The sequence below is a fragment of the Acanthochromis polyacanthus genome, chromosome 7 (genome assembly GCF_021347895.1).
Source record: "Acanthochromis polyacanthus isolate Apoly-LR-REF ecotype Palm Island chromosome 7, KAUST_Apoly_ChrSc, whole genome shotgun sequence".
Lineage (NCBI taxonomy): Eukaryota > Metazoa > Chordata > Actinopteri > Pomacentridae > Acanthochromis > Acanthochromis polyacanthus.
This window is the reverse complement of record NC_067119.1, coordinates 3,621,590-4,745,234: the sequence shown is the minus strand read 5'-3', so window position 1 is coordinate 4,745,234 and position 1,123,645 is coordinate 3,621,590. Positions and strand designations below refer to the sequence as shown.

At 38.5% G+C, this 1,123,645-nt stretch overlaps 22 protein-coding genes, 6 long non-coding RNA genes and 2 other non-coding genes across 40 annotated transcripts; 13 read left to right on the top strand and 17 right to left on the bottom strand.

The window, feature by feature from the left end:
- Nucleotides 1-234,932: 234,932 nt before the first annotated feature.
- Nucleotides 234,933-270,272, top strand: LOC127534648 (uncharacterized). Its single transcript, XR_007942876.1, has 2 exons — nt 234,933-235,245; nt 270,146-270,272. It is a non-coding gene; the product is annotated as an uncharacterized LOC127534648 (long non-coding RNA).
- On the top strand, nt 242,681-260,288 carry paqr3a (progestin and adipoQ receptor family member IIIa). The gene is made up of 8 exons (XM_022212381.2): nt 242,681-242,848; nt 244,250-244,481; nt 245,297-245,459; nt 246,510-246,665; nt 251,386-251,583; nt 253,563-253,653; nt 254,223-254,380; nt 256,696-260,288. The coding sequence occupies exons 1-7, from the start codon at nt 242,788-242,790 to the stop codon at nt 254,363-254,365; spliced, it is 1,044 nt and encodes a 347-aa protein (XP_022068073.1). The 5' UTR covers nt 242,681-242,787; the 3' UTR covers nt 254,366-254,380; nt 256,696-260,288.
- Nucleotides 270,273-272,554: 2,282 nt separating the features above from the next.
- Nucleotides 272,555-345,280, bottom strand: bmp2k (BMP2 inducible kinase). Its single transcript, XM_022212378.2, has 16 exons — nt 344,320-345,280; nt 317,035-317,153; nt 313,052-313,157; nt 311,067-311,209; nt 305,582-305,703; nt 301,364-301,445; nt 295,819-295,951; nt 295,168-295,271; nt 295,004-295,083; nt 293,792-293,940; nt 292,615-292,811; nt 291,083-291,238; nt 287,203-287,453; nt 286,256-286,425; nt 285,308-285,421; nt 272,555-276,226 (listed from the first exon to the last, which is right to left on the bottom strand). Exons 1-16 carry the CDS (start codon nt 344,468-344,470, stop codon nt 274,824-274,826), a joined length of 3,480 nt encoding a protein of 1,159 aa, XP_022068070.2. The 5' UTR covers nt 344,471-345,280; the 3' UTR covers nt 272,555-274,823.
- On the top strand, nt 333,471-716,235 carry LOC127534895 (uncharacterized). The gene is made up of 2 exons (XR_007943444.1): nt 333,471-333,995; nt 716,170-716,235. It is a non-coding gene; the product is annotated as an uncharacterized LOC127534895 (long non-coding RNA).
- On the bottom strand, nt 356,985-695,063 carry fras1 (Fraser extracellular matrix complex subunit 1). The gene is given in 79 exon segments (XM_051951259.1): nt 356,985-359,176; nt 359,717-359,863; nt 360,670-360,875; nt 361,546-361,712; nt 361,799-361,915; nt 363,355-363,514; nt 363,694-363,801; nt 365,704-365,854; nt 367,733-367,947; nt 368,920-369,080; nt 369,168-369,400; nt 370,623-370,898; nt 371,323-371,510; nt 371,634-371,834; nt 373,189-373,345; nt 373,431-373,636; nt 374,103-374,250; nt 374,502-374,662; nt 376,432-376,776; nt 376,981-377,227; nt 377,878-378,046; nt 378,197-378,356; nt 381,130-381,280; nt 383,194-383,307; nt 386,320-386,547; nt 388,331-388,471; nt 391,665-391,789; nt 404,812-404,953; nt 404,955-404,992; nt 406,547-406,666; nt 408,190-408,334; nt 408,336-408,379; nt 409,683-409,817; nt 409,820-409,864; nt 409,867-409,944; nt 412,973-413,129; nt 414,247-414,437; nt 422,095-422,227; nt 426,922-427,084; nt 431,389-431,540; nt 432,852-433,099; nt 434,760-434,888; nt 434,972-435,103; nt 440,042-440,074; nt 441,911-441,943; nt 441,946-442,047; nt 446,395-446,509; nt 447,479-447,595; nt 454,644-454,822; nt 454,932-455,091; nt 468,851-469,174; nt 473,791-473,875; nt 481,447-481,723; nt 486,771-486,911; nt 488,511-488,651; nt 492,146-492,286; nt 495,574-495,720; nt 497,385-497,531; nt 500,510-500,665; nt 515,111-515,257; nt 521,957-521,983; nt 521,986-522,099; nt 538,199-538,366; nt 538,460-538,600; nt 539,856-539,996; nt 543,227-543,370; nt 553,649-553,795; nt 560,418-560,561; nt 575,944-576,091; nt 581,834-581,923; nt 586,432-586,623; nt 587,693-587,794; nt 591,239-591,322; nt 592,970-593,103; nt 596,271-596,430; nt 602,289-602,381; nt 606,174-606,281; nt 690,087-690,118; nt 694,939-695,063. Coding segments are annotated over 79 exon segments (12,003 nt in total). The 5' UTR covers nt 695,009-695,063; the 3' UTR covers nt 356,985-358,591.
- Nucleotides 705,291-720,921, bottom strand: mrpl1 (mitochondrial ribosomal protein L1). Its single transcript, XM_022210245.2, has 9 exons — nt 720,819-720,921; nt 719,002-719,089; nt 718,575-718,836; nt 715,733-715,816; nt 715,291-715,362; nt 714,498-714,609; nt 714,140-714,240; nt 712,278-712,359; nt 705,291-705,447 (listed from the first exon to the last, which is right to left on the bottom strand). The coding sequence occupies exons 1-9, from the start codon at nt 720,847-720,849 to the stop codon at nt 705,344-705,346; spliced, it is 936 nt and encodes a 311-aa protein (XP_022065937.1). The 5' UTR covers nt 720,850-720,921; the 3' UTR covers nt 705,291-705,343.
- A 1,164-nt stretch (nt 720,922-722,085) lies between these two features.
- cnot6l (CCR4-NOT transcription complex, subunit 6-like) lies at nt 722,086-746,998 on the top strand. The gene is made up of 12 exons (XM_022210242.2): nt 722,086-722,253; nt 727,967-728,088; nt 730,376-730,562; nt 731,788-731,873; nt 732,227-732,316; nt 732,478-732,546; nt 733,834-733,991; nt 734,505-734,659; nt 734,804-734,955; nt 736,429-736,656; nt 737,298-737,500; nt 738,145-746,998. Exons 2-12 carry the CDS (start codon nt 727,977-727,979, stop codon nt 738,364-738,366), a joined length of 1,662 nt encoding a protein of 553 aa, XP_022065934.1. The 5' UTR covers nt 722,086-722,253; nt 727,967-727,976; the 3' UTR covers nt 738,367-746,998.
- Nucleotides 746,999-750,924: 3,926 nt separating this feature from the next.
- LOC110962310 (C-X-C motif chemokine 13) lies at nt 750,925-762,071 on the bottom strand. Of its 2 annotated transcripts, none has more exons than XM_051950927.1 (4): nt 761,935-762,071; nt 760,209-760,326; nt 759,884-759,964; nt 750,925-751,287 (listed from the first exon to the last, which is right to left on the bottom strand). In XM_051950927.1, the coding sequence occupies exons 1-4, from the start codon at nt 761,993-761,995 to the stop codon at nt 751,227-751,229; spliced, it is 321 nt and encodes a 106-aa protein (XP_051806887.1). In that variant the 5' UTR covers nt 761,996-762,071; the 3' UTR covers nt 750,925-751,226. The 2 variants fall into 2 exon arrangements, with proteins under 2 accessions (XP_051806887.1, XP_022065927.1); XM_022210235.2 differs by lacking the exon at nt 750,925-751,287 and adding an exon at nt 758,902-759,255.
- Nucleotides 762,072-775,910: 13,839 nt separating this feature from the next.
- On the bottom strand, nt 775,911-776,920 carry LOC110961654 (E3 SUMO-protein ligase ZBED1-like). The gene is made up of 2 exons (XM_022209351.2): nt 776,422-776,920; nt 775,911-776,341 (listed from the first exon to the last, which is right to left on the bottom strand). Exons 1-2 carry the CDS (start codon nt 776,872-776,874, stop codon nt 775,949-775,951), a joined length of 846 nt encoding a protein of 281 aa, XP_022065043.2. The 5' UTR covers nt 776,875-776,920; the 3' UTR covers nt 775,911-775,948.
- Nucleotides 776,921-785,180: 8,260 nt separating this feature from the next.
- On the bottom strand, nt 785,181-832,221 carry LOC110962313 (protein FAM102A-like). The gene is made up of 12 exons (XM_022210239.2): nt 832,040-832,221; nt 831,682-831,947; nt 807,317-807,437; nt 806,290-806,319; nt 804,560-804,676; nt 796,542-796,588; nt 795,173-795,324; nt 794,157-794,267; nt 792,272-792,467; nt 791,853-791,974; nt 790,497-790,566; nt 785,181-788,802 (listed from the first exon to the last, which is right to left on the bottom strand). The coding sequence occupies exons 2-12, from the start codon at nt 831,822-831,824 to the stop codon at nt 788,757-788,759; spliced, it is 1,155 nt and encodes a 384-aa protein (XP_022065931.2). The 5' UTR covers nt 831,825-831,947; nt 832,040-832,221; the 3' UTR covers nt 785,181-788,756.
- On the top strand, nt 797,277-802,070 carry LOC110962314 (ependymin-like). 2 transcript variants are annotated; one of them, XM_022210241.2, is made up of 6 exons: nt 797,277-797,439; nt 799,503-799,534; nt 799,646-799,780; nt 799,873-800,059; nt 800,143-800,227; nt 800,351-802,070. In XM_022210241.2, the coding sequence occupies exons 1-6, from the start codon at nt 797,358-797,360 to the stop codon at nt 800,463-800,465; spliced, it is 636 nt and encodes a 211-aa protein (XP_022065933.2). In that variant the 5' UTR covers nt 797,277-797,357; the 3' UTR covers nt 800,466-802,070. The 2 variants fall into 2 exon arrangements, with proteins under 2 accessions (XP_022065933.2, XP_022065932.2); XM_022210240.2 differs by having other exon boundaries at nt 799,643-799,780.
- LOC127534679 (uncharacterized) lies at nt 800,348-804,553 on the bottom strand. Its single transcript, XR_007942937.1, has 2 exons — nt 804,396-804,553; nt 800,348-804,273 (listed from the first exon to the last, which is right to left on the bottom strand). It is a non-coding gene; the product is annotated as an uncharacterized LOC127534679 (long non-coding RNA).
- A 153-nt stretch (nt 832,222-832,374) lies between the features above and the next one.
- On the bottom strand, nt 832,375-837,350 carry LOC127534680 (uncharacterized). The gene is made up of 2 exons (XR_007942938.1): nt 833,920-837,350; nt 832,375-833,630 (listed from the first exon to the last, which is right to left on the bottom strand). It is a non-coding gene; the product is annotated as an uncharacterized LOC127534680 (long non-coding RNA).
- Nucleotides 837,351-839,310: 1,960 nt separating this feature from the next.
- On the top strand, nt 839,311-849,368 carry slc25a25a (solute carrier family 25 member 25a). Its single transcript, XM_022210238.2, has 10 exons — nt 839,311-839,558; nt 842,204-842,330; nt 842,443-842,530; nt 842,626-842,737; nt 844,989-845,147; nt 846,017-846,169; nt 846,255-846,362; nt 846,446-846,613; nt 847,287-847,437; nt 848,404-849,368. The coding sequence occupies exons 1-10, from the start codon at nt 839,397-839,399 to the stop codon at nt 848,589-848,591; spliced, it is 1,416 nt and encodes a 471-aa protein (XP_022065930.2). The 5' UTR covers nt 839,311-839,396; the 3' UTR covers nt 848,592-849,368.
- A 3,102-nt stretch (nt 849,369-852,470) lies between these two features.
- zdhhc12a (zinc finger DHHC-type palmitoyltransferase 12a) lies at nt 852,471-866,837 on the top strand. 2 transcript variants are annotated; one of them, XM_051950564.1, is made up of 5 exons: nt 852,471-852,843; nt 854,095-854,228; nt 855,924-856,013; nt 858,903-859,069; nt 863,540-866,837. In XM_051950564.1, the coding sequence occupies exons 1-5, from the start codon at nt 852,726-852,728 to the stop codon at nt 863,853-863,855; spliced, it is 825 nt and encodes a 274-aa protein (XP_051806524.1). In that variant the 5' UTR covers nt 852,471-852,725; the 3' UTR covers nt 863,856-866,837. The 2 variants fall into 2 exon arrangements, with proteins under 2 accessions (XP_051806524.1, XP_051806525.1); XM_051950565.1 differs by lacking the exon at nt 858,903-859,069.
- On the bottom strand, nt 861,446-862,795 carry LOC127534703 (uncharacterized). Its single transcript, XR_007942964.1, has 7 exons — nt 862,685-862,795; nt 862,505-862,604; nt 862,305-862,344; nt 862,065-862,104; nt 861,825-861,904; nt 861,705-861,764; nt 861,446-861,564 (listed from the first exon to the last, which is right to left on the bottom strand). It is a non-coding gene; the product is annotated as an uncharacterized LOC127534703 (long non-coding RNA).
- LOC110962317 (serine/threonine-protein kinase N2-like) lies at nt 866,766-895,289 on the bottom strand. Its single transcript, XM_051950563.1, has 20 exons — nt 894,975-895,289; nt 893,436-893,571; nt 891,020-891,171; nt 890,406-890,619; nt 889,246-889,338; nt 888,577-888,686; nt 880,955-881,098; nt 879,829-879,904; nt 879,540-879,723; nt 878,753-878,867; nt 877,820-877,869; nt 877,674-877,731; nt 877,507-877,598; nt 876,074-876,250; nt 875,822-875,884; nt 874,254-874,330; nt 873,977-874,119; nt 872,227-872,334; nt 872,061-872,141; nt 866,766-871,577 (listed from the first exon to the last, which is right to left on the bottom strand). Exons 2-20 carry the CDS (start codon nt 893,563-893,565, stop codon nt 871,374-871,376), a joined length of 2,271 nt encoding a protein of 756 aa, XP_051806523.1. The 5' UTR covers nt 893,566-893,571; nt 894,975-895,289; the 3' UTR covers nt 866,766-871,373.
- On the top strand, nt 874,040-879,580 carry LOC127534704 (uncharacterized). Of its 2 annotated transcripts, none has more exons than XR_007942965.1 (5): nt 874,040-874,157; nt 874,265-874,361; nt 876,054-876,336; nt 878,768-878,918; nt 879,471-879,580. It is a non-coding gene; the product is annotated as an uncharacterized LOC127534704 (long non-coding RNA). The 2 variants fall into 2 exon arrangements; XR_007942966.1 differs by having other exon boundaries at nt 874,069-874,183.
- Nucleotides 895,290-899,437: 4,148 nt separating the features above from the next.
- seta (SET nuclear proto-oncogene a) lies at nt 899,438-904,134 on the top strand. The gene is given in 9 exon segments (XM_022210237.2): nt 899,438-899,948; nt 901,023-901,080; nt 901,982-902,124; nt 902,218-902,226; nt 902,229-902,320; nt 902,407-902,520; nt 902,678-902,848; nt 902,927-903,058; nt 903,142-904,134. Coding segments are annotated over 9 exon segments (816 nt in total). The 5' UTR covers nt 899,438-899,875; the 3' UTR covers nt 903,166-904,134.
- A 27-nt stretch (nt 904,135-904,161) lies between these two features.
- Nucleotides 904,162-907,227, bottom strand: si:ch211-51h9.7 (uncharacterized protein LOC558400 homolog). Its single transcript, XM_051951267.1, has 2 exons — nt 906,588-907,227; nt 904,162-904,409 (listed from the first exon to the last, which is right to left on the bottom strand). Exons 1-2 carry the CDS (start codon nt 907,006-907,008, stop codon nt 904,255-904,257), a joined length of 576 nt encoding a protein of 191 aa, XP_051807227.1. The 5' UTR covers nt 907,009-907,227; the 3' UTR covers nt 904,162-904,254.
- Nucleotides 907,228-907,259: 32 nt separating this feature from the next.
- LOC110969762 (outer dense fiber protein 2-like) lies at nt 907,260-923,053 on the top strand. Its single transcript, XM_022219921.2, has 17 exons — nt 907,260-909,920; nt 910,219-910,320; nt 912,531-912,670; nt 913,600-913,729; nt 914,727-914,858; nt 914,931-915,005; nt 915,094-915,165; nt 915,250-915,366; nt 917,110-917,301; nt 917,522-917,631; nt 918,101-918,236; nt 918,449-918,559; nt 918,854-919,117; nt 920,535-920,635; nt 921,115-921,277; nt 922,207-922,332; nt 922,412-923,053. The coding sequence occupies exons 1-17, from the start codon at nt 909,822-909,824 to the stop codon at nt 922,556-922,558; spliced, it is 2,217 nt and encodes a 738-aa protein (XP_022075613.1). The 5' UTR covers nt 907,260-909,821; the 3' UTR covers nt 922,559-923,053.
- A 1,092-nt stretch (nt 923,054-924,145) lies between these two features.
- gle1 (GLE1 RNA export mediator) lies at nt 924,146-937,564 on the top strand. The gene is made up of 15 exons (XM_022219919.2): nt 924,146-924,350; nt 925,654-925,896; nt 927,060-927,218; nt 927,674-927,822; nt 928,966-929,026; nt 929,316-929,573; nt 929,662-929,884; nt 930,917-931,029; nt 932,968-933,180; nt 933,278-933,468; nt 933,536-933,665; nt 933,745-933,849; nt 934,708-934,790; nt 934,882-934,945; nt 936,833-937,564. Exons 1-15 carry the CDS (start codon nt 924,252-924,254, stop codon nt 936,899-936,901), a joined length of 2,160 nt encoding a protein of 719 aa, XP_022075611.1. The 5' UTR covers nt 924,146-924,251; the 3' UTR covers nt 936,902-937,564.
- A 299-nt stretch (nt 937,565-937,863) lies between these two features.
- On the bottom strand, nt 937,864-942,753 carry ptgesl (prostaglandin E synthase 2-like). Its single transcript, XM_022219920.2, has 7 exons — nt 942,409-942,753; nt 941,773-941,961; nt 941,508-941,563; nt 940,239-940,391; nt 939,941-940,141; nt 939,740-939,857; nt 937,864-938,813 (listed from the first exon to the last, which is right to left on the bottom strand). The coding sequence occupies exons 1-7, from the start codon at nt 942,706-942,708 to the stop codon at nt 938,679-938,681; spliced, it is 1,152 nt and encodes a 383-aa protein (XP_022075612.1). The 5' UTR covers nt 942,709-942,753; the 3' UTR covers nt 937,864-938,678.
- Nucleotides 942,754-943,987: 1,234 nt separating this feature from the next.
- On the top strand, nt 943,988-1,018,589 carry LOC110968628 (ral guanine nucleotide dissociation stimulator). Of its 7 annotated transcripts, none has more exons than XM_051951266.1 (19): nt 943,988-944,672; nt 995,532-995,836; nt 996,773-996,847; nt 998,296-998,489; nt 999,873-999,997; nt 1,001,070-1,001,285; nt 1,001,365-1,001,468; nt 1,001,552-1,001,636; nt 1,004,986-1,005,063; nt 1,006,530-1,006,616; nt 1,006,698-1,006,730; nt 1,006,838-1,006,959; nt 1,008,162-1,008,257; nt 1,008,372-1,008,579; nt 1,009,055-1,009,129; nt 1,009,611-1,009,670; nt 1,011,178-1,011,444; nt 1,011,592-1,011,706; nt 1,012,695-1,018,589. In XM_051951266.1, the coding sequence occupies exons 1-19, from the start codon at nt 944,652-944,654 to the stop codon at nt 1,012,868-1,012,870; spliced, it is 2,442 nt and encodes an 813-aa protein (XP_051807226.1). In that variant the 5' UTR covers nt 943,988-944,651; the 3' UTR covers nt 1,012,871-1,018,589. The 7 variants fall into 7 exon arrangements, with proteins under 7 accessions (XP_051807226.1, XP_051807225.1, XP_051807223.1 ...); XM_051951265.1 differs by lacking the exon at nt 943,988-944,672 and adding an exon at nt 948,669-948,850; XM_051951263.1 differs by lacking the exon at nt 943,988-944,672 and adding an exon at nt 956,749-957,083.
- A 2,641-nt stretch (nt 1,018,590-1,021,230) lies between these two features.
- smarcb1a (SWI/SNF related, matrix associated, actin dependent regulator of chromatin, subfamily b, member 1a) lies at nt 1,021,231-1,031,189 on the top strand. The gene is made up of 9 exons (XM_051951110.1): nt 1,021,231-1,021,368; nt 1,023,386-1,023,497; nt 1,024,335-1,024,464; nt 1,026,427-1,026,564; nt 1,027,552-1,027,679; nt 1,027,766-1,027,932; nt 1,028,016-1,028,206; nt 1,029,916-1,030,047; nt 1,030,798-1,031,189. The coding sequence occupies exons 1-9, from the start codon at nt 1,021,285-1,021,287 to the stop codon at nt 1,030,835-1,030,837; spliced, it is 1,122 nt and encodes a 373-aa protein (XP_051807070.1). The 5' UTR covers nt 1,021,231-1,021,284; the 3' UTR covers nt 1,030,838-1,031,189.
- A 2,574-nt stretch (nt 1,031,190-1,033,763) lies between these two features.
- On the bottom strand, nt 1,033,764-1,048,814 carry derl3 (derlin 3). Its single transcript, XM_051951109.1, has 7 exons — nt 1,048,680-1,048,814; nt 1,046,880-1,046,945; nt 1,046,718-1,046,791; nt 1,046,537-1,046,630; nt 1,041,606-1,041,801; nt 1,040,363-1,040,453; nt 1,033,764-1,039,166 (listed from the first exon to the last, which is right to left on the bottom strand). Exons 1-7 carry the CDS (start codon nt 1,048,767-1,048,769, stop codon nt 1,039,076-1,039,078), a joined length of 702 nt encoding a protein of 233 aa, XP_051807069.1. The 5' UTR covers nt 1,048,770-1,048,814; the 3' UTR covers nt 1,033,764-1,039,075.
- A 1,208-nt stretch (nt 1,048,815-1,050,022) lies between these two features.
- On the bottom strand, nt 1,050,023-1,096,961 carry mmp11a (matrix metallopeptidase 11a). The gene is made up of 8 exons (XM_022218557.2): nt 1,096,717-1,096,961; nt 1,074,446-1,074,672; nt 1,067,446-1,067,589; nt 1,064,497-1,064,630; nt 1,061,757-1,061,995; nt 1,058,726-1,058,930; nt 1,056,996-1,057,256; nt 1,050,023-1,055,514 (listed from the first exon to the last, which is right to left on the bottom strand). The coding sequence occupies exons 1-8, from the start codon at nt 1,096,819-1,096,821 to the stop codon at nt 1,055,396-1,055,398; spliced, it is 1,434 nt and encodes a 477-aa protein (XP_022074249.1). The 5' UTR covers nt 1,096,822-1,096,961; the 3' UTR covers nt 1,050,023-1,055,395.
- An 18,395-nt stretch (nt 1,096,962-1,115,356) lies between these two features.
- LOC110968632 (taste receptor type 2 member 40) lies at nt 1,115,357-1,116,325 on the bottom strand. Its single transcript, XM_022218560.2, has one exon. The coding sequence runs from the start codon at nt 1,116,323-1,116,325 to the stop codon at nt 1,115,357-1,115,359; it is 969 nt and encodes a 322-aa protein (XP_022074252.2).
- A 3,549-nt stretch (nt 1,116,326-1,119,874) lies between these two features.
- Nucleotides 1,119,875-1,119,946, bottom strand: trnac-gca (transfer RNA cysteine (anticodon GCA)). Its single transcript has one exon. It is a non-coding gene; the product is annotated as a tRNA-Cys (tRNA).
- Nucleotides 1,119,947-1,121,211: 1,265 nt separating this feature from the next.
- Nucleotides 1,121,212-1,121,283, bottom strand: trnac-gca (transfer RNA cysteine (anticodon GCA)). Its single transcript has one exon. It is a non-coding gene; the product is annotated as a tRNA-Cys (tRNA).
- Nucleotides 1,121,284-1,123,645: the final 2,362 nt, after the last annotated feature.

Here is a 1,123,645-nt window from a genome sequence, read left to right as displayed (position 1 = left end):
AATCGAATCCTCGGGGTGCGCCGGCGTTTACGTCCGACTTAAACGCTTCCGTAGCCTCTTGCGTAATTTTTGTTTTTCTTCGCAGGGCTGACATTTAATCGGCTCATCAGGAAATCGCATCATTAACTCCAACTAACTGTGTCCTTGTGCCTTTTTGTTTTGTACACAAAAAAATGTGCGTTTTTGTATTTTCGTCCACCAAATTTCTAGCCGCAGTGAGATTTGCATGCACTGCTTCCTGCTTCCGGCTAATTTGTCGTTTTTATTATCTTTTATACTCGCGTAGCACCTTGAAGTCCGGGTTCGACTCGCACGAGCTGCACATGTGTGCGAGTCGCAACCCCCCCCCAAAAAAAAACCAACGAATCCTTCCATTACGAAGCTCTTTTCTGGGTTTTACACTGTTTTTTTTATTATTTCTAGTCATTTCTGTTATTGTGTTGCACTGCAATCTGTTGTGTCAAATATACATCGGACAAAAAAAGGTGTTTGTGTGTTTTTTTTTAACGTGTGTGCGTGCGTGGTGCTGGTAGGGGTGGACGCGCTGAAGGCCATCTTTAATTGGGCCCTTGCAGATTTATAGGGCCCGACAGGGAACGTGATTATACGGAGTGTGTGTGGACAGAGCAGTGGACAGTGTGCAGCCTTCTCCCCCTGTGAAGTCGGTCACCGGAGGCGTCGCGCCAAAACACACAAACGCAGACACACACGGACACACACACACACACAAAAAAAAACCCTCCGAGGTCTTCACTGCCCCAAAAAAGAGGTCTTGCATTTAGTAAAAAATATGCGCTCGTACACCTTCTGCTTCGGCCACATTTGCATGCTGTGACAAGATGCCAGCTGAGGTGTGTGTGTGTGTGTGTGTGTGTGTGTGTGTGTGTGTGTGTTCACTGTGTATGCAATAACCCCTCCGCCGTGTTATTCAAATATCACATCCTGCTTTTATGTCGTCCGGAAATGAGGATTTGACGTCACTTCTGGCTCTAAAAGCGTCTCTAAAACACACTCCTGTAAAGGTGGTGGTTTGAGGAATAAAAACTTCTGCAGATCTGAAAGCAGGAAATTCACCAAACATTACCTTAAATAGATGTTTCTTTACGTCATACAAGCAGGTTTTTCCACCAGACCTGCTATTTATTAAGCAAAATAAAGAAGCAAAGCGATCAATCGGCTCCATTTCGGTGTGAAGATGAAGATCACAGGAGATAAAATGAGTTCTTCAGGTGTTTAAATTCAGAAGAAATTGGGAGTCGATCAACTTTTAGCACTTTTCTAATGATCAGTATTGCTGTTTTTCTGCTACCGGCTACAGATAAAATTAGTTAATTAAAAAAAGAAGCTTTTATTTTGACTCTCCTGCAGCTGCTTCTCTGCAAACTGAAGGATAAATGTTGTAAAGTTCTTTTTTTCCCCCAAAGATAACATAAAAAACTAACTTTTCAACAAAGTTTTGTGTTTGACTTCTTCATTTTAACACCATTTAAAATGTATATCGGCTTCAATTATCAGTATTTGGTCTCCTCGATTAGTGATAATGATCAATGTCTTCATTGGCCCTGAAATAACAACATATTAGTCAAACCTTAACCATTTAATCAAGCAAGTTATGTTTACTTTAAATGGGTAAAACCAGCTTTTACACATTAAACTGTGTTGAAAACTTCACTTATAACAGATTAAAAGTCCTCACAGCGCAGTTAAAGTATCAGAACCAGAAGGATTTAGTGGAATTAGTGTCTTTCTAATATGAGAATTTGTTAATTTATAACAATTTCATTTACTTTAAGAGCTATTGGATGAAAAATCTTGCCTGTAAAATGACTACTAATTCAAATAAAGGCAGAGAAGCAGAATTATGAAGTCAAATAAAATGGAAATATTCAGGTGAAGTACTTTACGTAACTCAGTGCAGTGCAGAGGTGCAGTAAACTGTACATTTATTTAAATTAAGAGGACAAAAACTGAATATTACATGTCATACACTTGTTTTTAACGTGTGTTTTCATTCAGATAAAGTACAGTGAGTCATACAACGACTTCATAAAGATAAATAATTTAGGATAAGAAATATTTCCTGTGCTATAACAATTCTGTAGAATGCAACAGCTTCAACACTTTCCTCTGTTTCACATCAGTCTGCAGGGTCAATTTCAGGAACATAATCAATATTAGCAGGTATTTCTCAATAAAAGATTATGAACTGAATAATGTTGAGTTGAAGATTAGCTTCATCAGTTGCACAGAAACTAATTAAATGAGTCAAAACTGACAAGAATCTGGATTTTTCAGAATAAAACAGGCCATTATGTCTGATTTTCTGACACAAAAAATCATGAAAAATCCACAAAAACACATTAAAAGCGAATAAAACAGTGCCATCGGTAGCAGGACTCCACACACAGACGTTCTGACTTTCTACCAGCTGAACTGACGAACCGTAAAGACACAACAAGAGTCAGCAGCTCTTCGTTTCCCCGAGCCGTGATTACAAATTTTTTCCTCAAAAGCAGCTGCAATGAAACCAGGAAAAGGAAGAAAAAAAAACTTCTGAAAGCAGTGACTCACCGAGTCTCCTTTCATCCTCGGTAAGTAAATCTGTGTCATTCTGACCCGGGAAAACGTGAGTCCACACTAAATAAATCACCACTTTAAGCATATTACTGCTCGACACACTCGCTCGTTTTTCTCCGAGTGTTTGAAATCACAGCTTTATTGGAATATCAGCTTATCTGCCGTGTTTGCTGGGATCAGCAGCAGCTTGTTGTTTTAAACACAGCAGGCTGCAGGAGACGCTAATCTGAGTTTAGTATTCATCCTGCAGGAGTTTGCTCACTCAGGTCCCACAGTGCACTGGTTTGTTGCACACTACTAATAGAACAAGATATTTGCTGCAAGGCTGCACACATGATGGCATTTTCCTAATAAAAGATGCGTGTAAATATTTGCATTTAAGCAGATTAATAAATGAAGGAATTAATAAATGAAACTGGAGGAAAATGAAACCTGCATGCAAGACTAAAAAGAAACGGTGCGTGTTCTTAATGTGGATGCACAGGTGCTGAACCTGGTCATAGATTTCATAGACTGTAGATAAAGCTGCAAAAAAAAAATCACCGTATCCGAATTAAACGGTCATGCAAATTCATGCATTTTGCAGAAAAAAGCCATCTCACTTTTTAAACCTCGCTAAATTTTGTCATTTTGCTCCTGAAATTCAGTTTTTTAAACTCTGTAAGCTTGTGTTTAATGCAAGGATGTTGACATTTGAACTATTTGCACATTTTTTTTGTAACTTTCCACCTTTTTTTCTCCCTCTGTCGGCCTTGAACACTGAGCGATGACTACAAAAACATGGGAGTGAAGCGTCACACAGGAACCGAATGAGAGTCTGCTGCAGCCGAACGCATCCAGTGACCGTTCTGTGGAATCTAAGTTTCATAGATTTTAGATAAAGCTGCCAAAAAAATCATGGGATCTGAATTAAACTGTCATGCAAATTCATGCATTCTGCAGAAAAAAGCAAACTCACTTTGTCATTTTGCAACAGAAATTCAACTTTTCAAACTCTGAAAGCTTCTAAATAATGCAAGGATGTTGACATTCGAACTAGGGCTGGACCTGAATGTCCGAATATTCGTTCGTTACGGCGGTATCCGGATATTAATTTTGGTATCCGAACGTTACCAGGCAGAACGAATATCCGGATATTCGTCTTTAATAGGACCCGAATATCTGGAGACCAGAAACCACATTTCGGGCCAGCCCTAATTCGAACTAGTAGCACAGCTTTTTTCTAACTTTCTACCTTTTTTCCTGACTTTTCTCTCTCTTGTTGCACTGAACAATGGGCAACAATTACAAAAACATGGGAGAGAAGCTTCACACAGGAACCAAATGAGAATCTGTTGCGGCTAAATGCATCCAATGGCCATTTTATGGAATCTAACTTCCACAGACTTTAGATAAAGTTGCCAACAAATCATGGTAGCAGAATTAAACTGTCATGCAAATTCATGCATTTTGCAGACAAACGCAAAGTCACTTGTGCATGTTTTCCACTTTAAACATCGCTAGTTTTGTCATCTTTTCACTTCAGTTCAACTTTTTAAACTCTCTAAGCTTTTGTATAATGCAAGGATGTTGACATTTGAACTATTGGCACAGATTTTTGCAAAGTTCAGACCTTTTTTTCCTGCTTTCTCTCTCTCTCTGTCGGCACTGAACGCCGATCAACGACTGCAAAAACGTGGGAGTGAGTCCGAGCGGAGACGAGCGCAGGAGTCGACTGAGAATCTGTTGCAGCTAAATGCGTCCAGTGACCATTTTGTGGGAAGCTACTGAAGCAATTTTTAGATCAGAACTGCAGGAAACAGCTCCTAGTTGAGCATCTTGACAGTAAAAAGAAGTTAAAATGTAACTCTGAAAAATCCCAAAACAATTAAACGGCTAAAACACACAGATGCTCGCTTCATCTCCTCAAAACACCCGCCACATATTTTGACAGTTTTCTCGGTTTCTCTGCACGCCGAGGCCTCTTCATATAGCATACTGCCATCCAAGCTTATACATCACGCGATATGTAAATGCGTGGTAACACACAGCCATAGAAGAACAAACAAACTAGTTTGGAGATGAAAAGACATCTGAGAGGAGAATAAACCGGCTGAATTACCCAAAAGATGTCATGTGTTTAAAGAAGCTCAGGCGCCGCAAATATTCTCGATTTTAGCGGCGGAGAAATTCACAAATGCGATACAAAACAGATACAAGACAGTTTGCAGAGGGAAAAATGCGCTTTTGTGGGTGAATTTTGCAGCTGAAGTTGCGATGAAACTTCGCCTTAAAAGCGTCTCCGGATTTTTTTCCGAGGAGGGAAATAAAAACCTGGAATAAAAGCGGCACATGAGGACAGCAGCATCCGAAGGTCTTTGCATTCTTCTATTTTTATATTAACGCTCGCAGCCAAGAAAACACCGAGCAAACTCCCAAATCCGCCCTGAGCCGTGCCACAAGGTTCTGTTTTCGCAATTTGATGGAGGGGGCTTAGCCGGCGTAAAATCTCAACCTCCACTTCCCCTGATAAAGTTTCTCTGGCAGGCAGCGAAACGGACTTAAGCAGCTGTTGCCCCCCGAAAAGCCCGTCTGGCTTGGGCAGGTTATCCCCGATTTGCACAGTTGTCTCGGAAATTTGGGGAACTGTGGGATCAAAACGCGGCGACGAGCGCGCCCCCCCCCCCCCGACCCGCTCGGATCCGGAGGGCAGCCCATCCGCCCCGAGAACAGCTTGTTAGAGTTGACACTTGATTTTATGCATTGTATTTCTGAGAGCATTACAACTAAATCCCCTTCTCAGGCGATATGCAGGGCTGCTGTTCACTGACGGCTGCGGAAAATGCAGGTGGGGGGATTAGGAGAGCTCGGCGGTTTGGGATTTCAGAGCTTTATCTTGATGCTCTTTTCCGTGAGCTCGCCGTGCATTTTTTTTAAGTCCCAATACACTATATGCGCCGATAAAGCTTTAGGACTCCTGTAAGATGATTAGACTGTGTGTCAGTGATGGTGTACAGTTATTTTAAGAGAGGTGGCGGGGACTCTCCTACGTATATGTAATATAAATCCAACCGTAAAGCTCCGTCGTAATGAATCAGGAGGCAATAAAACGTGCGATTTTCTGAAGGATTTACGTCGACTTAGAAACCTGAGGTAGAATACAACTGTGTTGACTCAAGTTCCCTGCATAAATACACCGTCGATGTGCTTTTGCTTGCATTATTTTATTATTGGCAACTCTGCCAATTAGGAGTTTCACATTAAAAAATCAGCTGATAAAATATGAAGCAGGACAGTGTTTTAAAGCTGAAACCAGTTTGATGATAAACAAAAACAGGCAAGTATAAAAGTATAGTCCAGTTTGTAAAAGTGCTGATTTGAGTTTTAAATCTAAAATTTAGCCTTTATAAATGAAAACTGGTTGGTTTTTCGACAATACTTAAGATTATTGGGTCATTTTAGTTTATTTATTTGATGCATCAGGTTTAAATAGTTCACAGAGTTTACAGCTAATTTTCAACACTTGTTGGGCTTTTACACACACAGAACAGTTAAAATATGCAACTTTCATTCTTGTAAATGCAAAAATTATTATTAAGATTTAAGGAAAAATGGCTTTAGAGCATAAATGTTCATTTTTAACAGTGTAGCTATGGCAAAAATGCCTTCACTATAATTAAACTCAGGTGTGTCAGATGTGTACTGGTGCATCTCAATTTAAGCATTTCAAATGGAAAAAAAATTGCAATTCTTAGATAAAAATTAGTTATTGGCTTGTTTTTAGCCAATATTTAAGAATGTATATACACACACATATTTTACAGTTAACTATCAACTGTTGTCCCTAATTATTAGGCTTTTACATCCTCGGTACAATTAAAGCACGCAACGTTCATCCTCATAAAATTGTTTATTTTTAATATTCTAAGTATTTAAAGAACACCTTAACAGACTTTCTAGAAACTCAAGTGTCATATCTTCATTGCTTGAAGACAATTCAGTCCCTTAAGTTTGTAAATTTGTTTGGTCAACTGCACAAATGTAAAGGCTGATTGCAAAAAAATATGATAAATAGCCAACTGCCTGATATTCTGACATTCTGAAATGGTTTATTGTGCTACATGAGTGCATTTAATTGATAATGTAGGCACTTTATTGTACTGTAGATGACTTTTGCCTTCTACTATTTGTGATTCAAGCAAACACAACTCTATTTATACAGCATGCTTCACTCTAACATTAGCTAATGCATAAATAGTAGACTATAGGGCAAAACAACACAATCTATTTGAAATAGACATCTGCAGAAGGCTGCAATTTAGGATTTAAACTGTAGTTTCAATGCTTTTACAAATAAATATTGCTCTCCTGTGTGTCAGTCACTCTTCTGAAACATTATATTGCATATTAAGTTGAAATATTCGTCAGAAAAATTGCCATTTCCAGCCCCAGTGTACTAAATATATGTGTTTATGGAATAAACAGACATGATACAAGAGCAAAGAAGTGCATTTATAAAGAAAAACAGCAAAACTGCTGAGATATGCAGGTAAAGCTGATGACCTAAAATGACTTTTCTGTTTTAAAAGATCGGAGTTGCTTATCTAAATGATAGAAGCCTCTTCTTCTGCGTGATCTTTCTTGTCTGAATCATGGCTGACCAGGTTCTGAAAGTACCAGATGGTCAACGAATGCAAAAAAGGTTGCAGATGCCGGTTTTTTTTTTGCACTTACTTTCCCTCCCTCTCCCACCTCCTGCTACATATGTGCAACAAAAACAAACTCTTTTCACAGCAGCTCTGCGTTTGCACCTAAATCTGGCCGAAGCTCCTGCTAGGTATGAAATAATGATGGCACAATATGTGTGTTGGAGCTCCGCGGGGGCATATGTTGAGTCAGACCGGCCGGGCGAGATCACCTGTCCGGCCGGAGGCTTCGGCTAATGATAAACCTCCAACGTACCGGCTGTCGGCTCACGGCAGGCGGATCCACGCAGTCACTCCTGCTCGCCGTCTGAGCCCACGTCGACCCAGAGCGCGGGGCTGATGGACGGGCCCGTGAGCCAATGGCGTCGGGCGCCGGGGCCGACCCGGTGGGGGCGGAGCCGCGGAGGGACCCGGGTCGAGTCACCTTGCCAGCAGCGCTCTGCTTTAATGAAGGCAGAGAGAGGGGAACATTGGCTCGGGGTGTTTGTATGTAATCATGTCACATTTCCAAAGAGGCCTGAGCAGAGGAGGCAGCAGATCGCCTCTGACTCCTCCAGCAGATGTTTGGAAATGGTGCTAATGTAGTGGATCATGTCTGTGGGTGAACAAGCTGTGAGGAGCTCTGATGCTAATGAGAACTGAGATAACTTTGGTCAAATGTGCTTTTGATTTGCTGCGCAACACAGAAATACAAGAGCAGAAATATGTTGTACAAGAGCTGCTGAGGTAATGCTGCTGTGATTACATTAACGCTCCCTGTGGTACATTATGTTTGGCTTTTAGTCCTGAAACATGTCACTGGCTGGCTTTGTGAAAACACGCTTACATAAAACATTCTTTCTGAATTATGTTGAATGCTCTCCGCCTTGGTGCAGCTCTACAGTGTTTCTCATCCACTCTGTAAGGACAGTTTAGCATATGGACAAGATCAGCCTGCACTATAGAGACATTTACAGGTTTTTAAAACAATTTGCAGCTATTTTACAGAATTTCTATGATTTGTTAAATTACTAATAACTATGAAAATCACAGAGCGATGAAAGTAATAATTTATATGAAAAAAGAAAGAAAACAGTCAAAAGTGGATGTAGAAATCCACTAAGGCTGCTCAGTCATTGTATCATTTCTCATGGACAAGTCCTGATAAGTCCTCAGCAGTAGATTTGTAGCAGGATTGTGATCATGTGATCGTCAGCAGACAGCTGATGTAGTGCTCACTTGTTGTCATGGTTACCGTGACGGCGTGCCACTTTCTGGCAATGATACAGAAATCTTTAACAAATCCATGGATCCAGACTATAAGCTGCATCACTGCCAAAATCTAATCACTTGGTCCTTGTGTCATTTCTGACCTTCCCTGAAAATTTCTTCCAAACCCATTGGTCCGTTTTTGAGTAATGTTGAGGACAGACGGACAAATGTACGCTGATCGTCATACAACTCCACAACGTTCCTTGGCGGAGTAAAATGACATCTATTAAGGAACTGTTATATGAAAAATGATCTCCGTTTTGTTAAACTAAAGCTAATATCTAGTAAAAATCACAGAAAGAAGGTATTAATTTACACGTGGACTGTTTTTTTTCCCACCTCGCTCTAAGTGGTTGAGGCAGACAACTGCCCTCCCCAAGCCTGGTTCTGCCGGAGGTTTCTTCCAGTTCAAAGGGAGTTTATTCCCTTTTTAATGTTGTCAGGTCTTCACTTTAACGTTTAAAGTACCCACAGATGAACGTATACCGCCATTCAAAAGTTTGAGGTCACTCAGAAATGTCCTTATTTGTTGAAAGAAAAGCAGTTTTTTTTTCGAGGAAGATAACATTAAATGAATCAAAAATTCAGTCTAGACATTGTTAATGTGGTAAATGACTGTTCTAGCTTGAAATTTTAATGGAATATCTCCATAGGGGTACAGAGGAACATTTCCAGCAACCATCACTCCTGTGTTCTAATGCTACATCGTGTTAGCTAATGGTGTTGAAAGGCTCATTGATGATTAGAAAACCCTTGTACAGTTATGCTAGCACATGATAAGTGTGTTTTAATGAAAACATGAAATTGTCTGGGTGATCCAAACTTTTGAAGGCTAGTGTATCTATTTGTTGCTGTTTTTTGTCATACATATTTGACATCACAAATGGAAACAGGTCAGCTTATGTTGTTTTAAATGTGCATTACAAACTATAGAGGCCTCCAAGAAGCTGAAGTTACGTGTTGTAATTTGATTTCCTTCAAGCTTATTCAGAATAATGCACCACTGAAGCCCATTTATAATAAACTGATGACAGGTCCCACATTTTTACTGTAACAGGTTTCCAGCCACATCTCAGCGGTCTCAGGTCTTGTTGTCTCCATTTGGTACATCTGTATCCTCCACCCTGATGTGTAGTTAAATGTTTGCTGCACATCAGCTGCAGCTGCTACATGATTCGCTCATTAACTCCTGAAGGTTGTGTTCTGACCAGTTTTAGCCTCAAAACGCAGGATTTTTATGGATGGAGCAGCAGGGCTACCAGCACACAGCAAAATACCAACTTCATGATTGGTGGCACAAACACGAGTCTTTGAGTTGATCACTCATGAAATTTAAGTTGCTCCAACTAAATTTTCTGGGTTCAAACAACAACAACAACAAAAAAAAAACATAATTCAGTTGATTTAATTAAAATTTTCCTGGTTGTTTTATTTTTGTCTTGTTTGTATCTTTCTTCATGTAGTAACTTTTAAGAAATTAGGTAATTGTTGCAAACTACAATTTTGTATTTCAGCTCCAGATATTTTAACTGAAAACAAAAACAAAACAAAAAATATATTTGTACCACAGATTATAAATTAATATGAATAACCAAAGGAGGTAGAAACCTCAAACATGATCTTTAGGCCTGTGATTATGTGGTTTTTGTGTAGTTTCATGTAATTGACGAGCATTAGACTTATTTTAGCATCTGTATTTTTATTTTTTCATTTTATTTTATTCTCCGTTTTTCACCTTAAGCACTTTAAGTTGCACTGTACCTGTACCAACTGTGCTTTGTCAATAAAATAATAATAATTATTATAAAAAATATTCCTACACTACCTATTTCCACCACTTAAATAAATGTGTAGTTGCAAGTAGAAATATAAATTTTATTGATCTATATAAGCGTTTTGACTTGCAAACATTATTTTTGATGGGTTGCGTTGACATAACCTCAACCTTAAAATGACCTCAACTTAACATTATTGGGTCATTTTAACTAATAATTCTGCATTAGTTTAATTAAAACTAAGTTCAAGCTGATGTAACTCACTGAAACTGGCTTGATAATTAAATTTTTTTGGCATCTTGAATTCAGAATTTCAAGTCTTCACCTCTATCCTAACATGCTTGACCAATTTCAGAGGGTTAATTAAAAAAATAATTTGATTGTGGATGAAAAATGAATTCCTCTGACTTAATATAGTTTGTTGGTTGAATGTAATTTCATTAGAAGTCACGATAATTTGAAAAAACTGATGCAAACTGTTGAATAAACATTATATTTTAGAATAGATTAGCATGCACCTAGCATGTTAGCTAGTGTGGCATTCCTACATATATAGGAGGTTTCTGAAAATATCATCTGACGTGTTTATTATTCATACATTCAATTCATTTTGTGCACATGCCCTTTAAAATTCTAAATAGCTGGAACATAAAACCACGTATGTTGCTGTTAATCAGCATCTTAAATAACCTTACATCTTCACTTAATGTGTGTTTAATCATGTTCAGATGCTAAAACTCCCAATTCTATGTCATCTTTGGTATTATTTTATATTTAGTACTGGCATAAATGAGATACTAGTAACAAAAAAAATCCACATTTCTATTGAAACTGCAGTTTTGAGGCTAACTGAGGCTTGCTGTTGCTCGTCTCCCTCCCCGTGGAGCCCGGTTGGTTCATCTGGAAGCGTCCACTCCCAGCGCCGGCCTCTAATCTGGGCCGGAACCGCAGGAGGGAGGGCAGATCTGTGACGCTGTTTACAACCTCAGCTGCTGAGCTCGCCGGGCCGAACAAACACAGCCCTCCCACTCGCCCGGTGCCACTTCTCTCTCCTCGGCTGGCATCGTTTAACATTACGATATTTTCCCGGTGTTTGCCCACGGATGAGGAGGCTCTCATTGCTATGCATGTGCCAGATGAATCATAAACCTATACCATATGCCATCGCAATTTGCTGATGGGCCCAAGCTGTTTTGGTGGATATAAAATCCAGGGATTATGGAGGCTTGATCCTCAGCTGAATGAGGGGGGAAAAGGGACAGGGAGGATGGAGAGAGCGAAGGTGGAGGGCGACGCTCTCCAGCTCTGCTCTCCCATTGGTCCACAGGTCAGCCACTGTGGGAAAAAGTGGAAGGCCTCGCCGCTGACTGACGCCTCCCAAATTGTCTGATCTCACCGAAGGCTGCGAGGTATTAGCTCAACCTGGTGGCTTCGCGAGCGCAAACAAACAATCTCGTGTGCACACAGACAACAACATGTTTGTCACCTTGTCCCCAGTGTCATATGGTGGTAATTGAAGTAGCTGTCAAAAACAAAGGGACAAAAGCCTGCGGGGAATTACGGCTGTTGTCGTTCTCCTCCCAGATATGGAGAGCATTACACGAGGGCCAATCATCCTCTCTGTCACTGTAAAGCTCTTATTTTACATGAAGCTTGTTTATTGACAAAAGGTGAGGAATTCCACGGTGCAGCGAGATCATTTTGATTGTTAACCAAAAAACGGGAATTAAAAGCTTAGTTTGCTTAAGTAGTGAGAGTGAGTGTTTTTGTTTTTCGTTATCGCAAAACACCTGAATTCTTTCGCAAAAGTATTTGCATTCAGCTGGAGGTGGTTCCAACGCACCGCTCTAGAAATATCATTTGCGTCTGAAGATGTAAAGAATCATTTTTCATTGATTTTCTTTGTTCTTGGAGCCTGAATAAATACACTGCAGGTTTTCATAATATGGAGAATTCCTAATCCAAAGTTTAATAGGATTTTGTTGCATAGTTTTGTGTTTTATAATCAAATCTAATACATATTCAAGCTATGTTTTTGTGTCTTTCTACTACAGTCAATGGAAGCCATCACCTGTGGAAATCAGGTTACATACTGTTGAAAATAAGTAAAAAATTTAAAAACAAATGAGTACCCTATAGTCCTCTGTGTTGTTGTTTATTTGTCATACATGTTTTTCTTTACTTTCACTGTAAACTGTATACTGAAGAAAAGTCTTAATAATATACTGAAAAGCCGGGTTACAGTAAGATCTAAAGCAGTAGCACTCAATAAATCAGTGAAAAGTTTAAATATAAACCTCATTATGGTGTTTGCCTACGTGTTTTTCCTCTATCATTGCTTTTTTTTTATAGCCGTACAGAATAAACAGGCTTAAAAATGGAAATCCTCTATTATTCATGTTAAAGATATGTTGTTGATTAGTGTTAAATCCCAGGAAAAACAGAATAAAGTTTTGATCTTTTTCCTGTTTCCTGGGAAATGTAATAACAGGACACATGTTGCTAACTTTATACATATCTATAGTCCATGGGATTTTAGCTAAATGTTAGGTGATATGCTCACTTTTAAAAAGTAAAACATGAAACTTGGTAGCATTTGCAGATTGGGACCTTGAATATTTTCAAAATGGATTCATCACAAAAGCATTTTTTGGCAGCTTTAATGTTTTTTGTTTGTTTTCTTTAAACTTCCCATCATTGAAGGGTGAACTCTATACTTCATAATATCATGGTTTTTTGTTTTTTTAGTATTAATGTTATAAAGAGTTTTAAAAAGGTTAATCCCTCTGCTGACCCCATCGGATAAGCAGCAGAACGTATCAGAACTATATTCAATATGATCTTCTTAGCTTAAGTGAATCTCTCAAACACTTATTATGTACTTCAAAAATATATTTATGAGCCACATTTCACTGTTTTGTTGTTGTTGAACCCACTGTCTCCTTCCCAGCTCCTTATTTTTTCATGCATCCACAACTTAAGACAGATACTTGCCACAGGTTCTCTAAATTCACCATAAACTATTCACCTGAACACTTTATATCTCTGTTTATGGCACCATTATAATCCTTGACCATGAAAACATATGTGCAGACATCAACTTTAATGTGCTATCACGTCTGGTTAGGGAGACAGGAGGCAAAATGCTTAATTCGGTGCTATATGCTTAAATCTGTTATATATGCACAGCAAACTTAATCGTGAGTATTCCACTATTTCAAAAAAATATCTGACTTGTTTCTAAAATCGTTGAGGTCGCTAAAAGGGTGAAATCTGCCACGAATATGGCAACCCTGACCTTTGCTCCTTTGCAATGGCTACCAGTCATGCTAGCTGCTAGCTAACTGAAAGTACGCAGACTTTAAAAACGGATCGATTTTTTATTTTTATTTTTTAAAGGACGTAAACACCATGGACGGATACAAGGTGGAGTGAAAAACGAATGCAAGAGTGCGACCGAAAACCGACACTAAGAAGCCGGAGAGGAGAGCGAAGGACAGAAGGCAGGTGTACCGAGTTTTAGCAAGAGAGCTAACCGTTAGCAAGATGAGAAAAACGGATTTTTATCAGACCACTAAGCCGTTAAATATTAAATATTCAAACGAAGCCTGGCCCTTTTCAAGTGAAACTACGTGTTAAATATTCACCTGGGAAAGAACTACAAATTCAACCCCGAATATGAAGGTAAGTCCGTTTTTTATTGGGATCGTATTGGCAGCAGTACATGTTAAAGGATAACTTAGGCAGATATCCTTCATTATTGCTAGATGATGTTTCGTGGTAAAATGAGCTCTTCTGATTACTTTCTCAAGTCAGTGTGGAGAAATATTAAACCTCAAACCATCCAAATTTGATTTATAGTGAATTTTTATTTGACCTACAATGTTCTTCTCTCTTGAAATGACATAAATAAGTGACAAAGGTGAGTAGGCCAATATGTTAGGTAAGTTAATGATTTTTTTTTGTGGCTATTTCTGTGTTTTATGAACCATTATACTAAAAGTTACATGTCCTAAATTGTCCATATTCCTTGATTTTTATTTTAAACTTGTGAAAAAGTGGTGCAGCTTCTATAATTCTAACTTGTCTTTGATCACAGGTACACCCAGGGACATTATATTCCATATATGTACACAAATACTATATGGAAGTAATATTTTGAGCTCCAGTACTTCACTTGAGTATTTGTTTTCTCTAGTTTTATATATGATTCTACTGCAATCCAGTTCAGAGTCAAATATTGTGCTTTTTAACTTCCTGTACCTTTAACTTTTTTTTAATTTACATTTATTCAGTAATGCAAAAATATATTAATCAATCAATAATTCAATTCTGACATAATGTTATGGATTAAGATGAAACTATCTAGCAAAAAAAAAAAAAAAAGTTTATTCTCCTTTCCCAGCAGCAGCATTAAAGTGATGAACACATAGTTGTCATTGGTGTTTAAAATGTGATGATATCATGTACTTTCCTATAATATTTAGCATTTTGCTAACAAGTGCTATCATTATTGTTAGTCTGTGTGCATTCTGATGTTAACAATTTTGTACTTTTACTTAAGTATACTTTAAAATACATGGCTTATACTTGTGACAAAGTATTTCTGCACTGGTAGTTTCACTTAAGAACAAGATGTTAGTACTTCATGCACCTCAGCAGGTACAGTATCTAGACGCTGAAGCTGAAACAACCTTTTGTTTGACAATTTTGTTTTCTATTATTTAGTATTTTTGTAAAAATAGTACGTTCAATATACTTTCAGTGGCGTGTTTACGAGTATTAGAAATGAAAACAAAGCTTTCCCAGAATCATAAAATATTAGTAAGTCAGACTTAGTTGTTGGTTTTGGCTTGTCTTTTAAAGAGCTATGTTGTGTTACTGATATCAAAGCATACCCTGTGATTTATAGTATGATTGTCTCCCTCTGAATCTTCATTTAAACTGTTAAAATTGTCCATTATCTGTGTGTACACATTGTGGATTATATATGGAGTTTCGAGGAGGTCAGTTGGCAAACAACAGGCTTGCTGTTTACTCTGGACACTCATCCTGGTGTGAAAGGTCAACGACAAACCGATAAACAAGTAAAGAGGCTTAATTCATTTTCAGGTTTTGATTAATATCAATATTTGGCTTAATATTCATGTCACGCTCCTGCTACAGCGCGGCGAGGCTTAAGGATTACGCTTCCCAGCAGCTTATGAGCAGTTTTAATCGAAAAAAAAAAACCCTCCAGTCCAACTTTCTATTTAACTTCGCTGCACTTTTAAAGGTCACCTGAACTTAAACCTTTGGTGCTTTCAAAGGTTTAATGTATCATTTCTTAAGTAATTGCACAATAGACTTAGGAGCACCAGTGGAGAGGGACTGCGCTAACCACCATAACTCAAACTAACAGCATGTATAAGCGATTACCTCGTACTTTTTAATTGAGTGGGTTCAGAGAAGCTCTAACTTCCAAGTTTTACGAGTCGGGGGTCTTTTAACGGCTCGGCCACAGTAATTTGATAATCATTTTCATTTGGTAGAATGCTGGCGATCAATCTGATGGATGACTTCATCAATCCTCATAACGGAGTCGTATCGGCCGCCGAGTCTGAGAGCAAGTCGAGAGGCCATGAATCGTCCCTTTATGAATCACGTTCCAACTAAAACTTGATTAGTGAGCTATTGCAGCAGGGAAATACAGCCGCACTTGATATTCATTAAGATAAGGTGTTACTGCCAGCGTTACATGGTTTGTGACAATAAATTTCCCATTTGCATGAAAATGGGCTCAGAAAATTTAAATGGCAAAAATACAGTCTAGCTCATTGTAGCACAGTTTGGCAGCGAGGAGTGGAATAATTTATTCATGAGGCTGGCAGGATGCTGGGTGCTACCATCTGAAGTGTGTGGTGAAGAGTGCTGCTACTTCTTTGGTCTTTCCTGAAGTGAATTTCACTTTGTTTTGCAGTATGTGATTTATGTGTGTGTGTGTGTTTTTAGCGCCTATAGAGGAGTTGGTGTAATTGCACATTCAAATCAACATGTCAGGCTTTTTTATTGTTCGCAAAATCCATGAAAAGCACCTTAAATCAACATGTAGAGGTCAAATTTTCAAATAAGCAAGATAACAATTGCCTAAATAGTAGGGCTGGCCCGAATAGTGGTTTCTGGTCTCCGGATATTCGGGTCCTATTAAAGACGAATATTCGTTCCACCCGGTAACGTCCGACGGGGCGAGGGCCCGAATATTCGGATCCGTTCGTCTGGTCTCCCGGACGCAAATTTTGCGCACTGCCTTCGTTTTGTCCTCAGTTAAACTGAAGGATTCCCAAACAGCGGAGGTCTTCAGCATCTTGTCTTGTGTTTATGCAACAAAGTGAAGCGTGACGTCAGAGTCGGCAGCAACCCGGCCATTCGGGTGGAGGTAAACAGAAATGGATGAGCCGAGATGAGCTGAAGTGGGCCGATGGCGAAGGGAAGAGACGAGCTCTGAATATTATCGTCTGGGGGGAGGAAGGGGTGATCACATAGACATATGTGTATATGTCTATGTGATCACACAACGGGATGAGCTCATATGAGCCGATGTGGGCCAAAGGCGGAGGAAAGACAGTAACACCGCATATTCATTCCGCCCGATAACGTATTCGGATACCAAAATTAATATCCGGATAATGCCGTAGCGAACAAATATTCGGATATTCGGGATAATCGGGTACAGCCCTACTAAATAGATGGAAAATTAAGACGACAACACCCTACTGATACCAGTTTGATCATGCGCAGCACATACATGATAATAATATTAATGTTTGCTTCAGCTCTGTCGTGTCGTCAAACAATTGGTGATTGAATCATATTTGTACCATCTTATTAACAGCTGAGATTATCCTCGTGGTTGTCCTGTTTTGCAGAATAGCCCCCACTTCAACCCAAAGCAGGTCATCAGATTAGGAGGAAGTAGTTACAGGGGACTTTGGTGTGCTCATAAACATTGGTAAATAATAGAAAAAGAGGATTTTTTTTAAGGATGCAGCTTCTCACACCATTGCCACAAAGAAGTACAAGATTATGCCTCAGTAAAGAAAGTACTCTTATTAAATCTTTATCTGAGAGTTAATTAAAAGATTGGTGGCGCTGTTATGATAATGTATATTGAGTGTAAAGTTACTTAATTACTAAGAATGTCTCGTACTGTAGAGGGTGTACGGTTAGTGAAATGAGATCAGGGATTATTGTCCAGGCCTCGCTGAAGCTATAGTATTTCATAGCAAACAGCCCTCATTATAGTTCTTGTTTTCAAAGTACTATTTCTAAGATAAGTGTCATTTTGCCTGTACACAGATCTAAATTAGGTGGCTGCACACGGCAACCTGTGTCCTAGAGGTTTTGGACATTGCTTGTAGTAGTGCGGGGATTTATTTCTGTTTGTGTATTTAAATAGACAACAGACTGAAAGTGTGGTTTCTAAGAGGTGTTTTTAACTTTGAGCACATGGTTTGGCCTTGATCTGATCTTTATGCTAAGCTAGGCGGCTGCATCTTTGACAGAAAGAGGGTGCTGAGTTTCTTCTTAACACATGAATTATGAGGCGCTTTGCGTTTAAATTTACATTAGATACAGTCGTTAGAATCCTTGTTTAGAATCCTTTAATGATTTTTTTTATTATTATTTGTCTTTGTTTTTTTACTGTCCATGTTACCCAAAATCTCTAAAGACTTAATCTCTGTTTGCTGTTGAAGCATATCAGTACATTTAGGTTGATTTATACATGTGCACCGACTAAATACGTGTCACAGTGACACAAACTGATATGGTTATAAGTTGGTAGTTAGACTCTGTATTTGCATGGTAGAGTGATTTGCATGAACATAATGCTTCTGTGAAACAAGCTGTAACATGCAACAGGCTGTATTTGCATCTAGTTTGCTCATAATGCAAACGCAAAAGCCGTTATTCTGTAGCCGTTTCCTTATTTTTGCAGCTCTACCAGTCCATGTACAGACCCAACCATTTCATTTCTCCTTCCTTGGCTGCAGTGATTTCAGTAAACACTTGCTGTTCTTTAGCATTTATCAGCTTCAACTCCAGCATGATCTGCTCAGTTTCACATGAATAAACTCCACATAGTGGCACAGAAATACCACTGTTAACTCATCGTAGGGCTGGACGATAAATCGAATTAATTAATTTGCCTTTTTAAAACCTGACGATTTGAAAATTTGCCAAATCGTAAAATCGAGGCGAGCTTAAATATATAACAATACAGATTCTTCTTCTGCCTTTCACGACTTGTGCACTGGCGTTTGCTTCCGCCTCTCATCTCCTTCCGCCAAAACACTCACACCGCCGTCATGGCGGACAGAACAGCAGATGAAGAGTTGGTCGCGAGAAAAGGGCCTCATGTTACATCGATTATATGGAAGTGGTTCGGCTTTGACAAGACTGACACGGAGCAAACTACAGTCATGTGCAAGGTTTGCAAAAGTACTGTGAAAACGAAGAGTAGCAGCACAACTAACCTCTTTCAGCACCTCCGGCAGAGGCATCCTAAAGAATGGGAAGAGTGCCGGCAGCTACGGGAGTGTGGCATGGCTAGCACTAGCCATAGCAAACAGACCGCAAAGAAACAACAAAAGTCGATTACAATTGTAATCGTCCAAGATGACTAAAAAAAAAAAAAAAATCGAGTTTTTATTTTTTGGCCATATCGCCCAGCCCGAACTAATCGCAGACTGTACAGGTATAAAAACGTCCAAAGCTTCAATAAACAGCAAGTACAGCCTTAAACTGCAGCTGTGCAGCCACAGAACTTCTCTGCAGCCTGCATACAGTATGTCCCATTGTCAGTGAAGATGAATATTTTCCTCTGCCTGTACATTACAGTACGTTCCTCCTCCTCCTCCTACTCATTGACTCTCACTTCTTTCAAATCCTTTTCGGCCAATTGGCTGGGACAGCCTCGATCATCTCACCCGCCTGGACGGATGAAAGAGAATGACATTAAGATAAAGCGAGACCGGCCCCTGGGGGCCCGTATGGCTCTGCGGCGAAGAAATCCATCTCCGGCACCAGATTCCCTTGACGTTTTCTCACCTGAGGAAGCCCCTGGGCGCAGGTTGACCTCATCCACAGCCCTCCACCGCCACTCCTTCTACTACCAAGCCTTCACCCCCCCCCACAATCTCTGCTGGATGGAAACACAGTCGCTGATATCAAGCCTTCACTCCAGTCCCAGATAAAGTCCTGTCAAGATCTGACACCAGCAGTATCACTGTGTCTCATCTGTTTATTGTGGAGAAGTTAATCCTTGCTGTCAGCTCCCCAAAAGCTGTACACGTCAAGTAAAAATGGCAGTACTTATTGTTATCAGGTGCCATGTGTGGCGTCTCACAAACATCACGTTACATTTGAAGCTTTGCTCAGAATTTATAAACGGAACGTCACATATTGAACAGCCTCTAAAACACGTGTATACGCTTTGTGTTTGTAGCTTGAAGCAGAAAACTCACCGCTTTAGAAGAAACAAACGTCGCTATTTCGCTTGAATTATTATTAACACAATGTATTATGAGATACACCGCCTGTCAAAAGTTTTGAGACACTTTCCCATTCAAATAAATTAGAACCCGTCTCAAAACTTTTGACAGGGGGTGTACATTCAAGAGAGGGTCCCTGGATTTGCGAGTAATTTGGAGCAGAATTGGTCTTAAATGTTAAAAACTGAATGAATGAAGTAGTTTGGTGGTATTGCGGACACATCCAGAGGAAGCTGAAGCAGTTTATATTTGTTTTTACTGAGTAGGTCGGTCTGTATTCAGTATTTGCATCTTCATCCAGCCTCCAAACAGAAGACTGAAAATGGTAAATTTGAGGAGGTTTTGAATCGTGCAAATGTTTCATCAAAACCGTTCCCCCTGAGACTGTTTTTTAAGGGCACCATCACTACATCTGGGGCTTAGCACTGCCTAAAACAGCTGTGACTGGTTTAAAGAAGTCATGATTTTTGCCATTTTTAAAAAAAATCTATTTAGAAGTATTTTCCAGGTTTTCCCTGCTTTGTTAAATTGCAGATAAGAACTAGTAAAATCACAGAACAAAGTATTAATTTATGCTTTAACGCCGACAAAAATAAGCTGAAAAGTTAACATCAAAATGCAGTATTTTTACAATTTGTTCTTTTGCAGGTTGACTGTGGCGCTGCATGTTTTTTAGTGTTTTTAAATCAGCGAGAAAAATACAATTTAAAGATGTTTGCTGTTATGAGAGAAAAATGATTGAAAGATCATAAATCATTGTCTAACTTGTATTTCACGCTTCCCTTTTTGAAATTAATTTATAGATATCTCATAATATCCACAGTTTTTGCCTGTTTTGTTTTACAGTCAGCACCTAAATAATATTTTTTTAAAAGTTGGTTTTACAAATTATCTGTAATTTAAAGAAAATAATGGCAAATATGTGATAAAATCAAGAATCTTTGTCATCGTGTTTCCACACAGCGACATTTCGATTGGTGGCTCCCATCTATAGATAAAAAATAGAAAATGGCACACTATATACAAATAAAATCAAACCTTTTTTTTCTTAAATCCTCAAAAATCTAAATATGTAAACAGAGTTAGTGCACATGAGCAGTAAGGTGAGCGTAAAGTGCAGTCCAGTGGAATTCTTAGTAATAATTTAATTTAATTTGTAAAAATATGTATTGTCAATGTGACCATTGCAACGCTTGATTTAAGGCCGAGAGGTCCGGTCGCCCAAATCACATTTTTTGGGCCACCAACATACGTTAATTTAGACATTTTTAGGAGCCAAAATCAACTTTTAGTGGCCAAAAAAATTAATCCTACTTTTTTTTTTTTTTTTTTTTTTTTTTGGGGGGGGGGGGATCCAGTTCCTCCTCCACGTCAACTTGTTAGCTGGAGCCGCCGAGCTATCACTGGTCGCTGGGCAAAGTGTGCCTTAAAACCCCCACGGCCGTGAAAAGTCACCCACGAATGAGCAGCGCATTGTCCGGAGCTCCTAGCGGGCGACTGGGACGTTGACAGCCGGAACAGGTGCAGTTTGTCCCGGGCAGACGAGCGGCAGGTGTTAGCCGAGCAGCTAGCGGGGGATAGCTAGCCAGCCGGGGAGTCTGAGCAGTCTGTGACCGGGGAGAGCAGCCGGCGGACCCGCCGAGTTAAAAATGACAGCTCCGGTGGCTTGGTGCTTTCCGTTCGCGGTGCTCAGGCTCAGTTGGTGCTGTCCTCCGGATGCCGCCACCACATTCTGGGCTGGTTCTGGATCCGACGGAGTCTCGCGATGTTAACGACGTTAACATCAGCGACAATAAAGTGTTCAAATTTGAAATTAAATCGGCGGAAATCCGTGGATCCGCGGAAAATTGCCATCCCTGAAACTTGGATTTGGAGGTCAGTAGCCCAAATCAAAATATTTGGGCCCCTAACCAGCGTGTTTTTTTGTCATTTTTGGTCGCCAAAATCGTTTTTTAGTCGCAAATGGCGACCTGGTGACCGTCTAAATCGAGCGCTGCCATTGTGTGCAGTTTGGACCTGCTAGATATCATCTGGAACTTAACAAAAAATCTGAAAGTAGAAATTCTATAAAATAACAGTCACAAAATTATTTACCATTTTTTAATCCTTAATTTTTCAGTGTCTGTATAATAACATTATTTTTGCTGGTTCAAATATAACGACAGTGGTGCATTTTTGTTTGTAACTTTAGTGGATCTCTGTATTTTAACTAAACAGAAAAATACCAGTAAACTACAGTTAAAACGGTTTTAAAAAGTTAATTTTTGCAGTGAGTTTCAGTTAATCTGTGATTTTAAAGGCTGATCCAATGCCTGTATAGTAACCAATCATTCAAAGCAGTTACAGGGGGAGCATCGTTACATCTTTTTTTGTTGCAATTTATTCAACTAGTAAAGTACTTTTTTCAGATTTATTAATTTTCCAAAGCTGTGAACTTGTTTTTTTTTTTTTGCAAAATCTGACGTTTGTGATAGAAGTTATTCGCCAGATCTTCTGCCCAGCAGCCTTCACCGTGCTGTGGTCCAAAGGTTTTTGCAGGTTTACGCAGAGGAGGGTTTTATGAGTAACTGAACGTCACAGAGACTTGCAGAGGAGCCTGTACTTTCCAAACAGCAACCCGCAGTAACGCTTGATCCAACTTCCTGTCAGAAGGCGCGTTGAAAAGTGCGCACATGATTGTAGGTGTAGAAGAAAAGCAGCTCCTCGCTCATCTCCTGCTCGTGTTTGCTTACATGCAGCCTGTACATGTTTAACCTGCAGGCGCCGTGAGCTGGATCGAGATAAGTGTTGTAGAGCCGATAGATATCCGAGGCGTCCTAACATTTTTGGCAGACCAGAGCAGTACCTGAGCCTGCCATGGAAGAATATGCTCGGTTCCACGTACGGTGTAAAACAGTGTTGTGCGTTTACCGGATTTGCTGCTAACACACACATATTCTGCCTGAGGGGGTTTTAGCCAGTCGGGTCGGAGGGGTCCTGATTGCATTACGAAGCTGTCTGTCCCCTCAGAGGCTTCACTCGGTGTGTCTTGGGGAATTATCCAACAACAACATACAGTGTGCTGCACCAAGAGCGCGTATGTGTTTTCATTTGTGGTATATGTGCTGCAGAATCCTATCCTGTGTGTCGTGTTTGTCTGGAGATATTGTTGTAATCTCCGTTCACGTGACCGAACTTCTGTGACCTCCAAACTTGGGATCAGTGGCTATGAGGTTGCTGATGTTGTCATGAGGGCCAAATGAGAATCTGTTGGGGAACGTGCTGACGCATCACACTGGTGCACTTCTTATGGCAGGAGGCTCCAATCAAAGTCACGCTACGGCACCTTAGCCTGTTTCGAGTGTTTGTCTTAAGGCTGTAATGACTGGAAAACATACATTCATTGTTTTCCTGCTCTGAAAATTAGATGAGATTAGCATATGCACAACATGTCTCAGAATGAGCTTTTGTGGATGTGACGCTGCATAGCCGTCAGCATGATCGGTTTATGTACAAAGAGTCTGTGTCACTTTATTTACAAGACATTTGTGCGTTTTTCTACTATTTTGACCATCTGTTAAGACAATGTATGTCATGCTGGTGTAAATGAGGCCTGAATTAACAAAACAAGTCAAAAATACTTTCTTAAGCCATTTAAAATGTGTATATATATATAATAGGTTTAATTGTGTTTGGTTGGTGCCAATATTTCCTTTAATCAGGGAAAACCTTTTATATAAAACTAAAGAGGAAGAACGTATTTCCTGTTTGTAAGTACACATGTGTTTTATATATTTGTTAGCTACTTTACAGTTTTTGTTCATTCTAAGAACACCTTTCACTTTAAGTGCAATGAACTACAAACTCCATATACGTCCGTAAAGTTAAATCGACACTAAAACAGAACATTCTTACCTCAATAAAAGTTGAGTTGTTGTATTGGAATGTTAGCTTTAACCCTGTGGATTAAACAAATTGCTAATTGAGTGTTAATTGTTGTTTATTTACAGTAATATATGCAATCTTTTATGATATTTTGAGTTTTTTATTGTTTGAGCTGTTGATTTAGTCGGAGTTTGTTCCGTTTTCTAGAACTCTAGCATCCAGTTTGTTTGATTGGTTGGCCGATGTGCTCTTATCTAACCAAATCCTAATTGGTTTAACAGTGGCTTTCCAGGGATAATTCACATTTTTGACAGTGGGAGGAAGAGACCACCTGTAAACAACCCTGTGTTTTCACTACTTTGAGCTAACACTGTGTCTAACTTAAAGCTCCAAACGAACCAACACCACGTCAAAGGAGTCGCCGATCATTCAAACAAATGGATAGAAAGTCAAGTGTAAACTTTGCAAACAGCACTTTATATATCACAGATCTACAGCTAGCATAGCAGCTAACCTGTCTGTTGTTAAATCTTTAATAGTTCTTGTGCTGGAATCACCAGTTGATATTGTTGTGTTTTCAGAAATTATGCAAATCTTTTGTTATAATTTCCGTATAAAACATTTTTAAGTGACTTACTATGCTGCAGACACTAGCATTTTATATTTATGGGTGATAGGGCTGCAGGTAGAGAGCGCTGGTTTTAATTCAACTACAAATTACGTGCAGATTTATTGTTGTTGTTTTGTCCCTGGGACCTAAAAAGTGGTTGCTTTATGATTACTGTCCAACAAACGTAGCATTTTGTGTCATTTGTGGCTGCAGAAGACAAAAGCCAGATAACTAAACATCAAGATTCATGTTCATCCTCCTCAGCTTAAAGGATAAGGATGTTTTTGGGGTTTTATTTGTCCAGCAAGTCCAGCAATGCAAAAGTTCATCTCTGGCCTGTTTTTGACTTTATCACTCTATTTGTGGCACCAATGAAGCAGTAATCTGGTACAGATATGACTGAAATGGGATAAAACAGTAGCAGATTAGCACACATTTGATGCTAAAGGTAATGTTATTTACCGTGTGTTATTCAGTCATAGTAAATGTATTTGTCATGAGGGAGCGTGTTTGCAGTGCGACAGTTTGGTGTAAAGTTGTGTTTCTGTTGAGAGTGGAGCTCTGTTGCACCATGTACTAAGACATCTGATGCACACAAAATAATGCATTTAATTCTGATTTACCATGTGAATTTTAACAGTAACGAAAATACAGAAAGCTACTGTCTTTTTCTTTAAATTCTGCCACACAAATGAGCTGTAGTGATGCTTTTGGCTACATCATGTGGTAAAGTAATGGGCATTAAAGCACATCTTACTGTCAGAGGATGAGACATCTCTCTTGTACCTACAATTACAGGAAGCCTCAGGGAGAGATAAAATTGAACTCTTTCTCTATCAATCAAAAGTCACAACTGGAGGTTAATTTCATTTAGACTAAAATTAATACGTAAATACTGCGTGTGACCAAGAAAAAAGTCTCGGTTTGTGAACGTCCTGCGCGCGCGTTCAAACCGCGTAGATAATTAAGTACACAACTGTAAAATGAAAAGCCGAAATCAAACACCTCGAGCTCTTATTAGAGGATCCGTCGGCCGTCTTTAAGGCCGTGCACGTTAATTACACTCGGAGGCTCTCCAGTATTAACACAGCATGTCATTAATAAGGGAGGGAGAGTGACATGTGAAGGTCTCACATTGCCACTAATTGAAAAGGCATCAATCATCCGGGGCCGTTTTACTTGCCTCAGCACCTGCTACTGTATGGAGGAGGTCACACTTTGAACAGGATCAAGACAACTTAATCTAGATAAATTAACAGCAGTAGGACGTCTGCCGTGTCCCTGAGCTCGTCCTGCTCTTTCAGACTCGCTTTTATCTCATGGGATCGGCTCCATCTTGTTTCCTGCTCCTCCTGGAATGTTTTAGTGGAGTGGCTTCCTTTGTATTTCCTCTTTTTTTAATGAATGTTTTTAACTTTTCAGAGTCCCGATACTCTGATAAAATGACAAAGGGAGAGTTGGAAGCCACATATCTGAGCACTAAATCACACAAGAATCTCAGTCTTTGTGTGAAGATTTGAAGTGGGCAGGTTTAATCCAGCATTACAAGTTAGCGGGCGGAAAGAATATTCGGTGTTACTGTCTTTCCTCCGCCTTCGGCCCACATCGGCTCATGTCGGCTCATCTCGTCCTGTGATCACATAAACATATAGACATATGTCTGTGACATATTCACATGTCTATGTGATCACCCCTTCCTCCCCCCAGACGAAAATATTCGGAGCTCGTCTCTTCCCTTCGCCTTCGGCTCATCTCGGCTCATCCATTCGTGTCTGCAGACTCTGACGTCACGCTTCAGTTCGTTGCATAAACGCAAGACAAGATGCCGAAGACCTCCGCTGTTTGGGAATTCTTCAGTTTAACTGAAGACAAAACGAAGGCAAAATTTGGACCTGGGAGACCAGACGAACGGATCCGAATATTCGGGTTGCTCCGCCACAAGCCCCGCCCACCCCTGTCGGACGTTACGGGGCGGAACGAATATTTGGATATTCGTCTTTAATAGGACCCGAATATTCAGAGGCCAGAAACTACTATTTGGGCCAGCCCTAGTTTTAAGCTTAGATTTGGTTGAAGGTTTTTATAGAACTGTACTTAAGGCACACTGTGAGGAAGGTCTGATGATTTTTTGTTTTTAACAATTTTTTGGCTATAATAATAGTGTAATTCAGGCTTTTGTTTTGAGGTTCCAGGGGTTAGAGTAAACTTTCGAATGCTGTGCAGAAATACGGTTCAGTTAGGGAGAAATCTCTGGAATCAACAGCTTATTTTACTTTTACAATTACTTTTTTTTAACTTATTTCCTGTATCCTATCTGCTGTGTCTTTATTTTATAGCGGCCCAAATGACAAACCACTGCATTATCCTCATGCATTAGATGGAATTCACATCCACGGTTTATCCCAACCGTGCAGCACCATGGACCAACACTAAAACGTAATCTAAGTGCATGTGAGACCCTCTGACCTTGAAGCGATCAGGTGATACAGGGAAGTTCTGGGAAACAAAGCAAGAGAGAGACAGCAGCTCATGAGACGTGATGAAGGATCATCAATAACCCACGGCCCTGCACTCACTTCTGGGTTTTCCTTTCTGAGCTTGTCATATATTTTTCATCCTCGTGTCCCACCGGCTCTGGATAGGTCACTACCGAGCGCCGCTCCTCAGCGGCTGCAGCTGAACAGATGTTTGGAATGGCAGATGAACGCAGCTTAGGCCCCACATATGCTGCGCAGTCAAGAGCCGGGAGTGATTTATTCATAGCGGTGAATAATGTAAACACACTTTTTGAGCGATCCGGGCCCGGTTTGGGTGTGCGGGACTCGGTTCAGCTTACGACAAACTGATGTTAATGTCACAGGAAATATCAGTCAGGTTTCACAGGGGTGTTAACTATGGATGATTGGACAGATGCTGACGACAGACGTGCCTTTTTAGCCGTCACAGTTCTGTGTTCTTAGAGCATGCTTTTGAACCTTTGGAACAGGGCTGGAGTCAGAAACATTTAGGTCAAGTCTGACACCAGTTCAAGCAGAGTTAACCTTAAAATTAAGTGAATATTCAGGGTGCCTGTATAGCTCAATGAGTTAAGCAGGCAAACCATGTATAGGAGCTGGTCTCCAATGCAGCGGCCCGGGTTCGATTCCCGCTTGCGGCCCTTTGCTGCATGTCTTCTCCCCATTTCCTGTCTCTATCTCTCCTGTCAAATAAAGCCTAGAAAAGCGCCCCCCCCAAAAAAAAAAAAAAAATAAGTGAATATTCCTTCCATAAAATCTGTCATGTTACTATAAGTTTTCCTTTTATTTTTGCTAAAGAAAATCCCACCTTTTTTTTTTTCTGTCACAGCTAATCATCATATAATTTAGACTAAATCTAAAAATATACCTAAAAAAACTCGCAAACTGTTGAAATCAACACAAAAATAACTCCAACAGGACTTTTATTTGTCTGCATATATTAAAGTTTCTGCAGTATTTTTCAGTTTTGACAGCATTTTCCCGGTTAATTTTCTGTTTATTTTGTGAGTAGCATCATGCATTTGAACCTCTGAAACAAGGCTGCCATCATGGCCCTTTAGATCAATTCTGAAACAAGTTCAAGCAGACTAAATGCTGAGATGACTTTAATATTCCTTTCCTAATATTTAGTGGCGTTTCTAAATATTTTTCTTCAGTTTGCTCCCTTCCTTCTTTTGCAGATGATAGTTGTCTATTTACAGTGAATGTCAAAAAATGCGCGAATTATAAAAATATCATTTGCAATCAACATAAAATGTCTCTACCAGCAGCACACGTATTTAAAATTAAAGTCTACGTAAGCGTAGCTGCTGATGCCGTTCAAGGATTCCCAGCATTCTTGTACATTTGCTCAGCTGAACCTCCTTCCTTCTAACAGGATCCCTGATGGAGGTAATCGGCGCTGAATGAGTTAATTATCTTCCCTCCCGTCTAGTGAAGAAGATTGTGATGGTGAATTAGATATCTAAAATGACCAGTGTGATTGTAATGACAGCTCTCTGTAAGAATCATTTCATCTGCCTACATTACTTTGGAAGACGTGATTAATGAAGCGCAGCGTCCTTCACATTCCCTCCTCGCTCTCCCTCTCATCCCCACATATACCGATCTGCTGACATTTACTTAAGTTTGGCCTAATGTATTAATTCCAAAGATAATTATTCAATATACTTTTGTCACTGTTGATATAGCTCAGTGTCACCCGGCGTGCTCGGCTCTGAGAGTTTCTGTGTGACTCTGCCAGATGGGGAGCGGGCCCCGGCTGGAATCTCTTCCTTTGAAGAAGTCCATATGTGAGGAGATAAGCAGACATGAAACAGACATGCAGCATAGACAGATCTGAGACACACTGGACAGTAGACGGAGATCAGAGGTCGCATTCAGAGAAGGTTTGCAATCTAAATGTTCCGTTTAACAACAGCCAAATCACAGTTTCCAGCCGGTGTCTGCTTTCACGTAGCGTCAGACTCGTGTAGAGCCAAAAAATTATCTGTGTTTATCTAAATAATGAGCCACAGTCGTTAAAATATACAAATGGGTCAATATCGATGCTGATTATTAGTAATCAAGAAGGCAAAAAGCCGACATTTGGAACCCATACGCATTTCATAATGTTGAAATCACAATCAGCTTTAATGGCCAAGTACGTGCACAACATGTGAGGAATTTGGTTTCAGCTGTTGGTATCACCCGAGGAATATGGAAAGAGAATAATAAAAATAAAGAAACTATAGAAAAAAGAACAGAGAAGAAAAGCAGTAGTAAGTGAAATAAATAAAACACAATATATACAGATATTTACAAGCTAGAAAGGAAAATATAAACACAGTAGTGCAAAATGATAATTACATACAGTCGTTACAAGAACACAAACCTCATCACAAAACTTTGCTGAAATGCCTTTGCTTATTTATCTTTGGGTATTTTAATGAAAAGATTGCTTTTTAGTCTTTACTATTAAACGTTGATTGGCTGTTACCCATGACCTGAACAACATGATGTGTGTTGAACTCCGTTTCTGTGCGCTTAAATAGCTCATCATACTTGGCACCATCGACTTTGATGTCGCTCATTTCGATTATTGAAAGTCTAGTTTTCATTCCAAGTGTATAAAACGCTGCAGAAAAGACACTGAAATAATACAAAGAAGAAATACGCTGAAATATCTGTCAAATAGGGTGAAAAATAATAACAAATATCTGTAGAATAAGGATATTTTAGCTGATTTAAATCCAGTAAAATAGTGGAGTTTTATTGTCATGTGTTGTAAAAGAAAGGGGAAAAAAATCTAATATAATTTAAAACACGATCACAAGTAAGACGTGCGACTACAACATTAAATAAATGTAATATTTCCATGTAATCAGGCTGGCGGTATATATTTTCTTCGCAGATTTACTGTAGACCGACAGAGGAGGCTGCATGAAAGTAAACATAGTTCTACAGTCTATTTTTTTAAGTAAACAGCACTGATAATCGGAAAAAATGCTGGACATCATCACCCATCTATCAAATTTATAAAATCTCAGTTCGAATTGACGTGAAGTGCATTACTTCTTTGTGATGGACTGCAATCATATAATTGCACACCTGTTGTGTTTATTTTGTGAATATGCGTGCTAATAGTAGGGATGAGGCAAGGTCAAGAAGTCCTAGGACTGGTTGTGATCCAGAGCTTGCTGGTTGCTTTGTTTCGGTCCACAAAATCATGTCCCAGGGTTGCGCTGTGTCAAGAGTTCGACTGTAATGTTCTGATGTGTCTTTGGGATGCTCCAGTGATATCTGTGCCTGATTGGGGATTGGTATTTTGGCCACAACAACATTATTACGCTCTCCACCCGCCCTACTCGCTGGATTTGGCTCCTTGTGGCTTCTTTCTCCTCCCCAGGATGAAATTCAAGTTGAAGGAATCAATGTTTTGACAGCTGAGGAAATTCAGCACTCATCACAGATGCTGCTAAAATGTTTACATAGCAGGACTTCCAGGGAGTGTTGTCAGGATTGCAGGAGCACTGGGAGCAGAGTATCGCTGCACAATGAGACTACTTCAACAGGGATGGCGGCCACATTTACATGACGTGGTTTTTGATGCTGGTAGTGCAGCAGAAGAGCTGAATATGTGTCGCTCACATTTAGTCTGTGTTATCTAGGGCTGGGTATCAATCTAAAAGTTTCGATACCGGTACCAATTCCGATACCTTCACTTCGATACCGGTTCCTAAACGATACTTTTTTCGATACCAGTTTTACAATATATACTCTAACAGAATGAAAATTGCATTACACATTACTTTTCACATCTTGAATTTAATTTTCCAGTGATTTCCAGTGCAAAAGAACATTTGCAAGCAATGTACAGTTCAGTACATACTGTGCCACCTTCACCCCCGGACCCTTCCTGGCCGACCCTGAGCCGGTCGCGGCGCACTGCCACGGAGGAAATGCGCCCGGCGGGGGATGGCCCATACCCGGCGAGAGGTCCAGCGAGGGGATCCTCCCGCACCGAGCGGCCGCCCCTGGCCCGCCGAGTTGAATCCCCTGGGCAGACTGCTCGGACCCTACCCGTTTACCTCTTAATGGTTTCACGCCCTCTTGAACTCTCTCTTCAAAGTTCTTTTCAACTTTCCCTTAAGGTACTTGTCGACTATCGGTCTCGTGCCAGTATTTAGCCTTAGATGGAGTTCACCACCCGCTTTGGCATATACTGCACTGCACACTATTGGTGTCCATTTTACAAAAGTAGAGCCACGTTTTAGACCTCAGAGGCATCTTTTCCCACTTCGACGGAGAGGGACCTCCTGCTGCAGCCAGGTACTCTTGCTTCGACGACACGCTACACAACTGCAGTAAATTCAATGTACCTAACGTGAAACCTGTCTGTGAATGGGCAGCATGTTTTTTTCCGGCTTGCCACAATCACGTGTAATGTTACAGCCAATCACAGGTTTGCTTTATCATAATCACGTGATAAGTACCGGAACATGGAACTGAAAGACGAGGCTTATTTCTATACTCATTACTACCGAAACATTTCGGTCGGTGCCATTAAAGAACCGAAGTTCGGTACTCAGCCCTAGTGTTATTATACAAGCACAGGAATTCTGAGAAGTGGTTACAGGAAAATAAAGTTTGTAAAAGTCGTGTCACCAAAAGGCAGCATCGCACGTCTGCAAGATCACAGCAATAAAAATGCTGCTCAAATGATCTAATATGGCTCCCAGAAAGCTGCACACCGTGGATGAGTTCCAGTATCCATACTGCAGTACTATATAGTCCCCTAGAAAAAGATTTGGTACGTCCCAAACACGGTATGCCAAAAATACCCCGATGTCCTTCTGAATCCAGTTGGATTTTGCAAGCCAGAATGCTTTCTATCCATTCAGATCCACGGTCCTCTGCATCACTTAGCCTTCATTGTCTCACATGAGCATCAACGAAGCTGAGTCTTGTTTCAAACAACAGACTCTGACGGTCAAAACTGAAGGCTATATTCTGACAAAGTAGTATGTCCCAATCCTATGCATACTGCATGAGAGTACCTGCTCTGTAAGGGCAGCTGTAGTATGTACTTAAAGTAAAACGACAAAGTACACATTTGGAATGCAGCCCAAGTTTACACAGTGCTGAAAACACCTGGTTTTATTTTCACATTTGCAGCTTTTTTTTTTTGCATCAGCTCCTGGAAGAGTAGCTACAGGACTAACTTGCTGTTGTTTTGTTGAGACGTTAGAATTTAAAATGAGCTGTTTTTAAGGTATTTTAATCTGCAGCAGATCTTCTGTCGGCAAAAGTGCAGGCAGGGTAGATTCGGTGTGAACGCTCGCCGTAAACCTACTTCTTTCCAGACATAAAAAATGAGGGTCCTGCTAGAAATTCAGCGCATGGAAACAACTCCGATTGAAGTCCTTGGCTTTCACTGACCACGGGGTCAACTGTCAAACAACAGGCTCAACCTTTCAGCATGTTGGATCGTCAAACGTCTGGTTGGATCCACATGCCGTTAACATTTTTCCTTTTAGTCCTGTAATTGTCGGCAGTACGGCGTAGCCCCCAGGGAGCCGGAACGCAACAGGTGTGGCGCTGAACGGGACGCCTACGAGAAAGAAGTTGGCGGAGGTTTCCGTTTCCCTTCAAAGTGCGATCGGATGATACGGTGAAATGCGAAAGACTCCAGGAACCTAAAACTCCCGCTGAGAATTGAGGAGCTGATGAGGTGAAAAGAAAACCTCAAGTGATTCCTGAAGAAATGGAATCTTTATTATGTGGGCTCACTGGAACATGAATCATTAACTGACGGTAACCAGATGCTCGGTGAGATATTCTCTTTTGTTATCTTTTCTTCCTCCGTGGTCATAGTTCCATCATCCAGATGAGCTTCATTAAACGCACCCTGGAGGTTTCATTGTAATCCGGTCTGGTTTGGATTATATTCAGGGTTGTTTTCATTGTATAGCCTAACAAACATGGTGCATGCATTTACTACCTACGTGTAGTTTCTCTAAATGTTTTGACGCCGGCATTGTTTAAGAATTGATGGACACGGATGCGTTGAAAGAGCCGGATTATGGTGGCACCCGTTAATTTGCATGATAATTGCTCACCACATATAGAGTATTTTAATAGAGCAGAATTCCCAATGAAGCTTTCTCATTGTTAGATTACTCTATTCTGCTCAACACTAATATGGTTAATGGTCTTAACGCTTTTTCTACCCTTTACACTGGGTTTCTCATTTATTAACAGCAAGCTCTCCATGGTGTCCATCGGGTTACTGCCATTTGCAGTGCATTAAGTTCCTATGACAACATAGAACATCAGTTGTTAATAAGCAATTTTAGATGGTTGCATGTGAATAAGCCAACAAACGGAAACTCAATGCAACACTAGGAGAGTTGCATTTCTTTTGCACATATTGATAGTTTGATCTCTTTTTAATTTACAGTACCAAATGAGAGTTATGCAAGTTTCTGTATTTGGTAAATGATGATAGAGACGGTGCGTAATACCTGGATTTACTTTGTGTATCATTAAAAAGCCAAGTAAAAAATTTGAAACAGTAGAATGTGCAGAGCCACAATGGTCTCTAAAAGTTGTGTTCAGTTGTGAAATGTTGACCTCTTCATTTTAAACTGTACTGAAAAGGTCTGCTAACATCATGCTAGGCGCTAGGGCCATTTGTATTTACACTGGAGGAGTTTATTGTAGAAGACACATGAATACGGCTGATGCTCACTTGGAGTAATGTTCAGTGAGTCTGGTCGCACAACAAGCTTATATTGTGAGATCCCAGAGAAGCATAGAGTGTAGGAAAATGTGTGGTGAAAGCAGAACTTTTCATTGTGGTGCCTAATACGGGGATGTTTCATGTAGATTTTGTGGATTTGGTCTTTGTTAGTTTGACGGTTAACTTAATTAAACCTGCAGAGGATGAACATGACAGCTGCACATCAGAGCTTTTAAACTTTCAGCTTCATAGATTCAAAGATGATTATGGAAGAAATGCATTTAGTCTGACACTGTCCTCTAAAGGATATCACTTTGAATTTTGGTTTTTCTCAATTGTCCTGGAAGCTAATTAACCCTCGTGTTGTCCTGCAGGTCAAAATTGACACGGTTAAAGTTTGAAAATGTGGAAAAAAAAAAATGTTTTCACAGTGAAACTTCTGATGTGCACATTTTCAGCATCTTTGGAAAATGTTTGAACATTTTTTTAGTGGGGAAAAAAGAAATGTTAAAAATGTTTCTTAAGAACATTCACAAAAAATCAACCAAAATCCAGCAAAATTCGCTGGACTTTTTGATTTTTATGTGAATGTTCTAAAAGAAAATATCAGAAGTTTTACTGATATATTTGTAATCACTTTAGATATTTTTAGGATTTTTTAAAAGATTTTTTTGAAAATATTTACAAGAATTTGGAGGATTTTTAAAAAATAAAACGTTTAAGAGAAACTTTTAAGAAGTTACTGGAATTTTCTTCCTGAAGGTTTTGCAAATTTTCTGAAATTTTGGGAATTTTTTTGCTGAAGTTTTTGATTTTTTTTTTTTTTTTCAGACAAGGAACAAATATTTTTTGGTGCCTGTAAATGAGGACAACAGGCGGATTAAGACCATGCATTTTCTGCCACACCAACCAAATACATGTAGATTCCTGTAGCCATGTGATACTGCAGCTGCATAGCTTTGTGTAGTAGGATTAACAATGTACAGCTCAGCAGGTTTGCAGATAAAAACTTGGCCGAGAATCTGTATAATTCATAGAGAATCGCCAGAAAAACAATTGATGGAAAGGAAACTCTGAATACAACGTCCTCTAGACCAGCATCAGTTACCATGGTGACCTAGCAGAACTCTGGTTTTAGGTTTAATATACGTCACTAACCCACTAATCTTGCTTCGTAGTGCTTCGTAGCATACTTAGACTGATGGTTTAGACGCAAATAAGCCACAGCGACATCTTCAGGAGGCCTAGAATACCACCAGATGTACCAAGCATCAGATAAAGTGAACCAGACGAGACGAGGAAAGCAGTGAGTGACCTTCAAAAGCCTGGATGATGCTCGAACCGTGCTAAAACTCAGCATCAGAGATCTTTGTGTCTTTGTGTGTGAAACAAAGACTCCTCTTTGCGTGTCAGTTTGCTCAATAAGGAAACAGCGGGAGCGGGATGAGGGCTAAAGACGAGCACACACAGCTCGTCATCCGCCCAGCGAAGCCGACATCACAGCAGTGCACACATCAGTGGGGTTGTGTGTCCGAGGCCATCTTGCAGATGTCTTTGTTGTGTCCTCTCTCTCAGGGCCGAGCTGGCCACTGTGTTTGTGTGATGGATACCAGGAGACGTGGGGGGGCCGTCTGTGATATTTCAGCAGCTGTTTCCTTTATGCAGCTGCACCGCCGCAGACAGGACACTTCAAATCATGCTCATCGCTGCCACCACTGTGTGTGTGTGCGGCAGTCCGACGGGATCTGGGGCCCGGCGTCGCAGCGAGACACAAACAGAGGATCGAGGGGCACCCTACATCCATCACTATGGATACGATCAGAGCTGACGAGGCTCAGGTTTACTGCCGAGTGTGCAGGTCACGAGTCTGTGGAAGGAGTGCGGCACTAGCTGTGTTTACCCAATGATTGCGTTTCATTTAAATGCGTCTTTACTATTCTTTGTGTAGAAACTTGCACGTTTGAGCCAAGTGGTGATTTATTGAGGCACACATTTTGTTGTTGTCTGATGAGAATTACGTTTTTTTTTTTACCTCCTTATGGTGCTTTGTATATGCTAGAAGATGCATCATGAGTGTATAAGCAGTCAAACCCCATTCTAAAGTCAATTTCAGATCAATCTATAAGGGTTTTTAGTCCCAGTGCTGATTATTTGTCATCAAGAAAGACAAACAGCCGATATTTGGAACCGATATACGTTAAATATAATGTTTTAACAGAACTTGCCATTCATAACTAGGCTTCTTTATGACTGAATATGTAAATTAGAAATAGGAGTGATAAAATTAGGATGCTCTGTATTGTTTTTGTTTGACTGAGATTGATCAGTTTGTCTCCTGCAGTTCCGTCTGCTGTCCCTCTCTATTTTCTTCATCTTTTTGTGTTCTATAGCTTTTCATGTCCACTAAGGTCCAGATTTTAAAACTTTATGAATTATTGTTTACAAGTTTCTGTTTCAAATGAATCTGTGGCTGTCTTCTAACTTAGCCGCTAGCTGTTAGCATAGCCTTAGCGACTGTGAGAGAAGCTAATTTCCTGGTTTGTGGCATTGTTGTTGTTTTTTTTAATTCAATTTTTGCTGCTTGAGAGACATTTCTGAGACCCCAGAGTGACAACAGACAGACAGAGAGGAGGCTGCATCAGACCTGAAATAGCACATTTAATTTATGAATAATCAGTCAGTAGAAATACCGATACCAATAATTGGAAAAATGATAAATAATCGGCCAAGCCAATAATCTTTCTGTCCCTACAACTAACCTAAGGAACCAGTCCTGTTAACTTAGAGGGTGGAGCTTTGTGAATAATTTTTCTTCTGGTTTCAACATGCATGACTGAATCACTCCAACATAACAGCTTGTCATTGTGTTGTGACGTAGTCTAGATTAGATTTACCGAGTCGTAGGTGAGCTGGTGTGCTTGAGCTGCAGCTGGTAGGAAGGGGTGGGTGGATAGAAGGGGGAACTTTGGAGATCTGCACTTTCTAGAGGGAGCAGCAGTGTGGAGTTGCATCTTGGTGTGGTTTAACCAAGTTATTTTAGAGTTAAGAGCCAAACCCTACAAAGGATTGGTCATCTTCTGCCTGTGCTAATGTAGCACTTTTAAACTGGTAACCATTGGTGATACCACAGGAATGTAGAACAACATCAAATTCTCGATATTCTAGTAGTCCACTCCAGCTTTTCCTGATCAGCCTTCTTCAACACAGTTCAGTACAACTCAGAACTCCATTTCAGGTTTTATTGAAGATCCACCAACAAAGGTCAAAACCAGGAAGTTTCAGAAGGTACTGTTCACTCACCCAGACTGAGCAGCAAATCCAAGAACCTTGAAGTTTGCAAGTGGCCAAAAAGAAGAAGAAACCAGAGAAACAAATACACTCTGTTTTGTTCTGGAGTTTTCTGGACGACGTTGGAAGTAGTCGGATCCTCCTCATATTACTGGCAGTCAACAGATGAGGTAAACTGACACCGATAACTTTCTGAAATACCAAAGCAGACCAAAGTAGACAAAAGCACAGAGGTCCTGGTGTCCAGCTCTCTTGGAGTACGCTGGATATCTGAAAATAGGTAGCCAGGCCTAGTGAGAGCAGAAAAACTGAGCCGTGTTACTGGATTAAGACATTTAAAGGCAGGATAAAGGGCAGGCTTTTTAGAAAAATAAGACTGTTGGGATGAACAGTTTTAACCATTACCACAGTCTTTTCTTAACTCTCACCTAGTTCATCTTTAATCTGTATTATCCTACACCTAAGCCAAAACTCACCATGTCAATGACTGTCAACCAGTTCTCATTTCCATGTGTACTCTGACGTCTATTTCATCCATTAATTGTTATTTCATTTAATTTCCTTGTAGTTTTTGATTAAAATGTAGTTTCCCCTCACTGTTTGGTGGTTTTGGCACCAAACCATTTTCATTATACTGAAGAAAATTTAATGTTTTTGGTTATTTTGATGACCTGTTAATTGGTTTAAGGTTATTTTGTGTCTGTGTGTCTAAAATCTCTGAATCAAGCTTCTTAAATGTGAATATTTTCAGATTTCCTTCCTCCTTTATGACAGTTCATTGGATATTTTTTGAGTTGTGGACAAAACAAGACATTTGAGGATGTCGTTTTTCGGTTTCAGAAACATTTTGTACCATTTTCTGACATTTTATAGAGCAAACAACTCGTTGAATAATTGAGGAAATATTCACTAGTTGCAGCCTTACTGTAATAGTTTTTTTATAAATCCACTTGCAGCCTGTTTTTTATTCATATATAAAGACTCCATATATGAACTATCCAGCATTTCATGCTCATATGCTGTGAATACCATCATCATCAGCTGGCCTTTAGAATTGTCCATATTAAAAGCACTTCCACAAACTGTACAGTACAATGTTCTGTTTTGCTGTTGGACTGATATGAATAACTACTGGATACTGGACAGTCATTGTCACCCATCTGTGGACTTTCTAGTTAATCGCAGCTTTTTAATTTGGCTGTATTTTCCTTCACACACAATATTAGCATGTTTGGTTCATCATAATCTGTTTTCTGCCTTTAAACAGCTGCAAGCACTAGAAAGTATTTTATTTCAGGGGTTCCAGTCAAGTGTTTTAATTTCATGTGATGGTCTAAATGCTTTTCCAGAAGCTCGTCTTCACTTGTGATTTAAGGCAAACGAAATCTTCGCTCAAGAACAAAGAAACTCGATGGGTAGAGTCTGAAATATGGGCGAGTCCGTCCCCACTTTAATCCTTCGTGTCGTCCTAGGGGTCAAAATTGACATATTTAAAGTTTGGAAATGTGGAAATAGTAGGGCTGCAACTAATGAAGCCTCGAGTAATCGTCTGAGCACGATACGTCCTCAAAAGCGGAAGTGAGCGCGCAATGCAACAGAAATCACCGTCCGACTGGAGCGCGGAACACCGACGGACGTTGGTGCATATATTATGTATGCACGATACAGCGTGGATGTCCACGTTTAGATACAGCTGAATAGTAAACGCTGACATCTGTGTTTACGATAGATCGCGGATGTCCACGCTGCATCGTGCATACATAATATATGCACAATGCAGTGCCAATGTCCGTCCGTGTTCCGCGCTCTGGTCGGACGCTGATTTCTGTTGCATTGCGCGCTCACTTCCGCTTTTGAGGACGTATCGTACTCAGACGATTACTCGAGTCTTCGTTAGCTGCAGCCCTAAAAAAATAGATTTTCACAGTGAAACTTCTGATGTCCACATTTTCAAAATTTTTGGGAAATCTTTCAACATTTTTTGGCGGGAAAAAAAAGAAATGTTAAAAATGTTTAAGAACATTCACAAAAAATCAACCAAAATCCAGATTTTCTGTGATTGTTCTTAAAGAAAATATTAGAAGTATTACTGATATATATATATATATATATATATATATATGGAATCACTGGAGATATTTTAGGACTTTTTTTTGGAATATTTTTATTCATTTTTTTTGAAAATATTTACAATTTTTATTTATTTTTTGAATTTTTATATCTTGCCAAATTTGAGGATTAAAAAAAACACTTTTAAGGGAAACTCTTAGGGAATTTTGGGGATTTTCTTCCTGTAGATTTTGCTTTTTTTAATATAAATTCGGGGATTTTCTTTTTTGTTGAATTTTTGGATTTTTTTTCAGACAAGGAACACTATTTTTTTTGGTGCCTGTAAATGAGGACAACAGGAGGGTTAACACAGTGACAGCCTTCAGAAACACTCACCAGTCAAATCCCCGCGTCAACAGAGAGTTCTCCCGGCTACCACCAGACAACCATCTTTTATTTCCTCATTTATTTTTCATTTAGAGCCCCAGCCACACTGGCGCGCCCATGTAAAGTACGGATTTCACCCTTGTCCAGTTGGGGGAAAAAGATCCGATGAGGCAGAAAGACACATCAACAGGGAGGAGAGGGCAGCGGAGGAGAGAGGGGAAACCGCACACAGTGTGTCCTTTGAGCCGGTGTCACCCTGCTGGGCGGAGTTTGACATTCAGACCATGCGACAAGCCTCGACCCAGGGTGGACGGCCCCCCTGCAATATTAACTCTCATTTGGAGAGCAGCTGTGGCTATGAGCATGAAACATTGAAGGAAACAGCTGCCATGGATCCAGTGCCATCGCACCACCTCTCGCACTGTCTATTAAAGCGCCCTCCCCACTGTTCCCTTAAGCCTGCATGGAAAAAGCACACAAACCGGCTCTTATTCCTCATGTAATTTCCCTTCTGACAGCGGTCTCTGGGCGTCTTAGCCCGTCTGTGTGAGGCTCCAGCGGCCCGGGAGATGTCACCAACATCTGGACGGGGGAAAGTGCTTTCAAGGCCTCTCTGTCTTCAAAGCTCAGTGGTCGGTGTGTTAGGATGCAATCAAGGAAATGACATAGAAAGTGTGGGAGGACAAAGACCTACGGAGTGCAGACAGGGACGCGTTTGTAGAAAAACAGTAGAATTAGTCTGGTAGCAGAAGAAGAAGCCTCTCATATTTGAGCTGCTGAGGTTTTACAGACAGTATAAGACTGCTGTTGTTTTATTGTCTCATGAAAAGACCAAAACAACAATGAATCTAGCCCGCTAACAGATTTTATTATGTGCACATAATCATTATTTCGTTCATTCATCAGTGTTTAGAAAATACAAGACAAAGCCTCACTTACAAACACAATCTGGCAGCAAGGAAAGCCAGAATGCTTAAATAATAATGGAATAGTGTACTTTTTTTAAATGTGGAAAACCAGTGACAATAAAGACAAATATCTGTAAAATAAGTATATTTTAATTTTGTTTAAATACAATAAAATAATGTAGTATTACAGCAACAAAATCACCATTTTAAAATGACAGATTTTTAGTCTTTTTTTGGACAATTTTGGCCCATATTTTTCTTTTTTTTAATATTTAGAAATTTTTGAAATTATTTTGAAAATAATTTTACTACCGATTATGTGTAATTTAACTAAAGAGTGTAATACTTTAAAATACTTGTTAAAGGCATTATTTGCCACTTTTTAATCTGGACATTTTTTTAATAGTTTTGGCCTTTGTTTTTACAGTCAACATGTAAATTAATACAGTTTTTTCACTGATTTTTCTAGATATCTTGAATTTAACAAAACACAAAACAGCTGCATTTTTTTTATTATTATTCAGAAATTTACAGGAAAAAATGTGTGAAAACTATATATTTTTTTCAGTACATGCATATTATTTTAGTGGTGTGCTCTTGCTTACATAAACCAGGCGTGGAGCTGTTAATTAATAAACTGGGTCAACCTTTTTCAACACACCTTATTTGCATTATAAAACTTAAAGTTTCCACTAAACCACATATGCTGTGATAAACCTGCAACCTCCTCACTAACGCTGCCTTATTTACATGAAAATGACAGAGCTTGTTCATTTGAAGGCAAAATATAACCACGGATTTTACGAATGATGTGTTTCTGCTGGCTTCCTCATCCACGCGGTGTGAAACGGTGTGAAGCGGTCAGGATGAGAGCCAGCACCTCCGAGGCTCAGGTCACGGTTCTCCGCTCAGACGTGCTGGACGGACGCTGCCTCCGGTGAAGAAGTTTCTCAGAGTTTTGTCGAAGAGTGAGAGAAAAACGGAGCAGGAGATCAACAGGCAGATTGACTGTGATGAAGAGAGAGCCGAGCCGGAGGGCGAAGCTTTGGGTTTAGGAGTAGAGTAGGAGGAAGCAGCTGCTGCTTTGCACCGACACAAGACGGTAGAGGTGGATCGGACATCTGATCTGGAGGTTTTTAAGGCTCTTCCAACCTGAGGTCGAGGGTTGTTTGTCTTTTTCTGGCCTGGTAGAGCCTCGGGAACTACTGCTGGATGATGGACTAACTTAGTTAGCCGGCTGCTACTGTGACCCAGTCCTGGTCAGTGGATATGGCAGAAGAATTATTAGAGATGGATTTATACTGGAGCTACACTACTGTTCAAGAGTTGGAGGTCACTCAGAAATGTTCTCATTTTTGAAAGAAAGCATTTTGTTCAGTGAAGATAACATTAAATGAATGATAAATCCAGTCTAGACATTGTTAATGTGGTAAATGACTATTCTAGCTGGAAATGACTGATTTTTTTAATGGAACATTAGAGGAACATTTCCAGCAACCATCACTCCTGTGTTCTAATGCTACATTGTGTTAGCTAATGGTGTTGAAAGGCTAACTGATGATTAGAAAACCCTTGTGCAGTTATGTTAGCACATGGATAAAAGTGGGAGTTTTCATGGAAAACATGAAATTGTCTGAGTGAGCCCAAACTTTTAAACAGTAGGGCAAAACATTTGCTGAAGTGAGAACAGTGCAACAAGCAAATATTGTTCATCGTGCAAAACTACTGTACAGATGCAGATGCAGAAAGTTAAGTCAGTCGTATTGGTTATTGTAACCTGGCAATAGCCAGATTAATAATTGTGTAGTACTTGATAGTACTCCACAATATCAATCTGGGACCGCTCCATGTAAATCCGTTCAGAGGAAAGAGGCACGGATTGGACAATGCAACAGTATGTCCCGCCTCTGACAGGTTTGTTTTTAGCCAATCGCGGGATCTTCACAACGAGCGGAGCCAATTGGTAGATTAAACTCTTACCAAAACCCGTAGGTAAAAAAGCACAAACATCTTTACCATCCAGAAATGCGCAAAGCGCCTCTCGTTGTTCTTCCTTCAAAGAAGCGATAGGAGATTCAGCTAAAACTGACTTAATAGCAGCATCTACACGATCGTTGTCCTCCGTTGCCATGTTTGTTTTGATCTACTGGCGCTTGGTGTCGTCTTCACACCCGGATATCCCGCCCCACACACGAATACTGCTGCTTGATTGGCCCGAACCAACTTGGCTCTGTACGAACAGTGAATGTGGGAGTGGTACAAGATGGTTTCTTGAGAGATTTGTGAACTCACAAATATCGCGAGAAATCAACTTGCTGGCAAGGTTATAATTATTGATCTTTGTGGAGATTCTTCACCAGATGACAGTGACTGGAGTGATTTCGTAGGGGAGTGCATCTGTATCTGAAAATAAAAAATAAATATACTATGAAACAAAGCCATTTAGAGCCTTTGCTATGTGACATAACTCTGGCAAAGGCCTCCAGAATACTTTGTGCTTTGGATGATGTTCAGATCTTTAACGTAGTGGATCACTGCACGAGCTAAGTCTCTTGCATCCACACAGACGGGTGACACTCCTCACTTGTTGGTTTCTTTTCTTAGCAGCGTGTTGTATCACTTCCATTCAAATCAAATGCTTAATGGGAAAGGCATGGCTCTCACCTTGCAAAATGGTAGGATATTGGATTTACAAACGGCCAGAGATTCCACTTCCTGCATCAAAACGAAGGAACTGACTCTTGGACTCCTTGACTTGTCAGACGGATCTCTGTGTTGCTGAATTAAATTGTCAGTCAGATAAGTTGTCGCCTCGTGTGGTGGCAACAGAGCGGCTGCTTTTGATCAACATCCTCCTTTTTCTGTAGCTGAAACATTGCATTTCTTTCCAGTGTTTGTCCCCTGTTCCTCACTGCTCCATGACAAACTCTTAACTGAAATCGACAGACTTCTGTTCTAGCATCACACTTGTTGCAATCCACTAATTACGAATGCACATATCGCAATCTGAATGCTGAAACAATAAAGCATGCAGTCCTAGAAAATGCACCAACAACACCTAAACTCGGAATATTCTGCTGACTGAGGTGAATTCCTGCACATAACTGTCATTAATCACCTTCTCAGCAGTGACACGCAGTCGAGAGACTCCTCTGATTCAGTTCAGCGTTTGATTTTTCCATTTTTGCAAGTGGAAATGAGGTGCTAATTGGTCATTTCTGACAAGTTTGCACAAGGTGACTGGTCAATATGGAATATAATTGATGGGTCAAAGCACAAGAGCAGACAGTGGAGTGAGATGACTGCATCTTACCAGCACAGATATGCAATAACATACTATTGGAATGCTCTTATCAAGAGTTCAAGGAGTAGAAGAGCTATAAATCAAGATATAATAAAGTATGTCTGTGACTAGAGACACAACTAACCATTATCTAGATCTGTTTTTTGGTCTTTAAAATGGTGAAAAATGCCTATTATTGTTCTCAAAAACTCAAGATTACAATGTTTTAACCCAAGAATATTCAATTCAGAGGGAAATAAACCAGAGAAATTTACATTTAGGATGCTAAAATCAAAGAATTTTCACTTTTATTTCCTTAAAATAAATATTGGACAGCTAATCTATTAATTGGATGATTATTGCAGCTCCATCTGTGAGTCAAAATTGGCATTTAAGACAGACTTCTACTGAATAAATCACCTCTCAGGCTTCAGAGACCTAAAATTCCATGAGCTCAGATTAAAACACAAGGAACAAGTTTGCTTTGTCCAATCGGGGCATTTAGCGTGAAAAAAATATTGCTTAAATGCAAATCAAACCAGCTATCTTTTTGAAAAGCTGTCCCTGGTTCACATGTTGTGTCACCAACTAATCCACTTCTGTGTTTAGCTCACAGTGTTTACAAATGGAGGCCTCTTGGTGAATCGGACTACCTCTAACGGTTGAATAACTGGGGTGTAAAATGCAGAGCGATCGCCACAGCTCTCTTTAATACAGTCTGCTGGGTTGAAGCATGATCCTGCACACGTGCAACATTAAGAGACGCTGGTATTACAAATTGGCTGAGAGTGTAATTACCCCTGTTGCTAATTGTCCCCTGTGAAAGTGCCACTGCCCATGCCATTACAATCCGCAGCCACTTCAACCTTGCTGATCAATTATTTCCACTCTTGAATAATTAATAACGGCCTAATTGTCCACGTTTCTGGCGACGAGTCAGGGCCTCATTTACACTCGGCGGCAGCAACCATTCCTGTTGCACGCGACGTTTTCTTTGTCGCTTTCCAAGCTGCTTGCTTTCCATTACGGCGGAGAGCGTTCACACGGCGATAACCCACAGCCGCGGTGACCCGGCCGATCAATTATTCAGAGCCGTTTGCCTTTGAATCCGTCACTGACACGCTGCCTGGACGACGGGAGCTTGTACGGCTACTAGCAGAGCACCAGGGGGTCCGGGTCCCAGCGGAGCGCCAGGTTCAGACGCCCGTACACTTACTTTCAACCTGTCACTAGAAATCACAGACGACCTTTAATGCCTCGCCCCTCCACCCCCTCACCGAGCTGAAGTAAATTAGCATGTGTCTCTGAGGAGCTCCTTTACAAGGCGACGGGTCTTTTAGAACACGGCGTGTCTTATGAACGGTGATAGTAAAATGGAAGTGGAGTCGCTGTAGCGTTCACAGCGATTCAGGAAGAGCAGGAGGCCGGGCGGTGATACGGTGTACCGCTGCAGGGTGAAGGATCGACACAGGGCAGCTAAAAAGCACCTACACAAGTAAACGCCACATCTCACCACAAATAAAAAGAACAAACATGCAGAAATAAGATGTTTCCAAACAATAAATGTTCAGGGAGTATGGACATAATGATGTGCCCTTTACAGCTGACCTCTCATGGGAAATTTAAGGACAAACTTTAAACAAAACTGTCATGAAAACACTTCATGAGTGAATATGTTTTCTACAAATAAATCACACTTGGTCAAAGACTTTTACACTTTTATAAGGCCACAGCGTAGTTAATTACAACGAAAATGTGCACTTGAATCTCCCTTAGGATTAGTATCCATCCATCCAACCAACCAAACATCCATCCATCCATCCAACCAAACATCCATCCATCCAACCAACCAAGCATCCATCCAAACATCCATCCAACCAACCATCATCCATCCATCCAATCATCCATCCAACCAACCATACATCCAACAATCCACCCAACCAACCAACCAACCATCCATCCATCCATACATCCAACCATCCAACCAACCAACCAACCAACCAACCAACCAACCAACCAACCAACGCTGCATCGTGATGTCAGTTGTTCTTGGCTCCAGTCAGCGCTACAGCTTCTGATAGTGGCGACATTTCATTTACCACGTTCACAATGTCTAGATTGGATTAATGATTCATTTAATGCTGTCTTCATGGAACAAAACTGCTTTTCTGTGACCCCAAACTTTTGAAGGGTCATGTTTATATTCTTTTCCAGATGTGTACATATATTTTTTATTAGTTTTTTTTCTATAGTTATTACTCTCTCCCCTTATTCCTAGAGTGACACCAAAAGCCGAAACCAAAGTCCTTGTGTGTTGTGTATACTTGACTATTAGAAGCTGATTCTGATATCGCAGAAAAACGAAACCCAGGGGGTCCTCGACTTGCATCAGAATTCCGTTCCTACAGTGCAGCGTAGCTCGATTTTCACCGTAAGTTGGAACTCAGACGAATGCAAACGGCGCCGTCTTCCTCGTACAGCGCCATGTGACGACGTATTCGCCCGCTCTGCTCGCCAAATAGTTCCCGCACGAAATCAGTTTTAATCCCTTGATGCCTGAATTTGATTATGACTTAGTACAGGCAGTATGTATGTGTGATTAGTACATAAAAATGTCATTGTTGTTGTCACCTGCAGAAGTAGGAATGGGAAATACGTCTGTGGCAGCATCACAGCAGTTGGCACTAAAAATGCAGAGATAAAAGCCCCAGATCTTCACTTTTACTAAAGTAAATTAATCCTTGTTTGATAAAATGCCTTCAAGTAATACATTTGAGTCCTTTGAGCTGTCAGATTCCCATACAAGGAGGTTACTAACCAAAATGCAAGACACAGAAACAGCAACCAAACCACCCCGATTCTCATTATTCTGTATGTTTGTTCCTGTTCTCTTTATTGTGGCCGTCTAATACGCACTCCTCTCCCTCTCTGCCATCGCTCTCTCTCTCTCATTTCTCTCATGATTCATTTCCAATGTGCCCTTTGCAATTAAACCCGGGGGTTCCTCACTTAAGACAGACAGGCCAGGGGAGGCGGGTGTCAGCCGAGACCATCAGTCATGCATGGACGCCGCTGTGTGGCTCTGTGGATGTGATAAAAACCAAAGCGCTGCTGCTGCTGCTGCTGCAAACAACTGCTGCCCTCCACACAACACACACACACACACAGAGTCAATTATCAGTGAAATGGCACAACACTCTATTTCTTCTGTACACTGTTTCCCTTTCAGTCGCTTCCATTTCACGTGGCGTCGCCGTCTCTCCTCTCTTGTCACCGCCGTCTCCCCTCCCCTCGCCCGTCCTCCCTGCAATCTCTCATCGCCGTTTTAGCACATTAATTGACTCATTATTCCAATTCGTACTCGGGGAAGGGGGAAGGGCCCGTTGATTAACGAAGGCAGATGCCCAGTCTCTGCAGAGGAGCTCTGGATGACTGCTGTTTGTCCCGTACGTTTACATGAGTTATTAGAACAGCGAGAGACGGCCGACTCAGAGGCAGAGGGACGTAGAAATATACTAGTAGTCGTTGTCAGATTGCACGGCACTCAAGTCATCAGCAGATAGACGAAGAATGTAGCAACGATTTTTAAAACTATTCATTATCGAGGCTAAATTCGGAGATATACTATTAGATTTTTACTGTTTTGATGGTCGATATTGTTATAAATGACATTTCTTTGCAGTAACTGCTGTTACTGTTGGTCATGAAAACAAAGCTTCGAACTGATTATCATCTCTAATTTTTGATGTTTCACTGACTGAATGTACGGAAAAGTCTTTAAAAGGATAATCAGTGGATAACTCAGTAATAAAACTAAAGATTTACTATAGTCCAGGGGTGTCAAATATGCGGCCCCCGGGCCAAAACCAGACCACCAATCCGAACCGCAAGACGATTTTGTATAAACTACAGAAAAGACATTAACTGCAAACAGTAAGTTAGTAAAACTATACATTTAAAATCATTTCTAGACCATGACAAGTTGTTTTGATCATACAGTAAAACACTGGATTTGTTTGTTGTACTTTTATCATTTTGTGTCTCATTTTTGTAATATTTTGTCTGTTTTTTGTCTTTTTTTTGTTGTTTGTCTCACGTTTTTATCATTTTGTTTCTCATTTTAGTCGTTTTGTGTTTCTTTTTGGAATATTTTGTCTCGTTTTTGTCTTTTTTGTTGTTTGTCTCACGTTTTTATCATTTTGTTTCTCATTTTTGTTTTGTTTCTTTTTTGTCTCGCTTGTGTCATTTATGTAATTTTTTTGGTCGTTCATTTTTTGTTGCTTTATAACTTTTGTCCAATTTTTGTCTCTTTTTTGTTTTGTTTCATGTCGTTTTTCTCATTTTTTTGTCATTTTGTCTCTTGCTTTTGTCATTTTCTGTCTGTTAGCAGCAGCTAACGTATCCATTATTCGCACACATAGTTACAGGTGAAATAATGCCACTATGAGCGGCAGCATTGTAGTGTGTCTATTAAACATATGGAAGAGGTGCTTGTAAAGGAGTTCTACAGCTTTTTAAAGTTGCATTGTGCATCACGGATTAAATAAAACAGTCACAACATGATATCTGTGAGTCTGAATACACCTGTTGTATGTCACTTTTACCTCCAGTGGAATAAATACTTGCAAAGGATAGACTTCAAAATCTTACTCTTGGTTTACAAAGCATTGAACAGTCCTGGACCAAAATAAATCCAAGACTTACTGGTTCCATATGAAGCGTCTGGACCCCAAAGATCATCAGGGACAGGTGTGTGTTTATAGAAAACCAAGCTGAGTGAAGCGGCTTTCAGTTATTATGCACGAACAGGTCTGCTAGAACAGATGTAAGTCAGGCCTAAAAACACTATTATTCACTACAGCTTTCTGTGATTTATCGTCTTCGCTACTAATTATTCATTCTTGCATTTTAAAATGCACTTTTATTGGCTTCAGATGGTGTTGTAATTCTATGATTTCAATTAGTGGTGGGACACAATTTTTAAAAAATCTAATTAGTTGAGGCTTTGTAATTAATTGCATTTTTGTCAAATATCAATATTTGACACAACAAGCAAAGTTTTTCAGTTCAAACAAATTTCAGTTGTTGATTGAATCACTGAATAGACATATACATGAACTTACACAACAAAAATGTTTGTTTCATTTCCATTTATGTGCATTTTTCATTGGTCTACTACATTCACAGATTACTGCAAACTTAACGTGCAATTATAGCAACTGTATTCAACATTTTAAGAGTTTTTGTAAACTCAAGCACTTTCAATGTCTTCTAAAGTTGGCTATTATGGGATGGCTACGACGTTAGCCGGTACCAGGACCGTTGTAGCTAACGTTAGCGCTGGTGCTAACAGCAACATGTTAAGCGTTGACGTGATCAGAAAACTCTTTGTTGCACAATTTGCACACAACCAGGCTTTTATCCAAGCTGACATCGGGAAAAGTTTACATCCAACAGACTAAATGGGTCTCGTCTTCCTTCAGTGTTCACCAAACTCTGTTGGTTGACAGTTGGTCCTGTGCATTTTCTTCGCTGCTAGCAAACAAACTTTAAGTTCATTACCGCCACCTACTGGGCTGGAGGGTTCATCAGTGCTACCAGTGTGCTAGAAAAAAGGGACTGAGTAAGGTACATTTAAATGTGTGTAATTAATGGGAATTAACGCGTTAAAGTCCCATCTCTTATTTTTATATAACGCTTTAATTTAATGTCTTAATATCTTTCATTTATTCTGTGGTTTTAATGCAACTCTGTGCCTCTGTAGAGCACCTTAATGTTCCTCAGTCCTATACACATAAACTTGCCCTTCCTCTGTGTGATGCTGGCAGATTTTTAGGCCATATCTTTAACCCCATTGTTCTGAGATGACAGCTCAACATTTAGCCGCCCTGACACGTCCAGTTAGCTACAAGCCCAAAGTTTACCTGACACAGGGTGGCCTACTTATTGCCCCTCGCCCCTTTTCTGCTGCTTCTTCTTCTTCTTCTGCACCCCCCACCCACCAAATCCGCCAGCATCACTGCCGCTCGGCCTCCTCCTCGGCCCCCTTTTTTCTCTCCTCCTTCTCCACCCTTGTACATCCCATTTGAGGGAATTAGGAGGGAATCAATCATTTGTCGGGGGGCCTGCATGTTGTTGCAGCCGGCTTCGCTCCTCAGCCGGGGCATCTCTCGGGGTGGAGGGGGCTGTTTGGGAGGGAGGAGGGTGGATATCATGCGACGAGACCAGGAATTCAAAGTGACGCAGGTTGGAGCTCTGGTGGCCGTTGAGTTTCTCTGACAAACTGACTGCAACACCCTCGGGCACTTTTTATTTTCCTCCTTCCTCTGGATCCCCATCGCTGCCACACTGTCCTGTAATCCAGTGAGACATTACGCCGCCGCCGCCATCTTTGTCGCTGGTTTGTCCGTCTTCCTGTGTCTGAGGTTGTGGTCTTGTGGTTGCTCGGGGAAACACAACACGCTTCCCGACCACATGTTAAACACTTAGCCGGTCTGGATCGGAGCGGTTCGCTTTTAAAGGAGATGAGGGTGCAATTACAATAAAAGTTGAGGCGGGACGACTAGAAGGAGGCGCATACGCCGGGGTTACGAGCATCCCGGGAGTGATGAGCTTTAACAGAAGGCGTCTCACCGGATCCACTTAGAATTAAATCACAGTTTCAGCCTAAAAACCCCTCAGGAAGACTAACTGCAGCGGATCCACCGTCGTCTTGAGGCCCGCTGTTTGACTGTCTGGCACAAATCTTTACTGTTGTGGTTCGTCGTTGGTAGCAGAGACGAATGGAAGGTGAAGTCATCGGAGACTCTTGTCGTGTCAGTTGTGCTGAATTAAAGTGGGAATTTTAATGGAAAATGTGAAATTGTCTGCTTGACCCCAAACTTTTGAACGGTAGAGCACTTCTGTAGTATTATACTGAAGGGTGACACTCACAGATGTTTTTTACTGACTTACCATCAAGGCTTTGGGTGTTTGCAAACGACAAGTTGAGGTTTGGTGTCCCCACTGTCAGAAACCGTAGCGACTGACATTATGGAGCAATTATGAATTGATACCAAAGAACTATTTTTTGTCACAATGAACTGAAGCCTTTTCGAATAAAAAGCATAAAAGTAGAAGTTGATCTTCATTAATCCACAGCAAGGAACTTTGCAGTGTTACAGCAGCAGCAGCAGCGGGTATGGTGCAAATACTTTGAGATATCAGCTAAAAATAGAAATTAACAATAAACATAACCATAAGTAGACACAATTTAACGACGGCAACAAGTAAAACAGGTAGTGGTTGCACATATTTCACCTAGGAATAAAAAACATGCATTCACATTGTTGTAATCTCTTTTCTGCATGTAATGTTCTTGATTTTACACCAAACGTAACTCTTTTTAGCGCCTATTGTCTTATAAATGATCAAATTCTATCCCAAAAGACCACCAGCACACTGATCAGAAGGAGTGGATTTTGATCATGCTGTCACAATGGCTTGGAAAAAAAAGACTAAATAGCTGTTATTGATTCAGGATTTAATGAGAGGAACGTCTTCTGTAGGTTCCACAACACTTCCCCGTTGGCTTCAGTTTCAAGCTGTGGTTGTTGCCGCCTGGATGCAGCGACACATGTTGTAGAAAAACAATGAATGTATGCAGATGACCTCATTAACTGGCGCTGACACCTTACATCAAAGGGATGCACACTTCACACGCTGCACACTTTATCGGCGTAAAGACGCACAAGTGCATGCGATGCGCTGTATGCAAACACACAAGCACAATGTGGACGTGTGTGAGGGATAAAACGTCACGCAGCCCAAATAATGAGATAAGTTAAAATGAAAATATGTCCAGCCGCACCAGAGGGAGTTGAAAGTCCCTGTTAATCTGTGTTTGCAATGACGTCATTAGCTCTCAGCTGTTTAAATAGTTGATTAAGGCCTGTGCAGCTTGCACACCGACCCCTGACACCCACAACATCTGTTTTGTTTGTGTGGGCTGAAAACCAGTTGCTCTCACACTGCGCAATATGTGCCTTCATAGCAAGGTGACATTAGCTCGGAGAACAACATACTCACTCCGATTAGCTGCACACTGGAGCGACTGCAGAGGTCTGCCTTTTACGTGCAGCTTCTGCTCTGCTGCTGCTGCTGCTGCTGCACTCAGACTGGAGGCTCAGCGGAGAGCGTCTGGGTCGATGCATTTTGGTTTTACTGCAAAATGTTCAAGAATTAATTCATTTTTCTACTCGGAAAAGTGAACATAAAGGTCTTGGCCTCGTATTTGAATTATTTGGGTTAACTTCTATAATTCATATCATGTATTATGGTCAGGTTAAGTCATATTTTCTATCATTTTAGTAGGTTTTAATCCTTAGTACGTACATTACTTAGATAAATTCACATCAAAATAACACAGCAGGGACTTAAACCCCCTTTTTTAAAAAAGTGATTAATTAATTTATTTTTTTAAATTAATTTTTTACTGGAAATCACTTTTAATGTTTTAATTGTGCTATATAAATGATGCTGACACTTAGCACATTAGTGTGAGAGCATGCGTTCTTTTTTAATTGCTGCTTGACTGACTTGACAGACCTTCTCTGTTAAAGCTTTTTGTGACATTTTTAACACATACTTTTTGCCATTTTTCATCAAAACTTACAGGATTTAAAGGGTTGCTCTGCCAAAAAACTCTTTACCCAAAATGAAAAGTGTCTGGAGCCTTTGCTAATGTTTGATTAAAAGCTTCAGGGAGCTTTTAAAGTCTGGAAAAAATGATGCTGATGATATCATGCTGATGTAATCTGGGTTATCTTTTGTTTTTTACAAACAAGGAGCACTCATTTACACTTTGCAGTGCACTAAATGCAGAAATCTGAGGAATATTTAGTGCTTACATGACACCTTCCTCATGTCAGAGAAACTAAATTCTCCAATATTGATATAGCAGACTAAATGCATCAGTGCTCGGCTTGTCGGCTAACAAGCTAGCTCTAATTGTACAGTTTCATTTAGCAGATCCTTTTATCCAAAGCGACATTAAATGTGCGAATGTTTGTTGTTGTTTTTGAGATGTGTGTGAACAAATCTTTTCGTTTAAAGTCTCTTGTGACATTTTTACTCGTTGTTTTACTATTTTTCGTCAGAACTAGTAGAGTTAAAGAAAAAAAAACTGTTCTTCACAATTAGAAGTGCTACAGAGCCTTTGCTAATGTTTAGTAACAGGCTATCTTCCACTTTGCAGTGCACCAAATGCAGAAATCTGAGGAACATTTAATCCTTACATGACCCCTTCTTCATGTCAGAAAAGCTAAATTCTCCAATATTTAATATATAACAGACTAAATGGTTGAGGAAGCCCTGCAACAGTTGCTGCTGTCTCTGAAAAGTCTTTGCTTGACTGTGTCTGTTGTCATTTTTGTGATTTATACGAACAAACCTTTTCATTTAAAGCCTCTTGTGACATTTTTAACATATAGTTTTGGCATTTTTTGTCAAAACTTGCAGCTGTAAAGAAAAAAAACTTCACAATTAGAAGTACTACAGAGCCTTTGCTAATGTTTAAAAACAGGCTAGCCTACGCTTTGCAGTGCACCAAATGCAAAAATCTGAGGAATATCTCATTGTTTCTTGACATCTTCCTCTTGTCAGACAAACTAAATTCTCCAGTATTGAATATATAATGGACTAAATGCATCGGGAGACGCTGCAACAGTTGCTGCTGACTCTGAAAAGTCTTTGCTCGACGTATGCCAGCGCTCGGCTTGTGGGCTAACAAGCTAGCATTGAAATGTGCTAATATGTTTGTTTTTGAGCATAGTCTTCCCCTGTCGCCACCCTCCTCCTATCTAGACTTGCAGATGGTGACCCGCTCTAATAATAGTCACTTAAATAGGACATGACTTTCTGACGCACACATATGTTTGGTTCCTGCTCTCCCTCTCTCTCCCCCCGTTCTCTCCCCCCTCTGTCTTTGTGTTTGGCCCATTTGTTTTGCATCTCACTTTGTGCGTCGCAGCGCCGGCCGCTCGAGGATCTTCCTCGCTTGTCGGACGCTCTGACGGACGGCCCGCTCATGCAGAGCAGCCGTGATGCTGATGCCGGGCACGGAATGAAACGTTCTCTTTATCAGCTTGGCATGTCAACAGAGGGGGTGACGGGTGAGGGAGGGGTGATGGGTGAGGGAGGGTGAGGGAGAAGCATTCTTTGAAGACAGGGGAGGGAGAGCGTACAGAGACAGAAGGAGAGATCAGCACACATGGATAACTAGCCACGAGTCTGGTCACAGGAGTCACTCGATAATGCATGTGCACACATATGTGCACACACGCATTCATGTGTATGCAAACACAACCACTCACACACTCACACTGTTGCTTCAACCTCATGTTGTGCTGACTGACATTAAAGCTTCCCTCTCTGCCCATATGGAGGCAGAGCCCCCGCCATGTAAACACAACATTATTAGTGATGTCATAAAGAAGGATGGATTCAGCTCCTCCACATTCAGTCATCGTCTTTAAGTTAGCCCTCCTGTTGTCCTCATTTACGGCACCAAAAAATATTGTTTCCTTGTCTGAAAAAAATCCAAAAATTCAGCAAACAAAGTCCACAAATTTCTGAAAACTTGCAAAACTTTCAGGAAGAAAATTCCAATAATTACTTAAGTTTCCCCTGAAAGTTTTATTTAAAATAATAATAAAAAAAATGGCAAGAAAATTCTTGTAAATATTTTCAAAAAATGAGTAAAAATCTTCCAAAAATATCTAAAGTGATTCCATATATATCAGTAAAACAAAAAATGTTCACAGATTTCCCAGAAATGTTGAAAATGTGGACATCATTAGTTTCACTGTGAAAATTTTTTTTTTTTTCCCACATTTTCAAACTTTAGAGCGGGTGAATTTTGACCTGCAGGACGACACGAGGGTTAATAAAAATACAAACACTAAAAAAAATAGTCACATCTGAAGCTAATCCGAGGAGGCAACCTGCATTAGCTTCAATTACAGGTTGTATTTTTTTTTCATTTTTTTATTGACTTTGAAGGACGTCCAGTGAAAACATTAATATTTCAGTTTAACCTTTTCACCCTCTTGTCGTCCTGCGGGTCGGTTTGACTCATTTTAAAGTTTGAGAATGTGGGGAAAAAAATCTGTTTTTTACAGTGAAACTTCTGATGTCCACATTTTCAGTATTTTTGGGAAATTTCTGAACATTTTTTTGCTCGGGACGGAAAAAAAAGAAATGTTAAAAAAAACTGTTTCTTAAGAACATTCAACAAAAAATCTATTTTTTGGTGAATGTTCTTAAAGAAAATATTAGTTTTTGTAATCACTTCGGCTACGTATTTCTAGGATTTCTTTTGAAAATTTTTTACTCATTTTTGAAAATATTTACAAGAATTTTCTTCTCAAATTTTTGAGATTTTTTTTTAAATAAAACTTTTAAGGGGACCTTTTAAGGCATTATTAGAATTTTCTTCCTTAAGGTTTGGCATATTTTCATAAATTTGAGGATTTTTTTTTTCTGAATTTTTGGATTTTTTTCAGACAAGAAAACTATTCTTTGGTAGCCGTAAATGAAGACAACAGGAGGGTTAAATGACCAGTTATGACAAAAGAAGTGTTGGGTTTCTGCCACACAAAGCAACCAATCATTATTTAAGGATGGTATTCTGCTTTAAAACCACCTGCATGCTAGTTGTTGGGTAAAATTATCACTTTATTCCTGTTTTATATTTAGTTTTTTTTACCCTAATGAGGTTTTGGAGGTGTTTTTCTTCTTGTTGTCCAGCAGTTTCATTATTTAAAAGGACCAAAAAGTAGCTCAGATGAGACAGTTCTACATTGTTATACACTTTGATGCAATCACCAGAGACATGACATCATCTAATCTAATTTACCGCCATTATTTTGTCATATTTGCTGTTTTAAGTCGTCTACATGCGCAGCACATTTCAGTATTACTGCATTTTTATTCTGTATTTGCGATAGGTAACTTTGACTGCCAGACATTTGGAACAATTATGAACTGTTTTATTCAACTACTAAAATTCACCTACAGAAAATAGAATAATTTAAACTGTTCTAGCACAAATGCAGTTGAAACAGCCTGTCAAATAAAATGCCTGACGTCTGAAGAATATCGTCTGTGGATTCTCATCTTTGCTCAGCCTCGTGTTACATTAAACTGGATGAATTTGAGTGTTTTTCATTCTGATTCTGTCCTTATACGTAGACTCTATGTGGATTAGAAGTCTCTAATCAAGAAAAAATGAAGCGCTAGCAATGAAAGATGTTTAAATAATTACATTATGTGACCCTGAATTTAGTCAGTCAGACTTTTGAAGGCGTCCGTTCATATCTGATCATCCAGACTTTTATTAAATTCCACAAAACAGATCCGGAAATATAGATTTGTGAGTATAAATCAACTTTAATCAGGTTGTTTCCTTTATGACTGCAGAACTTTAACAATCACCCTTTTACTTTCTGCTGTGTAATATGATGTAATCCAGACGTATACAGCCCTACGTGGACAATAGTGTACGATCACTGCTACTTGGCCACAATCTAATAATTCTCCCATTTTCATTTGTCAGAGCTAGCTCCTGCTGCTGCTGCAGACTGCTCAAAGCAGCTTGTAGGAGGAGAAGCTTCACATTCATCCTCTTTTGATTTTTTTAGCTCATGGGAAAGAGCACGACGAGGATCTTACATATGTCAGAGATTATAACGTGTGCCGGACTAACGGCACTCGTGGTCGTGCCAGAACCGGCTGGAGTGATCCGCCGGTTGTGACAGAGCCTCTTTTCATTTCACCGATGAAGCCCGACTGAGCCGACGGCGTAATGCCCACTCCCACCAGAAGAGGGCTCCCTCAGCCTCCAGAGGCCCGAGGGGGCTGCAGCTGCACAGAGGAAGTGAGAGGGGGGATTTCTGCCTGGAGGAATCATGTATGGTAACGGTGGACAAGCTGGAAGAATGTTAAAGCAGAGAAACCAATGCAGAGAAGGAGAGTATTAGTTACCTGTGAGGCCAGTTTAACCCTCCTGTTGTCTTCATTTACGGGCACCAAAAATATTGTTTCCTTGTCTGAAAAAAATACAAAAATTCAGTAAAAAAAAAAAAAACTCCCCAAATTTAAGAAGAATTGCAAAACCTTTAGGAAGTAAATGTCAATAATTCCTCAAAAGTTTCCCATGTTTTATTTAAAAAAAATCTCCCAAATGTGGCAAGAAAATTATTATACATATTTTCAAAAATGAGTAAAAATCTTCAAAAAAAATCCTAAAAATATCTAAAGAGATTCCATATATATCAGTAAAACTTCTAATATTTTCTTTAAGAACATTGTCAAAGAAATCAACAAAAATATCGTGAAATTTACTTAATTTTGGTTGATTTTTTTCTTTTTTTTTTTGGTGAATGTTCTTAAGAAACATTTTGAACATTTTTTTCCACCAAAAAAATGTTCAAAGATTTCCCAAAAATGTTGAAAATGTGGACATCAGAAGTTTCACTGTGACAATATTTTTTTTTCCACATTTTCAAACTTTTATAAAGTCACTGTAAATCTTATTTGAAGAGCACAATTCATACACGAGGCAATTTAAGGTGCTTTACAATGGCAAAGAAATGCATCACAGAGCTTTCAAAGTAGGCATTAAGACATTTAAATAACAGAAATAAAACATAAAGGTGCATTAAAAGTCAAGAAAACAGTCTGAGCATCTAAAACAGGGTGTCAAACTTTTTTTTGTCAACTTTTTTCTCAAACACAACAGTCGCCGTCACAGTGTCAACGAGTAGCTGGAGTTTTCAGCGTTTGAACCGGACGACAACAGGAACAATGGTGGACCACCATGTTGGGCTTGTGCTGCTGAGTTTATTGAATCTCCTTCAGCAAAATGTGCATTTGTTGCACCATTACTGCAATCAGCGAAGACACATTCAAGGCATACGCCAGATAATCAGCCCACCTCTACATCAGCAGCTGTACTTCTTCTGGTCTGTGGAGGAACGGGTGGTGTGTTTCTACAAAGTCAACAAAGGCCTGGCATGCATACTACAGGACTTCCTTGACTAATGTCGGCGTTCTGTTCCTACGATGCGTCGTTAGTCGCCGGAGCTGAGGCGAAAATGTAAACAAAGCCATTACATGCATCACGATATTGATCAGTTCTTTGGTAACGTCATGAACACCGACGACTTTCATGCATGTATGAATCATTTTACAAGAAGAATAAACAGAATATGTTGCTCTGTTTTTACAGCTTGATCCATGGAGATGGCTTTCCTTTTCTTCAAAGCACTGCCATCAGAAGAGTCTGACTTACGCTTGGGAGCCATAATGAAGGACAAAAAGTTAGCGAATGAAGCACAATCCAAGGTGGTGTACGACCAGAGAACTTAAACAAAGCTGTCTTATAGTACCAGTTCCAACGTAACGATGAAACACCGTAAACCGAGGACCCACTGTACGATGTTTTCAGTCCTTCCAGTGTTCGAATGTAAACAAAGATTATTTAAAACTCCATTGTTGTGTAAATCCAACAAGACAAAGCAAACAGTTTTGTGCTTTTGGGTGAAACGTTGTCGTGTAAATGCGGCCTTATTGTTTACCAACATGTGGACAATTTGCACGCAGAGATTCATGCAGGATGGGAAGGACTTTCACCCAGGCTGTTTTATGAAGCTACAAAATACAAATGCCTCCGAATTAGCTTGTTTACAGTCTAAATCTGTAGGTGCTACCAGTCGGCCGTGCACCAAGAAGCCTCTAGTCTCCACTCAGTTACTGCAGCTCAGACCGTTGAGTGACCAAAAACCAGTCTGTGAAGAACAAAATAAGTCAGATTTACCCCAGTGTAAACACCCAGACACACCTGCAACTATTGAAATGTTTAGTCGCGTTCGTTGTGGCTCCGTTGCGGGCGATAACCTGACACACCTTACATCCCTGTCTGTTGGAATAACGTGGGGGTGGTGTGACAGAACATGTTCCCCCTCCCACTGATGTCTTGTTCCCCGCCGGCGCCATCCGACAGTCGGAGTCGCCGCTCCGAGGAGAGCACGGCTTTATAATTGTAACCACATCCAATTAAGTTTCCAATTCAGCCCCCTATTAATCAGGCCAGTGATCAGAAAGGCAGAAGCCGCGGAGCATTTCCTGCAGAGACCTGTGAAGGGAGGCGAGGCCGACTCACCGCGAGAGCGACGCTTCTGAGGGGGATATTTTTCTGCCTCTCAGCATTTCAGGGTTTAACTGCAGGGGGGGGATGTTAGTTCTGAGCCACAAAAGGCAACCAACCGTCATGTGAGGGCTATATTCTGTTTAAAAACCACCTGCACACTGATGGGTGGGGAACCATTCTCTGTCTGGTCTGCCTTTTATGATTGCTTTCTACATCAGCTGGCTTTCTTTTGTTGCTGGTCAGTTTAGTTGGTAATTTGTTGAGTTGAAGTGGGCTAAAATGTTTAGAAAATAAGTTTTGTTAGCCGTTAAGTTGTTAAAATGTCTTCTTAGCAGCAGAATTAAGCAGCCAATTAGTTTCTTGACTATAAAATAAATGTGAAATCACTCAAATTATCCATCTTATTACCTCATGACCACCCGTGACCTTTGTTTAATTCCTTTATTTTCACTGTTTTGACCTCCTGGATGTGGTTAGATGGGTTTTAATGGTTTTAAATTGCACAACAGGCTCACTTTCAGTCGTGTATCTGTGAATTAAATGGCTCCTTCATTTCATTTAAAGCAAATTTGAAGGATTTTTCACAAATACTTGGTCTCATACAAGCTATATCCCAAGTTTTAGACCACTTTTTGTTATTTATTTACAAAATAACCCAAAGATCATAGTAAAAATTGGTGTTTTTTTGTTAGAATTCAATTTCTTATTTTTTTTTTTTACAATTTTTAAGTAATTTTGGATGATTTACATGCTGTTTTGAACAATATTGAGTAATTTTGTACAAGTTTTTAAGTGATTTTGGATGAGTTTTGTGTGATTTGGAACAGGTCTTTGAGTAACCGTCAACAATTTTTGATTTGGTGGTTGGCCAGAACAACTTACAGCAAAATAAAAACTAATTTTAGGCAAATTTTCCTTTGTTTTGGATGGATTTTCCTATGATTTTTGAACAAGTATTGAGTCCACTTGAACCAAGCTTGACTAGTTTTGTGCACTTTTGAGTAATTTTGGATCATTTCTTAAGTTTTTAAGGAATTTAGGACAGTTCTTTAGTTTTTTTTTTACCATTTTAAAGTAATTTTGGATCATTTCTTAAGTTTTTAAGGAATTTAGGACTGTTTTTTAAAGTTATTTTCACCATGTTAAAGTAATTTTGGATCATTTCTTAAGTTTTTAAGGAATTTAGGACTGTTTTTTAGGTTTTTGACCATTTTAAAGTAATTTTGGATCGTGTACATGTTATTTTGAACAATATCGAGTTAGGTTTTTACGTGATTTTGGAACAAATTTTTAAGTAACTCAAAATTTTTTTGATAATTCTGTCTAAAGACAAAGAAAACCAATAAAGAAAAGTGTATTCTGGGTAGAATTCCTAAGCTCATATGTGATGGATGGTTGGTCAGAACAAGTTCTAGACAATGAAAGGAGCGTTTTTACACACATTCGATACCAGGATTATCTTCTAGACAGCGTTCTTTATGTGGTAAAATCATTTTCAAACTTCAGCTTTTTTTTAAATTGCACAACAAATGTCAAACCTTGAAGCAGCACAGGCCGAAAAAACTCACTTTTAATCGTGTATCTTTGGAAAAAAATGCCAAATTTGAAGGATTTTCATGAAAACCTCATCTCATAGAAGCCATATCCCAAGTTTTAAAACACCTTTTTTTTAGTAGTTTACAAGATAACCCTAAAATCATCGTAAAAGTTGGTGTTTTGTGTGCTAGAATTCAGGAATCTGCATCAGTAAATAGCGCTGTGTGGTTAAAAATGGTGAAATTTGCTTTATTTTTTGTGTTTTTTTCTCTTGGGAATGTGCATCGGTACTCATATTACAGCATAGCTATGGCCATTCCATAAATCGGGTTCCCATATGTAACCCAGAGCATTGGGGTGTGACAAGTGAAATGTATTGGACGTGGTAATAATCATAATCCATCTAATGGATCAGGAGGATCTAATCCACACACAGTTACAGCTGAGAGCTGCTAAATCCACATGCAGCTGCCTGAGCAACAATAACAGAAATTAAAGTCGTCTACCTGCTTTTGTAATCACCGTGATGAGTTCAAGTGCAGCAGAAAGAGCTTGTTGTTGTTGTTGTTGTTGGTCAGTCAGCTCTGAATCTGAACCAGCTTTTAGCTAAACTACCTTATAGCGCCGCGCTGGAAGAGGATTTCAGAGAATTTAGATGATCAGATTCACTGAAGTTCTGCTTTTACAGGAAAATTAATGTGTTTAATTCTTAGTTTGATCAGATTTGGACTCTAAAGCTTAACGCTGTCGGATGTTAGGTGGATTCTGGATTAGAACTCAAACTTACTTCTGCATGGTTATCACGTGCAAATCTGTTTGTTGTAGATTTTTGTGCATGTAAAGAGTCGATATTCTGCATTAAGTTAGCATCACCAGTGCAGCATCTAATCAAATGGCTTCAAATAATGGTTTTAAAAAGTGCTTATGATGCCACAATGAAGCTGATCTTTGAGGGGTTTTTAATATAAAATGTCTTAATTTCATCCTATTAATGTATTTTTGTCATATAAATGCAATATACAAATGAGTCATTTCACATGAAATCAGCCAAATCTGAAAAAATGCTTCTTTATCCGCTCAGAATCTGATTATTTTTTCATCTACAATAACTTTAGTATATTTAATAAAGCCATGCATTATTTTACCTTCATACGGTGAATATTTTATGAGTTATAAGCCCTTAAATTATACACAGACTGGTCCTAATTCTGCAATTTTTAGACTTTCTTATGCATTTCTGAGCCTCATAACGGGCTGAAAAACACTTTAGAGTTCTGTTAAAAACTGCAACCTGATCAGTTTTACGTCCACTCCAGGTGTCACGATCTAAAGCCAAAGTCTAGTTTTTATTTTAGTTTTCTCTATAACCAACTTTGAGCATCAGTATTATGGGATGTATCACAGTTTGAACAGTAAAACTGCAGCAGTTTAGTGACATAGAGTCATAGACACACTCATTGGTACCCTGGATGTGTGTCTGTTTTCTGATAATTCATCAGAGAAAACTACAAAAAAAAAGTGCATTCTGGGTAAACTTTCAAGGCTCCTATCATCATGTGTGATAGGTGGTCGGTCAGAACAAGTTACAGCAAAATAAAAACTAATTTTAGGCAAGTTCTCCTTCATTTTGGATGGATTTTCCTGTGATTTTGAACAAAAATGTGACTACTTTCGTACACGTTTGAGTAATTTTGGATCATTTTGTGTCAATCGAAGAAGTTTTTCAGGACTTTTGGATGTTTTTTTAGGTATTTTTAACCATTTTAAAGTAATTTTAGATTATGTACATGTTATTTTGAACAATACTTAATACATTCCGTGTCATTATGGAGCAAGTTTTTAAATTACTGTCAGCATTTATTAAATAATTCATCAAAAGACGGAGAAAATTATTTTAAAAAGTGCCTTCTGTGTGAACTTTCAAGCCTTGTGTGTGTGATAGGTGGTTGGTCAGAAGAAGCTCTAGCAAAATACAAACTAATTTTAGACAAACTTTCCTTCATTTGGACGAATTTTCCTCTGCTTTTGAACAAATGTTGAGTCCAGTTAGACAAAGTTTGACTACTTCTGCTCACATGTGAGCAATTTTGGATCATTTTGTAACAGTTGGAGACATTTTTATGGACTTTTGGACAGTTTTTTTAGTCATTTTTAACCTTTTTAAAATAATTTTGGCTGATGTGCATTCTATTTTGAACAATACTGGTTATTTTTCTACAGGTTTTTATGTTATTTTGGATGAATTTTGTGTTTTGTACAAAACAGAACACGATGTTGTGTAGTAGTAGATGTTTCTCTCCAAAAACGAGCGCTCTCTGAAACTTTTCTTAAGGATTAATCATACATTTATTAATCTGGCATCGGCTATTTAGACATCTAAATAGATCTGCAGTCTAGAAATTGTTACACTTACTATGAGGGGATTCTTCTTTATACCAGCTTTTATTGTAAAGGCATAAAATATGAAAGTATGTAAGGACTAACGTAAGCTGACAAAACATAATCTAAAAAGAAATCTGGCCTAAATAAGATAAAACTTGGTATAAACTCACACGCAGCACATGCTATACATAGACCCAGGCTCTTCCATGTTCTGCTTTTATTCTGTTTTTCCTCCTTTGTCGGTGAGGTTCAGCTCAGCATGATGGTGGAACGTGTCCACGGCTGAAGGTGTGTCTGCAGCGGCGCGTATCGCAGCTTTTAACTGCAACTGAGATGAACGTGGAGCGGTCAGAAGCTGCAGGAGCCAACCGGGCTGCCTCATAAGTCCATTGTCACTCAGCATGTGAGCAGTGGATCGTGGCCCCTGTACAGGCATCTGACACGCTTTAGCCCAGATTAGTGTGTAAAATATAGGTTATCCTCTGATTTAGGTGACAAATGCGCTTTGTGGAAATGTCAGCGCTCTAAGTGCCATTGTCTTAAAGCTCCCTCCATAATAACGCCGTCTAATGCCGTTTATTTGTTTGTTTGCGTGGTGGACAATATGCAAATGGGTTGAGTTAATGCAGGATAAGGTGTGTGTGTGAGTGTAATAAACTGAGTTCTTTACATATGTATGCACATAAATGTGGTGCAAAAGAGACATTTATTGCTTTTATTACAAGCAGGTCAGAGGGCAGAGCACTGGAAAATGCTTTAATAATCAAATTAGTGTGAAAAAACTAACATTTTAGAATAATTAGACGAGAAAAATGGCTACAACTGGTGGGAACAGGATGGATTAAAGATTAATCAGCGGCTACAATAATGTAAAATCAAGCAAAATTAATTTAAAGCATTAATTGCTCAATAACTCAGTGACTGTACATATATTATTAACCCGGACTAAAAGTAGCTCCATTGTTTTACTGCCCGTTGCTTTTAATTCACACATTTGCATTTGTGATGGGGGGTAATTAGGATCTATTTATTATTCACGCCGTCTCTCATAAAAGGCTAATGAGCATTTGTTTTGACGACAGTAAAAATGCAAGAGAAAGCGATTTATATTTGTTAGCGCTCACAGGTCATTATGCTGCAGCCATTTGTCAGGGCGTAGCTTCCCCCGCTTGGTCCCACAGGCTTTTTTTCTCCTCCTCTCTGCATCTATCGGTGACGTGTCCTCCACCAGGGTCCATCTGTAAATCCACACCTGGGTTTATTTATTTTTACCTTTCTGAGCACTGCTGGTCAGGACTTTCTTACATTTCTTCCATAGACTGTATATAAAGATGGACGTAGCATCTGGTTCCAAAAATGAAGCCAACCCGGAAGTGTCAAAAACCTGCAATATCACGCCGTCCACTAGGGTTGGCTCCAAAAAGCTTTTGCTCCATAGACCCCAATTCATTTTTGGAAGAAATAAAATTTGATAGACTGATGTTCTACAGCTCAGGATTTTTTTCCCGTTAGTTTTCATGGTCAAAATGAGAGATCAGGTGGCCGATCTTAAGATAAATCAATACTGAATTTTAAATAAATCGTTAAAGTTGGCGGAGCCAGGGGCGTGGCTATACTTGATAGACAGTCTTGTCTGGAATGATTGACAGATCCTTTAGGGCGAGGCTTTCAGCAGTCTGGCTTTAGTCTGGCCCGGCTCGCCCATAGACTGGTCCTGTCCCTAGTTGCTCTCCGGTCCAGCCTGTTTGATGACGCTTTTTACGTCACTGGCTCCAAAAAATCCAAAATGGTGACCAGGAAGTAGCAAAATCCGGGCTTCATTTTCTCAGCGTTCAAACCAATGGGTGACGTCACGGTTAGTTCACGCCTGATTTCTTCCCAACAATTCTGGTTTATTTTGACAATTCTGCTTGTGGCCTTTATGTTTGAACTCCCTGCCTTATGCATGTCATTATTTTACACATGCAAAGTAGTTAAATTTCTATCTAGTCTGTTTGTTTTAACTTCTGTTTTTCCATTGGTACCTGTGAATTTACACTGCCATGAGACGTTAGAGCATTAGTTTCAGTCTTGCTGGTGTGCAGAATATGCAGAAACTGAAATCGTTTCACCAACAAACCATGAGTTCTACACATAATCGATTTGACCGCCACAAAGGGAACATACGTGTTCAAACAAGTTCAAAAAGCAGCACAGTCTAACTTTCTTAATGACCCACAGAGTTCACTGAATTATCTAAAAAGCTGGTTGATGCATATCAGCTGTAAATAAATGTATTCGGTGAGCTGGGGCTTTAATGAGCGTTTTATTTTAATGGCCCTGATGAGGAGTCTGTCTGTAATATGTTCAACATCCAGCTTGGTAGAAGCGGTGAATGATTGAGGGGAAATCTCTAAAAAGCTCCCCCCTAATGCAGAGCCAGGCTGGGAGGTGATAAGGCCGCTGAACCGTCGTGTCTTCAGGCTCCCGGAGGTCTTCTGGCCTTCACCTGTTCCCTGTCCTCGCCTCCTCCGCCGAGTTTTCCCCCTCCTGCCCCGCAACAGACGTCTTATCAAACGTGACTGATTGCTGTAATCTGGACTCTAGGCAGCCATTAAGCAAATTACCTGAATCATTGCGAGGATTAGTCTCATTAACACATGATTAGCATCAAATTAAAATAATGAGTGTTTAACTTGTGATGTCTTCCAGTTGTTGGAACAGCTTGATCAGCCACGCCGGGCTGACAGAGGGGGCAGCCCGCCGTGTCAGGGACCTACGAGAGGCAAAGGCCAAGCAGAGGGTGGGGATGGACGTCGACTGGACGGCAAAGAGTCGAGGTAAGTCCTACCAACGCCGCTGGAGAATGTAGCAGTTCTGTCACTTTTATTGCCCATTTAAGTCCACATTTTTTAGTATTTTTAATTATTATTTTAAATTTTTTTCATGTAGAACGGACATAGTTCCAACACAAAACACAGGGAGGTCAAATGTGAATACTGTCTGAGATAAATGTAAGTTATGATGCAACTCTTAACTTTTTATTCAACATCAACATCCAACAGGTGACAGTCCCATTTCTTCCTAAATTCCTCTGCAAATTCTTCTTCTGTCTTTAAATGGCTGAAATGGGTTTGCTTCTTTTGAACTTTTTTACATTTTAAAGTTTTATATTGGTAATGTGAATGTGTTTTAACTTCATTTACTTTGTACAGTGTCCTTGAGTGTTTTGAAAAGCGTAATGCTCCACTGAAATGCAGTGGAGTTATGTTTGTATGACGAGATGCGACTGAGGTTTACCGCTTTGTCTCCTGCAGTTACGTCTGCTGCTCTTCTCTGTTTTCTTATTCTCTCACTGTTCTGTCGCTTTTGTTGAGTCCACATCTGAAAGCTCTATTGGATTTTGTTTTTCAGACTCTGCTTCAGGTTCATTTGTAGCTGCCGTCTAACTTATCCGTTAGCTCATTGCCGTTAGCGTAGCTTTAGCAACTGTGAGAGGAGCTAACTTCCTGGTTTGTGTTTCTTGTTCAGTTTTTGCTGATTGAGAGACGAAAAATGCAATGATTTGTGATGATGAAATGGATGAAAATTCCGAATAAACTACCACACCCATCAAGAAATATCAAGAGGAAGGAAGAAAAAATACACTGCTTAATTCACAGACGCTATACTCTGGAAAATTGCGGTTTTTAGCTTAGAGATTACAAATTTTCTTATATTACCATCGTAGAACCACGTATTTTGCTGGAAAATGCAAGAAGATATCTGTTTCTGGAAGGAAATACAAAATCAGAGGAATATCAATATGAAAATATGTCATTCTTGCATGGAGAACATTGCATATTTTTCCTAGACGTACCCTGGTCCTGTCTCTCGTTTCAGCCACTTCTTGACTTAACGACATCATAGATTAGTGTCACAAACGCACACAAAGACAGTGTACCTCCAAATAAAAAGTATAATAGTGTGTAAACATTGTCTGCTGATGAAAAGCAAAATGTAAAAGAAATTCACGGGAGTTAAAGGGTCGTGAATGTAGAATTAAGGCATTGCAGCTGCTTGAACTTTCTCACAGATGTCAATCAAGACGTAGAAGTTGTCCTTTATGGAGCATCTTCAGGAAGAAGGGAAGGACGTGGCTTTTTGGCTGTTTTTATAGTGCAAATCTCTCGTAGTTGTTGTTTTAGTAACTTTTTTTTGAAAGTGTCCTTTGGGAGCCTTTTAGATATGAAGAGTAAAGAGCTGAGTTTGTGCTTCATGATCTTCACAGCAGAATAAAAGCCCAGGATGCTGAGGTGGCAAGAAAGTCGTTTGTCATTTAGTTCTCAAACAACCTGCAGCCTCACATCTCTAATTATGATGTTAATAGGGCTAAGCAATCAGGGTAAAACATTTTAAACCACGCTTCATCCATGCTGAATAACATCTTTTGTAAACTGCAGCCCTTGGGATCAGTTGGTTGTCAGTTAATGTCATTTTTGTTGATTTATCACCTGTTTTTCACTTTGGATGCTCTGACATGTCGGCGTTATTACTTCCTGGAGTGAAGTGTGTCACTATCAAATGTGATTTTTTTAGTACTTCAGGTGGTTAAGCAAGATTTCCAAGGATCAAAAGGTTGTGGTTCGAAATGCAAACCTTAGTCGAGACACTGAACCCAAAGTTGCTTCTGATTGTTTGCAGCATTCCAGAGCTCCCTCAGTACCAAGCGCAGACAGTTTACCATTTAAAAGCACTAGTGGGTTAAAGTAACTGTGAGTCTTAACACAGGAAGGAAACAAAACTAGTAAGTAGGAGTTACGCTGGTGTTTTGCAAACCTGAAGGCCTGTTGGAAAGATTTTTTTAAAAGTTAAAATGGCTCTGTTCAGTTGGAAACAGAAATGTTTGGAAAGCTCATCAGCAACATCTAACATTTGTCACTCCATCGAAGAAACTGCATGAGCCTTGGTTAGCTAAGCTGTCCAGAAACAACTGGACTTATGTATGTCTTTTGTTTACTTTTATGTTCTGTTGATGTTCTTGACATTTTTGCACCATGTCTTTTGCTTTTGAAACACTGAAAATTTACCTGCTGTGTAATTAATACAGACTTGTCTTTCCTGATCTTTTTTTATGTTTGCTTAGCTTAGCTTTGTGTTTGATTCCAGTGTCTGGGTTTAACAACTTTTCAACATCTTATAATAAATCTCTATGTTCGAAATTGTGGTGTTGTAGCAGCAATTCACTTAGATCCCCCCCAAAAGCACTAGGGCTGGACCCGAATATCCAAATATCTGAATATTTGTTCGCTACGGCAGTATCCGGATATTAATTTTGGTATTCAAATATCCGGATTTGGATATATTCAGCTCATACCGGCTCATCCCATCGTGTGATCACATAAACATATACACATATCTATGACATATACACATATGTCGATGTTATCACCCCCTCCTCCCCCCAGACGAAAATAGGAATATTCAGAGCTCTTCCCTTCGCCTTCAGCCCACTTCGGCTCATCCCGCTGTGTTCGGCTCGTCTCGGCTCATCCATTTGTGTTTGTTCCCACCACCCGAATGGCCGGGTGGCTGCCGACTCTGACGTCACGCTTCACTTTGTTGCATAAACACAAGACAAGATGCTGAAGACCTCCGCTGTTTGTGAATTCTTCAGTTTCACTGAAGACCTGGACTGGACCCGGGAGACCAGATGAACGGATCCGAATATTCGGGCCGTCTATCCCCCCCCACACCCCGATCGGACGTTATGGCGCGGAACGAATATTCGGATATTTGTCTTTAATAGGGCCCGAATACTCTGAGAACAGAAACCAATACTCGAACCAGCCCCAAAAAGCACACATTCTTCGTTCTCCGGTTGTACCTCGGATTGTGCTACATTTGCTAAATTTTTCACGCTTTATTATGACAATGAAATTAGACAATTAGATTATGACAATGAAATTAGATATAATAAAACCCTCAAGTTGTAAAAACAGTGCAACATATTCTGTTAGCTTCTAGTAAAATGACTCATACACGCATAAATGTTGTTGGTATTCATGACTTTTCCGAAGAACTGATCGATATCGTGATGCACGTAACGACTCGGTTTACATTTTCGCCGTTGTTCCAACTTGTGGCGAAAATCAAGTTATGTCGATCTGTAGGAAAGGAACTCCAACGTATGACGAGGACTCCATGTACTGCATATTAAAAATGTGCACAACGAGCATAATTACTTTCTTTTCAGTTCGGACACGCGTTAAACAACCTCAAGCTAAATACTGAGTTGTGAGATTCATAATCTGAATAGCTGAGTATACATTAAAGTAACTGATAAATATCCAACTATCAGAATAGTTGTTGGCTGTAGCCCTACTTACAATTTATGATATATATATATTTTTTTAGTTACTTTACAATCACCACTTAGGCTCTGTTGCAGCAAAGCGTTATTTATATTGTAATTAGAGCATTCCCACTTGTTCTCTTCTTTCTTGAACATGGGATTCATCAGTTATTCGTGATCAATACTTTATAATGACGAGTAATTTAATCATTTAATGCAGTCCTCAATCATCTGCAGCAATCATGCGGTATATTGTGTTTAAATTGTGCGTGGATGAAAGACCCTTTGGAACCTGCCTCGTTCAGCGTGGATAACAGGATTGGACGGAGCTTCCTATTGTTTTCTCAAATCCCAGCCTCTGCAGACATTGAGTAACATCTGTCAAACCATAATTAATCAACGTTCGCAGATGTTGCTTTTCCTGAAACCTGTTGACATCTCCCCCCCCCCCCCCCCCCCCCTTCCCAAAAAGCCTTTTACAAGAGAGAACATCTGATTACCGGAATAAACAGTCAAAACGCTGCATTATCGTCGTCCTCACGCTCCAACCTCAACCTGTCCTCAGTTCTCCCAAGCCGAGTCGAGCAAATGACCCGAAACAACCAGAGAGAGTGTAGTGCACCTTCTGCTTTTAGCTCAACAGAAGATTTACCCTAATGCCGCAAATGCATGTTTAGCAACGGCTAAGTGTAGTTAAAAACTGTAATGCTAACCTGCTGCTTGGAGATTATGAATGACATTATGTTTAAGGGAGAGGAGGGGCAGCCTGGATGTCGAGAGCTCGCCCAGAAGCACGACTTAATATCGTACACGGCGAGCACAATTCCTTTTTGTACTAATGAAAACAATAGCAGCACTAAACACTCCAGCCCACATTTAATTTAATCTTTGAGGGATTATCTTCCTCGGCTAATGTCGGAGTGTAAGGAGGCCCGTGAATATTAAATACATTTCCTCTGCAGATGCTGCGATGACATCGGCGGGATAATGTCAGCAGATTTTTTTCTGAGTTTCTTCATATGGGTGGAATTACTTCATGAAACATTTATGGGGGGGGGGGGGAGTGTTTGCCTTTGCCGAGTTCTCCATTAAGCCTGAATGTCATGACACTGAGGGGCGGAGTTTGAGGATAAAATTTGTGTTAATGGCCTTGTGTTCCTTTGGCTTTGGCTAAATTAAAGGGCTCAGCAAATCCATCTCAACTGTGACTACATTGCAAACGGGGTGGAGGGGAGGAGAAAGTCACTGCGGCATTGTGCAGATATTATACTGTAGAATAATCAGCGTAAAGTCAGGAATTCATGCATTAGTTTAGTTTGAGCGACTAAGCCTTTAAGTGGGCCCAGAGTTGTTTTGACTTAATGTTGTTTTAAATGTTCTGTTTTTCAGCTTTGCTTTTGCTTAATAGTTTAAATTTGGGCAGAAGGCTCGTCCACATATTGTTGGATTTTGAAAAGGAAAGCTTTTTATATCTCCAGAGAGACGCGGTTTATTTAATATTTAAATAAAAACATGGAGGGGAAGAGACACAAACCAATTCACAGCGAATTTAGGTAGACTACTAGGCCACTGATCATTATTGACATCATAATCAGTGGAAGGTTTTACTGACAAAGTAGTTTCACTGTACTTTGACTTTTCAGTATATAAAGCTACATGTTGTGAAAAATTCCTGCTACATCTTTGTATTATTATAAGACCTAAAATAACTTTGAATACAGTGCGTCTCCTTATCAGTGAACACTAATTTCCCGATGTTTCTTAAAGGGCTCTCATTCAAGCTGTGGTAGATGTTGGTTTTCGGCTGTACACATAGAACCTTCTAGTCTCCATTTAGTGCATCAGCTTAGACAAAAATAAACTTTACTTTGAAAAGATTGAAAAATAGGAAGCAAATGTATATATACTTTAGTCAAGAAAATTCCAATAATTCCTTAAAAGTTCCCCGTAAAAGTTTTATTTTAAACAAATCCCCAAATTTGGCAAGAAAATTCTTGTAAATGTTTTCAAAACAATTAATAAAAATCTTCCAAAAAAATCCTAAAAATATATCTGAAGTGATTACATATACACCCCCTGTCAAAAGTTTTGAGACGGGTTCTAACTTATTTGAATGAGAAAGTGTCTCAAAACTTTTGACAGGGGGTGTATATCAGTAAAACTTAGAATTCCTTAAGAACATTCACAAAAAATCCAGCAAAATTCGCTTTTCTTTTTTCCACCAAAAAATGTTTCCCTAAAATGTTGAAAATGTGGACATCAGAAGCTTCACTGTGAAAATATTTTTTTCAAATTTTAAAACGGGTCAGTTTTGACCCACAGGACGACACGAGGGTTAAGTTATTATTTTTTTGCCTTTTGTCGGCTGTATTAAATGGGTTAGTGGAGCGGCAGAATGAAAAGTAGGGAGCTGGAATTGAACCCAGGCTGCTGGAAAGCCCCTGTTTATGGGTCGCCCACTCAACCAGTTGAACTACCTGGGTGCCACTTTTGATAGATCCTGACCACTGCAGACCAAGACCACTGCAGACCAAGACCACTGCAGACCAAGAACACTGCAGACCAAGAACACCCCACAAGCGCTGCGGTTTTGGAGATGTTCTGACCCAGTTGTCTTGTCAAGCTTGCTGAAATCCTTACGGCTGAACATTTTTCCTTTTTGTAACATCAGCTTTGAGGACAAATTGTTCAAGTGCTGCCTAATTTATCCAACCCACTAACAGATAATCGGACTCATTCACTTCACCTGTCGGTCGTCATGATGTTATGCCTGATCAGTATGTATTTCACTGCAAACTGAAAGGACAGACCGCTCTAGCTTTAACTTGGATCTAATTAAGTTTAGGTTAAGTATCGACAGCATGCTATAATGGGCCCTCCAGTGAGGAGAAACCTTCCCAACGGTGTTCTCTAAGACATCCACCCTGAGGCTTTCTTTGTTCCATTATGAGCTGCTGTGTAGCACTAAACCGCAGTGTTGAATCTGAAGCCGTCTCATCCGTAGACGACAGTAGTGCCTCTGCTTTGTAGAAACTCAGCAGCCAGCTGGAGTTATGGAGTGCGAGTCTGCCTCAGAATGGCATTCGTTATTAGCTGAAGTCACTTCTAAAGTAGACAAACTTCACAGCCGCGGCCAAAACGCAGCAGCATTTGGTTAGTGGCTGACAATAATTTCCCCACATTGTTGCTACTTTATGTCTGTCTGAGCCCATCTGTGATCTCTGTGGCGGCGAACTGCATTTCTCGACGAGTGCACTGTTGTTGTGTTGGCGCCGCCGCATTCCCCCTGCAAGTGAATGAAAAGTCATCCTAAGGACGTAGCGCCGCTGCCTAATTGCAGTTGATTAATAAAATAGCAGCGCAGGCAGCAGTTGGCAACTTCATTATTATGTTTCTCAAACAGATTAATTGCGCCGAACAATATGAGCCTGCCACCAGTGATAGCGAGACTTTGGATACAAAGGCAGTCATCAAGACCGAGCCTGGCCCGCATTAGTCATTTTAAATAGCTCACTCAGTGATTACTCTCATGTACGATTCCTGTCTGAGGTTCAGGGATGCGCCGTTACGAGCCAGCAGATGCCCAAACCGCTAAGAAGCACAACTCATTTTGCTTTTTTTTTTTTCCCCAATGCAAAAAAAGCGTTAATGAATTCAAATCGCTGTCAGTTTTGTCAAAAGAGTCTTAATGGCTTTTTCTTTAATTTCCACTGTATAGCCGCTCACAATGCAGCCTCTGTAGTTTGGACCGCGGGCTCAGACCCAGTTAATGAACTTAAGCTGAGGGGAAACGGGGTCTTTTTCCTCGCGACAGCAAATAGCCAAGGGCAATAACCGATAACTAATGTGTGGAATATTGCAATTAGCATGGCAAAGTACTTACAGGGATCAAATTAAAAAATTCATTAACGCGCACACTTAATTAAGAAACACTTTTCGGTTTACATGATAAATTATGACACCTATTAAATCTTCCACTACAAGCTGTAATGGCCTTCTTTGCTCCTGGGTATAGACAGTGTTTCCTTTCAGGTTCAAGGAACTCTCCAAGGACCTGAAGTATTTATTAAAGAGTTTTATTAGGAATAATGTTTCCCTGCGAGGGATACAGCAGCAGCCATTTTAGGGAAGATGTGCCGGTGTGTTTTTTATTATTTTTTTTGAGTCCTTTCGCTGCTGTTGCACCTCAGCATCTTGTCTGAACGTGTCAGACTTAATTGAAACAAGATTGGAAAGAGCCTTGGAATGAATTAAAGTAATGAATTAAGGAGAGTTGCGTGAAAATGACAACTTTCATGTCAAGGATGAAGCTATTATGAAAGTCCTACAGCACTTTGTACTCCACGGTTAGGAGCTACTTTTGTCTCTTTTTTGCATAGCTTTACATTAAAAGCATGTGTGGGAGTGTTTTGATGAGCGTCTTGTTCTGCTGCTGTATGTCGGCCTTCACTGGGGCAAATTCTGCTCGACTTTCTGTCATTTGCCTGAAATGTTTATAGTATGAATTATGGATGTTTATGAAGATATTTGGGAAATTGTAGCTTGATATATTGAGCACTTTCTGAGATAATTACTTTGAAATTTGAAGGACAGTATCTCAGGAACTTATTTAGATAGATACTTTATTAATCCTGAGGAAAACTCAAGAATTAAAGATAAGAGCTGGAAGTTTCAGCTGTTATTTCTCATTGTGTCATCGATTGAAAATCTGCAATATTGGACAAATAGATCAAATGATTGTAGATGACTTAAGATATGACAAAATACTGAAACTGTCATAGAAAGTTGTAGAACCACTGTTGGCACCTGACTGGACCGTGGGACCACCGAAACTTCCTCGTACCCCTGAAACCTCATAAATGACCTCTGAAACCTCCAGGATGTTCTTTGAAACAACCCGAACCTTTAACATTAACTCTAGAACCTCCTAAATGAACATTAAAACCTAGCTGAAGCCCTAGAACTACCTAAACCTCCTGAGTGAACTCTAGAACCCCTGAAACCTCATAAATGACCTCTGAGACCTTCAGGAAGTTCTCTAAGACAACCTGAAACTCTAATATGAACTCTAGAACCTTCTACATGAACACTAGACCCTCCAATATCAACTCTAGAACCTCGTAAACAAACCGTAGAACCACTGTTAGCATCTAACTTCCTCCTGAGTGAACTCTAGAACCCCTGAAACTTCATAAATGACCTCCAAGACCTTCAGGAAGTTCTCTGAGACAACTTCAACCTCTAATATGAACTCTAGAACCTCCTACACGAACATTAGAACCTCTTATATCAACTGTAGAACCTCCTAGAAACCGTAGAACCACTGTTGGCATCTAACTGAACCCTAGAACCACCTAAACTTTTTTTGGGATCTCTACCTTTACATTCTTTCTGCAGCATAATGGTGCTTACTGCCATTTCAGTCTGTAATTTATGTGTAAATATTCGTAAACATGACACATTCTTTTAAATTCCAAGTGAAACATTTACCTGCATCAACGTTCGTTAGCTTTAGCTTAAAGATGTGACCTGAACCTTGTTACGTTTAGTCTTCAAGTAGAGCAGATAGCATTAATTTTGCCTGTTAAAGATTCATTTTGTCCATTTCCTTGTTCCTCTCTGCCTTGTTTACATTTACACGTCGACAATATGGATAAATTAGCTCTGCTGCAGAGACGTACATGAATCCAGAGGAGTGGAGAACATCTGTTTGGTCCACGTAGTACCTGTGATGTTTGCTAATCAGACGTTTGGCTTCACCATCAGAAATGACTGCAGCTTCATGCAGGCTCACAGAGACAAACCTGCGAGAGGACGGCGGCAAACAATCAAACAGCGTGCGTTGAAGTTTATTCTGATGGTGGAGGCACCGCTGTGTTCAGAGACTCCCCGAGCAGGGAAACCCCGCAGCCTTAATCATCTCATTTATATACCAAAGATGATTCCACACACCAGTGAGCATTAAACTGATCATCTCAATCATCCAAGTAAATAAATGTGATTTGTGCAGCGGCCCTCCACAGACGAAGCTGTTGGTACACGGCAGAATAAGAGGGTATTATATCAGCGCGTCGCCCGCCGTGGCCTTAGTGTGCCGGGTCTTCCTCCCAACGGTGGAGCAGCTCTTCACACCAGGCCTCTTGAACTCTGATTGGCTCAAGTGGCCATCCTGGACGGCCTCTTCATTTTGGTAATTTTGTTCTTCTCGTGCATCCGAAGTGGCCTCAGAGCCTGGATGCATACAGATGTGCAATTTAACACGGCATGAATCACTCACAGCGCAAGTTATACAATGAAAAATGACACATTTACGCAACCTAATCACACTCACCGGCCTCTTTATTAGGAACACCTGCAGAATCCAACGGCTCGGCCACAAATTCTACTTTTAAGAAACTTTTGCTTTTTTATCTGTTGTAACTTTTATTTATTATTGAAGTATTATTAGTACTTATGACGGGACTTTTTCCTATTTTTCGATTGCTTTTAAATAATGTTTTTCTATAATATCGTGTTGATATTTATCGTTGCATTTTACTGCACATAGTGTATGAGCACGTGACAAATACAAACTCTAGAATCTTATTTTGAAAGTAGTCCATGGATTGTTTTTACAGTTTCAGTACTTGTCTCTGTTTCTGCGTAAACACTGCCTGCAGTTCAGCTGACAAGTCCTTGAATTTTTGTTATGTGACTGTTGATCGCGACTGAATAACAAAGAGTGCAGAATTTTTAGTTTTACAGAGTCTGATTAATTTAAACAGTTTATTTTTGGCAAATTTTTAAGTGAGACATGTAAAATAAAGGTATTTTATTAAAATATCATAATTTGAAGCCTAGATTTGGCACATCACAGAATAATATTAATAATTAAAACATTTTTGTAAATTTTTCTCTTGTTTTTAAAAAATGTTCAGTCATGTACAAAAGTCCCTGAATTTTTGTTATTTCACTGTTTATCACAGTTAAATCACTAATGGCTTCTTAGTGCATTGAGAAGTGCAGAATTTTTAGTTTTTCCACAGATTCTAATTAATGTGAATGGTTCGTTTTTGGCATTTTTTAAAATGAGACATGTAGAATGAAGTTATTTTGACAAAATGTCATGATTTGAAGCCTGGATTTGATGATGGTTTCCAACAGAACAAGTATTATTAGTATTTATGACGTGACTTTTTCCTATTTTTTTTTCTTTCTTTTTAAAGAATGTTCTTCTATAATATCCAACAGTCATGTAGAAAAGTCCCTGAATTTTTGATCACAACTGAATCACTGATGGCTTCTTAGTTGCGTTAAAGAGAGCAGAATTTGTAGTTTTTCACAGAATGTTTTTAGTGCAAACGGTTTATTTTTGGCAATTTTTCAAATGAGACATGTAGATTAAAGCGATTTTTACAAACTGTCGTGATTTGAAGCCTGGATTTGGTGATGGTTTCCAACAGAACAGCACATCACAAGTATTTTTAATATTTGAAGAGTTTAGTTTACTTGAGATAATAACAACAATATTTTTTTTCTATATTTTGTCATGTATTTTCCTGCTTAGTCAAATCTACTCAACTTCAGTTTGATTGATATTATCTCAAGTAAACAATAAAAGAAAAAGTCTTCTGAAAATTTATCAAAACGGAGTTGTCTGTTTTTGCAAACATTCATTTATAGCATGGCTTTTTCCTGTTTTTTGTCTTTAGATAATGATCTTCTATAATGTCTTATTGTTGTTTAACGAACAATCACATTGAATTTGACTGCATATGACAAATAAAAGCTCTTGAGTATTAATTTGAAAATAGTCCTTGGACTCTTAAAAAGTTGAAAGTTTTGACAGTTTCTGCCTTTGATAAATGACTTAATTTTGGCTTATTTTTTTTTTAAAGATTTATAAAGTTTTTGAGCTTCTGAGGACTAAACAAGTTGACCTGAGAATTCAGAGTAATTTCATTTACTGTATTTTATCCATAACTTTGTATCTAAATCTCAGACAGACGAGGAGTTGGGGATTCACTCACTCTCTCGTTGCTTGTTGACTGGTAGCGTGTCGGGGGGGTATTATTTCAGCGTGACACGGCCCCGCTACCTCCGTCTCCATCAGCCCTCTGAGTAAATAATTGGCAGAGCGTGTGACAAAATGGCCGGTGGACAAGTCGTGAGCGTGCAAATGTGCGGCTAATTTGCAGCCTTGAAGCGGGCCCAGGCTCTCTCGTGTTGGATTATTTAAAACAAGTGTCCGGAGCCGTGTGCCATGACTAAATCACCGACTGTGTATTTCATAATGCTACTGACAATATGTTAACGCGTTTTTTCGCCTCCCCCCGCCGTGAACAGATGGGTCCTTTTACTTTATTTTCCACATCAAGTATGATTATTTCTTTGTGCCAAAAGCCACCTGCCGTTCCTTGGTCTCTGTTCTAATTATTTATGTTGGTAACACGCAGCAGGACCTGTTATCAGTTGCATGGCGTCTTAATAAAGGAAGGCGCATCAACATATTGACATCATGTTCAAGGGGAAAATTTATCATCTCGCAGAAAAGCCCGGGCCGAGGGGGAAGTGGGGGGTACCGGAGCGGATCAGGCCGTGTGCCAACACCTCCCAATCTGACCTCCTTTTGTTCTCCCCACTCCTGACTTCCCTCTCCGGCTCACATCTGAGGAACCATGTGATGATAATTAGGTGAAAGCCCATTAAAAAGTCAAATAAGAGGGAATACATTATCATTGAGACGCCCAGACCTGAGGATTTTCTGTTGAGTGCGTGACAGAGAAGGACGCAGGTATCCGGCCGCTGCCCGCAAAACGCCCAAAATGTCTTTATTTGTTTGCTCCACGTTGATTGTTTCTGTAATAGTCAAGGGACCGTGTTGCATTTTGGTATTTGATCTGTTACAACTCTCAAATACTTGTTAAAAGTGGTTCATTTAGGAGAAGGTGGACAAGATTTGACAGACAGGGAGTAGACAAAACACATCCGCGTCAGAGAAAATCTGAAGATAATTGAATATTTATTAATTAATTAAAGCTTTTAACCCAGTCAGCCTTCCATAACACTTCATACATTTGTCCTATTAGAGCGATTATGTGATTTATCAACTATTACATCATTCACCAACTTCTGTTTTATTGAGTAATTGCTTTCAGTGTTGTTGTTTTTGAGAATAACAGCCAACTTTCTATGGTCCTAGCCTCTTAAACATCAATTTTTCCAGTTTTCTTCACTTCCCAAACTGCATTTTTTTGGGTTGTGGACCAAACTTTAGCTCTGGAAAACCCTGATTTTTCCCATTTTCTCGACCAAACAACTAATCAATTAACTGTGAAAATAATCGACAAATAAATTCCACTGAATATACGTGTGAAATATGAGAAAATGAAACAAAACAAGTTACTTGTAGGTCTACATCCACTCCTAAAGCTGAATTTCTTGGGTTATGGACAAACTTTGGCCCTGGGAAACACTGATCTGACCATTTTCTAGAGCAGACAGAACAAACAGTCCTTTTAAACTCTTTATTTAAATCGGTTAACACAAGGCAAGTGAAATATATCAAACTAAATGAAAGAGGCAGACACAGCAGTGTGTAGAAGCAAGAATACAAAGAGTACAAAGATATGTTAAAGTTAGAAAATCAGGAAAAAGCAGATAAAAACTTAGACTGAGATCATGTTATTACCCAAAGTAAAGGAAGTTGTTATAGCAACATGGATAAGTGGACAAGACAACACAGAATATAATGGGTATGAAGTAAAAGTTAAAAAAAATTATTAAAATAAATCTTATGATTTAAAATAAAAACAAAGTAATTAATTTAAGTAAAATAAAATTCTAAAATATATAGTGTAGATAAAGGTAAAATAAAATTTAAATTGAAATAAAATAAATTAAAGTAAAATAAATAAAAATTAAAATAAAATAGTGACATAAGATTAAAAAATATATAATACAGTATGTAAAAAATAATAGAATATACAATAGTGGCAGTATTTTATTTATTCTTTTTTTTTTTTTTTTTTTTTTACATTTTTGTATAAATATTTTTTAATCCCTGGAGGGAAGTAAAGTTGTTCCATCAGCGTGAAGGTTAAATTAAACTAAAATAAAATAAAAAATAGAATAAAATAAATGTAAATAAAATGAATAAATATAAAAGATATAAATATATAAAACATAGTATGGAATAAATCAACAGAATGTACAAGAGTGGCAGTGTTCTTAAAGTTTTTCATTGAAGAGTACACAGAAATGTGCAAATGAGAATGCGCTTGGATGTGCAAATGACATAAGAAGCTGCAGAAACGTTTACAGAAGGGAAAGAGCAGGTTTTGCAATACCTGCAAGATGAACACCAAACAAACGAATAAAAAAACAGAGGTAAATTCTAGTCAGGACAGGAGAAACGTGACATCAGCGACTCCCTACAGAGCCAGAAAAAGGAGACGGAGTCAAAATATAGCAAATAAAAGTAGCAATTAAGTTAAGTATTCATGGCGTTTCAAAGCATCCTGTCGTGGGGATTGGTCACTCTTAATCAGGGCTCCGCTGCTCTAAAATGGAGAACACTTACAATTAAGCATGGTCGATACTTTAATCCCCGCCAGCTAAAAATGAAAACGCCGTAATTACAATTTCACATGCAGCCTCCGCCGGCTCCTAATGTGACTGCAAAAGGGTTCAGAAATATGTCATTGATGACGGCCGATGCATTATAATTACAGATTCCTCTATCCTTTCTAAGCTTTTCTATCCGTCCCGGGCCAAAGACAAAAGCCGACGTATTACCCCACGAGGGCGGTAAGCCATCGCTGCACTCCCATTACCGAGCCAGATTTAAAAGGGTTACAAAACCTTTATCTGCCCATTTAAGAACATATATGGGCTCACGGTATCCACAAGAGTGCAGGGAGGAGAGCGCTCAGACAATGCACTGACCATAAATCTGTAATAGCCTTTAGGATTAAAGAATATGCTCTCTGAGTTTAATTACATATCGCTTGTGAGAGGTTTACCCCGCTGAGGCTGCTGGCGACCGTAGACGAGGGACAGACGGCCCCGAAATTAACAGAAGGATTTATTTAATCTCAACTAGTGAAAGTTTTCTCTGCGTTAATGCGTCCACGTTCGCCGACATGTGGACGAGCAGAGACGGTGAGAGCGTCTCATAGAGGACATAAGGCGAACACACATCTGGGCACAAACACAAAGGAAACTCTCCAGGAACCTTTAACACAAACAACTGTCCGCTGGCAGCAGCATAGCAGGGATTAAAGCTTCATTTAGGTCGTAGAGGAGTGATATTTGCAGCATTTATTAGTTTGAAAGTCTTAAAATAGTTAAAAATAGTTAAAAATAACTCAAAAGATCTGTTTGCACTACTTCTGCAAGGTTGCAAGTAGGGCTGGACCAGGCGTAAACTAACCGTGACGTCACCCGTAGGTTTCAACGCCGAGAAAATGAAGCCCGGATTTTGCTACTTCCTGGTCGCCGTTTTGGATTTTTTGGAGCCAGTGACGTAAAAAGCGTCATCAAACAGACTGGACCGGAGAGCAACTAGGGGCAGGATTGGCTTCTGTTGCTGTCAATCAAGTATAGCCACGCCCCCTGGCTCCGCCAACTTAATTTATTTAAGATTCAGTATTGATTTATTTTAAGATCGGCCACCTGATCTCTCATTTTGACCATGAAAACTAACGGGAAAAAAATCCTGAGCTGTAGAAAATCAGTCTATCACATTTTATTTTTCCAAAAATTAATTGGGGTCTATGGAGAAAAAGCTTTACGGAGCCAACTCCAGCGGACGGCGTGATATTGCAAGTTTTTGACACTTCTGGGTTGGCTTCAATTCTGGAGCCAGATGCTACATCCACTATATATACAGTCTATGGGCTGGACCCGAATATTCGTTTGCTACGGCGGTATCCCCCCCCCCCCCCCCCCCCCCCCACCCACCGGTCGGACGTTACCGGGCGGAACGGATGTGCGGCGTTACGGTCTTCCCTCCGCCTTCGGTCCACATCGGCTCATCCCATCGTGTGATCAGATAAACATACACACATACACACGTGGACAAAATTGTTGGTACCCCTCAGTTAAAGAAGGAAAAACCCACAATTCTCACTGAAATCACTTGAAACTCACAAAAGTAACAATAAATAAAAATTTTGAAAATTAAATAATCAAAATCAGCCATCACTTTTGAATTGTTGATTAACATAATTATTTAAAAAAACAAACTAATGAAATAGGGCTGGACAAAAATGATGGTACCCATAACTTAATATTTTGTTGCACAACCTTTTGAGGCAATCACTGCAATTAAACCATTTCTGTATTTGTCAATGAGCGTTCTGCAGCTGTCAACAGGTATTTTGGCCCACTCCTCATGAGCAAACAGCTCCAGTTGTCTCAGGTTTGATGGGTGTCTTCTCCAAATGGCATGTTTCAGCTCCTTCCACATATGTTCAATGGGATTCAGATCTGGGCTCATAGAAGGCCACTTTAGAATAGTCCAACGCTTTTCTCTCAGCCATTCTTGGGTGTTTTTGGCTGTGTGTTTTGGATGGTTGTCCTGTTGGAAGACCCATGACCTGCGACTGAGACCAAGCTTTCTGACACTAGGCAGCACATTTCTCTCCAGAATGCCTTGATAGTCTTCAGATTTCATCGTACCTTGCACACTTTCAAGACACCCTGTGCCAGATGCAGCAAAGCAGCCCCAAAACATTACTGAGCCTCCTCCATGTTTCACCGTAGGGACAGTGTTCTTTTCTTCGTATGCTTGGTTTTTGAGTCTATGAACATAGAGTTGATGTGCCTTACCAAAAAGCTCCAGTTTGGTCTCATCTGTCCAAAGGACATTCTCCCAGAAGCTTTGTGGCTTGTCAACATGCATTTTTGCAAATTCCAGTCTGGCTTTTTTATGAGTTTTTTTCAGCAGTGGTGTCCTCCTTGGTCGTCTCCCATGAAGTCCACTTTGGCTCAAACAACGACGAATGGTGCGATCTGACACTGATGTACCTTGGCCTTGGAGTTCACCTTTAATTTCTTTGGAGGTTGCTCTGGGCTCTTTGGATACAATTCCAACGATCCGTCTCTTCAATTTGTCATCAATTTTCCTCTTGCGGCCACGTCCAGGGAGGTTGGCTACTGTCCCGTGGGTCTTGAACTTCTGAATAATATGAGCCACTGTTGTCACAGGAACTTCAAGCTGTTTAGAGATGGTCTTATAGCCTTTACCTTTAAGATGTTTGTCTATCATTTTTTTTCGGATGTCCTGGGACAATTCTCTCCTTCGCTTTCTGTTGTCCATGTTCAGTGTGGTACACACCTTTTCACCAAACAGCAGGGTGACTACTTGTCTCCCTTTAAATAGGCAGACCGACTGATTATGAGTTTGGAAACACCTGTGATGTCAATTAAATGACACACCTGAGTTAATCATGTCACTCTGGTCAAATAGTTTTCAATCTTTTATAGAGGTACCATCATTTTTGTCCAGGCCTGTTTCATTAGTTTGTTTTTTAAATAATTATGTTAATCAACAATTCAAAAGTGATGGCTGATTTTGATTATTTAATTTTCAATAAATTTTTATTTATTGTTACTTTTGTGAGTTTAAGTGATTTCAGTGAGAATTGTGGGTTTTTCCTTCTTTAACTGAGGGGTACCAACAATTTTGTCCACGTGTGTATGTCTACGACGTATACACATGTCTATGTGATCACCCCCTCCTCCCCCCAGACGAAAATAGTTGGAGCTCGTCTCTTCCCTTCGCCTTCGGCCCACATCAGCTCATCCCGTCGTGTTCTTCGGCTCATCTCGGCTCATCCATTCGTGTTTCTTACCACCACCTGAATGGCCGGGTTGCTGCCGACTCTGAAGTCACGCTTCACTTCGTTGCATAAACACAAGACAAGATGCTGAAGACCTCCGCTGTTTGGGAATTCTTCAGTTTAAGTGAAGACAAACGAAGGCAACATTTGGACCTGGGAGACCAGACGAACGGATCGGAATATTCGGGCCGTCTCCTCTCCGCCACAAGCCAAGATCTTTATTGCATGAATGCTTCTGCTCAGTGTCTTAGAATGGTTGGCATGGTCTACGGTGCTTCTCTGAGCTTTATTATGAACTGCAAAGTGTCAGCGCTTCACAGTGAGTTCTACTCTCGGCTGGGATCGCCTGCTTTAGGATCCCTCACTGGTTTACTCTCACATATAAGGTAACACTTGAACTGCTGCACAGAAAAGTTCTGATCTTTACTCGCTCCGTTCACAAGACCATGAGTTGCTTTCTCTGTTCTACATGCCCGTACTGAATCGAGTGAAAAGGTTTTTTTCTCTCCACGTTTTACATGGAGTATGTTGCCATTATCTCACAGTTTAAACAGTTTTTAAAGAAATATTTGCGTCCACTTTACTTATTCTTTAGCACCCTTCCTGCCAGATTATTTTTTTGTTGTTTTAGTTTTTTGTATAGTTCTCCCAATAGCTGTAAATTCAACCATTGATTTTTTTTTTATTTTGAAACAGATTTGAAATAGTTTATTTTGTATAATTCACGCAGCGGTAAATTATAGCATTAGAATATTGACACAGAAAGTCCCACGCTGTAAAATGACAGGGTTTTTACGGAATGCATGTTTTTTTCTTGACTGTCGCTGATATTCTACAATTTAAAGGCAGAACTGCAGAATCTTGCAGCTTTTACCAAACACCAGACGGACATAAATTTACCTGGAAGAGGTGTTCAGATACGATTTGTAATGTTTCTTGTGTGGCTGGAGTTTCTGTTAGCGGGACTTTATGCTAACATGCATGTAAAGACCGTCACTTTCCGTCGTCGTCGAGTCTCTGTGACCGTAACTTTTGTTGCGTCTTCGTTTCCGTCCGTCCGTCGATCAGGTGAGACTTGCAGGTGAATATTCTCTGAGCGTTGCCGAGGCGACAGGTTGTGTTTAACAAGCGATGGACCGTATGTTAGCTCTGCTGCTCGGGGACAGGATGTAGGCTAACACCTGCTTCATATTACCTGAATTTCTTTCCAAACAAACGTCGAGTCTGTCTCCCGTCTGTCTGCGGCTTTTTAACCAAGCAGATGTGACGCTGTTCGAGATCCTACCTGCAATGATTCATTAAAACCTGCCAGATGTTTTGATTTAAAGCCGGTCTTTGAATTGTAAAGTCTCGCATTTAACAGACTGAACGGACATTTAACCCTGTGTTAAATGGAGTTTAGTGCAGAGAAAGTTTAGAACGACGAGAACAAAGCTCCCCACAGTGCTGTAGGACAGCAGCACGATAATTCAGCAAGTTATGGAAATGACTTCTATTGAGTACACTTCTTTGAGGAATACAGGGAAGATTATTGCACCGGTTTAATTAGTATGCAAATGTATTTCTTTATGATCACTTTCCTCCTTTCTTCATTATATTTCATCTCTCTATTTATCCTTCAAGAAAGAGAAGGATTCGGCTCACTTTGTCTTGGAGTGCTAATTTATCGCTCTGTGATTAATTTCAAATGCGTTCCCCATTAATCAGACACATCTGTACAATTATGTGCAAAGAATTCCTCCTTTCAGTCGCCGATCTCACCTGCAGTCTCCCCATTTACCGTCAGCGCTATTTAATCTGGAGGTCAAACAAGTGTTTGAAGTGATGTTTTACTCCTCTGAAGCACTTTATTTTAGTGCACATGCAGTACTTAACAGAGTTTTTCCAATCAATCACCGTCGTTCTCTCACTCATCTGTGGAGATGTGGGCTTTAAAATGCAGACGCAGCAGACTAAACTGATTTATCCAGGATAATTCACCTCACACAAATGTAATACATCACAGCAGATACAGTACTTTAAAGATATACTCTGGTTTTATTCTTCTTTACTGTAATAAGCTTCGTTTTACTTGTGAAATAATCGTCCTTTTAAAGCCTGCAGGATTCCTCTTCTGATGAATGATTCAGATCATCTACTTCTTACCTTTCTACTCTAGTCTACTCTAGTCGTACTTATATTGATTTTCAGTCATGTTTGTCACTCATGTGTTGCATTTTCTTGTCATTTTGTTTTCTGATTAGTGTCTGGCAAAAGAATTTCCTTTGGGATTTATAAAGTTTTCTCTTATCTTATGATTTAAAAAGTGCTTGAAAAAGAGTGGTGAAGTGACTGTTGTTGTGTTTAAACAGGTTTTACTTTAATGGAAACCACGACACAAACATTCTTGTTGTTTAATTTCACATACGTACGTATATGTCTATTTAGTAGGGCTGGCCCGAATAGTGGTTTCTGGCCTCTGAATATCCGGGCCCTATTAAAGACAAATATCCGAATATTCGTTCTGCCCCGTAACGTCCGGCAGCGGCGTTGCGGCGGCTTGTGGCAGAGACGGCCCAAATATTGGGCTCCGTTCGTCCAAATGTTGCCTTCGTTTTGTCTTCAGTTAAACTATAGAATTCCAAAACAGCGGAGGTCTTCCGCATCTTGTCTTGTGTTTATGCAACAAAGTGAAGCGTGACGTCAGAGTCGGCAGCAACCCGGCCATTCGGGTGATGGAAACAAACAGGAATGGAGGAGCCGAGATGAACCGAACACGACGGGACACGAAGGTGAAGGGAAATTTCGTCTGGGGGAGGAAGGGGTGATCACATAGACACATCCCAGATAGCAAACTATGGGTGAATCAATGTTGAATCTATGTTGAGACCTAACGTAGAAATTATACAGAAAGCGCAAGGTTGATAAAATGTTGAGTCAACGTTTGCTTTTCAACCATAAATCACACTTTACCCAGATAGCAAAAGATGTTAAATCAATGTTGAATTAGGGTTAAGAAGGTTGAATTGTGGTTACGGTTGAAGATTGATGGTTGGATCAACGTTGATTCAACAACATTTTGTCAACATTGAAGTTTGTGTTTAAAAGATACCATTGAATCTACATTGTATTTTGGTTTAATTAAAATGTTTTACAGGTCAGTGTTTAATTAATGTTGAATCTATGTTTGCAAACATGTAATCTATGTAAGCAAACGTTGACTCAACATTTTATCAACCTTGCGCTTTCTGTATAATTTCGACGTTAGGGCTCAACATAGATTTAACATTGATTCACCCATAGTTTGCTATCTGGGAGGTGTATATGTTTATGTGATCACAGGATGGGATGAGCCGATGTGGACCGACTGGGGTGGGAGGTGGGGGGAAGGGGGAGGGGCGAATATTCGGATACCAAACTTAATATCAGGATACCGCCGTAGCGAACGAATATTCGGATATTCGGGATATTCGGGTCCAGCCCTACTATTTGTTGATTCAGTCGTCAACCAAAATTTATCTGAATTGAAAAACTTTGCTAATGGTGTCATTGTAATTTGACAAAATGTGATTAATCATGATTAGATTATTTATTTTGAACGTGCCCCACCGCTAATGTTTAGGCATTGACGATAAAGAATCTAACCTAATCACATCAAAGCATCTGATGGACTTGAAGGGACTGTTCTGGCACCAGCTGACTGCAGCTTTCATCCAACTAATATTCAGACTTTAAACATCACAAATTGTTTAGTCTTTCAATAAAGTTGGAGTAATTTTGTGTGAATTGTATGAAAATGAAGCCTAACAAGAAGCTCATTAGGAGGATATTTTACAGAGAAAACTCGGCAAACTTGGTGATTTAATCAAATTTTCACTTAATCTGGCAAAAAGTGGACTCCTAACTCCCCAACAAGGTTATTTTAAAGGGGTGTTTGACATCGAAAAGCAGGAAATTCTCTCATTTGAGAGACTGGAATCGGAGAATGTTTTTCACCGTTGACTGAAAAGTGACTGACTGAATGAAAACAACCAAAGATAACCGGATGGTTTAGTAGATGTAGACGCTGCAGCCCAAACAGGAAGTGGTTAAACAAACAACAAATCCGTTCATTAAGCTGCATCATTACAAGGTTTTAGTACAAAAGTGGCTCTTTTTAATAATAAGTATACTTTATATAGAATCCTTAAGAACAGTGTTCATAGAGAGTTAAAACATGCAACACAGAAAATCAAGCAAGACTCAAGGAGACGAATCAGAGCAGTCAATTAAAATAAATAGTAAAACTGATCATAAATTAAATGAATAACTAGCTACATTATCACTCATATCAAACAAAGTAACTAGACAGTTTAGAAATTAAAGAATAGGACTGAGAGTTAGTTAGAAATGAAAAACCCAAAAAATTACAGAATTAAAGAATTAGAGAGATGACATCACAGCAAAGAACCAGGCAGCTAGAAGTAAAACAAAACAAGAAATAACATCTAAAATAAACAGGATCCAATACAAAATGGAACACTAAAACTAAATAAAGATAAAAGTAAACTTCACATTAATGCAAGTATATAAAAGTGGATTTTCAGAAGTGATTTAAAAGAAACTACCGACTCTAATCTCCTCAGACAAGTCGTTCTAAACTACCTACTATACAATATTATCAGAAAATCGGTAACTATAAACATGCTTCCCTCAGTTTTTGTTACTTTTTTTATAAATTTGTTTATCTAATTTGCATTAAACCGTTCTAAAAGTAAATTTCAGACTGAGCCAGTCCAACTTGACTTTGTATGGAGTCTTTAAGCAACATCATCATGAGAAACTCTGCTAAAAATGAAGTAAATCATTGTATTTTAAGGATTGTTTTCTGATAATTAGGTCTAATCTTGTATCTTTGGTGAAACAAATATTTTGCCGTGTCTTGTTATCTCCATTACCTTCAATAGCTTGCCTAAGAACAGCAAAATCACACTTTTCCATGTTTTTTATTCAACATATTTGCATCTAGAAGAGGTTAAACTGTGCAGCTGACGCCTCCAGAAGCTCCAGAAAGATGTTGAGCAGCCGGTTTCGTCTCCTGTCAGCTGTAAGTCCTGACAGGGAGACGAGTCGGACCTTAATCTCTCCATAGGTGTCCATGATGGCTCCTCTCCACCTCTGTTCTCACTCAGATCGTGTTTAATTCCCATAATCCCGTAGACTCCACAGCTAAATGAAACGGGACCCTGAAAACTCCGCTCATGTGTACGGCGGGGGTTGATTAAATCGGCCCCTTCCCGTGCGCTGCTCCCGGCGCTTTGTTTTTTCTAATCACTGCTGACTAATAAGACCCCTCCGAACGAGATCACGTTGTGGCGGATCACCTGCGCTAACCTTCTGTCGAGCTACGAGGCCTGTGATGTAGTGTGACTGCTTCAATCAAAGCAGCAGATTTGAATATCCGCAAGACTCTCCAGCAAACAGCCTCGGCGTGAGATTTATGCCCTCATTGAGAAAATTACATTCACTCCCTGTCCTCACTGTTTGGCATCCATTACAGTTCATTATTATCTTCTGAAGCCGTGCAGCTCCGTAATAAAAGGCGGGAGGGAGGGAAAAAAAAAAAGAAAAGCGGAAGTTTGTGCCTAGATTGAGGCATAAATTGTCCCGTGCCTGCTGTTGCAAAACACTGGGCCGTATCTAATTATTTTCTTTCTGCTCTCCGGCCTCGCTTCCTGTACGTCCACGTGTGAGTTTGTGACCAAAGCCGTGCAGCGGAGTTCAAATCGGACTTATTTCTAGCCGCATAGAAGGGCAGATGTAGTGAAGCAATTATGGGATGGCTTCCTGTGAAGTTGTGGTGATGCTTTCATGACCTAGGTGTTGGTATGTGTGGATTTGACGTTGCAGTTTAACATCATGATTTGAAGAAATGCGTACAAATAAAAGAGAAGGTGGAAGCAGGGAGACAAAGTGCTCATTAGTTTGCATAACCTAGCAAAATTTGTGGAATATTGTACTTTTTTTTTGTTAATAAAATGGTGGTTTGCACTGCCACCTTGCAGCTAGAAGATCCCCGGTTTGCGTCCCTTCCTTCCCGGCATCTTTCTGCATGGAGTTTCCATGTTCTCCCTGTACATGCGTGGATTTTCTCCGGATTCTCCGGCTTCCTCCCACAGTCCAAAAACATCCATCCGTTATCGAGGTTATCATTTGGGTCATGGAGGTCTGGAGTCTATCCCAGCTGATTTAGGATGAAGACAGGAGACACCATGGACAGGTAGCAGTCTATCATAGGACCGCATATACAGAGATAAACAGTCACACTCACACCTATGGGTAATTTAGAGTTATCAGCTAACCTCAGCTTGTTTTTGTTGCTTTGTGTTAGCTAAAGTTCCTCTATATTAGTTAAAGTTGCTCTGTATTACTTAAAATTGCTCTTTGTTGGCTAAGGTTGTTATATATCAGTTAAAGTTGCTCTAAAATGAGTTACAGTTGCTCCATATTAGTTCTAATTGCTCTATATTAGCTAAACTTTCTCAATATTAGTTAAAGTTGCTCTATATTAGTTAAATTGCTCTGTGTTAGCTAAAGTTGCTCTGTGTTAGCTAAAGTTGTTCTATATTAGTTGAAGTTGCTCTAAAATGAGTTACAGTTGTTCTATATTAGTTAAAATTGCTCTATATTAGCTAAACTTGCTCTATATTAGCTAAAGTTAATCTCTATTAGCTAAAGTTGCTATGCATTAGTTAAAGTTGCTCTATATTAACTAAAGTTGCTCTGCATTAGCTAAACTTGCTCTATATTAGCTAAAGTTAATCTATATTAGCTAAAGTTGCTCTATATTAGCTAAAGTTAACCTATATTAGCTAAAGTTGCTATGCATTAGTTAAAATTGCTCTATATTAGCTAAACTTGCTCTATATTAGCTAAAGTTAATCTATATTAGCTAAAGTTGCTATGCATTAGTTAAAGTTGCTCTATATTAGCTAAAGTTGCTCTGCATTAGTTAAAGTTGATCTATATTGGTTAAAGTTGCTCTGCATTAGTTAAAATTGATCTATATTAGCTAAAGTTGCTATGCATTAGTTAAAATTGCTCTATATTAGCTAAACTTGCTCTATATTAGCTAAAGTTAATCTATATTAGCTAAAGTTGCTATGCATTAGTTAAAGTTGATCTATATTAGCTAAAGTTGCTCTGCATTAGTTAAAGTTGATCTATATTAGCTAAAGTTGCTATGCATTAGTTAAAATTGCTCTATATTAGCTAAACTTGCTCTATATTAGCTAAAGTTAATCTATATTAGCTAAAGTTGCTATGCATTAGTTAAAGTTGATCTATATTAGCTAAAGTTGCTCTGCATTAGTTAAAGTTGATCTATATTGGTTAAAGTGGTTCTATGTTATTTAAAATGGATCTATATTGATTTAAGTTGCTCTATATTAGACATTCTCTAAAATGAGTTAAAGTTGCTCTACATTAGTTAAAGCTGCTCTAAAATGGATAAAAATCGCTCTATGTTAGTTAAAGTTGCTCTTTATTCTATCTTCTGGCTGTTATTGGTCATTTCAGCTGCTACCTTGGACGTTAAAACAAACGTTTGGTGCTGACAGAGGTAGCAGCTCTGCTAACAGCTATGCTAACAGCTATGCTAACAGCTGGGCCGGCCATGGGAGCAGGTGATGATAGGCCCCCTGTACAACACACACACACACACACACTCACACACACACACACACACACACTCCCTCCGTCCTCCCCCCTACCTCCAGCGTGCTCAGCGAGGAGTCTTCATAAATAATCTTCCAGCAATCTGCCTCTCCCTCCACTCTCTTATTAATTACTTTTACGGCCAAAATCAAACATCTGTCATGCTAGAATATACAAATTAATTATGCAGCTTCTCCCCATCAAGATCCATATAACACTGTTCCTCAGAGGCTGCGGAGGCGCCGGCAGTCAGACTGTTTATATCCTCCGTGTTATCTCTTCATTTCTTCACAAAGATCTGAGACCTGCCTCAGGAGAATTAAAAGACAATTTACGACGGGTTGGCCGAGGTGCTGCTTACTCGCTGTTCAGGCAGATTTAAGGAGATTACCTGAACTCGCAGAGCTCGCTGTGATTATTTTGTTTTTAACCTTTGGTAATCCAGGGAAAGTCATCTGAGCAGTCTTTTACCGTGTTTGACAACGCAGTGGCTCGTTTTTAATTTCAGGGACTCAGATTCACTGATTTCTAAAAGACAAAAATGGGAAAGAAGTGCAGTTTCTTTAGAAGTTTAGGTTTAGGAGTGTGGTTTTTCCACAATAATCAATCAGTTGTCTGGTATTAACTTAATCACCAACTTTTGCATGAAACAAGGGAAATGTCTCTTATTGAAATTTATTATACACAAATATTTTCTGCTTTCTTTCCCCGTCTTTGACAGTAAATTAAAAATCTGTTGGTTGTCAGCAAAACGAGACATTTTTGGCTGAACTGCAGGTTGTTTTTAACCCTCCCGTTGTCCTCATTTACAAGCACCAAAAAAATATTGTTTCTCTGTCTGAAAAAAATCCAAAAAATTCAGCAAAAAAATTTCCCAAATTTCTGAAAATTTGCAAAACCTTCAGGAAGAAAATTCCAATAATTCCCTAAAAGTTTACTTTGAAAGTGTTATTTTAAAAAAAGAAAATTCTTGTAAATATTTTCAGAAATGAATAAAAATATTCAAAAAAAATCCTAAAAATATCCAAAGTGATTACATATATATCAGTAAATTTTCTAATATTTTCTTTCAGAACTTTCACCAAAAAAACAACCAAAATCCAGTGAAATTCACTGGATTTTGGTTGTTTTTTCTAAATGTTTTCTAAAACTTTTTTGTTCCAAAAATGTTGAGAATGCGGAAGTTCTCACTGTGAAAATATCATTTTTTCCACGTTTTCAAACTTTAAAATGGGTCAATTTGACCCGCATGGTGACACGAGGGTTAAAAATAAAATTTAGCTATTTTTCTGAATCTCAAACAGCAGTTATGTGCGTTAATTCTGCATAAACATAGCTGCTGTGAGTGTAACCGTAGATATCCGTCCAGTCCAGTACCTGGCTGGTTCAGACCTCCGTTAAACGACAGAAAGATGATCTCCGAGGTCCGCCGGCCCACTGACAGAAGACAGCTGTCTGCCCATCCTCCAGCTCGGCTCTGAGGCGTCCTGGGACTCTGCCTGCTCGCAGGTCAGGACCCCGGAGGGGAGGCACCATTTGGTACCAGTTACCGAGCGGCAGGGGGCCGCCAGTGCCTCCGTCCCTCCTTTCAGTCAAGGTAGCGGCGGCCAGGCGGACCCGGGCAGTTCCTGGCCGGCTGACTGGCTGGCACCGGCAGCAGCTACCCATCATGCCACAGTGGTGAAGGGCCCGGTGACCTTGAGACGGGCCGGGCTCCTCCCCCTCGCTGTGCTGCAGACTGCTTATAAGAGGATGGATGGATGGAGGCGCTTTCTGTCCGTCCTGGTGCTCGACCGAACATGTGCTGCATGAGAGGAACTCACTGTATCGTGTTTTTACACCGTGGTTACTGGAGGAAGGTTGACTGAGCAAAAAATTAAACTGTAAATACTCAAAAAAACACACCTGCTTTTGACAGTTTACTCAGTTATGGCGCTTTTGAACATTGTGTGTGTCAGTTAGCATTTAAACTATTTTTTATTTACCTTTTAAGCAAAGAAAAACACTTTTATGCCTGAAAGTGATGACTATCTGAAGTCCTGTTAGCCCTGCAAGTACTGTATGTAACCACAAAAACTAATTTAATACTGTAGAATGCTGCTGCATATATTTTAATTGCTTTATGTAGTTGATGACATAAAGAATAGGAAACTCAACAAAAAACATGAACACAACAGTTTGGATCAGTTTTGTTTTGTTTTTGTTTTTTTACTTATGACAACTTCCAATGAAATTATGTTCAACCAACAAACTATTCTGAGTCAGAAGAATTAGCTTTCCCTCTGCAGTTAAAAATAAATGTATGAAATTGTCCAAGCAATCTTAAGTGGATGCAGTTACCGACATTATTCTGTCAACCCAACTCATCAAAACTTAAAAGATTAGTTTAAATTAGTAAATCAGATGGAGGGAGTGAGATTCCTCTACAGTCAAAGGTACTTTTATCTGCCACCTACTGTTGGGTAGTATGGTTTTTAAGTTGATTACGCATAAAAATTAAGTTGGAGCTCGTATTTCCAAGTTATTTGAAAGGATTTTTAAAAATACTATGTGCCATAATTACCAACACAAGTTTTAAAATTGGCAAATAACAACATGTGGAAGGAATTAAAGTGAAGAACAATAATTAGGTCAGTTTAATGAAGTTACCCCAACTAATGCAGAAATGTGAACTTTAATTACACACAATATTACCAACATTATTATGATAATAGAGTTTGTAACTAAAAACCTTCATCAAAATCAGTACATTTGAATTTTTGTCTTGCAACCACACATTTTTTTCCTAATAAATAATAATAAAATAGAATAAGCGGTGGAAATCTGTGCATTGAATTACTTTGCAGCGCAAACAACCAATGGCATCTTGTCTTATGGACGTAATTACTGTAATTACTGACACAGCTGGTAGTTTACTCTGGAGGTACTGTCTGTAATTTAACAAAACATGGAAAATCTGTAAACAAAAGCTATAGATTATCTAAATATTACAGTTAAAACTGTTAAAAAGAGTCCCATCTTTTTGCTGCTATCTTATAAAGGACTAAACGTTTAAAGAACTGGAATAGTTCATTGTATGTAAACATCCAAAATGTTGAATTCTCCATTTGAAGCTCCTTCAAACCCCCAGACGTTTCTTTAATTGTATTGATGTTTATCTCCTTCTGCTCGCTGTTGTTTTCAAACACACATTAAATTTAAAAGCGGTGATTCTACTGACAGCTGTAAAAAATAATAAAGCGGTGCGTCTTCAAAAAAAACGCAACAACTTGTAAACACCTCCACAAATCTGCGGTAATGGAAATCCTCAGATGCTTTTTGGTTTCCTTTGGATCTGCGAACATCAGCACGATAAATCCCACCAGCTTCACACTCACCTGTATGTACACACTCACCTGCTGTTGCCATGGCGATCCCAGCACGGGAGGCCCTTTCCGTCTTTGTCGTCAAACAGCGGAGACGAAAGTCGCCAATCCAAACAATTTATGACTGTTAAGCGTGGCAGCGTATATTATGACAAACAACACATGCTCCGTGGTGCCAGCTGGTGTAATGATGTGGTAATGCCGGACTCATTAACTCCTGCACACAGTTTATGGCGGCCTTTTACGGCGGAATTAATTGATTCACACATGCATTAAAGCAAAAATAATTGGAATGAAAATGCAGTCGCATGCTGGCCTCTAATCTGTCGTAAACAGTGGTGGCGGCATTATTCATGTAAACGACTGGTCATATACGCAATAAACAACCTAGCGTCGCATTTTTCGCCAAAAATCTGCATCTTTAACGGCTATTAATGACCCCGGACGTATTTCTGAAACCACCCGTTTATTCCCAGGTTGTCGGCGGCGGTGACATCTCCCCAGCAGTTGAGCTCTGTTTGTTGTTTAACCATGTATGCTGATTAAATCTCATTCATTATTTGTTCAAACCAGCCGGTAAATGGAGAGATTAATGTGGGAATTTTAATCACACGCCGCCTGAGTTCGACTTTACAGCTTGATCTCAGTGTTCGTAACTTTCACACAATTTCTCTACACTTTCAGTCGATTCTTTCATGCTTGAAAGTCGGATTTGGAGATTGAAATCGGGAATTTGCCCGATTTTTCCTTAAATTTAAGCACTGTCAGTAAGAAAAAGTCGCTGAAAACCTTGAAAAGTCTTTAAAAAGAGTCAGGATTAGTTGAAAACTTAGGTGATGAGTCAACTTTTTTCTCTTTTCTCATGTTTTTTGCATTGGTTAGAATCAGGTGAAAGATGTGACAGTGGATTGTGTTGCAAAAGCAAAGGTTTAGTCCATTTTTCTCAAGATTTTTCTTATTAAAGTACTTAAAAGTATATCTGAAATAAAATAAGATGCTTTACTTAGACTAAACCGATTGAAAATGGTGTCGCTTAGAATGCAAATATGTCTAAATTGTCTTGTGACTTTTCTTTTTTTAGAATTAGTGTGTATTTTGTTTCATTAATGATGTTTCAACATTATTTATCTCCAGTCTTAGTGGAATATATGCACTATTAAACAACAAAAACAAAATAATTTAACAATATTTTGTCCTGCAGACCGTGAAAAAGCATAAATGGCAACATCAAGTGGTAATTTTCGCCATTGAGACGTGAAGTGCCTAAAACTGCAGTTCCTCTATTGTCCACTTGAGGCTGACTCCAACACTGAGCCACTTCCCATAGACCTCCATGTTAAAACGTCCAATTTTACAGCAGAAACAAACGTGTTTACAGTCTGATACAATAAACAGTTTTGGTCTCTATTGCTAGTTTTCTTGTCCGTGATCATTTTAAGCAGAGTGAATACTTGTATAACTCTCCCATTTACATTGTATTAAGGCTTGAAGTTGGGCAGGATTAATGGTGTGGTCGCTTTGAGTGGAAGGCAGGTGCTTTCTGTGGCTTCAGCGGCAGTAATGCTCCACCTCTTTGCTCATCTTTGGATTATTTAGGACTAGTCTGGCCCTGCCAAGGTGATGACAACTGTTCCATCTTGATATGTAGTCTGTGGGATGTAGCCACAGTGATTTCACCCGTTATTTTACTACCTTTTTGAAGCCTTGAGTTTGGCATTTTCTTAGCTGGCTATCTCAGTTGTCTTGGGTTGGCCATAAAATACCCTTCCTTTTTATACTAACTATTCTCCTCTAAATGTGACCACAATTTGCTAAATAAACATCATGCTGTGTTTATGGAGTCTTAAAACTAGGAATTGAAGCCAAAAATTTAACATGGAAATGTTTATTGAGCGAGCAAATCAAGTGAGAAGTTGGGTAATTTTTATACCATCAGACTTTGTTTTACAACCAGAGGAGGTGCCCCCTGCTGGGGATTTGAGGTAATACATGTTTATAACACTGAAGCATTGACCTCATGTTTCACAGTCCACGTTCATTACCAACAAACACTGATTTCTTTTTAGCAAAATGTTCGTGAAAGTACAAGAATCACCATTTTTATTTGGTTTTGACACTGTCTAATTTTTGTTAGATGCAACATTGAGATCGAAAAAAGTGGAAAAAATGTGATGTAATATTAAATAATTGGAGGCCATAACTTACCGACAGGGCTTTTTCAGGCTCAGATTGGGCCTTTAAGTCACGAATACCACGCATTTCCTGTTATTTCTGATCATTTTATAAACAAAAGTATTGGTTATGCTTGAGTAAATGAAACCCCAACTCGCAAAACTGATCAAATATATGTTTTATTAGCTATTATTATTATCATTCTGGTGCCGGCTATGACGTCTTTGTAAAGAAATTCCTCTATATAAGAAAAACTGGACACTGGACTTCAGTAGTCCCAACAAAATGAAGCGTGGTGATGTTTGGTTCACAGTCAGGTGAAAAGACGATCTGTTTTTCTTTGAACGCGCTACAAAACCTTTTCCAGCTGCATCAGAAATAAAAGCTCTGCTGAATTCATCTTCCAGGATGATTCATTAGGAGAACGGCAGCATTGTGTGTGACGCCTCCACGGTGGTCAGGGCTCATTTTTAGATCTCTTTTTGTTGGAACGGCACAATAAGGAACCTCTGAGGGAACAAAAGGGGATTTTCTTTTAGCATATGTGACAGTGAAAGTCTGACATTTAATCAAAGATAGAGCTGGAATCAAATAAAACGGAGAGAAAGGGCTCAGGCTCCTGCCCCGGATGACTCGCTACCAACATATGTTTCAGAATTCTCCCCCAATCTCTGAGATGAAATGAAGAAAGGATTTAGCCGGGAGATAATTTTCTGCGGCTGCATTGCGACGGGGCTCACATCAAAGCGGTCCCAGCGCTCCATATTGAGGGAATGATTTTTATCTCTTGGGCTGGACTTAAAGGTAATTGTATATGGTACAAGCTGTGCTCCGCTCCAAGCCCCGTAATGAATTCCTTAATCCGAATCTCATTGTTATGAACCGCACAATTACTTCCCCGGGATAAATAATCCATCTTTTGAAGCTGGGCAGATATTGGTTTTTAGTGAAGGACACTCAATCAGCGGATTATGTGTAAATTGCTTTCGCTGTCGTGCGTCACTCTCACCGGCTACATGTGTGTTTAGCAGAGATACGTACACGTGAAAATCACCTTTAAACATCCTCTAATTGTGTAGCTTTTGTCGGAGCTTTCAGCTGCATCTTTGGGTCATCTGTGATTGAAGATTGGGCTGGTGTAGAGGCTGCATATGGCCAAATATTATCCAGTACTCTTGTATGATATGCTTTTTTGTTACAGGATTATAACTATCCAGAAAAGTGAAACATCCATTAAAATAATTCTGAATCCCAACAAGTTTCTGGGTGTTTTTTTAATTTGCTCCTGTCACGTTTTTACTCACCGTAGGCTCATTTTTTTACTGGCGTCTGTGGGTCAGGTAGAAGAGAAAGTTGTTTATTTACAATTCCACAGTTTCATTTAGCTTTTATCCAAAGCGACGCACATCTGAGAGTGGATACCACACGAGCAAGGATCTCGTCAGGAGGAAGCAACCTGGATTGGAGCCATAAAAGAAGTTCCGCTGTGCTAATAGGACTGTAGTGTCTACAGGCAGTGCAGGTCAAACGGGATTATTATGGGGGGTTTTTGCGATCTGTCAAGTGCAAAGGTGTTCAGTGAAGATGTGGCTTTTAGTGTTTTCTTAAAGACTGAGAGAGGCTCTGCAGATGGAACACTAGCTGTGTTTCCGTTACCCTTAGATATGCGCAAAATGTAAATAGCGGAATAAAAAACTGGTAATGGAAACACCTGAATTTCGAAAAAGGACTAAAATATCGCTAAAAAGTTTTTACGGTCTCATGAGGAGGTTTTTCAGATGTTTCCATATTGGAAAAATATCGCAAAAGCGCAATGGAAACACTTTTTCCACAATTGTACGTCATCGGACGTGACGTACCTGGTCACATGACCAGTTCTCTAAACATGGCGTGGTACATGTGGACAGAAGAGGAGACAGAGACTTTTCTTGCCATTATTCTTGAGAAAATCATCACTGCCATACTAGACAGCAAACAGCAGAGGAATGCAGAGTGTTAGAAGGAGATAGAAATGAGGGAGAAAGGGTTCGACATCGAAAGCTCGCGGGATGATATTTTACGAGAGTTACGATGCTTCTGCCCAGAACAACCTCCAATGGAAACACGTTCAAAGCGCAAATATACTTTGTCGATATTTTAGAAATATCGCTTTTATTTGGTGAAAAACTGTAATGGAAACCCAGCTAGTGTTTGGTAACTCATTTCTTTGCCCTTTCTCTAGATGCTGAATCTGAAGATGCCGTTGCTGCATCAAAGCGTGTGTGAACGGGAAAACGTGAGCTTTGACTGTCAGTTTGGAACGTTTACATCAATGTGTTATTCAACATTTTGTGTTGCCCTGCAGAAAATGAAACCGCATAAAGCTAATTATTATCCACATGAAAACAGCTACTGTATATGACGGTTATTTCCACTGATATGCACAAATGTTTGGGACTTTTCTCATCACATTCTTCTGCTAAATCTGCCCAAGGAGACACTCGGTTCGAGCTGAGATTACATGACTCTCGGCCAGCGTGACTCTAAAAGAAAAAAAAAAGATGCTCAAGATTTCATGTCTGGGACAATCCTTGTCACAGCTTGTATCACCTCACCGACAGATGTCAGCGAAATCAGCGACAGCCGATCATGCTGATCCCCCCCGTAATCATGTGCGATGATCCCACCGTGACACGGAGCTGTGGGAAATATGTCCGTCAATACCGTTGCCGCGGGCAGATGCACCACCCCCCTCCACAGCCGGCCTCCTCACCGAGCTGATCTGTCCATTAAACTGCTTCTGCGTCTCCCTTTGACCTGTCGTTTCTGCAGAACGCCGACGACACGCGCTCTGAGCTGCTGTGTTTGTGCTTACCTGGTATTTTGTTCCAGGTCATGCGTGTCGTGATGCTCACAGAGGGCTGCACAGCTGCTGTCCCCGACCCGCCGCCGCCTCCCCACGGACGGAGCTGCAGCTCAGTTGGAGAAAAGGCCGCCACACAAAACGCCGCCTCCCCAAAAAGCAGGGCTCGGCATATGCTCGGCTAAGGAAGCAGCATCAGACATTGTTGCAGAGCTCAGCTCTACGTGGCGTCTCTCTATGAAGGCCCTGCAAGGCGAAATGTTTCCAAACCGTTTCATGTTTTCATGATGAAGCCTTGCACACAACACAAAAAAAGAATAGAGAGGAAAAACTAGAGGAGCGTTGCATATTTACACATTTTTTGTCTATTTTTATGTTTTTGGCCACTTTATGGTCGCTTTGTGTCTCGATTTTTTTGTTTTCTGTCTTGTTTTTGACAAGTTGTTTGATTTTTTTGGGGGTCTTTTTTGTTTTTGTCATTTTCTGTCTTTTTAGGATGGTTTTGTCTCCACATACTACTGATATTTAACTGTTTCCATGTTTCCAGCCTCTCCAGAGTTTTTCTCTCCACTCTGTTCATCATCAGTAGAAAGATGTTTCTCCATGCTGAATGGATCTCCAACACCTTGCTTCTCTGTTCTCTGTTTCTGAGCCATGCTGCATTTATTTTATTCATCCAGTAGCTTTGATTTCCCTCTTAGTTTCCCGTTTTCTGCCTCATTTGTGTTACTTTGTGCTTTATTTGTCTCATTTTTTGTCATTTAGTGACTTATTTTTGTCACTTTTGTCTCATTGTGCTGACTTGATGTCTCCTTTTTGCCGTTTTGTGTCTCATCTTTCTGTTTTTGTCTCGTTTTTGTCGCCGTAGGTCTTTTTGGTGCCATTTTGTGGTCGTTTTGTCTCCACATACTTCAGATATTTAACTATTTCTATGTTTCATCATCATAGAAAGATGTTTCTCCATGCTGAATGTATCTCCAACAACTTGCTCCTCTGTTCACCGTTTCCTGAGCCGTGCTTCATTTATTTGTCTAAAATTGTTCAAAGCTTTATTGATCCAGTAGCTTTGATTTTCCTCTCTTGTTGTCTCCGTTTTGTCTAATGTTTGTCATTTTGTCTCGTCTTTGTTGTTCTGTGGCTTTCTTTTTTTTGTAACGTGTCTTGTTTGTATCATTTTGTGTTAAATTTCTGGTCATTTTGTGCCTCGTTTTTGTTGCTGGGTGGAGAAAAGGCCGCCACACAAAACGCCTCCTCCCCAAAAAACCAGAGCTCGGTATATGCTCGGCATCAGACATTCTTGCAGAGCTCAGCTCTACGTGGCGTCTCTCTATGAAGGCCCTGCAAGGCGAAATGTTTCCAAACAATTTCACGTTTTCATGTTGAAACCTTGCACACGACACGAATAAAAAGAGAAGCAAGGGGAGCTTTGCATATTCACACGTGCCGCGGGCTAATGCGGTCGCTGCTGCTAGCCGCTGTGTTTTCAGCAAAACCTTGACAAAGGTCACAAACAATTTGTCGGGTCCTGTTATTAGGAGGATAAAAAAAAAAAAAAGGAGGAAAAAACAGCCCTGATGATCACTTTGCCCAGCAGCTAGCTTCATCATCTGTAGCCATTCCAACATATGCTCGCGAGATAATAAAAAATGTGGCATTAAACATAGCGGCAGATTGAATTTAGTCCCGGCCTACATGTAGCGAGTCCATCCTTCCCTCTGGAAACCTATTTAATATAAGGTAGTTAATGCCAGCAGTCATGATGATGTTTCTTGCGTAATATAATTTATGACGGGCTGAGGTCCATAAATGGGAGGCCTTGTAAAATATTTCCATTATGTGGGGAATGTCAGCGGGTAATAAAGGCTTTATTCTACTTTTTATGGCTCTCAATCTGTTGTTGTTCCCAGCAATTTTTAAATCTGTTAAAATTCAGTGAATATCTTAATGTGAGTGTTAAAAATATCAGAGAGTCTTTTACAAAGTGACTCCCGGGGTGAGACTTTTTGACTGGGCATGAAAAAAAAGGAAGTCCAGTAAAGTGAAAGTGCATCAGCCAGACTCCTCTTTCTCTTTTTTTTTTTCTTTTATGACCCCCGGCTTCTCTTTTTTATGCAGAAATTATACATCTTTCTTTAACAGTGCTGTAAAGGTTACACAGTCATTTAAGCAGCAGTTCAGACAGATTGATGTTTATGTCATTACAGCGGCGGATGAAATGTGCCTCTCTCCCTCCTCTTACCCCAACATTAAAGCAGAAATGAGCTTCATCCATTGATGACATTGGAGATAGATTAGAGTCAAAGCTGGGGACAGGAAGACGCCGGTTATTACCTGCTGGTAGGAGCACAAACTACCTCCTTCAGCCGCTTTGACTGGTGGCGCAGGGACTCATTTTTCAGTTTACGGTTTATTATTTCATATTAGCAGACCACAGTCACTGGAAAAATCACCACAGAGGTTCAGTTTTCTAATAACAGACCGATAATTTGCTAAATCCAGCTTTAAAAAGCCCCCAGCCAGCAATTTTAAATACTTTTCTGCCACTAATCCATACAAATAATCAACACTTTTTAACCCACTTAGTTTATATCCTTAATTATTCAGATTTTTAGTCTTTTTAGTCGCTGTATTTATGCTTTATGTATTCCTGTTTGTAATTGCACAACACTTTGGTTCACTTCTTGTAATTTTAAATATGCTTTTTGAATTAATTTGTCTCTACTTGAATGGAAAAAGAGAGAACTCAGTGCAATAAATCACAAAGATGAAAGAAAAGTCACATTTTTTTGGTCATTTGCACAACAAAAATTGGTAATCGACATGAAAAATCTTTAACTCTACATGCTGGAGATATTTTACAGCCTCTGCAACGTGCTGTTTTTTCATGCAACTCTGCTCATGATCAGTAGAAAGATGTTTCTCCATGCTAGATGTATCTCCAACAACCTGCTCCTCTGTTCACTGTTTCTGAGCCATGCTGCATTTTATTGCTCATTTTTGTCATTTGGTGACTTAGTTCTGTCACTTTTGTGTCTTGTTTTAGTTGTTTTTTGCATCTTTGGGACAGTTTTGTCTTTTTGTGTTCACTTTGTTTCTCAGTTTTGTTGTTTTGTGTCTTGTTTCCGTCATTGTGTGCCCTGTAGGTGCCATTTTGTGGTGATTTTGTCTCCATATTCTACAGATATTTAACTATTTCCATGTTTCCAGCCTCTCCACACTTGTCCTCTCTGCTCTGCTCATCATCAGTAGAAAGATGTTTCTCCATGCTGGATGTATCTCCAACATCTTGCTCCTCTGTTCACTGTTTCTGAGCCATGCTGCATTTTATTAACAGTCATGTGGCAAAACTCATGGGCTGTTCGGCTGAATTGCAGTCAGTGTTTACACAGAAGACGAATGTTGCAAACAATTAGATAAATTAAGAGCAAAATAAAACGCATTAGAGCAATAAAATAAATGTGGCATGGCTCAAAAATGTTATACAGAGGAGCAGGTTGCTGGAAGATACATTTTGCACGGTGAGATGCCTTTAGATCAATGAACAAAAAAAGGAGCAAAAACTGCTTGGAATTAAGAGGGTTAAAAGAAATAAACCTAAAGATGAGAGTAAATTTGTTATGAAGACAAGCTACACTTGCTAATTTCCCCTGCATTTCTCTTCTTTTGTTTCTGTCAGTTTAGTTTTAGTGCTCGTATCCTTCAGAGGGAAAACGTTTATCATACACATAGCATATAGCCGCCGCTGTTTAAGTCTTCTGCATGATTTACAGAACTGTTCCTGCTCTTTGTCTCCCTAAAGAAATTATTTACATACTCATTTTAATTACCAGCGGGTACAAGAAAAGCTCTTGTAAAATGTCGGGCTTTTTGTCGTACTAATTTAGCCTCTATTGTATCAGAGAGAGGATTTTCTATAGCATTAATGCCGCTGGCTGGAGCTGCTATTGTGTCGACTCAACCGGAGCCAGGTTTTTTTTTTTTTTTCACCCAATCTGATGACGAGTTCTCCGAGAACAGAGGCTCCGTCTCATGGTTTCTACATCATCCCCGCTTGATTCGTAGAGACGTAAACTTGTCCGGTTGACTTTAGCATAATCAGCTTTCTGCAGATAGCTGGAGGCACATTCTCCTCCGGTGGCATTCCCTAACTCCCCCCCCACACCACGCCGTGTTTGTTTATTTATATTCCGCATCATCATCCGCCCACAAACGTCTGTCCGTCCCTCCCCAAGAACGAATAATCCTCCAGATGAAAGTGTGTCTCAATATGTCGCCATAAGAGCTTATCCTGTGAGACGCTGCGACTCGACCCCGATAAACTCCCCCCTAAAAACACCACTCTCTAATAAACGTGTGAGATGACTTCCATTATTTTAAGGGTTTGAGGCCGGGGCATCTGTAAAGCATCTCCTTTAAAGTGTGTCAATATGCTCGGTGTGCTTGGCGGCGTTGTAATCCTGTGGAGCGACATGAAACCAGATCAGAGGGGGAGTTGGAAGGTGATGAGCTGCGTTTTTTTTTTTTTTTTTTAAGATGGCTCCAGAGCAGATTGTTGATTGGCTTGGTTTTGGGCGGTCGCTGCATTCTGGCAATTGGGTTTTTGGATCATACGGGGATGTCAGATGTTGGATTTGTGCTGCGTCCATTTTCCATTAACACCACGGATCTTTTTTTTTTTAATTGCAAACTGGGTATCAGGTCATGTTTTTTCTTTATCTGAAGGCAAAAAAAAGGGTAAAAACATGCAAATAAATGCATTTATAAAGCTGACAAACCTGATTGAAAGAGGAAAACCTCAACTCCAGAACCAATATTTTGATTTTTTTATGTCTGCAAACCTTTCTGAACAAGAAGAAAACTTTTCAGGCATTCGTCCACCCGAATAAAAACACACAAAAACATATTTACTCATGAACGCAACAAATGCCTCCAACAGAGGTGTGTCTTCTCTGTTAAGTACGTCATGCATGTGCAATATGTTTGAAATATGCAGAAAGTGTAAGTGTTAAATGCATTTTTGCTCACTGTAGGCTCATTTTTCTCCATAAGAAAGAGTCAGAACAACCATGACTAGAAGTGGAGGGAACTCAAAAATGTTAGAAGGTAATAAAATGTTTTTAAAAAGACGTTGGGATTTCTTTTTTATGTTACAAAGACCGGAACGAATGGTCGAATGATGACATAAACGCAGCACGGCTCAGAAACAGTGAACAGAGGAGCAAGTTGTTGGAGACGCATTCAGCATGGAGAAACATCTTTCTATGATGATGTGGAGAGTTGTGCAAAAAAAACCCAGCAAGTTGTAGAGAAAGGGTGTCAAACATGAGGCCCGCGGGCCAAAACTGGCCCTCCAGAGGGTCCAATCCGGCCCGCAGGACGACTTTGTAAAGAGAAGACATTAACTGTAAATTTAAGGTTGTAAAACTATAGATATTCTTTTGGGGGCAATATTTGGATCATTCAGATACCGCCGTAACAACCGAATATTCGGATATTCGAGTCCAGCCCTGGTCGTTTTTGTGTTTTATTTTACTCCGTTAAGCGCCTTGTGCTCCTTTTGGCAGTTTATGGCGCTTTATAAACAAAATTTGATTGATTGATTTGATTGTTGTTTTTGTGTCGTTTGTCTCATGTTTTTGTTGTTTTGTCATTTTGTTTCCTCATTTTGTTTTGTGTTTCCTTTTTGTCTTGCTTGTGTTTTTTGGATCGTTTTTGTCATTTTTTGATTTTTTTTGTCTCGCTTGTGTCGTTTGTCCTTTTTTTGTCGCTCTGTAACTTTTTGTCTAATTTCTTGTTTTGTTTAGTGTCGTTTCTCTCATGTTTTTGTTTTATCATTTTGTTTCTCATTTTTGTTGTGTTTCTTTTTGTCTCGCTTGTGTTTTTGTCTTATTTTGTCATTTGTGTTTGGCTTTATTTGTTGTTTTTTGTATTATTTTTGTCATTTTTTGATTTTTTTGTCTCGCTTGTGTCATTTGTTCATTTTTTTTGTCGCTTTGTAACTTTTTTGTCTAAATTTTTTTTGTTTAGCGTCGTTTGTCTCATTTTTTGTCATTTTGTTTCTCACTTTTGTTTTGTTTCCTTTTTGTCTCGCTTGTTTTTTGTCTTATATTCGTCATTTTGTCTTTTGCTTTATTTGTTGTTTTGTGTATCATTTTTGTCATTTTTAATTTTTTTGTGTCGTTTGTCCATTTTTTGTCGCTTTGTAATTTTTTTGCCTAATGTTTGGTTTTGTTTAGCGTCGTTTGTCTCATGTTTTTGTTGTTTTGTCATTTTGTTTCTCATTTTTGTTTTGCTTCCTTTTTCTCTCGCTTGTGTTTTTTGTCTTTTTTGTCATTTTGTTTGCTTTATTTGTTGTTTTGTGTATCATTTTTGTCATTTTTTATATTTTGTCATTTTATATTATATATATATATATATATATATATATATATATATATATATACTGTGTCGTTTGTCCATTTTTTGGCGCTTTGTAACTTTTTTGTCTAATTTTTTGTTTTGTTTAGCATCGTTTGTCTCATTTTTTTGTCATTTTGTTTCTCATTTTTTGTGTTTCCTTTTTGTCTCGCTTGGGTTGTTTGTCTTTTATTCGTCATTTTGTGTTTTGCTTCATTTGTTGTTTTGTGTATCATTTTTGTCATTTTTTGATTTTTTTGTGTCCGTTTTTTTGTCGCTTTGTAACTTTTTTGTCTAATTTTTTGTTTTGTTTAGCGTCGTTTATCTCATTTTTTTGTCATTTTGTTTCTTGCTTTTGTCGTTTTGTGTCTCATTTTTGTAAGATTTTGTCATTTTTGTTCTTTTTTGTCTTTTCTTTTGTCTGGCTTCTGTAGTTCTGATCATAAAGTAAAACATCATTCAGTTCCAGATAGCTGTGACTCAACGTTTTGTGTCTTTGTAGACGCTCTGTGATCTGTAAGGTGTAATGTATAAATGATAAACTAAGCAAAATGTTTCTTAAATTGAATTAATTTTCCTTCAGAAATTTCAGGTTGTTCATGTTTTGTAAAAATATAGTTTTTGCACTAAAGGAAAGATGAGGAGTTGTGGTTATTTATAGGTTAATTATGATCTGATTTAATTGGCCACTTTAGATCAAATTGGGCTGAATGTGGAACCTGAACTAAGATGAGTTTGAGACCCCTGATTTAAAGGTTGTAAATATCTATAATGATGACTTTTCATGTTGATTCCCAGTTCTTACTAGACATTAATGCATTAAATGAACAAATCGGTGCTTAAAAAGTCCCCAGAATGCAGGAAAGGTGAGTGTTTGAGGCTGAATGTATCTGCATGTCCTCTCATATGCATCAGAGAGAAGTCTGGGCAGATTGTTCACAATATGCACCACAGAGTAAGTTGTAATTACCGACATTATGCTGTCAGAACGCCGCTGTAGAGCTCACTGGAGGCCGAGCCGTGCCAGTGGAAACTTCTCTGCACAAAAGCAGAACGGCTCTGAGAAAAATCTTTCTCTTTTTGTTTAAATGACAAAAGTATTCTGCACCGAGGGCCCCCATGGCTGAGCGGTCACACAACCTGGAGAGCTTTGGGCGCGAGGCGTCGAGGGAAGGCAGGCAGGAAGGCGTCGGCGCGATCCGCAACACTAGCCGCGGCAGATGGACGCGTCACAAGGCCCGGCGCTGAGTCGCTATAACACATAATGTTGTTTGTGCCACGTTTCCAGTCTTCGGCGCCGGGCAAGCGGCACAAAGGCCTGGATCCTGAACTGAAACAGCTTGACTCGGTGTAATGAAATTGCCTGGATCCCGAGCGCATCCTCCTTTTCTGCATCGCTGTAGCGGAACAACGCCGCCGCTGCCAGACACAACGGGGGGGAAAAGCTCGAGAGGACAGGGAAGATGCTTCTCAATCTTGCTCAGTTTGTTGTGGTGAAAGTAGCGGCGATATTTCAGAATTCAGTGGATGTTAGGGCTCCTACGTCTCTGCTTGTACCCCCTCCCACCTGCTCAGCATGGAGCCCTGTTAAAACGATCCTCTCCATTGTCTGCCCACGGTCAAAATCCAACAAAGCGGGTTTCACTTACCACCAGATGAAAAGATTATCAGCTCAAGCATCACTTTGGTTATGGGTCAGTAGCTTAAGGTTTTTAATCTGCTGGCCCCAAAACTGCGCCATCATCACCAGAACTTCAGCACAGATGTCTTTGGATAATCTTTAGGGTGCAGAGAAACGAGATGCAAAAAAAAAAAGTGATAAACTTTGACTGGGTGTCATCCTAACTGCCGCTGAGTCACTGTAAGTCAACACAGAATGTGAGTGTGAAGCCGACGTGGACTCGAAGCTTTTATCCGCTAGCGTGTCGTGCTGTTCTTTGTCTTCACTTCATGTCCCGGAGCCCATCTGTAGCCTGTAGACCTCAAACATGCGGCCCGCGGGCCAAAACCGGCCCTCCAGAGGGTCCAATCCGGCCCTCAAAGTCTAAAAATTACAGAGAAGACATTAACTGCAAAATGTAAAGTTGTAGAACTATAAATTTAAAATAATTTCTAGACCATGACAAAACTGAAGGCATGGAGACGTAGCTGACCAATTTCAGGGATTGTTTGAGCGATTTTCAGAATTACAGCGTGCACTAAAAGGAGGTAAAATAACAAAGACAAGCCTTAAAAAATACTAAAGCTCAAACTGGTGTTTTTTAAGGGCTGGACCCGAATATCCGAATATTCGTTCGCTGAGGCGGTATCCAGATATTAATTTTGGTATCCGAATATTCGCCCCCGGACGGACGTTACCGGGTGGAACAAATATTTGGCGTTACTGTCTTCCCTTCGGCCCACATCAGCTCATCTCGTCGTGTGATCACATAAACATATACACACATGTCTATGTGATCACCCCCTCCTCCCCCCAGACGAAAATATTCGGAGCTCTTCACTTCCCTTCGCCTTCGACCCACTTCGGCTCATCTCGGCTCATCCATTCGTGTTTCTTACCACCACCCGAATGGCCGGGTGGCTGCCGACTCTGACGTCACGCTTCACTTCGTGACCAACCGAGGTCTCCCGGACCGGACCGGGGTGGAACGAATATTCGGATATTCGTCTTTAATTGGGCCCGAATACCCGGAGACCAGAAACCACTATTCGGGCCAACCCGAGTGTTTTTTAAAAGAGAGGACAAAATATATTAAATCCAGTATAAAGAGGTTTAAACATAGTGGGAGCAAATGTAGCAAGACTAACACATACTGCAAGTCAGTTCAATAGGCTGAAACATACTACTAGATAGAGGATAAAACAAGCATGCTTCACCTCCAGAGATGGTGGGAGTTACGGATCTCTGTTATTTTGAGAGTTGGGGCTAAAAAATGTGGACGCCAGGGGTACAGAAAACGGCATATTATTGTCCAGCGTTGCCTCAGTGACCAATGAAGAACCTTGTGGAATGTTTGTCTTTGGACTCATTTTTCATTTATGTATTGTCTCCTCATGTATCCCGACAGGGAACACCACGTTTGTGACCTGAAGAGGCCTTTTGGTTGCACAACTATCACAGTTACCTTCACTTGGACCACTTTCTGCCATGCAACGTTTTCCATAACTATGGTTTAACGGCTATTTAAATACACGCTGTGAAGAAAGACGACACAATGTGGAACACTTTCATTACCACCAGTAGTTGCTGTGGTCGGCCTCCCCTACGATCACCTGGTACATTTGTGACAATCCATCTCACTGATACTAAAAAAGCTCCAAGGTCTCAGTGTCACTAAAAGACGGACTATAAGGTGTGTTCTCAGCCGTTTCCTCTACTTCCTGTACACTCATGTGACAAGTTGTTTTGATCATAAAGTAAAATACTAGATTGTTCAATGTTCTTTTGCAATTATGTATCTCATTTCTATAATATTTTGTCTTGTTTTTTTGAGTTTTTTGTGTTGTTTTTGTCTGATTTTTGTCATTTTGAGTCTTGTTATTGTCGTGTGTCATTTTTCTCATTTTGTCTAGTTTTTGTTGTTTTTTGTTTTTTTGTCAGATTTTGTCATTTTGTTTCTTGTTTTGTCATTTTGTGTTTGTTTCTTAATTTTTGTCAACTTTTTTGTCTCTTTTGTTTTGTTTCACATCATTTGTCTCATTTTTTGTCATTTTGTGTCTCATTTTTCTAATATTTTCTCCTTTTTTTGTTTTTTGTCTTTTTTTTGTCTGACTTTTGTCGTTCGCCTCACATTTTTGTGTCTCACTTGTGTTGTTCGTCCTTTTTTTTGTCATTTTGTAACTTTTTTGTCAAATTTTTTCTCTCTTTTTGTTTTGTTTCGTGTCGTTTGTCTCATTTTTGTCATTTTGTTTCTGGCTTTTGTTTTTTTTTTGTCTTGTTTTTGTCATTTTGTGTCTCATTTTGTAATAATTTGTCTAGTCTTTGCTCTAAAACAAAGAAAAAAATTAGAGTTGTTGTTATTTACAGGTTACGATGCTGTAATTTTACTGGTCACTTGAGATCAAATTGTGCTGAAATGAGTTTGACGCCCCAGCTGTGAAAAGTTTGTAGTAATAAGAAGAAGATCCGTAGATCTGCAGTTATTATTACCCCAAAGCCTTAAAATCAGCGATAGGAGGGCAGAATCATGAAAAGGGAGGCCAAAACAAAACAAATCTTTCAACCAAAGGTCATAACATTAACAGGCGAGTCTATAAATACGGGTTTTAAGAGGCGGTAGAGCAGATGTAGCAGCCAGAGCCTCAGGTGTGTGTGATTATAAATGTGGTTCAGGTCATCCGCGGTTATGGATCTTTAATGCGAGTGGGCACCAGAAACATCAGTGGAAGACGTCGTAAAGTCCTAAAACACAGTCCAAGAGCAGCTAGAAGCAGAATCTGTTTGGAGTTTCCAGGAAATAAAAGTAGACCAGAGTTTCCATCCACAAAAGTACGCCTGGCTTTTTAGTTACAGATCCTACCAAAAACTCCTTTTTGCAATGGAAACCCTAAGAAAAAACAAAGAATTGAGAGCCTAAAGTTTACAAAAGTGACTTGTATGTTTGTCACATACTATATAGACTCTATTAAACTGATGCAAGATAACAAACACTTGGTTCTCTTTAAAATATTAACATAACATTTTGTAGTTATTTTTCAGTAAACGTGGGAAAAATACTAACTGCACTGCCCCAAAAATGCTCCATAATTAATAACATTGTCTTATAGTCAGGTAAGGTTGTACTTTATATCATTTTGTGTTGGATTTTAGTCAGTAATATGTTGATTACTTGGATTAAATCACACCATCAGTAACACTATGGAGTCCCAACTCCAGTGTTTCAACTTGTTAGATTCATTCATAACACCAGTCAGTCTTTTTTTTTCTTTACTGGAAAGCAATTTGGTGTAATTTCTGTAGTTTTAAATGTACTTCATCAAAAACTGACTTCATTTGACTTGACATTTATTGCAACAGCTAAAGGGGCCTAGAGTGTAGCTTCTTTTTTACACATAACGTCACATTCATTGGTATTTTTGTGGAGTAAATGTTTAAAAAAGGTCTTTGTTCTTGTGGTTTTATTGAATTCTACAACCTTTATTTGTGGGAATTGTTTCAAAGAGGACTAAAAGTTTGCTTAGTATGTCAAAACCCAACAATTTCCTTTAGATATATTAAGTTTCAACATAAAATGCATGGATTTGGCATTTTTCCATTCTGTTTCATCAAAAACTGACTTCATTTGACTTGACCTTTATTGTACCAGCTAAAGAGGACAATCGTAGTTACCCTTACCAAGGGTGTAGCTACTTTTTCCACACAATAACGTCACCTTCATTGGTATTTTTGTGGAGTATAGGTTTGTAAAAGGTCAGTTTTCTCACGGCGTTGTTCAGTTCTACCACTGTTATCGGTAAGAAGTGTTTCAAATCAGACCAGAAGTTTTCCTAATATGTCGAAGATCTCAAAAAAGTCCAACAATTTCCTTGAGATGTATTAACTTTTATCAGAACATGCATGGATTGCCTTTTTTTTTCATTCATAGTTGATTCGGTTTTGGTTCAAAACACCATTTTTTTTTTTATGGTTGTATCATTTTATTTGTCGAGAATTTTCTTTTGCGGTTTGTTTTTATTTTGCATTAATTGGAAAATGCTTTGACTCGTACAAGGATTACCTGAAATAACTCTTAAATGACCTGACTTTTTCGGATGTTTTTGGCCTTCTTGTCTGTTGTGAACATAAAACCCTGACCCCCTACAGTCAGGTGTGAGGTTAGATAATGTGTTTTTTTTTTAAATCCAGAAATCCACATGTTCTCTTCAGATGTAAATCAAATTCCATCAATGCAGCGACTTTACCTCCCGAACAAAACAAAAAAACAAATCATGATTAGATGCCTGGTGAACCAGATAATCCAATCTAACGACCACATTGGATGGATATTACATAGAACAGATTTAAAGCTTTTCCAAGTTCCAAAGTCAACAAAGATCATGTTTTAGTACTACATTTACAGGAAAACCAAAAAGAAGAGGACAAGCTGTAATCTAATGCTGCTACTGAGGTAAAAAAGAAAAGACCCAGAGGAGAGCTGTTACGAATGCACAATAAAAACAATACAAAGCATTATCTTATCTCTTATCTGACATCTTTTTACCCTCAAAAGAAAGAAGGTTACTGTCGGATTATGGGCTCTCTTGTGCAATGTTACAGACGCATAATTCTTAAGCCATATGCTATAATCAGAGCTGTAATTTAAGCAGCATGAGGAGGGATTTTTATGCTAAAATCCAGCCATCTTATCTCCCACCCGAAATGGAAGCTGTAGCCGAACGGAGCAGAGAACAATATCCCGTTCGCAGACATTGTGGATTAATGAGTGGAGAATGTGGCACGAACACTTAAAAGTAAAATCTAAAGAGTCTGCAGAAACAGCAGTGACACAAGTCTGTTGTTGTCTCTTCGCTTTCCCACATTAGTTTACTTTCTCTGTGCAGTTTGCTAATTTTACATCGCACAGTTTCTAGGTTAAAATGCCAGTTGTCTCGGATTGTGCAACTGTCTGCGACTCTCTCTTTAAAGCACGTGAAGAATAATGAAGGATAATTACTGACATGATAGAAATCAACATGAAGATTTGACTTGTATTTAAAATGGTCGCTTTTAAGGTCACTAATCTGCATATATATATATATATATATATATATATATATATACATCCACAACAGTAAAACCTGTGGGTGAACCTGAGATGCAAATGTTGAATAATTTCCTTAACTAGCAGTCGTCAGTCTTATGACTACATTAATAATGATTTTTCTTAATGGATTAATTGCCTTGAGTGAATGTAACTGATTGAAAATATAATAACTAATTAAAGCTGCAAGTAGCGTTGAACGGGTCAACAAATAATTTCTAGACCATGACAAAACTGAAGGCGTGGAGACGTAGCTGACCAATTTCAAGGATTGTATGAGCAATTTTCAGAATTACAGTGTGCACTAAAAGGAGGTAAAATAACAAAGACAAGCCTTAAAAAATACTAAAGCTCAAACTGGTGTTTTTTAGGGCTGGACCCGAATATCCAAATATTCATTCGCTGAGGCGGTATCCGGATATTCGCCCCCCCAGTCGGACGTTGCAGGGCAGAACGAATATTCGGTGTTACTGTCTTCCCTCCGTCTTCTTCCCACATCGGCTCATCTCGTCATGTGATCACATAAACATATACACTATGTCTATAACATACACACATATGTCTATGTGATCACCCCTTCCTCCCCCCAGATGAAAATATTCAGAGCTCGTCTCTTCCCTTCACCTTCGGCCCACTTCGGCTCATCCCGTCGTGTTCGGCTCATCAGACCGGACCGGGGCGGAACGAATATTCGGATATTCGTCTTTAATAGGGCCCGAATACCCGGAGACCAGAAACCACTATTCGGGCCAACCCGAGTGTTTTTTAAAAGAGAGGACAAAATATATTAAATCCAGTATAAAGAGGTTTAAACATAGTGGGAGCAAATGTAGCAAGACATACTGCAAGTCAGTTCAAAAGGCTGAAACATGCTACTAGATAGAGGATAAAACAAGCATGCTTCACCTCCAGAGATGGTGGGAGTTACGGATCTCTGTTATTTTGAGAGTTGGGGCTAAAAAATGTGGACGCCAGGGGTACAGAAAACGGCATATTATTGTCCAGCGTTGCCTCAGTGACCGATGAAGAACCTTGTGGAATGTTTGTCTTTGGACTCATTTTTCATTTATGTATTGTCTCCTCATGCATCCCAACAGGGAACACCACGTTTCAGGTCCTGATGCTGCTAGTTTGCATCAGGTGAGGACCTGATGCAAACTAGCAGCATCAGGTGAGGACATGTGGATTTACATCTGGTTTGCATGCCTCAACAAAGCACGGAACCACAGTTTGTGACCTGAAGAGGCCTTTTGGTTGCACAACTATCACAGTTACCTTCACTTGGACCACTTTCTGCCATGCAACGTTTTCCATAAGTATGGTTTAACGACTATTTAAATACACGCTGTGAAGAAAGACGACATAATGTGGAACACTTTCATCACCACCAGTAGTTCCGGTGATCTGCCTCCAAGTCCTCCCCTACGATCACCTGGTACATTTGTGAGAATCCATCTCACTGACTTCAGTATTCAATACTAAAAAAGCTCCAACGTCTCAGTGTCACTAAAAGACGGACTATAAGGTGTGTTCTCAGCCCTTTCCTCTACTTCCTGTACACTCATGTACATGGACAGATTATTGAGCAGACCTACTAGGCATAAGCCCATTACAATACACATCCCAGAATGAGGCAGAAAACAACCAAAGTGAGATGGAATGGACAAAAAATGACAGCAAAGAAACACAATGTCAACAAATAGATGCAAAATGACAAGAATTAAATGCTAATGACCACATATAACTGCAAAATTTGCTAAATGCGTCCCAAAAAATGAACAAAACTGCATGCAGATCACCATAAAAGGATGTAAAACAATCATTAAGACACAATGCGATGCCAAACTTCAGGAAGATGCAATTGGAAACACAAAACATAAATCATGTCTTGCTTCTTTTACACATCAACCGGGACAAATTGTTTTGTCCATACGTGCATCATCTGTAAATAAGAAGTAATTTCTTTAACAAATAAGTGAATGTCATGACATGGGGCAGGGGGATCTCATTACTGCTGTCAGCAGATGAGATGCTCATTGCTTTGCAAATCAAGGGAGTAAAATTTGTTTTAAGAAGGAAAAGCAAGCTCAAGACGAATGAGAAGACAGAGGAGAGGGGAAGCATGAAGGCAGTGCTGCAGCTGTGTAATCTGTTCACTCGTTAAAATTCTGAAATTTACGTAAAGAGACAAGAACTGGAGAGTTTGGAGATGTCACCAGCCTGCGGACCAGGTGAGATATATGCTTAAAAATATAAGAAAAGCAGAATTCAATAGATTTTAGTCTCATCGGTGCATACAACAGGCCGACAGACCCGGATATTATTTTTCTAGCAAGTTAAGAAACGAACATCATCTTGGCTAACTTCAGAATGCCGGCATGTGTTGACAGGTTCTAATGAATGTGTTTTATCCTCAGGTGTTAACGGCGCCTCGCTGTTCATCGTCCTTTTATCAGGTTGGTCTGCATGTGTATGATTCATGGTAAAAGCTGTTCTGCTACACAAAAATATGTTTAAAAATGCTGGAATATTTTCAATTTCAGCAGCCGCAAAAAAACTATGAAAGCATATTTAAAATAATCATATTTTTTGGAGCATTTAAATACAGTGAAACTGTAATTCTATCGTCACATATTGTGAAAAAGCTAATTCCCATTTGTAAAACATCTGATTTTTGTAGTCTACTCTTGACGTCACTCTTTCCATTGACTTTTGAAGCAACTGTTGGATTTTTAACTATGTTACATGAAGAATCTGTCTCCTACCAACCCGATCATTTTACTAATGATACGTCTAAGTATAGAGACAATTTTAATAATAATAATTTTAATGATAATAATATGAACTATATTTGTGTAGCACCTTTCAGAAGAGCATTCAGTGTTTCCTCTGGGATTTTTTTCAGCAGCGACGGCAGGCTCTCCGGGACCCGTGTCGGCGTAAACAAATGACACTGCAGATTTTACTTTTGCAAACCATTTATTGAATGGCCAGTTGAAAATAGGCTTTTAAAGGCTGAATGTAAAAATAAAAAGCCAGGAGTTACATCGTGGCGAGTAGATACTAGCTTAATGCTATCAATAGTTTACTAATTAACATAAGCTACTGATATGTTACGTAATGTTAGCTAGTCATCAATATTTTACGAATGTCTATTTAACGTATAAAATCTACTATGAGTTATCCTAAGTTAATGACCTTTCTCCGGTTAGCCGCTGCCTTATTTTCCAGGACAACACTCCTCTGACTCAGACCTGGTTCCTCGTTGCTTGACGTGATGTCACTTTCAGGGCCGCGCTCTCGTGAGTAATTAACGTCGTGTTAACCCGACGTATCAAAGAGTAGACACTGAGCAAGATAGTTATCTGTAGTTTCCTGTGGTAGTCGCGAGTAGGCAACACAGTGCAGCACTCAGCTGTGAAGGTGGAGAAATCCGGCGGTGGTGTATTTGCAACAATAATTAATAATAAAGTAATTAATGAATTTAAAAAATACAGAAATTTGAAGGAGCGGCGGCTAGGATTCAGGAATGGCAGCCCGCAAACCTCAAACATGTGGAAGATGGAAATACGGCACGTCTGTGTCATTTACGACCGTTTTCAGTCCACAGCAGTCATTGGTGTCCAACCTGTTGGTGTGTTTGATCCACATCTGTCTCATTTTTGTTTTTATATAATTTTTATGTGATCATTTGAATTGTTGACATCAGGACATTTTAACCCAATCTCAAAGGTTAGAGTCCTTATTTTACCCAAACATTAAACCATGATGTGATTTATTTGTGAGCTGCAGCACAGAGAAACGGCCACTGCGACAAATCGTGTTACTTTGTTCAGGATGAAAAATGTGTCTTTTCCAGGGCTCTGTTCCGGCCTTCATCAATACCAATTCGTTGATGAACCGAAGACTTGGAGTGAAGCCCAACAGTACTGCAGAGAAAAGTTCGGCGACCTGGCTACTGTGGACAGCAAGGAAGACGTGGCTCAACTGATTACAGCTGCTGGCAGTGGCTACAGTGGAAAAGTATGGATTGGCCTGTACGACAATTCTAGCAGCTGGGCGTGGTCGATGACAGATGATGGCTACTACAGAACCAGCGATGAGCCCTTTCTCTGGTGGGCTAGTGGTGAACCACATCGTCTCAGAGATCGCCGGAAGTTATGCTCTTATTTCAGGGCAGGCAAATTGTATGATATGCTTTGCACCAAAAAACAACCCTTTCTCTGCTACGACAATTCAGACGGTGAGTAAAACGTTTCTTGTTATGGTTTCTGTGGTCCAATAACATGCAGTGCTTTTTCCAGACTGTGTAGGCCCCAAAACAGAAAATGAACGACAGTGTTGACTAGTTCCTTTGTCTTGCAAAGATGTAACTCAGATGTGAAGATCTGACGCTTAATTGGATTTCATGCGTATTGGACTTTTTTAAAACTGTTGATCAGAACACATTAGTCTGACTGAACTTTCAAAATTCTTGCCAGCTTCTTCTCCCCCAAAATATGTCTTTAAGTCCTGGATGAACCTGACGTGGGAGAAAGCTCAGAGCTTCTGCAGGAAGTTCCACACAGACCTGGCCTCCATCAGGAATGAAGAAGAGAGGACACAGATCCAGCAGGCCATACCAGGAACTCCATCTGTTATGGTTGGCCTGTTCAGAAAACCCTGGCCCTCTTGGTCTGACGGCACAAAACACAAATTGAGAAACTGGCTGACTGGACGCCCATTAGTTAAAACTGGAGACTGTGCTACTAGTTTGATCGGCGCTGCTGACGCTGGACGGTGGGTGGAAGATCACTGTAACCAAACACATCCTTTCATGTGCCACTACGGTGAGCTGTCTTCAAACAAACTCCCACTTTGTTGCACCAACACTCAGGTCTATTTTTCATTCATTCTGTGCTTCCATTTTGTCCACAGTGACAAAGCAGCTTCGGATCAAGCTGAGGGCTCTGAAGTCCGCAATCGACCTGAATGACCCCGCTGTGACGGAGGCCATCCTGAAACTGGTCAGTGTGAGATGAGATATTTTCATATTAACACTGAAATTTAAGGGGATATAAATCTGAAAATCTTTTCGTTTTGCTCATAAACTTGTTTTTCAGCTGGAGGAGAAGATGAAAGAGAAAGGAATCAAAGCAGGGTTCAAACTTCGATGGGTCAAGAAGCCCAACAACACCATCTTCCAGGAAGAGAAGGATGAACTGTAAACTGTATTTACAGGATGTCTTTCCATTTGTTTTTTTCTTTGACAGTTTATGTTTTCGGTTGACATGTCATTTACAATATTTATTGTTTTGGAGTAGAGTCGAGTAAATAGTTCATAAGAATGAACAAATACATTATTTTATCCTGTTGCTGTGTTGCTAAGTTCATCATAGGGCAGATTTACAGGAGATTTTATGCAACATACGTGTGGAAATCTACACATTTGAACACTGAAAACTTCTGCAGAGACATCAGCATATCCCTGTAATACTGGATTCATTTCTATAGCATGTTATTGGATACTTAAGAGTGATGTGTGATGTAGTAGGATTTAATATTGTGGCTTTGTCAGAATACCTCTGAGGTCAAGAGAGTTGAGAAGGAAAAATGACTCTTTCCCCTTTCTAAGGTCATGATTGGTTTAAAACACACATTAAATCTTCACAATAAAAATTCACTTTAACTTTGCAGCAGCCAAAAGGGTGTGTGGTCAGTGACAAAAAGGCGTGCAACTCCTTAATGGCTTCATGAAATACCACAGAATTTTGGAACAAGGTTGGTCATAGGCTACTGAAGAACTGATGAAATGTCCACACTTACTGGTCAAAGAGGGGCAATAGGCTTGGCCATTCACAGTAACACACCCGACTCCCAAACGACTTCACTGGATGCCTCGTCAGATACCAACAATGAGGTGAAAGTTAACATAAGTCCTGTGTACATTCATAAATCAATTGTTTTTCCAATGAAAAAAAACCTAGTCTAAGCTCTGAAAATGTACTCAAATTACTCTTTAGATGTTTACTTACTATAAGCAATCATCATATAGCATCAATAAAATAGTTTGAATATGAATATCTTGCTTGCCTTTCTTTCTTCCATATAAAGTGCTCACTAGGATGACTGCCATTTTGAAAAGACCGGCACAGCGAGTTAGCAAGACGCACCCCCACACATGTGATGTTATTTTAAAGCTAAGGTTGTCCCTTTTAAGGAACATCAGGACTTAAAAGTGTGGCACATATAGTAGAGGAGATATCAACGTAAAAGTGCTGTAGCACCCAGATCTGCCACCAGGCGGAGTGTTACATTAGTCCCATTTTGGCAAGCAAGAGAGGGAATTAGACGAGCTAGCGCCACCATGTTGCTAGCAAATTGTTGTGTACGACTGATAAGTTTCTAGCTATTCAAACATCAGCGCATGCCACATGAGCGTGGATCCAAACATTTTGTGTTATGCACGAATTGGCTTCTTCGGGTAATTTTTCTAAATTTACATCCCTAATCAGTACTCGACTAGTCCATAGCATAAATGGGTTTAGGGTTAGGGTTATTCCGTCATTCTGATTCCAGACTCCCCCTTATGCAGACTAAAATCGCCTTAACATACATCATTTGTTATATTTTGGCAATTAAAGCCTCCTTTATGTTTTCATTGCCATATTGATAAAGCATTAGTCAGGTTTTGGAATTACTGCAAGTTTGTTTTGCGAAGTAAAAACCCTTCATCCCTCCATAAACATAGTGGAGAAGTAAACTTGAACGTAAAGATTCTTCCTTTACTGACTCTCCTTTCAACTCCATTTGCAATATTTACTGTATATAGGACATTTATAGTGTTTATATGAAGGAACTGCACGTCCTCGACCTTTTCCGAATCGCCTTCCGGACACGAAACTCTATAAAGTAAGTTACAGACGTTGAAAACAGCTGCTTCGCTAAGTGCGAAGCTAATGTCAAAAAAAAACCCAAACTTGACCCTTTATACGTCGAGCAACAGAGATGTACGGTTAGAAAATTAAAAACGCCCAGCGGTGATGGATGCGGGACAGGAGTGAAGGTCTGGACCTCCGAGTATCTTTGCCTCCGTCGCCGGGCGAGGAGAGAGTGATTCTTTGCGTGACGATTAAACTTTGAAGTATAAGGCCACATCACCTTTTCTCCAGGTGATTTATCACCCGGTTCCCTTGACTGTGTCCGCGGGCTGCAGACACGCGGCCGTGATTTATGGCGTCTGATTCATTTAAGGTCTTGAATAAACATTGTGGGAAATTTCATTAATGTCGCGAAAGGGTTGAACAAAAATGATACCTGTGCTGGAGGGAAGTTCGACGGCACTTTGTGTGTAAATATTTCAGACAGGCCAAGGGTAAACGCACTTATCAGATTACAGGGAAATGGCTGCAATGTTTCACAAGGGTAACAATTTAGAGAGAACTTTCAGACTTCTTGGGTTAGTTTTAGAATGCTGCAGTAATATTTTCCTTTAGAATGTGCCTGAATTTAGGCTCCAGGTATGTCCATTTAATGAAATTATTCAAAAATACAATCGGTCTCAACTTTTAGAGACACACTGACACACTTTTACCTCATCACACCTGGATTATGGAACCAAACATCTGTTTTTGAAGAGACACAAGATCACTTCACTCCTGTTTTAGCCTCCTAACAATGACTCCTAGTGTGTTCTAGGGTAGATTTTAAAGTTTCACTGATTACTCTTAAGGCCCTTCATGACATCTAAACCATCTACATCTCTTTCTTTTTGTACCATAGCCAAAAATGTTCACTCTAAGATGATCTGACAGGGGTTTTTTTTGTCTTAAAACATCTTTTTATTGAAGAGACTTTCCAGATTCTGCTTGATTTTTCATTTCCTTCTTACAGCGGTTTGAACTGGTAACATTCAGGCCTCTTTGGTTGCTCTCATAATACTACACTAATATTTACTATTAAATATAGATGAATTTGAACACTATTTGAAGAAATGTGTGAAAAATGCAATCTATCTCAACTTTTAAAGACTCACTGACACACTTTTTTCTCATCACACCTGGATTACAGAACCAAAAGTTTGTTTTTAAGACTCCCGTTTTAGCCTCTTAACAGTGGCATAAAGTGTGTTTTACGGCCGAGTTTAAACTTTGTCTGATTAGTCTTAAGGCCCTTCTTGACCTCTAAACAAGCTAAAATGTGCACTTTGAGTTCATCTGACTTTTTTTTTGGTCCTTAAACATGTTTTTATTGAAGGAACTTTGCAGATTTTGCTTGATTTTTAATTTCTTTCTTACAGGAGTTTGAATTGTGAACTTTTAGATTTCGTTGGTTACTTTTAGAATATTGCAGCAATATTTTCCTTTTAAATAAAGATGAATTTAGGCTCCTGACTTGTTCATTTAAAGAAATATTTGAAATTTACCTTTTAGTACCATTTGCACTAGTACACACTTTAAAATCCTCACAGCTAAAGAAAAACAGCTTGGCTTAGTCAGTGGCCTCTTTTAATTCCATTCCTCATCCTTATATTGGAGCCCTGTTGATCTCTTAACAGCTGAATCTCTGATCTTTACTACCGTATGAGCCAGTGTACACTTTAAGATCCTCAAAACTCTTTTAATTTCCTTCCTTAAACACCCTTTAATTGGAGAGCCTTTCCCGATTTTATTGGATTTCTAATTTCCTTTTCATAAAAATTTGACTTTTCAATCGTCTTTGGCTACTCTCAGTATGTTGCAATAATATTTTATATTAAATATAGATACATTTTGGCTCCTGGCATCTTTATTTGCACTTTTGGTTCAATTTACAAATACTTTTTCTGAGAAATATCGTGTCCTGTGACGACTCCAACACCCAAAGGAAGCTAAGATTCCTGCTCTAAAGTTTTCCTCCTTTTCCATTGCACTCACTGTCTTCTTTGCATGACGTGTGATCGTCTTGGTTTGACGTCTCAACATCCTTGCAGTGGGTTGCTCTGTCGCTGTAAGAAACATCGGCTGAATACCGCCTTAAATGTGCACCGTAATGATGGCCTCAAACCCGGATGAAGCGTCCCCTCCACTTGACAGAAGCTGTTTGTATTCCGCCTGTTAAATACGTCTCAGCAGTGACTTTGGTGGAAACAATGCATCACATTAGCGTGGCGGGGACTTTAATTAAGGCAACAAACAAAAGGCATTTGCTGCTGCTCACTTTGACAGCGCAGATATAAGAAGTGAAGTCCGTGTCCATATGAAGTAGCTCATCCCGGCCCGCGATAGCGCTCAGGGATACTAGTCGGACGGCGGGCGGCTGGTGCGGCGCTCAGCGTGGAAAACAGCAGCCATTAATTCCATCATTACCATTCCTTTGTGCTGCACTGCTAGCACAGACGGCTTCTTTAATTAAATCACCGAGGAGCGCCGCAACAGTCGCCATAAGGCGTTTATTTGTCTATACAGGCGCCTGCGGTCGCGTCCGTCCAGGCACGCAGTCATGGGGTTGCGGGGGCATATTTTCGCATTAAGCTCAAGGAAGGAACAGCTCCTGCTCATCACAACGAATCCGAGCGTAGCCGCTTGTTTTCCGTTTGATTCTTTGTGAGGGGACAGAAACAGCCAAACAGCCTGCATCTGTGGAGCCGAGCTGCTAGCTGCAGAGTGGACTTCAGCTCATGTGGTGTCAGAATATGAAGCCAGAGCTGGTTTTACAGCGTAAATATAGCAGTTAATTAATGGAATGATTACAGTTTAACTACATAGCTGCCGTCTTTGAAGGCGACACACAGTTATGTCTGGAGGGCACAGATTTCCCCCGCTTTCTAAGTCATACGTTTTCCCGCCTTCGTGGGTATGACAAGATATCTCCACTGCCAGCATTTTATAGTGAGACGCAAGTTAAAAGACAACAATTTTCAGAATCCAAACCATTTGTTTACCATGATATGAAGGCTAATGTTAAAAAAAAAAATGCAAATATTACCATATTAAATGATGGGAAATCTGGATAGCCAAGACAGTTCTGGAAAAAAAGAAGATACAACATGTATGGCTAGACTTAAAATGACCAAGATATGAGTTAAAGGGATCTTAGGGTTGCAGTACAACAAGCAACACAATGTGAAGACATATAAGCATCCAGGAGCAGTAAAATAATAAAGAATAAAAGGAGTACAAGCCAAGCCAGAAAAATAAAATACTAGATTGTTCTTTTGTCATTTCGTGTCTCATTTTTGGAATATTTTGTCTTGTTTATGTTGTTTTTTGTCTTTTTCTTGTCTGATTTTTATTGTTTGTCTCATGTTTTTGTTGTTTTCTGTTTCCTTTTTGTCTCGCTTGTGTTTTTTGTTTTATTTTTGCCCCTTTGTGTTTTGCTTCATGCGTTGTTTTGTGTCATTTTTGTCATTTTGTGGTTTTTTGTATCACTTGTGTTGTCTAGTTTTGGGTCATTTTGTTTCTCGCTTTTGTCATTTTTTGTCTGTTTTTTTGTCATTTGTCCATTTTTATTTTTTTTCGCTTAGAACTTTTTTGTCTAACTTTTTGGTTCTTTTTTGTGGCGTTTGTCTCATTTTATGTCATTTTGTGTCTCGTTTTTGTCATTTTGTGCCTCATTATTGTAATATTTTGTCGTATTTTGTTGTTTTTGTCATTTTTTTGTCTGACTTTTTGTCTCATGCTTTTGTCATTTTGTTTTTTCATTTTGGTCGTTTTGTGTTTCCTTTTAGTCTCGCTTCTGTTTTTTTTTTCAATCTTAGTTTTATCCCTTTGTGTTTTGCTGTATTCATTGTTTTGTGTCGCATTTTTGTTATTTTCTGGGGGGATTTTATCGATTGTGTTGTCTATTTTTTGGTCATTTTGTTTCTCGCTTTTGTCATTTTTTGTCTCGTTTTTGTCATTTGTCCATTTTTTTGTCGCTTTAAAACTTTTTTTGTCTCTTTTTTTGTTTTGTTTTGTGAAGTTCGTCTCATTTTAAACAATTTTGTTTCTCGCTTTTGTCATTTTGTGTCTCATTTTTCTAATATTTTGTTTTGTTGTTGTCTGACGTTTGCCATTTTGGTCAAAAAAGTCATTAAAAAACTATATCATTAAGTTCCAGACGGCCTGATTGTACTGTTCCTTTCTAGATAAACTCTGGTCTAGTTGGAAAATTAACTAGTTTTAAATGTGTTTTCATGTGAGTTTTGGGATTTGATCGAAGCTAATTTTATAGCAAGCTAATAGTAGTTTGTGCGTCCAGTTGTTAAAGAAGCTACGTGCGCATCAATTACAGTGTAAATGACCTTTTCTGTTTAACCTTATGGCCGAGGCACCGTAAACCTTCCCCCATACGTTTATTTTCACAGCTCTTTATTTGTTAGCATTTTTTCCCTCCACATCAATGGATTTGCGTTGCGTTGGGCGGTTGGCGCCCGCTCGTCGTTGCATTTCCTGCATGCTTGTGCTGACACGCATGCCTGCACACATGCCGCTGCATCTGTGTGCGTAATGTGTGCATGTGCGCCCTGACAGAGCGGCGGCAGCACGGAAGGATTTCCCCAGCGTCCCAGGTGCCAGAGTGTGTGCTCAGTGAAGGGTGAGGACCATCTGCCGGGGCTGGGTGAAATCAGTGCAACATGCAGGTGCTGAGGTATTTACCCCAGCACGCAAGGTAGAAAAACAAAGCAGGGGGTAGGGGGGCAGGTCACGACCCACAGAGAGTGGGGTGTTTGGCCTAGAAAATTCAGACCTGGTGGTCAAGTGTAGCATGAATAATTTAAAGGTCTGTCACACTTTTTTTTCTTCTTCTCTTGGACTATGAAGATGCTAATCCCTTATTAACTCTGGTCTATCACTCAGTTGATCAATAACCTCAAATGAAATGGCCATGTGGATTGACTATCACAGATTCAAGCTGCCAAAGATGGTCTTTCTTCGTGGTTTGTGGCTTGATTGGAAAAACATTACAATGATTAGTTATGTACAAAATCGTCAAAAGTATGATTCCCTACCGGCATGATGATACCTGACGTGAACCAGAGCTGCCCTTTTGCCCGCTAGTCTAAGGAATGACGTTTCTATGGGACGATTCCGTATCACATTATCCCCCAATGCCGTGCCTTCTACGTAGGAGGTGGAAAGTACAGTTAAGTAGGGCAAAAACTGGAGTGCTAGGTGTTCATATATGACTTAGACCGGGGGTGTCAAAGTCATTCTAGTTCAGGTTCCACATTCAGCCCAGTTTGATCTCCAGTGACCAGTAAAATAACACCATAATGACCTAGAAATAATCACAACTCCACATGTTTCCTTTGTTTTAGCTCAGCCTGAAATAACAAATAACAGCAAATTTAGCATTAGCACACATGTCAACTGGGCTCAATTTGTGTTATGAATTAATGAATTACTAATCCATAACGATGCATTAATTGGGAAAACAACATTAGAAGTTACATCCCTAGCACTGTGACACAAAGTGCGCTCTCCCTTGAGAACCTGTAGGAAGTGGATGTAAACAAGAAAGCTAAAACCATTGTTAGCCATGGACATGCCAAATTAGGGACTTTCAATGTTTAACTAACACTTTTAACTAAAAATGGGCACCATGACAAAGACTTATGTCACACTTAATGACCTCCAGCCAGAGCGTAGGTGTTGCTGAATGCTAACTTAGACAGCTATTTCAAATTTTGCATCCCTAGCATGTAGCTGCATTCAAACTTTGGGCAATTCCAAGCTGGTAAGCAGAGAGCATTGACGAAGACTTATGCGATGCTTAATAACCTCCAACCAGAGCTCAAGTGTTTAAGACATACTCAGATCGACTAGACTGCCTGAAACAGCAACATCAACACACAATGAATATCCATTGTGCGAATATAATTTGTGTTCGTTTGTTATTGATTAATAACGTCTACTGTCTAGCCGCACTTGAACTACAGGCAGTTTCAAGCTGGCGAGCAAAGAGCATTGTGGGGGTTTAGCTAAAAATGGGCACCATGACAGAGACTTATGCGACGCTTTATGACATCCAACCAGAGTTTGACCCTCCTGTTTTCCTCATTTACAGGCACCAAAAATCATTGTTTCATTGTCTGAAAAAAATCCAAAAATTCAGCAAAAAAAATCCCCAAATTTCTGAAAATTTGCAAAACCTTCAGGAAGACAATCCCTAAACATTTCCCTTAAAAGTTTTATTTGAAAAAAAAAAATCCCCCAAATTTGGCAAGAAAAGTCCTGTAAATATTTTTTAAAAAACTGAGTAAAAATTTTCCAAAAAAATCCTAAAAATCTTTAAAATGATCCCATACATGTCAGTAAAACTTGTGATATTTTCTTTAAGAACAGTCACATAAAATCAACCATTTTTTGTGAATGTTCTTAAGAAACATTTTTTACATTTCTTTTTTTTTCCACCAGAAAATGTTTAAAAATTTCCAAAAAATGTTGAAAACGTGGACATCAGAAGTGTCACTGTAAAAATATATACTTTCCCCACATTTTCAAACTTTAAAACGGGTTAATTTTGACCTGCAGGACGATACGAGGGTTAAGTGTTTAAGACGAACTCAACAATGCCTAATAACTTTTTCAAAATTTGCATCCCTAGCGTCTAGCCACAAATTGTGCTCTCCCTTTACGACTCTTCTGTGACAGCGGACATTAACAAAGCCACATGCTTTGGTTCACTTGGTTCAAAAATAAATAAAAAAGCAACTCGACCAGCCTTAATTTATGGCCTTTGAAACTGGACCATAATGTGTTGGTAATATTTTTGTCAAGTTCACCCAGTTGTCTTTAATATCTGACCTTTTTGTTGTTGTTTTATTCTAGTTATTTTCCCAAAGCCACTTATTTTTTAATCTAAATTGATTACATTTCCTCTTTTTTTTTTTTGCTTATGTTGTTTTGTCTCTGGGGTTCTGATAGATTAATACGAGCTAAAGCTAAGACCTGTAAATCCACCGTCCACATCGTTCATCAAACTCAAAGCCGCAGTATACATGTCTTGTCCAGCACAGAGCCAACGGTATGCCATCAGTACATATAACACATGCTCATAGCATAAACCAATTAATTCTGCTTCCATTATTTATGATCTGCCGCAGTCGCTCAGGAAATACACACAGCTTAGAGCCCTCCAGTCTGCCATACATAATTCTTTCTGATGAATTGTCGTACAGATGTTTGCATGTTCTGTCTGCACGCGCTCAACCAAACCCAGCCCTTCCACGGTAATCCTGCAAGCAGGGAGGGCGGGTGGATAAAATTAAACAGATATGCTTATCTAAAGTATTTATTAAAGAACCATATCCGAGATATAATCCTAATATGTTATCAGGAGCCCGGGGGATTTTGGACGTACGTGCATCGCAGAAATCCAGGTGTACGGGGTCGTAAGTCGGGGGATTAGCAGAAAGGTTATTGTAATTTTTTAAATAACACAAAAGCAGATTTCATTATTAAAAGGCTGAACGGACCATCTGGGAGGAGGAAAGTGCTCTGGTTTCATGCTGTACTGTACCGCCATACTCCAATTACTGTTATTGTTTTTCATCAGCCCCGACCAGCGGCTCAGTTTAAATGAAAAGCATTTCCAGAAGTATATCTGATCATGACTGGCGCTCTGAGGACACGGCCGTCTCTGTGAATAGATTACCAGACTGTACTAGTCTGGGTTACATCATTCGCCGTGTACGGAGGTTTTACAGTAGCAGCGGGCGGATTAACCTGGACAAAGGCTGCGGCGGTGCAAACACCAGGATAGGGATTGAGCTGCTATTGGTTTGATCAAATCCCCTGAATGTTAACCAGAGAACCTGCTGAGCCTTTTATCCTTAAACAACACAGTCCTACCTCCAGACTAGAATAGATGTTGGATTACAGCAGCACCCAGAAATCTATACGTTGAGTTAGGGCTGGCCTTTTTAAAACTGACGGTTTGAAAATTTGCCAAATCGTACAATCGAGGCGAGCTTCAATATATAGCAAGGCAGATTCTTCTTCTGCCTTTTACGACTTGTGTACTGGCGTTTGCTTCCGTCTCTCATCTCCTTCCCCCAAAACACTCACACCCCCGTCATGGCGGACAGAACAGCAGACGAAGAGTTGGTCGCGAGAAAAGGGCCTCATGTTACATCGATTATATGGAAGTGGTTCGGCTTTGACAAGACTGACACGGAGCAAACTACAGTCATGTGCAAGGTTTGCAAAAGTACTGTGAAAACGAAGAGTAGCAGCACAACTAACCTCTTTCAGCACCTCCAGCAGAGGCATCCTAAAGAATGGGAAGAGTGCTGCTGCTACGGGAGTGTGGCATGGCTAGCACTAGCCATAGCAAACAGACCGCAAAGAAACAACAAAAATTGATTAAAATCGTAATCGTCCAGTGACTAAAAAAATCGAGATTTTATTTTTTGGTCATATCGCCCAGCCCTAGGTTGAGTGTTTAACATCGTGTGGTTAAGGTTGATGTATAGATAAATAAAGGTAAAGGTTTAAGTTTGAAAACTCAGCATTATTTTCCAGATTATGACTAAATGTAACTTAAAGAACCCATATTATGCACATTTACAGTTCTGTGATCTTATTTTAAGGATCTAGTGAGGTCCAAGTGTCTTTGTTGTGGACATTATAAAGAGGTTTAACCCCTTTTTTTTTTTTTTACAGTTAACATGTAAATTATTTCTTTTATTCTCTGTAACTTGACTTTGAAAGTCTGCTAAATTAGAGCTTTTTTGTTTTATGAAAAGTTGTGTATACTACGGCGTGGAAAGTGTTTCCTGATGTGAACATTAAGCACTTTTTTGCCCATTTATTTATTTATTTCACAGTCAACATATAAATATTGCTTTTTTCCTTCACTTCTACTGCAGGTGATCTGTAAAATAACAGTTGAAACTAAATTGCCGTTTTTCAAGCCCTAATATTAACAATTCTATGGCTCAGTTACTTCATGTTCTCTCTTTCTGGTCCTTGTTGTCTCCACATACTGCAGATATTTAATCATTTCCATTTCGGTCTCTCTTGGCGTTAGATCTGGTGACTGTGGAGATCTTTGGAGTACAGAGAACTCATCGTCATGTTCAAGAAACCAGTTTGAGATGATCTGAGCTTTGTGACATGGAGCATTATCCTGCTGGAAGTAGCATCAGAAGATGGTCCACTGTGGTCATAAAGGGATGGAGATGGTTAGCAGCAACACTCAGGAGGCTGTGGAGTTTAAACCAGGATCAGTTGGTACTAAGAAAATATCCCAAACATCATTAACCACCAGCAGTCTGAACCGTTGATACAAGAAAGGACGGATCCATGCTTTATGTTGTTTATGGCAAATTCTGAGGCTCATCAGACCAGGCAACATTTTTCCAGTCTTCTATTGTCCAGTTTTGGTGACTTGTAGCCTCAGTTTTCTGTCCTTAGCTGACAGGAATGATACCGGTGTGGTCTTCTGCTGCTGTAGAACATCTTCTTCATGGTTGTTGTGGTTCAGAGATGGTGTTCTACATTCCTTGGTTGTTACCAGTGGTTACTTGAGTTACTGTTGAGCTTCTGTCATCTCCAACCAGTCTGTCCATTCTCTGACCTCTCACATCAACAATGCATTCTGGTCCACACAACTCACTGGATGCTTCCTCTTTTTCTGACCATTCTCTGCAAACCCTACAGATGGTCAGACCAACCAACAACCACACCACATTCAAAGTCACTTAAACCCTCTTTCTTCATCATTCTGATGCTCGGTTTGATCTTCAGCGGGTTGTCTTGACCACATTTACAAGAATAAATGCATTAAATGATTGGCTAATTAGTTGTTTCTGTTGCCCAGCAGTTGAACCGATGCACCTAACAAAGAGGCCGGTGAGCGTATAAGGACCTAAACAAGAGGATGCGTGTATTCTGCTGTGAAAACACCCAGCTAATGTACCACAAAGCAGGGAAAACAAAAGTCAGGAGAAGAAAGTGCTGACGGACTCGTGCTGCCGTGCTCATATTCGTCACGGACTCCCTCGGCAGACCCGTGTGACACCAGCCACCTCGTTTTTGAACTGCGCTTGCAGCTTTCTGTGACAGGTACGCCAGCCGGCATCAACATATCCGACCGCAACAGCCGCGACTCACGGCCCGCAGGTTCATCCGTTCTGACGGATATTTTCTGTTTGTTGCCCGAGGGATTACAGGCCCAATGAAACAAAGGCACAAACATAATGTTTTGTGTTGGAGCTGCTTCTATCTCTTGTCTGCTGCGGCACAAACAATGCACCAGAAAAGACTTTTTTTCCCTCCCTCCGTCTGTTTTTTGCTGTGTTGTTTCTGTGTAGATCTTGATCAAAGTAGTGTTTGCTCCAACAGACTGGACATCTTTTACTTCTGGGTTTGTGTGTAAAGCCACTTTGGAGAACATTGCCAAGCTTGTGAGAGACTCTTGTAGCAATTAGTGCTTTTCCATCTGTTTTCATTTTGCAGTTTCACATTAGACTTGCAGCGTACGTTGGATTTGAGAAGAAAATAAAACTGATTTACTGATGATCGGCTGTAAACGTTCAGAGAAGAAACAAGTAAGATGATCTCTATCCTTTAACACTTAACGACTGTCTACTAATACATGTTGTGGGTAATAATTAAACTAGGTGTCAGATTAGTATTTTCATGATTATCTGTATTGTGTATTTACTTATTGTTTTACATTGTGCAATATTGTACATAGATTTTATTTATTATTTACCTTAGTTTCATGTTTACTCTTGCTTTATGTTGTCCACACAATCTCATGTTTTCCATGAAAACTCCCACTTTTATCCATGTATATCTATCATAACTACCCAAGGGTTTTCTAATCATCAATGAGCCTTTCAACACCATTAGCTAACACAATGTAGCATTAGAACACAGGAGTGATGGTGGCTGGAAATGTTCCTCTGTACCCCTATGGAGATATTCCATTAAAAGTTTCCAGCTAGAATAGTCATTTACCACATTCACAATGTCTAGACTGTATTTCCGATTCATTTAATGTTATCTTCATTGAAAAAATACAGATTTTCTTTCAAAAATAAGGACATGCATGACCCCAAACCTTTCAACAGTAGTGCAGATTTATACAGGGGGTCCCCGACTTACACCGGAGTTCGGTTCCTGCAGATCAACGTAAGTCGATTTTCACCATAAGTCGGAAATCCGGCAAAAATGTAAACAAAGCCGTTACATGCATCACGATATCGATCAGTTCTTTGGAAAAGTCATGTTTCGAATGTTTTATCTGTTTTCACTTTCATTTTCCTTTGAAGCACTCCCATCACTTGGGAGCCATAATATCGGACAAAAAATTCCCAAATGTAGCACAATCTAAGGTGGTGTACAACCAGAGAATGCAAACAAAGCCGTCTTGTAGCGCCGCGTGACGACGTGTGCGTCCGCTCAGCTCGCCAACTAGTTCCAACGTAACACCGAAACGCCGTAGGTCGAGGACGTCGTAAACTGAGGACCCCTTGTATATAAGAAAAAAGAAAAAAAAACACACAATGTGTATCATAAAATAGCTTCACTCTAAATTAAAAAGGTAAACAGGAAGTAAACTAACTTTAGAAAATGTCTGTCAGATGAGATATTTTCTCCAAGAATTTGATGGGTTTGGACAGAACACAAGCGCAGTAATAGACTGTATAATTAAAGTGCTGACTGTCCAGTGTTTTGAGTCATGGTATGATGGAAAACTGTCGTCTTGGTAGTATGTATGTATTCCGATTATTTATTTATTTATTTATTTTAAATCTCACGCTACAAACCCAGACCTGTGACGCCGTGTTTTGTTGTTATCATGTCATATGGTTAGAAAGACAATTAAACTCGAGTCAAATGTAAAATTCCTAAACGTAATCCTATAACAAGTCCAGTTATTTGCACGTTGGGCGTCACCTCGTTGCTCAAGGACACCGAGTCGGGACTGATCCCCCTGCCGAGCCGATCAGAGCCGGTGACCTTCTGCTTCCAGGACACTCCGTTTAACCATCAACCTGCCACCTCACACCAGCACCGGGTCCCCAGACCGCTCATTCCAGCAGACTGCTGGTATTTACAGCTGATGAGCCGCTCGGTGGGGGACCGGAGGCTGATGTATACGGAGAGTCACAGTCATGCTTTAGCCGGGGTAAATTCAGAGGCACGGCGCAGTCGGGGCTCTGCAGCCTCGGCGTTGTTTGGATGGAGGAGGAGGTCGGTGCAGAAGGTCAGCGGCTCCACACAATTAGAGGAAGACACACTGTGGCGTGACCGACTGCATATCAATGGAGAGGGCTCAGTAGGAAGGAGGCCACGCTGAAGCAGTAGACGGACGTTTTGTAGGGTAAAGTGTGGATGTGGTGTCAAATATCTCTGATTTAGATCCACACATACATGGGAGTTTTCTAAAATTAAGGTTCTATATGTTTTGGTCCTTTTTTCCACACTCAAATGTAGGTTCAGTTCACTGGAAGCAGCTTTAGTGAAGATATTCAGAAATTCATTTTTGCAGGGTTAACAGAGAAAACTTTGTATTTGGGTTTTGACGTCAGAGCGTGCGGCATGTGTTTACAAAAAGTTGATTTTGTTCAATCGTGGACATCAAAATAGCAAAAAAGACATTTAAAAATCCAGAAGCAAGGATGCCACGAAAAAGTACATATATATGGAAAACTATACCGTTAGAAAACTAATAAAATGGTGAAAATAACGGTAAATAATAATGTAAAATAATTCTATTTTCGCTGAATTACATACAGGAAAATATCCACACACTCTAAGGGACCAAATTACTATTTTTTAAATGAATTTTATTTATTTGCAATAAATCTGTAAAACTAACATTTTTTAACCTTAGTTTGCACAACTTTTCTTTCAAACAGCAAATATGTACATTTTTTTCCTGAACTAAATACAAGAAAATATCCACACACTGTAAAAGAAAAAAATGCTATTTTTAAAACTACAGATTGTTTTGGATGTTTGTTTGTTTGTTTTTTACAGTGAAAGTGTAATTTCTATTTAATTTCTATTTTTCTTTTTTTTCTTTTCTTTCAAATGACAGCAAATATATACTTTTTTCTGAATTAAATATAAACATTTACACATGGTAAAGGAACAAACTGTCTGTTTTTGATTTTTTTAAATTACATTGAATGTGTAAATTATTACTTTTTCCAATAATTTTACTTAGAAATAACAAACAAATTATATTTTACCAATTTATCTTTTAACAAATGTGAATATCTGTAAAATATTTATTAGCTCAGATTTTAGTCACACATTGTAAAAGAATGAATCAGCATTAATAAAAATATTTACGCTTTAACTGATGTTTTCACGATTATTTTTTGCCCATTTTGTTTTACAGTTAACACATTTCTTACAACTTTCTTTAAGTAATTTTATGAGTTATTTTCTGTAATTTAGCAATTTAGCAGTGAATTGTCCAAAAAAACAAACAAACTGCAATTAAACCTAAAAGTTCATCACTTCAATCCTATTCTTCTCATGTACGTAAAACAAACAAACAACAAAAAATGGCTCAAGAAGTTCAAGTTTTGTGTTGTTTTTTCTTTTTAACATTCTGTTTAAGATGTGGATAAATGTTTGGACTAGTAGGAATAGTTGACGAAGGATAACGTCTTTAGCTGCCAAAAATACAGTCATAACAAAGCAGGAAGTAAACTCCAAATAAACTACAAAGATGCTGTTCCAAGGTGACTGTGAGTATCTTTTATTTACAGTTTCTGACTCAGGTTTTCTTGTGAATTTAGGAAAGTTTCACTGAACAGCCTAAAAGTGAACTGAGACTAAAGAGAATATCAGAGTGAGGGAGACGGATCTTTTATGTCCGTTGGAAAACAGAATTAATTAGCACCATAACAAATGTCTGCTGTCTTGGGCTGTGGGTGTACGTGTTTCTAAGCGTGTTCGTGTTTCTAAGCGTGTTTGTGTGCGTCTGTCCAGAGCAGCCTGAGCTTCAGACCGTTCGGTGAGAGGACAGTTTAACAAAGTGAGTTTATTTTGAATCCCCGACACGTCTGCACGGCTCAAATTTACAACTTTTTAAATTAACACGTCATTTTATCCGTCTTTATGGCCCAATGTGTGGATTTACTGGGGCTGCAGATGCTCCATGATATTGGGGAATGCTGATCAGGTTTGTCAGGTTGCACCTGTCGGGTTGACGCTGCCAGTGATGCCCAACTTCATCTCGTCGCTGAATAAATATGTTAGAATGTCAGACGGTTGTTGCTGATATTTTTATTTGGCAACACTTCAGATGCTCCGTCGTGTTTATCTTGCAGCGTGCTACAACATTATATGGTGTTAGTCCAGCAAAACTCATCTTTAAGACCTCTAAAGGTTCAATTTAATAACAGTAATTTTGTCTTTTTAAAGTCTATGAGAGGCAAAATGGGGAATTTTGATAAAAATCTGTGCCTTTCTTGCCTTTGTAATGTTTGTTGGAGTTTGTTTTGAGGCCTTGGTTGCCTTCTACACAGCGCTAGCTTAGGGTATTATTTATCATATTTCCAACACTATGTTATAACTTCTGCAGATTCAGACTGTAATGCTGTTGTGTTCCAACTGGGGATGCTAGTTTTAAACAGTTTTCTTTAATTACACACGTGGACAAAATTGTTGGTACCCCTCAGTTAAAGAAGGAAAAACCCACAATTCTCACTGAAATCACTTGAAACTCACAAAAGTAACAATAAATAAAAATTTATTGAAAATTAAATAATCAAAAACAGCCATTACTTTTGAATTGTTGATTAACATAATTATTTAAAAAAACAAACTAATGAAACAGGCCTGGACAAAAATGATGGTACCGCTATAAAAGATTGAAAACTATTTGACCAGAGTGACATGATTAACTCAGGTGTGTCATTTAATTGACATCACAGGTGTTTCCAAACTCATAATCAGTCAGTCTGCCTATTTAAAGGGAGACAAGTAGTCACCCTGCTGTTTGGTGAAAAGGTGTGTACCACACTGAACATGGACAACAGAAAGCGAAGGAGAGAATTGTCCAAGGACATCCGAAAAAAAATGATAGACAAACATCTTAAAGGTAAAGGCTATAAGACCATCTCTAAACAGCTTGAAGTTCCTGTGACAACAGTGGCTCATATTATTCAGAAGTTCAAGACCCACGGGACAGTAGCCAACCTCCCTGGACGTGGCCGCAAGAGGAAAATTGATGACAAATTGAAGAGACGGATCGTTGGAATTGTATCCAAAGAGCCCAGAGCAACCTCCAAAGAAATTAAAGGTGAACTCCAAGGCCAAGGTACATCAGTGTCAGATCGCACCATTCGTCGTTGTTTGAGCCAAAGTGGACTTCATGGGAGACGACCAAGGAGGACACCACTGCTGAAAAAAAATCATAAAAAAGCCAGACTGGAATTTGCAAAAATGCATGTTGACAAGCCACAAAGCTTCTGGGAGAATGTCCTTTGGACAGATGAGACCAAACTGGAGCTTTTTGGTAAGGCACATCAACTCTATGTTCATAGACTCAAAAACCAAGCATACGAAGAAAAGAACACTGTCCCTTCGGTGAAACATGGAGGAGGCTCAGTAATGTTTTGGGGCTGCTTTGCTGCATCTGGCACAGGGTGTCTTGAAAGTGTGCAAGGTACGATGAAATCTGAAGACTATCAAGGCATTCTGGAGAGAAATGTGCTGCCTAGTGTCAGAAAGCTTGGTCTCAGTCGCAGGTCATGGGTCTTCCAACAGGACAGTGATCCAAAACACACAGCCAAAAACACCCAAGAATGGCTGAGAGAAAAGCGTTGGACTATTCTAAAGTGGCCTTCTATGAGCCCAGATCTGAATCCCATTGAACATATGTGGAAGGAGCTGAAACATGCCATTTGGAGAAGACACCCATCAAACCTGAGACAACTGGAGCTGTTTGCTCATGAGGAGTGGGCCAAAATACCTGTTGACAGCTGCAGAACGCTCATTGACAAATACAGAAATCGTTTAATTGCAGTGATTGCCTCAAAAGGTTGTGCAACAACATATTAAGTTATGGGTACCATCATTTTTGTCCAGCCCTATTTCATTAGTTTGTTTTTTTAAATAATTATGTTAATCAACAATTCAAAAGTGATGGCTGATTTTGATTATTTAATTTTCAATAAATTTTTATTTATTGTTACTTTTGTGAGTTTCAAGTGATTTCAGTGAGAATTGTGGGTTTTTCCTTCTTTAACTGAGGGGTACCAACAATTTTGTCCACGTGTGTAACACATCAATAGTCCACTATCTGTGAACGTGAATGATGTACAGTGAAGATTATTCCATATCCTGATCGGTTTTCTAATTTTTTTTTCACTCAGATTTACATGATTTTCTTTGCAAAATTAGTCTGACTGATCTTGAGAACTGGAGCCCTGGATGGAACCCATTAACTGCAACAGAAGTCTTTGTCGTGGTGCCCCATTAAGAAGTTGAGTTTTTTCAGTGTAGTATTATTTTAAATGATTGAATCCTGTTTTTTATGACTTAAAAGCTCTATCACAGGTTTTTCCAATAGTTGACGTTGAAATATATCTGTTTCATAGATTTATTTTTTATTGTGGTATTGAAATTGATATTGGTACTGACTGCCAAATTTCTCGTATTGCGTTCACGATCAATAATCCATTCGTCGTTAATCTAAGTAAAGTACAGCCAACATTATTCCGTAAAACAGTTGTCACACTCATGTGACTCTCTTTGCAAAATTGGCTTGTTTTCATCAGGAACATCATTAAACACAGCAAAGATCTTTGTCGTGGTGCCCATTTGTAGTCACCATTAAGAAGGTGTTGGGTTTTTTTGTCGATGTAATATTGTTTTAATTTACAGTCATGTCTTTTTAATCACTTTGAAGCTCCATCACAGGATTTTTCCAAAAGTTCATGTTGAAAGATGTCTATTTCATGGATTTTTTTTTTTTTGTCTTCCACAGCGCTACCTTAGGGTATTGTTTATTATATTTCCAACACTGTGGTTTAACTTATGGAGATTCAGACCAACTAGAGATGTAAAGTTTATACAGTTTTCTTAATTGGTAGTTGATAGCGTTAACAATCAATAATCCATTAGTCATTAATCTGAGTAAAGTATAACCAACATTACATTCATGTAACTTTCTTTGCAAAATACACTTCTTTTCATCAGGAACATCATCCAAGAAGGTCCACCTTATCTTGAGAACAAAAGTCCTGACCGGAACCCATTAACCACAACAGAAGTCTTTGTCATGGTGCCCCTTTTTAGTCACCTTTAAGAAGTTGGAGTTTTTTGATTCAATATTGTTTTAATTTAACGTAATGTCTTTTTTATCATTTAAAGCTTCATTCCAGGATTTTTCCAAGAGTTGATGTTGAAATATGTCTATTTCATGGATTTATTTTTAGTTCTGGCGTCGAAAGGGATATTGGTGCGGACTACCAAATTTCTCGTATCGTGATATTCAAGAGTCCTTAGCTCCACATGCAATATCTTCTTCTGTGTCTCCGAATGTCAGAAAGGGTTTAACAAGAGACATTTAAAAAAAATACAGTTGACTCTAATCAATCATAACTTGCTGTCATTCATGGTTCGTAAAGACTTTTATGCTTCACCTGATAAAATAAAATACAAAAACAACTTAAAGAGTGAAAATGAAAGTAAATTTTGGACTGTCTTTTAATTCCTAGTTGATATAATGAGGGGGTTTAGATGACATTAATTAAGATCTCCTAGATTATGAATTGGTTTTCTATTTGATACACAAGAATAAAAGAACTCGTGCCCATTTTCCTCACATAAACTGATACTGTGAGGTCTGAATGGTTCAAGGCTTTGGATCAAAGATACAGAATTTCCAGCCAGTGCCACCAAACATTAGACAAAAATCGAACAAAATGAAGAAGGTTAAGTGTCCATTTTGTCTCAGGTAAAGAAACAGTGGTTTAAATGTGTCCCTCTTCTTCTTCTTGCTCTTCACAGATCACTAGCAGTCCTCCAGCACCGGCCCCCGTCCTGATGATGTAATTATTTCCCAGCGGCACCTGGGAGCCACGGCCGCCACTCGGAGGCATCGCTCACAGCCAAGTATGCAGATGTTTCTAATTGCTTTCCATTACCAAGAATAACAGCTGTTTATATCTATCAGCAAATAATTCACAAGAGTTCCAGACTGTTAGGATAACATATCCCACCTGGTCACCATCACCAGTTGTCAACAGCCGAGCGCCGAGCTTGCCAGGCCTCTTGTTTACCGAGTCCCCCGATAGGCTCGGGCTTAGAGTCACCTTCAGCCATCTTGCTGTGCACCTCCCAGGATTTCTTCTTTTTTCTTGCGAGTCCGTCTTTCTTTGTCATCCCCAAGAAGAAGGCGATACGGTCTTGATATTGTGCACTTTTATTGTTATTTATTAATGAGCATTTGTTATATTACCAGTAAATTAGTTATCATTATGGGACTGAAACAGCATCACTGACAGGATTTATTGTTTCCTTACAACCTTAACTTTGTTAAAAAGTAAAAGCATGCTAAAAACCTGTTGCCCTTTACCCAACCGTGTTCTTACACAACAATCATACAAATACCAAAAATAACAAACATACATAGATAAAAATGTTTTACAATTTGCCAACACTCTGGTTCTGGTTAAGCAACAAAATATATTCATGATGCCCCAATCAAGTTTTTTTGATGTATCATTTAAATTTTTGGTATCTAGAAGTCCAATTGGATACTATTTTCACAAATAATACACACTTCCATATATTGTAGAAGAGCTATACTACCTGGTTGCCTCTTACGCTTTAATATTATAGCGACCAAAAAAGGCGCTCTGTTCCATGTTAGCAAGCAGAGAGCACTGTGGGGGTTTAGCTAGCAAAGGGGCACCATGACAAAGACTTCTATGGTGCTCAATGACCTCCAGCCAATGCACATTTGTTAAATCAAGTCAGGATCAGCTAGGATAGCGTTACTACAGTGGCATATGTAATATTTGCTTTTGTGGTTCATACAATATGTCTGTGGCCTAAAATAGCAAAATCAGTGCAGAACAAATGTCAAGTGTAATTAATTTGTAATGCAAATTAATTCTTTTTTGATTGATAAAAACGCATTTATTTCAGTTTCATTGTTGCTTTCAAAACAACCAATGAAACCACTGTAGTCTGTGTTCCTAGCACCAAATGAAGTTAGATTAAATTAGAGGTGGGACATCTACCAGCTAAACGGACAGAAAAGAGATTTTTAATCTCAAGGGACTTCCTGGTAAAATAAAGGTTAAATAAATAAACAAATAAGTAAATATGTTTTTCCTCGGGGGCTGGTGGAGACCAAAGCAGAGCAAAAAGCAGAATGCAAAAATGTACACTAATGTACACCTTTACATTTAATATGTATACCGTTATTGCATTACATTCACTCTGTTTGCCCCTGTGTTATTTCTCCGAGTGTCCCTGGTCCCAGAGCTGGATGCTTCAGATCTGCGGTCGATTGTGATTCTAAAACTGTTCAGGCAGACATTTCAGGACCACTCATGTATTCTAAACTTTAAAAAAGACAATTGTAGGGGTGTCTGAGTTGATTAGAGAATATTTGTTAAGTTTTGTGCTGTCTTGAAATGGAAATACCTTATAATTTCAGGGTTAAACTCCCTTTTATACTCACAAGACGGTGTCATGCAGTTCAGAGCAACAGCGTTTGCAAAAACTAGCAAACATAGTTGCGTTTGTTGCTTTAAACGCTTAAGTTTTCTCTGGAGATGATTTTAAAGGCGACATTTAGGCAGCTGGTTCCACATCTCTGCCTTGTTTGTAATTCCTGAGCTGTTTTACCGCCGAAGCGAGCGAACCCGCCGTGACCACGGTTTTATTTCTGAAGTGATGACTTTAGTCGCATGCTGCTTTAAATATTATTGGCTCCGCAGCTCCACCTTACATTTGTCTTCATGGGACATCGCCCTTAATTTAGTCGAGCAGTGAAACCAAGGAAGCTCATCGCTGTGTCTGCCTTTTACTTGTAGGGAACTTCAGGCACTCAACGCCTCTTTTTATACTTCAGATTGTCAAACACTCATCTGGGAAGCATCCAACTAAGAGATTAATACACATCTGTCAAAGTCGTCCTCGAACTGCAGGTATGTAATCTGATGCTATGTCTAAACAGAACTAAAGCTAATTCAAAAGTGTGAAATATGGATCCACCAACAAGCACAAAAACACTCCTAGCATGAAGGCAAAACCCTCACTGAATACACCAAAGCCACTGCAGATGATTCTGAGGAGGTCAGGGTGGAACGTTTGCTGGTTTTGGTTGATTTTACACAGAAAAGCCATTTATTTGTATCTATATAACTGGATTAATAGCACATTTTGCATCTATCCATCTACTCTGATACTTCTCCTACACTACCATTCAAAAGTTTGGGGTCACTTAGAAATGTCTTTATTTTTGGAAGAAAAGCATATTTTTTTAAATGAAGATAACATTACATTAATCAGAAATCCAGTCTGGACATTGTTAACCCTTTACGCTTCAGTGCGTCGTAGGTGTACCGCCGGCGGTACACCTACTAATTTGCATAGGAATTTCAAGAATGTCCGACGGCTGCAAACCCGATTATACAAACACTATACGCCGATGGAAAGCTTAGATTCTCATGAATCCGCCGGTATAAACCACTTTCAGATGTGATTACCACAGCGGGTGAGAAAAACACATTTGTCCGACAAAAACAAATATTCATCCATCCGTTCTCTATACACGGCTTCAACACACACAGCGCGACTCACATTTCCGGGTTTATTATTACACACAGAAAAAAAGATTCCACAAAAAACGGCCATAATCCAACCTTTTACATCCAGACAACACAAGCCAGTAAACTATTTTGTCCAAAACATGTCCTGAAGTCGGTATAAAATCCCCGAATCGGTCGTTTTCAAGGAAATCCACCTCGCGATGTGCGTCCAATATTCCCTGTATTTTTCGTCATTTTTTTTACTTAAAAATAGAATATTAGCGATTTTTTGTACTAAAAACGGCTGGAACTGACTGAAGCTTAAAGGGTTAATGTGGTAAATGACTATTGTAGCTGGAAATGGTTGATTTTTAATGGAACAGCAGTGTATAGAATAAAAAGGGGCCCAAAATGGAGCCTTGAGGGACACCAACATTACAATTAATGGGGCTGCAGTCGAAAAATACTCGGCTAAATGAACCTACATTTGATGTCAAACTGGAAATGGCTGATTTCTAATGGAATATCTCCATAGGGATACAGAAGAACATTTCCAGCAACCATCACTCCTGTGTTCTAATGCTACATTGTGTTAGCTAATGGTGTTGAAAGGCTCATTCATGATTAGAAAACTCTTGTGCAGTTATGTTAGCACATGGATAAAAGTGTGTTTTCATGGAAAACATGAAATTGTCTGGGTGACCCTGAACTTTTGAACTGTAGTGTACATTTAAAGACACCAAAAGTGAAATACATTTTGTCAACTAAAATGTCTACTGTTGCGGCTAAAGTTTGTTTTGTTGCTGCTTCATTTATATCTGTGCCAGTAGACTTAGGGCAAGACAGACTCCACGAACTAGTCATCTACCATCATACCACGGGATCATATTTACGCTGATTTGACCAACCAAAAACCTTGAGTTAGTTGTTTAACACATTCCTGTTTCTATGCCAGTGAGTGTAAGCGCTTTAAAAAGACATGAAAGGCGCCGCAGCTGAACATATTTCTATCAGAATGTCACAGATGATTACATTAAAAGCAACATGCTGACGAGACGGAACACTGTGGCCTTTTCCACAAACCAAGTCCCGCCTTTCAAGCTCCGTTCCCGTTGTCCCCCCCGTTTGCCGGCGTTGGGGCCCCGGCCCAGTGTTGTGTGTGTGCTCTGTCTGACACGCTGGCTGCTGGGAACGAGCCATCTGATGGGGAGTGACTGCCAACAAGAGCAGAATGTCATTATGAGTGGAGGCTGCTGCGGGCCTGCCACCATCATAGGGAATTCATCACCACAAGTGATGATGATAATGGACTTTGCTGCAAATGACTTTGGATGAGCAGTGTTTTTGGCAAGCGGCGCAGGGTCTGACTGGAATTTTTTCTCCCCCTCCTCTTCGTACCTCGGAAACAGAAAAGAAGGCTTTTGGAGTTCCAGCTGGGCAGCGGGAAGCCCTGTGGTCGAGGAGCTGCGCTGATTGACTGTACTCGTAATTTACATCAGTGCTGCGTTTACTGATCACAAACTAGTTCCACAAACACCTCCGACAACATCACAAACGCAGCTTTTTAGCGTTTTAATAAATCACATTCCATAATTGGCCGTCTCCGTCGCGTTCGCCACCCTGCGAGCCCACGGATTCGAAAAATAATTGTCCAACTTTGCCAGAGTGCTCAGAGCGAAAACTCATCAAGTGGCGGATTTAAGCGCCGAGCGTCGCCTCCGCGGGAGAACATAGCTGTGGGGAGGTGGGAAACTGTGACGACTCCATTATGATCTACGAGGGAAGCAAATCTAACGAGGCCGCGGCTCATTATAAAAAGCGACAAACAACAGTTCGCCGGGATCGGTGAGGTTTTATCACATTTCTTTGACAGAATCCCTTTCAGTGAATATGAAATGCCTCATTAAAGCGGCGCACTTGAAAGCGGCGCACAAACCGACGCCAGATCAAAAATGCAGGTCGCCGTCATGAGAGGGGACATTTTCATGTGCAAATTAAATAGAAGGTAGAACTGCTCGGCGATAGACTGTTGACCACGTAATTAGCGGTTTCGGCCCCGTTTTTTTTTTCCCACAAAAATGCAACATTCTGTCATGCATATTCAAACGCAGCGCCCCGCTCTGCCATTTTAATTGGTTAAAGAGTTTCAACCGACAACAGAGAGGAGAGGGTGGCGGCTCTTTTTTCGGCGTCGCCCTGGACTCGCCTGAAAGAGCCGTCAGTCTGTCTGTCATGCAAAACATCTTTCGGGGGGTTTTGTTTACCAGGCATGCAGCGCACTGAGTGCTCCCTGGCTGCTAATGTGACAGTTGCACTCTGGCTTTCAGTTCAGTGGACATGTTGTTCTGGAGAGAAAGCAGGAGGATGGTACCCAACTTATCTGATTACCGATGATGTACATCACACGTCCCCGGGTCGACTTTCGCGGGCGACGCAGCCAAGCGAGGAGGGGAGAGGATGCCGGGTATCTGTAAACAAGGCTTGACTGACGCGGCGGCAGACGATTTGTGAGGCTCTGCTGAAGATCGGCGCCACATGTACGCCGCCGAACCGACGGAGATCAGGGAAGAGGCAGCCGCACAACAAGACGCCGTGGATTACACTGGCAGTCGTGTGACACCTGATGAGCAGCTTTGTGTGCAGATTTATGGCACATTTCTGACTCATGTCTTGCATCAATTAGGGTGCTGTAATGTCAAAGTGCTGATTACTGAGTGGCGTCCACTTTCGTGCAAATTCGTACATGGAAAAAGAAACTTAAGACATACAGCAACAATGAAAATTATTCAGAAAAACTACATTACTGTGGATTTTAACGCTTTTCTGTATAAAACGTGCAAAAAATGATAATGCTAGGTTAATTAAAACTCTTTTATTTTCACTCACTATGACTCCTAAACCTTTACAGAAACAGCACAACTATGACTAGAAGTAGAAAATGTATTCTGTGCCTTATAGTAAAGTTATAAGGCCATAAATCATAGAAAAAGGCAAGATGAAACTTGAACTTGTATCAACTTATACATATTTTTTCCCACAGGTGTTATGCAAAATTCCTGATTAAAGACAAAGTATTTAACATCTATTACATGAAGTAGGCATATCCAAAAGTTTCCCACTCCTGCATGCTAGCATGCAAAACCACATTTATGTGCAGATTCTGACTCACATCCTGCATCTGTAACAGTGCTGTCATGTCAAAGTACTGATTCCTGAGTGGCGTCCATTTTTATGCACGTTCGCACATGAAAAATAAACCTAAAACATACAACAATGAAATATTCCATAATGAAAATTATACATAAATACTATATTACTGTGGGTTTAAACACTTTTTTCAGTTGGAAAAGTTGACGTGTTGATTAAATATGCGAAAATGATGATGCTAGGTTTGTTAAAGCTCATAAGTCACTGAAGGCTCATTTTTTTACAGCAATATAAAGTTCTGCATCTTTATGGAAACAACACAAGTATGACTAGAAGTAGAACATTTATTCTGTGCATTATAATGACGTTATAAGGCCATAAATCATAGAAAACATCTAAACGAAACTTGAATTTTTATCATGATATACATGATATACATGGAAAATTCCTGATTAAAAACAATTAAAGTTTTTGGTCATCTATTTTATGAAGCATATCCAAACATTTCTAACTCCTGCATACTAATATGCAAAAACACATTTATGTGCAGAGTTATGGTGACAGACATTTCCTCAGGGAATGCATATTGCTTATTATGTTTAACATATAAAATGTTGACCAGGTAGATTATTACTTTCTAAGTATGTAAGGTGAGCCTCAAAACTTCTGGGAACTTGTATTCGTCATAAAGGATGCCATTTATCCATAACTTCTGTTACTTACTGTACATGCAACATAACTATAACTCTACAGGTTTGTCTGTACTAGTTTCTGTTTCTGCAAGACTTTGGACACCTTTCAAGAGTTTTGGGTCACTTAGAAATATTCATATTTTTGAAAGCTAAGCATTTTTTTTCAATGAAGTTAACATTAAATGAATGATAAATCCAGTCTGGACATTGTTAATGTGGTAAATGACTATCCTAGCTGGAAACGGTTGATTTTTAATGGAAGAGCAGGGTATAGAATAAAAAGGGGCCCAAAATGGAGCCTTGAGGGACACCATCATTACAATAAATGGGGCTGTCAAACTGGAAATGACTGATTTTTAATGTAATATCTCCATAGGGGTACAGAGGAACATTTCCAGCAACCATCACTTCTGTGTTCTAATGCTACATTGTGTTAGCTAATGGTGTTGAAAGGCTCATTGATGATTAGAAAACCAAGCTTCTAACTTTCTGAAAATTGGGTTCATGCCTGTCTCAGAAATGTGACTGGTAAATTTAGATGGCTTCTCTTTATCAGAAACCATTTCCCCAATGAGGTTCTTGCAGCAAAATGTTGAAGATAAATTTATTTTTGCACATTAGACATCATCAGGAGTCAGTTTGAAGCTTCCTGACTCACTCACATCCATCTGTGTTACTGCATGATTTCTCAAACCAAAAGACTGAAGTGTGAAAGTGAAACCGTGTGGCCTATGTTTTCAGCATGCACTCCACTAGTTACATGATGTTCAGGTAAAAAACATGCAACCGGTGCACAAACCCAAAATTCATCTGGTTGTCAATCAAGTGGCAGATGTGTTTTCATATCACTGAGCATATGGGCATGTCTCTGCACCTCTCCTACTGTAATTATGTCATCCATGGCTGGCTTCTAATACTTCCGGCATCATGTGCTCTTATTTTTCTTATGGCTAAAAACGCCACGGGGACTATGCTAACTGTAACCAGCCGTAATCTCAATTTGCATTGCATATGTTTCAGAAAACAGCCCCACATTCAGTACACAAAACCCCCCACGAGCGGCGAGGCTGCGACTGCTGCGGCAGAGTCCATTAATATGCATAGCTTTGCTAAAAGCTCCGAAGTGACCTACATGACAAGGTTCAGTATACACTCCAACTGTGTGCTACACTGGTGGGACTTAGCTGCCCGTGTTACCTTAATTAGTGTCTTCTTGCCATGAACGGCTTTTTCCTGGAGAGGCTGTTGAACTTACCCGCACACTTGTACGCCGGGGTCACCACAGGTCGCCGAGGTCGCTCCAAATACCTGGTCCTCGACAGCCCGGGCGCCTCTCCACAGCCCGCTAAATGGGCGCCATTAGCCTGTGGAGGATGAACGCTAACACCCCCATTAGATGCACTTTAAACTCGTGCAGTGTGTCCCGGCCACGCAGAGACGCCACTGCAGCTCTCCCAGGTAATCCCAGAGGCCCTTCACCTCCGGGATGTATCAATTAACAGATTTGTTTGCTTTCCTCTCCTCCGACCTCATTTGCATGGCAGCCGGCTAACACGCCGCTCAAGTTCAAGAGCACTGTTGACACAGTGTTTTGTTTTTTTTTCCTTTGCTGACTGAAACAGGCATCAGAGGGGCCAAAAAACAGAAAATTACCATACATATTACAACTCAGCTGCTCTGCTGATCCAAAAGTATCCAACAGAAGTGGTTCGCAGCGCAGAAAGTTACAAGATGTTAGCAAGCACTCCAGGGCGAAGCGTTGTTGACACTCATTCCTGTTTAGTCTTTGTCAAAGGGGAACTTAGCATTTCCAATGCTAAAGGACAGCTGTTGCTGGCAGGCCTCTTTCTCACTGTTTAGGGCGGTAATCTGTCAGGGTGGTATCGTAGCCAATGTGCTCTACCCCTCGGTGCGGCACACAAACGTGGCTCGGGGCTCTATGCATAGCAATGAGGCCAGACAGATGTAAAAACCCGCTGTGGTTTCTGTGTGTGTTCGCCTGGATCCTCAACCTTTTGAGCACATCCATTCCCATGATGCAACTCTCTTGCAAGGGCACATTTATGCGGTTTGAGCGGAGGCCTTCAGCACGATGCAGAGACTCTGTTAGCATTTGTGGAGACGGCACATCAGCGCTGCTTCAACAAGGCAGGACTAAAGCCTCATTTCAGCCTGGAAAATGTACTTTAATGACCTTAAGGTTCGTAATTTCACAGGCTGATAAACAAAAGGTCACGCAAGGCAAATGTTGTTTATTAGAGGAAATGTAATGCGTGAATTCAATAGAAATGTATTTCAGATATTTCATTCACAGTAATAAGATGACCCCCTCACATCCACTAAAGCACAAGTTTGGAAAAAGCGACACATAATTACTAATTTATTTTCAGTACTTACTGTTTAAAGGTAGTCAGTGATGATAATCGAGTAAAGATTTTGTCTAAGTCAGTCCTCTAGATGTCTATTTTGCAAATAAAGTGACTCATACGGATGTTATTCAAGCTACGCAATACATCAGAAACATTGTATCATGATAAAATATGTATTTTCTATCCGTATTGATCATTATTGTCCATTTTATTGACCTAGTTTCAGTAAAGAAAAGCCACAAATGAGATTATTACTTGAGCCTACTTTTCAAGGTACAAATTTAAAGTTAATACAGCAATGAAAAACACAAATAAATGCATTTACGCAAAAAACTAACTTCTAGGAGGAGGTTCTAACCGGAGTTTCTGATTGATGCTGGTTGTACGAAGCGTTTTCCCTGTGATCAGTTCGTTTTGTTGCTGTAGCACAAACTGGATGCATTGTTTTACCCCAGGAACCTGCATGTCTTCAGTCGATAATGAAGAAAATGTAGAAATACCCTTCTATGTTTGGTTCTGATTTTCTGCCAAGACCGTTTACTCTCCAGGTACTGCAGCTAGTAGAACACAGATTAGAGAGTTGATTATTCTCTGTTGTATTTTTGTTAATAACATTAATTTCACTTGGATTTGGTCAAAAATTAAAGCAATTTCCACGTCCCCTTTAGTATGGAGCAGTATCAGACCTAAATCCACTTTCTGAGTATCGTGTTTAAATGAAAAAACAACCATTAACTTCCACAACTTTCATTTTTTTCCCCCAGTTTTACCTCTCTTGTAGTAGCGCTTTTTACTTTTTGTATTCTTTCACCCTCTTTTAATAACCAGTTCCTCTTAACTGAAGTTGGTTCATTTTGTGGAGAAGAAAAGTCAAATGCCTGCTTTTGCTCAAAGCCTGATGAAGAAAACCTGGAAGGAAACTAAAAACCGCCATCATCTATGATTGGAAGTTCAGGTTTTGTTGAACTAGCTGTCGCAAAGAAAGCCTGACTTTGTTGCTTCATAGTTCACCAATGAAAGCTGCAGAAGTGATGAGTTTCTTACTTCATGGAACCACTTTTTTATACTTGTTTGTCTGAGTTCCACTTTGTGAGATGCTAGCGGCCTTAGTTTGGTTTAATGACAATTACCAAATGCTCATAGTAACCTTTACAAATGCAGGATTACGTGACCTTCTACCCGAACTGACACGTGATTATTTAGCCTTCTTAAAACTCCAGCAGCCCTCTACAGTCAGAGATGATTAGCAGGAGCTCTGCTGTAGCGTCATTTGTGTACGACATCCCCAGGAACGCACACACACACTCTGAGGTAATTATCTGTACCACTTGCATACTGTTTTCATGATTAGGAGTCAGAGTTCAGTAGCCGATAATGATCGTCGGCGCGCGTCGTTAGCTTGGAATCGACACACTCAGGCCCTATAGATTTAGAAATGTCAATCACAGCGAGGGAGACAGGAACTGAATGTAAACGCCGAGTATTTTTGACACCACGCATGAGGGCGCGAGGCAAATTAGTCAGGAAATGGCGCCGTAAATATGGAGTCGATCCCGCCGCTTAATTTAGCTAAATATGCTAAGGTCTTCTTAATTATAACCGCAGCAATTTCCATCACGGCTGCTGCTGCCGAAACCGTCACATCCTGCAAATCACTAAATTGCACAACTTTTCTTTCACCCCCCACAAGCCTGCAACTATACTGATGTCTATAATTAACATGTATGTTTTTCTAATCAGACGGAATTTCTTGGACAACAAACAGAAGGACTCGTAGCTGCATTACACAAAACACACACCGTCTTTTTCCTCCTCGTCTTCCATCTGGCTCCGTATCCGCCATGTAAATATGTGTTTTTATTTGTTTAATTTATCATTTGTACTCATTAGCAGCTGGATCACTGCAGTGTGCTTCACTGCTTAGACACAAAACTGTAGTTCTCATCACTTTGGCTCTACTTTTATGCACATTTATGTCAAATTTGTGTCCAACACGAAACATAACTAAAGAGCATCCATGTAGTTATTTGTACCAAATCAACTAAAACTAAAAAAAAATCCACTTATTATCCGCTTTCGACCACATTTCATTGTCTTTATTTTGAAAAAAAAGGTGAAATTTATCAGTCATTTTATGTTATCTTCGCTGAATAAAACGGCTTTTCTTTCAACAATGCAGACTTTTCTACTTGACTCCAAACTTTTGAACGGTAGTGTAGCATCAGAGTAGATAGATGCAAAATGTGTGATTAATCCAGTTACATGGACACAAATAAATGGTCATTCCGTATAAAATCAACCAAAACTAATAAAAGTTCCGCCCTCACCTCCTCAGAATCAGCTCATTCTTCGTCTGCAGTGACTTTGGTGTATTTAATGACGGTTTTGCCTTCATGCCACAAATGTTTTTGCACCCTTGAGGTGCTTGTTGGTGGATCCATATTTCACACTTCTGAATTAATTTTAGGTCTATTCAGACATAGCATCACATTAAGTACCCCAAACCTTTGAACAGCAGTGTATATATTTAAAAGTTGCATCCCAAGCATCATACCACAAATCCTGCTTTCCCCTTATGACCCCTTAATGACAGTAAGCAAGGAACTGGGTTTAGCTTAAAGCTAATATTTCATTAGCCATCGACATTCCAAATCAGGGGCTTTGAATGTTTATTGATTAAAAGTAAAGCCAAGATTAGAGTATCCCTGTCCATATTTAAACATTCAAAACCATCGTCTTTATCGTATTTATGCTGACTTTACCACTGAGCCTCCACATCAGTTTAAAAACAGACCTTAATTACGCCTGGGGGGGAACATCCATTGGGCTTCACAGTCTAGAGGAGTTCCTGTGGGTGAGGAAGGGTCTCTTTAAGCTCTGTGCTGTCGGTATCCATCCGCAAAGCCTAAAGATGCTCCCACCATCTGTTGGCAGTGTGACCATGTCCAAAGGACCATGTTTCTGAGGATCCTAACAGGCCAAGAGCTAAAATGTGTGAACTGCAGGCCTGCTAATCTGAAGTGTTGATAAGAGGCTTGAAAGCACACAATGTGTGACTTGCGCCATAAAAACGAGGAGCTCACTGGAGATTCAGAGACTCGACACGCACCTTTAAATAACCAAAGACGCTTTCTTTAATTCATCTTTATTTCAACAGCTGACAACCGCTGCTGCTTAACATGTAATCCAGGGGTGTCAAACATGAGGCCCGCGGGCCAAAACCGGCCCTGCAGAGGGTCCAATCCGGCCAGCAGGACGGCTTTGTAAGGAGTAAAAATTACAGAGAAGACATTAACTGCAGATTGTAAATTAGTAGAACTATAAATTTAAAATAATTTCTAGACCATGGCAAGTTGTTTACATCAAAAAGTACAATACCAGATTGTTCATTGTTCATTTGTCATTTTGTGTCATTTTTGTAATATTTTGTCTTGTTTTTGTCGTTCTTTGTCTGATTTTTGTCTGACTTTTGTCTCATGTTTTTGTCGTTTCATTTCTGTTTTTTGTCAGTTTGTGTTTCCTTTTTGTCTCACTGGTGTTTTTTGTATTTTTTTTTGGTCATTTTGTGTTTTGTTTTTTTTGTCGTTTTGTGTTTCCTTTTTGTCTCGCTTGTGTTGTCTATTTTTTGTAGTTATAATTCTTGCTTTTGCAATTTTTTGTCTCTGTTTTTGTTTTGTTTTGTGTCATTTGTCTCATTTTTTGTCATTTTGTTTCTTGCTTTTCTCGTTTTGTGTCTCATTTTGTAACATTTTGTCTTGTTTTTGTTGTTTTTTTGTCTGACTTTTGAACATAAAGTAAAATATTATGTCATTCTGTTCCAGGTAGCTGTGACTAAATGTTTTGTGTCTTTGTAGACGCTCTGTGATCAATAAGTTGTAATTTGTAAATCATACTGAGGCTAAATGTTGTTGAAATTGAATTTATTTTTCTTTAGAAATTTCAGGTTGTTCATGATGTTTTGTAAAAAGATAATTCTGTTCATGTGAAATTTTTCAGAACGTGCTTTTTTGCACTAAAACAGAGGATAATATTTGGCATTTATAGGTTATTATGCTGTGATTTTACTGGTCACTTGAGATCAAATTGGGCTGAATGTGGAACCTGAACTAAGATGAGTTTGACACTCCTGATCCAAAGCTTTGATCGGAGGGAATCACGAAAATGTTTCTTTAAAGTTTCCAAACTGAAGGAGGAAACTTCAGTGCAGATGACGAGTGCACGTGGGAGAAGCAGGAGTGAGCGGTTTCCCCGTGTGCCTCGTTAATCATTAGCGTTTGGCTGAGAGGCTGCTTTATATGCCCCCATGATTCACTCTGTCACTTCCTGTAGTCCATCTTCATTTCATACGGAGGGCCTCTAATGGCTTCTCTTCACACTGAGCAGGGTTTGGTTCAGTCTCACCTACACTCGTATTTTTTCTCTCTGTGAAGTTGCAGTGTTTTCCTACTTGCTTCATTTAAGGTCGCTCTGCCATAAAATCAGAACCGCATCAATCAGCAGACTGTGTAATCTGTTATTCCACCAGGATGGCAGCAGTGGATCAAACAAATCAGACGACGTTTCTTTAATTTTTTACAGAGGACTGCACACAATTACTGTAGAGGATGTTTTTAAAAACACCTTTAGGTGTAAAGTCGAGGTCAGAGACTTTATTGGATAGCAGAAATGTTGGTTTTTAACACTCCAGGTAGCAATTATTTTTCCATTCAGACATATTTGTCAATGCAAAATGGTGTATAATACAATGTGTTGTTGGATAGGGGATGACTCTTTTATGGGTCTTATGTTTTTCTTTGCAGTGACTTCCATTGAAAAGCAAAACTATTTTCAAGATTTCTTCATCCAGCTGCTTCAGGAAGCAACATTTTACAAATGGCTCCTCAGTAATTTTTCAAAATAAAAGGTTTGTTGGGCATTTTAAGTCAAATTTTAAAGTGTAGGTTGAAAAACAAACACAAGAACAGGGTTGTTGGGCATTTATTAGCATTCATTTTACTTTATTCAGCACAAGCAAGTAAAGTTTTAAAAGTTAAGTCCAGTGTGTTTATTGTGTGACAAAATCAGTCACCCATAAAGCTTTAAGTAAACTTGTAAACCCAGACTGAAAATCAAGAAACACCGAGTGCTTTCAACAGCTAGAGACACTCTAATGTGACAAACTCCAGTGTGTAAACTGTAAACGTCAGAATTTCTGTGTCTTCCATGATTAAAAACTTTAATATTTTGGATTCCTGGCCAAACAGAATAATGTGTTCCAAGATGCCAAGTTTGGGAATTTTCGGTGTTTTGATGTTTTGTTAACAAAAAGCTTTAGCTCCATTCCATTACCTACCAAATCACCTTGAAGAGCCACATAAAGCACCGGAAGAATCAGCATTTTGAAGAACCATTTTACAAGCATTACATTTCTGAGAGTAGATGAAGAAGATTTTCGATTTTTCTGCTTGAATCTTCCGCGCCAGGTTGCAAAGAGGATACAGTGTGCAAATTATCTCCAATCAAGAGCCACAAAAGTAAAGATATATGAGAATTTGAAGAGCCGGCGTGCTACCAGCCTGTCGTGTTTTGGTCAAAGAGCGTTTGTGCTGCGTCTAATGTGATCATAAAGACTTTGCCCCCCGTGAAAGGAAGGCGAGCGTCTCCTTTAGCGACTCACAATATGTCTAATGAGGCATCAGGATGAAGTAGTTTGTTGTCTCGCGAAACCAGATGGATGTAGACCGTGATTAAAACCAATTAACTCTACCCCAGATCTAAATAACTTTTCTGTCATTAATGCACATATTTTACACCTCATTAGAGGCCCGGTGATTGGAGGTAGGAAAAAAATAAAAAACAAAAGAGAGAGAGAGAGAGAGATGGAGGGGGAGAGGGGGAGAGGACGAATTTGCATTTTAGATTCACAATATGCTTAGGATGGGAAAACAAGGATACGCATGCAGGGAGGAGAGAGAGATGATAGAAAGTGGCTTAAAGCACTCCAGGCCACATCTGTGTGAGCTGAACGAGCTTCAGGAGGTGACACATGACTTCTTCTAATTAACTGGAAGCTTTTTTTGTTGTTGTTGTTGTAATGGCCGTCGCGGTTACCCCTCACCCTCCCTCAACTCCTTCCTTCCTTCCCGCGCCGAAATGTGCATCGTGGGGTGAAACGGGCAAGATGTTAACTAATTTTATTTTTAATCTTCCCTCTTTTTGCCGCCGAGCGTGTCGTCCGGGCATCGCGTCTTCTGAAATTTCCTCGCCTCTTTCATGGAAACATATTGGGGCAGAATTCGCCAGCTGTCGGCCTCCTCTTCCCTTCTGCTGCCATTATCCTCAGGCCCCACCCCGCCTTATGGCCGGCCAGCCTGCCAGGAACAGGGGCCCGTCCAAAATCAAAAGGTGGCTCCTTTCAATTCAGGCCATCGTCGTGCTCGCCCCCTCCTCTTTACCCCATCCACCACCCGTGTATGCAACCTAGATGCCTCAGAAACACGCCATCCGTGTTTGTTGCCGCGACGCGTATCGTACACAAGACAGGGCTTTTGGCTCGCCAGCTCGTGATAGTGCCTCTCATGTGACCATATGCCAACCTCTCCTCCACCTCCCCTCCTCCTTACATACACACCATCCCGACCAACCTCGTCATCCCTCAACATGTCTGTCTCCGCATAGGGATGCACACAAGATGTACAAGATGATGGAAACCAACCCCCCCACACATCCAGCTCCCATTTACCGCCCCTTCACTTAAATGTAGACTGTTGTTGGTTTGGATAAATGGTGTGGTCAGGTTTTTGTTGGAAAGGGATACTCTAATCTTGGCTTTATTTGGTGACCAGTTTTGCAAAATGCCAGTTAAACAAACAAACATTAAAAGCCCCTGATTTGTCGATGGCTAATAAAGGTACAGGTGGGTGTTGACTTGCATCGAAATTCCGTTCCTACGGCGCGATGTAACGTGATTTTCGCCATAAGTCGGAACTCTCATGTACATAAGTAGCTATGTCACTCAGCTATAACTGCCGAATGTAAACAAAGTCATCTTCCTCATATAGCGCCGTGTGACGACATTTTTGTCCGCTCTGCTAGTCAAGTAGTTGTCGCACAAAATTTGTTTGTCACAAATGCCATACGTTGGAATGATGGAACAAGACTTTCTTAATAAATTTATGGAAGATGGCAACATAACCACGAAACGCTGTAGGTCGAGGACGTCATAAATCGAGGACCTACTGTATTAGCATTAAGCTAAACCCAGTTCCTTGTTTACATCTGTTTCCATACACGTGTCGTAAAAGGCAAGCACAATTTGTGTCAAGATGCTAAGGATGCAACTGTTTATTTTTTCTCAATGAATGCATCTTTATTAATTAGTAATTGATTAATTTATTGCACAAACTGAGCCCAGTTGACATGTGCTATTTTCATTTTGCTGTTTTAGTTGTCGTATACGCTTACATGTGCTGCTGAGACATAGAAACACTTTCTTAGTTTATCCCTGCGTGTCTTTAACATGTTAGCTCATGTCAGGGGTCATTAAGCATCACATAAGTCTTTGTCATGGTGCCCATTACTAGCGAAACCCCCACGATGCTCTCTTCTTGCCAACATGAACTACTCCTAGTGGAAATGATTGCTTCCTCTGGTCGCTAAAGCACTAAATTGTAATATTTTCCACCTGGTGGTGCAACCAGGTGCTACAGCTACAACTACAGAGCTTGAAGTGTATATTATGTTGGGAAAAAGTTTTGGGTGAATACTGAATTCTTTGCTCGGATTTTTTGGGACAATTCCATTTAAAATTATTTATTTTTAAAGTTACTAGCAGACATTATCTGACGTTTACCATACAAACAAACCATTTTGAAAATAGGCAGTGGAAGTTTTGCAGGCTAGATTTCATCTGTGGGCCGTATCTGACTAATTCTTATCTAGAGCAACATGAACATTTGTTTGTGCATTAAAGATATTTATGTGGACATAACATCTACCAACAGATGTGTTAACACGACTAAACAAAAAGAAGAAAGTAAAAAAGAAACTGTATATTACATGAGATATACTTATGCACTGAAACACTGCAGCTCCAGTTGGAATTTGTCTCTAATTATTGAAAGTATAGTTGCTGTAATAAATTTCCATTAAAGGATCTATAAAGTATCTATAAATCCACAGAGGACAAATGAACTTGAAAATATTCAAATTCAGGAAGAATTTGGAAACAAAATGATGCATTGTTGCAGCTCTATTTTCAATCACTGCATAAAACTCTTCAGGGCTGCAATTATTTCTTAAATAATGCGTCAATTGAATTCATTAATCATCCTCTGCCGTCATTACTGTCAGTTATTATGTCTTTATTATTAATATTAGTGGTATCGGTGAGCTGTTGCTAATACCTCCCCCCACGTTCAGTAAGTGTGTCTCTGGTGAAGCTTGTCCAGTGGATTATGTAAGGCTGAGTTACTTCTTCTGCCCTCAGGCTCTGTGTCATATGCTGCTTCATAGACCCGAGGGACCGAGGGTATCGTCCCCGTTGTTTTCTAATGGAATTCAGCCTCCATCGAGACCTTTCGCATGTCTTTGTGTATTGTTGCCACTTGTCACGATCAGACGATGTGTCTTGGATCCAGAAAGTCTTGTCAGATGATGTGGAGGGAGTGTGATTTGTCTGGGGTTTGTCAAAAACTAGTTTGGGCACTTTGAGAGGTTCCTGAGGTGAATCCTGGAGGTCCTAAAGTATCTGAGGAGGAGTGTACGTCACTAGGAATGATTTATAAGAAAGATGTGGTTGTACTTAAGGGGTTTCTGGTTACTTTAAAGCATCCAAAGCTTTGTAAAGTTCAGTTATTTGTTTTAGGTTTATGAGTCAACCAGTTATCAGCCTGACTGATTATTAGGTATGACATTCAGAATTTTTCTGATTATCCGTATCTTCATCTTTTAAAGCAAATGTCCAGTAAAGCTAAATAATTTAGAAATGCATAAATTTGACTCTGAACTACAGCCCCATGAAATGTAATGTTGGTGTCCCTCAAGGCTCCATTTAGGGCCCCTATTCATTCTATATGCTGCCGTTGCATTGTTTTACATCCTTAATGCATTCATTCTAGATTTGTAGGGATATTTTTTATTGTTCACAGAATCTGAATTACTGTTTTTGCTGGCAGTGCACTGACAGGAAGTTGCAATGTTATATCATCTGATTATAACTTATCTAAGAGTATATTTTGCCCTCTACTCCACCTCTATAGTTGTGCTAAATTTTAGTCTATTTGACATCAAATGCAGGTAGGGGCTTCTTGGTTCATTTGGGCGAGCATTTTTCCACTGCAGCTGCATGAATTGTAATGTTGGTGTCTCTCAAAGCTCCATTTTGGGCCCCTTTTCATTCTATACACTGCCGTTTGGGTTTATTTTTGAGAAATATAAGATTCTTTTTCATCAGTTTGCATCCTTAATACATTTATATTAGACTCATACAGATATTTTTTATTGTTTGCTTTGTTTAAAACTGAAATACTCCTTCAAAGTTTGCTTTGTATATGTTTGATATGTGGCTTTCAAGTGATTTGCCCATCTATTATCATGACATGGTCATGAATGGGTTTAAACGTTCTAATGAAAATAACACAGACGCTGATTGAAAACTTGGCCCTTCAGCTTCGTACAGTTGATCTTTGGTGAAAAACCTCAAAGATCACCTTTAAGCTCAATAGACAGATCACGTCAGAGGTCAACACTGTCTTTTAGCCAAGCTCAAAGTCAATCTTTCTCCCAAAGACTTTGGGATGTGTTTATGCTTTTATTGCCACTTGGCTAGACTAATTTATTTCTTTGTATGTGGCTGTTAATCAGTCATATCTTCACCTATCCATCTAGTATTGGCCTCCCTTCGTTGGCCTCTTGTCTGTTCTGCTGTTTGTTTTTAAGGTTTTAAATTAAATACCCCTTATTTAGAGGAACTTTTGCGGCATCATGCCTCAGTTCAAGGTCTAGTCAACCAGATGCTCTTCGAAGTTCAGAAATTTGGCCACAAAAATAGACACGATCAGACCTTTACAGTAGCAGCTCCTAATCTCTATTTTTTATTTATATATGTTCCTTATGAATACATTTCTACCTTGGTTTCTGCTGTGGTTGTTTCTGAGGGACTGATACCAACCTAATGAAACACTGGAATGTAAACTGTAAAACAAATTTGAGGCCATTTTATGTGCAAACAAATCACCGTTTAGTACAAAAAGTGCACTAAATGTGGTAAAAAATACGTCCTGAATGTGCTGCTGTCTCCGTTAGAGGTCAGTCATTTGGAGATTTTCACTGCAGCTCTGGTTTTTCAGTCTCTCGAGGCCGGCCGTCTACCCGGTGTGGTTGGAACGAGGGAACATGGCTGGCTTTTCCTCATTAGGATATTCGTTAGCCTCATTTTGGGGCTGTCACAGCCAATCTCCATTACATCTTTCCACCCGGACCGCCGTCGTTTCAGAACGGCAGAAGGACGGGGGGTAAGAGAATCCATCTGAATATCTCAATAAATACTCTCCTCTTTATTCAAGGGCCCTGAGGCATTAGAGGAGATTGTAGAAAGGAGGCTCAGGTGGTTTGGGTAGATGGAGACAGTGGGAAGACGTTTCAGACGACGGGAAATATGACCAAAAACAATGTTTTAAATGTATTACTGATGTATCTGAACCCTTCATGGTGTCCGAAAACATTAACAGAAGGGATTTTTGTTTTCCCCAGTGATAGTGAGGCTTGTTGGCTACAGGTTTATGGTTTTCTTTGGATCAGTTGTTGCATATTTGATGGCCTGACTGATGGACTTTTCACTTTCTGTTAGGTTGAGTTACTCTCAAGATGTTGCACATATCAAATAAAACTACACAAATGAACATTTCCCATCATTTGAGCTGCTTGTCTGTGCAACAAAGTGCTGGTAAGAATAAATTAATTTGAAAATTTGTCAGATTTAGTCATAGTTTTGACCTGCATACGACTTAATCTCCACATCAGTTAATCTTTTCTTGAATTACTCATGGACCTGTTGTTGTAAAAATATGTAAAAATCTGTGATTCAATCATTTCATGAACGTTAACGTTTAAATGTTTTCTGCTTCTGCAAGTACGCTGCTGTATATGAACACAAAGGTAAATAAAGCAATGATATTTCTTCTCTTTAGGCTGGGGGTGTCCGACATGCGGCCTGCGGGTCAAAACCGGCCCTACAGTGGGTCCAATGCAGAACACAGGACGACTTTGTAAAGAGTAAAAATGACAAAGAAGACATTAACTGTAAGTTGTACATTTGTTAAACTATAAATTTAAAATAATTTCTAGATCATGACAAGTTGATTTGATCATAAAGTAAAATACCAGATTGTTTTTTTGTCCTTTTGTTTCTGGTTTCTGTCGTTCCTTTTTGTCTCGCTCGTGTTTTTTGTCTTGTTTTTGTTATTTTGTGGCTTTATTCGTTGTTTTGTGTGTTGTTTTTGTCGTTTTGTGGGTTTTTTTGGTCTCGCTTGTGTTGTTTTTTTATCTCATTTGTGTCGTTTGTCTAATTTTTTGTCGCTTTGTAACTTTTTTGTCAAATTTTTTGTCTCTTTTTTGTTTGGTTTTGTGTTGTCTAATTTTTTGTTTTGTGTCTAATTTTTGTAATGTTTTGTCTTGTTTTTGTTGTTTTTTGTATTTTTTTGTCTGACTTTAGTCATTTTGATCATAAAGTAAAACACTAGATTGTTCTTTTGTCCTTTTGTGCCTCATTGTTGTAATATTTTGACTTGTTTGTGTCCTTTTGTTTCTGCTTTCTGTCGTTCCTTTTTTGTCTCGCTTGTGTTTTTTGTCTTGTTTTTGTTATTTTGTGGCTTTATTTGTTGTTTTGTGTGTGTTTCTTTGTCTTGCTTGTGTTGTTTTTTGTCTCATTTGTGTCATTTGTCCAATTGTTTGTCGCTTTGTAACTTTTTTCAAATTTTTTCTCTTTTTTTGTTTAGTTTTATGTCATTTGTCTAATTTTTGTTGTTTTGTGTCTAATATTTTGTCTTGTTTTTGTTGTTTTTTGTATTTTTTTTGTCTGACTTTAGTCATTTTGATCATAAAGTAAAATGCTACATCTAATCAGGTCCAGACACCTGTTACTAAATGTTTTGCGCCTTTGTAGACACTCTGCGATCTGGAAATTGTAATGTGTAAATGATAAACTGAGGGATAATATTGTTAAAATTGAATTTAGTAAAATGATTCTGAAACCCCTGCTTGAGGAAACAATCACATTATTTTCCCAGTTCCTAAGTCATACAATTTCCAACCATCATGGTTCTGATGTTTCCAGCTTCCACACAGGCTCCCCTACGCAGTTATGGAAATAAATCTCCTTTAGCGCCATTTTATGCTGAAATACATACATAAATGTAAAAAATTGTAATACAGAATGTCAATTTTCCTTTATTTAAAGCCTTATGTGATAAAATCTGCACATTTTTTCAGATCAAATCTGCTTTTACTCATCTGTACAAAGCATGATCCAGCGTGCATGACTAGCTCCTTTAATGGCCAAAACAATTCAGTTCAGTGTATTTATTGTCATTGTAACCTGTGCACTGACATTAAGTGTAATCTTTAAAGAACAGTGCAAGTAAAAAATAAATTTAAAAAAAATTTGAAAGTAGTAGTGAAATTATACTGAAAATACAGCCATGGCCATAAGTTTGGACACAACATGACTTATGCCTGTTTCGATGTCTATGACAGAACATAACTAATATTTTTAACAGCACCAGTTTAATTAGTCAACAAATCAACAAGGGATATAATATTATCAATAAATTCCAACAATTGGAACAACTTTGTTCCCAAAACATAATATTAGAAGAAAATAACAAAAAATGCAGTACTTTCACAACCGAATTTGGTAAGAATAACAAAATGACACCAAACTCTTTTGATGTTTTTTTAAATATGAAACTTAATATAGTTCTCAGGTGTTGTGTATTATCACCCAAACACTTCAGTATTTTGTGGTATTTTCTAAGATTCACAAGCGTCACGGTACTTGTGTCCAAACTTATGGCCATGGCTGTAGCGTGCAGTTCATGAGTTTCAAATAAAATCACTTAAAACTTAAAATAAAGAATAGTGTAATAAACTGTAAATTATATGGATTATTCTTTTGTGTCCTGTCGCGTCTACACATCTAAAATTCTGATGTGAGCGTTCAGCTCGGCTGCTGGAGCATATTTAAGCTGACATTATTAATTTCGGGCTGCGTCTGGGTCACTCAGTCAGCCAGTCAAGTGTGTGTGTTTATGTGTGTTTATGTGTGCATGTGTCACAAAACAAATGCTCCTCTCAGACTGTTTATTTGTTACTTTTTCTCCTTGTGTACCGCCGTTAATTCGGTCTAACGAAAGCGCTCATTAGTTCTCATAAATCCTGTGACTTTGCCCGTTCCACTGGAGCCTGACCTTTCTCCGTGCGCTGCCCGTAAAATCTCCTGCTAGGATTTTCACTGTTTGATGCCTCCGTTAATTGGGAATGATTTGAGCTTTTTCTTCTGCTTTTGTCGCCGGTCGAATTCAGCATGGAGCTAATGGCAAATGTCACTGTGAATTGGCCGCTACATTAGCTGGGAGTTTGTTTTTTTCCCCCTTCCCTCCTCCTCCTCCTCCCAGACGATGTATGTACATCACTAAAAAAACGGAAGAACCGCCGTCCTCATTAGCTTCCTTAAAAGCGAGCTAAAGCAACAGTTGCGGGCGTCACGAGGCAGCGTCGGAAAACAACAGGATTATTTCAACCTCGCTAGCTCCCGTCATTAGCCTGTGCCCTCCACTTCTGAAACGGCGCTAATGAACAACAGCGATTTGCCGTGCAGAAATTGGCCCTGCCGAAGATTAGAAAGCGACAGGACGATCACATCTAATTATGCTCGTACACCTCAAACAGCATGGCATTTGGCTGAAAGGTCAAGAGAAATCCCCAGCCTTAATCTACCGAACCTGTGCCTTCTCGCCCTTTTGGATATCGGCTAATGGCAGCCGGCCAGAAACGAAGCTGAAACTCAACCCTGAAACACAAACTAAACTTCGCTCGTCGTGTTTTTGCGGCTTTCTTTGGGGGGGAAGTTTCAGGTGTAGTTTGGCTTCTTGACAAATTCAGTCTCGTGTTTGAATTGATCTATTTAACCCTGTTTAACCCTAACTGGGCATTTATTGCTCACTGTGGGCTCACTGCATTATAAAGTCCTGCACCTCTATGGAAACAGCACATCAGTAAGTAGAAGCAGAGAGGACGCAGCAGTGTGTTTTGTGCAGTGTGACCCACTTATAATGCCATATAATTAAAGTTCTTTTATTATTTTTTTCAGCAGAACTTGCAAAATCCTGGAATCAACATGTACAACATTTTTCAGTGTCCACAGGTGGTAGAAATACTGGAAACAAATGGTTTATCTATATATTGTAGAAATTTTAATATTTTCCATACGTTTTCTCTCTTATGTGTAAACACAACCTGCAGTTCAACCGAAAAATCCCAGAATTTTTGTCATTTGTCTGTTTGTCGCAGCTGAGTCAGTCACAGCTTCAAATTTATGCACAAAAGCACAGAATTTTTTGTTTGCTACAGAATCTGGTTAGAGCTTATGGCCTATTTTTAGCAAATTTTTTAAACTGAGACATGTAGAATATTGTGATTTTGATGAAATGTTGCAATTTTGCATTTAGATTTGGATCACTCTATCAATGATGAGTGTTTGAAACACAGTCACAAAGTTGAAAATCCAACAATTCTTTCTGTTTTACAGTTTCTTGCTGAGATGAATGGTGTATTTTGGGGGATTTTTTGAAGATAATGAATCTTTCTGACCATTTTCACAACTTACTGGCAATGTTAAAGCATTTTCTGTCAGTAATTGACCTTTTTCCTGAAAAAAATGTCACCATTTTCTGACCATTTTCACCATTTACTAGCATTGTTAAAACATTTTCGATCATTTTTCACCATTTTCTGACAATCTTGGACACATTTTCCACCATTTTTTTGATCACTTTCCAAAAAAAATTTCACCATTTTCTGACAATTTTCATCATTTTCTGACATTTTTCACCATTGCCTGACCATTTTCACCATTCTTTTTACAATTTCCCCCCCAAATTTTCTCCATTTTCTGACCATTTATTAGCAATGTTGAAATGCTTCCTGACATTTTCTACCATTTTCTGACCATTTTTCACCATTTTCTGACCATTTTCTTTCTGAACCTAGTTTTGAGGTTTAAAGGTTAAGCATCAGAGTTGTTTGAAAAGCCGCTCTTTTTATTAACTTGTCAGTGCCATAAAGCAAGATTAGTCATGCTGAAGCATTTCCAACATTAATGTAAAATCCATTTATTTGTGTAAAAAGGCCCCATAGATCATCTCCTGGTGTAGATTCAACACTAATTCTCACTTATTCTTTGAAACTCTGGTCCTTCGGCTGGCCACTTCCAACTTTTTGTCAGCTCCGTCGAATAATGCGCTCATGTCCTTATCTCTGCGCTGCCTCAAATTGTATTTTGTTAGCAAACATGAAGAATAGCAGGCATCAGATCGCAGCCGTTCGTCGACACGCACACCCTTGAGACGGCGTCCTCTCAGCTGATATTGCCTTCCATCCCGGCGGATCTGTTTGGAGATTGAGCAAAGGGACGGGCCATTTTCAAAATGCTATATTCACCCATCATGTGGTAAAAAAAAATGAAGAAAAAAACACTGTCTGTCATAAAACTGATTCTGTTTTTTTTGCTGTTAATGTGCATTGTGGAGGAAAAAAGGGATGGCAGCTCGTGAGATGGAGGGGAAGAGGAGGGAGGAGGGGGGGTGATAAGGAGAAGCTTGATTAAAGTAAGATGCATGCGCCTCTATGAATCAGAGAATATAAATCAGGAGTCAGTGGATCTCAGCAGGCAGCGAGTAAACAGCCCATTAGATTTTACCCAGCCTCGTCTAAAGTCTCTCCTCTCACTTTTTGTTGGAGCTTTCTTCCCCTGATTCCTTAATGCCTCAGTAAGCTGACTTTCTGCTTGACTTCTATAAATATGTAGCGCTAAATATGTTCTCGGCTTTTCCTCGGGGGAGAGGAAGAATGTGTTTGTCGGCACGGTAAATATCGGCGCTCTGACATACTGTGCCGTGACTGAGTACCCCCCCCCCCCCCCCCCCCCCCCCACCGCGTTCGTTGGGTGTCTCTTCGGCGCCTCGTCTCCTTTAACGTGATTCACCAGAGCAATAACGGGGCACTTAGGCGTGCTCTAGTTTCGGCCTTTTTTTGTCTCGTGGACTTTTATCGGGCGGCAGGGCAGCAAAGGTCAGTTTCAGCCGCAGCAGCAGCAGCTGGACGATAGCAGATGCGCTTCTTGGAAAAGAGCGTGGCAGAAATATGGGGGGAAACGGGGTAAGAAGGCGGCGGCAACATCGTCGTCTCTGCTGCTTGTCTCGTCTCGTCGAGCGTTATGTGTCGGCTTCTTACAGGCAGCAGCTGAGCCAGTCGCAGTGGGGTCTGAGCACTCCCCACTCCACTCGCCCTGGCGTCCGCCGGCTCGGGGGCTGACATTTCCAGAGGTGCTAAGTCACTCAGCATCTTGTTACTCCCTCTGACAAGTCGGGCCGCATCATAGCGAGCGCCGGCAGACTCGAGCCGAGGCCAGGAGGAGAGGCCTCTTCGGCACACGAGTCACCGATCTCCCCCCCCCCGCCGCCACGCTGGAGGTGCCGAGATCTCGAGGTGTTTACAGGAGATCGGCCGAGGCGTCAATCACGCTTTTTGGCCCTGGCATGCTGCTCCTGGTGCCGGTCAGGTGTGAGGAGTGGTGCGAGGTCGAGGTGGGGGGATCGGCTGACGGAGGGGAAGGGCATCGCGGTGACAGCTCCGCGGTGTCAGCGGTCAGATTGCCCAAAACCAAACTTCACGGCTGATTTTCTTGGGTGCAGAGTGACACAAGTTCCCCTCAGCCCCCCCGAGGTAAAAATAGAAGCTTGATTCACTTGTCATTTTGCACCGAGTGCAGTCGCAGCGCACCATGAAGGAGTCCGGGATCATCTGCTCATTCGGCCTGTCAGCCGGAGAGTTATTGGAGGGTTTAGACAAAAGGTCACTCTGCTGCTGAACTGACTGTTCACTCTTTCAGAGGTGCATGAAGCTGCAAAAAAATCACTCCTTCTACAGCCGTCAGACAGTATGTGGGGATGCAGAAATTCAGCTCAGCATCAATGACTGAGCTGTCATTACTTTCTAACTGTTGTATTTCTGTTAGACCTGCAACGGTTAGGTAATTAACTGATTGGTTGTCAATGAACTGTCAAGTCAGTTTGCCAATTTTCCACCATTTTCTCACAATTTTCAACATCTTCTGTCAATCTCGGAGACATTTTTCACCATTTTCTGAAAATTTTCACCATTTACTAGCAATGTTAAAACATTTTTCTGACATTTTCAACCGTTTCCTCACCATTTTCACCATTTTCTATCAATCTTGGACACATTTTTCACCATTTTCTGATTTTATTTTCCATTTTCTGTAAAATTTTCACGATTTTCTGACATTTTTCACAATTTTCTGACCGTCTTGGAGACATTTTTCATCATTTCTTGCCATTTCCCTCCCCAAAAATCAATATTTTCTGATGATTTTCAACATTTTCTGACATTTTACATTCAGCCCCACCAAGACCCTAATGAGGATTACGCTGAGTATGGACAATAGATAATCTTCGAAAGAAGAGAGTTGAACTGGTACTTCTCAGTGGACATGAAGGATGGACATATGGAAAGACAGCAGATGAATTTTAAACACGTCATCCAAGGAGGATTCCACCTGGCTTTTCCACGGTGGCAAAGGTGGTTCAAAAGTTGAAAGAAACGGACAGTGTCATGGACGAACCTCTTTCTGGACAACCAAATATATCAAACGAAACCAAAGAAAAGGTCATGGCTAAAATTCATCCTAGCCTCAAAAATTCACTTGCTACCCTAACCCTACGAACAACTCTAAGCCTATTAACCCTACTACCATATTTTCCACACTATAAGGCGCACTTAAAAGCCTTTAATTTTCTCAAAAATCGATGGTGCGCCTTTTAACCAGGTGCGTCTTATGTGTGTACTGAGTTCCAAAATCTGACTGTCGGAACATTTCCCACCGACATAGGGACGTAATACGTACACTACACACGCTGGCAGCGATAAACCTATTAGAGAACAGTACATAAAGCTACGTACAGTACTGACTGTTGTCTGAGCTTTCGCTAAAGCCGGCATCATTGCTGATGATGACCGTGTCGTCCGGAGAGTCGACCGCCGCCTGAGCGGGACGCAGCCGCCGTCAACGAGACTGACTCCGACAATGACGAGAGTGAACCCGGCATGTTTGATGTCGAAATTGCCCAGCTGTTCAATTCAGATACAGAAGATGAGGACTTTGATGGATATGACAAAAGATTGATCAAAAAATAATGTGAGTGTGTTTTTAAATACGTAGTAGAATAAAGTTCAACCAAACTCACTGTTTTGCTTCTGTTTCCTTGTTTTAGCATGCGCCCAATAATACGGTGCGCCTTATACACCCCCTGTCAAAAGTTTTGAGACATGTTCTAATTTATTTGAATGAGAAAGTGTCTCAAAACTTTTGACAGTGTGGTGTATATGTGTATGGTGGGGTGTATATGGCTTAAGTACAGAAATAAACCCCGTAATCGAGACTGCGCCTTACAATCCGATGCGCCTTATGGTGCGGTAACCCCAACCCTACCAACCCTAACTCTAGTAACCCTACAAACCTCACACCTCACACGTCCACTAAGAAGTACCAGTTCAACTCTTTCTTCTTTCAACAAAGCCATATTTAATCTGTGGAGGCAAAAAAAAAAGATAGTTCATGAGATTTCCTATGTGTCCAAACTTTAGGGACTCCCCATGTTATAAATTGACAGACGTCACCTCAGGGAGACTTGGCATGCATTCAAACTCATTCCCAGAATTCCCCTTTTATGTGTTGGTTTTTTGACAATCTGCTCTCCTGCTCCGAGACAACGCAAACCAACGCAACAGATGTAAACTGATGGCTCCATTTTTAATTCCTTTGATGCCACTTATGTGACGAGGGGAGGCAGAGAACCACCTTTCTATTATGCATGTGTTGCCATTACCCAGTGAAGAGCTCGGCCTGACAAGGTGGCGTATCCCATCATGAATTAATCACCCCGCGCTATTCATCAGAGGTGACTTTGAAATTTTGAACATCACCAGTTTTAAATCAACCAGACTGATTCCTTTTTTTTTTTTGGGAGACATAATTTATTCAGCTTGAGGTTTTCGCGGTGCCTTATCAGTCCTGCCTTGGTGTCTAATTGCCAATATGTACCTCTGAAGGATTCAATACTCTGCACAAAGATTAGCAGGGGAAAGAAAAAAGACTGTTCAAAGGAAGTGGGAAGACAAATGGAAATGTTCATTTACAGCTCTCCTCTGAGTGGATTCCGAGTGTTTAACTTTCATTCCGATAAGGGCGGCGCTCCTCGGCAGATTGCTTTGTGCCGGCGTTCGTTTTTACTGAAAGCAATCGCTGCGCGGGACAAGCGAGGCCTGTCTGATAAGCCTCGCTCTCAAATTAATCTATTGGAAAAGAGTAATATTTGACTATCAGCTCTAATTGTAACATGTTCCACAAGGCTGATAGCGGTGCATGTGGTGCGGACTGCTAATTAAGACGGCGGAGACAAAAGGAGTGTGCACAATGAAAAAGAGAGAAGGGAAGGAAAGCCGGAGTGGAGGGGAAGGAAATGTTTAAACTAAATTACAAATGATGACCAAGATGCTTGAAACAGGAGCAGATTTTAGGTGGAGAATGAATTAAAGACAGAACAAACACCGACTCTTTGGACGACCAGCTACAGGTCTTTTCTGAGGTACTTGTAAATCATTTTACAGATTTTTATTAGTTTGGTGACTTCATAAATTGTGAACATTTGAACATCTGAGCTTCGAATATGTATTATATGTTGACTTTTGCATTGTTATTCATGTTCTGCAAAATGTTTTACCCTTATGTGTTGGTATATAACCTTTTACTGCAATCAACAGTTGTATAAGATGGATGCTAATGGGTTAGCATGAAAGCTAAAGTCCTGAACATGGATCTCAGAGCTTTGCAGAAGTACGTCCATTGCTTGTAGCTGTCTGCTGCCACTTCTAGGGCATTGTTATAGATAGATAGATAGAGAGATAGATAGATACTTTAATAATCCCGAGGAAAATTCAAGAAATATGTGCAGCAACCAGAAATGTGGGCTACTTCCGTCATGTTTGTGATGCAGTTGGTCCTTTTTTGCTTTTGCTCCTGCCTCAGAAAAGACAGAAGTTATAAAGGAGCATATAAAAACCCACCAAAAGGAGTTTTTAACCTTTTGCGGTTTCAATGCACTACTGACCTGAGAGTATAAAAGATGGACGTCGTTTCTGAATCTCAAATATGAAACTACCTGAAGCACTGTAATCCTGCATTCTTTCTAACAGCCAGCAGGGGGCGACTCCTCTGGCTGCAAAATGTATAGAAGTCTATGAGAAAATGATCCAACTTCTGACTTGATTTATGACCTCAGTTAACATTCCCCTAGACAGTTTATGGTCTCAGTTGCTAATGTAGAGTCTTCTCCAATACGACATTGTGTTTATTTAATAAACTCTGGTTTAATTAAAAGGAAAATAGATGATAAAGTAGGGTATGTTTCAAAGCGGAACTACCTTGTGATTGATAGGTCACTAATAGGTGGTGCCCCTGAGATTTTGGTTGGATCCAGTCCAAAATAAACAAAGATGATGACAGCTAAATTCTAAACTGGAGGCTTCAGACCAGTAGTCTACAGACCACAGTTGATACAACCATTTTTATAAGCAGTCAGTAGCTGTAGGCACATCTCTGTAGCCTCTTCATTGGTTGGAATCCCATAATCCCTCACAAGAATCCATAATAATAATAATAATAATAATAATAATATTAAAAATCCAAATAATAATCCACAATCCTTGATTTCTGATAACACTGGGGAATACTCATTTTGTTGCATTTAAAAAAAGGCTTTTCTATAGTCAATTTGAGTGTGCTGACTTCAAATCTGAAGTCGGTTTTTGTCTGGAAGCTACAGATTTTATGCAATTTGACATTTTTATTTATTTTTAAATTTTTCATTATAGGAAATTGCGATATCAGCCACAATTTTTTTTGTTCACTTGAATCTTAAAAAGGTATGAAAGTAATTTCTGCACATTTATTAAGGCAAAAGAAACAGAACATTAAAACATTAAAATTAAAATCAATGTGACGATTGAGTGTGTAGCATCCACATATGTAGCAGAAGGCATCAGGCTTGTTTCTGGAATGATGTCTCTTTATCGAAGCCATGTTTGAACTGGAACAAAAGAAGAATGATCAAAATATTAGAAGCTATCTATATATATGGACGTGAAAATGCTTATACATGGTTTACGCAAGTTCACATTTGTACAATTTCATTAACAGATTGCATACAAACTAGAGCTTGTAAAGAAAAACTAATTTCAGATTTGACATCAGCGCCTCAAACTCCTTCAGAATCAGTTAAAATATCCAATGCAACTCAAAGTTACTGAAAAATTGTTCCCCTGTGTAATCAGTAACTAATAAAAAAAATTGCTGCATTTCTCTACCAAATATGCTGCATTTCTGACAGTGCCATATGTTGGAATGAGCAGCCTTGGAGGAGGACTGCATTCTCTGAGTGCTTTTCTTGTTTTTTTAGCTCATTTCTTGTGTTAGCTCACAGACTGCTGTCACCAAATTCGAGAATATTTTGCTCAAAGCCTCATCGTGCTCTCTACTGTCAGGAGAGCACGATGTTAGCATGTAGACCTCTACCACCGAACAAGGCATTTGCTTAAGTGTTTGCATGCGCCACCTGGGACAGTTTAGCCGGCTCACATGGATGATTTCCTCGTCTGTGTTCTCAATTAAGAGCCAACTTGACTAATGGGTCATTTCTTTAAAACCGTCCTGTGACATTTTGTGTCCTCTCCTGGCTGGCTCGTGTTCAGGTTTCCTCTTCCTTCCAGCCCGTCCTCTCCTTCCCTTCCCTCTGCCTCCCTCGTTTAGTGTGGGAGAGCTCGGGTTTGGTCGGGGAGAGGATGTGGGGAACAGCTGGGCCCCATCACTTCTCATTGTGGGCCTGGGAGAGACGTCGCTGACAGAGTGATGCACAGAGCCTGTCCTTGCTAATGACTGCGCCATTCTCCATCATTATCACCATCATTAGGAAATTAGGGGGACAGAAGGTATTTACTGTAAACCTGCCACCTCCCAAGGAGAGATAAATAGAAACTGATAAATGTGATCGCGTGATGCTGCCTGTCTATTAACCTTCCCATTTTCCAGCTCCAGCATATGCACATTTAACAATCATTAATATTCTCTAATTGGGCCAGATTTTAGCGAGGGAAAAACTCCAGACGAAGAACACAGAACTCTCACGGAGCGCGCTGCAGATGGAGCTTTATGCTAACAGGCTAATGCTGTAAGCTGCTAATTCTGTTTTTGTCTAGGTCACCTGCCACACCTGAACTAATAATCTGTGCATTTGCATTATTTTTAAATAAAGAAGTTACTTTAAAACAGAAAGAAACATACAGAATGAATAGAATAATTCACTTTAATCCAAAAAAAAAATGCACAGATAGACCTCAATCTTGTGTATTTACACCCTTCCTAGGTGTAAATATTCTCTAATTTGGTCAGATATATGCAGATAATACTTTTGAAGGAAGCTCACAGACTGCAGATGAAGCTTTTTGCTAACAGGCTAATGCTCTACATTATAATTCTGGGGGCTATTTTAGGTTCAGCTTAAAACCATTTGCATTGTTTTGCATTACAGTTGCAAAGAAGTTACTTTAAAGCAAAACACATGCAGAATTAATAGAATAAACAACAAAGAAATGTACTGACAAGCTTCGATCTCAGTGCATTTCTACCTGATGTCTGGTTTCTACAGAGGCAACTTGAAGCTTTTTGCTAACAGGCTAATGCTGTAAGATGCTAATTCAGGTTTAACTGAAGCTTAAATTAGCATTGCAGTGTTTTTTTTTTTGTCTAGGTCAACTGCCACATCTAAACTTCTAGATTGCACAGATTCTATTTTTGCATTTAAAGCAGATAAAAACATTGAATTAATTACATAAACTGCAGTGATTAGCTTCGATCTCAGTGCATTTACACCTGATGTCTGGTTTCTAGACAGGAAGTTTGAAGCTTTTAAACATTTGGGCTGCACATATGCATTGTTTTTGCGACGCTATTTTTGACACCGTGTGACAGACTATAGGCTAATTTACATGGTGCTAACTGCTTGGCAGCGCTGCAGAGGCTGATTGTTCAGTGTTTGACTGCATTACAGCTGGATAACAGCAGGTCAGGACTGCTGTCAAGGGCACGCACACAAACACACCCACAGAAAGGGAAAAAACATCACACATGCATCCAGTTTTCAGTCTGACGCAGGAACGTCCTGCTCAGCAGATCTGTGGCGTCCGTACGTTTGAACGTGGGCTGCAGGAAACACAAAGACTCACACTGAGCTGGGGGCAAGGAGACTGTAGATGGTGGGATGAAGTCGGCTTTCACAACTGTTTAGCTTTTTGTGTTTTCCACGATGACGGGTGATCTTTTTTTTTCTTTTCTGGACAGCAGAATGTTTAGTCGCCTCACTTTTGTGTGGATTTGATGTCGAGATTTGTTGTTTTTGTAGAGTTTTGTTCGGTTTGAGCCATTTTTTCATTCTGTTTCTCCCTAATCCACGATTTTGTCTATTTTGTACAGCGTCTTTGAGTGACCAAAAAAGCACTATATAAATTCAATGTATTATCATTATTATTAATTTTTTGGTCTTCTTAATTTCACGTGATGATCATCTAAATGAGGGGTGTCAAACATGCGGTCCGCGGGCCAAAACCGGTCCTCCGGAGGGTCCAATCCGGTCCACGGGACGACTTTGTAAAGTGTAAAAATCACAGAGAAGACATTAACTGCAGATTGTAAATTAGCAAAACTATAAATTTAAAGTAATTTCTAGACCATGACAAGTTGTTTTGATCATAAAGTAAAATACTGGATTGTTCATTGTTCTTTTGTGTCTCATTTCTGTAATATTTTGTCTTGTTTTTATTGTTTCTTTATCTGAGGTTTGTCTCATGTTTTTGTCATGTTGTTTCTTGTTTTTGTTCTTGTTTGTCCATTTTTTTGCGTCGTTTTGTAACTTTTTGTCTAGTTTTTTGTCTCGTTTTGTGTCGCTTCTCTCATTCTTTGTTGTTTTATGTCTCATTGTGCATCTCATTTTGTAATATTGCATCTTGCTTTTGTTGTGTTTTGTCTTTTTAGTCTGACTTTTGTCGTTTATCTCCTGCTTCTGTTGTTTTGGGTGTGTGGGTGTCATAGCTCAGTGTGTAGAGTGGCTGTCTTGTAACCAGAGGGTCGCAGGTTCAACCCTTGGCCTGAAGAGCTCATGTCGAGGTGTCCCAGACTAAGACACCAAACCCCTAACTGCTCCTGTTAGCGCCTAGCATGGCAGCTTCCCCCATCGGTATGTAATAGCAACTTTTTTGTACTCTCTATAATGACAATAAAGACATTCTTCTTCTTCTTGTTTCTCATTTTTGCCGTTTAGCGTTTCCTTTTTTTCTTGCTAATGTTTTTTGTCATTTTGTGTTTTGCTTTATTCATTTTTTGTGTATCGTTTTTCTCGTTTTGTGTTTTTTGTCTCACTTACGTTGTTTATTTTTTTGCAATTTTGTTTCTCGCTTTTGTATTTCTTTGTTTCTCCCTTTTTGTTACTTTTTTAAAAAATTTTTGTTTCTTTTATGTTTTGTTTTGTGTCGTTTGTCTCATTTTTTCTCATTCTGTTTCTTACATTTGTCATTTTGTGTCTCATTTTTGTAATATTTTGTCTTGTTTTTGTTTTTTTTTGTCTTTTTGTGTCTGACTTTTATCGTTTGTTGACAATACTCAAACTACCAATCGGTTAATCTCCTATTTCTTTCCTGGTTTTCTTGATTTCACATGATAATCATCTAAACATACGTGAGATTAGCTGTTCATACAAAGCTAATTTTTCTTGTGACACCTCGTCACGTGGTCAGATCTGTTGGTTTTGAAGAGAGAACACAATTTATGTTGCTTTTTTTTAGAGTAGAGTAGTATTTAAGTGATTTTGGGGTCCCTTGTGTTACGATAAAGAAAAAAACGCACATGAAATCCTCCTCAAATCACAGACGAGGCGTTCGTGGACGCCGTCGGTGCAGCTGATGAAATTAGATAACACAAGTGTAATTTTATAATGAAAAACAAAAACGCTGATGTGCATTTGATGCAGCAATTAGGAGGGACGGTGGCGGGGCTGGTGTTGGTGTGGTGGTCCTGGGGGGGGGGGTTCCTAATGATGATAATTTGAGTTTTAATTCTGAACCCACTAGTGACTGGCAGAGTCTATCAATTACTGCATTAAAACAGGCCCCAGCTGCAGCAGCCACGGCCGACGCCTCCCAAATTGTCGTCTAAACTGCTGTCGTCTCTCCTCCCATCGCTCGCCTGCGTAATTGCAGTTTAACCGGTTCATCATAATCACACAACAGTTTTTCCTTCCCGCTAGAACGCCGGCGTGATTCTTCTCACCGTGTGTGTGTGCAGATGTCTGTTTCCAGACGAATAACCGTCCATGTTTTCTCATACAGCAGCAGGTTTAGGTTGTGATTCTGTGAGGATTTAAGAAATAACACAGATTATTGAAATTATTTCTTATTTCATATCATTCCTGACCGTTTCTTAGCTCCCGTCACGTTTTTTTTCCCTTGCAAACTAGTTTAAAATGGCTAAAATGTTGTTTAAAGAGGCCCTTTTTTGTCATTTTGAGCCATGTTTGGTCCGGTTTTGAGTCTCTACACATCATCATAGAAAGATGTTTCTCCATGCTGAATGTATCTCCAACAACTTGCTCCTCTGTTCTCTGTTTCTGAGTCATGCTGTGTTTATTTTAGTCATCCAGTCTCTCGTGTCGTCTCCTGTCTGCTCTGTCTGAACACTGCCTGCAGGTCACCTGAACACTCCCTGAATTTTGGTCACATGACCGTTGGTCACAGCTGAGTGGGTCGTGACTCATCAGTTGCAAAAACGTTTCAGAAATTTTTTCTTTTTGGCAGAAGTAACTGCAAATGGTTCACTTTGGCACATTTCTTTCACGATACATGTAGAAAAACACATTTTTTGTAGCTTAGATTTAGATATGTTTTCCCAATGGAACTGCACCTTACAGATGATTAGTTCAAAGACTGTCAGGAAGTTGCAGATCTGATCACTCTTTCTGTTTTCTGGCTCAAAATTTGTGGGAGGATTTACAAGTATTTTCACTGCTTAATATTTCCACTCCTGTCTTTGTTTTGTCATCAAGTTAGTATCCTTTATCATACTGTGTTCCTACACTCCTCCATTTTTCTAAGCACTAGTGCCTATGAGGCTACACTCTATAGCTTCAAAATAAAGTAAAAAATGTCAAAGATATTACAAAAATGGTAGAATTTACACAACAAGTAGCTAAATATGTAAATGAAAGTCAAGCCTGAGCTATTTTTATTTCCTATTGCCTAGTAAAGACACATTTTATTGTGCAAAACAGTGTTAAAGTTTAAGGAGATTTTAGCCAAAAAGGAAGCAGACTGAATTATTTGTTTTTTACAGTACTCTAGGTTTATGTGGTTGTGGTCACTTTAAGTTGTTTCAGCTTTTCTTTTATGAAGAAATCATGTTTTTTGGATGACAAATGGCTCAAAATGCTGCGATTCTCACCTTTAGACGTCTAAAAAAAGGCCTCAAAGCATCCTATGAACGATCACTCATGTTCATATGTGTTTAAAACCGTAAAATACGTCTTCTGTGCCTTCTCTCTTCTTCTTCTTGTCTAACATTTCCCTTTGAGTGAACATATCTGAAGGTAGAGCAGCTCCAGTGTGTTTTTGTGCGTCTCAGCCACATGCCACCAGGGCCGGCCGCTGGCTTAAACACTCTATGCCGTTGTTTATAGCCACATCCACTCGAGGGGGCCACACCACAATAAGTGTGTGATTCGCATTTTGTCCCTGTCTAGGATACATTTTTAAAAAAATAAATATTTGCTGTTAATCATGTGCATGTGTGTTTTAACCCAATTACAAGCTGTGCACGTGATTTGGTAGATGCCCTGTGCATGTTTTGGGGTCACAAAAAAAAATCTTGCTTAGGGCCACCAAAGTCCTAGGGCCGGCCCTGCATGCCACTTAGCGTGATCAGCGTTTGGTCCAGCTGCAGCCGGCGACACAAACGGGGCGAGCGTGTCACGGCGGATACGAGCCGAGGCCGGCGCTCTGCAGTCGTTGGCCGCTCGTGGTGTCGGTGATCTGTAAGATACAGCTCAATCTGCTGTTCCGGGCGCCGTAAATGTCTGTGGATGGGAGCATCAGCTGAATGCCGACAGTGCCAAAATGCTTCTGTTCAGCCGTGAAGTGTGGTCAGTGTGGCGCTGCTGTAGAGACGAGAAACTAGAGGACGGCAGTGATATAATGCAGGGGTGGAGGCCGGTTTACATAGAAAGGAACCGGCTGGAATGCTAAAAATAAGGTTTTTGCATGAATTATGGCAATATCTAAAGACTGCCTGCTTTTATTTAGAACATTATCCTGCAAAATGTGCAGATGTTCTGGCTTTAATCCTCCACCTAAAACATAAAATACACCCTTAAACCTCGTGTCGTTCTGTGGGTCAAATTGACCCATTTTAAAGTTTGAAAATGTGGAAAAAAAAAATATATTTTTACAGTGAAAACTTCCATATTTTCAACACTTTTGGGAAATTTCTGAACGTTTTTTTGGTGGGAAAAGGAAATGTTAAAAAAAAATGTTTCTTTAAGAACGTTTGGGAAAAAATCAAACAAAATCCAGTGAAATTCGCTGGATTTTGGCTGATTTTTTTTCTGAATGTTCTTAAAGAAAATAGAATGTTTACTGATATATATGGAATCACTTTAGATATATTTAGGATTTTTTTGGAAGATTTTTATTCATTTTTTTTTAAATATTTACAATTTTTATTTTTTATTATTTTCAAAATTTATATTTCTTGCCAAATTTGAGGATTAAAAAAAAAAGCTTTTAAGGAATTTTCTTCTTGAAAATTTTGCAATTTTCTATAAATTTGGGGAATTTTTGCTGAATTTTTGGATTTTTTTCAGACAAGAGAACAAATATTTTTTGGTGCCGTAAATGAGGACAACAGGAGGGTTAACCCTCTGAACTCAAAGCAACATCTGTATATTTTTTTGTTTCTGTCACATGTGAGCACAATTTTGACTCCAATATAAAATATTGCACCTCAGTGGAAACAGAACAACCGAAAAAATGAGTCAACATAGACATTTTTCCATGTGCACTCAAGTTTTACCAATACGTGTTAAAAATGGTGACTCTATATGCTACAAAAACTTCACTACTTATGTTTTTAATTTTTCTCCGTGCTCATTTTCTCTCCGCTTTTTGAAAACGCAGCCTGCAGTTCAGCCGTAAAATCAGAATTTTTTCCATGTGATCTTTGGTCACAGCTGAGTCAATCATGGCTTCACATTTATGCAAAAGAATGCAGAATTTTTTGTTTTTTACAGAATCTGGCTACAGTGTCTGCTTTATTTTTGGCGTTTTTTTTTAAACTGAGAGGTATTTTTTTATGTTTTTTTACATTGTACATCATCTGTACAAACCGTGCTGTTTCAGGTTAATCTGCCTTCTAACTTAGCCGCTTGCTGTTAGCGTAGCATTAGCCACAGTAAAAGAAGCTGATTTAATTTAGCATTAAAGCATACCGATAATCTGAAAAACGGCAAAAATCAGCCTCACTAATCAGTCAGTCCCTGATCCAAATGTCGATACAGAGGCGTGTTTTTTCTTCATCTTGTGTTTCCGCCTTTTCCAGGTTTTGCGCTACGCTAACTAAACATGAACCCAAGCTGCCTGTTTGTTGAAATGACAGAGATGAAATTTATTCATTATTTAACTTAAACTGGAAGTGATAATGAAAATAAGCCACTTTCTTGGAGCATAAACACCATCCTGACTCTACATTCAGGGTGTCTCTTTTCCTCCGTAGATCTCTCACGGTGATGTCCAGAAAGTTTCCAGAAGAGCAGACGAAGAAAGAAGTCGGGGAGGCTGGATCAGCTGGCCTGTGATCTCCTGTGCGAGCCAAGCTGTCTGATTGGCTGGAGGGGTGGAGGGCCATCTTGACTCGCTGGCAGGCAAGTGGCTCAAGCAGTTTGTGTTGAGGAGGTGTGTGTGTGTGTGTGTGTGTGTGTAGGGGTTGAGGGGTGAGGGTTGGGGGAGAACTTGGAAAAGCAGAGGGTGAAAATGTGTGGGTGTTGGTGTGTTGGAGGGTTTTATGACAGAGAACTGTGAAGACGGAGAAGAGATGGAGTGTGTGTGTGTGTGTGTGTGTGTGTGTGTGTGTGTGTGTGTGTGTGTGTGTGTGTGTATTTGTGTGCAGTACATATGTATATATATGTGTATATCAGTGTGTGGTTAGCGTTGTGTGTATATTCGCTGGCAGAATGTGTATATATATATATATATATATAGATATATGTGGACATGTAGTGTGTGTTAGTGTGAGTGTGTGTGTGTATGTGTGTGTGCATTGTAACGTGTGTGTGTGTGTGTGTATGTGTGTGTGCATTGTAACATATGTGTGTGTGTGTGTGTCGAGTATATGTATGTATATTCGTGCGTGTGTGTGCTGTTACTGTAGTGTGTATATTTGTATATATTTGTGTGCAGAATGTGTATAAAAGTATATACATATATATATATATACATATGTATATATATATATATATATATATATATATACATATGTATATATATATATATATATTGTATATATATATATATATACATATGTATATATATATATATATATATATATATGTATATATATACAATATATATATATATATATATACATATGTATATATATATATATATATTGTATATATATATATATATATATATATATATATATATATATATACAATATATATATATATATATATATATATACATATGTATATATATATGTATATATATACATATATATATATATATATACATATGTATATATATATGTATATATACATGTATATGTATCTATGAAGAATTTAGTTGCAAAAACAGATAACTCCGTTTTATAAATTTTCAAAAAAATGTGTTTTTTATTGTTTACTTGAGATAATAATAACAATAATAATTTATTTGTTCTCTATTTTGTCATATATTTTTCTGCTGAGTCAAATCCACTCAACTTCAGTTTGATTGATTTTCTCAAGTAAACAATAAAAAAAAAAGTTTTCTGAAAATTTATCAAAACGGAGTTATCTGTTTTTGCAAATAAACTCTTCATATATATATATATATATATATATATATATATATATATACATACATATGTATGTACAGGGCTCCAGACTGTGACTAAATGATCGCATATTGAGACTAAAGTTCGAGACAGTGCAAGTACATTTTTCATATAGTCACACATGTGTGACCAGTAAATTTACCGATTTATTTTCTTATTATTGAATATTTTTTGTTGCTGACAAACTTCTGCTCCACACTTCAGTCCAGTAGCTGACAGTCATGCGCAAATGAGCTGGTTTACCGACCGACATTAACTCCAAAAGAATAAAGAAAGAAGATGAAATCCAAAGAAGAAGAAGACGGCAGACCAATGTGTGAGAGAGCAGGGGGTGAATGACCGCTGTGATTGGCTTATGTGTGAAAAGAGGCGGGGCTTGGGGTTATCACGCAAATCCACATTGACAAAGAGGACTATAGCCACGTGTCCACTAGATCCGGTTTTCCCACACGGCAATGCACCGCATCTGAAAATCACACGGACGGCTAGCACATAGATATATACAAACGCTAGATGGCTCATGAGCGCTGTCAGCCTATGGGGAGCAACGTCGCCACATGGCGGCCATCTTGGGACAGGGCTGCTCTATCACTCATAACATTAAAGTCAATGGAGCATGGATTTTAAAATCACTGTAGATTGCTCAATTTTCAACCGATTTTACAACAGCTTGGTTTGTTATAAACGTCAGAGATGTACTTGTTTTACTGCTTACATAAGAATAATTAAAACCATTGAATTCATATAATAATGAACACAGATATCAGCTTTTTTCAGCATAAATGGATGTAAATGTAATTTTAATATTTAACATTGCACTTTTTTATTACTATCAGCTTTCTAATGCACAGATAAAAACAAAGCTCAACCAAAATCAATGCACAACAAAAAGAGATGATGTCTTTTCTTTTCATGAACCCGGTGCCTACATTACCCACAATGCATTTCGGCTGCAGGCTAACTAATCCAGGCATAGATGTATACAAACAATAAGTCTAAGGTCTCAATCAAAGTCTCTTAACAAGCAAATAAATACAACCACAACCACAAAGAATGTAATTTCGCCTAAAGATTAGGTTCTCAAAAAACGTTGGTCTCAGGAAAACCTAATAATTGAAAATCAGATTGTGAGTAACACCATCTTCAATGTGAGTAGTCAGGCAGAAAAGACACACAACTATGCCGCATTTTTCAAAACGAAAAGCTGCGATTTCGGAATTGAGCATGAATCATAGCCACGTTAATAAGGTTTGTAATAAACTAAACCGTTTGTAAATCAATCAAGAATTGAGCGAGTTATGAGTGTTAAAGTGAGGAAATCATCCACCTTACCATTGACCACAGTACAGTGCGCCAGAGCAGTCCCCTGTCCTAAGATGGCCGCCAAGTGACGACGCCGCCGACTCCGTCTCGAGACATCTAGCGTTTGTACAGTGCATCCGGAAAGTATTCACAGCGCCTTACCTTTTCCACATTTTGTTATGTTACAGTCTTATACCAAATCGGATTCAATTCATTTTTTCCCTTAAAATTCTACACACAACACCCCATAATGACAACATGAAAAAAGTTTTTTTGAGATTCTTGAAAATTTATTAAAAATAAAAAACTAAGAGACCACATGTACATAAGTATTCACAGCCTTTGCTTAATACTTTGTTGATGCACCTTTGGGAGCAATTACAGCCTCAAGTCTTTTTGAATATGATGCCACAAGCTTGGCACACCTATCTTTGGGCAGTTTTGCCCATTCCTCTTTGCAACACCTCTCAAGCTCCATCAAGTTGGATGGGGAGCGCCGGTGCACAGCCATTTTCAGATCTCTCCAGAGATGCTCAATTGGATTCAAGTCCGGGCTCTGGCTGGGCCACTCAAGGACATTCACAGAGTTGTCCTGAAGCCACTTCTTTGCTATCTTGGCTGTGTGCTTAGGGTCGTTGTCCTGCTGAAAGATGAACCGCCGCCCCAGTTTGAGGTCAAGAGCGCTCTGGAGCAGGTTTTCATCCAGGATGTCTCTGTACATTCCTGCATTCATCTTCCCCTCTATCTTGACTAGTTTCCCAGTTCCTGCTGCTGAAAAACATCCCCACAGCATGATGCTACCGCCACCATGCTTCACTGTAGGGATGGTATTGGCCTGGTGATGAGCAGTGCCTGGTTTCCTCCAAACAAAACGCCTAGCATTCACACCAAAGAGTTCAATCTTTGTCTCATCAGACCAGAGAATTTTTTTTGCTGATGGTCTGAGAGTCCTTCAGGTGCCTTTTGGCAAACTCCAGGCGGGCTGCCATGTGCCTTTTACTAAGAAGTGGCTTCCGTCTGGCCACTCTACCAAACAGGCCTGATTTGTGGATTGCTGCAGAGATGGTTGTCCTTCTGGAAGGTTCTCCTCTCTCCACAGAGGAACGCTGGAGCTCTGACAAAGTGACCATGGGGTTCTTAGTCACCTCTCTGACTAAGGCCCTTCTCCCCCGATTGCTCAGTTTAGATGGCCAGCCGGCTCTAGGAAGAGTCCTGGTGGTTCCAAATGTCTTCCATTTACAGATGATGGAGGCCACCGTGCTCATTGGGACCTTCAAAGCAGCAGAAATTTTTCTGTACCCTTCCCCAGACTTGTGCCTCGTCACAATCCTGTTTCGGAGGTCTACAGACAATTCCTTTGACTTCATGCTTGGTTTATGCTCTGACATGCACTGCCAACTGTGGAACCTTATATAGACAGGTGTGTGCCTTTCCAAATCATGTCCAATCAACTGAATTTGCCACAGGTGGACTCCAATTAAGCAGTAGAAGCGCCTCAAGGATGATCAGTGGAACAGGATGCACATGAGCTCAATTTAGAGCTTCACGGCAAAGGCTGTGAATACTTATGTACATGTAATTTCTTTGTTTTTTATTTTTAATAAATTTGCAAGACTCTCAAAAAAACTTTTTTCATTTTGTCATTATGGGGTGTTGTGTGTAGAATTTTAAGGGAAAAAAATAATTGAATCCGATTTGGAATAAGGCTGTAACATAACAAAATATGGAAAAAGTGAAACGCTGTGAATACTTTCTGGATGCACTGTATATATCTATGGGCTAGCAGACCACAACATAGTCACATGACAGCGCTGGAGCAACAGCGGGCCGCTACGTGGTCATGTGACCGAGCTTTTAGCTTGACGGTCTAGCAGGCATGTCGGATAAACACAGCAGCTCGGCCACAAACTTTCTCTTTTATTTCGAAAACACTTCAGCGAAAAGTATTTGTGAAAGCATTCAAGTCGAGAAATAAGCTGCAGTAGCTGAATCTGTCCTCGTTTTAGTTCACCGACGGCTAGTTTAGATGTCTGAGGGCAGTTTCACGATGCGTAGAATCTCCGCACATCGCATCAATTTGCATAAAGTAGAAGTCCAGTCTACTTTATGCAACATGTGGTGTGTTTCCAGCTGTGATCCGGTGTGGCAGCTGTTTATTATGTGAACTGAAAACATTCTAGTTTCTGCAGTTATTCTTCAAGTGTTTATCAGTAATACAGTGAAAATGAGAGGAAATGTGAATATTTCCTTTGCAAGTCGTTTTGGTGTGTGCCCCGAAATGTTCTGCTTGCTCTACCTTGTGTGTGTGTGTGTGTGTGTGTGTGTGTGTGTGTGTGTGTGTGTGTGTGTGTGTGTGTGTGTGTTAGTGTAGTAAGTGTCTCCATGTGTGTCTGTGTTTAGCTTTTTAAGTGTGAACTAATCTGTGGCTGCCTTCTCACTTAGCCGTTAGCCGTTAGCTTAGCTTTAGCCACTGTGAGAGGAGCTACGTTCCTGGTTTGTGTTTCTTCTTCAGTTTTTCTGCTTGAAAAACATTTCTGAGACCACAGACAGAGAGAGGAGGCTGCATCAGACCTGAGGAATTTAATTTATCAATAATCAATCATTAAAAATACTGCAAAAATCGGCCTCGCTAACCGCTCTACCCCTAATCTAAATGTAGATACATAGGAGTGTTTTTTTCTTTATTTCTGCCCCTGCATTAGACGTTAAAGCTGCTCTCTCAGCCACGCCTGCCCCACTGTTTGTTTGTGGGTGTTTGCTGTATTTTGTGGACTGCAGACACGCTTCCAAACCTCAGATGGTGAAGCGGAGCGTCTGTGGATGGACGGGTCAGAGCGTAGCAGCAGGCCAGCGTTGGCTCTGCTCTGGGCTGTAGCGAGGACGCAGCACAGGCTCAAATGTGAAACCAAGGTCCTTTGTGTTATTGCTGACATTATGTTTGGTTCCCTAATCTCCCCCCCGGCGAGCACTTGTGATGATCGTACGGCAGACACTGAGTGGGCGAACTGGACTAGGACAGATAACGACCAGTTCTCGTGCCGCTAACGCCCAAACAGCGGGGCTTCTGACCGTCCCACTTCAGCTGCCCGTCTTTAAACACACCACAGCTGCTCTGCAGACTGACTTTAGCAGGAAAATACACATTTTATAGCAACAATGCAAGTTTTACTGTGTGTTTCAAGCTAGCAAAGACACCATGAATTAGACAGCGACTGAAAGAGGCAAAATGTTCTAACCTAACCCTAACTGTTTTTCATTCTATACAAAGAAGGAACATCGTCTTACTATTTAAAAATATACATATTGTCTAAATGAAAAATCTCTATAATTCATAATAAGTTGTTCATTTACAACATTTGACCATGAAATTGCACCATTTATAATTTAAATCAGCAAAAAATCTTCTTTTATTGGCCCTTATTTTGGTAATTTCTTCATTTACTAAATGTTTGACACTAAAATCACACTTTTTTTGTCTTTAAATCAGCAAAAAACATTATTTTTTAAAAGATATTTGGTGTTATTTGAACAAAACTTGCTTATTTTACTGTATTTTAATCAACAAATGATGTTGTTTGACATATACTGGTCCTTATTTTGTTCATTTGTTCATTTATTTAACGTTTGACTGTAAAATTCCACCTCTTTTTTGTGTTTAAATCAACAAAAACTGTTATTTTACAGATATCTGGTATTCTTTAAAAGAATTTACTTCCTTTACTATATTTAAATCAGCAACATATATTATTTTACAAATAAATATTGACCCTTATTTTGGTAATTTGTACATTTGTTTAACGTTTGACTGTAAAATTACGCTTTTTTTGAAAATTTTAATGAGGAAAAACCTGATATTTTACAGATATTTGGCATTATTTGAAACTGACTTTACTGTGTTTAAGTCAGCCGAAGTTATTTGAGAAATATTGGCCCTTATTTTGGTAATTTGTTCATTTATTTAACATTTGACTTTTTTTTCATATTTTAAATTAGCAAAAAACATTATTATCTTACAGATATTTAGTATTATCTGGTAAAAAGTGCGTTAAAGATGGAAAAATAGGTAGAATTTTGTGACTGTTATGGAAATAATTCATAAGTTTGTCACTGTTGTTTCACAAATTTTCTCTGTTTTGTTAAATTACAGCAAATATAAAATAAAATTCCAGAAAAAAAGTTTTAATTTACACACAGACTGTTAAAAGCAGGTCAAAACTGGGGGAAAAAAACTACATAATTCGTAATAATTTGTTCATTTACAACATGTGACCATCAAATCACACCACTTTTTACTACATTTAAGTTTTTCTGACATCACAGATTTTAAAAGAAGATCCAAAGGAGCTCTTAATTCTGCCCGTCTAAATGCAAAGACCTGATAAATTAACCCGCTTTTTGCTAAATTCCCATCCCCAACATAAAATAATGACTTTTTGAGCTGTTTTTTCCTCCTTATCAGATGCTGACACACAGTTTCGGTGTCTGAAAACCGACAGGAAGAAGAGAACCCAGTCGTTTTCATGTCACTGAGATACTTCACTGGATTGTTTTCACACCGAAACAGCATTTAGAAACTTAGACGGCTGGATGTTGACGTAACCTTTCAGTGGTGTGTGTTCAGTATGACATCATCGGCGTGAGGCGACGTTGCCGTGACACCCGTGGCCTTCAGGAGTCCAGACACCCCCTGTGGAGACCAGAGAGACGTGTCACCTTCATCAGCGTTTCCCCGGAGACACAACACACTCTGGCTTGAACAGCTACACGGCCGTGGTTTTGGGCTCTTCTGCTGACCAGATTATAAACAAATACACACTAAAAAATAACTGTGATTTACTGTTATTAAACTGACTTTTCCAGCTTTGTTAAGTCACAGATAGTAGCTGGTAAAATCAGAGTTTAATTTAATGTTTAACCCTTAAAAAAAAAGGTCAAACTTGTAATAATTTCCACATTTCTATTGATGGTAATTATTATTAGTAGTATTAGTATTATTAACAATGTTTGACAGTTAACATATATTGTTTTTACTACATTTAAATCAGCAAAAAACATTGTTATTTGACAAATATTTGCTTTTATTTTGGTAATTCATCCATTTACACTGTAAAATTACACGTTTTCTTCCATATTTAAATGAGTGTGATTATTTTACAGATATTTTGTGTGATTTTATTTTTTTTAAAGTTTTTTTTAAAGTACATTAAGGGTTGGGAAATAGTTTATTTTTTAAACTGCTATTTCCCAGATTTCCTGTGTTTTGTTTAATTACTGGTAAAATCACAGAAAAAAAATTAGCTGTTAACTATTAATATCAACATTTTTATTGTTATTTGAACAATTTTCAAAATTTCAAGTCTTAAATTCAACAATTATTTAAAATATTTTTGTGTTCATGCTGTACGAGAATTAAGAAGGAAGGATGTGATGTTTCTATAAATAAAAATGTAAATATCTGCATAATTCCTAATAATTTCTTCATTTACAACTATTTTTACCATATTAAAATCTGAAAAAATGTAGTTATTTTACAGATATTTATCTTTATGTTTAATACAAATTAGTACAATAAAGATAAAAAATATCCATTTTTTAACTGTTATTTTATGTATATTTCTGCTTTGTTAAAATGCACCTAGACTGTATTTAAATCAGATAATTATCAAAATTTTATAAATATCTGCTGTTATTTTCGTAGTTGTTAAAATTTTGAACTTTTAATATTTTATCAGATTTTTTTTATTATATTTTATTAGATTTGCTGCCACTTTTTTTTTTTTTTTTTTTTACAGATTTTCATTTATTTTATTCTTTGTGTGTGTACTTGTTAGTCACTTTTTGTTCATCTCTGTTTCTGTTTTGTCACCACTATACCATCCATTTGGGCAAAGATTATCCTCCAGTTATACTTTTATTAACCTAATAACTGACAAAATAGTGTTCTCTGAGGAAAACTTCAAGAGCATCAGTATAAAAATTGACAGAAACTAGTTTCTAATCCTTACAGCAGAGCAACTATAAGATGAATAGTGTTAGAAATCTGGCTGTGGTGGTCATTTATGTTGCCTCTAGTTAATATTTACACCTGATGGATGGATGGATGGATGGATGGATGGATGGATGGATGAAAAAGCAGCTTCTATCTTTATTAAGACGTCTAAATTCGAATCAGTTAGAAGCCAGTAAACGGTATGAACGTCGACTGGATGGCGACGGCAGCCTCCCACCGGGAAAATCTTCTCTTTCCAGGCAAAACTTGCAAGGACGGGTGGATGGAGGGAGGATGGAGGATGGAGGGTGGATGGAGGGTGGATGGAGGGAGGATAGAGGGAGGATGGAGGGAGGATGGAGGATGGAGGGGGGATGGAGGGGGGATGGAGGGAGGATGGAGGGAGGATGGAGGATGGAGGGGGGAATGGAGGGAGGATGGAGGGAGGGAGGATGGAGGGAAGATGGAGGGGGGATGGAGGAACGATGGAGGGGGGATGGAGGGTGGATGGATGGAGGATGGAGGGAGGATAGAGGGAGGATGGAGGGAGGAGGGAGGATGGATGGAGGATGGAGGGAGGATGGAGGGAGGATGGAGGGAGGATGGAGGGAGGGAGGATGGAGGGGGATGGAGGAACGATGGAGGGGGGATGGAGGATGGATGGAGGATGGAGGGGGGATGGAGGGAGGATGGAGGGAGGGAGGATGGAGGGAGGATGGAGGGGGGATGGAGGGAGGATGGAGGGTGGATGCAGGATGGATGGAGGGAGGGTGGATGGAGGGTGGATGGAGGGAGCATGGATGGAGGATGGAGGGAGGATGGAGGGTGGATGGAGGGAGCATGGATGGAGGATGGAGGGAGGATGGAGGGTGGATGGAGGGAGGATGCAGGGTGGATGGAGGGAGGATGGAGGGAGGATGGAGGGTGGATGGAGGGAGGATGCAGGGTGGATGGAGGGAGGATGCAGGGTGGATGGAGGGAGGATGGAGGGAGGATGGAGGGTGGATGGAGGGAGGATGCAGGGTGGATGGAGGGAGGATGGATGGAGGGAGCATGGAGGGAGGATGGAGTGTGGATGGAGGGAGGATGCAGGGTGGATGGAGGGAGCATGGATGGAGGATGGAGGGAGGATGGATGGAGGATGGAGGGAGGATGGAGGGTGGATGGAGGGAGCATGGAGGGAGGATGGAGTGTGGATGGAGGGAGGATGGAGGGAGGATGGAGTGTGGATGGAGGGAGGATGCAGGGAGGATGGAGTGTGGATGGAGGGAGGATGCAGGGAGGATGGAGTGTGGATGGAGGGAGGATGGAGTGTGGATGGAGGGAGGATGCAGGGAGGATGGAGTGTGGATGGAGGGAGGATGCAGGGTGGATGGAGGGAGCATGGAGGGAGGATGCAGGGTGGATGGAGGGTGGATTGAGGGTGGATGGAGTAAGATGGAGGGAGGATGGAGGGAGGATGCAGGGGGGATGGAGGGTGGTGATGAAGGCGTCGGGGTGCAGAACTCTCCGGAGCAGCCGGTTTCTCTCAGGTGACAGGTGATAAAGTCTGAAATGTCAGCGCGGTGCTCTCTGGGCGCAGGTGTGGAGAATATGTCCAGGAATAGCCGAAGCCTCTGTTCACAAGTCTCCTGACACCCCTGCGACAAATATCGCCCCTGCCGAACAAACGCCGGCTGGAGACACTGATACGTGTCACCTTGGCTTCTGGGTTTTTTTGTTTTTTCTTCCTGCTGTAGTGTTGATCTGGATGTTTGCAACAGGACGGTGGTGGTTCGTTCACCTTTGGTTTTCAAAGGACAGAGGCATACTGGTGCTCAGATTGTTGTCCAGTCCTGAATATTTTTGGTGATTTATTCACTTCTTCTCCAGAAATGTCATGAATACCAGTGCTAGGAATAAAAAGATGTCTCTATCGGTAGTCAGAAGGGCTATCAATTTACTGATTGAAGTACAGTAGGGGGTTTTATATACAGCTGTGGAGCCACTTTGAGCTAAAGTCATGTGACATTTGCCAGTTTAATTGGTCTGCCATCCAAAATGAGGTTTTAAAAGCATGATTTCTAGCCAGAAGTCATTAACCGTCTCAGAAGTCTTTGTCATGGTGCCCGTTGCTAGCTAAACCTCCATTAAGTTTCTCATCTTATCAAAAAAAAGCGAGTGTTTACGTGGTGGCACAGCCATCTACTACAGCTAATCTACAATATATTTTCTGACATGCATCAGTAAATATATATTTTTATACCTTTTTAGCTAGTTAAATGTAGGCTAGCTGTTTAAATTACAGAAATTTATGTATATGAAGAACCAAAAATATGTAAAAGTAAATTAAGTTTTTTAAAAAGGCTGGGTTAAATGACAAATGTGACATTTGACATACAAACAACTTGCTTTAATTTGTCTGTTATTGGTCTGCCGTCCAAAATGAGGTTTTAAACACAATAGCTCTAGCCAGAAGTCATTAATCGTCTCAGAAGTCTTTGTCATGGTGCCCGTTTGAGCTAAATCCCCACAAAGTCTTCCATCTTTTTTTAAAACTTCTTCTTTATAATCAATCAATTAATATATCTTTTTATGTATCTTTATTACACCCATTTAGCTAATTTAAGGCACGCTAGTTGTTTAAAACACAGAAACGTATGTATGTTAATAACATGTTAAAAATATAAATGTTTTCTTATAGATATTTTTTTAATTACTGGTGATATCTAGTAAAATCACAGAAAAGGTGTTAATTTACCAAAGAAAAGGGTAAAAAAAAAAACCACATAATTACCATCATATATCAAAGAAGTACTTTTAAAAAAGCAAATAGTAGCTTGTTCTTTAGCAACCTTTGACAATGAAATTACACAGTTTTCTCTGGATTTAAATGGGCAAAAAAAATCATTTTTTACAGATATTTGTCTCCATTTTTAAACATTACAGTGTTCCAATTTTCAACTTATTTTTTCCAGCACACTTGCAGCCAGATTTTCAGTTTTCAACAGTTTATTTCTTTTACACTGTAGAATTTCTACCTTTAGAAGAATCAGTAACTTTATTTTGACGTCTTTACTGATGTTCCCTACATTTTCCCACCATCCCCTGCAAATTACCCCGTTGTGGGATTAATAAATCGTTATCTTTCTAAAAGTGCCCTCTTTCGGCCTTATTTGTGTCTCTACAGCTGCTGAACATTTACACATTTGCTTAGAATAATGCTCCAGAATGTATTTTTAGCCTTAATGTGGCTCTGTATGCTTTAGTTTTAGACCAGATCTCTGTTTTGATTCCCTCTCCTTGGTTCTGTCTGAAGCCTCAGCTGTTTCCTGGTCGTGCAGGCAGACAATGGCCTTTTGAATGTTACACTGTAGACCAGATAAACACTCTGTGGCTGTAATTTTGGACAGCTGTTGTTCTTATCCCGGCTCGTTTCACCGTTTACGGCGATGTTTTACCATCCTCACATTAGCCTCCTGACCACCGTCTCTGTGTGGCGACGGGGGCTTCAAGATGTTTTCAAATCTCCGCCGCTAATGTCTTGCTGGGGGTGGCCATCTGTTTTTGCATCTCCCACCGAAGCTGTGCCGGGGACGGGCTCCTGGCTCCCGCCTCCGCTCAGGCTTCTGTCGGGGGTAATAATGTGCGCCGGTTCCGGGAGCCCAACTGGTGTCCGTGAGTTTGTCCTTTAGCGCCACTCATCCTTGTCCCAGTCACGCCACAGCGAGGGCAGGGAGCCACGCCGTGATGGAGTGGACTTCAGGGGGCTGCTTTTCATCGCTGGGAGAGGATTCTGGGCAGCCGGAGTGGAGGCTCAGGCTCTGCTCGGTGTCGTGCGTTTACCGCTACAGCCTCATCTAAAAGGGCAGATTCACATCATGACTGAGGAGAGGCTGTTGAACTTTAGAGGCATCAACACGGTGGACGGTGTTATTAGAGAGCTGCAGCTGGAAACAGATTCAAGACATCTGGGAAGATCTTTTTTAAAAAAGGACTACAGTTGGAAATTAGCATGATGCTAAATCTGGTGCACCCATCTTTTTAATGTAACTGCACGCTGTCCTTTTTTAAATAAACTAAACTAAACTAAAAAAAAACAAAAAACATGCATTTAACTAGTATTTAGATGCAGAAGACTCCTTGCTATAGTCGCTTAATTCTGCACTACTGTTTAAAAGTTTTGAGTCACTCAGACAATTTCATGTTTTCCATGGAAACTCACACTAATGGCAGATGACTAGTTCGTGGAGTCTGTCTTGCCCTAAGTCTACTAGCACAGATATAAATGAAGCAGCAATAAAACAAACTTTAGCAGCAACAGTAGACATTTTTGTTGACAAAATGTATTTCACTTTTGGTGTCTTTAAATGTACACTACCGTTCAAAAGTTCAGGGTCACCCAGACAATTTCATGTTTTCCGTGAAAACTCACACTTTTATCCATGTGCTAACATAACTGCACAAGGGTTTTCTAATCATCAATGAGCCTTTCAACACCATTAGCTAACACAATGTAGCATTAGAACACAGGAGTGATGGTTGCTGGAAATGTTCCTCTGTACCCCTATGGAGATAATCCATTAAAAATCAGACATTTCCAGTTTGACATCAAATGTAGGTTCATTTAGCCGAATATTTTTCGACTGCAGCCCCATTAATTGTAATGTTGGTGTCCCTCAAGGCTCCATTTTGGGTCCCTTTTTATTCTATACCCTGTTGTTCCATTAAAAACTATCCGTTTCCAGCTAGAATAGTCATTTACCACATTAACAATGTCCAGACTGGATTTCTGATTCATGTGATGTTATCGTCATTTTAAAAAATATGCTTTTCTTTCAAAAATAAAGACATTTCTAAGTGACCCCACACTTTTGAATAGTCATGTAGGAGTAGCATCGGAGTAGATAGATAGATGAAAGGAGGATGGTTGCTGGAAATGTTCCTATAATGCCATGTTCATTATAACATAGTTATTTTACTATTTACAGTTTTATAAGCTCAACAAACTGGATTTTTGACATGAATCTGTTCATCATCAGTAGAAAGATGTTTCTCCATGCTGAATGTATCTCCAACAACTTGCTCCTCTGTTCTCTGTTTCTGAGCCGTGCTGACTTTATTTTATTCATCCAGTAGCTTTGATTTTCCTCTCGGTCTCTCTTGCAGTCACCATTTTGTGTTTTTTGTGTCTCATTTTTGTTGTTATGTCTGTTTTTTGTCCAGTTTTATGGCGTTTTGTTTCATTTTATGTATCTAGGGCACTTTTTCCATCTTTATGGTTATTTTGTGTCTCAGTTTTGTTGTTTTCTGTCTCGTTTTGACAACTTGTGTGTGGACTGTCAGTGTAATTGTCCAAAGTAACTCAAACAATTGTCCAAAATGACCCAAAGCGTGTAAAATAACCTAAAGTAGTTTAAAACTTATCAATAAGAATATAAAATCATCCAAAATAACCTAAACCTACTTAAGTAAATACTGGGTAAACTACTTTAAAATGATTATCTTTTATTAATAATGACCATTTTAATAAAACCCATTATTTGGGTCTTTTTGGAGAATTTTTAGTCCAACCTCTCCAGACTTTTCCTCTCTACTCTGCTCATCATCAGTTGAAAGATGTTTCTCCATGATGGATGGATCTTGTCTCCTCACTGCTCTGTGTAAACACATCCTGCAGTTCAACAGAAAACTCAGATTTTTTGTCACCTGATTGTTGGTCACAGCTGAGTCAGTCATAGCTTATCTGTTCCTGTAAGGACTTCATAATTATTTGTTTTTTATAGTATCTGGTCAGTGCAAACGGTTCATTTTTGGCTCATTTTTTAATTCAAACTATCATGATTTTCTGTTTGTGTTTGTATATTTTTCCCTTTGTAAACCGAGGTAACACATGACTCACTGAAGGACCATTAGAAGGTTAAAAATCCAGTGATTTTTTCAGTTTTTACACTTTATAGTTTTGATAAATGGTGTAATTTTGCTGATTTTTACATCAGCGGAGTGATTTGTTTTGCTCCCGATATCTGAGTCGAAGAGCGTCGTAAAAAGTAATCCCCAGATCAATCAGGCCATCAGCGGAGCAAAGTCAGGACTTCCTCTCGGGCCCTCGCTTCCGCAAATGTGCTGATTTTGACACTGAGCCATTACAGGGGTGACTCGAGCCATAGATCAGGGTAATTGTGGCATTAGGCAGCAAATTGGAGCTAAAATAACCAGATGCAGGGGCAGATAGCCACGTCCCACTCCGCCGACGCTTCTCCCAAGTTCAAGGAGAGTTCAAGCGTAGAGAGCGAAGACGGGTCCGAGCCGACTCCTCCAGAAATTATCTCCACAAATATACGATTTCCGAAGGGTGTAATTGTCTTCACGCTTATGGTCATTCGTGGCTCATTTCATTTTCCATAAGTCTATATTTTCCTTGGCCTATTACAAGGGTATGTTGCACCTAAGGCCAGGAGACGAACCCACCAGATTCCTTTTTGTTCTTTCTGTCGCCGAGCTTTTTTCTGCAAAGTCCCGTCAGTACGGATTGTGAGAGATGGCGGTCGTGTAAACTTTTACGACGGCGGTAAAAAGCGTCACCAGAAACCCTCCACCCTTCCTCCATTTCCCACCCAGTCCTCGGTAACGCGGGGAAACGTGGGATGCGACGTCAGACCGTTTCCACCTGAGCATCGATCCGCAGTTTGCTGACGTGTGCTCGTGTTTTTTAAACGTGACCTCTGACGTTAAAGCGCCGTCACATGCTTTAAAGCGTGTTTACGTCATGACGAGGCCTCCATTACTTTGTAGATGGAAGCAGAAAAACAAACTAATATTTATTGCAATTGTAGGTAAAAACACAAAAATGTGGCATCAAGCGTGGCAAAAAATATGATAAAAATTGTAAAGAGAAAAAAAACTGTGAAAATGATGACAAATATCTCTAAAACTTGCATTATTTTTTCTCAGATTTATATTTTGTTTAAAATATTAATTTTAAACATTTATTGTGAAAGAATTGATCACTCTTTCTATACACAGATTTTTTTATATCGACTTTATTTACAGTTTTGACCTTTTTTAAGTATATTAGGCAATATTTTTCTTCTGTGATTTATTAGAAATGCTCTGGAATTTAATAAAACAGGTAAATATCTGTAAGAGTATTATATTTATACTGATTTAAATGCAGCAAAAATATAAATAGAAACAATTAAAAGATGTAATTTTAGTAGCTAGAGGTTACAAAAGAATGGCATTTGTTAAAAAAAACAATTAGATTTTTAATGTGGACAGTATTTACAGTTTTTACCTGTTTTTTTGTTTTGCAATCAACATAAGTTACTGCTTTCTTCATATTCATCATATTTTTAATTTAAATAATGGTAAATATAGTCAAATTTATTTTTTAAAAAAAAGAGTAATTGTATGGTAAAATCTTGAAAAAGAAGAAACTACTATTTATAAAAAATTTAAATGTTTAATGTGGACATTATTGAAAGTTTTGGCCTGCTTTTTATTGGTAATGTACATTTTTTTAATTTATCTAGTCATTATTTGTCATTTATCAAAAAGGAAAAATCTGTAAAATAACATTAAAAAAATAAAATTTTCATTCCTTATTTTCCATATTTCTTCTTTCAAAATTAGCAACTAGATGTGAAATATTTTTTTGATTTTTTGCAGATTTCAATAGAATAGAAAATAGACTTTACACAAGAAATAATTAACAATTTTTAAACATTCAGATTTTTGATGTGGGCATTATTTACATTTTTTGTTTGTTTTTCTACAGTCAACATTTAAATTAATACATGTTCCTTTGAGTTTATTGCATATTATTTATTATTATATAAAACAGGGAAAACTGCAAAATGACAGTTTAAAAAAATGAAGACTTTCAGTCCTTAGCATGCAGACATGTCCTTTCAGTTTTAGTAAATATATGTGTGGATTTTTTTCCAGATTTAAAAACAGTAAGAATAAATAAATGTAAAAAGTCTGAGATTTTACTAGTTATCATTTGTAATTTACTGGATTAACAGTTTAAAAAATGATATTTTTTAATCTCTAATATACATATTTTTTTCGATGTAATAACAAATATATGTTTTTTAAAAAAGAAAATTGCTAATTTAAATACAGCAGAAAAATTCTGTATTTTTAGAGTAAAAATTTAGGAAAGAATTCTTTTTTTTTTAATACAGATTTTTAATGTGGACAGTATTGACGGTTTGGGTCTATTTTTTTTAATGCTAAACATGTAAATTAATACCTTTAGCTGCGATTTTGCTGGTTGCTTCCTGTAATTTAACAAAAGAGGGGAAATCAGTAAATAGCAGTAAATTGCTGAATAAATTAGACGTAAACGTTCATTTTTCTCAGCGTATCCATCAGAGTTATGAGCATTAGTTTCCTTTCTGCCTGGTTTCACTGCATCGCTCTGCAACAAATCCTCCAAACCGCCTGTTTTCCTGAACGTCGTGCAGTCCTTGTCATTCCTGTGAATGTCTGACGCTACAAGCTGCTGAATTACTTTTAAGACAATGGCGAGGAATCGTCCTTTCAATTGCATCACTTCATTAGCTCCTGCAATGGGAGTCCAATTACCCAGAATCCCCGTTCCCACTCTCTTTGGCTCCGTCTGCGACCGTCTGCGGGGGCTGGCCGGCTGCCAGGGTGCATTCAGCGTGCTCTGATTCGCCGTAATTATCTAAAAATGTTCATTATTTTGCATTTTTTTCAGAAGGTGTGACAGCGGTTAAGTTTTCTCTCGGTTTTCTCTGAATCCAGACGAGGCCAGAGGCAGAACGGCTAAACGAGCGCTCCGTGGAAACAATTAAAGAAGACGTAGCGGGATTAAAAGGTTAAAAGGAACAAAAAAAGGGGCACTTCTATGGAGGTTTGATTTAAAATGTTAGAACAGAGCGTGTGACAATAAGAGAAGGAGCGGTCGTTGTCAGGAGCCACTTTGACTAAAAGCTCCAGAGGAGGAAGCCGAGCCTGACGAAGCTTTTTCCATGGAGGAGGGGAGGAGGCTTTAGGCAATGACTAAAACACCATCAACCTTCTCCCCATCTCCTCACAGCCCCCCGCTAATTAAAGTGATACAACATCTCACAGGCCAGTGCCCACATCTAATGGGCTGGCTGAGGCCCTCCTGCCTCATAGACTCGCTGTAGCTACGAGCACACATGATCAGAGCTTCCTACCGCTGAACCCAGTGACGATCAAAGCCTCTCAGCATGAGGTGTGATGTAGGAGAGGTCATGGAGGGAACAGGGAACATGTCAGATTCTGTTCTTTAACAGCCTTTGTGCGTGAGATTACACAGTTATCACTTTATCTGAATGAGCAAAAACATTGTTTTCACTGATATTTGTCACCATTTTTAGTTGTTGGTCTATAATAAACACATGATTTCTAGCCAGAAGTCATTAACCGCCTCAGAAGTCTTTGTCATGGTGCCCGTTGCTAGCTAAACCCCCATAAAGTCCAACATCTTTTGCCGTATCAACTAATACATTTTTATTATACCTATTTAGCTGGTTTTACTAGCTGTTTAATACACAGAAATGTTACTGGTGATATCTAACAAAATCACAGAAAAAGTATGAATTTATATAAAAACGGGCAGGAAAACAGACTAAACACACACATAAGGTCCATCACTGATCAAAAACATAATATTAGTAATAGTAATCGGTTCTTTAACAGCCACTGACCATGAAATTACACAGTTTTCACTTTATTTGAATGAACAAAAACATTGTTTTCACTGATATTTGTCACCATTTTTAGTTATTGGTCTATAATAAACACATGATTAGTCATTAACCGCCTCAGAAGTCTTTGTCATGGTGCCCATTGCTAGCTAAACGCCCACAAAATCCAACATCTTTTGCCGTATCAACTAATATGTTTATATTATGCCTATTTAGCTGGTTTTATGCAAACTAGCTGTTTAAAACACAGAAATGTTACTGGTGATATCTAACAAAATCACAGAAAAAGTATGAATTTATATAAAAACAGGCCAAAAACACGCATAATGTCCATCACTCATCAAAAACATCATGTTAGTAATAGTAATCGGTTCTTTAACAGCCTTTTGGCATGAGATTACACAGTTTTCACTGTATTTAAATGAGCAAAATACATATTTTTACAAATGTTTGTCACCATTTTTACGGTTTTTGAACATTGACCATTCTGTTATTGGTCTATAATAAACACACAATCTCCAGCCAGAAGTCATTAACCATCACTGAAGTCTTTGTCATGGTGCCCGTTGCTAGCTAAACCCCCGCAAAGCCCTCCTCTTATCAAAAAAATATAAAGAAAATCTATTTTTCATACCTATTTGGCTAGCTTAACACGCATTAGCTGTTTAAAAAACAGACGTGTGTATGTTGAGAATGTGGTAAAAAAAAAATGTAAATGTTATTTTACAGATATTACCTTTCTTACTTGTAAAATAACAGAAAAAAAGTATTAATTTACATAAAAAGGGGGAAAAAAACAGGCAAAAGATGCAAATAATGTCCATCGCACACCAAAAACGTCATACTTAAAAACCAAATAGCAATCTGTTCTTTAACAACTTTTGACCATGGAGTTAAACAATTTTCACTGCATTTAATGAGAAAAATACATATTCTTTACAGATATTTGTCACCATGTGTCTCGTTTATTTTGTTTGTGACATTTTGTCTTTCTTTTTAGCGTTTTGTCTTCACATATTGTAGATATTTAACCATTTCCATATTTCCAGCCTCTCCAGTCTTTTCCTCTCTACTCTCTTCATCGTCAGTAGAAACATGTTTCTCCATGCTGAATGTTTCTCCAACAACTTGCTCTTCTGTTCCCTGTTTCTGAGCCATGCTGCATTTATTTTGCTGATCTTTGATTTTCCTTTCCCTCTCTTGAATCTCTTAAAATCTACACTACCTGCAGGTCAGCCAAAGAGTTCTTGCATTGAATTACGACTTCTCAGTTGTGTTGAGGAGAGCAGAATTTTTGGGTTTTTTTTAATGGATCTGGGGAAAATGGTTTATTTTTGGCACTTTTTTTGAAAACAACATGCAGAAAAAGTCAAGTTTAATGAAATATCTTAGTTAGATTTAGTTTGTTTTACCCACAGAACCACACATGACCCGTGACTACTTCAAGGACAGTTGGAAAGTTGAAAAGAAAGACTTTTTTTCAGTTTTTACAGGTTTTTCCTCTGACAAATTATGTATTTTTTTCTGATTTCTTAAAGACAACGTGTCTCTTGTGCCCATAGTCCAGTTTTGGGTTTAGAGGGTTCATTTGTTTTTCATCTTTTCCAGCAGAAATTCTTCAAGTTTGAGCGATAACACACAACAACAACACCGATGACTGCAGAGTTATTTCACTCAGTGTCCTTCTGGATGGAAGACAGACTTTAAAGCAAGACTCCTTTAAAAGAAATAGACATATAAAGTATAAAAAGAGCCAAATACAATCAGAAGAAACTAATACAGGAGACAGATGATGACTGGGACTGTGTAATAATAGCAAAAGAAGCAAAGCAGTCTAAAGGCTGATGGTAAAAAGTAGGAAAAAGAAGGACAGACAGCAGAAAGATAAAGAAAGAAAATAGTGCAAATAGACGGAAAGAAAGAAGGACTCAAGTAAGAAGACAGACTGTACGGAACAAAGCAGGAACGCGAACGCTTTAAGAGATTAGAAACAAAGAAAAAGACAGACACTCTGGACAGACAAGGCAAAGAGAGAATGAAATCCCAAACGGGAAAAAAAGTGCAGGAAAGTGAAACAGGAGGGCAGACAAAAAGCCAGAAAACAGCACCGGGAGAAAAGAGAGACATAAAAATACTCCTTAAAGCGAGGGAAGAGGACGACGGCCAAGAAAGACAGAAATACAAACATGAATACAAAGAAGGGGAGGAAAGGACGGAAATGAAAGACAAACAGAGATACAATGATGGACTTCTGAGGGAAAACAAAGAAGAGGCGAAGCAAACACTCATCAAGCAGCCTGTGTTTGGTCATTTGGAAACTCTTCTTCTTCTTGGATGATGTTCCCTTGAACCCAGTGTGTGCTCCAGAGTGTGTGTTTGCGCGCACACACACACACAGACACACACACGCATGCATGCGATCCGTTGGCCGCCACGCCTCGACTTCCTCCTGCCAACATCAAAAATGAAGTGGTCAGTGGACAGCTTGGCTTGTCACAGGAAGCAGTAGGCGACCGAGCCACATGTAGCTCAGAGGACAGGCCAAGGAGGGGCGGGGGGCGACGGGGGAGGCTGGGGGAGGCGGCGGGGGGGCAGTAGAGGGGGGGACGGGGCAGATAGGAAGCCTCCTAACCTGATCTCATCACGCCACATCTGCTCAACAGTGAACCCGCGAGCTGCAGGTGCTCCGGTCGTCCATATTTGATGAGTTTTCTTGCTTTAATTTTACGTTGTTTTTCCTCATATATAGGGCCTCGCTTCCCCCCCCCAGCCCTGCTTTAACAATGAGATCTGAGGCCGTTTGACTTTGAGAACTTTACTTTGGAGATCTGGGGATGCTTTACAGAAGCTGCAGCCACGGTTGAAACCAGGTTATAAAAGCTTGAAACTGCTGCTCCTGAGTTCTTTTCTTTAAATGAACAAGAAAAGCCCAGTACTCAGCCATTTCAACGGATGAAATCTTTCTTAAAAAATGACCTTGTGGTGAGCACAGCCATGTGTCCTGTGTGTTGTAATATTGTTATTTTGTCTTGTTTTAGTAATTTTGTGTCTGATTTTTGCCGTTTTATGAGCCTTTGGGACAGTTTTATCCTTTTTTGTTCACTTTGTGTCTCATTTTGTGTCTTGTTTGTGCTGTTTTTTTGTCTTTTCTGTCTTTTTGTTCTTCTTTTGGGTCTTACTCGTGTTGTTTTGTGACAGTATTGTGTCTACATACTATAAACTGTTTTATTTTATTCATTACTATTTCCATGTTTCCAGACTTTTCCTCTCTGCTCTCTTCATCATCATAGAAAGATGTTTCTCCATGCTGAATGTATCTCCAACAACCTGCTCCTCTGTTCTCTGTTTCTGAGCCGTGCCGACTTTATTTTATCCATCCAGTAGCTTTGATTTTCCTCTCGGTCTCTCTTGCTGTCTCATTTTGTGTCATTTGTGTTGTTTTGTCATATTTTTTTTGGTCCAATTTTGTCGTTTTTTTGGCGGCTTTGGGACAAGACAATCTGCACTGATTATAGTGGCAGATCAAGAGATATTTCAGGGGATGTTTTACCTCCTTTCCGCTCAATGTTGTTGTTTTTTTGCCCACAAACTATTGCTTTAGTCTCATTTCCAGCTGTTTCCATCAGGTAAAGTTAGATTCCCTCAATGTACGCTGCTCCGAAGCACCAAACAGCTGACAAAAATGGCAAGTAGCTGGTGAGAAAAACGTAAAATCGATCCACTTAAAGACCGGATGTTTTTCTAAGGAGTTGTTAGAACAGAAACCAGCACTAAGAGGTGAGGAAATATCATTCTTGCATTCATCAAATGGATGCATAATTGGTACTTTTAGCGAATATGTAATGAAAAGTGTCACTAATTATGCTAGTATTGCGTTTTCATCTACTTGTGCTGCTCCTAAATGACCCTAAATGATCAGTCAGTGCAGTTTTAAAGTGTTATTTATACAAAAATCCTCCACAGTTTTTGAACACATAGCTATAGCTCCCGCAAAACTTGTTGTCCGATGCACTAAATGAGGGTTTATTCAACAAAACACGAATGCAAACCAGATACAAGAGCATTCCTTGTACATTTTCCAGATGTTCAGCGGGTTTAAAAACAGTCTCCGTTTAGGTTCAGGTATGATCTGATTACGTGGTGTGAGCCCAGCAGCCCGTCGGTGTGTCGAGGCGACGTCCGGACTCCTGCAAATGGGGAGACAAAGGAAGAAGAGCCGGCGAGGTTTTAACAATCCCACGTCAGCAAAGGCTCCATCAGCCGTGAAACAAAAGGGAGCCGGTGATTTATCCGGCAGGAGGAGGGGGGGGGGAGCGAAGGCGGCGAGGAATTATCCGGAAAGGTCATCCTCAATTTCTGTCCAGAAATGATCTTTTCCCACTATGCAATAAACATTTATCTGATCCCTTTATTGGCTTTATTAGATCTGACAGTTTAGTTAAGCCATTTCCAGCCGCCGCCGCGGGTCGTGACAGTTAACGTTGCGCGAAAAGTTCCAGCAGCCGAGGTTTGCATCCGCCGGGCCGAGAGGGGGCAAGGGCAGTAGGACCGGGCCCGGCGTTATTACCGCCGTGAAACGAAGGCGCTGCAGAGCTGCTCGTGCACATTTAGACGCCCGTAAATATCCCTTCAGCACATGGCAGAGCAGAACATCCAGACACCGGAGCAGACTGGACGCCGGCTTTTAGCTCTGAATGTCAGCCGGACGTGAAGCTGCACTTTTATAGGGGCTGAGATCACGTAAACACCTCGTGACAAAGGAGTTTCGTCTGATTTAAGGTAGATTCTGCTGTAAATTCTGCAACAAATGTGGAATGTATTTGTTGACTGCAGCTACGCCAGGTTCATGTGCAAATTTTAAAAGCAATCTGCACGAACAGAGCAAGTAAAAAGCAAAAATACTGCACAATTCATGAGGTAAAACACGTTTGCAAGTGTTTCCCGCTCTGCTCTGCATGCAGCGCTCCTGTCGCATTGTTCCTCACTGGGGCTCATTTTCTCTGCAACAGGAACCATGACTGGAAGTGGAGGGAAGTAAAAAGCCTGTTTTGTGCGTCATATTGTAGTTAAAATGCCACAAATCGTTACAAATATATCAATTCTAGAAAGATGTTTCTCCATGCTGAATGTATCTCCACCAACCTGCTCCTCTGTTCACTGTTTCTGAGCCATGCTGACTTTATTTTATTTATCCAGTAGCTTTGATTTTCCTCTCAGTCTCTTTTTCCATCAGCATTTTGTTTCTTTTGTGTGTCATTTTTGCCTTTTTGTCAGATTTTTTACATAGTTTTTTGTCCAATTTTATTATTTTGTCTTGTTTTTTTGTCAGATTTTGTCTTGTTTTGGACATTTTATACATCAGGGCCACTTTTTTCCCCTCTTGATGGTTTGTTTTGCTTTGTCCTGTTTCTATCCTTTTGTGTCTCTTTCTGGTCGTTTTGTCTCCACATACTGTAGATGTTTAACCATTTCCATGTTTCCAGCCTCTCCATGCTTTTCCTCTCTGCTCTGTTCACCATCAGTAGAAAGATGTTTCTCCATGCCGAATGTATCTCCAACAACCTGCTCCTCTGTTCACTGTTTTTGATCCATGCTGACGCTTTGATTTTCCTCTCAGTCTCCTGCTTTCTGTCTTCTCCGTGTTATTTTGTGTCTTATATGTCTCACTCTGTGTCATTTTTGTCATTTAGTGGCTTATTTTTGTCACTTTTGTGTCTTATTTTAGTTGTTTTTTGCATCTTTGGGACAGTTTTGTCTCTTTCATGTTCACTTTGTGTCTCCTTTTTGTTGTTTTGTGCCTCATTTTGGTCATTTTGTGTCTTGTTTTTGTTGTTGTATGTCTTGTTGGTGCCATTTTGTGGTGGTTTTGTCTCCCTATACTACAGATATTTAACTATCTTCATGTTTCCAGACTTTTCCTCTCTGCTCTGCTCATCATCACTAGAAAGATGTTTCACCATGCTGAATGGATCTCCAACAACTTTTTCATTTTGTCTTGTTTTTGTAATTTTGTGCCATTTTATGAGTCTACAATGGAATTTAATTTTAACTCTTTAATGACTGGCAGCATGAACACAAGTTTTAAAGTTGATTAATCATTGAAATGGAGGTGTGAAAACTGGTGTTTTCGTGTTATTTAAAGCTTACACACTTAAATATTCTAATAATAAACACAAGTTTTTAAGTTGACAAAACGTTTTACAATTAAGTTACTGTAATTAGATGTTCTTTAGTAGTTCTTAAAGGTAATTAGGCAAAATTATGTCTGGTTAACTACATTTTGAACAGCAGAACACGATATTTAAATCTTGAACACAAAAAATCAAACAAAATATTAATATTATGCATTTATCAGCATTATTATGTCAACTCAACTCATTAAAATAATGTTTGCCACTTAAAACTCGGTGTGTTTAAGCTTAGCCCTCCTCTTATGGTGTGGATCAAACTGAGCCATTTTAAAGTAGAAAAAATAAATAAATACAAATTGTTAAAAATCTTCTTTTTTGTGTAAAACTTCTTCTGCTTGGCTTAATGAAAATGTTTCATTTCACATATTTGCACCCGGAACAGAAGAGGTGTTAATTTATCAACTCCACAAATATTAAAAAAATCAAGATGTTACATAATTTTTTAAAAAACACATTGTATTTTTTTAAGTAGCACTTTACAATATACATTAAAAATGTTTTGCTGTATTTTTTTTTAATGATAAACAGGTGAATTATCCCAATTGAACCATCATCTGTGAGAGGTAAAGAGCATCATTGCACTAAATATTGATAGAAATGGAGTTAATAATGAGATATAATCAATGTTTATTGGGGTTGTTTTGGTTTCTGCCATGTTTGAATGATTAAACGAACCTAACAGGAGGGATAAACAGTGGGAATGGATCAGTTTGTGGTTGGAACTCTTCGTAAATGCTGCCGCTGGGTGATTAGCTGGTCACAGGTCTCCGGTAAACTCCGGTAAACTCCGGTAAACGTGGCTTTAAGACGCTCCGCCGTCCCCGTGCAAACGACTGCCGGCCCTGCTGTCGGCGCCTGCATCAGTATGCAGCGATAATGGTGGCGGTTGCAGAAGCAGTTGGGGTTGTAAACAACGTCTGTCATTCAGTTTAAAAGACTTGGGGGCATTGTGATGGCTTTGTAGCTCGCTTTCACGTTCGCTGCACCAAATGTGTCGCAGCGAGAGAGAGAGAGAGAGAGAGAGAGAAAGCGCCGGAAGATCGTTTTACCTTGAAAATAGATTAAATAAACCTTTCATCTCTTTCATGGCTCTATCTTCAAGGACGAACGCCCACAAACGCGCAATGTATTCCATCATTTGTGCCGGCAAATGACAAAAGCGCTTTGAAATGAATTCTTATTTGTCTGTTTGAATGTTTCTGTATTTACTCAGCTGTCACCGGGTGAATTACCGTCCATCTCTGACACGTTATGAGACGATAAGACGTGCAGCGTTTCCGCTGTTTCCTCCTATTTGAGGAAGTGCTTCTTATTAGTGAGATTTATGAGGGCCTCCACCTCGCCGCTCTTCTGGTGGACCGGCCGCTTCAGATTTAGTCATCGGCATCCCAAGGTTAATTAGGTTGATGGTGTCTTTAAATAGCAGGATCATCGCTGCTCTTCTCTTTGCCTCCCTGCTCCTCCTTCCCCCCCACCGCTTCCCTCTGCCGGATTGCAGTGAGACTGCTCATCGGCTGGGCTCCCGTTCAGGAGCTGTCACTTTTTTCTTCTTTTTTTTCCTTTTAAACCAAATCCTGGCTCCCAATGTGGGGCATGCGGGCTAAGTTAGCGCGAAAGTGAAGTTGTCACTCAGAGACAGAGGAGGTGCGGTGCAGTGTGGGCCGGAGGAGCTAACGGTTTGCCTGCGCCTCGCCTCCAATCCAGACCATCTGTGGCCCCAGCTGGAGTGCCAGCGATGGTCTGGCACTTGTACCGCGCCATATTTACAGATCTAAACACAAATGGCTACTGCCTGATTGTTTCACGATTCATTAGTCAGACAAGCTCGGCTCTCGCGCCAGCCCAGCTGTTACAGAGTAAACCTTTGTCACTTAATAGGGCTGCTTATTGCCTCCCCATCAAACGTATTGATCTGTGGCCCTCCTCCTTTAAGGCCGGGCGACGCTGGGAGGAGACCGGTGACACGGCGGGGTCGAGAGGACGTACGGAGGGTTTATTAAAACACGATCCGCCGGGAGGGATGTATATGAGGATGGGATCACGCCGCAATTGATTTTAAGCAGCTTTTTCGTATCGCGAGGGGACGGGCGGTGTGTGATTGAGGAAAAAAGCCTTTAACCCTGTGACCTCCACCAAGCAGTTTCTGTCACATTGTCACTCACTGTTGGCGCCTTTTTCACTGCAGGATAAAGTCCTGCACCTCTATGGAAGCAGAACAGCCAGGACTATAAGTAGAGAAGATGAAAAAAATATCTTTTGTGCAGTTATAATGCCAAATATTACACAAAAGACAAGCAAAACCTGAATTCTTTAACTATTCTTTGCAGATCTGGTGATACTGCTGCCTGTTTAAAACACAAAACCTGACTGTTGAAACAAGTTTGGAAGTGCTTGAGTTCTATTTTTTTAAAATAAATGACAATGAACGTTACAGTATAGAAGCAAAAACACAGCTGACAGCCACAAAAATGCTGTTAAAAAAAAGAGAATATGGTGTGAAGTTTGCATAGGAAACAAAAAGAGACACTAAATGTGAATCTAAAATATATAAAAACTGATCTGACCGAGGAAACAATGTGCTCCAAAGATTCATGAGGTTTCATTTCACATTTTTTTAAAGAAAGCACGGTGGTGGCAGCATCATGGTGTGAAATTCTGTCATTGTGAGGCCATGAGGAACTTATTCAGGGTTCACTTTGTACCAGATTGTGCTGCAACCTAAAATAAAGAAAACAAAAACACAACTTTTTTTCATCTCATTTTAAGTTCATCAGAGGCAACTCTTGGACTTGATTAGACTGAAAGACTTCTGGGTTGCAGTAACTGAACGTCTTGTTGAATAAAACAGGTTGTAGGTTTTGTTTTTTGTCGATTAGCAGCACTAAAACCCTCAGATTAGAGCCCTGACCTCGGCCTCATCCAACGCCTTACAGATGAACTGGAGCTAGAAACGTCGTTGCCGCTAATTGGAGCATCCAGTTCCTAACATCTGGAAAATCTAAAACCAGAAGATTTTTATTGTCCATTTCTGTATATATCCAGGAGATACTGAGGAACTGCATTTAAAAGGATCAAAATTGAGGATAAAAAAGTAAAATATCTTAAAAATCACCTTCCGGTTGTGCAATATAATGAGATGATTGTAGTGAACGGGGCTGTTGTTGATGCATATAGCTCTGGGTGGACTTTTATCACAATAAAATGTTTAATTTCAGGCAATAAAGGTCGTTATTGATCTTTTAATTGATATATTCTGAAAAGAAACCAGGCATAATACTATCTGCCCTCAAACTTATGGAGCCGTTCCTCAGAAGACGAAGAGAGGGGAGAAAAAAACCACCCAGCCGGGCCTGGGGTCAAGCATTAGAAGCTGCATCGATTTCACATCTCCAGACCATCAGAGTAATTCACTGATCCACACCTCAAAGACAAGCTCAGCTATCGGCTTCCTGCCGTTCTCCATCCAGCTCAGCAGGATCTACGAGTGCCAGCTGAGCGGGCGGCCACCTGAACGGACACATTGATCTGGAAGCTTTGCCCTTTTTTTTGTCTTGTGATCCCAGGGGAGGAGAAAGGAGTCTTGTTAGGAGGTCGAGGAGGTCGGAGGTCAGAGAGGGAACTCCCTGAGGAGCCGGGTTTAACTCGACACCGTGACGTTTCTACAGTAGATTGTACGCTGGAATAAGCTTTACACGTCTCAGGACTTTAAATACCTGATTTAATTAACACGTTATTAGCTAATTAGCGCGTGTTGATTAATGCTCTATTAATTCTCCTCAGACCCGGTTGAATTCTCAACGGCGACGTCGGACATTAAAGTGGCAAACTGTGTAATTAGCGGCCCAGGCTCTGCTGGGTTTGCAGCTGTGCACAGTTAAGACCGTTCACAAATCAAACCCAAGCTTTTGTGATTTTTTTTTCACTTTGGTGTTATTTTAGTCCAAAGCTCTGACAGTTTTCCTGTTGTTTTCTTGTCTAATTAACTTTTTGTGTGGTCTCCGAGCATTCCTGTGTTTTTGTTGTTGTTTTTGTGCAGGAACGACTCACATAATTGATTTTACGTTAAAAACTCAGCGTTTTTAAAACAAAACAATGCAGTTAGCAAATCAGAAAGGCTTTGATTTAGGATATACAAGTGTCAGCTACTACGTTTAGTTAAATTAGGATTGAAACTTTTATTAGTTTTTATGATCAGTGTCTAGATCAATGGGGAGCTAGAACAGTCATTTACCACATTAACAATGCCTATAATGGATTTATGATTCATTTAATGTTATCTTCATTGAAGAAAAGACTGCTTTTCTTTCAAAAATAAGGACATTTCTAAGTGACCCAAAACTTTTGAATGGTAGAAAGTTGCTCAACATTAGTTAAGGTTACTTAAATATGAGTTAAAGTTGTTTTATATGAGCTAAAGTTGATATTATTGGTTAAAGTTGCTGTAAAGGAGTTAAAGTTCACCTACGGTTCAAAAGATTGGATCCCTCAGACAATTTCACATTTTCATTAAAACTCACACTTTTATCCATGTTCTAACATAACTGCACAAGGGTTTTCTAATCATCAGTGAGCCTTTCAACACCATTAGCTAACACAATGTAGCATTAGAACACAGGAGTGATGGTTGCTGGAAATGTTCCTCTGTACTCCTATGGAGATATTCTATTAAACATTTCCAGCTAGAATAATCGTTTACCACATTACCAATGTCTAGACTGGATTTATCATTCATTTAATGTTATCTTCCTTGAAAAAAACTGCTTTTCTTTAAAAAACAAGGACATTTCTAAGTAACCCCAAACAGACAAGTAACTAAGTGAATCTACTTATTTACTTTTTTTGTTTCTTAACGGTTTGTTTGTGTTTTTGTGGTTATAAGTTAAGGTGTCTATGCAAGTTAGTATACATGCAGGAGCTGTTGTGAATGTGTCACTGGGATTGGAGAGTGTATTTTTCATGCACACACAAACACAGATGCACAGTACTTGAGTAAATCTGCTTAGTTACTTCTGTGTTTTGTTTCTTTTTTATAGGTGTGTGTATATAAGTGAAGGTGTTGTGTGCAGAAGCTCGTGTGCACACTTCATTGGGATTTGAGGGTGGGCACGGACATTTTTTCTCTTTCTCACGCACACACACACTCAATACTTGAGTAAATCTACTTAGTTACTCGTCTGTTTTGTTTCTTAAAGGTTTGTTTGTGGTTTTAAGTGAAGCTGTTTGTGCCAGTTTGCATACTTGCAGGAGCTGTTGTGCACGTGTCGCTGGGATTTGAGAGTGTATTTTTCATGCACACACAAACACAGACACAGAGTACTTGAGTAAATCTACTAAGTTACTTTTTGTTTGATTTCCTTTTGACAGGTTCTGTGTATATAAATGAAGGTGTTTCTGCAAGTTTGCACACATGCAGGAGCTTCTTTGCACACTTAGCTGGGATTTGAGGGTGTCACGGCCATGTTCTTTCACGCACGCACGCACACACACACACACACACACACACACACACACACAATAGGTAAGTAAATCTACTTAGTTACTTGTCTGTTTTGTTTCTTAAAGATTTGTTTGTGTTTTTGTGGTTTTAAGTGAAGCTGTTTCTGCAAGTTTGCATACATGCAGGAGCTGTTGTGCACGTGTCGCTGGGATTTAAGAGTCTATTTTTCATGAACACACACACAAACACAGACGCAGAGTACTTGAGTAAATCTACTTAGTTACTTTTTGTTTTCTTTCCTTTTTAAACGTTCTGTGTATATAAATGAAGGTGTTTCTGCAAGTTTGCACACATGCAGGAGCTTCTTTGCACACTTCACTGGGATTTGGGGGTGTGCAACGCCATGTTTTTTCATGCAGACACACACCTACACACACACACACACACACACACACACACACACACACACCTCCACACACACACACAGGCTCTGTACAGCTGCCGACCCTCGGAGAGGCGTGCTGGGGGCAGCGTGAGCCTCCAGTGCATCGATCATGGCGCTGACAGGCCTGCCATCCCCACACACTGTTCAAAGTGAGATCTTCAGTATGGCTGCTTAGCAAATAATTGATGGGGTGCTTCCAGGTTTTTAAGGAGAGCGGCGCTCCGACGGCAGGCCGGCCGGCAACAAGCACTTTTAATGTGACGTGTGAATCACTCTTTCATGACCCATAAAGCCATCTGGAATAACAAAGCACCCGGCTGCCGTTTGGGGCTTTATTCAGAGGTTTCACAGAGTCACTGGTGGAGTTTTATTTAAAGCACTGATGTCTGTCTCTTACCCAGTGCTTTAATTTTTACTCCCTTTCTAACATCTCTTTGTATGTCTTAGAAGGAAACTCAAATAAATTATTTCAACTGGTGACACACATTTGAATGAAGTTTATCCAAATGAAGTTAACAAAAGTAATGCCACTGGTTTGAGTTAAATGTAGGTAAATTAACAGTTTGCAACTTCGTTTTAAGGAACTTGTAGTTTCCTTTTTTTTTTATCTTAAGTATTTGCTATACTCAGATCTGTAATTTTGTCATCAAATTTACCGTTCTTTCCTTTTCTTGACTCTGTAATTGTACTCAAAGAAAATGTTAGTCAATTTTGCCCTTTTGCTGAAATTCGAATATTAGTTTAATGATAGATAGATGGATGGATAGATACATAGATAGATAGATAGATAGATAGACTGGGAAATTCATGATATCCACATCCACATGTTAATTTTTTTAAAATAAGGACATTTGTGTGTAAAAGAATATGAAAAGTGTATTTTTGAATGAATAGAATCACCAAAGCAGAAAAATAACTCATTCTAAACAGTACTTTGCAGATGTCGTTAATGTGTGCATTTGGAAGTACATCTCCTTAGCTTGTTACTGTTTTAGCATGGAGGCAGCATCATGATGTGAAGCACGGTGGTGGCAGCATCATGATGTGAAGCACGGTGGTGGCAGCATCATAATGTGAAGCACGGTGGTGGCAGCATCATGATGTGAAGCACGGTGGTGGCAGCATCATGATGTGAAGCACGGTGGTGGCAGCATCATAATGTGAAGCACGGTGGTGGTAGAATCATGATGTGAAGCACGGTGGAGGTAGAATCATGATGTGAAGCACGGTGGTGGCAGCATCATGATATGAAGCACGGTGGTGGCAGCATCATGATGTGAAGCACGGTGGTGGCAGAATCATGATGTGAAGCACGGTGGTGGTAGAATCATGATGTGAAGCACGGTGGTGGCAGCATCATGATGTGAAGCACGGTGGTGGCAGCATCATGATGTGAAGCACAGTGGTGGTAGAATCATGATGTGAAGCACGGTGGTGGTAGCATCATGATGTGAAGCACGGTGGTGGCAGCATCATGATATGAAGCACGGTGGTGGCAGCATCATGATGTGAAGCGCGGTGGTGGCAGCATCATGATGTGAAGCACGGTGGTGGCAGCATCATGATATGAAGCACGGTGGTAGCAGTATCATGATATGAAGCACGGTGGTGGCAGCATCATGATGTGAAGCACGGTGGTGGTAGAATCATGATGTGAAGCACGGTGGTGGCAGCATCATGATGTGAAGCACAGTGGTGGTAGAATCATGATGTGAAGCACGGTGGTGGCAGCATCATGATGTGAAGCACGGTGGTGGCAGCATCATGATATGAAGCACGGTGGTGGCAGCATCATGATGTGAAGCACGGTGGTGGCAGCATCATGATATGAAGCACGGTGGTGGCAGCATCATGATGTGAAGCACGGTGGTGGCAGCATCATGATGTGAAGCACGGTGGTGGCAGCATCATGATATGAAGCACGGTGGTAGCAGTATCATGATATGAAGCACGGTGGTGGCAGCATCATGATGTGAAGCACGGTGGTGGTAGAATCATGATGTGAAGCACGGTGGTGGTAGAATCATGATGTGAAGCACGGTGGTGGAAGCATCATGATGTGAAGCACGGTGGTGGCAGCGTCATGATGTGAAGCATGGAGGTGGCAGCATCATGATATGAAGCACGGTGGTGGCAGCATCATGATGTGAAGCACGGTGGTGGCAGCATCATGATGTGAAGCATGGAGGTGGCAGCATCATGATATGAAGCACGGTGGTGGCAGCATCATGATGTGAAGCACGGTGGTGGCAGCATCATGATGTGAAGCACGGTGGTGGCAGCATCATGATGTGAAGCACAGTGGTGGTAGAATCATGATGTGAAGCACGGTGGTGGTAGCATCATGATGTGAAGCACGGTGGTGGCAGCATCATGATGTGAAGCACAGTGGTGGTAGAATCATGATGTGAAGCACGGTGGTGGCAGCATCATGATGTGAAGCACAGTGGTGGTAGAATCATGATGTGAAGCACGGTGGTGGTAGCATCATGATGTGAAGCACGGTGGTGGCAGCATCATGATATGAAGCACGGTGGTGGCAGCATCATGATGTGAAGCGCGGTGGTGGCAGCATCATGATGTGAAGCACGGTGGTGGCAGCATCATGATATGAAGCACGGTGGTAGCAGTATCATGATATGAAGCACGGTGGTGGCAGCATCATGATGTGAAGCACGGTGGTGGTAGAATCATGATGTGAAGCACGGTGGTGGCAGCATCATGATGTGAAGCACAGTGGTGGTAGAATCATGATGTGAAGCACGGTGGTGGCAGCATCATGATGTGAAGCACGGTGGTGGCAGCATCATGATATGAAGCACGGTGGTGGCAGCATCATGATGTGAAGCACGGTGGTGGCAGCATCATGATATGAAGCACGGTGGTGGCAGCATCATGATGTGAAGCACGGTGGTGGCAGCATCATGATGTGAAGCACGGTGGTGGCAGCATCATGATATGAAGCACGGTGGTAGCAGTATCATGATATGAAGCACGGTGGTGGCAGCATCATGATGTGAAGCACGGTGGTGGTAGAATCATGATGTGAAGCACGGTGGTGGTAGAATCATGATGTGAAGCACGGTGGTGGCAGCATCATGATGTGAAGCACGGTGGTGGCAGCGTCATGATGTGAAGCATGGAGGTGGCAGCATCATGATATGAAGCACGGTGGTGGCAGCATCATGATGTGAAGCACGGTGGTGGCAGCATCATGATGTGAAGCATGGAGGTGGCAGCATCATGATATGAAGCACGGTGGTGGCAGCATCATGATGTGAAGCACGGTGGTGGCAGCATCATGATATGAAGCACGGTGGTGGCAGCATCATGATGTGAAGCACGGTGGTGGCAGCATCATGATATGAAGCACGGTGGTAGCAGTATCATGATGTGAAGCACGGTGGTGGCAGCATCATGATGTGAAGCACGGTGGTGGCAGCATCATGATGTGAAGCACGGTGGTGGCAGCATCATGATATGAAGCACGGTGGTGGCAGCATCATGATGTGAAGCACGGTGGTGGCAGCATCATGATGTGAAGCACGGTGGTGGCAGCATCATGATATGAAGCACGGTGGTAGCAGTATCATGATATGAAGCACGGTGGTGGCAGAATCATGATGTGAAGCACGGTGGTGGTAGAATCATGATGTGAAGCACGGTGGTGGTAGAATCATGATGTGAAGCACGGTGGTGGCAGCATCATGATGTGAAGCACGGTGGTGGCAGCGTCATGATGTGAAGCATGGAGGTGGCAGCATCATGATATGAAGCACGGTGGTGGCAGCATCATGATGTGAAGCACGGTGGTGGCAGCATCATGATGTGAAGCATGGAGGTGGCAGCATCATGATATGAAGCACGGTGGTGGCAGCATCATGATGTGAAGCATGGAGGTGGCAGCATCATGATATGAAGCACGGTGGTGGCAGCATCATGATGTGAAGCACGGTGGTAGCAGTATCATGATATGAAGCACGGTGGTGGCAGCGTCATGATGTGAAGCACGGTGGTGGCAGCATCATGATGTGAAGCACGGTGGTGGTAGAATCATGATGTGAAGCACGGTGGTGGCAGCATCATGATGTGAAGCACGGTGGTGGCAGCGTCATGATGTGAAGCATGGAGGTGGCAGCATCATGACGTGAGGATTCTTCTTGGCAGCAGGCCCAGAAAGCCTTGTAAAGTAACATTTTAGTCCTTTTCCCATGCCCTATTTTTGCTTTTTTACAGTTGCACAGACTTACCTAACATTTTATTGTTGCTTCTAATACTTTTCTCTACTTTAACACTTTGTAAATCACCTTTTAGCTCCATTTTATTAGTACCATGACTGCACCTCCAGCAAATCAACTGTTCAGAACATCATCTAAACTAGTTGCAAAACGTCGAGAGAAAAAAAAAGTTGTTGCTTGTGCTGTTCCATGAGAAAAGAGCTCCTCTTGGCCTGACATCTGTATTGACAGAACATAGCGAGCAGTGAAGTGCGATGGCTGCGACGTCTGCGTGCCGTCTCTCCACTTCCTGTTATTGTCCAGCATGTCTGAATGGCGTCTGGAGCCCCGCTGCACCTTCCCAGCAGATGGACTGCAAATATGGCCTCTGATTTATCTGGCCACTGATTAACTGTGAGAAAACAACACTCCACCAAATGTGTATGTGTGGCTGTGGCGGCGGGGAGAGGAACGCTAATATATTCATGAAAATGTATTCATAAAAAATGATAATTGTGATCGAAACCCCCTCCGCGGCTCGGAGGATGAGTCAATAAAAAAGCAGGCGAAATTGACAGGCGCCTGTTATATGGACAGCACTCGCAATAACAGATGGGGGGGCAGAGGGATGGACTGTGCACGGGCGCCTGATTGATCACACTTAAGTGGGTGAGTGTTAAAATGTTACGCAACAAGCTTTTATTTCCTTCCTTTGCGCTGCTTCATCATGAGCGGTTGTTGAGAGATATTTTCTATTTTCAGGATCGGGTCTTAACACGTTCCTTGTTTTCGAGATAATTCCACTAAACCGGCACAGGTTCGGGCCTCGACTTCCTCCACAAAGTTGTTGTTTTTTTGCTTTTTTTTTCTTCTCGCTCGTCAGACTTCAGCTCCCTCGCCGTGTGAGTGTTTAGCAGCGAGTTGGACAAGACTCAGACATAGATGAATGTCAGCCATTATCGCGGGCGGCCATTTGTGCTGGTATTTGACTCGCTAATGATCGTCTTCCAGGCGGGGTTCATCACACACACACATTCAAACTTGGGGCTAATTTGTCCCTCTAGTTTATCAGTTCAGCATAACAATCAGCTCATCCCTCCCGTCGCTTCTCCTTTTAAAGCTCTAAGTGGGTTTATATGTTGTTTTGTGGGGGTTTGATATGATCCACGGTGGACTCCTGGCCCGGTCAGACCCCCTGCCGGCCTCCAACGTTGGCAAGCCCACCTGGACCAAACACCTGCTTCTGTCACCAGACGTGGCAGGGCGACCGGCGATGGGAGGAGGGTATTTGTTTATCTGTGTGAGGCCGAGGGATAAATCGCCAACGTCTGAGGTGAAAACCAGCTTATGAAGCAAAACGGCAAACTTTTACTGGAGCAGACGGCTAATTTTGAGAGGCAGAGATGCTGTGGAGTCCAAAATAATCTCATTTATTGGGTTAAACTTGGATGGGAGGAGTCAGTAGCCAAACATTTTCAAACTATTTGACCATTGTTGTAGTAAAGTTTCATTTGAACCGTGATGAACTGTGTTTGTAATGTTAATCAGCCTCATAATAGTCCAGACTCTAAAGGTCTAATAACACAGAGACTGTCTGAGTCTTTGGGCTGGCCCGAATAGTCGTTTCTGGTCTCCAGATATTCGGGCCCTATTAAAGACGAATATCCGAATATTCATTCCGCCCCGTAACGTCTGACGGAGAAGGCCTGAATATTCATCTGGTCTGCCGAACCGGAGGAGAACCGCCTGAGTATTTGGATCCATTCTTCTGGTCTCCCAGACGCAAATTTTGCACACTGCCTTCATTTTGCCTTCAGTTAAACTGAAGAAATCCCAAACAGCGGAGGTCTTCGGCATCTTGTCTTGTGTTTATGCAATAAAGTGAAGCGTGACGTCAGGCCGGGGTGACTATTCAGATACCAAAATTAATATCCGGATACCGCCGCAGCGAACAAATATTCGGATATTCGGGATATTCGGGTCCAGCTCTACCGAGTCTATGTTGTTGGTAGAACATATTTACATGTGGAGGCGAAAACCGTCATAAAAATGGTTAATTTACCACAAAAACAGTCAACAAAGTAAACTGTGCGATACAACTTTTACTGATAATAAAAGACGAACAGGATAAGAATCTCCTCATTTTCTCCCGACAGCAGAAGACTTTAATGCTTCAGTGTGGTCATGCTGTATATCGCTTTTTTGGGGGGGGCATTTTCTGAAATTACTGCAGCTTTATGTTTTTACACCCTCATATACTCACTTGAGACAAATACTGTCTCATCTTCAATGTTTTTGCTACGGCCCATCCAGATTTCCACAACAACCACTGTAGGAAGTCATGGTGGGGTGAACATTTACAGACACATCTCTCTCATCAGCCCTTTCAACCTTTCCAGTTCTACCGCGAGGTCGGATCCAATACTTTCGTCCACGACGTCGACTCCAAGTGTGTCAAAACAACAACAAATAGTAATTATTGGACATGAATCCAGTTCTTTGTGCCCGTAGAATTACATGTTAGCAAAGCCACAAGGTGCTGCGTCGCAACATCTAAGAAATTGGAAGCGCTGGAAGCTAATAGAAGGAAGTTTAACCCGTTGCGCTTCAGTGTCCCGCCTGCAGTACACTTTAAGATCTGCATAAGCAATTTGCTAAATGTCTGAAACTGCAAACGCGATTATACAAACACTATACGCCGATGGAAAGCTTAGATTCTCATGAATCCGCCGGTATAAACCACTTTCAGATGTGATTACCACAGCGGGTAATATAAACACATTTTTCCGACAAACAACGAATATCCATCCATCCGTTCTCTATACACGGCTTCAACGTACACAGCGCGACTCACATTTCCGGGTTCATTATTACACACAGATGAAAATATTCCACAAAAAACGGCCATAATCCAACCTTGGACATCCAGACGAAACAAGCCAGTAAACTATTTTGTCCAAAACATGTCTTGAAGTCGGTATATAATCCACGAATCGGTCGTTTTCAAGGAAATGCACCTCGCGATGCGCGTCCAATATTCCCTGTACTTCTCGTCATATTTTTATTTACAAATAGAATATTAGCGATTTTTTTGTACTGAAAATAGCTGGAATTGACTGCAGCTTAAAGGGCTACGCTTAAATTATGATGCATTTTGAGAAAAAAATGAACTTTTAGATATCAGAGTACGAACTACAGTTTCTGAGGCAGTTGGGAAATAATAAGAGATGATGAAGGAAAACATGCAACAAGGGTCCAAGCCCTTTTCATTGACTCTCTAGTGTGTTTGCATTCACAGAAACTCCACTTTTCATCCAGCTTGGAGTCTCCACAGCGAGGTCCACCGACTCTCTCCCCTCCTGGTTCCCGGCCATATATCTCCCCTGTTCTCTCGCCCGATGCCCAACACTCAGCAACTCTTGGCAAGGCATCATTAGGTATAATGTACTTCCCCTCTCTCTCTCATAGGGATATTTTGGAGTGGGGAGAGCGAGCTGACCTTACTGAAGGGCTCAGACGTCGCTGCCAACTCTCCCTCTCTTTTGCTCTCCATTTATGCCCCCTCACACATGGCAGCACGGTGATTTACTGGTGAATGCTGAATTACAGCTACCAATCAATAATATGGTGTGATTCTTATTAGTGTCTTCATTAAGAACAGGCTTCAATCTGACCTTTTCCAGAGACTTTGCTGCTTACTTTGTTTTTAGTGGATTGTTGTGTAGATTAGTCTGACTGACCGGATGTAGACTGTGGGGATACATCTGCTGTCTTGGCCATCCTTTTAGATCTTTTAACCACGATACACCAGCTTCTGTGATATTAGTTTAAGACATTACTACAAAAGGGACATGCAGCTAGCTAATCCGTGGAGCTAAAGAGCTAAAGGAAGACTACACCTCTATGGTGCTGATTGTTAACCCTCGTGTCGTCCTGCGGGTCAAATTGACCGGTTTTAAAGATTGAAAGTGTGGAAAAAGACAGTATTTTCACAGTGAAACTTCTGATGTCCACATTTTCAACATTTTGGGGAAATCTTTGAGCATTTTTTGGTGGAAAAAAAGAAATGTTAAAAAATTTCATGAGAACATTCACAAAAAAATCGACCAAACTCCAGCAAATTTCACTGGATTTTGGTTGATTTTTATGTGAATGTTCTTAAAGAAAATTTTGGACGTTTGATTGATATAAATGGAATCACTTCAGATATTTTAAGGATTCTTGTATTTACAGGACTTTTCTTGCCAAATTTGGGGGATTTTTTTAAAATAAAACTTTTATGGGAAAATTTTAAGGAATTATTGGAATTTTCTTCCTGAATATTTTGCAAATTTTCAGAAATTTGAGTAATTTTTTTGGCTGAATTGTTTTTTGTTTTTTTTTCAGACAAAAAAACAATATTTTTTGGTGTCCGTAAATGAAAACAACAGGAGGGTTAAATTACATTTGTCTTTTTTTTATCAGTAAAAGTTGCATCACATAGTTGGCTTGTGCTTTTACTGTTTTTTTTTTTTGTTTGTTTGTTTTTTTTTGGGGGGGGGGGTGAACTAACCATTTAAAAGACAGTGCAAATGTTCCACCAAAACAAGTTCCACTGCCACCAACACTACATCCTGGGCCTCACTTGAATTTGATCGTTCCAACAAATTTGGAAAAGAAACAGCCAAATGCATTGCTTGTTGTTTCCTCGCATTCTTTAATCTGGCATCATTTGTCACAGTGATAAATAATGGGTGCAATCATTTTCTCATTTGGTACCTTTTTGGTGAAAGTATTTTTTTTTTCAGGTTTAGACACAGATTAGCGAATGATCGTACTCATAGTTAAAAGAAAGAAGTGTACTAATCTGCACCAATGTGACAGAAAACTGCCAGTAAACAAATTAGGCAGCAAATAGCAGGAAAGTCTTTATGCAGGTCAAATTGAAGTTTAGCCCAGGATGTAGCGTTGGTGCTCCTGCAAATTATCGTCAAGGAGGAGCTTGATTTGGTGGAACATTTTGACACGTGGAGGCTTAAAATGTCATAAAAGTGGTTAATTTACCACAAAACACTAGCCAAGCCGCGCTAGACCCGTGTTTCTGACGGCACAAGGGTCTAGGGCCGTTCGACAGGGAGGGAGGCGGCCTAAAAGGTTGTCTTTCAAATCACTCTGCAGCAATTGGGTAGGTATACAACCAATCAGTGCAACGAATAGGCTGGCGTAGTTCCTAGAGCACCGGCAGATTGTTGCTAAGTCCCATTAGCTTTCCAACCAGCGGCGCCAACTGGGATATTAAGGATTTGCCATATCCCGTCGGCATAAGTCCAAATACGTCTTTCTTCTCAATGAAACACTTCAGTGCCGTCCTTTGTTTATCTTTCAAGTTGAATTTTAGCTTCAAATCTTTAAGGGCTGTGGCCAAAGACGAGTCGAAAGATAACCGTTTATTGTGCGCCGGTTGTTTCTGTCAGAATCGTCGCGCCTCTGTCGTCACTTCGTTACGCCCGCCTTCTGACTCTACACTTCTTGGTGATTGGTCCGGCCAGTTTTAGGACCATCCAGCCTCGAGGCTTATGGAGGGTAACTAGACCCACCCTGGCAGAGAATTAAATTTGTCACCGTGGGTTGTCTAGCGCGGCTAGGCTAACAAAACAGCACAAAAAACACTAAAAGTCGACTGTGTGATAAAACTTTTACTGATGAAAAATTCCTGGAAGACTTTATTACTTCAGTTGCTCAATGGGTAGAGCGGCCGTCTTGCAAGCGGAGGGTCGTCTGTTCAATCCTTGGCCTGGAGAGCTCATGCCAAGGTGTGCCTGAGCAGAGACACCGAACCCCTAACTGCTCCTGATGAGCCGGGGTTAGCGCCTAGCATGGCAGCTTCCCCCATCAGTATGTGAGCACTTTCGTTGTACACTGTGTAATGACAATAAAGCACATTCTTCTTCTTTTTGGCCTCTTCTGAGATCACTGCAGTTTTTAATGTTGTCCGTATTCATCTCCCCACATTTCTGAAGCTGAGTGGGAGCAGCTCTCCAACACAACGGAGATACATGAACAAATATGAATATTTAATATTTAAGTGTTTGTATTAATTATGCATAAAAGCGGCACTTTGCAAATGGATTAAATTAATTATGTTGATAGTATTAGACTGGATTTGGAGGTTAATATAATAATGTTTTTATTATATTTGCTGTAATGGATTCACAGCCATCCCCTATTAATTGGATTGATGACAGTTCAGAGCCGCCAGGGTCATTTGAGCGTCATCAAGGCTCTGCATTAGTCAAGTTGGAGGAAGGAAGTGAGCGCTCGACTTTCACCAGAGGAGGCGGCGGATGAAACCAGAGCCTGACACTGGGAACAAAAGGAGCTCCAAAACACTCATTTTACTTCATTTATCATTCTTATTTGGCTGCCGTGCTTTAAAATTACACTGAAAACTAATTAGCTTTATTAGATGTCTCTGGACGTACGAGAGCAGGGCTGTCAAACATGAGGCCCGTGGACCAAAAACTGGCCCTCAGGACGACTTTGTAAAGTGTAAAAATTATAAAGACACTAACGGCAGATTGTAAATGCATAAAATTATAACTTTAAAATAATTTCTAGATCATGACAAGATGTTTTGATCATAAAGTAAAATCCTAGATTGTTCATTGTTCTTTTGTTGTTTTGTGTGCTGTTTTTGTTGTTTTTTTGTCTTGTTTTTTTGTCTGACTTGTCATATATCTCATGTTTTTGTCGTTTTGTGTTAACTTTTTGTTTTGCTTGTGTTTATTGACTTATTTTTGTTATTTTGTATTTCACTTTATTTGTTGTTTTTTGTCTCTTTTTTGTCATTTTTGTCTCGTTTGTGTCATTTGTCTGTTTTTTGTTGCTTTGTGTCTTGTTTTTTTCATATTTTATCTTGTTTTGTTTTGTTTTTGGCTGACTTTTGCCGTTTGCCTCACATTTTTGTTGTTTTGTTTCTCGTTTGTGTTTCTTTTTTGCCGCTCGTGTTTTTTGTCTTATTTTTGTCATTTTGTGTTTCACTTTATTTGTTGTTTTGTGTGTCATTTTTATCATTTTGTGGAGTTTTGTGTCTCGCTCGTGGTATTTGTCTGTTTTTTGTCCCTTTGTGTTTCATTTTTGTAATATTTTTGTCTTATTTTGTGTCATTTTTTGTCTCGTTTGTGTCATTTGTCTGTTTTTTGTTGCTTTGTGTCTTGTTTTTTTCATATTTTATCTTGTTTTGAGGGGTTTTTTGGCTGACTTTTGCCGTTTGCCTCACATTTTTGTTGTTTTGTTTCTCGTTTGTGTTTCTTTTTTGCCGCTCGTGTTTTTTGTCTTATTTTTGTCATTTTGTGTTTCACTTTATTTGTTGTTTTGTGTGTCATTTTTATCATTTTGTGGAGTTTTGTGTCTCGCTCGTGGTATTTGTCTGTTTTTTGTCCCTTTGTGTTTCATTTTTGTAATATTTTTGTCTTATTTTGTGTCATTTTTTGTCTCGTTTGTGTCATTTGTCTGTTTTTTGTTGCTTTGTGTCTTGTTTTTTTCATATTTTATCTTGTTTTGAGGGTTTTTTTGGCTGACTTTTGCCGTTTGCCTCACATTTTTGTTGTTTTGTTTCTCGTTTGTGTTTCTTTTTTGCCGCTCGTGTTTTTTGTCTTATTTTTGTCATTTTGTGTTTCACTTTATTTGTTGTTTTGTGTGTCATTTTTATCATTTTGTGGAGTTTTGTGTCTCGCTCGTGGTATTTGTCTGTTTTTTGTCCCTTTGTGTTTCATTTTTGTAATATTTTTGTCTTATTTTGTGTCATTTTTTGTCTCGTTTGTGTCATTTGTCTGTTTTTTGTTGCTTTGTGTCTTGTTTTTTTCATATTTTATCTTGTTTTGTTTTGTTTTTGGCTGACTTTTGCCGTTTGCCTCACATTTTTGTTGTTTTGTTTCTCGTTTGTGTTTCTTTTTTGCCGCTCGTGTTTTTTGTCTTATTTTTGTCATTTTGTGTTTCACTTTATTTGTTGTTTTGTGTGTCATTTTTATCATTGTGTGGAGTTTTGTGTCTCGCTCGTGGTATTTGTCTGTTTTTTGTCCCTTTGTGTTTCATTTTTGTAATATTTTGTCTTATTTTGTGTCATTTTTTTGTCTCGTTTGTGTCGTTTGTCTGTTTTTTGTTGCTTTGTGTCTTGTTTTTTTCATATTTTATCTTGTTTTGAGGGGTTTTTTGGCTGACTTTTGCCGTTTGCCTCACATTTTTGTTGTTTTGTTTCTCGTTTGTGTTTCTTTTTGCCGCTCGTGTTTTTTGTCTTATTTTTGTCATTTTGTGTTTCACTTTATTTGTTGTTTTGTGTGTCATTTTTATCATTTTGTGGAGTTTTGTGTCTCGCTCGTGGTATTTGTCTATTTTTTGTCCCTTTGTGTTTCATTTTTGTAATATTTTGTCTTATTTTGTGTCATTTTTTTGTCTCGTTTGTGTCATTTGTCTATATTTTTGTTGCTTTGTGTCTTGTTTTTTTCATATTTTATCTTGTTTTTAGGGGTTTTTTTGGCTGACTTTTGCTGTTTGTCTCACATTTTTGTCGTTTTGTTTCTCGTTTGTGTTTCTTTTTTGCCGCTCGTGTTTTTTGTTTTATTTTTGTAATTTTGTGTTTCACTTTGTTGTTTTGTGTTTCATTTTTATCATTTTATGGAGTTTTGTGTCTCGCTTGTGGTATTTGTCTATTTTTTGTCCCTTTGTGTTTCATTTTTGTAATATTTTTGTCTTATTTTTGTGTTATTTTGTCATTTCTAGTCTCATTTTTTGTCACTTTGTAACTGTTTGTCTAATTTTTTGTCTCTTTTTTGTTTTGTTTTTTGTCTGACTTTTGTTGTTTTGACCATAAAGTAAAATACAGATACCTGTCACTAAATGTTTTATTCCTTTGTAGAAACTCTGTGATTTGTAAGTTGTAATGTAAACTTTTTATGTAATATTATTACATTCATATCTAGCTTTAAAATATTCCCTTGTGAACGTTCTTCATTTAGCTGATGACAGCAGAGATGCCTTTTCTCTGCTCTCCTCTGTGTGAACACAGCCTGCAGTTCAACCTGGTTTAGCTGAAAGGTTTCAGAATTTTTGCTACATGACCGTTGGTTGCATCTGAGTAACTAATGGCTTCACAATAGCGCTGAGGAGTGCAGATTTTTTTATTTTTTACAGAATCTTTATGGCGCAAACTGTATTTGTTAAATTAAAATTTTTAATTAGACGAGTAGATTTAAATTAAGCCAATGTTTAGCTTAGATTTTCTCAACAGAACGGCATGTGAAAGATGATGAGTTCAATGGCTGTTAGGAAAATTGAAAATCTGATAAATCTGTTTCTGATAAATGGTGTGATTACGGTGATTTTTAAAAGAACATGCTTTCAAACCCGCCTGTCAGCTTTGGGGTTTGTAGATTTGAATTAGCGTCTGAACAAACCCAGATATGGAAACCAACTCTGTCGATATTCCAACACTTTGCACTAAATTGGACAAATTTGAAAATGCAGGCTATCGGCGTAAAGCGGCGGCGATCAGCAGCTTCAATCCGAAGACATCGGCGCTTGAGAACCTCCATCAATCAAACTCTAGTTTGGAGTGGCCTGGTCCCTCCTTCCAGCCCCGTGACAACACACTTCCTCGCCTTTAAAATCATATTACATTCGCCGAGGCCTGCGTATAAATTTTCCCGGCGTCTCATCAGGGCCCCCCACTCAGTATGGCCTCTCCTCTGACTGATATTGGCTCATCATACTTAATCTAGGGTGAAATTTCCTAGTCTGTGCTAAATGACTTGCAGCCTTCACGAGAGAGGAGATATTTATTTTTCTCAGGGCTAATGACCTGTCCCTCGGACCCACCCACTGATGGTTATTTACTAGGGCCCAGATGCTTGGGCTCAAAATGAGTGGTAATGTCAGCGGGCGCCATCCTTCATCGGGCCGCCCCTGATTGAATCCGAGTGATCCCATTGACATTGACTCTGTGACTTTTAAGGCCATTACCTTCCACCGCCCACGATGATCACCTCATCATCGCCGGCGAGCTGACAGCTGATTAGCAACAAATTACTGACAGGAGAAGGCTCTGACACCGGGTGCAGGAGGTGGAGGGTTGGGGGGAGGTTGTCAAGGAGTCAGGGGCTTCCTCCTCCTCCTCCTCCTCCTCCTCCTCCTCCACACAGAGTCAGGCTCCCCGCATACACTCTAAGTAATAGCCATGTCTATGATGCAGCGGTGCCCTCGCTAAGCTCATGGTAATGTAATAAGCGTGGAGGGGAAACGCCGGGGCTCATATGGTTCGCCTTCCTGCGACGAGGACACGAGCAGCTGCTGCTCATTGGTGGATGAGGGAGCGTTCCTCGTTTCTGAGGCTCTGAGGCCGATGTGGTCGATCCATTAAGGAGAAGTTCCTGGAAGTTGCAGAAGCTGTTTTTTGAGCATCCCACAACAGGAAAACTATAATTAGTCCCTCTCTGATCGCTAAGTTAACCCCTAAGATCTCATTTCTTTTTATCAGAGTTACATATTTACATGTTTTTTCTTTCAAAATAGTCCTATCCTGCCTTTAAATGTGTAAGATGCTCCACTGAAGCCCTATAAAAGTAGAGATGAGCTCTTCGTTTCTGAGGCTCAAGAGGCTGGATGTGGTCGATCCTTTAAGGTGCATCGGTGAAGTTCCGAGAAGTTGCAGAAGCTGGCTCGTTAGCATCCTGCAACAAGAAAAACTATAATTAATTCCTGTCTGATCGCCCCTAAAATCTCATTTCTACAGCTGCAGCAATCATTGCATCTTTGCTGCAACTCGAGCACACCAGCTCACGTTCACCTCTACTGAAACACTGTAAAACTGCAGATGAGGGAGCGCCTTTCGTTTCTGAAGCTCCAAGGCCAATGTGGTCGATCCGTTAAGGTGCATCAAAGAAGATTTTGTTTCATCTTTGTTGTAATATGTGCAAAGTTACAAGCTGCTTCCATGTTGTCTTCAAGTTGAAATTTAACAACATATGAGGCCATAAAGAATGTCATAGTACATCTGAAAAGAGAAACAGTATGTGGCATATTGAATCCATAAAATAGCTTCCTCGGTGAGACGTTTCAAAAGAAATAAATTCTCAAGTCTGAAAACACAGGAAATCAAGCCAAAATATTTTAAAGAACTTAGTTTCAGGTCGCAAATAACAAAAAAAGTAAAGACAGTGGAGCAACAGCGCTATTTAAAATGGTAAACTGACCCAACTAGTAATGGATCTTCATGCATAGATTTGGTGGAATTCCCCTGTTAAGTAATGACTAGTGGTTGTAAATGTTGACCACAGTAAAGTCTTAATACAAGATCACAGATATGCTGTCACAGGGCTGCCAACTGTCACACTTTGGCCGTGAGACGCACGTAACTCCCTTCACACGCTCTCACACCACACTCCAAATATCAAGCTCCACTTTGCTGTTATGGGAATATGTAACCTGTGGTGAAATCCAGTTCGTGTTTTTTCCTCCAGAGAACGCCAGGTTTGTGAAAATCCGGTCCGCATTTTCCGTCCTACACACTCCCAGTCATTGTTCAGGTGTCAGGCTGGCTGTCTCTGAGTGGCCACCTGTGTTTGAAAGCCTGTGTAGCTGCCCGGGTAGTGCCCCCCCCCCCCTCCACCGTGATCTGATTGGCCACCCCCTGTGCCCCCCCAAAAATTTTTGTTGTAAATTTACATTACTGATACTCTGATTTCCGACGATCCTGAATGCAACTTCATTGTCCGACTGCACATGAATGCACCACTGACGTTATTTAATGTTTTGCTTGTGTTTCGTTTGGATTTGAAGAAGCTTTGAAGATGTTTCCTGATGCAGGAGGAGAAGATGAGCAGCTTTGGACCTTTACGGTAAAAAGACTGGCCGTTTCTCATTACGTATGCAAAGGAAGTGCAGCTATTTTAATATAGTAAAATGATCTATCAGTTAGAACATGGTGAAAGTGCAGCTAAAGTTAAGTTAGAAACTATGGAGCCAGAAAAATAAAAGCCTCCCATTTGCTATTTATTTAAAAATCACTAAAAGCAACAGTTCCAGTTTGTTTTAGTTTGTTGGTATTTATCAGTTTTACTGTCCGTTGTCTTGTTTTAATCAGTTTTCAGTTCAGTAATTCAGTCCTTTGGCTGATTGGACCAACAGACACTGAAGGACTAATAAAATAATAAATGATAATTTACTGATCGGTGCCGGTTTTAATGAACTTTATGTTCAGCTTCAGAGTCAGACATAATGTGAGCAGTGAACCCCAGGAGTTGGTGGAGTTTTTTTGTGTGTGTTGACCAGAGAAGAGAGTTAGCATCCAGTGGATATTAGCTTTAATGTGAATTAGCGATGCTAACCGAGCTAGCTGACCAGCCCTGATTAGCAGCTAAATGTAGCATCAAGCTAACGATGTCTGTGTTGTTTCCTGTCAGCAGCTGAAGTGTGTTGTGTTCCTGTAATCTGGTTCATTAAGTTCATAAAACTGTGGCTGGTTGACGTTAATATAACGTTCAGGAAACTTAAATGTGATTAAAACAGTAGCTTTGATTCAGATTAAGATTCAGAAAACTTTTTTTGTTCCCAGGGGGCAATTGAAAAGGCACGTAGAGCAGTCAGTGCAACAATGACATAATAAGAAATAGGGATAATATATGTAAGTATATGTACAAATCTAGAGCAAGTAATGATAACAATAAAAATTAAAAGAGAAAAATAAGACAAAAAGCGCAGCTTAATAGTGTACTAGAGGAAATATGGCGTACAGTGGTGGCCAAAACTCTAGACCAAAGTACAAAACTGAATGTTATTGCATCAAACTATTCCATACAATCTTGACATATTTACTGTGAATTATCCATTCAAATTCACATTTATTAACATCACAATTGAAATTTTTTTTACATTAACTAAAGAGAAAGAAAATGTTTTCTAAATTCCAGGTGGTCTAAACTTCTGACCGTTTTTGTTTGTGCTTCAATATGTAGAGAAAATTAGTCCTAAATTGAGGTCAAACCACATTTTTATTTTACAACTACCAATAATATAGTCTGTCAATATTTTGTGGGGTATCCCTTCTGCTTGATGACTTCTTGCAGCCTGCGAGGCATGGATTCTACCAGTTTTCTGTAGATGTCTCCAGTAATGTTTGACCAGGTTGACTGACAGTCTTCCCACAGCTCCTCTTCATTTTTTTATGTGAATGGACTTGTCCCGATAGTAATTAAGGATTTCCCACAGGTTTTCAATGGGTTTCAAGTCTGGAGACTGTGGTTGCCACTCCAAAATTTTAAACTTCTTCTTTTTCAGCCACTACTTGGTCTTTTTGCCGAATGCTTCGGGTCGTTGTCATGCTGGAAAATGTCTCGCTGATGCCCCAATAGCTTCTTCATACTCGGTAACATCGACTTCTGCAAGATGTGAATGTTCTGCTCTGTCTTCATGATGCCTTCAACTCGATGTATACGACTAACCCCGCCTGCTGACATGCACCCCACACCATGATGTACAAGATCACAGATGTGCTGTCACTATTTAGTTTTTTCTTAAAATGGCAGCAGTTGCAAGATAAATGCACATTGAATGTTATTTTTATGTCCCACGATTCATGCACTTGCATTAATATTAGGCAGTTAACATTTACTATCACCACTCGCTAACTGCTAACAGTATACATGTAAAACTGTTGATGTTTGATGAGAATGGATTTAACTATAGTCTGATTTTATGGTTGAATAAAATGGAAAATCTAAAATAAGAATACATAAATAAATAAATGCACATTGAATTTTACGAATATCAGCAAGTAAAATCACACCACAATCTCCTTAAAAGGTAGCTAACATCCACTCACTAACCGCTAACTGTAAACACATAAAGACTGTTGATGTTTGATGAGAATGGATTTAATCTGATTTTATGGTTAAACAAACTGGAAAATCTAAAATAAGATTAGATAAATAAGATAAACATTAAATTTTCCTAAAAGTAAAGCAGCAAGCAAAATCACACCACAATCTCCCTGAAGGTAGCTAGCATCCACTATTTCCACTAACCGCTAACTGTAAACACATAAAGACTGTTGTTGGCGTTTTTATCGTTAAAGTCAGTACAATATCTCGCCCTTTGACTGCTGTTTCTTCCAGCACCAACAATATTCCGCCTTAATTCCTTTAAGAATCCTCCAGAAAAAGGCTCCAGCCGGTCGCAGACATCCACCTCCTCCTGAGGCCCAACAAACCTCCCTCGCCTCCTGGAGGAGCATCTGTCTGGGCCTCCAGCCCTCGAGGACCCGGCAACGTGGCGGCAGATGAGGATGGAGATGCTCCATTTGCTGCCAACAGGATCCATTTTTAATGCTCGGGGGCGATTTAAAGCCCCCTTTTAATTACACACCGGTCCCAGAGCAGCGGGAGTCGTGGATGCAGGGTGACGGGAGGCGTTCGAGGGGCTTCGGTTCTGGTCCGGGGGACGTGGGTGAGATGCTGAAGTTGACGGCTGACCCCGGAGCTGTGAGTTCTTCTAGGAAGTTTAGAGTCCCAGGAGTGGTGGAGGCGAGGATGAAATGGGCTCCACGAGGCTGAACCGGCTGGAAAAGCACTTTACCGCCGTTACAGAACGTCTCACATCCGTCCCAGCGGCGGATCAGCGTGACGGGTCAGAACACCAGACGCTGAGAGACACTGACACTGAGGATCTCTACCTCACAGGTTACATACACTGATATATACCCTGCAGCTGGGATTTATCCTCACTACTCATAGCTATTTTATTAATTAATCCTTCAATTTGCTCTTTAAAATGCCAGAATTTAAAATAAAAATCAGTTTTCAGATGGGGGCATCTTCAAAACTCGTAACAGAAATATGAAATGGAGAAAAAAGACAGTCCTCACACCAGAGGAGAGCAAACAAGCTTATTTTTGGCAGTGATTTTTCTGTTATTTGGATTCCTTCCATTTAATTTTCTGCTGATTAACCAATCAATTAACACTCTGAACCCTAAAGCGTCGCTGGGCGTCTTCTGCTCCCGTCACATTTTTACTCGCTGTGGGTTCCTTTAAATACCTGAATCCTATTTTTCTCTTTATGTGAAGAGGAAACCACCTACATAGAAGTTACGGAGAGGAAGGATATTTTTTAGATAGATGTACTATAGGCCAAACGTTTGGAAGCAGCTTCAGCTTTCTGCTTACGGTGTCTTTCTAAAAAACAAGTGTGAATTCTATGGATTCTGGGACGCATTTACTGCATGATCAGACTTTGTTCTCATTTTCCTCAGTTTACCTTTAGATAGGTTCCATTGGTGGTAAACAACACCCATCAAGAATCACATCAGGGCAGATACTACAAGACATTAAAGTTACCAGACAACTGCTGAATAAATGTTAACCAAAACAAAAGAAGGGCTTAGTTTTAGTAGAATTGCATTACTTTTCATTTTTTTGATTCTTACTGAAGAGTTTTTTGTTTTGTTTTTTTGCTGAATTTTTGGATTTTTTTCAGACATTTTTTGCTGCCCCTACATGAAGACAACAGGAGGGTTAAAGCCCTGTTGGCTGGTGTACTGATGTACTAAGTGAGCTTTTGTTTTCTTAGAGCTGCTGAAGCTGAACTGCAGCGATGAGCTGAGGTTAGGTCGGACTCGGACTCTCCGCGGCGTTAAAGGCGGTGATGAAGCCTCTCCTCTCTGGTGCTGCGGCTCGCATTGTCGTGTCTGTCACTTAGCCGACTCTCCATCTCCCGCTCTGTCTGCCTGTCAAGATGGCAGATGACAGCGGCGCCCACAGGAGACCGCCGGCCCCCTCCGAAGCTCCATTTGCCGTCGTCCGTGGAGAATCCCCCTACGCCAGCTGTATTTCAACACCGTCACACTGCTGTCACGGCAGCCGCTCCGGCATCGGGGCGACGAGGCCTCTCCCATAAAACATCAAAAGTGTCCGCTACAATGAAAACACAAGTGACGGGGGCCTTGTCAATCTGCTCTTCTAAGTGACTGTAGGCCCGCCGCCGCCGCACGCAGCCTCCACGCCGTTCATTCATTTTTCATGCGGCGCAGTCGGCGATCCAAATAGTGCCATCTATTCTGCAGCTGACACGTCCAAACGTCTGAGTTAGCGCGTAACGCTGCACATAACGGGGCCGAAAAGTTTTATGATACGGAAATATGCTAAGAGCCTCCGCGATGAATAGACGCAGCCGTTGTTGTGGAAATTCAGAGGCTTTATGTGCATGAGGCTAATGTCTGACTTTTTTTTTTCACATTTCCCTACATGCAAAACATCTTTACAGACCTGAATGCTATTTTTAGTCTTTAGCTTTGAACGATTTCAATGCAGCAAGATTATTTTCTAGTCCACAACCTTGCTGTGCAACTTCTTCATGAATGTTGCTAATGTTTTGCAGATTTTATGCAGAAAACTATAAGCCTTTCTTGTTTTGGTGATGATTTTGTGCGGCTTTGAAACGTCTAAAAACTGCAGCAAATACCTGAATCCTACTTTTACTATTTGGCTTTGAAGGTATGCGTCTGCAGCAACATTTATTTTCTAGTCCAGAACTTTACCATTCAACTTCTTCTTGGATCTTGCTAATGTTTAACAGCTCAACGTGTAAAGTTCTTTCAAATGTGTTTTTATGTAAACATGTTCTTTAGAAACAATGGAAAGTTAAAGAAAAGTCGCTTTAAAAGATGTCACGGTATAACACTTGACTATGTTTAACAGCTATGCATGTTTAAGTGCCTAAAAGTACCAGAAAACTACAAGGGTTTCTGGTATTTCTGATGATGCTGTGTAGCTTTGAAACATCTTTTTAAAGAAGGCAGTTTATCATATGTTTAAATTGAAGTATATGTAGGATTTCTGACTATTTCCAGTACCTACTGTATGGCAGCTAAATTCACATTTCACTACTTTTCATTTTCATGCTTAGTTCTTGTCACCATTAACAATGTCCAACAACCTAGCGAGTTTGCTCAGATTCAGTCTTTAAAATGTCACAACTTGCGTTGTTTACATCCACGTGTACAAGCCAGCAGACTTCCTCACTGCTTTTACTGAGACTTAGGGTTTTTTGGCACTTTACCACCAACAAATCTTAAAGCAAAGCAAACAGGAACCTGCTAGTCTTGTAAACAATGGTCTAGGGCTACCAGTGTTTGGAAAGTGAAACAAGCTAAGCTACATGAAATTAAGCTGCTAGCTCCTGAAAAAAGTTGCACTAAGCTACATAAACATGGCAAAAGTAGTTTATTACAGCAGAAGCTACTTTATTTTTGTTGGATTTTACTCATTTGGTGCCTTCAGACAGTGAAACATGTATAGTTTGCTAGTAGTTAGCCGTTGACAAGCTGCTAGCTGGTGAGTAATGAGTGTTTAACCAGCATGTTAGCTTGATACATAACACTGTGAGGGACTTTTGTAAAAAGGAAACCACTTGGGTTTAAGTTACAGAGAGAAAAGATATTTGTCAGATAGGTTCTTGTCACACTTTTTACAGTGTGAGGAAACACTGCCTGCAGTTCAGCCGAAAAAGTTGTTGAGTTTTTGTGAGGTGACTGTTGGTCATAGTTGAGTAAAACTTGACTTCTTGGTTGTGCCGAGGATCTCAGAATTTTTGTTTTCAATAGAATCTGCTGCAAGTTAATTATTTTTTGCCCTATTGTTTTTTTTTTAATGAGACAAAGTGATTTTATTGAAATATCCTGATTTTAAGCTGAGATTTGGTTGTTTTTCTTAATAAAATGACATGAGTAGTCCGAGGACCATCAGAAAGTTGATAATTGATGGACTTTTCATGTTTTTGCAGCTTCTTGCTCCGATAAATGGCGTCATTTTGGTCATTTTTGAAACCGTAACATGCCTTTCATTTGGGTTTCAGGGGTTTAAAAACCCTGTTGGCTCCATTGGTTGGGGTTTTGATTCCAGAGCGCTTAAATGAGGTCTTGTTTACTGGGTGGTAACACCGTTCCAGGGTGTTAAACTCTGCATTTGAAGGGTCCATCAACACTACATCAGCTCTACATTCAATAATCAATAGGACTAAACCGAGGCCCTGACCTTTAAACGATGCAGGAATGTTTTCACAATCAAAGTCTCTAAGCTGAACTGGTTCTCACAGAGATAGAAGAGCAGGACCGTGAACACACCACCCCCACGGAGATGAATCCTGTATGCATTATGTCCAGACTGACACGTCAAGAGGCCCTAGATTAACTGCTCCCCCCTCCAGACTTCCTTTTATCCCCTCCGTTCCAGGGGCCACGCTCATTTACATAAACAGATAATCCTTGATAAAAATTTCCATTAGACAAAGGTGAAATGGATCAATTTCTGCTGCCAAGATAAATCTCACGTTTTACACCGACAGGGTCATTACACAAGCCACATTTCAGGAATAATGTATTTAAAAAGTCCGCCGATAGCGGCCATTTCCCGCTTTCCAATTACCTTTAAGAAAAGCTTATTCTGTGGACAATAAAGCACATTACGGCACAATATGATACAGTCCATAAAGATCAGCGTGTTTGATGAGAGGTTAGCGAAAGCTCAGCATATTTCGGGGGGGATGTCACAACCCCGTGGTTATCGCTGACACCTCGCTGTGCTCGCCATGCAAATGTCCTATTACGCCCAGTCCAAATAGATTAAGAGGCCTGTTCGGAAATAAACAGTTTTTTTCCTGTTTTTTTCCCCTCGCTGCGGTGGAGGTGGGAGGACGGGAGGACGTTAGGGGGATGCGATTGGTCGGCCGGTCGGTCGGGAGGGGGCGGGCGAGGTGATTGACAGGACGGCGGGGTGATGCCACCGGTCCAGGGCGGCGAGATGAACGCAAAAACTCATTAGTTTGCTTCCGACCCAATTCGCTGCTCTGAGTTCGACCTTGAGACATCCACTCCCCCGTCCTCACCCACCCAAGGATCCTATTTTAGGTGAATCACTGCAGGGTTTCTGGGGTAACAAGACCCAGTAAACACCCTGCAGAGTATCTCAAGCCACATAAAACAACTAAAATCTAGATTTTTCTTGGAATTCTAGTTCAGTTTAATTCAGTTTTATCCATGTGGTGCCAATTCGAAACTTCTTAGTCACCACATTTTTTTTTTTTTTGTTGAAGGGAACGCAGTTTTTCTTTGGGAATAATTCAGTTTTAAAGAGTGATCAAACCTTCACCTGGAAGTTGGTGTCATGTGATGGATGAGAGACTATCAGTCACCAAAACTGGGATAATATCACACTTTTTTCGACATTTTTACACGTTCATAATCTTGGTTAAGTTAAAACACATGTTGGGTTAAGGTGCTGCCCTTTCACCACATATTTCAAGCTTCTCCTCCATTTTCTGGGTTACCAGGGTGACAAGTCCCGCCCCATCTGACGTATGATTGGTTGACTGAAAAGGAGTGACTTTAAAGCAGTAAAATAATTGGTGATCAGAAAATGATTTGGGGTATTTTACAAACACACAGCAGAAAATACATATATCATTTACATATATATATATATATATATATATATATATATATATATATAGTCTGCACTATAGTATAGTAGAGACTATAGTGTGTATATACATATATATATGTGTGTGTGTGTGTACATGTTTATCTATACCGGTGGGGACTTTGACCTGACTCCACGCTATCTCGGTGGGGACTCGCGTCACGGTGGGAGCCAAAAATGAGGTCCTCATGGGGGGAAACTGTGTTTTCTTGGCCATGTTGTTGTTACTGATAAAAGTAAAAGTGCAAAAAAGTTTCTTTAGGTTTAGGCATTGTTTTGGTCTGGGTTAAGGTTAGGGTAAGGGTAAGGGTTAGATATGAATGGGAGTCAATGGTAAGTCCCCACGGGGATATAAGAACCAGACATGTATGTGTGTGTAAAATACACCTGTACTCTACTATATATGTACAACACACCACAGATATCCACCCATGTTCCACCAGGACATTTTTTTCTGTTGCTCACTTCCTCTTTTGATGCTGTAACGACAAACATGGAATCCAATTACTCCATTATTTTAGAGTGATCGATAGAATACTCTGAAATAATGGATATCTGCTGCCCTACTTGTGGGACACCTTCATCCTTTGGGTTTGATCTGAAACCATCCAGATGTGATTTTGGATTTATTTCCTGTGATCATAACCTGTCTTGAGAACCAACACCTTCTGTTTCTGTCTCTATTACAGAAAAACAACAACCTTTCTGCTGTGAACAAAGTGTTTCTCTTCTAAAAAAGCTCTCCTTCTCCTCCTCCTCCTCCTCCTCCTCCTCCGACCACATCCTCAACTTCTGAGGTATTAATTTTGCGTTTGGGCGAGCTGTAATTTTCCCTGCGTGGCAGCATGTGCTGTGGACTCGCAGGGTCGAGATGCCTGCAGAGATGAGAGCAGAAACAAAAGAAATCAGCTGCACAGATCTTCTCCCCCCTCTCTCCTCTGTAACGCCAGGAGACATGAAACCCATTATCTTGATGGGATCAGGCAGCATCCATCTTAATACTGGATTGCATACGGTGACAACGATGACCCTCGGAGCACCAGCGGCTTCCAGGCGGCAGGTTTGGAGCAAATCCCTTGGAAAAAAAAGAAAGAAAATCTCTTTAAACAAGCCACACTTTTGTCTCAATCTGCTTTAATCCAACTGTGAATTATTTATCAGATTTGTCCATCCATTTTTCATCGCTCCCGATCTTCCCTTTCCTCAATCATAACTTCAATTATTGCCCTGATCTAATGCGCTAACTTTTAATAAATCATTTCCACTTGAAACAGCCCCCAAATTGCTGCGTTATTTATTATTGGCGCCGCTTTTTGGGGTCTCGTGTACTTAAGCTCATGCAGGGATTTGATGTCTCAATGGAGGAGCCGCACTGAGATACCATAGCGCCACCTGCAGGCTGTAAGAGGAAGTTGTTTGGTTTTTTTTTCTCCCCTCTCAGCGTCTGATTCATGGCTCTGCAGCTGTGAGTCTTTTGTTGTCGCCTCACAGTGAAACAGCAACAACTGGGTTTGTTCTGTGATTTACTGTACGTGAGTCACCGAGCCGCTCATTCAGACATCCGTTTGTGTTGTTTTGCTGTCATTTTATCGCATTTTAACACACAATAAGTCAAATTAGGAGCACAAATTGGTTTTAAATTCATTAGGAAATTGCGAGAGAACGTGAAAATGGAGCTACAGATGAAAAGAAAGTGTAAACATTAGCATTTTTGCTTGTTTTTGTTCTCATTTTTTGTTAGTTTCGATAGAAAAATAGCACAATTTCAAATTTAATCAACATGATATGACACATTTCTTATTTATTTTTAGGGTTTCTTGGATCTTCTGCACGTGAGGAGTCAAAACGAGCAGATTCCAGTTGATAAATGAGGCTCAGACTCGGTTTCCTCGCTGCTGACAGACAGATCAGATTCATCAGTTTGTTTCGTGTTCGGTGGGTGGGCTCCAGTCCACAGCAGGTACAGAGTGACCTCCGCAGGACGGAAGCTGAACTGCAGCTGCAGGTCTGTCACTCAAACTTGGTCTAAATTTATATTCTGCCACATGAGTTAATATTCATAGAGAATTTTGTGTGATTAGTGGCAAAAAAATGCACAGAATGAGACGATTCTAGCAGCAATTTTAGAAAAGTTAGACTCTTCTCGTCGCTTCTTCTGCAAACACCTGATTAATAAAAGACTTTTCAAATGACTGCAGTATTTTATCATGAATATTTATTCATAGTTTAACTAAAAAGCCACACAACTGAAACCTTTCTTAGTTTCTTTTACAGTTAAAATGATGGTTTGATAATGGCGAAACTGAAATGCACAGATGTGGAGAACATAAATCCATATATTTTTGACGCTGGTGCTGCATCCAAACACATTTAACATCGAGTTTTTCAAGCGACAGTCTTCCCTAAAATCACAAAACCAAAATCAGATGTTGTCTTTCAAGGCGACGGGTCATTTTAAGCACAAATTATGGCTTCAAATCGTTTATTTAGCTCTTCAGTTAAATTTAAAACTGCATCGTCAGCCATCGAAATGGTCAAAAACGAGTTGATAATAGACTTTGTAGTGTGTATTTTTAATTGCAGCTGTAGAGATATTTACACTTCTGTGTTCAATCTAACTGCGTTTTGATTTATTTAGCAGTTTATTCCATGTTTAGTCAGTCAGGTCACACTGAAGTTTCAGGCAAAACAGAATAAAATACAACAATTTAAGTGCAGTGGTGGCAAATAGTCCTGTTCCATTTACTGATAATTACAACAAAGATGCAGTTGAAAGTAGAGGATGAATGATTTAAGGGGAAGTATCCACAGTAACTGTGATTCTGCAATTTAATTTGCAAATAAAGTCAAATTTCAATTGAATATTCACCGTTTAATAGATTTAAATCGTATTAAACACAGCGGGACTGCATGAATTTGTAAAAATTTGAAGTAAAACCAGCAAAATTCTGGCTCAGATGCTTCAAAATACTTGAACTGTGGATGTTAAATAACCAGAATGGACTTGTATGAGCACATAGATGTTTTAGAATAATCAATGTGCAGAATAATCAACCACAGAAAGTTGAGTCACACCTCATGTGTCCAAAATTGAAATTGCAATTTTGATTTTAAAGTCTATTAATTGTTCAGCTGAAAGATTTAAAAAAAAAAAGTTAATAAGTGGGATTATTTTTTTAGTTAAGCCTGTTTCAGTCATAAAACTTCATTGAGATCCACATTTTTGTTCCTGGAAAGTTCCCAGAACAGTTTATAGCCTTGATAAAGACAAGAAATAAAGCAATTATACTTAAAAAGGACTAAAAATAAGCAGATAAAATGAACAAAAAGTGAAAAATATCTCTTTAAATCAATGCACTCCTTAGATATATGAACATGTCATAGCTAGAATGCTAAAAAAATGCTCAATCATAGCAACTTTTGCCTCTTTTAGGGCATAAAAAATGCAAAAATCAACACATTTAGCATTAAAATGTACAAATATAAAGCATCTCGACAGTTGTTTTATCTAATATAGTGTAAAAAAGGAAAACATTTAAAGCGTCCTAGACCGAGTCACTCACTTTTACCAACCTGCTAAACAACACACTATAATAGATTTTACATGTTTTGTTCTCTGTGGATTATTCCCCAACTTTCTTTCCCACCTTTTTCCTCCAACATTTCCAAATATCCATCATGTACCAATCACAAAAACTACACAATTGCATGATTTTTTTTTGTAAATCTTCTTTAAAAAAACTCAGGAAAAACCAATCTGTGTGGCATGTAGCGCCGCAGAAAGAGGATAAGTGACAGCGCATATGAGTTTTATAACAAAAGGGCTTATTTCTGCATTGTTCTGAAAGTAAAATAAAAAAATAAAAGTACGTCGCATGAGGAGTCTTTGTGTCAAAAAGCTTAAACAGTTTGTCTGAGTGATGAGGATGGGCTTACCGTTTCTGATCCATTAAGGATTACCAGCAAGTTTTTTTTTTTTTCCCTCCAGCTGCAAAAAGTGCATCACGTGGCCGCGGTTGTTGCTGTTGGCCGGCGTTAATCTCATTCGCAGCAGCAGCTAAGTGTCCTAACAGCCACCCCGCTCGGCTCCTTAATCCCGCCGCCGCCGCAAAAACATTGTTTTCGCTTTTCTTTGGAATTACAAGTCAGAGAACCAGATGTATCTTCTAAGACTACAATAAAAAAAGTAAAAGGAAGCGGGGAGATTAAGACTAATGCCTTTCAATATTGTTATACAGATGAAACTTTCAGGGGAAAAAAAAAAAGAATAAAAGTACAAGCAGCATTTCATTCCCAGAGAAAAAGCTCCCAGATGCTCTGAGGACAGATTCAGACATTAGAGCCGGAACATTTGTTGATGCAACATTTCATTTTCTCTTTTTTTCCGCTGTGTGTTCCACATATGGCCGCTCCGGCACGAAACTGTGATATTTCTTCCCCTAATGGTGCATTTTATCTGTTTGTCCTGTGATTGTTTTTATGCAGACGACACACAAATTAATCAACGTGAAACATAAATGTGAATATTTCAGGGTTATTCCAGCAGATTTGCACTAATGCAGAAAGAAAACTGATGTTTGTTATCCTGATTATCTTCTGTAAACTATGCAATAAATTTCTCCCTAACATTCAGATGCAAACTGAACCTAAACGTCACACTAAGCATGTTTAAACTCTGTCTTTGCACCTTGATTTAACTTTATTCTTCACACTATGCTGCTTTGCAAAGACTGTGTAAACAAACTGATACACACGTGGACAAAATTGTTGGTACCCCTCAGTTAAAGAAGGAAAAACCCACAATTCTCACTGAAATCACTTGAAACTCACAAAAGTAACAATAAATAAAAATTTATTGAAAATTAAATAATCAAAAACAGCCATTACTTTTGAATTGTTGATTAACATAATTATTTTAAAAAACAAACTAATGAAACAGGCCTGGACAAAAATGATGGTACCTCTATAAAAGATTGAAAACTATTTGACCAGAGTGACATGATTAACTCAGGTGTGTCATTTAATTGACATCACAGGTGTTTCCAAACTCATAATCAGTCAGTCTGCCTATTTAAAGGGAGACAAGTAGTCACCCTGCTGTTTGGTGAAAAGGTGTGTACCACACTGAACATGGACAACAGAAAGCGAAGGAGAGAATTGTCCCAGGACATCCGAAAAAAAATGATAGACAAACATCTTAAAGGTAAAGGCTATAAGACCATCTCTAAACAGCTTGAAGTTCCTGTGACAACAGTGGCTCATATTATTCAGAAGTTCAAGACCCACGGGACAGTAGCCAACCTCCCTGGACGTGGCCGCAAGAGGAAAATTGATGACAAATTGAAGAGACGGATCGTTGGAATTGTATCCAAAGAGCCCAGAGCAACCTCCAAAGAAATTAAAGGTGAACTCCAAGGCCAAGGTACATCAGTGTCAGATCGCACCATTCGTCGTTGTTTGAGCCAAAGTGGACTTCATGGGAGACGACCAAGGAGGACACCACTGCTGAAAAAAACTCATAAAAAAGCCAGACTGGAATTTGCAAAAATGCATGTTGACAAGCCACAAAGCTTCTGGGAGAATGTCCTTTGGACAGATGAGACCAAACTGGAGCTTTTTGGTAAGGCACATCAACTCTATGTTCATAGACTCAAAAACCAAGCATACGAAGAAAAGAACACTGTCCCTACGGTGAAACATGGAGGAGGCTCAGTAATGTTTTGGGGCTGCTTTGCTGCATCTGGCACAGGGTGTCTTGAAAGTGTGCAAGGTACGATGAAATCTGAAGACTATCAAGGCATTCTGGAGAGAAATGTGCTGCCTAGTGTCAGAAAGCTTGGTCTCAGTCGCAGGTCATGGGTCTTCCAACAGGACAACGATCCAAAACACACAGCCAAAAACACCCAAGAATGGCTGAGAGAAAAGCGTTGGACTATTCTAAAGTGGCCTTCTATGAGACCAGATCTGAATCCCATTGAACATATGTGGAAGGAGCTGAAACATGCCATTTGGAGAAGACACCCATCAAACCTGAGACAACTGGAGCTGTTTGCTCATGAGGAGTGGGCCAAAATACCTGTTGACAGCTGCAGAACGCTCATTGACAAATACAGAAATCGTTTAATTGCAGTGATTGCCTCAAAAGGTTGTGCAACAAAATATTAAGTTATGGGTACCATCATTTTTGTCCAGCCCTATTTCATTAGTTTGTTTTTTTTTAATAATTATGTTAATCAACAATTCAAAAGTGATGGCTGATTTTGATTATTTAATTTTCAATAAATTTTTATTTATTGTTACTTTTGTGAGTTTCAAGTGATTTCAGTGAGAATTGTGGGTTTTTCCTTCTTTAACTGAGGGGTACCAACAATTTTGTCCACGTGTGTATCTGCATGTGCAGTTTGTTAGGAAATATTGCAGAATTTCTTCCACGTTTGTCAACAAAATGTGTTTCTGTGCAGGGAAATCTAAATCTGTACGGCTACAAAATCAGGGTTGGGTCCCAAAATCATCCAACAAATAAACCAGAAGTATTCAGATCCTTTACTTCAGCAAAAGTACCAATAGAGCGGAGTAAAAGTAAAGCTCAGCGTGAAAAATCCCTCTTAAATAGAAGTATATTGCAGCAAAATGTTATTAAAATGAAAGTAAAAGTCCCGCTTTGGTCCATGTGTCATCATTATTATTAATGGTAAAGCATCAGCGTGTTGCTGTTATACTCACTGCAGGTTTGAGCTACTTTATATCCAGTTTTCCATCAAGATAAATGTTCTAAAAAGCCTAAAAGGTTGGAAACTACTGGTTGAATCTTATCCACGGTGTAAACCCTGCATCTTAAAATTAATAAATGTGTTGTAGTGGAACATAGTAGCAGAAAATGGAAATACATATGCAAAGTGGTTCATATTCCCTTAGTACAGTACTTGAGTAGCTGTCCACCAATGAAACCTGAAGATATAAACTTCTATCTTTATTGTCTGGTAACAGTTTTTTTTAAAGCCTCTAAAGCTAAACTTCACAGATCGGCCTCTCGTTTATGGTCTGATCAGTTCTTTGTGGACTTTTTTCTCATTTAAACCACAACTAATGGGCATATTTGAACATGACCACATGTTGAACTGTAGATATTTATATGTTGTTATATCTAATCAACCATATTTCGTCCTAATCTAGACTTTAAAACCTTGCTTGCAGTGTGGATGCGCTCATGGACACCTGTGAACCTTTAAGGATTGACTAGTTGTTGTTGTTCTACTTTTCTAGTCTCCAGAGGCCCAATCGGACGACTCCGTTGCTTAAATGTGCACTAAGTTGTATGTATAAACACTAGTTCTGAGCTTACATGCTATTGTCCTTGTAGCGTTGTCACCTTGTAGACTCTTGTGGGCGCCACGTATTCGCTGAAGCAGGAAGTTTAACTCCAGCTGTAAGGTTTGAGTCCACAGAGGTGTTTTTGGACGTACCACTGTCCAGCACTGGACGCTTCACAGGCGTATGACTAGACCAAAAGTCCCTCTTATGTCTTTATTTTTATCTTCCTCTGTGTTTCTTGTCTTGCGTCTGCATCCAGCTGCTGAAACGTGTGGATTTCCTCGATGATCTTCTATCTTTGCTGCAGACTGGGTTTGGTTTTTGGTTCCTCTGTTTGCAGCTTCTACTTCTTCAGGTTTTCATCTTTCCAGGAACATGTAGCCGGAGTATTTCCTCCCTGCAGCGGTCTGATTTCAGCCTCTGCTCGGTGGGAAGAGCAGAGATCTGTCCTCCACGCTTTGTGTCAAGGCCTGCAGCTTCGGTCGGCCGACAGATCCAGACGTCGCGGACGTGAAGGGAAAACTCTGTGACACCGACGTGGGGGGGAGGAGGGCCGAGGCGACGGCTGCATCCGAGTGTCAGTGTCCCGAAATAGCGGCGAGAGACGGCCGGACTGAAGACACCAAACAAACAACGGCTCTCAGATCGAGTGAACGTCGAACAACGGACGAGACGCGACAAACTGTGAAGCCTCCCTCTGTCTTCCGGTGGCGTTAATCAGAGCTGTGGAGAAAGCGATCGGAGGGGACACCCGTCCTATTAGAGGAGGCCGAAGCTCCTCGCAAACACTTCAAATGAAAAAAAAAAGCCTTGACAAGCTCCCTCTGTGCAGCGCTGTGTGGACACAGAGGACAGAGCCTCGTCTCCAGCAGATGTCTTGTGGCGCCGACTATAAATAAAGCCAATGAGACCAGCCGGCCGCTGACGAGCACAAGCCGCCGTGAGGCCGTGTTAGCTTCTGCAAAGGGCCTGTCTAGTCTTGGCAGGGCGGCAGGGCTAACATTTGGAGGGCCGAGAGCTTTGTGCTGGGGGAAAATAAAGATCGTATCCTCCGAAGGTTTGAACTCCTGTCTAAGGTTCCTTCAATCCAGGATCCAGGAGGGCAGGTGGGAGAGAAATGACATCTTTCCATAGACTTAGACAGACTTTATTAATCCCCAGAGGGAAATTCTGTACAAATTCTGTACGATCCATGTTTCTCTAGCATCTTTCTCCAGACTAATAAAGGCATATTGTATTGTAATTCCAATTTATTACCATTTTTAATGTAATTTTGTGGATATTTTTGTTTGTTATTTGGTAATAAAGGCCAAACTAGAGGTACAGAGAAGCAGATTTTGTCACATTTCCAGAAAAGAAAACATGATCCATGATTGTTTTTGTAACAGTTGTAGGAGTCACTGGAATCTGAAGACTGCTGTGATATACAATCATTAACAAAAGTTTACGTACGCTTATGAAAACCATGTGCAATGTCTTTATTTTCCACATCCAGAGGAAAATTTGGATGACATCTGGGTTTTCAATGTGTAAGAGACTCTGTACGGCACAAACGTCCGTGTTTTTGCTTCACCGTTGTTAAAAAAATGCAAATTTTTTTACAACCCAGACTCGGTTTATTCTTATTACATGAAGCCAAAAAAATCTTTGTTTTTAATGGACTAAAGAAGCAGCAGATAAAAAGACAACCAAAAAGACATTTTTTCGTGGAAAAACAGAAATGTTAAAAATATTTTTAGGATTTTTTGGAAGATTTTTACTCATTTTTTGAAAATATTTACAAGCATTTTCTTGCCAATTTTGGGGGATTTAAAAAAAAATAAATCTTAAGGAAAAGTTTTCAGGAATTATTGGAACGTTCCTTCTGAAGGTTTTGCAAATTTTCAGAAATTTGGGGAATTTTGTTGCTGAATTTCTAGATTTTTTTCAGACAAGGAAACAATATCTTTTGGTGTCCATAAATGAGGACAACAGGAGGGTTAATAACAAGCTCAACATCCTCTAAATAAGAAGTAAAATTCCAGTTTTTTATGTATTCTCTGCACCTTTTCTACCAATTTTGTGCTTACTTTTTGATGTTATTTGGTAATAATGGCAAAACTTCCATCCTTGTTTTTGCTTCCTCACCATAATACGGCCAAATAAAGCAATTTTTTTACAACCCAAACTTGGTTTGAACTTTCTGCCATCTTCTGCAGTTAACAAGAAGCTATGAAATCCTTTTGTGCTTTTATCTGATTGTGTATCAGAACAATGGCTGAGAGGAGAGTTTTGTGAATTTTTTCTGTTTTTTTTAAAGAAAACAGTGGATTACAAACATCTGTCCAGTTGTTATATTTAAAAATGATTAAAGATCAGGTTGTTTCTGTACAGAGGACACACCTCTGTGGACTCTCATGAAGGCTTTCCAGTAGGAGGACTCGTCTTCTTCCTGCTCCAACGCCTTCTTTCTGATTCACGGTGACGATACGTCATCTCCGTCTCCGATTTCCGTCCTCCGTTTTTCTGTCAGACTTAACGCAGTCAAACGTGTCTCGACCTAATTGTTCACCTGGGCGTCGTGTAATGGAACATGAAATGAAAGCGCTCATACTTAGACTCCTAGAATGTTTCTTGTAAAAGCAGCAGGTGATTTGTGAGTCCATTGGTCTCAAAACCTCACATCTGTAACGGTTATCGAGCCTGCTTGGGGTATTTTCTGTGCCACGGTGAAACGTGTGATAAAGCAGCGCCACATTCTATGTTAATTGCTGCACTGCCTTGGAGAGTGGAAGACTCTGCTTTCCAAGCGGGGTGCCGTTAGACCGGTTTAAACAAAGACAGACAGACAGGCCTCGGGGCTACAGGAGTCCTTTAGGACTGTCAGGGTCATCAATGAAACACCATGAGAGTCCTCTCTGACGGCTCTACTGGTGAAAACATGATGGTGAACACATTATGGTGAGCGCGTGACGGTGAACGTATGATGGTGAAAACATGATGCTGAACGCATGATGGTGAACACATAATGGTGAACGCATGGTGGTGAACACATAATGGTGAACACATGATGAACGTATGATGGTGAAAACATGATGGTGAACGCATGATGGTGAGCGCATGATGGTGAAAGCATGATGGTGAACACATGGTGGTGAACGCATGGTGGTGAACGCATGATGGTGAACGCACGATGGTGAACGCATGATGGTGAGAACAGGATGGTGAACACATGATAGTCAACGCATGATGGTGAGCACATGATGGTGAACACATGATGGTGAACACAGGAAGGTGAACACATGATGGTGAGCGCATGATGGTGAACACATGATGGTGAGCGCATGATGGTGAACACAGGAAGGTGAACACATGATGGTGAACACATGATGGTGAACGCATGATGGTGAGCACATGATGGTGAACACATGATGGTGAACACAGGAAGGTGAGCACATGATGGTGAGCGCATGATGGTGAACACAGGAAGGTGAACACATGATGGTGAACACATGATGGTGAACACATGATGGTGAGCACATCATGGTGAGCGCATCATGGTGAACACATGATGGTGAGCGCATGATGGTGAACACATGATGGTGAACACAGGAAGGTGAGCACATGATGGTGAGCGCATGATGGTGAACACATGATGTGAGCGCATGATGGTGAACACATGATGGTGAGCGCATGATGGTGAACACAGGAAGGTGAACACATGATGGTGAACACATGATGGTGAACGCATGATGGTGAGCACATGATGGTGAACACATGATGGTGAACACAGGAAGGTGAGCACATGATGGTGAGCGCATGATGGTGAACACAGGAAGGTGAACACATGATGGTGAGCGCATGATGGTGAACACAGGAAGGTGAACACATGATGGTGAACACAGGAAGGTGAGCACATGATGGTGAGCGCATGATGGTGAACACATGATGGTGAGCGCATGATGGTGAACACAGGAAGGTGAACACATGATGGTGAACACATGATGGTGAACACATGATGGTGAGCACATCATGGTGAACACATGATGGTGAGCGTATGATGGTGAACACATGATGGTGAACACAGGAAGGTGAACACATAATGGTGAGCACATGATGGTGAACACATAATGGTGAACGCATGATGGTGAACGCATGATGGTCAACACATGATGGTGAGCACATAATGGTGAGCACATGATGGTGAGCACATGATGGTGAACGCATGATGGTGAGCACATGATGGTGAACACATGATGGTGATCACATGATGGTGATCACATGATGGTGAGCACATAATGGTGAACGCATGATGGTGAACACATGGCAGTGCAGATTTGCCTTTTTTTCCAAATAACAGAAAAAAATTACCCCAAAAATGATTGATACTGATATAAATGATGCCTAAACTACATAAACACCCCGTAATAATCTGTATTAAGGCTGATTTGCTTTATAAACAGGGATCACAGTGAATCTAAGACAGCGTTGGTGGCTGCTGTGTCTTTATTCCATTGAAATAATTTGGTTTTTATGGACTCTGTTTAACAGAACATTAGAGCAAGAACAAATCCTTTAAAAAAACTGCTTTATCTTTGCTTAGTTTTCTGTTGCAGTGAGGTAAAAAACATTAGAAACCAGTGTGTAACAAGTGGGAAATGGTTAGTTTTTCCACAACTGATGAGTAATTCATGAAAAAGGAGGAATATTGTCTATTTTTATCTGCATGTCATCGTATTCCTGCCTCTCTACAATCAACGCTATCTGTAGTAAGTCCATGCCAGCTCACAGAGTTAATTAATAAGCCGGGCAGCGACAGCAGCAGCAGGAGATTCTTATTGTTTGCCCTTCCCTCCACCAGTTACTGTCTTAACTTGGCATGGCAGCTGACACTTTGCCAGAGTGGATGTGCTGAGAGGTGCATTAGAAGTGATAATGAAGAACACACTTCCACTCGAGAACGAGGCAATTAAAGCTGGGTGTAAACAGCAGAGGGAGTACCGAGTGTGACTTCCCTCCTTAGGGAATCCTCCGACATCCCTCGCACCTGAGAGGCTGTCTCGCTCTGACAACGATTCCCGGTGACAGTTAGCGACGGGAGGATGTAGAACAGTCACGCAGTGCAGCAGGACGACAGCCGGGAGGCTCCGAACAGCCTCGTTCAGCATGAACCACACCTGTAGACTTAAATATGCACTGAAGTTTACGTTTATCAGTCATGTGACCTCAGTAGAAGACTATAGGGACAGAGCGAAGACAACACAAACCTGTAGAATGTCACTGAAATGTCAAATGATTCCACGTTTTATTACTGTTTTGTGAATTTCTAAGTTGAATAGTTAAGGTTTTCCTCTTATGAACAAACAAAAACAAATACTTTAAAATAACTGCATTGAAAATTTAATTAATAATAACAATAATAATCATAATTATTATTATTATAGTAATTATTGTTCTTATTTATCTTGTTATTCTTATTAATGTCAGTATTATTATTATTGTGACTATAAGGTTCTAAGAATGTAAAAAAAACAAAAACATATTGTCCAATAATAATAACTTAAAAGTCTTGAACTATGGAGAACATTGCTTAATATTTTTAATATTGTTTTAACAGATTAAATTATTAAAACAAAAGTCACAGAAGGCAAAATAACAATTCTTTGGATAAAATTAAAACAATACAGACAATAGACTGAAAAACATTAATAAATAAAAAAGTTAAATAACCAAAACAATAAATCTCTGTTTTATTGATTATACAGCACTTTCAAATAATTTTCAAAGTACTTTCCTGTGAACAAAATAAGATTTGGTTTACAAAATTTACCCAACAAGTTTAAATAAAAGGTTAAGAACCTGCAATGTTGTGCATTATATGATTTTACCTGAGCAATTTAAATGTCACAGCTAAGACTTTACATGACAATATTAGAAAAAAAATATAAATGTAGCTGGCTGAGTTTAATACCCTACAATATTATAGGGTCTAGCAAATTGCCTGAGTAATTTAGAATATTAATAACTGTTAAGACCTACCAAAATTGTACCTTTTTTGCCATCATATTGAAAAATGCTGTGTGGCAATGTAGCGTTTTTGCCCCAATATTTGATTTAGTTGCTGTATTTCTAAGATATTTTTGGGGGTTTTTTTGTGTTTAACATATTAATTAAAATGAAATAAGAGAAATAGCGATAAAAATCTGTTAATCGTGTAGTTGTACAAAAAACTGTAAATCAAGGTTCAATAACTTGTTTTTTTTTTCAACAGGAATTTGCCTATTGGGTCTTTCGTTTTTACTCAGGCAATATTTGGGCAGACGACAGGGGTCCTTTTACTGATGACGGAGACACCGAAGATGATGTAGTCGAAACTTGTTAAGGTTTCGTCATTTTTAAAGATAATATTAGCGTATTTGTACAGATGCGGAGCTCGTATTACAAACCGCAAAATGGCTCAAACTGCACGTACACCAAACTGAAAGGTGAGTTTGTTTTTTTCAGCTATCGGCTCTAAACAATGCTACATGTTAGCTAGCTCCGACTAGCCTGTTGTGCTAGCCGTAATTAGCCACCAGTTGCCAGACCGCTTTAAAAACCCCGCTTTTTAAAGATAATCTTGCTTAATGGCAGTAAAATCACCTTATAGGGCTAAATTTTGAATAGTTTCTGGTTTATTGGAATCTTTGGGGTTATTCGGCTTATAAAAATAGTTAAAGAAAGCTTATTTTTTTAGTGAAATAACAGCTTTATGCCCGGTAGCACATTGCTCGCCACAGTGTAACGTTCGCTGTGAATTTAACCTTAACCGGTTATATCCTGGTGGTGGACGACTGAAAGTAGGAAACTTTCTAGAAATTCTAAATTTATTGACTTCTTAGAGTGTAAATTTCTGCCTTCTGGCTTTTAAAGTCAACTTTAGAGTCATATTTGAGGGAAATGCAACGTCTGCTAGCACTTAAGTTCGAAAATTACCAGATTACTGAACGGAGTTTGGTACTAGATTGTCTCTAAACAAGTAGGGCAAAACGAATCAGCTAGAGCTAATTAACACAGGTAACCTGAGATTATACGGTGGCTGCATCTTTAAAGCGCTGGAATAATGTTGGCTAGGTCCTCTAGATTCCCCCACATTTATTATAAGAGAGTCAATTGATGTTTTTTAATAAAAGTTTACCTACAGGATCAGTTCTCAACATAGGTCATCTCAAATTAGTTCACATTGTCAAGTCATAACTTTACAATACTTTATTTATCTAGAGAAACCCAACAAATCCAATGATTTCCTTTGAGCAGCGGTAAGAAAAAAAACTCCCTTTTAGCAGGAAGAAGCCTCCAGTAGCAGATAGAAAATAGATAATGAAGAATTTTTGTAAGTTATATTTTTATTACCTGATTAATTGGACAATTTATTTTGCAATTCATTTAGATGGAGCTTGGTCATTTAGAGGTTTGTATGTGAGAGGAAGGATTTTAAATTCTATTCTGGATTTCATTGGAAGCACTTGAAGAGAAGCTAACATAGGAGACATATGTTCTGTGTCGGTCGTAATTGTCTGAGCTTTGGCTGCAGCATTTTTGGACCAACTGGAGTTTTTTCAGATAGTATTTAGGAGATCCTGATAAAAAAACATTTGCAATAGACCAGCCTAGAAGTAATAAATGTATGGACTAGTTATTGAGCATCACTCTGAGATAAAATGTTCCTAATTTTGTGTGAACTCACATCAGTAAATATACAGTTTGAGTAGGTTGGTTGGTTGTTTTCTCATCCCACTGAACGGTAAAAACTCATCTATTAGATCAGGCAGACGTCATACAACACTAGTCATCATTTAATTACATCCTTCATTAGTTTTAATCTGTTTCTGACTTCTTGTTTCCAGCTTCAGCTCAGACTAAACCAGCCTTCGCCGGCTCAGCGATGCCGCAGAAGCTCCAGAAGAACGCTCAGACGGCTCACTACATCGAACTGGGAGGCTATCAGTACTGGCCGGTGCTGGTTCCCCGAGGAATCAGACTGTACACCTACGAACAGATCCCGGTGTTCCTGAGGGAGAACCCCTACATCACCGATGGATACCGAGCCTACCTGCCCTCCAGGCTCTGCATCAAGAGGTGAGCAGCAGGGATTTATCCTGTTGAGGGACTTCAATAATATCCAAAAAATAAAACTCAGGGGCGTCACGAGTGCAGAGCCGACTGTAGAGCTTCATGAGAGGATTTTAGCATCTTTTGTGCTAAATGTTTCAGGTTTTTTGCCGCTTTAAATCAACATTTTTGTCTTTTGAACACACATTGAAGCTGTGTTTGTAGAATAATGCATCTCAACAAAGTACAGGAGAAGGATTTCCTCACTTCTTTTAAATCACTTCTGAAAACCCACTTTTATAGACGTGCTTTTATGTGAAGTTTACGTTTAGCTTCGTTTACTTTTAGTGTCACTATTCTATATTATGTTCTGTTTATTTTAGATGTTCTCACTTTTTTATTTTAATTTTAGCTGCTTGGTTCTTTGGTGTGAAGTCATCTCTCTCATTCTTTAATTTTCTGATTTTTTTTTTTTTAACTTTTAATTTTAACCCTCAGTCTTGTTCTTTAGTTTTCAAACCGCTTCGTTCTCTTGTTTGATTTGCATGCTGACCTAGCTAATTATTATTGTCATTTATTAGATCTGACTGCTCTGCCTTGTCTCCTATATCTTGCTTGATTATTATTTTCTCTGTGGCTGCAGTGGACTGATATGTTTTTTCTGTTCTTGTTGGCTGCCTTTCTTTATAAATACTTCCCTAAAAATGGCCACAGACACGATTCTCTGTATTTAACCTCCAATAAAAATATCTAATTGGATTCTTTTTGAGTCTGTAGAGCAACAGAAGTTAAATCCGCGCTACTTTTTTCTGGCTAGTCGTTTTAATTTTTGTCCATCGCAGCCTCTTCATCCTGTCCAATGAGACGGTGAACATCTGGAGCCATCTGCTCGGCTTCCTGCTCTTCTTCTGCCTCGGCGTCTACAACATGGCGTCTGTGCTGCCGGCCGTTGGCGCCTCCAAAGAGGACTACGTCATCTACTCCATCGGGCTCTTCTGCTTCCAGGTGCGGTGTTTTCCCTCTTTACGTTTACCTCTATGTACGACGTCAGCCTGCAGTTGAGTTGTTAAACCTGTTTGCAGATAAACCAGCTGTACTCAACATTTCTGAAATTCCTTCTAAGCCTCATCAATCGCTTATTTGCTTCTGGGTTTGACTTCAAATTTCTAGTGAATATCAACAGAACCTCACAGATAATTTACATCCAAACTCTTGTTCCAAAATGTTTTACAGCCAAAATGTTTTACTCCACTGTTTTTCTCTTACTTGCAATCATAGTTTGATTATCATTTCTAGACGTTATTTGGTGGTGCACACATTTTTCTAAAAGTAACCCTTTTTTGTTGTGGTTTGGTGAGTGATGGTATCGCACATAGATGGAAAATCTTGACGTGAACTTGTACAGTTAACTCCTAAATTAAACCTAACCAGTGGATTTAATAGCAAAGTCAGAGGAAAAGTAAAAAAAAAAAGCAGGTTTCTCGATGTAAAATACCATCTTTTAATTTTTAAAAACATATATTTCACATTTCAGATTATTTCATTTATTTGAGAGTTTTACTTTTAGCTATAAATACATATGAACAAAGCAGGAAATCATACATGGTCATGATCTGGGACAGTTCTCTAACATGTTAAACTAATAAAAACACATTGCTAAAGATGTTTTTGTAACGTCTGTTTCTGTCATCTTTACTTTTAGCCTCGTTCTTCTCGACTAAACTTACGTGATGATTTCAGTAGGGCTATATCCGAATATTCGTTCGCTACGGCGGTATCCGGACATTCGTCTTTAATAGGGCCCAAATATTCGGAGGCCAGAAACAACTATTCGGGCCAGCCCTAGATTTCAGATCAGCCAAACATGACTGTTACCTCAATCTGACACTTTATCCTAAACATTGGATTTTCTTAGCACATTAAAAGAAAACTAGACAAGCCGAGACGACTGTAGCCTTCAGATCCAGCATGAAAGAGCTCGATCCGGTGTAAATGCTGGGTTTTATCTTTTGTTTCTGTGTTTCCTGACTGCCTTTGGTTTTTGCTCCTCCTCAGCTGTGCATGCTCTGCTCGGTGGGCTATCATTTATTCTGCTGCCATCGCTCGGAGAAAACCAGCCGCCGCTGGATGGCGCTGGACTACGCCGGCGTCTCCATCGGCATCCTGGGCTGCTACGTCCCCGGAGTCTTCTACACCTTCTACTGCAACAACGTAAGCTTTCCGATTCATTCAAACGTCCATGCTGACTGTTGACGTTTTAGAAATGTTTTCTGGTACCATAATAATACCAATATCACAACTGCAGCATCTCTGGTACAGAGCTGCAACATCTAATCCAGCTGTTTTCATCATCGATTAATCAGTCTGAGTGATTTTTAAAAAATATATATAGAGAAAGAAAGTCTAAATTTTTAGATTTCAGTCTCCTAAAAGTGAATATTTCCTGTTTTTTTTTTTCCTCTTCTATGACACTAAGCTGTATATATTTCAGATCCGAATATTCGAATCTCAAAATTCGTATCCGGTCACGACCGAATATTCGGATATTCGGGCCCAGCCCTAACCCCGACCTCCCATTTCTTTACTGTAGATACTGTTTGCAATAGAAACACCAAACTGATTCTTTTTAAATAGCTGTTTTATATTTACCACAAGAAAAGTCCTCACATGCTGCATTTTTTTGTGAAAGGAATCAAACGGTCCATAAAATTGGACTGAATCCAGCCGGACACGGTGTTAGTTTGGTCAAGTTTTGTTGAAAGAGGAGCTGTTTAGTCATAAATAGCACGACTTAATCTACAGTGGCTGATTTATCAGTGCAGCTAGTGTAGTTTGGATCCTGTTTCCGGTTGCAAAACATCCAGATTTGTTAAATTTAGATGCTAATAAATCTCTGTTTCTGAACATTTTATCTGTCCGGTTCATATTTCTTTGCAAAATAGCGACTTCTCCTTTATAGCTGATGCCGTGTCGAATAAAAATGTGCTCATGAGTGAGTGTCGGTGCATTAGTGCAACGTCAAAAATAAGACTTTAAATGACAAAGATAGGGGTTCACAGTGAATTTACTGCACTTAGATGCACATTATGATACAAATAGGCTCACGAGTGAGTGTTTGTGCATCGATCATCATGTTAAAATGTGTTTGTGAGGCTTTCTGATTAATTTTATGGCATTTGTTGGCGGAATAATTAGCAGAAATGACAGAAACTGGACTTTTATGAAGAGAATTTGTTTGTAGGGAAACAAAAATGTACTTTAACTGACAAAAATAAGCATTTAAAGTAAATTTACTGCACTTAGATGCACATTATAATAAAAATATGTTCGTGTACGAGTGTCGATGTTTCAAATATAACTTTAACATTGATGTAAAATCCTCCAAAATATGTGTTTGTGAAGCTTTTGGACTGGTTTTGTGGCCTTTCTAGGTGGAATAAATTGCAGAAACTGGACTTTTATGATGAGAATTTCTTTGCAGGGCTGCTATTTCTAAAGCCAGTAATAGACTTTAAACGACAAAATTCAGGATTTGAAGTGAAATTACTGCACTTAGATTCACATTGCAATAAAAATATGCTCAGGAGTTGTGTTGGTGCGTCGAATATCACAGTAAAATCCTGCAAAATGTGAATTTTTGAAGTTTTAGACAGATTTTGTGGCCTTTCTAGGTGGAATAAATTGCAGAAACGGCAGAAACTGGACTTTTATGAGGAGAATTTGTTTGTGGTAAAGTCAAAAATTTACTTCAGATAACAAAATTGAGGATTTTAAGTGAATTTATTGCACTTGGATGCAGAATTCAGTAAAAATATGCTCATGTGTGAGTGTCAGAGCATTGAGTATCACTGTAACGTTGAAGTAAATTCCTCCAAAATGTGAGTTTTTGAAGCTTTCAGGCAGTTTTTGTGGCCTTTACGGGTGGAATAAATTGCAGAAATGACAGAAACTGGACTTTTATGAGGAGAATTATTTATAGTTTAGTCAAAAATAGACTTTAAATGACAAAATGAATGGTTTAACATAAATTTACTGCACTCAGATGCACATTATAATAAAAGTATCCTCATGAGTGAGTGTCGGTGCCTCGAATACCTCTTTAAAATGTGTGCTTGTGAAACTTTCAGACAGCTTTTGTGGCCTTCACAGGTGGAACGAATGCAGAAACGGCGGAAACTGCACTTTTATGAAGAGAACTCGAGTGTAGTGAAGTCAGAAAATAGACTTTAACTGACAAAATTGAGGATTCAGAGTGAATTTACTGCACGTTCCAATAAAAATATGCTCATGTGAGAGTGTTAATGCGTCGAGCATCACTGCAGCGTCGAAGTAAAATCCTCCCCGGAGACTTTCTCGCCCCACATCTCGGCCTGAGAGGCATTAATTGAATAAAGCTGAAGTGGAGCCCACAGTTCTGCCTTCCCCTGATTGACTCATTGTTCCCGGTGAATAAGCAACACGACACCTTCGCCGCTTGGAACGCCGCCTCCGATGACACAAGCCAGCTTCAGTTCCTTATTCCAGCCGCCCACCACCCAGCTCCTCTCTCTCTCTCTCTCTCTCTCTTTCTGTATATATTTATTTATTTCTCTAACTCCTGAAGTGTTTGGCCGCCGCTCCTTCTCCACCGCTCGCTTTTTCCCCCACGCATATTGGAAGCGCCGGGTTATTTTGCCCCCAGAACGCAGCTGAAATCTGCTCCAGCCCAAACCAGATGGCTGCGTTCACGGAGCGGTCCGTCACTCCTGTTCCCCACCATATGACGTTCGCGAGTCCGGGATTCGTATCTCAGGCGAACAAGGGGGCCCCTTCCGTCCCTCTGCCAAGACTGGGGCTCTGCTTCTGGGTGGCTGCACTCCCGCGGCAAGCCAAGTCCCTAAAGAAAAACAGATTTTTATATTTAGCCAGTCAAACTCTCCTCGTCTAGAGCGCGTCTCGGAGATGCAGCAGATTTGGAGAGGAGAAGTGAAGCTTTTAAAACATTTTTTTTTTCCCTTTTTGGCTGCAGCAGAGCGAGGCCTTGTTCCTGGTGCAAATTTATTCACTGTGAAATTCGGCAGGACTCGCCGCATGAGGACGTGTGACTGGACGGAGGCCTGCATCCACACGAAAAAAAAAAAAAACGGACAGAAGGGACCGAGACGAGGCTGTCCAGACTTTACACACTTGCTTATAGAAGTGGAAATATCAAGTACAGGTTAGCTGTAGATCCCGGCAAGTGGGAGACTCGTTTCTAACGGTTACGATCGGGAGGGAGTACAGCCAGGAATTAAATACAGACTGCTGCAGCACAAGATCAGACAACCTGAAGTGTTTAAATAGTCAAACTTTACTTGTCTCGTCCAAAACCTAAAAATAATGTGTCCTGTGATTAAAATCTAACAGAGGTAATACATTTTCTGTCACATTTGAGCTGAAATCAAGATTATCTCTGATGTAAATGCATTTAAAAACTCAACCCGGACATAAATCCTCCCAGAATCGACCTGCTCACAGGGTTTTAAACACACTTTGGTGATTTTAGGGAAGTTTCTCACATTTTTCCTCACTGTTGATTCATTTTTCACCTCAATATAAAGTCCCGTACCTCCTATGGAAACAGGACAACCTCGACTAGAAGTAGAAAGAAACTAAATCATGAATTATACATAAACAAAGGGATATTTGGTTATTTGCTGGACAAAAACTCAAATGAGTATGTACATTTTGTTTCCAAGTATCCACAATTGTCACCAAAACTGGGAAAACATGGTGGCTCCACATAGTATTCTTACTTTAATATTTACATTTTCCAGCCTCTACAGAAGCCGTTGAATGATGTTTCAGTGTTTCTGAGCCGTGCTCAGTTTCTTCTCAGAAAAACGCTGAATGCAGTTAAGCAGAAACGTGCTTTTGACTGGACAACTCGTAGAGCAGCTTGTACTGTTTATATATATTTGTATATTTAGTGTTTTAATAGGTGCTTTTACTCAGTAAAGTCTGTTGAAGTACATACAGTAGTACAGTTTTTCCCTAATTTCGTCATTTCAACTTTAGCAAGTATGTGCCCCATTGTACTTTTTTTTTTTTTAAATTAAATTATTTGTTGATCCGACCGCTCTACATACCTTAAATTGCTACCCACAGGACAAATAAAGTTTTTTTTGTTTGTTTTGGATTGTAAATACACAAATAAATTCTAAAAAATGAAAATAAACATTCCCCACAGCCCAAGGTGACATCTTCCTATATTGACGGCTACTTTCTTTCTTTAACCGCTTTTATCTATTTAAAGTTTTGATGTGATCGACATGTAGCTGCAAAATGGGCGTCAAGTCCTCAAGTTCTCATCATTTTTAGTTAACAACCAACAAATTCTCTATTTAACGCTGCACAGTGATGGGCTGATATTCTTCTAACGGCCAGCAGGGGGCGAGTCCTCCAGATGCACAAAGAAGTGAGAAAACAATCTAGTTCTCACTTGATTTCCGACCTCAATAAACATTTTCCAGAAGAGGTTATGGTCTCAATCCCTAGTTTTAAGTCTATTTCAACAACAAATAATGTTAATTTTGTAAAATATTGATAACTTTAGAGGAAAATAGGCAATAAACAAGGTGCGGTGTGATCGACATGTAGCTGCTGAATGGGCATCGAGTTCTCATTGTTTTTAATGTCCAAAAATTAACAAATTATCTGGTTAAAGCTGCACAATTAACCCAATAACAATCACAATTTTGGCTTCCCGCAATTGAAATATCATGATCGAATACAGATGTTGGTGTGACTCGGGCAGATGTAGAATATGCTAAATTAGTGCTTCAAACTGAAACGGGGCGAGTATAATTTTGCAGAAACATTTTCTCGTCTTCTGTTTGTTCCACACAGCCAGATGCGTGTCAGACGTTTATGTCCGACCTCTAACTTGACTTCCACCTTCCTCCTCCTGCAGTACTGGCGGCAGGTCTACCTGGTGACGGTCCTCGCCATGATCCTGGCCGTCTTCTTCGCCCAGATCCACCCTCATTACCTCAGCAAACAGTGGAAGCAGATGCGCTCGCTCATCTTCTGCTCGGTGGCCGGATATGGCCTCGTCCCCACCGTCCACTGGATCTGCATCACCGGAGGCTTCTCCTCTGAGCTCGTACAGGTCGGTACCGACACGTTCTCTCATTTATTTAGAGGCTTTCTCTGAGGGTTTGGATTCCAGATGAGCTGCTTTGACTTTCAGTGTCTTACCCAGTGTTTGTTAAATTGGAATATTTTGAAGGAATGGTCTGAAACAGGAGTGTTGAACTCATTGTAGTTCACGTTCCACATTCAGCCCAGTTTGATCTCCAATGACCAGTAAAACCACAACCGATAAATAACCACAACTTCAACTATGTCCTTTGTTTTGGTGCAAAAAAATACATTCTGATAATGCTCATATTTAAGGAATTATCTTTTTGCAAAACATCATGGACAACCTGAAATTTCTTAAGAAAATTAAGTTCAATTTCAACATTATTCCTCAGTTTATCATTTACGCATTACAGCTTACAGATCACAGAGTTTCTACAAAGGAACACAACATTTAGTCACAGCTATCAGGACCTGAATGGTGCAGTATTTTGCTTTAAAAAAGACGAAAAACTACGAAAACAGGACAAAGTATTACAGTCACACGAAACAAAACAAAAAAGGGACAAAAGATTAGACAGAAAGCTACATAGCGACAAAAAAATGGACAAATGACAAAGCGAGAAATGACAAAAGTAAGAAAGCGAAACACAAAATGACAAAAAATACGACAAAAACAAGAAACAAAACAAAGACATGAGACAAACGATAGAAGTCTGATTTTTAAAAAAAACGACAAAAACAAGACAAAATATTACAACCGCACGAAACAAAACAAAAAATGTAGACAGAAAGCTACGAAGTGACAAAAAAAATGGACAAATGACAAAGCGAGAAACGACAAAAGTAATAAAGCGAAACACAAAATGACAAAAAATATGACAAAGAACACGTGAGACAAAAACAAGAAACAAAACAACAAAAACATGAGACAAACGATAGAAGTCTGATTTTTAAAAAAACGACAAAAACAAGACAAAATATTACAACCACACGAAGCAAAACAAAAAAGGGACAAAAAATTAGACAGAAAGCTACATAGTGACAAAAAATGGACAAAATGACAAAAAATGACAAAGCGAGAAACGACAAAAACGATGCACAAAACAAGCGAAATGACAAAAAATGTGACGAAGAACATGAGACAAAAATGAGAAAAAAAACAACAAAAACATGAGACAAACGATAGAAGTCTGATTTATTTATTTTTTTTAAAAAGACAAAAACAAGACAAAATATTCCAAAAATGAGACACAAACCGACAGCAGAACAATGAGCAAGCTGCTATTTTAATTTATGGTCAACACAAACTTGTCATGGTCTAGAAATTATTTTAAATGTGTAGTTTTACAAACTTACTAGCTTAATGTCTCCTCTGTAATACGATCCTGATTACTAGTTTTCAGTCTCTTTCAATAGACAATGATGTAATTTTTTACATTTCTGGTTAATTTTAGAGGAAAATGGACGATAAGGAGTGCTTTGATGTCGTTGACATGTAGCTGCTAAATGGGCGTCAAATCCTCGAGTTCTCATCATTTTCTGTTTCCAAAAACCAACAAATCCTTAATTTAAGACTTCAGAGTTGTGATCCACAAAGAACTCTCGATGTTAGTTCTTTTATATTTAAGATTCAACATTTTTTAGTTGTGAAATCCTCATACAGGATGACAAATGTTTTTTTAAAACGGTAGAAAATTAGAGTCACACTGTCATAAATAATGAGGTAGAGATGTTATTGCTGATGCTAAAGTTACATACAATCTAAAGAACATTCACATCAATGTTTGCTGTAAAACCTGTGGATTAACTGAGAATGTTTCTGCTTTAATATGCGTTTGCAGACGTGCTGTTCTTTCTTTCTTATACCAGTATTTCTCTGCAACATGTTTCTCTCCCAAGCATCTCTAATAACTCGTATAACTGAGATGCGAGTGGTCGTTTCAGGCCGACGTTTTGTTCGTTTGTGCAGCTGCTGATCTCTTTGCTGATCTTTCTCCCCTCCAGGCGTTTGTTCCTCGAGTTCTGGGGATGTACTTCATCGCAGCTTTAGCTCTCATTTTCTACGTCTCTAAAGTCCCTGAACGCTACTTCCCAGGTGAGACCCGCTTTAAGTTCTTCATTATTTATTGTTATTAATTTACTGTTTTATTTGTTCAGAATCATTTTCAGCTCCCAGTGGAGGAAGAAGTTCTGAGATCTGAGTGAAAGTAGTAATACAGCAGTGTAAAAATACAAATTTATGTTACTAAAATAAAAAATAGAGGCATTAGCATGAAGGTATAGTTGAAGTACCAACAGTAAAAGCACTAAATATGCTTCAACATGTATTTATATTACCAGATTATAATTCTTTATAATTATTGTTTGTTTCCTGCTAGTTTGTTCATTTATTCCTGTAGATCAAAGTATAGTTTTTAATTCCATGTAGGCAGTAAAAAACACAATATATTCCCCTGAATTGTACTGAAGTGTAATACTGGAGTAAATGTACCGTTTCTGTACAAAACCACAGCTTTATTGTTCACTGGAAAACATAAATATTATAATAATATCCAAAGAAATGCTGACGTTGAAATCTCTGTAACCGTATTTCTTGTGTTGATGCGAGTCGTTTCCCGCCAGGTGAATGCTCTCAGGTCATCAGTGTTCTCGTTCCTGTTGCAGGTCAGCTGAACTACCTGGGCTCCAGCCACCAGGTGTGGCATCTTCTGCTGGTCCTCATGTTCTACTGGTGGCACCAGACGTCAGGATTCCTCATGGCCTACAGACACAGTCAGCCCTGTCCTGAAGCTCCGCAGCACTCCTAGAATCTCTGAGCGCCTGTGAGTGTTTGTGTGCTGCAAAGACGCAGAACTCTCTGTAAATGCTACGGTTAGTAGTGGAGCTGAAGGGAATCTGCAGGGTTCATTTATTTGTTCCTGAGGCTACGTCCGGACGAACACTTTAACACGTTACAGAATCATTTTTTTTCCAGTTTTATGATGAAGTAGCCTGGATGCTCTAAAACAAAAGTAGTACAAGTTGTGTTTTCTGCTCCGTTTCATGCACAAAACTTCATTTCTACTGTTTGTGTACAGAGTCTGAATGTAAATACGAGGGCTGGACCCGAATATTCGTTCGCTACAGCAGTATCCGGATGTTAATTTTCACATTTCCGGGTTCATTATTACACACAGATGAAAATATTCCACAAAAAACGGCCATAATCCAACCTTGGACATCCAGATGAAACAAGCCACTAAACTATTTTATCCAAAACATGTCTTGAAGTCGTATAAAATCCACGAATCGGTCGTTTTCATGGAAATGCACCTCGCGATGCCCGTCCAATATTCCCTGTATTCTCGTCATATTTTTATTTACAAATAGAATATTAGCGATTTTTTTTTTTTTGGTACTGAAAATGGCTGGAATTGACTGAAGCTTAAAGGGATAACTGAAGACAAAACGAAAGCAAAATTTGGACCCGGGAGACCAGACGAACGGATCCCAATATTCGCCCCCCCATCGGACGTCACGAGGCGGAACGAATATTCGGATATTCGTCTTTATAGGACCCGAATGTTCAGAGGCCAGAAACCACTATTCGGGCCAGCCCTAGTAATTACAGCAGGAATTCTAATAAAACAGAACTTTTTACTTCATTTCTCTACATAAACGCAGCAGAAGTCCTGTTTTCTGCATCGTTAAATTATTCTAAAGGACTCTACTGTGCTATAAGACATAATCAGTACTACCTTTAGGTATGAAATCCACAGTTCTCCAACATGAAATGGAGCAAAAGTCGTGTTTCTTCTCCTTCTCAAGCACAAAGCATCATTTCTACTGTTTATATTGAGAGTCTGACTATAAATGAAGCAGGAGTTCTAATAAAACAGAACTTTTCACCGTGTTTTCTGCAGCATTTATGTGGACGCTCTACATAAAGTCCTGTTTTCTGCATCGCTGAATTATTGTAAATGATGCTACTGTGCTGTGAAGCTTCATTTCTACTACATTTATGTCTAAAATCCACCGTTCTACAGCATAAAATGAACCAGAAAGTTATGTTTTAAAGCCCAGCAGCATAAGTTTATGTAGAGATAATTTACTTTAACACAGTAGGAGTTACGTTTTAATAACTGTAGTGTTCCGTTTTATGCCACAGTGATGAGGATATTCTACGTAAATGTAGCAGAAGTTGTTTTCTGCTCTGCTTATACACAAAACCTCATTTCTACTCTGTTTATGTAGAGTCTTAATATAAATGTAGCAGACTTTCTAATAAAACTGAACCTTTTACTCCATTTCTCTGTATAAATGAAGCATAATTTCTATGACATTTATTAATAAAATCCACAGTTCTCCATCATAAAATGAAGCAGACATTACGTTTTAAAGCCCAGTAGTTTGTGTCGAGATTCTTTCCATAAACACAGTAAAAGTTCCGTTTTAATATAACTTGTGGTTCGTTTTCTTCATAAACAAAGCAGAAACTATAATTTATACTGGTTTGCATAGACGGTCTGCACATAAACTATGCTGCTGTTCTGTAAAACGTAACTTCTGCTGTATTTATGTTGCACTTCTACATTATTCTGCCATAAAACGGGGCTTCTAGAAAAGCCTGTTTCAGTTCAGAAACTCAGACATGTTTGCTTTCTGTAGCTGCAATTATCCTCCCGGTTGGTAGAAACTGAGATTATTTGTGAAACAGAGTTCAAACAAAAGACGAGGACGTTAGTGTGAAGGCAGCCTCAGTAAATGAAAAGAAAAATGTGAAAGTCAGTCGAAGTTTGGAGACGTTTCTGAAACAAACGGCAAAAATGTGTCGTTTTTCTATTCTGTTGAGTTTCTTCAGGTACTTCAACCAACGATACAATCATTCTAGAGTTATTCACTGCTAAACGGCTAATTTTACTCAATGTTTGCTCGTTATTTGCATTATCAGCAAACTAGACACCATTACTTTGTCAAATGAAGCTAAATGTTAACAGAAATAACCCTGAAGTTCTTTAGAGAAGCTTCAAGTGAACACGAAAAGTTGCAAAGTTTAGAAATCATCTGATCACAGAAGCAAGAAAAGTGTTAAAGTTTGTTACCCAGACTGAGTTATCGTCACTAAATCTTTCTTTTTAACCCGTTTCTCCTCCTTTAGGTCGACTGCAGCTCGGCGGAGAAATCGAGGACGACCTTTAAGTTCATCTGACGTCCCAGACGGACGTTTTCTTCCCTGACGAGGAGGAAACCAACACTAGAGGTGGCAAATTAATATTTAGGATCAAACAGGACTTTTTAAAGCATTAGTAGGAAAACTGTCACCAACAACGAAGCTTCGACTTTACAGGAAAACTGTAGAAACTGCAAGAATCAGACTATTAGGGCGGGTTGGGTTCTTAAGTCTTGTAGCGTTTCTGGTCTTTTTTTTTTTTTTTTTTAATCTTTCTGTAAGTGCCTGTAAAAAACCGTCATGTAGCTGTAGTTAACCTGTACAGTTTGGCTTCTAGGATTAAACTTTTTAGCTGTTTAACTTATTTTTACAGCCAGTGTTTCGTATTTTTCTTCCCATCAAATCTATTTTGAATGTAGTTCGACTTTAAAAAGGTTTAATTAGGCCTTAAAGCTTCCATCGGCAATGAGATAAAATGTCGTGAAAAGGGAAAATTCAGTGTTTAAAGTGGATATGAGTGAACGGATGTCGAGTTTAACTCCACTTCAATCATTTCTGATAGGTTCATGATGTTCAGAATGGGGTTGTTGAATCCTCGTGGTGAAACTTGGAGCTTCATCGTGATGAAAACAAGCAAAAACCAACCAAAGACCGTTGTGGAAGCCAGTTTTCTACATTTAGGTTTTCTGTTTTGTCATTTAAAAGTGTTTGTTTCTGCTAAGCGACGCGAACAAAACACGCTTTTAGTGCAGGAACTATAAAGACTTCATGCGTTTAAACGAGGGTTGGGCAACAAAAACAGCTTCTGAAGTAAAGATTAAGAATTCTGCTGATCAGTTCCAGAACTAATTTCACTCGTTCTAGTTTCACATAAACGATATCTTGCTTTTCTTTCTGTTTCCTGATGCATTTGCTTTAATAAATCATGATTTAATTAGCAGACAAACGGTAAAAAAGAAGTGTTTGTCTTGTAATAATCACTGTAATTTAGCATAAGCTGCTATAAAACGCTTTGGAGTGTCGTTAAAAGTAGATGACGTCAAACTGCTGTTGCTACATTTGCTTATTGTCGCTGCTAACGTTTATAAATGTTGCGTTTAAAAATGTGAAAAACGTCGTAGTAGTGTGACATAGTTTCTTTACTGTGGCGACACGTTTTCAGTATTTATTCTGCTTATTTAGGCTCGTTATGGACGATTAAAGCCTTTATAGCAACACTTTAAGCTGTAGGATTATCAAGTGTGACATTTTCCACATATTTTAATCAGAAACTACATAATTTCCCCCGCAGATTGTGTTAAATCAGTGCTGTAAACTGTCCACAGGTTAAACTGACTTTTCCATACGCTCTAATCTACTGGTGTTCCCTGAACGTCTTCGTGTGTCAAATTGCTTTGTAAACAGTGAAATAAGACTTTTTATGTCGTGGTTTAGTGGAACTGATGAGCAGAACGATTAGAACCAATCATATCCAGCTCTAGTGAATGTTTTCTCTGTTTTTGCTGCTTTGTCTGTGTTCAAACTGACACTTCCTTTGAATCAGAGCTGCACATCTCAGTATTTACTGTTTCTGTCTATTGTCTGTTACCGGCCGACGGCACTCATTGTTTCTGAACTTTAGGTTGTTTTAAAGCGTCGATTTCTAAGCACAGATTTCTGACTGCATCCAGTTTTCTGCTTTTTTTTTTTGTTCAACATCTTTTACTTTATTACAGAGAATCCATTGAAAATCAATCAACTTTATCTAAAAGTGGGTTTTTAAAGCTACGCTGTACTGGTTGAAACATTTTGTGCAGCTCTGTTCACTTTAACTACAAATGTTTTATGCTTCTGTTGCTGAATTAGTTCAAACTACACCAGACTTTGGGGAATCTTCTGTCTGTGAACTCAGTGTTTTTAGCTCGTTTAGGGTGATGTGCAATGTTTAATAGTTTATCTGTAGATTCTCAGTCTGACAGACTTTATTGATCCTGAGGGCTTCAGCTGAAGGCAGATGGACTTATTGTTGGTTCTTGAAGACGTTTCATCCTCATTTCAGAGGCTGCCCAGGTGTTTATTCTCATGAATCAAAGTGTCTAAATGGAGGTGAAACTTCCTGGTAAAGCTGTCAGCTGGTGTTACTTACAGATGGTTTCCTTCACTTTTCTCTCTAACCGTCTGTCCGGAATGTGAATGCAGACCTTACTACGAAATTTCACCACCATTTACACCCAACTACGGAGCCCCCTAAACGCCATAGCACATGTTATCCATTTGCATTTCCTCACAAGATGCTTTACTTTCCTTGTAAACCGTTTGAGCGTTCGGTGTGTTGGTTCAGTCCAGTTATAACTCTGCAGAAAGTCAAGATAATGTGATGCATTTATGGAACGTTTTTGACAGAATCCAGCTGCTGGTTGTGATGGTCGAACTTGATCCAGTTACTGAGGTTCTTTTATGACAGATATGTTTGTTTAAAACGGAAGCAAACTTTTAAAATGTCGTGAAAAACTAACAGAAAAAGAAAATCGCAATTAGACCTGAATAAAGTAGGTGGTGCGTTTTGCCAACCACAAAAAAAGCAAAGAAGAAAAGGAAACGTAAACCTACAAGACAAAAATGTAGAGAAGTCTTCAGGAATTGTTTGAGGAAGTAGAAATTATTCTATTATTCTTTTATTGAAACTGGTAAATGGAAAATATGCTGTCAATAGGCGAAGACAATGAAAGGAATCAAACATCTCACATTAGCTGTGTTTAGAACAAGTCAAAAACCGCCTCAAGCAAATGTAAAAATGATGTTTGCCGTGTCTCTAATGCTGCATGGAGTCATAGTTATGATCCTGGATCACAGTAAAGTGACAGTTTTGCTGGTTAGGTGTCGGATTGAAGCTGCTGAATTCGAATAGACATCTGTCATAGAAGCACTGCCGGTTTAAACAGTAACAGCTGGAAGCAACCACAGATTGACCCACAGCAGCGAGACTCAACTGAATAATGAGGCAGAAATGCATCACATCGTCTCTCCTCCTTGTAGGAGCAGATTTTCTCCGAACATCTTGTGAAGAAATGGAAAGTATGTCTGAAAAAATTCTTTCAAATCACCAAAACAACCTGAAAATAGAACATGGGAATCCCAACTTTTCAGGGAGAACCCAAACAGCCTCTTGAATGAAGGTTAAATGTAGAACCAAAGTCCAGCTGTTTTCAACCAAAACACTGAGGATTTTAACGTCTTCATTCCAAAATGCAGCAAATCCATGTTACATTATCAGAAATAACCATTGTTGAACATGTTTTCTAACCTTAAGAGTCTTAAACATGAATTAAAACTAGTGTCCAGCTAAATGGTGTCATTTTGGAATGAAGCCAGATGTTTTCTGTTTATTTAATGTTCTAGACTGAGTACAATGTTTTTTTGATGTCTTGTATTTAAATTATTCTCAAAGAACCTGCTCTGTGCTGCCTGTAACGGTTTCTCAAAAACATTTTGTCTTTGATAAGAGACTCTGTGTGGAACTCATTTTGTAGTGACAAAATTTTGTACCGTAATTTTTCATACCTGAGCAATCAGAAATAAAATGAAACATGTACACTTTGAAACGTATGGAAGTTCTTTGATTTCAGTGGGAATACCGAAAAAAATACCTCTTTCTAACTTCACAACACAGAAAGATGAGGACACAACATCTCTTACCCAAGACCAAAGTATCCGCAGACATGACAGGAAGCACAACGGTGCTGAATAAACCACAATAATTCAGTAACAACATCATTGACACACTATAATGTTTTGAAAGTCATAGTTTAGTATGTCATCCAAAATGTTGAAAACATCATAGTTGAGCATGTCGTCCAAAATGGGACAGAAACATCATATGTCATCCGAAAATGGACAAAAAGGAGGAACCATAACTGATTTAATGAGCCATTCGTAGTTTCACTGTACCGGCCGTGTCTACTTAGACTTGCATGACTTAATCTTTGAGACAAGCATATGCAACTCGCAGGATCAACCAGGTAGCCCAGACGGGACGAGTGTGCGGCGCACGCCCGAGCGTAGAGCTGCGTGGCGGCACCCGGTCGGGACCGGGGCCGCGAAGCATGGCTGTGCTTGGGGGCCGGGGGTGAACGGACAGACGGTGTGGCTTGGAGAAATGACCGTGTCGTCCGGACAGTCGACTGCCGCCTGAGTGGCGACAGAACAGTTTCCTTTGAAAAAAAATCATGAATTGTGTGAATGACATTTTTTCAACATGTTGTAAAAACATGTCATATGATGAAATAATGTAAAGTAGGCTGAGAAAAACACTACAGAGCAGTTTTCTTTGAAAAAAATAATCATAAATTTTGTCCAAAAAAACATCATAGTATACTATGTCGAAATAAAAATGACATTTTTTCAACATGTTGTAAAAACATGCCATATGATGAAATAATGTAAAATAGGCCGTGACAAACACTATGGAGCAGTTTTCTTTGAAAAAAAAACTTCATCATAAATTTTGTCCAAAAAAACGTCATAGTATACTATGTCGAAAAAAACTGACATTTTTTCAACATGTTGTAAAAACATGCCATATGATGAAATAATGTAAAGTAGGCTGAGAAAAACACTACAGAGCAGTTTTCTTTGAAAAAAAAAATCATCATAAATTTTGTCGAAAAAACATCGTAGTATACTTTGTCGAAATAAAAATGACATTTTTTCAACATGTCGTAGAAACATGCCATATGATGAAATAATGTAAAGTTGGCCGTGAAAAACACTATGGAGCAGTTTTCTTTGAAAAACAATCATCATGAATTTTGTCGAAAAAAACATCATAGTATACTATGTCAAAAAAAAAGACATTTTTTCAACATGTCGTAAAAACATGCCATATGATGAAATAATGTAAAGTAAGCTATGTAGGTGCCTGTATAGCTCAATGGGTTAAATAGGTAAACCACGTGTAGGTGCTGATCTCCAATGCAGTGGCCTGGGTTCGATTCCCGCTGGCAGCCCTTTGCTGCAAGTCTTCTCCTGTCACTCTCTCATTTAGCCTGTTAAATAAAGCTGGAAAAGGCCCAAAAATAAAAAATTAAACAAAAAATATGCCATATGATGAAATCATGTAAAATAGGCCGTGACAAACACTTATGGAGCAGTTTTCTTTGAAAAACAACTAAATCATGAATTTTGTCCAAAAGAAAAAGGTCATTTTTCAACATGTTGTAAAAACATGCCATATGATGAAATAATGTAAAGTAGGCTGAGAAAAACACTACAGAGCAGTTTTCTTTGAAAAAAAAATCATCATAAATTTTGTCCAAAAAAAATGCAATAGTATACTATGTCGAAATAAAAATGACATTTTTTCAACATGTCGTAAAAACATGCCATATGATGAAATAATGTAAAGTTGGCCGTGAAAAACACTATGGAGCAGTTTTCTTTGAAAAAAAATCATAAATTTTGTCAAAAAAAATGTCATACTATGTCGAAAAAACTGACATTTTTTCAACATGTTGTAAAAACATGCCATATGATGAAATAATGTAAAGTAGGCTGAGAAAAACACTACAGAGCAGATTTCTTTGAAAAAAAAAATCATCATAAATTTTGTCAAAAAAAAAAAACGCCATAGTATACTATGTCGAAATAAAACTGACATTTTTCAACATGTTGTAAAAACATGCCATATGTTGAAATAATGTAAAGTAGACCAAGAAAAATATGATGGAGCAGTTTTCTTTGAAAAACAATCATCATGAATTTTGTCGAAAAAAACATCATAGTATACTATGTCGAAAAAAACTGACATTTTTTCAACATGTTGTAAAAACATGCCATATGATGAAATAATGTAAAGTAGGCTGAGAAAAACACTACAGAGCAGTTTTCTTTGAAAAAAAAAATCATCATAAAGTTTGTCGAAAAAACATCGTAGTATACTATGTCGAAATAAAAATGACATTTTTTCAACATGTCGTAGAAACATGCCATATGATGAAATAATGTAAAGTTGGCCGTGAAAAACACTATGGAGCAGTTTTCTTTGAAAAACAATCATCATGAATTTTGTCGAAAAAAACATCATAGTATACTATGTCAAAAAAAAAGACATTTTTTCAACATGTCGTAAAAACATGCCATATGATGAAATAATGTAAAGTAAGCTACGTTGGTGCCTGTATAGCTCAATGGGTTAAATAAGTAAACCACGTATAGGTATAGGTGCTGATCTCCAATGCAGTGGCCTGGGTTCGATTCCCGCTGGCAGCCCTTTGCTGCAAGTCTTTTCCTGTCACTCTCTCATTTAGCCTGTTAAATAAAGCTGGAAAAGGCCCAAAAATAAAAAAATTAAACAAAAAATATGCCATATGATGAAATCATGTAAAATAGGCCGTGACAAACACTTATGGAGCAGTTTTCTTTGAAAAACAACTAAATCATGAATTTTGTCCAAAAGAAAAAGGTCATTTTTTCAACATGTGGTAAAAACATGCCATATGATGAAATAATGTAAAGTAGGCTGAGAAAAACACTACAGAGCAGTTTTCTTTGAAAAAAAATCATCATAAATTTTGTCAAAAAAAAAAACGCCATAGTATACTATGTCGAAATAAAAATGACATTTTTTCAACATGTCGTAAAAACATGCCATATGATGAAATAATGTAAAATAGGCCGTGACAAACACTATGGAGCAGTTTTCTTTGAAAAAAAAACTTCATCATAAATTTTGTCCAAAAAAACGTCATAGTATACTATGTCGAAAAAAACTGACATTTTTTCAACATGTTGTAAAAACATGCCATATGATGAAATAATGTAAAGTAGGCTGAGAAAAACACTACAGAGCAGTTTTCTTTGAAAAAAAAAATCATCATAAAGTTTGTCGAAAAAACATCGTAGTATACTATGTCGAAATAAAAATGACATTTTTTCAACATGTCGTAGAAACATGCCATATGATGAAATAATGTAAAGTTGGCCGTGAAAAACACTATGGAGCAGTTTTCTTTGAAAAACAATCATCATGAATTTTGTCGAAAAAAACATCATAGTATACTATGTCAAAAAAAAGACATTTTTTCAACATGTCGTAAAAACATGCCATATGATGAAATAATGTAAAGTAAGCTACGTTGGTGCCTGTATAGCTCAATGGGTTAAATAAGTAAACCACGTATAGGTATAGGTGCTGATCTCCAATGCAGTGGCCTGGGTTCGATTCCCGCTGGCAGCCCTTTGCTGCAAGTCTTTTCCTGTCACTCTCTCATTTAGCCTGTTAAATAAAGCTGGAAAAGGCCCAAAAATAAAAAAATTAAACAAAAAATATGCCATATGATGAAATCATGTAAAATAGGCCGTGACAAACACTTATGGAGCAGTTTTCTTTGAAAAACAACTAAATCATGAATTTTGTCCAAAAGAAAAAGGTCATTTTTTCAACATGTGGTAAAAACATGCCATATGATGAAATAATGTAAAGTAGGCTGAGAAAAACACTACAGAGCAGTTTTCTTTGAAAAAAAATCATCATAAATTTTGTCCAAAAAAAAAACGCCATAGTATACTATGTCGAAATAAAAATGACATTTTTTCAACATGTCGTAAAAACATGCCATATGATGAAATAATGTAAAGTAGGCTAAGAAAAACACTACAGAGCAGTTTTCTTTGAAAAAAAAACATCATAAATTTTGTCCAAAAAAACCCGCCATAGTATAGTATGTCGAAAAAACTGACATTTTTTCAACATGTTGTAAAAACATGTCATATGATGAAATAATGTAAAGTCGGCCGTGAAAAATACTATGGAGCAGTTTTCTTTGAAAAAAAAATCATCATAAATTTTGTCCAAAAAAAAACGCAATAGTATACTATGTCGAAATAAAAATGACATTTTTTCAACATGTCGTAAAAACATGCCATATGATGAAATAATGTAAAGTTGGCCGTGAAAAACACTATGGAGCAGTTTTCTTTGAAAAAAAATCATAAATTTTGTCAAAAAAAATGCCATAGTATACTATGTCGAAAAAACTGACATTTTTTCAACATGTTGTAAAAACATGCCATATGATGAAATAATGTAAAGTAGGCTGAGAAAAACACTACAGAGCAGATTTCTTTGAAAAAAAAATCATCATAAATTTTGTCCAAAAAAAAACGCCATAGTATACTATGTCGAAATAAAAATGACATTTTTTCAACATGTTGTAAAAACATGCCATATGATGAAATAATGTAAAGTAGGCTGAGAAAAACACTACAGAGCAGATTTCTTTGAAAAAAAAAATCATCATAAATTTTGTCAAAAAAAAAAACGCCATAGTATACTATGTCGAAATAAAACTGACATTTTTCAACATGTTGTAAAAACATGCCATATGATGAAATAATGTAAAGTAGGCTGAGAAAAACACTACAGAGCAGTTTTCTTTGAAAAAAAATCATCATAAATTTTGTCCAAAAAAAACGTCATAGTATACTATGTCGAAATAAAAATGACATTTTTTCAACATGTCGTAAAAACATGCCATATAATTAAATAATGTAAAGTCGGCCGTGAAAAACCCTATGGAGCAGTTTTCTTTGAAAAAAAAAAATCATAAATTTTGTCAAAAAAAAACACGCCATAGTATACTATGTCGAAAAAACTGACATTTTTTCAATATGTTGTAAAAACATGTCATATGATGAAATAAAGTAAAGTCGGCTGTGAAAAATACGATGGAGCAGTTTTCTTTGAAAAACAATCATCATAAATTTTGTCAAAAAAAATGCCATAGTATACTATGTCGAAAAAAAATGCCATTTTTTCAACATGTTGTAAAAACATGCCATATGATGAAATAATGTAAAGTAGGCTGAGAAAAACACTACAGAGCAGATTTCTTTGAAAAAAAAATCATCATAAATTTTGTCCAAAAAAAATGCCATAGTATACGATGTCGAAATAAAAAAGACATTTTTTCAACATGTCGTAAAAACATACCATATGATGAAATAATGTAAAGTAAGCCATGTAGGTGCCTGTATAGCTCAATGGGTTAAATAGGTAAACCACGTATAGGTGCTGATCTCCAATGCAGTGGCCTGGGTTCGATTCCCGCTGGCAGCCCTTTGCTGCAAGTCTTTTCCTGTCACTCTCTCATTTAGCCTGTTAAATAAAGCTGGAAAAGGCCCAAAAATAAAAAAATTAAACAAAAAATATGCCATATGATGAAATCATGTAAAATAGGCCGTGACAAACACTTATGGAGCAGTTTTCTTTGAAAAACAACTAAATCATGAATTTTGTCAAAAAAACAAACATCATAGTATACTATTTCGAAAAAACTGACATTTTTTCAACATGTCGTAAAAACATGTCATATGATGAAATAACGTAAAGTCGGCTGTGAAAAATACTATGGAGCAGTTTTCTTTGTGTTACGATCCAACCTCTTGGGGCTGGCTGGATGCAACAAAATAACCAGATGGTGTTGGTTTAGGTTAAGGGATTTATTGCTTAGTAGTAAAAGGAACTTAAAAGTGACAATAAACACAAGACTGGTGAGTGTTGCCAACACAAAGAACGGATTAAAACATAACGAAGGCTAACAGAGTTTGAAACTGAGCTAAACACAAAGAAAACAACTAAACTCCCTAGCCAAACCAAACTACAGAAGCAACACCCACCACCAGAAACAAAAACTAATACAAAAGGTGTACAAAACGAACTAAACAAAACTGGTGCCTCTGAATAGGTGTACATACTGAGCACAGTTCACAAAAGCTCAAAATACAAAAGTGGCTTCTACACATAGTTGGCAAACTACGAATTGGAACCTCAGTCTCCACTGACACATAGGGCTCCACACTAAACTAAAGCCAACAGAAGGTTGAAGTTGTCTGTAGCACCCACCACAAGTGCTTCCAGACCGAAAGACCACACAGAACAACAATACAGAACTACAGTGCAAAGAGGCACCAGGGTGGACTGGTCAAAATACCAGCCACCAAGACTGATGGTATGGTGGGTCTTTATAGTCAGCAGGTGTGGTGCCTGGCTGCCTCTGGTTGGTTGGAGGAGGAGGAGCTGGAGGGTGGCCCAATCAGGACGGCCGGAGGGTGGGGAGAACCAGACTGGAGTGCAGGTCGTCATCAGCTGAAACGGCTGACAGCTGGGGTTCCAAAGGCTCTGCAAAAAGCCCCAGCTGAACCCACACACAAATTACTCCCAAACAAAGGCCCTAATAAAACACCACCTCAAAATGAACGGCACACCAATACTGGTGGCCATAACACTTTGAAAAAAAAATCATCATGAATTTTGTCCAAAAAAACGCCATAGTATACTATGTCGAAATAAAAATGACATTTTTTTCAACATGTCATAAAAACATACCATATGATGAAATAATGTAAAGTAGGCTGAGAAAAACACTACAGAGCAGTTTTCTTTGAAAAAAAATCATCATAAATTTTGTCCAAAAAAACGCCATAGTATACTATGTCGAAATAAAAATGACATTTTTTTCAACATGTCATAAAAACATGCCATATGATGAAATAATGTAAAGTCGGCTGTGAAAAACCCTATGGAGCAGTTTTCTTTGAAAAAAAAATCATCATAAATTTTGTCCAAAAAACATCATCGTATACTATGTCGAAAAAAAGACATGTTTTCAACATGTGGTAAAAAAATGCCATATGATAAAATAATGTAAAGTAGGCTAAGAAAAACACTACAGAGCAGTTTTCTTTGAAAAAAAAACATAAATTTTGTCCAAAAAAACCCGCCATAGTATAGTATGTCGAAAAAACTGACATTTTTTCAACATGTTGTAAAAACATGTCATATGATGAAATAATGTAAAGTCGGCCGTGAAAAATACTACGGAGCAGTTTTCTTTGAAAAAAAAATCATCATAAATTTTGTCCAAAAAAACGCCATAGTATACTATGTCGAAAAAAAATGCCATTTTTTCAACATGTCCTAAAAACATGCCATATGATGAAATAATGTACAGTCGGCCGTGAAAAACACTATGGAGCAGTTTTCTTTGAAAAAAAATCATCATGAATTTTGTAAATAAAAAAACGTCATAGTATACTATGTCGAAAAAAACTGACATTTTTTCAACATGTCGTAAAAACATGCCATATGATGAAATAATGTAAAGTCGGCCATGAAAAACACCATGGAGCAGTTTTCTTTGAACAAAAAACCATGAATTTTAAAATGTCGTCCGACAATGGACAAAATACGTCAGTTTAGTATGTCGTCCAAATGGGACAGAAACATAATTGTTTTGTCCAAAAATCGACAAAAACGTCTTCCGATTACTACTAAATTAGTAATCAATCAGTGCCACTCACCACTCTATATCATTTGAAGATGGAAGTTTGATATATGAACATAGTTCTGCAAATACAGTCGTAGGCCGAATGGCGCACTATAGGAACATCTACAACAATGAGGGTTTATGATTATCCGGCTCTACAGGTCTAATATGTGATGACAATAAAGGTTTGAGCTCAATCTGGTTTCAATTCACTACTTCACCCTCCGGCACTGCCGTTCCCTCTGTCTCCAAAATGTGCGTAAGCAAGCATCAAAGTTGGTGCACCGGTGCGCACATTTTAACGCCAAGTTTGTTTTTATAAATCACAATCTTTGCATAGAAAGTGGCGTACGCAACTTTATAGCCCTGTTTTGTGTGTACGCAAGCTTTATAAATGAGGCCCCAGGTCTTTAACCAGCATCCCTAAAATCCATGGAGTGGCTCCAGAGAAATGAAGGGAGGACAACTTTTATCAGCCTCCATCCAGATGTTCATCTTGATATCTTTACTTTGAGATTTTTAGTTCCACAAACTTTTAGTATCACACTTTATTATCATTTATTAGGACTTTAATGGAATCCAGCAGCATATTTAGTTTATGTTTTGTTAATCATGCCTGACGTACATCAGCGGGGTTACTGCATTCGCTTCAGTATCTGGCTGGGTAAGTATGTAAGTTTGTGTGTGTGTGGGTGTGTATGTCCGTTCAGATACACACGTGGACAAAATTGTTGGTACCCCTCAGTTAAAGAAGGAAAAACCCACAATTCTCACTGAAATCACTTGAAACTCATTAAAGTAACAATAAATAAAACTTTATTGAAAATTAAATAATCAAAATCAGCCATCACTTTTGAATTGTTGATTAACATAATTATTTAAAAAAACAAACTAATGAAATAGGGCTGGACAAAAATGATGGTACCCATAACTTAATATTTTGTTGCACAACCTTTTGAGGCAATCACTGCAATTAAACGATTTCTGTATTTGTCAATGAGCGTTCTGCAGCTGTCAACAGGTATTTTGGCCCACTCCTCATGAGCAAACAGCTCCAGTTGTCTCAGGTTTGATGGGTGTCTTCTCCAAATGGCATGTTTCAGCTCCTTCCACATATGTTCAATGGGATTCAGCTCTGGGCTCATAGAAGGCCACTTTAGAATAGTCCAACGCTTTTCTCTCAGCCATTCTTGGGTGTTTTTGGCTGTGTGTTCTGGATCGTTGTCCTGTTGGAAGACCCATGACCTGCGACTGAGACCAAGCTTTCTGACACTAGGCAGCACATTTCTCTCCAGAATGCCTTGATAGTCTTCAGATTTCATCGTACCTTGCACACTTTCAAGACACCCTGTGCCAGATGCAGCAAAGCAGCCCCAAAACATTACTGAGCCTCCTCCATGTTTCACCGTAGGGACAGTGTTCTTTTCTTCGTATGCTTGGTTTTTGAGTCTATGAACATAGAGTTGATGTGCCTTACCAAAAAGCTCCAGTTTGGTCTCATCTGTCCAAAGGACATTCTCCCAGAAGCTTTGTGGCTTGTCAACATGCATTTTTGCAAATTCCAGTCTGGCTTTTTTATGAGTTTTTTCAGCAGTGGTGTCCTCCTTGGTCGTCTCCCATGAAGTCCACTTTGGCTCAAACAACGACGAATGGTGCGATCTGACACTGATGTACCTTGGCCTTGGAGTTCACCTTTAATTTCTTTGGAGGTTGCTCTGGGCTCTTTGGATACAATTCCAACGATCCGTCTCTTCAATTTGTCATCAATTTTCCTCTTGCGGCCACGTCCAGGGAGGTTGGCTACTGTCCCGTGGGTCTTGAACTTCTGAATAATATGAGCCACTGTTGTCACAGGAACTTCAAGCTGTTTAGAGATGGTCTTATAGCCTTTACCTTTAAGATGTTTGTCTATCATTTTTTTTCGGATGTCCTGGGACAATTCTCTCCTTCGCTTTCTGTTGTCCATGTTCAGTGTGGTACACACCTTTTCACCAAACAGCAGGGTGACTACTTGTCTCCCTTTAAATAGGCAGACTGACTGATTATGAGTTTGGAAACACCTGTGATGTCAATTAAATGACACACCTGAGTTAATCATGTCACTCTGGTCAAATAGTTTTCAATCTTTTATAGAGGTACCATCATTTTTGTCCAGGCCTGCTTCATTAGTTTGTTTTTTTTAAATAATTATGTTAACCAACAATTCAAAAGTAATGGCTGTTTTTGATTATTTAATTTTCAATAAATTTTTATTTATTGTTACTTTTGTGAGTTTCAAGTGATTTCAGTGAGAATTGTGGGTTTTTCCTTCTTTAACTGAGGGGTACCAACAATTTTGTCCACGTGTGTATCTCTGCAAATGCTGAAGTCAGGATAATCAAACTTGGCACTGAAGATCAGTCTAAGGTCCCCTGCTCAGTTGTGGAGTTACAGGTCAGCAGATCAAGTAGGAAGGGATATACGTAGGATGATCAAAATTGATACAGAGTATCATGCATGGGCGTGGTTCTGCCCTCTACTGGGGGCTCGTCTAGTTGTTTTTGTTTTCGTAGGACTGCAGGATTTAAAACTGTTCCTTTTATTTGAACTCATGTTTATTAGTTTTGGTGGAGAAAGTCATTTTATTGTTGATTAGTCTCTCAAAAAACAAATAATAAATTGCATTAGTCAAGAGGTTTAAATTTCTTACTTTGTCATATTTTAAATATGATTTAAAAATATAAAAATAAAGCATCTTAAGACAATTTGACTTGTAATTGGTGTTATATAAATAAAATTGAATTTAAATTGTATGTATCTTGTAATGTTGGAGGAATTCAGCCATATATGTTGGAAAACACATTTCCTTTGTCCATTAATCTGTTGATTGTTTTCTCCACTAATTCTTTTCTTGTTTTGATTCATAAAATGTCAAACCCAAATATATTCAGTTTACTGTCATAAAACAAAAAGATTTACATTCATGATGCAGGAATCAGGCAGTTTTTCACTTTTTATCTTAGTTTAGTCAGATAGTTGATAATGTGTGAATTGTTGCAGCCTGTGAGCCGTAGAAGGTTTTAATCTTTGGGGCCGAGCGTCACAAAACATTTAGAAACCAACATCAACAAAACACTCAACAAGGTTTTTAACATCATTAAAGGGAAATCCAAATTTGCATGACAATGTCTAATTAAAGGACATTTATTTCCAACGTAAATGTGTGATATTCAGACTTTTCTCTGTGAATTCTGATAAATAATTCCCTATTTAATGACAGAGCTACACATCTGAACTCAGTCGCATTAAAACAGGCTCTAATTCAGTGTCATCCATCCAGATTAAAGTGCAGTTACCCAAAATGTTTGATGAGCTCCAACTAAACCTGTCCAGGTAGAAGGCCACTTTGACAAACAGGAAGTGGAAGATTCCAAGCAGATTTATAGAAGGGGGAACCGGACTGTACTAAGTGTGGTCCAATACAGAGGGGTGTTTTGTGGGTTTTTAAGGCCGATAATGATTATTAGTGAGACATTTGGAGGAGATATTCATTTGCAGTAAATGAAAGTATTTAAAATCTTGCAGTTAAACTTAGAAAACAAACTAACAGAAAACTTTGTTGATACGTTTTTGTTTTGTTTACCGATGTTAAGTTAAAGGAGTTTTATTTGTGACGTATAACCAATCAAATCACTCCAGAAGACAGAGCGACCACAGCTAGATAAAGGTTCAGAGCCAAAGTAGTGCCATTTATAAATGTATTTATTACCGTAAATCAGTAAAAAATAAAATACCGATAATCAGTAAATCAGTCAGCCCACAATTTCTACAATTCTACAATGTAAGTCTCTTTCCTTTGACTTATTTGTACAATATACAATGTATATTATGGTGTTTTTCATACCAAAGGGTATACTACGATGTTTTCTCAGAGACAAACCATGATACTCTGTTCTTAAAACTGTACTCACCGTAGGCTCGTAGCTCAAAGGGGCGTGTCCTATCTACTGATTCATATCTATGGGCTCTCCGGGGAGCTGTGGCGATGTAAACAACCTGGTGTCTAGTGACGTGATATCACTTTCAAGGCCGCGCTCTCACGACATGAACGTCATATTAACCCTACGTATCACTGAGCGAGACAGTTCTCTGTAGTTTACCTTAGTACTCATGAGTACCCGACAGTGCAAGACGGCTGTGAAGGTGAAGACATGCAGCGGTGGAGTATTTGGGCCTATTACAAAAAATAAATAAATAAATTTGAAGGAGCAGCGGCTTGGATTTAGCAGCGGTGGGCCGTTGATTGAATGTAGAGGAAACACTGAGCGGAAAATGTGGAAAAAGAGGTCATAGTTTAGTATGTCGTCAAAAATGTGGAAAAAAACCGTCATAGTTTAGTATGTCGTCCAAAATGATTGAAAAAAAAAAAGTCATAGTTTAGTGTGTCACATGTCGAGACCACAAATTTGAGGGTTCAAGGAAGTACCTACTAGTTAACTAGAACAGAAGAAATTTTTTCAATAAGTAACCAAAAATAAAGAAGTCCAACTGCCTTGTACAAGATGTAGGATCACTGAGATGAAACTTTATTTATTGCATCCAACAGCAGTATAGCAGATAAATACAATGTCCGATTTACCCTGGTGGGAAAAAAAACAAAAAGAGGATGGAAAATATCAAATGGATCCGCTGGTGGAAACAGCAGATGTGCCAACGGTCGTGTAGCTGAAAGCAGTGCTTAAGGCTGGTGATGAAGAGGAAGGGTTCAGCGCTGAAGAGTGGAACGATGAAGACCTGAGCAACAACATCACAGATTGGATTTGAATGTTGTTTTTTTCCCTTTATGAATGTGCCAATATATTTATGTCATTCTGCAGCGGAAGGGCCCACGTTAAAGAAGAATTCTGGTGATTCATTTTCTTTTGTCATCATCAACAAATTCCCATGAAAAGACCAAACAACACAGTAATGAACTGATCTCGTTTACAGAAGAAAAAAAAAAAATCACAGCTTGATATAAATTAATCAGCTGCACTGTTATCCAAAAACTATCCCACATACAGCGTCCTCCTGCCAGTAGCACTGGACTCACCACAGAACCAAATGTTAATGAATTCGCTGCTGAAAATAGTCCCCATCAAATGCACAATTTCTTTCTGTTTGAGTCTTTTTCTGCTGAAATCAATGGTGTTTTGTTGAAAATTAAACTATGTATTATTGGCTTGATTTTAAGACGTTTAAAAGAAAACTACTACTACGTATAATTGCAGAAAAAAAGCAAAAACTCATGAGAGCCCTCAGCGGAACTTCGTTTTTTGCCAAAAACGTGACGAAAACTTTGGTGATCTACGAGAGAAAAAGAAGTTTTCAGGAATTGTTTATAATTGGCTAAACTGTAGTTATTGTTTTATCTCAACTGGTATCAGCGAAGGTTTACGCTGTCCAGAAGCGAAGACACTGAAAGAAGCCGTTAAAAGCTAATCGGTCTTCAGAGTTAAATGTTTGCTACGTCAAAACCTACTTTTGAAATGTGTCTTAATCGCCCATGAAACGCATTAAACTATTTCAAAATTTAACCAACCATAAAGATCCTTATTTTTCCCAGTGTTGCTATTTCCACTGACTTGTAACTTTGCTACAGATGTCCACATTTTCAGCCTTTATGCTAAGCTAACTGTTTCCTGGATGTACCTTTGTGTCTTTACAGAGATAATGAGTGGTATCAACCTTCAAAATTATCTTCAAGAAATAAGTTTAACATCTGCAATTCCAAACTACTCCTTTAAAGATCATAAAAACAGTTGAGTCAGTAAGGACTGAAAGCTGTAAAGTACCGAAACATGTTTCTTTTGGTGTTTTCATGGGATTTTGTGCACAATTACAAAAAAGATAATCATCTTTTTAGTGATTCCCACTTCCCATGAAAATAATCCAAACTCTGATGCTGAGTTCACTGACATTAATGAGAAAATAACAGTACAGCTTGTGACTTCCTGTTGGGGTGTAAAGTTCACAAATGAGCAGTGATCTAACGTGGCGTTGTTTTATTTCTTCCTTATTTCTAACAGAACATGTTGAGTTGCGACTTAATAGAAAAAATAAAAGAAAGAAACTGAACAGTATTTACCTAGAAGTTTACTGCTAGGAAATAAAGAAAACAGTTAAGAGCCTAAATTTCAACCTGAACCAATTAAGAGCTCCATCTTTTAAAGGAAGTACAACATAAATTCGATCCCTTCTAGTATTCCAAGTGTAATGCAACACAAATCACGGCCGCCTTTGGCTGCGTAAAAGACTACTGTGAAATTATGCATAGAGAAAAGTCTAATAAAAACAAAGTGGTTAAGGACAACTCCCAAATGATTTCAAACGACGCTCGAGGCCAGTGAAGGCTGACGGCATCGTGGTTTCCGAGGTACTGTGAAGCAAGGCAGAGCCGAGCTCAGGTAAGGCTTTGTGGTGCTAAAAACATATTGGTAGATCAGAAGGCAGACGGCCGTGAAGAGCTTTTTGAGGCAAGTCAAATGTTAAGCTTATAATCACAGTACGATTTTTGAGTGGGTCTCCCGTTTTAAATGTCTCTATGAGCGTTAAAATGCAGCATAAAAGGCTTTTCAGCAAACAGGTACAGGTGAAAGATATGTGGAAACACTGCTCACTCCACAGGATTCAGGTTTCTGTTACTCAAACTTAGAGATGTATTAAAATGTTCTTACAAAAGAAGCACATTGTTAGCTTGTAGTTCCATGACTGGTTGAAAATGATCCCAAACCAAAAAGAAAAGCTTCAGGGGTCTTTAACAGCAACTGGCAGAGCAGGAAGACGCAGGAAGAGTTACTGCTTGGAGGGGAAAGGTGCAGCTCCAAACGGGTCGAGGTCCACCGGCTGCGACGGTGCCTGCTGCTGCTGAGGTCCACTGTGGATGACCAGTTCTGTGAAGGGCACTGCCCCGAAGTCATCCATGGTTTTGTTCTCCCCGAGAGCGCCGTGAAGGGAACCTGTCCAGGACTTACCATTGGCTGTGGCCATGTCGCTTTTGCTGTCGTTGAGGCCTTGATACTGGCTATGTCGGCTGCCGTCCTGAGGATGGAAGGGTTTGGCCCCAAACGGGTCTAGAAGGGCATCGTCCACCGGCAGAGATGCTCCTTTGTCCTTCCCCTCCGCCATGGTAATGTCCACACTGATGTTCTCCTTAGAGTCTGAGGTGCTGAGGAACTCGTTGCTGCTCTGCGAGTCTCTGCGACCGACCTTCTTGTGTCTGCGGACTTTCTCGGGTGTGCGATACGTCGGCTTGTTGCTCTTGCGTCCTCCAGTTGGCGTACCGTGATGTCGCTTCCCGTTGCTTCCACCTGCTGTGGAGTCCTGCTTGGTTTTTCTCTGGCGGGATGACAGCTTCTGGAGGCTTCGCTGCTTCAGCCTCTGCTGCTGAGGACTCGCTGACTCCTCATAGGATGATCTGAAGATGTCCTCGGCGCTTCTCGAGGTGGTTGGAGGAGGCACGGTGGGGCTCGGCTCGAAGGGCGAGAAGCCAAAAATGTCAATGCCCTCTGGGGAGATGGGTGGCGTCTGGCCCATGGGGACGTCGCTTTTGCCCGACTTTGAAAGATTCCGGCTGAAGGGTGCTTTGGTAAAAACATCAAACTCGTCCGCCGTTGGCTGCTCGTGGCTGACTTGCCTAAAAGGCGCTTTGGCAAAGATATCTGAGCTCTCCAAAGGCCCGACAGGCGACGCTCCGCCGAGGAAGGGAACAGCACCGAAGACATCCACGGCCTCCACAGCTCTGGCTCCGCTGGGCGACTCTGGAGGGGTGATGAGGGTCGTGCCAGATTCCCCCCGAGGATTCCTGGTGACGCCTGAAGCTGCTTTACCACCGGCTGGTTTCTTGGAGCGACTCTTTGCCCTGCTGGGGTCATAGTCTGAATCCGAGCTGTGCTTGTCTTCATCCTCCTCGTCTTCAGAGTCCATCAGCAGAGGTCTTTGTCCTAAATTCTCGGGTTCCGTATCTTCGCCATGCTCGCTGTTCAAGGCTTCGTCCTCCTCCGCCTCTTCGTCCTCGCTGCTTTTCGGCGAAGGAGGGTCGGACTCGAAGTCGCTGTCGGACTCGTCGCCTGGTCTGCAGCCGCTCTTTTTACCCAGTTTGTGGTCTTTGGCCGCTGCCGGCTGCAAATTTTCTACAGGAGTTGAGACGACGGCAGGAACTTCCTCGGTGGTCGGCTCAGCTTTTACCACACTGGTACCTGCAGAAAAAACAAACACAACTGTTAGATGTCCTTTCTGAACCCCAGATCCTTGTAGATGTTTATTGCAAAAAGTTCTAAAATAAAACAACAAGTGAAAGCCAAGAAATAAAGGCTTCATTTCCTTACAATTCCCACTTGACCTCCGTAATATGTGGCTTTACTGGAACCAGGATTACTAGGCTTACACTTTCACTGAAAATGCCAACAGTTTGTCAGATATTGAAGCAGAAGGAGCAGCAAAGGAGAATCACAAAACTCAATATGGTCCAAAAGCTGCTCTGACTTCTTAACTCTGACCCCGCAATAAGAAGGACTAAGACGGCCAGCTTTTCAAGAATCACCAAATTGCTTTTTAGACTCAAATCTTTCTGTGAAAAGATTTAAGCTTTAAGTCAGTTATTCCCTTTAGACTTTTAAAATAAATAAAGCTTTGTTCCTTAATTTCCACTTCTTCCCGACTTCTGCATTTCTATAAATTCTTGCATGTGTTTGGCATTCGATTTTAAAAAAAATCGTGAATTTATTTCCAAGAGATTTGCATAATGGCAGCTTAGAAATTAGCCTAATTAGCGAGTGGCTAGTCTCCAATTGTATTGAAAAATAAATTGTGCCACAGACACACAAAGAGCCAATTTATTGTTCCCTATTAGAGGACGCTCTGAAAAAGCAGAGAAAGGAGCCCCCTGCTGTGAACATGAAAATGGAAACCTCTCCCCGTCTTCAGCCGTCCAAACTGGCAGGACGCGGTGACAGATTAGCCAAAAGCTTTGTTGTCGAGAAATGAAACAAGGCCGCGCTACAACATGAGAATAAAACAATATTACTGCAGGAATTAGGAGCCGCTCTGCATCTGTTCGGCCCACCCCAACCGCTCGCAGATTACAACTTGTAATCACGCTCACCTCTCGGAATGAGGCAAAACAACAGAAACATCTTTAATCGCCAGAGAAGATGTCGGGGGCCGGCGCAGATTTTTTTTGTGTAGTTCCTTTTGGCGATAAGCTGAAGGATTACAAGCTGCGTCTGATCTTTTAAAGATACAAATAAGTGGCGAAAACACGCATGTGAGGAGCTTAGAGAAGTCTGTTCCGACACGCGACGACCGTCAGCAGAGCGCAGACTGATTGGATGAAGCCGCCGAGAGGTGAACCGAACCCAAAGGTTACTGGAAATTAAATTATTCATAAAAAAAAATGACAGTAATGCAGCTGAATTCTCTCCCACTGAGGCTCGAAATAGCAAATTACATTTTATAATAGCTGCAGAAAATGACTTTCAGATTGAGGTTAATGGATTTCCATGTTGACGGGTTCTTGTGTTTGAGGAGGAATAATGAGTTAAAGGCAAAAAACTGAGTCCGGACAGTTGTGTCTCGACCACTGGAGCTGGTTAAGAGGTCTGTTTGGATCATTTTGTACTGAAGAAGATTAATCCTTTTACACTCCATAAACATCAACCGAATCAGAGATATTTGTTTTTAGAGAAGACGCTGTTTTCTGCAGGTATTCAATGATATAATCAGCTGCACATCAACTCAACTACAATGCGGTCTTAAATACAATTCAGTCTCAAAAAATGATATAAATATTTGTGCAACTTGCATCAATACTTGTTTTAGAAGCGATATGTCCAAGGCCAAGTAGTTTATTCTTTGCAGGATATATTAGAGGTGTATTCACATTTCTCTGCTGATTTAGGCCGTCTCATATATAGCTGCTGACCTATTGTAAAAGGACACCATGATGCTTCTTCTCGAATGAGTCGTCTTCAACTGCCTGAATAGGTTTTGAAAGGTATGCCATCTTTAAAAAAAACATAAATAAATCAGCCCCAAACTAATCATGTGAGACATGCCTTCCTTCTACAAAATCACACAAATCTGAGCTTGTCATATCATATTTCATAAAAAAATCACTTTTATTCCACATGCTTCTTAATCCAGTAAGACCCAAACGTAGAAAAAAAATAAAATAAAACAAAAAATATATAGATAAAACCAAGTGTAGAAAAAAATTTGCCAAAAAATAAAACAAAAATTTTAAATTAATAAAAATACAATATATAAACCCAAATATAGAAGAAAATGAGCAAAAAACAAAAAGGAAAAAATATAGAAAAAATGGCAAAACTAAATTTCAAAAATTATGTATAAAAAATGTAGACAAAAATAAAGCTTTTTTAAAAAAATGGTAAGGATAATACATAAACCCAAATATAGACAAAAATGAGCAAAAAACAAAAAAGGAATATATATATATGTGTGTGTGTGTGTGTGTGTGTGTGTGTGTGTGTGTGTGTGTGTGTGTGTGTGTGTGTGTGTGTGTGTGTGTGTGTGTGTGTGTGTAAAAATTTGCAAATGTGTGTGTGCATATATGCATATATATACACACTCACACACCTATCTATCTGCCCATGTATAATAAAGCACTTGTACTAGATCTTGTAACGAAAAAAAAAAAAAAAAAACCTACTAAAACTGTAGTTCTCTGTGCAACTGGAGAGCCACAACTTATTCAGCTGTGACCAAAAGTAACCTGACAAAAAATTCAGGGAGTTTTCAGATGAACTGCAGGTTGCATTTTCACAGAGCAGAGGAAAATGAAACGTATTTGATCAATAAAATCAGTTGGACATGGTTCAAAAATGGCATTTAAAGGAGCATGAGGTCATAAAGTTGTTGGAAGATGCATTTAGCATGATGAAACATCTTTATTGGTGAAAAATGGTGAGTTTGTAGAAGTAAAATATCTATAATATATAGAGCTCCCCCCTCTTTTCTCCAGTAGTGTGTGTAGACTTGGAAAAAAAACACAATGGATTCCTTTTTTTTTTTTTTTGCAAAATAAACAGATAAATTGAACGCATATTGCTTGCTTTTTCATGATTCATGGTATTTGAGTGCCCTCTCCTTCTAATCATGGTTCTTTGTCCATAAGGTGCAGAACTTCATGTTGCAGTGAAAAATGAACCCACAGTGAGCAAAAAATAGAACAGCAGGAAAGTTTACTAAAAAGGTTTAGAAAAGGGAATCAAGGATACTTCTTTTACAAATTATGCGACTAACACTACAGACCATGAAAACATTAAACCACAGAGGCATATTAGGAAATTCTGTGCAAAAATATACACAAAACCTGCCAAACCTGGACGCCGTAACCTAAATTTACCTCCGTGAACTCGTTTACCGAGCAAAGCTGCTTTATTTTAACGCTACACACACACCTGCTTAACCGAGACAGACGCATTATCGTCCTGCTGAGTGTATTAAATTTGCTCAGTTTTAATAAATAATAATAATAAAAAAAAAGAGAGGTCAACCAAAGACAGCCATGTTAACATCAGGAACATCTTGCTCGTGGTGCAGTGGTGGAGAGACTCTAGGATTCTCGGTACTTTACATAAAAAAGGAACCAACGTGAATATTGCTTTTTGAATGTTTGTTTTTTATTTATCAGTAACATTCTGTAAAAGAAATACATTCACACTCACAGTATGATACAGGACCTTTTACATAGTCTGTTGCAAAAACAAAACAAAAACAAGATATGTATAAGACAACTTAGTGATCTATAGGTTGTATTCAGGAGAGGTACCAGGAGCTGCTATCAAAAACTGAAGAGTTGTGACACTTTTCAACACTTCTACTAAAAAAAAAAAAAAAAACTGCCAAAGTTTTAGCAGCTTCTAACGCCTCTGCAGGATGTAAAGCTGATGAGAACATAGGTTACCAAACCCCCGAGACAGAGAGGAGAAAGCACACAAAACTCGTAAACAATATAGAAACAACATATTCTGTGTTTGCTCGTTCATCCCACTAAAAAAAATAAAATAAAATAAAAAATCCCGGGACAGGAATTCTCTTTGCACTTTAAAAGTAAAATAAAGTGCAGTTAATGGCTCTGGTCGTCCCTTTCACTCGTCTTCTTTTTTTTTTTGGCTTTGATGGTTCACCTGTTCAAACTAGAGATCCATCCACCAATACACATGAACAAGATGTTTCTGAATATGGCTGTCTTACTTGAATGAAGCATGAAAAGAAAATTAAGCAAATCATAAAATAAAAATTAAAAAAGCAGGTTTTTTTCCCCCCCAGTAAAAGCAGGCGGTGATATGAGGGCAAGCATGACGTGGAACAGAAGCATCGAGCAACATTCTCCGTAAAAAAAACAGCAAAAACTTACCTTGGGCTAAACACGCGGGTTACATTTTTAGTTAATATATTTGTACAGATATAATGATTCATGTCTGCATGGACATGGGAAACTCTCACTTGCTGCTCTAAGGCGGATCAACAGCAGCACAGTGAGGATCGACAAACATACAGCCCTTTAGGATTGTATGGATTGGAAATGTTCACCATTTTGACGGAAGTCGTCAGCACGCTCGCACCAAGCATTCCTCTCAGCACGAACATTTACACTGCAGGATGTGCCATCAGCCGGTTGGGTTTCTACAGAAAATACTGGTAAAATCACAGTTAACAACAGAGTTTGACCTGTGACCGATTTTCTAAGAAGTAGGGATGTCCCGATCCTGATTTTCAACATCAATCAAGGAGTTTTTTGACTATTTGTATCAGAAGAAGCTAAGTCCGATAATTTATTTACATTCAATGTCAGGAGCATCATTATCCGTAATAGATTAATCAGTTTATTTTGTGTTAATATAGCAGTTTTAGTCAACCTGGCCTCAGAATCAGGTCCATTTTGATATTAAAGATTGCCCTAGTTGTTTTCAGCTTGTATTAAACACGCTAGCTTAAGGTGGAGCTCATTAAGAACCACCCGAGTCTTTGTCATGGTCCCCCTTTACTAGCTAACCTCCCACAATGCTCTCTGCTTGCTAACGTAGTTTGAGTGATGCCCCTCTGGTTTCTACAGTATTAAATACCAAAATTGGGTCCATTTGGATTAAAAAAAAATTGTCCGAGTTGTTTCCAGCTGGCATTAAACACATTAGCTTTAGCCGAAGGTCATGAAGCACCACTGAAGTCTTTGTCATGGTGCCCCTTCACTAGCTAATCCCCCACAATGCTCTCTGCTTGCCAACATACAGTCCGAGTGACGCCTCCTCTGGTTTCTACAGTGTTAAACAGCATTAAACCTGCTACGACATCCTTAAACAAGGGGGATAACCTCCTTAAACGGTATTCATTTTTGACAGTTTGGTCAATATTATTGCAATGCTTTTGTCACTAAAATGGGAAATGCTCCTTTAAGATGCATTTTCATAGTTTTTTTTCCATCTTTCTGAGCTTTATAACAAGGTTTCTGGCAATCAATGTAACATTAAGGCCCAGTTTGGGTACTGAAATGCTATTATTTTCCTATTAAACTTTCAGCTCTTTATATTTGACTTATTTGAAGTGGGTAAATCGAGGATAAAGGTATCAGATTTGGATTCAGTATTGGTAGATGCTAAACATTTAATGACTAATGCAGGATCAGGGGTAAAGAAAATACTTGGCCGGAACATCCCTACTTTAATCGTCATTCGTCTACCAGTTGGATTAAGTGGTTTTCCTTCAACAGAAGCTTTTGAAGTTCACATAAACAGAACTGACGGTCATTTTTTGTAGCTAAAAATTCACTTTTTTTGTAATTCTGTCAGCTACGTTGGTCATATAAAGGAACATGCCACATGAAGGCACTTCTAGAAATGGAAACCAACTGACCTCCACAAGAAAAGAGCAAAGGATTTAATTAAAATGTGTAGCTACACTGCCAGCAACTTAACTGTGGTCATCAATGTTTTTTAAAACCCATTGTGGAGAAATTTAGCGATTTTTACTCTTTTTCAAATTCCTCTGTTTCTGTGAGAGTAATTTCGCGGCTTTTATTACTGCTTGACACAACCACTAAGAGTCTGAAAGCTTTAGAATTATACCCAATGAATCATTATTGAGATATTGGTCAAAGGCAGAGCTGCTACAACAGGAAGTGGATGGAAGTCCTTGGGAATTGTTTCCAATCATGCATCTTTCAATTATTCTTTCACGTCAGATTATATTGACCAAGTTTGGAAATGGAAATGTTAAAAAAGACGTTTCCATCTCCAATGAAGCTCTTTAATTCTTATTCATAAAGTCATAAAACACCTCAAATGAAAAAATGAACCAAAAATTTTTTTGGTGATATTGAGGACATTCTTTTCAAATTTTGCCATCTCCAATAACTTTTTTCGAATGCAATACGTCAAACTGTCCATAAAAATGCACGACCCATGTGAGATTTGTCAAAAACATTTACAGAGCATCAATTTTGAGGCGATCAGATAAACTCGTCATCAATTGTAGTAATCGGTTTCTTAAAAAAAGCAGCAAACCAACACACAAATTTTGACCTTCTTTGGTCCTAAACACCTAAACACTGTCAGAAAATCGAAGCAGGCGTTTTTTGTCCCCCCCCCCCCCCCCCTTTCTTTCCCCCAAAGGTCTTTGTGGACCGTGAGAGGGTTTGTCTCAAAGTGTCGTCTAGACCGACAACCGAAGGTGTTATGTTGGAGCTTTTGGTATTTTATAGACGGCAGATGAAGCAGCTTTGCCTCAGAGATTAGAATCTACTGAAAGTCAACCAAAAATCACTGCAAATAAGGACATGGAAGATAAAACCTGTTTTAAAAGGTTGCTGGCAGTGTGCAGAAAGACTTTACCTGTAGCCAAAACTAACCAGCTGATGGCACAAACAACAGGAAACTAAAAAGGCCGATCAAAAAATTTGCAGCAAATTTTTTCATGCCAGCCTGAAGGATTGACACCCAACAGAGTGGGTTTATTTAAACCTTTCTGCATCTTAACTTCAGTACAAAAGTCCCTTCAGTTTGTTTGGTTTCTTCTTCTTTTCAGTTTTTTTTTGGTTTATCATTCGATCCCATCAGATTTTCTACTCCTTAAGTAATAAGTGAAGACAATAAAACATTTCCACACTTACATTCAAGTGCTTATAGGGTTATATTGCATCGTTATCTTGCCTCGTTTCTACTCTAAACTGCAGCCACTGGACTTTTGCATTAAGCCTGCGTGTTTTAAGGACACAAGAGATGAATGTACTGTAGAAAAAAAAAACAAGAACAAAACTCCCCTCTAGAAATCAAGTGTTAGCGTCGATACCGTTTATCATTAAATATATCCTATGACTTACAAACAGCGGTTCTAAATTGCCTATCAAAACCAATTCACATTTAAGGAGCGGGAAGAGTACAGAGGCACGAAAGCTTATTGCTGCCACCGACGTAATACATGTAGAAATACTGCACTTTGATATTCACATTGTTGTACCGAGGCTATGGTCTGTGTCGGGGGGGATAAACTACAAGCAGTCTAAGTGGTTAGTGAAGCCGGATCATCAGGCTATACGTCGACATCGGCCTATAAAGTGCACAGTCCAGAACGTTTGAGGCTTCGTCCCATCGAGAAAACAAGAAAAAAGAAAGTTCGTGAGGAATCCTTGCGGTTTTGAATGGATTTCAATGTAAACAAATGACAACTTTGGAAGTTCACGCGTCGTCATACCGGGGCTGAGCGATGTTCAGCTTGGATTGGAGAGTTGAAAGACTTAAAATCTATAATCTGAGCTAAATGTATGAGCAGTTTTTGTGTTAGTTGTTTCCAGCTGGTATTAAACACGTTGATTTTAGGCGGAGGTCATTAAGCACCACTTAAGTCTTTGTCATGGTGCCCCTTTAGTCAACTTGGCCTCAAAATTGGGTCCATAATGACATTAAAAACTGCCCTAGTTGTTTCCAGCTGGTATGAAAAACATTAGCTTTAGCCAGAGGTCATTAAGCACCACCCGAGTCTTTGTCATGGTGCCCCCTAACTAACTCGACTTAAAATATCATTTGATCAAGGGAATGTTTAAAATGAAACCAAGTTTTTAACCACATGGACTCCTGAGTATAAAATATCAGACAACAATCTTAAATTTTTTAAATGAATTGCAGGTTTTTTGTTTAAATACTGAATTTCACAGAACAAGATTAATTTTTGTTTTAATTTTCTCTCTGATGCGCTACTATTGCTCTTTTTAAGGTTCCATTGTCTTAAATAACGTTTTATTTTCTCTTTTTAAGATTTTATCCAATGTGTTGTGCAATTTAATGCATTTTTTTTAGCATCTTGTAAGTCCAATTTTGAAAGGCATAGTTACCTAAAAGTTTTATTTCCATAAAGTCTATATCTATGTAAGTAGATAATTAGTTAATCTGCAGCTTTAACACCAATAAAAGTTTGTTTTTAACTACATGGACACCTGAATACTCGCAAAAGTCACTAGCAAGTATAAAATATTAGACAATAGCCTTACATTTTTTAACCAAATTGTAGGTTTTTGTGGATGTTTCTGGTAAATTCTCTTCAAATATCGAATTTTACAGAGCCAGAGTCATTTTTGTTTCAATATAATTTTCTCGATAATGCTCCATTATTGCAGTTTTTAAGGTTTTATCTAACATTTTGTACATTTTAATGTCTTCTACAGCAACCTGTAACTCCAGTTTTGAAATAAAGTTTGTATAATTAAATAAAAGCTCCATTTCTATATAATATCTATATAATTAGATCATCTGCGGCTTCAACTCCAATGAAAGGCTTGTTTTTAACCATGTGGACCGAGTTGTTCTCTTTGTTTGGTGCAAAACTGATAAAATGTGGACATCGCTCAGCCCTACGTAGTACCAGCCGTGATCTTTATGTTCTATTGCTTTTACAGCTGATGCAACCACAGCAACGTGTTGGAAACGGTGACTTGGAAGGTTTTTGAAGGCATTAATCTGGGAAAACTGAATGAGACTTCATATGTGACTAGCGGCTGACTTGCATAAAGGTTTGTTACCGTACTAAACCGACTGCAGTGAATTTACAAAGTGCTTTCAACACTTCGTCGATGCGTTTTCTGCTCCCGCTTACAGTTTTCCCCCTAAACGCCTTACGACTGACGCAGGGAAACAAAACAACAGTCGGGCTGATCATTGGTTTTTAACGGCCCGCTGAGGGGTCGGGTAGGAGCAGGAGGGGTAACAGAGGGGGCGGGTGGCTCCACAGTGTTGGGTCCTCACGGTAGAGACGCCTCTAAGACTTGCCTGCGTTGGCCACGAACGGGACGGAGCCGAACAGATCCTCCGGTGGGAGGGGCTTGGCGGTGGAGGCGGTCGGTCGGTCCGTTTCCACGCTGGCTGTTCTCTCCACCGGTTTTTCTGTTTGTAGGAGGTCACAGGAGGAAGATTATTAGATCATCTACAGCTTTAGCACCAATAATAAGTTTGTTTTTAACCATGTGGAACCCTGAATACATGCACAAGTCATGACCAAGTATAAATATTTAGGAAACAACTTTAAACTACTGAAGTGAATTGCAGTTTTTTGTGAGTTTCTCGGCTGAATTTTCCTTAATCTAATTTTACAGAACCAGATTCTTTTTTTGTCTGTATTTTATTCTTTCTCTTTACGATACTAATGTTTTGTTGCTTTCTTTTAATGTTTTATCCAATGTTTTAGCACCTTGGAACTCCCTGAAAAGTTTTTTTTTTATAGACTCGCACAGTATATATGCATCATAAAAATGCATTAAGTAAGACCTGCAAAATGTATTTTACCAACACAAAAATGCCTAATTTTTATTTTGTTTTATAGTAGAAAAAACACAGACAACAAAAAAAGGTGATAATAACGGGCTACATCTGTCTTATTTTTTCTCTTTCCAGAAATTGTAGTTGTTTTTAAAAAGGTAAAATGTTTGTTGTTGTTTTTTGTTTGTGTATTTGTGTGTCTTTGCAGGAACAGCACAAAATTAAAAGTGACTGAGCTAGCTAGCAGCTAATTAGCATCTGTCAGAGCAAAATAATACAAAATCTGAAAGTCCATCAGTGTGAGATGATAAATAAAATCTGTAAAAACATTAATGAAAAGGTAATCGGAGCAAAAGCTGAAATCCTGAGGAAAAAATTGTGAATGTCACTCAACCTGTGGTCAAACGTTCCACTGAAATAACTTAGAAACCTACAAACTAAAGCACTGAAAGGGGCACTTGCTTGCTCTGAGCATGTCGAACTCCCGGTCGATCAGCTCCTCCTCGGTCAGTTTGGAGAAGTTGTCCTCTCCGAAAGGGTTCCAGCCCGACATGTCGGGGGGGTTGCTGACGGCGCTGCTGCAGCTCTGAGAGGGAGGAGTGATCCCGTCTGTGGTGAGGAGAGGGTTTCTACTGCAGAGAGGGGACGACAAATGCGTCTTTTTAGGGACAAACTCGCCTCCAGTTAACATTTGCCGACAGCTTTCAAGACAAAGTGTGCATGTGGTGCTGTTGTATAAATCCATCTTAGCGGTGGCGGTAAAAACGGACAGACTTCCTGATGCAGATGTTTCCAGCAGCTGGACTAACATTAACTCCAGTGTCTATAAAAAGCATCACTTCCCTTGGATGCTTTTCCCTTTAATGCTTCTTTTACCACTGATTCATGGTAAATATTATTTGGCTTTTTTGACAAGAAATTACACAATAAAGACTCTTTCATATCAAAGTAGAAACAGATTTTGAAAAGTAAAGCCAGTTATTGAAAAATTAAACGGTGATCAAGCCACCTTATAGTGTAAATCATTCTGATATAAAACTTAATATAATTATAGGCTAAAATACAGTTTGCTGTGATTCATGCCAATTTTTAAACAGCAATAATAAATCAAATCATTATTTTTTGCCGTTTAACTTATAATTCAAGTAACCTGGTGTTTACAAATGTAACTGAGCAGAATTTGTGTCAAAAACAGATTAATCACCCTCTGTATTTCATTAAATTCACCAATTATTCAATTATATCTCGCTAACACAGCAGTTTATCAGTTAACAAAAATGGCAAAGAGTCTAGATTTAAGAAATAAACTGATTTGATTACAACTAGGTGCACGAAAAGAAGGAAATATACTGTTTAAATTGGAATAATGTGCAAAATAAGACACAAAAGGTACATTTAAAGGGCGTTACCTGGGGTTAGTGTATGAAGGATCCACAGGTGAAGGTCCCCCAATCTGACCAGGTCCAGGTCCGGGTCCAGCGGTGGGCGTGGTGGCGTTATAGGAACCGAGAGGGATCTGGAACTCAAGAGGGGAAGACATATAGGGGAGAGGCTGCTGAGCGGGATGATGCTGCTGCTGCTGCTGTGGATGTTGTTGTTGTTGTTGTTGATGATGATGTTGTTGTTGCTGCTGGACAAAAGCCTGTTGGTACTGGTGCAGCTGTTAGGGACGGAAGAGAGGGACAAGAAGGGGGACGGGAATGAGGGACGGACCATTGATTTCATGGCGCACAATGATGATGAAATGTCGTTAGAAACCAGTTCTGGATTTGGAAAGCTGGGGGACACGGTGGAGGGGGGAGGGATGAAGGAATGACAGTCAAACAAGCACATAGAGCACCCGACTGAACACATCAACTGAGCTCCAAAGGCAGCTAAAGGCCACCTCAGGCACTGGAGGGTGAGTTTAAAGCAGGGGCAGACCCGTTATCCTGGACCATATTCAACTTTGTTACAATTATCAGTATTTTTTTTGGCCGATAATTGCTAAATTAATTACCTAAATTAAGAAACACAAACCAGGAAATTAGCTTCTCTCACAGTGGCTATGGCTACGCTAACGGCTAGCAGCTAAGTTTGAAAGCAGCAACATAATAAAACATAAGATCTGGACCTTAATGGGCAATAAAACGAACAGCAGACATAACGGCAAGAAACACTGTTCAATCTCAGTCGATCCCACATAGACAGTAGAAAGCGTTGTGCTTTTTAAATTACGTTTCTATTTGACATATTCAGCTATATCACCGTTATTAATGGTGATTTAATATACACCAGATCCAAGTATCGATTATCTGCATTTATTGATTACAGATAATTGATATTAGCATCAAAAATATAAAAAAAAATCAATTTAATTAAATCTAAAAAACTGAAAATAAACAAAAATTAAATCAATTCAAAAAATCAAAAATAATACATCAATAATAAAATTAAATAAAAATGAAAAATGTACAATTTCAAAAATATATAAATTTTAAAATAATGAAAATGAAAAATTAAAATGAAAAAAATCTATTTTAAAAATGTATTTAAAAAAGATTAAAACTAATTGGTAGATCCATAGTTTAAAAGGTGCTTTCACTTATTACAGCCAATAACATCTTATTGTGTATTTTCATCCGTTTCTAATATTTCATGCATCTAACGGGTTTGTTTTTCCTTCACAGCCTAATTTCAAAACCATCTAACCTCGTTTTCTGCGTTTTTCTAATTATCCACATCACTGTTTTGGTTTTAAAACGCCAAACAAATGAAGCCGATCCGATGTCAATAGAGCATCCAGATATCACTTATCGGCATTGATTGATTGTGGATCATCGGCAGATAATCAAAAATAAAAAAAGTAAAATAATATAAAAATAAATTTATGCATGTTCAAAGAAGAAAATACAGTAAAAATAAATAAAACAAAACAATAAATATAAATAAATAAAATTAAAAGAAAAAATAGTAAAAAGCTGCATTTATTGATTCCAAACTCAAACTGCTGTTTTGCAAAAATATTTTATTGTGTATTTCACCCGTTTCTAGTATAGCATGTCTCTAACATGTTCTTTTTGATTTTATATCCTAATTTTACAACCATCTAACCCTGTTTTCAGTGTTTTTCTAACTACACACTTCTTGCCAAACAAACGACGTCGATCCGATGTCACTAAAACATATTAGAAATCCGCGTTTTCTCCGCAAAGCGCCTTCGTAACAATAAGGAGCGTGTCTAAGATCGCCGCTTTCTCCCACGTTCAGCAGGTATCTTGGGAATAAGAGGAGTAAATCTGAGAGGTCCTCTCCTCCCCTGCATGTGAACCGCTTCATATGTCAGAAGAAAACTGCTCGATTTCACCCTCTGTTCGATCCCCTCGTGGCTCCGCTCGGACCAGATTGCCTCTGAAATAAAACAGATGGTGCGCGTTCGGTGGGAAAAGCGGGCTAAAAATCGCGCCGCCCTTGCAGTGCACATTTGGAGGACCTGTGTTTGTGTGTTTGATTCGGTATCCGCGTAAATACGAGTTTTCAGAGTGTGTTGGACGGATTCAGTAGGAAGTTTGAGCGTCTGCTTCCAATGCTGCTTGGCACCGAGCGCCAGGAGGATTGGAGCGACGAGGACTGGCTGCCAGTGTTTGGAACGCAGGGAGCAAATTCAGGGCCGTTCTGACATTAAATGAAATACTCAGCTCCGTGCTGCTTCACGCTGCGCCTCCATGTGTTTCACTGTCATTTGCTCAAACTATTTACTGCAGCGTTGGATGAAGTCTTCTGCTCTCAAATTCTGTCATGATACTGAAAATCAAACGCGAGCGACGTGTTCCGGTGTAACGGGCCAGAAGAACTGCCCCCTGGGGTAAACTCTAACCTGGGCCGGTTTATAGCTGCTGACATAAAGATGAAGCAACACTCTGAAGTGTTAACTTTTTGTTTTACAAAGATGTACAGCAGGTCAACTTTAACACATTGTAGAGCAACTTTACCTATTATAGAGCAACTTTAACTATTATAGAGCAACTTTAGTTCCATTAGAGCAATTTTCACAAATGTAGAGCAACTTTAATATAGAGCAACTTTAACTAATGTAGAGCAACATTAATTCATTTAGAGCAACTTTAACTAATATGGAGCAACTTTGGTTCATTTGGAGAAACTTTAACTATATAGAGCAACTTCAAATAACTGAGCAACTTTAACTAATACAGAGCAACTTTAGCTAATATAGAGCAATTTTAGTTCCATTAGAGCAATTTTCATGAATGTAGAGCAAATTTAATTAATATACAGCAACTTTAACTAATATAGAGCAACATTAATTCATTTAGAGCAACTTTAATTAACACAGAGCAACTTCAGCTACTTTAGAGCAACTTTAACTAACATAGAGCAACTTCAAATAACAGAGCAACTTTATCTAATATCAACTTCAGCTTAACAGGGAGCAACTTTAACTATTATAGAGCAACTTTAACTCAGTTTAGAGCAATTGTAATTAATATAGAGCAACTTTTAACTCACGTAGAGCACCTTAAACTATTTTAGAGCAACTTTAATTAACAGAGCAACTTTAACTCAGTTTAGAGCAATTGTAATTAATATAGAGCAACTTTTAACTCACGTAGAGCACCTTAAACTATTTTAGAGCAACTTTAACTATTACAGAGCAAACCCCAAACTTTTGTGTAAAAGCGTACGCTCAGCAAGCAAATCATTATGAAAGAACATAACTGGAAAGTTCAAATCAAAGGAAAAACTGAATAAAAACAGAAAAAATTATGCTGTGAGCAAAACATTATCAAACAACATCCACATTGGCTGGCTTCAATCGTTTCTGTTCAACAGATTTCAGTGGAGTATCTCTCTGTATTATCTTTAATCTGTGCTCCACGAGTCAATCCGTATATCAGCGCGACACGTCTTTGTATTTCTGGCTAAATATGTGACGTAGACTGGTTTTACATGTGGTATATTCTGGACTATTCCAGCCCCTGGGGTATAAACTTGCTGTGTGTATTTTATTCTTCTGTTATTGATCTGTGTTTACCTTTGACTGTTAAGCACCCTGAATGTCTTCTATGTATGACAAGGGGTTGCTGAATGTCTATCAAGGTTAAATTATTCTTTTATCCAAACATATATGATCAAAAATTACTAGCACTGACTGGAATTAAACATCTTATTGTTAAATATCTGAGCTACATCCCCCAGCCTTCGCTTCAGACGGACAAAAGCAGATCAGAGAGACGTCCAGACAGCAGATCGTACATTTATCACGTGGCTCCAGACTTGTCCAGAACTCACCATGGCTGCGTACTGAGCCTGAGCCTGAGCCTGAGCGACCTGCTGCTGATACATGGGCTGCATCATCATCTGCTGCTGCTGCTGGAGCAACGCCTGCTGCTGCTGCTGCTGCTGCTGCTGCTGGAGCTGGATGGACTGCTGCACGGCCTGTTGGTACTGAGGAGACACAAGAAGAGGTCAGGAATCTGCACGATTAGACGCAGCGATGGATCAGACGGCTGATAACTAGGGATGTTAAAGCTGGTCGGTGAACACACTTTAAAATGCCCGATCCTTCGTGCACGTCAATCTGTAGCAGGACGCGGCTGAAATGTCTGCAGATTGGAAGCGCTTCAAATTGGGAAGCAGTCCAACTTGTAATATCTGTCATGTGAATATTTTTAGAGGTGGGAGTGACAGAGCTGCACTGAACACTGTTAATTTGATACAGATCCTAAAAAAGCAAACAAATTATTCAGGTGTGTGGAAGCAACAGACACTGAATTTTAACGTGAGAGCTACATTTCCTCAATCTGTTCCAGTCTGAAAAGTCCGCATTTTTAAGAACCAACAAGGCTCCGTTCAGTATTTGTTCCTAAAACAGAACTTATCGTTTCTCTGATATGATTCCAGCATCTGATGCTTTGTTCTTTCTGCATTTCATAGAGAGAAACTAACACTCATCTGTTCAGGATTTAAATTAGTAAAAAAAGGTGTGTCTTTCTGATTCCTCCAAACAGTCAGGCAGAAACTTGTAGATTTGTTTGGTGCATCTCATCTTTCTTTTTTCTTTTAAACATCCAAAACTATTACAGAAAGGACAAATAAGTTCACTGTGATGGATTAGAAGCCCATTGTTGTGACAGAAAATACAGGTTTTCACCAACTTTTGGGCTATAAATCCTGTTTGGATGCATTTCAAATCAAAATGCAGCTTTTTATGCAACACCTCAAGTTTACTACAAGTTTACTTGAACACCTACAGGAGCTTTTATGGGATGTGACTTTCATCTCTACATGTGCAGAAAATACAGAGACTGAAACGTCGTTTCTCAGATCCCTAAAGTGTACAAAAAAGAAAAATATAAATGAATATATACAGTGCAAGCGCAGCTGAGATTCCTATTCTTCCTTTTTATTATCCCAGCTTTACTACAATGCAGCACTTTGTGAAATCATTACTTCTGTTTGTTGTGACTGTAAATGTGAAAGTTGATGAATTTGAAAAGGATTTTTCAATTATTTTTACTGTTATAATGCAACAGTAAATCAAATTGCAAAAAGAGCATTTAAGAAGACATATTTCAGCTTGTTTACTCTGTGATTTTGTTAAATGATTCTGTTATTTTGCGAAATGAAAACAAAGGAACAGCTTGGATACAGAACTGCATTTTTTCCTAAAGCGCTGCAGAGCTATTCTACTGTCAAAGACACAGTTTATCAGATTTGTTTTAATAACTTTAAAGTGTGCATTGTTTGGCTGTATGTTTGAGGAAAATGGCACAGATTTTGAGCTCTTTATTTGCACGTATTCAACATTAACAGACTTGTACCTGGAGGTATTGGAGTTGCTGTGCGTTTGCATGCTGCTGCTGCTGCACTGCTTGTTGCTGTTGGTGGTGGTGGTGATGCTGTTGCTGCTGCAGCTGCTGCAGTCGCAGGTCACCGGGCTGCAGCTGCTGCAGGACTCGGTGCTGCTGGCTGCCGGGCTGCGGCTGCATGGATGGTTGTCCAGAGCCGGGAGTGGGAGCTGAGTGGACAGAGAAGGACGGACGGATGGTTTTAATACCTTAAACAACACAGGAGACAACACAAGTGAACTGTTTCAGTGAAATATGGAGAAAACAATCAAGTTAAAACTCATGTAGCAGCAAAAATAACACAAATGGTGGAATATTAGCACTCCAGTCAAACTATCACAGGTGATAAAAATGGAATTTTACTGCAAAAATACAGAATTTGAGTGCACAAATAAAATGTATCAGCGAAAGATGGATAAAAGCTTCAAGTTAAAACTCACGTGGCAGCAAAAACAACATAATTGGTGGAATGTTAGCACTGCAGTCAGAATATTACAGGAAATAAAAGTTTAATTTTACTGCAAAAACACAGGATTTTCACGAATCCAAACAGATTTCATCCCAACTAATTAATTTATGATTAAACCGAGTATGTGTAATTTTTAAATTAATAAACTTTTGTCCCAGTGCAGCTTGAAACTTCCCACTTTTTACCGTTTACTGCACTAATAAAAAGCCCCTTACATGCAGTAACGTTGTGTGTCTGTGTCTTTAATGTTATCTAAAATCCTTGAATACAATATAAACCCCAATTAAAGCCACACCGGGGAAATTTGGATTGTTACAGCAGCAAAGGGGAGAGTGAAAGCATTTAAGAAATATCAGCAGAAATCTAAATAAAGTACTACTTCAGACAAATAAATTTATGGGCTAAACTCAACAGCTGAATAAAACTACAAACAGCAGGCAGCACCACAACGTTTATAGGAACGTTAATCGAATGTGTTTAATCACATAAAATCCAGGAAATGTGTTGCTACATGTGTTCAGGTGTGGGAATCTTCATCTTTTTAATCTGAAAAAAAGAGCCGTCTTACCTGGAGGCTATTTTTCTTTAACCTTCTCTATCTTCTCTATTCTTTGTGCAGCACTAAGAACACACCTGTCAGATAAAGGAGATCCTGCAGATAAAAACATCAACCTTACGAACCTTTCTGGCCGTTGCTGACGGGTGCTGAAGGCACGGTCATCTTGACGGGGGTGACAGTGTTGGCGAGAGGCAGGACGTTACTGTTGGCAGCTTTCGGCCGCTGTCTGGGAGCTATCGATGTTTCCGTTGGACCCACAGACTCCGTTATCCTGGAAAGGAAAAAAAAAACAAGTTCATTTTCTTCTTCAGCTGCTGAGTTTAACGGCATTTTTATTCCTAAAGCTACCATCGTTAATGTGGTAAGCATGTACAAACTCATCTTAGTTCAGGTTCCACATTCAGCCCAATTTGAGCTCCAGTGACCAATAAAATCACAGAATAACAACCTGTAAATAACCACAACTGTAAATTATTCCCTTTGTTTTTGTGCAAAAAAAGTACGTTCTGATAATGCTCATTTAAGGAATTATCTTTTCGCAAAACATTACGAACAACCTGAAATTTATTAAGTAAAATAAATTCAATTTCAACAATATTATGCCTCAGTTTATCATTTACACATTACAACTTACAGACCACAGAGTGTCTACAAAGGAACACAACATCAGCTATCTGGAACTGAACACACAGTATTTTACTTTATGAGCAAAACAGCAAAAGTCAGATAAAAAAAAAAGACAAAAACAGTATTTACAAGACAAATATTACAGGAATGAGACACATACTGACAAAAAAAAAAAGAGACGACACTGAACAAAAAGAGACAAAATCTGACAAAACAGTGACAAAGCGACAAAACAATAGATGGACAAAAACGAGACAAAATGACAAAAGAGAAACAAAACGACAAAAACGCTACGCAAAACGACTAATAAAGCAAAACATAAAATGATTTAAAAAAAAGACAAAATTTACAAGCGAGACAAAGGAAAAAACAAAAGTGAGAAACAAAACAACAAAAACATGACAAATGATAAAAGTCTGACAAAAACAACACAAAGCATTATAAGAATGAGACAAAAGCACAATGAGTCATATAGTTTTGTACTTTATGATCAAAACAACTGGTCATAGTCTAGAAATTATGTTAAATTTAGAGTTTTACTAATTTACAATCTGCAGTTAATGTCTTCTCTGGAATTTTTTTCACTTTACCGAACCGGTTTTGGGCCACCTCTGATCTAGACTGCATTTCTGATTCAATAAATGTTAAATTCATTGATTAAAAAAAACTTTTCTTTCATAAGTAAGCACATTTCTAAGTGACCCCACCTGGCTTTCGTCATGCTCTTCTTAGCAGCGACTTCACTCGCTGTTAGTGGTTCTGGCAGCGATGTGGGGATGGGAGAGCTCTGGAAAAACAACATCAGAATTATGAGTAAATGTCCACAAACATTAAAAAAAAAAATCCTGGTTGCTTTATTCTGCAGACTCACAAAGAGATTTGGCACTGGGCAGTCCTTTCCAGCTAATTTGAAGGCAAAGTAGGACACTTGGTAAATGTCTGGTCTCTTCTCCTGATCTGGTTCGAGCATATATCCTGGAAAAGACGGAAAAATCTCATCAACTGCAGTTAACATGCATTGCTTCCGTTTGGCCACTAGGTGGAGCCGCATGACTAACATTGTAAAAAGGAAGCGCCACTGCAGGAGACATTTAGGGAAGTGAAATAACTTGTCATGACTGACAGAGCCTGACTGGTTCAAACAGGCTCAAGTTGTGTAAATGCACAACAAAGAAACACTTTAGCGCAGTTACCGTTCGCTCTGTGGGCGAACAAAGCACAAAGAAAAACACAACGGCAGATCACAATCTAGCTGATGAGAAAATGGTAAATTAAAATCAAACGCGCTCCATGTAGAAAACCCCGAAAACTCTGAAGGTTTTGTGCTGTATTCGGTGTAATTATGTTTGTGCAAAGCTGCATTTTGGCACAATCACGAGGAGAACGCTTTCCAGCTCAAACATGCCTTCATAGAACAGCAAGAAAATGAAAATATGAGAGGGAAAAACAACACTCCGAGAGCAAAGACTGACTGTTAAATCATCAGAACAGACACACAAGAAGAAGAAATCGGAGTACTTACTGATTAAGCAGTGCAACTTGAAGGAGAATTTGGAGTTATCTGGAACGATAAAGGTTCCGTCACATATGGCAACTTGACTCTCCCCAAATGGAAGCGCGAAGAAACACAGCTTGTACAACAAGCATCCAAGAGCCTGTGGAGAGGAAACGGCAACAGTCTGTTAAAACACCTGTATCCAGTTACTGTAAAGGCTGCTAGCGTTCAGGAAGGTTTCAGTCAGCGCCGTGCCAACGAGACACCTGAGTGTTGGATCATAAAGCGCCCTTTGAAGATGAGAGCAGTCTTCTTTTCTCTATATAAGAAAAAAAAAAAGGACAAAAGCGAGATAAACTACCACAAAGATGGACTGACGACACAAGCAAGACAACAAAAGACAAAAAAAGACAAGTGAGAAACAAAACGACTAAAAAAAAACAAAACAGGCAAACGACGCAAGAGAGACAACAAAAACATGACAAGCAACAAAAGTCAGCCAAAAAAAGACTGAAAACCAGTAAAAAGACAAAATTTTACAGAAACGAGACAAAAAAAGACAAAAACAACACAAGAAACGACAAAAAATAAGACAAATGACACAAAACAGAGAAAAAATTCGACAAAAAAAGTTAGTGAGGAAAAAATGGACGATAAAAACGAGACAAAAATGACAAAAGTGAGAAACAAAACGACAAAAAAGTAGACAAGCAATACAAGTGACACCAAGAAACACAAAAACAAGACAAAACGTTACAAAAGTGAAGCACAAAACGACAAAAAAAATGAGAAACAATATAACCGAGGCAAAGACAAAAAGACAAAAACGAGACAAAAAAATGACAAAAGTGAGAAGCAAAACGACAAAACAGAAGACAAGCAACACAAGTGACACAAGGAAACACAAAAAACAAGACAAAATGTTACAAAAGTGAGGCACGAAATGACAAAAGTGAGAAACAAAATGACAAAAACGATACAACTGAGACAAAGACAAAACGACAGAAAAGAGACAAAAAAAGTGAGAAACAAAATGACAAAAAAGTAGAAAAGAAACAAGTGACACAAAGAAACACACAAAAAGACAAAATGTTACAAAAATGCAGCTCAAAACGACAAAAGTGAGAAACAAATAACAAAAAAAAGAGAAACGATACAACAGAGACAAAACAACAAAAAAATGACAAAAGCGAGAAACAAAATGACAAAACAGACACCGCAAGAGAGACAAGGAAACGCAAAACGACAAAAATTAGAAACATGAAGAAAACAGACAAGTGACAAGTCAGACAGAAAAACAAAAACAAGACAAAATGCTACAAAAAAAGAGACACAAAATGACAAAACATGAACCAACAACAAGTGAGACAAAACTCCCACAAAACCACAAAAACGAGGCAAAAAGCAAGACAAAATGTTACAAAAAAGACACAAAACAGCAAAAATGAGAAACAAAACAAGAAAAAATGAGAAACAAAACAAGAAAAAATGGACAAACGTTAAAAAGACAAAAAAACAAGACAGAATGAGACAAAAACAACACAAAACGACAAAAACAAAACACTGATTTTTGAACATATCACACTTGTAAATATAAATGGATGCTAAAGTTTTGTTATTTTCATAGAGTCAAGAAGGAAATTAATACGCTGTAAGTCGATTTAACTGGTCCTGCTAAAATGTTCAGTCTGGATCCCTGAGACCGATTTAATCATCAACGATATTTCACTGAAGCCGAGAAACCAACTTAAACTGATCAGGAATTCTTCCCTCACCACCTTGAGACATGAACACGGAGTGATTCTAAAAGCACATTTACTGAATTATTACAGGCTTCTTAATCAGGCTGCATGAGAAAAACAGCATCATCATCATCATCAGTGTCGGGAAATAAAGGCCTTAAAATTAAACATCTGACGGGAAGACAGCATCCGTCTGGGTAAAAGTTTACGGTTTTGTTTAAAATGCAATATGAACAGAAATATATTGCACATTTAAGTTGAAGTAATTTTCTTATGTTGTCCAGTAAATTCATATATTTGAAAAGCCCTGCAGTCGTTGGTTCCACCAATTAAACGGAAAAAACAGTTTATAATCAGCATTTGGCTGCCAGTAAGGTAAACCATCATCACATCTCATATCCCTCCCTATTACAGAAATATCAGGTTATCATCAGAAAATACAAACATTTAAGATAGAATCTGTGCTTTTTACAAGGTTAGAAGGAGATTTATGTGCCAAATTTATTACAGATACTAGAAATAATCAGGAAAACTGGACATCGATTTAACATGCCGGTGATCGCAACCTGGACAATGTAGCAGCAATAGTTCATTTTCATCTCATTTGTCACCCGAAATATTTCATGTTTAGGTGCAATAGTTCATTTTAATCTGATTTTCAAATGAAATATTTCATTTTTAGGTGCAACATTTGAATTTACTCTATTTTATGTTGGGGAAATATTTCACTTTAATCTAATTTTTTAAGAGAATAATTTCATTTTAGGCGCAATATTTCACTTTAATGTAATTTTCCAAGTAAAACATTTATTTTTTTAGGTGCAACATTTCAATTTAATCAAATTTCCCAGGGGAAATATTTCATTTAAATCATTCTTTTTTCAGATGAAATACTTCATTTTTATCTTTTTGTATAGGTGCAATATTTCATTTTCATCTTTCAGGTGCAACATTTACATTAATTCTCATTTTTCAAGTGAAATATTTAATCTTAATCAGATTTTTCAGGAGCAATATTGCATTTTAATCTATTTTTCAGGTGAAATATTGCATTTTTACCTCATTTTTTTCAGGTGCAGTATTTCATTTTTTCTCATTTTCAGGTGCGACATTTCATTTGCACCTATTTTTTTAGGTGAGATATTTAATTATAATGTGTGACATGCCATTTCATTTAGCTTTTCCTGACTAATATTTGGCCAAAGAATTTCCTTCACATATATGTTTTATCTTAAAAACCTAAAATGAAGCATCTGTACGTCTTAATTAATGTTCAAGTTGTTTTAAAAAGGTAAATAAATATGAAAGATTACAGCACAACATGCATGATGTCTACGATACAATCTGTTTTTTTTTTTTTTTTTATTTTATTTTTACAAGGTTAGAAGGAGATTTACAGGCCAGACGAATCACAAACGCACAGTAAATCCAGACTTTTCCATGTGAAGCGTGGTAGATCCAGGTAGCTGCTGTTCTCTCCCCACCGAGCCGCCCAGGACTGCTCAGAAGAATTAATGTTCTTCATGTCACCGGTTAAAAAAAGCTGCTTTTAAAGTCAGGCCTGGAGTCTGCTCCCCCGGCGGTGACGCTGTACAAACAAATCCACATGCAGAAGTGCTCCGCTCCCCGATCATATATTCATTTAGGGCTATATTTGGCTCCGTCTACATCTCTTTTTTTTGCTGATGATGCAAGTTGGGAGATGAAAGAGACTTTGGAATTATCCACGGCGTTCAGGGAGTGTTTTTCTTTAAACGCTCCATCTGAAGACTACACTGCTAATCTACGTCAGACAGCGTACCGCCAATAACCCCCAACGCTGAGATAAAGCCTTTGACATTTATGTGAAGCACAGTGAATAAAATGTGGCTGAAGAACAGGATGTGGAAGTTCAAGAGAGGTTTTGTGTTCCCGACTTAAAGTTCTGTCTGCTAATTTACAGGATTAGATCAGCTCTTTATGTAAAGCTGTGAAACATCAGAATGTGAAAAAGTCCACGTGCAGTGTTCACTTTTACAAGCTGCCAAATGATGTTATCGAGTGTTCATTTTCATGTGCAATATTTAACTTACATGTTATTTAATATCTAAGTTTTTTATGCACAATATTTTATTTGAATCTCATTTTTCAGGTGCAACATTTCAGTTTCAACTCATTTTTTTTAAGTACACCATTTAATTTTCATCTCATTTTATCTTATTTTCAGGTGGAATATTCATTTTTATCTTGGTTTTTGGGTGGAATATTTCAGTTTTATCTAACTTTCAGGTGAGTATTTCATTTTTAATTCATTTTTCTGGTTAAATATTTAATTTCAGTCTCATTTTCAGGTGAATATTTCATTTTATTTTAATATCTGGATGAAATATTTCAGTTGTATCTTATTTCCAGGTGGAATATTTCATTTTCATTTCATTTTTCAGGTGAAACATTTCAGCTTTATCTCATTACCCTGTGCAATATTTCATTTTGATATCAAGTATTTTATTTTTATTAAATTTTTCAGGTGAAATATGTCAGTTGTATGTTATTTTCAGGTGGAATATTTCATTTTTATCAAAATGTTATTGTCCAATATTACATTTGAATGTCATTTTTCAGACAATATTTCAACTTTATCTCATTTGTTCAAGTGCTATATTTCTTTTCATATACTTTTTCTAGTGAAATATTTCAGTTTCATCTCATTTGTTCAAGTGCAATATTTCAGTTCTCTCTTTTGTCAGGTGAAATATTTTGTTTTTGTTGAATTTTTCAGTTGCAGTATTTTAATTCCAGGTGTACAATTGTCAGGAGAACAGTTTCTTTAATTTTAGAGGTAAAATGTTGCTTTTCATCTCATTTTCACGAGCAATATTTAATTTTCATCTCACTTTTCATATGCATTTCCACACTAAGCTCCTCAGTATCATAACCAGCATTACTTTTTACTCTTCTATCCCAGCCTTATTTTAGCATATTTAGAGTAACGAAATCAGGCTAATATTTCATTATTATTATTAACATTTCACTTTCATGTACAACATTGTCAATGTAATGTGTAATATTTCATTTTCACATCATTTTTCAGGTGAAATATTTCAGCTTATCTTATTTTCAAGTGCAATATTTCATTTTTATGTCATTTTCCAGGTGAAATATTTCAATTTTATTTCCCTTTTTAGAGTGCAATATTTCAGTTACATCTTTTTAGTTGAAATATTTCATTTTCATGTGTGATATAACTTATTTCATCAGTATTATTGCCTGCATTACTTCACACTTTTCAAGTCCAGCTTTATTTTATATTTTAGCAATGTATTGCACTTACATCTAATTGCTCTTCTACTTTTTAGGCCGTGCATTTCTCACATTATGTCAATTTGTGGTTTTTTAGCAATATCTGGCACAAGAATTTCCTTTGGGATTAAGAAAGTTTCACCTTATCGTACTAAGAACCACATCTTTGGCTGTTTTACCTCCCTGGGTTTTTCAATTTACACCACTCCTACAAATGGCTGCCGTCCAAGCTCTTGTTCCTGCTTCTCCGCCTCACACTTTTAAAACGCTCGACTTCACACCGGCTTATCGGAGTCCTCTAATGATCTCCAGCGGAGGTAAAGCAGAAGAGAAAGGAGGAAGCGGGATAAGACGGAGCGCCGGCTTCGCTGCTCAATGTTTTATGAAGGAAAAACCGCTGCTGGAGAGGCGGTGGAGGCAAACGGTGTCAGGAGGAGGAACCTGTCGGAGCAGAGCGACGCCCAAAATACCGCCGGGGCAAACCAGCCTGGCCGGGTGCAGAGACGCCCAGACACTGAGATACAGAGCGCACATACAAAGCAGGACCTTACCCATATATCAGCCTTAGTGGTGATGGCTTTTCCTGCGTACAAGTTAATCATCTCTGGCGCCCGATACGAAAGGGTCGTGTACCTGCAAGACACAGCGACAGGAAGCAGCGATCAGTCAGGGTTCAGATGACTCGGCAACAGAGCTGGACAGGAATTAGAGCATTTAGTCATTTACTGTACGGAAGCACAATTCCTCATCCTCATTCCTAATCCTCCTCTCCACATTTAAGGGGGGAAATGTACTTTCTTTAACAGCTAGAGCTACTTGTAATGCTATTATTTTACATACAAACACATGAGAAAGGACTGAATCAAGCTAAAATTAGCACCATCTTCACCTGCTACAACATTAAAATGCTGATTACACATTTATGAGGCGTTGATCCCGTTTCCCAAAACTGTCTGGCAGGTTTAAAGGGCACGTTACCATTAAAAAAAATATATTAAAAAGTCAAAAAAAGTCCAAATTTTATTAGTTATCAGAGCCAGGAACTGTAAAAATAGATAAAGTAACATTAGTTATTCATATTTCCAACTATTTTTACATTATTTATGTGCAATATGAGTTTTCTTGTAGAAAATAAGCTTAAATTCGAGATATTTAAACAAAATCACTTTATTCTAAACCAAAAATTAAACCATTCCTATCAGATTCTGTATATGAATGCATATATATGAATCCGCAAAAACAGAAAAAAAACATTGGATTTTCAACTTTTCATTGACTTTTATACTATTTGTGTGTGGAAAAAAAAAAACTACTAAAATCTTCATCCTTCATGGAAATCCCTTCATTTCAGTGTCTCATTTAAAATTTTGCCAAAAAGAAATAGTTTGTACCAGATTCTGCAAATACCAAAAAATTTTGGGTTCCTTAGCGCAACCGAGAAACCGTTAGCGACTCAACTCCGACTAACGGCCGTGTGGGAAAAATTAAGGGAGTTTTTGGCTGAACTGCAGGCAGTGTTCATACAATACAGAAAAGATACAAGTACAGAAGGTAAAAATAAAAATGTAAGAGGTGAAGCATTAAGTAGGGTCACCATTTTTCCCCCCCAGTATTTGTTAACAAAGGGCGAAAAACGTATTTGTTGTTATTTTTATGATTTATGGCGTAATAACTTATATATGTACAGAAGACATTCCTTCATGGGTGTTTCCGCTAAGATGCAGGACTTTATATTGCAAATAAACACACAAAAACTGCAGATTTCACCTGCAGTAAGGGATGTTTTTGACCAAATGGACACAAGACGATAACACACATTGACTTATCAACTTAATATGGACTTTGCAAAGCTGTGAGCAGATCTCTTTACACAAACTGACCCAACAGAGGAACACTAGCTTTCCTTTAGAGTCGTATTTCTTGCCGTCTGGCGATTTAAAGTCCATTAATCACTCTTTTAGCCAGTTTTGATCCCTACTCCAGAGGGAAGCTCCACTGCGTTCAGCAGCCACCGGCGTCTGCAGCCAAAGATGACGGACGGCGACACGAATGGGCTAAAAGTCAATAAAAAGCCTGGTGAAGGCGAGGAGAGCAGCAGATTCAATTGATAATTCTCTGCTAGAAGCGCTTCCTGTCACACTGCTGGATTGTTCACGGTGTTATAGGTTTATTGACATGACAGCTTTAATATTAATCCAGCTAAACCACATATAGAGGAAACATTCTGAAAGGAGCTGTGGATTTTTAGAGCTTCTACTGCTGAAGATTCAAGGATAAACTGCTACTACGTTGATATTTTTTTTTGGGCTTAGCAAGACTTTTACATTGAAAGGAGTGTTTTTAATTCTAGTACCGGTATATTTTCTCACTGCTACACATATTTTTCTGTTCCGTTTACTGATACACAGAAAAAAACGCCCAGAATCTGCCAGCACAGGTGACCCGGTTCACCTCTTACTGTACCAGAGAGCCAAACATTTTGTTTTCTACTCAGGGTCACTCTGCTGATAATAATCAAAGCAGCTGCCTGCGTTTGGAATAAATAATGATGAAAATGCAAAGAGCCTCTGAGTTCAGGCGGTTCAAAGGCCTGGCAGATCCCCGTTTGTATGACCTGTAGAAGTTTACACGCGGTCGTATACGGCTGATAAGCTGCCCACGCTGCTGCGCTTTATTGCAGCTGTAAATGTGGGAGAGCTAATCGGCCAGAGTTGGACTACTGTGATTTGACGCTGTGCAAATATAAGACATGCACGAGATCTGCAAGTCAAAGGGAAGAAAAAGGGCAGAGGTTGTGACCACAAAGGAGCGCCAGAGTCATGACCTCAACAACACTCAATCATTCACAGGAATAGCCTCTTTGCAGCAGGTTTTAGTTTACTTCGTCCACGTTTATGAAACATTTGCTATTTTTCTACTAGTAAGGCGCTTTAGGACGACTAAACTGTCTTGGATTACGTCCCACATTTGCTTCCTTATTGGGTCTGAATTAGCCTCTAAGTGTCCTTTGATTTGCACCCATGTGACTACTAGTGATTAATTCAACACAAACTACTGCAGAGTTACAGGTGCTGCTGACCTGGTTATCTCTGCTCAAAGCTGTAGTGTAGATAAGACAATCTTTGGTTTTACTTTGCAACTAAGCAACCAATAATTTGTTTATTATTTACGCCTACAAATGCACGTCCAGTACACATGAAAGGTGTGTTACCGTGGACCAAGATTATATCTGAACGGTGGTAAAATGCTCATCTGGATGCAGACAGTTTTGTTTTAAAGTGAGAAAGTATTAGTGTGGGGACGTGGCCTTGGACAGATTTGATGATTTAGTTCAGGAGCGTCAAACTCATTTTAGTTCAGAGTCCACATTCAGCCTAGTTTGATTTCAAAATTTCAAAAATGTACAGAAAAAAATTCACATTTAATGAACCATCTTTTTCAAAACATTACGAACAACCTGAAATTTATAAAGAAAAGTAAGTGAAATTTCAACAATAATATGTCTCAGTTTATCATTTACAGAGTGTCTACAAAGTAACCAAACATTTCATTTCATCACAAGTATCTGGAATTGAATGATATAGTATTTACTTTACAAAAGACAAAACATTACAAAAATGAGACAGGAATTGCCAAAAGCAAAAAAAAAACAAAAACAACAAAACGACGAAAAAAGAGACACTACGCAAAACAAAAGAGAGAAAAAGTTAAACAAAAAGTTACAAAGCCACAAAAAAATTGGAGAAAGACACAAACGAGACAAAAAAAATTTGACAAAAGCCAGAAACAACCAAAAAAAATAGACAAACACCGCAAGCCAGGCAAAAAAAAAAACAACGCAAAAAAAACAACACACAAACGATGAATAAAGCAAAACACAAAGGGACAAAAAAAAACAAGCGAGACGAAAAGAAAACCCAAAATTACAAAAACATGAGACAAACAAAAGTCAGACAAAAAAATGACAAAATATTACCAAGACGAGACACAAAGCAACAAACAATGAGCGAGATAGTGTTGTACTTCATGATCACGGTCTATAAATTATTTTATTGTTTTTAATTTGCTGTCAATGTCTTCTCTTTCATTTTTACACTTTGCAAAGTCGTCCTGAGGGCCAGATTGGACCCTCTGAAGGGCCGGTTTTGGCCCGTGGGCCTTATGTTTGACACCCCTGATTCAGAACAACCTTTTGGGGAAACTGAGCCTCTCAAGTCTGCCCTCTGTGTGACTTACAGGATCTCTAGTTTACAACCGACATACAGAAACAGATTTTATCTTTTTGTGTGCAACAACTGCTCAGGCAGCAGCCGGTCTGACTCGTCACAGTAGAGGAATCACAGGAGGAGTAATAATGGCTGCATTCCACTTGGAGGAGGTCCTGCTCCCGTTTATTCTGGTTCACTGTAATGGAAATGAGCCATCATTTATTCCACCTGTGCTTCTACTGCGACAAATGAAAACGTCTAAAATAAAGAGGTCTGATTTTCTGATTTGAGCGGCATTAGCTCAACTGACCGAGAACGTAAGATTATTAAATTTTTTCCCCAACTAAACCAACCTGCTCAGTGCCATTTTTTGGACCATTTTCCTAAAAAAAGTATTTCCATCGTCCTACCCATATTAGGATCAATGTATTAGCTTTAGTAATGCAGACTCTTCAGGTATCTCCAAGTAATTTTGTTCCCTAAAAGCGACAGGTAGATATTAACCACTAATATATGCTGTAACACGCAGAGCATCACTGATGAAGAAAAAAAAAAACGTACTTCTTAATCTCGTCTTCCACGGCGGTCACTCCATCTTTATGTGGCAGCAGAACCTTGTGAGTGGAGCTGCCAAAGTCACACAGCACGTAGTTTCCCTGGTCGTTCAGCAGGATATTTTCAACCTGGAGAAGGAACACGTTAGATTTCAGACTTTTTAAAGACTAAAACAACAAAAAGGCACTCATGAAACTTCAGTGGCACTTGGCAAAGATGCATTTACAGATGTGGTTTAATGCAACTTTGTCCTGGATGGATGGTCTGTACAGCAGCTCCTATTATGAAATGAAATCTGAACTTTTGGTTCCACATGTTCCGCCAAAAAAAGAAAAATGACGGCAGCAGAAACTTGTTCATGTGCAGAACAACTGGAAAAGAAAGTATCAATAAATAACAACCGATATGTTTTATTCGGGCTGACAGATTAGTAATCAATGAAACACATGAACAACATCTGGAATGCATATACAGTGCCGTGAATTAGTATTTGCCCCCTTCTCAAATTCTTATTTTTTGCATGTTTTCCCTGCTTTAAAGTTTAAGCTCATCAAAAAATGTAAATATCAGCAAAGTAAACACAAAATTCAGTTTTCAAATGATGACTTTATTTATTAATAAGGAATGAAAAAGCTATTCAAAGCTACCTGCCCCTGTGTGAAAAAGTAATTGCCCCCTAAACCTAATAACTGCTTAGTCCACCCTCAGCAGCAACAACTGAAATGAAGCGTTTTCTGTAACTGGCAATGGGTCATTTACACCTCTGTGGAGATATTTTGGTCCAATTTTCTTTGCAGAATTGTTTAAATTCAGCAACACCGGAGGGTTTTTGAGCATGAACGGCTTTTTTAAGGTCACGCCACAGCATTTCAATCAGATTAAAGTCTGGACTCTGACTAGGCCACTCCAAAAAAAAACGGGTAAACGACGAAAACGAGACAAAAAAATGACAAAAGCGAGAAACAAAATGACTAAAAAATAGACTTACACCACAAGACCAAAAAAAACAAACAAAAAAACAAAATGCAAAAAGTCAGACAAAAAATTACAAAAATGAGACATTTTGTTGCTGTGGTCAGTGAAATTGAACTCGCTTTCCGACAAATGTGACTAGTCAGTTAATTCACGATTCAACAAGGGGGGCAATTACTTTTCCACATCGGGCAAGGTAGGTCTGGATAGTTTTTTTCCAATAAAACGTCAAATCATCATTTAAAATGTCTTTGTCTGATGGTCTTAAACATGTAAGTGTGGGAAATATTTTTTTAAAAAGAATTCGAGAAGGGGGCAAATACGTTTTCATGGCATTGAAGGCTTGCAACAAAACTGAAAATATCGGTGTCAAAATATAGAACAACACAAACTCCAGCAGCCTTTTTTTTTTAATATTTTGCATCTGTGCAATTAAAAGAGAAGTCTTTAACATTTCTTCTTCAATGTCAATAAGCTATTATTCGTAGCTAAAAAACCTGTTGAATAACGGATCAGATAATCAGTCATCTTTCAGTTTAGAAAGTTTAACAACTCCTGTTTGTTTTTCTATAGATATGTCGGAGTGAGGTTTAATATTTGACATTTCTGACCTGCTCTGACAAGTGTACTCTGCCCTTCACGGAACAAACCAGTAATCACAGAAAATGTCAGGGCAAAAACCAAAAAAAAAACCTCCGTCTTAATCTACATTGGCACGGAAAGTGTTTAATCTAAAGACCCAAATGTGAGCTTCATCCTTATGGACGACCTGCAGTCACGACTGAGACGCATCGTTCCCCCAAATCACCTCAGCTGTGACTCTGAGAACAGTTTGTGAAGGACAGATGAACAAACAGGAGAACTGGAGCTCGTCCCCAAACTGCACCATGACGGGAATGAATGACAGTCATTGGATGAAGTCACACAGCGACGGGACAGCTGGGCTTTTCTGCAGGTTTATACATAAACTTCTGGTTTGCACTGCAAAAACTCAAAATCTTACCAAGTCTGTTTGTCTTATTTTTAGTCTAAATGTCTCATCACACTTGATTGAAGATAAATGTGACAATTCAGCAAGGCGGAGGGACTTTTTTTTGAAGACAACTCATCTTAAATATCTTAAGTCAAACAATCTTGAAATTATCTTGTTTTAACCCTCATGTCGTCCTGTGAGTCAAATTGACCCGTTTTAAAGTTTGAGAATATGGAGAAAACAAATATTTTCGCAGTGAAAACTTCAACATTTTCAAAAATATTTGGGAAATTTTTTAACATTTTTGATGGAAAAAATAAATGTTAAAAAAATGTTTCCAAAGAACATTCAGGGAAAAAAAGCAAAATTCGCTGGATTTTGGTTGATTTTTTTGTGAATGTTCTTAAAGAAAATATTAGAAGTTTTACTGACACATGTAATCACTTTAGAAATTTATTATATATTTTTGGAAGATTTTTATTCATTTTTTGAAAATATTTCCAATTTTCTTTTTTAAATATTTTATTTCTTGCCAAATTTGGGGATTTTTTTTTTAAATAAAACTTTTCAAGAATTTTCTTCCTGAAGATTTTGCAAATTTTCTATAACTCAGGATTTTTTTCAGACAAGGCAACAATATTTTTTGGCGCCATAAATGAGGACAACAGGAGGGTTAAGACAACTAAGCTGGACAATCCTGGTAAAATACAGCTTAAAATAAGTTTCAAGCTAATTTTTAAATCGCAATATTCTAAGTATCACATCTTATTTCAAGACACTTTACCAAACCATTTTTCACTTCTTCTATTGGCAGATTTTTTTCACTTATTTCAAGGTAAAAGTTCTTTGAAATAAGTTTTTTCTCTTGTTTTGAGAGGGGCATTTTTTTCCAGTGTGGGGGCATAAAAGAGAAGAGATGGAAAGCCTTTGTAATGACATAAAACCATCAGGAGGAGGAGAATGTTGAGTAAAGAGAAGTGAAAGCAGGTGGGGATTGAAAACAAGTAGCAGAGAAAGAGAAAACACGAGCGGCTGAGAGGGAAAACAAGGGCATGAGATGGAAAAAATAGAAGGTTTTTGTGGGAGACGTGACACCGAAGATGAGGAGAGACGAAAGGAAGAAGATTTTAAACCGTCCGAGGGAGAAACGAGCTAATGAAAGCGACGCCGAGTGTCTCGATCTGTTGACAGCTCAGGGTTAAGGGGATCTTTTTTTTTTTTTTGCACTCTCACTTCCCCTGGCGATGCGTGACTGGGCCTCCATGGGCTTTTGTGTCCCCGCGATGTTATGTAAGCCGTGTGGGCCGAACAGATAGACGGCGAACAGAGGACGGGCCTGTGGAGCTGAAGGGACTGCACTGTTTAGAGGCTTGTCCAACTGGACGGAGTACAGCGGCCCACTGATGGGGCGCTGAGGAGAATTCAACCAGGGTGGGAAATTACCGCCGGCCTCTAAGCATCAGCAGAATGAAGGGGAACCTGGCTCCCTGCCACCCGGTGAATCGAAAATCCATTGTAAAGATCAAGTTAGAGGAACTTTATAAGACGGAGTATCCTTCTGGGGCCTCGGAGTTGAATTTAGGTGCAGGAGAAAGAGGAAAAGTTGCTGGATGAGCAACAAACAGAGGAGGAAGGAGCGGACATGAGAGAACAAGCTGGCAAAGGAAGTGGCGGAGCGCAAGAGGAAGCAGAGGAGTTACAATGAAACCGAGGCATTCCGTCTTCTGCTGACCACGCAGATTTACACCGCTTCAGTTTGTAAACATTATCCGACAAAGTGAAGCAAAAGCGGTCAAAGTGGGAATCCACGAGTTCCTCCTTTTGATTTAGAGAACATTTTTGGGAATCCACTGCTGCAGCTTCTCCACAGGGCGCAATACTTCAGAAAATGTCAAACAAAGGGATTACTGAGACGTCTCTTTAAGGGGGAGGTTTCTAATGACAAGGCTGTGGATTGTAGGGGATGCACGTTATAAACTATTTTCTTAATCAAGAATCAGCAGCATAACAAATCAATTGATTAAACGTCAGCGTTTATCCTTTCTGTTTAAAGTGGCTTTTATTACCTAGCGGCATGGTGACATTTTATCATGTTTATTTCTTTTCGATGTAAATTTCAGTGCTGTTTTATTGCTGTTTGTTTTATTGCTTTCTCTGTTAAGTTTTTGTGTTGTTTCCAAGTTACTGTTTTTTTTCCCCACTGTGAAGCACTTTGGTCACCATTTGGGTTGTTGTAAAGGGCGATACAAATGAATTTTGATTGATTATCGTGAAAGCGGGCATTATTTCATGTTTTAGATGATTTCTGCAGCAAAAAAAAAACTTATCTGATGTAGGCTGCAGGTAAAAGCTTGACACTGGTCATTAATTTCTCACCTTCGTTATCTCTACGTGTTACCGTTTCAAAATCCACTTCACTACAGAAAACAACCTCCAGGCTAACAAACTAAAACATTGAAAATGTCAAGCTTTGCAGATCCCTTGTATCATGCAGTAAAGCAGCAATGTTCGTTTTTTGTGAATTATCCATGCTAGCAATAGCAGCTCGTCTCCCTGCGTGCAAATAGTCCAAGAAAGTCGTTCCCTGAAGCTTCATCTTTTCCTTTAGCTCCACCCACGACAGTTTGAAGAAATAAAAACAAGAATGATACACCCTGAGGTGCATTTAGACCACTGCATACAACATATCTGGCTGTCTCACAAACTTGGGCTGCTATATAGCACATTAGCTCTGGCCTGGAGTCATTAAGCATCACAGAAGTCTTTTCCATGGTGCCCCTTTGCTAGCTGAACTCCCACAATGCACTTTGCATGCCAACACACACCAGCCTGTGGCCTGAGTAACTGGACACCAAGGACAGTACAGTAACAAACACAAACGAACTGAGTTCCTCATCTTAGCAAACAGTAAAAGGCTCAGCTAATGTGTGTGTTTTCTGACGTACATGCCCCTTGTCTTCTGCTTTATCAGTTAATATATTTTAAATTGGTTATGGCACGAACAGCAATTCATTGATAGGATGATTATTACTAAAGCCTCTAGTATCTGAAAAACTTTTCTCTAATATTTTAAAGCACTATTTGAACTGATTCTGTTCGAGGTCACAGGAATTTTTATTTCCCTTTCAGACAGGCTCAGTTTTGAAAACGGTGAATGCAGCAAACGGATGGACCCACTGCAATGACGAGCAATCGCCTCACATTTTTGAGTATATCCAGGATTTGACCAGAACAACTCAAAGTCAGCCAGCAAGCTGGGGTTTTCTCACATTTTAAAGAGCCATGACTGATTGAGTTATTGCCTGAATGATGGATTATTTTATTAACTGGTTATGAAGAAGAACATTATTCAACAGCAGTCAACAGTTAAAGTAATTTATCAGGGAGAAAAGCTACTAATTCTGTTTCCAGCCTCTAAAATAGCAAAGATTTGGTACTTTTCCTTCCCCAAATTGAAATATAACAATCTTTGGGGTGTTAGTAATGGTAAATGTAATTTTTACATATTAACTAGTTGCAAGAAAAAGGACTAAATGTCCTCCTCACCTTAAGGTCTCTGTGGATGACGGGCGTCTTGCATTGGTGGAGGCGAGCCACCGCCTCGCAGGTGTCGCAGAAGATGTGGAGGACCTCGGCCTCACTGAAGCCCACGTTTAACCGCTGGTTCATCTGCTTCACCACCTGACCGGCTGCAAGGCGGAGGAGGAAAGACAGCTTTACAACTTCAGTCACATCTACTAAACACAGCTAGAAGGAATGGCGATCAAATTCAAGACGATTATTCTGCACATTCCATGACCGCGAAAGAGGCACAAAAAAGAAGAACTCCAAGTGCCTGAACTTCATTCAGAACATAAATACTGGAATGAGACAGTCTGCTGCAGTTACTCAGATATTAATACTTAGAATGGCATAAGAAAACAAGACTCAGGAGCTAAATGCAATAAGTCACCCTTAATCAGAAAAGCACCTGTCCAGGCTAGCTGACATATAGTCTACGCATCTTTTATGAAACATTTCCTTGAAATGAAAAATATTTATACAAGAGTTAAAATTGCCTCTTAGAGAATTCCACAAGCTGATGCCAACTACACGAGTACAGGTCTGCTTTAGGGTAGTCTATGCATACTGAGGTTTCAAATGAACTAAAAAAACAAATCGTTTTCTTTACAATTTTCTGGATGGGTGGATGGATGGATGGATCAGTCGATGATAGATGGATGGGAAATTCAAGTACACATTTTACATAACTAATGCTGTCTAGCATTTTTATAGTACTGAATTAACATATTGTACAGTTTTAGAGTCAACTCTATAAGTTTCACTGCTCTTTTCTATAATATAAAGTTTGGCTTTTTGTTGCTCATCTGTCACCACATCCCTACCCAGTCATTAAAATCTAAATTTAGGACCAAATTAATGGACCGCTGCATTTCTGTCAAAGGGGTCAAGTTATGGAACAATCTAGACGAGGAATCAAAAGAATCTAAATCACACACAAGATTTAAAATGTTATTAATACAAGCGCATTATTAAAATACAAAGAAATGAACTAAGAATGTCCTATAGTGTTTGTTAGAAGAGAAAACACTAAAGTCATTTTGTTTGTTTTTAATGCTCATTGTGAACTGATTGTTGGATATAAAGAGGCAGATTACATCAGTTTAATCTTCTTTCTGCTTCCTTTCATTCAGAAGTTTGGTTTTTTTTATTGTATTTAAGTGTTTTTGGCTGTTTTTCTTTTGTTAATGAAATAAAAACTAACTAATTATGTGAAAAGACCAGTTTTTATTGCACTGTGATGTAAAACGTACCTCGCTGTGTTCAAAAGAGAGATAATCCATTAGTTTTATATGTGCTAGATGAGATTTCCATGCGAGTTTGTGACCTACTATCCCCTTGAAACGTCTAAATTCAGACACACTGAATACAAGCGCCGTCTGTCTGGTAAACAAATCCCGACATGTTTGGCCACGTAAAGGCCTGATGTGACCTGATTATTCCCAGTAACAACTGAGGAAATGTTTTGCATGTAAACTTGTCCGATGAGGGCAAAACTGTCCCAAAAAAAAAAAAAAAAAACATGCTGAGCCACCGAGCTGATCAATACACAGGTCGAATGAAGGACGGAGGCAGCGGAAAGCATTAAGCTATTAGGCACGTTAAAAAAAAATAACTCGAATGTACGTCTAGCAGCCACTGACACATAACCGATTCACTCTGAGTTACATAAGAGACAAACCGAACCAAGTAAATGCTGGAATTGTTTTCAGCCAATGATCGATGATTAAAGGTTTTTTTAAGAGTACACGGCTGCAATTCTCAAAGCGGTGATCATTCATGATTATTACTACAAAATCTGACAAGAAATAAAACATCATTCCTGTACTTTAGCTCGGTTTAATTCAATTTATCTGTCCCGAAAATAGAAGCCAGAAGTGACGGGTATAAACTCCAGCTGTAATAAAGTGTGAGCGAGTATAAAACCCGGTGGTCCTGTCGGAACATGTTTATCATTAACGAAGCGTTACCTTTACAGTACTCCATGAGGATCAGGACCTCCCATACGCTGTCTGACACGGCATTGATTGTAGAGTCCAGGTAGTTGACGATGTTCTTGTGACCCGACAGCTCTTTCTGCAGATGTGATAGAAACACAGGAATATTCAGACACCGTTAGAATTAAAAAAAAAAAGGAATATGAAACTCTGTTAAGAACACCTACTACACAAACAAAAGGCTAAAAGAACACAAAGCAGCGTTTGATGTGATCACAAAGGATTGGTGTATCGGGCAAACACTTCTCAGCTCCTTTCAGTAAAGCGCTGATTCATGTTTGGACTTGTCGAGTGTTTCTGCTCTCTGCTGCTCAAATTAAAGCGAAGCCTGAAAACTGCAGTCCAAAATAATGTTCTTCTCGATTGCATATGCGGCAATAAATAAAATAAACTGCGCTAACACTCCGGATCCAAAAACCCACAGGGGATCTGAAAGAAATTAGAGAACATTCAGCTAAATTGCACCATTTATCAGAGAAAGAAAAGTATAAAAATAGGAGGAATTGTTCATTTTCAGCTTATAGTCCTTTGACTAATCATGTGTGATTTTCCGTTTGGTTGGAAAACCGAACCAGTTTGTCAAAAATAAACTTCAAGTGGGATAAACGAGGCTTTTACCTTTAATCCTCTTCCCCAGCGGGGTTAGAGGCTCTATAAAACCAAAATTAGACCATTTATCATAGAAAGAAACTAAACATTGAAAAAAAATGGTCAGATTTTCAACTTTCGGTAGGCCATTGAAGTACTCATCTGCTGTATTGTTATGAAAACAACAAGCAACTTTAACTAATGTAGAGCAAATTTAGCCAGTACACAGCAACTTTAGTTAGAGCAATTTTACTAATATGGAGCGACTTAAATTCATTTAGAGCATCTTTAACTAGTGTAAAGCAACTTTAATTCATTTAGACCAGCTTTAATATAGAGCAACTTTAATATCGAGTGATTTTAACTAATGCAGAGCAACTATAGCTAATATAGAGCAACTTTAGGTAATATAGACTAACTGTAGCTAATATGGAGCAACGACAGCTAATAAAGAGCAACTATCACTAATATAGAGCAACTACAGCTAATATGAGCATCTTTAGGTAATATGGAGCAACGACAGCTAATATAGAGCAACTTTAACTCATTGTAGGGTAATCTTAACTAACATAGAGCAACATTAACTAATGCAGAGCAACTATAGCTAATATAGAGCAACTTTAGGTAATATAGAGCAATGACAGCTAATATAGAGCAACTTTAGTGGATATAGACTAACTATAGCTAATATGGAGCAACGACAGCTAATATAGAGCAACTATAGCTAATATAGAGCAACTATAGATAATACAGAGCAACAACAGCTAATATAGAGCAACTATAGATAATACAGAGCAACAACAGCTAATATAGAGCAACTATAGATAATACAGAGCAACAACAGCTAATATAGAGCAACTATAGATAATATAGAGCAACTTTAACTCATTGTAGGGCAATCTTAACTAACATAGAGCAACATTAAGTAATGTAGAGCAACTTTAGCTTGTATAGAGCAACTTTATACATTAACTTTTGAATAGTATAGCCTCAAAGAATAAACATGATTTAAAAACCTACCACTTACTTCCTGTTAAAGCTTTCACACCTACCGGTTTTAAATCTGGAAGAAACACATTTAAGACTATAACGGACCAAAGAAAATAAAAAACTGCACCCAGAGCTTATCCAAAAAAGGTTCAATCCCCGGCTGAATTCAGCCCAGTCTTGCCTCTGCAGCCAAGCTACTCTGTGTGTGTGTGTGTGTGTGTGTGTGTGTGTGTGTGTGTGTGTGTGTGTGTGTGTGTGTGTGTGTGTGTGTGTGTGTGTGTGTGTGTGTGGCAAGAGTCTGTGTGTGTTTTCTTTGTTGTATTCTTTGATGTTCTTACACCATGCTGATCTCTTAACTCTGCTAATCTTTCTTAACTTGATTTGTTGGCCGGATTAAAGCATCGCGGTGTTTGTTTGGAGGCTGTTAAACGCCAGCGTGAGACGGGAGGCCGCTGTGTGTTGTGGAAACCGACACACCTAAGGCGACGTCCCAACAGGCGGAACTGTGTCAGTGTTTAAGGTCAGCGGGGTGTGTGTGTGTGTGTGGGGGTGAGAATTACACATTGTTCCAGTTGATGAAGTGGCGAATGGACGCACAAAGCTGGCTAAACAGCTCAGAGTGAGCCGTTCACTGACATACTCTGGGTCAAACGTTCAAGAATGGACATCTGCCGCTGCCCGAGTCGCGCTTGTCTGCAGAATAACTGAGGAAATTCAACTTTGAATGACATAAAACACCTTGAATTACAATCATGCCAGTGCCAGCTCCGTGCGATAGATCAAAAGTATTTGTCAATGGACCAGGTGCATTATTACAATGTCACCCAGCACGCAGCCAAAAACCTCTTGCCAGACTGGAAATGTTGGATAGCAGGACGGGCAGGAAGATGAAAATGAAGCCGTTTATATGCACCTCGCTTTATGGGAGAACATCTCTTTTACGAGGGCTCGTGTCCCATTTCAAAAAGGAATTATGTGCTTAGATTAAATACCTGAAAAGCGAGAACGCCCTCATGAAAGTTTCAGATGGCGAGCACGGTGTCATCGAGTGCAAATTAAGCGAGAGAAATCTGTTTTACAGCCAGTGGAGGATTAGGGGGAATTGTGGCTAACATCAAGAATTAGTTTGGCCTTGCAACAGAACGGTGGAGTGTAATCACGTGGAGATTAATAAACGACAAGCTTTGTTCACCTCTGATAAGCTACACGGGTAAATTTCATGCTCAGTAAAGGTCAATTAGGCTCTCGTCTGACACTCTGCATGTAGATTGCAGGTATAAGCTCGTAGCTGGCTGCAGATCTGACACAGTTATAACTTCTCATTTCATTATCTACTGAACGTCGCTACGGGAAACATCATCAACCTTGTTTTGGATTGTGCAGTAATCTCAGCTAGTTTCTTGGGTAAATTTTCCTTTAAAATGGCAGTCTCTCTGCATGCAAATGTCCCGACGAAACAATTAGCTTTGGTACTGAGCGACATTGGTGCGTGATGTTCTTAGCCCTGCCCAAGACAACTGCGACTGGTATGAAGAAATATAAACAAGCCAGAAATGTTTTCCCCAATTGGAAAATAACTATGAGGTGAAGTCAGACCATTCTACGTAGAAATGTGCCAGGGCTAATTAAGCTCAGGTAGTAATATATCTGAATTTCCAATAGCTTAAATTATGTTTTAGTAATTTAAATAACATCTGTGTGCCATGACTATATGTAAAACGTGAAGCTCTACCAATAAAGACGAGCAGTTTGTTTAGTAAAAAATTATCAAAGCTAATAGCAGTGCTCTCCTCCTTGCATGCGACGCAACACCAGACAATTCTCTTTATTACTATTTTGGGTAAACAACAACTGGTGCTTGCGGTTCTTGACCTCTCCCAAGATGATTGTGATTGATTTAAGGAAACAAAAACACACCTGAGCTTTGTTGTTCCTCCTATACTAAAAAAAATGATGGTAAGGTGCAGGCAGACCGTTCTACCCAGCGCAGAATAAGCAGAGGTAGTAAAATATCTGAACTTCCAAAAGCTCAATTGCTGTCCTTATAATCGAAAAAGCAACCGTGTGTCATGACCGTATGTAAAATATGAAGCTCTAGCAATAAACACGAGCAGTTTGCGTAGTAAATTAGCAAAGTTAATAGCAGTGTTTGCCTGCTGAGGTAATGTCAGACCATTCTACACAGTGCTGTACCAGCGTTGACTAAGCCCAGGTAGTAATAAAGCCTTATCTCATGTAACCCACTTGATGTTTTTGTAAACTGATCGTACACATATAAAATATGGAGCTCTACCATCACAAACGAGCAGGAAGACTTTAGCTGGGTTTAAAGATAACATCCCCAGTTACAGAAACCAACACTGTGATAGTGCGCTCACCATGATAGTGATCTCTCTCTTGTAGACATTCAGGTCCGGGACGTTGTTGACGTACATCCTTTTGAGAGCGCAGCGGACACCGCTGTGCGTACGAGCCAGGAACACCACTGAGAAACCTCCTGGAAACACACAACAAGACAATTTATCAGTATGTATAGGGGACAAAACTTGCATGAACAAAAATAACGCTCATGTTCCAACAAGATAACAACTGGAAAGACATTTTAAGCTTGACATCCGTGGCACCTGGACACGGAAAGTCTAATCATCCATTACAAACTAATTACTCGCTCCAACATTATTACACCAGACTGTTCGTGCAGCTCAGTAGGAAAAAAAAAAACTGGATGACAGATTGGACTGTCAACTGTGAACGTGTTACATATTCTTCAAACACAAAAAAGCGCATCGACACCAATATCTTCAACCTACGAGTTGCTTCTAAGTGCTTCGATCATCTTTTTCTGCTGTGTCACTACGTTTTTGCTGCATTGTGACATCATCGTCATCACTCTTGGCTCCAGTCACTGGTCAGCTGCTCTCAGGATTCAAAGGTTTAACTGCCATGAGCAGCAATAAAAAGTTATCAGTGCAATGAATTTCTTATATTGTGGTGTCTATGTAGTGTCACTTGGAATGCACTCATTCAAACACATTCATCACTTGTATCGACTCACACATACTGAGATAACAGATATGAATATGCAAAAATGGTGTAAAATGGAGTATGTATAGACAGAAGTGTATTAAAAATGAATGTGCAATACTTCTAGTGCTGATCTACTCATACATATTGAGGCAGACAATATAGAAAGACTAGTGTGAGAAAGGCATATGGAGAACAGTGCAGAAAAAGTGTCAACAAAAGGAAAACGTATGCATATACTGACAGTAATGCAAGATTGTCAGCAACGTTAAGTGTTCACAATCATGTTTTTGGATCTTCTGAAGACTGTTGATGGAACAAACTTTGCAAGATGGCGGCTAGAAATGAGTGTGACTCAGTGGTAAAGTTTCCAAAGACCCTAACATTTCACAAGTGTGGGAGTATTTCAAAATTATTGCAAAAATATCTGTTAAAAACAAAGATAGTCCAACACACTAGAACCTTTATTTGAAGAACTACTTAAAGGTGGCATTTCCAGCGTGGACACTCCATGAGGCAGTCATTTATTAAAGTGTCTGGGGCACATCTGTACTTGTGCGGGGATTATGTTTTTCTAGATGAGCACTTCAAATTATTAAAAAACAAAAAGGCAGTTTGTGCACTGTGCAAACTTTCATATCACGATGCACAAGCACCTGAACACTCTATTCTGCAAGATGCACCACCAGAAGGTTAGCAGGTACAGCTTTTTAATATCTTTTGTCCTTGTCCTTGCATTACTTTGACCAGGTTAGTCCCATTGACATCAGAGGTCTCCTTTATGAGGGAGACCTGGCCAAGAGGGCAGCAGCATAATTAAATTAAAACAATAAACAGCAGATAAAATCAACAGCATTAAAACTCATTCAGCGTAACAAAAGCTTGAAGTTGAGATTGTAATGTATTCCAAGCACTAGGCGCAGAAAACCCAAAGGCTTTCTTGCCCAGTTCATACCATACTTTGGGGACGACAAATTGCAGAGTATCCGTAGATCAGAGATGGTGACTTCCATGTTTCCTTGTTAAAGGATGAGTCAAAGAACAATATCCAGAATGGTTCTGTAAATAAACACCAGTGATTGACATCGGGCATTTAAAGATGGCCAGTTAACTCTAGAATAGAGCATAAGCTAGATCAAACATACATTTATAAACCTCAAAACTCACAAATCAAGTGACTGATTTGAAGGTTCGGAGGAAAATAATCAGTCAATCGGTCAAACAGTCAGTAGATTAATTGCAGAAAAACAGTCATTAGTTGCAGCCCGGCTCAGTGCCCATCAGATAAAGTGAGGATTTTTTTTTTTTTTTTTTTTTTTTAAAAAGGTGACATTTCAACAGCGGCTAACTAGTCTCATTTCACGAGCAAGTAGGCTAAGCTCATTTGGCCTGCGCTGGCCTGACTCCAAGTGGGTCTAATCCTGGGCTAAATAAAGTCATTTGACTGATAAAATACAACAGGAGTGAGATATGAAGCTGAAACTGCACTTGGTGAGTGGATTTCTGGTGGTGAGAGGATTTGTATTTTAGTTATAGGTGTCAGCAGGGACAAAGCTGTTTAGTGCCAGTAGCTTTTGTCACCGACCGACTTGTGTGGCTCTCTGGTTGAATGAACACTGCGATGGGACTGTCCCTGGGCTCATTAGAGGGGGTTCACTGAGTCACTGAGTGGTGGGCATCAAAGTCCGCCGACCGCAGAGGAGAATGAAAGCTCCACAATGGGGCGCTTGTTGCTGTGAGAGTTACCTTAGGACAGCTGAAAAACAGCGCGGACTTGGATGTGGACGGAGCCAACAGGGAGGGCGGCCGAAGTGACCGCTCAGCACAACGGTTTTCATTAAGGAGTCCATCAATGCTGTGTTTAAACAGGTCCCAGAAGAGAACAGCGCAGCATAAAGAACCCCGAGTGCAACTAATACCTGCCGAGTCCCCACGAGGACAGTAAACGGAGTAAAGCCGACATAGAAGCCAGGCAAAGCAAACGCGAGCGAACCGAAGCGGTGTTTGCATGTGTGTAGTCACAACAGCGAGAGTTACTGTAGCAGACATTATCTGATTAGAAAGGGGGAGCTGATGCCGTTCTGCAGCACAGAACAGGCAGCTAATGAGACAAAGAACAACCTGCTCTGGCAGCGCTGCAGCCGATAATGAAGCAGGGCACGGTACTCAACGGTGTCAGTGGAAAACTGCCACGAACCACAAGCAAAGTGACCGTACATTTTGACTTTTTACTTCATTTCAAAAACATCTACAGGTCAAAGAAAGAAAAAATATACAGAACATAGCACTATTTCTAGCATCACGTCACTCCTTGATTCCATTTCCCCACAGTTATCCATAATTCTGTGATCTTTTGTCATTTATTACTGCCTGTCAGATTCCCTCTTAGCTTTTGTTGTCATGCTTTTGCCATTTACATCTGTCTGCCACACCCCTTCATTCAACCACTCTGTTCTTTGTTGTATTACCTTTCGTTACCGATTGGCAACTATACACAAATCAACCACTACTAACCCTCATATTTACATACGGCCCTGCTCCCTACTGTCTAACCGTCGCTATAAAACGTGTACTTTCTGAATGTTCTTACCTTCACAGGCTCATGTTCTGTGTTGGAAAGCCAACCGTACGCCGGAATACCAATAAACACCCCATGGCAGCAAACTTTGAAGGACTAAACACCTCTACGCACTGTCCGATTTTAACAATCTTATAAGTTCACAGCTTGCTACACTGTATGACGTGAATCTAATGATCTTTGGATACGACGTGAAGTTTGCTGTGTGTAGATTGCACGATGAAAATAGAGCTGAATCGCAGCCTACGATGTACACGAGTCGAAGTGAATGTCCAAGAGTACAACGTCATAAGCGTGCGCCGTCCAACCATGACAAACAACGAAGCAACAACGCAATGAAACTAAGTGTTGAGGCCACTATTTACGGCGGTGTTTGTGTGCGTTTGCTAGCCGCTAATGTTAGGCTACTAGCCGGGGAGCTGCAATTCCGCCGCTATATCCTTCAATGCCTCGTCCTTTTTGTCCGGTTGTGGTACAAAGTGGAGGACACGTCAAAAAGGCTTCTGCTGCCAAAACTCTACGAGACTGTCGTCTTTGTATAAATCCAACATATTGGTTTTGATGCGTTTTGCCAGTGTCACCACAAATCAGTACGTCACTTCACACTGCATTTCCATTGGTCAGTTCATTGTCGCAGGTCACAGCAGCAGTCACACTCTAAGACGATCACCCCAAGTTTCTGGCACTGTCAGAATCTCATCGCAGCTCGTCTTTGGTCATAAGACCATGACAACGGCCATCCTGGAACTTGTCTCACATTGCGACGTAGGACCACCGATTTGGAGCCAAGACCAAGATATCACCACGATTCTCTTACGAATGTTATCTTTTGTCTGGGACTGTCAAAAATCATGCAGTGTGTAGAGTCCTTAGGAGTGACATTTCTTCAACATCCACAAGTCATGTTCACACCCGTCCTACATTTCTACCCTCTGATTGGTTTCCTTCTCTCGATCAGCTGTATCCTCCTCTACCTCCTCTTCTTCCTCACTATTGTTCGTAGCAATTCTGTCATCTCCCTCCTTTCTTGTTCCTGGTATTTTACTTCATCAAAAGTCACCCGGATCGTAGATTAGCATCTCCACGGCAATCGCGAGGTGAGGCTTGGCCGCATATAAATAAATGATAAAAACAAGCACAATAAGACAGTTCTGTTGATGAGACAGAATGAGCAGCCTATAAAACAATATGCTGAGGCTGCTGATATCAAAAATGATTTGGACAACAGATAAATACAGGAACAGACACGCACCGGGAGATTATGTTTGAAACATCTCTATGCAGGAGGGAAGAAAAAAAGCTGAATTAAGAATCAGAGGCTTATGATATTTGCTGCATGCATCAGTGGAGCTATGCAGCAGCTGCCATTTCAGAAAAGAGAATTAAAAGCAGTGGAGCAGAACCTGTTTACACCTGCTGGACGCTGTTCATCAATTAGCCTTGGCCTGGCCTGTGTGCTAAGGTTAGCTGGATGGTCATTCCCAACCGCAAGGCCCAGCTTAAATTGATTTCCTGTAACAAGACAGTTGAGCACAAAGCCACTCAGAGACTCGAGGATGGGGGCGGGATTGAACTTGAGGCAGAAAACTGAGTCATATGACAGTCTTGTGAGCGAGACGCTTTAAAAGCAGCAGGATGCAGTTGTTGGTGAAGGGTTCCTGAACTCATACGTGATGCGGAGCGCGTTTTACGACCCTACGGGTTTGAGAAAAAGCGGTTTGCCGTCTTGCTCAAATCCCAAGCTTTGACACAAAGACGTAGGATGCAGATGTAGTAAAAGAAACAGTAAACTTCGAGCTGGGATGGAGGTAAGAAGATGTGGGGGTTGCAAGCACCGGATGACAGATTTTATAAGGCAAAATCCATTTGCTCGGGCAAAGGGCCAAGAGGCTGAAAAGAGCAGGCTGTTTAAGCATGCATGGACAAGACAGAAAAGAACAGCTAACCTTCGCTGAAAACTGGAACACTGAGCAAACAGGAGAGGCTTCAAATGACTAAATTAACCCCTATTGAGTTACTGTGCAGGCATTTTTTTAAACTTAGATTGTTGTCATGTAGACTGGGAGGTGCACAACTCACACTAGTGATATCAGATGAGCTGATTACAAAATTATTTCTGCAGCTGGAACAAACAACCTGCTCATCTTGTCTCCAGCCAGAAACATCTTGTTTTTGGTTACACGAGATAACAAAACTGTGGCGTGAGCATAGGAGACAAACAGCAGCCAGAGCTACGTGTTACGGTACATGTCCACAGGACCCGTCAATTCCTCACATCCCATTTATTGTCTATGTTGTACAAATGTTATCTCAGTAAGCCAACGACAAATCTTCTCTATACAACGATTCAACATTTACATGCTTCTAGATGTTTTGTAGTTAGACTATGAGGGTTAGAACATTTCCAGCATCGTGATTAATTAAGAAATCATAACATTCCCAAACAGTAAACTTAAATAATACTGGACGATCTAAGGGAAACTCATAACTCATTTGCGTAAAGTAGACTTGACTTCTACTTTATGCAAATGCGACGAGGGAAGCCAAAATTTCTGTAAAACCTCTAAACTAGTTGTTGTTGAACTAAAATGAGCAAATCACACAACTTATTTCTCGCTTCAAATCTTTTCAGATCTGTTTGCTGAACCGTTTCCATAATAAAAGAAAGTTTGCGTTGGTTCGACACTTCAACCGGACTGAAGCTAAAGCAGCTGCCATGTGACCAAGTATCTCAGAAGAGACACATCCACCAAGCAGGAGATATTCAAATGTGGCGCGTTTCCATGTGAGAAAAAAAAACATCCTTATAGACACATACCATTAGGCAACCCATAACAACAGAGCCGATGCTGTCCCATATTAGATACCTGTATGGGAAAGAAACTGTAGTAAAATTTATCAGGGTGCAACGATTGATGCATTTGTTCTGAAAATATTTGGTATGGCCCTTTTGTTTTGGCATATATGTCCATTAAATGAAACCAGCCACTGCTTGTGCAAAACAAACTAAAACTCTACATCTTCCCTTCGTGCTTTATGGAAAACAGAACAACCACAGCTCATAGACCATCAGCTACCATTTAAGTTCACACTATTTAATGAATACATCTGCTGTCATTCATGACTTATGCATGGCTGTCTGGGTCTACAGAGTTACCTGACGTTGATTTCATATCAATGAGTATACAAAATTTCAGGACTCCGGGTACATTATTTCTCGAATTACAGCACTGCAAAGATTGTTCCACAGATTGGTGCGAAGATAGCGATGCAAAAATCAACATGACCCAACCTTCTTTAAGAATTTTCCACTCAAAAAAATATGACAAAATTCTTACATGTTTTACTTAATAGCATATGCATGCGGGGGGGGGGATCAGACACAGATGAGCTGAGTCAGGCGTGGATTTCTTTTAAAATTTGGTGAACTGAGGTGGAATTACCCATGCGTTTTTTATTTGAGAGAAAATTAGTGTTGCACAATCCAAGTGTGAAGCTGAGAGCTGCTAATGTGACTATAAGCACAGTTGAAGCATAGTTGATTCTCTAAATGCTGCGCCGTAAAGGGATTCTTTATTTTTTTTGACTGAATGTTTGGATTTATTTATTATTAGTTAAATTTGACATTTTGCTAGGAGGTCACAGTCAGTTCTAGCTGTACTGACAGATGTTTTTATTAAGATCTAGCCTTAGCCAGCCCAGTGAACTAGTGCACAATAACAAAAAAGAAGCAGGTTAATGTTACATATTTCTTGTTTTTGCTGAACATGAAAATGTACTGAACCATGACCTCAAAACCAAGATAAATACCAGATCATTAACTTTGTGAACTATTACACCTCAAAAAATCTTCCCACTGACTATTTTTCTGACCCTGACATCCGGCGCTGTGTTGCTAACATGGAGGGGACATTTTGTAAAGTTAAGAAAAGTTAAAGACGGCTTCGGTTCAGACCATCCTTCCAAACAGCTTCATGTCTTCTCTGGGACTGACTGAGGCCATATGCTCCAGTATCAGGTTCTCACTAAACCACCACCCCGAGGCCTTTGTTGCCTCCCATGACTATGCCAGCCATGGAAGTGCTGCGCTATTGAGTGTATTATTCTCCTGAGTGGCTCTGGATGGAATGATTTGTTTTGGAGGGGCTTTGTGCTCAGCATACAAACTTCCTGGACAAACGAGGGGCTCCTGAACATCACAAAAGGTCCCTTACTGTAAACAAGACCGGCTTCTCCGATAAGAAACTGTTGTTTTTCATTTCCTTTGGGTGCTTTAAATCAATTAATGACAAGATGAGACTGAAGAAGATTCCGTGCCTGTCTGTCTTTTCCATCTCCAATATATGGATTTGTTAAGCTGTGGGTCTGATGAATCTCTTCAGTTTGTTTTCATTTTCTCCATTTAATACTGAAATCAGATTTGATATGCTACTGAACTCCAGCCACTACAGCAATATATTTTTATTTCCACAAAGAAAAGTCGAATACTTCATAACTTAACTGATTTATTAGATTTTTTATTTGATGTATTTCAGACATGCCACAGTATCATAAAGGCAAAATAGAAAATAAAATACGAAAAACAAACAAAACAAAAACAACCAAACCAAAATAAATCCTGAAAGTGAGTAGGATGAAGTTGTTAGATCCTAGCTGCTACAAATCATTGCTGTCTCCAATCTTTTCTGCACCACGGACCGGTTTCAAACAAGACGAGTTTCTACAGACTGGTCAGAGCACATAATTTCTGAATTTATTTTCTCTCAAAAATGTGTCCTAAATGAATAAAATTAGTTTTTATTGGCCAGCAAGTATTTACTTTTTCCTTCCGTTACCATCAAGTCTCTCCTACTTTTCAAAGAAGCTCTCCAGAGATGTTATTTATTTACTAATTTTGGCAGGGGTTAGAGCAGAGGTGTGAAACGTGGGCCGTGGGCCAAAAACACGGGCCTGCTGCACTAAAACACAATAATTTCTGTCCGAAGTATTAAAACATGATTTCATTAACGTTTAAGTTCCACACAGCTGGTACAGTGCAGCGAAATCCATTCAGCATGCTAAAGCATCACTGATGGGCCTGTCTAACTCCTGGACTCCATTAGTCACACCTCGCTATGACTGTATGCCTGAACCTCCTCTCCTGCTCCTCTGTTAGCAGAATGATCCGAGCTCTCCACCGTGAGGACATGGTCAGCCGTCGGTGACAGTTTGGAGGAAAACCCCTCAAACCCATCAGGCCAAGAAGCAGAGAAGGGGGTTACTGACACTAAAGCCCGGTGCTGAGCGAGCGCTGAAATTACTGGAGAATTTTCCTCGGTCCTGCATCCAGCCGGGGACCCTGACATCACCGAAAAGCTTGAAAAACTGGGACAGTCACAGGCGGAGCCACATGACAGCCGGAAACAGGGTCTCAGCAGCCTTTACGAAGCAGATACCCAGCATGCCATGATATAGGGAAGGAGGACAACTTCAGAAGTGACAGAGGAGTGTCTGAATGCCAGAGGATTAGGAGGTTTAGTGGAGAATGGAGATGATGCGTTTGTCGTTTCTGCTCAGGCGCAGATGTTCTTCCACTGAAGCATGATGTCATCTGTGATAACAAACCCACCATCTTTATGTTCATCTCCTTCCGTCGATTTCATGCCGACTCTCCCTTCTCAACCCTCAGCGCTCTACTTAAGCTAGTGTGACGTCTTAGTGTGTTATGAAGCCACAAACAAAGTGGTGCGCTTCAAAGTGCTTCCTTCAGCTGTGGAGCTACTTTTAAGAGGGGAGAATGCCATTTCTTTGGGAGAGCATTGCGAGCAGGCTGAGGCATTTCCTCCTTGAGGCCCCCATCCCCTAACCTGAACCCACAACACTTCCCCTTTAAGTTTCCACAGTTGTAAAACATCAAGATAAGAGCGACGACCTTAAAACAACTTGTGGCGGCGCTGCGTTACAGAAAAGCATAAAGGGTATCACACCTTTGTTGCGGCTTTAACTGCTGCTTTTTTTCTGCAGGGAATGATGAAAGTGGAAGACTTGAAATAACCGAAATGAGGAATCGAGTGAAAAAGCAGGAGTTGTGATCCTTTCACCTACAAATCTCCAATTGGCCTACTTCCCCGGCTTTCCTCACAAGTGTAATTTCATAAGAATCCAACTTGGAAACAGATCTGCTTTCGGATAAACTCTCAAAGGAAAACAAACACCAAAGTTATCCACTGGACTTACAGGAAAACCATAAAATACTGGAAGAAGACTGGCTCTTAGAAGGTTTCCCTGACAGTGAAGAAGTCATATATTCAAGAACTTTACAAATATCTAGAATAAAGGTCATGATACAGTTTGACTACAGCTAATTAGTGCAACATGTGTATAATCATATACATGGAGTCCTCGATGTAGGTAAGTTGATTTTCGCCGTAAGTCACAACTCTTAACCAAGTCGTTACGTGCATCACGTTATTAATCAGTTCTTGGGAGAAGAAACTGTTGTCCGCCAACTTTGATCCGTTCAAACTACACAAACTTACTGTATTTTTGAACTACAAGTGCAGATAAAACTGCTGAATCCTTCGTGTACAGACCAACAGGTGCTATTTTTCAACAGTAAATGTTGGAAACGGGTTTCCATTAGAAAACTTCAAGGTCTTTGTCAGATTTCCATGCTGTGCCAGCTGCTTCTATTAATTACCAATAATGACTTTTTGATCCCCCAGCGCTTTAGCAAAACCCTGGGAGATTTGGTACTATACGGACTTAATGCGGGGAAATACTTTTGTTCTTTGGCTTGTTAGTGTAGTGGCCAGCGAGCCTTTTGGTAATGGCGAAACTTGAGCTGGACAGAAACGTGTTAGAAAAGCAGAAATATGTCTGTCACAGTTACTCTGAAACCCAAACAGATCGTTGAGGTTCTTTAGGAACTGACATCCAGCTCTTGTAACCCACTTTATCAGAATCAGCTTAAATGGCCACACAACATACAAGGAATTTGGTTTCAGCTGTTGGTGTCACCCTAAGAACAGGGAAAGAAAATAATAAAATAACTATAGAAAGAAGGGGGGAAATAAATTTTAAAAATGAAATAAATGACAAATAAAAATAGATGAATAAAAAAATAGATAAACAAATAGCAAAATGATAAATAAAATAAATACCAAAATTATAGGTAAAATAAAATTAATAAAAAATTGATAAGTAAATAAAAAATGATAAATAAAATTAAAAATTGATAAAATACATAAAAATGCAAAATAAATGAAAAATTGGATGGATGGATGGATGGATGGATAGATAGATATTCACACTTCTAGAAAAGAATATATAAACAGTAGTGCAAAATGACAGTGGAGTAGTGGTTAGCACTTTTGCCTTGCAGCAAGAAGGTCCCTGGTTCAAGTCCCGGCCTGGGATCTTTCTGCATGGAGTTTGCATGTTCTCTCTGTGCATGCGTGGGTTTTCTCCGGGTACTCCGGCTTCCTCCCACAGTCCAAAAATATGCTGAGGTTAATTGATAACTCTAAATTGCCCGTAGGTGTGAATGTGAGAGTGATTGTGTGTCTGTATGTGTAGCCCTGTGACAGACTGGTGACCTGTCCAGGGTGTCCCGTCTTGGCCCGAGTCAGCTGGGATAGGCTCCAGCACCCCCCACAACCCTAATGAGGATAAAGTGGTGTAGAGAATGGATGGATGGGTAATGCAAAATGATAATTGCTAGAGTGAGATTATAGTCCAAAAAAGCAGAGAATACTGTTCTTAGTGCAAAAATAATGTACACATACACTGGTATATTGTATATTGCACAGGTGTGGAGGAATGTCTCAGCCGTTTATTAGGGTTCATAGTACTGACACAGCTTAATCTGTTCCTCTTAAGTCTGCAAAACTTACACCAATGCAACACACAGACGCCTAAAAATAGCCGTGCACTTGCTTTTAGCGAGCAGTTGAGAGATTCTGCACTCGGAGCTTTTTCCTAACAGAACACGACACCACCTTGTCATTTTTTCTATGCAGAAAACCAGCCTAATAACGAAAATCCAATTTAAAAAAATGAAAAAGCAAGTTAATATGCTGCATGTTTTGGTATTAAACAGATAAACATGACACGGTGCTGTAAGGCAACACCTTCTCCTCATAAGCAAACTGCTATGAAGACCATCACTCAGGTTTCCAGGTGTGTGACGCCACAGCAAGGAGGTGACCAAGGTCGCTGCAGGTCAGGTATTTTTAAACTTGGAGAGGTGATGGTGGCGCCCTGCCAAAGCACAGAGGTGACGGTGGGATGCAGCGAGCAGACCGGACTGGAGACGAGTGAAAGGTGTGTTCACAGAGGGAAGCAGCTGGCAAACATCTGGAAGCGTGACTGGGTAACAACCGGATGGCTTTTCAATGTCACACACGTTTTCATATCCGAAAAATGGATCACGATTGATAAAAAAAAAAAAAAAAAACAATACCCCACCCCTTGAGATTTTAAGTAATGGTTCATGATTTTGCCATCACCGAGCTCTGCTGTGCAAAAAACCTTGAATTAACCTTCCAGGAACATTTTTTTTCTCTCTCATAAGGACACTAGATTTTTCAAACATCCTCTAATCAAACTCTCAAAAGGTTTTAAGTAGAATCTCTGGATTTCTTCACAGCTCTTCCCAGGTCTGTCTGTTCTGTATTCGCTGCCACGCCGCTCTCCGTCACAATGGAGAGGTCACTTTCAGCCGGCGAGTGTCTCGTACATGTGCAGAGTTTGAAAATGTCGGTACAGCTCCTGCCACGGTGTTTATCTGAAGTGATTAAGCGCCGTCCGTCGTCATGCTGTTTGTCCAGAGGTCGTAGGGCAGGACAAAGTGTTTATTTATTGGGGCGCTTTCCAGATTTAATCAGCTTTTATGGCAATCTGCCCGCTGGATAACGTGATGTGTCATGTCCAATATTTTACGTTTGAAATTGAAGGGGGTGGATCCTCCTGGAAGCAAATAAACGCTCATTGTGTTCTGAGTTTTGGCACCAACACCACTGTTAATATTTGTGACAAAAGCAGTCATCAAAAGCTTCAAACTTTATCCCACGGAGCTCAAATGAATTTTGTGAAAATTCGGTCATTATTTCTTGAAATATGTCGTCTGGTGTGGAGAATTTGGAGTCAAGGTCAGCTACCAGAATTACTCAGAAGTCTTCATCTGCAATCTGGCTGGTAATTGTCACAGCTTGCCCGGTTGGAAGGAATCAAAAAGGACAGCAAAGTGACGGAATCATTCTTTGGTCTCGGTGTTGTCAGGGCAATAATAAAAAGCCAGTGCCCGTCCAATACATCCATCAAAGCTCCACTGATGACCTCTGAGATGCAAAACTCAAAGAATAAACCAGCAAAGCAGCATAGAAGGAAAGATTAGAAGACCAAAAGTCCCAAAGAGGAACTTAAGCCTTTTTTTAGGATATGAGATAGGTGACATTGCTGCGTCATCAAGCTGTTAAATGGTGGTTTTTATATTAAATCTTCCTTACCGCTTCATTTATTTAAAAAAAAAAAGTGAATGAGATATCTGCCAAGATTGGACAATTCATCAAGTTATGCATGAGGTCAGAGACTCTTACTAAGACATGTCGAACAAACATTGAATGTTGTCCAGGAGGATTTTCTTTATTTATTATTGCTATTAAAAGCAATTTTCAAAACAACTGCCTTTTTCTGAAAGCTGGCGATGTATTCATCTGCTCCACTCGTCAGCTAGTTCCACGTAACGATGAAATGCCGTAGGGCGAAGACGTCGTAAACCGAGGATGCTCTGTACTTATATTTTTATTTTCCTTGTAGAATTTACATTATATGCTCATACTTTTCTACTGATGTTCATACATTTAGGACCTTTGCCTATTCATGTTTATCTTATATTTTTATTTTACAAGCATAACACACATTTTACATTACATGCTCAAACTTTTCTACTAGTGTTTATACGTTCAGGACATCTTTCATCTTTAATTTCTAAGACTTCAATTGGAGCAACTGTAACATAAGCAACTTCCCCATGTGGATTAGTAAAGCATTTCTGGTTCTCAACACTCCAAATTAGTATCATTATTGTATTTTGATGGATATTTCAGTCCATAATAGACGTGTAATTGGAGGGCAAAGCGGATGAGGAAAGTGTTTCGTGGTTATGGAACTCAAGCAAAGTTTTTGGACCAATATTGGAGCTGAAATCTGGACAAAGCTTTCCCCAAATCACTTCATTTGAAGCACACTGCTTGCGCGTGCAATCTGTTAATGCAGTTTAGATTTGTGCCGTATTAAAAGTAGCATGTAAACGCTGCTGTAGAGATTGCAAAGTCCATAAGATTAACAGAAAAGTGACTCAAGTAGCTCAGTCAGACATGAAGCAGACGCGTTAAGATGCAGAGATTAATGGGAAAGGAGTGCACGTCTGAAAGGGGCTTTAGATTTACTGCCCGTCAGCTTTGTTTTACCTACCACAAATCTGACTGACCCGTCTTCTCCATAGCACACACCTCCATCCTCGGTAACCCTTGCCTGGCTAGTGAGAACTGCAAACAGTCGGTGGTATGCCTCACAAAACTGTCAACCTGAGCTAAAACCTTCAGTTTTCACTCTTGCATTTCACTGCAGTCAGTCTAACTCCTACCCCGGCTCAGGTGAATGGTGAGGAGCACTTTAAAAACAGACAGATGGAAGTGTTTCTAAGGAGCAGCTCCATAAAAGGCGATATGAGGAGGTGCGGCGATGACTCGTTTTTCATACAAGGCTTACAGAGCTGGAAACTTCTGGCAGGCGGCTCTCATACGTCTTACCTCGACTACAGTGTTTACAACGAGACCGGCAGACAGAAGTGACTGTGCTTTAGAGGGTTTATGAGGATGTTGGGAAAGACGGAGAGGTGATGCTGGATGGAAGAGGACGGATGAGGGCGAAACGTCACAAGAAGCTCAACGGCATTACACAATACAAAGAAAAACATGGGGAAACGGCTAGGAAGGACCTCTTAAATCTGATTTTTGTTGTCTTTAAAGTGTCTTCCTACGATGCAACGCATTTTTTGGACATTACACTATATATTTCTTATCTTCCGTGAGAAAACTTCCCTCGCTGTTGGGGCATGACTTGGGATGAAGCCAGTTGTAATTTTGTCAATAGGAGGCTGCAATTAAGCAAAGCGAATGCCAGGATGGGCGGGTGTCAGTCTAGGTTGGAGTTTCAGGGTTTTTTTGTACCAAATGTGGTTGGTTCAGACTCAACAACAGGTCTAATTGTGTAGGTAAAGTAAGAGGAGAACGTCATGTTTACAGCAGCCTCCACACAACTGTATTTATGCAAAAAGGAGTAAACGTAGCAGAGAAATGATTTGTCTGTTCAGGGCACTAAAGTCGACAGAGCAGCTTGCCCAACATCTTTCAAAACTTTAACTGTAATTAAAAGCTTGCACCACCAAAACTGCCAAGCTTTACCTTTGAGAAACATTTGTAAGCCACTCTCCAGTCCTTTAAACCCTAAAAACTCCTATCTTTATTTATCCTGCTTTAAAATGGGTTAGATATAACTCTACAACATTGCTTCCTTGTGAATGCATAAATTTAAAAAAAAAAAAAATGTTCTTTAGATTTGACAGGCATGAAACTCCAAAAGTCCGAATCCATTTTTTGAGACTGTCATTGTTGGGGATTATTATTAGTAGTAGTATTTATCATTATTATGTATTCTGGTGTGAGCCACCCAGCAAGACTACAGTCAGTTTTAGCACAAAACCAATTCCTAGTCATCAAAACCGAAAACTCAGAGCCACACAACCCTCGAAAAATGATTTCTCCTCCCTTTTTATGTGTCTACAAGCCCATACCTATGAAATATATTGAGGATTTAAAAAGCCGTTCATCAGGATAATCTGATGGGGAAATAACAGTCCTGCATTAGATATAGGTTTGTCAGACTTTCTGTAGCCTCTGACAGAGCAGAGTGATATGTTGACACTGATCTGGGTTCATGCTCAGTGTCAGTAATTAAGAACGATGCAGTCATTCATCACTTTCTGACTCGTCATGGCCGCGTCATGCAGCTCACATACGCCTGCACTCAGCTTCCAACCCGTACTTAGCTCCTAGCAGCAGGCCAGGAAACGGGATGTTTATTTTTGTCCACGAGTCACCTGAGCAATATATTTACTTTGAAACCTAATATTTAAATAATATCCTCTGGGAGTCACAATCATTTCCACACCGGCATCGACATGACACGTTCACAAACTGACCGACTGACACTGAAGCACCGAGGAGTCCGTATTAAAGTGGTAGCATCTGTCCGCTCTGTTACACCGGCTTACACTAACACTACCTAACAACAGCCTATTGTTCATCACAGTGAGGGACTGGTAATGCAGGGATTAGTGTATTTACTAACAGCACATGCAATCCTCGTTCTCACACAAACCTCTGAATCGGTAATAAGGAGTCTGGAGAGCTTTGAACTTGTATTTGTGAGCGCATTCATAAAAGATGTCCTCATTCAAGGTCAGCGCTACAAATTTCTTTCATAAAAAACACAGGAGGCGACACGGTATCCTGGTGCACCATCTGTGTCACTTTCTTTGACAAATCTAAGCATTTTCCTGCTATTTCAGTAACAAGAAGAAAAGCACTAAGAGCACAGTCCTCCAAGGCGGTCATTTCTGGCGGTTGAAATCTTGAAAAACAGCAAATCATATGACCTAAATATGTAGCAGGCGGCGGGAAGTGATGGGACTCGGAAACACCCCTAAAATTTAATCAATCGTTCCTTGTATAATTTCTGACAGAAAGGTCCTGATAAGTCCGCAGCAGTCTATCTGTAGTAGGATCACAATCATGTGATCATCAGCAGGAGGCTGATGTAGTGATCACTTGTTGTCATGGTAACAATGACGCCATGCCGCTATCTGGCAATGATACAGAAATCTTTAACAAATCCGTGGATCCACACTATAAGCTGCATCACTGCCAAAATCTAATCACTTGGTCCTCGTGTCATTTCTGATCTTTCCGGAAAATTTCATCCAAATCCAATGGTCTGTTTTTGAGTAATGTTGCAAACAGACGGAGTAACAGACACACAAACAATCCATGTATGGTTTGTTCTCTGGTTTTTCCATTTCAAACGAAAAAAAATCGTTCTGTTTTCTTGCTTTTTCGTTTAAAAATTAAATTTGAAAAACGAAAAATAGAGAAAGAAAAAAAACACTGGGCTTTTACCAATTTTAATGTTTAAACAAAAAAAGCCTACTGACAGAAATCAAAATTGTTCTCCATGCAGAGCCTCCTGACGTTCTAGAGCAATGTGGAGCTGATTTCTGTGTGGGTTTTGCCACTGTCAAAGAGCTCATGAATAAAACTGGAAAAGGGCTCAAAGACAGCCATTCTTGATGTGTGTTCGCCGTCCAAACCAACTCAAAACTGCTCTTCCGGTGTTACAACAAATTAAAACAGCCGTATTTTGTATTTCGGGTTTAAAAAGGTAGAGCAAAAATCCAACACAGTGGTTTTTCATGAGTTAACCCTTTAAGCTTCAGTCAATTCCAGCCGTTTTCAGTACAAAAAAATCGCTAATATTCTATTTTTAAATAAAAAAAATTACGAAAAATACGGGGAATATTGGACGGGCATCACGAGGTGCATTTCCTTGAAAATGACCGATTCGGGGATTTTATACGACTTCAGGACATGTTTTGGACAAAATAGTTTACTGGCTTGTGTCATCTGGATGTAAAAGGTTGGATTATGGCCGTTTTTTGTGGAATCGTTTTTTTTGTGTGTAGTAATGAACCCGGAAATGTGAGTCGCGCTGTGTGCGTTGAAGCCGTGTATAGAGAACGGATGGATGGATATTTGTTTTTGTCGGACAAATGTGTTTTTCTCACCCGCTGTAGTAATCGCATCTGAAAGTGGTTTATACCGGCGGATTCATGAGAATCTAAGCTTTCCATCGGTGTATAGTGTTTGTAAAATCGTGTTTGCAGCCGTCGGACATTCCTGAAATTCCTATGCAAATTAGTAGGTGTACCGCCGGCGGTACACCTACGACGCACTGAAGCGTAAAGGGTTAAACAATACATTTCTACATTTAGCTTTTAAAAGGGAAAAACAAACAATGGAAAAACCAAAGTACAAACCATACACAGATAAACGTACGCCGATTGTCACATAACGTAAAAATGTCTATTATTCCAGAGCTACGCTAGAAAGCTGAGCAGCTATACTTGGTAACAATTCGCATCATTTTAAGGCCGCCGATTTTCCTTTGGTGCGGCTAAAATCCCTTTTCTCTATGTAGGAGAAAATCCTATTTACTGTTCAAATCCACTAAACTGGATCCTAATGATTTGTGTGCATCAAAGACGGGAGAAAGTCCACGATCTGTCAATACGCCGATCAAAGACGTGGCGGTTGTTGAAAGTTGGCCGAAGTCGAACGACGCAGCGACAATCCAAATCAACGTCCTTGTGTTTGGTGTCACCGTTTGACCCGAGTTCACTCCCACATTTGGCCTGGTGCCCTCCTCTGATCGGGCGATGGTGAATTGGTGGAAAATAATTCGTTTGCGGCCTCACAAAGAAGAGAGGAGGGGCAGATACAGAAGGCCTCAATGAGCAAGCACAAAGGCAGCGATGCTCATCACGGGACCGAGAGCTGCGTCGTACCAGCATTCTTTCTCGGCTGCTGGAATAAGACAACAAAAGGGCCACAATGTGCCTATTCATCGCCGGTACAGTATGCTAATAATGTAGTCGAGATGCATTCTCACCAGCCTCCCTTTGGCAGAAAGCGAGGATCAAATAGGTCATTGAAAAAAATAATATCAAAAAGGGACGCTCTGACCTGTGCTGATCAAGTCCTGCTTTAATCATAACAAAACACTCAGTCCTGCGTTTGTCTCAGTCAAATTACCATGTTGTTTCTGTTACTTATCAACAAATCAATACGATCTGGGTGTCTGCAGAATGCTTTTATCCAACTCAGGGCAGCATGATAATCACATTTTCGCTCGCTGATTCGATTGTTTGCTGCAACATGACGGTGTAATCACATCGTGCTGTTAAAGGAAATTTACTCGTCCAAACAACAGCAAAAAGAATTAAAAGGTTTACACAATATTTATGTATTGGTAGATGCAGTGAACAGCTGGGGAAAACCTGTGACCTTTGTTTTTCAATACATCGGTTTTGATGTAAGCTGACAAATGGCAGGAACATTTAGAATAAAGCAGCAAACAAAGGAACACCTACTGCACTCTATCTGCATTCTAGTTAGCTTTAATTAATCCTAAACCAACATAAAAACATAGAATTTGCAGCATACTAAATCGCTTAAACCTGGTTATTTTATACTGAAATGATGCGAGGGATTTCGACATGCACCTGTCATTATTCAGATAATTTCTGAAAATAGGGAGGCTTTGTTTATCTCTATAGTTTTTGGGATATTACACCTTGTTTAAAGCTCAAATTCTTTAGGACACACATAAAAACTCAAACACATTAGAGCTTAAGATCACTACCATTATGACTATGGCTACACTAATGAGTAAAACACATCAAAAAACTTGGAAATGATAAATTAAATCATGAATGATGGAACACACGATTGAAATATGACATAATTAACACAAGTGAATAATTTTCTGTGCTACACTACCATGTTAAATGTTGGTTGTTGAGCTGTGTTATGCTGTCTGCTATTCACACTCAAATTTTTTTTTGCTAAATGCAGCCACATACGACTTCTTTGACATGGAGTCAGTTAGCTGCAAGCTGCCACCAAGTAAATGTTCAATAAACATTAAATAAGTTTGATTTAGCAGCCTCCATTAAGGCGGGCCAGTTCAAAGTTGTGAGAACATTTGGGAGCTCACAGATAGTCTGATCGTTTTAAAAGGGTGATGATGTAGTAGCACCACAGACTCTTCGACCAATTAAAATTATGGAAGATAAAAGCGCTTCAATCAACCAATCGACTAGACCAGGAGTGTCAAACATGAGGCCCGCGGTCCACAATCGGCCCTCCAGAGGGTCTAATCTGGCCCGACTTTGTAAAGTGTAAAAACTCCAGAGAACACATTAACTGCAGATTGTAAAGTTGCAAAACTATAAATTTAAAAATTATTTCTAGACCATGAGAAGTTGTTTTGATCATAAAGTAAAATACTAGATTGCTCATTGTTCTTTTGAGTCTCATTTTTGTAAAGTTTTGTCTGGTTTTTTTGTCTTACTTTTGTCCGATTCTTGTCGTTTGTCATTTTGTTTCTCATTTTTGTCATTTTGTTTCCTTTTTGTCTAGCTTGTTTTTTTGTCTTTTTTGGTAATTTTGAGTTTCGCTTTTTTGCCGTCTTGAGCAACGTACTTGTCATTTTGTGGGGTTTTTTTGTCTTTGGGGTTTGTCATTTTTTTCCTTGTTTGTCCATTTTCTTTGTCACTGTCAAATTTTTTGTCTCTTTTTTTGTTTTTTTCGTGTTCTTCGTCTCAATTGTTTGTCTTGTTTGTTTCATTCTTTGTCTCGTTTTTGTAATGTCTTGTTTTTGTCTGATTGTTGTCGATTCTGTTGTTCCAGATATCTGTGACTGAATGTTTTGTTTCTTTGTAGACACTCTGATCTGGAAGTTAATGTGTGAATGATAAACTGAGGAACAATGTTGCTGAAATTGAATTTTTTTTTCAGGTTGTTCATAGTGCTTCGTAAAAAGACATTTCCTTAAATGTGAACTTTTGTAGTTGCCGTTATTTATATGTTATTATGCTGTGATTTTACTGGTCCGGCTCGCTGGAGATCTAATTGGGCAGAATGTGGCCCCTGAACAAAAATGACTGACACCCCTGGACTAGAAGATTTGGCATTTACAGCCCTAAAACTTCAGACAACACAGCATTAGAAAAAATGGCTTTTACTGCTACAAGTGCACACTGGATTGAAACTGGGTCATTGGGGGGAAAAAAAGAGCTGAAACTAACCCAACTTTACCACAACACGCTGAGATATCACCCGAGAAGGAACTGTGATAGCCAATCAAACAAGCAGATAAAATCAGCACCGCAGTAATAACTTTGCTAAATTACAGCGTCATGCTTCTTGCAGCGCTGCTCTGTCTGAACCAGTTAGATAGCGTCCTCCAGTATCATTACAAAAACACCCAGTGACTGAACGTGCTGCTCCATCGCTGCATCTCACATAAATATTGTTATTAATTCCCGAGCCCTGAGCTGACTGTTTTTCCGCTCGATCTACCCAAAAAGGCAGCAGATATCTACACAGTTTATTTACTTAACATTTGGCTCCAGTTTTCATTTGTTATAGCTTCTCTAAGAAAGCAAACGCTGCTTAAGAACTTCCCAAACAAGGAGCTTATCGAGTGCACGTCCCAGCATTTGCATACAGGACTGCGAATTTCTAGCAGTGCAGAAACAAAAAGGCACCTTGGAGGCAAAAGCATGGCGGCTGCCCGGGTCACGAGTGTTAAAGGACACGGTGAAAAAGCCACGTGTTGGTTGTGAACACAGCAGCTGTTTGCATGGAAACAGTGTTTGCGTTGCTACTGTTTACATGATCTGTGGCTCGTCGCGGTGAGGGGAGCCCCCGCTACCGAGACTGGAGATCTTACAGAGCCCCGTTACGAGCCCAAAGCCGTAAACGCTTCTAGATTCTGCTGACGGCGAGCAGTATTTGTCTGAAGTCAGCATGCTAGGAAGAAAAAAAAATGGTTTTGCGTCACGACAGGCACGTGTCACTTAAAATGCACAAATATTAGGAGCTTGTTTTGAAGTTTTTGGGATGAAAAAGGTTTAAAAAAAAAAAAGTCTGCAAGTCTCTGAAGCCTAGAAGATGGAGGTTACCCTAATTAGACGAGATGGTGATGAATTCTAACCTTGTTGTTAATGCGTTTGTAAAACTGCAAACGTAGGAAGTGAAACCAGCGAGTCAAGGTCTTCCTGTTAATTATAAAGACGCGGTGACACTTTTACCTAGAGTTTACCGTCGCGTGCAAACACGGGGCCGTTTGACTTCTACCTGCAGCGCGAGGGCAGCTACGGCGGTCTGGTGGATAAATAACGGTGACATAAGGGGCTATTATGCAAGTTAAGATGACAACAAGACATGTTCCAGAGGCCGTTATCTGGGAAACGCTTAGTGGCTGCTCAGCAAACGGCTTAATGAAATATTCTGTCTGCAGGTACACAGCGATCAGTGCAGGGAGAGTTCGTCTGGCTCCAAAAAAAAAGCCCATTAAATAAATCAAACAGAGCAGCTTGAAAACAGCGGATTAAAATGAACTTTTAAATAACATGTACACGAGGCTGTTTCTGCAACAAAATAAACTACATGCATTTCCGTACGGCACCCAGCGCGATAACAGCTGGTGGACGAAGGACGACACGCTAACAGATGCATCCTGTTCTGATATTCTCTAGAAGAAACCATCAGAAAATGATCGACAGAAACCACAGAGGCTGAAGGGGAGAGGAGGGAAATGACGGGGTTCCTACTCCGGCTCTGCAGACAAGAAGAAGATAAACATCATGGTGTCAAGAGCCGGACCAAAAAGTTTAATGTGACGTTTGATGACAGACACCAGAGTTGGATTTTTCCAGCAAACTACAGCCGAGTGCTTGGCGTTAAGGCTGGGGTGTCAAACTCGTTACAGTTCAGGTTCCACATTCAGTCCAATTTGATTTCCAGTGATCAGTAGAATAACACCATGAAAACCTATAAACCACAGCTCCAATTCTTCCCTTTGTTTTAGTGCAACAAAGTACGTTCTGAAAAGGTTCACATTTAAGGAATTATCTTTTTACAAAACATCATGAACAATCTGAAGTTTCTTGACAAAAATAAATTAAATTTCAACATTTTGCCTCAGTTTATCATTCACACATTACAGCTTATAGATAAGAGTGTCTGCAAAGGAACACAACATTTAGTCACAGCTGTCTGGAACTGAATGATGTAGCAAACTCGAACAAAAAAAGACAAAAAGAAGACAAAACATTGCAAAAATGAGACAAAATGACAAAAAAAAATGAGACGAATGACACGAAACAAAAAGACAAAAAATGGGACAAAGGTTACAGAACGACAGAAAATGAACAAAAACATACAAAAAAATGTGACAAAATAAGACAAAAATCACAAAAAAAGACTAAACAAAACAGTTACAAAGCGACAAAAGAGACAAAAACATAGAAAAAATTATGCAAACAAGAAAAAAATGACAAAAAAAAAGACAAACAAGCGAGGCAAAAAAGCCCAAAAATGACACAGAACGACAAATAGTGAAACACAAAGTAATAAAAATAAGACAAAAAACACAAGTGAGCAAAAAAGGTAACAAAAGGAGAAAAACAAAAAACATGATGAACAACAAGTTAGACAAAAACTAACAAATTACAAAAATTAGACAAAATGACATAAAGGAGACAAATGAAACAAAACAGCCAAAAAAAAGTTACAAAATGACAACAGTACAAAAAATAACAAATGACACAAACGAGACAAAAAAGGCACAGAACAAAAAAGCAACACGCAAAACAACAAACAAAGCAAGACAACTTGTCATGGTCTAGAAATTATTTTAAATTTATAGTTTTACAAATTTACAATCTGCAGGTAATGTCTTCTCTGGAATATTTACACTTTAAAAAGTCGGACCAGATTGGACTTTCTGAAGGGCCGGTTTTGGCCCATGGGCCGCATGTTTGCCACCTCTGCTTTAAAAGAATCTAATGCTTCTCATTAAAGGGGCACAGCTGCTGGATGAGCGTTGAATAAGGGAGCGGGACATGAGCCACTCAAACATCACATGACGCGTTAAAACACTAAAATGTCGGTCGCACAAGTGACCCAGAGTCGACCTGATCAAACCTATGCACGCCGATGAACGAACGGCTTCAAGCTGTGGTTTTCGCTTCATCTGGTTTTACAAAACTTACCAAGGAGGAGGGTGGTGGTGACTGGCTGCTGCTATGACAGTTTCACTTTGCATACAGAGCCTCATGTTGTGGCAGAGTCAGCAGTTGATTTCGTTTTCACTCTGATGTGCACTCTAATGTTTATCTATGCCGCTGCTGACTCTGCAGTTCAAATGTCACTGAGACAAGAGGACAGAGCTGCAATACTTAACTATTACACCTGATAACTATTACAACTTGCCATGGTCTAAAAATTACTCTTCACAAAGTCATCCCACACGCCGGATTGGATCCTCTGGAGGGCCGGTTTTGGCCCGCGGGCCTCATGTTTGACACCCCTGGTCTACACAGTCACAAAGTTTAAGCTACAGGTGAGCGTCCACAGCGGACCAGGTGATGAAACTGACATCACATGAACCCTGTGCAGAAAAACAAAGCAGGAACTGACCTGAAGCAGCCATAAAGTGGTGGTTGAAGTTCAGGTGTTGCTGAATATAAAGAACATAAAACCAGCAGTGATAGAGTTAAGGACATACGCATAACAACGTAAAACGCTATATTTATATAAAACCATTTCAGGCTGCTGATGTTACCTTTATTTATGTCCTAAATGCCGATGGCGAAGCTGCCGGGTGGAAACAACCAGTTGATTTATTGTAATGGAGCAGCTGGCTGTTTGTTTTTCATTGTGTTTGTGCTTAGATAAGTTCTAACTTCAGTGTTGGACTTCTCTAAAATGACTTCTATTAGAGGACAAACCATTAACTTGTTGCACTTTCCCTTTTAGAGCAGCTTGAAATCTGCTCTCTTGACACTCCAAAAAATTTTTTCAAAAAAAAAAAAAATCACACACTTCTCTTGCTAATAAGCAGGAAAATAAATTCTGAGCAAACCTTAAAATAACAGTTTTCTCCAGCAGACTGTAGAGCTTCAGATATTTCACTTTACTGCAGATTAACGTGTACACAGCTGTCAGTTCAGCAGCAGTACTTCTGCTCTGTTTTTTTTTGCTGTAGCATTCTTTCCACCTTACTGAGGAGCAATATTCTGCTTCCACATTTCCTCCAGCGACTCTGCAGCCGTGCTAATCTATGATTAACTGGCAGCCCTGACACTCTGCTCTTACCTTGGGACGGATTGATGAGCAAAGTTCACGCTGTAACCTTGTGCTGCTGCTGCTGGAAACCAGCCTCAGACGCTTCACATGATTGGATGATGACACACGCTCATGACTGCTCACAGGAAGGGCTTTGGTTTTTCTTGTTTTTGTTTTTTGAGATCGGGTTTACAGTCTGACATTACCTGGGGAGACATGCGTGTCACGTCTGAAGGGTTCGGTTAGCGCTCAGTATTTAAAGAGACTTACAAAGAATGGTTCTGTAATTACATCAGTGAACATGCAGAGTAAGCATGTCTGATAATGTCTGACAGCTTCATTTCTTCCAATTAAAACTAGCTGGGAGCAGAAGTCCATCAGGTTTGTGTTATTTGACACCGATTAGATAAATCCTCAAACTGGAGTAGTCAAGTAGTTGATTTATACCAGGGGTGTCAAACATGTGGCCCGCGGACCAAAACCGGCCCTCCAGAGGGTCAAATCCGGCCCCAAGGACGACTTTGTAAAGTGTAAAAATTACAGAGAAGACAGTAAGTGTAAATAGCAAATTACTAAAACTATAAATTTAAAATAATTTCTAGATCATGACAAGTTGTTTTGATCAAAGTAAAATACTAGATTGCTCTTGTCGTTTTGTGCCTCATTTTTGTAATTTTTTGTCTAGTTTTTTCCCCAGACTTGTTGGTTTGTTTCTCGCTTCCATCGTTTTGTGTTTCCTTTTTTCCTCACTTGTGTTTTTCGTCTTATTTTTATCATTTTGTGTTCCGCTTTATTTGCGGTTTGGTGCTTGGTCATTGTTGTTCTGTGTTCGTCTCACTTGTGTTGTTTTGTTTCCCACTGTCATTTTTTGTCTCGTTTGTCCATTTTTTTGTCGCTTTGTAACTTTTGTCAAATTTGTCTCTCTTTTTTTGTTTTGTTTCATGTAGTTTGTTTCTTTTTTTTGTCTTTTTGTTGTTTTGTTTCCTTTTTGTCTTATATTTATCATTTTGTGTTTTGCTTTCTTGGTTATTTTTTATCTTGTTTTGGCGGCTTTTTGTCTTTTTTTGGTCTCGCTGGCGTCATTTGTCCATTTTATCATCACTTTGTATCTCGTTTTTGGAATATTCTTGGGTTTGGTTTTTGCCTTTTTGTCTGACTTTTGCTCTTTAGATCAGAAAGTTAAATATTAGATTGTTTATTGTTCTTTTTTTGGTTTATGCCTCATTTTTGCAATATTTTGTCTTGGTTTTTTGTTGTTTGTGTCATGTTTGTGTTTTTTTGGTCTCGCTTGTGTCATTTGTCCATTTTATTGTCGCTTTGTGTCCAACTTCTGTCCGTTCTGTACGATCACTGCTTCACATAAGAATCCACTGCTGAGGAGAAAACTTCAAAAATTCCTGCTTATTACAGACTAAAGCATAAAGTATTTGTAAATGCTGCTTTCTGGGGTGAACTCTCCTATCAGCATGACATTTTCTGGTAACAAAAAAACTTTAGAAACCAACTTCCTCCCACTATGTTAAAAACTCCAACAGCTAATTAGTGGTCAGATTGGCTGCAGAGGTCAATAAATCAAAGTATGCGTCCAATTAACACGCTGATAAGCCGTTTGCAAACACACAGCTGTTTCACAAAACACACTTCCTCATTCAGACATTTCTGAACACAAAGCTCTGCTAAGCCACGGAGGAAATTTTCAACATAACGAGTCCGTCCACATCCCATAGAGCTGCAGCGAGCAGACAGCTATTGCACAAGTCGTCCTTTATGTGTTGATCCAGGCAGGCCTGTTGTTTCTTAGTCTAATGTTGCAATCAAATTACACTGGTGCAAGTTAACAGAAAACTTACTCCAAGCCAGTCAATGGAAGAAGAACTCTATAAACGTTTTAGAGTAAAGCTTAGAAATTTGGAGGAAATATCTAGTGTGGATTTGTTTTGGAATAAATAAATACATTTACAGTTTAATAAATCTAAGAGCGCTACCACATGAGATACAATCAAAGGTGTGACTTTTGCACGAGGTGGTTGGTGTGAACTTGTAAAACCACCGACATAACGGTTAAAACACTGGCACGGATGCATAACCTACATCCTAAACTGCAGCCTTTGCAATTCACTGATTGAATTGTTAGAAAATGCAATTCTAAGTTGAAGTCAAAGAATTGTCAGCAACTAATGATTTTTTTCCTCGGTGACTAATCTGCTGATTATTTTCTCGTTTAAACGATGAGTTGTTTGGTCTATAAAATGCCAGAAAATGGGGGAAAATGTCTAACAGGGTTGACCAAAGCTTAAGATCATGTACACAACCAGGAAATATTTGGTTTTTAGTCAAAGAGGAGTAAAGAAACCAGCAAATATTCAGACTTCAAGTCATAATTTCGACTTGAAATCAACAAATTGTCTGCAACTAATGATTATCTTGTTTAAATTGAGTAGATACTTGGTCTATAAAATGCCGAAAATGTAGACCAGAGGTTAAGATTGTATCCATACATGTCTTCTTTTGTCCACAACCAACAACCATTCAGTTTATAGCAACAGAGAAGTGGAAAAAAAACAGCAAAAATTCACAGTTGAGATCGGACAATTTTAACCGTTTTTCACTCGAACCAACTCATCCATTAAGATAATCACTGATGACTCATCTCTAGCTCTACTGTAAAGACAGAAAAACTCCTCTGATGCTCTATTAAATCCTCATGGAACAAAAGCATACTGTCACAGAACTTGTGGAGTTATTCTCAATGGCTGGATCTTTACAATGCAGGAGGACTGGATCGTTGATACCCCCGAGGCCAAACCACCCCCAGAGGAGCAGCTGAAGCAGGATGTAAACCACAGCTGGATGGGGAAAAGTTTTCAATCCAAGCCAGGAGTGAAATCCCTCAGAACCGTTCTGTACATGGTTTGTTGTGGATGTTTCAGTGAGAATCTGAACTTTAACTGACAAGTCTAAACCCATACAGAGCCGGAGCTTCGTGCTGTGTGGCGGGTGTGTCCCAGAAAACACCCCAATGTGATTAAACCCTCCGTACATACCCTCTGCGATCAGCTCCTCCACGGTGACTTGGTACCGGCCAACCGCGAACACTTTCCCGAAGTAGCTGCTGACTCCGGAGCTGGAACCGGACCCAGACGCCCCTCCAAGTCCGCCGCTCTCGGACTTTGGCATTCTGGAAAACTTCTTCATCCTCGACTCTCTCTCTCTCTCTCTCTGTCAAACTCAATTCCCAAAATCAGTGGCGAACAAGCCGCACAGTCCAGTCTTTAAAAAAAAAAAAACTCGGTAACGTCCGACGTCCCCTATCTACTTATCCCCGAGTCTTTTCTCCTCCGGCATGCTCCGCGTCTGGTTCTTCTGGAGGGACGACACGACATTAAAAAAAGTACAGTTAATAAACGGGCGTTTAAAAACAAGCAAAGAAAAAAAACTGGTTAGTTAGCTAATGTGACACATCACGCTAACGGGCTGCAGCTGTTGCTAGCATGCACGGACTCCACTCAGGACGCTCCGCCGACAATGAAGAGGGGACGACGGGCACAACAACGCAACTGGCACCGCCGCCGAGAACAACCTTCACCACCCCTTCCTCTCCGGGATAAAAATCAAAAATAATAATAAAAACAGCCCCAGCGGTGCTCTGAAAGTAGCTTCGGTGTCGTTAGCTTCCGCACGCCGCGACTTGTTCACTCCGCTCGGGCGCCGCGGCTAGTTAGCCCCCGCTAGCTGCTGGTTAGCCTAGCCACCAACGGTTCCTCCGCGAGACGAGCCACCCCGAGTGCAGGTGGGCAGGCGGAGTTAGGAACCCTCGAGACCGCGATCCGAGCCGCTTAGCAGAACCACCCCGGCGGAGTGGCTTCGTCTCGGTTCGTCGGTGCTACCTCCGATGTCCTCGGTGTCATCTCCACTAACGTTAAACTTCTCGTGACTCTCCGAACGGCAGGCTTCTCAATAAGTGGGTGGTTTGTTATTTACCCAATGAGAGTGACAACCTAACCTGACCAGGCCCCGCCCACTCCCATTGTTGTGATTGGTGTAAGCGGAGAAATATATGGGAGCCCGGAGGTGCCATAGAGACTGAAACAAATGAATGAATGAAAACAGGCATGATGTAAATAAAAACACCTCTGGTCCATTTAAAATTACACGATAAATAGTCGAATTTGATTGGACTCAGAAACACACCCACAACTTAATCAGTTGTTCCTTGTAACATTTTTGGCAGATAAGTCCTGATAAGTCCTCAGCGGTGGATTTGTGGTAGGATCGCAAACATGTGATCATCAGCAGGCAGCTGATGTAGTGTTCACTTGTTGTCATGATTACAGTGACACCGTGCTGCTATCTTGCAATGATACAGAAATCTTTAACAAATCCGTGGATCCAGACTATAAGCCGCATCACTGCCAAAACGTAATCACTTGGTCCTTGTGTCATTTCTGATATTTCTTGAAGGTTCTGTCCAAATCCATTAATCCATTATTGAGTAATGTTGCGAACAGACAGACAGACGTATGCCAATCGTCACAAAACTTTGCCGCTCCTTGGTGGAGTAATGAATGGGTTTCAGAATTCAACATTCTGTGTGAAAGCGTCTTACAGCAGTTTCCGACAGGTAATAAAACTCACCTTGAGTTCTCGCTGAAGAATAAACAAAGTATGTTGTCTGCATCTCCCCAGCTCTTTTTTAATCTAGGCTTGTTCAGTCTTCTGATTTTACTTATGCTGTCTCCATTTTGTTCAAAATATGTCAGAATTTTAAAACTCCTGTAGTGTGGAGCCTTGCATCAACACGTCAAAGGCACTAACAAGTAACTTACAATAATACATTTTTTCATGTCGAACTTTCGTCTACATTTCCGTTTCTTGGCAGGAATAGGCTTCCGTAGGGCAGCCAGACAATACTCATCTCTGGCTGGGCAGCATGAGTGACAGACCAAGCAGTTTGGTTGAGGAAGGAGAACACAAAATAGGCTGGAAAGAATGCAGTGCATGGAGAAATAAACAAACCTCAGGCTGCACTGAAGTAACGTGTTATCCTCATGCATTTATATTGCCCTGCTTATTATTAAAAATCCCAGTTTAACCAGTTCATATCTGGGTCTTTGTGTGTTTTTCAAACCATTGCTACTTCCTCAGTCTGTGTAAACTGATCTCCCTGCACTGGTAGATTATGATAATCACTCATGGTGGAAAAAACTGTAATTTTTCACGAGACGCTGATGATGAGGAAGTGGTGTGACAGCTGCCTCTGTCTTCGTGAACAAAGCCTGGTGTCTAGACTTGGACTTTTCACCACATAACTCCACAAGACTTTCGTGCCTTCATGGTGCAACTCGTGCAGCATCACCCCGGGTCACCTTTACTGTCTGCACATCAGTTGCTGGAGGACAGAAAACGCCTCCTTCTGCGGATAAGTGGTCACAATTACCATATTCAGGTCAGCGGTTTGGAGGGGGAGCACATGGCTGAGACGAGGATTACATAAGAGATAAGGAGGAGCAGAGGGGGATCACATGACTGCACAAACCCCCATGTCTGGACACATCCTGTTTCTGCAGGGGGGAATCTTTCCTCTCTGACACACTTATTGTTGTCTGGTCGTCTGCGAGGTGTTTGCTGCCACCTGTTGGTGTTTGGAGACGCAAGAAACACGCAGATTCGTCATTACTCAGTCCAACTATGTGGATGTGTCCTTATACAAAACCTCTGGCCTCCTGGACGTTTAGGACACAAACAACAAAGTCTAACTTAAAATGCAACTTGTAGGTTGGTGACCCCAATGAATTAATATCTAAAACAATAACACAGACAGAGTTGTAGAGTTTTTACGCCCTCTTCAAGAAAGAAAACTCCAAAAACAACACCAACAAACGAAGAGCAGCCAAGTTATGTCCAGTTCAACAATCGGAAAAATGGATCTTAACTGTAGTTTTGACTTGATAATGGTCAAAAATGTACGTTCATGTGCATAATGATGAGCATGTTGGGTGTCATCAAGACCAGGAAGTAATTCAGCTGACCGTAACAGTCTCTGTAATTGCAACAAATTAATGTATTGTGTAATTTAAACTCAACTTTTTGAGTTAGTTGAATTAAAATAAAATTTAAGTAGAGCTAACCTAATAGAATCGGCTTGAAAACTTCTATTTTTCTCCACTTTGGCTCCAGGATTTTAAATTCATCTATCTTAACATGCCTGGACAATTTAAGACAGTTATGACTATAATTAAACCCATTTCTGATTGTCGACAAAAGGCTAATTCGTCAAAATCAAAGTTTGTTGATTGAACATACACTGCCTGTCCAAAAAAAAAAAAAAAAAGTCGCCACTTGGATTTAACTAAGCAAATAGGTAAGAGCCTTCCATTGGATAATTACTGCAGTGATGAACACGTTTTAGCTGCAACAACTTATTGAACCCTAGCTGATGCAGTGAGGAGCTTCTACACTATTAAGACTAAATTAAGTAAAATATCCAACCTGGAAGTTACTTTTTAACCAATTCATACCAACAAATTAGAGCTAATGAGAAAACAACTGTTCAAGTGATAATGGTAAGTGAAACTGTTGTATATCCAAAACATTTAAAGCAAAATTTATTGTGAGTGTTTTCTAGTCGAAAATCAAGACAAATAAACTGGACAAATATAAATAATAAGGTTAAGACGCTGTGAATTTATGAGAAAAATTTAATGATCAAGGTTTAAAACCCTACAAAAAAATGTAAAATACAACTTTACCTGCACTTCCTATGAGAAATAAGAAACATTTTGTCTAAATTAAGCAAAATATCCAACCTGCAAATCACTTTGTAACCAAGTCATACCTCAAATCAGAGCTAATGAACAATAAAACAACTCTTCAAAGCAGGGACAAGTTTTTCCTCAACCAGCAAAAGTATTTCTGCCAGTTAGAAGAGCTTTGGGTGTTTCACATCAGAGATTGCTGCATTTTCTTTTTTTCTAATAAGAGTTCTCTCTGATAAGAGGTAAGCATGACTCAGTCAGAAAACGTCACACCCTGCCAGTTAAATCTTATCAAACCAAAACCACACAGTCCAGAAGCAGCAGATCAGCAAAGCTCTTTGACTGTTCAACCTTCAAAACTTAAAAATTACAGTGTGAAATACTTTGTTGAGTTAAAGCTTCCAAATTTTTAGGGGATTCATCGATTCATTGACGCTGGTAATCACTGAAAAGTCAAAAGCTGAGCTGAAAAACAAGAAGAAACATGACAAGATCAAGTTTACTAGACCCCGAATGCAGATTTGTATTGAATTTAGATTTACAAACTATTTACGACAATCACTCAAACCAATCTGGTTTGGTAATTCCCATTTCCTGCCCATACAAAAACCATAATCAGTGTTCGATGAAGGGTCACAAGTCTACTATAAGTGGGTCTATTTAAAGGGTTTCAAACCAAAACAACCAGAAATCACTGCTCATAACACGTCAAAGCGCAGGCAAGTATTTAAAACCCTCAATAAACCTCATTATAAATCTGAAGATGCCAAATTTTCCCAACATACAGTGTGTTTTAAAGGGAATTTTGCAGAAAATGCTGCAGAAAACATCTGATTTAGTGGTGCAGCTATAAAGTCTTTTGTAAACAGTGTATAGTTTCCATGAAAGTGCTGGAGCAAGCAGATACTGGATATATTTTATACTGCCAGAAAGTGGAATAACATAATCTTTCCATATCAAAGTTAATTAAGAGGTAAATGTATGTTAAAGCTTCACAATTTCTGCAAAATCAATGGAAAAATCCTACTGGAGACCCTTCATTTTCCTCCCAAACATGGCAGATGTGGACATTTTGAAGCACAAAACACTGATATAAGTTAAAATATTAACCTAATGCAAGTTCCAGGACAGTTAGATAAAGAATAGATGACATTGTTCAATAAAAAAATAAGCATTTTCTGTTTGTGGGTCAGCAGAAATTAGCCTAGCACGCTAGCTACATCAATCCTGACATACAGTAAAGCTACATCTGAATGGCAGTCTGGTTTATGAATGGAGACTCTTCACATGGGGAAATTCACAGACAAGCTTCCATTTCTTGGATTTGTGTCAGGGGAGGATAAAAGCTGTGCTCTTGAGTTGTGGTCTGCTTCATTTTACACTTGGCATCACGCACCAGTTTGGAGTCTGGAGCTCAGTGAGTGCGGCTGAACTCGGCCTACATTTCTCAGTTTTCCCCCGCGAGTTTGATATCTTTCCCTGCACCGCCGTGTCTCAGCGTCACACAAGATTCAGTCACACATTAGAGGCTTCATGCAGCCTGAATCCATGAACTATAGTCATGTTTCACACAAGACTTCACCGACATGATGACAAAACCATCAGTGGCTGTAGGAGAATTTAAGGAATGTAAGTTAGGAGATGAGAAAAATGCACCAGATCACTACAAAAAAAAAAAAAACAGACACTCAAACAAAGATCATCACAAATACAAAATGTCACAAATGAAGCCATTATTTAAAGAAACTAATCCAAACAAACCAATAAAACCAAAAAGAAAAGCAAAAAAACCAAACTCGACGAAAACATGGAAGAAGTCACATTGGAAAACAGGAAGTACGTGAACAGCAAGTAGACAAACAGGTGGCAAACAGATAGGTAATCCTGAAGATTTAACAAGATGAATTAGCAAAATATGCAACACTATACATACCGAGATAACTGACTAAGAAGGCACGACAAGTGAGACATAAGAAACAGGTGAAACTAATGAAGGCAATCGAAAAAAAGAGGGAAAACAGAGAAAGGGAGGAAGTAAAAACACAAGCAACCTACAAGGTAAAGTGATGTCAAAGTAAAACAAGAAGTGAAATTAACTAGAACGATGACAGAGGCTAAATCTCAGACAAAGAAAACCAACAAAACCAAAAAAGAAAAGCACAAAAAACAAACCAGATGAAAACACGAACCAAGTTGACTGGAAAGCAAGAAGTATGTAAACAGGAAGTAGCCAAACAGGTAGGTAAAACCTAAGCTAAAACAGGATGAATTAGCAAAAGATAGAGGACTATACATACCGAGAAAACTGATTAAGGAGACAAGATACAGGTGACACATGAGAAACAGGCGAACCCAATGAAGCCAATCGAAAAAGGAGGGAAAACAGACAAAGGGAGGAAGTAAAAACACAAGCAACCTACAAGGAGGCTAAATCTCAGACATATCCATCAGGTGAAATGTCAAACTCAAGGCTCATTGGTTTGAGGATGGTAGTTCAAGACCAAACGGTGACGTCAAGGTAGCTACACCCATCTTTTTGCACAATCGACAGCTGTACTTACTTACACCCTATATGTGGGGTATGTACATTCGTAAATCTTTATTTTACTCAAATTTATTGGTATTATCCACAGATATGGTATTAACGGGCTGTTGAGACTGTTAAAATACCCAATATTCTTTCCAAACTTTCATTTTAAAATGCCCAAACAGCCTCAAACAAGCAAAGACTTGCAAAAGCAACAACAAAAAAACAACAAAAAAATCCCCCAAATTACTTTGATATCAAATTGCATGCAACTAATATCATCACAGGACCTGGGAAATTTAATAAAAATAGAATAATAAAATTAACTGGGGTGCATATTTACTAGTTTTTCCAACTTCAAGCTTCTTCTCTAATATATTTTTTGTCTAACTCAATGTTAACTTTTTTGAGCTGTTCTGGTCTTTTAGATTAAGACCACAAACAAATTCCATATTTATTAAAATGACTAGAGATCTCCAGTTAATATGAATCCACTGCAAATAGGACTTACATCTGCAGAAAAACAATTAGTTTAACAAAAACGTAGGTTGAAATACAATGACTTTTTCCTTCAATCCCTTCTACTGGTGCATCATATCCTACTCCAGCATTGTTTGTTCTGTCTGTCAGTGAGCTCTTTAATTAACCAGGATGGAACCATGCCACTGTCCTCTACTTAATGGGACAAGGTTACTGCTATTCAGGCCAAAAAATCACGTATTAATGACTTACAAACATTTTTATTTGCATGAATAATGGCTTTTTCACCAAGGGAAAGCTTTTAATTAATGAGGTCGCTGCTTCTTGTCGGCGATATAAAATCTGTTAACGGTGAAAATGGGTTTGCCTTGTTGCTGAGCGGAACTACAACACTTGTGTAAAGTGGATATTATGAGGCAAGTGTGTTGTATCACAGCCTGAAATAAAGTAGGTCAGAGAGGACGGCTCACAGTTACAAAGGGTTTTGATGGTGATAACATCGAAACTCCTGCTTCTCGATCATACTGAACATGCAAACAGAATCATGTGTGGAAGCTATCAGACGGTGAGGATGCGTTCTTGTTTTTATCCAGCTGAGATGTAAAGGAAGGACCGGGGGCGAACACTGAAGGAGTCTGGGTGATTACTTTGCTCTAATGAGGAAACCGTCTTTGCCTCCAGGCTCTCGTCCACCTCAATAGTCTGTCTGGCCCGACTTTAACTGTTTTGGATCCCTGCAGGACCGACAGACATGAAGACACGAATCAGTCTGGAGATTTCACTGGCTGTAGTCGATGCTTAGGAAACATTATATTTCCTTTAGGCAGGAAGTTAGAAACACAAATCCAAGTTTTACTTCCCAGCAGGTTACATTAACTGTAATTTCTCAGGTCTCTTCAGCGGCTTCTAGTGTGGCAGAGAATATACACCGTGTCCCAAAGGCTTGTTCTCCCAGCTGAACAACTTGTTTGATCGTTTGTCACCAAAATGGTCAATCCGGCACTGTCCGGTTGAACTGTCAGGGCCCAGTATATAAATGTCTTGCTTGACCAAAATGCATTACAGTCACAAGCGCATTTTGGAAGCCTTGTTGCCATAGCCATGAGTAAGTCTGAGATTTGTGCACAGGTCATTGCTCTTCAAAATGCAGGAAAAACTGACCAGCATTCAGCTCAAGGCCTTGGCAGAAGTATCAAAAATGGTGGCAAAGGCACAACAAAGGAGGATCCTTCAAAGACGTGCCTCGCTCAGGACGTCCATCTGGTCTAACTGCATGAGCCAAGGGCCTGATGAGAAAGGCTGAAGGTAAAAGACACCAGTCATGCCAGCGACTCAGTCAGAGGCTGAAACATCTCGTAGAAGAATACTGGTTATTGAATAAATTGATTATATTGCATATTTAGTCTTTGAGCTTTGTTTATCAGGCGAGAACAATCTTTTGGGACACGGTGTACGATAACTATCAATTACCTGAGGAGTAAAATACATCTCTGAGGGTCTTTTCCGGCACAAACCTTCTCAGCTTCTCAGGTCACCCAGCTGCTGACTGTTCTCACAATGCAAACTAAACATGGAGATCCAGCATTCAGTTTCTTTTGAACCACAGAAATGGAAACTCCCACGTTTCACATTCATGTTCCGTCTTGCATACCATCAGGTTGCCTTCTTGATAAGATGTTTTCTGGGCAAGAGGTGGCAAAAAAACTAGGGATAGACTAATTACTGGCCTGGTCAATAATGGTGGAGGATATTTGTCATTTTTGCAATGATCAGTATCTTTATTTATATTGGGTGAGCATCGACAAATTAAATACTTCAGGTCAGATGCAGCCTCCTCTTTCTGTCCGTCATCACTCTGTGGTCTCAGAAAAGTCTCTGAAACAGCAAAAACTCAACAAGAAACACAAATCAGGAAATTAGAATCCCTCACAGTGGCAAATGCTATGCTAACGGCTAGCAGCTAAGTTAGAAGACAAAGAAGATAAATACTTCTAACCAGTAGTGTTGTTCTGTTGTACGTTGAGTCAGCGACTGGTGAAGAGTTGTGTTTTGTCGTGTTTGATCAGTTGGTCCGGACGCGTTAGCTAGCTAAGCAGCTAAGTTAGCTAGCGGACTAATTAACACAGGTGGCTAACTTAGCTAGCTAGCTAAGATAACAGATTATTAAATAATGAAAATAATAGTTTAAATGTTCCTTTAGGGGCTGCACAGTGGAGTAGTCGTAAGAAGATCCCGGGTTCAAATCCCGGCCTGGGCCTGGGATCTTTCTGCATGGAGTTTGCATGTTCTCCCTGTGCATGCGTGGGTTTTCTCCGGGCACTCCGGCTTCCTCCCACAGTCCAAAAATATGCTGAGGTTAATTGATCACTCTAAATTGTCCGTAGGTGTGAATGTGAGTGTGATTGTGTGTCTGTATATGTAGCCCTGTGACAGACTGGTGACCTGTCCAGGGTGTCCCCTGCCTTCACCCGAGTCAGCTGGGATAGACTCCAGCACCCCCCATGACCCTAATGAGGATAAAGCGGTGTATAGAGGATGGATGGATGGATGTTCAAATCATCTGCTGCACTTTGGCTCCATCTTCAGGAACAACTGGAACATAGTTTGGCTGTTTTTATACAGATTTAATAAGTTACCACGGACAGAACCACTTTAATAAGCTGCAAAAATCTGATCTAAAATTACAACGACACTAACTTTGTTCTGTTATGCAACCTTGTATTTTATAGAAAGCACCCACTATCTGCACATCAGTGGAGAAACCATCAGATCAGCTGTAGATCCAGAGATGCATCGAAAAAGTGTTCCTCAAAACAGACAGACAAAAGAAACGTATGTAAAATTTTCCGATGATGAGGATATTACTAATCAAGAAATCATAATCTTTGTTTTCTTTAATAAAACCATAAATAACGTCTTTTTGAAGAAACAATTCAGGTAGAAAATTGGTGTAAAGCCAGTCATATATATCGGCCCAAAGCGTTTCTGTGAAAATACACTGAAACAGTAGCCTAGCCATGCTACACCCATGTTTCTGACGGCACAAGGGTCTAGGACCGCTCGACAGGGAGGGAGGCGGGCTAAAAGGTTGTCTTTCAAATCCCTCTGCAGCAATTGGGTAGGTATACAACCAATCAGTGCAACGAATAGGCTGACGGAGTTCCGAGAGTTCCGAGCACCGGCGGATTGTGGCTAAGTCCCATTAGCTTCCCAACCAGCGGAGCCAACTGGTATATTAAGGATTTGCCATATCCCGTCGGCATAAGTCCAAATACGTCTTTCTTCTCAATGAAACACTTCAGAGCCGTCCTTTGTTTATCTTTCAAGTTGAATTTTAGCTTCAAATCTTTAAGGGCTGTGGCCAAAGCCGAGTCGAAAGATAACTGTTTACTGTGCGCCGGTTGTTTTTGTCAGAATCGTCGCGCCTCTGTCGTCACTTAGTTACGCCCGCCTTCTGACTCTACACTTCATGGTGATTGGTCCGGCCAGTTTTAGGAGCATCCAGCCTCGAGCCTTATGGAGGGTAACTAGACCCACCCTGGCAGAGAATTAAATTCGTTGCCGTGGGTTGTCTAGCGTGGCTAGGCTACTGAAACAGTAGATGATCTGTAGTTTCCCCTTTCAGACTTCCTCAGTCACTGTCGCAACCATCGCAACGACTGAAGCTGAGAGCAGAGAGTTGCCTGATAAATATTAGAAATAAACCTTGAATCCTGGCCTAATGTTGTTCCTAACTTGTAAACAGAAGATACGAGAAGCTGCTGTTGACGTTAAAGTAACATTAGAGTCTAAATACAGCAGCTAGGTCGCTGTTTTCTCTGTCTAATGTCGGTTGAAAACGATAAACTAAACAAGTCCTTAAAAATAGGGGGAAAAAAACGTTCATCTTTTTAATTCTCCATAATTAGCTGCTCATGTTAAGTTGGCAAAAACAAATCCCGAGTTGCAAAAGAAAAAAAATGCTTTTTTAAATTTAATATTTTATTTATTTTCCAGTTTTTGATCATAATTCTGGTTTAATTAATCAATTCTATTTTTTCTTTTTTCTTTTTTTTACAAATACTGTATCATAAGTTGTTGATAATTTGAGTAGCCTAACTTTTTAAAGAAAAATAAGTCAAAATCCTCCATTTCCTCCTTGTTAAATATGAATATTTTCCTTTTTTTTTCTCCTTACTTTTCTGACAGTAAACTGATTTTTTGGGGGTTTGTGAACTAAACAGGACATTTTAGGAAGCCATTTTAGGCTTTAATTTACATTTTCCCTATTTTCTGAGATTTTACAGCCTAAAAAAATGTTAATCAATTAATACAATCGTCCAAACAAGTATGAATTTATGTTCACTGTTTAATTATTATTATTTTAATCCAGTTTTATCCTTTCAACTTTACCGTGTTGGATGGATAAAATACAGGCATACATTTTTTTAATAATAATTTGTTCCTTTGACACATTTGAAAGTAAAATTAGATTATTTTTACTGTGCTTAAAGGCATTATGGAGGATGTTTTTTTTTTTGTTTGTTTAATTTGTCTGATTCACATAAAATGAATATACTGACCTTTAGTGGACTTGTATGTATGGTCTCTAAAAGAATAAAAAATAAAAAAAATAACTGTGGACATGGCAGGACCTGAAAAACATCAGTCAATCAACGCGCTCGGACCGAGGCGTTTGGTTTGCTCCCTTTCCTGTCAATCAAAAACCTTCCGGCTCAGGCCGAGTTACGTAGATTACGTACGCCTTGGACTTACGTGTTTTGTGTATGTGTTGCTTTGGTATAGCTTCGTAGTTAGCTGGAGACTTGTTTTGCTCATCTTTTTTTACATAATGGCAGATAAAGATCCAGGGGGACCCAGCCGTAAAAGACAACTTCACGAGTGCTACGCAAGTTTCTGGAGGGGGGCGTTTCTTCGTAAATGTTAAGAAGGGGGAGGGTAGAGGGGGGTGAGGGAGAGGTTGTATGTGCGCATGCTACGTTCAAAGTCGTAGGAAATTAAATCTCCTCTAATTGCCTTTAATAATTAAAAAGTCAAAAACAATTTTTTTTTCTGCAAACTTTACCAGACTGTTGTTCTGCACGTCCTCAGCTACCTCTGGTGTAATTTTCAACTTATTTCCCGGCAGCATTTTGGAGTAAACTGTGCTTTAAGTTATCCACAGTATAAAGTGTAAGACCTGCTTTCATGGGCAATGTCAATTTTTTGGTCAATATTTAAAGGGTTCCAGAATAAAAAAGTAAGTCCACTATGAAGCCGATACTAATAATTACCAGCATTATTATGTCAACATGACTCATCAAAAATAATGTTTGCAACTTCAGTGGTTTATCTAAATCAATAATTTTTTTTAAATTTTAAATCTTGAAAGGATGCCTTTAATATAAGTGGTAGGATTAAGAGCACAGAAAAAGGCTTTTGATGCTACAGTAAAGCAAATTTTTCATTAATTAGATTGTTATAATTTGCATTTAAATTCTTCTCCAAAAACAGATTTTATGAGGGCTGAATACAAATTTTTGAGCACCAAAACCAAATTATTTTTAATGGCGGAGTCGAAGTGAACACAAGTTTGAAGAAATTCCCTCGAGGTATTGAAGAAATATTGCATTTACCAAAACAAAAAAGACAAACAAACCAACAAAAAGACAAAACACAAGAGACGTTGTTGTTGTGTTTCAAATTTATTTTATTACTAAAAAAGGCACCAAATACAGGCATCACATTGATAGCATCGTTGCTCTTTTCCAACACAATGATATAGCACCAAAAATATAATGTCATTTCCCACAATTCCCCGTTTTGTAGTTCGATAGGCACACAGTTTAAAGACGACAGGAGGTGGAATCAGAGAAAAAGACATTTCAGCATCTCACGTGAAGATATTTTCTTGTTTGTGCAGTGCTCTCTAACCAGTGTCTTACACTATATTTAAAAAAAAAAGAAAAAATACAGTAGCATCGCGGGTACATCAGTAGCTGAGTCGTAACATAATACATCATTAGAGGGTAACATGATGATAACACATAAATGAATAATAAAAAAAACATACTGAGTGAGATGTGAGAGTAGGAAATTAAAAACAAAGTGAGGGATTTTGTGTCTTTTGGCAGAACGAAGGCAGGTAGACACACGTTTTTTATAAAATACATCATTTTATAAAGCGATTATTCCCACTAGAACAGCAGTAAGGCGGAAGCAGTCGGTCATGTGGACGCGATCGAAACGTTTGCTCGCATAAAATCACACTGATAAAAAGAAGAAAAAGCAAAAAAACACTTTGGATGATTTTTTTTTGTTTTGATGATAAAAAAATACTGCATGGCTCTTATATATATATATATATTATTGGCAGCTGTCGGAGTTCAAACTAAACTAAGAATCTGTGTTGAAATCATCTGTTCAGTACAAATGTCTCTAAGTAAGGCTTGAAATACATGTTTTTTTAAAATGTGAATGATGTTCCGGCTCATGGAAGGAATAACAAAAAGTCGTGGCGTAATTGCACTTGAAAAGGTTTCATTCGTTTGTTATTTACACTCTGCACACAGTTGGTGCTTTAATACTCACGTAGAAGGACGGTTTTAATGCGTTTTAACGTAAAAACAGGAGGGCTTCTACGCCTCGTAGCAGTGAGACGACTAAAACGCAGCAGAGAAGTGTTTCGAAACAATCGCCAGCATCTGAGCTACCGTTCACCATGTTTTTTGGTGCCGAAAGTCAAGTAAAACAGCGATGATCAGAGTGAGACGGATGGTTTTTGTGTGGATTCCTGAGGTAGCCCTGCACGTCGCGCTCTTCCCTTTTTAGAAGTGGTATAAAAATACATTAACAAACATCTCGTTTCCATTTCGTACAAACTTTTCTTCTTTTTTTTTAATAGAAAATACCTTATTGTTAATCGTAGGAGCTTCAGTAGAAGTCAACTCTTGTAGGTTGTTGAAGACGTTTCACCTCTCATCAAAGAGGATGTGGATTGAAACATCATCAAGGAAAGTACGTTCAAGAGTTCACGTCTTCAAGAACCTACAAAAGTTCTTGTTCTAATGGGAAACATCTTCAAGAACGTCTCTTGTAGGTTCTTGAAGACGTTTCACCTCTCATCTTCTTGGATGAGGGGTGAAACATCTTTAATAAGAGTTTGTTCAAGAGTTCACATCTTCAAGAACCTAAAAGAGTTCTTGTTCTAATGGGAAATGTCTTCAAGAACCTCTCTTGGAGCTTCTCTTGAAGGTTCTTGAAGACTTGTAGGTTCACCCAAGAGGATGAGGGGTGAAACATCTTCAAGAACCTACAAGAGTTCTAACAAGAAACACCTTCAAGAACCGCTCTTGCAGGGTCTCTTGTACAAATCTACAAGTCTTCAAGAACCTACAAAAGGGGTTCTGAAGACGTTTCCCAATAGAACAATAGACACGTCTTCAAGAACCTCCAAGAGAAGTTTGGTTGACTTCTACTGGAGCTCCTATGATTACCATGACCTGGATGACTGAGAATCTACACAGACACCGTTTTTGATAAATTCTACCCCTCCGTCTGATCGTCTTCCTGGTTTCAGACCTCAGTGCCGTCGCTGAGGTTGTTGTGGAGTTTCACCTCCAGGTTGACCTGCTTCACCTTGGCCTTGCCGTTGGACTCCTGGTTGCGGTTCAGCAGGTTGATGTTCCTCACCGTGCAGTGTTTGGTGCTGAAGTTCTTCTCCACACACTTGTCCATGCACACCTCCACCTTGGTGTTGAGCGGGTACTCCTCGTAGGTCTTCGCGGCCTTCTTGCCCTTCTTCTTGGCCGAGCTTCGTCGGCAGCGGCGGAACACGAGACAGGCGGCGAGCAGCACCAGGACCAGCAGGGTGACGGCAGCGACGCCTCCGCCCACCGAGCTGCCCACATGGGCGTTGAAGGTGGCGGACGGCCCGGCCTCCAGGCGGAGGGACTTCATGTTGGTGCCGTTCTTCACCTGGTCGCCCTCGTTGTCATAGATGAGCGACTCGTCCAGCGTCAGACGTCCGCTACGATCCACCAGGTCGCGTTTGGGGCGACTCAGCTGGTAGGTGGCCGAACGCTGGATCCTCGGACTGGACCGAGACTCCGGACTGATCACATAGATCACCTGAAGGTACCACTGGTGGCCCGCCTCCACCTGTACATCAAACAAATACAGAAGGAGGTGTTATGGAGCGTTTCCAAGGTTGACATGCTGCTGAAAGTGTCTGATTTTACTCTTTCAGCAACATATTTACTCTGCGTAGTTAACTGGTGGGACTTTCCTGTTAATTGTCAACTAAACTTTAAGCAATGTCTCAGCTTTAAATGGACAAACATTTGAAAAATTATGTTGATCCTATTTCTTCTGTTATTGAAGTACATTTTTGTTCATGTTCTATTAGGAAATTAATTCTTTATACAAGAAAATCGTTCATTATATACACTTGTGTATATATAATTGTGTATTTGAACATGTATTTAAATCTTGCAAATAGCTAAAGTTAAACACAAAATTAAGTTACTGCAATTTCCAACATTATTACATCAACCCAGCCATCATAGTAACACTTGAGCCTTAAAGGGTTGAACTAAATCAATACATTAGATTTTTTTGTATTTAATAAGGAGGTTCAAACAGACTCTGGCTTGTGTGGAGACGTCTGAACTTCCTGCACCAAATTCTGATCCTTCGTACCTTGTAGAGCGCGTCGACCTTCATGGTGAAGCCGTCCACTCCCGGCATGGACGTCATCGTCTGCAGCTCTGGGAGGTCGGAGGCCAAATGAGCCTCGAAAGGAACATCGTGGAAGAATTTGTCACAAACGTCCGGCTGTTTACGATCCTGTGGAGGAAGAAAAAAGATCAGAACAGATGGAGGTGGGCTCAACTCCAGATGTCTGGATCTCGACTGCTGCAAACATCAGAGGCTCATTTAACAAACAGTGATGTTGACAGCATTTTACAGTGCACAAGTTTGGTTTTATAGTTGCAGGACAAAAACAAACTTTGTTACATGTCAGAAATGAGCATTTTTAAGGTGAAGAAAGTCCATAATTTAAATAATCTTTAATCTGATGCCTCATGCTGAGAGGTTTGAAGATGCATCAGGTCAAATTTGGTTTGATTTATACGTGAAGCTGAGGTTCTACTCCCATGCAGATGTGCAAATATTAATTATATTATTTTATAAGTCCTATTTGAGGTGTGCAAGCAGACGGTTTTTGTTATTTTAGATAATCCAAAGCAGCACATTTCAAGAAAAATCTGAAATTTTTGAGGGTCAGACACTTGGAAAAAGTTCAGTTCAGTTTTCTGCATGACTTATTTTCAAGTAAATTTTCATGGATTTATTAAACACCACATGTCCACATGCGGTTTTTGAAATGATTAAGACACAGCATGAGCCAAACAAAATCAAAAACACTGATGTACATTTCAAAGTTCTCAAATCTAATCCTGTCACCTTGTAAAGTGCTTTTTGGGATGTAATCCGGTTGACTATCTGCATTCTGGAGCTGTTTTTCTGGTGATTTTTTACCCTCACTTAGTTGTTATTTAATCCATTTTTGACAAATCGACTCAAACGTGCACCATAACTCAGAGAAAACTGAATAAAAAAGAGCTTAAACAGGTAAATCCTCTCCGTACCAGCAGCAGGAAGCGATGTTTGAGGTGCTTGTTGGGCTGGATGCAGCCGTACTGAGGCCCCTCGTTGTACAGCGTCCCGGTCGGGTCGAAGAACGGAACGTACCCGTCTCTGCCGGTGCAGAGGTAAACCTTCTCCAGCTGCAGCTTGTAGGCGGCGTTCAGGTTCTGCTCCGGGTTCCACAGCACCCGGCCGTACAGCGTCTGACCTGCAGGGGGCAGCAGAGCCACATCATTATCAGGACAGGTGCACGGCAAGGTTGGAGACTCAAACCTTCTTCAGACTTGATGAATAAATCCACACACCCCTGACTGTCTGTCTATCTAAATATATATTATTTTTATTATTATTTTAGGTGATTTCATAATTAATACCCTTCAATAAATCACCAAAAGCAAAACAACTACACATGATCTTGCATTATTGTTGTCTATCTAATCAGAATAAAAAGTCAACAGAAAGCTCGTGAAGCAAATCCAATGAATTATAAAAATAAGATTCAGATCATGCAACAATGTGCTAAATCTTCATCTAAGGAAGTGCAAGGCTGCATGGTATGCAATAGAAACTATTTCAAATGTGCAAAGGACAATAATAATCCAATTTAAAAAGCTGTGTGGCAACGTAAAAGAGACAGAGGCAGTGTTATAATGCTTAATTTACATTTCATTTGACACATTACTTGGTAAAATCTGAACTTAAGTGGAGAAATCTGTTTTAATACCTACTTTTTTACCAAGTAACATTGCTGCTACATGTATATAAATATAATATGGTTAAAAGTTTGTCTATTTTAGTGACCTAATTTGCTTCTGCCACACTGTGATTTCCTTTTGGGGATGCATAAAGATCTCTATCTGCAGTATGGATCCACCCACCCATGGAGAACGCTCCCTTGTAGTCCATCTCGGCCATGGAGACGTCAGCGGAGGCCGGATCCATCATGAAGACCTTCTCGTTGTTGCACAGCTGGAACTCGGTGTTGAGGGAGTAAACCACCGGAACGGGCCGGTTGGTCTGCTGGAAGGCGATGGGAACCAGAAACCTGTCGGAAGGAAACGAGAAGCTTCAGCCTCCTCAGAAATATCACAGAGTAACCCAGAAGGTGGACTCCAGTGATGAAGCTCCTACTTCTCTGGAGCATGAGCCGTGCAGGACAAAGGTTTGTCTCCAGGATCGATCCACGGCTGAGTCGGCTGGACGGTGCAGGGGATCAGAAAGACGGTATACTCTCCAGAATAGTCCTTCCTGTTGGAGAGGACGTCAACAGAAGACACACGGCGATTATTACCAAGGTACAGTGAGAAACAAGGGTTTAACGTCAGAACCTTTCAGACTTCTCAGTTCCCCTATAAATGTGACTAAGAACTCCTTTGAGGAGATTCATTTCAGGACCAGAAACACTAGATCTAGATGAGAAATCATAGAAATGGTGGCAAAGGCAAGTTCCCTGAAGTCTCTAAAGCTTCTAGAATCGATGAAATTCCATTGTTTCCCTTTTAAAACTGTAAATCTCATGACTGTGCAAAGAACCAACACTTTCCCGAGAACATGTCAAGTGATGCAAAATGTATCATTAATCTTTAATTGGATTGTAGAATTTAAAAAATCCCGTTTTAAGAATGAAGGTTATGGTTGGTAAAGGGGTTTTCCCAACATTCTTGAACCGGCTGACACTTCTGAGTCACCTGAACCGTTGCATACGTCTGCAGGTGTTACAGGAGAGCAGAGCTCCTCTTCATCTGCTTCATTTTTTCTTTTTCATCTTTGTCTTCTTCATCCTCATTTTCTTCTTCGTCTTTTTCTATTCTTCTACTTTGCTGTCTTCTTTGTTGGTTTGTACTCCATCTCCTTTCTCTTTGTCTTCTTTGTACACTACGTCATCTTTTCTGTCTCCTTCACTGTCTTCATCTTCATCATTCTCTTGTTTTCTTCTTTACCTTCATTGTTGTCTTCGTCTTTGTTTTCTTCGTTGTCATCTTTGTTCACGTCGTCATATTTTTCATCTTCTTGTTCTCCATGGTTGTCTTCTTCTATCTTCATCTTCTGTTTTGTTTCCTTTACTTCACTACCTTCTTTGTTGTCTTCGTCATTGTCGTCTTCTTTTCCTCTTTGTCTTCTTTGTTCTCTTCATCGTCTCTTTCTTGTCTCTCTTCTTTCTCTCTTTCGTTGTTGTCATCTTTTCTGTCTTGATCTCCTTCATTGTCTTCTTTGTCTTCATCTTCGCCATTGTTTTCTTCATTATCTTTCATTGCTGTCTTCTTGATTTTTGTCTTTTTCTTCTTTCTTGTATTTTTCTTCATCTATCTCTTGTTCTTCCTGATCTTTTTTGTCTTCTTCTAAACAAGCCTTAAAAAGTCTTACACAGTGTAGAAGGAGAGTCTAATTCTTGATTCGTGGATCCAGCTAAAATCTCTGCAGTGTTGAAACATTTTGAATTGAGAAACAAAAGCAGTCCAACAACGTCCTGTAACATCTGCAATGTGAGTGTTCTGAGCTTCACTACAGACTTTTGGAGCTCAGTCTTTCCGATGACAATGGGTTGACTTTACATTTAAAGCATTTTCCAAGTCCATCAGTTTCTTGTAGGTATGAACCTGGTATCAGCAGACACTCAGGAATAAGTGATTTGGATCAAATCAGGGGTAGAAAAACTCTGTTGGGATCATCCTAATGAAAGCTGTGACCTGCTGTAGGAGCTGGTGGCCCTCCACAGCTGGTACGGGGAGTCGAAGGACTGGGCGCTCCACAGCAGCTGCATGTCGAACTCGATGCCTCCGAGATGATCCGGAGCCATCAGACGGGATTTATGACCCGGTAGGGTGTGGTGTTCAAGAACAAACTGACCTGTAGGAAGAACCACAGGCAGAAACGTGCTTTTATTAGACAGTACAGATGTCTTAGACCAGCGCTGAAGACATGAGCTGCCTCTAATCAGTTTGCCAGAGGTCTAATTTGGAAAATTTAGACAGTGTTTCATCTACATTTTGACTCCTCCTGAAATCTAGAGATGGCTGTGAACTGACCTCTGAACTTGGCGTGAGTTTTGAACTCGATGACCAGCCGTCCGTCTTCTCTGATGTAAATCCTGATGATCTGCAGTCTGGCTGAGAGGACGCTGTCGGTCTGGATACCTGCAGACACCAAACGCAGGAAATCAGATTAACGTCCAGGTTAAAATAAAAATGCAGAGTTTCCCCTCCTATATGACCGACGAGGCGGGTATAGGCCACCGCCTCATTAAAATTTTGCCGACACTGCCGCCTCACTGGTCTGCACCAAAAAAAAAAAAAAAAGTAATGCTAAATATTAGAAAGCATTGACACATAAGTCCGGTATATTCGCCGCTGAAATCAACAGAATGGCAGCCTTTTCTCGCCGTGGGTGAAGACAGCAGGCACATCCCTGTTGGTCGGTAACACTCAGTTCTCTATGACATCCCGCGAGTTCGTGTGTCAAATGTCGCTCGTTCCGATTGGCGAACAACGAGCATGGCGGACAAGAAGCGGCAGCGCTCCATGGTTTCGTTTTTCGGGGCTAAAAGCAGGTGTGTATCACAGAAATACGTCAAATTAAGTATCAAAACTATCGCATGTCATCAAAATAAAGTGAGCAACGCAGTGTAGGCATCGATCTCGCTTCCTTTACTGAGTTTGCTTACTGTTCTGTTGTCCGCGGCGATACGAATGGACAGTGACTGCAAAAATGGCTCCAGTTAAAACATTTAGGCGACAAAACCTGTTCTACCCAATGAGACAAATGATTTCAACGGAATATAAAGTTCCTAGTTTCTTTTGATAAAATGATTTATAGAGTCCCCGAAATTATATCATTCAATGGCAAAACAAATTCTGTGTTTAAATTCTAGTTCTGTGTTCAAAAAGGCAACAGTTTTGAAAACAGAACTAACTCCTTCAGAAAACCAGTTGTTAACCCAGAGTTGAAGTTTTCTTTCACATTTTTAAGTAAAATGAAGGTAATGACATAACCTTTTTATTATAAATAAAAATGAAGTGGGAATTTGGTACCTAACATGTAGTTGTTTTCAGAAAAAAAAGTAAAAGTCACCACTTGATTCCAGATTCAGTCCTTTGTCGTCTTTTTCAAATTTGTAATAAGAACTGATGTGGCATTTTGGAATGGAGTGGAAATCTGACCAGAATATAACAGACTGGACTAGTTGACATGTTTTGATCGCAAGGACAAGTGGGTTTATATTTGTCAGATTTTCTCCCTGTCACTAATTTTTTAGAAAAGAAACATGAACATTTTATTTAATTTAGTTTTTGGAAATGGCTACAAATACAACAAAATGTGCTCCAAATTGTGCCAGAATGCCCCATTTTGCATCTTGATTTTCAAAAGTGTTATTTTCATTGGCAAGGCACCGCCTCACAGCCATTCCAACCCAGGGGAAACAAACCTTTGAACCTTAAAACCCACCAGGAGCTTTCACAACTATATGATCCACTTAAAAAAACACAAAAATTAGACCGTTTAACAGAACCGGAATGGGTAAAAACAGAAAAAATTCATGTCTGACGAGCAGTTTAGTGGAGAAAATGAATCCAATTTAAGCTTAGAATTATTTAATTCTGCGTGTCTTGCGTAAAAATCAGCCAAAAATCAACCATTTGTAGTAACCTGATCTTACAAAAACTAAAAATTCAGTATCATTCAATGCAAACAAGGAGTCATGATTCACTCAGCTGTGACCAAAAGTCATGTGATAAAAATTCAGGAATTGTTTGGCTGAATGGCAGGCTGTGTAATGTAAAATATCTAAAGTTTTTAGAGTATAGTAAGAGTCATTATATTACCAATTTGAATATGAAAACAGGTTTTAAATGCTGATTTGAATGTTTTAAATCTCTGTAAGATTGAAAATAATATTTTTTAAACTCCATTAGAGTCAGATATTTGCAAACATTGAACTAATGCCTTAACACAAAGCGAAAGGAAAAATAATGAATCGACAGCTTTTTAGCGACTCAGTTGTATTGTGTGAGTTTATCCGGGTTATTTTCGGTCCTGACCCGTCCTCCAGAGCACCGTGTCGTAGAAGAAGGAGAACTCCATCTCGGTGTGATGTTCTAAAGAAGCCCAGCCTCTCGGTGCCGTCACATAGATGTAGGAAACGTAAAGAGGAACCTGAACCGTCAGGAAGGACTGAGCCGAGTCCCGGACCTGGAACAACAAGAAGAGCAGGACTTTAATTCTGTGTCTCCACCTGCAGACTGATCAGGGTTTAAATAACCCTGTGGATGAGTATTTTCAGCTTTGTTAGAGTAGTGCAACATAGAAAAGGTGCTAAAATCAACTCTTTCAATCGACTTTTTCTGCTTTTTCTACGCCAAGGATCCTACACCTTTAATTTGTTTTTGTTTAAGAACAGACTGTCAGTATCAGTCTCTAAGGCAACGGTGATAAAATGATTACACTACAGTTCAACGGCAAGTGTCAGAGACTGGAAAAACTGAAATAATCTGCAGATTTTTAACATTCCAATGGTCCTTGAGCTACTCACGTATGATGTTCAGTTCTGTTGGGAAAATGAACCAAATCTGAGCTTAAAACTGTGACATTTCATCAAAATAATTTTAAAAATTTGCCAAAAATTAACCCTTTGGAGTAATCAGATCTTGCAAAAAAAAAAAGGAAAATTTTGTGTTCCTCAGTGCAAAAAGGAAAATATGGCTAGCTTAGACAGGGTATCTGCAGGTTTCAGCAAGTCAAATTTAAGACTTTTTAAGACCTTTTTAATGCCGTCTTGAATGAAATTTAAGACTGAAATTAAAAAAAAAATCCTATAAATACAAGCGATGGTTAGGGATCCCGCTGTACTAGAACCTCAATGACAATCATTCAAGTTTACTTATTGTCAGTTTATCAAACAAACTGATAATCAATACAAAACACTGCTTTGCCAACGAGACTTGGCGTGAGTAAAAGCACATTGCATTTGGTCAAACACATAAAATTACAAGTGCAATAACAGTACTATATGTCAACGACAAAACACTGAACACACACTCAGTGTTCAAGATCCGTAAGACCTCGGATTTGAGTGTTGCTGCCCCACCAAAGATAACCGTCAGGTCAGTGCTGCTAGCACCGGCGGTAGCAGCACCGGTAGCAGTAGCGGGTGTTGCTAGCTGGGGCGCTGGACCCACACAAAAATGAGAGATGCCCGGCGTTTGTTTTTGGCTCTCTGTCGCCATTTTATGCTTAGCGCCCTGCATGTACGATTCGACCGCTTTAATTCCCATGGTGCCGAGTTTGAAATCCTTCTTGCAAAGAATGCACCTGGCCTTCTCGAGATTGGCAACGGGTTTGAACCAGCTTTGAAACCGACTGCCCTCCAGCCAACACTGCTTAAACTTGCACTTCCCCATCCTGACTGACCGGTGACATGAGGAAGAAAGGAAAGAAGGAGTCTGCGCGCGACTGAAATTAAACTTCCGGCGCAACTTTTACGTTACTCAAAGTCCCCCTGAGTAAATAAAACAGACCCAACAATTTAAGACCACTGACTACAGTATTTAAGGAATTTCTAATGAATTTAAGACATTTTAATGCCTTAATTTTAGATACACGAATTTAAGACTTTCTAAGGATCCGCGGGTACCCTGTTAGATGTGGCCACCAATCACAGGATAAAAATTCAGGAATTATTCTCTTGAACTGCAGGCTGTGTAGTACAATATCTATAGTATGTAAAGTTATCAATTTGTTTTTCCAGTTGTATTCAACTTTTTTTTCTTTTCTTTTTAATGATTTTTGATATCCTAACTGTGTCAAACTACTCACAACATATTTCTAAGTTCTTTCTATTTCTAGTCATGGTTGGTATATTTCCATAGAGAAGCAGGACTTCATATTGAAGTAAAGAAAGCCAGCAGTGACTGAAAATGTGACACACTGAAACTGCTTTGAGCTCAGAGGGTTAATTACACTTCTACTAGTGAGGAACAGTTGGAAATAACTGACTGTCGTGGTTGCTAAAGCTACATATCAGGTCTGACTTCAGGCTCCTTTAAACTGTATTTCTTCCATTCTTGTCACCTGGAAGTCGGCGGTGACGGAGCCGCTGCAGACGTCGATGAGCTCTGTCATGTCGTAAAAGGCGTCGAAGGTCCAGATGCAGCTTTTGAGGTTGAGGTGTTTGTACAGTTGGATGCTTTTGGCCTCGCGGACGTTGGGGTTGAACTGGTAGGGACGGTCGTAACCCGGTCCAAAAGAGATGCTGTCGTAGGAAACGTCGTCCAGGAAACCAGTTTCTGTAGGAATAGATGGAATCAAAGTTTGATTTGCATGTCTAAACATAAATTTCCTTTTAAATACTCATTAAATTATCTTTCAGGGAGTCACAGTTTGATCAGATTCAGTGTTTCTTGTAATAAATCCACAACAAAAACCTAAAAAAAATCTTGGAGCTGCGGTTACAGAAAATATGCAGAGACGTGGTGAAAGTTTAACTTGAGTATCAGCAACAGAACAGCAGAGATAAACAATAATGAACACCTGTAGCCATGGTAACCACACACACCAAAAAAAAAAAAAATGGTGATGCTGCAGTCAAGATATACTTATAAGTTCTGAAAATAAAAAATGCACAAATTAGAGAAAATTTCAACGACAGAAACTAAAATCTGTTTAGCTTTTGTGACAAAAACTAATAAAAACCACAACTAGAAATCTGGCTAAAGTTAGCCAGAAGACTGAAAGTAGCTGTTTTCATTTAGTTTGTTCGTTACTTTCATAGGTTCTGTATCTCCACCTGTAACTACTAAAACCATACAAAATAAGGCTGAAAATTAAAGAATTAAAGCATAATTATATATTTTATTACCAAGTTTTTCACCCCATGTGAATATTGGAGACTATAAACAGCCTAAATACAAAATATTTTGATTAGTAACCTGAAAAAGACTACAGAAGTTCTTCATTTCGGTGGAAAACACAGCAGGTCAATCATGCTACTGCTTGATTTACACCAGTGCAGGACTACAAATAATAATAATAGCATGTTTGTCCTTATAATACAAGTCTCTGGAACATCACATGAAAATAATTAGCATTTTTTCATCCATTCATGTTAGCTACAGTACATCATCTCTGCAGTCAGATTCATTTATTTAGCATTTTACTATGCATGTGTATATTGTTTTCCTACATTTATTTTATTTTTTTTAAGGCAGTTTCATGTAAAGCTGCATATAAGAGCGTGTTGTTTTATGGCGTTTACTGACCGGAGATGCCCTGCAGGTCTTTGATGGTGACCAGGTTGGAGCAGACGTGTTGCTGCCTGTAGATGGACTCTGACAGCAGGAAGTGGAGGTTGTGCAGCGGCATGGTGGAGATCAGCGGCAGCATCCCGTCCTGGTGGGGGATCTGCACCGAGATGTGGATCCTAAACCACAAGCACAACAGGCGTCAACGATAAAGGTTTCATCCAGACGTTTGCTCAAAAAGCCAGCGTTCTCGTGCGACTGCTGACCGGTTGGGATGCTCCTTGTGCTTGACGTCCAGGTATTTCAGCGTGGCGATGAAGGACTGGGCCTGGAAGCCTCTGGCGGTTCCCGTGGTAACAGGCGTGTGGCAGATGGAGCCCTCGGTGCCGATGGTGGCGATGTTACTCCTCAGCGGCGTCCCCAGGTGGCCGGCTTTGTCTCTGGCCTGAGCGACGCAGCGAACGTGGAAGCGACGGCTGAAGTAGATGCTGTCCAGGACCTGAGAGAGATGAGAAAATGACAGAAAAACAGGAGGACGGAAGATTAAAGACGGTACTGCAGAGAGATGAAATACGAATAATTCCAACAGAAAGACAAAAGCACCAATTCGTCAATCAGTCTCTTGGTACCGTCTGACTTTCAAACCTTGACTGATGCTTTCAGCTACACACCTGTGTGTTAAAAAGTTTAGCAATTTTCCTAAAAGGACTGGCCATTTCTTGTGCTTGTTTTGTTGTTTTTTTTTTAATACGAGCAGTAGTTCCTCAAGTATCGTCTTTTAACTCGTCCTGCTTAAGCGTATTAATTGCTAGTTATGTTGATCCTCACATTTTTTCATTTTTGATCAGCTAAAGTTGTTTTTATCTGATTTAAAATGTGTTTCTGAACAGCTCTATGTATTGTCCATCATGGATGTATGATTTTAATACTTATTTTATTTGAGCTGATTTATTCTAGGCTCTGTTTTGGGGACTTGTAGTCGCAGATCCACAAATGGGATGTTTGCCATCTTCCGTTGTACTAAGGAAAAGCTTTGATGTTTGTTTTTTTTTTTAAAAGAAAAGTATGTATACAAATGGCACCATGACAGTCTGATAGCTGCAGATACAGTATTCCAATTTTAAAAAAGTCTGTTTAATGTATCTTCTCCTCCTTTACCAAAAACTTCAGCTAATAATATACCACAATACTGTCAAAATGAAAAGAGTGGGGGAAGCTAATAGTACACTAGTTACTAGTAAATGATAATTACAGTTAGAGGATACAGAGTCTTTACTATATAAAGTGTATATTTTGTCTTTCTTCAGCACTAATCTTCATTGTATATTATTGCAATGGAAGTTTCCTGTTATGAGTTTATATTCACCATATAATTGACGGTAATGTTCATCACTACGCAGATGATACCATTCTGTATTCTTGTTTTAACTCTATACAAATCCATGCTTTCTGTCAGTGTTCTTCAGCATTAGAACACTTGCATTAGGTTGGCAATTTTAAGATTGTGAACCCCAAAATCTTCCAGTGGTTGCCAAAATTACACAATTTATGAGTCAGAAACTGTTAAAACAGAAAAAAATTTCAGGATATTTAACTTTTTCTCTCTGGATTTTATGTTACTTCTGGCTGTCACCAGTTGAGTTAGTTTGCCTTTTAGTCAAGAAGACCATTTTCAAAAGTTTGCTGGTTAATCCTTCATTTTCCTTCTAACACAAACTCACCATATGGTTGACGCTGGTGTACGGCGTTGTATCCGTGACCGTCTCGAAGGGCGACCGAGCCCCGCTGGTGTCCGTTGGCGCCGCCACCTCCCAGGAGAAGTGAACCTGGGTCTGGTTGATTCCCGCCTCCTCACAGCGCTCCTTCATCACCGAATATTTGGGGTAGTGGGGATCACAAGGGGTGACGCAAACCAGAGGATAACCTGGAGAGGGAGTCTTCTTACTGCCTTCTTTGGTGACCTCCTGGACGTGATCGTAGTCGGCGAGCGAAACCACCTGAGGAGGACGGAGGATGGGGGATGATGCAAAGGATTTTACAGGATTTCAGGTTTTTTTAAGACAGTCTGCAACACCAAGATTAAATTCCTTCAATCACTTTGGGTAAAGTCAACCAGCATATAATATTCTAATGGTGTAAGAACATAGCTGAACTGATGTATTCATTGTAAGCAGTTCTGTAGGAATGCATATTAAATGTAAAAGCCTGAAGTAATAAAACACTGCCCACATTTACTGCAGAGTTCCTGAATATACATAGGAGGATAGGAATGTTTGTGCCAGGAGTGGAGATGTTTTACTGACGGGCTTTCTAAACAACAACAACAACAACAACATATTGTTGCAGAAAAGAAGCAACTAATATCCTCCAAAATGCATCTGGTGCCAGTTTTTTCTGGTGTTTTAGTTTAAGTTTTCTTACGATTGGTGGCGCAGGAAGGATGAGACTGCCGGAAGCCTCCTGGTCCAGGATGGTAACTGTCGCCATGGTGATCTCCCCAAGCACCGCCTCCACCGGATCATCGGGGCCGAGAACCAACGAGAAGGACTCGTGCCACTCCCGGTCCTCATTGGACAGAATCTCCACTTTGAACAGAATATGGTCCATTCCTGTGAAAATAATGAAACTATGAAGATATTCACTCCCACTCAAAGCATTCACGCACTAAGTTAGAAGAAATTTTGCTGTTTTTTTGGTTTTTTTAGGTCTTTTGAGGGGTTTTTGGCACTGACCAGGGGTGAATTTCAGCACTCGACTCTTGGGATTGTAGTCGACTCCGGACTGGGCTGATCCGTCCCGGGTGCTGCAGCGGATTTTGGATGTTCGGTCCAGATCGCCGTGACGGATCACCTTGATGTTGAGAACCTCGATGCCGTCTGGACCCGGAGGCTCCCGGACCTGGTAGGACGCCTGCTCAAACTCGATGGTGGGAGCTGGAAGTACACGAAAAGATAGAAAACACGTTTTAAGTCACAGAGATAGATCTTGACACAACTAAAACAACAGTCCTGTGATAAATCCTACCTTCATGAAGTTTGTAATGTTGTTGTGAAACTGAGTTGAGTTGTTTCTGATGTCTAATCTATCCAATATATAACACACTGTAGACTTTTTGTGAGGCTAGCTGTTGTAGGTTGTTGTACCAACTACAACAAACTGGCAGTACCAAGCTAACAAATAAACCTTTGATTTTGATTCATATTAAACATCTTTGTATACACTACCCATAGACAATAAAGAATTGTAGGGAAAAAATACTACACTGTACGAGAATAGTTGTAACATTCATGATTCTGTCTGATGTGTTTTTAGTTGTGACAACTTGATGGTGCATATTTCACCATGGATCTCAACCTTTCACAGAGACAAAAAACATCACGTTTTGTGTCAGCTAGCAGCAGCAGAGATGATCTAGTCTTCATGTGGAGGTTCATTGTGGTGATAACAGATGGGTTGGCGGCTACCATCAACAGAAGAACCAACAGTTTTCACCTTGGAAAAGCTCCAATCCCCAAGAGGCGAAGTGGTGCGTCAGCTCAAGAGCACCAGGAGCATGCTTGTTGTTTTATTCAACATCTACATAGTTGTGTGTCGTGAATACATCCACCATGGTTGGACTGTTAAAGCCCACTTCTACCATCTGAGGCAGAACATTTGGTACAAGTCCATCATGAAAACCTGCTCACAACACAGTCATTATACAAGAGTCTTTTTGGCTTCAACAACACAATCGTCAGTCTCCACTCGCCCCCATTTGCTTGATTTGGCTCTCAGCAATGTCTTCATCTTTCTCAAGATAAAATTCAGGCTGAAGAGGTTGCTGTTTTCACACAGATTAGGAGATTTAGCGCTTATCGCAGACAGTACTTGACATCTGGGGAGTGCTACAAGTGTTGCAGGAGCACTGGGAGCAGAGTATCGCTGCACAAGGAGATTACTTCAATGGGGATGACAGCAAAGGCTTTTTGATTGCGCCTTGTATGTGTACAACCATTTTACCAAAAAATAATGACTGGCATGACTAAATAAATACGATTTGACCACTGCAAGTGTTCTGCACATTTGAAAGATATGGGCTCATACATGATGTTCTGTCTGCAAGAACATAATGGGAGAGACTAAATTAAACTTGTACAGGTCAATCCTTGATAAAGACACTTCAAAATATTGCACCAAAACCATAATGTAAGCCTTTCTCCAGGTAAATGAAGAAGATAATGAAAGTTATCCACAGTTTTCTTGCTAACCAGTCTATTAGCAGATCAGTATATCTGAGCATCGACCTACCGTCTTCATCATTGGTGATGGTGATGGTGACGATGTCGTTGACGCCCACCATGGCGCCGCTCCAGTGGTCACCCTGCGGCGTCCCAAGATGCACCTGGAACTCCTCTTCAGGCTCAAATACGGAGTCATCGTGGACGTGAACTGTGCAGTTCTTCACCTGAGAAGCAAACAAACATGTTGATGTGTAGCTTCTGAGAACAAACACTCTACGACCCTTCGGCACACTGTGATGATCACGCTACCTTCTCTCCTTTGAGGAAAGTGATGCGAAACTCGTCTGCGTTCCTTCTCTCCTCGAAGTCGTCCATCACCATCGCCGACATGGTTCTGGTGAAACAGCGAACCGACGACTTGAAGGACAGATCACCAGTCCGGATGATGGGGATGTGGAGGACGTTGTCTTTCTCCTTCACAATGTAGGAATTCTTCTCAAACTGCATGCTGGGAACTGAGAGACACGAAGACGGCTGTGAGACATCTTAACTTTAGTTCAATGTAATTTGGATTTCAATTATTAAAGTAAAATTAGTGACATGACATGTTAGGAGAACATATCTTTTGGTGCTTTTCTATGGCGAACAGCTGTTTTTTTCATGAAACAATCCTTGCTGCTTATGATGCTTATGATCTTTCCATGGTTTTTGATTGATCGTAAAAAACATTTCTGTACAGTTTTTTAGTTCCTTACTTTCCACTGAAGCAGTGACTGTCATGGCTACAATTAGCTAGCTAGTGTTAGCTAAAGTAGGGCGTCACATTCTACACGTGGACACGACAGAGCTTCACTTGAATGAAAAATGCTGATTAAATTACTTATCATTTTAATCCTGTTTTAGTGGTAGAAAATGGATTTTCAAAGTGGGAATCCATCTTGTAATTTATGCTAACTACGTCTAGCGTTTGCCGGTACTTACTGTCCTGGAAGGTGTCGGTGATGACCACGTTGGCTTCGTAAGGTTCCTGCAGGACGGCGCCTTGGGGAGAACTGAGGAACACCACGAAGGACTCGGATCCTTCGATGGACGGGTTCTGGATGTCGTCCATGATGGTCAAACTGCATGTCTGTTAAAGAAGGAGGTTTGTAAAATGAGCTAACATGGGGGATAAAAACTCCTTCCTGGTAGTCGGAGAGGAAGCAGCTTTGCTTTAGTGAGCTCCACTAATGATTGAAAAAGCTAAAACCACAGTTGTATCCTTCTCATCCAACTACCTGATTGACATTTATCCATGTAAAGCTGTTAATCCTGAAGAGTTAACTCCAATTTGGCTCCAATTTAAGCACCCAAAAGTGTAATACTGAATGTCTTCCGTACCTCTTCGGTTTTTCCAGGTTTGAACTCCACCTTCTTGGAGCTGGGGATGTAGTCGACCCCTGGACTGGCTGACGGAGGGTCTGAAGGTCTTGTTGCGCACCAAACAGAGGTGATGGAGGAAAGGTCGCTACCGTGACGTAGCACTGGTATCTCAATGGTACCTGGATGGTGGAGAAACAAATGAAAAGCAGCTTTAAAAGCACGAAAAATTGGATTGATGGTGGTTTTTTTTTTGCCTTTTTTGACAGCTGTGGCACAAACAAATGTGGGAAATGCTGAGAAACCAGCAGGAATATGATATTCAGTACAGCAAAGATCCAAACTAAACCCACTGCTGAGGGCTCTTCTAAACTACACATGCATCCTTGAGGTATTTTTCTTGAATGGGACGGATCGTATGATATCAGATGACCTTCAACAGCTTCGGTCGCAAACTCTGCCTCGGTCTGCAATTTCCAAAGTCCTTCAGGTTGCGAACTAATTAACGGCGGCAGAATAAATTGAGCGAGAAGCCGAGTTTTTCAGCTAATTTTGCTGCAGCTAATGATGCTGACGGTTCAACACTGCACGGCCGACGCCTTTATCCGAGATTAAAGCGGTGTCAGAGGGCAACGAAGAGAAACAAGAGAGGAAAAGAGGCAGAAAGGATTTCAGCGGGCGGAGAGAGTGCTAATTATACAGAGTCTGGAACAAAATATCCGACTCACTGTTTGGTGTTCCAAAACAAATTAAACAAGGAAAATATGACAGACTGCAATGCAAACAGTATCTGAAAAATTATAAGAGATTAATGATTAATGTTCCGAGAAAAAGATATGTAAACATGGAGGGAGATACGAGTACATTTTTGATGCTGTACCCTTGCACTGTAAGTTTCTGTATTACTTTTTCCTGCTCTGTGTCCTACATTATAACCAATGCAGAGGTTTTAACCTCTTGAAATGGCTTTAAAGGACCAGTTTAACTCATATAATGCAGTTTTACACTCATCAAAAACTTTGTTAATGCATCAAAATGACCTATTTTCAGGGATTATAACCATTTTTGCTATTTTTCCACATATAAAACCCACACAAGTCTTGTTACTGACATTCTAGCTTCCAAAGATAAACAAGAATGTTAGAAATACCAATTACAAACAGCAGAAACAGGACTACAGTAGTATCTTTACATTTCTGCATTATTTCACTTGCTCTGTTCCCTTAATTACAACCAATACACCATTTTTTACTTCTTGAAATAGCTTTTAAAGGACGACTTTAACTCATATAATGCAGTTTTCCACTTGTCAAAAAGTAACTAAAGCCCCTACATTAGCACTAAAATGTTATTCAAGCATCAAAATGACCTAATTTGAGGGATTATAACCACTTTCACTTCTTTTTCTACATATAAACCCATGTTAATTTCAGTCTACTTTCCAAATATAAATAGGGATATTAGACACACCAAATAAGAACAGCTTAAACATCAGAAATAGTACAGTTTTCCCTAAATCTGGCCTCCATTAGGTACAATCTAGCTTCCAAATATAAACAAGGATGTTAGAAATATCAAATATAAACAGTCTAAACATTAAAAACAACACTATAGCATCGTCTATTATCATAAGTCTCATGTCTGGTTATGGTATAAGCTGCATTGTTTTGGTCCCAATTACAAAAAAAAGTTTCACAAACATGTACTTTTATTATTACTGTCATGGATATAAAGTTATGAGTTTTGGCAAATTGTGATGGTTTGATTTGGATAAATCAGCTGTAGATGGACAAAGAATGCAATATCCAAAGACAAACTCTTTATTTAGTCATGGATATCGCAAAATTTCCACATTTCCTTTAATCCGAGAAGATATTGTGTAGTTTCTTCAAGAACTTCTCTTGGTTTTGGTGAAAAGCTGTAGAAAATCTAGAGAAAAAGCAGTTCCTACCTGCGTCCTCGCTGAAGGTGAAGGTGGCGTTGCCGAGGGAGACCGTGGAGGCGTCGTTGGGCCCGTCGATGACCACCTTGGCCACCGAGACGTCCCCCATCCGGGCGTTGTCGGACGCGTCGGACAGCACCAGCTCAAACTCCTCGGACAGCTCGTACTCGCTGTCGTCGATGAGCTTCACGTCGCAGGTGGACATGCTGACTCCGGGCCCGAAGACGACCCGATTGTCGGTGGTCATTCCTCGGCTCTTGTAGTCGGAGCCGGACTCGAGACCGTGGAGGCTGCTGCCCTGAGCCGACTTGGCCACGGTGTAGCAAAGTGCCGACACGGTGCTGGAGGAGTCACCTGGATGGAAGGAAAAAAGACGGGAAGCAGAAGGTCAACGTTGGGAAATAGAGGGTCGACGTTGGGAAATAGAGGGTCAGCTTTGGGAAATAGAGGGTCGACGTTGGGAAATAGAGGGTCGACGTTGGGAAATAGAGGGTCAACGCAGCCTTAAAACAGGAAGTGAAGATGTATGAAGACAGTAACGTGGTGAACCTTCCATACCTTTCCTCTCGATGGGAGCGTGGATGAAGCCGGTGCTTTCGTTAACGTGGTACGTCTTCTTGTCAAACTGCAGCGTCGGCTCGTCCTCGGTGTCATTGATGTTGACGGAGGCTCGGGTCTTTCCTCCCAGCAGAGCGTACACCGGCATGCTGAGCTCCACCTGGAAGCTCTCGACGCCCTCGAACACCCGGTCGTCGTTGATGACGATGGTGCAGACCTTGGTGTCCTCGCGCTCGTCGAACTGAACCTGCAATGGCAAAAAAGAGTTCGTGGTAAAGTCTCTGTGGTCCAATAGTTGGAGTAAAATGCTCCTCCTTAATTGATATTTTTAGGAAAAACCTCAAGAAATAAATGTTTTTAATGGCTTTTGGCCGCTATAAGTGGTTCCTATTCATCTGAATTTTAGAAACTGATCCTACAATTTGCTATCCTCTTTTGACTCTTTAACGCTTCTGTTTTTTGAATTACTTTTACAGGTTTTATTGTGTCTTGAATTTTGCACAAAAGTCTCAAAACAACTCAGGTTGTTTCTAAATGTGCTATGTGAATATATTCAAAGTGATTTTAGTGTGGTAGAAAGAGAAAACAAAAAAAATTGTCAGGTGCAGAAATTTGACCAAGCACAGGATTGAAATTGAAGCTATTTTTTATCATTTTAAATAGAATATTTTGTCAGTATTATCAGTGAATTTATAAGCAATGCCAGAGTAAAATCTGCTCTGAACAAAGAAGATGAAACTCTACATGGTGCACATTAACAAAAAGCTGTCACTAGAATTACATGTTTAGTAAATTTTGATCACTCATCCCAGTATTTTCTGTTTTTTTTTAAGTAAAATAAACGGAAACAACACAGATAAAATGACAATAAACAGCAGCGTTCTGAAGCTGGGGTACCTGTCCGGCGTACTCCACGTAGTCCTGCTGACCCGGTTTGGATCCGGTGCTGCTGGTGGAGGTTGCGCTGCCTTGTTCCGTTCTACAGAGGACGATGGCGTACTGGTTCAGGTTACCGGTTCTCTTCACCGTCACCGCCACCGTCCCGGCCTTCTCACTGACGTTGTAGCTGAGGAACAAGCTACACGTCAGTTTACAGAGTCTGGAAGTCAGTTTCGGGTCAAAGTAATTTCAGTATTGTTTATCAGGAATCCACCAAAAAAGACTCTTCCCTGTCAAAGTGAGAGCAGATTAAAAAGTAGGGACCGGAGATTCGAACCTTTTGTGCTCGAAGCTGATCAGAGACCACTGGACGTGGAAGACGTTGTCGCTGACCACGTTGGGTTTGCTGTCTTTGACCAGGAACTTGAAGTTGTCCATCGTTTCCTGGACGTTCTCCTGATGCAGAACGTAGCGGATCAGACCCAGGTTGATGTCGGCTGGAGAGGAACAAGATCAGATTCATGACGAGCAAACACTGGATTAGTTTATCGCAGTTATTTCCATCTTTTAGGGAAACACGAGGTCTTTTTTGATCGTCTTTCTGTGTTAGTCGGCTTAAAACCAAACACAAGTTGTAGTCAGTTAATTAAATGTGTTTTAGAACTTTTCTTCATTTTACTCCACATAATTAAAAGTTGTTTACATGAACAGTTATTAAATAATTACTAAACAAACACAGCATTGACTGAGGAGCAAACGCTGATTCTTTAAACTCAATATGGTTGAATACAGTTCTATTAGAAGATTATTTTGTTGCTAAACTTAAATATTCAATGTCACACGCCGTGGATAAAGTTTTTTGTGCCATTTTTAACTCTAAGCTTTAAAAAAAAATACTGTTAAATGACAGATTTTCCCTGATTTGTTAAATTACAAATAATCACAACTAAAATCACAATAAAAATTTTAATTCACATCAAATATCAGTATATATTTTTTTAATTTGTTGATTTGTTCTTACAATATTTGACGGTATAATTGCACAACTTTTGTTGCATTTAAATCAGAAAAATATTATTTATTATTATCAATAATAATAGAATACATGTATATACACATACACATCTCTGTATATTAATAGATATTTCTATGTATTAATATGGATTAATTCACAAGTAGGCTATAAAAACAGAATAAGCAAAAAAATAAACAACAATGTAATTTTCTCTTTTACATGTACACTATTTAATACATAAATCAGCTTAAAATATTATTATTTTACAAATATTTGCTGTTATTTTCACAATTTCTTCAAAGTTTTTGAACACAGCATGGCAGCAGAGGTGCCAAAACAAACTTAAACTTTTTTACAGTGTACACACAGGTGAAACCGAATGAACTTTAGTAGTAGAAGTAGAAGTTCTGTAGGGGGCGCTATTGAGTTATTTCCATTCCAAACAATCACAATTTTTTTTTTTTTACCATTTCTGCAGGACATGCTAACTTTAATGATTTTTCGGGACACTTTAACCCCTGAAAAATCTGATTAATTCGGAGAAAAAATGTTTAAAAAATCCCTCCAGATACATAAACATGGACCGTGTCTGCAAAGATTGAATCCTACAAATAAAAAACCTTCGTGAGGATCGTGTCTCCTGTCCGGTAATGATTCTATAATTTGCAGCCTCTGGACATTTTCCAGCACTCGGAGAAATAAAAAAAAAAAAAAAAGGCTTTGAAAATGAAGATGAAAGTCGTTGGCTCACAATTTCTGCTCGTTTACGGCGTCCAGGAGAAAAACACTCTGATTCAGGGCCAAACAAAAAAGAGACGAGCTGCTGGAAAAGCGTTGAGACGACCTTCAGGAGGCTCAGCGTGAACATGATGAAGAGAAAACGCAGCTCAGGAGGCCACCGAGGCTAAAATATCACACTTTAATACCCACAGCGGGGATATTTTTAGACCAGAATGTGACAGTTTGCACTAGAAATCTGTTCATTTCCTGCTTTACTGGATGTTTGCTGAGAAAACGATGTTTACAGGCTCCAAAGTGAGCGTTGGGAACATCAAAGCGGCCGTTAGCAGGCTCTCAGCCTCCAGGATCAACATTTTAGTGAACAGGATGACATTGATCCTCGCTGTAGCCTCCAGCAGCTTCGTAACGACAACATTTAAACTGCAAATTAGCTGCGAGAACGTTGGAAAACAGAAAGATAAACAAACGTGGGGTCCAGGTTTGTCAGGCTTCGTTGCATCTTTGCACCTGTAGGATCGAGCAGAATCCCAATTTAAAATGCAAATGTGATGATTTGTTCCTTTTCTTCAGCTTTAAGCCTCACCTGAACCTCCATGATTCAGCTGAGTGTAGAAGACGAGCAGAAGAGGGCAGCGATGGAACATTAACCGGGTTAAAGACGCTCCTCTGGACACTTTCTGTGTTAAACTGCTTTATATTTCTGGTTTTATGTCGTTCACGGCTCTATCTGTGAGGAAACTCAAAACAGTGTGATCTATCTACTGTATTTCTCACTTTTTTAATTATAAATTATTCATATTATTTGTAAAAAAAAAAAAAGACAGAAAATTAAAAATAAAATAAAATAAAAATACACATCTTGGCAGCAAGAGTAACTGGAAAAAATATCTACATGAAAAAAGACAAAGAAATGCTAAAAAAAAATAAAAAATAAAAATCTGCGCTATTTTGAAGTTCAAAAACTGTCTCTTTTTTTTTAAAATTGTATTTTTAACATTAAAAATAATATAAAAAACAAAATAAAAATATATAAATACTAATTTGGCAGCAAGAGTGCAAAAAAAAAATCTGAAAAAAGAAATGGCAAAAACAATCTGACAGAAAAAATATGTAAAAAAAAGTGCACTATTATGAAGTTTAAAATGGTCTTTCTTGTTTTGCTTTATCACAAATGATTCTTAAAATTTTTATTTGTAAAATTAAATTTTTTTATGCAATATTATCTATAGTGTACCACAACGGAAAATCTGTGGAATAACGTTTTAAAAAATAATTTTCAACTTTCAACCCTAAATATTTATCTTTTTCTTCTAAATAACAGCAAATATCTGCACAAACATTTTTGTTTGTTTTTGTGCTGATGTAAATACAATACAGGTTGTGTAATTTTATGGTCCAACTTGAGTTCTGCTGTTATTTCTTACACTAAGGTATCAACACCTGAACATAAACAAACCTCTGCAGTGACCGATGCGTTCATTCCAGTGGACAGTTTTGTGTGTGATGCTGTTTACCCTGAGTAAAGGTGCTGACGGGGTTTCCAGGTTTCACTTTGCTCTCCAGGAATCCGTGTTTGGGTTCAGTTGTGATTTCATAAACCAGCTGGGCGTCGTCGGTGTCCGGGTCCATCGTCAGCAGCTCCTTCTTCGTGATCAGGTTGGTGGCCTGGAACAGAAAAATTACCTGGATTTATGAAGCACCGGAGAGGCAGAAATACTTTACAGAACAACAACACGGAAAAGTTTCAGTTCATTACTGTTTGTAAAAATACAGACTTTAAATGTGCAAATATTATTTACAGCTTTGGACAGTTTTTTTTGTGTGTGATTTCACTAAAAACAAGGAGAAATTGTACCATTTTCAGTCTTAAATATGCATAGATTTTCTTTTAAATACTGGCAAATATTTGTCAAATAAAGATATTTGTTTCTGAATTAAATACAGTCATTTTTCCAACAAATTACTACTAAAAATGCAGATTTTTTACAATTTGGTGTCACATAACAGCCAACTTGCAATTTTTTTTCCTGTGATTTTATTCCCTTTTCCTCATCTTTAATATAGATTAGCTGATTTAAACACAGTTATAAAAAACGCGTAAATTCAGCGTCAAATATTGTAAAAGTTAACACGTAAATACTTGTTTTGTGTGTGTGATTTCACAAAAAACAAGGACAGTCTGCAAAATATGAACAGATTTCAAGTAATGGCAAATATTTTCAAAATAATTATATTTTCTGGTGACTTCAATACAGTAAGTTTTCCAATAATTTTTTCTAAAAATGCAGATTTTTGACATTTACAGTTTTGACCTTTTTTCAACCTTATGAACTTTTTTTCTGATTTTTATTAGATATTATCTATAATTTAATAAAATTGTGTAAATTCCCACTCGATTTACATTAAAAAAATGTTTTAGCTGATTTAAACACAGTTTTTAAAAAGTGTAAATTTACCATGAAATGTTGTAAAAGAACCATTTAGTAATTGTAAAAAAATACAGATTTTTGACGTTTACATGTAGTTTTACAGTTTTGGTTTGTTTTTTTGTTAAATTTTAAAAGAACCATCTTGCAAATTAACATTTTTTTACTATGATTTTAAAAGATATTACCTGTAATTTAATAAAAATCTGTACATCAACTGCTAAAAATAATGATTTACACCTCCTGTCAAAAGTTTTAGGGCAGGTTCTAATTTATTTGAATGAGAAAGTGGCCTAAAACTTTTGACAGGGGGTGTACTCCATATTCCTAAAAAAAAAAAAAAGTTTGATTTTCTGCACTCGGTGAACAAAATCTGGCTTCTGTTGACTCCATCAAACTGCAGCAGCGATCTAGAAAAGCAGATTAAATGTCACATTAATCACCTAGTTTTGCCTCCTTTATGTTAAATTTAATGCAGATTATGATCCTGTAAATTAATTCTCAAGATCCAAGTGAGGAGTCAGGTAGAAGAGGCTGATTTCTGCAGGTGCTGACATTTCTCTATTTGAATAAATGTGTTCTCAGTGCTTAAAAAAAAGATGTATTTAAAGGGATTTAAATGTGTATTTGACATAAACACACCAAACATCACAGATAAGTATTTTATAATTCAGTTTCCAGCATTTTTAAGACCAATATCGGCATTAAAAGTGCAAATTAGCTTCATTTCTGTCATTCACCTGCCCTCATCCGCCTCCAAATAAAAGGCTCCACGATTCTAAAAGGTGATGAATTATTTGTTAACAGTCAGCTTTTGTTTCCTCCCCGGCTCTTGATGAAGTTATTACATACAGTATGATAATTTGGCTCAGTGATAAAGCAGCCAGGACTTCATTACCTGCACCCAAGACGAATGAACAAAGTGACGTTTTCAACAAAAGAAATTAAAGTTTCATGAGGAGCAAAGCATTTATGTCACGCCTTATCAGCTGGAGAACATTCGCACTTCAGAAAACTTTAAAAAGAGAGTTTGACGAGCTTCTAGGCGACTAATTCTTCATAGCAAGTTCCAAAAACATCTCCATCAGTGGTCCAGTTCCTTCACTTTCAATGCAAACCGTCAGAAAACAAACGACATCTGCAGACTCGTACCTTGTTGTCCATGTATTCCAGCCACTGCAGCCCAAGGTTGGTGACGATCCGCGGAGTTCCGTCGTCTACCGGGAGAATATCGATCTTAAACTTCTGGGGAGCCGCCGTCACGATCTGGAAAACCAACAAAATAAGACATTAAAAGACGTTTTTGAAGATGGTGGAGATTGAAATTTAAAAAAAGAACACATAAGCAATCTCTTGTTTACTACTCGTTACTTCTAGATTAGATTTTGGTTTAACCCTCGTGTCGTCCTGCGGGTCAAAATTGACCCGTTTTAAAGTTCATATTCTCACAATAAAATTTCTGATGTCCACATTTTAGGGAAATATTTGAACATTTTTTGGTGGAAAATTTAAAAAAAAAGTTTCTTTAAAAATATTCACCAAAAAAAAATCAATATATATCAGTAAAACTTGTGATATTTTCTTTAAGAACATTCAGAAAAAAATCTACCAAAATCCAGGGGAATTTGCTGGATTTTGGTTGATTTTTTCCTGAATGTTCTTAAAGAAAATACTAAAAGTTTTACCGATATAGATGTAATCACTTTCGATATTTTTAGGACTTCTTTGGAAGATTTTTTTTTTAAAAAAATATTTACAAGAATTTTCTTGCCAAATTTGGGGAATTTTATTTCAATAATATTTTTAAGGGAAACTTTTAAGGAATTATCAGAATTTTCTTCCTGAAGGTTTTGCAAATTTTCAGAAATTTGGGGAATTTTTCGGCTGAATTTTTGCATTTTTTTCAGACAAGGAAACAATATTTTCTGGTGCCCGTAAATGAGGACAACAGGAGGGTTGGGACATATATGTTTCACAAATTTCTTCCTGGATCCCAATACCATCCTGACTAACTGTCCAAACAGTTTTGTAACTTTTGTTGGTTGAAATGAGTTCAAGCAGCGACTAAACACTAAAATCCCACATCTCTAGCGTAGTTTGACTCCAATATTGAGTGAAAACTAATCTGTTCCCCTAAAACTGAGATAGAAAATATGCTAAATGTGTCATCCTTTCTGTTTATTTTGATTTATTTTCCCCCATTTGCTAAGTTAATTATAACAATACTGCATGAATGCTGAGCTCCATCAGAGCTGTCAGGATGTTTTTCTGAAGACAAGTTGTTGACTACACAAGAACACACAACATTTTAGTGCTGTAATTGTGTTATGAGACTGAAGACGAACTATTTAGCAGCAAAAATCAACCACATTTGGTTTTTTTTAAATCCAACTTGTATCGTATTAGATTTCTGCTCTTTTTTTCCCTCATATTTAGAACATAGTTTGCCCCCAATATTGAGTGAAAACCAAGAAATGGTTCAATAGATTTTGTCGTATTTCCAGAAATCTTTTAATAAGTCTATAAAACAACAAAAATGGAGGATTGTTTTTGCATTCCATATAGATACATACACAGTCTTTACAAGTGTATGTGGGCTTTTGTTCATGTACAATCTCATGACAGCAAGAACAAGCGCTGTAGGTTATTACTTTATTGATTCCCCTCCTGAATCAGATTAGCTGCTGTAATATCACCGGCTTCTGAAAGAGCATCTTGTCCTCACTTTGCTGCCGTTAAGGCCAATTCTGACATTTGAAGGAGGCGTCGGTCCGCATGCTTTACAGGCGCTCATACATTTTTTAATATCAGGGTGACTCCTCTGGGAACCAAAACCTGCAACCTTAATGTCAAGAAATGTCTTCCAGGCTGCAGGGCGAGTTCAGCCGATTGTCCTCAGGTGACGGAGGGATAATAAACACGGTAAGAAGAGTGTGCGATTGTGGGAATCATCACCCGAACGCTGACATCGGCTTTAATCATGCCGACTATTAGCAATGACAGACGGTGGAGGGCAGCGAAGAGGCTAAACTGACACGCGGAGGAGTCAATTCGCCCCGAGGCTCGTCCATAACGACCGCCATAAAGCTGACATTAACAACACACACACACACCTTTATGGCTCTATACCTGTGAGGGCCTTCATATAATGCGTTCCAGGTGAATGATCACTGGCGCAGCCTTGCAAACAAACCACTGAAGGGTGAAGCTAAAGCTGGGTGCACACCACAGGAGCTTTAAAATCCATGAAGGCTTTAAAATATCAGAGCGCACACTGGAAAAAATTTACAGTAATGTAGATAAACATCCAATAACAGCTATTTTTTGATGCTTTGATACAGTCTGAGTTAATGTTGTTCGAATCTTATGGATATAACAACAAAAAAGATGAAAAGGATAAATTTAGGAAGTTGTTCTTGGGGGTGTTTACAGATAAAGCTGCTTATATTTTCATAGCAAGCATTGAAGGAATTTTTGAATTTGTTATAATGCAACGAATAGAGGACCCAGTGAGGTTCCCTGGGGAACACCTTTACAAAAAATCCTTCACGCCATTAGAACTTCCAAGAATTTTCTTTTTATTTATTAGCCAATCTGAATAAATGTAAGAAACAGAAATGTCCTACTTTTCTAAGAATGCCCTAACTTTCTGACAATGTCCTTTCTAAGAATGTCCTACTTCTCTCAGAATGTCCTACTTTTCTAAGACTGTCCTACCTTTCAAAGAATGTCCTACCATTCCACGAATATCCTGATTTTGTGAGAATGTCCTAGCTTTGTAAGAATGTCCTGATTTTCTCAGAATGTCCAAACCTTTCTTAGAATGTCCTAAATATTAAGAATGTCCTACTTTTCTAAAAATGTCCTACCTTCCCAAGAATGTCCTACCTTTCTAAGAATGTCCTAATTTTCTAATAAAGTCTTACCTTTCCAAAAACCTCTTTTCAAAATTTGCTTATTTTCCATACATGTTCACACTTACCCAGACTGTCCTGATTTCTTAAAAATGTCCTACCTTTCAAAGAAAGTCTTATCTTTCCAGGAATGCCCTGACTTTCTAAAATGTTCTTACTTTCTTTCATGTTTATAGACTTTCTGAGACTGTCCACACTTCAGAAGAAGGTCACCGTGCAGGTCTGTAACTAAACAGAAGTCCGAGAGTTCATCCACAAACTGCTGATTCACATCAACTGTCCCAGAAAGGTCAGAACACACACAGTCGAACACGCACTCTGCTTTTTCAATCATCCGGCTGCAATAAAAATGCCAGGCACTCGCCTCTTTGCCGCCGTCCTCCACCATGAAGAGCAGGTTGGTGCCGTCGGCCACGGTGAAGGTGAAGCGGTCCTTCAGAGAGTTGGAGCCGTCGTGGTTGTAGCTGATGCGGTTCTGGTAGATGTCATCCATGGTGAAGATGCTGGTCTGCCGGTAGTGCTGCCCGTTGATGGTTCGCTCGATGGCGCCGTGGCGAGGAGGCTGGACCACCGAGAAGACGATGGACTCGGCCTGGAGGAGGACAACGGACCAGAAGTTAGGACGGGAAAACTTTACAAAGCCTGGTTTTGTTGCTTGAAAATAAAAAAAGAAATCCTGATTATTTTACATTAGCATTGGAATCCTGCACTTCCCGCCCAGCTGCTGCTAACATTAATAGCATTTAAATACTTTCAGTACTCAACAATCTTCCTAAAAATTGAGTAATATCTCTAGTCATTGATCATTTTATTCTCTTTTCCCCTCTATTTATGTCCCTGTTTTTTCTTATTTACCATTACTACTACTCTCATCATCAGTTTTAAAAAGTGCTTCTGGCATTACCATCTATCTATCTATCTATCTATCTATCTATCATTAACAAGATGACATGGTCATCAATATCCCCCGCCACATGTGATGTCTATGAGTCTATATCCAAAATAGTGATCAAGGGCCATAACTCTGTTAAATATTATCGCACAGGTCTCATTTTCGAACTTGATCAAGGTGTCCATAGTGTGAAGCTCCACACTATTTTCGTAATCCCAGCTGTAATAGTTTCCGAGAAAAGCTGTCCCCTTTATCTCGGACGGACGGACGGACGGACGAAGGCCAAACCTATATCCCTCTTGTCCACTTCGTGGAGGCGGGGGATAATAATCACCTATAATCAATCTGTGGATGTCAAATGTCAATTAAATGTCTTGTTTTGTCCACAACCCAAATATATTCAGTTTTCTGTCAAGGAGCAAGGAAACAAGAAAATGTTCATTTTTTTCAAGAAGCTGGAATCTGAGAAATTTGTCTTTATTTTTCTTAAAAACAATCACTCAAACTGATCATCAGTTACCAGAATAGTTGATTATTTTAACAGCTGACATCTAATTGATGAATAATAACTACAGCTCTGACTGAACCAGCTTTCCTGCAGTCTAATAAGCTGAATTTTTCACTTTGCACCTGCAGCTTGGACTAATTTAATTTATTTAAGCTCCAGCTGTTGTTATTTTTTTAGTTAATTCACCTCGTTTTAAAACCTAATCACCCTGTTTACTCTTAATGGTTTTGTTATTTTACTCCATAATTTGACTTAATGCTAATTTTAACCACATTTTCTTTCATTTGCACACAAAAATCAGCTATTTATTTGTGTTTTTGCTCGTCTGGATTGGAAATCAGGCATCTACGTCGATGGAAGTGAGAGTTTAAAGTCCAATGACAATTATGCTTTTTTACCTTGTTGACGCGTCCATATGGTGTTTTTTTTAGACATCATGAGCTAAATGAGGACTCAAAAGCAGTAGATTCAGAATTCCAGAGTTTCATACATGACAAATCTAAAGAACCAACTTTCTGCTTTATTCTTCTTCTTCAAAGTTGGTTTTCTAGATCGAACATTATCCCTGAATTACTCGCTTGAGTATTGGGTGAGCTGGTGTGCTCGACAAGCAGCAGTTCAGAGTTAAAGTCAAGAAATTCTAAGGCAGAAAATGTTAATTTCAATGGCAAAAAAAGAGTCTAAATATGTAACTCTGACGCACAGAGGTGAGTTTTTAGGGGTTAAATCAATCACTCAGAGGGGCATCTTAAATAAAGATCAATGAAAGTCGGGTACGAGAACAAAAATCCACCAGAAACTTACAAAGAGAATGACAGATTGGTGGGATTAAACCGTCTTTGTCACAGTTTTTATCAGAGAAAATGAGTCTTCAGGGAGGAGATTCTTCCTAAACATTTATTAGCAGGTCCTGATCTTCTTTAAACTGATAATAAAATACATTTAAATAAAGATTTTCCTCGTTTTGCGTCCTACCTCTGTGTCGGCATCGGTGGCTTTGAGTTCGAACTCGGTGATGGTTTTCCTGACGCCCTCCTGGACCCTCATCCCGGGAACCTGGAGGAGAGGCAGCGAGTCGTCCACCGGCTTGATGGTGATGTAGAACGTCTGGGCCACCTGGAGATCAACGCAAACACCACCACATTCAGCCTAGTAGTTTTCCTGAAATGCTTCTAATGCGAGTGAGTCCGTGCTTAAGATGTGTTGAAAAGTTCGTTTAAAGCTAAAACAAAGCTTCAGCAGTTCGACTTTCACACGTGGAGTCGTTATTTTACAAAAGGTACGGACATTTTTGTAATAAAAAAAGAAATATCTCTCATATGTCTTTAAATAAATTACAACATTTTTACTGACATTTAACATGAATAACAATGAGTCCTTAATATTTGCTAAAACAAAGAATAAAGTGAGTTGTAATTTTAGTTAGTAAATAAGTAAATCAGTAAACAAGTAAATAAATGAGTAAATAAGTAAATAAATAATCAAATATATAATTAAATAAGTATGCAAACAAGTAAGTAAAGAAATAAGTACATAAGTCAGAAAATAAGTAAATACGTACGTAAATAAGTGAATAAATAACTAAATAAATAAACAGGTAAGTAAATAAGAAAATAAATGTGTAAATAAATCAATAATTAAATAAGTAAATACGTAAACAAGTCGGTAAATAAGTTAGTTAATAAATAAATAAGTAAACAAGTAAATAAGCCAGTAAATATGTAAACAAGTAAATAAGTAAGCTAAAAATAAGTAAACAAGTAAATAAGTCAGCAAATATGTAAACAAGTAAATAAGTAAGCTAAAAAATAAGTAAACAAGTAAATAAGTCAGCAAATATGTAAACAAGTAAATAAGTAAGCTAAAAATAAGTAAACAAGTAAATAAGTCAGCAAATATGTAAACAAGTAAATAAGTAAGCTAAAAATATGTAAACAAGTAAATAAGTAAGCTAAAAAATAAGTAAACAAGTAAATAAGTCAGTAAATTCGTAAACAAGGAAGTAAATAAGTAAGTAAATATGTAAATTAATAAGTTAGTAAAAATAAGTAAATATGTCAACAAGTTAAGAAGCAAGCAAATATCCAAATACACAAATAAGTAAATGAATAAGTAAATAAATATGTAAGTTGCTAAATAAACAAACAAACACATAAATAAATAAAGCCCATTCCTGTCAGAGATTGTCCATATTTCTGATTAATGAATTCATCAGACGTGCTCTACGACCTCAATAAAAACATAAAATGCAGAATCTTTTTGGTAAAACTAAAATTCGTGTCTGCGTTGGATTTCGTGAGATTTGATGTTCTGTCTGATAAAGAGGCTGCAGGGCGAACGTACTGGAACAGTAAAATAATAGACAGATTAAAATACAGTCTGACTGTCTGCTCCTGGTGGAAATAATGGAGACGTTTAAACCCAAACTGCTGCAACAGGACTTAAATATTCAGCTTCCATTTAACACACAGAAACTCTTAATGTAAAACACTCCACTATAAATATGCAGCGTTTTAAAAGCAGGACAGCGAACGCACCTCAGAGAATTAATAAAAGCTGCTGGACCGTCTACCGGAGTCCTGTTAGTCCGGATTAGAGACGCAGATTTATTCAGAGAAACTCACTTAGACATTTAGATTTATACATTTATTAAACAGGAGTAACTGGGAAACTTTTAATGACTTATTTAAAGAAGGGAGCAGTCTGAGGAGGAACAATAGCTTCAGTCTAACGTCATTATTGGAGCTGGAAGCTGCAGGTGTTGCCTCATTGTGGAAACGCGCTCGAGCTTGAAACTCATTCGTGCTGCTGCTGTTGGATCGTCTCGTCCCTAACTTATGATTATGTAACGGGAAGTTTGTGTCATCCTACGCTGAAAAAATATGTGGAAATCAGACAACAATGATGTCAGAAAAGAGAGAAAAGCTGCCAAAATACCAGCAAATATCTGTAAACTATGAATATTTCCTTGAAGACAGTAAGAAAAAAAAAACAGTGGGATTTTATGGTCAAACAGAGCAAAAGAATGAATTACCACAAATGATTTTTATTTGTATATAATTAAAGCTATGATTAGAAAGATTTATGGATATTGTCTTAAGTTTTTTTAAAATAATGTTTAAATGTTAAATGCAATTTTATTAGTTATTATATACACTAACAGGTCATGGAAGTCAGTAACATAATAATTTAATCTAAACAAGGATTTAATGTAATTTTTTGCTAATAGAAAAACATTAAAACTACATCATTTTATGGTCATATTTATGGTCTGAAAGCATGATTTTTTTGTTTCTTTTCCACAGTTAATCTGTGAATCAATGTTTTTTTTTGCGAATTTACTATAAAGTATGTGTAATTTAACAAAACAATGGAAAATCTGTAAAATATCAGTCAAATATTGATATTTTTGCTGAATTAAATTCAGTAAAAAATAGTGCAATCTTATGGTCAAATACAGTAAACGAATTAATTACAAATAATGAGCAAAATATGATATATATATATATAATATTTTTTGCATAACCTATAAAATAAGATTTTTTTCTTGTAATTTTACTGGATATTATCTACAGTATAACAAATCAACAGAGCAAATGAATTACCAAATATGATTTTTATTTATATATAACTACAAGTATAATATACATCTATATCTATATACATTTTATTTTTTTTGCATAATGTATAAAACAATATGTATTTCCTGTAATTTTACTGGTTATTATCTCTAATTTACCAAATCAAAATATCATCTTTTTTTTTTCAAATAATATCCAGACAATGATTTCATTTAATTCCATTTTTTGTTAATTGCAATACAGTAAAACTGCGTTATTTTATGGTCACATTCATGGTGTGAAAGGATGATTTTTTATTCCTCTTTTTACAGTTTTTACCCTTCGAGGCCTTATGAGCCCGTTTTCGAGCATTTTCTGTTCCTCTAAAATAACAAACTATCTGTTTCTGTATATATGAGAGCTGGATGCAGATAAACTTTTTAAAAAGCAAACTATGTTCTACTGTAGAGTGCTGTCAACAGATAAACAGGAATGTTGAATTTTCAGCAAATATGTGAAAAACCCCACCAAGAACACCCCATTAAACGAACCTTTAACATCTTGGTGTTTTACGGTTTTTGTCACTTTTTTCTATGTTTTAAACCAACAAACGGGTCAAATGCATGATTCCTGTGAGTGTGGCGCCAGAAGAAGACTCTGTAATCAGTCCTGAATTAAATTCAAGAATCATATCTTCCCCCGGCGTCCCTGAACTCATCACCAGGTTGATAAAACAGCTCCAGACTCACCTCGTTGTTGCCGTCGGATACGGTGAAGGAGAACTGGTCGGCGTGCTTTTCTTCTTCGCTGGTGTGGACGTACTGGACGCTGCGAGACGCCAGGTCGGCCTGAGTGAACGAACCGATCCTGGTTCCTGCAGAGACCAAATAAAACCATCGACTTCTGTTTGTTTTCCGTCACATTTCCCCTCCGACGTTTAGTTCTGGTGTCACGAGTCTCACGCTGCACTCCTCCGTCCTTGAATCATCTAAACGAGCGAACAACCTGGAGGCTCCTAACGAGGCTCCGGCTCCTCATTTCTCCCAGATTAAAACTCAGCAGGAATGAGGTTCAACAATCAAACATCGTAAAAACCTAAAAACAGACATCGGAGTTCTATTTCTGCTGCTTTATTCCTAACAGAGAGATGACTGCAGCTGAATGTAGTTGTGTTTTCTTTATAGTCAAATTGCCGTTTTCTCTAGAAAGCCCTTTAGAAAGCTGAGAATGTGTTTTTTTTCCCCTCTGTTTTTACATTTGCTCTGATAAATGCTGCCAGTTTTGCAATTTTTTTAAAAAAACACAAGTGTTAGAGGTACTTTTTGTTGTATTTGTGGAAACTTTTCCAAAATAACTCAATAAACTGTTCAAAGTTTCTTGAAACTAGGTCCAAATGATAATTTCTGAAGTAATTTTTGGCAATCTGGGTAAATGTGGAGAAGTTTTTCATCACTTTGGACCATATTTAGTCCAGTTGTGAGTCTCTGCTCCTCTGTTCTCTGTTTCTGAGCCGTGCCACATTTCATTTATGTTTTATGTCTCTGGTTGTTTTGTTTCCACATACTACACATATTTAAGCATTTCCATGTTTCCAGCCTCTCCATTCTTTTCCTCTGCTCTGTTCATCATCAGTAGAAAGATGTTTCTCCATGCTGGATGTATCTCCAACAACTCTCCTCTGTTCTCTGTTTCTGAGCCGTGCCACATTTCGTTTATGTTTATGTCTCTGGTTGTTTTGTTTCCACATACTACACATATTTAACCATTTCCATGTTTCCAGCCTCTCCATTCTTTCCTCTCTCCTCTGTTCATCATCAGTAGAAAGATGTTTCTCCATGCTGAATGTATCTCCAACAACTCTCCTCTGTTCTCTGTTTCTGAGCCGTGCCACATTTCGTTTATGTTTTATGTCTCTGGTTGTTTTGTTTCCACATACTACACATATTTAACCATTTCCATGTTTCCAGCCTCTCCATTCTTTTCCTCTCCTCTGTTTATCATCATAGAAACCTGTTTCTCCATGCTGAATGTATCTCCAACAACTCTCCTCTGTTCTCTGTTTCTGAGCCATGCCGCTTTTATTTTATTCATCCAGTAGCTTTGATTTTCCTCTCAGTCTAAAATCGTCCAAAATAACTCAAAAACAAAACAAATTACTTTAACTTGTTCAAGAAGACTCAAATGTGTCTAAAATAAATAAATATGGGCAAAGTAACAAAAAAAATGTCCGAATTATTCATAAGAAAAGTTCCAAAATCAGCCCAGAATGATTTAATATTTGTTCAAAATGACCATTTTTGAGTCACAGCAGACTCTTTGCTGCTGTTTTATTGTTCTTCGGCTGAATAATTGTGCAAAATGATTTAAAACGTGTCCAAAGTAAAATGAAATTGTCAAAAAATGACTCAAAAATGGTCCAAATAACTTGAAAATTGTCCAAATTACCTCAAACAAGTTCAAAATGATTAAAAATGTGTGATAAGTTAGTATTTTTGAGTCATTAAGGACAATTGATTCATCTTGAACAAGTTTTAGTCCAGTTGTGAGCCTCTGCTCATCATCAGTAGAAAATGTTTCTCCAACAACCTGCTCCTCTGTTCACTGTTTCTGAGCCATGCTGACTTTATTTTATTCATCTAGTAGCTTTGATTTTCCTCTCAGTCTCTCTTAGCATCCATTTTGCATCTTGTTATTGTCTTTGTTGCCAGTTTTCCGTCCAGTTTTTGTCATTTTCTTCATCTTTGTGACAGTTTTTTTCTTTCTGTCTCCACTCCAAAACGTCTAAAAACATCAGAGTTCTATTTCTGCTGCTGTACTACTAACAGGAGATGATTGCGGCTAAAAGTAGTTTTCATTTCTGATATTTAATTCTCCATCATTTCATTTCATGCGTACTGCTGTGTGGCTCAAATAGGCAGCAGATTATTATTACAGCGCCCTGCAGGGAGGGCCTATTTTTAATAAAATGAGAAAGGAGTCGGCCCTGACGCTGATTTGAAGGTAAGAAGTCGCTGGGAATATTCTGACGCCTCCGAACTATTTCCCAAAGCAGGCGAGACGGTGAGAAGTTATTTCCCTGAGCAGGAGAGGTACTTTCCCTTAGAATGTTTTATATTTATTTTATGCAGATAAAAAAACAAACTCCCGGAGCAGCAGCGGGTCAAATGATATTCCAGGAGGACCATCAGTCATCCGACACGTCACCCAAGAGAAATGGAGGCTGAGCGCCATCGATCTTCTTCATGTCAACGTCTGACAGACCAAAACCACGATTCTGTCACTTATTCCTCTGTTAGATCAAATTGAGAACAGCGGTGATAATATTCTGATCAAAATCCTGCCTTTCTGAACCCCTAAAACACTTATTTTTTTGCTGTCATTTGCTCATTTTTATTCACTGTTGGCTCATTTTTTCACTGCAGCATGAAGTCCTGCAGCTCTACAGAACAGAACAGCCACGAAGAACTCAGAAATAACTTTCTGTGCAGAATAACGCAGTGGAGAACAGCATAAATTATAAAATCAGAAAATGAAGAAGCTGAAGTTTTTCATCATTTCCTAAAAATTGGAAAATCCTGGAATCAAAATTTAAACAACGTTTACCAAGAGAAAAAGTTTGTAGAGGCTGGAAATAGTGATAAATAAAATGGTACATCTACAGTATGTGGACACAAAGCGTCCACAAACCAACACAGAGGGGAGACAAAATGAAGACAGAAAGACGAAACTGTTCCAAAGATTCGTAAAATGACAAAAACAGGACAGAAAAACGACAAAAATGAGACACAAATACAAAAACAAGACGTGAAACAACACAAACGAGACTAAAAATGAGCAGAAATGAGACAAAATGACAAGACACAAAACGAAACGACAAGAGAGACTGAGGAAAATCAAAGCTACTGGAATGAATCAAATAAAGTCGGAATTGGCTCAGAAACAGTGAAGTTGTTGGAGAAACATCTTTCTACTGATGATGAAGAGAGGCTCACAACTGGACTAAATATGGTCCAAAGTGATGAAAAACTTGTTTATAATTACCAAAATGCCCAGAAATCACTGAAGAAATCGTCATTTGGAACTAGTTTCAAGTCATTTTGGAACAATTTGAGCAGAGTAGAGAGAAAAAGTCAAGAGAGGCCGGACTAAAATTCTCCAAAATGACCCAAATGACGACTCAGAATTGTCAGTTCCCAAAAATCTGTGTTTTAGGTTATTTTGGACAATTCGTAACTAGGTTTTGAGTCGTTTTGGACATTTTTTGATTTATTTTTGGACAATTAGACTGAGAGTAAAGTGCCAGCATGGCTCAGAAACAGAGAACAGAGGAGCAGTTTGGTTGGAGATACATTCAGCATGGAGAAACATGTTCTACAGGATGATGAACAGAGCAGAGAGGAGAATCTAGAGAGGCTGGAATAGTTAAATATCTGCAGCATTTGGAGACAAACGAGACAGAAAACAACAAAAAAATAGACACAAAACAACCCAAATGAGACCAAACGGCAAAAAAATGAGAGAGACATTGCCAGAATAAGACAGGAAAACGACAAAAAACAAGACACAGACACACGATAAACAAACCAGTTGTGACATAAATCTACAAGAAGAGACGACAAGACGAGGCTGAGAGGGAATCAAAGCTACTGGAGCAATAAAAAAAGTCAGCATGGCTCAGAACAGTGACAGAGGAGCAGGTTGTTGGAGATCCATTCAGCATGAGAAACATCTTTCTACTGATGATGAACAGAGCAGAGAGAAAAGTCTGGAGAGGCTGGAAACATGAAGGTATTTAAATATTCATGGAATGTGGAGACAGAACTGTTACAAATCAGCAACTTATTTTCTTTACAGACGATTTAAATTGGGAAGCCGCGGAGCCCAAATCTGACAAAACAGGAACATTTGGAGCCGTGAAGGATCGACTCGGCTGTCACACGAGAGCCTGACAACTTTTTAATGCGTTTTCCTCTTTATTTCCTCCCGACTGCTTTTCTGAGAGACTGACGGATCGGTTGAGCTCACTGGCAGGAATGACTGCATTTACAGGATGTAATTAAGGGCAGCAGTCTGAAAAGTTCAGCTTGATTTCTGCTTCGTTTTGGATTTGTGGCTCATTCCATTTTAACTGCATGTGTTGTTCGTTCCTGACAGAAGCGTTTCCACATGACGAACGAGCAAAATTTACATTAGACGATGATTTTTCACACTTCTAAATGCACTTTTGGTTGGTTTAAACCTCTGAACTCTCAACAGTATATGGGTGGTTTTTGCTCCTGACCCATTTTTAGCCACAATATAAAGTCCTGCACCTCTATGGAAACAGAACAACCATGTTTAGAAGAAGACAGAACTCAGAAATGTCTTATGTGAAGGAGGACACAGTTAGAATGGCATAAGTCATAAAAAACAAGAAGAAAAAGTTTAATTTCTTTGATTATTGATTTAAAAAGAACAGACAAAAACTCGAATCAACATCTACAACATATTTTCCAAAGTGTCTACAGGTTTTTCTAACAGCAGAAATATAAAATAGCAACTCCACACATTATAGATATTTTACTATTTCCATTTTTAAGATGTTTTCATATATGTCTTCTCTCCGTTTGATGTGAGCACTGCCTGCAGTTAAACCGAATAATCCCAGATTTTTGTGATGTGATTGTTGTTTCCAGCTGAGTATTTATGGCTTTTCTTTCACACAGAAATGTAAAGAATTTTTTGATTTTTACAGAATCCAGTTAGAATAAAAGACTTATTTTGGCGAATTTTTTTAAACAAAACATTTAGAAGACATTGATTTTGATTAAATATCATGATTTTAAGCTCAGATTTGGTTATTTTTTCTGGAAACTCCACAATCACACATGACTAGTTTAAAGATCTTTAGAAAGATGAGGATCTGTTGATTTTTTCAGTTTTTACAGTTTCTAACTGTGATAAATGTGTGCAATTTTTGGCGATTTTTAAAAAAATCTGCATAACTGTCAAAACCGACCAGCAGGTTTTGGGGTTTAGAGGGTTCATTTAGATTCTGTGTCCAAGTCACAGGGCAGATTAGAAGCACAGTTATCTGCACACACGGTGGAAAAATAAATGGATAAATCAAGATTCTTTGGTAGAAATCTTCCCTGTAATCCTCAGCTCCTCTGATTAGGGAAATCAGGTTTGTTGTTTGCCTGACATTTAAGAAGCAGCTTACTGGAGAAACTGTAAACCTGGTTAAATGTAAAAACGCTGCAGCTAAGAAGATTGTTCCAGCTGCCTCTGAGCTGATCTGTTTTTCTAGCATCAAACTGTAGAAATCCTCCTCTTTCTGCAGGCATGACAGATAAAACATCACATCTAAACAATAGTATCATTTGCAACACGTATCGTGCAGAATTTCATTTCACGTGTGATGTGCCGTGTAATATCTCATTTCCAGCTTGTTTTTTATATGTAATACTAATACGTTTTACCTCAGTGTAATTTTCACCATTATCTTTCACTGTTCTGTTCAAGTCTTATTTTATCTCATTATTTCAGTATTTTATCAGTCTTATCTTATCATTTCTACTACTTTTTTGGCCCTGTTGTTCGTACGTCTTTGTTTTTTGTGAGTAATATCAGACACAAGAATTTCCTTTCGCTACTAGTACAGTTTAATTTGACCGTTTCAAATCTCATCCTATATCATCTATCTTGTGTCATCTTGTCTCAGTTGGTCTCATGTAATATTGTCTCATCTCATATCTGAATATGCGCTTATCTCGTTTAATCTCATCTTTTCAATCTCATCCATATAATCAGATCTCCTCGTTTATTCATCTCATCTAATCTCATTTTTATCTTGTATATCATCTCAGTTCACTTTATCTCATCTTATGCAATCTTGTGTCACCTTTTGTCATCTTATCTCTTTATCTCAATCTAATTTTTGTCACCTAATCTCATCTTGTCTCACCCTGTTCTATTTCAATCTTGTCTCATTTTATATGATCTTATCTTTTGTTCTCATCTTTCACGTCATCTCATCTAATCTTGTCTCATTTCATCTTATCTAATTTCATGCATATCATCTCATGTTATCTGAACTCATTTTTTGTCATCTCATGTATTCTTGGCTCATCTATTTTATCTCATCTAAACCTTTCACATCTCATTATAAGTTAATCTCATGCAATCTTTTGTCAGTTCAATCTCTTTTCTTATCTAATTAATCTCATTTCATTGTGTATCATCTCAGCTCATCTATGTCATCTTTTGTCATCTTGTTCATTTGTATCCTATCAAATTTATCTGATGTCATTATTCTAATATCTCATCACATCTTATCACATCTCATCTAATTTTTATCTCCTCTCGTGTAATCTTGTCTCATTTCATGCCATCTAATCTCATCTTATTCAATCTTATATGATCTTATCTCGTTTTATCTCATCTCAGTCCATCTCATTATTGTCATTTCATCTTGTCTCATTCATGTTATCTTATCTATACTTATTTGATCTTATTTCTTCAGATCTTACTTTTCTCATCTCAAACACGAAAGCAATGTCACATTACTGCATTGCTTCAGTTTGATGGATGTGGCTGCGGTTCTGAATCTAATTCTCTGCACATTAAATCACCTCTCTGGACTTTTTTTTAGTACTTTTCTGAAAGTTTCAGATCTACGACTAGTCTCTGGAAGAAAGTTTAAGGTGAAGGAGTCGTCATTGATTTGTAAGACAGGCGGCTTTTGACAAACACTCTGCCAGAGAGTGATGTCGCGGCCTCAGTCAGGTAATAAGGGCTTTTTGAAGGCTCTGAAAGTGGCCACTCATCTCTCTGTCGCTGCCGCTTGACATTTCTGCAGCTCTGACAAGGCTTCTTCCCACCGGGGCTCCGGGCTGCTAGGCTGGAGGCACGTTAGCATGCGCTGACAGCTCGGCTGAATGGCCGGCAGTAATTACCCGGAGCCTCCGAGGTGAAGCGACGCTCGAGGAATTGCTGTTAACATACAGCTAATTAACATGCAGCCGACGGTGTGGGGCCTCAGTTCGCCGAAGCTCTGGTCCTCAGGCTAATAATCACCTCTTTGTGGTTGGAAAGAAGCCACCAAACTTCTGTGTCTCTCAAACTGATCTCACATCTTAGGTTTATGCAGATTTTTTTATTTTATTTTATAGCATAAAAACATGTTTCATTAAGACTGCAGTTATTCAGAAACCTGCAGGAAAACAGAGTGCTTGAGCGGCAGCTGCAGCTAAACGATGGAGAAAGTGGAGCAGGATGATTATACGCTCTGAGTTGATTATCTCACACAGAACACACCTCATGTGCACTATATGGATATACGGTGAATGGAATCTGTGCTAATTGCTGTTAAGCTCATCACATGACATCTGCCTCACATAAACAGCTGCCAGAGTGAAGTCACTGCTTTTTATACACAACATTTAATCGAGCAGATAAAGAGATTTCCAGTAGAGGAACAAGGTCAACGCTACAAATTTATCTTATAAGTTTTAACATTACAGTTAATGTTAAGCCCCTACAATGCAGCATACTATGCACAGTATTATATATAAGTATTACAGTTAGGAAACTGCAGTATTATAGGGTTATGACAGAAATTTACCAGACTAAATCACAAGTAATCTAATCATTAAGTTCCACAAGTATTATCTTACACAAAATGACTAATTTAGATATTTAGGTTAAGTCCCCTGCAATATTATACAGACAACAAATAAATTTACTTGACAAGTTTAAATATTTTGAGTAATACCTTGCAGTATTATATATTAGACAAATTTACTGAAATAACTTAAATATTAAAGTTAACAACCTACAATTGCATAGTTTAAATTACGTGACAAGTTTTTAAAAATAAGAACCTGCAATATTTTATACACATAAATTTACCTGCCTAAATCAGAAATTACAGTTAAAAACAATGCTATGTAAATGTACCTACTAATTCACAGATTACATTTAAAATCCTGTAAAACGCACTGAATATACAATATCAGTTTTATTTTTTATGTATATTTTTTTACATATTTCTAATTAGCTATATGTACATATGTATATTTTGCTTTTTTCTATATTTGGGTTTTACAGAGTTAAGTAATTGTAATATTCTATGTTCAACAAATTTACCTGACAACTTTACATATTGCAGCATTATATAATATAGAAATTGACCTAAATAAGTTTAAAAATAAGATTAAAAACCTACAGTATTATAATTATACAAATTTTCCCCAGTAATTTAAATGTCGTGGTTTAAAAAGTACAATAATATAGATTTTGCTAATTTACTAATTTCTACATTCAGGTTAAAACTCTACAATTTTACACAAATAAAAACATTTTCTGACTAATTCAAATACTGAAGTTTAAGTCTAACACTGTTACATACTATAGAATAATTAAGCAAAGAATCTACTATATGATGCACATTTTCTTAACATTTGCTTTGAGAATATAAAGAGTGAATGAAATATTAATTTTCTCCTCACAACTCAACCTGTTTCTTACATTTTGCCACATTCTGCAGAATTGCTTTCTAAGAGCTCTGAAGCCTTTCTCATAATGGACTAATTTTACTGAAGGTACAAAACACAAAAGTATACGTACTACTTCTCTGGTGTGACGTCCTTCAGTAAGTTGGATTGGACAGTTTGAACAAGTGTTTGAGGTCGTGGACGAAGAGAATGTTATCACTACAATCGCTGTGTAGAACTTTAATAAATCCAACAAAAAAACCCCTTAAAACAGTTTCTAAAGTGAATATTAGGATGAGATCAGTTGGTCGGCTGGAGAAGAATAAACTCCCAAGGTCAGTCAGTCCCTGTTCTCTGCAAAAAAGAAATTTATTTTCTTTTAACACAAATTTCTTTGTGTTAAAAAGCTTTGTTAGTCAGAAAATGACTTGGAGAGTCAGTGTGCTGTATTACTAATATTTCATCCTAATACTAGATATGTTGGAGGTTCTTTAACTCCTTGAACTACATTTACCCTCCAAGACTACATTTGCCCTTAAAAGCTACATTTACTCTCTAACCCTACATTAACCCCTTTAAGACTACATCTACCCTCTAACACTACATCTACCCTCGAACACTACATTTACCCTTTAAGACTACATTTAGCCTCTAACACCACATTTACCCTCTAATACTACATTTACCCTCAAAGACTACATTTACCCTCTAATCTACATTTTCCCTCTAACACTACATCTACCCTCTAACGCTACATCTACCCTCAAAGACTACATTTACCCTCTAAACACTACATTCCCTCTAATGCTACATTACCTCTAACAACTACATTTACCCTTCTAAACACCACATCTACCTTCTAACACTACATTTACCTTCTAACCACTACATCTACCCTCTAATACTACATTTTACCCTTCTAACACTACATCTACCCTCTAACATTACATTTACCCTCAAGACTACATTTACCTCTACATTTACCCTCTAATATACATTTACCCTCGAATACTACATTTACCTTCTAACACTACATCTACCTCTAACACTACATTTACCTTCTAACACTACATCTACCCTCTAATACTACATTTACCTTCTAACACTACATCTACCCTCTAACATTACATTTACCCTCAAAGACTACATTTACCCCTACATTTACCCTCTAATACTACATTACCCTCAATACTACATTTACCTTCTAACACTACATCTACCCTCTAATACTACATTTACCTTCTAACACTACATCTACCCTCTAATACTACATTTACCTTCTAACACTACATCTACCCTCTAACATTACATTTACCCTCAAAGACTACATTTACCCTCTACATTTACCCTCTAATACTACATTTACCCTCTAACACTACATTACCCTCTAACATTACATTTACCCTCAAAGACTACATTTACCCTCTACATTTACCCTCTAATACTAAATTTACCCTCTAACACTACATTTACCCTCTAACACTACATTTACCCTCTAATACTACATCTACCCTCTAACACTACATTTACCTTCTAACACTACATCTACCCTCTAACACTACATCTACCCTCTAATGCTACATTTACCCTCTAACTACATTTACCCTCTAACACTGCATCTACCCTCTAACACTACATTTACCTTCTAACACTACATCTACCCTCTAAACACTCTACTCTAATGCTACATTTACCCTCTAACACTACATTTACCCTCTAATACTACATTTACCTTCTAACACTACATCTACCCTATAACACTGCATTTACCTCTAACACTACATTTACCTCTAACACTACATTTACCTTCTAAACACTACAATCTACCCTCTAACACTACATCTACCTCTAATGCTACATTTACCCTCTAATACTACATTTACCTTCTAACACTACATCTACCCTATAACACTGCATTTACCCTCTAACACTACATTTACCCTCTAACACTACATTTACCCTCTAACACTACATTTTACCTTCTAACACTACATCTACCCTCTAACACTACATCTACCTCTAATGCTACATTTACCCTCTAACACTGCATCTACCCTCAACACTACAATTACCTTCTAACACTACATCTACCCTCTAACACTACATCTACCCTCTAATGCTACATTTACCCTCTAACACTACATTTTACCCTCTAATACTACATTACCTTCTAACCACTACATCTACCCTATAACACTGCATTTACCCTCTAACACTACATTTACCTTCTAACACTACATTTACCTTCTAACACTACATCTACCCTCTAACACTACATCTACCCTCTATGCTACATTTACCCTCTAACACTACATTTACCCTCTAATACTACATTTACCTTCTAACACTACATCTACCCTCTAATACTGCATTACCCTCTAACACTACATCTACCCTCTAACACTACATTTACCCTCTAACACTACATCTACCCTCTAACACTACATTTACCCTCTAACACTTCCTTTTCCCCTTTAACATTACATTTCAGTGTCCAACTGGAGCTTTACAACAACATTCATACTACCTATGTAACATCAATAAACAGCTTCTTCCCACTGGATCAACGTTAATACTCACATCAATATCATGAAACCCTTAAAACTGTGTTCTGAGTCAGTATTCTGTATTTCGGGTCATACAACAGATAGTAGTCAATGAGGAGAGTCTTTGTTGACCTCTGGTTCTCTACTTGTCTGGTTCCTGCAGTTATTGGGTAGTAATGGCATGTTGCGTAGTAAATCCTTAGTGTTTCATAGGGGAAACAGGAAAGTAAAACTCCTTGTACAACCTGAACAGACTGAGCTGTAAAAACTTTATGGATTTCTTGACGCTCCATCGGACCACGGATGCTGCAGCCAGGTGTCTTTGTTGACTAATGGCAGCTTTAAGCTCCAGTAGTTTCTGTAATAACAAACTGAGGACGAGGTGTTCGCTGGCTGTGTTTTGCTGACCTGAAACCACTTTATGATGAGGCTTATTAATGTCTCAAAGATCGGCATTGGAGCTGATTGAGGCGTTTTTTTTTTTAACTGAGCAGTATCAGCACCACCCAAAAAATCTTACATCTGCCGTCACACAGGAGTTATAAAAAGGACAAGACAATCTGTGCCAGGATACATTTTCTGACTCTGTGACACAAATTGAACCAAGTGAATATTTGTTCTGTGCTGATTTTGCTGTTTTAAGCAATAAACGTATAATCTGACAAGTTACGTAAGCCACTGTAATGTAATAATAATGTCTAAGTTGATTCCAGTTTGTTTTAAACTCATGAGTTCTAGTTGGAGGTCAACAAGCATCATAGAAGTCTTTGTCATGGCACACCTTTACTAGTTAAACCCCGACAATGCCACATGGTGGAACAACCAGGTACTACTGCTGATCACACACACTTGAAGTGTGTATTACCTCGAATAATAGTACCAGGAATTGACAATACCAAATATAAAATGACTCGGATCACACGTGGAGCCAAAAAAAAAACCCTTGATCACGACATCCCAACCTTAAAAATAGGTGGAGGAACTGCAAGTAGAACCATGGCTTATTTGTGTCAAAGGATCATTAACCACGCCTGACGTACGTCAGCGGGGTTACTGTATTCGCTTCTGGCTGGGTAAGTATGTATGTGGGTGGCGGTGTGGGTGGGTATGTCCGGTCAGATATCTCTGCGAGTGCTGAAGTCAGGATAATCAAACTTGGCACTGAAGATCAGTCTAAGGTCCCCTGCTCAGTTGTAGAGTTACAGGTTAGCAGATCAAGTAGGAAGGGATATACGTAGGATGATCAAAATTGAAAGCTACATGTGTGACCGTAGGGGCTGCACAGTGGCAACCAGTAGATGACGTGGTTCTGCCATCTACTGAGGGCTTGTCTAGTTGCGATACTGGAATTCTTTCCTTGTTGATTCCAGTTTATTTGAAACTTATGAACTCTAGTCGGAGGTCAATAGGCACCACAGAAGTCTTTGTCATGATGCCCTTTACTAGCTAAAACCTCATAACTCTCTACATTATGAACAGTACGACATATCTACAATACATCTTTTGCATCTGCAACACATTTACTAACATCATGGAGAGAAAACAGGTCTTTGTTGTCTTTTGGAGTTTGTGGAGTCACAGTACATTCTACCGTTTAACACTACATTTACCCCTCAAGCGCTAAAATTACCCTCAAATACTACATTACCTCCTGACATTACATTTACCCTCTACCCAATCTTAGTTCTCATGACGGATCATTGCAGTTAAGGTTAGATCTTTAAAATATTTGCGTTTTCAAATCTACAACTGACACCAGTCCACTCTCAAATAAGTCACATTTTAACCATCACAGACCTAATATTATAAATTTTGATTGCAAACACCAAAACACAGGTTTGTTGTTGTAAAAACCTGCAAAACTCCAATCCTACCTGGATTGGCGGCATGCTCCAGGTGTCCTAAACTGGTCTGCTTGGTGATCCGGTAGATGAGTTCGCCCGGCTCGCTGTCCTGGTCGCTGGCCGACAGCTGCAGCGTTGTCAGCTTCTTCACGGTGTTCTCATCCAGAACCAAGGCCTTTGTTCACCACCACGGACGGAGGAAGACGGTCCTCTGTGAAGGAAAAGAGCCAAAGATTTAGTAATTAAAAACTTTATCCTTTGTGGTAGAGTTTGTGAAAACAATTCGCCCGACAGGAGTCTATTTCTCATCCTGGTAAAAAAAGGAAATAGTAGCTGTAGAGCAGAAAGACTGATTCGGAGAGAGGAGATAAGGAATGACACGACTACAAGTGGAAAAACTAGAAAAGATTAAGTTGGCCGACAGCAAAGGAGCGAATATCAGGAGGGGTGAAAGAGCGATATAAGTTCGGATTTAGACGAGACTGAGCGAAGGGCAGAGAAGTCATCAGAGGAAAGAAGATATAGCTTCACTGGAGTCACATCCGAGAGAGAAAAACAGTGCGAATAATACAGAACAAGATAAAAAAGAAAGATAGGAGAGAATCAGGATGCAGATGAAGCGTGAGGGACGAATGATCCTTTAGATTCTGCATTCGAACTGCTGAACCCCTGTTTGGCTGCTTCCCCAGAAAAGAAGAAAAATAAAGTTTGGGGTGTTTTCAGAGAGCAGAGCTGACATGGAAATATCTGTCTTAGACAAAAGAAGCCAGATATTCTCTCAAATATGAACTCATTTAGAAAAAGTGGTCGTTTATTGAGAGATTTTTGATTACCTATGATTAAAGCTATGATGAATATTCGAATATTCGGTCGTGACCGTAGTCCGAATATTAGGGCTGCACCTAACAACGCGTCGACGAGTCGTCTGAGCACGATACGTCATCAAAAGCGGAAGTGAGCGCGCAATGCACAGAAATCCCTTCCGACCAGAGCGCGGAACACGGACGAACGTCGGCGCAGCATCGTGCATGTATTATGTATGCACGATGCTGCACGGACGTCCGCGTTCTATCGTAAACATGGATTTCAGCGTTTACTATACAGCTTTATCTAAACGTGGACATCCGTGCTGCATCATGCATACTAATACATGCACGATGCAGCGCCGACGTTCGTCCGTGTTCCGCGCTCCGGTCGGAAGGTGATTTCTGTTGCACTGCGCGCTTCACTTCCGCTTTAGATGACGCGTCATGCTCAGACGACTCGTCGACGCGTCATTAGTTGCAGCCCTAACCGAATATTAATTTTGAGATCCGAATATTCGCCTAGACGGCTTCAAAAGCAGCTAACTCGGGTGAGACATTTAACCAAATACTAGCAGTGCTGTATTTATATTTGTGACTCAACAGATTTTGTCATATATCCAGAAGAGCTTTAATAAATCTATTAAAAAAAACAAAATGCAGGATTGTTTGATGTGGAAAAGATTCATGTGCAGTTTAATGTACACATGCCTGGAATATATATTTAAAAAAGCTGCCGAAGCTACTATTATTACTGCACATTTGCATTATTTATAAAGTCTAATAGTGGCTTCTACAGAAAAAAAAAAACCTCTCCATAATTGGTATTCCGGCTGCGTCCGGTGTGCACATCAGCAAGCATGCAGGACACAGGATAAATCTGCAGTAATTGCCTTCTTCTTCTACTCCGCCAAATGAAGGAACACTGGAGCCGTTTTTAGCGGCGGATGCAGGAAACCCACCGAGCACGCTGATGAAGAAGGACTGATCGATCAGCTTGTTGCCCTCCGGATCGACCAGGTTGAACTTGAACGACAGGCTGCCTCCCTTCTCGCCTTTGTCGTGGCTGAACTGCAGCAGACTGGTGGACAAACACTCGGTTGTCAGTTCAGAGACTCACTACAAGCACGATGTTATAACTGTAGGGTTTCAGAGTTAACATTTTCAAAGCTTGTGGTTAAAAAAAATGTTCAAAAAACACTATTTTTCTCATACTGCCCATCTGAAACGCTGTGCTTAAATTCTTGAAGCTTTAAATGAAAGCAAAGTCATGTTGTTTATATACTTTTGGCTGTTTTCTGTCCTTTTGTGGTTATTTTCTGAATTTTTGGTTGCTGATTTGTGATTTTTTTCTGGTCATTTTCTGTCTTATTGTGGCCATTTTGTCTGTCAATATGCTTGATTTGTGACTTTTTAATGTTAGTTTTGTGTCTCCGAGTCTTTTTCTCATTTTTGTTTTGTATATTTGAGGTTGTTTTGTGTCTTTTTGTGTTTTTTTAGTGGCACTTGTGGTTGTTTTGTCTCTTTGTAGTCGTTTTCCATCTCTCTGGGTTGTTTTTTTTCCTTCTTGTGGTCATTTTGAAAAACTTTTTGTACCTCTTTGTGGCTAATTTGCAACTTTTTACAGCTCATTTGTGACTTTTTGTGTTGTTTGTATCTATTTGAAGTTATTTCTGGTGCTTTGTGGCTATTTTGTCTTTATAGTTATCTATCGTTTTATTGTTGTTTTGTGAATTTTTCTGGTTGATTTTTAACTTTTGTGGCTGTTTTCTGTCTTCATGAGGTTGTTTTTTTTCGTTTCTTTTTGGACATTTTGTATTTTTTTTGTATCTCTGTGATTAATGTGTCTTTTTGCAGTTCATTTTTGAGTTTTTCTGGTTGTTTTGTGTCCATTTGTGGTCATTTTCTACTGTTTTGTAGTTGTTTTTTTGGTCTTTTTATCGTTTTGTGAATTTGTCTGACTGATTTTTGACTTGAGTCCCTTTGAGATTGTTTCTGTCATTTGTAGTTGACTTGTGACTTGTGTCTCTGGTCATTTTCTGTCTCTTTGTTGTCATTTTCCATCTTCTTGCGGTTAATTTGTGAGTAATTTATGTTTTTTCTGTCTCCTTTTGTCATTTTGTGACACTTTGTGGCTGATTTCTGTCTCCTTGTGGTCGTTTCATGACTTTTGGGGTTAGTTTTTTACTGTTTGTGTCTCCGGTTATTTTGAGTCTTTTGTGGTAGTTTGCCATTTCTTTGGGGATGATTTGTCTTGGCATCAAACTTTGTGCTTTGGAGGTTTGTAAAACTTTTTAAAAGTAGCTATCTGACACATTGAAGAAAGGGGGAAACCTCAAAAGCTGAATGTGGGCTCTTTCAGCCGCTTACACTCTGACAGCATCGTTTTTACCCCAAAAAACAAAGTGAAAGCTTCATGAAGTGTGTTGGTGAGGAGATGTGGGTGGAAGAAAACACTTTGGAGCATCTTTTCTCTTCATTAAAAGATAAAAACCTTTGAATGGAGGAGCAATGTTTTTAAACAGCAAAGTGAATTATTCAGTCAACAGAACAGAGAGGAGTTCACTTACCCGGCGATAACACCTTTAAAAACCAGAACTGTTACCTTTGTTGACGTCGTCCTGAGTGAAACTCTGAACCGGACCTTTGACGGACACTTTCTCCACTCGGCTGCTCTTGCTGAGCTGCAGTTTTCCAAACGGAGGGTCTTTGGTGACGACGTATCGGAGCTTCAGGACGTCCGAGTCGACTGTCGGTTCCCTTCAGGTTCTGCTCCGTGATCTTAGACGATGAACCTGCAGAAATGTACGTTTTATTTGTTGATTTTAGCTCTTTGAATAGTTACAACACACAGTCATCAGTTATTACACACCCCACTGAAGGATTCTTGTTTCTATTCAAAATCTCTCCACTGTCTTTGTTTTGGTAGATTTTTCACAGTTTGAAAGACTCTTCTGATGAATTTAACTTTATAATTAATATTATATATAGTCCTGCACCTCTATGGAAACAGAAAAAACACAAAAAAGTAGAGAGAACTTAGAAATGTCTTCTGTATGACAGAGGTATGATGCCATAAATTATTAAGAAAAGAGAGATTTTGATGAAGAATCACCAATTTAATCGTCACACAATTGAGAATTCTGTCTGTTTTTACAGTTACTGGATCTAATAAATTAAATTGCCGAGTGCATGTTGAAGAGCGTTAACAAAAAGTTGTAAATTATCAACAGAAACCTGTATGAACCCAGCATAATAAAGCACAGCTCGTCTGCATACAGATGCACATTACGGTCGGCTGCTGTTATAAATCAATAACAGGAAAGGACCCACTATGAAGAATTTTGGTCACATGACTGTTGTTGAAGCCAATCACTTACGGTCTTGTAGTTGAGCAGAAAAGTGCAGATTTTTTTTTTACAGCAAATTTTTCACAAATTTAAACAAAGATTTGTGTATTTTTCTTGATCGCACATGTTTTGTTCATGGACTCGTGTTTTTGTTTGTTGTTTTACATTTTCTTACGCTGATATATGATGTAATTTGGATGTTTTATTTAAAAAAAATGGAACCTGTTGCTTGGTTTTGGGATTCAGAGGATTAACACAAAACAGTAGCCGCATTTATTTTAGCAATCAAATATGCTTAACGTTCTTCTTTATCTCTCTAATTAGTTTCCACACTCGTTGCCTCTCTCTCTAAACTCTGCCTGCAGTTCAGCTGAACAGTCTCTGATGTATTTATCATGACAAAGTTATTGATTTTTTGATTATTCATTTTACAAAAAATAAGAAAAAATTGACTCGCTGATGCTTTTTACATTTTTTTTTAAAGAATCTGATTCTAGCCAAATGTTTATTTTTCACGATTTTAAGCAAAGATTTGGTTAATTTTCCTTACAGAAACACACATCCCCTATGATTAGTTCATGGACTGTTTAAAAGTTAAAAAGTCGACCTTTTTACACTTTCTTGCTCTCATAAAAGGTGCATTTTTGGCATTTTTTTAAAAAGCAAAACTAATTTTTTAACACACAACATTAGCGGTCGTCCCTTTTTGCTGGCTGATGCGACCAAACCCTCCTTTCTTAAAGCTCACCTGCGGGGAGCTGCAGGCCTCTGTTGACCGTCATCCTCGGCCCTTCGCTCCTCCGGACGTCCATGGTGAACTCCAGCCGGCCGGTGTGGGTGTAGATGCCGTCGGTGAGGGTGAAGCCCATCTCGTCGGCGCCGCGCTGACGGTTTCAGGCGTGTAGACGAGCAGCTGGTCCAGAACGTCTGGTAGGTGAAGGTGGATCCCTGAGTCAGAACCCGACCGTTCTCCAGCGGCTGAGAGTAGAACTGACGTCTGCGAAGTTTACCTGAAGGAGAAAAAAAGAGGTTATGTTACTGATGGCGTTTCATGTAACATATGAGAAGTTAAAGGACAGCCAGAAAATGGGAAATGTAACACTTTTTTTTCTTTTTTTTACAATCCCTTCTTTACGGATAATGCGACTTTTCAAACTCTAAATAAGCACCGAATAAAAAATAAGTTGTGAAGGCAGTATCATTTCTAGTTAATCCGCTGGACTCACTGAAGGAGAAACAGGCATTTTCATAGTGGATCTAATTATAAAAGTCTTTCATTGATGTTTAACTTATTTTCTTGACAGATTTATTTTCTTGTTTGAAGACTGAATCTGACAAAAACTTAAAAAAAAAAGAGGTTCTTTTGGCAAAAATTTAAAACGACTCATAGAAAATAAAGCCATTTTGTTGACATATCACGATTTTAAGCTTAGATTTAGTTAATTTTCCCTTTTGAACTGCTCATCACAGATGAATAGAACGAGGACAATCGGAAAGTTGAAAATTCAGTGATTTTTTTTTTTTCTGTTTTAAAAAGTGTCTGGGTTTGATTAATGTTGGAGTTTTGGTGATTTTATTTTATAGATAACATGATAACCCAAGGCTGGTGAAGAAGGAAATATGAGTTTCTGTATGTTGCATCATTTCTAACATTGTAAAGTTTTTAGCAAAACTTTAAAATGACACACGGAAAATAAAGCAATTTTGTTGAAATATGATTTTAAGGCTTCGTTTGGTTTCATTTTCCCAATTTAATTGCTCGTCACATTTAAGTAGTTTAAGGACAGTGGAAAAAAAACTAAAAAATCTGACTTTTTTCCTGTTTATACAGTTTCTTTTTTTTCTTATTTTCTTTGCAGATAACGTGACTTTTCAAACCAAACCAGAACAATAAATTATGATTTAAAACACGGTTAATGTTAAGAAACAGGCTTCATCTAACAATTACTTTCATGATCAATTCATCTATTTTTTAATTTATTTCCATTTAGGTAAAATAAAAACCAATTAGCAGATTTGTTTTTTTAAAGATCACTTCATTGCATTTTTTAACTGCGATATAAAATCTGGCACCTTTATTATTTATTTAAAATAACCAGATGAAGATACTTCCCATTTTTAATTTGTTTTCATGCCGTTTAAACCCAACAGTCCATGCATTTGGGCAAAATACTTTGCTTTAACATGAAAAAGATCCTGTTTTGTCAGTAAAACTTTCACATGACATGCTTTAGGATCAAATAAATCAGATTTTTATTGCATTGTTACCAATATGTGCGATAAAAAGAATGTTTCTCTTGCATTAGAGCCAAAAAAAAAAGTCCCTCTCTTTGACAAACCTGCTGATAAATCACCTCCTAATCATAATTAGCACGTCTGCATTCAGTGGTTTCTTGTTGACTCCATTTTTAGCAGCCTGATGGATTATTTTGGCCGTCTAGAGAGGCGGTTCCAGCAGCAGCGACGGTGTTTCCTGGAGCGTTTCAGCCTCCTGACGTCTTTATTCTGTGTCTGATAAATCAGAGGACGGCCCGTTAAAAAGACTCATCGCCCCGGCGGTCCAACACGCCGCTGCTTTTATGGCGGCGCTGCACTCGGCTGCTTTATGGAGCTTTTACCGGGTTTGTTATGCAGAAGTAAAAGTCTAGCGGGTCGATGGGACCAAAAACAGAGACAAAGATGATGAAGAATGAAGAGAATGGAGCTTTTAAGTGGGAAGATTGTTTCTGAAAACAATCAAGAGTGGAAATGCAGGAAAATTCATCTTATTGAAAAAAAAATAGGCTTTTCTAATTTTGCGTCTCTCAGTTCTTCTTCTGTCTTCACTGGATTTTTCTGCCTGCAAAACTTTGCTGAACTTGCGTGAAACTCTGCTGCATCAGTGATAAATTCCTGTTTTTGTTGTTGTTTTTTTTTTCTGGAAGTAATTTCTTTGAGCCGATTCTGGCAGACCGGAGAGAGAAAACTCAATTTAGAAACGGAGCAAAGACGTCAGGAAAACAGAGAGTTTGGAGTTCGGCTGATCTCAGAGTGAAGAATCGCTGTTTGTGTGTCCGAAGCAGAAAAATGCTGGTGTTCGTCTCCGTCGGGACAATTTATTATCAACAGGAAGGAAAGCGCTCAAATAAAACTCTGCTGGAGGCGATTTCAGTTTGTGGCATCAGATTTAAAATAATAAATGTGCATATTACATTATATGTTTGCATTAATCTTTATGAGAAAATATAAAAAAGTCATTTGTACTTTGTATTATGTGTTGCATTAATACTTTTTGTTTAATAATAATAAAAAGTCCTTGAAAGAAGTTTGTAGCATCAGAGTTTGTGGCTATTTATGGGTTTATACTGTTAAAAAAATAAATAAAAATGTTAGAAATGGTGGGATGCTGCACTGTTTAAAAACTATAAAATAAAGTAAAATGAAATACAACCGAAAATAACATCAAATACAATAATTCTATGTGTTTCAGCAGATTTAAATGCTGCAAAACTTTAATTTTATGGTCAAACACATTTTAAAAAACGTACCATCTTAGCTACTTTAGATATTAAAGAACACAGAAAAATGTAAAACTAATGACAAAAAATTGTATTTTTCTATTTCTGTAAAAAAAACAACTAATTTTAATCTGAAAATTATTTATAGTTTTAACCTGCTTTTTTTTAGGTTTATCTTGCAAATTATAATTTTTTTGGTCAGATTTTACCAGAAATTGTCTGTAATTTAACTTAACATGAAAAATCTGCACAACAAAACCTTTTTCTTGTTTGAGAGCCTTTCCTAGTTTAAATTTGCTTTGAACTGCCTTCTATTTGTTGGAAAAAATCAAAAAGTTTCCGCTTTTCTTACACTGTGTGTCACAATCTAGAGAGAAAAGAGGACGCACTTCTCTACTGGAAGCAAAAAAGCATAACTTCACTGAAATTAGCACCTTTAATCTTCTGTTTTACGAGGCTTTATCGGCTTTATCTGGTTTAATAAGCTAACACGCATCAAGAAAACTCTAAAAAGTCCGTGTTTTTGGGCCTCTCTGCTCACCGTAGGAGGGAATCCTGATGATGGTGAAGAGGATCTCGTTCTCCGGAGTGTCCTGGTCCAGGACGCTGAGCGACGAGTTGGTGATGACGACGCCGGAGTTTTCCTCCACATGGATGCTGCTGACCGACACCAGCGGCTGTGTGTCCTCTTTGCTCTCCTGAAAACACACAAACTTTACCCGTTAACGTCACAAACACACTCCTGGATGATACAAAACCCAACTAAACACCAGAGAGGCTTCAGGGTCCTTCAGAACTTCGAGAAGGGATGCCGGCCTGACTTCAGATTTTATGTTTTTTCTTATTAACACACACTTTATTCCCGACACGCACACACTCCACGGCTCAATGACGGCCTCATCAATCCAAGCTGACGCTAAAAACTGCCCTGAATGACGGATCTGGAGTTTGTTTACGCTGCAGATCAAAGGGACTGAGATGGTTTTTCTTCTTTGTACAGATGGAGGACGGAGGTTTAACAGCAGCTAATGAGTATTTCCATTGTCGATTACGCTTTAGATCATTTTAAAGATTAACTGGTTGCTTTTTTGGTTCAGAAAATGATGAAAAATGTCAGAAAATGTCTCCAACGTTGTCAGAAAATGGTGAAAAATGGTCAGAAAATGTTGGAAATGGTCAAAAAATGGTGGGAAATGTCAGAAAATGGTGAAAAAGTCTCCAAGATTGTCAGAAATTGGTGAAAATGGTCAGAAAAAGGTGAAAATAGTCAGAAAACGGTGGGAAATGTCTCCAAGATTGTCAAAAAATGGTGAAAATGGTCAGAAAAAGGTGAAATAGTCTCCAAAATTGTCAGAAAATGGTGAAAATGGTCAGAAGATGGTGAAAAAAGTCTCTAAGGTTGTCAGAAAATGGTCAAAATAGTCAGAAAATGGAGAAAATGATCAGAAAATTGAGAAAAATGGTCAGAAAACTGTGACAAAAAGTATCCAAGACTATCAGCAAATGGTGAAAATGGTCAAAAATGGTGGAAAATGGAAAATTTTAGGAATTAAATGGATACTTTTTCTTTACTTCTAGTTCTTATATCATTTAAATGTCAACATAATTTAGTTTTATGGTTTTCTACAGTTCCAAATTTATCATTTCTTTTTTATTTTATTGTCTTTTCTTTTCCTAAAAACAGTTCACAATGAGAAAAATGCAGCTAAACTAAGAAACCGCTCGAGGTTCAGAGGGTTTAAAGGACTTTTTATTAAAAAAAAAACACCATTTAAGTCACTAATCTGTAATCTAAAGGTTAAAAGAAGCCGTTACCTGGATGTCTATTTCTACACTGAAGGCTTCCGTCTGACTGTGTCCGTCGCTGATGTAGAGGCTGAACACGTCCTGCTTGGTCTTTGGTTTCTGGTTTCTGTCCTGGACGTAGAAGATGTGGTCGGAGGTCAGGTCGTCCACGGAGAACGGGACGTCTGGGGTGATGATTCCGGAGCCTCCGACCGAACCTCCTGAAGGACCAGAGGGGAGACAACAGCAGATATTAGATCCACCGTTCAGATTAAACTCCTGTTTCTTATCGCCTTCTCTTAAAAACTCATGAGCGCTGCTGTGAAAATGTCCGTTCGTCTTCGTCTCCAGCTGTGAGCTTCACGTTAAAACAGCTGTTTAACGGAGCTCCTGGTTCTCTCAGGTGATCAACCGGCTACCAAACCATCTCTAACAGAACAATTAGTCTTTATTTTACCACCAACCAAACTCTTTTTTACTTCAGTTCAGCCTGAATTATGGTGCGGTTTGGCTGCAAAGTACAATTTAATAATTATAATAGTGCGTAAATACTACTATAAAAAATGGAGGCCCTACACACTACAGATATTTTACTATTTACAAGTTTAATTTGTTTCTATTAGGTTAAAAAAATCCCTGAATTTCTGTCATGTTGGTCGCATCTGAGTAAATACGGGCTTCACAATGGAGATGGATGGATGGATGGACGGACGGACGGACAGATGGACGGATAGATGGATGGATGGATACATGGATACATGGATAGATGGATAGATAGATGGATGGATAGATGGACGATAGATGGATGGATGGATGGATGGATGATAGATAGATGGATAGATTGATGGATGGATAGATGGATAGATGGATGGATGGATGGATGGATGGACGATAGATAGATGGATGGATGGATAGATGGATAGATAGATGGATGGACGGATAGATGGATGGATGGATGATAGATGGATAGATAGATGGATGGATGGATGCATAGATGGATAGATGATAGATGGATAGATAGATAGATAGATAGATGATGGATGGATGGATAGATGGATAGATGATAGATGGATAGATAGATAGATAGATAGATAGATAGATAGATGATGGATGGATGGATGGATGATAGATAAATGGATGGATATATGGATGGATGGATGATAAATGGATGGATGGATGGATGGATGGATGGATGGATGGGGCGGCATGGATCAGTGGGTAGAGTGGCCGTCTTGTATCTGGAAGGTTGCCGGTTCGATCCTCAGCCCGTCGTGCTCATGTCGAGGTGTCCCTGAGCAAGATACCTAACCCCTAATTGCTCCTGATGGGTTGTGGTTAGTGCCTTGCATGGCAGCTTCCGCCATCAGTGTGTGAATGGGTAAATGTGATATATCATGTAAAGCGCTGTGGATAAAAGCGCTATATAAATACAATCATTTGCCATTTAGATGGATGGATAGATATATACTTCAGCCAGGATTTTCATGCTGTTTCAATGCACCAGCTGTCATGACTCAGAATTTAGACAAGAAAGGATCATTTTCATGTAAAAAAAAAAAAAAAGGAAAAATTGGGTTAAATTTATGACAGAGTACAGATATTTTCATTCAGGCAGCTGGACCCTGCCGTAGAAATGGTCTGCTGCCATGAAAAGATGAATGTTTAGTTATTTTTTGGCACAATATGGTTTTAAACAACAGTACAAATACAAAAAGGCTGTCAATTAGATACAGAGTTTCAATGGTTTTGGTACCTGCTACCAATTTTCTGGACCTGTGACATCCTTAAGCTTCTTTTTTGTCATTTTGGATTGAGGATGTTCATCAAATTTCATGCTAAGAGATTACATAATTTAGTTTTTGAGAGCATTTGTATCCTTTTTGATGTTTTTGTAAACATCCAACAGTAAAAGGAGCCTTTTTCTGCCAACCAGTCCTTTGTTATAATTAAATTTTAGCCAAAACTGTGAAATTTGGAAGCAGAAACGATGCTCTAAGAGACGTCTCCAACTGGAAGCCTCGTTTGGCTGCAGTGATTCAAAAACTGGCCATTTTCATGGCAAAAAAATTAAATATGATGAGGTTAAAGTGGTAAATTATTGGTGTACTTTTGATTTGCCTTCTTTTTTCCACATATCAGGCAGCCGGACACAACAGTAGAAATGGTCTGCTGCCATATAAAAGATGAATGCTTTGGTATTTTTGGCATAACATGGTTTTAAACAACAGTGAAAACACAAAAAGACCCTAAATTAGATGTAGAATTCCAGTGGTATTGGTATCAGCTAACAAATATCTGGTACTGTGACGTCCTTAATCTTGATATTTTGCTCATCAAACGTCATGCCAATCCACTTAATAATTCAGTTTTTTGAGTTTATTTTGTCCTTTGTGGTGTTTTTGGTGAACATCCGACAGCGAACGAGTCTTTTCCCACCGACTGGCCCATCATTAAATCACTTCAGCCATAATTTTGGACGCAGAAACGACTTTTCCGACTGGAAGCTGTGACGACGGGAGCTGGCAGCCTCGGCGCTGAAGGAGCGTCGCGTTGAATGCACAAAATCAACCTTGAAATCTCCCAAGTTTGAGCCGACGGAAGACGGATGGGTCCTCGGCGAGCTGAGTCAGGGCTCCGCCGGGAGGATTTTCTACGTGACGGAGACGAAACAGTAAATCACATCACATCTGCATCGTCTGCCAGGAGAGAAGGGAGGCTCTTATCTGGGCAGGAACCCTCAGCGAATCCTAATCAGGGCTGGAGATCTCCTGCAGAACTCTGTCATTTTTTTTCCCCGTCTGTTTGTTCTGAGCGGATTTCTGACGACATCTCGCTGATTGAGGAAGATTAATGAACGCTGGGAGACGACAAACGAGCAGCAGAGTAAATGAGTTGTTCAGGGACACGAGGCAGATAAAGAGCAGAGAGGTGGCAGCATTAATCTCAGAGCAGGGAGAAAAATACATCTAATAACTGCTTTTACCTTTCTACAGGCACCTTTAATTGCATCCTGCTGTTCTAAGCTGAAAACTTTTTACCTCTGGAGGAATCTCACTTTGATTGGACAGCAAAACTAAATTAAATAGAATAAAAGGTCTGGAGAAACGTGCAGCAGGGATGTGACTATTAAAATGAAGGAATAAATGAGCAATACTGGGTGATTAATTTGCACAATCTGTCTCACTTAAAAAACACTAAATATGATTATTTGTTATTATAATACCTCAGATTTGCTGCACTTGTTTTCGTCTCCTCTCTGCTCTGTTTAAACACTGCCTGCAGTTCAGCCGAAAACTTCCAGAATTTTTGCCAAATGACTGTAGGTCGTATTTACGTGAATAACGGCTTCACAGTTGGGCAAAAGACTGCAAAATTTTATGTTTTTTACAGATTCTGGTTAACGCAAATTGTTTATGTTTTGCGAAAATTCTAATCAGACATTTAAAAAAAGTAATTTAACTTGTCTCAGTTTAAACACTGCCTGCAGTTCAGCCGAGTGCAGAATTTTTATTTATTTATTCAGTGAATCGACTAAAAACGGTTTATTTTTGGCTAATTTTTACACGAGACTTGCAGAATAAAGTGACTTTAATGAATTATCACCGTTTTTTTTTGCCCAGACAGACTTAGACATCATAATTAGTTCAAGAAGCTTCAAAAAGTTGAAAATCCAACAATTATTTTCTACTCTTAGTTTTTCTTAAACCAGTGGAGTTTGGAAGTTCGTAGGATTAAGGCAAGAAAGATTATCTTCATGGAACAAAATTAAAAAAAACACTTAACTGTGATATAGATGTAGACATGAGTTTTAGGGTTAAATCAATGACTAGAGAGGGTTTTTTGGGGTATTTTTTTCATATATTTTGATATTTATACATATTTCTCCCATTTACGCCACCAGAAATATACTTTTTGGACACAATATTGTTTTGAACAGCTGTGATGTCTCTTTATTACTATTTTTTTATTACATAAATGTTAAAGTTGACATTCCTACAATCATTTCATTGGTTTATCTTTTGCTTTTAGTACAAAAATATTTACAGAGAATCATAGAATTTCAGCATTATTGGTACCAAATTTCTATTGTAATATTTCTACGCCCTTTTTTTTTACATTTTGGATCATTAAACTTAATGTCGAGCCAATAATTAAATCAGTTTTTTGTCCTTTGTGGTGTTTTTTCCTCCGGTGACAGAAGGCGTCGTAAAGACTTCTGAGACGGACATTTTTTCCACATTTCCTCCTCTGGGGACGGTTAATATTCACTGCCATGTTTATGTAAATGCGGCTCTTTTGATATAAAGATGTGTCGCTCCGGATTAGAGCAATTAGAAGATTAAAGTCCTATTAAAGCGTCTTTAATGCCTCGCTGTTTCTGTGCCGAGCATTGAAATGTAAATGTTACAGTAGAATGCATTTAAATCCTGAAGATGCAGCTGCATCTGTTCCGAGTTTGAACGACTGCTCTGCAATCAAACGGATACACAACTCCAGCGTGCGTCTTTTTGTGCGTCCACACAAAAACCTGGATGTCTGTTTTGTTGAGGGCGACACGGCCGGCCTCCACGGTGACAGCAGAAATCCTAAAATAAGACCTCGGCTGAACACCAGCAGCCGTCCCTGAGCTCCAGCTGCCTTCAAGGACAGTCAGAAAACAGAAAGCTGCTGCTTATCGACAGCAGCAGAAACTGTAAATACCGACTCCCTGTGTTTATTCCTCATTACATCTGCAGATAACGCTTTCCACGCAGGAAAAATGGCTCAGACCAATTAGCAGCACGGCAGCTTTACAGCTAATGAACGAGAGAAGTGTTTCTTTACACGTCAGCGACAGTACAGGTGTCAAACATGAGGCCCGTCCAGAAGGTCCAATCCGCTCTCCAGGACGACTTTGTAAAAATTACAGAGAAGACATTAAGTGCAGATTGTAAATTAGTAAAACTATAAATTTAAAATAATTTCTAGACAATGACAAGTTGTTTAGATCATAAAGTAAAATACCAGACTGTTCTTTTGTCATTTTGTGCCTTGTTTTTGTAATATTTTGTCCAGTTTTTGGTCTTTCTTTTGTCGTTTTGTTTATCGTTTTTGTTAATTTTTTTGTCAATTTCTTGGCCTGTTCTATGTTTAATTTCATGTAGTTTGTCAATGTTTTTGTCATTTTGTCTCATTTTTGTCATTTTGTGTCTCATTTTTGTAATATTTTGTCTAGTTTTTGGTCTTCCTTTTGTCGTTTTGCATTTCCTTTCTTTCTCTTGTGTTTTTTGTCTATTTCTATGTCATTTTGTGTATCGTTTTTGTTACTTTTTTTTGTCAATTTCTTGGCCTGTTTTATGTTTAATTTCATGTAGTTCGTCAATGTTTTTGTCATTTTGTCTCATTTTTGTCATTTTGTGTCTCATTTTTGTAATATTTTGTCTAGCTTTTGCCGTTTTTTGTCTTACTTTTGTGTTTCCTTTTTTCTCTTGTGTTTTTTGTCTATTTTTTATGTCATTTTGTTAGTCGTTTTTGTTACTTTTTTTGGTCAATTTCTTGGCCTGTTTTATGTTTAATTTCATGAAGTTTGTCCAATTTTTGGTCATTTTGTCTCATTTTTGTCATTTTCTTTCTAATTCTTGGAATATTTGATCTTTTTTTGGTCTTTGTTTAAAAAAAAATTCTCATGTTTCTCTCATCTATATTAAATGGCCACATTCTATGGGGCCATGATCCTGATCATTAATAACTAATAATAAACAAATGCTGCATTTTTGACAGTGTCATATGTTGGAATGAACAGCCTTGGAGGAGGACTGCACTTTCTGAGTGTTTTTCTAGTTATTCTGTGCAGTTTAATAAAGTCTTTTAATAAAAAATATAAATATTTATATTGATTGAATATGATATAAACCAATAAGTTCTTCAATAACAGCAGCAGCAGTTACTGTAAATAACCAACTCTTTTCATTTATCCTTTGTTAAATCCAGACGTAGCACTTTCTTGTGTGTAAAATTACTTTTTCTGCACTTATCTACTACATTATTACCCTTTCAGATATGAGATACCCGAGATTGCTGCTTCATCAATCTGTTATCATCCTCACAGCTTCATTCACACATGTCGACATGATTCTATTTATGAATAATTAATGAAGTTGCTCCATAAATAAGCACAGCTCCTGGTCTTTGGAGATGCTCGTGTCTCATCTGATGCTGCTGCTGTTTAATCATTTAACTCAGAGGAAATAGTCCTAAATAGCTGGAAGCGACAAGCTAAATTTCAACTTCTATTAATGTTTTGTCAAAATCTGAATTATATATACTATCCTCTGCAGTTTGCTAGAAAAACTGCCATTAATAATTAAGGTAAAAAAAAGAAAAAACTAAGTAGAATTTCTTGACTTTTTTCTTTTTCTGAGTAATGGCACTAATGACTTCTTAGGAATTGTTTGTTTTCCTTCAAAATCTGGTGCAAACTGGTCATTCTGGCAAAACAAAATTAAATGATTTGGAAACATAATCACAATTTTAAGCTTGGATTTGGTTAAATTTCCTGAAAACTGCACATCGCATGATTAGTTCAAGGACCGACAGAAAATTACAAATCCAACAGCTCTTCTTTTTACAGTTTCTGGCTCTAATAATTGGTGTTTCTTTGGCAATTTTACCTCTAGAGTTGTAAATACAGACTCTCGATACAAATAAATGAGTTTTTAGGTGTATAATCAACGACTGGGGACCACTTTTATACATTTCTAATAATTAGATGATGATCAGCTGTGAAAAAGGAATGAGGAAGACCTGAGTCATGGCTTCTTTCAGAAATCTGTAAAAAAAAATGTCAAAAATGTCGCATTATTGCAGCCTTCAACCCCATGTTAGACTTGTTCTGTTGTTCAAAGTTAAATAAATTGTCTTTATTGCAGTGATATTTTCATTTAACGGACATTTCAATGTGGAAAAGATGTGAAATTGTCAAGCAAAGTCAACAATTTTATGTTGTGTTTTGATAAAATGCTGCTAAGTCAGCTGCTAACAGCAGCTAAATCTGGCATATTTACATCGTTGTATGTTCATTAATATGCACTGTCCCATTCAAATAAAATAATAAATGAAATGAACAGCAAGCTAACAGCAGGATAATATTTACTGAACTTTGGTTTTCCTCACTCTCTCACTGGCTTTTTCTGCATCTTTAAACCATTTTAATTACGCCTCCCTACTTCCTCATAGGAGCACCACCATGAAGACGTGGTTAGACTCATAAGTAAACTTAATTTCCGTAATTATATGCCTCTGAAATCCTGCACAGTGTGAATCCTGGAAGCCCAAACGCTTTCCTGCCGACTATTATGGTCTGCTAATAAGCTACATATGCCATTTACCCTCTTTAATTCTCAATTAAATCACTTTTTCCCTAAGTATCTCACGCTCTTTCTGCCATCTGTGTTTATATCCGAGGCTTTTCATTTCTTTTTGATTTTGACTTCCACTCTGTTCTCGCAATGATACCTCCTCCCAGCGGGAAACCAGTTCCTTTTCGATTCATGTCACCTTTTTCATTATTTCCTCTCGGGAACACAAGAAAGTACAGGAGCGCTCGAGCAGGCGTGCAGTCAACACTGGAACTTCTACAATTGCCCCATCTGTATCTGGCAGCGCTAATCCACAGCATAATCAAGCTGTGACAGATGGCATCGGCGCCGTCGGGAATTCACTCAGCATTGTGTGCATATGAATGGGACGTAAACAGAAATGCGGAAATTAATCCGAGTAACAGTCGCTGTGTGGCGCAGACACTCAGGTAGCAGCGTCTTCAGCTTGTCATTTAGTCAGAATGTGAAGTTATTAGCAGATAACATTTAAACTTCAAGCATGTCAAACTCCAGATCTCACCTCTCTTGGTGTTTTCAAGGAAGCCGTATTTTGGAGGACTGACGAGCCAAACCAGGAGGTCCTTCCTGGGCGTGTCCACGTCCGATATGATGATGTGGTTGGTGGAAAGCTGCACGCGGCCACCTTCCTGGACCTAGATGTGGATTAAAAAAAAAAAAAAAAACTGAATGGTCTCATAGAGCACATAAACTATCATTCAAAAGTTCGGGGCCACTGAGGTGTAGCACTGCCCTCCCCGGCTCATGATGGGGAATTCTAATAAAGAATGTCAGCTTAGCTTTCAGGGAGGGCTGGTGATGGTCACACACATGCATAAATATTAAAATATATGTCTGCAAGACTAAAATATGCATCAATCTCATAAAATGTTAGGGGTCATCCAGATAATTTCATGTTTTCCATGAAAACTGCCACTTTTATTCATGTGCTAACATAACTGCCCAAGGGTTTTCCAATCATCAATGAGCCTTTCAACACCATTAGCTAACACAATGTAGCATTAGAACACAGGAGTGATGGTTGCTGGAAATGTTCCTCTTTACAGGCGTCCTTGACTCATGCCAGAGTCCATCAATGGGAGTTCCCTTCCTACGGCCCGATGCAAGTCGATGTTCGCCGTAAGTCGGAACTCCGGGGAAAATGTAAACAAAGATGTTAGATGCATCACGATATCGATCAGTTCTTCGGAAAAGTCATGAATACCAATGACTTTTATGCATGTATGAGTCACTTGACAAGAAGATAACAGAATATGTTGCACTAATTTTTTTACAACTTGATCACGCTTGGGAGTCATAATGAAGGGCAAAAAGTGAACGAATGTCGCACAATCCAAGGTGGCATACACTTGCTGAATGTAAACAAAGCTGTTTTATAGCGCCATGTGACGATGTATTCATCCACTCCGCTCACCAACTAGTTCCATGAAACCAGTTTCGACATAACTACAAAACGCCGTAGGTCGAGGACGTCGTAAACCGAGGACCCACAGCGCTCAACACTCAGAGGAAAGCAATGAGCCCGGTATATTCTGTAAAAATGGCAAAATTGCATCCAAAGAAGCTGGAATTGTAGTTGTTGCCATGGAGATGCTTCGATTTGTAGGCGTTTTCTGTCAGCAGAGAACAAAATGTAGCGAGAAGTTCTAACTTCTCCAGAAATCCTGTGCTATATTCATCCAGCGTTCAACACTTATCAGAAAGAAAGTAATGAGTCCGATATATTCTGTAAAAAGGACAAAATCATAGCACAAGAGCTGGAAATGTAGTTGTTGCCACTGGATATGCTTCAATTTGTAGGCGTTTTCTGTCAGTGGAGTCCAAACGTACCAGGAAGTTCTGACTTTTCCAGAAATCCTGTGCTATGTGCAGTTTGGATTAATGCCAGTCTGTAATTAGCTGCTGCATCCGGTAAAAAGTGCAAAGTCCCAGCCTTTCGGAAACATCAATGAGAGCTAGTCAATAGTGCACCTACTGTCTGCAAACTCTGCATCTGTTGAGGAAAACTTGAATATATTATGCATGTACTGTTCGATGAGTAGAGCAGGTTAATTAAGAGACCAAAAACTGGGAATGTAAATCCTGAGAAGTTTGAATTCATATTCTCTCCTTCACTCTGAGGTCTGTAGACATTAAGTTTCTTCTCTTAATTTCCCAAAACAAATCAAAGAGTTAGCAAGAGAAATCTCACTCTGTGCTGCATTTTGAGACATCTTATAAATGTTTTATTCCATTTTTCTTTGTCTGCAACTGAAAATGGAACACCTTGGAGATTTCCCTTCATATCTTTCAGGAGGTTCTGCAGTGCTAATATAGCATCAGCTCCCCGAGGTGGACTCTTCAGCGAAATACCAGTTTAACCTTCATTAGTTCTGACATTACTACTACTCCTCCTCCACCAGGTGCTCTCCACGGCTAGAGCTCTTCGTGACATGTTCCACATTTATAACTGTCAAAGGAGAAGAAGGCAGCGATGGAGACAAAACAAGGATAGCAGCTGACACTTACTAACCATCCGAGGAAGGATCCGATGGATATTTGATAAGAAAAAAAAAGTCCTAGGATTCATCTGTGTTGGATTAAGTTTGTCGATAATATGTTCGTGCATAACTGAAGTAATGCCTGTAGGTTTTCAATTTTACTAAAGTTTGCTTTCTTTGATAGGAAAAGAACGTTCATCTTAAGTGCTGAGATATTCACGAACAAGGTTGGAGTGACGCTAAGGGACAGACAGCATATGACAAAGTGCTACGATGCCTTCTGCTTCATTTGTCTCGTTAATGACAGTTTCCGAGCACAGCAGCTGCTTTAAGGAACTCAAAAGAGTATTTCAGGATTTTGGTCTCTTGCGAGCGAGCAGGGTAATGGATAGGAAACCGTGTGCAGTCTGTGCTTTGCCGTTTTTGTCAGAAACAGTTACGGCTCAAAGTCATCGCGTGCGAGGGCATTTCATGGCTCGTGAGGAGCTTTCGGCTGCTTCTCACAACTTTAAATGGGAATTTTAAGGTGTGGGATGAAGAACTGGGTCAAGGCCGAGTCATGATTTCTGCATCCCGGTGTTCCAACTGATGTGGACCGAACAAGCAGTTCCACTCATACTGCAATAGGTAGTCCTCTCATATCAAACAAAATAAAACACATGGGATTCCTCATGATGTATCTGAAAGGCTGTGACTGCACTTTTTGGTTGGTTTTTAGATTTGACTGCTGGTGTGATCATACTTGAGGAGTGTCGAGCACCGTGGACGGATGTAGCACTGGAAAAATGGCTTCAAGATTGTCAGAAAATGGTGGAAAATGGTCAGGATATGGTGAAAAAGTCTCCAAGATTGTCAGAATGTGGTGAAAATGTTTAGAAAATAGTGGAAATGGTCAGAAAATGGTGAAAATGGAAAGAAAATGGTGAGAAAATGGTGGAAAATGGTCAGGAAATGGTGATAAATTGTAAGAAAATGGTGAAAATTGAGAAACTGACTTGACAGTTCATTGTAATAGTTGACCACCAATCAATTAATTAACCAAACGTTGCACGTCTGAAAGAAAAACAACAGTTAACTGTATTCCTATATGTCAGAAAATGGTGAAAAATGTCAGAAAATGGTGAAAAATGTCAGTATGTAGTGGGTTGCATTTCCTCTCATATCAAACACAATAAAACACATGGGACTAATGTGAATGTATCTAAAAGGCCGTGACTTGGCACGTTTTGATTATAATACAGCAGCTAGTTTCAGATGTGACTGCAGCACCCATTCGGTGTGATTATACCTGAGGAGTGTCGAGTACCGTGGGCGAACGTAACACGAGATTTGTGGAGAATTTAAATCTCTCCTGCTGTGTTTGGGCTTCTGTTGATGGAAGGCAGCTCCAAATCAAAGCACCTCCTGCAGCAACGACTTCAATTACAACTTGTTTTAATGATAAACTTTAAAGCTGTGGATGACAGGGAATCTCTTCACACAGTCTCTCGACATAACGAGCGTTTGTTTTGAGTACCAATGAGCACCGGCCTGCCCTGCTCCCTAGTTAAAGTCTTAGTCATAGTTTGTTGAAAATCTTCCCCTAAACTACAAAGACTCTTCGTTACACTTTCATGTTCTGTTTGTAAATAAAACGCACTCTGGAACTCTCTGTCTGACCTCATTTTGTACCTCTGCACCAACAACCGGTTTACATTCGCAGACAAGTGGAAATAAATCAACTTTTACGGTTAGAAACATAGCTGTGATGGTGAAAGTCACGGTAAGTCTAACTTCTCTTCAGACTTCATCAAGTTGTCCCTGAGAAATTTCCTGATATTTTGCTGCCTTCATTTCACCTTCAACCTTTACAAGCCTTCCAGAGCCTGCTGCTGAGAAACATGATGCTGCCGCCACCATGCTTCACATCATGATGCCGCCCAACAAATAAAGTATCTCACTTAATGACCACAACATTCCATTTTGGAGTCCTTAGACCAAAGAACCTTCCTCCAGATGTCTTCAGAGTCTCCACGTCTTCTGGTGAACTCTAGTCCAGAATTGAGTTTTCTCCAACAGAGTCTTTCTCGTTGTCTCCATAAAGCTTTGACTGGTGAAGAACAGACAACAGTTGTTGTATGAACAGTGTCTCCCATCTCAGCTGCTGAAGCTGGAACTCCTTCAGAGGAGACATAGAAGTCTTGGTGGCCTCCATCACTACTCTCTTCCTTCTCAGTCTCTCAGTTTTTGAGGACTTCCTGCTCTAGTCAGATCTAGTCATGTTCCATTTTCCTTCTCTTTCTTAATGATGGATTTAACTGGACACTAAACAGCATTTAGACATGGATTTTTTTCTTGTATCGTCCTGAATGATGCTTTTCAACAACCTTTTCTCAGTTACTTGAGGTTTTCTTGAGTCTTCATGGTGTAGTTCTATCCAGGAGAACTGATCCACCAGGGTCTGGACCGTCCAGATTCAGGAGTCTTTATACTACAATCACTGAGACTCATTAACTGCAGTCAGATGATCTTTATTTTACTAAATATATGACTTCTAGCTCAACTGGCTGTAGTTGTCTTGAATTAGACGAGTCACTGTGAAGGAGGTGAACACTTATGCAATCACTTGTTTTCCCATTTCTGTTGGCCTTTGCTTCTGCTTTGACACATAAGATTAATTTTTTGTAAGTTCTTCCAAAATGCCTATTTAAACTATCCACAATTCAGAGTCAAAAACTGTATTTTTTAGATTTTAGGTTAGCGTAAATAAACCTGGCTTTGGTTTTAGTGCTTGTATGAACTCCTATTCTGTTCTCAGAAGGTGAATTTACAGATATAATGCTTCTGTATGTATTTAGGTGTATTATTACCTTGATGCCGCTGCGTACGGTAACCGTTGGCGGCTGTCTTGGCGTGGAGGTGATGGTGATGGTGCACATCTGGTTGTCAAGGCGATTGTTGTCTCCGTCGTGAACAACAAAATGGAAGATGTCGGTCACCGGCTGACTTCCTGTCTCTAATGAGGTGATGTACCTGTAGACGGAAGCACTGGAGGTCATATTTGGTCTGTTATTAACAACTGTTTCGCTCGAGTCACTAATCCTCACTTAATGGTGTGTCTGCTTGGTGGATTGACGGAAGATTTAGGACGGTTGTAGCCCTCCCACCATGATACAGCTGTTACACAGAGATGAGTTTATAGGGGTTAAGTCAACAAATAGAAACTAAAGTGTTGTTGCTTGGTCTATACAATGTCATCAAATGGTGGAAAACTGTAATAAAATGGTGGGAAATGTTCAGAAAACGCTGAAAAAATGGTAAGTAAATTGTAAAAAATGTCAGTAAATGGGATGACATTGTAAGGAAATTTTGAAAAACGTCATGAAGCATTATTCAGTAAAATAAAAGGCCGGAAAGTCCCTATTTTTGTCTTCTAAAGATGTAAGATTAACGCATAGAGATACATTTGTAGGGGTTAAATCGACAAATAGAGAGGAACGTGTTGTTTGTTGTATAAAATGTCAGAAAATGGCAAAAAATGTCACCAAGATAGTTAGAAAATTGTGTTAGAAAATGATGGAGAATAGCTGAAAATGGTGGGAAACAATTGAAAATGGAGGGAAATGTCTCCAGGATGATTAGAAAATCGCGAAACATTGTCAGACAATGCTGAAAAAATGTCAGGAAATGATGGAAAATAATTGCAAATGGTGGGAAAGGTCAGAAAATAATGAAACATTGTCAAAAAATGGTGAAAAATGCTACCAAGATTGTTAAAAAATGGTGAAAAAGTGTCAGAAAAATTTAGAAAATAGCTGAAAATGGTGGGAAATGTCACTAAGATGGTTAGGAAATGGTGAAAAAGTGTTGGAAAATGGTGAAAATGTCAGAAAATGATGGAAAATGACTGAAAATGGTGGGAAATATTAAAAAATGAAACATCAGAAAATGGTGAAAAACGTCACCAAGATTGTTAGAAAATGGTGATAAAGTGTCAGAAAATGGTAGAAAATAGCTGAAAATGTTGGAAAACAGCTGAAAATGGTGGGAAATGTCACCAAGATGGTTCGAAAATGGTGAGAATGTGTGCGAAAATGGTGAAAAATGTCAGAAAATGGTGGAAAATGACTGAAAATGGTGGGAAATGTCACAAAGATGGTTAGAAAATGACAAAAAAAAGTGTGGGAAAATGGTGAAAAATGTCAGAAAATGGTGGAAAACAGCTGAAAAGGGTGGGAAATGTCACCAAGATGGTTCAAAAATGGTGAAAAAATTTGGGAAAACACTGAAAGTGGTGGGGAAAGTCGAAAAATAATGAAACATTGTCAAAAAAAAGTTTAAAAATGTCAGGAATTTGGTGAAAAATGTCATGGAACTTTATTCTGCAAAATAAAAGGCTGTAAATTATCACTGTGCTGTTTCTAAATACATAAACTTTTTGCGGGGTTAGGTCAGCACAGAGATAAATTTGTTTGCTCGACTCACTAATTCTCCTTTAATGGACACCTAATGATGCGTTTACTTGCTGGATTGACGGAGGACTTAGGACGGTTTCGCTGTGGCCCTCCCACCACGATACAGCTGCTAATCTCCAGCAAAGCACTAACAAAATTGAAACCCACACCAGCATAATCTCCTCTAATCCCATTCAGCCCTCATAAAAACAAGCTCTTGTTTGCATGAGCCTCTGCCACGGAGACAAAACCAACACCAGACGATCTGAAGTTCGCCCCCCGGAGATGGCTAATCGCAGCCTGCGTGATGGAAATAAAGCAGTTAGCATGTGAATATTTATGCTCCCTTCTACTCATAAGGGGCCTCGCTAGCACTCTCAGGTAGTATCAGCGTCATGCTAATTGGCTAGGCTGAGTCATTGGATGTAATGGAAAGTGCAGGGAAAAACGGCTATTGAATTATTTCCACTTAATTCATTTGTTTTCTTACAGGCATTCGGTTTAATGTCTCTCGTCTTGTGAAAAACATCAGGCTGAAGGAAAACAGAACGACTAAGCGAGTTGTTAGCGTCCTCTTTTGCTCGATGCTAAAGGGGGTGAAACAATCTCGAGCCGCAATCAGGGAAACTGTTGAAGACAACGGGTGCAGTGCGGCGTGAAGAACCCTTGACGGCCTTTTATCTTTCACAATGTGAAGTCAACAGCACATTATTTCCTTCCTCCCTTTAAAAGCAGCCCCTTTATTAGAGCACTTCGGCTAACCAACAACACATCGCTCTGGTCCTGCAAACATCTCTTGACTTTGGCGTAAGTGGTTTAAATGGTTCTACAAGCCTCTGCAGAGTCTCCAGATTAGAATTTCTTTTAAATAAACCCAGAAATCACCTGCAGGTTGGCTTTTTTTTTAACCTTTATTTGACATTCTACTTCCTGTAGTTTCTAAAAAAGTTGTCTCCACGAGGGAGCTGTTAACAGAACTTTATTGTTATTGCAGACTCCCATAGACCCTCGTGATCTTTATCGTCTGTGCAGCGACGAGTCTTAAGGGTTTTTGAAAGTCAGCTGCAGGTTTCATGTTGAAATTGGGTTTTTGTAAGCCTCCAAAGTGGCATTTAAATTGAAACTCTAGAAGAAAGGACGTGATTTTGAAGATTGCTTTTTATAATTTAGAGAAGAATTTGTTGTTGTTTGGACTAATAAATGGTTAGAAAATGGTGAAAATGGTCAGAAAATGATGGGAAATGTCAGAAAATTGTCACAAACGCCAGAAAATGGTGGAACAATGTTAGAATTTGGTCTAGAAAATGGTCAGAAAATGGTGAAGATGGTCATAAAATTATGTGAAATTTCAGAAAATGTCATAAAATGGTGTAACTTTGGATTTTTTTTAACAAATGGTCAGATAACTGCAACTTTCACGCTGATATTGGGTTTTAATAAGCCTCCATAGCGGCATTTAAACTGAAACTCTGGAAGCAGCGATGTGCTTTTGAAGATACTTTCTTATTTAGAGAGGAATTTGTTGCTGTTTGGTCTATTAAATGGTCACAAAATTTGTGAAAAATAGACTTGAAATGGAGAAAAATGCCAGACAACTGTGTAACATTGTCAGACTGGTTTATAAAATGGTCAGAAAATGGTGAAACTAACAGAAAATGGTGGGAAGTATCAGAAAATAGTCACTAATGTCAGAAAATTATGACTAATTACAGACGCCCACATACCTTCGTGAGCTTTATCACCATGCAGCAGTGAGTCTTAAGGATTTTCAAAAGTCATTTTTGGTTAATAGACAGGAACTTCTTGTTGTTTGGTCTATAAAATAGTAAAAATATTTGTAAAAAAAATAGTCAATGGAGAAAAATGTCACAAAATTGGGCAACATTGCCCGAATTTGGTTTATAAAATGGTCAGAAAATGGTTATAAAATGATGGAAAATGTCAGAAAATAGTCACAAATGTCAAAAAATAATGTAACATTGTCCAAATTTGGTTTATAATATGGTCAGAAAATGGTTGAAAAAGTGTCAGAAAATAGTCAGAAATGTCAGAAAATGATGGAAAATGGTCAGAAAATAGTTACAAATGTCAGAAAATGGTCACAAATATCAGAAAATTATGAAAAATAGCAGAAAATGGCCATAAAATGATGGAAAATGTCAGAAAATAGTCACAAATGTCAGAAAATGGTCACAAATATCACAAAATGATGAAAAATAGCAGAAAAGTATTAGAAAATGGTGGAAAAAGTGTCAGAAAATAGTCAGAAATATCAGAAAATGATGAAACAGTCAAAATTTGGTTAATAAAATGGTCAGAAAATGGTGAAAAGCAGCAGAAAATGGTGGGAAATGTCAGAAAATAGGCACTAATGACATTCTACTTCTCGTAGTTGCTAAAAAAGTTGTCACCACAAGGGAGATGTTAACAGAACTTTATTTTTATTGCAGACTCCCATAGACCCTCGTGATCTTTATCGTCTGTGCAGTGACGAGTCTTGAGGGTTTTTGAAAGTCATTTTTGGTGAATAGCTGCGGGTTTCACGCTGATATTGGGTTTTTATAAGCCTCCAAAGTGGCATTTAAACTGAAACTCTGGAAGCAGCGATGTGCTTTTGAGCATTTTTAAATTTTATTTTAGAGTGTCTTGCCTTTGAAGCTGAGTAGTTCACAAATCACAGTGGGGTTTCATTTTGGAGGTTTGATATGTAAAATAGGAAGAAGAAAAATACACTTGTGATCACAGAGAACCAAGAGGAGTCAAAAAAAGTCGAGTCCAAGTTTACGGAAATGCTTTTAAAGCTGGTGAACGAGCTCATTAAGCTGTCTTGAACTGAGGATTGCTGTTTTGAGGAACTGTAAACCCGTATGTTGTTGTTCGTACCTGATCCTGCTCTTGTCGATGTCCTCCATGGTGAAAGATGAATACTCCCTCAACTCCTGGTGGTCCTGCTGTGACCGGCTCCGGGTCAGGATGCCGTACATCGGAACCGACACCAGCTGGATGCGGATCTGGTCGTCTGGAGACGCGTCGTCCTGATCGACAAAGAAGGAATATTCGGACACACAATGAAAACCCACATTTATAATTATGCGACTTTGCTCCACATGACTTTTTAGGGATTAAATTAACAAACAGAAACTAATTTATTGTTGTTTGTTCTATGAAATGCCAGAAAATGGCATGGAATAAAATGGTGTTAAAATGCCAGAAAAAGACAAAAATAGTCAGAAAATGGTAAAAACTGAAAGAAAATGGTGGATAATGGTCAGAAAATGGGATAACATTGTCAGAAAATGGTAAAAGATGTGATGAAACATTGATCTGTTTGCACAATAAAAGGATACAAGTTTAGCAGCAAACTCCAGTCCCTCTTTTTGTCTTCTGAATATGTAATTTTGATGTACAGAGGTGAGTGTTTAGGGGTTAAGTCAACAAATAGAGAGGAAGTGGTTGTTGTTTGGTCTACAAAATGGTCAGAAAATGGTGTAAAACTGTAATAAAATGGTGAGAAATGGTCAGAAAATTACAATAGTCAGAAATGGTAAAAACTAAAGGAAAATGGTCAGAAAATGGTGAAAAATACTCTGAACATTCTGAAAAATTAAAAAGAAAATGGTGCAACATTGTCAAAATTTGGTTTACAAAATAGTCAGAAAACGGTGAAAAAGTGTCAGAAAAATTTTAAAAATAAAAGAAAATGGTGAAAAATATCACAAGATGACAAAAAAAGTGTCAGAAAATTGTGAAAAATAAAAGAAAATTGTGGAAAATATCACAAGATGACAAAAAAAGTGTCAGAAAATTGCGAAAAATGGACAGAAAATTGTGAAAAATAACAGAAAAAGGTGGGAAATATCAGAAAATGACAAAAAAAAGTCAGAAAATTGCACAACACTTTCAGAAACTGCTGAAAAATAGCAGAAAATATTGTGGGAAATGTCAGAAAATGGTGAAAAAACATTGTAAAATAGTATTCTGTTTTTACAATAATGGCTGTGAATTCAGCATTATGCTCCAGTCTTTCTTTTTGTTATCTAAAAATGTAGATTTGATTCACAGAGGTGAGTTTTAAAACAACAAATAGAGAGAAACTTGTTGGGTCTATAAAATGTCTGAAAATGGAGAAAATGTGTCGGTTGAAGCCCAAGATGACATCCTGTAAAGTCTTTTTTGAGGATGTCAAGCCACAAATATTCAGGTTACTGTCACAGAGAAACCAGGAAATATTTACATTTAAGAAGCTTGGATCAAAGACTTTTGGACAATAAACGATCAATCGCTGCAGGTATCTGACCCGTCCTCCATGCTTTCATTAAAACCTCCAGTGAAGCGTTTCCACTCACCGTGTAGGCCAGGCTGGAGCGTCTGATCACGGAGCTGCTCTTCTCTCCGACCTCCAGCGACAGCGTTGCCGCCGGGTCCCTCTGGGGCCCGTCGCCGCCGGCGCCCAGCACCGCCACCTGCACCACCGTGGTCGCCATGGAGATGCCGTCGCTGACCGAGAAGGTGATGGCGTCGTCCTGGTCGGAGAGGCCGGTGTGTCGGTAGAGCAGAACGTTACGAGTGACGTCGCTGAAGGTGAAGATGTCGCCTGAAGAGACGGAGAAGATCAGAAAAGGAGTCGTTAGATTCAGACGAAGGTGAAGTTTTACGACTAGAAAAAAGTTTTGAGAGTCGGTGAGGACATAAATTGAAGCTGATTTGTCACTTTTCTCCACAACAGAATCTATAAACGGTTTTATTTTAAGCCTACAAAAGAGGGGTGCAATACCACTAAGTGCCACTAGGGGCTGGCTACAAAAAATCCTGACTCCCATAAACTCCGACTGAAAAATCACCAGACAAAACCAGATTTTTTTCCCACAAATCAGTATGTTTTGTTGTCAGATTTTCTCTGTTTTTCACTCATGTTTAGTTCAAGGACTGTTGGAAATTTGTCAATCCGCTGATTGTGTCTGTTTTTTCAGTTGGTAGCACCAATAATTAGTCTAATTTAGCAGATTTTTTTTAAAGATAACATGATTTTGCTTGGAGTCTCGATGGACATTATTTGTGTAATTTTACTAGTCCCTCTTTTTGTCCTCTAGATATGTAAATTTGACACAGAGATGAGTTTTTAGGGGTTAAATCACCAAACAGAAACTAATTTTTTGTTGTTTGGTCGTTAAAATTTCAGAAATGGTGGAAAATGGTCAGAAAATGGCGATAAATTGTCATAAAATGGTGAAAATTGACAAATTGACCTGACAGTTCATTGTAATATTTGACAATCAGTTAAATAACTAACTGATGCAAGTCTGAAGGAAATACAACAGTTAACTGGATCTCTTCATGCCAGAAAATGGTAAGAAAAATGTCAAAAGGAGGTGAAAAATGTCTCCAAGATTGTCAGAAAATTGTGAAAAGTGTCAGGAAATGGTTGAAAATGGTCAGAAAACGGTGAAAATTGACAAACTGACGTGACAGTTCTTGACAGCTAATTGTGTGAGTTGACCACCAATCAATTCATCAGCTGTTGCAGGTCTGAAAGAAAAAGTCAAATGGATCTCTTTTTGGAAGAAAATGGTGAAAAATGTCTCCAAAATTGTCAGAAAATGCTAAAAATGGTCTTAAAATGGTGAAAAATGGCAGAAAATCGTGAAAAGTGTAAGGAAATGGTTGCAAATGGTCAGAAAATGGTGAAAACTGACAAACTGATGTGACAGTTCTTGACAGCTAATTGTGTGAGTTGACCACCAATCAATTAATCAGCTGTCTGAAAGAAAAAGTCAAATGGATCTCTTTTTGGAAGAAAATGGTGAAAAATTACCTGAAAATGGTGAAAAATGTCTCCAAAATGGCCAGAAAATGCTAAAAATGGTCTTAAAATGGTGAAAAATGGCAGAAAATGGTGAAAATATCAGACAATTATGATAAATTGTCAGTAATAGGTGAAAAATGTCAAAAAAAATTGTAAAAAATATAAATCAAAGCTCAAGATGACATCCTCAAAGGTCTCGTTTAAGAACGTCAACCTGAAGGTAATCAGATTACAGTTAAAGAGGAAAGAAGACAGAAAATATTCACATTTAAATCCCAAATCAGTATGTTTTTTGTTATATTTTCTTTTTTTTCCACTCATGATTAGTTCAAAAACTGTCAGAAAGTTGAAAATCCGCCGACTGTTTCTGTATTTAAATGGTCTAATTCAGCAGATTGTTTGCGGATAACATGATTTTCTTTGGGTTAGTTGGATATTATCATCATTTTACCATTAGCCATGCGGGCGTTCGTCTTGCCGTCGGTCCTGATCAGCTCTCCGTGGATCGGAGCTTCCACCAACTCAAACTCCAACTCGTCTGGAGCCGTGTCGGCGTCGCTCACCGCCAGCTGCTGACCCCCTACAAACAACACATTCAGTCCAAGCTGCACCAGAACGTCATGAAACCGGTCGCGTTTTTGCGTTTCCGCGTTCGCTTCCTACCGATGGACGCTTGAGCTCCCCGGCTGACCTCCAGCAGCGGGTCCAGGACCTGAAACACCGGCGGCTGGTGGTGGTTGGACAGCAGCAGCACGGCAAAGTCCAGCTCAGGAGTCGTGTGTTCACCGTCTGACACTGCAAATGTAACGCAAACAAAGATAAATAGAAAGTGATGCAAAAATGCACACAGGAGATTAATCAGTCGACCTAAAACAAACACAAAAACCTGAGATAATGAAGGTTTTAACACAAAAACAGATAAAAATCAAGAGTTCACAGCTCAACTTGTCATTTTGCATAAACACACGACTTAGAAATAAACCAGCCTGTGAGAAAAAAGTGATGAAATCCAAAATATAAGTTCCCGATTGAAAGATCGATTAGCAAAGACGGAGCAAACGATAGTCTTTATCGCACGTTATTACAGCTAGTTTAGTGCATTTTTCCTGCTTCATTCTGGTGGAAAATGTGATGAACTTACAAGAAAAATAACAGAAATTATGCAAAAAGATGCTTAAAACGACAAGAGTTATACAAAAGTGACATAAAAGATGCTTAAAGGACAAAAAAAAGACACAATTCTGACACAAAAGATGCTAAAATGGCAAACAAAACTGACGCAAAAACGCTAAAATGACAAGAAAAATAACCCCAAAGAGAGAAATGACACACAAATTATGTGAGAGATGTTAAAATGACAAAAAAAAGACACAAAACTGACACAAAAAGATGCTAAAACGACAACCAGAATTATGCAAAATCAGTCAAAATTGACACAAAAGATATGAAATGAACAGAGAAATAACACAAAAAGACAAAAATGACCTTAAATGATGCTAAAAGACACACAAATTATAGTGTGCACAAAAGCAGCTACGATGACAAGAATTATGCGAAATTAACACAAAACTGACAGAAGATGCTAAAATGAGAAAAAAAGCCACAAAACTGACACAAAAGATGCTAAAACGACACCAGAATTATGCAAAATCAGTCCAAAATTGACACAAAAGATATGAAAAATGAACAGAGAAATAACACAAAAAGACATAAATGACCTTAAATGATGCTAAAGACACACAAATTATAGTGTGCACAAAAGCAGCTACGATGACAAGAATTATGCGAAATTAACACAAAACTGACACAGAAGATGCTAAATGAGAAAAAAAGCCACAAAACTGACAAAAGATGCTAAAATCACAAGAAAGATCACCCAAAGAGACAGAAATTACACAAAAATTAAGTAAAAGATGCGAAAAAAGACACAAAATTGACACAGATGACGGCTAAATTAATGCTAAATTAATGCTAAAATGACAAAAAAGACAAAATTATCACACTAAGGACGCTAAAACGACAAAAAAAAGACACAAAACTGACAAAAATGACCCAAAATGACAAATAACCCAAAAAAAACACAAATGACAAAAAATGCATAAAGACAAACTACCCTAAATGATGCTAAAACACAAGAATTACAGAAAAGAGGAAAGGAAAGATGGAATCCACAAGAAATGTGTTTTTAGCGGTTTGATGAATCTTTACAGACTCGTGCACGTTCTAAAAAAATGCTTTATTATTTCTGTGCACTGTGTTGGTTTTTAATTTCACAGCTGCAGGACAAAGTCGGTGGACGTTTGCTTTTTCAACAGCGACTTTAATTCAAATAAAAGCCTTTGATTCTTCAGAACTGATAGAAATGTAAGCAGATTCGTGACTTTTCTCTTTAAGCAGCTTCTTTGTTGGGTGAAAATTAGTTTTTTGCTCATTTTCTGTCCTAAACTTCAGCAAAAACTGTCCAACTCTGCATTATTTCACCATTTATACGTTAGTCTAGAGAATTCTGCTCCGATTAACTCGTTTTATTTTGATCAGCACAAGCAAAGTGGATTTTTCTGAAAAGAAATCTTACTTACAGAGAGAATAAAGAAGGAAGTCTAACAGATACTCCGCTTTAAAGCAAATATTAGCCTGTAAATTCTCCCTAACTGACATAAATCCAGGCTGATTAGTCACTCTGCTCCACAACGGGATCTTTAAACTTCCTTAAAGCCTACAGAGGATGAGTCAGTCCGGCTACAGAAGCACCAGTTTCTGCAGAAAAAAAAAGCTCTCCACATACATGATTACTAATTACAGCGAGATGCTCTCTTCTGTTGGATTTCTGGGGTCCAAACTTTTAATTATGCATGAAAACACGAGCGGCAAACGGAACAGAAACTCTGAGTTCAGTTTATTTTTCAGCCCACACACTGCTTCTCTGCCGACCCATTCACTGACGGAGAAAGTTGTTTTTAGCTTCTTTTATTGGATGTTTTGAACTCAAACGTAGCATCTGCTGCACAGAACACGTCTGGCAGGCACACAATCTGCAGTTTGCATATTTAAATTGGAGTTTTTTCTGCAGGTTTGCGGCTCTTTGTCTGTTTTAGTTCATCTACACACCGATCGAAGCTTAAGACCAGCTGGAAAAAATAGCAAGAAATTGCATTTTTCTCTTTTTTCTACATTTTTTTGCATTTTCTGTTAACAGTAAGATTCTGATTCTCAGCTGTTAAATATCTGATTTATTATTTGACTAAATGTCAGAAAACTGTGAAAAAAATAGCCACAAATATCCCTGGATACTTCTAAAACATGCTTATTTTGACTCCAAAAATGAATAACTATAAAAAAGAGAAAAAGCTGCACATCTTGCACTGATGATTAGGCTTTAAAAAAGATCAATTAATCAAAAATTAGGATAATTAAAGTGCAGCATTTCTATGTGTAATGGAGAAAAAAATCAATCACTTTGTAAAGACTCATTGTTTTGTGTTTCTACCTGCAAAATCTGCTTTTTTATGCGATTCTCTTTGTATAAAGTCGTCATTAAATGAGCTTTAATGTCTCTGCTGCAGGACTGATTCCTGATTGTTTAGTTGAACTTTCCTCCAACAGAAGTCGTCATTCAGCTTAAAGTCGGAGCTGCAGCAGGACGGAACGGACGGAGGTTAAGCCTAAAAACCACACGTTTCCTCTAAAACCTCTCCAGTTTTCTCCATCACACGTCCAGCCGACAGAACAGACTCGGTTTTATCTGCAGGTTAAAGTTCGACGGGGAGATTTTAGACGAGACGGATCACCAAAAAAAAAAGGAAGAAGAAGTGAAGTGACAGAGGAGGAGCGCAAGAGAAAGAGATTTAGAGTGGAGAGAAACAAGAGGAGGAGATTAAGTCAGAACCGAGGAAGAGATAAGAGAAAGAGAAAAGAAAGAGCGAAGGGCCGGGAGGAAAATCCAACGGGGCATTTATGGTGGAGATAAAAGAGGAGGAGAAACGAAAACAGAGAAGCAGGAGGAGAACGAATGAAACGTGGGGAGAGAGCTTGGATTGGACGAGAAAACAGGAAGTAAATTTAAGAAGACACTAACTGCAGATTGTAAATTATAAAACTAGAAATTTAAAATGATTTCTAGATCAAGTTCCTTTGATCATAAAGTAAAATACTGGGTTGTCTTTAGTTGTCTTGTCTGATTTTTGTAATATTTTGTTCTTTTTTTTGTCATTTTTGTCTTACTTTAGTCGTTTTGTTTCCTTTTTTCTCTTGGTTTTTTGTGTAATTTTGTTTATCGTTTTTGTTACTTTTTGTCAATTTTGGCTTGTTTTATGTTTAATTTGTGTAGTTGTCATTTTGTCTCATTTTGTCATTTTGTGTCTAATTTTGTCACTTTGTGTTTAATTTAATCATTTTGTGTTCTAATTTTGTCATTTGTGTCTAAGTTTGTCATTTTGTGTCAATTTTTGTCACTTTGTGTTAAATTTAATCATTTTGTGTCTAATTTTTTGTCATTGTGTCTAAGTTTTGTCATTTGTGTCAATTTTTGTCACTTTGTGTTAAATTTTAATCATTTTGTGTCTAATTTTTGTCATTTGTGTCTAAGTTTTGTCATTTTGTGTCAATTTTTGTCACTTTGTGTTAAATTTTAATCATTTTGTGTCTAATTTTTGTCATTTGTGTCTAAGTTTGTCATTTTGTGTCTAATTGTTTTCATTTTGTGTCTGATTTTTGTCATTGTGTCTAAGTCTTGTCATTTGTGCCTAATTTGTCTAATTTTTTGTCATTTTGTGTCTAATTTTTGTCATTTGTGTCTATCTTTGTCATTTGTGTCTATTTTGTCATTTGCATCTAATTCTTGCAATATTTTATCTGTTTTTTGGTCTTTTTTTCTAAAAAAAATTCTCATGTTTTTCGTTGTTTTTTTTCTTCTTTTTTGTTGTTTTGTGACAAAAAAAAACAGACAAACCAAAGTGCAAAATTTATTTATTTGGTTTGTTTTGTACAGAATTTGCTCAATTTTTTAAATAGAAACTTTTTAATGAAGTGCTCACACTTTTAAGCTTTTATTCATTATTTCCCCACATGACACAATTAATTCAAGGACCATCGAAAGGTTGAAAATCCAACAATTCTTTGTGCTTTCTTCATATTTTCTTTTTTTAAAAACCCTGGAAACACAACAGTTTTGGGTTTCAGAAGCTGAAAGTGTTGCAATAAAGACTGAAAGTTGAAATCCTGTTTTTATTTTTTAGTCTGCAGATTCTCCTCTCTTTCACAGCATTTAGACATTTATTTTTGGCTTATTTCTAATTGAGACATGCAGAATAAAGCGATTTTATGTGAACCACATGTCAGAAAGCTGAAAATCTGTGGATTCTTACTGATAAATGGTGCAATTTCGACATGTTTTAATAAGGAAAAACCTGGGAGATGGTGGGGGGGGGGGGGGGGGGGGGGGGGGGGAAGCAGAAAAGAAACCGTAGGAGGGAGGAAGGCGAAAGCAGCACGTCAGATTCATCCTCTGCTGACAAAGCTGGAGGATGTGATGGATGGAGGATAATGTGAAGACGAGGCAGAGCCGAGGTGAAAGTGTGAGGAAGAGGTGACGATGATTAGAGGAGAAGAGAGCGGAGAGAGAACCGAGCCCGGAGGGAAAACCGAGGACGGAGAGAGAACCAGGAGAGGAGGTGGAGAAGAGAGGAAGACAGGGCTGGTTTCCTCCTCCTCTAGAAGGGAAGACGAAGTGTTTACCTGTGAAATAAACGCTCAGCGACTCCGGCAGCCCTGCAGGAGTTTAAAAAAAAAAAAGAGAAACTGTTAGAGCTGTGAGGTGATAAAAGTAAAAAAAACTGTGGGTTGGGGCAGCGCTGACAGGGCATAAAGACCGAACCGAGGACGATTTAACGATGCAAAGCTTCCACCGGAGCTCCACAAAAACCCAGATTAAGAGAAATTTAAGTCAGCTTTGATCTCGGATTATGTTTTTTAGAACGTCGGTCTCTTAAAAGAGGCTCAGATTTCCTTTGGAAACGTCTCAGCCGCCCTCAGATTGTCTCTAAAACACTTAGACTCCTCGCCAGGTTTATTGTGCAGAGCTTTGCAGTTAAATAGCGACAAAAATACGACCCAGGATTCGCGGTCTATGACAGAAAACATCTGCAGTTTTTGCAGAAGTTGACCAAACTTCACCAGCGCCCAGACAGAATTCCTTTTGCAAAACAAATCCTGGTCTACTGTGGTAAAGGAACTGTGCAGAAAAAGCCTAAATGTCACTTTTATCAGACATTACAGGGAAATATGTTCAAGAGAAACTCAACCGCTGCGCTGAAATCAGCTCAGTTGTCATAAACAACGTGCAGTTTGCTGTTGAGAATCTCGCCGTCACATTCTGAGCCGAAAAAGTCATGAATGCACTTAATTTTTCCAGGTTTGACCACCGCGACTACCTCAAGTCATTTTTCCTTACATTAGTTTGTTTAAAAATAGATTTTAGGATTTCATTAATAATTTTCAGAACATCTCTGGGTTTAGCTCCAAACTACGTAGCAGAAATGTTGGCCTAATGTTAGCCTTGTTCCTTAATTAACTGTAAAATTAAACAGATGTGCTCAATTTATATAAAAAAAGCTACAAAAAAACAAACAGTTCAGCTCCTTCAATGTAGAAGAAAAACAGCTAGCTGGCTAAACATTTGAAATACTTAAAGTTAGAGATATACTCAATCCAACATTCGATCAGAACTGAGACCCATTGAGGCATTTTTAAACGGCAAAACCTAATTTTGATGTTTTTATGCTTCCTGTGATTGCGATAATTTACTCAATATGCAGAGCAACGTATTTCAGTAACTGGTTTATTTTTAAGGCAAATTCTGCATTTTTTTCTGGACTGTGCGCTAATACTGCTGGTCAGAGGTCATTAACGGCTACAGAAGTCTTTGTCATGGTGCCCCTTTACTAGCTAAACCTCCACAATGCCATTGACATCAGCACCCATGGACAGTCAAAATTTGAACTTAACACAACTGAAATACTTAAACTAACAAATTCTACTGTCACTAAAGTGGAACTTTTGGCGTAAACAACTGTATTTAGGGGCTTCCAGTCGCAGTGCGGGGATTCGTACGAAGTTTTTTTGGCCACGCAACTACAATCGCCGCTCTCCACTCACTCTACTTGCTAAAATAGCGCTTCCTCTTCGTCTTTCTCAAAGTAAACTCAAGTTTTGACAGTTTTAGGAGATTCAGCGCCCACTGAAATTGACACGTTTACATAAAGTGACTTCCAGGTGGCTTTAAGTGTTGCAGGAGCATTGGGAGCAGAGTAGCACTGCACAGTAGGACTACTTCCACCTTGTATCTATGTTTTTACCTTAATATTGATATTCTCCCATTTATTAAAGGTTTTGTTCATTTTTACGAAGCAGTGTGTCTTCATTCTTTGCAGTTATGACTTATTAGACACAAAGGAAGTCCAATTTCTGCCGTTTTTGTTGACTTTTGATGCCGTTTCTGTCATGATCTGCTGCTTACATGAAGTCTAGTGAGGTGTCAGTGTGTCTATATGGAAGAATTTATGTTCAGGGTCAGGATTTATGTGAGTACTTCGGGGCAGATCTCACCTATGAAGGAGTACTGGTAGAGCTCCTGCAGGGTGACGGAGCCGGCGGCGGTCTGTAAACGATCTTCCCGTTGTTGATGTCGGCCTGAGTGAAATGCTTCACCGGTACGTACGGTCGGTCCCGATGCTCGATGGCTCCTAAAGACAAACAGATTCAGTCTGAGTCCGCCTCTGGAGGCAGAACTAATGAGAAACACTCCAACAGATGCGACTGAAGCACAATATTTAACCAGCAGCAGATTAGCTAATTAACCGACCCGCCTTCAGATGGGATAAACTGCTCTCAGCTCAGTAGATGAGATTATGATGTCATTATCATGTCTATACAAAGGTCAGGGCTTAAACTTATGGTTGTTTTGCTTTTATGTTTTGATGTTGTGCATCTGTTTGTGGTTGACTATGTCATTTTATGTCTGTTTTTAGTCGTTTTACGTCTTTTTTGTTGCTTTCTTTCTATCTTTTTGGTCGGTTTGTGTCTGTTGTTGGTCGTTTTATGTCTGTCTCAGGTCATTTTGTGTCTGTTTTTGGTCGTTTTTGCGTCTATTTTTGATCCTTTAATGTTTGTTTTTGCTTGTTTTGTGTCTGTTTTAGGTCATTTTATGTCTGTCTCAGGTCATTTTGTGTCTGTTTTTGGTCTGTTTTTGTCTTTTTTGGTCGTTTTGCATCTATTTTTGACCCTTAATGTTTGTTTTTGCTTGTTCTGTGTCTGTTTTTGGTTATTTTGTGTCTGTTTTGGTCTTTTATATCCGATTTTGGTCGTTTTGTGTCTCTTTTTGGTCATTTGAGGTTGTTTGTCTATTTGGTCCTTTTGTGTCTTTGGTCGTTTAGTGTCTGTTTTGGCTGTTTTGTGTCAGTTTTAGGTTGTTTTGTTTCTGTTTTTGTTGTTTTGTGTATATTAAATCACCTTGTGTCTGCCTTGCATCAAATTATGGCCATGTTGCGTCTGTTTTTGGTCATTTTATGTCTGCTTTAGGTCATTTTATGTCTGTTTAATGTCGTTTTATGTTTGTTTTGCATCCGTTTTTGTTGTTTTGTGTACATTCGAGGTCACTTTGTGTCTGCTTTGTATCAAATTTTGGTCATTTTTTGTCTGTTTTAGGTTGTTTTACGTATGCCTAAAGTCACTTTGTGTCTGCTTTGCATCAAATTAGGACTATGTGACTCTTTCTACTTAGTTTTTTCACTTTTTCGTAGTTAGAAATGATCAAACTTCACTTAATAGAGCTCATTTTTTATTTATTTGTGAGCAGAGGGAGGCTTTGTTAAGTCAAACCCAGAGATCAGACTGCAGTCAGTACAGAAAGGGGCTATTTTCTCATGAAAAATCCGGTGTTCTGTGAATCCAGAAACTAATTTCCATTCACCTCCAGTGTTTTGATACCACTTCACAATTAAATCAAACTATCTAAATCATCGGATTCCACTTGGGAAAAGTCAGAGCATCTCATTTATTTAACAGTTTTTTTCTTTTAAATCTTTTTTTTAACTTTCCTAACTTGCATTTTATCCCAACTCTTTATTGTGTGTATCTCATTCTGAAGTTATTATCTGCTTTGCAATAAGCTGTGGTTTAATTCAAGAACTGAGGTTATTATTTCTGCTTCTGACGGATGTTTGTGTGAAACTTTTCATTTATTTTCCAGAATATTTTGTTGGAGTGATTGAACTGATGCTCTTCCTCCTCCACACAAATTTATCAGCCCATTAGTTGATGAATACGACCAATTGTAAGTCATTTTTTTCTCCTTTCATTAGACGGAGAGCTTGAAAACGATGCAGTATTTCTGACAGATGTCCGGCGTTGAAATTACTGTCTGTGAACGCCACATTAAATTCAGCAGAAAGAGGAAACGCTTCCTGTAAAGTCCAGAAACGAAATGATTTCTGGAGGCCGATGGAGGAAGTTTCTGCTCCAACCTGGCAAAAGTTCAATTTGAGATTGTGGTTCGACTCACTGAGCAGCAAAGCTCTGGATCATGATGACCACTTCAGCGATAATTAACTTTCATTTCTCCCATTGCAGCTCCAAGTTCAGGTTTGAAGAGTTTCTGATTAAAACTTGATTTTTTCCAGATTCTGACCTTGTTCAGTCAGCAGCGGTTTGGTGGTGTTGTAGATGAGATTCTCATTTGTTGTCTTGACTTTATGGTTGTTCCGCGGTATTTTTTGCTGTTGTGCATCTGTTTTTAGTCATTTTATGTTTGTTTTTATTTGCTTTGTGTGTTTAGGTTGTTTTCTCATCATTTATGTCTGTTTTGGTTGTTTTATGTCTGTTTCAGGTAATTTTTTAAAATCGTTTTATGTCTGTTGTTGGTCGTTTTGGGTCTGTTTTAGGTGGTTTTTTTAAATCATTTTATGTTTGTTTTTATTTGCTTTGTGTGTTTTAGGCTGTTTTCTCATCATTTTATGTCTGTTTTTGGTTGTTTTATGTCTGTTTCAGGTAATTTTTTTAAAATCGTTTTTATGTCTGTTGTTGGTCGTTTTGGGTCTGTTTTAGGTGTTTTTTTAAATCATTTTATGTTTGTTTTTATTTGCTTTGTGTGTTTTAGGTTGTTTTCTCATCATTTTATGTCTGTTTTTGGTTGTTTTATGTCTGTTTCAGGTCATTTTTTAAATCGTTTTATGTCTGTTGTTGGTCGTTTTGGGTCTGTTTTAGGTGTTTTTTTAAATCATTTTATGTTTGTTTTATTTGCTTTGTGTGTTTTAGGTTGTTTTCTCATCATTTTATGTCTGTTTTTGGTTGTTTTATGTCTGTTTCAGGTCATTTTTTAAATCGTTTTATGTCTGTTGTTGGTCGTTTTGGGTCTGTTTTAGGTGGTTTTTTTAAATCATTTTATGTTTGTTTTTATTTGCTTTGTGTGTTTTAGGCTGTTTTCTCATCATTTTATGTCTGTTTTTGGTTGTTTTATGTCTGTTTCAGGTCATTTTTTAATCGTTTTATGTCTGTTGTTGGTCGTTTTGGGTCTGTTTTAGGTGTTTTTTTAAATCATTTATGTTTGTTTTTATTTGCTTTGTGTGTTTTAGGTTGTTTTCTCATCATTTTATGTCTGTTTTTGGTTGTTTTATGTCTGTTTCAGGTCATTTTTTAAATCGTTTTATGTCTGTTGTTGGTCGTTTTGGGTCTGTTTTAGGTGGTTTTTTTTCATCATTTTATGTTTGTTTTATTTGCTTTGTGTGTTTTAGGTTGTTTTCTCATCATTTTATGTCTGTTTTTGGTTGTTTATGTCTGTTTCAGGTCATTTTTTTATCGTTTTATGTCTGTTGTTGGTCGTTTTGGGTCTGTTTTAGGTGTTTTTTCATCATTTTATGTCTGTTTTTATTTGCCTTGTGTGTTTAGGTTGTTTTCTCATCATTTTATGTCTGTTTTTGGTCGTTTTGTGTCTGTTTTGGTTATTTTATGTGTGTTTTAGGTAGTTTTTAATCATTTTATGTCTGTTTTGGTCGTTTTGGGTCTGTTTTAGGTTGTTTTATGTCTGTTTCAGGTCATTTTGTTTTAGCGTTTTATGTCTGTTAGTCGTTTTATGTCTGGTTTGGTTGTCTCATGTCTGTTTTAGGTCCGTTTATATCCGTTTTAGGTCGTTTTTTTCATCGTTTTATGTTTGTCTTAGTTCGTTTTGTGCTTGTTGTTAGTCGTTTTATGTCTGTTGTTGGTCGTTTTATGTCTGTTGTTGGTCATTTTATGTCTGTTTTAGGTTGTCTCATGTCTGTTTTAGGTTGTTTGGGTCTCTTTTAGGTGGTTTTTTCATCATTTATGTCTGTTTTATTTGCTTTGTGTGTTTTCGGTCGTTTTCTCATCGTTTATGTCTGTTTTTGGTCGTTTTGTGGCTCTTTTGGTTATTTTATGTCTGTTTCAGGCAATTTTTTTTTATCATTTTATGTCTGTTTTAGGTCCGTTTACATCCGTTTTAGGTCGTTTTTTTTCATTGTTTTATGTCTGTCTTAGTTCGTTTTACGCTTGTTGTTGATCATTTTGTCTGTTTTTGGTCATTTTGGGTCTGCTTTAGATTGTTTTATGTCTGTTTCAGGCCATTTTTTTATCGTTTTATGTCTGTTAGTCATTTTATGTCCGTTTTAGGTTGTCTCATGTCTGTTTTAGGTCCGTTTATATCTGTTTTAGGTCGTTTTTTCATCGTTTTATGTCTGCCTTAGGTCGTGTCACGCTTATTGTTGGTCGTTTTATGTCTGTTTTAAGTTGTCTCATGTCTGTTTTAGGTCATTTTTTTCATCGTTTTATGTCTGTCTTAGTTCGTTTTACGCTTGTTGTTGGTTGTTTTATGTCTGTCTTTGGTTGTCTTGCATATATTCAGAGACATTTTGCTTCTGTTTTTGTTGTTTTGCATAACATTTTTGGTCACTTTGCATCTATTTTAGGTAGTTTTGTGCCTGTTTTGGTTGTTTTGTGTGTTTTTTGCTGCTTTTATAAATAACAACACTTTCACTTCTCCCACTCCAGGTTTTAGGAGTTTCTAATTGAAACTTTCTGACCTTGTCCGGGCGGCAGCGGTTTGGTGATGTTGTAGACGAGCTTCTCGTTCGGCGTCTCAGCATCGATGAAGGACAAAGCTGAAGGAGTTAATTCAGTCACTCGATCCTCCAGAGCCTGAAGAGAAAAACAAAAAATAAACTGACACCAAGAACGAGGCTAAAACTGAAGAATCCATATAGAAAACAGGAGCTGCTGAGACTGAAACTGAAGAAAAACTACACAGAAAACACAGAAAACGGTTATTATTTAGTAAATAAAATGTGTTCCAGGACATTAAAGTACTTTAAATCATTGTAAATGAGCAAACTCAATTTGATGTAAGATTTTTCAAAAAAAAAAAAGAACTGAAAAGTTAATGGCAACCTCGAAACTAGCTAAGAGTGATTTACTTTAACCGTCCTGTTGTCTTCATTTACAGGCACCAAAAAAGAAAAAAAAAACTTTTGCAAAAAAAATTCCCCAAATTTCAGAAAATTTGCAAAACCCTCAGGAAGAAAAAAAAGTTTCCCTTAAAAGTTTTATTTTAAAAAAATTCCCCCAAATTTGGCAAGAAAATTTTTGTAATTATTTTCAAAAAATGAGCAAAAATCTTCCAAAAAAATCCTAAAAATATCTAAAGTGATTACATACATATATCAGTAAAACTTCCAATATGTTCTTAGAAGTTCAGTGAAATTCGCTGGATTTTGTTGATTTTTTTTATGAATGTTCTTAAGAAACATTTTTAACATTTCTTTTTTCCACCAAAAAATGTTCAAAGATCTCCCAAAAATGTTGAAAATGTGGACATCAGAAGTTTCACTATGAAAATATGTTTTTTTTCCCACATTTTCAAACTTTAAAGCGGGTCAGTTTGACCTGCAGGACGACACGAGGGTTAATAACTTGATTTAAATGTGAAATTACTGGATCCTGTGAAAGATTCAGCGATTTATAATATGTGATTATGTGTAAAGAACCCCACGTTATTGGACAAACTGGACATTTTTCATTCATTTTTCTCATTCATATTGATGTATTTGGTCTCTGTGACTGGATTTTGGCGAATAAACACAATGCTATCTCATGATTTAAAGCCCTCACTGTGATCTGCAGGTCGCACTCCGGGGCCAGCTGAGGGAATCCTGGGATCTGAGGTAAAACTCCGATGGTGAAAGTCTGAGTGTCGCTTTGTAGGAGTGGAGCCGCCTCCGTGGAAACCTGCAAAAAAACCCACTCATGTTAGAGATTAAAAACTTGCCTCTTGGAGAAAACACACCACCTCCCTGCTTTATCTGCATCCTCCACTCAGCTCAGACTCTTATCTGGAAGTCTGAAGTCTTAATCTGCACAACCGGCTGCCGTTTATTTCTGAGCGACGAGGCCGATGAAGTCAGATGTGATAAAAACCAGCGATGGCAGGAAGCGAACCATAAATCAACGCCTGCACAGCCAGAATGCTGAAAAAAAAGGAGCAAAATTCAGCGTAATGATCTTAATTTGTGTTCCTTAATACTCCAGCTTCACCCCCCGATTGCTGTGAAATCAATTAAAAAGCAGTTTGAGGATATAAATGACGTGGAGAAGGAGCCTCGGAGGGCTTGGCTGCAGCAAACAGCTGCTTAAAAACACACCTCAGGCTCAAGCAAATTGGAAATAATGACAATTTTCTGCACTTTTTCAAACAGCCGGCATCCCTGGAACGCCTTAAATTACTGGTTATTTAAAACTTCACATTCACTTCTGCTTGTAACAGCTTTTGGCACATTTTCCACACTTATCTGGGAACGCTATTTAAAGAAAGTAGTCAGATAATAGGTCAGAAAATTAAAGAATACTTCTTTCTAGGAACCGTACACTACTAGATAAAATAATTCCACCTTGGTTTTCTTACTCTCATCTCCACCTGAAGCTTCTTTCCTCCCTGTAATAGCAATTTCTGGTTAGCATCAGTTAGCATTACAGCCATAATTAAAGGAAAACAAAGCCGACAGCTGATAAGAATGTACGCTATCGTCAAAAGTGCATGCTTCTACCTTCATTACAGACATAAATCCTGCACTTTAGAGTCTTGTGAGGTAAATTTAGTCATAATGCTTTTCTTCTGCATGGGCGCTAACGGCTAAACAATCAAAGAAGAACCCTCCTAAACATTAAAATTTCCTCATCGCTCCTCTGTTTTCTCAGTTTACACCTCTGACTTCTGCACTTCTTCCTGCTGGTGATTTTAAATTAGACTTTCAGATTTTGTCAGCTGAATTGCTGATGAGTGATTTTTCTGCCCACACCGCTTGAACAAACAGACTTGTTTTGTTTCAACTTTCGTATCAAGCATCGCTACAGTACTGGGCCTTAAATCGCTGGCTCTCCCTGATATGCATGCGGCAGCAGGAGCCTCGGCCGTTCGCTCTTAAAAGCCAATTTCGGCTCCCCCCGCTTGCTCATTCTGCTGCTGCTTGTTCCTGTCACATCGCTGCCGCTCGAGGGGAAGGAAAGTTCGAGAGCTCGTCGTCGGTTCTGTCAGTCAGATGTAAAGCCACCAGTCAGAGTCCATGTCGAGTCAGCTGGATTCCCCAGGTCGCAGTAAGAAGTATCGATCCTGCAGCCGGTTTCGTTCAACGCAGGCGACGTGCTGTAGTTTGTAAGCTTTAAAACCCAATAAATTCTGCTCCAAAAGTCAAAAGACAAGGCTTTGATGTAAAATCATGCCCACGTCGCATCTTCAAAGAGAAACTCCACCTTTGTCTGAAGAAGCAGTTATGTTCTCAAACTACACCCTCGTGTTTCCATCACGGTTTATTTGGCAACTTAAGAAACTGATTTGTGTTTGTCTAATATCGCACAGGAAATATTGAAGCTTCATGTGTGATATTACTTGCTAGCTCAGTGTAATTGTCAGCATTACTTTTTACTGGTTTATTCCAGCTCCTTCTTATTTTTGCTTATTTGTTTTATTTTAGTTTTATATCACACTATCCAATTTTATTATTTTGTAATATCTCGTTTTTTTTTGAGCAATATCTGGCTCGAGAATTTCCGTCAGGATTAAAAGAAGCTTTATCATATCTCATATCTTTTAGTATCTCATCATATTGTATCTCACCTTATCATATTTCATCTTATCATAACTTATCTTATTGTATCTCATCTTATGATATCTCATCTTATAACTTATCATATCGCATCATATCTCATTGTATCGCATTGTATCTCATCAAAACTTATCGTATCGCATTATTTATCAACGTATTGTAAAATCTCATTTTATTATAAATTATATCTCATAGCATCGGAATTTATCTTATTGGATTATATCTTGTCTTATCGTAACTTGTATTGTATCTTATCTCATCATATCGTACTGTATCATATCTCACCTCATCTCATCGTATCTTATTTTCTATCTGGTCATGTCTCATCTACTCTTATCCCATCGTATCATATCTCATCATATCATATCTAATAGAATCTCATCGAGTCTTATCCCATCGCGTCATATCTTATGTCTCATTCTATCTTATCTCATAGAATCTCATCGTGTCATATCCTATCTTATCTCATCGTATCTTACCGTATCATATCATATCTCATGTCATATCGTATCTCATCTTGTCATATCTCATAGTATCTTATCTTAAGTGTATGTGACATTAACAATTTTTTTCACAAGAGCGTTGTGGATATTAGTTTTATACCGGAGTAGTAAAGGATTAGGCTTTGGGTCACACCAACACTGATCTGTTACATATGGCTTTAATCGGACATCCCTGGTGACGGGTGAGGGTTAGAAGGTAGATCAACTAGTAAATTGATAGCTTTGCCTTCTGGCGTAGCGTCCTTTTGACCATAATATTCCAGTAGAATGGCCATATGACTGTTGATGCTGCCTCAATCCATCAATCGCAAACCACATCTTCAAATCTTTTGTGACCAAGACTCTGAAGATATCTAAACTTCGTCACCATCAAGAGAGAAAAATCTACCGTTTTGAGACTGGAAAGCTGCTTCACACTTGGCTGCAAACCACAGTTCAATGAATGCTAACAGAATCACATCATCTGCAAAGAGACAGAGATGCAACTCAGACATACCCAAACTGGACACTCTTCTCACTCCGACTAAACCTTGAGATAACGTCTTTGAATTTCGCAACAGTATCAGCGTTAAGGGACAAATCTTGATGGAGTCCAACATCTACTGAAAATATGTTTGACTTTGTTTCAACAATGCAAACAACTCAAACTTTGGTTGCACAAGGACCGGATGGCTCGTAACAACGTCCCTAGTAGCACATACTCCTACAGTAACCCCCACATGGCACATAGTTATCGGCACTAAAAGTATATTTATAAGTTCCACAATCGAAGATGACTGTACTGTGACTACTTTAATGCAAATAATGTAGAGCTACGATTCAGAATTGTATTCAAAGGAGACTCCAAAAGCAAAGGCGGCCCACCAGACATAAACAAACACAATCCTCAGGCTTATTCAGCAACTCCACACACAATAATAATTTACCTCTCACTGGCTTTATGTTGCAGCTCCAAGTGCGACTTTTATTTATGAGCAGCAAACAGCACCGTTTTCCTCTCTCTTCGGACTCCATTTTTAGTATTTTTGAAGGTCTTCTGGGACTATTTCAAGCCTTTATTGCACAGCCGATAATAAAAACGTTGGCAGGACATGAAAAGAGAGAGATATTGAGAACAGCCGGCGATAAACCAGAGATGACGATGACCTTAAATCTAAATTATCCACATATTTAAAGCAATTACAGGTTAATTTCTCTTTACGAGCAGGGGAAATTTACAGCACAAGCGTTCTTCAGACATTCTGAGAAACCACAAACTTTGAGCTAGTTTCAAAAGTTGCTGAGGCACTAAAATCGCCATGTATTCTGACTTGAGTTTTTGATTTATGCATTGAGCGCCGTGGAGCAAAACCCCCTGTTCTGTTGCTGCTCCAGAGTGAATTTTATATCAATCAGTTCTTAGAAGGAGCCAAGCGCTTTGATAAAGAAAAAATAAGGCAAAACAGTGCGGGACAATAATAGCAGCCTGACAAACTGTCAACTTTAATCGCGGCCTCTGACAAAACGCACAAAGACTCGTGGCGTTTCGGCTTCGCCACGGCTTTTCCTCCCGCAGAAATGATGCCACACTTGAGAATTTAATTTGAATTCGGCGCCGTGTAATTGAAATGCATTTGCGCTGACGGATGGAGCTCGAAAACGTGGTAGGCCGGACGGAGGGGCTGACGGATGATTAGACGCAGCGACAAGTTTCTGGCCCCCTCTTTTGTTTTCTCTAATGGAGCTGAGGTGAAGCCGAAAACGGCGGGGAAACACTCTAACCGGCGCCGTGATGAATGTTCTGTCGGTTTTAGCGGGATCTTCTCGGATTTGGAGGCAATTTGGGAGTAATTTGGTGTCATTAGCGCTAATCAAGATAAGTTACAGCGGGTTTGATTTTTCCAGAGCCTCTGTGTGTCACACCGAGGAGAAATCTGCAGCGAGGCAACGAGAATCAGGAAGTAAACACATCAGGAGGCAGAAATCCTGAGAAAGTATTGACTGAATTAATACACAATATACCATAAAGTGGTTGGAGCTTAACTCAATGAGACTTGGGCTATTTTCACTGTAATTTCACCACATTTCCTGTCTTATCTTGGTCATTATAGAGGCTAGCCATACATGCTGTTCATTTTGCATCGCTTTAATGTCATTTTTTGTCTTGCTTTAGTCATTTTGCATCTTTTAGTTCTTGTTTTGAGTCTTGTTTAGTCATTTTGCATAATTGTGTGGTTGTTTTAAGTCTTATTTTGGTCATTTTCCAACTTTGAATGATTGTTTTGTCACATTTTGGTAATTTTGCATCTCTATAATGTCATTTTTAGTCTTGTATTGGTCGTTTTGTATCATTTTGTCGTTGTTTCGAGTCTTGTTTTGATCAATTTGCATCTTTTTGTGCTTGTTTTGTCACATTTTGCATCTCTTTAATGTCATTTTAGTCTTGTTTTGGGTCATTTTGTGTAATTTTGTGGTTGTTTGATTCTTATTTTGGTCATTGTGCATATTTTTGTGGTCATCATGTGTCCTATTTTGCTCATTGTGTGTCTTTTAGTGTTTGTTTTGTCACATTTTGTTAATTTTGCATCTCTTTAATGTCATTTTGCATCTTGTTTTGTTCATTTTGTGTCTTTTTGTGTTTGTTTTGAGTCTCATTTTGGTCATTTCACACTTTTTGTGCTTCTTTTGTCACATTTTGCATCTTTTCGTGCTTGTTTTGAGTCTTAACATGGTAGCTTTTTACAGCTTCCTGATCAGTTTCACGTTTGCAAGAAAATTGGAGACATTTAGAGGTGAAAGACAGACTGAAAAAAAAAAGAAGAAGTGAATCCGATGGGAGGATGTTGTAGGTTGGAGACTGAAGAGGCAAACATGAGGGAAGTACGAACTTCAAAGAACAAAAAAAAAAATCTGACAAGGACGACAACATGCGTCTGTCAGCATCTCCTCCTCCTCTTCTTTTTCTTATCGCCTCCCCAAGGTTTCCCTGCTTCTGTTTGTGTTTACTTTCTTTTATCAGGTTCTTTAAATATTTCGTACGGTACAGTGGTGATAGAAAACACAGGAAACCTCGTCATGTGTTCATCCTGTCCGACTTTGTACTTTCACACGTTGCTTTCAGGAACTTTGCTTATTTTTTCTACATATTTTATTGGTTTAATTCAGAAACGACACTATAAAAGGTGAGAAATAAATAAATAAATGACAAAAAAATGAGTAGGATGAAGTTTGACCTGCTACATGTCAGCATCACTTCAAGCCTCATGTTTATACGCATCTTTAGAAACCTCAGTGACACCTTTACTGTTCCACATAATAACAATAATAATTACAACTGTTGGTATATTTTTTGAAATAGCTTTATAAGAACAACAGATAAACATCTGCTTTTCATGGTTCGAGCAAAAAGCCTTTAAATTTCGTAGATTTTGGCGTTTCTTGTGAACTGCTGTATGTTATCAGCAATTTAACTTATTTTAACTTATTTTTTCAGTCCTGAAATCCCGAAATCAGCAAATTTCATTGTATTTATTTTGCAAAACAGTATTGTTGTGAGCTAATTACACATCTAATATGCTTTTAGTGAGAGGTTAGTAGTCTTTTTGAGTATCTTTGTGAAGAAAAATGCATAATAAATAAAGATTATCATCATTATTACATGCTATTTATTCATTTAATGCTCTATTGATGCAATTTTCATAAATTTTGCCTTATATAGCAAAAACACAATTTAAAAAAAAATTGGATAAAACTGAATTTCTTGTTTGGTTTGGGTGTCTTTTTGGTATTTGATTGAATAATGGTACTATGGATCAATATACAGTTGTTGGAAGATACTTTCAGCACAGTGAAACATCTAAAAAACAGTTTGTAAGGGTTGCAAAAATGTAAGCAAACCTCTATAGCAGTGGTTGGTAACTGGCGGCCCGCGGGCCAAAACTGGCCCCGATTTGGCACGGAGCCAAGCCAGTCCGTCGCCGCAACACGAAACTCGCGTGGTCGGCTGCTGCCGGGCTTTTCCGCGTTTGCGCTACTGGTCGGACACGGTTGTACCAGCCAGATATCACTGAGCAACAGTGTGTGCAAAACGTGTGTGTCCCGGGAGTCATTTTTAATACATCTGTGATCAGAAATGAGACGTGTGTCCCAAGCAGCGGCGATCAGCTGTAGAAACTCCGCTGCTCGCGGTATCGGCCCCGCGCCCCCGCAGCACCCCCCTACCGCCCCCCGCCGCCGCGCGGCCCCCCCCCCACCCGCTCGCGGAATCGGAGCACACCCCCCCAGGTTGGCCCGCTGTTTGATTGTTTACAAACATTTTGGCCCGAAGCCACATCTACTTGCCGACCCCTGATCTATAGCATGTAGAGCGTCCATCTTTTGTGGCCACTTGGAACAATGTTTAATGCGTTGATTCCAGGGCTTTTCAATATTTTTGATAGAAATAATCAAATAAATTCAAGTTTTTTCTGTTTTACATGTGATATTTCGGACACAATCTGCATAAAACTCTGGGCGTTTATTGTTAGAACAGTGGTATTATTGATGTTTCTCTTTGGTTTTGTGCTCTTTGTTTGCTACACCGAGCAGCCAACACGACAGATTTACGTAAAAATGTGATTCAAGAAATGCGACTGATTGGTCTTGTGGCTGAAACGTGTTTTTTTCTGCGTACAGGAAGTAAAAATCAGCTCTGACCTGGAACTGGAAGGAGTCGCTGCTGCTTCCGGAGCCAAAGTGTCGGTACCAGACTGTTCCGTCGTTCACGTCCTGCTGGGTGAAGGAAGTCGTCGGCGTGAAGCCTCGATCGTCGGTTAGTGAAGGACGCCAACCTTCAGACGGTCCGTCAGCCGGCATGGACACCAGAACCACCTCACCTGGACAGACGCCATAAAGTCTACCATGATACAGACGGTCTTTACAAGTGTATGGAAGCACCTTGTTCTGAAATAAATCCCATGTGACTGAGTGTCGAAAGGTTCATACCGTATTTGGGTTGGCCGTCTGAGCCGAGGATGGTGTAGACGATGTCATCAGTGCCGACTCCCTTATAGTCCGTCTTCAGGTACTTCCTGTCGAGGCGCACCATCCCTCCCTCCTTCACCCAGGTCTTTGGCAAAGACAGAACATGAGGAGAGTCTGCAGCCTGAGAAGAAAACCACACACGAATCAGAATTTAAACAGTTGTCATTTTTAACAATATTTCAAACCCGCCAACAGATTTGAAAAGGGTGGTACTTTAAAAAAAAAATACAAAATCGTTTCGTGCTTGTTTTGAGTCTTACTTTGGTCATTTTGTATCTTAATAGTTATTTTGAGTGTAACAATGGCAATCTTGCATCTTTTTGTGGTTTTGTCAAATTTCGTTCATTTTGCATGTCTTTAATGCGGTTTTGAGTCTTACTTTGGGCATTGTACATCTTTTTGTTCTTGTTTGGAGTCTTATTTTGGTCATTTTGCATCTTTTTATGGTAGTTTTGTCACATTTTGCTCATTTTGCATCTTTCTATTGTTATTTTGTGGTTATTTTGAGTCTTATTTTGGTCTTTTTGTAGCTTTTTTGGTAGTTTTGAGTCTTATTTTATTCGTTTGCGTCATTTTGTGGATGTTTTGAGTCTTATTCTGGTCATTTTCTATCTTTTTGTAGTTGTTCTGAGTCTTATTTTGGTCATTTTGCATCTCTTTGTGCTTGTTTCCTGTCAGATATTGTTGATTTTGAATCTCTGTTGTAATTCTGTGTGTTATTTTGGGAATTTTTCGAATGTTCATTTTTCTTTTGAGTCTTATTTGGTGATTTTGTAGCACTTTATGGTAGTTTTGTCACATTTTGCATCATTTTAATGTTATTTTGTGGTTGTTTTGAGTCTTATTTTGGTCATTTTGCATCTCTTTATGGTAGTTTTGTCACATTTTGCATCTTTTTAATGTTATTTTGTGGTTGATTTGAGTCTTATTTTTGTCATTTTCTATCATTTTGTGGTTGTTTTGAGTCTTATTTTGGTAATTTTGCATCTCTTTATGCTCGTTTCCTGTCAGATATTGTTGATTTTGAATCTCTTGTAATTCTGTGTGTTATTTTGGGAATTCTTCGTATCTTCATTTTTCTTTTGAGTCTTGTTTTGGTCATTCTGCATCTTTTCGTGCTTGTTTTGTCTCTCGTTGCATCTTTTTATGGTGGTTAGGTCACATTTTGCATCTTCGTTTTATTCCAGCTCTGTTGTAACCTCGTCGTGAAGCCAGAGAAACTCTCAGCCTTAGAATCTGATTTATTTTCAGTGATGCTGTATCGATCGAGAACAGGAGTTTCCTCCTGCCAGAGAACAAACAGCAGGATTAGCTGCAAAGGCGGACGATGACTCAGGAAGGAAGATTCCTGCTGTCAGGGAGGTTTTCAAACTGGACCTCTTAGTCGCCCTGAAGTCTAAATAAAACCAGATATGACATACTTGCCTGGAAACTAGACAACAAACCTGCTGTGGATGAACAGAAGCTCTAAAATATTTTATATTTAGAACAGCTTAGAGCAACAGTGTTAATCTTGCCTCAATTCAGGGACCACATACAGAATAATTTGATCTCCAGTGACCGGTGAAGTCATAAAATAGTGGTCATTTTGTACATTTTTTTGGTCATTGGGGGTCGTCTGGTGTCTTTTTCTATCTCTCTGTTTAGGCGTTTTGTCTTTCCGACCGTTGTCTGCTTGCTGCAGGAGCTAATCTGCGCGGCTTGGTAAACGCTGCGTTTGCGGATGTTGATGCATTACAGCGGCGTCCGACGGTGTGAAGCTGCCGAGAGTTTGCTGCATGTGTGGGAAGTCTGTGTTTGCAGATAACAACCTGCTGACCATCTGTGGCTCCACCGCTGATCCCAATCACAGCAGAAGGCAAAGACTCACGAGGAGAAAACACATAACTCAGCGTGGCAGGTTTTTTAAACTCAGGGGCAACGAAAAAGTCTCTCAAGGACGAAAAAAAACCACACCACTGTTGAGAATCAGAGCGCTCAGAGGTGCAGGTTTGGATTCACAACTTCTCCGATACTTCTAATTCCCTCCGATCTCCAGCTTTCTCTGACCTGCAGGTGGTTTTCTCCGGTTTATTTTCCTGGATAACGCACAAATCTAATGAGCTTCTCCTTCCTGGTGAGGCTTGTGTCGCCCCATTAGATAGAATAATCTCATCCAGGCAGGTGCAGCAGAAAATGAAACGCTCATGCAAATTTCTCTGCTGAGATTTCTCGTTCTGTGTCACATTTTGCATCTTTTTGTGGCTGTTTTGAGTCACTTTGCATTTATGTGTTATTTCTGTGTCACATTTTGATCACTTTGTGGTTGTTTTCTGTCTTTGTTTTGGTAATTTTGCATCTCTTTGTGGTCATTTTGTGTCTTCTTTGGTCATTTTCCATCATTTTGTGGTTGTTTGGTATCAATTTTGTTTTGTATTTTGTGGTCATTTTGCATCTTTTTGGTCATTTTTTGTCATATTTTGGTAATTCGCATCTCTTTGTATTCATTTTTTGGAAATTTTCTGCCGTTTTGTGGTTGTTTTGTGTTTGTTTGTGGTCATTTTGCATGTTTTTATGGTCATATGTGTCTGTTTAGGGATTTTTTTGTAATTTCGTGGTTGTTTTGTGTCTTTTTTTGAACATCTCCCATCACTTTGCCGTCTATTGAGTCTTTCTTCGGTCATTTTGGATCTTTTTGTGGTAATTTTCCATCTCTGTAGTAATTTTGTGTCTTTTTTGGGACATTTTGTATTTTTTTGGTCATTTTGTGTCATATTTTGGTAATTTCCCATCATTTTGAGGTTGCCTTTTGTCATTTTTTGGTCCTTTTGAATCTCTTTGTGGTCATTTTGTGTCTTTTTTGGTTATATTTCATCTTTTTGTGGTCATTTTTTTGGTGTTTGTGCATCTCTGTGGTCATTTTGTGTCATATTTTGATCTTCTGCAATTCTGTGGTCATTCTGTGTCATATTTTGGTCATTTTCTATCATTTTGTTGATGTGTTTTTTGTCTTTTTTGGTCCTTTTGAATCTCTTTGCTGCCATTTAGTGCCTAATATTGTCAATTTTGTGTCCATTTGCGGCAATTCATGATGTTTTTTCCACAGATTTTGTTGTTTTGTTGTCAAAGTTTGGACCTTTTTGCATTTCTTTGGTCTTTTTATGGTCATTCTGTGTCACATTTGAGCCATTTTGCATGCCGCTGTGGTTGTGTTGAGCTACCATGCATCTACTTTCAGCCGTTCTGTCTCTCTGCAGTCATATTTACGTCTTATTTTGGTAGCTTGGTGTCTTTTTGTGGCTGGACTCACAAAGTTTTGTCATCGTACTGAACTCCTGTCCACCTTTGGTCCTGCTCCACATATTAAAACTCAGAGCGGTAATGACTTGGGAAACAAAACACTCCTATTCCTGCTGCTTATCAAAGGGCACGGCTGTGATTGGTCATTACTGAAACTCTGCTGCCTCCGTCCCACAAACAGTAAATTAATTCAGCTCTCCCAAATTGAACCGCAACAAAACAACAAAACTGTTCTGTCTTTAACAATGCACATTATTCTTATCTTGGGCCGCAGTGTTTACGGGAACAAAGGTGCTCAATCAGAGGGTTCAGCTCCAGGAGGCCTGAGGTGGACGGGAAACAAAGCACAACTTCTTTAAGCTGCAGTCCACAAAAAAAAAAAGCAGAAATAAATGACTGAGACGGATTCGTATACGAAACATCGGCGACCTGCTAGAATGACTCGACTTGTTCTGTCAAATGTTGTTCATTTTGCGTTGCTATATTGTAGTGTTTTCTGTCTTATTTTGACCATTTGCAACTTTTTGTGATCATTTTGAGTCTTATTTTGGTCATTTTGCATCTTTTTTGTCACATTTTGACCAGTTAGTATGTCTTTAATTTCATTTTGTGTCTTATATTGGTTATTTTGCATCTTCTTGTAGTTGTTTTTGTCTGATTTTGGTCATTTTTCATCCTTTTGTTGTCATTTTGTGTCTTTTTTTAGTCATTTTGCATCTTTTTGTCATCATTTTATGACACATTTTGACCATTTTGAATCTCTTTAATGTCATTTTAAGTCATATTTTGGTCATTTTGCATCTCCTTATAGTTGTTTATTGTCTGATTTTGGTCATTTTTTATCCATTTGTTGTCATTTTGTGTCTTATTTCCGTCATTTCGCATCTTTTCTTGGTTGTTTTGTCACATTTTGTTCATGTTGCATCTCTATTATCATTTTGTGTCTGATTTTGGTTATTTTGCATCTGTTTGAGGTCATTCGTGTCTTTTTGTAGTTTTTTGTCTAAGTGTGTTCATTTTGCATCTCTATTGTGTCTTGTTTTGACCATTTGTATCTTTTGGTGGTTGTTTTTTTGTCACATTTTCTTCTTTTCTGCATCTCTTCTCTGGACATTTTGTGCTCCTCTTTGTGACCATTTTGTGTCTTATTCTGGTCATTTTGCATCTTTTCTTGGTTGTTTTTTTACACATTCTGGGTTTTTTTGAATTTTTGTCATTTTGGGTCCTATTTTGCAAATTTGTGTGGTCATTTTGTATCTTTTTTGGTCAGTTTGCATCTTTTTGTCATCATTTTATGACACATTTTGACCATTTTGCATCTCTTTAATGTCATTTTGAGTCATATTTTGGTCATTTTGCGTCTTCTTGTAATTGTTTTTTTGTCCGATGTTGGTCATTTTTCATCTTGTTATTGTCATTTTCTCTCTTATTTCTGTCATTTTGCATCTTTTCTTGGTCGTTTTTACACATTTTGTTCATTTTGGATCTTTTATTGTCATTTTGGGTCCTATTTTGTATATTTGTGTGGTCATTTTGTGTCTTTTTTGGTCATTTTGCATCTTTCTGTCATCATTTTATGACACATTTTGACCATTTTGCATCTCTTTAATGTCATTTTGAGTCATATTTTGGTCATTTTGCATCTTCTCGTAGTTGTTTTTTGTCCAATGTTGGTCATTTTTCATCTTGTTATTGTCATTTTCTCTCTTATTTCTGTCATTTTGCATCTTTTCTTGGTCGTTTTTACACATTTTGTTTATTTTGGATCTTTTGTCATTTTGGGTCCTATTTTGTATATTTGTGTGGTCATTTTGTGTCTTTTTTGGTCATTTTGCATCTTTCTGTCATCATTTTATGACACATTTTGACCAATTTGCATCTCTTTAATGTCATTTTGAGTCATATTTTGGTCATTTTGCATCTTCTCGTAGTTGTTTTTTGTCCGATTTTGGTCATTTTTCATCTTTTTATTGTCATTTTCTCTCTTAAGTCTGTCATTTTGCATCTTTTCTTGGTTGTTTTGTCACATTGTGTTCACATTGCATCTTGTTATCGTCATTTTGGGTCTGATTTTCGCCATTTTGCATGTTTTTGTTGTTGTTTCTTGTCACATATGGATGATTTTGCATCTCTGTTGTAATTTTGTGCCTTATTTTGGTAATTTTGTGGTTTTCTGGTCATTCGGTGTTTCATATTGTTAATTTTGTGTCCCTTTGTGGTAATCCATGGTAGGCTGTAACGACACCATCGTCATCTTTAACATCTCTATAAATCCAGGAGCTGATGAGCAGCCAGCGACGATCGGATCGGTTTCTTCCTTCTGATATGCTCTCATGTGCAACCAGATGTAAAAGCAGCAAACTAAACTGTAATCACAGATGAGTAAATTATCATCCAGCAGGAGCAGAAGGCACTCTCCTCCTCTCAGATGTCAGCTCTAAGAGCCGGACGCCGGTCTGATCAGGAGAAATTACCGATTCCCTTCCAGCTCGGAGCAGCCTCGGGGTCCGTCGCAGCTCAAAGACTTCTCCCAGAGACGGTAATTGAAAGCCGAGAGGTCCTGCTTCCCATTCAGAGGAGCTCCGGCTGGGCTCGGGGCTTCGGCTCCATCAGGAGAGAGTCCATCCATCAGAGGGTCATTATGGGCCTGATTAGTCTGCTGCTTCAGAGCTCTCACTCTGCAGTGGACGGAGGGTCAGGAGGCACAAAGAGAACACTCGTCAGCTTGTTGAGACTCAGGACGGAGCTCAGGGTTTTGTTTGGGAGCAGTCAGGGTTCATGAAGTCTTTTTTTCAGAGGTTTTCGCAGAGAGATTCTGACTTTTATGGCTTCAGGTTGCTTCAACTTTCTTCTTTTGACCATAAAACTGGTCGTTTTGCGTCTTGTTTTGGTAATTTTGCATATTTTTGTGGTTGTTTTGAGTTATTTTGCATGTCTTCACGAACATTTTGTGTAATCTTTTGGTCCTTTTGCATCTTTTTGCGGTTGCTTTGAGTCTTATTTTGATAATTTTGCACCTTTTTGTGGTTATTTGTGTCTTATTTTGGTAATTTTGTATCTTTTGTGGTGAGTTTGTGGCTTATTTTGGTAATTTGCACCTTTTTGTAGGTATTTTATGTCTTATTTTGGTAATTTTGCATCTTTTTGTAGATATTTTGTGTCTTATTTTGGTAATTTTGTATCTTTTGTAGATATTTTATGTCTTATTTTGGTAATTTTGCATCTTTTTGTAGATATTTTGTGTCTTATTTTGGTAATTTTGCATCTTTTTGTAGATATTTTGTGTGGTATTTTGGTAATTTTGTATCTATTGTGGTTGTTTTGTGTCTTAGGCCCCATCCACACGAAGACAAACCGAGGTCTAAACGCATAAGTTTCTTGCCGAATCTGCGTATCATCCACATGAAGACGGCGTTTTGGGGGTCTGTAAATGATCATTTTTGAAAACGGGTTCCAGAGTGGACAGATTTTGAAACGCCGTATAGGCAGCTCCGTGTTTACTGGCTCTCCACTACTTTTCAGATACGCTTGCGTCATGGTTTCATATCTTCATTGACACGCATGCGGCAACGACAACAACAATGGCGGCGTACAGTGTAGCAAATGTGCTGATGAAGCTAGTGACCCTACTATCACCATTGCAGCAAAATCTCCTTCTTCTCAATCACCTCCGAGTTGAACAAACAATTATCGAGGACACATTACGGTCCACTCATGCTTCCCGGCTTGGTCTCTGTTTACAACTTTTGCCGCAAGTGCGCATGCCCACCGTTTTTTTCTTCTGTTTGCGCGTGTTTCCGTCATATCGTTACAGCGCCCCTAGAGGTCTGGCATGTGTTTTACAGCGTTTCCATGCGTGTCGAGGTCATTCATGTAGACGCACACATTTTCTGAGACGCCTTCGTCTTTATGGCGATCGTTTTTGAAACTGTTCAGCGTTTTGTCTTCGTGTGGACGGGGCCTTAGTTTGGTAATTTTGTATCTTTTGTGGTTGTTTTGTGACTTATTTTGGTAATTTTGCGCCTTTTCGTAGTTTTATGTCTTATTTTGGTAATTTTGTATCTTTTGTGGTTGTTTTGTGACTTATTTTGGTAATTTTTGCGCCTTTTCGTAGTTTTATGTCTTATTTTGGTAATTTTGTATCTTTTGTGGTAATTTTCTGACATTTTGGTAATTTTGCACTTTTTTATGGTTGTTTTGTGTCTGTTTTGGTAATTTTGCATCATTCTGTGGTCATTTTGCATCTTTTTGTGGTTATTTTCACATATTGTTTCATTTCATGTCTTATTTGGTCATTTTTCATCTTCTGATTGTTTTGTCACATATTGTTCATTTTGCATCTCTCTGTGGTCATTTTGTGTCTTATTTCAGTCATTTTGCATCTTTTTGTCATTCTTTTCAGTCTTATTTTGACCCGTTTGCACCTTTTTGTGGTTGTTTTGTGCCTTATTTTTTGTCATTTTGCATTTTTTTTGTGCTCGTTTCCGGTCCGATTTTGGTCGTTTTGCATCTTATGGTCACTTTGTGTTTTTTTCCCCATTTTGGTCAGTTTTTCATTTCTTTGGGATCTTTTTGCATCCCTTAGCCTATCTAATAAGCCCTCAGGATTTTATTTTGCAGCGTTGTGGGAGCAGTGAAGGTTCATGAAGTCTTTATGGAGAGATTTACTCTGCAGATTCGGGCTTTTATTTCCTTTGATTTTTTCCACTTTCTTTTTGTTTTCTCCTCATGTCACTCTCTGCAGTTTTCTTCTAAAGCATCTTTCCCAGCTGGATGCTTTCAGTGTTAAACTCGTGTTAGACACTTGACATTTTTCACCCCAGAAATCCTCAGAGCTTTCAGAGAACCACAGATAACATGTTTACCCAGCCTGCTGGTCTTTGATGCAACATATCAGAAGGTGAACAACAGGAAACAGAAGGTATTTTTGGGTTATTACAGCTTCGTCTAAGAGGTCAGTTCGACTAAGGCTGGAGTCAGACCACAAGAGTTTTAAAATAACACACAAAAAAAGAAATATTCTCCTCTCAAATCTAAGAGAGCACGCCTGTGTTTTAATCTGAATTCTGAAATCTGCCAGAAGGTTTGTTTAAAAAAACCAAATCGCCCAAATTACACCATTTTTTCAGAGCCAGATACAGTAGAAAGAGACAGAAATCACAGAGTTTTAAGCTATCCGAGGGTCTGTGAAGGCATCGTGTGTTGGACAAATAGCAAAAAATGAACTTAAAAATGCAATTTTTTCATCAAACTCACATTATTCTGCCTAAAATTTTGCCAAAAATAAACCATTTGCTCCAGATCTTGGAACAAACAGAAGCAAAGACTGACTCAGCTGTGACAGTCGAAGTCAGAGAGTTTTCAGTTGGACTGCAGGCAGTGTTTTCACAGAGCAAAGAGGAGTTGTTTTGGGGGGATTTTTCTGCTTATTTTGTGTCTTTTTTGGCCATTTTGTATCTTTTTTAGTCATGTGTCTTTGGTCATTTTCCATCATTTGGTGGTTGTTTTGAGTATTTTTGGGTCATTTTGCGTCTTTTTGTGGTTCGTTTGTGTCTTGTGGCAATTTCCTATCTTTTTGTCATCATTTTGTGTCGTTTTTTTGGTCACTTTATGTCTCTTTTTAGAATGTAACTTTTTTGGTCATTTTGCATGTTTTTGTGGTTTTGTGTTATGTTTTGGTCATTTTGCATTTTTCTTGTCATTTTATGTCATATTTTAGAGATTTTACATAATTTTCTAGTCAAATTGTGTCATATTTGGTCATTTTGCATCTTTTTGTGGTTGTTTTGTGTTATGTTTTGCTCAATTTGCACCTTTTTGTGGTCATTTTGTGGGGGTTTTTGGAAGTTTTGCATCTTTGTGGTCGATCAGTCATATTTTGGCCTTCTTACATATTTTCTAGTCATTTTGTGCCATATTTTGGTCATTTTGTATGTTTTTGTGGTCGTTTTGTGGCTTTTTTGGTCATTTTGTATCTTGTGGTCGTTTTGTCATATTTTGGCCATTTTACATATTTTCTAGACATTTTGTGTCGTTTTTTGGTCATTTTGCGGCTGTTTTGTGTCTTTTCTAGTCATTTTTTTTATCTTTTTGTCATAATTTTGTGGTCATTTTGTATCTGTTGAATCATTTTATGACTTTTTGGTCCTTTTGCATCTTTTTGTGGTTGTTTTGTGTCTTTTATAGTCATTTTTTCATCTTTTTGTCCTAATTTTGTGGTCGCTTTGTGTCTGTTTGGTTATTTTGTGTCTTATTTTGGTCATTTTACATCTATTTCTTGTCATTTTATGTCATATTTGACTGATTTTACATATTTTTCTAGTCAAATTGTGTCATATTTTGGTCATTTTGCATGTTTTTGTGGTCGTTTTGTGCCATATTTTGGTCATTTTGTATCTGTTGAATCATTTTATGACTTTTTTGGTCCTTTTGCAGTCATTTTGTATCTGTTTAATCATTTTATGACTTTTTTGGTCCTTTTGCAGTCATTTTGTATCTTTTTGTGGCAATTTTGTGGGTTTTCAGGTCATTTTGCATCATTTTTGTGGTCATTGTGTGTCTTATTTTGGTCATTTTACATTTTTTGTGGTTATTTTGTGTCTGTTTTGGTTAATTTCGTATCACTGTTTCATGCATCATTTTGTGCATGATCAGAAAAGATCTTCTCTTCTATCAGGAGAAGCACAGAATCACAGCAGACTGTCGTCATCTCCCTGCATTTCTTAACTTTCCCATTAACTTTCCGCGCTGTGGTAATTTACATCAAGCGAACACGCTGCTGCTGGGACTCGTCCAAAACTCCCTGACATTAATCAGGCCCTTCCTCTCGGCTCTCCATCACGCTGTCCGTCCTGCTCCGTCTAATGCGCGACAGAATGCAGCATCAGGACATTTTACAGTAGATGGATGCCGGTTCGTATTGATTTACAGAAGCTCGCCATCCGTACACAACCGGACAAACACAGCTGCCATCCAGAGATCCAACTGTGTGAAGACAACTGAAGGAAGGAAAAGCTGCTCTGCTGCCAGGACAAATGTTTAACTGGCCCTCAGTGCTGTTTAGTAACATTTACAGGTTTGTTTTTCACATATAAATGATTCTAACTCTGGCTGCTGAGGGAAAGAGTGGGATGAGTATTCATTTCTCATCTCTTTGTGCTTGTTTTGTGTCTTATTTTGGTCATTTTGCATCATTTTGTGGTTGCTTTGTCACATTTTGTAGCTCTTTGTAGTAATTTTATCTCTTATTTTGGTTGTTTTGCATCTCCATTTAATAATTTGGAGTCTTATTTTGGTCTTTTTGCATCTCTTTTACATCATTTTGAGTTTCATTTGGTGTTTTTGCATGTCTTTGTGGTCATTTTGTGTCACATTTTGTTCAAGTTGCATCTTTTTGTGGTCACTTTGTCGTATTTTGCATTTCTTTGTGGTCATTCTGGGTCTTATTTTGATTCCTTTGCATCCATTTGTGGTTGTTTTGTCACACTTTGTTCATTTTGCATCACTGTGGACATTCTGTGTCTTATTTTGGTCATTTCGTGTCTTATTTTGGTGCTTTTGCATCTCTGTGCTCAATTTATTTCTTATTTTGGTAATTTTGTATCTTATTTTGGTGCTTTTGCATCTCTGTGGTCAATTTATGTCTTATTTTGGTCATTTTGTGTCTTATTTTGGTGCTTTTGCACGTTTTGTGGTCGTTTTGTCACATTTTGCATCTCTTTGTGGTCATTTTATGTCGTATTTTGGTGTTTTTGCATCTCTGCATAATCATTTTGTGTCTTCTTTTGGTCATTTTGCATCTTTTTATGGTGATTTTATGTCACATTGTTTTAATTTTGCATCTTTTTTTGTTGTTCTGTAACATCTAGGTCTTTTTACATGCCTTTATGGCCATTTTGAGTTTTATTTTTGTGTTTTTGCATCTCTTTGTTGCCAATTTATGTTGTATTTTGGTCGTTTTGCATCAAGCAAAAATAAATTAGGTTAATCTCCACAATTAAGGATTATGTATTATAATGAGGGCGGCAGTTTTTTAATCTAATTTTTGTGGTATTTCACAGCATAGATACCTCTACAAGATGCTCACACCAAGGCTTAAACTCACTCTAATAATGCTCTTTCATTTGTTAGAAAACATTTTCTTGCTAGGATTTAGTTTTAAATGCATCTTTGTCTGTATATGACTATAATTATCACATCCACATCTCTTCCTCCAGACCTTAAAGCCACTTTAACCCCAGTTTTAACCCTCCATGCAGCTCTGACAGCCTGACATGTTCCACAACCTTCACACTCTGTTCAGACTGATCTGTCCGTGATTCTCATCCGTCTGTGTTCCACCTCGTCTCCGCCTGTGTGTTTTTCGTGTCACGCTTTGTAATCGAGCTGCCAGAGGCGTCTGACGCCAAAACCAGCCTCCCCTGTCCCATCGGTCACAGCGGCCGCCGCTCGTTGCGAGATAATTGCGTCCTTGTCATAAAAAAAACCTAGGAGGGATGACGGCTGCCATTTTCAGAAAGGCCTGACCTGCTCTTCTCTGTGACGGCCGTTCAGACGGCGCCTCCGGCAAACTGTTTTCAGGGATAATGCCAACACAGCGTGTTGTGTGAACACGTCGAGGGGAATCAGAGCGAAAGTCGAGGCAATTAGAGGAACAGGGTGGATGTCAGGAATGTTTAGACAGACTTATCTCAGCTTAGCAGGGGATAAACCGCTGAAATGTGCAGGAAAACTAAAAAAAAAAGGAAGGTGTTAGAGAGCCGATGTGCCTCTAACATATTAGCTTAGCAGTTAGCTTGAACACTTGCAAAAGTTTCTCTCGATTTAGTCAAAACTGAGCACAAGTTGAGGCAATTAAAGGGAGCTTAGAGGAAAAAGGTGGATGTCAGGAATGTTTAGACAGGATTAATGCAGTTTAACAGAGGATAAACTGGTAAAATGTACAGATAAACTAAAAACAAAAAGAAGATTTTTGAGATCCACTGTGCTTCAGTTGCTTTTAACAATTAGCTTAGCCATTAGCTTGACCACATGCAAAAATGTCTCGTTTTATCCAAAAGTTGAGGCTATTAAAGAGAATTTAGACAGATTTAACTCAGCTTGCCAGAGGATAAACTCAAAATGTGTAGAAAACTAAAAGGAAGACTTTTGAGACGTATTCTGTGCTTCAGTTGCTTTCCACAATTAGCTTAGCGGTTAGCCTGAGCATGTGCTACAGTGTCTGTCGGCATAATCCTAAGCTGACCATCTGCTGCCACTCTGGCTGTAACTTAATGTTTGTTTTCATGCTGCAGAATCAGAATCTTGTTTCTGTTGCGTGACGGATTTGCCTCTAAACACGCTGTAAGTGAATTCACTGAACATCTTCCCGCTCTTTAACTACTGAACTCTGAACCACGGCAGCAAAACTCACTCCTGGAGCTCATTTCAATAAATCAAACATGCATGAGGCTTGGAATTTATTCAACTTTAAACCGATTATGAGTTTAAAAAAAAAAAAAGAAAAAGAGAAAGCACTTTGACTTGGCTTTAATGCCTCCACACATAAAAGCGTTCGCTGCTGCCAGAGGACGGCTCAGTTTTCCACCGAGAGACGGAGAAGCTCTGAAACGATGCAAATGAAATTCTGTTGGCGTTGGAGATCTTTCAGCTCACACAGAATCATGTTACCTCTCTGTTTCCCACACTGGAAATAGATTTATTCAACTGATTCGGCTTTACCGCGAGAAATAAAGCAAAGAAGAGGAGTTTAGATAGCGGAGATCAGACAGCATTTTGTAGCATTTGATGCTAATGTTGTCAGAAAGTAAATAAAATGATATTTGTCTTCTTCTGACTGTTCGATGCTCCAGTTGGTGCAGAAATCATAAATTATCCGAGCTGTGAAACATCCAGGAATGACTTTATATGTTTTGACTTTATAGATGTTTTGCTAAAGGATGATTGGTGTTGCTTTTATTTCGTTCCTGCTCAGAATTTGAAGGAAATTTGGACCTTTGCAGCATCTAGATGTGTCCTGAGCGTCAATCCTAGATGTAGCAGATGTTTTTCTTTCCCAAAATGCTTCACTAACCCTGGATAGGTTTATATTATATCAAGCGACATGTCTGAACATGTTGAAGCTAACTGCTAAGCTAACTGTAAGAAGCAATCTTCATTCGTTTCCAGTTTTTTTGCACATTTTAGCAGTTTATCCTCTGACAGCCTGAGCTAAGTCTATCTAAACTGTCTTGACATCCATTCTGCTCCTTTAAACTCTCTTTACTTTGCCCCAACTTTCGCTCAGTTTTGGATGATAGAGATATTTTTGCACTTCTTCAAGCTAACTCAAGCTAAATGTCTCCATATATTACAAAACTGAGTACAGGTGAGGCAATTAAAGGGAGCTTGGAGGTAAAAGGTGGATGTCAAGAAGGTTTAGACAGACTTAACTTAGTTCAATAGAGGATAAACTGTTAAAACGTGCAGAAAACAGATGGTCTTTACGAGTGTTTGTAGACTTTTGTTCGAGTGTAAATAAAGCAGGTTGGATGAATTCAGACCTGTACATTCTATAATTAGTGACTTCTGAGACCACGTTGCTGCTCTACAAACCGTCCTACCTTCTGGCTGATGCTGACTCTCAGCAGGACGTTCCTGTAGCTGTGTCCGTCGTTGACCTGCAGCACCGCGACGTCCTGCTCGGCCGTCGACCCGTCGTGGACGTACCGGATCTGTTCCCGTGACAACTCCTCCAGCTTGAAGCGGCTCAGTGCCCGGTCGCCGTGGAGACGGGTCAGCCGGCCGTGGCGGGGCGGCTCCAGCACCATGACCAGGACGTCGGCCGGGTTGTCGGGGTCGTCCACCTGCAGCGTCGCCTTGGTGACGGTCGCCGAGCTGCCGCGACCCTCAACGGGCAGAACGGAGAGGCTGAGGACGCTGGGAGGCTGGAGGGGATGGAACGAAACGGGAAACAGGGTGAGAGTGGAGACGGAGCTCTACAGCTTATTGGAAGAAAAGCTTCAGTTGGAACACACTGCATATCTTTTTGTGGTTGTTTTGTGTCTGATTTTGGTCATTTTGCATATTTTTGTGGTTGTTTTGTGTCTTTCTTTGGTCATTTTGCATCTTTTTGTGGTCATTTTGTTTCTGATTTTGGTCATTTTGCATCTTTTTGTGGTCATTTTGTTTCTGATTTTGGTCATTATGCATCTTTTTGTGGTTGATTGTGGCTAATTTTGGTCATTTTTGCATCTTTTTGTGATCATTTTGTGTCTGATTTTGGTCATTTTGCATCTTTTGTGGTCATTTTGTGTCTTTTTGGGTCATTTTGAATATTTTGTGGTTGTTCTGAGTTATTTTTCATCTCTTTGTGGTCATTTTGTGTCTGATTTTATTATTTATTTTGGTCATTTTGCATCTTTCTCTGGTTGTTTTGTGTCTTATTTTGATCATTTTGCATCTTTCTGTGGTTGCTTTGTGTCTTATTTCGGTCATTTTGCATCTTTTTGTATTCATTTTGTTTCTGATTTTGGTAATTTTGCATCTTTTTGTGGTCATTTTGTTTCTGATTTTGGTCATTTTGCATCTTTTTGAGGTTGATTGTGGCTAATTTTGGTCATTTTACATCTTTTGTGGTCATTTTGTGTTTGATTTTGGTCATTTTGCACCTTTTTGTGAACACACTGCTTGAAAGAGGTTTCAAACTCTTTAAGAACAGACGAGGCAGTAACTTCCCCTCAAACTGTCAGATGATGTTCCATTTCTCACAGGTTCGGGGTTTGGGTAAAATCAGGCCAGTGGAGGTGAAGCAGGTCGCCTCATTAAGCTGCTCTGAGAGGCGACAAACTTCATATGAGCGACTCCAGGAGAGCAGAGAGAACATCAGGAGTCCTGATGTGAACAAAGGTTCCACTTTATCAACCACATGTCCTCCACTGGCTGCATCTGTAGCTCCGTTTGTGGAATAAACACACTGAAAAATGTGGATATTAGTGAAAAAATAATGGATTTTAGTGAGTCTTCACTTCTTAGAGACATTAATTAGATGTTGAATTTGACATATTTTTGCATTTTAACCTCCTAAACCCTAAAACTTTGAGGTGATTTTAAACAACAGCAACAAAAAAACATTTCTCAGAGCAAGGAAGTGTAAAATAGAATGATTGTACATGTAGCCTTTTGATGGTCTTTGATCAAACAACAAGTTCAAGTGGCAAACCCTCAGATAAATTCATGAAACGAGCCAAAAACTCTTTCAACCCAAAGCGACCTCCAACAAACACAGAATTGGCCGTTTGTGACAAACATTTAAGGAGGCATTATCTGCAGGAAGACGGGCGACTTGTTGGTGGATTTTTTTTTTTAAAGTGTGTGAAAAATCAGCTCAGACCTGCTGGAGCTCAGGGAACAAATAAAGCAAACAGGTGGGAGCTCCTGGGTGGGAGATTTGGCCTCAGGGGCTCCAGGAGAAGCTTTCTGGGGTATTTCTGTGCTTTTCCTCTTTGCTTTTCCCGCCGCGACAGAGCTGGACGGGGATCAGAGCAGAAGAGCTTCATGAGACTGTCGGTTTCCCAACAGCAGCATTTGTTTGTGTCAAACAGAAGTACCTGTGAACCGACCGTTTGGCTGAAATTCATCCAGAAAAACACAAACACAGACTCAGTGGGCGACGACTGACTGCTCAGTGAAGTCAAATGTACGATCAGAGGAAAACGAGAGTCAGAGAAGCTTCAGTTTAGATGAAAACGTGGCTGAAAAATGTGTTTTTGTTCTGCATGAAGCTGCAGGAAAGCTTCAGCAGACTGAACCGGTAGAAAGTCAGAGCTGAGTTTCATTTAACTGTAGATTTTTTTCAGATTTAGCATGATACTGCCACCACCATGCATTAGCATTTAAATGTCAGATTTTCAGCATTAATGACCTTTTCTTTAACGCTTTACAGCCACAAAGTTCAACAGCAGCTTTTAGATTTACAACAAAATAAAGTTAATTAAAGTTATTATTACTAACATGTGAGGTGTGGATTTTATTTACTTAAACTGTTCAACAAAATGAAGCATTTTTAAAGAGGTTTTGATGGTGATTTTTGCGACAAATTGACAATTTGCTGTTCATTTATAGATTTTTATTGTTTTGTTAAATTTTATTCAGTAAAACCACAGAAAATAAAAGCATTAATTCATACATTAATTGTGAAGAAAACATGCCAAAAGTGTAAATTAATTTTAAAAATCAGTAATTTTTTGACTGTTTTTGACTGCGATTGTTGTGACAATATGACATTTTGTTGTCCTTTTATAGACTTTCCTTGTTTGTTAAATATTTAGTAAAGTCACAGAAAAAAAAAATTCTAAATTCAAACATTGTGGAAAAACCGGCCAAGAATTTAAATTATGAAAAAAATATATATATAATTAAATTAATTTAAATGTATTTTTAATTAAAACAAAACACCATTTTACTCTTAATTTACATATTTTCTTTATTTTAAATAAAAATAACTTTGATTAATTATTTTTTATAAAATCAGAGAAAAACTAATGACTTTGTAAATTCATTTAAAATTAAAAGAAAATGTCATTTTGAATTGCATTTTAAATGTTTTTGTATCACAGAAAAAAATAATGTATCCATACATTAATTGTAAGTGTTTCTATTGTAAGATATAAGTATAACATTACATATTTTTTGACTCTATATCAGCAAAAATATGAAACTTCAATTGTGAAAAAAATTAAAATTACAGTTAAACTGTATTAAAACTGTTAATTTCTAACTGTGTATATTATATTAAAGGGCATAAAATTAGAAAAAAAGAGAAATTTTTGCCTGAAAAGTGTCTTGAAAAAAACAACAATATTTACCGTTTGCAGGACGGGTGGAAAATATTTGCAGAGATTAAATAAAGTGGACAGTTTTTACAAGAATCAAGCCAATGCTGAGTGAGAAAATTCACAAGTTATCAGGAAAACATGAACAAACAATGATTCTGCAAGTTTATCAAGTGAGTAAAGTCTTAAAAAAAATAAACTGCAGAGAAAAGAGACGAGATAAATGTTAATAAATGTGCAAAGATGAAGTAGATTTTCAGACTGTGATCAAAAGTGTCGTCTCGTGTTTGAATGACTCATTTTATGAGCATCTTTTCAGCAGAAACTGTTCATTCCAGATTTCATAAATTGGATTTATGCACAAAACTTCACCAGAGTTGCCCCTAAAGGATGAATCCTGCAGGGAACCAGATGTGGACGACAGATTCAACCGTCTCCTCTCAGGTAATTGCTCCGCTATTTACATTTTATTTATTATTTTATATTGAGCATCTGTCAGAGTGTCACACCGACCGTCATCTGATCCCACAGCGACACTCGAATCCCCCGACTCTCATTATTCTGGATCTTTGTGTCAGAACCAGAGGTCGACTCCACAGAGCTAATGTTGGAACGAAGCCTCAGAAAATGCAGAAAAGCAAGGATGATGCAGCAAAAAGAGAAACAGCTGCACTGTAAAACACGAACGGTTGGATTAACTGGCTTTGTGCTGATTGTTTCTGATTTAACATATAATCTGTGTTTCCATCTTATTATGTGTGTTTAAATACATTAAAAAAAAAAAAAATAAGTTAGACATGTATTTACTGGGTCACACTGTCAAAAAATGTAACTTTTAACTTTTTTACAAATTACCGTTATTTTTTGCTAAATCACCAAAAAAATATTGATTTACATTTAGACTTCATGAAAACTTTTCTAATTAGAATGATTTACTATATTTATATCAGCTAAAAATAGAACTATTCTCCAGATATTTGTGCTTTTTTGTGCGTTAAGAGTCGTGCGTTAAAATGTTATTTTTTGTTATTTATATCTTTTATTGATGTATACATTTTTATTATTATTCTATATATCATATTACTAATTCCTCTATATCTTAACTTAAAAAAAATCTGCATTTTTACAAATGGTAATTTGTGTGTTTACAGTGTTTCATAAACAAAACAGTATTTTAGAGATATTTTATGTCTAAAATATAGAATTTTACAGAATGTCAATACAGTATTTTGTAAAATAACTGGAAAAATCATCGAAAAAAGTAGCAATTGACTATAAAAAAGTATATAATAGTAACATTTTTTGTATATTCTGTTCTTTTCAAACAATTTCTTCTATTGTTTTTGCAAAAAAAAAGATGTTTCATGACCTTAAAGTAAAGGAGAAAGTTGCTAAAAAGCCCAAAAATTAACATTTACTGTTCAGATTTGCAACAAAATGTACCGAGTTCACCTCAAAGTGCAGCTTCCTCTGCATTTTCTGACACTTGAACCTCTCAGACAGTCAGCAGATTCACAGTGAACTAAATCTGGAAACAAACGGGCCATATTATTCTTCTGCACTTGAGAAGCTGCTAAATTGAGCTGAACGCTCAGTCTTTATTAGATCAACCCTTCTGATTTACGACAGCAGTTTTCAGTGAATGATTCAGCTTCATTTCTCCTCCAGTCGGTTTTAAAGAAGAACATCTGAGATTGAATGAAGCTGAAGTGAATGAAACCACTTCCTACCTGCATGGACACAGCTTGAACCTGGACGGTTTGTGGTTTGGAGAAGAGCTGAGGGTCGGAGACTCGCAGTTTAAACTCACCGGTTCTGCAAAAAAAACACAGAAAAAAGAGATTTTTAATCACTTAAAGGCAAAGATTCAAACAGCATCTTTGAATTTCCCTCATGTTGTTAAATTACAGATAATATTTCACAAAATAACGTTAAAGAAATGCATTAATTTACATGTCAACAGGCAAAAATTGTAAATAATGTCCACATCAGAAATCTGTATTTTTATACAAATACTTCATTCTTTTATAATGTTTGACTATTAAATTATACCTTTTGTTATTTCTACAGATTTGCTATTTAAAGGAAACATTTAAGTAAAATCACAGGGCCGCATCATGATGTGAAGCACGGTGGTGGCAGCATCATGACATGAAGCACGGTGGTGGCAGCATCATGACGTGAAGCACGGTGGTGGCAGCATCATGACGTGAAGCACGGTGGTGGCAGCATCATGACATGAAGCACGGTGGTGGCAGCATCATGACATGAAGCACGGTGGTGGCAGCATCATGACATGAAGCGGGGTGGCATGGCTCAGTGGGTAGAGTGGCCGTCTCGTAACTGGAGGGTTGCCGGTTCGATCCTCGGCCCGTCGTGCTCATGTCGAGGTGTCCCTGAGCAAGACACCTAACCCCTAATTGCTCCTGGTGGGTCGTGGTTAGCGCCTTGCATGGCAGCTTCCGCCATCAGTGTGTGAATGTGTGTGTGAATGGGTGAATGTGATGTTTCATGTAAAGCGCTTTGGATAAAAGCGCTATATAAATACAACCATTTACCATTTATGAAGCACGGTGGTGGCAGCATCATGATGTGAAGCACGGTGGAGGCAGCATCATGACGTGAAGCACGGTGGTGGCAGCATCATGACGTGAAGCACGGTGGTGGCAGCATCATGACGTGAAGCACGGTGGAGGCAGCATCATGACGTGAAGCACGGTGGTGGCAGCATCATGATGTGAAGCACGGTGGTGGCAGCATCATGACGTGAAGCACGGTGGTGGCAGCATCATGATGAAGCACGGTGGTGGCAGCATCATGATGTGAAGCACGGTGGAGGCAGCATCATGACGTGAAGCACGGTGGTGGCAGCATCATGACGTGAAGCACGGTGGTGGCAGCATCATGACGTGAAGCACGGTGGTGGCAGCATCATGACGTGAAGCACGGTGGTGGCAGCATCATGACGTGAAGCACGGTGGTGGCAGCATCATGACGTGAAGCACGGTGGAGGCAGCATCATGATGTGAAGCACGGTGGAGGCAGCATCATGATGTGAAGCACGGTGGTGGCAGCATCATGACGTGAAGCACGGTCGTGGCAGCATCATGACGTGAAGCACGGTGGTGGCAGCATCATGACGTGAAGCACGGTGGTGGCAGCATCATGATGTGAAGCATGGTGGTGGCAGCATCATGACGTGAAGCATGGTCGTGGCAGCATCATAAATGAAGCATGGTGGTGGTGGCATCATGACGTGAAGCACGGTGGCGGCGACATTGAAACACTGAACATTAATTATACACTGCTCACTATCTCCGGCTAAAAATACTAGACTTTCTCAGACAGCTTTAACTCCAACAACAAACGGAATATTTTTTCCTACTTATCACTACTTTAGAATAAAAAATAGATTTGCAGCACTGAAGAGAATATTGATGTTGAATCATTTCAAAAATCCCAACAACAACATTTATATGAAACATGTCACTGGTGATATGTTGCCTTTCCCAAACACTCGCTTCACTCTGCTCTACCAGAAGCCATATTTTCCTTTGAGCAGTCACTGAGCAAACAAGCCGCTCAGTCATTTGGACTGGAGGCACTGCTGGCTGAGTCCCAGCTCCCGCCCCGGGGGATTGTGGGTAATAAGGCTTGTCTTTGATGATGTGGAGGCAGCGGGCTGAGAGGAGATACTGGTGAGGAGTGTGAGAGCAGGTGGGCTGCCGAGTGTTTGTGGTTACCGACTGTCCTCCACTCCAAGGTGATTAGGTCTAATGACTACACACTCCGTCGTCCCACAGGACTCATTTTCCCAGAAACCTCAGGGGCAAAGGAAAGACAGCTGCTAAGTAGTGTTCATTCAAAGTCCTGTTTATTTGCATTCCTTTCCCTTGTGTCACTGCAATAAGATGTCAAATACAACTTTAAGGAGCCTTAATTATTCGAGCCATAAATGCTGTGAAGCACGGCGGTGGCAGCATCATGATGTCAAGCACGGCATCATGACGAAGCACGGTGGTGACAGCATCATGACGTGAAGCACGGCGGTGGCAGCATCATGATGTGAAGCACGGCATCATGACGTGAAGCATGGCGGTGGCAGCATCATGATGTGAAGCATGGTGGTGACAGCACCATGACGTGAAGCAGGGTGGTGGCAGCATCATGATGTGAAGCATGGCGGTGACAGCACCATGACGTGAAGCAGGGTGGCGGCAGCATCATGACGAAGCATGGTGGAGGTAGCATCATGACGTGAAGCATGGTGGAGGTAGCATCATGACATGAAGCACGGTGGTGGCAGCATCATGATGTGAAGCATGGTGGAGGCAGCATCATGACGTGAAGCACGGTGGTGGCAGCATCATGATGTGAAGCATGGTGGAGGCAGCATCATGACGTGAAGCACGGTGGTGGCAGCATCATGACGTGAAGCATGGTGGAGGTAGCATCATGACGAAGCATGGTGGAGGTAGCATCATGACATGAAGCACGGTGGTGGCAGCATCATGATGTGAAGCATGGTGGAGGTAGCATCATGACGAAGCATGGTGGAGATAGCATCATGACGAAGCATGGTGGAGGTAGCATCATGACGTGAAGCATGGTGGAGGTAGCATCATGACGTGAAGCATGGTGGAGATAGCATCATGACGAAGCATGGTGGAGGTAGCATCATGGCGAAGCATGGTGGAGGTAGCATCGTGACGAAGCATGGTGGAGGTAGCATCATGACAAAGCATGGTGGAGGTAGCATCATGACGTGAAGCATGGTGGAGGTAGCATCATGACGAAGCATGGTGGAGGTAGCATCATGACATGAAGCACGGTGGTGGCAGCATCATGATGTGAAGCATGGTGGAGGTAGCATCATGACGTGAAGCATGGTGGTGGCAGCATCATGACGTGAAGCATGGTGGAGGTAGCATCATGACGTGAAGCATGGTGGAGGTAGCATCATGACGTGAAGCATGGTGGAGGTAGCATCATGACGTGAAGCATGGTGGTGGCAGCATCATGACGTGAAGCAGGGTGGCGGAAGCATCATGACAAAGCATGGTGGAGGTAGCATCATGACGTGAAGCATGGTGGTGGCAGCATCATGACGTGAAGCAGGGTGGCGGAAGCATCATGACAAAGCATGGTGGAGGTAGCATCATGACGTGAAGCATGGTGGAGGTAGCATCATGACGAAGCATGGTGGAGGTAGCATCATGACGTGAAGCAGGGTGGCGGCAGCATCATGATGAAGCACGGTGGAGGCAGCATCATGACGTGAAGCACGGTGGTGGCAGCATCATGATGTGAAGCACGGCATCAAGACGTGAAGCATGGCGGTGACAGCACCATGACGTCAAGCAGGGTGGCGGCAGCATCATGACGAAGCATGGTGGAGGTAGCATCATGACGTGACGCACGGTGGTGGCAGCATCATGATGAATATTTATGCAGTCTCATTACTTATTACTTTGGATAAATCTGGTTTCACTTCAGCACAAAAGAGTCTTCTTCTAAAAAAAATCTTCAATGTTGAAAATCAATAAAACAGGGAAATATTTTCCATAGTTACTGTAATCAAAGCTCTGCACTTCACTAACAAATATCCATAATCTAACAACACATGGACAGTGACTCACATTTGTGAGACAGAAAACTTGTTTGTGGGCTCTAACTGGCATCGATCCCTCCCCCACACTGAGCTCCACTTCCTCACCCACACAGATCGTTAAGGTTCAACCCATCAGGGTCACGATCAGCAGCTGAGCAGGAAGCTCTGCTCCTCTTTCAGTGACACCACTAATATCTGATGATTCCAGTCACACTTTACTGCAGTTTTTCACCACGAGGACAGAGGAAATGGACTCCAAACTAAATGCACACCTTTAAAAAACCTAGCGGGGCTGAAATAATCCGACAGCTTCGATGTTTTAACTTCCTGCTGCATCTTATTCCTGCTAATAAAAGTCTTTCTCGATTACGGTTTCTGGCAACAGAAGTGAGATTTCTCAGAGCTTTACTGCGTTTGTTATGACCAGAATAATTAAAGCCCATTAAAGATACACTGGGCCTCTTATTAAAGCAGCATAAGGGATATATTTTCCCAGAGAGAAACATTATATATAACACCTAAATCTCATTTTATGTGGAGATTTTCAAAGCTGGCTGCTCGATCTTTTGGATTCTTAATAAAAGATGGGATTTTTTTTTTTTTTTTTTTTTAAATGCAGCCTTGAGACACAAGTGGGAAAGCTTTTCATGTCTGTGTGCTTGTAGAAATATTTCTAAAGGTTAAATTCATTTTGTGTCTTGACCCTTTATGTGTTTCACTAAAGCACATTAAAATAACTTCTTTGCATAACTGGAATACATAATCAAATATTTACAGATAACCAGTAAAATCACAGAAAAAGCATAAATTGACATTTTAACTGTGAAAAAAACAAGGAAAAATTGTACATAATATCCACATAATAAAATTATTATTATTACTATGGCGATTATTATTTCGCTTATATAATAATACTAAAAACAATTAATATTAACATATGTTCATTTACTGTCATATTACATTATTTTTACATTATTTTTAAGAAAATTAGGATTTTTCAGATATTTGCTGCTATTTGAAAGAAATATTTTGTGTATTAAGGACAAAAAAAATGATGAATATTTAGCTTATTTCTGTGTTTAGTTATTTTACATTTTATGGAGCAAAACCACAGCAAAAAAGTATTAATTTGTCCACAACCAATTTTTATTTTTACAAATGTCACAAAATAGCTGAGTGTTTTCAAACCAACAAAAAATATTATTTACAGATATTTGCTTTTATTATGAAGAAAGACTGAGTATAAAATGGATTGAAAAACGGTAAATCCGTTTAAAAAAAAATATCTCCCAGGGATTTTTTTTTGTTAATTTACAGACAAGAAAAATCACAGGAAAAAAAAAAAATCACATCTCAACTGTAAAAAAAAAAAAACAAATAATCAAGAGAAAATTGTAAAATCTGTATTTTTGCAAATGGTAATTTGGATTTCTTTTTAAAAATAATATTCGACTCAATATTTATGTATTTTAAATACAGGAAAATATTGTTTTTACTGTATTTAAATTGGCAAAAAAACATTGTTTTACAGATTTTTGTATTGTTTGAAAGTTTTAAATTATGAAAAATGTTTATTATGCTTTGAAAATTTACCAGTTTTTAAATATACGAATAATAATTTAATATACAAATAATTTCTGAAAATACCACTATTTTCAATATAATTAATCATTATCAATAAATATATTTTAAAATTACGTTGTGTCTGATCACAAAATTCTTTAACTGCATTTAAATTCACTATTTTCATTATTTTACAGACATTTAGTTACTTTTGTCCATTAAAAATATATTTTTTAAAGGTATGTTACAGTTTAATGGTTTGCTGTGTGAACAAAAAATATTTATGTGTATTTAAATCCAATATTTTAATTATTTCACACATATTCACAGTTATTTCTAGGATTAAAAATATATTTTCATGATTATTATTATTTAATTTTTTACATTTATTGTAGTTTATTAGTTTGTCACGGCTTTACTGCATTTGTTAGAATAATTAATTATTATTATTGGACGTCTTATTAAAGTTACATAAGGAATATATTTGTGGAAATAAACACCATATACCTTCTAAATCTCATTTCGTAGATGTGTACTTTATAAATCTGTTGGACCACAGTAAAAGATTTATTTTTATTTCTAAACGCAGCCTTGAGACAGAAGCTTTTGATCCGTGTTCTTCTAAAAACACTTTTCAACAGTAAATGTTTAAAGGTTTGTGTTTTGACCTTTAAAAATACCTTCTTTGTGCGTTTCCAGCACAATTCAAGAGAACATTTCTGCTTTACCCTCCTCTGCAGCAGCTTCTGGTGCATCAGAAAACGATTTATTTTGGGTTTTTCTGTTCAGAGAATCAAACCTGTGAACTTTTATTCATGGTTCTCTGTCTGCACTCGACGTAATTTGAAAAATACGGCAGATTTAATCCTATTTTGAGGCTTAACGTTGTGCCGTTTCCATTACTCTAATGACTGAGGACTGGGCAGCGGCGGGTTTTATTTTGCCAATTCTTCGGCGTCAGACCGAAGCAGTCGAGTCAGATTGAGGTGATTGGTTGAAAAGGCCACATGTTCGGCAGCCGTAGAGGAGAAAACCGGCCCGTCTTGTCACATTAACGGCCTCGTGGTAATCAGAGCGAGGTCAGAATGCAGAATATGCAAATGTGCCGGCGTCAGTGAAACGTGTAAATGTGATGCAGCTCCAGTCGGCACACAGGTTAATAGAAATGAACTCTGCAGCCGCAAGGCAAAGTGAATCAAGCAGACGACAGGAGAAGGAAAAATTAAACGTATGGAGGAGAAACAGGAGACAGGGGGAGGTAAATATGAACCCTCTGGACTGATTCTGGGTGTTTGAGGCACATTTTTATTCACTGGAAGCTCATTTTAGACTGGAACATAAAGCTAAACATCATCAGTAGAAAGATGTTTCTCCATGCTGAATGTATCTCCAACAACTTCACTGTTTCTGAGCCATGCTGACTTTATTTTATTCATCCAGTAGCTTTGATTTTACCCTCAATCTCCTATTTTCTGTTATTTTGTGTATCCTTTGTCTCGTTTTAGTCATTTAGTGGCTCATTTTTTTCTATTTTTGTGTCTTATTTTAGTCATTTTATGCATCTTTGGGACAGTTTTGTCTGTTTGTGTTCACTTTAGATCTCATCTTTTGTTGTTTTATGTCTCATTTTGTGGTCATTTTGTCTCCACATACTGCAGATACTGAACTATTTCAAAGATGTTTCTCCATGCTGAATGTATCTCCAACAACTTGCTCCTCTGTTCACTGTTTCTAAACCACGCTGCATTTATTTTGTTGATTTTAATTGACGTCTTATTGTATTTTTAGCATCTCTTGTTGTTTTCTATACATTTTATGTAAACACTGCCTGCGGTTCAGTCGAGTAATTTTGGCCCTTTCGTGGCTTCTTGGTTCCGTTGAAGAGCACAAATGCTTGCTTTTTTAAATCAATTTGCTCGTCAACCAAACAAAAAATGGCCAGGTCTGTAAATAATATTCACTTTTAAAATCTGTATTTGTACAATTGGTTCTTTTACAATGTGAAACTGCAAAAAATCCACTAAAACATAATTATTTGCTGTTACTTTAACCGTTATTGCAGTTTTTTTATTTTATTTTTTGAGTGTTTCTTAACTTATTGACAGTTTTTTACAGTGTATTTTAGTAATATGCTATTTTAGTAACACAGTTATACTATGAGCTCCTTTTTAGCTTAAATCTCATCAACTCAAACCACTTTGAGTCCACTGACCCGGGTTTGTCTTTCTGGTGTCTGAACCGGACTCTTCCCAGCTCCAGGTCCGTCCAGCTGAAGGAGTCGTCTTCGCTCAGGTCGTCTCCTCCTCCTTCCTGTCCTCCGACCAGAACCAGCCGTCCGTTAGAGGGAGTCTGGACCAGGCGGAAGACCAGCCGGTCGGTCGGACTGTCCCGGTCCTTCACCTGCAGCAGAGAGGGGGTGATCGGAGCCGAACCGTCCAGAGGAACCAGCAGAGATCCGGTAATGTGGAGGACCGGAGGATGGACGTTCACTGGAGGAGAACAGGAAGAAGAAACGGTCAGAAAATTAGTGGATTTAACGACTGTACTGCGGTGAATCATACATGAAATTACAGATTTTAATTCTTCCTTTTGGGAGAAAAGTAAATAGATTAAAGAATTCAGGTTTAGTTAATTTATTTATTATTAAGACAGGTAATGGGTTCTAAAATCACAGAAAACAAATACATTCATTCACAAAAAAATGGCTATTAAAGTACACACCATTAGTGATTTTATTTGTTTTTTACTGTATTTAAATCATCACAAAGATCATTATTTTACAGATATTTGCCATTATTGAAAGGAAAATTCTGCATTTCAAGGATCAATAAATTGTAAAATATTTTTCTACTGTTATTTGACAGATTGTTAAATTGCAGATAATAAATAGTAAATTCCCCCAAAAATGTTTTTAAAAATGTCGTTCACATATTAATTGTAAAATTTAAAAAAAACAATCTATTAAGTTTTTTTTATTTATTAATATACGTAAATGTTTGTTTTACTGATGTCTTTTTTTTATTTTTATTGTTTTTATTTTTGTCTGTTTTTATTTCTGCGTACAGCACTTTGACGGAAAGCGCTTTATAAAGTTATTATTATTTATAATATATAAATCATTTCTTTTTGGTTCTACTTTTTTTTTTTACAATTTCTGGCCATTAAACTACACTATTTTTACTACATTTAAAACAGAAAAAAGGTAATTGTTTTACAGATATGTTAAATTATTTAAAATAATAGGAATTAATATTATATTATATTCGAAGGTTAGTTTTCCATAATGATTGTAAAAAATAAAATGACAAAATTATAAAAAGAAAAAATAGCTAAATATTTTTAAACCGTTATTTTTGCAGTTTTGTTGCCCAACAAAAATGATCAACTATTGGGAAAAACATTACTACCTATAAACAAAGCGGAAATAAATAAAAGCAAGAAATGTGAGTAAGAACAGAACAGAAATACGAACACACATTAAATGTTCACAAGTCCTCTTATAAAGCATTTACTGAAAAAAACAAAAACATAAAATTGACCAAACTAATGACAAATAACTCAAAAACCCTCCAACACCCCTGGACAAACGCACAGCCTCCGATTCCTCAGATTAATATGTTTTAATGACTTTTTAGGCCTTAAATTGGTGTAAATGAAGCTGCAGCTGGATCAGACTGCTGGTGGGCGTCGGGTTCACTGGAGGTCGAGGAATAAAAACTGAAAGTGCGAGACGTCTCGGCGCTGGCATTTCAGAAGCCGCTTTTAATTGGAAGCGACTTTGTTGTGGAACTTTTTAAAGATCAGCTCTTCTGGATCCCACTCGGTAATCTCATTATATCTCCTCTAATGATGCCAATAGGCTCCAACGGCTCCAACTTTTCAGCAATTATACTCACAAATGAGAACGAGTCCATAATTTACAGAAATAGTTTCTTAACTCTTTTCGGTCGGCTGGCGGAAATGTTAAAAAAAAAAAGAAAAAATTCACTTCTCTGCTATTTTACTTGATTAAGTCGTGGATTAGACGGAGCCCGGAGGCCAAAAAATGTTCATTATTTCACAAGAAAGGGAGCATTTATCACAAAGAGAGCCTGACAATACATTTCTGTGGCAGAATTACGCTTTGTCACATTTCATGAATCATCCGGTAACGACGGCCTCGAGCGTCTCAGCCCGCAGGTTCGGCTCGCTGTTTGGAGATAAAAGGGAAGAAATGAAAGTACAAGACGTCTCTAATGACCCAGCTCTGCAGACAAAGCTCCGCTCGCTGTTCCTCAGACCCACCAATTAGGATTTCACAACCAGGAACCTGCTAACGTCTGACAGATAATGCTAGCAGCCTGTTCACACTCTGAGCGGCAGAAACTGTTTTCACAAGTTTAATGTACGACTTTTTGAAGCCGTCTTCAGCTTTCACCGGCAGGAATTATAGATACAACTGAGTTAATCGGCACGTTTGAAGCTTTTCTGAGGTGTTTAGCGGCAGGATTGAGTCTGAAAGGACGATAAATGTTATCTTACATACGTGATTCTCAAAGTTTTACAACCTTTAATTTGTAAAACTTGTCTAAAATCTGTGGAAACTTGTCCAGAATTAGCCTAAAATGACGCAAACCTTTTCAGAATGACTCAAAGTTTGTCCAAAATGACTCAAACCCCATCACAAACAAACTTATCCAAAGTGGCTTGAAACTCACGTCAAATTTGTCAAAAAGACTTCTTTACTACTACTCAAATCTTGTCCATAATGATTCAAAACGTGCCAAAAGTATGTAGAAACTTGTCCACAATGACAGAAATCGATCCAAAATTACTCTCTGTCCGAAACAATTTGAAACTTCAACGAAATGTTTTAAAAATTGGCCTCAAAACTTGTCGTTAATTACTTGAAATTTGTCCAGAATGACCATAATTGGTCCAAAATTACTCAGACTGTGTCCTCAACAATTTAAAACTTTTCCAAAATGTCTCAAAACTAGTCCCAAATATCAGTAAACTCCTCCCAAATGACTAAAAATTGTCCAAAAACGGCAAGCCTTTTCAGAATGACTAAAATCTTGTCCAACTTGTCCACAATGACAAAACAAAATGTTCAAAATGACTGAAAACCTGTCCTGAACAAGTTAAATGTGCCCATAATGTCTTGAATCTGGCCTCAAATTAGTTCAAAATGATAAAAATCTCTTTAGAATAACTCAGAACTCGTCCATAATGATTCAAAACGCATTAAAAATATCTTGAAAATTGTCCAAGATTACAGAAACTGATCCAAAATTACTCGGTGTCCTAAACGTAAAATCTGACCAAAATGTCTTAAAACTTCTCCAGAATGCCTCAGAACTTTTCCCAAAGATTTCTAGGTGGATGTACTTCTGCATGTTCTCATCTGATGCCATTTAAAATGGAATCATCATTTGAGTTCCATTAATAGTTTAAAAAGCAGAACTTTAGTTTGTTTTAAATCAATTTAAGGTCACATAAAAGAGCTTATTATGCTGTTTATGAGTTCGTACGGTCTTCTACATGTCAGTGTCGCCTGAAAAAACAAATTATTAGAGTAAGTGACCCAAAACAAAGGACTTTAGCCAAAAATGACAAATTAATGGCACGTTTTACCATCCCAGTGAAAATGAAGGTCTCAGTCTGCCCGGTTTATAGAAATGATCTGGTTCTGATTTCACATTAATATGGCCAATAAATGAGATTTTGAAGTGACCGTTGGAGGTGTTTTTTTGTGAATATTTCCCATTTCACAACACTACATTCTAAAAAAAAACATGCTCTTTGTCACACACAAGACATTTTCCACATACGTGTGACTGACAGAGCATTAACTGACTGTTAGAAGGTAAAGAAGGTAAAAATGTTCATGCAGCATCCAGGAATCACCATAAATCCATTTATTTCTGCTGTTAATCTGATGCAGATCTCAGTATTTGGTGATTTTATCTCATAGTTTATATTTATTGGTGTTTAACAGTGAGGACACTTCACGTATAAAACTTTCTGACATTTGACGGTGAACCCTCTTCAGTCTCAGACATTCTGCCTCATTAACCGCTTGTTCGCTGGTCTGTTGCCTAGCAACCGGCCACGTGGGCTTGTTTTTATGGGATGTCTTTTTGTGGTCATTTGCATTATTTATGGAGCCATCTTGATTGAATTTGCATACAATAAAATGCCCCCACCGCTGTGGTGTAATAAGGTGAATTTAAACATTTATCAGGGGTCACACTTTGACATGAAACGATAAAATAAATTAAATATTTCATTTTTTTCCAGCTTTACTGAACCAGTCTTTTCCTACAAACATCCCAGCAGCAATTCAGCTAATTTAAGGTTGGTCACATATAATTAACCATAAATTAAACTCATATCTTTGATGCTCACAGACGGACAAAAACAGATTTGGGCTTTAAATTGTGACATTTATCAAAACTCAAATGTGTTTTTCAGCGCTGAAAATTTGAACCGTCTTTTTCCTGTACCAATGTAGATTCTTCAGAATGATTCAAACTCATCCAAAACGACAGCAATTTGTCTATAATTACTTGGACTGTTCCTAAACTACTTTAGAATATGACCAAATGTCTTAAAACTTATTCAAAATGCCTCAGAAGTTGTCCAAAGTGGCTTGAAATCTGTCCCAAAATACTCCAAATTTGTCCAAAATGGCTCAAAGTTTGTCCAAAATTATAAAAGAAAATATCTAAAATTGTCCTGAACAAGTTAAAACATGTCCAAAATGTCTCAAAACATGTCCAAAATGTCTTCAAACTTGAACCAAATTACTCTAAATTAGGCCAAAAAAACTCTTCAGAATGACTCAAAACCTGTCCAAGACTACAAAAATTGGTCCAAAATTACTTTAACTCCATCAATGTAAAACTTGTCCAAAATGACAAAAACCTCTTTCAAACTACTCAAAACTTGTACATAAAGGCTTGAAACTTGTCCCAGATCACTCCAAATTTGTCTAAAAGTGACAAAAACATCTTCAGAATGACTCAAAACTCGCACAAAATGTCTTGAAACCAGTCCAAAATGACTCAAACTGATCTGGTTGCAGTTTTTAACAGAACTCAAAGGTGTTGAGAAACCAACAAGTTATGTATGAATTTCAAGGGTCTGAAAATACTCGCAGTATGAAGGTAAAACTGTGCATGGACTCATTAAATACACTGAAGATACCGTAGATAAAGAACCAGCTGAACTTTTTAGATTCGGCTGATTTTATGTGAAATGACCCTCTGAAGGAGGCGTCTAATGATGATTTCTGCTGCTTTCATGCTGTTTCCTGTTTGACTTTGCCAGTTTGTTACTGTCGATTGGAGTTCTGACAATATTTAGAAACTCAAGCAGATGGTAAATGTTGGTTTGTGAAGTGACAGCAGGCAGCTTTTAAAAGCCATATGCGTCAGAACTGATCTAATAACTAGCGAGTGTCATGTCTCTTAACTCCATCAGCAATCTACTGGTGTTTACGGTCAACGTAGACTCTGAATTGTGGACATAAATCAGATTTGATGCGGTTACCGTGGCAAGTCCTGGTCTTCTGGTCGGCGTAGTACCCGTGCCCACAGTCGGGGGTGCAGTATCCCTCCATGAGGTAGGTTTGATCACGACAAGCTCTGCACTGACCGACGCTGTCACACAGCACGCAGTCAGACGAACAAACTGATGGAGATAAAGAGTGTTGGAAAGACGCAAATACAGAGTAAGACAACGGGAACTTTTTAACAATCCGATAAAACCAAGAACGATGGAAGAAAAATATTTTATTCATAGTAATTGAAACCTTAAAACATGCCATTTAGGAAACAATGATGGAATTTTCATTTTTAAAAATGACTTCCTGTAGATGGCGTCCTCCTGTACGAACGCATTCTTGAAATCTGCTGTTGAGATTCCTCACTGACCGCTGCAACATCTCAGCTGGGATACTGTGAATTTCATCCTGAATTCTCCGTTTTAACTCATCCAGAGTTCTTGGTCGAGTCGTGTACACTTTACTCTTGCGATAGCCCCAGGTAGATTTCAAGAATGCATTCGTACAGGAGGACGCCATCTACAGGAAGTAATTTTTTAAAAATGAAAATTCCATCATTGTTTCTTAAATGACATGTTTTAAGGTTTCAATTACTATGAATGAAATATTTTTCTTCCATCACTCTTGGTATTATTGGATTGTTAAAAAGTGTGTTTTTTGTGTCACCCTGTGTTTGTCCACTTATTGACTTTATGCAGTTACTTAGCAGTCAGACGGAGGTCATTAAACACCATTTAAGTCTCTGTCATGGTGCCTGTTGCTAGCTAAAATCTGACAATGGTCTCTGCTTTCCAACATGAACTGCTGGAAACTCAAGTGACATCTCCTGTGGTCTCTACAGGATTAAACAGTCTCTCTGGAGGTCATTAAGCATCACGTAAGTCTTTGTCATGGCGCGCATTGTTAGATAAACCCTCAATCCTCTCTGCTTGCCAACACAGAACTTCTTGTAGTCCAAATGACATCTCATGTAGTCTCTACAGTATTAAACAGTCTATGTGGAGGTCATTTGAAGGTCAAGTGCAGCAGAAGTCTTTGTCATGGTGCCTGTTGCTAACTAAAAACTCAAAACTCACTGCTTTTCAAAACAGAACTACTTGTTGTCTGAGTGACTGCTACGTCTGGTCGATACAAGACTAAATAATCTTTCCGGAGGTGATTTAGCATCACATAAGTCTTTGTCATGGTGCCCACCGTGACCTTAACATCCACAATCCTCTCTGCTTCCCAACACAGAACTTCCTGTAGTCCAAGTGACATCTTCTGAGGTCTCTACAGTATCAAAGTCTCTCTGGAGGGTCATTAAATGCCACAGCAGTCTTTGTCATGGTGCCCATTGCTAGATAAAAACCAACAATGGTCTCTGCTTTTCCAACATGAACTACTTCTAGTCAAAGTCACGGCCTCATCTGGATACTAGAGTATTTAACTGCCTCATTTGGTCGATACAACACTGAACAATCTTTCCGTAGTTCATTAAGCTTCACATAAGTCTTTGTCATGGTGTCCATTGCTAGATAAAAACCCACAATGGTCTCTGCTTTTCCAACATGAACTACTTGTCTACTACTTGTCTGGTTGCTACAGTACTGAACAATGTGTTGTATCGGTAAAAAACCAACAGTGCACATTCCAAACTAATACCCCGCCCTTGCACATGTGGATACCATGAAATCAGTGCCAGAAGCAGCAAACGGACGAAAACAGCAGAAAGTTTGAATTCCTACATTTGCAGACTTTGGCGGCGGCGTCCAGGAAGTGGTTTCGGCCACATTCGAGCACACACTGTCCCTGCAGGGTGGCGTATGGAGCCTGACACTCCCGACACTGTCCAGGACCTCCACACTCCACGCAGTGATCGTCGCAAGCTGGTGGACGAAAAGAAACCCAATTTAGAGCAAGAAACGTGAGGAGAAAACCAAAGTGAACCTCAAGTAAAGAAGGAAAAAAACTTTAGCAGTCATCTTTGTTTGGTTCTTAATGTTTCTTGTTTGTACAAGCGGATTCTTAGTGAAACGTCTTCAAAGACCAGAAACAGATGTCCGAGTTCCTTTGCTGAAGCTCTTCGGATTACTGTGACTGGGATAGCTAAGCTCAAAGTTCACTTTCAGATTCAGAAATACAGTTTTCAGTGCTGTCCAGTTGACATTTACATAGACTAGTCTCATTTTTAGCAACTTCAATGTACTAGAAGAGTGTATTATCAAGGAAAATAGCATCACATTGGGATTTGGTATGAGCAGATAAAGATTAACTCTGATCTTTGCTTCTACTTTATCGGTGGCCAATAAGTGATGTAGCTCCAGCGTTGTGGGAAGCGAGTGAACATCGACAGGGCCGATTAAATTATTGTAGTTGGCCATAAAGCGTCGAGCTTCAGTGTAACAGCTGTTCGGATGTTATGTACCGTGTTCGCTGACCTAAAAGAGAAGAGATAAAGCCTCGCTTCATGAAACGTTACGACTCTCTCTCTGCTTCCTTTTCATCACTGCAAAGTTCACCCGGACAGTAAAGGTCAGCAGCTACGAGTCAGGACAGAATAAAGGTCTAAACCCAGATTCTGAACAAGAGTCGACTGATGAAACTTTCATTCTGAGTACTGCTAATGTCAAATGGTTTATTACGACGTGTTAGTTCAGAGAACAAACAAATGAGTTTATCAACTACTTTAATTCTTTCTGGTATCAACCATTAGTTTCTCTTTAATCTCCAACTAATTCAAATCGCAGCCATGAGAACTGATTTTAAGATTTATTAATTACATTTAAAGTCTGTCAGAGTCTGGGCCCAAGTTGAATATCCAAAATGTTGATCCGATATCAGCAGATTTGCAGCCATCGAGCCTCAAATGCTCCAAATTCAAAGCTGTGAGGAGCACTCAGGTTTAGAATGAGGTGAGAAGGCTGAAGAGTTGGCATGTACAGCCAATATCTGTGTGCTCCTGTTCACCGCTATGCTCTGAAAGTCTGATTTCTGAACCTGCTACCAATAAAGCGGTTTGTGATTCTTCTAAATCACCTCTTAAAACTCACTTTGATAGATTTGCTTTTCTATTGCTGGTTGGTCTACAGATTCTTTATTCATCCTCTTGGTTTAGCTCAAACGTTACATTCAAGTGAAATAAGGAAGCTAATGTACAAAAGAACACAACTAATGTGCATCAGAAGAAATAAGATGCCAAACCTGCTGGTATTTACAATAAGGGTGTGAATTTGTTTCTACATGGAAATTGTTGGTATTTCCGATAAAACTTCTGGTATTTAAAATAAAACTGTTGTCTTTTACAATAAAGCTGCAAAATTGCTGATATTTAAGATGAAACTGCTGGTACTTACAATAAAGTTGTTGGTATTTACAATAATAATTTCTGGTATCTAAAATAAAGTTGGAAAATAATCATTTTTACAACACAGGTGCAAAATGTCTGGTATTTACAATAACAATGCTGGTATTTCCGATAAAACTTCTGGTATTTAAAATAAAACTGTTGTCTTTTACAATAAAGCTGCAAAATTGCTGATATTTAAGATGAAACTGCTGGTACTTACAATAAAGTTGTTGGTATTTACAATAATAATTTCTGGTATCTAAAATAAAGTTGGAAAATAATCATTTTTACAACACAGGTGCAAAATTTCTGGTATTTACAATAACAATGCTGGTATTTATGATAAAACTGCTGGTATTACAACAAAGATGCATTTTTATTTTTTTTTACAATAAAATTGCTGGTATTTACAATGAAAAATGCTGGTATTTATGATAAAAAATGCTGGTATTTATTTAAAAAATGCTGGTATTTATTTAAAAAATGCTGGTATTTATGATAATATTGCTGGTATTTATGATAAAATTGCTGGTATTTATGATAAAAATGCTGGTATTTATGATAATATTGCTGGTATTTGTGATAAAATTGCTGGTATTTATGATAAAAATGCTGGTATTTATTTAAAAAATGCTGGTATTTATGATAATATTGCTGGTATTTATGATAAAATTGCTGGTATTTGTTTAAAAAATGCTGGTATTTATGATAATATTGCTGGTATTTATGATAAAATTGCTGGTATTTATTTAAAAAATGCTGGTATTTATGATAATATTGCTGGTATTTATGATAAAATTGCTGGTATTTATTTAAAAAATGCTGGTATTTATGATAATATTGCTGGTATTTATGATAAAATTGCTGGTATTTATTTAAAAAATGCTGGTATTTATGATAATATTGCTGGTATTTATGATAAAATTGCTGGTATTTATTTAAAAAATGCTGGTATTTATGATAAAATTGTTGTTATTTATTTTAAAAATGCCGGTATTTATGATAAAACTGTTATTTATTTAAAAAATGCCAGTATTTATGATAAAAATGCTGGTATTTATGATAAAATTGCTGGTATTTATGATAAAAATGCTGGTATTTATTTAAAAAATGCTGGTATTTATGATAATATTGCTGGTATTTATGATAAAATTGCTGGTATTTATTTAAAAAATGCTGGTATTTATGATAAAAATGTTGTTATTTATTTTAAAAATGCCGGTATTTATGATAAAACTGTTATTTATTTAAAAATTGCTGGTATTTATGATAAAACTGTTATTTATTAAAAAAATGCTGGTATTTATGATAAAATTGCTGATTTATGATAAAAGGTGCAAAATTGTTGCTTTTTTCCTATAAAATTGTTGATATTTCCAATTAAAAAAATATTTAAAAAGTCAATGTAAAGTGTAAAAATAAAACTAATAATCAGCGTATTGGAGGGATGTTTTCCTGCACAGCTGAGATGAATAATGTCTCCTATTTTACTCTGTTTGTGCAGTTCTTATTATAATTATTTATTATTGCATTTCTACCAATTACTGTTGTTCTATAAATGGTAAATGTCCTGTATTTATGCAGCGCTTTATTCTACCTGAAACGATGCCCAAAGCGCTTCACATCATACATCACATTCACACACTGATGGCTGAAGCTGCCATAAAGGCGCCAACCACAACCCTTCATTGAAATTCAGTTTTTTGCTTCTCTGATCGTTGTTTTCCGTTTTCTCCTGTATGACTTTCGTCTGTCAAAGCACTTTGTAAACTCGGTAAATAAAAGTTACTCTTCTTATAATAAATGTTCCTCAGGAGGAGAGTTTAACGTGAACAGATTAAAGAGTTCAGGCTGCCGCGGCGTCTCAGGTGGAAGCTTCCGTGTCAGCTGTGGTTGATGGACGGCTTTAATAAAGACGCAGATTTGCTGAAATGCAGCTTTGAGTTGGACGCAGACGAACAAACTCCAGCTTCAGCAGCATGTAGGTGATGTGACGTGATGTTTGCCGGCTTATCTGCCCGCTGCCGGACTCACCCAGGCATCTGTCTCCGTCCTGATAGGAGCCGAGGGAACATCCGGGGCTGCACACTCCGTCCTGCAGAACGTATCCGTCCATGCACTGCAGGCAGTCGGTCCGCTGAGGGCCTTTACAGGCGTTACAGCTCCAGTCGCACTCTGGATTAGAGGCAAAAGGGTGAGAAGAGAACAGAACAGAGAAGATTAATCACCTCTCCACACAGCAGGGGATTGATTTTAAACCCATTAGTGTGTCTGTCACCTGCACATCTGGCGGGTTTCTGCTAAAACCGGCGTGGAAATTAAACAATTAGGACGAATGAAGCTCTTTGTGTTTGTGAGATTCTAGCTTCAGAAAGATGTAGACTTGTTTTGTACAAAAAAAGAGATGGAAAAAAAAGGTTAAACTCGACATAAAATGAGCAAAATGAGAGAGAAAAGGATAAAAATGAGACAAGAAACAACGCAAACGAGACACAAAAGGATAAAACACGACATCAAAGGATAAAAATGATAAGACACAAAATTACAAAAAAACAGACAAGAGGACAAAAGTGAGACAAAACCACACAAATGAGGCACAAGCTGATAAAAAGAGAAAAGGATGACAATGACAAACCAACAGGATAAAGACCTCAAACCCACAGCTGTTTCCTCTAAAAACATCTAAAAATCACCCACAGCTGCTTGTTTTTACTCAGTTCTTTCTACCGTGAGTCGCTGCTTCATCAAATGTGGTCTCATGAAATTCAAAAAAGTTTGTATCTTCATGAGGAAGATTAAATCCGATGTTTGCATGAAAAATCTGCACAAAAGTACGACTAACAGCCTGATTTTGGACGGTGTAATTATGTAGTTTGCACCAATTGGTGCTTGTTCTTTCAACTTATAGGTGTCAATTTATTTTACAATAAAGTCACAAAACTGATACAATTGTTGGTATTTATAATAAAATTGTTGGTATCTTCTATAAAATTAATATTTCTCCACAAAATTGATGGCATTTCTGCTAAAATTGCTGTTTTTTAGGATATAATTGCTGCAGTTACAATAAAATTGTTGGTATTTCTGGTAAAACAGTTTGCATTTCCAATAAAATAGTTGGTATTTATAATAAAATTGCTGGTATTTATAATTAAATTGTTGGTATTTATGATGAAATTGGTGGCATTTCCTATAAAATTGCTATTTCCCAATACAATCGATGGTATTTCCTATAAAATTGTTGGCATTTCTGATAAAATTGTTGGTATTTCTGATAAAATTGTTGACATTTCTGATAAAATTGTTGGTATTTCTGATAAAATTGTTGGTATTTCTGATAAAATTGCAGGTATTTATAGTAAACGTGCTGGTTTTTAGGATAAAATTATTGGCATTTCCAATAAAATTGCTGGCATTTCTCATAAAATTGCTGGTATTTACGATTAAATTGTCATTCTTTAGTCTTTTCTGCATAAAATGTAGAATAACCTGATTTTTGATGGTATAACAGAGGAAAGTCTTTCTGAACTGGGTGCAGGACATGTGGTTTAACTAGTAATAAAGTGGTAAATGTTCACACTTAATAATTTCACCACATAATTTTCTTTATTTGCACCTCCAGCCTGCACCAGAAGTAGATTTTTGGGTGAAAAGAATTAAAAAATACCACTATAGGAGCACTGAGAGGTGAACTGGAGGTTCCTCCTGAGGACAAAGATCACTGATCTGCTGAAATAAATGCAGGTTGCTGTGGTGCATCTGCTGCAGATTCTCTCAGGGAATGTTTCCCCTCGTGGCTGCGAGATGGAAAAGCTCCTCAGAGGCCGTCTGGTTTCCAGAGAGCAGCTTTCTAGCACTGCGGGTTCATCGACGGTTCACCGGATTAACAGGTAGCCGCTAGCCGCTAGCTTAGCTGCTAATCCCCTGACAGAACGTCCTGTACAGGTTCCTCTGATGCCCGGAAAAACCTCATCGCTCTGGAGCAAATCAGCGATAAAAGGAAGTCTGTTGGGTCTGAATGAGAGCAGATATCTGTACTGATGCTGTTAATGCATCACAATGACCAGATTTCATCCACAAAGGTGAGATTTTAAAGATCTGTACTGGTAGGATTACAGCAAAAGAGATTTATTTGAGCGTACAAACTGAAAAGAAAATAGATAAAATGACACAAGAGGGGGAAAAAATGAAACTGAAAATGAAAAACGAGAAGCAAATCGACAAGAGGCAAACAGATGACAGAATGAGACACGAGGATAAAAGACGTAAAACACAAACAAGACACGCAAACTAACAAAAAAGACACAAATTGACAAAAGACATGAGAGAACTACAAGACAAAACAACACAAATGTGACACAAACTGACAAAGGCAAAACAACATGTACGAGGGACAAAAACCAGCCGCAAAAGGACAAAAATGAGACAACACAAACAAGACAAACTGACAAAAAGACACAACTGAGACACCAAAGGATAAAAATAAGGCAAAACACAAACTGATACGGACATTAAATGAGATAAAATAGGCACAAAGTGACAAAAAAAAGACACAACAGGTTAATTAAATATATAAACAGAGAGCACAACAAGAACAAGACAAAAGGAAAAAATAAGACATAAGACAACACAAATGAGACACAAAAGTAAAAAAATAAGACAAGACAACACAAATGAGACACAAAAGGAAAAAACAATATTTTAAAAAATATAAATGAGACACAAAAGTAAAAAAAATAAGACGTAAGACAACACAAATGAGACACAAAAGGGAAAAAAAATATTTAAACAAATATAAATGAGACATAAAAGTAAAAAAAAAATAAGACGTAAGGCAACACAAATGAGGCACAAAAAGAAAAAAAAGACGTAGGACAACACAAATGAGACACAAAAGGAAAAAAAATGACACAAAACAACATGAACTGACATAAAAGAGAAAGAACGCAACACAAACAAGACCAAAAGTGACAAAAACGAGATGCAAACTGACAAAAATGACACAAAAGGATAGAAAAAAACAAAAGTGAAACTTGTTTTTGATTAAAAAAAAGAGACAGAAAAAAACACAAACAAAGCACAAAAGAATACAAATGGGACAAAACAACACAATCTGACCTCAGGAAAAAAAAAACAGACGAGACACAACAGGATTAAATATGAGACACAACAACACAAACGAGACAAAAAGCAGAGCCTTGCTGCAGTCTGGGCTGATTAGTGTGAAATTAAACCAGTGAGCAGCGGCTGGGTCTACTTCCTGAAACAGGACTGGTTGTTCACTGTGAGGCTCATCCATCAAACTCTCCCTGCTCAGGATTTGCATATCTGCAGCTTTATGACCAGAATGATGGAGCCGTAAAGCCGGCGAGGCACACGACTACATCCAGCATGGAGGGAGACGCTTTATGGAGAGCATAAAGGCTGCGGCGGTTATGGATCCCTGCAGCGTGTTGCGTTACCTCTGCAGGTCCGGGTGGTGGTGTTGAGGTAGTACTGGTGGGCGCAGCTGTCGTACTGACATTCACCGAACAGCAGCACCTTGGCCGGGTCGCGGCAGGAAGTACAAACCCCGGGCATGTCGCAGGTCAGGCACTGGCTGTCGCACGCTGACGGAAACACAAAACGGGTCGACAAAGAGGTCAGAGGGGTTAAAGGATTACACCTGGAGTCACACAACTCTAGCTGGATGTGGGATTTTACTGGATTTAGACACATTGTTACAGAAAACCAGACAGAAGAACGAAAAGAGGCACAAAGTGACGCAGATGAGACACGAATGTTCACAGAAAGACACAAAATTATGCAAATGAGAAATGACATGACAAGAGCAACACACAAGAAGAGTAAATGAGGCACAAAACAACAGATGAGGAACAAAATTATGCAAATGAGACATGACACGGCAAAAATGAGACAAAACAGAATAAAAAGGAGACAACATGATCAAAATGGATGACAGAAAGGTCAGCAGCTAGAAAAATGACAGAAAAATGACACAAATGAGACAAAAACTGACAAAACAAATCAAGAAACTGACATAAGAGACACATAAGACACAAACGAGGTACAAACTGGCCTAAAATAGACACAAAATGAAACAAACGAGACACAAAGTGACATAAACAAAAGACAAAACATCACAAACAAGAAAAACAATTTACAAAAACAAGACATAAAACAACAAATAAGTCAAAACGACAAAAGACACAAATGACCAAAATGAGACAAAAAGGACTTAAAGTGACAAAAAATTAACACAAACTGACAAAAAATTAACACAAAGCGACACAATCCCGACATAAAGGGCCACAAAAGAGACGTAAAGGTCGCAAACACAACACAACATGACATTAAAGATGCACAAAACAGACAAGATACAAATTGACATGAAAAACACAAAATGACACAAGACAAGACATACGAGAGACACAAAATGACCAAAAACTGAAAAAAAAACAACACAAATTAGTGGAATTGAGGCACAAAGCAAGCTACAAACTGACATAAGAGACACAAAACAACAGAAATGACTAAAACGACACCAAAAGACTTAAAGCAGACACAAAATGACACCGTCATACCGACAAAAAAGAGACAAAACAACACAAACAAGACACACAACATAAAACACAGATGAGATACAAACTGACAAGAAGAAGACACAAAACAACACAAATGACTAAAACAAGACAAAAAAGGACTTTAACCAACAATAAAAGGACACAAATGAGATACAACCAAAAAAATGACACAAACAAGACATTAAAAAGACACAAAACGACAAACAAGACATATAGTGACAATAAAGACGCCAAAGAAGCTACAAACTGACATAAAAGTCACAAACAAGACATTAAAGAGACACAAAACGTAAATGAGACGCAAAGTGACAAAAGAAAACGACAAAAACAAGACACAAACTGACATTAAAGACACACAAAATGACAAAAATGAGACACAACGTGACATATGAGAGTCACAAAACGACACAAAGAGACACAAACGTACATGAAATGGACATAAAAGTCACAAACAAGACAAAACAACACCAACCAGATAGAAAGTGGCATAAAAAAAAACACAAACAAGACACAAATTGACACCTAATTGAATAAAAAGATCCAGTGCATGAATCCCACAGTAATCACGACTACGTTTGTGTCTGATTGTCAGAATCAGACGTTCTATCAGCTGAGAGAAACACAATTTCTACTTTAATCTCTGACTCTTTAAATCATTAAGGATCATTAAAAATCAGCATCACTCTCACCCTGGCAAATCCTGTGGCCGTTGTCATAGTAACCGACGGGGCATTTAGGAGCACAGAGGCCGGAGGCCAGCAGGACGCCACCGGAGGGGCAGGAAGTACAGGACAGAGGCCCCGCCCCACCGCACGACTCACAGGACGCATGGCATTCTGGGAAAAGAAGTCATTAAAGGTTATTATTGGAACTCAGCAATGCTAGAAGTTAGAACATATAAAACTAATAAAGTTCTGTGGAAATGCAGCAAATTGGTGTTCTGTTTGTCCAAAACACAATTAAAATGGTAAAATCTGACGTAAAACTTTACATAAAACTACACAAAGAACAAACAGGAGATAAAAAGGGACAGAAGACAACAGAAAATGAGACAAGACGACACAAAAAGGCACAACGTGACACTACTGAGGTACAAAACATAGAAACTTGATGTAAAGCAACACAAAACTGAGACAAAACGACCCATGTGAGACACAACAGGAGAAAAACAAGACACAAAAGGGTACATTACACCACACAAATGACACAAACACGACACAAAAGAAAGAAGTGACAAAACAACAGGACAGCAAAAAAAGGGACAAAATAATTAGAACAAGACACAAACACACAAAAAAAGGGACAACATGACACTATTGAGATACAAAACAGAGAAAACCTGATGAAAATGACACAAAATGAGAGAAAACAACACAAACGAGACACAACAAGACAAAAACATGATACAAATCATAAAAACTGGACAAAAATGGCGCAAATCAGACAAAAAATGAAAACACGAACAAGATGCAAATGACGGAAACGTGACATAAAACGGCACAAATACAGCACTAACTGACGAAACATAACACAATGACATGACAGAGACAAAACACACAATTAGACAAAATAACACAGCCGAGATACAAAAGAAAAATGAGAAACTTAAAAAAATACAAATGAGACAAACGTGATAAAAACGAGACATAAATGATGCAAAATGACACACACAAAGCCAGAAATGTGAAAAAACAACACAAATACGGCCCAAACAGACAAAACATAACACAAAAAGACTTGAAAGAGGAAAAAAAATGACGCAGCTGAGATAAACTAGATGCAAAAGGGTAAAAATGAGGCATAAAGCTACACAAACCAACCAAAAAAAGACATGAAAACACAAACAGCATACAACACAACACAACTAGACCAAAATGATTAAAATGGGACATGAGACAACACAAACAAGGAGGATAAAAATGACGCAAATTGAGAAAAAAAATGGACAAAACGATGTGAACGAGACACAAAATGAGGAAAAGCCCACAAAAAAACACACAAAAAGACTAAAAACTGACAACAAAAAACACAAATGACAGTTAAAGCTGACCACAGTGTCAACACTAAATAAATACAGTATATCAAGTATTAAACAGTAAACCTCATAGTTAAATACCAGCAATAAAAAAGCAGATTAAAATGCAAAAGGTCTGTATTAGAAGCATGAAATCAGTGGAGCAGTTAGAAACCATTTAGTGGAATCCTCCAAAAGATGAACTTATTCTCATAAATAAGTCAGTTTAAAATAAATATTCATGAACCCATCGAGGAAATAATCTGCTAATATCTGACCTGAATACTGATAAAGACAGAAAACCTTCCTCTGAATCTACATGTGTGTTTATTGGGTTGTTTATTTACATCAACAAGTGTTATTTATAGCTTTACGTCTCATCGTTTCTTTATATATCTGAGTGAATGAGAGTCGAAGGCTCGGCTAAATGAGACTCTGGAGGATTCCTCCTGTTCTGAATCTAAATCAGCAGCTCAGCGTTCAAACTGCAGGAAGACGATGGTGATAAAGACCAAAAATGACACACAAATGGCACAAAATGTCACCAACGAGACACAACGCGACACAAAAGAAAAAAAAAGAAAAACATTAAGTTACACGAAAGCCATAAAATCCACAAAAAGGGCAAAACATGACACATTGCTGATTGTTACAGCGGCACAAAGGGATTAAAATAAGACGGAAAACAGACTGTTACAACAAAACCAAGAGGCAGCAATGGTGCGGCGAATAACAACGGTTTATTGACAAGCAAACCAACCAAATGAGCATTCAAAACCAGAACCCAGAATCATGCTGCTGTCAGAGAGCCGTTTGAATGGAAGTGGACCAGATTAAGTGCAGCTGAGCCTCTAGATGGTGGGTGTGGCTCCATCAGCTGACGACTGGAACAGACACACCTGGTGTCCAGGTGGAGGGTCGTCACACAGACAATAGAATGACAACACAACAGGCAAGATGAAAGAAATGAGGCATAAACAACACAAAATGAGACACAAAACAACACCAACGAGACATAAAGTAGCAAAAAAAGAGGCAAAAACTGAAACAAAATTGACACAAAACAACAAAAAATGAGACAATACCACAAGCGAGATACGAGAGTGATATGCGAGACGAGATATAAAACAAGTCCAGTACAAGAGAAAAACAGGTTAGAATGGCCCAAAGAGAGACAGCATGGCAAAAAAGAGACAAAACGACACAATCAAGACATAAAACAACACAATTGAGACACAAAATGACATAAAACGATACAATTGAGATGCAAAATGACATAAAAGACAAATTGAAAAACCAAGACATAACATGGAACAAGAGACACAAACCAACATAAAAGAGATGCATGACAAAAACAAGAGGTAAAATGACACAAACGAGACTAAAAACTACACAAAAGAGACACAACAGGAGAAAAACCAGGCATAAAAAGACACAAAAAGCCCCAAAAAGAGAACCAAATGAGATATAAAATGACACAAAATGACAAACAAAAGCATAAAAACAAGAAATAAAATGACACAAGACACAAAGTAGCCATGAAGCAACACAAACCAACAAAAAGCAGAGTTTGTCTTCATGAAGCAGGTTGTTTTGTTTAATATTCACTCTGAACAGCTTCTGGAGGTCAGCTAGAAGGTCGAGAAACAAACTCCTCGTCAGAAAACTGAGCTAAATTTAAAGGCTGATGAATAAAACATGAAAGGCTTTGGTGGAGAGTTTTCTCACAGGTTTTACATTCGGGACAGCTGCGAACTCTGACCCTCTTACAGGCCGAATAAAGGCAGGAAAAGTCCTTACTGATGCAGGCTCCATGCCAAGCATAGCGGCCCGGAGGACAGCCGGAGACGCAGTGGTCGCCCAGCAGCCACGTCCTCGGAGCTTTACACCACAAACAGATGCTGCCGATGCCGGTCTGGAGGTCTGCGGTGCAGCGCTGGCAGTCTGGACTGCACTCTGAAGAGAAAAACACAGGAAGGAAGGATTGTATTATCAGAGCGTGCACAGAAACACATTCATTAGCATTATGCCGCTAATGCTGCACACAAAAAATGGGCTTTCTTTGCATCAAAATGAAACTTTTTCCTGAGTTCAGTTCATCTTGTGGAGGCAAAATGCAAAATGCAAAAAAAAAAAGTCCTCAAATGCTAAAAATCTCAAAATTCAGACTCTACAATTTGCCATTGTTCCCTAAATGCCTCAAATACAGGCTACAGTAGATGCTAGCTAGTTAGCTGTGCACAGAGAAGCCTCTAGTCTCCAATCAGTTACTGCACCTCAGTCACACTCGCTACCACAATGCTAGCACAAAAATGCAAAAAAAAGTGCTTCTCTTTGCATAAAAACAAGACTGAATTCTCTTAAACACATCACATACAGCCTACAGTAGGTGCTAGCTAATTAGCTCTACACAGAGAAGCCTCTAGTCTCCACTCCGTTGCCGCAGCTCATTCACACTTGTTACAACAATGCCACTACTGTGGTACTTGTGTCTGAATAAATGGCATTTCTTTGCATCAAAATAAGACTTAAAATGATCAAATGTTTTACCATTTTTCTGACGATTTTTACAGTAGTCTCACATACCGCTCACTATTGATGCTAGCTAGTAGGCTGTGCGTAGAGAAGCCTCCAGTCTCCACTCAGTTACAACCGATTTAAGGCTTAAAATACTCAGCACTTGATAGAGGCAAAATGTAAATAATACAAAAAAGGCACTCAAATGACCTTTTTTTGCTGAAAATCTAATTGTTGAGACAGGAACATTCCCTGAATGCCTCACATACCTGTTACTATTTATGCTAGCTAGTTAGCTGTGCATGGAGAAGCCTCTAGTCTCCACTCAGTTACTGGAGCAGCTCAGACAGGATTGTGACCAAAGATTAGTTTGAAGAGACTGAAATTAGACGCTTAAATGTTTGATTTATCCAGACTAAAACCCAATAATTAAATCTAAATGTCCAGTTTCCTTGAGCGATGCACTTTAAACGCCAAGGATGCTCATTTAATTGTGGGAAATCAAAATTTAATCAGTCTGGCACCTCTGTTTTATATATTGCTCAGCTGTAGAGCACAGATTAAGCAAACTGCACTACCTATTTGTAAGGGGGCTATAACATAGAGTTAAACATCCAATTTAAAAGCATTTATAGGATCTAAGAGGATTTCTCAGTGACAATAAAAGACTTGATTTGAATCATCAGTGCTCTAAATCCAAGATAAAAGCCCGTCGAACAAAATTAATCCAGTAATTTACAAATCGACACAGTCTCTTCACAACAAATCTTCATTCTAATTCTCTTTCATTAGGCTGCGATGTGTTAAACTGAGGACACAGACTGAGCTGATTCATCTTCCGGCATGTCGTCCGTTTATTTAACATCTATATTTAATGTCAGTTAAAAAAAACAAAAACAAAAAAACTGTGAACTTTTAAGGAGATTAAAAAAACCTGCCGTTGGAGACGCGCTGAAAGTCAAACAGAAGAAACAAGTGCAGACAGGAGCAATTAAGGAAGAGTAACTACACGTGTGAAACATCCATAAAAGAAGGATTTTAATTAGGACGTCTCATGTGGAAACAAATCAAACTGAATTAATTACTCTTCTGTGATACAGAACTGAAAGGAAAGCAGGGAAATGATTATTTTTTAGCTCGTTTTGCATCTTTAAAACTTGGATCTTTGTTTAAAGCTAAAATCCATCCCCCTCCTGTGGATTTACCCGTATACACCCGCAGACCTGAGCACAGCTGGATCTCCGAAAGAGCAGCCCAGATTAGAGGAACTATAAGGGACAGCTTTTTGTTTTATCTGATGGTGCAACGCTTCTGCTTGGCCGACGCAGCGGTGGGTAAAGTTAGAGATGAATATCTACTGTACAAAGCAGAACAACGGGGTTCTGCATCTGCACAGACAGGCGAGGACAGGAGGTAAAAAGGTGCATCATGCGGGCACATTTTATTAAATTATATAACAAAAAAGAGCTAGATTTAATTAAAAACAACACAAGCGACCTTTATAACTCTTTAGAAGTCACACTAGAATGACTCCTACATGTCAAAATGAAATAAAAGTCAATAAAAACAGCTCAATTCCCGCACAGATTGAATTCTAAACCAAGTGTTCTCGATATAAATAAGAACCAAGAGAAGGAAATAAACTTCTACAGCCTCCTTTTCTATTCTTATCTGAACTATTTTCTGTCTGCTCTGCCCTGTGGGTATGTTTTATTTAACTCTCTTGTTTCCATGGCTGTGCTAAACATTCACAGGCTGCACTTTCTTTAGACTTTTCCATTGTTTCATTTTCTATATATATAAAAAACACAGTGTATGTGTGGAAGTTTTTAAAAAAAGATGATGCTGCTTCCGCTAAAATACCACCCAGGCCCTGAGGGTAAACCTTTCTTCTCAGGTCTTTGTTTGATCAACACCATGAACTGATGGGAACTGCTGATTACTAATGGCTCATTATGAATGCATTTTTCTGCTGCAGATTCCAACATGTAGCTTCGGTTTGAAGATCTGCTGGCTTGAAATTACCACATCTCTGTTCTTGTTTAGCTGATTTAGCTGAGTGTTCATATGTAAAATAGGACAGCAAAACGTAAGATTAATTCATGATGACAGCACCCAGTTATGTAGGTTCATATCAGCAGTATTTCCAGTCACATTGATTGATCTGTTTTAACATTATTAATGAGAGGATCTGGTTTCTGTGCAACAATCAGCCACAACATTAAAACCAATCACTGGTGCAAAGTTCCACTGGGGAATCTTGCATTAATATGAATTAATATTAATATGTTACTTTGACAAATAGCACCGGTTCTTCACTGCAGGAACTCAGCTCCAGTAATCAACCATTTTAGCTAGCTATTAATGCTAGCTAGTTAGCTGTGCACAGAGAAGCCTCTAGTCTCCACTCAGTTACCGAGACTTATTCACGCTTGTAAAATAATGCTACAACTGCCGCATTCTTGTCTGAAAAGGACCTTTTAACCTTCGTGTTGTCTTCATTTACAAGCACCAAAAAATATTGTTTCCTTTGTCTGAAAAAAATCTGAAAATTTGGCAAAAAAATCCCCCAAATTTGTAAAAAAAAAAATAAAAAAATGCAAAATCTTCCGGAAGGAAATTCCAAAAAATTCCCTAAAATTTTCCCTTAAAAGTTTTATTTAAAATTTTTGCAAGAAATAAAATTCTAAAAAAAAAAAAATGTAAATATTTTCAAAAAAAAAAGTTTGATTTGATTCATCTGTTAGGTGGTGTTCTGTCAGAAAATGATCCAAAATTAAGTTTAAAATCGGGATATTTCTCCAAAGTCACATAATTCTACATGTTTCATTAAAGCATTTGTCAAAAACAAGGACTGCATTAACCAGTCATGTTTGGCTGAACTAGGCTGAACTGCAGGGTGTGTTTTTAACGCCTGCAATGCTACGACTACAACATATTTGAAGGAAGGTTTTATTCCATTTTATGGTACTAAAACATGATATATTTATTCATGGTAAAATCATGTAGTACATTTAAACTTGTTGTGTCCCCTAACTGGTTAGATTTGGTTGGTAAAAATGTACACAAAGTTATGCTATGTTATGTTTAAGTTAAGTACAAAAACATTCAACTTTCCAATGAATTGACCACTTAAAAGATGGAGATAAACTTTTGTTTTTGTGGATAAAGTTGGATTTTTCTCTTTCTGGTCCATAACGTTAGCAGTTTTGTTTAATAGCAGGATTCATTTCTTTCAGGATGTACGATTGAGTGAATTTTCTGCGAGAACCGGTGAAGCGGTGGCTGGATTTTAATCTGTTTTGATTCAATGCTGTCTCTTCGTATGTGTGACGGCTGTTTTCATCCGTTGACGTAACTCTGAACGTCTGACTTCAACCCTGAGCTTATTTCTGCCTCCAGAGCAGTTTCTGCAGAAGTTTAAAGTCGATCCTCTTGAACTTTTGGTGTCAGGCTGAGTCACGACGTTCTTCTGAAGCAGCTCCAACGTAAACAGAAAAAGAAAAAAGACCTTCCTCGCTGTCATCCACACCATTCATATCACATCACTTTACAACAAAAACACGCATCAGCATTCCTCCTGCCAACACTCTGCAGGCGATCTGGCCAACAAACGGCTCCACGGAGGAGATAAGATAACTCAGGCGTCGAGCATTATTGACTCTGCAGACTAAAACTGAATATAAAACTAAAACGGTATCGATTCCAGTCCTCGGAGTCCCTCTTTATGATGTAGTTACCACATTTGAAGCGCATAAAAAGGTGTGCTGGAGTTCTAAATGCACGGCACGCAAAGCTGGATGGCGACATTCTCCAGCGAAGACGATTTATACAAGGCATTAGTTCTTTTTTCTCGGCAATATACAGAACAGAGACGTCTTTAATGGGAGGAAACGTGGAGTCTAATGTTTCTTGGTGACTTTGTGGAGTTTAAAGGAGACTAAGAGGAAGAGGTTGTCCTCAAAATTATTCATACCCCATGGAAAATGACATTCTTTTTTAGATTCATTTGTAAAAGCTATTATGTTGGTACTTCCTGTGTATCTTTCAAAACCACGAGTCAGCTAAACTTCATTTGCACAATAATAGATATAACCAAAAGTGATTTATTTTTTGCCCATGTCAAAATTATCTAAACAAAAAATGTCCCAAATGTGTTCATCTTTGTCAAGATGTTACAACGGAATAAATATATTTTTTGTTGACCAAATGTTAAACAATAATAAAAGATAGTATCTTTCCAGAAGAGTATAAATAGAGGAGAAGTGTTGTTGTCATTCTCAATTTCTGGTCTTCATGGCCAAGAAGGAGGATCTACGTCGATATCTTGTTCGTACCCACAGCGATGGAAAGGGTTCCAAGGCCATTTCAAAGCAGGATGATGTCCCTGTGGCAACCGTCCAAAGCGTAATCAACTGGTACAAGAGGTTCAACACTGTTAGAAACCTCAGCAGGCGTGGCAGGAAGCGTAAGGTGTCCCCCAAACTTGCCAAGAAAATCTGCCGAGAGGTCAACAACAACCCCAGATCAGAACCAAGCCCCTAACTGAAACACTTGACCAGGCAGAGAGAAAGGTCTCACGGTCCACCATCGAGTGAGTCTTGCAAAGAGGAAGTCTCTATGGACATAGGCCTTGGAAGACAATTATCCCAGCTTTTGGTCAACCATCCTGTGGTCTGATGAGACGACGGAGTTATTTGGCCATATGGATGCTGGATATGTCTGGAGGAAGAAAGGAGAAGCATACAAGCTGAAGAACACTGTGTCCACAGTCAAGCATGGTGGTGGAAACATAATCCCACAGGGATGCTTCTCTTCTGGTCAAGGTCCAAGGAATCATGAAAAAGGAGGATTACATCGGGATCCTTGATGAAAACGTGAAGGAATCTGGTGAGAAACTCCAGCTCGGCCACAACTGGACGATCCTAAACACACCGCCAAGGGTAGTGAAGAAATGGTTCAAGGACAATGATGTCAACGCTCAGAGTGGAAGTCAAAGTCCTGACCTGAATCCCATCGAGAACTTGTGGCGAGACTTGAACATCAGAGTGATGGTTAGGAAACCGACCAACAGACCAAGCTTGAGGCTTTCGCCAAAGAAGAGTGGACCAACATTCCACAGGAGACATGCAGGAAGCTTGTGGACAAGAATCGTCTGGAAGCAGTCATAAAAAAACAAAGGCTATGCTACCGACTATTAAGTTTCTTAAACGGTCTATTGTTGTCATTCTTTTACTTGCTGGTCATATACAACTCAAACAAAGCACTGTGGCAGAGACTACTAGACCTAATGAAGATCGCTAATTGCATTTAATGTTTACTTTGAGTCTAAACTAATTGAAACCATATCAAAGACGTCTTTGATGTTTCTGCATTTTGTTCAAGCCAATGTCCAAAAAGTTGAGTGGAAACTATGGGAGTTTAGCTAGTAAAGGAGCACTGTGATGGAGACTACTATACCTAATGAAGACTGCTACATCTAACCTATTTAACCTTTTTTGAACATTTACTCTGAGTTGACTGCAAACTAACCAAAAAGTTGAGTATATACTTTATGAACGTTTAGTTAGTAAAGGAGCACTGTGATAGACACTACTAGATCGAATGAAGACTGCTAGATCAAACCTATTTATTGAACATTTACTCAGAGGTGACTTCAAACTAACCAAAAAGTTGAGTATATACTTTATCAGAGTGTCGCTAGTAAAGGGGCACTGCCATAGAGAGTGTAAACTTTCTCAAAGTTATGTCTCACACAAGATATTAGCTCGTGTGATGCCTTATTTTTTTTTCTCAGAACGGTGACGTCTTTAATGGGAGGAAATGGAAGTGGAGTTTAATATTTCTCTGTGACTTTGTTCGGCTGAAAAGAGACTAAAAGTTTCTCTCAGGGACGGAGTGAAGCAGCAGCAGTTCAGAGAATTCAAGAAGAGGCACAAAAAAAAGTGGGACGTGGTCTTTATTTGAAGTTCTAGGCGTAAGAAAAGACGGAGACAGAAGCTGTGTGGTCCTGAGACGCCGGATTCACCCTGTCTGGACTCGTCAACACGAACAAAGAGTGGATTCACACATGCAGCTATTAAATAAGTCCTACTTTCTGAGTCACCGCTGACTTTTTGTGCCCCTGAAAAAGCATAAAAGCTCTGCTCTTCTTCTAGTCGTGAGAATCGGGATTTAAAGTGAGACGTTCTGACTCTCGGCTCCACTCGCATAATAATCCGTTTGAACCTTCTTAACCCTGGAACCTGTCAGTGTGGATTAAAATGCATGTTAACTATAAAAAAATAAAAAAAAAAACAGCAAAAAAAAGGGAAAAACTGACAATCTACAGATTTTCAGCTTTCCAATAAGCTACCAATGTGTGATGTGTTGTTCTGTTAGAAAATTAAACAAATCGAGGCTTTAAATCAAGATATTTAATTAAAATCACTTTAGTCTACATGCCTCATTTATTTTATTTATCTTTTAAAGAAAAAAATCACTAAAATTAGACCATTTATCAAATCCAGAAACTGTAAAAACTGAAATAATCTGCAGACTCTCTACTTTCCAGTGAGTGAGCTCACTAACTGTGAGGTAACAAAAAAAAACCTAATTAAAGCTTCAAATTGTGATATTTTATCAAAATTACTTTATTCTACATGTCTCATTTATGTTTATTTTAAAAAAAAAATCACTAAAATTACACAATTTTTAGAGCCAGAAAAGAAATAGAATCTGCAAATGTTTTGGTTTTTCATCAAACTAGTCATCTGTGATGTGAGGTTCTGTCAGAAAATAAACAAAAAATAATCAAACTAAAGCTAAAACTAATGATATTTCACGTAAATTGCGTCATTCTACATGCCTTATTTTCTTTTTCTTTTCTAAAAATTGCCAAAATTACACCATATATCAGAGTCACAAACTCAAAAAAAAAAAAAAAAATCTTCAGATTTCTAATGAATTACTCATCTGTGGTGCATTCTGTCTGAAAAACGATTCAAGTCTAAGCATAGAATTTATATTTCATATAAATCAACTTAATCTACATGCCTCATTTCTATTATTTATCTAAAAAAAAAACAATAAAACAAATGACATGAATTCCAATCTTTTTCAAACAGGAAATAGAAAAACTGAAATCATCCAAACTTTCCAATTAACTTCTCATCTGTGGTGTGTTCTGTTAAAAAAACAAAAAAACAACTAATTATGGCTTGAAACTGTGACATTCCATCAATGCTGCTTTATTCTACATGCCTCATTTGTCTTCTTTATTCTAAATTGCGGAAATGAAACCATTTATTGGAGACAGAAACTGTAAAAAAACAAATCATCTGCACTTTTTCAGTTTTCCAATGACTTCCTGATCTGTGATGACTTTTTTTCAAACTAATTTAAGCATAAAATATTTCATCTAAATATTAAAAAAAAGTACTAAAAACATTACATTTAAATTAGTAATACTCTGTTAAAAACTAAAAATTCTGCTCTCCTCTGCACAACTGGGAGGCTATTAACGGCTCAGCTCAGACCAACAGTCAATTAACTAAAATTCAGGAAGAATTCCGGCTGAGATAGACTGAACTGCAGGCTGTGTTTACACATGCCGACACAGATCATAATATAAGTAGTAAATTATCTAGAATATGTGGAGTCACCATTTTTTACAGTGTTTGTTTCACCTGGGAGCACTTCAGAATAAATTTTTACATGATATTTCTAGGTTTTTCCAATTTTTGCAAAAATAAATAATCTGAGAAATTCAACTTTTGTTTACTTTTGTAAAGGATTTATGGCATTTAAATGTTGTCGTACAGCACAAAATGCATGTTTATGTTTTCTCTAGTTCCATCACTGGCTCTACTGCTTCCATAGAGGTGCAGGATTTTATATTGTGGAGAAAAATGTGACGGGAGTAAATAAAAAAAGCGGGATAAATGCAAATATATTACACAAAATAAACATGAGATATTTAGGAAGCTGCTGCTGCAGAACCAAGCAACAATAAAAGCCCTGAAAGCTGGCAAACTACCTGGAAAATGAAAATACACAGCGTTAGTAATGAAGCCCAGAATAATTATAGTATTTAGGCACAAAGAGCAGAGCGTCATAGCTGTAATTATCTGTGTGACTCCTCTGGAAATAAAACAAATAAGCAGCAGCAAACACCCACCTTTCTGAAAGTTAATTCCTCATCAGCCTTTCTGTTCCGCCTCTGAAATATCTTATTTTTTTTCCTGGAAATGTCTGCAGGCTGGATGGAAGATAGATCTTTGCCTGCGCTAACCGCCGTAGATATTAAACAAGGCCTCCGAGAGTTCAAATGCTGCTTTCCATTATCACACCTCGGCTCACAGAAATGCTCAAAATAAATCGCACTGAGCCCCATAAGTCAGAGTACAACTCGACTTCGACAAATTCTACTTCAGTTTGCTGATCGACTGATTTAAAGCAAAAAATAAGCAGTTAAAGTGCTCTAAAGGTCCCAAGATGTCAAAACTAAACCAATTTCCCCATTAAAATGGGAAAAAGTCACATTTTAAAGGTTAATTTATTTCATTATTTTCAATTTTCTGTTGACCATCAGCATCAAAGTCTGACAGAAGCATGAAAAAGAGACTGAAAACAATGAAATTAAAGCTTCAAATTGTGATATTTGATCAAAGTGGCATTATTCTACATGTCTGATTTATCTTATTTATCATTTTGAGGGGTAAAAATCACCAAAATGACACCATTTATCAGAGCCACAAACTGTAAAAACTAAAATATTATGCAGATTTCTAGTGAATTACTCATATTTAGTGTTCTGTTTAGAAAACCACCTAAATCTAAGCATAAAATCATAAAATGTCACCAAAACTTCTTCATTCTACATGCCTCATTTATTTCATTTATCCTTAATCTCAATAAATTAATCGATATAAAAGCTATAAAATCAGGATATGTCATCTAAATCTTTAATCTTTTTTGAAAACATGAACCGTTAAAGTGCTCTAAAAGTCCCAAGATGTCAAAAACAAATCACTTTACTCATTATAATGGGAATTTCAAAGGTTAATTTATTTAATTATTTAAATTTTTTTGTTGTCCGTCTGCATCAAAACATGACAGAAGCATGAAAAAGAGACTCTGGCTGCAAATGTTGCTTAAATGTTTATCCTTGAAGAGTTTCTGTACTTCATCAATGACGCAGAAAAGAAAAAACAAACAGCCTGATCCTGCTTCTGTTGCTTCACTGTTGGTTTGCTGTGTTTCCACGGCAACGCGTTTCTGTTTTCCAGGTCTATTTTCGGCTTCATGTGCTGCTAAATAATTCGTCTGACACAATCGTGATGCAACGCTGGCATCTGGAAGCCCAGAGTGGAAGTCGTCCAGAAACTCGTCAGACGTCGGTTCACTTTCAGATCGGAAAAGAAAAATGAGGACAGGAAGACAAAAAGACGGGCGGCAGGTTGGTCAGAACATAACTCTCACTGTAGCTGCTTTTTAGATCAATGTAAACTGGAAAAATAATGCTATTTTAATTATTTTAGGCTTTTATTACAATGGAAAAGCCCAAAGGACACTAAGAAATTGCAGAGAGAAAAATCTATCAAAAGTTCTTTGTGACGGTATTAAGAGTCACAGAAGTCTCTGTCATGGCGCCCCATTGTTAGCTAAACCCACAGATTGCTCTCTGACTGACATGTAGTCCAAGCTGCCACCTCACTACAGTATTAAGCAGTAATAAAAGTTGTCCTTTTTACATGTGAGGGATCCAAACATTGGACAAATGATGGACTACAACTCAAGAGTTTACCGATTCACAGCAGTGCAAACCTTGGTTGCATCTGATTGGAAGATGCTTCACTTGGAGGCACCTGGAGTTCAAACCGGATCAATATGGCAGTTCAGTCTGACACTTTCAGTTGTGATTTTGAAATCATTTGAAGGCTAGAAGTAAGCTGCTGCATCTGTCTTTATTTTATATATATATATATATATATATATATAAGTTTAATAGTTGTGGACATTTCTGTCTGCGCCATTAATCTCAGTGGGGTATTTTGTGAAAATGACCAACATGACACCATTTACTAGAGCTCTGGACTGTAAAAAACTGCTTTCCAAGGAACTACTCATCTGGGATTTGATGAAAATTGTGATATTTTATCAAAACTGCTTCACTGGTGACATTTTAAAGTAAACTAGCAGCAACTAATCGGATACAAATAGAAAAGCATCGATCCAACGACAAGTGAGACGTCTTTTACATCTGTTTTTTTACGTCTATTCATGTCTTTCTTCATGCATATAAGCCAAGATGTGGACGTTTCTGCAATAAAACCATCAAAAAAAATTCAATCACTTTTGAAATTTGACAGAACCGCTCAGCTGGAACGGCCGTGATAAGTCCGTGATGAGAGCGCCGATGCTGCTGAACGGTGGAAAAAAAAGGGCGATGGAGGGAAGACGCCTTAAGAAGTTATGTAACATCAGCCGGACGGAGGAATGAAGTGCTGGGAAGGAGGGGAGGATACAGTCAAAGGGAGTAAAAATAAAGCAGGGATAGTGTGTGTGTCTGCTGGCCATGCAGAATTGATGACGGCGGTATTTTCCGAGGCCCAGAAGGCATCTTTTATTAACCAGAGTTTGGCTGACCCATTTGAGATTAACTGTACATGCGTGAGTCCTCAGGAACTGTAATTAAACGTCCGTTTTTGGCCCTCAGATTGGGTTTATCTCCACCACGCTGGATGTTTACAATCTGCAGCCGACCGTCCAGGCAGGTGGAAGTCATTTCTTTACCCAGCAGGACTCTCCAGTCCTACCTGCTCTGTTTATGCTCAGTTTATCATGTTCTGCCCTCCAAAGACAAACAGTGTGAAGGTATCTTTAGCTGCTGTTTATTAGCCCAAATCTAATGAAAATGTGTTTTTATTTTTTGTTTGTTTGTTTTATCCCGGTGGATGTTTCATCTCTGAAACTCTGCCAGCAAGAAACTCATTAAAAGTTTTTTTTTTTTTTATATATATATCCGTGTGTTTATGGAGGAAACTTTTCTGCGGTTTGTTGTCAGAAGGGAGGATCCAGACTTCCAAAGGTGGTTTTAGCCGCTGTAAATTCACACTTTAACTGATAATAACTGGAATGTTCTCCAGGAAATTAACAACAGCATCAATGTCAACTTATAAGAACGCCTTTTTTCCCCAATTTAAATCACTTAGAGCAGGGGAGTCAAACTCATTTTAGTTCAGGGGCCACATTCAGCCAAGTTTGACCTCAAGTGACCAATAAAATCACAGCCCAATCACCTATAAATAACAAAAAGACAAACAACAGAAAGTGTCGCTCTGCATTCTTGTCAACTGATACAAAATATCACTGAATTAAATGGATTGTTTCCAATTTAAATGGCTTTAAAAATGTGGTAAACGTATACATTAACTCATCTAACCTCTAAAACAGTGGGAGAAGTGTTTTCCTGCAGCCACCGGTGGACTGTGTCGTGCTGTGAAGTTGCAGAACGTTGGACCGCACACAGATTAGGAAAACCAAATCTCAGGGGAGTGGGCGTTTAAAAAAACAAACTGCAGTTCCTGGGATTAAGTGAGTCAACAAACTGAGTAGAAAAGCAGATTAAAGCAGGTTTTTACAATGCAGAAGCAAAGCAAAGCAGGTCTGACTTGGATAAATTCCACCGTTGTCACTGACAAAGCTGGAGAAGAACTGGATATGGTTGCAAACAATGAAGGACACTGAGTATAAACTGTCATTTTTTGGTGCACATTGGAAGCATTTCCAGAATCCTTGTCACTACAGGAAGCACTAACAAACTTTAAACAACAACATACACCCGAAAAAAATTCAAGTTTTCCCAAAATTTAGCTAGAAAACGTCCCACCAAACCCTTCCATTGTCCCTACTCTGAGGGGCACCATCACTGCATCCTGGGCTGAACAACACCCACAATGATTAGGACCGTTTGAAAGAAAAGCAAGCAAAACAAAGCATATTTTTCCACCTATAAAGTACAATCAGACCATTCTACAGCAGAGGATGGTCAAGTTTGAAGCCACATCTATCCCCTAAAGCTCTCCTTCAAAATAAAAGCACATGTTCTTGCACATATTAAGCAAGATACTACCAAGAAATATGTGAAATTTGAACTGATGAATGTAATTTAAATTTGTTGATGATATAGCAGAGGTTTTCCAAAGGGTTTGGATCGTGTTCACCTCCGTGCATGAAAATGTTCCACCAAAACCCTTCCCTTGTCACTATTCTGAGGGGGCACCATCACTGCATCCTGGGCTGAGCACCACTAAAAAATAATTGTGACCTTTTTTTTACGGAAATACAAACAAAACAAAGCATATTTTACTACTTGTAAGTATAATCAGACCATTCTTCAGCAGATGATGGTCACGTTTGAGGCCACACCTATTTCCTAAAGCTCTCCTTCAAAATAAAAGCACCCGTTCTTGATTATACTACCAAGAAACGTGAGAAAAAAGAACTTACTGCCCATGAATAACTAATTTCATAAACATAAATGTAATTTCATGACATTATTATGCAGATTGCAGAAGCAGGACACTTACCACATTTGTTTGGGCATAATGAAATCAGATTTCTTTGTTTTATTGCAGGTGTAACTTCTGGTTTTTAAAATATTTTAATAAAGTGTTAATATCTGAATATATTTCCTGCTAGATTCTGATTTTCTACAGATGCTACAAGTTTTTCTGTTGATGTATGCACTATTTTTGTTATATGTTCTAGTCTTCTTTGATTATTTCAACATTATTTCTAAGAAATCACGTTTTTTTGTCAGCTTAGTGTTATGTGAAGTCAAAATCAAGTTAAATTCTGTCAGAAAGCACATTTAAAAAGAGCAAGAGTTGAACCTAATTCCTGTGCAATAAAAAATTGAAGCATTAAAAGACAAAATTGGATAAAATTTAAGACAACAGAACAATCTTGACTCAGATTTTTAGCCTCAGCTCATCGGTAGCGATGCAGAAAACAGAATTTAAGCCTCATTATTTTCCTCGCACGTTATATTTTTGCCAAATTTATCAACTTCTCTCTCTTCGGCTGCATGTTCATTTTTAAAACAACTTTAATATTCTGCCCCAGTCTCACTTTCTCTGTTGCGTTCTACATCCTCTGTCTTTTTTATGCATTCTAATGAACTGTGGGAGTCGTGGTAAGCTTCTCTTCTAAATTTTTCATCCACACAATCTTCATAATATCTTGTCAGTCAATGAACTGCATACATTTCCTTGTGTATGTTTCGCACTAGTGATGATCCACCTCCCTTTAGAGACAAAAAGAAGGATTTTAAAATTCTTGAATTTCTGTAGTTTATTGGCAGCATCTGATGGAAGATAAAATTCACATCGCAGCTCTTAAATTAGGCCTGCTGATGAAAGGGTGAAATGCCAAGTACTCTGATTATTTCAGTGACGTTCTTTTTAAGTAGGAGAGTTAATTGAGACCAAAATCCAGCTGTGATGAAGCTGTTATTTCTGAAAAAAGGCTCGAGTCGTTTTACTAAATTTCTCTTTGAGCCAAGAACAAAAACCTGCGACTTCCTCTGAAGAACGGCGGCTTTCATTTCTGCAGATCATTTCAGACCCGGCGACTCAAAGCGAGGCAGAGCAAAGTAAAACGCATCAATCTGAGAGCGCCTCTTCTGCAGAGATGCCGTTCTATCATGAATAATGCAGTCATCCGGAGCTTCAGACGAGCGAGGTTCTGCTGCGTCTCAGCGTGGGATTGTGCAAAGCTCAGCAGGCCGAGCAAGGCACCGCCGCTGCCGCTCCGAGGTTGGTGGTTCTAGTCCCACCGGGGGGGAAACTCAGGACAAATAAAATCTGCACACCGACGTCCACACGGATTCAGACTTACTGAGGCACTCTCCGGTGACGGCGTGCAGGAAAAGCCCATCCTGGCAGCTGGTCCTGCAGTATCCGCCCTGCAGGGAGGCCAGCGGGGGGCAGGAGGAGCAGTCGGCCTGGGAGGGACCCGAGCAGCTCTGGCAGGACGGGTGGCATGCTGGGAAATGAGAGGACAAAGACAGGTGAGGATAGGTGTTCTCATCGAAGTCATTTAAAGACAGGCGTCCCCACATTCTGGGGATGTTTATACTAATCTGCAGGTTTGTAGTTTTATTTTTGTGGTCAGCTAGAGTGTTTACATGCTTTAATGCTCAAAACTATGGTACATTTCTTATATTGTGCATCGCTGCAGCATCTCTCTAGATTAAACACAAAAATAAACACTCAGAGAGCGCAGTACTCCACCAAGGCTGCTCAGTCATATCATTTCTGACGAATGAAATCTTTAATAAAAATAACAGGCGTGTGCTATGTATGTGTACGAAAATTTCATTGAAATCTGTTAGTCAGTTTTTGAGTAATGCTGCTAACAGACATACAGACGGACAAACGTACGTCGATCGTCATAAAACTCCGCAGCATTGCTTGGTGGACTAAAAATGATGTTCCAGTACAACTTAACTGCATTCTCAATTGCATTTGGAAGAGCACGTGATTATGAGTACAAATCAATGAAATTTCTGACCCGTCACATGGTAGCAAAAGAGCAGCAAAGTTCAAGAACATAACTCGAAATGGACTTTCACGCTGATGTTTTGGCCCAAGATGTACGAGAAATAAATCAATGTAAACAACTACGTTTTTTGTAGTTGTTTAGCACTTTAAAATTCTCAAGTCGAAACTTTTTGTGATGGTAAGAAAGCACATTTTACGTAGCTGTTTAGTGCACACTTTGTAGCATTTGTAGCATAAATGTAGCATTCTGAAGACCCTTTATGGGCTCTCCAAGTTATATATCTGACTTTTAGCGCAATATGCACCAGGATGCACTTTAAAATCCTCGGAGAGGTATCTTTTGTACCTATTTCATTCAAAGCAAACTTTTATCACAGAATTTCCCTAATTTTACTTGAATTTCTTTTTAACAAGTACTTGAAAATGGCAGGAACCAACTGCTTTAACCCCAAGCTTTAGCGCACACTTTAAAATTCTTGAGCTGAGAATTTTTTTTAAACAAGTCCTCTATGTATACCAGTTTTACAGGGCCACTCAGAAACACTACTCCGGGAGCATTTACCAATTTTTCCATCAATAATGATCCTTAAAAAGGTTCTACGGTGGCGGTCCTTGCAGTTGTAAACATGCACAAAGGTTCGTACAGCCCCAAAACAACGATTATTATTTGATTTATTGCTATTATACAAAAAATATCCTTTAATACAACCTCCACAACATGCTGCTTTATTGTCTGGCCCAATAAATTTGTAGGAATACTTGCCCAAAACTCGTTTTATTCTTGGGGGTATCTGCAGAGCCTCTAATGAGCCAATCAGTCTTTTCTGCAGTCGTTTAGAGCACTTTTTAAGATTCTCCAACCGACAATTTTTTTCAAACAAGTCTTCTATGGATACCAGTTTTATAGGGCCGCTCAAACAGTGGAGGATTTATCATTTTCTCTACCAATAATGATTCTTAAGAAGGTTCTACAGTGGTGGTTTTTGCAGTTGCAGTTCAACAACCTGCTGTTTATTGTCCAGCTCCATAAGTTTACAGCGAAAATTTCCTGAAACTCGATTTTTCTTGGGGATATCTGCAGAGCCTCTAATGAGCCAATCAACAGGGAGGGAGGACAAACAGAGCCCATTTATTTTGGCCTCCTGAGGGGAAAAATGCAATCTGAGCCCATCATTCTTCTTCATTGTCCAGGTATCCCTCTTCATTTTCCAATTTTTTCAATTACTCAGCTCAGGTTTGGAGATTTTTCTATTAAAAAAAACAACACACTATTAAAAGCTGCTACAGGTTTTTGTTTTCTGGAGATAAAATTCAGCAGGTTTTTAAACGGATCTGCAGATTGGAGATAGAACGGGTCACCCTGCTTCAAATGAGGTCGCCGACTGTAAACCAAGCCGAGGTAATGAATGGGAGATTAGAGCTAATGGATTTTCATTAAAGGAGGAGGGTCACGGAGACGGGAGAGGCCTGCTAAGCTCCTCTCTCTGCTTAACATGTTGTTGTCCTTTAAATCCACTTATTATTTTCTTTCTCAGCGCCTCGTGTCGGAGTGACCTTGACGCTTTCCTCTGCTGCCAACTGAACCGTTAATGCGCCGTAATGCTGAGAAATTAGTATAATTGTGTTTATTAAAAAACACAGAGCTGTGAAAAGCTCCACACCTGAAAATAAACTCTGCGGTGAACTCAGTTTTAATGTCTGTCGTGCACGCTAAATAAATTTGGCGTAATATAAATTTATGGCATTTAATTAGTTTGAAAAGCCGGGCGCATAAATACGAGAGCAGAAAATGTCCTCGTGGGGGGGACATTTGTGCTCGATATGCACGAACGCTCACAATGTTCGCTCTTCAAGTTGACTTCCGAGACTTTGAACTGACCTTTGATTGGTCACTTTTTGCAATTTATGCTCAGATTTTGTACCTAAATAAATAAAAGCAACAACAACAGCAGTGTAGAAATACTTAATCAATAAATAAACTGCTATTATATAGCGTAATATTGTTGGAATGTCCCACAGTAACCATTAAACTTAATTGAGCCCTATTTCAGTAAATAATAAAACCAACTTCTCCTAATATTACAAACACAAACAACTGCAATCCAATAATACAACCGTACATTATTCTGAAATGCTGTATTTTTTTTACACTTGTACAAGATATGAGTAGAAGAGGGCATAGATACATAGAGGGCAAAAGTAGTATAGAGGGTAAATGTAGAGTTAGAGGGTAAATGCAGTGTTGGAGGGTAAATGTAGTGTTAGAAGGTAAATGTAGTGGTTGGAGGGTAGATGTAGTGTGAGAGGGTAAATGTAGTGTTGGAGGGTAAATGTAGAGTTAGAGGGTAATGTAGTGTTGGAGGGTAAATTGTAGAGTTGGAGGGTAAATGTAGTGTTGGAGGGTAAATGTAGTGTTGGAGGGTAAATGTAGTGTTAGAGGGTAAATGTAGTGTTGGAGGGTAAATGTAGTGTTAGAAGGTAAATGTAGTGTTGGAGGGTAGATGTAGTGTGAGAGGGTAAATGTAGTGTTGGAGGGTAAATGTAGAGTTAGAGGGTAAATGTAGGTTGGAGGGTAAATGTAGGTGGAGGGTAAATGTAGGGTTGAGAGAGGTAAAGTGTAGTGGTTGGAGAGGCTAAATCGTAGGTTAGAAGGAAATGAAAAGTGTTGGAGGATAAGATGTGAGTGTGAGAGGGTAAATGTAGATGTTGGAGGGTAAATTTAGGTTAGAGGTAAATGTAGTGTTGGAGGGGGTAATGTAGAGTTGGAGGGTAATGTAGAGTTGGAGGGTAAATGTAGGTAGGTTAGAGGGTAAATGTAGTGTTGGAGGGTAAATGTAGTTAGAGGGTAAATTAGTGTGAGGGTAAATGTAGTGTTAGAGGGTAAATGTAGAGTTAGAGGATAAATGTGTTAGAGAGGTAAATGTGTGTTAGAGGGTAAATGTAGAGTTAGAGGGTAAAGTAGTGTTGGAGGGTAAATGTAGAGTGAGGGTAAATGTAGAGTTAGAGGGTAAATGTAGTGTTGGAGGGTAAATGTAGAGTTGGAGGGTAAATGTAGAGTTAGAGGGTAAATGTAGTGTTGGAGGGTAAATGTAGAGTTGGAGGGTAAATGTAGAGTTGGAGGGTAAATGTAGTGTTGGAGGGTAAATGTAGTGTTGGAGGGTAAATGTAGTGTTAGAGGGTAAATGTAGTGTTGGAGGGTAAATGTAGTGTTAGAAGGTAAATGTAGTGTTGGAGGGTAGATGTAGTGTGAGAGGGTAAATGTAGTGTTGGAGGGTAAATGTAGAGTTAGAGGGTAAATGTAGTTTGGGGGTAAATGTAGTGTTGGAGGGTAAATGTAGTGTTGGAGGGTAAATGTAGTGTTAGAAGGTAAATGTAGTGTTGGAGGGTAGTAGTGTGAGAGGGTAAATGTAGTGTTGGAGGGTAAATGTAGTGTTAGAGGGTAAATGTAGTGTTGGAGGGTAAATGTAGTTGGAGGGTAAATGTAGAGTTGGAGGGTAAATGTAGAGTTAGAGGGTAAATGTAGTGTTGGAGGGTAAATGTAGTGTTGGAGGGTAAATGTAGAGTTAGAGGGTAAATGTAGTGTTGGAGGGTAAATGTAGTGTTAGAGGGTAAATGTAGAGTTAGAGGATAAATGTAGAGTTAGAGGATAAGTTTAGAGGTGTAAATGCAGTGTTAGAGGGTAAATGTAGAGTTTAGAGGGTAAAAGTAGTGTGGAGGGTAAATGTAGAGCTAGAGGTAAATGTAGAGTTAGAGGGTAATGTAGTGTTGGAGGGTAAATGTAGAGTTGGAGGGTAAATGTAGAGTTAGAGGGTAATGTAGTGTTGGAGGGTAATGTAGAGTTGGAGGGTAAATGTAGAGTTGGAGGGTAAATGCAGAGTTGGAGGGTAAATGTAGAGTTGGAGGGGTAAATGTAGAGTTGGAGGGTAAATGTAGAGTTAGAGGGTAAATGTAGTGTTAGAGGGTAAATGTAGTGTTGGAGGGTAATGTAGAGTTGGAGGGTAAATGTAGAGTTGGAGGGTAAATGTAGAGTTAGAGGGTAAATGTAGTGTTAGAGGTAAATGTAGTGTTGGAGGGTAAATGTAGAGTTGGAGGGTAAATGTAGTGTTAGAGGGTAAATGTAAGAGTTGGAGGGTAAATGTAGAGTTAGAGGGTAAATGTAGAGTTAGAGGGTAAATGTTAGTGTTAGAGGGTAAATGTAGAGTGGAGGGTAAATGTAGAGTTAGAGGATAAATGTAGTGTTGGAGGGTAAATGTAGAGTTGGAGGGTAAATGTAGTGTTAGAGGGTAAAGTTGGAGGGTAAATGTAGTGTTAGAGGAGGTAAATGTAGTGTTAGAGGGTAAATGTAGAGTTTAGAGGGTAAATGTAGAGTTAGAGGGTAAAAGTAGTGTTGGAGGGTAAATGTAGAGTTAGAGGGTAAATGTAGAGTTAGAGGGTAAATGTAGAGCTAGAGGGTAAATGTAGAGTTAGAGGGTAAATGTAGTGTTGGAGGGTAAATGTAGAGTTAGAGGGTAAATGTAGTGTTAGAGGGTAAATGTAGAGTTAGAGGGTAAATGTAGAGTTGGAGGGTAAATGTAGTGTTAGAGGGTAAATGTAGTGTTAGAGGTAAATGTAGAGTTAGAGGGTAAATGTAGTGTTAGAGGGTAATGTAGTGTTGGAGGGTAAATGTAGAGTTGGAGGGTAATGTAGTGTTAGAGGGTAAATGTAGAGTTAGAGGATAAATGCAGTGTTAGAGGGTAAATGCAGTGTTAGAGGGTAATGTAGAGTTAGAGGGTAAATGTAGTGTTGGAGGGTAAATGTAGTGTTGGAGGGTAAATGTAGAGTTTGGAGGGTAAATGTAGTGTTAAAGAGGTAACATGTAGTGTATGCAGGGTAACATGTAGTAGTTGGGAGGGTAATGGTAGAGTTGGAGGTAAATGTAGAGTTGGAGGGTAAAATGTAGTGGTTGGAGGGTAAATGTAGAGTTAGAGGGTAAATGTAGTGTTAGAGGAAATGTTAGTGTTGGAAGGGTAAATGTAGTGTTAGAGGGTAAATGTAGTGTTGGAGGGTAAACTGTAGTGTTGGAGGGTAAATGTAGAGTTAGAGGGTAAATGTAAGTTGGAGGGTAGATGTAGTGTTGGAGGGTAGATGTTAGGCATGGGCCGGGTTTACCGGTTTTTAAGGTATACCACGTATGAAAAGTCAAGGTTTCAAAACCACTAAAAATTTCCCCGTCATACCGTTCCTGCGGTATGCAGGACGTTTTTTTTTAATGTTGAACGTCTCATCAGGGAGACAGTAGTAGGTCCCTCACGCTGTGGAGAGCTGCAGCCTAAAGCCGCCCCCTCCCCGCTCACCTGCGTCTGTTGTGAGTGACAAGCAGGCAGCTCTGCAGGCTGTGTGATGGCCTGAAGGAGGCGAGGCCCCGGAAACTTTTTTCCGCCATCCAGCGAACTAAGTCGGTCTGTTTTGGGAATTACTTCGCTACCGTGAAAAAGCCAAACGGCCACGGCTCGGAGGAAGAAGGTTCGCCGACGTGCACAACGTGCTTGAGGACAGTGGCAGCCGAGGAGCGCAATACATCAGAATATGATAGCGCCAATCTACGGAGCCACCCAGCCCATCGCTGTATGCTAAATTAAAGTGCTGTCTGAAATGAAACGGCGTTAATAGCGATCTGACATTAGTGAAATGAGCTTGTTACCGAGCAGATATGAGGTAACGACCATATCTTATCTTTTCTTCATCTCTATCTTTTAGTAACTTTTTTTATATTTTAACTGAGGCAGATACGGTAACTTGCTTGCTAAGGATTTATCTTTAGCATGCTAGTTACCATAACTGCCTTAGTAAAAAAAGAACAAAAAAAAAACAGCTAGTTTACTCTAACATTTTAAGCTGCAATCATAATACCGTGAAATCGTGATATTTTTGCCTAAGGTTATCATAGCGTCAGAATCTCATACCGGCTCATGCCTAGTAGATGTAGTGTTAGAGGGTAAATGTAGTGTTGGAGGGTAAATGTAGAGTTAGAGGGTAAATGTAGTGTTGGATGCTCACTTCTTGAAAAGAGACCAATATCGGCGTGCAGACGTCACTTCTTGGAAAGGCTTTGGTTTTGGGGTGAAGGTCAGAATCAGAGCCTGGACCATACATGTATGTCCGTGGACGTGCAGAAGCTTTTGGTAATCATTTTCGCTCTCACCTTGGCACCGGTCGTCCTGGATAAGAAGCCTTGTGGGCAGGTTTGGACACAGCGGCCCTCGAACAGGCTGGACGGCGAGGAGCAGGGACGTACAGTTGTCTGCAGATGGCCCGGTACAGTGCCAAGCCAGGAGGGATGACACTCTGGAAAGGACACCCAGACAAGAAAAGTCACCAAAATGAATATATAATATATATATATATATTACGTGAAGGCCAGAGAGGAGACACAGGATGATGCTCCATCCCAGCTGTGACTCCTCACTGCTGCCAGCATGAAAATGAAAAATGACTGCTCCTCCAATTTTCTTTTGCTGTGAGAGTGCACTTTTCTTCAATTTTCCAAAATAGGGACACAGAGCTCAGACACAATTATTATAGGAAGCAATCTGAGGTAAGTTTGTCTGAGTGGATGATACCGATGTGAGATCTAATGGCTGAAAAAAGTAACGGTCATGAGGAAAGACTGACAGAAAATGGTGAAAGATGGCCATCGTGTTTCAAAAACGTCCTCAAATGTCTTGCTTTGTCCACGACTGCCCAGAGGAGGAAAGAAACCAGAAATATTCAACTTTAACCCTCGGCGTTTTTTACTCTTGTTGCATTTTCCTCACCGTGCCTCTCATTTTCTCTGCAATCTAAAGTCCTGCACCTCTATGGAAACAGAACCACCAGGACAAGAAGTAGAAGACTCAAAAAAATGTATTTTTTTAGGCATAAATCCTTAAAAAAAACAGACAAAACAAAAGTTGATTTCTTTGATTATCTATTCTACATAAATGCCAAAAGTACAACATTTTTCCACATTTTTTAACACGTAGAAAAAAAGGTGGCTCCACATGCTTTAGATATTTTACTGCTTATATCTTTAATTCTTTTCCATACTTGTGTTATCTGTAAACACAGCCTGCAGTTCAGTCTAGTTCAGCCAAACAGTTCTTGAATTTTTGTCTTAGTCGAAGGTGAGTCGCCAATTTCTTTTATTTTCTAAAATTTTTTAACAGACTATTATTGTGCAAACTTTGCTTTCATTAAATTTTAAAAATAAAGCAATTAGAATAAAGTAATTCTGATAAACATCCAGATTTTGAGCTTAGATTTGCTAGATTTTTCTGACAGATCAACACATCGCTCATTATTTCTGTTCTTAAGGTTGTCGGCTCTGATAAATGAGGTAATTTAGGGATTTTTTTTTCAGAAATAACATGTATTTCAAACCCATCGGTTAAAGCCGGGCATAGTCAGAGTGAGAATAATGCTCATCAAGAAATAAGCACCTTTCATTTTGTTCTAATTCTTACTTCAAATAAGAGCAGAGCCTTTTTAGTTCCCTTACAGATGAGCAGTTCAGGGACAGTCGGTTTTTACAGCTTATGCCTCCAAAAAAATGGTAAAACTGTTCGCGATTTGGTGAAGAAGCCACACTTTTTAAACTCACTGGTGGGTTATTAAGAAGCTGGAATTGGAGATTTTAGAGTTTTTCTTGAACCAATTAATCATTGAAGCTCTAATCACAAGCACATATTTGCGATTTCACTACGAGCAAACTTTCATGTTGTGGATGATCATCGCTGGCAAAAGTTTGGTCTGTGGCTACCACAAAGAGAAGGAACTAAGCAAGAGCTTGTTCGCAGTTTTGACAAAACGAGACAAGAAAGGAGATGTTACATGAGGCGCAAATCAACTAAAAAAGGCACAAAATGATGCAACAAAATGCAAGAGGACTGAAAGAAGACATAAAATGAACACAAAGTGACAAAATGAGACACAAAAGGCTAAAAATGAGACATAAAGCAACACAAACAAGACAAGCATTCACTTGTTCCTGCACCATCATTGTAAGTGAGCCATGTTCCACGGTAACTTTCGTAGGTTCTTAAGGGGAAACAAACATCCTAAACTTTAGCATGATAGCATTTCAGCGCTCCACCTCTGCATGTTTTGGGGACACAACACAATCGACGACCCAGATTTGCCTCCCGAGATCTTCTTTCTCCTCCCAAAAGCATAAATTCAAGCCGTTGTTCCGGTACGTTTTTACATAAGTGGACTTCCAGGTAGCGTTGTCGTTGTTGCAGGAGCACTGGGAGCAGAGTGTCGCTGCACAGTAAGACTCCTTTGAAAGGGAACCAAATATAAATCAAATGTAGCTTTAGCTTTTAATAAAATTATTCTCAACTTATTTTATTTCAACTTGTAGCAGCAACAAAGTCCTACCAGTTCCAGGGAGTGCTGCAGTGGTTCCAGGAGCACTGGGAGCAGAGCATCGCTGCACAGTAAGACTCTTTGTGAGTTGAGTTTTTAGAAATTAAATCAGGAACCTTTTTATTCTTCCTTGCAGCCGCCACTCAGCATAAATCCATCTCAGACCTCTGCTGCTGTAAAAGCTACACACCAAAAAAAGTAAACAAAAAATATCCGTACCCTCTGCTGTAATCGTGTCTGAACCCGAGCCAATTTTCGCCACTATTTTCGCTATCCTGCAGCCACTCTGGCCGTATCTTGTTCCTTCCCCGCTGGCATTTCTGGAATCTGATTCTCGAGAGCTTTTAGTCCACTCCGCCAGCCAGAAGTAATGTTACACTCAGACGAGGCTGGCAGCCAGATCCTCCAGGCAGAAGTCACGCATTAACACCAGGGTCGGTGCCAGGAGGTCCGATCTGAGGTGGACGGACGCCAGCAAAGAGTCCTCAGATACACCATACTGCTGCGTTTATACTGTTTAATTCAGATTACAACATATAAACCTTCAACCGGGAGCATTCTGGAGAGACTTCAATCTGAAAAATGTAAAATTGAGAACATTAAAGAGAAGAGATGAAAGCTACACCAGGTAATGTGGCCTCCAAATGGCAGCAAGGTCTAACAGAAATCATAAAATTTGTGGCATTAACAGTAATAAATCGTGTTTTCTCATTCGTAATCGGTAAAAGACGGGTGAGTTTATGTTTATAGCACCTCAAAATGATTTAATAGGTTTGACGCAGCAGATAAGTCAAATGTTCAAGTAGAATTACAGTTTTATGACTTTATAACTTCACTAAACTGTAAAATTGCATTTCCTATCCAAGTTTGTATGAACTTTTACCATAATAAAGACTTTAAAGTGTCTAAATTCACTGAAGGAAACCAAATTTCTTGCACGCTTTAGCAAATAAAACACTTTTCTTCCATTTAAACACTCCTACTATTACATATATCACTGTATTTAGAATCGATGTGACTATTCTGAGGCTCTTTACTTCAATATATGAGGAAAATTTGTATTTGTGCACTTTTTGGTTTCCTCTGGTTTCCCAGTCTTGAAGCTATACAAAGAGCATCTTGAATCGTCTAAATTCATTGAAACGAAGCAAAAACGTCAAATTTCTTACAAATTTGACCAATAAAACAATTGTCAGCAATTTTGCTTTGATGTATGAGGCAAACATTGCTTTTCCGCTCACTTTTTGTTGATTTTTGTTTGGTTTTCTTTGGTTTTCCAGTCTTGAACACATATAAAGAACCCTATGATTCATCTGAATTCATTGAAAGAACCCAAAAAATTCAAATGTATTACAAATTTTGCAAATAAAACTCAGTTTTCCTTCATGCAAGTGCTCATATATCATTATATTTACAATTATTCTGACTATTTTGAGGATTTTAAATTAAATAAATAAGGCAGTTTGTATTTGAGCACCACTTTTTGTTGATTTTTGGTTTAGTTTTCTTGACTTGTTCTGTCCTGTGCACCTCTTTTCATTTCTGTTCCAATCTGAACATTTTACATCAATAAAAACAACAAATAACACTGACTTGCATGAAATTCGGTCATAGAAAGTGTATTAAATGTTGAATTATGTCAGAAAAAACGTCAACCTGACATCCGACCATCAATTGATTAAGTCCAAGTAAACATTTTGGTCAAATTTTAAGAAATTTGCAACTGAAAACATGATGACTACAGCTGGCAGAGGTATGAAAATGGTACAAGAGTGCAGTTATGACATAATAAATGGCACGGAAATGTAATAAAATGAAATTAAATTGGAATTGATCGCGAGTAGACACTGGGAAAACTAACGGAAACAGTCCAACACTTTATCTTTCACCCTTAAAAGCTTATAAAAACTTTCCAAAGTACCCGTTTCTAAAGTTTCATTAGATTAAAGATAAATTTAAAGGTCTCCGCCGGTTTGCAACCTCATTTCATTTGAGCCAAACTGTTCCCCGATGCGTCTTTAAGCTGCTAATTTAAACCAGTGTTGGCTTTATGTGTGAAGGCTGCTGCTGCTACATTCCTCTGGTCGCTGCTTCTTTTTTTTTTTTGGATTATTTACCCTCCCTACATGCCCTCATACCCTTCAAGCTGCCCTCAAACAGGCCTTTTGTTCAGCCTTTCATGTCAGCTTTGGCAGCGTGAAGACAAACAGTCGAGCGGCGCTATCAGCTCTGGCAGCTGGAACCAACCTGCTGGTGCTGAGGGTTCGTACGAAAGACAAAAAAAGGACACCGAGCGACTGTGTTTGCTCTTGCTACCTGTCCGTCTTTTTTTTTTTATTTAGCATATTTGCATTGAGGTGGTGTTTATAATTACTCCTGTCTGGATTCTTTCTGCTGTCAGCTGCATCCGGGTCTACAGTGTACACAGCGGGATGACAGCGACTGGCAGGAAGAGCTCGAGCCAACAGCTGCCAACAGTCGTTTCTGGGAGCGTCTCGGACGTTTTAACCGTCAAGCCGACGTCCCGTCATCGCCCACCTCCTACCGACAGGCCCTTCCTTCTCGTCAACTGTGGCAGCTTATTTGGCGAACCGAGACGAGGAGACAGAGGATGTGTTTTGAGGGTTTACCGCCCAGCGATAGAAACCCACAGTCGCACACAAAATCTTCACAAATAAACGTCATGCAGACTTCCAGGGAGGGTTACAGTTGTTTCAGGAGCACTGGGAGCAGAGTATCGTTGCACAATAAGACTCCTTTGACAGGGAACCAAATTTAAGTCGGATGTAATTTTAGATTTTTTGAGTTTACCACCCACCAGTGTTGCCGTGAACACACCATGCATGGTTGCAATCAGCCGCACGCAAAATCTTAATAGACAAACTAGCTTTATAAAGACTTCTAGGGCAAGTTACAAGTGTTACAGGAGCACTGGGAGCTGCACAATAAGAATCCTTTAAAGAACCAAATTTAAATGAGATATACCTTTAGTTTTTAATATATTTTTTAAATTGTTGCTTAGCATGTTTCCCCAAGTGGACTTGCAGGGATGTTACAGTTGTTGCAGGAGCACTGGGAGCAGAATATCATGGCACAATCAGTGTACTTCAACAGGAAGCCAAATTTAAATCATATGTAGTTTTAGCTTTTTATAAAATCAGTCTCATATCTTTTTATTCTATGACAGGGAGCCAAAGTTAAATCAGCAGCAACACAGCATTAAACTAACTTCATAAACACTTCCAGGGTGCTGCAGGAGCACTGGGAGCAGAGTATTGCTGCACTAGAAGACTCTTTTGAGACAAAGCCGAGATACAGTTTCAGCTTTTTATAAGATCAGTCTCAAATCTTTTTATTCTCACTTGCGTCAGCTGTAAAGCATAAATCCATCTCAAACATCTCCTGTTCCTGTTGCTGTAAAGCTTCACAGCATAAACTAACTAAAGCCACTTTTCACCACTATGTATGTCATCCTGCAGCCACTCTGCTGCATCTTGTTCCTACACTTGCTGGCATTTCGGGAATCTAATTCTCTAGACAAGCTTTGAGTTTACCACCCACCGACGTGTCCTTGAACACACCACGCACGGTCGCATGAAAAGTCTTGACAGACAAACAAACCAACCGTCTTATTATCTCGGGATGCTGCTGTCAAACTCACTCCGGTCATGAGGGAGGAGAACCAGAACGATGGCAGGCCCGGCGCTGCTTTATTGCAGCTCGGATATCTAATTTGTTGCGGTGCGGAGAGTGCATATTGATTCCTGTAGTAGCCAAATTTCATGTGCGCGGGCGTTCTCATCACGCATTATCTGCTACACGAGCTCAGAGAATCGGATTCATTACTTTGTTTTGTGCTGATAGGGTCGTAATTCGAGGTGGGCGCAGTCGATGGGGTTGTGATTTAGTTTGGGGGTGTGAGAGCTCCGTAATGCCTCTCATAAATGATCCTCCTGGTACACTACGAAGCTCATCATCGCACGAGTGCAGCCGAGCGTTTTCATGCTCTTACATCTCATTCCTAGTGATTCTGTAGTGTTATGCTACGCTGGAAGGACGTCCAACGCCGGGAGAGGCGACGTTGACGAATGGAAACAGTGGAGCTGCAAAACGTATCAGGACAATATGTGCAGTTTTTAGTCTGACTTGACAGGAAGTTGAGCTCCTGAGCTGGTTTCTGTGCTTCAAATGATCCAAGGCTCTCTGCTTTAATATAATCTCCCTGGCCACTTTATTAGGTACACCTGTTTAACTGCTTGTTAACACAAATATCTAATTAGCAAATCATTTAATGCAATTATTCTTGTAGATGTGGTCAAGACAACTTGCTGAAGTTCAAAGCATCAGAATGAGGAAGAAAGGGGATTTAAGTGGCTTTGAATGTAGCATGGCTGTTGGTCTGAGTGTTTCACAAACTGCTGATCTACTGGGATTTTCACCACAACCATCTCTAGGGTTTACAAAGAATGGTCAGAAAAATAGAAAACATCCAGTGAGCACCTTGTTGATGTGAGAGGTCAGAGGAGGATGGGCAGACTGGATTCTAGACGATAGAAAGCCAACAACAACTCAAACAACCACTGGTTCCAACCAAGGAATGCAGAATAACATCTCTGAACGCACAATAACCATGAAGATGATGTTCTACAGCAGCAGAAGAACAAACCGGTACCACTCCTGTCAGCTAAGGACAGAAAACTGAAGCAAAACGGGACAATAGAAGATTGGTAAAACGTTTGGTCTGATGTGTCTCCATTTCAGCGTCGACATTCAGATGGTCAGAATTTGGTGTAAACATGAAAGCATGGACCCATAAAATTAGAAAAATTAGACAAAAAAAACAGCAAAAAGTGATTGAAAATGTCAAAAAAAAGAGAAAAACAAGAAAAAGATTGAAATAACATAAAATAAGACAAAAATGAACAAACAAATTGGACAAAAACATCATGACAGCATGGATCCATCCTGCTTTCTATCAACGGTTCAGACTGCTGCTGCTGGTGCGATGGTTGAGGGATATTTTCTTGGTACCAACTGATCCTGGTTTAAACTCCACAGCCTCCTGAGTATTGCTGCTAACCATCTCCATCCCTTTATGACCACAGTAGACCATCTTCTGATGCTACTTCCAGCAGGATAATGCTCCATGTCCTAAAGCTCAGATCATCTCAAACTGGTTTCTTGAACATGACGATGAGTTCTCTGGACTCCAACGGCCTCCACAGTCGTCAGATCTCCATCCAGTAGAACCTCTGATATGTGGTGGAACGGGAGGTTGGCATCATGGATGTGTGATGCTATCACGTCAATACAGACCAAAATCTCTGAGGAACATTTCCAACATCTTGTTAAAAGTATGCCATCAACAATTAAGGCAGTTCTGAAGGGAAAAAGAGGTCCAACCTATAAACATCTGACCTTCCATGGATTGAGTAACAAGTAAACAATCCTGACCTGATTGCTGTGTTTTTATTGGCTCTAATTCTATTTAATCGCCTCAGTTAAGCTGCGTAAAGTCGCTCAATCAATCCTTATCTGACTCACAGTTTATTATTTGCAGCTAAAATGTGAAAATTTTGGTGTTATTTGTGGTTTTCAGTGACTCTGGCAGTGGCTGCTCGGGTCACAAATGGGTTTTCATTAAGACCAGATGGTCGAGACGCTCCTGGAACAGCTTGAGCTTAATAACTTCGAGACATTCTCACCGTCAAACCTTTGTTGTGATGAGTTCAGTCCAGGTTTTCCAACCAAACACCTTGAAGAATGCATAAAAAGGTCATTTAACACACATTTACAGGTGTGTACTTTGATTTTAAAGGTCGATTTAAACACATTTTCCTGCTTTAATTGTGCAAAAACATTATTTGTCACACAGTTTAGTGATATTTTTTCTTTTTTCGTGCAAAACCAGTTTCGGTTTCATGCATAACTTTCAATTTCACACAAAATATTACTTTATTTCTTGACAGTATTACCTCCTACTTAGCTATTCTAGTCTTATTTACTTATGTATTTACGTATTTACTTTTATTTACTTAATTTTAAGACACTGACTAAACAAAACAAACCTTATTAAAAACAGGATTTAAACACCTTTTGAGGAAAAAATAAATTCTTGGCTTCACATTTCAGCAACGTGTCAACGTAATGTGCATCATTTCATTTTCCAGCTGCAATATTTACATTTTTTGGGTAATATTTGATCAATATGTGAGATTTCACTTTAGTATATCAGAATTATTGCCAGTAATACTTCTTATTTTTCTATTCTAGTCATATTTAATCTCACATATTTGTATTTTCAGTCATGTTTCGTGCTTACATCTTATTTTTCTAAAAGGTTGTGTCATTTTTCTGAGGCATATCTGGCAGAAGAATTAGCTTTTCTCAAAGTACTAAAGTTCTATCCATGACTGTTTCGAACACTCGTGATTAATGGTGCTTTTCGCTTCTTTCTTTACTCATATGTAGCTTTAGGTCTGCTCAGGCTTTGCTGTGTTTACACTAAGAACAAATTCAGCTGCACCCGTCTTCTGTTGTATAAATGACGGCTGGTTTACGCTCATTAAACATTTGGATGTTAGTCTTTAAAGAGCCCATGGTGCAACGCCGAAGCAGACCTTCTCCCAACAACAACATGTAACAAAAATCAGAGAGACTCCTCAGAATTGATGCTTTCATGAACTGCTGCTCTGTTGGTGTCACGACTCCTGACATCAATCAAGTAATAAAGTTCTATCTTTGACTGTTTGAAACACCCATTCTTCCTAAAATACTGTTTATGCATCAGGAATGAACTGCAGTTCAGCTGCTCGCTCTTTGTTTTTGGGATAAAGTGGTCGCTAGGCAGAAAATGTGTAACGTGATGATGTCATTAAGGGACTAAATAAAAGTGTGGGCAACAAACGAGGTGTTGAAAGAAGCAGGGATGAATAACTTCCTGCACCGTGGATGAATTATACACTTTTTTTACTTTTTAAAAATACTTAAACCTCGTGTCGTCCTGCAGGTCAAATCGACCTGTTTTAAAGTGTGAAAATGTGGGAGAAAAAAAGTGTATATATATATGCCCGCACTTTCAACATTTTCGAGAAATTTTTAAACATTTTTTGGTGGGAAAAAAGAAATGTTACAAAAATATGTTTCTTTGATTGATTGGCTGATTTTTTTATGACTATTATAAATAAAAATATTAGAAATCTTGCTTTTATATATATATATATATATATATATATATATATAAAAAATCAATTTAGATAATTTTATGATTTTTTTGAAGATTTTTGCTCATTTTTTGAAGATATCTGCAAGAATTTTCTCACCAAATTCCTTAAACAAAACTTTTAAGGAATTATTTAAATTTTCTTCCTGAAGGTTTTGTAAATTTTCAGAAATTTGGGGAATTTTTTTGGCTGAATTTTTTGGATTTTTTTCAGACAAGGAAGCAGTATTTTTTGGTGCCGGTACAACAGGAGGGTTAACACACTAATAGAAAGGGACACTGCCAAGAACATAAGAACAACACGGGTTCTTTAAAGCCTAAGATCCGAGTGTTTAACGAGCATAAATCAGCCATGATTTAAACAACAGAAGACGCCTCCTTGGAGAACCTGTTCTCAGTGTAAACACAGCAGAGCCTGAACAGACCTGAAGCTACATATGAGTAAAGAAAGAGGCGAAAAGCACCATTAATCACAACGATGGAGGCAAACAGCCGCCAGTCGAGCATCATAATTCACTAAAAGTCATAACTTCAGCCCAGATATAAAACAACTGTACGCTATATGACCACCTGCCAGCTCCTTTATTTCAGCTCCATGTCTTGAAATATTCACACGTTCACCTTCTCAACCCACAAACTGGCCAGCGGGTGTGAATTTTTTTTTAATACAGAATTTATACAGACAGAAGCTGTAAAAGCAGAAAGAACGCTGGGAATTTCAGTTTTCTTACAGTCCTTGAATACATCATGTGTAGCAGGTGTTTTTAACGTCTTTTTTAAAACTTTTTCTGCCAAATTTTCACCTTTGTGATTAATTTTTCTCGATCCATACCCTCGATGTTTTGTGTTCTTAAATTCCAAGCATCTATCAAAGCCTTAGAGACCTCTAACATCTCTAAAATGATAAAAACTGCTCCTGAACTCTTCTTGAATGTCGCTTTGCTCTGCTGAATGGACCTGTGGAGGATTTCCATGCTGGAATTCGCCCTCAGACGTCTGATATTTGAGCAGAATGCTGCAGAATGCTACATGCTAACATGACGGTTCAGGAGATCTGGTTATCTGTCAGACCACCGCCACACACAAAAAACCCTCACAAAAGGCTGCATTGTTCCCGTCAGAACACCTGAACCCGCTGACACCGGCGAGAACACAACAACTGCTTTATGCATCAGCCTGAATGCAGCTTTAATGACGTGTCGTTTATCCAGCCGACAAAGTGGACACTCTCTCAAAGAAAAGCTTTTTATGCCGAAACGAGAGCTTCAAATGCAGCTTTCTTCCTCCCAGAAATCCAATATTTATTGTATTACATTTTTGTTTTTGATGTAGGCTAACCTATATATATATATACATATATATATATATATATATATATATATATATTATAATTCTGCAACTATTTTCTTGAGTTTGAGTGGTTTTGTTTTACAAATAAAACTGTCTAAATTCTCTGATCATGATGTGCATAGCAGCATCATGAAGTGAAGCATGGTGGTGGCAGCATCATGATGTGAAGCACGGTGGTGGCAGCATCATGGTATAAAGCATGGTGGTGGCAGCATCATGATGTGAAGCATGGTGGTGGCAGCATCATGATGTGAAGCACGGTGGTGGCAGCATCATGGTATAAAGCATGGTGGTGGCAGCATCATGATGTGAAGCATGGTGGTGGCAGCATCATGACGTGAAGCATGGTGGTGGCAGCATCATGACGTGAAGCATGGTGGTGGCAGCATCATGATGTGAAGCACGGTGGTGGCAGCATCATGGTATGAAGCACGGTGGTGGCAGCATCATGATGTGAAGCACGGTGGTGGCAGCGTCATGGTATGAAGCATGGTGGTGGCAGCATCATGATGTGAAGCATGGTGGTGGCAGCATCATGACGTGAAGCATGGTGGTGGCAGCATCATGATGTGAAGCACGGTGGTGGCAGCATCATGAAGTGAAGCATGGTGGTGGCAGCATCATGACGTGAAGCATGGTGGTGGCAGCATCATGATGTGAAGCACGGTGGTGGCAGCATCATGGTATGAAGCATGGTGGTGGCAGCATCATGATGTGAAGCATGGTGGTGGCAGCATCATGGTATGAAGCATGGTGGTGGCAGCATCATGGTATGAAGCATGGTGGTGGCAGCATCATGGTATGAAGCATGGTGATGGCAGCATCATGGTATGAAGCATGGTGGTGGCAGCATCATGACGTGAAGCACGGTGGTGGCAGCATCATGACTTAAAACAAGAAATAATAAAGGAAAAAACAGGCACAATTTACCATCCAGACTTGCACAAATGACTAATCTGTTAGAAAATCTACATCTAACCTCCATAAAAGGATGATGTTGATCTTGTTTTTCTACAGCCTTTTTTTCTGGTTAACCTCGGTTTTCTTCTTTCTAACATTGTGAATATTTCTTTTGTAAATCTGGCTGGTTCCTACTTAGTGCCAGTAGCCTAAAACTCCAGACTTAAACCTGCTGCTGCCCTGTGATCCCAGAGACGAATGGCTGTTGGAAGACACTCTATCGACCGCGACTTCTCCCCATCGATTAGTAATTGTCTCCTCCAGGATGATTAAGGAAATCCAATACGGCTAACGGCTATTCAATCCCAGGTAAAGTAAACTAAATTTGCTGCTTGGCCTGCGCTGAACCTAAAAGTAAACTGTGTTGAGGAGACAAATCACATCATTACCTAAACGACTCTGGGCTCTGAAAGTGGAACTCGTGCAGAGGGCTGCTCAGGAAGTGTGATGCAAAATGAAGAAATTCACTTTTTTCTGCTTCTTTAACTTGATGCATTGGGGAAAAATAGCCCAAAGGTTGCACATGTGCATTAGTCAAAGGTAAAAAGCATGAAAAGTCATTTGCATGCAGTGAGATCACCACTAAAGGCTGCAGATTTGTGGTTTGGCGTCGCTGCCTGGCTTTCCTCCGACAATAAAACACCGCAGGAGTCGTGGAAAAAGTCTCAACAACGGGAGCAACAAATTATAGAGTTGTGAGGCTCGCAGGAACCAGCAGCCAACAGGAAACGAGAAAGACATTCCTCCCAGCACCCTGTAATTGACGTGATGGCAGAGCTGAGCTCACACCTCCAAACACAGCTGCTGAGCTGCTGTAAACAGGCTGCCAAGACTCATCGGAGGCATCGCGGGAAATCCCAGCACTCCAAGAAAAAAACATTTAATGAACCAATAATAAACCAGCAGAAAACCAACAATAAAAGCAAATATTGAATCAATAACAAACCAACAGAAAATCAACAATAAAAACAAAAATGAAATCAATAACAAACCAACAGGAAATGAGCAGGAAACCAACAAAAAAAAATCAATGACAAACCAACAGCAAACCGGCAAAAAAAAACTAATGAAACAACAACAAACCAGCAGAAAACCAACAAAAAACCAAATAATAAACCAATAACACACCAGCAGAAAACCAACAGAAAACCAAATAATAAACCAATAACACACCAGCAGAAAACCAACAGAAAACCAAATAATAAACCAATAACACACCAGCAGAAAACCAACAAAAAACCAAATAATAAACCAATAACAAACCAGCAGATAACCAACAAAAAACAAAATAATAAACCAATAACACACCAGCAGAAAACCAACAAAAAAACAAATAATAAACCAATAACACACCAGCAGAAAACCAACAGAAAACCAAATAATAAACCAATAACAAACCAGCAGATAACCAACAAAAAACAAAATAATAAACCAATAACACACCAGCAGAAAACCAACAAAAAACCAAATAATAAACCAATAACACACCAGCAGAAAACCATCAGAAAACCAAATAATAAACCAATAACACACCAGCAGAAAACCAACAAAAAAAAACAAATAATAAACCAATAACACACCAGCAGAAAACCAAGAGCAAACCAACAACAACAAAAAAAAAACAGCAGAAAACCAAAAAATATACAATGAACCAATAACATACCACCTCTAAACCAACAAAAAACAAATAAACCAATAACACACCAGCAGAAAACCAACAAAAAACCAAATAATAAACCAAGAACACACCAGCAGAAAACCAAGAGCAAACCAACAACAACAAAAAAAAAACAGCAGAAAACCAAAAAATATACAATGAACCAATAGCATACCAGCAGAAAACCAACAAAAAACAAATAATAAACCAATAACAAACTAGCAGAATACCAAGAGCAAACCAACAAAAAACCAATAACACACCAGCAGAAAACCAACAAAAAATATTAAACAAACCAATAACAAACCAGCAGCAAAGTTTTGCAGTTGCGGTTCTTCAATTATGTTTTCTGCAAAGTCAGATTTTACAGTTTTATTGTATCTTAACTCCTTGTTCTTAAAATCCATTTTTTGTTAATTTGTCAAATTTCATTTGTAAAATCACAGAAAAAAGGCTGTTTATTTACAATTAATAGACTCAAAAGGTAAATAATGTTCACAATAAAAGTCTGAATTTTACAGGCTGTATCAGTAAAACAGAAACTTTTTCCTCACAATAATGTCTGAGGTACTGATAAGCGGAGCTGTCCTACCAATTTATGGTTTATTTAGAAGGACATGGTGATGAAGAACTCATAAACCAGCAATGTTTATTTATTGATAACAACAGAAATCATAAATGATTATTAAAATCAACAAGTGAAGCTGCTGCAGTGTTTTAAAATACAGTCGATTTGCTTCCAGAAACAGCATCTGATGTTACCAAAACCTTCCTTACTGCTGCCATCGGAAGCCTTTCTGTGTCCAATAAGTGAAACTAAACCTTTATGAAAGCCAGAAAACTGCACGTAAAAGCAGCTCCAGCCGAGAGGAAAGTAGAGCTGAACCAAACAGCTGCTAAAGACTGGGCTGCAGGTAGAACTAAACTGCTTCCTCCTGCCAAACCCCGGCTGCAGAGAGGTCGGCGGACACAAAATCTCCTGCTTCACTAAAAAAAAAAAACAACAAGAAATCACCTGCAGCTTCTCCTGAGCGCTGCTAGGTGGGTGATAATTATTCTCACTTGACAGACTACACCTTAGAAACCCCAAAAAAACCCACCCACCGTCAAAATCAGCCCATTACACGCTAGATTTCACACTCGCAAACAACCCAATCAGGCGTCTCCACGCTCACAACATGTGCAGAAAAACACCCACTCACAGTTCTAGATGCATTTCAGACCCAAAAACCTGTCCAGAACTTTAGGATCGTTCCACATATACATGTGACCAGATTAGAATTCAGTGTTTATAGCAGCTTCAAGCAACCAAGATAAGTGAGCAGTCTGTCTTTGCTGAGGACTGGAGTTTATAGAGCTCAGAGAGTTACAAAAAACTGTCAACAAACACATTTCCCGTTTGAAATAACAAAGTTGTCCAAGGAGGAGGTTTGTAGCGTAGCCAAACATCTAAAATTCAGCTCAAACAGACCATAAATCTGAATAAAACGTAGAGTACGCAGTATTCTATTGGGCTTCACTCGGTAATAAATCCATATAACCTGCCAGTATTTTGTGATTTAAATGTGATGACGGGAAACTGGACTTCATCATCTCATTTTGACTCCATTTCGTGGGTTTAGCAAATGGTCAGACAATGGACTTTCACCATGCTGCAAACATCCTCATATAATCTTAATGTGAAGCATGGAGGTGGCAGCATCATGATGTGAAACATGGTGGTGGCAGCATCATGATGTGAAACATGGTGGTGGCAGCATCATGATGTGAAGCACGGTGGTGGCAGCATCATGACGTGAAGCACGGTGGAGGCAGTATCATGATGTGAAGCACGGTGGAGGCAGTATCATGTGAAGCACGGTGGTGGCAGCATCATGATGTGAAGCATGGTGGAGGCAGTATCATGTGAAGCACGGTGGAGGCAGTATCATGATGTGAAGCACGGTGGTGGCAGTATCATGATTTTAAGCATGGAGGTGGCAGCATCATGATGCTGCCACCTCCATGCTTCACAGTGGGGATGGTGTGTTTGTGACGATGTGGTGTTTGCTAAACTACTTTAATCTACATGTGTCATTGAAAAAAAAATGTGCTAAAAAAATAAACCTCTTGGCCAAATAAGATTTTGTACAAAACCAAACATTCTCCGCATCTCAGCAATAACTCAGCTGCAACTGACAGTTATGTGGCAAAAATTCAGGGAAAGTAATGAAACAGGTGACTTTTAGATTAAGTATTTTTGTGCATTTCGCTGCAACTTCAAACGTCCTTCATCGATCTGTTAATAACATCTAAAATTCAGACACCATTTATAATACAATCAAGGACATTTTCATGACTGATTACTGATCTATTAGGGAAATAATTGCTCCATTTATAAGACGTACAAAGCCTGGAGTTGTTGTCTTTCAGCTGATTACGTTGTCACACCACTATGACAACAGCTAAGAAAAAAAAATCCAATTTGTTATTTCAAAACTAATTACTCAGATAATTAAAATAATCGGCGTCGATTAACATTCTGTCAAGTTGGAATGAAATATTTCACCGCTGTTTATACGAATGAGAGCACGGTTTGCAGAGAGATTAGCCGTTAGATAGAACACTTTGTTTGCTTTGTCATGGATTTTTCCTCTGAACTCTGACTGAATTCTGTTTGCTTTCACTGGGCCTGAACAAATTACAATCATGTAGCGATTACCTGATTTAAAACCCACAGCGGCAGCCGATTAGCTTGCTAATTAGCTGGGTAACTAGTAAAAACTGTGACTAAGAGTGGTGGAGATGTTCGCGGGTCGAGGTTCTCTCAAAGTGAAGTGGGAACGAACGCAGAAACTCGATTAGCTCACCTCTGCACGTCTGCGTGTCGTCCAGGAAGCTGTTTGCAGGACATCCAGCTGTGCAGACGCCGTGATGAAGGTGACCCGACTGTCGGAGGAGAGCTTCCTCCGGTTTGAGGCATCGGAGGCAGTCGGAGGCCAGCGGTCCGACGCAGGAACGACAGGAGGGATGGCAGTCTGAGATCACAGACGGGAAATGTCAAAACAAAGAGAGGCGCTGGGGGGTTTTCAGCTGACAGGAGTTTGTTCTGCTTTCATGTAAACTCTTACTGTGGCAGATGGCGTCGTGGGCGTACAGTCCCTCCCCACAGGCCTCCACACACTGGCCCTGGTGGAGGAGCAGTCCGGCCGGACACGAGGAGCACTGCGACACCGAAGGACCCCAGCAGGAGGCGCAAGAGCTGTGGCAGGCTGAGGAGACGAAGAAGAAGGAGATCTGAACCAGAGCTGGAGGTTACAAGACCATCAGAGAGCATTGTGGGCTGGTAAAGGGGCACCATGACAAAGTGTCCCATGAGGCTTAATAATGCAAAAGATGGTGAATACAATGTTAGCATTTTAACCAGAAAATTTGTCATTATTAGTAAGTGACGTCTTGAGTTTTGGACAAAAATTGTGTTTTGTGAACTTTGTTTAAAGAGGCCAATTTATTTTGGTCATTTTGGACCCCATTTAGTTGTGAGCCTCTGTACATCATCTGTAGAAAGATGTTTCTCCATGCTGAATGTATCTCCAACAACTTGCTGCTCTGTTCACTGTTTCTGAGCCATGCTGACTTTATTTTAGTGATTGAGGGTCCAAAATAACGTGAAAATCATCCTAAATTATTATAAATTGGTTTAAAACTTGTAACATTTTGTTTAGAGGTCATTTTGGACAATTTTGGTCTAGTTTAGAGCCTCTGTTCATCATCAGTAGAAAGATGTTTCTCCATGCTGAATGTATCTCCAACAACTTGCTGCTCTGTTCACTGTTTCTGAGCCATGCTGACTTTATTTTAGTGATTGAGTGTCCAAAATAACGTGAAAATCATCCTAAAATATTATCAATTGGTTTAAAACTTGTAACATTTTGTTTAGAGGTCTTTTTTTTTTTTGTCATTTTGGACAATTTCGGTCTACTTTGAGCCTCTGTTCATCATCAGTAGAAAGATGTTTCGCCATGCTGAATGTATCTCCAACAACCTGCTCCTCTGTTCACTGTTTCATGCTGCATTCAATCTATTGATTGCTCAAAATAACTGAAAACTGTCCTAAATTACTAGAAATGTATTTATACTTAGCTAAATGTAGTTTAAATGGATAGCCTAGAGGTATAATGCTTTTAGCCATGGCTTTCACTCGGCATAAAAAGTTAAACAATTAAAGAACATCACACCTTCTTATTCAATACTTTTTATTTATTTGCATTATTTTCCATATTGTAGATTAATACTAAAGATGAACATTTTTTGGTTCACAACATAAATCCAAATGTGTTCTTTTACAGTTTTGATGTTTTCATCATGTGAGCACGGGGCACCATGACAAAGACTTCTCTATTAATGACCTCCAACCACAGTTCAAGTGTTCAAGACTAACTGGGATCAACCAGGACAGTATTTTAAAGCACGATGATTCAGAAAACTGCTCAAAATCAGAACACACAGACTAAGGCTTGGACCTACCTCTGCATCTGTGGTGGCCGTCCAGGTAATGCTGAGCAGGACACTGGGTAACACACTTCCCATGATGCAAGGCGGTCCCCGGAGGGCAGCTCATGCACTTGGGGTTGTCGGGGAAACAGGAGGCGCAGGACGAATCGCAGGCTGTGAACCGCAGCATGTAAACGTTAATGGCTTCTTGTCGGCATGACGAAACGCACCGTGGTCGATTTAAACACGAACAAATTATCCTCAGGTAGGAGGAAAAGTCTGCTAAGCAGACAGTCGGGCAAATAGATTCTGCATTTTAGAGTCATTTAGTGAAGACAGGAAGCAACTGGAGAGCATCTTTATGAAAGCATTACCAGCTGTGAGCCTCCACCAAACACTTTGGTTACAGTTTACAGTCTTATCTGTCCATTTAATACATAATATATCAATACATTTATACTTAGGCAAAGATTGAAGAGTGTACGTTTACAGAAAAACAAAAAAAAAGTCAAATTTACTGCATTTTTTCACATGTTTGACTCACAAAGCTGATTCTGATAGAAGCTGAAGGGCGGTTACCAATGAGTAAGAGTGGTGTTGAATAACAGCCAGAGAAGAGTTTCTGCAGAACACAGTAGATTTTTGACCTTTCAAATATAAAATGTCATCAGTTCATCATTTTATCCTGAAATGTACTCATTATTAGGGCATGGATTCTTGAGTTTCGGCCAAAAATATGCCTTTCGTAAGATCACAGTGACCTTTAAAAGCCAAAATTTAATTAGTCCATCCACGAATTCAAGTGATAACGATTTTAATAAAGGTATTTTTGTGTCGTTAGTTTAAAAACAAAGCGTACTGAAAGCAAAATAACACTTGATTTAACATTGAAAACTGGACAGATACATGGATTATACATGACAGTTTCTGGGTGTTTTTTGTTGCTCCTGTGTCATTTTTAGTGACTGTAGTTTAATTTTTCACTCCAATATAAAGACCTGCACCTCTATGGAAACAGAACAACCACGACTAGAAGCAAAGAGAACCCAGTGCGACAGAATTATAACGGAGTAACTCAGAAAAAGAGGAAAAAAACAGCTGCCTGATTTCTAAAACTCTAAAAACTGTCTTTAAAAAAGCGTCCACAGATGTTACCAGTACTGGGGGAAAAAGCAGCTCCACAGATATTTACATGTTCCTCTCTGCTCTGCTCATCATCAGTAGAAGGATGTTTCTCCATGCTGAATGGATCTCCATCAACCTGCTCCTCTGTTCACTGTTTCTGAGCCGTGCCGCTTTTATTTTATTCATCTGGTCGCTTTGATTTTGTCCTTTCAGCTTAAAGTTGTCCAAAGTATCTTAAAAACGGTCCTAAATTACAGGAAATTAGTTTAAAATTAGCTACATTTTGTTTAAAGAGGCCATTTTTTGTCATTTTGGACCATCTTTAGTCCAGTTGTCAGCTTCTGCACATCAGTTGTAGAAAGACATTTCGCCATGCTGAATGTATCGTCCAAAAAATGCTGCTCTGCTCACCGTTTTTGAGCCGTGCCGCGTTTATTTTATAGATCCAGTAGATTCAATTTTGCTCTGATTTGCTTACACAGCCTGCAGTTCAGCCAAATAGTCTAATTTCTGTCATCTAACTGAGCCAGTAATGACTTCTCGGTTGCACCAAGGAGCACAAACGGTTTATTTTCGGTAAATTTGTATTTAATACGCAGAATATAGTTTTATTTAGATGAAATATACAGATTTAAGCTGAGATTTGGTAGATTTTCCAGACGGAAGCTGATAATCTACCTCTAAATCTGTTGTAGTTGGTGTTTCCTGTGACAAACACCACTGATCAATTAAAAAAAATAACACAATAAAAGTGCAAAATGTCACAAAATCTAAACAATTAACTAAATTTGAGGCACATTTTCGCTCTCGGGTGTCTTTGTGTTGGATGTGGGAGCAGCGATTCGTCTCTACGTGACACGCAAACATGCTGTAACAAGCCTGTAAGTCTGTCTAATAATGAGGCGAAAACCAGAAAAAGATTTCCTCCAGCACATTTGACAGGAAAAAAAAAAGCAAGAAAGACAGTCTATCAAATCACACCCCGCAGGCCCGGCGGGGGCAAATCGAGCAGCTGAACTCCCTGCAGGTTGGTGACATTTTAAACCAGACCTCAAAGAACAAACTGGCAAGTTCGCATGGATTTGACCTTTTTTTTTTTCCTTCCAGAAAGTTCTGCAGGTTTTGACATTTTGTGAAAGAGGCCTCCTCCTCCACTTCAAAACTTCCAGAGGAGCAACAGGAAAAGAAAACAGCCCCCTTCTTAAAGCCCTGGGGGTGTTTTTAAGCACAGAAAGAGCTTAGCTATGTGCTGCTAAGTTCACCGTCGCCCTCGGGGAGCTCCTATTCTCGCTGCTTCTTCATCTCGGAAATAGAAAGCATCCATATTCATACAGGATCTTTTTTATCCGAGGAGCGTCTGAGTCCTCATTAGTGCAGAAGAAGGAGCAGCTAATTATTGTGTTGACTAAAATTGTTTTGTTTGCCAACTCTGGATGCTGCTGACTATCGTTTTGTGGGGGATGACGGCGTGTAGCTAAAAGAACGAGGCAGATGATGAAACCTTCAACTCCAGTTCAACGGCAACAACACTGCAAGAAAATCGACATTTTGGACGTTCTGAGGTTAAAATTAGTTAACTTTTCTTCAAAGAGGCCATTTTTTTAGGCCTTTTGGACAATTTTCAGCCCAGTTTTGAGCCTCTGTTCATCATCAGTAGAAAGATGTTTCACCGTGATGAATGCATCTCCAACAACCTGCTGCTCTGCTCACCGTTTCTGAGCCGTGCCACATTTCATTTATGTTTTATGTCTCTGTGGTTGTTCTGTTTCCACATACTACACATATTTAAGTATTTCCATGTTTCCAGCCTCTCCACTCTTTTCCTCTCTGCTCTCTTCATCATCAGTAGAAAGATGTTTCTCCATGCTGGATGTATCTCCAACAACTAGCTCCTCTGTTCTCTGTTTCTGAGTCAGTGTTTGAGCCTCTTTATACTGGCTTCAATATATTTTATCCTCTATTTAACCACCAGTTTGACCTTTTTTGTGTTGTTTTCTTAGACTTGTTGCCTCCTTATAAAGCACAATGTAACTCTGAAAACTGCTCTACGTTTGCATGTTCCGTTGCTACAAACTTTGTCTCAACACCTTAAGATCTCAGACCAGATTTCTGCTCCAGATGTTGGCGTTGACTTTGGGTTAAATCGGCTTGAACTCTTCAATAGACTGTGTCTAGGCAAACCTAGACGTTTTTCAAACACAAAATCACCAAAAACACAATGTTTTTCTTTCTACAGAGGTGTTAAAGCTCTGTACTGTGGGTTTATGTGTTAACTGTACCGTAACAGACGCCATCTTGGGTGTAGAATCCAGCGCCGCAGTCGGGGACGCAAACCCCGTCTTTGAGCAAAGCGACCGGGTCGGAACAGGAAATACAGTCCTGCTGGGTCGGTCCACGGCAGTCTGAGCAGGACGGGTGGCAACCTGGAGGACGGAAACCATGGAAAGGAAAGACTTTCTGTCAGCATTGGGCGGTCTAAAAGGTGCAAAAAGTTCGTCCTATCAGCCTGAACTTGCAACTTCCTTACAGTAAGAGTGAGTTTTTATGATAGCATGGTGCAGAATCATATTTTATCTCAGTTTTTAGAGGTTTGAAGGGTTGGAAAAAGTTCTGCTGTGCATAATTTGCAGAGAAAATGACATAAATAATGCAGAAACAGTGACTTTTTAATGCACTCGGAGCACTAAAGTTGTAAAAACAACAGTGAAAATGAGAAAGTAGCTACGGGAATCTGGTAGAACTGGTATAATGAGTGTGTGTGGTCTGCACAGCTGCCATTATCAGCCGTGTTTTATGGCTGCAGAGAGTGGGAGGCCGAGTGGGGAGTCCATGTGAAGGTTTATTGTGTGCTTTAATACGTGGTAAAGAGAAAACAAACACACCGGGAACAAGAGACACATTTACAGTAGCTCGTAATTCCACTGAATCAACCTCATTTCAGTCCGAATGAAATTAAACGTGCGTCTTTGCATAAACCTGCAGATTCATCTGGATGTGAACGCACAAATAGAAACTCCAAAAAACCCATTACTCATGATTTCCCTCGAGATGCCAGAGTGCTACAAAAAAAGAGACGAAAACAAAATTTAAGGGAGTTAAACACCGTTCACTTCAAAACTTTACCACTTTCCTGCTGTTTGACGTCGTTTAGAAGGCACAGACGCTCAAAAGAACGGTCCAATATCCGGAGTTTCTTCAAGGTCGTCTACACAAAAGGAGCTCTTTCTGATTTTTTTGGTTTCATGTGAGCATAAAGGTTGTTGCTCTTATCATCTAAATCAAGCACTAACCCCAAAATATTATCTGATCTAAAGTTCTATATCAGCAAGCAGAGAGCATTATAGGGGCTTAGCTAGCAAAGGGGCACCATGACAAAGACTTCTGTGGTGGTTAATGACCTCCACTCAGTCTTATATTTAGTGTACCATGTATTATAGCTAGCAACAGCACAAGGATAGTGTCCAGAATGCATCTATTGCCTGACAATGCTGTATTATTAAAAACAATATCTAAATTTATGATGTCAATCAGGTATAAATGTCGCACAAGTTCCTCCCAGTTTTTCTCTCAAGAACTTCCTGGATTATACACATTCCCCTTGTTTTGCTACATTACAAGTAATTACGGAAATTTTAATTTACATGTTAACTGTTGATCCAATTGGCATCAAGAATGTGTTTTTGTAAATAGTAATTAGTTCATTTTCAAGGTTTAACCTGAAATTTACACAATTTTTACTGTATTTAAATCAGCACAGAATATTGTTTTTCTGCTAATATTTGCTGTTATTTGACGGAAAAATAATATGTATATTAACAACTGAAAAATGTTTTTTTAATTGTGAAAATTCCAGATAATAGCTATAAAGCATTATAGAAAAAATATATTAATTTACATGTTTATTGTAAAAAAAAAAAAAAAAAGGCCAAAACTGTCCACATACTTGTTTTTTTTTCCACTTTTTTTACAAGTAGTAATTTGTTCATTTGCAATGTGTGACCATAAAAAGAGCAGTTTTGCTATATTGTAATATTTTTCCTCCTCTGTTTCAATGTTTAATTTGGATAAAAATGACATTTTTTTCTGCCCCCTTTTTTATTACCTTTTAAAAGTGTTTTATTTTGATGAAAATGACAACATTTTACAGATATTTGCTCCTTTTCTGACCGTTTTTTGCAGTTTTTGAATATTACAGTTTTTTTTTTACCTTTTTAAATGATTAATTTGGATTAAAAATGACAATTTTACAGATATTTTCTCTTTTTTAAATGTTTTTACAGTTCTTGAATGCTACAATATTTTATTGTTGTTTTTTCCCCACATTTTGCACCCTTGACACCATTTTAAACCTTTTTTAAGTGTTTAATTTGGATAAAAATACTTTAAAAATCCAGATATTTGCTCATTTTTTGGCTGTTTTTACAGGTTCTGAATGTGACAGTGTTTTATCATTTTAAAAGAAAATCTCTGCCTTTTTTTAAATGATTAATTTGAATAAAAATGACAAAGTGACGGATATCTGCTCCTTTTTTGACATTTTTTTTTAACAGTTTTTACATGCATTAGCTTTAACATTAAGTATTTCTGGACTGAAATACGTTAAACAAAATTTCCTTTTTTTTTTTTTTTTCTGTATGGATAACCAAAACTTCTCACTGAATCCCTGAAAGTCAGACAGAGGAACATTACTTTCGATTAAATATTATAATTTAATCAATTCTTCCCTGAAAATCCTTATGCTGAAGCAGAGGACAGAGATTGAGGTCAGAGATGAAGCCGTGAGAAGTTGAGGACAAAGAAAGTCTGAAAAACCTCTGGAGACGTGAAGGAAAATCAGAAGTTGAACTCATCAGACACCCGAGCAGAGAGTCATTAATTTAATCAGCGTCGTTTAGGAAGCGCTGATAAAATCTCTCAGTTAATGGAAGTTGGATAAATATGTGATTTCTGGGAGTTGCTGGGAAGCTGTGAGATAAACCGCTGATCCTTTCTGCTCTGAAACTGATTAACAGAAACTCTCTTGGCTTCTCTCGATCCTTTTTTCTCCTCTTTATCATCCTGGAAATAAACTCTCCCTCCAGCAGCACCGCCGGCTTTCCACCGTTTAATCAAACAAACACAAACAGCTCACATCCCACAGGTTTCCTCATTTCAGGAATAATTAAAAACTTTGATTTCCCCCGTTATGGAGCCGTTTTCATTCTCCTCCATGCCGTCGCTGGATTTCTGCTGTGCGGTTTCATTTGAACAGCTAATTTCTGGCTAAATAGGCCGCACATTCAGGGCGGTTTGTCTTTTATTTTAGAAGGAAACCGAAAGTTTCTGGTGTGATGCCATCGAAAAAAAGTCATTTTAAAGTAGAAATGGTTGTAAATGTTGAATATTTTCAGATACATTTTAAATTTAAGGCAAGGAAATGGAAAAAAAAGCTCTATTTGAGATGTTTTTAATGCTGAGTAATAGAAAGAAATGCGGAAAGAAGTTCAAAAACTACAAAAATCAAGTTAAAAATGTTAATCAGAGAGAAAATAAATGATTTTAATGCATGTAACTTGTATTGTCGGCATTAATGTTACCTCCTGATTGAATTGTGTGTCACCAAATCCCTCAAGTTGATGCAAAAAATCTCTGTGTTCATTTCAGTTAATTGTAGTTAGTGTGCGATCAAAACTTACTTTAAAAAGAGCTTAAAAAAAAGAAGTTTAAACCTTGAAGTCATCTTCTATTAAAAAAAACATTTTAATTTCACAGTCAATCCTGTTTTTTTTAATTGTAAGATGCCAAAATCTGGTTTAAAATTTCACTAATTTTATCGTCAAAAAGCCTCTTTTTTAAAGTTATATCATATTTAACGGATAAGCAGCTTATAGCTATAACATACCTCCTAATTACTGTGAATATAAACTCAAAAAATAGCATTGTAGCACCTTATAATTTAGGTTTTAAACCATTTGTTGTTGTTTTTGATCCAATTAGAAAACTGGCCGCCGTCTTAATCAGCGTATGAGCACACTGAATATTTTAATGCAAATTAAAATCCAGACGAGTGTTTTGTTTAGAGGATTGTGCAGCTTTTTCCTAACTTGTGAGTTTTGTTTATCTCCTCAACACACATTTGGTTCTTTTCTCATTATTATTTTGCAGCAATAACTTAGTTCTTCTGTTGTTTTTCACGCTACGCTTCAGTAAAGAGACTAACAGCCCATCTGGATGAATGAGGATCTGTGTGATAAAATGACGCAGCTCATTCACGATTCTGGTCTCGGTGTCTGTTTTCTGTCACTTCATTTACTGTGAGCGCAAAATAAAAATGGAAATCTTCGCCTGGAATGAGAATCTCTTGTTGATCTCTCATCTTCTCTCAACTTTCTTTACATTCAGGGTGAAAAATTATCTCCAACCACCAGAGTTTTCTGGATGAATCAGTCTTTTCTATCAGCGTGGGATTTAAAGGAGCGGCGCTGCACGTTTTAGCCGATTTACTGCAGATCCTGAATCCTTTATATGACTGATTTCAGAGATTTTCTATCCTCCAATAGCTTTTAGCTTATGTCAGCATGATATGGCATAGAAAATCTGCATTTCTAGTTATACTAAGCATGCATTAGTTGGGGCAAAAAGTTAGTGAATGCAGCAAAATCCAAGGTGGCGAATGTAAACGAAGCCGTCTGATAGCACCGCGTGATGATGTAATCGTCCGCTCCACTCACCAACTAGTTCACCTAACCAGTTCTGACGTAACAAAGAAACGCTGTAGGTCGAGGACGCCGTAAACCGAGGACCCTCTGTAGATTAAACGGCCACATTCTATGTTGTCGTTGGTTAGGGATGTTGGTGTTTATTATTAAGATGAAAAACTGTTGGTATTTATAACAAAAAACATATTTACAGCCAAAGTAAGCCTAATAATAAGCATATATTGGGCTCCTGAGTGGCAGTCAAACCCTAAATGGACAGAACGGACGAGGACATCGGAGGTTTGGCGGTTTAGACTCAAACTTCAACTCAAAGAACCGAAAACCACCCGAAGGTTTCACATCTTCAAAAAAAAAAAAAAAAAAAATCCCGACCCTGCTCAGAATTAAAGGCAGGTACAGCCGACGTTTTCCATGACCGATCACCTATCGGCAAAGTTCAAGCTCCTGCCAGTTAATTTTCAACATCTGCGCCGACATGCATGCAAACCAGCAGCAGCCTGGAGGAAGGAAGTTAATCTGAACTTTCAGATTAAAGCTCCGACACACGAGCGGCTGAAACACGCAGCTTGAAACCAAAAACTGAGGACTTTAAACCGCAGGACGTCCGATGTTGGAGGAGTTTTAGTGTGAAAAGTTAGAGTTGTAGGTGAAGCTTCTGCAGTGACAGCAGCTGGATTGACAGCAGCTGGATTGACAGCAGAAACAGCTTCCTGCCCAACCGCTTTTCATTTTCGATGCTTTTCAGTTCAGTCCTCGGCTTCTTCTCTCAGCCCTCCGGCCTCTCGGGCTTTGCATCAGATTTCTTGTCATCTCTCTTTCTCTCTCTGTTTTTTCCTTTCTTTTTCAACCCATACTGTTCAATTTTAATGTCTGTCTCTCTCTCTTTGTGTGTTTCTGGCTTTTCTTTTCAGTGACGGTCCAGAGAGGATTCATGAAACCTTCGGATAAACTGACTGCAGCCACGCTTGGGGAGGTTCACGGTTAATCAGTTAAAAATACATTAACTGATAAGAAATAAGAAATGCAGTTTAACCCTCTGAACCTCCAAAATCCAACAGGAAGTTTAAAAGGCTTGTTGTTTCTACAAAATCACCAAAATACACAACTTTATAGAGCAATAAAGTCTAAAAACATATTTGTGATGTGCCATTTGGTTGGAAAAAAATCATCAAATCTGCCCTTATATGCAGAATATTTAATTAAAATCGCTTTATTCTGCATGTCTCATTGAAGAATTCACCAAAATAAAAGCCTCTCTAACCACATTCACCATTTTAAAGGTTCAATATATCCAGAAATTTAACTCCCACGGCCATTTGGTGAAGACAGAGCAGTTTACATCTTGAAAATGAAAAAAAATAAATGATGAAGGTTCACCATAGAATTCCTGTAAGTGTATATAAATGGATGGATCCATATTCTACTAAAATACAGTCAACATTTCACCAACTTTTGAGGCTCTAACATCAGTAGAATTTGATGGAAAAGGTGCTGGGGACTCATTGGTAGGAGATAAAACGTGGTCTTCATTGGGGTCTACATGTTCTTATTACATGTACGCAGTTACAAGCTGCTTCCATGTTGACTTTATGGTGAAATTCAACAACATGAGAGGCTGATTTTGCCCGTAGCATTGCTATAATGCATCTTAAAATGCCCATTTTTCATTTATTCCAACCATTAACCGATAAATAATCATTTAGTTCCAGAAAGTGTTTCAAAGTTGCATCCTTAATCTGTGCATTATCACTTTTCCACAGCAAAATCCAACCAGATTTGCTGTTTAAACTGATCTTCCTGCAGATGAAGCAGGGAAAAAAAAGCCTCTTCACATTTATCCTGTCGGGTCATTTCACACTCTCGCTGCCCTCCACCGCCGTTACAGCCGACAAGGGGATTACACGTCCTTTACCTGCCCCCCGACAGGAAAGCAATTTATTTTTCTGCGCGGCCTGAAGCGTAAACTTATCAGCGAGTGTAATCCTAGCGGGCCAGTTGCCAGGAACACTCGTGTAAAGCTCTGCTCTGCATGGAGTCGGATGCACCGGATAATCTTTGCCGGTCCTTCTGGGGCAGCCGAGGACACGAACACACCGAAAAACCCTCCAGCAATAGACGACGACGACGACGAGAGATTCAGCAACTAAAGCCGGCGTGGAGAGGAAGCAGACCAGCAGATAAATAAATAATATGAAGAAACTGGAGCTGTTTCTGAAAACCTGTCATTGAAATTGGAAGTTTTTTTTAAATTTTCTGTGATTCTGATACCTTCGAAATCCCAAATCTCTGTCTGGATATGAGAAGCTGCAGCCTCAATCCACCTAAAACCTGCCAACAGTGCAGAAAAGCAGCCACCAGGCTGTTTGATTTCCACTTCTGAACATGTTTTTAGTGTTATCTGTACCTTTCATCTGCATATTTTTGCTGTAATGGATGAAAATACAGTTGTTCAAGGCGATGCTATAAATAAGCTTGCAGATAACAGCGATATAAATCCATTAGGAGATAAAGAAAGATCAGATTTTTTGTTTGATGAGCTTCAATAAAACACTGTAGATGGTTTAAATTGATTTAATTTACTTTCTGTTACAGCTTTCAGCCATTCTTTTAATTATACAATTTTTTTTACAGTATATTAATCAGAACATGAAGCTTTTTTGCAGATATTTGCTGTTATTTAAATAAAACATGTGCATAATAAATATGCATATTAAATAATAAATACAGTTTTGTTAAATTAAAATAATATTTAATGATATCACCATGACCCTAATGAGGATAAAGCGGTGTATAGAGAATGGATGGATGGATTTAATTATATCTTTTTTTATACATTTTTGAAAAAGTATTTAGTGTTACTATTTAATTTATTTCATTTTACAGTTTTTACTGAGTTCTATTTATAAATGACACTTTTACTGTATTTAAATCAGCAAATAATATGACTACAGATAAGTTTTACTGTGATTTTTTTACCTTATTTAATTGATTTTATTTTAGCTTTTACCCATTTAAAAAAAATACTATTTTTACTGTGTTTAAATCAGAAAAAAAACATAATTATTTTACAGATATTTGCTGTTATTTAAATTAAAAGTGTGAGTAGTAAATATGCATATTAAATAATAAATTAAAATTATTTTCCTTTTGTTCATTTTTGCAAAAGAAAAAGATAATATCTAATAAAATCACAGAAAAAAAACACTGATACAGATGTTGACTGTCAGAAAACAGGCCAGAACTGGTTTTATTTTCTACATTTCAATGTTTTAAACAGTTTAATTGTGATTTTTTTATTCTTTGAAATGAATTGAATTCAATGACTTAATTAATAATACATTAACACATAAGGAAGAAGACATGAAGCTTAACGTGGACATTTTGTACAGTTTTCTAAGCTTTGATTTGAGGAAGTCACTTATTTTCCACATTTAAAAAAAAAGTGACACAAACAATAAAGTGATCTTGAAATATAATGACTTTTAGCACAGATTTGGGTAATTTTCCCAACAGAGAACTTGCATAAAGGTCAAATCCACCCATCACCTGTTTCTGTTTTCTGATTTTTTAAGAAAACATGTTTCTCTTTAAAAAAAAAAAAAACAATAATAAAAAAACACAAAAATTGAGCCATTTATCAAAGTCAGAAACTGTAAAAACAGGAAAATTTGTTGGATTTTTAGCTTTCCAATCATCCTTGAAGTAAACATGTGTGACAAGTGGATCAATTGGGTAAAATTGACCAAATATAAGCTAAATCATAAGATATTTCAGCGATTTTTAAAAGAAAAGTATATATTTTTTAAAGTAGTTTTACTATTCTTGACTATTTTATTTCAGATTAGGACTCCTGCTGTTCTTTCTTGCTCTGGACAACAGTCTGGCTGTTTATTTGCACTTTAAAAGCACAAAATGTTCGTTTAAATAATGTATAAACTACTTTTACGCTGGTGGGAATCAGTCATTTAAAGCAAATGTACCCTGGAACCCATCGTCTGCTCTGGAGGCTGCTAGAAAACACAAACTCTCTGTTGTAAGTGACTAGTCCCTCTATAGGTTGGCATTTATGGCTGCAGACAAATTAGGGACAGTAAACGTTTCAAAATATAAAAACAAACCAGATAGAAACCGAACCAGATCCCAGCAGCCGTTCTGCTTTTTCAACCTTTTCCTCCCATATATTATGAAATTAGCAGCCATCCAGAGAGCCGGGACGTAATAAATAAAAGCAGAACAAAAGGATTTAACGATGCAGCTCTTTGTTTTTATAAAAGGGATTATTCCCCGGCAGCAGCTCTCAGGTTTTTCCTCCTCTGGGTGTCGAGTGATTGGCGGCGTGTAAAAAAACGCAGATATTAAAACACACCCGGCTTCAGCTGAGCAGGGAAAAAAAAAGCAATAAAACCCTGAAGAAAACCTCGTTAAGTTTCAGGATAATTTAATTTCCAATTCCACGTCAATTTTCAAATGCTAACTGGTTTTCATCGTGTTCTTTGGGAGACAAACGGAGGAAGAAATTTAAAATCGGATTCTTGACAAGCGCTTTTTTTTATTTTTTTGCATCAAAAAGCAGCAAAATCGAACTTTTCCGAAGTTCAGCCACAGATCAGCCGTTGGGAAATAAGAAAAGCAAGAAAATGTGCTCAATATTGTGAAGATATTTGGTTCATCCGAGCCTCCAGATGATGACTTTCACCGGCTTTTACCTCAGACTCAGTCAGCAAAGCAGCAATAACATTCAGAGCCCAGAGAGAGAAAAAGACTCAGAAATATTCAGTTAGAAGTTTTTTCTGATCGGCAGAAGTCACGCCGAGTTCAGTCGACACAAACGCTGTGAGGCTGCAGCTGTGTGCAGATGTTTTACTGCTGATTTTAGGAGCTTTAAACGCAACAAGCTGGTCCTAAATCAGGCAAAGATGTGAAGTATCAGAAGATAAAGATCCATAAATATGTGGAATAAGAATGAGAGATTAAAATCTAAACCCTGACAGAACAACACTATAATCTAAAAAAAATTAGCTAATAATTACTATTCTTAAAATATATATTATGTAGATTCACTAAAGCCCAAAAAGGCATGTTTTCCTTTTAAAAAAAAAAAAGCCAAAATGATGCCATTTATCAGAGCCAGAAACTGTAAAAACTGTAAAATTTGTTGGATTTTCAGCTTTCCAGCGTTCCTTGAAGCAAACATGTATGACATGTGGATCAGTTGGGAAAATTGACCAAATATAAGCTTAATGACAAAATATATTAACAAAATCACTTTATTCTACGTCTTTTTTTTAAATGCCAAAAATAAAAAGTTCTATTCTCCTATGTGTTTTTAAATACTGCATATCAAAGTTATTTTATCATCTATCACTTGAAAGCCATGTTGTCTCTAAAAAAAAGAAAAAAAAATCACCAAAATATCAGAGTCAGAAACTATAAAAACTGGAAAATTTGTTGCATTTTTAGCTTTCCAACAGTCCTTGGACTAAGCATATATGATATGCGGATCAACTGGGAAAATTCACTAATTCTAATCTTAAAATTGTAATAGTTCATTTGTCTTCTTCAAAAAAATACCAAAAAAATAGTTCTGTGCTCCTATATATTGTTATATTCTATATGTAAAAGTCCATTTACCATCAAAGGCAACTGACAGGCAAGACAAAATAAAATAAATAAAAAAATCACAAAAATTATGAAATTTTCTTGGCGATCAAAACTAAAAAAAAAAAACAGTAAAATTTGTTGGATTTTTAGCTTTCCAACGGTCCTTGAACTAAGCATGTGTGATGTCCTGACCGATTAGAAAAGCTGACCTTAAAACTGTACTAATTCATCAAATTCACTTTATTCTACACCTTATATTTTTTTTAAACTGCTGCTTCCTGAAACCTTCTTCTGCACCTTTTAAATTCAGATTGCTGTCAGTGTTTGAATCTGAAACCTCCATCCTGACCTTCCTGACGGCCTCCAGGAGACCACAGGTTGAGTTCACGTGTCGTTACTCACCTCCACAGCGTGTCTGGTCGTGTTGGTAGGAACCGGCGGGGCAGGAGGCCAAACAGCGTCCGCCATCAGGGCTCAGCAGGGGCAGCTGGGAACCACAGGAATCACAGTCCCACCTGCTGGAACAGGTGGAGCAGGACGACTGGCAGGCTGTGGAGGACAGGGTGGAGGGTCAGAGGCTTCACGGCTTTATGCTGGGCAACATGTCACAGTTTGATACCCTAATACAGGAGGAAAGGTTACCATGGAGACACATTTAAACCTTTAAAGAGCTCACATTCTGCTTTGCGGGTTCACAAAGCTGCTTTTTCCACATGTAATAGAAACTCATATTCCAACAGAAACCATTACTTTTCACAGCTTTTCTTCTCTGACAAGAAAAGACGGAAGTGGAAAATAAAGAGAAGCTCCTCTAAATCAGTCCAAACATCAATTTTGTTTCAACTAAATGCAGATTCAGATCCTTCAGTGGCCAAATATTCAGTATCAGTGTCAAAACTATATTTAAACAATCTATAGTTTGCTGGATCCATTCCAATATTATGATGCTGCCACCACCGTGCTTCACGTCATGATGCCGCCACCACCGTGCTTCACGTCATGATGCCGCCACCACCGTGCTTCACGTCATGATGCCGCCACCACCGTGCTTCACGTCATGATGCTGCCACCACCGTGCTTCACGTCATGATGCTACCACCACCATGCTTCACGTCATGATGCTGCCTCCACCATGCTTCACGTCACGATGCTGCCTCCACCATGCTTCACGTCATGATGCTGCCTCCATGCTTCACATCATGATGCTGCCACCTCCATGCTTCACATCATGATGCTGCCACCATCATGCTTCACATCATGATGCTGCCACCACCATGCTTCATACCATGACGCTGCCACCACCGTGCTTCACATCATGATGCTGCCACCACCATGCTTCACATCATGATGCTGCCACCTCCATGCTTCACATCATGATGCTGCCACCATCATGCTTCACATCATGATGCTGCCACCACCATGCTTCATACCATGACGCTGCCACCACCGTGCTTCACATCATGATGCTGCCACCATCATGCTTCACATCATGACGCTGCCACCACCATGCTTCACATCATGATGCTGCCACCATCATGCTTCACATCATGATGCTGCCACCACCATGCTTCACATCATGATGCTGCCACCACCATGCTTCACATCATGATGCTGCCACCTCCATGCTTCACGTCATGATGCTGCCACCATCATGCTTCACATCATGATGCTGCCACCACCGTGCTTCACGTCATGATGCTGCCACCACCGTGCTTCACGTCATGATGCTGCCACCACCGTGCTTCACGTCATGATGCTGCCACCACCATGCTTCACATCATGATGCTGCCACCACCATGCTTCACATCATGATGCTGCCACCACCATGCTTCACATCATGATGCTGCCACCTCCATGCTTCACATCATGATGCTGCCACCACCATGCTTCACATCATGATGCTGCCACCTCCATGCTTCACATCATGATGCTGCCACCTCCATGCTTCACATCATGATGCTGCCACCATCATGCTTCACATCATGATGCTGCCACCATCATGCTTCACATCATGATGCTGCCACCACCATGCTTCACGTCATGATGCTGCCACCTCCATGCTTCACGTCATGATGCTGCCACCACCGTGCTTCACATCATGATGCTGCCACCACCATGCTTCACATCATGATGCTGCCACCTCCATGCTTCACGTCATGATGCTGCCACCACCGTGCTTCACATCATGATGCTGCCACCACCGTGCTTCACGTCATGATGCTGCCACCACCATGCTTCACATCATGATGCTGCCACCTCCATGCTTCACATCATGATGCTGCCACCACCGTGCTTCACGTCATGATGCTGCCACCACCATGCTTCACATCATGATGCTGCCACCACCGTGCTTCACGTCATGATGCTGCCACCACCATGCTTCACGTCATGATGCTGCCACCTCCATGCTTCACATCATGATGCTGCCACCACCGTGCTTCACATCATGATGCTGCCACCACCGTGCTTCACATCATGATGCTGCCACCTCCATGCTTCACATCATGATGCTGCCACCACCGTGCTTCACATCATGATGCTGCCACCACCGTGCTTCACGTCATGATGCTGCCACCACCGTGCTTCACGTCATGATGCTGCCACCACCGTGCTTCACGTCATGATGCTGCCACCACCGTGCTTCACGTCATGATGCTGCCACCACCGTGCTTCATGTCATGATGCTGCCACCACCATGCTTCACATCATGATGCTGCCACCACCATGCTTCATCATGATGCCGCCACCACCGTGCTGAACTCCAGTCCAGATTTAAATTGAGCTTTGTTCAACAGTATCCTTGTATTTGCCTCTGTAAAGCTTTTACTGATGGGAAACTGGAGATCCCAGAGCAAGCATAAGTAAACACGAGCCAGATTTCAACCCAGATGTTGCACAAATATTCAAAGGGAAAAGACTAAACGTTGTGTCGAGTAATTCAGCAGCAAATTATCCACAAATATTTATTTCACAATAAGCAAATGCGTCCTCCACAGAATCTCTCTCATTTGAATTTTCCTAAATTAAGTCTTACGGTATTTTTTGTTTGTTATCCTTTTATGTGGGTTTATTTTAGGATCATGATGAACTTCTGAGGCCTGCAGATGGAGTTGAGGCAGATCACAGCGGGAGGCCGGAGAACACAGATGCTGCGTCTTCACCGTCATAAATAATACAAGAAGAAGCCCGAGAAGATTCTGCTTCTGATCAGTATCAGCAACATTTATCAAAGAGAACATTCCAAAACAGGAAGTTTTGCAGATTAAATTCTGTCTAAAAAGCAAAAAGCAATACACCTGGAAGAGCGGAACCCCACTACATTACACAGAGAAATGAGAATCGCATCATTACATCCAAACATTCTGATGAAAAGCACCTTCTTAGGGATCTTTAACACCAACGGTTCTGTCTGGAACAATGTAATCTGCTCTCAGACGACGTCTCCGCGAGGATGTTAATGAAACGGGTACATTTAGAGAGAAGAAGGGAATTCAGTGAGGATGTCTTTTTAATGGGGAAACCTTAAGATTACAGAATAAAAAAGCAGCTAAAATCCCCGTTAAGCCTCCAGGTCGCCCACACAGGCAGAGATAAGCGAAAGAGAGGAAGAGGAGATACGAGGATGCAAACAGATTAGAAGAGAGAAGATTTTTGAGAGAGATGAGAAGACGGACGTGATCTTATCAAAAATCAGAGTTCTGGATCAAAACTTCACTTCCTAAAAAAAATAAACAGCGAGAACAAAAATGCAGCCGACAATCTTCGACGCATAAAATAATAAAATAATTACAGTAAAAGTTGCAGTGTAATTACAAGAAATAAACACACGTGCAGCTAAATTTGAGTCCTGCAGATTTTATTTTCTGTCAAATTTCACAGCTGCTTTGCTCTATTGTCCCATTTTTCATGAGCTTAGTCGCTCATTTTGCTCCTGACGCCTTCATATCATCCCTTTCTGTTTTAATTAGAGCTTTAATTAGAGTTCCACAGTGGGACCAAATGGGACCAAAGACTTGTCGAGTGCGACTAAACGTCTTCACTGGGTGCTCCGGTGGAAACGATGGTTTGTTTTTGTGCTTCTGTGCAGCCAGCATCAGCACAGCTGGTGGAACATTTAAGCACCCAAGTGGACCAGCTGAGGCCTCCATCTGATCGTATCTGCACCTCTATGCTCACCAGGTTTGTTGTTCTACCAATCAGCCAAAATGTAAAAAAAAAAAACTTGTCTTGTCAAACTTTCCATACATCCAATTCTCCTGATGTTAGAGCCTCAAACGTTGTTGAGATGTCGACCAAAGACTGAATTTTTAGTAGAAACATGGATCCATCCATATATTCACACCTGCAGGAACTTTCTGGGACCACAAAACCAACCTCAATTGAATATCGGGCTTTGCAAAAGTTCTGTTCCACTCGGTTTCATGATCTTTAGAGACGTTTACATGTCAGAGTGAAAAATTCCATTAAACAAACTGAAAGTTCTACCTTATAGGCAGGTGTCATTAACACAAATTTGTTCTCCGGTGAAGTTGTATCAAGATGGAAGTCAAAAGAGTTGAGATATCTGCTCTCCTTCATGCTGGCCACAACAAGTCTGACAGAGCCAAGCAGCTGAACATCAGCCGGATGACCGTCCACAGAGTCACGGAGAGGCTCAAGGATGGTGAAGATCTTTCAGTGATCTTTCAAGAATGGTGAAGACCTGAAAGATCTTCACCATTCTTTAGCCTCTCCGCAACTCTGTGGACGGTCATCCGGCTGATGTTCAGCACGAAGGAGAGCAGATATCTCAACTCTTTTGACTTCCATCTTGATACAACTTCACCGGAGAAAAAAAAATTGTATTAAGGACACCTGCCTATAAGGTAGAACTTTCAGTTTATTTAATGGAATTTTTCACTCCGACATGTAAACGTCTCTAAAGATCATGAAACCGAGTGTAACAGAACTTTTGCAAAGTCCGGTATGTTGCATTGTTGACCATTTTTGAGGGTCACAAACATATTTCTGACCATTTTGAGTCACTTTGAATGAGTTCCAAGTCATTTTAGGAAAAAAAAAAAGAGTCTTTCTGGACAATCCGGTTCTTATTTTGAACGAATCTTTAGTATATTCTGATCATTTTCAGTCTTTCTGGACAGTTATGAGTCATCTTGGAGAGGCTTCATGTCAAAATATCTAAAAACTGGAACCTTGTCTTGTCAAACTTGCCACAAATCAGATTCTACTGATGTTAGAGCCTCCAAAGTTGGTGAAATGTCGACTAAAGACTGTGTTTAGTAGGGCTGCAACTAATGACGCGTCAACTAATCGTCTGAGCACGATACGTCATCAAAAGCGGAAATGAGCGTGCAACGCAACAGAATTCAGCGTCTGACCGGAGCGCGGAACACGGACGGACGTCGGCGCTGCATCGTGCATGTATTATGTATGCACGATGCAGCGCCGACATCTGTGATCTATCGTAAACACGGATGTCAGCGTTTACTATACAGCTGTATCTAAACGCGGACATGGCGCTGCAGCGTGCATACATAATACATGCACGATGCAGCGCCAATGTCCGTCCGTGTTCCGCGCTCCGGTCGGATGCTGATTTCTGTTGCATTACGCGCTCACTTCCGCTTTTGATGACGTATCATGCTCAGACGATTAGTTGATGCATCGTTAGTTGCAGCCCTAATTTTTAGTAGAAATAAGGATCCATCCATATATATACATATATATATGTATACTTACAGGAACTTAAGAGGGACACACTGAATATGTTGCATTTTTGTCCATTTTTGAGAGTCACAAACAGATTTTTGACAATTTTGAGTCATTTTAAATGAGTTTCAAGGTGTTTGAGTCTTTCTGGATGTTTCTTATCTTTAGTATATTCTGATGATTTTGAGTCTTTTTGGACAGATTTTCAGTATTTTTAGACAAATAAGAGTCACGTTTAGGTCGCCACTGAAACTGTCAGAAACACTGAGACTGTAAAACATGAAATATTGCATTCGGTGCTCTCACATTTCATATCAGTATCACTGCAGGGAAAGAATAATGCTGCTGATTATAAACCTCTGTGCTGTAATGACCCAGTTATGATTGTGAGAGGACGACGGTCTGCAGACGCTTCAAAAGGTTAATTCTGCTGCTTCAAAGGGCAGCAGCTACGCGCCTCCATTATCTCTTCTACGGAAACGATAACAGGCTGTAATAGTCGAAAACGAGGCAACAAAAGACCAACCAGCAATAGTGAGAATCCCTGCAGAGAAATCCTAAGTATGTTCTGATCATTTTGAGACTTTTTGGACAGATTTCACGTCAAAATATCAAAAAACTGAAACTTTGTCCTGCCATACTTGTTACACATCAGATTCTACTGATGTTAGAGCCTCAAAAGTTGGTGAAATGTCGCCCAAATACTGTATTCTTAGTAGAAATATGGATGGAGGAACTTTCTGTGGACACAAAGACAGCCACGATTGAAAGTGTTGCATTTTTGTCCATTTTTGAGAGTAACAACTATAGATTTTTGGCAATTTTCAGTCATTTTCAAGTCATTTCAGGCAAATTTTGACTCTTCCTGACATTGTTTTGACAAATCTTGAGTAAATTCTGACGATTTTGAGTAATTTTGAACTGATTTCATGACAAAAGAAATGGAAACTTGTCTTACCAAACTTGCCGCACATCAGACTGAACTGATGCTAGAGCCTCAGAAGTTGGTGAAATGTCGACCAAAGACTGCATTTTTAGTAGAAATATGGATCCATCCATATGTATACACTTACAGGAACTTTCTGGGTCCACAGTACCATCATGATTTTCCATTTTCAGGGGCCAATAATTATTCACTATTGTCATTTTCCACAGATTTCAAGTCATTTTGGACCATATCTACCTTTTTTTGGACAAATATTAACCATTTTGGACAATTCTGAGTCATGTTGGACAGGTTTTATATCATTTTGAACAAATTTTGAGCATATTTTTAATGATTATGGACAAATTTGGCACCATTTGGATCCATTTTAGACAGATTTCAATTCACTTTGGACAGTCTTTTCTTATTTTTGAACATTTTCGAGTCATTTCGGATTTAAAAAAAACTCATTTTGAACAATTTTTGAGCCACATAAGAGGGATAACAAGATGGTGTGTGTTTGGATTTCAGGCCTACCTGCACACACTCGTCCTTCGGCGTAGAATCCGGCCGGACAGACGGACAAACAGCGACCCAGATGGAGGAAGGACTTGGGATCCGAGCAGCTCTCACATCGGTCTGGAGAGCCGGAACAGGACTGGCAGTCTGCATGGCACTGGGCTGCAAACACACAGTGAACAGATTTTATTTACGCTCTGAAATGTGTTGATGCTGGATGTGAAAACACTCCACAGCCCCACATACATCCTGACTTTCAATTTCATGCTAATTTTCTCCCGTAGAAGCGGGCCGACGCCGTTTTACTCGGAGGACTTGAAGTTACTCCCTCCCACGCTGACACACATATTTCGGAAATTTGATTTGGCACAGCGCTGGGACACACAAAAAAAAAAAAATCACTTTTTTTCCAACACATTCACATCCAGTGTGCTTGCTTCTGTGTTAGCAGGAGCTAGTTTTAGCCTCCAAAATGAATCCAGCTGGGAGTTTCTGGGAACATCCACAGTTTATCAGCCAACAGCTCCACTGAACGCTTCACCGACAGTTCATGAGCTGAAGCGGCTTCCTCAGGGTAAGCCGCTGTGCAAATTTACTTTTTAACTAAGAAACAAGTGGAAGCATATTACGGCTCTGAGCAACAAGTGCAGCTGAGCAAACCTCCCACAAGTGCACCAATATTTGAGGTGTAAACAGGAAGAAACAGAAATGTGAAACCACGACTGAAGCCGCAAGTCTTACGATGTAAACGTCTGCCGATGTCTATGAAAGACACACTACCTTATTTTAAAAACAAATTTGGCTCATTTTGGACAATCCTCAACTTATTTTGGGCAAATCGTTGGTAAATTTGGGCAATCTAAAGCCATTTTGGACTAATTTCATGCCAAAAACTGCCCAAAATAACTGGAACCTTGTCTTGCCAAAGTTGTCACACATCAAATCCTACTGATGGTAGAGCCTCACAAGTTGGTGAAATGTTGACTAAAGTCTGTATTTTAAAAGGAAATATGGATCAATCCGACTGCCTGGCGCCATGAGCCCAACCTCAATTGAAAATGTAGCATTTTAGTCCCTTTTTGAGGGTCACAAACATATATTTTTGACAATTTAAAGTAATTTTGAATGAGTTGTAAGGAGTTTGAGTCTTTCTGGATGATCCTTATCTTACTTTTTGGACAGGTTTTCAGTATTTTTGGACAATTATGAGTCATTTTGGACAGCTTTCATGCCAAAATAGCAAAAAAAAAAAAAAAAGGCATACTTGTCTTTCCAAATCTCTGTCTGTATCCAAATCTCAGGATGCTGGAAAGCAAATCTCGTTCCGAAATCGCGCGATTTCGGAACGAGATTTGCTTTCCAGCATCCTGAGATTTGGATACAGACCACAACAAAGAGCGATCGCCAAGTAATGTGGAGGTTTTCGTTCACTTCTCATCTCTAGTATGTTGTGGGACGCTCATTGAGACTATCTGAGCCGGTCAGTGTGGGGAAAAAAGCACATTAGGGCGGACTTTGACGCGGGGGGGCCAGTTGCCCCATACTTTTCGCTAGCCGAGCTGCTAGCTGAGCTGCTAAGCTGCCTGCCTAGCTAAATACTGGAGCTATGTCGAAAATTTATTTCTCCATCACTCACATGTATGAAACGACATGAAAACAGACCCCAGGTTGGAAAAAAACGAAGTTCCCCTTTAACTCCTTTTGGGTTTGGCGATACAATATTCATCTTAAAGGAGGTCTGAAGGGCTAAACAGGCTGTTTTTCTCTGCATGTTGCCCTGAATGGGTATAAAAATGTAAAAAAAAACAAAAAAAAACTGCTGAATCTCATCCTTAAATTAATTTAACACATGAAACAAGTCTCTCGCCTGGTGACCCACTTGTTAAACTCTTTGTTACATTCTGAAAAATTAAAATCAAAAACCAGAACCCTGTCGTCATCCGAGCGTACGGAACATCCAGCCTCTCCTCAAACAACATCAACGGCTGCTTTCACTTGATTGCAGCGTGATTGCTCCATTCATTACAACAATGTGTGGAGCAAATAAAGCAGATTAATGCGACGACAGCAGAAGGAAAACACGAGAGGCCGGACAGACCGGCAGCGCTGGAGATTAGAGGCAAGAGGAAAAAGCAGCAGCAGCAGCAGAACATGAGAAAAATGGAGATGAGACTTTAATCTTAACGGCCAATAAGACTGTCAGTAAGCCAGAACGTTCCGTCTTAAGTATCCCCATCTCTCTCTTTTCTCACTCAAGCACCTCTCATTCTGTCTTCTATCTCTGTTCCGGCTTCATTCCTCATCACTCCAAACCCCCTTTTTTTCTCTCACATTAATAAAAAGTGAGACTGCTTATTGGCCAACATCGAGTGTTTACCGGCTCTCAATGTTCAGCTGGAATTAACCTCCTGAACCTGAAGTCTCATTTTCACTCACTGTGGGTTCATTTTTCACTGAAATATAAAGTCCTGCACCTCTGTGGAAACAGAGCGACCACGACTAGAAGGAGATAAAACTAAAAAGGTGTCTTTTGTGCAGAATGACCCAGTTAGACTGACATCAATCATTAAAAAACGACAAAACACATCCTCTACAAACTACTCCACACATCATCAGTAGAAAGATGTTTCTCCATGCTGAATGGATCTCCAACAACCTGCTCCTCTGTTCACTGTTTCTGAGCCGAGCTACATTTGTTTTAGTGCTCCAGTCAGGGCTCCAGACTGCGACTAAATGTTCGCATTTAGCGACCAAAATTTGAGCGAGTGCGAGTAAATTTTTCATCTACTCGCGCATGTGCGACCAGTAAATTTTTCCAGTTTCTTTTTAAATTATTATTGAATATTTTTTGTTACTTACAAACTTCAGCCCAGTAGACAGTAATGGGCAAATGAGCCGTTTGCCAACCAACATTAACTCCAAAAGAAGAAGAAAGGAGTCGAACACCAAAGAAGAAGAAGGCGGGCCGACGTGTGTGAGGGCAGGGGACGAATGACGGTGAAGCTCCTGATGTTTCACAAAGCCTTTATTTACGTTCAGCCTTATTTTGACCACAAATTCACCTTTCTGTCTTGTCTCCATTCCAGCTGTTTCTAAGTTTAGACACATCCTTTGCTAAACAGCAACAGTGGAACCGTTTTCTTTCGTCTTTATGGGAATTTTCGGACTTTTCTGCAGCGCCTTCGTCATGTCAAGAAACCTCTTCTTAGAGAATCACTTCCTGTGCCGCTGGAATGGTTACAAAATAAAAGCCCGTAGCATTAAAAATACGCCTTCAAAATAAAAGCCTGGATAGAACGGTTATTTTAACAGTAGCAAAACAAAGTCTTGCAAAAAGTGATGAACTGATCAGCAGACCTTGATAAGAGTAATTTACACGTGATTTGGTATAATTACATAACGTGTTCATGCCTGTACTCGGCACAAGGTCATTTTTATTACAGATTTCATCCGTCGGAAATGATCCATCAACTGAGCAGCCCTGGTGGAGTACTGCACTCTGAGTGCTTTTCTTGTTATGTTTTGTCAAGTGCTGCACAATAAAATGTGAATTGAAAACATAGTTTCCACATTTACTGTGCAAGTATTTATCAGTAATACAGAGAAAATTAAAGGAAATGTGAATATTTACTTTGCAAGTCGATTTTGGTGTGCGGAACTAAATTTTCTGCTTGTGCTCCTAAAAGTTTAAGTTAGAGGCCACTGTGCTCCTAGAAAAAAAGTTAGTCTGGAGCCCTGCCAGTACATAATTGTTTGTCCTTTCAGTGTAAAGTTGACCAAAATTCCTCTAAAAATCACTTGAAATTTCTTCAGAGTAACAAAAAAAAAATGTCCAAACTGACCGAAGAATTTCATAAAATAACTTGAAAACTGTCCTAAAATAATTTAAATTTGTGATAATTTTGTTGAAGAGGCCATTTTTTTGTCATTTTGGACCATTTCAGTCATTTTGGTCCATATTGAGTCCAGTTTTGAGTCTCTGCTCATCATCAGTAGAAAGATGTTTCACCATTTCCAACAACCTGCTCCTCTGTTCTGTTTCTGAGCCGTGCTGAATTTATTTTACTGATCCAGTAGCTTTCATTTTCCTCTCAGTCTCTCTGTGGAAACACTGCCTGCAGTTCAACCTTAAAACTTGGTTTATTTCTGTTGAAATTTATAGTTTAGATTTGGATTTTGTTCTGGACAGATCCACGAATGATCTGAAGTATCGTCAGAAGGTTTTTAAAAAGCAGATGTTTTTTTTTTACTCTTTTTACATTTCCTGCTCTCATAAATGGGGTCATTTTGTTGATTTGCTTTATAGATAACACACCTTTTGAAACCTTGAGAGAGTTTTGGAGTTTAAAGGATTAAATGAAGTTGTACTTTCAGCTCGATCAGTTAAATCACTGGAATGTTCTGGTTTATAAATCTGTTCCTGGCCTGCTTCCTTCATATCTAAAGATAAAGCTGTAGTCTTTGCTTTCAGGTTTAATTCCTGCTGTTTATTCACAAAGTTGGGACTTGATTGGGGGGGAAATGTCGCTTTTTTTGCTTGGAATAAGTCGCAAAATTGTCTGAATCTTTCACTCAGTGGATTAAAACAATTTTAACCCATTTTTTTTCAAATTTTTTCCCAGTCAGTTGTGCAGAATTTAGCATGTACAGATGTTAGAGGTAGTAGCTTAGGCTTTTTTTTAATTATTTTTTTTGTTGCTGTTTTGTTTTTGTTTTGTTTATTTCTTTGGAAAATATGTCACTCTTGTTATGACTGTATTTTGTAAAATGGGATAAAACTTTAATTAAAAAAAATAAATTTAACAACTTAAATGCAGAAACTAAATGTTCTGACATATTTCTGCATTTTTTCCACAGTTTCCTGCACTCTTAATCTAATTTAAGCAGTTTTGTGTGCATGTAACCTGTTGATTTATATTTCTCTTTATCTCTACGATTATTTTTTCTTCATATAACAAAGATTACATTAGAAAAACCATCTCTTGCGTGTTTTCTGAACTCTGTGTCCTTAACTCTCCTCATGCAAACAAATCATTTTATTTTATTTAAAACCTCTGAGGACACAATGAGAGCCAACCTTCACTCTGAATGGCACCAAGGACCACAGAAGAACAAAAAAAAACACGAGAGTACACGACTTTATTCTCTTATTTTATTACGAGTGCTTACGGGATTGTTTCTTGTTTGCTTTGACAGCCGAATTTATTTTTGTTTCTTCCTCTTGAGGACGAAACACGAGTTCATCAATCACAGCCTGTGATTGGAGCTGCTGTTTACGGACTGTGCTTTCATTTCCTCACAGGGTCTCCGAGGCACTAAATTAAAAAGCCGCAGCTCTGATTAACAGCAGCCGAGGATCATCCACCAGCTTCTACCTGATTGTGACCATTTACACATGTTTGAATTAATATCTCACCACGTTTTGTTGAGTCTGACTCTCAGCACAGCCCATTAAAAGCGCCTTCCTGCCAACATTCACCAGCTTCTGGCGGCTGACTCTAATTTCACACCCTGATTGCCACTAAACAGCCTTCAGTGTTCGGATGCGCAGTCGGTTTGGACCCAAACTCTCTTTTTTATCCAGACAATAAAGCCCCAAATAGGATGAAATGCACTCGGGTCCTCCTGACTTTGCCGATTAAAACTGATGAAATTAGCATCAATTCTGCTGTTTATGAAACATCTCAGGATCTCTGATGGGAATTAAAGGGAAAGTTGAGCTAAAATTAGCCCCAGAAAACACCAAGATTTCACACATATTAGTATTTCTACACATGGAAGAATCTGTGCATCGTTGTTGTTTTTCAGGTTTATTGATCCAGCAGCTTTGATTTTCTCCTCAGTCCAAAATTGTCCAAAATTACCTGAAATTTTTCCACAATAACTTAAAAAAACTGTCCAAAACTACATGAAACTAGTTCCAAATGACAGTTTTTTGGAGCAATTTAAGTGATTATGGTGAAGTTTTTGCCACTTTGGACCATATTTAGTCCAGTTTAGAGCCTCTGCTCATCATCAGTAGAAAGATGTTTCTCCATGCTGAATGGATCTCCACCAACCTGCTCTTCTGTTCTCTGTTTCTGAGCCGTGCCGACTTTATTTTATTCATCCAGTAGCTTTGATTTTCCTTTCAGTCTCTCTTGTCGTCTCTGTTTTGTCTTTTTTGTGTCTTGTTTTTGTTGTTTTGTTTTCATTCAGACCATTTTATGTGTCTGGGACACCGTTTCCTTTTTTATGCTCACTTTGTGTCTCATTTTTGACAAGTTGTGTGTCGTGAGGGTCGTTTTGTGGCTGTTTTTTTTGTCTTTTTTGCTTCGTTTCTGTTATTTTATGCCTCTTTTATGTTGTTTTGTGTCTCTTTGTGGTCGTTTTGTCTCCACATCCTACAGATATTTAACTATTTCCATGTTTCCAGCCTCTCCAGACTTTTCCTCTCTGCTCTGTTCATCATCAGTAGAAAGATGTCTCTCCATGCTGGATGGATCTCTAATAACATGCTTGAGCATAAGCTTAAGTAGTTTTACTGTGTTGTGTTTATTTATATCTTCATTCATTTATTACAAATATTTGTTGTTATTTTCAGTTTTTACAGAGTTGAGAGTCACAGGTTTGTAATATTTACTTTTTTTTGATCCAGTAATTATTTGAAGAGTTTATTTGCAAAAACAGACAACTCCATTTTGATTAAAAAAAATTGTTTTTACTTGAGATAATATCAAACTGAAGTTAAATACATGGAAAAATAGAGAAAAAATAAATTATTATTATCTCAAGAAAATAATTAAAAAAAATAGGTTTTATGAAAATTTATAAAATGGAGTTCTGTTTTTGCAAATAAACGCTTCATTTTTTCTTCTTTCAGTCTAAAGTTGACCAAAATTATTTGTAAAATCGTCCTAAATGGCTTAAAAACCGTCCTAAATGACTGTAAGTTAGTTTAAAATGAGCTAAATTTTGTTTAAAGGAGCCATTTCTTTGTCATTCTGGACAGTTTTTATTTCTGGTTTATTTTCATTTTCTTCTCATGTTCCATGTTTCTCGTGATAAAACGTCCGTTTCAGTCTCTTCTGTGCTCAGTTCACTTAAAAGTTGTTGCATTTTATGGTTAAAATCTGAAGGTTTTTTCATTTGGTTTTCTCCTTTCCCTGCTGTGGGACGAATAAAAGCTTATTTCTTAGTGAATTACATTTCAATCTCTGCTCTGTGGAATTCATTCACAAGAAGACACCAAATTACTTTTTTTTTTCTTTTATACTATCTGCTGAGTGCAAACCGTTATTTTTTGGTGTTTTTTTCAGAGACATGTAGAATGAAGTGACTTTGAATCAAAATATTACAATTTCAAGCTTAGATTTGTTCCATTCTTCAGACAGAACTGCACATTAAGCATGATTAAGACTGCTGGGAAGATGAAAACCTGACTTCTCTTTCTATTTTTACGCTTTCACGCTCTGATAAATGGTGCAATCTGAACAATTTTCTAAAGGTAACACGCTTTTCAAAGACACCTCTGGCTTTTGGGCTTCACAGGGTTGTATGACGTACGTCACATATTTCACGTCTGAAAGGAGCTTAAGAGCCCCATTTTCATCCATTGTTCCCAAAATTGCTGGATGCATACGACTGAAATCTAATTATCACAGTTGCAGAGCTGCATTTTCTCTGTTCGCTGCACAGTTCTTGTCTCAGGAGTCACAGAAAAGCCAAAGATCCTTCTATTTCTGTCTAAACAATATCTTTAAATTAGCTTACTGTGGCTATGTTACCGTTCCGTGAAGATTTCCAGCTCCCACGTCCACATTTTGGGACAAACATCACACAGGAAAATGGAAGAAGGTGCAAGAAGGAAGGTGAAATGTACGGAGTTTATCTGTGAGATCTAAATGCAAACAATGCAACATTTGTCCAAGATGGTCAAAAAAGGTCAAAAACTGCACAAATGACTCTGAATCTTTCCAAAATTATGCAAAATTTGTCAGAAATGATCAAAAATGTATCCAAAATTACTTATAATTAGTCTAGCGTGCTGCAAAATTTGTCCAAAATGATCAAAAATGTGTCCACAAAGGTAAAACATTGTCCAAATGTCTCAGAATGTATCGAAAATTATATACAATTTGTCCAAAATGTTGCAAAATTCATCCAAAGTGATCAAAAATGTGTCCACAAAAGGTAAAACATTGTCCAAATGTCTCAGAATGTATCGAAAACTGTATAAAATTTGCCCAAAATTATGCAAAATTTGTCCAAAATGATCAAAAATGTGTCCAAAATTACAAAGAATCAGTTTAAAAGGATGCAAAATTTCTCCAAAATTACCAAAATTGGTCCACAAAGGTTAAAAATTGTCCAAAAGACTCTGAATCTGTCCTAAATGATGCAACATTAGTCAGAAATTATCAAAAATGTATCCAAAATTACTTATAATTAGTCTAACGTGCTGCAAAATTCATCCAAAATGTGTCCAAGGGTAAAACATTGTCCAAATGTCTCAATGTATCGAAAATTAAATAAAATCTGCCCAAAATGATGCAAAATTTGTCCAAAATGACCAAAAATTGGTCCAAAAAGGTTAAAAATTGTCCAAAATGATGCAAAATTTGCACAACATGATCAAAAAAAGCATCCAACATCACTTATAATCAGTTTAAAAGGATGTGCAATTTGTCCAAAAATGTATCCAAAATCACTTAAAATTGTTCTTATAAGATGTAAAATTTGCCCATAATGACTAAAAATGTGGTCAAAAAGGTTAAAAATTGTCCAAATGACTCAGAATCTTTCCAAACTGATGCAAATTTTGTACAAAATGATCAAAAATGTGTCCAGAATTACTCATAATCTGACTAAAAGGATGTAAAAAATGTTGATTTGTTTTATTTCATTCATTTGTAAAATAAAAAAGTGTTTCATGTAAATAGTCTCCAAACAAGAATGACAAAAAATGTATACAAACAAGTTAAAATTAGACCAAATGACTCTAAATCTGTCCAAAATGACCAAAAATGTGTCCACAATGGTTGAAAATTGTCCACATGACTCTGAATCTGTTGAAAATCTTGCAAAATGTGTCCAAAATTACCAGAATTTTGTCCAAAATTGCAAAAAAAAAAAGTCCATTAAGCTTTAAAAAATTGTTCGAATGACTCTGAATTGGTCTACAATGATGTAAAATGCATCAAACATTGTGCAGGAAAGTGGCAGAAGGTGCAGGAAGGAAGCTGAGATGTCCAGAGTTTTCCTGTGGGGCCTGAATGCATCACCTGGGAGGAGAAGCTGCCGACCTGTGGGCCTAAAGACAGCCGTGATGAATCGCCTTAAAGCAAGATTTACGGTCCGGGAACGAGCAGACGGAGAGCGAAGGGAGCATGTGTCCTTTTTTTCCTTCTATTTTAGGAACCTACAGCCGGCCGATGCAGAAGTAATGATGGAGTCTGTAAACGTGAAGTTAAATCACTTGTTGTTGAACGTTGCCTCTAATCGCAGCGGAAGCACGTTTAGATCATGTTTCCATACAAACGGATGAGCTTTACCGGGGTTTTCACGCAGGAACGGACTCTTAAATCCTTCAGTTTTTCTCTCCCACAGCTAAATTTAACATATTTACACAGCAGTAAGGTGAATTAAAGAAGAGAGGAGCTGAAAATGAGATGTAAATGTCATAAATAAAGACAGAAAAGTGAACAGAGCGAGGTAAATAATCACAGGAAGCTTTAAACAGATGGAAAGCATCCACGTGTTGGAGCTTTTAGATCTCAGAAATCAAATTTTCTTGAGGTATTTAAGGGTTTAGCTGAGTATAAAGAAAGAAAAGTCAAGATAAAAGCATTTATATCACATTCAAAATGCAAATTACACATCATGACTGCAATATGAGCAGCAACTTTAGCAGGAAACGGTCGTTTTTGCATCTCTTTTCGACTAAAAAAAGAATAAAATGTGCGATTTTTGCTGCAGTTTTGCTGCAACGAACACGTTTCCTGGTTTCATGTTGCATCTGGAACATGATTTATAGTCTGGAGCGTCTCTGCAGCAGCACAGTACTTCATCTAAAACGGTCTATTGTGACACTTTTTACCTTTTTTTTCCCCAATAAACTGCAACTCCTGAGATTTGGATATTACACTTTTGATAATATTCTGATTAACTGTTCAGCCATTAGACACAAATGATAATAAAGTCCAACATATACGGAGGACTATGGTAATAAAAAGACAAAAAACACAAAGATCAAAGCACTGAACTTGACCAATAGCATTTTTCCCACTAAAATTTCGTTTAGACGTGCTAATTTGGTTAAATTTTGGAGTGAAAACTGGCCTGCTTCAGATTTTATTCATCAGTTTCACCTTTTTTTAGCCCTACGAGGAAAAAATAACAACAAATTGACACTAAAAGTCAAGAAAAAACATCTATGACAAAACTAACATCACTGTCTCCCAAACATTACGAAAACTAAATTCACATTTTTAAATCGGAACATTTTCTCATGGAAAAGACTGGTAGGAAAGGCTTTTAATTTGAAAGAGCCACAAGACCTTCACCCATTAGACCAGGGGTTAAAAATTTGCCCACAATGATTCAAAACGGTCCAAAATATCTTGACACTCGTCCAAAATGATCAAAAATGAGTCCAAAATGACTCAGAATCTGTTTAAAACGACGAAAGTTTTCTCAAAAGTTTGCCCCAAATGATTCAAAACAGTCCAAATAGTTTATTTGTTCCACAAGAGGAAATTTGCAAATAAAACCCTAACACTTGTCCACAATGGATAGAAATGTGTCCAAAATTAGTTAAAATCAGTCCAAAATGAATAAGCATCTGTCTAAAATTACTCAAAATGTGTCCAAACTGATAAAAATGTCTCCAAAACATCTTCGCATTTGTCCACAATGATCAAAAAAATTAGTCTAAAATTACTAAAAATCAGTTTGAAAGCATGCAAAAATTTTCCCAAAATAATTTAGAAACTGATTTTTTTTGACTAAAGCAGATAAAAAAGACTAAAAGATGACTAACACCACTCAAAAAAAATGTCAACATACATCAAAAAAATGTCCAAAATGGGTCAAAAAATTTGTCAATTTTTTTACCTTGAAACTGGAGTAAAACTGCAGTTTCTGGTGTTTTATTGACCCACACATCCACCCCAACCTCCTCCTTATACAGATTTTGTAGCCTTTTACCAAGATCAACTCATTTTCTCTTATTTGCGTGATTGGAGTCACCACAGTGGCAAAAACTGACAAACAATTTGTCCAAAACAATTCAAACTGACCAAAATACTTTGGCATTTGTCCACAATGACTAAAACTGAGCCTTAAACGACACAGGGTCGGTCTAAAATTACGCAAAATTTTCCCCAAAAAAATTCCGAAACTGTAGAGTTAAAATGTTTTGACTAAAGCAGATTCAAAAATTTGTAAAACATGACTAACGCGACTCCAAAAATTTCAGAATTGACCAAAAATGTGTCTCAAATGGGATAAAAAGGATCCAAATATGTAGGCTCTGTCCAAAATTTGCAAGATTTGTCCAAAATGACAAAAAAAATGATAAAAAAAAAACAAAACAAAACTGCAGTTTATGATGTTTCACTGACCCACACATCCACCCCAAACTACTCCTTATGCAAATGTTGTCGTCTTTTACATACATCAACTCATTTTCTCTTATTTACTCGACTATGGGGATGGCTAGTAACTACGTCATCGTGTCCAAAAACGTCACTTCCGCGTCCGACCAAACCAACGATATAATGGTGCTGTGTTGTGTCCTGTGTTGCAACAATAGAAATGATGTAAATAAAATGATATCTTTCTACCGCTTTCCTCTGGACGAAAAGGAGAAGAGAAGATGGCTGACACTGATAAGGTAAGTCGGATTTCTAATCTTAGAAAACACATTTAGCGCCGGGAGCTAACGTGCGCTAGCTAGTATTAGCCGCTTGAATCATGTTATCTTTTTGTGTTACGAGGAGTGTTTGGGCCACATTACAAAAGAAACTAAAAGTGGTCGAGATTAAAGCCTCTGATAATAAGTTTATACTTTTAATTTATAAGAATAAAGTCTGCCGAGGGAGACTTTTGTCCCAGTTTTGGGGACTTGGACTTGCTTGACCAATCTGCCCAAAATACTCGACTTGACTAGGATATGGGTCTATGTGACTTAGACTTTCCCTTTAAAACCACCTGCCAGCACACTAACATTTACAACTCTGTTGGAGTTGTAAGAGTTAAGACCTCGCTTTACCGACTTCGGAAAATCCGCAAAATAAGATGTCACAGTGAAAAAGGTGACCGGTTCTTTCGCTACTGCCATTTTTCATTCGGTGCGCCGCGGCGTAGGACACGGAAGTGGTCCGTGACGTCACACTAGCCATTCCCATAGCCGCTACAGAAACAAAAAAAATTGTCTTACATGATTCAAAACAGTTCAAAATACATTGAAACTCTAAAACTAATGACTAAAATGTGTCTAAAATAACAATATTTACCTTAAAACTGGAATAAAACTGCAGTTTCTGGTGTTTGATTGGCCCACACATCCACCCCAACCTCCTCCTTATTCAGATTTCTGGCTTTTTACACACATCAACTCATTTTCTCTTGTTATTTGTTTGATTGGAGCCACTTTATGACAAAGAAATGCAACTTTTTATAGTCAGGCTATGTTCTCGTTACCGCAAAAATCTTGAAAATTAAGTAAATAAGCAAAAACCCTCATGAACGCTTAATTATCAACGCGGCGTTTTGTTAATTTGTTGAATTAAGGATATTACAGTCCATACATTCCCCCTGTTGTTTGCTTGAACTAATTAGGTTCTGCTTTTTGCCTGAGAACACGTATGTTCACGCTTTGTCGGACATTTTCTTATTAAATTTTTACAGCAGGAACACCGTCGAGGGACACGAAACGCACAAACAGCAGGTAAACCTGAATAAAAACAGCTCATAAAACTATCGTCATCTCAAACTGTTTGCTCAGTGCAGTGAAAAAAAAAGAAAAACATCTCCTAAGCCCGGCTGTAATTACTCATCGGAGCAGCCAAAGTTAATTATAAGTCTTCATAAATCTAAACAATGTGGTCCTGCTGTTTAATTGCCTGCAGGGGTATTTATCTATATGAGAAATAGTCATAATTGCCGACAGCGTGGATGCCAATTTCCAGTCAATGAGACAGATGGATCAGTCTTCCAGGAGGGAGGTGAAGGATTCGGGCTTTGATGTTCCTGTGTGGCTTTCCAACGTAAATGAGCTTCAAGCTGTAATTTAACGTCTTAGGGAGACTTTTCCTCTCTTACTTTGTGGCGTTTCGTCTTGGAAGCGGTTGAAGAAAAGGAGGAAAAAGCCTCCAGTTGGACTTTTTGTTTGAAGTCACATCACAGCTAGATGGTATCAAAGTGAGAGCTTCTCTTTGCGTTCATTAGTCGTTAAATAGGTGTACGTTAAGCCACGGAAACGTCATTCATTTCATGCAGTTTCAGGACCCTGGGGAGAGAAAGTTCAGTGACTAAAACACGTCCAACATCCATAAAAGGACCCAAAACGTGTCCAATAAAGGTTACAATTAGACCAAATTGCTCTGAATCTGCCCAAAACTATACAATTTGCTTTCTTAAATGGTCAAAACAGTCAGAATTTGTCCAAACCTGTCTAAAATACATCTAGAACTGATAAAAAATATCCCAAAAATAATTCAAAATCTGTCCAAAATTACTCAAAACTGCCGGAAATTGTCCAAATGACTGTGAATTTGTCTAAGAAGATGCAAAATTAGTCCAAAATGACTCACAAATTGAAAAGTTCCAATTGCTGACTCCAAACTGTCTCTAAAATTATCAGAAATTTGTCCAAAATGACTCAGAATCTGTCTAAAATTACTCAACATTTGTGCAAATCGACTAATTTGCCCAAAATGATTCAGAAACCGCAGCCAAATTTTTTTTAAAATGTAAAACATGATTAAAATTAATTTAAATGCTCAGAGTTCATCCAAAGTGAGGTAAGATTAGAACAAAATGAAAAAAAAAAGACCAAAAAATGACCACAAATTACAAACAATTTCTCCAGAATGAGTGAAAATTAGTCCAAAATGAACAAAAACTGTTCAAAATGACAAAAATGTTTACAAAATGACCAAAAATGTGTCAATAATGAGTGAAAATTAGTCCAAAATGGATCAGAAACTGTCTAAAATTCACCCCAAAAAAGGTCCACAATGACCAAAATCCAAAATCTGTCAAAGATTACGCAAAAAAATTTGTTCAAAATGACCAAAAATGTCTCCAAAATGGGTTAAAATTAATCCAAATACTCAGTCTGTCCAAAATAGTCTGTCCGAAATGACGCAAAATTTGGTCAACATGACCAAAATGTGTCCAAAATAGGTGAAAATTTGTCCAAAATGCCAAAATAAGTGAAAATTGTCCAAAATGGCAAAATCTTTACAAAATGACCAAAATGTGTCCAAAATAGGTGAAAATGTGTCCAAAATGACCAAAATGTTTACAAAATGACCAAAATTAGTCCAAAATGGATCAGAAACTGTCTAAAATTCACTCTAAAAAAGGTCCACAACGACCAAAATCCAAAATCTGTCAAAGATTATGCAAGAATGAGTTCAAAATGACCAAAAATGTCTCCAAAATGGGTTAAAATTAATCCAAAATACTCAGTCTGTCCAAAATACTCAAAATACCATCCGAAACGACGCACAATTTGTGCAAAATGACCAAAATGTTTACAAAATGACCAAAATGTGTCAACAATGAGTGAAAATTAGTCCAAAATTACTCAGAAACTGTCTAAAATTATTTCTAGAATGTCCAAAATAATCCAATTGGTTAAAATTTGTCCAAAATTTGCCAAAGATTATGCAAAAATGTGTCCAAAATGACTAAAAATTTGTCTACAATGACAACATTTACTGTTAACGCAGACTGACTGGATGGACTCTAGGTTTTAAGATGCATAAAAACCACAATAAAAACCACAATAAACCAGCAGAACCAGAGCCGTCACAGGCAGATTATTTTTCTTTTTGGCTCATTTACTGCAGAAAACCAAACATTCCACCGTCAGCTGTGTGCGGTACCGTCTGGATCTGGTTTTATGTGTTTTTACTGGTCTTCAGTGCAGATATTTCCTCTAAACTCTGAGCTCTGAAGCAGAAAACTGGATTGAAACTCCCCAAAAGCTCAGATTTTTGTCCAATAAGCATCAATCACAGAGAGAGCGATCGATCAGAGGAGACAGAAACTCACAGCGCCGGAACAAAAAGCCCTGAAAACAACGTGACGTGGCTTGGAGTATTCTTTCAACACTTTTGGACCAGCAGAACATTCCTCAGGGTTTCTGTTGTCAAAATGTTTTCCAGCAACTTAAGTGGAGGACGTAGATTTATCTGATTTACTTTGATGACCTCGTGTGCTGAATGGTGGATCTTCACTGATTCAGCACAAAGTGAAATCTTTGTCATGTTTGCCGTCAAAGAGCACACAAAGGCAGAAAGCCCACGTTTCTCTGCAGCCGTCGTCCTACCTTGGTGGCAGTCGGGGCAACACCGGCCCTCCTGGACCACGGCGAGGGTTCCTGGGGGGCAGGTGGGGCAGGAGGTCAGGTAACAGGTCACCTGGCCGTCACGGCATTCACACTCCCTGCAGCTTCCATCGGTCCACCGAGCCAGATTCTGAAACCACACGGAGGAGGAGGAGGTTTAGAAGAAGTGAGGATTCAGTTCTGAAGAATCACAATTAAAGGAGACAGACGCTGAGCTGAATGCTGATCAGCTGCAGGTGTTGCTTTTAGAAGAATACAAATTTGATTGCATATGAAAGTGTGCAATGACCAATAAAGCTGATTCTGATCCTTTCAAACCAGAGCGAGTGAAGCCCACTGAGGAGACAGAGAAAGGAAAACAGCAGCAATAACTCAGAAACTAGTTTTAAACTTTACTAAGACTTTTAACAACTTTTCCAAAACGACCACAAAGCCCCAAAACAATTAGAAATGTCCAAAATGGTTCAAAACTGTTAAAAATCGCTTCACAGCTGTCTAAAACGACTCAACAAATGTCCAAAACGAACTGAAAAAAGTTCCAAAGTGACCAAAAATGTGTCCAAAATGTGTCAAAATCTGTTCAGAATTATGTAAATTTGTCAGAAATGATTCAAAATACGTCTAGAATTTGTTAAAATTATTCCAAAATAGCTAAGAATCTGTCCAAAACTGTGCTAAATTTCCGCAAAGTGATTCAAAACAGTTCAAAACGGGATACAATCAGTTCAAAGTTACTCAGAATCTGACCGAAATGATGCAAATTTTGTCAAAAATGATTCAAAACTGTCCAGAATAACTGGTTGTTTTCCCAAATTGACTAAAAAAAGTCAAAATACTTAGAATTTGTCCAAATCGGTTCAAAACTGCTCAGATTTGCTCCACAGTCATCCAAAAATAATTCAAAAAATGCTCAAAATAACTGAAAATTAGTCCAAAATGAACAAAAATGTGGCCAATGTGCTTTAAATTCAGTTCAAACTTACTCAGAATCTATAAAAATGATGCCAACTTCGTCTAAAATGATTCTAAACTGTCCAGAATAACTTGTCTCTTTCCCAAAATTTCTATTTAAAAAAAATGGCCAAAATGGTTCGAATTTGTCCAAAATGGTTCACAATTGACCAACATACATCTAAAGTCGGTTAAAATAATCCCAGAATTACTCAGAATCTGTCCAAAATTATGCAGAACTGTCCAAAATGACAAAGAAAATTGTCAAAACTATTGAAAAGTGACCAAATGACACAAAATCTGTCCAAAATAATTCAAAAACTCCTCAACATTATTCTAAATCTGTCCAAAATGACTAGGGCTGGGCGGTAAGACCAAAATTTTATATCCCGATACGATATACTGTACATCACGATACAGCATATTTTTGGTAGATTCAATGAATGAATGGGACCGGGCAGCGGCATACCTTACAAAGTACGGTAGTCTGATCCTTGTCTGTCTTTTTAAATCCAAACCACCGCCATATCACAGAAGTTCCCCCTCTTTTAGGTACAAGGTCGTCGGTTTGAGCCGGTTGTTCGTCATCTTGTTGTTTAGATTGTTCTTCTGAGTCTTCCTCCATAGCTGTTTATGTTTTAGCCGCGTGCAGTGTTGCCAACTCCTCAGTAAGGAAAGTCGCTGTTGGCTGTCCTAGAAGTCGCTAAATGACGTCATCCCCTAATTTGCATATTTCCCAGTTTGCATGTAATTGTAATCAACGTTGTAGGAGAGAGGAATAACGTTGTGGAAGAGACCAAAAAGTGAGTATAAAACACCCAGAATATGTTTTTGTACTAGAGGCTAAATGCTGTGGTTTATTTTAGTATGACAGAGAAGAAACATTTTCATTTATGTTCCGCTCCGTAAGTCTGGATGGGATCTGTAGTGACTTTGTGCATGCACGATTCATCTGCCGTCTGGAGGGATGTGTCCTCTAATCAGACACAGACTGCTGCAGGGTTACTGGACTGACAGCCTGTGCTTTGGGAGGGGGAGGAGCTCACAGCAGCACCTGCTGCTGGTTGAGGACAGTAACTGCAGAATGATCCGAGTTTTCCTGTCAGAGTCTCCAAAACGGCAGAAAAAGGGGCCGTTTACACGAGGACGCTTGCAGGTAAAAACCTCAAAATATTTAAACAAAACGCCCTATCGTTTATACGAGGACGCTTGCAGGTAAAAACATCAAAATATTTCAACAAAACACCCCATCGTTTATACGAGGACGGCGTTTTGGGGGCTTAAAAACGAAAAATTTGAAACCGGCCTCCAGAGTGGAAAAGTAGAAAACTCTCCACCGTTACGTTTCCGTCTAAACAACAAAACGCAAAACTTTGCCGAGATCTGACCACGTCACGTACGCGATTACGTCACAAACGTGCCCCGGTGATTTGGTTTGCCGGCCGGTACAAGGACGTAAACAAAGATGTGTGATTATTTCCATCCTTCGTACCTTCAAGCAACTCTGGCAGCTCTATGTACACTACAGGAGTCGTACCAACAAACGTACAGAATCTGTACAGATTCCATTCATGAACATTTACGGCGGCGGAGATCCGAAAAGGGAGACAGTACGCATGCGCGTAGACATGGCAGAGTTTTATCACAGCGCCACCCAGCTGCCTGTCATGCATATCCAATTGAATTCCACACACTATAGAGTCACTGTATATACGCAGATTTCCTTCAAAACCGCTCGTCTAAACGTGAAATGACAAGACGCCACTTTGGCGTTTTCTGTTAAGATGGTCCTCGTATAAACATAGCCAAAGTCGCTAGATTTGTGGCTAGTCACTTTTGACAAAAAACGTCACTAGGACGCTTTGGAAAGTCGCTAGATTTAGCGAGAAAGTCATTAAGTTGGCAATACTGCCGCGGCCGCGCACAGATATGTGGCCGGGTGCCTGGGCTTGCCGTAAGGCACGTCGGTGACGTAAAATACTGCCGTAAAGCGTGTTTCGCGACACTGCGATATAAATGATAGGATCTTCACATAAAACAATAGACATTTTCTATCGTCCAGACGATATCTATCGTCATATCGCCCAGCCCTACAAATGACTGTAAAATTGTCCAAAATAATTCAAAAACTCCTCACATCATTCTAAATCTGTCCAAAATGACTATAAAATTGTCCAAAATGATTCAAAAACTGTAGGAAGTAATGCGAAATTTTTCAAAATGACCTAAAATCTGTGCAAATGGCAAAAAAAAAAGGGTTTCCAAAATTGGCTAACAACTGTTCAGAATGACTTAAAATCTGTGTAAAATGACCAGAAATGTGTCCAAAATGCCTGGACACGTGTTTTTATTTGGCTTTCTGAAGGATCCAGCAGCAGCTCAAAGTTCTCAGACGAGGCTGAACTCTGACAATCACAGATTCAAACGTTTCTTCCATCCATGAAGCACTCGTTAATCTGAGCAGAATAAAAGGCTGCGGCCCTGAAATGTGCAACCTTTAGAATTTAAAGCCTGATCAGGTGTAAATGTTGTGTAACAGCTGAGCAGCACGAGGCCTTTTCTCTCAATCTCCTACTTTAACGGGTGAAGTTTTAAAATGCAGCAGGTCCCCGAGTACAGAAGCTTTCCTCACAATATAAACACATCAGAGCAGCTAAACTAGCAGATAAAACCACAGTCCCATCAGGAGATGCAGGTAATCCGCTTTCTTTCCCAAAGTAAGATGAGAAAAGTAACTTTAGTCTCGTGTGTTTCGTATAAATGGGGTTGGTTAGCCTAGCTTAGCATAAAGACTGGAAACAGATGGACACAGCTAGCCTAGTTCAATCCTCTAAAACTTTATTTCAGCTAAAATTACTGACTGAAGCAGATTAAAAATGATAAAAAACTTTGCAGAAATCATTTAAATTCAAGCTGAAATGACTCAAAAACCATTTAAATACTCAGATTTTCTACAAAATGACTCAAAAATTGTCCAACAAATGGACAACAATGGTGGAAACGCAAGAAAGTTAACTGACCGAAATCATTCTAACGACTAATTTTGTCTGAATTCTACTGTTTTGTGCGTTATTTTGCCCGGTTCTTTTGTCATCTCATTGTTGTGCTCTGACAAACACACCTGCTGCTTCCATAATTACTGCAAAGTGACACAAAATTTGCCCAAAATGGCTAAAAAAAAATGACCCAAAAATGCTTAAATTGTGTCCAAAATTATTCAGAAACTGAAGAGTTAAAATGATTGATTTAATCAGATTAAAAAATGACCAAAAAAAATGGCCAAAACACTCAAATTTTAGTCAAAATTAGTAAAAAAAAAATCTAAATATTCAGAATTTGTCCAAAATCACCTTAAAATGTGGCCAAAAAACTATATCCTGAATATCCAAATATTGGTTTGCTACGGCGGTATCCGGATATTAATTTTGGTATCCGAATATCCGTATAGGGTCCGAATATTTGGAGGCCAGAAACCACTATTCGGGCCAGCCCTACTAGAAACTGGTCCAAACTGACTCAAAATTTGTCAAAAATGACTAAAAATTAGATTCAGAAACTGTAGAGTTAAAACGATTGACTCAATCAGATTAAAAATGACTAAAAATGGCAAAAAAAACACTAAAATTTTGGACAAAATGACTCAAAAATGTCCAAATACTCAGAATTTGCTCAAAATGATGACATTTTTGGTCAAAAATTGGACATAAATGGCAGAAATTCAAGAAGATTAGCTGACTGAAACCATTCTAATGATATTTTGTGAGATATTTATATTCATTGCATTGTTGTGCTCTAAAAAACAAACCCTGCTTCTTCCATCTCCAACATATTCATCCGTCCTCATTCATCTCTCTGCAGGTTCCGATGCCGTTTTCCATTTGGACCAATCACATCTCCTATGAAACTCGTCAGAACTACTCAGAATCTGGCCAGAAAGACTCAAAACTGTCGAAAATGCCTCAAAATTTGTCCAAATTGGATTAAAAGTATTCCAAAATGACACTTAATATATTCAAAATGATTCAAAAACTGCAGAAAATGATTCAAAGTCTGTCCAAAATGACCAAAAAAGGATAATTCAAACCTGTCCTAATGACTAAGAAATGCCCAAAGTGATCTAAAAACTGTAGAAAATTACGCAAAATGTGTCAGAAATGACTAAAACATTTCCAAAATGACTCAAAATCTATCCAAATAGTCAGAATTTGTCCAAAAAAAATGGACAAAAACAGCAAAAATGCAAGAAAATGAGCTGACCGTCACCATTCTAATGACCAAGTTTGGCTCATTTCTGTTATTTTGTTGATTCTTCGTCCCGCTCTTTTGTTATTTCATTGCTGTGCTCCAACAAACAGGCTCTACTTCTTCCATCTCCAACACATCCGTCAGTCCTCATTCATCTCTGCAGGTTCTGATGCCGTTTCCATTTGGACATCTCCAGGTAAAACCATCAGAGGATTGTTTCTGTTCTCCATCCTCCTATAAATAGCTCGTTAATGTGCCTCTAAATCACCTTGAAGATAAGCGTTGTCGGGTAAACAACGCTTTATTATTCTAACTCATTAACTCGTCCTGAGACTCTCTGGGGAATTTAAACCGGAATCATCCTGGAAACCACCTAAAGACAGCGCATTGATGAGTGTAGAAGTACCAGATCCTTCAGACCAAGTCCAACCCTCTAGTTCTAGTTTACAGTCCATGAATAATGAAGTCTGTAACAGATATGGGCCAGAAAATTAAGAAAAGAGGATGCAAACAGCCCCAAAACATGCATTTATACCTTCATACGCAGCCTAATATTGATGCATTTGCTTGTTTGTGCAGATTTTAGAGTTCCCAGAAGCCCCGCGGTGGCTTTTCTCACCCACCGAGTTTTTTGGATTTTCATGCTGCTGCTCAAACAGAAAAGATGCGAGTTTACCTGGTAGGACTGTCCGTCGTGAACACAGGCAGATTTCATAGAGGAACACTCCGGGCAGCACTTCCCCGGCAGGTAAACGAGCTCCGAGCCCTGAGGAACAAACAAAAACAGCCTCTGGCTTAGTTCAGGTTTAAATCAACCATGTGAAGCATGTTCATAGTCACTGTGGGCTCTTTTTTTTAATTTTTGTTTTGTTGTTTTCCATTTCATTTTTGACAAGTTGCGTGCTCTTTGAGCTGTTTTGTGTCTGGTTTTTTTGCCATTTTTTCCTTGTTTATCATTTTGTGTCTGTTTTGTTGCCATTTTTTCCTTGTTTCTATCATTTTGTGTGTTTTTTGCCTTTTTTTTCTTGTTTCTATCATTTTGTGTCTGTTGTTTGCCATTTTTTCCTTGTTTCTATCATTTTGTGTGTTTTTTGCCTTTTTTCCCTTGTTTCTATCATTTTGTGTCTGTTTTTGACATTTTTTTCCTTGTTTCTATCATTTTGTGTCTGTTTTTTGACATTTTTTTCCTTGTTTCTATCATTTTGTGTCTGTTTTTTGCCATTTTTTTTCTTGTTTCTATCATTTTGTGTCTGTTTTTGGCCTTTTTTTTACTTGTTTCTATCATTTTGTGTCTGTTTTTTTTGCCATTTTTTCCTTGTTTCTGTCATTTTGTGTCAGTTTTTTGCCCTTTTTTTTCTTGTTTCTATCATTTTGTGTCTTTTTGCCATTTTTTCCTTGTTTCTATCATTTTGTATCTGTTTTTTTTGCCATTTTTTCCCTTGTTTCTATCATTTTGTGTGTTTTTTGCCATTTTTTCCCTTGTTTCTATCATTTTGTGTTTTTTTGCCTTTTTTTCCTTGTTTCTCTCATTTTGTATCTATTTTTTTGCCATTTTTTCCTTGTTTCTATCATTTTGTGTCTGTTTCGTTGCCATTTTATCCTTGTTTCTATAATTTTGTGTCTGTTTTTTGCCTTTTTATCCTTGTTTCTATCATTTTGTGTCTGTTTTTTGCCATTTCTTCCTTGTTTCTGTCATTTTGTGTCTGTTTTTGCCCTTTTTTCCTTGTTTCTATCATTTTGTGTCCGTTTTTTTGCCATTTTTTCCTTGTTTCTATCATTTTGTGTCTGTTTTATTGCCTTTTTTCCTTGTTTCTCTCATTTTGTATCTTTTTTTTGCCATTTTTTCTTGTTTCTATCATTTTGTGTTTCATTTATGTTATTGATGTAGTTTTGGCGTGTTTTCTCACCGTCATCATGTAAATTAATACTTTATCCTGTGATTTTATTCCATATTTTGGATAATTTAACAACTAAACATGGCAAATCTGTGAATTAAGAGTTTAATATACAAAATTTCACTTTCAAATAAAAGAAAATGTCTGCAAAACAATATTTTTATTGATTCAAATGCAGTAATAAATGGTGTAACGCCATGAAAATATTGAATCTGTACAAAAAAGTTTAACCTATTATTTAATTTTAGCTCATTTAAATTAAGCAAAACAGTGAAATTTTACAGCCACACATTGTAAAAATGCCACTTTCTCCTTGCAGAAGTAGAATTTTGATGATTGTCATGGCAAATATTCTTAATCAATGCTTGTTTAAAACTTTATAATCAAATGAGCAGAGAAGATTCAGCTCTTTTCTCTCAGAACAACAGATAAACATCAGGGCCGCTAATGCAAAGTCAATGGCTGTGGCCTTAGTCGTGTTGCTTTACACAACCCGCCTGGATGTTTCTGCTAATGGACGCTCTGAACGACTCCACCACAGATTCGGATTCTTCTACTTCATTATCTCCTCCAGAATCGACCTCCTCTGCTCTCGTTCTTAAGCTTTCGGCCCCAGAAAGCAGCACGTCAGCAGCCACAGAGCTCATTTCCAGCTAATGGGAGACGTCACGGTCGCTTTGTTCGCTCTGAAACACGTGCTGCGGGTAAATTTACAGGCTGGATCGAGGTTAGGGGGTCGCTCTCCTCCGTCGGAGATCGTTTAACCGGCGAGGATGAAGCAAATTGAAAGACGGGAAGAAGCTAACGGCCTGTGAAGAAAGTCGGCTGCGTGACCCGTCACCGGTCGCAAAAAAATATGATTTAAACTCAACTATACAAAAAAAAAACATGTAAAATTCATCCAAAAAATCATCAAAAATCTGGCAGTCAGAGTTCTACGAATAATACACTCAAAAACTGTGAAATTAAAACTGAAAATGGCAGAAAATATCTATAAAATAACTCGATTTTATCTGACTTTAATACGGAAAAATAAAAATGTGAAGTACTACTTGAAAAATATAATTTTGATGTGGACATTATCTACAATTTTGTTCTGTTTTTTAAAACATTAACGGCTAAATTAATGCTTCTTTCATGGATTTTATTAATTATCATTGTTATGACAATAATTACTGTTATTACCACTAATAATTTACATGCTTTTGCTCATTTACATCAGCAACAAATATTTTCTTTTTTTTAATATTTAATGTTAATTGAAAGAAAAATCGTGTGTACATATATATTTAAAATATTAATTTTTTTTTTATTTCAAGTAACAGCAAATATTCCAAAAAAGAAAATATTTTTGCTGATGTAAAAATAAAAATCCAGATTTTTGATGTAGTCGATATTTACACTTTTGGCCTGTTTTTTTGTTTAATTTTTTTTTTTTTTTGCAATTTTCTTTTTTCACTTACAGTCATCATGTAGATTAACAGTTTTGTTCTTCAATAGATGTCATTTGTTGTAACTGGATTTTAGCTGATTTAAATGAAGCAAAATAGTGAAATTTTATGGTCATACATTGTGGGAAACAAAGCAGAAATTGCTGCCTGTAAAAATGTCATTTTTGGCCTGTTTTCTTTCTCATTTTTAGTGATTTTTTTTTAAAATTGATTAATCTTTTTATTCTGTGATTTAACTACATATCAATAATTTCACAAAACATCAGTTTATAAAGTAAATTAATACTTTCAATCTTTAATATACTTTAGTTTTCCTCTTAAAAGCTCTAAATATCTGAAAAATCATATTTTTTGCCGATTTAAATACAATAAAAGAGTATTTTTGATGCAGACATTTAAAATTCTGAACTTTCTCATGTTTAGCAAATCAATCACATTTTTTTCTGTAATTTTCTTAAATATCATCTGTAATTTAAGAAACATCAGTAAACCACCGGTAAAGTACAGTTAAAATGTTCATATTCGTGATGTTCCTCCTATAAACCAGACCAACATCTGCAGCCTCTGGATGTGGAGACATGAACCGAGTCCACTCAGGACTGTAGGTCGCTGGACGTTGGAGAGTTTCAGGACAAAACAAAGGATTTGTTAAGGTTATTAGTCGCCGTTTCCATGGTTACGTCCATTCCCTTACTATGACCCAGTTTGGACTCCACACCTCGGTTTAATAATAATCATAATATTGCTTTAATGTCCCCCACTGGGACCTAATAAGACCTCGTTAGTCACACTGCTGGGACATAATTACAGCTGCTGGAGGTCATTAGAGGGAGGCTGAAGAACTGGAGGAGGTCCAGAACCAGCAAGGTCACGGAGAAGAGTAAAAATCTTCCAAAAAAATCCTAAAAATATCTAAAGTGATTACATATGTCAGTAAAACTTCTCATATTTTCTTTTAGAACATTTACACAAAAAAAAATCTACCAAAATCCAGCGAATTTTTGGTTGATTTTTTTTTTGTGAATGTTCTTATAGAAAAATTTTTAACATTTTTTTTCCACCAAAAAATGTTCAAAAAATTCCACAAATTTCTGAAAATTTGCAAAACCGTCGAGAAGACAATTCCAGTAATTCCTAAAAGTTTCCCTTAAAAGTTGTATTTTAAAAAATGCAGCAAATTTGGCAAGAAAATTCTTGTAATTTTTTTTTAATTTGTAAAAATCTTTCAAAAAATCCTAAAAATATCTAAAGTGATTACATATATATCAGTAAAACTTCTAATATTTTATTTAAGAACATTTACAAAAAAATTAACCAAAATCCAGCGAATTTCGCTGGATTTTGGTTAATTTTTTTGTAAATGTTCTTAAATAATTTTTTTTTAACATTTCTTTTTTTCTCCACCAAAAAATGTTCCAAAAATTCCACAAATTTCTGAAAATTTGCAAAACCGTCAAGAAGACAATTCCAGTAAATATTTAAAAGTTTCCCTTGAAAGTTGTATTTTTTTTTAAAAAATCCCCCAAATTTGGCAAGAAAATTCTTTTTTTTTTTTTTTTAATTTGTCAAAATCTTTCAAAAAATCCTAAAAATATCTAAAGTGATTACACATATTTCAGTAAAACTTCTAATATTTTCTTTAAGAACATTTAGGAGAAAAAAAAACAAAATCCAGCAAAATTTCCTGGATTTTGGTTGATTTTTTTTTGCGAATGTTCTTAAAGAAACATTTGTAACATTTCCCAAAAATGTTGAAAATGTGGACATCAGAAGTTTCACTGTGGAAATACATCTTTTTTCCCACATTTTCAAACTTTAAAACAGGTCAATTTGACCCGCAGGAAGACACGAGGGTTAAACAGCAGCTCTGGCCCGAGGAGCGAAACCAGAAACACTCCACAACACTTTCATCCTCGTTTCTTGCTCACCTGTGGACATGCGACCCGTCCACACTCGGCCCTCTGACAGAGCACCTGGCCTCGGTCGCAGCTACAGAACTCGCATCCGGTGGCGTTCCACATGTCGCCGTGGTAACGCACAGCGCCCTGGTACAGGCAGCTCCCCTTGGCGGCGGCGCATTCGTCGCAGCAGCTGCCGGCTCGCCTCACTTTGGTCTGGCCCTGAGTCGGGAAATGAGGGAAGTTAGAGACAAAGAAAATCCAGAAATGCTGTTTTTGAGCATTTTTTGTTTTGTTTTCACCACAGACGGAGAGAAGCCGAGTGTTGCATTATTTAGCAGAGTTTGTTCCGTCTTCATCTGAGAGATTTACTGACGCTGCAGATGCAACTCCTGCTGAAGACGCTTCTCGCTGTTTAACCTCCACAGAAAGTGTTCAAAGCCTCCAAACAGAAACTTCATTTTGTGAACCTCAGAGCGTTCAGGTTTCAGCTCAGAGTCTCTGGAGGTTCTCAGTCCGCTGGGATTCTGTTTCATCAGCAGAAGGAATTGGCTTTCAAAAAGTCCTCAACCGTGGAGAAAGATGTCTTACTTTTTTTTTTTACTTGAGGTTTAAGAAACAAAAAGGAGTGAAAGGGTTTCCATGGCAACAGCAGGATGTCTGATCAACACTGAAAGGTTTAACTTGTGTAGTATATGTGGACAAAGAGCGCACTAGAATTATTCAAGTCTAAACTCAGTCTAAGTCTGAAATAAGTATAAATATGATAAGCTAAGCTAACTCTGCGCTAAGCCAAGCCTGAACTAAGTCTAAGCTAAAATGAGTCTGATCTAAGCTGAGTCTGAAGTAAGCCAAGTCTGACCAAAAGTAAGTCTGAACTAAGCTTGGCCTGAGCTAAGCTAAGTCTGGGCCAAGAGCAAGCTGAGCCTAAACTAAGTCTAAGCTCAATTAAGATTAAGTCGAAGCAAATCTAACCTCAGCCAAGTCTAATTCTAAGCTAAGTATACACAAAGTCTATGCAAAGCTAAGTCAATACGAAGTTTATGCTAAGCTAAATCTATGCCAAGTCTAAACTAAGCTAAGTCCCATTTAAGTCTAAGTTTGAGCTAAGTCTTAGTCTCAGCTAAGTCTAAACTTAGTCAAAGCTACACTAAGTCTAAGATAAGTCTGAGCTAAGCTAAGTCTAAACAAAAACTAAGCTAAGTTAAACCAGGCATAGCTAAGTTGAGCCTTTGTTAATCCTGAGCTGAGCTCTGTTTATAAAACTAAATGTGTGAATATCTGAACCCACCTTGTCGCAGGTGACGGGCCCACAGGTGTCTGTGTTGCATCTGGACTGGCCTCGGTCGCACACGCATGTGGTGCAGTCATCCTTCCTCCACTGCTGGCCGTGCTGCGACACACAAACACTTAGTTAGTTAGCTGTTACCCATTAGCTGTAAGCCGTTAGCCGCTAGCTGTTACCCGTTAGACGTTAGCTGTTAGCATGAACTCTGAGGGTTCGTGAGCGGAATAAGACGACTCTGGATGAAAACACGATGCTGCTGAAAACGGCTCAAACAAAACAGAAAGAGAGGAAAGAAAACAGTTATTCAGCTCTACCTGCTGCTATAAAGGAAGCGAATTAATTTAATTAAAACATGCAGAAATCCATCAACAGTCAGAAATAAATATTTTCCAACGTGTTGAATTCTGGTTTAAGCAGTAACTTTCATCTGTAAAAACTAGTGATGGTGAGATGAAGAAATGGTTAAATTCTTGAAGCTTTAAGAGCACACAAATCCACCTACTGGCCAGGTGTATAATGACAGGCAGCTGTATCTGAACCACATGCCTGATGCAATGACTTTTTGTCTGTTATTGCTGTTGGGCTGCAAGCATCTCATGATAAGTTAATTAATCACTCGTTCACTCCAGTGTCAGAACACCAAAGTTTCAGGCTTTTTATTTATAATCGGTGTAAATCTGGGGTCAAACTCCTGCCGTTGTCAGACTAAATTCTAACTTCCGTCCTCATTCGACTCAGCGGCTCGATTAAATATTCACCGAAGCCTGGAGGATGCAAATTATTTCTTTACTAAAGGCATTAGAGGAGATTTAATTTCCTACGACTTTGAACGTAGCATGTGCACATACAACCTCTCCCTCACCCCCCTCTACCCTCCCCCCTCTTAACATTTACGAAGAAACGCCCCCCTCCAGAAACTTGCGTAGCACTCGTGAAGTTGTCTTTTACGGCTGGGTCCCCCTGGATCTTTATCTGCCATTATGTAAAAAAGATGAGCAAAACAAGTCTCCAGCTAACTACGAAGCTATACCAAAGCAACACATACACAAAACACGTAAGTCCAAGGCGTACGTAATCTACGTAACTAGGCCTGAGCCGGAAGATTTTTGATTGACAGGAAAGGGAGCAAACCAAACGCCTCGGTCCGAGCGCAGTGATTGGCTGATGTTTTTCAGGTCCTGCCATGTCCACAGTTATTATTTTTATTTTTTATTCTTTTAGAAACCATACATACAAGTCCACTAAAGGTCAGTATATTCATTTTATGTGAATCAGACAAATTAAACAAAAAAAAACATCCTCCATAATGCCTTTAAGGATCAAAAACCCCATAAAGGCACTTTGAACATACCAAACCTCCATTAAGGTTCTTCAGCAGAAACAGGAAATAAAACGTGAGTGATCCAGAATCATCTAAAGACGACGGAAACTCTCGGTTGTTTCAAGCAGAGTTAAACACCTGAACAAACCAAATGACCTAAAGACGATGGGAAGAAAGCGTCTCTGAACATGTTTAACGTGAATGTTTGAAGGTTTTCTCCACACGCCGGCCTGCAAGTTAAATATATGCACACATTATTTCACATTTTACATGAATTTAGGCGTTTCCAAGCAGACATACAGGAGCACACACACTAGAATGAACAAACACACCTCATCTAACGCACAATTTTAAAAATACTTCTGATTCTAAACCCTCAGCTCCTGGATCAAAGTCATTACTGTCATTTTGACCTTAAAAAATAGAAATGACACCACCGTTTTCCAAACAATTACCAGCTAAACGTAGTTATCAGTGAGGGATCCTGAACTCCATCATCTCTGCTAGAAGAAAGCAGTTTGTCATCATTAAACGAGCTTCCTTTTAAATGGACGCTGCCTGGTTTTTTGTTTTTTTAGCTCTTAGGGTGTTCTATTCTATTCTGTTCTGTATTCGACACCTTAAAACAGAAAACACACGTCTCAATGACGTCGATGTGAATGAAAGTTTGATTCTGAAGAGACGCAAACAGACATTAGACAGAATGAGACGGTCTGTGATCAAAGAAAAAAACCTGGCAGGAGCAGAGAAAAAGAGGCCGAACGAGGAGGAAACACAGCAGGAGGAAGACGAGGAAGACTGGGACTGATTCCATCTTAATCAAAAAAAAAAATGTAAATAAGAATTGATTTAGAGAAAAGGGGACAAAATCTGAAACGTGGAACAGCAAATATCAGATTTAAATACAGCAAAAAGGTGAAATTAAAACTCACACACTGAAAATATGACTATTTATTAAAAAAAACATACACAGCTTTTGCCAGATAAAGGTTAAGATGTGTGTTAATACTTTGATTTTAATGGATGTTTTTGGTACTTTAAGGAAACAGAGAATCATTTTGTCAAATATCTGTAGAATAATATTTTAATAATATTTTAGCTCATTTAAATACAGCAGGAGAACATTATTCTATTTTTTATTTGTTTTGTTTTGCTTCCAAAGTCAAAATGTAAAGTACTACCTTAATTTTCTGTAATTGCACCAGTTCTTATCTGTAATTCAGCTGGAAAATCAGGAAAATAACACTTCAAAAACAAGCACAGATATCTGTAAAATAATTAGATTTTTAGCTGATTCAAATGCGGCAACATATTGTAAAAGAAAAAAAACTAATATGGAGAAAAAGTTTAAAAAATATATTTTTTTTTATTTTTTATTAGAAGAAATTCGGCCTTAATTTAAAAAAATATATATATATATTTTTTTTTTAAATATACATTTTATTTTTCTTAAGCGGCTAACCTGTATCATTTGTTAAACTATACATTTTTGATGAAGACATTATTTACAATTTTGATGTCTTTTTATTATGTATGCATTTTTTTGTTTTTAAATTATTATTACAAGTTAAGAGAAAGAAAAATGAAAATGAAAAAGATAAAGATAAAAAAAACAATTATTTATCATTTTCCATTCCGAAAACCCTCTTTGTCCTCAAATAATTGCAAATATCTATTTAAAAAGAAAAAGAAAAATATATGTATATGTATATTAAAAATATTTTATAATATATATCAGATATATAATAAATTAAACAAGTAATTAAAAAACATATTGATATATAGCTATTTCTAAAAATATTTTCAGTAAATTATTTTATTGATTTATTTTTATTTAATTTGTTGCTGGTTTAAATACGGTAAAGTAACTTTAAAGTTAAATGTGCAAGAAAAACGTTTTTTTTTTGTAAAAATTCTGATTTCTGGCCTTTTTTCCCTCAGTGTGTAAATGAAAACTTTTTTTCCCATGATTTTCCCAAATATTACCTGTAAATTAACAAAGACTGCGTCAATCACTAAAATATTCTAATAATTCCAGTTAAAAACATTCACTTTTTACAGCGTTTGCTAACAGATTGTGTTCAGAAACGGCAGAAAACACCAAATAAAATGCAGATTTATGATCCGTCACCTGCTGCCTCAAACACTCAGGTTAAATAACACACAAAACTACACAATCAGGCACACAAACACGACAAAAAACAACCATTTAAAGACAATAAAGTTACCTGATACTGCTTCCCTGCAGACAGACAGGGGTTGGAGACACACTGAGGACAGCACTGACCGGCCGGGATCACCAGGTTCTCATCCTGAACAAACACAAGAAACAGAGCATGAAGCAGACAGGAAGTGCTCCGTCCTCTTCTTCTTCTGTGGTGTTTTAGTGAATCTCCTGGCCAGTAGAAATAAAATCAAGTTTCAGCTTCCAGCTTCCAGCTCAGAGGGAAGCTTCAACCCGACTTCACTTCAAAATGAGCGTCTTCGTTTCAGATTCTATTTAAACATGTTTCTTATTTATTAAACCAACATGTAAAAGAAAAATGAAGCCGTTTCTGCTCCAGGATCAGCACAAACAGCACATAGGGGAGGATGTTTGCTAGTTTAACTCTGCTTTAAGGCCAATATTTGCAAAACATAAAGCGCTGCTGTATTAAAAATGGACAGTAACTGAGACTATTTTCTCAAATATTGTGGTTAAGTACAATTTTAGGGTATTTTATTTGAGTTTTTCTCGTAAATGCTCATCCTCCACTGTATTTCTAAGTACAGCTGCAACTATTGTTCAATCAATCAGCTGTTAAATCAACAGTCAACTATTTTAATGATTTATTAATCTGTTCGAGTAAGTCTTCAGAAGGGAAAGAAGTCAAAATGATCTGATTCAAGCTTCTTAATTTTGTATAATTTAAGATATTGTCCACCCAGTCACTGCCTACTGAAGTAGAAAAAGACATAAATATTACAAATCTGTGACTCTCAACTCTGTAAAAACTGAAAATAACAACAAATATTTGTAATATATGAATGAAGATATAAACACAACACAGTAAAACTACTTAAGCTTATGCTCAAGCATGTTATTAGAGATCCATCCAGCATGGAGAAACATCTTTCTACTGATGATGAACAGAGCAGAGAGGAAAAGTCTGGAGAGGCTGGAAACATGGATATAGTTAAATATCTGTAGGATGTGGAGACAAAACGACCACAAAGAGACACAAAACAACATAAAAGAGGCATAAAATAACAGAAACGAAGCAAAAAAGACAAAAAAAACCAGCCACAAAACGACCCTCACGACACACAACTTGTCAAAAATGAGACACAAAGTGAGCATAAAAATAGGAAACGGTGTCCCAGACACATAAAATGGTCTAAATGAAAACAAAACAACAAAAACAAGACACAAAAAAGACAAAACAGAGACGACAAGAGAGACTGAAAGGAAAATCAAAGCTACTGGATGAATAAAATAAAGTCAGCATGGCTCAGAAACGGTGAACAGAGGAGCAGGTTGGTGGAGATACATTCAGCATGGAGAAACATCTTTCTACTGATGATGAACAGAGGAGAGAGGAAACATGGAAATAGTTAAATATCTGTAGTAAGTGGAGATAAAACGACCACAGAGAGATGCAATACAACATAAAGGAGACACGAAAAAACAAAACAGAGCTATAGAGTGAACAGGAATATCCCAAAGATGCACAAAACAACCGAAATAAGAGACAAAACGATAAAAGCAACCAAAGAAAACTCACATAATGACAGAAAAAAGACAACATGACAGAGAGGAGGCGAAAAAAATAACAGAAACAGGATTTAAAACAGAGTTTTTTGTGCTCCTTTGCCACATTTTCTTCTGAATTTCCAACAAAGTGACCGGAGAGTTTTGGACACGAAACCGGCAGCGTGAACCTTGATGATGAAAAATGTTGCATTTTAGTTATTTTTACCGGTTTGCAGGCCACTTGTCGACACTCGGCCACAGAACACTGGACTTGGCCGTCGCTGCAGAAACATCTGGAGCAGCTGCTGGGGTTCCACTGCTGGCCGTCCCTGTAGGGGGCGCCCTGCCAGGAGCACGACGCTGGGGAAACACAAACAGGATGTGAGGCGACCAGATAAAAAACCGGTGGGATGCATCGTTAAAGAGCAGATTAACCTTTCAGCTTCTACTAAGTCTGGGATTCCCTCAGAGGAGAGAAGACGACATAAAAGTAGTCTAAACATGCAGAATGAAGGGTCTGATGGTGGGAAATTAATGCTAAATTATGCTAAAATACATGTTAATTAAAGTTTCACAGCACTAAACAGAACAACATGCATCATGGGAGAATCTCAGTGAGAATGTACTGACAGCTTGTTTGAAAGGCTTCAAAAAAATCATTAAAAAAAATAAAAATTACACACTTTATCAAAACCAGAAACTGGAAAAAACTGAAAAATTCATCGGGTTTTCACCTTTCCATCAGTCTGTGAATGTATCTGGTGTGTGACACGGTTTAGTAAGAAAAAATAACCCAAAATTGCAATATGCCATCAAAATCACTGCATTTTACGTGTCTCTTCAGAAGTTTTGTCAAAAATAAATACTTTGGGGTAGGAAATACACCAAAGTTGTTCTGGCTCCATAAGAGCCACTTATATTTCTTTTTGTGTGTTAAAATGTGTTCATGGGGACTTTATTTGTTGTGTTGTGATGGTTTGACACTGTCCGGTTTATTTTGGTGTGACACCGGAAGTGAAGCTGCAGACCACTTCCTGTCTAACGGCAACAGACGGCTAAGCTTCTTTTGTACCTGCCACACTGCGTTTTAAGCCAGCACAGCCTGTAAGTTACTGGAATGATATGTTCTGCAAGCGTAAGCTTAGTACTAACTGCTAGGAGTTGTATAAGATGTTTCATGCCAGTAATTTATCCAAAATAATATGTTTTACGAGACGTTAGCATAGACGCTAATTAGCCGTTCGCTAGCGCTAGCCTGTTAGCCGTTAGCCTTTTTTGGACGTACTCTGCTGTGTATAGTAGTCAGGAGACATTATGATTTATTCTTTACATATCAGCTTATACACAATATTCTGTTTCTTGTTTACAGTTTTACCACATTCACCTGTTCATCAAAATTCCATGCATCCAGCAAATAAATAGGCGGAAAAAGGAACAACGGTGTGTGTTTTTTCTGAGGTGATGGTTATCTGCCTGCCTAGCAAAGTGCGAGGGCAGGACAAAAGTCAAAGCTTAAAATTGTGAAATTTCATCAAAATCACTGTATTTCACGTCCCTTTCGAAGTTTTCCAAAAAATTATAGTTTGTTTTGGAAAATTTAACAAAATCTAAGCTTAAAGTTGTTATATTTCATCAAAATCAATCTATTTAAAACGTTTACGTACTTTATACATCTCTTTTGAAGTTTTCCCAAAAATCAACTGTTTGTGTTGGAAAAACTCCCCAAATCTAACCTTAAAATCATCATTTCTTCAAAACTATAAATTTCCGATTCACGAGTGGACAATACGCGTCAAGGAATTATCATTAAAACTAACTAAAGTGGGAAAAAATCATGAGAAAAACTAGAAAGACAAAAGAAAGGAAGAGAAAGAATCATCTCCACGGTGTGAAAAATGGCCTCAGCAGTGGAGGGACTAGAATCAGTAAAACCATTTGAGGTTAGAAGCTGCAGCAAAAACTCGCTTTAAGCTCAGGTTACTTACAATAAACCTCTTTAGGGGAGTTTTTCTGCAGCTTTTCCTGCTTTCCTAAATTCCTCAAGTGTAAAAACGTCTTTTAACGTTTCCCCTTGAGGATTTCTTTTCATGTGCAAATTAAAAACTCCTTCATGCTGACAAGATGACAAACAAGCAAACGCAGACAGAGAATGAAAAGACTCTCAGCTGCATTAAATTCAACAAAAAGTGTAATTAAGACACTGAAACATCCACTGTAAACGGGTTAATTAGCATATCATAATGACACAGTCTGATTTTGACACATTTATACAAGAAAATGTCATTTTTAGTCTAAAACAAACAGTGGATCTGCAGATTTAGAGTTAGGAATGACATCCTGACCAGCTGGTTAAATACAGTTTTACATCAGAGACGTGAAAATGAACCAACATGCCGGCAGAAAGCTTAATTAGAATTGACAGTTATGATGATTAAAAGCCCAAAAATGTGTGTAAAAGAGGTTGCTAAGGGCCTACAGGCGTCGTAAATAAATCAGGATTAGTCACAATTCTGCTCCAGGAAAGTCGAATTATTGCCAACCATGAGGTCATGCTTATGTAATCACAAAAAATAAAAATGGTGGAAAACTCAAAGAAGCAAACAAAAAGCAGGAAAAACCTGGAACTGAGACATAAAAAAATGTAGATTTTTAAACTCAGAATCAGCTTCAGTTTGTTAGATTTTAATGAAAGTACAAAAAGTCTGATCCTAAAGTTGTTGTGCAGAAACGTGAGTATAAAATACAAAAATGACCGTCAGATATGCCACTGTGAACGCCAGTTTGACATTTGGCATCAATAAGATCCCATTAAGTCTCTGTCACGGTGCTCCTTTACCAGCTAAACCCCTACAAGGGAGTTTACAAAGACGCTGAAGACTGGAAGATTCCTGGTTCCTTGTTTGGTTTGTCCTCAAGCATTGGACTTCTGTCAGCAGAGAAATTGTCCCCTGAATAACAAACTGCATGTCAAATACGACAGACTTTCCTCTGTCAAAATAAACGATACGCATGATGAGGCTCGGTAATGTATAATGCATCAATAAGCTAAACAAAATCGGCAAAATGAAACCGTTTAACAGATTTTCAACTTTCCATCACGTGTGTCGTGTGGTTTCTTCAGGAAATGACAGAAAAATGTGGTATTCCATCAAAATTACTGCGTGGGTCACCAAAAATAAACCATTTGCATCAGAAAATTTAGCCAAATAAAAATTTTTTACATCAGATCCTGCAAAAAAAAAAAAAAAAAAAGTAAAACTAAACAAGAAAAACAGAAAAGTAGCTCATTAGATTTCCTTACGTTTTCGATTATATTACATGTTTTGCAAGGAAAACTAACCAAAAACTGTGATATATTTATTAAAATCGCTGTATTTTACATGTTTATTTCCAAGTTTGGCTAAACTTCAGGCGAAAAATTACCACATCTGAGCTCAAAAATCACATTAGTCAGGAAGCAACATCTGGTGGATTGAAAAGGCCCACGTATTTTCACTAAATCATCCATTTTTCTGGACAGATTTTACCTCCGTTGCGTCCACACTTGGGGCAGCACTCTCCCTCAGGTGTGAACAGACTCTGGTCAGGTGGACAGGTGAGCTGAGGACAAGGTTTAGCGCTGCAGGAAACGCTTCCTCTGGAGCAAACGCACAGCGAGCAGGAGGACGGACTCCACTGACTGTCGTCCTGCAGAAAGTTTAAGAAGAACAAATGAGCAGAAAGATGAGGAAGTGAACGGTGAACAGGAGCTGCAGAATGAGAGGACGACAGACAGGAAAAATGTCCCTCTCAAAATAAGAAAAAAACGTATTTTAAGGAACTTTTACCTTGAAATGAGTGGAAAAATCTGCCAAAAGAACAAGTGAAAAATGTCTTGGTAAGATTTCTTGAAATAAGATGTGATATTTAGAGCATTGGGATCTTAAAATTAGCTGGAAAAATTATTTTAAGCTCTATTTTACCAGGATTGTCAACCTTAGGTGTCTTAAGATAAGCTAAATATGTTTAAAAAAATAGTAATTTTTCACTCAAAAATAGATTTTTCCGGTCACGTAACCTCCTAATTTGAGCTGGATTAACTCTCCTGTTGTCTTCATTTATGGGCACCAAAAAAATGTTGTTTCCTTGTCTGGAAAAAAAAAAACAACAACAAAAAATTCCCCAAATTTCTGAAAATTTGTAAAACCTTCAGGAAGAAAATTCCAATAATTCCTTAAAAGTTTCCATTAAAAGTTTTATTTTAAAAAATCCCACAAATTTGATAACAAAATTATTTAAATTCATTTTTTACTCAAAAATGAGTAAAAATCTTCCTAAAAATGTCTAAAGTGATCACATATATATATATATCAGTAAAACGTCTAATATTTTCTTTAAGAACATTCACAAAAAAAATCAACCAAAATCCAGCGAAATTCGCTGGATTTTGGTTGATTTTTTTGTGAATGTTCTGAAAGAAACATTTTTTAACATTTTTTTTCACCAAAAAATGTTCCAAAATTTTGCAATTCCTTAAAAGTTTCCATTAGAAGTTTTATTTTAAAAAATCCCACAAATTTGATAAGAAAATTATTTAAATTAATTTTTTAAAAAATGAGTAAAAATCTTCCTAAAAATGTCTAAAGTGATTACATATGTATCAATAATTCTTCTAATATTTTCTTTAAGAACATTTTTTTAACATTTTTTTCCACCAAAAAATTTTCAAAAATTTTGCAAAAATGTTGAAAATGTGGACATCAGAAGTTTCACTGTGAAAATATATTTTTTTCCACATTTTCAAACTTTAAAACGGGTTAATTTGACCCGCAGGACGACACGAGGGTTAAACTTATTTTGAGTTTTCTAGTAAAATTCAACTCAAAACAAGATTTTGAGTTTTTGCAGTGCAGCTTCACTTTCTAAACTCCAGACGTTTGTCTCGGCTTCAGGCCAGCGTTAATCCGGCTGGCAGCCTTCCTGGACTTTACTATTTTATTCATAAGAGCATTAGCGGTGTTAAGGAAACACCTCGGGGCCGACGAGGAGAAGCTTCTTGTTCTGTGATTGACAGAACAAGAATAAACCGGATTTACCTGCGAGAAGAAGCCGGTTTAAATGAGATATCAGCAGGTCTGAGGCGCCTGAAGTCAAAACAAAGCAGGCGAGGATCTGGATTTGTTCGTTCTGTGACGTCCGGCTGTGAAAAGCTCCCCTGATGGAATTCATAATTTAGTCCAGAGTTTTAATGAGAGGATTTCTGCAGAAGGTGAAGCTGCAGCCAGCGGATCGATCGGTTCCAGGAGAGAAGGAGAATCTGTTTCCATCCGACGGCCTCATCGGATCACGTGTTTGCAGCAGATTTGATCATTTGAACCCGCTTATTTTAGACAGAAATTGGAATTCAGAGCAGCCCGGCGAGCACCTGTGCTGATTTCAGAGTTTTTTTTCCTTCTTCTTTATGGTTGTTCTGTGTCCAAAGAGGTTCAGGAGTTTAAATTATAGTGAAAAATGAGCCAACAAAGAGTAAAACCGTCCAGAAACTGAGGGTCAAGCAGCAATTCATTCTTCTTTTCGACTGTGTTTTATTCCTTCACAAACTGTTTTTTTTTTTTATGTTTTAAGTTTGGATGATTATTAGAGTCACAATGTAAGAAGATTTTCAGCTTTCTCAAGAATCTGGCTGTTGCAAAGAGTTTATTTTTGACAGCACAAGCAGAACAAAAAAGATGATTTCGATTTTAAAATTGCGACTTAATTGTAGAAAACACCATTCCAGCTCCAAGGAGTTCACGATCGGTTGTTTTGGACGGCACACTGCAAAAACTCAAAATCTTACCAAGTCTATTTGTCTTATTTCTACTCAGAATGTCTCATCACACTTGATTTACGATAAATTCACTTAAGAAGTTAGCCCAGCCGCGCTAGACAACCCACGGCAACGAATTTAATTCTCTGCCAGGGTGGGTCTAGTTACCCTCCATAAGGCTCGAGGCTGGATGCTCCTAAAACTGGCCGGACCAATCACCATGAAGTGTAGAGTCAGAAGGCGGGCGTAACGAAGTGACGACAGAGGTGTGATGATTCTGACAGAAACAACCGGCGCACAATAAACAGTTATCTTTCGACTTGTCTTTGGCCACAGCCCTTAAAGATTTGAAGCTAAAATTCAACTTGAAAGATAAACAAAGGACGGCACTGAAGTGTTTCATTGAGAAGAAAGACGTATTTGGACTTATGCCGACGGGATATGGCAAATCCTTAATATACCAGTTGGCTCCGCTGGTTGGGAAGCTAATGGGACTTAGCCACAATCTGCCGGCACTCTGGGAACTACGTCAGCCTATTCGTTGTGCTGATTGGTTGTATACCTACCCAGTTGCTGCAGAGTGATTTGAAAGACAACCTTTTAGCCCGCCTCCCTCCCTGTCGAGCGGCCCTAGACCCTTGTGCCTTCAGAACATGGGTCTAGCGCGGCTAGGCTATTAAGAAGTGACATTTCAGCAAGATGGAGGGACTTGTTTTAAGACAACGCATCTTAAATATCTCGTTAAGTCAAACAATTTTGAAATGATCTTGTTTTGAGTTGAATTTTACACAGTGAAATTTCTGATGTCCACATTTTCAACATTTCTGGGAATTTTTGGTGGAAAAAAATGCTAAAAATGTTCCTCAAGAATATTCACAAAAAAAATCGAGCGAGTTTCGCTGGATTATCGTCGATTTTTTGTGAATGTTCTGAAGAGAGTATTACTGATATACATGGAATCACTTTAGATATTTTTAGGATTTTTTGGAAGATTTTTACTCATTTTTTGTAAGAATTTTCTTCCCAAATTTGGGGGATTTTTTTTTTTAAATAAAACTTTTAAGGGAAACTTTTAAACAATTATTGGAATTTTCTTCCTGAAGGTTTTGCAACTTTTCAGAAATTTGAGGAATTTTTTTTGCAGAATTTTTGGATTTTTTTCAGACGAGGAAACAATATTTTTTGGTGCCTGTAAATGAAGACAACAGGAGGGTTAATACATCTGAAATTAGGAGGTTACATGAAAGCAAAAATCTATTTTTGAGTAAAAACTGCTTCATTTTTTTAGCATATCTGGCTTATTTTAGGACACCTAATCTTGACAATCCTGGTAAAATGAAGCTTAAAATAGTTTTCACAGCTAATTTTAAGATCTCAATGTTCTAAATATCACATCTTATTTCAAGAAATCTTACCAAGACATTTTTCACGTGTTCTATTGGTGGATTTTTTCACTTATTTGAAGGTAAAAGTTCCTTGAAACAAGTTGTTTTTTCTTGTTTTGAGAAGGGCATTTTTTCCAGTGCAAAACTTCACTCTTGTTGAAATGCTGTCAGTTATTTTGAAGGCAACGTTAAATAAACGTTAAATAAGTTGGACCTGGCAGCCTTTATCATGCTGGAGCGGTTCTAACTTGTTTCTGTTCGTTTTGCTGCCAAAAATAAGGGATTAATCCTGAACGGCTGTCGATTTAGAGCTTTAATCTTCATGAAAGTGGCACCGGAGATCATCTGAAGATTAAGAATTTGGTCGGATGAAAACAAATCGACCAACTAATTGGGAAAATAGTGCTTTTTTAAATAGTTTTGGCAGCCAATTTTCTTCTTTTAAACACCAAAAAATCATCATCTGTTGAAAGCAAATTAAAAGTTTGGGTGATGAATTTCCAGATTTTAGCTCGACTTGATGGATGCAAACCAAAAACGCTGCTACAGGTGTCATTTTCCAAGCAAATATTGGTTGTTGGAGTCTAAAAGCACATCACAAAAATCTCCTTTGTGGCTTTGCACAAAGCAAACAAACGCCTGTGGAGAGTTTGTGCTGGAAAAGACGCAGCGGCATCCTTCAGCAAAGCGTCAAAGAGCCTCTTCAATGCCAGAAAACGCTGCCAACATAAAGACTCACTCCACGCCAGGAAGTCACCGAGCTGGAGGACACTTCACGGAAGAACAGCAAGATGCTGGTGGAAGGGGATGTTTGGAGGAAATTTCTTGGCAGAAAACAATTAAATTCATGGATTTGTTTAGAAAATCTTGAACGCTTGATGTTGTACCAGGTTTTATTTGGTTAATGGACACAGTTGTTCATGCCAGACATCATCCAGAGTCTTTTTTTTGCAACATTTTGCAGGAAAAAAAACAGCAGAAGAGCCTCAGATGATAATAAAACCTGACATTTAAATGAGCTGCGGTTACAACCTTCAGTTTTCTGGTTTCAGAACGTCACTAGCTGCGTTTCCGTTACCCTTAGATATGCGCAAAATGTAAATAGCGCAATAAAAAACTGGTAATGAAACACCTGAATTTAAGGACTAAAATATCGCTAAAAAGTTTTTACGCTCACATGAGGAGGTTTTTCAGACGTTTTGATATTGAAAAATATCACAAAAGCGCAATGGAAACACTTTTTCCACAATTGTACGTCATCGGACGTGACGTACCTGGTCACATGACCAGTTCTCTAAACATGCTGCGGTACGTGTGGACAGAAGAGGAGACAGAGACTTTTCTTGCCATTATTCTTGAGAAAAACATCACTGCCATACTAGACAGCAAACAGCAGAGGAATGCAGAGTGTTAGAAGGAGATAGAAATGAGGGAGAAAGGGTTCGACATCGAAAGCTCGCGGGATGATATTTTACGAGAGTTACGATGCTTCTGCCCAGAACAACCTTCAATGGAAACACGTTCAAAGCGCAAATATACTTTGTCGAAATTTTAGAAATATCGCTTTTATTTTGCGAAAAACTGTAATGGAAACCCAGCTAGTGACTGCAGGGATTTGCTCCAATTAAACCAGAAAGACTGAATGCACTCAATAGAGCTGAAGTCTGTGCAAAGTTGTACTGAAACAACAAAAGAAGAACTAGAAACAGCTGCTGTAAAGCCTAAAACACTCTGTTGTCTGCAATAGAATCGCATCCTGGAATCCAAAAAGTGGATATTTTAATGAAACAGTTGTTAAATCAACAAAAAAATCTACCTGCAGCGATCATAGAAATTGAACACATTTAGGATTTTTTAAGCAGAAGTGGGAGATTCCCTGGATTTACCTTCTTAAATGTAAAGATTTGATGCTTTAACTTGAAATTTCTGAGCGTATGTTGGCTCCTGTCACATTTTTACTCAATGCTGGTTCATTTTTCACTGCAATCTAACTTTATTTGCCCTAAAATTAAACTTCAATCGAAAAAGTCACAGATTTTTTGTCTCATGACTGTTGCTTGTAGCTGAATCAATCATGGCTTTTTAGTTGCAATATAGGCTGCAGAATTTTTATTTTTTTATACAATTTGTTTCATGTAAACAGTTGATTTTTGGTGAATTTTTAAATCATATATATATATATATATATATATAGGGGAAAAAAGCAATTTTGATGAAATTTCAAAATTGTAGGTTTAAAAATCAAAAGTTTTTGGAGTTTTTTTTCCCTAAAAGGTGTAATTTTGTTTATTTTTTTTTAAAATAAAACATGCTTTTTGTGGTTCAGAGGGTAAACACTGAAAGAAAAATAAAGAACTTGGCTCTAAACTCACTCCATAAGTGACTCCTTCATAGTGGCAGGAGCTCTGGGACGAGGAGACGCACTCCGGACAGCATTTGTTGGCCGGAATCCTCAAACGTTCACCCTGAAAAGAAAAGAAAGGAACACGAATAAAAACGGGCAGAGAGGACAACTAAAAACACAATACAGCCTCCAGTCTATTTCCATGGAAATGAACCGCCGTGTGACCGGCAGCAGTGAATCCAGAAACAAATCAGTGTCCACATCAGACCAGAGGAGCCGCCGACACTCAATGGAGGGTTTAGAACAAAATCAGCAGGTGGAGGGTTTACGTTGGACTTTCTGGACCATCAGCAGGTGGAAATCCATCACAAAGATCCAGTTTCTGCTGATAAATTACACATTATCATCCAAATCTTTCTGCTCTCGTGTCTCTTTTTCCTGAACCGTTCATATTTTCAGCCCCTCCAGCTTCTTCTCTGCATCACATTTAATCATCTTACCGCGACTGAAATACAAGAAATGGATCCAATTTGGTGCAAAAGAACAAAAATGAGGTTTTTTTATCACTTCTGCCAATAGTTGGATTCAAGTTTTTCTTCTATATGTGGTTGTCTCTGCAGAAAAAGAGGCAAATATATCGACATGCAGTGAATGTAACACTCCTACCTGATCGTAAAGTTAAAAAAAAATTATAGTAATCATTGTATGAATCATAAAGTTCAACTACATGCTGTATTTTTTTTTATTTTGAAAGAAAGGAAGTTATATTTTGAAAGAAAGTGATTTTTTCACCAAAATGTAGCAAACCAGGAAATGCTTTTAATTTGAAAGATGTCTAAATTTCAGCTAAATTTCACTCCTGTTCGGTTTAATTTAGAAAAAAATATCCTAGTTTGGGTTAAAATACAACTTTTGCACAACAAATTTAATCGATATCTTCTGTCCATGTAAATATCTTTGTACAAAAAACACACAAAAACAGCAAAAAAAATAACTCAAGTTAAAGCTCAATCTTTTCTGTCTTGGAAATTATTCGTCCAAATAATCAAGAAATTCTGATTCTACCTCACAATATCCCTCAAGTTTCTTTTTAAAGATCCCATTTGCAGCTCTGCCGCCATTAAACGACCGATTCAAGACTTTTGTGGCCCAAAACTGGTTTAAAAACAGAAAAAATGTAAAATAAAGCGTCCACAAAGCAGAATCGGTGTCAGAGCTGCAGATTTCTCAGGTGTTCCTAATAAAGTGACCAGAGAGGTTTTGAAAGTGTGAGGAAAAGCAATCGCATTATGAAAATATTTAATTCCACCTTCAGGTGACTTTTAATTTATTAAAGGTGAGCGGAAAATAAAAAATCAGGGACTTTAATTAAAGCTGCAGCTGGAAGGAAGTTTATTGATCTCAGAAAATTAGTAGTTCAAGGTAGTCTGGGAATACCCAGACTGCCTGTGCACTCATTGTCATTTCGTTTACTAGGCAGTCTGGCGACCTGGGGTTGAATTTGTCCCTGAGTCAGGGATCCAATCACAGGACGGGGAGGGACAGTTAGACGATGACGCACACTAAGCGACTACGCGCAATGCATGATGGGTTGTTTGAGAAGAAGCGTTACCTTTGTTGTCGTGTTTCCGAAGGAACAAGCTAGTGGACTCGGTGGGTTTGGGCAGGTCTTTTTCAAAGTCCTCGGTGTCTTGGACGGGGTGGGTTCACGTTGTCTTTTCGATACGCTGCTTAACCGGACGTTCTCTTCCCATTGCCTGAATAAAGGAAAGTCTTTTTCAAGCCGACCGAGTGTGGAGGTGCAGCGCTGGCAGCATCTGTTTGACTGCTCCGGCTCCGGGGTGACTATCAGGTCCATCATCGCTAACCTATCTGATATGGTCGGCGTTGTTTTTGACACAAACATATCTGTGGAGTGTGCATAAACACGGGGTCCACTTTCCCTCATGTTTACTTTACATAAACGGCAAGAATCGTCCGGCGACATGGCGAAAGAAGCAAACACATGAGCAAACACAGCAATGATTCTTTTTCGTGGTGCTGCCGTCGCTCTGCATTTACGTCAGCGGCTAGCAGTGACACGATTGGCTGTGAGCTTCAACTGCCCCAGACTGACTGACATATGCAGCGCCCAATCAACGGCTGTGGAAAATTTTAAACTGCTCCACCCCTACAAGAAAATGAATAGCAGGTACCCAGCCTGTATCTCACTTGAGATTCAGGCTGGTGGTAGCCAGCCTAAGTTCAAGGTGTTTTTTAAGCTAAAAATGTCAGATATTTAAATATTTGCAGGTTCCAGAAGGCCAGTTGTCCTCAGCATGTTGGTGTTTTTCATCTCAAATCAAATTTACACTTTGATAATCACATTTTTGATGGTATCTTAATAATTAACGGTGTTTTAATTCTTAAATTTTATTAGTAAATTATTATTCATCATCATACCCTCTGGAAGTCACAGTGGATGTTTGGGGCAGTAATAGTTTTTTTAATAATTATGTGACAGTATTACAGGGTGGGGAAGCAAAAATGTCCGATTGACAAATGTGAATGTCCTGCCCAAACGGTGAGGGGAATCAAAACAAAAGTTAAAGTCAAAGTTCCTTACCTTTAACCAGTCTTTTTAGTATTTGTCAGACCTTGGTGCAACAAGCAAAACGCAACAGGGTTTGTGATCTCCTGGATGCCCAAATCCCTCAGAAGGACATTGCCAAGATTGTTGGCATCAGTGAGAGGACCATTCACCGCATCCAGCATGCCAGACAATCCAGTTTCGGCACCAAGAGATCTCCAGATGGTCCTGGGAGTCTTGGGCTCAGATGGCAATAAGATGCCCCCCTACTTCTTCAAGCCAGATCAGAAAATTGGGGCTGATGTGTACTACAAAGTTCTGAGATACACCGTTTTGCCCTGTCTGAAGGCCACCTACCCTGACAACAACTATGTGTGGCAGCAAGATGGGGCTCCTGCTCACACATCAATCAAGGTCCAAAAGTTCTGAGAGTAGAATATGGAGAACTTCTGGCCCAAAGGCATTTGGCCCCCGAGCTCACCTGATCTAAACCCCCTGGATGTTTTCCGATGGGGCGACATTGAGTTGAGGACTAATGCCACCCTTCATGCCCATAGGCGTCAGTTTAGGGGGGGACGGTGGGGATGTGCCCCCCCCACTTTTTGTCAGGGGTCATTTTGTCTCCAACACATTCAAATTCTTCACATGTAAGCCGCTGTAACCCCAGTTATTTTCAGCAGTATAGAAAATTCCGACGCTCCTGAACGCACCATCCACACTCGGCCAAGAGTTGCACAGAGTTGCACCTTCGTGAGGTTAAAAAAAAACGCACAGATGCTAAATTTGCGCCCGTGCCAAGTGGAAGCTCCGACCAGAGGCGTGCAGGGGCAAAATTTTGGCCCGGGAGAATTAGTACTATAACGGCCCACAGACCCCTCTACCCACATGTACCGATAGCTCAACAGGTTGAGCCTCTGACTTTGGTGCGGTGGTTATGACTTTGAGCCCAGCTTGTGGCATTTTGCTGCCGTTCTTCGACATTTTCTCAAAGTGCTGTGGTCTCCACCCCCCCCCCCACCCCCCACCCCCACCTCCCCACTTTTAAAAACAAACTGACGCCCTTGCTCATGCCAATATGGATTTACTTAAGGCTGCATTCTCCAGGGAATGGGAGGATATCAGGAGGGCCTGTGCCTCTTTCAGAGCCGGTATCGAGGCCTTCGTCATGGCTGATGGAGGACATATTGAATAAACATGTTCTGAAAGCTTTAAATTTGTGTTCTTCAAGAAATCAGTTCAAAATTCCAAAGAATAAAAAAATTCTACCCATTTATAGTTGTTTTTACCTGACAGGACATTTTTGCTTCCCCACCCTGTATTACATATAAAACACATAAATCTCACCCTCTGGAAGTCACAGTTGGGGTTGGGGCAGCTGGTCGTCCTGCAGATGGACACGTCGCCGTGGCAACGACACTCCTGACACGACTCCGGCCTCCATGACGAGTCGTTCTGTGGAGACAGAGACCAAACCGGACGTGAAGCACGACCGCAGAGGAACTAAATTACCAGGTCTGAGCGGCTGCAAGTCATTTTAACACTGCAGTAAACAGTAAACAATAAACAGCAAACATGTCGGCTCTGCTGCTCCACTGAAGGCAGGAAATCAGATGATATGCAGCAAACGGACGCTTGATTTGATTTCTGCATTTTAAACGACAACATCGACTCGATAAACTGTGAGGTATTGATTTAAAAAAGACACGGAGACAGTTCAGTCTGTACAGTGAGTCTGTTAGAAAACATGCAGTGAAAAAAACACACGAAAAAATCCTGTGAGAAACGAGTGCCGTAAAAATATGTAAAAAATAAATTTAATCAACAAAAAAATTTAAAAACCTCTGAGAAACAAAAGTACCATAAAAATATGTAAAATAAATAAATAAATAAATCTAAAATATTTAAGAACCTGAAAAACAAGGGCGCCATAAAAAATATGTAAAAACAAACAAAGAAAAATTTAAAAAATAAACCCTCAGAGACAAGGGTGTCATAAAAAATGTTTAAAAAATGTTTGAAATGTTTACAGTATATAATAAAATAAAATAAATAAACAAACAAATAAAGCCAATTTATGCTGCTTAAAATAGAATTTTAAAAAAGACTGTTAAAAAACAAAACCATTTGGCCTGTTTTTTTTTCTTCTTTTTACAGTCAACATTTAAATTATTTCTCACTTGAAGTCACGTTTTTCACATTAATCAAATGAGTTGTTTTTCCTGTGAGTCGACTAATGCAAAAAAACAAAAACAAAAAACATCCACATTAGTAATTTTGCTTGCAACAGCTGGAAATGTCATTTGTTAAAAAAATAACTAAAAAAACATTACAATACTGGATTTTTTTTTTTTTTTGCTTGAGAGCAAAGCATTTTTTAAGCCTTAATATTTAAATATTTTAGTGATTTTATGCTGTATTATCTGCAGCAAAATATGAAAAATCTGTAAAATAACAGTAAATTGTTTTAAAAAGTTGAAAACTCATTTTTTACAGTGTACAATAGCATGGGATGGTATGGAGGTGCACATTTTCCTAATATGTCTTGCTTTTTCTTTTCTATGGAATACTAAGCATAAAAATATTAAAATTATCTACAGCTGCAGCCCTAAATCCTCATTTTAAACACAATACGGACATGAAATAACCAAAAGAAGAAGGAGGTGAAGGTTTGAAGTGGCTCCACTGGACAGAAAAGTGAACGGCAGCAGCAGCAGAAGAAGAAAAGCGTTCGTCCACTTTGAAGGATTCCTGCTGCAGGTGGATTCTGCTGATTAAAACACAACGAGGGCGACGGACAGGGCGGCAGAGAGCTGTTCAGTCTGCAGCCTCAGAGCCACAATGAATCAATATTCCAGCCTGAATATGTTCAGATTCATCATAAATCTGATTAACAACCGCAAACCCCAGAGGGAACGTCCAGCCGGGACACAAAGCTTCAACTGCAGGCCTCAAAGCGCCTTTTTCTAGCTGCAAAAATGAAAAATGGAACTGATTTTAATGAGGAAATATGCAGAAATATGAAATATATGGAAAGTTAAACCGTCGAATAAAAAAGCTGGAACGTGTGGAGGAAACTGTAGGAGGAACAGAAAAGCATCTGTAAGGCTTTTAAATAATGGCAGATATCTGTAAATTAATGACAGCTAGCAAAATAATAATGTATAGATATTTGTTGGAGTTTTATAAAGAAAAATTACGTGTTAAGGAGTAAAATAATGGTGACTAATTATTTTTTTAACTGTTATGTTAAATGACAGGTATTATCTGTCAAAATCAGGGGAAGGAAGTAATAATTTACTTGTAAACCATACAAAAAAGTCAAAATTACAGAATTTCCAAATATGATTCCTTTTCTTTACATTTTATCATAAAATGGCCATTTAAGAATATATATATATATTTATTTCAGCAAAAATGTGGTTATTTTACAGAAATGTGAAGTTAATTGAAAGACTGGATTAAAAAAACAGAAATGAACAATTATTTTACAAAATTCCTCTGATTTGTTACATTGCAGAATATCTGTTAAAATCACATTTTAAGAAAGCATTCATTATTTAATTAAGTAATTATTTGGTTAACTTATTTATTTATTCCATGTATTTGAGGTGAACTGAAAGAATGGATTATTTTAAAAAAAATTATTTTACAAATTTTCCCTGTTTTATTAAATCACAGAATTTCAATTAAAATCACTGTTTTAAAGGATTAATTAATTAAATAAATATCTAATTTAATTTATTAAATAATATCTGATTTATTTTCCAGATATTTAACGGTATTTTCCCCTTTGAATGTTAAAATTTTCCGCCATTTTAATATTTTATGTTGTTTTCTAGCACTATTAAATTTTAGTGAGTTTATGTTTATGAAACTGATTTTTCACAATAAAGACAACTCTATAATTCATCTATTTAGGGTAAATATGCATATTCTCTTAGATTACACCTTTTAAAAATTGCAAAAGTTTGTACTTTAATGTCCATTTTGACCAACAACTGTAATTATTTAAACTAATTACGTCACTAACGGTCATTTGTTTTCATATTTTGCAGCATTTTCTGGGTTAATTAATAGATATAAGCATGCTGGGAACTTGCTTCATACTTTATAAATTATATATTTGCAAAAATTTCATTTCGTTTAGGGGAGGAATTAAGAATTAAAGAGGTTAATTTGCATCATAAATGAGTTTAGATTGTAGTTTCAGCGTGCTGCACCAGAAGAACATCTACTGGAATAAAGTGCTTCATGATGAAGGTCGCTCCTCCTCCTCCTCTTCTCGCCAACACGTCTGATCGGTCCTGACACGTTTGGCCTCACGCAAAACTCATTACACATCTGGCCACAGCTGTGCAGAGAGGCGCAAACCCTCAATTAAACACATGTTCACACGCTCAGGAATAGCAGCGAGCGCTACAGGAAACACATTAGCTCACATGTGGAGTGATTCCCCTCAGCCTTCCTGATTAAATTTTCATCTTCTCATCTCTGACTCTGTCTTTCAACACGACCTGTAACTGCAGAACGTCTCCCTGCAGCTTCGCTTTCTGCTGTAATTTCACCTAATTACCAGGAGCTCTTTTATGGGCTACGTTAATGCTAATAGCTTTAGCTACGTCTGAAGTTAGCGTCAATGCTATTTCAGAATTTTAGGGCCCAAAAAATATACTCAGACAGTGTTGCAGTGTTGAACATTATGTTTTGTATCATTTTATACAGTGTGAATGTTCTCTTTTTCTGTACATGCAGGGACACGGATGCTCATTAGCCAAAAGCTACTTTGAAAAAATAAACTAAACTAACTCAGGAACAAAATATAGATTTTTCTGAGGCGCTGATGCTATTTTACTTTAAAAACACAAGGTTTTAAGATTTGTGATGTTTAATGATGTGTATTTATTGATCTGTACTTGCTCAGGGACAACAGATGCTAATTAGCTCCTAGCTGACTCTGTTGTGAATATTTTTAATTAGGTCACTTACTTAATCCAAAAATATTGATGATTTGAAGCACTGCTGATAATATTTTACTTTAAAAACATGGGGTTTTAAGTTGTGTATTGTTTTATGAAGTGTATTTATTGATCTGTACTTGCATGGGGACAACAGATGCTAATTAGCTGACTAGCTAGCCCTGGAGCAACTACTTTTAAATGTGTACAATCCCTGCAAAAAGTAAAAAAATAACATTAGGGTCCACTATATAGATTACCTTTTGCACCACTAATGTTATTTTACTTTGAAGACAAGGGGTGTAAGTTTGGTATCGTTTTCCGATGTGTATATACAACTAGTGGTTGTCCGCTTTTTCAGGGATAACAGATGCTAATTAGCTGCTAGCTAACTCTGGTGCGATTATTTTTAATTGTGCGTTGTCCCAGCAAAAATAAACTAAACTGACTGACTCTAGGGCCTAAAAATATGGATTATCTAAAAGTTTTTTACTTTAAAAACATGAGGTTTATGCTTTGTGTTGTTTTACGAGGTATATTTATTGATCTGTACCTGCATGGGGACAAGAGATGCTAATTAGCTGCTAGCTAACTCTGGTGCGATATTAAAATTTGCTCTGTAAATGACAGTTTTACTCTATTTAAATCAGTTAAACATGTATGTTTACTGATATTTGTTGGTATTTTCACAGTTTTTAGTTTATTATATGATCACCATGACGATTTTTTCTTTTCCAGTGCACGATGTTTACACATCTTCAGACATCACTTATAGATGGAGCTCCTAGTGCGGCGCTGATGAATTTATTTCCATCTCCATCCTCAGACCTCCTCAGTAAAACGTCCTCTACATGGAAGTTCTGCTGGATCTATTTTTCTCTGGATGGAACCGGAGACTCGCCGCCTCGCTGGCTGAGCCGCCTAGCTTCTAAATCAGATCAGATATCTTTCCCTGGAGGGGCCTAGAGCAATAAGAACTCAACTCCTCAGACCTTTAATCAACCGGTTGCAGCTACGGGTCCCTGTTGGGGACAATCTGAGGCTGATGTTGGCCTCCGGGTCCCCAGAGTCCCACCAGCTAACAGGGATTCTGTTTACAGCTGGAAAACAGGAAGTGGAATCAGCTAGCTATTAGCCGCCAAGCTAATTTTACACATTAAGAATAACAGAACCATAACGGGGGACGTATTCACAGAGGACACAAACTTATTATTAACCCCACTGGCCCCTTTACCACATTTAGACCAAAGTATTTTAAATCTTCCACATGATGATCTTATTTTACGCCCACAAACATGCACAACCGGGTTATTAATACCAGCGGACTGGATTTAGACGGCACCAGATTGAAGGTTAAGAGGGGCAGTTACGTAAAAGATCTCGTTAAGGAGTCATTATGATCGGAAGAGAAATAATCTACAGCAGATAAGACACATGAAGCATGTTGATTGAAAAAAATGATGTTAAATGACAAAACAGACGAAATCAGAGGTTCTACTTGAGTTCTAAAGCCTGAAAATGGAGTAAAGACGATGTGTAGCAGTTCAGTTTTCTCTCAAACCATTCGGATCAAAATATGTTTTATGGTTTTTATGGAAGTTTGGTCCAGAGATGCAAAAAATAAATATATAAAAAACACTGATACCTCAGTTTTATGCTAAAATAAGTTGACTGTATCAGGTTTGTTGGTTTAAAGACACATTATTTGATATAACATTACCATTTAAAAAAAAAATGCTGTTATTTACCTTGTTTTGTTTCATTGATGAGCGATAATATATATTAAAAAATAAATAAATCACAGAAAGAAGTATTAATGTACTTATTAGCCTTAAAAAAAACAGTGCCAAACTAGAAAAATCTGTGTTTTAACAACATTTAACAAGTGTTTGTCCCTAAAATGACACAATTTTTTACCTAAAAATACCTAAATAACATTATCGAGCTATTTTCAATTTTTAAAACTAAAAGTATGTATACTCAGGTTTGAAAACGGTAAATTATTGTTCTTGAAACCTGCTACTAAACAGATTTTCTCAGTTTTATTAAACTACACATAATTTTGAGCAAAATCTGACAAAAAAATCCAAATAAATTTATGAAAATTGACAAACTACATATTGTTCATGCGAAAAATGTGTATTTTTACAAATAATAAATGTGTTCTTTTACAAGTTGTGTCCATAAAATTACGCAATATTGATTTAAATATAAACCAGTTAAAAAAACTGTATTTTACAGATCACCATATTTTAATTTTACACCACTATCTGCATATTTTTCATCATATTTTTTTTGTCTTTTTTAAACATTGTACAGTTTTTATAGAGCATACATATAAAATAAATCCTTTTTTGTACGGAACAATAAATATTTTACACAATATATTCACCAGAGTGTCCTTTTCAGTCAAAATATTTCAACCAAAATCCAAAGATAATCAGTTTATTATGATATATTATCACTGAAACACCTCCTTAATATTAAAATAAATGATTCAATGAGTCACTGACTACATATTTTGGCAATATTGACTTTGTCTTTGTGCTTTTTTTCAGACCAGTAAATGAATTTAACAATAATTAAATGAAGCTTAAAGTTAAGAGCAGCTTTAAACATCCTTTGGTTTGTTGTGGGAATCTCCCAGTCAAACCAGAATGTCTTCCCAAAAGCTGCAAACACCCTGATAAATGCTCCTCTGATGGATAAAGAAGGACTTCTTAGATTCTATTAAACTCCAGTGAGGAGCAAACAGCTGATTCAGACCTCAGCTGGTTTGACTCTGGAGGTGTGAACAACTCCAACTAAATTGTGCTAAAATTGTGCGAGGAGCCGATGGAAGCTGAAGTTATTATCGAGGCAAATTCAATCCGAGGACCAAAACACTCGTTCTGCTCCTCCAGGGAGGTCTGGTTCTGTCAGCGGCGCTTCGTGTTTGCAGCTGATCAACCCGATGTTCGCTCCAACCGGCCGAATTTCATTCATCCAGCGGGAGCTTCGACGCAGGATCGATAAGACACGACACGTTTTACTCCTACTGCAAAACGCTGACGATGTTCTGCGAAGAGATTAGTGAGTTAGCAAAAAGTGCTGAGCTTAAATCCAGAGTTTTTAACCTGCTGCGTCACCATGGCAACAGATGCTGCTCCGCTAACCGGTCCAGAGGAGGTTCGGCTCACAGTTTGGGATTTAAATTTAATAAACTGTTTCCTGATAATACAGATTCTCACTTGAGGTTTTTATCTGCAAACTCGATGAAGCCGTGCAGCTAAAGCAGGTGACCTGTGTAGATGGAGTCGCCATGGTAACCTGAACGCATTCAGAAATATGTTTCTAATGCTTTCTTGGTGCTGCAGGTAATGGAAAACACGACTCAAGACTGAATACTCTATCGATATTCAGTCACAAACATTAACTCCGCTTGGATTTGGCAAAAATCGAAAAGCTCTAAAAAAATTAATTGAAAATCTGGCAGCACAAATGTCAGGAAAAATATCTTTAAAAAACAGAATTATGTAATGTTCCAAAAATGTAAAATAAATAAATACATATCTGTACAAGCGTTTCTTCTCCAGCAGATTTAAACATAGCAATTTTTTTTAAGACAGGTTTCAGCCTTTTTATTTTATTTTTAAATTTTTAATTGCTGCAATCAACTTGTAGAAATTAATTTTATTCCTGTAATTTTACTAGATATTATCTATAACTTAAAAAAACAGAACAATTTCTAGATACCAATTTAAAATATGATTTACTATTTTTTTAATTTACATATTTTTGCCATGAATAATCACAAATATCTCATAAATCAGTTTTGTTTGCACATTTAAATATGAATAAATAGCATAATTTTATGGTTAAATGTAAAAAATAACAAAATTATAATTTGAAAAAACAGATTTTTTTTGATGTGTACATCGTTATTTATTATTTTACTATTTTCTTGAAAATTACAAGAAATACCACTAAATAATGCTATGATTTACATTTTTTGAAAATGGTGTAATTTTACGGTCAAACTAACAAAATAAAAAAAATGTAAAAATACAGATTATTAATGTGAACATTATTGACAGTTATGGCCTCTTTTCCATTATTATTTACTGACCAATTAGCATGTAGAATAATACTTATTTCTGTGATTTGTTATCTGGAGGGAATGCTTTTTTTTTTTTTTAAATGTTTAAAATGTTTTAAAAGTGTAACTTTTTGATTATTTATTTATTTTGGAGGCAGGAAGAAGAAAGCAGCAAAGCAAGGAGCTGATTTTTGATATTTTTAATCACAAAAGCTCAAAAAACATCACATAAAGATGAAGTTGAGGCTGATTTTTGTTGCTAAACTGCCAAAACATTCTGCTTTGTGAATTATTTATATATTAACCAAAGACGACTGCAATGACGGCGTTTCTGACACTTTTATCGATGCTGGAATTAACAAAAAAAAGAAGAACTGTGCTACAAACATGAACATAAGTGTCAGCGGTTGAAAGAGAAGCTGTAGGAAAGAAGCTCCTTAACAACAAAAAAAGCTCTGGTGTTGTTGTTTTAAAGGTGTATTAAAGCAGAGAGCGGCTCATCTGACGGCAGATGACAACAGATGATTTGTAATTTTCTCCAGCTGCCTCCTCATCATCACTCTGCTTCCTTTTAGAGGCCGACAGCTGCGTTGCTCCCGTTAATAGAAAATAAACCCAGCTCACAATGAATTCAAATGTATTCACTCGCTGCCGTTTAATTGCTTCACGCCACAACTTTCCTCCAGCGCCCGGCCGGCTGATTATATGCTAATTCCTTACGAGACAAGCTGTGAAACAAGCAAGTTAGAGCTGAAGGACGCCTAAAACCGTCACCGCCGACGCCAACAGGAGCCGGATTAATCGAAACTGTTGGCAAATATTCAAAGCAGCCGCAGAGCATCAAGACTCTGGAATCTGTACAACTGTTATCCATCATCTGACTGCTAATACGAGGCTAGTTAGCGACTGGAGGCAGTGAGCTAACGATGCTAACCCTGTAGCAGCAGTTTCTCTGCAGAGAGACCAAATAAACACTTTTCTCTAATTTCTGGGTTTCTCATAGTTTCAGTGGAGCGTCAAGACTCTGGAATCTGTACAACTGTTATCCATCATCTGACCGCAATACGAGGCTAGTTAGCGACTGGAGGCTGTGAGCTAACGATGCTAACCCTGTAGCAGCAGCTTCTCTGCAGAGACCAAATAAACACATTTTCTCTGATTTCTTGGGTTTTCTCAGAGTTTCAGTGGAAACTTCAACTTGAAAATGAATTTCTGAGGCACAACACCATCCTCGATTGATATTTTTTCTCATTTTCAAGGCCCACTAATCAAAAACGTGTCCTCTGTTGGATCCATTCAGTCGTTAGATCCGCTAGATGCTTCCTGTCCTGCCATCACAACTTTCATGGCTACAGAGGTAAAGGTCTGGAGTTTCCAAGTTCTAAAAACATGAATTTCGAAATGACACCAAATATTGATAGGACTAGTTTTGGAACCAAGGGGAGATGTTAAAGTCTAAGTTTCCTCAAAGGCAACTTGAATAATAATATGTTTTAGGTTCCATATCAAGGCTCAGAAATGGCAAATATGCAAATAACTTTAAACTAAAGTAATAATTTTCTAAAATGATGTCGAAATATTTGACAAAAGTAGTTTTTGGGTCCCAAATGACAGCAATTCTCTCGGAAAAGTAACAAAGACATTGCTGTGATTTCTTGGCATTTTCTCATAGTTTAAGTTGTTAATTTTAACACGAAAACAACTGAAACCACTTTGTAATAGAAACAGTAATTACACCCCTGTCAAAGGTTTTAGGACACTATCTTATTCAATGAATTAGAACCTGTCCTAAACTTTTGACAGGGGTGTTTATCACTATGAACACCAGTTTTTGTGGTTCTGTTGAAGCAAAAAGAGCCTCGAAAGTTGGTGAAATATCGACCAAAGTCTGTATTTTAGTAGAAATACAGATCCCTCCAGATATAGATATACACTAACACATTCTAGGGCTACGATATCATCCTTGATTTAAGATTTTGCACCTTTTTAAGGTCCAGTAATTGAAAATTTGCCTCCTGCTGGAGCCTACCATCCATTCGGATCTGTTGGAAACTACTCTGTCTGCGTCCTCACCAAATTTCATGGTTGTGGGAGTTAAATTTCTGGGGATATTGAAGCCGAAAAAATGCTTTGAGTGTCTGACAACATGAAATTCTCAACAAACCCAGCCAAAAATATTTGACAGAGCTGAGATTTGGTTCCTCAAATAGCAAGAATTCTTCTTTGGAGCGCTCCAAAATTAATACATTTTCTGCAATTCGAGGAAACATTCCGAAGACAAGATGCCTTTTAGCGAGACCACAGGGCTAGCGCTGTGATGCTAATAGCGGCCGAGCTTAAAGTTGTGACTGAGCTCATTGATTCCACTTCTCCTCTCAAGCCTCCAGATCCAATTAGAGGACCTGCAGCTGAGACATGACTGATGGGAGGGTGAGCGTCGGCCTCCCAGCTCCCATAAATCCAGCTGTCGGCCCTCAAACTGCCTCGGCTGCAGCCAGATACTCGTAATGGGGTTCATCAGACAGACGGACCGAACGAGTCCGGGCCCACCAGGAACACAAAAAGCTTCATAGATACGGAGTAGGCACTGCTGTATCTGGAATTCATACAACCAGACAGGACCTGATTGACCAGGTGTAACCCATGTCAGACATGTGGTCCAGCGGGGAGAACTAATTTTTGGGATGCAGGGTGTTTGCCCCACATCAAAATCTACTGATGTTAGAGCCTCAAAAGTTGGTGAAATATCGACCAAAGACTGTATTTTAGTAGAAATATGGATCCATCCATATGCATACATTTACAGGAACTTCCTAGGGACAAAACACCAGCTTAGAGTGAACATTTTGGACTTTTTTTCCACTTCTAAGGGCCAATAATTAAGAATTATCACCACCGTAGACCATTTTTGAGGCAGTTTGAGCAGGTTTCGAGTCAAAGTATCTGAAAACTGGAACTTTTCTTGCACTACTTTCCATACATCAAATTCTACTGATGCTAGAGCCTCAAAAGTTGGTGAAATATCGACCAAAAACTGTATTTTAGTAGAAATATGGATCCATCCATATACATACAAGAACTTTATGGGGACAAAATACCAGCCAAGAGTGAAAATTCTGGACTTTTTTTGCACTTTTAGGAGCCAATAATTAGTAATCATTACCGCTGTAGATCATTTTCAGTCGTTTGGGAAGTTTGAAATCATTTTTGGATTAATTTTGAGGCAGTCTGAGCAGATTTCAAGTCGAAATATCCAAAAATTGGAATCTTTTCTTGCCAAAATTTCCACACATCAAATTCTACTGATGTTAGAGCCTCAAAAGTTGGTGAAATGTTGACTAAAAACTGTATTTTAGTAGAAATATGGATCCATCCATGTATATACATATATATTTACAGGATCTTTCTTGGGCCACAATAACAGTTGTTTGGAAATGTCACATTTTTTACATTTTAAAGGCCAATAAATATTCATTTTGAGTCATTTTGAACAAGTTTCAAGTCATTTTAGACAAATTCAGAGTCATTTTGGACAATCCTGAACATATTTTGACAGGATCTCTAGTAATTTTGGATGATTTTGAGTAATTTTAGACAAATATTTACTCATAATTGTAAATCATCTTGGACAGACTTCATGCAGAAATATCAAAAAATTGGAAACTTATCTTGCCGTACTTGCCGCAAATCAAATTCTACTGATGTTAGAGCCTCAAAAGTTGGTGAAATGTCGACCAAAGACTGTATTTTAGTAGAAATATGGTTTTCCATTTTCAAGGGCAAGTAAGTATGCACTATTGTAGAATACATTTTCAGTCATTTTAGACAAGTTTTAAGTAAATTTTGCCAATCTTCTGGGGATATAATACCAATTCTATCTTAAATTTTTGCAGGTTTTTCCATTTTAAGGACCCCAAATATTAATTTTGAATCATTTTGAACAAGTTTCCAGTCAGTTTAGACAAATTCTGAGTCATTTTGGACAATCCTGAACATATTTTGAGCAGATCTTCTGTAGATTTGGATGATTCTGAGTAATCTTAGACAAATATTTAGTCACTTTGGATAACTCTAAATCATCAGACAGATTTCATACCACAATATCAAAAAACTGGAACCTTGTCGTGTCCCAAAAGTTTGTTCTCCTCAGAAAAACAAAGCTCAGAGATTGAATTTGCAATACAATCAATTCATTCAAACAAAAGAACTAAAGAAAACAAACAAGTGACATTTCAGCAAGACGGAGGGACTTGTTTTAAGACAATGCATCTTAAATATCTTGCTAAGTCTTGTTTTAACCCTCGTGTCGTCCTGCAGGTGAAATTGATGTGTTTTAAAGTTTAAAAATGTAGGAAAAAATGCATATTTCACAGTGAAAACTTCCACATTTTCAAAACTTTTTGGAAATATTTTTGAATATTTTTTAATGGGAAAAAAATGTTAAAAAAAATGTTTCTTTCAGAACATTCAGGAAAAAAAATCAACCAAAATCCAGCGAAATTCGCTGGATTTTGGTTGATTTTTTCCTGAATGTTCTGAAAGATAATATTCGAAGTTTTACTGACATATATATGGAATCACTTTCGATACTGTTAGGATTTTTTGTTAGATTTTTATTAATTTTTTGAAAATATTTACAATTTTCTTTGCTTTTTGAATTTTTATTTCTTGCCAAATTTGAGGATTTTTTTAAAATAAAACTTTTGAGGGAAACTTTTAAGGAATTTTCTTCCTGAAGATTTTGCAAATTTTTTTCTTATAAATTTGGGGAATTTTTTGCTGAGTTTTTGGTTTTTTTTCAGACAAGGAAACAATATTTTTTGGTGCCATAAATGAGAACAAGAGGACGATTAAGACATCTAAACGTGACAATCCTGGTAAAATAAAGTATAAAATAAGCTTCCCCAGCTAATTTTAAGATCTCATTATTTTAAATATCATTTCTTATTTTAAGAAATCTTACCGAGCCATTTTTCACTCGTTCTATTGGCAGATTTTTTCACTCATTTCAAGGTAGAAGTTCCTTGAAATTAGTTTTTTTTTCTTGTTTTGAGAAGGGCATTTTTTCCAGTGCAAAATTTCCCCCTTTCGCTTTGATCACGGCTTTTTTGGCATGGAATGTACGAGGTTCTCGAGTGTGGATGGTTCCATCTTCCCCCATTCCTAAACACTATTCAGGATTCCCCAGCAGTTCTCAGCTGGGCGTAACGGGGTTCATCAAATGAGTCTGGGTCCACCAGATTGGCAGCGAGCAGGAAGAAAAAAACCTTCTCAGATATGGTGTAGGGACTGCTGTATCTGCAATTCATCCTCTGCTTGTCCACAATCTGATGCTTTATCATGACTGAAACCAAAATAACTTTCCAGACTCTGACCCACTTTGGAGGGTGGAGAACAGAAATGCGCACTCATGGCTGCCTGGCTGGTATTTCTGGACTGGAAACATGAGCCGGAAAAGGTGTAATTCTACATAAATCATCCATGAAGTCAGAGATGGGAGATGAGAAGGTTTCTGACAAGGCCAGGTGTGAAATAATAGCCACTTTTTCTCTTTTTTTTTTTGGTTCCCCAGTGGAGCTCAGTGCACAAACAGAAGCATTTCAGCTCAATAATTCACCCGCTCCGTCCCAACAGCCATTAGCTCTAATGAAAAATCCATGGCCAAAGTTTTAACGCTGCCCCAACAGTCAGAGCTGCACTTTTGATTTACGAATCTCTGCCTCGGAACGGCGCGAAAACAAGATAATGCATTCAACGATGCCGCATCTAATCTGAGGAGTTTCTTTGCGGTTTGTCTCTGTTTCAACAGCAGTTTTTATCTCCTACCAATGAGTCCACATCAGCATTTTTATTCAATTCTACTGATGTTAGAGCCTCAAAAGTTGGCGAAATGTCGACAAAAGTTTGTATTTTTAGTCGAAATATGGATCCATCCATGTATATACACTTACAGGAGCTTTTTGGAGACACAGTACCACCCTCTGTTGAAAATTCTGCACTTTTTTCCCATTTTTAAAGGGAAATAAGTATTACTTTTTGTAATTTTTGAAAAATTTGGGTGATTTTGGACAATCCCTATGGTATTTTTGAGCAAAGTTTTGGCAAATTTGGACAATTATGAGTTATTTTAGACAAACTTTTAGTGACTTGGGCAAATTATGAGCAATTGTGAACACATTTCATGTCATAATACCAAAAACTGGAACCTTGTCTTGGGAAACTTTCCACACATCAAATTCTACTGATGTTAGAGCCTCAAAAGTTGGTGAAATATCGAACAAAGTCTGTATTTTAGAAGAAATATGGACCCATCCATATATATATATATATATATATATATATATATACACACTTAGAGGAACTTTCTGGGGACACAATACCACATTGTCTTTCCATTTTTAAGGGTCAATAGTTATTCACTATTGTTGTTTGGGATACATTTTGAGTCTTTTTATATTGGTTTAAGTCACTTTGGCAATTATATCTACAAATTTTTGGTTTAATTTTGAATCATTTCATTAATTTTGAACATTCACGATTAAAAAACTGGAACCCTGTCTTGCCAAATTTGCCTCACATCAAATTCTACTGATGGTAGAGCCTCAAAAGTTGGTGAAATGTCAATGAAAACCTGTATTTTTAGTCTGACATACAGATCCATCCAGATATATTTCACTTACAGGAACTTTGTGGGGCTACAATACCACCATTGTTGAAAAAAATGTGCACTTTTTTTTCCATTTTCAAGTTCCACTATTGAGAAGTTCTGGTCTTTGTTGGAGCCATTCAATCATTTGAAACTTCTGGAAACACCTTTGTCTGCGTCTTTACCAAATTTCATGACTGTAGGAGTTAAATTTCTGGAGTTTCCCAGGTCTAAAAACACAAAATACTTCAAATCCTGCCAAAGCATTTGACAGAACTTAGTTTTGGGTCCTCAAATGACAACAATTCTTCTCTGGAAAGCTAGAAAACAAATAAATTTCCTGTGAGTCAAAGAAATCTCAAAGGAATTCAGAGTGACAAAAGGAAAAACAGGCCGAAAATTAAAGGGAGTGAGCTGCAGGTGAGAAGCAGAAACTAAATCACGTCCTGTATTTCATCTCTCGGCTGTCGGTGATACATAATGCATGACGGCTGCATCCAATCTGAGAAGTTTGTTCCCTTTCATTGTGCGCTGTCTTTTTTCTTTTTCTTGCAGGAGCTGACTCATTCATTATCCGGCGTGCAGGTTTACCTCGCATCTGACAAAACTCATTTGCATTCGCTCAAAAACACATTCCGTGCCGATGCCACGTTGTATAATTCCACATCTGTTTGACAAATCTGTCTAATTTGTTCCTGCTTTGTTGCCGCTGCCAGCCCACGACGCTTCGGCCGGCAGCGGCTCAAACGCTTCACCTGCAGGCACCACAACGTCTCGGCAGCTTTTATTCAAACAAAACAAAAGGTAAATAATTCATGTATGTAGATCGCTGTGAGCCCAGCACGTCTCTGCCATTGTTTTATCTGCCGTATATTCCTGGACGTGAACAGGAAGACGCATTAAAGGCGGCGCAGACTGCAGGCTGCACATATAAGCACTGCTTTCAACAATGCATCTGCTGGGAGTCGAGTTAGGTGATGTAGATAGCAGCTTCCATCTCTTCAGCTGCAGAGAAACCAGGGATTGAGTTTCTGAAATCACTGTTTTCCACCTCTGAGGAAACGCAGAGAATGCAAGTTTAAAAATGTGCTTTTTGGCCCATTTTCAGGGGCTGATGACTGAAAACTTGTCTTCTGCTGGAACCATTCAATCATCTAGATCTACAGGAAACTATTCTGTCTGTGTTCTCATCAAATTTCATGACTGAAAGTTATATTTCTGCAGATACTGAACCGTGAAAATGGCTTCTCAGGAAACTTTTTTGGGCCACAATACCACCGTTTTTTGAAAGTTTTGCACTTTGTTCCCATTTTCAACATCCAATAATTAAAAATTAGTCTTCTTCTGAAACTATTCAAGCATTCTCATGTACTGGAAGCAATTCTGCCTGTGTTCCCACCAAAATTCATGACTGTAGGAGTTATTCCTTATTGTCGTTTTGGGCATTTTGGACAATCCTCATCATGTTTTTGAACAGATCATTTGAAAATGTAGATAAACTTTCCATTTTAAGGGGCCAAAAAACAGATTTCTGACAATTTTGAGTCATTCTGAACCAGTTTCAAATCATTTTGGACAAATTTTGAGGCTTTCTGGACAAACCTGCTCTTATTTTGAATATTTTTTAGTAAATTTGGAGTCATTTTGAACCAGTCTCATGTAGTTTTGAAAAATTTGGAAGAATTTTAGACAGGTCTGTTGCCAAAATACCAAAAAACTGGAACCCTGCCTTGCCTTAATTGTCACACATCCAGTTCTACTGATGTTAAAGCTTGAAAAGATGGTGAAATGTCGACTAAAAACTGTGTTTTAGTGGGAAACATGCACATAAATTCATATATGTACACTTAAAGGAACTTTGTGGGGCCACAAAACCACAATTGTTGGGAAAATGTTGCATTTTTTCCATTTAAAGGCAAATAAACCAATTTTTTTTGTCATTATGGACAATTATTTTGAACAAACTATTTGAAAGTTTTGCACTTTTTCCATTTTCAACATCCAAAAGCCTCTATTGGAGTCAGCAAGTCATTGAGATCTGCTGGAAACTACTCCGTCTGTACCAGACCTCCATCTACCAGAGATCTGAAGCAAACTCTTTGTTTTCCACCTCTGAGGAAAGGCAGAGAATGCAGGTTTAAAAATTAACGACGAACCATTCTTCGACCCATTCCGACGCCTCCGATCTGAGGCTTCTGAATCTGTAACCGGATTTTAAATTCATGGAGCAGCTGAAGGGCTGCAGAGCAACACGACGGAGGAAAATCAGCCGGCTGGAGTTTCATGGAAGCTGCTGCTGTAACTCCAGAAGCTCCAGACTGAAGGAAGGTTAGAGGTCGGAGGAAGTCACTGGGAGTCGTGTTTCAACGTCCCAGCCAGGTTTAACTGCAACTCCTTTTTATTAGAGACAGTGGATCAATTACACTGTAAATAAATACAGCTTTCCAACTGTAATTTTTTGATGATCCACTGGTATTTTACAGATTTTACATGTTTTGCTAAATTATAGACGCTGTTCCGTGACATCACGTTCTGAAGGCTAAAACTGTAAATATGAAAAACAAGTAAATAATGTCACAAAATTTAAATATAAAATTGTACTATTATTACTGCGTCAGCAACAACATTTTTACATGTTTTACATACCCGAAAATTATTTTATTTATTTTTAAAATTATTTCACATATACTTGCTGTTATTTTAAAAGGCAATTTGTGCATATCAATGACTGAAAAATGACAAATAATAATTTTTAAAATAATTATTTCATAGATATTTTCTGCTTTGTTTAATTATAGATAAGTAGAAAAATCTTTAAAAATGTATTAATTTGCATATTCTTCTTAGAAAACAGGCTAAAACTGGAATGTTACTTTGCTTTTTCTGTATTTAAATTTAAAAATTTAATTTTTGTGTGTAATAAGGACTGAAAAACAGTTTCAAAAACTAAATAAAATAATAATAATAAAAATAATCATTAATAAATAAAATATAAAATCTGTTCACTGTCTTTTTTTAGAAGTTTTATCTGTTTTGCTAATTTATAGGTAATATTGAGTAAAATCAATTTAAAAAATATTAAATTAGAACTTGAACATTTTTTGAGAGTTAAAAAAAAAATTATTACAATGCCTGGCCTTAAAATTACTGGATTTATTGTATTTAAATTGCCAAAAAAAAAAAAAAAAACCTGAAAAACTTCTCTCAGATTTTGCCATTATTTGGTTTGGGTTAGTCACAGCGTTTATATTTTTTCTGGCAGCTTTTCAACCAAAACCCAGACTTTTTTTTGCTTTTACCTTACAGTTAAGGTGTTCATGAACTTAAAACTATTTTTTTTTACTATTTACTGAAGGTACAGTGGTTTGTTCACCTTTCCTGTATTAAAACATGAGTCTTATTTATACATACCAGCTTTCCTGTTACTGTAACGTCACGCTACCACAAATACATGATGCAACTCTGTGTAAACTGTACTCTAAGAATAATCAGCTGAGATAGCGACCTGAAGAGGAATTTTCTCCACAACGTTCGCTCACAGCATTTTAAAACGTCGTGTTGTGGGACTAAACAGACCGGTACAGTGTTTAATCACACTTTTAAAGTGCAGTTTAAAGACAAAACGCTGCAGCAGACACGCGTTCGTTCCTCTAGCAGGTTGTTAAAAAGCAGCAAACTTTCTTCTGAAGTGCAGTAAAGAAACTGAAGCAGCTCACGACGTTCAGGAGGTAGCCAGAGATTTAAAAAAAAAAGAAGCCAAAGCTCGTAAAAAGAAATGTGGGAGGAAACAGAAGCGTCTCAACATCTGGATCAGAACTGAACTCAGAGCTGCTCCACACAAATACACATCAGGTACTGGAAGAGGGGGGGATATTTCGAGGAGGTGGATGAAAGCAAAGTTAAACAAAGCTGGACACATAAAAATACGAACATTTAGCTGTGATATTTATTTAAATCACTGCTATTTCACAGACTTCCCCTGTTTTGGTGAATTAAGACAAAACTGCACGGAGAAAATTACATTCGGAACGCCCAAAATTTCAGCTAAGAAGAAGAAACTGATTGTACAAAACAGCTCTTGTGGGTCAAAACTCTCCCAGAGATGAAAGAAATTTTGGGAATTATTTGATGAATTTCTGGATTTTTTCAGAGAAGGAAACAATATTTTTTGGGTCACCGTAAATGAAAACAACAGGAGGGTTGAAACATCTCAAATTAGGGAGGTTACACAAAGCAAAATCTATTTTTGACTTTTTAGCATGTCTGGCTTATTTTAAAACACCTAATCTGACAATCTGGTAAATTTCCAGCTAATTTTAAGATCTCAATTATTAATATCATATCTTATTTTGAGAAATCTACCCAAGCCATTTTTCACTTGTTCTATTGGTGGGATTTTGTCACTTATTTCGAGGTAAAAGTTCCTTGAAATAAGTTTTTCTCTTGTTTTACGGGGGCATTGTCTTTTCCAAGTGTAACATTCCTGAACCAAAGTCATGTGAGTCTCGTGTGTCTCTGAAGTTCCACAATAAATGGTGATCGCATATAAAACCAAACACAGTATTTATCGTTAATGTAGCCTATAAAAGCTGATGCAGCCAAATTTCTCTGGCGAAAGTTGACGATTACAGTTCGGCAAGTTCTAATTCCCGTGGTCTGAGAGGAAAGATAGACTTCTGCAGCTCCTCTTGCAGAAACTGGCAGTGTTTAAATGCCTAATTAAGGCTTCCGACCTGCAGCGTTCAGCTCGATGCCTGCAGCAGTCTGACACAGACACACATTTGTGGAGGGCAGGGGGGTCGGATTCCTGACTTGTATCTCCATATACGTCCAGACCTCCAATGAGAAACCAGCTGGTAGGAGAATGCATGATGGGAACATGGAGCTGTCACAGTTAGTGGGGCGAAGGTAAAAGTAAACGTCAGGTTCAGAATTGTGTTGTGTTTGTCTGCGGTTTTTCTAGTTAGGTGCTTTTAACATCTGCCCTACAGAGCACGCTGTCACTAGAAACACGCTTTTAAATAGTTAAACCGAGCCACAGAAGTGACAGCTCTCTGAGACGTACATTATTTTTAATGTCGCTCCACATACAGTCCTCTTAAAGCTGCAGGATTCAGGAAAAACACCAGATATTTATGTCATGATGCTGCCACCACCGTGCTTCGCGTCATGATGCTGCCACCACCGTGCTTCGCATCATGATGCTGCCACCACCGTGCTTCGCGTCATGATGCTGCCACCACCGTGCTTCGCGTCATGATGCTGCCACCACCGTGCTTCGCGTCATGATGCTGCCACCACCGTGCTTCGCGTCATGATGCTGCCACCACCGTGCTTCGCATCATGATGCTGCCACCACCGTGCTTCACGTCATGATGCTGCCACCACCGTGCTTCACATCATGATGCTGCCACCACCGTGCTTCACATCATGATTGCCACCACCGTGCTTCACATCGCGATGCTGCCACCACCGTGCTTCACATCATGATAATGCCACCACCGTGCTTCACATCATGATAATGCCACCACCGTGCTTCACATCATGATAATGCCACCACCGTGCTTCACATCATGATGCTGCCACCACCGTGCTTCACATCATGATGCTGCACCACCGTGCTTCACATCATGATGCTGCCACCACCGTGCTTCACATCATGATGCTGCCACCACCGTGCTTCACATCATGATGCTGCCACCACCGTGCTTCACATCATGATAATGCCACCACCGTGCTTCATATCATGATGCTGCCACCACTGTGCTTTGCAGTTTGTGATGATGTGCAGTGTTTGGTGTCCTCCAAACATATCAACCAGTCTGATGGACTAAAATTTCCATCCTGAGCTCCTCAGACTAAAAGAAACCTTCTTCCGGTTGTCTTCAGAGTCTCCACATGTCTTCTGGTTGAACTCTAGTCTTTGTCACTAGCTGTCTTGGTGGCCTCCATCACTAGCCTCTTTCTTCTCGGTCTCTCGGGTTTTAGGACGTCCTGCTCTAGTCAGATTTATTTCATGTTCCTTTTTTAATAACTGACATTACTTTGTAGAAATCTGGCTTCACTTTGACAGGAATGAATCTTTCGGGAGGTAAAATATTGTCTAAATTCTGGATGTAATTGACCATAATTCAATGTTGAAACGCCAATAAAGTGGAAAAACTTTCGGGAGGGTGAATACTTTTTATCTAGAAACTATAGTGTAATAAGTAAAAGCTACTTGTATATAAACGCATTTTGGAAGGAAAGGTGCAGAAATCTAGTTTCCTCTCAGATTACTTTAAGCAACCATACTTAGAAGACATATATGGAATTTTTGCCCCAATAATCCGCCTAATCCACCTTAATCTGCTGAGGATTTGTGCAAGTACATCACTTTCCAGCCACTTTATCTTTAATACTCTTTCTTATTTTCTTATATTGCCTGCATCTGCATTCATGCAAGTGCAGGTGAAGCAGAAACACCAGCAGTTCTGACCTCGTGCGATTGCATTCGTGACTTTTACAGGAAAAAAATGTAAAAAAAAAAAAAAAAAAAAAAACATGTCCGAGGTGCTTATTCCGACATGAGACACTAAATTGCCCAACGAATTACCAGAAAAGAGGCTTTACCAACAGAGAGACAGGGAGAGTCTCACAGGAAACCACAAGAGGATTAACCACACATGCCCCGGCGTTACAACTTCACCACAAAGACAACTGCCGTTCATTTCTCCAGAACCGTGAGAGCTTTCAGAGCTGTTAGTGGAGCTTCCAGCATGAATGGTGCTTGTGTTCCTCCTCCTGCTCTCTAACTGGGTTTGGTGCTCAGCGCTCACATCCGGAAGGATCTTACTTCATAGGGGTTGTTTTGTCAACTTTTTCTTTCTTTTTTTCAGAATAAAAGCCTCTCAACATGCTGCTCCAACTCTACCAGGCAACAGGTATGTCAAAGGCGGTCTGTCATTCACTACTTTACGACCAAAAAATTGACAAAAACATAAGCGAGACAAAAAGGAAATGCAAAATTACAAAAACGAGAAACAAAAAGACGTAAACATGAGACAAAAAAACAAAAACGACAAACTGTGATCAAAATGAGACAAAAGGACGAAAACAAGACAAAAACATCAAAAGCGAAAACAAATTGGCCAAAAAATGAGACAAATGACATGAAACTAAACAAAAAAGAGACAAAAAATGTTGAAAAAAAGTTACAAAGCGACAAAACAATGGACAAAGGAGACAAAGAAGAACCATAAAACGACAAAAAACAAGAAACAAAATGACTAAAACGTGAAACAAATGGCAAAAAGACAAAAACAAGACAAAAATATAAAAGAAGACAAAATATTAGAAACCGAGACAAAGTGAAAAAATGAGACAAACTTCACGAAGCAAAACAAAAAAGGAACAAATTACAACTACATTTACAGCATTTAAAACTGAAGAAAAAAATGTCTGTTTTTTCAAAGAAAAATTATGTGTATTAAGAATTAAGGATTTAATTTACAAATTATATATACCGTATTCAATATGCTTAAAAATGTCATTATTTTACAGATATTTTTAATTAATTAAATTTAATTTTAATTTTTAATAGACTTTCCTACTTTTTGTTAAATCATAATAGCTAATAAATTACAGAAAATATGTGATAATTTACATGTAAATATGAATTTTTGACTTTCATTTTACACTGGAATTTACTGTTTAAACGAGCAAAAAAAATTATATTATTTTATATTTTTTTTATTTCAATTTCAAAAGGAAAAACTAAGGATTTAAAATCAGCTTAAAATATCATTATTTTACATTTATTTTTCTTGAATTGTAACTGAAATTTTCACTTTATTTTTAAAACAGATTTTTCCAACTTTTTCAATAATTAAATAGAATATTTGTATTTCCTTTATTCAAAGAAAAAATCTGTATATTAAGGATTTATTTGTACAAATAATAGATACTGTATTTAAATCAGTGTAAAATATCATTATTTTACAGATTTTTTGTCTTATTTTTAATTTTTTATTAACAAATTAATTTATTTCATTTTTGAATTTCATCATATTCTGCTGTTTTTTTCTGTATTTTTTGGCACCTTTGCTGCCGTGTTTTCTGTCTTTTAAAATGTTTTTTTTCTTGTTTTATTGCTGCTGCAGCGACCCGGCCTCCCTTCAGGGATCAATACGGATCATCTGATCTGATATCTGCTTCTCATCTCGGCCCCTTTTTATCTTCAGAGAGCCCTAAAAGCCACAGACTGATTCGAGATAACTGGAAGAAAAAAAACTTTGTGAAGTGAGAAAAGAAGCAGATATTAGAAGTTCTGAGCTGATATCAGGGTTTTCCTCGGGACAGGAGAAAAGTTTTTCTATTAAACTTTTTACTTTTTACCCAAACTTTGCTCCTCAGAAAATCAAATCCAACTTTTAATCTGGTCTGGATGTGCTTTTCAGTCTCCTGTGTCTTTCTGCTGTTTTTTTTTTCTCATTTCTTCCCCCTCCAGGCTCCTCTTCAAATCACCAACTTTCATATCTGATTTCTCTTCCTGACTTGGAATCATTTGCAAAAAAAACCCTTAAAAACCTGGACGGCTTTCAGATGAAATCCTCCCTGATGCTTCCTGCACTTTTTCTGACTGAATCTCCTGAAACTCGTCTCATTCTGCAGCTTTAATTCGATTTTTTTGCAGCATTAGTGACTGTTGCGACGCTCAGTCCTTTCCTTTTAATGTACCTGATATTTACCTGTCAGACGGAGGATTTAAAGCTACTAAAAACCAGGGAGTGTTTGTTTTATTCACCCTGCAGGCGGGAAAACACAGAAAGATGCAGCTGTTGCTAAAAAGGGAAAAGATTTGGCCGAAGACGTCGTGAAAACAGATCTGATTAGGACGAGATTTCTGGTCGTTACGTCACCGAGGATTATGGAAGTTTGGGAGGGAACAGAGTCCAGCTTATCGGATGGTGAAAGGAGGAGATGGAGGCGAGCTGGAATGTGGATTTTACAGGTTTTTAAAGACAAATCTGAGGATTTATGAGTTAGAATTGTAACAGTTTCTTTAAAAGCACTCACTTGCGGTCCACAGGAAGTCTTGACGAGCCAAAAACAGTCGCTAACTACCTCTAATTCAATCATTTAATCTTGTTGTTGGGGAATAATGGAGAATATTTGAAATTTATGTCAATATGAGAGCCTAAAATCACACACTGACACACTTTGGCTGATATATGGACAGGTTTTTATGCCAAAATACCAAAACAAAAAAGGAACTTTGTCTTGTCATAGTTGCCACACGTCAAATTGTACTGATGTTAAATTCCTGAAAAGTTGTGGAAATGTCAACCAAAGACATGTTTTTGGTAAGAAATATGCAAACATTCATATATATACACTTACATGAACTTACAGGATCGTCATTTTACACAGGTTTCAATTCACTTTGGACCGTCTTTTTGTTTTTGTGGACATATTGTGGACACCATTAACAGCAGAGGTCATTAAGGGTCACATAAGTCTTTGTCATGGTGCCCATTGCTAGCTTAAACTCCTACAAGTTTAGCTTTAAAGTTAAACTTTCAAATTTTCTTTACAGTTGGTACCTTGAATTATATTTTAGATTGTAAAAGGCTGGTCAGTCCAGTTACCAATAACAGCAGAGGTCATTAGGCGCCACAGAAGTCTTTGTCATGGTGCTCATTGCTAGCTTAAACCAGTCCAGTTACCGATAACACTACAGTTCATTGCCTCCAGTCAGATTTATTCAGAGAATAGTATGTCATTGGCAGATGTCTGGTGAACATCTGGGACCAGAGGGTGAATCAGACAGTAAATATTACAACTTTAGGATACGAGTCGAGAAAGTACAAGAGCCTCGAGGAACGTTTAGGGCTCCTGCAGGCTTCAGATCCCACGAGAACCAGAACCAGAACTCTTCAGTCTGGATGGAAGTACTTTAATATAACACAGGTTTTATATTTTGAGGAAATAAGCGTAGATAAAGTGTCGTACAAACCAAACCATGCTGTCTTTTCTCCATATTTGAGTAAAATTAAAGTTTATGCAACAGAAACACGTCATTTCTTGCAGACAATTATTCCATCAAAGCCTAAAATGAACAAGGTCTGTATGCTCTCACAATAAAGACACTGAAACTCCGGCTTCCTTAATTGCTAAAGTTAATGCCTTCAGTTTCTTCTCATTTGAAGAATTAGCGGAGAGGCTTTTTAAAAATAAAGCCTTTACTCTGGAATTTTAATTATCAAATTCACTCGTTTCATCCCTTAAACCGCTGAAATACTTAAACATTCCCAGGTAGGAAATTAAGAGGATTTGCTAAGAGGATGAAAATGAATTATTTAAAAGCATAATATCGCGCTTATTATTGCTCTTTGAAAAACAGAAAGCTCATCAGGAGAAGAATTCACGGCCCGTGTTCGACCTGAACATGGAGCTCCAGAGGAATAAAGAGAATCTGTCGGCTCCAGAGGTTCCACAAGCCGCTGGGGAATCCATGAATCTTTAACTCTGCTGGCAAATGTCAATGAATTCTGGGTATTTTTAGCTCCACTGGCATTTTATTCCACTTTATATAAGAACAACAGAACCAGGAGTCTGCTGCAGCCTCCAGTCAGTTTGGATTTGAAAAAGCGTTTGTGTACCGATAACAACAGAGGTCATTAAAGGTCACAGAAGTCTTTGTCATGGTGCCCATTGCTAGCTTAAATCGACACAATTTTAGCTTTATAGTTAAACTTTCAAAATTTATTTAGACAGTTTGTCCCTTGAATTATATTTTAGAGTGAAAAAGACTTATCAGTCCAGTTACCCATAACAACAGAGGTCATTAAAGGTCACAGAAGTCTTTGTCATGGTGCCCCTTGCTAGCTTAAACCCCAACAAGTTTAGCTTTATAGTTAAACTTTCAAAATTTATTTAGACAGTTTGTCCCTCGAATTATAGTTTAGAGTGAAAAAGGCTTGTCAGTCCAGTTACCGATAACAATAGAGGTCATTAAGGATCACAGAAATCTTTGTCATGGTGCCCCTTGCTAGCTTAAACCCCAACAACTTTAGCTTTATAGTTAAACATTTAAAATTTAATTAGGTGGTGTGTCTTTTGAACTATACCGTAAAGACTGTAAAAGACTCGTAAAAGCAGCTGGTCAGTCAGTTACCAATCACAGCAGGTCATTAACGGTCACAGAAGTCTTTGTCATGGTGCCCACTGCTAGCTTAAATCAACACGAGTTTAGCTTTATAGTTAAACTTTCAAAATTTATTTAGACAGTTTGTCCCTCGAATTATATTTTAGAGTGAAAAAGGCTTGTCAGTCCAGTTACCAATAACAATAGAGGTCATTAACGGTCACATAGCCCTTTGTCATGGTGCCCACTGCTAGCTTAAATCAACAAAAGTTTAGCTTTTGAAATGTCTTGAATTATATCATAAAGACTGTAAAAGACTTGTGTAAGTAGCTGGTCAGTCAGTTACTATAACAGCAGAGGTCATTAAAGGTCACAGAAGTCTTTGTCATGCTAGCTTAAACCCCAACAAGTTTTACAAGGTAGTGCTGCCTTTGACTAATATGACTTTTAAATTACATACTGTATTTAAATTAGGTTAATGCAATTATTATAGTGCTTGGCAACAACATTTTTATATCTAAATCAGTAAATTATTATTCCATATCTTGCTTTAAAAGCCCCTTTTCAATTGTAATATTAAGAAATAACTAAGTGCCGTGTGAAAAGTGGTTCAACTAGAGAAAACACCTGAAACTCTGCAGCTCTGTGGACTTCTCACATGGTTTTTAACCACCTTGTTTTGTCTTTCCAGAACTTTCAGGTCTCAGTTCTCTCATCAGACTCATCTCCAGCAGCAGCAGGAATCTATTTTCAGCAAACAAACGCCGATAAATCCTCAGCAAACCTGGAGATGGATGACCCAACGGCGCAGAGCAGCAGGAACAACAAACATGGATGCTCCCTGAGAGGATCAATTAGTCCTGAGCTCCGGCTGGTTTCAGCGTCGGACGGCAGGAAAAGTTTCAGAAGAGGAAAGTTTAACGTGGAGCAGCGAAAGAGTGAAATGACGGATTTGTCTGGTACACCTGCTGCCACATGTTTTTGTAGATTTCTATATTTTACATAGCTTTTAAAACGCAACAACAAATAATGCGTTTCCAGCTCGTTGTGAAGCATCTCTGCTCCATAGGGGTCAATAAAGACACTTCAAATAACTGATAGATATGGATCTGCAGCTTCAAGAGATGAAATAAAACACCAGATAACTTCATTAAATCCGCTCACTTTACATCCAACCTGCAGCAACGAGGATAAAACCTGAAACTGAATATTCCTGTGACCTCATGAGAAAACCTGAAGAGCAGAAAAGTGCTGCAGAAGAAAACGTGGACGAGATATTTATACCGCAAGACGAGAACTAATCGGTTCACATTAGAGAAGAGGAGGAGGAGGAGGAGGAGGAGGAGTGATGCTCAGCTGGGAACGGGAAGACCAGGAGTCTTTAGCAGCAATTTATCTGTAAAATAACTTTTTTAAATTAAAAATGGTGTAATTCTACAGTCATTTGAGTTTTTTTTTTTTTTTTTTTACAAAGATAATTTTTGGTGATTTTTTTTCCAGACATTTCTAATTTTTCATTTAACCTTTTAAAAAATATGTATTTTTTATTTATTATTATATTTATAATAAAATGTATTTATTAATTTATTTATTATTACATTTATTATTTTACAATAAATGAATTATTTATAATACATGTTTATACATTCATGTGTCAGTCTCTGTCCAAACAGAAGTTAATAATTTTGTGTGATTTTACTCGGCATTTCTAAATTTTTATTCAAGTTTGAAAAAAAACCACATTCATCTTTTTTTATTATTTATATAATTGGTTTATTGATACATTTATTTATTTATAATAATATTCATTTAGGTATTTAATATATTAATTACAATTATATATTATATTTACTTAATAATTTTATTTACTTGTGTATTTATATTTTTTTTAAAATTTAATTTAATTTTTTTAAATTTCTTATAATATTCAGTTACCATTACCACCTTAAATTAATACATTTTGTAATTTTGTTGCTTGTTTTTGTTTGTTTTATACTGTCCAACAGAAATTAATAATTTTTTTGTGATTTTATTAGACATTTCCAAATTTCATTTACCTTAATATTCTAAAGAACATTTCTTTTTTTCAATTTTTTTATTATATTTCGGATATAATATTACCTTATTTATTTATTTCTTACAAATGATTTTAGATATCATAAACATTCCTATTTATTTTATATATTATTATTATATATTTTAACATTTAAATTTATTTATTACCATACCATTCATTTTCCATTTTCACCTTCAATTAATACTTTTTTTCCCTAAACTTTTACGAGATATTATCTGTAATCTAAGAACAGCAGACAAAATCAGTAAAAATAACTTTTTTTCCAGCCTTAGCATATCATCTGTATTTTAAAACCGTGTATTAGTTTCTTCCCTGTTGTCGGCTGTAACACTGAACTCTTGCTTCATATTTCCACGCTCCATGTGTGACCTGCTAACGTCCATCATCCAACAGGCTGAAGCAGGTGTTGGTCCATATTTAGTAAAGCTCTGTCCGGATTATTTTGGGGACGAAGAGTTTCCAGGAGCGGCGGCTGAAAACAGCTGCAGCGAGGCGCGGTTATTTAGAAACCGAAGCCGAGGAGGAATAAAGTCTCAGAGCAGACGGTGGAAACGTTAATATGAGCGGTCAGCGATGAATCTACATGTTCACACAGAAATGACTCTGATGACAGACGGAGGTCCAGTTAATTTATCAGATGAGCTATTTATAGAATCACAAACTCCATTCATTCCATCAGGCTCCAGTGTTTTACCGTCACAGTTAACCCCAGTGTTTACAGTTTACCCGATTAAGGTTTGAAGATGTGGAAAAAAAATATGTTTTGACAGTGAATCTTCTGATGTCCACTTTTCAACATTTTTGGGAAATTTTTGAACACTTTTGGTGAAAAAAATGTTAGCTCATATTGTATTATTACATTATTATTACATTACATTATATATCTCAAATTACAATAAATTATATTAAATTAGATTATATTACATTACATTAATTATCTCAAATTACAATAAATTATATTAAATTAGATTACATTATATTACATTATTTTATATTATATTATATTATTATGGCATTGTATTATATAATTTTATATTATATTACATTCTGTATTATTTTATATTATATTACAGTTACATTAAATTATATTATATTACATCATACTTGTTTTATATTATAATTATGACAGATATAACATTGAACAGATCTTTTGACTCATATTTGCTTATTTGTTCACTGTAAAAATAAACTGTAAATAATCTCCTTATGTCATGTCTGACATTAACAAACACTCTGACAAAGACTTCAGTTCTGACGTCTGATCAATGTAACAACCATCCTTTCCTTCCTTCCTCTCTGGTTTCCTGGTCCTCTCTATAATCTACCACTAATAATAATCTACCACCACTTTAACTCTGACTCCAGGCCGCCGTCAGTCTGATTTTCTGTCTGATTTTCTGGCTGACAGCGGGACCGAGAATCACCCGACTGTGGCCTCCTCCTTCCTTCTCCTGCTTCCTTCTCCTGCTTCCTTCTCCTCCTTCCTTCCCCTCCTTTGTCCTTCTCCTCTGTCCTTCTCCTCCTTCCTTCCTTCCTTCCCTCCTTCCGTCCTTCTCCTGCTTCCTTCTCCTCCTTCCTTCCCCTCCTTTGTCTTCCTCCTGTCCTTCTCCTCCTTCCTTCTTCCCTTCCCCTCCTTCCGTCCTTACCCTCCGTCCTTCCCCTCCTTCCTTCTCCTGCTTCCTTCTCCTCCTTCCTTCCTTCTCCTCCTTCCTTCCCCTCTTCCTTCCTTCTCCTCCTTCCTTCCCCTCCTTCCTTCCTTCTCCTCCTTCCTTCTCCTCCTTCCTTCCCTCCTTCCTTCCCCTCCTTCCTTCCCCTCCTTCTTCCTTCTCCTCCTTCCTTCTCCTCCTTCCGTTCTCCTCCTTCCTTCCCCTCCTTCCTTCTCCTCCTTCCTTCCTCCTTCCTTCCCCTCCTTCCTTCCTTCTCCTCCTTCCTTCCCCTCCTTCCTTCCTTCTCTCCTTCCTTCCTTCTCCTCCTTCCTTCCTCCTTCCTTCCCTCCTTCCTTCCTTCTCCTCCTTCCTTCCCCTCCTTCCTTCCTTCTCCTCCTTCCTTCTCCTCCTTCCTTCCCCTCCTTCCTTCCTTCTCCTCCTTCCTTCCCCTCCTTCCTTCCTTCTCCCTCCTTCCTTCCCCTCCTTCCTTCCTTCTCCTCCTTCCTTCTCCTCCTTCCTTCCTTCTCCTCCTTCCCTTCCCTCCTTTCCGTCCTATCCCTCCTTCCTTCCTTCTCCTCCTTCCTTCCTCCTTCCTTCCTTCTCCTCCTTCCTTCCTTCTCCTCCTTCCTTCCCCTCCTTCCTTCCTTCTCCTCCTCCTTCTCCTCCTTCCCTTCCCCCTCCTTCCTTCCCCTCCTTCCTTCCCCTCCTTCCTTCCTTCTCCTCCTTCCTTCTCCTCCTTCCTTCTCCTCCTTCCTTCCCTCCTTCCTTCTCCTCCTTCCTTCTCCTCCTTCCTTCCCCTCCTTCTTCCTTCTCCTCCTTCCTTCCCCTCCTTCCTTCCTTCTCCTCCTTCCTTCCTTCTCCTCCTTCCTTCCTTCTCCTCCTTCCTTCTCCTCCTTCCTCCCCTCCTTCCTTCCTTCTCCTCCTTCCTTCCCCTCCTTCCTTCCTTCTCCCTCTTCCTTCTCCTCCTTCCTTCCCCTCCTTCCTTCCTTCTCCTCCTTCCTTCCCCCTCCTTCCTTCTCCTCCTTCCTTCCCCCTCCTTCCTTCCTTCTCCTCCTTCCTTCTCCTCCTTCCTTCCTTCTCCTCCTTCCTTCCCCTCCTTCCGTCCTTCCCCTCCTTCCTTCCTTCTCCTCCTTCCTTCCCCTCCTTCCTTCCTTCTCCTCCTTCCTTCCTTCTCCTCCTTCCTTCCCCTCCTTCCTTCCTTCTCCTCCTTCCTTCCCCTCCTTCCTTCCTTCTCCTTCCTTCCCCTCCTTCCTTCCTTCTCCTCCTTCCTTCCTTCCCCTCCTTCCTTCCTTCTCCTCCTTCCTTCTCCCTCCTTCCTTCCTTCTCCTCCTCCTTCCTTCCCCTCTTCCTTCCTTCTCCTCCTTCCTTCCCCTCCTTCCGTCCTTCTCCTCCTTCCTCTCCTCCTCCTTCCTTCCCCTCCTTCCTTCCTTCTCCTCCTTCCTTCCCCTCCTTCCGTCCTTCTCCTCCTTCCTTCCTTCTCCTCCTTCCCTTCCTTCTCTCTCCTTCCTTCCTTCTCCTCCTTCCTTCCCCTCCTTCCTTCTTCCCCTCCTTCCTTCCTTCTCCTCCTTCCTTCCCCTCCGTCCTTCTCCTCCTTCCTTCCCCTCCTTCCGTCCTTCCCCTCCTTCCGTCCTTCCCCCCTCCTTCCGTCCTTCCTTCCTTCCTTCCTTCCCCTCCTTCCTTCTCCTTCCTTCCCCTCCCTTCCTTCCTTCTCCTCCTTCCTTCCCCTCCTTCCTTCTCCTCCTCCTTCCTTCCCCTCCTTCCTTCCTTCTCCTCCTTCCTTCCCTCCTTCCTTCCTTCTCCTCCTTCCTTCCCCTCCTTCCTTCCTTCTCCTCCTTCCTTCCCCTCCTTCCTTCCTTCTCCTCCTTCCGTCCTTCTCCTCCTTCCGTCCTTCTCCTTCCTTCTCCTCCTTCCTTCTCCTCCCTCCTTCCCTCCTTCCTTCTTCTCCTCCTTCCTTTCCCTCCTTCCTTCCTTTCTCCTCCTTCCTTCTCCTCCTTCCTTCTCCTCCTTCCTTCCCCTCCTTCCTTCCCCTCCTTCCGTCCTTCTCCTCCCTTCCTTCTCCTCCTTCCTTCTCCTTCCTTCTCCTCCTTCCTTCCTTCCCTCCTTCCGTCCTTCTCCTCCTTCCTTCTCCTCCTTCCGTTCCTTCTCCTCCTTCCTTCTCCTCTTCCTTCTCCTCCTTCCTTCCTTCCTTCCTTCCCCTCCTTCCGTCCTTCTCCTCCTTTCCGTCCTTCCCTCCTTCCTTCTCCTCCTTCCTTCTCCTCCTTCCTTCCCCTCCTTCCTTCCTTCTCCTCTTCCTTCCCCTCCTTCCTTCCTTCTCCTCCTTCCTTCTCCTCCTTCCTTCCTTCTCCTCCTTCCTTCCCCTCCTTCCGTCCTTTCCCCCTCCTTCCTTCCTTCTCCTCCTTCCTTCCCTCCTTCTTCCTTCTCCTCCTTCCTTCCCTCCTTCCTTCCTTCTCCTCCTCCTTCCCCTCCTTCCTTTCCTTCTCCTCCTTCCTTCCCCTCCTTCTTCCTTCTCCTTCCTTCCCCTCCTTCCTTCCTTCTCCTCCTTCCTTCCCCTCCTTCCGTCCTTCCCCTCCTTCCTTCCTTCTCCTCCTTCCTTCCCCTCCTTCCTTCCTTCTCCTCCTCCTTCCTTCCCCTCCTTCCTTCCTTCTCCTCCTTCCTTCCCCTCCTTCCGTCCTTCTCCTCCTTCCTTCTCCTCCTCCTTCCTTCCCCCTCCTTCCTTCCTTCTCCTCCTTCCTTCCCCTCCTTCCGTCCTTCTCCTCCTTCCTTCTCCTCCTTCCTTCCTTCCTCCTCCTTCCTTCCTTCTCCTCCTTCCTTCCCCTCCTTCCTTCCTTCCCCTCCTTCCTTCCTTCTCCTCCTTCCTTCCCCTCCGTCCTTCTCCTCCTTCCTTCCCCTCCTTCCGTCCTTCCCCTCCTTCCGTCCTTCCCTCCTTCCGTCCTCCTTCCTTCCTTCCTTCCCCTCCTTCCTTCTCCTTCCTTCCCCTCTTCCTTCCTTTCTCTCTTCCTTCCCCTCCTTCCTTCTCCTCCTTCCTTCCTTTCCTCCTTCCTTCCCTCCTTCCTTCCTTCTCCTCCTTCCTTCCCCTCCTTCCTTCCTTCTCCTCTTCCTTCCCTCCTTCCTTCCTTCTCCTCCTTCCTCCCCTCCTTCCTTCCTTCTCCTCCTTCCGTCCTTCTCCTCCTTCCGTCCTTCTCCTTCCTTCTCCTCCTTCCTTCTCCTCCTTTCCTTCCCCTCCTTCCTTCCCCTCCTTCCTTCCTTCTCCTCCTTCCTTCCCCTCCTTCCTTCCTTCTCCTCCTTTCCTTCTCCTCTTCCTTCCCCTCCTTCCTTCCCCTCCTTCCGTCCTTCTCCTCCTTCCTTCTCCCTCCTTCCTTCTCCTTCCTTCTCCTCCTTCCTTCCTTCCCTCCCTTCCGTCCTTCTCCTCCTTCCTTCTCCTCCTTCCGTCCTTCTCCTCCTTCCTTCTCCTCCTTCCTTCTCCTCCTTCCTTCCTTCCTTCCTTCCCCTCCTTCCGTCCTTCTCCTCCTTCCGTCCTTCTCCTCCTTCCTTCCTCCTCCTTCCTTCTCCTCCTTCCGTCCTCTCCTCCTTCCGTCCTTCTCCTCCTTCCTTCTCCTCCTTCCTTCTCCTCCTTCCTTCCCCTCCTTCCTTCCCTCTCCTCCTTCCTTCTCCTCCTTCCTTCCTTCTCCTCCTTCTTCCTTCTCCTCCTTCCTTCCCCTCCTTCTGTCCTGTCCCTCCTTCCTTTCTCCTCCTTCCTTCCCCTCCTTCCTTCCTTCCCTCCTTCCTTCTCCTCTTCCTTCCCCTTCCTTCCTTCTCCTCCTTCCTTCTCCTCCTTCCTTCCCTTCCTTCCTTCCTTCCCCTCCTTCCGTCCTTCTCTCCTTCCTTCTCCTGATGGTTGGATGTTTGAGATTCCACAGTGAGGACAGCAGGAGACAGACAGAAACCTGGACTGATCAGTCAGAGGACAGGCTGCAGACTTTATTCATGGCTTTAACCCGACACGCTGCAGATTTACACCAGAGGCAGCAGCAGCCATGAAAACACCATAAAAACAACAAGCAGACATGATCTACAGCAGAGAAATGAAGGAAATAAAACTAGCAGCTTCTCCTGGACTCTAAAACCGCTTTAGCACTAAAATCCATTCATTTTCTCTTATCCTTAATTTCATTTGTTGCAGTTTTTCCACTCATAACAGGGAGTTTTCATTTTATATCCCACATAACTGCGCTTTTTATTTGCTGTATTGTGTGTTTATTTAGTGATTTATTGATGTTTGTATCCGTCCTGCACTGAGAAAACCTTTTTTTATTACAGTAAAGAACTGAACTGAGCTGCAGAAGAGAAAAGACACTATATGAGGTTCAGGATTTCTAATAAAAAGACTAAAATATCGCTTTATATAACGTGTATATTATATCAGACATGGAGTGTTGTAGTTAGACAGTGAAGGGACAATATTAAGGAAATATTTTAACATTATTTTGTTCTTCTTGTTTTTTTTTTACATATTTATTTGACAGCATGTTCTCTACAGCTTTGATCACGTTTATTTTATCTTTATTTATACTGTACGATGTCTTTTTTTAATAAACACAGAAACAATTTTAGCCTCATTTTCAGTCCTGGCTGATGAAGAATTTAACTCTCCAAATGCCAAGCGTGTTTTAAAAGCACGTTTTCCTCAACAAATGGTCAAATAAATGAATCTTTCCGAGCCAGAAACCATGAAAACAGAAAGAATTGTTGGACTTTTTAATTTTCCGACAGAACGTTTTCAAATCTGAGCCCAAAATCGTGAATATTTCATCAAAATCTTTTTATTCTACGTGTCTTATTCAAAAAGGAGACGCCAAAAGAGGTGGAGAGGAGAAAATAAAACATTCTGGATGAATAAAATAAAGTCAGCATGGCTCAGAAACAGAGAACAGAGGAGCAAGTTGGTGGAGATCCATCCAGCATGGAGAAACATCTTTCTATAGATGATGAGCAGAGGCTCTAAACTGGACCAAAACTTGTCCAAAATGGCAATAAACATCTTGAAAAATGACTTTAATATTGTCATTTGACATAAATTTTAAGTGAATTTGACAAATTTAACTAATTTGGAACTTGTTTACAGTATTTGGGGCCGTTTTTGAGTCATTTTTACAAATTTTTGTGTCATTTTTCTGTCATTTTACATCTTTTTGTGTAATTTTTTTGCATGTTTCTGTGTCTACTTGGAGTCAATTTAGGTTAATTTGGACAATTTTATGGTATTTTTGACAAGTTTCAAATCATTTTTGGAACATCTGAGTGAACAGAGGAGTGAGTTGTTGGAGATCCATTCAGCATGGAGAAACATCTTTCTACAGATGATGAGCAGAGAGGAAAAGAATGGACAGGCTCGACTAAAAATTCTCCAAAATTACCCAGATAATGACTCAAAATGGTCATTTTTAATAAAATTTCAGTCATTTTAAAACTAGTTTACCTAGTTTTTTACATAAGTAGGTGTAGGCTGGTTTGGAGTCAATTTTATATCACTTTTTAATGTAATTTTAGACAAGTTTTGTGTCATTTTGAATGATTTTTGAAGTTAATTTGGACAATCAGACAGAGAGTATACACACAAGTTGTCAAAATGAGACAGAAAACAACAAAACTGAGACACAAAGTGACCATAGAGGTGGAAAAAATGTCCCAGATACATAAAATGAAACAAAATAACAAAAAAAAGAGAGACAAAACTGGACAAAAAACGGACAAACTAACAAAGACAAGACAGAAAAGACACTAAACAGAGGCGACAAGAGAGACTGAGAGGAAAATCAAAGCTGCTGGATGAATCAATAAAGTCAGCATGGAACAGAAACAGAGAACAGAGGAGCAACACTGGAAAAATCCTCCTCTCCAAACAAGACAAAAGAAAAACATTTTTCAAGGAACTTCTACCTCGAAATAAGTGAAAAAATCTGCCAATAGAACAAGTGAAAAATGGCTTGGTACGATTTCTTGAAATAAGATACGATATTTAGAATACTGAGATATTTAAATTAGCTGGGAAACTTACTTTAAACTATATTTTACCAGGATTAACCTCCTGTTGTCCTCATTTACGGCACCAAAAAATATTGTTTCCTTGTCTGGAAAAAAAATCCAGAAATTCAGCAAAAAATTCCCCAAATTATATATATAAAAAGTTTCCCTTAAAAGTTTTATTTTAAAAAAATCCCCAAATTTGGCAAGAAATAAAAATTTAAATAATTTTAAAATCTAAAAGTTGTAAATATTTCAAAAAAAGTCAATGAAAATGTTCCAAAAAAATTCTAAAACATCTATAGTGGTTTCATATATATCATTAAAGGTTCTAATATTTTTCTTTAAGAACATTCAGAAAAAAATCAACCAAAATCCAGCGATTTTTTCGCTGGATTTTGGTTGATTTTTTTCTGAATGTTCTTAAAGAAACATTTTTTTAACATTTCTTTTTTTCCACTAAAAAATGTTCAAAAATTTTCCAAAAAAAATGTGAAAATGTCCAAGTTTTCACTGTGGAAATATATATATTTTTTCCACATTTTTAAACTTTAAATTGGGTTGCTTTGGCTTGCAGGACGACAATGAGGGTTAAAACAAGATAATTTCAAGATTTTTTGTCTTAATACAAGTCCCTCCGTCTTGCTGAAATGCCACTTGTTAAGTGAATTTATTATAAATCAGAGGGATGGGACATTTTGACTAAAAATAACACAAACAGTCTTGGTAAGATTTTTGAGTTTTTTGAAGTGAAGTTGTTGGAGATACATTCAGCATGGAGAAACAGCTTTCTACTGATGATGACAGAGGCCTCTAAACTGGATTAATATGGTCCAAAAGGACAAAAAACTTGTCCACAATTAGTCAAATTCCCCAGAAGATACATTCAGCATGGTGAAACATTTTTCTACTGATGCTGTAGAGGCTGCAGAAATGTAACTAGTTAAATATCTATAGTACATAGAGCCACCAAACCTTCCAGGTTTGGTGACGCAGGTTCAGATTTTGTCAGTTCGTTCATTTAAAGTCACGGCTGCTCCGTTTCCACAGAGGTTCAGGACTTTATGTGGCAGTAAAAATGTGACAGGAGCATTAAGGAAACACTGGCATGGACCCAAAGTGAAGGTAGCAGCTGTTAGAGGACGATAGGAGGAGCAGAAATAAAATGCAACGTGTGCTTCTTTAAATAAATGTTTGGACCAAGAGCAGGTTCAGAACCGCAGCAAACACACCAGCAGCCTGTCAAAACAGCGAAATCTCACTCAGAGCCCTGGTGTTTGTTATCCAGCAGATGCAGACTGACAGAGCAGATATTCAGCCTCCCGGCCAGGAGGACACTGGTTTTATTCAGCAGCCCAGAGGCCACGTCATGTCAGATACGGATGTAAACACGCTAGAATCAATACGACCTCCAACAGAAACGCCCCCCAACTCCTCCTCAAGCTGCTCCCATGCAGAAAGTTTATTAAAAAAAGCAAATAACACTCCCACTTGGAGGAGAATTAAAAACCTCCACAGTGAAAACAAACAGCTAACAGCAGCCAGGAGGTGAAGAGTTCTGCTTCATCACTGGATCGAAGCCCTAAACTTCACTTTACTGGATAAAAAAGTCATTATTCCAGGAGCTGCTGCAGCTTTTCAGGATTCAGTGTTTAGAAGTTTTCTACAGATTTCACACAGACTGAAAAATGAACGAGTTATTGGCTTTATTTTTCATTTAAATTCCGCACAATTTGCTGTAAAGATGGAGTCTGCATCACATTAAAAAAATGACACAACAGTATTTTTTATTGAAACAATTTGCTGTTATTTTACAGGTTTTATCTGTTTTGTTAAATTACAGATAATATCTAGTAAAATAACAGAAAATAGCATAAATTTACACGTTAACTATAAAAAAGAACAGGAAAAATTGTACATAATGTTCACATCAAAAATCATGTTTTTGTTTATTTTTTTTTTACAAATGATTATTAACTCTTAAAATTGACAACAAAATTACAGTATTTTTAGTGTATTTTTTTTAAAATGCAGATATTTTGCATCATTTAAAAGGAAAGTTATTAATATTAAGGAATAAAAAATGGCAAATTTCTGTTTAAAATAACAGGGAAAACATGTTATTTCCTGTTATTTTACTAAATATTGTCTGTGTTTAATTACAGACAATATCTAGTAAAATAACAGATAAAAACATTTATTATTATTATTATTATTATTATTATTATTATTAATTAACTAACATAGCAACCATACATTTCTAAAATAATTTCCACAACAAAAATGTCTATTTTTTCCAAAATGGTCGTTTGTTCTCTTACGACATTTGACAGCACTTTTACACTCTTTGTTACCGGAATTTAAATCTGTAAAATACAGATATTCTTCCAGACCATTTCACCTTATTTAAAAGATAAATATTAAAAGCAGAAATTGAAAAATGATAAATAATTCTTTGAAGTGTTTTACATTATTTTGTATTTGTTAAATTACAGAAAATATCCAGCGAAATCACACAAAAAAAGTTAATTTACGTGTTGAAAAACAGAAAGTCCACAAAGATTTCTAGATTTTCACAATTAATAATTAATTCTTCCTATTTCACCATAAATAATTTTGCTAAAAACATTATTTTACTGTCATTTTGCATTTTTTAAAATCAGTAAAATATAAATTTATTCATATTTGCTGTTACACTAAATAAAAATGAAATAATGTCGGATTGAAAAATGGTACATAAAATATATAATATGTAGTATAGTCACAGAAAAAATGTATAATTTTACCTGTTGAAAAATAAATGTGTTATTTTACTATGTGCAATTGTAAAATTAAGTTTTTAACTTTATTTAAATCAGCAAAAAAATCTAATTATTTTGCAGATATTCACATATAACGCCTTCCATCCCATTTTAAGCACATTTCCTAATATTTTTACCATCATTATTTGATATATTACATCATTATTTCTATTACACGGTGCATATTGAACTCAAGTTTTACTGGAGAGCTTCAACTAACAATTATTATTGCTTTAGTTTTATTATGTTCAATATTTTCTCTATTGATCTAATATTTGTTTGGTTTCTAAAATGTCAATTATTGCTTCCAAAATCTCAAGCTGACATCCTCAAGTCAACGATCTTCAAAAAATATGCAGTTTACTGTCAAAGAGGTGCTAAAAAATGAGAATATTACAATTTAAGAAGCCTAAATCAGAGAATTTAAGTGGTCTTTTCCTTAAAAACTGTCAAAGAGGTGCTAAAAAAATGAGAATATTACAATTTAAGAAGCCCAATCAGAGAATTTAAGCGCCTTTCCTTAAAAAGTTGCTTAAACCTGGATTAATTGCTGAAAATACATCAACAAAATGCTGACAAACATTAAAGATGAAGCCAAAATCGAAATATGTGTCATAAAAACTACTATTAACTAGATCTAGATGTAGCGTCTTAATTTTGAGAGTTGTAAAGTATCCTGGATCCACTAAAACCACTGTTTGCGCTTATTTGTGCACTGCAGGATTGGATTTTTGCTGGTTTTTCTTCAAACTCTGCTCGGTTTTCTGGCATTTTGACCAGTTTTGAGTGTTCACGAGGGAAAAAGTAAAAGCTTCTATCCTCTGACAGAGATCCAGATGTGTTTATTGGTTCGTTAGGAGTCAAACTGCAGCAACAAAATCTCCTTTATCATGAAAAATCTGCAACAGGATGTATGCCAAACCCCCCATGATGCTGCCCAACAGTCCTGAGCAGATTCCAGTCACGCCTCATAAAGGAAACCGATGTGTGGTTTTGGATAAATCATCCGTCAGCTCCTGAAGTCCGCTCGTTTTCACCAGTCCAGCACTACCTGGCCATTTGTTCCATGCTTTCTATGAAAGAGGTGAGCTGCCATCAGAGTGGACTAGATTTAACAGAACTGTACCCCCGGCCCACATTATTCCACCGCAAACAAAAAACATTCATCACCCGGCCGAACCTTTTCCTGACTGAGTTTGTTCGTCGTTTCAGAGCTGGAGGAGGAATCCCGGCTCCTGACCTCGGGCCGGGGTCGCCAAAATCAAACTCTTCTTTCATTAAAACCTCCTCCTTCTTCGTTCTCTTCTTTGCCACTCTTGCAGAAAAAAACCCCTCAAAAAGAAGCTCTGCGGGGGTGAAGTCCGCTTTCAACTTGTGTTTTTGAGGAATAAATTGGGCCTTAAATCGAGCGGAAACGGCCCTTGAATTTAAAAAGACGAAGAAAAATCAAAGAGGCGAACGACGGGAAATGTGGAAGTATTCTCAGGCAGCGACAGGGATTTTTTCTTGGTCTTTCTCCCTTACATCATTTTCCCACAGCAGTTACGGCAAATCAATCATATCCAATACTTGAAAACACAACAAGTACAGTGGATGCCTTCCCCTGTGCTAATGTTGCTCTTTTGTCACAAACGCATGCCAAGTTTGTCCTAAACACCAAACTTTAGTCGAAGGTCATTAAGCATCACATAAGTCTTTGTCATGGTGCCCCATTGCTAGCTAAACCCAACAATGCTCTCTGTTGCTGTTGGTTAGCCAATCAGCCGACAAACTGACCTGAGGATAAACAGAAGTAAGGATGCTACCTTTGAGTAAATAACTGATAATCAAAAGTGTGACATAAATGCTTTCTGTTTGCCACCGAGACCAAACAACCAACCAATCGGCCTGAGAGTACAACGCATCGCATTAACCTTCACAGAAGTCTTTGTCATGGTGCCCCATTGCTAGCTAAACCCCAACAATGCTCTCTGCTTGCCAATATGAGCTTCCCAAAGTCCAAGTGCTTGTCTCCTCCTTAAGATGCTCCACCTGGTGGAACAACCAGGTACTACAGCTGATCTACAACTATTTTTTGACTTTCATGTAGCAAAAACAGGTGTTCTCTGTCTTCTGGAGCTTGTAGAGCTAAAGTACGCCCACACATGTACATTAAATTGATATCATTAACTTTAATGCATGTGAAAAGTGCATCATCCAGGGAGAAGGAATTGGATTTAGACTTGGTAATATTAAATGACTTGGATCGAATCAGGCAGCAAACCTTGACCCTGCATGGTGTTTCCCCGGTTGTCCTCCTTGTACCTTCAAGTTTCTAAAGTATGAGGGTTTTTCAAAGTTGTGCTGTAGTGCATCTTATGGATTTTGAGTTGGTTTAACTTTAGAGCTGCTTCCAGTTGATTCCTTTACCTACCTGAGATGCATCAATTTGAGATCACTCCTTTATCCTTATTCGAGCAAAGGTAGTGTGTACCTTCATAAATAAAGCAACTCCCCCTAAAATAAACATTCTTTCTGACGGTTTCAGCTAAAAATAAGTCATTAAAAATGACCAATAACCATGGATATTGACTAAAATGAAGCATGTTGTGGAAGTACAGCGATGCCGGAGCAGAAAACGCACTGGAGACTCTGATGATTTAGGTTGTGTTTGCTGATTTCAGAAGTGACACCAACGGAGCAGCAGTACATGCAATCAACGCCAGTATCAGTTCTGAGGATTATCTTTCATCTTTCAGTATATATTGTAGTTGGGAGAAGGTCAAATTTGGATTACAGACCGATGGAGACAACGAGTCTGCTTAGTCACGTCAGAAATAACATCTAATCGCATTTTATTATTTTAAAGCCCGTACTTGAAGCTTTTTCAACTTTTTTTCAACTTTCGCAAATACACGATCAGCATCTTTGTGCAGATTTGTTTGTATTCTTTCAATCCTTTCAATAAACAATGTGCATAAATATGGTGCAGTAAAATACAAATAAGACAAATGAGGGATTTTTGTTCGAGTCCACTTGCTATTATGAGACTTTTATTAACATTTAAAGTACTACTGATGTTAAAATCTATTTTAAGGTGTATCTTAGCCAAGAAGGAAATGTGTTCTAGAAAACATTGAACGATCTTTGCAGTAGAAGCCACCCATCTTAAGTAGAAGATCATTTTCCCCATTAACCTCATCACTGACGGCCCCTCTTTGCCTTTCACGAAGAGGACAAACATCTTCAGTTTTTATTGGCCGTTTCACGATCTGCCATCAGCTGGAAATTGCAGCCACAGGTCCATTTGCTGAATCACGTCGGCACTGTCTTCCTGCTTAGTGCTCTAAAGCGATGCCCTCCGAATCGAACCGCGGGATTTCATAGCGTTAGATGCAGAGCGGGAGGCCTCTGGAGGCTCGCTGTCTGCTCAGTTATGCCTGAGCTGCTGTATCTGTAATTACGCTAATATCCCAAATCTAACAAGGTAATGATTTATTGATGGCGAAGCGTTTGGCGCTGCTCGGAGTTGGAGCCGACGGGAGCTCCCGACCCCGGCCGTCCTCCTCCTCGACCTTCCCCTCGGATTTATCTCAGCACACAGCATGAAACGGCAAAGAAAAGGGTGAGAGAGAGAGGAGGATGGGGGGAGATAAAAGGGGAGTGAGAGCTGCGGGGAGTGAATAAGGGATAGTTCTGATCCCACAGAGCACACAACACCCACCGGCTTAAATCTAATCCTTCATCCAGTTCGCACACGGACTGAATAATCACTTCTGTGGCGTCTGATCACACCTGAGGTTGTACAACACATAGAAACATCTCATTTCATCTTCCACTGGGGAGATTCATATCTGATCGGGGCGCTTTTTAAACTGATCGGCTTTAACGTAAGCCTTTGTTTACATCCGCCACCACGCAGACAACGCCGTAAAGGAAAAACACAATCGGTGGCAGAAAGCTAGAAATCGAAAAACTGCCAGAAACTGATCCTTTAAAGGAGACAAGACTTATTGTGTTTCTTTTATTCTCTTCAGTTGTTCCCGATTTCTAGGGATGTAGTCAACCGAAGACGATCTTAAAACCATAGCTACTCTACAACCAATCGATTGGTTGCACCATATCTGTGTACCAACTGCATGTACTACAACAGAAACAAATCAAGAACTACTGAGCAACATAAAGAAGAGTTAGCTGCTGTTTTTAAATGATCTGACGTTTTGGTTGGAAGGTTTAAACTTCTTTGTCCATCGGTTTGAAGAAAATGCAGCCACACTCATGACTTTTTGACATCGTTTCAAAGCTGATTCTGAGGAGACGTTGACTAAATAAGTTAGATCTAGCAGCTTTTTTAGGTTGAACCGGTTCCAAGTTATACAAACATTGGGGTGTTCACAGGTAGTGGCCAAATAATGGATTAATCCTGGAAGGGTGTTGATGGAGAACTTTTCTCCTTATAAAAATAGCACCAGAGATTCTTGAGCCAATGAGATTTTGGCTGGACGAGAGCCAATCATCAGTCCGAAGTCCAGTACTTTGTTTACATATGTAAAAGGGACAGCATAGTTTATCAGCATTATCAATCAATATTCAATTATTTGATAGCACAAATTGAGTACAGTTGAAATTTGTTCTGCACTGATATTATTTTTTTAATCAACAATCACGTTTCAGACTTGTCTTCGCTATACTAGCTAGTCGGAGGTCATTAAGCGTCACATGAGTCGTTGTCATGGTGCTCCATTGCTAGCTAAACCCCTACAATGCTCTCTGCCTGCCAATAAGAGCCAATTAACCAACCAATTAGCCTGAAGAGTACAGTTATAAAAATCAAGGAGGAAACATGGCAAGATGAACATATAAGAAGTAGGGACTTTGAGCAATCTTCCTAATTGACAATCAAAAGCAGTAACAATTAGTAATTGGTAAATTGCTACCACAAATCCAGCATTTGTCTTGTGTCGTTATTGCCGTTTTAATCAACAGACACCTGATTTAAGCCACTAGGATATTAAAATACTGTCCTGGTTGATGCTAGTTTCCCTTGAAACACGTTTGCTCTGGTTATTAAGCATCATTTAAGTCTTTGTCATGGTGCCCCATTGCTAGGTAAACCCCAACAATGCTCTCTGTAAAAGTAATAGTGATGGAATGATCAGCTAATCTACAATACATCTCCTGACATACATGTGGAGAAAAGTGGTTTACTCCATCTTTTGCAGCTGTACAACAAGGTTCACGACCACCAACGTAACAAAGAACAGCCTAAAAGCAAAAAATTTATTTTTTTAACGCATTGCAGATCTACTGTTGTCAAGCATATATATGGGATCAATTTTTAGAACTTTAATGTACTCGAAGTGTTTATCATCAAGTAAAATACTCAATAAGAAGTGACTCGGGTCGAATCTTCCACTTAGGACTGAAATCCACCTTAAGAAGGACACAGGGAGATAAGAAACATGCCCTCAGAGGTCAACAGGAATGTGAAAGTCAACCACACGCATCATTGGCTGCTGTCGGAGGCCGACGTGACCGACATCCACCTGTTGTTTCCCCGCGGCGTCTTACATTTTCCTCACCGACAGGAGCTGTGGCTGAAATAGCAGCGGCAGCGGTGACCTCTCTGTGGGAGGAACCGGCGGGACAGACGGAGGCGAAGCAGCCGAGCGTGTCGGCACAAATCATGTCCGGGCCACGGGCTACCTGACAGGTGACTGCAGCGGGTTTCCTGAGGCCTCGGGGTCCGCCGGGGGATGAAACATGGAGCTACAGCAGGACAGTGTGGCAGCTCGTCTGAGGAGGCTGCAGCTGAAGCGCTAACGGGGGGAAATCTGATCTACTCACGGGCTAATCAAGGTGTAGCTCATGATACACAAATCGATTCAAACTCTGCTTCCAGCCACAAAATCATCAGCATCCTCAAATATTAGCAAATTTAACAACAGTAATATGGTGATACAGGGTTGATGTCGAGTCTTAAAAAGATATATTTCACCATCTAAATCCTCAAAGTACTCTCATTCTGGAGTCAACATCAGACTCTCATATTGAAGTCTAAAATAAAACTCAAAATAAGTCAACAACAAGCTCTTATTTTGAAGTCAGCAAAAAGATCAACAAGTTCTTGCTTTAAAGTCAACAACAACAATATCAGGCTCTTATTTTGAAGTCAGGCAAAAGGTCAAAACAAGCTCCTACTTTGGAGCCAACGACTACACCATGCTCTTATTTTGAAGTCAACAAAAGACTCAACAACAGGCTCTTATTTTGAAGTAAACCAAAATGTCAACAAGTTCTTGCTTTAAAACCAACAGCAACAACAGGCTCTTATTTTGAAGTAAACCAAAATGTCAAGTTCTTGCTTTAAAATCAACAGCAATATTAGACTCTTATTTTGAAGTAAACCAAAATGTCAACAAGTTCTTGCTTTAAAACCAACAGCAATATCAGGCTCTTATTTTGAAGTAAACCAAAATGTCACCAAGTTCTTGCTTTAAAACCAACAGCAATATCAGGCTCTTATTTTGAAGTAAAACAAAATGTCAACAAGTCCTTGCTTTAAAACCAACAGCAATATCAGGCTCTTATTTTGAAGTAAACCAAAATGTCAACAAGTTCTTGCTTTAAAAATCAACAGAAATAGCAGACTCTTATTTTGAAGTAAACCAAAAGGTCAACAGCAACACAATGCTCTTATTTTGAAGTCAACTAAAAAGTCAACAAGTTCTTGTTTAAAATCAACATTTTCTTATTTTGAAGTCAACAAAAAGATCGAAAACAAGCTCTTACTTTGAAGTCAGCAACTACACCATGCTCTTATTTTGAAGTTTTCTTCAAATGTTGAGTAATTTTGGTCAAATTGTGAGTTCTTGTAGAGAGAGTTTTAGTAATTTCAGTCAAAACTGGATCAATTTGGACAAGTTTGAGTCACTGAAGATAAATTTTCAGCTGTCTTGGACAATCCATTGGTAATTTTCATCAAATTGTGAGCCATTTTGTACAGTTCTGAGGTTATATTGGTCAGATTTTGAATAATTTTGGACATGCATACTGTAATTTTAACCTCCTGCTTCCTGAAACATGCTGCAGAAGTTTATCAGGATGTACAAAGAAACGAGGAATCCGTTTGATGTTTGTGGAACTCCAAACATGAGGTAGTGTTGTGGGTATAAACAACAACAACACAAAGTCTGTGGATCAGTTCAAAGCCCTGGGATGAGCCAACCCTGAATTTCATTAAAGCCGCCAGCAAACATGGACGTGTGAAGATGTTCTGCTTTACGTTCTACGACTTCCAACGCCGTAAACTTGTCTAGAGCCAACAGGAAGGCAAACGAGTCGAGACAAAAGAGAGTTTCTGGAGGCAGTGTGGTCGCCAGAAAGACTCACAAAGACCTCATTCATTCATTCATTCCTCAGAGACATGACTGTCAGGTTTTCTTTTTCTGGTTCGTCTGTAAACATCCCTTTGTGAGTACGAGGAGACGTGAAACAGTGTTTTCTGACATCGTGTCGCTAATTCTGCAGTCAGTGTTTGGATCAGAGCCCAGAACGATCAGATTAGAGTCGTAGAGGAGGAAAGTTACCGAGAGAAAGACTCTAACTGGAGGTTTTAGTGAAGAACAGTCTTCAAATCCACTAAAGCAGTCACAGGTACACAGGACAGGAAGAAGAACAAGTAGGAATGATACTGTGGACTTTTTACTCAAGTAAAAAACTATATTAGTAAAATTTACGACAGACAGACAGATAAAGAAACAAGGAAAGAAAGAAAGAAGGAAAGAAGGAAAGAAAGAAAGAAGGAAAGAGAAACAAGGAAAGAAAGAAAGAAAGAAAGAAAGAAAGAAAGAAAGAAAGAAACAAACAAACAAACAAACAAGGAAAGAAAGAAAGAAAGAAAGAAGGAAAGAGAAACAAGGAAAGAAAGAAAGAAAGAAAGAAAGAAAGAAAGAAAGAAAGAAAGAAAGAAACAAACAAACAAACAAACAAACAAGGAAAGAAAGAAAGAAAGAAAGAAAGAAAGATGAATCAAGAACAGAAAGAAAGAAAGAAAGAAAGATGAATCAAGAACAGAAAGAAAGAACCAAAGAAAGAAAAACAATAAAAAAGAAAGAAATAAAGAATCCATACAAGAAAGAAAGAAAGAATCAAGAAACGAGTCTACTGTATTTAAATCAGTAAAGCCAATATTTTACAGACATTCTACCACATCTACAGCCTTCTCCTCCCTAAGAACTAACTTTTCCTGTCTTCTTCCACCTCTTTTCTTGTTTTACTTCCATCTTTCTGTTTTGTTTTCCCCTTTATAAAGCTCGAGTCTCCAGGTATCCAGGTGGATTATTGGACTATTTTTATAGATCAAACTGTCACAAAATGCTCAAATTTGGTGCACAAAGTCAGAAATCTGACCACAGAAACCGCTTTTAAAAGCCTGGCACACAGAGGTGTTTGCTTTGTACGTGAACAATAAAAAAAAAAACTTCTACTCAGAGTCCGTCTTCTGTCAGCTGCAGCTCCTTTTTATAGCAGCAACCTTCAACCGACAAGAAAAACGGCGTCGTTACAGAGAGAGCGGTTCAGGTAACGGATGGAGGCGAAGCAGCAGATGAGGACGGAGAGGACGGCTTCTCTCCTCGGACCAAACAAACCTCGTCTGTTTGACTTTGAAGCGAAGGCCTGGAGCTCAGCGACGACCTTCCTTTCCCTCCAGCCTCCTGACGGTTTGCTTCCCTAATCCTTCCTCCCTGCTGAGGAAGCCGGTGAACCTTCAGATTCAGTCGTGGTTCAGGTTCACTGCTTCCACCCTTTTTCCAACCCTTCGTTCCCTTCGTCCATTTGATCTGACAGCAGGAAAATCCCCCAAACCAACCGCTACGACCTAAAGCTGGTGCAGGTTCACGAGTTCAGTTAATTATCAATAACACACACTATTAACCACGGATTTAAAACTTTCTCTCAGCGAGTTGAGTTTGGTGTTAATAAGCAACTGAATTATTTGGAAAATCTGGCAGCAAATACCTCCAACGTTCGCTAATTAAACACTTTGGAAGCTGAAGACTTCGCTAATCTTGTGGATTCCAGCTTCTGGACATAAGACATTACATTTTGAACTATTTTGGGAACACTGATGGACATTTGGTACCATTTTATAGACCAAATTACCATCTATTAGATGTCGAGTACAATCACTGATTTTAAAGAAAGAAAAATAGTCTCATTTTATGAATTCCAGCCTTTGAAATATGAACATTTCCCGGTTTCTTTCCTTCATTATGACACAAATTTAGGGCTGGCCCGAATAGTGATTTCTGGCCTCCGAATATTCGGGTCCTATTAAAGATAAATATCCGGATATTCGTTCCGACCCGTAACGTCCAACGGAGGTGGGGTGCGCGCGGAGGTGGCGGAGACGGCCCGAATATTGGGATACGTTCGTCTGGTCTCCCGGGTCCACATTTTGCCCTTGTTTAGTCTTCAGTTAAACTGAACAATTCCCAAACACCGGTCTTCAGCATCTTGTCTTGTGTTTATGCAACGAAGTGAAGCGTGACGTCAGAGTCGGCAGCAACCCGGCCATTCGGGTGGTGGTAAGAAACACGAATGGAGGAGCCGAGATGAGCCGAAGAACACGACGGGATGAGCCGAAATGGGCCGAAGGCGCAGGGAAGAGACGAGCTCCGAATATTTTCGTCTGGGGCTAACGCTGCATTTTCTTTCTGCCCGGTGACGGGGGGACAAATTGAATATCTTTTGGTCCAGGACAAAACAAGACATTTGTCATTTTGGATTTTAAGAACACTGAGACATTTTTCACCATTTTGTAGACTAAACAGCCAATCTATTTGTTGTCAGGTACTAGATTGATTTAAAATAAGCAAAAAGCCGAATCTTGTGGATTCCAGCTTCTTAAATATGAACATTTTCTGGCGTCTGTCCTCCTTTATGACAGCAAACTGAAGATCTTTGGCTTGTGGACAAGATAAGACATTCATCATTTCGGTGTTTGGGAACGTTGATGGATATTTTTCACCATTTTCTGCCATTTTCTAAACTAAATAACCAAAATATTAGGCATCTAGTACTAAATTAATGGACTTTGGCACCACAGACCAACATTTTCAGACATTTTAAAGACCGTACAACTGAGCAATCCAGAAAATAAAGCTGTTGTCAAAAGTCCCTCAGGAAAAGAAGGAAAATCATGATAGGGTTTGCTACAATCAGTGAGAATTTGGTGCGATGAGAGCGTACCGACCGACAAATGGATCCAGAATCAGCGTCCCTGCAGAGTCTATGATGCTTTAGAAGATATTTTACTGCAACCAAACCACCTGACCTTTGCTCTTCAGCATTTTTCCTCTGTTGTTCGGTGCTTTATGCAACTAAACGACTTGATTCTCTCACTTCAGGCCACAGTGCAGCACTACAGAATGCCTGCAAACATTTTTCCTTCGGTCCTTGTTACTGTGGAGTCTTTTGTTCGGGCGCCTCGCTGCTCATTACCGTCCGACCGACGCCAGGCTGCTGCTCGGGCCTCCTAAGGCTAATTTAGTGGAGAAGCTTCAGCCTCAGGGTCATGACTGACTCATCACCACCCCATCTGTACTTTGTTCTTAAAAACGTCCTGCCCTCCGGTGCTTTGATTCAACGTGGAACAACGCTGTGTAATTAAAGAGCTGCAGAGAGAAATCTTACCAAGTCTGTTTGTCTTGTTTTCAGTAGAAATGTCTCATCCTATTTGGTTGAAGATAAATTCACTTAACAAGAGACATTTCAGCAACATGTAGGGGCTTGTTTTAACCAACGTGTTGTCCTGGGGGTCACATTGACCCGTTGTAAAGTTTGAAAATGTGGAGAAAAAAGTATTTTCACAGTGAAATTTCTGATGTCCACATTTTCGGGAAATTTTTGAAAATTTTTTGGTGGAAATAAGAAATGTTAAAAAATGTTTCTTAAGAACATTCACACAAAAAAATCAACCAAAATCCAGCGAATTTCACTGGATTTTGGTTGATTTTTATGTGAACGTTCTTAAAGAAAATATTAGAAGTTTTACGGATATATATGTAATCACTTTACATATTTTTAGGATTTTTTTTGGGAAGATTTTTACTCATTTTTTGAAAATATTTACAAGAATTTTCTGGCCAATTTTGTGGATTTTTTTAAAATAAAACTTTTCAGGAATTATTAGAATTTTCTTCCTGAAGGTTTTGCAAATTTTAAGAATTTGGGGGAATTTTTTTGCTGAATTTTTGGATTTTTTTCAGACAAGGAAACAGTATTTTTTGGTGCCTGTAAACGAGGACAACTGGAGGGTTAAAACAGAGCATCTTAAATATCTGGTTGAGTCAAACAATCCTGAAATTATCTTGTTTTGAGTTGAATTTTACCAGAAAACTCAAAATAAGTTTAATAAATCTCAAATTAGGAAGTTACATGAAAGCAAAATTCTATTTGAGTGAAAAACTGCTATTTTTTTTTTTATTTTTTTTTAGCATATCTGGCTTATTTAAAGACACCTAATCTTGACAATCCTGGTAAAATGTAGCTTAAAACAAGTTTTCCAGCTAATTTTAACATCTCAATATTCTAAATGTATCTTATTTCAAGAAATCTCACCAATTTGTTCACTTATTTCAAGGTAAAAGTTCCTTATAATAAGTTTTTTTTCTTGTTTTGAGAGGAGCATTTTTTACAGTGCAAAGTCTTCATCCTGGTCAAACGTGTGGAAAAAAATAAAACTACAAACACGGACTTCTGAGAGCATCGATTGTAGTTTGGGTGTCTTTTTAAGACGCTAAAGAGCCTGAATCAAAGCGGTGAAGACATAAGACGAGTAAAAAAACGTGCACTTTGTCAGCTTTTCAAACTTTGTTGGGTTTGCAGAGAAACATGAATAATTCATAAAGCGCAGCGCTGCAGCAGCTTCACACACGGAGCCTTTCTTCTTCTTCTACTTCATCCCTTCACGTTTACATTGGAGGCATTTAGCTGAAAGACGCTCGTGTGCGGCCCCACTTGAAGCAAATGAGCAAAGAGATGCGGATAAATATGTTTTTTCTAAGAGCCGACCTCTGATGACAAACCGAGTGGAAGCGCTCGTTTCACGCATCAGCGCCTGAAGACGGCTTAATGCAAGCAGACGCTCAGTAACCACGGCTAAATACCAACATGAACCAACCCCAGCTGCTCTTTAGGTGTCAAATATGAAGCGCTCTGTTCAACAGGAGTGAAATAATATGATACGAAATTGTTTCATGCCTTAATAAGTAGAACAGTCTGTATTTTCTCTTGTGTAAAATGCAAAAAAAGAGCAGTTTAGATTCACAATATTACAAATTCTGGCCCCACAGTAGGAACTCAATGCAACTAAAGTCATAAATGAGATTTAAATCTTTTGTTTTGCAGTATTTTTGAAGCCAGATGGACTCCTCCTCAGCGGGGAGGATGCCGCATCTCTAACACACTGCAAAAACTCAAAAAGTCTGTTTGTCTTATTTTCAGTCAAAATGTCTCATCCCACTCGATTTAAGATAAATTCACTTAGCAAGAGACATTTCAGCAACATGGAGGGACTTGTTTTAAGACAATGCATCTTAAATATCTTGTTTTGAGTTGAATTTTACAAGAAAACTCAAAATGAGTTTAATACATGTCAAATTAGGAGGTTACATGAAATCAAAAATCTGCTTTTGAGTGAAAAACTGCTTTTTTTTTAGCATGTCTGGCTTATTTTAAGACAGCTAATCTTGACAATCCTGGTAAAATACAGTTTAATCCTCGTGTCGTACTCCGGGTCAAAATTGGCCCGTTTTAACATTTGAAAATGTGGAAATCGCTGGATTTTGGCTGATTTTTCTGTGAATGTTCTGATATACATGTAATCACTTTAGATATTTTTAGGATTTTTTTGCAAGATTTTTATCCATTTTTTGAAATTATTTACAAGAATTCTCTTGCCAAATTTGGGGGCTTTTTTAAAAGAAAACGTTTAAGGGAAACTTTTAAGGAATTATTGGAATTTTCTTCCTGACGGTTTTGCAAATTTTCAGAAATTTGGGGAATTTTTTTGCAGAATATTTGGATTTTTTTCAGACTAGTTAACACTATTTTTGGTGCTCATAAATGAGGACAACAGGAGGGTTAAAATAAGTTTACCAGCTAATTTTAAGATCTCAAGAAATCTTACCAAGCCATTTTCACTTGTTCTATTGGCAGATTTTTTTCACTTATTTCAAGGTAAAAGTTCCTTGAAATAAGTTTTTTTTTTCTTGTTTTGAGAGGAGCATTTTTCCAGTGCAAAGATGATATTTTTTCAGTAGTAAGAAGTCCTGATTAGTGGTGCTGAGGCTCCTTCTACACCTCATGATTACTGCTGCAGCTGTGTTTCACTGATCTTTAAGGGCTTCTTCTACCATCTTTTTTTCATCTTTGTAAAGTCTCACAGTCAGATTTTTCAGTTTTCAATGTGGAGCCACGAGGTAAGCGTGAAGACAGACGCAGCACATCGGCCCAAAGCCGACAAAGTTCTGCTGTTCAGCTCATTTTAGAACCGTGTCTAACCCTCCTGTTGTCTTCATTTACAGGCACCAAAAAATATTGTTTCATTGTCTGAAAAAAATCCAAAAATTCAGCAAAAAAAATCCCCAAATTTCTGAAAATTTGCAAAATATTCAGGAAGAAAATTCCAATAATTCCTTCAAAGTTTCCCTTAAAAGTTTTATTTAAAAAAAAAAACAAAAACAAATTTGTCAAGAAAATTCTTGAAAATATTTTTAGAAAAGGAGAAAAATCATCCAAAAAAATCCTAAATATATCTAAAGTGATTATATATACACATCAGGAAAACTTCTATTTTCTAATAATTCGCTGGATTTTGGTTGATTTTTTTGTGAAAGTTCTCAAAGAAACATTTATTTTTTTATATTTCTTTTTTCTACGAAAATGTGACAAAATGTTGAAAACGTGAGCATCAGAAATTTTACCGTGAAATATTTATATTTTTCCTCACAAATCAAACTTTAAATTTGCAAAAACTTCAGGAAGAAAATTCCAAAACTTGCTTAAAAATTTCTCTTAAAGGTTTTACAAAAAAATCCCCCAAATTTGGCAACAAAATTATTGTAAACATTTTCAAAAAATGAGTAAAAATCTTCCAAAGAAAATCCTAGAAATATCTAAAGTGATTACATATATGAGTAAAACTTTTTTTTTTGTCTGCATTTATTCTTATTGTTTAACTCCACAGAAGGCGTGTCAACACTTTATGAGATTAATGCATATTTTAGTCTTGCAGCCAAATATTTTATTATTTAGTGCATGCGTGAAAATTCCAAAACATCCTTCAAAGTTTCTCTTAAAGATTTTACCAAAAATTCCCACAAATTTGGCAAGAAAATTATTGTCAATATTTTCAAAAAAATGAGTAAAAATCTTCCAAAGAAAATCCTACAAATATCTAAAGTGATTATATATATAAGAGTGAAACATCTAATATTTTCTTTAAGAACATTCACCAAAAAAATCAACCAAAATCCAGCGAATTTCGCTGGATTTTGGTTGATTTTTTTGGTGAATGTTCTTTAAAGAAATATCTTTTTTGAGCATTTCTTTTTCCACCGAAAAATGTTCAAAAATTTCCCAAAACTTTCGCTGTGAATTTTTAGTTTTTTCCCCACATTTTCAAACTTTAAAAACAGGTCTAATTTGACCCACAGGACGACACGAGGGTTAAACAGGTGATTGAAACTCACAGTTTAACTCACTTTTGTCGCATTTGCTGCCCTCTTTGGGGCCTTATTTACACACAGTCTTCCTGAAGTGTTTGTATTTGATGGTTAATAAGCCAAAACACTCTTGTTGAACACACAAACAAAGCAATTACTGAATCATTTGTTGTGCAAATGACATCGCACAGGTGTGTTCTCGCTTCTGCACCTGGAGCTCTGAATTGCTTCCATCATTGTTAGGATTTGGTTCAGTCACAGAAAAGGCAAAAAGAAGCCAAATCCGACAGCTGGTGTGGAGATGAGAGGCTCCTTTACAGAAACCACACACTCTGTGAGCTCCACGATTCTCCACAACCTCGTCCCCGGAGGGTTCTGCAGCTCCGCCACGCCGGATGTGTCTGAAACCGACAATGAGGAGCCGAAATCAACGTTTACCGAGCGCCGAGAAGTAAACATTTGGAAGCAAACGAGCGCACAAGAGGAGACATTTGCATTTGGACAAAAGATCAGAGGAGACAAACGGCCTGTTTAACGACTTCACAGCAGCTTCAACCTTTGTTCCTGCTAAAACAAACAAACTGAAGTGATGAAAGCACTGGAAAAAATGCCCCTCTCAAACCAAGGAAAAAAGCTTATTTCAAGGAACTTGAAATAAGTGAAAAAATCTGCCAATTGAACAAGTGAGAAATTTCTTGGTTAGATTTCTTGAAATAAGATATATTTAGAACATTGACATCTTAAAATTAGCTGGAAAACTTATTCTAAGCTTTATTTTACCAGGATTGTCAAGCTTAGGTGTCTTAAAATAAGCCAGATATGCTTAAAAAAAAGCAGTTTTTCACTCAAAAATAGATTTGGCTTTCATGTAACCTCCTAATTTGACATGTATTAACCCTCCTGCTTTACGAGCACCAAAAAATATTGTTTCCTTGCCTGAAAAAATCCCAAAATTCAGCAAAAAAAAAAAAATGTCCCCAAATTTCTGAAAATTTGCAAAAACCTTCAGGAAGAAAATTCCAATAACTTCTTAAAAGTTTACCTTAAAAGTTTTATTTAAAAAAAAAAAATCCCCCAAATTTGGCAAGAAAATTCTTGCAAATATTTTCAAAAAATGAGTGAAAATATTACAAAAAAATCCTAAAAATATCTAAAGTGATTACATATATATCAGTGAAACTTCTAATATTTTCTTTAAGAACATTCACATAAAAATCAACCAAAATCCAGCGAAATTCGCTGGATTTTGGTTGATTTTTATGTGAATGTTCTTAAGAAACTTTTTTCTTTTCCAACCAAAAAATGTTCAAAAATTTCCCAAAAACGTTAAAAATGTGGACATCAGAAGTTTCACTGTGAAAATATATATTTTTTCCACATTTTAAAACTTTAAAATGAGTCAATTTGACCAGCAGGACGACACGAGGGTTAAAGTTACTTTGAGTTTTCTGTTAAAATTCAACTCAAAACAAGATAATTTCAAGATTGTTTGACTGAACAAGATATTTAAGATGCAGTGTCTTCAAACAAATCCCTCTATGTGCTGAAATGTCTCTTGTTAAGTGAATTTATCTTAAATCAAGTGGGATGAGACATTTAGACTAAAAAAAGGACAAATCGACTTGGTCAGATTCTGAGTTTTTTGCAGTGAACCTCTTTCCTCTCCACACAGGAGGCAGAGACCTTCACCGTGCTGATTGGACCTGAGTTTGTGTGTGAAACCCCATCAGCTGCCTGAATAATGCAGACTAAACAGCTTTGTCCCTCCGATACATCAGAATAATAAGGATGTCTGCAGCCCCAGCCCCGATCAATACTGAGTTAAATAACAGTGATTCTTTATGACAGCTTTGATGCGTCCTCCGTCCATACCTGATCAATACCTTATTAGGAAGAGGCAGGTGCAGAGCAGAGACAGAAGAACACGAGAAAAAACAGCAACAGCGGAGAAATTATCGTGTTTTTGTGTTTCCGTGAGTCCTGAACGTGGCTAAAAAGTGCTTATTTTACTTCATTTTGTCCATTTACATCCATGCATTTCGATTAAAATACATAAACGAGACAAAAAAATGCACTTTAGTTGCACCTACATACAAGAAACAACCCAAAATCCATCTTTCTGTGCTTATTTTACTATATTTTGTCAATTTGCATCCAAAACGTTAGATTAAAATACATAAATGAGCAAGACAAATGCACTTTAGTTGCACCTACAAGCAAGAAACAACCAACAGCCCATAATTAAGTGCTTGTTTTACAACATTTTGTCCATTTGCTTCTGTAAATTTAGACTAAAATGCATAAATAAGCCAGAAATTTGCACTTAAGTTGCACCTACAAGCAAGAAACCAACAAAAATCCACTTTTAAGTGCTTTTTTTACTACAATTTGTCCATTTGCATCCATGAATTTCATTTAAAATACATAAACAAGCCAAAAAAAATGCACTTTAGTTGCACTTACATGCAAGAAACAACCAAAAATCCACCTTTCTGTGCTTATTTTACTACATTTTGTCCATTTGCATCCAAAAAGTTAGATTAAAATACATAAATGAGCCAAAAAAATGCACTTTAGTTGCACCTACATGCAAGGAACAACCAACAGCCCATATTAAGGTGCTTGTTTTACTACATTTTGTCCATTTGCAGGTGAAAATTCAAATTAAAAAACATAAATAAGCCAAAAAAACTGCACTTCGACAGCACTTGCATGGAAGAAACCAACACAAATCCACCTTTCTGTGCTTGTTTTACAACATTTTGTCCATTTGCTTCTGTAAATTTAGACTAAAATGCATAAATAAGCCAGAAATTTGCACTTAAGTTGCACCTACAAGCAAGAAACCAACAAAAATCCACTTTCAAAGTGCCTGTTTTACTACATTTTGTCCATTTGCAGGTGAACCTTTACATTAAAACACACAATCTCTTTCATTTTTGCTGCAAACTAATCACAGAGTTAAAATGTTGGGGGGAAAAAAACGTACATTTTATGAGACACGACAGAAAAACTTCCTATTTACTGATTTAATGCAGAACAGAATCGCTTCAAACAGTCTGTACTTTGGTTCATTTGCACCAAAACTACTTAAAAGTTTTGGGTTTGTGCAGAATTATGTCACAAACGAGACTAAACTCTTCACAAAGTCCTGCAGAGTTTTGCTCCGTATCGGTGCGATCTTTCAACATTTCCATCAAACCCCATCAGGCTGCTGCTGTCTCTTTTCCGTATCCGTTACATTTTTTGGCGGGAATCGTTCTTTTTATTCGTCTCCAATGGATTGTTAGAGAGAGTCATTCCAGAAATCTATCAGCATTGCGGCGGCGTTTCCATTTACAGACGATATTATCGGCTCTTCTGATGCCACAAATCCAGACGTATGATCTCCTGCTCCCGCTTTTATTCGTCCTCGGGGACTTTCGGAGAGAAAATGATGCCAAAGCGAAGAGAAAAAAGCAGAGAAAAAGGCGAAACCGCTCCTTACAGACAGATTTTAATGCGTTCCTCTCCGAGTGCTGAATTGCTGGATTTACATCTTAACGCCGCTGTGAAATAAGCAATAAACATCGGCTCCTGACTTTTTTGTTGCTTATCTGTTTACTCGTGTTCGTTTCGCCGTCTGCTCTGCAAAAGTTCCACCCAAACAAGCTCCGTCCCGACTGTAGGAGGGAATTACCCGGCAGATCCTGTGATTTGGGATTAGTTTTTAAGTGAGGAGTGAGCAGAAAAAGCTGCGTCATTAAAATAATTCCTGCAGAGGTGCTTATCGGGTGGATTTCCTCGACTTCTCGCGGCGTTTTCCAGCTTTAAAAAGACCTCAAACTGCCCCCGCCGACCCCTGGCAGACCAACGTCGACACCGTGAGCAAAGAGCAGCTGAAGGAAGCAGGCGGAAACGAGGCGGCTTTGGATTTTACCCACTCGTTGTTTTCTGTCAGTCGGATTAAGACAACTAAAGCCTCTTAAAGGGGGAAAGTGTGTTGGTTTGTCACGTATTCTGGAAAATTAGCAGGATCGGTTCATGTTTTAGGTTATTTAGCTTCAATTACACATTTTCTGTCAGATTCATGGAAATAAACCAACAAAAATGTTCCTTTATGTGTTTATTTGACTACTTTTTGAACATTTGCATCCCTAAATTTAGATTAAAATACACTTTAGTCGCAACTACGCGCCAGAAACCGACAAAAATCCATCTTTCTGTGCTCATTTTACTACATTTTGTGTATTTGCAGCTGTAAATTCCAATTAAAACACATAAATGAGTATGAAAAAATTTTTTAGCAGCACCAAAAATCCACATTTCTGTGCTTATTTTATGACATTTTGTCTATTTTGTGTCTGTAAATTTCAATTAAAATTCCTAAATGAGTAAGAAAAATGCAATCTAGTAGCACCCACACACAGGAAACAACCAAAAGTCCACCTTCATGTGCTTGTTTTACTACATTTTGACCATTTGCGGGTAAAAATTTAGATTAAAATACATAAATGAGTCAATACTAAACAATTAAAGTGCAGATTTCTGTCTCGTTTCTGTATTTTTGTTGAAATTTACCCACACAAATTGACAAAATGTGGTAAAATGAGCACAGAAATGTGGATTTTTGTTGGTTTCTGGCATGTAAGTGCTACTTAAGTGCAGATTTTCAGCTTATTTATGTATTTTATTCTAAATTCATGGATGCAAATGGACAAAATGTAGTAAAATCAGCAGAGAAATGTGGATTTTTGTTGGTTTCTTGCCCATTTAAGTGCAGATTTTTGGCTCATTTGTGTATTTTAATCCAAATTTCAACCTGCAAATCGGTAAAAAAAAAAAAAAAGCACAGAAAGATGGATTTTGAAAGTTTTATGCATGCAAGTGAACACAGTGTAGTTAAAATAATTACAGAGGTACATTTTGGATGTTTTTTTGAACATAAGTGCAACTAAACTGCAGATTTCTGACTCATTTATGCATTTTTGATCGGAATTTACGGACACAAATGGACAAAATGTAGTAAAATAAGCACAGAAAGATGGATTTTGTCGGTTTCTTGCATGCAGGTGCTACTTAAGTGCAGATTTCTTACTCATTCATGCATTTTGCTGCAATTTACAGCCACAAATGTAGCAAAATAAGCAGCTGAATGTGTATTTTTGCTGGTTTCTTTCCATGAATCCAACAGAAAACATGCTGCAGAAGCTAAACATCCCATAATGTCAGGACGGACCGGTACATGAGGTAAACTCTGAGCTCTGTGGAGCGCTGAGGACAGATCGGAGGCTCAGAATAGGACTCTGCTGACAGAAATGCAGGAATGCGAGTGTGGCTCTCCGTCCGGCGCTTCAGAAATAATGATCTGCTGGAGCAGCTCTCGTTTCTCTCCTATTCATAGGCGGTAACCCAAGTCCTCTGCAGGCTCTTCATTAGCACCTGAAGCAGCTGGAAGAGCTCCTCATAGTCGCCGTTATCCGCAGATCCATGCCTCCGCCGCATCGATCGCTGCTCCGCAGAGTCTCGGCCTCCTTGTCCTCGTCCTGCCGTCGTTTTTCCCACCAGACCTTCATCTCAGGGTCTCCAGACGACCGCTACTTCCCCCCCGCATGCCAGAGAGATGAATAGCCGGCAGTTGAATGGCAGATAATGAGAAGCTCTGTCACACTCATGGAAAGAAACCAACAAAAATCCACCTTTATGAGCTTATTTTACTACATTTTGTCAATTTGAGTCCATAAATTTAGATGAAAAAGCATAAATGAGCCAAGAATTCGTACTTAAGGGACGCCTACATGCAAGAAACCAACAAAAATCCACCTTTCTGTGCTTATTTTACTACATTCTGTCCATTTGCATCCAAAAATTTTGATGAAAAAGCATAAATGAGCCAAAGATTTGCATTTTATTTGCGTCTACGTGCAAGAAACCAACAAAACTCCACCTTTCTGTGTTGATTTTGCTACATTTTGTCCGTTTGCATCTATAAATTGTGGCCTAATGAGCCAAAAATCTGCAATTTAGCAGCCACTTAAGGCAGTTTTACATGTGCATCTTCACCACTCAGGCACCATCTTTTCTTCATGCGTTGAGTCAACGTGGACATTTTAGCTTATTTAGCTTCCATAGCATGTTTTCTGTCAGATTCATGGAAAGAAACCATCAAAAATTCATCTTTATGTGCTCATTTTAGTACATTTTGTCCATTTGCTGGTGAGAATTTTGATTAAAATATATAAATGAGTAAAAAAAAAATAACACTTTAGTAGCATCGACGTGGAAGAAAGAAACAAAATTCCACATTTAAGTTCTTGTTTTACTACAATTTGTCCATTTGCATTCATAAATTTAGATTAAAGTATATAAATGAGTCAAAAAAATTGACCTTTAGTTGCACCTGCATGCAAGAAATCAACTAAAATTCACATCTTAGTGTTTGTTTAACTACATTTTGTCCATTTGCATCCATAAATTTAGATGAAAATACATAAATGAGCCAAAAGTTTGCATTTTAGTTGCACCTACATGCAAGAAACCAACAAAAATCCAAATTTCTCCGTTTATTTTACTACAATTTTTTTCCATTTGAATCTGTAAATTTCAATTAAAATCTATAAATAAGCCAACAATCTGCACTTAACACCTACATGCCAGAAACCAACTAAAATCCACCCTCATGTGCTCATTTTACTACATTTTGTCCATTTGTTAGAGAAAATTTCAATTAAAATATATAAATGAGTAAAAAAAAAAACACTTTAGTCATATCTATGTGGAAGAAACCAACAAAATTCCACATTTAAGTTCTTGTTTTACTACATTTTGTCCATTTGCATCCATAAATTTAGATGAAATTACATAAATGAGCCAAAAAAAATTGCATTTTACTTGTAACTATATCCAAGAAACCAACAAAAATCCAAATTTCTCCGTTTATTTTACTACATATTTTCCATTTGAGTCTGTAAAGTTAAATTAAAATCCATAAATAAGCCAACAATCTGCACTTAAGTAGCACCTACATGCCAGAAACCAACTAAAATCCACCTTTATGTGCTCATTTTACTACATTTTGTCCATTTCCAGGTCAAAATTTTGATTAAAATGCATAAATAAACCAAAAAAAAAGACAAAAACTGCACTTTAGTTGCACTTCGAAGCGAGAAACCAACTAAAATCCCCCTTTATGTGCTCGTTTGACCACATTTTGTCCATTTGCGTCCATAAGTTCAGACTAAAATGCTCTATTGAGTCTTCTTTCCCACCAGATCTTCTCTCACGGTCTCCAGACTTTCCTCCCACATGCCAGAGAGATGAAAGGCCGGCGCTTTAATGACAGATCAGAAGCTCCTCTTCCAGGCCGCTCACCTCCTCTTTGTCTTTACGGCCGTTAGTGACGCGTCCAGATGTTGCGGCGCTAATTGAGGCGCTGAGAGTTTAAGTGGCTGTTTGTGTTCAGAGCCCAACGTTCACGCATGTGATGGAAGGGAGCTGCAGCCATGCACGGAAACATGCGACAGATCCTGTTAAACAGAGGTTCTTATTTATTTTAAATTAAATTTACTGATCCAAATGGTCAAAATATAGCAAAATAAGCACAGGAAGATGGATTTTTTTGGTTGTTTTTGTGCTTTTTCATCTAAATTTATGGATGCAAAAGGATAATATATCGTAAAAATAAGCACAGCGAGGTTAATTTTGGATGTTTTCTTGCATGTAGGTGCTGCTAAATTTCAGATTTCTGGCTTATTTACGTATTTCAGTCTAAATTCATCGCTGGAAATGGACAAAATGTCGTAAAATAAGCACAGAAAGACGGATTTTTGGTTTCTTTTTTGCATTTTAATCTAAATTCATGGATGCAAATGAGCAAAATGTAGTAAAACAAGCACAGAAATGTGGATTTTGGACATTTTCCTGCATGTAAGTACTACTGAAGTGCAGATTTCTGGCTTATTTATGTATTTTAATTAAAATTTACGGCTGCAAATGAACAAAATGTAGTTAAACAAGCACAGAAATGTCCATTTTTTATGTTTTCTTGCGTGTACGTCCTGCTAAATTGCAGATTTCTGACTTGTTATTGTATTCCAATTCAAATTTACAGATGCAAATGGACAAAATGTACTAAAATAAGCTCAGAAATGTGGATTTCGGATGTTTTCTTTCTGTGAATCTGATCAAAGATAATACAGGCATCACGGTTTGGTCATTTTACACGTCTTTGTCGCCCCTGAATGTGTTTTTGGGATCGTTTTGCGCCACATTTTTGCTTATTTCACATCTTTTTTGTGGTCGTTTTGCGTCTCACTTTGTTCATTTTGCACGTCTTTGTTGCCATTTCATGCGCTTTTGTCGTTGTGTTGTCGCTCTTTACATCACATTTAGCTTATTTTACATCTTTTTTGTGGTTGTTTCGCGTCTCATTTTGTTCATTTTACGTGTTTTTTGTCATCATGTTGTCACTCTTGTTGCGTTGCATCACATTTTGGTCGTTTTGCATTTTTTTGGTGGTCTTTTCTGTCTCATTTTGTTCACTTTACACATCTTTGTAATCATTTGATGTAATGTTGTGGTCACTTTTCGTGTCTTTCTGGCCCTTTCACGTGTTTTCGTGGTCCTGTTGTCACTTTGTGTTGTCGTTTTACAACTTATTTAGCTCGTTCCACGTCTGGTTTTGTTAATTTTTTGGATTTTATGTCGCCTTCTTGTCTTGTTGTGGCCATGTAGCTCTGTAAAGTCAGTTTTCCTGATATAAATCTACACATTTATGACAACATTTTGTGGTGCAGCTTCTTGTTTTGACATCTGAGAATAAAAAAAGTCAGTTTTGACTCCTGTAAATGAACTGCGGCGCTGAAATGTTGGTCTGTTTGTGCTTTTAAAGGCTGCTAACGTGTGATTCATCTGCCTGAGTGACGAACTTTGGGTCAAAACGTCTCTTTTCTGTGTTTGCTGTTGTGATGTTCTTCTGTGAATCAAAGACGACACTCGGTACAAACAGTGGGACTAAAATAGGAGGAAATAAATAGACCCGGCTTTGTTTTTTCTGCACCATCTGAAGCTTGGATCCGATCCAGAAGACCGACCTGACAAAGAACGAGGACATTCCTCTCAACAAAGAGCTGCAGAAGCAGGAGGAGGAGGGATAAAAGATGATGGCCAGAGCCCCGATTTCTTTCAGCAAACTATCAAATTATGTGTGAAGTGGTGGGAGGAGCGGCTGCAGGCCTCGGCAGCGAGCATCCAGCTGCATGTGAGCACATGTCGAACCACAGGATGCATTATGGAGCCTGGAGAAGGTTCGCTTCTTTATTCAAACCACCGGAGAAACAAGAGGAAAGCAGCAGTCAGCACAAAGCTAAAAGCAGCAGCAGCACTTAGAGGACGCTGGGGAATCCTCCACAGCAGACCTTTACTGGGAGAGTTCCTGCTTCTATCACTTTCTGCTTTTATTTTCAAACACTGAGGCGAATCTGAAGCTTTGATTTTATGCTAAAGTCCCAGAAAAAAATGTAAAATATCTTCTTTTCTTTCTTACTTCCTCCAGTAAAAGTGCTGCTAACTCTTTCAGCAGTGGGAGAATGTGACATTTTTTAAGGATCGACTCCAAAAAAAAACAGTTTACTGTCCATTTCCTGCTTTAATATTCAGTCCAAGAAGTCAGAAATCCAGTTTGAAATTGTTCTGCACAACTTTTCAACTTCTTTTCTTTTTCCCGAGGGACTTTAACAGTTAATCTGTCGGTTGTTTGGCTTATAAAAGGTCAAAAAATGGTGGAAAAATATAAATCTGTGGTTCCCAAAGGCCAAGATGACAAACGTCTCCAACCAATGAGAATTTGGTCGAATGAGAGCAAACCGACCTGAACTCAACAGTCCTACAAAGACGGACAGCAAAACATTGGTTTTTACAGTGTTCATTCAATGTTTCCCTCAAAACCTAATTCAGAATGGAGGTCAGCTGTAATGTCATTTTGTGAGATCCACTAGTCTGGGTGAGTTCATAGTGGAGAAACATGAGCTTTACTGGTGTTTACAAGTTTAGAAGATCCTCCCATCACCAAAATAATGGATTCATCCTGGATATCTGTTGATGTGAAGCTTCTCTCCTCATGAAAATAACACCAGAGACTCTCTAAGGATAATGTGGTTGAATGAAAGCAAACCGACCTGAACTCAACAGTCCTACAAAGAAGACGGACGATACATTGGTTTGGAGTCAACGTTCAGTAAGTTTTCCCTCAAAATCTAATTCAGAATGAAGTTTAGCAGGAAACTAATGTCATTTTTAGCAGATCTACTAGTTTGGATGAGTTCAAATGTGTAAAAACACGAGTTTTCCTGGCGTTTACAGGTTTTTAAGTATCTCCCGTCACCAAAAATAACGGATTTTTGGGAGACGTTTTGGGAGATCCATCAGTTTATTTGAGTTCAGACACCATAAAAATGGATTCATCCTGGATATCTGTTGATGTGAAGCTTCTCTCCTCGTGAAAATAACACCAGAGACTCTCTAACTAAGGATAATTTGGTCGAATGAGAGCAAACCGACCTGAACAGTCCTACAAAGAAGACGGAAGATACATTGGTTTGGAGTCAACGTTCAGTAAATTTTCCCTCAAAATCTAATTCAGAATGAAGTTTAGCTGGAAACAAATGTCATTTTTAGCAGATCCACTAGTTTGGATGAGCTCAAACGTGTAAAAACACGAGTTTTCCTGGCGTTTACGGGTTTTTAAGTATCTCCCGTCACCAAAAATAACGGATTTTTGGGAGAAGTTTTGGGAGATCCATTAGTTTGAGTTCCGACACCAAAATAATGGATTAATCCTGAATATCTGTTGATGTTTTCTATCAACTTGGCCAAAAACAAAACCTAAAGTTTGCGAAGACGTGAATAAATTCTTTAAGACAACAAATTAAGATGCTGAAGTGATGAAAATAAGTGAGGAAGTCTTTTGAGCTGGAAGGAAGAAGACGACTGTTTTAGTCCAGATTAACGACCTGAAGTCGACCTCCTTGTGTTCTATTTCCAGCGTGAGGATGAAGGATGCTGATGTCAGTTTACGTGGGCAGAACAGCAGCAGGTAACTGTCGGCTATTATCGTCCCTCCAGGCTCAGCGGTGACACTCCAGCCCTCTGTTTCTGAGCTTTTCCACGCATAATGCACCGAGCAAACCTGCAGCGAGTGAATTTAGCAGAAACAACCGAAGCTAAACTGTCAGGAAACCGTTTCTGTGCCGCATAAGCTGGGTTTTTTTTCACCTTAAAGACGTCACAGAGGACGATTCGTGCTTCCAGAAACCAAACTCCTGCAAATTTCATTCGGCCCCACGTCGACGCCAACAAGTGGAGAACACAAAACCGTCACGCAACTGCAGTTATTCTGTTTCTGCATGAAGAGGAAACGGTTCAGAGCTCCAGAAGCTTTTAGTTCGTCTTTAGATTCGTTTTTAAAATAGAACCCATCAGTGATCCGTCTCCTGCTGATGGTCACGCTTTAAATCTGGACAGAAAACAACAAATCACCAATTTAGAGACAAACTACAGAAAGATAAAGTTCCCTGATGGCATCACACGATTAGTAGCACTCATAAACCCATTCTTAAGGATTATTTTGAGGATTTCTCAACAGGAAAACCGAGTAAATGCCTCAACTGACTATACTTTAGCTGTGTTTCCAACATCTGCAGCTATTTTCTCGTTTTTCTCCATTTAAGATGACCTGAAGCTCCTTTTTGCAGCAGAAAATACAACTTTCAGGTGAGTGAAAGTGGAAAAAATGACACCAAGGACTGAAAATTTAACACAAACACTCGACTAAATGTAGAAAAGATGAGTTTGGAAGATGAAACTGCAGATTATTTTGTGTCAAAGCACATTCATGTTGAAACTCTGCAGTGATTTACTGGTAAATTAGTTTTTATTGCTTATTAAATGTCATGATTTTATGTGCATCAGTCAGGTTTATTTCAGGAAATTAAAATAACTGACTGAAGAAATATTAGGGCATAACAAATTGATGATTGTTTTTACTTTGTCCGTCATAACTTAGGAAGTTTGATAAAATGAAGCAAGACAGAGAGATAAATGGATAAATTACGATTAATAGTAGAAAAACTTGATAGAATTAAATGTAAGAGTGTCTTTGTGTAAAAACTGACTCATATTTCTAGAGTACAAGAAGCAAAAAAAAAAAAAACAGGAAAAAAGTGGAAAAAACTGACATTAGAGAAGCTCTGTTTGAATTAAACATGTAAATAATGTGTTTGTGTTGTTCTAAATATAGTTTTTACCATCTTTAATTAGCAATAATCAGTATTGACTCTGAATTTTCATGTAAACTGTTGTTTCCGTCACAACGACGGCCACTTTTTCAGGCAACAGCAGCACCAAAATCATGAAAAATGGAAATAATGTGCAAAAAAACGGAGGTCAGGTCCTCAAAACTGCAAGTCTGGAGACGGAAGAGTTTTTAAAAAAAAACACCAGGAAAAGTTAAAATAAGTTTAAAAACAGAGCAGAAACAACTTTACACAGCTGGTGCATGTAGGAAAAACAAAAACAGAAGAAAAATAAAGAAATGTGAATACATTTCCTCAGTAAGTTTATTGTTTCCTGCAAACATTCACTAGAACTAGATTTATTCTTCTGCAAAATTTGACAATTTTTTTATTATATTTATTTTTTATTTATTTTTTACTGTATTTAAATCAGGATAAATAAATAAAAATTCAAAGAAAGACATCAATATATAATACTAAAAAACATATATAATAAAATACATTATATTAATATTATTATTATCATAGATTAGTTATTTATGATTGTTATTTTTATATAAAAAATTCCCATGTTTTTTCAATTAGACTAAATATTTTGTAAAATTATAGTAAAACATTCTTTTACATTTGACCGTTATTATCATTACTATTATTATTAGACTGTATTTAAATACTACCTGCAAGAAATAAATATTTTTATTTCACAAATACTTGTAGTCGTGTGGAAAAAAAAGGTAAATATTAAGCCGTAAGTAATTTTTTACAGTTTTCCATAGAAAAAAATAATATTTTAAATGTAAACAAACCAAAAACTAAAAATAAAATGGTCTAAGAAAAACATTTTTACAGATATTTTAAAATTTGTGAACATTTAGTTCAATATAACAAATATTTTTGGAATCTTTGCTTCCAGAATTTCCTAACTTTTTTTTTTTTTGCACTAAATGCTCTGTCATTATATTGTTGCATCTTGTTGTGAGTTTACTTTATGTCCCGACTTTGTGTTCTGTTCTGCTCTGAGACTTTTAATAAACGACGTTTCTGATCTTCTCCAGTGATTCTCAGCAGGAGGACAAATATTCTGACAGATTCTCCTCAATGTAAAAACAGCTGAAGCTCCAAACTGCTTCCTGAACTCGTCCTGCAGGACTTTGTTTTCTGGACTCCCCGCTGAGCTTCAGCGTCGGGGCTTTTAGACCTCCAGAAATCCACCGACAGAACGACGTGTAGAACAGCCGAGTCAGCCTGAGGCGTCGCCGAGGCAACGGAGCAGCAAGAAGATGACGTCGTTTCCTCTCTGGACTCGAACAGCGGTTAAGTTAGACGAAGTTTAGTCCGAGAATCAGAGCAAAGCATTTACACTCAGCCTGGTGTGCATCAAAAGAAAGAAAGAAAAGCTGTCAGAAAATGCTGAAAGTCTGCAGGCCAGGGTGACAGAAAAACATGTTCAAAAACTGTAAATGAATTTTTAAAAAACCACTAATAACACTAGTAAGAAAAAAACAAGTAAAAGTAGCAGATCTATAGCAAATCTACATTATAAAATAATTACATTTTAGCTGATTTAAATGCAGTAAAAATAGATTTTTGGAAGAAGACTTTTGATGTCTGTTATTTACAGTTTTGACCCGTGTTGTTTTGTTCATTTTGCTTTGAGTTGTTTTTGTTTTACAGTCAAATTAATACGTTTTCCATAATTGTCTGTATTTTAGATAACACAGAAAATCTGCAAAATAACAGTTATTTATTCTATTATTCCAATTTCTCATTTTTACTTTCCAAAATATAACATATATAGCTCATGTTTGTTTTTTTAAGTTTAAATACAGTAAATATTATGTACTTTTGTTGTCAAATATCACAAAGGAATTTCTAAAAAAATAGAGATTAATTCATTATTTTAACTTCACAAAACAAGAACAATCTGTTAAATACACTTTCGTATATTAACCCTTTCTCGGTGCTTAATATAAACAAGTCTTTCTACTAATATTTTTAAAAATATATTTTAAAATAGTGAAATATTTCTAAAATATTTATTTTTCTATTTATTTATATATTTTACTATTCATAAAAACAGATTTTTAGTGTGGAAAGTATTCAAAGTTCTGGCCATTTGTTCTTTTATTATTTAGAGTATCATCTGTAACTTGTCAAAACAAGAAAAACCTATTAACTAATAGGAAACTTCTTTTTTTTGCAGTTTGTACATCAAAAATTCCTCCCGTGTTCTGATTCGTCGCCTTTTCTGCTGTTTTCAACAAACTGTTCATCATATTTAAGGACTTTTTTTGTTTGTTTTACAGGCAGAAAAGGAGGAAGAAGTCGCAGACAGCTTCCCCGGTTGCAGGAATTTAAAAAATGTCACAGATCTCACGTCCTTTACGACCCGAAACAAAAAGAATAAAAGATTTAAGGCCTCATTCAGGAAACAATAAACGGGTTGAAGTCGGTGTCAGCTCCTGTTCAGGCAGGAAATCAAACCGAATCACACATCAGGTTCTGACTAATATTAGGAGTCATAAAACCTTTAGATTTTCTGTTCTTGAGGAGAAAAATGAGCCTCTCAGCTTTAAAATCCTCCATCATCAGACTCAAGGACTGAAGCTCCTCTCAGGGTGAAACAAAAGCCAGAGAAGCTTTTTAACTGTAATAAAAGCGAGTCGAGGCGGGTCCGTCCTCCAACTAAAGGCCACAGATCCTTCAAACAGACGCTCAGGCTTTTTATAAACGGAGGAAAAGGTCACAAGGTCACAGGATATCGACTGACAGGCTTTTATTTTGAAAATCCAAAGCGCTGCAGGTCTGAAGTCAAGAAGAGGAGAAAAGAGAAAGAAAACGTGAAGTGGACGAGAGAAATGAATAATAAGGAGAAAGGCTGGAGGCCAGATTGAGATGTTAAACATCCAGGAGAGAAAAGAGCCGCTCTGAGACCCAAAGACTGAAAAAAGATTCAATTTATGAGACGGAAATGATTCAAGATTCTGTTCCTTTAATCTTATGTGACGGTAAAGAAGTTTTATAGAGAATAGTATAAAGGAGAAAGTTTTATTTAGTCCTGGTGACACAGAAAGAAGAGAAAAAAAATATTTTACTACCAGTTATAGGTGCAAACATGAAAATAAAGTTTAAATTTAGCTTCAGTTAAATTTTACTGCTGTTTCAATTTACTTTTCAGTTCAGTCTCAATTCAATTTAAATTAACTTTGAATTCAATTTCAACTAAATTTCAGTTCAGTTTAAATGTCATTATGGTTCAGTTTCAATTTAGTTTCAGTTCTGCTCAAATTCAATTTTCAGTTCAGTTTCATTTAAATTCAATTTCAAAATCAGGTTAAATTCAATTTAACTTTCAATTCAGTTTAAATTCAATTTCGGTTTAGTTTGAATTAAATTTCAATTAAGTCAAAATTAAATTTCAGTTCAGTTTTACTTCAATTTCTGTTTCATTTCACATGAGCTTTGATTGAATTTCAATTCAGTTTAAATTCAATTTCAATTCACTTTCAGCTCAGTTTAGTTTCAATTTTCAGTTCAGTTACAGTTAAATTCAAATCAGTGCAAATTCAATTCAAGCTCATTTTAAACTCAATTTTAATGAAGCTTCAACTTAATTTCAAATCACTTTCAATTCAACCTCAGTTTTGATTCAGATTCAGTTCAGCTTAAATTAAATTTTATTTGAGCTCGGTTTAAATTCAGTTTGTTTTTTTCTCTTTGGACAGTTTTGTGTCGACTGAAAATCAGGAAACAGTGACGGACAAAAATGAAAACGGCAACTAAAAACAGAAGAAATGTGTGATTTTTCTAAATATCTTTTCTTTGTATCCAGGATGTTCTACTGCTGCTCAGATTCTGCAGCCAGCATGTTTTTTTTCTTTTCTGTACATTCTGACCCATAATCCTTTGCTCCGTTACATCACACGGTGTCACACGAGTAGAAACAAGTTTGAGCCGCCGACAGCTCACAGACAGAACGAGATCATTTTACACAGCAGCCTACAGCAGACAAAAAGTAGAACGACAAAGTCACGAGTGGTAGTAAACAGCAGGAATGGATGTACTCCAAGTACAGAGAAAGAGGAGACATGCCAAGGACAACAACAAACAGCAACTGAAAATGGTGAGCTGAAACAAACGAAAACAGCATTTTGAAATGATTGGAAAAGCCAAAAACAATGAGCGGAATGACTGACAACAGTGACAAAAATCAACTGTAAACTGCAACAGAAAATGGCTGAAAACAGATTTTAAATTTTTGGAAAAAACAAAAACAGAAAACAGCAAATGAAAATGACCCAAGGTGACTGACAGGAAACAGCGACTGAAAACGACTGAAAACAACCGAAAACTGCCGCTTGTACGAGTAAAGAAAGCAATGTAAAGCGGCTGAAAAAACAACTCACTGAAATCAGCAACATAACACGACTGAAAAATTAGCGACTAAATACGCCTGAAAACAGCAGCTATAAAATGGTTGAAAACACCAGAAAGCTGAAAAAAAAAAAAAGCAAATGAAAACGGCTGAAAGCAGTGACTTAAAATGACTGACAGGAAACAGAGATTGAAATGACTGAAATCAGCAACATTCAGGGGTGAAAGTAAGCCGGAACGGTCCGGAACTGCGTACCAGCAAAAGATCTGGTGGCAGTACGCCGCTCTTCCACCGTATCTATGGATACGCCGGTACGCCGCCCGGCTGCCTGCTATCCATAGATATCGACCGGAGTTCACTCAGCAGTACGTGAGTGCGCATGCGTGTCTACTTCCGTAACACAGCGATTGTTATGGCCAGTAGCAGCCAATATAAATAGGGGCGCTTGATTTATTGCACTGGGACATTTTCCACAACCAGTCAATAGACGTCAATAAGCGTCGCTTGTGCCGCGACGGGGCGAGCAGTAAATTACACCTGAAATTCCACACGTTCTTGTGATTGGCTGAAAAACTTTCATTAGGATTTACAATGGTTAGCATCGACGGACATTCAGGGGTGAAAGTAAGCCGGAACGGTCCGGAACTATTACTAATAGTTCCGGAAAGAATTTAAAACTACTTATCCCTGGCAACATTACATGGTTTTATAACATCAGCAAACAATGACTGAAAGAACTGAAAACAGTGACTAAAAACAGTTGAAAACAGCAGCTAAAAATGACTGCAGACAGCGACCTAAAGGGACTGGTGGGGACACAACTCAACTAAACAACTCAAAATTGCGAGCCAGAACAAGTAAAAATGTCTGAAAACAGTGACTATAAACGACTAAAAACAAGTCAAAAGAGCGAGAAAGTTTATTCGGGACTTGTTTTCAATTTTTTTGACGCAGTACTTAAAAATGTACATAAATATACAACAGGTCCTGGACTTACGTTGGAGTTATGTTTCTACGGATCGACGTAACTTGATTTTCGCCAAAAGTCGGAACTCCAGCGATAATGTAAACAAAGCCGTTAGGTGCATCACGATATCGATCTTTTCTTCATAAAGTCATGAATACCAACGACTTTCATGCATGTATGAATTATTTTACTAGAAGATAACAACATGTTGACCTGTTTTTACAACTTGACCCAATAACGCTGATGTTCGTCAGCGTTTCATCCTGTTCTGTTTTATCTTGTCTAATTTCACTTCCACTGAGACGGTTTTCCTTTTCTTTCAAGCATCAGAAGAGTCTGACTTATACTTGGAGTCACAATGGAGGGCAAAAAGTTAGAGAATGTAACACAATTCAAGGTGGCGTACAACCGGAGAATGCAAACAAAGCCGTCTTACAGCTCTGCGTGGCAACGTCTTCGTCCGCTCAGCTCCCCAACTAGTTCCACGTAACCAGTTCTGATGTAACGACGAAACGCCGTAAGTCGAGGACGTCATAAACCGAGGACCCCCGATCAGTATAAAAACACTGCTTCTGTCATTTTCAAACACTGTTTTCTTTCTTCCATATACAGCAGTTCATGGGGGGAAATCCTGATTGCTAAATTTGCCTTTAGGTTAACTATTGTCTCACTTAACATTATTATTGAATGAATGAATCATTTCTGAAGCCACTGCTACCTGCCAATAGTCAACAAAAGGTCAGGAGAAATAAATCTAATTGACTCTCTGATCACGACTAAATTCATGACGACACATCTGATCTCAGAGGAAATGAAATAGACAAATCCTCTCCTCTCCAGTCCTGCCATCTTTTTATTTCCCTCCTATCTGAGGATAATCCTGTGGCTTCCTGTGAGGTCGTTCTGAGCTGGAACCGGTTTGTTTTTCTACTGAGGTTCAGGTAGGATGAAGTCACGGCGAGGCTGCTACCCCCGAGGCCGACATCCGTCTCCTCCTGTCATCGTCGGCTTTATCTCCAGGCCTCCGATTCCAGCTTTTAGTAAAAGGTTAACAGAGCAGCGGCTCAGAGATAATCACAAGGCTCTGGTGAAATTCTCCCCGACACACCGAGGCACAATTACACCACTTAGCCTCAAATCTCACGGAGAAAGCTTTCCTGTCCAGGATCTGCACATTTCTGTCGATCAAACCGGAGACAGGAATGAAAGCAGACGCCTCATAATCTATCAGAGGTCAATTCATCACCTTACAGCAGTGATTTGGCCCAAAAAACGACTAAAAAATTCATTTTAAAAGACTGAAAACAACAAGAAACAGCAACACAACAGCAGGTGGAAACAATCGACAACGACTGAAAGACCGAAAAAAATCACTGAAACAGTTGCCAAAAAACAGCAACTGAAAATGGCTAAAAGTTCCTTAAAATAAAGGTTTTTTTTCTTGTTTTGAGAGGGGCGTTTTTTTCCAGACAAAATGATTGATTTGTTGCTGTAAACATATTGGCAGCTTTCTTTTGTTTGTTGCGTTTAGTCTGTTTTCTGTTCTTTCCAGTCACTGTTTTGGTGATTTTCAGTCAGGCTTTTCAGCTTTTTTTTCAGGTAATTGTTCTTAGTTGCTGTTTTCAGTCATTTTAGCTCACTGTTTTCTGTTTTACAGTCATGTTCTAGATGGTTTTCTGATGGTTTCAGTTTTCAGCCACAGTTTTTGGTACTTTTCAGTGTTTTCAATCCTTTTACAGTCTGATTGTTTCAGTTGTTTTCATTGGCTGGTAGGAGAACATTAATACGGTTTGTTTTTTTAGGTTGCTGATTGAAGTTGTTTTCGCTCACTGTCTCCAGTCGTTTGCTGTTTTGTTACAGCGTCGTCAAAAATGTCATTTACAGAAAGAGAGAGGCAAAGTGGGTTCATGTGGGTACAGCTGACCTCGATTCAAAAAAAGAAATTATTTCATGTATTCTACATAGAATTTAAAAAGGACTGCCATCTTGGTGCCATACTGTGGGAATATAACACCAAAGAAGTGCATGAAGTAAACATTTCAACAAAAGCCTTCATTTTTTTATGGTAAAAACAGGCAAAAGATGAGTGCATCAGTGGACAGAGAGAGGTATAACGGGTGCTCTTCAGGATCTAGTGGAAAAAATCCCTTCAAACAACAAAAAGAAGAGAAGTCCGAGGCACTCCGAGTTCCTAAAAGTCCTTTAATAATTCACGGACGGCAGTTTACGCGTTTCGGCCACCACACGGCCTTCATCAGAACATAATACGGTCTGAAGGCCGTGTGGTGGCCGAAACGCGTCAACTGCCGTCCATGAACTATTAAAGGACTTGTAGGAACTCGGAGTGCCTCGGACTTCTCTTCTTTTAGTTGCCTTCATTTTTTTCTTTTGATCGGTCGTCCCTTCAGATGTTTTCATTCCTCTGTCTGCATTCAGGACAGAAAACGGAGCTAAAGAAAAGCTAAAACAAGCCTCCTGGAGATGAGTTTAGCTGCAGCGTGTGCGAACACGGCACTCAGAGCCGACGGCGACAAAAGCCTGGCTGGCTTAGACTCTCCTCTGTCTAAACACTTGTAGCTCCGAGGCCTGAAGGCTCGGAGAGAAGTGGAGCAGGAGGACGAGGCGAGGCCCGGGGCTTCGTGCTGGTATTTACAGATAAGAACCGAACACGGAGAATGCAGAGCTGGGAATCCAAACACCCCAAATGCAGCCGCAGACAAAAGGCCGGCAGCCCTCCAGGACCTTCAGCCATGACACTGTCAAAGCCGGCAGCGGACGGCCCGGCGGGTCGGGGAGGTCGGCGCTGGGGGAGGACGGCCGTGAAGGGGCAGCTAGCTTGTTTGTTTGCCTATTCGCGCTGCAGCTGGACGCTTGCCAAAGGTTGAAGCACTTCACTCCACAGCTCTGCAGAAGAACAGGCTTAGTTCCAGTCAGAGAGCCTCATTTAGTTTAGCTAGTGGAGCAGAGGGGCTCAAACCGGGGAGCAGGGCCCAACGAGAGGCCCTCTGAAGGACCAGGAATGGCTCCAACGCTTTGATCAATCACAAGAAGACTGTTCAAAGATTTGTCTTAGCTGCTTCTTTACATCAGTACTGAACTAAAAATTACCCTCTGTCACCACTGTAGTGTCACAGTGGATAAAAAAAAGACAAAAAAAGAAAAACAATAACATGAACAGCAGCTAAAATGTAACTGAAAACTAAAATCAACAGAAAACTGTCTGAACATGACAAAAAAAATACAAAAAAACCCACAAAAAATGTATTCAAAACTTCCCGAAAATGACCAAAAACGACAAAAACAGTGACTAAAAAGTGACTCAAAACTGAAATCAACAGAAAACAGTCTGAAAATAGAATGGAAAACAGAAAAAAAAGACCAATATTGATTCAAAACTTCCCGAAAATGACCAAAAACTACAAAAAACTGTGACTAAAAAGTGACTCAAAACTAAAATGAACAGAAAACAGTCTGAAAATAGAATGGAAAACAGAAAAAAAGACCAATATTGATTCAAAACTGACTGAAAATGACCAAAAACTACAAAAGAACTGACTAAAAAGTGACTCAAAACTGAAATCAAGACAAAACAGTCTGAAAATAAAACGGAAAACAGAAAAAAAAGACCAATATTGATTCAAAACTTCCCGAAAATGACCAAAAACTACAAAAAACTGTGACTAAAAAGTGACTCAAAACTAAAATGAACAGAAAACAGTCTGAAAATAGAATGGAAAACAGAAAAAAAGACCAATATTGATTCAAAACTGACTGAAAATGACCAAAAACTACAAAAGAACTGACTAAAAAGTGACTCAAAACTGAAATCAAGACAAAACAGTCTGAAAATAAAACGGAAAACAGGAAAAAAAGACCAATATTGATTCAAAACTTCCCGAAAATGACCAAAAACTACAAAAAACTGACTAAAAACAAAAATCTATTCAAAACAGTGATAGAAAATGACTAAAACTGGTGAATAAAAACAGTGAATAAAACAACAGTGTTTGTAGTCGCCGTTTTCTGTTGTTTCTGGTCATTAGTACTGCCCCTGAAATTGTTTTTTCTGACATTTTATTACTGATTTCAGTTGTTTTTAGTCACCGTTTTGTTGCAGTCTTCTGTTTTAAGTCGTTTTAGTTCACCGTTTTCTGTTGCTGTTCTTAATTTGTATACATGTTTGTCTGCTTACACACAGGAAACAGCAGAGCAGTTTGTTTTTAAAACGCAAAGGTCCATTGGTGCAGACGTGTTTCTACATGTGTAGGTCAGAAAGACGATTCAGGAAGTCCGCTTTGTGTCTGAATTCTAATTAAACGGTGAAACACTGGCTGCTCAGAGGATTTTCCACCTCATTTGCAGCTCTGTGAAGCTGTGATATGGTTCAGTGCTTGTTGTTAGTGTCACAGAAATGTGTGTTACTGCAGCCAAAGTTGTTCCCGGTCAGTCAGTTTTCCCTCCTGTGACGCTGCAGCAGAGACATGTATGTAGGAAGGACTGTCGCCCCGGGGATAAAAACTAAAGCTCTACTGATAGACTTTGTCTGCTTAAAAGCATCGATCAAAGTGCTGGAGACGTTTCTGTTCCATCTAGAATGTGACGGATACACAAAACACGTCTTAAAAAAGAAAACACAACAGAGTGACTAAAAACAGAAAGTTAAAATGACTAAAACAGCAAATTAAATGACTAAAAACGTGACAAAATGGCAACGTAAAACATCTAAAGACAGAAAACAATCTAAAAGTGACTAAAAATTACGGAAACACTGACTGAATGCAACTTAAACAACGGGAAACAATACTGAAAACCACAAAAAACCACTGAAAACAGCTGCTCGGAGGTTATTTTTGTTCCCAGATGGGATTTTGAAAACAATAATAGATAAAAAGTAGAAGCAAATGTAGAACACCGACAGTTCTGGGAAAAGAAAACACTTTTTAGTGCGTGTGAAAGTACAAAACAAAGCGAAAAGTTTCCATTTATCTGCATGAAAAATGGGATTTCATGTCCTGAAAGTGGCGTTTTAAGATTTAAAGAACTGTAACCTGTAGCAGCGAGTCGTCCTGAAACTTTAATGGCTCCCTGCAATCTAAACCTGCGAGATGGAAAATACAAAAAAAACATTCCTCCCTGGAGCCAAACAAAAAGGGAATCTGCTGCTCTGGAAGCAGAACGAGGAGCTTCAGGACTCCAGAAGCAGTTTGGCTGTAAAAGCAGAAGAGCCGCGAGTCTTTTAATAATTCACCGAGTCCTCAAATGATCCACGTATATCTGGTCCCAGCCTGAAAAAAAAAAAGACGTCTGTTCTCCTGACATGACGGTCGCAGCTCGTCTCATCACGTTCACACAGGAGATCATTCACATCCCAGCCAATAAAACCAAACAACGAGAGGAGAAATCGGCTTTTATTCTGGTTTCTGACGTGAAGACTGACAGCAGGAGAGTCAGACCGAAATGAAAGTTGTGTTTGTTGCATCAAACAAACAACTTCTTCCCAAACAGCCTCTGACTGAGTGAGAAGTTTAAACGGAAGCCATCGTTAGCACTGCCAAAAAAAATGAATAAAAAAAGCGCATTCTGTAGTTTCGGGTTACAAAAAGTTAACAAAAAACTGTCAAATTTGGGGGCAGAAGTGGCTGAAAACAGCATGAAAAAAACAGCAATGTGAAATGAAATTTAAAACAACGGCAACTGAAGACAGCGACTGAAAAAAAACAATCGACAGATGACTAAAAGCGAGAGAAACGGACAACAGAAGGTCGACTGAAAACGACTGACAATCCTAAACGACTGGAAACTGGGACTGAAAATGATGACTATAAACAAGAGAAAAATGCAACAAAACAGCGCCAAAAAACAGAAAAGACAAACAGCGAATGAACAGAATTAATTTACACAATTAGTCCAATTAATTGTAAAAAAAAAAAAAAAAAAAAAAAACTGCTTTAACTTTTTTTAGCTGCAATTTAAAAAAAATATTTCTGGATTTTTTTTTCCTGTTTTGTAACATTATCAATAATAATAAAATATTTTTAAATGTAATTTATTAAGTAATTTACTATTATTTTACATATTTTTGCTGGTTTGGTTAAATTCTAAATAGTAAAAATGAATATTTTTAACTGTATTTTTTATTAATTTACTCTCATTTTAAAGATTTTTGCTGTTTTTTTAAAATAGTAAATAATAATAAAAATGAAGGTTTTTAACTGTTTCACAAAGACGAAATAGGCCAAGAGAGTAAAAAAGAAATTAATTAGATTAAATATTTAGAAATGGCAGGTTATTCTTTTACAATGTCTGAATGTTCAAATTTTGCCTTTTTTTTTACTGTTTTTAAAACAGCAAAAATATAGTTTTTCTGCAGATATGTCATGTAATTTGTAAGAAAAAATATGTATATTAAAGACTTAAAATAATGTCAAGTTCATCAGTGAGAGTATCAGAAAAAATATGTTTAAAATGATGTCAGAGTGTAGCGTTCAACAACTGGAAAAAAAATTATAAAAATGGGAAATTTGCAAAAAAAGTTAAAAAAAATATTACAAAATTATTCAAATAACAGCAAATACACACGTGGACAAAATTGTTGGTACCCCTCAGTTAAAGAAGGAAAAACCCACAATTCTCACTGAAATCACTTGAAACTCACAAAAGTAACAATAAATAAAAATTTATTGAAAATTAAATAATCAAAATCAGCCATCACTTTTGAATTGTTGATTAACATAATTATTTAAAAAACAAACTAATGAAATAGGGCTGGACAAAAATGATGGTACCCATAACTTAATATTTTGTTGCACAACCTTTTGAGGCAATCACTGCAATTAAACGATTTCTGTATTTGTCAATGAGCGTTCTGCAGCTGTCAACAGGTATTTTGGCCCACTCCTCATGAGCAAACAGCTCCAGTTGTCTCAGGTTTGATGGGTGTCTTCTCCAAATGGCATGTTTCAGCTCCTTCCACATATGTTCAATGGGATTCAGATCTGGGCTCATAGAAGGCCACTTTAGAATAGTCCAACGCTTTTCTCTCAGCCATTCTTGGGTGTTTTTGGCTGTGTGTTTTGGATCGTTGTCCTGTTGGAAGACCCATGACCTGCGACTGAGACCAAGCTTTCTGACACTAGGCAGCACATTTCTCTCCAGAATGCCTTGATAGTCTTCAGATTTCATCGTACCTTGCACACTTTCAAGACACCCTGTGCCAGATGCAGCAAAGCAGCCCCAAAACATTACTGAGCCTCCTCCATGTTTCACCGTAGGGACAGTGTTCTTTTCTTCGTATGCTTGGTTTTTGAGTCTATGAACATAGAGTTGATGTGCCTTACCAAAAAGCTCCAGTTTGGTCTCATCTGTCCAAAGGACATTCTCCCAGAAGCTTTGTGGCTTGTCAACATGCATTTTTGCAAATTCCAGTCTCGCTTTTTTATGAGTTTTTTTCAGCAGTGGTGTCCTCCTTGGTCGTCTCCCATGAAGTCCACTTTGGCTCAAACAACGACGAATGGTGCGATCTGACACTGATGTACCTTGGCCTTGGAGTTCACCTTTCATTTCTTTGGAGGTTGCTCTGGGCTCTTTGGATACAATTCCAACGATCCGTCTCTTCAATTTGTCATCAATTTTCCTCTTGCGGCCACGTCCAGGGAGGTTGGCTACTGTCCCGTGGGTCTTGAACTTCTGAATAATATGAGCCACTGTTGTCACAGGAACTTCAAGCTGTTTAGAGATGGTCTTATAGCCTTTACCTTTAAGATGTTTGTCTATCATTTTTTTTCGGATGTCCTGGGACAATTCTCTCCTTCGCTTTCTGTTGTCCATGTTCAGTGTGGTACACACCTTTTCACCAAACAGCAGGGTGACTACTTGTCTCCCTTTAAATAGGCAGACTGACTGATTATGAGTTTGGAAACACCTGTGATGTCAATTAAATGACACACCTGAGTTAATCATGTCACTCTGGTCAAATAGTTTTCAATCTTTTATAGAGGTACCATCATTTTTGTCCAGGCCTGTTTCATTAGTTTGTTTTTTAAAATAATTATGTTAATCAATAATTCAAAAGTAATGGCTGTTTTTGATTATTTAATTTTCAATAAATTTTTATTTATTGTTACTTTTGTGAGTTTCAAGTGATTTCAGTGAGAATTGTGGGTTTTTCCTTCTTTAACTGAGGGGTACCAACAATTTTGTCCACGTGTGTATCTCCAAAATAATTTCTGCTGATATAAAAACGGTGAACATAGTGTAAATTTATGGTATTACACTGTAAAAATTGTGGAAAAAATACAGATTTTTGATGTTGACATTATTTTGGGGGGATTAAAATGTAAAAAAAAAAATATGAAAAAAAATCTGCAAAATAACAGTAAATTCTTCATTGAAAACAGGTTGTTTTTTCTAGTGTGGTTTGATTCATGGCTGCAGCTTCAGTTCTGGTTTCTGTTTCGTTTAAATTCGTGTAAAACCGCCGTTCTCTCTGTTCTACATTCTGGTTCCTCAAAGAACGACTTGAAATGTTTGGAATTCGTCCTGGAGGGCGGCTGGTGGACCTGCAGACTTCTGACGTGGATGTTATTTACCGTTTTCTTTCATAGATTGTATATAAACTATTATTTTTTTCTCCAATTTTACCAGTTTATTATCAGGGAAAAACTGTAAAATAATCGCAAACTGTTTGAGAAGTCACAGTTAAATTAGGTTCATTTTTTACAGTGCGACCGATGGCTAATCGATTAATAATTTCATCTCTGTCCTCTGACCTACATTTGTTGTTTGAAATGCTTCCAGAAACAGATATTTGGCAGAGAATAAGCTCAGCACACAAGAGTCTCCTTTAAAAGCCTCTCCGGAGGAAACCAAGGCTGGGAGTGATTTAAGATTCACATTCATGGAGAGTTTTCTCTCAGTGTGACGCCGCTGTCCTTCATCACATGATTTTATCATCAATCAAGCTGATTTCTGCTAAGAGAGCATCTATATAACGTAATAAGTGTTAAACAGAGCCACTTCTATAGAAAACATTACACGTCTGAGGCTAAAAACAGCTTTATCAACACTGCGGTTTAGCTAGCAAGGGGCACCATGACAGAGACTTCTGTGGTGGTTAATGACCTCCGACCAAAGCTCATGTAGTCAAATCAAGCTGAAGTTAACAAAGACAGCGTTTATATAACTGTATGTTAATGTAATAAAGACACTTTTGGGACAAATGTTACATGTTCGAGATGAAAGACAGTTCTATTAGCACTTCAGTTGCTTCATCGATTTTATCGGTTATTGATTCACAACCCTGCCGACTATCTGTCAAGTGTTGCTTATTTTCTGGTAGAAACATTTCAAAATAGTAGCAGAAACTATGAGAAAAACAGGAAAAAGCTGTGTTAATATTCAGACAGTCTCAGGGAAATTCATTAGTTTGTGGGGTTTGGCTCTGAAGTGGCACCATGACAGAGACTTCTGTGGTGGTTAATGACTTTAGAAAAGAGTTTACATGGTCAAATCAAGCTGATTTATGCTAAGATAACATCTATTTAACATAGTAGCAGCTTAACAGAGCCACTTTTGTAGAAAATATTACATCTGAGGTTAAAAACAGCTTTATCAACACTGCGGTTTAGCTAGCAAGGGGCACCATGACAGAGACTTCTGTGGTGGTTAATCACCTCCGACCAAAGCTCATGTAGTCAAATCAAGCTGAAGTTAACAAAGACAGCGTTTATATAACTGTATGTTAATGTAATAAAGACACTTTTGGGACAAATGTTACCTATCTGAAGTGAAAAATAGCTCTATTAGTACTTCAATTGCTTTGACGATTTGACTATTGATTGACAACAATGCCGACTATCTGTTCAGAAAACTGTCAAGAGTTGCGTACTTTCAGGTGGAAACATTTTAAAATAGAAAAACAGAGAAAAACAGGAAAAGACTGTCTCATTGTCTTAATAAGCAGACAGTCTGTGGTTTTAAACGGCTGCCACCTCACATATATAATGGTGTCGTTACGTCTTTGTTAATTCGGTCGTGACGAATGATCAGAACGATTTCTGTTCACGGACCAACAGAGTTATTATTGGCATAAATCAAGCCGAACAGCAAATCTAATCAAACAAAAGGAATTAGAGTCTGGCAATAGAATCACGTGTGAGAAGCCTGACGTGATCATTTCCATCTCAGCCCGAAGGCTTCAGCTGAAACCTGCACTTTAATCTGTTTCCTCTCTCCCCTCCATTTGTTCCTCTCTGCCCACCAGTCCAGGTGTTGTTTGGGGGGTTTTCGGCTTTGAACAAACCTTTTCACGACTGTGTTCGAACATGCTGGGACGTCCCACCCGTCTGCTCGCCTTTTTTTCCCCACAAACCCCCCTCCGACCAGCCTTTCCCTTCTCCAACAACACTCAGAAATTATCCCCCTTCAAAGCCGCAGGAAAAAGTAACACGGCGAGGCAGGATGTGTTTTCTGGTACGTTTACAGGATCGGAGGTGGTAGCAGGTATGTCGCTGCTCGCCGCTTTGTGCTTTTTACTGTAATTATGCTGATAACACGGCAGGAAAAAGAAGCAGCAGCTCGTCATTATTCCGCCTCAGAGCCGTGTTTAAGGCTTTTAAACAGAGATTACCAGTTGTTGCCAGACACAAGTGGTGTTTTTCTAAAGTGCACAGCAGCAGATTTCGCACCTTTTTTTAAACTTGAGCTCCGCTAGTAAAAGCCGACGGAGATATCTGAAGGCTGAATCACCCTCCGAGTGTAAACCTGTGCTGATGTTCACCGCTCAGGATGCAAGAAAAACTTCCACGACTTCCCACTTAAACCCAGCGGACACCACTCTTTAAACATCCACAGCTTTTTCAGGCAAAGAGACCCAACGTCACAACTCCTGAGTGACGATAAAACTGCAAAAAAAAACAACTGAAACTGACAGTTATTATTTTATTATTGGCATAAATCAAATTGAACAACGAACAAAAGGAATCAAAGTCTGCAAATAGAATCATGTGTGATCAAACTGACGGAAATCGATTAGTTTGTGGGTTTAGCTAGCAACGGGCGCCATGACAGAGACTTCTGTGGTGGTTAATGACTTCCGACTAGGCTTGGGCGGTATCCAAATTTTGATACCGTCAAACTTCCTTCACATTTTACCGGGGTATACGGTATTACCGTGACTATTACTGTTACTGGCTTGTGCCTTCACGTTCGGAAATTGAATACTGGCAGCAGTGAGTGGGTGGTTGATTCGGAGATGCGTCCTTAGGTTAGAGGTGTTTCCATCTCTCGCGATCACCTTTTGATTGCAGAATTTACAAATTGCTTCATCAGTATTTACCGGCTCTCCTTTCTCGTTTGCCTGGAACCCGAAATACTCCCAAACTGCAGAAGTTGTTCTTTTTTGACACCAAGTCACTCCGTGCGGGATCTGCCATCCCCCCCCTCTCTCTCTCCTCCACGCTGTCACGACATCACATTCATAAACTTTATGGAAAGTCTCCAAAAGTAGGCGAAAACATAACTGTTTGAGTGCTACTGGACAGAGAATCAATTTTAGGCATTAAATGACTTTTATTTAATATTTAATCCTTATGTTAACCTTTCCTGCTCAGCTCCCGACCGTGGACAGGAAGGAGGACAGTTCTCCAGGGCCAAAGTTACTGTTGTTAAACCCCCTTCACTTCCTCAGCAGTCGTAGAAGGCAAAGACACAGGAGCTCGGCCTTACTGAAGAATACTGCAGCCTTTATTGTAAATTAACAGCGGCTGAACCATACAGTCGCGCTAACCCAGCAGCTACACACCTCTTCTCTCTTACTCCCCGAACAGAATGCCGTCTTCCTCCTCGCGCTGCATTCAGGGTCGCTCAGACATCTCGCTTTCCCCCCCTCTCACACACACACGCTGCTCTCTCTCCCTCTCTCATAACGGAGCCACACACTCTCATAACACTTATCTCCTGTATAAGAGCAGAGCATTTTTTTCATGACGGTACTGGAACTGATACCGCTGCTATTTTAAACACCGGCGGTACACAGTATTACCGTAATACCGCCCAAGCCTACTTCCGACCGAAGCTCGCACAGTTAAATCAACTAAAGTTTACAAAGACAGCGATTACATAACTGTATCATAACCAAGCCACTTAACGCTGTCGTCTATCAACACAAACAGAAAAAGCACGAGTACAGTGAAAGTACAACAGTCTTTTTTTCTCACTGCTGTAATCAACAAAATCACAGTAAGGCTACTATTTGTTGCACAAAGGAATTTTTGAAGACTTTATGAGCAAGAACTGCAAATAAAAATATTAGTTTTGCTCATTAGTTTCATTTACTTGAGCGTAACAGACATTTATGTGCAAAAATGGGCCAAAAAAACCCATAAAATTCATCAATTTCTGTAAAAATGGGAAGTGACGTCTCCTGAGTGATGTTAAAACTACGAAAAAACCACCAGAAAATGCATTTAATAGATAATTAATTCAAAGATGAGCTTTCAAAACGAGCCAAAACATGTCGGCTACTCAAGTTTTCCACCTATATCTACAGGAATTCCCCTCACCAGTGAGATTTTCGTGGTTTTCATGCAACAATTCACTTTTTCTGTCCCCTTAAGTTACGCAAAAATGTACCAAGGACAAAAAAAATCTGCTTGAAAATATCAGGGTTTTTCATGCACAAAGCAAGTTTTGACATTGAAAATTGAGAATATAAACAGCAATTAGCCAGTTTTGTCAAAAATGTCTGCAAAATAACAGCAAAAAAATCAGCAAAATACAGCAAACAATCTGTGAAATCTGACAAAACAATTGGTAAAATACAGCAAAAACAAAATATATTCCGAAAATTTGTGAAATATAATTTTTAGAAACAAACTGAGCAGGGTTTTTCATGCACAAAGCGAGTTTTGACATTGAAAATTGAGAATATAAACAGCAATTACCCAGTTTTGTCAAAAATGTCTGCAAAATAACAGCAAAATACAGCAAAAAAATCTGTGAAATATAGCAAAAACAAAATATATTCCCAAAATTTGTGAAATATAATTTTTAGAAACAAACTTAGCAGGGTTTTTCATCCACAAAGTGAGTTTTGATGTCCCTGAGAGACGCTTTATTGACAGAAACCGAGAATATAAACAGCAATCAACCAGTTTTGTTCATTGGAATTCAAATTACACAAACATAATAAAACATTTAGGTTTAAAAACCCTGAAAAAGCGAAACCTGCTAAGCTTTAAAATCCACTTCTCATCTTTGCAACCAAACATCTTCAAACACTGAAATCCGTCTGGAGTCTCCAGCAGCAGAAAATAAAACTAAAAGATCCCCTAAACTTCTCCAAACTTCTCTAACCTTCAGCTGCTTCTGCATCGCCATCATCATCCACAAAGTCAGCATGCATTATAGATGAGATGTCTCCTCAGACAACAGAAGGACGAGCAGCGAAAACCAGCCGAGAACACAAACTCCTCTCTTCTTCCTCGCCACCTACGAGCTCCGGCTAACCTGCCGGTGTCACCCGTGAATAAAACATGAGCAAACGCGCAAATCCTGCGAGTGGCGGCGAAGGAGACGGCGAGCAGAGCCGGTAAAACGTGACCTACCGCATGCAGAGATCCCTCGTAGACACAAGCTCCTGGAATAAAACAGAAACACAGCGTTAGAGGCCGGCCGTCGACACGCGGAAAGAAGCTGCTTTTCCTCTCAGGGATGATGGAAATCTGTCGCTGTAATTCCTGCAGAGGTTCAGGTCAAACAGCAGATCAGCGTCGATCGATTTCCTTCAAACTGGAATTTCTGAAAGACCTCAGATTGGAGTTTGTGATCGATACGAGAAAAGCATGCAGCTGCAAACACATGTTCAGACTGATGGAGAGTTTTTATGATGCAAATATTAAGGATTTTCTGACTGATGTGACCGCAAAAGTCTGTAAAATATATTTTTAAAAAATCAGTAAAATATATTTTTAAAAATCTGTAATTTAAAAAAAAAAAATCTGCAAAGTATATTTAAAAATCTGTAAAATACAGCACAAATAAAATCTGTGAAATATAGAAAAAAAATCATAAAAGACATCAAAAATGTAAAATAACAGCAAAATCATTAAAATACAGCAGAAAATCTGTGAAATACCAGCAGAACAATTAGTAAAATACAGACAGAAAATCTGTAAAATATATTTCAAAAATCTGCAGAATATATAAAAAATATATAAAATACAGAAAAAATATATAAACTATATCAAATAAATCTGTAAAACATATCAGAAAATCTGTAAAATACAGCAAAAATATCTATGAAATAACAGCAAAAAAATCTGTGAAACACACAAATATACATATATATCACTTCATAATAAAATATATTTTAAAAATCTAATCTGTTATATATTTATATTTTTATCCATAAAATCTAGCAAAAATAAAATGAGTAAAATATATTTTAAAAATCTATGAAATATAGCCAAAAACCATCTGCAAAATAGCAAAAAAAATCTGTAAAATATATTTTTAAAAAATCTGTTAAATACAGCAAAATAATTTCTGAAATATATTTTTTAAAAAATCTGTAAAATACATAATTAGAAATTTGTAAAAAAAAAAAAAAAGGTTGAAAATACATTCATTCAGCATTTTTTTCTCTTTTGTTAAGTTAATAAATTAATTATATTTATACAGTATAAATTCGTATATTTTCAGTTATTTAAAAGCTTTGTCTATTAAATTAATAAAAATTTAAATTTTTGAAGCTACTCTACGTTCTCTTTGTATTTTACATTGTATTTTTAATCTTTTTATAATATATATTTTTTACAGTGTATAACCAAAGATGTCTTTATTAATTGATAATGCTTCTTCTGGTCACAATAAAAACCCAATAACTGAACCCAACAATGTCTTGAACACATTTCTTCCTGAACTGCATCTGAGATTTCAGGATAAACTTATAAACCAGCTGGTTCTGTGATAAATATTGAATTTCTGGTTTGATTTGTATCCAGAGACGACCTTCAGACCTCCACATTATTCTGAATGTGAAGCTTTTAATAAGGCATGAGCTCCAACGTGTGAATTTCTCTAAAATATTCAGAGTTTGCTGCTTTTTTTCCTTCACATCTTCATCAGGATGAATAAGGTGTAAAATGAAGCCGTTTCCGATGAAGAATTCATGGATTCAGCTCAAACTTCCACTGAAACATCAGAAAAGAAAAACTTTCTGGGTGCAAACTGCAGTAAAACTGAACCGCAGCAGCTACAAATCAGATTCTCATTAACAGGCCAAGTAGCGTGTCGCTAATGCTAAAGCTAAAACAAGCTAATGTTGCCACTAAACTGCTTTAAGCTTATCTAAAAACACAAACAATATTCCCTTAATTCCTCCACAAAGAGAAACATTCACAGAAACACTTGTTTACCTGCTGGAGAAGTTAGCTTTGCTTGGCTAACAGGAGCAGCTACATGCTAGCTTTAGCATCAAGACACTGCTTTCCTATCAGCGCTGGCTAGTTAGCATGAAGCTAATGGAACATTTCTTCTTCTTGGAAAGACTGATAACCTCCATCCTCAAGCTGAGTCTGACTTCAATCACCTCCACCTGTGGGTCCTGCGCACCTGATTTAGCCCCGCCCCCTGGGCATCTGCAGCAGCCAATCAGAATCCAGAGCCCAATCTTCCATGTCCCTGAACCCATGGGCTTTTTTTCCTCACATTTTCAAGTCTTTTCCAAGGTTTTTAAAGTATTTTTAATGATTTATTGTAGTTTTTTAGTAATATTTTCTGATTTAATGATTTTAATGAGTTTCTTTTTGATGTTTCCTTGCCTTTTTAAATGATTTACTGCATTTTCTAGTAATTTATAGTTTATTTTTGGTGCCTCATTGCCCTTTTTAATGATTAAGTGCCTTTTCTAATGATTTATTGTCTTTTGTAAGAGCTTTATTTATGAATTTTATTGGTTTATTTATTCTGTTTGATGTTTTCTTTCCTTTTCCAGTGAATTATTGTCTTTTTATTGACCGTTTCATTGATTTACCTATATTCTTTTAATGTTTTATTGCCATTTATGATGATTAATTGTCTTTTCTGTCTGTTTTATGGATTTATTGTTTAATTTTACATGTATTGCTTCATTTTCCAATGATTATTTGTTACTTTTTAACGTTTTGTTGTGGGTGTTATTGATTTATTGTTTTATTTTTAATGTTTATTGCCTTTCCTAATGATTAATAGTCTTTTTTTTAAAGTTTTTCCTGTCTCTTTTATTGATTTATTGTTTGTATTGTATAAAAAGGAGGACAAGAAGGAGGAGGAGGAGGAGAAGAAGATAACTAAGGAAAAGAAGGAAGAGAAGAAGATAACTAAGGAGAAGAAGGAGGAGAAAAAGAAGAAGAAGGAAACGAAAAACAATTAGGAGAAGAAGATGAAGAAAAAAGACCAAGAACAAGAGCAAAATGATGAACAAAAAGAAGAAGAAACGGAGGACAACGAAGAAGACGAATAACAATTAGAAGAAGAAGATAAATAAGAAGAAGGAAGAGGAGGAGCTTGGTAGAACTTTGACTCTGAGAGGATCTCTGTGCAGCAGGTTGAACAGAAGCAGGACAGAGTTCGTGGTTGTTGTTGTTGTGACAGATGAAGTCTCAGGAGTCAGATCTGAACATCAGCTGGACTGGTTGGTCCCTCTGGATCTGGAATATTTAACCAGCAGGGTTTGGTTCCAGGATGGAGCTCTGAGCTTCACATTATTCTATGAAGCTCAGTCATGAATATTTAAACGTCTCCCAGCTCAGATCTGTCAGGAACCAGTGGAGATATTCCAGAAGAAACAAATTCTACTGCTTCTGGTCCACAGGTTTAAATTCTACTGGGTTCTGACTCCTCTGGGACGATATTTTACTGGATTCTAGCAGCCTGAAACACAATTTTAGTCTGAAGTTTGTTTCAAAGTTTGCAGCTCAAGAGACAAGAAGATTTATCATTTAAAATCAATTACACTTCTAAAAAGATTCATATTTTAACACGTTTTTTGAACAGTTTACTATTACTTTACAGATAAATTCTAGATCATATCTAACAAAAACAGGAAAAAAATATTTTTAAATGTTTTAAAAATGCAAAATAATAAAAGAAAATCTGGAGACAGTTATGTTAAATTTGCATTAGAAAAGCGGCTAAAATGTGAGTTTCGGCTCATTTCTAGAGCAATTTTAACATATTTTACCATATATTTTACATTAAATCAATCATTTCATGTCTTTAGAGTGGTGATATGTGACTGCACGGTGCTTTAAATGTAATATATTGATGCTTTTTCATAAAATCCAAACCCTAATGGTGCTGCAAACCCCAAAATCTCCACTTGATGTATTCTGGCTGCAAAATCCCCCTCTTGTGCCGGTGTTCATTCAGAAATCCTGCCTACTGACACTTTATGTTCACTGATTTAATGTTCTGGGCAAATCTGAAGACCTTAAAGTTAAATTTACAACTGGAAATGTGACTTTTGCACATAGGAAACTGCAGGAAGCCAGCTAAAACGTGACTTTTTGCAAATTTTTATAGCGGCTTTAATGCATTTAATCACATAATTTGCATTCTAGAGTGATGATATGTAACTATATGGTGCTTTAGATGAGACATATTGATGCTTTTTCATAAAATCCAAACCCTAATTGTGCTGCAAACTCGAATGATGACCTCTTAATGATGAATTTTGACTGCAAAATTCCCCCCTTGAGCAGCTGTTCATTCAGAAATCCTCTCTAAGGACACTTAAAAATCACTGATTTAGTCTTCTGGGCAAATCTGAAAACCTTAAAGCAAAATTTACAGCTGGAAATGTTAGTTTTGCACATCTGAAAATGCAAAAATGCAGCTACAATGTGATTTTTTTTGTTCATTTCTACAGCAGCTTTAACATATTTTTGCACATATTGTTGCATTATATCAACCATAAAAAAGTGATTAGAGTGATGATATGAGACTATACGGTGCTTTAAATGTGATATACTGATGCTTTTTCATAAAACCCAAACCCCAATTGTGCTGCAAACCCCAAAATCTCCACTTGAGGATGAATTCTGGCTGCAAAATCCCCTCCTTCTGCAGGTGTTCATTCAGAAATCCTCTCTAATGACTCTTTAAACACTTTATCTAATCTGCAAACCTCAAAGTTTGGATGCAGGTCCTGTTTTTATCTGTACTTGGGGAATAAATGAGCTTCCCTGTTGCAGAAATCAGTGAATTTAGTCCCTTCCAGAGAAACTAAACCATCATTCTGGTCAGAACTTTCTGCATTCTGACACATTTATGGAGAGATTCGTGATTCAGCAGGAAAAGTAGAACAAATGTGACTTGATGGAGGGTCCGGGATAACCCCTGACCTACATAAGAAACCGGACAAGTGGATTACTGGAAAGAAAAGCAGCAAAGAAAAGAGAAAAAAAAATCACCCACCGTGGATCCCGCCGGGGACGGAGAGGATCCCGGCCAGAGCGCCAACAAACATCCACCATCCAGCGGCCATGGTCGCAGCCAAACGGGGGGTTTAAATCCAAAATCCGGAGAGTGAGAGCTCAGATCTGCGGGGAATTAACGCGGGTTTTCTCGGTGCATCCCGGTGAGAAAAGAAAAAAAAGATCCAGGAATGTTCGCTCGGAGCGGAGCCTCGGAGCGCGCCGGGTCCGACTCCGGAGCGCTGCGCTCTGGGCAGAAATGCGGCGCAGCGGCGGCACCTGGAGGAGCTCCGTCCGCTGCCCGTTCTCCCTCCGCACCGAACTCTGCTCCACTAAACCCGGCGAGGAGCTTCGGTTCCTTCCTTCCTCCGTTCTCCTCTTCCTTCTCCGCCTCGGTGCGGCGGCAGCAGCAGCAGCAACCGGGAAACAGGCGCAGACAGGCGGTCGGAGTTGGTGCGCTCCCGCAGCGAAGGTTGCGGTGTTTGAAGTGACTTCTCTCCCCCTCCTCCACGCTCCTTGGCCGGCCTCCCCTCCTCTCCGGCCGGGAGGACGTCCCGCCTCTCCCCCTCCACCTCATAATCTCACATGATGGAGACTCCGCCGGGATTAAAACACGAGAATTATTTTTTTCTTTCTGAGGGCAGTTCGCTGATCTTAGATCATCTGACGGATTCATCCCGTTTAATCCCATTTACAGCCGCAAATCTGCCATCAGAAATACAAAAATATAGACATGTATGGAGAAAAAAGTGCAGATTTCCTCCTCAATTACTCAGTCAGTGATTCTCTAATAGCAGAAAAACCTTGTGGTACAATTATTATAATTATTATTAGTTGATTGAATGTAACATTCAAGTAAAAGTAGCGATCAAACGGTTAGCTAAAACTTAGAAATAAGTGAAAGTAATGTATTCCCTAGATGTTTTATCAGATTTTAAAAGATAACTGATGAATGATATTAAATGAAATTATGAAAACATATAGTGAGCTAACTATCACATTTAACTAACTACTCATAGCCAGTTATTTATTACTATTAGCTAATATTTTGACATCGTTTGCTAGTTTATCTAGCTCTTTATCACTATTAGCCAACTGGATGCTAGTTTAGCTAACTATTTATTAATGTTAGCCAGCTGTTTGCTAGTTTAGCTAACTATCCATTGCCATTAGTCAACTGTTCGCTAGTATAGCTAACTATTTATGACTTTTAGCCAACTGTTTGGTTCATTTAGCTAACTATTAATATTAGCCAACTGTTTGCAAGTTTAGTTAACTATGTATGACATTTAGCCAACTGTTTGTTACTTTTAGCTAACTACTTATTGCTATTAGCCAACTGTTACTTTTAGCTAACTATTTTTTTAATATTAACCAACTGTTTGTTACTTTTAGCTAACTATTTATTAAAAATAGCCAACTGTTTCTTTGTTTCGCTAGCTATATATTTCACGTAGCCAACTGTTTGCTAGTTTATTTAACTATTTTTTTCCTATTAATTAACTGTTTGTTACTGTTAACAAAAGTATATCTAAATTTTGCAAATTATTTATTACTGCTAGCCAACTATCTGCTAGTTTAGCTAACCATTTGTTACATTTAGTCAACCGCTTGTTACTTTAAGCGAACTATTTATTACTATTTGCAAACTGTTTGCTAGTTTAGCTAGTTATTTATTACTATTAGCCAAGTGTTTGCTAGTTTAGCTCACTATTTATCGATTTTAGCCAATTGTTTCTTTCAGCTATTTATTATTATAAAAAAAAGATAAGATAAGATAATCCTTTATTACTCCCCGTGTCCGGGGAAATTTCCCATGTTACAGCAGCATACATCATACAGTAGAGCAACAATAGCAACAGTAAACAACAACAATATAATGATAAACACAATCACAATCACATATGTCCAGGAGTGTAGGAAGGGAAAGGTGGCTTATGGAATGATGTGAAGTACAGAGAAACTCTGCAGATTATGTGGTACGGGATTGTGTGAAGCAGTCCATTTTTGTGTAAACATCAGCCAGTGATGCTGGTGTTGTGAAGTCTAATAGCAGATGGAATGAATGACTTGCGATAGCGTTCCGTATAGGTTAAGTGTCTCAGTCCAGTGCTGAAATTGCTACCTTGAGACTTCACAGTGTCATGCAGTGGGTGGGAGTGGTTGTCCCTGATGGATGTGAGCTTTGCCAACATCCTCCTCTCACCCATCTCCTCTATAGAGTCCAGGGAACAGTCCAGCACAGAACCGGCCCTCCTGACCAGTCTGTTATTAGCCAGTTGTTTGGTACTTTTAGCAAACTATGACTTCTAGCCAACTATTTATTATCCTTAGCTACCTATCCATTACACAGCCAATTACCTATTTCTATTAGCTCGTACTGTAACCTACCGTTTGTTAAGTTTAGCTCACTGTCACAAACTAATCGATTATTATGCTTAACCAGCTAACTAGTTATTGCTGTTAGCCAACTGTCTACTTATACTATTACTATTTATTACTTTTAGTTAACTGTTTGTTATTATTGTACACACACGATTTTTTTTACAGTGTACATATTTACAATAAAACAAACTTTGAAAAAAGAAAATAAGTAAACAGTGTAAATGCTGGTGTAAAGTGCCAGGCCTTCCCAACAGCCTGCTCACTGGACTGAGCTTTGAAAGGTTCCTCCAGGGTTCTTTAAACATCCCCAGAGTTCCTCCTAATTCTAGGAGAGCATCCTGCTTCCCTTTATCACACTTAAACCCACTTTTATCACCTATGGAGTCGTTACATGCTGCTGTTATATTAACATCAGGACCTTAGAGTGTCTCTCTGAGCCCACTTTGCTGTGAGTTATGTGTTTATAGTGACCTTAACATGCTTTATGGTGTTTTTATCCCCCGCTGTATAATTATTAGCCTCTTTCATTGAGCTTATAGTGCCTTTATCTCACATAAAGACATTTAATCCTGCATAAACGCCCCTATTATACTCTTATCTCATTGAAAAAAGTATGTCTAAACGGAGAGCGGCTCTAAGGTGAAGATGTTCCACTGCAGGTGTTGTAAAAATAATTAAAATTATTAGAATTATTGGTTAAACCAACACAAAACTACACAAACTAGATACATAATGACACAAATGAGATATGAATCAATAAAGAAGAGACACAAAACGACACAAAATGACAAAAATAAGACCCAAAACACCAAAAAGAAGAGAGAAAACAACAAAAACGAGACCAAGAACACCAAAAATGAGACACCAAAAGACCCAAGATCAGATGCAAAATGACACAAACAGGAGATAAAACAATTTACAATAAGATTCAAACACTCAAAGATGTCAAAAAATTTACCCTACTCTACAAGGGCTGGAAAAGTAAATCCTTCGGGTTCTCTTCCAAGACTCGACAGTTTCCTCTCACTAGGTGTCAATGAATAATTCAAATGTGACTGTGTTGAGTCAAACACAACACAGAGTCACTTTAAGTCGCCTTGAGGGACTTTACAGAGGTTTTCTAGTGACCTGATAGCATCAAAAGCTCTTCAGGAATCCTTCCCTTCTTTGATAGCATCTGTATTCAGTGTTTGAGTTAAAGGTCTTCGTCCAGGATGTCTCTGTTCTTGACCGCATTCATCTTTCCTGCAGCCGGTCTTCCTGTCCCTGCAGCTGAAAAACATTCCCACAGCATGATGCTGCCACCAACTATTTATCACTTTTAGCCAGTTATTTATTACGTTTAGCTAACTATTCATTACTACTATTAGCTAACATTTTGACCTACCGCTTGCTATGTTTCGCTCACTATTACTCACTTTCAGCGAAGTATTACTATTAGCCAACAGTTTGCTAGTTTATCTAACTATTTATGACTCCTAGCCAACGTTTTGCTAGTCTACCTAACTATTTATTACTATTAGCCAATAGCTTGCCAGTTTAGCTAATCATTTATGACTTTCAGCCAAATATTTATTATGTTTGGCTAACTATTCATTACACAGTCAATTATCTATTACCATTAGCTAACAACTTGACCTACTATTTGCTGTGTTTAGCTCACTATATGTCACTTTTAGTTAACTATTTATTATTATTAGCCAACTGTTTGCATGTTAAGATATTTCTGATTGTTAGCCAACTATTTGCTAGTTTAGCTAACTGTTCATCAATATTAGCCAGTTGTTTGTTACTTTTAGCTAACTGTTTATTACTATTAGCCAACTGTTTGCTAGTTCAGCTAACTTTTTATGACTTTTAGCCAACTATTTTATTACATTTAGCTAAATATTCATTACATAGTCCATTATCTATTACTGTTAGCTAACATTTTGATCTACCATTTGCTATGTTTAGCTCACTATTTGTCACTTTTAGCTAGCTGTTTTTCAGTATTAGCCAACTGTTACTAACTTTCAAGTAAAAAAAAAAAAAAATTAGCCAACTGTTTGCTAGTGTAGCTAATTATTAATGGATTTTGGGCAACAGTTTGCTCCTTTCAGTTAACAATTTATTACCATTAGCCAACTGTTTTGGTTTTTTTGAAGCTATGACTTTAAGCCAAATATTTATTATTGCCTGTGGTGTCATATGATCTTTGGGTTCTTCTTTACCTCTCTCACCAAGGCTCTTCTCCCCCAGCTGCTCAGTTTGTCCAGGTGGCCAGCTGTAGGAAGAGTTCTGGTACTCCCAAACGTCTTCCATTTAGGGATCATGGAGGCCACTGTGCTCTTAGGAACTGTAAGTGCAGCAGAAACTCTTCTGCAACCTTGACCAGATCTGTCCCTCATCACCGTTCTGTCTCTGAGCTCATCAGGACGTTCCTTCGACCTCCTGATTCTCATTTGCTCTGACATGCACTGTGAGCTGTAAGGTCTTATGGAGACAGGTGTGTTCCTTTCCTAATCAAGTCCAATCAATGTCATGAAACACAGCTGGACTCCAGTGAAGGTGTGGAAGCATCTCAAGGATGATGTTTTACAGCTTTCAACCACATCTGCTGTTTTTACTCTATAAATGACAACAAAATGACAAAAACAAAAACAAACAATCCTCTTAAATCAACAAATCAACCGAAATTCCTGCATTTATTTCACAGCTTTCAGCCAGATCTGAGTAGCTTAAATGTGTGTAAAATATTGATTGAAATGTACTTTTTGCAGTTAATAACTAAGCCGTGGTGCATTCTGGGTCACCTGCAGCCTGTTTTCTGGTTTTTCTTGGGTGTAATGTTTAATCAGAGGAAGGCAGGACTGAGATTCCTCAGTGTCACATGTCGGTAACCTGATCTGCACTCGGCCCTTTTGTCCTCGGCCAGAAACAGGGATCAGAATCAGGTTTTCTACCTTTGAACAGCTTCTTTCCTTCTTTTTTCTTTCTTCTGCACCAACTATTTGGAAGCAGGAGGAAGATTAACAGGAAAAACCCGCAGCTTTGACCTCTGAAAACTTAGAATATCGAAGTTTTTTTACATCTTTTTATGGTCGTTTTGTGTCTCATTTTGTTCGTTTTACGTATCTTTGTTGCCATTTGATCTGGCCGTTCTGCATCACATCTGGGTCATTTCACATCTTTATGTGGTCCGTTTTGTGCTCCAAGTGTCTATGTGGTCGTATTGTCGCTCTCTGTGGCCTTTTTTTTTAATCACATTTTGTTAATTTTACATCTTTATTGTCCCTAAATGTGTTTTTGTGGTCATTTTGTGTCACATTTACGTTGTTTTAAATCTTTTTGGTCATTTCCTGCCTCATTTTCTACATTTTATACATCGTTGTTGCCAATTAAAGTGCATTTCTGGTTGTTTTGTTGTTCTTTGTGGTCATTTTGTGACTCATTTTGTAGTTTTACGTTTTTGTGGTCATTTTGTGACTTGTTTTGTTCATTTTACAGGCTTTTTTGGTTATGTTGTCACTCTCCACGGCCGTTTCCTGCCTCATTTTATTCATTTTATACGTCTTTGTTGCCATTTGATGTCTTTTTGTGGTTGTGTTGTCACTCTTCGTGGTCATTTTGCATCTTTTGTGGCTCATTTTGTTCATTTTGCACGTCTTTGTGGCCATTTGATGTGTTTCTGTGAATGTTTTGCGTCACATTTTGGTTGTTTTACACATTTTTGTGTCTCATCTTGTCAATTTTACACAACTTTTGTTGACATTTGTTGTCTTTTTGTTCACTTGGCATCATATTTTGATCAATTTACATCTTTTTGTGGGCATTTTGTTTGTTTTATATCTTTTTGTGTTCATTTCCTGCCTCATTATGTTCATTTTACACGTCATTGTTGCCACTCAAAGTGTATTTTTTTGTCATGTTGTCGCTGTCTGTGGTCTTTTGAGGCCCATTTTGTTAATTTTGCATCTTTTTATGACCATTTTGTTTTTCATTTTGTTCATTTTATGTGTCTTTGTGGCCGAGTTGTCACTTTCTATGGTCATTTTGCATCAAATGTACTTAATTTTACATCTATTTGTGACTCGTATTGTTCATTTCACATGTTTTTGTGGTTGTTTTTTGTCACATTTTGGTGATTTTGCAGTTTTTGTGTCTCTTTTGTGCCTCATTTTGTTTTTGTTGCCACTTTGATGTGCTTTAGTGGTCATATTTTGGAAAAATCTGTGTTTTATTCTCTCCAAATTGGAGCTGTGACACGTCTGTCTTTGATGTTTTCCCACTAAACATAAAACAGAGACGTCAAAAGAGCATCGGTTTGGGTATTTTTGGAGTTATCTCTGGTGCTCTGCGTGGAAAATATCTTTTCTCCTGTGCTGTGCTGTTTAATGGGTGTGACTGAAGGCTGTGTTGGCCGTGAAATGTGTGAAATGTTCTCATGTGCCTCAGGAAACTGGTAGATAAGTAACAAAAAAAGAGGATGCAGTACGGCGTCAGTGCAGCGCTGTGACGCTGTTGGACATTCAAAGTGATATTTTTTACTCCGTTTGCTTGTAAAAAGCATCAAATAAAGCAGAAACCAGCCTCCGCTTCGGTTTAATTAAATTCCTGTGGAGGTCATCTGCACACGTGTGGGCTCATTTTTAAATTTCTCATCAATTTTTCTCTTATTTATTATCAATTTCGATGCATGAGTAAATAAAGATGCTGTTGAACCGAAGGAAAAAAAACTGCATTTTTCTCGGACATCACAGTTTCATTTACTGGCTATAAATCACCACTTTTACATATTTAAGTAGATTTTTATGCACTATTTATACACTTTGCATATAAATTGCATCAAATTAAAACTAAAAAAGGTCCATAGTTTCGCCTTTGTGTTGCAGAAGTTCCAATAAATATTGGCACTTGTAGGCTGCTTTGCTTTCACTCTTCTGTCCAGTTCATCCAAACCAGCTCCATGGGGTTTAACTTGAGAGACTGTGCTGCCGCTTCATGTTTTCAAACTCACCATCTGGTTCTTTTTTCTGAAGGTACTTCTGGCAGAGCTCGGACTGATGTTTTGGGTCGTTATCTTGCTGCAGGATGAACCTCTGACCAACTAGAACACACCAGAGGGTTCTGCATGGAGCTGCAGAATGCTGTGGTCGATGTTTTAGTTCAGGGTTCCTCTCACTCCGTTCCAGTTACTGACCCTGGATCCAGCAAAACAGAACATCACGCTTCCTCCTCCATGTTTGAAAGTTGATGTCACACACTGAAAGATCCAAAAATCACCCCAAAAGATCCAAAAGTGACACGAAAAGATCTAAAAAAAAAATCACAAAAGATGTAAAAATGACACTAAAAGCTGCAAAAGTAACACTACAGGACGGAAATTATACTGAAAGATGCACAAACAACACAAAAAGATCCAAAAATGTCACTAAAATATCAAAAAAATAACCCCAAAAGATTTAAAAATGACACTAGAAGATCCAAAACTAACCCCAAAAGATTTAAAAATGACACTAGAAAAATCCAAAAATTACCCCCAAAAGATTTAAAAATAACCCTAAAAGATCCAAAAATACCACTAAAAGATCCAAAAATTACCCCAAAAGATTTAAAAATGACACTAGAGGATCCAAAAATTACCCCAAAAGATTTAAAAATGACAGTAGAAGATCCAAAAATTACCCCAAAAGATTTAAAAAATAACCCTAAAAGATCCAAAAATACCACTAAAAGATCCAAAAATTACCCCAAAAGATTTAAAAATGACACTAGAGGATCCAAAAATTAACCCAAAAGATTTAAAAATAACCCTAAAAGATCCTAAAATGCCACTAAAAGATCCAGAAATAACCCAAAAAGACTTAAAAATGACACTAGAAGATCCAAAAATTCCACTAAAAGACCCAGAAATAACCCCAAAAGATCCAAAAATGACACTAAAAGATCCAAAAATTACCCCAAAAGATTTTAAAAATGACACTAGAAGATCCAAAAATGACACGAGAAGATCCAAAATAACCCCAAAAGATCCAAAAATGCCACAAAAAGATCCAAAATAACACCAAAAGACTTAAAAATGACACTAGAAGATCCTAAAATGCCACTAAAAGATCCCAAAATAACCTTAAAAGATTTAAAAATGACACTAGAAGATCCACCTCATAGTTTATAAATCTGAAGCTGTTTTCTTTTGCGCTCTACTTCTTACTTTATAAATTCAGACAATTAGGTGAAGAATCCGTGCCTGAAGTAAAAAACTGGTGTCAGTTAAAGCATAAACTCTCTGGTTTAACTCGTGTTTGTTTTATTCCTACGCTTTAATAAATAATTCAGGAGAAACGGCTGCAGGAGATGAAACTGAAGGACCTAAAGTTTGAGAGTGAATCCCTTCAGAGCGGCTGCAGCAGAAACATAAATCACAGTTTAAGGAGTCAGAGATCAGCGACGTGACGATGGTTTATAAACCAGAACACAGCTCAGGATGACTCATTCCTGAGAGAGGAATATTTCAGGAAGGGAAACTCTAACTTCTCCTCTGAGAGGTTTAATCTGAGCTCAACAGAAGCTGAATGAACAAACACCGCCTCCTGCTGGTCAGGTAGCAGAGGTACACCTGTCTTTTGGTAGATTGGTGCTTTCTGTCACGTTTTAATCATTTTACATACGTTTGTGACCTTTTTGTGTCAAGTTTTTGTTGTTTTACGTGGTCATTTTGTGCCATATTTTAGTCATTTTTCATCTTTTCATGCTTTTTTGTGTCTCATTTTGTTCATTTTATGCGTTTTGTGTCTCATTATGGTCATTTTACGTCTTTTTGAGGTCTTCTATGTCTCATTTTGGTCAATTTACTTTCTTGTGGTGGCTTTGTGTCTCATTTTGTTCATTTTATGTCTCATTTTGTTCATTTTTTTAGGTCTTTTGTGTCACATTTTGGTCATTCACCCGTTTTTCTGGTAGTTTTGTGTCTCATTTTGGTCATTTTAGATGTTTTTGTGGTACTTTTGTGTCTCGTTTGATGTGTTTTCTGTCTCATTTTGACCATTTTACATCTTTTGGAGGTCTGTTATGTCTCATTTTGGTCAATTCATGTTTTTGTGGTAGTTTTGTTTCATGTTTTGTTCATTTTACATCATTTTGTGGCTGTTTTAAGTGCAATTTTGTTTATTTGTGATCATTTTGTGTCACATTCTGATCATTTCATGTGTTTTCTGTCTCATTTTACCTGTTTTTGTGGTAGTTTTGTCACAATTTGGCCATTTTACCTGTATTGGTGGTTATTATGTGTCATATTTTGTTCATTTCATGTCTTTTTGTGGTTGTTTGGAGTCCAATTTTGTTTATTTGGCATGTTTTTGGGATTGTTTTGTGTCACATTTTGGTTATTTTACATCTTTTGGAGGTCCGTTATGTCTCATTTTGGTCAATTCCTGTTTTTGTGGTAGTTTTGTTTCATGTTTTGTTAATTTTACATCATCTTGTGGTTGTTTTGAGTGCAATTGTGTTTATTTGACGTTTTTGTGGTAGTTTTGTTACAATTTGGCCATTTTACCTGTATTGGTGGTTATTATGTGTCATTTTGTTCATTTCATGTCTTTTTGTGGTTGTTTTGAGTCAAATTTTGTTAATTTGACATGTTTTTGGGATTGTTTTGTGTCAAGTTCTGGTTATTTTCCATCTTTTTGTGGTCATTTTGTGTCACATTTTGTTCATTTTACATCTTTTTTCTGGGTTCGTTTCACTTTCCGGCCCTAAAAGCTGCTCCTTGGACACTCTTTGCTGGTAAAGTTTCTCTAAAGGAGACTAAAGAGCTGCATTTGAACTACTTTTAAAAGACTTTGGACCCTCCTGAAAAACAAAACCGGTTTCTACTGATTTATGGGCTGCGGCTTCCTGAGGCTGAGAATTAATAAGAGTTCTGCTCACCTCCAACGTTTGCTCTGATCTCCTGGGATTTGTTGAAAGAAGAAGAAGAAAAGGTGGAACTCAGGAACAAACATTTTATTGGGTGAATATATTTATAAATACAGTGTGAAGCCTCAGTCCTCCGTGTCCTCGGCTGCTTTCGGTAAAACCTCGTTGCCGTCGAACCAAACGGCTTCGCTGGTTTGACTCGTCATGATGGCTCGATCGATGAAAGGTCCTGAGGAGAAGAAAAACACTCGATATGAACATTTAATGTGGAGGAAAAACACAAAAGAACAACAAAAACACCGATTATAGATGAGATGAAACAATCATTTTCACCTAACCGATGATTCGTTTCACCTTTAAAACGTCAGAAAACAGCAAAAAAAATACCAAAAATATGTCTTTACATGCCAGAAGTCCACAAATCTACAGTTTATGATCATGTAGACCAAAGAACAGAGGAAAACTGGAACATTTAAGATGCTAGAACCTTTGATTTTTGGCCTTCATGCTGAAAAATACACAAAAAACAGAACCATGTACCAACTTTTAGGTTATTCTGGAGAAGACTCAAGATATTCTTTACAGCTTTTGATTGGTTTTGTACAAATTGTCGGTCATTTCAAAGAGGTTTTTGTCATTTTGGTCAAGTTTTGAGTCATTTCAAGGAATTTTTGGGGGTTTTGGATAAACTTGGTGTTATTCCAGACAAGCTTCAAGAAATTTTATCATTCCATAGAAACGTGACATTTTCAGGGCTGAGAAACACGTCTGAGTTCTACGCTATCCACAGTAACTGCAAGTTAACTTGATAGAGAGTTGCAGCCATGTTACATGGTTCTATGCTTTTGTATATTTCAGCATAAATGACAGAAATTCCCAGGTTGTTAAATGTGGGGACGTTCATTTTGTGCAGACACTAAACTGAACATTTGCTGACTTCTGGACAAAACGGTGCATCTGAAGACATGTATAAGTGTCAATTATTGCTATTTTCTAAAGCTTTAAAGGTGAAAATGGCTTTTAAAAATCTGTTAATTGAAACTTATCTGGAAACTAATCATCTGAAGACGTGTACAGCTGGCAGCGTGGTTATTTTCTGACACTTTCTGAATTTGATAAATAAGATGTAGTTGAAGCCCTGTTATATAGCTCCATTTTGAATGTATTTTTAAGCATAAATATATATAAATATGAAGATTTTTCTCTTCTTTCTTTGCTCTACATGAAGCTAAACTGTACGTTTGTGGACTTCTGGACAAAACAATGCATCTGAAGACGATTCATAACCGCTTCATTTTTCATCTGAATCATTTAGACGGCATAAACCCATCAAAGAATTGACCAAAACTGACCTTATTTGATGAAATCCTGTACAGATTCTTAGTTTTCGGCATCAGAACTCACAGATTTATAACGTTTCACTGAATCCTGCTAAACCGACGTGTTGTCAGAAGTTATTTACAACATAAAAGAGCCAGAACCCTGCTGCATAAGTGAAAAAAAACACAGCTTGGTAGCGATCAGACGGAGCATCGGACGACGTTAAACATCGTTTTTATTCTCCCCCACATGCATCCCTGCAGTCTTCATTCCTCTCATCTGTTTACTTTCTCCTGATGAACAGTTACCCCGTTGCTCCCCGTCGTCGGCTGTTTTTAAGCGTCTTTATTTTCCCACATATTGTGCATCGTTGCTTTTGTCATGAATAATTCCCATCAGCCCCTCGGGGGGAGTCTTCTCTTCTTCACCCACTCGCTGCTTTTCTGCAGCTCGTATCTGTGAAGTTTCCTCCGTTTCTGCCCACGCCGCAGCATCCCGACGCCTCCTAAAAGGACGTTAAAGGGAATAAAGACGTTAATTCACGCCGAGAGTCGCGTCGCAGAGGATCGTCGCTTCGTGTCGGGGAGCCGAGAGTCGATTTAAAGAATAAACGAGGAGGAAAAACGAGGTGTGGAGGGAAAAGAACTGATTTCCGATGAGCTGCAGACAACTATTATTTGAATTATTGATCATTTGTTTCCCCACAAAACATCAAAAATGCAAGTTGTGTACGTCCAGAAGTCCACAGATAAACACTTTAGCATCACGTACGCCACAGAGACGAGAAGAATCTGCACATTTAAGAGGCTGAACCTGGGATTTATGCTAAAAAATATGATCATTTTCAATTAACAGACTGTCTGTTTCACCTACACACGTGGACAAAATTGTTGGTACCCCTCAGTTAAAGAAGGAAAAACCCACAATTCTCACTGAAATCACTTGAAACTCACAAAAGTAACAATAAATAAAAAATTATTGAAAATTAAATAATCAAAAACAGCCATTACTTTTGAATTGTTGATTAACATAATTATTTAAAAAAACAAACTAATGAAACAGGCCTGGACAAAAATGATGGTACCTCTATAAAAGATTGAAAACTATTTGACCAGAGTGACATGATTAACTCAGGTGTGTCATTTAATTGACATCACAGGTGTTTCCAAACTCATAATCAGTCAGTCTGCCTATTTAAAGGGAGACAAGTAGTCACCCTGCTGTTTGGTGAAAAGGTGTGTACCACACTGAACATGGACAACAGAAAGCGAAGGAGAGAATTGTCCCAGGACATCCGAAAAAAAATGATAGACAAACATCTTAAAGGTAAAGGCTATAAGACCATCTCTAAACAGCTTGAAGTTCCTGTGACAACAGTGGCTCATATTATTCAGAAGTTCAAGACCCACGGGACAGTAGCCAACCTCCCTGGACGTGGCCGCAAGAGGAAAATTGATGACAAATTGAAGAGACGGATCGTTGGAATTGTATCCAAAGAGCCCAGAGCAACCTCCAAAGAAATTAAAGGTGAACTCCAAGGCCAAGGTACATCAGTGTCAGATCGCACCATTCGTCGTTGTTTGAGCCAAAGTGGACTTCATGGGAGACGACCAAGGAGGACACCACTGCTGAAAAAAACTCATAAAAAAGCGAGACTGGAATTTGCAAAAATGCATGTTGACAAGCCACAAAGCTTCTGGGAGAATGTCCTTTGGACAGATGAGACCAAACTGGAGCTTTTTGGTAAGGCACATCAACTCTATGTTCATAGACTCAAAAACCAAGCATACGAAGAAAAGAACACTGTCCCTACGGTGAAACATGGAGGAGGCTCAGTAATGTTTTGGGGCTGCTTTGCTGCATCTGGCACAGGGTGTCTGGAAAGTGTGCAAGGTACGATGAAATCTGAAGACTATCAAGGCATTCTGGAGAGAAATGTGCTGCCTAGTGTCAGAAAGCTTGGTCTCAGTCGCAGGTCATGGGTCTTCCAACAGGACAACGATCCAAAACACACAGCCAAAAACACCCAAGAATGGCTGAGAGAAAAGCGTTGGACTATTCTAAAGTGGCCTTCTATGAGCCCAGATCTGAATCCCATTGAACATATGTGGAAGGAGCTGAAACATGCCATTTGGAGAAGATGCCCATCAAACCTGAGACAACTGGAGCTGTTTGCTCATGAGGAGTGGGCCAAAATACCTGTTGACAGCTGCAGAACGCTCATTGACAAATACAGAAATCGTTTAATTGCAGTGATTGCCTCAAAAGGTTGTGCAACAAAATATTAAGTTATGGGTACCATCATTTTTGTCCAGCCCTATTTCATTAGTTTGTTTTTTTAAAATAATTATGTTAATCAACAATTCAAAAGTGATGGCTGATTTTGATTATTTAATTTTCAATAAATTTTTATTTATTGTTACTTTTGTGAGTTTCAAGTGATTTCAGTGAGAATTGTGGGTTTTTCCTTCTTTAACTGAGGGGTACCAACAATTTTGTCCACGTGTGTATAAAATACCAGAATTTCTACTTAAAACCGCCTTCGGATGACCAATTTTCATTAACAGACTGTTTTTTTTTACACATCTTCATCTATAAAATAGCAAGAAAAACCCTGTTACATACATCTTTGTGTGCCTTGTTTTGTCCAGAAGTCCACAAATACACAGTTTAGCATCATGTAAACTTAAAAAAGAAAAGTCCTCTTGTTTAAGAAGCTGGAATCTGGAAACTTTGTCAGTTTTAGTCCAAACGTATGTAATTTATTTAACCTAAAATACAATTTTTAGTCCAAATATGTATAGTTTAATGATTTATTCTATAAAAAATATTATTTTTAGTCCTAATATTTACTGTTTTAAAGGTGTACTCCCTTTTTAAATACTATCAGTTCAAGCGTTGACAGTTGTGAAGCTTTTTTCCAACTAAAATCCTCCTTTTAATCCTTATATGTACAGTTTTATAAATATATTCAGATATAAATCCTACTTTTAGTCCTTATATGTGCAGTTTTATAAATATATTCAGATATAAATCCTACTTTTAGTCCTTATATGTGCAGTTTTATAAATAAATTCCAATATAAATCCCACTTTTAGTCCTTATATGTGCAGTTTTATAAATAAATTCCAATATAAATCCCACTTTTAGTCCTTATATGTGCAGTTTTATAAATAAATTCCAATATAAATCCTACTTTTAGTCCTTATATGTGCAGTTTTATAAATAAATTCCAATATAAATCCTACTTTTAGTCCTTATATGTGCAGTTTTATAAATAAATTCCAATATAAATCCCACTTTTAGTCCTTATATGTGCAGTTTTATAAATAAATTCCAATATAAATCCCACTTTTAGTCCTTATATGTGCAGTTTTATAAATATATTCAGATATAAATCCTACTTTTAGTCCTTATATGTGCAGTTTTATAAATAAATTCCAATATAAATCCTACTTTTAGTCCTTATATGTGCAGTTTTATAAATATATTCAGATATAAATCCTACTTTTAGTCCTTATATGTGCAGTTTTATAAATAAATTCCAATATAAATCCTACTTTTAATCCTTATATGTGCAGTTTTATAAATATATTCAGATATAAATCCTACTTTTAGTCCTTATATGTGCAGTTTTATAACTATATTCAGATATAAATCCTACTTTTAGTCCTTATATGTGCAGTTTTATAAATATATTCAGATATAAGTCCTACTTTTAGTCCTTATATGTGCAGTTTTATAAATATATTCAGATATAAATCCTACTTTTAGTCCTTATATGTGCAGTTTTATAAATATATTCAGATATAAATCCTACTTTTAGTCCTTATATGTGCAGTTTTATAAATATATTCAGATATAAATCCTACTTTTAGTCCTTATACGTGCAGTTTTATAACTATATTCAGATATAAATCCTACTTTTAGTCCTTATACGTGCAGTTTTATAACTATATTCAGATATAAATCCCACTTTTAGTCCCTCCAGGTGTTACAGAATGGCGTCTCGGTGAAGCTGAGGATGCTTCGTCTCCTAAAAACTACCGACTCAGACGTTGCTTTCGGCTGTTTGAGGACGTGGAGCTTCAGCGGAGCGTAAACTGTCGCGGATGAAGAGTCCCACTGGGATCATCGTCAGACTAAAACTGCTCTCTGCTCTGTTTACTGTGAGGATTTTAAACAGCTGCTGCTGCTGACGGGACGATGTAACGACGAGGACGGAGGCTTGTTTGTTCGTTTGGTTATTAGCAGGACCAGAAGAAACTTTCAGAGGGACGGAGCAAAGACATGAGTCTGAATCTACATGTTTAAAGAATTCATAACACCAGGAGACATTTTCACACTTAAACAGCTCATATTCTGGACATTTACAGGTTCAAGCTTTAATTTTTAGACTCTACAAGAAAATACTTATAATCTGAAAGATATTAAAGATAATTTATCTTTAGAAACCAAATCGGAATAATAACGAGAAAAATCAGAGAAAACAAGCGTTAATTTACACGTTAACAGTGAAAAACTGGAAAAGATCAAAATAAAATATAAACATAATTTTATTGTATTCAAGTCAAAAAAACAAAACAGATAATTTTACAAAGATTTAAAATAATTGTGAAAATAAAACGATTTATCACATCCAGAAACTGTAAAAACAAACACAAAAAAATCATTGGATTATCAGGTTTCCAACGGTCCTTGAACTCATCGTGTGATTAAACAAATCTTACCTTGAAATTATGACGTTTCAACAAAATCACTTAATTATTAAATAATTATAATTACTATTATTTCAATTAAATTTATATATGAACAATTATTGTAATTTTTATTATTTTTGTATTATTAATTGTAATTATCACAGAAAATTAAGTAAAATCAATAAACTAAGTAAATACAGTAATTTTATTTATTGCCACTATTATTAATAATAATATTAATAAGACTTATTTCAATTAATTTCATACAATAATAACAGCAAAAATAATTACTGTTACATTGTATTATTATTAGTTTTACCCTCTAATCCTTCACTTTTTTCTATATTTATTCTTTTCCTCAACTTTTTATGGTGTTTTTATTATCTTTTAGGATCCTCTGCGTTTTGTTTTATTGATGTATTTTACAAATATTTTAACATCTTCACTTCAGCTTCTTTTGTATTTTTTCTTCATGTTTTACCCAAAACCTTCTTTACTTTTCTGCCTGTAAAGCAGTTGTTATTTTTATTGCATTTTTTTTTTCTGGCATCTTTTTCACCAGATTTCCACAGATTTTTAAACATTTATTTATCTTTTTGCTGTCATTCTGCTCGGTCTGACGATCACGAATGGCTACACATTTATATCTGTTTTTTTTTTTTTATTGATTTTGAAGACTGCTTAATGGTTTCAAACTGCTCCTAAATAGATGTAATAATAGTTTAATTCATTAAATGGTGCTGAACTTATCCTGTTTTACTGCTATTGGACTCTGTTTGAATATCAGCCACCAGTGTGGATCATCAGAGGCTTGAAACTGAACCGAGGAGAGAAATCAGAAACCGGCCGGCAGATAAAAGCTGGAATCGTATGAAAGCTCCTCCTCTCCAACAACCAACGGAGCAAATAACAATCAATCTACAAGCTGCTACTTTATCCTGAGCAGCCATCAGAACCGTCACAGAGCTCATCAACAGCACGGAGCTGATTCTGTGGAGATATCTGGAGCTTTTATAAACACATAAATAAATGAACGTACCAGAATCGGCAGGTCGGTGTGAGCAGACGTCGACCAGGATGGTCTGCAGGTTGGAGAAGATATGATCGCTCGGCATGTCCAGCTGCACACAGAAGAAAAAAAAACAAAAACACTGGGAATAAGTCTCACTGCTTTAATTAAACTAAATGCATGCACTTCAATAAAGTTTAAAAATGGATTTCCATAGAATGAATCTTTAATTTATTTGGACAAAAAGCAATGGAGCAGAAAGTGGTGTTTTGGGTGGAATAAACCTTCAAAAGTGGGAATACTAACTGCAGAGAGAATTAACTCATAAAACTATAAGTATTTGGACAAAAAGTAGCACTTCAGTTGGAAGCTTAAAAACTATGAACACATGAAACAGAAAGTAGCATTTCAAAGGGAATAAACCTTTAAAACTACAAGTATTTGGACTTAAATCTGGAATAAAACTTCAAAAGTGGATGTGATTGAACAGGAAATGGTATTTCAAAGGGAATAAATCCTTAAAACCATAAAGATTTGGACTAAAAGAAGTATTCTACATGGAAAAAAACCTTCTAAACTAGGAATACTTTAACAGAAAATGGTATTTCAGAGGGAATAAATCCTTAAAACCATAAAGATTTGGACTAAAAGAAGTATTCTACATGGAAAAACCTTCTAAACTGGGAATACTTTAACAGAACATGATATTTCAGAGGGAATAAATCTTTAAAACCATTAAGATTTGGACTAAAAGAAGTATTCTACATGGAAAAAACCTTCTAAACTAGGAATACTTTAACAGAAAATGGTATTTCAGAGGGAATAAATCTTTAAAACCATTAAGATTTGGACTAAAAGAAGTATTCTACATGGAAAAAAACCTTCTAAACTGGGAATACTTTAACAGAACATGATATTTCAGAGGGAATAAATCTTTAAAACCATTAAGATTTGGACTAAAAGAAGTATTCTACATGGAAAAAACCTTCTAAACTAGGAATACTTTAACAGAAAATGGTATTTCAGAGGGAATAAATCTTTAAAACCATTAAGATTTGGACTAAAAGAAGTATTCTACATGGAAAAAACCTTCTAAACTAGGAATACTTTAACAGAAAATGGTATTTCAGAGGGAATAAATCTTTAAAACCATTAAGATTTGGACTAAAAGAAGTATTCTACATGGAAAAAACCTTCTAAACTAGGAATACTTTAACAGAAAATGGTATTTCAGAGGGAATAAATCTTTAAAACCATTAAGATTTGGACTAAAAGAAGTATTCTACATGGAAAAAAACCTTCTAAACTGGGAATACTTTAACAGAAAATGGTATTTCAGAGGGAATAAATCTTTTCAACTCTAAATGTTTGGACAAAAAGTTCTACTTAGGTTGGAATAAAGCTCAAAGCTGTAAACACTTGAACAGAAAATGGTATTTCGGAGAGAATTAACCCTGAAAACTCTAAGTATTTGGAGGAAAAGCAGTATTTTAGGCGACATAACTCTTTAAAACTGCATATTTGGACAGAAAGTAGAGTTTCAAAGGAAAGAAAGTCAAAAACTATGGGTATTTAGTATAAAATAGGTCAAAGTAGCTCATAAGTAGCAGCACTAAGACACGGGGGGTAAAAAAAGACGTTAAAGCTGATTTAAGATGTATTTCATGCCTAAATACATCCCAACATTTCCCCACAATCCTCCTCGGGGTGCACCGGTTTTACATTCCTTTTGGGGAAACCAACTTATGCTTTTTTAATCAAGGTTTTCTGTCGAGCGCTGACACTTGCAATATTTAAAAGCTGCTCCTTCCCTGGTCTCTGAAAACTCGGTGTTGATGACTAAAACATGTCTTTTACTCAGATATAATGATGCTATCTAATTATTCCATCACCATTCCGATCTTTGTCCGGATGTAACAGTCGTCCTCCACCATGTACCCGTGGCCCGTTTTAAACAACTGCAGCATCTTGGGAATGTTGACGCCGATCGACCCTGCAACAGGAATAACACAGAATTAATACAATCAGCGGGGATGTTTTCCAATTTAGACACTCAGTAGCTGTTGTTAGCTTGATTGGCTGCAGTAAAACCATCAGCCGTTAAATGAGGAACAACTAATTAAATATAATGTGCGAGAATTTAGACAATCTGTCCCAGCAATCGAGGACTGATAGAAAGATACGACCTCCGATCGTTCCACGAGTTAAGATCCAATATACTTAGACAAACACTGAGGAGAAGCCGTTCACCTCTCTTGTTCTTTGGAAACTTCTTCCTCAGTTTGTTTTTCAGCGGAATGAGCTTTGGTAGGATGTCTGGAACCGCGACGTAGAAATCTGCCGAAATCTCGTCGTCCAAGATCTGGAAAAGAATCATGTTTATGCCTTTAAGATGTGTGGTCACACCGGTTGACTCATATTGTGTAGTTCTAATAACTCTAGACACATTTCGAGTATTGTAGATGAGCTGTAGTACCTCTTTAATAGTGAAGGAGCACCATCACCGATCACTACAAATCCCTGGAATCGACATTTCTAGCGTGTACAGTAAAGCCGTTCGTCAAGACATTTGTGTTAACGTCTTCAGCTTTCATTAGAGTAGTCACTATTTCTGAGACTTAACAAGACTCCAAAAGAAATTTTCTTTACAACTAAATAAACAACAGCCTTGAAAATCTAAATGAAGCCGTTTAAATGTGAGTCAACTTGGTTTTAACTGCAAGTTCAATAAGAAAGATGCATTTTACAATCAATAACTGACTTTTGACAGTCTGATGATCCAAAAATCTGATAATATGCATATATTTGTGTCTAAATGATCTTAAACCTACTCGATTTCAACACATCGGCAATAATCCATTTTATCCTCCAGCTTCTAAAAATCTAACCACCTGCTGCACTGAACCAAAGGGACCATATGTAAGGCAGGAATCTGCAGAAAAATACTGATTCCAAGGAAAGTTCTTCTGTTTTCCCTTCAGGGACTAAATAAACTTGATGTGAACTTCCAGTTTGTGATGTACCTTCACTTTAAAGAACTCACCGGCTGTATGAGCTCGGTTCCTCCTGCCAACACGGCTCCGTTCTCCTGGGCCAGCTTGACTTGATTCACATCCTGCAGAAGAAAAAAAAACAAATAAATTTAAAAAAAAGAAACACGACCGAGACACCGTCACCCATTTAAATCTGATCTGGGCGTGTCAAAGCCTGGCAGACCCCAACAGCGTCATTCATTATGCTCGTTAACATCCAAGTTACAACCCACAACCCGAGCCGCTCGACAGGAATATTAATCAAGCCCCGCCGGATGAGAGCAGCCGCTACAGAAGCACCATTCATTACAGACAAACAGGGTGACAAATAAAAGGTGCTGCCGCTGCACATCTGAATCATGCTCGGACGAAATTAAAACAATTCATCAACAGCCGACGCACAATCCGCTATGAAGTTAAGATTCAGCGAGAAGACAGAACTTTTTTTCTTACCTCGGTGAAAACTAAAACTTTGTTGATCTCCGTCTTGAAGGGGTGAGGAAGGTGGATGGTGCTGACGAAGGGGTCGATTTTTTTCTGCGAGGGCGAGGAAACATAAAAGTATAGATTTTTACCAATAACGATCAATACAGAGCACTTCAAAACCCCTGTGATTGACATGTTGTTTAGCTAGCAAAGGAGCACCACAACAGAGACTTGTATGAGGTTTAACCCTTTAAGCTGCAGTCAATTCCAGCCGTTTTCAGTACAAAAAAAATCGCTAATATTCTATTTTTAAATAAAAAAAAATGACGAAAAATACAGGGAATATTGAACGCGCATCGCGAGGTGCATTTCCTTGAAAACGACCGATTCGGGGATTTTATACCGACTTCAGGACATGTTTTGGATAAAATAGTTTACTGGCTTGTGTCATCTGGATGTAAAAGGTTGGATTATGGCCGTTTTTTGTGGAATCTTTTTTTCTGTGTGTAATAATAAACCCGGAAATGTGAGTCGCGCTGTGTGCGTTGAAGCCGTGTACAGAGAACGGATGGATGGATATTTGTTTTTGTCGGACAAATGTGTTTTTCTCACCCGCTGTGGTAATCACATCTGAAAGTGGTTTATACCGGCGGATTCATGAGAATCTAAGCTTTCCATCGGCGTATAGTGTTTGTATAATCGTGTTTGCAGCCGTCGGACATTCTTGAAATTCCTATGCAAATTAGTAAGTGTACCGCCGGCGGTACACTGAAGTTTAAAGGGTTAATGATGTCAGGCCATTGAAAAAGTGTTAAATTAAGTTAAAATAAAGATCATAAAGTGTCGGTAGAACATCTGATGGTTGTTTTTGTCGCTTTTCTTTACGTTTCCGTGTAAGAACAGATGAAAACAAGGAGGAGGTAGAGGTTTGACTCTTTTCTGCGAGGGGGAAACAAAACAACAGATTTGGCAGAAAATCAAGCATTAAATCTGTTTAAATTTTAATGTCTGGAGTGTTCAGGATCCATTACACATAAGAAGGAGTCAGAAACCGCCTGGACGTCACAGCAGCTCCACAGTCCTTCAGCGTGGAAACAAACCAATGAGGCTTTTTATTCCGCTGTGTTGCACCGTTTTTAGCTGATTAACAAGAAAGGAAAAAAAAACCTCTCGTGTTGCAAAGATTGATGCGGTGAACATCCCTCAGACCGGCGGAGGCGAGGCGTGACGGCAGCGGAGCCAAATAAATAAATCCAGAATAAAGCGAGCCAAGTCTGGCTGCTAAAAATGGGACTGTTTGGCAGCCGATCAGCCTCGTCGGGATGTTCTCTTCTATTCTGAGGACGCAGACAGATGATGAAAGGAAAAACAGCAGCTGGTGGTTTATTTTAAAATGTCGGCGAGCAAATAGGTGCAAATCCATGAAAACAGAAAGGCAGAGATTTGTCTAAAAATACGACCCATGTGTTCCTGCAGAGGTGCAGATGTGTTTAGCAGCCGTTTATATTTGTTTAACCTTTATCTAAACAGAAAGAGCAGAAAAGTGACAATATAGAAGATTAAAAGCACACAAAATACACCGTATACGTCAACATATTCTATGACTGAGGACTTCAGCATAAAGGGAAGCTTCGATATTCAGTTAAAAACAACTGGACTGCTCTGCTTTTTGCTCCAAGAACCTAGAAGAGAAGTTCTGTTGCTTTTATCTGGAGCTCAAAGGATTAACAAGAGAAAGCTCACTTGAAATTATTTGTGTCTGAATGATGTATTTTAATTACATTTTAAAGCATCGCATGAGAAAAAGATCTTCACACTGCAAAACTCTAAATCTTACCAAGTCTGTTCATCTTGTTTTTAGTCAAAGTGTCTCATCCCACTTGATTTAAGATAAATTCGCTTAACGAGACATTTCAGCAGATGGAGGGACTTTTTTAAGACGCTGCATCTTAAATATCTTGCTTAGTCAAACTATCTTGAAATGATCTTGTTTTGAGTTGAATTTTACAAGAAAATTCTAATTAAGTTTAACCCTGGTGTAGGTCAAATTGATCCGTTTTAAAGCTTGAAAATGTGGGAAAAATATACATATTTTTACAGTGAAACTTCTGATGTCCACATTTTCAACATTTTTGGGAAATATTTGAACATTTTTTGGCGGAAAAAATGAAATATTAAAAATGTTTAAGAACATTCACTAAAAATAAAAATAAAAAAATAAAAAAATCAACCAAAATCCAGCAAAATTCCCTGGATTTTGGTTGATTTTTTTGTGAATCTTCTTAAAGAAAATATTAGAAGTTTTACTGATATATATGGAATCATTTTAGATATTTTTTTTTGATTTTTTGGAAGATTTTTATTCATTTTTTGAAAACATCTGCAAGAATTTTCTTGCCAAATGTGTGTTTTTTTTAAAATAAAACTTTTAAGGGAAACTTTTAAGGAATTATAATTTTGCTGCTGAATTTTTGGATTTTTTTCACACATGGAAACAATATTTTTTGATAAAGTAAAGAATTTTAAAAACATCTCATGTTAGGAGGTTACATGGAAGCAAAAATCTATTTTTGAGTGAAAAACTGCTATTTTTTTTAGCATGTCTGACTTATTTTAAGACGCCAAAGCTTGACAATCCTGGTAAAATACAGCTTAGAATAAGTTTTCCAGCTAATTTTAAGATCTCGATATTCTAAATATCAGATCTCATTTCAAGAAATCTAACCAAGGCATTTTTCATTTGTTCTACTGGCAGATTTTTTCACTTATTTCAAGGTTAAAGTTCCCTAAAATAAGTTATTTTTTTTGTTTTGAGATGAGCTTTTCTCCCAGTGTGATGTAAATAAAACCGCTCCAACGTGGTCGTTACCTTCTTCTCCAGCTTCATGTTCAGCTTCAGGTCGATGTAAACGGGCTGACTGACGGCAGTGAAGTCCAACGCCTGAAACTTCTTCAGCATGTCGATGGCGTCGGCTGCAGGGTGGACGGTCCTGGGGTAAAACCTGAGGATGTAGACATCGTCCACCGGCTTCCACGCCGTCTTTCCAAAAGGCTTATTTCTGTATTTGTCACTGATGACCTTCTTCTCCGGCTTGTCCTCTTTCTCAGCATCAGCTTTTTTCTTTTGTGCCCTGACAGTGAATAAAGGACAGGTTCAACTGAGAATGTTTGCTTGGAGAGTTTTTTTATGTATATTGAACAAAATGGGTGAGTTTTAAAAACAGGGATGTCAAAGTCAACTTAGTTCAAGGACCACATTCAGCATGTTTGACACCCCTAAAGGATTGCATTCTCACTTGACGGCTGCAAAAGTCCTGACAGGTAACGTCCTGGATGCTGCCTGCGGTACACCTGTGTAGGCTGGAAGGCTGAGCAGCTGACATCCTGTTAGAAGAGGAGAAACCAACAGCTGAGCATTTCCAAAGACAGAAAACTGCACAAATTTATCCATGTGAAACAACAGCAATAACCCAACTGATTACTTATAGTGATAAGTTATCTCCTACGTAGAAGCAGGATGTTTCAGGATCCAACAGGAGAACACAATGAAAGCTTTTTTTCACCTCAGACAGGTGAGTTTCTCACACAGTCTTTACCAGCTGCAGGTAAATTATTCGTAACAAAGCAGATATTCACTGGTTTAATCATTAGTTTCATTACAAATGTCTGGATATTCTTATTTTACTGTTGGTAAAGTTAGATTATCATCACTCAGACAGAATTTTCACTGTTTATGGCATCATAAATGAAACAGGGAATTAGCTATTTGAATTAATCAGCACAGGAGTACATTAAGTGTTTTGTTTATTTAGTCCTGCCTGAGGAGAAAAGGCTTCCAGAGTCAGTAACTTCTTTCAAATCACTTCTGAAAACCTGCTTTTATAGGCATGCGTTTATGTAAAGTTTACATTTAGCTTTATTCAGTTTTAGTGTATTATGTCCTCTTCATTTTAGATGTTCTCTCCTGTTTTATTTAACTTGTAGCTGCCTGGTTCTTTGGCATGATGATTTTTAATTTCCAACTTTATCCCTCAATCTTATTCTTTCATTTCTAAACTGCTTAGTTCCTTTGTTTGATATGAGTGTTAATCTAGCTAATTCTTCATTTATTATCATTTCTACTATTTATTTTACTCGTCTGCTCTCTTGCTTGATTGTCAGTTTTCATGTTTTGACTCCAGAAGCAATCGGTTAATGCTGTTCTTAAGGGTCCTATAAAAAATAAAGCCATCATTGCTATGATATTATTAATAGTGCATGAATGTGCATTATAAATCACTTGATGTACTGTCCGATCTGTATGGCAAATGTTGCGTTTCTATCTGAATTAATACAGATGTCCGAATGACAAAATGCTTTCACTTCAGCTGATTCATGTCAGGATTCAAAACAATTGACAGTGTATTCTGACGAAGACTAGATATAGTGGAATTGGGTGACTAAACTGGGAATACAGTTTTCTATTTTAATGCTTTTTGGCCTCTTCTACTTTCATTGAACCCACAGTTACATCCTAAAACCCCTCACAGCTGCAGTAAACTTTTATTCTTTACTAGTCGAATCGAGTTCAGAAATCTGACTGTTTAGTGCACATATTTACAATTTTTATTAAAAGCAACGTCATCAAGTTAATTGTGAGGAGATTTCATTAGCTATCAATGCTGACTCTTAAAATCGGCATACATAATTTGAACCAAACAACTCTTAAATATAACTAAATGATAGCTTTTGATCAGCTTGTTACCGCCCACTACCACCTATGTCATTCATAATTGAGTCATTTTATACATTTAAGACGTACCAGGCTAATAGAAGTCAAGCCGATGTAAATCAGGAGATTCAATGATTCATGTGAAATGCTAAAAACTGTTCAGTCTTCGAGAATACGTGAGAAAAAGCAAGAAGGTTTTTGAATTTAACATTTTTCGCTAAGTGTTTGGCTAACAGGGCTAGCTAGCGCAGCAGCAGCGGACGAGCTAAAACGCTACTAAAGCAGATTTAATCTTCTATTTAAACCCAAAAACTAAACAGTAAATCTGAAAAAACAAACAAACACATACAGACAATTTCGCTGTTTGTTACAAAAGCGTAAATTTACACATAAACAACTGACCTTTCCACACAGTCCGCGTGCAAGATGCCATATTTGGGAATATCGCTTGTCCGTGTGAAAACAACGAAACGGCTGAAATGGTTCCGCCTGAGATTGTATCTCCATTTGAAAATAGTCCAATTTAAGATATTTTCCCTTTTATGAAACACATTAAAAATACAATAAAAATAAAAAACATACCAAATAAATATGTAGGATTAACTCTTATATTCGGCGTATATTTGTTGTGGTAATCTTTATTTTTAGAGTGGAAAAATTGAGTTATATAATCATTTAATTAGAAAATTGAGAGAATTAATATTTCATTGCATAAGAAGAGTTGCAAAGCAGATTAAATTAATGCCGAATTTTAGGGCATGTTCTACATCTTATGAAAACATCAAACAATTCATTACGAAACTTGAAATTGTCTATTGAAGTGTAATTTATTGCTAACGTATAAGTGCGATGCACAGAATAATTTTATTCACGTTTTTAATTTACTGCATTGCGTTTTGCACGTGTTTGTTCGGCCTTAACAGTTAGATAGATTTCTCTGAATTGCACATAAATCTGATTATTTTACATACTTAAATTTTTAAACATATTTGCCATACATATTCATTTTCTTATCTTCTTATCTGTAAATAGTAAATATCAAATTATTTGCCTCAATATGTTCATTTAATGTCAGAAAAGTTGGATAACATGCCTCTAAAAAGTCAAAAAAGATTCCAAAAATACATATTTTTTTAGTTTCTTCGTGTATAACAAAGAAAACGTAAAATCTTAACATTTTAGAAGCTGAAACATGCATTTTTCATGTTTTTTATTTGTAAAATTACACAATTACTGATTAGCATGGTGTAAATTTCAATTAATTTTTTAAGACATTTGCCATATTTATTGATTTTCTTATCTTCTTGTCTGTAATTATCAAATTATTTACCTCAAAATGTCCCTTTCATGTCAGAAAACTGAGAGAAAAATTGGGTAACATGGCTCTAAAAAAAATCATAAAAGAGCCCAAAATTTAAATATATTCAGTTTCATTTCATGCACGACAAAGAAAAGAATCAAACCTTAACACTTAGGAAGCTGAAACATGTATTTCTGGAATTTTTCGATTGCAAAATGACACAAAATGTAGTTTTTAATAAATTGGCCACATTTACTGACTTTTTTATTCATGTTTTTAATTTACGGCATTTTCTGCAATCTTTATCTTGTTATTTATGGTAGAAATAAAAAACAAAAATGTGTGTGTGTGGATTTTTGCGTGTTTGGAAACACGGCGGTTTCGTGAACGCGGGACGGACGGGTACGAGCGGAAGTGGCGTTTGTTGTTCTTCCTTGTGTTTCCGAGACGTTCAGGGTCTAAAAGGGTTCAACAGTCGCGTCTGCATGTCTCTGCCAGTTCCCCTCACAAACCGTCTTCTACCGCCCCCGAATGAAGGTAATATCCCACCTCGGTTTGTTTTCTAAGCCGCTTCCGCTTCAACCGGGTCGATTTTAAACACTTAAATCCGCCTCCGTCGGTGCTGAGCCGCCTCCGCCGCGGTGAAGCCCGGGCGGCGTGCGTCCTGCCACCGCTAACCCGACAACTCCAGCGCCCGGCTTCGACCGGAGCTCCGGACGGGCGCCGCTTCTTACCTTACCCTGGGGTTATTTTGGTGAAATTAGCGACTCAATACCTCCACGGACGCGTAGCCGGGAGGCGTGTTTACCTCGCTGTCAGGTGTGACAGCTGCCGGGCGGCTCCGGCCTCCTAATGTCACTCCTGACATTAAAGCTATGTTTGGATACTCAGCTGTTGGGTGGTTGGTGCAGATGCCATCTCTACATATTTTACCCTCCTCTCTTCAACTTTGCAAACATATCAACTCCCCCAGAGTGTATGAAGCAACAGATTCAGAGTTTGCAATGATATTTAGACTATCTGCTGGGTCTGAATTGTTGGAACTATCCGAGCTCCTCCTCCTCTATCTCCATATGGCGGAGCCAGGAGGCCATATATCTGCCTGCAGACGCTGTTGCCGCTCGCTTGTGACCCTGTGGTGTGTAAACAGGTTATGTAAGTCTTCTCCAAACTTATTCTCCCGCTGCCAACTTGAACCTCCTGGCGGCTGGAGCCTCATATCAGCTCCTCTGCACTTGTTCTGCTCTATAAGTTTGTTGTAAGTCATTTATTGGTCAGTCTGCAAGATCTAAAAGAGCCGTGCATGCCTTTTTTGCAGACAGAAAGTTAGTTTGAATGACTTGCAAGCTCTAAACCAGAGGTGTTAAACTTATTTTAGTTCAGGGCTACATTTGATCTCCAGTGACCAGTAAAATCACAGCATAATTACCTATAAATAATCCTGATTTTTCCTTTGTTTTAGTGCCAAAAAGTTAATTCTGACAATGTTCACATTTAAGGACATATCTTTTTACAAGACATTGTGAACAAACTGAAGTTTCTCAAGAAAAATAAGTGAAATTTCAACAATATTCTGCCTCAGTTGATGATTTTCACATTAGAGCTTCCAGATCTAAGTGTCTACAAAGGAACACAGCATTTAATCACAGTTGATCTGGAACTGAACGATATAGTATTTTACTTTATGATCAAAATGACAAAAGTAAGACAAAAAAATAACAAGAACGAGACAAAACACTACAAAAACGAGACACAAAACAACAAAAGCGTGAAACAAAAAGACAAAAAAAACAGATAAACAACAAAAATTAGACAAAAAAATAACAAAATTATTGACTAGCAAGGTATTCATGTCTTGTTTTTGTTTGTCATGTGTTTGTTTGGGATTAAATGTGGGACAGAGTTCACTGAATTGGACATATTTTAGATTATTTTCCTTGTAATTTTTAATAAATTTGCCCTATATATTTTGATTTTCTGAAATCATATCCAATAATTCGCCTTTAATTTCCTTAATGTGTCCATATAATGTCAGAAAACGGAGATAAAACTTGCACAATATGCTGTTAAAAAGTCAAAAAAGTCTCAAATATTCAGTTTAATTTCATGTATGGCAAAGAAAAGCATAAAATCTTAACATTTAAGAAGCATTTTTGTTTGTTTTTTGTGTGCGAAATGACACAATTATTGATTAGCATAGTATACATTTCTTGTATTTGTTTATGTTCTGTTTTTTGGGACATAGTTCACTGAATTTTTGATTATTCCACATGCAATTTTGAATATATTTAGAATATATATTGATCTTCTTATCTGTAATTACCAAATAACTCACCTTAAATTTCCTCAATATGTCCACATAATAGCAGAAAAAGTGGAGAAAAGTTGGATAACACGTCTTTAAAATGTCATAAAAGAGCCCAAAATGCAAATATGTTCAGTTTAATTTTAGGAAAGACAAAGAAAAGCAGAAGATCTTAACATTTAAGAAGCTGAAACATGCATTTTGGGGATTTTTTTGCTCACAAAATGACATAATAATCATGCCATTACTATTAATTTAAGCAGTAAAACTGAAAACTTCCCGCGGTAATAAACTCAATAAAAACACGTTCTGTGGTATTTGGACTCTTCATTCTGTCGCTGCTGGATTCATGCTGAGTTAGAAACTGTGAATCTGAGCAGGAAGCGTTTCACTAATAGGCTGTCGGATCACGATGTCATGTCAGAGGATTTAAGGTAATTAAATTAGTGCTGGAGAGCCTCAGAGTGGAAACGGTTTGGATCCTGAAGCTGTTTAATAAAGATTTAGAGAAGGAGATTAGGATATCAGCGTAGAAACGAAATATAAAGACAAGTTTGTTGAGTTAAAATGTCAGAAATGTTGAAAATGTCTGTGAGGACGCATAAAATTCTGCTTTCCTGAAGACAGAAATTTGCTTCTTTTCACTCAAAACTGAAATCGGAGTGAATCAAGTTCTGTTAAAGAACAAAATGTGCCTTAAAAAATATGTATTTATGTCAACATTTGGCAAATGTATTCAAATTACAAGTAAATAGATGTTAAATTTAGTGATTTATGTGTCACTTTTAAGCTTAAAACACAAAATACTAATGTTTTTCAGCTTTTTAGAAGTAGTTTTTTTTAAAAATATCGTTGTATTCTGGGCTTTTTTATGACTATTTAAAGGCATGTTTTCCAACTTTTCTCTACTTTTTCTATTATATGGACATTTTGAGGAAATTAAAGTGGAAATATTTGATAATTACAGATAAGAAAATCAGTAAATATTGCAAATATATAAAAATTACGTGTAGAATAATCAAAAATGTGTGTAAATCCATGAACTTAAACAAACAATTGATAAACAAAATCAAGAAATTTATACCTTGCTAATCAATAATTGTGCCATTTTGCCATAAAAAATCAAACAAAATGCATGTTTCAGCTTAAATTATATTTTATGCTTTTTTTTGTCAGGCATGAAATTAGACTGAATATCTAAGACTTTTAAGACTTTTAAGAGGCATATTTTCCAAGTTTTCTCTCCGTTTTCTGACATTATATGGACATATTGAGGAAATTAAAGGCGAATCAATTGATAATTACAGCTAAAAAAAATAATTTAGGTGACTTAAACATAATTTATGATATCATGATGATATAACTTCACTAAAAATGTTCTAGTAAAGAAGAAATATTTTATATTTCCTGTTCCTTTTGGAAACAAATCCACTGTTCTTTATTTGTAACCAAATTAAAAGCATTTATGAGGAGAATCTGTCAGTTTTAAGATGCTCTAATGTGTTAATTTGCTGCTGGATTCAAGGACTGCTCCGGATAATCTACTTGTTTGGGCAAACAGAACAAGTTAGAGACGACTTTAGATGTTTTAATTTGCTGCTAAAACCTCGGTTCACCCCGGAGACAGATTCCTTCAGAGCAGATGTGGAGGACTGGCAGCCAGTCGTCCTCCAGGTGTTTCCTCTGTGGGTTCTGTGGTTTGGCTCAGTTCTGGTCGAGACGTCGGGAAATCACCTCCTTTAGTTAGTTAGCTGGTTAGCAGACAGCCGGTAAACTCAGCAACCACATGAAAAGACGGTAAATTATCTGCGCTGCTGGGAAAACACCAGACAAAGCAGAACAGATAATAAATCTGCTGTTCAGAAAAGTAGATTTAAGGACAAGACAAGTTGATTATTTATTATTTCCCATGGTGAAAGAATGCAGCACCAAAAGGAAAGATGGTGCAAATATGTAGGGAAATCTGCAGAGAAAAAAATAAACAAGAAGTGTGGAAAATTACTGTTGTTATTGTGCAGATTATTGCATATGCAGAAGTTCAGATGTTGCACAGAGTCATCTAAAGTGTTCAGCTGTAGGTTAGGGTTAGCACTGCAGCATCATGATGTGAAGCATGGTGGAGGCAGCATCATGGCGTGAAACACGGTGGTGGCAGCATCATGATGTGAAGCACGGTGGTGGCAGCATCATGATGTGAAGCACGGTGGTGGCAGCATCATGGCGTGAAACACGGTGGTGGCAGCATCATGATGTGAAGCACGGTGGTGGCAGCATCATGATGTGAAGCACGGTGGAGGCAGCATCATGACGTGAAGCACGGTGGTGGCAGCATCATGGCGTGAAACACGGTGGTGGCAGCATCATGATGTGAAGCACGGTGGTGGCAGCATCATGATGTGAAGCACGGTGGAGGCAGCATCATGACGTGAAGCACGGTGGTGGCAGCATCATGGCGTGAAGCACGGTGGTGGCAGCATCATGGCGTGAAACACGGTGGTGGCAGCATCATGAAGTGAAGCACGGTGGAGGCAGCATCATGATGTGAAGCACGGTGGTGGCAGCATCATGATGTGAAGCACGGTGGAGGCAGCATCATGATGTGAAGCACGGTGGTGGCAGCATCATGATGTGAAGCACGGTGGTGGCAGCATCATGATGTGAAGCACGGTGGTGGCAGCATCATGATGTGAAGCACGGTGGTGGCAGCATCATGATGTGAAGCACGGTGGTGGCAGCATCATGATGTGAAGCACGGTGGTGGCAGCATCATGGCGTGAAGCACGGTGGTGGCAGCATCACGGCGTGAAGCACGGTGGTGGCAGCATCACGGCGTGAAGCACGGTGGTGGCAGCATCATGGCGTGAAGCACGATGGTGGCAGCATCATGGCGTGAAGCACGGTGCTGGTAGAATCATGATGTGAAGCACGGTGGTGGCAGCATCATGGCGTGAAGCACGATGGTGGCAGCATCATGGCGTGAAGCACGATGGTGGCAGCATCATGAGGTGAAGCACGGTGGTGGCAGCATCATGAGGTGAAGCATGGTGGAGGCAGCATCATAACGTCAAAAAGTTGGAACAATTAATTGGTTATTCAAGTGGCAAATTGACAGAAATTACAGGAACAGCATTTTTTAACCATTGTTCTGGTATAACATGTCTATTAAGGAAATTATCGGCGAATTGACCGCTAATTACAGACAGGAAGTACATCATATTTTGGATTTATTTCTTTAAAAGCTAAAGTTAACTAAAGAAAATTAAAAACATTTTTTAATCAGTTTAAGCAATTTTATCACCATTTTTAATCATCATTGTTGTTTTTTGTTAATTTATAGTTTAAAAATGTGACTGCCACTTTTATTTTGAAACTTTAATCCTTTATCCTCATTTATCTTTGTTTAAGTGCCTTTTTATTTATTGTAATCACTTTTAAATGTATTATAATATGTTTTTTTAGTAATGTAGCCACAAGGGGACACAAGCCAGTGTCTTATTGTGCCGGTCCGAAGCCTGTCAGGAAGGGCATCCGACGTAAAACTTTGGCCAAATCAAACAAGCAAATCAAATGTATGGACAGCACATGTTAGAGGCTTTGGAGATAAAGTCAGAGAGGCCAGACCGAGATGGTTCGGACATGTCCAGAGAGAGAGTGAATATATTGGTAGAAGGATGCTGAGTTTCCCACTGCCAGGCAGGAGGCCTAGAGGAAGATCAAAGAGGAGGTTTATGGATGTGGTTAAAGAGGACATGAAGGTAGTTGGTGTGAGAGAAGAGGATGCAGCAGACAGGGTTAGATGGAGGCAATTGATTCGCTGTGGTGACCCCTGAAGGGAAAAGCCGAAAGGAAAAGAAGATAATATGTTTTTTAGCGCAGGAAGCTCAGGATTGTGTCTTCATGTCTGAATTTAAAATACCTTTTCTGTGTTGCTGCTCTGTTTTTCAGATTAACAGGGATGCCAAAGGAAAAATATGATCCTCCAGATCCCCGCAGATGTTACACCATCATGTCGGCCGAGGAGGCGTCCAGTGGGAAGAAGTCTCACTGGGCCGAGCTCGAGATTTCTGGTCAGTATCACCCAAGTTCTCCACCTCGGAGTGCATCAAATAAACATCCAGAACCAGAAACATCTAAGCTCAGGTGTGAATCTGTCAACAAACAAACCAGCAGAGCCCCGAAACCCAGAATTAAGAACCACTAAAATCATGTTTTTACAATATGAAAACAAACAAAATGATTTTTGAGTTACAAAAGTTGCATTAAAACCTGCTTAAGGGGGCTCATGGCTGCTTTAGGTGCAATAACGTTAAATGTATTGTTCTGATTAGAGAGATGGTGCAGAATATCACGTTCTTTTTAATGTTTTTTTATTAATTATTCATCTTGTTGGCATGTTTATCTCAGTCACACTGCTTTTGTTGTCTCTACTAAGTGTTTTTTTACCATTTTTATGTGCATGTAAATCAAAGCAAAGCTGCAGTTTCTAATTTCTTCTGCAACAAATGCCACGATTGTAGTATTTTGGGATGTTGTTCGAACAAAACAAGACTTTTAAAGACATGTTATCCAGCATTATTCTCAGGTTTTCAAACCTTGAATTGACATTTTGATTAAAAAAACAAAGGCAAATTAATTGATAATTACATGTAAAGAGATAAGAAATCAAAATGTGTTGAACAAAAACTAGAATTTCATCCATCGCTAATCAATAATCAGGTCATTTTTTAAGCAAAAACGCGAAATATATGCTTGTTTTCGCTACTTAAATGTCAGATTTAATGCTTTTCTTTGTCATACATGATCGTAAACCAAATATTTTAATGGTTTGGGATAAAACAAGACTTTTAAGGACCTGTTATCCGACAAAACAGCAAAAACTCAAATTTTATCCATTGCTTATCAATAATTGTGTTATTTTTAAAGCAAAATCGCACAGCGTTTGTTTATCTTACCAGATGTTAAGATTTTACACTTTCCTTCTCTTTAAAGCTCTTGGTGACAAAGCAAGACGTTTAAAGCCTTTTTAAAGATGTTAATCAGCATTTCTGACATTATATGGACTTACAAAGGTATTTAAAGGCACAAAATTAATTGATAATTGCATATAAGAACATAAGAAATGAATATATTTAGCAAATGTAGTTAAAATCACACGTAAAACAATCAATTTTTGCACAGTTCAGTGAACTGTGTCCCACTTTGAGCATCATGATGTGAAGCACGGCGGTGGCAGCATCATCAATAGTTGTGCAGGTTTAAGAGGTAAAGATCCATAAACTACATACAAAAACCTCAGATGAGAACTTTTCAGTTTCCTGCTGAGAGAAAGTGAAACTTCAGAGAGTGTTCAGGGTCGATAAAGTTTTATTTTAAAAGTTAATAATAAATCAGGTGTTCATCAGGTTTTTATTCTATTTGAACTTTGATTTATTGAATGTGAGTCGTTTAACTTTGAAGTGTCTCTTTGAAGTTTTTTTATGACTCAGGCAGTATATAAACAGTTTAACTATGAATTTATGTTTTTATTTCATCTGGTTTTTGTCAAATATCTCCACCGACGTCTGAAATCCACTCAGTCTGGTTTTATTTGTGGGTTTTAGTGTCGCATGAAGGTCTAAATATTTTTTCTTGTGGTTTTCTGACTTGGAAATGATTAAATTCTGCCAGAAAAAAAAATCAATTTATTTCTTGTTGTAGCATAAAATAATAACCTAAAGTTAGACTTGTTTTTATGTGGTGTTATCGAATTTTTTTAATTTTATTTTATGTAATTTATTTGTTCATTTTTTTCAGTTTTACTCTTCATTTACTGATTTACAGATTTTTTTAGGTACATATTTTTTACTTTTACCTTGTCTTTATGGTTTTATCTTTTTTGTTTTTTAAATCAGTTTTCTTCTCTTTTAGCCTCTTATTTGTTTAAATATTTATTTTATTTATTTCCTATCATTATCACCATTGTTTTTATGGTTTTACCCTCTTTTACTCCTTTTAATGTATTCATTCTTTTTCTTTAACATGATATGAAATTTTTGATGCTTTTATTAATTTATTTGTGCCCATTGGTGATTATTTTATTGATTTATTTTGAAAATCTTTTGCCATGTAAATCTCAATTTCTCCACTTCCGCTGCTTTTTTTTTTATCATGCCCTGTCTGTAAAGTTTTGTGATTTTAAGAAAGATGCTATTTGAATAGTTGTTATTGTTCTTCCTATTATTAATATGGTTATAAAATTATTGTGGGAAACACCAAATTGGTTTTTTAACGGATGTTTTCTCGTTTGATTCATGTCAAAGCTCAGATTTAAGTTAAAATTGATGTGTTTTGTGTATTTTTTTTTATCATTTCCAGGGCGGGTGAGGAGTCTGAGCAGCTCTCTGTGGACTCTAACCCATCTGACAGCGCTGCACATCAACGACAACAACCTGACCCGCATCCCGCCGGACATCGCCAAGCTGCCCAACCTGGTCTACCTGAACCTGTCGTCCAATAAGCTCCGCAGTCTGCCCGCCGAACTGGGCAACATGGTCTCTCTCAGGTAAATAGCACAGCATCGACACAAAAGTATTCTATAGAGTCTTCTGGAGACTCAAAAATGGGCGTTAGGTCCTTAAAAAACATAATCAGGGGATGGAAGTCACTGAATATCTTCTGGATTCCAGTTAAATCCATCATTCAGAAATGTAAGGAAGATGGAACATGAATAAATCTGACTAGAGCAGGAAGTCCTTAAAAACTGAGAGACTGAAAAGAAAGAGACTAGTGAGGGAAGTCACCAAGACACCTAGAGTTCACCAGAAGAAGTGGACACTGAAGCCAACTGGAAGAAGGTTCTTTGGTCTGAGGAGACCGGAATGGAGCTTTTTGTCCATCAGATTAGATATGTTTGGAGGACAACAAATCCTGCACATCCCCACTGTGAAGCATGGTGGTGGCAGCATCATGATGTGAAGCACGGTGGTGGCAGCATCATGACGTGAAGCATGGTGGTAGTAGCATCATGGTGTGAAGCACGGTGGTGGCAGCATCATGACGTGAAGCACGGTGGTGGCAGCATCATGATGTGAAGCACGGTGGTGGCAGCATCATGACGTGAAGCTTGGTGGTGGCAGCATCATCATGTGAAGCACGGTGGTGGCAGCATCATCATGTGAAGCACGGTGGTGGCAGCATCATGACGTGAAGCATGGTGGTAGTAGCATCATGGTGTGAAGCACGGTGGTGGCAGCATCATGACGTGAAGCACGGTGGTGGCAGCATCATGATGTGAAGCACGGTGGTGGCAGCATCATGACGTGAAGCACGGTGGTGGCAGCATCATGACGTGAAGCACGGTGGTGGCAGCATCATGACGTGAAGCTTGGTGGTGGCAGCATCATCATGTGAAGCACGGTGGTGGCAGCATCATCATGTGAAGCACGGTGGTGGCAGCATCATCATGTGAAGCACGGTGGTGGCAGCATCATGACGTGAAGCATGGTGGTAGTAGCATCATCATGTGAAGCACGGTGGTGGCAGCATCATGATGTGAAGCACGGTGGTGGCAGCGTCATGATGTGAAGCACGGTGGTGGCAGCGTCATGATGTGAAGCACGGTGGTGGCAGCGTCATGATATGAAGCACGGTGGTGGCAGCGTCATGATGTGAAGCACGGTGGTGGCAGCATCATGATGTGAAGCACGGTGGTGGCAGCATCATTACCACACTGAGTAAAGTTTGTGTATCAAACAGAATCCTGATGTGCTTTGTTGTTTTTCTTGCAGGGAATTGCTTTTAAACAACAATCTTTTACGAGTTCTGCCTTATGAACTTGGGAGGCTTTTCCAGTTACAAACTCTGGGGCTAAAAGGTAAGTCTTTAGTTTATTATTATCAAGAATTCCAACCATGATCAACACCTATGACTCCTGTGAAGGAGTCTTAGTATTTCAGGTTCTCAATCAATGATATGATGGGAAGTAACTGAACATTTCAGGTTTTATCTTTAATAGTTCCTCAGATATTGTTGTTCAAACAACCTCAAATTTCAGTTTTAAAGTGGATCAATGGACTATTTACAAAATAACAACAATAATTAGCCATATCAAGGTAAAAGTTCACAAATATTAGTATTATATGCTTAGAGATGGTGGAGTAGAAATTGATCTAAAAATGTGATCATTTGAAATGATTTTTGTTTTAAAAAAAACGGCTGTTTCTGCAGGAAATCCTTTGTCCCAAGACATCCTCAACCTGTACCAGGAGCTGGACGGAACCAGGAAGCTTTTGAACTACATGCTCGACAATCTCGCAGGTAAAATCCTCGGCCGGTTCACCCGATGCTCAGCCGGTCGTCACAACTCGTGCATTATTTAAGGGTTTATTGTAGCGCGGCATGCTGCAGGTATTTCATAACAGGAACACTATTGTTGTGGACAAGCCAGCACTAATCCTGACATTCCCCCGTCCTCCCAGTTCACCCAGAGCAGCTCCCCCAAAGACCTTGGATCACTCTGAAAGAGCGAGACCAAATGATGCCCACAGGTGAGTTCACCACCGATGGCGCTACACCTAAAACCTGTTTTTTTTTGTTTTTGTTTTTGTTTTTTACATTTAATGACACATTTTATTTTTCCAAGTATGAAAGTCATCTCATCTTTAGGAGCTAAATCGCAATAATCATTAATAAAACTATTGAAAAATGTCTTAATTTACATGTTAACCATAAAAAAACAGGCCGTTTTTATGGAAACAAATTAGAGATAGATGTAGAAATTTGAGTTATTGAGAGAAAACACCTACTGGATCACTAAAATAAAGTCAGCACGGCTCAGAAACAGTGAACAGGGAAGCAAGTTGTTGGAGATACATCCAGCATGGGGAAACATCTTTCTGATGAACAGAGAAGAGAGAAAAAGTCTGGAGAGGCTGGAAACATGGAAATAGTTGCATATCTGTAGTATGTGGAGATAAAACGACCGCAAGGAGACACAAAACAGCATAAACAGGATGTGGCATGGCTCAAAAACAGTGAACAGAGGAGCAAGTTGTTGGAGAAACATGAGAAAAAGTCTCATGAGGCTGTTAAAAAAAAAAGCATGTGGAATCCTTATTTTTTCCCGTTGTTGGTAACACCTATGGACACCTGGAAAAATGCTGTACATGCTGATCCTAGGGTGTTTTTCAAACAAATATGTTTGTTTGTTTTTTTATTGTCTATGATCTATGGCATTCTAACTTCTAGCCATGTTTGTTCTGTTTCCATAGAGGTCTAGGATTTTATATTTCAGTATATAAAAAAAAAAGAGTCTAAAGTGAGTAAAAACAAGACAGAATTGAAAAAAGTTGAGGGTTGCAGAGGCAGGAAGCTGTCCAGAGCATCTCAGTCAGAATATTGTCTGTAAATTGGGCCTGAAAACAGATGAGGGGAAGAGAACGAGCTGTCAAAACAAAACAATATGACATGGTTTTGGAGCAGAGAGGGCGTAGAGTTTCTTTTTGTTGTTGCACTCGACTGCCAAGTAGAATAAAAGTCAGCCATGAACTCATTCTTTATTTATGAGATCCTTTACTCGGCTTTGGAGTTCTGAGTGAAGCTTTAATTTCATTCCTTTGTCACATCAAACGTGGATAAAAATCAATCCAGAGTATCAAAATTAATTCATCAGATGAAGAATAATTTATCGTATTGAAGTCGGGATGTTTTTCCTAAATAACTTTCTGAAACTCACAGATATTGAAAGTTTTTTCATTACGTTTGACATAAAAGCTTCTCCCGTGTATTTCTTTTCCTCTAAATTCTCTAAGTTGACACGTTTTTCTACTTTTCAGCTACGTTCACGGTGATGTGCTACAACGTGCTGTGCGATAAATACGCCACGCGGCAGCTCTACGGCTACTGTCCATCCTGGGCCCTGAACTGGGAATACAGGAAGAAAGGAATCATGGAGGAAATCACCAGCTGTGACGCCGACATCATCAGTCTGCAGGTAAACGTGATGCCGCCTGGCTGCTTTTACTTCATTTTCTGGATTAAAAGACACAAGTCAGTGAAAAGGAAGCTATATTTCTCGAACAAGTGTTATTATTATTCGTCCATAACACCAGAAAGTTTTTATTTCTCCTATTAGAAGCATAAAACTTGGCGTAAAAGCTTAAAATGTTGTCCAAGAAACATGATCCCAATTAGCCGGGCAGTTTCTTAGCATTTTTCTTTGCTTCTGTCACTTTTTTACTGGAGCTCATTTCTTCCTGCAACATTAAGTCCTCCATCCATCCATCTCCTGATATCAGTAAGCCTTACTCTCAACCAAAGTCGTCTGAGTCTCCAGTGTGCCTCCTCATCCTCTCGACATGGACGAACTTCCACTACGCAGTCCTAGTCGATATTAGTTTTCCCCACAGGATGGTTTCAGAATATCTGGGCTCCCGCCTGAAACCAGACGACTATTTTCACTCTGCATTGTGTTTTATCGACTGTTTCCGATGATTTTTCCCTGCAGGAGGTGGAGACGGAGCAGTACTACACCATGTTTCTGGAAACACTAAAGGAACGCGGCTACGACGGCTACTTCTGTCCAAAATCTCGTGCCAAACTGGTTTCTGAGCAGGAGAGGAAACACGTGGACGGCTGTGCGGTGTTCTTCAAGACCGAGAAGTCAGTTCAGCAGCTTCGTTTTTGTTCCATATTGTGTAAAACGTGGGCTTGTGTAGGTGACGGTATGCAGAAGCTGGTTTGAAGATGTCTGATTTCTGAAATGAAACCCTGGACTTTTCTGCTGCTTCGTCCACTCTCCTACAGATTTACTTTGGTCCAGAAGCACACTGTGGAGTTCAACCAGGTGGCCATGGCCAACTCCGAGGGCTCCGAGGTCATGCTGAACAGAGTGATGACCAAAGACAACATCGGAGTCGCCGTTCTGCTGGAGGTCAACAAGGACATGTTCTCCGGTGGTAAGAATGGACCAAGAACCTCCAGAATGTCAAATAAAACTAGAGAAACTTTCCACACGTCCAGGTGTCCGGCTTCCTGTTTTTATAGTCCCACATTGGAGCATGAATGAGTGTTTACAGAGCTCTAGATGTGCTTTTTAATTCATTTCTACCATCATTTCTGAGCCTCATAACTTCACCAAGACAGCAGATAGACATTCAATTTTCACGGTTGGAGTTCTGTTAAAAACTGCAACCAGATCAGTTTTATATCCACTGCAGGTTCCACACTCTGAACCCTTTGTCTGTTTTTTGTTCGTTTGCTCTATAACCAACTTTGAGCATCAGTATTATGGGATGTATCATAGTTTCATGCCACAGAGAGACTAAAGCTATTGAAACTTCACACTAAACGACCAAAAAACAAGAAAAACACACAAAACAAGAAAAATGAGAGACAAAAATCACACAAAACAACACAAGCGAGACCTGAAACACCAAAAACCAGTTATAGAGCAAGAAAAACCAGACACAAAACCGGAAAAGAGATGGAAAAATGCCAAAAACGACAAACAAAATGACCACAATAAAAGCAGTACAGGAAAAGTTCATCTGCAGTAACATGTTTTTCCCACAAGGTGTCACTGTTTGCTGAATGGTTAGCCCGTGCACTGATGCAGGACTAAAGAAGGACCTGATGTAGATTATTTGGTGGATATTTCTGTTGTAGTTTAAAGATGTTTTTACCTGTTAGAGTTACAATTCTTTACCTGAGTAATTTACCAAGTAATGATTTAAACCATACAACAAAACATATAAATACATGTTTACCTGACTGTACAGACACTGGTATTATTAAATTATGTAGATTGGCCCAACAAATTTGATATTATTGCTGTAACACAATGGAATTATAATTAAAGAGATTAACCAGGCTGTTTTGAAATTATACCAAAGACTTTTTGGTGTTATTAATTACAGAATAACCAAAGATATTAAGGCCAAGACCTTACAGTGTTAAAAATTATGGACAAAAATCCAACAAATCCAATTTTTTTTGGGTTTTCTATGAGCAAGCTTGTTTTTTTTTCTGTTATATAGTCAATATTAATGAGGTTTTTTTCCCTCAGTGTTATTCGTGTACAGTAAAACTTTCCCCTCGTTCCGTAACTCCTTCTCTTCCTTTTATTTAAAGTATTACAACATCAGCAGCTTTGAATTTCTTAAGTTGCATCAGAGCTCTGTGGTTTTCTGCAACCAAAATAACCAGCGGAGGGTTTGTTTAGGGTTTTTTTCTACAGGATCTGTTCAGTAGGAGCAGCATCATAACCTAAAAATAACAGCAACTCTCTTTGTTTTAGTGCAAATGCTGGTATGATGTAATGTTTCACCATTTCTTGAGCAACTACCAATGATTTCCAATAGCTAAAAGCCTATGTGATATATCTGCTGCCTATCTGTGGTATTAATCCAGTTTTTATCTTCTGTTTCCAGGCATGAAGCCTCCACAGGAGCAGCAGCTGATCCTGGTGGCCAACGCCCACATGCACTGGGACCCCGAGTACTCGGACGTCAAGCTGATCCAAACCATGATGTTCCTGTCGGAGCTGAAGAGCATCGCCGAGAGGGCCTCGAGCTCCATGGCGACGGACTCGCCCACCTCTGACCCGTCCTCCATCCCCATCGTCCTGTGTGCTGACCTCAACTCGCTGCCAGACTCCGGTATGACTCTCTGAACTGTCTTGGACCATTCATTGATTTGGTGTTCATATCGTATCGCTGATCAGCTGTAGTACCTCGTGCTTTTTAAACTGCAGCTTGTTCACTGACTTTAATACAGTTGGAATCCATGAAGGTGGTCACTCGGACTATATTCAGTTCCTGTTGGCTAGCAGAGAGCATTGTTGAGGTTTAGCTAGCAAGGAGCACCATGACAATGACTAATGTGACACTTAATGACCCGTCCTCTTTCCCCGTTGTCCTGTGTGCTGACCTCAACTTGCTGCCAGACTCCGGTATAACTGTCTGAAATGTCTTGGATGATTCATTGATTTGAGTTGTTTGTACTGTAGATCAGCTGTAGTACCCGGTCATGCCATCAAGTGGAACCTTGTGCTTTTTTGACTGCAGCTTGTTCACTGTGTTTAATACAGTTGAAGTCCATGAAGGTGGTCACTTGGACTGCTTTCGGCATTGTAGGGGTTTAGCAAGCAAGTAGGCACCATGACAGAGACTCCTGTGACACTTATTGACCTCCAACCAAAGTTTTCACATCCAAAATGATCTGTAATCTACTAGAACATCACTGCTGTAGCCGAGTATTGAATACGACAGACATAAACTCTTCCTGCTCTCTGGTCCAGGTGTGGTGGAATACCTGAGCAACGGAGGCGTGGCCGAGAACCACAAGGACTTCAAGGAGCTCCGCTACAACGAATGTCTGACCAACTTCAGCTGCAACGGCAAAAACGGCAACTCGGACGGCAGCATCACACACAGCTTCCAGCTGAAGAGCGCCTACGACAGCAATCTGATGCCTTACACCAACTACACGTATGACTTCAAGGTAAACAAAAGTCCTGTCGGCCTGTGTGTGGGAACAGTTAAATAAAAATCACTGCTGGTTCATTTTTCACTCCAATCTAAAGTCCTGCAACTCTGTGGAAACAGAACAACCATGAAGAAGGAGAGAGAACTCAGAAATGTCCTCATAAAAACAGAAAACAACAAAGCTTAACCCGTTTTAGTATTTGTTTACCAAAACAATAGAATCAAGTTGTTAGAAAAATGGTGGCTGTAGATACATAACTATTTACTTGCTCCTCTTTTCATTTTGGTCGTTTTACATCTCGTTGGTGCTATTTTATGTCTCTTTGTGGTCGTTTTCTCTCCACATACTGCAGATATTTAACTGTTTCCACATTTCCAGCCTGTCCAGACTTTTTCTCTCTACTCTCCTCATCATCAGTAGAAAGATGTTTCACTATGCTGGATGTATCTCCAACAACTTGCTCCTCTGCTCACTGTTTCTGAGCCATGCTGACTTTATTTGTCTAGAATTGTCCAAAATTATTTGAAACTTTTCCAAAAAAACTTCGAAATAGTCCAAAATTCACTGTTTCTGAGCCATGCCATATCTTATTTTGGTTGTTTTACACAGTCGGACCCCTTAATGACCTAAAACCGGTCGGTGTGTGTTTGCGTCTGCAGGGTGTGATCGACTACATCTTCTTCTCCAAGACCCACATGAGCGTCCTGGGCCTGCTGGGACCTCTGGACAGCCAGTGGCTGGTGGACAACAACATCACCGGCTGCCCCCATCCTCACATCCCCTCGGACCACTTCTCCCTGCTGGCCCAGCTGGAGCTGCATCCTCCCCTCCCCCACCCGCTCAACCCCCTCAACGGGCTGCACCTGCCGGTCCACAGGTAGTGCAGCCGGAGAGCCCCGCCCACCTCCACCTTTAAACACTGTCCTCCCGCCCACCTCCAGCTTTATACAGGACCCTGTACAGTTCATGGTAAAACTCATCCGACCCCCTCTAACCAAAAGGAGTGAAGTATTTGCCCCGTTTGTTGCTCCTTTTTTGTGTTTTTTTGCACACTGTATATTCTTTTTTTTTGTGTTATTTTTCATTTCTCCCCTTGAAAAGGCTTGATACCAAATGTGGGGATGATTATTAATCCCCTTCTTGCTCCGACAAACGCCTGTTTTAACCTGAAATATTCTTTTTTTTTCTTTTATTTTAGACTACAACATAATGCTGCACCACAAAATCCATGTTGTGTTAAAGTCGCTCCCAAACTAACTGACAGGTATTTTAAATAAATAAAAAACCAACAGGAGTAACACTACAAACAGCTGAAGTTCTGAATGTTACACGCAGGGAAGTGGAAGGTTTGCTTTAGGTTCTAAACATTTTTTAAGGTTTTAAAAGTACAATCTGGGTGTCTTAACAGTAATTTATTTCACACGGGAGGTTAAAAGATGAATTATTGTAACGTCACGACCGGAGGTTTTACGAACAGCACTGATAATATTGCATTGTTTTGGGGGAAACTCAAGTTTTTGGTCTTTTTCCGCATTTATTGGGATTATGTTGCCTGGTTTTAACCTCAAAAATCTGCCAGGTAGCGAATTTTTTATAAATGCTAAATATGCAGAGGTGTTGTTTTCACCCGGTTCTGAAGATGCAAGTTTTCTGCAGCTTTAAAAAGTAGTTCAACAATCGCTTCAGGCCAAATTCATGTGCAGAAAAATTCTAATTTTTGCTAGTGCTGCAACCAAATTAGCCCCCGTTTGCTCTGACGGCAGCCGTGTTTCCGTGGCGTGTTTTTATATATTTGAAAAAACACTTCGCGTTTTTAAGTGGATTTGCCTCGCTTTGTTTCATTGGCCGAAATTTTTGCCACTTTAACTGAATTTGAATCGTTTTTTTCTTTTTATTTTCAATTGTTGAACTTGAATATTTGTAATAAAAGTTTGAATTTTTTTTCTCATAATTTTAATTCGCACTTCTCAAATTGAGGAAGAAAACTTCAATTGAATCACATAATTAAAATTTAATATTTTGAAACGAAATTGTTAATTTGCAGACATGTGCCCTGCAGCGCCACCTTCTGGTGACACGAACAAACATTTTTTTATTTAATAGTTCAAATTGCTACATTAAAATTTCAGTTTTTAGTACAGTTACTCAAGTTGAGCATTTCAAATTAGAATATAAATGATTTAAATTCAGTTTCAAGAAAGTATTTAACATTTTTGACAATTTAAATCTCAATTTAAAGCAAAGGAGCTCATTTTTTTTATTAGTTTTATGTATCACATTTGAAAAAAATAGGAAAACTTCAAAAATTTTGTTTGAAAAAGCACTCATGGAAAACAGGAAGAAGAATTACATTTAAAAAGAACTTTCTCTCTTGTAGGTGGCCAATTTTTTTGTTTCTTTGAAGTTTTTTTTTGAATCCGGCTTCTTCTCCTCTTTATTTCCAGACATGTAACCGGCAGCGCCACCTTCTGGCAACACAGCAAAATGTTTTTTTAAATTTAATAGTTCAAATTACGACATGAAAATGACGCATTTAGTACAATTATTCCAGCTTAGAAATTCTAATTCACATTTATAGTACAGTAATTCAAATTTAGCAACTAAAATTCTAATTATGAGATTTAAATTCTAGTTTTTAGTAAAATTTTTGCCATTTTTCGACAGCTCTCTACATATTTTCGATTAAATTTTAGGTGTCACATTAGAAAAAAAACGTGCGAAAATTAAAAAATCCACTCCCAATTTTGCAAAAACTTGTTTTAAAAGGAGTTTATTTTTGCTTTAAACACATTTTCTGAATGAGTTCTTATTATTTAACTGTTTTCTGTTGTTTTCATCTCCAGAAAGTATAAAGAACCGCTAACATTAAAGAATAACTACAGTTTGCCTCGTATAAAACAATTTTTCTTTCCATTTTGTCTCGTAGATGGCTAAATTTTTGTTTCTTTTGGGGTATTTTTTTTAGACGTCAATTTTTTTTAAATTCCGGCTTTTTCTACTCTGTTTATTTACAGACATGTAGCCTGCAGCGCCACCTTCTGACGACTGAACAAAACATTTATTATTCAATCTTTTGCGACATTTAAACATTTGCGTTTAAAACGGAAACACGGCTGCCAACAAACGTTTAGCTCTTTTAAGATCCCGTTTCCCTTCCCCCGACTGGCCAAAGACGTAGAATAAGATAATGTTTATTTATTGGTGCCAGAAGAAATAATTAAACTCCTGATTCCAGACCAGGAGCTGAATGTATTCTCCTAAAGACTCGCCGTTAAATTGGTCGAAGATTCCTGTGTGTTTTGTGGATTAACAGCCCTTTATGTCGGTTCTAACTCAGGGCTCCGCTATGCATCCAGCAGTACCTCTCACACTAAACGAAACCAAACAGGAAGCTACTGTTCTAACAAAATAAAAGCACAGGTCACGTACGTACTCGCATATGTTGTTGTTGTTGTACAAGTCCCATGTGTTTGTGCATTTTTGATAAAGAAAACACAACTACTGATGCACTTTTTTGCTCCATTAATCCCAAAAAGAGATTAATTTGGTTTAGCGATAAAATTAGCGATTCTTTTTTTTTTTTTTTTTTTTTTGCTGTGAGGCTTTTATTTTCGAGACGATCGATGTGGGAGTGACGTAATTAATGCAGGGCAGGGCTGGGTGTCCATCCGTACCGAGCTGTACCGGATTTTCAGTGCCAATATTTTAATGTTTTTAAGAGATTCTAACAGAAACTGAGAAAATAAACGTGTTTTTTCTAGAAATCCTCCTTTGTCCTTTGCTAATATTTAACATTTTCTGCACCAGTGGCTCCGAACTTTGGGACTTTGTGTGTTTTGTTTTTTTTTTTTTATCAGCAACTTACATTTGGAACAATAATTCTGCACAATCCTGCCTTTTTTATTTGTGTTTTCGTGTTTATTTACAAAAATACATTAGTCCTTTAATGTTGATTGAATGTTACTCATGATGTTTGACTAATCAAACAAAATTGGTTTTTAACTGATTTCTTTCATGAGGAGTTGGTTAAAAAAAGCTAAATAATTATCCAGATAATTGGAAAAATGCTGAATTTTGGATCTGAGGCTGAAAATCTGTCGTGAGACAATTATTACGGCAATAACAAGAATAATCTAAATTATGTTTTCTACTAATTTTTGCTTTTCTTTGATAGATAATACGAGTCCAGGAAATTCTAGAAAGATGGCTTTTTAACTGTGAATTTCTCGCAGTTTATCAACAAACTGTGACAAGAAGCAGACAGGAGGTTTTTATCTTTGCAATTCCAGGTTATTTCTCACCATTTGTGGTCAAAAATGTCTATTTTATTTCAGTAAATCAAACTCCAGTTAACAGAACTGGTTAAAAAACTTTAAATAATTCATTTTTTTATCATTTTGGTGTGAGAAGGACTTACATTAATGGACAGAAATCTGTGCATTTTCGTGTTATTTCTGAGCGTTTCATAAACACGTCTATTTTGCTTGAGTAAGTCAGATTCCAATCAACAAAAATGCTTTTTTTCTTTAAATTCTCATTTTCTTACCGTTTTGTCACCAGGGATTTTCCTTTGCAACTAAATAAAATCTCTCTTTGAGAACAAAAACAGTAAAATCTGCACTAAAATTAGCATTGAAAAGGCAGAAAAGGTTGGGAACCACTGGTGTAAAAGCATTTTCTCCAAAGCTGTATCATAAAAGTGACAACTGACTAATCAGGTCTAACAAATTGTACCATAAAAACAAAAATATTAGTAAATAGTTTCAAAAGGATTCTCCAAGTATAATTCAGAAAAAAAGATGTTTTAAATGTTGCCATATTTTTTTATTTTACAACTTTTATTTTATTTATGGCTTATTATAAATAATCCACTTTTAATATTCTGTTAAAAGTGGATTAGATGGGTAGTATTTAAAAACATTTTATCTCCGAAAGGACTTTATATTATCAGTCTAAAGCCTTACAGACAGTGATTTAGCAAAGAAAATAAATAAAAGTGCATTTTTAAAAATTATATCATCAAAACTATTTGAAAAAAAAGCTAAAAACTACAGATATTTTTAATATCTGGATTTTATGCAGTAAATTAGTTACTTATTCATTAATTATCAATTTATTAATGTAATTTTGATCCAATAATTTCTACAATTCCAGAAGTAAATAATACATTAATAACGCATTTTTATTCTGCAATTGTAGAAATTGTAGGACAAAAAATACACAAATTAATTCATAATTAATGTATTTTTAACTTTTATGTATTTTTAAAAAATATTTTAATTGATAATTATGAATTTATTAAAGTGTTTTTGTAATTTATTAATGTATTTTCTTACCATTTAAAAAAATACATTAATGTATTTTTTATTCTACAACTGTAGAAATTTTAGGATTAAAATACTACACTAAATGGATAATTATCAATTGATTGTAATATTTTTACTGAATTAAATTTAAATATATATATTGATTAATCAGAGACGGTTCAGCAGAAATTGCAGAAGAATTTTGATTTAAATTGCTAACATTTATTTAGAATTAATTATTCACTGCCAGTTTGGGGTTTTTTTTTTAATTGGTACAGATAAATATTACGGTTTGATACCCAGCCCTGGTGTCTCGTGAACTCTGACTGTTTAGAAATCAGTAAAAGCGTATAAAGAAAAAGCCATAATTTTGGGATAATCGTTCTGTAACCTCAGCTTTAAAAACCGACGTTTGTGAGCATTTTGAGGCTCATACTTCACTCCTGAACTAACCTCACAGGGTTTTTCTGATTTTATACGACATCTGTACAGAAAAGAGTCGATGGGGGTTGTTCCATCTGTGAGGGGAATGTACCATTCTCCTGGTAAAGGGGTGCAACTTTTCTCAAAATATCAAGAAAATCTGTTATATTTTCTTTACTTTTAATTTGCCTGGTGCACTCAGATATCTCATATGTGAATAACACCTCCACTGACGTCTACGCTTTTTTTTCCTCAACTTACGGGCATTTTATTTTCCTCTTTTCAGTTGGTACGATTCAGTGTTACTGGAGTTTCTGAGGAAAAAATGAAATGACGATAAATGTTCAAAAGCAGCCTGTCTTCATTGCTTTTCAATCAAAATCTTTTTATTTTCCCCAGAACATTTTTTAATAATTTTTTTGCAGATTAGCTTCCACAGCATCCTCTGAAACTTCCATCATCACCTAAATTGTTGATTTTCGCACCTCATTGTCTACTTTTTCTACAAACAACGTGCCTCGTTTGTACAGTTTCTCCAACAGCAGCACTGCCCATGAGACCAAGACGCTCAGAGATTAACCCGGCGTTAACCCAGCCATCCTCCATCCATCCATCCATCCATCCGTTCGTCCTCTCGGGGATGAGACTGTGAGGAATTCAAACCGAGGAATCGTTGCTCGACTTTTTTGTTCAAATCAAACATCCTCCTCTGGTTCTTCCTTTGACTAGTTTCTAAATGCTCACATGCGATTTCTGAATGTAAAAAACATCCTGATTTTTTTCTTCCACTGTTGATTTTACATGGTGGCTACGTTAGATCCGATACGAAGCATTTTAGCATTTTCTGGCCAAAGGATTTGTCGTCTTTAATGTGCTCTGACACGCTAAAATCACTGCATCAAGAACCTAAAGGATGCTGCAAAAATGTTGTCTTCCCAGTGTATTAATCTGTATGTATTAAAGGCAAAACTGCAAAAAAAAAAAAAAATACAGGGGGTCCTTGACTTACATCAGAGTTCCGTTCCTACAGCCCGTCCTAAGTCGATTTTTGCTGCAAGTCGGAAATCCAGCAAAAATGTAAACAAAGCCTTTCCATGCATCACAAATATCAATCAGTTCTTCGGAAAAGTCCTGAATACCAATGATTTTCATCCACGTATGAGTCATTTTACAAGAAGATAACAGGACATGTTGCTCTGTTTTTACAACTTAATCTACTTGATAGCGCTTGGGACCCATCATGAAGGGCAAAAAGTTCGTGAATGTCGCACAATCCAAGGTGGCGTACAACCGGACAATGTAAACAAAGCCGTCTTATAGCGCCGTGTGACGACGTATTCTTACACTCCACTTGCCAACTAGTGCCACGTAACCAGTTCTGACGAAACGCTGAAGGTCGAGGATTTTTTAAACCGAGGACCTTCCCGTAACCACTTCCGGCGAAATGCCGTAGGTCGAGGACATCGTAAACTGAGGACCCGTCCGTAAACAGTTCCGACAAAACGACTAGGGCTTTCCCGAATAGCAGTTTCTGGTCTCCAGTTATTCGACCCCGATTAGTGAGGAATATCGCCTCGTAACATCCAACGAGGGGGTGGGGAGGAGAAACGGAGGAACGAGCCAAATATGAATTTTGGTTCGTAACGTCTGACGGGGGAGGGGGGCGGAGGAATGAGCCAAATATTGGATTCGGTTCATAGCGTCTGACGTCGGATTGACGAGACAAATACCGATTGCATGACATCGTCCGACGGTGGGGGGTGGCAGGGAGATCCGAATATTTGGATCTCAAAATAAATATCCAGATACCACCGTCACAACCGAATATTCGGGTCCAGCCCTTGTAATGATGACACAACGTAGGTCGAGGACTTCGTAAACCGAGGACCCACCCGTAAACAGTTCTGACGTAACGACGAGACAAAAGTAGGTTGAGGACCCCTGTAGATGCCAAAAAATTCTGGTGAAAATGTGAATTATGCACAATCTGAAACTGACCTAAATGCGTTTTTCAGTCATTGTTGTTTGCAGTTTAATGCACTGGTTCATTTGCTGGACTTATAACGGGGAAAGTTTTCAGTTTCAAGTCTTTCCTGCTATAAAAAAACAACAAAAAAATGTATTTCTGAAAATCTGTGAATTCCAAAAGAACAGATTCCTTGGTATTTTACAGTTTCTGCAGATTTGTGTCTGATGTGTTTTAACTGACAGTAAAACTGGGATCTTTAGCCACCAGCAGTCACCAATTAAAAAAAAAAAAAAGGTGCTACATTAATTTCACAGGAGGATTTTAAAGAGCCACACTCAATTTGAAAGGTTTCTGATGTGCAGCTTTTCACCACATTTTGATTTTCGGATCGAAAACCTGCAGCTGTGTGGTGAAGAGCTACAGGTTTTACATCATGGAAGCCAAAGTTTGCATCTTGTTTGATGATTAAAAGTGAAAAAAAATGTGCGACTCTGAAGATACTGACGCAGAGTGAGAGTTTGTCTAACGTAGGCGGTGATGCTGTTTGTTGTGTTTGTCTTAAAAGAAACTGACACACAGATGCGTGCTTTGTAGAAGTCCAGGAATGTCCCCACCCACTAGAAAACCAGTTGGTTTCTTTTTTACGAAAATTATTGCAACTTCATCAAAAACTGAACGACTTACTTCACATACAGAATCCTAGAATAGTCATCAAAAATCATCAACATCTGCACCAAAATGTCACAGGTTCTTCCACCAAGTTTTATGAAATTCGACTCTAAATTCACACCAAACAGACAAGGAGGCAAAAAATAAATAAATTAAAAAAGTATGAGACCGAGACGCAAAATATGTCAAGAACTGCTTCAATTTGGGGAAATTTAAGGCTTTTGTTGAAAGATTGCATCCCAACAAGCAGGAAATGTTTCCACAACGTTTTTCTTTTCAGGATATTTGTTATTTTAATAATGTTCCTTGAAGATGTTGTATGACAGCAAATGAGGAACGTTCTCAAACCATCATTTGAAAAATATTTTCAAGACATTACCAATGACATTTTTTCAAAACGTTCCTGTGTATAGTCACAAAGGTGGAACGTTTCTCCAGTGGCAAAATGAGGCACAGTCAGACCATTCTGCAGCAACAATACAGCACTGTGGAGAAAGGTCAGACTGCGCAATGAAAAGTCATATTTTTGACCGTTAAGGGGCACCATCACTGCATCCTGGGCTTAGCTCCACCCAAAATGATTGTGATTGGTTTAAAGGAATAAAAACAAGCCAAATCATTCTTCCACCATTATAGATAAGGTGCAGTCGGACCATTCTCCAAAGATAGATTGGACTATGCCAACGAAAGTCATATTTTTGACCATTCTGGGGCACCATCACTGCATCCTGGGCTTAGCTCCACCCAAGATGGTTGTGATTGGTTTAAAGAAGTAAAAACAAGCCAAAGTATTGTTCCCCCTTTATAGATAAGGTGCAGTCAGACCATTCTCCAGGGATAGCCGACTGTTTAACCACAACCGAGTGCAGAAAATTCAACCAACTTTTTTACAAACCATCACAATTTTGAATTTGAATGAAGGTTTTGAGCTAAAATGGTGATTTTGGTTGGTATTTTTAGAAGCCCAGAGGCCTCGTTAAGCTACTAATTTGTACAAACGATCCTGAGGACTTCTACAAAGACTGAAATCTGTATTTCAGACGTGAGCAGTTCCACCTCAGTTGAAACCAAACATGCTCAGCAGCACTCGTATCATCTGTCCTCCCAAAAACCCCTGTAGGCAATAAAGTGTCGTTTTTTTGAAGAGTCTTCGTGTCTGTCGTTTATTTCTCTATTAGAAAACAGAAGTGACAGCGACTTCACACATGTAATTAACGTACATTTTGTCAACAAATTTAGTCACATAACTGACAGTTTTGTATTAATTTTACAGTGAAAATCAACACAATGTCGTTAAAATGATTCATTAGTTGGTTGTGCTGTTCTGTGTCTCATTTTTGGAATTTTTTGTCTCGTTTTTGTAAATTTTGGTGTCATTTTGTGTCTAGTTTGTGCTTTTTTGTGCCTTGTTTGTGTCGTTTTGTGTCTCATTTTGTCTTGTTTGTGTTGTTTTGCGTCTCATTTTTGTTAGTTTTGGTCTCATTTGTGTCATTTTGTACCTCATTTGTGTTTTGTGCCTTCATTTGTGATTTTGTATCATTTTGTGTCTCATTTTTAGTGACTTTTGTTTCATTTGAGTTGTTTTCTGTCTGGTTTGTGTTACTTTTTCAAGATGGCGCCGTGTCAGCAGCAGCCAGTTAGAGCAGCTCCTGTTAACTCCAGGTGTTTTTAGATATTTCTTGTAGTTTTTCACTTTCTTTCTATTCTATTCTTCAAGTGGGTGGATTGCATTTGAACAGCGCAGCAATGGATGTACAAATGGCGCTTCCCCTACTTTTTCTAATCTTTTTTTTGGAGCTCAAGTTTCTCAGCTGGCGAACCATTCAAACACGGAGCCATTGTTTACAGTCGCGACCAGCTGTTGGCGCTGAGCCAGGCAAGACACCCGCAGTGGGAGAGACCAGACATCTCAGCAGAGCTATGGAGAAGAAGGAGGGGATGCAGGGCAGGAGCGAAAAAGCGGGAGAAGAGGAGACGCTACAAGCCGTCCGTTATAATGGGAAATGTACGGTCTCTCCTGAATAAGATGGATGAGTTGGTGGGGCTGACAAGGAGCAGAATATAGGGAGAGCAACCTATTGATTTTCACTGAAACATGGCTGAATGAATGGACTCCAGACTCAATCCCAACTCTGGATGGCTTTCATCTCGTCAGAGCGGGCCGAGACGTGAAGAAGAGCGATAAGAGAAAGGGAGGGGGTCTGGCGATGTATGTGAACGAGAGGTGGTGTAATTCTGGACACATTAGCATTAAACAGCGTCTTTGCACTAAGGATGTTGAATTACTGGAGGTCAGTCTGCGTCCGTTCTATCTGCCCCGGGAGTTTTCACATGTAATAGCTGTTACTGTGTACATCCCGCCATCTGCTGATGCTGCTACAGCCGGTGAACTCATCCACAGTGAAGTGTCCCAGCTGCAAACATCTCACCCTCAGTCCCTTATTATCATCTCAGGAGACTTCAATCATGCATCGCTGTCTGCTGCTCTTCCCACTTTCACACAGTATGTGACGTGCCAGACTAGAAACAGTAAAACTTTGGACCTACTGTATGCAAACATCAAAGATGCATACAGCTCCTCACCCCTCCCTCTGCTGGGCTGCTCAGATCACAACCTGGTGAGACTGCAGCCCATTTACATACCAAGGGTGAAGAAACAACCCCCCACCATAAGGTATGTGAAGAAGTGGTCTGACGAGGCTTCTGAGGTGCTGCAGGACTGTTTTGAGACCACTGGGATGTTCTGTGTGGTTCACACGGGGAGGACATTGACACAATGGCAGACACTATTACAGAATACATTAACTTCTGTGCAGAGAACATCGCACCGACCAGGAAAGTACGGTGCTTCTCTAACAGCAAACCCTGGGTGACCTCAGAACTGAAGACCCTGCTGAAGGAGAAGAGGAGGGTTTTTGGATCTGGGGACAAAGAGGAGCTGAGCAGGGTGCAGAAGAAGATAAAGAAGAAGATCAAGGCAGACAAGGCCAGCTACAGGACCAAGATGGAATCTCACCTGAAGAATAACAACACAAGGGAGGTCTGGAAAGACCTGAGATCCATCTCTGGTTACAGCGGAGGCCATGAGAGGGGAGCTGCAGCAGAAGACCGGGAGTGGGCCAACGAGCTGAACCGGTAACAGGTTTGACTCTGCTCCCACTCCTCCCCCCTCTCATCAAAGCACTGACCAGCCAGCTCCTTCTTCACACCTCAGCTCTCACTTCTCATCTGATGAAGACCATGGACAGGATCATTCTCAGGAATCTACGCCCCCTGGTGAGCCTCAATCTGGACCCACTGCAGTTCGCTTACCAACCGAACACTGGAGTAGATGACGCAGTTGTCTACCTGCTGCACAGATCGCTGACTCACCTGGAGGGTACCGGCAGCACTGTGAGTGTCATGTTCTTTGACTTCTCGAGTGCTTTCAACACAATCCAGCCTTCTCTGCTCAGGGTGAAGCTTGAGGGAGCGGGAGTAGACTGTCACCTGTCTGCTTGGATCATCAACTACCTCACCAACAGACCACAGTACATGAGACTTCAGGACTGTGTGTCTGATGTAGTGGTCAGCAGCATGGGGGCTCCACAGGGGACGGTGCTCTCTCCCTTTCTCTTCATCCTGTACACATCGGACTTCCACTACAACTCTGGGAGCTGCCACCTCCAGAAATTCTCTGATGATACAGCCATTGTTGGGGGTGTGTCTAATGGGGACGAGCTGGAGTACAGGACGGTCATCTCTGACTTTGTAGACTGGTGTGAGTGGACCCATCTGCAGCTCAACGCCAGTAAGACGAAAGAGATGACCATCGACCTCCGCAGGAGGAGGACACATCAGACTGCACCGGTGAACATCCAGGGTATGGACATTGAGATAGTGGACTCTTAGAAATACCTGGGTGTTCACCTCAACAACAAACTGGACTGGTCACACAACACAGAGGTTCCGTACAAGAAGGGCCAAAGTCGTCTCCACCTGCTGAGGAGACTGAGGTCCTTTGGAGTGTGCAGGACTCTGCTCCGGACATTCTATGACTCTGTGGTAGCGTCTGCTGTTTTCTATGCAGTGGTCTGCTGGGGAGCAGGGAGCTCTGAAAGGGACAGAAAGAGACTGAACAGACTGGTGAGGAGGGCCGGCTCTGTGCTGGACTGTTCCCTGGACTCTATAGAGGAGGTGGGTGAGAGGAGGATGTTGGCAAAGCTCACATCCATCAGGGACAACCCCTCCCACCCACTGCATGACACTGTGAAGTCTCAAAGTAGCAATTTCAGTAGAAGACTGAGACACTTAACCTACAAGACGGAACGCTATCGCAAGTCATTCATTCCATCTGCTATAAGACTTCACAACACCAGCATCACTGGCTGATGTTTACACAAAAATGGACTGCTTCACACAATCCCGTACCACATAATCTGCAGAGTTTCTCTGTACTTCACATCATTCCATAAGCCACCTTTCCCTTCCTACACTCCTGGACATATGTGATTGTGATTGATTATCATTATATTGTTGTTTATTGTTGCTCTACTGTATGATGTATGCTGCTGTAACATGGGAAATTTCCCCGGACACGGGGAGTAATAAAGGATTATCTTATCTTATTGTGATTTGTGTCTCATTCTTGTTTGTATTGTTTTGCGTCTCATTTTTGTACTATTTGTGCTCATTTGAGTCATTTTGTGCTGTTTTGTTTCTCACTCGTTCTTGTTTGTTTTGTGTCTTTATTTGGGAATTCATGTTTAGTTTGTGTTGTTTTGTGTGTCAGGTTTTTTACTTTTTGGGCTCATTTGTGCCATTTTGCATCTCCGTCCTTCTTGTTTTTGTCTCATTTATGTTGTTTTGTGTCTTCATTTGTGATTTTGAGTCTTGCTTTTAATTATTGTGCGAGTCATTTTTTCATTTTTCATCTAGCCCGAGTTGTTCATGTCTCATTTTTGGTGTTTTGTGTTTTCTTCACTGTGTAGTTTTCACAGTTGTCTGCTGATTTATCACATTATATCATAACTCCAACACAACTCAGAGTTTCACTGTTTTATTTCATTTCAGAAGCATTTTTCCAGTCATTATTTACACTTACATCACATAGCATCCTTAAAATGATTCATTATCACAGTTATCAAAATGTATAACACTTTGTGTTACATTTTCTTGTATGAAAAGTGCTTTAGAAATAAAGCTATTATCATTATTAAACCGTAAACCTATTGAGGCTGGTAATGCTGCACTAAGACCAAGTTTATGCACCGTTTTTAAAAGCTTTCCAAAAGCTGAACACTAGAAAAAGTCACTTGATTGAATAAAATCGTTACAAAAAGCTTGTCGTGGCTCAGCTTCCTCCTGTTCATCCACATCTTCAACAAAACTCTGATCAGAAGTCTGTCGTTGAAACAGTCGGAGGCAGAGCGGTGGAGCTCAGAGGGGAGTTTCTCCTGAAAATAAAGACGACAAGAGTTTAGAAACTGGAGTGAACATCCATGAAGTCAGAGACTGCAGCTCATAGAGTGGTGATCAGGGAGACGTCATAAAGAAGCAGAATAATGTGGTTTTATTACCATTATGGCATTAATCGATTGTCTACACAAGACCGACCCTGAGTCCTGTCACATTCCGTACTGCAGACACAACAAGAAACGACAAAAATGATCAGACACGAGGAAATAAGCTACTAAGTTCAAATTTAATTAATTTTGATGCCTCTAATTTCCAAAAATGTCCTCAAAAGTATGTGGAATGCTTCATATTTTAAGAAGTCTGGAAGATTTTAGTTTTGTGTCTCATTTGTGTAATTTTTGGTTTCATTTGTGTCATTTTGTACTTCATTTTGTGTCTAGTTGTACTTGTTTTGTGCCATTTTGCAGCTCATTTTTGGACTTTCTCGTCTCATTAGTGCTGTTTTCTGCCCTAATTTGTGCTTTTGAGTCTTAAGTTATAGTTTTGTGTGTCATTTTTGTCATGTTTCATCTTGTGGAATTTGACGCCACGCTGAGGGCCGAACCTTAAAGATAAACTGAAATAAACGTTTCCCTGACTTGTGTAACTTCATTGGGTTAGTTTTCCAAACAAACATCTATTTCTGCTTTAAAAACAGCAACATATTATAAAGTAGCTTCTGTTAAAGGTTCATATCTGAATGTAAACGCTGATAAAAAATGAAAGTTTTTTACCTTTGCAGGTTTTCCAGGAATTTTTGGAACCATTTGGCTTCAGGATCGACACAAACTATGGGTCCATTCCTCCTAAAGATCCTGGAGAGAAACAAGATGTTATTATTTAACAACAGAGAAATTAAAAAAAAATAAACATACGAGGGAATAAAAGCTGTCATTTTCCATAAAGTGTTGAGCTGCTGCAGCCTTTAAACACAAAGAAGCTTCACAGTTTAACAGAAAAAAGATCATAAAGGGCATTTATTGATGATTTCTGTGTATTTTCATGTCATATCTGATCATTTTCCACACAGTTCTCCTACACAAATTGCCATTTTTGTTTGTTTCTTCCAATTTGGCTTAAACATTTGAAGGAAGTTTGCAGTACAGGAAGAGTACGTGAAATTGAAATAGAATAAATTATTATTTACTTTAGTTTTTTATTTTTTCTTCTGTTATTCCTGCTTTTAGCAGCAATACAGTAATTTCTGCCTTTTCTCATCAAAGTCAGCAAGAAAAAAGCTGTTTTTTTGTTATTTAATTACATTATTTATGTATCCTGTATTATTTATATGCAACATAATTAAAGTATTGATTAATATCAAACATTTTAGTGGCTGCAGGTTAATAACTTCTGATGCACAAATCTGTGTTTAGTTTACGTGTCATCTTTGATTTTTAGAACATTTATTAAATATAATGACAAGTTTAGACAGAAAAAGTCACATAATCCGATCATATATCATCAAATTTTCATTTTAAATTGGATAAAAAAGTTGCATAAAATAGAAATACTGGAGTAAAAGTAGTTTTAGATCACCAGCACTCCAGTAAATCTACTCAGAGCAGCTTCTGTGGTTTTATTTTAATACTTACAGGATCTCAGTTCGGCGGCAGCGACCAGAAGGTGGAATAACTTCAATCCTCTTAATGACTCGACGAGGAATCGGACCAGGAACTGTTCGGATGCAGCGGCAGCGATTTACGGCTGATGAGAAATGATTTAAATGTTAATATCAGAGTCTGAGGAGCTTCAAAAAAGATAAAGATCAGATCTTATTTTTTCAAAATGAACAACACATTATAAGTAGCTAAAAAAAGAAAAATTATGATAAATTAATGAACAATGTTTAAGTAGAAAAAATGTAAAAAAACAAAGTGCAATATCTGAGCAAATAAAAGGCTATTAAATAAAATTCAAAAAAATAAGTGGCATAAATGCCTGACAGCAGCTCAAATTAAATTATTATTTTTTTAAATTAAATTATTCAGTTTACACCCACTGTCAAAATTTTTGAGACACTTTCTCATTCAAATAAATTAAAACCCATCTCAAAATTTTTGACAGGGGGTGTAAGCAATAAAATGGTATAAAGAGCAGCAATATCACATCAAACAAAATGCTAATAAATTAAATCATGTATTTTAAGTGATGAAAATGGTGCAAAGGTTTAACATCCAATCAAATAAAGTAATAAAAGCGATTTAAAATTGCTAAGACATACTTAAAAGTAATTTATAATAGTATGTCGCTGAAAAAAACATTAAGTGTAAAACCTGACCAAATAAACTACATAACATAAAATTAATGCTGTATATTTCGTAAGACATCAAGTTTAATACAATAAGAGAAAAAGTGTTAAAAAATAAAAATACATATATTTTCAAAGACTAAATTTAAAAAATAAAACAGCAAATTCTGGCAGAAAAATAAAGTTGTACATTTGGAGGTTTTAGTCGAACCGTCTGCTGGAAAATATCTAAATTAGAGCTGCAATTAGGGACTATTTTAATTGTTGAAATTGTTTATCTGAATAAATGATTAGTTTGTTTTGTCTGTAAAATGTCATAAAATGCTGCAAAATGTCTTATTTTATCCACAACACAAAAAATGTTCAATTTATTGTCACAGAGAAAGAAAGAAAACAGAAAACATTCCAATTTAAAAGGCTAAAATCTGAGAATTTGGATGTTTTTTCTGATTAAAAATGACTCCAATCGACTAATGAAGCATCTGAACAGATTCATTTTATATTTGCTGAGTCGCTGCTGCTCTAATTACAATAAAAACAATTAAAAAGTATTTTTAAAAATATTTTCTCACCATCCAGCCTGGAGATGCAGAAGCAGAACATCAGAGCAACGAGCAGCAGCAGAGTTTTCATGATGGAGTCTTGAGGTCTGGAGGTCTGAAGATCTGAAGGTCTGAAGATCTGAAGATCTGGAGGTCTGGCTTCAGGTTTCTGGGTTCGGGTTTCAGGTCTGAGCTCAGAGAAGATTCAGTGTCGGCGGAGAAAACCGGCGAGATTTTAAAGCTGAAATGCAGGAAGTGATGAAGGAAACACCTACTGTCCTCTAAAAATGTCTCCAGGGGAGTTTTCTGCTCAGTGACAGAAATGTGGGTTTTTCCTCCTGAACTTCTGTTTCCACTGATCAGCTGTTTAACATCAGAAAATATTCAAATAACGGAGATTTTATTCTGATCTATAAATAACTTAAATGCTGTAAAATGTGTCGGCGTCTCCACAACCCAAAGATATTCAGTTTACCGTCATGAAGAAGGAAAGAAAAACGGAGAATATTTGCATTTAAGGCTGAAATCTACGGAGCCCCTCTGATGTCATGGTAAAAAAATAAATAAATGTGGCCACGATATAGCTATAACGTGCCCACGAAATACTAACTAATACTATTAATATCATTCCTGGACAGCTGGGTCAGCAAATCGAGCGCACCCTCTCTACAACCTGCAATAATATGTGTACGGGCTGTACCTACGTGATGTTCCTAGGATGAGTGTCTTTTCTGAGCTGTTCCAGTCCATATCTTTTGTGATGCCTTCGTGACACAAAAAAGTCTGGTTTTATGCTCAACATACCTGGTTTAGTAGTATGCCTACACCCCTCAGCTGTTCTTGTAAAGTGTCCTGATATGCGTTACATAAAAAGTTTGTAAATCGGGTGACACATCAGCCATTGCAATAAAGTATCAAACACAGGCCTAAATAAATAACTTCTTAAATGCGGGATAACAAGATATGGACTAGAACAGCTAAGAAAAGACTCATTTTAGGAACATCACGTACAGTGGGGCCAATAAGTATTGGGCAACTTAAAAATTTCCAAGTTCACCCATTTAAAAAGATAAGAGAGGTTTGTAATTTTCATCATAGGAACACATCAAGCGTGAGAGAATGTAAAAAAAAAAAAATCCAGGAAATCACATTGTTTGATTTTTAAACAATTTATTTGTGAAAATGGGTGGCCAATAAGTATTGGGCAGCCAGCAAAAGTTACTTTTAATACTTTGTAATGTAGCCTTGGTTGGCAATGACAGTGGTCAAACGGTTCCTGTAGTTCTTGACAAGGTCTACACACACTTTAGTTGGTATTTTGGCCAACTCCTCTGCACAGATCTTCTCTAGAGCTGTGATGTTTGAGGGCTATCGCTTGACAACACGGAGTTTCAACTCCCTCCACAGGTTTTCGATTGGGTTGAGGTCTGGACACTGGCTAGGCCACTCCAGAACCTTGATATGCTTTTTCTGGAGCCACTCCTTGGTTTTCCTGGCTGTGTGCTTTGGATCGTTATCATGCTAGAAGACCCAGCCATGTTTCATCTTCAGTTCTCTGACCGAGGGAAGGAGGTTTTTACCCAAAATGTCACAATACATGGCCCCATTCATCTTGCCATTTACACAGACCAGTCTTCCTGTCCCTTTTGCAGAAAAGCATCCCCAAAGCATGATATTTCCACCCCCTTGCCTCGCTCGATATGCTTACCCAGCTGTCCAGGAATGATATTGATAGTATTAGTATTTTGTGGGCACGTTATACCCATTTCGTGGCCACAAATTAGTATTTTGAGCGCATGTTGTACCTACTTCGTGGGAATGAAGGAGCATTTCGTGCACATGTTATAGCTATATCGTGGCCACAATTTATTTATTTTTTCACCATGTCATCAGAGGGGCTCCGTAGAAATCTGACAAATTAGAAGTTTTGCTTTGTAAAAAAATGATGTTTTGCGTCTAGTTTGAGTGATTTTGTGTCGTACCGTTGATAAGATACCATTGAGACACAAAATCACAAATGAAGACACAAAATAGCATAAACCAGACAGAAAAGAACATAAATGAGACCAAAAAAATAAAAAAATGAGACACAAAACAAGAAAAACAATACTAAAAATCACAAATGAGACACTAAAAACTACAAAAAAACACAAAAATGAGACACAAAGCGACACAAATGAGACTCAAAATAAAAAAAACGAGACACAAAACAATATAAACTTGACACAAAATCACAAATGTAGACATAACACAATTGAGGCCAAAAATTACAGAAATGAGACACAAAACAATAAAAACAAGACGTAAAATCACAAATGAGGACACAAAACCATACAAATGAGCCGAGGTGGGTAGTAATGAGTTACATTTACTCCGTTACATTTACTTAAGTAACTTTTTGAAAAAAAAAAATGTACTTCTGAGAGTAGTTTTACTCTGTCATACTTTTTAGCTAGTACCACATTGGATCTGCTTTATTTTGCCAGAGGGATGCCCCCAGTGGATCTACCACACGACTGTGTTTGACCAATCAGACGAAGCAACAAAAATCACGTGACCCCGTTTCACCAGACGTCGCCCTGCGGTCACATGACCACAGCATACCAACTGTAGCGGCATAGCGGCACAAACTCTACACACGTAGCAGACAGCGAATGAAAAAAACTGAGGCATTTTTGAGAAGTTTGATCTTGCTTCGGAGTCCGACAACATTAGCATAGCATTAGCATGGATATCTCCGCCTTTTGTTTTCTGTTTACTAGCATGGGTGAAGTGAAGCGTGACGTCAGGCTTGATAGGTCCATGTGATACAGCGTGAGATGGTGGGGGTTAGGATATTGGAGTCCAGCCCTAGTGGTAGTATTATTTTCTATCTACTGAGCCTGTGCCATTTGGAGGGAAGTGAAACACAGTATATATTGTCACTGGAAGTAGTTTGCACTGTTCAAACATAAAAACGCTACCTTACTACAGGTATTTGTTTCAAAAGCTTTATGTTGTGAAACACAGATTTGGAAATTTGTAGTTCTCGTGCCTTAACTTGTCATTTTCTAAAGATGTTATTTATTCTTTTTATTTTATTATTTGGAAATACCATATTTTGCACATTATTTTACATTCTTGTCTGTCCGATCGCACCATTACAAAAAATAAATCGGACATTACTATCAAAGTTACTCAGTACTTTCAGTACTTGAGTAGCCTTTTCACCAAATACTTTTAATTCTTAGGTAAGAAATTTTTTTGGATGACTACTTTTTACTTCTACTTGAGTGATATTATTTTGAAGTAATGCTACTCTTACTTGAGTGTGATTTTCGGCTATTGTACCCACCTCTGCAAATGAGACACAAGACAACATAAATGAGACCAAACAGTAAAAACAAGACTCAAAATCACAAATGAGGACACAAAACCACACAAGACACCAAAAAACAACATAAATGAGACCAAAAACTACAAAAATGAGAGACAAAGCAACACAAATGAGGCAAAAAAAAAAAACAATATAAACTCGACACGAAATCACAAATGAAGACACTAAACAACACAAATGAGACAAAAAGTATTTCTGAAAGCCTGTGAGGCAAGAAATAAGCTGTGCAGTAGCTGAATCTGTTCTGGTTTTAGTTCAATGACAGCTCGTCGTTTTTCGTAGTCTTGCCTAGTCAGATCCTTCTCCACAGTGCTGTGTCGTTACTGGAGAATGGTCTAACCACACCCCACTGTCTTTCTGCTATAGAGGGAAAACTATTCCCTCATGGGGCAACATCACTGCATCCTGGGCTTAGCTGTGACCAAGAGAAACGTGATTGGTCGAAAATAATGCAAAAGATAAGGTGCAGTCAGACCATTCTCCAAAGATAGATTAGACTATGCCAGGAAAAGTAATTTTGTTGACAGTTTTTTTTTTTACTGTTTAGGGGCATCATCACTGCATCCTGGGCTTAGCTCTGCCCAAAATGATTGATTAGTTTAAAGAAAAAAAAACAGAATATTTTCCCCCTACTAGCAGAATATTGAGGTGCAGTCAGACCATTCTACAGTGATAACAGCACTGTGGGGAAAGATCTGACCATGCAAGGAAAAGTAATTTTTTGACTGTTCTGGGGCATCATCACTACATCCTGGGCTTAGCCCTGTGAAAGACCGTTACAATGGGTTTAAACAGAAACCAACAATCCAGAGCTTTTTTATTCCCTTCTTGAAAATAAGGTGCCGTCAGACCATTCTCCGCAACAGAGTAACTTTTTTTTATGAAACAAAATGTCTCACATAAGTGCAGTTTCACAAAAATGTGGGATTTGAATGGTGGTTTTGAGCTAAAACGGTGATTTTGGTTGATATTTTTAAAGGCCCAGAGTCCTTGGGAAGCTACTAATTTGTCCGATTCTTTGCACAAATGATCCTGAGGACTTCTACAAAGACTGAAATCTGTATTTCAGCCATGAGCACTCTCATTTGTGTTGTTTTGTGTCTCATTTTTGTAATTGTTGGTCTCGTTTTGGGTCTCATTTTTTGTAGTTTTGGGCTCATTTGCATTGTTTTGGGTCTCGTTTGTGTCATTGTGTCGTTTTGTGCTGTTTTGTGTTATTTTATGACTCATTCTTGTTTTGTGTCTCGTTTATGTTGTGATGTGTCTCATTTATGACTTAGAGTCTTGTTTTTATTGTTTTGAGAGTGATTTTTGTCATTTTTCATCTCGTTTGAGTTGTTCATGCCTCATTTTTGGTGCTTTGTGTCTCATTTGTGTTTTCTTCACTGTTTAGTTTTCACAGTTGTCTGCTGATTTATCATATTATATCATTTGACTCCAACACAGCTCAGAGTTTCACTGTTTTATTTCATTTTAGAAGCATTTTTACAGTCATTTTTTTACATTCACATCACATAGCATCCTTAAAATGATTCATTATCACAGTTAAACAGTAAATCTGTTGAATGTCGGTCCCTGAGGCTGGTAATGCTGCACTAAGACCAAGTTTATGCACCATTTTTTAAATTTTTCCATAAGATAAAACACTACAAAAAGTCACTTGATCGAATAAAATCGTTACAAAAAGCTTCTCGTGGCTCAGCTTCCTCCTGTTCATCCACATCTTCAACAAAACTCTGATTAGAAATCTGTCGTTGAAACAGTCGGAGGCAGAGCGGTGGAGCTCAGAGGGGAGTTTCTCCTGAAAATAAAGACGACAAGAGTTTAGAAACTGGAGTGAACATCCATGAAGTCAGAGACTGCAGCTCATAGTGTGGTGATCAGGGAGGCGTCATAAAGAAGCAGAATAATGTGGTTTTATTACCATTATGGCATTAACTGATTGTCAACACAAGACCGACCCTGAGTCCTGTCACATTTTGTCCTTCAGACACAACAAGAAACAACAAAAATGATCAGAAATGAGGAAATAAGTTACCAAGTTCAATTTTTTTTAATTTTGATGATCCAATAATGTCCTCAAAAGTATGTGGAATGCTTCATATTTTAAAAAGTCTGAAAGATTTTAGTTTTGTGTCTCATTTTCATACTTTTTGGTCTCAATTGTCATTTTGTGTCCTCATTTGTGATTTTGAGTCTTCTTGTTATAGTTTTGTGTGTCATATTTGTCATATTTCATCTAGTTGAACTTAAACGTTTCCCTGACCACCACCAAACACCGTGCAGTCGACTTGTGTAACTTCATTGGGTTAGTTTTCAAAACAAACATCTATTTCTGCTTTAAAAACAGCAACATATTATAAATTAAAGTAGCTTCTGTTAAATGTAAACGCTGAATGTAAACGCTGATAAAAAAAACTTTTTTTTACCTTTGCAGGGTTTCCAGGAGTTCTGGGAACCATTTGGCTTCAGGATCGACACAAACTATGGATCCACTCCTCCTAAAGATCCTGGAGAGAAACAAGATATTTTTCATTTAACACAAAATTCACTTTGAACACATTTAAATGAACTCATCGGTTCCTTAAAGATATTATTTTTGAAAGACGCTTTGGTTAAACAAAAAAAAAAAAAAACATTTATTGATGATTTCTGTGTATTTTCATGTAATATTTGATCATTTTCCACACAGTTCTCATACACAAATTTCAATTTTTGTTTGTTTCTTCCAGTTTGGAAGAATTTAATACTTACAGGATCTCGGTTCGGCGGCAGCTACCAGAAGCTGGAATCACTTCGATCCTCTTAACGACTTCAGCAGGAACCGGACGAATAACTGTCCGGAAGCAGCGGCAGCGATTTACAGAGACAGCTGAGGAGAAATGATTTAAACATTAAAATCTGAGTCTGAGGAAAAATGATTTAAACGTTAATATCTGAGTCTGAGGACCTTCAAAATTGTCCGACTCACTTTATCAACAGAATAACGTAAAGTGGTAACAAAAAACAAATTTAACATTAGATAAAATAAGATAATTTTAAAAAATGAATAATGTCATAGAAGTAGTGAAAAAATAATTCATGATCAGAAGAAATATAAGTATTTTAAAAAATAAATAAATTTTGTCGCATAAATATAGTTGAAGAACAGATAAAATAAATTTATTTTAAAGAATTCATAGTGCCGGATAAGTGTGAAAATATTACATTTAAAATCAGGTAAAATAAAAATATTTAAATAAATAAATAATGTTGGATAAATGTGAAAAAAACTTAAGATCAGATCAAACAAAATATTTAAAAAATAATGTCATAAGTAGTTCTAAAAATTAAGCTTAAGATCAGATAAAAAATATTTTAAAAAATTTATAATGTAAAATTAGTAAAAAAAAAAATAATTGAGTTTTAGATAAAAAAAATTTAAAAAAATAATTTGTGTAGGTAGTAAAATTATATAAAACTGCAACATCAAAGCAAAAAAAAAAAACAACAAAGGCTAGAAAATTAAAGAATTTTTTTTTAAATGTCAAAAAATTAAATGATATAAATGTGTAACACCACTTTAAAAAAAAAAACAATAGTTGAAGTAGTAAAAAAGCATAAAAGTGGAACGTCAGACCAGCTAAAATGACTTATTAAAATTCAATATGGTAAAAATAAAAAATGGAATAAAAATATAGCCTCAGATCAATTAAATTGCTCATGTAACTGTAAAATTGCACAAAAATATAACATCTGATCAAATGAAATTTTAGAAATTAATATTGTAGTATATTAATAATATTGTTTTCTTAGTAGTTAAATGGAATAAAAATGAATAAAAATATAAAATCTGATCAAATAGAATAATAAAAATGTAGTGTAAAATAGTAAAACAGTGTAAAAGTATAACACTCGATCAAATAAAATATATTTAAAAAATAAAAATGACAAAAAGTCATAAAATAGTATGAAAATATAACATCTGATGAAATAAAAAGTTATTTTAAAAATGCAATAATGTAGTTTAAGTAGTAAAAATGGTTAAAGTGTAACATTGAATCAAACTGAAGGATTTTTAAAAAATGTGGTAGAATTTACAAAATGGCTTGTAATTAAAATATTAGAGCAAATATTGGAACAATAAATTTAAATAAAGTAGATGAAATATGTAACTGCAAAAAAGTATATTTTGAGTTTTTGAATCAAACTGCTGCAACTTACGACGATTTTAATCATTTAAACTGACACTGTAAAATGTCTTATTTTACCCATAACACCAAAAATATTCAGTTTGTGACAGAAAATGGATAAAAAAAATGAAAATATTGACATTTGAGAAGTTAAAACCTACGAATTTTGATGTTTTTTCTGATTAATAATGACTTCAATCAACTAATGAAGCATCTGAACAGATTCATTTTATATTTGCTGAGTCGCTGCAGCTCTAATATAATAAACTTAATAAAAATGATTTTTTAAAAAAACAAAACTTTCTCACCATCCAGCCTGGAGATGCAGCAGCAGAACATCAGAGCAACGAGCAGCAGCAGAGTTTTCATGATGAGTCTTGAGGTCTGGAGGTCTGAAGGACTGGTTTCAAGTTTCTGGCTTCAGGTTTCAGGGCTGAGCTCAGAGAGGATTCAGTGTCGAAGCAGAAAACCGGCAAGTTTTTAAAGCTAAAAACAGGAAGTGATGAAGGAAACACCTCCTGTCCTCTAAAAATGCCTCCGACGGAGTTTTCTGCTCAGTGACAGAAATGTGGGTTTTTTTTCTCCTGAACTTCTGTTTCCACTGATCAGCTGTTTAACATCAGAAAATATTAAAATAATGGATTTTTTTCCTGATCTCTAAATAATAAATAAAATAATGTAAAGAATGATCTTGTTATGCACTAATGCTGCACTGAGCACACTGGATGACACTTAAACTGTAGCATATGCATTTTTTTTTTACCCTTTATTGATGGATTTTGACATTTTCTAACATTTGTAAGAAAAAGAATGTATAACAACAATTAAATTGTTGAATTAGCAATGATTTGTGGAACTGCAGGCAAAAAAGGATTGATTCACATTTAATAATAACAAATAATGCCAGACTGTGAATAATGTCCAAATCAAGTAGTAATTAGTTGTTTACTGTATTTAAATCAACTAAAAAGAGAATAATATTAAGATTGTGCAGATGAGAGAAAAGTCCTGTTATTGACTTTCCTGTTACTGAATTTTCCTGTTATTTAACAGGAAAATTCTACATACGGGGTCTTCAGTTTACGACGTCCTCGGCTTACAGTGTTTCGTTGTTAGGTGGAACTAGCTGACAAGCAGAGTGGATGAATACGTCGTCACGCGGCGCTATCAGACGGCTTTGTTTGCATTCTCCGGTTGTACACCACCTTGGATTGTTCCACTAACTTTTTCCCTTCATTATGGCTCCCAAGCATGATCAAGTAGATCAAGTTGTAAAAACAGCAGGGCTGGCCTAAAGACGAATTTCTGGGCTCCGAATATTCAGCCCCGATTAGTGACAAATGTCCAAATATTCAGTTTGGATCCTTACTGTTTATTACCTCCGCCAAGGAAGTTATATGACACCCGGCGTTTGTGTGTCCGTCTGTCTGTCTGTTAGCAAGATAACTCAAAAACGCCTGGGCAGATTCACATGAAATTTTGAGGGGATGTAGACTATGGTAGGAGGAAGAGCGGATTTAATTTTGGTGGCAATCCGGAAAGGATCCTGGATTCTGGATCACTTTGAATATTTTAGTAGGTTTTAGTATGTGGTGCAAAATATGACAAAAACATCAGAGGTTAGTATGTCATCCAACAAATTCAAACAAGGGGTCCAGGTAGCTCAACTGGTTAAGAAGGTGATTCGTAAACAGAACTGTGTCAGAGATGCAGGTTCGATTCCAGCTCATGATCCTTTACTGCATGGGTTTCCTGTTTTCCTCTGTATCCTTGGCGGAGGTCTGCACTCTCTCTAGTTTTTAACTGGAAAGCACTTTGGTCACCTTGAGTGTTGTAAAGTGCACTATAAATAAATTTTGATTGATTGATTGATTTGATTACGTCCGACGGGGGAAAAGATGACGGGACGAGTTGGGGGGAATCTGAATATTCAGATCTCAAAAGAAATGTTGGGATACCACCATAACGACCGAATATTCAGATATTTGGGTCCAGCCCTAAAAAAAAAAACAAAAAAACAAAAAAAAAACAGAGCAACATATTTTGTAATCTTCTTGTAAAATGACTCATACATGCATGAAAGTCGTTGGTATACATGACTTTTCCGAAAAAGTGATCAATACAGTGACGCACGTAACGGTTTTGTTTACATTTTTGCTGAAGGTCCAACTTACGGTGAAATTACAGATTGATGGAAGTCAATTTTTGCCCCCTGTAGCAAGGACTCAAAAATGGTACACAAGATTTTAACAGTTATTCTACAGAGAATATGCAATTACAGATAATATCCAGTGAAGTCACAGCAAAAAAATGCAATGATTTAGAGGTTAACGACAAAAATAAAACTACACTACAAAAGCAATCAGCACAGTCCTCCAAGGCTGTCCATTCCCCTATATAGTATTGTCAAAAATGCAGCATTTGTTTATTAGTTATTCATGATCAGAAATCACGGCAACACAGAACGTGTCCATTTAATATAGATGTATTCACAAATTAAATGACCTTGCGCTGAGCACAGGCGTGTGCTGGCAGCAGGAATTGATGGGACTCAGAAACACCCCCACAATTTAATCAATTGTTCCTTGTACCATTTAAGGGGATAAGTCCTGATAAGTCCTCAGCGGTGGATTTGTAGTAGGATCACAATCATATGATCGTTGATTTGTTTTTGAGTAATGTTGCTAACAGACAGACCAACCAACATATGCCAATCGTCATAACTCCACTGCATTCGTAACTAAAGACACAGCAGTTTCAGAAACTAGAATCACAGATTCATCAATACTGGGTCCAGAACCACAGACTGGTTTCAACCAGACCCAGAACAGAAACATATCCTGGTTCGTGCCAATCAGCATCTGGTTCCTGGTATATTTGTGTTCATTTGTGTCATTTTTGGTCTTGTATTTGTTATTCTGTGACATGTTTGTACTTTTTCTGCATCTCATTCGTGTCTTTTTGTGCCCGTTCTTTGTCATTCCTTGTCTCGTTTGTTGCGTTACGCGTCTAGCTTTTGTTATTTTGTCTTGTTTTGTGTCTACGTTGTTAGCTCACATCTTCTTCGTGGTGATTTGCATCATTTTGTGTCTTATCTTGGGTCTTTTTGTGTCTCATTGTTGGTGTTCTTGATGTTGTTTTTTGTTGTTCTTGCTCTTGTTTTTGTCATTTTGTGTCTCATGTTGATGTTCCATATCTACTTTGTTGGTTCACATCACTTTGTGGTGATTTGTGTCATTTTGTGCCTTGTCTTGAGTCATTTTGCATCCTTTTTTTTAGTCTCATTTTGTCTCTTTATTGATTCATACCTAATTTTTGTCTTTATGTGTCTAGTTTGTGTAATTTTGAGTTTTGGTGTCTCATCTTTGTTGTTCTGTGTCTACTTTGTCGATTCACATCTCCTTTGTGGTGATTTGTGTCATTTTGTGCCTCGTCTCGAGTCATTTTGCATCTCATTTTTGGTGTCTTGGTTTCGTTTGGTTTCGTTTTTGTTGTTTTGTGTCTAGTTTGAGTCATTTGTCTTGGTTTTTGTCTGTGGTCTTTCATGGCGATTTACATCATTTAGAGTTTCCTTTGCGTCTTTTTGAGTTTTGCAAATTACTTGTCACTTTGTCTCGTTTGTGTTGTTAAGTGTGATGACAGAACAGTTCTATAAACTACTGCAGAGTCCAGAACCGACTCGTTGTGGGTGTCTTGGTTTTGTTTGTTTCGTTTTTGTTGTTTTGTGTCTAGTTTGAGTTATTTGTCTTGGTTTTTGTCTGTGGTCTTTCATGGCGATTTACATCATTTAGAGTTTCCTTTGCATCTTTTTGAGTTTTGCAAATTACTTGTCACTTTGTCTCGTTTGTGTTGTTAAGTGTGATGACAGAACAGTTCTATAAACTACTGCAGAGTCCAGAACCGACTCGTTGTGGGTTGAGTCGTCCAGAATCAGGAACAGAATCGTTCTATGGATCCTGGAGAGAAATAAAGAGTCCTAACTTCGGTCTTCTTCTGGTTTGTGCCTGGCTTGAAACCACTTCCTGTTCTGGTAAAAGTAATTATTTTGGGGGAATCTGGTTGCGGCTTGTCAACCAGAAGTGGTCTGGACTTCCCGTCTATGAAAATGAGACTTCAGATCCTAGATTTAAATTTAGACGAGATGATTCTTGTACAGGAAACAGTGAAGTCTGCTGGGTTCAGCTGGAGACCCCCCGAGGCTTAAACATGTTAATTAGCCGTAAGAATAGATTCTACTCAAGTATTTAAAATCAGCAAAGAGGAAAGAAAAAAGATCATGTCATGAATGATTTTATTAAAATAATTCATTCATGACATGATCTTGTTTAAAATTTAACAACACAACCTGAACAGACATACAAAGATGCTAAATTCATTGTGTGTATCGCTTTACACCAAATACTCTTTACGCAGCTTCAGTTTTCTTAAAAATGTTTCTCCTCTTTGACACGTGTTTGGTTTGTGTCATTTTGTGACTCACTTGTGGTGTTACGCGTGTCATTTTGGGTCATTTCATATCTCGTTTTTGTTGCTTTGTGTCTTGATTGCATCCTGATTGCGTCTCGATTGTGTCACCTTCCTTCTTGATTGGGTCGTTTGGCGTCTTGATTGCGTCTCAGTTGCGTCTCGGTTGGGCCGCTTGGCGTCTCGGTTGGGCCGCTTTTTATCTCGATTGGGTGGCATTACATCTTGATTGTGCCACCTTGCATCTTCCTTCGGTCACTTGGCATCCCCGTTGGGTCGCTTGCTCCTTATATCCTTTCTGTGTCTTGAGTCTTGTTTTGTACCCCTTTTGTGTTGTTTTTTTTTGGCTTGTGTTATTTTGTGTTGTTTTGCGACTCATTTTGGGCCGTTCCATGTACTGTTTTTGTGAGTTTCTGTTTTGCATCATTTTGTGTCTGCTGTATGTCATTTGGGATTTTGTTCTCATTTTGGGTTGTTTTATGTCACATTTGTTTGCTGTTAGTGTCATTTTGTGGCTCATTTGTGTTGCTTTGGGTGTAATTTGGGGTCTTTTTATGTCTCTTATGTGTCTTGTCCTTTTGTGTCTCCATTGTTTTGTCTTGTCACTGGAGGAGATTTAAAGGAGTAAAAGCAATTTTAAAAAAAAATCACCGATACCATTTTAAATATTCAGAGTTGAAGAACCCTGATGATTTCAGATGGAATATTGTCATTATTAGTTCATCTGCAGATTATATTTTCATTGTTTTGTGTTTTAAGTGGTTAAAAATCCAAACTTTTATTCTTTATTTTATTCCACCAGCAGTCTAAAACCCAAAGATAATTGAGCTACGGTCACATTTGACAAAGAAATTGATCAAATTTGCACATTTCAGCAACAGAAATGTTTCAGGAAACAAACTTATTGTTGAAATAGGTTCTGGATCAGTGACATGATTGGAATTTCAGGTTTTTGTCTTTCATAATTCCTGAGATACTGTCATTCTAACAGCCTCAAATCTCACCTGCTGAAAGTGGGTCAACCAGCAGATTTAAAATTAAAAAAAAAAAAAGATCTGATGAAGGTAAATTTCACAAACTCCATTATAAATATCTATATTTAGTGATAAAACAGTCGGATGGTTTAAAAATGGAAAAACCCTGTAGCTATGTTACTTTGGTTTGTGGTTTAATTTGCTGTATTTTTGTCATCAGACCACAAAATCTGCATCCAGCATTTAAAAACTGCTGCATGAGCAACAAAACAAACCAACTTTAAAATGTAGGTCACCTTTGAAACCTTAATGACATTCAGCATTTTTCATTTCCCATTTCTTAAACTCTGATTAATTAGAAAATCAGGGTGGAATATATTAATTCTGCTTAGCTGACAGTAAAACTAAACTTGCATCACCTTCAAGCTGCTGCGTCGACACATTTACTGCATCCTCACAGGGTCTTGTACCGTCTTTTATTTTATTATCTCATTTTAAATCTAAACCGGATCCAGATTTAAATATTCCAGTAATGAAGCCGGAAAGTAAACAGTTATTAACAGTTGAGTCATTCACACATCGATGCGGCTGCATAGAATCGATACTTGGTAGCAGCTTGGTAATAAACAGGAAGCTGCCGAGGCATGAAATGTGGGCGATAATGTGATTAACAGTGGCTTTTTCTCCTGAGCTGATGCGACAGAATTAACGAAACAGAAAAGTTGAGTCGCAGTTTAATAAAGCGTGAAACTGATTTCCTTTAAATCAGGAAACGATCCTCTTCGGGACAGGAAGGAGGAAAGTAACGACTCATCAGATCCACCGAAGCAGGAAAAGAAAGTGAATCTCATCACAGAATAATCATCATACTGCTGAATATTTTCAACCCAGAATTTAGGAAAGCTAAAATTTATATACATATAAATTCTATATATATATATATATATATATATATATATTTATTATTATTATTATTGTTTACTTGAGATAATTATAACAATTTATTTTTTCTGTTTTGTCATGTATTTTTCTACTGAGTCAAATCCACTCAACTTCAGTTTGACTGATATTATCTGAAGTAAACAATACAAGAAAAAGTCTTCTGAAAATGTATCAAAACAGAGTTCTGCTTTTGCAAAAAAAAAAAAAGTTTTCATATACATATTTTCATATATTCCAGCATTTTTCTGGTTTATTTTTGAGAATTAAAGCCGGCAGCACTAAAAATTTAACAGAACACATTTTAGATTATTAGAATATTTCATTTCAAATGGTATAAACAGTCTGTGGCTTTGGGTACTATGTGGAAAAATTTGACAACTTTAGACAAATAAATGCAGCATGGTTCAGAAACAGTGAACAGAGGAGCAAGTTGTTGAAAAACTTAAACTTTGTTGTGGTGGATTACGAAGAGACGGGACTGTGTGGAAGGTGGAAAAACGGATTAGCTAACAGGCGGTTCGGTTTTCTGGTTTGGTTTTGTGAGACATTTTGACAGGGTCTGAAAATAAAGTCTTGATTTGGGCTAAAATTTGAGTCTTTCACTAAATGTTTGAACCTTCTCCATTTCTTTGGGTTACCGTGGCAACAAGTTCCATCCTATTTAATATATGATGGCAGAAATACCTTGATTAGGTTACAAACTAACAAAATCCAGCAGAAAATATGTCTTAAAATGCAACTGAGAATCAGTTTAATTGTACTGGAGCGTAGTTTTGCGGAGACTTGGCTGCATGATGGTGTTTCAGCAGGAATTATTCTGGAGTCGGTCCATTTTTGTACCCCAAAAATGGTTCTAAAAGAGGTTCTACAATGTGGTTTTTACAGTCAGAACATGCACAAGAGGGTCAAGTTGCTCTAAGATGGTCTAAAGTAAAACAGATGCAAACAGAGACTCTCTGAAATTCCTGCACTTCTGCAATGAAGAAATGTGTTTTCAGAACAAATCCTAAACAGGGGAACATCTAATCATGAGTTACATAAAAGCCACGTCTGAGGGAATAATCTGCACTTTCTTCAAGACAAACCTTCTGAAAAGGATTTTACTTGGTTTCATTTCTGCTCCAGTTCCGAGACAAGACGACACGGTTTGTACGAGCTGTTTGTACTTCTACTTTTGCAGAAGCAAAAGTAGAGTAAAGAAAGATGCCTCGCATGGCTGCAGACACTTCCTCACCACACAAAGCTGCCCAACAAATTAAACCTCTGTCATCTGTTGTTGGCACCAAACCTCCAACAGAGGAAACCACTGCAGGCAGTTTCCCGACTTTCAGCAGTAGTAAAGGCCAAACCTCCAACAGAGGAACTACTGTTTAGTTCAGCAGTTTAACGGTATACTGAGGCTAATTTGTGTCCATTTTATATAATTTTAATGCAAAACAATCTGATTTATGGCTCCAAATCTGACGAAAACTATTGAAATGTTCAAAAATGAGCCAAAATTTGATGAAAACGATTTACCATTTGTTTTAAATTACTAGAAAACCTTCAAATTTACTCAAAAGTTTTCGAAAATTACCAAAATTTGTCCAAAATGGCACAAAAGTTGTCTTCAGTGACTTAAACTTTTTCAAAATGTCTCCAAATTAGACCCAGATCACTCAAATGCTGTCTACAGGAGCTCAGAATTGGACCAAAATGACTCCAAATAGGATTAAAATCATTAAATTTTTGTCTAAAAAGGACTTAAATTATGACAAAAATGTCTAAATATTTGTTTTAAATGACTTGAAAATGGTCCAAAGTGTCTCTAAATCTGACCAAAATTACATTACATGTCCAAAATTACTCTAAACAATGTAAAACTGTACAAAATACTCACAATTTGATGAAAATTAACCAAAAATTTGTCCAAAATGGCTAAAAATTTGTCTTCAGTGACTCAAACGTGTCCAAAATTACTTAAAATGTGACTCAAATGATTAAACTCTATCCACAGGAACTCAGAATTTGACCGCAATGACTCAACATTTCATGAAAACAACTCAACATTTGTGTTAAACGACTCGATCGTATCTTGGTATAATGAATGTTGGTAAATGTGTGGCATTCCACAGGGAACTCCTCGAGATCCTCCAGTGTTTGAAGCTTGAAGAGTGTCTATGTATTTAAACATATTTCCTAAAGATTTCATGTCAATATGACAAAAAAAAATCATCAAATCTCCACATCTGAGGAAAATAAACAAGTAATTTAGATAATTTTGGAGTTTTACAGCTTGATTTTATGCCATTTTACTATTTTTAATTGGCGGAAGAGCAAAATATGAGAATAAAACAGGCTTTCATTGCTGTTGATATCAGAGTCTCTACAACTGATTATTCCTATACAACATGCAAACTTTAGTACCTTAAAATGCAAAAACATCAACCAACCATCCAATATTGCACCATTTATCGCAGCAAGAAATTGAAAAAACAGGAAGAATTGCCAATTTTGCAATGATTTGTGAAGTAATTATGTGTATTCTGCAGTTTCATGAGCGGAAAACATCAGAAATTTAAGCTAAAAATAGAGAACGTCTTGAAAAACTTCATTTTACAGGTCTCATTTGAAAATTTGCCAAAAATGCACTATTTGCAATAAGATTCTGTAAAAAAAAAAAAAAAAAAAAAAAATTGTGGTCCTTGTTGAAACCAGAAAGATATGACTAATTAAGCCATGACAAATAGTTATGTGATTAAAAATTCAGGGATGTTATGCTGAACTGCAAGTCTTGTTCACAAGAAACACGGTAAAATATCTACAGTATGTCAGAGAGTCGCCATTTCCTCCCCTCAATATGGTGAAACATCTTTCTACAGATGATGAGCAGAGAACAGAGAGTTTATGGAGGCTGGGGAACACAGAAATAGTTAAATATCTCTAGCATGTAGAGACAAAACGACCACAAAGAGATAAAACCAAAGCAAGACACAAAATCAAAGAAACAAGAGAAATCAAAACAAAAAATTTTAAAAAGATGACAAAAAACAGATACGAAACAGGTAAAACAACACACAATTTGTCAAAAATGAGACAAAAACTGCAAAAATCAGATACAAAGTGACAAAAAAAAAGGCTAAAGTGTCCCAAAGACACATTAAATGACTAAAATAAGACAAAAATTGGACAAAAGAACCCAACATAAACAAGACAAAATGACAAAAACGGAGACAACAAGAGAGTAAAATCCAACCTTCTGGATCAATAAAATAAAGTCAGCATGGCTCAGAAACAGAGAACAGAGGAGAAAGTTGTTGGAGATACATTCAGCATGGAGAAACATTTTTCTACTGATGAGGAGTACTGAAGTCTTGCTTTTCATTTTGTGTGAAACAGAAATTGGTAGAAACAACCTTTTTGCCTGTTATTGACTATGGAGATGTGTTGTATATGATGGCTCCTGCTAGAAGTCTTAGCATGCTGGACAGTGTTTACATGAGGCGCTGAGATTTATAATCAGATGTGGTCCCCTTACTCTCCATTGTGAGCTCTATTCTAAAGTTAACTGGACATCTTTTAGCGCCCGACGTCTCAGTAATTGGTAAGTGTTTATTTACAGAACTATTCTGGGTATTGTTCCTTCCTATTTGTCTTGTTTCTTAACAAGGAATCATGGAAGTCACAATCTCCGATCTATGGATACTCTGCAGTTTGTCATCCCCAAAGTAAGATCTGAGCTGGCCAAGAAAGCATTTAGGTTCTCTGCACCTGATGCTTGGAATAAATTACAATCTGAGCTTAAACTTCAAGCCCTTGTGACACTGAATGAGTTTAAAGTTCTGGTGAAATACTTACAGTCTACCTGGTCTGTGTGCAAGTGTTATATGTGAGCAAATTTTAATGTTAACTTTATCTACTGTTTTTAATGTGACTATGCTGCTGCCCTCTTAGCCAGGTCTCCCTTATAAAGTAGATCTCCGAAACCTGGTTAAATAAATGCTAAATAAATAAATGTACAGAGTAGAGAGGAAAAGTCTGGAGAGGGTGGAAACATGGAAATAGTTAAATATCTGTAGTATGTGGAGACAAAACGACCAGAAAGAGACACAAAATGACCCCTAAAAAAGACACAAACTGAACATAAAAGATAAGATAAAACTGTCCCAAGACACAATAAATGACCAAAATGAGCCACAAAAATACAAAAGCGAGACAAAAAAAACGACCAAAACAAGATCTAAAATGACAAAAACAGACGACAAGAGAGACTCGGAGGAAAATCAAAGTTACTGGATGAATAAAATAAACTCAGCACGGCTCAGAAACCGTGAACAAAGGAACAAGTTATAGGAGATACATTCAGCATGGAGAAACCTCTTTCTACTGATGATGTGTAGAAGCTAACACTGGACTAAATATAAGATAAGAGATAAGATAATCCTTTATTACTCCCCTTGTCCGGGGAAATTTCCCATGTTACAGCAGCATACTTCTTACAGTAGAGCAACAATAGCAACAATACAATACAATGATACAGTCCAACGTGATGAAAAACCCGTCCACAATTATTCAAACTGTCCATAATCACTTAAAATTTATCATTTGGAACTAGTTTCAAGTATTTTTGACAGTTTTTTCGGTTGTTTTGGAAAAGTTTCCAATAATGTTGGACAAGTAAAGTCGGCATGGCTCAGAAACAGTGAACAGAGACGCAGGTTGTTGGAGATACATTCAGCATGGAGAAACATCTTTCTACAGCATCTTTTTTGGAAGTTTTAAACGTGTGAATAGTTCAGTTTCTATGGTACGTGAAGGCTAATTATCGGTAGAATCTGTGGACTCTTGGAAACGTTGATTCCTGTTTTAGCTTCTCAGATGTGGAAACCGTTAGTCTTGTGGGTTTTTTTCCCCGTCTGCTGAAGTTCAGAGATTCTGCGTTTGTATTTGATGCTTAACGACATGAAAAAAGTTCCATTTTCTCCACCAACCGTTAAGTTTCCACCTCAAAGCGACTAAAATCTCCTCAGTTTGCGTCTTCTTGGTCTGATGAAAGTGGAACCTCACACCAGAAACATATCGCCTCCTATTTACTGTAGCTGCTCTCACGAGATACAGTGAAGTTTTCACACTTCTCAAGTCTGGCAGCTTCACTTCTCCAAAGGTGTGAACCATGAAGTGTGCATCAGCAAAACGCTCACAGACTGAGATAAGATCTGGTATCTGAGAATAAAGCTGAACCTTCAGCATTTTTAGTGTTTGACTGTTAAACCAGGACAATAAAACACTGAACATGTGGAAGAAGCACAGACTGAAGCTGGTACTCAAGAAAAAGTAGCAGTACTGCAACGTAGAAGTACTCTGCTGAGTTAAAAGACTATACATTTTAATTTGTATGTGAGAAAAGCCAAGTTTCATGTCAGTTTAATGTGCAATCTTTCATTTCTCAGACACAATGTGAAACTTTTTTGTGTAATATTGGAAAAACGCATAAGCATGAAAATATGCTAAAGAATCACAAGTAAATGTACTCGTTATGAAGAAAAAAGGACATAATTGGAGTATAAATGTTGATAAATTAATGCGTTTATCACTTCAGTGTTGCAGCTGCTAAAGGTGATGTTATTTCTGCGTGGTGTCCAGGAAACATGGTTTTACATTTTCAAGGGCCAATAGTTGTTCTTCATTGTCATTGTAGACACATTTTAAGACATTCTATGAAGATTGAGTTACTTTGGACAAACTTTATCTGTTTTTGAGCAAATTTTCTGACATTTTGTTCAAGTTTTGTGCCATTTTGGACAGGTGTCGAGTCAATTTGAGCTCTTTTTCACTGATTTTGAGGTAAATTTTGATCTATTTTGCCCCGTTTCAAGTCACTTTGGACAGTCTTTATCCTATTTTAGGCACATTTTGAGTTATTTTGGATTAAAAAGAAAAAAACACAACTCAAACTCATTTTCAAGAGCCAGGAATAGTCGATAAACTAATGTGTTCTTCACTTTAATGTTGCAGCTGGTAAAGGTTTTATATCTGCTGGGTAGTTCAGGATATTCTCAGCTGGAATAACTCAAGTTTTATCTCAATCTATAAAAAATAATATATCGTAAACTTTAATTGTATAAAAATGAGCTCATGAGGCCCAGTGGGTCAAAACTTGACTAATAATCTCCACAAAACATGAAATTAAACTGCCACAATAAAAGCAAACCAAAATTATACAGCCTGTCACCATTATTTAAGCTAACCAGATCATTGTGTTTGATCAAAAATCTAAATTATTCTGACATATGACGTAATTATTTGAGGAGTCATACAGAAACGACATTAAAGCAGCTGGATGTAAGTGTTTGATTTTAAACTGAAGTCCTGCTGTGTTACTTTGAGCTGCTTTGTTTTCTGACCTGCAGATGGTCCAGTCTCTGCCATGGCGTTCCTTCAAGTCTTCAGTTGGTTCTTTCATCCTGCAGATGTCTTTCCAGTCCGACCAGAAGCTGCATTAAAACCAAACTCACTGAGGCTGCAGAACAGAACAAAGACGCAATACACTACAGACAATGAACTAAACTGAACTTAAAGTGTTTTGGTAGAATTTCAATCATTTCAGATGTGTTCAGACCTGGAATTTCTGTATTTTTGCCCTCAAAAACTTCTTACTTGAGAAACATTCAAAGCGTTTAGTATCTCCAGAAATAAAACTCCCACAGCCATTTTTTTAATTCATTACAGAAACTTTCTGGGAGACAAAATACCATCCTAATTTTGAGATTTCACCCCTTTTTTAGGGACCAATATTTCAAGATTTGGCCCAAATTACTCAAACAAGTTGTCTAAAATGCTTCAGAATGATTCACAAACACCCAAACATTACACAAAATGTCCAAAATAACTTTTGAAATCTGTCCAGACTGACCCAAAAATGGTGCAAACGGAGTAACATTACCATTGTTGTGTCAAAACACCTAAAAACTGGAACCTTGTCTCGTCATATTTGCCACACATCAGATTCTACTGATGTTAGAGCCTCAAAAGTTGTTGAAAAGTCGACCAAAGACTGTATTTTAGTAGAAACGTGTATCCACCAAAAATGGTGCAAATGGAACAATATTATCATTGTTGTGTCTAAACACCAAAAAAATGGAACTTTGTCTTGCAACAAATCAAACTCTACTTACAGGAACTTTCTGGTGACAACATGCCACCCTTCATTGAAAATGTTGCATTGTCGTCCATTTTTGAAGGGTCAATGAATACTGATTTTTGACAATTTTGAGTCATTTTGAAAAAGTTTCACATCATTTTAGACTAATTTTGAGTCTTTTAGGACTAGCCTCATCTTATTTTGAACAATTCTTTCATAAATTTGGATCATTAGGAGTAGGGCTTAACGATTTTGGAAAATAATCTAATTGCGATTATTTTTGGAGATATTGCGATTGCGATTTAATATGCGATTATTTTTTCAAACTACTATTCTCATGTAAATGTCATTGATCACAACCAATAAATCAGTCTGTTTCATAATAAACTGTCAGATTTATTTAAAGTGCAAATTGCAACACTGAAGAAAACCAAACGGTGGCTGTACCTATTTAAAACTTCAAGTCTTAATCTTTCACGTTGAATAAAACGTGATGTAAACATGTGGACTGCACTTCTTACATGCAGTCTGAACTTAACAGTACAGTCTATACATGAATAAATTATATATGCAAAAATAAAACTCACTGATTCAGTAACATTACCCATCTGAAAGTGCAGGAATAATAAGAACAAATGTCAGCTTGAACATTTTAAGGGAAATCAAACTCCCAGTGCAAAATAAACTACTGTATGTTATTATGAAACACTAAAGGAAATACAGCATTATATTCACTCAATAACAGCTGCACACAACATGCTAAAGTGCAAAATGAGTATGGCTCTATTAGTCGTAAAGTTTCTTTGTATAGTTCTTTGGAGCTTACATATTTTTGGCGAGGAATACCAGCATGTCAACTTTGGCTGGTTTTAAAGATGAACGAGTGCAAGTCACGATATTACCTCCAGTGCTGAAGAGACGCTCTGATGGAGCACTTGTGGCAGGGACACAAAGATACTTGCGGGCCATGTTGCAGAGTCGTGGAAAGTTAATCTTGTGCACCTTCCACCAGGCTAACAGGTCCTCTTCTCCATCAATGGTGGGGGTCATGAGGTAACTGTTTAACTCTGCTTCAGTGGCATCTTCAAGTTGCACAGGAGCAGATGAAGAAGCCGCAGCAGCCTTGAAAAAGCTGCCCAGAGATTTCTTGACTTTTTCACCACATGGCACCGCACTTGGAGGCCTCGGAGTGGCTTCGATCCGAGCTCTCTTCTCCTACCAAATGAGAAAAAAAGTTAGTTCACAAATAAATATAAAGTTTGTTTGTGATGTCATAACTACATAATTTAACTAACCTGGTTATGTGTACGCCTTGCTGATTCCAGCATTTCGTTCTTGATTCGGGTCTTAATAGCTGGAATGTTGTCGGCAGTGATGTACTGGGTTTTGAACCTGGGGTCCAGAAAGGATGCAACATCCAAAAGCTCCTGGATGCTGTGGTCACTGTATTTCTCATTGAGGTAACCCAGGACCTTAGTTTTGATTGACCTGGTCAAGTTAGTGTCCTCTTGGTCTTCAGCCAGCACTGATGTGGTCAGAAGGTTAAGAACTGGTTTGAGGTAAGAGATGCTCACATATTCCTCCCCAGAGAGAGCATCTGTAAATTCTAGGAGAGGATGAAGTGCTTTGTGGACAGATTCTAACACCTCAATATCCTGCCAGGTAGGAATGAGGGAGCGTGCATATCGGTCACCTGACAGAACATGAGTAATAGCTTTGAGCTGCTCTAGCACCCTGGCTATCATCATTTCAGTAGAGCCCCATCTTGTTGGGCATTCAGTGATGAGGCTGTGCTCAGGAAGTTGGAGCTCCTTCTGTGCTTCAGTCATTGCTGCCTTCTTCTTCCAGCTGTGGGAAAAGTGCCCTACCACCTTTTTTGCACAGCGCGATTGCTCTTGACACCCTGTCATCTTTGAGCGCATGTCCTGTATAAAGAAAAACAGGACAGTACTTTAGGCGGCGGCGGCGTCGTCATCATCATCATCATCATCATCATCGTCAGTGGTGGAATGTAATTACTTACTTACTGAACTTAAGTATTTTTTGTGTAATTTACTATTAACTAAAACTAATAAGCATTGCATTTACTTTTTTTTTTTTTTTACTTTTATCCATTTTAAAACAGTATCTACTACTTTTTTGATTGTGGCTTAAGTGCAAAGTACTTTTTTCCCCAAAATTAACTCTTTTGTTTTGTTTTGTTTTCATACATGCAGAATGTAAATAAAACCTTGTGCAATGATATGGTAATCTATCAGTAAATGCAGTCTGTGCTAGTAATATTTACTTAATATACAATATAAACATTCATTTTCTTTTCTATTTCACGTAGTAAAAAAGTGAGTATTTCATCCACCACTGACCATTAGTATCATCATCTACTACACACGTGGACAAAATTGTTGGTACCCCTCAGTTAAAGAAGGAAAAACCCTCAATTCTCACTGAAATCACTTGAAACTCACAAAAGTAACAATAAATAAAAATTTATTGAAAATTAAATAATCAAAATCAGCCATCACTTTTGAATTGTTGATTAACATAATTATTTAAAAAAACAAACTAATGAAATAGGGCTGGACAAAAATGATGGTACCCATAACTTAATATTTTGTTGCACAACCTTTTGAGGCAATCACTGCAATTAAACGATTTCTGTATTTGTCAATGAGCGTTCTGCAGCTGTCAACAGGTATTTTGGCCCACTCCTCATGAGCAAACAGCTCCAGTTGTCTCAGGTTTGATGGGTGTCTTCTCCAAATGGCATGTTTCAGCTCCTTCCACATATGTTCAATGGGATTCAGATCTGGGCTCATAGAAGGCCACTTTAGAATAGTCCAACGCTTTTCTCTCAGCCATTCTTGGGTGTTTTTGGCTGTGTGTTTTGGATCGTTGTCCTGTTGGAAGACCCATGACCTGCGACTGAGACCAAGCTTTCTGACACTAGGCAGCACATTTCTCTCCAGAATGCCTTGATAGTCTTCAGATTTCATCGTACCTTGCACACTTTCAAGACACCCTGTGCCAGATGCAGCAAAGCAGCCCCAAAACATTACTGAGCCTCCTCCATGTTTCACCGTAGGGACAGTGTTCTTTTCTTCGTATGCTTGGTTTTTGAGTCTATGAACATAGAGTTGATGTGCCTTACCAAAAAGCTCCAGTTTGGTCTCACCTGTCCAAAGGACATTCTCCCAGAAGCTTTGTGGCTTGTCAACATGCATTTTTGCAAATTCCAGTCTCACTTTTTTATTAGTTTTTTTCAGCAGTGGTGTCCTCCTTGGTCGTCTCCCATGAAGTCCACTTTGGCTCAAACAACGACGAATGGTGCGATCTGACACTGATGTACCTTGGCCTTGGAGTTCACCTTTAATTTCTTTGGAGGTTGCTCTGGGCTCTTTGGATACAATTCCAACGATCCGTCTCTTCAATTTGTCATCAATTTTCCTCTTGCGGCCACGTCCAGGGAGGTTGGCTACTGTCCCGTGGGTCTTGAACTTCTGAATAATATGAGCCACTGTTGTCACAGGAACTTCAAGCTGTTTAGAGATGGTCTTATAGCCTTTACCTTTAAGATGTTTGTCTATAATTTTTTTTCGGATGTCCTGGGACAATTCTCTCCTTCGCTTTCTGTTGTCCATGTTCAGTGTGGTACACACCTTTTCACCAAACAGCAGGGTGACTACTTGTCTCCCTTTAAATAGGCAGACTGACTGATTATGAGTTTGGAAACACCTGTGATGTCAATTAAATGACACACCTGAGTTAATCATGTCACTCTGGTCAAATAGTTTTCAATCTTTTATAGAGGTACCATCATTTTTGTCCAGGCCTATTTCATTAGTTTGTTTTTTTAAATAATTATGTTAATCAACAATTCAAAAGTAATGGCTGTTTTTGATTATTTAATTTTCAATAAATTTTTATTTATTGTTACTTTTGTGAGTTTCAAGTGATTTCAGTGAGAATTGTGGGTTTTTCCTTCTTTAACTGAGGGGTACCAACAATTTTGTCCACGTGTGTAATTTACTTACCAATGGCAAGATGTAATCGGTGCCCAAAACACTGCAGCCGGGTCCATTCATTTAGCCGGGCTGCCATCACCATATTTGATGCGTTGTCGGTTGTTATGCAGATGTGGTTTTCTTCATGAAGATCCCAGCTGGCAAGTCCCTCTCTCATCCCAGCCGCAATGTTTTCTCCCGTATGGTCATCCGGAAAGTAGGATGCTTGAAGGCAGCGCGCTTTAAGATTAAGGTCTTCATCTATGTAGTGCACAGTCAGACTCTGATATGGCTCCGCTGTACGGCTTGACCACAGATCAGTTGTTGTAGCGAAATACTCCACAGTTTTCATCTCCGCAGCCACTTTTTGTCTGCACTTTTTGTAGAGCTCAGGTATGGCAACATGGGTAAAATAATTGTGTGATGGTAGTCTGTACCGTTTGTCAAACTTGTTTAACATCGCTGTAAACCCAGGCTTCATCACAATACTGATGGGCATCATGTCTTTCGCTATGAACTCCGTTACTGCCTGAGTTAATTCCGTGTGCTGTTTTGAATTACGTTCATAAGGAGTAACACTTTCAAACATTTCGGTCAGTGATCCCTGACGGCTGGTACTTTCATTTCTTGACGTTGAAGACCTGGGTGGTGGCATTCTAGCCATGTAACTGTTGTACAAGGCATTGTGGTGTTTTTTTAAGTGTTGATGCAGATTCGTAGTGTTCCCACGTGAGGTAGCAACAGTGGCCAAGCATGTTCGGCACAGTACCCGACTTTGCGCAACATCTTCTTTTTTAAAGCCAAAGTAATTCCACACAACAGACGTGCTGCTCCTCTTTGGTACAAGGCTCTCACCTGGGTTAGCTTCTGACGAGCCTGAAGCCATTGTGCAACAGGTTTAGTGCAACCGCGATGCTAGCTTCTGTCTGGCGCTTGCTACTCCGCTCCGGCCAGGTGTGATTGCGTCACCGGATCATGTGACCACATCGCAGGCCTCGCGATTAGCAAATCTCGTCCTGTCCTATCGCGATATTATCGCAAATGCAATTAATCGTTAAGCCCCAATTAGGAGTCATTTTGGACAGATTTCTTGCCAAACTATCTAAACACTGGAACCTAGTCTTGTCATACTTTCCACACATCAGATTCTACTGATGTTAGAGTCCCAAAAGTTGGTGAAATGTCAACCAAAGACTGTATTTTAGTAGAAATAAGGATCCATCCATATATAGAGACACTTACAGGGACTTTCTGGAGGACTGAACACTCTCCTCATTTCAAGCTTTTACACTATACAATTAAACATTTGGCCCAAATTACTCAACCAAATTGTCTAAAATGCCTTAAAATCAATTCAAAATGAGTCACAAATGCCCCAAACTGACCCAAAAATGGCACAAATACAATAATCTTACTTTTGTTGTGTCAAAACATTTAAAAACTTGAACTTTCTCGCCACAAATCAGATTCTACTGATGTTAGAGCCTCAAAAGTTGGTGAAACGTCAACCAAAGACGGTATTTTAGTAGAAATTTGGATCCATCCATAGATATACACTTACAGGAACTTTCAAGGGACGCAATACCACACTTGTTTGGTAATTTTGCATGTTTGTTTTACCCATTTTCAACGCCCAGTAAGCAATAATATATCCTGTGGTGGAGACATATATTGATGTAGATCTACAGGAAACTATTCTGTCTGAGTCTTCACCACATTTCATGACTGTTGGAGTTAAATATCTGTAGAAACTGAACCTTTGAAATAGTAAAATAGTTTGTTTTGAGGGTGAAAATACAAGAACTGTCAACAGTCAGGCAACATCAATCACAGAAATGACAGATAAGTGAAGTCAGCAACATTCATCCTGTTGATTTTTTACTCACCTCCAGTGTTTCCTGTTTGGTTAAATTGGTCTCTACAGATATGCAAACCTTCACTCTGCTCTGACAGATGTTGTTTTTACAGGATTAATTATAAACTCTGAAGCTGTTTCAGTCAGTTTTCATTCATACTAACTCACCTCTAAATCTGAAGCAGCTCTGATTAAACATCAGTTCCACCTGAGTTCATCTGGATTCTTGCTTCAGCTGCTGGAGAGACTGGAGGAAAAATAAAGCAAAAAATAAGGAAAAACATCACAAGACGGTTTTAAAATGACACTAATGACTTGTTCTAATTACAACAAGACGACATGGTCATCAATATCCCCCGCCACATGTGATGTCTATGAGTCTATATCCAAAATAGTGATCAAGGGCCATAACTCTGTTAAATATTGTCGCACAGGTCTCATTTTCGAACTTGATCAAGGTGTCCATGGTGTGAAGCTACACACTAAATTTTGTAATCCCAGCTGTAATAGTTTCCGAGAAAAGCTGTCCCCTTCATGTCGGACGGACGGACGGACGGACGGACGGAGGCCAAACCTATATCCCCCTTTCCACTTTGTGGTGGCGGGGGATAATAAATGGTTTGATTAGAGTAAATAATCACTCAAAGGTACCAATGAAGATGGATTATCAATTAAATAAAGAAAAAGCACTCTAAAGGCTCCAAGCAGCTCGTGGTAATTTGATTAATCACTAATTTATTTGGTAATATGAGATGATAAAGCACAATTAAACCCTGAAATAAAAAGGATGAGCTGGTTTTAAAGAGGAAAACTAATCTTACTACTCCATTTAATCTGAAATAATCCCATTTTAAGAGCAATTTCTGAACATTGTAGCAGAAAACATGGATATTTTAAAGGTTTATGGGGAATTTCAGCCTTGATTTAAGAGATACTCAAGATGACAAATGTTTGGTTTCATCCAAAGAAACCAGAAAATATTCAGCAAAAAGTGCAGATTTAAGAAGACTGCAGCTTCGAGTCGAATTAAAAGTCAGAATATTTCAGTTGTTCTGTTTTATTTCAGGTCTGTTTGAGAATAACTCGTCTGGTTGACTTTAAAAATCTACTTTTCTCTCTGTAAACTGGAGTCTAATCCATCATAAACACAAGGTTTAAATGAACAAACTACATTTTCCTCTGCTGTTGTTGATGTTTTAATGTTGTGTGTAGCGCCGCCTGCTGCTAGAGCTGCAGAATTACATATATCTGGTGTTGGATTTACACTAAAACAATTACATTTGTGGGTTTAATTTACAAAACAATGTCACTTTATGCTGGTAGAGTCTTCTTACGTCTGTTTAAAATGACATTAAAGTTGCTTTTAACAATCCTAACTGGTTGAATTCCCTTTTTCTTACATAAACTTTGAATTTTTTTTATGTCATAAAAGCAGTAAATGCTCTGATCACAGACAAATATTAGATTTTTTTAGCTAAATATTTTAAATTTGACTGATTTAGAGAAGCTACGAGATGATTTGAGTACAAGAAATGGGATATTTTGTGGTTTATTTAACAGTTTGATGGTTGAATTTCAAGTATTTTTGAATCATTTACACTAAAACAACTACATTTGTGGGTTTAAATACTATTAGTTACTGAGTTTTACCCAGTATTTACATTTAGAGTAAAAACAGACAGGAGAATAAAAAGTTTAGCACATTTTAAAAATAGTCAGATAAATCCTAGAGTGTTTCATTACAAACATCACAGTAAAAAAAAAGACTTTAAAAAGTGCTCTAGTCGCCTTTTACCTGGGCTTAAAATGGTTTTAGATATCTAGGGATGAACGTGACTTCAAAATTGAAAGATTTATATGACAAACTATGTCCCATTAGTCAAAAAAAAAAAGAGTTGGAACATTGGAAAACACTCCCCATCTCTGCACATTTTTTAGGAATGTAGAAAATTAAAACATTTCTGGAAAGATGTACACAACATGACTGTTAGTGTTGTAGAAACTCAACTGGACTGTACAGACTGTTCATTCCCTGACATTCCACTGAGCACAGGCGTGTGTTCTACATGTTTACATTATATACAGATGCATATATTTATATATCAGTCCCTCCAGGATTTCGCGGGCGTTTTTCGTGATTGTTGCGGCCGAAACTGCCTGAATTAGCAGCAGCTTTTCAAAAAATTGCCATGTTTCAAGCTTATTTCTTGAGCTAAAATTGCGGGTGACAGTGACAATTGCTAAAAAGCTGCATTTTTTCAGCTTGTAGAACATGTTTCAACACTCTAATTGACAATATTTATTCTGAAATTAATTATTTAACGTTCCAACCCTTTTCCACAAAAGCTGGCACACCATGGTGGGACATTAGCAGCAGCCAGATACTGGTTTAATATGACGTGACCTAAATATGCAGGGGGCGACAGGAATTGATGGGACTCAGAGACACCCCCACAATTTAATCAGTTGTTCCTTTCCGTTGTCATTTCCGATACGTCCACAGTGGTAGATCTGTTGTAGGATCACAATCATGTGATCGTCGGCGGGCCGCTGAGGTAGCGTTCACCTGTTGCCATGGTTACCGTGCTGCTATCAGACGTCGTCGACGTAAATTTTATAGATAAAATTTATTTCCCCAAATTTCCTTTTTACAGGCTTCCAATTTTTTATTTTTTTTTTAAAAAGCTCCATTATTTTGTTTAATGTGACAGTGAAAATAATCTATTTGGGACAAATTTGAGGGTGTCACCATGAGCGTAATAAAACTGTGATTAAGAATTTTATCTATTATTTTCTGCCCTTTCATGGAATCATCAATTTAATAACCACCAGATAAAATGAAAAATTGAATTAACTGTAGATTGTAGGGTCATTAGCAAAAGTAGAAAAAAGATAAACGAGAGAAGTCACACACAATTCATACAGTGCTGCAACCGCCAGAACTCATCCGCCATTCCGTGTCAAACTAGCTAGCTATCAAATGAGTAACTTTCGGCCAGCGGCTGCTCGCAGGAAAATGTTGAGTTCAAACTGTTTTTTGATTACTCCTGTCACGTAGCACACAGCATTTGTAACCCAAATGAACGCGGGTCAGCTAAAATTTCCGCTGTGGACAACAGTGGTGTAATTTATTAATATGCTATTTCAAACTTCAACATACTAGACGAATTAGCAAAAAGAAAACACGGTAATGTAGTCGTATTCTAAAAGCTCTGTTAATGTGCTGATTTTATTCCATTTTATCACAAGAAACTGACATTGTTCTTAAATTTTATCAAGAAAAACTCAAAAGCAGTTTTAGAAGATAACTTACCTCCGAGCAGAATGTCCCTCCGCCCTGGTCAGTTGCACTCAGCCTGCGTTACATTGCAGCTAGCTTGAAAAGTCTGTCCCTCCGCAGCGGGAAGTAGTCCACTGCTGTTTTCTCCATTGTTTCGTCAATAATTAAGTTGTGGTTGAAATATTATGGTTTTTCTAATTTAGAGAACTGGTTAGTTCTTAGATATCATAGCTTTACAGTTTTATTTTTTGACTAATCCCAAAATTGTGGTATTTCTTCAGCAGGACCCTCCTCCAGCTCCCCCCAGCACCCCGTTTCTTTTTCAATGTAAAGCTTACAGAAAGAAGTTAAATCAGCACTGACAGGCCTGATAAAACTTTAAAATAGTCAAGACAACTAACTACTTAAGTTTAATTTTCTAAAACTTATAAACTTGAGTTTAATATTCAAAACTTACCATGACAATGTGAGTTAAAGAAAACAAGTTTACATCACTTAATGAGCTCTCATGTTAAACAGTATAACAGTTAGTTAAACAGTGTTTGTCTTGTCTCGTTTTGCAGTGGTGTCAAACTTCTGATGTCTACATTTTCAACATTTTTGGTGGAAAAACAGAAATGTTAAAAATGATTCTTTAAGAACATTCAGAAAAAAAGTCAACCAAAATCCAGCAAATTTCACTGGAATTTGGTTGTTTTTTGTCTTCAGTTTAGTTCAGATGGAGTAAAAACATCACATTTCACCAACAAAACATTTAAATAAATCACTAAATATCACATTGAATTCACTTCTTGTGTTCCAATTTGCCCAAATGGGTCAAATTTGAACATTTCAAACTCAGATTTCTCACAAATATGACCAAAAACAGACATTTAGTCAGATTGAAATGATAAAAAAAAAAAAACAATGAAGACAGAGTCAGATTAGCTTTTTATTGTTTAGAAGTCATTTCTGCAGATTTATACCAACGAACACAGAGCTGTGGGTTTAACTAAACAGTGTGACGTTTGGACTTCCTATAACTTCAGGTTATACTAGCTTTGTTAAAATAGAATAAATCTGTTAGAAATACTAAAACAGAAGAACAAAAAGAGAAGCTCGGGGAGTCGTGTGCGTAGCTTATAACTCACCTCCGGACACAAAGATTAAAAACAAAAAGCAACCAAAAAAACATAAATAAATGCTTCAGGAGAATACAAAAGGCTGCGGCGACGTAAACCCAAATTCAGAATAAGCTTTTCAGTGGTTCATCCCCAATTATAATGAGAACAATTAACCATTTGATTAACAGAAACACAACAAGTTGCTTCTTTTGTAGTGTGGTAAAAAAACAACAACAACAAAAAAAAACAATGAGGGGGAAAACTGCAGCTTTAGTGTAAAAAAAACAAAAATATACTAATTAAGAGTCTTAAAATCAGATTTTTTTATTGTTTATTAGCTGCTTATTGTTTTTATTGGTTTAATTGGTTAATCAGGTGTTTTTTAACATAAACGTGAATCATTTGTTGTTTCAAATTGGAAAATGTGAGGATTTAGTGCTTTTTTCTGTAAATTTAGTCTCTTAAGGTGTTCAGTTTCTTTAAATTGCTTGTTTTGTTTGACTAAAAGTCCAAAATTTCAAAAATAATCCCTAAAAAAAGAATCTGAACAGCTGTAGCCAACAAAGGTTTGACATTTTTGAAAGAACACTGTCAATTTTCTGTCATTAAACTAAGTGTTTAAAGCTAAAGTGTCACATAATGTTGACAAAAACTGTTAGCAGGAGGCAAATTTTACTGTATTTTGTTGTTTATCAGACTTTTTAATCTATTTTTGTAGATAAATATGGAGAAAAACCTGCAAAATGATCAATTAAAACTTTATTTAATTACCAGAAAAATCCATCTGGCATCCATTAATCCATTAGATGTTACAATTATCGCTTAGTTTCATGAGTTTTGTGACAATAAAATGCAATATTTTTCATATTTCTGGCTTTATTAACCTTTATACAAACACAAAAATATGATTTTAAGACTCTAATTTGGATAAAAAGTGGGAAAGTTTGTGAAACAACTGAAAAGCTGCTTATAAAATAGGCCAAAACCAGCCAGCTGGTCGCCATTTTTCTGCTGCTTGGAGCAGAAACTCCTTTTTTTCTGCCTCTTTGGTGTTTGTTCATCAGTAAACAAACTCAAAGTAAACTCTTTCATTAAACACCAAAGGACTGATGAGAAAACCCGATGTTTCCCCACCAGGGGGCAGCAAAGAGCTTTACAGCTGCAGAATCTCCCCCCTTTTTGTTTCCTCGTGTGGCCGCTAAAAGCAGAACAGCCTGTACCACACAAAACATTTCCACCTGTAGTTAATAACGGAGCCGAAACAAAAAAGAAAAAACAAAGAGGAAGCGGCGTTTCTCTGGTCACCATCACGAGCACTCACAGTTTAACAGCGCTTCAGGATCATATGAGAGAAACTCTGCAGGCACTGAGTGGTTCTGCTGGCTTCACCCGATCAACAGGGAAACACAAACTAAAGACGCAAAACAGAAGAGCTTCAGTGGTTTTATAAACTCCTGGTCACGTTCAGCAGGAGTTGATCTGATTCAAACTGCACGGGAAGTCGAGAGAGATCAGATAAACTTCATCACATCACATTTATGTTGACAGAATTAAGTCACTGAGATTCTTGATTGTGATTCCAGACAGTTTGCAGCAACTAAAATGTGCCACATTAATAGTGATCAAATGGGAATAAGCGAAATCCACAGTGAAGTCAGATAAAAAGCACAAATTAGTGCAGTGATACTCTGCTCCCAGTGCTCCTGCAACACCTGGAACACTACCTGGAAGATCTGTTCTACAAATGTGTCAAGCATCATCTGTGTAAACTGTGTCAAAGCAGTGACGCATTTATTGTTATCTTAAGTCTTAAAAGGTGCAATAAAAAGTTCTGCATCTATAGAAAGCAAAAACTGGTTTAAATTTGGCCACAATCCCATTCGTCTTTTTGTGCGATGATACTCTGCTTCTAGTGCTCCTGCAACACTTGTAACACGAAATGGAAGATCTGTTCTATAAATGTGATAAACATCATCTGCCTGAACTGTCAAAACGGTGACAGAAAGCAAAAAAATATTTAAATTTGGCCACTATCCCCTCCAAAGCAGTCTTCTACTGCAGTGATACTCTGCTCCTAGTGCTCCTGCAACACTTGTAATGCTACCTGGAAGCTCTGTTCTATAAATGTGTTGAGCCTCATCTGCCTTAACTGCATCAAAACAGTGACAGAAAGAAAAAAATGATTTCAATTTAGCCACTATCCCTTCCAAGATAGTCTTTTAGTGCAGCGATACTCTGCTCCCAGTGTTCCTGCAACACATGTAAGGCTCCATAACAGCTCTGTTCTACAAATGTGTCAAGCACCATCCGCCTAAACTGTGTCGAAATGGTGACTATGGCATTTTTATTTTTTTTGAAGAGTCAAATTAGGTTGAGCGAGGAGCTGCATGGAGGACGAATTTACACTACACAACCCTGTGAATTTTGAAGAAACAACAAGTGTACTGCTGGTTGTGTTACCGGCCAGTCATGGAGATTGTGGGCGTTTCACTGTGGAAACGGCTGTTTGATCTACGGTTGGTAGCCGGAAACCCACCTCCCATCATCAGTGATGATCATCGACACTTTGGATGGGTTGACAGAATTTGCTTAAGATCCATGGTGAAAGTGGAAATGTGTATCTATAAGTGGTCAGGAAGTGTTGCAGGAGCAGTGGGAGCAGAGCAGAACTGCACAAGGAGACCACATTTAAATCAGAGGCTGCTGTTTAGCTTTTCTCTAAACGCAGACTACACAGATTTGTTCAAGAGTCATGGTGAAATCGCAAATGTCCAAACCTTTTACAAGTGGTCAGGAAGTGTTGCAGGAGCAGTAGGAGCAGAGTAGAACTGCACAAGGTCAACAGAGATGGTGGCTAAAATGAAATTAAGTGCACTTTTTGCTTTTTATAGACTTCCTGATTGCTTCCTGGATGTCTGATGTGATGCTTTTTTAAACTTGTGCCGACAAGCTGATTTAAATAAACTGAACTTGCTGTCGAATGCATAGTGCTGTATGATCTGAGGCTGAATAGACGTTACTATTAAGTTCAGTTTTTTTCCCCAAACATGACAAAAAGGCACTGATACCGCCAAGTACTGGAGGAGTTACAGAAATATTTTTCAGATTTAGAAGGACATAAATCAAACCTATGGTAAACTTTGTGAACAGAAAAGGGCATTTAAACAAAGTTCTAACAAACCTCTGGGCATCTCCGGAAATCTAAAAACTTTCATTATGATTCGACAACAACGTTTCGCCCTCAACATCACTCAAACAGCTGAACGGAGTGCAGACTGGTGCTGCCACAAAACTCAACATAAAGTGCAAACTGACGAGGTTTTCCTCTCACAGCGTCAGACCGGCTGAAGCTCCAGGAAACCTGAAGATGAGTCGATCCGCAGGTCGACATTCAATGGCTTTCTATCACCACGGGCTCGTAGCCGCCTGCAGAAACCCTGCAAGGATCCAAACATACATGACAACAGTTATTTACACGTGGGTTCATGAGTTTTTAATGCTTTTCCTGCTCCATGGGTTGTTCACTGTTGAACTCATTTTTTGTTTCTTGTTTTTGCAGTTTAAATTTTTACAACAGTTTCTGCTAATTTGTCTGACGTTTTTGTAGCAAAAAATGTTGCTATTTATAAAGATATCTGCGCTATTTTAGCTTTTCACTTGCTAAATTCTTTTCTTCTAGTTACCCGTTGATCTACTTGCATCAGATTTTATCACACATTGAATTCTGAGGCGGTTTGAACAATACCTCAAGAACTATTCAGGATAAAGCCTTCAATTTCAATATGAGAAAGAAACAGGAAAATATTTGATATTTATATAATTTCTTGTTCTAGAATCTTGTTCATATAGCATTCAGAGTATGATTTATAGAACATTTTACTAATAACACAGTAAAATGTGTTTTTAACACATTTTTTCAATATTTTAAGAACAGATTTCCAAAAATCTCATTAACCACGCCTGACGAATGTCAGCGCGGTTACTGCATTCGGTGAGGTATCTGGCTGGGTAAGTATGTATGTATGTATGTATGTATGTATGTATGTATGTATGTATGTATGTATGTATGTATGTATGTGGCTATGTCCAGTCCGATATCTCTGCAACTGCTGAAGTCAGGATAATCAAACTTGGCACTGAAGATCAGTCTAAGGTCCCCTGCACAGTTGTGGAGTTACAGATCAACAGATCAAGTAGGGAGGGATATACGTAGGATGATCAAAATTGATACATATTGCAACAGTTATATAGGGAGGACAGGGTTTTCGCCAGTAGAGGGCGTGGTTCTGCCCTCTACTGAGGGCTCGTCTAGTTCATATAGCGTTCAGTCTGATTTATAGAACAGTTTCTTGCTGAAAACATACTTTTTTTTAAACATCTTTGAGTGATAAAAACAGATCTGTAAAATTTGGTTCATACAGTGAGTCTGATTTCTAGAACATTTTACTAATAAAAGATAGAAAAATGTGCTTTATTCATTTTTTTTAACAGTATTTTCTGATTTATTGGACAATAAAAACAGATTTCCAAAATCTTGCTCATATATGTTCATAGTCTGATTTCTAGAATGTTTTATTGTTAAAAACATCAAAAAACCTGTTTTTTTGGACACTTTTTTTGCCATGTTTTTTGATTTATGGGGCAATAAAAACAAATTTGTAAAATCTTGGTCATATAGCATCCACATTTTACTAATATTACTTTATGTGCAAAAAAAATGGGCTGCAAGTGGATCAACAGACAACTTTTATTAAATTAGGAAAGTTATGATCAAGCATACCAACTAAGCAAATCATTGATGATATCTCCTGTAACTGTTGATAATTCCAGCTAACTGCAGTCATTATCATCCTCTATTAAAGGGGAAGCTACAAAAGTTTAAGCTAACAGACAGTGGAGGAATGTCTGATACAGAAAAAGTAAGTTTTTGATGGAGTTCCTCTTTAATCTGAACTTTTTAGCTCCAACTCCTGGAATTATTTCTGCGTCCTGAGTAAATCTGCTGCTGTATATAAAGCTGAGAACCTTAAGTGAAAGTGACAGGAAGAAAAGAGGAAGTAAGAGTGACACCCAGACAGACTTGAGGAGGAAGTGATGCGTCAACAGGAAGCGACGGAGCGTCGGGTCTCACCTGTTTCCGAGCCTGATGCCGCTGAGCGCCGTGGTTCCGTCTCTGCTGACGAACAATCGCAGGTTGCTGTCTGGAAACCACAAACACACAAAACACCGTGAGACAAACCAGAGGGACGAGAAGGCGACGAGACAAAGAGCAGAACGTCCAAAGATGGCACTCGCTGCCGTCAAATTAACCATAAAACCTTCATGTGAGGAGATCGACTGTAAACAAAAGAGGCCATGATGAAGAGTTACAGCCTCCAACTACCAGCAGTGACATCATCACACTTCCCATAAGAGAAACACAGCAGACAACAACAGTTCACCTCGTTTCACATCTTTTAGTTCTCAGGAGAGTATTCATGCTCAATAGCAAGCAGCTCGTTGTTGTGAAAATGGGTCAAAATGACCTTCTCTGCAATTTATTCTGTCAAACGGCAAGTTTTAGTTTGGATGTGTGACCTTGGTGGTATTAAAAGACCTATGAAAGCGTAATCCCAGTAAAATATCGATACAGTGATGATCTTCTGTCTTCTCCTTTGACACCGTCTTTGCAAATTTACCAGAAAATTTAACACTAAGACTAAAATATTTGTAGTTCTGACGACATATGTCCTGAGCTCAAGCCTTAGATCAGGTTAATCAAGCCTATCCTTAACTAAACAGGATCAGCAAGAACTTAAGATTGATCCTTCTAGGGCTGGCCCGAATAGTGGTTTCTGGCCTCCGAATATTTGGGCCCTTTTAAAGACGAATATCCGGATATTCGTTCTGCCCTGTAACGTCCGACCGGGGGGGGGGGGGTTCCACCACCAGCCGAGGGGCCGGGGGGCGCAGTCAGGGGGAGGAGTTAAATCCGCTTATTTCGTCATAAGCGGACCCAAATCAATCGGACATTTGAGCAGGCATTTTCACAAAATGTGGTGTAGCAAGGCAGGGAGGAAACAGACAGTTCTCAAATTCGAACCTCATAATGAGGCTACTGCAACACACATTACTATAAGAACACTTTCACAAAGTGAGGTTTGCATAATATGTCCCCTTTAAGAGGATCCACCTGGTGGAACAAAAAGGTACTACAGCTGATCTACAATATTTGATATAACAACCAACAAAACATTCTAGAGTCTGCTACATTTAGAGAAATGTGTTGGCTATGTTCTTGGGTTATGTGATTTTAGGTCACTCTCTTGTACCTAAACCCTTCAATCCGCCGTCCAATCAGTTATATTTACATCAAGATTAGAGATGTAAAACTACTTAGATTGTACTGTTCAGGCTGTTTTAAACACTATTGCAGACTCTTAAAGTATTCAGCCACATGACCAGTGGCAGATCGGTACAGAAACTACCAGTCGGTATTCTACTGTACCTTCAGTGTTGTTGATATCCGCAAAGTTTTGGCTCTGGACAATTTTCTCCACGATGTCATCAGCATCAATGCGAGTATCGTTTACCCAGGAGGGGTGACTCTCCACAGAGTCCTGTTTCCTCCTAAAAACACAAGAAGATAGGAATGAAACCGGAACCAAGTCTTTTTATGAATTCTGAAACAATCGGCATGGAGGTCATAAACTTTAACAGAAGACTTTACCATGGTGCCCCTTTTACTGACTAAACCCCACTGTTCTCTGTTTGCCAACACAAAATTGCTCACTTCCTCTTGTTGCGACAGTAAGAAATAGTAAGAGGCTCCACCTGGTGGCACAACCAGGCACTACATCTGATCTGCAATACTTAAAGTGTGTATAATCTAGTAAAATGGCATAAGGTATTGGTTGTTTTCTGTACCTGGGAGGCCTGTTGGGGGGTAAGACGGGCCTTGGGGGTCGAGGGGGTCTCTCTGGACGTCCAGCGTCCTTGTCGCCCTCTGGAGGTGAGTCGGTGGTAAAACAAAGGCCGCCGGAGGTGCTGCTGCCCGTCGAGGTATTCCTGCGATGTGTGAAGTCGGACAGGCTGGAGGAGCAGGAGTGCTCAGTGCTGTAGCCTGCAGGAACAACGTTAAACAGAAAGAGCCGGGTCAGAACCTCCCAACCAGAGGATTCATGGTATGAAGGTAAAACCTTGCATGGACACATTAAAGATACCACAGTTACTGTAGATAAAGAATCAGCTGCCTATCTGCCCTATTGATGAAGTTATGAGGCTCAAAAGTGATGGAAAAAGTCCATTAAAAAGTGTAAAATATGGACCCACCTCTATGTACTTCAAAGGTCTGAAAGTCTAAAACTCTTCATGGTTGGAAGATAAAATTTATCCGAGCTTAACTGCATAAAAAAGCTGATTCTGAAAAGGTTACGTGGGAATTTTTTTCAGATTTGTTGACTTTTATATGGAGTGACCAAGTACGTGTAATATCTGAGTTGATACAGGGGGTCCTCACTTTACGATGTTCTCGATCTACAGCATTTCGTCAGAACTGGTTACATGGAACTAGCTGGTGAGCAGAGCGGATGATACGTCGTCACGCAGAACTATAAGACGGCTTTGTTTACACTCGCCGGTGGTACACCAAGTTGGATTGTGCTACATTCACTCACTTTTTGTCCTTCATTATGGCTCCCAAACATAAAATGACTCATGCATGCATGAAGGTCGTTGGTATTCATGACTTTTTCAAAGAACTGATTGATATCGTGATGCACATAACGGCTTTGTTTACATTGTTGCCAGAGTTCTGACTCAGCAAAAATCGATCGGTAGGAACGGAACTCTGGCGTAAGTCAAGAACCCCATGGATACCCCATGTGTACTGAACTGACTCTCTGAATTTCCCATCTCGCCCTCTCTGAAAGTCTCTTCTCAGATTGGAGCTTCTATGTGCACGGTTCTGTCAACAAATTCTGACTTGTAAGTAGCATCTCACATCCGCAAAAGTCAGTTAAAGGAACTTAAATGTAGAAATGGAACAAATACAGACGAACATTGTATCATAGCAACATATAAAACAAAGCAGAATAATGTAGATGAACTGATTTTCCAATGATCCCTCCTGCTGTCTTCATTTACAAGCACCAAAAAATATTGTTTCCTTGTCTGAAAAAAATCCAAAAATTCAGCAAAACAATTCCCCAAATTTTCTGAAAATTTGCAAAACCTTCAGGAAGAAAATTACAATAATTCCTTAAAAGTTTCCCTTAAAAGTTTTATTTTAAAAAAATCCCCCAAATTTGGTAGGAAAATTCGTGTAAATATTTTCAAAGAAAAATCTAAAAATCTTCCAAAAAATCCTAAAAATATTTAAAGTGATTACATATATTTCAGTAAAACTTCTAATGCTTTCTTTAAGAACATTCACATAAAAATCTATCAAAATCCAGCGAATTTCACTGGATTTTGGTGAATGTTCTTAATTCATTTCTTTTTCCCACCGAAAAATGTTCAAAGATTTCCCAAGAATGTTGAAAATGTGGACATCAGAAGTTTCACTGTGAAAATAGCTTTTTTTCCCCACATTTTCAAACTTTAAAACGGGTCAATTTTGGCCCGCAGGACGACACGAGGGTTAAGCAACCACATGAACTTGAGTTTAGCAGCTATTTAGCCTAGAAATCAATCATTTCTGAACTTATAAAGTTATAAAGATATCAGGAAATTGTAGTTCCCACAAAATATCGTGTTTATTCCATATTTTGTGATATAAAAAGACATGAACAGGAATTCTGGATGTTGGTACCTGAGATTTTGCTGTGCTGGCTGGCGTAGCTGGAGTTACGAGAGTGACCAGACTGGAAGACTTCTGCTGAACTCGACTGGTTCTGATTCGTTTCTGACTCCTCCAAGAGACCTGAAGGCACCGACAGAAGAAAACACCGACTCCTGAGTATTTACAGTGAGTCCAAACATTTCTGTGAGATCAGACAGCAGCAGATTTTTGTTTACCCTCACAGCAGAGATGCAGGATTTAATGATGGCAGCGACTTCTGAGGCACAGCAGCGAAGATTTATAACCCCAGACTAAATGTTCCTCAGTCTGAGAAGCTTTTTCCCCCAACAAACTGGTCACAATAACTGCTGTTTTTTAGTTCAAACATTGAACATTCTTGGATGTTTATGGCTGAGACTCTCACATTGGCAAAGGTGTTAAAAACCTCCTTGTCTCAAGTTTTTCTCCAAGTTGGAACAAAAAATGTGTTGCTTTTTTTAATATAAATCATTTCAAACAGAAGAAATCCTTAACGGCGGCAGCAGCTAAAATGAACAAAGACATGCTTTTAGAAGTTCTTCCAGACATTTTTGGCTCAGAAAGAAATGTCTGGCTGAGAGAAGTTTGGGCTGAGATCAAAAAGATTGGATTCAAGAACATTTTATTTGATGTTTTATATTTATTCTGATCTAGAAACATCATCATTTCTGTGAGATTTGTTTTTCATATCAGTTCTAAAACCAGGTAAAGTCATTATAAAAACCTTTGGGGGAGCAAGTTTTGACGTTTCATGAGCTAGTTTGATGAACCTTTCGGGTTTTTTTCTTATGTTTGAGTAAACTTTCCAAACATTCATCGCCTCACAAGCATCATTCTGCCTCTTTGAAACCGATTTTTCACCTTTCTGTTAGGAAACTAACAATCTGAGGAGATTTCACCAACTTGGAAATAAAACAAAAACCATTTCTCAGAGTAAAACCTAACTAAATTAGTAGTTTTCCCCCCTAATTGCAGCACTTATCGTCCTACCGACTCGTGTCTTGTACCTGAGCTGATGATGGAGGGTCGAGGTTTGGAGGCTCGGCCCAGAGAAACCCCTCCAACCGGGCCGGGCTCGGCGGTTCCTTCCCCCTTACAGTCCAGCTGCAGGGTGTGTTCCTGTCCGGGGATGGAGATGGACTTGGCTGTGCTCGGAGGCCTGCAGGAAGACAGAAAAATACATCTTATCTGGCTGGAAAAGATTAACGGAGCAAAGAGGTGCAGCTCTGCTTAGTTTGGCGTCCTCAGATAAGATTTACTTCACTGGTCAAAGGGAAAACTGAGTCACTGTGGCAACAAATGGACAGACAGCGGACGGAGATAAGAGCTTAAAAATCTGGCCAAAAGGTTGAAACACACATTAAATACAAGAACAAATAGTCACAGATTGATGTACATTACACAGAGCTCCTCTGAAGCTCTACAATGTAATCTGCACTTTATCAAGCCAGAAATATGCAGTTTGGCTGAGACCGACTAGTTTTAAGTTCAGAAATGTGTTGTTTTTTTTACATGAACATTGATTAAAGAAAGATGCAAAGGGGCAAAATACCAACAAGAGCAATAAAGTTAAACATATGAGAGTAAAAAAACCCATTAAGGTGTAAAACCTCTGAGGTCTTGCAACAACTCTACATTGTAGAAGACACCTGCGGTTTACCAAGCTGTTAATCCATGGTTGGGTTTAGATTAACTGGTTGTAAGTCCAGAAATTCAGTGGTTTTTTTTACATGAACACTGATAAATAAAGGTGCCAATGTAAAGAAGAAACTGAGAAACCCCATAATGGTGTAAAACCTCAGAGTTTTTAAAACAATGTAGAGGTCAACTGTACTTTATGAAGACAAAAATATATGGTGTGGTTGAGAATAGCCAGTTTTAAGTCCAGAAATTTGTTGTTTTTTCCATGAACTTTGATTAAAGGAAGATGCAAAGTGCCAAAATACCGTGAAGTGCCATCAAGTTAAAGATATGAGAGTGGAAAAACCCAAAAAGGTGTAAAAACTGAGGTTTTAAAACAACTCTACACTGTAGAATACATCTGCAGCTTATCAAGCTGTTAATGCATGGTTTGGTTGAGTACAACCAGTTGTAATTACAGAAATTCAGTGGTTTTTCCATTAACATTGATAAATAAAGAAGCAAAATGCCATCAAGTGCCATCACGTTAAAGAAGATGAGACTGAAAAAAACCAATGAAGTTGCAAAAACTTACATAGTTTCAGAAATTAAGACCTGACTTCAATCAATACTTTTATCAATGCGATCTCACGCAGAAGTTCTGCATAAAAAGTTCTTCGTGCAGTTTTTCTGTTTAGAAATCACTATGACATAAAGGAAAAATGTCTTAAATATAGCAGTATTTGTAAAACTCACGTCTTAAAACACGGATCTCCAGACAGGAGGGTCATCCCAATGATCACCTTTAAGGAAACAAAAAGACAAAAAGAACTTTTAGCATCAGAGAAAAATATTTTTTTCCTTCTTTCATTAGGAACAATCTCTGAATCTTTCTGATTTCAATGTCAAACATGCAACAGCTCAGAGGATGAAACACTACGCTTTTTCCTACCGCTTACACCTTTTCCCTCCTTTTTTCATCCATGAATGCCGTTTGTACATTACCTTTTCTACACTTTGTCCTTCCATTTGCACCTTATCCATCCTTTTTTGACCATAAATACCCTGTTTGTACAGCTCCTTTTCTACACTTTGTCCTTCCGTTTACACCGTTTCCTTCCTTTTTTTGGACATGAATGCTCTGTTTGTACAATACCTTTTCTACACTTTGTCCTTCTCTTTACATTTTTCCCCTCATATTTTTGTCCATGAATGTCTTCATTGTGCAGCTTCTTTCCTACACTTTGCAATTCCATTTACACCCTTTCCCTCCTTTTTTTTGTTGCTAATAATACAAATTATTATTCTTAACCAAAATGACAAAACATGGCATAAAAACACATTGATTCTTATATGGGTCATTTATGACCCACTTATGAAAGATTCCTCGATGGGGTCAACGACCGCAGAAACAGCGCCTAAAATATTTACACAGCTTGAAGAGTTCAGTTGTTCCTACAACTCGCTGCTCCTATAAAAGCAGCTGCAACTTCACAGACAGCTAGATCACGCGCTTTTGGTTGCTTTTTGCCATCTCTAACATCATTTTGTGACTCCGTTCAGACCAGGAAAATGTACGCAGCTGTTATCCTGCTCGTCTTCATGTGTCTGACGGCCACCACTCATGCAGATCATCATCAACAAAAACCCTGTCGTAAGAATTTGTGGTTCCTCATTTTATTCTCTCTCTGGTCTAATTTAACTTTTTCCACGTGTTGCGTGTTATTTAAGCCTCATTCTGTCACTTTTGTGTTATTTTAGCATCCATTTATGCCTATTTGTGTCCCTGTTTAGTTATTTAAGCATCTTTTTGGGTCATTTTGTGTTATTTAAGAATCGTTTTGTAATTTTTGTGTTTTTTGGTAATATTTGTGTGTTAGATTTGACATGCTTTTGTGTCATTTCTTAGTTATTTTAGCATCATTTTGTGCTATTTTAGTGTTCAATTTGGCATCATTTTGTCTTTTTGTGTTATTGTTTTGTTATTTAGGCATCTTTTCGTACCATTTAAGCATCGTTTTGTCATTTTTGTGTTATTTTAGCGTCCTTTAAGTCTTTGTCATTCATTTTTGTGTTAAATTTGGCATCTTTTTGCGTCTTTTTGTGTCATTGTTTTAGTTACTTAAGCATCCTTTCATGTCATTTTTGTTTTTGTATTATTTAAGCATCGTTTTGTCATTTTTGTGGTATTATTTTAAATTATAAATTATTATTTTTAATTATAAATAAAAAAAACATCTGATTAGAGGCTTTGTAATTATTTAATCATGTTTAATTGCATTTTTGTCAAATAATAATATCTGAAGTTTTTCAATTCAAATAAATTTGGTTGACAACTGAATTGATGAATATGCATGAACTTAAAAAATGTTTGCTTCATTTCTATTTATCTGTATTTTTCATCTGTCCACTACTTTCCCAGATTACTGCAAACTCAAAATGCAATTGTAGCAAATATATTCAACATTTTAAGACGTTTTGCAAACTCAAGCACTTTCAATGTCTTGAAAAGTCATCTATCATGGGGCCGCCGTAGCTAAAGTTAGCTCTGGTGCTAACAGCAAAATGTTTTTCATTGAGGTGATCAGAAAACTCTTTATCGGACAATTTGCACACGACCACGCTCTTATCCAGGCTGACATCGGGGAGATTTTTTAAAGCAAACTTTCCACCCAACAAGCTCAGTGCGGTCTCATCTTCCTTCACTGTTCACCAAACTTTCTTGACGTCACTCAGTGGCTGAATCCCAAACCGCCCCCTACATACTCCCCCTCCACTACCGAGTGTCACTCCAAAAGAAGTCACACTCGCAGCTGTGGAGGGCACCTATTATTGAAGGGGGAGGGTATAAATACGATCGTCAGGAATGGGACACCCTGTCGCCTCACCGGAAAACGGAAGACGTCATCGCCATGGTAACACAAAGACGCCTACTGTCATGGCTGTAGCGCTGTGGCACAGGTTGCAACTAACAAGGATCACTGCTGCTTCCAGAAGACAAAAGCGTCCCACTTTTTCTCACTCACATTTTTTCCAATCCCATTATCTGGCATTTCAAATCCAACAAATGAATAAATGAATTCTGTCAGTTGTGTTCAAATTTTAAGGTGTCAGGGGGTGCACAGTTAAATCAAACGTCAGCAGAGAAGAAGATTTATTTCTTTTGATTTATCTTTTTACACCACTCGTTTTGTGATGTTCTGTCAGTGTGAAAAAGGCGTGGGAGAAATAATGGACGCATGTGGAACTTACATCGATATGTTGTTTCCTCCTCCATTTCGACGTTGCACTTCCTGAAAAAGTTGTCCGGAGTTAGCATCGATGCAGACTCGCTATTTAAGGGCTGAACAGTCCACTCTCCCTCCGCACTACGTGGTTTGGGACGGCCCTTAATATGGAGGACCCTCTGCGGGAACGCGCAGGGGTAGTGTGTAGGGATAGTGTGTAGGGGGCAGTTTGGGATTCAGCCAGTGTGTCCTGTGTATCTTCTTCATGGCTGGAAAATAGACTTTTGGTTCATTAGCGCCACCTACTGGGCTGGAGTGTTCATCAGTGGTACCTGTGTGCTAGAAATGAGGGCACTGACAAAGTTGTGAACAAATTAGTTATTTTTTCTGTAACTAATTCATCAAAACCAACACATTCAAGTCCTAGCCCTAGTCTAAATATATTCAATGTCTATACTGGCCTATCTAACTGACACTGTTCTCTTTTTAGATTTACCCAATGCAACAGGGGTCATGAATGTGGTGAGTCTTTTTTTTTTGTCTTTCAGGGCCAACTCTTCATAAAATACCCTTATAGCATTTTAAAAAACCGCATTAGAACCTCTCTCTTTCTCTCTGAATGTGTCAAAGCAGATGGACCTAAAGGATCCAGTGAACGCACTCGGTGAATTCACCTACGACTCAACGGGCAACAAGCTACGGTTCAGATCGTACGAGAACTTCCCCAACGCTTCACGATATCTGGATCTGCTGATGTTTTTCGAAGAGGTAATCGATTTCTTCCTTTTTTCTGAAAAAGCAAACGTCACTCAAAGCCATTTTCACATCTTGACACGTGGATCTGTGTCTGCATCTGTCAGGGGATACTGTACGAGATTAACAGCAAGAACCAGAGCTGCGAGAAGAAAAAAGTGCAACACAACGACCACATTCTACGTATTCCCAAGGATGCCCAGTTCCTGAGTACGATGACTTTAGGGAATCCGTCTGCTGTTGGAGAGGGATTAGAATTCAGCGTGTGGACAGGGTCAATGGCAGATAACACAGGTGGGCAAGACTCTATGAAAACAATATGCAAACCTTTTCATGATGTGGCTGTTATTATAAGTTCAATGTTCTCTGTTTTTCAGGCAAATATGTTATTTCTGTAACTAAGGGATGTTTGCCTTTGAGCTCCACCTACTATGGAGGGCCCACAAACGTCATTTTATTCAGGTTTTTGTATTTTGATTTTTCACTGCTTTTGACACTTGATAGTACATATCGGATGCACATACATAGAATCTAATGAATGCCCTGAAATAATCTCCATTTCATTTTTGCATCACTTTCTTGCAGCTTTATGAACCTTCAAAGCGAGATCAAGAACCCTGAGGTCCTCGAGGTGCCTTCCTTTTGTGAGGGACTTCCCGTAGAGGAGACAGTAAACCGTTTCCTCGAGGTGCTCATGTAGAAGAAGTCTCACCAGCAGATTAAATTAAACCCCTATCAGAGCATGTCCGGCCACAACTGTAGACTTTTCTCTTCTTCTGTTTCCATCACATCTTCCTTATAAGATCTCTAAGAAGATATAATTTTGAACAGCTCAAATAGACTGCCCGTCCAAAAAAAAGCCCCCAAAAAACACACTAATATTTTGTTGAACCGCATTTAGCTTTGATTGTGTCACTCATTTGCTGTGTTTCGATAAGTTTCTGCAATGTCACAGCTAGGGCTGGACCCAAATGTCCAAATATTTGGTCGTGACAGGGGTATCCGAATATTTATTTTGAGATCCGAATATTTGGATTTCAATTTAACTTACTCAAGTCTGAGACAAAAAAAAAAAAAAACGACAAATTTAGCGTAACTGCACCAATTTTGGTGCAGTTTTGCAATTTTGGTTCTTCAGGTTCTTGATGGGTCTAAGTCAGGACTTCAGGAAGACCAGTCTAGAAGCTTCATTCTAGCCTGATGGAACCATTTCTTTACCACGTCTTATGTGTGTTTGGGCTCACGGTCTTGTTGAAACATCCAACTGTGTCCAAGATCAACGTTCTGCTGATGGTTTTAGGTTTTCCTGAAGAACATGGAGGTAATTCTCTGTCTTCAGTATTCCATTTACTTTGTGTAAAGTTCCAGTTCCATAGAGCATGATACTGCCACCACCATGCTTGGTGGTATGTTTGGTGTTCTTAGGATTAAAGAAAGTCCGAGTCCTGCCTAAGGCAGCCTGGAACCAGTCCTCAAAAAGTCTTAAACCAGGACCAAAATTAAACCTAAGCTACTCCTAAAAAAGTCGAAGACATGATAAAACCAGTCCTAAACCAGTCCTTAAAAGGTCTAAAACCAAGACCAAAATCAAACCTAAACTTGTCCAAAGAAACGCCCAGAACCAGTCGGAATACAGTCTGAAACCAGTCCTAAAAAACCCAACACAAAGTCAGGACCAAAACCAAACCCGAACTAGTGCACCTATCATTTAGGAACAGGGTAAATTTGGACTAGAAGGCAAAATTGAAGCATTTTTTTTCTCCATTAAACTTTGCTGATTAGTGGTTTTCTTAGTGGTACACAGCAGTTTAGTCCCAATCCTTGGGGTTCCGTTCACATTGTGCATATAGGAATGCTTTTGATTTCACTATTAAACATAGCTATCAGTTCTACTGTTGGTTTCCTACGATCATCTAACAGTTTGTTCCTTAAGATGATGGTTCACCACTATCCTTTCGGTTTTAAGAATACGTTGGACAGTTCTTAACCTGATTTTAGTAGTTTCATCTCCTTAGTTCTTTGCTTGATGCAGGCCAATAATTTGACCCTTCTGAGACAGATTAACATCCTTTCCGTGACCACAGGATATGTCTTCCAACATGGTTGTCTAAGAAATGAGAAGGTCCTCACTGCATCAGCTAGGGTTAAAGAAGTTGTTGAACTATACTCATCACTGCAGTAATTATCCAAAGGAAGCAACGCTGATTATAGAATTAGTGATAATCTCTAACAGCCAGAGGCTTTTCAAGGTGGTCCTGATTACAAAACCTGTAAGATATGATTAAAGGAACATTAAAATGTCAAAGCAGTCCAATGTTTCTTTCTTTCATCCATGATTATTTCTTTGTGATGTTGTGGCTCATTCCAGAACTGGAGGAGATTTTAAGTCCCACCCATCAAATGTGAAATAATCCATGTACAAAATACCAAAAATAGGCAGTTGCTGTGTAATTAAATCTCCTTTTTTTCAGTATTATTTATTTCATTGATGTCTCTTGTAGTTGTGGGAACATTTTTTCGAATCAACATAATATATTAAATAACAATCATTATGGATGTGTCCCACAATACCCGTTTAATTATTATGACCTTTTTAGCTGGGAAAAGAAGAAGAAAACAACGATTCACATAAAACACTGGAATTAACATCATCAAACAGTATTCCTGAAGAATGTCTAGAAAAAAAGCTCTGTCCTCTATTCTATTTTTCATATTTTCATAACATCGTCAGCCTTAATTGAATGTCTCACTCTGCCTCATGGAACTTGTTCTTTAACAACATTTGACCATAAAAACACACAATTTTCCAGTTAAATTACTTTAAATCCACTAAAGAATATCACTATTTTATTCATATTTGTAGAAAAAGTTGCATACTACAAGATTATCTGAAAAAAATGGTTTAAAACGTAACTAACTACGAGATGAAACTCCATTTAGAGTCTAGAAATGTAATCGGGCCTCTTGTTTTTTTGCAACAACATTAACTAGAAATGCAGTAAATTCCCATGAAGTCAATGAGTTCTGAACATCTGCACGGCATGAAGTTCTTCCAGAGAAATGAAATGACGAAACTCCTCTGGACTCTGTTGGCTCCATTGAGCAGTTTGAGTGGACGACCTCTGGGTGGCGCTGCACAGCTCCTCGCCAAATAATACCACTTAGACAATAAACTACCTCAGCTGGTGCTTTGTTTTCAGCAGCTACTGTCAGGAAATTAGCTTTTCAATTAATCAATTAATCTCTGGATGTTGTCAGGAAGTTGTGGAAAATCTCTTTAAATCTTTCTTTTTGGTCAAACAACAAAAAGATACCGAGTTTATTGTCAGATAACACACAAAGAAGCAGCTAGAATATGGATATGTTCAGCATTTTTGCTTAATTGACTAATTAATTAATGAACGAGTCATTTATGTCGTAATTTTGCAGAACACAAATGAATGTTTACAGTATTTACACTATCAAAAAACAAAACAAGCCCTGATTTAAGAGTATGATTAAAATATGGAGCTAAAATACAGCTTCTTGGTGATTAAAAAAATCTTATTTTTTATCTTGTATGAAACATCTCCGCTATAGTCAATGGATTTCCGGATTTTAAGGTAGATTTAACACAAGTACCTTGAACTTCGTTCAGTTTTTATTGTTTTTTAAAAATTTATTAGACAAAGGAAATCATTTTTAAAGATTATTTACCATGACAAATTCTCTTTAGGTTCACATTTATTTGAAATTATCTGCTTTTATTTCAATTTCCTCTTAAAAACTTCACTATTCATGGCAGGATAGCAAAGTTAAAGTGACTTATAGCTGATTAATTGTTAATTATAGCTGCTGTAGAAACAGTTTATTTAGTATTTTGTGCTTTTTTTAACTGGTTCCACCTCATTATTGTAAAACCACAACACACAGCACTAAAGGTGAAGAGTTTAAAATAAAATCTAACCTCTTCTGGAAGCTGATGGAGCTCGTTTCAGCTCCTAAAAATTATATTTTCATTTCAACAGACAGACCAAAGCACTTGGACTTAAGTTTTCTGCATGTTTTACACGACAAAGCGATAACTGATCCTCTTACCTTTGCACTCTGGTGGCTTCTGACTAAATTTGGGGGCTGGAAGCGATCGATGAAAAGATCAAATGTCAAAGGTCAAAGTTAATGATCAAACCTGCGTCAGATTCTGGATTCATGACGCAGCAAAATTCCTGTTTGTTCACCTCCTTTCCAACACTTTCTCCTTCCGTTTGCACCTTTTCCCTCCTTTTCTTGCCCATGAATGCCCTGTTTGTCGGGCTCCTTGTCTGCACTTCTTTCCCGCTTTTTTTTCTCCCCACAAATGTCCTGTTTTTACGGCTCCTTTTCTACAATAATCTCCTTCCATTTATACCTTTTCCCTCCTCTTTTGTCCTTAAATGCCCTGTTGGTACAGCTCCTTTTCCCTCCTTTTCTTGCCCACAAAAGTTCTGTTTATACAGCTCCTTTTCTACACTTTCTCCTTCCGTTTACACCTTTTCCCTCCTTTTTGTCCTTAAACGCCCTGTTAGTACAGCTCCTTTTCCCCTCCTTTTCTTGCCCACAAATGTCCTGTTTGTACGGCTCCTTTTCTACAATATTCTCCTTCCATTTATACCTTTTCCCTCCTTTTTGTCCTTAAACGCCCTGTTGGTACAGCTCCTTTTCCCTCCTTTTCTTGCCCACAAATGTCCTGTTTGTCCATCTCCTTTTCTACACTTTCTCCTTCTGTTTAAACCTTTTCCCTCCCCTTTTTAAACCAGTAATAGCCCACATCGTTACCTTCAGTATGGAGTTGTCCTGCCGTGTGTTCTTGGTGTCGTATCCCTCCAGCAGGCAGCATCTCACCGTAGAACCAGAACCAGCAAACTCGGCCATGTTGAGGTCTGTGAAGCCCAGCTGAGGGTGAAGAACAAGTTAATTGTTGATTCGCTAATTTGGGGCTTCGCTGCTTCTTATTTCTGGCACGTTTAGGAAAGGAGAGACACCCACCACTTAGCGCACCGAGTAATTTTACATCAGCTTTTTTTTGAAGTGTCTGAAGCCGTATGACAGAGTGCAGAAACCAGACATCAGTCTAAACAGACACTGAACCAGACTGAGAGGGAAACCTGCGTTTTTAAAGTCTCTGATGGAACAAAAAGCTTCGGCAGGTACAGGAGCAGAAACAACTTCACTTGGTCTTGAGTGTACAACTAAGAAATTGGAAAAATAGTGGAGGAAATGACCAAAAATAAATTGTTATTTAGTTTTTTTTATATTTTGTCCCCCACCTCCGAACAAGCGGCCCCCAATGGGAAGTCGAGTATCACAACTAACTACACAAATAATATATCCTGTATAAAGAATCTCCAGGATGTATAATCAATGGATTTCTAGATTTCAAGGTTGATTTAACACCATTGTCTTTGAGTTTCTCCACTGCTGGAGTGATAAACAATGAAACGTGTTGAGTTTTTATTGTTTCTCAATAATTTTTAAACGGAAAAATCATTTTAGATACTCATCAAAAGATTATTTTGCATGAAAAGCCAACTACAAAGTCTTAATATTAGCTTCTCGGCTGTCAAAAAATCTTCATATATCTTGTATAAAGTATCTCCAGGCTGTATAATCAGTGGATTTCTGAATTGAAGGTTGATTTAACACATTATTTTTGAGTTTCTCCTCTGTTGGAGTGATAAACAACGAAATTTGTTGAGTTTTTATTGTTTCTCAACAGTTTTTAGGAGGAAAAATCATTTTAGAATTAGCTTGAAAAGCTAACTACAAGTGCTTAATATGGTAATCTCAAAAGTGAGACGAGTCCTTGCTTGTTTTGATTCAAATTTTTTAACTTTGAATTAATTTTAAAAAATAAAAGCGCCTGAGCTTAATTCAAATGAAGCATTTATTCTTGTAAAAGTTCTGTTAAAGTTGTAAAACTGAGATCGTGACACTCCGACACGTTTAGAAATACCAGACCAACACTAACATTAGTAGGTCAGAGATTTCAGAACAACATCTGACTTTATGACCTTTGTCTCAGACCAGGTGGAAGCTGCTTTTGTCTCATGTTTTTCTAAATTAACTTTGCAGCTCTCTCGAGCAAAGCGCCTCCCATTCTTCATCCTGCAGGTTTCCCTTTCTGCGGCGTCTGTTTTCATAGGTGCGTATTTTATTTAAGGAAGCCAACTTCTAAGGAGGGAAGCGAGGTATATTTAACCGAAGGAAATCTAAAGGGAGAGGCGGGCGAAAACAGAGGAAACGGTTCCTGCCGGGCATCGGCGTGAGTTTATCTTCACGAGAGCTTCGACCTTGTTTCATTCATGACTCACGCTGGAGGAGCCGTTACCGTTAACCAAGGTGTCGGCAGGATGTTTTTCCCAGAGAACGTGAGCAGGTTTTGATTTAAGTTTGCGCCCGGCTGGTGGCAGAAATGCTAATATTTACACGATGTGGCATCAAGGTTTACAGAGACGGACTTGAGCTCATCTGTAACTGCTTCTATGTGTTTATGAGAAGACTCTTACCTTCGTATAGGCTTTTCCTCCTTTGAGTTCCTGCAGGGGAGAAAACAGGAAGACAGTAATGAAGCCAGTGATCCAACTTTATATTACAGAGGCCTCCGATTACAGGCCTCCATCGAGACACATGAAATTACAGGCTGGGACCACACTGGTGGCTGCTGTGTAGTTCAGTGAGGCACAATTCACATGGAGAGGCTGAGCTGAAATATCCTCGATGCATTTCTGTGAGAAAACGTCCAAACCTGTTGTTACGGTCGGTACTTTCTTATTGCTAATTGGTGTTCTGTAGGTCTGGATATCATTTAAAAAGGAGACCCAACCTTACAGATAAAAACTAAACCTTTTCAAAAGACACCGACTTGGTGATTTCCATGTTCAAAGATATCTACACGTCTGGGTTTAAACTTGACTACACATGGTTAGAGGCACTTTCTCGATGTTGTGATCGCAGCAAAGAACGGCCTAAGTGTAATTTAAACGACAATATTTTCATATAAAGCAGGTTCTGTCCACAACATTCGGATTTGGTCAGAATCCAAATGAAATTTCGAGGAAAAACGCCATGATTTTGATGGCTCCATGTTCTCAAATGGAAGAATTTGGGCACTTTTCTGGTCATGCATTATAACGGATTGAATATTTCATGGTTTTGGATGGTTGGTCTGACAAAATAAGGTTGAATTTCATGTAATTTGGTGGATCAAAACTGTGAGGTAGGGTACTGGACTATTATGTTTCTCAAAATAAGAGAAAACTTTATTCATACCAAAGGAAAATCTTGTGCTGGATATTGTTAAAAAAATGACTTAACATAATAAATACAGTGGCTAATAAGTTGAAAATTGAGGTGGAAGTGGTGCAAGTTTGATAAAATCGATCCTTGCCCAGCTGCTGAAATCCTTCCCGAATCATTTCTGAATCAGCTTTCAGAGCAGCTCGGTGTTTCTAGTAATGTCAGTGGATGGATGGGAAACATCATTATTATTCTCTGCCTTTATTTCTAAGGTTCATCTCGGGTTTGGAGTCGTACCTTCCTGACTGAAACCCTGCAGACAGACGGATCCAGGACTCCGGTGTGAGGGTTGGCGCTCATTTTAGACACGAAGGTGAACCTCTTCCTCCAACGAACACAGTGCTCCTGGACCTCCTCTCTGGACGAACAAAGAGGAAAAACAGAGCAGGAAGACGTGAATCTCTCTGATGAATCTCTTCCTATGAACTGTTCGTGTCGCAATGACGTTCTCCCGACTCTTCACTTTGATAAAGATTCATTTTCTTGACGTGCAGAGGCAATTACACTCATGATGATGTTGAAATACATTGTATAAAACACAAAAACCCTAAAGCAGGGGTGTCAAACATGCGGACAGTGGGCCAAAAGTGGTCCTCCAGAGGGTCCAATCCGGCCCTCAAAGTGTAAAAATTACAGAGAAGACATTAACTGCAGATTGTAAATTAGTAAAACTATACATTTCAAATAATTTCTAGACCATGACAAGTTGCTTTGATCATAAAATAAAATACTAGACTGCTCATTGGTCTTTTGTAATTCTGTGTCTCATTTTGGTAATATTTTGTCTCGTTTTTGTCACTGTTGCAACTTTCTTGCCTAATCTTTGTGGTTTTTTTGTTTTGTTTTGTGTCGTTTGTCTCATTTTTAGTGGTTTTGGCGTCTCATTTTTGGAATATTTTGTCTTGATTTTGCGATTTTTTTGTGTCTTATTTTTGTCATTTTTCCATGTTTTTGTTGCTTTTGTGAATTTTTTTCCAAATTTTTTGTCTCTTTTGTTTCGTGTTGTCTCATTTTTGGTCGTTTTATGTTTCCTTTTTGTCATTTTGTGTCTCATTTTTGTAAAATTTTGCCTTGTTTTAGCTGTTTTTTGGTCTCGTTTATGTCGTTTGTCCATGTTTTTGTTGCTTTGGTAACTTCTTTGTCAAATTTTTTTCTCTTTTTTGTTTTGTTTTGTGTCGTTTGTCTCATTTTTGTCATTTTTTTCTCATTTTTGTAATATTTTGTCTTGTTTTTGTCTGATTTTTGTCAGATTTTTGTCATTTTGAGCATAAATAAAATACGGTATCATCCAGTTCCATATGTGACTGAATGTTGTGTTCCTTTGGAGACACTCTGTGATCTGGAAGTTGTAATGTGTAAATGATAAACTGAGGAATAAAGTCGCTGAAATTGAGCATATTTTTCTTAAGAAATGTTAGGTTGTTCATCATGTTGTGTAAAAAGATAATTCCTTAAATATAATTTTTGTTCAGAATGTACTGTCTTGCACTTAAAGGAAAAATTTGGAGTTGTGGTTATTTATTGACTATTAAGCTGTGATTTTATTGATCACTGGAGATCAAATTGGGCTGAATGTGGTCCTTGAACTAAAACTAATTTGACGCTCCTGCTCTAAAGTCTGTCTTTAAACCCTGAGCAGGATCAAATCAGATGTTTCTCCACTACTTTTTTTTTTTAGCTCAAACATCGCTCTGACTTCAGGACAACACATATTTTCCAGTCCTGTCATTCGTCTCTCACAGTCTCATGACCAGTTTGTCTACAGAGGATCAAATTAATCACAGCGACTCTGAGAAAACACGTCATGAGCGACTTTTTCCGAAACTACCAGGCCTGCAGAGCTGACTCCCATGACTCCAGGCGCTGTTTACCGTTTCTCATTGTCAAAGCTTCAGCCGTTCTCTCAAAGATTTTGAAAATAGACGCAGTGTTTTGACATTTTCTCAGCCTCTTGAGCCCCACATATTCACTGATGGAAAAACATCTCCGCCGTGTAATGCTGGTTTTCCCTCCTGCTTTAACCGACAAGAGAAGCAGTGAAGGAAACGGCGTACAATGCTCAATGGGCTTCTGTAAAAACACACTTTGCCTCGTCAGAAATGCCAGAGAACGACCTTTACATCCTGGTTAATGGGCAGAATCATCAATAAGAGGCGTAAAAACAGAGCAGATCTGTTTGTTCCTGAAAACAAAGAATGATCTGCAAGTCAACAAATTCCTGGGAACTGTCACGGCAGCAGGACGGGGAAATGTTCTTCCAGATTCTTGTGCTATGCAACTAAACACTGATTAATGGAGCATTTCCTATCAGGATTCCCATCGAGACAGGATTTTCTGCAACACAACATGACATCTATGCGTATTCTCTGTGAATTATACACCCCCTGTCAAAAGTTTTAGGACACTGTCTCATTCAAATAAAGCAGAACCTGTCCTCCAACTTTTGACAGGGGGTGTATTTCATCACGTGGATGTGATCAGGACAGGACTCTGATCATACATGTAAAGTTTCAGGCAGATTGGAGCATGTTCAGGGCATTTACACAGCATTTGAAATTTCATGGCGAAGAATCAAAATTCCAGAGGTCGCCACGGACACGCCCTTTGACTTTGGAAAAAGATTTTAATAACTTTGAATCATTAAGGCCTCCTGTATGTACTGGCCCAATTTGAGGTGAATTGGAGTTTCCCCCTAGGAGGAGTTCGCTCTAGAAAAAATGAAAAATGGGCAAAATCTGACATTCAAAGCCAAATAGCTCACTTCCTGTTGGGTTTGGAATGTGGCTGTCACTGACTTTTTTGTTCAGCCTGATGTGCTGCATATGTGTGCCAAATTTGGTAGATACACCCCCTGTCAAAAGTTGTAGGACAGGTTCTACTTTATTTGAATGAGAAAGTGTCCTAAAACTTTTGACAGGGGGTGTACGTTCTTATCTTATACATTCTTTACCATACATTACAGCTTAGGGGTTTCTGAGGGTCATTATGGAACAAAATAGTACAAATAAAAACATGTACAGCTTTTGTTCTCATAAATCCACAATAAACCACAGACATGGAAGTGCAATGAAATGCTCATGACAAAGTGTACCTGCAGCTACAGCAAATGTCCTTAATTCTCCATGCATTTGGTCCTGATCCTACTGCATCATTCAACCTTTTGGCTCATGCATCCGAGATGGGAATATGGATGTTTGCACCCAACATTCATGTAAATAAATCCAATAGCTGTTGGAGAATCATAACTGCAAAAGTCAGGAGATCACCAAAGACATTCATCCTATGGGAACTTTGGATGTTTGTACAAAATTTCATGGTAGCAGAGTCAATATTTGTTGAGATATTTCAGTCGGACAATGTCGTCTATGAACATGTGTATTCTTAGCCCAGTTAAAAATGTGTTTTCACTGAGCGGAGTAGTAATCTGTCTGTGTTACTTGTCGGTAATTATGAACGTCTCCGCTACTAAAACCGAGGAAACCCAAAAGTCAGGATGTTTGAAGTTGTTCTGAAAGTTTTAAAACGCTACGTACTCATTATGGAAAGAAAAATACCTTCATTACGCAACGAAGCTCCACTGTTCTGTGAATCCCCGTCATTTAGTGAGCCAGCCATTCCAGCTAAACACCATCCTGTTAAAGAGCTCCGTAATTTCTGCAAATGTTCCGTCAATCACCAGAAGTTGTGCTTTTCTCAGTTTAAATGGCAAACAGCTTGCTTTGGAAACTTTGATTGGCTTTTGTCCAACAACACGCTGAGAAGATCAACTGAACAGCCGAGTGTTTCTGGAGTGACGCCTCTTTAATTCCACCACCTATAAATCCATCTAACGAGCTCGTTTCTACTACAGAACATCAAATAAAGTCCAAAGAAAAGTGCATCCAACACTTTCACCTCTAAACTCCAAAGAAATGTATACATTACTGCACATAAAAACCAGATTTCTGTGTCTGTTTACAGTTAAAATGCAATAATGACTACATACAGTACAATCTGTGTATGATTTCCACTTGAGGAAGGACAAAGTTGAGGCATGAGCAAGTTCCCCCTGACTACAATAACAACAGTGACTAAATAAAGGAAGCATCAGATGTAAAATAACCTGATGTGCAACTGTTCCCTAAAACGCTGATGAAATCTGGTCTGCAGACGTCAAAACTATTCATGTTTAGCTGCAAGATAAAGGAACAAAAACATTAGAGATGTCATTTCCAGGTCGACTGGTCGATCAGTTGGTCGAGATGTCATCATCCAAACCAAAATCTGATTGGTCAGATCATCTGCTGGTGCTGCTGTCCAAAGAAAAGAAGATTATTTTGGTCAACATATTAGCTATATTTATACCTGCCATCAACACTGTTCCACCATATTATTTCCACTAAAACACAGATTTCACCATGACAAAGACTTACGTGGTGCTTAATGACCTTTAAGTTTAACAACAACACAGTCAATCCATTATTTTGGTCAACAGGACAAATAAACTACCTGTGAAAAACCCTATTTTTCCAACTTTGGACTCTCCCAGCCTCATAAAAACTGCTGGGTTTGAATTATTTAATGTTTATTTAACGTTGACTCGGCTCCAAACTAAGTGATGCCAAAGAAATTAAGAAATCATATTAATACGGTGCACATAAGTTGAAATAACCAGGCTGAACTGATTTAATATGCTGGAAATATTAAGTGTTTTATGTTGATTTATACTGTATTTAGGCTAATAAGGCGTGAATTCAGTCCACTGTGGCCTAGTTAGCTGATATAGACATATTATATAGCTTTTTATTTATCCCAGAACCGTTGGATTGTAGAAGAGTAGTCTTTAGTTCACTACAGCCCTAAAAAATTTAATTTGGAATTCATATTATCATTTAACAAAAACATCTACATCTCTGACCAATTTTAAGTTCAGACTAAAGTCATATTTAATACATCAAGATCCCAAAGCGTCTTTTTATTTTCACTTATAATTTAATTCAGCTGCTTGTTTTTTTGATTGTTGTTGAGTTACTTGAGTTTATTTCATGTTATTAAATTTGATTTCTTTTTTTTCCCCTATATTTGTATTATTAATTAATATTGGGGAGGTATCTTGGATAAGCCCACTTTGGGTTTTTTTCACCTCTCCAGCACTTTCTTGCATTTTTTTAATGCCAATGTAACGGTTTTTAATTTATGGTGCAAAACAAAAAAAAAAACATGAATTTCTGCCTTCACTTGATGACTAACAAAGACATTTACTGTCCTAAAATCAAACAGGATCACCATTCTGAGATCAGGAATGTGCACAGTTACTCCAAATGAACACAACTGTAAAGCAATTTAAGGAACTATTTTCAAAAAGTAAAAGAAAAATACAATAACGTGCGCCAGTAAAGGTGTTTTTAGGGCTTCTGAAGAGGTATCGAAGGTTAAATGCAAACAAGAAACAGTAAGATATGAGATGTAGCTGGTAGGAGTGAAGTCGAACTTGATCGTATTTGGGTTTTTCCATATCATTTCAACCAGTGGTCCCCACCTGACCCTCACGGATTTTGCTGTTTTTTTTCATACATTTAGTACATTATATATGATGGGGAAATCCCAAATTTGAATGCTTTATTGTCATTAGTTTCAAAGTTATGGCCATTTGAAGTAGGTAGGGGGTACCCTATTATTGCAGCCAAAATTAAGACTTGAAATTTTCAACCATTTTCAGACTTCTATAACTTCTGAACAACAAAAGATAGAGATCTGAAATTTTTAGAATCATTTCACAGTAACCTATAGTCCTCAGAAATGTGAAAAGATTTACTTTATATTTATAATTGCATGTTACAGAGAATGACAAAGTTGCGATTTTATACATCACAAACTTCTAAACTGCTACATTTGGCCTCCCATTACACAAAAACTAATCATCGTATCCATCAGAGATTTTATGTGGTATAATTTGGCTATCTAAGGATTGGATCTGTATAAAATGAAAGTACTATGGTATGTAATGCATGAAACATGAACAGCTAAAAATCAAAAATTAAAATAAAAAAAATCTTAAAATTGGTTGATTTCATACAGAATGACTCAGTCATAGGTTATTTTAGGTTGTTTGTAATTTTTTTGTGTTTTATTTTGCCTTTGCACTGCGTTCAAGTTTTTTAATAGTTCTTCAAGCACAAGTTGGATTCAGCTCTGGACAAACGCTTTAACAGACTTCAAACCTCTGGTTCGAAGAGCTGCATTTTAGCCGCAGATACAAGAACATTGAAGGATTTCTGGATGCAAACGCTCATTAAAAATCCTCCTAGAAGCCAAAACACGCACCCACCGTTGGAAAACATTGTGTAAACACGAACTCGGAGCAGAAAAACAACTACTTTTCTTCATACGATACATGATAAATCAAATAGAAGAAGAAATGTGGCCTGAAGTGGCTCTGGAGCAGAGTGTTCAATCATTAAACCAGCCAGGGAAATGGAAAAAACATTTATTTTCAGCTGAATTTCAGCCTTTTTAACGAGCGTAAATGAGGCAGTTTGTGTTATCACGTGAGACAAAAGGTACAAATAATGGTGAACACTGGCAGCAGCTGCTCCTCACACTCCCTTCCCCCTCCATCTTATTCACCATTATCAAAACAACACAACGTGGCGTGTGGTTTTTAACACTATTTCCCTCACTCAACCACTTTCCACACTGTTTAAATTAAAAAAAAACAAAAAACGTGCAAAATCTTACATGCTTATGCCGTTTAAATGAAAGCAAACACCTTTTTCATTGCTAGTTATTGGATTAAATAGCATTTGACAGTGGATATTTTAGGACATTCGAGTAATAATGCCAAACATTTGTTGGTGACGGTTAATTAAATGGAGTTTTATTGCTTTTCTGCATTTATTGTGAGTTCTTTTGACTGATGAAGACACAAACTTGTGTTAAAATCTGCACCACGCTGTTGTTTCTTGTTAGAATAAACCGAAACAAAGAAGGTAAACCATTAAATAACGACCAATCTTTAAATCTTTTCAAAGCCAGAGTGGTTAAAGATGCAAAAAGAGGAGAAAACGTGCTTGTTTTAGGGGGATATTTGTTAATCTGACCATCCCTGGAAACAAGTGTGCACCAGAACACACACAGTCTGAGCTCTTATCAGGACCTCCAGGGCTTCGGTCCTGCGCTGTGGAAGGTGGAGCGTTCCCAAAACCACATTCCTCAGTCCAGATGGCTTTGTTCAGGCTCCATGGAAACCCACCGACCGGCCGATGGAGGAGGAGGAGGAGGAGGCGATCACACCAACACTCTCTCTTCTCTCAGCCGGATTTTACAACCAGTTTGTTTCTACTCTCACCTGAAACCTTTGAGTCTGGCGCCGAAACGTTTAAATTCCACAGAAAAACAACTTATAAATAATGTCTACATGAAAAAAATCTGTATTTTTAGTTAGCAGTTAATTATTCCAACACTGACTTTAGCTTCTCATAAGAGCTTTCTGATAAAAACCTGAGATCGACCAATTATCAGAGCCGATATTCTGCATTTTTCTGATCATCTGCATCATTTTTTTTGCTTAGCTGTTAAGAAAAAAGTTAAATAAAAGTGCTATACTTGCACTGATGCAGCAAGTTGTCTCTGTCTATCATATTTATTTGCTTCATTTTATGATATACACCCCCTGTCGAAAGTTTTGAGACACTTTCTCATTCAAATAAATTAGAACCCGTCTCAAAACTTTTGATAGAGGGTGTAGGAATAAAGCGGAAAGTACCATGATGTTTTATTTTCCTCCACTTTAAAACTGGAATCCCAAACCATATAAAACGAGTCTCTGAAGAACTTTCATGAGGGGTTCCTCAAAGAACCGTGCAACGATAAAGAACCACAGAGTTTCTCGAGGCTCGTCTATTTCTACAAACGTTCAGAGAGATTAAGTCAACTGGCTCTCATGCAGTCGGTTCTCCTCAGAACCGCAAAGTAAAAGTACAGCACTACTACTCTGATCAATCCAGCACTTTAACAAATGTCCAATAATAAATCTTGACGTCTACATATGACTTGTACGAGAACCTGAAACCAGAATCTGTCAGGTTATACCCAACAACACGTGATTATGAAACACTGGCCTTAAAGAAAGAAGTAGTCGTCCGACAAATGTTGCACATTTAACGTTTTCTCACTGCAATCAAGTCCTTTAACCGCTCTCCAGGCACAGGTCGGATCCAGTTTAAGAGAAAAACCATAACAGACTTTGAATCTTTGTTTAGAAAAGTTTCATTTTTGTTGCAGATACAATGCAAATACACATTTTAGGCGCCAAAATGTGCACGTTGCTGGACGTCACTGTAGAGACAAATTTTGTGGATATTTTACAAGCAGGAAGAAGAAAAAAACACTACCTTTCTCACTACTTTGACTCTGTTAGTAGCTTTGAATTCTGTTAAAATACTCGATCATGAGTTTGTTAAACATCGCAGTTAGCTAGCAGTGCAGAACAGCAGCTAGGAAGCAACAACTGGTTAAAATGTCGCATTAAAAGGCTGCATTTCAGTCACTAAAAATATGGAAATGTAACTTATTCAGAGTGAATTCAGCTGTATTATATGGTAGTAGATGTGAGCACAGAGAGCAGGAGAGAAGCTAATACACGCTAAATGTTAGCACTGTTATATGCAACTAAAACTTTGCAATCTCCAATTGCTCTGTGATGATTTGAAGCACTTCCAGACTTTTCTAGAAGAAGAAAACTTTGAACCGAGTCGAACTAAAGTGCAGCAGACCAGTGAATGGAGTCAGAAAACCCTTCAGCTCTGAGGATTCACGGCTAAACCAGACCACAGTGACAGCAGACAGACACTGGAGCTGCTCTACTGCAGCCCAACACAGATAGTATAAACACCGGACTGGAGGCCGACGCGAAAACCGGGAAAAAAAACAACACAAAGGACGTCATTGTGCTCCTCCTCTCCCATGCATTCGTCCTGCAGCCAATCATTTCATCACGCTGAGACAAATTAGGAGTATTTTTTACCAGAAAACTGCCTCAACTAAGCAGAATTCCCGACATCTGAAAGCAGATCAAACCCTGATGTTTCCTCAGACGCGTCGCCACGAAGACAGAGCAGCAAAATCACCACCAGCATGCAACAAAAGCACAAAAAAATCCTACAAAGACGGACAGAAGAGCTGAGATTTTAGTAGTTATCTGGAATTTAGCAAATTGAGAAAAATCTGGCAAAAAAATGTGAGCATTAAAAATTAGTATTTCAACAAGTGGTAATTAAGATAAACTTTACTGATCCCACAGTGGGGAAAGTTCCCCGTTACAGCAGATGCAAGGAGAAAAAATGGTAGAAAGGCAGTAAAAAGTAAATTAGAAACACACAGTGCAAAAACGCAGAGAACATCATAGACACAGAAGATGCTTTTTTGTTTGTTCTTTTTTAAGAAGACCGTTTACGTGAGGTTGAAACAGTCATTGCACATAAGTGGTTTGCATATGTGAGGGAGAAAGTAGACCGGTTTATACGACGCCATTGTAAAGTCTGACTGATTTTGGAATAAGCGACCTGCGGAAACTTTTAGGCTGCACCTTTTTCAACAATATTTGTCTGTAAAATTAAACAAAATCTTCTGTAAAAATGGTATTTTACAGATGTTCGTTGCTATTTGAAATAAAAAATAAGTATATTAAGTCTTTTAACTCTGCTGCGATACAGATTTTCCTTGTCCTGTTAAAATACTAATACAACATAAATAAATTACTCATACAGAAGTCCAGATTCTTTTAAGTCCTGTCCACCAGCATCCACTTTAATCGTTAACAAAAAGAGCTAAAGTCCGCACCAATACCCGTGTAATCCATGTTTATTTGAAGTAAAACTAGAGCAGGCGGCTACACCCAAATTAAAGTGAAGAGGCCAAAGACTGGAAGGGATGGAAGCAAACATTCCTGCGACCGTTTCGTACCCAGAACGGATTAGGAAGCAAATAAGAGCAGGAGAAGACGGGATTTAGAGATTCAGAATACCTCAAGAGAGGAAAATACAGGAGCCCAGAGCTGTTGTCTCTGGATCGACTGGTCCCTCAACATCCGATTATCGATCTTGGACCACGTCAGGAAACAAAAACATCTGGATTGTCGTGTTTGTATCGACTGGTTGAGCTCATCCAACCAAACTCACATTGGTCAGACGATCTCCAGAGTGACTTTAAACAGGAGAAAGGCTCTAAATCGAAAGTCTTCTGGGATCAATCCATTGTTTTTGGCTGAACAACGATGAACTCTGGCATGAGGCTTCGGGTGTGAACATATCAGAATGTTTGATGTAATATTTGTAGGGCTGGGCAAGTTCATACGTTATAATGCATTACGGTCATAAAAATGTTCGAAAACAAATGCGAATAATAGTTAATATCCTGTCAGATTAGACTGTTTATCTGTGTTTAAACCAGTGTCACTATTTTAGATAAGGTTCTGAATATTACAGTACTCCACTGTCTTTTTATGTTTCCATATATTGTCTCTGCTGTTGGATTTTTACCATTTTTAAAGCATTTTTTTGTTTTACAGCATCTGTTCTAGCTGAAGAAAAGAAGTTGTGAGTGAGAGACGTAAAGAGTGATTCCAGCTGATCCTCTACATGTGATGACTCGACATGTCGGATCTTATCTCCCGTCCCGGCTGGTGGCTCCCGGGGGCCGCGGCAGAAACACAAACAGAGCCGGGGGCCGGGTCGGGTCGCACCGAAGCCTCGGATAAACCCGACGACGGCAGAGTGCTGAGGAAGCAGCCGGATCCTGAGGTGACGTCAGGACCGACGATAATGAACCCAGAGCATCCTAAACACAGTTAGAGAGCCTGAACTGAACTCTAATCTACTAATACCTCCATAAATGTACCACAGTTTAGCAAAAAGCCTCGTTTAAACACTTGTTCCTCCTGCTGGATGATAAGTTAGAAGCTGTAAACGTGTTCAGCTCATATTTATGGAGCCTGTAAGGACTGGACACAGTGAATGTAGGGCTTTAACTGAGTTTTTATGACCACTAAAGAGGTTTCATCCAGCGACAAAGTGATAAAAATGTGGATTTTTTTTAGACAAGTTATTTCAGGAAAGGACACAGTAAATGTAGGGTTTTACCTGCATACAGTCAGGTTTTATGACCACTAAAGAGGTTTTATTCATCTCCAAAGTGGTAAAAATGGAGATTTTTTTTTAAAATACGTGTTTTTTAGCTGATTGCCTGTCTGTATATGTTGCCCTGTGACAGACTGGCGACCTGTCCAGGGTGTCCCCTGCCTTCGCCCAAGTCAGCTGGGATAGACTCCAGCACCCCCCATGACCCTGGATAAAGCAGTGTACAGAGAATGGATGGATGGATGTTTTTAGCCAGTTTTGCTCATTGGGGTTTACTTTATTTGCACAAAAAATGTATTCTTGCTCATCGATTTGTCAGAAATGACGTGAAGAAATGCAGAAATCTCTGTTAAATAAGGTAACAAAGACTCACATTCAGCCTTAAGAAGTAGAATAAACTTCATAGAGAAGACACAAATGTCCGTTAATTTATCAAAGACTCCACAAACACTATGAATGCAGGGTTTTAGCAAAGGCTTTATGACAACTAAAGAGGTTCAATCCATCTCTAAAATGGTATAAATTTAGAATTTACCAAAAATACATGGTATTTAGCCGCTTATGTTCTTTGGGGTTTAGTTTACGTCTACAAAAAAAAGATGTTTTGCTCATCAATTTGTCAGAAATGACATTAAAATGCAGAAACTTCTGTTAAGTAAGATAACAAAGACTCACTGCCTTCACTGTACCAAATATATTTACTGTCAAAGTCCTATTCTAAGCTTTAAAGACCCTCAAATGAAGTGAACATCCCACATTAGCATTTGAAAAGACAGAGCTGTAGCTAGTGTTAGCCGTTACAGCAAACTAAAGCAAATGCACTTTACGTGCTAACCTTTTTATCCTTAAACTCTAAATGAACAGTGAAAGCTTGGATTTGCAGCATATTTATTGGTTGTTTTGTACGAAATGTACCAGCCCATATTAACCCAATTTCTGAAAACAAAACTAGATCAACAGGAAATTCACCTAAAGAACTATTGAGGAATAATACTCAGAAAAGTTAGCTGCCACGTTGGCTGTTGAAGCCGAGATACACAAACTGCAGTTTATATAGTTTACGCTCAATTTTTTTAGCTAAAATGCAGCCACAATGACAACTTCTGGGACACATTTTCAGGCGATTTGGGGTGAATGTTCAGTGAAATAAGTTAAACCTCGTGGTCCAAAGTTGTGAAAACATGGCTGTGTTCCATCTACTGCCAAAAATAATGGATTAATACTAGAAAAATGTGGATGTTGAGCTTTTGTCCTTATAAAGGCAACACTAAAGATAGCCCAACCAATGAGAATTTGGTCGATTAACCGTCACTTTCATTACTTTAACCAGTTATCAAACAACTGGTAAACTCGGAGTTTTATTAAATCCATCACAACTCCAGAAAGTCCAGTTGTGATGTCTTTAAGGATCCTTTTCTGCCCAATTAACAGCATAAAAACCGACTTTGTTGCAATAAAACCATGACGAAAAAAAGATTTTGTCTTCATAAAAAAGCTGTAAATTTGTTGCATGATAACAGACAAATAATGAAAAAAATTCCATTTGTCAGTGCAGGAATTAAATCAAAGCTCTCAGCTTGCCTCAGGTTTATAACTTCACCTTTATAATATATACACAAATTCCCTCCTCTAAATGGGATTAAATGAAACTAAAACCCAAAGTTGGCTTTCTGAGATCATGATTCTGATGGTAGAACTTCACAGCTTCATCTGGAACTCAACCAAACATGGGTTTTGTTCTGAGCGTGGCTAAAACCGTACTGAACACATACGACAGCGTAAAAAGGTCAAACCTCACAGAGAGAAGCTCCAACAATCGACCTGACAGGAATTCCCGCCGTAGGGAGGAAGTTCCTTCAGATTACCTGGTCAGATAGCGGCAGGAATAACGTGCAAACACGCCTCCGCTCACATCCCAGCAAAACGCTAACGGCTGGAAAAGTCCGATGAAAACAGGAAACAGCTGCTGGTCCCGCTCGGGTTCTAACCCTCCTCTCTGGACTTCTTCCTGGCTGTTTTTTTTTTTACATGTCTCTTCCCTTCTCTGAAACAAACGTTTAACCTCGATTACATGTGAAGAGCTCCGACCTTCTGCAGGTACGATCAGTTGGACGTTTGGTCAAAACATTGATGGTTTCCTGCTTGTGTTTGAACTGAACGCCCTCAATGCTTCTCTAAAACCAACACTCATCAGGTTCCAACACGGGACATTTAGTTTTTAATGTAAAAATAAATTTAAAAATCTCGCAAAATGAAGTGCCAGCAAGAGTGCCAGACAAAATATGTAAAAAAAAGAATAGAATATTGTGAAAATGAAAGGAAATATCTGTAAAATAACTAGATTTTTTTTGAAACTGTGTAATTTTATGGTCGCATATTGTAAAAGAACCAATTAGTATTTGCAAAAATAACAATTTAGTCGTAACTTCACCACCTGAAGCAGCTTTCAACAGCATCAGACACCAAACTGAGGGACTGTACCAGTTTAAAAGATGGGAATAAAACACATTTTTATGTGGAGATCTACAAGATATACTACATTTTGGGTGGAAAAAGACCCAAATACAACAAAAAGCATTAACCATGTACCATCTGGAAGCCTTTCTAGCATCAAAGAAATCATTATTAATTAAAAAAAAAATAGCGTTTAGTCTCGTAAAATGAACTATGAAAATCTGACAGCAAGAATGCCAGAAAAAACACATAAAAAACGGTGGAATACTGTGGTCGTTTTTCTTTTAAAACCAGCAAATAAACATCTACCACTTGTCAGTCCTGATTATATTACATAATTTTCTTTTAAAACCAGCACAAATTGTGTAATTTCATAGTCAAAAGTTGGAAAAGAACCAATTATTTGTACAAATACAGATTTTTCACAAGTTGTTGACAGTTTTGGCTGTTTCTCTTTTAAAAACATGTTTTAGATGAATCATTTTAATGTGTTTTATATCTATTATCTGTAATCTTAACACAACAGGGAAAACAACACCAAACTGTTTGAAAAAAATGGAGCTAGAAACTGTTTTTCTGCAGCGTTGTTTTTGCGTAAAACTCTTTGAAACTAAGAAAACAGTTCATCCAAAGAGATGTTGGCATATGCTGCTTGGTTAAATTAATTTTTAGTCCAATGAAAGACTAATTAAACACTTTCTATCTTTATATACTGTATTGTATTGTATTTATTCTGAACTCCATTAGCTGCAACATGTGCAGCTACTCTTCCTGGAGTCAGTCCAACAGCGTTACAAAGAAAACATTTTACACCTGTTTTTCACCACATAATACCAAAATAAAAGTGACCCCCCACCCCCCAACCATTCACACACATTCACACCCACACACACCTACTTAAATATCTTAAAAAAGACAAACACAAACAAATACCTTTGGACCAAAAAATTAATATAACAAAAGATGCCTTTTTAAAAGAAATTTAAACTGCCGTTTACTGTTTGCATGAGTGACGTCACTTGGCAAAGAGTTCCAATTTATCATAGCCCTGTACATTACACTACTTGTTCCCATATTTCCTTTTACTGAAGGTAATTTAAATTTGCCCTCTGTGGCATGTCTTGTTTCATAACAATGAACATCGGAACTGAAATCTAATCTCTGATAGAGTATATTTGGTAATTTGGATTCAATAATATTTCTTGTCAAATTTAGCAGCGATGCTTTAAATCTCTCATTTATCTTTAGCCAAGACAACACATTATGCATCCAGTTTACATTCGTTCTAAAAGGACATCTGAGAGCACATCTAGCTGCTCTGTTTTGAATTATTTGTAAAACGTTTAAATCTGATGCAGCGGCACATGACCAAATTTCAGAACAGTAATCTAATTGTGACAGCACAAGTGTTTTTATAACATCTGTGGTCATGTTCAGAGGTAACATATGAGAACATCTTCTAACTGTTGAGAGACCTCTGCCCATCTTACGGGCCACAGTTCTAATATGTTTAGACCAGGATAGCTTATTATCAATCCCAACACCAAGAAAGTTTTATCTCCATGACCTGCTCAACAGTTGTATCTTTGACAACCAATTTCAGTTTGGGTTCATTCAACAACATATTTCTGGTTCCAAACACAATGCTCTTTGTCTTACCAATGTTTAAAGCAAGCTTGTTATTTGTAACCCACTCGTCTATAGATCTTAAATCAGTCATTAAAACATTTTGAAGTTCTTCTATTTTAATTTCTGATGAATAGATTGTTGAATCGTCAGCATACATTGCTATTTTTGCTTTTTTTAATACTAATGGCAAGTCATTTGTGTATATAGAGAACAGGAGTGGTCCTAGGCAGCTTCCCTGCGGTATACCACAGGAAACATTATTTCCATTTGAGAAGCTTCCATTAAAGAATACTTTTTGGCTCCTATTTCCTAAATAACTCTGAAGCCAATGTGATGCTGTTGAACTGAACCCATAACAATGCATTTTACGTAATAAAAGATCGTGATCTATAAGATCAAATGCTGAACTAAAATCTAAAAGCACAGTACTGTAAAACTACAAAATAAAAATGGTAGAAAATGTAAGAATCATTAAAAAAAAGGTGTAAAAAATGCTGGAGAATAACAACAGCTCTGTGAGAAACCAAACAACCCTTTGTCACGTGTTGCTGAATATTACATAAATGTGAATCTAAAGAGGAAAACTCACTTTAAACCCTCAACAAGGACATTTCCAAAAATTCAAACTGGTCGAGTGCTGCTGACGCCTGACGGTTGAAGGTCAGGAAACTGTGAAAACTCCACCCAAAGGTTCACGGTGGTTTAGAGGGTCCTAAGAAGTGCATCCTGGAAATACTTCTGGGAAATGCTGACACAACCGGCGAACAGTTCAAGTCCGAGTGGAATTCCAGTGTTTCATAACCCAACATGTGTCCGATAACCAACTGAGGGATTGCACCAGTTTGAAAGATGTGAATAAACCATGATTCTATGTGCAGATCTACAAGGTATACTAGATTTTGGGGGGCTAAAATGACTAAAACATTGACTTCGTGCCATCTGGAAACATTTCCAAGACTAAGAAGATCTTGGAACATCCTTATTAATTTAAAAATAAACGAAAAATCGTCCAAAATGTTGATGGACAGAGAAAGTTTGTTGATTTCTTGTGGATTTACGGATGGTTAAATCAGTCTTACTCGTCATTTTAAAGGGGAATTCCAGTGTTTTATAACCTGACAAAGCACAAGATACCAAACTGAGTGATCGCACCAGTTTAAAAAATGTGAATAAACGACATTTTGTATGTAAATCTGCAAGATATACTAGATTTTGGGGGGCTAAAATGACTAAAACATTGACTTCGTGCCATCTGGAAACATTTCCAAAACTAAGAAGATTTTGAAACATCCTTATTAATTTAAAAATAAACGAAAAATCGTCCAAAATGTTGATGGACAGAGAAAGTTTGTTGATTTCTTGTGGATTTACAGATGGTTAAAACAGTCTTACTAGTCATTTTAAAGGGGAATTCCAGTGTTTTATAACCCGACATGTGTCCGATAACCAACTGAGGGATTGCACAAGTTTAAAAAATGTGAATAAATGACATTTTGTATGTAAATCTGCAAGATATACTAGATTTTGGGTGGCTGAAATGACTAAAACATTGACTTTGTGCCATCTGGACACATTTCCAGCACTCAGAAGATCTTAAAACATCCTTATTAATTTAAAAATACTTAAAAATAGCTCAACAATCTGACACAAAGTTGATCCATAGAGAACGTTTGCTAAGTTCTTGTGGATTGACGGACGTTCAAGACAGTTATTAGTCATGTTAAAGGGGAATTCCAGTGTTTTACAACCTGGCATGGATTGTTCTGAATTCTGGCCTCACTTCATGTCAGCAAATATAACAACTTACTCATTAATTTCACCACTTGAAGCGGCTTTAACAGCGTTTTTATGTGTAGATCTACAAGATATACTTGATTTTGGGTGGAAAAAGACCCAAATATGGCAAATAACGTTAACCATGAGCCATCTGGACACATTTCCAGCACTGAGAAGATCTTAAAACATCACTACTCATTTAAAAATACACCCCCTGTCAAAGGTTTTAGGACACTTTCCCATTCAAATGAATGAGAAAGCGTCCTAAAACTTTTGACAGGGGGTGTAAATGTCAAATAGCCCAACAGCTGTTTGACATTTCACTTCTTCTGCGTGTTCTTTCACGCTCCTCTGAGGCTTTCTCCTGAACTTTTAAACACAGAAATCCCCTCCGTCTCCTTCCCTTGGCTCTGGTTTAGACTCCTGGCGCTGCTATCTGATGAGATCGCTGTATTTTATCAGGTTGTTGTTTAAAACTGTCTTTGAGTGTTGAAAGAGCGACTCTGGCACAAACATCATCCAAAAGGCCCAGAATGTAAACGTCAACTGAAAAGCCAGACAGGCGCTGATAAAGGCTGAAGTCACACAGCAGTGAAAAATCAGAGTTTTCTGCCAAATGGAGATGGAGACCATCTGGTCTGTGAAGCTGCTCTGAGTGAAAACACATCCAGCAGATCTAGAGGAACTGTAGAGCTGCAGGACACTTTCCACAAACAAGGACAAAAACAAGCTTTCATTTCAAACTCGGAGCCGTTCTTAGACGCTTTAATCACGGTTTATGCTGAATATATACGTTAAAACGCTGAAAACGTCTGTGTCCATGGAAAATCTGAGTGTTTTCAGTTCATATCTGTTGCAGAAGTTGGGAAAAAAAAAAAAAAAGGTTTTGGGCGATCTGGAGGCCGACTTCACATTCCTGTTTGTCATTTAGATGAAGACAGAACGGCTGGAGGTCAGTTTACACTCGATTAGCAAAGGAGAAGAAGGAGATTTAGCTCCTTACTTTATTTTTTAAAAAAAAGTCCTGTATACCTTCAGAGATCAGTGTAAATGCAGAAATGGTAAGTGCTGTTCTAAAATAAAGATAAACGGTGAACTTTCTCATCGTTTTTTTCCTCCTTCAAGCTCTTTCCAGCTCAGTTTCTGAGAACACGCATGAAAGGTTTTATGTAATTCTTCCTCAGCCTTCAGCTAATCTAAGACGTTGTTTGTTATATCACGAACTGTAAAAGCACAAGATCCACCGAGGTGACAAGTTTAAAGAACCTCTGCATGGACACAAACTGTTAACAAAAAAACAGTTACATCAACATCAGTTTTAACTCATAAAACCTGCAAAAAAAGAAATATCAGCATCATGAACCTTCAAATGTTTGCACTTTTGTTCGAAAACTTCACATAAAAATCTTAATTTATCTCATTTTTGCCAGTTAATGTGCACATTTTAAGTACTTAGAACACATATAATGATGAGACTTGATGTTCTCTGCAGTGTGGTGGAAAAACATGCTCGTATGTCAAAAGGTTGAATCACCATAAATTAGACACGCAGCTGATGAAAAATATCCCCGCTGGGCCCGATTGCATCTCGCAGAATTCTTGCTAATTCTTAAGAAACTTCATAACAACAGCATGAAGAAACACAACACGTGTGCGGAGCGCTGAAACACTCAGAGGAACCTTGAACTGTTGACACCACAGCTCCAAAACAGATGAGAAACTACGAAAGAATCTGTTTTAAGGGTGTTTTTCTGATTGATAAAGTCGGACATTAACCAGAACCGGAGCTCTGATTGTTTACGCTAGCATGTTAGCATGTTAGCATCACGTGACCCGGCGTCCAGCTGCATCTGGGATGGTTTCTGTTAATCCCCCCTCTGTTCCCGAGGCCCCGACACAAAGCTCCGGCCTGTCAGATGTGACGTAACGCTGACCTCCGTCCTCCTCTGAGAGCGCCTTGTTTCCACAGATGATAACGGAGATGGGAGGGAGATGTTACATAACCGACCTCTGGGAGGCCTCGGAGTCGTTCACCGTGACGTTTCCCAACAGATCGCAGCTTCAGTCGGACAAATAAACATCTCTGTTGAAGATGCGATCACGTGGAGGCAGAAAAAATACACTCAGAACCCAAGAAGTCTGGTTTGTTGGTGTGACAACACGACGAAGGAGGAACCTGAAGCTGATGAACTAACTGAGATCAGTGGTGTTTTAATGGAGAGACAGTCCAGTGAAAGGTTTTCTGACGCTAAAAGTAAAGATGCCGTAAATTAGAGGAAAATCTTAATTAAATCAATATTTGGTGGAAGCATCGTCCAGGTTCTGCTCGGTACGTTGATCTTAGAGAATTTTGTGGATTTTAGGGTCTTTCATGTGTCTTCTGTGTTATAATACAATCGTAGACTGACTCTTCTTCTTCTTCATAATCTTTTGAATCTTCCTCTACTCAGTCTTCTTCATAATCTTCTTCCTAATCTTGTTCTGAATCTTCTACTGATTCTTCTTCTTAACCATCTTCTTCTAAATCTTTTTCTTCTAAATCTTCTTCTCAATCTTATTAATCTCCAGAATCTTCTTTTTCCTTCTAAATCTTCTGAATCTTCTTCATCAACTTCTGAATCTTCTTCTTATTCATAATATGAATCTTCTGAAACATCTTCTTCATCTGAATCTTCTTCTTAATCTTATTTTTCCTTCTTCATGTTCTTCCAATTCTAATTCTCCATTTTCTTCTTCCTCTCAATCTTCTTCTTTTAAACACCTAAGCTTCCTCAAACTTTCGTACGGTGCAGTAGAGCCACAGGATCTCCGCAAAACTACGTTCCTCGACAGCTAAACCACATTTTCACTGTGAGGTTCTTCATTTACTGTGAAACATAACCTGAGAGATTCAAAGGAAATCCAAACCTTTAAGATTTATTGGGTCTAAGGGTTTTAATTCAATATTCAAAGTGCTACGAGATTAAATTAAAAGCTTCATTAATCCAGTGTTAAGTCATTTAGCCCATAAATTTCTGCACATCAGTTTCCTTATTATGTCTGAGCTACAGGATGTCTTTAATTCCTCTGAGCGCATGAAAAAATCTGGATTTATTCACCTAAAACTGTCAAACATTTGCAGGTTCTCTGTGTGGATTTTCAGCTTTTTGGCAACTGCAAGACATCGCCTTGAGATCAGGGAACTTGCGATGGGAATTTAACTTTAATCTGAAACCTTTACAGCCTAAAAAGATTGCAGAAAGTCAAATCTACAGGGTGATGATTAACGAAAACAACCAGAAGTCTCTGATCTCGACATTATTATTGTGATTATCTCGGCCTCCAGACGTCCCAAACTGCTTCTTCCTCACTGATGAAAGGTAAGAAAAGGAAACATCTGCTGATAGAAACCCGATGGAGATGGTGCTGCTGCTGCTGCTTCTGTTTGCTTTTCCTTCTTTCTGTACGTGAGGACGAGGAGGAAACTTCCCTCCAACAGCTCCGTTTGAAAGCCAAAGCCTCGATAAAAACGCCTCCTCTCTGCTTTTAAACAAACTCCTGAATGTGGGGCATCTTCTATTCGGAGCAGAAAGCCGAGTGGAAAATCAGCGGCGTCCTTTCATGTGGAACGGGTTAGTGATGCTGCTGCCAATAAAACGCTCCGCTGGCCAACGGCATAAAGAGTCGTGTTGTTTTACACATCGAGGTTAGTTTAGTGGGTCAGAGTATGATGGTCGAGTTTAATAAAAGAAGAAACAGAACAAAAATGTGCTTCATGTCTTCATTAGTTTAACTCTGAGATCAGAAAGACACAAATAAAGCAGAAAAATCAGCGAAAAGAAGCTCTTCTCTCATCCCTGCTGTGAAAAGTGAAAGTTTTTGAGTTTATTTTTGTCACATTTCACTGTTATTTGGTGATTTTCATATAATAACTGGTAAAATCACTTAAAAAAGTAACAAGTTTCATGTTAATCGTAGAGAAAAACTGTAAATAATGTCCACTTAAAAAATCTGTACTTTTAAGAAAAAGTGCAGATTTTTTGTACAATATTTGCACATAAAAGTCCACTTTTTTTACTGTGTTTAAATCAGCAAAAATATCATTATTTTACCAATATTTTACAGAGTATTTCCTTAAATAAAAAGGAAATAAAAGGTCAAAGCAATCTCCACATCAAATATCTGTATTTCAATTTGTTCTTTTACAAGACTTGATCATGACACTCTTTTTTATTGTATTTAAATCTGAAAAAATATAATTTTACAGATATTTAGAAATATTTTTAGAATATTTATGAATATTAAATACTAAATTTGTTTTTGAAATATTTTTAAACTGATATTCACAGATTTTTCTTTATTTTGTTAAATTAAGAATATATTTAAAAAATAGATATATATAATTTAAGTAACATCACAGGAGAAAAAAAGTGTGCATGCAGATTATAAAACTACCAGACCACTACCGTAAATGACGTCCACATCAAATAACTTACAAATAATACATAGTAAATACATAGAATAAACTATTAATCACAAATAACAAAAGCTGTATATACTGAAGGCTGAAAAATGGTACGTCATTTTGTAATTTTTTTTTACGTTTTAAGTTTCTTCTCCATTTTCTGGGTTACCACGGTAACAGTACATAATTTTCTGTAAAGTTATGCTTCTTTCGGTAGTTATTTTCATTGTAACAAGGTTGCAGAAGGTCATCCTGTCTCCAGAGACTCAATGAGTCCCTTCAAAAAGTTCAAAACTCTTAATCTGATGTGATTTTCAAGACCTCATAATCTCATCTGGTGAATCAAAGACGAGGAAAGAGGAAGACATGAAAGCTGGTGATGTTATCTAGGCCCAGAGAAGGAAAATCTGAAGTTCTGTGATGTGAACGAGGACATGAAGAGTTCAGAAAACAGCTGCAGGTCATCCTTTATCTTCGATACCAAACAGAGTAAGTTAGTGTTGAACAAATTTAGTTATTGAGCTGCTCTAAGGTGCTGAGGTGTCCCTCAGGGCTCCGTCCTCGGTCCCATTTAGTTTATTTTATATCTGCTGCTTCTTGAACATTTTATTCACTATTTTACTCCTGTTAACTTTCCACTGTTACACCGATAAATCACAGCTTTTTTTGTCTTGTTTATCCGTGAAAATCAAAAAAATCTGAGTTCACAGGTAAGACTGAAGTTCTGGTTTTTGGGATTTAAACTCTCTTATGTAATATAGCCCCTTTTCTCAATGTTTTAAGTTTTTCTGTTGTTTTATTCTCAATCTTTTATTGTCTATTCTAATGTTTTGTTTTTTATAAATATTTTAATGTCTTTTCTTATGTTGTATTGTCTTTCTAAGCAATGTTTTTAATGTATTTTCTAATGTTTTAATGTCTTTTGAAGCAATTTTTCTAATGCTTTAATGTCTTTTCTGATGTTCTGTTGTCTTTTTAGCAATGCTTTAATGTCTTTTCTGATTTTTAATTGTCTTTCATCAAGGTTTTATTGCATTTTCTGATTTTTCACTGTCTTTTACTAATGCTCTATTGTCATTTCTGATGTTTGATCACATTTTTATTAATGTTTTGTCATTGCTCTTTTCTGCAACTCCACTTTTCCCAGGTGTCACAGAAATACAGAAATAAAGTTATTTTAATCACCCACCAGCAGTTTCATGGATGTTCAGAGATAATCTGAGCTGGTTTCAGTGGTTCAGTTTAGTGTTTAGTCTGGTTGTGGAGGAGAAGTTCCAGCACTGATATACAGAGAGGCCACTTAACATGACAACACCCAGCGTTTAGACGAGACTGAGAGGAAAGCAGCCTTTCATTAACCAACCTGAGCAAAGCAGAAATAACAGCAAAGATCCTACAAGAAACCTGATAAAGACACTAAAAAACCCAAAACAGCTTCAGAAATACAAGGAATCCTGTGTCGTCACTGCAAAATGAGCAGATTTGCTGAAACTCTGGCTGCAAATAATGATTGCTTACATTGTTGGTTATTTACTTGACTCAAAAAGTGGTGAACAAAGATGAAAAACATCGAACTAACCCTTTTCAAACATCAGTGATTTGGTCAATTGCAGGTTCAAAGACGTCTGAAAGTTGATTACATGTCATTATGCAGAGATTTGAGATGTTGAAATGGCATTAAACTTTGGTTTAAATGTAATTGAACGGACTCTGAAGCAGGTTCTGCCAACAGAAAATTACACACACCAAGAACATCATTAATATCTCCAAGAATTTGATGATTTTCTTGGTCTTGTGTTGCAGTAAATTCAATATGTTGTGGTTTTGGAGTGTTGGTTGGCCAAAAAAAGAACATACAAGTCTAAAAAAATGTTGTCCAGTAGATTTTGTGGAGTAATCCATTAGTTGTTTGGTCTTGGAGATCTCCAACATCCAACTAACTCTTTCCACAAGGCAGTGATTTGGTCATACACAGGTTCAAAGATGTCAAAACATCTTAAACTTGATTCCACATGATTATACAGAGTTATCAGATGTCAAGACGGCATTAAATACTACTTTAAACGTAATTTAAAGGACTACAGTTGACTGTGAAGCAAGTTCTACCAACAGAAAACTACACACACCAAGAACAGCATCAATATCTCCAAGAATCTGATCCTTTTCTTGGTCTTGTATTGCAGTAAATTGTGTATTTTATGGTTTCTGAATGTTGATTGGTCAATCAAAGAACACAAAAGTCTAAAAAAAGAAAGTCATCCAGGATGCTTTCTGGAATAATGAATTAGTGGTTTGGTCTTTAAGAAGTCCATCATCCAACTAACCCTTTTCCACAAGGCAGTGATTTGGTCATTTGCAGGTTCAATGGTCAATTTCTGCCTTTTTTGCCCAGAAATGTACTAAATTATTTTTGTTCACTGTATATGAATGACGAAGCTGCCAAAACTTCAAGAAAACTTAAGTTTCATGTCTTAAATATGCATTATATTGTTGTTCTTTGTGGTATAATATTAAAATTACACTGCTTTCCACCTGTTTAAAATATTCTCTATTTAACTAAAATGTGTGGCATTTGGAGTCAGAGTGGTCAGAGTCATCTTTTGCATTAAAAAATAGCTCAAATTGGTTAATTAACTATGGAAATAGTTGGTGATTAACGCAAACAACGAACCAATTAATCAATGCAGCTTCATTTCACATATTTGCTGAATGTACCAGGTCAATTTCTGTCTTTTTTCTTCATTAAAATCATTAAATATCAGCTATTTGATGTTGATATTTGGCATTTGGAGGCAGTATCTTAAATTTTACAGTGCTTTGACTCATTTTTTGCCTTCAAAATTGCACAAATCGACTAATTTACTATGAAAACAGTTGGTAAATGAAGTCATAGTCGACAACTAATCGATTAACTGATGCAGGTCTGATCATAAACAAGCTTAGAATTAAAAAGCAAACACTGCTGTTGTTGGCAAATGTCAATAAAACTTGCAAAAACAATGAAATTCAATGTAAAAAGACGCACAGACGCACTTTAAACCTCTTTTAAGTGCATAAAAGTGACTTTTATGGAGCAAACTTGTATGACAATGTATGACATCGCAGAAGATGTTACAGGAAGAAAAAGTGGAGTTTAAGGGAGATTTTTTTTTTTTTTGGGGGGGGGGGGGGGGGGGGGGGTTTACCTGGAAGAAGTAGCGACAAAATCCCCATCCAGCAGGCGCAGCTTGCAGAAGAGAACTCCGTTGACAAAAGGCACCGCGGTGAGCTCCTCCAGGGTCAGCTGGGTCTGGAACTTAAACTTCTTCTTCTTCACGAAAAACGCCATACTTTCACCGGCTCTACTGGCATAAACTAAAAAAAACCGTAGTAAAAAACGACTCTAAAAACGGGCGAAAAGAGGCGCAGCTTCAGTTCTCATCCAGCTCCAGTCGAGGTTCAGCTCCGAAATCTGCGGAGAAAATCACAGAGTATTGGGGTTAAATGCGGGTAAATGCGGAGAAAACGCGACCGATTGTGGTTTAAAAGTGACGAGGAACCCACCGGGAGACATTTCGGGGCTCCTGAGACCCACCGTCCGCAGCTCCGGGACAGAAAATGACAGAAAAAAGACGCTTCCAGCCGTTTTTCTTTCCTCTCCTCGGAACTTTTGCAGCTAACGGTGGCATCAAGTTGGCTGTGATGTAATGGTACTTCCGGTTGGTTCGTGTCAGAATAAAAGCTGAAATCGACTCAAACACGCTACTTAATATCTGTCGAGCACAGAAATGCAAAATGGACATAAAAAGACGGAATATCTACAAAGAGGTGTGAAATGACCAAAATAAGATAAAAATAATCTAAATTTTATACAAAATAACCACAAAGAGACACAGAAAGCTTTTGAAATTATGTTAATTTCCCAAAATAATGCACAAAATCACTCGACTGTGACAGAAAATGACCACAGAGACAGAAATGTCATTAAAATTTTAAAAAGACCAGAATAAGGCACAAAATGACCCGAGTGTAGGACAAAGTGATCCTTAAGACATAGAGAAAAGCTAAAGAAACATGCAAAATTCTGAAAATATGACATACTCGACCAAAATGTCACAACAAGGAGCACCCATAAAGAGGCACAAATTGACAACATGAGGCACAAACTGACTACAAAGAGACACATAAATGCTTTAAAATGATGTAAAATTACTAAAAAAGGCACTCAATGACTCGAATGTAACACAAAATGACCTTTAAGGAACATAGAAAGGCTAGAAATAGATGCAAAATGTCACAAAAATAACCAGAAACACCCACAGAGGCACAAAATTAACAACATGATGCACAAAATGACCACAAATAGATGCAAAAATGGACCTTAAGAGATAGAACATCTACAAAGAGATGCAAAATGACCAAAAAAAGAATGGAAATGCGACACAAAATGACCATGGAGAGACAAAGAAAGTCTTAAAAACGTGTAAATGATCAAAATAAGGCAGTAAATTGCTGAAAGATGACACAAAATGACCTTTAAGGCAAAAACTAAATGCAAAATGATCAAAACATCACAAAAATAACCAGGAAAACCCACAAAGAGACACAAAATTAACAATTTGAGGCACAAAATGAACACAAAGTCACACAGAAAGGCTTTAAAAACAAGTAAAATGACCAAAATAAGGCAAAGGATGACTTAAATGTGACAGAAAAATATGTTTAAGGGACATAGAAAGCCTAAAAATAGGCACAAAATGACCAAAATGTCAAAAAAAAAATCAACAGACACACAAAATCAACAATAAGAGGCACAAAATTACCACAGAGATGTAAAATGATGCAAACATGTCTAAAATACTTAGTGCATCACGTCTGTCCACATAGTTCTACTTTAAAAATCTGTTTACAGACTGAACTCTTCCTCCTAAATTAAACATTTGTTTGTAGACGCCTTCAGTAAAATATATTTTAAAGTTAAACACCTCACTTCCGGTTTCTCACTGGTTCATTCTGGTGAACTTGACTCTCCATTCAGAGCGGCTGACTCAAACAGCGCCACCAAGTGGAGACTTTCTGCTCTGATGCTGCCTTCAGGGACACAAACAAAGCACTTAAACGCCTCATAAACTCCAGAAGTTGGCTGATTTCCAGTCTGAAAAAAAGCAGAGAGAAAGAAATAAAGTGATTTGTTCAACAAAACTGAAAGAAAATCAGCATTAAACTATGTTTTTTTAAATTAATATTTTTGAACGACAGCTTTCTGTGTGAACAAACAATATTTAACTTCTGAGAACAAAAGCAACAAATTTGAGTTTAAGTTAAATACAATAGTACTTTAATGTAAATACAGATATTATGTCAAAATGAGGTGTGAAATTTAAAGGTTTGATCTAAATCTAAAAATTCTAGTTTTTATTTAAGGGGTGGATTGCCTGAATTACCTTTAAGAGTTAAATTCAACCAGAACAAATCAGTAAATTCGCTCTAAGTTGATCCAGCAGAGAGCAGCACAGCACTGAAGGAAAGAACAGATCTGTTTCTGCTGTCTAACATTTCTCTGTTCCAGCTCTAAAGCAGCACCTGTTGGGACAGACATTTAGTTTGTCATTTTACACTGTAGAGTTTCAGCAAACATATGGTCAAAGCTTCAGCTCAGCTTCTTTTTGAGTATTTATCTTATTTCTAATGCAACTTGACAGCTTTAACTGCTACATCTGGATGCTCAGTGTAAAAAATCTGAGCACAAATGAACACAAGAACCTAAAATATCCACAAAAAGACTGAACACCAAAGCAATAAATGACCGACATACCAAGAAAGGACACTAAAGGGTTAAAATAGATGCAAATGGGACACAATAACTACCTAAAATAATGCAAAATCACCATAATAAGATGCAGAATTATCCAAATATGACACAGAACTACCTCAAATAGATGCAAAATAAGACACTAAATTAACCAAATCTGACACAAACCAACTCAAGGAATGAAAAATGAACAATTTAATACAACACAAGGCAATCACTTTATTAATCCCAGAGGGGAATTTTAAGACACTAGATTTACCAAATCTGACACAAAACTATGTCAAAGAGATGCAAAAATAACATGCAAAATTAATTAAATCTGACACAAAATGTCCTCAAAGGGATGCAAAATGGCTCAAATAAGACACAAAACTACCACAAATGGGTGCAAAATGATCAAAACAAGACTAAATCAAATAAATGTGACACAAATCAACTCCAGGGATACAAAATAAAAAATTTAAGAGACCAGATAAACCAAATCTGACACACCACTACGTCAAAGGGATGCAAAATGACCAAAGTAGGACACAAAATTACCTCAAAGGGATGCAAAATAACAGAAAAAAGACACAAAGCTACCTGAAATTGGTGGAAAATGACCAAAATAAGACACAAAATTACCTCAAAGGGATGCAAAATAACAGAAAAAAGACACAAAGCTACCTGAAATTGGTGGAAAATGACCAAAATAAGACACAAAATTTCCTCAAAGGGATGCAAAATGGCTCAAATAAGACACAAAACTACCTCAAATGGATGCAAAATGACCAAAATAAGACACTGAATGAACCAAATATGTGTTAATTGTAACAGAGATTATAGCATAACTACAGTGTATTGGTTAAAAGTCTCGTATAAAACAGTAAACCTCATATTAAAACCCTTTTAAACCAGCTATCTGGGAGCGGTTTATTGTAATCCTACAGAAGCGTATGATCAAGTTGTATATTTTTCTTCTCATGTCTGTAAATCCTTCATGGCTGATAAAGGTCACCGTGTTTCCCGTTGATAAATGTCAGGATTAGATAACAAAGGTGAACGTGTTGTGATTAAAAACATCCATAAAAAGTCACCAAAAGTCACCTGTAAAATGATGTCACTGTGAGGCCCCGCCCCCTCACCTCTCACCTGGTTCAGTCTGGTCTGGACTGTTTGTCTGATGCTGCTGGGTCCGGTCTGTCGCCACGGCAACGGTCAAAGTGACGCACAGAGATCGAGCAACAACAGCGGCAGCAGCATGTCTGTGCTGAACTTTAGCTGCAGAGGATTATAAAACCTATTTTTGTTATTGAAGCTGCTCTCAATTCCTCAGTTAATGATTTCTACCTTGGAAACCTTCAACCTCACAGCAACAACGCTCGCTTCTTGCAAAAAGTCCAAAATGTGGCAGTAAACAACTACAAAAAAAATGAATAAAATGAGACAGAATGTTAAAAAAAAGACATGCAAAATAACACAAAGCAACCACAAAGAGATGCAAAACATCCAAAATGTGACAATAAACCACCAAAAAGAAAAGCAAAATGATGAACAAGAGAGTGAACACCTACAGAGACATGCAAAATACCACAAAGCAACCACGACAGGATGCAACACAAGCAAAAAGAAACACAAAACGACCACAAAGAGATGAAAATATTAAAAAGTATGACAATAAACACCCACAAAAAAATGCGAAAGGAACACAATGAGCCACACAATGATGAAAAATAAACGCAATAAGAAAAGTTGTGTTACAAAAAACTACCACAAAGACACAAAAGGACACAAAACAGTGACAAAAACATGCAAAATGAGCAAAATAAGACAGAAAATGACTACAGAGAGACACAATACCTAAAAAGAGATGTAAAAATATACAAAAGGGACACAAAATGAGCAAAATGGACACAAAAAAACGCATGCAAAAAGAGCAAAATAAGACACAAAATGATAAACAAGAGACTGAACACACGAAAAGAGATGCAAAAATAACGCAAAGCAACCAAAGAGACAAAAAATGACCACAACAAGATGTAAAATATTAAAAATGTGGCAAAAAGCAATAAAACAGAAGTGAAAAATGGACAAAATGACACATAAAATGATAGCCAAGAGACCGAACACTTAAAAAGAGATGCAAAAACAACATTATGGGACACAAAATGATCACAAATAGATGCAATAAGAAAAAATGACAAAAAACTACCAGGAAGATGCAAAATGACCAAAATAAGACATAAAATGATAACCAAGAGACTAAATACATAAAAAGAGATGCCAAACTGATACAAAACAACCACAAAGAGACGCAAAATTTTAAAAATGGGACAATAAACAATGAAAAAGAAGCTTAAAAAATGAATAGAGGCAGAATGCCTAAAAAGAAATGCAAAATGGATACAAAACAACCATGACCAGGTACAAAATGACCAAAATAAGACATAAAATGATGACCAAGGCACAGAAAAACTGCAACAAATAGACTCAAAATGTCTCGAGTATCGACAAAGAGATTAAAAACAGTCAAAAAAATTGTGAAAATGTGACATAAAATGACAAAATTAGATAGAAAATGATGCAAATGTGAGACGAAAATGATCACAGAGACAGAGAAGGGCCATAAAAAGCCGTAAAATTACCAAAGCAAGGCGTAAGGTGAATCAACTGCGACACAGTACGACCTTTAACACACAGAGAACAGCTAAAAATAGATGCAAAGTGTCACAAAAACAACCACAAACACCCAGAAAGTGACACAAAATCAACAACATGATGCACAAAATGATGCAAAATGATGCAAAACATCTGCAGAATGCTCAATAAATGACGTCTGTCCTCGTATTTTTGGCCATAAATCCACTTTCAGGGTGTGTGTGTGTGTGTGTGTGTGTGTGTGTGTGTGTGTGTGTGTGTGTGTGTGTGTGTTAAGCTCTTGGCGTTCTTCCTTCAAAGCCTTTTTCCGTCTCCTGGCGTTGGTCCTTGTCGGTTTATTTTCTGCATCTTCTTCAGATCAAACCAGACGCCAGACTGCATGATGTAACTCAGAGACGACAACGCAACAGAAAACCCGCATCACGAGGAAACGTCCTGCATTTAAAGTCCTGCTTCAATAAAACTACACAGTTAAGATGCAGAAGACACAGTGCAGCTTCTAAGACCTGCAAAATGTGACCATAAAAAACCACAAAGAGATGGAAAAGGAGCAAAATAAGACATAAAATGGCCAAAGTTTAAAAATATGAAGCACAAAATGAACACAAAGAGACAAACGAGATGCTAAAAGATTAAAATAAGACACGAAATTACCAAAAAGGAGCAAAAAAACGAACACAAATAGATAGAAAATTACCAAAATGTGATTGAAAATGACACAGAAAAGGCTACAAAAATATGCAAAATGGCACAAAATAACCAGGAGATGCAGAAAGGCTCTGAGCAAGAGGCAAAATGGCCAAAATATGGTAGAAAACGACCAAACAGTGATGCAGAAAGAGGCAAAATGACCAAAAAATGCAAAAAAATTATTGCAAAAACACAGAAAATGACCAAAATAGATGCAAAGCAACACAAAACTAGCACAAAGTGAACCAAAACAACAAAAATGACACACAAAATGTGAAAAAATGACCTCAAATAGACACAAAAAAGACAAAAAAAATAGATGCAAAATGACTAAAATATGGTAGAAAATGGCCAAACAATGATGCAAAGAGAGTCAAAACGACTAAAATAAGCCTCAAATTGACTGCAAAGAGACAGAAAATGGCCAAAGTGTGATTCAAAATGACCCCAGAGACATGCAAAAGGGACACAGAAACGCTATAAAAGGAGGGAAAATGACCAAATGTGACAGAAAATGACCAGGAGATGCAGAAAGGCTGTAAACAACCACAAAGAGATGCAAAAGGATAAAAATAAAACACAAGATGAGCAAAATTTTTGATAAATTTAACAACATAAAGCACAAAATGAGGACAGAGAGGCAGGAGAGATGCTGAAAGATTAAAATAAGACACGAAATACGAAAGACAAGGACAAAAAACAAACACAAATAGACAGAAAATGATCAAAATGTGACACAAAATGACCACAAAGAGTCCTGCATTTAAAGTCCTGCTTAATTAAAACCAAGCAAGTATCACCAGCATTGAGCACTTTTAAATAAAAGCACAGATTCTGCAGTTAAATATGACTTTATTATTATTATTATTATTAGATTGATCCATTGATTCCTGCTGCTGGAGGCAGACATCATGTCTTTAAGTACAGTGGAATCCAGTGATTGAACAGTCAGAGGCCTGCAGATCAATGTGAGGGTCAGACAGCGGAAAAACAAACTCCTGCAACACTTTTTATTAGGATTTCTTTCGTATGTTTTTCTAATATTTTATTTTGCTGGGAAATTTAGCTTCATATTTAAATGCAGCCACACTTGGAGGGAAAGTTACTGAAGTAAAAACAAACGAGTGACCTGAATTTCTTTAATTTTCTTCTTTGCTAATTTAAACTGTTTTATATTTGACTAAAATCAAATCAGCCATTATTAAATTATTATTGTTGTTAGGGCACTTCCAATTGTGTTTACAGTGTTTAAATTAATTTTGTTAATAAATTAGGTGGCACATATTCTAAACTTAAAACTATGATTCTTGAAGAACATCTTTTTTTAAAATTTTTATTTGGTGGGTGTTTCAGAGTCTTTTAAAGAGACCTTTGCACATGTGCCGCCAAGCTACCACCGTGTCCGCCTTTATCCCATTTTGAATTAAAGCCTACACACGATTGGTTCATTCTCTCCCATGCCAGATAAAAGACGGGACAGGATTGGTCAGTTTTCCTCTACGTCAGTTTTCCTCTACGTCCTGCAAGACGTAGGCGGGACAGAGCCGAGCCCATCAATGGGTAGCTTCTGCGATTGGTCAGTAGTAAAATGACGTCTCCGCTCTCGGCGGGACGCACTGTGCAGTCAATGACGTGGACTATTCTTGGAAGGGGCGGAGCCTCCTCACATTCTTTAGAAGCCGGCCGGCGTTTCCTTACCGGCATTTCAGTATCATCCCGTGAAGTGGAGACACCGCCGTGTGTTATTTATTTATTTATTCTAGTTTCTTTTTTTAATTCACCATGCTTGGTCTGTGCCTTTACGTCCCCGTGTCTAACTCGGACCCGGTCGAAGTGGAATATTTCGAATCCAACGGCCTGCCGTCGGAGCTCAACTCGCTCTTCAACAAACTGAGCGTGTTCCTGCCGTCCCAGGAGTTTTCAAGCTACCAAAGATGGAGAAAGGTGAGTAAAAATCACTGGAGTTTAACTGTTTCTTGCTTTATGTGTCACACTACAACCTACTTAGCGGCTACAATCACCTACTTATTTAGATACAATTAGTTTGAGCGTCAGTAAATCCTTTATTTCCTGGCGCCGGAAAGGGATTAGCATTAGCTCGTAAAAGCTTTACGAGTAGGCCGCAAAACCGAGCGGTTTCTAGAGAAGTCGCGGCGAGAGTTTCATTTTTATATTTTTCTGCATTTGTTCTTTGCTACAGCTGTGTAGACAATGTCGATTTACCATCAGTAGCTTTGTGAAATTTTTACCAGTCATTCACTTATTTAAAATGCAATTAAAAATACGATTTTTAAGAACTTGAATGAACCCAGCCGGCTGTCATTCATTTCGCATGGAAATCCCACCCGAAGAAGGAATGCAGGGTTCACCAAGGGGACTTTAGTGGCTGCATCGGGTTTTTTCCTGCACAAGCAACCATATCTTCAATCAGAATTCATATTCAGGATTTGCACACCTAAGTCCTACTTGCAGATGCACAAAATGTGTTTTAAACTCATTTAAAATTGAATAGATTTTTCCTTAATAGCTCATTAATTTGGCCTCAAACTGTGTCTTAATCCATAACTGTGTCCTCTAAAAGGCTACTTAAACATGCATGTCACTCTTAAGTGCCCTGAGATGACTTATTTAGTGAATTGGCACATAATCTAAAAACTCAATGAAGTAAAGTGAATAACTTGCCATGTAAATTACCTCCATGCATGCAAATTTCTTTCAAACTTGTGTGCAATTCAGCCACCGTGACTATTTGTTAGCTTTAAACTTTTATCTTTTCATTTAATCAATTTATGAGTTATATTTGTGGTATTTCATTTGCATGCAGTACTTCTTTGCATTGCTTCCTCCCAACACAGGGACAATAAAGGTGTTGTCTTCTAATTTGCAATTGAATGCACATTCCTGAAACCTGACAAATGACAAGCTAAACTTTTGTTCTTGATGATTACGGCGCCTGGACTGTGACTCATCTGTAATCAGATGGACAATGACCTGCTACTGACATGTCTCATTCATTTCTGCCCCTCGGTGGGAGATTAATCAATGAAAATGATTTGTCCATGTTGGTGTGAAGCCTTCAGTTTGCTTTCTGGAAAGTGCCTAATTTGCTGTCAGAAGAGACGCTGCACTGGGTTATATCTTTGTTTATGTTGCTTCAATCTTTTAGGGAAAGGGCAGCACAAGGCCCGACCTCAGTGTCCCTTCAGACAGGAATAGCCGAGTGTAAATTCCTGAATGTGGTGGCTGGACATCCCCTGTACACTGCGAGTCACATTGATGTGCAGATAGTTTAATGTGAGCTGCAGGGAGAGCAGAAATGTTCTGCAGAGTAGTGTTACACTGCGACTGTCACATGCCTCTGCCGTGGGCAGCAGGTCGGGTATCAGCACTGACTGGTAGGATGGCATTCAGCCAGTGTCCCCGTCTTCTTTTAGCTCAGGAGTTTCAGGCCCAGACCAGATTAGAAAATGTTTGGCGGGTCAGTACGGGGAAAAAGACGTCCTGTGTCAATCAAGAAAGCCACCCTGGCAGAGGCTCAGCAAATGGGTCACGATGTGGTGTCCTCTGGGGTCTTTAAATACGAGCCGGGGGCCACCTTTAAATATCAAGTATCAGATTCAGGACTGGACTTTAGCTAACCTATTAGGCTAATCACCTGACAGGCGTAGGGTACATTTTGAACTTTGTGTACTGGTTTCATAAGCAACTGGATGTGTCTGTGCAGATGACTCTTCTGCATGTTACAGCAGGATGTTATCGACACCTCAGATTGATTTTTCACACTGAAACTGTAATAAGTCACTGATTTAGCCTCAGTGAAGTGAAGTTCTAAGTCCCCCACAAACCTTCATCACTGTAAATCTCCTCAGCCTTCTTATCTTATGAAAGACTGAATATCTTGTCCCACTGGCTGCTTTTTATTCCTTGCAGAAAACCTCACAATGAACAAAAAATTAAGAATAATAATCAAAGAAAGAACATTTTAAAAACTCAGAGTAAACAAAATAATAATTGTAATTAATAATAATTAAAGGAAAAAAGAAAAAATGTCAAAGAGTAAGAAAATTATAATTCAAAGAAGGAAAAAAAAGGTGTATTATTGTGGGCCTAATTTGCCACACAGGACAATGAAAACTGAACCAAACCATTTTTAAAAATTAAAATTCTTAGGTAGTATTTTGAATGTTATCATTTATGAAACTTTGACTGAACATTAAAAACAAAAATCCTTAGTCTTTATGTCATCATATTTTCAGCTTGCAGTTGTTTGTAGGTTTGGAAATAGGCAATGCAAAAACAGAGCTATTTTCCACTTATTATTAATGCTAGTTACGGATTTTATTTCTTTACATTTTATCTTTCCATGTCCTTGCCCCATGGTGAAATGAATTTCGTTAATGTTTTCTTTGCTCATTTTTAAACTTTCACCATTTCATATTTCCTCAAACAGATTTTTTTCAGACTGAAACTACCAAGTCACTGGTTCATCCTTGATAAAATGTACTTCTAACTCCCTAATCTCCTCTGCTTCTTATCTGATGTGAAACGCTGAACATCCTGTCTGACTGGCTGCTTTTCATTCCTCGCAGAAAACCTTAAAAAGGGAAGAAAACGACTCCGACGACCAGCTGGACTTCGAAGAGTTTGTTCACTATCTGCAAGACTACGAGAAAGACCTGAAACTAGTGGTGAAGAGTCTCGACAAGAAGAATGCCGGTATGAAACCGCGACCTTGTGGTTTTTTTTGCTTCAGTTTCAATGTGTGTCATCGGTGCAGCTGCAGTGTGAGATAAGTCCTCAAAGAAATGTGTTTTTGTTTCCTTTTAAGGACGCGTCGATCCCAGAGAGTTCCTCCAATCCCTTCGTGACCTCGGCGTGCACATCTCCCAGCAGCACGCCGAAAAAGCCCTTAAGAGGTAATTTAATTCATCCGTTTAATCAACTGGAGTCTTGGATGTTTTTATTATTTTTATTGGATTAAATATCTCTTTTTTTTTTCTTCTCTTTAAAGCATGGATAAGAATGGAATGATAACGATCAGCAACAAAGACTGGAGCGACTACCCCATGGTGGAAAAGACCGAGAACATTCCTGAGATCATCCTGTACTGGAAACACTCCACGGTTGGTTCTTTTGTTCTGCACTCAAACCACAAATTGTGCCTAAAAGGGAAGTCATGTGGCTCAAACGGAGGTGCTCTTTTACTGTCAGAGCCCAAGCAAGGAGATGAGGGAAGATACAAGGGGAAAAAAAAACCCACTCTTATCTAACTTTTTTAATGCCGTTTCCAGCTAGAATGGTCGTTTACCACATTAGCAATGTCTACACTGGATTTATCACTCATTTAATGCTATCTTCATTGAAAAATAAATGCTTTTCTTTCAAAAATAAGGACGTTTCTAAGTGACCCCAACCTTTTGAACGATGGTGTACATGAGTTGAAGTTGCTCTAAAATGAGTTGAAGTTGCTCTAAAATGACTGGTTAGTTCTTTTGGTCTGCATTCAAACCACAAATTGTGCCTAAAAGGGAAGTCATGTGGCTCAAACAGAGGTGCTCTTTTACTGTCAGCAAAGAGATGAGGCGGAAAAAAACAGTCTTGTGTAACTTTTTTTAATGCCCTATTTCAGGTGTGATAACTGTCCCGGTACTTCTGATAACGGTATCGCTCGGGGTGTTACTGCGCCTCGCTGCCGCCGCCTGGAATAAACGGGTCAATTTGAAGTCGTGCGTCAGGAATTAAGCCCTATTAGGCCATGAAAGGAACTGGGTCCATTCATGGCAGGATTAAACCGAAGGGATTCACAGGTTGTTATGTAAAAGAGAGCAGCAGTCAGTCAGCCAGCCAGCCGCAGCAGGTGGACGTTAGTGGAATGTAGTGCAGCTCCCACAGGATGAGTTTTATCTTACAAATCATTTCCTGAGCGGGTGGAACGGGGTCAAGATTAGGGCTGAAGTTGCTGCTTCCCTGAAGGCCCAAGCAAATACTCAGAGCAGATGAATGATGAAACCTGAACTGTTGGCTCGTTTCAAAAAGTCAGCTCTGCAGCAACGGGGTCGATGTCCAGGGTGCAGCCTGCCGAGTACGTATCATGAGGACGCCCTGCAGTCAGAACGGGGCAATAAATGAACCGTTTTATCCACTCAGAGTTGTGCAACGATGGGTCAAGAAGGCAAACATTTAGAAATCTTTAAGTCAGCTGCTGCAACTTGGACTGAACGCACATCATTGACATTTAATCGGAAGTGATTATCCCGCAGTAATCGATTAAATCTTGACCTAGACTGAAAGCAGAGCCGGTGTCTGCTGACCGTCGCCCAGCTCGAGCTTTCTGCTTTAAGCTCAGCCCGCCGTCACACAAGACGGATGTCCAGAAGAGTCCACGTGTGACGTCCAGCTGGATGTTTGGTTAAGAATAGAAGTCCTAGAGAACAGATGAAGACGTATAAACAAAACGATAAATAACATGCCCTTTATTGATGCTAAAAAGCAAACAGTTCAGAAATTTCAAAAAAATAATTAAACTATCGTGTATGAAGCCCTGTCTCCATGAAGAAAAAAGTCATTTTGAGGAAATTAACTTTAAAAATATGGATTTTTAAAGAGTATAAGTGCAGAAGTAGTTTTTTTTTTTTTTTTTTGTCTGGAAACTTACCAAACCCTGATTTAAGTTGTGACTACAGCTGGAATTTATTTATGACTAATCAGATTATTATTTTAGATGTCGCATGAAAACCTCAAACTAGCTAATATACAGTGAAAGTGGGATTCTGGATATTTCCTCTTTATTACTGTATTAATCTGAAAAACTCAACCACCAGTAAAAAAAAAATCAATCTTTAGCACATTTTTAGGACTAAAGCATTCTATAAATGATTAAAATATTAACGAGCACCTCTGGAAAAAGCCTCCAAAAATAGGCAAGAATCAAACTAGGCAGTTTGTAAATGCTGCTCAAGTGGAGATTTTTGATTCAGACCATGAGGAAAGAACTCATTTTAAGGAAGCGACTCTTAAAAATATGGATTTTATTTAAAACTACAGAAGCAACTTGGTAAAAAGTAGCAACATAAATGCAGAAAATGTGTTGTTTTTTTTATGTTTTCTCTCAATTAGACTGAAAGAAATCGAGTAAAATCATCCAATCCTTAGTTTTCCACCTCATTAATAGTATCAATTTGACTTTTTTTTTTTTTTTTTTTTTTTACTGTTATTAAAATCAGAGCAGGAATATTCAACTTTTGGGTACAAATACTGAAATGAATGCGGTAAAATCAACTTTGTGTTGAGAGTAGTAAAATAAATGTTTGTTTCTGTGACTTCTGGCTGTGAGTTGAGTAGATTTTTGTGTCTAATGGCTTCTCTGTGTGGCAGATATTCGATGTGGGTGAGAACCTGATGGTCCCGGATGAATTCACCATGGAGGAGAAGCTGACCGGCATGTGGTGGAGGCATCTGGTCGCCGGTGGAGGAGCTGGAGCCGTTTCCAGAACCTGCACCGCCCCGCTGGACCGGCTCAAAGTCATGATGCAGGTAAAACCAAACCGACTCTCGACAAAACCTCTGCTGCTCAGCCGGGGTGGAAATTATAGAAAGAATTAGCATTTTCAGGCTGTTTTTTTGGGGTTAGGAAGTTTGGGAACTGGAGCATGTGTTGTGGAAACTCTTATCTGCTCAGTCAGGTGCTCTGCTTGGACACTGAGGGGTAAAATCGGAGCAAGATGGAGGTTTTTTTGTAACGGCGGGTGGCACAAGAGAGGAGACTGTTGCTCAAGAGTCGTAAAAACAAGTTAACGTTTAAAAGCCGGTGTGTCAGAGCTAGAGGCCAGAGTCCAGCAACCGTTCTGATGGTCGACCAATCACGGCTCTCGGTCGGCCCTCACACCCTCGCCGCCTGGCGTTCGTCAGCGGGATGAAGGTCTACCTGTGTCCACCATCAGATCTGTGTCAACGGCCCCGATGTGCGTCAGTCGTCATCGACTTTGAGCCCCATCGATTAGAATTTACGCTTATTTTCCTACCAATTAATTAAACAAGCCTGACCCAGTTGGATGGGGTATAGTGCCCAGAAATATCCCAGTTTGGGGTCACCCAGTTTTCCACTTTTATTCAACATAACTGCACAAGGGTTTTCTAATCATCAATGTAGCATTAGAACACAGGAGTGGTGGTTGCTGGAAATGTTCCTCTGTACCCCTATGGAGATATTCCATTAAACATTTCCAGCTAGAATAGTCATTTACCACATTAACAATGTCTGGACTGGATTTGTCATTCATTTAATGTTGTCTGCAATGAAAAACTGCTTTTCTTTCAACACTAACGACCTTTCTAACCTTCAAATGGTGGTTGAAGTCTCCACGTTGCCGTCATGTAATGTTTTTGTGTCTTTTCTTTCTCAGGTTTACGGCTCCAGAACCAACAACATGTGCATCATGACCGGGATGATGCAGATGATCAAAGAAGGCGGCATGAGGTCGCTGTGGAGAGGAAACGGCATCAACATCATCAAAATCGCCCCCGAGTCGGCCCTCAAGTTCATGGCGTACGAGCAGGTAGGACTCAGAGCGTCCAAATGAACAGGTCGCCTCGATTTCATTCGTTCTTTCAGTGCTGACTTAATTCTCCTTCATCCTCCAGATTAAGCGTCTAATCGGCAGCGATAAGGAAACTCTGAGCATCTTGGAGCGATTCGTGGCTGGATCTTTGGCCGGAGTGATCGCCCAGAGCTCCATCTACCCCATGGAGGTGATTATCTCTTTAATTAGATCAGCTCCTCGTCAGACGGCGTTAAGAATCCTGTTTTTAACTCGTTATCTTTACCCGACCAGGTGCTGAAAACCCGTCTGGCTCTGAGGAGGACCGGTCAGTACGCCGGCATCTCGGACTGCGCCAAGCAGATCTTCAGGAGAGAAGGGCTGGGAGCGTTTTATAAAGGTTACGTCCCAAACATGCTGGGGATCATCCCCTACGCCGGCATCGACCTGGCCGTGTACGAGGTGAGCAGAACAACCACACAAACAAAAAAAACTCCTCCTTGTCCTTTTTTAAACAAGCACATCACCGTTACTTGAATAAGACAGATGGTGTCGCACGTTTTTGGAAATGTTTTGTTTAACCCTCGTGTTGTCCTGTGGGTCAAAATCGACCCGTTTAAAAATATGGAAAAAAAATATTTTCACAGTGAAACTTCTTTGAATATTTTTTTGGAGGAAAAAAAATGTTAAAAATGTTTCTCTAAGAACGTTCAGAAAAAATCAGCCAAATTCACTGGATTTTGGTTGTTTTTTTTCTGAATGTTCTTAAAGAAAATTAGAAGTTTTACTGACATGTATGGAATCAGTCTAGATATTTTTAGGATTTTTTTTTTTTGGGGGAGATTTTTCTTCTTTTTTTTTGAAAAATATTTACAAGAATTTTCTTGCTAAATTTGTTTTTTTTTTTTCTTTTTTTAATATAACTTTTAAGGAATTATTGGAATTTTCTTCCTCAAGCTTTTGCAAATTTTCAGAAATTTTGAGATTTTTTTTGCTGAATTTTTGGCTTTTTTTTCAGACAAGGAAATAATATTTTCTGGTGCCTGTAATTGAGGACAACAGGAGGGTTAAATGACTTTAAAATCAGAGGTGTGTGGTGTTTTTCTGACCTGTCGTTGTGTTTTTTTGTGCCCAGACTCTGAAGAACTCCTACCTGCAGCAGTACGGCACCAACAGCTCCGACCCCGGCGTCTTCGTCCTGCTGGCCTGTGGAACCGTCTCCAGCACCTGTGGTCAGCTGGCCAGTTACCCGCTGGCTCTGGTCCGGACCCGCATGCAGGCGCAAGGTGAGGAACCCACTCTGGATAGATGTTTGATGACTTAATACTTATCTCACAAACAGCGCATTAAAAATCACTTCATGGACCTGAAATATTCAACAAATATCAAATAGAGCCACAATTATTGATCTTCTTGAATTGTTTTGTGTTTTTTTTTTTTTTTATAGAGGGGAAAAAGTCTCATTGAAGTTTCTTAAGTTTTAATTGTTGCTGTTCCAGCACAATCTTAGGCTCAAGAAAACAGATTTATAGTTCTCACCATTTGCTGACACTTTAAGGACTGAACTGCCTGTCAGTTAATCTAGAAAACAATCATTAGCTGCAGCTCTAATGAGCAAAAGTGAAGTTTGATTGTCTGGAAAACCTTCAGATTCTAAAATAAAATGTCGCTAAGGATGTCTTTATAGATTTATTCTGATTATTTATTTGGTTTTTGGACTCGTTAAAGCCTCAAATTAGCCAGTATTTATGCTTTTGTTTGTTTTTGAGCATTTTTATAGCTTTAAAGAGTCCAAAACAAGATTAGAATTATTTTTTTTGTATAGAAAATCTTCAAATTTTAATTTATCTTTAATGTGACTTTTTTTTTGACTAATTGATTTTTTTTATTTTTTTTATTTTTTTTTTTAGATTTTTGATGTCATGAAAACCTCAAACTAGCTAATATTTATGATTGTGTTATTTTTGATAATTTTTGTGGCTTTAAAGAATCTAAAACAAGATTTAAAAAAAGATGTTATTTGTCTGGAAACTCTTCAAATCCAGATGTTTAAGTTGAGGCTGATGTGATTTATTTTTTTTTTAGATTTTCAATGTCCTATGAAAGGCTCAGACCAGCTAATATTTGTCGTTTTTGTTGAAAAACGACACAAATTATTCATCGGCATCAACACATTTGCAGAGAACTTGGTGACTCTGACATTTCCTTCAACGTCCGAGTCTAATTTCTGTTTTTTCTCGTCGTCTCTGCAGCAGCGACGGAGGGTTCCCAGCAGCAGGTGTCCATGAGCGGTTTGTTCAGGCAGATCCTCCAGACTGAGGGCCCTACAGGACTCTACCGGGGCCTCGCTCCAAACTTCCTGAAGGTGATCCCGGCCGTCAGCATCAGCTACGTGGTGTACGAGCACCTGAAGACCCAGCTGGGGGTGACGTCACGCTGAAAGCCTCCAACGGTTAAACCCCCCTCCACCCGTCAGGGCTCCGCTAGGAATCCCGGGACCCTCCGGAGGTTCAGGAGCCGCCTCATTCTGTGAATGCCAGCCGACGAGACGAGGAAGGCCGAAGAGGAGGAAGTAGTGGACTCTGTGAGCTCACCATCGCTGCTATTTATGTTTTTAGTGGGAGCCGAGGAATGTAAACATGGACCAAATGTTCTGTTTTTCTGCCGTTATCGTGGTTTTGTTTAGCTGCTGAGAGAAGAGTAACCGGGCAGATTTAGCATTAATAATAATGAGAATAAGCTTCTGCCTTGAAGTGATTGTTTTCACACATGAGGGTTTTCACACTTGAGTTTGATTTCTCTGCACAGCCTCTCCATCCTGAATGAATGAGTATTTATTCCCACCCCTCCTGTATTTATTTATTGTTTCTTTGAGAGAAGACTTGATTCATGTGTGAAAGAGCCAAAAAGAAATTGAGGATGGGAATGGATGGACGCCAGAAAACGGCCTTAAGATGTACGAGACACTAAACGTCTGCTGTTGTGGACGTGTTTTTTTTTTTTTTTTCTAAATGTTCACCTCAGGTTTAAGGGAGAGATTCTAGTTTAATTCACTGAAGTGTTGGAAAGCAAAGGACTTCTCAGGAGGAGACATGATGCACTTTAATCAAAGCTACGAGGAACGTGTCAGCGCAGGGTGAAATTGTTTTCTAAAGACTTTTAGTAATGTTTTAATGGACCATTTTCATGCAAATAAATGCAAAGCTCTTGTACAAGACGAGTTCTGGTTTTCTTTCAAAAGATTCAAACTGCGTCCACAGACACGTCTCATTGTATAATTAATGGACTTTTTCAGCAGAATTTTATGGCCCTATGGAAGTCAAAGTTTTATTTATTTTTTTAAATAAAAGGGGTTTCGGATATTTCCTTTTATTGCATTAATCTGAAAAAAAAACTGTCTAAAAATGAATCTTTGGCATGTTGTTGTGAGGAAAATGTTCTATTAGGTTATGTTAACAAGCACCTGGAAAATGAGACAAATGAGAAAATGATAAAGAAACAAAATAACAGATGAGCAACACAAAATGACATAAGACAAAAAGGAAACATGATACAATGAGGGAAAAATGACAAACATGAGACAACACGAATCACAACAAGACACAAAAGGACAAAAAATGGACAAATGAGAAACAAAGCAAATAGACAATGAATAAAACAAAAGACAAACGAGACAAAATAGAAATGCAAAATGAGGAAAACATGAGACAAACCAGAAGTCAGACAAAAGAAAAGACAAAATATTACAAAAATGAGACACAAAATGACAAAAACGAGGAAATGACGTGAAATGAAACAAAAAAATAGATGCTTTATTAATCCCAAGGGAAATTAACGACAAAAAATGGATAAACACCAGCGAGACAAAAAAGCCCCCACAACATTACAAAACGATACACAAAACCGCAAATAAAGCAAAACACAAAAGGACAACATTTTTTTTAAAAAAAACAAGAAGTCATACGTCAGACAGAATTCCTGCTAATTCAGGGCTAGAAAGTGTTAAAATCTGAGTCCTTTCTGGAGACACTTGTGGTTTTTTTCATGTGACTGAAACAGAAGTGGAATTTGCTCCGAGGGATTTTTCTGATGTGTTTTCTTCATTTTAGTTACACTTTGTTGGAGGCTGGTTAAAAGTTGATCCCACATTTTGAACACACGGTTCTACAGACGACCCCCTGTGGAGTTCATTTCATCATAACGCTGTAATATTACACAGACTGATGCTTGTTTCTCACTTTTTTAACCGTTTATGGTACAAAATAAAAAAGATTAGCTGCTTCTTTTGGTTCTCTTGAGCTTTTAATGAGGGATTTAGATCATTTTTATACATTTCCAAACACTAAACATCAATATGTCGCAGTAATGTGGACAAATTTTAATTAAATTTTTTTTCTTAATCTTTGTTTGACTTTTAAGAATCTCAGTAAACAAACATTCCTGTCAGACTGTCAGACATCTGGAACAAGAAATAACACTTATGTGCTGTTTATTAATTCACTTTATTAGCGTTATTTAACATAATTTCTGTTATTTTTGCTCCTTTCTCCACTATATTTGGTATGTTTTTTGTCTACTCATCTGCTTTTGTTTACTCTAATGACTAAGTGCATTCACTCGAGCACAACTTGGAGTTATTTTCCATTTTCTGCTCTTTTATACTTAAATATGTCACTTTTTCTTCTTTAGTTTTCTACGGATTTACTTTAAAGGTATAAAAATAAAAATAAATGTTGGTTAAATCACCTTTAGCAGCTCAAACATCAAAGTAATGAACACATTAGTGCATCAATAATTAGGATAATATCGTACCGTCCTGCATCAGGAGTAAAAATGCATGACTTTTAATTTTAAGGAAAAGAATAATTATTGTGTCTAGTGCCGTATTCATGTTGGTAAAGGCGTTTATTTCTTATTTTTCAAGTAGAAATGAGGCAAAACCGGTTATTTCAGGATCCGTAAACGTGGAATTATCTGTTTAAATCAACATCTGCAGCAGTAAAATGTACTTTACTGTAGATTACTTGAGTTTTTCTAAGCTTTGAAACCATCTCCTCTGCTGCATTTCAGTGTGAAATCTTAGTAAGTTACAGTTGTAAAAAGCTGCACATGTTGGGATTCACATGAACTTTGAGTCACCAGAGTTCAACCAGCAGCAGCTCAGGGCCTCTGGGGCGCCTTAAGGTTTCCACTTAAGGTGCCTTATCTTTTTTGCACAAGATAAGAGGCTAAACTTGTGCCCACATCATCGAAAAAACTAAATTTATCACTCGAAAGGGACCATTTTGCATTAAAAAAGAAAAAATCTGCATATGAATACATGCAAAATCTGCAAAATTGCACCTTTCAGTGTTAAGTTTTCTGTATGTTTTACACATAACTTAGCCTCTTATCCTGTGAAAGAATGCATGTGTTGATTTATTTGCTTATTTTTAACCTTGAACTGATCCTTTAGTGCTGCTTTAATCCCTCCATGTTTACCACTAACAGCAGGATTTACAGGTTACATAATAGATTTACAGTAGTTCTACTGTACCCAGAAATGTTCTGACGTCAGTGGGTTAAATAAATCTACAAGTAAGACCTACTGAACTCCAGAAAATGGGATTTAAGTTCAAATGTTTTACCGAAGTTAAGTTAATTAGTCATTAGTCTGGAACTTCCAGCAGTTCCCTGGTAATCAGCTGTTTCCCAGAAGCTTCAGAACCCTTCTAGAAACTGCTGCGTCTGGGCGGAGGAAGATAAACGGCAGATTAAAGTCAGTGTACCGACACAGAATATACAGAACAGCTGGTTTTAGTGTGTCACAGGAACAAAAGACATGTTACTGAGTTTATTATTTTCTGAAAGCTTTTTGATGATGATATAGAGTATATAACGTCACATTTATTAGCTTCAACATTAAAGATATAAGCAGATGAAGGCTTCAGTCATTACAATCTAACAGCAGAAAATAGATTTCTATAAAATGTGTCATTCTGCATAGTGAAAACTTTTACTACGTGTACTTAAAGTGTACTCAATTTTAATTTTAAAATCACAATTTATATAATTTTATTACCTTTAACAAATGATAATTAAGTGCTAAACTAATAATAACTATAAATTGAACATTTTAGTACAAAAAGATTTTTCAGAAAATAGTAGTGTTAATATTTAAGATTAGGTGGCATAAAATTAATCCTGTTTTATTAAAGATAATATAATATAATATAATATAATATAATATAATATAATATAATATAATATAATATAATATAATATAATATAATTTTGACTTTTTTCCCTTACGGTCAAATCGCTTTAGTTTGTCCCTCCAGGCTGCCGTACCAAAACAAGGAAGTGTCGACACCAGGATGGACATTTTAAAAAGATACACTCCAAACACATATAAAACGCGTATTTATAACTATGACTAGCTTCAAATTGTGTTATTAAACTTTCAGTAATAATATTGACGTCCAGGAACAGTTTGAATCAATTGTCTAAATGTATTTATTTCGATTTTTATGAAGCTAACCGCCTTAGCGAGGCAGCTAGCTAGCTCGTTAGCATCGGAGTTAATGAGGAGCTAATGAGGGATTTTGTTGTTAAAATGGTTCAGAACATGTTCCGGACCGGTTTCCTGGTTCGGGCCTCCCACACCCTACTGACCTGGGTCATAACCGTGGTTCTGTTTCTGCATAACACCGGTGAGTTCATTAAACTGGGTCAAATTAGCCTGCTAGCTGCTGGAGGGAGGCTAGTCATTGGGTAGTTCCAGCATGTGAAGTATGATAATTGCCGTTTTCTCTGTGTAAATACTTCCAAATTTGGATCTTTGGTTGCACAAAACTATGAAATTGTCACTTTTGAATCATTATTTTTTATTTATTCCAAATTAAACGGAGTAGGGAAAATAATCAGCAGGTTCATCAAGAAAGGTAAATCATCTTTAGCCTTACAAAGGATTGTTTTTATTGTCAAATAGTCTGCAGATTATTATCCCCCGCCTCCACGAAGTGGAAAAGGGGGATATAGGTTTGGCCTCCGTCCGTCCGACATGAAGGGGACAGCTTTTCTCGGAAACTATTACAGCAGGATTACGAAATGTAGTGTGTAGCTTCACACCATTGACACCTTGATCAAGTTCGAAAATGAGACCTGTACGATAATATTTAACAGAGTTATGGCCCTTGATCACTATTTTGGATATAGACTCATAGACATCACATGTGGCGGGGGATATTGATGACCATGTCATCTTGTTGTCTGGTGAATCAATTGGTTGTTTGGTTAATAATCTGTCAGAAACAGATGAAAAAACATCGATCTGTGTTTCCTGTGTCTTTTTTTTTAATTCTACAACCCAAATATATTCAGTTTTCTGTCATGGAAGAGGAAAAAAACACAAAATATTCACATTTAAGAAGCTACAGTCAGAGAATTTTTTTTTCTCAAACAAGAACTAAAACAGCACAGAAAAATCAAATGAAGGCATCACCTGTGAAACATTCACATGATCAGTGATAAAAATCAAACATGACTATAGCTGTAAATTTACTTTATCAGTTTCATAGTTGATTTAACGGACACTTAAACTGATGAAAAAATGATGATCAAACCCTAAAATTCCCAAACTTTTCACATTAAAGAAGCTGGAATCAGATATTTTTGACTTTTGTTTCCATTACAAGTTAATCAAACCAATTAATTGATTATTAAAGTCATAGAAAATGACTTTAAGTAATCAGTCAGTCATTGAAGCGTCTCTCTTTAGTGGTAGTTATGCATGAAATAGATCAGAATTACCTCCACTACAACAGTAGAATCCCATTAAGTCATAATCAAACTCCATGTGGCATTTTTCTCCATCTTTTACTTCTGGTACTTTTAGTTTTGCTGCTAATAGGATGTCGATCTTTACAGTGTTGTTTCTTGGTTTCAAAATGGTTTGTGTGCAGATCTGAGGAGGTGTGAGGAGCGAGGAGAGCTGCTGCTGCCGGCTCTCTTCTTCCTGCTGGTCGTCCTGTCGGTGTTGTTGTACTTCACAGTTTCATTAATGGATCCGGGCTTCGTTCTCACAGATACCGCCAAGGTAAAATCACTGAACAACACCAGATGGAACGCATACGGACGTCAGACACAAAACAACCAGATGATGAAAGGTTCTAGCAGTTCCTACGTTTACACAACATGATCAGCTCCACACACCGGACTTTGAAAGTTTCTGCTAGAAAAACACGATTGGAAGTGATCCTTCAGTTAAAATATGACATTTACAGTCATATACAAACCCAGAAAATCAACATATTCTCTCATCTAAGAGCCTTGAACCTGCAAATGTTTGAATTTTTATTGATTTCGTTGTAAAACTAGTTGTGGATTAAACTTCTGTCCTAATTAGTCGCAATCTTAAATTCTAAAAAGAGATAATGGGGACAATTCTTTCAATAGAACATCAGAAAATTGTGGAAAACTGCCGTCACAGAGTGTTAGAGACAAAGCTGGCGTCCTCAAAAATGTCATTTTGTCCATCCAGCAGTAAAAATCTTTCAAATAAAACATTTACAGTCATGTAAGACCAAGAAACCTATCATATTCTCTCATTTTGGAGCCTTGAACCTGCAAAAGTGGGGCGGCTGTGGATCAGGTGGTAGAGCGGGTCGTCCAATGATCAGAGGGTTGGCGGTTCAATTCCCGCTCTGACCTAGTCATGTGCTGTTGTGTCCTTGCCTCCAGTGCTGCTCTCACACTGGTGTATGAATGTGTGTGAATGTTGGTGGTGGTCGGAGGGGCCGTAGGAGCGGATTGGCAGTCAGTCTGCCCCAGGGCAGCTGTGGCTACAAATGTAGTTTACCACCACCAGAGTGAGAATGTGTGAGTGAATGAATAATGGATCCATTGTAAAGCGCTTTGAGTGTGTCTGAATAGAAAATCGCTATATAAATCTAATCCATCATCATCAAATACTAAATTCATTGTAGAATTTAGTATTTTATGTGTTAGCTTGATGACTGAGGATCAGCTACATCTTATTTCAAACATGAGAAATGAATGTTTTTAAGAAAGTTCAAAGGAAATCAAGAGTCAAATAAACTAAAAAAATAAAATCAGGAAAGTTTCTGCTAGAAGATCACGAAGAAGATAAAATGAGAAGCCTCAGTCATGATAAACATACATGTAAAGGTCACAGAGGTCATTAATCCAGACTTTATTCTTCATGTCTTCTGAAGGTGCTTTTGTCTGTTCAGATGTCAGCTTTGAAGTTAAACCTAAACCAGAAATGGTCAGAAAATGACAGACGGCATACGTCTGTGTCAGAACACAGACTGAAACGTGTCGTCTCATGTATTATGTAAAGGTCGCTCTGTGTGTGTGTGTGTGTGTGTGTGTGTGTGTGTGTGTGTGTGTGTGTGTGTGTGTGTGTGTGTGTGTGTGTGTGGTCAGGTGCTGGCTATACTTGTGGGGACCAAATGTCCCCACGACTGTAGGAAAACCGAAAACAATGTCACTTGTGGGGACCTCATTTCGGTCCTCACAAGTTTAAACAGTGTTTTCTTGGCCATGTTGTTGTTACTGAAAAAAGTAAAAGTGCAAAAAAGTTTCTTTAGGGTTCGCCATTGTTTTGGTCTGGGTTAAGGTTAGGGTTGGGTTAGGGTAAGGGTTAGGGGTTAGATATGAATGGGAGTCAATGGTATGTCCCCACGGGGATATAAGAACCAGACATAAGTGTGTGTGTGTGTGTGAGATTTATCTACACGTGTGACCCACATACGTCTTTGTGACGCAGGGCGTTCATGGTTCGAGTGAAGAGACGGAGTCGATGATTCCCGAGTCGTCGACCCCTCGGCTGCGACGCTGTGGATTCTGTCTGCTGCAGGTAAACCAGCTGCTGCCGGCTGCAGCGTCTTCACACGCATGTGAATTCTGACACGTGTCCATGGTGAACACGTACGCCTGTGTGTCCGGCACGGGTTCTGTTTGCCGTCCGGCTCACATTGAATTTTTTTATTTACTTTTTTCACTCGGTGTGTTTGTTTTTATTACAGCTTGTGACGGTATTTTTGATGAACGTTTTACAACCAGACGACGCGTGCTGGAACATCTTGTCACCCTGTTGCAAAATGATTCCAATCAAGTCATAAAGAAACAAAAAATTCTAGTATTTCTACGCACTCCTACTGCTCTCTTCCCAGTAGTATTTTATAATTTTAGGACTCAAAGTCGGTTACATCTTTTGGTTTTGGAAGCAGAAGTCGCCTCTTTGAGGAGGGTGCAGGTCTTCAAAACTGTTTATTCCCATTAAAATGAATAAAAATATTTAAATTAAATGTGTAAACACTTGTCAGAAGGCCTTGATATTTAATTTAGCTGATTTGACTTTTATTTTCCTTAAAATTGTCTTTTCAGACAGACCTAGAGGAGCCTTAATGCTAACTTTTATCATCAGATTTTTCTTTTAAAAAGAAATGAAATCTTTTAGATTAAATTTGGATGAAGTGAAACCTGTACTGTAAAAGTGATTTTGTTTTAGTCGCTTCTTCATACGTACCTCATTCAGAAGGGATTTTAATTGAGCTTATTTGAGTATTATTTTCCTTTCACCAGCCTTTTAATACCGCTCAGGGAAGGATTTCTGTTAAAATTCTCTTTTACGATGCAACTTTATGTTAACTTTTTAAATAAATTAAATCTTTCAGACTAAATTTGGATAAATGGGACCTCTGAAGGTTAAGATAAGATAAGATAAGATAGACTTTATTAATCTCACAAAGGAGAAATTTAACATTACAGGGCTCTTAGAAACAAAAAACAGAGGAGTGCAAAAGTCACGAAAGTGCAAGAACAAGATAATAAATATTGCACATAATAACAACTACACAGTAGTGTTCTACAGTCTGATGGCAGTGGGGATGAAGGAGCTGCGGTAGCGCTCCTTCTTGCACTGAGGGTGTCTGAGTCTTGTGCTAAAGGAGCTGCTCAGCTCCACTACAGTCCGGTGCAGTGGGTGGGAGCTGTTGTCCATGATGGATGAGAGCTTGGTCAACATCCTCCTCTCACCCACATCCATCACAGAGTCCAGTGGGCAGCCCAGGACAGAGCTGGCCCTCTTGGTCAGCTTGTTCAGTCTCTTCATGTCCCGCTCTGACTCCAGGATGCTGTGGTGGCAGTTTTTCCTCATTTTTTGATGTTTTGTTGACAAGATTTGTCTTTTTAGTGGCTTCTCCAAACGTGCTTTCATCAGAGAAACTTTTCTGATTGATAATTTTATTGCCAAGCAAGTTTCCACGTACAGAAATAATTTTTTTTAAGATCGTTCAAAGGAGATAAAACACAAATTATAGATTCAGTAACATCAGGAAAGGATCTCCAATAAATGTATGCTTTAAGACCATAGACTGTATATATAGTGGACGTAGCATCTGGCTCCAGAATTGAAGCCCACCCGGAAGTGTCAAAAACTTGCAATATCCTGCCGTCCACTAGGGTTGGCTCCAAAAAGCTTTTTCTCCATAGACCCCAATTCATTTTTGGAAAAAATAAAATTTGATAGACTGATGTTCTACAGCTCAGGATTTTTTTCTGTTAGTTTTCATGGTCAAAATGAGAGATCAGGTGGCCGATCTTAAAATAAATCCATACTGAATTTTAAATAAATCGTTAAAGTTGGTGGAGCCAGGGGGCGTGGCTATACTTGATAGACAGCAACAGAAGCCTCTGCGGTAAAATGTGGGCGGGATAAGAGAGTCCTCAGCCAATCCTGCCCCTAGTTGCTCTCCGGTCCAGCCTGTTTGATGACGCTTTTTACGTCACTGGCTCCAAAAAATCCAAAACGGCGACCAGGAAGTAGCAAAATCCGGGCTTCATTTTCTCGGCGTTGAAACCAACGGGTGACGTCACGGTTAGTTTACACCTGTTTAAGACACGACTTGATAAACTGGAAAACTGTGAAAAACATTACTGCATCCTAGAACTTGATGTCCTAAAAAACAGTCTTGTTTATCATAACAGTTCAAAACACTAAAATTAAACATTTACAGTCACATGAGACCAAGAAGAGCAACATATTCTCTCATTCTGGAGCCCTGAACTTGCAGTTCTACTTTTTTTTATTGAATTTTGTTATAAAACTAGTTGCAGATTAAACTTCTTGCTTGGTCCGTCCATAGATCCAAACTTTGGAGGATTTCTGAAAGGAGAAAGCAGCAAATGGTCACATTTGAGAAACTAGAACCATGAAATGTTTGTCATTTTAGATAAAAAAAAATGAAGAAGTTTTCATTTGGTTTTCTGTTGAACAAAACACGACGTCATCTGGACTCTGGGAAACACTGATTGTTGTTTTTTTTTTACCATTTTTGTGATGTTTTAGAGACAAAACAGCTAATTAATTACTTGAGAAACAATAATTAACAATGAATATATATATTAGTTGCCACCATAGAAATGGGGAGGGGCCAACTATAGCTAAAACTTAATTGAAAGAGTTCTTAGTTTTTAATCCATCCATCATGTTGTCCTGCTTATCGGTCTTCTATTAGTGAATCTAAGGTGACGTCCCCAAAAGTCTCATCTGGTCCAATCATCTGTCCGAAACCTTAAAATAAGAGCATGAAAAACAACATGTTCTCTCATTTTGGAGCCTTGAACCTGCAGAAATTCTATTTTTTTAATTGATCTGAAGACAAAAGTAGTTGCAGATTAAAGCGGTAGGATTTCAAATGCAGCTCTGGTGTTGATTAGTTCTGTCTGTGTGTGTTTGGAGCAGCAACCAATGAGAGCGAAGCACTGCCAGACGTGCAAACGCTGCGTCCGCCGCTTCGACCATCACTGCCCGTGGATGGAGAACTGTGTGGGTGAGAGGAACCACCGCTGGTTCGTCGTCTACCTGCTGGTGCAGCTGCTGGTGCTGCTCTGGGCTCTGCACGTCGGCCTGTAGGTCCACTAAACATCTGCAGACCTTCACACCACAGCTGTCCTTATCTCCAGCAGCAGTGAGTCAGTAAAACGTTATCAGCTGCACTCCGTTCTGCAGCAGGAATTAGGTAACGCACGAGTTTTGGAGAGCAGCAGCAGAGAATCGATTGTTTACGTCAGACGTGTCAAAGTCATTTCAGTTCAGGACCACACTCAGTGCAGTTTGATGTCCAGTGACCAGTAAAATCACAGCATAAAAACCCGTAAATAACCACAACTCCACATGTTCCCTTTGTTTTAGTGCAAAACGTTCATTCTGAAAGTGTTCACATTTAAGGAATTATCTTTTTAATAAACGTCACAAACAAACTGAAATTTCTTAAGAAAAATTTCAGCAACATTCAGCCTCAGTTTGTCATTTATACATTACAACTTCCAGATAATAGAGTTTCTACAAAGGAACACAACATTTAGTCACATGATGTAGTGTTTTACTTCATGATCAAAGCGACAAAAAAGACAAAAAACTACAAAAACAAAATAAAATTGTCAGGGAGAAACTCCGTTAAGAGCTCTCACGTAACATAAGAAGATCTTCACCAAATCAGAAAAACACGGAGACAGTAATTTTACTTGCGAGGGTAACACAGCACAGTGTAACACGTTAGTGCGAGCTACAAAGACTGCTCCCATACAAGGTTTATTTTATACACGAGCAGAAATGAAGACATGGCATAAGATAAGAAATAGCTCGAGTTACACAAGGGGGTGTGCTAAGCTGAAAGAGTGGAAATATACTGGGATGTGGAGACGAGGGAGAGAGAGAGAGAGAGAGGGAGAGATATGTGCAGGTAGAAGTGAGTGAGTGGTATTCTATAAAAATAGTCATGTAAAACACTATGCACACACAGTTAATGCTCGGAGGCTCGATTATGATAAATGTATTTACAAATTCAACTCTAACAAAAATATTACAAAGAGGAGACACAAAATGACAACAAGTGAGACAAACGACACAAAACAAAACAAACAAGATGCAAAAAAGTTTCAAAGCGACAAAAAACATGGATAAACGACAAAAACAAGATGAAAAAAGCAAGAAACAAAATGACAATCAACAAAAGTCAGATAAAAAAAGGCAAAAAACAACAAAAACGAGACGAAATATTACAAAAATGAGACACAAAATGACAGAACAATCTAGTATTTTACTTTATGATCAGAACAAGTTGTCATGGTTTAGAAATAATTTTAAATTTATAGTTTTACGAATTTACAGTCTGCAGTTATTGTCTTCTCCGTTGTTTTTACACTTTGAGAGCCGGATTGGACCCTCTGGAGGACCGGTTTTGGCCCACGGGCCTCATGTTGGACACCCCTGCTTTACATTGTGTAACAATGAGCTTCATTGTGTTGCTCAAGTCCACTGTCAAAGTTCAGAGGATCCTCCTTTCATGTGTTGGTTGTGAATCAGAGGTTCAGTTTTCATGTGTTTCTTCATAGTTAAACCTCACAGAGTCGAACTGAAGATGTTGCAACGGAGCTGAAAGTCACTGGAGGCTGACTGGGATCCACACAAACTGTAAAATGAAGACAACCAAACAATTTCTGAAGCAACGGAACAAGGAGAGAACAGTACAGCACGCGTTGTGACTTTAAAACAAACAGCAGAATCTTTAAGTCCATGTTTTGTTGCATTAGAAGAAAAAAAACAAACAACAAAGACTTCATCTGTTTGGAGCGACTTTAAGTGTTCAGCAGCATTTTAACTCGTGACAAGAGAGATTAAAGCTGAAATATGATAAAAAACAGTTCATTCTGAGATATCTGGAGTCTCTGAAAGCTGCAACAAATCGGTGAAAACAGCTGCAAGTGTCAGCAAACAGCCGATAACGTGACCTCAAATCATTTCTATCGAGTCTGAGATAACTTTAACACCCAAAACCAGACGTACACGCAGTAATAATCCAACAGTCAGTGTGCACATGCACTGGACTGACTGTAAGAAGTGTGGGAGTGTGTATTATCAGCAGATGTTCAAGATTAAAGGACTCTGAAAAAGCAATAAAGATTTCCTGTTCATTCATTAACGGCAGATGTATGTCATTGAGGAGAGGCTTTTCCTTCCGTTTTTTTCCAGTGAAAGCTGTTCATAAAAGCATAAAAGCAAAAAGACATCTAGGATTTGTCCGGTTCTGTTCAGTTTTATCCATGTAGCTCAAAGCGCTTAGCATAGGAAGCTACAGACCTTATGAACTTAACAAACAGAGAAAACCCAACAATCCAAAGACGCCGTAGGGTTCCTGATGAGCAACGGTGGGAAGAAACGAAAAAAAAAGATCCGATAAAAACCTCTGACAGAACCAGGCTCAGGGAAGGCCGATACCTGCCTCAGCGGGTTGAAAACTGGAGTTTATTTATGGAGCTTTTGCTTCGTTTTATGTCAACTTTAACTATTATAGAGCAACTTTAAATCCTCTAGACCAACTTTAAATAACATAGAGCAACTTTACCTATTGTAGAGCAACTTTAACTAATATAGAGCAACTTTAAATCCTCTAGACCAACTTTAAATAACATAGAGCAACTTTAACTATTGTAGAGCAACTTTAACTAATATAGAGCAACTTTAACTAATAAAGAGCAACTTTACCTATTGTAGAGCAACTTTAACTAATATAGAGCAACTTTAAATCCTCTAGAGCAACTTTAACTAATAAAGAGCAACTTTAACTATTGTAGAGCAACTTTAAATAACATAGAACAACTTTACCTAATATAGAGCAACTTTAACTAATGTAGAGCAACTTTACTTAATATAGAGCAACTTTACCTATTGTAGAGCAACTTTAACTAATATCGAGCAACTTTAAATCCTCTAGAGCAACTTTAACTAATAAAGAGCAACTTTACCGAATATAGAGCAACTTTAAATCCTTTTGAGCAACTTTAAATCCTGTAGAGCAACTTTAAATAACATAGAGCAACTTTAACTAGTATAGAGCAACTTTACTTAATATAGAGCAACTTTACCTATTGTAGAGCAACTTTAACTAATATCGAGCAACTTTAAATCCTCTAGAGCAACTTTAACTAATAAAGAGCAACTTTAACTATTGTAGAGCAACTTTAAATCCTTTTGAGCAACTTTAAATCCTGTAGAGCAACTTTAAATAACATAGAGCAACTTTACCTATTGTAGAGCAACTTTAACTAATGTAGAGCAACTTTAACTAATGTAGAGCAACTTTACTTAATATAGAGCAACTTTACCTATTGTAGAGCAACTTTAACTAATATCGAGCAACTTTAAATCCTCTAGAGCAACTTTAACTAATAAAGAGCAACTTTACCGAATATAGAGCAACTTTAAATCCTTTTGAGCAACTTTAAATCCTGTAGAGCAACTTTAAATAACATAGAGCAACTTTAACTAGTATAGAGCAACTTTACTTAATATAGAGCAACTTTACCTATTGTAGAGCAACTTTAACTAATATCGAGCAACTTTAAATCCTCTAGAGCAACTTTAACTAATAAAGAGCAACTTTAACTATTGTAGAGCAACTTTAAATCCTTTTGAGCAACTTTAAATCCTGTAGAGCAACTTTAAATAACATAGAGCAACTTTACCTATTGTAGAGCAACTTTAAATAACATAGAACAACTTTACCTAATATAGAGCAACTTTAACTAATGTAGAGCAACTTTAACTAATGTAGAGCAACTTTACTTAATATAGAGCAACTTTACCTATTGTAGAGCAACTTTAACTAATATCGAGCAACTTTAAATCCTCTAGAGCAACTTTAACTAATAAAGAGCAACTTTACTGAATATAAAGCAACTTTAACTATTGTAGAGCAACTTTAAATCCTTTTGAGCAACTTTAAATAGTATAGAGCAACTTTAACTAATGCAGAGCAACTTTAACTCATTTTAGACCAAATTTAACTAAAATAGAGCAATTTTAATTAATATAGAGCAACTTTAACTAATGCAGAGCAACTTTAATTCATTTACTTTATAGCAGGAAATCCATAAGTAAAAGAAGTTGCTATAAAACCGTTTATAGCTCATTTCCTGTTGCCTGAAACAACTGATTTAAAGGGATAGTTCACCCCAGAAATCACATTTTCCCATTTCTCTTCAGTTCTGTTTATCCATCTAGAGTGTTTTTGTGTAAATTACAGAGTTTAAAAGACGTCTTCCTTCTATAGCGGAACTAGATTGGACTCTGTTTTGGTGCTCAAAGTGATAAAACACGTGTCTACAGTCCAAAACAATCCTTTAAACTAGACATACCATCCTCTTACATGTCTAAATCCATGGTTAGTCCAGTTTTAAAGCATTGAACCTGGACAGAGTCAGGGCAGCAACAGATGCAATGAAGGCAAACAAATGCTTGTTGCTGTATAAAGAGCGATTCAGTAATGTTTAATGCAGTTATGTAAGGTGTTTGTTTGACCTGATTTGCTGTCGTTTCAGCTCAGGTATCTCCAACGGCATCACCTGGGAGCTGTGGTTCAGAGGGAACGGGTTCCTGCTGGCGGCGCTGGCCGTGGTCGGGGTTTTCTCCGTGGTGGTGGTGCTGCTGCTGGGCTGCCATCTCTACCTGGTGTCCGTCAACTGCACCACCTGGGAGTTCATGTCGCGCCACCGCATCTCCTACCTGAAGACCTTCAGGGACGAGGAGAACCCCTTCGACCGAGGAGTTTTCTGCAACCTTTGGGACTTCTTCTGCATCTGCAGGACGGTGGTTTGGGAGCAGGTTTACCAGAGGAACTCCCCGAACCCCGTCTGACCTCAGAACATTGTTTTATGTTAACATCCAGGGCAGACAGTGATTGAAAGGTGGTCGACCAGTAGAGCTACCAAACAATGAAGCACCTTCATTTAGATTTTCGTTATTTAGAACCCAGACACTTGATCATTTCTGACCTGAGAAGTTTTTTCTTACCTTGAAACCCATTTCAAGAATTCAAAATCTCCACAACTACATCACATATAAAAAATATTCTCCTCCTTCTTGGAAGTTTCCCCCTTTTATTGCTCTTCAACATCAAATTACTGTCAATTTATTTAGATTTATTCACAAGAATTTACCAAAAAACACTCTTTCATGTCAAAATGCAGACAGATTTCTACAAAGTCATGTCAATTAATTCCAAATACACAAAATTAAAAAAGAAATAGCAGAAGTATTTTGTAGATGCATCTTTGTGTCCACTTCCATCATTGATCCTGTTGGTCTCAATCAGTCTGAACATCTGGACGCTACAGTTTTACCTCATTCTTCTTGTAAAACTGTTAAGGTCCAGACACTAATCTTCAGTTGGATTTAGGTCTGGACTCTCTCCAGAACTTCCACCTTGTTGTCTTTCAGCCATTTTTGAGGATCTTTGTCTGTTTGCTTCGACTCATCGTCTGGATGGAAAACTGATCTTCTCAGTTCTTTGCTGCATTCATTTACCCTCTACCTTTACAAGCCTTCCAGGACCTGCTGCTGAGGAACACCATGATGCTGCCACCACCATGCTTCACAGTGGAGATGCTGTGTTTGTAATGATGCCCAGTGTTTGGTGTTCTCCAAACATATCATCCAGTCTGATGGACATAAAGCTCCATCCTGGTCTCCTCAGACCAAAGAACCTTCTTCCAGGTGTCTTCAGAGTCTCCACATGTCTTCTGGTGGACTCTAGTCCAGATTTAATTGGAGGTTTTTCCATCAGAGTCTTTCTCTTTGTCTCCATAAAGCTTTGACTGGTGAAGAACAGACAACAGCTGTTGGATGAACAGTCTCTAACATCTCAGCTGATAAAGGTGTCTTGGTGGCCCCCTTACTAGTCTCTTTCTTCTCGGTCTCTCAGGTCTTGAGGACGTCCTGCTTTAGTCACATTTATTCATGTTCCATCTTCCTTCCATTTCTTAATGATGGATTTAACTGGACTCCTGGAGATCTTCAGGAACTTGGAAATGTTCTTGTATCATCCTGACTGATGCTTTTCAAAAACCTTTTCTCAGAGTTTCTTGGAATTTTTTAGTCTTCAGGGTGTAGTTCTACTGATTCACCTGTGACTGGACCTTCCAGATACAGGAGTCTGTATCCTACAGTCATTAAAACTGATTCATTTCATCAGATAATCTTTATTTCACTTCTCGTTCCAACTGGCTGCACACGTGTTGAATTAGTCACCTTAGAGAATGTGGACGTTCATGCAGTCACGTATTTTACATGCAATATTTTCAATTAACTGACATGACTTTGGAGAAATCTGCTCTCGCTTTGGAAAGAGAGCAGTAGATTTTGTAAATTCTTGTCAAAAAAGCCGCGATTTGCTGTTGACAAGCAGCAAAAGAGAGAAAACGACCGTAGAGCGGTGAATGCTTTTTATCGACACTGTAGCTCCCACAGCCATAAAACGTAGTGAGGACAAAGATAAACGCTGTTTGACATGTCACAGAGATAAGAAGTCATGACAGTGTTTGACTTAAATATGTCAGCGTGCTCCAGATGGATTGGACAAGCCTTTAAGGAGTCCTACCAACTCTAGTGTTCCTTTAGCGCCACCTTGAGGTTCATGTTTGGAGTTCTGAGTGAGGAATTCCAGCCATATTGGGAGTGGATTTTTCTGTCTGTCAGGATGAATTTTAACAACTTTGGTGCTCCCTTACCTTCTTCTGTCAGATCCTGCAAACTAACTACATTCCCAACAGCTTCAACTGAGTGCGAAATGGCAATTTGTAGTGTTTTAAATGGAGATATAAACAAGGCAAATGCAGACTAAATGTCTAAATAATCAACTCACGAAGTTTACATTTATCTGAGAGCACAAATACCCAAGTACTAGTTGTTGATTTAACTCCTAAAAACTCAGATTTAGCTTTTTTTTATTGTAGAACTGATTCTGAAGAGGATAATAGTTCTTGGCTTTGGTACACTGCAGTTCAAACATGGAAATGCATAAAGCTAACAGATTTTTTTTTAAATTCTTTGGTGTCTCATATAAAAACCACCACATTGACATCTTAAGGTAAAAACAAAAAAAAGTAGATTTTGTTTTTCCTGTCCTACTCAACAACTCGCATAGAAAACTTTTTTTTTTTAAAGTTTCAATCTAAAAACAATGTTTACATGAAAAGAATCTTTGTTTTTTCGCCTCAAAATGGGCTTTTTGGAGGCAATTTGACCGAAATCCACACGTATTCTTGCGATTTCTGTCAATTTAGTGAACAAAAAGGCCATTATTTGAAGCCCCATTCAACAAAATTGTTTAAGATACATCAAACTGTTATTTTTATTCTGAATTCCTCTCATTTTGACAATTTTTTAAAAACTTTGCTGCAGGAAAAATTGCAAAAAATCTGATAATCTGCTCTCAGTTTTGGCTCTTAACAGTTCGACACTTGATTCTTTGGATGAAAAATTGAGGTTTTGCAACCGACGTGTGGTTAATTTTTGGTAAAATCCAACTTTTTTTTGGGTTCCTGAATCTCTAATTTACCTCTCTGGACTAGGAGTTGCCCACAAAACTGAACTCTGCATTTAAAGAAGTCTGTATTTTCAGGAAGCACTGTTTTTTACTCAGGTCTGTGAATGTTTAACACTAACTGCCTTTAAACCCGTTGACGTCTTGTGCCTTTACCTGATGTCAGTCCTTGTTTTCACTGTGTGTTAATGTTCACGCTGAGAGCCAAATATTTTACAAACGTGTTGTTTTTTTACCGTATATGTTCTGTTTGTATTTATTGACAACAAGAGTACATTAAAACACGGATGATGATATGCATGTTGTTACAGAGTACACCTGTACACGCCGACATTCCTCGTCAGATACATACATTTATGCATACAGTACTGACACAGAAGTAACATGTAATATTCAGCAGCGTTAGCTTAAAGTGCTGCAAACAGCTAAACCAGCTGACTGTCCCGGGTTCAGTGATTCGGTGTCTTCAGCTGCGAACGTTTTGGCCTCTCAGGAGATTTCAAGATGTGAAACATCAGTTCTGTTTGTTGAAAGAGCAACTTAACACCCCGTTAGAACCTAAATATGCCACTTTTACTCGTTAAAAAACAAAAAATAACCTAAAAATCTTTAAAGATGACACTGGAGAGAACTCAGTCACAGATATGTAAGAGAAAAATGGGTGTAAGTGACATTTCCAGGCTGTCAGAGTGAGTACACCCCCCGTCAAAAGTTTTAGGACGCTTTCTCATTCAAATGAATGAGAAAGCGTCCTAAAACTTTTGACGGGGGTGTAGATGCATCAGTATTTGTTTTGCAAATACAGGGTGACACAAAAAATGGGAACTTTTTAGCAATCCAATGAAACCAAGTTTGATGGAAGAAAAATATTTCATTCATAGTAATTGAAACCTTAGAACATGCCATTTAGGAAACAATGATGGAATTTTCATTTTTTTAAAAATTACTTCCTGTAGATGGCGCCCTTCTGTACGAATGCATTGAGATTCCTCATTGACCGCTGTAACATCTCAGCTGGAATACTGTGAATTTCATCCTGAATTCTCTGCTTTAACTCATCCAGAGTTCTTGGTCGAGTCGTGCACACTTTACCCTTGAGACAGCCCCAGGTAGATTTCAAGAAAATATTCCGTCACTCTTGGTTTTATTGGATTGTTAAAAAGTTCCCGTTTTTTTGTGTCACCCTGTATAAAGCTTTCATGGACTAAATATTGATAATGCAAATAGTAATAGATAAAGAGACTGCAGATGTGTAATAATTCGGGATGTTGGGAGTTGATTAAGGCAGTTTTTAACTAAATGGTATGAGCAAACACCGCAGCCCACTCCTTTGTTTACGTCTTTTGTCGGACATTTTGTAAAACAGAGTCAGTAATTGATCATACAAATTCAAAATACTTCATATTAGTCATGTGTTCGGCACCAAAACAACCATTATATACGCCATCTTAAAGAATTTTGGCTTGATTTCCATGTGTGTTTTCTCGCTGGAGGTCACTCAGCATCGCAGAAGTCTTTGTCATGGTGCCCCGTTACTAGCTAAACAGCCAAATTGTTTTCTCGTTGCCAGTTTGAAACTTTCCGCCTCTTCTGGTCACAAAAGTATCAAATAACCAGGTGCTACATCTGATCTACAACACTTGACTTGTATATAAGTATATTAAAAGTGAGGTTACATGGCATTACTTTGATTAGTAATAGTTTGCTGTTGGGCATTTTGTTTTACTTGACGTGCAGAAACATTACTCAGCATTTGTTCCCTGAAGGCCATTAAGCATCACAGAAGTCTTTGTCATGGTGCCCCTTTACGAGCTAAACCTCCACATTGTTTTCCAAATGAAACTTCCCGCCGCTTCTGGTCACAAAAGTATCAACCAGGTACTAAAACTAATCCACAATACCTGATGCGTAGAGCAGTATAATAAAAGTGATGCTAAATGACATTACCTTGATTAGTAATAGATAAAGAGGCTGCTCGACCTGTCCAGGGTGTCCCCTGCCTTCACCCGAGTCAGCTGGGATAGACTCCAGCACCCCCCGCGACCCTAATGAGGATAAAGCGGTGTACAGAGAATGGATGGATGGATGGAGGCTGCAGATGTGTCTAATAGCTCGGGTTGTCGAGAGTTGATTGAGGCAGTTTTTAACTAAACGGCATCAGCATCTTCAGCACAATCCTTTGTTTAGGTCTGCTGTCGGACATTTTTTTTTATTTACTTGACGTACGGAAACGTCAATCAATAATTGAACCTATAAATTCAGGATTCTTTTTATTGGTTATATTGACCATCAAAACAACCATTACATATGCCATCTTAAATAATTTTTGCCTTGATTTGAGTATATTTGCTCGCTGGAGGTCATTAAGCATCAAAGAAGTCTCTGTCATGGTGCGCCTTTACGAGCTAAATTTCCCGCCTCTTCTGGTCACAACAGTACCAAACCGTATGAGGCTACTACAGCTAATCTATAATACTTGATGTGTGTATGAGTATAATAAAAGTGACGTTACATGAAAATACCTTGATTCAAATGCAGATCGAGTGTGAAGTTACTCTTTAAAATCCTCTATTTTATTTTAATCGATGCTTTCCACCCTTAGTCTGAAAGCATCGATGAGAAGCTGCGAGGAAAAACTCCCTCATCGCCCCGATATCACTCTGTATCACAGAATATGATTGGCTAAATTCAAAATATTTTCTCGCTATTATGGCTATATTAGATTATCTATGGCTTCTAGCGATTACAGGATCTCTAGTGCACAAGTTCACCACGGTGCCATGCACTTCTACAGCCGGAACAGAACGCTGTTGGTCGAGGCGACGCTGATGAATATTATGTAGATCTAACGTCTTCTTATAAAACAGAAACTGGGTTATTTTGCTCCGTTGATTGGTCAAGGCAGTGGGCGAAGCCTGTCACAGTGATGCATAGAAACGGCAGCACAAACTGTCCCTCTGAACATTTAAATAATGTATTCATATTAATAATATCTGTATATATATGTATATATATGCAAAGGCCACAAAGCAAGCTGAGTCTGCAACGCACAGGACGCTTGAAGAGGACGTGACGTGGTGTTAGCTGCATGTTACATTTAGTAAAGTGGGTTTTCTACAAAAGTATTCCATGTTTCCAAGACAAACACAATTAAATCATGTCGCAAAACTGAGTCAAACAAGTTTATACTCAAATAACTCTTTGAGAAGTAATGATAAAGAAGATGGTGGATAGCATTTCCACACACTTTATTAGCTTTATTTTAATATTAGAGAACTGTGTTGGTCAAACTTAATATATTATTGTTGAGTGAACATAATTTCATTTAGGTCTGCAGCTAACGAAGCCTCGACTAATCGTCTGAGCACGATACGTCATCAAAAGCGGAAGTGAGCGCGCAATGCAACAGAAATCACCGTCCGACCGGAGCACGGAACACGGATGGACGTCGGCGCTGCATCGTGCATATATTATGTATGCACGATGCAGCGTGGACATCCGCGATCTATCGTAAGCGCAGATGTCAGCATTTACTATACAGCTGTATCTCAACGCGGATGTCCACGCTGCATCGTGCATACATAATACATGCACGATGCAGCGCCGATGTCCGTCCGTGTTCCGCGCTCCGGTCGGACGGTGATTTCTGTTGCATTTCGCGCTCACTTCCGCTTTTGATGACGTATCGTGCTCAGACGATTACTAGAGGCTTCATTAGCTGCAGCCCTAATTTCATTCATCACTGATTCAACTTATTTCCAGTCATTTAATTTAATTAAGCTGAGCCAGCCCAAGTAAATCGGGCTACTTTAAACTCAAAATTAAATAGCGTTCTTTTAGCATGAAGCAATTCTGTTGGTCAAACTCAATGTCTTTGTGTTGAGTCAAGGTAATTTATTTTGGTCGATTCAACTTATTTCCAAGGTTTGAGTCCAACTTAATTCAATCAGGTTGAGCCAACTCATTTTACAGAACTGAAAAGTAAGTTGGACCAACAGAATTAATTCTTAAAGTTAAAAAAAAAAAAAAAAATTAATTTATGGGAATAATTTCCATGGTTTTTAAAGTAAATTATTCCTTTTGGATATAAATTATCCCCGACACCTCAGACAGGTAAGCTGTTCAAAATGTCCCACGAGACTATTGTTTTATCACTTTATTGTAAACCCCATTATATTTCACCCGTACATAGCAAACTAACTGGCGTTGGAGCATTAAAATAAATTGTAAAGAGGATTTAAAGATGTGAAAGGAAGACGTAACAATGTCCGAAACTCTTCAAGCGTACTGCGTCCACCTGACGTTTTGTTTGTACAACATTTCACCAGACCAAACCTCATAAATAAACTCTATTAGCAGGAGGAAGAGCTGAATTACTGCTGCAGAGTTTGAGCTTATAAAGGGCTACAATCACTTTCTTTGCTCTGGTAGAAACAAAAAAGTCGCTGCCTGGTTATTAAATTGGCTGCTGAACAGTCGAGATCGCAGTGTTTGAAAATGAAGGTGGTCGTTTGGTTTCATGAAGACCAGGGCGGGAAACTTCCCTTTGAAGAGGTTTCATTTCCTCCAGAGGATAAAGTGTTGGGGCTTCAGATTCAACACCACCTTCCACAACCCTGAGCTCACGAAATAATCCATTAAAACAGCTCTAGACTAAAAATACCCCTCAGTGTTCTTGCATCTCCGACTAAACACCACTGACCGATTATTCACTTGTAAATATTGCTATCTAGGAACTATAAATGAACTATTTGGGTTATTTTGGTTGCCATTTGGGGGTTCTTTGCACATACATGAGATCATTTCCCGCCCTGGTCCTCTCCGTTAGTATTTCACCCGTGCAGGGCGCAGAAGTCGAAGTCGGCGAAGGCTTCCTGCTGCTCGGCCGACAGGCTGAAAGGTTTGGATGGCGGCGACAGAACCGGCTGCAGTCGAGTGAACTCGCTGTCAAAGTTCCCGACGTCGGTGGAGTCTTTGATGGACGGCAGGAACGGCGGCTTCACCTTCTTGGCCAGAAGAGCCTCGAAGTCGATGGTCTGCAAAGGAGTTCAAGTTATTTATCAGTAATATCTGCACTTTATTGTAGATTCGAGGACAAAACAATCATTAAAATGGCATTAAGTCATGTAGAAGGTTGATGAAGACACATCCAGCATGGTGAAACATCTTTCTACTGATGATGAACAGAGTAGAGAGGAAAAGTCTGGAGAGGCTGGAAAACATGGAAATAGCTAAATATCTGTAATAAGTGGAGACAAAATGAACACAAAGAGACACAAAACAACAAAAAGGAGACACAAAGTGAACACAAAGAGATAAAACTGTCCCAGGACGCATTAATTGACCAAAATGAGACACAAAAACGAGACAATAAATGATCAAAACAAGACCTAAAATGACAAAGACAGAGATGACAAGAGTAAAATCAAAGCCACTGGATGAATAAATAAATGTGGCATGGCTCAGAAACAGTGAACAGAGGAGCAGAGAGGAGACGACGTTGAAGAAAGCTGGTTCACCTCAAAGAACTTCTCTCCTTTGACCTCGTTGGCGTCTCGTTCTCCAGCGCCGAGCCTCTTCAGAGGATTCTTCTTCAGCAGCTGGAAACGAGACCCTTTCATTAATAACGTCCTCCAACTATTCAGGACGTTGTATTTTAGTTAGAGCTGGAGATGAGAAAAGGACCTTCTGGACGATGCCGACGGCTCCAGGAGGAAGACAAGGCGGATACTGGACGTCATCGTTGACGATGCTGTCGAACACTTCCTCCTCGTCTTCACCAGGAAACGGAGACTAAAGGAGGCAGAAAGGAAAGATTCAACTCTGGGACATGGTGGAAGCTTGTATTTATCATGTTTCTGTGTCTTTTTAATGTATTTTATGGCGGTTTAAATCTAATTTTTATGGCTTAATTGTTTTTAATTTAACTTATCATCTTATCAGTGAAGTGCTTTGACCTGCAAGAAAATGTTTGAAGCGTTCCTTATGAATAAAGTTTGATGGATCCTGCCATTAAAGTCACAAAAACTGATTATCCAGAAGTTAACTAGTGATATTTTCTGAACCACATGGAGCTGAAAGTCACAATAATACAAACATAAACATGTAGATTAGTTTAAATGTGGAATATTTGGTGAAAAAAGTTAAAGTCTATTGTCATTTTCTGTCTGGTTTTTTTTTTGCCATTTTGTGTCTTTTTTGTAATTTTGTGTTGTGTGGTTTTGTCAGTTTTTTGTAATTTTATGTGTATTTCTGGTTGTTTCGTGTCTTGTTTGTGTTGTTTTGTTTCAAGTTTTGATCATTGTGTCTATTTTCTGTCATTTGTTGTCTATTTTCTGTCATTTTTATGCCCTGTTTATGTTGTTTTGTGTCTAATTTTTGTTGTTTTGTCTCATTTGTGTTGTTTTGTGTCTATTTCTTGTCGTTTTGTGTCTTCTTTGCGTCGTCATGTCTATTTTTTTGTCATTTTTTGTCTCTTGTTTGTATTGGTTTGTGTGACGACCCTCCTCTTTAACACCGGGTGAGTCTGTTGAGGAGCTGAGGGTCGTCAGCTGATTGATCCACACCTGGGATCAAGTGGATCAAACTGCATTAAACTTCCCTCATTTCCAGTTTCTGTCTCTCTCTGACAGGAGCTGCTTCCTTCTGGAGCTCCAGCAGTCTGGTTCTGGTTTGGTTGGAGGTTTTTAGTGTGCCTTTGTTGACTTGGTTTGTGCTAAAATTAAACCTTTTTTTTTTAGTTTCCTTGTTGTCTCCTTATTTCTGCTGCAGCTTCAGAGCAGAGTTGTAACAGTTTGTCTATTTTTAGTCATTTTGTGAGTATTTTTAGTCATTTTGTGTGTATTTCAAATCATTTTGTGCGTATTTTTAGTCATTTTATGCGTGTTTTTAGTCATTTTGTGCATATTTCTAGTCATTTTGTGTGTGTTTTTTGTCGGTTTGTGTCTTGTTTGTGTCTATTTTGTCTCAAATTTTTGTCATTTTGTGTCTATTTTTGGTTGTTTTGTCTCTGTTTGTTTTGTGTCTACTTTTTGTCATTTAGTGTCCTTTTTCTTTTGTGTCTTGTGTTGTTTCATGTGTCTTTGGGACAGTTTTGCCTCCTTTTTGTCGCTTTGTGTCACATTTTTTCCTCATTTTTGTTGATCAATCTCATTTTGTGTCTCACTTCTGTTGTTTTGTGTAACTTTGTGTCTCTGTGACAGTTTTGTTTTCTTTCTGTCAAGTATTTTAGGCTTAGATCCTACAGTGTTATTAATATTTCTAGACTTTAATCAAACTAATTTTGAGATAAAGTTGAATAAATAGACATGAAGCAGTTCCTGGATCTACGATGAGCAAGTCTTGTTTATTTGTTATAATTCTGGTCTTCGAAGTTTATTTCTTGTCATTCAGAGCTTCATTTGTGGACAGGAAGGCCTGAACGTGAGCCACCGACCTCTCCGACCAGCATCTCGTAGATCAGGACCCCCATGCCCCACCAGTCCACGGCTCTGGTGTAGTTATCGTCTGTCAGAACCTCCGGGGCCAGAAACTCTGGAGTCCCACAGAACGTCGAGGTCCGATCTCCGTGACCCATCCCTGAAGAGATAAAACCCCACAGGTCCTCTCATCAGCAGGTCTGAGTTTAAATCAGGAGCCATCGGTAAATTAAAGCCACTGAACACGATGCTGCAGAAAAGCGTAACTTTTATCTGGTTCAGAAATCCATTTACCTTCTTTACAGAGTCCAAAGTCTGTGATCTTCACGAATCCGTCTGCGTCCATCAGCAGGTTGTCGAGCTTCAGATCTCTGAATGAAACAAAGAAAGCTGCAGTAAACGGTAAGAAATGACTGTTAAAATACTAACGGCGGTGTTCTGTTTGTCTTAAAAACTGTAAAAATCTGATGTTTTATGGAGAGGAAACCAACAATGACTGTTAACAGCTGGTTACTGTGAAAGCAAGAAAACACGACAAAAATGTGACAGAATGACGGCAATTTGAAAAACTGTCAGAAAGAAAGCATCAAACGGGACACAAAACTAAAAAAATGAGACAAAATGACAAAAACGAGGCATAAAATGACAAAAAGAAGACTAAGCAACACAAACAAGACAGGAAAAAAAACAACAAAAAATGGCACAAAGCGACAAAAATAAGACACAAAACAGAAATTAGACACTAAATGTCAAAAACTAGCCACAAAAAGACACAAAACAAAAAATTTGACACAAACCAAACAATAAAAAAAATAACAAAAATTAGACCTAAAACAATGCCAATTAACACAAAAATGGCACAAAACGACACAAATTAGACACTAAATGACACAAAACAACAAAAAGATGACAAAAATTAGACGCTAAATCGACCAAAAATGTTTAAAATTAGCCACAAAACATCAAACAACAAAGACACAAAAGAAAAATTTGACACAAAACCAAACAACAAAAAAATGACAAAAACGAGGTATAAAATGACAAAACAAAAAAGACTAAACAACACAGAAAAAAAATGGCACAAAGTGACAAAAATAAGACACTAAATGACACAAAACAACAAAATTATGACACTAAATGTCAAAAATTAGCCACCAAACAACAAAAGACACAAAACAAAAATTTGACACAATACCAAACAATAAAAAAACACAAAATGACAAACATTAGACCCAAAAAATTAAACATAAAACGATGCCAACTGACACAAAAATGGCACAAAACGACAAAAATTCGACACTGAATGACACAAAACAGCAAAAAGATGACACAAATTGACAAAAATTAGACACTAAATGGACCTTAAATGTTTAAAATTAGCCACAAAACATCTAACAACAAAGACACAAAACAAAAATTTGACACAAAACCAAACAATAAAAAAGCCACAAAATGACAAACATTAGACACAAAAAATTAAACACAAAACGATGCCAATTGACACAAAAATGGCACAAAACGACAAAAGTTTGACACTAAATGACACAAAACAACAAAAAGATGACACAAATTGACAAAAATTAGACACTAAATGGACCCTAAATGTTTAAAATTAGCCACAAAACACCAAACAACAAAGACACAAAACGAAAATTTGATACGAAACCAAACAACAAAAAATTAGACAAAATGACAAAAATTAGACATAAAATGACAAAAATTAGACATAAAATACCAATTAACACAAAAGGCACAAAACGGCATATTATACACAAAAATAGTCTATTATTGGAAGGTTGTAGTATTTAAAATAAACCCTTGTTTTTAACTGTACAGTAGAAATATTAAAACCTGTGACTCACCGATAGATGATTTTATTGAGATGCAGGAACTCCAGACCGAGCAGGACACACGCCGAGTAGAACCTGGAACAACAAACACCACATTACTGACTGCTCTGTAGCTGTAGGTTTGTTTCTTACCATTTAGTGTCTCATTTTTGTGTTTAATTTTTGTTGTTTTGTTTCCGTGTCTCTCTGGGACAGTTGTGTCTCCTGCCTGTCATTTCTTTCTCGTACCTGCTTCTTCTCGTAGTTTCGCGTTCTTCCTCTCACCTGGTCTGGGCCTCGGTGAACACGTTGTTGTGGATGTGGATCATCAGGTCTCCTCCTGCTAGATACTCCATGACGAAGCAGACGTGGTCTCCGGTCTGGAAGCAGCCGTGAAGGTTGACAAGGAACGGATGTCTGGAGGCGTTGATCATCTCAAAGATCCTCTTCTCGCTCATCAGGCTGCAGAACGACAGCGTGGATCAGCACCACTCGCTCTGAAGAACCTTCTCTCTGCTCCTGAGAACGTTAAAGACCTCCACGACAAAGTGAGTTCTTCTCCTCCCTAAACTCTGCTTTTTACTCGCCTTTACCTCTGTCACTGAGTTATTTAATTTCCTGCCATTAAAAAAGAAAATTCCATAAAAAAACCTGAAAAATCTGGCAGAAAAAAAATGTGTTATAAAATAAAAAATGGCAAGATGACAGCAAATATCTGAAGAATAACAGTATTTTTAGCTGAAGAAAATATAAAAAAGTGTATTTGTACAGTCACATATTTGAAAACAACAAATTTTTATATGTAAATAAATATTTTTGGATATAATTATACTTTTGTTTTTAATGAACTGCAAAATAGTTGAATTTTCCAGTCAAATGTTGTTTTATAAATGTATTAATTTAGATATTTACTGGTTATTATCCGTAATTGATCAAAACAGGTCAAATCTGTGCTAAAAAGAAGCATTTCCTATTTTTTCTCTTTAATACTTTTACTACATTTACACAAGCAACAAATATAATTAGTTATTTGCTCTAAAAAAAATATATTTTGTGATCAAAAGCTGTAAATTGATTGCTTTTTTTCCCCAGTAATTTAGCATTTGTTTTTAAATCAGTAATTTTACTAGTTATCATCTGTAATTCAGGAAAATACGGAGCAAAAAAATTTAATTTAAGTTAAAAAAAATTCCCTATTTTTCCAAATTTGTTAGTTATCTTTAAAATATCAGTAAATATAATTTTTCAGTCAAACTCTTTTTAAAAATACTTCCTTGTGCATATTATTTGCTTATATTTTTTAACAGCTAACATGTAAATTTTTCCAGTGATTTCATTAGATATTGTCTCTAATGTGAGAATAAAACAAAATAACACTTTCCAATTTATCATTTCTCGTCCTAAATCTGCCCAATTTTTCTTTCAAAAACCAGCAAATATCTGCAAAATGAGCTCAGAAATGAGGAAAAAATCACCCCAACTCTACAACCTGATTTTTTTACAGCAGCTGCTTTTACTTTTTAGTAATTTATATGAAGCTTATCGATGATTTTCCAGTTTAATTCCAAATAAAGCGTCCCTCCTGTCTTTATTTTCCAGTTAGTGTCCTTCCTGTCTCTATTTTTCAAGATAAAGCGTCCTTCCTGTCTTTATTTTCCAGTTAAAGTGTCCTTCCTGTCTCTATTTTTCAAGATAAAGCGTCCTTCCTGTCCTCTCACCTGTCCACCTCGTCTCGGGTCACGATGTCTCTCTTCTTCAGGGCTTTGATGGCGTAAAGTTTACTCGTCTTCTTAAACTCGGCTAAAAGAACCTAAAAAACATCGCAGAAAACTGAGAACAAACCCAAGTTTTCATGGAGTCTAAGAGGAGAACTTTAAAGCTGTACCTTCCCAAAGTGTCCTCGACCCAGAACAGAGATGTATTTAAAGTCGTCCATCTGCATCCTGAGAGAAACACCAGAGTATTATCTAATAAAATAAAAGCCTGAGTTTGATTAGAACTTTAAATGATGGTCAGTGTTTGTGTTTTTACTTGAGAGCAGAAACCGGCTGATCTTCTCCTCCGTCTGGACTCTTTATCGACTGAAAACACAAAGTTTACCACGTTTAACCCTCCTGTTTTCATTTACAGGCACCAAAAAAATATTGCTTTTTTTGTCTGAAAAAAACACAAAAAAATCAGCAAAAAATTCCCCAAATTTCTGGAAATTTGCAAAACCTTCAGGAAGAAAATTCCAATAATTTCTAAAAAGTTTCCCTTTAAAAATCCCCAAATTTGGCAAGAAAATTCTTGTAAATATTTTCAAAAATAGAAGTAAAAATCTTCCATAAAATCATAAATATCTAACATGATTACATGTATCAAGAAATCTTATTTCCACAAAAATATTGTTTCCTTGTCTGAAAAAATCCAAAAATTCAGCAAAAGAAATTCCCCAAATTTCTGAAAATTTGCAAAACCTTCAGGAAGAAAATTCCAATAATTTTTTAAGTTTTCCATAAGTTTTATTTTTTTAAAAATCCTCCACATTTGACAAGAATTCTTACAAACATTTTTTTTTAAAAAGGATTCAAAATCTTCCAAAATAATCCAAAAAATATCTAAAGTGATTCCATATTTATCAGTAAAACTTCTAATATTTTATTTAAGAACATTCACAAAAACAATCTAATTTTTATGTAATTTTTTAAACAGATTTTTATGGGAGTATTCTTGAACCTTTTTTTTTCCACCAAAAAATGTTCAAAAATTTCCAGAGAATGTTGAAAATGTGGACATCAGAAGTTTTACTGTGAAAATATTTTTTTTTTCTCCACATTTTCAAACTTTAAAACGGGTCAGTTTGACCCACAGGACGACACGAGGGTTCATGATTATTTCTGCTGCTTGAAACTCACAGAAACCCACCATAAATAAAGAATATACCCCCTGTACCGTCTGTCAGGTTTATTAATAATTATCTACCTGTGTTTCCTGCAGTTCAGACGGTGAGTAGTTCTCTGAGGCGATGATGTTGGAGGTTTGATCCTCCTGAGAGTTTGGATCCTCGCTGAGGTTCAGTCTGATCACTGGAGCGTCACTGGAGGAGAAAAGAGGAAAAACATCCAGATCCTTCACTGAAATCTGAACGGTAAACACGATTATCCTGCAGTTAAACTCTGAACACACAGGTTTAAGGTTTGATCAGGCAGGAAGAGATGAAAGCTCTCTACTCAAATGAAAAAATTCAGTTCTTCAACCTTTTTTAAAAAAAAATCTTTACTGTTAAATTTTGGATATTTGTCCTCCAAACATTGGTAAAATAAACTAATTTCTATTTGTAGAAAATGTTAGAAATGCATATTTGATGTGGATGTCACTGACAGATCTGGTCCTTTATATCCATCATTTTCTTAATATTAACTAAGTGGTTTACTGTAAAAACAAATAGGATAAAGCACAAAAAATAAAATAAAAAAACAGGAAAATCTGGGATATTTTGATTAAATACAGTAAAAAAAATGTAATGTTGCAGTCAAATGTAAAAAAAAAAAGAATTATATTTCTGTGATTTTACTAGAATCTACTTGTCATTTAAAACAACAACTGGCTGAAATCTGTAAAATATCCAATAATAATTAATTGCTCAATAATCCTATCATTACTACTCTAAACCATTTTTTTCTCCTGTGTTTTTCTAAAGCGTTCTCAGCTCTACTTCCAGCCAAACTGCAGTGTTTGGTCCTGAACAGGTTTAAAGCCTCTGAGCGACCTGGGCGGCGTGGCGGTGCATTCAGGCTCCTTCTCGGCCGGGTTGGAGGAGCTGCTGTCGCTGGAGGAGGTTGGAGAGGAGCTGAAGGTGGAGAAGGAGCTGTAGCGAGGCAGGATGCTCATCATCAGGTGGCCCCACGTGGCAAAGTTCATGTTCATCTGGGCGGCTCGCAGGAAGTTCTTCCCTGCAGGAGGACGACGGGTGGACCAAACGAGGAAGAACCTGAATATTAAAATACGTCTGGAAGCCCTGAGTGTGTGTATATTTATTTTATGTTGTCAGTTTCTACCTCGTTCTTTAGTGAAGATGCATCTCTGACGTCTGAGCTTCGGCTGCCGTTCCACCACGGTGTCCAAGAACCGGAGCTGGAAAACACGAAACACAACATCTTTAAAACATTTTTAAAAATGAGTACCTCAGGAACAGCATATAGCTATTTTTACTAATATTATAATTCACATTTTCGTAATTTAATGAAAAATGTAAAAAGAAAAGCCAATAAAATGTCATTTTTACACCAGAAACCAACTTTTCAAATACAAACATATAAATGGAAGTTTATTATCTCAAGATTATGTGAAGAATAATAGAAGAAAACTGTAAATATGTATTAGAATTAATATTAACAATGGAAAATAACAAACAAATGATATTAAAGTTACCACAAAATGACTAGAAATTTTGTCGAAAATTAGAAAAAATTTTTGATAAAATTCTGAAATTTATTTAATTTTTTTTTTAACAGTAAACAAATTTTTAACTTAGTCTTTTTTTTTTTAGGTTTTTCAAATCATTATTTCTGTATTTTTCTAATTTTATTTAACAAATTAATTAAATCATTTTTTATGTGGATGCTATTACAGTTTTGGCAGTTTTGCTTAAATTATTATGTATTTATTTTCTTTAATTTTACAGCTAACGAAATTAAAATTGTATTTTTTATTATAAAAGTAATAATTTTTATTATTAAAAAGCATGTGTTAATTATATAACATTACTGGATTTAGATCTGAAAAAAATCTTATTTTTTAGGTATTTTCTATTTGAAAGGAAAAAATTTAGGGTTTTTTTGTTCCCTGTTTTGTTAAATTACAGATAATACTGTAACTTCTAAAAGCACAGAAAATAAGTATTAATATACACGTTTCTTTTTTCAAAAACTGTGAATAATGTCAGAAATCTGTATTATTTTTACAATTTGTTCTCAAGAGAAAAAATCAGCACCAGTTATCTTCATTTTATTTGTTTTTGCTCTTATTTTCACTTCTTTTGCAGTTTTTGAACTTTATAACATTCCACTGTTGTTTAATATATTTAATATAAATACAGTATATTATTATTTATAGTCAGTTCTGAGCTCATATTCTATAATAATCTTCAGGAAAATATTTGTAAAACCATTTTAATTTCAGCACCTTGGCGTAGAGGCGGCCCTGAGGCTCCAGACTGAAGTTCTGCTTCTGGTTCTGGTTCTCCATCGTCTCCTCCAGTCTCAGGAACTTTACGGCACACATTTCCCTCCGATCCCTCCAGAAAAACCCGACCTCCAGCTCTCTGGACTGAAAAAAAACACAAATTATAACCGAGAAACTCCAAACTTCAGCAACATTTATGTCTGAAAAGCAAAGTTTTGTCAGAATTCAGGAGCGTTGAGGCTTGTTTTTAATGTTTTTGTTGAGTTACTGGATGAAAAAAGAGAGAAAAATTCAATAAAAAAAACATTCAAATCAGACAAAATAATCATATAATTTAATATGTTCTATCTGCAGGAATCAGAGCGACTCCTGCTGGTCAGAATCTGAACTACAGCAATCAGTCCAGTTCATTGTTTTGGCCAAAAGGCAGATTAAAAAGCTCTAAAGTACAGTAAAACAGCTCCTCCTGCTGCCTGTTAAAAGGACTGTTTGAACAATGGTGGAAAAAGAATTCAAATATCTAAATTAATTAAAGCAGCAAAGGGAAAAAAAATAATCTTTTTTTAGATGCTGCATTTAAAATGAGACTAGAATATGAGATGATTTACCTCCTAGAAACTGCTGAAGGACAGAAAATCAATCAGTTTACATTTATATGTGTTCAAAAAAGTCAATATTTTTATTTCCTCCTTGAAAATAACCAAATTAAAGCTTTAAAATGTGATAACTTATTATTTTCACTTCATTCTATGCGGGTTTTTTTTTTTTTGCATTTTTTCAGTTTCATGTAAAAACGAGGAGCTCAATATGATTAGATCCAGTATAGGACTGATTAAACCAGTCTACGTGTGTCTTAAACTGGTATATGTGTGTCTTAAACCAGTCTACATGTGTCTTAAACTGGTATATGTGTGTCTTAAACCAGTCTACATGTGTCTTAAACCGGTATACGTGTGTCTTAAACTGGTCCACATGTGTGTTAAACCAGTATACATGTGTCTTAAACCGGTCCGCATGTTTCTTAAACCAGTCTACGTGTGTCTTAAACCGGTCCACATGTGTCTTAAACCGGTCTACATGTGTCTTAAACCGGTATACGTGTGTCTTAAACCGGTCTACATGTGTCTTAAACCGGTCCACATGTGTCTTAAACCGGTCCACATGTGTCTTAAACCAGTATACATGTGTCTTAAACCAGTCTACGTGTGTCTTAAACCGGTATATGTGTGTCTTAAACCGGTCCACATGTGTCTTAAACCAGTATACATGTGTCTTAAACCAGTCTACGTGTGTCTTAAACCGGTCCACATGTGTCTTAAACCAGTATACGTGTGTCTTAAACCGGTCTACATGTGTCTTAAACCGGTCTACATGTGTCTTAAACCGGTATACGTGGGTCTTAAACTGGTCCACATGTGTCTTAAACCGGTCTACATGTGTCTTAAACCGGTATACGTGTGTCTTAAACCGGTCCACATGTGTCTTAAACCGGTCCACATGTGTCTTAAACCAGTCTACGTGTGTCTTAAACCGGTATACGTGTGTCTTAAACCGGTCCACATGTGTCTTAAACCAGTATACATGTGTCTTAAACCGGTATACGTGTGTCTTAAACCGGTCCACATGTGTCTTAAACCGGTCCACATGTGTCTTAAACCAGTATACATGTATCTTAAACCAGTCTACGTGTGTCTTAAACCGGTATATGTGTGTCTTAAACCGGTCCACATGTGTCTTAAACCAGTCTACATGTGTCTTAAACCGGTATACGTGTGTCTTAAACCGGTCCACATGTGTCTTAAACCGGTCCACATGTGTCTTAAACCAGTATACATGTGTCTTAAACCAGTCTACGTGTGTCTTAAACCGGTATATGTGTGTCTTAAACCGGTCCACATGTGTCTTAAACCAGTATACATGTGTCTTAAACCAGTCTACGTGTGTCTTAAACCGGTCCACATGTGTCTTAAACCGGTCCACATGTGTCTTAAACCAGTATACATGTGTCTTAAACCAGTCTACGTGTGTCTTAAACCGGTATATGTGTGTCTTAAACCGGTCCACATGTGTCTTAAACCAGTCTACATGTGTCTTAAACCGGTATACGTGTGTCTTAAACCGGTCCACATGTGTCTTAAACCGGTCCACATGTGTCTTAAACCAGTATACATGTGTCTTAAACCAGTCTACGTGTGTCTTAAACCGGTATATGTGTGTCTTAAACCGGTCCACATGTGTCTTAAACCAGTATACATGTGTCTTAAACCAGTCTACGTGTGTCTTAAACCGGTCCACATGTGTCTTAAACCAGTATACGTGTGTCTTAAACCGGTCTACATGTGTCTTAAACCGGTATACGTGTGTCTTAAACCGGTCCACATGTGTCTTAAACCAGTATACGTGTGTCTTAAACCGGTCCACATGTGTCTTAAACCGGTCTACATGTGTCTTAAACCGGTATACGTGTGTCTTAAACCGGTCCGCATGTTTCTTAAACCAGTCTACGTGTGTCTTAAACCGGTCCACATGTGTCTTAAACCGGTCTACATGTGTCTTAAACCGGTATACGTGTGTCTTAAACCGGTCTACATGTGTCTTAAACCGGTCCACATGTGTCTTAAACCGGTCCACATGTGTCTTAAACCAGTATACATGTGTCTTAAACCAGTCTACGTGTGTCTTAAACCGGTATATGTGTGTCTTAAACCGGTCCACATGTGTCTTAAACCAGTATACATGTGTCTTAAACCAGTCTACGTGTGTCTTAAACCGGTCCACATGTGTCTTAAACCAGTATACGTGTGTCTTAAACCGGTCTACATGTGTCTTAAACCGGTCTACATGTGTCTTAAACCGGTATACGTGGGTCTTAAACTGGTCCACATGTGTCTTAAACCGGTCTACATGTGTCTTAAACCGGTATACGTGTGTCTTAAACCGGTCCACATGTGTCTTAAACCGGTCCACATGTGTCTTAAACCAGTCTACGTGTGTCTTAAACCGGTATACGTGTGTCTTAAACCGGTCCACATGTGTCTTAAACCAGTATACATGTGTCTTAAACCGGTATACGTGTGTCTTAAACCGGTCCACATGTGTCTTAAACCGGTCCACATGTGTCTTAAACCAGTATACATGTGTCTTAAACCAGTCTACGTGTGTCTTAAACCGGTATATGTGTGTCTTAAACCGGTCCACATGTGTCTTAAACCAGTCTACATGTGTCTTAAACCGGTATACGTGTGTCTTAAACCGGTCCACATGTGTCTTAAACCGGTCCACATGTGTCTTAAACCAGTATACATGTGTCTTAAACCAGTCTACGTGTGTCTTAAACCGGTATATGTGTGTCTTAAACCGGTCCACATGTGTCTTAAACCAGTATACATGTGTCTTAAACCAGTCTACGTGTGTCTTAAACCGGTCCACATGTGTCTTAAACCGGTCCACATGTGTCTTAAACCAGTATACATGTGTCTTAAACCAGTCTACGTGTGTCTTAAACCGGTATATGTGTGTCTTAAACCGGTCCACATGTGTCTTAAACCAGTCTACATGTGTCTTAAACCGGTATACGTGTGTCTTAAACCGGTCCACATGTGTCTTAAACCGGTCCACATGTGTCTTAAACCAGTATACATGTGTCTTAAACCAGTCTACGTGTGTCTTAAACCGGTATATGTGTGTCTTAAACCGGTCCACATGTGTCTTAAACCAGTATACATGTGTCTTAAACCAGTCTACGTGTGTCTTAAACCGGTCCACATGTGTCTTAAACCAGTATACGTGTGTCTTAAACCGGTCTACATGTGTCTTAAACCGGTATACGTGTGTCTTAAACCGGTCCACATGTGTCTTAAACCAGTATACGTGTGTCTTAAACCGGTCCACATGTGTCTTAAACCGGTCTACATGTGTCTTAAACCGGTATACGTGTGTCTTAAACCGGTCCGCATGTTTCTTAAACCAGTCTACGTGTGTCTTAAACCGGTCCACATGTGTCTTAAACCGGTCTACATGTGTCTTAAACCGGTATACGTGTGTCTTAAACCGGTCTACATGTGTCTTAAACCGGTCCACATGTGTCTTAAACCGGTCCACATGTGTCTTAAACCAGTATACATGTGTCTTAAACCAGTCTACGTGTGTCTTAAACCGGTATATGTGTGTCTTAAACCGGTCCACATGTGTCTTAAACCAGTATACATGTGTCTTAAACCAGTCTACGTGTGTCTTAAACCGGTCCACATGTGTCTTAAACCAGTATACGTGTGTCTTAAACCGGTCTACATGTGTCTTAAACCGGTCTACATGTGTCTTAAACCGGTATACGTGGGTCTTAAACTGGTCCACATGTGTCTTAAACCGGTCTACATGTGTCTTAAACCGGTATACGTGTGTCTTAAACCGGTCCACATGTGTCTTAAACCGGTCCACATGTGTCTTAAACCAGTCTACGTGTGTCTTAAACCGGTATACGTGTGTCTTAAACCGGTCCACATGTGTCTTAAACCAGTATACATGTGTCTTAAACCGGTATACGTGTGTCTTAAACCGGTCCACATGTGTCTTAAACCGGTCCACATGTGTCTTAAACCAGTATACATGTGTCTTAAACCAGTCTACGTGTGTCTTAAACCGGTATATGTGTGTCTTAAACCGGTCCACATGTGTCTTAAACCAGTCTACATGTGTCTTAAACCGGTATACGTGTGTCTTAAACCGGTCCACATGTGTCTTAAACCGGTCCACATGTGTCTTAAACCAGTATACATGTGTCTTAAACCAGTCTACGTGTGTCTTAAACCGGTATATGTGTGTCTTAAACCGGTCCACATGTGTCTTAAACCAGTATACATGTGTCTTAAACCAGTCTACGTGTGTCTTAAACCGGTCCACATGTGTCTTAAACCGGTCCACATGTGTCTTAAACCAGTATACATGTGTCTTAAACCAGTCTACGTGTGTCTTAAACCGGTATATGTGTGTCTTAAACCGGTCCACATGTGTCTTAAACCAGTCTACATGTGTCTTAAACCGGTATACGTGTGTCTTAAACCGGTCCACATGTGTCTTAAACCGGTCCACATGTGTCTTAAACCAGTATACATGTGTCTTAAACCAGTCTACGTGTGTCTTAAACCGGTATATGTGTGTCTTAAACCGGTCCACATGTGTCTTAAACCAGTATACATGTGTCTTAAACCAGTCTACGTGTGTCTTAAACCGGTCCACATGTGTCTTAAACCAGTATACGTGTGTCTTAAACCGGTCTACATGTGTCTTAAACCGGTATACGTGTGTCTTAAACCGGTCCACATGTGTCTTAAACCAGTATACGTGTGTCTTAAACCGGTCCACATGTGTCTTAAACCGGTCTACATGTGTCTTAAACCGGTATACGTGTGTCTTAAACCGGTCCGCATGTTTCTTAAACCAGTCTACGTGTGTCTTAAACCGGTCCACATGTGTCTTAAACCGGTCTACATGTGTCTTAAACCGGTATACGTGTGTCTTAAACCGGTCTACATGTGTCTTAAACCGGTCCACATGTGTCTTAAACCGGTCCACATGTGTCTTAAACCAGTATACATGTGTCTTAAACCAGTCTACGTGTGTCTTAAACCGGTATATGTGTGTCTTAAACCGGTCCACATGTGTCTTAAACCAGTATACATGTGTCTTAAACCAGTCTACGTGTGTCTTAAACCGGTCCACATGTGTCTTAAACCAGTATACGTGTGTCTTAAACCGGTCTACATGTGTCTTAAACCGGTCTACATGTGTCTTAAACCGGTATACGTGGGTCTTAAACTGGTCCACATGTGTCTTAAACCGGTCTACATGTGTCTTAAACCGGTATACGTGTGTCTTAAACCGGTCCACATGTGTCTTAAACCGGTCCACATGTGTCTTAAACCAGTCTACGTGTGTCTTAAACCGGTATACGTGTGTCTTAAACCGGTCCACATGTGTCTTAAACCAGTATACATGTGTCTTAAACCGGTATACGTGTGTCTTAAACCGGTCCACATGTGTCTTAAACCGGTCCACATGTGTCTTAAACCAGTATACATGTGTCTTAAACCAGTCTACGTGTGTCTTAAACCGGTATATGTGTGTCTTAAACCGGTCCACATGTGTCTTAAACCAGTCTACATGTGTCTTAAACCGGTATACGTGTGTCTTAAACCGGTCCACATGTGTCTTAAACCGGTCCACATGTGTCTTAAACCAGTATACATGTGTCTTAAACCAGTCTACGTGTGTCTTAAACCGGTATATGTGTGTCTTAAACCGGTCCACATGTGTCTTAAACCAGTATACATGTGTCTTAAACCAGTCTACGTGTGTCTTAAACCGGTCCACATGTGTCTTAAACCGGTCCACATGTGTCTTAAACCAGTATACATGTGTCTTAAACCAGTCTACGTGTGTCTTAAACCGGTATATGTGTGTCTTAAACCGGTCCACATGTGTCTTAAACCAGTCTACATGTGTCTTAAACCGGTATACGTGTGTCTTAAACCGGTCCACATGTGTCTTAAACCGGTCCACATGTGTCTTAAACCAGTATACATGTGTCTTAAACCAGTCTACGTGTGTCTTAAACCGGTATATGTGTGTCTTAAACCGGTCCACATGTGTCTTAAACCAGTATACATGTGTCTTAAACCAGTCTACGTGTGTCTTAAACCGGTCCACATGTGTCTTAAACCAGTATACGTGTGTCTTAAACCGGTCTACATGTGTCTTAAACCGGTATACGTGTGTCTTAAACCGGTCCACATGTGTCTTAAACCAGTATACGTGTGTCTTAAACCGGTCTACATGTGTCTTAAACCAGTCTACGTGTGTCTTAAACCAGTCTACGTGTGTCTTAAACCGGTCCACATGTGTCTTAAACCAGTATATGTGTGTCTTAAACCGGTCCGCATGTGTCTTAAACCAGTATACGTGTGTCTTAAACCGGTCTACATGTGTCTTAAACCAGTATACGTGTGTCTTAAACCAGTCTACGTGTGTCTTAAACCGGTCCACATGTGTCTTAAACCAGTATATGTGTGTCTTAAACCGGTCCGCATGTGTCTTAAACCAGTATACGTGTGTCTTAAACCGGTCTACATGTGTCTTAAACCAGTATACGTGTGTCTTAAACCGGTCTACATGTGTCTTAAACCAGTCTACGTGTGTCTTAAACCAGTCTACATGTGTCTTAAACCGGTCCACATGTGTCTTAAACCAGTATACGTGTGTCTTAAACCGGTCTACATGTGTCTTAAACCAGTATACGTGTGTCTTAAACCGGTCCACATGTGTCTTAAACCAGTATACATGTGTCTTAAACCAGTCTACGTGTGTCTTAAACCGGTCCACATGTGTCTTAAACCAGTCTACGTGTGTCTTAAACCAGTCTACGTGTGTCTTAAACCAGTCTACGTGTGTCTTAAACCGGTCCACATGTGTCTTAAACCAGTATATGTGTGTCTTAAACCAGTCTACGTGTGTCTTAAACCGGTCTACGTGTGTCTTAAACCGGTCCACATGTGTCTTAAACCAGTATATGTGTGTCTTAAACCAGTCTACGTGTGTCTTAAACCGGTCTACATGTGTGTTCTGACCCTCTCCAGCTGGATGTAGAAGGTCTGGTCCCAGGTGGTTCTGCTGACTGAAGCCCAGGAGGTCCGACCGACCGGCCGACCGTCCAGACGGAGCACAGCGCTGACCTCCGCTGGAGAAGAACAAGAACAAGTAAAAAAATTTAAAAAAAAATCTGAAAAAATAAAAAAAAAAACTAAATGGACAAAATTGAAAAAAATCCCAAAAATAAATCAATTATAAATAATATTTATTTATTCATTTGTTTTAGTGCCACATAAACTAAAAAAAAAATCACAGAAAGCTTTGATACAGAATTATAATTTGGATTTTACATGTTTTGCAGTTATTTTCTCCAGCAACAGCTTTTTAAAAATTATTTCAAAAATTATTTCAAAAGGAGCAATAAAAAAAAACAAAAAAAAACAGTTGCACAAAATAAAAGGATTAAAATGAAAAATAAACTCAGTAGCTATTTATTTATTTTAGAGCGGCATTCAGCTTGTTTTGTTGGTTATTTTAAAAATGATGAGATTTTTAAAAATTTTTGTTTTTGCATTAATTCATCTTCACATGACAGATGAATAACGTCTCATTTTATCACATTTTAATAAGAAACACGGCCCAGAAACGAGCTAAAGTGTTTGAAAAATAAGAAAATATGAAAGCAAAACTGCTAAACTTGAGTTTACCTGAAGGTCCGTGTGGTTTCTGAGCCGCTGGACTCGAGTCTGTGGCAGCTTTCAGTAAATCTTCACATCCAAGCAGCTTCACTTCAAGTTTTCCTGCCAGAAAACGATACAGAGAACTTAGTTTTCATGTAAAATCATGATTTAACTTTTAATTTACATAGAAAACGTCTCAGAATTCATTCTTGAACCTTTGATTTGTGAGTAAATCTGATCGTTCGTCTTCACTCTTTCCTTTTTAATTTGCTGCCAGCAGAGCAGCTCCAGGATTTGTCTCTGGTGTTGCGACATCGTCGGGCTTTCTTCCAACATTTTATTTATTTATTTGTTTATTTATTTGGTTTATTTCGGGGCCTCGTCAGGGAGAGACCAGCTTACCAGAGAACCGTCCAAAACCAGCAGATTACAAGTGATTATCCAGAAACGAGGGTCAGCGGACAGTAAAGTGTGTAAAAAAAAAAAGAAAAAACAAACGCTGAAGACGGACGATTTTAGATGTTAGAGAGAAAACAAAGGAAAAAAAACATCAAGGATTTAGTGGAATTTCCTTTTAAGGATAAAGATTTTATAAAATTACAAAAACACTGAAAAAACAGGTTTTCTGGCTGATATTTTGCCACAAAATGCTGGAAAAAATGCTCGAAGGGAATTTAAATCATATATTCCCACCCAAAAATGATAATTTACTGATTTATATTAGAAATCTCTTCAGTTGCAAACATCATTTTAATGGGATTTTTTTTTAAAAAACTGAACATTGTGAGTAATTTAAACTGAAATTTCTGCATTTGCTGATTCAAACATCAATTCAAGTTATAAAAATTAGCTTCATAATTTCATTTTTTGTCACTTTGAGGTCACAATTTTAGGATTCTTCTTAAAATTGTCTAAAAACCGGTCCCAAAAGACTCTAAAGAAAATCTTCAAAAAGGCTCAAAACTTGTCCAGAAAGACTCACTGATGAAGTTCTGAGGCTCAGAAATGATGGAAAACATCCATTAAAAGTGATAATCTGGACCTTTGAGGACCTAAACTGTAGAATATCCACAATATGAAGGTAAAACTTTGACTAAATCAGCTAAAGTTCCTGTAGATGAAGAACCAGACGGTCTGAGGAGGTCTGGTGGAACCTTCTCCACATGTAGAACCTGCTTACGTCTCACCGGTTAAAGAAGCCGGTCTGATGGAGTAGATGGACGCTGAGGTGGACATGGATCCTCTGGTTCTGGGGTTCTGCAGGTCTGGTTGACCCTCTGAGGTCTCCTCATCTCCTGGAGGAACCTCCAGGTTCTCCTGGTTCTTCTCCTCCAGACATTTTTCCAGCGACAGCTGCAGAAGATGAAGCTTCTGGGAGGAATCCTGGAGCCGAGACTGAGCCTGAAAACACAGAATAAATCCAGACTTTAGATTCCTGAGAGGTTGTTTTGGTTTTCAGAGACCTTAAAGTTCTGACTAGAACCACAAACACACCAGACTTTCTCTCTGCTGCATGTTAGATGTCTGGAATCACCATTTAAAGGTGAAGTTAAATGTGTCAGCTGGCTTTTTTATTACCGATTTCTAGTCTATTCTATGAGATGCAGCCAAAAAATTTGGAGAAATTTCACCAGATTTGCCAAAATATGACATTTTTATTTATTTTTCTCTGTAATCTAAAGTCCAGCTCCTCTATGGAAACAGAAAAACCATGAAGAAGAGATGAAACTCTACAAATGTCCTCTTCCTGCATCTTTAAATTCATTTTTCTGGATCTTGTGGAGCATAAATCTGATCCTACTTCATTCAGAGCCTTCTGGTCCAGCGCTGAGATTCCCTCCAGCTGCTTCACCACGTCTTTGGCTCGAACCAAAGCGTCCGTTTCTCTCTGGATGAAATGTTGAAGCTCCTCCAGACGGATGTCTGCTGGACTGACGGCCAGAGGAGAGACTCCTGACGGGAGGAAATGGAAAGGAGCGTTTCATAAGGAAGAAACGATCATTTCAGACATCCTGTTAGAGCCTCAACGCTGCTAAAAATAAAATAAATTTAATGAAATTACATTAAATAACAAAAAATATTAAATTAAATGAAACAAAAATGGAATAAAAAATCCAGTAAAAAAAATAAATAAAAAAATTGTAAAAATTTGGCAGAAAGGGTGGAAAAAAAGGAAAAGGGCATTTAATAAGGAAAAATAATAATTTCAGAAGTCCTGTTAGAGCCTCAACACTGCTAAAAATAAAATAAAATACAATAAAAATGTGATAAAATTACATTAAATAACAAAAAAAATTAAATGAAATAAAACAAAAATGTTCTAAAAAATCTGGTAAAAAAACAAATAAAAAACTATAAAAATTTAGCAGCAAGGGTGCAAAAAAAGGAAAAGGGTGTTTCATAATGAAAAATAATAACTTGAGAAGTCCTAATAGAGCCTGATCACTGCAAAAACAACAGAATAAAAATAATTCAACAAAAAATAAAAATCTGTCCGCAGGGGTGCAAGAAAAATGTAAAAGAGCATTTCATAATGTAAAAAATAATAATTTCAGAAGTCCTGTTGAAGCATCATCACTGCAAATAAAATAAAATGAAAAATAACCCATTAAAAAGCATGTTGCTGTTTAAAAAACATCTGTAATTTTTTTGGACATTTTTTCTGTGATTTTACTATATTATCTGTAAAACTTCTATCATAATAAAGTATTCACTATTTTTCAGTGCTTAATGTTGATAATTTTGCCCGTAAAATAATATTTTGTGTAAGTTTTGGCACTTTGGACTAAACTGTTGAACAGTTTCAAGTCTTGAACTAATTATCAGGATAACTGGTATCACAGCAGCACTGCTCTCTATTTTAGTCAGTATTTCCTGTATTTTCTAATTACAGATGAACGTTTTCCACATTTCGTCGACTCTTGGAAGCACCAGGACTCCAAGTGAGGCCGTTTTCCAAAGATATTATCAGGAATCAATGAGAGGAAAACAGATATCAGATAACTTCTCTCATATTTCATGTTCCGGGAATCATTTTCTACGTGTCAGTTTCATGTTTTACAATACCAGCGGAGAATAAAATGTCATTTTTATTGTTAAAAACATTTTATACAAATAAAACCCACAGAAACAGCAGCTGGCAGACAAAAGGTTCAAACAGATGAGTGGCAAAATGTGGAAATATGGATTTTATATATTAGAATGATTAAAAATATATAGTTTCTAAAAACACTCAAGTTTTTTTATATGAGGTTTATACCTTTTAACTATTGAACATTTTATATAAATTGATAAAATTTCTAGTCAGTGAAGTTATTTTTTACTCAGTTCTGATCAAAAACACAAGAATATTGACCATTGATGCCAAAATTGTCATTTTTTTAAAGAGGAAAAACTGTAAAAATAGATAAAAACTGACTCATCTTCTCCTTTGAGTCATTAAAACAGTGGATTTGTATTCGTCATGCAAAGAATTTGGCATCTAGAGGGATAAAATGTTGGATTTTGAAGCCAGAAAGATGCATTTTGAGGTGATTTACTGAAACTAAAACAACTCATTTTGCTTTTAAAAGCAGAAAAAAATAGCTTTTATTCTTTTACTCGTCACTTTTTATAGAACAATAACATTATTATAAAATACAGAAGAAAATCTGTTAATAAAATTGAAAAAATGATGTCATTTAGTTTAAAAAAATACTTTAATTAAAAATGTATTCCCACTGACAGGTTTCTAATATTATGTCACTTTAGACATGTACAATATGAAATATTCTTGTGCTTTATTATTACTTTATTTTTTTTACAGTCACTGATTTAAAACACCGTGGAAATAGAAACTGCTCTTATTTTGAAGAGAATTATGATTTTAAAGATATAAATTGCTCTTGACATCTTTATGTTTACTACATTTTTAAAATTTCACATAAAATAAAATAAATAATAAATTAATAAAAAAACTAAAATTGTAAATATGAAGGAATGTAAATATTTTAAAATTATTCAGATTTTGCCATTTTTGTTTTATTGCAGATGATATCAATAAAATTTAAAAAAGTACTTTTATTAATGTTAACCGTTTTTTAAAAAAGGCAAAAAAAAGGGCCAAAACTGTGGATAACCTCCACATTTAACACGTGTGTTAGTATAAGTGATCTCTGATTCTTTTCCACGACTTCAGACAAACTTTATTCTGTTTTCTTCTCCCTCCAGGTTCTGACCTCCAGGCCCGGAGCTCCTCGGCTCCCCGTCTCCGCTGCCTCCTGCCTGGGTCGCTCTGATTATCTGCAGGCGGATCAGCTCCATCTTGGAGCGGCTGTCCTGCAGCATCTGCTGAGCCGTGGACAGCATCTGATCCTGATAAGAACGGAGAACATCGGAGACGACAAGCGGCTCTTCATCACCTTCACAGCTCAACAGAAACAGGACCGCATGGAAAGCAGAACATCCTGGACCCAAAAACACTACAAACACACACGTTTTACTTCATTACACTTTATCTTTCAGCATTAATTTTAGATGAGATCTTGTTGGGTTTTTAATATTTAATGAAGGAAACAGAAAGGGGATAAACTGGAAAATGTTTTTGTTCTGTAAAAGATTCGTCTCATCGTAGCTAAAAATAGAAAATATTTACAGAATCAGACTTTAATGGTTTCATCTATAAAATAAATCAGCAAAAGTTGAGCAATTCTGACAAATCTGTGAATGTATTTTATTAATTATTCGTTTCCTGTCGCTAAACTTGGATTTTGTGTTGTTCAGTTATTTTTTCAAATGTATTATTTTGAAAATATACAGAAAAATCAGTAAAATATAAAAATTATCAATCTCTGTGAAATATTTTTGTGAATGTTTCAATGCAATAAAAACATTTTTTTTAATGTAATATATATATTTGAAATTACATTAAAATTTGTTTTAATTTTTATGTTTTAATATGTTCATGTATTTCAAAAATACAGGAAGATCTGTTTAATAAAAAGGGACAAATTTACAAATGTGTTTTCAATAGTCTGATGTCAAACATTTTCTTTGAAAAATTATTTTACTTTTATTTAATTATATTTTATATTTTAATTATTTCTGTAATTTTACCAAATTTTTGTGTATTTCAAAAACAGAATATTCATTAAATTATGTTTTACTTTTGAACATTTTTCAATCAAAAAAATTAAATAAAATAGTTGAGGTTATGCATCGCCATTATGGGTTGTTAATGTGATATAGCTGTTTAAATTTTTGTAATTATATTGATATTTTCCTTGTATTACAGAACACACAGATAAATGTCTTAAATAAACAAGAAAATTCCATAAAATTAAAGAATATTTGCTTTTCTTTATATTAATTTTTATAGTATGTCCATGTATTTTAAAAAAAAATAAAGATAATTTTACAGTGATTTTACACTGAATGTGCATTCCCAGCCTACTTCTGTAATTTTAACAATTTTTTTGTGTATTTCAAAAACAGAATATTCATTTAATTATTATATATTTTTGAACATGTTTAAATATAAAAGTTGAGGTTATGCATCATCATTTTAGGCTTTTATTAATTTTTTGCAATTTTATTTTTATTTTTCTGGATTCCAAAAACACAGAGAAATGTGTTAAATTAGAAGGAAAATTCTTTAAAATCAAAGATCATTTTAACAGTTTGTTTCACCGGCTACACACAAGTTGTCACCCCATGAAACAAACAAACAAACAACCAAACAGCAGCATCCCTCCTCTGCTACGCTGCTCTGGACTCACCTCGGGGTGAATCTTGGCTCTGGATCAGGACTAATCCGTCATCCTCTGAGGATCTGGAGGAAACACTTCTCCACCTTCACTCTCCTTGAAACACAACAAGTCCCGACGTCCTCGAAGGCAGCGGCTACATCCTGAGACCGTGGTCCTCAAACGCAGCGTGGACGTCCTGCTTCCCTGCAGCGTCCTCTGCAGCGTCCATCCTCCTCCGGACTGAAACCGGATCCTCAGCAGAGATTCTCCTCCAGAGGGACGTCCAGCTTCTCCTCCTGGATGCTGCTGCTGCTGCTGCTGATGCTCTCCAGTCCTGCTTCCAGCTCGGAGCTCCGTATTGGACGCTGCTCGACCACATGTTCCTGCTCTGCCACCAACCACAACACAAACACCAGGATGCTGCTGCTGCTGCTCAGGATCAGCAGAAAGAAGCTGCAGCGTCTGGGAGGTTCATCATCGTCTTCTAGGAGGAACAGGACGGTGGTAGGACCAGAGCACAGCAGAAAAACACAAAGTTCACTGTCATCATGCACAAACATGTTGACAAAATGGATTACAAAGAATAAAATAGGAAAAAATAAAATAAAATAAATAGAAAATTAAAAAAAAAATAGGCAAAAAAAGGCAATGGACCGTATAAAATAGATTTATGAAAATAAAATAAAATAAAATAAAATAAAATAGGGGAAAAATAAATAAATAAATTTTCAAAATATAAAATAAAGGCAAGGACTGAGCAAAATAAAAAAATATAAAATAGGAAAAATAAAAGAAACAAACAAATTACAAAAATAAAGTTAAAAACTAGATAAAGGCAGTGGACTATAAAAATGGATTGAAAATTAATTATAGGAATAATAAATTAATTAAATTTAAATAAAAAAAATAAATTACAAAAAACTAAATCATAAAATAAATAAATCAAATAGAAAAATAAATAGAAAATAAAAATGAAAAAAATAGAAAAATGCATATATATTAAAGTCAATGGACAGAACAAAACTGATTTCAAAAACAAAATAGGAAAAATAAATAAATAAAACAAAAATTGACTATCGACTGTATGAAATAGAATTTAAAAAAGATAAAATAGAAAAAGATAAAAAGTGAAACAAATAAAAGATACTGAAAAACAGAAAGGAATAGATAAAGGCAATGGGCTGTACAAAATTAATTAAAAAAAGATAAAATAGGATAAAATCAAATAAGTAATTCATTGATTCATTAATTTAAAAAATAGAAAAAAAATAGAGAAACAGCAGCAATGGACTGTACAAAATAGATTAAAAAAGATAAAATAAAAAAAAACAAGTAGAAAAAATAAATAAAAATAAACTGAAAGTAATACAATTTTAAATTAAAAAAATAAAAAAATAGAAAAAATAGACGAATTAAGGCAATGAACTGTACAAAATAAGGAGCAGTGCAACATCAGCTGTATGTTCAATAATTAATAGATAATGTTCAATAATCACTGATCTGTTATGATTTAGTCCATACTTATTGTCTCCTGTTTATCAACAGGAACTTTTCATAAAAACATCTGTTCCTCCGTTATTCCCATCATGCACTAAACTCCTCCTAAATGAGACGTTCTGCTCTCTTGTTCTGTTTGTCATTCAGCTGCAGATCTCCTTCACGCCACTGAGCACATTTTCCATCAACACCAGGAGAGCAGAGACCAGAGCTGGTCGCTGTTGACATCTGCTGGCAGACGGAGTTAAAACCGGAGGCTGTGGATGGAAAGGGGTCATTATTAACGATAAAAGGTGAAGTCTGGAGGCACGGGGGGCATCTAGGAAGGTTTAAGAGGCGGCTCTGGACAGGAAGGGGACAGCGAAAGACTTGAGGAGACACTAAAAAAAAGTCAACGGAATTTTAGGAATTCTATAGTATATCCTTTAAAAAAATCTGTAAAAAAAATAAAAATAAAAATAAAATGTCAGCAAGAGTGCGAGAAAAATAAAAAAATGTAATAATGTAATATTAAAAACATTTTAAAAATGTAGAAATAAAATCATATGTATGTTTTTGGCGTCAAGATACAATAAAATTGCACACTCCATAAAAAATAAATAAATTGAAGTCAAGAAAATACTGATTTTTGTGTGGACATTACATACAGTTTTGCCCCGTTTATAATTTTTTTCCAGTTAACATGTAAATTAATATTTTTTCTGTATTTTTTTACTAGATATTATTGACCTTCAAATTTGTAAAATAATATATATTTTTTAATAGTTACCAGTTTTCAGTCTTTAATCTACATATTTTCTTTTCAAATAAGGAAACATGTCTGTAAAATAATATTTTTGATGCCAAAATTTAAGTTACAATGAAAATAGAGTGAATTACCATTTATACAAATATTGATTTTGATGCATCGTTTTGAGCTAATTGTTATTATTTCAACAATTGCCATGCAAACTAATCCATCTAATTTACAGAAACATTCATTGTTTATCATTTTATATCTTTATGTCTCACAAACATCACTTTCTAATGAACAAGTTATATCTGTAAAGGCTTAGTCCACCAAAAACAGGACTTTCTGTCCCACTACTTCTAGTTTTAAAGGTTTATTCTGTATAAATATCATATTCTAATGAACAAATTATGGGCTTAAAATGTATTTCACCCAAAAATATATGTTCTGCCCAAGTACTGATCGTTTTTAAAGGTTTATTCCACTCTAATAGTGCTTTTAACAAATAAGTTATAGTGCTGAATAAACATTGCCTCAAAACCATAAATTGTCCATTTGAAAGGTAATTCCAACCAAACCATTCATGTCTGTCCAAGCACTAACAGTTTTACAGGTTTATTCTTTCCAAATGGTATTTTCTCATGTGCAAGTTGTAGGTTCCAAGGTTTATTTCAACAAAATAGTACTCTGTAACAAACCAGTTATAGTTTTAATGGTTTATTGCACCCAAAACACTTCTTTCTGTCCAGCTTCTTTTAGTTGTAAAGTTTAATTCGGCCTAAAGTGTAGTTTCTAATTGATAAATTAGGGGTTTAAAATATTACTTTCTGTCAAAGTAATTATGATTTCCAAGGTTTATTCTATTTCTATTCAGCTTATTCTATTTATCTAAATCATAAGTTATGGATTTAAAGGTTTGTTCTGAAAAAATACTGTCTGGCTAAAAAACTTGGTAGTGTCTACGGATACGGGTCCGTATCCGTCGCCCACAGGCTACGGGTACGGCACTTTCCATTTGCCAGACAGATACGGACCGTACGCGAGTCTCGCGAGTCAAGAAGCTGCTAACCACTGCAAACTGTTGAAAGGTAAGCAAAGGTTAAGGTTAGGGTTAGTGTTAGGGTCAGGTTTAGGGTCCGTACCTGTCGTACCGATGTTACGGGTCCGTACAGCTAGCGTCTACCGGGAGTCACGTGACCAGATCTCGCGTATCTGATTGGCAAATGGCAAGTGCCGTATCCGTAGTCCACAGGCTATGGGTACTGGTCCGTACCTCTAGCAACAACCAAAAAACTTACAGTTTTAAAGATGAATTCTGCTGAACCTGTAGTTTCCAATGAATAAATTATGCATTTTCAGGTTTATTCCACCCAAAATACGACTTTCTGTTGGAAAAAAACAAGGTACAGTTTTACAGATTTATTCTGTCTGTACTGTAGTTTCCAAGTAATAAGTTACACATTTCAAGGTTTATTCCACCTAAACAATGCATTCTAACAACAGCTAATTGGTTTTAAAGGCTGATTTCTCTCGTTATACTACTTTCTTCCAATGTGCTTTTAATTTTATGGGATTGTTCTGCCTAAATAATATGTTCTAATGAAGAAGTTCTGATTTTAAAGGTTTGTTCCACAGGACTAGTCCTTTGTAGTGAATGAGTTATGGATTTAAAGATTTATTCCACCCTATATACTATTTTCTGTCCAATTACTTACAGTTGTAAAGGTTCCTTCTGCCCAAAATTTAGTTTCTAACTAATAAGTTTACATATAAAGGTTTATTCCATCCAAGACACAATTTTTCTATTCAAAGCACCAATTATTTTAAAGGTTCATTATACCTAACTAATACTTGGGTTTAAAGATTTATTTGTCCTAAAATACTACTTTCTGTCGAACTATTTATGGTTTTATAGGTACACTATTTCACCTAAATATCAAATTATAACTAAATAGCTATAAAGCATTATTTCATTATATTTATGGTTTTATAGGTTTGTTCCACACAAAATAGTAGCTGCTATCTGTACAAGAATTTTTAGTTCTTCAGGCTTATTCATCACAAAACATTATTTTTTGTCAAAATATTGATGAATTTAAGGGTTTACTCCACTAAAGATAAAACTGTAGAAATGCTGACTCCCCATTTTTTTTAAATAATATTTTAATGACAGTTAATAAAACGTGAAAAACAGCCTCTCTACTGGATAATTAGCACCACAACGAGGCTCCGACTTCAGCTGACGTCCTGCATCTTTTTTAAAGTGCGCAAGTGCGAGTCGGTCCAACTGAACGTTTGGCCTCCTCTGAGCGATCCTAAATTCAGCCGCCGTGGGCTTTAGAACCGCGCATGTGAGCGTTAAAGGTCCCAATTGGAGGTTCGGTCCGTTTGTGGTGCGATTTTGAGCCCGGGGTCGCCGTTAAATCGGTAAAACGGAGCGCGGCAGTGAGACCTACTTTGAGAGGCGGAGCTCGCCGTGGCTCCATTCGGCGAGGCGCGTTCGTAATGAAAAGAGCGCGTGAGCGGCGCTCGGCGGTGACTTCCTCGCTCCTCGGCAGCTACATTGTTGGAGAAGCAGCACGTTGTTGGCTTCTGCACGCTGAACTTTACGCCGAAGCTACGTTCTCCTGCCCGGGGAGAAACCGCATCCACAGCCACCAGCTACACCCTCGGACGTCCGTGAGTTACCACAGCTTGCGAAAACATGTCGGCCTCGGCGGCAAAAGTGAGTAAAAAGGAGCTGAACTCGAACCATGACGGAGCGGACGAGACCTCCGGTAAGGGGAATGGCGGCCTCCTGTTCAACCGCCATTTTCACTTTCTTCTCTAACATAATTTGCATTGCCACTGGGTGCTGCATTGTTAATAATTAGTGAGTGTGCTGCTTCCATTTGAGCAGCTTTTTGCGCGGTTTTCACATTTAGCTAACGGCGGCTAGCTCCGGCGGCGGTTATTAGCATGCCGCGGCCGCCGCTGCCTTCTGTTGTTCGGCTCGGACCGGCGCTGAGAGGCCATGTTAGCTGCTTAATTTAGCATCGTCAGCGTGGCCAGTTGTGTCGACGGCTGCTAACCAAGGGGCCGTGCGTGATGTTGGGGTGCTCATTGTTGCTGCTTTACCCCCGTAAAATCACCCTAAATCGCCCATTTGGCGCTCTCACCTCGGTTTCGGTACTTAATAAGCGGCTGAGGTGAGCGTTTCATTTAGCCGTTAGCTTGCTAGTGTTGTTGTTGTAGTGTTACCTAACGCTAGCTGACGACGTTTGTGTTTTTGTTGCTGCCCGAGATGCATTTAAGTCCAACCAGAGGGGAAAAAAAGAAAAAAGCTAAACCTAAAGCGGGTAATTGTGATATTCAGACTGGGGTTTAGCGGGTTTGACAGCCCACCGGGTCCGTGCCTGGCAGCCGTCCTAGCCCCGGTGTCTCACGTTATCGCGGCTCAGTGTGTGTAGTCAGATGTCCCACATTTAAACCACGCGGCCTTGTAGGTAGCAGCCGGCAGGAAACGGTGAAAGTCTGAGCCGCAAGAGCTGCAGCTATTGGCCGTTCACATTAGCCTGACCTCCGGGGGAGCACGGATTCAAATCTGGCACACAACCTCTCCAGATACCGTTATCTGTTGTTGCATTCCACTTACTGTAAACATTTATTTATTTCCGGGCCTCCGTAGTTTACTAAAGCTGCAGGTGATAAAGAAACAACTTTGATTTACAGCAAATGAGCACGTGTTTTTTTTTTTTCTGATTCTATAAAGTCTCCTTAAACATTTAGTTTTTGCACCCAGTTTAATTCATTTATGTGAACAGGAATTAGCTTCATTTTTTTTAACACATTTCTTTTTTTTCTCCCTACAGAGAAAGAGCAGCAAGAAGCGATTGAACACATTGATGAAGTTCAAAATGAAATTGACAGGTAATAATTGTCTATTAATGTTATTTTATAGACTAGATTTTTTTTAAATGATAGAAATTGGTGAAAAATGAGAAAAGTGGCATCTGCATCCCAAAAATACTTCATTTACCATCATAAAATCAGTTGTTGATTAATTTAGTTCTAAATCTCTAATATATTGGGTTTTTATTTTTTTAAATTGTGAATGAAGTCCATCAGTGTTACACAAAGCCCAAGATAAATAAATATATTCGTCTTATTGTCGTAGAGGAGTAAAAAAAACCTGGAAAATATTCACATTTGAGAAGCTGGAATCAGAAAATGTATGTTTCTTTTTTCCCTCATGTGCATTAATTTAATACTAAGCCACTAATTGATGACATATGTCCTCTAAAGACACCCAAAGAGTTTACCGGTCACAGAAAAGAAAGAAACCGGAATAATATTCGCATTGACAAAGCTGGAATCGGATAATTTTGGTGACTAATCTCACATTTCATGAGTAATCAATTGCATGATTAAGTGTTTGCTCTATAAAATGTCAGAAAATTGTTTAGAAAAATCAAATTGCTGTGGTCGAGAAAGAAGGAAACCACATTTCAGAAGCAAAAGTTACTCACACTGATAAATGATCAAAATAGTTGGTGATTAATTATTATTATTATTGTACAGGCAATAAAATTCATCAGAATATTATAAATTGAGAGTTTTGTCCTCGTAGGGCTTGGATAAGTTTTGTTTTGTTGAAAAGTGAAAGGTGGTTACTCCATATTTTAAAGGAAGAGGAAGTGAACGGTGAAATCAGTTGCTGTAATTTGCAGTCGTCACGAAAAGCTGCAGAATGTGTCGTCTGTGGTGCGCTGATGGACGTCCACGATTTAGGTTTGTGGTTTATTGATTTTCATTTTCTTTTCCTCTGTAGGTTGAATGAGCAAGCCAGTGAGGAAATCCTCAAAGTCGAACAGAAATACAACAAACTCCGCCAGCCGTTCTTTCAGAAGAGGTCAGAACTGATCGCCAAAATCCCCAACTTCTGGGTCACCACGTTTGTCAACCATCCACAAGGTGAGCGTTGTTTTTGAATGCTCTGGTCTGTAGTGGAAATAACGGCTTTGGAAGTGACTAAAGTTTCTCCTGTACGATGCGTTTCCGTCACAGTATCTGCCCTACTGGGGAGGAGGATGAAGAAGCGCTTCATTACCTGAGCCGAGTGGAGGTGACAGAGTTTGAAGACATCAAGTCGGGCTACAGAATAGATTTTGTGAGTTTTGTAATCTGTGCACGCGCCTAGAATTCATCAAGTGCAAGTTTGTCTTTTATGCTTACGTGTATGTTTTCTTTTTCTAGTATTTCGATGAAAATCCGTACTTCGAAAACAAAGTACTTTCCAAAGAGTTCCATCTGAATGAGAGCGGAGACCCATCTTCAAAGTCAACAGAAATCAAATGGAAATCAGGAAAGGTGTGTGTCTTTCTCATGAGATTTACAGCTTGTTTTTAGACTTGGAACCCTTTTTATTTCTACCCAGCTTCATAATTTAGCTGTTTTTTCTTCTCATAGAGTTTTCTTTCCTGAGTCGCTGTGGTAGTTTTTAAAAAAAATCTCTCCGTGTTTACAGGACCTGACCAAGCGCTCCAGCCAGACACACAACAAAGCAGGAAGGAAGAGGCAACATGAAGAACCAGAGAGCTTCTTCACCTGGTTCACCGATCACGCTGACGCCGGCGCTGATGAGCTCGGGGAGGTCATCAAGGACGACATCTGGCCGAACCCCCTGCAGTACTACCTGGTACGTTCACCGGTCATCTTCGTGATGAGGCTCTTTATCTTTGAGATGAAAAACGCTGAAAGTGACTCTCCTCTCCAGGTTCCCGACATGGACGACGAAGAGGGCGAAGGCGAGGACGACGAAGAGGACGAGGAGGGTCTGGAGGACATAGACGAGGAGGGAGATGAAGACGGAGAGGAGGACGAAGAAGACGATGGAGAAGACGGAGAGGTAGCTGGTTTTAAAATCAACAATAGTCGCGTCAAGTGTAGCTTTTAAACACTCGCTGAATGTTGGCTGTCGTCTTCTTTCAGGATGACGAGGGAGAAGACGACTAAGAAATAACATCACCTACCGAGACCCTCAACCTTCTATTCCCCGTTTGGTTTTCCACTCATGTTCGGGAGCAAAGGGTTTTTTTTTTTTGTTTTTGTTTTTTTACAATTGTGTATTTTTTTTTTTTTTTTTGAATCCGTGTGTGCTTCGTTTTCCATTCTGAAGCCTCTCTTTCACCTGTTGGTGCCATGTTATGTTCTCCTTTGACTCATCCTTAAGGCCAATGGCACTTTGCCCCCTGAATTGTGAGTACCATCCCCAAAAGTCATCTCAAAAAAGTAATAATAAATAAATAAATACAACAAAAAAATGTCTTTAAAACAAAAAAACAACAAAAAAATAGAATCAGCACAGCATCCTGAGTAGAATTTGAGGACAAGTCACGCAGAAATTTCTCTCCCGTTCAAGGTTGTGTGGTAAAATTTGACTAAAGCCATGGTGTAGTGACCTAGTGCTAGCAGACCTCTCAATATTTTCTTCCCCGTATATAATTATTATTTTTTTTCTCAGTTGGGCCGTTGAACCCTTAAACTTATTTCCCCCCATGTGGTTAACGAGTACCAGCTCATTCCTTTGACTTGTAATGTTTCGGGGTAGGGGGGTGGGATAAGCTGGGGAGGGGCAGGAGTCCGTCGGTTATTGGGGAGAGTGGTTATTTTGACACCATTTCTATGGGACTTTTTTTTTTTCATTGTATTGTTTTACAGATATCCATGAGATTTGAAATGACATTTTTAATAAAGAACAAAATGGAAAAAAAAAGCTTGTAAATTTTGGCCCCCCACCGCTTCATGGTTTAAACAAAAAGGAAAAAAAACAATAAATAAATAAAAAGAGACCTGTTATCTCATAGAATTTACATTTAATCACACCTTTCCTTTTCCGCTCTGGGGGAGGGGAGGGGGAAGAAAAACTGTTTTAAATTTGAGGTGTACAACTTGCTTTGTTACAATAATAAAACTTACTGTGTACACACGTGTGGGAGTCTTCAAACCAAGTGGGTGCGTAGAAATCATTTATTTGAAAAATAAACTTTTTAGGGAGCAGCGAAGGCACCTGGGATCGATCTGCGCTAAAAGCCAAAAAGTCCATCAGCTCACGAAGGACTTGGGAGTCATTAGGAGGCTCGATGCAAAGTCTTCGTTTAGGAGTCGATGGGTGATTAAAGCCAAGAACGTCAGCTCAGAGTCCTCGAAGGCGGTTTTTGTGATGGTGTCGGGCCAGTTGGTGGGCTGGAAGGCCCAACCTGAAGAGGAAAAATGAGGAAAAAATGTGTTATCTGAAACAAAAATGGTGACTTACCAGGATGTGTGTACCGTATACCAAATATAGGACAAGTTCTGGCACAGGAACGCCTCGTTCTGGAGGCTCAGAGGGCATAACTTTGGGATTAAGAGGTTTTAACTTGTTCCATTATTAAGCTTTACTATACAACTGTGACAGAGAATGGAATACAATACCCTTTATTAGTCTTACAAGGGCAAGTTTGCAAATTGACAGTAAGAAAAGCAAGAAAACAGCTATGAATTAAATGTTTTATTTACGCACAATATACACAGAAAATAAGAAACTTAAAATTTAAGAAAATAAACAAATGGTAAGAGTGCAACTTTAAAGACGTTTTTTGTGCTAAATGCTCCTAAAAACATTCAAATATCAAAAGATAACCATGTACTGTCGTGCACAAGAAGGAAAAAAAACATCACATTATCACGTTTGAGCAGTGGGAATCATTTAAATCAATCCCAGAGGAGAAATAAGCTTAGTTCCCACCACCACAAATACAGATAAATGAGGAAAAATGCGCAGTAAATAAAAATACACAAGAAGAATAGAAATGTTAGTGTTTTATATTGCAAATAGTGTCCAAGAGTATAAAAAAGTATAAATGTGACATTTTGCATAAAAATAGCAACTGATTGTTAAAATTGTGAAGTTTTTTGCTACATTGAAAGTAAATCGTGTCATTTCAAATTATTTCATAAAAGTTGCATGGATTTTCACTTTGATCTATGTTTATTATCAGTTCCATATTTTCAAGTGGACTTTATTGTCAGTATCTCTATGGAGAAACTGGATTGTCCCAAAAAAGAAATATATAAAGAATATAATACAAAATGTACAAAAAAGTTGATTTTAACAGATTATGGCATAAATACAAGTCTGTACTTAGCTGCCACAAGAGTCCTAATTATAGTATATAAAATTTGCCTACTACAGTTGATAGTAATTTTTAAAAGTGGGACATTTTTGAAAGCATTTTGAACCATTTTTGTGGATTTCAAATGTTAACTAATGTATTGAGTGGTTCTCTCAGTAGATACGGACTTGTTTTAAATTCATATTTTAAAGATAAATACTGCATTTTACACCATGCAGGTCTGATCTGCAGCAGTTCTTATGTTCTGTTTGTCTGTCTCTGCTTTCCTGTTCTTTTCAATCTCACCACTAATGGTTGAGACAGACGTCTGCCCTCCCTGAACCTGGTTCTGCCGGAGGGAGTTTTTCCTCTCTGCTGTTGCCAATATGCTGGATTCACTGGGGTTTCCATGTTTAATATTGTAGGATCTCAATCTTAGTGAAGTTAGTTTATTTTATTGTCTATGATATTGTAGGGTTTATAGGGTCCTATTGTTAATATTTAAATTAGTCAGGTCACTTTGAGTCATAGCTAATATTGTCGGGTCCTAACCTTAATACATAATTTAGTCAGGTTGGTTTGTTTAATGTTAGCGCTTCATTTTTAATGGAGTTAAATCATATACAATATTGTAGGATCTCGACCTTAATTAATCTAAATTAATATGGGAAATGTGCATTATTAACTATACTATACTGCTTAACCTTAATATTTAAATTAGCCAAGTAACTGTATATTACATGATATTGTACAGTTCCAACATTTATATATAAACTGGTGAGGTACTTTGTCCCTACATTGTAAGGCCTTGACTTGACATAGAGGTTAGCTGGGTAAATTTGTATTGAATATATGATAGTGAATAGGAATAATAAATCTAATAGTCCAGGGTCTCAGCATAATGTTCCAATTATTAATTACACCATAGCTCTTTACCTTGATGATAACATTACTCAGACATATTTGATCATATTTAATAATATTGCAGGGTCTCATCCTAATATTTAAATTGATTATGTAAATTTGTATATTTAAATTTAGTATTAAAATTGTGTAAATATGCATAATTAATACTATATAGGGTCTTTATATTTACTTTAATTGGACAGATGTGCATTTTATGTAAAATTGCAGGGATTTAATGTTAATATTTGAACTTGTGAGGTTAATTAGTACATTTAATCTCATTTATTTGGCTGTTGCTTTTTTATTTCACTCTATTTTAATCGTTGCTGAGTTTCATAAAACATAAGTAAAGTTATTTTTCCTGCTATTAATACCCACCTAAATGAGTATTACACCGAGGACAGGTGGCCACTGTCCACGAGAACCCGGGGAACCAGGAGAAGTGTTTGTCCGCCGGCCAGTGCTGGGTGACATCCGCCCTCCTGAACGTGATCACCTCGAACCGGTGCCCGTGGGGGTTCTCCAGGAGCTGGACGTTAACCCTTCGGCCCCCGACCAGCGTGTCGTTGCGGCTGGAGAGCGCCAGCCGGCTGGGGACGAAGTGAATGTCGGTGCCGTGCGCCAGCTCGTGTCCGCACGCCCGGCACAGTATGAGGGTGTCGGTGCTGGTTCCCCCCCGTTCGCACGCCTCACCGGGCCGTAGGGCGGCGGGATAAACCAGCAGCACGAAGGAGACGTAGCGCACCGCGAACCGCTGGAGGTGCTTCATGAGCGGCCGCAGGCTCCGCTCCAACTGCATTGCTGCCACATGGAGGGTTAAAGCACTAGCTAGTTAGCTTAGGCGCTAGCAGCTTTGTCGGTGCGTCGAGCGAAACCTGACTCGTTTGGTCGAGAAATATCAATCACAAGTGCAACAATTTAATCGCACAGATATATAGACATCGAGTACAAACCTTCTGTAGGAATTTTTGACATTTTTGTGATTAGTGGACTTCAAAAAGCGACAAGCTAATGTGAGCGTTAGCATGCTAATCAGGCTAACTAATGTTCGGAAGCGCCATAGACGCAAACAGGATGTGCAGTCATCCCAACCATTTCCTACCGAGCATTACTGCACAGGTCTTACATAACCATTAAAAGGCTGTTTACTCCAACACAAATGTCATTTCATGTATTAAACAGCCTAATCTGATATGAAAAAAGACTTTAACCAAATTGTCTGTTATTTTGAAACTGTTTAAGGTGAATTTATTTCACTTTAGTAAATCACGTTTTTAAAAATTGAAAATCAAAGCAAGATGATGCACGATTTTATGCAATTTCAGTTGACACATTTCCTTGCACAGCACCACAGATATGTGCAAATAAAACAAGGCAGAACACTATTGCAAATATGTGTAAAATCAATAAATAGGCCTCTAAAATGATTAGAAAAACATGTCATCTTGTGAGATGCATTTGTGAAGTAAATTAAGTAGATGCTAAAAATAGCAGGACCATTGAGAGCTACCAAAAGTCTTGAGCTATTTTTTTCAAGGTATCAATGGAGAGGGAGCATTTGTGTGAAAGAGGAAGGCTCTTTCATAACTTTGGAGCTGCTAGTACAAAAACACAATCTGCCTCATTCACCAGCCTCAACCAGGGAACATTTCCACAGGATCTGAGAGGCCTGGAGGTCGAGGAGGGACAGAGAAGCTCTCAACTCACCCATGGCATACGGGAGGTGGTACAGAGCACATTTAAAACAGCAATCCTTAAGTCAAAGTGCTTTATAGTAACTAATTTATTGATCTAATTTAAATTATTGGAAAGAATTTGCAGTAGTTATTGTGCAAATTTACCTGAGTTATTGAAATGCTATGATTAGGACCTTACAATATTATATATAATACAAATTGTTGGGTTTTCCAGGACTAGTTTTGTGAGTCCTTAACTACAATTTTAAATTAGTGACATAATGTTGCAGAGTATATAGCACTGTTACTTTATTATTACTGTTATGTAACAAAAATTTATATTATGCATAATACTGTCAGGTCCTAGTCTTTCTGTTTAAATTTGTTAGGTCATTTCATAATGTTCATCTTATTTCTTTATATTGAAGTGCTTTTGCTCAGCAGCTGTTATTGCTGTTGTTTTTATTATTAAGTTCAACTTACAGTTTGATATAGTGTTGTTTTACATTAAACACTTTTTTAAAAAGGTTAAAAAATAGTGTTTTTGCATTATTTTTCAAATTATGCTTATCAGAACTTTTTCAAACTTCTGAAAACTGAGCTAAAATAAGGTTATACACCATGATATTCATAGAAACCCACTCTTACTGCATTGTAGGCTGATTTGAAGGACTGATTGCACCTAAACAGTCAAACAAGAGAAAATATCTGTAATTTTTTGTCATTTTTTTTTATCCAAGTTAAACATTTTTTAAAAGGTCAAAAAATGGCAGCAAGGGTGGATAATTTTCTTAAACAATAACTGTAGTATTCACAAACTGAAAGGAGCAATTATCTGTAATTTTTTTTCCATTTTTCTCCAAACTGCAGACTTTAAAAAAAAGTTTAAACAAAAAAGTCAGATTTATCCAAATTATAAGCTTAAGAAAAGGTTAAAAATAGCAACAAGGATGAATAAAATAAAATCAATGAATAAAATACTGCAGTATCCACAAGTTGTAAAAAAAACTGTCAAAAAAGAAGAAAATATCAGTAAAATTTTTAATGACATCTCACATTTTCCACCCTTGCCTCTCTTCTCCTTGTAGAAACAGAAAGAACAAATAACAGCAATAAAATTAACACCTCTGATTAAAAATAGGTAAATGCAGGTAGAAAAATAAATAATTTGGTGTGAAAACCATTCAAGGAAAGATGGAAAAATGGTTAAAACACACATACAAATAAGAAATAATGGATAATGGAACAAGCAAAGGAATTATGGAAACAAAATCCCAGACAAAAACTAAACAAATAAAAGGGAAAGCACAACATCAAATCACAAATACATTGATTGTTACAGAAAAATATTTCCCCTCTTCGTTATATTCAATTATTAAATTTTCAAAAAATGGTTTTATGAGTAAAAATAGGCAGATCGCGAGGAAATTGTGTTATGAATGCGTTTTAACGGTTGGCTTCATGCTGCATTCAGAGTATATTGTTCAAAACAGCACCACGATCTGTCTTACGGGAATACCGTTCATGTCAACTACAGCCACAGCTTGTCTGAAACATCTTTTACAAACATTTGATCAAACTTTTGCTTCAAATACACTCGCCTCGACACTGAGGCCAACTTGAAATAAAGCATGTTCTCCGCATATTGCTATGAACGCAGCATTAGCGCTACCCGTTATTTCCACTGGTTTCCAGGGGCAACGCTTCCCGAAAACTCGCCTCCACCAATCACAAGGCGAGATCTTGCAAACGAGCCAATCAGAGGAGCCGTTTGTGGACGACAACAACCGTTCTCTCCGCAGACAAAAGTCGAGATTTGTGTTAGCAACATGTCCTTTTGCTCGACAGTAACGCGATTTAGCTGTTGATATGTGTTTGTTTGCGTCTTGATTATTCCTAAGCTCAGTTTTAATGTTGTTTTCAACTTTTGGAGAGAATGAGAACCAGAGATTCACCGCCGCCGGTCCACGTCCACGTACCGGAGACCACACCTGTACATGTTCATATGAAGAGGAGTCCCAGTAGAGCCTCACAGGTTACTACGCTTTCTATTAATAGTGGGAATATTGTTTTCATAGGTCACTTTTACATGCGTGTTGATCTTAGTTTAAATGTCTAGACTGTATAGCTACTTTATTTGGATGCTAACATCAACATCTGCACTGATTTACACGTGATTTCCCCTCTTTTAACCTACTTTTAAGCAATTCCCCCTGTTTTCACATGCTTTTAAAGATGTTTACAAGTAGCTATCCTTAATTATAAAGAAAAGAAGGATGCTACAATGAGTCTCGATGTGTTTAACCTGTTGAATCTGTCTCCATTTTTGGTAGAATATGACTAAAGGAGATACAGGGAGGCCAAAGGTCCGGCAGCCGTGGATTCCTCCAGGAAGACTGTCCAGCCGGAGACATGAGGGCTCCTACAAGCGTCAGGTGTTTTACTAGTGTTTACTTCTCGCTGCCATGCTTCCAGCCAGTCACTGACTATAGTAGTGTGGACATTCTGGCAGTGATTTATTTACTTCTATAACAGGACAGACAGGTTTGAACAGAGTGCTGGACGTTGTCAAAGAACGACTGAAAAGAAAGCTGAGAAGTCGGTTTGTTAACCATAGACTCAGTTTAGCTGCTGACATGACTTCACTTTCATTTAGGAAATTTGAGCACCACGGGAAACAGAAGAGTAGGATGAAATACAGCAGATATGTCAGGCACAGTTTAGGTCTACTACAGTAAAAGTACAGGTAAAAACAAAAGTAAAAACAAAAAAACCCCAGCACAATACTCTCATTAGTGAGGTTTGAATCTTAATTTTCCAGTACCTCGAATGTCCACCGATATTTTTGACTCATTCTTCTTCGGCATGGACGACACCAGCATCCACTCATTCTGACAGAGATGTTCTGATGTTCTTCTGAGACATTTTTAGCCACTTTTTGCTGAAGAGGTTGTGTTGGTGTACCTTTGAAATACCCCACAGGTGTTCTAATGAATTCCAGATAGGAGACATAATTATCCAAAAGCTCTTTATAAGTTTGGAATCATAATCATGCTGGCATATTCTTCTTTGCTCGTAGTCATCTCGTCAGCCAATATTTTGACTCATTCACATTTGTCTATAGATATCATCACTTTGATTTAGGGGTGTGATTATAGCTTGGGATGTGAGAGTCCTGGGTTCAAATCCCAGACGAGCCCCCAGATATGTTATGAGGGGAGTAACAAAAATATAAAGAAAACTGATCAAGTAGCAGAAAAGTTATTTATTTAAAAAAGAAGAAATGGCTCCAAAATCCAGCACAAAGTGAACTTCTTAATTATAAAACTGATCCCACTATATGAAAGTCCTTTAAGCACAACAGTACTGAGGTTAGGCAGAGCATGAGTCACCAACAGAGTGCTCTAGCAGCTGGTCTGGCTCACAGGTAACGGTGGTCAGGGTGGATTGGCTATAAACACTCCCCACTGATTGTAAAAGAGCCACCGGTGCACGTGGCCTCTCCTGCTGGGTGTAATCTGAAAAAAGAAAAGAGAAAACACAGCCTACCTTACCTACACACACCTTAGAACCTAACACCGTTCTTCACTGTCGGGACCATGCATCCACTGTGGTCGTCCTGGTCGGGTTCACACCAAACATGCTGGACTCCATCTGAGCCCAGCTAATCTATCTGACTAAAGATGGTTCTCCAGCATTCACTAGACCTTTGTAATGTTCTTTAGTTTAAGTTTACAGTTTTGTGCCAAAGAGCAAGCAGGTTTTTTATCTTTTAGGACAGCATCCATAGAGGGCGGTGTTATAAAATGTGCTTCACAGAATCTCTCATTTCTACTGATAAGCTCTGAGCCGAGTCTGATGCAGCTGCTGTCTGTTTTTCACAGCTAGATTGTAAAAGTAGTTCACTGTCCTTGGAGTCATTTTAGGAAGACAATCCCTGATTAGTGGTACTGTGACTCTTTCTATACCTCCTGACTACTGCTGCCACTGTGTTTCCAGTGATTTTTAGTTGATTCTCCTGCATCATTTTCCATCTTTGTGAAGTCTCCCAGTCAGATTTTCCAGTTGAATTCTTTTCCATGCGGAACCATAGATAGACACAGCCCATAAAGCCAAAAAACAGGAACATTCTGCTGTTCACAGATCATTTTAGAACCATGTTAGTGCTGTTAGGCTGATTGGAAATCACAGTTTAGCTTCAGTCATCACAGCTTTTCTAACTTGTGTGTCAGTGATCACAGGTGGTTTTACTTCTGCTGCATTCGGTTTCTACTTTCAGGCCTGAATTTGCAAGTTATATATACTTGTCATGTTAGAAATCATGCAATTATTGAGCGGTGACACAGTTTTAAAGCTTATGACATTAATGTGACGGTACACAGGGCTGTAGTCAGTTCAGTTGTACACTGTATTTACATTTAACAAGCAAATAAACATGATCCAGATGTGTACAGGATGTCGATACTGTGATTAAATATCCACTAACTTCTTTTATTATTAGGAGATTAGACGTTAGAGCTGGATCCCTTCAATATATCTGTATGCTGCTGTTTAGTCGTGTTCTCTGGATTCAGGTTGTAACTTTCCTCGGTCTATTTCAGTCATATTTTATACGTTTTATGCTCTGTTTGTGTCTTTTGATCAGCCGAGCCGAGCGCAGCATCAGTCGGAGAGTGGGATCAGACGTCAGCGTGATGCCGAAGAGACCGACGACGAGTTCACTGCCGCTCCTACAAACCTGGGTGTCCTACTTAGAGAGCAGGAAAGCATCCGGCGATTAAAGAAGTAAGAGTCGCTTCAGCAGCAGCAGCAGCCTGGAAATAACAAGAGCTTGGTACCGATGTCTCACGTTCAAAGGAAACCCGTCAAAACACGGCGTTCAAAATAACTTAAGGTTACGTTCTGGAGACGTCTTGTTTAGTGATGCTGTCAGCGTCCAAAAGCAGACGAAGAGAGTTTCAGCAGATACCGGTAATTTATGACATTTATAAGTAAGGCCTTCTGTCCTGGGTTGTAATTATTCGCTGACTTTTGAAATTGTGCGTGAAGAAATCTGCAAAGACGAGGCAGGTGAAGAAACAGAGCTTTAACTGTTCTTGAGTAACGTTTAGTAGAACAGCTGTGGGACATAAAGCCTTCAGTAGAACACACTTGTGGCTTTACGACGTGTCGGATCGCTTTCTAACGCCGGGTAGAGGGCGTCTCTGTGTGCTCGTTCAGAATTATTGCGTACGTTTTTGAATCGTGACGGCAAAAAGTAGTTTTCAGAGAACAAAATTCAACTCTTTGGTTCAATACTGGAGCTGCAATTAATTATTATTTTCATTGTTCGTTATTCTGTAGATTTTTTTCTCGATTATTTAATTAGTTTTTGTCTATAAAATGTCAGAAAATGTTGAAAAATGACTATCAGTGTTTCCTAAATCACATCCTTTAAATATCGTGTTTTGTCCAGAGCTCAAATATTTCCAGTTTACTGTCACAGACGGAGAAAGAAACTTGAAAATATTCATATTTAAGGAGCTAGAATCAGAGAATTTTGACTTTTTTTCCCTTAAAAACGACACTCAAACCATTTAATCAGTGAAATTAATGATTGACGTGTATTTCTTTAAGCGTTGCAGCTTCACTAGTCTTTAGAAATACTTAGGAGAGGTCTGAAAGTCACCTTGCTGTTTGGGATGTTAGTTTCGTTTTTGTTCTGCTGTGTACAGGTCTGACTCTGGGGGTCACCACAGAGCGACGGATGTTCTCCTCAGGGCTTTGGTCGAGGCAGAAATCGACGGCGTTGCTGTGGCTAATCAGCTGACAGCCCTGAGGGAAACCACGGACAGCCTCACCAAGGTAAATGCTGCATGAAATGGAAGTTTTGTCGTCACAGTTAGCGGCTCTCAGGCTCAATTCTTTTACTTTTTTGTGATCCGAAACAACAGATACAGCTTTGATGTTGCATTTGGTTTAGCTTATTATTCATACAGCTTTAAATTCTTCCTGTTATTGTCATAGTGAGAATTATAAAAGTAGCTTCAGCTGCCTGCTTGTCTTTGTTCTTTGCTTTGTTTTATTGTGGTTGACATCAAAACTATTAGATTAGTCTGAGGCTGGACTAAAAATTCTCCAAAATGATTCGAAAAATGGCTCAAAATTTTCATTATTTATAAAATTTCAGTCATTTTAAACACATCTAAAGTTATTTTGGACAATTCTTCAGTAGCTTTAGACAGGTTTGGAGTCATTTTGGACATTTTTGCATTACTTTGGACAAGTTTTAGGTTACTTTAAGTTATTTTAGACAAGATTTAGGCCAATTTTTGGAGTTATTTTAGAAAATTAGACTGAGAGTAAAGTGCAGCATGGCTCAGAAACAGAGAACAGAGGAGTGAGTTGTTGGAGATACACTCAGCATGGTGAAACATCTTTCTACTGATGATGAACAGAGTACAGAGGAAGAGTCTAGTGAGGCTGTAAACATGGAAATAGTTAAATATTGACAGAATGTGGAGACAAAATGACCACAAAGAGACACAAACTGACAGAAACAACAATAAAAATGACAACAAAAAGACACAAAACCGCAAAATAAACACACAACTGGTCAAAAATGGGACAGAAACTGAGTAAAAAGAGGGAAAAAGTGTCCCTGATGCATAAAAATGGCCAAAACTGGACAAACTAAGACCGAAAACAACACAAACGAGACACAAAAGACAGAAAATGGAGAATAAAAGGAACATCAAAAATGAGTTAAAATGATCCAAGTTCCTCCTGGCTCCTCCACAGCTGGTCAGAAGGATGACTGAACGGATCAGGACTTATTTTGCTGATTTGATTTATCCTTCAGGACAAGCGTCTGTCTAAAATCCACGCCGCCTCTCTGGGACGACAGCGGGAGTTGCTGCTGGAGAAGATGGAGATGTTTGACAGCACCAATCACAGCCTCCGAGAGCTGCTCAGAGAGCGGAGCGAACACGAGGTAGGAGAAAGTTCCAGAAAACTGACGGAGAGCAGATCTGAGCCTGAAATAACTCACTGCTGACTGTTCCAGAGAGAACGGCTGGTGTGGCTGGAGCAGAAAGAGGCCGTAAAGAAGAGGCTGGCCGACTGTGAAGCAGAGAACGTCGTGAGTATTTACCACCTGCTCTCATGAACTTATCACCAGCACCAGGCATCTGAAGGAGGTTCTTCTTCTTCTTCTTCTCCTCCTGCAGAGACTTCTGGCCAGACTCACCAACAAGGAGAAAGAGGCCTTAAAGCTCACCGAGCATTTGGACTTTGAGAAGGTTTGAGACTGGCCTCTACCTGTGAAAACACCTTGCTGTTTCTCACATGTTCAGACACCTTTCAGCTTCCTTCTGTCGCTGCAGGACAACGCCAAGACGACGGAGGAGCTTTCGAGGATCCTTCAGTCGACCAGAAACCATCTGGAGTCTCAGCTGGAGCGAGCCGAGGCTGAAAAGGCCCATCTGTCTGCTCAGATTCAGGTCTGTGATCAGAAAATACGACAAGCTCACATACAAAGTGAGCCGCCAGATGTGGAACAGTTGTTTCTATCAGTATGACGCAGCTACGAGCGTCAAAAGGATGAAAACTCTTCTTATTTTGGTGATTACATGATCACCAGAGTCAGTCACTGTGGTGGCGTTTCATAGTTCTCTGCATTTATTAGCTTGTTTTAAGGAATATTTATATTAAAATCACTGAAAGAGACTCTACAGCAGGGTGTCAAACTCATCTTTGATCTCCAGTGACCAGAAAAATCACCACAACTCCACATTTTTACTTTGAGTGCAAAAATGTTCACATTTAAGGAATTATCTTTTTACTAAACATCATGAACAACCTGAAATTTCTGAAGAAAAATAAGTTCAGTTTCACCAACATTTTTCCTCAGTTTATCATTTACACATTACGACTTCCAGATCACAGAGTGTCTGCAAAAGAACACAACATTTAGTATCAGCTATCTGGAACTGAACGATGTATTATTTTACTGCATGATCAAAATGACAAAACAAGGACAACGGCACGAAACAAAACAAAAAATGAGACAAAAAGCTACAAAGCAACAAAAAAGACAAAAAATGGACAAACGACACAAGCGAGACAAAAAATGAGACAAAAAAGCTACAAAGCGACAAAAAAATGGACAAACGACACAAGCGAGACAAAAAAATGAGACAAAAAAGCTACAAAGCGACAAAAAAAATGGACAAACGACACAAGCGAGACAAAAAATGAGACAAAAAAGCTACAAAGCGACAAAAAAAATGGACAAACGACACAAGCGAGATAAAAAAATGAGACAAAAAAGCTACAAAGCGACAAAAAAAATGGACAAACGACACAAGCGAGACAAAAAATGAGACAAAAAAGCTACAAAGCGACAAAAAAAATGGACAAACGACACAAGCGAGACAAAAAATGAGACAAAAAAGCTACAAAGCGACAAAAAAAATGGACAAACGACAACTGTGTGTTCCCCTGATCCAAATCCAACTGAGAACATTTGTGGATGACAAAGGAAGTCCACAAAAACAGTGATGACCTTCATGAAGCATCTTATTTGATTTGATTTATGTGTTCTATTGTTGTTTTCTTTTAATTTGCTTTTATTTCCATTTGTTTTGAACTGGAAAGCACTTTGGTCACCTTGACTGTGGTAAAGTGCTCTATAAATAAATACATTTTGATTGATTGATTGACTGATTGATTGATTGATTGATTGACGTTCCTCCAACCTCCTGGAAGCATCAAACCTAAACCAATTACTGAAGTGATCCACAAGTCCTTTTTAGACACCTATGTTTCTGTTTTGAGGGTTTTCTGGGTTCTTTGAGCTCTGGTCTTAAACTTTGGATCAGTTTAATTGTTGTTTTCAATAAATTCTTCACTCAAATGTTTTTTTCTCTCTCTCCCATTTCTTCTTTTTGCATTTTGAAGCTTTACTTAGAACCTTCCTAAGATCCTAAAGAGCAAAATGCAATTATTATTATTGCAGTTTTTCAACTGGTCTTAACATTTTGATCATGAGTGTATGTATTTTCTAACATTTATTTAGTGTTTTATATTATTCTAATAGTAATTGTTGTCGTATTTCTTCCTGTTCTTGCAGCAAATCCTAAAATATGCAGATTATCTATCACAGATTCCTCTTATTTGACACTCTTGTCGTCTTTTACCGTCACAGCAGCGTATGGAAACCTGTTTTTGTTCTGTTTTGCTAGAAGATGCAGCAGAACCACGAGCAGCAGCAGGAGGAGCTCCAGGTTCTACAGGAGGAGCTCCAGACTGTGAGGCAGCAGCAGGAGGAGGACGAGGAGCAGAAACAGGACCAGCAAACTCTGCTTCTTCTCACCCAGCAGGCCGAGAGAGCCGAGGAGGCCAACAGGAAGCTCTCAGAGAAGCTCCAGGAGAAGGTCGGTGGTCAGCGTCTGCAAAAGAAAGTCATGTGCAGCTAAAGTATACATCTGTAACATCAGAATAAATGGTCCTACAGTCAGTTATCAACGTTAAATATGGTAATGCATATATAGATATTGGTTTTCTCTGATATTTTGTTCACCAAAAGGTAAAAAACTCTGGTGTAGATGTGGAAACGAGTCAGTAGTCTGTTGTTTTGTGTGTTTTATGTTGCAGGAGCTGCAGCTGTCTCAGGCTCTGTCCACATCCAGTGACTGGTGTCTCCGTCACACCAAGGAAGCAGCTGCTAGAGCACAGCTGGAGGAGGAAAGCTCTGCTCTCAGGCTGTCAGTTCACACACACACACACACACACACACACACACACACACACACACACACACACACACACACACACACACACACACTTCTAGTGCAGCTCTTCACTGTTTCACTTCACAAAACTGATCATGTAGCACCAAATATCTATTATGGTATGGAGGACACCTGGTAAAAAGCCCGATCACAACTACATGAATCAGGAGCATTTCTGCAGCTTTGATGTGATACAGGGTAAAGTTTTCTCAGATTTAAGAGTCAAGAGTCACAGTTCTCTTTCAGATTTAGATACAGATTTGATTTTAGAGTTAAATTTGGATGTAAAAAATACTACATATCAGGATTTACCTTATATACCAGGATTCTCACTATATATATATACCAGAATTTTCACTATATATTCCAGGATTTATACCGTATACCAGTATTTATTCTGTGTATCATTATTTCTGTTGTTATTTCTCTTGCTTACCTGCAGACAGGTGACTGAGCTGAACTCTCAGCTTCATTCGGTGGAGGAGAAGAGTCGGCTGGAGAGGGAGGAGCTCAGGGATCAGCTTCATCATTTCAGCGCTGAGAACACCTCCACCAAGCTGGACAACCAGAAACTGAAGGTAGAGAAATCAACATCAGCTTCAAAAACTGGTTTAAATGAAGCTGTGAAGCAACTCCTGAATCCTCACTTAGTTTGATTTCATTTACTTTGCAGCTCCTGCGGCTCATTTTCTTGACGAAACTTGCAGAAAATGTACTGAAATGTCTTCTACTGTGTCATAATTTCTGTAAACTAAAGTAAAAGTATTTCGCTAAGCAAACCTAATTTTAGGGCGATGTGACGTCCTGCGAGGAGAAACTCAGAGGGCTCCACTCTGAAGCTCGACAGCTAAAATCATCCATCAGAAAGTATGAAAACCTGGTGGAGAAGTACCAGAAGAAGGTACCGACACGCTCTCACTTCACCATGTGCACATAAAAGTGCAAATAAATGATGTTTAACGTCAAAACTTGACAACAGAGGATGTGTTTTTTTGTAAAGCGTGTGTTTTCTCTGCAGAATTTAGACTCTGACTTTGAAAACTAAGGTTTAAAAACGGTGTTAAAGAGTCTCTATGCTCAAATCACTCAAAAAAATCTGATTTCTTTTATTTCTAGTGGAAGATTGAAATGAATACAGATGGTTTGTGATGATCTAAACGTGTAGCTGAGGCATCACCAGAGCTTCTGTCCGCAGGTCCAGCAGGCTCGTACTGAATCCGAGGAGTCCTGCCTGAAGCTGGAGGTGGCCCAGAAGGAGGCCCGGGAGCTGAAGGTGAGCCTGGAGAGGGAGAAGGAGCAGCTGAGGAGGGAGCTGCTGGGTCGGATCAGAGAGCTGGAGACGCTGCCGGACCGACTGAGGAGGAGCGAGCAGCAGCTGAGAGACGTCCAGCAGGAGGCGGACGGACACCAGAGGAGGAACCTGGAGAACAGCGCCGCTCTATCTGAAGTCAGACACAAGGTACAGGACTGAAGGTGGAGAAACTGTGGAGGAGAAAGTCTGAGTAGAGATAGGGATCACATATGTCATCTAACCCGTTTTAAAGTTTGAAAATGTGGAGAAAAAAATACTTTTTCACAGTGAAACTTCTGATGTCCACATTTTCAACATTTCTGATAAATCTTTGAATGTTTTTTGATGGAAAAAAAGGAAAAAGAAATGTTACAAATGTTTCTTAACCCTCCTGTTGTCCTCGTTTACGGGCACCAAGAAAATATTGTTTCCTTGTCTGAAAAAAAAAAAAAATTCAGAAAAAAATCCCCAAATTTCTGAAAATTTGCAAAACCTTCAGGAAGAAAATTCCAATAATTCCTTAAAAGTTTATCTGAAGTTTTCTTGTAAATATTTTTTAAAAATGAGTAAAAATCTTATAAAAAAATCTTAAAAATATCTAAAGTGATTACATTTATATCAGTAAAACTTCTAGTATTTTCTTTAAAAACATTCAGAAAAAATCAGCCGTGTTCTTAACACTCATGTTGTCTTGCGGGTCAAAATGGACCTGTTTTAAAGTTTGAAATTGTGGAAAAAAAAAACAGATTTTTACAGTGAAACTTCTGTTGTCCACATTTTCAACATTTTTGAGAAATCTTTGGACATTTTTTGGTGGAAAGATTTGCTGGATTTTGGTTGATTTTTATGTGAATGTTCATAAAGAAAATATTGGACGTTTTATTGATAAATATGTAATAATTTTAGATATTTTTAGGATTTTTTTGGGAAGATTTTTACTTATTTGAAAATATTTACAAGAATTTTCTTGCCACATTTGGGTGATTTTTTTAAATAAAACTTTTAAGATAAACTTTTAAGGAATTATTGGATTTTTTCTGAAATTTTTTGCAAATTTTCAGAAATTTGGGCATTTTTTTGCTGAATTTTTGTTTCTTTTTCAGACAAGGAAGCTTTTTTTGTGCCTTTAAATGAGGACAACAGGAGGGTTAAACCCTGAAGGAAATTTTGGTGCCAGATGTTGCTCAGAAAAGAAAATAGAGCAGTAAAATAAATGCAGCGCCAAGGAATCAGGGTGTCCAGATATTTCTCCAATTAACTGATTCCAGGAGCATCAAACAAAACCAACATTTTCATGTGTTTTCTTTTATTAGAAGTGGACAATGCTCACAAATTTGCTAAATTTCTGTCTTTAACTTGAACGTTTTTATCCTGTCTTGTTTGTTTTTCACACGTTGTTGTTGTTTCCTGACTGACTGCTACAGTTGATATTGAAGTGAATAAAGCTGATTTGGTTTGGTTAGTCTTTAAATTCTCTGTCCTGGTCTCTCAGACTGGCTGTTTCAGATGAAATTAAAGGTTATTGATGAAGATTAGCGGGATAATTCTGTGTATTTATGTCAGGTTAACGGTGTTTCCTCCACAGGTGGAACAACAGGGAGCTCAGCTGGAGACGTTCCAGCAGAGGAACCTGCTGCTGCTGGAGGAAAACAACGTTCTCAAGGAGAAAATCCACAACTTAGAGAGGTAACAAGACGAACACACGCTTCCTGAGCGGCTTCTACTGAAGACTGGTCGCTTTTTTCAGACAGAAGCCAACATTTTTGTGGTTGATTTGGGTGTTGGTTTAGCAGAATGTACAACCCGAAGGCAGGAAATAAAGAGATGGTTGAGCGACAATATCTGAGGAAATATTGATGATAAAAACCTGAAAAACTCCAACAAGTCAGCAGCAAATAAAAACAGAAAAATATACCCCTCCTCCTTGAAAATTTGTTGATTTTAACACTGAATTATGGTGAATTTTTCTTGAAGTTTTTTGCAAGAATTTACCAAAAAAGACTCTTATGTCAAAGTGAAAACAGATAAAAAAAAAATTAGACTAAAGACTAAAAGTTTGTTGATTTGAAATGGAATAAGATACTTTATACATGTTTTTTCTGCCAGATGTGGACTCTGACTCTGTCCTTAATGAGCTCTGGTTGTTGATTTGTTTGACGTTCCAGGAGGCTGGAGGACCTGAAGGCAGAAAACAAGGAGACGATTCAGACTCTGACTCTGAAGGAAGCCGACGTTCGAAGCGTTCAGCAGCAGCTGGAGGAAAAGACTCGAGAGTGCAGCGTGGTGTCCAGACAGCTGCACCAGGCGCTGGACGACGCTCAGAGACAGGTCTGGAAACAGGACGTCACTGAATTTGACTTCCTGTCAGCGTCTACGGAGGCCTCAGAATTAAACAAAACGTCACAACTTCCACCTGAATGTTGTCACTTTTAATTATTTACACAACTTTATGCATGTTGGAGTCCTTGCTACTCACCCAGCCCCTTTTATCAACATAAAAAGCCTAAAATGAGCTTATTCTGGCCGTTTAATACCATAAAAAAGAACAGTGGATTACCAGGGGAAATGTAGAGTCAAGCTAAATGAATCTTTTAGTTTATGTCAACACAATTCACCTCCTTTTGAATTAGTTCCTCTTTTATTATTCTTAGTGGTTGAAAATATGGGATCAGTGCGCAAAAGATCAAAAATAGAATGTATTTAAAAAATGTTCATATTCTGGTAGCTGAGGTTCCAAAGAATTACTACAAAATACCAAAAAATAACAATTTCATTTTAAAAAAACATGCATTTTTTCATAATTAACATCTGAGAGATCTTTTTTTTTTACCATGAGCTATAACCATATTTTCTGATGTAAAGTTTTTAAAAATCCACCTGCTCACCTTTGACATTTGATGCTGTTTGAACAACAATATCTGAGGAACTACTAAAGGTAAAAACTTGAAATTTTAACCGCTATTTCTCATCATGTCACTGATTCAGAACCTTTAGCATCGGACAAATGGATCGAATAATTACTGATTATAGTGAGATGAAATCTGAAAATAAAATTGAAGCTGTCATTAAAACATTGTAAATATTATTACTACTATTTTATTATTATTACTCTGCAACATAAGCTGCTGGAACAATGTGAATTTCCCCTGGCGTGGGGAGAAATAAAAGATTATCTATCTTAAAAGTTCAAAACAAACACACTTTTTGACAGTTTTTGACTCAGTTTTCTCCTGATTTAACCAAACTTTAATGTGCAGGTGGACAGCAGCATTCAGAGGGTTCTGGTCAAGGAGAAAGCGTCCCAGTCGAAGGCGTTGGACCTGCAGAGTCAGCTGAGCCGAGCCAGAACAGAACTGAGCCAAGTGCAGCGAAACAAAGAGGAGGTCGGTGAGAACGTTTGCTTCTGCTAGCTTTACCGGATAGAGAATCACTGAACGAGTCCGGTTTGTTTCTGTCTCCTAGATGGAGCGTCGTTTCCAGAGTCAGCTACAGAACATGAAAGAACGTCTGGAACAATCCGACTCCACCAACCGCAGCCTGCAGAACTACGTCCACTTCCTGAAAACCTCCTACGGAAACGTGTTTGGAGAGTCTTTACTGGCCAGCTGACGGTGAAACTCTCCAACCTTCCATCCTCTGATCGTTTATCCACTTACTTTTATTCAACCATTCTTTATTGTCATGACGACACAAAATCAACAAGTCAAAAAAATAAATACATAAAAATAAGGGCAATTACAAGCAATATAAACAAAATACACAAGTGTTTATGAGTGGTAAACTATGAGGTGTTAAACATCTGCTTTTATCCTGACAGCTTTATGATGTCTGTAGAGTTAATAAAGCTTGTTAAAAACATTTTACATTTTGATCCCTGGAACTTTATATTCTTCAGTTCACAGTCCTGTTCGTTTTTTTATTCAAAATCTTCCATCATTCCGGGTTTTTCAGACTTAGAATGGACTTTTTGCACTGTATAAGTAAAGAAAATGAGTCTGTGTTCTCATATTTGACTGAAATTTATGTATTTGTCTTTTATCTTTGACCATTTGATGAACAGAAATGTCTCTTGGGGTTGATTAAATGACGCCATTTTTAACAGAACTGGTTCAAATTTTGAATTGCTATTTTCTTACTCATTTTTTGTCTAATTTTGGCACTTGTGTTGACTAAAACTTTAGTTGAGCTTCAAAAAGTCATCTGTGTAGGGAAAAAAACCTGCATTTGTGTATGTGAATTTGAGGAATCTTAAGTCGGCATACACTTTTTAAAATGACCTGACAGATAATATACAACACGGCGGGTCTATTAATCTTTTTAAGGCCAAGTTTAGCTCCCACATTTTATTTTTGTAAACATTAAAGACACCTAAGGTAACTCCTACGTGAAATACCGTCTTGCTCATACCAAACCCCATTATGAATTTTGGTGATTTAAGGTTGTTTTACTCATTTGCAAACTAAAAATCAATATAAGACATTAATTCAGACATTTTATGAATTGCTAATGGGTGGTTCTTCAATTCGGTATACATTAAATAAAGCAAAATCCTTTGGCTTATTTTAATTTCAACTTTTATTTCTTAGTTGTAATAACAGCATAGAATCAGTAAAGACAAAAAAAATTGCATCAATAACAAACTTCCAAGTGCCACCAAGTAAGCGGCTTTTGTGCAGAATTTTAGAGGGTACTATACTGAAATCAGGTTCAAAATTTTGGTGTAAAAGGTGAACGTTTGTATGCAAGAACAGTAAAAAAAAAATCTAAATTTTCAGAAAGTCGGAACGCTTGAGGCACTGTATTTGTATTGGAGTGGTCCCAGTTAGATTCACAGAGGAGGTCAGAAATAGTCTGAATAGCAAAATAAAAGTTATTGAAACATTTTAAGTTTATTATTAAAATATTATTAGATTAATTCGCCAAATTGTGATTAAAATTCAATGCACCTTACTGTATCATTCCACTCCATTCCCTCCTGCACCTTTATTACTTACTTAATTTCTTAGTTTTATCGTATTTCTTCACACTGTTTTGCACTGACTAAAGGGCTTTTGCAATTTCTTTGTACTTGTTGCAATGACAAATAAAGTTCTATTCTATTCTATTCTATTCTATTCTATTCTATTCTATTCTATTCTATTCTATTCTATTCAAAAATATTCGGGGAATAGCCCAGCCGGAACAATAATTAGACGCAGGCGGTCGGCAGTTTCTCGTCGGATTGTAATCGATGTAACCACAGCTGACGGGTTCAAAGTTAGTCCAACATTACCATCGACGAGTGGTGTTTGTTTTTGTCGCGATGCCGTCAGAAAATCTACGATGGACAACTTTAGAGGCCTTAAAAAATTCACCGAAGGGCAAAATAAGTTTCGACCCGTACTGGTCGGAACGAGGAGAGGTGAGTTAGAACCGGTTAGCTCCGGTACTAGCTGGTGAGCTAACCGGCGGCTAGTTAGCTGGCTGCTGGGACAATGCTAGTTTCAATTAAGATACTAAACAACTGTGTAAAAATAGTTAGACCACCCTTGTTTTCTTCAATTTCTTGTTCATTATAATGCCTGGTACAACTACAGGTACATTTGTTTGGACAAATCTAATGATAACAACAAAAAGAGCTCATCAGAGTTTAATTTCAGAGCTGATATCTGACATTTTCCATGGTTTTCTCGAAAAATAACCAGAATCACTTACGTTCTGACATCAATAGCTATGGCATTGTACTGCGAAAAACAGTAGTTTTAGGATTCCATGTCATGTTCTGTCTGTTTTAGTCCCATGATTCAAACAGGAGTCAGTACTGATTCATAATTATTGTTTCTGATGACTGCAGTTTTGCGTCTCTTCATGCTCGCCACCAGTTTCTGACATTGTTCTGCTTCACAGCAACCCATTCCTGGTGCACTAATTCTAACTAATCTGCTTTATTTTTTGGGTTTGTGGTTCTCCATTTTGGGTTTGATGATTTTCCACTGGTTTTCAGGTGGATTTAGATCTGGTGATTGAGCAACCAAGGCATGGTTCCAATGTTCTGGTTCTCCATCCAGGCTTTAACTGACCGTGCCGTATGTCAAGGAGCATTGTATTGTTGGAAAGTCCAGTCATTGGAGGCAGGACAGTGTTTTCCAGCTGATGGAAGAAGACTGTTTTCTAGAGTAGCCCTGTACATGACCTGGTTCATTTGCCCTGTTCCACACAGACTGAAACTACCCCAGATGGTCACTGATCCACCCCCATGTACACTGCCAAGATGGCTGCCTTTGTGGCTTCACATAATTCTTTAGTTTTAGGCGTTATGTGAGAGCTGACAACTTCTGAATTGTGCTACGAATGTAAACAGGAAACCACTGTAGACCTTCACATGTGCTGCTGATGACATATAATGTCCTCTTCTATACCCTGGAATACAATGAAGCTGAAGCATGTCAAATAGGACATAAAGTATGATGGAATCAGCTGCATTTTTTGTCATGTTCATTGTTTTCGTCAGGTAATAAACCTTTAGTGGTACCAGGCATTAAAATGAACAAGAACTGACGAAAACATCGGTCGTCTAATCATTTCTTTCCATGACTGTAGTTGATGTGTGTAATTTAATCCTTTTCTAAGAGTCTAAACCAGAATGAGCCTTAATGTTTTCAGATTTTATGTGATGTCTGTATTTGTACATAGCGGCTGTGTGACTGAATCCTGTGTTTTTGCAGCACATCCTGGCCGGATGTAAAGACGTCCTCAGCTTGTCTCCTCACTCGGCCGTCATATTAGAGCGTCTCGGTTCGCTGCCTCTCCAGCAATCCTCTTTTCTGAGCTCCAGCTCCGGAGACTCGAGTCCCGGTCCGTCGGAGGAGAGCCCAGCCTCCGTTTCCTCCACAGGATCCGTCTCCGACATCAACACCAGGAACGTCTTGCTTTCTGCAGCTCCGTCTCTAAAGAACGAACGAGATCAGGCGAGTTTCTCAACCTGAAGTCTGTCAAAGAACTTTAAATGATGTTTATTGTGGATCTTAGAGACAGCAGCCTCATGAACAATATTTGCCATCAAAATGCAGTTTATTTCTATTTCAGTTATTATTGAGTTATCTAAAATTAAAGAGAAAAAATAGAGAGTTTTTGAGTTTTTCCCTCCCAAATGTAGCTTTTTCTTCTTGATAGATTTACCACTTTTATTTCAGAGAGATATGAGTATTTTTTTGTTTCTTCCTATAAATTTGTGTCTTTGTAATGTCAGAATATTTATTTATTTTTTATTGCAAATTTACCACAATTATAGATAAATTTGGGACATTTATGTCAATTTTTTTAGGTTAATCTTTCAAATTTACAAATTTTTAAACTCAGAATATTATAGCGAATATATTATGTATTTTTTCTGTAAAATTCATGTTTTTTTTTCTGGTAAATTTACCGCAATAATAAATAAGTTTGGGATCGTTATGTAAGAATTTTTGAGGTTTGTTTAGCAATTTTACCAATTTTTAACCCCAGAAAATATGAATTTGTTTTGTTTTTTCAAGTAAATGTTTAATTTGGATGTTTATGTCAGTATTTTTGGGGTTTATTTTGCAAATTTGTGAAAAGAAAATATTTTATTTCTATCTTTTTTATTTTCTGGTGAAATTGTGTTTTAACTGTAAATTGTACAACTGTGAAAGATTCCGTTTTTATTACAGAGAATAATTTTGTTTTGGTTTTTACCACTTTTTTCAGAGTGTATTTCTGAAAGTTTTCTTGAAAATTTTAAAGAATATTTACATTTTTTATGGTAAATTTGTGCTTTTTTTCTTCCAAATTTACAGCTTTTAATATTAATTAAAAAATATTTTATTTTTACCTTTTAAATCTCAGAAAATATACAGATTTTTTTCTTGTAACGAAATAGTTCAAATGAAGACTTTTGGCTCAGAATTGTGTCTAAAACGGAGTCTAAAGCAGCAAGAGCTGACATTTATGTTTGAGATTATTTGATTTCTTTTCTTTTGATTTAAGTTATTTAAAGTTATGGCATCAGAAGCTGCAGATTGTTTGTCTTTTAGGGTGATTTTTAACTTCTCTATGGGGCTTTCTTTCTGTTTTTGAGTCCTGAACGTCTCCTCTTGCTTATTCGCTGCAGACTTCCAGTGATGAGACGAAGGATGAAAACCCAGAGGAGGACGTCAGCGAAGTTTCCAGTCCGGTGTCGCTTCCCTCCATCTCCTTGCTGTCGCCCAAAGCCATGGAAACGGCCGGACGGATCATCCGGTTCGAGGAGGAACATCGAGAAAAGGCCAAGGTGGGATGAGAGGCTGAGAGAGGCTTGAAGTTCTGTGTTAAAATACGAGTTTTCTGAAGCACTAGGAGGCTTCTGATCCATTCTGATGGAGACGATAAACTTGATTTTCACCGACTTTGAATAGAAATGTGAATATCCTACGACAGTTTTGTAACAACTGAGGAAAAGTGCCTCGATATCAAGGCAGTAACCTGGTATTTTGAGGAAAACTTGTTGAGCAAAGCAGTAAAGTAAAACAAAAACAAAACAAAGCGGTATAATCCTTGTTTTTCCAGGCAAAAATGAATATATTTCAGAGTATTTTAAGCCTCCTTTACCCCATGTCAACATTTTAAAGTCAAAAATAATTAAAATATAATAAAATGAAGCATTTTAACAGGAGATAATGAGATGAGAAGAAGAGGGGGTGGCGGGGGTTGAATATTCGTTTATTTTATTTTGAATGTGTGCCTCAGCTGGCCCTCAGGCTTCGGCAGGAGGCCCAGGAGAAGCTGGTGGTTTCGGTGGCGAACGCCGAGTCGGAGCAGCTGAAACGTTTTGAGGAGCTGACGGAGCTGAAACAGAGGCAGGAGCTGCAGAGCATGAAGGACATGATGGACCGAGAGTAAGACGCTTTCAGCATTTCTCACTTCTCTGAAATGTGTTTTTAAAAATGTATTACTTTAGTTTGAGTGAATTTCTTCCCCTAAATTTGTGATTTTATAATCTCAGAGTATTTCCTTTTTTTCCCAGGTAAATTATTATTTTTTTCGGATAAATTTTTTTTCTCTTCTTGTAAATTAATATATTTTTTTTCGGGGAAATTTTATTTATTTTCTTGTAAATTTATCTTTTTTTTCGGGTAAATTTATATTTCTTTTCTTGTAAATTTATATGTGTTTTTTCAGGTAAAGTTCTATTTTTTTTCTTGTAAATTCATATATTTTTTTCGGGTAAATTTCTATTTCTTTTCTTGTAAATTTATATATGTATTTTTGGGTAAATTTCTTGTAAATTTATATATATATTTTTTTTTTCGGGTACATTTCTGTTTCTTGTAAATTTATATATTTTTTTTCGGGTAAATTTCTATTTCTTGTAAATTTATATATATTTTTTCGGGTAAATTTCTATTTTTTTCTTGTAAAGTTATATATATATTTTTCGGGTACATTTCTATTTCTTGTAAATTTATATTTTTTTTCAGGTGAATGTCTATTTCTTTTTTTGTAAATTTATGTTTTTTTTTTCTGGTAAAATTAGGTTTGTTTCTTGTAAGTTTACCACAATATTAAATAAATTTAGCACGTTTTTTTCAAAATTGTTTGAGGTTTATCTTACAAATTTTACAAATTTATAATCCTGGAAAATATAGAATATTTCATTCATGTCTGAGTATTTTTTTCAGAGTGTCTTCCCATAAATTTATGACTTTATAATCTCGGAATATTTTATTTTTTCTATTAAATTTATATTTTTCTTCCATTATGTTTATGCTTTCTTTCTTACCGCAATAATAAATAAATTTGGGACATTTGTCAGAATTTTTGGAGGTTTAACTTGCACATTTACAAATTTATAATCCCAGAAAATATTCTTTTTTGTGCGTCTGTTTCCCCTGTAAATTGTAAAATATTCCAATTTTTTTCTTATACATTTATGGCTTTTATTGCAGAGAAAAATGTAATTTTTTTTCTGTAAGTTTAAATACCGTTGTTGTGTTTAAAGTCTCTGATTGTTGTGAGATTAAACGCTGATTCTTCTGCAGGACTAAGGAGAGTATGGGCCGCCAGGAGAAGCTGAAGGAGGAGCAGAGACACAGAACGAAGGTACGATGATCAGACGACACGAGGACACAATGCTTTTCAGGGGTCCTAGTACAGACCCCTGCGGTACGCCATGCCTAACAGCACAGGACTCAGAGCACATTGTTTTTCTTTTGCTTTTCTTTTTTAGCCCTAAAAATATCTGATAAATGAAGCTACACTTTCACAGATATCTTCATAAATATTCACACTTTATGCTATGAAAATTCCATGCAAATCAGAGACACGTTTCAGCAGAAATCGATGTATAAATGTGATGATTTGAGGTTAAGTAAACACGTTTGTCGATCAGATCATGAACCTCCGTGTGAGGGAAGCGGAGCAGCAGCGTCTCCGGGAGGCCGAGCTGGAGAAGCAGCGTCAGACGGAGGGCAGGGAGCGGCTCCGGGCCCTCAACACCATCCAGGAGGAGATCCTGCAGCTCAACCGGCTCCTAGAACCGTCCTCCCAGACCAGGACGGAGCTGCCGTCCAGCAGCATCAGCTCCTACAGCACCAGAGGCAACCAGCTGTGCTCGCAGGTGTCCGAGGTGGTCCGAAAGACGGCAGAGGTCGGTTCATTTGATGCTTCGTTACATCTGGACTGCTGTTTACCGAAGGCAGATTCCTCGCATGTGAAAACCTGTTGTTTGTTTTCAGGGTGAGTTTCCCAGCGTGGAGGACATGACGGCGGCCGAGCGAGCCCTCCACGAGATGAGGGCGCTGATCCGGCTGATGCAGGAGGAGGCGGCAAAGGCTCAGGAGAAGAAGAAGGAGGAGGAGGAGCGGGAGGAGCAGCGCAGGAAGCAGGCAGAGCTTCAGGCCCAGCAGGAGGCGCAGAAGAAGGCGACGCAGGCGGCCAAAGAGAAGGCTCAGAGGAGAGGTGAAAAAAGACGAATTATGAGCCTAAATATTCCAATTAAAGCTGCAGAAGTGTTTTCAGGAGCACGTCTGTAGCGGAAAAGTTAAAAAGCTTGTTTAAATGAAGGAAAATATTTAATGTTAGTGACACACAAACTGAGCGAAATATTCCAAATACGTTTATTTCAGTTTTGCTCTTGAAATTTAAATTCTACATATGCAGTCTTAGAATTTAATCAAACTTTATTTATACAGCAACTTTTGTACAAGTTTACAGCTTATTGAAGTTTTAATTGATAATTAATCAAAATATGAAATCCAGACCAGAGTATATAGGACTTAGAAATGACAGAAAATAAACAAATAATTAAATAATGATGCATTTAACAACAAAGTGGATAAAATATAACTAGATAGAATGGAGAAGATGCCAAATACAATCAGAATATAAGGAGTAAAAATCAAATTTTTGTGGTATTTTTACATCTTTTAAATGAATCTAAAGCAGGAAACTAACTTTGTGACACTAAAGTTTCCATTAGAAATAGAGAAAAATACATTTAAATTTCAAAAATATTCACAATTTCAGGTTTTATCCTCTCAAATCTGCTCTTTTTTTCATGTTTTTATAGCTGGCAGTGCAATATTCATAGATTTGTGGCCTTTTTTAGACAAAAAAAATGTTATTTTTAACTATTAACTGAGATTTTATGTGCTGGATTATTAAATGGTTAACAATAATAATAAATGTTTTACTTCTTTTAAGTTGTATTTTATTTATTTGAGCAACTTTAAGGAAACACAGACACATCCAGAGTTAAATTTTTCTACTAAATCAAGTATAAAGAATATAAAATAGTGGAAAAGTTTGATGTTTAATTATAAAAACAGAAAATGCAGTGAAATTACTGAGTTAGGAAGACAAATAAATGCTGTGACAGAGCTGCACTGGAAGATTATTGAAAGAAAAACACTCAGGATAGAAAAACTGTCATGAAAAGTGAATGTTTAAAACCATATTTAGCATTTTTCTGTGGCTTCTTTCCTCCTCCAGGCCTACAGAACAGCGCTGAACAGGCGACTCTGAAATGGTTCAAGGAGCTTCAGGACTCGGCTGCTCGCTGCACTCAGTCCTTTGAACAGCTAAACTCCCCGAAAGACGCCCAGGTGGGTTCTGACGATTTTGTTTCATTATATGGCAGCTTTTCTACATAAAATACAGCTGAGAAAGTAACATTTTGACCCCTAAAACCCAGCAGCAGGTTTAAAAAAGGTGTTATGTTTGAAAAATCACCAAAATTAGCCCATTTATGGGTCACGTGGTTCTGTCAGGAAGAACACCCGAATCCAAGCCTCAAATCACTTCTTTCTACTTGTTTTGTTTAAAAAAAATTGCCAAAAATAGATACTTAAATTTATACTTAAATAGCGTTTTTCAGGATACTCGGAGACGCTCAAGAAAGGAGGTCGAGCACACACATGAAATAAAATAAATGTGTATTGCAGTGAAAAATGAGGCACAATAAAACAATTAAATATCGACTCTCCTCTGACATTTTATTTTATTTTTTTGTAAAATAAATCATCACAGTCATATAGTTTTTTTCTTTTAATAACAATAATAATAATAATAATAATGCCTAATAATTACATTGTGCTTTTTCAGATACTCTGAGATTCTTAACAATGGAGGTAGGAATGCACAAATAAAATAATAAAAAAAAGGTTAAAATAAACTACATAAATATATAATTTAAAATCAAGTAAATAAATCTTGCAGTGAAAAATGAGGCACAATTAAACAATTAATTATCGACTCTCCTCCAACATTTTTATTTCATTTTTTTGTAAAATAAATCATCACAGTCATGTAATTAATTTTTTTCTTAATAATAATACCTAATAATTACATTGTGCTTTTTAAGATACCCCGAGATTCTTAACAAAGGAGGTGGAAACACCCAAATAAAATTAAAAAAAATATTAAAATAAAATACATAAATACATAATTTAAAATCAAATGAATAAATCTTGCAGTGACAGTGATGCACAGTGCAGTGCACTTCATAATATAAAGCATGGTGGTGGCAGCAGCATCATAATATAAAGCATGGTGGTGGCAGCATCATAATGTAAAGCATGGTGGTGGCAGCAGCATCATAATATAAAGCATGGTGGTGGCGGCAGCATCATAATGTAAAGCATGGTGGTGGTGGCAGCATCATAATGTAAAACATGGTGGTGGCAGCATCATCAATGTAAAGCATGGTGGTGGCAGCATCATAATGTAAAACGTGGCGGCAGCATCATAATGTAAAGCATGGTGGTGGCGGCAGCATCATAATGTAAAGCATGGTGGTGGCAGCATCATAATGTAAAGCATGGTGGTGGCAGCAGCATCATAATGTAAAACATGGTGGTGGCAGCATCATCATAATGTAAAACATGGTGGTGGCAGCATCATCAATGTAAAGCATGGTGGTGGCAGCATCATAATGTAAAACGTGGTGGCAGCATCATAATGTAAAGCATGGTGGTGGCAGCATCATCATAATGTAAAGCATGGTGGTGGCAGCATCATCATAATGTAAAGCATGGTGGTGGCAGCATCATCATAATGTAAAGCATGGTGGTGGCAGCATCATCATAATGTAAAGCATGGTGGTGGCAGCAGCATCATAATGTAAAGCATGGTGGTGGCAGCATCATCATAATGTAAAGCATGGTGGTGGCAGCAGCATCATAATGTAAAGCATGGTGGTGGCAGCATCATCATAATGTAAAGCATGGTGGTGGCAGCAGCATCATAATGTAAAGCATGGCGGTGGCAGCATCATCATAATGTAAAGCATGGCGGTGGCAGCAGCATCATAATGTAAAGCATGGTGGTGGCGGCAGCATCATAATATAAAGCATGGTGGTGGCAGCAGCATCATAATGTAAAGCATGGTGGTGGCAGCATCATCATAATGTAAAACATGGTGGTGGCAGCAGCATCATAATGTAAAGCATGCAAACAGAAACGACTCTTTAGACCTTTTTTTCCCCGCTGTTTGGACTGTCCTCAAACTTTTTTTACTCATGGTTTTTTTCCTCTGAGTTCAGACGAAGAAGCTGAAGCTGGAGCTCCAGAAAGCCGCCACCATCCCCATCAGCCAGATCGCCAGCAACTCGGGATCGCAGCTCCGAGAAATCTTCGACAAGATCGACAAGCTGCTGTCGGGACGTCCGGTGGTCTCTGGAGGGAAGCCGGTGTCGACCTCGATGCATCCTCAGGGGCTGGACTTTGTCGGCTACAAACTGGCTGAGAAGTTTGTGGTGAGTCTGACTGAAATGTTCAGCTTGTTCATTTATTTCTATTCCTTATGAATTCACACATATTTTCTGCTAACTCCCTCTTTCTTTTATGGTGTAGAAACAAGGGGAGGAGGAAGTGGCGTCCCACCATGAAGCAGCGTTTCCCATCGCTGTCGTAGCTTCTGGAGTCTGGGAGCTCCATCCTCAGGTGGGAGATTGGATCCTGGCTCACCTGCACAAGAAATGTCCGTACGCCGTCCCTCATTACCCCCCGATGAAGGAGGGAACGCCGGTGGAGGAGTACCAGAGGTGAGGCTCGTCTTTTAGCTCCGTTTAACATGAGAAAACCCCAAATAACGAGCGTTTTGTCCTGCAGGATTCTGGGTTACCGTGTGGACGACTCCGGAGTGGAAGGTCAGGACAGTTTCCTGAAGAGGATGTCGGGGATGATCCGACTCTACGCCGCCATCATCCAGCTGAGGTGGCCCTACGGCTCCAAGCAGGCGGTAAAAACCCTCTTCATCCGTCTACCACGGAGGCTCTGAGCGTTTGGTTTTGACTCCCTCGTGTTTTCTTTGTGTCCAGGCGGCTCCTCACGGTTTGAACCACGGCTGGCGCTGGCTGGCTCAGATGTTGAACATGGAGCCGCTGGCCGACATCACGGCTACGCTTCTGTTCGACTTCCTGGAGGTGAGTCCTGCAACTTCAAAGACGCCTCTAAGTCTAATCAGGCACATTCCCAGGTGTTTTATATCATTCTGGACCTTTAAACCTGCACCTGTTAATTTATTATATCCTGGCTCTTTGTGCGTTCGCTCAGTTTGAAGATAAAAAGCAACAACAGCTGTCAGATTTCACTTCTCTTTATTGTTCTGAACTCAAAATGTCAACTTTTCACACAAATCTACACAGGTTTTAGCCTAAATCTGATGCTAGTTATTGTGTTTTATGTGTTTTAATATCAATAAAAGCACAAAATGCAGCTTTTTAAACAGGATTACTATTATCCTCTGCACATTTAAAAATAATTAAACCGTATGTGGTATGAATTTGCACATTCTTTTCTCCGTTTGCAGGGTTTTTGTTTTGTTTGTTTTTTGCTTACTATAATAAAACTGATTGTTTTTGGGTTGGGAACACTTAATAATAAACAAGTTAAACAATGAAAAAAGTCAGAGAGAAGTGCAAAGTATCATTTTAACAAAAGGCAACGCTCATTTCAATTGACTGAAAGGACTGAAAATTGACTTCAGTTGTAATAAAAGTAATGTTTTCCCATCCACAAATATCATAAATAATATCAGTCCAGTCATATCGCTTTAGTATTTTCTGGTCTTAGCCATTTTCCGGTGATGGTTTTTACTTCCAACTGCATTAAAATCTGTTAATTAGTAATAGCTAGATCAAGCTAGAGCTAGTTTTATTTGATGGTGTGTCACTGATCTTCAAAATGAAATGTCCAGATTAATTTTTTTTGTTGTACAAAATCTTATGACCCTCCATCTCTAGAAAGAAATGAATAATGAAAAGCTTCTGTGTGTCCTTCAGGTTTGTGGAAATGCGCTGATGAAACAGTATCAGATCCAGTTCTGGAAACTCATCCTGCTGCTGAAAGACGAGTACTTCCCCAGGTACGAGGTTTAAAAACACGTCTGGTCGGTCGGTGGAATGTTTCACTTTAAATCTGTTTTATCGATCTGCTGTTTGCCTTTTTAAATCCAGGATTGAAGCGGTGACCAGCAGTGGACAGATGGGCTCTGTCATCAGACTCAAACAGTTTCTAGAGGTACAAATGTTGGCTCAGAATGTCTGTTTTTATTAGTAGTAGCTGCACGATGTCATGGCATGGTGGTGGCAGCATGATCATAATATAAAGCATGGTGGTGGCAGCATGATCATAATATAAAGCACGGTGGTGGCAGCATGATCATAATATAAAGCACGTTGGTGGCAGCATCATAATATAAAGCACGGTGGTGGCAGCATCATAATATAAAGCACGGTGGTGGCAGCATCATAATATAAAGCATGGTGGTGGCAGCATCATAATATAAAGCATGGTGGTGGCAGCATCATAATATAAAGCATGGTGGTGGCAGCATCATAATATAAAGCATGGTGGTGGCAGCATCATAATATAAAGCATGGTGGTGGCAGCATCATAATATAAAGCACGGTGGTGGCAGCATCATAATATAAAGCACGGTGGCGGCAGCATCATAATATAAAGCACGGTGGCGGCAGCATCATAATATAAAGCACGGTGGCGGCAGCATCATAATATAAAGCATGGTGGTGGCAGCATCATAATATAAGCACGGTGGTGGCAGCATCATAATATAAAGCACGGTGGTGGCAGCATCATAATATAAAGCACGGTGGCGGCAGCATCATAATATAAAGCACGGTGGCGGCAGCATCATAATATAAAGCACGGTGGCGGCAGCATCATAATATAAAGCACGTGGCGGCGGCATCATCGTAATATAAAGCACGGTGGCGGCGGCATCATCGTAACATAAAGCACGGTGGCGGCGGCATCATCGTAACATAAAGCACGGTGGCGGCGGCATCATCGTAACATAAAGCACGGTGGCGGCGGCATCATCGTAACATAAAGCACGGTGGCGCGGCATCATCGTAACATAAAGCACGGTGGCGGCGGCATCATCGTAACATAAAGCACGGTGGCGGCGGCATCATCGTAACATAAAGCACGGTGGCGGCGGCATCATCGTAACATAAAGCACGGTGGCGGCGGCATCATCGTAACATAAAGCACGGTGGCGGCGGCATCATCGTAACATAAAGCACGGTGGCGGCGGCATCATCGTAACATAAAGCACGGTGGCGGCGGCATCATCGTAACATAAAGCACGGTGGCGGCGGCATCATCGTAACATAAAGCACGGTGGCGGCGGCATCATCGTAACATAAAGCACGGTGGCGGCGGCATCATCGTAACATAAAGCACGGTGGCGGCGGCATCATCGTAACATAAAGCACGGTGGCGGCGGCATCATCGTAACATAAAGCACGGTGGCGGCGGCATCATCGTAACATAAAGCACGGTGGCGGCGGCATCATCGTAACATAAAGCACGGTGGCGGCGGCATCATCGTAACATAAAGCACGGTGGCGGCGGCATCATCGTAACATAAAGCACGGTGGCGGCGGCATCATCGTAACATAAAGCAGGGTGGCGGCGGCATCATCGTAACATAAAGCAGGGTGGCGGCGGCATCATCATAATATAAAGCAGGGTGGTGGCAGCATCATGTATATACTGCATTATTCTAGATATATAATACTACATACATACCACTAAATCCAATCCGGGATGGATCAGTGGGTAGAGTGGCCGTCTTGTAACTGGAAGGTTGCCGGTTCGATCCTCAGCCCGTCGTGTTCATGTCGAGGTGTCCCTGAGCAAGACACCTAACCCTTAATTGCTCCTGATGGGTTGTGGTTAGCACCTTGCATGGCAGCTCCCACCATCAGTGTGTGAATGGGTGAATGTGACATATCATCATGTAAAGCGCTTTGGATAAAAGCGCTATATAAATACAACCATTTACCACTAAATATTATTCATGAAAAACCAGTAAAAATGCATTTCTAAAGTTTGATATTCTGTTTTCTCCATCTAAATAAAGTGTGTTTTTGTCTCCAGACGTCCCTGCAGAGCCGACAGATCAGTCCACCTAAAGGCCAGCTGAGCGCCACCTTCTGGAGGTCGTGATCCAGGAAAGATTTTACTGTTAGGACTGAATAAAGACGATGAATGTGGCGGGAGACGAGCTGCTCTGTTCACTGAAGGAGGCGATTTCCTCAGCGAGGAGGATCTGATGCTGGGGATTCTCTGGATGGACGGCAGGATGTTCATGTGTCTTCAGAGTAATGCAGGTTGTTGAGGAGCAGTTTTGTTTACGTAAAATAGACTAGGAATTTTAAGCCAGTGCTTCCAGTGACTTTAAATTAATTTATGAGTTGTTTAGCGTCCTGCTAACTTCTACAAACAGTATTTGCTCAGCATTTTTGTGCTTTTAAATGGGTATATTTATTTCTTTTAATGTGGACACGCTAACGTCTGCTTAACATTTAGTGCCTGAGTCTGAGAATCATCTTATTTTTGTGGGGGTGGAGCTTTTTTGTTTGTGTTCAAAGATTTGGAGTTTTTGCTGTTTTAGTCATTAATCCACTGTGTGGAGGAGATAAAGTCTTGTTTAGTTGCTGTCGGTGAATTCAGCCCAAGATTAGAAGCACAAAGTGTTGAAGTACAGAATTTTTCACAACTGCTGATTTAATCCTGAAGTTAAAGCAGAGTTTTTGGAGCCGATTCTGTGTTTTAATGTGATTAGTTTCAAAGAACTGCAAATGTCTGAAATAAACCGCATCAGCTGTTTACTGAAGTTTGTCCTTTTTTTTATCTTACACTTAATAAAAACAAATAATTCAGCCCAAACTGATGGAAACTTTCACATCATGATGCTGCCACCGCCGTGCTTCACAGTGCGGATGGTGTGTTCATGAAGCTACAACTCTTTGCATTGCAAGTGTTTTTAAAATGACCACAAGTCCTTTTTTTTTTTCAACATTTTCTTTATTTCGCATTTTTACAACTATGAACATTGAGTTGGTTTTAATACAGTTAATCCATGCGGAGCTGGAAGATTGCATATGAAGAACATTCAGACCAGCTGCTCCCCACTTACTGTATTTTATTGTACCCTAAAGAAGAAAAACATCATCTGAAATAAATACAGATAATAAATTGATCTCAGGTTCCTACAGAACAAGAAAAGAACCATTTTTTAAACAGACGAAGCTGCTGAATGGAGAGAAAACCTCCCAGAATACTTACTGAAGGTGGCAGTCTGAAAAAAAAAAAAGAAAACACTGAACTGCATGAAAGATGTGCTCTGGGACTGCAGTTTTAGTTACGTTTTATTTGGCTTTGGATCAGTTTGTTCGCATTTCGCGTCACTTTTAGTCCACTTGAATGATTTTATGGTCATTTTGTGTCTTGTGGTGCTTCATTGCATGTTTGAGGTGTTTTTGTCTTGGTTTTCAATGAATTTGCATCTATTTTTTATTCGTTTGTGTCTCTTTGAAGTCGTCCTTTTGTGTGCTGCAGTTTACCTGCCTTGGGAGCGTCGATGCTCGAAGAAACAGTCTGATCACTGCAGTAAAGATCTGCAGATTTCAGTGTGTAAAGAGTGAATAACAGACATTTTTAGTGCTTTAATCTGCGAAAAGCACTAAATAAAAGCAAACATAACTTTTTTTCTGAGGATAAAGCGCCTAACAGAAAAGGATGCAGTGTGGTGATGTTGTTGCCCCGGGCGACCAGCAGAGGTCAGGTTTTCTCCAAACAGCAGCTCAGTAAAACAGTTTCTTCTCGTTTCTACGTCACGTCTGCGGCTACAAACCGAATAAATTCTGGCGTTTCCTGCAGCAGCGATGCTTCAGCAGGTCCAGCTGTTCCCTGAAGGTTCCCTGGAGGTTCTCTGGAGGTTCTACGGTTGGCTCCGCCCCTCGTGGTTGAGCGTCGCTCTCTCCATGCGTCTGTACCACGACTTCACTTTGGTGTTGGCCATCATGTCGTCGAACGCCTGCAGACCGTCCATGACCCGCAGGACGCCGAACACCGCCTGGACGGGACCAAGAATCACACTTTTAGCGGGGGCTTTACATCTTTTTCTGATCATTCTGAGCCTCTTTGCTGATGTTTCGTGGATCTTTGTGGTTGTTTTCAGTCATTCTGGTGGAGCTCTGTGAGCCTTTGTGGCCATTTTTGCATATTTGTGGTCATATTTGTGTGTTTTTTTTAGTCTGTCTGCATCTTTATTTGGTCATTTTGCGTTAATTTGGCCACTTTTGGATTTATTTATGTTCGTTGTGGTTGTTTTGTGGCTCTTTACATTTGTTTTTAATCTAGTCGTGCTCCTTTTGTGTGTCTTACAGGTGTTTGCATTGGATTTGTGTCCGTTGGTGTGCCTTTTGCATCGTTTTCTAAACTTTTTGAGTCTCTTTGTTGCTGTTTTGTGGATCTTTGTGGTTGCTTTGAGTCATTCTGGTGGAGCTCTGTGCGTCTTTGTGTCCATTTTTGCATCTTTTTTATTGGTTTGTATCCATTTATGGTCCTTTTGTGTCTTACAGGTAGTTTTATCTGCGTTTGCAATGGATTTACATTTATTTTAATCAGTTTGCATCTATTTGTGTTTGGTTCTTTCAATCTGTGCTCGTTTTGCATCTCTTGTGTTTTTGAGCCTCTTTGTCGCTGTTTAGTGCATCTTTTTTGAGTCATTTTGGCGTCTTTTTGTGGGTCTATGCAGTCATTTGTGTTCATTTTGCATCTTTTTCATTAGTTTGTATGTATTTTTGGTCATGGTTTGCATTTGTTTGTGGTAGTTTTGTGTCTCAGAGGTGATTTTATCTCTGTTTGCTTTGAATTTGCTTCTCTTTGTGTTCATTTTGCTGCTCTTCTACGTTATTTTGGATTGTTTTTGGAGCTGATTGGTGATGTTTTGCTGTGAGTTCAGCTGAACCCGTCAGACAGCAGCAGGTGTTTCCTCACCAGGTCGGCCAGGTTGGGCTGATCTCCTCCCATGAACTTCCTCTTCTTTCCCACGGCGGCCACCCAGTCGTTCACGGCTTTGTAGAGATCCTCCCTGACGTCGTCCTGCAGGTTGTGTCTGTGGAAAAAGACGATAAATCAGCTCTTAGATGTCCAAACCAACAGAAACATGAAGCAAAGCTCAGTCCGGCTTAAACTCACCGACTCTTGAGCCGTTTGGAGATGACAAACATGGCCGCAGCGCCGACGTATTTAGCAAAGAAGCCCTCCAACGTCCCGAACTTCCCCTCGCGGACGATGTAGTCGAAGGAGGCCAAGGCCTCGCCGGTGGTTCGGTAAACGTTGGGAGATATGAGGTGGACGAGCCAATCATCGGCCCACTGACGCCACTTCATCTCCTCCCTGGGAAAAAAAATAAAAAGAAGAAACTTTAATCCTTCCAAAACTGGAGCAGAAAACATGAGAGTTCTCTGGAGGTTCACTTCTGTTTGGAGCTTACTTCTGCATCCCTTTCTCGGGGTAAACGCAGGCGGTCTGGGCTTCGCTCAGCATCAGCCAGTATTTGTTGGTGTACTCGGTCACCTCCTTTCCTCGCTCGTTCACAGACTTCATCTCCGGGTAGCAGTGGAGGATGTCCGACACACTCCTCTCCCTGAAAACCAACATTTAAAACCTCTCATTAGTCCTCATTTCATCTGGTTCTGCTGAATGAGGTTTTAAAGCTTGTTCTTGAAAGATTCTGCACAAAATCATTTAATTATTCAAACAGTAAATCCAACTTCAGAAGCATTCAAGGCATTTATTCTATAACCTTTAGTTTCATTTATTGATTGTATTTGCCAGAATACTTATTAGACTTTACTGTCATTTCCATTATTTTCTACTTTAAAAAGTCAGAAAATAGTGGAAACTGCCCACAGCGCAAAGTGACGTCTTTAAAAAGAAAAAGAAGCTTTTCTATTGAATTTTTAACCAAATGTAGCTGTTTTTTTTGTTGTTGGTTTACTTTTTTTTTATTATAAAAAGTCAGAAAATAGTGAAATCTGCCCGTTCTAATTCAGCCACAGCACAAAGTGATGCCTTTAAATGTTCTATTTTACTTTTACAGTCACGTATGACCAAGAAAATCTGAAATAGTTCCCGTTTAAATACCTAGACCCTGCTATTTTTTGATTATTTTGCTTGAAAAATTGACTTAAAAAAGTCAGCTAACCCTGAAAGATGTGGAATATCCTAAATAATATGAAACATTTTTAATAAAAAGAAACTTTTCGATTGAATTTTTAACCAATTTTTAAAATATTTCAGAAACATGATTGTTTTCACCTCAAATGTTGAGAAATCGATGCAGTTTTAGATATTTTTTATTCAATAACTTCATTTTAACTTGTGATGAGTGCTTGTCAGGCTAGTGTTTAATTTCAATAATCATTAACAGTAAACGTACACATCTATTCTCTTACCTTTAGTTCCATCTACTCCTACAGATTGTTTAGTTTTTATTTGCTAAAGTGGTTTTAATAAAGCAACTTTTATCACTATTTCATTTGTTTTTCAATATAAAAAGTGCCAAAATTGCAAAAATCCTCAAACAGTTTCAACATTTTTAATAAAAAAAAACACACAAAAAACTTTGCTTTCTTAAATTATTAAACAACTTCAGCTTCTGTTAAATAATTTAATGTAAACATTTGTGAAGTTGGGTGTGTTTAACTCAAACATCAATATTCAATTCTTAAGTAAACATTTGAAGGCAGCAGCTACTTACTTGTTGATTAAAAACGTCTTGAGGGCGCTGATGATGACCGACGAGTCGTTCAGTTGCTGCAGAGAAAAAACCTTAAATTACATTTAAGTCTATTTAAAGCAGTTTCTGAGGCAGAAATGTGTGGATGAGTTCCTGTATGAACTGAAAAAGTTTTCTGGAGCATGAAGTGAGAATAATTTCTAAATAAATCACCAGACTGTGAATAATTTAACCTTAAACTGTGAATCTGAGGTTGGAGAAACGTGTGCTTTATTCATTTTCTCACCACGCCTCCGTCCACCATCAGGATGGGAACCTTTCTGTAAGCAGACCACTTGATCTCCTGCCTCATCACCGGGTTCACCTCCACGATGTCGTACGGAAGCCCGTAGTAGTCCAGAAAGGCCCGGACCTTACTGCAGAACGGACAGGTTTTATACTGATACAGGATCAGCTTCAGACCGCCGGCAGAAACCTGCAGGAGAGAAAACAGAAGAAGATAACACACCAGCTGCTGGTTTGAGCTCATTCAAGATTAAATAACATCATCAGATAAAGACGGCTGGTTGGGTTTCATGTAAACTAACACTGAAAAGTTTGGGGTCACCAGGATAATGTCATGTTTTCTAATCATCAGTGATGATTCATTTCTGACCCTGATTCATTCAATGTTATCTTCATTGAAAAATAACTGTTTTTCTTTCAAAAATAAGGACATTTTTGTTTTGTTACTCTACCAAGGAGGTGGAGCCTAAGCAGAATTATGTGACAATCAACATACGTCTGTCTGTCTGCAGCATCATTCAGAAACAGACCATTGATCTGTATTGATCCAATAACAGCTTGGACCTCCATTAATAACCTCTGGTCCTGCTGCGTTCTGGAGGTTCTGTTGTAGACCTGGACCCTGATCCGGACTCACTTGGTTCTGGTTCTGCTCCTGGGCCAGGTGCTGCTGCTTTAGGGACCCCCGGACCGCCTGGTACAGACCCAGACCTCCCCCCAACAGGAAGGCACAGCTCAGCGCCCTGCGTCCTGCTGCTGCCCGCACAGAGAGCGCCGCCGCCCGGACTCCCGGCCCGCCGGAGCCGTAGCACCTCCCGGAGCTCCGAGTCGCCGCGGTGCCCCCCAGGAAGGAGCCGGAACCGGAGCGGAGCACCGCCGGAGAGTCCACAAAGGACCGGCCGACCTTACCGAGAGCTCTGGCGCAGGAGGCCGCCATGCTGGTTACATAAAGTCCCACAATGCACCGCGACGAGGAGATTTAAGGGTTGGAGAGCCCGGAGTTCTGTCTGACAGGCTGCAGCGCCCCTAGTGGCGGAAAGGAGAGATCTGGGGAAAGAAGTATGAAGAAGGACGAAAGGATAATAATAGTTTTTGATTTTAACATCTCCAAAGTGATGTAAAAATACCAGAGACACAACATGAGCTGCAAAAATGACCAGAACGAGACACAAAATGTTCACAAAATCATGTAAATGAGTTAGAATGGGATGAAAAAAAAATGACGTGCAAAAAACTAACCACAAATGACAATGACCACAAAAAGATACAAAATAACTACAAAATGTGATGAAACAAGCAAATGCACAAATGGCAATCAGAAAATGATTGTAAAAGGATAAAATTACTGAAAAATGATGGAAAATAATGACCAAGAAACACAACATGTTACTGTATAAACTCAATATCTTTTATTGTTTTGACAGTAAGCAGGACACATCAGGACATTTGCAGAAATTAAATAATAGAATCAAACTATTTTTGTCAAATTTTAGCCATTTTTAAGCAAAGGTGACAAATATTTAATAGTTTTAGCTTCTCAGATGTGAAGATTTAGTGCTTTATTTTACTCTTAGTGACAGTAAAATGAGTAATTGTGGCATTTTGGACTCTTGGTTGAAGAAAACTCATTTTAACATCATTTTATGATGTTTTAACTGTGTATGGCTGCAATTTCCAGAAATTGTTGCAGTTCATTACACATTTTCTTTAATTTATTGTCTGTAAAATGTCAGAAAATAAAGTAAATGCAAAACACTGGAACTAAAAGAACAATATTTGGCTTGTAAAAGATGTGTTAAGTTAATTCATTCTAAAAAATATATTATTATTATTCTCAGAGAATAATGTCTGTTAAGATTTAATTTGACAATTGTGCAAGACTTAAATTAATCTTTTTAAAAAGCAAAGGTAGCACATATTTAATAGTTTTAGCTTTTCAAATGTGAGGATTTGATGCTTTTTTTGGTTGTATTTGCTTTTAATGACAGTAAAATGAGTAATTGTGGAGTTTTGGACAGATATACTTTTGGGTATTTCCGTTTAATTTAAATATAAACTCAATATGACGGTTTTGAAATGTTAAAACCCCCAAAACTAAACATTTAAACCGCATTAAACTGAATGAAGTTGCGTTTAAAGCGGCTTTTTTGGCCTCAGCTTTTGTGTACGTGTGGTGCGTTCAGGAGCGTCGCTGTTCGGAGGCGTTCGGAGATGTTCGGGTGTTTCCGGACAGGAGCGGCAGGAGAAGCGGTAGGAGCAGTAGAGGCGGCAGCGGCGGCGTCTTGTCCGGTGGAAGCGGAGATTCTCCTCCAGCAGCAGCAGCATCCATTTACACATCAGCACCTCCTCATCTCTCCGCCCGGGACTCTCCGCTGGGATGCCGCCGTCGACCAGGCATCTGTCGCGGACGGCGGACGCTGGAGGAAGCGACCCCCGCCGGTTTTCTCGAGCGTGACCGTTCAGGACGCGGCGGCGGAGGCGGCGATGGATGAAGGCACGAGGAGACAAATAAAATTTTGATGGTCGCCGGCTAACGCTAGCAGGCTAACGTTAGCTAGCCGCTCCGCTCCTCCTCAGTGGACTTGTTGTTTTCTCGCCTCCCTTGTCGGTTCACCGGCCCCCGGGATTCTCTCCTTCCCGAACAAACGGCGTTTTTTATTATTATTATTTTTCATCGGGGTCACGACATGCCGGAGCCGCCGAGGACATTTCCGTGAAGGATAACGGCTCCGTTAGCTTCCCGCTAGCTAGCATCTTTATTATTTTTTCGAGTTTTTTTTTTTTTTGTCGCTCATCCGTGAAGATGCTGGCGGAGGAGGAGAGCGTCTGACGGGGAAACCTCATGGAAACTCGCCCCGTGAAGGTCATGATACCGAGAGAATGATCATGCTGGAAAAACAGGTAAGAAAATAAAATAAAAAATCACAGCTTTAGTGTTTAAACGCGACACCTGAGCTCATTTGCATATCCGCTAATTAGCCGCTAATGATGGCGGCTGATCAGGTGAAGCTTCAAGGTGAGTCCGAGCTGCTGAACGATCATCTTTAGTATCGATTCACATATTTCTGTCTCCTCCCTGGTCAGAATCAGCCTGTGTGTGACATATTAACGGTGGATTACAGGTTTCAGTGTTAAAATATTAACAGATTTAACGATAAATACAGCCAAAAAGCAGCTAAAAATAGAACATCTGGGCACCTTTGCTGTGGTTGGTTCTCTGGAAATTAATAAAATGATTTAAAATCATACAAATCTGCTGCTTTTCTCTGTTTTTTTTCATTGTTAAGTCAATATATTTGATTTATTGACACTACACAGGATAAGCCCAGGCATTTAATTAAAGCTGCAACCTTTAATCTGCGTAATCCAGCTGTTTTTCTCAGCAAAATCACCAAATATTATCTTGCATTTTTCAACATTTACTGACATCTAATGGATAAAGCATCAAACATCTGCTGGCTTGTGTTTCTCTGGTGTAGATAGCGGCTGTTTTTCCTTGTTTTGCATGATTATTAAGTCAATAAATTGGCTTAGAACAGACAAATCTAGACATTAAATTAAAACTGCAACAATTGAATTATATTGTCAGGCTGTTTTGTCATTTTCTTTTGCAGTGAAATGACCAAATATTATTTTGATTTGTGTTTCTCAACAGTTGATCTACATTACCAGGTTATTTCCTTAGCAAAATCACAAAATATCTTTCATTTTTTACTAGTTACTGGCATTTCATGGATAAAGGCAGAAAAAACCATCTCCTAATTTCAAACATCTGCTGGCTTGGGTTTCATTAATGTGAAGAGCTGCTGTTTTTATTGTTTTGCATTATTCTAAAGTAAATATTTTAGATTTTATTGACACTAGGCAGGACAAATCTAGACATTTAATTAAAGCTGCATCAGTCAGACAAATATTATATTGGGCATTTGTTCTGTCATTTTACTGACTGACTTTTATTTTTGTCTGTACATGGCTGCAATTTCTCTTATTTATAGTCTGTAAAGTGTCATAAAATACTGAATAAATGCAAAACGCTGAAACTATTTGGCTGGTAAAATAAGTCATCAGTTAATTAATTGCCAAAATAAACTTATTATCCTCAGATACGAATGTCTGATGTGATTTAATTTGGTCATTGTACAAGACTTAATCTATCATTCCAATTATTCATTAAACAGTTTTGTTTGTGAAATAATACTGAATTAATTGATTAGCTAAGTAATTGTTAATTGACTTTGATATTCAATTTTCAACTATATAACACCTAGAAACCTTTATTTTGAAAAGCTGAAGCCAGAAAATTAGAAAAATGACTCGAACACCATCCAGATTTTTGGATTTATTTACCGTTGATTCATTTTCTGATTGCAGCAGCAGTAAACTGATTAACTAGATGAGTCGTTTGTCGAGTAAAAACCCTAAACCTCGCTGTGAAACTGAGCTGTAACCATCGATTTACTGATCAAAAATCAAACCTTTTCTCATGTAAGCAGACTCCTCTTTGGGTTTTCAGGCAGAATAAGCAATTACAAAAGACTTTCAGAGATGGTTTTGTGTTTGTCATGTTGAAGTGAAGCTCTTTAGGAAACCAGCTCGTAACCTCGTCTTTCCAAGAAGCTTGTTGGTGTTACTTCCTCCTGTTTACTCCCTCAGCAGCTTCAGCCGCCATAAACAGAAGCATAAATAATCCAGCACAGAGCCACAGATGAGATTTGTTTCTGCAGAGCGAAGGCTGCGAGCTTTCAGGACGACTTCCAGGTGTTTGTGTCGGTTTTGTCTCCGGGGAAACGCTTCGTTAATCACTGTGTTAGCCGCTGATCAGTCCCTGTTAATTGTGTGTATTGATGAGTGGTGTGGAGTTTAAAGATGAGTCGCTACAAGAGCCGAGTGACAAAAAACGAGCTGGAAAAATGCAGATTATTTACTGGTTTGAGGTTATTCTTAGCTGTATGTCATTTTTCAAATTAAAACCAGTTTCACCATTTAAATAACTGCACAGTTACAAGTCTGAAAAAAATCATTATTTTGATGCATTGTGTTGACATAGTGATGTTTTTAGTTGCTAAAGATGTAATATTTTGTGTAACTTAAACTCAGATTTCTGCATTAATTGATTTAAAATTGAGTTTAAGTTGAGTTAATTTAATTTAGTTTTATAGCTTTTATTCTTAATTGAATAAAGTTACATGAAGGTCCTTAATGACAAAAATGTCCGTGCCAAAAAATTACATATTAATATTAAGATTACTATAAAAAATCTACATCAGTTCTGATTATAACTACCAACATTTTTTTCTGGTGGTTTATTATATTCTGTTCAGTGCCAGATAAAAAATGACTCAACAACTTTCAAAGACAGCTTACACTGTTTAAAAGGACACGGCTTATGGGGCGCAAAGGGGATATATTCTGTATGTTTTTTTAAATATGTAACATAAAAACAAAACATGTAAAAAAAAAAAAACTCACCATGAAATGTCATATTGTAACAGTATTTTTCACTTTAGATTAAAATAATTTTAAATTCTACATCGATTACAGCTGGCAAACATTTATTAATTTCTGGGATTTTATTCCTTTAAATACCAGTTTGTTGACATAATGCCACCGTTGTTTTTAACGAAAGAAAAACAAACATTGAATTATTTTTCACATATTGATTATTTTCTGTGAAAATAATAATTTTTTTTAACTTGGGTAATTTGTACAGTTTTTGCCCAATTTGAAAAAATAATGTATTTTTTCTTAGATGTTTTTTAGTTAATCTGTAATTTAACAAAACAGGGGAAATATATAAAAAATAAAATATATATTTTATTATTATTATTGTTATTATTATATGTTTTGCAATTTACAATTTCTCTTCTTTAATATACATATTTTTGGTGTATTTGTAAAATAATATTCAGATGTAAATTATAATTTTTCCTGTACTTTTTTGAGATATCTGTAATTTAAAAAAACATGGAAAAGTTGTTAAAAAAATAAATGAAATAAAAAAATCTAATAATAATTGCAATATGTAAATAAATACTTTTTCTGTGATTTTTCTGGTTATCTTTAATTTCACAAAAGAGGGCAAATCTGTAAAATAAGCAGCTAAATTACTTAAAATATTCCATTAAACAGTTAAGAGCTGTTCATAGAAGGAGCAAAGCACAGACGTAGATGTGTGGTTTGTTCTGAAAAAGAGGATTCAACCTTGACTTCTGTTATTATGTCTCCTATTCTCCTCTGTTGTGTATGAAATATTAGCACTCAGGAGTCTGTGCGGCTGTAAAAGCCAGCGTTTCTTCCCTTTGGTGAGAAATGTGCGAGTAAACGTGATGAATGTGTGTCGAAGGTCGTAGAGAAGCTTCCCACTGCTTCAGTTTAAAGAGCGTTTAACCCTCAGCACCCCGTAAACAGCCTTCCTGCTCCATTCACTGCAAACCCTGTTTCCTCTCGTGTTTATCCTCTTTTCAGGCATTTATCTGCCTGCTTTGTTTCTTTATTTTGTCTGTGTAGGAGTCTCAGATGAAGCTGTGAGCTGCTCTATTTTCTCTTCTCGAAGCTTGACTTCACTCCAAGCATATCTGACGTCTTTGTCTGATGGAATGTGACAAGAATCAGATTTTTTCTCTCCAGTTTTTACTCCTGAAGGGCTTTTTCCTTTTCCTTTTTCTTCTTTTCATTAGTTCTCTGTGCGTACATGAAGCGAAGGCCTTGAAATCTCCGGTCTGGAGGAGCATTTTTGTGCTTCAACAGTGTTGCAAAGTGCAGCTCCGGCCTCGCTTTTGGCCTTTTTTTTTTCTTCTTGACAGCAAATTAGCTTTCCAAAGCCGCTCCTCATGGCGGCCGTTTTGTAGTTTCCAAGTGAGCGGATCGGCTTCGCTTGTGCAGACGCCGTAATCGTTTGCAGACGTGTTCGTGCTGAGTCAAGGCGGGTTTTTCCATCCAGAGGCTGTGCGGGCCAGAAACATGAAGTGTGGCTGCTGATGTGAAAAAGTGGAGCTTCTGAGGTGTTCAGGATAGAAAACAGAGACGGAAGAGGCCTGAAATCTCCTCTTATGTCCATCTTCTCTGCTCTGACACATGAGGTATGATCGTTAGAACACGCTACAGCTGATGTAGGGGCCTTATGTGGAGATGAATCGCAGTTTTTTCGCACAGATCTGATCTGAATCGTTGGATGTTACTTGGTTTTTTGTGCATCAGCTTGAAGAAAACCTCTCCTGCTTGTACAGATCGTTATTGCCGTAAACATTCCTGCATATATTCAGTGCAAATATGTGAGCATAATTGCCTGTGCTTTAACTTTGACAGCTCATCCACACTTTTTATTGGTAATTTTTAGCTTTGTTAGCATTTCTAAAAGCTTAAAGGCAGTGGATTTCCTCCTTTTCATGTTCACAGACCTTTCTTTTTATCTTTTTGACACTTAGCATGTGACTGAAAAACCAAAATGTGGCACAAAAGTACATTTTTTGTGTGTTTTTTAGTGCAACAGTGGACAGAAAATTAATAAATTGTTACTTTTTTTAGCCAAAGCTGGAAAAAATGTGATTATTTGATATTAAATTGAATATTGAAGTTTTAAGATGTGAACTTTGGTTTTGAAAATGTGTGTTTTTACTATTTTCTGACATTATTTGGATCTGGCAATGAACCAACAAAGAAAATAATTCGTAGTAAACCTTTTACTGAGGAGATTTTTTATTTTTTTTTAACCTAAGCAGCTTTATAGTTTGTGTGCTGAATTTTGTATCTTCTCAAACCATAATCTTATTTTAAATTTTCCGAGTTTTACGTCCCTGCTTACTGAGGTAGTTTCCTGAAATATTGCACATTAGGAGTCGATTTAAATGTTTTCTTTTAGGCCCAATACTGATTCTTATTAATCAAAGAGACCAAAAACTGAACTGAATTTGCAGTAAAGTTGAAAACCCGCCCACCAAACTTTAGACTAGCACAAACTCCAACTTAAAAACTCTGTTAGAACGTCTTCATTTCTGTCAGGATTTGATCATTTGTGATAATTTTCCAACCCAGCTGTTACCTGGAATGATTTTGACTCGTTGTGCCACAAGGTGTCATCTGAACTTTACATATCTGTGTGTGGTGTGAGTTTATTATTTATATTCTTAGTAAAAAAGGCTCCCATGTGTGCTTTCCTAAATGAAGAGAGAATCTGTAGCTTGAGGCGGTCAGACTGTACATCGTGTTCTGAAGCCGGTGCAATCATGATTTAATCAGCTTTGAGACGGGTAGAGAATGATCTCCATGATGCTGGAACAGACATAAACTTGAATATCTGTTATTTAATCCAGTAGATAAAGCTCTGAACCCTCAAACCCACCAGCACATTAGAAAAGTCACCAAAATTACACTGACAATCACAACCACATATTGTAAAAAAAGAAGAAAATCATTGGACTTTCAGCTTTCCGACAGTCCTTGAACGCATCATGTGTAGTGCACAGGTCATTATCTGGAAAGAGAACCTCGTCTAAGCTTAAAATCTGGTTCATATATTTAATCAAAGTCACTTTATTTTCCATTTAGTTAAAAAAATAACGAGATCCTGCAGCAACAACAAAAATCTACACGTTTTGCACACCTCAGCACAACTGAGAAGCAACGACTGACTCGGATGCAACCAGAAGTCAGAAATTCAGAAATGACTTGGCTGAACTGCAGGCAGTGTTTCCACAGAGCAGAAAGGAGAAGATAAGAAGAGACTGAGAGGAAAACCAAAGCTTCTGGATGAGTAAATAAAGTCAGCACGGCTCAGAAACGGTGAACAGAGGAGCAGGTTGTTGGAGATCCATCCAGCATGGAGAAACATCTTTCTACTGATGATGAGCAGAGGAAACTGCAGAGTTAAATATCTGTAGGAGAATATCCAGTATTGGTGATATCTGTGTGAACTTGGGAAAATGTTGATGCTGTTTTTAAATATTTTGTAAAAACCTATAATCACAGAAACTGCTCTTTCTTTTTTCTTACCGTTTATTTATTTTATTATCAGATAGTTCTCGTTACTTTTCGACATAGTCGTGCTGTTTGCATAGAGGTGAAAAATGAACCCACAGTGACGGCAAATAAAAACCTGCTTGGAGTTCAGAGGGTTAATCTGCAGTGTCTAGTTTGATTTCATGTCTGTGCAGATCTGAACCTTCACAGGACGTTTGCTGTCATAATAAACCGCTCCGTCTTCAGAACTCGTCAGAAACTCGTTTTTACCTCCGGCTGGACTCCGCGTTGACGTTTAGATTCTTTCTCTTCATGGTTTTTGCAGCTTCAACCTGAAGGCTTCTGCAGAATCTCAGAAGCAGTTCCAGTCCTAATCGTCCCTCAGTATGTAGGTCAGACGGCTTTTACCCCAAATGGCTGATAGAGAGGAAGTTCGCCTTGACCTGAAAAAGAGAGGAAAAAGCAGCCTGAGAGTTGTGAAAACGTGCCTGTGTTTTGTTTGTGAAAGCCTCTGAGGTTTGGTGTTTTTGTGTCACAGATCGTATGATTCTGCAGCCGCTCTGCAAACCTGCCGAGCTCAGCCCGGCTGTGTAATTATTAACCAAAGCAAAAACAGCACAGAGCACCTCGCATTGATTACTTTAAGGCTCTTTCTTGCTTTCGTGCGCTTGGCTAATATTTGCATTTTTACAGGACAGTCGGTGTAAATAAGTGAGTCCGAGCCTGTAGTCTCGGGGAAACAAAGGCAGGATTCAGCCTTTGGTTCAGATGCAAATGAGAAGAAGAGGAGAAGATGAAGTGCTGCTTTAAAAAGAGAAAACAAAACACAGACAGCAGCAGCAGAAGAAGAAGAAGAAGACGGAGTGAAGAAGCAGCCGAAGGAAAAAGAGCGAGAGGGTCTGAAGCACCGCTGGGAACTGCTTTCAGATGCAGAGTCCGTCCCACGGCTGAATACTGTAGGAGAGCGGTCGTCATGGAAACAGGGAGGCAAAGCCGGCTCTTCATAGGGCTACATGAGATCAACCCCCCACCTCCTCCTCCTCCTCTTCTTCTTCCTCTACAGACGCCGAGCCAGGACAGGAAGGCAGAGTTTAACCTGCAGGTCCGATTCATGTGGACTCAGACAAAGACAGGACGGGCGGTGCAGGTCCACAACGCTGGAAACCCGCTGAAAGCTGCAAGACGTTCCAGAAAAACAGCAGAAAAGCGTCGGAAAAACACGCTCCTGTCAGAGCAACTGGTGCTCATTTGTTGCCGTCCTTAATCCCAGACTCAGCTTTTAATTAAATCAGTCTGAAAGTTACAAATGTTAACTGTGATCCTGTTTATAAGTTGGATAGATTTGTGTTATTATAAGCAAAAATTGAATTTTACGTTTCCAGGCTTTTTTTCTTTTGCTCCTGTTGCATTTTTACTCATTTTTCACTGCAGCATAAAGTCCTTCACCTCTATAGAAACAGCAAAACCATGACTAGAACTAGAGAGAAGTCAACTTATTCTCAGTAAACTATCATAGAGCTGCAATGAATCGTCAATAAGCAGAGAAATAACATAGAAAATGTAATATTTTTGTGGGTTTTTAAGCAAAGATGGACACACCTCCTGGTTCCAGCTTCTCAAATGTGAGCATTTGCTGCTAGTAAATGGAAATTTCTTCCTCTTATTTCTGCTAATTTTAATCACTGTGGGCTCATTTATCACTGCAACATAAAGTCCTGCACTTCAGTGGAAACAAGCTGGATTCAACAATCATTTACGACATTTTTCCACAGATATTACCAACGCTGGAAACAAATGGTGACTCTGCTGGCTGTTTATATTTAAGTATTTACATTTATACAACCTCTGCAGACTCTCTGCTCTGCTCACCATCAGTAGAAAGATGTTTCTCCATGCTGGATGTATCTCCAACAACCTGCTCCTCTGTTCTCTGTTTCTGAGCCGTGCTGACTTTATTTTACTGATCCAGTAGCTTTCATTTTCCTCTCAGTCTCTCTGTGAAAACACTGCCTGCAGTTCAACCAGAAACTGAATTCTTGTCATGTGACTTTTGGTCGTTGCTCAGTAAATCATTGCATCCTAATTGTGCTAAGGACGACATCATTTTTTTTGACGATTTTTACAGAAAATGGTGCAAATAAATAAAGACAAACCATAAGAAATCTGAAAACACTGCCTGCAGTGTAGTCGAGAAGTTTCAGAATTTTTATCACGTCACTGTAGATTTTTTTATTTTTTTATTTTTTTTTTTACAGCATCAGGTGCTTCCTTTGGATTTGTTCGGTCTAAATGAGGCATGTAGAATAAAGTAATTTTGACAAAATATCACAATTTTAAGTCCAGATCTGGTGTTTTTTTCCTCTCAGAGACCATCAGAAATCGGAAAATCTTTCTGTGTTTACAGTTTGTCGTTCTGATGAATGGTGTCCTGGCTCATTTTGGTTCTGTGCTTTATTTTTGGCATTTTTTTAAAAAAGGCAGCATATAGAATAAATGGATTTTTGATAAAAATATCTCTTTTTTTCGCAACAGAACTTTACGTCACACATTATACTGTCAAGTACCGCCAGAAAGTTGAAAATCTGATGATTGTTTTTCAGTTTTTAAAGCTTCTGGCTGTCAGAAATGAGGATTATTTGCAACCTTTCAAAGATAATAACAAGCCTTTTAAGTCTTCTGCTGGGTTTTGGAGTTAAATGTTAATTTAACAGGACGATTTCTTTTACAAATGGACACAAGTTGCTGCAGAACTAGCAGCACCTGTTGCATATTTTCACTTTCTAGAGGGTTTGAATTGAATCCACTGGGACCAAATGACGCCAGCATGTCTTCAGGTTTTGTAAACAGAGCAGGAGGAGTTGTGCTGCTTTGTTGGTGGCTCTAAACTTCCTGCTGCTGCTGCTGTGGTTTGTTGAGTCACGTACCGATGCTCTGCTGCAGCGTCCATTCACTCCGTGTTAATCTGACAAGTAATAAATGCCTCAGAGGATGTGCAGCATCATGTAAACGCATAGATAACATCTCTTATTGGTGCTTTTGGGCTGCAGCTGCAGGAAATTAGAAGCCTATTTGTCACGTTAGTTGTCTTAAAAAGCAGAACTGAGTGGAAGAAGAGAAACTTATGAACGTGCTGTCCTGTTTTGTTCCTCCTTTGCATCGCTTTATTGCTGATTTTTACGAAATATGACACTGTTTGCTGTATTTATGTTCTTTTACTTTCACTTCCCTTGTGCTGTCTGATAGTTTACCCCTTTATTGATTACCCATGCTGCTGTAGCATCCTAATTTCCCTTCATCTTAGTCTAAAACATTGTAATATCGCTAAAAAAGGCTCTCAGTACTTCTCCAAAGTCTTTAAATGTGTTATTTTGTCACTGACTCACAAATGAAAGTGTGATCAAGAGAAGAAATCAACTTCAGATCTGCATCAGATTTTAAAGTTTTAGTTGGAAAAATACCAAAAACAATCAATTAAAACCCTCTGATTGTTGATGAATTGTTTTTATAAGAGGAATGAAAGTCATTTTTGCTGTAAAATAGCAAACAGTCATTAGCATTTTCGTTTTTGCCTCTTTATGGTGGCTGATTTTTGTTGTTTTCTGTCTCATTCTTTAAAAGATGTCTGTTTGGGGCTTTTGGTGGCTGTTTTTTTGTCATTTCGTGTCTCGTTTTTGTGGTTTTGTGTCTCTTTGTGGTTGTTTTCTCTCCTCATAATGCAGATATTTAACTATTTCCATGTTTTCCCGCCTCTCCATGCTTTTCCTCTCTCCTCTGTTCATCATCAGTAGAAAGATGTTTCTCCATGCTGAATGGATCTCCAACAATTTCCTCCTCTGTTCTCTGTTTCTGAGCCATGCTGACTTTATTTTATTCATCCAGTGTGTTTGATCGTGTTTTCAGTCTCAGATGTTCCAAAAATGATTTGAAACTTGTCAAAAATACCATAAAATTGTCCAAATTAACCTAAACTGACTCCAAGTAGACACAGAAACATGCAAAAATTATACAAAAAGATGTAAAATGACAGAAAAATGACAGAAAAATTTGCAAAAATGACTCAAAAACTGCCCCAAATACTGTAAACAAGTTCCAAATTAGTTAAATTTGTCAAATTCACTTAAGAGATTTATGTAAAATGACAATATTATAGTTATTTTTAAAGGTGTTTATTGCCATTTTGGACAAGTTTTGGTCCAGTTTAGAGCCTCTGCTCATCATCAGTAGAAAGGTGTTTCTCCATGCTGGATGGATCTCCAACAACTTGCTCCTCTGTTCTCTGTTTCTGAGCGTTTTTGCTTTAAAAATAGCTAAACGGTTATGTCCTGATGGTTGCTGCTGTTGTTCTGAACCGTCCTTTGCTTTTCGTTGAGCCCTTCCTTCAGAATCGGCCTCCTAACGAAGCAGTCGGTCAGTAAACGTCCAGGTGATCGTGCTGTGAAACGTCTCGGCTGTCTGACAGATTACAGATTCACAGACGACGTGAGGCTGCAGCACATTTAGGGAGATAATCATCGGTGACATTTTCATGTTCATGACGTTCGTAATTCAGCCTCAAACGTTTAACATTTGCCTCGTCTGAATTGTTCCTCGGTGTGGAAATATCAGGATCTGATGGCGGTATTTGATAGCGATTGTTATTTTATATACTGGACAGCCGTAGGTTAACTGTGTGAGGTACCCGGGTTTGTTTTGGTGCAGTTTTTCTACCACTGTGTCGTTATTTGTTCAAACTGAAACTCGTTCTCAGTGGTTTTTCCCCAACTGTAAACTGAATTTGTGTCACGTGACTGTACAGGATCTGGTGCAAATGGTTCACTTCTGATTGATTTAATTAAATGAGGCATGTAGAATGAAGTGATTTTGATGAAATATCACAATTCAGGCTGAGATTTAGTGATTTATCTCATAAGAGACGGGGAAATCCTTCTGTCTTTACAGTGTGTGGTTCTGATAAGTGGTTTATTTTGATCATTTTTCTAAAAGAAGACATGCCTTTAAAACTCCATTGCAGGGGTTGGGATTGGGAAGTTTATTTTTGGCATTTTTTTTGAAAAGGACATGTAGAATAATGTGATTTTTCATGAAAAAATCACCGTTTTTCCCAACAAAATGTTTAAGAACCGCTGGGAAGTTTAAAATCTGATGAGCTTCTGGCTCAGGTAAATGGTTTAGTTTTGTTTAATAACGCTCAGAAAAACGGAAAGTAAAAGAAGATTTTCAGACTTTATTGGACTTTCAATTTATTTTCTTTATATTATACACTGTGGAAGCACTGCCTGCAGTTCAGCCGAAGGGTTTTTACAGCTGCTAGCTCAGATACAAGGTTTATTTTGACCATTTTTTAAAAACGATAATGCGCCTTTTCAACTCCCTGGCCTGTTTTGGGGTTCAGAGGGGTTTTTTGGCGCATATTTAAAAAAAAGAACATGTAGAATATTATTATTTTTGATGAAATATCACCAGTTTTGCCAACAGAATGGTACGTGATACATGACATCTTTGAGTTTTTAAAGCTGCTGGCTCAAATAAATGGTGCAATTTTGTCAAAGGAGAAACTCTCCTTGAGCATTGAGTGCAGATTTAATGCATCTTATATATATATTTTTATTTTATAGTGCTTTTCTGGGCACTCAGAGACACTTTACAAAAAAACAACATAATACCAATCAGAAAAATGACTTTCCTGGACTTTCAGAAGCAGGTGTGTTTTTGACATTTCTCCTCGACATTAATGAGAACAGATTGTGATTCATGCGTGGAGCTGCTTCGTCTTTACTGGGTCACGCAGACCGTCTGGCTCTACAGGAGCAAAGAAACAGAGCTGCTGATTAGATCGCTGCAGCGTCATGAAGCCAGAGAGCGTCGGAGCTCCTCTGTGTACCTGCTGCAGGTTTTTCCTTTTATATCCTGGCAGACGCATGCATGCAGCTCTGCAAGTCTGAGTAACAGAAGAGAGAGAGAGAAGGAAATAAAGGCGGTGGAGGCATCACAGCTGAGCGTCGCCGAGCTGTTGGGCAATACCCCCAGAAGACGGAAAGACGAGAGAGGAGGAGGAGGAGGGAGGCTAGCTGGTGGCTGGGAGGACGAGGAAGGAGGTGGAGGTTCCTCTCGGTTCTTATCCTCGCTGGCTTCCTTCAGAGGCAGAGCGAGGCAGTTAGCCGGCCAGACTGGGGAGTTCCCTCTTGTTTTTTTTCTTCTCGGTTGCTTCTGGTTTCATTTTTTTATGTTTTTCGCTCGGCATCGGTGCGTTCGGCGTGCGCCATGGAAACCAAGTCCCTGTTCAGCCTGCACAGAGCGCTGGCTCAGCCCGTCAGGATGTGCATGCTGGATTTCCCCGTCGCCATCCTGGACGACCTGGTGAGCCGACATACACACGAGCACGGCTGTATGTAGGGCGCACATTAAACTGTAATGGAAGCGTGTGCGGGTGCTGGTGTCTGTGTGGGAACGTGCTGGTGTGTAGATGTGTGTGTGTGTCCGCTGCAGTCATGAAACAGAGCGTTAAATGTACGTTTTCCTGCAGCATCAGCAGGTCAAACACTTAGTTTTTGGTGCTTTGTGTTAGTTCTGCTTCCCTTAACGTGTCTTTCTGCACACTTTGAAGGCTTGCATTTAATTAGTCAATTAGTCGATTCGTTGTTGATTGTTAAATTAATCAACAGCTGTTTTTATAATTTATCAAAAAAAATACTAAAGACTCTAATTATGTCTTCTTAAATGTGAATATTTCCTGTTTTCTGTCCTCCTCTGTAAAGTGAATGACATGTATCACTGTTTTCTGATACTTTCTAAATCAGCTAATAGATTAATCGAGTAAATAATCAACGGTTTTCATAAAAATTTGTCTATCTCTCATTCCAGTTTCCTAAATGTGATTCTTTTCTTGTTTTTTTTCTTCTTTATGACAGTATTTGGATTTTGAAAACGCTAATTGACATTTATCACCAGCGTCTGACATTTTGTCGACCGATTAATCGATTAATCGATTAATCGAGGAGACACAGATAATTAGTTTAAGAGTAAAAAACTTTCTGATATCGCTCATTCCAGCTTTTTAAATGTGAATTTTTTTCTTCTTTTTTGCTCCTCTATGACAGTAAACTGAATAGAGTTGTGTTTTGGGAAACCCTGATCGACAGCTATCACCATTTTTTTTAGATGAACTAATTGATTAATTGATATTGATACTCTGATTCCAGCTCCTTAAATGTGACAGTTTTTTGCTTTCTGTCCTTTTTGGGATAAGCTGATCAACATTTATCCCCATTTTCTGACATTTTATTGACCAAACAACTAATTGATTGATCGGAAAAGTAACCGTCAGTTTATTCTGCATTGGAAAAAAACCAACAGCTCTGGTGCACTTAATGCTTGTGGATTTCAATGTATGTCAGCCTGCCTGCAGCTGTTTCCTCGTGTGTAGTTGTGCGTCGTGTGAGTGTTTGTGAGTCAGTCGTACCCTCAATATGCGTGTGGTTTACAGTTTAGGCTCACTGTGGATGGAACAGACGATTACAGGCATTTTTTTAAACATTTTTCTTCTCTGCTTTTGAGTGGGAAAAGTTGATTTTTGCTGCATTTGACACACTGGACTAATTACCGGCCAATTATATGCTCTTAAACAAGTCACATGACTCACCAGGAAGTGTGATTCATCTCGACTCTGGGCTTACTTCAGGTGTTGTGGCTGTGGTCGGATGTATTTCACCGTCTGTCGGCTTCACCTGGGAAACACCTCAGCTCACCTGGGAGCCGTCCAGGCTGCCGTGGCAACCGTCTCCACGCTCAGGGAGGCCTTTGACATTTGGACATGTTTGGTCGTGTCTGCGTTAATCGCACGGCGGCTAACGAGCACGAGCCAGCTGGTTAATGAATCCTGAAACGATGCCGAGATTCAGTCTGATGCTAAACGGATCTTTATCTCTGTTTATTTTCCAATTTTTCTTTTAAAAGATGTATTGTTTTGCCCTTTCAGATCATTATTTCTTCTGCTTTCATGCACCCACTGAGCTGTTTTTACTTTTATGAGGCGTTTAATGCTTCATGGATTATTTTTTTAAATAAAACGGAGCAGGTGATAGACTGAGCCTTCGGGCCAGCAGACAACCACACATCATTATTTTACACGTCTGCGCTGCCGTCTTTGATTTTCACACCTCTTAATTCGCTCCTGCAATACACAGAAACAGCAGGGATTCATATATATATATATTTATCTGGCAGCTCAAAGTGTGTGGACCGTCCAGGCTGCTGCTTTTCATCAGAAATCAACCAAATCTTTATGCTGCAACTTCAATTATTATTTATGTCAGACATGTCAAACTCATCTTAGTTCAGGTTCCACATTCAGCCCAGTTTGATCTCCAGTGACCAGTAAAACCACAGCATAATAACCTGTAAATAACCACAACTCCAAATGTTTCATTTGTTTTAGTACAAAAAGGTACGTTCTGAAGATGTTCACATCTTAGGAATTATCTTTTAACAAAGCATCGTGAACAACCTGGAATTTCTTAAGAGAATTTCAACAATATTATGCCTCAGTTTATCATTTACATACAACAACTTCCAGATCAGTATCTACAAATGAACACAACATTAAGTCATCTGGAACTGAATGATATAGTATTTTACATTATGATCGAATTGACAGAAGTCAAAATTTACAAAAATGAGACGCAAAATGACAAAAATGAGACATAAAATGACAAAAATGAGATGCAAAATGACAAAAATGAGACACAAAATGACAAACAAGAAACAGAATGACAAAAATGAGACACAAAATGACAAACGAGAAACAGAATGACAAAAATGAGACACAAAATGACAAAAATGAGACACAAAATGACAAACGAGAAACAGAATGACAAAAATGAGACACGAAATGACAAAAATGAGACATAAAATGACAAAAATGAGACGCAAAATGACAAAAATGAGACATAAAATGACAAAAATGAGATGCAAAATGACAAAAATGAGACACAAAATGACAAACGAGAAACAGAATGACAAAAATGAGACACAAAATGACAAAAATGAGACACAAAATGACAAAAATGAGATGCAAAATGACAAACAAGAAACAGAATGACAAAAATGAGACATAAAATGACAAAAATGAGACACAAAATGACAAACGAGAAACAGAATGACAGAAATGAGACACGAAATGAAAAAGCGAGAAACAGAATGACAAAAATGAGACACGAAATGACAAAACTTTGACAAAATGGCAAAAATGAGACACAAAATGACAAAAATGAGACATAAAATGACAAAAATGAGATGCAAAATGACAAAAATGAGACACAAAATGACAAACAAGAAACAGAATGACAAAAATGAGACACAAAATGACAAACGAGAAACAGAATGACAAAAATGAGACACAAAATGACAAAAATGAGACACAAAATGACAAACGAGAAACAGAATGACAGAAATGAGACACGAAATGAAAAAGCGAGAAACAGAATGACAAAAATGAGACACGAAATGACAAAACTTTGACAAAATGGCAAAAATGAGACACAAAATGACAAAAATGAGACATAAAATGACAAAAATGAGATGCAAAATGACAAAAATGAGACACAAAATGACAAACAAGAAACAGAATGACAAAAATGAGACACAAAATGACAAACGAGAAACAGAATGACAAAAATGAGACACGAAATGACAAAAATGAGACATAAAATGACAAAAATGAGACGCAAAATGACAAAAATGAGACATAAAATGACAAAAATGAGATGCAAAATGACAAAAATGAGACACAAAATGACAAACGAGAAACAGAATGACAAAAATGAGACACAAAATGACAAAAATGAGACACAAAATGACAAAAATGAGACACAAAATGACAAAAATGAGATGCAAAATGACAAACAAGAAACAGAATGACAAAAATGAGACATAAAATGACAAACGAGAAACAGAATGACAGAAATGAGACACGAAATGAAAAAGCGAGAAACAGAATGACAAAAATGAGACACGAAATGACAAAACTTTGACAAAATGGCAAAAATGAGACACAAAATGACGAAAATGAGACACAAAATGACAAAACTTTGACAAACTAGCAAAAATGAGAAACAAAACAAAAATGAGACACACAAGGACAAAAACGAGAAACAAAATGAAAATCTAACAGGAAGTCAGTGTAGTGATATGAGAACCGGTGTGTTGTGGTCCAGTTTCCTGGTGTTAGTTAGGAGTGCTCTGGATCAGCTGCTTGATTGATTTCTAATTCAGACCTGTAAAGACACGTTACAATGATCTATCCTACTGAAAATGACGTTTCTCTGTGTCTCTAGACAGGAAACCTTTATTCTAGCAGTTAGTCTAAATTTCCGCTCGTCAAATAAAATGAATATTATTAATATTATTCGTGTCAGGCTGGGTGTCCACATACTTTTGGCCATGAAGTTGTGTTATTTCTTCCTGTCAGAGGTCAGTGTTGAGGTTTCTGGACTGTACCTGGTCAGAATGGTGCGTTCAGGTGCAGCTCGATAAGCAGAGTTTAGCTGCTCTCCTTACAGTAGAAACCTTCCACCTGTGGAAGCACTGAACGAGTATTTTCTGCTGTGTTTGAACGCGCTGCCCGGAAAATCTTTCCATCTGTGTGTGAAGCTAATCGTGTTCCAGCTTGTTGTCGGTGACCTGAACAGCTTCTCAGCACATCTGTAGAGCAGCTGGAGTTACACTAGTGTATGAAAGCAGAATATTTCATCAGGTCTGTCGGTGTGAGAGCTGGATCCCTGCTGGATCCCTGCTGGATCCCTGCTGGATCCCTGCTGGATCCCTGCTGGATCTGTACCCTCAGCTGTTGGCTCTCCTCTCCGTTTCTAACACTCGGACTCAACACCTGATTGGGTTTCATGTGACCTGGATTCTTCAGGGGTCGATCCGAGTTGGTTGCTGCTCGGTCTGCTGGTGTTTTATGGAGGCTCACAGCTCAAATAAAGAGCAAATCTGTAAACAAAAAAAAGAAAATCCTGCAGCAAAGTGACAGAAAAAACAGGCTGAATATCGGTAGAATAGGGTTACCTTCAAAAACAGTAAAAATGGTGAAAATAATGTAAAATATCTGGTAAATCCTGATATTTTCAGCAGACTTATTCATTTTGCTTTTGTGGAGATTTCATCACTTTTTCTGTTAACAGAGACAAATTTCCAGTATTACATAGCTGCTGGTAACTAAACTGTGTTCATTAAAGATGTAAAAACTACATTTTTGAGTTCTCTACTGACTCATACAGACCTGATAATATTATTTTCAGTTAAAATCTTTGATCTTGGAGTGGCTGAAATCACCTTTTTCCATCCAGAACGTTTGTTTGTTTCAGCTGCAGATCGTAAAAATGAGGATGCACAGAGTTTATATTCACTGCTGACAGCCAGAGACGGTGAAAAGTTTATCTGTGGTCCACCGTTCTGATCCGTTCTGTCTGGAGAATCTCATTCAGAGGTTTTCTGCAGACAGCGAGCATCATGAGTGGATCGTCTTCCAGCAGATTGTTGTGTTTTAGAACAACAGAATGCAGATTTGTGTCCTCGGGCAGGAAGTGTACCGCTAACATCCACCTCATCACACAGGATCATTTGCTGCTGCCGGGGGACAGAAGTCCAAGGAGACGCAGAAAGAGAACGTTAGTGGAGGTAGAGACTGGAAACGAGGTCTAATGACTGGGCAGAGAGAGGCAGTTCAGCTGGAAACAGTGTCTGCAGGGCGGTTAGTTTACTGGGAGAACTGGAAACACACTGGAGATCAGATTACAGCAACAGAACGCTGAAGGCAGCAGGTTGATTCTCTTGTTTTTTCATTTTAGTTTCTTTGAGCTGCTCCTCACGACCGGCTGAGATGTTTTATACCCTGAAAGTGTTTATTTTCATTCACAATAGAAGGCTTTTGTTGAGGGAAGCTGCATTAGAGTCAGTGCTGCACTGCAAGGACAATTTTAAAAAGTCATTTTTCTGTAATTTAGTTCAAAAAAAGAAATTATGCAAAAAAATGTAAAAAAAAAAAAAAGTTGGTGTAATAATTTTATGGTCAGATGTTGGTGAAAAAACAAACAACCCCCCCAAATTATCATTTATAAAAGAGTTTTTGATGATGTTTTTTGACATTATGTATTTTTTATTTTTTTTAAATAGTGATGTATAAATTTATACCGTGTGATGGGACTTTCCTTGATATTAACTTTAATTTAATAAAACGAGATTAAAAACTGGATATTTTTCAGTCTATATTTTGGTAAATTTTTCTTTCAAATAATGGCAAAAACAACATTTAAATACATTAAAACAGTTGAATTATTTGGAAAAATTAATTTATTTTTTTTCACTTTTATTCAACATTTATATATTAAATATTTAAATATAGTTTATTTTTAATTTTTTCTGGCTTAATAAAAGGATTTTTTAAATTATTTTTTCCTTTCAATTAATGTCAAAAAATCTGTAAAATAATGTGTGTTAGCAGTGACAGATACATTAAAATGGTTTAATTATTGTAGTACTTTTGAAAAAGTTTCTTGTTTGTAGAATTACATTAAAAAAAAATTTGGACATTATTCATAGGTTCTCGCAGTTATTTATTATTTTACAGTGAATATTTTCTGTGATTTTACTATGTATTATTTGTAATATTTATATTTATTCAAATGTGGAAAATACCAAAAAAAAAAACTTAAAAAAACATGTAAATGAATCCTATTGTTTCCTGAATTTAGATACTGTAGAAATTGTGTGATAATTTTTTTGACAAATGTTGAGGTGGAAAAAAGGGAATTAACTATTTTTGATGTTTACTGTTTTGTTTTCTTCTTCCCTGAAATAATAACGTGGTACTTGTTGTTTGTACTTTTTGCTGTGGTTTTTTTCCTGAACAAACGGAGGCTGGTTGGTTATTTTGGGCTTTAGAGAGCGTTTTTGTTTGAAATGCCGGGAGCTGGAGGAGCACCTGAAAGCCTCCACTGGATGGAATAATAGCAGGGCATAAATCCAGAGGCTGTGAATGGGAAGCTGCCTGTTACTGGGAAACTCTCTCTGCTTTTTATTTAGTTTTTTCTCCCAGTGCAGCTCAGAAACGAGGCGTCGGTCGGTCTGTGGAAGGAAAAAAACAAAGAAACTCACTGAATCCTTAAAATTAGAACTAATTAATCTGTGACGGTCAAGCAGTAGCCTTCTTCTTTTTATATTCCTGCTCTTTTCTAGATCATGTACATCACTTATTTGTGTTTTTTTTTAATTGGTTACATTATTTTTTCATTGCATGTGTCTGTAAAACAGAAAGTTAACCTGCATCTTTAATTGTTTTAGGCAAAAATGGCAAACATCTGCCAGTTACAGCTCCTTAAATGTGAATTTTGATGCTTGTAGTTGTACTTTTCTGGGCATTGCTTTGCTCCTGTCTCATTTTTAGTCGCTGTGACTTCATTTTTTGCTTTACATTTTATTTTGCAACAGCAAAATCATGGCTAGAAGTAGAGAGAATGTGCCTTTTCTGCAGTTGCATTCCTCATAAATCATAAAAATCTTGAAAAAAAACCCCAAAGTTAACTTTCTTTGATTACTTATTTTACAGCAACTGAAAAAAATATTTAGTTCACGCAATATTTTCCACATTTCCCTAGTTATTAGTGTAGATTAATGCTTTTTCGTGTAATTTTGGCTTGCTATTATCTGAACTTTAACTAAACGTTTTCCTCTCTGTGTAAAAATATCCAAAATTATATGAAATGTGTCCTAAATAACTTAAAAAAACAGTCCAAAATGACTTGAAATTAGTACCAAATGACAGTTTTGAAGTTTGAGTAATTGTTGACGCATTTTTTTGTAACTTTGGATCATAATTAGTCCAGTTTTTAGCCTCCACAGTAGAAAGATGTTTCTCCATGCTGAATGTATCTCCAACACCTTGCTCCTCTGTTCACTGTTTCTGAGCCGTGCTGACTTTATTTTATTCATCCAGTAGCTTTGATTTTCCTCTCAGTCTCTCTGTTTAAACGCTGCCTGCAGTTCAACTGAGAAGTTTTTAAATTTTTGTCACGTCTCTGTTGCTCACAGCTGAGCTACTTGTGGCTTCATAGCTGCTCCGACAACCCCAGGATTTTTTTATTTTACAGAATCTGGTGCAAATGGGTTACATTTAATTCATTTAATTCAAAGGAGGAATGTAGAATCATGTAATTTTGATGAAATGTTCTCATTTTAAGCTCAGATTTGGTGCTTGTTCCAGACAAAACTCCACTTCAGGCGAGACTTATTTAACAATGATTAGAAATCCGAAAATCTTTCTGCGTTTACAGTTTGTGTTTCTGATAAACGGTGTCATTTTGAGGATTTTTTTTTGCCTTTTTGTGTCCGTTGGCAGGTGTATCTGTATTACACCATACTCTAGATCAATCCTGTGGCACTACAAGCAGTAGTACTTGTTCATACATGACTGGAGTACATCAAAAACTGTGCAAAGCTCCATCATAATAACTCTGCTGGATTGCGCAAGATCCTTTTTTTTCTTCCTGTTTGTTCCAGTTAATACGTAGTTAAAACATATACAGAGAAGAATAAATGTAAAATTATTCCTCTTGTTTTGCACCAAATAAACCAAAATATTGACCTGAAAGTGGCCTAAAACTCTGCAAAAGCTACTTAAATGGTTTGTTTGTGAGCTGGAAACCTGCTAGAAAGGCGTTTTTTATTGATTGCATCACTGTGAACAAGCCGCCTCCTCTCAGGATAAAGTCGTCGAGCAGGTAAACCGACCTGCCGCTGATAGGATCTGGACTTAATGCCTTTCTCTGGTAAAGCGGGGAAGTTCCTTGGAGGTGTGTTGCTTCATCTCCAGCTTTCAGTTTCTCTCATAGTGCAGAAGGAACGTCTCTCAGCGTCGTGAAGTTTTGACACCGGGTTTCACTTCAGCTTTCGCAGACATGACCGAACTTCTGGAAAGCCGCTTTGTTGTTTCCCGACACGAGTTAATTTTTTCTAGTGTTGTTCGGCGCCTTGTTGACACAGCTGGGAAAGTAAACAGCAGCGAGGCGAGCTCCGCCGGGGGTTCGGCCAATCTGTGACGAGGGGAGTGGGAGCCCCGGGGCCGCCGATGGGGTTTTACTGTCCGGGATCATTGGGATCCGGCAGGTTTTCGTGATGTGGTGCTGGAGCCGGTGGACCTGTGGACTGCTGGACGGGACGGGTGTCTGCCGGGATGAACGGGACTATTACTTCAGGACGGTCACACAGGTTGGAGGCTTTAATATCACACAGAAATGTAAAAAAAAGAGGAAAAAATAACTAGTTTGAAAGTTTTAACTGTAAATCTTTCAGCAATTTACTGACAATGTCCCTTTTTTCCCCTTAATTACACACGATATCGATTAAAATCACAGAAGCAATAGTATGTTAATAAAAGGTACATAACTTTCTAAATAAATAAAAAATAATATCCACAATAAAATTCAGTAATTGAGACCATAAAATGTCATGTTTTACTGTATTTAAATCAGAAACAAAAGTGCAGTCATTTCCTGCAGAAAAATTCTAAAGACTTTCTCTATTTTTTAAAAATTAAAATAAATAATTGGTAAAATGCGAGAAAAAGTAGTATATTAATTAAAAAGGTACCTAACTTTAGAAATAAACAGTAGAAAAAACAAACCAAAACTGCAAACAATATCCATATTAAAATCCTGTAACTTAGACCATCAAATGTCACATTTTACTTTATTTAAATCAGCAAAAAAAATGCCAATTATTTGCTGTTATTTGACAGAAAAACTCCAAATAATTAATTATTTTTAACTGTTATTTTACAGATTTTCTCTGTGTTTTTAATTACAATAAATAATTGGTAAAATCACAGATTTTTTTTTACATTAATTCAAAAGATAAATAATTTCCTAAATAAGTTATTGAAAAAAATCAAGCCAAAACTGTAAATAATATCCACATTAACATTCAGTAATTAAGAACATAAAATGTATTAAGAAATACAATTATTTGCTCCAGAAAAATTAAAATAATTACAATAAATAATTGGTAAAATCACAGAAAAAATATGAATTTATATATTAACTGTAAAAAATGTAAATTGTGCTATTGTTAGTGTTTTTAATCAGCAAAAACTATAATTATTTTACAATTTTTTTGATGTTATTTGCAGGGGGAAAATATGTATCTTAAAGATTGGAAAAAAAACAAAAACAAAAAAAACCTTTTTATTCTGCCATGTTCTAGATTTTTCTGGTTTTGTTGAATTACAACTAATGTTTTGTAAAATCACACAAAAAGTGTAAATCTACATGTTAGCTGTAAGATAACTAAATGTCCACATCAAAAATCTGTTTTTACAGAATCACAAAAGTAAGTTGTTTGTTTCCAATGTTTGACCATAAAATTACACTCTTTTACTGTGTTTAAATCAGCTAAAATATTAGCATTTTACAGATATGTGCTTTTATTTTGACAGTTTCTACAGTTAAAGTGTGTTTCCTGGCAGGTTTTCAGTTAGTTTTTTTCCACTGGGGACATTGTGATAAGGACTGTTGTGAAATATTGATCAAAATGAGAGTTTCTGGTATTGATTAACACCCTGAGGAGGACCAGTAATGACACCCTTTAGCTGCTGTGAAACTGGAATTTATATTGTTATAAATCACACTTTTATTTGGCTTGTTGTTGGGATGATACATTGAGCTTTGTCTGATTGGTATTGACTGAAAGCTAAATCCTGAGCTCAGTATTCACTTTTAATGCTGTAGCTTGTGCTGCTTTTGTTTTATTGTGTTGAGTCACAGTAGTTCTGTCCTCCCAATTAATATGAATAATAAAACTTTGAGCTCCGCCGGGGATTTAGAATTTAACAATTTACGCCTGAAAAAACGATAAATTAACAACAGTAAGGCTTAAACGCTGCTCAGCCTGAAGCTCAGTGGAAAAGAAATTCCCTCTGTGTGTCTGGACCAGATCTGCATAATCAGAATTCTGAATTAAAGAGGGAATTGGACCATTTAAACGTGTTGAATCTGCTTTAGAATTTATGCAACTGTGACTCCAACGGGTTTTAATCAGCAGATGTGAAGCAGCTCGATAAACCTGTTGAAACGGCAGCAGTGGGTCGTGTTCTTCTGACAGATGTGGGTCAGAGTTGAAAGGTTTGGAGTCCTTGGTTTGGTTTTAGCTGAACATGTTGTTTTTTCTGTCTCTGGCAGTGACTTTGCATGACGGGAAGCATGATCGATCTGTGTACAGTCAAAGAAATGAGTCCGTTTTGCTTAATTTGGTGCATTTTCTTTGGATTTCTGACCATTTCATGAACCAAAATGTCTTTTTTGCTCGTGTAAATGAAACCACAATTACCAAAACTGTTTAGAAAATTACTTCAATTCTCAATTTGTCGTCATTTTGGCACTTGATTGGTGCAAAACGGTATTTGGAGGTGCAAAAACCACAAACGCATGGACACACTTCATGTCATTTTGACTCATAGTAGTCTAATTTCGACCGAAGATATGGCTGAATCTTAGAACAACCGGTAGCACTGAGGAAAGCGAGAGCACTGTTTAAAATCTAGGTTACAGAGAAAACACAACTAATTGTGTAAAATCAACAAGCGGTAGAAGATATTATTTTGGAAGGACTAAAATTCAGTCCAGAGGAAATAAGACTGAGGTAAAACGAGTAAAGGCTCTCTAGTAAATTTTGTTTTTAGAACCTGATTCAGTCCGGAGACTCGAGGCCCGATGCTTTGTAGTTTTTCCACAGAAAAGGATCTTAAAATACACTCTGGTTGATAAAAAGTTGGAGAAATAACCAACAGAAAGGCCATGAAAGTCCATAAAAATGGTCAGTAAAACTTTAAACACACTAGGAGTCGGAGTAAAGAAGTTAAATAGGAGCAACAAGCTCTTGTTTCTTAGTTTTTGGTTCTAATCTGCTGCTAAGCTAACGGCTAACCTGCATTCAATGAAGCTTTATTGCGCTGAAGCTGCTCCCAGAGAAACATTTCAAGCTGAGCTACAACAATATGGCAAAAGTAGTTTATGTATCACCAAGATGTTTTATTAATATAATTCTGATTTTATTAATTTGCTGTAAACAATGACAATGAAAACACATAGCTAGCTAGCAGTTAGCCTGTGTTAATGAAGTGCTTCATTTGGTGACATGCATATCCGTGTACATGGTCCTTGTATGTGTCTGTAAACATTTGTTCACTACTATATATACGCTTAGAAGGGCAGATTTGGCAGTGGTTGCCTCATTTTTCTGAAATTCCATAGATACTGTCCGTGTCAGCTTCCTTCTTTGAATAAATAATCATAAATTATATCAGAAACTGTGTGCTTTGTAATAAAATGCATAAAAAAAGCTGCATTTATCTGATCATAACAATTGGATATATAGGATCAGATCTTAGCGTTCATTCTAACCTGTTTAAATGTCATATCAGAGTGATTTCCAGCCTTCAAAGACCTGCATCTTGTTTTCTAAGACTCTGACATGAGGTGAAGAAAACCTGTCCAACCTCTAATCTCCACAAAGAGCCTCTGGGATCCAGAAAACACCGCTCAGGTCGAGGTAATGATGACCGCGTCAGCATAAACTGCTGCATCACAGCGCGTCACGTCTGCACTGCAAATAGCCCGCCGTGTTGGAAATGAAAGAAAAGACGTGTATAATCTGAGCCCATTAGCCGTCATTACCGCGCTGTGGCTTCACGGCGACATGAAACGCTGCAGACGGCCGACCTCAGCTGTCTGCTGCCGTTAGGAGCTGTCACACCGAGACAACGAGGAGGAGGAAGCCAGATTCTTCTCTGAGCATCACTCTCAGCTTCACTCGTCTGATTTATAGCAGGAGCTAACCGTACAGGCGATATCAGGGCTTTAGTTTTGGAAACGATCGGTTTGAAGCCACTTTTTTGCTCCAGGATTTTGGTTTAATGTGTCGTTTTTCCGTCCGTCCTCCCACTCAGATCTGATGTTTTTAACTCCGACACCTGCCAGCCATGGAGACGAGCCGTCATCTGTTTCTGACAGAGAATTTACAGCCTTCAGATGTGCAGACAGAAAATACTTCAGAGTTATTTGTCAATATGTGGATGGTTTTGAAGGAGGCATTCATTTTATTGATCCAGGATGTTTCATTTTGCGTTCAGCTGAATAGTCTTTGGACAGCTATGATGAGGAGTGTAGAATTTTTTTTTTTTTTTTTGCATAATCAGGTGCAAACTTATTGTTTTGAGGGATTCTTTGTATGAGAAGTGACTTTGGTGACTCGTAGGTTTGGCTAATTCTCCCAACAGAACCTGACGTGATGCATTCAAGGACCGTCAAAAAGCTGAAAATCCGACTATATCGACTATTTCTGGCTTTGATAAATGGTGTAATTTTGGCAAACTTGTAAAGAAAACTTGCTTTTTAAACCAACAGGCAGGTTTTGGGGTCCAGAGAGATGAGATACAGTGGTTATTGCAAATTTTTCCGTTTTTGTAAAGCAAATAATTATCGAAATTCAACTTTTCTTTGGCCCTTTTGTATAATTTATGCCATTATAACTCTGTCCGGCGTCAGAAGATATTTCTGAGTTCTCTCCTTCTATTCCTGATTGTTCTGTTTCCAAAGAGCTGCAGGACTTTATATTACAGTGGAAACAGAACCCACAGGGATGGAAAATTAGGACATTATCAAACACAATGGCCAGAAATTCCAAATTATTAGCATCAAGTCCTCATTTAAGTAGTTGTAGCCAGGAGGTTTTAGCCCTTTTTGCTTTAAAATACCACAAATAATCCATTTATCTGATTGTTGCAGGTTAGTTTACATCCACTGTGTTGTGTTTTACTATTTGCTTTTTCATAGTCGTTCTGTTCCTATAAAAAAAGAGTAAAAGTGGCTTCATGAGGCGCCTGTTGTTCGTATGTTTTATAATCCGTTTATTCTGATTCTATTTGCCTGTCGGTTTTTTTCTTCCTCTTGGTTATGTAACTCTGCTCTGTGTCCATGCCTGGCGTTGGCTTTTATTCGGTTCAGATTTATTGTTGGTGAAGCTCTGGGGAACATTGTGCTCCTGGCAGCTGCCCAGTTCAACCACAGGCCTGCAGTCGCGTCCAGAGATCCTCTACTGGGCTGCAGAAGCTTTTCTACGTCGCTCAGTGTCCCCGCCACCGAAATAACTCCCTGATGTCACTGCCCTGATTTTAGTTTCGACTCCAGCATGATGGAAACGTTTTCTTTTCTTTGTGAGTGAGGGAATCGGAGAGCAATGCCGGCTGCTGGCGTCACCCTCCCAGAGGAACAGTAAAACATGTCAAAGCAGCAGCGCAGCAACAACATCCTCTGCTATTGATTTCCAGCAGATGGAAGAGGAGCTTTAGCCGACTAAAAGTTGGCTCCGAGCGCTCACAGATTTCTGGGTTTCGGCCCGTGTGGGTTTTTCTGCAGGACGGATATTAGGAGTGATGTTCTGAGCAGCGACTTAAAAAGTCGAAACATTAAAGTACTCCATGTTTCATCAGCATTAGCGTCTTCTAGCGTCATCTCCTCAGTGTTTCTGTGCCAGAGTCCTACTTAGGTTTGTGTTTCTGAGAGAAGCAGCCGTCTCCTGGCAGATGAAACACATTAACCCTCTGAACTACATGCAGTTTCACTTTTTCTTCACATTTTCTCTCACTGTGAGCTGCAAAATAAAATCCTGCAGCTCTACAAAAAAATCTGTAAAATACAACAAAAATCAATTAAATATAGCAAAAAATCTGTAAAATATAGCAAAAACATCTGTAAAATGACAGCAAAAATATGTAAAATACAGCAAAAATCAATTAAATATAGCAAAAGAAATCTGTGAAATATAGCAAAAAAAATCTGTAAAATATAGCAAAAAAATCTCTAAAATAACAGCAAAAATCTGTAAAATACAGCAAAAATCAGTTAAATATAGCAAAAAGATCTGTAAAGTATAGCAAAAAAAATCTGTAAAATATAGCAAAAAAATTTGTAAAATATAGCAAAAAAATCTGTAAAATAACAACAAAAATCTGTAAAATACAGCCAAAATCAGTTAAATATAGCAAAAAGATCTGTAAAGTATAGCAAAAACATCTGTAAAATGACAGCAAAAATATGTAAAATACAGCAAAAATCAATTAAATATAGCAAAAGAAATCTGTGAAATATAGCAAAAAAAATCTGTAAAATATAGCAAAAAAAATCTCTAAAATAACAGCAAAAATCTGTAAAATACAGCAAAAATCAGTTAAATATAGCAAAAAGATCTGTAAAGTATAGCAAAAAAAATCTGTAAAATATAGCAAAAAAATTTGTAAAATATAGCAAAAAAATCTGTAAAATAACAACAAAAATCTGTAAAATACAGCAAAAATCTGTAAAATACAGCAAAAATCTGTAAAATACAGCAAAAATCAGTTAAATACAGCAAAAAAATCTGTAAAGTATAGCAAAAAAATCTGTAAAATATAGCAAAAAAATCTGTAAAATATAGCAAAAAAATCTGTAAAATATAGCAAAAAATCTCTAAAATAACAACAAAAATCTGTAAAATACAGCAAAAATCTGTAAAATACAGCAAAAATCAGTTAAATACAGCAAAAAAATCTGTAAAGTATAGCAAATAATTCATAAAACAACAGTAAAATCTCTAAAAATATAGCAAAAAAATCAGTTAAATAACAGCAAAAATCTGTAACGATATAGCAAAAAAATCTATAAAATAAAAAAATGTGTAAAATATAGCAAATAAATCTGTAAAATATAGGCCAAAAAAACCCTGTAAAATAACACCAAAAATCAGTAAAGCAGCAAAAACATCTGTCAAATATAGTCTTTGTTTGAGTGGATTTATTTTACCACCATGTTCAATGTGACAATTCAACTTTCTGTTTCCTCAATTTAACATTATTTAGCAAAAAATGCTGTTTGAGCCTCACAGATGAGTAGTTCAAGGACCGTCTGAAACCTCAGACGTCTTTAATCTTTCAGTCATTCCTGTCTGCAGATTCTGGATTCCTTCTTTGTGTCTTAGAAACTATAAAATGATATGATAACTGTGCATTTATTTTATATCTAAACAGTAAAATCAGCTTTCAGAATGCTCTATCGGTCTTTTTTTTTTTTTTTTTCCCTGCTGGTTTTTTTTTTTCTCCCAGCAGCTGCAGATTAGTGAGTTATGAAGCGCAGCGCTGAGAAAGGTCCTGGAGGTCGGACATGTTTGTGTTTGGACTCGGCTTCAGCAGATGTTTTCCTTAAATTCTCTAAATCGCTTCCACACCTGCTCTTCCCATCGACGTGTCTTAAGACAGCTCGGATCACGTGTTTTCCCGAAAGCAGCTCTTCGTTCTTCTGCCCGTGTTTGGAAATAAATATCATCGATTAAAGCTGACAGTTAATCAGTGGGTTTGTGGTGCTGATGATGAAAACATCCTGATGGGGTTTTAATCGGTTTAAAGCTCGTCTGTTCCTGATGTTAGCCAGCAGGAGGCAGCGTTAGACGATAAATCCTCTCCTCCTCAATACATCACATTCAAAACCAACAGGCGCTGATGGAATCCAGTTAAATGGGTTTGCTTCTACACAGAAGGGTAAAGACGAGAAAATCTGGGGATTTCTGGCCTTTAAAGTCATGGAAGTGGTTTATTTTTGTCAAGAATATTAAAACAATCTCACAAATAACACAACTAGAGCTGCAGATCTTTGAGTTTTTGAGATTTTTTCTGCCTTTGTTGTCATCGTTTGTCAGTTTGGTTTTGAAACAATAAGCTAAATAGAATTTTAATCATCTGAAATTTTCATAATCCATTATTGCTGGAATAAATTACTGATGTCTGCCTTTTAGCTGTGAGGATCTGCTGCTTTTCTCTGTTTTAAATCACAATATTTCTGTATTTAATACTAAACACAGAAGAAGATGTTTGACGATGCTTCACTTTAACTCTCAGAACGTCTAGATTTCAAGACATTTTATGAAAAATATTCATAATTGTCATCCCTTCTTCTTAGCTCAGTCACTCTGGAAGTATTCCTTGCAGTGACTTGTAGCGTATTTCTATTTGACTGAGCTCCTGCGGTTGTTTAAAATCTAAATCTGTGACTCTAACGGACAGTAAACGGTACTCCTCTGTGTTTTTTTTTCCCATCTGTCCTGCTGCCATAGTGAGCAGAAACAACACACTGATCATTTCCCCAAAGACATGAGGTCACTGCTGCCTTCAGGGACGCCTCGGAATCCTTAGGTCCACACTGGAGACGTCAGCTTCACTGCTCAGTGTGACGAAATGTGACTCCAAGCATTTAATATAATTTTCATGAAAAATAAACTAATAGTAATTTGTTGTTTAACCGTGTTTGTAAAAAATACACAGGTTTTCTCCATTTAAGTCAACTCTACATCTAAGTTATTTTACTGGTTTTACAGTTTAATGTGACGATGTCCTTCATTTATTTATTTTCTGGCACATTGCTGTCAGATTTGTTCTATATTTTTTAATATATTGCACAGATGCTGCCAAGTTTAGACACAGCTCTGGTATTTTACAGATATTTGCAGTCATTTAATAAAAAAAATATATACATTAAAAAAGGAAAAAATGATAAACTGTTATTTAACTGTTATGGATTTTATGGTTTACTCAGTTATTATGTCCAGTAAAGTCACTGAAAAAAATGTTAATTTTAATTAAATCATGTGAAAACTCAATAATGTCCACATTAAAAATCTGGATTTTCACAAATAGTATTAAATTTTTTCACCATGTTTGAGTGTAAAAAAAAAAACACACAACAGTTTTTTGCCATTTAAGTCAGCTAAAATATAATTATTTTCAGTGTTATTACAGTTTATGAACGTTACAATATTCTTCCATTTTTACATTTCATTTATTTTTTCTGGCAATTGGTATTTTACAGATATTTGCAGTTATTTAATAGAAAAATAAACATTGCAATATTTTTCCTTCATTGTACATATTTTTTTCTGGCACATTGTTGTCAGATTTCACTGTTTTCTAGATTAAAAAAATATAGTGCACAGAGGCTGTCAGGTTTAGGTACAGCCCAGGTATTTTACAGATATTTGCAGTTATTTCATCGAAAAAATTCATAGAAATAAAATAAAATCACCCTTTTGCTCTATCTAAGTTAACTAAAATATATTTATTTTACCGTTTTTGCACTCTATAAACGTTGCAGGATTGTTCGTTTATTATAGATATTATTTTTGGCACGCTGTTGTCAGATTTCACCGTGTTTTCTAGATTTATTTTAAATATTGTGGTCAGAGGGTTTAGTCGCTGCTCCAGCGCTACTGCGGGTGTTCGGTTTGTCCTACAGCCATGAAGGCAGCACGGTCTGCGGGGGGCGGGGTTTAGAAAAGCCCCGCTTAGTCCCAGTCGTCCTAAACGCTCCAGACAGCAGCGGTGATCCCGCAGAGCCGCTCTGAGCCCCGGACAGAAGCACCGTGAAAACATGTCGCTCTGAGGCTCCCCTTCACCCGGCATCCATGGTCTATTTCCCGGGGATGCAAGCCGAGGCGCGCAGCGTCAAGCCGGGGCCGCTGCTCGACATGTTCGACTCGTCGTGGAGGGTGCGGAACATTTGGGACGGGGTGAGGCTGGAGGTGGTGGAGGACCGCAGCCCGGTGGTGCTGCACAGCTTCACCCACCTGGACCCGGACCTGCCGCTAGTGGAGGTGAGAAGAGGCCGCGGGGTGGAGTGAGATGATGCCGGGATAGAGGGGGCTGATGCCGGGGAGGAGGGCTGCGCTGGTCTGGTGTAGAGGTGGAGGTCTACGGGGATGTCGGAGATCAGACCCCCTCAGTGTTTACATGTAGAAATACAAAGAAACAAAGGATTTTCTCCTGTTTGGATGTTGAAAAAGCACTTTAATGGTGGTTGAATTTTGTGTTTTCTACCATAAATTGATGCATAAGTCACAATATTGCAGTGATGTAAGTGTTGAGTCATGCTGCCTCAATGTTGTGTTTTGGTGCCTCACTTTTCACCAGAACACAGGAAAATAGCTGGTTCATGCTCAAAATTTCCACTTTTTGCTCATTTATTGGTTGAATCCCAGGTTAAACTCGGTTTTAAAGGTCTAGTTGGTCGAATTAGTCAGTTTTCCACTTTAAATTTGTGCATAAATTTACACCAGAATGCAGGAAAATAGCTGTTTTATGCTCAGGCTTTTCCACTCAGGCCCCATTTTTGCTCACTTTTGGGTGGATTCAAACATGTTTTCAGTGCCCAGGGTGTCATAGTTTAGAAGATTTACTTTTCTAAACTATGAATTGTAGGACAAAATGTTTCTGCTTAGAACTAATTTTTGTAAATTATTAGCTGGATCCAGTATGGAAGCAAGATTTAACTTTCCAGATCATTGAGTTTTTCATTTTCCACCATACATTTGTGCATAAAATTGGACCTGAATGAAGAAAATTTGGTGTTTCGAGCTCAAAATTTTCCACTCAGATCCTATTTCATACTATTAACACAAGTTTTTTCAGTATTTAGGGTGTCACAGTCTAAGTTTTCCACCATAACTTGGTGCATAAAATGACACCAGAATGCTGGGAAATATGCTCAAAATGTCCACTTTTGGCTCCATATTGGATGGATCCAACGTTAAACCAGAATTTGAGCGTTCAAGGTGCCGAATTTTGTAATTTCCACCATCAATTTGTGCATAAAAGGACACCAGAATGCAGGAAAATATGTGTTTTATGCACGCGTTCTGCCCATTATTTGGTGGATCTGCGACTCAGTCGTGTTTTTAGGATTCGGGGTGTCGATAGCAGCCCCATAACCTACATTTATTGAACAAATAATCCATAAAAACAAAGGTAAACATTACATCATCCTCCGTGTCTTTATACGTCAGCTGATGAAATGTGACATAATCCTACATTACATATGCGGCTGGTAAAGCCTCCTCATCATCACACAGATGCCGTTTAAACAGCTTAGAGATGTAGAATTGCTGAGCGGCTGGAAAGTCCGGGGGGTTTCTGTCGTTGGGGTGGCTCCGTGGATTCGTCACGTGTTCGTGAATCAAGAGAAATTGAAAGAGGAGCGTAGCGGCGCTGCTGGAAACACAACACGCCACAGGATGACTTGCTGTTTCTCTTTTTTTGTTGCTGCAGCTTTCACTCCTCCCTCTGCTCACTCACTCCTCCACCGCATGCCAACAGAAACCTGCAGACGACTCACATCGCTCGCTTTACTGATTAATAATAGGTGTCGGATGATTAATCATATTTGTCGAATCTTGGAGGAGTTTTCCGTGTCGTGGTTTTTAGACGTCAGAATACAGTAAATCAGTGGCTTTGTTAGCAGAAATAGTGACACAACACTGTTTGATCAGTAAAAACATTTTAAAAAATGAAAAAGCATGCATAAAAATAAAAAAAAAATGAAAATGACACGCTCACTTTGCTGGCTGTTTAATGTAATTACAGACTAACGTCAAAAAATGCAAATAGATCCTGAAAGTCTTCTACGTTTTTGCTTAAAAATGAGCTTTTCTTATCAAAATAGTTGCTGTTGAAGCTTATTTAATCATTTTGTTGCTCGACTGGGACACAAAAAACTTCATTACACATTATATGGTGGAGAAAATCCAGATATAAATCCATCTTCCTATGAAAATTAATTACAGAAAAATCATTTATTTGATTGTTTTCATTATCTGTTAATGTTTTTTGTCATTTAACTGATTCATTATGCGACCATAAAACATTATAACAACCATTTTATACCAAATTATTGCTTAAAAATGAGGTTTTCTTGTCAAAATAGTTGCTGTAGAAGCTTGTTTAATCGTTTTGTTGATCTACTGGGACACACAAAACTTTAGAACAAATTATGTGGTGGAGAAAATCCAGATATAAATCCATCTTTTTATGAAAATTCACTGCATTAATTGCAAAAAAAAAAAATTCTATTTCTAATACATTTTTTTTTTCATTTTATACTCTTCAGACAAAAGACAGAATTCGTTAAAATGCCCTTTTGTGTGGATTAAGTGCTCCGTTGTCCAGCAAATGTTCAATTTATAATTTAAACACCGAAATAAATGTAGTTTAAAGTCAAAAAATGTCCTATAAGACTGAGAAAACTAGCAAACAATCATGGTTAAGAGGCTGTTAAACGGCTTTATTTTCTATTTCTAATCCATCATTATTCATTTTCTACTCTTCAGACAAAAGACAGAATCAGTAAAAATGTCCTTTTGTGTGGATGAAGTGTTTTATTGTCCAGTGCTCACCCAATTTCTGATGTAAAAACCAAAGTAAATGTAGTTTATTGTCATGTAATGTCCTATAAAACAGAGAAACCTTGCAAATAATCATATTTAAGAGGCTGGAATGATTCAGTACATGATGACTATAGGTTTTCCTTATATTAATTGTGCCTGTATTTTATATTTATAATGCATTTTTTAAAGTTTCCTCCTCTTCAGACCAAAAATATAATGTCCAAAAATGTTTTTTTATGGATTAAGTGCTCCGTTGACCAACATACGTCCAACTTTTAATTAGAAAACCTAAATAAATGTAGTTTAAAGTCATAAAATATCATGTAGAACTGCAAAACTTGCAAATAACCACATTTAAAAAGCTGGAAAATGGCTTTATTTTATATTTCTAATGCTTTTTTTTTTTACTTCCTCCTCTTCAGACCTAAGATGTAGTTTGTGAAAGTGTTTTCTAAGGATAAAGTGCTCCGTTGTTCAGCTCTCGTCCTGAACATTGGCTGGAGGGAGGACGTCTAATCATATTTATTGGTCTTCTATAAACCCTGGAGGTGATTAGAACTGAGACCACATGCATGTTCTTCCTCCTCTCTGATAAATGTTCTTTTCCTGACGTTCTGCTGTCACCGGTCGGTCCGATATCACAAGTCTGTTATTAAAGGCGGTCCTGTTTGGGTCCCTGGACTCCAACTAACCTGCTCTAATCTAATCCTCTGCTCTAACACAATTACCTAATGCCTAATCCTCCTCCTGCTCAGGACGGGCTCCGCTCACAATCGCCGCCTTTCTTCCCGCTGCCGCCCGTCATTTGATGCCCGGCTTCGGTTTCAGTCGCTGTGGTTGGATTCTGTTATTTGTTGATCCCTCCGCCTCCATGTAACGGGCGTCAGGCTGAACGTACGGCATCGTATAGAGCTGGGAGGTAAAGTTACAGCTGGAAGAGCTCAGAAAGGAACAAGGACGCAGAGCTGGCCCAGTTTATTCACATTTATGCGTTGTTGAATGGAACAAAAGGCGAAAAAACCGGGTTAAAGCTGAAGTTTGGAAGCTTCACCGTTCGTCCTGATGATTATCACAGCCGCCAAGGGACATTTTCAAAACATTTTATTATTCATTTTTCTTATAAAATGTCAAAAAACTCACTTGTTTCGTCGAAACCCCCCCCCCCCAAAAAAAAATTATCAGTTAAAAGTGCAAAAGGCATAAAAACCACCACCAGCATATGAGTTTGTCAGCCTATATGTACTGTATCGTATAACTGAGAGATAAAATTGCAGCTGCAACACGCTCATAATAGAAGAAAGACACTGTTTTGTTCCAGTTTGTTCACATATTTCTGTCTTTACATTGTTAAACATAACAAAAGATGAGAAAAGCTGTAAAAACTGATTTTTGAAAGCTTTGCTGCTCATTTGGTTCAAAGTCAAACTTACCTTGACTGGTTCCTGCAGTCACTTTCTGCAATTATTACAGCTACCGAGGGACAATTTTAGCACATTTTGCTATTAGTTAGTTCTTTTAAAATGTCAGAAAACTTGCTTGTTTTGTCCAAATCCCCCAAAACTTCCAGTTAAAGCTGCAGTAGGCAGAAAAAAACACCACCAGAATGTGAAAACTGAGCAACACAAGCCCAGCTGCAAACATGAACAAAACGGGTGTAAAAGCCTTTTTTTTTTTGGTTTGTCGATATGAAATTTGACGCTTATTGGTATCAGTCGGTTTCATCTCAGTTAGCCGTGTCGCTGTCCTCACTCAGATTCTGTGAAATATTTTGAAGTCAAGACTGAGTTCTGTTAAATGTTTTCAGACCTGGGAGTTTCTGTATTCCCTGAAGATGTATATTTAAAATAATTTTAAAGTGGTTGTAAACCTAAAATGTGTGTTCATAATCACAACAATTAAGCACATAACGCATAAACATTCCTTTGAAATAACGATGAACTATAGTTGGATCATCAGCAAACAGCTTCAGCTTTTTATGTATTCTTTTGTTCGTTTATTTACTTTTATGAAATCCATTCAAAATTTTGTCTAAATACTGTTTTCATTTGTGATATTGTCATTTTTCATGGTAGTATTAGTACTGGAATGTTATCATCAGCAAATAACTGGTATAATAACGATAGCAGTAATGTTTAAATGACAAAAATCTACACATAATGCTTGGACACAAGTTTTCACGCTGACAAACTTAAAAAAATTGAGTATCTTTTTAAACTTTTTGGTGTTTTTTTATGAACTTAGCACCTTTTAGAAATTAATTAATTCAACAATGAAATTTTATCTGAATATTTTTATGACAAACAGCAGGTTTTTGAAAGTTCTCCCAAAATATTTTTGCTGAATTTTGAGAATTTCAGATGTTTTCAGACCTGGGAGTTTTTCTATTCTCTAAAAGCTAACATTTTTTAAAACAATTATTAACCTAAAATGTCAATTAAGTACATAATGTATAGAAATACCTTTAAAAATAACATTTAAACACTAGTCGGAACAACATGAAAAGGGGCATTAATGCTGCTAATTATCCCTGATTGTGAAGGTGAAGCTAATTCCGCTAACTTGTCAGAAAATGAGATGCAAACTGCTGCATTATTTAGTTTTAGAGTCCAGTCATTATTTATTAGAACGTCCAAAGCAGATTTCCACTTGTTTTTTAAAGAAAAATAAAACACATGCTAGTCTTCCTTCACGTTGACCCGACGTGACACCAGAAAACCGACTCGTCACATTTTTCACCCTAAATCTGGGTCACATGGATAAAAATAGAGTCCGACACATCCAAAGGAACCTCGCAGAACCTAAATGTTCCGTTTGTTTTTGAGATTATTTCTTCCATGTGGGACGAGTCCAGCTGCTCCGGGTCGTTATGTCACTCATGTTTAAACCCGGCTGAGTCACCGTTAGCGCTTTAAGGTTCTCATGGTCGCCTGTTTCCTACAATGGAACCGAATCGGACGCATGCTGAAGGTGATCGGAGCCCCAGAAACTGAAGAAACTCTTTGGTTTCTCTTCAGACAATTACCTTCAGTCTGGTCTCTGCTTTACGAACATCCCAGCCCTTAAATCCTGCTGGTTTGCTGCTGGACTCTGTTTTTAGCTTGAATGAATGAAAGCTGCTGTACAGTGTTCGATGGCGGCTTTTTTACGGCAGCTCCGGTTAAAATAAGATTACAGCGGTTACATAACTTCAAACAGAGCTGATAGAAAACGGTGATTAAGCACATTATACTGGGCTGTTATGTAAAGTTGTATGTTTATGGATCGATCAGGCTCAGATTTAGCACTTTTAGGTAAGTGGTGGCCACAGGTCGCCTGAAATCTGCTTCACAGTGAAGCTGTTGGATCTGAGTTTGAGGCAGAACGACAGAAACAGAAGCAGCAGGAATGTGGAGGCTCAACGCCTGGAAAAATAACTTCTCTGAAATCGTCTGATTCTGCACTTGCTGTCTGTCTGATTCAGCCCAATAATCTGAACCTGGACCAAGTCTTTTCCTCCTGTCGTGCTTTTGATTCTAATCTAAAGTTCTGCATCTCAGAAGCAGCAGAACAACATGATTATTGACCCGTAAAGGACAGAAAACAGACGTGATTCTGTTTCATTTAAAAGAGTTGTTGTTTTTCTTTATCAAATCAGTCGTGGTGCAGAAGGAACAAGAAGGTTCTGGAGGGATCTGATTTGATTCAGCAGGATTATCTGGTCTTTATCTGGTGGAGGTCTTTGCTGAGCTTCATCTGCACACAGCTGAGAGGTTATCGTCTTTAGAGAAGCGGCGTTTCAACGTCTGGCAACACAAAACCAATACAGCTCTAGTAATTAGGGAACTGATGAGTTTGAAACCATTTGTTCTGCTTCACTTCATGTTTCTGTTGGTATTAGTTCCCCAGATGCTGTAACTCCACTCTTCCAGTTCAACATTAATGCTTCTTATGTCTTAAGACTTCTTCCACAAGTATGTTAAGGTTATCATCTGCAAATATCTAGTATAATACCTGCACAAGTTGGGTTTAAATGAAAAGAAACTCGAAATAAAGCCAGTAAATGGACTTTAAATTAGAGTTAACTCAACTTTGTGGTGTAGTCTTGATATTTTATTGTGATAAATTACAGAAAAATGCTGTTATATATCGCAAAATAACTTCTAGGGCTGCAGCTGTTGACCATTTCTAACTAACTAATCCACTAGTTTTTTGATTTACAATTTTTAGCTTGTAAAATATTGGATAAATATCTTGCCACATTTCCAAACTTAGGCTCTGAAAGTTCAGAACTCTGTACTCAAAATCAGTTCGAAACTAGTCTGAAGACTTCCCACAGTTTATTTCAATCATAATTTAAACTTTACGGCTTGGTAAATCTACTTTATTATCGCCATCTTTTGTCGTTTGTTATTTTTTGGCTGTTTTAAAAGTTTAAAAGTTGTTTTTGTTCGTTTATTTCTCTTTGAACTTCAAATTTTAGCTACTTTCTGCCACTTCAGCAGCCATGTTCAACTAAACTATTTCAACAGTTATTGGGTCGATTTGGATTATATTGAATGTGGAGATTCATGGTTCCCAGAGGATTTATCCTAATGGCTTTGGTGATCCTGTTAGATTTTCCCTGACTTCACCTTCACATTTGTGGTTTTGTGTCAAATGTTTCTACAACCATTGGATGGATTGGATCAAAATTTAGCACATATGTTCATGGTTCCCAGAGGATACATCCCAATGACTTTGGTAGTATTAATATTTTTTCTCTACCCCACCCCTGAGCTTCACGATTATGGTTTTGTCAAATGTTTGGACGACTATTGGATGGATTGGATCAAAATTTAGCACATATTTTCATGGTTCCCAGAGGATACATCCCAATGACTTTGGTAGTATTAATACTTTTTCTCTACCCCACCCCTGAGCTTCATGATTATGGCTTTGTGTCAAATGTTTGGACGACTATTGGATGGATTGGATCTAAATTTAGCACATATGTTCGTGTTTCCCAGAGGATACATCCCAGTGATGCTGGTGATACTATAACTTCTTCTCCAGCACTAATGTACGGTCAACGTTTAACCTCTACATGATGGATTACCAACATTTGGATGGATTGTAATGAAATGTAGCATGTGCTCTTGGTTCCCAGAGAATGAATTGTAGTTATCTTTTTCTCCAGCTCCGTCATCAGGTCACATTTTTAATTTATCCCACATGTAGTGAAGAAACTCCTGCCAAGCCACTGGCATTTCCACTGACCTCAGATCTACTGTACCAGGAAGCTAGCTAACATGCTAACTAGGGCCATAGTTAGCAGTTTTAGTAATTTTCTTGATTATTTGATTAGTTGTTTAGATTTTAAAATGCCAGAAAATGTTTTAAAACATGTCGATTAGTGTTTCTGAAACTCCACAAGCAGTCTTGTTCTGTCCACAACCCAAGATATTCGGTTTAATGTCTTAGAGGAGGACAGAAAGCCAGCAAATATTCACATTTTTTCATCTTTTCAATGCTCAAACCAACACTGTAATTGCGGCAGAAACATGCAGTGGGACTTAAAGTGAGGATTTTGGTGCACCAACATGTTTTGTGTCAGCAGCTGGATCCCACTGCTGCCTCGGTATTCAGACCGCTGAAGAGTTTCTGGATGTTTTGCTTACATCCCCCTCCTCTCTGCTGCCTCCTGCCCCACTTTAAAATGACCTCAGCGGCTTTCGGCGCTCATTGTTAGCGAGGGGAAGTCACTGGCTTGTGCCACGGGCTCGTAATGGATGCGTGCTATTGTTGGCTTTGTTTGGCTGTTGACTGTTTCAGAGGCAGGTTTTCTCTTTGCGCTGGGAGTTTCCCCGATGATCTACATTTAGACGCTGCCTCAGAGGGGCTTCCTAGCGATCGCTTTCGAAGCAGGTGTGTTTTCAGTTGGCGAGCCGACTTCTCTGAACACAGTCCCAGAGGGGCGTCGTTTACTTCTACCGCTGTTTAAATCTGGTGCTGAGCCAGCTGGTCGTGTTTATAAAGACCATCAGATATGAAAACAGGACGTTTGTTTCATGAGATAAACATTTTCTTGATATCTAGATGATGTGATTGTGTTTCTTAATAGGTCAGCCAGCTGTGGTCGGGAGTTTCTGGGGTTTTTCATCTCTATGACAGTCCAATAAACAGTTCTATCAGTCAAGACAACTTCGTTTTCCAAGTTTATGTTTGAGATCTGGGGTAAAAGCAACAACTTAAAATACATCAGGGGCAAAAATAACCACAGCCAGGCCAAAATAGGATTATTATTGAACCTTCAGGTAGACTCTCCTCATGTTTCCCTCCAGAAATCCAGTTTTAGACCATCAAGTTAAGCTGTAAATGTGTTGGTGGCAGTTTGACACCTCATCTAATCAGATACTTGGATCCTTTTTGGGGTAAATATTCTTTTACTGTTACTAACTCGACTCTTCCAGTTTGACATTAAAGCTTCTTACAGCTTAAAACATGCAACCAATAAAACAAGGTTTGACAAAACTCACTGTTCAGTTACAGAAGGAGCTTCATTTTCAGCACTTATCAGTAAATATCTAGTAAAACAACTGCAACTCTTGTGTTTAAATGTGCTTTAAATGAGAAAAAATGCTCGTAAATGGACCCTGACTGACAGTTAGCTGCTGTTTGCAACCTTCAGTCTCAATCTTGCGGTGAAGTCTTAAATTATAGCGATTACTTAAATTACAGTAAGTCGTCACAGTTCTAGAGATCCAACCATTTCAACTCATCCAAGGCCAGTTTTTTGACTCACTATTGAGCTTGTAAACTGTGGGATAAGTGTAGCATACTTAAAAACTGAAGCTCAAACTGTTAAAACTCACTGCTTGAAATCCTAAAATGTAATAAAATAAAGTTTCTTTACTCGTTTTATAACTCGAGTAGTGCAAATGTTTAGAGTAAATGAACATTATGACCGAGTAAATTAGACTTTTTCTCCTTTATTATGACATTTTTAAGACTTTTGTTGTTGTTTTTGTAAACTTAAAGTTGTGCTTTTTTGTCAGACCATTAATGATTGCTAGTTTTTGTCACTTCAGACCAAGATTCTTTCTAAATTTCTAACACAGATTTAGAGTCGTTTTGCACAGTTTTTATGTCTTTCAACTTTCAACCGTTTTCGACTCAAATTTGATATATTTTGGAAAGGTTTTAGGTCTTTTAGAACATTTTGTAATAATTTTTGGTCATTTTCAACCATTTTTGACAAAATTCTGAATTATTTTGGAAGAGTTTTAGGTATTTTGGACAATTTAATAGCAATTTTTGATGGTTTTCTGTCATTTTAGTCCATTATCAAGTCATTTTCCGCCATTTTTGACAAAATTTTTCACAGTTTTTGGTAAATTTCAGAAAGGTTTTAGGTATTTTGGACAATTAAATAGTTATTTTTCGCAATTTCTTTTGCCATTCTGAGAAACTTTTGAGAAAATCTGGGTAAGTCAGAGATATTTTGGTAAATTTCTTTGTTGTGTGACAGTAAAATTGAATATTTTTAGGTTTTGAACTTAGAGCATAGGAACCCGCAGATACTTCTGTGGGCTTGGAGTAATCAGAAATGTCATTTTTTCCAAACATTTTTATTGTTAGCACGTCGTAGCTGCAGGCAAAGAACACAACGGCGTCACACTGGTCGTACACCACGCTAACCCGCTGCTAATTTATTGAAATGAAACAACGACGTCCATTCATCCGGCTGCAGATCAAGCGTCGCCGTCATGTGGCTCTTTGGGGAAACTCATTTCCGTTTCTTTTCTCAGCCTCATGACTCTTTTTCCTGACAGCTTAATTCTCCTCACATTCCTGCAGCCCACACGTGCATTCATGGAGTAGGTGATGGAGATCTGATAAGAGCGAGGAGGAGGAGGATTCCACACATTTCTGCTTCCTACATTTATTCACAAACTCCCAGGAACAGTTAGTGGAATATTAATGTCAGAGCTGGACCAGTTCAGACGGTATTCCACAGGATGCTCCGGGTTCTTGACGATTTGGAAGTTATTTTATTAAATTATAGCATCGTTTCATTTTTACTCAGCAATTATGGAATATAAGAGGCTAATTATCGTTACTATCTTATTTTACGCTGCTCTTAGCACCACATGAGCCGGTAAAGTGGTTTACAACTATAATGTTCTGGATGCTACGTTAATGACAGCAATGATGCAAATTTACCAGAATTCAATACTGATCCGGTGTCAGTTTGTAGCAGAGCTCAGATGTGTTTTTCCTCCTGAATGTCATGTGTCTATGTGCTGGACTGGCTCAGAAATGATGGGAAAAGACCATAAAAAGTGATAAATCTGGACCCACCTCTATGGACTTGAAGGGGAACTATGACAAATCCCATAATAGTGATGCTCAAAGTTCTTTTATGCTAATTTTGCATCTTTTTGTCGTGATTTTGCGACTTTTTGCCGTGATTTTGCATATTTTTTCATTGTTTTTGCATCTTTTTGTCGTGATTTTGCATCCTTAAGCCTGGAGTTTGCATCTTTTTGTCATGATTTTGTATCTTTTTGTCGTGTTTTTGCATTTTTTTTCGTGATTTTGCATCTTTTTGTCGTGATTTTGCATCTTTTTGCCTTGATTTCGCATCTTTTTGTCGTGATTTTGCATCTTATTGTCGTGATTTTGCATCTTTTTGTCGTGATTTTGCATCTTTTTGTCATGATTTTGCATCTTCTAATCATGATTTTGCATCCTTTTGTCGTGATTTTGCGTCTTTTTGTCATGATTTTGCATCTTCTAATCATGTTTTTGCATCCTTTTGTCGTGATTTTGCGTCTTTTTGTCGTGATTTTGCATCTTTTTGTCATGATTTTGCATCTTCTAATCATGATTTTGCATCTTTTTGTCGTGATTTTGCATCTTTTTGTCATGACTTTGCATCTTTTAGTGTCAATTTTGCATCATTTTATTGTTATTTCACATCTTTTCGTGATTATTTTGTACCTTTCTGGTAATTTTTCCTCTTTATGTTGATTTTATTGCTGATTTCAACAAAACTCTGATGTGTTTTTCCTCCTATAATGTCGTGTGTCTATCTGCTGTACTGATGAGGCTCAGAAATGATGGACAAAGTTCATTCAAAAATGATAACTCTGGACCTTTAAGGACCTGAAACTCTAAAAATATTCATCCTATGAAGGTCAAACTTTGCTCTCTGACTCCTCTGCTGTTGGTCTGTGCTGATTATCTTCATTAATATCTGATTTTACGCTGCTTGCAGCACCAGATGAGCTGTTAAAGTGGTTTAAAACTCTAATATTCTGGATGCTTTGATAATCACAGTAGTGACGCTCCGTTTGGCGGTGAATTATTCAGTTAAAGACCTGTATTACTCTTACAGTTTTTCCTTGTTTTCCACCCGGTTCTTGTTGCATAACTTCCTCTCCAACACGGAGTAAACAGGTTTCTATGACTAAAGGTCCTCTGTGTTGTTTTGAATGTGATGTTCCAGGTCACTGAGTGTTCGCTGCTGCACATGTTGTTGATTTTACGGCGTAAAGACGATGACTAATAGCAGCTTCACACATCAACTAAAGATATCAGCAGTGTTTGAGCACTGAACGAGGACTTTGACCAGTGTTCTTACATCATCGGATTATTGCTCATTTACTCAGATTTTTCAACAATGGCTCCAAAAAATGTTCAAAACGGCACCAAATCTGCAACGTATTATTCAGTAATGGTTGAAAATCCCTCAAAAATGTTCAGAATTGCACTAAAGTTGTTCAATATTACATTGAAAAGACACAAAATTGCTCAAAAACTGTTCAAAATGATGCAAAAGTATTCCAAAATTACAAAAAATATCCCAAATTATTCAAAGATGGTTTAAAACTACTCAGAAATTGTACAAAACGTTCGATAAAGTTGCCAAAAGTCACACAGAAATGATGCAAAATTACTCGTATCTGTGCAAAAAGGCTCAAAATGAGGCTCGATTTAAGTGTTTTAAACCGTGATTTTTGCTTTTTTATAATCATTAAGCACCTTGTAACTCCACTTCCTGAAGGATTTCTGTGTGTTTTTCACCCCCATCGCCCCTAAAGAGCAGAAAAAATGACAAATCTGTGAGGACAAATCCAGAAAAGTCAGCAAACACATCTCCTGATTGTCTTAAAATAGCTCGTTTCCTCGGGCTGGGAGTAAATGACGAGATCACAGGACTTTCCCTGCAGCTCTGATCTCATGTTAAAACTCTGAGCTGCAGTTTTTCTAAACCCGTAGAACTTTTGGGGGCTTCTTGGCTGTTTTAAACCGGGACGGTGCTGATCCCAGGAATCCCAAACGAAACCTGAATTTACCGAAAGGAGAATGCAGAACTGCTTCCTGAGCTCATTTCTCAGGGAATTCCCTCCAATTTACACAGAAATCCTTATCGGTTTTGATAGTTTATGCCAAAGAAGGAATGTTTTCCACGTTTTTTTGTGAGCGATAAGCGGGAAAAGAGTAATTAATTGGGCTGTTTTTGTAGAATCAAGTCTGTTATTTAATTATTTATGAGTAGATGTGAGCGATCAGTGAGTCTGAAGGAACATTTTCTGTAAAGCTGCTGCACTGATAATACGATAAAACCTTAAATCCTTTAAATAAATGACAAAAATGTTCCAAATCTTGACATTTAAATACAAAAATCTGGCCAAAATTATCAGAAATTGTGTTTATTTAAAAGACGTTGCAGTATTTTTTCATTTTGTTTCAGTAAAAATGTTGATTGTGTTTATTTTTTAGTAGAAAATATGAAATTACTCTTAAAAAATATGCAGAATCTCCTGGATGTTTTGACAACTAATGTCCTTGTCGATTAAATGGAAATTTAAATTTACACTAATCGAGTGGTTTAGAATTAGAAAAACATTGTATCTTTATAGTTTTGTGCAAAAATATGGCCAACCATATCACTAACTTTATTTATTTAGGAGAAATTGGTTGTTTTTTATTTACTAGTGCATCAGAAGAATATAAACGTCTTTAAACAACCAGAATCTGAGGCTTTCTTATTAAACAGGTTGAATTTCTTTGAAGTTTTTTAATAAAAAATATGTATTCTGTATAAAATCTCCTCTGTCTTTTACCACTAAGGACATTTTTGAATAATTTTACTGCTGATTAATTGAAACCAGTGTAAAATTAGGAAAATATTGAAATATTTGTCGTTGTATGCAAAAATCTGGCCAAACTTATCACTTATGTTAATTGTTTAGGATGCATACAAGCTGTGTAAATCAAAATGAATTAAAGGCAATAGAGAAAGACTGTCCATCCATCCAAAAAGAGTGGATCTCAGCTTTACTTTTTGCTCCTCCGATACTTCTTCTTCTTCTTCTTCTTCTAACTATCGATCGCTCCATGTTTCAGGTCGTACAGTCTTTTGGTTTTCATGGCAACCGCGGCATGAATAGCAGCTTTATTCTGGGAATCGAGCTGCAGCCGCTGCCCTTGAACGCTACATTTTTGGGGCTCTGAGCGATAGCGGCTGGGCGTTTGTGGTTCGGGCTGATAAGCTGCCGTACGGGGCGTTATTTACGGCCCGGCAGAGGTTTGTTTCTGCCCATTTATCTGTCGCATACGTCCTCCCTGCACAGAGGAATTCTGCCCGCGTGACTCACCAGGATCCAGTTTCTGTTGGTTTATCTCATGAAACTCAACACGAATCCAAATAAAACGAGCTGCAGCTGAGGATTATCTTCAGTATTTAACCTCAGATTAAATAAATGCACAAAGATCTTTTATTTTTGCTTCAACAGTCATGTTAAACCCACCTTCATCCACGTTATTTATCTGTTTGCAGCTCTCTGACTAGTGGAGAACGAACAGAAGTGTTTGTAAATGAGATTATCTCTCTTTCTGTGTACTTGAAGTTCAGTTTTTGATTATTAAGAATGACTAACTGCATAAAATGTCAGCTGCAAAAGTGGAAAAAAAACACAGATTCTCACAATTCAGGTTGAAATGTTCACCTTAAGTCTGCATTAAAGAGAAACTGTTTATCTAAAGTAGTTTGGCTGTGTGTTAAGGTTTAAAAAAACGTATATTTTGGTGAATCAGAATGAATAATTGCATAAAATACCAGATGTAATATTGGAAAAAGTCAGAATTTGTCACAATCAGAGGGGAAGTCTTCAGTGTAGGTCTGCATTAGAGCATCTTTTAGTCTCTAAACTGTTCTTAAATAGTGAAAAATGCTTTTTAGAAGTTCCCACAGTCCAAGAAGATATTAGCAGATTCCTCGGTTTGTCCGACCAGCAGTCCAAACCCTAAAGACGTTCGTGTTTGTAGAACAGCGTCGCCTCCTTCTGTTACATAATCTGTTGTGTTTTGAGGTTTATCTTACATGCATTTGTTGTTCAGACATAAAACTCAACACAAATCAAACCAAAACAAGCTGCAGCTGATGATTTGATTAAATTATTTGATCAGCATAAATGAGTAAAATCCGGGTGCAGTGGTAGAAAATGTCAACATTTTTCACAGTTAAGGGGGAAATCTGAAGTTAAGTGCAATTTTTTAACGACACCAGCAGTCCAAAGCCCACAGATATTCAGTTTAATGTCAAATACAACAAAGGAAAACATTAAATCCTTACATCTGGGAGCAAAAAAATCTTAAGAGGCATCCAAACAGACAAAATTGAGCAAAATATAAACGATAAGAGTCATTTAAAACAGTTAATTATGTCTTTAAAAAGCTAAATTCTAATTTAAATGTAGCTGAAATGTGATTGTTCGGACTGAGCGTGTCTCTGAGTGAACTTTGTTGAATAGTTTTTCTGTGTGTTCACAGTCCTGCAGGTTTATTATAGTTAAATTCATCCAAAGACGCTTGCTTTTAACTTTTCCTGCTGTTATTTTATTGGCTTTTAACGTGCTGTTTTAGAAACACCCTGAGCCTCGTGGCTTCTTCATTCATCCGTTTTAATTCGGGTGTTTGGCTTTTTGGTAAATTCGATCCCGGCGGCGGTGCTTGACGACTCTCCGAATCCATCCTTACTTGTGCTTGTTTCCATGGTAACCGAGGCCCAACAGAGGGCGTGGACGGCCAAAAAAAGATCCGTCGATGAAGCAGGAAGTGATGAGTAATGCTCCGGGGATGCACAAAAAGCGTCGGTGACAGACGACTGAGGAGTTAAATTACATTCCTCTGAGGAGGCTTCAGTGATTCACTGCTCTGTTATTCAGAGCTGTGCCTTAGCGCTCAGAGACACAGGGCTGGTTTTACTCTAAAACAAATGCAAACACGTGCTGCTGTGAGGTTACTTAGCTGCTAGCGTCGGCCATTTTGGATATATGAGAAATTACGCGTTTATCATACTAGATAAAGATTATTTTCCACTTTCCTCTGAGAAGAAGCCAAATTCAATCACTTATAATCACAAATTTGCCTCAAAAAGCATCACAAATTTGTTATTCTCTGTAGTTTTTCATGCCTTTAAACCAGGAATGTCAAACTCATCTTAGTTCAGGTTTCACATTCAGCCCGGTTTGATCTCCAGAAATCAGAAAAATCACATCATAATAACCTACAGATAGCATAATAACCCTTTGTTTTAGTGCAAAAACGTTCACATTTAAGGAATTATCTTTTTCAACCTGAAATTTCTGAAGAAACATGAATTCAATTTCAACAATATTATGCCTCAGTTTCTCATTTCCACATTACAACTTCCAGATTAGAGAGCGTCTACAAAGGAACACAACATTTAGTCACCTGGAACTGATGGTAAAGGATTTAACATTTTGAAGTCGGACAAAGACAAAAAACAACAAAAACAAGACAAATATTACGAAAACAGGACGCAAAATGACAAAAATGAGACACAAAATGACAAAAAATGAGACAAATGAAACAAAACAAAAAATGGACAACTAATTAGACCAAAAAAAGTTAAAAAGGAACAAAAAATGGACAAAAAAATGACAAAAGTGAGAAACAACAAAAAATAGACAGCACATGCAAGACAAAACGGAAACACAAAACAGAAGAAAGAACAAAAGAAAGAAACAAAAAATAAGACACAAAAAATAGACAAAATAAATTAGACAAAGTTACAAAGTGACAAAAACAAGACAAAAAAATGGCAAAAAGTAGAAACAAAATGACAAAAACGAGACAAACAGCAAAAAACAAAAACAGGACGCAAAATGACAAAAAATGTGACACGAAACAAAACAAAAAACAGACAAAAAATTCGACAAATGACACGAAACAAAACAAAAAACAGACAAAAAATTCGACAAATGACACGAAACAAAACAAAAAACAGACAAAAAATTAGACAAATGACACGAAACAATACAAAAAACAGACAAATAATTAGACAAATGACACAAAACAATACAAAAAACAGACAAATAATTAGACAAAAAGTTACAGTGACAAAAACAAGACAAAATATTACCAAAATGAGACGCAAAACGACAACACAACAATCTAGTATTTTACTTTCTGATCAAAACAACTTGTCATGGTCGAGAAATTATTTTAAATTTTAGTTTTACAAATTTATAACCTGCAGTTAATGTCTTGCCTGGAATTTTTACTCTTTACAAAGTCGGGCCGGATTGGACCCTCTGGAGGGCCGGTTTTGGCCCGCGGGCCTCATGTTGAGCCCCCATGCTTTAAAGTAATACGATCAGTAAAAGCAGCTGGTTCAGCTCAGGGCCTCTAGAATCAATAAAGCAGTATCACTGACCTCTGCACAGTTTCATGTTTACACACTACAAGCTTCTGTGTTTTCTCCTCTTGTACCTTTTCATGTTTTAACTGGTTCTGAGTCCGTAGTTGAATGTTTTGTTTATTTAAAATGAGAAAATGTTGAAATGTTCAGTAAAAGCGTTGCTCAGATACTCGTGCTGCAGCAGTCATTCCTTCAGCATCCATCCAGATCCATCCAGTCTCACTTCTGATTTATCATTTTAATCAAGTTGCTTCCATTTTTTCCAGTATTACTTTCCTCAGTCACATCTTTACACAAAACTGCAGCAAAATCCACAACAAATGGATCACATGAGCCACATTTTGGCTTCTTTGCATTGATGTGCAGCAGAATTTAGAAGTTATTTAAGGCTGTCATGATCATAAAAATTCAGTTGAAGCTTTATTGTCGTACAGATAATTGCAGTTGAGGCTGTAGTTATGTCTTTGTGTTCATTTTGTGGCTTTATTGGTTTTAATTTAGTAGATTTAACACCTTTAAATGGCACATTTTTGCAGCAGATCGCCTCCTCTATTTGTCTCATAGCTTTTGCTGAATTCATGACATTAATGTTGAATATTTGAAGTTGAACACATCAATATGAACAATTTTGCTATAAAACTGTAGAATAAGGAGGCACTAATAGTGAAAAATGACTGAAATGTGGCATTTGTTAGTTTAATCCATTATGTGAATAAAAAACACTCCAATAACTATTTAAAATCACTGCATGCAGCTCAAATACCTGCAATCAGGCGATTATGTAATAATTATGTCATGCTTGTGTCACACTAAAGGAGATTAAGCAGTTGCTTTTACTTTAAATATCCAAATAAAACCTTTCAGAAATGAATATTTGCGTTTTTTTTGGTGTTTCTGTCTCCCTGTTTCTTATAAATCTTCATTATTATGTGTCATCTTCATGTATTTTGCCGTTATTAATGTTCTTTTGGTGTGCCATAGCATTTTTCTGTGCTACAATCCAAATCTCTGAAGGAATACTTGCCCTGAAATGCTGTTTTTAGTGCCTGTAATACCCCACTTTGCTCTGCGGGGAGCTTCAGCAGCGCTTTGTGCTCTAAAGGAAATAATCACTCAAGATGCAGTTCTGCTCTTAAGCCGTCAGAAGTCAGTCCGATCATTCTGCAAACGAGTCGTTTGAGCCGCGGCTCGGCGCCGTAACGCTCTGATGGTTTTCTGTTGTGTAACTGGAGCTACTGCTGGATCTGCTCATGATGAAATGGAAGTTTGTGGCAACGAATGAAAGCGTCTCTGTCGACATCACAACACTCTGCAGAGAAAACAACAACAACAAGCGGCTCTGGTTCATCACACGGGCAGCTTGTTGGGGATGTTCAGCAGCAGCTTGTATTGTCGTCGCCGTTATCAGCGAGCTCTGTTTAGCAACAAGCTATTGTTTGTTTGTGCACATGATTCACAGCGTGTGACTCGGAGGAGGCGGGGCAAAGAGGCAGATGGTGGTAATTAAAGGGTTGGAGATGTCTTCCTGACTTCTGCATCTTCAGACTCCCTCTAATCTGCACAGAAATGTGTTGTTCAAACAGCAGCTCTGAAGCTTTGTTTATGCACAGATTGTCCTGTGTTGTTATGAAGAAAGTTCTTCTGTTTACACTGAGCTCCAGTGTATGATTATCGATGGATGCATAGATACAGCCATGGCCATAAGTTTGGACACAGCATGACTTCCTATGTCTGTTTTGATGTCTATTACAGAACATAACTAATATTTTTAACAGCACCAGTTTAATTAGTCAACAAATCAACACGGGATATAATATTATCAATAAATTCCAACAATTGGAACAACTTTGTTCCCAAAACATAATATTAGAAGAAAATAACAAAAAATGCAGTACTTTGACAACCGAATTTGGTAAGAATAACAAAATGACACCAAACTCTTTTGATGTTTTTTTTAAATATGAAACTTAATATAGTTCTCAGGAGTTGTGTACTGTATTGTAAGTGACAATTTTGTGGTATTTTCTAAGATTCACAAGCGTCATGGTACTTGTGTCCAAACTTATGGCCATGACTGTAGATAGATTAAACCTTTATTAATCCCACAGCGGGGAAATTTGGATGTGGCAGGTGAACTGAGTTTTAAATTTAGTTTTATTACCTCACCACTCACCTTTACTGTCAGAACACGTGAAATGAAGGAAAATAAGTGCCAAAAATATGACAGAAAAACAAGATTAAACTTGTAAACTCATTGTGTGAGATGTTCTGATCAGGTTTTTTAACCTTGATCTGAATCAAGTCATTAAATATTTGTTATCTACTGATATTGTGCCTCAACTCGATATCGTTTTCTCAGATAATCCACTCTTTATGAAGTGTAGACCAACAAAAGGAGCCTTTTTTATTCTGTTTAATACTGTAAAGATGTTTGATGATGTTTGAGATTGACTGAGAGCATCCCTAAAATAAGCATGAAATACTGAAAAAAGCAAGGCAGAAGTGGTAAACAATTTATGAGAGAAAGTTCTAAAATAAAAGAATTGTAATCTACTAAAACATTGAGACTTTTTAGATCCATCAGAAGCCACTGGAAACATCTACGTCCTGAGATTAGTAGTGTTTCTGGTGGAGCTGCTTATTCACCAGCTTCGATGGTGGAACATTTTAAAGCTCTGAAGAGTCATAGCGGTGAAGTTTTGTCGTCTAGGTACATAAGGTGGAACTATGGTGCAGCATTCCTGGTTGTATCAAAGGAAGTTTAGTCTTAAAGACAAGCCGATAAATGAGGAGTAAAATGCTTAACTTCCTTCTCCTTTGTCCTCCAGAGCTCGACGCAGGAGATCGGCGAGGAGGCCGAGGAGGACGCCATCTTCACCATCACGCTGAGGAAGGTGCAGCTCCACCAGTCGGCCAGTAAGGGGCAGCGATGGCTGGGCGTGGACACGGACTCGGCCCTGAGCCTCTACGAGACCTGCAAGGTGCGGACCATCAAGGCGGGAACCCTGGAGAGGCTGGTGGAGTACATGGTGTCTGCCTTCAGGGGCAAAGACTCCACCTACGTCACCATCTTCCTCTGCACCTACCGCTCCTTCGCCTCCACCAAGCAGGTGCTGGATCTCCTGCTCAACAGGTACGACGACGGCAGACTCACCTGTCAGCTCCGAAAAACCAGAACATCAGATCTGTGCTGTTTGGCTTCAGTATTTAGATTTCATGACACCAAATAATCCTCTGTACTGCATTCCACATGGAATTGTTGTACTTTTTACCAAACTACACACTGATTATTGGTACATCTGCTACTAAGAATGGTCTCCTGCTTTATATAAATGGAGAAAGATCAGAAATTCCACTGTAAAAAAAAGTATATTCAGAGAAAGAAACTGTGAAAATCTGACAGTAAACGTGCCAGAAAAATCTTAAAATTATTTGCACAGTACTTTTTAGAGAAAGTGCTTTACAGACAGTTAATCACAGTAGTAAAAGAAAATGGAAGCTAAAGCCATAAAGACAGGGATAAAAATAATAATAATAATAATGGTAAATTAATAAAATAAATATGTAAATAATTAAAATGTAAATGAGAATAATACAAACAAATCTAACATGTTAAAAACTGTGAAAATAATGAAAACTATCTCTATAAATATATTTTTAGCTGATTTGAATACAGTAAAGTACTTTTTTTTACACTCATGTTGTAAAAATCGATAAAAATACTGATTTTTGATGTGGACATTATTTTCAGTTTTAACCTGTTTTTTGTTTGTTTGTTTGTTTTTTGGTCAACTTATAAATTAATAATAGGATTTTACTCAATAGTATCTGTAATGAATCAATCAATACTTAATATAGATATTTTTCTTTTAAATAATGGCAAATACCTGTACAATAAATACAGTTTTATACTGAAAAATTGTAGTTTAATGTTGGAAAATGACACATCAAACATGGTCAAATAAAACGTTTCTTGTCAGATGAATGAAAGCCGGAAATGGATTTTTGTCTTTAATTGTCACTTTTTCGTTTTCTGTGTCAATCATACTTAAACTCCTGTTGTTTTCAGGTATGCCAAGCTCCAAAACGTGCCTGCAGCCACAGCTCACAGAGTCTCCCAGGACGACTGCACCGAGCTGAGAAAGTGAGTTCTGCTGGACCTTTGGTGTGGAGCTGCTGACAATAATTAATCATGAATGGATTCACAGCGTCGCTCCTCCACCGGTTAACAGGAAGTCAACACTTTAAAGCAGTCGTAGCGGCGATTCTTCTTCCTGTCAGGATGAGGGGGGCTGAGTCTGCTGGAGTCTGATAAAAACGTTATAAATCACTGAAGGAGAGACGCATTTTTAGCGCTGTTAGCGTCACTTTTCTAAACCTAAATCTCCTCGTGAGTTTGTGGAAGTTTAGCGTTTGCATTCCACATTAAAATCAATGGTTAGAGGTTTTCTAACACTGTTGACAAATGCTGGTTAAATATGGTTTTATTTGAGCATTTCTTGGTTCGTTCTTTTAAAAAATGAAGGATTTGTAAAGCAATAAAGCAACAGCTTCATGTTAAATAATATTTTTTTAATTCCTTTTGTATATGTAAGAGTATCTTTAAAAGTTTATTTAATATTTAATTTATTATTTGGTTCTTTTCAGCGTGTGTGGTAGGTGTTTGGTCAGAACAAGTTATAGCAAAATAAAAACTCATTTTAGACTAATTTTCCTTCATTTTGGACAAAGTTTTACTGCTTTTGTACACATTTGGGTAAATGGGAAAAAATGTGTATCAGTTAAAGAAGTTTTTGCGGACTTTTTGACTTTTTTTTCGTTATTTTTAACCGTTTTTAAAGTAATTTTGGGTGATTTTCTATCAGTTGAAGAAGTTTTTAGGGACCTTTGGACAGTTTTTTTTAGTTATTTTTAACCATTTTTAAAGTATTTTGGGTGATTTTCTATCAGTTGAATAAGTTTTTAGGGACTTTTGGACAGCTTTTTAGTTATTTTTAACCATTTTTAAAGTAATTTTGGGGGATTTTCTATCAGTTGAAGAAGCTTTTAGGGGCTTTTGGACAGCTTTTTAGCTATTTATAACCATTTTTAAGTAATTTTGGGTGATTTTATATCAGTTGAATAAGTTTTTAGGGACTTTTGGACAGCTATTTAGCTATTTTTAACCATTTCTAAAGTAATGTTGGGTGATTTTCTATCAGTTGAAGAAGCTTTTAGGGGCTTTTGGACAGCTTTTTAGCTATTTTTAACCATTTTTAAGTAATTTTTGCACCTTTTGTGAGTGACATTTTTAGTTTTTTTTACAGTGTCTGGTACAACGGCTTATTTTTTAGAGGACTTGTACATTTCTGGAGACATTTTAAGCTTAGATTTGGTTATTTCTTTAGAATGACAAGTGACACAAAGCTGAAATCTGACGTTTCCTCTGTTTCTACTGTTTTAGACCCTGATAAACGGTGTAATTTCAGTGATTTTCAGAATATCTTTTTACAGCAAACATGCCTTTCAAACCTGCTGGTGTGTTTGTCAGTCGTCCTGTAAAGTACTTATGAAGTGTTATCATTCATTGAAGCGTCTTTGTGTGTGTCGCAGCACTGTTTCGTCCATCCTGGGCGCGTGGCTGGACCAGTACTCTGAGGACTTCTGGACTCCTCCTAACTACGACTGTCTGCACCAGCTGCTGTCCTACCTTCGCCTGCACTTCCCCGGCTCGGACCTGGAGCGCCGAGCCCGGAACCTGCTGGCCCACTTCCACCGCCGACAGCAGTGTGAGCCTGATCCTGATGGTATGAAGGCAGGACAGGAGAGGGAGCGCAGGGCAGGGAGGCAGCCGAGACAGTCTGTAGCTCACCGTTTGTTGTGTTTGTGGCCCTGAGGGACAGCTAAAGTCTTTATCAGGGGAAGTTTGACCAAACAAAGCAGAGAGGAAGAGATGCAGGAGCCGAGTTCAGGTTGAGCTCAGAGGGTTTTACGACGAGGCCAGTTCTTAGTGGAAACCTCAGTCAGAGATAACGGATATCACAAAGGTGGTTTTCTATTGTCTTTGTTAACTTCCTGACTTAAACTCTGTTCATGTAAAAGTGGATATTTAACACATTATTTGACTCTTACTAAATGAACCGATGGTGTTCAGCTGCTTCAGTTGTTTTAATGGAGAACAATGAGTAAAATAAAAATAATGATGTAAAAAGCTGCTACTGGAAATGATGTAAGACAGGAACACTTTTGTTTTTTACTTTTTTAATTTACTTTTATCTCTTTTTAATTTTTTTAAAATTCACTTTAACTTATTCAGTTTACTTTTACTTATTTTTCATTAACATTTACTAATTTTTAAATGTACTTTTATCAATTGTTTATTTACTTTTACTATTTTTTTATTTACTTTTACTTATTCTTTAATTTTATTTGACTTATATTTTTATTAACTTTCAATTTATTTTTACTTAGTTTTCATTTACTTTTACTTTTTAATATACTTTTACTTTTTAGATTTATTTTTACTTATTTATCTGTTTACTTATTTTGTATTCATTTATTACCTTTTTCAGTTATTTTAACATTTCTATTTGCTATTATTTTGTATTTACTTTTATATTTTTTTTATTTATTTTAACTTATATTTTGAATTTCTTTTACCTATTCTTTGAGTTACTTTGACTTATTTTGTATTTACTTTTACTTATATTTAAATTTACTTTTGCAATTGTTTTTATTTACTTTTATTTTTGAATTACTTTCACTTATTTTTTTTACTTTGACTTGTTTTTTAAATTTTTACGTATATTTTTATTTACTTTAATTGATGTTTTTAGAAAACAGCACATAATATATTTATTTTACTGATTAATTACTGATTTATCGATTTAAATCTGAAACTCTGAACATAACCTGCTCCTCCGCATCAGTTACCATGGAGATCTAGCCCCAAAGCATCAGTTACCATGGAGATCTAGCCCCAAAGCATCAGTTACCATGGAGATCTAGCCCCAAAGCATCAGTTACCATAGAGATCTAGCTGGTTTAAACAGAACCAACTTAGTGATACCAAGAACTCTGACTTTAGGCTCAACATACCTGCTAACCCACTGATCTGGTTCCGTGGTACAGCCTTCACATGGAGGCAGCGCTGTTAAAAACATATCTTTGTTTTGTTTTTACCTCTTCAGGGGAACACATTGGCTGTCCTTTCGCTACGCAGGAAGAGAGCGGCTTCGAGGACGAGCTTCCTGCCTTCAGCTTCCTGTCGTTCGACCCCATCATGGTGGCCGAGCAGTTCACGTTGATGGACGCGGTGAGGACGTTTCCTGTAGCGACACATTCAGTCTCTGCTGCTTCCGACAGAGTTCAGATCATCGGCAGATAAAGCTGCAGGAAGCTTAGATTATAGTTATACAACTAAACAACCCTTTAGCTGCTTATTTTATTCAAGAAATGAGATCTAAATCGGTCTTTTGTTCAGCTTTTCTTTCTCTTTAAAATCAACCAAAGCTGAAAAAGTTCCCAACAATCCTCCTCACAATCAGCTGATTTTATATCCACAGTAACTTTAGTTGATTTAATGAGTTTTACCTTCATGCTATGAATATTTTCAGAGTTTCAGGCCCTCAAAGGTCCAAATTTATCACTTTTTTATGGCCTTTTTCCATCATTTCTGAGCCTCAGAACTTCATCAGTCCAGCAGAGAGACACTTGACATTTATGAGGAAAAACACATCTGAGTTCTGCTAAAAACTGAACCCACATCAGTTTTGGTCAAAACTAGTTATAGCAAAGTAAAGGTCTCATTTTGTTTCCTTCGATAAGAGGCTCATCTTCTAGGCTCGATTACTTTCTGTGGTTTCGAGTAATTTAGGATAAGTTTTGAGACATTTTAGAGAAGTTTCAAGAGATTTTTGACAAGTTTTAAGTGGATTCGGACACATTTTGAGTCATTTTGAAGAGGGTTGGTGTCATTTTGGACAAGTTTCTAAACATTTCGGATAATTGTTGAGGCATTTGGGGTCATTTTGGAGAGATCTTAGAAGATTTTGTACAAATTTTGAGATATTTTATCGAAGTTTTAAGATGTTTTCTACAAGTTTTGAGTCATTTTGGAGAAGTTTCAAAACATTTCGGATAAAGGTTGAGACCACTCGGGGTTCTGACCTAAAATTTGTGAACTTCATTTCCTGTAACTGAAAATACTCATAGTATGAAGGTAAAACTTACATATCACCCAAATCCACACATTTAAAGGAGCTGTTTACATCGGATAAATAATTTATAGGGTAATGGATCTGTTCCAGATGACTTCATGAAAGTGGTTGGTTTTAATGTTCCTGCCAAAGTCTAACCAAAACCCGTTTTTAATGTGCTGAATCCAGGATCTGTTCAAGAAGGTGGTTCCCTACCACTGCCTCGGAGGCATCTGGTCTCAGCGGGATAAGAAGGGGAAGGAACATCTGGCTCCCACCATCAGAGCCACCGTGGCCCAGTTCAACTCTGTCACCAACTGTGTCATCACCACCTGCCTGAGCAACCCCACGCTGAAGCCCAACCAGAGGGCTCGGCTGCTGGAGAGGTGGATCGACGTGGCCCGGGTGAGCAGCAGCAGCCGACGATTTATCTGATGTTCAAAGAGTCAAGTTTAGTTTCTGACCCGATCTATGTTGCCTTCAGGAGTGTCGGATCCTGAAGAACTTCTCGTCGCTGCGAGCCATCCTCTCCGCCCTGCAGTGCAACGCCATCCACCGCCTGAAGAGGACCTGGGAGGAGGTGTCGCGGTAGGTTCACAGTCAGCACAAAACTGTTGTTCTGGATGGAGTCGTTCTTTTATTTTGGTGCTGACGTCTTCGTCGTCCTGCAGGGAGAGCTTCAGGATGTTCCGCGAGCTTTCGGAGATCTTCTCCGATGACAACAACTACTCCCTGAGCCGAGAGCTGCTGGTGAAGGTGGGTCAGTTCATTTAGGGCAAGCTGTGGTTTATTCTGGAGGAATATGGAATCATTCTCGACAATTTTATAGTAATTTTGAATCATTGTGGGCATTTTTTGATCCATTTGGGTCAATGTGTTGGTCATTTTGGGCATTGAGGACTGGATTTTTGCACATTTTGAACAATAATGAACAATTTTGAGTGAATGCAGGCCTTTTTTTAATACGTTTTGGTCAATCTCTTGGTCATTTTGGGCGTTGAGCAACATAAAGCTAGTGAGAACCGCTAACTAGACTGCAGCACAGTCAGAGACAACAAGGTGGATTTGACATCTAATCATCCTCGTTTTAATCACACCAACTGATCAATCTCAGTATGAGTTACATAACGATGGCGGCAGGATGTTGCCCTTCCTCACATCTGTCTGAAAACAGCTGCAGAGGAAGATCCAGAGAAACATCCTGCAGGGTTGAACACCGTCCACAGTGGTGTCCCGATCACAGCGTCCTCACTGTGTCCTGGGTGGACAGACTGCTGTCATCATTACTGAGATTTATAGCTTTAAACGCAGAGGCGTCGACACCTGATGCACCCGGTACAAGGACAACATAAAGAACAGGACAGAACGAAGGGAAACACCTGAACAAACAAGATACATGAATATTTAGGGCCTTATTGGACTACAAGGAGTTATTTTTTGCCCAAAACAAGCCCATTTTTGAGGCCTGAACATGCTCTAAGACACATCAGAACTGGTGTAAAATTTGTTTTTTTATGAGAGTTGTGAGTGGCCAAATGACTCTATAGCGCCCCCTGCAACATTACTACAGACAGGGTGTTTCACTAGTCTTACTCTAAACCCAACAGGAAGTCTGCCATTTTGCTTTAACTGTGAGATTTTTGGGGATTTTTGTCACTTTCAGGGGTTATTTCCTCATAGCGGGTAACTCCAAGACACCTCAGGTTTAGCCAGCTTATACAACACGCTTTAGTGATTAAAAGATACCGAAGTCTTCCGCAAAAGTTAAAGAGCGTGACCGTGGCAACTCCCTGAACTTTGATGCTTCGCCGTGAAACAGGAAGTGCTGTCTAACTCCCCTCTACATGCTCCAATCTGCCTCAAACTTCACATTTGATCAGAGTCCTGCCCTGATCACATCTATATGCCAATAGCCATTCACAGTCATAGCGCCACCTGCTGGCTACAGGAATTCATAGACACTACATTTGCCTGTACTTTGCTAGAAACTTTGTGATATCAGCCTTTAAGTTGACCAGCCAAGTCTTACCCTAAACACAACAGGAAGTCCGCAATCTTGGATTAATTGTGAGAATTTTTGTTATTTTTTGGGTCATTTTCAGATATTAACCCCTCATAAAGGGTAACTCCAAAAGACCTCAATTTGGCCTGTACATACAGCTGACCTTAATGATGAGAAGTGATCAAAATCTTCCTCAGAAGTCGAAGGTTACGGCCATGGTGACCCAAATTTCAGCTGCTGGACAAGAGTCTGGGTCTAAAGAAATCGACATGCCAAAATTTTGTAATAGTCATAGCGCCACCTACTGGTAACAGGAAGTCGTAGCCATTGTATTTCCAGGTACAATTGCAGGAAACTTTGTGATATAGTCCTTAAATTGTTCAGCTATTTGTGGATGATTATCCCTCAAGAGATAAAGGATACAAAATGCAATCAAGATGTTCACAGTCAGTCAAGACCTCGTTTAGGTTTGGCCTCCATCACCCTTTAAAATATACTTCCTGTGCAGCAATGCTCTGCTCCCAGAGCTCCTGCAGCACCTGGAAGTTTTATAGCAATAAGTTCTAGGCTTGATTCCTCTGGTGTCAAAAGAGTATTCTATTATACTCATGTTTTAGTAGAGATCAAATGTGTTAAAAATAATTCCCGCGTCCGTCTTCTGTACTTATGAAGTAATGAGGCTCATAAACGACGGGAATTCAGAAGTGCTAATATGCAGCCCACCTCTTTGTACTGCAACGGCATGAAATTCTGAAAACATTCATAAAATGAAGGTAAAATTTTGTATAACTTCAATAAATATGCTAAATTTATTGAAGATCAAAAATCGGCTGATTCTGAGGGACAGGCTGGTAAATAAATTCCCCAACGCTGCAAGTTAATGTAGCTTTTCTTGACTATCCCTTAAGCAGAAGAGAATTTAATGAGGTTGACGATGTATTTCTGGTAGTATGTGAGTCACAATACATTTTAGAAGCACTGTGTCAGCAGAATCCTATTTATGAGTCTTTATGTTAATTTTAGGACATGAAAACGTGGATTAATGCCCGACTTTAGCTCTAAATCGCTGCTTTCATTCTGTAGTAAAACATGTTGTTCCACGTTGAGGTTAAATAAAGGTGCTGACTTATTTTTAACCCGAGCAGTTTTGTGCTGCAGCAGCGGGTGAACGCCCAGGGCCTCCTCTCAGGGAATCCCTGCCGACGTCAGAGGGAGGAACCCTGGTCAGGTGGAGATAAGACGTCCGTTGAGCTCTGGGCGTCGCCTCGTCTTCGCTCTATCTGCTCCGTCCAGCTTCAGCTCCTGCAGAGGCCTCCAGCATTACATCACTCAGGAATGTGGAAGAGACCGAGGGGATTTTCTCCCACTTTTTTTCTCCGAGGTTACCCAGAAGGCAACGAGGGGGAAAACACTCTGAAGACAAGCTGCTTTTTACACTTTTTCATGTTCTTCGCCTGCTTTCGTGCCCCTTTTTGACCGTCAAAGATGCTCAGAAAGTTTAAAAATGAGTCTTTTTTAAGGTTTTCAGCCGTAAAGGGAGGTACCTGACTGATAACCTCGGAGCCCTGAATGATTGCACACGTTAAACTCCCCAAACTGTTACAAAAACAGCAGCATTGCCTACAGAAACAGCTGCATGAAGCATTCTGCGGTCGACAAATCTTAGAGGCTGCATTCACACTGATGTATTTTAACTTTAAAACCATCTCCTGGCAAATAAAAGCAAAAAAAAAAACAGTTGATGGAAGAATCCTTCATTTAAAAAGCTCACAATGGTTTCATTTCTGTCGTTTCTGCTCATCTAAAATGCAAAGCTAACTTGATTTTTGTGTGTACAATTAATGCAATGATCCCCTGATGACTAATTTGACCTAATAGCTGTTTTTATTATCACAATTATCTAAAATGGTATTTGACAATTCTCCTGTTTCTTGAATGAACCTGATCATTTAAAGGATGTTTTCTGCTCTAATTTGCTTCTTTTCACCTGTATGTTTTGATTTTTAACAAATCTCCTTTATTTCTGGGCTTGTTAGCAAATATTAAACGCCTCACTGGTTAAATTTCTTTGAGTATTCACCAGACACTCTTGTTTCTCTGCAGGAGGGAACCTCTAAGTTTGCGACTTTAGAAATCAACCCGAAGCGAGCTCAGAGGAGACACCAGCAGCAGAGAGACCTGGTGAGACTAAATGTGATTTATTATAGAGGTTTTTAACACAGTCAGCTTTGATATCATTTGTTGTAATCAGACATTTGTTGGAGAGAACACTAAGTATTCAGCAGCATCAATGTTTGTGCCAACAGCTCCACCTAGTGGCTGAAGAAGTCACTGCAGTCTAAAAATTAGACGATATTTAAGCCTGAGGCAGTGAAATTTAATTTATTTGATTGCTTATTTCATAAAAATTTAAAAAACTGGATTCCTTTTGGAATTGTTGGAGGTTTTTGTGGGTTCAGAGCAGCTTTTTAATGTTAAAACCTCGTTAAGCTGATGGTGATTTATAAGCAATCAAACGTGCCGACGCTAGCTAGTCAACCATTTCTCATTTTAACAGTTTTTGTGTTGTTCGTTTGTTTTAATCTGTAATTTAACCACATTTAATCCTCGACTACGCCTGTATTTACAGTCCTCCTGCCTTCCTTACTTTTATTTTCTCCATTAGGTCTGTAAATATGAACATAATCGGTGTCTTTTTTGCATCAATTTCCTTTAATTTCTTTTGAATTCTGTGCGAGAGCAGTCTGAACACACCGTCCAACGTCACGATAGCTGCTGTCAGTCAGGTCAAAGGTGAAAATTATACAACTGGAAATGTTAAATAATAGTGGTGCAACGGATCATCATTGATCCGTGATCCGTTCGGATCGACGTCATCGGTTCGGCACACACGTGACCCGCGGATCGATTTCTGAAAAAAAGAAAAAAGAAAAAAGGTTGTGCTCCGTCGGCACGCAGCTTGTAGCGAGCGGAGAAAGGAAGAGAGCAGACATGGCGAGCAGAGGAAAGGAGGAGCTTGAACGGCCCGTGACACTTAAATCCCCTCTATGGGAGCATTTTGGTTTTCCTGTCAAATATGACGACGAAGGAAAGAGGTCAGCGGACAAAACCACGACGGTGTGTAGGCACTGTGGCATCAGAAAGCCATGTGACAATGGAAACACATCCACACATTTGAAGTGACATCTAATAATAAACAGACAAAACGTATGTTTATTTGTTTTTGTTTTTTTTGCTTTTTGCTGATCCGAAAAATGATCCAATCCGTGAGTTTAGTGATCCGTTGCACCACTATTAAATAAGTCATAAGACAAAACTTTTTCTGACTTTAAAGGGCCACTGCTTGGTCTCTGTACAACATTCAGTTGTTTTTTACCAGAAGTCTTAGGAAATTTATACATCCAGTGCTGGAAAAAGTTTTGGGACACACTTAAAATTTCAGACTATGTCAAATATTATCATAATTTTGTGTTTCCAAAGGTGTGGCTGCATTGGACAGACAAAAACAAATACAAATGATGTTATTTTATTGTCTACAAGAAAAACAAAACTAAATTCTACCAAAGTGACCCAATGCTTCAAAATATGCCTTTTTAACTTTTCAAAAATTGTTTTTCTTGCTCAGTCCGGGTTCTTTGCGTCCACAGGGCGTGATGCAGGGCACGATTCCCTACCTGGGAACCTTCCTGACAGACCTGGTGATGATGGACACTGCCATGAAGGACTACACTGAGGTCAGACGCCCAGCATGCGGCTTGTTTGTTGACGTTCTCTCCGGTTTTTATCCCTCTGACGTTTCTGATCTTCTTTTTCAGGGCGGTCTGATCAACTTCGAGAAGAGAAGAAAGGTGAAACGATCAGAGCAGACAGAAAACATGACAAACATTTCTGCAGAGCGTCTCGTAAAGATCCTGTTTCACCTCATTTAGATGATTAATTCCTTTTCTGGCTGCAGGAGTTCGAGGTGATCGCTCAGATCAAACTGCTCCAGTTGGCCTCCAACAACTACAGCTTCACTCAGGACAGCCACTTCAGAGAATGGTTCGCAGGCGTGGAGAAGCTCAGCGAGGCAGAGAGGTCAGCAAGTCCCTTATTTCCATGTTTTAACGCTGAGTTTTTAAAGATCGCTCGTCTTTCAGCACACCGTCTGCTCCGTCTTCTGCATTTTCCTTCAGAGCAGACATTAGAAGGTCTTAAAAGTCTTCTGAGTTTCTGTCTTTCATTGTGAGTCCTCATGTAGCTGCAGACTGAAAGAGGGTTGTGGTCACCCAAAGGGAATCTATCAACTGAAATTTTACCGACTCTTAAACTATTTTAACTTATTTTAAATCTTATTTTATGACAGTTACTTTAAACAGCCCTTGTTTTCTGACTTGTTTTTGATCTTTTTACTTTTCTGACCTTTTTTTAATGATTTCATAAATGTTTTCTTTTAATAATTGTCATCTTCTGTCTTAATGTCTTTGTAAAGCACTTTGAATCGCCTCGTTGTTGAAATGTGCTGTATAAATAAATTTTCCGTGCTTTGCCTCCTAAATCAGTCGACTGATTGCTCAGAAAAACTAAATAAAAATCAGCATGTTGTCTGTGGATGACACCAAACTTTGGAGAGAGATTATCTGAACCGTTTCAATCCAGAGCCAGAAAATACAAACATGTAAATAATGATGTAATAATAATGTTTTTCAGAACTTTAGATGGTTTGATGGTGAGAAAGTCTTTAATGACAGTTTGTTCTAAATTTAGTGACGGATTCTGCAGAAAATCTTCAGTTTCGATGCAGGAACACGTGAAAATTCACCGGATTTTGTGTGTTTGTTTAGCAACGCACAATTCTAACATCCAGTGTGTCGTCTTTAAGTTGGTGTTTCATCATTTTTACTGTCAAGAGAAAAACGTGTGTATTCTAGTGGCTATTACAGAATCTGTAGGGAGTTTTCAGGAATATCAAATGCTGTTCTCTTCATACAACTGTGATGCTGGCGAGTCAAATCAATGAAAACCACTGAATAAATAACAGAAAGATGCCACATAGGTTTATCCACCTTTAGGGAAACGTCTGAAACAAGTTGATGCATCAAATATGAGCCGTCTTTACTGATTTAGACGCAGCAGATTTACTTTAAATTCTAAATGTTTAAGAGCAGGAAGCCAGATTTAACATCCAGTAGAGTGATCAAACGGTGTCACAGATCAGTGTGATGTGACTTTAAATGACGAGATTCTGCCGTTTTGTCCCTGAGATGAGCTCAGATTGTGACTCTTTTCTTTCTCTGCAGCTACAATCTGTCCTGTGAGATCGAGCCTCTGTCAGAGTCGGCCAGCAACACGCTCAGAGCCAAGAAGAACGGAGGAATCATGAAGCGCTGGAGCGAGTAAGTTGGAATCCGATTTATTCACAAACCGAGTCCACATGTGTGCAGATGTTAGAATCAGGGCTTCTCTCTCTGTTTCCTCTCATAAATCTCCTCTCCTGTTTCTCCCTCCAGCCGGCAGCTGACGGAGGCCGGGTCCAGCGGTGGCGCCGGATCTCATTCCAAGTCCTTCGACCACTCGCACTACAGACCGTACCAAGGCGGCGGCGGGGGGGACAGCGGCGACGCCCTCAGCGTCACCTCCGTCAGCTCCAGTGGTTCGGACCTGGAGGACGTCAACGCCAGCTTCCTGTCCGATTCCCCAGAGGGACACGAGAGAAAGGTGAGAAATAAAATGATGTTATAAAATAAATAGAACCACAGCGATTACAGAACTCAGCTGCTGAGCTTCATAGTAATCCTTTCTGCATCGGCAAAGGTCCAGATGATTTCGTTTGGTAAAATATTTATTCTATCACACACATAAACACCCGCAAACTGCTCTTTAAATGCTCCAAATAAGCTGAAAAACACACTAAGGGAGAGGAAAAAAGTTGTCGTTTGATCTATTTTGAAGTAAATTATTTAACAAATTTCATCAAATTCAGTTAACTTAAGTCTTTTCTTTACAAAACTTTGTAATTAAGTTAATTTAATTCATTTTTCCAAGGCAGCAGAGGTTCTAAAGGTTTTAATAAATTACTTTTTCTAATCTGTGTGATCATATGAAGCTGCTGACATCATTTCCTGTCAGCCAATCACGTGTGAGGATTCACAGTTTACCCTGTTTTTTTTTTTTTGTTTGTTTGTTCCTCCAGACGTCGACTCCTTCGGTGAAACTCACCGTCTCTGCGTTGGGGAGAGAAGCTCCAGCAGCAGATACGACGTCAACGGTAACGAGTTTAAAGGTTTTTATGTTGGCTTCAAACAGGAAGTAAACTTTAACACAAACTAAACCAAAGTTATGTTGTTTTCTTTAGACAGAACTGAAGCTTTGTTATGATGAGAGCGACTTAAAAGGACAAAATTCAGATTGTTGTAGCAGAGTTAGACATGTGATTAACTACTGGATGGATTAGCATTCATTTTAGCCACATTAGCTAACGGACTTAACCAGTAAATTACTATCTGTGACATTTCTGCACTGAAATGTCCAAAAACAACTAAAACAATGTTATATTTATGCATTTTCTTCATGTGTGCTTAGATTAACACTAATATTTCCAACAAACCCACACAAATCTATCATTTTATTTCCACTTTTGTCACCTGTCGCCTCCATTAAATACAAAATACTGACATTTAGTTTCATTTAGGCACTATTTTTTTACAAGTCATACAGTCTCCCACCATCATTTCTTCTGATATTTCCAGATTCCAAACAATCTCCCCTACACAGTTATGAAAAGAAATCTCTACTGCCAGCATTTTATGGTGAGATGCACGTAAAAACACAACATTTTAAGAATACAAAGGCTCATAAAAACAAAGTGAAAGTATTTAGATGATCAAATAATGTACAGTTAGTTGTTATAATGAGCAAAATAGGAGTTTAAAAATGATCCTGAAAGTGTGAAATAATTTGTTTACCTACCAGAAATTAATTTATTAAGTGGACAAATGTTTTCAAATAAGATCCTACTAGTCGTTTTGTTTCTGGTTTTATGACATTATCAAGAAATTAAGTACGTTTAAAGGATTTGCTGACCTCTAGTGGTGAAGCTGCAGATTGCAAGAAGAAAATAAGACGGAAAGTTAAAAAAAATAACCCTCCTGCTATGTTAAAGTTTTAAAAAAAATTCAAAATAAATAATTCAAAGTATTTTATCCGGTATAAAACTTCTTCTGCTTGCTTAAATGAGCTTTAAAAAGTTTTGCTCTTCTTGTTTACATGCTTCTTTTGCAGATAAAAGTGTAAATGTCCACTTCTCCAGTTTTAGGGGAAATGGGGAAACTGAGTGAAAACACGAAGAAAGCTCTTTAAATCTGTCCAGTAATGAAAACTGATCCAGACGGTTGATTTGAGGACATGAAAAGTGAATTTATTTCCTGTAAATGACAGAAAATATGCAGTTTAGTAACATGAAATATAAAGTTCTGTTGGAAAATGCGTTTACCTCTAAAACAGAACCACAAAGCATCATTTCTGTAAGAATGAATGAGTGTTTAACCCTCCTGTTATGTTGCCGAGTCAAAGTGACCCACTGTAAAGTAAAAATATTCTAAAAATAGAGTTAAAAATGCTTTTTCACTCTGAAACGTCTCCTTCTTGGCTTATTAAACAACATATAAAATGGTTCATTTCACATATTTGCATCCTGAACAGAAGAGGTATTAATTTATCAACTCCATAAATAGAAAAAAATCACAGTGTAAATTAAAATTTTTAAAAAATGAGTGTCATTTAAAACTGTTTTATTTTATATGGAAGTCTTTCCAACATACATTTAAAAAAAGTTGCCTTTTTTTATGAAAAATGAGTGAATTATCCTGATCTGCCTCATCTGTGAGGTAAAGAACTCCACTGAACTAAATGTTTAGTTAATTATGAGAAATAAATAATGTTTATTGGGATTTTTTTAGTTTTCTGCTCCTAAACAAACCTAACAAGACGGTTACGATTCATTTATTGTCATTTCTTGAGCAAAATAGGAGTTTTAAAATAAAGAAGTTACTCTGAAAGTCGCCTCAAAGGGCTGCTTTGTTTGTGTGCTTTGTGTGTTTTTATACATAAAGAAACAAAACGCTGTTCTTCTAGCTCCAGTACGGCAAAAAATCCAAATAAAAACAACAAGTCTGAATAAATAACTGTCATAAATGTAGGTTGAACAGATCAGTGCAGAGTAATTGGTGGTAAAGAGGATGCTGAGGTGGTTTTAGCCACTGTGTGGTGAATTAAAGTGTAAATAAATCAGGTTAATGAGTATTTCTTGTCCTCCAGTTCTGGGAGTGCACGTCCCTGTCCTCCCTGGACACCTCTGGGATGGGATCCAGCTCCGGCTCCGCCTCCGGCTCCAGCACCGCCTCCTCGTCCTCCGTCTCCTCCTCCACGCCGCTGTCGGCCTCGCGGTCGCACAAGCGCTCGGTGTCGGCGGTGTCCAACTACTCGACGCTGTCGCTGCCGCTGTACAACCAGCAGGTGGACGACTGCTGCATCATCCGGGTCAGTCTGGACGTGGAGAACGGGAACATGTACAAGAGCATCCTGGTGAGGAAACGCAGCAAAGAGCAGCCACAAACACTACATTTAGGTTTACAGGCTCTTTTTCACCACTTTTTAGAGCTTCTTCATACATCTTCAGTGTCTTTTAAGCACATTATGGGGAGAAACTCAGATTTTTGTGGGCTTCTTCAGGTGACGAGTCAGGATAAAACTCCAGCCGTCATCAGGAAGGCGATGATCAAACACAACCTGGAGCGAGAGAAGACCGAAGACTACGAACTGATGCAGAAAATCTCAGAGGACAAAGGTGGAACTCTTTCTTTACCTTAAACTACTGAGCCACACAGAGGGAATAAATACGCTTCATTTTTTATTTTACTTCCAGAGTTTTATTTTGAAAAATGACTAGATCGCCATAAAGTGATCGCAGGCGGTTGGAGCAGTTATCATTTTGTTACTGCTTTTTTAAAATGTATTTATTTATTTTTTCCATGCTTTGTGGTCTGAATTCTACCCAGTCCAGTGGTTTTTACCTGCTGACCTGTTTAACCATACAGAATATACATAAATAAGAATCCAGGAGGTCCTCGGTTTACGACATCCTCGACCTACGGTGTTCATCTGAACTGGTTACGTGGAACTAGTTGGTTGCAGAGCGGATAAATGCGTCGTCATGTGGCGCTATCAGACAGCTTCGTTTACGTTTTCTGGTTGTACTCCACCTTGGATTGTGCTACATTCACTAACTTTTTACCTTAATTACGGCTCCCAGTGTGAATCTCTTATGCCTGGAAAAAAAAACATAACTTAGCTCCAGAATAACTAGAAAAACCCCATAACTTAGCTCCAGAATTAGCCGCCGTTCCCAGCTCTCTCTACTGCTGACTCTCAGCCAATCAGAGGTGAGCTAACTAAACGTGGCACGTTCACTGACATTAGGTAAATCTGAACAATAAACACTGAAACATCAACAACAACATCAGTCCGTTACAATAGTCTGTTATCTTCTGGTAAAATGACTCATAAATGCCTGAAAGTCGTTGGTATTCATGACTTTAATGAAGAACTGATGAATATCGTGATGCATGTAATGGATTTGTTTACATTTTGGCCAGAGTTCCAACTTAAGGTGAAAATTGACTTGCGTAGATCAGTAGGAACAGAACTCTGATGTAAGTGGAGGACGCCCTGTACAAAGATGTAAAGAGATAATTATGACATTATGTTCTTTACTTTTTATTTATTATTATTATTTATTAGTGTCTTGAATAAACCCTGTTGTTTTTTTGGCGCAGAGCTCCGGATCCCGGACAACGCCAACGTCTTCTACGCCATGAACTCCACTGCCAACTACGACTTTGTGCTGAAGAAGCGCGGCTCGGCCCGGCCGCCGCGGCCCAAGAACGTGGCCAGTTCCACGCTGCCTCGAATGAAGCAGAAGGGCCTGAAGATCGCCAAAGGGATTTTCTAAGGACCAGAACTCCTGCCTCCTCCTCCTCTTCTTTCTCCCAGTCCTGGACACGGGTCGAGGAGGAGCTCTGTTAGCACTTAGCCGTCGCGCCCCGGAGGTTTTATGGTGGGGGGGGGGGGGGGGGGAGCGGCTGTGAAGCTCCAAAACGACAGATTTGTTCCCGTCACGTTCCGTTTACGAGGATTTTCTTTTTTTGCACCTTCCGATGGTTCTTGACTGCATCCCTGCATCGGACTCGACGCCGCCGGGTGTTGGAATGTGTTTCTACGTTTTCAGGGAGCTTCTCGTCGCCGCCTTTAGCGCCCCCTATGATGTCTGGGACTCCTGGACATGGAGGGATTTCAACTGAAACAAACAGGCGTGGCTGAGCCGTGAATCACAGCCACTGTTTTCTTTTTTATTGTGAACCACTACATGGTGAAGGACGCGGCAGAGCGACGGCACTACGAACCAACAAACCAGGAGTGTAAATATCACGAACACGTCTGCAGTACATTCTTTTGGGAACGGACCGTGAGATTTTGTTAATAGACTCGTCACGCTTTTGTTTTTTCTTTCATTTTTGCTTTGTACGTTTTTTAATTTTCGCTCTGATACGGTGCTGCTAATCATCTTTCTGAAGAGTCCCACCAGTTTAACCCGCCGGCCGACACGTTGGAGGACGACGGAAACCTTTCTGCTCAGCGGCAGCTTTGGAAGGTAAAATCTACCTTTAAAGAATCTGAAATAAATAATATGAAAAATTAGATTAAAATAAAGTGTAAAAAAAAAAGCAGGATAAAAGTTTCTCAGATTTAACAGCAGAAAATAAAAATGTAGACACGGTTTACTGAGTGAAAAGTATTATATTCTATATTATGACTATTAGTTCATTATTTTGTGCCAATTATTTTTACTTTACACTTAATTTTCTGATTCATGAACTGAAAAATGCCTTTTAAAGTCTTAATGTTGCTTCTTTTGTCTCACCAGAACTGCCAAATTATTTTTAATCTTAGGTTAAAAAAAGTAAAATAAATCTTCTTCACTATTAATTAGATGTGAAAATGTTTTTAGATCAGTTTTCTACTAAATTGCTTGATAAATCGAGTTTCTTTTACCCACAACATTTAATATAATTGCAAAAAAATCTAAATATTCTGTGTTAAGTGAAAAATTTTATTTAAAAAAAGTCTTCAAAATATTTTTGAAAATTTGAATTATATTTAATATTTTTTCCAAAATATTCTATGCAGTTTAAACTGAGCTTTTTGGGTGACTTTTACCCAAAATGTCTGAAATAATTTTATAAAAAAGTCAAATAATTCATTTCTTTGGAAAAAAAGCATCCAAAATATTGAAGATATTTTAGTATTTAAATTGTATTAAATATTTTATCCCAAACAACCCTAATAACTGCACTGAATTTTTGTCATTTTTATTATTAATTTATGGTGGAAATTTGTTTCCGTACATCAAAATTATTTTTATCCAAATAATTTAAAATAATAGCAAAAGAAGGTCAAAATATTCAGTGTTAATTAAAACACTTTAAATTGGAAGAAGCCTCGAAAATATTAGAAATATTTTAATTATGTTAAATATTATATCTCAAATAAAATCATATATATTTAATATAATAAATTTGACCTTTATTACTGCACTTAAATTTTTTAATTATTATTGTGATTATTAATTTATGGTGAATTTTTTTTGCCCGAAATGTTTAAAATAAGTAAAATAATAAATAAGTAAAATAATTGCAACAAAGTCTAAATATTCAGTGTTAATCAAACTATTTGAAATTGGCTCCAAAATATTTTAAATATTTAAATTATATTAAATATTATGTCCACTATAGTTAAATTTGACCTTAATAGCTTCACTGCACACATATTTCTTTAAATATTCTCTTTATCTGGTGGAAATCTGCTTCTATGCACCTTTCAAAGTTTTCTGAAAATGGTTTTTACCCAAATTATTTAAAATAATTGCAAAGAAGTCAAAATATTCAACATTTTTCTTTGGAAAAAGCCTCATTAAAGCAGATTGACTCCTATCAGCAGTGAAGGCTGGCCTACTGCTCTCATCCAGCAGTTTGTTTTGTTTCTATCGTTTGTGTTCCATCTCTGGGATACTTCAGACGTTCTTTAAACAATAAATTAGTGGATGTCAGATTTGTGCTGCCGCTGCTCTCCTGGTTTCCTGTTTCCTCCAACATGGCGGCTCGTCCTTCATCTCCATCAGTAGCTTCTGTCCACATGTTTTCTTCTTCTCTGGTTTGTGTGTCGGCAGCAGAGTCGCTCCTCCAGCAGGCCGTCATTTCCAGTTTTAAAAGCTCCGGATGAACGACGGTGAAGCTGCCAAACCGCACGCTAAAGAAACAAACTCCTCTTCTGCTGTTTGTTTACAGGAAAAATCCAACCTGGACGCCTTTTAAACGGCCGTTTACCGTCACATGTCTTTGTTTTCTTCCTAATAACTAACCAGAGATGTTTTCTGGGCTGAAACTGACCGGCAGCGAAGCCTCAGAGGCGCACATTTTTCCAATTTTTTGCAATTTCTGCAACAGTTTTGCTCAAAAAGCAGCTTTTGGTTTGTTTATTTTACCCACTGACAACTATTTTAATCATAAATTCATTGGTTAGAGTATTTTTTAGGAAAATAAAGTCAAAATTCTCTGATTTCAGCTTCTTAAATTTGAATTTTTATGCCTTTTTATCCTTCTGTAAGACATTAAACTGAATATGTTGGGACTGTGGACAAAACAAGACGTCAGATTGGGACTTTTTTTGCATTTTTTGACATTATGCAGTAGGACTACAACTCATTTCCCGTTCAGTTAATCTTTTGGTCATTTTCTGGAGTCATTAATGAGTTATTTGGTTGTTCCAGTGTGAGGCACTCAGACGTCTTGTTTCGTCCACAACCCAAAGATTCCAGTTTACTGTCAGAAATTAGGAAAGAAACGAGAAAATATTCACTTTTAAGGAGCCGGAATCACTTATTTACTTTAAAATAATTACCCAAACAGATTGATTGCTTATCAAAATAATTGCTGAACTATTTAATCCTTGACAACTAATTAATTGTATAGAAGAAAAATGAGATAAATGTGGCTGATTTGATTTAAATATAACCCAAAAAACATCTTTAACAACAGCAGCTGCAGCGTCGTAAGTTTCCTTAAGTCCAGTAAAAGGCAGGACGTAGCTGCTAACGTTAGCATGCTAGTTAGCAGGACATGCTAACGTGGGCGCCTTGAATGAGAATAAATGAGCAAAACATTTAATCTGGACCCTAAACTGTTGCATCAGGCTGCCTTCACAGCGCTGTGATTGGATCATTGAGGTCTGAGCTGACGCTGGGTTTGCTGCTCGGCATTCTGGGAAACGTAGTGAATCACTAATTAAGGGAAAACGGCTTCACGTTGGAAACACGGAATATCTGAGGTTGGATTTTTCCTCGTGTTCATATCGCTGCATGGGAACGCTGAGTTCCTGCTGCCACCGCGACCACGTGTTGCCTTTTTTTGTTGCTTTTTTGTTTTTTATTTCATCTGCATGAAGTTACCATGACGATCAAATGAATGAATGAATGAATGAATGAAGCCCCCAACTTTAAAAAAAAAAAAAAGGAACTAAACCAACCTGTGAGAGCAATACGGTGAAGAGCAGCAGCAGGAAGCGCGTCGTCATGTCGTCACACCGTCCGGCTGTTGAACACTGTGAGCTTTCAGTCGTCCAACACTGTGAACTTCATCTCCTCCGTCTCCATGGTGACCGTCCGTGTCGGCGAGCAGCGAAGGCTCGACCCTTCATGTGCCAAAAATACCGGAAAAGGTGGAGTCCTCCGCCTTCCACAGTGGGGAAAAAATACCAAGTTTGTATGTTTACTGTTGTTTTTCTGGGTGAAAACACTTCATGGTGGAAAAAAAAGGTGGAAATGTCAGTGAGAAGCTGCTGCAGGAACTTTTAATAACCGAACACAACATCAGAGGTGAGTTTAAGACCACTTTTTATCATTTCAGAGCTGAGTAAACGTAGTCGACAGTGAATGTTGCTCAATGAATCTCCTCCCTTTAATGCTCAACATTTTACACTATTTTTCTGTTTCAAAATCTTTGTTTTTCTGGTGGAAATTTCCTTTAATGGACCTCATCAAGCCCTCTAAAGGGGAATTTTACCCAAAATGTCTTTCAAAAATGCAAAAACATCAAAATATTCAGCGTTAGTTCAATATTTTCTCTGTGAAAAAAATAACTATATGTAATATTTGATCCTAAATATTATTTATAGTTAAATTTGACTTCAATAATTGCACTGATTTAGCTTCAAGTGATTTATTTTCTGCTGTAAATTTGTTTTAATCGAGCTCTCTAAAGGTGAATTTTAAACAAAATGTAAATAAATGCAAAAAATTCAATTGGGTGAAAAAAAGTGAAAATATTCTGCATTAATTGAACCATTTTAAACTAAAATTAAACCTGACACAAGCACCCATCAGGGCCTGTTTTCCTCTGTAAAAACAATATTCACCGAGTTGTTTTCAGATTTCCTACTCATGCAACAGGACCTTAAATGCATCACAGAGTCTGTAAAGTTTAGTTTCTTTATCTCCAACTTGACTTGATTAACTTGAACCCTCTGAACTCCGGTCATTTCTGGGCGATTTTTGCTCTTTTTTTTCTTCACTATTGGTTTGTTTTTCACTGCGATATAAAATTCTGCCCCTCAATGGAAACAGAATAACCATGAAGAAGAATATCATATTTAAATAGTGTTCTAAGTTTCCTTAAATCCAACAAAACACAGGATGTAGCTGCTAACGTTAGCCTGCACTGAAGTAGCATGCTAGTTAGCAGGACATGCTAGCATGAGTTAATATGACACATTTAAATACAACCCAAAAAACAGCAGGCTTTGGGGGGTTCAGAGGGTTTGGACCTGATTAAAAACCATCTAAACGGGTTAAAGTATCAAAATGATGACTTGAAATGTTGCAGCGGATTCTTCAAAACTGAGCAAATTATCCGTTTTTACTTGAAAAGGGTGCATTTTTGGAAAAGATAAAGACCTTTTGAAGACATAAGTCTAAATAGTAAAGAGGATTTGTGGGAGCAAATGATTGAGAGATTTATTGAGCTTTCACGTTACCGAATGTACCCTGAACGCACCGTCAGCTCCTCCTCTGCTGTTTGGAACTAAAGTGCTTCTAAAATTAAAAACCGATTCTAGTTTCTGCAGCAGCTTCGCCTCTAAAGCGTTGAACTGAACTGAGTGGATCTTGAGGTGAATCTGTGACCCTGTGAGCGTTGATGTCGTCGTAGCCCGTGTTGACAAAAAAACCCAAACCTTTTTGTGATTTGACCTGATTCTGTGCGAGTTTGAACAAAAAAAAAGAAAAAAGGCTGCGTTTACAAGAAGAAGAAGAAAAAAATACAGTGGAAACCAGCTGGCGTGGTGTTCTGATTCTGTTTTCTGTGCTTCGGTGCCATTTTCCCCGTTTTAAAGGATTCAGAACTTTTTCTAACTGCAGTCTTTGTTTTTTTTTTTTATTATTTCTTCCCACCCAACATGAAATCTGTGTAGAAAAGCGACCCGTCCTCCATCATGTCTTTGTTTATTTATTGATTTGTATATAGAGATTTTGTTTTGCATTGTACATTCTCTCCTCTCTTGGTTATAGATTAATATATTCATGTATATACGAATAAACATTAAATTTATAAAAGTGGGAACACGTCTGTCTTTTTCTACCAGAGTTTGTGAGAAACAATTTTTCTTTCCAGTTTATGAGATATACGTTGTAAAAACAAACAATGCCTCTTTCAAATCGTAAGCTAGACAATGTGCTAAAAGGCCAGTTTGATCTAAAGTTGCTGTCTTTCAAGCTGCAGAAATAACATTAGCGTCTATGAGGAGTGAACAGGGACCGTCTGCAAATAGCAAAACCGCTGCAACAGCGAAGAGAGACACAAATATTCAATAACTGCACTCTTATGTACTGTAGTGTCTCCAGAATCACTGGATGTAATGTATCATAAACCTGGAGACTCTGTAGTGACTCAGAGCTTCAGTCTGGGACCGAAGTGGATTCCAGGAATTGTAGAGTCTGTGACTGGACCAGTGTCATACACAGTGATGTGGGGTGATGGGAGAGTTGTTAGGCCACATGTGGACCAGATCCATCCTCACCACCCTGGATCAGTGAACAGCAACGAGGAACATCAAGCTGTCCTACCTCAGATCAGTCAGACTGTCACAGAGGAGGAGATGTGTCTGGATGCTGACGAGGTGTTGGTCAGTGGTGATAGATCAGAGAAGCCAGTAACCTCAGATGCTGCAAGAATCTCAGAGACAGATAAAGTGACTAAGACACAGACAAGTCCAGTGAGGTCAAAAAGGGAAACTAAGATGCCGAGTTATCTCAAAGACTTCCAGCTGAACTAAGAGAGACAGACATTAACAGTGTTAAAGAAAAACAAAACAAAACATGGTGTTACAGTGTTCCTGTGTGGTTCATTACAGTTTTTCTCGATTGCTAAGACACATTCCAGGAAAGCTGCTCTCCTTTTCCCTAAACTGTGAACACAAAACCCACTTTTCAAGCTTCATTCACAAAACCTCTGACTCTTCTTGCAAAACCAAACTTTCACCCCAAAACAGTTCAATCTGTGCTCAAAACTGAACTATGCTGTCAAATCATGCCTCAAGTCAATCTAAATTACAGTTTTTCTCAGTTGCTAAAACACTAAACCCTATCTTCTGAACCAAATTCTCTGTTGCCTGAACCCACTTATTGAATCAGTCACTCTTTTGGCCAAACCATAAGCCCTTTTCACCTGTTTAGACACATCTTGTCAACACATTGTCATTGTGATGCACATGTGTTGCATAATGGTGAGCACAGGTGGCAAAAGTCAAACACAGTTAAAGCTCAGGTGTCACCGGTTGAACACAACTCAAAATTGATCACACTTGTGGCTAATGATGTGAGGGTACATATAAGCCAAAGCACTGGTTTGTGAGGCACTACAATGGATAGAAATCTAAGAAGAGGAGCATGGATACGGCATGCCAGGGGTTTTTCCTCCGTTGCCTGGACAGAGAAAATGTGTCCTGTGATGTAGATGAAGTCCTGTGGCCTGACCCAGTACAGAGAAATGATGCTGGTGATGAAGTAATGCACTTCTTTTCTTTGTACTTTTTTTAAAATTCATTTATTTGATAGGGACAGCACATATTAATGAACATGTAAATATGTCAGATTATAGCCACAGGCTAATTTCCATCTGTTGTCCCTAGACAGGCTGGTGGAGTGGTCACATTAAACAGCAACAGAAAAAAATATGTAAAGGAAATCAAAAACATAGAACACAACTAACATTATACACTTGGATCACAAAAGGGGACAGAGTGAAAGAGGACACAGGAGAGGACAAAGGGGAAAACCAAAGACATAGGACAAAAACTAAAAGGGAAACATTAAATAGTTGAAGATTGTCAGAGCGTGAGCAGTTCCCAACCACAAGGCAGCAGTGACATTGATCAGTTCATAAATTCATCACAAACACTAAATTTCAATTAGTTAATCATTTATCATTTACATTTGAAACAAAATTCTAAAACTTTAAATGATAAAGTACAGTAGTGCATTGCACATGAATCCATAAAGCACTTCTCAGTAACTAGGTTATTGCACATTAATCCATAATGTGCTTTTTAGTGCTATTGATCAATGCTCACATTTTTTATTAGATCAGAGCCTCTCCTTTAAGTGACCTTTGAAAGTTTTAAAACTCAGGGCCTCCCTCATCAAAGTTGGTATTTTGTTCCATTGCACACAACCTTTATAGGACAGGACATTTTGACCAACAGCTGTTTCATTTGTATATTTCGGTGCTTTATTTTTTACGTACAAGTGCTACATGTAAATGCACAGGATTTCTGTTTTTGCAAATTCTTTTTTCTATATACAAGTGTTACAAATGCCCAGGTATTTTGTTTGGCAACATGCATTTAGCCTAAATAAACATTTATTTCTACCACTTCATGTCTTGAGGATTGTGTTTTCCTTTTTTCTATGTAGTGTTTAGTATCAGATCCGTACACGGACCTAATATAATAGAATACTACAAATGAAGTGTTAAACTGTGACCGAGGTACTGGTACTGTAGTTACCATGTGTGTAAATGTGGAATTACTTAAACAAATGTCTCCCGTTGTAATAAACAGAATTTTATTGACATGAATGTTAATTTTGAACTCTTAGCAAAAATAGCATAAATATCACACACTTACAGATTTATTGATTATTTGTTGTTTAACGGATTGTTGATTAACGGTTTATCGTTACGTCATGCGTCTGCGACCGGAGTGGCTCAGCAATCCGCGCCTGCGCAGTCGTTCTCATCTTTGTTATTTCATGTCAGTATGGCGCTTAGTAAGACGTTTGGACAAAAACCGGTCAAATTCCAGCTCGAGGAGGATGGAGACTTTTACATGATCGGATCGGAGGTCGGTGTTTCACCCGTTTAACTGCTACCGTTTCAAGAAAAAGAATCTTATTTGGACGTAATTGTACCATAAAAGCTGATAGCCGGTCCGCTAGCAGCTAGCTGTTAGCTTAGCTCGGTTAACGACGCACCAAGGCTCATTCATTTATTCAACATTTGTCATTTAATCAACCGAAACCCACAGAGAGGATAGAATAATTTCATCTACGCGTTGGTTTAATTGGGTGTATTTTAACCTTAATACCTTCGGCCATCTCCTGAGGCTCGCTCGGCTTTCTTCGTCCAAACTAGCTAACAGTTAGCCATCCAGCTAACGGTGTTTATGCAGCGCTAAATAAAAAAAAGAGCTCATTTTACTCATTCTGTAAACTTTAATGTGAATGTATTCGCTTTATAACAACGCCTTGTGCTTTAGTTCTTCAGTATTGGTTCATCAATTAATTCGGGGCTATGTAGGTTAAACTAAACCCTGCACCATTTTGAAATTAAAGAAATTAAAGGGCTTCTGCTTCGTTTATGTCGTTAATTTCTAGTTTTAGTTCCATTATTTTGGCTGATATCAGACACACAGCGTGATCACAGCTGTCCAAAAATGTCCCTTTATTTACTGACTACAAATGTACTATTATTAATAACAGCTGTATAGCAAACCTCTGAATTTAAACAGGAAGCTTCTATCAGCTGAGCAGCACTGTGGTTTTAATTCATCACTTATTTTCCTCAATACAAACACATGAGCACCAAACAGGGACATAAACTCCAAGAATACTAAAGTTTAGTAAACATGCAACACAGAGACCTCACATACAACAAGATGCAATGCAGTAAGTTTAGGCATAATGCAGGTAAAGAGCATCAAAAGTTATAAATCTAATATTTTAATCAGGTGTTAATCTGCCCTATATCATGATAAAACTGCAGGATATTGTGGACACAAACAGTATTCGTGGTTGGAGGTTGACTGCTCCAGTGATTGGACCCTACACTGTTCCATAAGTGGGTCAAGAATGACCTGTATGAGAATCAATGTGTTTTTGTGCCATTTTTATCATTTTGATTCAGAATAAACATTTGTATTATTGTTTGTGTTCTGTTTTTGTCCACACGAGAATGATTTCATGTTTGAAATGGGTTTATTTTTCACTTTGTGACAGATTTTGAACATTTTCAGATTCAGAAAACTTTATTTGTTCCCAGGGGGCAATTAAAAAGGCACGTAGAGCAGTTAGTGCAACAATGACATAATAAGAAATAGGGATAAATATATGTAAGTACAAATCTAGAGCAAGTAAGAATAAAAAAATGTGATGATTGAAAAAGAAAAAATATTACACAGAATATCAATAGAAGGACATTTTCCATTCTTTTCCTCCAAGTTTGTGTTCTCTTGTATGATTTTATCACTGATAAAGAGCATGGGGTAGTAATACGAATATTACAATTTATTTAAAAGTCTATAAGATAACTTAAAAATTTAAATTTAATAATATAAAAAACATGTTTTTTTGAGGAATAGCCAGCAAATGTAATGATAAAAGCTTTTCATTACAAAGATATTGTAAGATAACGACCTCACCGGGTCGTTTTTGACCCTCTGATGCCTCTGTGACTTAAATCCTCATTTTAAATGTTGTACATGTTATTTAAATACAAGCTGCCCGTCTGTCTCTCCTCTTGCTGTTTCATAAAAATATTCTAATGCAATCAGATCATTTCACATCATCTAGTAAAGTGAAGTTTTACCTCCACATTCAAAGAAAGCAAAGAGTAGTTTGCACTGTTTTGTCCTCCAAACATCTCAGTATGTCGCTGTGTAACGCTGCCACTCAGTTATTCACAGTACTAGTTCATCACAAATGTATTCATAAAGCAGAAAGTCATCCATCCCTTTGTGAACCAGACTGAGCAGCGGTAGTCACATTTTGACTGATTATCACCATAAGTCTGCTTTACCAAAGTGTTCTGTCTTCGTGTTTCTTGATTCTTTTTATTTTATTTGTCTATTTTTGTGTGCTCAGGTGGGAAACTACCTCCGTATGTTCAGAGGCTCCCTGTACAAAAGATACCCATCCCTATGGAGGAAACTGGCCTCGGTAGACGAACGGAAGAAAATAGTGGAGTCGTCACACGGTCAGTGGACACGTCTGCAGCCCAGTGATTTATAAAACATATCAAACTGTTCTACGCTCCGTTTATTACACAAACAATTCCACCTTCAAACGACTGAATGAGCTGGTTACTCCATGTAGAATTGCATCCCCTACAAACAGAAGTTACAACAAAATAAAAACAGTTTGAAAATGTTTCTCATGATGCAAAATTCTAAAAATATTTCAGTTCTATTGTGTTTTGGATTGAGGTGGAGAGGTTAGACAGTTTTTCAACAGATTGTAAAAACACTTTTTTTTGGCGATGCTTCGGTGCTGGATGGTTTGATACAAATAGAGAATTTATTCATTCTGTTAGCTTAGATGCCGTCTTTTTCTTTTACTTTTTCTGTATTAAGTTCTCGACTTGAGTTTCTTTTTCCAGTTTTGTGCTTTCTGATACATGCAGCCTGTATATGAAGTTTTGGACTTTAAGCTTTCTTATCCCACGTTACCTCTTAATGTAGATGTTTTTGGTGATATTTTCTGATTCTTCTTTTCTGTACGTTGTTGAAGACGTACAGACGTCATGTGTTTTGTATTCTGTGACTCCCTGCTGTACGTAGAGTGCATTCATTGGTGATTGAGTTTCAGTAACTTCCTATTAAAGGGTCTTTTTGGACCAAACCTCTTCTCTGATGAAGGTCCAGCACCAAAACGTTGCTAAACGTGTTTTTATTCAGTTAGACTGTGTTCAGGAGCCTGTCTGTTTCATTAAATCCACCTGCAGAGAGTTCTTTTATCTTAATGAAGCTACATGGTTTGACTGTGTGAGGACTGTTTCATTTTTAAAATAAACTGTGGTCTCTGATTCCTCCAGATCACGGCTACACTCAGCTGGCCACCAGTGTGACTCTGCTGAAGGCATCAGAGGTGGAAGAGATCCTAGAAGGAAACGATGAGAAGTACAAAGCTGTTTCCATCAGCACCGAACCTCCCGCCTACCTCAGGTAACACACACTTGGAGAATAACACATTCAGAAAGGATGTTTATGTGTAAAATCACACGTTCAGAGTCATTTTAATAACTTATAGAAGAGATTTCTGTGTTTTCTGTCTCTTTGTGGTCATTTTGCTTCTACTTGTGGTCATTTTATGTCTCTTTGCAGTCATTTTGTGTCTCTTTGTGATCATTTTGTGTCTCTCTGTGATTATTTTGTGTCTCTTTGTGATCATTTTATGTCTCTTTGTGATCATTTTGTGTCTCTCTGTGATTATTTTGTGTCTCTTTGTGGTCATTTTATGTCTCTTTGTGATCATTTTGTGTCTCTCTGTGATTATTTTGTGTCTCTTTGTGATCATTTTATGTCTCTCTGTGATTATTTTGTGTCTCTTTGTGGTCATTTTATGTCTCTTTGTGATCATTTTATGTCTCTCTGTGATCATTTTGTGTCTCTCTGTGATTATTTTGTGTCTCTTTGTGGTCATTTTATGTCTCTTTGTGATCATTTTATGTCTCTCTGTGATTATTTTGTGTCTCTTTGTGGTCATTTTATGTCTCTTTGTGATCATTTTGTGTCTCTCTGTGATTATTTTGTGTCTCTTTGTGGTCATTTTATGTCTCTTTGTGATCATTTTATGTCTCCTTGTGGTCATTTTATCTCTTGAGGTCATTTGTGTCTCTAAATTAGATTGATTTAAAGCTCTTCATCAAAAATATTAGTGTCAGAGATGTCTAACTGTAGTTTTTAATGCGTCTCTGTGTGTTTTTAATGCCTCTCTGTGTGTTTTAAATGCGTCTCTTTGTGTTTTTAATGCCTCTCTGTGTGTTTTTAATGCGTCTCTGTGTGTTTTTAATGCCTCTCTGTGTGTTTTTAATGCGTCTCTGTGTGTTTTTAATGCGTCTCTGTGTGTTTTAAATGCGTCTCTGTGTGTTTTAAATGCATCTCTTTGTGTTTTTAATGCCTCTCTGTGTGTTTTTAATGCCTCTCTGTGTGTTTTTAATGCCTCTCTGTGTGTTTTTAATGCCTCTCTGTGTGTTTTTAATGCGTCTCTGTGTGTTTTTAATGCGTCTCTGTGTGTTTTAAATGCGTCTCTGTGTGTTTTTAATGCCTCTCTGTGTGTTTTTAATGCCTCTCTGTGTTTTTAATGCCTCTCTGTGTGTTTTAAATGCATCTCTTTGTGTTTTTAATGCGCCTCTGTGTGTTTTTAATGCATCTCTGTGTGTTTTTAATGCGTCTCTGTATGTTTTTAATGCGCCTCTGTGTGTTTTTAATGCGCCTCTGTGTGTTTTTAATGCATCTCTGTGTGTTTTTAATGCCTCTCTGTGTTTTTAATGCCTCTCTGTGTGTTTTAAATGCATCTCTTTGTGTTTTTAATGCACCTCTGTGTGTTTTTAATGCGTCTCTGTGTGTTTTTAATGCATCTCTGTGTGTTTTTAATGCGTCTCTGTATGTTTTTAATGCGCCTCTGTGTGTTTTTAATGCATCTCTGTGTGTTTTTAATGCGCCTCTGTGTGTTTTTAATGCGTCTCTGTGTGTTTTAAATGCGTCTCTGTGTGTTTTTAATGCCTCTCTGTGTGTTTTTAATGCCTCTCTGTGTTTTTAATGCCTCTCTGTGTGTTTTAAATGCATCTCTTTGTGTTTTTAATGCACCTCTGTGTGTTTTTAATGCGTCTCTGTGTGTTTTTAATGCATCTCTGTGTGTTTTTAATGCGTCTCTGTATGTTTTTAATGCGCCTCTGTGTGTTTTTAATGCATCTCTGTGTGTTTTTAATGCGCCTCTGTGTGTTTTTAATGCGTCTCTGTGTGTTTTTAATGCGTCTCTGTGTGTTTTTAATGCATCTCTGTGTGTTTTTAGTGCGTCTCTGTGTGTTTTTAATGCGTCTCTGTGTGTTTTTAATGCGTCTCTGTGTGTTTTTAATGCGTCTCTGTGTGTTTTTAATGCATCTCTGTGTGTTGTTGTGTCTCCAGGGAACAGAAGGCGAAGAGAAACAGTCAGTGGGTTCCTACGCTGCCCAACAGTTCTCATCATCTGGACGCTGTTCCGTGTTCTACCACCATCAACCGAAGCCGACTGGGCCGAGACAAGAAGAGGACCTTCCCCCTGTGGTTAGATGCTGCTTTTATCTGCTTTATGCAGGTTTAAATAACAGAACAGCAGCAGATAGATGTGTCCTTTCAGGAGGACACAGACATAATACGATATCATTTAAGTGGTATGACACTCTGTATATATAGAGATGTGGTGGATATATCTGTGTCTTTTTCCTTTTTTAAACATATGGTGAGGCCAGTTTATTTTTATAGCATATTTCATACTCAAAGGCGAGTCACAGTGCTTCACATAGTGGATTAAAATGTTCAAATGTACAAGAAAAATCTGCATGAATGCTTGAAATTAAACAAATAGAAATTAAATAATAAATTTAAAGGTACAAACAGTATAGTCAGTGTTGAAGGTGAATGAGCAGGACTAGTTTATGATAATAATGCATTTTTGCATTAATGGGATGCTTGTTTTAACAGATATTTAGTTAGCTGGAATAAATTCTAAAAAACAGATGCTTTTACATATTTTTTTCCTGTCAGTCGTTCCTCAAACTTTTTTTAAAAATGTACTTATCCACAAGTGGCGACATTGGACCTGTGATTACGTGACGGGAAAAATAGCTTGAAATCCAAAAATTATGGAAGCAAATCTTAACCAACAGTGAGCCGTGTTAGATCAGTAGCTGATGAACAGGAAGTCTGACATGTGGCCGTCCTGGTAACGTAATATCTGGCCTGAAGTCATCAACTGCCACAAAAGTCTTTGTCATGGATTCCTGCAGTTTTCCATCTCAATAAACAGGAAAAGGCTCCACCTAGTGGTGCAACCAGGTACTGCAGACAATCTACAATACATTTACTGACAGCACAACCTTCATCTTTTGACTTGTGTATTTGTTTATTAGATTGAATTATTAATGGCGTACAGTTGAATTGCCAATAGTCACTAACATCCCTAGTATGGACTTTATAGACGTTGATCTAAGAGTTACGTAACGTCTCATATGATGCGTCTCTGAGTGTTTTCTTTGTGTCGATCTTGTCCAGCTTCGACGACCACGATCCAGCAGTGATCCATGAAAACGCCACTCAGTCTGAAGTTCTGGTTCCGATTCGTCTGGACATGGAGATCGAAGGCCAGAAGCTCAGAGACGCTTTCACCTGGAATATGAACGGTAGCATCCAAACGTCACTTTATCTCAGCTCAGAGATTAAATCTGTCAAAGGAAACACTTCAAACCTTCCTGTTTGATGTTTTCAGAGAAGCTCATGACGCCCGAGATGTTCGCTGAGATCCTGTGTGACGACCTGGACCTGAACCCGCTGGCCTTCGTCCCCGCCATCGCCTCGGCCATCCGGCAGCAGATCGAGTCGTATCCCACAGACAGCATCCTGGAGGACCAGACGGACCAGAGGGTCATCATCAAGGTGCTTCTCCACGCCGTTTGAAATGAGGAAACATTGTATGTTCTGGTGCGGTGGAGTCACTTCGTTTTATTTCTGCCTTCCAGCTCAACATCCATGTGGGGAACATCTCTCTGGTGGACCAGTTCGAGTGGGACATGTCCGAGAGGGAGAATTCTCCGGAGAAGTTCGCCCTGAAGCTTTGCTCCGAGCTCGGTCTGGGAGGAGAGTTCGTCACCACCATCGCCTACAGCATCCGAGGACAACTGAGCTGGCACCAGAGGACGTACGCTTTCAGGTAGGAGGACGCAAACTACACGAAAATACCACAAACAGACCAGTATGATGGGTCGATTTATTCACAACTTCTAGACATTCTTGTCCACAGTGGTCTCAATCCAAATTTTCTTCACAAGACTTTTATAATTTCCTGATTTGTGAACGTTAAAGTGTTGCAGCAACCAGGAGCGTCTGCCGCTGGTTAAAAGTCTAGTTTCCCTTTGAAGTTCAGAGTCCACCAGGTTTATTTACCTTCTGGAGATGCTTCTGCTAAACTCTGAAATGTCTTAAAACTCACCAAGGGTTCTTCTGTTGGCTGTAAGAGTGAACACAAGAGTCTTCATGCACTCCCAACATCTGAGGAACTGAGATCCAGTGTCACCACAACTGTAGATAAATCTTTACTGTTAGCATGGCTAACGTTAGCATTAGCTGTGATGGGATGCTGTTCCTGGTTAGTGTGTTTTCACTGTAAGCTCAGCTACTGTTAGCATCTGTTAGCTTCTCTCCTGCTCTCTGTGCTCACATAAACTGTGTTTTAATACAGCTGAATTCACGATAGAGCACAGATTTTTCTGTTTCTGTTGTCAGACAGCAGAACGAAGATGAAATAATGATTCAAACACAGCCTGCTGATACGGTATGTTGACCGACAGTTGCCAAATTTCAGGTCCAACAGATTTTATAACGTCGCCTGACAAATTCACAGATTTTTTTCCATGTAAAATAATCGCTCCGATAGAATCCCATAGAACGTTCTGGTGCCCTGGTGTTTATCTTTTCTTTGTCATAATCACAGATGCAGAGAGAGTTTTCTTCCTGAAGGAGGCGGGGACAGCAGCAGTGCATTGGTTTTCACTATGTTAATTGTGAAGAAACTGTTACAGGTTGAATATTTTGACTAGAAATAACTAGAAACGTGTCAAACCTTACAACAATGTGTTTGAAATGGTTAGAAACATGTTCAAAATGTGCAAATTGTCTCCACAATGACTAGAAGCATGATCAAAATGACAAGAAACGTGTCCAAAATGAATAAAAACCATTAAAAGCTAGTCTCACAATGCAAGTCTCACATGTCCTGATGGTGTTTCTTTCAGGTTTTTAGCTACAAAAGGCCTCAAAGATGGTTAATTTTATTTCCTGGTGCTTGGTCTTATTTTATGGGATGTTTTGCTCTGGATAGATGAGAAGATAAGAGTAGCAGGCTAAATGTTGTAAATAAAGTTACGTGTTCACAGATGAGTGTTATAAAGTTAGATTTCATTGCTGTGGAGCGATTTGTCTGTTACATGAGCTTGTTGTTGTTTCCATGGTGATTTCACTGTGACCTCTGGCCTTGTTGTTCTGAAGCTGATCCAGTTTCTGTCCAGACTAAAGTTGCTTCTCTGATGTGTGGGTGAAAAGTTCCAGACGTCTCCAACCTGTGAAGCAACGAAACGTTTCCAAACCCAGTCGGATAATCTGAGTTTTCCTCACAAATAAGAGTCAGTCTGAGCAGAGGGCAGCTGGACTCGTTATTTATCTTCTTCTCTCACGCTTGTTTTCTCACATTCCAGTCCTGTTTCCACTCAGGCTTCCTCAAATATCGCACGAGGTTTTGTCCTTTCTCCATCAGGAATAAATTCCATATCAGTCAGAATGTTTAGTTTTAGTGCAGCATAAAAACATCCGTCGTGAGTCACTGTGGAGTGACACGAAGCGTTTGTTTTGTCTGTCGTTCTGCAGTGAGAACCCGCTGCCCACGGTGGAGATCGCCATCAGGAACACAGGAGACGCCGACCAGTGGTGCCCCCTGCTGGAGACGCTGACCGACGCCGAGATGGAGAAGAAGATCAGAGACCAGGACAGAAACACGAGGTGAGGATGAAACCTGCGCTGCTCCACAAACGTTCGGTTCTTTAAAGACAAGCAGGGTTTTCATCTGTTCAGCTGAAAGTATTTGATTAATTAGAGAAAAATTGGTATTTTTATCATGAAAAAAGTAATTTAATTTCCAAACAATTTAAAGATGCTCATTTTATAAGAATATTTCGGAAACTATCAATTCTGTCATGATTATTTTGGATTTACTGTCATGGTTAGAGTGACGCCGTGCTGCTATCTGGTAATGATACAGAAACCTTTAATAAATCCAAGGATCCAGACTATAAGCTGCATCACTGCCAGAATCTAAACACTTGGTTCTTGTGTCATTTCTGACCTTCCCTGAAAATTTCATCCAAATCTGTTGGACTGTTTTTAAGTAACGTTGCACACAGACACACACACACACACAGACGTATGCCAGTCGTCTTGTCTATTATTATTCTGAGTTTATTTAAGAAGGGAAAGAAGGGACCATGTACAATATTAAACATAAATGTTTCCATTCAATGCATTGTACCAGAAATAGCTTTAAGCTAATTTTCATCTGCAGTCCCCCAGCAAGTCACAATAAAAACATCACAACAACTGGTCTTGTAACTCCACCGTGGTCCTTGGCGTAGTAATAATGATTCATAGAAGAGTTCAAATACAAGTTTAGATTGTGTCCTAGTGAACTGCAGTTTATCTATTATTTACTGTAACGTCCTCTCACTCGGTGTCTGTGTTCCGTTTCCTGTCCAGACGGATGCGGCGGTTGGCCAACACGGCTCCTGCCTGGTAGCGGCGCCCCCTGCTGGACGATGGAGGTACGTCACGTTCAAACATCAGCAGCAGCTCCTCCTCCTCCTCCGTCTGCTCGGCCGGACCTCCGTCAGCAGTTTAGTTTTTATTTTATTCTGGGTATTACTATTCTGTTGTTCTGGGGGAACATGCGGCTAGAAAACGTCCTCCTCCTGATTTTCCGTCGACCTTCGGCTGGAGAAGCTGCTCTCTCTTTGACCACTGACTCTCTGCACCGACCGGAGGGAGAAGAAACACCGCCAGGCTCAGATAATATATTGTTTTGTTGTATTCGTCGTCTTTTTGTACATTTTAATGATTCTTACAAAATAAAAAAACAAAAAGTGAAAGAGCTTGAAGTGCAGTCTGGTTGTTCTGTGCATCTTTTACATGAATATTTCTGCCTTCATCTGCTGTTTTTTTTGTCCCTACAGCTTGTGTCAGTCATCTAAAATATTCAGAATATTTTATTTTATTGGTGGATGATGGTTCAGCTGCAGATAAATCCTCTGGGGATCAGGACCGTCTAGAGAATTTCAATCTTTAATAGAAGTTGCAGAAGTTTTTACCTTCTAGAAAATCTATTTTTTGCAGCAAACACGATTTTTAAAAAAATAAATCTTATTAAAGCTAATTTATCTTAATTCAAAGATGGTTTCTGTTGTGTTTTCATCTGCTGTTTCACATTAATGTGTGTTTTTGTCCCTACAGGTCGTGTTAATCACTTAAAATATTCAGAATGTTTTATTTAACTCGTGGATGACGGTAGAGCTGCAGGGGAACATGAACGTCTGTAGAAAAATTCATCTCAGTCTGGATGTTTCAGTCTTTGATACGTTTTTTTCCTCATTTTTGTAGCTAATTTTTAATGTTTTAAAAAAAAGCCTTCTTAAAGCTGCAGCTGAATTAATTTGCTTTAATCAAAGATGATTGTGGGTTTTTTTTTAATCTGCTGTTTTTCACTTTAATGTGTGTTTTGTGCCTCTACAGGTCGTGTTAATCTTCTAAAATATTCAGAATGTTTTATTTAACTCGTGGATGACGGTGGAGCTGCAGGTAAAAGTCGGTCTGAGGAACGTCAACGTCCAGAAAATTTAAATTTCAGTCTTTAATTAAAGCTGCAGAAGTTTTCAGCTTCACCTAAACCTCATTTTTAACCAAATATTAGTGTAGAATCCTGCAACAAACATGATTTTTTGTGTGCGTTTTATTCCGAGAAATCAAGAAAGCTGGATAAATTTGCTGCATTTAAAGATAATTCTGGTTGTTTTCCGTTAATTTCTGTTTTATCTCTGTGGTTTTTGCTATTTCAGGAAAGCATTCTAGGGTTTTTTTCTACTAAATTAAACCTCAAAATCAGATATTCAGAGTATTTTTTATTTATTTAGCAGATTAAACAGGCACAAAAAAATCTGTATTTAAACATTTTAAATTTCTTTCATCACAGTGTAAAGTTTATTAGCTCCTAATCACATTATAATGACTCATTAAATGTTCATTTACTGCATTTAAATGCTAAACAGGAGGACTATCCGACTCTCTCAGACAAACTAAAAGACAGAGCTTTAGTCTCAAGAAATAAATATTTAGGACACTTTTCTTTCTCAGCATCATTAAAAATGTTCTTAAGAGTCCAGAGAGGCTCAGTAAGTTTTTTTTTTAATGTTAAATCTTTGATTCTTACATAATTTAAAAGAAAAAAACTGAGTGAAAGCATGAAAACGTACAACAGAGCACCTCTTTAAATCTGTCCCATGATAACAGCTGATCGAGACGTTTGAGTTCAGACATGAAAAGTGAGTTTATTTAGTGTACATGAGTTGAATAGCTTAGTAACAAGAGCTACAATCTTCTGTTGGAAAATACAGGTTTACATATAAAAACAGAACCACAAAAACATCATATTGTGTCAGAATGAACCAGTGTTTAACCCTCCTGTTATGTTGCCGGGGCAAATCAACCCATTTTAAAGTAAAAAAAAAAAAATCAGCTACAAACAGTAAAGTATTTTTTTGGTCTATAATAGGCATGGGCCACATACGGCCCTTTGGGCTTTTCAATCCGGCCCGCGAAATAATTTTGTCAATATTAGAATTGACGAAATTACAGTGAAGACCACATTCATTTTACCTTCCCCTGCAGTACCCGACGTTTCTGTTTGCCCCACTAGATGGCGCCCTCCAGACACAAGTGACCTTTGTTGGTTTATTAGGGTCCGAGCACCGAGGGTGCGAAGGACAGGCGGTGCCAGGGCACCGACTGTCCAAGGCACCAGCGGTGCCAAGGACCCTATTGAAACCCTAGGGTTTATTATTATTATTATTTTTTTTTTTTTTTTCCTCCCGTAAAGTAAATTGGCTTTTTGGCGGCCTTATCATACTCCAAAACGCGTGAAATTTGGCATGCACATCAGGACTGGCGAAAAATTTGATATTTTATGGGAGTTGCGCATGTGCGTGGCAAAATGGCTCTATAGCGCCACCTGCAAACTTGAAAAAGTAGTCATTAGGCCAACTGCCACAATGTTTCATGTACAGCTACAATATTTGGTGGGCATATGCAGAACATCTGGACACACCAAAAAGTCAATTACAGCCACGCCCTAAACCCAACAGGAAGTCGGCCACCTTCAATTTGCTGTAAATTTTTCAAACTTAATCGCTCCTCGGGAAATGACTTGCCTTTTTGGCGGCCTTATCATGAACCAAAACGCGTGAAATTTGGCGTGCACATCAGGACTGGCGAAAAATTTGATATTTTATGGGAGTTGCGCATATGTGTGAAAAAATGGCTCTATAGCGCCACCTGCAAAATTGAAACAGTGGTCATTAGGCCAACTTCCACAATGTTTTATTTACAGCTACAATATTTGGTGGGCATATGCACCACATCAGGACACACCAAAAAGTCAATCACAGCCACACCCTAAACCCAACAGGAAGTCGGCCATCTTGAATTTGCTGTACATTTGTCAAAATTTATAGCTCCTAGTGGATAAGTCTGAGAGAACTGAAATTTGGCCAGTACATGCACCAGACCTTTCTGATGAAAAGTTATCAAAAACTCAACCAGAAGCCAAAAGGTGTGGCCATGGCGGAGCCTCAAACAACTGATCCTTCGCCATGAAACAGGAAGTGGTGTCTAATTCTTCTCAACATGCTCCAATCTGCCTGAAACTTTACATGTATGATGACAGTCCTGTCCTGATGTCATCCACATAGGGATATTCATTGACAGTCATAGCGCCACCTTGTGGTTTCAGGAAATAGACATCTTTTACACTTTCATGCCCTATTGTTACCCGGTTGATCATATTCACTTCAAATGCAGTGACAACAGCCTAAACACATTGATGATGCATCCCAGTGAAAATGGTGACTTGTCATCAAAGGGCGTGTCTGTGGCGGCCAAACCAATTTCGATGTTTCGCCATGAAAATTTAACGATTCATATCTCAGCTGAACAACATCCTATCTGCCTCAGACTTCACATGCTGGATACCAGGTCCAGTCTGAACACATCCACACTCATAAATTTTGAAAAAGTCATAGCGCCACCTGTTGGTAATAGTAAGTTTAAGGCCTTATATTTTCAGGTACAATGGCCCCAAACTTGGTGATATCATGCTGGAAATTGGTCAGTCGAGTCTTCACCTCTTGACAATCACACACTGTGAAGGGTGTGACATTTCATGTAACGCTGTTGCCGTAGCAACCAAATATCGCCATGAAAAACAAAGCCCTTTCTGACAGGTTAGGAATACTCCAATGCTCACAAAAATTACCACACACATCACCATTGACCCAAGGAACAACACTGTATGCATCTCGGCACTGCACATGCTATAGCGCCCCCTACAGTATTTTTAACAAACAGCCCCCCCAGCACGTTTCACCTACATCCATGAAATTTGGGAGGCTTATAGAGCACATCAGGACGCACAAAAAAGCCTCTTGGAGCCATGTCCTAAACCCAACAGGAAGTCGGCCATCTTGGATTAATTGTGAGATTTTTGATGATTTTTCTCATTTTTGAGAGTTAATACCTCCTAGGGGATAATTCCAGGAGACCTGAAATTTTGTCAGTCCACACAGCAGGACTTGGTTTGGAAAAGTTATCAAAAGTTTAACCAGAAGCCAAATGGCGTGGCCATGGCGACCATCAGCGTTTTGATGCTTCGCCATGAAACATCAACTGCTGTATAACTCTCCTCTGCATGCTCCAATCTGCCTCAAACTTTCCATGTGTGATCACAATCCAATCCTGATCACATCTACAGGCCAACAGACACTCTCAGTCGCAGCGCCACCTGATGGAGGGACAGTAAATGCTGTATAACTGGCCTCTACATGATCAAATCAGCCTGAAACTTTTCATGAGTGATCAGAGTCCAACCCTCATCACATCCACTGTGTGAAATACACTCTGAGTTACAGCGCCACCTGGTGGATAGACAGGAAATGCTCTATAACTGCTCTGAACATGCTACAGTCTGGCTGAAATTTTAAATGTATGATTGGACTCTGGTCCAGATGCGATTCAGAGGCCGACATACAGTCTCAGTCACAGCGCCACCTGGTGGACGTGCGTGGATTCACGACCAGCGTGGATGCGAGGACCCGTCCATCGCTGCTTGCAGCTTTAATTTTCTCTTCTTCTGCTTTACAACTGCATTGAGCCCTGCCGTTACAGTGAGTGGACCAAAGACAAGTAAAGTGGAGTGTTTCAGAAGGAGTGGACTCCTAAATATTTTTTCGCTGACGTCCGTTCAAAGGCTCTGTGTCTTATTTGCAATGAAACCGTTGCGGTTTTTAAAGAACACAGTATCAGCCGACACTTTTCCACGAAGCATGCTAACTACGCTAGCAGCCAATCAGGGCAGGAACGGACAGCTACGGCTCAGAGGCTGGCAGCCAGTTTACACACTCAGCTGAATACGTTTTTTCTGCAAACTACGGTCAAGAGTCAAGCACGAAGGCAAGTTATTTGCTAGCATTCAAAATAATAAAGGCTAGCAAGTCGTGTTGAACTAATAGACGAAGACTTAGCCAGCTCACTGAACGAAAAAGCGGAGTCCTTCAAGCTATATCCATTAGCAGTGGACGAAAGCAATGCCATAAAAGACTCTGCTCAGCTTTTAATTTTTATTAGAGGGATTAATTAACATTTTGTGGAGGAATTTGTGACTATGGAATCCATGAAGGGGAAAACGCGTAGAGAGGACTGTAGGGTCATCCAGAGGGTGAAGCTGCCGTGGTGTAAAGTCGCCAATGTCACCACGGACGGATCGCCATCTTGACATGAGAAAAACGTAAAGCTGCTGAAAAGAATCCAGGATAAGGCGAAGGAGGAAAACCCTGAGCTGGATGTGATTTTCCTACACTGCATAATCTACCAGGAAGCGCTCTGTAAGTCTGTTTTGCATCTTGATCATGTCGTGAAGCCAGTCGTAAAACTTGTTAACTCTATACGAGCCAGAGGGCTTCAGCATCGTCAGTTCATGAAGTTTCTAGAAGAAACTGATGCTGATCACCAGGACTTGCTTTAGCACTCTCATGTCCGCTGGTTAAGTTTGGGGAAAGCACGTCAGCCAGTGTGGGAGCTCAGAGGCGAGATTAGCTCATTTTTGGAGTTAATCGATGATTTTCCTGAGCTGTGCCACAGAGATTGGCTGTGATTTTGCCGTGGACATACCATAGACTGTATATATAATGGATGTAGCATCTGGCTCCAGAATTGAAGCAAACCCGGAAGTGTCAAAAACTTGCAATATCACACCGTCCGCTAGGGTTGGCTCCAAAAAGCTTTTTCTCCATAGACCCCAATTCATTTTTGGAAAAAATAAAATTTGATAGACTGATGTTCTACAGCTCAGGATTTTTTTCCTGTTAGTTTTCATGGTCAAAATGAGAGATCAGGTGGCCGATCTTAAAATAAATCAATACTGAATTTTAAATAAATCGTTACAGTTGGCGGAGCCAGGGGGCGTGGCTATACTTGATAGACAGCAACAGAAGCCTCTGCGGCAAAACGTGGGCGGGATAAGAGAGTCCTCAGCCAATCCTGCTCCTAGTTGCTCTCCGGTCCAGCCTGTTTGATGACGCTTTTTACGTCACTGGCTCCAAAAAATCCAAAACGGCGACCAGGAAGTAGCAAAATCCGGGCTTCAGTTTCTCGCCGTTGAAACCAACGGGTGACGTCACGGTTAGTTCACGCCTGGGACATACTGACGCACACGAATGAGCTGAACGTGAGGCTGCAAGGGAAAGATCAGTTTGTGCACAAAATGTACACAAATGTGACAGCCTTCAAAGCCAAACTGACTTTATTCTCAAGACAAATGTTAAAAAAAAAAAATTCTACCGTCGGTTCTCTGATTTTGAAAAAAAAAAAACTGACAAGTCACTTCAGCTGGTATCATGCTCCTTGTCACAAAGGACACCACAGATCCCAGTTAACTGATGAACACCTCAGATCCATCCTGAGAATTGCCACAACCAAGCTGACACCAGACTTTGATGCACTGGCAGAAAAGGGTGACCAACAACACTGTTCCCACTGAAACTGAATGCGATTAACCTTTACTCTGTCAGTATTGCCTTTAACGGTAATTCATATTAGTTTGCACAATCTCCAACCATCTGATGCTGGTCTGACCCGTCTGTTGCATTTCAAAAGTCAATGTGGCCCCTGAGCCAAAAAGTTTGCCCACCCCTGCTCTATAACCACAATCTGTGAGAAATAAAGAGCAGAAATGTTTAATAATGGAGTTAATAATGAGATATAAATACTATTTAATGGGATTTTTTGGTTGCTGCTGCTGAGAAATGAGCTAACAGGAGGTTAACTTGTAAATCACAGATAAAAGCTGCACTTTAATATGTAGAAGGTGTTAAATTACACGTAAATGACAGATTTCTTGGTAGATTTTTCTTCGGCATCTACTCGCTGCAGGAAAAAACCCAACCTCCCAGTCCTGGCTGATATTTGCAGCAGAAACGAGGAGTTTGAAGCGGCTGTTTGGACGCTGTTTGTTGGACGCAGCAGTTTCCATTTGTTTGGAGCCACAAAGGACAGCTGGTGAAAGAGTGCAGACGTCAGCTGATCTGAGAGGTCAGAGCTGCTGCTTTCAGGTCAACAACTGAGCAGGTGAACGGTAAAACTGCGGAGGTTTAATGATGTAGAAACAATCATCGCTACCCTGGATCTGTTTCACTTTGTCCAAAACTACTTAAAGAAAAAAATACACAAAATGATGAAACTGTTTTTCATAATGAGCCAAAAAGAATGTCTTAAATACTCTAAAAATGGCAAAGTCTGGTCCTTAATTAACACAGTTTGTCCATATAACTACAAAATGATGTCCAAAATGACTAGAAACATGTTTAAAATGACAAAATTATGTCAAAAAGTACTAGAAACATGCTCAAAATGCCAATGTTGTGTCCAAACTGACTTGAAACATGTTTAAAATGACTAGAAACGTGTCCAAAGGTACTAGAAACATGTTTGAAATTACTTGAAACCTGTCCAAAATGATATCCAAAACGACTAGAAACATGTTTAAAATGACATAATTATGTCCAGAATGACAAAATTATGTCAAAAAGTACTAGAAACATGCTCGAAATGCCAATATTTTGTCCACACTGACTTGAAACATGTTTAGAAACGTGTCCAAAGGTACTAGAAACATGTTTGAAATTACTTGAAACCTGTCCAAAATGTTTTATTTTCCATATTTTTGTTTCATGTTCAGTCATTTTTAATCTCTTTGTTGCTTTTTTGTCCCCTTTCTTCCCGTTCTGATGCTCAGGTTGAACTCCAGCTGGTCGTCTTTAACACGTCTACAGGAATAAATGTGCTGAGCTGCTGTCTTCTGATTGGCTGATCAGATGTCTGTGTTAACGAGCAGTAGAACAGGTGTAGCGAATAAAGCGACCGCTGAGTGTTTTAGGATTATTTCGCCTCATTCTCAGCGTTTTTTTCTGATACTTTTTTATTCCAAAGTATTGATCTTGAAGCTGCAGCTCGACGTCAAACAAACCGACTGTTTAAACGACACCCTAAAGGTGCGTTTAAGTTCTATTGTCTGATTATTTTTGGACTTTTCTTCCTCTCTGTGCTGCTGTTTCCTCATTAAGGTAAGTTATTGCTCCACAGGTGAGCTTCTTTATGTGATTTATTCCTCCTCAGATCTGTCCTTCTTTACCGTCCTCCAGAAATCCTCCGACTGCTTTCAGTTTTGCTGCTCGTCGTCCTGCAGATCTTCATCCTGCCGAGGAAGAGGACGATAGTCTGGATCCTCTGGTTGGTCGAACATCATCCGTCTGCAAAGAAAAAACTAATTAACCACAAAAACATCTGATTAAACTTCCTAAACAAGCAGCTTTTGACACCGTTATAAGCATCTTCATCACATCTCTGTTCCTCACTGAAGTTTCTAAACATTGAATCTGCAGTTTTCATCCTCTGGGTTCATTCTGATGAATTTTAACAACTTTTAACCGTTTACATCCTCCTGTTATCTCCTGGAACACTAGAAGGAACTTAAACAGCACAATATGATGGATTTATGGAGTAAAAATGTAGAAAAAAATTGGAGGAAAATAGTGTTATACTATGGAAAATTAATGCTGTAATTTAACTGTTAATTTACAGATTTTCCCTGTTTTGGTAGATTGGAGTTAATGAGCAAAATTACAGAAATAAAACTAGAAATGTACGTATTTTTTTTCTAAAAAATAAAAGCCAAAACTTAAATTAATGTCCCCAATTAAATATATATATTTTTTCATAAAGAGTAATTTAGTCTTTTATGATGTAAAATTACAGGATTACTGATTTAAATCAGCAAAAATAGTCTTTTACAAATGTTTGCCTTTTTTGAAAGAAAAATGAATTTTAGGGACTGAAAAAAAATTGTAAAATAAATAAATAAACATTGTTAAATAATTAACAAAATTATATTAAAAATAATGAAAATATTTACAAAATATTCTTTTTCAGGGACTGAAGACATTTAATTAATTTCTTATAACTTATAGAATATAATTTTATTGTCATTTATATATAATTTTAATTTTTTGAATGTAAATTTTGAACTTTTTAAATGTAAATGTTTTCCCTCATAATAAAGCTTAAGATAGTAATAATAATAATAAATTATAGTATTCCATGTTTTTTTTTTTCGATTACTTTCTAACCTACTAGCTGGCAGATTCTCAGTCTTTTCATGGATTCCTAAAATATAATTCTTTTAAGTTTTTTTTATTTATATTTAGGACACTTCTAATGTAATTTCTGCCACATTTTAAGCCTCCAGAGTGTTTTAAACTGCTGAACATCTTCAAGTTTAGTCTAATTTCTCTACTGAAAAGAACTGTGGGTCACTGACTAACAGCGTAAAATTGTTTAGATAAATTCTGGACAGTATCCCATAAAGTTTTAGATGTCGTCCAGTTTCCAGATTCTCTAAATTCCTGTAAAACAGAATGAAGTTCATCAGATTAATGGTGGATCTTACAGCACTTCTGGAGTCATCAGCAGCTTCCTTCCTCCAGGCAGGTTTGGAAACACGTCTTCTAGGAAGTAGTACATGTGACCCACACTGATGCCTGAGGAGGGAAGCAAACGTTTAGCAACCAAATGTCTATTTTAGCAGCTTCTACAGACACCAAACTTCAGATTTTTGTACATATCTGTATTCTAAAACAGGGATTTCTTTATTTTTAATTCACAGCTTTGTATAAAATGCCTTTACGCTGCATGTTTGTGGGATACTCTGTTACATATATGTAGATTTACACTCAACAAAAATATAAACACAACACTTTTGTTTTTGCTCCCATTTTTTTATGAGATGAACTCAAAGATCTAAAACTTTTTCCACATACACAGGTTTTGGTTTTTTTTTTTTTTTAAATATACATACATTTCTAGTTTTATTTAAGATGGAATTCTATAACTTATTACTATTTTAAGCTTTATTATGAGGGAAACATTTACATTAAAAAAAATTAAAAATATATATATAAATGACAATAAAATTATGTTATAAGAAATTAAATTTGTCTTCAGTCCCTGAAAAAGAATATTTTGTTAATATTTATTATTTTTATTATAATTTTATTAATTTTTTAACCGTTTAAAAAAAAATATTTTACAATTTTTTTCAGTCCCTAAAATTCATTTTTCTTTCAAAAAAGGCAAACCTTTGTAAAACACTATTTTTGCTGATTTAATACAGTAATCCTGTAATTTTACATCATAAAAGACTAGGGGAAAAAATATATTTAATTGTGGACATTAATTTAAGTTTTGGCTTTTATTTTTAGAAAAAAAATACGTACATTTCTAGTTTTATTTATGTAATTTTGCTCGTTAACTCTAATCTACCAAAACAGGGAAAATCTGTAAATTAACAGTTAAATTACAGCATTAATTTTCCATAATATAACACTATTTTTCCTCCAATTTTTTTGTATATTTATTTTGCATTTTTACTCCATAAAGCCATCATATTGTGCTGTTTAAGTTCCTTCTAGTGTTCCAGGAGACAACAGGAGGATGTAAAAATACGTCAGAAGTATAGAATAAGTCTGACTTCCTGAAGATCTTCAGATATCATTTATGTATTTTAAACTGGACTCAGGACTGAATTTGAACCATTTAGACTTCTGTAATGTGAACATGTGAGTAGTGCCATGTTCTTGTCATCTTCTAACGTATCCGAACAGAAAACCAGATTTTGCAGAGTCGTTTCTCACCCAGGAGGTCGACCACGATGGAGTTCCCGAGCAGCAGCGAGAATCCCATCAGCACCCAGGGCAGGAAGGGAGCCTGGAAGTTCAGCAGGCCGAAGAGGTTCATGCGGATCAGCGGATGTCTTCTACTCCAGACGTACACCAGCATGATGATGAAGGCCTGACCCAGGAAGAAGATGTTGGCGAAGAGGCCGAACAGCTGCAGGCCGTCAGGTTAAAGTCAACTCAACACTGATGCATGATAAACATCAGCATCTGGCAGCTTTAGATGGAGTTTGTTTGAGTCTCAGCTCAGTTAGTGGAGCCCAACACTCAGTTTAGGGATTTAGAAGTTTTCTCCCCTTTTTTTTTTTTTATTTTTTTTTATTTTACTCTTTTTTTAACATTGAATTAGGGTCACTTATTTTGGCTTTTTTTTTGGCAAGAATCTACCAAAACAACTCTTTCATGTCAGAAGGAAAACAGGTTTCTACAAAATAATGTCAGTTAATTAAAAATATAACACATCTGACTGCTAATTTAATACAGTTAAAGCTTAAACATGGTGGTGGCAGCATCATGACGTGAAGCACGGAGGTGGCGGCATCATGACGTGAAGCACGGTGGTGGCGGCATCATGACGTGAAGCACGGTGGTGGCGGCATCATGACGTGAAGCACGGTGGTGGCGGCATCGTGACGTGAAGCACGGTGGTGGCGGCATCGTGACGTGAAGCACGGTGGTGGCGGCATCGTGACGTGAAGCACGGTGGTGGCGGCATCGTGACGTGAAGCACGGTGGTGGCGGCATCGTGACGTGAAGCACGGTGGTGGCGGCATCGTGACGTGAGGCACGGTGGTGGCGGCATCATGACGTGAGGCACGGAGGTGGCGGCATCATGACGTGAAGCACGGTGGTGGCGGCATCATGACGTGAAGCACGGAGGTGGCGGCATCATGACGTGAAGCACGGAGGTGGCGGCATCATGACGTGAGGCACGGAGGTGGCGGCATCATGACGTGAGGCACGGAGGTGGCGGCATCATGACGTGAGGCACGGAGGTGGCGGCATCATGACGTGAGGCACGGAGGTGGCGGCATCATGACGTGAGGCACGGAGGTGGCGGCATCATGACGTGAAGCACGGTGGTGGCGGCATCATGACGTGAAGCACGGAGGTGGCGGCATCATGACGTGAGGCACGGAGGTGGCGGCATCATGACGTGAAGCACGGTGGTGGCGGCATCATGACGTGAAGCACGGTGGTGGCGGCATCATGACGTGAGGCACGGAGGTGGCGGCATCATGACGTGAAGCATGGAGGTGGCAGCATCATGATGTGGGGATGCTCTGCAGCACTTTGACATAAAATAACCTTTTTTATGTAAATTCTTGTCCAAAAAAATCCAAATTAACCATAATAAAACATTAAAAAGCACTAAAAGGGGAAAACTTGACTTTTGTAACTCAAACTTACCACTTATGTACTGACTTTCTATCATATTTTTGGGTTCCATGATCTATGACACAATTTTAAATGAAAATACAGAAAAGATTCCCAAACTTTTTCACCTTTACTGTCCTAAATTTAAATTTGATTTTTTTAGTTTTTCTGTCAGAAATCGGCCTCTATGCATCCATTACGGTCTGCTGCCAGTTAAACTCTGGTGCCTCCAGGTGTGGGAGTTAGAACAAACACTGCTGTGCTGAAAATAAATCACTCTGAACCTCCTGACGTGACTAAAAAACATCTTAAAACACGAGCACCACTTAGATTAAAGTCCTTAAACTATGATATCTGCAGGCTGTTATTGTCTGATGAAGCCCCTCCACAATAAAAGCCCGCTCGTGGCATTCCTCTCATGTCAGCGTCTCCAACATGTTTACTGCAGAGTAGGAGGACCTGCTGTCCACCAAACACCACGCAGGTCCAGAAACAGCCGTAAAGCTGCAGCCAGGAGGGATGCTGCTTAACAGCCGGGACGTATCATTAACCTGGAATGTCAACTCAAACCGCTGAGCATCATCAAAACGAGACGCTAGCTGCTTTACACGCTGCTCAGTTCTCAAATTAGCCCTCAGCGCTGCGATGACAACATAAAAATGAGATGTTTATCAGCAGCTCCTGGTTTTTCCACCTTAAAGGGTCACTCCACCCAAATTACTGAACAACATTTGGAACCAGTCACCGTCTGTTGGTTTGGGGACATGCAGGAGGAGAGGTTTGGTTTTATTCAGTCTTCAGGCATTTTTACATTCCTGTTATTAAATCCTTTAGATGGAAAAATTACACTTTTTGCTCCAATACGTCGTAAAAAGAAAAACGGGAATGTGGCAGCAGGGGGTCAGAAAAGTGATGTTAAAAATGTGAAAACAACAGAAAATAGCTGTAAAATAATGGCATTTTGCTGATTTAAATATAGTAAAATATAGTGTGATTTTGCAGCCAAATGTAAAAACAAAAACAGTTTACTGAACTGGACAAAATTTACAGTTTTGGCCTTTTTTAAAACTTTTTTATGCTAAATGTGTACATTTTTACCACTTTTTCCACAGTTTAGAAACACTTAAACAGTGTTTTAAAACAGATTTTTCATTGTTTTTTTTTTAAAATTGCAGATATCTCATAAAATCACAGGGAAAAGTATTAATTCACATGTAATTAAAAAATGTAACTTAAAACTTTTTTCGGTTTTCAAAACACTTTCAAACCGTTTTTAAATAGATTTTTCCTGTTTCAACAGTAACACAAATCACAAGAATAAGTATAAATTAATAAATTCTGTAATTTTAATAGATATCTGTATTTTTTTAAACAAAAGAAAAACCTTTTTTAAAATGCTTTTTATGCCATTTTTCCATTCTTAGTATGCACAATAACTGTAAAATAATATTTTTGTTGATTTACATACCATAAAAATAGCAGAATTTTCCAGTCAGTCTCTGTAAAAAACAAATTTTGACTGCTTGCCTTTTTTTAAACAATTAAGGGAATATCTATTTTAAAAAGCGTTTTTTTTATACAATTTTTCCCCATTCTTTTTATGCATATTTTCATTGAAATAATGATATTTCTGCAGATTTAAATTATTTAAATAATAATTACTTTTTTTCTGGGATTTTATGAGATTTATCAGTAATTAAATAAAACATCTGTAAAATAACTAATTTTTAAAATTTACATTATTCAATCCTTAATACACACAATTTTTCTTTCAAATATTACCTGTCAAGTATAATAGAATAGAGGAAATAAATAATGACTAATTTGATGACTGTAGCTCCATTAAACTCTCTGCGGTGTGTAGAGGCCTGTGATTACAGTAGGGTTAGGGTAGGACTTTGTTGTTGGACATGTGACGCTGTGAAGTCTTTTCTGATGAAGAAACGTGTTTTGGTCCTCGTGGATGTTTGATGCTGAAGTCTGTTTTCACATTCCTCTGTTGGAAGTGGAAACGGAGTCCAGATTTCATAAGTAGAGTGGAGGTTAGTTCTGGTCTCAGAGGAAACTTACACAAGTGGAAACTGGACGTCTGCATTCGGCTCTCACTGACTGTGTTTACATGGAATTATAACGAGCTTAATCGGGTTTTTGATGTCCTGTTTTTGTGTTTGGGCATCTCAAGCAGAGAACAAGTTTTTATTTATTTGCCACTGAAAATGCAGCATTTTCAATCCAGGCTGGTGTTGTGTCCCCATCAAGTTCCTGTAAGTGTATAGATATGGATGGGTCCATATTTCTGCTAAATTACAAACTTTGTTCGACATTTCACCGACTTTTGAGACTCTAACATCAGTAGAATTAAATACACGGCAAGTATGACAACACGAGGTTCCAATTTTTAGATATTTTGGCAAGAAATCTGTCCAAGATGACTCAAAATTGTCTAAATTTATCAAGGATTTCTTCAAATAAGATAAAAACTTGTCTAAAATGACTCAAAATGTGTCTAAAATGACAATAATTCAGATTTATTGGCCCTTAAAAATGAAAAGAATGCAATGTTTTCAAGTGAGAGTGGTATTGTGTCCCCTGTGAAAACCAGTTTGTCTGCATCAACACTGCAAAAAACCTCAACCTTGTCTTTCCATACATCAGATTCTACTGATGCCAGAGCCTCAAAAGTTGGTGAAATGTCGCCCAAAGTCTTTATTTTAGCAGAATACGGCTCCATACGTACATATACACTTACATTAACTTTCTGGGACATAGTTCCATCCCTTGCTTGAGAACTTTGCACTTATTTTCCATTTTCAAAGGTGAATAATTAATAGTCTGTCCTCTGCTAGAGCAATTTGATCATTTAGCTCTGCTGGAAGCTATTCTTCACCAGATTTCATGACTGTGGGAGTTACATTTGTGGAGATACTGAAGCCTTAAGATGACTTTGTAGGGAAGACTGTTTCTTGTGGTGAAACCCAACCCAACCCTCATGTCTTGGTTTTGAGACACAAAACAAAAGTCCTCAACCACATGTTTGTGTTTAATCGTGCTAAATGCTCTAAGTGACCTCATTTCCAACAGGTACAGTCCCATTAATTTCAAGTTGGACTAACGGTTCCAGGAATGTCGGATTAAATTGCTGGTTTGAGTTGTAAACTTCAGAGGCGCCTGCATGAACGGTAATCAGTAACCAGGACTCTAGTGGACTGTTTATCACGTATACAGGAGCAGAAACGACCGGATTTCATGGTAAAACTGGGAAACAAACACAATAAGACTTGTAAGAAACAGAATCTGTCCGTAAGTTAAACTTTCGGTATGAAAACCGTCAAAAATTTGGGATTTTTGAAAGAATTAGGAGACATAGAAGGCGTCTTTGAAATCTTAACTGTCTGTTTACTGAATTCTGCCTCAAAGACGTCAAACTGAGAAAATGTCTTTTGGTCATTTGTGCAAACCTTGTATCTAATTTGCTGTTTAAGAATGATTGCAGTGACACTCTTAAAGGATACAGACATGACGATTCCTCCAAACAGGAACATGAAAACAAAGTCCGCCGTCCTTCCCCGGAAACTTCCTTCCTCCAGCATCCGACAGTATCGATAGCTTGTCCCTCAGTTAAGGTGGCGATGCTAGTTTCAGAATGAATATTAAGGTTTTAAAGATTAACTGAGGAGACATGATAAAAGATACAGAAAGATGATGTTGAACAGGAAACTGAATCCAAGAGAACCGAAGAACAGGAAGCTGGTTATCACACGCCATATCTGAAAGACAGAGATTTAAAGACTGTAAATGGGATTTTTATGTTAAAAGATCATGTTTTGGGTTTCTTCAGTAGCTGCTAAATGTTACCTGGTACCTCCTGATGATGAGATCTGGGTTAAAGTAGAGCTGGAACGGGGTGATCACCTCAAGTTGCTAAAAAATGACACACAGTTTAAGATTAATGAGCAAATTTGGCGTCAATACATGCATGAATAGTAGTTATTGTTGGATTAATGAGAGGGATAATTCATATTTTAATCGCTTTCATTGCTTTTACTTCAACTGAAAACTCATCTGTTTATCTTTCACTGTTTGACTGCTTCAACTGAAATCTTAAGTCTTGCTTGTTTTAACAGGCGCCTCCACAGCTTTCAGTCATTACACTTCAACTGCTTTCATCTTTTTTTACTAAATTTTACACTTGCTTTGATTTTCACTTACATTTGGACTGGTGTCGATGGATTTCAGCTTCAACTGCTCTCACCACAACCATCTCCAGAGCTCCACCTTTATCTGATGATGTTTTTTTCCCTAAAAGTCTTCAGGTCACACTTCAACTGCCTTCATTTCTTATTCTTGACATAGGTAGTTTTTTCTATTATGCTTCAGGTAGAAATACTGAACACACTGGTGTCAAATATAAACACTGAATGCAGGAGAGCCTGTCATCTTATACACTTTAACTTACACTTCAACTACTTTCAGCTCTCATTTTTGATGATGTTTTATCTGATGCACAACCTTTCATTCACTTCAGTGTGCATCTGCTTTCTCTTTTGTTCTTCAGCTGGTAGTACGATCACTTTTGTATCTCAGTGATGAGATCAACGAACACCTCAACTGCTTTCAGTACTTCTTCTTCAACTGCCAAATTGCTTTCACCCAAAGTCTCTTGAACAGCAGAATTTTAAATCCTACATCGTTTTTGTTGCTCCTGCTTTACTTGACACTTTAGTTGCTTTTAAAGAAAACATGGCAACAAACACTTCCACTGCTAGCAAGTCAACTCATTCTTTTTCAAGCGTGCAGCCGACAACTTTATTCGGCATTTTCACATCTAGTAGGACTTCAGCTGTTGTAATTTTTGTTGATTCTGTAACTGACACTTCAACTGATTTCATGTCAGTTTTTCTTTCTTCGTTCAGCTGTGCCTCAAGTAACAGCTCAAACTTGTTCAACGCTTTTACTGAAGGTTAAACTGTAGCTGACACAAACTACTTTCATTGTGTAGAGTTTAAAAAAAGACACTTCAGCTCCTTTCACTGCTCTCACAAGCAAAAATGTACTATTATTTCATCAATTTTCAGTACTTTCTCTCCAGCTGACATTTCAACTGCTTTCATCACTTGTCGCTTTAACCAATAGTTTTGCAAAAAGTGCAAATTTATTATGGTTTCTTATGCTTTACCTGACACTTCCACTGCTTTCAACAATTAAATGTTGACCAACACTTCCACTGCTAGCAAATCTACTTACAAGTTTTTTCACATGTTTGCACACCAAACTTTCCCCAGCATGTCCATATCAGGTCAAATTTAGTTTCTTTTTCTAAAACTGACACTTCAACTGCTTTCATCCTATATTTTTTCGTTCCACTGCACTTCAGCTAACAGCTCAAACATGCTCAACACTTTTACTGAACGTAAAACAGTAGTTGACACATGAACTGCTTTCATCACTTAGAGATTAAAAAGACACTTCATCTCCTTTTACTCTCACAAGCAAAGATTTAATGTTTTAAAACGGCGTCTAGCATCATGTCCAGTTTGAGTCAGTATAAAAGTAAATTTAATCCGTAGTAAGTGGCTTGATTTAGAGTTATGGAGACTATACTTGTTTGTCCCTGAGCAGCTGCTGTTGTTGTTGTTGTTGTTGTTGTTGTCTTACCACGGCAGCGGTGGTGAGGACGCAGGCGGTCGTGTACGCTCGGGTCACCACAGGGATCTGAAAGTACTCCTGAGTGAAGAAGTGAGCCATCGCTGCTGCTGCTGCTGCTGCTGCTGCTGCTGAAGCTTCACTGTCAGCCATGATGAATAGGCTGCACAGACCCCGCCCCCCTCACTGCATCGGCCAATCACATCCTCCTCTCAATTAACACCATCCACACCACAAACACACTTTTAACACATAAAGCTGCTTTTAGGGACATTAAATTAGAGTAGAGATACAGGAAGTCAGCAGATTATTTATTTGTAGTTTGTGGAATAAAACCTGTATTTAAGTTATTTAAAATTAAATTGCAAATTTCTACTTTAAATAAAATATATTAACTTTATAAAAAAAAAGAATTTAAATAATAAAATAAATAAATGAAAATAAATTGAGATAATAGATACAGAATATAAAATGTAAAAAAAAATCTAGTTAAAGTAAAATTATAACTGAAAGCTTATTTACATTTACATACTTTTTTGGGAAAAAACAAATTACATATTAATAATAAGGTAAATGTAATAAAAAGGCATTGATATTAAAATTCAAGTTGTTTAAACAATAAATACAATGTCAGTTATATAACATTTTATATGATATTTATATAATATAAATATAATAATACATCTAATTGTATATGTACAATTATATAAAACTTGACAAATTATTCAGATTACCAAATTAAAAGATAAAAGTTCATAATGATAAAATAATAGATTTAAAGAATTTATTTCTGGATGAATAAAGTTGATCTTTTATATCTTAAATTAATAAAATAATATGTGAAAAAACATTGAAGTTATTAAAGCTTTATTTGTGATTATTTAAAATTTTACCTAAAGTGACAGAATATTTTTAAATTGCACCTATGAATCACTATCGATGCATATAAAAACATTATTATTATTAAGAATTGATTCATTTATACTGATGTCTGTATATTTGTTAAATTTAAATGATTTTTCAGTTTTTAAAAGCTGGAATTTCAACAGAAAAATAATTAGAAAATATTTTTTATTATGTTCCTTCTCTCCCAAATTATAATTATTTAGATATATTTGAAATTTGGCACCGTCTGAAATGCAATAAATTAGATTTTTTTTTCCTTCAAAACTGTTGATATTTATTAGTAATGACAAGAAAATAATTAAAAACATATTTAAGTTAAAATAACATTTATAGTACTATGTGCAGCTATGTTCATTTAATTAAATATCAGTAGAATATACATAAAAGTCTGTCTTTAAAGCTTCAGTTTCTGTGTTTTTGTTGCCTTAATCTCTCCAAAGACAGCAGAGTTTGGTAAAAAGATTATGAATTTATTATACGTGACTTAGAAAAACAGAAACAATACACAGTACAAAGACACGAGGCTACAGGTGATTAAAAAATAATGGTCAGAGACGTTTATGTACAGAGACGTGCTTCTGCCGAGTGGTTCGTGTATAAATACGACTTAAAGCAGTTTGAAATGTTCCGCAGATGAAAACCGGAGCGACTGGTCAGCGTCCTGCACTGAAACGTCTCACCACAGTCTGGACCGAGCCTTCACAGTTCAGGAGACGACTGGAGGAGGAGCGGAGGTTCTCAACCCGGGGGAGGCGGCCCCAACGAGGACGCGGCATGAATTTAGAACGGTCCTTTAATGCAGCAGCTGCAGCGGTGGACAACGTGCCATAAGTAATGTAAAGATATCATGAGTGAAGGTCAAGTTACAGTACAGAAATGTCAGTAAACTGTGCTTTACGGGTCAAAATGAACGACTCTCAGGATGTTTTTAAATTAGTACTGAAGTATGAATGCATGAGCAGCGTTTTACTGGAGACTCTGTTTGACTTAAAGCTGCTGAAGTTTTAAAAACTCCAATTAAATTTCTTCTAAAATGTCAAAAAGTGACGGCAAGCATGATTTAAATGAGTCAAACTAAGATAAAAACAACTGGTAATGCACAAATTTATACTAATTTCATGCATTCTTCTGGGAAAACATCGTGTAGTTCTGTTTCTGGAACTGGAATATTTACTTAACAAAGGAAAAAATAAACATTAACTGTGGGGGAAAAAGCTTTTAACATCTGGAAAAAAAGGAACTGTGGATGACATTTAAATATCTCCGCAATTATGTGAAAATTTAATTCATTTATAATTTAATAATGAATAAATTTTATGCAAAATATTTTAGAATTTTACCTTTTTGGGTCTGGAATAGTTATTTAACAAAGCAAAAAAACATTAATTGAAGATCATATTTAAATAGTTACACAATGATCTTAGAATTTAATTTATTTACAATTTAATAATATTTAAATTTGATCTAAGATAATGTTTAATTGAACCTTTAAGAGCCTTGAAGTATTTTTAAAATTTAATAATAATTAAATTTTATGTCAAATATTGTTCAATTTTATCTTCTTGGGGCTAGAATAGTTATAAATTAAAAAAAAAAAAAAACATTAACTGAGGATGATTTTTAAACAGTTCCATAATGGTTGTGGAATTTAATTGAATTATACTTTAATAATAATTAAGTTGTCAGTAAAATATTGTTTAATTTGACCTTTTGGAGCCTTGAAAAAACATTTAAATTGAATAAGTTGAGAAATTTCTGCAAGAAACACACACACACACACAATAAAAGATGCTGTTCACATCTGGAAAAATTAACTGAGGATGATATTTAAAAAGCTCCACAACAAAACGAGCACTAAATCTTCAAATGAAAACAGTGTTTATGTGTTAAACCTGACATGCTGTGTCATCTCCTGGTTTATGGATGCTAAGATTTAGGATTTATCTTTGATCTGCTGCATTTTTAAGCTTCTTCTGTGCTTATTAAAGTGAAATACAGCAATGAAAATGAACGTAGAAGAGATAAATTATGGAAATATCTGTCTCTGAAAGTTGTAGAAAAATTAAAATATGTTCCACCGCTGCCTCCAGCTACTTCATCTACATCATTACTGACTATATTTGTCCTGGAAAGCAGAATTTGGTGACAACTGAAGGCCGTTTTTGCGACCGACCGGGTTTTAGAAGCGCCGATTCCCACAGCAGCCGGCGTCCCTGAACGCCTCAGCGGTCAGTAGAACGGAGCACCATGGTTCAGATGAGCATCAACTTCATCAGAGGTGACCGGCGAGGCGCTCTCGGGGGCGCCCTGCAGCTTCTCTTGCAAACTGGTGAGTGGAAATCAACAACCGAGGAGCTTCACGGCGCCGTGTTAGAAGAGTGACACCAGGAAGCACCTTTTACCGCCTCAGTTATTCTTTAGACGTCAAAGTTAAAGACAGATCAGTCAAGTTATCAGCAGCTGAGACAGAAAACTGAAGCTTTTTATGTTTTATATCCGTCCAACGACACTGGAAACCATCAGCATAGATTTCAGGGAGGATGCTCTCAATATTTAGAGCATTTGTGCTTTTCTCCCCCCATTAAAAACGTCGAACAGGTTTTACTGTGAAAATTTACCCATTTTGACTGAATTTTTGTGTTTTCTTTGACACATTTCCACCGTTAATTGCAGCAGAAAAGGCACAAATTGGTGCATAAAGGGAATTTAAGTGTTTAACTGTTTAAATGAAATGCTTGAAACACACTAAAATGACCATTAATGGCAGAAAATCATCATGATTAACCTTGGAGGATGGACCATAAACTGTGTGGAAAAGATGGATGTTGCATCAAAAACAAAGCCAGATTGTGCAGAAGTCTAAGAGACAAACAAATATTTAGGACAATATCTACTCAGCTATGTCTGATTTGCCTTAGATTTTTGTAGCAAAAAATACAAATATTTATAAAGATATTTGTAAAGTTTTAGATTAAGATATTTTATACTTTTCAAAATAAAAGCATTATAAAATTTGCTACTTTCAGTATTTTTTTGCAGTTTGAACAACAATATCTCAGGAACTATTTAAGATAGAAACCTGATTTTTTTCACTGTTATTTCTCATGACATTGATTTAGAATCTGTAATATTACAGATATTAATATTGGACAAGTAGATCAAATAATCTATAATTATTGGTGAGTTGAAATATGAAAAAAATTCAAGTGGTCATGAAAAAGTCTCATCTTTAAGGACATTAATGAAGAAGCTGATTTAACAAAAGCCAACTAGGGATATTTTCTGAACCACATGTAGCTAAATGTCACAATAATATAGTTTAAATTTGAAATATTTTGTCACTAAAATTGAAATAAAGTTATTTTTGTTGAACTTTCATAACCGATTGAACAGGCTGTTTAATCCAAGTAGAGCAGAAATGTGCAGTTTCAGAATGGTTCTCAAAATACACCAGAGAAATCAGTCATGATGAGAAATAACAGTGAAAAATTCAGTTTTTTATCTTTAATAGTTCCTGAGATGGTGGCATTCAAACAGAATCAAACTTAAATGTGAGGAAAACCTACTGAAAGTGGGTCAACAGGCATTTTTTTGCAAATGATCTTGTGAAGTATTTGATATGCTGATCTAAAACTCCACAGATACCATTTTAAAGATCCACAGTTTACAATAAAACAGATTGGAGATGGTTGAGCTGAAGGACTCTGATCTGAGATGGATGAACTCATTTGGTCTTTCATCTCCGTAAACATTTTTCTAATGGGTTTATGGTCTCAATCGCTAACTTCAAGGGTCCTTCAATACAGCTGGGGGTTCATTTAATAAATTATGGTTCCATTTAGATGGAAATGGATGAAAAAGACTGTATGTTTTAGACGAGGTGAAATCAAGACAGTACCGACCAAATAACCAAAACTCATCAAACCAATGGGTGATACTAAGATGGCTACATCCATCTTTCCTGTACAGTTCATGAGAAGGACTTTATATTCGGTAAAACACACCTGAGTTAGGTTTAGGCTTTTCTACCTCAACTGTAACAAATCTCTGTCAAACATCAAGTTTTTACAGACTCTTTTGGACATGAAATGTGTGAAAGCGATACAGCAAAGCTAATTAGCATGTCTGTTGCTACCTTTGGTTGTGGTGAGTTTCAAGAGGTGGTTTTGTATTGCAGGAACCTTCTGTCAACTTTAAGATGGGCTAAACCTTTGTTCCTGTTCTGACTCCAAGAATAGAACCGTTATCTGGGTGTATTTCAAGAGGGGAAAAAAAGCTCAAACTCCAAGGTAGGTACTTCTAGATGACCCTAAAAAACTTATGAAATGATGATTGGTTTAACTCGGAGAGAACAACAAGCAGCATTTTTCTGTCCTTGATGTCCTTCTCCAGTCTTTTTATCATCTATTATTACCATTAACGATGTAGAATCCCCATCTAGACCAACATAACAAACCTCCAATGTTCTATTTCCTACATAGAACTGGAATTACGTCGGGTAACTACAATTAGAGGCTGTTTTTGCACACTTCAGAGTTAAAGTCATAGTTGGATTTGTTGGATCCTACACCTAAACAAAAACAAAAGGGTCCATTCGAGAGCCATTCTTAGATACTACTTTATGTCTGTGTTGAGTTCCTGAAGTGGAAAGTCACCTGTTCATTGCAAGATTGGTAAGAAAAAACTGTAGTAGCTGTGTTGGCTTTTCATTTGGCAATGAAAGGGCTTTTGGACTCTTCAGGTCTTTGTTCCATTGTTGCATATTTTAAATCTGTGCCATGAAAAACCAAAAACAGAGTGGAAGCACCAGAATGTCCAAGTATTACAAAGTCTTTTAGCGCCTAGCTGAGGTGGAGAAGTTGGTGTATCGGTAAAGTGCAATGGAAACAAGTAAATACATCATCAAAAATATGAAGCAGGTGATTGGAAACTTCCTCCAATAACTAATACATGAAATAGAGGTAAATGCAAATGGTTATGCAGTGTTCACTCTTCTTATGCAACAGTTAAATGGCAACCATCTGGAGAACTGGTGCATCTACTTATATCAAATCCTAAAGATCATATTCCTAATGATCTTCGCATTTTGGAAATTCTGTAAAAATTGGGGCAGAAATTTGACTGTTGTTGACACAAGACAGCAGGAGAGTGCCTAAGAGATTTGATTCAGGGCTACAAAACCCAAATTCTTCAAACGCAGATTGGTCAATCTGTGTCTGACTTGTGGAAAGTGTGAATCATGTTGGCAGGAAAGTCAGCTTCATGTGCAGTTGCATCCTCAAAGAAGCTGAACTTGTTAACTGTTTAGTCATTTCTTTGTTTAGAAGTGAACGTACACACCTGGCCATTATGGATTTACCTTGATGTCACTCTTCAAACACTCTCGGACCAGCGAGTCCATCCATGATGAAAACACAAACCAGCTGAAATGGAAAACACTGACTACAGAGAGTAAGACAGTCTACATCGGTTCTGCCTGTGAACCAAAATCTCTCTTTCAGGCTCAAAGAAAGGAGAGAGACGCTGTTCACATCAGCATCAACACAGCATTAACACAGGGCCCAGATCTCAGCCTTACGGTGACAAAAATGTGCAAAATAAATATGAGCGTAGCTGCACAGGAGGTGCCAAGTCTGAGGGACCATAACTTGGTTTTTCCTGAGAAGGTGTAATTGATCTGAGTATCAATAAATGGAGTGAAGCATAAACAGATTTAAAAGTCTCATCCTCTTGAATCCGAAAATGATTAAAACGTCTTTTGTTCCAAAAACTCCTCTTCATTGTCAAAGAAAAAAAAATCTGATTATCCGACAGGTGAAGACTCAAACGCTTCTACAGCCGAAGAAATCCATGCCGATGAAGCGAGGGTAGCCCTCCAAAGAGTTCATGCCAACGGGGTCGAACTTCCAGTACTGTCGTCCTCGGATAAAGTGAGCGTAGCCTGAAACACAGAGGACACAAAGGATTTACTTTTTTAGGGATATTAATCAGTGTTGTTGATTGAATAAATTCATTCATTCTTGTGTTTGTGTCCTGATATAATCAGTAATGTACAGTGCCTATAAAAAGTATTCAAGTTTTCCCATTTGGTTGCTTTCCAGCACTGAGTCATGGTCTCCACAAGTTTTTATGACAAGAATTTGCAAAGAAGGTATGATTTTATTCTCAAAGGGGAAACGAATTTTAAAAAGACACCTGTATCTAGAAGATTCCGTCACTGGTAAATCAGTACTACTGGATAGAACTACACCATGAAGACAAAGGAACACTCCAAGCAACTCCATGAAAAGGTTCAAGTCTCTGAAGATCTCCGGGAGTCCAGTTAAATCCATCATTAAGAAATGGAAGGAAGATGGAACATGAATAAATCTGACGAGAGTAGGATGTCCTCAAGACCCGAGACCAAGAAGAAAGAGACTAGTAAGGGAGGCCACAAAGACACCTATGACTCCTCTGAAGGAGTTCCAGCTTCAGCAGCTGAGATGTTAGAGACTGTTCATCCAACAACTGTTGTATGTTTTTCACCAGTCAAAGCTTTATGGAGACAAAGAAAAGGACTCTGTTGGAAAAAGCTCAAATTAAATCTGGGCTAGAGTTCACCAGAAGACATGTGGAGACTCTGAAGACACCTGGAAGAAGGTTCTTTGGTCTGAGGAGACCTTATGAGGCATGGTGGTGGCAGCATCATCATGTGGCGATGCTTCTCAGCAGCAGGTCCTGGAAGGCTTGTAAAGGTAGAGGGTAAATGAATGCAGCAAAGTCTAGACAAATCCTGGAGGACAACCAGATGCAGTCTGAAGAGAACTGAGACTTGGAGAAGATCAGTTCTCCATCCAGACGATGAGTCGAAGCAAACAGTCAGAGACCCTCAGAAATGGTTTAAAGACAACAAGACGGAAGTTCTGGAGGCTGAGTCAGAGTCCAGACCTCAATCCAACTGAGAATTAGTGTCCGGACTGGAAAAGTTTCTGTTCACTCAGGATCCCTGTGGAACCTGACAAAGTTTGAACAGTTTTATAAAGAAGAATGAGGTGAAACTGCAGTGTTGAGATGTTCAGACTGATTGAGACCAACAGGATCAATGATGGAGCTGAAGCCGAAGGTGCATCTACCAAATATTGACTTGAAGGTGGTTAATACCTGTGGAGTCACTTATTTTACAGTTTATATTCTTAATTAATTGACAATAATTTGTGGAAACCAATTTCCACATTGACATGAGTAAAGTTTTTTCTTGTAAACATCTTGTACCAAAAAAACAAATTGTTTTGATCAAGATTAAAGTTAAAAGGTAATAGAAGGTTGGATACCTTTTATAGGCAATGAGTGTATGTAGTCAAAAACAATATAAGTTTCCCTGTTCTTCATGTTCATTGAAATATCCTTGTGACTAACATAAAACTCTCTGTTTTCAGACCGTACCGTAGCTGTCCCTGAAGGCAGCGTCCACGTCGTTGGGGATGCCGCTCCAGTCCTGCATACTGCGAGGGTAGACCGACTCGACCTGGTTCTGATAGGGGCTGAACCTCCAGTAGCTGCCTGACTTGAAGAAGTAGGTGTAGTAGTTGGAGTCGTGGCCCCAGCGCAGCGCTGCCTGGATCCCCGACACAGACAGACCCAATTTCCTGATGGACTCCGGACCTCTGATCTGCATCTCAGCGTCGAACACCCAGTAGTTCGCACCTGCAGAGATGGCATTCAGCTTGAAAACTCATGTTCCTGTTGGGTTTTCTGTACCTCAGTAAGTACAGCTGGTGATGCTTTACACACTGGTTTCATTTTACATCATGTTAACTGGAGCATTCTCTACAGCTGGTAGATAGATAGTATTACCTTAACATCTCTAAATTAGAAACAAGGTAGACGAAAAAGCTTGTTGTGTCACTTTATGGGGGTATTTACTTTCCTTTTTCAGAAATTATTTGGACTCAACCCCAACAGAATCAACTTCTGGGTACTTAATGTGTTTGCAGTGCTATTATAGCCAGTAGCTAGATTTGAATGAAGCAGCTGTTGATCGACTTAAATTATGTTAAATATTTTCAGAAAAAAACTGGCAACTTTAAACATCAACTAATGTGCTCACTCATGGATTGTAAGTCAATTTACGCAAATACAAAGTTTTAAACTGATGCATTGTGACAAACACGACCTGTTTCGAGCAACCACCACATCTTCTACACGAAAAAATGAAATTATTGTTGTATCACTTGCAAATTATTAGTTGATTTAAACAACAAAAAAATGTTAGATATTAAACAGCTGGCTAATCAAGCTGAAACACTGGTGTTTATGTTGACATGCTAACATTAGCTGCTATCATTTACATTAGGAAGTTACCATGGTACTGAGATTAGCTAGCTAGTAAAATTATTTAAGATACACATACTTATTTTAATATGATTTATAACAACCACTCTGGATGTGCTAAAACCTGAAATACTTTTTAATTCAAAACATCTCGAGTTTGCTTGGAGGAAAAGTTAGCTTGGGGATGTTAGCAAACTATAGCACCTTGGAAATTTCTGAACATTTTAATACAATATCAAACATCATTACTTTAAGATACACCACATCCTGTTTTTTGTGATGACAGTTAGCTGAGGAATGATAGTGACATTTTTGAGAGATGTTTTCAAAGATTTACATCTTCAGTAGGATCCAATAGTCATGAGGGTGGCCTTAAAGTACTGAAAGTTGGACTAACATATTGATTATTTTGTTGCTTTTACTTAATTTGCTGGCAATAAGAACAGGACAAAGTTTTGAGTCTTTGAGCAAGATGTTGAACTTCTCTTCCAAAGTAAACAACAGCTAAGGTTGCTTAAACCTGCCTAGAAAGTCACATAAAGCAGTTTTTCTGGTGCAATGTGAGGTATGCCTCAAGAATGTACAGTAAGTTGACATTAAAGACCGTTTTTGGCAGCCCGAGGTGCTTTTACAGTGTTTGCCAGCATTACCTTATCCCTGTCTGAATCAAAAATATTCACATGAAAGCCTTAATTGCAGCACATCTATGTTAATTAACATTTTTACACCTATTTAAACTTTCCTACAAGGGTACTTTACTTCTGTACAATTATCTCCCCCTCCGATCCTGTGCACTCTGAAGAAAACCACAAAACAGCCGCTCAAACGTCTTTGCTGCCCACCTTGAAAGAACCAAATATTCCCTGACTTGTCTTCAAAGGCGGCGTCGATGTTGTCGGGAATCCCCCTCCAGTGACGGGACGCCAGCGCCGGGTAGCCGCTCTCCAGATGCCCGTCCCTGATCCTCCAAACGTAGCCCGCCTTGAAGAAGAACAGCTCCCCTCGGATCATAGACACGGCATCAAAGTCCGTCTGGCAGGCGTCGGGCTGGAAATAAGACAGATCACATGTGCATTTCCACATGCAAACGTGAAGGGGGAATATTTACTGCAGCGGGATGAAGTGTTAAGGAGCCGTTTTATTGTCTAAAAGGATAAAGGCGGCTTTAGTGCTTCTTAAGGCTCCACTTGAACACTGCTTTTATTACCACAAACCATCACAAGAATGTGAAAAACCTCTCGGTTACAAGTTTTACACAAGAAACTAATCTGTAGTGGAAACTTTTCCCTCAGTGCTCGCCTGAGAATGAAAGACCACTGTTGTCTTTCAGCCTCATTTATCATCTACAGTTCAAAAATACATTCTTGTATGATGTGGCACAGCTTCAAAGATTGTCACTGTCACATAGTCATGCAGCACTGAAATATATTTAACTATTTTAATGTCTTCTAACCACAGAAACCAGCTAAAGGATATGGGTGATGGTGTTCTATATTTTACTTCTTGACAACAAATCCCATAAAACTGGATGGATCCTATTAAAAAGGGGGTGTTTTATTTAGTTTGTGCCATAGAGCTCCATTGTTGTCCAAATAAATGAGCCACACATGTTCCCTGTTACCTTTAAAACAGACAGTATAGTTTATTGTGACTCATTGCCTCATGCAAAGGGGTTAAATTGTGATTTTTGAGGAGATGGAGCCCTTGTCCAGTGAGGATGGAGCTTTAAAATCCGACTGCAGGACTATTTCTTTAGTAGTGGCAGCTTAATTTTCTAAAATGTAGTTTTTAAAGTTAGTTTAAAGTCACTTTTGTGGCACCACTATCTAAATATTCAGAGCTAGTTTTCAGTTGAACACATTCAGAAGACAATGAGGTTAGCTCGCTAACAAATTTACTTTAAGATCCACCAGGTCCTACTTTTGTCATAACAAATGCTCTGGTTGGACCAAAAGTATTTTTTTGACTTTCTAAACTTCAGAAGTTAGCTTAAAATGAAAGTTAGCTAGGAGGTGTTAGCAGCATTATTGAGAGAAGTTTTTAAAGATGTATATGTTTAGTAGGAACCAGTGGAAATGAAGGGACAGGTAAGTCAAAGTACTGAAAGTTGGACTAACATATTGCTGATTTCTTGTTTTTATTCAATTTGCTTGCAATAAGAACAAGAGAAAGTTTCGCTAGCAGTTCTGTGAGGCTGTACTGACATACAGCAGGGCTTTAAGCTACATGCTAACGTTAGCATGCTAACATGGGCCTGGTAACAATACCGATACTTATCAGTTAATGCTAAGATTTTGAGAATGTGAAATGCACATAGAATTATTGAACACTGAAAAGCTTCTGCTTTAATTTTATATTGACAACACTGAAATGTTCAAATTCTCACATCCTTGTGACTTGCAACAACTGCATCTGTGATAGCAATGCTAGACACAAGGCTAATGTTAGCCTTGCTTTTAAATGTCACTAGCTAGCTACTTTATCTAGTGACATCACCTAACAAGGCTCCACTAGCTATTTCTAGCTATTGTTAGCCTTGTTATGAGCTATCACTAGTTAATGTTTAGGGGGGGACGGTGGGGACGTGTCCCCCCCACTTTTTGTCAGGGGTCATTTTGTCTCCAACACATTCAAATTCTTCACATGTAAGCCATTGTAAACCCAGTTATTTTCAGTAGTATAGAAAATTCCGACACTCCTGAACGCACCATCCACACTTGCACTCCGCACGCCGAGAGTTGCACAGACATGCAGCACACCTTCGTGAGGTCAAAAAAAACGCGCAGATGCTAAATTTGCGCCCGTGCCGAGTGGAAGCTCCGACCAGAGGTGTGCAGGGGCAAAATTTCGGCCTGGGAGAATTAGTACTATAGCGGCCCACAGACCCCTTCACCTACATGTACCGATAGCGCAGCAGGTTGCGCCTTCGCCTTTGGTGCGATGGTTGTGAGATCGAGCCCAGCTTGTGGCAGTTTGCCGCCGTTCTTCGACATTTTCTCAAAGTGCTGCGGTCTCCGTCCCCCCCACTTTTAAAAACAAACTGACGCCCTTGATGATAGCTCATAGTGTAAGCTGCTCATATCATGACTAGCTAACATTATCGTTCGACTTGCGTGTTTGTTCAGCACATTGTGTATGGAGTCAAGTTTTTGATTTTTTTTTATAAAAGAGTTAATTGTCAATGAAAAATTTTGTTGATCAAATTTGGTTTCTACCAAATTTGTGGTATCATGAAAACCCTAGTTTAGCATGCTAACATGTACTCGATGTTGATTTTCTGGATTAGTTATGTAGACATAAATGTATGATAGCATCACTTATTCAGCTTTGGGATGTGTCATCTTTCTAATTATGTGTTTTTACTGTTATATTTAAACAATTTTTTGACAAACTTGATGATACCGGAGTTTTACAATGATCTTTAAAATTGGGATGGAATGTGTATTAGTTTGGTAAATATTAAATTATTGGACAAATTAAAATGTTGACCTGATTATGGCGCTAAATGTAAAATTCATCCTACAAAGCTGCAAGAAATTTCATGGAAATCCTTCCAATAGGCTTTGAAATGTTTCACTAAAAAAAATTAAATGTCAAACTCATGGTGGCTGCAGATGAAACTCTTGCTAATTCTTTATCTACTGGTCACCATGAATGTCCATATAAAACCTTGTGTTAACAGATGTTTCAATCTGGACCCAGGTGATGGACCAACCAAAGGATGTTGCTCTACTTTCTCATGGGCATCAGTGAACTTTGGCGCAGTTTCCTGATTGGTAAGCCATTTTTTGTTATTCTTAACCATTCATTTAACCGTTTACAGCCACCCTAGGATTGTTTTTTTTAAAAAAATGTTTCATCATCTCCACTCACACTAGTGATGATCTCGTTGGTCTCTGGGTTTGAAGGTGGCGGCGCTGGTGGCGGCGGCGAGGGCAGGACTCGCGGACGAGCTCCGTACAGGTACTGGATGCCTCGCTTGTCGTCCTCGCTCAGCCTCAGCGGGTAGGAAAAGGAATAATATGCGGACATGATGGCTCCCCGCTCACGGGAGTGCTGCAGGCCCAGGACATGCCCGAACTCATGGGCGGCAACCTGGAGAAGGTCTGTACCTGCAGGGGTGAGGTGGAGGACGGGAACACCTGGTAAAGATGGAGCCTGAAAACAGTTGTAAGCGTTTGTTTTGACCTGCTTCAGGTGGCACACGGTGGAGGTGGGGGGTGGATTTTGCTACCTGAGTCGATCCGGTGCCAACAAGCGAGTCATGAAAAAGTACCTCTGCCTGCTGACTCATCTGTTACCTGTTTCCCTCACACACAGGTGTGTTCAATGGCATGCCTGTTGACCTTTCATTAGCTAGACTGCATATGCACTGTCGGTATCTATAATTCAAGGCAAAAATGTCGTCACTTTTACTACTCAGGTGTTTCTTTAACCCTTTAAGCTGCAGTCAATTCCAGCCGTTTTCAGTACAAAAAATCGCTAATATTCTATTTTTAAATAAAAAAAAATTACGAAAAATACAGGGAATATTGGACGCAAATCGGGAGGTGCATTTCCTTGAAAACGACCGATTCGGGGATTTTATACCGACTTCAGGACATGTTTTGGACAAAATATTTTACTGGCTTGTGTTGTCTGGATGTAAAAGGTTGGATTATGGCCGTTTTTTGTGGAATCTTTTTTCTGTGTGTAATAATGAACCCGGAAATGTGAGTCGCGCTGTGTGCGTTGAAGCCGTGTATAGAGAACGGATGGATGAATATTTGTTTTTGTCGGACAAATGTGTTTTTCTCACCCGCTGTGGTAATCACATCTGAAAGTGGTTTATACCGGCGGATTCATGAGAATCTAAGCTTTCCATCGGCGTATAGTGTTTGTATAATCGCGTTTGCAGCCGTCGGACATTCTTGAAATTCCTATGCAAATTAGTAGGTGTACCGCCGGCGGTACACCGACGACGCACTGAAGCGTAAAGGGTTAAACTGTGGTTATCTGCAGCTGAATTCTAATTGTAAAATCAGTTTCAGGCATCGACAGTTTAACTTTGACTGATCATAATTGTAGTTCAAGATATCTTTATATCCCTCAATTTAACATATCTACATTGTCCATTGTAGATCCCACCCTCATCAGATGGCTGACCTCCCTGAGCCTGGTTCTGTCACAGAGGTTAGTCCTTCCCAGTTAAATGGAGTTTTGTTTTTTTTTTGGTTTCTTCCCACTATTGCCAAGTGCTTTTTCAAAGAAAATCCAATGGCAACTTGTTGGATTTCTTTCTTTAAAATTTATAATATCTCCACCTTATTGTGAGAGGTTCTTAGAGATGACACGTGTTGTGAATTGGTGCTAAAAAAATGAAACTGAATTGAATAGATTGCTGTAAATATCTCAAAGTGGAGTTAAAACGTGGTTGTATATACCATAAATTAAGGTTGTGACTCAGTAAAATTACTTTTCAGATATCTGCGGTTATGCCTAGATGTTTTACCCCCAAATTATTATAAATTTCAACCACAAGTCTGTCATATACGAAACTTTCATTCCCGATAAACTCTTTGCTTATGAACGCTCCATATTTCGCAGCATTCCGTAACACTAATTAAAAGCATTTTTAAAGCAAAATAGGTTCAATAAACTGTTATTTTATTTATTAGGTGTGAAAAAAACAAAAATATTTATGCCAAGTGCTTGCTCAAAGGGAATCAAAGAAAATGTAGAATTTGTTGCGTTTCGTGAAAAGACTTTGTGGATATTTTTAGTTATATCACAAATACGGCAAGTGTGGTGACATTTTCAAACATATGATTGTGCAACAAAACATTTCAGAGCAGGCTGAGACCGAAAATCTACGAAATTTCCACCATAAAGCTCTGATATAGAAAGCTCCCATTCGCCACAAACTCTTTGCAGATGACCTCTTTCTGTTTCGCGGCGTTTTCAAACACAAATTAAAAGCATTTTTAAGGCAAAATCAGCTCAATAAATTGTTTTTATTCTGTTCATTAGGAGAAAAAAAACTACATTTTTCATGCCAAGCAGTTGCTCAAAGGAAATCCAAAGGAAAGTTAGGATTAGTTGTGTTTCTCTGTTTAAACTTCGTTCCTATGTGAAGTGCTTTGGATGGCATATGTTGTGAATTGGCTGTGCATGAATAAAAACTGAACTGAATGAAGTTTGAACAAGTCAGAATGATGTTGTGGTGTCTCAAACTGGAGTCATAATGTAGTTATAGACACTTTAAATTAGGGTTTTTGACTTGATTAAAAGATGTTGCAGACATTTTACCACCAGAGCAGCCCGAGACCGAAATCCTAATTAATTTCAACCACGAGGCTCTCATATACAAAACTCCCATTCTCCTCAAACTCTTCACAGATGACCTCTTTCTATTTCGCAGTGTTTTCTAACACTAATTTAAAGCATTTTCAAGGCAATATGAGTTCAATAAACTGGTTTTATTCTGTTTATTAGAAGTAAAAACACTAGATTTTTCATTATCTGGCACCTAAATTCAAATTTTTACTGTTCACAGTCTCTTAAACGCTACATTGGAGTCTTTATCTTTTACCCAAAGCAGCATAAAATGAAGCAATCTCAACCCGTCACCCACCCATGTGGTTTCCGAGGGTCCAGGACTCGTCGTAGTCGAAGTGAACGTCGCCTTGTCGGTGCGTTTTGGGGAAGAAGGCGTGAGCGAGGATCCCACCCGGGCCGTCGAAGGGCAGGTTGTCTCCGTGCCAGTAGCTGCAGGTTCAGAAAACAAGCTTAAAAAGGCACTCTTGACGGATTAAAGAGTGGAAAAACAAGAACTTGAACGACAGTCTGCCGGCTTTAGGGACGATTCAACAATTACAGGCAACACTGGCACGATAAATACGTAGAAACATTAATTAAAAACGCGTCGTTAAGCGTCCTTATGCCGTCAGAGCTGCAGGTAGATATGCTTTAAGATGCTGATCAGTCTGCCGGTTATTCTCCTGATAATTATACGGTACGAATACGACAAAACACAAAGAGTTCCACTGTCAGAGGAGACAGGAGAAGTTGAGTTTGGCATTAACTACAACAACTACAACTAAAATTTCATTTAGCAGACGCTTTTGTCCAAAGCGACGTACAACACAAGCAAGAATTCAGACATAAAATTGAGCTGGAAAAAATATTTAAACAACAAGTCAGATATGATTTATTCTTGTATATGGTATAAATAATTTAACAAAGTTTACACTAAAAGTTTACTTAATTCTCACTGGTTTCTACTGGTCTGTAGCTGCTTTTATCTGGATCAAACGGTCTTAACATGCAAATACACAGAGCGGCGACTATTAATTGATCCGTTATAAGCTATTCAATGAGTTGCCAACTGTTGCTGATAGTCCTTTAATTGGTTTGAGTCATTTTTAAGGGAAAGAAGTGCTAATTTTCTGACTCCAACAAATTAAATGTGAATGTTTCTTTACTCCTTTATGATTGTAAACAAAGTAGCTTTTAAATTCCTCATTGATAAAAATCTCCCTTCTTGGCTGGAGTTATAGCGATTCTATTTTCCCCTAAAGCATTTTCCACCTTCCAGTTTTCTTCCTTCCTATTTGATAATGAGGTTTGTTTGGTTAGTCGGTGTAAATTTGCATGTAGTCATCTTTTTTTCTTTCAGAATTCATCCAACAGTTTCGTAGAAGTGACGCCGGTGACGAACGATAAAAAAACGGGAAACTGAAGCGACCAAAATAAAACAAAGTACTTTCCAAGATGACACAGATCCCCCATAAATAATAAAAAAAACTCCAGTGTTTGTAATCTGCTTGTCCTTTCTTGCCTCGGTTATCTGGTTTCCATCTTTGCAGCTCTGTAAACCCTTTGTATCGAAAACCTTCTAATCTGATCGGATTCAGACTCAATAATAGATTGAAAATATTTGATTGACTGCTGAGTTTCCAAATAGAACTGAACTATCTTAATCATTTTTCAAGTTAAATATCAAACATCCGACTGCTTTAGCTTTTTATTTGTCTCATGTAAGATTAGATATCTTGTGTTTTTGGATATTCTCTGGAATATTGTGATGGTTACTGTCAAGAATGTTTTTTTCTGATCAGCGAACTAATGATCAGTTATTCCAGATAATCACCAATCAAAGCTCTAGCCTTCATATTTAGCTGTCTGTTAGCTTTAGGTCTAGTCTGCAGGTGTGGACAGTATTTCTTCTACATGAAAGCACAGTTGAAGTAATGCTGTTTCTCACTATAATGGAAGAATAACCGGGCTTTTATGTGCAAACATGTATAAAAGTCCTGTTAGCGAGGTTAGAACCAGTGCTAATTTGACCTACAACTGCGCAAAAACATGTTTCTGAGTTTTACAAGTCATAAGTTTTCCAAAATGTATCTTTTCAGCGACCTAAAAATGCATTTATGTGGACGAAAAGGCCAAATTACATTTTAAAAAGGCTCAGTCTGAACCCCAAAATCCATCGGCGGGTTTGAAATCACCAAACTGACATCATTTATCAGAGCTAAAACCTGTAAAAACCAGAAATGATTGTCAGATTTTCAACTTTTCTTAAACTAATCATGCATGAGGTGATGTTCTAGTGGAGAAAATGGCTAAATTTAAGCTTTAAATTTGTATAATTTCACCAAAATCATTTGATTCTATGTGTGTTCAGAGGATTAAATAATATGTTTGGACTACTGACGTGTAAATCTTGCCGCACCTGTGCACCTCCTAATCAGCCAATCAGGTGGCAGCAGATGCAGCTCGTGTTACCTGGAGACTCTTTTAGCTCCAGATTTTTGAAAAGATGCCACTGGAGAACTATAAACGTTCTGGTTGGTCACATTTTTCCTCACTGTTGGTTCATTTTTCTCTGTAACATGAAGTCCTGCAGCTCTATGGAAACAGAACAACCATGACTAGAAGTAGAGAGATTTTAGAAATACCTTCTGTGCACAGTGACACAGAACGACGTAAATCACGCAAAAATTAACAGAGAAAAGTTTAATTTCTTTGATTTGGAAACCTGGAATCAATCCTGCTCACCAGTGTTATCATTACTGGAGAAAATCGTGGCTCTACAAACTATAAATATTCAACTTTACATGTTTATTTGTCTCCTTTCTGCTCCATGTAAACCCAGATTGCAGGTCAGGCGTTCGGATTTTTTGTCAGCTGATTGTTGGTCGTAGCTGAGTCATTCACAGCTTTATAATTGCACTGAGAACTCCAGAATTTCTGTCTTTTTACAGAATCTTGCTAGAGAAATTGGTTTATTTTTGGTTAATTTTTAAATGAATTTGCTTAATTTCTCCAACAGAACAGCGTGTCACATATGATGCATTCAAGGACAGTTCGAAAGTTAAAAATCGGACATTTTTTTCACTTTTTACAATTTCTTGCTCTGATAAATGTTTCATTTTTGATAATTTTTACCAAATTGCTAACCTTTTAGATGTCATTTGAGCTTCTTATTTAGTTTTGATCCAGTCTATTGTCTGTAGCATGTTCAGAATTGTTTCATCTTTTCAGTGTTTTCATGCCGTTTATTTCTTTCTCCTCCCACCTGGCGAAGTTGATGCGGATGTCGGCCTTCCCGCTGTGGATCTCGGTGAAGGTGAGCGGCGTGACGTCACTCCAGATCTTCAGCGCCTCCCTGAAGACTCGCCGAACCTTCTGCTCGCCCATCTGCCAGGGAAACCGGTAGATCCTGCAGGATTCACACGACACAGGTGTCAGAAACACACAAAAAACAGAAACCCACAAAAACAGAAACACACGGTGGCATGGAGGCGAAGACCACCGGCCTCGAACGCCTCCCTCTAATCTGATATCTGCAGTCGTCTCTCCAGCGGGAGGTTTTCTGTTACTGATGCCCTCAGGCCCGCAGTTCTAGATGAAACCACCCAGTGTGATAGCTGAAGGAAGGAAAAAAAACTAATTTCACTGACAGAACCCAAACACTCATAAATTACACAAACCCCTGAGTAAATTTGGATCTGAAAGCTGCCGTAAAATGAGCATAAATTCTCCTAAGACTCAAGTTTGGAGTGAACCAAGCACGAAACGAGACGTAGGAAAGAAACACAAATGCCTCTACAGATGTACAATCCAATCCAGCTTTATTTATGTAGCACTTTAAACTACCACAGATTGAACCAAAGTGCTGTTGGTGTTGGAACCAAAGGGATGTGCGATAAATAACCACAACAGGAAGTAGCCGGATGCATCACTGACACCATCCATGCCTGGAATTACATGCATGTTTTAATGCCACCAGTTTTGCTATGAACTTAAGGAGAGTCCACCAATACAGCAGTGTCAAAGAGTCTGAATTTAAGTCTTTATGTATCTAACAGGGGTGCACCTCAAAGGTAGTAAGTCTGTAGAATTTTGGTCTTTGTCCATGTGGTTGAGATTATCATCGATGTGTTGCAGTTTCGAGATGTAAAAGACACCTTAAGGACATGTTAACAAAGTGTTTACTTCATTTCCACCTCAGATTGTTCCTCCTTCATCTCAGATTTGTTCAGAATTCACTTGTTATTTGAAACCCAAAACTAAGATATTGTGGAAGAATTTCGAAACATTTCAAGTGTTTTTACACCTGGAAGTTGTTGTATTTTCACCCTCAAAAAACTTAATGAGGAATACATTTTAAGGATTCAATATCGTCAACATGAAGACGACATAGAAGCATCTTGTAACTTTGAACACATAAAAACAACATATAGATGTCTATGAACACCAGTTTTTGTCTCCTACCAATGAGTCCACGTCGATGTTTAGTCAAAATAGCAGAAACCTGGAAACTTGTCTCTCCATATTTGCCAAACCTCAGATTCTACTGATGTTAGAGCCTCAAAAGTTGGTGAAATGTCGACCAAAGACTGTATTTTAGTAGAAACATGGATCTATCCTTAAATATACACTTACAGGAACTTTACAGGGACATAATACAAGCCTCAATTGAAAATGTTGAGAAGGTTTCCCATTTCAAAGGGGAATTACACGTTCATTATTATAATTTTTTAACAACTTTCAGTCATTTTGAACAAGACTTAAGTCATTTTAGCCAGTCCTTGTTGTGTTTTGAACAAATCATGAGAACTGTTTCTGGTTTTGAGCCATGCTGGATCTCAAAAATTTGGTGAAATGTCGACCAGACTGTATTTTAGTAGAAATATGGATCCATCCCTATGTAGACACTAACATTAACATTACCACCTTGGTTTGAAAATTTGCACTTTTTCCCATTTTGAAGGTCCAATAACAACAAAGTTATCCTTTGTTGAAGTCATTTAATAATTTGGATGTACTAGAAACAATTTTGTCTGTGTCCACACCAAATTTCATGGCTGTGGGAGTTTTATTTCTACAGATATTGAACCCTAAAAATGGCTTCATAGGTAAGATGTTTATAAGCATGAAAATACAAAAATTCCCACGGCTGAGAATATATGAAAGCCTCAAAATTCCACTAAAATATTTAACACAGCTTTTGGTCCCAAATTTTATCTGAACTGACCCTTTAGTTCATGCGAAAAAGTGAAAAATTACAACACCTGGTAGTATTCAAAAAATAACCAACAATGACATTTGAATATTTATGGATCTTTTTCGTGCTTATTGTCAGCTTCAGAGGTGATGAAAGCTGGATTCTGAAACTACAAACTGTGTGATCTGACACTATGACGCGAGCCAAACACTTAAAGGAGTAGTTCTGTATTTTGTAAGCAATTAAAGAAAGACTGAAGCTACTTTTGTGAAGGTTCACTGCCGATCTGTCAAGACGCGTTTCGCTTGGATCCGGCTCAGTGCTTCTGGCTATGGTGTGGTTTTGGCACGGTGGCACCAAACGTGGCTGTCCTTGAAGAAATAGTTTCAACATGTAGCTCCCGTTAACCCTGCGCGGTTTGGGTTTAAAGTTTCTGTGTCGAAACGACGAGACACAACACGTTAATTGATGAGATTTAGAGGTGGAATTTGGAAAGAGGTGGAATTAGGCCAAACATGCCGAGAGTAATGCACAAATATGAGGTTAGTATTGACTTTATCGCCAAGAACTAGCAGCTGATTGTTGAAGAAAAGTCGTCAGTCTAGAATTTATCTGATCGGTTCGTCTTTTTTAATGCAAAGAGGGTCATGAGAGACAGGAAGTAGCGGGGTTTATGGGAAATGTCGTCTTCATTTGGAGACACACCGGCAATAAAAACTGACTGGCATTCATCTGAATAACTGTCTCTTGTATTTACAGAAAGTACATTACAGTTGAACCGTAACTTTTTCTGACAAATCCAGCACGCTCTCAGTTCTCTAAATCCTAAAAACAATCTGTGTTTGTTTTATCTTGAATTAAAATAGTGCAAAAACAGTACAAGAAGCCAGCTGCATATGTGTGCAGATTATCTCCACAAAGGGAGTTTTCTTCCACAAATCACTGGAGCTTCTCACTTGCTGCACAAATAACCAGAAGATTAACCTGAAACTGTTTTTCTCAGAGTGACTCATCAGGTCACATTGCTGAGCTTTAAATCAGCAGCTGCTCAGCTCAGTCTAACTGCGAGCACATTTGTTCCTGCGTAAACCTTCAAAAATAAGTGTTTACATCTTTAAAAAGAGGCTCAACGATCACCTAAAACAGTCATTTTCAGCACACAGACAAAAGAAAATAGAGCAATTGTTTGGGACTATTTTTAGCGGCTGATTAATTAGTGACTGGTGCTCGCTGGAGTTTGAGTAAAGCTGTGATGTCTGTACAATAAATCAGTTTCTTTGTTTTGCGTTCAAGAAGCTAGATCTGAACAAAACACCATAAATCAGGCTTTGATATTCACTAAATACTTAATATTCATTGCTGATTTTGATGTAAAACACGCGACTACCCCCAAGTTTTACTTTAAATTTAGAGATTTAACCCTTACAAGGCCATGTTATTTTATATATATTTGCATGTACAGCCATATTTCTGGAGAAGTACATAATATACTAAAACATATACTAAAACCACCTAATCCATAAAAATATCGATCAAGTCTTGCGAGGTCGCATTGCTGTAGACGTTTGCCATTGTGAATTTTGGCCGTGTTATTACTGTACACAGCCCCGATAAAAGCTTCGTAATTGCGGCTTCGTTATAACGGCTCATACAGCTTTATCGTTTGAAATAAGCAAATTTGGGGCCAATGTTTATATCTTACCATTGGTCGACTTAAACATACGGGTGTGTGCATATTTTATGTTAATTAGCAATCATAAACAAGTCACACGTGTTGAGGCGAGAATGTTCGGTTTCGGCTGTGTGTACGAGTAAGCGGGAACCGAGTATACTCGGTCCCAGCTTTTTAAGGGTTAACGTGGCTAAAATTACAGTATTTTTTGTCTGTTGTGTTTTTGTGGCAAGATGGTAGCCATGAAAGCAATTAGAGATTTGTGGTTAATGTTTGCACGAGTTTGTTTTAACTCAAATTATAATCTCTGCCTAAAAAAAGCACCCAAAATCAGCAACAGAAAACAAAATTAAATGGCAGCTGAAAACGCATTAAAACAGCAACAGAAAGCAAGAGTCAACAGTGGACACGCGTGAAAACGGCAATCAAAATACAAAAGTAAGAGCTGATGAAAGTCAAGGAAAACAAAGTAAACACTGGCTGAAAATGTCTGAGAACAGCAATGAGAATCCACATAAACGGTGATGAAAACCTGTGACACCGAGTAGTTTCGTAGTGTAAGGCAACTAAGGACAGAAAACATAAGCAAACAGTGACTGAAAATGCAAGAAAACGGTGAGAAAAACAAAAGTAAACAGTGGAAGAAATGAAGAAAAGCATCTAAAACGACAGAAAACAAAAGTAAACGGTGGTTAAAAAAATCCTAAAAATGGCAAAGAAAACAGTAAACATTGACTGCAAATGCATGAAAGTACTAACAGAAAACAACAGTGACTGACAGCGGTGAAAGAAAGCCAAAGTAAACAATGACTTAAAGCACCTGAAAACTACAGAAAACAAAAGTAAAGAGTGACTAAAAATGGCTGAAAACAGCAAAGAGAACAAGTAAGCAGTGACTGAAAATGTATGTAGTTTTGTAACATAGAGCAAATAGCAAAAAACAGCTAAATAAATCTAATAATTGTTTAGACTCTATTTTTCTACATATAATAGATTATGTGCATTTTTTCATGTTTTTCTACTTACGGACAAATTGTACTTGTGTGTATTTTGGTGCATTATTTACTTTTCTACTGATATTCGTTATACGTCAACTTTCCCCAATGTGGGATCGATAAAGGCTCGTCTTATCCTAAATGTTCAGCTGGTGAAAGTGACCAAAACCAAAGATTTAACGACTGAAATCCGAAATCTAAATAAAAACCTGTTGAGTCTGAGTCCGCCCAAACACACCATCCTGGATGGTTGGGCGTTCTGCAGCCACCTGAGAGCTTCCTTTCAGTTTATTTAACCACCGTTAAAGCGGTTAAAACAACACTGACCCGACATGACTCTGAGGGTCCTGCCACGACTTGCTAACAAAAAAAAGAAAGAAAGAAAGTAGGGACTCGTTAGCTGGGCTACACTTGTATCTGAGTCATTTTTTTTGGGTCCCGATGGAGACGCTGGGTTTCCTGGTTAACCACATCACTCCATCAGGTGTCACCGTGAGCTCCATATCGGCCCGATCCAGCAGAATCTAATTAGTGCTGCTATTAAAAGCACTCTACCTCCTCCCCCCCGTCCTCTGTCCGTCTTAATATACTGTTAGGTTAAAGAATGACTACAATGAAAAGGGACCCCAGGAGGCTCAGACAGAGAGGCAGCAGACGACCGCCAGACACCCGGTGGTGCCGAGGCCTCAGATGAAAGAAAACCGGCACCCCTTTTTCTCAATCATAAGCGCAAGACTTCATTTCCTAAGTGCTCTGCAGGTCATCGGGTCCGCGAGGTCTAAAGTGGAGCAGCAGACGCGAGTTGTAAACACGGTATCGACATGTTTTAGGTTCGTATGCTGAAAGTAGGGTGGCACGGTTACGACAAAAATGATATGTTTACTTTAAACAACGTTGAAGGTAGAATTATTGATTGACTTTAGGGGCAAAATGCATTTATTGCACTTTCACTTTTAAATAAACAGCTCAGCTTTTACTTACATGTCGTGCTACATTCATGCTAGTGTATGAATCTTTGCATCAAAATAAGACTTAAAATGATCTTTACCATATTCTAGAGGCAAACTGGCTCAAGATCTGCTTATTGACAGAAGATGAGTTCCTAAAACGCATCCATTTTAGACTACAGTAAACGCTAACCAAATACTCGTGCACAAAGAAGCTTCTAGTCTCCACTAAGTGACAACTCAGACAGATGTACGACTGAAAATAACTTATAAATAAGAAGTTCTAATGTCAGACTTCAACCATTTTTCATTATTATTCATTGATTTTTGTTGATAACCACCTAAATGGTAGGCTGCAATCAATGCTAGCTAGGTGACTGAGCACAGACAAGCTTCTAGTCACCATCGTATAGTGGCAAAATATTAATAAAACGCTTCACTTAAGCTGAATATTTGCTTATCGACAATGGCACTTTACCAATGTTCCCTAAACGCATCCAATTTAAGCTCCAATAAATGCTAACTAATTTTTTGTGCATTAAGAAGCTTCTAGTCTCCATTTGGTTACAGTTCAGACAAATGTTCTGACAGAAGTTCTGATGTCAGACTTCAACCATTTTCCATCATTATTCATTGATTTTGCTGATAACCATCTAAGCACAGAGCACAGAGAAGCTTCTAGTCACCATCTCCTAGTGGCAAAATATAAAGTTGTACCAAAAACGCCTAAATTCTTAAAGATCACCTCATCAACAGATGCTAAAATTTGCCAAGAACCACCTCAATGACAGCCTACAATCAATGCTAGCTAGGTGACAGTGCACAGAGAAGCTTCTAGTCACCATCTTCGAGTGGCAAAATATAAACAAAGCGCTTCACCGGCTGAAGATCTGCTTATTGACAATGACAAAATTTACTAGTGTTCCCAGAATGCATCTATTTTAGGCTACAATAAATGCTAACTAGTCTCCACTCAATTACAGCTCAGACAGATGTACGACCAAAAAACTTTTAAAAAAGAGGTTCTAAAGTTAGGATGAAATTATTTATTATTATTCATTGATTTCTGGAGACAAAATGTGTTCATTACATTTTCCCTTTTACATAAACAGCCTAGCTTTCACTTGCATGTCTTAGAACATTCATGCTAATCTAGAAATCTTTGCACCAAAATAAGCCTTAAAATAATCTTCATATTCTAATGGTAAACTATACTTTAAGATGTGCCAAAAATGACTCACTTCTTGAAGATCTCATCATCAACAGATGCTGAAATTTACAGATGTTCCCTAAACCCCTCAATGGCACTAACTAGTTGACTGTGCACAGAGAAGCTTCATACAGACGTACCATCAAAAATTACTTCTAAATCAAGTTTTGCTTATCGGCAGATGCTAAAATTTACCAGTGTTCCATAAACACATCAATGGCAGACTACAATCAACTATGTGTACCTGTAGGTGAGGTCCGTTTTGTCCATACGTCCTCCGTGCAGGACGAAGCGTCTCTGGCGGTGTCGCCCCCGGTAGTGCACCTCCTTCTGGGTGGGGAAGTCCGGTACGCCGCACCGAGGTCGGTTCCACGTGTTAGAGTGGTTGGTCGACGTACTCGCCTCCTTGACCAAATCCTGAGCGTGAGAAACTTTTCCTCTCTTCTTCAGGTCCGGGAACTTTTCAGAGACCTGGAACAACAATGGACTTTGTTTATTTATTTTTTTGGCATGCGGTTAGCTCGCGATGCTACGCTAATTAGCTCGAGTAAGCAGACCATAACCTTGTAAAGTCAAGTCACTGAGTACTGACTGAATATGCAAAATATTTTTTTCTGAATTTGGAGAATTTCATGGTTTCGGAGTATGAGAGTTTTTGTGTTTTCACCCTCAAAGAAAAATCTTACCCGAGAAGCAATTTTAAGGGATCAATATCTCCAGAAATAAAGCTCTCACAGCCATGAAATTTTGTGAGGACACAGAACAGTTTCAGCAGCAGAGATGACATTGTTAATTACTGGACCTTGATAAAGTTCTTCTAAGTGTGTATATAAATGGATGGAGCCATGTTTCTACTAAAAATACAGTCTTTGGTCAACATTTCACCAACATTTGAGACTCTAACGTCAGTAGAATTTGATGTGACAAGAACGGTAAGACAGGTTTCTGGTTTCTCACTATTTTTTGCATGAAATCCTGTTCAAGATGACTCAAAATTGTCAAAAAACGACAATAATGAATATATCTTGACCCTTCAAAAAAGCAAAAAATGCGACATTTTTGAACAAGGGTTGTGTTCCCAGAAAGTTCCTGCAAGTGTATATATGTGGATGGATCTATATTTCCTACTAAAATACAGTCTTTGGTTGACATCAACTTAGCTCTAACATTAGTAGAATTAGTTTTCTGCTAATTAGCAGCTGATTAGTTTGATAAATATGTATGACGAACAGATTTTAGGCAACTTATGAAATAAACTAACCATACAGCACAAAACTGTGAATTTAGCTTGTTTCCATTGGTGCTCATGAGCAGTGGGTGCAGCAGGCTTCCAGAAATGGGCCAATCAGAATAAAGTGGGCTTTTAAGGTGGACGGGTCTTAAATAGAGGCTGTTAAACAGGTAGTATGATAAATATGGATTTTTGTTAAAACTAACCTGCATGTATAGAACAAAGAACAAAAATATGGAGCTAGAAATGGACAGAATCTGGACCCAAATGGTGGATATTGACATCAAGAGAGCAGAGGAAACCACAAAAAGTGAATGAGTAAGTACAAAACAACCATCAGCAGGGGAGGAGAAGCAACAGCAAACCGCAGAAAGACCTGAGGCAGTCGTTTATCTCTGTGGATATGAATTTATTTTGATCTCCGAGGTTAATCACAGCGCACTCGCATAATCAGGTCACCGAGCCATGTTCTTGCCCCATTTTAAGAGACAGTCGGTCCCAGAGTGTCCCATTATCGTTAATGCCCCCCTGCCAGATCCAGAGGAAATGGCTCTGCTCATTTCCACAGGAGCAAATTACAGAGAGGAGCAACTCCTCATCTGACTCGGCCTCAACGCCAAAACCACATTTGCGGCGGCAGAGAATTGTTGGGTGTTCTCTTGCTATCGCAAGGTTACGTGCATTTCCTTTTCCGCTGCAGCTCTGAGAAACCTGTGGGAAAAGACGCTATCGATATATTATGTAAAGATGAACCCGATTACCTCCAGCATCAGTTCCAATGAGTCTTCCCACAGCTTCTCGCTTACTTAATCTTTCTTGGATTTCTAGACCACCGAAGCTCTAATCTTTGGCTCACTTTTTTGCTGTTATTGACATATTATAAACTCCTGCAAAGGACTATACTGCTTTTGATGTTTTATTAAACCATGAAATTAGAAATACTGGACGTTCACACCTCTTTAAAGATTAAATGAATATGTCTCAGTTATTATTAAAGACTCCTGTGTCCTGGATAGAACTACACCATGGAGACTAAAGAACTACAAGAAACTCTGAGAAAAGGTTTTTGAAAAGCATCAGTCAGGACGATACAAGAACATTTCCAAGTTCCTGAAGATCTCCAGGAGTCCAGTTAAATCCATCATTAAGAAATGGAAGGAAGATGGAACATGAATAAATGTGACTGGAGCAGGATGTCCTCAAGACCTGAGAGACTGAGAAGAAAGAGACTAGTGATGGAGGCCACCAAGACACCTATGACTCCTCTGAAGGTGTTTCAAGCTTTATCAACTGAGATGTTAGAGACTGTTCATCCAACAGCTGTTGTCTGTTCTTCACCAGTCAAAGCTTTATGGAGACAAAGGGAAAGACTCTGATGGAAAAACCTCAAGTTAAATCTGGACTAGAGTTCACTAGAAGACATGTGGAGACTCTGAAGACAACCGGAAGAAGGTTCTTTGGTCTGAGGAGACCAGGATGGAGCTTTATGTCCATCAGACTAGATGATATGTTTGGAGAACACCAAACACTGAATATCATCATAAACACAGCATCTCCACTGTGAAGCATGGTTGTGGCAGTATCATGAAAACTTTGATAAGAGGCTCATCTTCTAGTCTTCGTCTGGTTTTAGTTTTAAGACATTTTGGAATTGTTTAGTGGACAAGACAGATTTTGTCATTCTGAACACATTTTTAGTCTTTTTGGAAAATTTTTGTACCATTTTCTGCAAGTTTCAATACATTTTTACAAGTTTTAAATTGTTTAAGACAAATTTTGAGTTGTTTTGAAGAAATTTCAAGATATTTTTGGAAAGTTTAGAATCATTTTGGGCAAACTTTGTCATTTTGAACTTTTTTTGAATCATGCAGAGTGGTTCAAGACTTGTCCAAAATGACAAACATTTTGAAGCATGGTGGTGGCAGCATCATGGTGTTCCTCAGCAGCAGGTCCTGGAAGGCTTGTAAAGGTAGAGGGTAAATGAATGCAGCAAAGTCTAGAGAAATCCTGGAGGACAACCTGATGCAGTCTGAAGAAAACTGAGACTTGGAGAAGATGGGTTTTCCATCCAGACGATGAGTCGAAGCAAACAGTCAGAGATCCACACATATGGCTGAAAGGTAACAAGGTGGACGTTCTGGAGGGAGTCCAGACCTCAATTTAACTGAGGATTAGAGTCTGACAGACCTGATAGATTCACAAATGTCTCCAAGAAAAGCAACATCTGGATTGTTCACGAGTGAGTAACGACAGTTAAATCACTGTACGAATAGGATATTTATGCAACATTTGGCATCCTATCGATGAAAATGAGTCCTCTAAAACCTTATTTAACTTCATGTCTGCGAGAAAAACCACGTCAAAACCATGTCCTGTGATGGATTTAATGTTCCAGATGTGTTTCAGTCCTGATAAGAAGCCTGTTCTGCCTTTCTTCAAATAGAAAAGTAGCAAAATATCAACTTCAAGCGTTATTCAATCAACCGGTTGTACATGAAAAGGTCCATAAACTGCATAAAAGTATAACAGCTGAGTGTTTATCAGAGCCGAGTCGCCGTCGTGTTTTGTTGTTTAACGGGGCCCGACTCACTGCAGGACTCCGCTGTGTCGTTGTTGTAGGTTATGGGGAACAAAACCCAGCAGGATTCGTGGAATGTGCTCCGGACTGCAGAAACACGGTGACTGATGGATCTAGATCCCAGAACAAACAGTACACACCTCCCAGAAAAGCCCGCAACCCTTCTACCTCCTGCCTTTCACTGTGTTTAGAGGAGGTTTCAGCTGCACAAAGCGTTTATTCACTAGGGGGAACGTTACTGCTCGTGCCTTTAAAACGACTTGTTAGTGTTACTACAAACCGAGACCCCCCGAGAGGTTTCAAAGGCGTCCCCAGAAAAGCCGCCTCATGTCGGGCTGGTTTCTGTGTGATGTTTCCTCTGCACCATTATCTGCAGACAAGAAAAACCCTCAGATAAACAACAAAAACCCTTATCGAGATTTAAAGCTGCCCTTAAACGTATCGATGGAAAGACTAGAGAACTTCACCAGCATGGAATTCAGTCGAACAATAAAGAGTTCATGTTCGAGTTCAACTTCTTGAGCTGATAAGATTAAAAAACGTACAGTAAAGCCAGTATCTTTACATGTTAAAGTTAAATTAAGTCAGAAATCCTCCAAATGAAACAGTAAAGCAGGTTGTTTGTCGGTGTCTTCTGAAGTGAGCATTTTGGTCAAAGCTTGCACAAGTTTAGCAGCAAAAACAACTCAGTTTCAGCTGATAATTAGTTATTATACTGGTAAAACAGGGAAAACCTGTAAAAGAACAGTACTGTTACCTTTATTGTACCATTTCTCAATCTTTAATATCTGCAAAACAGAATTAAACACCATTTTGGAGCCTAGTAGTGTGCAAAACAAATTATTTGTGACTTAAAGTGACATTTTTTGGTCTTATGTTTTGATGATGAGGCTTCACATTATAATGCTGCCACTACCATGCTTCACATGATGCTGCCACCATCGTGCTTCACATGATGCTGCCACCATCGTGCTTCACATGATGCTGCCACCATCGTGCTTCACATGATACTGCCACCATCGTGCTTCACATGATGCTGCCACCACCGTGCTTCACATGATGCTGCCACCACCGTGCTTCACATGATGCTGCCACCATCGTGCTTCACATGATGCTGCCACCATCGTGCTTCACATGATACTGCCACCACCGTGCTTCACATCATGATACTGCCACCACCATGCTTCACATCATGATACTGCCACCACCATGCTTCACATGATGCTGCCACCACTGTGCTTCACATGATACTGCCACCACCATGCTTCATAGTGGGAATGGTGTGTTTGGTGACGACTGAACGCAGTGTCTAGTCTGATGGGAAAAATTATTTTTCTCCCCATCTGGCTCTTCTTTTTACTGCAATTAAACACAACACTATCGGAAACATTGCAGACGAGTAAAAACATACATTATATGCAGCCACTCGGGCCTCCTCACTAAAAGATTTTACTGCAAAACGTCACGTTTTTTCTTTTTCGCTCCTGACGAACACAAGTTTTTTCCAACATGGCAGCAAGACTCAACTTTTAGTACAATGGTACCTAATGTCCCCATTAAATCCAGTGAAAGCAGGGCTCCTCTGCTGGGATAACACCTGTGACTACAGCATAAACTCCCATTAAAACCCTTAAAACTACAAGGCACCATCACGGTTGAGCCACAAACGAATGCTGTCGTCTTTTTGCCGCCTTGTCCAGAATCCTCTGCGTCTTTGTTGGGGGTTTGAACTGAGTCTCCCAGAACCAGACAGTTTAGACTGACGCTGGCTGATCCCGATCACAACGGCGAGGTGAGGCTAGTGTCGGCTCTCAGACTCGTAAAACTTTGGCTAATTCTGAGCGCCGGGTGCAGAGAGGTCACCTCAGTTGTTTCAAAGAGAAAGAAGAGAAGAAAAAAAGACTTAAACCCCCGACTGTGTGTCAAATGGATTATCTGACCCGTCCGACCTCACGACCGAATAAAACCTGGAGTCAGGTTCAACATCAAAGTTCAAGGTTAAACCCAAACAGAGGATTATCTTCATCTGGGATAAATACCTTTTATTTGTTTTACTGAGCAGTTTTTAATCAATAAACACACGTTTTTTTGGTTTTGTCTCGACTGATCGAGCTTATTTTTGCTATTACAAACGAATAAAACCAAAAAATATTATTGAAACATACTTTAGGATATCACAAAAGACAAATTAATTGACTTATTCTTCTGTAAATAACATTATCTGACAATAAAAAGCCTAAAAACAAGAGAACTAGTCTATCTTCTCTGCTAAATCTTTCAGCTAACAACACATGAATATATAGTTTCTTATATTTTTAATAATTTGCTTTTATTTTTTTGTTCTTACAAACATTAAAAAACAATGCTTAATGCTTAAAAAACAGCACAGAGACATTAAAAGCTGTATATTTTGTGTGCTAATATTTGGTTTTATCTTGATTCATTGAGCTTATTTTTGCTCTACAAACAACAAAAACAAAAGATTCCTATTAAAATATGCTTCAAGATATCCTAAAGGATAAATTAATTGCCTTATTCTTCTATAAATAACATTAACTGACAATAAAAAGCATAAAACAAGAGTATTATTCTGTCTTCTCTGCTGATTCTTCAGCTTACAGCACATAAATACTGTATACCGTATTCCTAATACTTGGTTTTACCTTGAATCATTGAGCTTATTTTTACTCTTAAAAACAATACAAACTAAAATATCTTTTTGAAATACACTTCAAAATATCCCAAAAGACAAATTAAATGCCTTATTGTTCTGTAAATAACATTAATCGACAATAAAAAACACAAAAGCAAACATGTTTAGTCCGTCTTCTTATACTTTCAGTGTTCTCTGCTTAATTTTATTAAAAAACAGCACAAATGTGTAGTTTTATTTTTACAAAAGGCTTAAAAAGCTGTTGGCTGCTGTAGTTTTTAGCTAAAGGGAGGAAATAGTGCATTTATTAGGGCCTACTTTAAGTGGCGGATGCATCTATATTTGGTGTTTTGATGGCAACAGTCAAAATAAACTGCAGTGCCAGGTTTTTATTCAGGAAACTGATTAGTTTTTAACATTTCTGTGCAACAATGGAGCTTTGGATGGTTAGAAAACCCCTTTGAATACAATATTTTAAAGCTGATTTTTGCTAAATTCGCATTAATTTGTTTGTTTTTTAACAATACATTCTCCTGTTTTCTCACCAGAAGCTGGATGTCTGCAAACTAAGTGGAAACGGATCGGCCCACTTTCTTCAAAGGTAACAAATTCCTCTCTTTTATGGGGTTTATGAGCTTTAGAGGTGCTGCTGGCTGTTTTTTTACTTTACCTCTTTTTTTTTCTCGTACCTCTGAGCAGAACCAGGCCGCTGCTGTTGGTTTCATATTTAGAAACTTTCTGAAAACAATCAGAGCTTCCATCACTTTATCCTCTGAGATCAGCACCGGGAGCTAAATGATGCTATTCAGGAAACAAAGTCCAAAAATTCTGTTTCTGTACAACTAAAGTGCATTGTTGTTTTTGTTTTGACAAAAAACATATTTTCTTTCTGCAAGTTAGGACAGATTTTCATCCAGCAAAACCGAGTTGGAGCCTAAAATGTGGGACAGTTATCCTTGGATTTAAGTTTATTTCCACAAAACTGCTCGTTAAGATTCAGGGAAATATCACACTTTGGTTTAAAAGTGACGTTTTAAAAACATTAATTATTTGTTAGCACCAACACCTTGTGGTTAGTTTGAGGGAAATATCAAGATGTAAGTTAAAATATGACACTTTCACGACATTTTGAAGGTTTTTCTCCATTTTTCGAGTTAAAAACTGTAAAAATCTGGCAGCAAATGTCTGTAAAATTATAATATATTAGCAGACTTACATGTACTTTATTTTACCTTCACACACTATAAAAGAACAAATGACTGCTTTGAAAGATAAACATATTTATTGTGGAGTACGGGCAGAAATCTGTGCCACTCGAAGCTGAAATTGACTAATTTATGTTTTAATTTGAATTGATAAACTTAAATAAATTGGAATTTCTCAACCCAAATGGTAGAATAAAAGTAAGAATTTGAATAATGGGAGTGAATAAAATACATTTAATAATATTCTAATTTGGATTAATTCTTGAAAAGGGAATCTGATAAATTCAGTCTCACATCTGGGGTTTTGAATATCTCTTTTTATCACTCTATAAGTCAGAAAATACTGTGGACGGTGAGAATAAAGATCCGTTTTCACAAGTAGAGTGTTCTATAAATCCGGCTGTGACTGATATATGGACAAACGTCTCTATAAAAACCTGTAGAACATCGAGGAGAATTAAAGCGGAAAGTCTTAAAGTGGAGGTTTCTGCCTTAAAGTGTGGCAGAAAAGCTTATTTAGAGAAAACAGCTTTAAATATGCGTATTATAATTGAAGTCTACAGCCGCAAACAGACAAAGTGTAGTCAAATGAATACCTAAATGTGTTTTGTTGAATGTTTTTGGAAGCAAAATATTCTAAAATGTCATGAAAAATTTCAATTTTAACACCACCAATAGCGACACCAGTAACACCAGTAACAGCACCATGAATAAAACCAACAACAAGTGTCATGAAATCAACTAAAAAAGATGAATTTTATCACCAACAACAGTAACCGCACCAATAACAGCAAAGTGTTGTAAAATAAACACCTAAATGCGTGTTTGTGGATGTTTTTGGAGACAAAATATCCTCAAATGTCATCAAAAGGAGCTCCTAAACAGTGTTTTTCCTGTAGTGTCTCGTCCTAAGAGCCGGTTTACGGTTTTATATTATTGAACCCTCTGAACTCCAAACAGCTTCAGGCTATATTTTTGCTCCAGTCACATTTTTTTCTCGCACCGTGGCCTAGTTTTTCACCTCTGTGGAAACAGAACGAGGACTCAGAAGCGTCTTCTGTACAGTTTGACTCAGTTATTCGACCACAAATCCTAAAAAGAAGGTGCGTGTTTATTTTACAAGAACTGAAAAAGCTTGGAATCGACATGTGCTGCGTTTTTCCAAATGGCCCACAGGTGTTACTAACACTGTAAAAAAAATGGTGGCTCAACATGCTGCAGATATTTACACTTGATATTTTTAGTTAGTTTGATATTTGTCTCCTTTCTGCTCTGCTTAAACGCTGCCTGCAGTGCGACTGTTGCTGACAGCCGAGTCAGTCATGGCGTACAAATGCAGCAGGAACGCAGAATTTTTAGATTTTTTGCAGAATTTAGTTATGGCAAATTGTTTATTTTCGACAACATTTTAATTGAGGCATGTATAATATGATAATTTTCAGAAAGTATCACGGTTTTAAGCTTAGATTCAACATTGGTTTGAAGAATCAAAGTTGAAAAGCCGTCGATTCTTTCAGTTTTTACAGTTTCCGGCTCTAGCAAAAGGCGTATTTTTATGAATTCTTTTAAAGATTCAGAGAGTTATGAGGGTTAAACGTTCAGTCATCAACCGGTTGGATTTGTTCTTTAGCTGACTAAACGTTTAAGATTCCGGTTTCGAGGCCTTCGGTTCGCTCACGTGCTGGAAACGTTGCCAGGACGCCGTGTGACGACGTCTGAGAGAGAAGAGAATAACTACCCCCAGGGGCAAGTACTCTGTCACTTTCTGCTGAGAAAGCAAAAAGATGCTGATGAGACATGAAAGCTAAAAAAAAAAAAAAAAAGGCCTCGAGGGTGCTTCTTCATGCTGAGAACATGTGGGGGAGTTCTGGGTTGGTGGCGGCAGCGGAGGGGCATCGGTTACATGTACGGACACATCTGGCTTCTGGTTACTGTGATGACAAGATCTGCAGGCAGCGGTGCAGGGGATCTGACAGAGGTATTCACTGAGCACGTCTGAACACGAGGCGTCTGGAGGGAGTCTCCAACCCCACAACAAAGCAACCAACATCAACAACACCACAACAACAACAACAACACCAGAAACACCACCACCACCACCAGCAACAACACCAACAACACCAGGAACAACAACAACAACAACAACACCAGGAACAACACCAGGAACAACACCAACAACACCGGGAACAACAACAACAACAACAACACCAGGAACAACACCAGGAACAACAACAACACCACAACAACACCAGAAACAACACCACCACCACCAGCAACAACACCAACAACACCAGGAACAATAACAACAACACCAGAAACAACAACAACACCAGGAACAACAACAACAACAACACAACAACAACAACACCAGGAACAACAACAACAACAACAACAACACAACAACAACAACACCAGGAACAACACCAGGAACAACACCAACAACACCGGGAACAACAACAACAACAACAACACCAGGAACAACACCAGGAACAACACCAGGAACAACAACAACAACACAACAACACCAGAAACAACACCACCACCACCAGCAACAACACCAACAACACCAGGAACAACAACAACAACAACAACACCAGGAACAACACCAGGAACAACAACAACACCACAACAACACCAGAAACAACACCACCACCACCAGCAACAACACCAACAAGACCAGGAACAATAACAACAACACCAGAAACAACAACAACACCAGGAACAACAACAACAACAACACAACAACAACAACACCAGGAACAACAACAACAACAACAACAACACAACAACAACAACACCAGGAACAACACCAGGAACAACACCAACAACACCGGGAACAACAACAACAACAACAACACCAGGAACAACACCAGGAACAACACCAGGAACAACAACAACAACACAACAACACCAGAAACAACACCACCACCACCAGCAACAACACCAACAACACCAGGAACAACAACAACAACAACAACACCAGGAACAACACCAGGAACAACAACAACACCACAACAACACCAGAAACAACACCACCACCACCAGCAACAACACCAACAAGACCAGGAACAATAACAACAACACCAGAAACAACAACAACACCAACAACACCGGGAACAACAACAACAACAACGCCACAGCAACAACAACACCAGGAACAACAACAACAACACCACAACAACAACAACACCAGGAACAACAACAACACCAGGAACAACACCAACAACACCAGGAACAACAACACCAGCGACAACACCAACAACACCAGGAACAACAACAACAACACCACAACAACAACACCAGGAACAACAACAACAACAACAACACAACAACAACAACAACAACATCAGGAACAACAACAACAACAACACAACAACAACAACAACACCAGGAACAACAACACCACCACCACCAGGAACAACAACAACAACAACACAACAACAACACCACCACCAGCAACAACACCAACAACACCAGGAACAACAACAACAACACCAGCAACAACACCAACAACACCAGGAACAACAACAAAAACAACAACAACACCAGGAACAACACCAACAACACCAGGAACAACACCACCACCACCACAACAACAACAACACCAGCAACAACACCAACAACACCAGCAACAACAACACCAGGAACAACAACACAACAACAACACCAGGAACAACAACAACAATAATAACACCAGCAGCAACAGCAAAAATAACAACACCAGAAACAACAATAACACCAGCAGCAACAATAATAACAACAACACCAGAAACAACAATAACAATAATAACACCAGCATCAACAGCAACAATAACAACAACACCAGGATCAACAACAACAACACCAGGATCAACAACAACAACACCAATAACACCAGAAATAACAATAATAACACCAGCAGCAACAGCAACACCATCAAGAACACCAATAAAGCCGCGTGTCCACTATATGCGATTTTCCTGCATGGCAACACACCGCATCTGAAAATGGTGGGCGGTCACTCACAGACCACAACATTGTCACATGACAGCGCTTGAGCAACAGCGGGCCGCTACGTGGTGACGTGACTGAACTTTCAGCTTGACGGTCTGGCAGATGAGTCGGATCAACACAACGGCTCAGCCGCAAACTTTCTCTTTTATTTCAAAAACACTTCAGCGAAAACAATTTCTGAGAGCATTTGAGGTGAGAAATAAGCTGTGCAGCAGCTGAATCTGTCCTGGTTTTAGGTCACCAATGGTTTTGTAACATTAGACAAAGTTTGTGGCTGAGCCACCATCTTGGTCCGGCTTGAAATCCAGGAGCAGACCAGCCCCAGAGGTGATGCGTTTGTCCAATCAGGGGCAGGAAAGGTGCTTAAAGAAGGTGCTGAACACAGTTCATGGAGGAGAAGCTTATAACAGCTGTATCTATACACGCATTGTAACCATTAGTGTTTTTGAAATGAAGTTTGCCGCCGAGTCGATGTGTTTATCCGACTCATCTGCTGGACTGTCAAGCTCAAAGCTCAGTCATGTGACAATGTTGTTGTCCGCTAGTGACCGCCCTCCGTCCATGTGATGTTCGGATGCAGTGTGTTGCTGTGCGGGGAAATCGCATCTAGAGGACACACAGCTTAACAGTGACACCAGTAATGGCACCACCAATAACAGCAACACCAAGGGCTGTTCTAGCTTCTATCTATATAATAATATGCAGTACTGATTGTTCCGTATGTGGATGCCGACAGGCTGCATGTTTTTGAAGATTCCAGTCGTCAGCGAGACAGGATCGGTTCAGTTTCTTGGTGCTTTTAAGTCTTTTTAGATGATTTCTTGACTGAATATAAGAATAATTTTCTTAACCTTTAGATGCACAACATGGGTCAAAGGTGACCCATATTTAAGGGAAAATCTGTATCTCTTGACCCATGTTGTGCTTTCAAAGGGTTAAAAAAAGCATGTTTTATTTGAGTAAAACCCTATAAATCTACTTTTAAAAAACAATGTAGAGCCCGTATACACGTAAATGTTGGTGAAAGGTTAGCAATCCGTTGGCAAAAAACCACTTTCTCGCGGGGAAAACGTTGGATTGAGTATGAGAAAGTCCTGATGCAGAGAACAATTTGTGCAGCAGCGTTAGCATCGGGCGCTTTACCTCGACTCCACATGTGTTTCCAATAAAGTCGGTAGGAAATCTATAACTGCAGCAGCAGCAGGGAGGAGCGGTGGGGGGAAATTGGCTTCATCGAAAAGGAAATTACAAATAAAAAATCCTAAAAATCCCACTGCACCTGAAGCAAAATGCCAAAGCAGCAGCTCCAGGTGACACCGCCAGAGAATCTTCTTCATCGACACGATATCTAAACCCGATAGCAGCGAATCCGGATGAATGTGAAGTGTTTACCGGAGGAGGCCGATAAGGTTTCAGTTTGAAGGGTGTGCTCTGGGTGAGACAACGGGGACAAAGGGTTGCTTACAGTGAGGGTTTACTGTGGCAGATAGCAGCAGCAGCAGAGGGGGAGGTATGACTTTTCATCAACAAATACCTCGTTATCTTCCCTCTTACCTTCCTAATCCCATATATCTTCAGAGAATCAGAAACACCCGGCGGTGGAGGGTGATTGAAACCATCTGGGCATCGGCTTCAACCGCTTATCTCCGCTGGCACGAAGGGGTTTTTCCTCCCAGAGCCGAGATCTTCAACCTCAGACGACTCACTGAGGGTTTCGCAGCCGATTATTAATGAAACCTCTTTTGTTTTAAGGTTTTTGCGGAGGCTCGAGTCGAATCATTGCAGGTCAGAGATGAAATCAGGACATCTGTTACTCGTTAACATTAGATTTCTGTTTCTAGAGAGAGAAAAAAATCCACATTATCGACCGTAAAACTTAATTTAAGGCTCATCTGGAGCGACGCCTGTTGACTTTATGTCTGAAATGTAACATTTTGCTCTTAAATAGCATCTTTGTAACTTTAGCCCTGTAAAAATCACAATTTTTAAAAGTTTATAACTTAAATTTTTTATCAATTTACTGGTGCCCTCTGTTGTGTAGAATTACTGACAATAACTATAAACATTACAGGAAAAAAATATTATTTTACATGTTAATGGTAATAGAATAAAACGGGCTAAAACTGTAAATAATGTCCACATCAAATAATCTTTTTTAAAATCAATGGCCATTTGTTGTCTTACAATGTGAGACTATAAAATTAGATCATTTTTAATGTATTTACAAGAGTATTTTTTATTTTTATCTTACAAGTGTTTGTTGTCATGTGAAAGAAAAAGTTTATATATTAATTATTGAAAACTGGTGCATTATTTTTTAACATTTCACAGATTTTCCATGTTTTGTTAGAATACAGCTAATGTGTCATAAAATTAAAGAAAAATTATTTTTAATTTTACATGTTAACCACAAAATAAACAACAGGCTACATCTGTTAAAGAAATGGAAACGTTAAAATTGCACCATTTTTGCTCTTATTTCACAGATATAAAGAACAATTATGTATATTAGGAACTGGAAAATGGCAAATCATTTTTTAAATGTCATTTTACAGATTTTTCCTTTTTTTTGGTAAATTTACATGTAAAAGAAAAGGGAACAAAAACAGACCAAATCTGTAAACGATGTCCACATCAATTTCAATTCAAAACCATTCTTTTTAGTAAATAGGAATTTGTTGTTTTACAATGTTTGACCATAAAATTGCACTATTTTTATTGTAAAAAAATCGGGAAAAAAATATTCTTATTTCAAATATTTGCCATTATTTTAATGAAAAACTATGAATATAAATGATGGAAAATTGGTAAAAACCAAAACTGTCATTCTGTTTTGTCAAATTACAAATAAATAACGAGTAAAATCAAAATTTTCACACACTAATTTTTTAAAAACATCAAAAAAAAAAACGGAGACCTTGTCCTTCCACACATCAGATTCTATTGACGTTAGAGCCTCTGAAGTTGGTGAAATGTCGACCAAAGACTTTATTTTAGTGAAAATATGGATCCATCCATAAATATGTACATGTACAGTGACTTTTATGGGGTTTCCATACCATTCTTCTACTCTTTTTGGAATTTTAAAATCATTTTGGACAAATCATTATTAATTTTCAGTGATTCAGAGTAATTTTGGACAGAAGTCACGTAATTTTGGACAATTTTATAGGATCTTCAACAGGTTTAATGCCAAAATAGCAAAAGATATTCAATTGTATTGATGCTAGAGCCTCAAAAAGTTGGTGAAATATCGACCAAAGCCTGTATTTTAGTAGAAACATGGATCCATCCACAGATATACACTTACAGTAACTTTATGGGGACACAATACCACCCTTGTTTGAATATTTAGCACTTTTTTCCCATTTTCAAGGGACAATAACAATCAGTTCTGATAAATTTTTAAACAATTTTTAATAATTTTGGACAAATCTTTATTGAGTTTGAATGATTTTGAGTCATTTCAGACAGAATTCATGTCACTTCTAGGTACACAATACCCCCTTTAGTTGAAAATTTAGCACTTTGTTCCATTTTCAAAGGCCAGTCATGAAAAATGGGTCTTCTGTTGGAGTCATTTAATCATTTTAATCTACTGGAAACAATCCTATCTGTGTCCTCACCAGATTTCATAGCTGTGACAGTTTTATTTCTGGAGATATTGAACAACTAAAATGACTCAAATGGTGAAAATGCAAAAATCCCCAGGTCTAAAATCATAAGAAACTGTCAAAATTCAACCAAAGCTTTTAACAGAACTTAGTTTTCGGTCCTAAATAATGAACAAATCCACCTGAAACAACAGACTGACACAGTAACCTCTTCTTATCTTCACCACCACATCCTTTGTAGTATTTTCTCCAAATAAACATCATGAACCACCTGCTTCATGATTCGTTGACACCTGCCGGCCCAGCGTACCTGCACGGTCGTGTGGTTTTTAGGTGTGCTGGTGCGGACGGAGACTAGCTGTGGACCATTCCAACATGAAAACACGTTAGCGCGGACGTAGCCGACAACAAAAGCGTCTGATTAACTCCATGCATGCGCCTTTTAACTGCATCCCTGCGCCTCATTGGCCGCCCACAGCTGTGACCTAGATCTGCTCGATGGGAACCCGGGCCGGCTCTGATGTCACCTTCAGCTCTCACGGTTCCCCGACCAATCGCCTCGTCTGAACACTTCAACATGACGGACGAAAACAGGCGGCAGACTCAGGTTTTATTGACAAAAGCAAAAATCCAAACGCCGGCCTCCCCCTCCTCGTTGGCTGCAGAGCGAAAACAGCCAGTCAGTGTCGAGTCCCACTGGCCTGGATGCCTCAGAGACCCGGAGCCTGTCCGGGCCTGTGGAATCACTCCGGCGTTTGTCAACAACGGGGCAGCAAATTGACAAAACTGCAGATTAGACTTTCCAGAGAAATGACCAGCAGACACAATAAAGTTCCCATCACAGGTGCAGCAGAGTTCTGATAATGTGTCGCTGTAAAAAGAGACGGAATCGTACATGGACGCTGACAGGAAGTTTGTGGGGCCACAATGACGCCCTTATTTGAAAAATATGAATGTAAACTTTGGATAAACTTTGAGTCATTTTAGACAATTTTAGATGGTCTTGGACAGATTAAACACCAAAGTAGCAAAAACTGTGGAATTCTACTGATTTTAGAGCCTCAAAAGTTGGTGAAATGTCGACCAAAAACTGTATTTTAGTCCATCCACACATATATACACTTACAGGAACTTTCTGGGGAACACAATACCACCTTTGACTGAAAATTTTGCACTTTTTTTCCATTGCTAAGGGCCAATAAACACGAGCTATTGTCATTTTGGACAATTTTTGGTCATTGTGGACAGTCCTTATTTTAATTAGAACAAGTCTTTGGTAAATTTGGATGATTTTGAGTCATTTTGGACAAATTTCTCATAATTTCTCATCTTGGACTAATTTTATGCTGAAATACTGAAAGAACTGGAAATGTCTTGTCAAACTTTCCACACATCAGATTCTACTGATGTTAGAGCCTCAAAAGTTGGTGAAATGTCGACCAAAGTCTGTATTTTAGTAGAAATATGGATCCATTCATATATAAACACTTACAGGAACTGAATGGAGACACAATACCTCCTTTGCTTGCAAATTTTGTGCTTTTTCCCCATTTGTAAGGGCTGGTAAATGTTTATTGTTGGTATTTTTTGAGTCATCTTGGACCAGTTTCAAAACAAAATAGGACAAAATTAGGAACCTCATCTTGTCATAGTTGCCAAACATCAGATTCTACTGATGTTAGAGCCTCAAAAGTTGGTGAAATGTCGACCAAAGACTATATTTTAGTAGAAAACATGGATCCATCTATATTTATTCACTGACAGAAGCTTTCTGGGGACCCAACGCCAGCTTTAGTTTGACAATTTTGCGCTTTTTTTCCATTGTTAAGGTCCAGTAAATGTTCACTGTGGTAGTGTGGTTGATTTTTCTTTCAGAAATTAATGATTTCAACGTTTGTTTTCTAAATCTATGCTGATTTATTCTAGACTCTTGTCTAGACTCTTTATTCTAAACTCTTGATTTTATGGCTTGTGCAGTTATAGATCCACAAGTGGGATGTTTGCCATCTTAAGTTCTGCTTTTGGAGAAATAAACGAAACTGGGCAGTTTTCCTTTAAACATAACATAGAATGACGCTTAGTTGTATAAGAAGGTGTAATAATGTCAAGGAACTTCTAGCAGGAGTTATGCATAAGCTGTATGCTGCATGGTTACGTAAATAGGTAAAGTCGTAAGAAACGTCTGAACTTTTGAAATTTTTTGGAAAAAGCAGCATTTTTCAGCAGCTGAATGAAAGTCAGAAACTCAGAAAAGAGGAATATTGGCTTTTTTAAAGGACAGAATGTTATTTCTGCACAAAGCAAATGAACCTGTGTGAATATTTTCTCCTGATTAATCTTGATACCACCCAAAACCGTCCAGTCCTTAGAGGGGTCATTGAGTTCATGGTGGAAGAAACCATTGTAGACTTTACTCTTTGGGTTTTGCTGAACCTTGTACTTATTTCTGGTTAGTTTAAACTCATTGTCCTCATTAGTAGATGCATTTTTGTACCATGTAATGGTAGCAAAAGCACACCAATTAGTGTAAAAGCAAAACTTCCTACAGCAGTGGGAGAAGTACCAAACCTCATCTGACGTGTTTATTTAAGCTTAATGGTGTTTATAGTTTGATATCGTGTAGAAATCTGACAAATTTTAGCCAAAGTAAACTATTCACAAGCTGCAAGTCACATGAAAACAACGAGACTTGGTCCCAGCAGTCCCCAGTAGGCAGAAGAAATTAGAAATACACAGAAAACCCAACTTCAGAGGATGTAGCCTCAGACGACTTCAGCTCTTCATATGGTTCTGGCCACAATATAGAGCAGATAGTATTTGTTATCCAAAGCAGCCCGAACAGGAAGGTGCATTTTTCCAAAACTAAGCTCAGTTGGAATTTATTTTTGCCAGTATATAATAATTTGAGTGGGATCTATATCATCCATCAGTCACAAAGATATTCAAGCCGCTGCTCTGCCAACTTTCAACTTTCCAAAACCTCAGATGCACCTCAGGCTGAAACACATGACGCCCTGATGAATTTCCTCTTTATATCATCCTTAACATCTCCTGCAATTCAACAAGAGCGAACAGAGAAGCCAAAGTCTTCTCCAATAGACATGATTATGAACTAATGTTTTTTAAAGAAGACTCTGCTTGTTGGCCTCATTTGACTTTCTAATGTGCACAGGTTTCCATAAAAAGGGTGATATCTGTGGTTTATAATGTAAAAAATGGATGTTGGCTCTCTTGTGTCGGGGAATATTGTTGCATTCCTTAAAGAAAAGTCTTGTTTTTCGTATACGGTCTACAAAATATCATGTACCACTTTATATACTTTAGAAGGACTACATTGAAAACTCAAGCCCCAAAATGGAAACTCAGCACAACAAAGGTGAATATGTTTGTCATCAGTGAAGCTAAACCGAGTCCAAGTGTGATTTCCAATCAGTCCGACTGCAAGAAGACGCTTCTAAAACAAGAACTTTCTCAGTTTTATGGATTGTGTCTATCTGCATGTCTACATCAGGGCTTTACGTGGAAAAGATTTACCAGAGGAACTGGAAAATGTGATTGTGAGGCTTCACGAAGATGGAAGATGATCCAAGTCAATCAACTAAAAATCAGTGAAACATGGTTACAGCAGTAATCAGAAGGTACAGAAGGACCGTAGTTCTACTCATCAGGGCTGCAGTGGTCGTCCTCCTAAAACGACTCCACGGACGGTGAACTAATTTCACAATCTAGCTCTGAAAAATAAGCTGCTTCAAGCTTGGCACAGGAGCTATCCATGGAAATCAGCTGGGACTGTTGGGAGAACATTCTTTGGTCAGATGAAGATACATTTGTTGGGCTCAGTATGTTTGGAGTGAACCTGAACATTGGAAATCAGAGTTTCTGCGACGCTCAGAGAGTGAGGAGGACCTCAGCTTCTATTGAAAACGTTCAAGAAAAAAACCTGGTTTGCTGTTCGGCATAAAACTTCCAGATTAAACTTTGCTATAGAGCATGACAAGAAGCCTGATGATGGTTGGGAGAACATGCTTTGGACAGAGGAAGATACGTTAGTTGGGCTCAGATGGAGTCCAGCATGTTTGGTGTGAACCTGACCAAGACGACCACAGTGAATGCTTTGTCCTGACAGTGAAGAACAAAAGTGCAATCCTTCTGCGGATCCAAAAGAACATTGTTGAGGTCGTATAAAGAGAACAGAGGAACAACACAATCCCCTGAACTTGACCAGGGCTGCCATAGAGGATGCATAGTCCTGACAGTGAAGAACAAAAGAGGGAATATGATGATACGGGGCTGTATGAGCGCAAAACATGTCGGGAAGATGCTGTTTATACATGAATGATTGTGGATAAACCAAAATACTGACTGATAAGATGACATCCAGTCTTCAGAAGATTGAAGAAAGCAAAAATTGCAGAATGGGAACAATCCAGAGAACAAAATCATGCTCAAAAACAAAGTGGAAACTACGACCTGTACAAGTTAGTTGCCTGACTCTAATCCAAAAGGACAACTTTGGGGTAGTTTAAAGAGAACAGTGGAACAACACAACTCTCTGAACTTGACCAGGACTACCACAGTGGATGCATGGTCCTGACAGTGAAGAACGGAGGTGGGAGTTTGACGATATGGGGCTTCATGAGTGCTAAAGGTATTGGGGATCAGCTTCAACAGCAGAACTTCTCTCCAGATATCTGGTATCTTCTACACCATGGATGATTGACTATGAAAATTTAAGGTGGACGCATAAAATGAAGAGCAGTAATGAAAGGTTTACTGGCTGGAGTTCCTACTGTGGCGCCTGTTTTTAATTTAGTGAATCTGAAATATTAGTTTTCAATCTTACATCAGAGAAAATACCTCCTGTTCATCTTAGAAGTGATGCAAAGTGACACAGTCGTTCGACATTTAAGTGATACTACAACACCTTTCCATTGTTACTGTGACTTTATATTCGTGCCATCTCTAAATGTCTGACTTGTCTGTCCTTCCTGCACCTTACAGCTCCACATAATCCTCGTCAGCAGTTCGTGGCCCGAGTTCTGCACATCTCTCCCGTAAACTGTGCGGACTTGTTGTTCCTTTAGCTACCAAACCGAGTGACTGCTGTGGAGGACCGGCCCCGGCACGTCCTCACCTGGATATGGATGTGATGTTGGAGCGGATTAGGACGTTAAAGACCTCCAGGTAATCTTTCTGTCTACTTTACGCTTCGACACTCGCTGCAGCGTTTCTCCCGATAAGACCGGTTGTTCCTCTCTGACGGACAGATGGTCCGGCCTCGTGGTATTCACAGCGTTCCTCTGCAAAGCCCTGCTCAGGAAATTGCCATCTTTAACCCTCGTGTCGTCCCGCGGGTCAAAATTGACCCGTTTTCAAGTTTGAAAATGTGGGGGGAAAAAATTATTTTCACAGTGAAACTTCTGATGTCCACATTTTCAACATTTTTGGGAAATTTTTGATCATTTTTGGTGGAAAAAAGAAATGTTAAAAATGTTTCTGAAGAACATTCACATAAAAATCAACCAAAATCCAGCAAATTTCGCTGGATTTTGGTTGATTTTTATGTGAATGTTCTTAAATAAAATATTAGAAGTTTTACTGATATATATGTAATCACTTTAGATATTTTTAGGATTTTTTGGAAAATTTTTACTCATTTAAAAAAATACAAGAATTTTCTTGCCAATTTGTGGGATTTTTTTTTTAAATAAAACTTTTAAAGGGAACTTTTACAGACTTATTGGAATTTATTTCCTGAAAGTTTTTGCAAATTTTCAGAAATTTGGGGATTTTTTTGCAGAATTTTTGAATTTTTTTTTCACACAAGGAAACAATATTTTCACAGTGAAACTTCTGATGTCCACATTTTCAACATTTTTCGGGAAATCTTTGAACATTTTTTGGTGGAAAAAAAGAAATGTTAAAAATGTTTCTTTAAGAACATTCACATAAAAATCAACCAAAATTTCACTGGATTTTGGCTGATTTTTTTGTGAATGTTCTTAAAGAAAATATTAGAAGTTTTACTGATATATATGGAATCACTTTAGATATTTTTAGGATTTTTTGGAAGATTTTTACTCATTTTTTGAAAATATTTACAAGAATTTTCTTGCCAAATTTGGGGTATTTTTAAATCAAACTTTTAAGGAAAACTTTTAAAGAATGATTGGAATTTTTTCTTGAAGGTTTTGCAAATTTTCAGAAATTTGTGGATTTTTTTTTGGATGAATTTTTTTGAGACAAGGAAACAATATTTTTTGGTCCCTGTAAATGAGGACAACAGGAGAGTTAAATGTAATGCACCATTTACAGCACACTAGCATAGATAAATCCTTATCGTTCCCAGTAATAATTACAGACTTCTCTGTAATTTCTCAGCAAGCAGCCGGTTTGTTTGGATACAAACTTATTTTTCTGTGTACCTGTAAACAGGACATTCCTGTGAGTGGATGCTGGAAATAATGGTTTGTCCTGGAAGCAGTGACATGATACAGCAGAAGAAAGGATGCAAACAAAAACAGGAATTAAGGGGAAGTAGTAAACAGAAGGGAAATTACAAGAGGGGAGCAAATGGGTGAAGTCAGAATGATAAATGCTGCATGAAAATAAAGCAGAAAAAAGCCTGAAAACAGCGGAGAGTCCATGCAGGGTCCCTCTCTTTTATGGTGTTGTTGACTAAATGCCTTTAAGACCTGTTATTACAGCTTCCTGCCCTGCAGACAGGGGAACTCTGCAACCTTTATTTTTCTGTTTCCTCCCGGTGGATCAGACCAAAACAGTGCGCTGTCAGTGTCAGGTTGGGCTGCAAAGTCATGACTTCTGCTGCTGCTGAGCAGACAAAAAATAAAGAGTGATGACAGTAATTTCTTGAAAGCAGCAGCAGCAGCCTGATTACAGTGACAGGTCAACCAGCCATTTTCCTTAATTACAACATTATGCGCCCTCGGTCCGTCCATTAATTCTTCACGTGTAATTTGGAGCAAAGTCTGCGCAATTAAACAGCCGCAATCCCGTGTGTGTGTGTGTTTAAGCGGGCGGAGGGAGCAGAAAAGCAGCAGCACGAAGAATGAAGAGAGTCAACATTGCAGATTCCTTCCAAGTGACAAAGAATTAATCATTTCCAAAGCGTGCGTCAAACCAAAGCGAACCACCGTGCGTAAAAAGCTCCAAAACATCCGGCACAGTTCTGTATCTGCAGCAAGTTAAAAGCAAAACAGAAGGGAAAAAAAAAAACTCACCGGTGCCACTTTGTACCTGCTGGATCCTCGCACCGGAGCACACATGGAGCTGTGGAAGCACTGCAGCGCGACCAGGCAGCAGCAGAGAGCCAGAGAAGTCCGCATCCTGGCCGCCGTCCGTCCGGAGCTGGAGGCGCGCAAAGGGAGGCAGGTCTGGACGCAGCAGAGAGCGGAGAGGTGCACACGGCTGCGGGATCCGAGGCGACTTCTCTTTAAATAGACTCTGATTTCTTTGTTCTCCTCCGTTTTTTCCTCCACATCCAGTTTACAGGCTGATAATTCCCCCCGCTACCATGTGACTCTTAACCCTTCCGCTGCCGACTCCAAACCCCAGCCAGCCTCCGAGGGTTTCTGTTTTCACCCACCTGTTGGTTTCTGGTTTTCATAAACACCCAGAGTTGAGGTTTTTTGGCAGCACACGTGTAATAAATGTAAATAATTTCCCACATTAAACTCCGGGACGCCGCAGGTTGAGGCTCCCTGCATGGAAACGTTAAATGATTATTCTGAGAGTATTAAAGCCACAAAACACACCACAAGTCTGTTTAAATCCTTTTATAGGCAGAAAAACACACAACAGTGCAGCTCATGTGTACACTGTAAAACACCACACAGGAGTTTAGTCAAATCAACTCAGCTGTTTTTTTAGTTTAATCAATGCAGATTATGAGTTTTGCCATTTTTAATTAAAAAAAAGAGTGGAAATCTGTTAGTGAAGGTGAAAGGAAAAATGTTAAAAATGGAGAAATGCTGTAAAGTTTAAAAATGTTGAAGTAACTCTAAATATAGGCAAAATTGTGATATTTTTACATGTTTTAAATACATATAAACAGTGTAGTTTTACTCATTTGTAAAAATACAGATTTTAGATGTGGGCATTGTTTACAGTTTATGGAATTTTATTTTATTTTTTACAATTTTTACATGATTACAGTGTAAACAAATGTCATTTTTCTGTGTTTTATTTTACCTGTAATTAAACAAAACAGGGAAAATCTGTAGAATTAAGCTACATTGTTTAAATGAATTAAAATATTTTTATGCTTAATATGTAAATTAATAGTTTTTTTCTGTGATTTCACAAAACTGGAAAAATATTTCCAAACAAGATTTTTTTAAATGATTCACTGTTTTGCAGTCCTTATTATATGACTTGCACAACTTTCCTTCCAAAATACAGCAACAATCAGTAAAATTCTGATATTTTTTGCTAATTCCAATACAGTAGAAATGACCTATATATCCAGATATAATATTTTTACATTATGTATTTTTTTCTGTTTTTGTCTTTTTTGCTAGTCAACATATACATTTTTCTTATATATTTTTCTTACAAGTATCATATGCAATTTAAAAACAATAAAAGTAAAACGTGTGAAATATTAGATTAAAAACATTGACCAATTATCAATCCTTAGTGCAAATTCTTTCAAATTAAAACAAATATCTGTAAAATACTGTTTTTTTTTCTGATACAGGAAAAAGTGGTTTGTTTTTTTTTGGTAAACCATTCCTAAAATTTTTGAATTACCATTTATAAAATGTATATTTTTGAAGAGGACTTTGTTTAGAGTTTTGACCTGGTTTTAAATAGTTAACATACAAATTAGTAATTTTTTTGGTGTGATTTTACTTGATATTACCTGTAATGTACAAAAATAGGAAAAATCTGTAAAATAACCAGAAATTGTTTAAATTGAAGGTACATTTGTTGGGCTCAGAATTTTTTGTAGTTTGAGAAAACAGGCATGCTTAAAACCTGCTGTGTGTCTTTGTATATTTACATGAACTTATGGTTGTTTAATTTCACAATTTTTTTATAATTATATATGTATTGTAATACCTATTTTTAAGGTGGCAGGGAAACATATCAGCTGAATGAACGAGAAATGATTCATAGTGTGTGAATTCCTCTCTAACAAATAATCCAGGGGATCTGTTAACACCATTTAATTAAATAAAAAGTCCAATTTATTGGTTTAGATAAACAGACACATGCCCGTCCAAACAGCTCAAAATTCCACCTTAAAAACCCTCTAAAACCAGTGAACATGTTGGTTCTGGTTTGTTTCTCAGACTGAAAAGTAAAAATGACTTTCTGCGGTTTCATCAGTTGCTCTGTTGACGGATTTATTGGTAAAACTTTCTGAACGTTTCTGTGTTTGTTTGGATTCAACAAATGAAGTGATGATTGCTGAGCTGTGGTGGTGTTGAAAGGCAGATTTGTACATAGACAGTTTTTTTCTGATTAAGTTGGGCTCACTGCGAAACAACAAACTCTGGTGTTGAGAAATGAAAAAAACAAAAAAGCTGCAGTTCCTCACGTGTCCACTGGAGGCTGCTTTAAAACCGAGTCAGTCCTCATAGAGCTCCATGTTAAAACATCCAACTTTACAGCTGAAATAAACAAGTTTATAGCCTGGAATTAAAACTGTTTTGGTCTCTATAGATAATTGACCTGTTCAGGAAAACCATAAAAGAGGTGAATTTTTGTACAACTCTCATGTTTAAATTGTATTAGGCCTGAAATATGATGAAGGGTCAATAATATTTTTATGTGTTTTGTCAAAAACACAGATTTGGAAAAAAAAACAAACAGAGATTTGTATCAACTGTGGCATTTTCTTGGACCAGTTGAAAGTCATATTGAGAAGAATCATTTTGGACAATGTAGTTTTGCTCCTTTTTTGACTAATTTTGGACAAAATATTGCAACTTTGCATCAAATATTAAATCACTTTGAACCATTCACTGTCATTTTTAGACTAATTTTAAATCATGTTGGACACATTTTGAGTAATTTCATCCATTTTTTGACAAATATTGAGTCGTTTCTGTCATTTTGGACACGCTTCAAGTAGTTGTCGAGAGAAACGCTGCAGATGTTTTGTCATGTTTGACAGTTTGAGTCATACTGTGTGGTGTTTAGTAGTTTTGGACAATTTTTGGTCACTTTGGTTCATTTTTGACTCGTTTTGGACAAATTCTTGTAACGTATCAAATATTGAATCATTTTGAACAATTTTCTGTCATTTTTGGACAAATGTTGAGACATTTAGATCAAATTTGGGTGAGTTGTGCACAAGTTTATTGGATTTTTTTTAAAGTTTATTTTGGAAAAAATGTCATTTGGACAAGTTTCTATCAATTTTGGACAAATATTCTGTCATTTTAGACGGCTTTCAAGTCGTGCTGAAGAGATTTTGAGTCATCGTGGACAAATTGTGGACAAATTTCAAGTAATTTAGACAGTTTGGGAGTCATTTTGGATCGTTTTTTTGTCACATTAGACAAATTGTGAGTCAATTTCAACAAAGTCTTTGTGTTTCGGTCAAGTTGCACAATTTTGAATCAATTTGTTTTGAGGCTCAAGTAATTTTAGGCCATTTTGAGATTTTTTGGACAAATTTTGATACATTTTAGACAATTTTCTGTCATTTTGGACACATTTGGATGAATGTTGGACAGGATGGATCATGTTTGAGGCGGTTTAGACAACTTTGGAGTCATTTTGAACAGATTTTAAGTCATGTTGGACGTAATTTGTGCTACACTGTGTACATTTTGGACAATTTTCTGTCATTTTGGACAGGTTTTAGTCCGAGTGGACAATTTTTGAGGCATTTTAGACAATTTTGAAGCAATTTTGGACAACTTTCAAATCATGTTGGACATATTTTGAGTCATTGTGGGCAACTTTGAGTAGAATTGTACATATTTTGAGACAGTTTTGGACAAATTTTAAGCCATTTGGACAAACTGTTTAATTTGGGACACATTTTTGCCATTTTGGCCAAATTTTTTAAAACAATACTAATGTGAGAAGTTTTCTTAGCAATTACAGGTGTTGCAGCTGCTCAACATGCGTGTGAATTGAGCTTTTAAACCTTCTGCTAATTACCAACATGGAATTACAAAATCTGTCCGCTCTAATTCATCTAAATGTTTCCCCAAAATGACAAACAACTCCAAAGACAGTAATTATGATGCTGGAAGAGACGCTTTAACGACAGCGGCAGGAGTTCGTGTGACGGAGAATGAATCCCACTCAGAGGTTAAGAATCTGTTGATGTGTTTTCGCAGCTGTAAGACAAAAAACAAAGTGCTCGTTCGGACCCACAGCCGCTTTCTGACCCTCCTCCGTCCCTCTTTATGAGTCAGTTTCTATAATTACAACCACTAATAGCAGCAAAGAATTCAGCTGAGCTTTCCTGTGTGACGGCTTTCTGAAGCCATTTGAACTTAAGGATCTAATAAAATCCAAACTGCGAGCTCAGATGGGGCCTGTTATCTTCAGAGTGTAATGAAAGAGGAAAGGGAAAGCAGCTCTAAGAAAGTGACACCACTCATTTCTGGACAGGAGACTGTAATTAATGTTCCTGCAGGCAGACAGAAGCCAATTAAAGTCAAAGTTAGCAACAGATTGAACAGGTTGGTCTGTTTGAGCCTGTAAATTATTAGGATTTAAAGTAGATTAAGAAAATAACCTTCTCACAGATGTCAAAAAAAAAATAAATCCAGAAACATTTGAAAATAGTTGTGAAATCTACATTTTCATGAAATAAAATGCATTCATTTTCAGTCAGTTTACTTTCATTTTGAGTCCTTGTTTTCATTCTTTTTCCATTCCCGTTTTTAGTTGCTGTTTTCTATCACAGTTTCAGTCACTTTTCTGACACGTTCAACCTGTTTTCAGTTGCTGTTTTGTTTAATTTCTGTTTTCAGTTTTTCTTTTTAGTCCCTTTGTGCTTTTGTTTATGTATGTACTAAATGAACTAGACACAACATTTTTAGAAAACCATATCTTGGAGGTGTTATAGACATATTTTTTTCACTTTGGACAGAGCCATGCTTGATTAGCCTAGTTAAGCTAGGCTAGGCTAAGTACAGTTGAAATCCTTTTTATTTAATGCACAGAATGAAACACAATAGAAGAATCTATAATCTGAAATATATATATATATTTAAAACTTTTCCTTTAACACCAATAATTGGCAAAGCAAAGTTTTATTTTCAAACAGTTTTGGCTTTAAGATCCTAGCTAGCTTGCTAGCTGCATCACTTGTACATTAGCTGAATAAAAGCCAGAAGACCATGCTTCACGTCATGATAATGCCACCATCATGCTTCATCGTGATGCTGCCACCACCATGCTTCACGTCATGATGCTGCCACCTCCATGCTTCACATCGTGATGCCGCCACCATCATACTTCACATCATGATGCTGCCACCACCATTCTTCGCGTCATGATGCCGCCACTACCATTCTTCACGTCATGATGCCGCCACTACCATTCTTCACATCATGCTGCCGCCACTACCATTCTTCACATCATGCTGCCGCCACTACCATTCTTCACGTCATGCTGCCGCCACTACCATTCTTCACGTCATGATGCCGCCACTACCATTCTTCACGTCATGATGCCGCCACTACCATTCTTCACGTCATGCTGCCGCCACTACCATTCTTCACGTCATGATGCCGCCACTACCATTCTTCACGTCATGCTGCTGCCACTACCATTCTTCACGTCATGATGCCGCCACTACCATTCTTCACGTCATGCTGCTGCCACTACCATTCTTCACGTCATGGTGCCGCCACTACCATTCTTCACGTCATGCTGCTGCCACTACCATTCTTCACGTCATGGTGCCGCCACTACCATTCTTCACATCATGCTGCCGCCACTACCATTCTTCACATCATGCTGCCGCCACTACCATTCTTCACGTCATGCTGCCGCCACTACCATTCTTCACATCATGCTGCCGCCACTACCATTCTTCACGTCATGCTGCCGCCACTACCATTCTTCACGTCATGATGCTGCCACCTCCATGCTTCACATCGTGATGCCGCCACCATCATACTTCACATCATGATGCTGCCACCACCATTCTTCACGTCATGATGCTGCCACTACCATTCTTCACGTCATGCTGCTGCCACTACCATTCTTCACATCATGCTGCCGCCACTACCATTCTTCACATCATGCTGCTGCCACTACCATTCTTCACATCATGCTGCTGCCACTACCATTCTTCACGTCATGCTGCCGCCACTACCATTCTTCACATCATGATGCTGCCACCACCATTCTTCACGTCATGCTGCTGCCACTACCATTCTTCACATCATGCTGCCGCCACTACCATTCTTCACGTCATGCTGCCGCCACTACCATTCTTCACATCATGCTGCCGCCACTACCATTCTTCACGTCATGCTGCCGCCACTACCATTCTTCACGTCATGATGCTGCCACCTCCATGCTTCACATCGTGATGCCGCCACCATCATACTTCACATCATGATGCTGCCACCACCATTCTTCACGTCATGATGCCGCCACTACCATTCTTCACGTCATGCTGCCGCCACTACCATTCTTCACGTCATGCTGCTGCCACTACCATTCTTCACGTCATGCTGCCGCCACTACCATTCTTCACATCATGCTGCCGCCACTACCATTCTTCACATCATGCTGCCGCCACTACCATTCTTCACATCATGCTGCCGCCACTACCATTCTTCACGTCATGCTGCCGCCACTACCATTCTTCACGTCATGCTGCCGCCACTACCATTCTTCACGTCATGATGCTGCCACCATCATACTTCACATCATGATGCTGCCACCACCATTCTTCACGTCATGATGCCGCCACTACCATTCTTCACGTCATGCTGCCGCCACTACCATTCTTCACGTCATGATGCCGCCACTACCATTCTTCACGTCATGATGCCGCCACTACCATTCTTCACATCATGCTGCCGCCACTACCATTCTTCACGTCATGCTGCCGCCACTACCATTCTTCACATCATGCTGCTGCCACTACCATTCTTCACATCATGCTGCTGCCACTACCATTCTTCACGTCATGATGCCGCCACTACCATTCTTCACATCATGCTGCCGCCACTACCATTCTTCACATCATGCTGCTGCCACTACCATTCTTCACGTCATGATGCTGCCACTACCATTCTTCACATCATGCTGCTGCCACTACCATTCTTCACGTCATGATGCCGCCACTACCATTCTTCACATCGTGATGCCGCCACTACCATTCTTCACATCATGCTGCTGCCACTACCATTCTTCACGTCATGATGCCGCCACTACCATTCTTCACATCATGCTGCCGCCACTACCATTCTTCACGTCATGCTGCCGCCACTACCATTCTTCACGTCATGATGCTGCCACCATCATACTTCACATCATGATGCTGCCACCACCATTCTTCACGTCATGATGCCGCCACTACCATTCTTCACGTCATGCTGCCGCCACTACCATTCTTCACGTCATGATGCCGCCACTACCATTCTTCACGTCATGATGCCGCCACTACCATTCTTCACGTCATGATGCCGCCACTACCATTCTTCACGTCATGATGCCGCCACCACCATTCTTCACATCATGCTGCCGCCACTACCATTCTTCACGTCATGGTGCCGCCACTACCATTCTTCACGTCATGCTGCTGCCACTACCATTCTTCACGTCATGGTGCCGCCACTACCATTCTTCACATCATGCTGCCGCCACTACCATTCTTCACATCATGCTGCCGCCACTACCATTCTTCACGTCATGCTGCCGCCACTACCATTCTTCACATCATGCTGCCGCCACTACCACTCTTCACATCATGCTGCCGCCACTACCATTCTTCACGTCATGCTGCCGCCACTACCATTCTTCACGTCATGCTGCCGCCACTACCATTCTTCACATCATGCTGCCGCCACTACCATTCTTCACGTCATGCTGCCGCCACTACCATTCTTCACGTCATGATGCTGCCACCTCCATGCTTCACATCGTGATGCCGCCACCATCATACTTCACATCATGATGCTGCCACCACCATTCTTCACGTCATGATGCTGCCACTACCATTCTTCACGTCATGCTGCTGCCACTACCATTCTTCACATCATGCTGCCGCCACTACCATTCTTCACATCATGCTGCTGCCACTACCATTCTTCACATCATGCTGCTGCCACTACCATTCTTCACGTCATGCTGCCGCCACTACCATTCTTCACATCATGATGCTGCCACCACCATTCTTCACGTCATGCTGCTGCCACTACCATTCTTCACATCATGCTGCCGCCACTACCATTCTTCACGTCATGCTGCCGCCACTACCATTCTTCACATCATGCTGCCGCCACTACCATTCTTCACGTCATGCTGCCGCCACTACCATTCTTCACGTCATGATGCTGCCACCTCCATGCTTCACATCGTGATGCCGCCACCATCATACTTCACATCATGATGCTGCCACCACCATTCTTCACGTCATGATGCCGCCACTACCATTCTTCACGTCATGCTGCCGCCACTACCATTCTTCACGTCATGATGCCGCCACTACCATTCTTCACGTCATGCTGCCGCCACTACCATTCTTCACATCATGCTGCCGCCACTACCATTCTTCACATCATGCTGCCGCCACTACCATTCTTCACATCATGCTGCCGCCACTACCATTCTTCACGTCATGCTGCCGCCACTACCATTCTTCACGTCATGCTGCCGCCACTACCATTCTTCACGTCATGATGCTGCCACCATCATACTTCACATCATGATGCTGCCACCACCATTCTTCACGTCATGATGCCGCCACTACCATTCTTCACGTCATGCTGCCGCCACTACCATTCTTCACGTCATGATGCCGCCACTACCATTCTTCACGTCATGATGCCGCCACTACCATTCTTCACATCATGCTGCCGCCACTACCATTCTTCACGTCATGCTGCCGCCACTACCATTCTTCACATCATGCTGCTGCCACTACCATTCTTCACATCATGCTGCTGCCACTACCATTCTTCACGTCATGATGCCGCCACTACCATTCTTCACATCATGCTGCCGCCACTACCATTCTTCACATCATGCTGCTGCCACTACCATTCTTCACGTCATGATGCTGCCACTACCATTCTTCACATCATGCTGCTGCCACTACCATTCTTCACATCGTGATGCCGCCACTACCATTCTTCACATCATGCTGCTGCCACTACCATTCTTCACGTCATGATGCCGCCACTACCATTCTTCACATCATGCTGCCGCCACTACCATTCTTCACGTCATGCTGCCGCCACTACCATTCTTCACGTCATGATGCTGCCACCATCATACTTCACATCATGATGCTGCCACCACCATTCTTCACGTCATGATGCCGCCACTACCATTCTTCACGTCATGCTGCCGCCACTACCATTCTTCACGTCATGATGCCGCCACTACCATTCTTCACGTCATGATGCCGCCACTACCATTCTTCACGTCATGATGCCGCCACTACCATTCTTCACGTCATGATGCCGCCACCACCATTCTTCACATCATGCTGCCGCCACTACCATTCTTCACGTCATGCTGCCGCCACTACCATTCTTCACATCATGCTGCTGCCACTACCATTCTTCACATCATGCTGCTGCCACTACCATTCTTCACGTCATGATGCCGCCACTACCATTCTTCACATCATGCTGCCGCCACTACCATTCTTCACATCATGCTGCTGCCACTACCATTCTTCACGTCATGATGCTGCCACTACCATTCTTCACATCATGCTGCTGCCACTACCATTCTTCACGTCATGATGCCGCCACTACCATTCTTCACATCGTGATGCCGCCACTACCATTCTTCACATCATGCTGCTGCCACTACCATTCTTCACGTCATGATGCCGCCACTACCATTCTTCACATCATGCTGCCGCCACTACCATTCTTCACGTCATGCTGCCGCCACTACCATTCTTCACATCATGCTGCTGCCACCACCATTCTTCACGTCATGATGCCGCCAGCACAGTGCTTCACGTCATGATGCCGCCAGCACAGTGCTTCACTTCATGATGCTGCCACCGTCATGCATCGCTTCATTTAATTCCAGCATCAGTTCAGGTAAAATCAGTTTCCAAATTTTAAATGACATTAACTCAAGCAAACGCTAAAAGATGGCTTTAATGTTTTCTTTAATGACATTTTTTAGATGTCATGATACAGCATCTTTCAGAACCAGCACTACAAACCGCCCTGATCATTAAGTAAAGCTGAGAGGTGATGAATAGTTAATAAAAAGAACAATTGTTTCATGTTAATGATTAAAGAAGCTGTCATTGATGTTTAGTCATGGTTTTGTTTTACTGCACCTGCAAAGTGTGTATTTGCGTCCATCCATTAAGGCTGAAACTAAATCATTGAGATAATTTCAGCTTGAGGCGGACATCTGAGAAATATTGTAGCTCCGGCTCAGATCTACTGTGTTTTGATCATGCTCCACATAGTTTTACTGTGTTTGAAAAGAAAGGGTTCTTGATCTCCGGCAGCTCCGTTACTTCATTCACTCTGGACTTTCCACATTATTGTCTAAAGTGAGCAGATTTAAATGAACCAACCTGCGCTGTACCAGCCATCGTCATCATGTGAATTATATAAACAAGCTATCTCATGTTCCCCACAGATGGTCCCAGTACGTTTTCCTTCTCGCTGTTTTTTTACAAGCGCTGGCAAACCGCCAAAACATGACAGCAGCTCACAGTTAGAGAAGAAATACGCCTCAAAATTAGGATCCAAGTCGCTGCCAAGTCCAATAAAGACTCAGGAATCTGCCTGAGTGACACCAGTGGAGAGGAAATGCTGAAAACTTGGAGTTTCTCATAACGTGATAATGAAGGTACAAGGAAAACCCATGGAATTTAACAGACAACCGCTGCACAAAGTTAAACAGCAACATCCAAGTTTAATCAGTTGTTTGTTGAGTCATTGCAGTCAAGTTCAGCCCTCTGTGAGGGTGTTATCATGTTTGCTCTCTTAATCTTTTGTGATTCCTTCTTACTCATTACATGGATTAAGTGTTTGTAGGGAGCGGGAGGTTGGTGACCTAGATAGAAGAATTCACCTACTAGGAAGTTCTACCATTTGGTTCCTCTTTAACCTTGAGTCGAGGTCAATTTAATTCCCTTTATTTTTGGAGAATTTATCCCCCAAAAACAGACTCTTTCATGTCAAAGTGAAAGCCGATTTCTGCACTCAATTTATTAAAACAATTAATAGGTGCAGCTTTGGTTGCAGTTCCATCTTTGATCCTGTTGGTCTCGATCATCCTGAACATCTGTACACTGAAATTTTACCTCATTCGTCTTCATAAAACTGATAAAGCTCTGTCAGGTGATACTGCTACTTCTGTGCTTCCTGTCATGATGCTGCCACCACCATGCTTCACATCATGATGCTGCCACCACCATGCTTCATCATGATGCTGCCACCACCGTGCTTCACATCATGATGCTGCCACCACCGTGCTTCACATCATGATGCTGCCACCACCGTGCTTCACATCATGATGCTGCCACCACCATGCTTCATCATGATGCTGCCACCACCGTGCTTCACATCATGATGCTGCCACCACCATGCTTCATCATGATGCTGCCTGCTTCGTCATGATGCTGCCACCATACTTCACATCATGATGCTGCCACCACCATGCTTCACGTCATGATGCTGCCACCACCGTGCTTCACATCATGATGCTGCCACCACCGTGCTTCACGTCATGATGCTGCCACCATACTTCACATCATGATGCTGCCACCACCGTGCTTCACATCATGATGCTGCCACCACCGTGCTTCACATCATGATGCTGCCACCACCATGCTTCATCATGATGCTGCCACCACTGTGCTTCACATCATGATGCTGCCACCACTGTGCTTCACATCATGATGCTGCCACCACCGTGCTTCACGTCATGATGCTGCCACCACCGTGCTTCACATCATGATGCTGCCACCACCGTGCTTCACGTCATGATGCTGCCACCATACTTCACATCATGATGCTGCCACCACCGTGCTTCACATCATGATGCTGCCACCACCGTGCTTCACATCATGATGCTGCCACCACCATGCTTCATCATGATGCTGCCACCACCATGCTTCATCATGATGCTGCCTGCTTCGTCATGATGCTGCCACCATACTTCACATCATGATGCTGCCACCACCATGCTTCACGTCATGATGCTGCCACCATACTTCACATCATGATGCTGCCACCACCGTGCTTCACATCATGATGCTGCCACCACTGTGCTTCACATCATGATGCTGCCACCACCGTGCTTCACGTCATGATGCTGCCACCACCGTGCTTCACATCATGATGCTGCCACCACCGTGCTTCACGTCATGATGCTGCCACCATACTTCACATCATGATGCTGCCACCACCGTGCTTCATCATAACGCTACCTCCACCATGCTTCACAGTAGGGGATGGTGTGTTTGTGTCCATTCCACTTAACATAATGTCTAATCTGATGGCCTATCTACTCCATTTGGTTTCATCAGACCAAAGAACCTTCCTCCAGCTGACTTCAGAGTTGCCCATATGCCTCCAGATGAACTCTAGTCAAGATTTAAGAGCGTTTTTCAACAGTTGCTTTCTCTTTCATTGTCACTCTCCCATAGCGCTTTGACTGATGAAGAAAGAAAAAAAACTGTTTTTTTTAGGAACAGTCTCCAACATCTCAGCTGCTGAAGCTGAAATCTGCAAAAATCTGTTACAGAACATAGTTTTGGGTCCCAAATAATAAATATTTAACCTCCAAACACCTACTATCTGTCTAACCACTATCTGAAACAACCCTGTTATTTATTTCTATCTGCCAGCTATGAGTCAGCTCCCGGCCTGCATCCAGTCCTTGTTATGCTGTCTTTGTCCAGGTGAAATCAGGCCGAGGATCTTTGTTTTTCTTTTCTTTTTTCTCAGCAGAAAATGTTTTGTTGTCCACATCTGGTCCTGATGCAGCAGCTGTTGGTCCGTCCTGAATGGAAGCTTCGGTCTGCTTATCACATGCTCAGATGATCGCGATGAAGCTCGGCATTCCCCTTTTGGTACAAATGCAAAAACCATAAAAAAAAGAAAAAAGTTCACAACAAAAGTGCTCAGCGTTTCATTCCGGTGAGCTCATGCTGAGCTGGTGTGTGATGAGGGTTGCTGGTTAAACCTCATCACATCTGCTGCTGGAGTCGTGTTTCTGAAGTTCCCTTAAAGATGCTGACGAGACAGAAACACAACAGCTGCTGGTTAATTTTAGCATCACTTCAGATAAGAGCAGTAGAGAAGGTGTAAATACACAGAGAGATGTGGAATTAAAGCAATACACTGTACAACAAAAAAGCGCAGCTATTAAACAGTTATTTTGCCGATTTCTCCTGTATTGTTAAATAACTGATAATGACTGGTAAAATATGTTTTTGAAGTATTAATTTACATCTTCACAGTAAATAACAAATGAGGGCAAAGCTGTAAATAATGATAATTAAATTCAAATTCAGGCAACCTAATGAAACTGGCTTGAGCTTTAGTTCAGGATTTTCATTAACTGTATAAACAAAAACATAAAACAACAAAAAACGATGAAGAAAATCTAATCAGAGAAAGTTTAAATTCACGATTATGGTAATGAAGTAATGAAATTCCTCTTAAATATCATAGAGGAACTATTTGGAACAACTTAGTTTTTATGAGTAATCAACTTAAAGACTTGTTTTTGTGTTTATGATAGCAGGTAATTATAAAATACCTTTGACTGTAGAGGAAAGGCTAATTCCTTTAACTCGGTATAGGTAACTGGTTGAACATAACTCCATTAGAATATGTCTTAACTCAAACAGATTGATGCAAACTGTTAATTATTGTTGTTGAGCCTAAACATTATCTTTCGGAGTGTTGATAGACATTTTGGTGTTTCCATTGGATTTTCCACCCATAAGTAAAGGATCTATCTGTAATCTGACCAGACTTGTTGTTTAAGAAGCCTCATTAGAGCATCTTGGGGCTGTTTGCTGCTGCAGGGTGGTCTGCTGGCTAAATAAATTGTCTGGTCATAAAACAAGGTCACAGGTTTGATCCCTGTCCATCATCCTCCATGTGTTCATCAACCCAACACTGAGACTTTGTGCAGCAGCTCCGAGTGCAAATCTCAGCCGAGGACACTGAAGTCGTCCCGGTTTTCCGGCAACATGCGACTGTGAAGCTCGGAGATTCGTATCTTGGCAGCCGACTCGATTCTCCATCCTTAACGAATCATACGCTTCCTGTCATTACCATACGTCCTGTTTAAAGTCCCCAAACAGAGTTAAAGCCTCGATCTGCCACTCGTTCTGCCGGTTATGGGTTCGTGTCAGCCGCACTTCTCAAAACAAAGACCACATGTGTCCGTTTAATGCGAACCAGACGTGTGGACGGAGGGAAGGCGGCCCTGGAGGGGGTTACTGGGGCCGCGGTGGGGGTTATTAGCGGGTTCTGAGGCATTAACCTTGGTTCTCTGGTTGTGGCGTGACCCCAACCGACCCCTGAAGGTCCTCGCCACAACAAAGGGGCCAAAGGTTCGAAGTCGAAGGTGTGCCGCCGCCGCCGCTGCTGCTAATCTGGGCTTCCAGCATCCTCTGTGGTCAAATAATGAGTTTTCCCGTTTTCAGGGCTGACGTCAGCAAAAAGTCAATTTCCTGCAATTTCTGTGATAAAAAGAAGTTTGATGTCGCAGATGGAGAACAGTTTAGATGGTTGAAATCTGCAGCTCAAACAGGAAGTTCACACAGTTTCATTAAATGGTACTTCTCGGCGCAGATTTGTAGTTTTATAGCAACTTTTTGCAAGTTTTTTTGGCATCATCTTCTAGATATAACAGAGAAAGACAAGGCAGCATGAAGTGTCCCAAATCATGCTGCCTTCATTTGCAATTTGAGTTTGCTTCGTTGTCCATTGGGTCAGTGTTCGTCATGTCAGATAGTGGTGTTGCTACACCATCTCAGGTTTAGCTCTGACTTTACTTTTTGGTTATTTGAGACCCAAAACTAAGCTCTGTCGAATATTTTCGCAGAATTTTGAGAATTTTATGTGTTTTCAGACCTGGGAAGTGTCATATCTTCACCTTCTTACCTGGGAAGCCAAAGTTAAAGGTTCAGTATTTTCAGAATAAAACTTCTACAGACATGAAATTAGATGAGGACACAGACAGAATAGATTCAAGCAGATCTAAATGACTGAATGGCCTCAGCAGAGGATAAGTTTTTTTAATGATTGGATCTTGAGAAAGGTTTCAGAACTTTAAAATTAATGTGGTATTACGTCCCCAGAAAATTCCTGTAAGTGTATATCTATGTATGGATATATATTTCTACTAAAATACAGTCTTTGGTCGACATTTCACCAACTTTTGAGGCTCTAACATCAGTGGAATCTGATGTGTGGAAGGACAAGGTTCCGTTTTTTCGATATTTAGACTAAATGTTGATGTGGACTCATTGGTGGAGACAAAACCGATGTTCACAGAGGTCCATATGTTGGTGTTACATGTGCAAAGTTACATGCTGCTTCCATGTTGTCTTCATGTGAACTCATTGTTTGTCTTACATCGCCATTTTGTCAAAATATCAAAAAAACCTAAAACATTGTCTTGCTATACTTTCCACACATCAAATTCTACTAATGTTAGAGCCTCAAAAGTTGGTGAAATGTCGACCAAAGACTGGATTTCAGTAGAAATATGAATCCATCCATATAAATCTATACTTTCAGGAACTTTCTAGGGGACAGAAGTTGGGACATGTTTTACACTTTTGTCAGTTATCAAGTGTCAGTAATTTAAAAATGTCCTCTGTTGGAGACATTTAATCATTTAGATCTGCTGCAAACTATTCTGTCTGAGTCGTCACCAAATTTCATGGCTTTAGCAGTTAAATTCCTGCAAATATTATATTTGAGGATGAAAAAAATGGATGAGAGAGAATGAGAGAAAACAGTATTTTTTAACCAGTTTCCTGCTGAAATCAGAATATTTTTGATTTTTCCTGCTGGAACGCTTTGAACAACACATACCGAGATTCAGTTCTTTCCTTTTAAACATCTAATTTTCAATATTTGCTCCCGTCTAATGGCAGAAATGCGGCCCCTGGGCTGACTATAATTACTTTATTTTTGTAATCGGATTACCTCATCCTAATTACATGCTGCAGACAGACTCATGACCTTGGAATTTCAAAATACTCCTGTAGTCAAATCCTCCAGTAAATAATAATTAAGCTACAGCGTCCATTTTCTTTCCAGTTTCCTGACTAAGATGTGACCAGTGTATAAAATCCTGTAAAAGATGAACGTACCTAGGAGAAAAAAAACTGTTCTATATGTGCTCTCCATCCACAATTATTACTTTAGCTGAACAATTTAGATAAAAGATAAGATTTAAAGCCAAAAAGTGTCCCAAAACAATGGAAACAATATGTTAATTTGTTCTGTTTATTATTGCACTCAGGTGTGAATATTTGTTTTCCTACTTCTTTCTAAATCTCCTGAGCTGGTACTTGATGATTTTCTGCTGTTGTAATTCGTTTCTAGGCGGTTTCGTAAGTTTTCTACAATGAGCTGTTCAACTTGACTTCAGGACGTCTGATTAATTGAAGCCGTCGACCTCCGACTGCTTCACCACCATCAGTTTCTCACAGCTGGATTCCAGGTGGAGGAACATCTGTACTCAAACTGTGTTTCACATCCAGGTACAGATGCATGCAGAAGGTGCAGAAAGATGTCAATACAACCTCCACAGTAGGCGTTTATGCAGGTACGTTTTTTTAAACACAGCAGTAAATGTCAGATTTATCAGAAATCGCTGCTTGTAAATCCAGATAAGAGTGTTTTTGTACATTTTCATTCAGTTTTCTTGGCAGTCTTCATCAGATTTCTACCAGTTTTAGAGATTTTTGAGGCAGAGAACTGAAGTTTGTGTTCCTTGAAGTAGTTTAAACATGATCTTGAGTTCTGCTTTGGATCATCACTCTTTTCACTTCCAGTTTATTGACCGACTGCAGGACATTTCCATCCAGAACTTGATGATATTTAGTGGAATTCTTCCTTCTTCTGAGCGATATTTCTGCCTCACAACACTCAAATTCTGCTCCTTCCTTCCTCCAAACAGCTCCAGTTTAGCTTAATCTCACACGCTTGTTTCCGTGTTTTTGCATTTCATCCTGCAGACAGAGACTTTTGAGACGAGCTCTCAGGGAAAGTTATTTCCTGATGACCCTGTTTGTGCTTCAGAGCTGCACGAACGGAACTGCAGCTCATTTGCAGCCATATGAGGGTCCGACTTCAACCTCCAGACCTCGTCTTGACTTCCACAGCTTCTTTTTACTGCCGCCTTCTAATGACGTTTAAAACAGTGGAAAATTGCAACTTGAAGGCGCTTTTATGTCTTTTTATAGCCTCCTCCTGCTTCGTAGGCATCAATTTACCTCATTTTCAGACACTGAGGCTGATGTGTTACCACAGGGTTTGAAAACTTTAAATTCATCGACACTCCAACTGTCATCCGCTGATAAGTCCTAATAGTACTTTTGCTGATGGGTCAGTTCATGTTGTGAGGAGTTGATGGAGTTGTCACATTTTACAAGAGACACACTTTTGCTACTACTGTTGTTCAGTTTTTTTTTCTTTTAATAAAGCAAACATTATCACATAAAGAAAGTATGTTAGTTTGCAGCAGGGGAATTATTTTTATTTCCAAACTTCTGCACAGATGCAAACGTGATCTGATGTGAACTAAAAAGACAATGAGGATCCTGCAGACTTTACCTCTCTCTGGTGGTGAAGACGGAGAACTGCAACAACATGGAAACTCGTCACTTCAGTTTTTTTCTACCCCTCAGACTGATGCACAGATTGTGTCCCTAGTCCTGCACACAAAGCGCTGAGTGGGCCCCTACTGTGAAACTTACTGGATGATAAATCCAAACCTGGACGTTTCCATAGTCTGTGTCCAAATGCACCACAGCTCCTCTTCTGTACTCTGGAAACTTGCTGTTCTCAAGCTGTCAAACACCTGATTTAGAAAATATTTTTTTTCCTGCACATGTTAACTTAACCCTACATAAATCTCAGTCAAACAGTTGCTGTCACTTCCTGTTTATCTTCAGCAATCCTGGCTTTATTTTTCTCTTGCAGAACAACTCACTGAGCGTCTATCAAGTTTTCTATTTTAAACAGGTAAGGAGCATCAAGGAAGTCATGCGATAGTCGGGCTCCATTGATTCCAGCTCTGTCTCGAGGTCATTAGGTGTCACAGAAGTCTTTGTCATAGTGCTCGTTGCTAGCTAAACCCTTCTCTGCTTACCAACATGAACTGTAGTCTGAGTGATGCCTCCTCTGAAACAGAAAGAGGCTCCACCTGGTGGAAAAAAACACTACAGTTGATCTACGATACATGAGGTGTTTATTTTTGAGGAAAATTGCATTAGGAATCAGCAGATACTAAATAAAAATGACCACTTTGAAATCTACTGGATGAGAAATCCAATCCAAGACCATGTTGTTTCCTGCTTTTCTGAGACGCACAAACTCTAGCAAGAAGCTCTTAAGCATCACAGAAGTCTTTGTCCTGGTGCCCCTTTACGAGCTAAACACCTTCAATTCTCTGCTTGCCAACACAAACTATAGTCTGAATGACGCCTCCTACTGGGTGTAGGCATGAAACTCCTCAAACTGTGGCTGTCACTTCCTGTTTATCTTCAGCTCTCCTGGCCTTCGTCTTTCTCTTGCAGAGCAGCAAACTGAGCTTTTCTCTCAGGTTTTTGTTGGACCAGGTAAGAAGCATCGCAGAAGCAACGCAGTAAAAAGACAAACCGAGGAAGAGCATGTCGGCACTCAGCCCAGAAGCGAAGATAGCATGGAAGTAGTAGAGGGAGATGGTGAGGAGCGTGGTGAAGTAAACCCAGACCAGAGCTACAGTCAGCCTGCAGACGAGGAGGTAGGACTCTGCAGCATTAGATCCACCATGCTGCTGCTGCTTCTTCTGCATGGACGAGGTGTGTCTGCAGAGGAACACCACCAGTCTCAGGGAAGTCGGTAGCATGATCGCTAACGGCATGAGGGTGAGGTAGGAGATGAAGACGACCACATAGACATGGACGTCCACCCAGGTGGGGAACAGAGGCTTCCTGATGACACAAGAAGCTCCTTCTGTGGAGTTGGGAAGAGTTTCTTTCTGGAAATGGAGGTAGAAGAACGGGGCGAACACGACGCAGGAGGTCAACAGGGTCATCGATAAGGCGACGTTCAGGACCACCGAGATGTTCCTCTGGAGAGCTCTGAAGACCACCGAGGAGAAACTCACCACCTTCACGCAGTAGAGGACGCTGAGCCCGGCCACCGACCAGAAGCTGACGGAGCTGCTGCTGAGCCAGACGAACAGGATGAGGCAGAAGAAGAAGGGCAGGTCCGGCCAGCAGAGGACACCGACCCAGACGGACATCACGAGGACGAAAGTGGAGGCCTGCAGCAGGACGTTGCCCAGAGAGATGAAGCAGATGACGACGGCGACGGTTCCGCCTCCTCCGGACCGCTGCTTCTGCGCCAGCGTGACCGCCAGGTTGAAGACGTTGGCCAGCGCTCCGAGGACGAGCAGGACGAAGGTGGCGAACAGCTTCACGTCTGCAGAACCCAACATGGTGGACGATGGACGCATCCTTCAGAGCTCCACAGACGAATGATCCTCACTGAGCAGAGAACATTAAAATACCCAGCATGGATCTCTCTAATGAGCATTGGTGCATATTAAAGCAGAAATTAGACGTCAGGGAGATCAGTCACCTCCCTGCTTCCTTTAATTACAGAACAGAAGTCGACTGCAAACGGAGCAATTAGAGAATAATATGACTGTTCTGTTTTTGTTTATGTCTGTCTTCTCACCTTATCTGGCATTTTTCATGTCATCTGAATTTATTTTTCTTATTTATACCGTTTTTCACTTAGTTTTTTGCAGTTTTCAGTCTGTTTTATTATACATATGAGCAAATGTCTGGGTCTTGTTACCTCAGCTTATGTTTGTTATATTATCTGAATATTATTTTTCCTAATTTATGTATTTATTAATGCATTTAATGAATTTTCCCTGTATTTTATTATACACACAAGTATAGTCTGAGTCTTGTTACCTTATCTTATGTTTGTTGTATTATCTGAATTTCATTTTTCCTCATGTATGCATTAATGCATTTACTGAATTTTCCTTGTTTTATTATACACACAAGTAAAAATTGATTGTTTTGAAAGCAGAGAATGTAAAAGACCAGAAAGGAAAAAAAATCACTAAATTAAACTAAACCACACTAAAATTTACTGAAATGAACAAAAACAAACTAATATTCAACTTAAAAAGGTTTGCAAATTGTCCCTGAAGGCAGCATTCAATAATAATGTAGCCTAATGCTAGTTTCTCACCGTTGATCTTTCTGTAAAATTTCTTACTGTTATATTATATTATATTATATTATATTATATTATATTATATTATATTATATTATATTATATTATATTATATTATATTAGTGAAGAGTAGTTTAGGTCGAACTTTCGGAGCAGTCCCTGAACGCAGCATTCCTTGCAACGACGTTAGCTCGTTTCTAGACTTTTGTGTTGATTTTCCTCCAAAAATGTACTGAAAATGGGTAATAAAAAGCCGGAAATAACTATTGAAAACCTCAAGGACATAGAAAAGAGACAAATACACACAACTATGGCGAGTAAAATCGGTTCTGAGGACCAAGAATAGTCCTTGTATTTGATCCAAATTCGGTATCTGGAGGAGCAGTTGGAGGGGTGAGACCGTTAGCTTCCCTTTTGTCGAAATAAAACCTCCATAATTTGTGTAAACTAAGAATTATAGACATATTTGTATTATATTTTGGCATTAAATGTCTTAATTTGTGAATTAATGTGGCATAAAGTACAAATACCCGGCTTTATTCCCTCTACCGTTACAATGACGTTAGCCGTGTTAGAATTAGCGTGTGTTTGTGCCGTTAATCTGCCACAGCCGCCATGTTAACTGTTTTTAGCAATTTTACATAAAAAACACATCGTTATAAGAAACCACATTAGTTTTCATGTATTTGTGAATAATTTTGCATTGATTTTGGGCAATTTTAGGCCATTTGTTTCAGAAAATTGGACCAAAACTTTAATTATTGGTCCTGAAAATTGAAAAAAAAGTGCAAAATCTTCCAACAAGGTTGGTTTTGTGTCCCCAGAAAGTTCCTGTAAGCTTATATACTATATGGATGGATCCATATTTCTACTAAATTACAGTCTTTGGAGGTTCTTACATCAGTAGAATTTGATTTGTGGCAAATATGACAAGACAGTGTTTCTTTTTTTTTTTTTTTTTTTTACATTTAGACTTGAAAACCTGTTTAACATGGATGAACAATTTAAAAATAAAAAAAATAAATTGTACAAAATTATGTGAAACTTGTCCAAAATGATTAAAAATTAGATGAAGATTGTCTAAACTGACTTGAAATGTGATCAGAATTACTCGTAGTGAATCCAGAATGACGCAAAATTTGTTCAAAATGATTAAAAATGTGTCCAAAATCAGAAAAAAAAACTGTCCATAGTGACTTGAAACTGCTTTGAAATCTTCACTGTTAAAGCATTTGTAATAGTCAAATCTAATCTCATTATGTCAGTTTATTTTTCTATTTTTAGCTTTAAGTTAATTTAGCTGGCTTTAGTTTGATCTCCTTTTCGTTTTCAATGAAGACTTTCCTACATTCACTTGTTCTCTACAAATTTTACTTCGACTCCTAGAAATATTGTTATATTTCACCTTCTTGATAACGTCTGTTGGTCACAGTTTTAATTTGACTCTCAGTGTGCAGTCATTAAAAATAAAACCGTCATGCTGCTCTTCTTCCTGCAGGTGTGCATGTGACAAACTGGAGGCTCAGAATGAGGAGCTCGTCTCCGAGTACGACGCTCTGGAGAGAGACAAGACGGACAGCACCAAGTACCTGAAGTACCCAGTGGTGGTTAAGAGGAAGAAGGTGTTGGATCTGTGGGAGGAGTTCGAGAATCAGGAGGCAATGGCCAAACAGGACGAAGAGGCTTTAAAGCAGAAACTTTACAAGCAGCAGATGGAGAAGCTGCAGTCGCTCAGAGATGAACTGGAATCAGAGAGGAGGCTTCAGGGTGAGACGGTCACACCGAACATGAGCCGGGTTCATCTTTGAAGCGATTAACGTTAGTGTGATGTTGACAGAAGGCCCTACTTCCGCGTTAGTCGTTGTATTTGAATGGCTTCTTTTTTCCTTCATGGTTCAGCGTCTTCCTGCCTCCACCTGATCTGATCATCAGGTGTCTGACCTCTCTTTGTCCACCTCCTCTTTTCTCATTTTCTTTTTAAATAATCAGCAACAGATCACTTTATCTTTTTAACGAACTTTAGCTAAAGCCACCGAAGCTATAAGAGTAATACAGCGACACCCATCACAGAGCGATAGAAAGTCTGCTACTCATTTGCCTCCAGGTGACGTGTTTTGCGTTGTAGTTTCACCAATTTAAATAAAGTGATTATAAAAACTGTTGATCAGTTTTCTGTAACTGGAAACTGAGTAAACAGATAAAAAGTGTTGTTTTTATAAAGTTCTAAAAACCCAGCAGAGAGACTAATGCTGGAAAGGTGTGGTGGGTCGAGTTAAACGACGGCAGCATCCTCTCCTCCTTTACTCTGCTTTCGTCTCCTCAGCGTCTAAACTGGAGGAGCAGCTGACTGAGGTAGAGGCTTTACAGATGCAGCTGCTCATTGAGAAGGAAGAGGAAGACATCCTCCACCGGCAGTCAGAAGAAGCTCTGAAGACGGAAAGGTAAAGTCCATTCCATTTTTAATCCTGGTTCCGTTTGTTGTTACACACAGTAAATGTCTCCTGTCCTCCAGCACCAGGATGCTGACAAACACTGAGAGCTTCTCGGAGGCCGGTGCAGAGGAGCAGGAGGAGTCGAGCTTCCTCCAGAGGGTGAAGGACCTACACAGCTGCCGACTGGAGCAGCTTCTCTTCCTGCAGAGCGAAGCTGAACCTCTCAGAAAAGAGAGAGATGCCCTGCGAGACAAAGAGGACGAGCTGAGTCAGGAGTGTGACGAAGCGAAGAAAGACACCCTGAAGCCCAACCTCAACAAGGTAAGAGGACAGTTATTAAACTGTGTCAAAGAGGAAGCAGGGGGCATCCGGATTTGAACCAGAGACCTCTTGATCTGCAGTCAAATGCTCTACCACTGAGCTATACCCCCACATATTAGAGCTTGTTATACCCTGGTGTTCAGCTGGCCTTCAGAGAACTAATTCACATAAACACACAGAACCCTGATAAGGTGTTTTATCACACCCAGTCAGAAGTCACGTGATCACAAAAGCCTTCTGGTTTGCTGGGGAAAAATGCAAACTATTAGCATATTTTCTGGAATTATTCTGTTTGTGGAGAGAGATACACGAGACACGTTATGGTGTGAAATGTTCCTACAAAGTAAGACTCTATTTTATAGCTGTAGACCTCAAGACTGGTTAAAAAAGGATAAACGTTTATTGAATGTATTGTTGGTGGATGCTAGAGAGAGCCCGACATTTAATGAGTGGATGGAAAACTAAATAAAAATGAAATAAACTAGATGGCAACCACAGACTGTATATAAAGATGGACGTAGAATCTGGCTCCAAAAATGAAGCCGACCTGGAAGTGTCAAAACTTGCAATATCACGCCGTCCGCTAGGGTTGGCTCCAAAAAGCTTTTTCTCCATAGACCCCAATTCATTTTTGGAAAAAATAAAATTTGATAGACTGATGTTCTACAGCTCTGGATTTTTTTCCTGTTAGTTTTCATGGTCAAAATGAGAGATCAGGTGGCCGATCTTAAAATAAATCAATACTGAATTTTAAATAAATCGTTAAAGTTGGCGGAGCCAGGGGGCGTGGCTATACTTGATAGACAGTCTATCAGTCTATCAGACTAGGGTCCTGCCCCTAGTTGCTCTCCGGTCCAGCCTGTTTGATGATGCTTTTTACGTCACTGGCTCCAAAAAATCCAAAACGGCGACCAGGAAGTAGCAAAATCCGGGCTTCATTTTCTCAGCGTTGAAACCAACGGGTGACGTCACGGTTAGTTCACGCCTGATGTCAACAGAAAGCCAACGTTGAAAACACACCACTCTAAAATTAATGTAATGCTCTTTATTATAGTATTTTATTTTGTTGAATAGCATAGCCGGTCACAAGGGTATTGCAGGTCAGAGGCAGAAAAAAAAACAACTTACGGGCCCTAAATAACCATATTTGTTATTTTGAAGCTTTTTTTGTTCATTATTTGTGCAGAATATTGATGGAAGTGCCTTTTATAAAGAAGGTTTGATGCATTTTCTGTTGTGAGTTAACAGTATTTAACAGAAAATTTCTTGAAAGGCTAAAAGTTTTCCAACCTGTGCCTGTAGTATTTATTTATTTACCTTGTAAGGTGGAGGAAATGTGGACATAAAGCACATTTTGAGGTGTGCGGCATAAAGCAGGGGGCATCCGGATTTGAACCGGAGACCTCTTGATCTGCAGTCAAATGCTCTACCACTGAGCTATACCCCCATGCTGTTGGACCACCACCTACTCCCATCATGCACCACTCTGTTTTCTCTGTTTTTTGTTTTTTTTTGCTGGGACCCACTCAGCCCAGTGCTTTTGGCATGTACGAAAGATTGCTGTACAGAGACGTCAGAGTATTTCGGCAGCTGAGCTTCCATGTGTTGTTTTACAGTATAAAGGGAGTGTCGGTTTATTATTTGTCCACAGCAGTTTCTAAAAGCAGCAGGTGAGCAAATAGAGTGAGAATGTAACTGATAACAATCCTCAGACCCACGGTCAAGCGAGTGACCGAATTAGAACCTGAATTCATCTGATTTTTAGCCTACGTTTTCTCAGTTTGTCTAGAGGAAGAAGACGCGTACATTTCTTTGTTGGCTGCTGTGACGATGAAACTCCCCAGTAGTGTTTTGTGTTTCCACCCAGCAGACACAACATTAAAATAAAACCACCGACAGCCGAGGTGAACAATGCTGGTTATCTTGACAGTAGGTGGGATACGTCAGGAAGCTCTTAAAGCAGAAAAATGTGCAGTGTCAACATCTGATGGGCTGAAACTAACTGTGGTGGCCAGACATGAAGCCAGATCAGTGGGTTAGGAGGTATGTTGGGCTCAAAGTCAGAGTTTTTAAGATCATGAAGGTGGTTTTCACTTTATCCTGGTAGATCTCTATGGTAACTGATTCTGTGGAGCTAGATCTCCATGGTAACTGATTCTGTGGGGCTAGATCTCCATGGTAACTGATTCTGTGAAGCTACATCTCCATGGTAACTGATTCTGTGAAGCCACATCTCCATGGTAACTGATTCTGTGGAGCTAGATCTCCATGGTAACTGATTCTGTGAAGCTACATCTCCATGGTAACTGATTCTGTGGAGCTACATCTCTATGGTAACTGATTCTGTGGAGCTAGATCTCCATGGTAACTGATTCTGTGGGGCTAGATCTCCATGGTAACTGATTCTGTGGAGCTAGATCTCCATGGTAGCTGATTCTGTGGAGCTAGATCTCCATGGTAACTGATGCTGTGGGACTAGATCTCCATGGTAACTGATTCTGTGAAGCTACATCTTCATGGTAACTGATTCTGTGAAGCCACATCTCCATGGTAACTGATGCTGTGGGGCTAGATCTCCATGGTAACTGATTCTGTGGAGCTACATCTCCATGGTAACTGATTCTGTGGAGCTAGATCTCCATGGTAACTGATTCTGTGGAGCTACATCTCCATGGTAACTGATTCTGTGGAGCTAGATCTCCATGGTAACCAATGCTGTGGGCTAAATCTTCATGGTAACTGATGCTGTGGAGCTAGATCTCCATGGTAACCAATGCTGTGGGCTAAATCTTCATGGTAACTGATGCTGTGGAGCTAGATCTCCATGGTAACTGATGCTGTGGAGCCGGTTCTGTTCAGGTTTCAGATTTAAATCGGCTGTTCGAAGCGTCTTCTTTTAAACAAGCTGTTTCCTGATGATTATTTATGAGCGATAGAGATCATCAGCTGAGGGAAAATGTTTAATCTGCAAACATGTTGAGCTGTGCATTATGTGGTGTATACAGTATCTTCTCAAATTATGTCTCTTGTCACAATTTTAGGTTCCAAATCAGTCAAAAATATACTCAGTTAAAAATAATAGTTGCAGTAGTCTCACCAAGAAAAAAAACAGAGAAGAGTCTTGAAGCCATCTTCAGATTTAAAAAATAAAGTGTTTATTCCGTGCACAGATCAAAACACTCTGAGAGATACCCCGGGGTAAGTTTGACTATGCCCTCTGATGCCCTGTCTTTTATACTTTTTGGCTCTGGGGTTCCACGCCCCAGGTCCATCCTTCTTTTTTGGGACAAGTTGGGACTTGTCTGGCACCATTACATCATTTATTCTGTTATTAATAGTATCTGATTTCCTGATGCTTTCCTACAAAAGTTGATCAGATCCACCAGGTGGTGTGCCAAATCCCTCCCACTGCCTCACTGCCCAACCAATCAGAGTCTTTATTTACCACGAGGAACATCATCAGATCAGTTCTATTACTCTTCACACTTCTGCAAATACATGTTTACCCAAGGTACTCCCTCCTGTGCTGACATGACCTCGCCTGACACACTGTTGCAGCCAGCTGGAACCAGTTTTTACCAGTTTTTGTCGGTAAACACCAGGTGCATTGGCAGACTGCCCTCTGACACCCAGATAATCAACCTGACTATTCTCACAGAATTCTGCTGAGTCACTGCTAAGCCAGAATTCTGCTGTGTCACTGCTGTGTCACACTTTACTTCTACTTCAACAGTTTTATCTCTAGTTCTGAACCTTGAGCTGTGGCGCAGTGTAGCAGTTTAATTTTAATTTTAATTCACCATTTTTTC

Excerpts from the sequence above, each read along its gene's own strand:
- paqr3a (XM_022212381.2), top strand. The coding sequence starts at position 242,788 with ATGCGGAGCTCGTATTACAAACCGCAAAATGGCTCAAACTGCACGTAC. Across the intron at positions 244,482-245,296 it reads TCCAGGCTCTGCATCAAGAG|CCTCTTCATCCTGTCCAATG; the intron begins GTGAGCAGCAGG and ends TGTCCATCGCAG. Across the intron at positions 251,584-253,562 it reads TCTCCTCTGAGCTCGTACAG|GCGTTTGTTCCTCGAGTTCT; the intron begins GTCGGTACCGAC and ends TCTCCCCTCCAG.
- bmp2k (XM_022212378.2), bottom strand. The coding sequence starts at position 344,470 with ATGAAGAAGTTTTCCAGAATGCCAAAGTCCGAGAGCGGCGGACTTGGA. Across the intron at positions 301,446-305,581 it reads GTGGAAGACGAGATTAAGAA|GTACACGACCCTTTCGTATC; the intron begins GTACGTTTTTTT and ends TGTGTCTTGCAG. Across the intron at positions 295,272-295,818 it reads CAAGTTGCACTGCTTAATCA|GATATATGCTCGAACCAGAT; the intron begins GTAAGTACTCCG and ends CGTCTTTTCCAG.
- mrpl1 (XM_022210245.2), bottom strand. The coding sequence starts at position 720,849 with ATGGCATCTTGCACGCGGACTGTGTGGAAAG. Across the intron at positions 719,090-720,818 it reads CACGCGGACTGTGTGGAAAG|GATGTCAGCTGCTCAGCCTT; the intron begins GTCAGTTGTTTA and ends CTCTTCTAACAG. Across the intron at positions 718,837-719,001 it reads AGGACTTTTGCAGCCGTCAA|GGCACAAAAGAAAAAAGCTG; the intron begins GTGAGAATGCAA and ends ATTCACTGTCAG.
- cnot6l (XM_022210242.2), top strand. The coding sequence starts at position 727,977 with ATGCCAAAGGAAAAATATGATCCTCCAGATCCCCGCAGATGTTACACC. Across the intron at positions 732,317-732,477 it reads CATGCTCGACAATCTCGCAG|TTCACCCAGAGCAGCTCCCC; the intron begins GTAAAATCCTCG and ends CCGTCCTCCCAG. Across the intron at positions 736,657-737,297 it reads CAACTCGCTGCCAGACTCCG|GTGTGGTGGAATACCTGAGC; the intron begins GTATGACTCTCT and ends TCTCTGGTCCAG.
- LOC110962310 (XM_051950927.1), bottom strand. The coding sequence starts at position 761,995 with ATGAAAACTCTGCTGCTGCTCGTTGCTCTGATGTTCTGCTGCTGCATC. Across the intron at positions 760,327-761,934 it reads CTGCATCTCCAGGCTGGATG|CTGTCTCTGTAAATCGCTGC; the intron begins GTGAGAAAGTTT and ends ATTTCTCCTCAG. Across the intron at positions 759,965-760,208 it reads TGCCGCCGAACCGAGATCCT|GATCTTTAGGAGGAGTGGAT; the intron begins GTAAGTATTAAA and ends GTTTCTCTCCAG.
- LOC110961654 (XM_022209351.2), bottom strand. The coding sequence starts at position 776,874 with ATGATGATAGCCAGGGTGCTAGAGCAGCTCAAAGCTATTACTCATGTT. Across the intron at positions 776,342-776,421 it reads CAAGGCGTACACATAACCAG|GAGAAGAGAGCTCGGATCGA; the intron begins GTTAGTTAAATT and ends CTCATTTGGTAG.
- LOC110962314 (XM_022210240.2), top strand. The coding sequence starts at position 797,358 with ATGTACGCAGCTGTTATCCTGCTCGTCTTCATGTGTCTGACGGCCACC. Across the intron at positions 799,535-799,642 it reads CAACAGGGGTCATGAATGTG|CAGATGGACCTAAAGGATCC; the intron begins GTGAGTCTTTTT and ends AATGTGTCAAAG. Across the intron at positions 799,781-799,872 it reads TGCTGATGTTTTTCGAAGAG|GGGATACTGTACGAGATTAA; the intron begins GTAATCGATTTC and ends TGCATCTGTCAG.
- LOC110962313 (XM_022210239.2), bottom strand. The coding sequence starts at position 831,824 with ATGGCGTTTTTCGTGAAGAAGAAGAAGTTTAAGTTCCAGACCCAGCTG. Across the intron at positions 796,589-804,559 it reads AGGACAACTCCATACTGAAG|GTGATCATTGGGATGACCCT; the intron begins GTAACGATGTGG and ends GTTTCCTTAAAG. Across the intron at positions 790,567-791,852 it reads GGATATCAACAACACTGAAG|ACAGCAACCTGCGATTGTTC; the intron begins GTACAGTAGAAT and ends TGTGGTTTCCAG.
- slc25a25a (XM_022210238.2), top strand. The coding sequence starts at position 839,397 with ATGCTTGGTCTGTGCCTTTACGTCCCCGTGTCTAACTCGGACCCGGTC. Across the intron at positions 842,331-842,442 it reads TCTCGACAAGAAGAATGCCG|GACGCGTCGATCCCAGAGAG; the intron begins GTATGAAACCGC and ends TTTCCTTTTAAG. Across the intron at positions 846,170-846,254 it reads AGTTCATGGCGTACGAGCAG|ATTAAGCGTCTAATCGGCAG; the intron begins GTAGGACTCAGA and ends TTCATCCTCCAG.
- zdhhc12a (XM_051950564.1), top strand. The coding sequence starts at position 852,726 with ATGAGGGATTTTGTTGTTAAAATGGTTCAGAACATGTTCCGGACCGGT. Across the intron at positions 852,844-854,094 it reads TCTGTTTCTGCATAACACCG|ATCTGAGGAGGTGTGAGGAG; the intron begins GTGAGTTCATTA and ends GTTTGTGTGCAG. Across the intron at positions 856,014-858,902 it reads GTGGATTCTGTCTGCTGCAG|CAACCAATGAGAGCGAAGCA; the intron begins GTAAACCAGCTG and ends TGTTTGGAGCAG.
- LOC110962317 (XM_051950563.1), bottom strand. The coding sequence starts at position 893,565 with ATGCTGTCCACGGCTCAGCAGATGCTGCAGGACAGCCGCTCCAAGATG. Across the intron at positions 890,620-891,019 it reads ACCAGAAGGCTCTGAATGAA|GCTCAGTCTCGGCTCCAGGA; the intron begins GTAGGATCAGAT and ends CTGTGTTTTCAG. Across the intron at positions 889,339-890,405 it reads CAGACCGGCTTCTTTAACCG|GAAAACTTGAAGTGAAGCTG; the intron begins GTGAGACGTAAG and ends GTTTTCTGGCAG.
- si:ch211-51h9.7 (XM_051951267.1), bottom strand. The coding sequence starts at position 907,008 with ATGCAGTTGGAGCGGAGCCTGCGGCCGCTCATGAAGCACCTCCAGCGG. Across the intron at positions 904,410-906,587 it reads TCGGTGTAATACTCATTTAG|GTTGGGCCTTCCAGCCCACC; the intron begins GTGGGTATTAAT and ends TTTCCTCTTCAG.
- LOC110969762 (XM_022219921.2), top strand. The coding sequence starts at position 909,822 with ATGAGAACCAGAGATTCACCGCCGCCGGTCCACGTCCACGTACCGGAG. Across the intron at positions 909,921-910,218 it reads GTCCCAGTAGAGCCTCACAG|AATATGACTAAAGGAGATAC; the intron begins GTTACTACGCTT and ends CATTTTTGGTAG. Across the intron at positions 910,321-912,530 it reads AGGGCTCCTACAAGCGTCAG|CCGAGCCGAGCGCAGCATCA; the intron begins GTGTTTTACTAG and ends TCTTTTGATCAG.
- gle1 (XM_022219919.2), top strand. The coding sequence starts at position 924,252 with ATGCCGTCAGAAAATCTACGATGGACAACTTTAGAGGCCTTAAAAAAT. Across the intron at positions 929,027-929,315 it reads AGCAGAGACACAGAACGAAG|ATCATGAACCTCCGTGTGAG; the intron begins GTACGATGATCA and ends TTTGTCGATCAG. Across the intron at positions 933,850-934,707 it reads TTCTGTTCGACTTCCTGGAG|GTTTGTGGAAATGCGCTGAT; the intron begins GTGAGTCCTGCA and ends TGTGTCCTTCAG.
- ptgesl (XM_022219920.2), bottom strand. The coding sequence starts at position 942,708 with ATGGCGGCCTCCTGCGCCAGAGCTCTCGGTAAGGTCGGCCGGTCCTTT. Across the intron at positions 941,564-941,772 it reads TGATGGTGGACGGAGGCGTG|CAACTGAACGACTCGTCGGT; the intron begins GTGAGAAAATGA and ends TTTTCTCTGCAG. Across the intron at positions 940,392-941,507 it reads AAGACGTTTTTAATCAACAA|GGAGAGGAGTGTGTCGGACA; the intron begins GTAAGTAGCTGC and ends GTTGGTTTTCAG.
- LOC110968628 (XM_022218554.2), top strand. The coding sequence starts at position 975,258 with ATGGTCTATTTCCCGGGGATGCAAGCCGAGGCGCGCAGCGTCAAGCCG. Across the intron at positions 975,447-995,531 it reads CGGACCTGCCGCTAGTGGAG|AGCTCGACGCAGGAGATCGG; the intron begins GTGAGAAGAGGC and ends TTTGTCCTCCAG. Across the intron at positions 1,006,731-1,006,837 it reads ACTTCGAGAAGAGAAGAAAG|GAGTTCGAGGTGATCGCTCA; the intron begins GTGAAACGATCA and ends TTCTGGCTGCAG.
- smarcb1a (XM_051951110.1), top strand. The coding sequence starts at position 1,021,285 with ATGGCGCTTAGTAAGACGTTTGGACAAAAACCGGTCAAATTCCAGCTC. Across the intron at positions 1,021,369-1,023,385 it reads TTTACATGATCGGATCGGAG|GTGGGAAACTACCTCCGTAT; the intron begins GTCGGTGTTTCA and ends TTGTGTGCTCAG. Across the intron at positions 1,030,048-1,030,797 it reads GACCAGGACAGAAACACGAG|ACGGATGCGGCGGTTGGCCA; the intron begins GTGAGGATGAAA and ends TTTCCTGTCCAG.
- derl3 (XM_051951109.1), bottom strand. The coding sequence starts at position 1,048,769 with ATGGCTCACTTCTTCACTCAGGAGTACTTTCAGATCCCTGTGGTGACC. Across the intron at positions 1,040,454-1,041,605 it reads CATCGTGGTCGACCTCCTGG|GCATCAGTGTGGGTCACATG; the intron begins GTGAGAAACGAC and ends TTCCCTCCTCAG. Across the intron at positions 1,039,167-1,040,362 it reads CTGATGACTCCAGAAGTGCT|ACGGATGATGTTCGACCAAC; the intron begins GTAAGATCCACC and ends TTTTCTTTGCAG.
- mmp11a (XM_022218557.2), bottom strand. The coding sequence starts at position 1,096,821 with ATGCGGACTTCTCTGGCTCTCTGCTGCTGCCTGGTCGCGCTGCAGTGC. Across the intron at positions 1,074,673-1,096,716 it reads GCAGGTACAAAGTGGCACCG|GTCTCTGAAAAGTTCCCGGA; the intron begins GTGAGTTTTTTT and ends TTGTTGTTCCAG. Across the intron at positions 1,067,590-1,074,445 it reads AAAACGGACCTCACCTACAG|GATCTACCGGTTTCCCTGGC; the intron begins GTACACATAGTT and ends TGAATCCTGCAG.
- LOC110968632 (XM_022218560.2), bottom strand. The coding sequence starts at position 1,116,325 with ATGTTGGGTTCTGCAGACGTGAAGCTGTTCGCCACCTTCGTCCTGCTC.